Genomic DNA, 1,122,242 nt, shown 5'->3' on the forward strand with positions numbered 1-1,122,242 from the left:
GCTAAGCTATCTAAATCCTTGCAGGCCTCATTTATGCTTTTGGGAATATAGGACAGGTGTGGCAGTTACTAAACCTGGATACTTGAGAATTCACCTCTTATTCCCAGGTGTGGGCCATTAATTCTCGCTCAGACTTGTTCAGTCCTAACAAGTCTCTTTTGAACCAGATTTTATATGTGCACGTATACTGACACAATAAATAGCATTTTCCTTTCAATCCGTTTATCTACTTTGTTTTTACTCATCTTTAGCTATGCAGCCTCATCTTACCTAACATTTTACACACACATGGCAGCAAACCCCAGAAATGATCAGTGGCAGCCTACAAATCCCTGTCACGTTCCGTAGATACCAGAAGACTTGCAGTTTGCATTGTTCAGTACAATTTCTGAACAAACTCGGGTAAAACTCAAGCCAAGCCCAGTGAAATTCATAACAAAGGCTATACTAATTTTAATTGGATCACTAGGCATCAGAGCAAAGCCAGAGAACACTCAAACACAAACACATGTTCGTAAAATCCTGTAAAGGAACATAGTGCTCATTCTTTTTGCTAGATGATCTTCTAGAAATCTGAACACCTTGAGGTGACACATGTAGAGCCTCCCTCCCAGACCAGGCATTCTTCAGGGACATACTTGATATTTTCAAACTCATATACCTACAAGAAAGCTTCTAATTCCGTGTTCTGATATTTCTATAGAAGGTCACAGATAGTAACCTCAGCTGCTTCACTCACTTCAAAAGGATTTGTGGCTACTGAACACTAATGTGTATCTGGTCATGTTTATATACCCCAAATCTGTTGGTCATCTTCTGAGCAGTCCTCTGGAATACAGTGAAGAGACAGGATGATATATGTTAAATTATGAAATAGCACACGCTTTTGTGACAGTATTTTTATGTGCAGAGAAGGATTGTCACAAGGCAACAGAGGATTACTGAGGGTAATGAGATGTCCCTGTACCTCCAAATTCCTCAAGAAGCCATTGCTGTAATGGTACACTTCTCAGATCAGAGTGTCATCTGGTGAAATGGAAACACTGGCATTGGAGAACCCGAGCTGGTTTGGCTTGAAGCACAAATTCCTGACAGTATGACAGCAAAGGCTGAGTAAGAGTTTAATTAAAATATAAATTTATCATCAACAAGTATTTTATAGCTAGGAAAGAGAAGGCTCTGCTATGTGACTGCTGAAGACCCCAGCCTACTAACCAGAACACTAAGAAGTGGAACTTGCAAAAATGGGCACACCTTTACCTACACAGCTGGCTGATTCCAAAAGTGCTTGCTAAAAGTTTCTGATTAAAAAATTTAACTTCCTGATAACAGCACGAAATGAAAATATGGCAATTAAGAACTCAAGTCTCAGGGCAGCCTCTAATGCAACCACTAATGCAGCCTCTACCTTGATGAAACCAGTTGTGAAGTACCAAAGCTCCCACTCCCCTTAAAACTGTAGAGGAAATGGGAACAGCTGTAGCTGGAGAGAAGCATGGCATGTAACACCTATAAAAGTGACAGCTTGGGTATCTAGTAAAAGCATATATGTCATCAATTCATTAGTTTTCTAGTGTATATACATGATGTATATACACTTGGTATATTAGTTTTTTCAGACACTCTAAGACTTCTGTGTTAGCCTGATTCCCTTTGCTGTCACCCAATAGCCTGCTGAACTTGTGGGGGAGGAAGTAGCTGTTTATTATGGGGTTTTTTGGCCTCCTCCATTTGAGAATCATTCCCTTTATTCTGCCCATGTAATTGAGTTCATCTACTTCCAGAAACCAGTATGAGTAACTCTAGATATCTAGATAACTTTAATATTTTTATAACTGCAAATAAGGGGAGCAGTACTGGAAGATGCAGAACTAGAAACTGGAAATACTTAGTTACAAGACTTTTTAGCTGCACAGAGAGCAAGAACAAAGGCACTGGATTTTTCCTGCAAATGAACTCCAGGCAGTGTGACAATAAAATGGATGTTTGCTATTATAGCAGATTGGTTCCTTTCTTTACTTAGTATTTGCTAGAACAAAAGCACTGTAGCTTTCCAAGGCTGTAGTGAGTCAGTGCTAGAATTAGCAGTATGATACTGAAAGAGGGATCACCACTAAGCAATGTTTCCTCTCCTTTCTCCTCACCTAGTCAAAAAGGCTACCCCTGACAAATCATCTATTAATAGACAAGCTTCTATCATTTAAATTATTAAATCATATTGAAAAAAACAAAAACTCTGCACTCAAGAAGTATAAGGTTTTCAAACAAATAGAGCTATTCATATTGCTTTTTCTTTCTTAATTTTATTTTTTAAAATATAGCTAGATTCCTGTGAAATAAATCTCAGCAATCCTTCTGCTTCCTGAAGCTTTAATAGCCTCAGCTCTGCAAAATTTAGATTTCTAACAATGGATTTGGGTCTTGGTGCAAGTCAGTCCTGAACACAAAAAGTAATTATTGTAATACCAAAATGCAAGGGCTGTTAAGAGAAGGGAGGTTTGCAATAATAAGATTATGGAAAACCTCTATTACAGACTTTGCATTTCTGGGATATTCCTGAATGAATGCCATCTGCTTGGTGAGCATAAAGAATGTAATCATATTGAGAGAGGCTTTCTATCCAGTTTTGAACAAATCGAGGTTGAGAGAACAGGGTTGAGTTACCAAGAAAAGGTATATTTTGGTATAATTCAGTGCATTTGCCCTTAAATACATTCCAGTGCTCATCAGAGCCTGGAATTATGTGTTTTTACCTAAGGGGCCTATTTATTTCCAACAGTCAAATATACAAATATATATATAAATATATACACAAATATATTTATTTTCCTCTCTGCTAAATCACCAGAGAGACATGACTGATTGCTTCTCTAGAATTCAAAGGCATGGATGCTGGATCAGAGTGAAAAACTACACAGCAGCATCCTGTGTGAAAAGTGAACTTTTAACTCAAATGTGCAAGTCTGAAGTAAAAAAATCCAGTGAAGGCTTATCCATGAGGGAAATAGAGGCAAAGAGCCAAATGCTTACAGAAAAACATATTTTTAAATGTGGAGGCTTGTAGTCTAGAGAGTCTGTAGGGTTTTTATTTTAGGACAAAGAAATAATTGCTCATGAAGACAAAGGTAACACCTGTAACACCTGTAAATCAGACACAACAGAAATCATTGCACGGCAACAAAATAAGTTTTCACTCCCTAAGTGGAAGGCTGCAGAGAACTTCTTAATGCTTTCCCAAGTGTTAAGGGAACATACTGAGTGGGCAATAAACAAGGACATTTGCCCAAACAGGCTTGTCTCCCATTTATACCTTCTGACTCCATTCCCACAGTTTCTATTTCCTCAATTTCTGCCCCTGGCTGGGAATTGCTGTAGATTACTTGAAGATGCTGAATATCGGTGTAATTTTTTTCCAAGACTAAAGTCTTTGAAGACTGGACTATGTGCATGAAAATAAGATACTACTACAGTGTTATCCACAGTCAAATAGGTGGACTGTTGCTATAGGAACACGTGCAGAATCAGAGTGAGAAGGACTCCATCCCAGCAGGGACCAGCCTGCTCCTGACACTCGACCCCAGAGCTACTGCTGCTCTCACACAGCTTGTATGTGAGCAGGCAAAGGGTGTATTTCAATGCCACATCCCAGTTGTCCATATATTTCTGTGCTTACTTTTTAGATCACTTCCATCATATTCTATTTTTACTGTAACATTGCGGGGGGAAAAAACCCAAAGAAATCCTACAAACACTGAAGTACACTGTGTGATGGTTCCTGGTAACAGCACACAATGCCAGCCAGGCACTGGAAAGGTCTTACACACAGGGAATTATGTGTGAGCTTTAATGCTTAAAATAATCACACTCTATGAGAATAAGTTTGTCTGCATTTTATTTTCTTGAGCTATCTTGGATGAGGATTAATGAATGAATGGTCACAAAGTGCTCTAAAATCCTAGGAAAGCATGCTAAGAGCATACACTTACTTAACTATTGTGTGCAAAGGATAATGTTTAATGCTTACCTGGAATTTCACTCTAGCTCTAGATGGATGAGTCACTGTCACAGAAAATGTAACAGTTTCAACTGAGAAACAGAAAAACTTTAGAGAAGTTAAAGCAAATGCTTGATGACTGGCCAGGAAAAGTATCTTCATGGTAAATGAGCTGAGTAAAACTTTGTCCAGACTAACCCTCAGAATTCTTCTGCAATGTGGTTTATTTTCTACAGGGCTTTACAAAACAAAACCAAAACCCCTCCACAACATCGGCCAGCCATAAAAATGACAAATAGAAATAATTATATCTATATTACTGAGCTCTGTAACAGTGTTTACAAGTCTAATTCTCCTCAGGTCTTTTGCAGACAGAAAACATTTCCCAAGTAGTTCTATGTCCTAAACTGGAGTACCACGACTTGGTACTTTTCCTCTCTGCGTTAAAACCCCCCACTTTTCCAACAGTATTGTTTTCACTGTCCGCACAGCTAGACTTATTCAAAGCCTACCTTATAAAGCCACGGTTTTCAGACCTGCCCACTGCAAATACACACACCTGTGTATTGAAGTGTGCATTTCCCATTCAGGGAGCTGCAAACACACCCTGCACACGCAGCAGCTTGAGGCTTGAGCATGTGTGTGTGTATTTATACTGCATTTGCTTGTTTAGGCAGAACTAAGATGATGTAAACTGAAGTGTCTGGAAAATACTAAGGGCAGAAAGAATTCTTCTCCACAAAAGGTGATGTATTTTATAATAGCAAACATACCAGTGAAATGGCGCCTGATCTTATGATATTTAGGGCTATGATCCAGATGTCTCCGAATCTGCCAGCATTTAGAGGGGTAATAGTAAGTTTGAAAAGGAAAATTAACCAACACTCTATGAAATTTAGAAATTTACCATGATTTCTGTTGTCAAGAGAACTGTTGAATTTTATTTGGTGTCTCTGCTATTGCTTCCTCTGTATCTCACATCCCAGAGGGGCAGACCACACGGCAGCCAGATCGAGATGGGAATACGCCACCAGGTGCTAATTAACAGCCCGGGAGCAATTAGGAGATGCCAATCAGCGCAGCAACACAACACCACCTACTGCGATGCCCGTGGGCATCGGCCCGTCCCGTGCCGGGCACTCCCCGTGGGGCCCGGCCCCGGGGACAGCGAGGCCGGGCTGTGCTCCCGCGGGGACACCGCGCCTGGGACGAGCTCCCGGGGCGGACTCCGGGCTCGGCCGAACGGGGGGATGGACGGCAGGGCGTCCTGCTCCACCGCGGGGGCACCGCCCGGGCCCGGCCCGGCACAGCTCAGCTCGGCTCAGCTCGGCCCGGCCCAACTCAGCTCAGCAGAGCCCAGCTCGGCGCGGTCCAGCTCAGCACAGGACAGGACGGCACGGCATAGCCCAGCTCAGCTCAGCTCATCACAGCCCGGCCTAGCTCAGCTCGGCTCGGCAGGGCTCGGGCCGGCCGGGCACAGCCCAGTTTAGCTCAGCCCGGCTCAGCTCGGCACAGCCCAGTTTAGCTCAGCTCAGCACGACCCGGCACAGCCCAGTTTAGCTCAGCCCAGTTTAGCTCGGCCCGGCTCAGCTCAGCTCAGCACAGCCCAGTCTAACTTGGCCCGGCTCAGCTCAGCTCAGCACAGCCCAGTTTAGCTCGGCCCGGCTCAGCTCAGCACAGCCCAGTTTAGCTCGGCCCGGCTCAGCTCAGTACAGCCCAGTTTAGCTCGGCTCAGCTCAGCCCAGCCCAGTCTAACTCGGCCCGGCTTAGCTCAGCTCAGCACAGCCCAGTTTAGCTCGGCCCAGCTCGGCTCAGCTCAGCTCAGCCCAGCCCAGTCTAACTCAGCTCAGCTCAGCCCAGTCTAACTCAGCTCAGCTCAGCCCAGTCTAACTCAGCTCAGCACAGCCCAGTCTAACTCAGCTCAGCTCAGCCCAGTCTAACTCAGCTCAGCTCAGCCCAGTCTAACTCAGCTCAGCACAGCCCAGTCTAACTCAGCCCAGCCCCGTCTAACTCAGCTCAGCTCAGCACAGCCCAGTCTAACTCAGTCCAGCCCCGTCTAACTCAGCTCAGCTCAGCACAGCCCAGTCTAACTCAGTCCAGCCCACTCTAACCCAGCTCGGCTCAGCCCAGTCTAACTCAGCACAGCCCAGTCTAGCTCAGCCCAGCCCACTCTAACTCACTCGGCTCAGCTCAGCTCAGCTCAGCCCAGCCCAGCCCAGCCCACTCTAACCCAGGTCGGCTCAGCCCGGGCGGTGCTCGTTGCCCCCCTCGGCCCCCGCGCGCGGCCCCGCCCCTGATTGGCCGTGCTGGCGGCCAATGGCAGCGGCGGTTGCATCACCCGGCGGGGCGGGGCGGGGCGGGGCGCGCGCGGTGTCGCAATCGCCGCTCGCGCACGGACCGAGCGCGGCCCGGCCCGGCCCCTCCCGCCGCTCGCGGCCCAGGTAAGAGCGGGGGGGACGCGGGGCCGCCCCCGGGCCCCTCACACACCCCCTCACACCCCCCTCACGGCCCGCCCGCCGCCGGGCCCGCTCCGCACCGCGCCTCGCCAGCCGCCGGCCGGCCCCGCTCCCCGCCCGGCCCGGCCCGGCCCGTCCCCTCCCCCGGTGAAGTCACGGCTTGGCAGCCCCGCCGGGCAGCCCCGCGCGGGCGGGGGAGGAGCAGCGGCGGGCGGGCGGGGCGGCGGCGCCGCCGGGGAGGGCCGGGCCGGGCCGGGCCGGGCCGGGCGGGGGGTCCCGGGTGGGATCCGGGGGCGCGCCCGGTCGGGCCTGGGGGGTGCGGGGTCTTGACGGATGTTTGGGGCTCCCCGCGGAACCCGGCGGGTTTTTTACAGCCCCGGCCGCGAGTTTCCAAACAGACCGTGGACGTCCGGTAGGAACGGCAGGCGCGGCTCGGTGACAGCGCCGGGCACGGCCGCCCCGGGAGGTGTAAACACCGACAGTGTGCAGAACTTTCTGATTCAAGGAGCTGGTTCGTCGTTAGAGATCGCTGTGTCGTTTTAATTCGAATGACAGAGTCTTTCAATCCCTCCTCGGCTGGGGTGGGTCGTGATTCTGGTCACATTGAAATACACGTTTCAGGTGTTCCGAGCACAGTCTGTTAAGGATTTTGGGAGTGCATTTGTCTAGGAATATGTCTATTAAAAATGCAGATTCTGAGGCGAATGCAGGATGTTGTCAACTATAGCAAGAGATGGTGGGTTTGGGCTACCTAGACTCAAAAAAGTTGTTGCCCAGCCCTCAGTACACGAGGGTGAGCATCATCTCCAGCAAACACGCCTGGGAGAGTGAACCACACAGGAGTGGGCCCTCCCACTGCTCAGCAAATGCGTGCCTGGAGCTTTGTGCCCCTGTCCTCTGTACAGGGTTAGTGGAATTTAGAGTCAGCTCCCACTAGGATATTCCTGCTGAAGAGAAGGGAGGGTACCTATTTCTGTTCAGGTTGGGACCAATTTTGCATTAGACAAGACAGCTCTAAGTGAATCCGTGCAATCAAGTCATCCTGACTAATGATCAGAATCAGCACAGTCCCATTGCAGAAAAGGAGCAGAGAGAAGCACTCGGTATTTCTTGCTGCCAAGTGAAAAATCCCAAACTGATTTAATTAACAGAACACTTCTTTTGGTTTTTTTTTTGGCCAAAACAAACATTTGGAAGTTTCATTTATTTTTTGTGTGTGTGAAAGCAAAGATAATAAAGGCCTTCATTTGCTGGGGAGTCTGTGGTCCCTGAGGAGCTCTGTCAGACAGTAAGAAACATCTTTCTGTCTGAGGAGACACCTCTGAGTTACCAGCTATTATGCTGTAGTGGGTGGCCAGCTAGTGTCCTGGGTGGCCAGTTGGTGGCCCAAGGAGAGAACCAGGCAGTTCTAACTGGCCACTGGAAACACTACCATGTGCTGGGTGGAACCAGCCTAGGGCTGTTGCTGAGCTGGAGCTAATGAGCAGCTTTATGGGAACAAGATGCTTGGAAACTGGGCTGGCTCTCCAAGGAGCTGCCTCCTGCTGTGCTGGGGCTGTCACCCACTCACAGGACACCAACCTGTGTGGAGAGGAGTGGAGCAGCTGCCTTTGTGTCACACAGGGTCCAAGAAATTAGAGACCTACCTGCCTCCCCACCTTCTTGGCCTCTCCCAGTTACCACGTCCTTTACCTCACCCTTCTTGAGAGTCCCCTCTGTACATCTCATACCTGCTGCCTTTAAATCTCCTCGCAGTGTTTGCTGAAGGATGCCCCATAGCACCTGTCACTGTCCAGGGTGTCATCCTGACAACTGGTAATAGGCATCCAGCATCCAAATAATTAGGGAGAAAAACTAGTTTCAAGCCTTAACTATTAGCACTGCTGTGAATCTGTGATGCAGTACAGTTAGTGCTACCTGCTTTCATTGGAGCAGGACAGGAATCCAGGTGTCATCCCTCCCAGGTGATCATGCCAGAAAATAGCACATCTCACTCAAGAAATAGTTATTTAATCCAAAAAGATCGGTTGCAGTGGGAAAGAATTGAGGGAGATCTGTTCTAGCAGGGCTAGAATGCTTGCTTGAGAGGTGTGACACTGATTTATCTTGTGTGCTCGTATCCATGTACTGCCCAGCTAAAACACTCCATTAAAATTTGGTTTAATGGAACAAATAATTTGTCCATTGAATCATAAGGAAATTTGATAGAGATCAGCAGGGGATGTTAAAGCAATATTAAATAGTTTCAATAGCATACAGAGAAGTAGCACATGGAACCTGGTGATGTGAAGAAACTTGTTACATGTCAGGTGGGGTGCCCTTGGGGGCAAGAGTCACCCCTTCCTCCGTAGTATCTCATGAAACACAAAAAGCAGATCATGAAAATGGTGTGGGTTACTTAACTGGACTGTCCAGGTGAACTTAGCAAGCACTGTAATGTGTTGAAACAGAGGGGACAACAGGGCATTCTGTCTGACTTTGAAAAGGTGCCAAAAATCTAGTCAGAGGGAACCTAAGAGAGCTGCATACTGTTTGAGGGCTGCAGAAATTCAGTGTTTTAAAATAAAGTGCAGACAGGAGGAGGATATGCTTACAGCTTGACTAAAAACGTCTGTGCAATTACACGTGCACAGCTGCTACAACTGGCCCTGCCAGTCTGGGGGTTGTGCACAGTAACATCTTGTTAGCTGTGCATTCAGTTCAACTGCTGAACCAAAGTGCTTATTCAGTCAGAGTCTGAGACTGAAATGGGGTTTGTAGAAGTTGCTTAAAGAGTTGAAATAGGGACAAAACTAAATTCAAAGGTATTGGGTGATACGTATCTAGGTTCAGCTGTACAGATGTCAGAAAGAGTTGATGGCCTCTTTCTGCCCTGCAATGGGAAAATGAAAAGATTTCTTGACAGGAGGGGCGTGGGTGTACTCATACATCCTCACTTAACAAGTGAGAAGACTTCTGGGTGACAGAGAATGTTAATTTTGAGTAACAAAAGGCCAATCTTACAGGGCTTTCCCATGAATGTTACTGAACCACATTCTGGAGGTGCATCTCATTCTGGCTCCTTCATCATGGAAGAAAACACACAGTTAAAGTACACAGTCAAATTTTAACCTGTTTGTTTAACCTTGTTTGACTGGTCACCGAGTACTTTTCACTGGAGCCATAGGCAGGTGTTTCAGGAGCTTAGGACTATCCTGTCACCCTTCCCTCTTCTCTCCCAGTCCTTGAAGAAGTCATCCTGTGAGATGGGAAGAGAAGGGGACAGGCTGCTAGCCTTGCCAGGGCCATGTCCCTGCAGCAGCTCTGGTGGAGTCCTCCTTGTGCCACCAGTAGGGCCGGGAGCAGGCTGACACAGCAGTGGAAGGACGTGAGTCAGGTGAGAGGATGTCTTGCTCATCCAGTCAGTTTGTCTGCTGGAGAGTGGACAATGACCAGTGCACAGACTACAGCAGGAAACCATATTTGGTGGACGAGTCAGCTATGGCTGCTGTCTTTTCATGGGTGGCAACAGTGCCCTGTCTTTGGTGATTCTCACATTGCCATCACCCGGTGTTCCTGTCCCACCTGCTCGATACACAGTTACAGGCTTACCTTTGCTTGTGGTTGAATGTCACCCAGAGCCAGGCTTTGCAACACACTACCTTTTTCCATAGATTTATTTTTCCACTCAATACTAGTAGACCTTAAACAGTCATCAGTTTGAACATCATCTTCAAAAGCAAGTGCTGTAAGACAGTTCAGGAAAGGTGGACAGGCCGAGCACCCTCGCTCCAGAGAACAGAGACCAAGGAGGACTTTGGGTGGGGATACGTCCAGAGGAACGGTCCGAAGAGGACAAGGATCAAGTACCCCTGTTGGTCAAGAGTCAGGCTGTTAATAGGTTTAAGCCACAGAAGGAAAACTCCAGTCTGAAAACTAAGAAAATTATATAACTGGAGGAAAAGTTAGACAGTGGAACATGTTGCCAAGACAGAGGTTGTGAAACGAGATATTTGAGGCTAGGCTAGACACCCATCCATCAGGGATGGCTTTGGAATAACAGAGAACAATTCAAACAGCTTGACTAGATGACCCAGTAATAGTCTCTTCCAATCCAAATACGTTTGAGAGGCTTCAGAAATGTAGTTGGCAGCTTGTCCACTTCCAGCACTGTTGTGATGTGTCACTGCCAGATACACATCACTGGCTTTAGCATGAGGTACCGATGGTACAAGATAGTAGCTGAAGCCAGCACCTTTAATAGCATTTGTTTTTCCATACTAGGTTCATCTTGCCTTTAATCCATGTGAAGATCTGTTGGAAATACCTTCAAGAAACACGAGAGTTTTCAGTCTCCTAATAAATCCTGTTGTGTCCAAGAACAGCCTGTCCAAATGAGCAAGACATCCCAACAGAACACCACTACAGATGCGAACGGCGTAAGTGTGATTCACACCCCAGCACACACCAGTGGTTTGCAGCAGGTTCCCCAGCTGGTGCCAGTTAGTCCTGGTGGTGGAGGCAAAGCTGTGCCTCCCAGCAAACAGGGAAAGAAAAATTCCTTTGTGGATAGAAACAGTGATGAGTATCGTCAGCGCAGAGAGCGAAACAACATGGCAGTGAAAAAGAGCCGCTTAAAAAGCAAGCAGAAAGCACAAGACACACTGCAGAGGGTCAACCAGCTCAAAGAAGAAAATGAACGTTTGGAGGCAAAAATTAAGCTCCTGACCAAGGAGCTGAGTGTACTGAAAGACTTGTTCCTCGAGCACGCACACAATTTTGCAGACAATGTGCAACCTGTTGGCACTGAAACCACCACAACAAACCCAGAGAGCAGTGGACAGTAGACACGGCAGCCTTGGGAAACGAACTCCTGAGGGGCAGCAACCAAGCAAAAACTGTTCCTTTAACCATTGTTTCGTGGAGATTTTTCTTCTTTTAGATTTAACACTGAAGATTTGTAACAGTTAAACCAGAAACTGGTTAGGGTATTTGCTTTAAATATTTTTCTCCTCAAGGACTTACGCAGGTCTGAATTTGTAGCCAACAAGGGGCGTCGTATTAAGGAGATAACATTTTCATAGAAATGTTTGCTTACCATCTTAAGGGTTTGCATAATGGGAGGAATCTAGCAAGATGGCTCACTGTAGTATCAGAAACTCATCATTGGATAAAATGTCCTTTAAATACCTGTTAGAGTATTTAAGCACTTAGTTTTCTCCATGACATACTGCAAAGTGCAAAGGCTGTGGAGGGTGTTTGCTTTCCCATGTGGTGGGCTACTTTAAAACTGTAGAGCAAGTCCTATAAGGCACCATGTGGGTCCTTCCTGCCCAGTTAGTGGGGAGGGTGTAGTAGTAGTGAGCTGGGATGCTTCCTGATGTTTTCTAGAGAAATAACAATATACTATGATGATATGTACAGGCAGTTGGCTTCCAAACGCTCCTGAGTCTGAAGCATCACATGCAAGAGGCAAAGCAGCACACTGACAAAGCCTTTTAGTTAAGCTTGTGTTCACATTGTTCACATAGTGACTGGGGCCTTAGGAGAACAAGAGTTTGTTTTCAGAAAATGTCAAAATGCTACCAAAAAACTGCACCCTGCAAAATTTCATTCTTGCTGGGGTGGAGGTTTCGGGGAGAACAAAATGTGCAGCCTGGCCAAGCAGCATCTGTTCAGCCAGAATGTATGGATCACTGCTTAATCTTACAGAAATTCACCCTGATTTAAACCTAAATGGCCCTAGTATGACTGATTCAGTGGAATTTCTACAGCCATCATACAGTTGTGTGAAGGAATATCTTCAGTCTTGTTTTATTTTCATAAAGGTTTTTCTATAGCAACTTTTTTATTGCTACTGCTAAGTCTTTGCTATGATCCATAATGCAGTGGTATGTGCTATACTGAGGATTTAAACAAAGTAAAGCAGGAACTTTGATGTAACTTTAATTTATTTTCATTTCTAAATATTTCATTGATGGTATGGTTGTTTTACATTTAACCTGTGTGTCTCGTGAGTAGATTACCACACTGTCTTAATTTCCCTCTTGCACTACCTTTTTCCATAGATTATTTTGTAGGATGCTTGTTTGCTTTGTACTTAGGAAAAAACTTGGATGTTATCTCTATGAAGATGCCGTTAGAAAATGAAACCTTGAAAAGTTCTTTTTGAATTTAAACTTTTAATACATGTGGAAAACTTAAGGATTGGTTTGGATTATGATAGTCTTTTTACAAAGATATGTTTTTTTCATTCTAGCTGCAGCTTAAGTTGGTAGGGTTGAAGTACCAGAAGCTAATAAAGACCTTTTGCTTCTAGTGCTGGCCTCATTTTTCCTTTTCCTTTTCTATTTCCCTCGAGTGCAGAGTTGCTCACCTCACACAGAAAATCAGTGCAACAGTCTCTGTTCCTGACTTGCACTCAGGTTCCTGCTCCATGGAAACAATCAGAAACTCATTACAGTTTTGTCTGAATGTCTGATTTAACAAAAAAAGAAAAAAAAAGAAGAAATTTAAGACTGAAAATGTGCTGCAATTAAAAGGGAGGGGGAGGAACAGAACATCAAAAACTACAAGGAAGATGATGATCTGAAAGCATCTGCTTTGTTAACTGTGCACCTCCTCTGGTAGAAAGGCCAGAGCTGGTCTCCCCGGCTGTCTGCTCTGTGAATTGGGACTGTGTGGCCCTGTTGTCCTGAAGTTGGTTTGCCAGGCCAGTGTGGGGTCCTCCCCTAACAGTCAGAACTGCACATCTCTCAGATTTGGTTCAGATTTTGGTGAAGAGGATTTCTTAGATCTCTTGAGTGGGAGTAATACTCTTTCTGGACAGGGACTTCTCCACCTGTTACTCCTGAGAGCTCTGATTCCACTTCCTTCTTGTTTAAAACCAAACCACAGAGTTATGAAAAGTCATTTGTTTGCAAAATGACATTTCTGGCTCAGCAGCCTCTGCTCTAGCTTTGTTTGCTGATGTCATGGTTTAAACCCAGCTGGAAATTAAGCCCCACGCTCCCCCCCCCAGGTGAGAGACAAAAGGCTCTCCCAGGTTGGGATAACAATTTACTGGAAACAGCAATGAGATAAGAAAAGGAGCAGTACCAGCACCACCAGTCAGGACAGCAGTTTAAAACAGTGGGTGGTACCAGCCAGGGGCTCACGGTGTCCAACCCAACACCAGTTTATGACTCTGAGCCAAAACAGCTCCGAGGAGCAAACACACTTTGCCCCAAGGTGCAGTGACAGCAAAGGGCCTCAGTCTCACCCCTCTGCTGCAAGGCACAGAACACCCACACCCAGGGGACTTGCACAGTTCTCTCTTCCTAAAGAAATAAATACATCTACACAAGAAAATTTCAGCGTAGACCTATAAAAGTTAAGGTTTTCCTCTTGACACATTGTTTTTAACTACAGTCTGTGACAGAATACAGTGCCTGTCACTACAAGAACGGGTGTTACAGCACCAAGAAACCTTATTCCCATTTTCTCACCGTGCCACTATGGGAAGGGGTCTGCTCTAGCCCCCATGAGCACTGGGAGCTCTACCCCTTTAACTACACCCTGTAGCTGCAGCAGTGTAACTCGTGGCAGGTAAGTCCAGATGTGCCCAACCCCACCGAGCTGAAGCAATCTGCTGAACCGATTTACATGTATCAGTTCAGAAGTGCTGAGACCTTTATAACAAACTTGCTCAGCATAACACCCTTTCTGTTATTTTGGTGCCACTCTACTCAAGTCTTGTTTGCACCAAGGGAGAAGGCATCTGGGAAAACATGATAGTGACAGCATAAAATAACACTGTAAAACGAATTTTGCCATAACTGGTATTTTCACTCCACTAATACATTTAAAATGTTATTAAATATCACTTTGCCTTTTTTGGTAACGGTTTATTCCCCCCCTTTTAATTTAGAAAAAAACGTCTAATTCACTTTTTGCTGAAGTGGATAAAAATTACCATAATTACAGAAAGACTTCTGGAAGGAAGGATGAAATTTATATCCACCGAGTTCGTGGGCCTGATTATGAAGGAAAATGGGAGAGGGTGCACCATCCCAGAGCGAAACACATGCCCATCTCGGGCAGGCAGAACTCAGGAGCTGGTTACTGAGGCAGTGCTGCCCCCGGCCCGGGGCTGGGGCTGTGTGCTGGAACATGTGGAGGCAGAACCGGTTCTGGCTCCTGCAGCTCCCCGGGTTGTTCGACCTGTTCTGCAGCAGCAGAGCCCGGGTTTGCCAAGATTAATCACAGGCAGGGAAAGGCCTGTTAACTAGACTGGGGTTATGGCTCAGTTGAAACAATTCCAAAGCTCCCTTTTTTTGAAAATCTGTGAAGTGTTACTATAAAATAGTAACTGCTCTTGAAGCCAAGCAAGAGCAGGTTTCGGAATGCCCAAAGCAGTGAGCCATCCCTGGGTGTGTTCAGAGCATGGCTGTGGAGGGAAGAAGGCCGAGCCCCTGAGCACTGTCTTGCACTGAAGAAAACTGAGTTTTAGGGCAATGCCAGAGCAATGCCAATGCAGTCTCTGTGGTCTCGTACCTGCAAGGCTACCAAAGCAAAGCCTGATGCCCTCTGTGCAGGTGCTACGTTTCAATTCAAGAGTTCCTGTACTTACCTCCTACAAATCAATGCCAAGAAACCTCTAAAAAAATGTAAATAGGCTCATTTGTTAGCTGAGTGACACTAAACATAAGGAGTGAAGTCCTCTGGCTTATTTCACAATATGTTTCTTTGGTCTCCAACACACAGTTTCCTATTCAGCAATGGGTCACCAAGGTGTTACAAATAAAGAGCAGGTTCTTGTCACACAGATCAACCCAATTAGCAAAAAGAGCTCTCTATAGAACAACACATTTGACAATTTTAAAGCAAATTATTTCAGACCTAAATTAAGTCTGGGGTGGGGGGAGCCACAAAGGCAGCAACACAGTAGTTTCTGACACCATCCAAGCTTTGTGCACCCCATGTGAGACAGGCACTTGCAGGCACCCAGAAGCTCAGGGTTGGTCCCATCACCACGTGCCAGCTCCCTGGAGTGAGCAGCAGAACTGAGATGTCTCCCCCAGATGCTGAGATGATCAAGGGAGCTGATCCCTTCAGTGGGAAAATCCTGGTCTGGCAAGCAGTAACACCCAGAAAGGCCCTGACACTGCTGTGGCTTCAGGTCCCTCCTGACATGACAGAGGGATGTTCTGAAGTGGCTTTGCAGTCAAACTGTGCCTTGAAGACTGAGCAGGAGTTTCTCAAAAAGTAAGATTAGTTTTGTGTAGTTACAGCAACTACATTTTATGATGCAAGAAATGTATTTGTTCTCCTGCAGGTTGATGAGTACCTACAATAAAGAAAGGCTTCTCTGCGTAATTTAAAGTAATTTAAATCTTGCATGATGGAAAATAATTTTGAACACTATTAATATGTTTGTAATGTATCCAAATAAAATTTATATTATTTAATTCTGAACCAGCTAACACTGAACAGTTAAAAATAACTATCATGCTGCACAGCATATGCTGCTGAATGACCCTGAGCCCTGCAGGAAAGATATTCCCTTCTTGCAATTTCTAAGGGTCATGAACACCACAGCAATCTATGTTTTCAAGAAACAAATAAATGGACAAATCTAATAAGCATAGGGCTGTGTGTGAAGGATCAGTACACCCACTACCCAGAGCAGAAAACTCTGGCTAGTGAAGGGTCAAAGTCTGCAGAGCACAAATTGGTAGTAGGGTCAGATAAAGAAGTAGGAACTGGAGCAGAAGAGCATAACCATCACAAAGTTGTCAACATAAATGATGCCAAAGTGAATTTTAATAAAAGTTTGATTCTGTTTACTCCATGGATACTGAAATAAGATCTGTAAGAAAAACAGTGCCATTATGTTCACTGAGAACAACTGATTTTTTCTTCTGTTTTTCACAGTGCTTGTGATGAAATTTAAAAAAGTGTTACAATTGCTCACAGCTTTCAGATAATCCATTTGGTATTTTAGAGTCCCAATCATCAAAATTCAGATTTAATTGCAAGAAACGTCTGAGCTGAGATCTGACAGAAGTCCCAATGCAGTAGGGTTATTTAGGTGGCACTTGGTCATGTAAACTGCTCATTGCAAGCAGCAGCAGTGGAGTTACCTGGTATCAAGTGCTGAAGTTTTTAGTACCTTCGTTTTTAGTGAATGAATTATTCCAGGTAATTGCCTGCCTGCCTCTCTTGCTATTAAGAATTGGATTCACTTTATTTTATATGCTGCAGCATTGAATCAGAATGATGACTGATTATCTGAGGCAGTAAGTGTCATCCTGGAGTTCACTGCTTTTGGCTGGAGAGGCAGTCAAACGACTTGGCACTGCCTTGGCCTTCTGCCATGAAAGCCTCAATTTCCTCCACAGTCCGTGGGACACACGTGAGCAGCTCCATTCCCGTGGCTGTCACCGCGATGTCGTCCTCGATCCGGACCTGCCACAGAGAACACACGGTTACGGGGGCCTTCCAGCTGGGATGGGAGCACAGCAGCACAAGGGGTGCCCGGGCTGAGCAATGCACTGCAGGCACTGCAGCTGCCTGGCACCACCAGCACCGTGGCACAGAGCTCTGCAGGCTCCAGCACCGGGCCCTGCCACCCTCCTGGGGCCGCACGGGCTCGGTGGTGACCCCTCAGGTGTCCCAGGTGGTGCCTCTGCTGTGTCGGGCACAGCAGGGACAGGCTGAGGGAGATGCTGCCAATAAATCTCAACCCCCTGACATCAGGAGCAGTAAAAGGAACATTCTCCCCTGCATTTGCCTCCAGCCTTGCTAGCACATGCCTTGCTAAGGACAGTGCCTCCTGATGCCCACAGTGCCTGTTCTCAAAGCTGTCCTGTTCTGCACTGCAGGGAGCTTCTCTTTGCACTTAAACATTTCTCTAAATACAATAAACTTTCAAAGGAGGAACTGCATCATGAAATAGCTTGTAGCTGATATTCCAAACATTGAATTTTGAGCCAATGAGAAAGTCCTAAGCAGGTCAGACATTCCTTTTAAAATACAACTACTACATTTCAAATCATGGAAGGAAAAAGCAGATCCTCTCAGTTTCCCAGCTCTGGTTCTTGTTCTGAAAAGCGTGCTCCATTTCTGTTTGACTCTAATCTCTTCTTACCAGTAAATGTGCCTACACAGTCATTCCCGTTATCTTATCAGAAAAATGTTGCTAAGTCTCTAAGCTGCAATAAAAGCAATTTTAGTAAGGTGTAAATCCAAGAGAACACAAACCCCGGGTACTCCCACCTTACAGTTGCTTTAATTGTTTCTGACCTCTTGACATTTTCAACTAAAAATAAAGCTGGTTAACATTTGTACTTCTGGATTGCAAAATAATCCATTTGTTCAAACAAAGTGAGTCATCCAGTCCTTATTAAACTGTTTAATGATGTCTTTGCCAGATTATTTCTTTTCCTTGGTATCAAGTTAAGTGTATTATAAAGCAGAATTAAATAAACGAACTCCATTGAGTTCACACATTTGCTTTGGACAGCTGTAAATTTGAAAGCTGTGGGGCTTTGTGGGCTCAGTGTGCCTGAAAGGCTGGTGCCTTGCTGCAGGGGAGGAAACCAGCAGAGGGGAGGCCAGACAAGGCCAGAGCTGACTGCCTACACAGAGAGCTTTTTCCTGAGCACCACCAGCTTCACAAACCTTCCCCTGCTTTAGCTGAAATTTCCCAGTGTGTCTGCTACAGAGACATATCATCACAATTCATCTGCTTAAACGGTAAAATTAGCAAAAAAAAGTGAAAAAAAATAGTTTGTGCTTTTCAGTTCAAGATTTCATGGCTTCACTGACACCTCGGCATTCTTTGGACTAACTTGAAAGCAGAGCAGATGAAAGCCTGATGATGATGGGGAAGAACAAGTGGGACAAGGTCTTTGTCCATGCTGTACTTTATCTAGGCCACAAGAGAAAAATCAGGATGGACAAGGAGCTGGAAAATAGAGTGATGAATGACACCGGGGAAAGGAAGGCACAGTGAGGATTGACAAATAATGGACAATTATTCCACTGGGGCTGGAATGATGGGGAGAGATAGGGCTGGCTAAGGAGTCCAGGAAGGGAGATCCTAGTGGAGATGAGAAGTGAGACATCCTAAATGAGGAGAGCACACAGGGGGGCTGGAGCTGCCAAAGGTGGGGAACTGAGAGTGACCAAATGGGGGAGGGTGAGTGCCACACACAGGGACTCACTGCACAGGAGAAACATTGTTAGGAGACCATGTAACCCATCCACAGCTGCAAACTGCTGTGAAAAGGAGGAGAGTCAGCACTGTCACACCAGCCTGCTCACCATCAGCAACTCCAGATGGTCTTTGGGATGTAGATGGAGGCACACAGAGCCCCTGGTCCCATGGGGCCTTACCCATCACACCAGCTCTTTCTCCAGGATCTAACCCTTCCTCTGCTGGATGAATCTCACCTGAAATGGGTGCTTGCCACAACAGAGAAGCCAGATTTCCCACTCTTGGTGCACAGTTTTTCCTTTGCCTAAAAGCAGCATGAGTGCAGAGGAACATAGGCTGTCGAGAAGGAAATGGTTTAGTTTTCTCTTTTCCCTCACACCCTCCATGCTTCACCCTGAGCTTAAACTCAGAAGGAACAAGAAGCGGCTTCAGAGGACCTGCAAAACCTTCCCTACAGGAGAGTCCATCATTTGGTCTTGTCTTCTGTCCAAATGGGCAAAAGATGCTGGATCTGCCTGGCAAGGCTCGCCGGCCTGGGACTGCCTTTCCCAGTGGGGACAGTGGTTATGAAATTTGCTCTCAGAGCTGTCCCTTTCTGCAGGCTCTTTGTTCATCAGTGCTGCTTGTTTCAGGGCTACAGAGTGGTTTGGAATCAGGCACAGCTTAAAGGAAAGCAAACTGAAGTGTGATGTTTGCTGCACCTCCAGCTTTCAGGGCGCCCTGCAAACACCCCAGTGGAGGCTTTGCTGTTTTGGTGTTAAATGGTACACTTCAAAAAAAGCACTCCTGCAAAGCTGCAGTGGCCAGGAACGCTAGGACTGTCCCTAAAATGCCTTCTTTTTATCAAGGGTAGTGGCATGATCTGTCTAGATAGACCCGATTGCACAACCAGCAACAGGCCATCATGTGGCTCGACCCAATGGTCCCAACTGTGTCCCAAAGCAGGGCTGTGTGGGCACAGCCAAGGACAGCACAGGAGTTAAATGGCTGCTGTCAGCTCTGAATACAGCCTCGCACTTTGTCCTGACTTACTAATACAGTCATGCTCCCCAGAGCCTCCTGGGTTACCTTCCAAGGGAAGGGGGGTTGTAGCACTTATTAATTTCTTTTGGATGACGATATATATAAAAGGCTTTTGAGAATCAAGAAACAATTTTGGCCAATTAAATAGTCCAGATTAGCATGATGACAGATCCCAGATGTCAAAAAAGGCAACTGGTGAAATGTCTCCTTTTTTTTAAAATCTATTGAGCATTTGTTTGGTTATGGGTGTAGAAAGCAGCAATACTACCACTGCAAGACCTTAGGATGGGACACTGGCCTGGGAAGCGATGCCAGGACATGGCCACACATGGCAGCACACAAAGGGAACTACACACGTGCTCCATGTGTCTGCTCCTACAGCGGGTGTCCTACAGAGCCACACGAATGTAGCCGGGGCACTTGGACTCGCCCATCGACTTGCCAATAATTTTTAATAGAGCAAACTTAACAGAGTTTGACTTCTGTATCTCAGAGGGACGGGCTGGGAAACAGAGCTGCCCTCACATCAAGCCCAGGGACGGGCAGTTACACACGTGGGGACACCAAGATGTTTTCTATAGAGGCCAACAGGCTCCGTGCTGCACAATGACTCTTTCTCGCCCCATGCTGCTCGTCTTCCTGCCACAAGCAAATCTTATTCACAAGCAAGTCCTCACATCAGGAGAACCTTTATTTTTAGATGCCCACATAGGAACATTTTATAGGAGTGGATCAATGTTAGTAGGGCGAGGCCACATATTTTGTTAGATTGACTGATACAGCTGGGAAAAAAAAAGCTTCAGGTGCCCATCCCTTCATCCTGGCTCAAAAAGTTGATTGCTTGTCAACTACAGGTTAGAAAGAACTGCTCTTACTTTAAACTAATTATATTAATTAGACAACTTCAGAGAAAAAGATTAAAGAAGGTTTGTAAGCAACTAGTCACAGTTTTTGGGTTGCCATATATCTACATTGTGACAACTGCTTTCCTAGGAAAACTTTAGAAGAAATGCTGTATTACATATGTAATATGTAGCATTATTACTGCCACATAATATGTAATGTTAAAAAGCAGATGAGCATAATGTTCTGGCCTAGTGAACTATTTCATTTCACTTCACAATACATATTCACCATAAACCCAGAAACAGAGCTTAACCTTCTGAAAAATAAAAATCAGGACAGAGACAACTACATGGCTCTCTGAACTAAAGGTAGAAGCAGCTAAACATCCTGCTTTTTATCTGGTTTAACATTTGTTCTGAGTAAGGGAAGTACTATTGTTTAAAAAAATATTGTAATATTAGCAGATCTTCAAGTTCCTGGGATTTGTAAATCTGTTTAATTTTTAATGAGAAAAATCTGCAAACAAAAGAAAGTAATATATTTATCTGTCTTTCAGCATTTCCCTAAGTTGCATAGAGTTTTCACATATTAAGTCTAGTGCTAGTTCTACAAATCCTAGGGAAAAATAAAGCCTGAACAGAGACTGAATGTGTAAGGCCAAAAAAAGGCTGAATGGTTTTACTGTGTCTTTGAGAAAACATCATATGAACTGCATGAATTAGTAATCAGCTTATGAAGAATGGAAATGTCAAACCCTAAAGGGCAGCATTTGCAGTCGGCATTTCCCCTTCCCCGAGGATGCAGCTGCTTTTCCCGAGCAGTACAATCTGGGTTTGCACATCCCTGGCTTTGCACATCCCTGTGTCTGCACATCCCTGTGTCTGCACATCCCTGTGTCTGCACATCCCTGTGTTTGCACATCCCTGTGTCTGCAAATCCCTGGGTTTGCACATCCCTGGCTTTGCACATCCCTGTGTTTGCACATCCCTGTGTTTGCGCATCCCTGTGTCTGCACATCCCTGGCTTTGCACATCCCTGCTCACTGGGGTGGGTGCAGGCAGGGCCCAGGCAGACAGAGGTGCCCTGGGACAGGCCCTTTCCCACAGGATGTAGGACTGAACTCAAATAAAGAGTCTGGGGCTTCACACAGGGCACCATCCCCAGCACAACTTCTCGCCTGCCTCCAGAGGGATCTGTATTTGACCCAGAGCAGCTTGTTTGGTAAAAGCCCAGATCACGAGGTCCCTGAGCAGCAGTGACAGCCACAAAGGCTGTGTCTGTGCTCGAGGGACGAGCAGGGGGGACCTGTCTCACGTGTGCAGAGCTGGAGCAGTGCAGAGCAGCAGAGGGAACCTCGCCCTCTCGCTCTTCCCTGCTCCTGCAGCTTTTATAATCTCTTCATGGCTGACACCAGGCAGCACGAATTACAATAAATGGCTACAGGCTTGTCCTTTTTGGCACGGCACAAGAGCTTTGCTTCTCAATGCAGAGACTTGTCACACTCAAGAAAATTATCCAAAGCCCAAAAAAGACATGAATTCGAGGTGAATTCATTAAAATCCGCAAATGCCCTGTGTGGACAGTCTTACTCAGAATTACAGTGGTGTTACTTTGGTGAATGTAAGTTCATTTTTGAAGTGAATTAAACTAAACCAAATTAAGAACATTTTAATTAGTGCTGAGCTCTGCAGAGGGAAATGGACTACTTATTTCCTTTTGTAGAATGTATTTTTTTAAAACTTGAAGGAAGATTGGACTGGCTGTAGCGAGCTCTTCAGTTAGAACTGACACCAATACTAACCCCTGTACTATTAATATTTGTCAGTAAAAACACTGTGCTTCACAAAATCTCTTTTAATCCCACAGAAAGCAAGCTTTCTGGCATGCTCTTGAGAGAGATATTCATTCCCTCTGGATAACCTAGAATGGAACAGCATGTAGATAACTAAGCATGCTACACAGCACAAATTGCATCTTCTATTTATGCAGAATCAAGTCAGAATTGTAAAGATGGACAAATTTATTTTGATTGTATTATAATTCATCTTTTTTGTAGAATTCAGAAATATTCAGATGTATTACAGTCTCAGATTTTATTTTCATTCTTCTCCTGGACAAAATCAAGGGACAACATCTGGCTCAGGGTACGTGTGTATTATTATTTTTTTCTCTCTGAGTAAAATGTATTGTTCACAGGGGGATTGGAGATTTAGATTTTTGCTCAATCGTTTTTGGGCAGCTCCCCCTTTCAGCAAAGTCCGTTGGCTAGCACTCCTTACAAGTCATCATTACAGGAAGCTAAGCAAAAAACAGGGGAGAAAGTTAGACTTTGCTTGAAATCTCTGGAACAAAAGTGCCTGATCCAGCAATTTATCACCAGAGACCCTGTGCTGTTACTCCTATTCAGTGCAACCCCAGGCAGCAGGTGAGGCACAGGCACACCTCAAGCTGCAGAGCTGCAGTGGGCATTCCCAGCAGGTCGAGGAAAAACATGGGCTTTGCTGAGCAGTTCCACAGAAAACTCACCAGAAATCAATTCAACTGCCAAAAAATCCCCACAGAGTGTTTACAAGGAAAGCAAAGACAGTTAAACCTGTTTGCATTGTGGTGTCAACCTACACAAGCACAGGACAGTGTTCCTTTAAAACACACACTTGGGCGTGCGGTGCCATACAGAATGTGCTCACAGCCAGAAAGTGCAGAGTCAGCTGCCTCTCCTTCACCAGTATCTCAGCTGGCTGGCTGGAAAGTCGTGATAAAGAAGCAACACAGAGACAGATAACATCCCAGAGCTCAGCAGTGAGTGAAGCATCAGCAAGGGTGAGGTGCCTCTCGCTGGGGCCGCACACACACGGCGGGGCTGCCCAGGAGCCCGGCTGGCTCACACCACTGGGGAGGGCACACACAGCTCTGCTCTCGGGGCTGCTGCTTCAAAGGCAGCTCAGACCAAAGTGCTGCAGCAATTACCCTCTCATGGCTGGGGTGCAGTGATAAATTAGTCAATGGCAGCAGCAGACAATTCCTAATGAGTGACTTTTCATACCAGAAAATCACCGCTGCTGCCAGTGATTGTTAGCTGTGTTGAGACTTAGCAAAAGAGCCACGAGGAGGACAGACCATGGCAGCTGCCTGCTCTATCTCCTCTGTGCAGGAACACAGAAGCCCAGAGAACAATGTGGCACCATTCAAAGGCTTGCCCTGCTGAAATAAAAACCCACTGGAAGCCACTGCGACTTCTGAGCGCTCTGTGAGGGCGGTGGCTTTGAATGGGAAATGTGCCCCGGAGAGCAAGGACAAACAAGGCCTCTCTACTTGCCCAGCAGCTGGGAATGGTCACCCAGATCACCTCCATCTCCTGAGCTGGCCAATCCTTCTGTGCACACGCTGCTGCCTGAGCTGTCACCCCAAGCACGGATGCTTGGGAAGACCATCAGCCGTTCTTCTGAAAAATGGGGAAGGCTTTACAGGCACAAGTTTCATGCCTTTCTGTCAATAATGCAGTCAGAGCAATTATTGCTGATTTTATCTACTGCCTCCCCAGCTTGAACAGCATCAGGCTCTTCTGCCTCGGAAGGAAGCACCGGACTGTGTTGCCATCAAGGAAGCCAACTCTGGGCTACAGATCTCAGTCTCATATTTCATAAAATACACATTTCACACATCAGACAAAACACCCACCTGGCAAGTCACTGTATGGTGCTGACAGAGAATATTTCAGTCAGTGGGACAATATGGATCTATTGTTAACCAAACGTCACTAGTACAAAATCGCATTTAAAAATCAGTCTAAAAAACCCCAGTTTGTCTGCAGAGTCAAATGGTCCAAATGACTCAAGGTGCTGCTTCGGGAACAGCCCTGTGTGCAAGACATTTCAACCTCCAAAAGCCTTCTCCTCAAGGACACAGTGAGGGCAGACAAAGAGAAAGCCAATGAACGAAACCGCCGGGTTGGGGGTTACTCACCCCGCCGAAGCCCCGGAAGCGCCGCAGGACGTCGCTGTTGATGAAGCAGGACTGGGCGGGGTCGCGCAGGGCCTGGTCCAGGAGGTGGTCGATGAAGTAGATGCCCGGCTCGATGGTGAGCACCATGCCCTGCTCCAGGCTCCGCGCCGTGCGCAGGCTCCGCAGCCCCGGCTCGTCGATGCGCTCCACGCCCTGCACGAGACACGGGGCTGACACGCGTGCCCAGTATGGAGCCCTCCCGTGCTGACCACTCCACAGGACACAAAATACAAGAAATAATCACAAAGGACTGAAACTGAGCTCTGCAATTACCTCCCTCCCATTAGTCCTCATTTAGCTTTCACACAGAGCAATAACCAGCTTTCAACTCAACACCCAAACTGCTTTTTGCACCGCAGAAATCCTGGTTTTTGACATGGTACTGTTACTCTCTACCTTGGGAGAAATACTGCACTAAGAAGAAAAAATAATTACTTGCACTACTCCTTTCTCTACCCTCCCTTGCAGAGTATGGTATTTTAAGTGACATGCAGATCTTGAAATGCCCCTGCCACGTCATGGCTGAAACAGCTGAACTATGCAGCAGAGAAGAATTTCTCCAAGGATATGCAAATACTTATTCTCACCAAATGTTATTAAAATTACACATTTATGATCTTGATTCAGGAGCAATGAGTCTACACATGACCTCATAAAAGCAGCCCATTTAAAGCTAAACTTTTGTCAGATTCAGACTTTCAGGCAACATGGTGCTGATTGGTATTATTAAAAGCTAAGTCAAAACAAGCCCTGACTAGCAAAACATTCTCTTCTTCCCAAAAGCTGGTAAAGTAAAATGATATATGAGGACGTGCTTAGTCAAGGAATTAGAAACACTGCAAAGACTAGTTAAGGATATTAATTTTCTTCCCTCAAATGTGCCAGGTATTGCAACATCGGAATAAATATATCTCAGTCCCATTAGCTTTTTGAAAATTCTTTGCAACTGTAGCAAAATTTCACCAACAAAATATCATGATGACCCGTAAACAGCTCACGGCCCACCAGCTTGCAAACAGGCACACACACTGCTCATGGAACCCTTCCTGCTTTGGCCAGTGAGTCAGAGGGACCACGGCGTTATTTATCTGGTCTCCACGTGGCCTTCCCAAGTCTTGCTTCTGGCCCAAGCCACGGTAATTTTCCTTGTGGGCAGAAGGGGCGACTGAAGGGGTGATGCTGTCAGCATCACCAGGAGCATGACTGGTATCACGAGGCTGAAACATCCCCTTTCTCCCAGACAAAGTGCCCTGCCCAGCGCTACCCTCGGTGCCGGGGCCACGCCAGCGCAGACACAGAGGGAGGCCAGAGCATACCCTGCAGATTACCCGTGCTTTCATCTCACTGAATCATTCCCTCTTCACAGTGGATACAGCCCTGCAGCACTGTTTGCTCTTGAGTTACACTTTCAGTTCAGGGAAAGCCCATTTTACAGAAATACTGCTTGCAACAGCCTGTCAGCAGTGTTGGCTTTATTCTTGCTGGTCACCCAAGCAATGCTGGGGTGCTTTTCTTCCCTTTGCAGAGCTTATTCTATTCCAATGCACAGCATCTTACAGCAGCCAAGACTTTCAGAGCTAACCAGCCCGGACATTTGGAGACAGGTTTGCCCATTTTCACCGTGTATTCAATATGTTTTATGTCATATGTTTGATTTGGACTTCGCAGAGCACTACTTTACACTAAAATAAGAAAATATGATTTTGTTTTACAGAGCCTAGGAAACCAGAATATTCTGATATTAAGCAAGGCATTTTGCATTTATATGCTTATCAAAACCCACAGAAAATCAATATATTTCTAAACTTGAAACAATAACTGCACTGAAATGGAGCCATTTTTCTCTCTGCTGCTGCCCCATGGGGTTTGGCATTTCACACATTCATTGTAATGCATAAAGGAAATGAGGGCATCCAATCTTGTGGATTAATCTCTCCATGAGCTGTAAACAATTAGATTAGTGTCTGGACCTTTTGGTGTCTTGCCAACTATCTATCGGCTGCTTTACAACAAACAACCCATATTTGGCTTTTAAGTCCACTTCTCCTCAATTCTACTTGTAAATGCCTTTTCCGAGGCAGTCAATCCAAGACAGATGCTAGAAAGATGAATGCATAGCGAGGAAAACAATGGCAAACATCCTCTGAAGGCAGCCCTGGCACAGCCTCCACATTTTTTTGCCTTTTCTTAAAAGAAATGATGCTTAACACCAGGTGTGACAACCAAGCCTCAGTGCCCACTTCAGCCATTAAAGCATCACACAGGTATTTTGTCCAGACTGCTCCCAGTCTGATCCTGCTGGTAGTACACCCTCCAAGAAGCCAACAGCACATCTACAACTCAGGAGCAAGCCCCAGACTCACATTTGGAAATGTCCCTCAGCACTGCAGGCTCCCCAGGCTGTAGCAACACAGGGAGGGTCCCCAAGGCACCTGAACACTGCTGCTCACCCAAGAGTAAAATTTTAACTTCTCTGGAAGGAATTCATGAACTCTTTTTGATATTCCCCCCATCCTATCTCAGCTCTGGGTGGTGTTGGCTCTTGGTTTCATCTCCAGGTCTTTGGATTTTGCGTGTACTGAAGCAGCTACATCTCTGCCACGGAAGCATCTCTAGTGGGCCTTCAGAGAAAGGGTAATACTGCTCAGCTTTTCAAAGCTGAAGAGCAAGCAGGGCACTGGTGGGTGGGCTTGTGGCAAGGAAGACCTACAGTCCCTTTTAACAGGGCCTAGCAAGGTGTTCACCAAGAGATGTGGGAAAGGGATGAAGAGAGACACAGGTGCTGGCTGTGGCTTGTTTGTGGCCATTCACACTGAGCAGAGGACAGCCCAGTCCCATTTGCTGCGAGGCTGAAGGACAAAACCAGCTGACACAGGGAACAAGCAGAGCAGGGAAGTGACCAGGCTGGGGAGATGACAAAATCCCTTCTTTTGAGAACAGCACTGGACTAAAGCATACATCAGACTATGGCTTCAGCATCCCACGTGGCATCTGATCTCTGGGCACTCATGACCATCCCAGTAGTCACCATGCCCAATCAGGTCAAGGGGCTGACAGTTCTCAGCTCTCAATCTGCTTCAATTTATGAAAAGTAGGACAAATTGAGGATTTTTTTTTAATGACTGAAATACCACGACCCCCAAACAGAAGCTGACAGGTCTGAAACAAGACCTGCTATTTTCCATCAAGTCAAACTCTATTGGGAGCAAAGCTGGGGAAACCTCTCACTGCCATGCATCAGTATGACTCTTCTGCCACTGATGGATTTTCTTCTTTGTGAGGAGGAAACTTGCCTACACTTTGCAGCTAAACAGCACAAGCTTTGTTTTCAACAATCACCACGACGTTGTTTTGTAGCCAGATGAAATGAAGAGTAAAAATGTGGGTGCTGGAGCAGCAGCTGTGTGGGTCTCTGTTTCTGTTTCCATTATATCCTAGAGGCCTGGCCACAGAGCAGGACTCTGCTGCACAACAGGAAAGCATAAACTGATTATTTGCCCCCCCAAAAATGTAGAGAATAGTCTAGAAAATATTAATGCCTAGGCATCTAAAAAGAGACTCCCAGTTATATTCTGGGAAAATTACTTTTTGAATAAATTTATTCTCCTGTATATTGCAACAACAGACTGTATCTGAAATTGTTTTCTAAGATGGATTTTATTTGGAGGTACTACTCACATTTTAAAATTGAGACACTCCTCCCCCAGTGAGCACAGATGTATGACACTGTCATTTGTGACTGTACTCCTGCCAAGAACATTGGATTCCAATTAATGGTTCATCTAAGGTAACAAAAAACAGCATGTCTAGGCAATAAGGAGTGTCAAGGGAACAAGAGAATTATTATGTAAACTGATTTCACTACTATGTAAGCAAAATAAAAGTTCAAATTAAGTGTAGAGTAATATAAAATATAGATCTATTTTCAGAATAAGCAGGGAATTAGGAAGTATCTGCCTATCCCCCAGAAAAATGGCCATGGAAGACTAGAATTTGCAATATTTCCAGAATATCTCAGTGTAAGGCTGAATTACTCCTTATACTGAGTATAAGGATGAACTGCTCCTAAGCAACCTAGTGGTTAATGGAGGTATATATTGCTTTTTGCACGGAAAAACTGCAATGTGTGTCACACTGGATCTTGTTCCACAGCCCCTGGCTACCAGGCAAAGCCATCAGAGGCAGAGAGAGCTCCAGGCCCACCTGAGCGGGCCTGATCTTGGGTTTTTCTTTGGACCAGGACAGAAGAAAACCACAGGTGATGTCCCTGTGCTGGCTGCTCATCACGCACAGGGCCATGACACCACCTAGAGATGCACAGGCACAGAGATGCCAGGGCACCTTCCCCCCCAAAACCACCTAGAGATGCACAGGCACAGAGATGCCAGGGCACCTTCCCCCCCAAAACCCAGCAGTTTCCTCCAGCCAGGCAGTGGCAGCCAGAGCCACAGCAGACACCACCAGAGCTACTCAAGGCTGCAAATACTGACCCGCAGTAAAAGACTCAGGTAGAGACACAAACCAGTTTCTGGTACTTTTTTCCAGTTAAATCATCACAGAACTTTTTGAGCCTGACAAACAGACTGTGCCAGCTGGAATACATCCAGTATACAAGGAAGTCCTAACCACTTTACCAAGCTAAGTGCAATCAGGTATTTAAATTAATCAGGATGCTAAGATTACACTTGGATAATATGAAATGAACACCGAAGTGAAATCTCAGCTCTTCCACTCCTCCCTATTCTCCCAGTGCACATCCCCAACTTCTAATTAGCTCATTTGCTGCAAAAGGAACGGAGCTGTGTGCAGCTAATAAAATAAAAGTCCCAAATTCCATTTCACTTGTCTCCTGGTCCCTTCTCTCTAAGCCCTTGTTTCACTTGCTGAGTGTTACTAATGAAGATTAGTTTATTCAATCTCTCCCACTTTTCCCCAGCAGCCTGAGCTGCCTGTAGTCACCTGAAGGAACTGCTGTCACTCCTGCCTTTGAAATCAGCAGCAGGTTCCAGAATATGCCCCAAGCACCACATATCACTTGTGGCATTTGCAAGTCAAAGCTTCCACTTCTGCAGGAGAATCTAATTAATAGCTGGAGCTTTTGGGACACATCTCAAAGTTAATAGTGGGGGAATAGAGGGCACACGATGTTTAACTGGCTATTTTACTTGAAATGTTTTCTTCTTTTCCTTGGTATATTATCAGGTTGCCTAATCATTTTCCTGTTATTGCAGAGAATGAGGAGAAGTCACCTGCCACTAATTCGAGGCACTGCTGCCTGATGATTCAGATGGACTTGAATTTCAATCCATCATTGTGGCTCTGAGCATAACTTCCCATGTAATTTTTGCTTTCTGATCCCCAGATGTCACCAAGCTCCAGTGCTATCACAATGGAAATAATAAATATTTTTTTCTCCTTTTCTTAAGACCTAAGTGTGAGGAAAACAAAGCATAGCAAATAGTATAAATCATCAAGTTGACAACTACAACATAAACCTGGAAGACGAGGAGAATAATTAGAGAATTCATAAGAAATAAAGAATTGCAAAAACTACAAACAACACTATTTTAGAACAAGACCAATGACAAGCACCATTTAAAATCTAATGGACAGGTTTTCTTGTGACACACAGAAAGCATACAGAGATGACTGTCTTAAATGAAAGGGCTTTTTCTTTTGTGATAAATACCAATATTAGCAAAAATTGCATAGCAAAAAACCTCAAGTATACCAATGACACCTTACTTTTACATGTAATTGAAAGCAGAACTCTACTGTCTTGTTTTTTCTCTCCTACTGCACCTAGAATGAATTGTTCAGAAACACACAAGCTCCATTATTTGCTGCTAAATTTTCAGAAATATTTGGACAAAATATATTCAGATAAAAACTCTGTTAGCACACAAAGTCTTTTGCAACAAACCTCAAGAAGTGAAAGAAACATAAGCATCTCCATCAGAAAAAAATTAATCAGAACTAATGAAACACAAACCAAGCAACTAAAAACCCCAAGTGCAATGACTCTTTCTCAGCAGAGTAGGGAAGCTCTGGTTTGATGGAGCATGTCTGCACCTTGGCACTGCACTGACAGCACCCGAGCCTTCCCTCCTCTTCTGCCTCTGCCCAGGCTCTAAGTTCCCATAAGCACCCAAACTCCAGCACTGCCCTCACAGGGAAAAGCTGCTGGGAACTGACCACGACTTTTCTGAACACAAGTAAGATGCCACAGCAGGGTAAGAACATTTATCTAACTCTGGGAGGGGTTTAAACCTCACAGAAGAATCCCAGCTTACAGGAAACCCTCCTGGCTGGTGTTTGACCCAGCAGGTAACAATAATCACCATGGATTTCAGTGGTGCCCTGCACGGAAATGCTGTAGAACTGAGAGTTTTCCCCCACCTGTCCTTCCTGCACGCTGCCTGCTCGGTGGCCCCACACCACCCCGTGTCTCTGCTATGCAGGAATTCAAAGAATCAAAACCAAAGTGATTCAAGGGGACCCCGTGAAGCAGAAGCAGCAGGTTTTTTTTCTCCTAATCTTTTCTCAAGGTGTACAATTGCTTGCAAGAACAAAACCTAAAGTTAAAATCAGTGAAAGGCCCTTTTACTCTTTGCTCATCTAAGTGCCTCCCATACAGGCTGCTTCATGTTTGCAGGTCCTGGGTACACAAAGCTAGAGCAAGGCTTTGCAAGGTTATGGCCAAGTGAAGCAATTTGCATCACTGGGGCCCTACATAACAGCTTTAGGCTTCTTGGTAAATTCACCTCATCCTCCGCTTCTTAAAGGAAAAAACATTAATGCATCATTTGCAATGCTAACCACAAAAAAATGAAATCTTCTGCTTCAGCATAAAGTAGGATACATAAGGAAAATAATTTTTGCCAGAACAAGAAAGGGAACAAGATTATTCCTGTGTTCTCTAGTAGGTTTGGTGACCTAAATCCCCAGACAGTCATCTGGGACCTGGGAGCAAGCTTTCTGTTAAAGCCAGACATAGCTTGTGCACCCCTCTGAGTAGCAGGGACATTCCCACAGCATGCACAGAGATGGAAGTACGTGGATAACTCCAAAAAAAACCTCTAACCCTAATTTGTTGATGCAGAAAAGCAAAGAAAGGATCGCCTTTCCATGAAAATGGAATTAAAAATTTAAACTAAGGTGAATTTTATAATTTAAAAAAAAACCAAAACAAAATGAAACTCTTAATTCATAAGATGCTAAAATCACAGTAGTTATTAACCTAACTTAAATTAACTGGCTTATTATTATAAAAAGTCATCAAATGTACTTAGCATTCTTTAGAGCCTTACAGTCAATTAATATAACATGAAATTGAATCAACTCAAGCACCTAGAGACACAGAACCCAGATTTAAATGAAAACTTCAGCCCCATCTACCCCAGGGTCTGAAAATTTGGGATCACCTACCACAGTTCCTCCATTGCAACGGGCACAAATCCTCATTTATATCCCATATCGAATTTACCCAGAAACAACTGAAAGAATGTGAGGAAACCATCTCCATGATTAAATTTTAGAGCTGAAGCTCGGCCCAGTGGGGTTTTCACCCTTTGAAGCTCTGCCTGACTGAGGGCCAGATTTTCTGAAGTGATTAGTACCACTGGGGCTGGGTTTTCAGAGCTGCTGGAGCTGCAGTCAGGCCCTCAGCAGAGGCAGATGGATTTTCAAAGGAGCGCTCGACGCTCCCTCTCCCTGCGAGGAATTCCACGGCACACGTGGGAGATGGGACTCCCTAAGGAGCCCTTGGCTGCTGAGCACTTCTGAAAACCAGGACCTTTCCTTACATCTTTCAATGGGGAAACACTGGCAGTTATACTATTTTGAACATCTTGTCCTAAAATAAGAGTTACCAAAACACATTTATTTCTGGCCAAAACCGATTATTCTTTATCACAGCAAAAACGAAACAAAACAAACAAAAAAAAGGAAGTAAAATGTTATATTTTCTAATATCCTAGAGTATGCTCTCTTGCAGAAAATCTGCAAGCATTTTACGGTGTTTGTCAAAGAGGAAGAAAGTGCTTGTTCAATGCTGCATGTCAAAGAAGCTTACTGGAAAAGATGAAAACTTATTATTGCCAATTTTGAAAAAAGAAATCTTTGGCTACCAATGAATAACTAATCTAAGCTAACAATGTCTGGAAATAGTTTTTTTGGAACACACAAAACTTTGTGACGGATAAAAATTAGGAAATTAACGTTTATTGTATTATTTCAAATGTAACTGTTTACACTTGAGGAAAAAATAATGGAATAATATCCACTTGGAAAGTTTTTATTTTTAAAAAATCCTTTGTAATACTCCCAGAAATTTCCTCGGCCAAAAGCAAAGAAGTTGCTTTTTAACCAGCTAGAAAAAAAGAGCATGATACTACAGGCATGGGCTCAGTGTACAATAAACACCAAAATGGCTTTATGAAATTCCTTGTGAAGACCTCACTAGCTGGTAGGCATTTAAAATGCATCACAAACCACTCCATAGTCTACTAGATGTCTTCAAAATGTGTTTTCTCATGAGACAAGGAGGCCTGGACAACAAACCTTCTCCCTCTCAACACAGACACGCCTCACACCCGCACGGAAGGTGCCCGGGTGCTCACGTTTGGATTTCTTGTCCCCTGAGCCCCACGGTCCCTCCGTGCCCCACATAAGGCCCTCAGGCCCAGAGGAGCCCAGTGAAGCTCAGCCCATCACCAGGCTTCTGGGGGGTGTTTTCCACCCCCAGGTGCTCCAACGCTCCCCTCAGACAAACAGCCCAACAGAAAGTGCCTCGTGCTTTGGGTCAGACACAAGTGATGGGTCTAACAGAGGTGAAATTAATGCTGCAGAACCCAGAATTCATAATTTTTCAAACTAAAGGTGATGCCACACACCCATCTCTGTGCATATTTATATGCAAATACAGAATAGAAAATTAGCTATTTACTCGTGGGCTTTCATATGTGCTTCCTCCATATTCAAGAAATTTGCTATTTAGGATTAAATTTTGAAAGCAAATTAGCCATGCAAACATTCTTAATGTAAGAAATAATTTTAATATTTGCAGGTATAAAATTCTACACAGAGCTTGGGCATTTTTACATACAGTAAGTATGAAACTGGAGAGCCTAATTCATTTGACAATCCAATTCCTATATGCATTTTTATCTGCAACAGGTTGCTCTTTCAAAACTGTGGATTTATCTGTTTGCTTTCAAAAAATCACCCTTAAATTTAATACACCCCAAAACGATGTACCAGATAATTTACAATTATAAATTCGGTCGTATGAAACTAAAAATTAGTTTCAAAAAATGATTCTATACCTTGCCTACTGCACTACTGAAATCTGCTGAGAGATGGAAGGTGTACAGGGTCCACTGCTCTAGACTCACACAAAATCAGTTCTAGAAATCTCCCTTGACATTAAGGTACTTGCTCTAACCCTCGAAACATACAGTTTTTAAATAAAAACCAAGCACGGTAACTTTGCACTCTCAGAGTTGTTCTCCCTTGTTCCTAAAATTCAGTTATCTCTTTACCCTACCAAGTCTTGAGCATGTGTTTTAGTCCACCAAATTCAGAAAGGGTATTCACAACACAAGTGAAAACAATCCAAGCAAAGGCATGAGACAGCAGGGTCCTGGATTTTTAAGTCCATGAACTCTCCAAGGAATCCCAATCCTTGTGCTTTGCTGAATGTCTGTACTTGTACAGAGAGAATGCACTTGGAGGGACAGAGGGGCAAACATCCACCCTTCATCTGCAGAAACCTTCCAATCACAATAGGGCTGCTTTTGATTTTTGTTTCATTTTTATTACATGTAAATTTATTAGCTGGTGCTAATACATCGTTATCACAATATCGTGCCTCAACAATAATTATACTGTGAACATAATGTGTACCCTCAAGTACATAATATTGTTCCTCCCCTGCCTGCAAGTGAACCAGCGACAGCAGCTGTTCCCCTAACAAGAATAAGCTCCAAAATATGCTTAAACCTCACCTATAAAGTTCTTAGTTTCTTTTGCAGATTCTTGTGAAAGAACAGCTTACATATGAGAGAAGACAAACGATTAATTTTGTACTGAATTACTTGAAAACCCTTAAACAGTTAGCCTCAAATAACCACGACCTAACACGCAGAAAATCCTCCTGAAATATGTCTGAAGCTGCTGTAAACTTCCTTTCTTTATTGAAACCTTAAGTTCAATTCCCCTTAGAGATTTTTATTTCTTTAGTTATCATTGCAAACATATTGCCATTAATTGGTTACAGAATTTTACCTATTCTGCTTTCGGATCGCAGTTGTGAATCACCAAGTTAATTCAAGGCAAGAGGCAATCATTCTGTGCTTTCTGCAGAAACTCAGAATACAAGAGCTTAGGCTTTCACATTTGCAAAGACTGGAAGACTGGAGGGACTTTTTTTCTCTCTGTTCTCATCCCAGGACAATTCATCTACAGTGGTGTCCGTGCTGACACTGGATATCAAAGTTCAAGACAGGGATATGAGCCAGCTTGTTTCCATATCACAGAGCCATCAGGATATACTGCCCAGGTGCAGCAGTGGGCTCCTGCAGCTGTCTCACATCTGGAATGGAGCAAGTGAGTCTTGCTACAGGTCTCAGGTAGCCTGAGATGCTCTGCCACAGCACAGGGTACACTGGAATGGTACCAGTGACTCACAGAGCAACAACACTATGTATGTAGGAACTGGACAGATTAAGAATGCCCAAAGGGTGGCATCAGTTCACTTTCTCCCCATAAATAATTTATATTTTAATGGACTAATAGATTTCCTCAAAGTAAACTGCATAAAATACCACACCTAAAAAAAAAAAGAGACACTTAAATGTGCATTTGCTCCACCCCTGAGAGGATGAAACTAGGTAACCATGCACACAGAACAAGAAATGCTGATTGAATTGAGAGGGGATGGTCTGCAGGGGAGTTGGGAAGGGACCAACACCAACCTCTGGGTAGCCTCCAACGTCATGCACGTCGATTCCAAGTAGGTGTCCAAGTCCGTGTGGCATAAATACTGCACCCAGATGAACCTTCACCATGTCATCTACGTTGCCTTTCAGAATGCCAATTCTGGTCAGCTCCTCCAGATGGACTCTGTCAGCCAGGCGGTGCATGTCAGGCCAGGAGACCCCTTGGAGAGCAGAAACCAGCAGCTGAGTTAACGATTGCTGCAAGTTTGGAACCACGGCTTTCAAAAAACAGATGTAACACGTGCCCTTTGTTTATATAAAAAAACAAAGGTGGAAAGAGCAACTACATTAGCACAAAGATACTTTGAATGAGACAAAGCTATTTTAACACGCCTGCAAAGTACAGAAAACTACAAAAGGGAGAAACAGCAGCACCTCATAATCCAGACCCACACGAAAAAATACTAAGAGACTGTATCTAAGCATGTATATACAAATGTAAATGTATCAGTGAGTCTTCTATAAGAATGTCAAGTGTAGAATGCAGTTATTTAAAAGGCAGAGCATTAAATATTACTATGCCATTATTTTCAATAATGATCATACTACTTTAGAACATTTGAGGTGGACAGTACTTTTCTACGTACGCTGAAGATTTAAAGCCCACATCTTCCTGGCAAAGACACTCTCCAGAAATTAATGATTCCCTTGTGTTAATGGGCTGTGTAAAACACAAATCCTCTAATACGTGTACGAAAACAGCATTACAAAATACTGTTGGTTGACTAGAGACAGAGTGCCAGGATACATTAGATTGCTATTATTTGGTATAGGATACAATTTTGTTTGACAAACTGCTGGGGGGAGGAGGGAGGAAGAAAGCGGCTCTTTTGTTAGTAACACAGTGCTGTCTTAATTAGTTCACCATGGCTTTGAGTCATCATCAACAGAGCAGTTGCAGAGTCAAGACAACTAGGGCTAAGGTACAGTAGAAGAATATTTTCCTTGTTCAATTTTGGCATGATTAAACAAATAAGAAATGAGCGATTTTTAAAGCCAAACCACCATCAAGTTCCATTTGCTTTAATCCAGTTAAACACGCAGCTCTAGGGTCTCGTGAACGTGAATGTCATATCTTAATTACATTAGCACTTTCTGCTGAAAGTACTGAGGCTTCAAAGCCTGAAATGAAATCATCCTATGGGAGTGCTTAAATAACATTCAGCTGTCTGCTGTGGCTCTGATATGAAGATCAGAACCAAACTGGTCAGCACGTGGCTGCTCTGCCTCGCACACCGTCCACCTTTGCGCTGGGATCCAGCTCTGTGTGGCAGGAGCCTCCTCTCCCCAGCACACTGCTCGGGGACCAAACCTTGGGATCCAGCTCTGTGTGTCAGGCAGCCTCCTCTCCCCAGCACACTGCTCGGGGACCAAACCTTGGGATCCAGCTCTGTGTGGCAGGAGCCTCCTCTCCCCAGCACACTGCTCGGGGACCAAACCTTGGGATCCAGCTCTGTGTGTCAGGCAGCCTCCTCTCCCCAGCACACTGCTCAGGGACCAAACCTTGGGATCCAGCTCTGTGTGTCAGGAGCCTCCTCTCCCCAGCACACTGCTCGGGGACCAAACCTTGGGATCCTGCTCTGTGTGTCAGGCAGCCTCCTCTCCCCAGCACACTGCTCGGGGACCAAACCTTTAGCCTGCTGCCTGCAGGCTCGTCCCTGCCAAGCAAGGCCACAAGGCAGAGGGACAGGCACAATATGCTGCACAAACCCCCAGTGCTGCCTCGTCACAAAAGCCAGCAGTGCCCAAGTGAGTGATGCTCACCCATGAAATGTGTGCGGTGTTCCTGGTCAAAATGTGCTATTTCTGTGGATTCCTACTTTAAAAAGGAATTTAGATTTTTCATTTAATAAGAACCAATACAACTATAACCAGTTGTTCTTTGACAACCATGTTCAACATAACTATATTTTACAATAATTTATCTTTCTGAATGTTTGATTGCATTGTAATTTTCACCTCCCTAGATTCACCTGTGTTTCACAGCTCTCTCACATTAGGCTCCAATCTATTGTATGATAAATTGAAATCGTTACAATCTATCACATCAATATCATGGATATCACACTGGAAGTATTAGTGAATCACAGTCACTTTCCTGTTTATTTTATAGCTGTGAGAATACAGAATTTCTGTGTCTAAGTCCAAGTTCAGCTTCTGCACTTTGCAGTCAACTCTAACTGTTCTAAAAGTCTTTAATCTCCTTTCTGAGGACACTAGATGTTCTTTTGAGCTCTCTCCCATGATATCTTAGCTGAGTATTACTACAAGTCATCTATTTTCATCTCCATAACTGCAAAGCCACATGTAATGTCTGACCCTGGTCAACTATTTGAAGCCTCATCTTCTCTTGATACAAATGAAGGTCAGAACTCCATGGCTGTAAGACAAAACACAACCATACCCCGGATGCTCTGAGTCAAGTTAAGATGAGGTGCCTGAGAAAACTGGCCATGAGGTGCCTGTTGTTTGCAGCACAGCTCTCCTCTGCAGCTCTGCTGGTACTGCTGGTCTCAGTCCAAACCCACAGACTCCACTTAAAGAGACACAGCCACCTCTGTCAAACTTAGGAAGAGATAAAAAAATCAAACTGATCAGAAATAAAACCAGCAAAACCACATATCCATTTGTCTGCAGATGTTTAACAGAGCAAATGAATGATGCTACTGCTCTAACTGAACAGACAGCCATGGCTGTAAATCCTGAATATTTCTGGGCACTGAACAAATCCATTAGAGCCCCTTCTTCCCTCGCCTTTACCTCTTTCTTTCTTTCTCACTGACATAAAGTGTAACTATTTCCCCTCCCCTCCTCCTGCCCAGAGCTCTGCATTCCCCATCTCTCTTGGCTTTCATATCTTATCTGTTCCACTAGAGACTGAGGACAACAAAAAGCTCTACTGCGAAATAAATAATGAGGCTGGATGGAAAATCTGCAGCTTTGGACTCTCTCCTGGAACCAGGGCAGTGCTTCAGACAGAGCCCAGCAAAACGGCTCTGGACCACTCTGGACCACTCTGCCACCATCCTGCCAGTGCCACCCGTTTGGCTGGAGATGGGAAGCACGGGAGCTCCAGCTCTCTCCTGAATGCTGCAGGAGCTGCAGATGGCACCAGGGCAGCTCTGGGCAGAGGGAAATTAAGCTTCTGCTGGAGGCACCCACTAAATAACAGAAATCTTGGTTTACAAATAAATAGGTGCTCAAATAGTCTTAATTAAAAAGCAAAGTTCAGAGATAGATTGAATTTATATTCTGTTGAATTTATATTCTATTGTCTGGCTCCATGTTTTATTCAATTATGACTATGGTGAGGTAGTATTAGGCCACCCCCCTCCAAGACACTTAACCTACAAGCCTTGTATAATATACTCATACATACAATTACTTGTGTGCTAAGACAAAATATGAGGACATTTTTGAGCTGACTAGAGACAGTGAATTAAGTGGAGTGACTTTTCTGGTCTTCACTTAAAAAATGGTCATAACCGTGTCTTGTTTGATATGAGAGGATTCCCATCATGCTACAAATAAACTTTAACAATAAGGTATAAAGAGGCTTTCCCCTCTTTTTTCAAATAGGCAATTTGGCAAAAGAAATAGGATCTAAATGTGAATCTTCAAATATTTCCTACTACCTTTACAATCTTAAAAACATTAACTTTGTGAAGAGAAAGAACTACTTTGCAGTAGTAAGGCAATCAGTTAAAAGTATAAAACAAAATTTACTGAAAACAGGGAGCCATCATAATTCAAGAAAGATCTCTTAGTCCATTTTATACAAAAGTAAATGAATATGTTGTATACACTTAATATAAACAGAAATATATGACTCTTTTAAAAAGTTATTTTTCTTTTTAAAAAGTTATTTTAAATCTAAAATTGTATTAGTTTTATCTGGCAATGGGAATCTTTATAATACAATGGCTTGTGCAAGCCCAGCTGTCTTTGAGATGGACTGGCATGTCTGCACTCAAGTGTCATTTAGTCAACTTTAAGAAGTCCTTAAGTTCTGCTAATCTAATTTTCCTTTGTAGACACTGAACTTCCAATCATTGCAAAACGTGGAGAAAGGAGGAAAAATTTACGACCAGGATTGATAGCTTGATCAAGTTGATAACTGGATTAAGAAGGCCACGAACAGAACTTTGTGGTACTCTCACATGACGTGCAATTCAACAATCTGGACGTGCCACAAGGTCCTGCAGTGAGAGTATGTGAGGCCAGAGACACCTTTGTTGTGCTCAGCTGTCTGTGCACACATCCATGTGTGGAAAGCTTTGGCATGGCCAAGGAAACAATGACGGAAAAGGCTCTGTGTGGGCAGCCAGGGAACAATCTGCCCAACAGACTGCAGACTTGCAGATGTGAAGAAAAACACACCAGCTAAACAATGCTGAATGAACATCATTTTGTACTAAGAATCCTTAACACATGGGGGCTACTTGATGTGCAGGCACTTCAGTTTTTGGATTACTGGTGGTCCGGTGGGGAGCTCTGTGCAAGCTGATGCAGCAGAAGTCAAGTACCATATCAGCATTCTTGTAGGGAGAAAAAGCAGCTAAAAAACAACTAAAAACCACAACAAAACAACTTCCACACAAGTTACTGTAGCATCAGTGATGTGAGTTACTGCAGTAGCTGACTTTTGCAACACCAGCCAGCACTAACCTCCCACCACCAATCACTCACTGGGATGTTTTATTCATATACTATTCAGGACTATTATTTTTAAGCTTTGGTGAAGTTTAGCATAGTTGCAGACATGCTTTCTGTGTAAAAATGTTTATGACAGTTGCGGATGAGCTTTTTGTGTAAAAAGGTTAGTTCCATTATTATCTTTAAGCCAATTTATATATCTTTAAGCCAATTATAGTCCACTGACAGATGAGGTTTAAAAAGCTAGATTGGAGGGTCCTTGGACTTTGACAGCTTATACCAAAAAGAGTCTGTACTTAGGAAAATCTGCTGATGAGGTGTCTGCTCCCTTCTTAATTCTCTGCCAAATGAGATAGTGGGTAATACAGGTCACTGAGCCAGCCAGTGGCTCCCCAGCAAAGCTCAGTTACCACGGCTCACGGGGCTGTGATTAGTTACCTGCCGTGCAGCACATGCTTGGGCAAGAGACCAGGGCAAAAAGCACCTTTTACAGCAACCAAAGCACTTGAGATTCCTTGAGATATATAGTGAATGAACGACACAGCACCGACCAGACAGTGGAGATAATGAAACCTGAAAGATCACGGAAAACATAAAACCACAGAGGTTATTGGTCTTCAGACACCATGCAAGCAGTGTAGCAGAGGTTTGCAGATGTTGAGAAATGGCAAACTTAATGCATTAAATTTGCTGAAAGAGTTTTTTTAGAATTTATTCCCATCAACCCAAATGATATTGATACTCCTAGATACTACTGTGACAGAAAAGAAAAAGATAAAATGAATATTGTTTTACTTCCTAAAAATATTTCCTCTCTAATTGTCTGTTTGCCAAACCCACAAAATTTCAGATAAAACACCACGTTTTAGGAACTCAGAAATATCATATAAGGATCTCTGCAATAATCTGCGACCTCTTTGATCACACTATCAATGAAGAAGATATTTTTTCCCCTCCAACCCCCCAAAAAAGAAAGAAATGCTTCTAGTGAAACCAGAAATCAAAAGCACCCCTATCTTTTAACAAACATACCATAACTTTTTAAGCAGTAGAATTAAAAAGATGAGTTGTTATAACACATCATGCTATAAACTGCTCCTCAGTCCCTGTTAACTTACTGGTATTTTCAATCTAGTGATTATTTTCTGATGTTTTATTAGAAGCCATTTAAGAACATAAAGTAGAAACAGCATACAAAAGTAATTTAAAATTACTGCATGGTATTTAGCCACTTTGGTCAGAAAGTACTATGAAAAGGCCTAACAGGATTTTTTTGGCCACTGCTTAGGGTACTTTGTGGTTGTAATGTGACAATGATTAAACCACAAATGATTTAACAGGGGTTTTTTGTTGTTGTGGGGTGGGGTTTTTTTGCCAGCACAGATGTCACAATCTTACTAAAAAAACGAGTATGGCAAGGTTGTAGTAACTTCTCCCCAAATTGTGCTAAGGTTAAGTTACATTTAATTTCTGAGTGTCCACAGACAAGGGCAAAAGGCCCAATGTCCCCTGGCAGTGCCACTGAAATGCAGACAGAACACACAATCCCAGTCCAGCCAGCAACCCAGTGGAACAGATTAAAATCTGCCAACTGGCAGTGACCATATCAGACATAAAACAATAGGTCTTTAAAAATTCCAATCAAACCCAGTTTAAAAAACAAACCAAAACAACATTTAAATACTAAAAACAATTATTTCTTCCCTCTTCACTTGGGTGCTAGAGAAACATTTGTCGTATTTGTGATTTTCATGCTTTCCTTTTGGCCCACTAAAGGAAATATTCAGTAGTTGCTCAGTCTTTGAGCTTGGTTTCTTGCAGCACCAAGTAAGGCAACTCTGCCATGGAGAAAGAAACCCAAATGCTGTGTTCAAACACTGGCACAGTCTGGGCAACAGTGAAGCAGTTCAAAGCTTCATATGCTGTGTAGATAACTACCTGTAGCCTCCTGGGGTCAGCCTTAGATGGCTGCATGGATGCTTAACTCAGGGACACAATTTTAGACTGTATTTTACAGCTGTAGCATGGCCTCAACTGGCTACCATATGATGAGAAGAGCCTGTTAACTTTCCCATCCCAAAAGGATGGGAATTTGCTGCTGTGCCACACCCACAAATACCCGCAGTTCTGACTGCAGGGATTACCAGACCTGACCCTGCCCTGTGCCTTGAATCCCAGTGCCACAGCTCCAGACCAGGGTGGACTCCTTCAAAAGCCATCCCTCTATTCCTCAGCAAGATGATGGACTCCTGGCAGGAGTGAGAGCTACTGAAGGGAATCAGAGATTACTCCCCATCACCTCTGAAACTTGGACCTCTTTTTCAAAAGGCTGAACAGCACTGTGCTATTCAGCTGTACCATGACATTTCTTTTGCATCAGTCTGATGGAACTTTTCAGCAGTAAATCTATCCTGCCTATTATAAACCCTGCACGAGATGAGCTATCACACATCAGAGGCAACATCAGGATAACAGTGCCACATGGAGACATCAAGAAAAGCAATATGAATAGATGCAGACGTGGAGCAAGAGATTTTTTCCATGTCTGGGTGCAGCACTGGGATTGAGCAGTGCTGGCAGACAATGGGGATTTTACCTATTTGTTCCTTCCAAATAGCTGCATGTTGAAAAGAGGAGGAAAAAGATTGGGGGAATGAGGGAAGTGCTTGGAGGGAGTGATTGCAGTTTGGAAACTTAGCAATCTTTGAAACTCAGAAAAGACTCTGTTTAGATAAGATTCGGGGCAAACACCATAATCTATGTCTAGCAGGTTTGCACTCTGACAGCTACAGCTGATGCAGTGTCAAGATTGAAGGACTTGTGAACTTTGTACTTCAACTCAAATTACAATGTATAACAAGCCCATTTTCTGAACGCTGAGCTGGGGGAAAATCAGTGCATATCAGACCAGATGCAGGTGGCTTATTCCGTCAAAGTCACTGTTAAAAGCAAAATTGTACAATGTTACAATATTACAACCTGTTACAATTAGGAAAAAAGGATTTAAAAAAAAAAACAAAAAAGCCTTAAACCAAATCCCATTCACTACAGAAAGGAAACCTGCAGCTGATTTAGGCTGAGTTCTGTAAAGATGTCTGAGTGCATTTGCCTTGTGCGAGCCGCGCCTCTGAAGAAAAGATCCACAGGTTCAGCCGAGCTGGAGAGCTGCAGGTTTGCCCCTAGACGCTGCTCAGAGATCCAGCCGTGAGAGGGACTTCGGGGCAGAAAGGCCCAACTGTTTCTAAGTGTCTGTTTTTATCCACTTGGCAGTAACTGGGCGCTACTCTGTGCTCCCCGGCGCTGCGGCGGTCACTGTTTGCAGGGGTCGGTCACTGTTTGCAGGGGTCGGTCACTGTTTGCAGGGGTCGGTCACTGTTTGCAGGGGTCGGTCACTGTTTGCAGGGGTTGGCTCCCACGATGTCACCGCAGGGAAGAGCAGCTCCCAGAAGGTTTGCAGTCAGAAATCCTGCATTTCAACAGAGGGTCGGCAGGATCTGCTGAATCTGGCAGAAAATATTGCCTTTTCCTTCACCTCTTGCTTGGGTTGCTGCTGTTCAGGGCACGGTTAGGTTACGTGACCAACCATGAGGGCTCCAGTAATCAATGGCACCATTTCTATTTAGTATCTTGCAAGAATCAAGAATTCCAACTTGATTGTCAGTACCTTCAGCTTTTTTTCCCTAAGCAGTAGCAATGCTTTAAGCATTTATACTGACAAAACCAGAATTAACTTACCACAGAAAGCTATACTACCTTTGCTGGGTCAATCTTGGAGAGCCAGTATTCAAAGGGAAACTTATGAACATCAATGCCAGCAAGAAATACACAATCAACTCCATTCAATAGAAAAGGGAAAGAGCAGACTACAAATAGCTTTTTAAAACATATATTAACAAGATTTACTTTCCAATCTGTCTTTTAACACAATAACACATTCCGAACTCCAAGGGGGGAAAAATAATACTGCAGCATCATTTAGCAAGATTTGTGAATATTAAGTACTGGTTACAACATGCCCTGCAAGCATTTTTCTTCAGAGGAATTGGTATAAAATCTTTAACTTCTGTCATTAATGTTTTATTTCTGAGAATAATTGTTTTGCTTCAAATATTACAGCAGACTAATAATGATCGGCAGTGCTTTGCCTAAAACATGACAATCTGGATGGGAATAATTCATATGGGCATTTTGAAATTATACAAGCTGTAAAAAAGATCATGCTCTCACAACCTTCCCTGTTGTGCTTTTGTCAAAAATTCCAGTTTACAGTCCAGTTTCTTTCTAAAAATTAATCAAAATCAGCTACTGTTTTTATATAGCAAAACAGAGAAGCATGCCCACATGGTGTTCTACTAAGCACAACCCTGGACTACATAAAACAAAACTCAAACGACTTCCATGCAAAAAGCACCGACTGCATGTGAATAAGAACCTCGCTTGTACTTAACTTGAAAGGAATAATTATTAATTACAGCTACAGTTATTTTCTTTAGGTATAATACAATTCAATCCTAGTTGGATACAGTAACAATTACTCTAAAGCCGGATATTCAAAACCAAAAATAAATCTGAATTCTAAGGAAGTTACAGAACTGTCATGGACAAAAAGAAGCAGTAATCTGTGAAGTTGCAAATTTTGAATTTGCATATGTTTGTAAGTCCAACTCTGCTCAACTTAATAACAGAAACAACTGCTGGTAATGTGATCTGCAATGTCAAATAGGTAACCTAGCTATTAGTTTCCAATTAAACAGTTCTTTAACTGAGTTATTCTAATCCTTGATCTTATTACTATCCTACCTGAGTTGAATTCTTCACTATTCTTTCTTAATGAGAGGCATTTTATTAGAACCTAGAAAAGGGAATCATACTGCTACTTGGAATTCAAATCCCAGCACTTTTTGTTGTCTAAAAGAGGTTATTTATGAAACCAGTACTGGGTCACTGAACCTGCCTCCTCTCGACAGTCTCTCTGAAAGAACTGTGCCTCAATCTTTAGGTACCAAAGGAGTACACACCACCCGAAGTTTACATTCTGCTGTTCAAAAATACAGACCATTCACCCTCTAAGGTCCCCAGGCTCACCTCTCTACCTCCATCAGCTTTACTACTTCAATCCTTCAGCATCAGGCAAACAGGGAGGAGGGAAAGCACTGGAAAACAAAGTGGCTGCTTTGTTTTGTCCTTCTGATTCACAGCATTCCTTGGAAGGAAGTATATAGGAAAACTAGCTAAGACAAAAGCAGATAGGAAGCTACACCAAGAAACAAACCCCGAAGAAATCAGGAGAAAAGCACAAAACGTGGACACAGAGTTTCACACAGCAGCTCAACTCTTGTGCAGTTACAGCTGCCCAGACAAAGACCACGTGGGACTAACTTTGTTCTGCATCTTGCACCTACAAATACACAAGGCCTTCTTTGGTCCTCTGCTACCAAGGGGAAACCAGGAGTGGCCAACACTCCAACTCCAGGCAGGACTGCAGCAGTGACCCAAAATAACACACTGAGCCTGGTTTCAAGGTGTGTATGGAGATGACACACCATGGACAAGTCACATTTCATCCTAGACAACTCCCAAGGACTGTTTCTCCTGGTCTTCAGAGGAAGTCCTCAGAGTCAGACCCACAGAAGGGCCTAATGCTCGTCTCTGAATCATTCTGTACCTCAGACTGTTTGGTCCTAAATCATCTGAACATGAGAAAGAAATGACAGAGTGGAAGGGCTGCTCCTAACTTTAGAGCAACACCTTCAGGCACCTCTTCTCAACTGCAAAATCAGGACTTGACCCAGAGAGGCAGGTGGAACAAAGACAGAGGAGGGACCATCAGCTGCAGAGAACTTTCTGAACTTCAAGCCAGACGCTGCTGCCCCGGCTGTTCCAACCACTCCCCTCAGCCTCTTTACCTCAGAACACCTCAGTCCTTTGGGAACTACTTACTTCTTTGCACTTACAGCACTTCTGGTAGGCTCTAAGGATCAGCTGATATCTACATGATTAATAAAAGCATCTTTTACTTGCTTGCCACGTGGGTTTACTTCTTGCTCAAAGATTATATGGCTCAAAGATTATATGGCAATCCTGGCATCAATGGCTGATCTTTGATCCTGGAAGACGGGATTTAAGAGCTTAAAGAACTCATGTCTTTAAGTGAAACTTGATTTCTGGGAAAACTAAAACACGGGCAAGGAATTTTCCAGCCCTAACATGGAGAAACCTCCATCTTGTGTTATCAGAGATGTTGGCCCCGGGATGGAGATTTTCTTCAAGATGTTCCTCTACAGCATTTATCAGAAAAGCAAAGCCTGAAAGCCAGAAGCAAGACAATACTCACTGTCTGGGACAGTAAAATGCAGAATTTGGGGATATTCATATAAGATGAGCTCCAACTTGAAAAAAATGCAGAGATAGAAATTCTATAGGGAGACCCTGTAGTAATGTCAGTGTCATGAGGAGGAAAGCTTTCACACTGCACGTGACCTGACATGGTGAACAACTACTTCTGTGCATATTTGGAACCCTTTTTCATGCTTCATTTTATTGAAACAAACAACCATCAATCAGCAAACATCCCCAGCTGCATAGCTAATGCCTGAATGCAATTTCGATTCAATGGGGACTTTGGATATACAAGCTTTTTAAATCATATAAATGTAGAGATAGGGACTTGAGTGGCTGCCAACCTGGCCTTACTCAACTGTTCCTTGGGAGCAGTTTGCTAGGCAAAGAGAGCTTTTTTGAAACTGGAATTTAGGACAATAGACCTTATGGATCGAGGTGTTTTTGTTCCTTCTTCCTTGCACCCCAAATACTAATGAGTATAACTTAAGAGGTTGAAAGAAGGTTTTTTTCTGTTAGTTTGTTAAACACAAACAAGTTTTGCACTAGTACCAGGAATGCTAAGCACAACAAGCTCCCTTCCTTCCCCTTCTCCTGTGATTTTCCATTACTCTACAGAGAAGACACAGAGCAATGCTTGGAGGTCCCAGTATGCAATTGCAAAGGGATGAAAATGGAAAGTATGTGATTGCTCTAATATTTAGCTCGTTAATCTTTAAGACTCTGTTTATGCTCTAGTGCATTAATCCAAAAAAGTTTTAATTGCAAAGCTGAAAGACAAGCATACTTCCATTTTAGTTCTTCTCCACACAGTAGCACTTTCATATATTTGAAAAACTTCAATGTTTCTATAAATAGAAACCATATATAGAAACTTTTTATATGTAGCAACCATACTGTCCTCATCAGCTAGGAAGTAAATTTAAAGAACTCCAATTATTAATATTCTCTAAATGCTTAAGATAATAACCCAAATAATAAATAGCAGCAGTCACTCGAGAGGCTGTACATGGTATAAATACAGTCATTTGCTAAAGGATAAAGGAGAAGCTACTCCTCAGAAACTTCCCTAACACGACTGGACTCTTATGTATCCCTGACAGTAAAGTATGAGCTTGAGAACACAGCCATGCCCAGAGCTGGGCTAAGTGGGAATGCACTTCACACACAGACACTCAGGCACTGATCATCAGCAGCATCTCCTCTGCTGGTATCACTGGCATTTCCATGTGCATGTTTCAGAACATAGTGTGGAGTCATTTAGGTTAGGAGGGATGCCAGAAGGTACCAAATCCTGGCTCAGAGTAGGGATAACTTGAAAGCTAAGATCATGTTTCTTCAACAACTTGTTTTCTAGAAATTTTAGAGAGGGGCTTACAGCAAAACAAATTATTTTACACCTTTCTTCAAACGGATTTATATTAATGCCAAAGAGCAAACAATGCTGGTCTCCCAGGTGTAACTAGTGACAAATGATGGATTACAAAGCTAATACATTGACATTGGATCTAACTTTTGCAGCGGAGATAAAGAACGGACTGAGAGAGATTTGGGAACCATGCACATGTGGCCTTTCTAATCCTGCAGATCTTTCCACTATCAACAGACATGTCCAACTTGCTCACAGAAGGTTCTAATCTAGCCCTGCACTTCAGACTTTCAAATACTACCATGCAGCACTACAGGCTGGGCACAGAGTGGCTGAGAGCAGCCAGGTAGGAAGGGAGCTGGGAGTTTGGATTGACAGGAAGCTGAACAGGAGCCAGAGTGCGCCCAGGTGGCCAAGAAGGCCAATGGATCCTGACCTGGATCAGGAACAGTGTGGCAGCAGGAGCAGGGAAGTGATTCTGCCCCTATGAAGCCACCCCTGGAGTGCTGTGTCCAGCTCTGGGCCCTCAGCTCAGGAAGGCCCTGGAGGGGCTGGAGCAGGTTCAGAGAAGGGCAACAAGGCTGGGGAAGGGAGTGGAGCTCAAGTGCTGTGAGGAGAGGCTGAGGGAGCTGGGGGTGTTGAGCCTGGAGAAGAGGAGGCTCAGGGGAGACCTCCTCACTCTCTGCAACTCCCTGACAGGAGGGGGGAGCCAGGTGGGGGTCGGGCTCTGCTCCCAGGAACCAGCAGTAGGACAAGAGGGCTGGGTCTTCAGCTGTGCCAGGGGAGGGTTAGGTTGGATATTAGGAAGAAATTTTTTCCAGAGAGAGTGCTCAGCCATTGGAATGGGCTGCCCAGGGAGGGGTGGAGTCACCATCCCTGGAGGTGTTTAAGATGAGACTGGATGTGGCATCAGTGCCATGGGCTGGGAACCACAGCGGGGTTGGATCAAGGGTTGGACTCGATGACTTCAGAGGTCTTTTCCAACCCAGTTGATTCTATGATTCTGTGATTCTATGACAGCTGTCCAGGGGATGTGCTACAGACATCAGAGCTGAGACCTCACACCCTGCCCTTAACCACTGCACTCTGCAGCCTTATTCCTACTGAGGGTGTGCTACACAATACTTTTTTTCCACCACAGTTTGCCTTTTTTAAGCCTGGGCAATTAGAGGGGTTGGGGGGAGCTACACTAAAAGCAGTATTTTTATGGCTATAGCATTGAAGACTCCAGAGTTGAGCAATATCAACTGACACTGTCTGGGTGAGCTTTGCTTGGACCCTCAGTGCTGACGTGTTACAGTCCAGTCCTTCAGTTACACGACCATCTACTCCTTTAGATAGGACTTCAGTAGTAACAAGGCCTTTTTGATGATGCTGCCTTTTCCAGTCCTCCAATAAAACCTTTAACATGTTTTAGAGACTTTCAGTGCCACCCACCAGAGAACAGACCCAGTGCTACGTTTTGTAATGCAGGCAGCTGGCTAAAGGACAGAAGACCTGATGCAAGCAAAACTGCAACATCCATTCATGCATTACTACAGACAGGAGAATTCACAGGGAGGAGAGCCTCAGAAGTACTTCAGCCCGGTGGAAAAGCTTTCACCAGATCAACCAAAGCTTCCTACCAACCACAACATGCAAATCCACAAGAAGCCCTAAATGATTTACTTCTAGGGTTCCCTTATTTGCAAGGCAAGCACAGCTCCTGCTAAACCACTGAAGATATCTGTTCCTTATATAACTCCTCTCCCATCTGTTGCAAAAGCTGAAAACATGCAGGAAAAGAAACAAGAGACTTCACAAGCAGGCAAGCATGGCAAATTCACCAAACGTTGCCTCTGGGAATTAGCAACCATTCTTGCATCAGACTCAGATTGCCAGCAGGATGCTAAGCAACTTGCTTCAAACACAGAGGTTTTTTTTATTTTTATTTATTTATTTTTCATTTGTTCATTAATCATTTTCTTTCATTTGACCAAAGTTTGGCTTGACAATCTGGAGTGTGATTTGCAGAAAGGCTGGGCACTCAACAGCTGTAACAGAGGTCAAAACAGCTGGGGTTTGAGCAAGAGCAGGGTTCAACTCCCTTAAAAAAGATCTCGAGTCTGATGAGTTTCAATCTTGGCATCCCAAATGAGTCAATAGTTTTTCCACCAGCTTCTCTAGCCTGCCAGCCCAGGCTTGCAGAAGGGGGACTGCTGAACACTTCCACATCACTGAGATGCAGTGCAAGCAAACTTCCTGCATGCCCAGCACCTGGGTACTGCCATGATGAGCGCTCTGAGAAAAACCAGTGAGGATGTAGGTAATTTTAGATTCAGAGCAGGCTTTGAACAGTAGGCAATAAACAGCTCCAGGCCAGACATGGAACAAAAGGTTAAACTGAATTCCTGTTTAGCTGCTCATTAGCTCAGCCCTTACTGTTATATGCATCGTGTGAAGACAGCAGAGACAGAAACAATGAATATATCTACAGGAACATTTTCATTCCAATCATCCTTGGAGGTGAAAGCTCTTGGCTGTCCCCACTTACTGTGTTTTTGTTTACTCAGTGGAGTTTTGAAGCATGAATTGAATTCATTTCAGATGAAAGCAAAGTGGAAGATGTGCTCCAGGACTGCATCTAATGTTCCTCAACCAATCTGGCAAATTTAATGAGATTAAAAAACAATGCAGAAGTGAGGCAAATTAGGACACTAACTTCTGGAATACTCTGTGATACTTGGCTTTACAATGTCACTCTTTTTTAACAACTCTTTTTACGTAGAATATATCTGTAAAGCAAATTGTTTCACAAATCACAGCTCTGAGAAAGAAGCAGACGATGCCTCAGCCACGAAGGACATGGAAGTGTCAATATTCTGCACATCTGTCCCTGTATTTTAGTTCTGTGGAAGGGGAAATTTAACGCAGATGGACTTGACACAATTAAGAATATCCCCCAAGTAGAAACGCAACATTCCTCTCTGACATCTTGGATCATGAGCCTGACTTTGTAGGAAAGAGAGAATCACCCCACTGCCACACAAGCACACCTTTTTGACTTTTGCTTCAGTGACAAGCCTCTCAACCTTCATATGGGCTCCATGTTCCGTGGTTTCAAAACTGCTGCTTATGCAAGACTGAGTATGTCTCTCTCCCCTTTTATTTTAAACAGATTTGATTTGTGGCAGGAGTTGTGACGACTGCACTGAACTTGGGCTATAATCCCGCAGAGAGTGTTTCTTAACTTTCAGAATATATTATTTGGCTTGCAGAAGGAATTCTGTTCTTGCAGTTGGAAGGTAGGGTAACCCATATATATGATTAGAGCTGTTTGCACATTTGGACCACGCACAGGATGTAGTCAGATTAATGCTTTTCTACAGTGAAATACAATGTTTTGGAGTATTTTTAAAATTATGACAACTGTTTGTATATAAAAGTATAAACAAAATGTATTAGGAGGTCTATTATCTCTCAGAAAGTAACTTTACTTGAGAGTTAATTAGGTTCATATGAGAGGCAAACTGAAAAAATAAATGCAAATCTTTGAACCACACACATCTATACAGAACGTTTAAGGTTGCTAGCAGTTGTGTGTCCTTCCATAAACACAGTTATGCAACCCAGTATTTGGTTAGTGACTCCCCCTAAAGTACTTGCTCCCTATCTTGCAGTGAGAAAGACCCCAGGAATCATTAACATCCTGAAGACAAGAAGGAGATGTCTCTGTGACCCTTTGCCACAAGGCACAAATAAGGCCCCAGTTCTGCAGCTGGGGAGAACCCCCATTTCCTACAGCTGCTGCCCGTGCTGTGTGCACTCCCTCTGCCCAGCCTGCCCCACGAGTGGCTCCTGCCACGGGCCCACAGCCACTCGGCTGCCTCTGACCCTGGGAACCCTGGGAAAGGAAGACAAACAAAAACAACAGCAAAATTAACAAGGGCTCCATAATTCAGAAAATCTGACTGAAACATGATGGGGCTGGCTTTTAAATTTAGTGCCTCTAATCCTGCAAGCTCCTTTTTCAGAGACCTAAAGTATTACAGAGAGAAGAGGTGAATTCATATCATCAATTCCTGCTCCCTCTGTGATACTCCCAGGAGTAGATTCTAGTGCTTTAGTCAATGAGTTAACAAGCTGGTTAGTTCAAGGAGGAGAAGGAGGCTCTGCCTCTCCCACTGAAATGTCTCCCTGTGGGCAGCAGTGACAATGCAGTCAGTTTGCATCCTCCCCTTCCAGGGGGCTTCCTCAGCAGCCTGACAAGTATGTAACACTAACCATGCTATAAAGGCCACAGTTTCCATCTCTTCTTTTTCAGAATACCAGTCTTCCAGGAGATCCTAAAAAGGACCTAAAAAGCAGACTTTTCCAGATAGCGACATTTTTTGCACATTGGGAGGACTCTTAACTGGATCTGTAATTCAAGACTGCAAATGGTCCAGGTTGCATTTCACTGCTCTGAGGAACAGCAGGAAAGAAACCAATGAACCAGTCTACAGAACATTTTCTGTAGATAGAAAATTCATGATTACCAGTCTCATGAACAGTGTAAATGCATATTTGCACCATTCTTCCAAACAGGAAAGGCAACTAAAGCACAGTGAGAAAATTCAGTCCCATCTTCTGCCAGATGTTAAGAATGATTTCTCTGCCTGTGAATCTCAAGCTCCCAAAGCCAGTAAAAGATCGTCGCAGCTACCTTTCAGAAATACTCAACTTACTATGTCCTTATTTTCTGACACTGTAAATAAAGTGTTCAGCAAACTGAGGAATTCTCTACACCATCCTGAGCACAACATCGTATTAGCTCTCAAGTTCTGAAGACAGTCTGCAACTTATTAGCATGAAATACTGCCAAAAATGTTACATGAAAATAAAGGTGGCACTGAAATGCAAAGCAAACTATGAAGAGGAATAGGGACAAGATTCTTCAGAGGAGACACAGCAGATGATGGAGAACGCACGTTGTTATTAAAAAGCAAAATATCTAGTCTCATTTTGCAGATAAGCATCAAGTGTTATTTCTCCCTTCCAAGCTACTCAAATAAACAGTGCTGCTGCCAGCTTGTATAACAGGAAAACTGCATCTGTTCTGACTGGCAATCCAGAGAGCCCCTGCACTCAAGGCCTGATGAGTGAACGGCAAATTTAAAGGGTAAGTGTGCTTTGTGCATTGAGTACATTCCTCTCAAAGCTGTTCCATTACTAATACTGAGAAATGCTCAAGTACCTTCACCATGACACACACAAAATCTCAGCAGCAGTTAGCTCTAAAACATTTATTTGCTGCCCCAAAAGCAGAATCAGAGAAAAATAAGATTTTCATTAAGCCACACAGTTGTTTCAATTATGAAAAGGTATATTTGATTAATTAGCTTGCCTGCAATTTAAAGGCACACAGTGAAGTACCCAATAGCCAGAGCTTTTGAAAGGGTTTTAAGGCTAATTATGCTTCCCAAAGATGCACACTCTGTCCTCTTTTTCAACAGAAGATTTCTACTGTGCTTACACATAAAATACAGAAAATGCTTGAAACAAACTGAAGAACAGCACATGTGTTCACCCAAACTCTCACTTCAGTGTTTGGCATAAGCTTCCCAAAAAGATGGCAGTATAAAGACACAACCAAGTAATTAATAACTGTCACCCCTAGATTAAAGGAATTAAAACCCCACAAAACTAAGATTAAAATATCCTGTTAATAACTGGTTTTGTGTTATACTTTTAAAAGTTTGTGGAGAGTGTTCTGTGTCCTACCTCTATACATCAGGAACTGCCTAGACACAGAAATTAACTTTATCATCTTGTTCCTTTCCAGCACTTTCTGAATTGCAAACATAATTGACCTGACAGCCTGAGTGCTGCCATGAAGCTTTTCAATTCCTGCTGACATGTGCTGATCTTTTACCTGGTTTGACTGCCTTCATCACAGCCCTGGATGACTTCAGCACTGCCTCGTAGACAGCCCTCTGGTCAGCAGTGAACTTCCCGCTGGCAGGGAAGGTGCAGGTGATGTCAGAGCCATAGCAGTAATACTCCCCTCCCATATCAAACAGGCTGAAAAGGAAACAGAGGAGGAAGAAATGAAAATTGAGCTCCGAAGAAATAGTAGAACATATAATAGTAGACCTTTCTCTTGCTCTGCACTTAAGAGTCATGTGCATTTTGGTAGTTTGCCACATAATCACCAACTGAACGCTGTTCCTCAGTAAAATGAGACAAGAGTCCCTTGGAATCTCCCAGCAGAAGGGTATCTGCATCCCATATGGCATAAATAGCCCTTAAGGGCTGTGCTGGTCCTGGATGGAAATGCTGAGAGAACACAGGAAGGAAGATAAAAAGTACATGAGGAATCCACTTCAACCTCTTCAGTTCCAGTTTCTAGGACCTTTTCTCAGAAAAAAAAAAAGTCCTTTTTTTTCTTTCCTGAGAAATGCTAGCACATAAAGCACCCAACATCCAAAACAGAATCCCACTTAACAGAGAAATGTCAATTAAATTATGGCCTTTCGTATCTAAGTGTCAAAACACATCTGATGGTTTGAATACAATGTCCCCATTAAAGGTTGACTGCCACTGCTCACAATGTAAACTTTCCATTAAGACAAACTTGCCTACCAAGAATTAAAGGAACAAGCATTATGGAAAGATCCAACAAGAAAAGTACATGTAGTACAGTTTTCTGCATCAGAGGCAGAAGAAAAAATATTATTAGGTACCTTTTCTTATGGGGACAAAACCCCTGCCTTACCCCTTGAGAAGCATAATTATTCTATACATGAATCAATGATTCACCACAGATTGCTCAGCTGCCAGAAATCAATCTACAGGAATAGCCAGTGGGACTCTACAGCCCTGTGAGGGCCATGTTAGATATTTGTAAGTCTTCTCCAGCCTACCTGATAAGGCATTGCACTGGTTTCAGCAGGCTCAGAAATCAGCAAATAACCAAATAACCATTTGGACCAGACAATACTTGAGCAAATAATCCCCTTAGTTCATCATATATTGGTTACAAGAAAGCACATTTTACATCTAAGACTTTGGTCTTGACACACACTGTTTGTGTGACCTCCTGATTTCTAAGGTAACGAGTCAGAGTTGAAATCTGCTAATTTAAGTCTTCTTCCAACCAGCCCAAACAACTATATGAGAGGTGAACCATCATAAGAAATATGATTTTCCTTCACTGTGTTTGAAAACCTCGGAGTTTTCTTCCTCTTGCTGCTTTTTCACAGCAGGGTCAGTCAGACAACACAAGCAGAAGGCAGGGCCACTCCACTGGGGGACCCTCTCTGCCACTGAATCCTAGTTACAGCAGTAATTAGGAAAACTCTGCAGAGCAGCTCCGTCCCCAGCCAGCAAATGTGACAGGGTAAGGATAAATATAAGCTACCACAGAAAGTGCTACAGCTGTTCACTGTTTCCAACATACCTGCTGCTGAAAGCAATGGGCACTGAGTAAACAAAGGCAACCAGGATAAAGCTAAAGAATATTTCAGCAGACTCTTCTTGCTGCATTGCATACACAGACACACACTGAGGAAGATTTACTCCAGGAAATTTTAAAATCCACCCAACAATTTCCTCCATGAACAAACCCTTGCACTGGGTGCAAGCCCTGCTGCAGTCACCGCCAGCCTCCCCAAACTGGGCAAGGTTCACCTGCAGAGAGACTTGCAGGACTGGAACTTCAGGAACAAACCCAGTGGTTACAGATGCAGAGCTGCACCAGGCTTAAAGCTACAGGAGCAAACTCCTCAGGAGAGTGCTACAGAGAGACCTGCAAAGTTAGATACGTACACACCGAGCTGATACAAACACTACATATGTTCAATTCAACACGAAACACGGAATGTTAGAACAGAAAGTTGTGAATTGAAAAAAGGTACACAACAGGCAGAAAATGTCAGATGCACAGGGTGAAAAAAATACCCTCAGACAGCAGCATAGCAACTGTAAACCAGCCTAGCCAAACCTCAAAATCAGAAACCCCACCAACACTGCCTAAGGTTTGATTTTATGGTTAGACTCGCTTCTAAAAATAACTAAAGGTACTCACAGAAAATCTATGGATACAGAAAACTAGTTGCAGCAACTAAAAGTCATGCCTACATGCTGCAATGTGCCAACAAGATGCAGATGTCAGATCGGTCCTAAATTTTTTAACCCATCCCGAATGGACCCATTCAAAATCACAAATCAAGCTGCATGGTGCTTTGTGGGATCTGCAGCAGTTCTGTGGCCCAACTCCTTTGCATTTACAAGTGTAAATGTCCAGTCAGCATGGTGACAGTAAAGCTGGGACCAACAACTTCCAAACTCCCTGTCCATGCCTACTGGAAGTTGCTATGCTTTGTATATTTTCCCTGGAAAACAGTTATTCCGAACTTACCAGAGGCAAAACTTTAGTGATGTCTTTAATCTTACAATTATCATCATTTTCTCAAACCCATTCATCACTCGGTGGCTGTTAAATAGCTTTTCAAGTTACTGGAGCACTGAGTAATGGAAAAAAAAGAAATCACAAAGCTGATGTACACCAAAACAAGGCTCACAACCTAGGAAGCACCATTTGTTCAGGTTTCTTGGCTTCCAGACAAGAGGAGACATGAGGGAAGATGATCTTTCAAATTCCACCACAGAGGACAACACACCATCGAGCCTGAACGCTTCAGTGAGAAAGCATCCAAACCAAATGGGACATTTGGGAGATATTTTGGCTCTTACAGGGAATTCTCTTCCATTTAACTTCAGTTGGGAACATATCCATTAGTTAAAATGTTGCCCAAGACATGGAAATAGCCCAAATATTGTAGTTATCCTGAGAAAATAATGGGAGCCTGAGAAGATCACAGTTTTGTATATTTGCCTGCCAGGCAAAGTAAGTGGTGAAGCACATTTAAGTCAAATAAAATGTATGACAGCTACTATCTTCTCCCGTTGACTAACTGGAAAAAAATTCTAAAAGCAGGTTCCTTAGAAAAAAAAACATTTATTTTACCCTGAAATTAGATGGTTAACTGCTAGTGAAAAAGATATTATTAGTGTATTCTAGTATGTTCTCAACTGCATGTACAAAATTACCTGCCTGATAGTGCAGTCTTAAAAGGGTCATGTACAGAAACCATTACTTAATGTTATTTGGACTGTTATCAATGTAGCAGCAATATAAACAAATTAAAACACAAAAAGGAAAATAGGCCTTCTATGCATCTTGGTCTATGGCTTACGTTTTAAGAACTGCGTAAGACAGAATAACATATGTAATAATACAATATTCTCCAAACTCTATCATATTTCCCTTTCAGATATATTAAGTGCTAGCAGACTGTATATGTTGTCTATTACAAAACTTAGTTTTGAATTCAGTTTTCTGCTGAATGATGAGAAGTTTCATTCCAGAACAACCCTTTCCTCATTTTTCAGCACATGATGAGTCTGAGGCTGTCGGGTTTCTGAGGCATTTGAAAGGGATGGTGGCTGGAGAAGGAGTTTTGCTGACCAAAGAGAGGTGCTTGGTTGTATGGCAAACTCCTCACTGATTTAGCTTGAGGCTGAGGAAGTCAGCTCAGTTTCTTTTTAAATCTTCTGAGAGAGAAGTTAATCTTGCTTCGCATTATTTTGTGGGGAGCAAAAGCAACGAAAACCTACCTGCCTTCATTTCAGGGTGAGAAGTGCACGATGTGTAAAGCAGAGTTAACAGTCAGAAGACCTGGGCACCCTCTAAAAAATTCCTTGTTACTGTTTCCTTTTATTTCCTAGAACTACTAAGAAGCTACATCACGAGTAAAAGACGCATAGCAAAAATAGCCCAAACTTCTTCTTGGAAGCAGGGGCATGACTCTCCTGGTGGAGGCGTCAGTTCTACGTATTCATATAATCTTTCCTCCCAAACATATTGCAAAACACTGTAAACATTACTAACTAAAATTGAACAATGCAAAGCATAAGCAAAATCAGATAACCTGTCAGCTGCCCTACTGACAGAATGCCTTTCTTACCCACCAGTAATACAACATTAGCCAAGAGCATCGAGAAACAGGTTGCCTTCTGCCTCTCTTTTATAAGTCACCTTCAAAAATGACTAAGGGCATTTAATTCCTTTCACAGGGAAAAACCTGAAACCACAACTTTATATAACTTTGTACATAAAACAGTATCATAGTCAAAAAGAAGGAGGAATGTGTGACATGCCACAGCCTTGCAGAAAGGCTTGGCTGGATGTGCCCCTCCTCACAGGAGCTCCTCAACCCTTCCACGTACAACTGCACTGGGGTTCTGCTCCCTGTGCAGGAGCCCAGGAGGGCGGTTTGGAAGAAATATTTCAAGTCCTGTCAATTTTAAAGTGAATACAGGCTTGTAAGTCAGTACTGGAACTGAAACACTACACAACAGGATGCACGGAAAGCTCCTTTCCCCTCCTGTCCCTCTGAAACAGAACGGATGAGTAAGTCATGGCTGCGTTACTTTCACAGAATATTGGCACCACAAAACGCAAATTTATAGTTACATTTTTGGCTTTCAAGCCAAGAAAAATAAAATGTATTTTGATATCGATTTTAGCTTTCTTAACCTCTGACTGTGAAGCATCATGAAACACTTTGCTAACTCTTTAGATCTGAACACTGTGGAATATAAAAAGTCAGGGTTCTTTTCTTCATAAAGTCACTGTATACCATTTTTAAAAAATAAAGCATCATCTTCCTCTAAGCATGTGTTTTACTTTTATAGGCTTGCTGACACTTTTATTGTCAAATAATTTGAAACTGCCAGGCAATGAAGCAAATTATGGCCAATATCACAATGGGAAGCAATACTTTATTTGGGATATCTGAGCCATGTGTATGAATTGTTATGATCCAACCACCAACCCAACCCAAAGACAAGCTCTCGCAGGCATTTTTTGGGAAGCCTACAGCTACTCCCACGAACATAAACCTGTCACTCTCCTGCTCTACAGATCTGCCTGGTCTGTACATCACAACTGGATCTCCTCACCATAGTTATAAGATAGTTATTCCTCTGCATTGTTAATGTGGCAGAAACCCAGGTGGGTCTCCTCCTGGTGCAAGGCACTCTGGCACTGGCACTGAGCATCACCCCCACACCCTTCCCCCCCAGCTCCTGTTCTCAGGACTAAATCTTCCCTTCCCTTGGGTGGGTTTGCAAGACTAGCAATGAGAAAACTGATATTGCTGTATCTTTCTGTGCCCTCCTCGCACCTCAGGGTAAACAGGTGTGAACACTGGTGCACTTTACTCAGCCACATTTACTGAGGTTTTAGGGGTTTGAGCCATTATTAACCAACATGCCTACGAGCAGCCACGCAGATGAACTGGTGCCAGCCCAGTCCTAGGACAGCAGGAATAAAGGTAGATACAACATTTTCCTCCTCTTCTTGCAGTAAAAGCAAGTCATCCCCAGCTGGAGGTTTATTCTGTGTGATCTCAGCATCCCCTGCTCCGAGTTCACAGAGAGCGCTCTGTGCTTTACACTTCACGCAGCAATTAAATCCTCACGTACCAACAAAACCCAACCACTTGTTTGGTTAAACACTTCTAAGGCAATTTCAAGCTTAAGGGAACTAGGTATCAGCATTTCTATGAGATACATTCTGGAAACACGCCAAGTGATTTGGAAATAGGGTGGTTTAATAGCACACCACAAGAATGAGTTATTGTAAGTGATATCACAAGGAAGAAAATGGAGAGTTCAGTGACACACACTTTTTCATACACTTGCATCCTGACTAGCCAAGTGATATCAATTAAAAAAGCAACACTGAGTAAGATAACGTTGCAAACTCCACCAGAGAATTGGGACAGTACACAGTCCCACCATGCTCAGGAAGGTTTTTTTAAGAGAAGCCCTGCTGTGACCAGCTTCCATCTGACAGGGCAGACAGGGAACTTGTACTGGCTGTCCTGAAGCCAGGCTTGGCTCACTGATTTAATGCCAGCTTTTTGCCATCAGCAACCCTTGGGGTCAAGAATAACCTAAAAAAAAATGCAAGAGAATATTTTTTGTGTAGGAAATGGGATTCTGGGTATTCACAAGAAATCTTCAAGTTTTTTGTTTAAGCCTCCTGTTCAAAAGAAGAGCCTGTAGCCACACAGGTAATGCAGTTACAGAGATACAAAATGACTACAAGACTACTCTCCATCTAACTTTGACTTATATAACCACGTGGCCCCACATTTGGGGTTTGTCCTCAACCATGTCTTTTCATCTTGTCTACCTTCTCCATGACTTTCCCATCTTTGCTCCTCTTATAGCACTGTCTCACCTCAGGCTTTCCCAAACTATTTCAAAGGTAATGGGAGGCTTGTCTCAAACTTTTCTCGCAAAACATGACAAGATATGCCACTAAGCTTTGCTCAGATAGAAAGAGGGTGACAGAAATAAATAAATCTGCCTACACTGAATTTTGAAGGAGAGAGGACTGCTCACCTGTATCTCTACAATTCCAACTACTGAGACTTCAGTGGCTGTAACAAGAATACACAAAAGTTTGAGCTAGCTGGATTAAAAAGGAAAAAAAAAAAAAAGGAAAGAAAGCAACCAAACAAAAAAGCTTCACCAGGTGTCTGTGCCCTGCACTGCCCAGGGTTTCCTCTCACTGCCACAGACACAGAGACACTGCTCACAGAAGCAGCGTGGCAGTGGGAGCTGTGCCTCTGCTCTGCTGCTCCAGCAGTGTGCGGGGTGTCCTCCCTCACAAGGATTTGTGCCAAGCAGAAGACCTTCAGATCCATTTCTGCCACAGGATGTGAAATCTCAACCTCACCAAATCCACCAACCGAGCTGCCCGTAAGAGCTGGTTCAGTGAACACCCACGTCTTCTGCAAGATTTTATGTGCTATTTTCATACACAGCTTAAGGAGGAGTCCCTTGCTTACAGCATTTATCTCTGGAAGAAATCTATGACAAGATCCTTAAGCTTCTGCACTAAATAAACCAATTTCCATGATCAAATATAAGCTGTCCTCCACCCCCCTGCAGTTTGCATTAATGCCCTCTTAAAAATGTTGTCTGCCCAGAGCAAAGAGCCAAAAAACCTCTGATTGGCTTGTTCACAGCTAAATTCACCCCCAAGTGCCATCTACCCAGTGCTTCTGCTGAGCAGAGGGATGTCTCTGACACAGAGGGGCTGCACACAAATAAAGACCTGGGAACACCAAGCCAGTACTCCTGGGTTGGGAGAAGGAGGTGGCAGCAACGGGGGCTCCACAAGATGCAGAAGGCAAAGTGTCAGAAGTGCCTATGGAACACCTCTGCCAGACCCTCACTGACAGGGCACCAGAGACCAAGAACGGGCTCAGGTGAGGTTCTGACAAAAGGGTTACGTGTTTGACTTATCTTTTTGCTGAATGGATCACTTTTTTTTCTGTCTGTACTATCCTAATTATTATCCATATTTAATAAGCAACAGTACTCTTCTTAACAGAGACAATTCTTTGTTGAAAAGTCAACAGAGATGGCAGCAAACCCCAGGTTTTGGCCAGTTTCCATCCAGTTGGAGCCTCCCCATCAGAAAGGCAGTATCTGGGGCATTCATGGCTGCAGCTGACTCTCAAACAAGGAACAAGGATGTCAGAGCTGCAGGGAACAGAAGGGAGCATGCAAGGAGAAACCTGTATCAGCAGCTGAGTACTTCCCAATCAAAGTGACAACAGCAAACCTCGTCAGCTCCTCACCAGAATGTGTGATGCCAGCAGAGGGTAAGAACAACACAGCTACATCAGCAAGTTATGAAAATTTTGCAGCTAACTAAGCCAGTCCATTTCTAGATGTCTGCTGAGAAGTGGAAGGTACCTACTGAAAGTGAATTGTAAAAGTTTGCTACTTCTAATACAGGCCACCACTCTTGGGTGCTGACACTTGGAACTACGAGCCTCAGCTGTCAGCAGTTGTTTTTGGACACTCTGACCTGTGTTGCCTTGACAAACAACAATCAGAGATCACAGGAGCACGTGAAGTGTCAGACCTTACTGTAAATACTGTCAAGTTTTCTCACGTGTGCACACTCACAGACGTCTGTGTAAATAAAAGCCTAACACTTCCAATTTCTCTCCATGATGGGAACTGAGCCACTGTCCAATGCAACAGGTTCATTTAGTTTTTTTAGACAGCCTATGGTTTTTCTGGTGACTGTTCAAGCAACCTCAAATTGTCAGTTCTCAAATGGAATCCACCAGACAGGAGTTTCCGAATGCTCTACAGAAGTTGACAACTGAATGAAAAACCCCTGACAAGACAGTTGCTGGCCTTTCCATGGACATGTTCAAATGCCCAAGCCAAGTGCACAGGAATCAGAAACACTCTTGCCTTAAAGACCTAAACCCTCAGCCCAGATGTGGAGCAGAGGGACTCCTCCTGAGGCCCCAGCTCAGCCAGACTGTGCCTCTCCCGGGGGTAACAAGTGGTTCTCTGAACAGACACAAGAAAAGACCCAGCACTGCCCCAAACACAAGGACTGGGAGTTATTTCTAGTTCAGGGGAGAGACACAAAGTGTTGTGGACTAACTGTACCTTCCCTCTGAGCCATGCAGTGGTTTAAAAGCCAGGCAGCTCCCTCTAAAATTGTATTCTAACCTCTACAACTGAGTTCCCACACCAGTGAGAAAGATTTTGCTACTGAAGTCCGTCCAAGACAAGCAACATCCGTCCAGAGTACTTCTGTCATACGTGACGTGTGTTTGTATTAAGGACCACCACAAAAAGTGGATTACACTAAATGGCATTTATAAATGACCAACATCGAATTATCAAGAATTAAAAAAAGAGACTAAGCTTTATTCTGCTTGTTTTCTTTGAAGAGATGAACACTCTGGTCAAACTGATCCAACAGCAGCCAGGTTTTTTCAGACTACACTGGGAATGCTAAGCTAAAACTATGACAGATAGAACTCCCAGGTGACAATTAAAAAGACATTTCACATACACTACAGACAGCACAAAATTAAGAGGCAGACTATAACACAGCACTTAAAGGAAAGTTAAAATTTGTTACAGCAAACACACTATTAATACTTGGTGACCTCTGCTTTAGTTAAAAGGCTTATACATTTCTGACAGCAGGCAACCTCATAGCCTGAATTAACCAGTACTAACAGAACACATTCAATTAGAGCAAAATTATTGTTAATTCTAGGAAATACATTTCTCTATTTTTAATCAAATTCAATTTTTCTAGATTAGCATAAAATTAATATAGTCTATAGCTACAACAAAATGAAAAATACCTACACTTGATGAAAATAGTAAATATTAATCAAACCAGAGGAATCAAGCCAAAGGAATTATTTAAGAAATGGATAGCCAGTTGATTTTGCAATCAACCAGTAAGTAGTAGCAATGTACTTTGTATTATTATTAGAAACAAAACCATTACTAACAACAAGTTGTTTCAAAACTGCAGACTGAAAAGTTAAAGCTAACCATAATTTTTGCATATTATTACAGCACTGAACTTTAAAATGCATCAAAATGCACAAGGCCAAATGAAAATACTAGGCTCACCCTTAAAATAGTTGAGCATTTACATCTGACACATTAACATCCTGAGATCTTAAAAGCAGTGCTTTCAAGAAGTAATAAATACAGTATTTTCCACTTGGGGTAGAAAAGGGAGGACTTCTATTATCTGATGGAAAAAGATTGGTGAGTTCCTGCTTTTCAAATGCAACATTGCCCCCACCTGGACAAAAGAATTTCAGTTACAGGTTGGCATTAGTACCGTAAAACTCGATAAAACATAGGGAGAGTTCCAAAAAAGGAGTTTGGAAAAGAGGCACAGCAAACTTCCATCATCTTTTGTAATAAGATTTTGTAATAATTTTCAAGCTCACCTAAGTATTTTAGTTGACTTATTGAAAATCTTTCAATATTTTCCTGAAATAAAAGATAGCCACTCAGTAATCACAGAAAGTCCTTTCATATTATACACTTACTTTTTCCTGCAAAAAGAAGAGAATAGTGCATTTTCTACAAATAACACCGTATAATATTAAGATAAACATGGTGATATAGTTTCAATCAATATGTATCCTGCAGGTACATGGGGTGTGTGTATACATTAAAGATAAATACAGATTATACAGAAAGTGACAAATCTTTTGATTATACAAAACTGTGTATTATGCTTTGAGATCAAAGAAGTAAAATTAGCAAATTTATTGAATTCTATTTTAGCTAATAAAAGGCTTAGCCTTCTGAATAACCATGAACAACTGAATCCAACAAGCCCTTGCAAAAAGCAACTTCCTTTTGCAATATTCATCACAGGTATTCTGAGTTGGAAGGGACTCACAAGGACCACCCAGTCCAACCCCTGGCCCTGCACAGGCCCAGCCCCAAGAGTCCCCCCCTGTGCCCCAGAGGATCAGCCAAACCCTCCTGGAGCTCTGGCAGCCTTGGGGCTGTGCCCACTGCCCTGGGGAGCCTGGGCAGTGCCCAACCAGCCTCTGGGGGAAGAACCTTTTGCTGAGATCCAACCTAAACCTCTCCTTCTTCCCACACCTGGGAGTGACCAGCCACTTCAGGAAGCCTGAACACTCTTCTTTGTCTCTTTTGAGTCACTGAAAATAAAAAGCCCCTAACACTGAGCATCTTCCCTCTCTGCTTCAGCCAGAACAACCTTTCACAGCTACCTGTACTTGTAGCCAAGAAAAACTCCCTGTGATGAACAAAGCTCCTGAAACGACAAGGTGAGGAGTGCTAGAAGTTCAACAAGATCTTTTGAGAGCACCACAAGTAATAATAATAATAACAATAATAATAATAATGAGGAAAATAAAATATTAAAAGCTATACACAAGTGCCAAACGGAAGGAAAGAAGCCCAAGCTGGACACACCTTGAGCGAAAAGCACACACGTGAAGGCAGTGCTCCCAGAAGGCTGCTGTGCCTTTGCTCTGGCAAATTCACTATGTTACCAATATTCCAACTTGGGGCAAACCTCATCTCCTTCAGAGAGTGCTTATTTTAGTGCCCCCTGCTGTCAGTATTGTTCTGATGCTTTAACTTTGCATCGGGATATTAAGGACAAAAATAAAAACAAAAATAGTCCTCAGAGTTAAACTATTCTGCTCTTTTTGCAATACTAGACAGCTTTCCATATCCCCAGCTCTACCATTTGACTAGGGAAATAACAGTGCTTGTTGATACAGCCAAGACACATTTAAACCATTTAATGCTAGCATTGTACTTTTTATGACAAATCTGTTTGGTTTTGTGACACTAACAAAACCTTCCCAGTGCTTAAATTCTGGTACTTGAATGCAACAAAAATCTTTTTCACTTGTTTTACTGTCATCCATGGCAATGATGGCATTTCAGGGAAACAGCAGCAAGCTTTTGCAGCGGGAGACATTCTGTTTCCCCAAGGATACTGGACTCTGCCCAACGCTTTCACTGAAATCAATAAATTATTTCAATGAAATAAGTAATCAATAAGTAATTATGAGAGTGTTAAAAGAACCAGTCAAATAAAATGAAAGACATTATCTGATGATGCAACCTGCTTCCATTTAAACTTTTAAAGCTAGTTGTATTTTGTAAATAATAGATAGTCCCATTGTGAATATGAGGTTAATGGTCTCTCTCTGAGGTCTGCTGCACTTCACAAGCAGTTGATGTTGTACTCCCCTTATTTATTTAATATGCTTTCACCTAAGCCTTCTGAATAAACTACACTCTGGCCCTTGCTCCAGGGAGGACCAGTGTCCCCCTGCTACCAGCCAGTGCTGGGCACAGGTGACTGTACCAGAGTGCCCAACTTCCTCAGGGTGTGCAGAGCAGACCCAGCACAGCCTCGGGGTCCCCTGGTCACTAACGCTGTGACTTGGGAGGACATTTCAAAACATTTAAAAATGCTGAGTTAAAAATGCTGTCTATTCAGCAGAATGGACAATTCTTTTCATTATTTTTAAAAAAGCCAAAATGTCACTAAATGCTTGAAGTTCAGTGAACCTGCCAATGCAAGCTGCTTACTAATGCTGAATTTTCACGGAGATACATTTGTCAGATGCCATAAAAAGACCAAGACCTGCAACTCGTGACACCTGCAGAAAACCTCCTGAGGTAACAGCCAGATCTACTTCAGTTACATCTGGGGTCAGGCTGATTTTCCCACATTTCTGTTATTTAAGTGTGAGCCTCATCATGAAGAATCAATCCTTATTTTAAGATCATAGAAGCATTTTCCATTTGCCAAACGTTGCAGGAGCCCTGCTGATCAACTGCAAAAGAGCAATCAACTCCTGACATGCCTTTGGCAATAAACTACCATTTTAATGCCTTCTCAAAATCAAAACATAAAATATACACTTCGGGTTCACACCTCTGATGGTTCCTAGAACAAAGCACCACAGAGGTGAGAAGAGATGTTTGCCTTGCCCCAGGCTTCCTCTGTTCCACAATGCTTTGATGTTCAGTTTTCTCCCTTCCCCTCTCTCCCCAGCCAGGGTGTGACTCCACACTGCAGCACTGCCAGGGCAGGGGCAGCACACAGAAGGGAGGACCCAAGGCAATTTGCTTCCTTTATTTTTAAGGAAGCTTTCATTTTCCAGAAGGCAGGTGCTGATTTGTTGGGACCAATGCTTTCCACAGAAGCACACTGGCTCTGACTGAAATTGCTCTGGATGTCATTTCCCAGGGTCAAGTCATTCAAGTCATAACTTCCAGCCAAAGTCAGAGATGGTTTAGAAGAGCTGAAAGCAGGTTTCCATCTCCCACAAGGGCTCTCTAACCATTGAACCAATATCTTTCCACAGTGTGAACAAAAGCAGAACAGCTGCACAAGGAGAGCTCACGAGACACTTGCCCAGGGAGAAGGAGCCTTGCAGGGGATGCCACTCCATGAGCAGGAGTCCTGTTTGCTCTTGGTTTGTGCACAGGAGGGAGTCAGACCTCTACTCCCTTAATTTATTTGGGGTTTTGTCTTCTTGAGTAGCCACTTTTAAATTCATTCTACTCCTCACCAAATTCTGAAAGACCTCTGGTTATCTGAAATGCTGGAGGTCTCTTGTGTACAGGGCAGGAAGTTGCAAACTACAAGTTTTTTTGCTTATGACTCCACTTTTCCTATCAACAAAGGCAGTTACAGCCTGAGTACAGAAACAGGAGGCCTCTTGGCACACAATTAGTAATGCAATACCTGAGACAATGCAGTGAATCTCAGCCCAGGGCTCAGTTTCAATCCAAGCTGTCACAGGTTTAAGATGACAGAAGAAAATCAGTATTTGTGCATTAGCCTGGCTGTAGGTCATCACTGCAGGCTGTGATTGGAAACATTCCAAGTAGAAGATTTTATTTAAACTTAATACCAAGTGAAAGGGTCAAGTGCCCAGAACAGTGGTTTGCAGGGATGGTCAGCCTGCACCTTTATCTGGATGACCTTTCTGACCTTCCCCCTGCTTGGGAAAAGTGTTTGCTTCAGAGCACAGGGATCATTACAATTTAAATGTTCACCACAGAGATGTTACAGTACATGAATCTTTTATATAAAACAATGACTTGTTGTTATTGCAATATTTACTTTTAATATTCATACCAGCTAAATGCATGTATCTATTGAATACCTAACCTTCTCTAGAAATATTGATTTCTTTCTATGTCAATCATAGTGCTTTGTGTAAGTTAGCTATTTTAATATTTAATAGACTGAAAATGACAGCCCTGCTTAGCAAGACAGTCTATATTAACAAGAACTGCCAGAAATTCTCTTGATAGTCCTTCTTTTGCACTGGGATCATTTAGTGCAGAAGCTGTACCTATAAAAAGCGTGGATATAATGCAACATCAGAGATGCAATTCCATACCAGTTTCTTACAGAAGCAATAAACCCATTTGATATAGGTTAATTTAAAAAAATTAACATCATAAAACCAGGCTGTTCTAAAGCTGCCACAGCTTCTGAAAAAGTCAGAATAAGAGTCTTAAAAAAATGCAACAGCACAAATATTTTGGCCTATGAGCTCCTTTTGATACAACCAAATCTGTGTAACTTACATTTTTAAAAGAGCAAACAGTCCATGCACTCAAGCATTTCACAGAAGTAAAGCATTAGTCTTCCAAATGTATTTTTTCTATTATTCAGGTGCTTTGTTGACTTATTTAATGACGCTGCACTGCACTGCTTTGCACATAAAAAACCTGAGCAGTATATTTCTGTAGAAGTCTTGAATGTTATTAACATCTACTAAATAATGTTAAGAAAAAGACATGAAATTCTACTGAAGAATTTAATAAAAAACATACCAAGTACCCAATCTCCCAATTCTGCTACATACAAGTACGTAAATTGTTAAATTAAATTTATGCCAAAATACTGGCAGGAAGTAGAAATAACCCTTAAAACACTTCCACCTCTTTTTCACCAAAAGTAAAGCCTATTTTCTGGCTGTGCTCAGGGCTTCCTGAGATTATCCAACAGAGGGCTCCCCGTAGCTATTAAAAAGCTTAATTGAAAGCCACATATATGACACACAGAGACAAATCAGCACACTGTGGTTTCAATGCCCTGCTCTGTATGCACACACACCCCCATCTACACCCAAATTAGACCTTGTAAAAGCACACACTGAATCCACCCAGGCAGTGCCCTGGCATTATTTGTATGCTGATAGTGCAGCCACCTCCAGATTTTTTTTTTTCTTTTCCGAAGCACTATTTTTAACTGCAGAAAATTAGTGTATTTTTAAATTGTCTTTACAGAAATTAAATTACTTTTTCTTATTACTTTTTTATTTTCACTTGAGAAAAATAGCAAGGAAACTGTGTGGAGCAGAGTGTGACTGTGCATCAGCCAGGGGGGAAGGCAGGGGCAGAGACTGAGGCCCGGGCAGGTGCTCATGCACACAGAGCACCAGTTTGCTAAAACCAATCTACACCTGACAAACTCCATCTCATCAACACCACGGTGCAACTGGACCGTTTAAACAAGAGGTTATTTTAAACTGTATTAAACTTTGTTCTCTTTGTGGAGATGGTTACAAAGTGGGGTTGCTGCTCAGCAGCCTTGAAATGCTTAAGTGATCAATGCATTTGGTATATGAGGCTTTCCTGATGTTCAGAGATATGAGGCTAATAAAACCCAAACATATTTCAAGGATTTTGCCAATACTGCAGGAAATAAGAGTTTGTGAAGAGTCTTGGATGTGCTCTCATGGTTTAGGAAGAACTACAGCCACCCACCAAACTGCCCTCAGGCTGCAAGTAAAAGGTTCCTACATATATCCTTCACCCTGAGGTCTCCCTCACCATTTAAAGGCCTTAATTTCAAATACAGGATATCATAATGCATCGTGGCCTATCTTCTCTCAATAACATATGCTGATGTTTCCTGTAGGCTACACACCTTATTTTTAAATTTAATTGAATGACACAGCTGATACAGTATCATGTTGGTGGGTCCTGCCTGATCAAAAAAAACCTTACAGCATATTATCTATTCAAACACAACATAATCATAAATTAAAGCAATAAATTAACAGTAGTATTTGATGGGTTTAGTAAGCTATTAACCACGGATGAAGACAATACATAAACTTTTGTACAAGAAGCCTTTTTAAAAGTTTTTACAGTATTATAAATAAAGTACCTATCTGTAATTCCACAAGTTCACTCTGCAGCACCTGCAGATGTGCCTGGAACATTACCCAGTAAGTCATATTTTTTAACTTCTGAGATTCAATTTGTTTTCCATAATAGGTTTTGAGCTTATCGCTGATAATACTAATTTGCTTTTCTTCACACGTTTACATTCCACTGTGAAAACACACACCTACAACCTTTTTGCATGTGCTACAAAGGCAATCCAATAAAAATCCTCCAAAACTAGTTCTGCATTTTTATAAATGCAGGGTTTTTGAACAACATCTTTAGAGGTGAAGTACAAAAGTTACAATCTGATATGTTACACACCACACAAATAGGTGTGTCTTTCAATTTATGGCAATGTATTTGGTGCCTTCATTCACCCTGCAGTGATACTGCAAAGCAGGTGGGCATGTAATGCAAGTAGAGAAAAACTTCTGGTATTTTCAGCTGTATTATGGCAACAGTAAACCCTAAGTAAAATCTTTGCAGAAATTTTTGGTGCAACACAGAACTAGAGGCACCCTGCCCTAACCTGGACTGAGATGAGTTCCATCTCTTCACACATTCCAAAGTCTACTTTCACATCAGGGTGCCTGGGTGCACACGAGCACTTGTAAGGTCTAATCCATCTTGCAATTTGATGCAATTCTCTAAAAGCAGCCAATGCTCTCGTGATCCTCCACCCCACCATCAGAGCTGAGGTTTGGATCTGAGGTTCAAGAGCAAACTCAGGTGCCAAATTTTGCAACTACCCTTGTACTTAGAATACAGCCATTTCTTAAATTCTAAGTGCCTCTGGCCCAGAAGTGTTTTAAAACAGTATCTCCTTCTCCCTTTCAACTGTAGATGCAGGTACACAGCACTTTTGGAGGAAACCAGACTAATTTGGCACACAGTGTTACATCCTGTTTTAAAGATTTCAACTTTGACCATTATGCAGCCATCATTTTACTAACTAGCTCCAAGAGTACATACAATTCCTGTATGGGAACAGCAGTAGTGAAACAGAAATATCAAACAAACTGAAACCCTTCACCTACCACAAGTCTCCATCTTCAATAGTCCTGTCGTTCGGGGCTCCCGCGTGGCCGTAGTGCAAAACAGACGAGTTCTCCCCACTGAGAGGCAGAAAGAAAACACAGCACAGTTAGTGGGAGAAGAAACATTAACACACACATTCACACAGCATGAGAAGGAACACTGTAAACATCAGCACACTCATATAGGAAGCAGCCTGCCAGAGCTCTCCCAAGCCCTGCCCAGCCGCCAGTGCAGCAGAGCTGGGGATGGGGAGGAGCAGAAGGAACCTGGCACAGTTCAGCTGAATATTTCCCATCTCCATGACAGTGTAAAGGAAAGAATTATGCACAAGTAATCTTTCAACTTACACCCTTTTGTTACCATCTGGATTTTTTTAACTACTAAGTGATATTTGTCCCTATTTGAGGTTAAGTAGTCTGAGGGGTAAAACAAACTAACTTCTGCTGGAGTAAAATCTGGCATGTTTGAAACGCTCTAGGAATCAGTGGGACTGGAAAAATTGAGTTGTCCAGGGAAACAGCTCCAGTTTCCCTCTGGTGGTCTCTGCTGGAGTGGATACACTGCCTGCTGCTCGGGGAGCTTCCCAGCATACAATGTCAGCAGCAAGTAACAGGTATGAAAACTGTCACTCTTTTCTTACCTCTTATTAAAGAATCACATTACAAAGAAAAGACTTTTATTCCTGGAAATCTTTCAGAGTAAACTGCTGTTTCTCAAGAACAAAACAGCTCCAGAGAAGGATGGACCCTTGTTCTGTCGTTCTGAAGCTCTGTGATCCATTTGGTGACCTACATTTGCCCTGGGCATCCTCTCTTGTCTACTGATGCTCCCCCAGGTCTATAAAATGTCAGTTAAAAGGCTGCTAAAGATCTCAGGCTCTACTTATTTTTCTTTTACTGGTCTCCTCAGATTGATGCTCTCACTTTTTCTCTTCAAAGAGCTAGAAGAACTATATCACATCCAAAAATACATGTGTTGGGACAGGGTTACTGCAGGATCTCTCTGACCCCTCCAGCTGACTGGCCAGTTTGTACCTCAGCTTTCATCAAAACCATATTGGTCACCCTGCTCAAATTTGATTGTTTTAAAGCTGTGATGGTGGAACAGCTTCACATCTCAGGTGACAGGAACCCGAGGCTCAGTTTCAGTGAATCTTTTGTTGTACCTGGAGTAAATGTGACATCCTGACACACTTCTCACATTAGACTTCTGATTTGTGCAATTACAAAAGCAGCAAGCATGCACTGTATCCAAACAGAGACTACCTTCAAGATACATTAAGTACTTGTGATCAATTGGGTATTTAACAGATCATCAATCATTCAGATATAGTAAACTCCATAAACAGTGATTGTGGAGTAGAAAGGAGTAAGTTTCTGCAGGCTCTCAATCTAAATGGCTGGATCATGTCCCTGGAAGTATTGAAAAAGTAGATGTGGCACCTGGGGACATGGTTTAGCAGCAGACTCGGCAGTGCTGGGTTAATGGTTGGACTTGATGATCTTAGAATAATTCTACGTTGATATTTTGAAAACAATAAGTATTTATTGCTAATTATTTTTTAGCATATAAGAATCACTATGTAATAAAGCAGGGAAGGGTGATATTTTAGAATCATGGGAATGATTTTCTGATACAAAGTATACTTCTTAAAATTATACACACTCCAAAGGGGAATATTAAAGTTGTTAAATCAAGAGTTAAAAACCCCCACAGAATTAGGAATTAAGACTTAAGGTTAATTTTGTGATGCTGGCCCAATGGCTTAAATACAGTTTCACAACCGGCTGGATGCTTCTTCCTTCCAGGACACTGGACTTGGGAACCTCTGCTGTTGTGCAGACAGCTAAAAATGGCCCCATAAAGCTTGAATACAGGATAAAGACAGACATGAGCTTCCTTCTGAGATGTACTGTCTCCTGGGCACTGCTGGAATAGTTTTCCACACCAGGACACTTCCAAAATTAGTTTGCTCTATGTGAAGAAAAAAATCTGCAATAGGGCAATGGAGTGCAATGGAAAGAAAAGGGCCTTCTGTGCCAGGCAACGTGTACAGTGCGAATTGTGTTCCCAGGCTCAGCTGTCTCCTTGCACACGCACGTGACAGCAGAGCAGTCTGCTCCCACCTCTGCCCTGCACTGGCAGCATCATTTCCTGCCTGAAGAACTGTTTCCCAGAGGGAGGGCTAAGATTTTGGGAGGCTGGCACCTGGAAACAACTGGAATGATCTTGGTGCTATGCATGACACTGTGAACTCACGTGCTCGGTGTTTAAGGAAAAATACAAAAAATAATTAAAACCCACTAAGAGCTGCCATGCCCACACAGACACTGCACAGCAGTCTGTCAGGATTTTAGCTGCAGATACTATTCCTTATCTCCCTCCAAAAATGGGGATAAGGTAGGAGAAGCAAACAGCACATGCATATATTTATGATCAACTTTTAAAAAATTATCATGAAGCTTAAGGGCATGACTCCATGTTAATGTATTTGCAGACAGCTTGTTTATGTTGGCACCCTCGATGTCATACACCACACCACTGCATAAATAAGTCATATACTCAACTCCGAGGACTGTACAAACACTTTCAACAAAAGACATTGAAAACACAAAGATGAGGGACTTCTTTTGTACATTTTAATGTAAAGGTTTTAGTTTACAAAATATTTCTGTAAGGTTCAGCACCAACTGTGACGGGAGATGCATGAAAAATCTGTTTTTCAGCACCGTTAGTGAAGCGTTAAGAGCCACAATCTTTCTTGGCATTTGAGGCTCCTTATCTGTCACGCACATCTTGGCTCTGTTGTGCACATGGGATCAGAGCAGGGAGAGCACAGTTGGTGCTGGAGACCAGAAATGCACACCATGTGCACTGCAGGGCTGGAGTGACTGCAGTGAGGTCTCTGTGCCCTTGGGACTGGCTCTGGGCAGGTCCCCTGGGCTCAACACCCATTAGCAACCAAGGCACAGCAGACCTGCTCCTGAAAGCTCTCCCAGCTGTTTTTGACCCAAAACAAATCCAGCATGTGCGCTGCAGGACTGGTCCCTGGCTCTGAGCAGGCCCTGCAGCTGAGGATGAGTGGGACAGCTTGCCTCAGAAAAGCACTTCTGACCCAAACTAAAATACCTACAGCTGGTTCCTGCCAAGAGGTGCATGCCCAACCTCCCCCACAGGATGCATCTTTACCACTGCCCCAAGATGAAGGCAGGAAGATGCTTCAGGAGCAGTGCTACAGAAGAGATGTGTACCCACAAGATAAATGCTACAACTGGCCAGAAATTGTTCACATTGATTAAACAGAACTTTCAAGGTGGCTTCAAAACAATTTAAACAAAACCTCCAGCACCTGGCAAAGCAAAAGAGCCTTTCTGTAGAAGCTATTTATTTCTTTCCTAAGAAGCAACAATTGAAAGGTCTGGCATTAGAGTGCCAAGCTGGGGATTAAGATGAAGTGCTGTGAGGAGGTGAGGATCACTGGCAGCTCTGCTGCCTTCCTTTTGGTCAGCAAAACCACCACAGGGGTAGTGGCAGGGGTGCCAGAGCTTGCCTTCAGGCAGCCAACCTGGAAAACCTTCCAAGAGGCTTCTGTCTATCAATTTTTATTCCCTTAATGATTTGCCTCTAACTGGTGCCCAAGATGTGTTTGTTACAGAAAGAATTGCATGAGGCAGCGGAAAAGCTGCAAATTAACACCACCGAGAATGCAAACTGTAGGAAGAGATTCCCATTACCCCAAGATACGTTTTAGATCAGAAAGCACCCTGCAAACAAATTATTAGAAGAAGGAGAAGGAATGTCAGCAATATTTTAAGAACAGGACTATGCTGAGCATCAAGCATTACAAAAAGTGCAGCTATTAGCTCTACATAAAGAACATCCAATGAAAAACCAACAGACCATTAACTAAAACCACAAACTACTTCCACCATGATTTAAATCATCATAGAACCAATCCAGAAGGAAGCCCTTCTCTCCACTGTTTCATCTAGGACATGAAATCTTACAAAGTCGTACTGAAATGAAAGAAAAAAAACCAGATTCAGTAACTATCCTGATCTTAGCCAAAAAGCTTCACTTACAGCAATCCTCAGATAGAGGAAGGCATTCTACTGCACAGTGTTATTCCCAATCACTGGTATCATCTGATGAGAGCTGTCATCTGCCCAGAGACATCTGTCAAGAAGACCTGAACGAGTCTGAGCTGCTGCAGTACCAAGCAGCAGCTGACCACGGCTTCTGTGGTGGTTGCTGAGATATTGATGCCTCGACCTCCACCCAACTCCAGTTGGAATCTCTGGTTCCCAGTGGATGCCATCCACCACAGTGTCACCAGGACACACTGTGAATGGATTACCTTTGTTTTCCCATTTGTAAAAATGGTTACTTGGTACCCCAAGACACTGCAATGAATAATTCATTAGCCTTTGAACACTACTTGGAAGTCAACACTAGGTAGATGAGTGCTAAATATATCCAAGTATTCTTATCAAATGCCCCATTCTCCTTTAATTGCACTTGGGTGATGTCTGTGCTTCAAACCACTCCCAAGCTGACAGTGTGAAAATATCACCAACTACAGGACTAACCTGGCTGGGTGATACCCTGTAATACTAAACAGTGTGATTATTCTGAAAATAATAGTGAATACATAAAGCATATGTCCATTTACTATCTCCTCCAGAATATAACACTAGACAGGGACAGCAACAAATGCAGTCATCAGGTGACAGGTGATTTATTTCTGCACAGAAATATTGTATTGATTACTCTAGATTTCCACCTTAGTGAGTATCTTTTTTAAAATGTGAATAACAAACTTTTACGTAAAAGATTATTCTCCTCTGTGGAAATTATTATCAGGCCTGTAATCTCAGAAGGAAAGATCCTGTCAAAATATGCCAGTTTTAAGTGTTCAGGAAAATACAAAACTGGGCATGAATAAAATAAAACATGACTACTCAAAAATCCTAATTGCAAAAGCTATTTTTAGTTGTAAATGTAGTTAAGTGAAATATTTACAATGCATAACATTTTCATGGTAATAAAAAATGTCTATTATTTCTGCCATTATTATGTTAATTGAATTCATTCATTTATTAGGATCTAGCTTAAAACCGCTAATATTCATTCTTACTTCCTCACTCAAGAGTCAGAATACAAAAATTTACAGACAAAGGTCTTCATGTTCTACCTCAGGTAATTTTCTTTTTTTAATCAAGTTTGTCTGCACTTTTAATTCTAGTGGCAGGATGCAATGGCAGCTCCCAACTACCACAGACTCGCAATATTGTTTGGATCTTGCATTCCATTCCCTGTTTTAAATCCTCCAGTGGTTCAGAGGCAGCTCTAACACCACTCCCCTGCCCTGCTAAGCCTCCAGCGTGGTGGGACAGGACACCCACTTAACTACTGTTGGAGCTTTTCTGCTCCTGGGCTCCCTGAGCCATGTAATGCAAGCCCTGAATTTGTCAGTCCTGTGGAGAGTTAGTCTGTTCCCAGGGGTCACAGGGACCTACCACACAGCATATTTTGGACATTTCTATAGGTTTAGCAAAGTGACCAAAGGCTTTGACCACATAGCACCTAAACCAGATCCCACAGAGCAGGTTCTGATCCACTCTAAGTGAATGTGAGGTCATTAAGGCTGTGAAAAATCATACCATCCCCACCTGTGCCAACAGCACAGAGATGGAGTCCCATTTCAGTGGGATGTAATTCCCAAGTTATATGATGGTACTTAAACCAGGAAACTTTTCTGACAATTTAGATACACAATTTCCATAAGACTGCTCATGTTCCTACCACAATTTTGCATGTAAATTGGAAAATTGCATTTACAAATAAGCAACTGAATAAACAGCAGAAAGAAGTGAAGGTGCTAATTGTCCTTATTATCTCCACAGCAATATAGCATTATTGACTTTAATGTAAAAATTACCTTTTGTAAGCGTATGTGACTTCAGTGCAGGGCAAATGTTTCTCAGTAGCAGGAGAATGACAAGTGGAACATATATACCAACATATATGCTTCATCTAACTCTCATATATCTCTGATTAGATTAATTCCACTAAGTAAGATTAATCTCTGCACAAAGCACACAGCTGTTCTTCAGCATGTACCCTACACTGTTCTCTTGTGCATTTCTATAACTGCAGGGAGAACTTTTATACTACTTTCCTAAATACAATAACCTTTAACACTAGCTGTTCAGCAAGAGAAAGAGAGCAAAAAATTTCCACATTCCAAAGAGATTATTTTAATTGTACCCTAACCTTTGAGACAAAGAATTTTGAGAATTATATTAAATACTTAAGGTGTATTTCAAAGAAAGTATTTTTGAGCAGCACTGAGTAGCTCTAAAGCCCTTCTCCGTAACCCTATTTAATAAAAAAGCCAATTGCAGCACAGATGTGAGCATAAACATGATCTTGGCAGCAGCAGCAGCACCGGGGAATCTCTTGAGTGCAGCAGAATCTATGACCAAGTTCTTTCTTTAAGACACAGTGCTATCCACTTCTCTTTGGTTTTTCCAGTGGAAACAGGTCAGAACCCACGCTGGTGGCACTTGCAAACACATCCCATGCCTAACAGGAACAATTTTTAGAATATGCAGTGGGACACTGCCCCCAAAGACTGCCCAGCTCAGTGGCAGGCTCTGACCTACCTGCCGCAGATGCAGGTGTAGGAGGTGTGGCGCATCCCTCCCCGCGTGTAGCAGTAGTGCTGGAACAGGCTGCCAAGACAGAAAGGCAGTAATTAATGATTAGTGCAAAATCACCACAAGACAGGGAGAAAAGCGAGCCCTGCTGGAGTCCAGCTGGGTTGGTGTAAATCCCCAGCTCCCCAGCGAGGCTCTCTGCCCGTTTCTGCTCAGCTGAACACTCCTATTCCCCCCCCCCAGAGCTCAGCAGTCCTGCAGAGCAGCACGGGATTTCCACAGAGCCATTAAGCAACTCTGCAACACAGAAGAGGGGCTCAAGTGCAGCTCAGTAACTCCAAATGGCAACTGCTTTCCATAACAACTCCATGCAGAAAGGGAAATCACTGTTGGCAAAGGGGAGTTCATCTGACCACAGAATGAACAGGATGGTAACAGTTAAAATGCTGAAGCTGGCCAAACCCTCCAAAGTGGAATTGAAAAAACCACTTCTTGCTGTATTTCAGGTACACAATCACATCTGTGATCCTTATTTTCACTCCTGCTGCCTTCAGTCCATGGCATGTAGATTTAGGAGAAGTGAAGTCCAACCAGCCCCTCACTGGAGAAGGAGCTTGCCAGACAGGACAAAGCTCTTCAAAATAATTTCAGCACAAGCCCTCTCAATTTTACCACCTCACAGACACCTTCTGCTGAAAGCTGAATTAATATTTCCAAAGCCTGAACTGCTTCTGACTATGCTGTTCACCCTTCTCCCCAGAGAAGCCAGTAGAGCTGTCCTATTATGTAAAACCAAGTCCTTTCCACCAGTGTCACAGGCCATGCTGGAATGGATGGTCTCATGTTTTCTTGTCTGTAGCACAGCAGAGAAAACACAAGACTACTCGATTTCAGGTTGTGGTACCCAAATACCTCTATGGTCTTCCCCTGTCCAAAGAGGGGGGAAAAATTAACACAGATTCAACCCCAAGAGCAAGGAGATAATGTGGTAACATTAGGCTGAGTCTGCTCAGCCTATAAAGAAGAGTACAACACAGCACTGTCATCCTGCTGGAGGAGCTGTCTGGCCTTAAAAACCATTAAAACATTTTCATCTTCACTGTCAAAGTCCCCTTCACATGAGGGCAGATGTGCCCAAAGCACAATTAATATAGGATTAGGTGCTTTAAGAGCTAAGCATGTATCATGGATCCTTCTATTCTTTTGAAATATCCTCTAGTTACAATCCAATTCCCTTTAATAATACTGAATGCATTTCAAAACCTCATTTCTTGTAAAACTGAAATCATTTCATTAACACGGAGTGATAATGGTGCCATTCAAAGAATAGAGATGTTGTGATTTTGTCCTTCTGCAGCAGAAATCCACAGAACACAATTCAAATTCAAAGGATATTAAAGGCATTACATGCTTGTAAATCCAAACTGGATTTTAAAATGACACAAAATGACAGTATTTAAAGAGAAACAAAACAAAACATACAAGATAACCACACAGGAAAAAAGAAAAGCCTCCATTCAGAGACTCAGTAGGGAGATGCTGTTTACAGGATCTCTTTTCTGCTCAAAACACTGTGGTTTACAAGGCAGAAACAGTAGGTTTGTTTTGCCCCAGAAATGAATAATGGCAAAGAGTAGGTCAAATGCCAGAGAAGTTAAGTGTAAACTCTGACATGGTGAGAGCACAGCAGAGATATCACTAAATTGAGCTAATGAAATTTATCACCTCAACTGTCATTTGGTCTGACACAGACATTTTTTCACAAAAATGGACATTTTATATGGAAACATTTGCTTGCAAGCGAGGTCTACTCTGTAAGACACGACACCATGTACAAAGATTTTGCACAATAATTATACTGTTATATATATGTATGTATAAGAAGCAACTTTTAGTGTATTTTAAAGACCCTTCACTTTAAATGACTGAATAAACTCTGTCCTCTAAACAGCAACTTTCAGTAACCTTCTAAAGAGCTGTAAAAATGAAATAATGAAGGCTGTAAACATCGTTCCATCATCAGTGATGCAGGATAGCAGGGTTTATTTTTCCATATGACAACTGATCACATATTCATGGTTGCAATTAATATGAAACTATGCAGCTGAGTAACAGTATTCACCTTTTGCAGCACTCCCCGATTAGCAGTAAAAAGCAGCAAGTAAATTAAGACATGCTTCGTATAACCCAGCTGTTGCCTGAACTTTGTTTCTGTTTTCTAAAAAAGAAACCTGATTGTTTCATCAAACATTATGGACTTCCTCTTAAGAGTAAGAAAGAAGCAGTTATTTAAGAGACTGAACTGGTGATAGCACAGCTTTGCCAGGTGATGAGTTTTCTGCTAGTAAAACCACTCACATTACTTTTTTGAATTTACTTTTTTTGGGGTATGACTCATTACAAACGTTCATGCAGCTGAAATAAAAAAATCCAACATTTCCATTAGAGTGAGCCAACATCCTTGTATAATATGGCACAGACAAGTGAAGGCTTGGGTATCTCTTTCATGGCAAATGCTGGCTTTTCAAAGCTGAAAAGTGTATATACAGAATTAGAGAAGGTGCCAGCATTTCGTAGTTAAAGTCCTGGTTCCACTGAAGTTAATGAAGATTCTGCCACTGGACTTCTTCACACCAGGATTACACTGACTACACTCTGTGAGAATCTTTATCCGAAAGCGCAACACAAAAGTATAAATTCTGAAACAGTTGGATGGAATATAATTCAATCTGTCTCTCCACAGGCATTGCAAATATTGCATCTTGAGCTTTGCCTGGTCCTTTTGATTGGAGGGTATGTGTCTTCAGTCAGTTTTATGTTGGTGCTGGATGCTTTTGCGTGAGCTTTTAATGCAACCAACAGAGACACAGAAGTTAAGCACCTCCTTCTCTCCTTTTTTCCATGGGTTTCAAGGCTCCCTGTCATGCTTTGTGCAGTGTTTCTCCAGAGGGTGCATGTGTTATTTACCATGCACATGGGGCCTCGGTGGTGTCCACAGACCAACCACTGGTGTGTTGGCTCAGATGCTACCTTTAAATGCAGACATTTGCTAGTGCTGCATTGGCCTTGCACTGCCTTTGACACACCCTGGGTTTGGTGCTTTTTCTTTTTGCCAAAAACTTCACTTTCTTTGACTGACAATATGTGGAGAATGAAGGTAGTTTTAAAGACTTCACTCTTTTTTCCATTAACTTAAAAAAAGGCAAGCATTAGCCACCATCAGCTCAGGTAAATCTGACAGGAGTGCACCTGCCCCAGCCTTGCAAATCCACCAAGGTACCAGACAGTGTTATCCCCTGCTCTGAGTCTCAGCTGCCTCACTGACTACCGTGACCTGAGAGAAGTCCCCTTTCAGAAATAATGGGTTCTTCATCATCACAAAGAACAGAACAAGTATATCCTTGCTATGCTTCAGATCTTCTGGAGCACTGCACACGTCCAAACAAAATTCCTGAATGCTTAAAAAGCCTCAAGTTCAGAACAGCCCCAAAAGCCACTCAAGTAAAACCTTCTGCCAACAGTCTTTCTGACAAATTATCAAAAGCATTCTGACAATGATGCTTGTGTCTCGTGATCATCCTTGGTCCAGTTTTTAGTGCTATCCAAAGCACACTGACAATGACAATCAGGTGTCTGCTATGAATGTAAAATAAGGTACTTTAATGCCAACAGCTTTCCTAATTTAAGTGAATTTGCAGAATAAAGGCACTTAAAGCAGGAGGGATAGAACTATCTGTAATGATTGCTCTCACATTTTTTGCTTATTTTCAGGTCTTCCTTGTCACCAGAATACAACATATCCATACACACTCAGCACTGTTATTTTTATTTCCCAAAAGATGTACACAAATAACCTCTAATCTTAATTCTTGTCATCAGCTCTTTTTGACTTATAACAAGTATTTATGAGAAAACCACATTTTGCATTTCTCAGCTATTCAATCCTGAAACCAAGACACTTCTAGATCAAAAAGATTTAAATTCTAAATAAAAATCCAATGGAGCATTTTAACAGGTAAGAACTGCAATTACAAAAAAAAGTAGCAAGTATGGAGCTTAAGGGAGTTCTGGACAGAACCTGGAGGATTTTTTTATAGTTTCCTTTTTTTTTTTAATGGAATACAACTGGAAGATGTAGGTGAGTATCTATTAGTTAGTTATCTGTGCACTGAATTATTTTTGAATTACAACTAGACTGTGTCATTATGCTTCTGTATGGTGTAAATATGAAGTGTAGCCACGAGACAGGCTAAAATCCAAACCTTTGTTAAAGGATTCATAGAAAGCCAAATATTCCAAAGCTGATCTCTGTTTATACCAGGACTAAAAGCCACTCTTTTGATCATCTGGACACACAAAAAAGCTATAAAGCCCAAATAAAACAGAACTGCTAACCCACAGTAAATATAATTTGTCCATGATGCCTAAAGCATTTAAGATTAACATCAAACTAGGCTGGAAGAAACCTGCTCAGAGAAAAGCAGAGAAGGTGTCACTAACATCCTATCAGTGAATGCAGAAGCAAAGTGAGCAGGGCTTCCCTTAATCCCACACTAGACATCGTGAGGTTCCTAAATACAGTGTATTTTTCTTTGTTAACCTACTTACTCTGGTAATATAATTTATTTTCCGTGGGCAACTAGATGCTTAAAGGCTTAGCCTATCTAATCCTATTTTCATTTAGTTCACAACAGCACATTGCAGTATTGCCAAACAAGTCTGAAGTTGTTTTAATACAAAAACAAGCAAAAAAAAAAGTCAGTACTTCATTGCAAAAGGGTAAAGAAGGAGAGTGGAGAAGAGTAGGAGGAATAATCCAAGTATTAATTAACAAATGATGGATTACAAACTTGCAGCAGAACAAGAAAAATAGCACTATGAGCAGATGAGCAAAGTTATTCTGCACCTTGGAGACAACATAATTAATGATTTATGAAAGCAATGTTATTATTTAAGTGCTCTACATGCCTGCAAATTGTTTAGAACAGAACTTACAGATCCATGAACAACCGGAAACAAAAACACTTCTATGCACTGACTTCTCAAACTAACTGGTTGCACTACTTCTAATGAAACTTTTAGATTCAAACCACTGGCTGGGTTATTGTGCATGCTCAGGGAGCAGAGCTGCTGAAGCTTCCTATCAACCAGAGACACTGAAAGTAAATGTACTTTGAAGCATCCCTATTGACAACTGTCCTAATTTCTATCATGCACAAGCAGAAATAATGTGTTATTTTTTTTAAATGTTGATCCTTCTGAATTCTAATGTCTAGATTCTGTTCTCATTTTTGCTGTTTTTTTTTAAACTACATTATTTTTCTTTATGTGCAGCAAACTCTACAAAATAGCGGAATCTTAGAAGAGGACAATGTTATTTAAGTTCAGCAGGAATAGAAGAACTGTAATTTTGGCAAGCAGGTATGGCAGAGGAAACTGGCAGCATATTAATGTGAATAGAGCACAGAACATTTATGAAGAAAGGAAGAGCTGTGTAGAAGCAGCACAGAAGTAGGTGGGCTCACCTCTGTAATAAATAATTCCTATTGGAACTTCTAAATGTTACTTTGCTGTACTAAAATGCATGACAAGCCAAAGCTCAGGGCAGGAACCCCAAAATGCAGCTACACTTTCAGATACAAAACAACACAGATGAGAAGGAATATCATTCCTTCAGGAAACAAAGTCCACCAAGGTAAAGCCATTAATGCTTCCTGGAAACCAGAGACACAGTAACAGAAAGTCCATAAATAATACAAAACTCAGCACTGTCACATATGTCATATGTGATTTGCAATGACTGAAGGTAATTGATAATCTCAGTTCAAGAACAGAGAGTTTAGGTGAGGGGTAATTAGCATTTTAATTGTATAATTGGGAATTATAAATCACCTGTCATATGCAAAGAATAACTGAAGAGATTATATGACATTAGCTGATTTTTCATCTTTTTGGCTAAGCTACACAGGGTGGTGAATTTAGAGAATCTGGAATGGCATTTTCCTCACCCACACACAGGCACTTTCTTTTTGTTTTTTTTTTTTTAATTTCATGGCTCTTCCTTTTAACTATTCCACAGGAAGAAAATTTTTCCCCATCAATTTGCAACCCCAGAATTTTTGAATAATTTTGGGGTCAGAGAACTGACTCAGTCAGTGACTGACTCTATGATACTGCAGTAGTTTAAGAATACCTGTGGAATGATCTCCCCTTCTCCCTCCCAGACAGACTGGTGTGTCTTCTAACCAGTCTGTTTGAGTTTAAATGCATTTTTTTTCAGTATGAGGAAAGTGCAAGAGCTTTCACAGATGTGGTTTCAAGGAAGTGCATATACCCACTCTCACTTAATTTGTCTTTCATCTGATTCTGTGCTGGTGCAACATTTCTCTACCTCACTCTGAAAATTCATCAAGTTATGCATTTTCACAGAAGTTCAGCTAAGCCATTTCATTACAAATGTTCAAATGCAAACAATAATTATGTAAACCTATAACTCATACTCAGCTGCTGCTTTTCCAGAAGCTTGGCAAGACAATGGAATGGGTACCCTAGAGACAGCACAGTTACCAGACTGCTCTGTAAATACAGCTGTTCAGTAAGTCAACCTCTAAATTAACATTCAAGAAGCCTTTAAGAAAGTCTTCAAGTATGGTTGTCAAATTATTATTTTCCTGAAACTCTTTTAAACTCTACTCAGAAAAGTCACCTATTGTTTGTCAAAATTGTTTGACTCATCAGCATAATACCCAGTTGATTTGTGGATTCAAATATTATGACTATTAAGCTATTGAAATCCTTAACTATCAATCCTGCTGAAATACAGTTAGTGTTTCACAGTAATTAAGCTGATTAAGGTAGTCATAATACAAAGGTTTAATACAAAGGTTTCATGTCAATTCTGACAGACTTGCAAGCCAAGGTCTACCTCTCTTTCTGCTTTCCCCGTGTGCAGAAGCTCAGTGGCAGGAGGTGTGTGCTCTCTCAGCAGAGGACACACCTCTTCAGAGCTGCTGAGTCTGTCAAGGGGCTGTGACAAGAACACAAACAAGGTTTACCCAAAGGATTGCACCAGAGCTCCAGCCGGTCCAACAACCAGGAACTGACGGAAAAGCCTGACTAGTACAGGAGATTGCCATGACTGGGATTCCAGCCATGGTTAGACCATTGCAAGGAGTGAAGCTGAACTGGCTGAGAGGCTGGAGAGCAGAGCCAGGAAAGGGCCCTGGGGGTCCTGGTGGTGCCAGTTGTCCCTGGGTCAGCAGTGCCCTGGCAGCCAGGAGGGACATCCCTGTCCTGGGGCACCAGGGAGGGGATTGTCCCACTCTGCTCTGCCCTGGGGTGGCCTCACCTCAACATTGGGGCAGTTTGGGGGGACACAATGGAGGGAAGGGATTGAGCCATTGGAGAGTGTCCAAAGGAGGGACACGGAGATGGGGAAGGGCCTTGATTTGAAGGCGTGTGAGGACACTGAGGGCACTTGGTGTGTTCAGCTGGAGCAGAGGAGACTGAGGGGAGACCTCAGTGCAGTTCCAATTCCTGGGCAGGGGCAGAGGAGGGGCAGGGACTGAGCTCTGCTCTGGGGGGACCAGGGACAGCAGCCAGGGAAGGGCTGGAGCTGTGTCAGGGCAGGCTCAGGTTGGATCTCAGCCAAAGGTTCTTCCCCCAGAGGCTGGTTGGGCACTGCCCAGGCTCCCCAGGGCAGTGGGCACAGCCCCAAGGCTGCCAGAGCTCCAGGAGGGTTTGGATGATCCTCTGGGGCACAGGGGGTGACTCTGGGGATGGGCCTGTGCAGGGCTGAGGACTGGACTCAGTGATCCTTGAGGATCCCTTCCAACTCAGCACATTCTGGGACTCTGTGGTAACCCACAGAGCACCAGACCCAGCTCTGGAAGCTGCTGCCACAGCAAGGGAACAGTTCCCTTCAGCTGCTCTCCAGCTGGGGGCTCAGCACTGGCACCAGGAGCACAGAGCACGCCCTTTAGGGTGGGAACTTGTCCTCCTACACTCTGACAACATCACATCACCTTCCCAACATTCCTGCTCTTGCCTCTGCCAGTCTGGCCCTGCCCCGTGGTTTTAGAGAAGTAGTGGGGGCTCCTCCTGCACTGCTCCTCTACAGCAATGAGGAAACTATAAACCCTTGAATCCAGGATTTATTTTCATCCATTTGCCAGAGCAGAAGGATTTTTAAACGAGTTTTCAATCTTCACCAAATACATAAATGGAAAACGGATCTGACTGCTGCATTACAAAGGAATGATCATTAAAAAGAGTCTCTGTTTTAATTCTTCACCAATTCCAATGACCACTTGGAGTCTCATCCATTACCAACAAGGCAGAACTAAGTTCTGCACTGGTCTACATTTCATATTTAATCTAATATTACGGAAAGAGATGGCACAAATTTTTCTTAGACTCATTGCTCCATCTCCAGCTCTAATAATTCTAGATCACAACTGGCATATTTTAAATTAAATTTTTTGTAGTTTAAACCTATTTATCAACAGCTAATTAATGAGGTCTAAATCCTTTGATGACAGAATGATTAAACTGCATTTTAACTAATCCATCTTTAATTAAAATGCTGCCAGCAAACCAATTCTGGATGTGTAAAAAGGACACATTTATAGATGCTCACTCTTTAACTATGCATTATGTAAAGCCAATAATTAGAAGAACTCATGATTTCAATTATATTTTAATTACTGTTACATATAAAACATGCTTTAATAGATGTAATGCAATACATTTTCTTTCTTTACAACCCACTAATCATTCCTATTGGGGTGACAACCAAATAAAAGAAAGTTTAATATATGCGATAGCACTGGAATCTTTCTTTAGCTTTGAGCCAATTCTCTCTCCATTTCTTCTTTGCAGCAGAAAGGTACTTAATTATCTCCAAACCTAAACCACAAATGAATCCCTATAAATCCCAGTTAAAACTCTAAAAGGAGATTAGTAGTAACTGACCATAATAAAGAGAAATGCTTTATCTTTATTATTGCACTTGCATGTCTTCAAGCTTCTTCAGCTCAAAGCACAAGGCCACTAAAAACCTGCTAGTTAAGAAAAAATAGAAAGTGGCATCTTACCAATTTTCCTATTTCGTTCCTTTATCATTTTAGGAAACTGCACAAGCCAAGAGATGCTTTGGTTATTGGAGGAGCCATGAATTTTCATTTTATTAGGGTATCCCCTTGCCTCCATCTGGGAGGGGAGGGTGGTGAATGAACATCATGTGCTGAGTGCAGCCAGCAACCCATTAACTGCATTAATGGGAGGCTGAGACTTATAAATGCAACAGTGTTAAAGGTTTAGCTGGTTTTTACTATGGCTAAGTCAGTTTTCAATGCAAATATGGAACTATGGAACAAATTATTTCTTTCTAAATCACAAAGTATAGACAGCTGATCAGGAACACTCGACATCCTGCAGCAATTCAGCATTTAAAATTGCCAGTTATTACAATAGACTTTGTTTTCCTAAGACAAACTAAAATGTGATAAATTACAGTTATTACAGAAATTTCTAAGCTCTGCATGTTCTAAGTAGTTATACATCACTGTAAATTCAGTTTTAAGGCTTCACTGCTTTCAGTGATCTGAATCTGACATGAGGAAACCAATGAGTTTATAGGAGAAGTCTGTTTGCCCATTAAATTGTACTTTACAAATATTCCAAAAGGTATATTACATTATTTCTACTGACTCAGATATATTAAATTTCATTTTCATACACTAGTTTCTCCTGTTTGGATATATTAATGAAATTGCTGGTATTTCAGTTTATTTCAAGTTTTCTCTAAAAATATTTAGCATTTAACACACTGTGATAGTTGTTTTCACCACATGCATCCATCAAGAAGCCACTGAACATACAAATACTGAAATAACCACACAACAAGACTTAAGCTGCTGCCTAGTTTGGTTTACATAAATCCTCTCATTTCCCTTTTTGCCTATTCCTGCTTATAGAGCAAGCTCTTGGGGGCAGGAAATACATTTTACTACCTTATAAAGTGCACTGTCCATTTATACTCTGAAGAAATAACAAGAACAACAGCTCATTATGAGGAGTATATGATCTGTATCTCCTTGAAAGAGCATGTGGGGAAAGGTCATTTGGAATATATTTGTACTCATACTTAACAAGGACAAATGCTGATGTAGCAATGAGCTTGATCAAGGTTTATCGAGAACATTCCTTACTTTTTAAAAGATGGCAGTAGATCTAACTTGGGAAAAAAAAAAAACCACCTCAGACTTATTATGTCTGGTACCTGATTGCTGTTCCACCACGTCAGGAATCTTGTAGTGCCAACACAAGTGACAAGCAGACAACCAGGGCTGTATCACCTCCTGTGAGCTGCTCTCCCAGCCACATCACTGGCTTTCCTGTCCCTCATGATGCCTTGGCAGTACTGAGGCCAAGGACAAATATGTTCAAGGGCTGCACACACAGTAACATCAAACAAGAAGAAATATTCAAGAAGAAGAAATATTTCAGCGTTAGAAGCACTGGGGAAGGACAGTTATAAGGCCAATCCCAGAAACAGCATTCTGACAGAAGCTAATCAGATATATATTGACAGCTTGTCTTACTTTCAATTTAATTTACTGGTTCATCTAAATGAACCAGTAGCTGCTTTTGTTTAAAGATGGCACTTTGGCCACTAAATGCTATGATTTCCTTCTCAGTCTACAGAGACTGGCTACCAGAGCAAGGACACAGAAGGAAATGCCAGCTGGCCACCTGCTTTCATGCTGAGCCAGTCTAGCACACTGGAAAGGGAGAGATGACTAGCATCCTCTTGGGAGGATACTTTCTTGGAGGAGGCTCATGCCAGACAATTCTACTTCCCAGAATTCAGAACCCTGCAACCCTGCCTGGATCTCCCACACGCTTCCTGCAGTAACGCAGAGCATTGCTGCTTCCCCACCACAGAACATGCAACTAAATATAGAAAAGCTGGTTAAGTATTTCAGAATCTTCTAGTTAACTCCACCACACTCTCCAAACTTTTCTTCAGATTGCATTTTCCCCGTTCCCAGAAGCTTCGAGTAAGATGGTGTGTTTGGTTGGGTCTGCTCTCAGATACTGGGTTGTCAAAAAGAAAAGTTTCCTTGGCTTGTACAGATAAATAACAGATCAGAGGTGTCCTTCTCTAATCCTTCTGACCATGTTTCAAGGGTCCTGGTCTCATAAAATGAGTGAATAGCTGCCCAGAGGACTACACCATTTACCACAAATTACTTCTTTATGGAAGAATCAATTTTATAGTCTCCTGAATTTCAAACACTTGCCTCTTCAATCCACTGGAATTACTCTTTTGAGAGCCAAGCCTGAGAGATGATTCCAAGGATCTATTCTTGGGGCTATGAACTATTGGTTGTAAAAATCTAGAGAGGACTTACAAGTCTTTGAAAAGGACTCTGAGTAAAGAAAACATGTATCAACACTTTACCATCATATGGCTAAAGGTGTCCAGACTAATCTGTTGAGTCTCCAACAATCTTCTGCCCCAACAGACCAGAAAGCTAAATTCAAGTCAATCTGACACAACAGGACCAGAAAGTGTTTTCAAGAGATGTCCTCCCTCATGCTGTCCTGGAAACCCCAACACACATGGTCTTCTGCTCATCATGGGGAATTTTGCAAAGCTAAACTCATGAGAATAAAGTTTTAAAAACATATTAACTAATTTCAACTCCTAAGAAGACAGTGTGCAACTTGCAAAACAAATACAACCTGGGGAGCAAAACGAAATGCATTCAGGAGAGATGATTCCAACAGCTCTTAAGCTGAGGAATAAATCCATAATGCTGATTGTGATTCCCTCAGTCCATGTTCCAGAGTACGAATCATCATCTGGGTGAAAGTGAAGGGAAAGAACACCCTCAACAGAACTTTCAACAATTCAAGCTGTCACAAAAGGCTTGATAAATCCACTTGCCTGCTCATGAGTGACACACAGAAAATTGCCCAGCTCAGTGCTCATCAGTTTCTGTAGATCTACTGCTTTTGTTAGAAAGAATTAAAACTGTAAGGATTAGAAAGATAATATCAACCAACTATAAATGAGCCTAACATTTCACTGCACGTCTCAAACTCTGAGGATGTTTCAGTCACTCCACTCCTGGCATCGCAGAGCCTCCACTACCAGCAAATAAAACAAGAATTACAGTCCTTGGGCTAACAGTATAATATTTAGATCTGTCAGGAGAATGAAAGAAGAAGTTTTGTCCTGATGCCACATGTCTACTTAAGGCTTGAAACTGTTTATGTCAAGATGTGAAACTGCCTAGCAGAGTCCTGTCTGTCGGGAGACACACACGAGCTCTTGCACCAAAATGACATAATCTATTCTCTTTATGCACAAGATTTGTTACCCACCACCCCTGGCTCCTTCTCCCAACAGGCAGATGAAGGCACACAGAAAAACAGGAGAACACACAGAGGCAGGATTGCAGGACCACACCTCCCAGACTGAACCCCACAAGGTCTTCTGTGCTTCCTGCTGGGGAAGCTGCACAAGAAATCACATCCCCAGAGATGGTGGGAAAAGATCTACACAGTCACAGTGCCTTAAAGTGTGTCCCAGAGTTTAATGCCACGTCCAAGCAGCAATGGATTGATCCACTCAAATTCTCTACACTTATTTCTTGTTTTGTAAATCTCTGCAACAGGCACGTGAGTGGCTCCAGCAGGTCATCCAGGATGCCTACAAGCCACAGGCACTAGTTCTGCCAGGAATATTAAAAAAATGCCTAAACCACACCATGATTCAGCTGGCACTTGTCTTTTCACTAGCACACTGTACCTTTCATCACCTCTGGAGGAGCCTACATGCAGAAGAGGTAAACATCTTTCACTGTGTTCAGCAAACTTAGGAGATATAAACTGAAATACAGACTTTATTTGCCATTCCTCACTGACAAAGCAAGAACAGATGAGGATCAGTGCTGAAACCCCATTGCCAGGCTACAGACAATTCTGTCTTACCATCAGATTTCAAAGGTCTCCACAAACACAAGGCAAAAAGATCTGGCTCGTGCCCTGAGGACCAGGCAGAGGACCAAGAGCAGGGGGGATGTCAGAAGAGCAGGACACATTGTTGAAGACCATGGAACATCAGGGAGAGGTTCAGATGGCTGCTGAATCCTCTGAACTCAGGGTGATGTTTAGGAAGCTGCCCATTGGTTTGCTCAGACACACATGTTTACACTTAACTTCCCTAAGTCCTTCCTTAGAAAAGTCTTTGCCAGAACCAGCTGGTTCTCCATTTAAAAAGTGCTGATTCCTTAAACAGGTAGAATCTGCCATTTCCCTTGTTTATCGTTTTTATCCTATCTGTGCACCTTCAATAGAATTGAATTCTATTTAATTCTGTCTGGCTTCACCATCCAGTTACTAACACATGGAGGCTTTTTCTTTAAGCACCCAAGCAGCCCCCAACAGTACCAGAGCACTCCTTATGGGACTGTCTGTATTTACCAAAATGGATAATGCAGTGTGGAGGCCCTCATATTTCTCAAGGAAAAACTGTTCCTTGCCATCACTTTCAAAACGGAGCTGACATGAGTCACATTAGCTGTGACTCTCCACACACACATCAGACACAGAAGTACTACAGAGAGAGATTTAAAGAACATTACCTGGGACTGGAGTCATTCCCCCTGAGGTAATTAAGCTTTTGTTCTGATGTATACACAAGAATCTCATTAGCTGTCTCTGAGAGTTTACTACACAAAGGATGTGCTCAGTTGTTTGCAGACTGTCGTGTCTAAATTATTTCCAGATCACAAGTGCAGTATTCTCTAGCTTTCATCTAAATTCTTTCTTCTTAAACTTACGACTTCTCTTGTCTATATTTAAAAAAAAATTATATTAATAAGCTCAAGTGATCAACAGATCTTACTGCTCAAACTTCCCATCATTTTGATGACCTACTAACTCTCAAAGTTATAGAGAGTTCGTTAATCTATATGATTAATTGGGATCTAGAAATTGCTTCTGAGATGTCAAATGCCATCAGATTTAACATCATCTCCTTTGTAACCCCACTTGTGAAAAAAAGAACAAGCGCTAGAGGATGACTTGTTCCTGACAACTACTTCTGTCAGTAAGCCAGGCTTTAATCCATTTAATGTGAACCTTATTAATATTGTATACAGCTAATCCGAATGTTGTGTGATAATAAGTCAGATGCATTGCTGAAGGCTGAATATATTACAGCCATGGAGTTAACTTTATCAACTATATGTAATCTAATTTAAAAAATTAAATCCCGGGTTCTTTAATAAGATGTCCTTCATGACACCACATTAACTCCAATTAATTAAATACTTGTCTTCCACTGCTGGAACTTCATATCAGCACTGTCATTGTTGCCAAATAAGCTTCTCTCACAAATTCAACCTCATATAATCCATAACCCTAGTCTGCACCTACTAGTTGCTCCCTCTCCTCCTGCCCCAAGTGTAAATCAGAAGCAGATGCTCTGTTAAAATGTAAACCACTCTTTGGAATTTCTATATTGAATACATATATGGATATTAAATTTTTAGCCAACAAAGTTCATTCATTTCCTCATGAAATAAATATGCACAGTTTTTCACTTTTAATACTCACTGAAAAAGAAATGGAAGTGCTAAATGAGATCTGTCTGCATCATGGCTTCATTTAAGAAAGCTAATAATGAAATTATGTTTTTATATATATATATATATATATATATACACAAAACAGTGTATTTTTAAAAGGACTACTTATTTAACTACAGATGTCAGTTGACTGGTAATTCCACCAAACAAATTACTTTTTCCCCTTCATTTTTTGAATTCAGTTACTTTTATTTGTCCCCAAGTATTCAGCAGAAACCAGTAACATCAATAAAAAATGTCAATTTTGACCTGCCTCATGAGATGCAAGAGCTCCAGACAGATTTTTCAGTCAGAAGCCAGGGTGACTAGAACAGCTATTATTAACAGCTGTTAGACAGAGTGGCACGACCAGAAGACAGCTCCCTAGATTTAGGCTGGATTAAGTGGATACTGTACTCAGACAGACCTTCAAGCACTGTAAATAACTTTAAAATGCTACATTGTGGCTGAACTCTCTCTGCTGTCAGAACTGGTTAGGTCACACCACATGAGAGGGTTTACAGCAAAGTGACAAGGACTTTGCTGAATGGCAAACTGTATATGGCTTATCATAATGAATTAAAATGACTTAATACAGGCACCTGAGCAAAGGTCTACAGGAATGAGTGAGGCAAAGGAGATGGTTTGACATAGAACTAACCAGAAAATCGCTATAGGAAAGGAGAAAATACAGCAGCTTTGCTAGAAAGATCACTAGGTTTTAAATAACATTTCCTGCTTCTCTCCTGTGCTATCAAATCATTCTTTGGTTTTATGCCATCTTTGGGTTTATGTGTTTAAAATGGAGTAGTCAAATAGAATTAACTTTTAATTGGGCAGATACACAAGTTTCATGACCTATATATCACCATGGGTAAATACTCAGTTTTCATGAGCCAGTGACGGGACATCAGTATTATTCATATTAAGAAAGGAATCAAAGCAAACTAAGATGTTTTGCAGCATTTCCTGATTTTGTTTAAAAAAATCACAGAGATCATGTTAGCACTTAACTTTCCTCTTCGTTTCTGACACATTTGCCACCATCCATCTCAAAAAATAAACCGAAACTCCACAAAATATAAACCAGAAAAGGACTCCCAACCCCAATAACCCAAACCAGCTACTGGAGAAGGGCTCAAGTGATCACAGAAATGCTGGAATTTCTTCTTTATTACTAATATGTTCAAAGTGCCCCTTACTGCTCTCTGAAGCTCCAGGTTTGTATTCTGTAGCACGGCAGTATTTGTAACAGAACAATGGGAAAATTACTGTTACTCAAGTATTTCCTGCTCTTATGCAGATTACCTCCATGAACTTCAAGCAAGACCACTTTATGCAGTGTTCTCCTGGTGCCACAACCCTGCTGGGGACAAGGGGCAGGAGCAATTCTTTCTGAGGTCTTTCCTGGGTGACCTGTGTGCTGAACCTACACTGCTGCTCACCAGTTTCTTCAGTGGGGTTCTAGGGAAGAAGGCAGCACACAGATGGCACAAACTTCTGCTGTTCCTTTCCAACAGCAGCATCTCTTCATGCCCCTCCTGGAATATTAGTAAGGATTTTAAATTAAGACTAGCTGAGAAGACGGAGGGTCATTTCAGAAAGCATCGAAGTATCTTGGAAATTTAAGCCCATATCCCCAAAATACCACAGCACTGATTCATACTCTACCCAAAAAGATACAGTTGCACTTAAAAATCTAGGCTTTAAAAGCTTAAATTCTACTGAAAAGGCAATATGGAAGAGGGACTACAACACTTCTCAAAATTGAAACCAAGGTCTTTCCTTACATTAACAGCAGCTCCTTTGATAATCTAAGCTGAAAAGAATCCAATATAGTTTTCACTCTCTAGTCTTACTTTTAATACCCTGTTAGCTCAGATAACGAAAATAGATGAATCCATTTCACTTGCAGCTTCTTGTGCACCAGGTGAGCTCACCAGCCTGAGCCTGCCTTTGGGAAAACACAGCTCCTCCAGGGGTCCTCAGGGAAGGGAATGGAATTACTGCTACTGCTCTTCATTAGAAAAAATGGGAAAGGAGAAGCTTAAGGATAACATTTAACAGCTGTGGTTACTCTCTTGGAAGAACACAGATTTTTAATTTCTCTTTTTGAATTTCTAATAATTGCAACTGGAAAGGGATGCCACTGTTAAAATGCACACAATACAGAAATAAACTGCAGTTCTCTGAGCTATTTTGTTTACTTTCCTACTAAATAATCAATGCAATAAAAGCTCTTGAGACTGCTACAAGTCATTTTTCCAAGTGTACAATCATTCAGATAAGCATCTTCTTGATCACAGCTAGTCAAAACAAGACCATGATGTACAAAGCTCACCCACAGTGAAAAAAAAAATAAATTTCTTTGTGCTACTAATTTTATAATACATTTTATCATGTTTCTCTCGAGTGAGTTTTCTACAGATGCTTGCAAAACTCATTTACAAATACTCTGAGCTTTTGGCAGATAATAAAAAAGTTTCCCCTATTTACTTCAGCTGCTTCCAGTACCTGCAGCAATCACCACACTGGGATGAACTGCAGTTTAGAGACTACCCACATTTATGTTCCTACTCCATCATTTACCAGCAGTTTAATTTTGTTCTTCTTATATTCACTAACCGTGTTAAGAATCTTTAAAAACGAGTCTACGGTTCTTTAATTAGTAATTTCCTGAGCTGTATTCTGCTTTTATTTCACCTCTTAATGACTAACAACAACTAAAACCCACCTGGTAACAACAGCAATCTGAACAGCTCAACAAAATCTGGAATTGGACAATAATGCACCGAAGCAGCACAGCTGCAGAAGGCCAGTGCTGCACCTGAACGGGCAGGGGACCTGCTGGGTGGCTTTGGGGGCACTTCTGGATATTGCCCAGAGGAGCAGGACATCCAGCTGAGGCTGCTCATCTGCTGTTACAGGCACAGTACAGAGAATTGGAGCTTCTCCTCTGTCTGCACAGAGATGAGAAATAATGAAAGGAGAAACATAAGGTGCCCAAAAAGGCTCGTTTGGCACCTCCTGGCAGAGCTCATTACAGAAACACATTTTTAAGTTCTGGTCCAAGCCTCAGCCCCTGGATTTGCTGATCCTTATCCCAGCTGGTTGAGTTGGTGGTGTCTCAGCTGGAAGCTTTCTTGACTTCTGCTATTAGAGGAGCATTTATTATAACTCTAGTTTTCTGTTCTGTTCTCATATGACAACGTGCAAGGCAAGTTCATCTAGCCCATTAACTAATTACCTGCATTAACAGTATTAAAAGCCCAAGTATTTTTCATACCTCAGGATGTATAGGCTAAGCATTGTCACACTGGCACTTAGTGATGCTTTTTTAGAACTCATACCATCATTAAGGTTGGAAAAGACCTCCAAGATTATCAAGTCCAACCTTTAACCAAACACCACCTTGTCCCCCAGCCCAGAGCACTCAGTGCCACATCCAGTCCTTCCTTGGACAGTTCCAGGGATGGGGACTCCACCACCTCCCTGGGCAGCCCCTTCCAGAGCCTGATCACCCTTGCCATGAAGAAATTCCTCCTGATGTCCAACCTGACCCTCCCCTGGTGCAGCTTGAGGCTGTTCCCTCTCATCCTGTTGACCATACGCTCTGATGCCCTCACACCTCCACGACAGAAATCTTTAACCTCAAACAAAATCATACATTCAGGTCAATTCGTAATTAATTTACTAAGGAGTCTCATGTGCAATAAATCCTTAAACAGGGAATACCACTAGACTTCACAGCAAATTAATCTGATACACTCTCCTTGCTAGAAAAAGATAAAGTATACAATATTCTCTTTTTATTCAGAATAAAGATGATTATATAAGCCACGTATGGCTTCTGAGTTTGCTGTCTACAACTCTCAGATATTATCCTCTTTGAATAAAAAGGAATAAACCAACAAAAAAGCAAACAAATAACAACTTACCAACCTAGTGAAATCCTAGTGGCTTCTCACGCTCTTAAAACTAAAATGCTACCCTTTTGCTTCCCATTTCCCACTCCTCTTTCCTGAAAACACTGTTAACATGAGGAATCTGGTTTTGTTTTTACAACTTCTTGATTTACTCTACATTGGATTTTTTCAGTAACAGAAGATTCACATAAAATTTGTGTAGATTCTTTGCTGGGTAAAAATCATATCTATGTTTACTTCTGCTTGCTTTTATGTTTAGTAGCCTTATAAGTATTCATTTTCCCTAATCCCTTTGGCCTTCTGTATCTTTCAACCAAGACTCCTCACAATCCTGCACTCTGAGTCAGAGCAGCACTTACCTTCTCTAATCAATCTGAAAATCAAGACCCTTGAATGCAATTATAAATACTGATTTTTATATTGCCCAGACTTCTGTGGTAAAAGATGAGAACCACACACCAAATCCCCACTAAATCTTTGTGTGCTGCTGAGGCATCTTCCTGCCCACCTGTATTTACTGATACTGAAATTTGGGATGTGCTGCTGGGTAATTCCCACTTCAGTGGCCTCACCACTGTGCTGAGGGAAACAACCTGGTGTTTCCAGGCTGTGGATGGCACACAAACCTCTTCTGCTGCAGACTAAGGACACAGGAGACAAACCCTCAGGTAGGGGTGTTGGGGCAATGGCTCAGTCTCACTGGGGTTCTCCCCACCTCTGCAGGTTACAGATGTTTTGAAGTCCTCTGCCAGCCTCTTGCATGTAGATCAAGGGGGATAAATGGGGAATAATGGGTCTTGCCAAGAAAACTTTGGACAAGTTCATGTGTCTTCTCTTCCCAAAAGTATGACTGTAGGATAAGGAATGCAAAGATTTTCAGAGGCTGCTAATAACCCCACAGGGCACTGCTGCTCAGTCTTTTGAGAGAGATGTGTTTTATACCTGTAATGACAACTCCTGAAGCTGCTAAAGCATAGAAGATGTTGTGCTCCAGCAGAGCTTATTTAAAGCAACTTTAAATATTAGAGAGGTGCGTGTGTGTGCACACTTACATCCTCTAAAATCGGAAATACGTACCAATAATATGTTAAACACATACAGAATCTGGCTAGAGTACTGAAATTCATTCTTCTTTCACCCATGCACCCAGTTTCATTAAATCACACCTTTCAGGCTTTGCACCATCTAATAACTTCATCAAAGAAGAGAAGGCATTTTGGAGGCTAACTAGTGCTATTTAAAGGATTACAGTATTCCTTTTGGTCTCTTTCCAACCAACTGGCACCAACCCTCATTAGCAAAGGCTCTGAGAGCCCTGTGTCTGTGGAAAGCCCTCCTGACTCTCTCAGCACTTTGCAATATTGAACAGAGCAAGCTCCGTGCCAAGTACCCAGATCTTGAAAACACTCACGACAGCTTCATTTCTTTCAGAATTTACCCATTCGAAACCCACAGGTTTTCAGCTCTTAAGAGGCCTTAAATTCTCCCTGCAATAAGAGATTGTCATTCCCTGATGCTTTTAGAAGGACAAAATGTTCCACGGGAACAAACAAAAGATCAGGCTGATAACAAGCAAAATTCTGAGCTCAGGTATTTTTAACTTCTACTCTAATCCCAACTTTGTTCAGCTTCTCTACTTTATAAATAATTTCTTGACCACACTCCTTTCACTACTATGTTCTGAACTATCCTCTCTGAGGTTCATTACTTCCTGTTATAATCTGCCCACACTTCTATGAAACATATATACCATAGTGGGACAGATACTGAGACACCTTTCCTTGGTTTAGTACATTGAATGTGGCTGAAAACAAGCTAGAAAAGATTGAAAAGATACAAGAGAAGAGGGAAGGAAGGAGGAAGGAATAAAGAAGCTTGCAGGCTTGCTCTCTGGTGTAATTTAAATAGCAAAAATGCCAGCCAAGTATTTTCAAGCACTTTCCAAAAAACAAGATACGAAAACAGGGATGTTAAAAATGAAGCTGAAACTGATGTCTAATGCCACTATAAGTCTGGAAAGTAGAGAAGTTATACTTTCAGCCATGTTTGAAGTATTTATTCAATGAAATGTCATTATTCCTATCAACAGCCCCATTCTTGGAACAGCCAGATCAGACCATTCTGTCACAGCACAGGGTAGCATCAAAGTCTCAAGGCCAATGGTTTTTTCTGAGTCTTTTGCATAAGATCAGGTATGTATTGAAAAAAAAAATACAGCTTCCCCCTTCTTTCCCCAATTTTAACAGGTTTCTTTTTTCTATTATTCCTTAAAGATGTTCCTCAGCACAGACTGAAAGTTTATGTTGTTCACACTCAGGACCAGTGTTACCCCACAGGGTTTATAAGTATATCTCAGACAGCCACACTTCTGGGGAGTTAAACAGATACTTTGCTCTTACAATACAAATCAGCAAGACTAGTGGCTTCAAGGAAGTATTTTTGTTGGCAGAATGCTGTGTGAACATTACTTGTATCAAAACCATGTGCCAACTCACCCTACAAATAAATTGCAACCTCGTAAAATTGTCAAAATTGTATCCCTTAGGAGCAACAAAAGTTTGATTCACATGCACTTTCTGCATTGTAAAATATTTCATATGTTGTTTCTCCTATGTAATGCATAATAGGCTACATGGTTTGATTTATACTTTGGGATCCAGTACATCTATTAACTATGTAAAACACAGCACATCAAATATTTCACAGTTCACGCTCCGAGTTTCAATTATTCCTGACACAGAAACAATGAATGGGTGGAGGCAAGAAAGCATTGGGGGGGGAATCAAATGAAACAAAAAAAAAACAACAAAAAAACCCCCAACCAACAACAACCACCCAGAGGCTGGTTGGGCACTGCCCAGGCTCCCCAGGGCAGTGGGCACAGCCCCAAGGCTGCCAGAGCTCCAGGAGGGTTTGGAAAACGCTCTCAGGGACAGGGTGGGATTGTTGGGGTGTCTGTGCAGGGCCAGGAGTTGGACTGGATGATCCTTGTGAGTCCCTTCCAGCTCAGGATATTCTGTGATTCTATGAACAAAAAAGAGTTGCCTGCTGACTACTGCCATTCTAAATCAGCCCAGAGTAAGGCAGGAGCCAGACTAGGGAAACATTAAGAACTGAGAGACCAAAACAAATTCAGCTACCAAAGAAGTAGCATCTTTCCAATATTGGGGTAGGAAAGCATTTTAATCCATTCCTATACCATCATTAACATTGAAAGTAATATTTCTATGTGAGCTGAGAAAAAAATATTTTATTATTAATAAAATATAATAAATTAATTTGAAATATGAGGAGGAAATAAAGCTAGATAGATTGTTACTATGAATGAAAACCTTACCTCAGTTAGGCAATTATCAGTTTTGGAAATGAAGATCATATAAGCAAGTTAGTAGCCACTTTTCAAAAAAATCCCAAACAAATCCTTGTTAAAAGGATTGAAGAGAGACTCTTCTAACTCTTGTTAGAAGAGTCTATCATGTGCAGTAAAAACCCCTGACATTATCTGCATGTCAATATAGAACACTGACAGCATCTGTGCACACAACAAGAGTCAAACCTGTATATCTGAACAATTCTTTCAATTTTTCAGATGATGAAAACACAAGTTTTCTGGATTTTAACAGTAAATAAATTGTTCTGAGTGGTGGAAACAACTGCTCTAATATATATGTTAAAACATTGAGATCAGAAAGATGAACCCTTCGTTATGTTAAAGTTTTACTAATGTACCAAAAAAAAGCCTGTGCATGTGAACAGCAAGCAGCCAGGTCCCCAAACAATGGCATTGCCTCCCCAACAATAAAAATAGCAAACTACACCCACAGCTGCACTACACCCAACCTCTGTAACAGATCAGATTTAAAATTGAGCAATGCACCGAGGCAGCTATTAGTCTTTCAAGTGTCAACTCCAAACAAATTAACGGTGAGCAGTCTCCACCAAACGGTGCCTTGACAATTACAAACTGTGTTTCCAAATCCAAATTCCACTGCAATATTACTGAGCAAGTTTTCTGAACTGTAGTGATTTGCTTGAGTAAAAAAAAACCCCAGTGCCGAACGTGGTTCTGCAAGCTATCACATCCACTTCACCATCCAATTCTTTCAAGGAAGACAGACTGGAGATGAAAGAAATGGAGATCAGAGCAGGAATTTGATATACAAGAGGTTGGAAGTTACATCACGCATGCAACCCTTGTCAAATTCCTCCAACTACAGCTATGTACACATAATCTACAGCTAAGATGAATCAGAATATTCTCCAAGAACCAGCATGATGTGAACCATATCTCAGCTTGAAGCCACAAAGGAACTGGCCAATAGTTGAGATTTTTGCACACCATCATCCATTTTCAGCACACGCTCTCGGAATTAGGGAAGACAAGTAAGCAGACAGTAGCAACTAATTGTATGGCCCTTTCCTTTCCCTTGGAGGTTTATTTTTTCTCTTCAAAGCTTTACAGATTGATTGTAAAGCCATGCTGTAAATCAAAAGGGAGCCACTACTCATTACCTAGTTAGAATTTCCTGGGCTCTTCCTGCGAAGCCATTTCTCTGCTGTTTGATCCAAGGGCCACCGGCAATGTCTACAAGAGCACTGCCTATTAGGGCAGCTGAGACACATTTTTTCCCAGATCCATTTTCAGCAGCTTGATGAATTTCCACCTGCTTCCAGTTCTAAAGAGAACCACCAAGACACACGATTCAAGGATTCAAAATACTTGTTCAGGTTGAAGAAAGAAACAAAAATATACGTAAAACCAGCTAGGAGTGACTCAGAGTAAAAGGAAGTGGAGTGCCTGGTCTGCTGGTGCAGACCAACGTGCCCAGCTGTGATTACCTACACTCCATCTAAAAAATAAAGGAAGTGACACCTTTTTCTTTTTCAACAGAAAATGGAGATTTAAAAGTACTATTGCCACTGTAAAAGTTATCTCTCATCAAGGAAAAATACATTAAACGACACAAGCATCCTGCTCATCTCTATCAGCTTCTAACTTTTCTCCTGATGTATGAAAGATGGCAGAGAAAGTTTTATTTTCTGGGTTTTTTTTAATCTCTGAAATACATCAAGCCTCTTCTTCCCACTCCTACTGGAGGACACTACTCAAACTATCCACTTCTATTTTCCAGTCCCTCAGCACGCAACAGTGCACTCAGTCCTTCACTCAGGTCCTTTCTAGATTAAAGTGAATACTTTAAGCCAAGTTTTCATCACTGCCAGCTTTGAGAAGCCCTGTGCCTCTTGTTCCAGTACAAACAGTGAACACAGCTAGGAACAGCAGGTCTCTGGCAGCAGCCCAGCCACGACTGCCCAAGCCCCAGTGGCTACAGGAGGTACCTGAAGGAGTATGGGTGTATCTCTGGGATCTGGGGGCTCCTCTGAGAGGGCTGCTGGATGCCAGCAGAGGCCTAATGAGCAGCTGTGGAAACGCTGAAGGAAGATGAATGGCACCTGATAATTGTCTGGCATTTATTTGGAGTGGCAATGGTGACAGCTGTGATCTGCCATGATTTGTAGCTGTAAGTTTGGAGCCCTACACCCCCCTCAAGGGTGGGTGGATCAAGGCAAAGCCATCAGCAGATTGTCAAGATGCAAAGCAGGACCACCTGCCTGAACTGGTGCCACTGGCACCCCACAGTCCCCACTCAGCCCCACTGAGCACAGCCAAGTGACCTGGCACAGTACAAACCTGTAACACACAACCTTTGTCCCACACAGTCCAAAGGGAAACACTGGGACAGTCTCTCCCTGCACAACCTTACACCCACTGATTTTTCCAAGCTGTCTTTAGAGCACCAAAGCAGTGGCAAAGGGCATAACCCTGCCCCTCCTCTCTGTGTCAGCTCACCAAGCAGGAGGGGAAAGTGGAGCAAGATTAAAAGTATAGACTGAACCTTGAAGGAGTGAATACAACTGGCAAACAGCAAGGTAATTTGGCCAAAAATAGCCCACAGGGATCGTGCCCACAGGTGTAGGTCCAGCCAGGGTGCCTGGTGCAGTGCATTCTGTGTAGATCCAGTGGGATGACAGGAGGTTACGGGATCTGAGCTACAGAACATGGTAACAGCAGAGCACTGTGTTTCCCCATAATATACTGGAATAAATTTTTCAGTGCTTGTCACAATAATATGGAATAAAGTTCTGAACTGCTGAAAGGCCTCACAAAATCTTTTAAAATTACTTATGCATGCTAAGCAAAACTGAACCGAAAACTAACATAATTTACTGGAAAAAAAACCTGTCACATTGCACTGCGAGCTCTACATAATAACTACCCACACAAATGAATCTGCATCCTTTGGAAAGTGAAAAACTTATTGATTTTTACTTTCAAGGTCCTATCTTCATGTCTCAAAATCAGAGGTTCTTAATTTAATGTTGCTTGAGACTATTTTGAGTATCATCAATATTTTATATTTAGAAACAAATATAATCCTATATTTAGAAACAAATCACAAAACATTGTGATATATACAAATAACTGAGAAAAAAAGTACAAGTAAAGGTGACTCATCCTGTCCCAAGGTTGGTATGTATTTGGGACCCATTTGTCTTTATGCCTCACTGCAATATTACGGTGACTGAATGGTGCTTCTTCCTTGAACTTCAGTGACAAGGCAGCACAACATTCCTCCTACCATCTCACAACTAGTGTCACTTTGCAAAAGTCTTTGAACACATGATGCAAGACCTATCCATTTTGTCAAGGTTTTGTCACAGTTAATGACCAAACCACACTCAGCACCAAAGAACACCCATGAGGAAACAGGGAAGGGGCAGGAAATCTGCTGGGTTTAAATCTGTTATTTAAGTACTAGAAAAACATTATTTTAATTTCTTCTAGGAATAATGCACGGGCTTTGATTTGACAAGCCTTACACAAACAGCAGAATTAGGCAGCAGAAATGCACACACACGTTGCCTCTCTCCCAAAGGAAGCAGGTTCCCCCGGAGGCAAGTGTCAGCTCCCGCTCCCCTCTGCTCCCTCAGACCCGGGCTGAGGATGAACATATTGCTCTTGTTCACCCAAACATGTCACTCAGGCACACACTGAGTGTCAGATCCAACCCGTGTTCCTAAGCAACCCCACACTCCCTCCACGTCCTCCCCCCACTGCCACCGGCAGACAAGAGGTTTTAATCGTCAATTCACACTGCATCCGACGTGGAAGAACCCATCAGGAGAGGCCTGGGCACAGCACTGCATTAAGCAGCATCAGCTGCTTCACCAAGGCATGCAGTCTGTAACAAAAAAACAGCATTTTTACCTTTGAGTTGTTTATAAAGAGAAGCTTTTTTTAAAAAAAAAATCCTGGCTTAAACAGAAAATAATGCAAATACCAGCCAAAAATTTTTATTCTTGCCAGCAGGTATGGAAGCATTCTGTTAGAGGTACTGAGGGTTAAACTTTTTTCTGACATTTATAATATTCAGTGCTGGAAAAAAGTCTCTGCAAAGAATAATTGCTCCCACAGGGACCAATCCATGGGTCACAGTTTTTTGCGCTTGATGGCAACAGAGCCTTGAATGAGATTTTCTATAAAACCCAGATTTAAGCTAGCAGCATAATCACAACGTTTGCCCTAGCTCTAGAAGCTGAACTAAAGCACCACTTCTACAGTGTAATTATTCTACATATGTTCCAAAAACCCATGGGGAAATTTGATTATTCAGAAGAATAAATAGGGTAAAAATAAATGGTTTTTAATTTTAGCCAATTTTTACCCTCCTTATGAATTTTCATTTTTCTTATGCAAGTTTAAGTCCATGGGAGAAAGGATTTGCCTTGAAGAAATAATTAAACTTTCATCTTCAGTTATGCTTCTTAGCAAATACACAGCCACCCACGTTGCACACAACGCACAAGTGCTGTTGGGTGACACAGAGTGCCAACATAATCACCAGCGCTTCATAATCTTCCTTTCAGTTTCAAATTGGATATTTGAAGTCTGAACTTCTGTTCAACAACCCAGAGCAAGCAGAAATGCAGTAAGGGGGCTTAGGTTAGAAGGAAGTTGGTGTCTTAGTATAGAGCTTAATTTGCACTCAATAGTTTTTTGAATATTTGAGCTATAAGGCAGTAATTTGTCATTTGGGATATGCAAATCTACTAATTTAAGGATAATAAAAGATTATAGCACTCAATTTATGATGACAATGTCTGGACAAGACGTAGTTGGCTGCAGAAGTCAGAATTTTTCAGGGCAGGGGAGGTGAGGAAGCAGGACTCCATCTGGTTCAGGAAGATCCAGGCACATTTTGCAACTAAGCCTACACCTGCTTCAATTCCTGGGAACATCTCAACACTCCATTCTTTATGCAGGGACCAAACAAATGACTACCCAGGTGCTCTGTAGGCAGGTCCCCTCATTGGTAAACACTCTGCACCCTGTTCACAGGGTCCCACTGACCCATCCACTGCCCTCAAGCCACACACCCTTTTGGCAGACTCTGCTCCTTTTGGCCGGAGCACAGGCTGCTTTCCAGCACCTCAGCTGGCTGAAGGGAAGGGCAGAAAGAGCAATCACCAGCAGTGAAGTCAGAGGTTAATGCAGACTGATGGGCTGAAATGGGATTAATTTTCACTTGTTATTCTAAACTGCACAAGGGACCCAAATCTAGCTCCAAAGGCCTGTTGTAGCTGATAAACTCGCTACACCAATCCCAAGTGCTAGAACCAAATGAAGCACAAAGTAAAACAGAAAACTACCAGAGAGAAGTTACAACTCCTTATCCCCGAACTCTTTCAAGTAACAGAGACCTCCTTGCCCCACCAGCCCCAAATAACCAACAAGTTCACCTGAACCAAACAAATTCTAGACCCCTCAGAGGTCTTATGGACACAAGTCTCTGATTTGCACTGGCAACACAAACAGTATTGGCCGGGACCTTCCTCAGTTTAATGGTTTCTTGTCATACAATACCCACTTCCTTCTCACAGAGTTACTGATGAAAAGCAGATCAGTCCTCCCTCAACACAAACATCTCAGAAATCTCCTCAAATCTTGCAGAATTGGGAAGCCAACTCCTGAATGTTGTTACCATTTCCAACCCAAACAACATATTAGTAACAGACATATTCTTCTTCTCCTCCTTCAAACACACAATAAAGACAAAGAATTATCCTGGAGAGTTGATCCAATGCAATGTATTAACACCCAGCATCAAACCTTTCATTACAGAGGAAATCTAGAGATTAGACAGGCAAAAGGTCACTAACAAATCACATGTAAACTAAACTTCACACAGTCCTAACATTTACAGCTTACGGTTACACTGTGCACCCAAACAGCTCCACACCATTTTTACAAATTATCTACTAACCAGAGACATAGGAATGCTTGCCCACCTCTGCCACTCAGTGCTGACCACGAGAACACAGCAGGTTCATTCTGAACTAAGGAAGAGCAGAAATCCAGTCCAATACTCCTGAAGGATGACACTTTACAAGGGGATTGTTCCAAGAGAGAAGTGATGGCAACTGTACCTTACACTAAAGGATTAGCTTATATCACATATCTCCTTAGTTCTTATAAATATACAGGTTTCAGTAGATGAATTGGGAGACACAGAGTCAGTTGTCAGCAAAGCTCTTCGTATCCCTCACTTGCCAAGACTGCCTCAAGGCTCAGTTTGATTTTAGCAGAAACATCACCTCTACTGTCTAATATGATTCAGATTCCTCCCCAGTCCTAACATTTTCCATCACTGCTGCCTGCCTGCCAGAGGAGGTGCCCTGTGGTTTGTGAACAAAGAAGGACTGGTGGGTGATGTGGTGGTCAGTGGCCGTCTTGGGCAGAGTGACCACAAAACATTAGAATTTTCTGTACTGGGTGAAGTGAGGAGGGGCACCAGCAGGACTTTCACCTCAGACTGCCAGCAGCCAGGCTATTTATGACACTGATTGACAGAGACCCTTGGAAGTCAGTGCTGAAGGACAAATGAGTCCAGGAAGGCTGGATATGGCCTGTCAGCATAATGTCTGTTCAGGGCAATGTCATGGGAGAGATCATCCTGAGTGCCATCCTGAGGACAACCAGAGGATCAAACCCAGCCAGCATGGACTCATGAAAGGCATGTCCTGCTTGACCAACCTGATCTCCTTCTATGACAAAGTAACCCGTTTAGTAGGTAAGGGAAAGGCTGTGGATGTGTCTCTCTAGACTTCAGTAAAGCATTTGGTACCACCTCCCACAGTATCCTCCCAGGAAAACTTGCTGCTCATGGCTTTTAGGAGTAGACTCTTCGATGGGTAAAAAACTGGCTGGATGGCTGGGCCCAGAGAGCTGCAGTGAATGGAGCTAAATCCAGTTGGGGTCAGTCACTAGTAGTGTTCCCAAGGGCTCAATTTTGGGGCCAGTCCTGTTTAACATCTTTACTGATGATCTGGATGTGGGGACCCTCTGTAAATTTGCAGACACCTCTGCACCCTCTGTAAATTTGCAGACAAGTTGGGTGGGAGTGTGGATCTGCTGCAGGGCAGGAAGGTTCTACAAAGAGACCTGGACAGACTTGATCAATGAACCAAGGACAACAGCACAAGGTTCAATAAGGGCAAGTGCTGGGTCCTGCACTTTGACCACGACAACCCCCTGAAGTGCTCCAGGCTGGGGGAGGAGTGGCTCAAGAGCTGTTTGGCAGAAAGGGACCTGGGGGTGCTGGTCAACAGCAGCTGAACCTGAGCCAGGGTGTGCCCAGGTGGCCAAGAAACCCAACAGCACCTGGGCTGTATGAGGAATAGTGTGGCAGCAGGACCAGGGAAGTGATTGTTCCTCTGTACTCAGCACTGGTGAGGCCTCAAGTGCTGTGTCCAACTTTGGGCCCCTCACTTTAAAGGGGACATTGAGGTCCTGGAGAGTGTTCAGCAACGGACAGCATGGCTTATGAAAGGTCTAGAGAACATGTCTTATGAGGAGCAGCTGAGAGAGCTGGGATTGTTTAGTCTCGAGAAGAGGAGGTTCAGGGGGGACCTCATGGCTCTACAACTCTGACAGGAGGGTGTAGTGAGGAGGGGTCGGTCTCCTTCTGTGCCTGCAGTGAGAGCACCAGAGGAAATGGCCTCAAGCTGAGCCGGGGGAGATTCAGATTAGGTATTAGAAAAAAGAATTTCACTGTTCAGGTGGTCAGGCACTGGAACAGGGAGGTGGTGGAGTCACCATCCCTGGAGGTATTAAAGAGGCATCTGGATGTGGCACTGGATAGTGTGGTTTGGTGGGTTCCAGTGGCAGGGCTGGGTTGATGGCTGGACTGGATGATCTTAAATGTCTCTTCCAACCTTGCTGATTCTATAATTCTACGATCACACGTCATCCTGTAATGATAACCCCGACCCTGCATTTCTCAACACTGCTGATAATGTGCACAGTAAAAAAAATACCACCTTCCAAAAGAGTACACAATTCTGCACAATTCACCCCCCCAAGAGAGATGATGCAACAAAAGAAAACCAAACAAAAATCAAGCAAACAAAAGAACCATCACGACAAACATTAGAAATGCTACTTAATAGGCTGGAAGGTGGCACTTGCACACCATGATGATGAGGATGCCCCAAGAACAAATCTGGAAAAGAATTTATGCAGTGGCCATGCCAGCAGCAAGGAAAAAAATCTGTTTGTTTTCTTTTCACCTGTGTAAAATGGGTTTGATTTTCAGAAGGTCAGTGTGCAACACCACATCATTAATGGACACTCTTTGTATTCCACCCACTTCCTTCAAGTTTGGCTTCTGGTCTCTGAGCATGATCCTGAACAATTCTGGTTATAAAAAGATGGCCAACAAACACAAAATTCTCATCTCTCTGCTTCATCAGTAATTAGCAAAAATTACTGAGCTAAAGCTCACAATGCAGATAAAGCCTCACATATGGTAGAATCTTTACTTTTGACTTGTCTGAACAAGCATGAACAAAATCCACAGCAAATAATAATCAGTTCAGCCTGCTGTCTTTTACAATGAGTTCCATTTCACATATCGCCAATCTTAGCTTGTCATTAGCAATGCTAATTAGTTCACTATCTCAATGCCACCCCAGATTCACTAGAAACTGAGATCATTGCTAATTTGAGAAGAAAGCTTTTTCTGTTGTTAATATAACTAATAGTAACAGTCACCCTAGAAAACACCCACAGAAATTAATATTGCTTGCAATTTTCAATCCGTTACAAAATTAAAATAAAAACAGCGACTACTTTTTGAATTCCAAAAAGATAATAAAAGGATAATTATGAATTATCACAGCACTTACTATATTAACAACCCTGTAAGGACATACAATGACACAGCATTTAAAGTTAGGTTTATCTTGCTGTGCAAGGACGCCAGGTTCTGTATGCACACACGTGGTGTACATCCTTCCACAGCTCTCTTTCTGAAGGGAAACATTTTCCAGTATGAGCATGGTAATTGTTCTTTGGTATCTGTGGGCTGATAGAGGGGTTAGTTTTAAAGCTCTCACATGATCCAATTCCACAATTTTTTTGTAGAAGATAAAAACCAATTATGTGGGACTTCAATCAGAAGTCACAAGAGAGACCCGTGCAATTAAACAGTGCTCTTCCACCAGGAGGTGACTGAAAGAGAGAACACAGGAGCTTGCCACAGGACCTCCTGAAAAGGGAAAATGCTGAGAGTTATTGGGAATATACTGGAACTGCTCTGCTCTCTCCCAGCAGTAAATGGAGTCCATCACCAACCACACTGAACAGCAGTTCAGGCAAAACAAGTCTCAGAGTGCCCCCACACTCCCCTCCCCAGGAGTTTCCAACTCCCACACTGTTCCTCTCAGCTGGGCAGAGGGAAGAGCAGGGAGACTGGAAGCAGGTATGGACAGCTGGAACCTCCCAAGTGGATTCAGGTCTCCTACAGCAGATGAGGTGCTGAGACAGGAGGTCTCCATGCTCACAAATAACTCTCACTTCTGGTGGACAGAGTGTGCATACATATGCAATTGTGCCTCCGTATGTCACAGAAGAGAAACAATGCTCAGGGGTTTTCTAAAACCAATTTTTAAATTTAGGGTTATTTGGAGCCTATTTACAACCTGACTTCAGCTGGATTAGGAAATGAGTGGCGACAGCCTAATTTAAACCATCAAAGAACCAGCTGTACCTGAGGGAAGGCAGGCAGGAGGGGAAGGCTCCAGGAAGCGTCTCTCTGAATCCAGCTGCTCTTCCCAGCAAATATATTATACCTGACTTCCCTGTGGGCACTGGGCATGTGAGATTCAGGAGCTCTCTCTAACCAAGCAATTAGCAGGGACCCAGCATTTGCTGTCAGAGCTGTCAGCACTAAGCTGCCAACCTGGCCCTGGGCTGCTGTAGGTCATTTTGGAGCACCATTTTTAGGAAGATCTGGGGGATCCTGCCACCCCTGAACAGGCACAAGTACAAAACCACTGGCTCAGCTACTCCTTTCCCTGCTGGCCCCTGTGCAATCCCTGTTGAACAGAAGCCCCTGGGCTGCTGTGCAGTGAGGATATTCTGCTAAGAACAGAGATTGTGTCTGATCCACTTCTTTCTTCAACCCTTCTGCTAGAACTAGGTATCAACACAAATAAACAATACTGGGTACAGCAGGCAGACACCCATCCTACCACACAGGCCCACAGCAACAAAGGAAAATTAATGGATTGGGTTGGGGTTTTTTAAACGTGGGGAAAGGCCACCTCCTGCCTCTCTCAGTTTTTTATGCATTTTCAAGTTTTCAAACTAGCCTTTTGACAGCAGCAATCTATATTTAAGACCCCATCACCTCTATTTGTGAGGCAGTCTGGGAAATAAGGCAGTCAAGCCACTTCCAGGCTGCCCAACACTAACTGTTAAAAAAAAAAAGAAATGATATTTCAGTAGCTGAGCAGACTGACATGGTGCTTGAGATTAATGGAGTGCTGGTCTGTTGTTTAATAAAAATACACAAATACCAGTGAGGGTCATGGCACAATTCAACACCATTCCCACGCCAAAAAGCAACAGTGGAAAAAAGCAACACCCCTGTACTTTCGCCAGCTGCAATGAGAATTCTTACTTACTATCCACACATTCTTATGTAAAGAACTTACAAAGGCTATAATTGAGCTGAAATTCTAACCAGACTCATGAAAAAACCAGAAATATTCTTAAAGATCCTTTGCTGCAGAAGTCAGCGACCGTCTGAAAAGCACTCAAAGCACAAATATCAGGAGACTGTAAGTGGCAAATACTGATTAGCTAAAATAATCAGCATTTCACTAAAAGGAAATATCCAAAGGAAAATAAAATTATTCTGGCTATTTTTTCTTTTTTAGTGAAATAACATGTATGTTTTATTTTCACTTTGTTCCACTGGAGCAGAGGAGAGAGAGATAAATGAAAGATGAGAGCCATAATCCGTGAGAGCACTCTCAAACTTCCACAGATAGTGAAATTTAACACTGACAGATATGACAGCAGCTCATCTCAGGGTCTAAGCTCTGCTCTGGAATCAGAGACAGGACCAAAAAGAATAGGGATAAAGAACTTTTATCAGCCTCAGCTGGTAAGAGAGGCAAGGTGTAAAAATAGTCTGTAAGCATTGTAAACCAAGAAGAAAAAAAACCTCTGTAGCTGCTTTCTTGCCATTTTACTCTTCAAATTGTTGCTGTTACAGCAGAGTGGGGTTTAAGTTTAGTACTAACTACTACAGAATCCCCACAATTACTTACCCTCACAGTAAAGAATTTCTTCCTAATATCTAATCTAAACCCACCCTCTGTCAGTGTGAAGCCATTCCCCCTGTCCTGTCCCTCCAGGCCCTTGTCAAGAGTCTCTCTTCATCTTTCCTGCAGGCTCCCAAAATTAGGTCACCCCAAAGCTTCTCTCCTCCAGGCTGAACAATCCCAGCTCTCCCAGCCTTTCCTCCCAGCAGAGCTGCTCCATCCCTCTGATCCTCTTGGTGCCTCCTCTGGACTCTCTCCAGCAGCTCCATGTCCCTCCTGTGCTGTTCCCCAGGGCTGGAGCAGCTCTGCAGGGGGGTCTCACCTGAGGGGCAGAATCACCTCCCACACCAGCCATGCTCCCTTGTTTTAGAGGACTCCACTCTCCAGGATCAGGATCCACTTTGGATCCTCAGTACTGGGATCACAGTTATTTGCACAGTAACCCCAAGGTGCTCCTGTGATCAGCAGCAGCAAAAGTTTCAGAGACTTCCCATCATGTAGGGACAAGGGAAGGAGTGTTTAGGCCTGGTTTAGTGCTGCCCAGCATCACCAAGGCAACGATAACCACATCCTCATTTCATGAACTCAGGACTGTGCACTCCTAGCAGAGCACCCTCAGGGCTATTAAGGACAGCACAAAACCCCACAAATACGAGCAATGCTTGCTATAGCTACATGTCCAAAATTCCTGGTGTAGGAAGTTGCTCACCTGTTGCTCCAGCACACACTTTCCTGTCATTCCCCAATCCAAAGGACCATTCCAAGTAGCCACCCCAACCTTAAAAATGTTCCCTTCAATAAAAAGGGAACAAATGAGGAAATGCACGGAAGATTCAACATCTCGTCTGGAAAACAGAAGTAAGCAGATGAACAGGCAACACTCTAGAAATTAATAAACACTGATCTAGAAGATATTTCCAGAACTTTAGACCACCCTGAAACAGAAGACTGCAGGTTCTAATTAGTACTTTCAGTGTGTTTATATACATACACAAAACGTTTTTATTTATATGTGCACACAACTTATCTGAATTCTCAGATTTCATTCACAGGCTTCTCGAGCTGAAGAGATTTCTTTTACCATTTTGCTATATTTTAACAATATATTCACTACAGAGTGGTTACATAATTAAAAGCCTTTAATTAAAGAAGATTAATTACACATGAGATAAGCACAAACACTAAACAAACTGCTTCAGAGAAAACACAGAATCTGACCTACCAAAATGACTTTCTATGCAATTACACATGCTGTGAATTACTGTTTGTAGATAATTGCATGGGCTGTCTCCTCAAAGTCAACCGACCACACATTAAAGTTAAATAACATCAAACCAAAAAAGAAGTCAGGGCTGATTGGATTTGCAGTTAAATGTGTTCATTTTTTATATATCTCAGCATTAACACACTACTGGTTCAAAATCATTTCCTAATGCTTGACCAAATGGACAAAGAAAAGGCAACATTTAGGTCCCACATCCAGTAATGGAAAATTTTAATTGCTTTTGGGATCTCTGGCATTATTCTTCCCAGCAGACAGGGTCAGAGCAGCTTTGTACCCAACACTGCACATGCTATAGTCCACAATGTCAAAGAATGAAAGTAAAGCAATAAGAAAGGGGGGCCATTGGGCACATTTCAAGAGCTATCTATATTCATTTAAAAAAAAAAAAAAAATCAGTTTCACAGCCATCAGTGGGAACTGCAAGTGCAGGGGAAGAGAGCCACACAATTCAGAAAGCTTTCACAAAGGGAGTGGAAGCCCTAGAAACAGCAGAAAATGAAAAATTGCACTAACTTTTAATTGATCTTCTAAAGACGAGTGCGAATAATTTTGATAAATCCATCCAGACTATGAATTTTGCTGACAAAGGAAAAAAACAAAGACACAACCACCCCCAAAAACCCCCATAACTCTACTATTTCAGTGAAAATTGTCTATTTTTGCATGTTGGCTATTTTTAGGTCTCTGAAAGTTCCTTTCTTAGACTACCTTCACAGATAGGTCACCTGTATTTAGAACAGAGATTTCCTAGAATGTTTTCTAACTTCATTTATAAACATTTCAATGATATGTTTGTTGCTGGAAAGGTGTGAAAATGACAGGTTTACATTTTTATGACCCTTTTTTCTCAAGGGAATAAGGGAACCGAAACCAGTGCAACGATGAATCCTACCAGCAAAAGAAACTGAAGTTCTAATTATAGTCTCCAAGGCAGATGCTGCAGAATAGTCTGCCAAGACCTCTTTTATTAGCTAAATAACCTCAAACTATTTCAGGAGTGTAATCTATCAAAAGGTATGGAAGAACAGAAGGCAATTCTAAATAAGTGTAACAACTGCTTTATTTATTTGTTCGTTTGTTTTAATTGAAAGAAACAAATAATCTTTCCAAAAGGTTGATGTGTATGGAAGGAGCTAGCCAGGGAAGTATGAAAGTCCTGGAGTAAAAATGCAATATAACTCCAAGTCTTACAGAAAACTGTATATATATGTATCTGTTGTGTGACATTTAAATCAAACTGTCAGAATCGTGACATTTAAAAGCACCTGAGAACAAATTCTGCTTTATGGAAATTTTTGATTGCTACTGACTTCCAGAACCAAAATTTCACTATCAGCATGTATAGCATGGGCAGTGAGTAAACTGAACACAAAGTTCAGGAGTAAAGTTGAAGACAGAATGCATACAACATGTTTTTTCCCCTTTTACCTGGTGGTATATGTAACTGCAATTCGAAGCACAAGCAAATTATAAGCATGAGCCTATAGCACCTGCAGAACTTTAAACTGCTTAAAAATGTAACATTAGTTTCTCCATATTGCATATGTCATAAGGGCATTATTTGTCTTTTGAGCTACCTTGAAATTCTGATGACAAAGATTGTGGTCACTTTATTTCCCCCTCCCTGGGTGCTGCTCTAGCCTGCTTACTAGCCTTTGAAAAATTACTGCCAAGAAACAACAGTAACTGAGATATGACTGCTGTTTTCTATTCCTTCATTATGCAAATACTTTGAAAACAGAAAATATCGTGTGCAAGCTAAAAATAAATGGACTTGATGATCAAACCCATGCTTTATAACATAAATGTTGATGATCTAATGTAAATATTGATTCAAGTGAGGAGGCAATGTTTTGCTGAGGTCTAGACACACCATTACTGTACCAGCTAAGAGCAGCCAAAGCCCCCGTGTCTGCCTGTACAGAGAGATCTGCTGCCTTCTCACTGACCCCTCAACTGCTGCAGGAACCCCCAGCACAGGTGTGAGCTGAGCTCCTTGTACAGGCCAACTACAGGAACTGCTGGCTTGGAACTGCAGGCAAAATGCAGCTCAACACAGCCTCTGGTAAGATCCTTAAACACCCATCCCTGCAGTCTGCTGAGCATAACCAGGCTAAGGGCAATGCTTATCCATAAACACCATTTTATCAGATGGCTTCAAACAATAATAACAGATATTTTGTAAAGCTTCTGTAAATTGCTAGAACTCCAGGAAGAGAGGATTTCACTTAACTGTCACCAAAAAATAATCAATCCTCATCAAATACAGGTTTGAAACTGATGAATTACCACCTCAAAATAATAAAATAATGCTTGCAATGGTCTTCAAACAGCAACGAGCTCTCAGGCTCAACTGAATCCCTGTTACTGCTTTGTCTCCACTACTGCTTCTCCCCATACTAGAGACTTTCTCCTTTTTATTATAATTACTGAAAGAACTCTTACCTTTCCATCTCGTATTCTTTCATTCCTGGTTTTACTGCCTTCATTACCTGTAAGATACATATTAACATGGGACAATGATAGCAGGAGGGAATCTCATATTTATAAATTTATGACTTATGACTATCTCCAGAGGAACCTATAATACAAAAATATCATCTGTACTTTATTTAAATTTACATCAGTAGATGTATTTTAAAATTACATTGGAATCAATCTCGTTTTAGTCTTTATAAATGCTTGCAGTCTCCAGCAATAAAGCAAGTTTAATTGCCAAACTACTATATCCTAATGAAGCACAGCTCATCAAAACACCAATGTTTAATTCTGAAAGCTGTGGTGAACTTGGCAGTAAGTCCTTTTGTTTTACTTTAGCAAAACAAAGCTATGAACTGGATTATACTACAATGGAAGAGTCTCTTTTACACTTTGCAATCTGAATTAACTGGAAAACTACTGGAGTTAACACTCATTTACAACTCATAAATCTTATTTTTATTCTCAGATTTGCTAAGAATGTTTTATTCCTTTGCCTGTTTCTGCATTATAGAAATTCCAGGCAGCTGATGTACAGAAAAAATGCTCTCAGATGCGAGAAGATTATTCAAGGATGATAAAGAACCAAGGAGAACAAATGCAAATTGATCACCTCTTGACTTTTCAGTTTTACAACATTTACTTTAAAACGTTCTTACACTTCCCAGTTCAGCAATCTGAGCAGGAGCAAAGCCAACAGTTGAGTGAGTCACCTCATCAGCTGCTTTGACCTAAGCTCCTTTGGTCATCACCACTCCCAGAACTCAAGGCATCCCTGCATCACTACCTGGAGCACAGGACTGACACTGGGTTAATTCTGTCCCCAGTACCAGAGAGCAGCACAGCTCCAGTGCTGGGTCTGACCTGAGCAGCCTTGCTGAGAGCCTGCACTTGTCTTTGCCACACTGCTGCAGCAGCAGAACAGCAAGACTCAGCACTGCCCTGGGGGACAGACCCACCTCTGAGGAGCAACCTAAGGACTCCTTGCCCTGTCCTGCACTGTGCATGGAAACACCTCTCCAGGCTGGAAGCACCTGCAGAGTTACCTGCTAGTTAAACCTTTCAGACCTGCACATGCTGACATGGGCCTGATTAATCTTCTGGATCTTTTCTTTCTCCGTCACCATACAGGTATTTGTGCACACAGGACAAACAGATTGCAAGCAGGTCACCTTCTGCTGAGGCTCCAGCTCTTACCCAAAACCACACTTCATTTCTCACACATCACAAATGCACCAGTGAGTTCAAGGACAATGCAAGGTATATTACTGGGCTGTAATAGGAGGGATATTATCCTCTTATTTCTATCCAGCCTTTCCATTATTTTATTACTAAGCAATTCTGGGTTGCTGGGAACATTTTCTGAGTACCACTGCTACACTAAGAGCAAAAATTATTAACACTAAAGGACCCATTACCTCTTTATGAGCTTCACTGGAGATTTTATTGGTGTAGCGCAGAACTTCCAACTCCATGTCTGTCTTAATCACACGACTTAAAGAAAAGGAGAACAGAGAGCACGTTAGGCTGCAACTTCACAGCTTAAGAATACAAAATTAAAAACCCCCTGAAAATAATTTGCATCACCCATTGTAAAATTAGATCAAGTACACCCCAAGAGCAAACAGCTATTACAGTATTCATGACAGCAAAGTTCTGTTGGCTTTGATTCAGCATTAGCAAAACAATCTCACGAAGGGAAGTCACAAGCATTTCAAACATCAGCCTGCCCCATTTAATACTCATAAACAGGTGGTCCAACCAACATTTTTTTCAACTCATTCTACAATATGTTAGGAACAAAACCAATGCATTTCTGCATTTGTCATGACTCAAGCACTGCTTCAAATAGAACATTTCCATAAGCATACTTGATTTACTTTTTAAACACAATTTGAAATTAGTTTACATCATTAAATTCCCAGATCTCCAGAATTCTGTTCAGCACAATCCCAACTCCCACCTACTTGCAATACCTCAAAAGGTGTGCAGGGGGTGGTGTAAAGAAATGCTATTTCTGTTTGGTGTTAAAAAATCCAAACCATGAAATTCAGAAACCACAGCAGCAGTAATTACAGCCACAATCTCCATTCTTTCACATGCTTCTGAAGGAAAATAAAAAACAAAACCCCCAAAACCAAGCAAACCCCTAAAAACCCAATCCTGCTCTTATAAGATAATGAATTTGTGTATGTTTATGTGCCTTGACACTCTCTTCTGAACTCATCTCAAAAATTTACCATTTAATTCTTCTCTACATGTATTTTTACCATGTATTTCAAATAAAAGCAGCTATTTAGTGTGACATGAACAGGAAAGCATTGTTCCATAATTCCTATTAAAAACCACATGCTCTTTCCACTGCTACACACCCCGAATTCCCAGTATTTTTCATGCCTATCTCAAAGGCAGCTGTGAAGTACATTCTTACTGTTTACAAAGTGCAGAACCACATCTCTTGAATCGCATGAAAATATTTAAACTGCATTTTCCAGCTCCACTCCAGAGTCTGCAGCAGTTACAAAGCACCATAACTGATGTGCTTTGAAACTGCCACCGAGCCCCCCCTTTTTACTGTACCACGCTCCTCCTCACACGGCTGTAGAAAACTATTTACTGTATTTCTGCTCCTGTAGTTCATTTTAATGAGTCCAGAGACAGGCTTCTCAGCCATCAGTGCCTCTGAGGTGAGAGCAGAGCACTTCCCACAGACAGTGATTGCACTGCTACAGCTCAGCCACTCCCCTTCCAACCCAACCTTCTGGCAAGAGCAAAGGTGCCTTTGTGAAATCCCAATATCGATCAAAACGCGCTTACAAACAAACACAGCAGAGGGGAATGGATTGACTTTCTTAGGCAATGAACACAATATGACACAAAATAATCATTATGCACACTGAGAATGAGAAGTACAAGGTTTTAAAATGCACACAAAAGTGCAAAAAATTACGCCGGGATGGTAAAATCTGCTGACCATGGGTGAGGAAACAAATTTCTGCTTCTGTCTTTCAGCCAAGACGTAAAGAACAGTGGCCCAAATACATTCCAGGTAGAATGAGGCAGCAAAGGCTTATAGAATATTTTTTTTAAATCCTGTTCTTCAGAAGACTGCATGTGCTAGCAGGGTAATTTAATACTGGTTTGATGTGCCTTTATATTACTTTCAATATACAGTACATATCCCTGATCCGCAAGTGCCTGAAAAATAAGTTGTTTCATAATTCAGTTGTCTAATCTCTGTTGGAATCTGCTAGTAATACAAGTTAGTAACTGCTCCACAGCAAGTGCAAACAGTATTAAAACCCATTTTCCTTGACTTGGACATAAGGCTTCAGGGTTCAAGGTATTTATTTTAGATGACAATTTCTCTGGTATCTTTCTGAATTCATGCTCAGCCTCAGACACAGTTTTTATGCAATGCAACCCCTTCATTTACACAAGGTCAGGCAGTGAAATATTTTACAGAAGATGTTTAGTCATTCTGAGACCAACAAAACCCACTACCAACCACTAGCAGGGAAGAGAGGGAGGATGTGCAATTGTGCAGGGAACATGATCACCTTCACCCTCCACTAGATACCAAAAAGTCACTGGTTACAGTGGTACTGTTGATGGAGTTGCCACAGCATGTCTGGGTAGTAGAAAGGCCTTTATTTCACCACCACCTCACTGCCCTGATGGTGTAAAAAGCAGCACTTCCCCAAGCCAGGTTTAAAGCAGTGCTGCCCAAGCACCTCAGGGCAACCTTGCAGGTGATGAGTGTCCACAGTTCTCATGATGTTTTCCCCCCCCACCTCCAAAAGAAGGATAGGATGAAAATCACACCTTTGTTCATGAACGTGAACTTCGACATTCTCTTAAAAACAGCTCTTGGACCAGTTACACAGTTTGCATAAATGCATTAATATTTTAATGGGAACAAATAATTTCCAGGCTCCAGCTAATGCAACTGTGAAAATGGACAGATTCAGCATGGAAGGCAGCCCTCAGACTAACAGGCACTCAGTGCAATCAAGCTGAAAGAGAAGCACAAGTCTCTGACTGTCAGGACCGGCCAAAATTTTCAGCTTTTTTTTCCCCCCTCATTTTAGCACTGTAAAACCATTTCCTCTTCTTAATTCTCCTCTTTTGCACACATTTTGTGCTTTTATTTGCACTTGGCCATATGAGCAGCTGGTCTTTTCACACATGTCAGTCATCCAACAGGAGAGGGAAGCTTTAATATAAACAAGTATCACTTCAATCCTAAAATCACATTTGGGCATTTTAAATGCCTGGATGCCAAATTTCATGCACAACCTAATCAAGTGGTCAGAAGCATACAGAATTTGAGGCAATTATGAAGCTGACACTCACCTAACCCAACTACATTTTCCTAAACTGGTGCTTTCCTCCAAGATACACAAATGTTTGCTTCTCTCTGTGCACTCTGCAGCCCTGATCACACCATCAGAAGTATTTGTTTCCAGTTATCAGCTCAGGGTTTTATCACACGCCTTGTTTTGCTGCTTTTTAGTACATGTGCACAACCTTAATGGCTCCTGCCCGTGACATGCATGGAAAACATCTGGGAACATCCACTCCCCCTTGTCCTTCTGGAAATATTACATTTATAGACCACCTAACAAGTGCAAATGATGCCCATGTAGACAGACCCCACAGTCCTGCCTTGTTCTTCACCCTTTCTCACCTCTGCTGTTACCTTTCCACACTTTATTTATAGAAATTTCTCTTCCACAGTTGATATATTTATGCTCTTCTGCAAGGCACAACAACTTGCTGAGTTACGATCAAATGCAAAGGAGAGGCATCACAGCACAATTCTGAAACTCAGGTGCATGAACACCAAACACAGGAGTTCAAAAACATGTTAAGAGGTTTACAACATAGATAGAAAACCCTCTGAAAACACAAAAAGCATATGCACAGCTTTAAGACAGTAACATACAGATCACTTTCCCCACAGAAATAATTATAGCTTTCCATCAAAGTAATACAAAGTACAGAGCACATGACATCTTCCAGTTATAACTATCAAATCCCATTTTCACTGGGGTTACAGGAAAATACAGTACAAATACAGGCACAAAAAGAGCTGCACATTGCTAAGTGTTTACTTCTAGCACCACCACAATTATGGTAGGCAGCCACTGGTAAAATACAGTACCAAAAGGCTATTTTGCTAAGTGCTAGTGTAGAAAAACCTCCTTCTGATTAATAGGGAGATAATTTGAACAAGTTTCATCTTCTGTTTGATAACATTTTCCTTTCAAAACAGTGAAATCAATACTTAGTGTATACATTTCACTACCAAATTTGACATGGAAGCCCTTAAGTTTAAAATGAAAGTTTTTAAATCTGTTTGGAAACACATCCACTCAATAAAACTGGGGGGAAAAAAGAAAAGAAAAACCCTCTGCAAACTGCTGAAATCCAAAGGTCAAGTTCTTCTATGTTTTATCCTTAAGTTCCATTCCAAGCCAGAAAATGTTGAAATCTTGAAAAAGGATGAGTAAGCAAGGGAGGCAACAGATCCTTAATGACAAATGTTTCGCCCCTTGTCAGTATTGAACCATCTTTTTTTGCATTTTATTAGAGGATTGTATAATCCTGGTTCAGAAAGCTCAGCCATTTCATCTCTTGCTGGTGGTTTGACAGCAAGGCACGGAGGAGTTTTTCTGACAAGTACCATATAAAACACAGCAGTTCAGAGCTTGCTGAATTTGAAATGATATCCATCCCTACGAGCAATGATTCAAAGGATGCAATTTCATACCCTAGAATACAACCCAAAAAAATTCATCTTCCTAAAAGAAAATTTTTCTTCATTCTAAAAATATTATTGCTTGCCAAAGGAATTTTCTTGGGCAGTAACTTGACATTCCAAGGAGATTTCTGCTTTAGTAAGCTTTAATATACATAACCTGTCATTCACATATGATTTCACCAGACACTTAAATCCTAACAACAGCCTTTAACATACTTCTGACTCAAAATGAAACCCACCAAACTCAATAAAACCTTTTAAAACACTTCTGAATGCAAATCTGAACTTTGGTTTCACTTAGGATTCCCCTTCCTTGAAAGCCAGGTGGAGGGAAGGTGCATACCAAGCATTCCTCTTCCCCTGGACTGCAGGGAAGACAAAGTCAGAAGTCCAGGCTGGCACTTACAATTCACTGAAGAGATGATTCTCTCTACCCCAGCTCCAAGTGCTGCCTTTCTACTGCCTCAGTGTTCCACCTCTCTCAGCACAACCTCCAGGGCATGGACCTCATGTTCACCTGTCCCTGAGCTTCCAGAAGAAGATTTAACCACCCATTAATTGAAACCACAGAGGAGAAAAGCTTATCTGGTGACACCTTGGTAAGGTGGATGGAAACAGACTGAAAGCTAACTCAGGAACAAGTTTGCAGCCCTAATCCAAAGCCTTCTGCAGCTCAAACTGTCACCTGTCTCCCTTCTGTACTGCCATAACTACAGAGCAAAGCTTGGAAGTCATACAGGACCCTCTCCAGGTCCCCTTCCTCATCCCTCTTCAAATCAGAAATCAATTCTAAAAGATAACTTCTTTGTTTAGGAAAAGGAAAGGTCCAAATTCTAGTAGGACAAAGTAAGTAAAGTTTAAAAATTAGCACCCCAAGCTTTCTGTGTTACAAAGCCCTCCTATTCCCCCTTACACTCCTGAGCAGGAGGATTAAGCCCCACTGCTGCACAGCTCCAGGGCTGTCCAGGACTCGGGGATGCAACAATATCTACACAAAGTCTCTCCCCTTCCTACTTTCCTTTCAGAGCTTAAGGTCGTGCCAAGCAGTGGAAAATGTCTGCAACAACAGAAATGTGACCTTTTAAAAATTCTACACCTTCTGAAACCACTCTGATGTTTGAAAAACATCTCCACAGTTTTCAAGTTGGCAATTAGCTGTAGATGAAGACAGCAGAAGATAGTTCTCAGTGTATGTGCTAAAAATAAACATTAAAAAGTATAAATGTAGTAGCATATAATACAATACAGTGAGAGTGAGAGTGTACACTTGCCTTTTGTATTTTAAGATTTTAAGCTTATCTGTCTTAACTAAGGATTTGCTTCCTCATTTCTAGATTAATATACAAAAAAAAAGCTTAGATAAAAACCTGATTCATTAACAAAAATGTTCTTTCTTCAGTTAATTTCCTAAATGGAAAACTAGAAAGCCTTAGTTATGGAGAAGAGTCAGCAACACTGATCAAAAGAGGAAAACTAGTAAAATGCAGTAGTTTTGCACTTAGTCACACTCTAATTTGTCTATTCCAGACAGGTTACACCAGAATTCCCATAGAATTACAAAGTATGGTAACATGAATAATAATTCAACAAAATTAAGGCTGCTAAAATAAATCCTAGAGAAGTAATAACACCTAATTAAATACTAGATGTTCAGACAGAGTTTTGATCTACCTTTGATTTCTGTTGCTAGAATATAAATAATCCTCAGTTCTTTTCCTGTTCATACAAATTCATATTTACATGAATGTGACTTAACTCCTAACATATCCTATAAAAATGTGTATCCAGGAACAATGTTAAAGAGATGTTACATAAATTCTTCGCTTTTGAATGCTGTTACCTAGCCCTATTTTTACTTTTATACATTATTTCCACTCCATAACATGAAATCAGCTTAAAATTAAAACTCACACTGTAAAGTAGGAGGTTTCTGCAGAAGGAATCTCTCTGCAGCAATGGCACAATAAAGGCATGTTCAACGGGACTCAAAGAGGAAGGTTTCATGCTACTCACCATTCTGCAATTTCAGGATGAAGGATTTTGTTGTTCACATTAAATCTACAAAAAACCAAAAGACACCAATATTAAAAAAGCAGCCAGACACATGTATTTACTCTTTTTTTTTTAAACTGTGTCTTCTCTGAGGCAGTAAAGTGAAAGCAAATATTGTATGGGAGTTCAGCAAAGAGGAGACTGCACACACTCACCTTCACTGCATTTAGTTCTGAAACACACAAGAATAAATCAGACATGTAATTTTAAGGATGTGTAGAATCCACAGTAACAGTATTTTTGAGACATACTTATTACCCTTCTTCCACCAGACTGACATCCAAAGGTCCCTTCCAAATTATGCTGTGATTTTAACTTTGCTCCTCCAACACCCTTCAATGAAATTAAACACAGGGAATTGCTGATTTTGGCCTTTGTTTTATGCCTTCCCATTTTTGTGTGCACAGAAGGTGGCATTTGATAAACAAGCTAGTTTAGAGGATGATGAAAGGGAAAACAACTTCTCCATGTCTTTTCCAAGCCATACAAGAGGCAAAGCAGAAGCTTCCACCTCACCTTGGCCTCTAACACTTATTTGCTTTTCTGTTTCTTTTCTACAGTAAGCAATTCATGTATTCTTGGAACTATTTTGAGGTTCTCTAAACAATAATATTATAGTGGCCAATAGAGTAAGAAGCTGAGTAATTAGGTGGAACACAAATGGATTTTCAAACATTGTTCAAGGGGGTTTTTTGCTTACAATTTAAATGGCTGAGGAGTGTTCTGCATCAAGGATATTTTTGTCTGACTCAGGACTGTTGGCTCCTCAGTTATGGTTTTTAAGAGAATTAAAATGCTCCAAGGCTCCCAACAGTTCCTCAAAAGCACGTTGTAAGGCAACAATTCATTTTCCCACATTTTTGAAGGAAAAATTAAATCTATTCCAGGTTATTAACCATTCTTTATACATCAGAAGGGACCAACTAAGCACAAATCCAATTTTAAAAATTATTTAGAAGTCACTTCTAATTGTGCAAGGGTCTTCCTGCATCCTCAGAAAGCAGAAAACAACCCCTATGTTTCTCTTTTTCAGAAACAGATGCTCATAAACTTAAAAAATCCTAATAAGGTGAAGGCTAATAGCTCTGTGTTCCTATCCAAGATACAAAACAAAAACTTATCACAATATCCAACAAGGACAAGCTGTATGGTATTCAGCATTATGGGTATTAATGAGAAATCACTGTAAAGGCAACTCAATACAAAAAGCCACCAGTCACAGAACAATGCATCATTATGGAATAAAATTGGTCACTTGGAAACAAAAAAGTATCTAAAGGGCACATTTTCAATTTAATCATCACCATCACAAAAATTATTACCTGTGTACACCAATGCAGAAATGATTCTGGAATGGAAGAGACAGTAAACTACAAATTCATACAGAGGAAAAGATATGAATGACAAAGTAAAAATCAATCTATAAGATTTCTAACAACCCAAAAGCCTGAGCTCCCTGCCTGGCTGGAAAGCACACCAACTGATACCACCACAGAAAACCAAGACACAGAAGAATTAAGCTGCAGCTGTAACAACAGAAAGAAAACTTTCAATAATTGTCATCAGTGTGTCAGACAGAAAACAGATCAATGAAGGCAAGTGTAAGGAGACACTGCAGCACTGCAGAAAGCTCCAACACCAGCTCTGTGCAAACAAGAGTAAACTATGGCTATTGTAAAGGAACAAAAGAAAATAAAGGGCAGGGAAGGGTAGCTGACTTGGACTCTGAAAATCCACATTTCGAGAACCTGACCAAGCATCAATGGATGAAATCCAAAGGAAATCAAATGAGTCAAACATGAACCTCACAACAGAAGACTACCTCATCTGAGCATAGGGAAATAGGGGAAAAAATGTACACTGGTGTAGGCTTATAGCTCAAATAACACTTCCAGAAAAGCCATTTCAGCCACAGAGATGCACCATCTGCATTGCAGTCCCTGGATTTGACCCTTCCTGGCCATAAAGGCTCTTCCTGAACTGTCTGTGCTGCCAGAAATGCAAGTTTTACCTGTTGGCTGGGACCACTTACTATGTGGCAGCTCCTTAAAATCCTAGTTGCTGTCAACTGGGGAAGCTAATTAAACACACAGAGAGGCAGCAGGACTGAATCAGGAGGGTCCTGGGGTGGAGGAGAGGCAGGAGGTCATCAGGCAAACACGTGAAAGACTGACTTTGTGATGCAGTGTCAAGAAGAAAACAAGATGTTAGACCTCCAGGACACAAGAGCAATTCATATGTGGGAGAGAATCTATTGTAGGTCGCTTTTTCAGGGAGTTAAGGATGGAACTGTCTCTGTCCCACTCAGCCTGTGGGTCCTGTGTGAGTGGCTGCAAGGCCTCCTGTTCACAACTGTGAGATTTCTGAGGCAGGTGACTCAAATTACACCTCACTTTGGTTACTGCCGTGCTTTAGGAATGCTGCTCCCCAAATTAGTGCTCCCACTAAAACCACACCACTGCTCCCCCCTCCAGCTGGAAGCACAAAAGGCAAAGATCACGGGTTGAGATAAAAACAATTTACTGGGAACAGCAATGAGGTGAGAAAATGAACAGTTACAGCAGCAGTATTAATAACAAAAGGTATAAAACAAACAAATTATTTACATGGGAAAAACCCTGACAACAGACAAAATACTGAACCCTCCACATTTCTCCACTGGAAGGAACTCCTTCTCCTCCCAAGAGAGGGGTAGTTTCCCTGCCCCCAGCAAAGATGTGAGGTGGTACGGAATAAATCGGGGTCCTGGCCATGCCCCCTCCCTGCTATTGCAAAAAATTAACCCTGTCCTGGCCAGAACCAGGACATTTACCCACGAGGCAGCTAAACAAACCACATCCTAAAAGTTACTGCTTACGCTCAAGGGGAAGAGCTTTTCGCCATCAAGTACACGAACAGTGTTTAATTCACGTAATTTGTGCACAAACCCCCACATAAAATCACCCTACCTTGGCCTCCCAGCAAAGTTTTCATCTCACTAGACAGTAAACAACTTAGTCTTACAAAACATGTACTGCCCTAATGTTAAGAGGATCACGCAGAGCAATTTAATTCCACATTTTTTCTGCAATTTGCAAATTGACAATACTTAGATGATGAGATATGTGGTCCCGAGGAAGAAAACAAATTGACATTTGCTACAGTTGCAATCTGTAACATATTAATGCTCCCATTTAATCAACACAGAACTAAGAAATAGTACACTTAAAGGCATGTCCAAATTGATTTCGTACTCAGTTGTCCTTTAACATGCAAGACAAATTCATTAGTTAAAAAAAACTGAGAAATCTACACCTCCTGTATAGTAGCACAGTATAATGAGACCTCTTTTTGTCACTTTAACAAGTACACTTTGTGTGTCTACAGTGATAAAAATCTAAACCACAACGTTAGAATTTTCTCCTCCTCAACATGGAGAGGCCTTCTCCTAATGACTGACTTCATTACCAGTATGAAAAAAGGCCATTTAGGTGGTCTTCACTGTCATACCCAACAAGTGCAGTTCTGAGGGAAAGGAATTCACTGCAAAACTTTAAATATTAGGTACAATTGCTTAAACTGTCCGTCATTTACATCAACTGATTCTGAGGGTGAAAAAACCTCTGTCAACACAGAGAGTAATGATTTATTCAACAGTGTTTTAAAGTATATGGCACAGTACTGTTCAACCATACAGGCTCAAAATCCATTTTCTGTGTGGTGAGTCACGTCCCCCCAAAGCATTTATACAAGGGCTACATAACTGACATGATTAGACTAAAAAAATCCTGCACATTTTCCAGTCTGAAAAACGGGTCTATGAATGAGGGAAGAAACCCACAAACACAGAAGTGACCTTTACTAGAAAACAGAAATATGTATTTCTAGAAAAGAAAGCATTAGAACTGCTTTGGAAATCCGCTTTTAGAAATCTCCAGATGATTAAGGCACCTGGAGCAAGAGACAGCAAGTCACTTCTGCAGGATTCCCAACAGCTGCAAACAAAGCTGACCTGGGGGGAGCTCCCAGGGATAGAGGGTTAGTGAACAGTGCAGGTCTCCTGTCCTAAGCCCCTGTCCCAGACTGGTCCCTCCACTGAACCTCACATGGTACCACCCTCTGCTGAGTGGGGCAACTCCCCACGTCCCACCATCTCTGTCTGAGGGCAACACAGGAACTAATGAAAACCAAGATATAATTCACTATTATGGGCTCTGTAATCAGGATAAAATCAAGTTTGACTACTGCTAGCACGACAAAAGTGACTTAGGGTTGATCTTCAGGGCACAGAAATAACCCACGACCACAGGCGTCATTTTGCCTCAAATGACTATTGATTACACTACAAAAATTAATCAAATAGCTTAGGTAATAACATTCCAGAAGAAGTTCAAAAAGTTCAAATAGGCAGGGAAGCAACATCATTAGGGCAAGAAAAAGACAGCTTCTTGATAGAAGCCAAGGAACAGCCTGCAAAGAGAGCAAGATTCAGCTTTTTCAGGAAATTATACATTATTTCCAGTATTATCCATCACCAGAAAAAAACACCAAAAAACCCCCACACCAGGCCAAGTCAGCCTAGGAGAAAAAACAAATATGGGAGCAGGAGGAACACAAAAGGGCCCTGGCAAGAAAACAGATCTTGGCTAGGCAGCCAGAAAACAGAAACAAACAGGGGCCCAGGAATAAAATAAGAGCATCTTCACCAGAGCAGAGCCAAGGATGGAGAGAGCCAGCAAGGAACAGCCACAGGCAGGAGGGAGGGAGGGCAGATTGAGGGAACACACTGCTCACTATAAACTCTGTGGGTTTAATCCCCTAGGAAACAACTGACACATCCAAAATACATGTTTCTATAAAGGAAAGATTAATTACAGGAGAGGCAGAGAAGCAGGAATGCTGGAATTGGTTTGGGTCTGTGTTGAAAACAAATATAAAATGGACTGGTTTATACACAAAACCTGTTGCAAAAACCTGAGGAGAACAGAGTTTAGAAGGAAGCTCTCCTCTGGACTCCTGATGGACCAAGCACACCAGAGACAGGACAGTCTGGAAGGAGACAGAAGCAGCATCAGGAAGATTAAGGGAAAGCAGGAGCAACACGTGGTTTGAGGGCACAGTATCTGTCAGATGAGGGGAGTTGATCCAACAACAAAATCAATGCATGCTCTTCCACACCATGAGCACTGGAGGGGAAGATACCAACCAGAGCTGTCAAAGGGAGCAAAATGAATGACCTAGTGCCTAGGGGTGGAGAGGGCTGAGCACCTGCCAAGTCTCAGAGGAGAAGTGTCTGCTAAAAAGCTGGCAATCACCCCTAAAGAATGGAGAAGCACTCCTGGAGCACACCAACAGCACCTTTGCTGCTAACCAAGAAGCCAGTGCTTAAACATCATTAATCTCTTAAGTGTTGTAGGAGACGTGCTATTAAAATCTCGAATCAAGTGCTAAATGGAGTGGTTTCCTAGCTTTATGTTGACTAGGGAATGTCTTGCTAATTAAACTCTAGTGTTTAGTGAAATTCAGAGGGAAAAAAAGGGGTTTTTGGTACTGATCAGACCTTTGTACATTACTCCAATAAAGAATCACTGCTGGAGTTAATAACTGATTATACTTCAAGCAGAGGTGTCTCAGATAAAACTGGAGGTATTGCTCCACACAGACTTTGGAGTCCACCTGTACCTGGAGAGCACAAGGTGACTATCTATGTGGTCAAAGCAACAGAACTCACACTGGTTGTAACAGCAGAACAGACACCAAACACTCATTAGAAGTATTAATGGAATTATGTATTATGGAATAGTTTATATTTAATTCACAAAAGATGTTTAAATGCCTGGCACCTTGGTCCTCAAAAAGCCGTGACAGAACCATTAAGTTCCCATTTATGCTGCAGAGGGGAGAACAATGTTATTATGGAATCAGATTCCAGATCACTTGACACAGAGAAAAGATGACCCCAGCAGAAAGGCTTTCAGACTACACCAATGAGTGCCCAAACCTGCAGCAAGTTCTGTGCAGGACCATCTTCACTGCAGGATTAACATGCTGCTGTCAGAGGTGGAGAAAATACAGCGGGGTGAGTGGGACTCAAGGACCACAAAAAAAGGCCTCCACGTCTCAGCACCAGTGTTTATTTTAACAGGCTTTTTAATGGGGGATGTGTTTCTTTTTTGCCATACATTTGAGCTAAAACAGAAAATGATCTCATTTTCAGATATCAGAACAGAACAGACAGTTGTATTTCATTAAAAATTGAGCCCATCATCCTCACATCCCAGAGCAAGCTGTGATGTATTTTTATTTTCTGCCTTTTCAAAATACCACAGGCAGGAAGGCATTTTAAGCCCACTAGTAGCCAAACTTCATAAAAAGACAACATCAAGGGACACTAAAAGATCACAACTAGGCAGTGATCTTATTTTTTTGTAATTTCTGATTTTATTTTACACCTGTAATGCGACATCTTTTCAGAAGATTGTGCCTACCAGAATCCCCGATATCAAGCTTCATATTGGGCAAGGAAGTCAGTAAGAGAAAGAAGCTATTCTTAAAGATTAATTTTTCTGAAATCTGAAAATCAAATATTCCAATCCCAAAAGTGGAAATGTACATATGAGGATGGGTCCATTTGGTTTTAAAGAGTTACAGCAAACACAGAAAAAGAGAAACATTGGATTAATTTAGATGGAAAAGAGATCCAAAAAAACCCCCAAACCTCTCTATTTCAAATCATTAGAAACATGTATCAAAATTTCTTTGAAAATAAAATGTTCAGCATCTGATCTGCTATTGAACATCCTGTCATTAGGAAAAAACATCATTTAATTTGAAATAAAATGAGTTCAACATAACCATGCAACAATTAGTGTATAAAAAAGCCTTGTCACTTACTGGCTGATGCCTTCAAATGAAGCTTCTTTGGAGATGTTTCCACTGTCAGTGTTAACACCACGCTGGGAGGAAAGAGATTAAAGAGGACCATGATTCCGAGCCAAACACAGGTATTTAAAATTTAAATCACAGGGAGAACCTGACTGCAGTAAGTCTTTAGGAAAACTTAACATAAGTTTACTTGAATCACTGTAAATACCAAGCCCCAGAGTGTTTGTTCAAATGCAGTTCAATATAAGAAACAATCAGCTTCACGGGAGACCAGTGCAGAACTCCAGTCAGGATGTGCTGCTTAGGAAAAAGACAAGCTTTGATTTCTAATGCCCTTGTCTTGGGAGGGAGCTGTGAGACCTTTATAATGATTATAAAGGGCAGGAGAATGAAAAACAGGCAAGGCTTCTTCTAAAGTAATTTCATTTTCAAATAAATTATTATGCCCTGCCTTAGCAATGCTTATTATTTAAATTTGCTTGCTGCTCCCCTACAGCTTTCCATTCAAGCAAGCAGCATAAGCAAGAGTATTTTGGCTGCTACACAGCAGAGGAACACTTCTGACATGTGCCTGGGAAACCCTGCAGAGCAGCATTCCAGGTCTGTACCTGGAACCAGACCACAGGAGGAGGGGACCAGCTTTCCATTCAGCCAGCAGAAAGGGAAGCACTCTTCCCTTCTCTGAATACTTCTGTGAAAGCCCCACAGCACCATCCTCTCAGTCAAAAATCATGTGAAAATTCCTGATTACAACAGGATGCTCACAGAGCAATAACTACTCAACAACTCCATGGGCAGAAATGCACAGTAAGAAGCACAGGATGGTCAAACCTTCCATTTCCCTCATTTCTCTTAAGGAACATGAAATTAAGCCACAGGGGCATCTTTTAAGTGTATATATGTGTATACAAATATAAGTGGGAGAAAGACTAAAAACTATTTCGGGCTTCTGTCCTTAAAGGATAAAGAATTCAGATCCCAGGTCACGAGACTTCTTGAGAAGGGATTTTTTGTTAAGACTTCTGTCTGGTCACTGTCATGGGAAAAGAAATCCAGAAGCTGCCCTTGCATTTGCTGTAAGGGAAAGCTCAGAGTCAGCAAATCATTTCTTATATACAATAAAACAGATACTCTTAGTAGTGAGAGGTTTACAAAAAGTCTGTAAACAAGGAAAGCAACAGAGAGAGGTGACAGGGAAGAAGGAACTTGCAGTCTTTACCCCTACTCATTCATCCTTCTTCCAAAGAAATAAGCAAGTTCAAAATACTTGGCAGGCATTTCATACTGTCTCCCTCCTCCCAGAAGTTGTTTTTACTAAACCACTCTATGTGGAAAAAGTATTCCCTGCATCCTTGTGGGATTCCCACAGGAAAGCCCAAAGATGCTCATGACATGACTAAAGCAGCAGAAGAGGAAAAAGGAGTTTGGAGTCACTGTAGACAGGACCAGGAGCATGGCTGATGTTAGACAGGCTTGCCATGTTTTAGCAGAAAGCCAATAAAGCTTTTGGCAGACAGAATGAAGACTGGATGAGGCCACAGGTTACAAATCTTGAAATCATGGAGGGACCAGGAGACTAAATTGTTATACACAGGTGGCCTCAAATTTGGCATAAGATTGGGAGGAAAAGAGAGGGAGAGACAGTGCAAAGAAACACTAAATAAACTGATCTCCTTACCGAGGAAAATTTATTCATCTGACTATGACTTACCAAAGTGAGAAGCACAGCAGGTTTCTTCGAAGCCAAGACACTGGATATCTAAAAAGAAGTTTTAGATTGCTGTTATTTTTCTCTTTTTTCTTCCTCATAATCACATTGATACCAATGTCATCAATATTCACTGCATAAAAAGTGAACAAGCTGCAAAGACAAAAATGTTCCCCCGATACCTTTCAGATATTGTATTGCCTGAGACATGCAATAAGAGACAGCAGAATACAAATATTTAGACAAAAATGCAGTGATCAGGTTGATGGTGTCCTTTAAAGACATAAATACCAACTATACTTAAGTCTACTGCCATCATTAGGAAGATACAACATATGAGCCAAGAAGCTGCAATGTCACACAGAAATATGGAAGAACTGAGTACCCTCAAGACACTACTGCATATAAAACACATATGCATTAATACTACTATGTTACAATGTGCTGAATGCTTAGCAATGAACATTTACTGTTATTAATAAATTAGTCACCTTTTACTGACTTTTATTAGGTTCCTTCAGTCTCCTTCAAACATTCACAAACTAAGAACAAAATCTTTGGGCTGGTAGAGAGCTGGGCTTGCAGAGCAGCTGCAAAAGGTGGGTACTGAACTCCACATTTCCTGAGGCAATGAACACCTGACATAATTCCACAGAGCACAGTTCTACCAACTTTAAACCAGTTTAATAGCACACTAATGATATTAACAAAAGAAAGCACATGGCAGTGAGGTTTAAAAATATTGACTCCACCCTTTATTTTTTTGTTTCTTAATCTCATGAAACATCAGGATACCACACACTGGTTGATTATTTGTTGATGTAAATCTATCCTATAAATAAGGCCCCCGGTGTCCTGATGGTGGCAAACCAATTCTTTGGCAAACCAGGCAAAAGTTATAGAAAGAACCTTGGAGAGCTGAACAGTTTTGCTGCAAGCTCCAACAGCTTCTCACTTCCATACATATAGTCCAGGTGGAAAGGAGCCTTTATTTTTTAATTTTATTTGCTGGTCCACATAAAGAGGTTTTTTTTCCCATTAATGATGTTCTTAGGCAGTAAGGAAGCAGAGAATAGAACTGCACTTGTTGGATTCCAAATTTTGGATATGAGAAAAAGAAAACTGCTAGGTTTAAACAACAGCCTTGGGCTGACAGAGACTGGGAAAAAACCTTCATCTAGAGTCCAGATAAGGATCCATTGACGTCATGGGTTTGGAATGTCCTGTCCAAACCCAGAGAAACCATGTCCTGATCTCATCAAACCTGTGCAGAAAACCTTTTAGGTTTTATCTCTCCCTTTGTGTTACCTGTTCCCCCCATGAAATCCCCCAAGATAAAGCAGGGGTTTCCCCATGAGGTAATTCCTAAGACCCCAAGTTGTGTTAACCTGGGTTTTTCCCTTATGTCATCCTTGTGAAACTTCCCAATTTTAACAGAATGAATATGCAAACCCCCTGTTGAATATGTAAACCCTAAACCCTTTAAATATGAACTTGTGAGTCCAATAAAGCATTCCAGTTTTCTGCCTCCCCCGGGATCATCTTAGCTTCATTGACCTCTGCATGCAATAAAGACATTTGTTGATGGAGAGTGACCCAGGACAACTAAGGTGACCCAAAAGAATGTGATCTTTAAAAATGAAACACGTATTTCCCACTTGCAATTTTCCCTGTCTGAGAGATGAGCATTGGAGTGCCTGCACTCCACACGACTCCAACTCACACATGTCAAAAAGCAACCTCCCCACAGCTTCCTCCACTCCCAGCTCCTGGCACACAGATCAAACTTCACTTCGTAGCTGGACTCATTATGAAAATGAAATGAAACCTCCTCGCAGCTGACAAGAGCAAAATTTTTGGTCTGGAGAGTCACAGTTAGTGCTCTGCAGGAACAGAAGTATCAGAGTCGTCTTCTTCAAGCTGCTCTCCATGAAAATCACCCACAGAGCCTGGCAGGAATACTGTCCTCACCCTGCTGAGCCTTCCTACCAAAGGAAAGGTAGCTGGCCAGGTGCACAAGGATACAAACATCTGCTCAGAAATGAAATGACAAACCTAACTAAGCAAGGCACACTTGCACTTAGAAATGTGAGTATATTTGCTTATTCAAGTAATAAGGTGGTTCTACAGAAAATAAGAGTGAGGCAGGCAGCCTTTCCTCCCAGCTTTTTGGAGGCATAAAATAAAGGTAGGCTCCCAAGTCAGAGATAGGATGTGCAACCTCCCTGACAGCAATCTCCTCAAATCTGCAAGGCATTGCAAAAAATGTATTTAGTGACAATTTCTGCTGGATAAAGACACAGACTGACGAGTCTCATCATGCCCAGAACACGTTTAAGAGACTGCCTTTGGATTAAGGACTTTAAGGGCAGCCTTAAAAAAAATAATTTACAAGTGCTTTAAAGACAGGACATTTTCCAGTAAAGGTGGAGGGAGAGAAGGTCTCACTAAGTCAGGAGACATCCAGTAAGCAGAGGACTAAAATTAAGCCAAGTCATTGCCACTTACTGATTTTGTATTCACAGCAAAAAATACCCGGAGACACAGACAACTCACCTCGGTCACGTAGTGGGCTTCATCCACAGCATATTTTTTCTTGAAGAATTCAGGGGGGTGAATCCTTTGGAAAACAGCAAAAGGAAACATTTGGGTTTAGCTTTGCTGTTATATTTAATAAGGCCACATACAGAGAAATAATGTTCTATACTATCACAACAACAGCATCAGATATGAGGAATGTTTTAATAATCTTATCCTTGACTCCATTTCTCAAAATAGGAGGTTACACAGAAAGTTGCCACAGCTACAGAAATCAGTGTGCTTTAATCCAGCCCAGGCTTGATAGTTAGATTGTATGGTCTTTTCTGAATTAGAGGGGCTTTTTCCTGTTCTATGCAAGACAGTTTCATGAAGGATTTGTATCCAACTTTCCAACCCACCAGACTCTGGAAGGATGTGGAAATAGCAAAAGACCAGTCTGCCCTATTTACATGCACAGAACAAACAAAACACTCCTTTTCTGCCCTGGTAACTGCTCTGAGCAGACTGAGGGATATAAAGACGTGGGCTCTGCTGCCTCTGCTCCTCAGGACACCAGAGACCTGCTCCTCTGACCCAACAGGGTGGGCACCTTTACATGTCCATGTCCAACTTTACATGTCCACGTCCAAACTAAATCTCCTCTGCTCTTTTCTCCCAGTATCCAACATTTAGATGTTTCTCTAAATGCAAGCAGAGTGTGAAGGATCTGCTTGCAGTCAGTCCCTCCAGGGCTCTCCTCCAGCTCCCATACCAGCAGCTGTACTGTTGCTCATTCCTTCACTGGATGGTAGCAGGCACTTATTCACGAGACTTCAGCCTCTGATTACAATCTCTACCTCCCCAAAACTGAAATAAATACAATCAGTGTAATTCTGAAAATGTAAACTCAAAAGGGAAAAACAAAACAAAACAAAAACAAACAAAACCCAAACAAACAAAAATATAAAGAAAAAAAACCACCCGGCTTACATCCTTCCACAGAATAAAGGCTACTGGAGTTAAAAACCATGGCATTCTAAAGCAGTAAATCACAGATTTTTAAAAATGTATTAATCTGTGAAAGTACTACTCAAAGGTAACACAAAAATATCTCATTACATGTTCCCTTTTGCAATGCTCCTTTTGTGGACTCTTCCCATCACTAATGGAGATTTCAAAGCAATTATCATTTATCTTTTCTCCCTGGTTGATTTCATATATAATTTAAAAAATCACTATATCCTCTTATCTTTATATACTCTGTATATTATTGTTCCCTTACCTCCAACTTTTGCATACTCTGTTTCTCCTACAGGCATCTCCTTTTACCCTCCTTCATTCCTCAGAGACTGAAGTACTTTAATATTCCAGAAACATGATGAACAGATTTGACACTTCCCGTTTTTGTTCTCTTTTACAGTCCCAATCCATTCATATGGTAACAGAAGAATCCCAACTGTAAAATCAGCTAAAGTATGGCCAACAGTAATTAATGGTAATGTATGCTCTTTAGAGCAATACCTCCAAAGCACCTTTTTATAATTAGCTGCATTGTTTGAATCACAGAACTGCTCATTGTAAAGTAAATATTTCCTAAAAGTATATGCACAAATGTGCTGGATTTTACTCACTTCATTTAATGCAGTTCAAGTAAGAATAGGTCTCATTTTCCATCACTGCAGTAAGAAAACTTCTGTATTTTCACAAGCTGTTTTTCAACTTCTTTCTTTGCTGTTGTTGTTGCTAGGTGCCTCCTATAATTGTGTGGCCTGCAGCACACTTCTGCTAATTTAATTCTTGGGTTATGGTTAATATTAATCCATTATTGATTCTATTACAGCTTTAATCCCTCCAACATCTCTTTTTATGTACACTACGACTCTTTTGAGGAACAAAAGTAGCTCATCATTCTTTCAAGGCTGAGGAATTTTTCTCTACTTTGAGAGAAAGAAAACAGCAGCTTCCCACAATCCTCCCTCCTCTCTCTCAGTTATTAAACTAGGGCATCTTCTAGATACTTTCAACTCCATCACACCTAATGACAAGCTGCCACAATTCCCAGATGTGCACCTCCCTGCTCATCTTCTCCTTCCTATCTCACTCAGAAGTTGGCAAGACTTTTAGCACATAGAGAGCCAGACTTCTCAGCTCCTCTCTGAAGCACTCACAGTTCTGCCTCACTTTTTTTATGCAGCCATTTAGCACCTCCAACTAGATGGTAAAATAAATCCATGTACACTTCCCACAAACTACCGTCCCACGGGAGCCACCACGCTCCAGTGACGGAGCTGCCTCTCCCACTGGGAAGATTTCTGCTAAGCCCAACCCTACTGCAGAACCACACAGGTGCAAGGAAAAAGTGCCTGTGGGAGTCTACGTTGGAGTTGAAAAATTCTGTGCTGTCACACGGAGAAAAGCAAACCAAAAGCTCAGGGAGAAAGAGAAGCAAGGGAGGTGATTCTGCCCTTCTCCTCTGCTCAGGTGAGACCTCACCTGCAGTGCTGCCTCCAGCTCTGGGGTCCCCAGCACAGGGAGGACTTTGGCCTTCCAGTACTTGAATGGAGCCTTCAAGAAAGATGGAGAGGGACTATTGACAAGGGCCTGGAGTGCCAGGACAAGGGGGAATGGCTTCACACTGCCAGAGGGCAGGGTTAGATGGGATATTAGGAGGAAATTCTTTGTGAGGGTGGTGAGGCCCTGGCACAGGTTGCCCAGAGAAGCTGTGGCTGCCCCATCCCTGGAAGTGCCCAAGGCCAGACTGAATGGATCTCTGAGCAACCTGGGCTAGTGGAAGGTGTCCCTGCCCATGGCAGGGAGGTTGGAATGGGATGATATTTACGGTCCCTCCCTACCCAAGCCATTCTAGGATTCTGTGATCCTCAGTGGAACTGTTACACAATCTCTCCAGTGTCTTCAATTTTTTCCCCAGTTTAGTGAGGCTCAATGAAAGATAATTATGCACAACATGGTAGTTACTGTAAAAAAGTACCAGCACAGGGTTTCTTAGCAGATACAGGACTTAGTACCCACTTGTATCCAATTTAAATGCAAAACAGGCTAAAGTCTAGCACTGATTATCATTGTCACAGGGTACCTTCCACAAAATGCTCACTGGCATCATAAAAATCAGAAGTTACATTCAGTTATGATAATTTCAAGTACATCTGATACTTCCCAGACATGAGGAGTACTTCTCTCTACAAATGACTCCCAGGAAGCCAGAGGAAGTTAATTGGTCACAATTTTTAGGTTTGGCTTTGTCTTTTGTAACGCTGTTATGGGCTGCCAGTTTCAGAATTCTGATTAATCACTGCAGAGACTACACACAAAAAACCCCACAGCAAGTCATAAATTAATTAGAAGGATTACCCAAGTGGAAGATATCCCAGATATTTTTGAATCATGTCTCCTTACCTATCAAAAAATAAACACCAACCCTTTCGTAAACAGATGTGAACAGAAGCAATGACCTAATTTTTACAAGCTTCGGGCAGGGGGTGGGGGATGTGCAAAATTGTTGAGATTCCCTGATAACATGAGTTGACAAAAACCCACAGACAATAATGCACTTCAGCCCCAAAAAGGCTCAATATCCTTTCCTATAGTTTTGTAACTCCAGCCAAGCAAATACCAGTGTTAGTCAGAAATGGCAATAGTTAGCTTCCAGAATGGCAGGAGTCATCATTTTATCTTAGAATGGAAATAAGCAGCTCCAAACTCCTGGGACACCATTGTGCCCAAGTATGAATGCCCAACCCTCCAGGCAAAAATGTGGCATCTCAGCGTTTATGGCCATTAGAAAGAAAACATAAGAGTCCAGCACTGCTATTTATTTACAAAGTCCTCGTTTTTCTCACTTTCAGCCACAAAGGGGCTCTTAAACAAGAGACTGACTCCAGTTTATCACTTACAATCCATCACAATTTCCAGTGAAAAAGCTTGTGTTATGTTGGCTTAAACATCAGAGCTATTTACATTTTTCTGATGTCTCCCATGGAACTCTTCTGTCTTCCAAGTTTTTCTACCCCCTCTGGTTCACCTGCTTGCTGTCTTAGCCTCAAGATTTTCATGGAGATTGGGAAATGCTGAAAATGGCCTAAAGATGTGAAGCTGCATTTTAAGGAGAAGATCTGAATTCTGGTGCACTGTCTTGTTTTAACAGCTATGGTTTTATTAAAGCACCAAATATTGAAGATTCATCCTTCAAAGATATCAAGTGACAATCTCATTTTAAACAAAATTCTACTGAGGGAATTCAATGGGGAAAAAGAGGTAAAGGAGCAGCAGCAATATTTTCAGTGTAAAAATACAGTGTGAAATGTTAAGTCAGGCAGTAAAGTAATACCTCACGTTAGCTGTACTTCATTTCCCTTAAACACATTAATCCAACACAAAAACCCCTAGCAAAAGAGTAAGGGAACATAGCTTTAAAACTAGTAATCAGAAATCCCAGTCAGTCAGCCTCCTTAGAGAAAACTTCCAAGTTTAGAATAAACTTGTCCATTTGGATGAACTAAATTCACAGTGGTACATGATGGCATGTTTAAAACCCAAGATGCTTCACCCAACCACAACCTATCCCACCAGTGCAGATTTTGCCAGACCACAGCATTATGACTGGTTCCCCTTTGATGGGATCCTCAGAGAGGAATGCAATACTCTGCTTATCCATCAGTAAGATGAACAGCTCTGACAGCCTATCTATAAATACAACAAGAAATATATTTTGAAGCTTTTATATAGCTGGACAAAATTCAAATCTCAATTTCTTTGCAGTATTTTATCAACCATGTTGTGGTTCCACTTTAAACCAAATAAAAACTCGGTCTCATTGTCTAAAATAATTTTAAACCTGTTGTTCATTACACTGCACAAAAATTCATAACACAAATCTTAGGAGATTTGTACAAATTTGACATTACTGCAAGAATTCCATGAAGAAACATTTCTTTATATTCTAAAGGACTCTGGAGCAATAGCCTTGTAATACCAACATGATAAAAGAGTGTTCTAGTTTTCAGAACTACATTCAGAAGAGAGGTAAAAATGAGATGGATCTAAATCACAAATGCCAAAGAGAAACTGTGAACAGAATTTATAACAGCTGATTTCTGAAAGAAACACATCTAAGCCAACTGCTAATATATTTGCAGCCTAATTGCTGATATACATTCATAGGGATATGCTTTCATTTGCATCTAAATGTTCTTCCAAACTTCAATATATATAACAACTTTTTCCTACTGGTTGCTTTGTATTTCCATTTTTTAATGCTTCTAGGACAGATTTTCATTTTTTTTAGCTTTTACATTGGATCAGTTCTAAAATGAAATTCAGCTTTTCCTGAAGTAGTCCAATTTAGCTTTCTTCAGCATTTCAGCTGGAGTTCCTAATTCAAGATTACGTATCTTACTGCACAGCCTTAAATGTAAAATTATTCCTGTTGGGGAAAAAAAAAATCTAAATGATATGTTCATTACAAAAATTAGACAAATTATACACCTTTAATGCTAAGATTTGAATGGTTTCACAGAACTCCTTAAGTCCTCACATCTGGCCTTGTTTGTGTTTTGAAGCTATTCTGGAAGAAGGATGTCTTACTCCACTGTTACATATAAAAGAAAGCAATAGGTGTAGTCTAACATAAGCACCAACATGAGGTAACTGTTCTGCAAGATGAAATGCTCAGTTAATACCACACAGCACAGAGAACAAAGCAATATTCCAGGCTGGTTGACCATACATGCTACCAATGAACTTATATTAGGGTCAAATAATGTGAATTACCTACAATTTCTAAGCACTGTATGTGGCCTTAGCTAAAAAAAAAAAAAAAAAAAAAAAAAAATCAGCATTAATTTAATGTATTTTTTTAAAAGGATCAGTATGAATCCTGAAATAAAAGTGAACAACCATTTTGAGGAACTCCTGGTATGTCAGGAAGGAAGACAACAAGTACTGACAAAAAGCAACATGCCATGCTAAAGACTATCTCCTGCAATTAAGATACAGATCCACAAGCCTTGACCCACAAGTCTTATTGTCTTTTGGATCCACAGCTCCTGGCAGTTACCTGAGAGTGATGTTCTCACAAGCAGTAATTAAAAGTAAGAATTAACAGAGTTGGAACAATAACAGAATAGACCAATGTCAGACTCTAACCATGACAAAGTCTAGAGTGAGACAGTTTCTACACAATAATGTTCAGGGTACAATGTTCTCCTAAAAGGTCCTGCAAATATTATTGCCCAAAATACATGAAAAACTGTCCAAGCTTGTCTCACAAAATCAGGAGAGGAAGATTCTTGATGCAGTGAGACAGAAAAGATAAAACCAGTGAACTTCACAGTAAACCTTCCTGCTCTACAGGGAAACAACAGTATTGGTTCCTCCACTCAAGCCTGACTTTCACATTCAGAGTTAACAGATATAAAACACCACTTTACAGCAAACTCACTTTGTCTTGAGCAAATTAAGTGCCCACATTACCCTGCACACAGTGCCTGTACGTGGCACTGCAGCAGGCACACCTGCCAGCAAGTCACTGCATGAGTTACATCACATTTTTCCTCACTTACATGAGGGAAAGCACATGCACAAGGAGTAAATTGGACAAGCGTGCTCTTTGGCAATTGAAGTTCTACATAGTCAAAAACTCATTTCTCAGGCCTTGCTAGAATGAGCTGAAAGCAGAGTACACATTCCAGAGAGATTGCAAACACAGAAAAACAACCTGGGCAAAATTGGGAGCAGATGAATAGAAATACATCACCAAGTGTAGAGATGAAAGAGGAAAAGGGATACAAAAGCAATGTTTTAATGCTGTCAGAGATTCACCAATAAACTCCCTCCTCATTACAATATCATCAAGTTAACAGATGGCAAAGCATTAACCCAACAAGAGGGTGTAGAGAACTGCTAGGAAGAACAACACAGCACACTTTGCAAGATACCAGCAGATGTTCCTGACCTTGTCCCAAAAAAATGCCAAATCCAAAGGGATTTCACTATCTCAAAAAAGAACAAAAGGCATCAAGGTAGATTTAAAACAAAACAGTACTAATGGGCTTGCTGGTATCACAGACTGCCTTCAGCACTGTTTTGATTACCTTAATGCTACTCCCTGTCCTTATTTCTCTAGATTACTGTTACAATCTTTGAAAGACAGGACTACCCACACACATGTAAATTCAGACTCCTTGCTCCTTTTAATACAGTCCGAAGTAAGATGGATTTTGAGAAAATAATGGACTTTAAAAAAAAAAAATCAAGTTGAAGATGACAACTTGAGCTGATTTGACTGGAAAACATACCCAGGGCTGTAACTGAAGCCCCACCCAGCCAAGGGACTGACCAGCAGTCACAGGCAGGAGGCTGGACACAGGCTGCTGGGTATGTGACCCTGGACTTCCAGTGCTACACACAGATCATGCAGAAGCAGAAGAACTCCGAGGCTGTTGGACTTGGGAAATCAGAAATAAAGTATTGAGGAGAATCTCACAGTTATTCCTCATAAAAGCCAAGCACTGACCTACCTATTTCATCTCCTTCAAACATACAGTCTCACTGCTCCTGCTCAGCTATTCCCACCACAGGCATTCCCAAAAGATGGAAAGTTCTTTAGGTTGTGCCTCAATTAGACATTTAAGAGATACTATCAAGAGCTATCCAACAAAACCACAGAAAATTTGCAGTTGGTAACCTTTCCTTTATTTCTCTCTGCAAATAAAATTCTTCCTTGGAGACAGAAAGAACTGTAACTAAGGAAATATTTATACACTGAAATCCCTGAAAGATTTCTTGTAGCATAAGACTGCTGACAAATACTCATTAGAAAGTACTCTTCCCAAAAAAAAGAGCACAAAAAGAATTGTAGTGGTTAAGAAGTATAATTTCTGGGTCACTATATAATGAGTGTTCCACTCAAACACTGGTCTCAATTCATGCTTCTTAACAAACTTACACACTTAATCTGTCAATAGCAGATGTTCCTCTTCTACTTTGGAAAAACACCAGCTCTGGGGGAAAAATGAGCAATATTTTATGCCCCACACATAAAAGCACTATAGCATTAAAGCTCTGGAATGTGTGCAGCACGTCCCACAGCTCCCATATTAATGGGTATTAGAATGAGAGAAAGCAGTACTGGTGTTTACATCAGCATCAGATGACCCAAACAGCTTTAAGAAGGGGATGATAATATTCCCATTTTACAACTTGAAAGGAAAGCTAAAGCACAAAGAAATAAAGTGAACTTGACAGAAGGACTCCCAGAATCCCCCCATGCACACAGGGCCTGATCCACTGTGTCACACTGTCCCTGCAAGACAAAGCAGCACCTGACATCCCTCAGGACTGGGGTCGAGGCCACCCACTCCGACCCCCAGAGCTCCAGCCAGGGGGACACAGCACCAAAACACAACCTGCCTGCTCCTCACTCACACTCAGCTCTTAAGAAGCTTTAATATTAATGATACGCTTCCCCATCATATTTTCACAAAACACTTGGGTTTGTTTTTCTCTCTTAGTGTGTTTCTCAACAGACCACACCGAATTTCAGAGTCCTTCCTGAGCATACAGAGAGGTCACAGGGAATAAAAACCTCAGGAAACAGTTAACATCAAGAGCTAAGAACGTGGAATTTTAAAAGTGCAAGAATAGAGGCACCACTGTAGGTTTTCCTCTTGAGATTTTTTTCACTGAAGTGCCTTCCCAAATGCAGGCCAACAAGAAGCAGAGAGCTCTGCCCTCAGAGTGGGCAGTGTGGAGGTGCAGAGCCTTGTCAGAGCACTGCTGGAAAACCCCCATGGACATTTCTTTTGCTGCAGCTTCCTACCAGCAGCAGCCGAGTCCTCGGAGAAAAAATACACGGCACACCTGATCAAAAGAAAACGTGGATTCTCTGGTATTTCAAAACCTTTATCAGGAGCTCATATCACTGAACTCAGGACTCCTGGTAGCGCCTTAAATAAAGTATAAAATCAGAAATGCCTGGTGGGGGTTATCAACATTCCCTGTGACACCACAGGAATGGGATGTGCATGTCTCATGCTGTGGTTTGAAGCCACATCCAGATATTAAAAAGCTCTGGTGCAGCACCACCAAGCAGGTTTGCTCAGTGCTGGGTCTGCTCTCAGTGTGCCCGAATCAAAAAGAGGAGAGGAAAAAGAAGCACTTTAACACTTACAAAAACATCAACTGGTGCATCCAGTTAACAGTGTATGCTGGTAGAGGTTGCAAATCAATGGACTGATACAAATTACTATTATGGTTTAAAGCCTTCTCAACAATAAATAAGAAACTTAAGCAGCTAGAAAGCACAGATTTATAAAAATAATTACTGAAGTAAAAGTCACAGAAACAATACACATTCAGCCCAGACCAGGCAAGGCTCGTGGACTATGAGAATACTGGGACAATGACTCTGCAATAGTTTCCTCTAAACAGCACTGCTCAAATTTGAGAAGTCAGAGCATTTGAGCAGTGTTGTTCAGAGAAAACAATCATCAGTAAAGTGGCAAATGCAATCCAGGCATTAATTATTGTGAAACATTAATTTTTATCCACAGAGAAATCGGGCAGTGCCCCATGGGAACCTCACCAGGTTTAACAAGACCAAGTGCTGGTGCTGCTCCGGGGTCAGGGATCAATCCAGGCTGGGGATGAACAGATGGAGCAGCTGTGGGGAGAAGGACCTGGGGTGCTGGTGGGGGAGAGGCTGGACATGAACCAGCCCAGAAACCCCCATGCCCTGGGATGATCCCACAGCGTGGGCAGCAGGGCAGGGGGGGATTCTACCCCTCTGCCCCTCAGGTGAGACCCCCCTGCAGAGCTGCTCCAGCCCTGGGAACAGCCCAGCAGGACATGGAGCTGCTGCAGAGAGTCCAGAGGAGGCACCAAGATGATCAGAGGGCTGGAGCAGCTCTGCTGGGAGGAAAGGCTGGGAGAGCTGGGATTGTTCAGCCTGGAGAAGAGAAGCTTTGGGGTGACCTCATTGTGGCCTTCCAGGACCTGAAGAAGCAACAGGAAAGATATGAGAGACAATATTCACAAGGGCCTGGAGTGACAGGACAAGGGGGAATGGCTTCAAACGGAAAGAGAGAAGGCTTAGATGGGATGCTGGAACAAAGTCTTGGCTGTGAGGGTGGAGAGGCCCTGGCACTGGCTGCCCAGAGAAGCTGTGGCTGCCCCATCCCTGGAAGTGTCCAAGGCCAGGTTGGACAGGGCTTGGAGCCACCTGGGCTAGTGGAAGGTGTCCCTGCCCATGGCAGGTGTGTTGGAATAGGATGATCTTTAAGGTCCCTCCCAACCCAGGCCATACTATGACTCTATAAAATACAATAATGAATAATTGGGTGACAAGAAATGGAAGTCACTGTACCAGGGAGAGAACTGGAATCATGGAAAATAAGCAGCCTGGGGAATTGCACAAGTAAGTCTCGTCAGTCAAAAGCATCAGGTTTATTGTAGTTTTGAAAGGATCAGATGAAGGGTAAAGCAACAGATGTACTACCTGAATAACAGTAAAATATTTGATAAAAATCTCTCTCTCTCAAGACTGTTACTCTCCAAAATCAACTCAAATTGGCTGGGACAGGAACACTACAATGTGACCTGAAACCCAATGAGTAGTCATAATAAAAAAATGGAAAAGCCTAAAGAAGAAAATAAAAATAAATAAATAGATAAAAAGATAAGGATTTCAAGGGCTGGGAAACTCTCCAAGTGGAAGGTGTTGTATCAATTTAGATTGCTGTTCCCAGAAGTTAAAGTGATAAACAGCAATGGACTGCAAGTCTTGATTAGTGGGATGCTGTAAAGACTGAAATTAGTTCTGACACTATTCAGAAAGAGAAGCAGGGCTGAGTATGTTCATGAGGTCCACAGATGACATTTGCAGGTGACAAAAAACTTTGCAGATAAACTTCAATTGCCAGTTGGTGCAAAACAGTAATTAGATGACCTGAAGTGATTAAAACCTGATATTTTTCTTTTAAACAGCAAAATAAAGATTCAGTGAGTATGAGCAAGGGACAAATTGCAGTAAAAGATCGAACTGATAGAAATAGAAAAAGAAAAAGATATTTAATTTTAGAGGAATAAAATAAAAATCATTAAAATAGAAATTAAAATTAAAATAGCAGGAGATGATATGGCAGATCAGTTCTGAAGGTAAAAACAAAGACCCTGTACTATCTGAACACAGAGCTCCAGAGCAGGCTATGGAGGAGAGGACCTGTGTGCAATACATCAATAAAACTCATGCAGATGTCCTTCATTCCTGCAAAATGTACATTACGAAGAGCAATTAAGGTGATCTGGAGTTTGTTCCTGTCATAGTTTGAAATTGGCCTTTAGTTGCCTTTAGTTTGTATAGTATTTATTTGTGTAAACAAATGTACATACTTCCCCCTTCCCCTATAGAAGCCTCTGGCCTGAAAGTTTCTCTCCGGTGATGGGATAAATTGTGGGAATGGGGGGGGGGGAAGCCTGAAAATTGGATTTTGGATTTCTAATGTGGCTCAAACTGCCACAGTTCCCTACAGGACCCACACATTATCTTTCCAAAGCGCTGTCTCCAAAGTCAACTTGCATGGAATGGGCTCACTACAGACCTTGCCTTCTTGTCATCAAGCCAAGGGCTAATTAATGCACCGATCTTGGTCATCATGATACAGTCAAATAAACACACCATGCTGTGCATAATTTAATACTCACAATTGCTCAAAATACAAATGCCACGAAATCTCACCAATCTCCATTAAGAAAAAGAGATCAAGAAAGCAATTTCCTAGCTTCTAATTTTCCTGGTCACATACAGTCTAGAGGGAATAAAAAAGGTAAAAGCCTACAAAGACTGAAAGGCTCTTTTTTTTGTTTTACAAAAGCTTTACAGGGAAAAAAGCAAACAAACAAAAAGCCCAACCATACACTTCTGTTCTTTTTTCCAAAGGCAGTAAAACTGCTCAGCTTTGCTGAAGTCGATCAAGTTTAATCAACAAAACCAAAGGTTGATTTGGGTTGTAACCCACTTAGAAAATGATGACAACGTTTTAAAAAGCTTCCTCATTAGGTTACTGAGAAAATATTAACATTTGCAAAGCATTTCATTGTGCTTTATTACAGCTCCAAGTGCTACACCAGGGTTCAACTTTGCACATACAGGTAGCTTCCAATCAAATTCATGGAAAAACCTTACTTATAGTAAGTGCAATACTCCCCAATCATCCAGCAAGGCTTCAAAGAAAATACAGGAAACTGAACATAAATATTGCTCTGTAACATCTCATGTATATTTCTAAAACGTCAGAGCATGAAACAGTTAAATATTATTGTTTTCCATTAAAAACACTCTTTACATGGCAGGGCTATTAAGTTATTTTGGCATGTGCTCCACGTAAAGCAGCTGCTGTACGATGTGTTTTACTTTGTAAAATATCTTTAATCAGCACACTGACTAGTTCTGTCATTTATAATTAAGGAGGTAAATGGCAGGTGCAGCATTAATTAGTGAAATTGAAGTCTCTGTGCAAGACAGGCAGTCATACCAACTTAATGCTTTCTAGGAAGAGAAATGATTGCTAACAGCTTTGTTGTACCACAAACTTGACTGGGTACGACCCAAAAAGGGGCCTTTACAATCTTGTATTGCCAGACTCATTTCTTAAACTCTTCCTTCTAAAGCTAGGAACAGGAAAAGCCTACGCCCTAAGCCATCCTCAGTCTGTGGTTCTGCCTCACAAACGATGGAGGGGCGGGGGCAGAGGTACAGGTCAAGGGACAGGCAAAGTGGTTCTCTTACCTGAAAAGATTTTCCCAGCTAACAACTAAGAAACTGGCTGGCCCAACATTTGGAGAAATGCCCACACCCATAGTTTAAAAGCACAGCAACTGTCTTTGCAATCCCTTCCATGGATGTAGGACCACCAGTCTCAAAGTTATCCTCTTAACAATTCTGCGATTGCCACCTGAAGAGGTTGTGGGTTTTTTTGGAGAAGGCCCACAGTCCATGAGTTAAATCTCTCCTCCCTTTTAAAACTGCAGAGGTTATTTTGGCTTGAAGGACTTCTGAAAGGTAGCCTTACAGCTATTTACAAATCTTTAGAGCATACACATTCAGCATGAAGTCCACCCAGATGGGTAACACTTCCAAAGTAGTAGTTGCCCTCAGCATCAGTAGTGCTGGGTCGTGGGCAGACCACAGCCCAGGGTGGTGCATCCACCATCTCCCTGTTCCCCTGTTCTGCAGAGTCCCCAGGCACCACCTCAGCATGCACAAAAACAAGAGGATTGGGTGAGACTGAAATAATTACAGTGTTCATGGTCACATTTGTAAACTAATAGTCTGCTCCTCTCCAAGCAAACGCTCTCAGACACTGTTGGCCTTGGCCAAACTAACACTGCAGCTCGAAAGGAGCCAAGAAGCTCCACTGTTGCATTACTTCAAAGCAAAAGGATTAACCCTTCAGATTGACACATTACCCAAGCTACGCTTTGGAAACAACTCAAATAAGAGTTTTTCAGAAGTGAAAGCACAACAGTACAACAAACAATACATTTAGTAATACAGTAGTAGTAAAACAGTAGCAAAGAGCCTTCTGCACTACTTTTAAGAGAATCTACGCATTTCTGCCTAAATTCACATCATGGATTCCCACATCTGTCTTAAACAGAAAGCAACTTAAACAGCTGGCAATGCAACTCCACCCTGCACTGTGAACTAGAAGACCAGCTGCAGACCTCTGTAAAATACCAACCTCACAAATACCACACAAGGCATAGAATTGATTTGTTCTTCAGTGATGTTAAGTGACTGTTTCTTCAGTGGGTGGACAGTGCCTTCCACGTGCACAAAGTAAGCCCTTCCAAGGCAAACTCTAGTAGACAAACTGCAGCAGATGCAAGGCAAACTTATTTGTGTTTTTCTTTCAGTGCTAATTTTGAATTAAAATTGGGTCTTCTGGGAAGGAACACAATCCCTGGCTGTGTGCAGTACCCCCTGCCAACCAACCTATGAAGCAGAACTGCTGCTGACTCACAAATGAGTTGTTCATCCATCCTCCTGACAAGCAGAAAAAGTACATGACCATGGCTGACAGAAGAGAAAACAAGATTCAAACAGAGGAATTCAGGAAGGGTAAAGAGGAGCATTTAGGAAACAACGATGCTGTGATAAAGACCATTTGTTATACTCTGCAAGAAGACACTATGACAATAAACCACTTTTAACCAGACTTGTAATTCTGTAAATGGACAGATAACAAGTGCAGCACAAACAAATCAAAAAGGCCACTAGTTATAAACACCACAATGTTTTCTTTGAAAATGCAAAATGAGATGCTGGCATTTCAATAATATTTTTAGGCTTTTTCATATTAGGCATAATCAATGTGGGTATGAAACAGCTGATTTGAACCAGCAAAAGAGAACTTAGGGGGAGGAAAAAACTTTGTCTGTAAGTGGGAACAAGCATCACGAGGGGACAGACTTCAGTGTGCACATGGGTGCTACAGAACCTGCTCTCCCAGACAGGTGCAGCTCTCAGCTAAAATATTTCAGACAGCAGTATTCACATTTTTACGCCATCACAATTTCAGTCCCCAGGCAGGTCTAAGACAGCAATATTCATACAAACTCTCTGACAAGACAGGAGCCATGCCCTGCCATATGGTCTGGCACAGTTCAGCACATAGGATTGCTCACAACTGTTTTCCTTTTCCCAAAAATTAGCACTGAAATATAAGTGATAGCTTCAATTAGAAGAGAAGCAGCCTGTCAAAATATTAAATTAGAAGTAATCCAATGTTCTGAGACAATGCAGACAACACAAAAAATTACAGTTTGGTAGAGGGTGTAAACACAATTAAGACTGAGAAAATAAATGAACACATACATAAATCAATTCCTCCACTATTATGGCATTGTGCAATATTTACTACCAAGGTGGACAGAGAGATGTTTATGGCATACTCATGGAATAGAAGTAAAATCACATTCCCCAGTCTGTGAGTTCATACAAAGAAGTATCAAAGAGGCTACCTTCTGCCATTCAAAAAGCTTCATCAGCACGGGCTGCTGCAAACTGGTAAAGCAGCTTCAAAAAGCCTGCTTTTATTATTTAACTTGTTGGGGCTTAACACAAGATAATGACTTTTCTTTATGGTTCACCTTCTCTCATAGATACCATGAGATTCATGGAATTTTAAAGGTATTATTTCCCACATGGTGAGGGATCATATGATCAACACCAACTGATTCTGGTTTGCATCTTTGTAGGTACATATCACTACAATTCACTCTGCATGATTTGGGGGAATCTGATTAAATGATAAAAGCATTGCAGCCCTACAGACAGTTACTCAGATACACTGGAATGCAGTTAAAAGACAGGTCTTACTTTCCCATCCAAACAGCATAGCTTTCAGGGAGTTGTGGAACAAAAAGCATGGATCTTCCAGTATCAACATCTACTGCTCCAAAGCAGCCTGCTTCAGTTACTCCAAAAGTCCAGTGAAAGTAAGATTCCTAGGTTAAAACAAATATATTCTTAGAAGAAAAACCTCACTTCTACACTCTAAAAATACACTAAAGTACATACTAATTCCTACTTCCATGTATCTAAAAGAGGTCTCTCTTGCTTTTGGAGGGGCAGAAGTGGTTTAGCTCTAAACCTTTTCAGATCAATTAGTTTTAGGTTAGAATAATACAAATCTCTCTGTCAGAGATTAATAAACCACCCTAAGAAATAAACAGGTTAACTCAGCACAATAAACATACACCACACATTAAAATACATTCTTCCAATCTAGAATTAGGGAATGTATGATCAGGGAGAAACAATCACACCACAAGAGACAAAGCAAAAGCAGAGAGCAGCTTCAGTGGGTTGTGAAGGCAGAGTGCTGAAGTGAAAACTCAGCCTTCCCCAGAGAAGAGGAAGCTGCACTAGGAACAGCCTTTAGCCAAGAGTTATTTGAACAACAAGCAAGCCAAGAACAAAACACCTAACAATACAAAGTGAATTTTGGTAAGGACAGACATAAGCTCTAGTACCCCGAAAGGTGCATCTCCTCTAAATACATTAAAATATGTGCTATGTAAATTAGAATTTGCTGGGTTTGTTTCTTCATAACATACAACAGCTCAATTAAATGCACAAAACAAAGTGCTGTAGCAGTCACACAGAGTATGGGATATGCATAATTAGAGTTCTGTTACGCCAACACCCCCAGAACTTGTTAAGTCCTATTTGTGACAGAACACATGGATACTTAAGGAAGAATCTAATTTGTTGTAAATTCCAAGATATATGCTGTTTTGTGGAATATACCAGTATAAAAACATGAAATATGCTTTTCTATTAATTAATTCAGCTTAGGCCCACTGTAACACATTTCATTATGGAAAGAAGGTTGCTTTTCAGGTCACAGACAAGACTGAAAAAATGAAGAAATATTCCACTGCTGTCTTCAAGATTAAGATTTAAACACTGATGAGCAGTAAGGCCTTGAACAGGTTTAGGCCCCTTAAACCAGAAAATGAGCCTGCCCACTAAAGCAGTGAAAGAGAGAGTAACTCAAAGCTGAAGAGGAAATGTTATAAAGAAGCCAATTTGTTTAAGTGGAGCGAGACAATGCACACCCGGAAGACAAAGGAGAATAATTTAAAATCATTTTTAAACTCATGCAGTTGAAGAAAGTTTCTTAATTTGCTTTGAAGTTTTGATTCAGCTCTTACCTGGCGAAACACAATACCAGTGTCAGTACAGTATCTCTGGGTTTCCTCCCCACCCTGCAGCACAACAACTGAATTCTTCTGGACATCCTTGTTCTGTCTCAGCCGCTCACACAGTCGTCTTCTGTTCAAGGCAAAGAGTGCTAAAGGCACTCTCAAGGTCTCATTCCCCAGCCAAAAGGAGGGTCTGGAAGAGAATTTTTTAATTGACAATTAATGGAAGACAAAGACAGCGGTTAGCACAGTTCAGATGCACAGTGTTCATTCCTTCAGTGTAGTTCAGCTCTACAAACAAGAGGCTAATCACAGGGAAGAGATGCTCTATACAAGCATCTGCTCAAGAGACAATCAAACATTGCTCACACAAGCACCAGAGGAAAAAGATGGCAAGAGGAGACAAAGCTGGCTGCAGCTGCAGTCCACAGCATCTCACTCCTTACATTCCTCTAGGTACAGCAACACCAAATGTACATGCAGAAAGCCACTACAGCCTATGTCAGCTGGGGAAAGGCAAAGCAGGAGAGAAGAAAAGGAGTTCTGAGTTGCTGAAAACAGAATTGGAAGGTCACACTAAGTCTGGCAAACTTCACCAAGTCCTTCTGGGTAACGTTCAGTAGCTGAAACAGGGATTGGAGAGAAAAGACGAAGGATAGCAGATGCAGGACAACAGCATTTCCATGCTCACACAGCATCTGCAAATTTCTTTTCTATGTAGGTATGTTTATTCTTGCATGCACACAAGCAGCTTCAGCAGGTCACTGAAGTCAAACACGTGGCCACAGGAGCGTGTTTTGTGTACCAGTGGCCTCCTGCTGTACATCACCACCCACCCCTAAGGCAGCACAAATGTGCTGACACAGCCCCAAAAGTTTCTGGATTCTGGAAGATTGTATTCAACAGAGCTGCAACCAGGAACAGCTTAAGATACAGTTTAAAAGCAGAGAGCTCGCTTATTAAGTAATTTAAGGTGTTCAAACTACTACAAGAATATGTTGCTGAGTCGTTCACATTTGTTACAGGTCTATAAATGCACTTTTTGGAGCTTTACCAGTACAAACACAACAGCTTTTGTAGGATATTGGGGGAGTTCAATCAGATGATGAGAGAAGCATTAAAGAGCAGTCCTGTTGGGTTTTTTATTGTTGTTTTTACGCTTAATATAGCAAAGCTGTGCTTTGGAGCTTCAGTATTATAGATGAATACTGCTTTATCAATAAAATCCTACGATTTGAGTCCAGTTTGTCCCTCTACCTCAGCTTCTTGAAGAGTGACTGACTGGACGGGGGTTTTCTACTACATAGGTTTCTAAGAGGAGATGACAGAAAGGGGCAGCTGAATTGTTACTGTGTTAAGGTGACAAGAAGTGAACCAACCATCAAGGGACTTAACCTTAGAGGAGCAGAGCTCCACATCTTAATTATTATATAGCTTCCATAACCAATCTGAAAGTAACCTTTGATTTATAGCTGCATGACCTCCTGAAAGACTTTATCAACCTCAGAATTGTAAACCCTATAATTTCCTACCGCCAGCATAAAGGAGCTAATAAAATATTTTATTTTACTTATTTATAACTACTTGATAAAACAGCATAGGTGATTTTAGAAGGTGAAAGACTGCTCTTGCTAATCCAATTTGCTGATGGTGCATGAAACCTATATGTGTTTAGTTTTGTTCTTTCCCACACACACCTGATAACCCAGCACCAAGGCAGGTGATCATTATAAGGGCTGCAGACTACCTATTGCAGCACAGCTTGGAAGCACAGCACAAACTTTCATTTTGGGGTACCTATGGCTGTAGAAAGGAGGAAGCAAGTTCATACAATCCTAGCAAAAGCTACTGAAAGTTTTAAATCAGAGAGTGAACCTTAGACTAAAAATAGGCAAGGCTTTTCAGGTACAAAGGTGTGGTTCAGTAACTCAGCAGTGCACAAGAGGCTGAAAACGCTGTTATCCAAACACGATCATCCCCTGGAGTTACAAGATGCAGGGACCTGGAAATCATTTGCTCGTCCTATGGGACATTCATAAAAGGGATGAGAGAACATCATCAGATACCCTTATGTCATATGTTACTCTCAGATCTTTGTACCTGCTGATAAAAAGAAAAAAAAGGCAGAGGTTGTAGCACAACCTGTCTCATGTTTTTCTTCAAAGGAAGGAAAAAAGTCACCTTCATTGCAATTTTACCCACTTCACAAGTTTGAGATCTTTTTCTGTGATTTAAAAAAAAAAAAAAAGAAAAAAGAAAACGAGAAAATTCTGACCTCTCTCCTCCAGGCCTACTCCTACATCCTAGAGCTCATAGGAAGCTGCTACAAAGGCACATTTTCATCTCCCTTAAGTCTACTATTAATGCTTTTATTACACTTAAAACCTTTGACAATCAAAATGAGAGTCAAGGAGAAATAATTATGCCAGGCAGCAATTCCTACTGGTAGCCTCACTAAGCCACTCTAAGCATGCCTTTTACTGGGACCTTAATGCTAGAGCTGAAATGCATTCTGGTGCAAAATGGTGGTTTTCTGCACATTTTCTCTAAGCCCACGGCAAAAGTGTTTTCTTCCTTGGGCATAAGAGATCTCACCTTCCCCGTCTGAACGTGCTGCCACAATATTAATCCACAGCACAATGTGGCCTCTGCAGTTCTAGACTGGCACAGGTTTTTAGGGGCACGGCCTTGGGCTCTGTTTTAGGGCTGCTGTAGCAGTCACAGTGGCTGAGCATGCTGGACCCCACAGCAAGGACTCTGGGACCTGAGGGCTGGGCTGAGTCTTGCTGCAAATCTTGCTCTTAATTCACACCTTGGACAGCACAGGCTTGTCAGGCAATACACCTACTTTCACAACTGAAATTCTACAAAGAAAACCAGCTAAGTTTCAGAGAGAAATTGAACTTAGCAAACTTTGCTTCCTCCACAGCTTTTGTTCTCTCTTTCCTCCTGCAAGCATCCAGATACCAAACTGAGGGCACCCTCATGGATGCACTGCCAACGTGGCACGACACCCACAGGTGCTGCTTTGCCTGCAGAGATTGGGTCACTAGACACAAATGAACCAAGCACGAGCTTCCCACAGCTTACACAGAGAGCTCTATCTAGAGAAGGAACTACAAGCTTTCCATGTTGGTCCGTGATCTCTAATCACTCAACTATATCACACAAGACACACAAATCACAGAATCTTAGAATGGTTTGGGTTGGAAGGGACTTTGAAGACCATCTGGCTCCAACCCCCTGCCATAGGCAGGGATGCCTTCTAGACCAGGTTGAGCAAGGCCTTATCCAACCTGGCTTTGAACACTGCCAGGGTTGAGTCACCCACAACCTCCCTGGGCAATCTGTTCAACATCTCACCACCCTCACAGTAAAGAACTTCTTCCTAATATCCAGCCTAAATTTCCCCTCTTTCAGTTTGTACCCATTACTCCCTGTCCTATCACTACAATTCCTAATGAACAGTCTCTCTTCAGCTTCCCTGCAGGACCCTTCAGATACTGGAAGGTGCTGTGAGGTCTCCACGCAACCTTCTCTTCTCCAGGTTGAACAGCCCCAACTTTCTCAGCTTGTCTTCTTAGGGGAGGTGCTCCAGTCCTCTGATCAACTTCGTGGCCTCCTCTGGACTTGCCCCCACAGAATTATCAGAATTGAATGAACTGGCTGGTCCTTCAAGGTTGGTTTCCAAGGTCTCCAGCATCTCCAGCCACAAACAACTCAGAGCTCTCCTGCAGAGTTACACATTTGATAGCGAAGTGTATTTGATACAAGCACTGCTTTGTGCTGCAGGCCTCCAGGAAGCTTCTGCAAATAAGCCTTAGTCAGCATCACAAGTGGCTACTTGCAAGACCAGGACAGGACAAGAAAAGCTCAGCTTCCTCCTTTTCTCCAGTCTGGTTCAACAACTGCTCAGTCTGGTAAAGGCCTCCCACAGTAGCTGACAGTTTCCTGCTGGCTGCCACACACAATTTTTATGATCACTTAGGCCCAAGCTCACAGAAGAGCTCTTTTATTTTATTACAGTGGAAGTGAAATGTGGCTAGGAACATTAAACTACATCTGCTTCTTTACAGGATATTTTTCTTTTGCCTGGAACTGCTGATTTTCAATGCTTATTTCAGAAGTTTTATATCTTCAGAGAGCTTACATTTTGGCACTGTATGATCCATCTAACATTTTGGATTTGTTGCAATGCAACCACCAGAACACACTGGTAACCAAAAACCCTATTTTATTTCTGGTTTTCCTACCATTTCTCAGTTAACCTTTTGTACTTCTGATTCTTTTCAGCAGAAAATTCATGGAATGGCCATTTCTCTTCTACTGAGGTCCCGCAGATTTCAATGAGGATGAGAAACCACTGAAACTACTTTTCAACGAGTTATCACTTGTTTGTTGACTGGGCCTTACTTATTTGTTTTGAGTAACAGATTTATCAACATCAGCCTGAAGCCTTGACAATTTCCAATGCTGTTCCCACACCAAATACCTGAAGCTCAGGAGGCCTACACTTAACAGCAGCACAGGCACAAGCAAACGGACGATGCAACGAAACAGTAAAAGCAATTAGTGCTGTTCAAGACGTGAAATGCATGTTGTCTTCACGGCAAACCCAGCGCTCCTTGTGCGGTCGGCTGTGGAAATCCCAGAGCCTCCCCACGCCCCAGCCCCGGCTCGATCCAGGGATGCAGGAGCATCCCTGCCCAGGGAACGCCTGATCAGTGCTGGGGGAACCCTGGGTCAGGAGGGGACCCCACCGGGAGGCGACCTGTCCCCAAAGACACCGTCAGAGCCCAGTCCCAGACCCGGCTTTGGCAGCCACGAAAAGTTACCCCCTCATTTTGATAGAGTTTTTAATGGCACCTTCCTACAGCACTGGAAGAAGTGGCTGAATTCAGGTATAAAATGTGGGAGAACGCTCGTGCTATGCAATCCAAGCCAGCTTTAAGCGCCACTTCCAAACCTAACAGAGCCGAAGGGATAACCCACGGCTCGGGAGGAGGCGCTGCGAGCCGACCCGGCGGGGCAAGGGGGGCCCGTGGGACCCTCCACAGCTCTCCCCGCCCCGCGCAAAACCCGAAATCCTTTCGGGGACCCGCCGCTGCAGCGCGGGCAGCCCGGCCTGCCCCGCAGGCTGCCCGGCCCCAGCCTGTGCCCGCCGGCCGGGGCACCCCCGACCCGTCCTCACCCCTGCGAGACCCCGCCGGGCCGGGCCAGGAGCAGGGAGAGGGGAGCGGGGGCAGCCGGGCTGGGAGCGGGGCGCACTTACCGCGCCGGGCCGGGAGCGGGGAGAGGGGAGAGGGGAGCGGGAGGCAGGGACCGGGGACCGGGGATGGGGACGCGGGGCGCACTCACCCCGCAGCCGCGGCCATGTTCGCTCCCGGCGCCGCCGTCACGTGACGGCAGCACCGCCTCGGCGGGGGGACGGGCGGGGCGGGGAGAGGGGCGGGGGTATGGACACGGTCAGGGACACGGACACGGGCACGGACACGGACACGGACACGGGCGCGGACACGGTCAGGGACACGGACACACGGACACACGGACACGGACACACCGCTCTGACCTCTGCGGGCTGACACACCGCTCTGTGCCCCGGGTGGGCATGGACACGGACAGGGGCACACCGCTCTGACCCCCCCAGCTGGGCACGGACACACCGCTCTGCTCTCCCGGGGCTGACACACCGCTCTGTCCCCGGGCACGGACACACCGCTCTGTCCCCGGGCACGGACACACCGCTCTGTCCCTGGGGCTCACACACCGCTCTGTCCCCGGGCACGGACACACCGCTCTGTCCCCGGGGCTCACACACCGCTCTGTCCCGGGGCTGACGCACCGCTCTGTCCCCGGGGCTCACACACCGCTCTGTCCCGGGGCTCACACACCGCTCTGTCCCCGGACACACCGCTCTGTCCCCGGGGCTGACACACCGCTCTGTCCCCGGGCACGGACACACCGCTCTGTTCCCGGGGCTGACACACCGCTCTGTCCCTGGGGCTCACACACCGCTCTGTCCCCGGGGCTCACACACCGCTCTGTCCCGGGGCTCACACACCGCTCTGTTCCCGGGGCTGACACACCGCTCTGTCCCTGGGGCTCACACACCGCTCTGTCCCCGGGGCTCACACACCGCTCTGTCCCCGGACACGGACACACCGCTCTGTCCCCGGGGCTCACACACCGCTCTGTCCCCGGGGCTCACACACCGCTCTGACCCCCGGGCCGGGGCTCCCCACCCGGCTTCAGCCACAGCTCCGCGATGGGACAGGCCCTGGGCGGCGCTCCCTGTTTCTGGACGGGTGACATCCTTCGGGATGCTCTGCAGCGGCCCCGACCCCTCACCTCGTGCGCTGGCTTCTTGTACACCAAAAAATTACAGTCATGGAAGCCAAGAGCTGCGTAATGTAAATACAGCCTCTCACAGGGATTGCTGTCTCACCTCTGGACCTCCCCTAAATAAATAGTTGCTCAAAAACCCGTGTAACGCGCAGTCCTGCTGTGAGCCCTGGAAGAGACGCTTTCCAACTGCACGTTGAAGAGGAGGAGGGTTTCACGGCAGCCTTAGGGCACGGTGTGCTGGAGCCATCGCCAGCCCCTGGGCTCGCCCCACTCTGCTGTGTTTCACTCCTGTTCACACAGATTTCTTCAGAACTTGGAGTGACTTGTTCTCGCCTCAAAATTATAAGATTTACCTGAAGAAACCATCATAGCCCAGGGTTCATGTGCCCAGTAACTCATACAGCCGCAAAAGGAAATAAATACCCAGGACCATGAAAGACCAGATAAGGAGTGAGAGACTGGAGCTCTGCTCTGTGACCTGAATACAGTGTCCGCTGCTCTGTGCCTCATAAAGCAGTGATAAGTACAGCTCTGAGCTGGCAGGTATCCCTCCCTCCCTGCAAAGAAAGCCTGAGTCCTCACTCTGCTGCTCCTCAGCAATGCCACTGCTCTGTTGGGCTGGCACTGATCTCAAAAGCAAGTGCTGTGATACGTGAAATATTTGGCTACTGCACGTGGAGAGTCTGCTTCGACCACGGAGCTCAGGGAAGACAGGAATGCAGGGCAGTGAGAAGAGGGGGCAGAGGACAATCATAAAATACATGTAGCTTCAAGTTCCTGCTTGTTATGACAGATCAGTGAATTGGAAATGTACATGATTAAAATCTTTCTTTTGATTGGCCAAATTGTCCTCTAGAAGTTGGGAGAAAAGTGCAGCTACTCAGGCACAGCTGGCTCTGAAGTGATGTGTGAAAGCTGCAGGGCAGGCACAAGCAAAGATTGATTTCAGGAAGTCTGGAGAGGAGCGTGTTGATTAATAAAATTAGAAAAGCCAAGTGGTGATCATTTAGCTCTTTATGTTTTTATGTCCAAAGGTCAGAGACCTTTAGTACAAAATATATAGTGAAATAATCAAAAGCTTCTTTCATGAACTGCACATTTGACAAGTAACAATACTTACTTTGGGCTCCAAATTCATGGATAAAGCCCCATTTTAGACATAATTGATAGGCTGTTGAATTTCAAGAACCTTCCTTCAGTTTATGCAGCCTGGAAAAAAAAAAATTAATGTGAACTGTAGCAAAATATTTTACCACTTTAAGTTCCCTAGTGGTGCTCCCTTCTGCTTAGGCTCCAGCAGAATCACTGGGAGGAGGCAGGGATGCTCATTTTGCTTTTCCTTCTCCTGTCACGAATAGGGAGAAAAGACTAAAGCCTTCAAGGCACTCTTCCAAATACTGTCATTAGTGGCTTCGGGCATTCATCCTTCCCTGCTCCCCTTTGCCTACCCTTACACTTGTCCTCTGTAGTGTACATTGTAGTATCTGATCTCTAAAATGGGTTTTCTCTGTCCTGTTTATTTCAATTTCCTCACCTCTTTCCCTTGGTCATTTAACCTGCCTTCCAAACACAATCACCAGATTTAGAAGTTACCTGCAGAGTATTAAATCTCAGCAGAAAATAAGACTACATTCATTGGGGGAGGGGGAGTTTTTATGTTGTTTATTACCTAAAATACCCTGTTCTCGTGTCTCAGGATTTAAAATAATGGAACTTCTGCACTGTGCACAAATGAAACTCATTTGCAAGGAGGCTGAACTGGCAGCCAGCTAAAATGCCAGCCACAGGAATGATACTGGCTGCCAGACTGGGAGCAAGACCAGCTTTATTGCACACATAGATAATTCTGATTCTCTCTGCACTGCATTTGACTCTGCAACTGAGATAATGCAGGGGTAGACCTTAATATCTGAGAGGCTAGTTTAGAGCAGTTCCCTCTACACTAAGGTTTGACTGTCACTTATCTCCCAGCAGGAGTTCACTCTGTGATCAAGAACACCCTCTCTGAGGCTGAATGCCAGATTTTGCACTTGTGGCAGCTTCAGAATTCCCACTGTAGCTGTTTGGACATAAAAGAGATGCAACACTGCAACATATGATGTGATGGGATGGAATTCTGCACTGGCCCTCTGTATTTTACCTGTTCATACTGCCATCCAGGCAGGATCCAAAGAGTTCAGCACCATCAGTGCTGAGTGCTTCTGTTATCTTAGCTGAAAAGAAATAATGTTAGGTTAATAAACCTTCTTTTTATTATACAAAAATAACACAACTGTTGTGAATACAGGTCAAGGCATGTTCTCCTGGTTTTAGGGTCCAATAGATGAAAATCCAAAGCCACACTGAGAACATGGGACCACGGTAAGAAATCTGGAGCTGCCAATACCATGATATGAAGTGGGGAATAGGGTCTAATGAGTGACTAAAGTCACCCTCCCTTTCCTGGATATATGATTTCACTACAAGTTTCAACTGATTTCCTAAATATCTAGAAAGTTTCCATACTATATGTAGCACCACAAAACCAGAAATAATGGGAAATGCTGATTTATCAGCACAGAAGTTTTTCTAAGTTCGATTGGATCTGTGTTTCTGCTGAATATTCCTCAAAACTTTTGGAAGGTAGAACACTGCTGGCTGAAATGCTCTGTGACCTTCTTCACTTGCATGGGGGAGCACTGGCTAAGCAAAGAACAACAGGTAGATTTTGTAGGTATTTGAGTAAAAGTATTTTATTCATTATAGGGTCAGCTGTTAGTCCAAAGTAATTACATAGTTTGCTGTGTTAAAATGTGTTAATACTGTGGGGTTTTTTAATAGAATCACTACACACGGACCCCTAGCTGCCTTTGTTTGATACAGTGGCCACAAGTCTTTAATGTGGAATTGAGATTACAAGGTCCCTTCAAAGTAACAGATTGAACAAAAGCATCTGCCTTTAGCATTTTCATCATGAAACAATTTTGAGTAAATTTTCCCTGAAGCACTAAATGTATACTGCTGTATTGATCTGTTGGATCTTGAAATAAAAGTGTGATTTTCCCAAAGCCTGCTTGAACTAAATTATTATAAAAGACAAGAAAGGTAAAGCATTACATTGCCTCATTACTCTCACCATTGACTTTCACTTCTGAGTAAGAAAATCTAGTACATACAAAGTGTGCCCATCAAGGATCAGACAGTCTAAGGGGGCTTCTCCAGAGATTGATTGATCTTCAGAAAATGTTATAATTTTTGACTTTTTTGGGATTTTTTTAGGTTCCTTAATATAGACTGTAATTGTTTCATTTAAATCAGTCTGCCCACCAGTATTTATAAGTTGCTGCCACAGAAACTACTTTCTCATCAAAATGTATTAAAACAGCACTATCAAAACTGCTTGGAAGACTTCTTCTTTGTGGGAGGTTTGGTTTGTCAGGTTTATTTAAGATTTAGTGGCCAACGTGACGTTCTCTGTCATGTTTCTCTAATATCTCTGGCTGCTTGAAAGAATCAATTTTTGTATATTGCAACATATTGGTTTGCTTCAATAAAAGGAGACTTCTCAATGATTTGCAGTCTGTTTGCTCATATATTGTGTTTTTTGCTAACCCACGGGCCAGGAAGGCACAGTTTTTGTCTGTCTGTGTGTCCTTTGCACAGTGCCCAGCACCATGGCTCCTTTTTGTTTTTCTGAGGGTTGTGTGCCCTTGTACTGCATAAAAAAATATGCTGTTCATATGCATATTCATGTGCAGTTCAGTCATGCCCAATTGCCAGGTATAAGAGATAAGCCACTATCCTGTGTTTCCTTTTTTAGAACCATTACTAGTTAGAATGGTGGATGGACATTTTTGTTCCTTCTAAGTAAGTTTTAACCAAAGTACTGTAGTGAAATTTTGCAATGGGAGGTTTAGGAGATGAATGTAGTAAGAACCACTGGAGCCACCACCCCAACAGCATCACTGAAGGTGCAGGAGACACCACATCTGGGAACAAAATTCCTTTGCATTACTCATGATTTATTTCCTCAGCATTTCTCACTTCCAAATGCACAGCCTTTTTCTACAAAGAGAGTGGCTCACTGGCTGTATTTTCAAAGGCACAACCAAAGGAGCTTTGCACTATCTTCTAGAGTAGAAGTGTGGAAAGAGGCTGGTCAAGCTTCTGTTCTGTGTTACAGAAAATTTCTCTAGCCAGCATATATGAACAAATGACCATTTGTACAATGGGAAAGCATCACTTCTCATGCAATTCCCTGTGGTACCACAAATTTACCTCAACCCTTGCAATATATTGTGCAGTTATAATATAGAAGATGTTTACAAGTCTTATTTTTTCTTTCATTACTGTCTGCATAATATACTCTCCACCCAGTGCATAACAAATCCCCAAACAAGCTTATAATATGCTTATGTAAATAACTTCTCAAAAGAGTAATGCCTTCAGGTTTTTGCAGATTATGATCCATATCTTCACACTGATTTAAAGTCAGATTCCCCACTTTTTTGGTAAGAAAATCCTCTTTAATTATTGTTTATATAGAATGTATTTTCCACTCTGAGATCTTGCATTAAAATTTTAAGCCACTGGTTTATCAAGATCTGCATTTTGTTTATGATGAAGAAATTGCTTTCTCTTACACGGACATATTAGAATTATCTGAAATTAGTTCTTTCAGGCTTTGCAGAGGCAACATTTCTTTTTTCTCCTTGAAACAGTCCTGCCCTCCTTGCTAGGAAAGGAAGACATGCCTCTTGTGATGCTGCCCTCTAATGCCGGGAACCACTGCTCCTGCAGCTCTGCCTTTGTCGTGCTGTGGTGTGACAACAGTCGGTGCAGGGATGACAGCGAGGTTGCCATGGAGCCGTGTCTGCCACCACAGGAACTCGGTGGTGCAGCTGTTCCTGGCCAAAAGTCATCAGTGCTCCTGCCCCAAAGTGTCTCCCAGGGTTGGCCCTCAGTGCCAACTGCAGATGATGAAATAAATTACTTCCTTTTCCTACAAACCACTCATCTAATCTCCTCTGCATCTGACTGGAAATTTAACCCAGCAGGCTCCTGCCTTCAATTTAAACCCCAGAAAACCCCAAGTGATAAGCAACTTGCCATCAGATTATCTAATCACAGCTTATGTCCTGGGACTGCAGCACTGTTTCAGTTTGGTCAGACCACTTGCACTACCCAGTGTCCAAAGCCCACTCCCATGAGCAAGCTTTAAACCTGGGAGCTTAGGAAGGAACAGGGGGATTGTGTATTAACATCCTAGAGGACAGAGAAGATAAAGAACAAGAGCTTGTGAATCAGGGAATTCAATTATCTTTTGAACTGTAAAAAATGGCTATTTTATACAACTGCTGTCTCCTCAAAAGACAACACACAGTCTCTCTCCAAGCAGTGGGAACTGTGCCAAAAGCAGGGAATTCACTAAGGGTGTTATCCATCTCTTTGCCTTTTAATGAATCAACTGACTAACACTTATTTTTTAAACGGGTCATAGTTACAGGCATTTTTCAAAACCTACCAATTTGATAAGAGTATGACTCAGTTTATTGTAGAGACAGCCCTCATTTGCAGTGTGCAGCTGTCCTCCAGGTGCCTTGTGCTGGCACCTCCCTGCACAAGTCACACTGGGCACAGGTATCTACAAAGTGACTTGGATGCACACGTGGAAATGAGGCTCAAGGAGAGTCAAAGTGGGCAACAAAACTGATATTTACTGTCACCATCTTCTGCTGCCCAGCCTCTAAATTCAAATCTCATTGTCAGTTTTTAGCCTCGCAGTTATGAATGTAGAGGTGATGGTTACCTGCCGTCTCAAAAAAACTGTGTTGCTAAACCACCCTTCAGTTCTGCACAAGTTTAAACTACTGTGAGGACAGTTGCCCTTGGTTCCCACCAGCACTAGCAGCATTAATGTCATTTGTGCTAAGGAGATTCAGAAAGGAAGCTCAAAGAATGTGTGTGGTTTAACTGTGTGTGTGTGGTGTTTCCAAGCATCCTATGTTTCAGGTGGCATCTGTCTGCATCCTCGAAAAGAAAAAGGCTCATACAATTTCACTGATGTGGTGCTACAGCTGTGCCATTTTTTCTGCCTTAAGCCCTGACAGGCATCTTTGTTTGTTTGTATGCAGAGACCCTGTTTGAACTGTTGCCTGGTGTCCTTGCTTTGTATGCTGGCAGGAGAGGTGATTTTTTTTTTTTGTTTTGTTCTCATTTTCAGAAAAAGTGGTAACTTTTTTTGCATCTATTACTGTTGGCAGCAATAACTCTTCTAGTCCAGGCTCACATCATATGATGGCCAGAGATAAAGGCTTCAGCTTCAGAAAATAATGTGGGTTCTCACTGAGTCCCAGAACTGAGGAGATGCCAATCAGCAGCAAAGTGCAGGCTTCACCCTGGGATGCTGCTGTTAGCAGGCAGCCTGCTGTCCTCCAGCCCCAGCTTCCTTCTCAGTGATAACATTTAGGGCTTTACCCTGAATATCAGGAGGTATAAGGCAGGTACAATCCAGAACAGTTCCAATATTAAATGTGACGTGACAGTGCTAATTTAGGACCTGGCCTTGTGCATTTAATTCCTGCTGATTGAATGTTCTAACTGTGCAGCAGCCCTTTCCTGATAACACCTTTCCTCTTGTATGGAGTAGGGGCAGAAAAGAAACAACATTGCTGCTTTCCCAAGGGGTAATTTTCACTTGTTTCCAAACAAATAACCGACAGAGAAGGTGAAACCTCTTCTGGCGCAGGCTTCTTTCTGAAAATCCCACCTTAGGGCATTTTGGTACCGTCCACCAGCTCATCAGCAGCTCCAGGCTGCACACAGCTCTCCCTCGCTGTGTGAGGTTTTCCCAGTTTCACTCTTCTGCAGCAAGAATGGGAAAACAAATCTCTGAGCCACACCACAAAGCGGGCCCAGTGACAGGCTGACTAATGGTGCTTTGACAACATCCAATAGATTTTATAGAGATTAAGGTCTCGTCAGAAATTTGTCAGCAGTAGTTTAGGAAATACTTGCAGAAGATTTGCAGAGTGAAGAGCTCTGTGGGTGTTTGCTGTTTGGCTATCTACATAAACAAACAGCTGGTGCAGCTGGAATAAAATCAGCAAAGTTGTTACTAATTTAGATTCTTCGGGCATGTCTCTGCTCCAGGCACAGAAATGACTGTGCTGGAGCATACTGGTACCCCAGCTATTTTTAAACTACCTAGCGTGGTCCTGGAGGAAGTTCAACTACAGTAGCACAGAGCTCATCATGGATTCATTTACTCGGCTTTTTGGCTCAAATATTAGTGCCAACAGGATTAGCTAAACCCTTTTAAAATGAGAAAAAGGAGATACAAAGGACTTGATTCAGCAACAGTCTGATTCAAAGAGAAAACTCACAGTTGCTCACACTAGGAGCTGTGACAGGCTACATAGATGAAGACAAGAAGCTTAAATTTGCTATAGTGGACAACACAGAGGGGCAGGGAGCCAGAAAACACAGTGGCTGCTGTGGAGAAGGGTCTGGCCTTCTGTGAATCCTCCATGTCACTGCAAATGGAAAATGTCACATGGAAAAGAAGGAGACTCCTTTTAATAAAGAGTCACTGGGGTAATGTGCAGTAGAAGAGGAGGAGGGACTGTGTCTGGACTTGTTTATCTGCAAGGAGCTTTATGTGCTGCAAGAGCTCTGACTTACTGCTTCTAGAAGGCTTTTCTAACTCAAGTGTCAAAGTTCAGGGACCTTTCCCACATTCCCAGTGGTAGCTGGCAGAACCACCCCTTTGTAATGATTTCTTATAACAGTGACTTGTTTTATGCATGTGACTTTTGCTCGTTAGGAGCTAGTCAGACAAGCAAGACAGGCAATAGCCCAAGGCAGTCAAATGCTCCCTGTGTGATGACTTCTGGCTAAGAGGAAGGACCTAATAACCTATTGACCTACCCCTAAGCTGAGATTTATGATCCTTGCTAGCTTGAGAGGCAGTAAGACTAAGAGTGCAATAAACAAAAATGTAAAATATAAAATGGAAATGTCCAGTAAACTTCAGACCTCCAGCATGAGTCACACTGCTTGCTGGGATCGCAATCTGTCAAACAGGGCTTGCTGAGAAAAGAGTGTTCCTTGGAAAAATGTGTCTTCTCATTCGGAATATTTAGGGCCATGGCTAAGGCACAGATCATCGGGGCTGGGTCCTCACAAAACTGAAAGTGAAGACTAAGGAGCTCTACATTAAGAAGCCTTCTCAAGTTATGCCAGCTGAGTCCGAAGGGGACATCAGTAGAAAATGTATCCAGCTATTAAATGGAGAGAAGCACAGTCTTCAGTGCACCCAGGAAAGAGCAAGGAATGTCATTGGTACAGCACAGCACAAGCCCAGCAGGCTCTAATGAGACAGGCTGACTAGCAGGGACAGGATACGGGAGACATTCAGCGGGATCAGGCCTCGACCTTGGAACTGAGCCCAAATTCTGTAGCGGAGAGTAATAATGAGAGAGGCAAGATCAAAGGAGACAGCTCTAACAGAGGGGCGGGGGAGGCACGCGAGCACTTACCGAGCACTTGGCTTTGCTTCGCGCCTGACCTCGTGTTCTCCCGACTCTGCCGTTGTCTTTGCGCACCTGAGCCTGGTGGGCAGGGACAGCCCGAGCTGAGCTGGTGCAGCACACTGTACACAGCACACTGTACACACTGTACACAGCACACTGTACACAGCACCCTGTACGCAACACACTGTACACAGCACATTGAACACAGCACCCTGTACACAGCACACTGAACACAGCACATTGAACACAGCACATTGAACACAACACACTGTACACAGCACATTGAACACAGCACCCTGTACACAGCACACTGTACACAGCACACTGTACACAGCACATTGAACACAGCACCCTGTACACAGCACCCTGTACACAGCACCCTGTACACAACACACTGTACACAGCACCCGTACACAGCACACTGTACACAGCACATTGAACACAGCACCCTGTACACAGCACCCTGTACACAGCACCCGTACACAGCACACTGTACACAGCACATTGAACACAGCACCCTGTACACAACACACTGTACACAACACACTGTGAACAGCACATTGAACACAGCACACTGTACACAGCACCCTGTACACAACACACTGTACACAGCACATTGAACACAGCACACTGTACACAACACACTGTACACAGCACATTGAACACAGCACACTGTACACAACACACTGTACACAGCACATTGAACACAGCACACTGTACACAGCACCCTGTACACAACACACTGTACACAGCACCCGTACACAGCACCCTGTACACAGCACATTGAATACAGCACCCTGTACACAGCACCCTGTACACAACACACTGTACACAGCACATTGAATACAGCACCCTGTACACAGCACCCTGTACACAACACACTGTACACAGCACCCTGTACACAACACACTGTACACAGCACACTGTACACGGCACATTGAACACAGCACCCTGTACACAACACACTGTGAACAGCACATTGAACACAGCACACTGTACACAGCACACTGTACACAACACACTGTGAACAGCACATTGAACACAGCACACTGTACACAGCACACTGTGCATGGCACACTGTACACAGCACATTGAACACAGCACACTGTACATGGCACACTGTGCATGGCACACTGTACACAGCACACTGTACACAGCACATTGAACACAGCACCCCGTACACAACACACTGTGAACAGCACATTGAACACAGCACACTGTACACGGCACACTGTGCATGGCACACTGTACACAGCACACTGTACACAGCACACTGAACATAGCACACTGTACACAACACACTGAACACAGCACACTGTACACAGCACACTGTACACAGCACACTGTACACAGCACACTGAACACAGCACATTGAACACAGCACCCTGTACACAACACACTGTACACAGCACACTGTACACAGCACACTGTACACAGCACACTGAACACAGCACGCCTGCTGGAGACAGCCACAGCCATTATGCATGGGTAATTTTTATTACCCAGGGGCATTTCTCTTTTACATATCCCTAGTTTCAATTTTACTGAAATCGCTTTCTTTTTTATTGGCCTCTTACATTGTTAGAGTGCCCGTGATTTCCCCAAGGTTAGATGATGAATGACAACACATCATACAAAGACAAAATACAGGCGCATTTGCCAACTATAAAACGGATTTTTTTCATTTGACATGTTTCCTTTTCTTGTGCAACAATGATAAGCAACCTTGATGGGATGAACAGTGCAAATAGAAGTTTAACAAGCTGTCTTCTGAAACCAGGATCACACAAAGCATAGATTACATAAAGATACTAGATTTCTACTAACATGATGGACCTTCAGAAAATGGAGTAACCATTACAAAGACAATTTCAAATATAATCCACTGGGTTCAATCCTGCAATTAGTTGTGCCTGGGCAGCCAGCTGAGTCCTTGAGAGGTTCCAGTGACCTCAGCAAAATCAGTGGGAATGTAAAGAGACATAACCTTTAATCTCTACACTATCAAATGCAGGCTCAAATCCTCATCAGCTCAGGGGTCCCCTTTTCCCCCTTCCTTTTCCCCAGACCTCTCCCTCAGACCAGGCAGCACAGACACCCCCAAGCAGGGAGTGTGCCCCTTTCCCTCCCACCCTCCCATCTCCTTGTGAGCATTCGATGGCAGCAATAGCTCCCAGCCAACCCCATGCTGGAGGCAGCTTTTGTACAGACAGTATTTTCTGTTCAAACAGGCATTCCCAGCTGCTCCCAGGGAACAGAACATGAATATCATCATTTTCCTGGCTGGAGCTACATGATCTCAGCCAAGCTTCAATCTGACCAATAGGTCTTTCCTTAAAAAGCCAGGGAAGAAGTAGAAAGCAACGTGTGGGTGCCCACAGGCAGGTACCTGGTGAGACAGTGCTGCTGCACCTGTGGGTGGAAGGGGCTCAGTGACACTCCACAGAAAGACAGTATTGATCCAAACATGGGAACAGAGGTTTCCTCTCAAACACATGCAGGTTGTATGGGCAGCAGTGATTTGGCCTGAAAAAAACCAACCAACAGAAAAAACCCAAAACAACAACAAAGCAAAAAAAAAACCCCACACCAACTTAAATTCAGATTAGAAAAATAAAGTAAAAGAGAGACAATTTGAACCCTTTTATTATGTCAAATAGTTACAGAAAATCCAATTATCAAAATCTCCAAGTGAACACTGTTAGGCTCACTGGTCTGAAAGTGAATATTTTGGTGGCAGAATGGTAGCACATGCAAATACCAAGTGCCCCAAACACTCCAGAAGTACTTCTAATAAAATACTACACAGCTACCTATCCATACCTATCCACACCACACTGGAGGGAGAGCAGATAGCCACTTTTATCCTGCCTTCTTTAGTCCTGGCTGCTGAGGGTGATGAGGTGCCACCTCAATTCTATCCCCCTTTTTAAAGAACTGGTCCCAAGCTCTGTGAAGTTCACTGAAAGACTTCAGCTGACCCAGGGCTTTGGTTGACCCTTCTACTCTAATTTCGTCTTTGACCAGGGTGGGAAAAAAGAGACTCTATTGTTAAAATATACCAGAAGAGGAAAAAATCCAGCAGAATAGAATTTCAGAGTATCAAACATAACTAAGAGAGTTTAAAGGAGGACTAAGCAGGAAGCATAAATAACATGTAACCCAAAAAGAGCTTAGAAACTAGTTAAACACCTGAACTTTTGAACTCAATCTTCCCACTGTACTATTATGTAAAGAAATGACATGATTGATGGACCTGAAATTCACATTTCAAATTTTGCAGATGAGATTAAATTAGAGAAAACATCCAAACCGTTTCTAATGCCATGGAGGCGTTAGATTGACTATACTCTTGGATTAACAGATGGTAATTGTAGATACATGGAGACTTTTAAGTCTTCAAGCAAAGGATTTGCAGAAGAAATAACTATTATTTGGAAAGGCACTGGAGCAATCTACCTCTTAAAAGAGATAAAACTTACAGCGTAATATTGTTAAGGTTTTCAGCCAATGTACATATGAAATGAAAAACAGAGAATCAGATTGCTAAAGGAATAATGCAGAGATAAAAGGAGCGACAGTTTTATTGTGTGAGGCATTGGCTGGATGTCACAGAGGCTCCAATCACTGAAATGAAAAAATATTTTCACCATACCAGTAGCAAGCAGAGAAAGAGTAATATGATTTATACTCAGACACACAGTCAAACCTCTACTATCAGTTGGAGAGTCAACACTAAATAAGGCCATTCCACACGGGGAGTTGAGGCTGAGGTGACAACTCCCCAGGTACAGCCAGCTCAGGGAGCACGAGCAACCAGCCAGCACAGCACACCCAGGGGTGGCACCTCGGGGGTCTGCCCTGCCTGGCAAATAGTCCCAGACTCATTCCCTCAGGGACTCTCAGCTGTGTGTCTCACAGTGTGTGAGCTCCTCATGGCCACTCGTGTACCAGGTTGGCAGGAAATGTAGAGCAGATGATACAAATGCTGTGTAACTCTTTTGCTACGTGTTTTGAGGCAAGTTGAAAACGGGAATCCCCAGCGTTTCAGCATTAGGTGGCAAGTGAAAAGGATCCAAATGGAGTAGCTGTAAAATCTCATGATTGATCTAATGTTTCTGTGCTTGGAGTAGGCTCTTATATCCAAAATTCTGCCAATCATATAGAAATTGCTGACAAAACTATGAAAAATCAAAACTAAGGGTTTAAAAATGCAGAGCTTTTCCCTGAGCAATCATAATATTGACAAACAGGCAGGCTGGGTGCTACAAATGCACAAGCCTCCCCATACCAGGTGCAACATTTCTGCTCTTGCCTACACGTACGTAACCATGGTTGGCTCTCTCTCTCATGTTCCTTCGATTAAAACTATTTATTTGGGATTTTCCAAAGTCTTCATAAAAGCGGTGCATATGCTGGGGAGAAGTGAAATGATCAAAGTAATTTGCAACTGCTACTACCTTTTGTAGCCCTGGAACAATCAATATTAGTTGTATCTGGCATTACTGTGACAGACCTGTTCTTTGAAAGCTTAAGGGAAGGCAATGTTGGATTGGGCTCTCAGGGCCAACAAGAAACAGATGCCACCCACCAGAATTTTTTTAAAATACAAAATAAAGTCCTTTTGTTCATGTGTAGCAATGGTGAAGTAGTATTGTATCTTGATCTATTTGTCACAAAAACGCTATGCGATTTCCAGACCTCTCCCTACCCTTGGCATTTGCAAAACAGGAAGGTTTCCTGCTATTCAGCAGCTTCCACTTAAACTGGGAATCCTCCTGGCAAACTGGTGGCACAGCAGTGCAGGGGCCAAGGGTTTGTGTAGCAGTGAGAGCAGTTTCTCTCACACATGCAAGCTTTGGGAGTTTGAATTCAAGCAGAGCATTTATTTGCTCACATGTGGACGAACATGGAACCTGGTGAGAGAAAGCTAACTGGAAAAGAGCAGCTTAAAATACTATCCTAATCTTACAGGCCTCAGACAAATCTCCTGAATGTGGGAAATGTGAGTTCAAACCCTTTTTGGGGTGAAGAAATCCCCTGCTTCCTAATCAACACCAGTTCATAACAGCAGCCTGCTCTGCCCCGTGCCAAGCACAACTGTCGTGACATTCTCATGACACAGCACTCAGAACTATGAAAAGAACAATCAAAACACCTCCTGCTTCAAAGGAACCATCTCAATTCACTCCAGGACCTGAAAACACTTCTGACATAGAGTTCCAAGGAATAGAGCTTGTTTTTACAAAAACTGTAAATTTTTAGTACTAGCAGATTTGCCACCAAGCCTTATAATAAGAAAACTCAACAGAACAAAACAAAAAAATCAAACCAAAACCCAAAAAAACCCAAACAAACTAAAATCTTAGATGATTGAGACTGATACTTGTTTTCCTGCTGAGTTGCTGTTTAAATGCAGGCTTAATACAATTTTCCCCTGTAAAACAAACTCAGTCTGGAAAACAGGGAACCTCCTCATCCTGCTTTATTGCTTAAACCAGACCTTCTGGAGACAGTTCTTACTCTGCAAGAAAAACCCTGTTAGCGGTGACAAATAAGACCGAGATCAATGTTTTATTAAGCACAGACTCCTGCTACAACCTGCACAGATTATTTTAAATCATGTCTTTGTGTCTAAATTACAATTTTCATTTGAATAGCATTTTTGGATAGAGAGAGGATTTATTCTCAAGGTCTGGAGTTCCTGTTGGGGTACCAAAAATATAACAGGAGCTGTCAAGAAAATATGCGTTCTTTTATTAAATCTATTATCCTGACCAGAGCTCAGTTATGAGGCACAGTGCTTATACTTGTAGCTATCTTTATTTCCATTTAGATATGTTCTGTAGCAAAAGCAGCTTTGTCATTCTAGCCACTGCAGTAGCATTGAAGAACTTTTAAAACAGGAGCAGATATAAAGGATTTAATTATTCCTTCCTCGGCTGCACATTCACACATTTCTCTCTTGAGAAAACAAAAATTCTGCACATACAGTTGTTTGCAAGCTAATGCCTTAGATACATTTCTGAGTAGAAGTTAATTTGCTTGCACATTTACAGTAAATTTATAGCTAAACCTAAGTTTGGCCGCCTCTGAACAAAGCAGCCTGTTTGAGAAATGATAGCCAGTATTAGGTTCTGTGCACTCATGCCCTGTTAGAGGACAAGTGGTTATGGGAGTCTGCTCCAAAGGAAGCCATTTCAGATAACATAGTACTGAAAAGGTGCACAGATTTCAGAGAGCAAAACCAACAGATATTTACACTTTTACTTAATTATAAAATGCATTTAGATCACATGCAAAATACTAAGTGTAGCTCACTGCCTTTTTTTTTTTTTTTCACTGCCAATATCCAGCCTCTGGTCTGCAACCATGTGTGACCTGCCCAAGTGGGACAGCTGAAGGAGACCTGCCCACAGAGCAGCTCTTTGTGTGGTTTGGGACAGAATCATAGAATCAACTGGGTTGGAAAAGACCTCCAAGATCATCAAGTCCAACCCTTGATGCAAAAAGTTCATCCTCCTTGGGGACAGAACACTTCATGCTGTGTGTTGTACTGCTGCCCAGGTACCAAAACAATGGGAAAGGCACAAATAAGGGACACAAAAGGACCTGTAGGGTTTGAGGGTGAGTGCCTTCAAGAGAAACTGGGGTGGTTGGGGGGGTATGTAGGGCCATGAATCCTTCCCCAGCTTTAGCAGGACAGTGTTGGGGCTGATGACCAGCATGGACCACCTCCTGGGCTGAACTCCTGCTGCCACCAGCTCCACAAGACTTGTGTTGGAAACACACCCAAAGTGCTGTGGAGCCAGGCTGTAGGAAGCTGTTCACTCTGTGTGTGGATGGCAGAGCCACACCATCCTGCTGAGCAGCTCAGAGCATGCACACCACTTGACTGGGACTTGGAAGTGCCAAAACATCACTGCAGATTTTGGGACTATAATTTTAAAAGCCTGCTTGAGAATTCAATTGGAATATGGAAATTACATGCATAAACTTAGTTTCTCTGCAAAAGTGACACGGGCTCCCAAAGCCTCCTATTGACATGTTTTTGGTGCTGAATTCTCTCTTGAACTTGAAAAAGTTAGACCTCCCAACTGCAAGTATCTGACTTCCATTCTGCTATATGTTCTGTGCTATATTTGTGCAGATTATCATAAAAGAAAATTAACATTTTCATAAAGCAGAAGGATTGTATTAAGGTCATGCAATGGTTATTTATAGTCTTGTTACTCTTTAGTCCCTGGTAACAACTACTAAAATAATCATGTAATGTGATATTATCACACTCCTACTAGTTACAGTGTGAAAAGTGAATAAAAACATGGTTAAAATTTTCTCCATGGAAGCTCTGAAGAGAGGCCAGAAGAAGGGCAAAGGAGGACAGTGAAAGACAGATCTGAAAGCACAGCACATCCCACTGTTGCTCTGTGTGAAGATTCGTGGCCCACCACGCCCCAGTGGAATTGCTTCACCATTTTACGCTGCGCCGGCAGGAAGAGAGCAAAGAAAATCAGGATAGAAAGTGCCCTTTGGATTTGTGTGGTAACAAATAAATGCCTCCGGAAGTTCATCAGTTCAGGCTATAATTCCTCCTTACGCTGTGATTGTGTGAACAAACAGTTCCTTCTGGTCTCGTGGATTTAAGACACCTCCAGCCAGACTCTTAGAGGAATGAGATGCTCACTGTGGGCAGTGAGGGGGTGTTTCCAGCTCTGCTAGTTATATTCTTCATGAGCTGCTTCTCCTTCCTTCCACAGCACCCCCACTCCCATTTTATCTCCTTTGCACACACATGTACAAGAGACAAACTCTCTTCATCCTCCCTCCATCGAGGGAGGGATACCACATCGTTTTGGTCTTATGTGGAAAGATGGAGCCAAGAGGCCAAAAGTTGACCTTCCTTCCATGGCACAGAGACAGGAGAAAATGGTAAATTTATGGCAAATCGCAAAGTGTTATCCTGCAAGCTGAAGAAGGTGCAAAGCAGAGCCATCTGGCAGTCTCTTCTCCCTCCCTCTGAATCACTGTCACATTTTGAGATCAGCCTGTGTTTTCCATCAAAACTGGGAACCCATGGGCCACAGGCTGGGAAATATCTATAGAGTAGGTGGAAGAGGGGACAGGAAGCTTGAATCCTTACTTGATCCTTTATTTTGTGTTGATTTACTTCCAATCTGCTGCTTCCACTGCTCCTAGGAGAGGGAGAGGAGCTGGCAGCTGGAGGGTAGGCACTCAGTCAGTCTTTTGGCCACAACCATAAACACTGGAGTAGTGGAGGGACAGGACAGAACCCCAAAATTTCCTGAGGGTCCTTCATTTCTCCAAGGTCATGAGACCAAAACAGTCGTTCTACTGCAGGAGACCCCTCCTCTAGGGAAAAACCATCCTTTCCCTCCACCCCCACTCCCAAGCTGTAGCTATGCTGACATTTTGCTGCATCTGAGTAAACAAGCTTCTGCAGGGAGACAGAGAGGAGCATGAGCCCAAATTCAGCTCTTTTGATGAAAAGAGAATTTTTCTTGGCGTAGGTATGTGATTGTTTAGGCTGTGTCTGAATGGAGTTCATGGATAAGCACAGGTACCCATGACAACCCAGCACACAGAGGCCTGGGTGTTCTGCATGGGGATGGATGGGTTAGGACATCCACAATGACGAGGATCTTCCAAACGAGGGATGACAGCAAATCACTTCCATCTGTGATGTAAAAGAAAACCTTGGCATTTCATTCTACATACTTGATCTCCTCTAAGTACCTTCCCATTTGTCCTATAAATAAATAATAGTTTTACTTTGAGTGTGCTGTTCTCCCAGGTAAGTGGGAAAGGCTTGTTCCCTTGTCAAACACAGAAAATGTGCTATTGGCTATAGGAGTGCCAACAAGGCAACATTTGTACAGCCCAGAGAACCTCGGGAAAGAAAACAGAAAGATTATAGAGTGGCTCTAAGTTTACTTTGTTTTTTGCTGTTCTCATTCTATCTGTTCCTTTCTGTTACCAATCCAAAATTCTCAAATCTTTTGGGGTAAAATGGCTTAACTAGCAAAACAGAACTACACTGTAATCACAGTTCTAACCCAATTATTTCACTCTGCTTGGCAATCATTCCCTTCCACAGGTGAGGACAGCAATGTAGAGCAGTACTCCGGAGTGAAAAATACTGTCCCAAGAACAGGATTATACCACTTTTTTCCCCCTGCACTGTTGTGATGCATCCTTTGGAGATGGGTCCTTGTGAGGATACAATATATGGCAGCATGTACTTCCATGCATTTGCTGATGAGTCACAGAGAGCTCCATGTACATCTTAGTTCCATATCTCTCCCATAGGAGAACCACATTTAAAATTTTTTTGAACACAAGCCATAAATCCTTGATCCAGTACTATCCTGAATCGGGACTTGCTCTCATGTCAGACTGCATCACAGCATAAAAAGACAGAATATGTCCTTTAAATGCTATGGAAATATTGCCCCTTACAAAGATGCACAAAATGCCACAGAGTGCAGAGTACACTTACATCTCTTTTACTCATACTGAGATATTTGAATAGTTCTACTATTACCATTTATTTGATTGGGGAAGTATTTACTGCAGCATATTCATGCTAATTCTCAGGCAAGTGCCTCAGCCCAATTTATGATGTAAGTTCTTTCTATTTTTTAAGCCATTCATGCAGGCTTTTCATTAAAGTAGAAGAGAATCTATAATGCATTCAATATGTAATGCAAAGATTAGCTTTGAAAATAGACCTATTTCTGCCTAAGTCATCAAATATTACATGTACATGAGTCTAAGTTCTGAGAAAACCAACAGAAATGAGAAGCTGCCTCTGAAGATGATACTGTGGGTGCTGGGAATTAAAAGGATTTTTCATTTGTTCAAAGTCTCCTTTCTACTTCTGTACTCAGATCTTCCTTCCCAAGTCTGCATATCCTCCCTTTCCACATCCCACATCCTCTTTGCCACCTCTGCTCCTAAAACTCCCCCTGGCATCTCCTCCTTTTGCTAATGTTGTGTCCTCTGTCATGCTTGTCTAAGGTGTGAGACAAACAGTACGTGGCCTTCCAGTGTTTCTGTAGCACTGAAACTGGTAACTGGCCCAAACCTTTCACCCTCATTTGGCAAAGCTTCTACTGAGGTTTTCAGTTAAACAGTCAATGAGTGATTTTGCCTGATTTGGCCTTAAATGCTGTGTATATTAAAATGGGAAGGAAAGCGAAGTGATGCTGTCAGTTAGCATCCCAGTACTGAGTACAAAATTAAGAATCAAAGTCTCTTCTCAAATTAGAGCAGACATGAACTCTTAAGAATAGGGCAGAGCCTACCAGCAAAACATACAGACGAGTTCTCAGCAGCTATTTCTATTAATAATGAGCCACCAGTCCATCTGGACAAGACTTTTAAGTTCCCAGGGACATTTACAGGTTAATTACTAAATCAAATAGGGTAACAAGGAGACAAAGGAACAGAAATATTCAAGGTGTCAGTACAGTAAATAGAAGGAAATGAGAAGATATTCACAGAAGTTCTTTTTCAGCAGTTTGCTGGGGAGGATCTGGCAAGGGCAGAAGGTAAAATGGAACATTTCGGGAGGGAACCCGACAATGACAAACAGCTGTTTGGACATCTTAGCAGTGCATAGCCAAATTCATGAAGAATCTGAGCAGCTTAATAATTTGGCATACAGAGTTTCAAGGCCAAGTCAACATGCACTGGTGAGCCAAGCTAATGCTAATTAAATGTAGTTCTCCAACATACTACTACATGGGACCAAAAATTGCTTGATCCATATTGGACAAATAATTGATATGACAACTTGTTTGATTTATTTGGAATAAGCTGTATAATGATCTACCTTCCTCCTTCACATCTTTATTTTCAGGTCATAGAGCTGCAAAATAACTAGTGAATATATTCACTGACCATTTTATTGGATCGATTTTTCAGAGATGCTTATAGACAGCCAATGTTTTTTCCTTTTCATTTTCTTGTTCATGCCATGCCACTACACTGAGAGTTACAGATGGCCAGGAGCACAGGAATCAGAGCCTCAGGGAGCCCTCAGCCTTCTTGGTTACAAACAACAGCAGCAAACACCTCTTCATTAGCAGCTATGAGAGGACTTACAACACACCAGTGGCAACCCTGCCTCCATCCATCAGGACCGTTCCCCTTTTACCCTAAGAATACCCAAACCACTGCAACAGTCTTGTGAACAAGAGAAAGTGTGTATATTTGCCTATTGTCAGAGCCTGAAGTATTCCAGTAACAGAGATTTGACAACGCTCAACATTTTACATTTATTTTTAATGTCACTGTGTAAAATCAGAACCATTCAAATTCTTTCTGTAAAGATATTTCAGTAAAAGTCTTGCTGGTAAGATGAGAAGATGCTTGTTGTTTAATCCCCCACATCTTTGCTGTATTTCTCCTGCTGTTCTTGTTGTGCTTAGTTCCTTTCCTATTGGCTCAGTAAAAAAGCAGAGCATCCTGCTACTACTTGGTTAAATATATTTGGGGGGAAGAAAGCAAGCCCCCTACAAAACCCTGACTAACAGGATTGCTGTAAACCCTCAGGAGCTGCAGCACTACCTCTGTGTGTAGGTGGCCTGAGCAAATGGCAGACACAGCAAAGCACCAGGAACCTAAATGCTCCTGCAGAGTGGAGGATCGAGCTCAGTCCAAGTGTAAACAAGTGTAACCACATCCAAATCAGGAGCTGCCCCTGCTTTTCCCAGGAGGTTTTTTTGCCAAATGCGTATCCAGCAGCACGTCCCTGTAGTCAAGGTGGACCAGCCTTCCAGAAGATCCTGCTGGCCAACAAGGAAGGGCAGCACTGGGAAACTTGCTTAGCCAAAACCTGCCATTTTACAAACATTATTGTTTAGCATCACTGTTATCACTTCTCTTCATTGTAGGCTGTGAAGTCTGTACTGCCTGGGAAAGGCTCAAAAAGGATGAACTCCTATGCATGTGACATGTTTGCATGACATGCTTGCACATCACCTTTGCTCTGCAGGGAGCAAGGCAAGGACCAGATCAGAACGCAGAACCTCAGCAGCGAACAAGTTCCCCTGAGATTTCCCTCTGGAGCCCCAGCACAGCAGCTACTAAGTACAGGTCATGTGGAAGCTTGCAGAATGTGGAAAATCAAACAGCAGTACAAACCATATCAAAGCCCAGCTCAAAATTGGTGAAGATTGTGCCATGCTCTTTTTTAAAGCCTTCTGTTCTGTATGGCAGAGATTACAGTGACGCCAGGTCAAACCCTGAAGCAGATCAAAGCTCAGAGGGACTGTTCTCACACAGAGACCCTACTTCAAATAGAGAAATCAGAGAAGGGGAACAGGTGATAAAACATACTTTTAATGCCAAAATTCATTCCCCAGCTACTGCTGAGCCAGAGGCGCAGATTAACTTGCCATGGCACGCAGGGAGCAACAGCATCACCAGAACAAGCAATCCAACTCCAGGGGCTGACACCGCTTAATCATTGTGAAGGATGTTTGGCCTGTCTACCACGTGTACCCCAATCAGAGATTCCTCACACTTTTACAGCAGGCCTACTCATCTTTCTTCCTAAAACAAATAATCTCTCAGGCTCATTGCAAACCACCAGTGACACTTAGTATTCTGATCACTCCGTGCGAGTCCACCTGGTATATTGTGTTTTAAATCCGAGTGCTGTTATGGCTATGCATTTTCACTAGCTCCATGGTACAACACAATAGCTCTGTTCAGTAAGAAGTAAATCTAAATTCCAGTCCTTGACTGATGAGGTTTATACAGGGGTTTTTTTCAGACTTTTATGCATCTTGAAACCACATCTGTCAAAACATGTTAACTAGACAATAGGATACTTAAACACTCACTGCAATATCAAGAAGCTTTTTCTTCCTCCCATTTCACCGGTTACAAACCTTTTTGATCTTAAACGGTGACAAAGGCTCATTGAAAAAGTCCCCACTGTCTGGTAATGTCTGGAAAACACTATTTATCCTAGACAGTTTATCAATGTGTCATTTAGCTCAAGGAGATTATAAAAAGGGATATGAAGCACATCAGCTCCAGAGGGACTTTCAGAAATCCTGACAACACCCCCACTTGGCTCATGGCTCACCTGCCCCCACATCCCTGCAAAGAAGGATTCTACTCTGCTGCCATATGGATGGAGCTGTGCAGTGCATCCTTCAGCTTGACAGTGGATGAAATCCCTGACCCTGATCCTGAGGGTGTGAAGCGTGATCCAGAACAAGAGGGTCCAAGAAGAACATGGCACTTCAACAGCAAAGGGAAGCAAAATACTGGATCTGCTCCAAGGACTACTAACATCACCTGGAGTTTCTGCGGAGATCTCAAGTCCTTTGTGAACATTTTTGCTATTCTTTAAGCAAAGTCATTGATAAAAGCAGGACAGACAGGAGCTCAAGTCTACCTAAGATGCCAGGTCTAAATAGCATAATGAGAAAAGGTTAATAATTTCCTGTAATCCTGTAAACGTCTCTCATTTACCAGTGTCCAGCTCTCCTGGCTGCAGGTACTGCCCATACTTCCCCATTAGCCTCTGTAGCAAAGATCACACTTGCACGTCTCATAACTCCTTGGTGTGATTTATAAAGCTATCTAACTTGTTTTCTTCCCAGCTTATCTCATGTAACCTACTTGTCTTTTTATCACAGCATCTTATCTGCCCCTTATTTGCAGCAGCTATTTATCAAAGACTTACAGTAATACCTATTCCTCTTAGGCTGTTGATGGGGGTGCCTCCCCAGCCCAAACCCGGGCTGGCCACAGCGCTGTGACGGTGACAGAGCACAGGCTGCGGAGCAGCGGCACCAGCAGTCCCACAGGGTAACTTCACTCGCCTCCCACCTTCCCCTCATCTACACACACCCCAGGTGAGGTGTCTGGGTATCACCAAGCACGGGGGATGCCCCGCCGTGGTTGTTGCACCCGGGGATCGGCAAGGCAGCGACTCCCACCCACCGTCAGCTGTTGGCTGCAGCTGGTGAGGGTGTGCTTCCACTTTTGGAGACTGATTCACACTCTCTACCTTGGCTTGTCTATGGTAAGTGAGTTATACTGGTATTTTGCTGCATGACAGAAGATTTACAAGTCTTAGATCATTCAGTAGGTAGAGCCCTCTGGAGATGTGCTTAGTTTTACAACTCTATTGCCAGCACTGTTGCTGCCATAGTTGCGGTTATTTCCAGTCAAACACTGTGCTGTTCTGCACCAGCCAGCGACAGCTCCTTGCAGTTGGTTTTGAGTCTGATTTGCTCCTTAACATCAGCTTTAAAGAGGTAATGAAAAGCAAAATAACGACAAAAATATTGATGTTTAATATTAAAAAAAGGCAATGGGAATTTACATCCATGTGCACACATCCGTGAGAGAGAGATGTTTCAAGGTGTGTGCTCAGTAAAGCAGCTGCCAGGTATGAGCTCTCCCAGGCAGAAGGGCTTTGTGGTGTGCCCTGGGAATGCAAAGCACAAACTCCTTCAGAGCCTTATTCTGTGTGTTTAATACTGAAAGTTGTAGCTAAAGCCCATCTGGCTGTGTGTTGTCATGAAGAGATCTCTTCAAACTTCTCTGAAATGCCAGGATGCCACTTCTACCATCTTGAAAAAAGCCTCGTGCAACCAGGCTGCCTAAAATACCCTACACTTTCCCCAGCCAGGAGAGGCTCCATTGGGTGCCAGGAGCTGCTGCAGGCAGACCACAGCCCTCGGGCAGAGCCTGCTGCCCACCATGGATGTTACAACAAAACTCTCTCCTCTCAGTGGCTGCTTTGTGCTCTGAAGCTAGGGGATTTATTTCTAAATGGACACACACACCTCCAAGTATATTTTCAGCATACACCTTACAAATTCCTTCTATTAATAAATCTTCTCTAATTGTATGAGCTCTTATTAGCCATATAAATAAATGCCTGACTCCTTTTCCCATGAACGTTACTATAGGTTGATAGCCAAAAAATAGCAGGTTCCAGGCACTCATGATTTATCATGTTAAAAAACTTACTACTTTTTGTATTGTTGTCTTTCTCTTGTCAATTTAATATTTCCATGTCCTTTTATTTTTCAAAGCAGCAATAGGATGAAATTTGACTTGAAATTCTGATTTATTCATCAACTCCTTCTAGTTTTCTTCAGAACTAGTCTTGACCTTCTAACCCTGATTTCACACAGAAATTTATCTAATTATTAGCAATCCAGTTCTCATTTACCAGATCTATCAGGTGCTGAAAAATCTTAAAATGGGCAAGTGACAAGCATGAGAGGAATGATGAAAAAGAAAATGAGGTGTCAGGCTCATAAATAAAGGAAGATACAACAGAGGTACAGTGAGAAAAGCAGAGGATGGGAGTAGCAGTGCTTGATTAGTTGTAAAAGGTTTATTAGTTTTTTCCAGCTATGGCTTTGAGCAGACAGGAGAGCATGTCAGCTGGCCAGGGAAGCTGGCATTAGTCCTGTGCCCTCTGGGGAATGCAATTTCCTCACCCAGAGCATGAGGGAGTTCCCATAGCAAATTTGCTGGAAGGAAGATGAATCAGACTAAACTGGGATACTGGAGAAAGGATCCTGCTGCAGTTGGGAGAGGCCAGGGGCTGAAAGTAGAAGGGGGATGTCAGGAACTACGAGATGGTCTCCTTTAAATCCCCCACAAAGGCTTCCACATGCACTGGTTAAACCCACAAAAATTGAGACATCAGAGAGATGTGGACGGCAGGGCAAGAGGAGAGGTTGGGCCTGAACAAGGGGAAACAAAAGGCACTATTTTATCTGCAGCAGAAAAGCAGTGGGATGCTTCAGGTGCTGAGTGACCTGACCAAAGAACACAAAAAGCATTGCGATGTCTGCAGTAAGGAGAATAATTTCTTCTTTTCAAAATCAAATTCGAGTCGAAGCAGCCTTAGCAAAAAGCCACTTTATATAAATTAACACAATTCTTTCATATATCAGAATAACTGGCTGGGCCAGAGGACTTTCATTGTGTGCAATTTCCTCCCAGCTGTGGTCCTTTGGCTGCGCCGTGCGCGGGCACATGCGACAGAAACGCAATAGAGCTGCTCAGCATGAAGACAAGGGCTGTCTGTGATATTTTCCAGTCGCCTTCTGCCTCCTAAATGGAAAATGAAGGCCAGATCATCTAATTAGCCTGCACTGGCTCAGTATAGACAGAGAACAAGGGATGGAGGTGACTCTAAGACATGCTTATTTCTCTGGGATTGCTGAGCAACCCTGGTTGATGGCAGGGAACCAGCAGCAGGGCCCTGGTGTGCCCACCCCAGGCTCTGCCCCTGCACTGCCAGCTGCTCTGTGTGACATGGCATGCCTGGCCCTACCAGGGCAGGCATCATCACGTTGCAAAGTGGGCTGGAAGGTCAGGGAGTTGACAGACCGTGGTACAGCTAGGAAATTCAGCAAGTACCCGAATAACCGAGGAGACTGGAGGAAAACCAGGAGTGTCATACCTCTGTACAGCAGAGGTGAATGCTGATGATTTCAAGGCTTTCTTTGGAGCAGTAATCTCCATCAACAGGTCAACACCCTGTAGATGGATAACAATTAAGAACTATGAGGGAAGTAACTATCACCGTCTATATAAAGGGAAATTAAAAACCCAACAACCCAGTCTCAAGGGTACTTGAGTAAGTTTGGTCTCTCTGATTGCTTCAGCCAATTAATTCCTGAGGTCAGCAGCCTCTAGGTTGTTACACAGAACAAGTCAAGGACATCACTAGGGGTTCACCTTGGAGAAGTCATGGAGGAGGCACAGGAGAATTGGGAAATGACAGTGGCCCTGCTGAATGCGGGGAGGATGGCGAGTGAGGAATGAAAGGACAGTCAAGAACACTGAAACGAATAAACAAGTGATTTGTAAGGCCAGGGAGGACATGAAGGAGATGAACAGCACTGAGCATGAATCTGTCATAAAAATAATGTCAAAACAATATCATTTAACTTTGCAACAGGGTAGCAGACCTTGTGGTGAAGGGAGGAGGGCAAATGTCATACTTCACCTAGTAAGGCTCTGACACCGTTTCCCATATTTTTATTGAAGCTATGGATACACAGTTGAACTACTGTAGGTGGATGCAAGACAGACAGGGTGACTCAAGCCGGGGAGGAGTTATTGATTGTTTACTGTTCAAAATGGAAGGATGCACAAAACAAAGGTATTCCCTGGGGATTTGTCCTGAGCCAGCTCTGTTCAATGTCGCATCACAGTGACCTGGAAGGTAGGATAGAGAGTATTCTCAGTAAATTTGCAAATGACCCTCAGCTAGAAGGGACTGCAAATGTGTGGGAGGACAGCATCAGAATTGCAAATAGTCCCAACAAGCTGGGGAACTGGCACAAACAATAGGGTGCATTTCAATTAGAGCCTTAGAGCCTGCAAAAGTACTCCACTGCAGAAACACAGGATGGAGGAGAACTGGCTAGTTGAAGTTCTTTAGGAAAGGATCTAAGAATTATAGTAAATTATGCTGAGTGGGAATCAAGAGCACCACGATTTTGAAAGAGACAAACAGGCATGCATGAATAAAGGGATAGTCTGAAAGTTGTGCAGTGTAGCAAGGCTTCTGTTGGGGAAGGTTAGCAGTGCATTGCCCTTCAGGAGAGACCTAGGAGTCTGAAGGAGATCAGTGGGAAAGGTCAAAGTCCAGAAAACAGGCCTCCATAGAACTGTGAATGAGTATTTTTGTTTAGCCTAATGCTCTGGTGCAAAGACACGAGGAATCAAATGCTTTCTTTGTCCACAGCTGACAGAATAGGAAGCAGTGGGAACGCAGCATCCCGGCCCTGCACAAAGAGAGGCAGCAGAGCTGGTTTGTACAGACACTGCAGATGGGGGCTTTTATTAGAGGAAAAAAAATTTCAAACCCACTGAAATAATCTGAAACCAGTTTAGCATGTGCTCCCACAACTACTTCAAACTTCAAATCCTATGATGAGAAAGGCATGGCCAAGATCAGCCGACAACAATCAAGGAATGTTGAACACTGAATAGCTGAGTTCAAGGTGTGCCAGTCAATCAAGGTGAAAAAAAAATAATGTAAAACAAATCCTACTTCAGGGATAAAAACCCTCTGTGATTTCTATGTTCAGGTGATTGCAATATTATAAGAGAGATCATCACATTGAATATTCATAGACTGCCTTGGGCAAGGGCTTAATGTGATTAGAGAAGTCTCTGACTGCCCAGCAATATAATTTTATTTGTTCTTAATCAAAATTTAGGATCAGGCAAGCTTGTGTAATTGCCCTTATAACACTCCCTCACTGGACATCTATCCTGCTCAACCTCACCTCTGACTGTCTAGCCTTGTTTCTTGGGCATTGCTTTTGTGTTAGCTGCACAGAGCCCACCCCAAAGCCTACAGAAGGAAGCTCCTTAAAACACAGTCAGTGGCAAGGAGCCCTTCCTCACCATCCCATCCATCTGCTGTAAACCATCCAAAAGATCCAGCACCTTGAGAGCCACGACTCTGTAGCTGAAGCACACCAGCACACCACTGCAGCCACCTCTGGCCCCAGCCAAGTGCAGCCCTTGGCCATCACAGCCTGCTCAGATCCAGCACAGGCATCACCTTCTGGAGCAGAACCATCCAGACACAACCAGAACGAGTCAAACTCATCTCTAGCAAAACCCCCACAATGCCTGGTTCACAACCACCCTGCTTTTTGTGGCTTATAGCCATAATGATAATATTCACCCTGAGAAACTCCCACATCTTCTGACAGCATATACAGTGCTGTAACATTAATGAATTAGAAGGAGGAGAAAACCACTCCTTTGGAAGAAGACTTCTGGAGCAATACAAAGCTGCAGGAAACCTGCCTGATTTGTCTTTTGCCGAGTTCTGCTGCGAGCTTTAAATAACACTTCAAGTGTTATCAGCTGATTCCCTCCAGGAACTAGTCCAGTGAACCTGAGCACACCTGTAATTGCACGTTAAAGTTACACAGACCCCAGTTTTCTCTCTTAGAACAAATCAGATGTATTTTTATATTTTTGTCTTCACCTGAATCCAAAGCTCCAGCTCCAGCTTTGTAACGTTAAACCCACAAAGGTCAAAATCAGAGGGAAATTATTGCAGCAGCTGTTATGAAGAGAAACATGCATTTTACAGAGCTCTGCTGGTAGTGTTTTGTTCTGCTTCTCTGTTCTTTCACAATTCTCTGTGCAAAGAGACTCTTTTGACATTGGCATTGTATTCTGCAAGTGCTGGCTAGGAACAACTTCTCCAGCTTACACAAGGTTTTTAAAACTAACAGGTTTTTCAGTATGATCTTCATCCCTCCCATGTCAGCTGAGTAATGATTGAGAAAGGCTTATTAGGTTCTGTGGGTTTTCCTTACATCTTGAGTGCAATAATGTGGATCTATTTGTTTTGTCAGATTAGGGTGGTTTATGAGCTTTATTAATTTTTACATTATTACAGCTTCTATATTCCAGGCAAAACTTAAAAATATGGAAAAAAGTTTGTGGAAACTTGAGAACATTCAAAACTATATGGAAACTATATAAACTTTTAAAATTTTATAACTCATCCCACATGCTTGCTATTGTTGCCAAGAGCAATCTGGAAGTCAAAGTCAACAAAAGCTCTCACCCCAAGTCATCCATGTCTCAGTCACTATCAAAACCTCTAAATTACATCAGATCTAACAGTTGGCTCTGATTAAGAGTGTTTTGGAGACAGGATTTAATCCTGCAAATCTTGGTAGCACAATACCTACATTTTCTCTCAGCTTTTCCTTATATGGCAGACTTTGCTGTTTCCCCTACCAGCTCCATGGTCCCCATTCCCAGGCCCTGCTGTCCTTTGTGGTGATTTTCTGGAGGCTGGCATTCACCAGAGACACTCAGAGCAGCCTTCAACTGTTTTTCCTTCCACTGAAAGACCTACCCAGTGCTAAAGCAGCTGAAAATCAGGCAGCCATGTAGATGGTTTCAGCAGTGTCTCCATCAGCAAGTTCAGCTGGAGTGGGTTCAGGACACCAAGGCAGCAGGTGCCCACACCCTTCACATCTCCAGCATGTGTGGATCATGGGTTTAGTTTCGATTGGATTTAGCCTGATCATTCCTCAGGGAATCAAAACTTTCTGAAGAGAAAAAGCATTAGATACACTCTAAAATAACCTTACAGTCCACAGCACAGCTCAGATCCGTGTCCTGCTAAACAGTAGAGACCATCAGATGGCCCAGCTCAAGGCAAGCCACTGCCCCTGCCTAAACCACTGGGTCAAAGGCCCACCTTCCCACTCTGTCCTAAATCATTGGAAAGTTTCTTCAGGTGATTGGGTTCATTTGGGGAGGAATGTTGCAGATGCCTTGAATATCAGGGTATCATGCAAATCTAACAATCTCAGTTATGAAGTGCCTTAGCTCTAGACAGTGGGTCTAATTAGACATAAGTCTAATTCCCATTTGAACTGCACAACCATTACATTCAATTGCCATATGATTTTTAGGAAAGGGTAACATTGCCAACTTGCAGAAATCTTCCTGAGCTATTTCAGGCAGGTTTGATTAAAGCAGCAGTGCATGTTTCCCTTCTCTGTGCATTACAAACTTTGTCTGCTTCCACTTAGTTACAAAGTTGAGATCTAAAAAGGCAAAATCCCCAATCTTTGTACAAAAAAACACCTTGATTTATAATCTCAAGGTTGGAAGAAGTAAATTTCCAGCATAGTGAGCTACCCACCTAGCTGCAGTTATTATGTCTTATAACTCCCTCTACACCACGCAGAAAATTTGCCTCTAAGCATTTTTTTTAATTTTTTTTCCCCATCTTACAAACTGCAGGTTACTAAGGAGATTTTTAGGAAGTTGCTCTCAATGGTAAAAATCCACTATCTGATCTCCAGACAGAATTATAAGTGTGAAACACAGAGGTCAGATCCAACCCTCTCATTAGGAGTAGGTAGGGATTTTCAATGTCAATTAATCAACTTTCTCACCAAAAAGCAGACTTTATCTATTTCATTAAAACATTCCCTGAGGAGTGTCTGAGTGCCAGCATGGACAAAACAGGCTCCTTTCCCACCTGACTCCCAACAGAAACTGGACCAGAAAATGCTGGGGCACTAGGCTGGGACTCTCCTTGCTCCACTTTCCCCTGTGTGATGTTTACTGAATAATTAACCATTTAGTGGCCCCAAGAGCCCACGGGGGCAGGCCAGCAGATCTGCCACCCTTGGAGGAGCAGCAAATTAGAAGGATGTCTCCTCTCCAGCCCTAATTACAAACCATCAGAACAGGGTGTTTAACACTGGTGTCCCGGCACGTGGCTCAGTCCCGGCGTTCTCCCCTGAATCCCACTGAAATTACTGTAGCTCACTGTGAGCTTTGGCTAAGTACAGAAGGTAGCTTTGGACAGTGGCAAGTTATTTAAGGATAGTAAATAACAGGGATTTGTCATTTCCTCTCCAAGATGTGAGAAAGGCTATCTGCCAATCTGCCCCACTCACGGTGCTATCAACATCCCACCCCCTCCACCAGGCTTTGGCCAATACATCACAAACTGATGCTCGTGGTGGAAATTCATTAAAAGAGATATGTCTGGGTTGCTGCTTCTGCAGGAGTGAGATTTTCTTCTGCAAACTGCGAGCTGATAAAAATTCCCTTTGTATATACCATGGTTGCTTGAAATTTTTCCTTCTAATTTTCTTTTATGAATGCGTTGGGGAATTTTTGTGGAGGATGTTCGAGGAGAGGACTGCAGAACAGGGAATGGCAGAAATGTGGGGTTTTTCCCTCCTGAAGCAGTCTGCTTTTTATGGAAAAGCTGAAAACATTTTAATTTTCTCCAGTTCTGAACTAAAAATGTTTATTTGTGCATCTTCTAAGGCTTCTACAAGGAATCGAAATTTTTCTTCCAAAAAATAATCGTTTTACCAAAGCAGGCCAGTGTCTCCCAAAGGAATGAATAGCAGCCTGTTACTCACAGCTGTGCTTCTCAGCCCTGCTCAGCACATTCTGCACATCAGAACGAGAGAAAGATGTGAAGAACTATTGATCACTGCTTCTTAAATGCACTGAAATTCTGAATTTAACAAAAGCACAGGCCCGATGCTGGAAATCTCTGTATGTTCTCAAGACAAGCACGTTGTGAGCACGGCTTGTGGTGAATTGCTTGTGGTGCCCCAAGTTTAATTATTTTCCCCAGAACCCAACCTGCCTTGGTCCTGTTGCAGGTTGTAATCAGGGCTTTCGAACAGGCTGTCAATTAATGTTCAGCTTGGGAGATTTTTATCATGTCCGTAAAGAATTACACTGTGGCCACTGCACTCACACGCTGAATCAAATGGGAATGATATACAGTCAGAGGAAGCCTGAAATAATGCCTTGCTGCTAACCTAGCCACATTATTTTAATTCTCTCTAATTCTCTGTGCCTGTGGAAATCCCACAAGAGAAAATCTAAATAAATGAATCATAATTATAAATGTTGTTTATGTAATTGGTAAATGATGCAGAGATAAGTGAGCGCTGCTCATTCCTACACAAATACAAATTAAATCTGGACACTGCACCAAAGATGTGCCCTCTAGTACTCCAGATTTAACAAGGTTCAAAGATTAAAAGCACAGCCCACTACTGTGATTTGTCTCTCTTTCTGTCATACCAACCCATCCTATCAAAGCAGCCCCATGTACCAAGGGTCCCAAACCGGAATTATGGATCAGATATTTTCAAGAAAACATACAAAGCACGTTTTTCACAATCCAAGTGAAAAAGGAAAGGGCAAGATAATCCGTCAGCAAACTAACCCCTTATCAGGATCATAGGCAGTCCCATTACTGCTATGACAGCTAGCTCAGCTGCGAGCCAAATGCCTGGAAAAGGCCAGCCAAAAATCCATCAGTAAAACCTCATTTATCACCGCTAAAGGAAAAACCGGCACTGCCATCTGAGCTGGCACTGGGGGAGCTGGCCAGCCCTGCCCGCGGAGACCAGGCTCCAGAGCTCGGGGCTGCGCCTCCGGGGCTGGGCAGGGAGCTGCTCCTGGCTGGGATCAGCCGTGCTCCCATTCCAAACAAAACCTATTAAAGCGGAAATAGCAGCGCAGGGCAGAGTGATTTGCAAAGCTCAGAGGTTACAGTGTGTCGCTGAGTCACTCGGAGCCTCCCCCGGCGAGGACCCACATTGATTTTAATATTTTACCAAACGAACTTCTGAAGTTCAGAAGATGGATTATTTGGTGGAGCAAGGAAGCCTACAGATAGGCTTTTGAGCACATCCTAGCTTTTTTTTTTTTCCCCAGCTCTGTACTGCAAGGAAGCACAATGCATCTGTACCTTTCTTTAAACACATCTTTTCTGGGGACTCCAGTGCTGGATTGACAGCTCCGGAGATTCATTCTGCTGTTTACCCACTGAACAGGCACAACACAGGCAGCACAACCTTTGCTGAGCCTGCCCTACCAATGTGCCTTTGGCACTTCTTAAATAATTTAACACCCTCCAGTAGATGGGATGCATTGCAGAGGGAAGAGGCTGGAGCACCCAGCGCCTCTGCTGCCAGTGACTGTCACACACCGACCGACAGCCACAGAGGGGCAGGTACACCTTGACTCAGTGCTGCTGGTGGGCTAATGACAGTGTTGCTGCTCTGCTCAGCCCCAAGGAGGGCTGTGGAGCAGTTATTTTTGTGTGTTTGACTAAGAGCACTGCAAGTCTCTCTCCACAGAGAGGAGAGGCAATAGCATTCCTTCCCCATTTACCCAGACACAGAGCACCAAGGGTGCAGAAGAGGAGGAGCAGGAGGTGGCCTCCCAGGGCTGGGGGAGTGGGTGCATGGCTTGGTCCCTGCCCCTCATCCCCCCTGGTCTCTGGCATTGCTGCCCTCCTCCCTCACCTCACTGATCAGGCCACTCCCAGGGGGTATCCCATGGCTAAGCAGGACACAGGAGTGCACTACAGCCATGCGAATTCAGAATTCTTCATTTTCAGCGAGAACCCACATCTTGCCTCTTCAAACTGATGCCAGGCAGTTTGCCTGAGGGACCTCATACACAGCAGATTCTCAAAGGCACTGTTCCTTACTCCAGCAGCAGCCTGGCAGTCACTGCAGGAGCACAACAGGGATGTAGGAGTCACAGGCAGGAGCAGGAGATGGAAGTCTGCTGTTTAAATATCTTCTGTACACTGTGTAAGCACATTCAAGCTCATCTTCCTCAAATTGCTTTACTAACCACATTAACCTCTGGGACTCCCCTTTGTTTCCTGGGGTGAGTGAGTAATAACTCAGGGATACAGCAGTAATGGCTGGGCTCACTTTGCAGTGAGTGCTGCACGAGACGACCGGTGCAGCGTGCCCTCCGTGGGAAGCTGTGCTTTGCAGAAGTGATGTATTATTAGTGCTGCATCTGAAATAACCCGGTAATTGCTTAATGTTTTATATTTACATGGGCTGTACGTTATGTTTGCTCTGAGAGAGGGAAGGAAAACCGAGCAGGAAAGGAGTTTGCAATAAACCCACAGTAAGCAATAAAGAGCTATAAATGGTAATCTGTCAATAGCATCAGCTTTGCGAAGGGCTTGATTCAGGAAAAGAGGAGCATCCTCAGCTCCCAACAGATCTAAACCAGCCCAAATTGATGTAGTACCCAGCAGGACTTCCTGAAGGATGAGCTATTAAATGTAAACATACATAAAGTCTTATTTGAAAGATCATATTAATTATTAACAAGGGGAAGGATGATCTTTCAGATAAGGCACTGGTGTGCTGGGACTCTGCAGTGAGCACTACTTCTGCCACAGATTCCTTGCTTCATCCTGTTCCTCCTGTCTTTACCCTCACAATGGGGATAATCCCTCTTCTTCCCTCCCTGTATTGGGCTGTGCCGTCTTTCTGTGAGCACGGATAGTTCCTTAGTAAAAGCAGGTCCCACAGGTCAGCTGTAAAGTAAATAATGACTGGTAATATTAATTTTCGAGTATTTCTTCTTTCTTTCTATCTCAGTAATTGCTTCCTACAATAACATACATCACACTAATACTCTGAGACAGTGGGTTGGATTTATGCAGAGCGAGAAAGGGGCAAGGACCCATTTTATTTCATTTATATAGCAAATGAATAATTCTGCAGAGTTCACCATATTCCCTAAGAACTGATACTAAATCAGGTCATTGCTAGGTCATCATTTTGATCCCAAAGATGTTTGGTCTCCTCCAAGTTTGCTGTCTGCATTTAAACATCTGTCCCTGGAAAATGGAGAACAGTCATTCACACCAACTTGTGGGGGCTCATCTGTTTTCAAAAAAAAAAGCTTCTTAAGATTTTAATAGAGAAACTGCCCACCCTGAGAAACACACAGCCAAACCCTCATGAGCAAGTGAGCAAGTACACGCACATGTGTGTGCAGCATGATGTGAATACAAACTCAGAGGGGCAGTGGGTCACCAAAGTTTGCAATCTACTGGTTTTCCAGGTCTTCAGTCTTCAATTTATGTCACACTGAATGCAAAATGAAACACCTCTTAGCTGAACGGGCTGGACACCTCTGAAATCAGCTACAACTGATAGCTAAAAACTATTAGGTCATGAATTTTTAAAGTGTGTGCAACGTGGGAAAAACCCACTGGGGAGAGTGTTCTGCACAAACCTGCAGCTGTGGTGGAGGGTGGGGAGGCAGGTGAGACAAGGAGCACTACCCAACCTCCCACCAGCCACACACTGCCATATGGTGTACTGAGAAACTGGCAGGTATGAGGATACAGGAAAACTGAGAGCTGTAAAAACTGTGAGGATATTATACAAGGATTACCATGTTATACATATTGCAGTCCACTGTGGGCAAAAAGAAAGGAAAAAAAAAAGAAAAAAGAAAGAAAGAAAAAACCCAGCTGAAGCTAATTCCCTCAATTTACATGCAGTTGTGTCTTGCAAGTAAAATACAGGATTCTGCCATTCCCAGCTTCTTGCTATACCAAGGGAAAAGCTGCTTCATTGGTAAAAAGGTCGTGCAGGGGTGAGCAGCAACCAGAGCAGAAGGAGAAGCCGTGATAAAGAGTCTGGGGTAGGAGGGAGCAAAGGGCACAGATCCAAGATTATAAAACCCAGGCAGGTCTCACAGTAACGTGACAGTTGCCTCCTAAAGGGTCTGCTGCCTGTACAAACTGCATGGGCCAGTGTGGCAGCACCCAAAATACACAATAAATACATCAGAGACTGGGACAGGGCTCAGAGCCTAACTGTGAAGCAGAACTCTCCCTTCCCAGCACCATCACTCCTCTACACCACCCTGATAATACACACATATGATGATGTCTGCAGAATAGCCAGGGGAAGTGGCAGAACCCCTTCTATGTGGCCATGCAAAGGATTTACACAGTGACAGGGCTGTATGCCACAGAAGGTAAGAAACCCTGTAGGAGATGCCACCACACCTGGTTATTGAGAGACCTTTATCAAAATTATGGGAAGAAAGAACTAATTAGCAGTTACTGGTAGGAGCAGAAGAACTTTTTGAAAAGGAAGATCTTCTGGCACCTCAGTAAAAAGCAGAGAGGAGAAGAAATACAGAAAGTATGTGAGACTGATGAGAAATTATTTGAAAATTCATAGAGCAGGACTGGGCACTTAGTTACAACGACTGAACAGGAAATGTGTTACTGCTCTATCTGAGGAGCTGCTGCACAGAGAGAAGCCTCCTGAGCTCATGTGCCTTTTCTGGGGCAGGGATTCCCTGCACGTTTGCAGACAGGAGAAGGGGCATTTCAAGGTGCAGCACCTCAGAGAAAGGTGCCTGCATCTCTCCTTCAGACAGGAGCTGTGAATGCCATCCAACGTTCAGGGAATGACAGAGAGATTGTACTCACCTAATAAAATGTGTCCTGTTATGGACTGACCCAGCCCACAGCAAACACAGAGCAAAGACCTCATGGATGTCAGTGAGAAACGGCAGAGTCCTGGGTGGCATCTGCAAGGGACAAATGGAGGAGTATTTGCACAAAACACCTCTTAGTGGGACAGTCAGCAGGAGTCTCAGTGAGACAGAAATGGCAACACTGAGAAACTGCCTTCCCACTGCCTTCAGACCGTGTCACGAGGCTTCCTGGCAGCGGTCTGGGCATGGACAGCACTGCAAAGAATCTGCCCTAACAATGAGGAAAGTATTTTTCTGACAAAAACCTCGAGGCCCGCCCCTCCCTAAGCACTGTGCAACAAGATACTCTTACAATAGCTTGCAGGGAAAATCTTCCAGTTGGTCAGCCCAGCCGTGGATCTGGGCAGCTTAAGGAGCCTGAATAGATTTAATTTATTATTTTCACCATGGAAATGCTCAACAAAACTGACCTTTTCAGTTTCAATAAAACTGGATTTTCCTGCAGGTCCCCTGTCAGCCACTGCAATAATAAGTGGGAGTGCTAAAACCCAGAATTATTAAAATCTGAAAAAGAGTAAAATGGTGCCCCAGCCCCAGTGCTGCTGGGCTGGATCCAACTGCACTCACTCTGCTGGCAGAGCCACACTGTCCTTCAAACAGAAAACCCAATTCCATCTGTGATTTTGCTGATGCAAATCTGGAGCATCTGCTAACTTCTATGAAGTTAATCCTGGATTGTTGGGTCCCACTTGGAGCAGGATATGGCCACTGCATCTCTGCTGCAACTCCTTTCACCTAGGGCAGGCCATTTATGGGAATTCTTTGGTACTGCTGACTATCCTGGCATGTTTATCCTTCCTCATCAAGCTCTACATTTACCTGTTCCTAAGCAGAGCACTAAGACTCAGCCTTCAGGCACCGAGGAGGATGCACCTTTCTTTGCCTTCCCTCCCTCTGGCCAGGGCAAGGATGGACAAGGATGCAGGTGGGGAAAGTGAGCAGGATGAGGAAATGGAGAGGGGCATGGGCAGACATTTATAGAATTATTTCAAACCTCAAACTTTCTTATGTCTTTTACCAAGGAGTTATGTCATGCCTGACCTTCAGACTGTGACCAAGACCAATAGTTATAAAACATGGCTAGAAAAATATTGATGTCTGTTTAGACACATGCATTGTTAAGTATCCATTGTTTGGCAGCAGTTGAACACAGAAATTATTTCTCCCCCAGTGTCTGCGTTCAGGAAGGTATCCTCAAGCCTGATGAAATTCAGGCGTTCACATCTAAGTCAATGCTCCTGGACCCAGGTAGTTCTGAATCTGCATTTCACATGTCACATTTTTAGCCAAATATAGATATGGGTAGAAAAAATGTAAAACAGAGCAGCTTTTAATAACCTTCTCAGATCCCAGGCAAGCCACATTGCTAACTACAGCTACAACCCCCTTCCATCGTGCCCCTTTCCTCCCCCTCCTGCGTGCTGTGTGAGCTCCAAAGGCTGCATTTTCTCTTGAGACTCAAAATGAGTTGTTAACATGCCAGTTGTTAACACTGTACTTGATTCAGATATTTCACGTGTCAGACAGACAACAACATCTGACTGAGCACAGGAGCCACCCCTCAGGAGCCTGTGATGGGCTGAGGAGTTGCTGTGTGCCACAGGGAGCCCTGGGGACACAGCTCATGGGATTGCACTCTCTGTACCTGCCTCCCCCATCCATAACAGACACGTGGCTCCACTAGATCAGGGCTTGTTTGCCACCCCTGCAGTGAAGTACTGCCTCTCTATGACTGCAGTGCATTACTGGGACAAGATATGGTCGCTGCCAAGTAGTGGTGATGCCATTTCCATGCCAAGTGTGCTTCCGAGCAGGCTTCCGTGCACGCTGCCTGTTGCCTAAAAGAAAGGTGTAAAACCAGACCAAACCTTTTCTCCTGGCTGTTTACTGTTCCTTTGCACTTTCCAAAATACAAGATCGTGCAAGTATCTGAGCTCAGATCCCTTTCTTTCCTTCCTTTTGCTGTTATGACACAAGTTTTGGGTCCCCCCCATTTCCGCAGTGGAATTAATCCCTGGAGGCCCAGCCTCAGCTGAACTCAGTATTTGTTGGCTGCAGCAGCAAGTGCAGAATATGCTGCTCAGTAGTGACTCTGCAGGTTTCAGTGGTGCCCCCCTGCTCTCCCTTGTACAGAGGCATGAAAGGAGAAATACTGATGTTCTGCTCCCGGGTGTCACAGACTCCATGGTGATGGAGCACCACTTTGTCCAGACTTTCAGCTCCTGGACAAAAGCTGGCTGGAACAGAAAGCTGGTGGAGCCAAGAGCCCCAGTAGGTGCTTCCATGTGGGGAACTGCTGAAAGCTCCTGCTCTACCCAAGTTGTCTTAAGCTCAGCCTCTGCTTCAACACAATATTTTCCCCTTGACAGCCAGAGTAAAAATAACTCTTGTTATTCTGAAGACCATCCAAAGTAAAAGCCAACAAAAATAAAAACTTTCTTCCTATTTCTCACTTCGTTTTTGGAAGAGCTTTACAGCAAAATTGCTGAGGCTGTTGGCATGGGAATAGCTTTTGGTGATACTGTTCCCTGAATGCTGTTATCACATAACTTACTGCAGTTACACAGTGCAGGTGCTGCAGTGGCTCCTAGAGCTGCACGTGGGGTCGGGGCCATTGGGCAGGACACGCATCAGCTCCGTGGGAGGAGATGGTCCCTGTCCTGGGGAACTCAGAGCCCCACGGTGTGATGGCACCCTTGGGGCTGCTGGGACATCTCCAAGTGGTCTTCAGGTCCTCAAGTCTTCAAAGAGGTCCAAATAAAAGCAACTGTCAGAAGAGTTAATTCCGAGTTTTAGGTTCACCGGAATTAGCAGCTTTATGTTCCCACCCAAGAGCCCCATCTCTGCCAGCTGTGCCTGCACTGGAGAGCAGCAATGCCTTCAGTGGGGAGGCTGTCAGGCTCTGTCAATACAGGGCAAATTACAGAGCAAAGGATTTTAATTATTTATTTCATACCCCCTAAACATAAATAATGTTCCTGAAAAACCATAGCAAAGCCAGCTGAAAAATAACGGAAATAAAGGGAGCAAGTGAAAAGCTAATCCTGCAGTAAGGATGAGGATGTGCCCATCCATGAGCTCTGAGTTATAGCATTTTATTTAAGACCTTTTATCTGTTGTTTTGTTCTGTTTACTGGAGCTTTAGACCTTTGATCCTACCATTGCATTTGCCAAAGGCAGTATGGATGATTGCACCTGACACGTTTCCTCTACCAGTGACATTCAGATGCCTTTCAGCCGTATGACCAATGCAGCTGCAGAGCAGGATGCTGATGGAAAGTGGATTAGGAGATTGCTCATCCTCTCAGAAAGTCACCTGAGACAACTGTGTGTCACTAAACCCTGAATCAGAAAGAAAAGGTATTTTGCACAGATCAGGAATTTGGTTTAATTATCACAGTTCACAGCTTGGGCAGGAACCCAAGGCAGGAGGCTGGTGGTTCACACTCCAGCAAGAAACATAAGAAAACAAGCCAGAGGTTTTTAAAATAGGCATGACACCTCAGGCAAAGTGTGTGGCAGAGAGAGGGAAGGTCCCAGAGCATCCACATCCCAGCCCTGCACCAGGCTGTGCACGCAGAGAAAGGGGGTGTGAACAGCGCCGGCCTCTCCCTGGCAGAGACTGAGCTCTGAACTTCCTACCAGCAATCTGGCTACTGAGTCAGAGTGCATTTTAAGCCAAGTGCTTGTGAGATGGGTGTGGGGGGAAGGGGAAACCTCTTCATAGTTTATTCTGCAGAAATCAAAGGTTCTGCATTTCAGCCCCACTTGGTACACACAGCATCTTCGGAAGTGTTCCTTCACATCCAGGTCCAAAGAGGCTGCTGCCACCCCACTGTCCCTATGATATGCAGAAATGGGCTTGCCCCTGTCCCCCTTAGGAAATGAGGTGACTATTACCTTCCCAACACAACCTTATATGAAACTGGACTCAAAGGAAGTTTGAGTGCAAAACCAAAGACTGCCTGGAGGAAATTAAGCAAGCCCCTTTCTGCACGTCATTAAAGCCCAAATATTAAGGAAATAACCTTATGAGCTGCAGACAGTTTATTTCACTTTGCTAGTTCTTCAAATGACTTTAAATTACACATGCTCAAATAGAAAAGGATGGCAGTGGGTGCTGTAAAGGATCCTGAAAAGGTTGCTGTAACTAAACATTGCTTCTTAACAGGTAGCAGATGAGATGCCAGCCATACCACACTACAGCATAAAATATAAACAGATTTTCCTAATATTTCTTCTCCACTTTGATTCAAGAAGAAGGCTCCCATTTGCAGCCTATCAAGGAGCACTTTGAACACTGCTGGGATTTTTCTTTGGGTTCCTTATTATTTATGTAATTTTCTAAGAACATTTCTTAAGAATCATCCATGGATCAGATATTTTCAAGAAAACAAGTTTTTATATTATTTTAAAATACTTTTAATACTTTTAGTATTAAAAGTATTTAAAGTTAGTCTCAGTATTCCTACGGGAATTAAAGCAACTGAACACAGAATCTGTTTTGTTTTCAAGAGATGCAGCTCTTTGTGTGGTCAAAGAAGACAACTCCAGGCATTTGCTCTACACCACAACCTGTCCTCTGTGTAGTCCTTAGCTCTGCTCACCTGTTACCTACGCCCTGGATAGTTTACCATGCTGCATGGCAGTGTGGATACAAAGAGAAAGTGAGGGTTTGTGTGACAACACACAGTTAGTGTGGACAGGGCAACCCAATTCACCTGGGCTAGGAGGAGCCTCAGGTGAGGAAGTCCAAGGCCTGATAAATCCAATTACAGCCACTTAACACCTGCTGGTGCAAAGTGCCCCCCAAGGAGGCCCATCACTAGTATTACACCATGTTACCTGTGCAGAGACTGTGGGGAGACTCTTCCCAAGAGCCATCACTGCTGGGACAACTCTAGCAGTGTTTCGGTGTCTCAGTGCCAGCTGTTGTCAGGAGCCTGAGCAGCCCCTGAAACAGAGGTCTCAAAAGTGCCCCAAAATAAGTACTAATAGCTGCTGGGTCAAACTCTTTACTGGCTCAGTGGCCACAGCTACCCTGTGACAGACACATGGGGCTTCCTTCTGCTGCCTTCTCTGCTTCTGTTCCACTCCTTTGTTAAACATGCTGAGGAAAAGACACTTTCTTTTATAAATTAAACTGTTACCTCAGATTCAGCTTTTGTCTTCCCCTAATGAAAAGGAAGTTTCTACAGCATGTCAAATAAATGGTCCATAAATACAGGATAGTCAACCCATACCGTATTTCTTGGAAGACGGGGAGTTCTCATGGAAGGTCCACCCTCAGCAGAAGGATGACCAGCCTCTTTGCACCAGAAAGCAGCACCACCTCCCTCTTGTTACCAACTGAAACTACTTTCAAAATCACTCCCTCTTTTTCTCTTCAGTTTCCTTTTAGGCTTTTCTTCTCACTCCTGCCATTGCTCAGCCTGTGAGGCAATGCTCAAACATCAGGTCTTGTTCTGGTCCCTAGGGAGTCTCATTTTTTGAAAAGATGAGATTTCCCAGCATCCTCAAGCCACTTCACATTTTCCTGTCCTTTTTCTAACATAAGCCCTATCCCTTCATTCTTGTTTACCACTCTTATCACCTTTACTATTTTTTCCCCATTTTTTTATTGACCCATTTTTCTTTTCACCCTCTTCCCTTCAACTCTTTGCTTCTCTTTTTTTCTCCCTGCCCCATTCTAGTGAAGCTTTCTGGCTAGATGTATTACCCACTGTGCTCAGGGGAAGCAGTGCATCTGAATTCCAGCTGCACTGTACAGCAAGAACAATACTGTGTATACACTTAGAGAAACAGCGAATCTCAGTTTTCTCCCTGCCCTGTGCTAAACTCCCAAAGCCAGACGCCTCCCATTGTCAAAACAGTTTTAAATAAAGCTAAGGAGAGAATCAAATGAAAAATAAATTGGGCATTTAAAGCCTGATTCCTGAGCACTCAGCTGCTCTCACTTCAGCAGCTGCACTGCACACCTTCCGTCAGGCCCCGGCTCTGCAGAGGCGTCTCTGTTCTCCGGCGTGTTCCCCATTCTGCCAGAGATGATACGACGCCCTGCATTCCCAGATAAGCAAATATGTCACTCTTCCTTGCCTAAGATTAAAATGAATATGTTAATTTATTTTCTATTACAGGCTACAGCACAAATCAGAGAGGGAGAGGGAATGTGTTCTGCTCTTGGCTTCCTGCTCAGAACCGCAGGTCGCCCCATGGGCAGACTTGCCTTCCTGCACACACTTGGCCAACCAGTGCCTCACTGTCATGGTAAACCCCCAGATACTTCTGCATAAAATAACCACCACTCTGAGATTACATGATTTTGAGCTTTTTACACCTAAAGGAAGTGAATCCTAACCTATCTTCTAACCTCATCCTTTTAGGACAGGCCTTGCCCAGCTGGATGGGAGGCAGAGCACATCTGGGTAACAGGTAACCTGGTTACCTGGTTACCCTTCATAACCAATACAATATCATCAGACAAATAAAAGTCCTTTACTTGAAAGCAATGAAAAATCAGAGTGATGCCAAGAAATTCTTTTTTCAGCCCTAAACACAATGAGAATAAAAATTGAGAAATTACTTGTTCAGAGGGCGGAGGAGAACTAGCAAGAAGGAGATAGTACTACAAGTTTGTACATTCTATATATTTTCTTTCCATTTTAAAGAGAATAATTTCTAAACTGGCTGTCACCCATGTGTGAATTATGACATCTGGCTCTGGAGGTTGTAGATACAGAGACTAAACACATGTATACCCACCCGTACATGCTGACACAGGGCTCTTTCTTGCACTGCTGGAGGGATACAGAGGTAGCAACAAAGAACTGTCTCCCACTTTTAAATTAAGTCAGAAAAGGAAAGTCTTCTTGTTAATGAAAAACTTACAGAGTATTTACACAGATAGATACACAGACAAGTGTGTGGCATTGTGGGAGGGAAGGAGGGAGAATGAGACATGGGGAAAAACATAAAGATCTTCCTGTTCTCAGCAAAACGCACTAGTCCTGTTAAAAGGAAAAAATCCAATCCTGGTAAACAAGCAAATCTCCCAAGTTGTCATCTAACATGTATCTTTTGGTTTGTATTTAGCTGTACTCTTGGACTACAGAGTTACAGATTGAAAATATGCAGAATCAGTGTAGGGAACCGTAGGCAAAAGCAGAAATAGGTTTCTCCTGAAGACTTAATTGAATTACCCTGAAAAGATTAATTAAAATTGAATTCTCTTTTGACACAAAATCTCCTGTTTCCTAGTTCTTGGTATGTCTATTGCCTAGTTCCCATTAGGAGATATTATACTCTGTAATGGAATAAACTTCAAGGACCCCGTGGGATCAAACAAAAAGTTGACTGTATTCTGAGAGCTGGAGGAGCAGTCAGGTTCCAATGCAAGCTGGAATGCTTAATGAAAAAGGGCTGACATGTTACCACTGAGCTCCTACCAGTGGTCTCTGCCATTGCTTTTTAAGGTAGAGAAAGGCAAGTAACTGTGTTGATTAGAAGCAGCTTGATTTGCAAAGTGACAGCCTAGAGGAAGGTTTTTATTCAGTCTCCCCAAAAACCTGGGGAAATGGGAGGGGAAGGAGGGGATTTCCTTCAACCCTAAGAACAGCTTTGTAACTGGATTAAGAATTATTAAAAAAGAAAGGCCACTGGCACCTCCAGCACAGGGCTGTGGTTTTGCCATCAGTATTTGGGGAAGCCATCCAGGGGATCACCTGCATTGGGGATCAGTTTGAGTGAATTAGATACAGGAGTGAGAACATTTACATTGCAATTGGTGCTTCAGGTCTGACAGGCTATAAAATATTGCTCTGTGCTTTACCATATCACACTTGGAGCCCAATGACACACTTGACATACTAAGAAACCATCCAAAATGGACATGAGGGCAGAGCCTGGCCCTGGATGAAATAAGGGAGAATTTCAATGCAGTCTTGAATTAACAGAAGAACAAAGAGTCGCCAACCACTTTCACTGTACAGGTAAAACCAGTCTGAGAGAGACAGAGCAAACGTTATTTGTGTCTCTTTTTTACTGCATATTCTCATTTTATGGCACTTGCAAAGACAATGAAATCCTCAGTGCCATAAGCCTTGGCCTCAGAAGCTGTCATGGACATCAAAAGGATGATGTTTGTGTGTTGGCTGTTTGGGGCACTGTAAGAGGGCCCACAAAACAGGTACTCGCCACATCCCAAAACTGTGCTTCCAGCTACACAGCCAGCAGCCTCATAATGGAAAGTTAAAATGTAAACACAAGCTGCTATTTTAGTGCAATCACACAAATGTAGCAGCTTGTGTTCTCTCTTCCTTTATTTCCAGAATGGACAGAATGCCTGAATCAAGCTACAGATATTCCTTTTTCTTTTTTCTTCTCCCTAAGTGCCCAGTCAATTAAATCTTGCTCACATAAGGAATTCTTGCTCCCCTTGTTCCTACAGTGACAGTTGACAATGTTCAGACTAAAGGATGCCAAAATCTGTTTTTCCCCAGATAGTAAAGATACAAACAGAAATCAAACCCAAGCAGACTAATAAAGGATCACAAGAGCTGACAATTCTTTGTGAATTTGAAAGGTTACATTGCTCGGTTCAAAATAAGCCTGAAATCCTGAGTCCACCCTGAGCTTTTGCCTCCCCTTTTCACAACATTCTTCCCTTTGTCATATGGATAGTTGTTCACAAAGGAGTTCACTGACATCACCTTGCTCATCTAGTCCAGGTGGCCCAAAGTGATGAAAATCCAAAGGTATTCCAGGAAGTGACCTTGGAGGTGCTTTAGTGATTCCAAATTCGGGGAAGACTGAAAGCCTGACTCTGGAAGCATCACTGCTTTAGCTCTAAGGAAAACCAACACACCTAGGCAACATCTGATTTTTAAAGGACAACAGCAGATTCCCCAGTTGACAAGACATCTGCTACACTCTTCCCCAATCCCCTATTTACAAAGGAAATAAGAGCTAGTTTGCATCACATATGTCAATAGCCAGGATTTTTGCCTTCTTACCCTTCAGATTGTATTGCCTCTAATGAGACAAGATGACAATGACTGTTCAGAAATGAGAACAAGAGGGAAGAATCAGGGGAAAATCTACAGGCCAAAGATAGTTTACTTTTTTTTCCCCTAATTGATCTGTTAGCTTTCCTCTGAGAAGCTGGCCAGACTAAAAATCACGGGTCTGTGCTGCCCTCACCCTCTGTGTGTTAAGACATATAGAACCTCTGCCCAAACCACACCCAGCTTGGCAAAATAAATATTAAATCAACAGGGGTTTGCAACACAAAAGCCACCCTCTTCTTTTGCTGAGTACTATTTGAAACAAAGATGGATCATAATGTGAGTCATTTGTCTCTCCTCTCTGATGCATTCACACACGCCTACCACTGCAGGGGGATTGAGAGAAGTGACCTGAATCTCAAGCACCCTTGGGTTTGCAAACAAAACCCAGCCAATGAGGTCATGCAAATCCAGGCCTAAATCTATGGCTTCCCCTTTGCCCCTGGTTTTGCTCCTCTCAGTATTCCAGGCAGTGGAAGTGCAGGAGAAACAGGGAGCAGTATCATGTAATGAAATCGTGTATCATACAGCAGCTCCAGAATGTGGCATTCCCACTTCACAGGAGGGATATTCAAGGAAGCAGACTAGGTGAAATCCCAGTTGACCACAATACTTGTACTTTAATTGTTTATTGAAAACAGCATGACAGATGCAAAACAATGGTAGAAGGAAGAAAAAGAAACATTGGCTTCGTTCACAGGCTCAGCCCCCTCTGCATGAACCACACACAGAATCAATTCTTCACATTATATGTTAAAAAAAAAAAGGTAGAACTGTTAATAGGAACATGAGAGGGAAGAGATAGAGGCAGCAAAGAAAAGAGGTGGCAGGAAGGTCTGGTCAAAGGCAGGTTTGTTTTTGCAGCAGGTGGGTGGGATGGACAGCACAGAGGCACATTCCCTGGGAAAAAGGAGCAGAAGGCAAGAGATGCTGAAGAGAGAGAAGATCTGTGATAAGGGATCAGGAGCCAGGCCTAACCTGAGCCTGGGAAGAGTGTTGTGGGTTTTGTACATTTTGCTTTGTTGGTCCTCAGAACGGATGTTCAGGAGCAGGTTTACAGCCTGCACAGTGCTCCCTCTCTGCTGAGTCATACCACCAACTCACAAAACACATCACATTGAGAAGAATCAGTGCAAGTGCCAGGAGATCTGCCCCTGTTCCCGGCAGCCTAAAAAGGAACTTGTTTATGTCACCTATGAAAGAGCTGTGACACATTCCTTCAGTGGTGGAGTGATCCCACAAGGATCACTTTTGCTAGCCAACATTGAGCATATTTTTCTCCAATTCATCTTTCCAGTATGATTTATTCCACACACCCACTTTGGAAAACATGCTCAGTGTCACCCCAACAGCTGCACAGCACAGTCCATCACTACACTGATGGATCATGGTTCCATTTCTTGTCCAAACACAGTCAATAAGGAGCTGCACATGAGGTGCACACAAATTCTGTCCCTGAGTTCAACTGTCTCTGGAAATGACAAAGCAAATCCATGCAGGACAATGAAGCCATTCCTAAAGAGCCCCAAGCCCCCAAAGCCAGAACTGGATGGGATTTGAATACATCCAAACTAAGTTTGGAGACCCAAACTTAGAACAGCACATCATACCACCTGCAACAAATTATGTCTTGAAAAACAATATTTACCTTCAGCTTCGGTCCTTTGAAGGGCCATCAGCAATTTCTCCATCTCAACCACCAGTCTCCCAGGACGGACAAAACAGGAGCAGGAAAATACTCCAAACCCCAGCACCCCTGTGTGTTGTTCTGGGGAGCATTTCAACATATGTCTTTGTACATCCTGTGGAAAAGAATCCCTTCCAGCACCTCCCCAGTGTAAAAAGGACAAAAGCTCCAGCTCCCAGTTACTCCAGGTGATCCATGGAGTTTCCAAAGAGAAGTTTGGAGTGCCATTTTTGGATTCTGAGTCTGGTAGGTCTGGCTGTTCTCACTTAGACTAAATCAAATGCTTCTCAGGCTTCCCTTTCTAAAGCATATTGTCCCTTCTGGGCCTTTTGGCTATATTTTATGAAATAACTGATGTTGTCTGTCTCCAGGGGACAATTTGTTACTGCTGCTACCAAAGGACAAACCATATGATCTAATACATCTCTTCCAATTCTGTCTTTTGAGGTTTCTATAATTTTTTCAGAGATTTCTATTTTGTTCCCAAAGAATGGTTTCGTACCCTACAATTTGTCCCACTGATATTTCTTGGTCTGATAAAGACATTGCCTCTCCATAGAAACCTTGCCAGATATACCCGTGGAGAAGCATTGCTCCAGGGCCAGAGTGCATGCAGTTATTTCATTTTTTTTTTAATTTTGGTTAAGTCCCAGAAAATGCACTTTTATTCCACTTTCTTCTATCCCTAGCATTACCTACCTACCATTACCTTCTATACCTTGCACTGCCTTGTTCTTTTCCCTCTTCCACAGCCCTACCTGCCACTGTCCCATGTCCCAGCCTGCCAAGCTCATCCTCACTGGCTGTTTGTGTGTAAGCAATTTTAAGAAAATGGTCTTTAGAGAAAAGACCCAGTGTTCCCCCAGTCAGGCCTGGCTACTCTAAGGCACCATCAGCGATATAATCAGATCCTGGGACTGGTCATAGAAGAAATTTAAGTCTAGCTCAAGGGTCTGCACAGGCAATAGTTTGAACCATGGTTTTATCAAGCACCTATTTCAGCTGGGCACCAACATGAGAGGAGCTTGCAGATGAGCTTGGTCCCCTTGTAGCTTGTGTATGGGGCTCAATTCCAGGTGCATTAACATCCTGTTATGAGCTGCTTTTGAGGGAAGGATCCAAAGGGAATGAGGGATTAGAGATCTGGGAGACAATCTGGCCCAGATTTGCTTTAGAGTTTCCAACAAGGCTCTTAATTTGTTGCTTTGTTGCACCATTCTGGATGTGCCACCCAGAGCTGCCTTTGGGTCTGTGCAGTATTGCAATAACACTGCGGGAAGGGGAAGAGGTAGAAGAAAAAATGAACTTTGGTTTTTCCGGCCTGAAAATTTGCCGGATTTCCAGAAATATATAATATTACAGAAAAATACACACACACACGCACACACACACATATATATACTTTTCCCCCCATAAACCTGAACTGCTTTTGCTGCTCCTGTAGGAGGGTGGTTTTGAATTATCCCTTCCAAAGCTGGGATGGATGTTTCAAGTGTTGGGGTTTATTAAGTTCCTACGGCAGCTGTTTCCAAGGTTGCTTTGTCATATATTTCTTTTCAAGAGACTAAGAATGGCAGAGGGGCTTTGCAGATAAGGATTTGAATTGCAACCTTTACACTAGAAGTGTAATAGGAATATCAGGGAATTAAATGAAATTATACTTTTCCTAGATGTCTGCTTTAAAAGGAAATTCAGGATCTTATGGAAGCCCCAGAGACAAACTATTACATTATATTCCTCACAGTTCTTATTTGAGTTCTGTCTGTTTGAGTACCACAAATAGCACAGAATCATTCATAAAGAATGGGCAGGAGAGACTGTGTCCCATCAATATTTCAAGCTTGGTTATCAAATCAAGAGAAATTCATGAGTTCTGCTCCAGCTCAACATTTTCAGGTTTGATACTATTGTTTGACAGTTTAGGGGGTTTTCCCTCTGCATTCTCATTGTCTTTAATATTTTATATGATCTTCCAGTTGATGCTATTGTAATATTTATTAATTTTTTTTTTACTTGGCTGGCTGCACTAACCAGTTTTTTCTTTTCTCTTTCAGCAGGGCGAAATTCACACTCATTTGCTATTTGTGGGGTGATGACATAGTGTGAAGAAGCAGTAATGATGACTGACTGATAGAAGACACCATATGTTCTCTTCATTTTTCTCTGTGCTGTTTTCTGAGAGATGAAGAAAGACTCAGTATAAGATGAACTTTCCTATGATATATAATATTAAAAAATTACTTTTTTCCCCCAAATAATTGTCAGATTGGGGGAAATAATCTTTTTCCTAAAGCATTCAGACAGTATTGCTATAAATATCAGTCTGCAAATGACCAAATGTATCTAAGCATCAAAAACAACTTTACAATTAATTTCACTCACCCCCAACTGTTTTCCAGCTTTCCATAGCAAACATTCTGAAAATATAAGTTGCATTTGCTGATTGACTAAGCAAAGGTAAACAATTCCTTCCAGTTTTAAAAGAAATTAGAATCTATATAGGACTCTTAAGTGACAGTCTGAAGTGTATAATAACCAGAAATCCTGATTATAAGCACAGTACTAGAACTGCTAGATCACAACAATACTAGATTATATGCTGGGATGTTTGTTTGCACCCTGAGTGTATGAGTCTGTGCAACTAATAAAAAAAAGATTCCCTTCAATAAATATTGAATTTACTGTAACGTGTTTTAATATCAAAATAGTTAGAAATCTCATTTCCTAGAAATACCTGAATAAAAATCTTTCATTGTTCTAGCATATGCATTTATTAAGTATATTCTTTTCTTGCATAAATATTTTCTTTTTTTTTTCTGTTCTGTTCTCTTTGTTCATTCTACCCTCTCAAAACCAAGGTTTTGTGATTGTTGCTCTTCCTCCTAACTTTGTAATAGCCACTAACTAGCCCCAGACTACAGCAGAGCCATACACATCTGCTTATATTATTAAGCAGTCAGGAGCAGAAACAAAGAAGTAAACAAAAGGGATTCACGTTGCCTTCTGTTCCACTGGAGACAGAGAGGGAAAAAAATAAAAATCAATCCTCCCAAAGACAAAAATAACCCCCAGGAATTGTTGGTTTGAGATACCTTATTTTTCAAATTCTCGGGAATTTTTTGCAAGCAATGGAGTTAAAACTGAAGAAGAAGGTAATTGTGAGTCTTGCAGGCAGCGGGGCAGAGAACTCGCTGTCACTGACCTAGTGCCAGGACTCTTGTTTGGAGCTTTGTTTTCAAGGTCATTCATTTAAAGCAATTTTTCATAACACAACCTGAATAAAGAATACAGAGCCACATTCTGCTCAGCCTGCTCACGGAGGTGTCCAGCAGGGGTGTAGCAGGGAAGGTTCCTCGTGCCACACGAGCAGGAGTTGGCCCTTGGAGGACAGTGTTCTCCCCGGTCACCTGCCATAGCAACAGACATCGAGGAATGTTTTACATTTATTGTATGCAACTCACTTTCCCCAGTTAGGCTTATTATTTTTGCTGTGACAGCTTATGCGCCCTGCGCCACAGAGAGTAGGACAGAAGGTGCTCAGGTAAAGCAATGATTGCAGTTTTCACGTGTTATTCTTCCTTTGAACTCCAAGTGGCATGAATGCATCTTCCCCTGGAAAGCCGTATCACGTGCACCTTTTTTTCCTATGACAATAGAATTACATAAAGTCTGGCCTCGAAACTCTCAATCAAATATTCCATCCTATCAGCGAAGAACTGGCTTGCTTGAGGACTACAGAATTGGGTCCCTAATCAATACTTTAATAAATAACACCTACTTAGTCAGAACAATTGATTGATGGGGAGCACACTAAGTATAATGTATTTCTGCTAATGTAGTCACAGGATAAATGTCATTGTTTATTTATAAAACACACCTGAAACTATTCTGAGGGCTGTTCATAGGCTCCATCTTGACACACATTTAACACTGTACACACAGAGTGTCTGGCTGAGGCTGGATGGTGGGGACTCAACGCAACACATCTGGCTTTGTTTGTTGGCAAACCCTGCTCCCGTGGCTCCCTGGTAGCAAGGGCAGCTCCTGAGACCCACACTCCCAAAGCTGAGGAGCGGGCGCAGGGCACCCCCTCGATGCCCAGGCTCTGGGGGCACTATTTAATATAATACTGGAGTTTCTTAATTTCAGCCAGTAGCCATTTAATTACAGTAGCAATAGCCAGGCATGCCACCGAGGCCACTCTTGGGGACCACAGCCATACTCTGCTTTCGCTCTTATCAGACTCTTTATTCTGCTGCACAGACGCGCTCGAAAAACCTCCCAGTATTTTAGGGTGGGAAATAGCCAGCAGAGAGTGCAAGAGGTCCCTTCTGTGCAGTTACTCCACAGTCCATATCCAGGCTCGAGACAAGGCACCTTGGTGCCCACCATGCCCTGGCTACAGTGAGTCTGCTCCCATTTGTTGTTTGAGGGCACCACCACTTCAATTCTCTTCCAATTAATTCTACTGTGTCTGCCCTCGGGGCATGTGTTCGCAGTCGCCTCCTTTTGGGAGCAAGTGTGGGCCACGGATCTTCCCAACTAGTCTCAAAACACATATATTTTCAATAACGATGTCAAATTGCAGCCCGCAGGAGACGCCCGGCAGGATGTTCCTATCCACACTGAGGATACGGAAAAGCCTCCCTGCCCCGTTCCTCCCAGACGGCACCCGGCAGCAGGGGCGCAGAGGCTCTCCCAGCACCATGCCCGGGACCTTTCCTCGCTCCCCGCAACTTCCCGCTCGGGGGCTGCGCTGTCCCTGTGGGAGCCGCGCGGGCGGAGGCTCGGGATGCAGGAGCCGGGTGCGCGCAGGGCGGTCACACCCGCGCCGGCAGACACGGCGCTGCCCTTCACACACCGCCCGGCGCAGCCCGAGCCGCGGGGACGCGTCGGGCTCCAGAGGCGAGCGGCTCCCCGGCAAGGCGAGCGGCTCCCCGGCAAGGCGGCGGCCCCGCCCGCGGCTGAGGACGATGCGCGGGGGCGCGGCCGGGCCGGGGCCGCTCTGGCGGAGGCCGTACCTGCTGCCGGAGGTGCGCGGGGCGGGGGCCGAGCGGAGCGCGGAGCGGGGATCGGGGGGCGGGGAGGGGGCGGCGGCCTCCCGTCTCCGGGCGGGCTGTCCCGCTTCACTCTCTCCTCCCCGCCGAGCATCGCGGGCGCGGAGCCGCGGCTGCGGCGCGCAGGGCGGCGGCGGGAGCGGCGCGGAGGATGCGCTGAGCGGGCGCGGGAGGCGGCGCGGCCGAGGCAGGTCAGTGGTGAGACCCCCGTCCCCCGTCCCCGGGCCGCGCTGCGCACCCCGGCCCCCCGCACCCCCGGCCGCTCCCCAACTTTTCCCCGCACCACTTCGGGAAAGTGCCCAAACTTGCGATGGGGACCCTCGTCCCGTGTCCCCCCCTTTCCCGGCGGCGCGACCCCCTCACCTCAGGGCTGCCCTCGCGGCGCCGTAATTCCCGCGGCCGGGAATTGGGGGTGGAGGGGCGGGGGTCGCCCCGGGGCTGCGGTGCGGCCCCTCCGCCCCATCCCGCTCCGCTGCCCCCGCAGCCGGGCGGGGCCGGCCCAGCCCCGCTCGGACACCGGGACACAGCTCCAGGTGAGGATGGAGCCGGCGGCTCCGCCGGGCTGTGCCTCGCGGGTGCGAGTCCGGCGCGGGTTTGTGTAGCGAAAATAACGGGATTCAAAGCAAACTAGTTGATAAATGCAGGCACCTCCCTCGGCTGGAAACCCAGTTCTCCCGGAGTTCAGCCTTCGCGAGCAGGAGCGGTGCGAGGGGACAGGAGGGCACTTTTTCATTTCTGGAGTTCCGTGTAGGGGACAGGGGTTTGCTCTGGGCGCTGCTCTCCCGGAGGAGCACTTCTCGGCACGTCCCGATCCCCCCGCCCCTGCTGGGCGACCCGGGCAGCCCGGACCTTGAAAAGCCACTTTACACCTCACCCAGCGCTCCAGAACGGGCAGATTCAAACCACGGCAAACACACGGCAGAGGATAATTTGTCCAAGTGTGTTAGCCCCATGTGCTAGAGATGGGCAACCGGACAGCCCAGGCACCTGGCTGACACCTGGGATTCCCCGGTGTTGGCTGTGGAAGTAGCCAGAAATGATGTGATACCCGGTCGTAGCTGTGTGATTATTTTTTTAAGCTTTTTGAGGAGTTAGGAAAGCCCTTATTGTAATTGTGTTATAATGTTGTTTTCTGTCTATAGCTGACTTGTGTTGCGTGCAGATTAACATGCTTAAAAAAACCTAAAGATGCTCTTTTTTTTTTTTTAAATGTTAGATGCTTACCCTGAAATGCTTGTATTTTACTGCAAGATTTAAAAGTTGCAGCTCTTCAGAGAATAGGCTGAATAGCAGTGAGGGAAGGTGAATGGCAAACCTGAACAGTCTCAGAAGTGAAAACTGGAAATGCCACTGCTTAATCCGTTTTGTTTATTAATGATGCTCACCATTTGAGGGGGGAGATATCCCCAGTTTATCCCGAGAAGATTTCATTTTGTCAGATGCCTGGTGTCTCATCAATTCCTTTCATGTCCCTGGGATTTTCTCTTTTCCAGGCTCAGGCCACAGCAGCTCTCTGTGTTGGGGATAACTGTTAAGCTCTTCTTTTGAATTCATGAGCTTTCAAATTAAACTTTTGCTGACACCTGCTACCTAGCCTGGTTGAGCAGAATGACAGTGTCAGCCTGGCTACTGGAGACCTGCCACCAAACAAAGTAAAGAGCCAAAAAAAAAAAGTGTAAAGTGCCTGGACTAGGTCACACAGTGATTTGGGGGAGCTCTGGGAAACTCTGGTGACTGGAAATCCAATCAAAGTCTGCTTCTAATGGAGCAAACTTTCCAACAGCAATCACAGGCAGGAATTAAATCCATAGGGTAGATGGCAACGGAGATTAATAATCATCATCAATTAGCTGATGGAATCAAACAGAACAAAATGAGGGTAAACAAAAATCTGGCTCCCCCTTCCCCTCGAACTCAGTCCCACCTTTATTTATCCAGAGTCAAGGATCTCTCCTGAGCACTGGTTTCAAGTGCCAAAAAATTTAGCAGGTGTCATAACATAAGGTCAAGACTTAATTATTTATATGGAGACATCAATCATCGTGTGGGGATGATTTATTTATAAATCACCAGAGCTGTAGCACAAGTCAGTGAATTCTGATTTCCTCCTGCTCCTTCCTGAAGGGGACCAGGAAGGTCCACGCTGTGGCTGAGTGACCTCTGGAGCCTGCAGAAGTTTCTGCCCGGCCCCACGTGGAGAAGGCTTTTCTACACCTTTTAAGTCGTGCAACCAAAATGTCACCGGGGAAATCTCATGCATATTTGCTACATCTCAGTAATGAACACTTACTGATTATCTGGAGAATTTAGCTTTTTAAACATTATTCAAATTTTTATGTTTATGTAAGCTAATAAGACTGAGGAGATTCAGTAACTACTCTTTGCCTTATGGTATTTGAAAAGTGTGTCCATTGGGCTTAGCTCAGCATCTTCCAGAATCACTTTTCAAAGACTAAAATAGAATCTTTCTGCCTGAAAAAACCCACCCTCTCTGTACTCAGTATAATGTTCTTTGCTCACAATTAATGCCAAAAATCAATTTTCTCTCATGCTTTTTATGTTTCTGCTGATCACAAACAGGATGGCACAGTAAAAGCTTTTATTGCCATCTGATTAGTCCACAGTGGTGGTGAGTAAATAGCTCGGGCTGGTGTGGCTGCAAGATTGCTGTGCTGGAAGCAGCAGATACAGAGGAGGGCATGGGGTGCTGAGCACCAGCCCTAATCCTGCTCTCAGGGTCATTCAGAGAGATTTGGGCACTGTTTGGGCAGAAGCATCATCAGGCCCATAGGTTTTCTGATAGCCAGATAAAGTAATGAACAGGCTCTTGGGATGTTCCTGAACTTCCTCTTCTGGGATTTTGATAAAGGGTTAATTATAGCCAGGGATTCTTGAAGATTTGCCCTTTTATTTATCTGTTGACAGAAATCATGCTACTGAATCTTATTTCCATGAGTGTTTTTCAGACAGGGAGATGATTAATTTTGAGTGAAACTGGTAAAAAAAGGTAGAATACAGAAACAGAGATGGGAAGGAAAGTTATGGTGAAAATAAGTAGAGCTAGGAGGGAAGGTTTCCTTTGCTTTTCTATCTTTATCTTGTAAAACTGTGTAGCCCAAACCTATAAGCTTTACCATTAAACAAAGAAAAGCATGAGAAGTATCCAGAGCATCTTGTGATCCTTCTAAACTTCATGGCAGGACTCCGTTTTGGCAAAAGCAAGTCAATAAGCTCTCCTGCACATCCGTTATTCTGTTCCCACTGATCTTAAAAGAAGACCATTTATCATTGTATTTCAGTGACAGAAATACTAAAATAATATTTCACTGGGTTTGTAAGACGGTGTAAAAAAAGGATGGGTGAGCTTGCAATGTCTTCAAGGAACAATTAAGACATTAAGAGTGTAGGAAAATATTTTTAGACATTAACTAATCAGTGAGAAAATAGGAATTTAGGACCCAATTCAGTTATGAGATGTTCCTTGAGCACCCTCTGGATTTTGCCCAGAGCATGTGAAAAAATGAAAAATTCATAGTATTTCTTGTAGGCAAGACCAGTCATCTGCTTGTGTATTTTTATGGTATACTGGGTATATTTATAGCATTTAGTAATGCCAGCAATGTTCAATATAAAGAGTAACAGATGAATGTATGTGAAACAAGGCACTGGCAAGGCAGGTGGGAAATGATTTCCAAAATATTGCAGCAACCAGGCAGGGAGAAATGTAGTAAGATGGTAAACATAATATAATAGACCTAAGCAGCTTTAACCAAAGCCAGGGTTAAAGCCTCAGCTTGAGTCAGGTTGAGCCCTGTGCACAGGTTGTACAGAGGAGGAAAGCCAGGACTTGCTGAGCAAGCCCCAGCAAAGATGGCTCCACAGCCCTCCAGCCCCGGCACAGCCAAAGGCAAAAGCGACAGTGAAATCACAGTCGAGTGCAAAGAGGAGGAAGGAGGGGAATGAAATTGTATTGGCTCAACTGCAAGAAACAAATCACAGATTTCCCTAATCAGACAGATGATGCCTGACTAGGGCACAACGGAACCACAAAGGAAGGTGGCAGATTTCACAAATTAGTCATGGCAAAAATGGTGAATTTCACAGCTTGAAGTGAATTCATGTTATAGGATGAAACAGCACAAAGTGATTAAGAGCTCTAACTGATAGGAGCAATAAGCATGTGAGACTTAGTCATCACACAGCAGCTGACATTTCTCTCTGGCTTTGGCTGAGGCATAGGAGCAGCACCTTCAGCCTCCAGTTTCTGATGCTGAGTGAGAGATGCTGGGGACAACCACAAACAAATGAGGTCCCAGAGATGCTTCCAGGAGTTTTCTGTTTCTGTGAAGCACAACCATGGCAGTCCAGTGGGAGCTGGAGCAGCTGCTCTGCAGGGAGAGGTTCTGCAGGCACAGTGTCTGCTCCCAGTGCCCACTGAAACCCGGAGCTGTGGCTTCAGCAGTGGAGCACACGCTGTGAGAAGAGCAAATCAGGGGACAGCAGGGCCCTATTTTGACAGCATGTAAAGAGCAGAGAGGGAGACAGCTGAGAAGGGTTGGAACAAGGGAGGACACTATTGCAGCACACCCTGCCATGCTGGGGATGACCCTCCAGGTCTGGCAGTGCCATTTTTGGAGCCATTAGGTGTTGGCATGTGCCACCTCGTGGTAACCACACCACAACATGCATCCCTAATAGTAAACAGCCATGACATGGTCCATTCAGTGGCTTCCTTTGGAAAGCCACCCAATTCCCATTCTTTCAAGGGATCAAAACCAATGTCACAAGTCTCTCTCACAGGTGGTGTTACATGACTTTCGCTGGCAAAACATTTCAATAGCTGTTACAGCACATTTTCAAGGAAATGTCTGTTAACAGATATTGGAACCTTACCCTACCATTTGTAATCCTGCTTAGATGAAGACAAAAATTCTGGAGAAAAATGTCACCATTCTATCTCGATTGTCTTGATTCAATGTATGCTCTTCTATCACTGGTCTCAAGAACCCATAGAGCAAAATGGAAGCAAAGCGAGCTAATACCAACCAGGACAAGGCCACCCTGGAGAATTCCTCCTCTGGCAGCATAAGCCTTCTTCAAACTCTTCCCCTTCGTGGCCAGGCTCCGGCAGCGTCCCGGGAGCCCCAGAGCAGAGCAGAGCAGGCTGCCAGGAAGGTTAACAAAGCCCGGCGCTGGCGGGCGGAGCCGGAGCTGCAGTGGAGTCGTGAACCCCTGGGAGAGCAGAGCCTGGCAGCTTTCCTCTGCTTATTGAGGGTGTTCCAGCATCGCCGGGGCCGTGAGCGCAGCTGTATTAACATCATGCAGGGAGAGGGGAAGCTGCCGGAGTTGCCAGGACTGAAGCCGTAGAGGAATGTGATGGGGCAGTGCCAGTTCCTTCAAATCCCACCTGGAAGTTATTAGCCGTGCGCTGGAGGCGGCGGAGCACCTGCACCCCGGAGTGTCCAACACGCACCGTCTGAGAGCCCAGCTGCAGCTCGGCTGGGCACCGCGGCTCATCCCTCCGACCCACATCGAGGGCAGTGGAAATTGTACGCTGAAGAAAGACTCTCGGAGGAATCGATCACTCTTGAATGAGGATGGGAAAACAAAGTTTGAAAAGAATTAACATTTCTAAAGCATTTCTGAAGGAATGTCCTTGGACTCCTGGTAAGGGACTAGAAAGGACTTTAAAAAGGGCAGGGTGGGGGAGAACCCTTCTTCTAAATCGATTTCAGAACCTGGCAGATTTTAAGAAACCTTTCAGTAACATTTTGCAAATCAATGCTAATTTGATGTTTCAGAGCTCAGCACTTTGCCAATCCACTGTCAAACCAATATTAACCAGGCATTTTTGGGGACTGTTTATAGCTCAAGGTCCATTAAACGTGCAGACCTGGCAATTGTTTCACTTCCCTTAAAACACTTAATTTGAAATGTGTATCAGAGCATCCATAAATGGCCTTTCAGTCTTCATCAGAGAGAAGCCTCCCTCCCGTGGAAGCGCGAGTCAGTGCCCTGGGAGAGGAGGCTGCCGGCTGTGCCGGGGGTGAGGACAGAAGGACAGATGCTGCCTGCAGTGCTGCCAAGCAGCAGCACAGCCACCATAAAATCTCCTAGGGCCTGATCTGCCAACCCCCATTCATACAGCAACCAACCTCGGGAAGGCCAGGAAATGTTAAGTAAATGGCACTTCTTGGGAGAGCAGTAATTACTCACCTTGGGAAAGGTGGTGGGAGCATTTACATAAACTTTCTGAGTGCTTTTTGAACTTGAGTGCCTGCGATCTGACATCCACTTGAAGGTGGGAGCTAAATAGAAGTTGCTTTATTTTTTAACAGTTGCTAATTTGAGCCAAAGCTGAAGGAGATCCTGGTCTTTAAATTTGGGTTCCTTTAATACTTGCACAGAAATAGTTTGAGATGGGGTGGTTTCTCCCTCTCTTCAGTGTGGTCCTCAAATGCAAACCCGATCCCCTTCTGAGCTGGAATAATCACAGCAGTAGTTAGCTGGTGACATGTGTATTTAGATGACTGACTTTAGGCACCTACGTTTGAATACATGATTTAATATGCCTTCATTTTTATGTCCTGAAATGGGGAAACTACTCAGCTCAAAGAAGATCAATTAATTTTTCTGTTGCTTTTAGGTTCTTTAATGGAAGATGTTACATAAATAATTATTTAATATATTTTAACAGGGTTTTTTTGCATGAGCTGGTTGATCTGCTTAAAGCATATAAATCAGTATGAGCTGAATTAGTAAAATAAATTCAGAAATCTAAAGGGTGCATCAGAAGTTGGACTAAGGGATAAATGGGATAAAAGCTAAGTTGCTCTTTCATTTGGCAAAAAAAGCACACAGATTGTCATGTTGTGAAACTTTGGACTTCTCATTTTTCAGAAATCACAAAATCCATTTGTGAAAAGATCTAGGAAATAAAGAAAGAAATTGTATGAGTAGCATCCTGGTCAGTAAAACATATTAGGCTGCAGGAACATGGATGGGATGATGCCATGAGTCTCCTCTTTGTGTTGCAGCTCAGAAAAGCAGCTATTTTCTTCATTTTAACAGATGCCAAAGGCTCAGGGAAGGGAGGACAGAACGCAGCCCCTTTCTTGTGGCAAGAATGTGTTTGCCTGGTAACAGAAGAGATAATCCTGTCCTCATCTGCAGTGATCCAAACCTGTTCCTATGGGGGCTATCCCAGCACTGGGGCGCAAGGCAGAGCTGGTGTGATGACCAGCTATTGTTTCATCCTTCCATCTCCCATCCAAAAGTTAGTCCATCCAACACAGATTTACACATCCACCAGTTCTAGGGAAAGTTCCTTCCTGCCATCTCTGTGATGTTTTACAAATACTTACATATTTGCTTCCAGCTTTCCCCAGAAGTATCACACTCACATCCAAAATCTTCCCTCTCCAACTGCAGAACTAATTTACGACTTTTCTGTCTTTTCTTCTCAACAGCTATTTGGATCACTTTGTTTGTGTTTCTTTGTAGTACTTTTCCTGGTCACAAGGCTCTGTGATGATGTTTTAACAAATCCCTCATAATTATGAGCAAAATGGTTCACATCTCCATGTTCCTTATGGCTGTATGAGCCATCCAAGGAAGCTGCTGTCCAATAAATTACTGACCTATCTGCCTTTGCATGGTCCTCCCCAAACTCTCCAGCATCTCTTCATTGCTTTCCATCACCTACCTTAGTGCCAAGATGAAGGATGGCAGCTGTTTCAGGAATTAATGCCAGTATTCCTCCTTTCTAAAGTAGGGGGAGGAGATTTGCCTTCAAGCTGCCCCTCTTCCCACTGGGACTGGCAATAATATTATCTCTCATCTTTAAATACCAGTCTCAGAGCTGATGGTGTGACAGCAAGAATCAGAAGTTTTATGATACAGAAAATTTACCTGGATTATTTTTTTATTTTATTTTTTCAATATGTAAAATCTAAAATGACTTTTGCATCCTTAAAATGATAAATTCATCCTTTTCTCATAAAAACTGTAATTGTTTAATGCTTTGGAATAGCACTGCCCATGTTGTTTTGTGTATGCTGCCACTCCTGGAGGACTCTGTGTATCCCCACAGCATTAGATATTGTATATGCACGTAACACATAAAGCTCTGCTATTCTGTAGCTTACACAGGAGGTCTGCAGCACTGATGGCAGTCTGTACACAGTGTCTACAAATAATAAATCATGACACTTACCTGCACCATGTTCTTCTAACTACATTGCTATTAACCTCTGTTGCAGCACTTTTACTTCAAATACTAGAATCAGCTTGTCGTTCTACCTTTGGTTTACACGGGGAGAAACCTCAGCTCAGGTTAATGTCAGGAGTTTATCTGAGGTCTCTGTTATAATAGCAGCGTGTCACTGGCACAGAAATTCATCTGGTTTTCATAAATATTTGATAGGGCTCTATCACCCTCATCATCATTGTGGGCTGGTTGGAAGAGGATCCCCCCGCGATTGCAACCCATTTCCGAGTTGTCATGGAAAGTCAGTTGGTGATATTTCAATCAGAGTGTTCTTATAACAAATTCCATTCAAATTCTGTCTGAAAGGGAGTTAAGGTTTCATCCTGCTGCTTAGAGAATGATATGCTAAATGCAGCTTCCCATGGGCTTGGCTGCAGTCCAGCACTTTGTAATTTAGAGTTCTCCTTCCCAATTCTGGCTGTGACCTTGGGACCAAACTCTGAAGTTTCCCCAGCTGCCTCCACTCTTTGCTAAAACACTGTCCCAGAGTCCTCACCCCCTTTCCCAGCCAGCACGTGGCAGCAGCCGGGCAGCTCCCGGGAAACCCAGGGCAGTGCCCTGGCACACGGGCAGGTGGGAGCAGCAGCCCAGGGAGTGCTCATTTTCTCTTTTTTACTGGTAGGAGCATTGTTCTTAAATGACAGAAATTATTAGCTGGCTTCAAAGCATGAAATTCATTCACAGAAAAGGTTTAAATTGTGTTGGCCAGAGGCATTTTCTGTAGAAACAGCCACAAAACAGCTCTAATTGGAGATCTCCAAACAGCTGTTGTGCCCTGTGTGTTTATATTGGAAAAGTAACTTCAAAGATTATGTTAACATGTGATTAAATAAAAAAGTTTTAACGTTATTACTGATCTTATTGGTGGTGTACTGGGGGTACCTAAGATGCTTTACTGAGAAATGTGTGTGTTCATGGCCAGAGGAGCTGACAACCCAGACTGTAACACAGGCCACTTTTAACAGAAAAATTGTGTAATTGAGAGAAATTATTGCCCCTTGAAGAATACATTCATTATAGATTGTAACAGAGATATGTCTTCAAAATGACTGCAGTTCCCTTCAGTTAAAGAGCTGTTCAGACATACCAGTCTTTGAGCTCATGTACCTAACTGCAATTGTTTTAATAAAGTTAGTGAAGGAAAGTAACTTAGAGGAAGGTGCAGCTCTTCTGTTCCTTTTTCTTTTCCAGATTTTTAAAGGACATACCTCCTGGAAATACATGTTTGTATTTACCTGTCTGGATTCCTTAGGATGGGGAATAATCCTAAAATAAAAAAGGGTGCCTTTTAAAATAATGATTTTTTTTTAATTTTAAAATCATTACTTTAAACATCTTTTAGATTTGTTATTTCATCAGTAATTGCCATGGATTTTCAGCAAAACAAGTGATACACGTTTAGCTTTAAAACCAAAGAAAAACAACTTTTCATTGTTTTTGATCTTCCAAATATTGTGTCTGATATTTTTAGTGATTGGCGTTTACCATAAATGAATGTGCTCTGTAACCCAGTTGTATCCCTGACCTTACACAGATCTCTTTTGAAATGCCACTTCTATTGCTGTTGTGAAGGCATCAGAGAATCATTATGTTAAGTAGTTCTCTGTAAACAATAAACCAACAAAACCCTCTGCTAGATGCTCATCGCCAAGATACCACTGGCAAAACATTCATCAGCTCTCTGGATCGGTCCAGAAATGGTGACCTTCAGCTGGAGAGCTTCAGCATACATTCATTTAGGCTTCGTTGCTTCACTTGGAGCACAACTCCAATCCAGCAGCTCAGATTGTGGGCAGTGCTCTGTGGAGAGGCCCTTGGACAGCAGTGGTGCTGCGTGTGCAGATCCCTCTGCAGCGGTTCCTGAAGGGAAAGGGCAACAGGCAGTATTTATGGCAGGCTTCTCTACAAGACGTTTCTGTGCTTTACACTGAGTATTTATTCTGGCAGGAGCTGTGTAATTGTGCTGTAAACCACCCTGGGTGCTGGTTGCTGTGTCCCCAGGAGTTTGACTAGATGCCAGCCAGCAGTGAGCTCTGTGATAATGGTGTATCATTTCGCTGCGGGAGCCTCATGCCCGTGGGTAGCAACAGCCTTCCTGCTTCCTCCCACTCTCCTCTGAGCTACCAAATCCCATCTCCAGGGTGTCTTCTGGACTATGAACTCGCTGTTGTTTATTATTAGCACACCTTACGAAGCATGAGGTATGTGTTAGAAACACCTTTCTCTCTCACGTCAGAGAATTAACATCAGCCTGTCTCCAACCTGGCTGACCCCATTCCCGTGCACTCCTAAGGCAAAGAAGGAGTGGGGAGAGCTTGTGCAGAGGGGACCCACCACCAGAGCTCACAATTTCCTCCAGGGAAAGCTTTCTCTTTGCAGAGTCCCACTCAGCACTGGGAATCTCCTCATTCTTTCAATGAAGACCAAGCAGCGTTGGCTTTTGTGATGCTCTGAGCAGAGGGAGCAGTTTCTTCCAACTTTTCAGTGTTGCAGAGTTTTTTGTAGGATTATTGGCATTATTCATGCAAACCTCCAGCTCCTCATCCTTAAATGACTTTGAGACTTCCTTCTATAATCCATCTTGTCAGCAGCCCTCTTGGCTGGCCTTGCCTTAGTAAGAACTGCTCCTTCTTCCTGCAGTTCTCCTGACGCCTCTGTCAGAGGGACAGAAAGCTGAACTCAGTAAGAGGGGACTACATGGAATTCATCCACGTTTGGATGGGGAGGGTCCATGATGGACAAAGGAAATCTGTAAGATAGCGACAGAAGAAGCAGCTGGGCTAGTTCAGAGCAGCGGCTCTGCCTCTGTGTGCATTCTGTGCCGTCACCTGCAGCACAGCCTGGGAGACCAAGGAGCACTCTTTCCATCTCAGCTGGCTGTTGTGTGTCTGACTGAAGCCTCTCTCCTTTTTCCAGCAATGTGGCATCTCACTGGTTGCATGAGCCTGGCAGTTGTGCTGCACTGGGCACTTTCCATGTTCGGCCCTTCCACTGCCCTGTCACTTCCTTTCCTCAGGGCTTCTTTTTCCTGCTAATAACTCAACCTTTTTCCTTCTTAGCTTCAGGCCATGGCTCCCTAGCCTACAGTTTTCTGAGACTGTGAATATTTTCCTCCCTTCATTTCTGTTGTTACCTTGAAGGTGTTTTAGGCTGTGGTCATGTTCACCCTGTGCCATCTCTCACTGGGCTCTCTGAGTTTGTCTTTCTCAGACTCTCCACATATTATGTTCTCTAATCCACGTATCCTTTGCCCTCCTTTGTTTTCATCTTCTTATGAAGGTTGGTTGCTAGAAATAAACAGGATCATGGTTTTAGATGGCCATTGATTTACATGCACTTCCCCCAGTTAGCTGCATTTTCTTACCCGGAGGGGCTATTTTTGTTTATATTGGTTTACATTATGAAATTATCTCTCTCCTCTCCAAATTTAATTTTTCAAATGAAAATATAGCAAAAAACTCTCCATTTTGCTGCCTAGGTATCAACAGAAAGCAGTAAGACTAAAGAAGGCAACTGCCGAGACTCCGTAGTCAATTTTTGGTAAAGATTTCTAAGGTCAATTTTTGGTAAAGACCCCTAAAGTCAATTTTTGTTTGTTGCAAAGGCCTTGTGTAAATTCAGTGCAGCTTCTGCACAGGTATCTGCTCACAGAGGAGGGAGGACTGTCCTCAGGATTATCCCTATGCCATGTGCGAGGACCTCTTTGTCAGTCTGGAAAGTACAGTCAGCTGCCTGCCCCCAGCCATTCAGCTTCTCCATTTGGCATAGTTCCCTCTGCTTTATCACCAAAATATGAATTTCTGTCCTATGGGAAGTTCTACATTTGGTTTCTTTTAAGATTAAAAAAATCTCAGTTTGAAAACTTGTCATGAAATACAAAATTCTTGGGAAGGAAATTCAGTTTTGGGAAAGCAGAAATGCCCCACCTTGTTGATTTTTAGCCAACCTGGGTACTGTGATTTGGCTGTGCTGACATAAGGTACTGACTGGTAAGGTCTCAGCTCAGCACCCCACAGGAGCTGCTGGTCCCAGCCCACCCTGTCCCCAGCAAACCCTGGGGCTCTGATGCTTCCACCACACAGCACTGCCTCTTTTACCTTGCTGCTTCTTCTAAAGATTATAACAAATCTACACATGACAAATGTAAAAAGCAAAAAGCCTCAGGAAAAGGTTTGCATCCTGTCATGGAAAAGGAGACTGTGCCTGGGAGCGAGATGGTTGTGTGGTGAAACAACTACAGCTGCCCCAGAGCAACAGGGAGGTTGAGAGGAAGGGAGAAGTTTGAACCTAGATTTGTAAAATTAGGCCTTATAAAGATTTTTAACAGAGTCAAAGTACTGGAAGATGGAAACAATCTCCTGGACTGCAGCACGTGTTGCTCTGTGGACATGCTCAGGGTTAGATCCCTGCACGTCTGATACCTGGGTACAGCCTTGTGAAACAGAACCATCTGTCAAACCAACAGTGCTTCTCCAGCTTCTTCCTGGTGCTTCCCCACCACTCTGTGCAGTCCTTTGGTTTTGTTTACATGTTTATGGTTTGAAACAATTTAATGGGTTTGCAATTAGGGTCTCAGTTCTGAAAAAAATAGGAGGAAAAGAATACCTGTAATAATAATATTTTTTCAAATTCTTAGTTCTACATTGGCTTATTAAAAAAAAAGCTCCAATAACTAACAATAGCAATACTCATGAGGACTGCTGACATAAAGGACAGGACAAACTTTCTGAAATATCTCCTGTCTTCAAACTCTATAAATATTTATCCTTAGCAGTGATGCTGATTTCACTGGCACATCACCTCGCCCTGTTTCAGCAGAGCCATGACAGGCTGCACAGGACAACACCAAGTGAACAAGTACCTTCTGCAGGGCTTGTTGCTGCCAGCAGGATTGAACTCTGAATAATTTTTCTTTTCAGTGGTTAACCAAAATTAGTGGGGAGAAGAATTACTTCAGGTCTGTCCAAAAGACAACTCGAGTGTTTAATTTTTATCACTGAAACAGAAATCTTCAACATTAAAAATAGTTTCCAATACAAAGATTTTTTTTTCTTACAAATATAAAACAAACCAACAGGCAGTTCACAAAACAATAAGGGAAAGATCCCAGCAAGCCTCAACAAGAATTACAAGGAGTTATAATCTCCTGCCTTTCAGACAATCAGTGTTTTTAGTGGACACCAAAATGCATTTGGGAAAAGGGCTGTTGCTTCTGTCTTTTAGTTAATTATTAAATTCAAAATGTTTGAAATATGCGTTGTAAGACGACTTTATTTTCATTTTCCCAGCAGAGATGTTGACAGGTTCTGGATGACACTGCACTGAACTGTCCTCTTTAATGACATTTTCTTTTTAATAATCATTGATCCACACAAATTTGTCAGTTCCTAAACAGGAGCTCATCACTCACATTGCTTGTGAGAGCTCTGTCAAGGGCTGAGCATGGCACAGAGGATCTCCAGCTATGCAAGTTTCCCATATACTAGCATGATAAGTTGGATATGATTTGGATTCTAATTTTTTGTGGCTGTTCTAAATACAACAGTGTTCCAAAATACTGCATCTTCTCTCCCTGAGTGCTGACAACATTCAGAAAGGAAGGGTAAAATCCTGTGGTGAATTATAAGCAAAATAAACTAAAAGCAGTACTTGCTGTCTGTCCCCAAGAACTAGAGCTTCTCATGTCCATCTCTGTCCCATTTGGGCCAAAATACCACCTTTTTCTTAATTTATTGTTTAAGAGATTGGCCATCCCAGTTCAGTTGTTCATGCAATAGGAACACAAAGGTCTTTCCCATCCTTCAGCAGATGGCAGGGATGGCTTAGCCCTGGTCCAGAACCCAGGGAACAGGCTGTGCTCTTTGCTCATGGAGCAGGGGGACAAAGGGGGGAAAGAGGGCAGGGGGAGGCCGAGGAGGGCATGGTCTGGTCAGACACTGATCCATTACCTGGTTTTCTTTTTCCTGACCTGTCTCTGGACATTGCTCCCTGTGTATCAGCCCCAGCCCACACCCTGACTGCAAAATACACTAAATAAAATCAGGCAAAGATAGCACAACGTGCAACTGCTAAAGGCAAGAAAAGAGAGGTCTGGGCTGTTCAGGGGCCCCAGTAAGGCAACAGATATGAGGCAAAGGGGGAAAAATGTGCAAGAGGGAGGTGTAAATTCGAGACCGAGAGCTGAGACTCAAATACGAGGGTGAGAAGGAGCCAGATGAGCTGAAAGGGGAGCTGCCATCCATGCCCCAAGGGATTCGTGGAGAACAGAAGGCTGCCTGGCTGTTAAAGTCTCCTTTCAAGGACACGAGGGAGGAAGGGGAACATTTTACAGCAATTCCTGGTGGCAGAGACAGGGTGAGTCTCCCACAGCCTGGACCTTGGATCAGTGAAAGCATTGCAAAGCCTCAGTTTTCCCTCTCTCTGCTCCAGGTCTTATCCTAGAGTCACCTTAAATGTTATGAAAGCAAACACCTGCTGGAAATGAAATTGTAACTTGTGGTAGAAGAGCACATGTGAAGCCCTGAAAAACCACTGACATTACAAAATCATGTCTTAGTGGGTCTGGAGCAAAGGAGCAACTGTGGCTTCCAGCTGTTGTGCAGAGCCTGGAGGGGCATCATCCTCTTTATAACTTTAGGAAGAAAAGACATCGACACTCGTGTGATTTTTTTCCTGAGTACTCTAGGTAAAAGAGATGGGGAGGGACTGCCAGTCCTTTCCCAGACAATCCCCTGGATTAGGGAAGCACAGTCCTTTAGGACCCCTAGATACCATCGCTACATTTATTCCCTTGTCAGTGATTTCTCAGAGATTAGCAGCCCTTTAGAACAGTGCTGCTTGCAGATACATAATGCTCTGTTTTCTCCTTCCCTCAGCATCTCCCCTGAGCTGGCATCCCTGGGAAGGAGAAAGGTTTGCAGTTCGTCCCTCCTTTTCATCTTGTATGCTGTACCCTGATCTCATTCTCTGCTGCTACACAAACAATAAGCCAGGCACCCGAGCAGGGTTTGTCTTGGTAATATTCCATTTCTCTGTCAGACTTCAGGTCAGGTGGTAATTTTGGGTGAGGTATTGTCTGCAAAGACAAAGAATACAAGGAACCATCTTTCTCCCTGCAAAGGATAAACTAGATGATCCCAGTGATTTTCTCTGTCACTACTATCTCTGTTTCTATTTTGGAATAAACCACTGGACAAAGAGAAGAATTTATTGCTTGGACTGCAGTGATGGATACTTCCAAAAAAGCTCCATTTGGGTTATTTCCTCACTGCCTCATAAGGGGCAGGACGTGTCCAGTAGAGCAGTGGTAGTTCCCTGCTGTGCAGGGGTGACTGGAGAGCACAGCATATTCCCCCTGAAGGGTGTCACAGATGGCAAAGATTCTTGGTGTGGATGGCTCAGGTGTTGAAGAGCTGCAGGAACTTAAGAGGCAAATTTCCTTATTTTCAGCCTTTCTGTGATGTATTTGATGCTAGAAGAAATCCTTAGGACTTGTGTTCTAATAAAGATCTAGAAATACTAAAGTAGGGAGGAGAGTTCCGGGGAAATGCAGCATTTCCCTTCCCTGGAAGCCTGAAGTACATTCATACCCTGTCCATTACTGACCTCAGGGCAGGGGGAAATTTGCACTCCTGGTGCCAGCAGAAAACTCCTCTGTGAAACAGTCTAAGATCCTATTCATTATACAGTAAAGGTCTCACAGGTTAGCCTGTTGTTCTACTTTTCAAATGAGAATGTCATAGTCCAGCAAGGTACCAGTCCTCAGCCTTGTACATCCCTTTTTCCAGGCAACTGAAGAAAAAACCCTTTTTGAGTGAGTTCAACAAAAGGAACCAAAGATAATTACATTTATAGTATATAAATATGAAGGTGGCTCGTGTGTGCTTATACTGCCCAGACTGAGAAATGTTGTTAAAGAGAACAGGATGCCTTGATCCTACAGCATCCTAATTTTTTCTCTGAAGTAAAACTCCGTAGTACCGCAGGGTGAATAGTTTTCTTCTGCTGTTAGCCCCTCAATTCTATTAAGAAACTCTTGAATATTCTTTCCCTGCCTCTTTCTTCTTTTTCCTGTTTTTGGAGGGGTTTTTTTTGTTTACCAGATAGAGAAATGCTTCCCTTAAAACTCCATTGTAGATAGTAAGTGTCTGTAGCTGACACTGGATAACATTGTCATTATGATTTAGGATTTCACTGATCATGCTTTATTTTTTTCATATTTTGCAGAAGGTTTTTAACTCTCATTTTATGTGTTCTTGGAATGGTTTAAAGTGAAGGGGCTCTCAGTCTCCTTTGCCATACTAAAAGGAAATTGAGGAGAGCCTGTTGTTATTACCATGCAGGCTAGACAGTCTGAACACACTTTTAGCCAGATGTAAATCCACAATTATAAATCACCATGGGAAGGGGAATAACAATCACTGCATTTTGATCTATCACCACAATACTTTTCACAGAAATGTACTGACCAGAATAGGGAATTTAGGTGTATTTTCTATGTCTTTATGCAGTAAACATCTCTTTGAAGCACCATTTGTGCTAGAAGTCAAAAGAGTATCTCTGAGTAAGAACTACTCATGAAGAGACAGTGCCAGGCTTAGGCAGAGCAGAGGGATTAAAAAAAACCCTGCTGCATGGCAGAACTGTGTAAGGCTGTATAATTCCTACAAATTGTGATGTACAGCATGTGTAGCTGTGTTTACGTGATGCATAAATAGTTCCCCCTGCTTCAAAGGGAAGGGCTGCCCTGGGAGCTGTGGGGCAGTCAGAGTTTAGTTCCTATTTTTCCATGGACTTCTGTGGTATTTTCTGCAAGTCATTTCATTTCATTGTGCCTAAGTTTCTTCGTCAGTAAAATAAATCCTTCAAATACAATTGGATCAGCTTCATACAGCAAATTACATCTGATGCTGAATCATGTCTTTTATCTCTCTATCTGCCTGCTTATTTTTATTGTGAGCTCCTCAGGGCAAAGACTATCACTTGAAGTCTCATATATAATAAAAGTGTCTTTAGCACCACAGATCCCATTCTTGGAGACTGGAAGCTCAGTGTAATAAAAATAAACAAATGTGATCAGCCACGGGAATTAAAATAAAGCATCCAAACCAAAGAAAATCTATACTTATGACCTTCTGTCATGAATATACTGGCCCCCAAAACAGATATACTGCTTAGGTGCATCCCTGGGCAGATGTAAAACACTGGCTACACTTCAGCCTTTGGCCAATTGGAAGTGTTAAGGAAAGCTTTCTTGCTACAGCAGAGCCATTTAAGAATAAAATGAAGACCAAAGGCTAGGAAGTGGGGTACTCAATGGTTCAGTGACCTTAACAATAGACTGGGAAGGAACATCAATATTCCTGAACCTCTGTTTTCATTTGTAGGAGCAGATTGGCTAGTCTAAACATACCTGAGCTGGAAAAAAAATAGGGAAAAAAGGATTTTTCTAAAGACACAGACACATGGGAATGGGGGGGTATCTGGAAAAGAGAGCTGGGAACACCAACAGGTTCTGCTTGTTTCTATAGCCAGGGCAACCAGCCAGGTTTTGGGGCATGCTCACATGGCATAGAAAGACTCATTTAAAAAGTTCTTTCTTAAATGACAGAAGCTAAAATTTTGTTCTGACTGAAATGTCATCTCCTGCTACAGAATAGAGATACAACCTGAATAGAAACATGACAGGGATTTGGTCTGCTGAGCAGTTTCAGAGCATGTTTACCATACTTCATCTGGTCAAAAAACTGAAGAATGGCAAAGGTGGAAATGCTTTCTTTTTTTAATGACTAGATTTGATAGATTCAAGCATTAATTGCACATGAATACAGAGGAGATAATAGGCTCATTAGGCTGCAGAAACACTCCTGAAGACCACGTGAGGAGGTGCTGGCTCACTGAGGTCAGTCCCTTCTGTTTAAGCAGGAGCTCTTCACTCAGACAAAACTCAGCGTCTCCCTTCAGAGTTGCTTGCGAGTCCCGAGCCCAGGGTTGTGTCTTAGTAATGGTCTTGTGACACACTGCTCATTATTTTTCATAAATATTAAACTAATTTTGTTCTCAGAGGAGGTCTCTGGGGTCAGCAGATGCCTCCTGACGCTCGTTCCCTTCAGTGGCATCGACGCCTTCTGCGAGAGCCGTCCCGGCAGCTCCTCTTCTGTGCCTACATTTGCAAGAACGTTATTTTCTTCCACAAAAACGTTTCAGCTCTTGCAATCAGTGCTTGTTTCTGTAAATTAAGGAATGAATTGTGCCAAATTGTTCTCCTCTTTTTCTCTCCTTTAGGGTTATTTGCAGCGTAGCTTATGCTACTGTCAGTACATCCACTGTGTGCTTTACAGGGAAATGAAATCATTACACACAACACAAATTACGAGACCTCTTTCATAATCACACACTCTTAATTGGCATGTAAGCAACAAGATCACTGTAATACATGCAGTAAAATGTCTCTGACTCATTTTTTCCTCCTAGGTCGAAAGGTCAATGAGAATCTTTTTCTTTAATTTGACAGGCACACAAGAAATAATGCAAGACTCATTTATGGTCAGGTAATGCACAAAGAAATCTATAAATCAAGCTAAGGGGAATATTAGATCATGCTCATATCTGAACCCATCTGGCTTAGTTCACGAAAGAATCAATATAAGGCAGGGAGCTAAGTATTACTCATGATTTATGCTCTTGCATCTAAGGGGAGAAACATTTGCAATTTTTAAGTCTCTTCAACTGAAACAAAAGGGTATGAAAAAGAAACTACAGTTGGCTATTACAACATATGCATTAGGTAAGTAATCCAGTGACAGATTACAGCTGCTGGGGGAAGGGATGGTTCTGGTGGTTCATTCCACTTAATGACTCAGCACATTGTTTTAGTATTTTAATCTTCACACCACCACCACCCCTCCACACAAGGTGTGTTAGTACAGAGCTGTTAAGAAATAAAATCAGCTAGATTTTCACATTTGATATTTGTAGATGAATTGCAATTGATAGTTCTTGGGCACAGTACTGCTAGAAAATACAACATATTATAACATACAGCTTTTCTTCACTCTCTCTTTCAAATACTACTTTCAATGAACCTCACACCTAAAAACGTATCGTAAGTAAATATTAATCCTGCCCCGTGCCATCATACACACGTAAGCCTTTGATCCTTCTGTGAACACCCAGGATTTACATGAAAGCTTTCTACCTATACAGTACATCTCTCAACTAAATAAAATCTCCAGTTGGCCTCCAGTTCAGCCTCCCCAAGAGGCAGGATGAAGAGTGTCAGACAGCACTGCCGAGCGCTGCGCCGGGGTGGGAGGCAGAGGAAGAGCGAGAGCTCTCACAAAGCAATTAGGGTATGAAAAACAGACACTGCAGTGATGGGTGCCATAAAAGCATCAGGGGAACTGGGGCAAGTAAAACATCCGTTTCAGCTTCAGTGATTTGTTTTACATACAGTGCTAATATCCTTCATACAAATACCAAATGCAGCTTAATTTAAATCGAGGAAGACATTTAGACTAAAGTGAGAGCCTGACGTATTTTTCTCCCAGCTAATGTGTGCAAGAAGAATCAATAATTTTCCCAGTGTATGTTGATAAATTATTACATCAGACATTATTGATCCACCCAAAGAAGGAGGTCAGAATAATGGAAATCAGATGGTTGTGATTAGAAATGCTTGGGATATTCATTTGGAAAAGGCTGATAACTAAAATGGTCTATGGGCTTTACACTTATTGATTTAATAAATAGAATAAGCCTTGCTGATCCAAAACAAGGTTACTTGTATAGGTGTTTCAGGGGGTTGTGCTGCTGAAAGCCAGTCTATATGTCTTCTGTGTGTGTTTGAATTATATTTTAGTTCAGCCCACCGAAAGCATTCATTCTAAACATCTGTTCCTTTCAGCCACGGTTTTCTACTGCACTTTGCTGCTGAGAACCTTTAGACTTCATTCTGCTAGTAAGCTTAGTACTATTTCAAGTATTTATTTAAAAGTTTTTCATATGTTTGTGTCGTTATTAGCAAGGAATACATTCATTAATTTACACATGCTGGGAAGGATCCAAGAGCCTCCTGCACAAGGAGTGATTGTGTTGGGGCTATGCTGTCGATTCTGTCTTGAGTATGTCCTTCTAGCAGAGAATAAATACATCAGTGTTGCACCTTTCAACCCCAAAGACTCCAAAATGTTTTGAAAAATATAAGAGGGCAGTGTACCTGTTAGCAGAGAGCACATCATCCATCCCAGAAAGGCCCAGCCCTTGAGGCATTGCATGGCAGTAGCCTGGCAGTGCAGAGCCCCCAGGACTGCATGGGCAGGGAGCAGAGGCTGCCATATCACTCTCTACACACAGTAGAGAGAAAAAAAAAAGGGGTAGAATGTGATTTAGCTGACCAGGACAGAGTCAGGATACGATAGCCACAGCTTTCTCTCTTATCTGCATACCACTGGAATCTCTTCTATTTTGGGAGTCTCACTGGTCTTTGTTTTGTATAGAATATTCTGCATTGGAAGAGACCCATGAGGATCATCAAGTCCAGCTCTTGAGTGAATGGCCCATACAGGGATCAAGCCCGTGACCTTGGCTTTATTAGTTCCATGCTCTAACCAACTGAGTAGTCTCAGGATCTTCCCTCACTAGCTCTACTGTCCAGCCACTATTCCCCTACCTAGGGCTCAGTTTTCTTTTTGCAATCTCAGCCTCCTACTTCCATGCTTTTGCTGTTCATGTGGACTCCAGCTGCCTCTTCTCCACAGCACTCCTGCCCCATACATCCTCCAGCCAGCAGCCCTGCCTGCTCTCCCCATGGCCCTGGGACGAGCTGGCCCTTTTTCGGTGCCACTGCCCAGCCCCAGGTGTAGCCCCTGCCTGTGTCCTCTGCCTTAGAGCCTTGGCAAGGAAACAAGGGGCACTGGTGACAGAGGGGCTGCAGCAAAGACAAGGAAACAGCTTCAAGCCACTCCTTCCAAGGACTTTGAATGCTCTTGGTAAGAGCAATACCTACCAGCTGGGGCTCGTAAGGAAGCAGTGGACCAGAATGTGTTTCACCTGCTCCCTCACAGGAGGCATTTTTCCTGGTACCCATAGGAGCAGGCTGGAGCAACGCCTCTGGGAAGGGTAATTTAACTGAGCATGCAGTGCAAGTGTGATTACCACGGCCCTGAACTGCAAAAGAGAGTCAGAGCTCCACTGCATCTCTGGGAATGGTGGGGGTTGGTCACATACCATCGGTTTCAAAAGTCCTTCTAAAATATCATAACACAGGAGATGTGTATGTGCAGATATGGCTCATTGAAAGTTAAACATTTTTATCCTATCATCTTTCCTCACTTGGGATTTTTTCTCTTGAGCATGAGAAACCAAATATGCTTTCCTTAAGGTCTTTAGAAATTCCTTGCTCTGGTCCTGGTGCAATGAACAGCAAGTGACGTTTGAGTTGACAGTAGTTCCAAAACCTGGGCCACATGGGACAGCAATACAGTGTGAAAAATTAAAACATCCATATATGCTGCTCCTTTGCTGTGAGTAGAAGGAGATCCTGAAAATTAATTCTATATTTCATCCCAATCATCCCTCACCATGGCCAATGCCTGAAGAGTTGTGCGTTTTCTCTTGCCAGCACCACATCCAGCAGGCACAGCAACTGCATACAGTTTCTGTCACCAGGGTGACAAAAGTCATCTCCCAGACAGGTAGAAAATGATACAAGCCCCACAGCACATGACTGGATTGATCATACCTGCTCTGTACCAGTTTAACCCAGGCCAATCCACGATTCTATGATTCTGTGAAAGGTACAATAGTAGAGCATAACAAGTTACATTGGCTGACTCAGTGTACAGCCTCATAGCCTCTGTACTGAGTTACAGTTAGGAATCTCCTTTGGATAGTAAAAATGCAACTTTTCCTTCTGGGTAAGATCTATATTTGTTCCCTGCTCTATAAAAAGACACCTGTACCATCATTATCCCACACCAACTTTATAGGTTCTTTTGGCTGCCTCGATTCTTTCATCCTAAAACTCACCAAAATGAGTGTTAGAATGAAAAGGGCTTGGCTGGGGTGAAAAGGGAGAGAAGCACTAATTCCCTGTTCCTGTACATGCTGCAAGGATGAAGCAGACTATTCTGGGTTATAACAGTGGAGCATAGCAAAGCTTTCTGGTCCTTTCTAAAAACAGCCCAAACTTCACTGGTGTGAGGCCAGGCTGTAAAGTATAAGACAGAGGGTGCTCACAGGGCCATTGCTAAACATTTTCTTCACTTTCCAGGCACTAAATTCAGCTCTGGACATTAACATGCAATAGTAGTTTGGGATTAGATTAAGAAGTACTTCATGCCTGGGGTTACACCCAAATTCAGGAAAGTCATTTCAAATCTCTGAGGAGCAGTCATACCTAAAGCAGAAAGGTAGCTGTCCTGTGCATGGTGAGGTACTGAGCTCTTACAGGGCACCAGAGAGTAATTTGGTGTCCCTCACCTGAAATGAGATATGATTTCCCCTGTGAGGAGCCTGGTATTTGTACTATAGTCACGTGGTAGTGTTTGTGTATCTCTGTTAAAAATGGCATATTATTCCCAGGGCTGGTATCTTTTGGCTAAACTAGTATTTCGCATTCATACTTCATGTTTGTTTTTTTTTTTTCCTGCAAAGCTTCACTGCTTTAATGTTTCTTATTTAGAAACTTTGAGTTATGTAAATAAAAGTATGACTTTTGCCTTTCCAGGATCTGAAGCTAGGTTAATGCAGAACAGTGCTAAGGAGCAAACAGGGTTAGATCACATTTTAAAATGCCATTTTCTTGCTTGTAATTTATTCTTCCTATCTCTAGCATTCCTCTGCAGAGATATTTATAAAAATAGGTGTTCCATGCAGTGTATATCACAGGTTTATTTAGGACTCTTGTTGAAGATTTACACTGCTCAAAAGAGCAGTCATAGCAGATAATTCCATTTGCAAGCTTCAACAAAATGTTCTGGGGAAAGTGCTGTTACCACTGTGGAGAATTTTAATGATGGCAGAGTTTACAGACAACTTATTTGGCAAACAAGGCTGGGGGAAGGAAACTCAGCACGTTCCTGTGCCGGTGGTGGGTTTGTGATTTTTGCTGCTGCCTGCAGCCTGTTAAACACACCTTACATCTACCTCCCAACCCTCTCCAGAACCTTCAGGACCATGTTTATCCTGCAGTGCTAACCTTGCTCCTCACAAAACACCTCTCAGGATCTCACCCAAAGGAGTTGCTGAGCACCTCACAGACTGGTCATTGCCTCTTGTGTTATAAAACTTCTTGTTAGGTAAATGTTTTGGCTTTGCCATTGCAATAAGGACAGTAATAACTTTACTAGTAACATAATATGATGCAAGGTGATCATGGGAGAAGCTGGGTTAAGGTATTTCTTGCTTTCTGGGAGATTCCTCATTCATTCACATCTTGCTGACCACAAGTTTCACTGTTGCAGTAGATTAATACTGAGTTTTAGTAATCCATTACCAACTGTTTCAGGAGTTTGCAAGCTGGTAACTCCCTTCACCTCATAGGCCTCACTGACCAGAGACCCTCTGTGCACATTTACACCTGCAGGAACACTCCAGAGGGATGTCAGTGATATTCTTGCTACATATTGCATGTAATATACAGTTATTATATGTCCTATATTGCACACAGTGTGTAATGATAGTACAATCCTATACATTGCACTCATCCAGCTTAGATTCCCTTCCCTGCAGACAAACTGCTTTTCTGTGGCACAGCCTTGGCAAGCCCTAAGAACCTGCTCACCTGCTCAGCTCATGGTCACAGTGCAGCAGGCACCTCTGCTGGAAGGGAAAGAGGGACTCAGTGGCTGTGGCCTTCCCTTCACAACCATTCACTACCTTCTGGAAAAGGGAATTTGAGCTACTCCTTCTCATACTGTTCCTTTTGAGCAAATACATCAGATTTTGGCATTGTCAGTCTGACACCCCTTCATTAGCACTAGAAAAGCTCGTCAGTGTAATTCTGTGTATATTGGACTGGAAAGCTTGCAAGACACCACAGAAATCCCCTGTGATTTTTTTCCTTTCTCTCATTGCTTTTATGTTGTCGGCTAGAACAAAAGGAGTTTCAGTTAATTATCTGTGTATTTGCTGGAAGCTCTAACCTACATCCCAGTTAGCACAAAACAGTTGCTTGACTGAAGTTCTTGGCAGATTTACACACCTTCTGCTTGTAAGTTCAAAAAGATCTATTCCCATTTTCAAATTTGCATATTCAATTTCTTCTTATTAAAAAAAAAAAAAAAACAAATAAATATTCTACTCTTTTTTCATTATTCTCCAGTACCTAAGTCAAAGGAGGAGGATTCAGTAGCTGGAAAATAAACCTGAACTGTGGAAGATCCAAACTCAGCCTCTTCTTGTCCACAGGTTTCCCACTTCTCTAGGCAAGTTCTTCAGGTTTCTCTGCCTCACCTTTGCATTTGTAAAATGTGAGCAACAACGATGTTTTCACAACTATAGATTGTGAAAATCTCACCTATTACAGTGGCAGGGATAGTGCAGGTGACTAAATTGATAAACTGTATTACAAGAACAGAACATGGAGGGATTTATTCCAATTTAGTGCATTGAAAATGTATTTGTCTCCATGAATCTGACTTTCTCTTGGTGCCATTCTGTTTTGGTGGACTGTTTCTTAGCTAAATCAGTTTTCTCTGTTCACTACCCAGCTCAAAGACATGATGCCAGTGTAGTGCAGCAGGCAGGACGAGATGGCTTGAAGTATTAACTGCTTGAGTTGAACCACCACCAAACAGCAAATCATGGCCCTAGAGATTCAGGAATCATTCTTTTTTGCACAGTACCACATGATATAGCTGGAACTCAATTAATGTTTCCCCTGATTTTGCATATAGATCTGTGACCTTGCATACAATATCCAAACAGATCACATGCAAAGTCACAGCCACCTCACTGACAGATACAAACTGAATGTCACCATCCATGCACCCACCATGTTTTCTTCACCCTTGATGGTAATTAAATTTGATTTTCCTCCTCCTGGGCAAAAATTAAACATCTGCAAGATGTGGAGATTTTATCACGGATGTGGAGGGGGAGGGGTTCAGATGTCTCTCTTCTTTGCAGATAATTGCTTAGTTTAATGAGGAAGCTTTGCAATATTTTTAACCATTACTTCTGTGCCTTGTTTAATTATTTGCATGCGGCATCATCAAGTCAAAAAGAGTGTGCATATACAGCACTTCTTCTCAGTCTTGTATTAGACATTAATGAAAGGAAGCATGAGGATAAGTTTCTCAGTAATGATGATGGAACATTAGCTTCAAACCCCAGAGGTGTCTTGCAAGACACACCAATGATATCTAAAGGTCCAAGGAGAGAAATTCCACGAAAAATATTGCCTAGGCCCTTTTGGGCCGTTTCTCCGAGAGATCCTCTTCCCATTTAATTTTGTAGTTATGAGGGAGGATGGCAAAGAGTAAACAGAAGGTTCTCAGAGCCTGCAATACTCACAGCAAGCGAGCAAGGCTGATAAACACGGCGCAGACGAGACAGCGAATGCCAGCACGGCATATCCAGGAAAGGTTACACGCCTGGAGACCTGCAGCAAAAGACAGATTCATGGCATTTTTTTTTTTTTCCAGTCTTGAGCTAGCGAAAAGTTGAGTGTCTGGAGAGGAGCAACGCTTTATGCATTAGTCATAGCATTTTGAAGGGCAGCAAATCCACAGGCAGGAGCACAAGGTAGGAGGAAAACAGTTGCTGGTGCTTTTCCTCTCTCGTTCTGCGAGACTCAGTCTCCTGTTACTCCCAAGCATCTCAGCCAAGCAACAAGGACCCAGTTCAGAGAGGATGATGCTCTCCTTGCACTCTGTGCTGCCTCGTGCTTCAGCAGCTCATTTGCAATCTTGTGTATTCCTTTTCTCTGCTAAGGTGGTTTGAGTTCTGTGGTTGTCAGTGGTAAGCAGTCATGCCAATGTATAATGCAAGCCACATTTAACAGTAAGGGATCTGTTTGCCCAGCTTCAGCTTTTCCTGCAGATAAATTGGGAAGAGCTGCAGGAGGGAGGGTCAGGTAATGCTGCTGACAGGGTTCAACCATTCCAACACATCAGATAGGTCTTGTTTGGGGGGTTGTTTATTTTCCTCCTAGTTTTTTGCCTAAGAGTGCCTGCATCCCTACAGATAAATAAGTCCATGACAATAAGGCTGCTTTTTTAAGATATTTTTTCCAGAACAGTTCAGAAGTAACCCATGTACACACTGAGCTTGAGAATTCCTCCACCACACAGCTGGTGCTCACTGCCTACAGTTGCTGTTTGCATTGTCTCCCAAGTCCCCTGGGTTATCCTTTTAATGTCTTTGACATTAAACACCTGAACAGTTGCTCAATATACGGGATAGGAAAAAAAGGTGAGGCAAGACAGATAAAAGATAAATGGAGGTGGCAAAGAAGGTACCACTATGGTTCAAGCCAAAATAGCTTTTTTAATGTTTCAGTAGGTCTCTGAAACACAAATACACCACAACCATTAGCCATAAGATGCACAGTTTACTTGTGTTAGCCTTGGTGCTTTGAATTCAATCTGTTTTACTGATCTCAAGTATTTTATACACAATTTTGATTCTGTAGTGACAGCTTACTTATGGGGCAGAGAAGCTTTAAAGTGTTTTCTTCTCACAGTGTGTGCTGGAAGTGTTTTTAAATCAGAGCTAATGGTTTGAAGAGATCTCAGGTCCTCCCTGTCTTGCAACGTAACATTTAGTAATAATGCAGTCATGATGCTACTGAAAAAGGGTGCAAAATTCACCTGTAAAAGCCACCAATAAAATATATTAGCAATTTGGAAGAAAAGTAACGGAGTGGAAACCGTGGAAGTCCAGAATGAAATCTAAAATGGTGCACTTAATGCCTCTGTCACACCTGAGTATTTTGGGGATCTGACACTGGTCCAGCCCCAGCGAGGAGTATTTGGACAAAGCTGTCATTTTGCCTGTGGAGCACGTACACAAGCTCCAGTCACTGTTAGCCCTGAAGGGGGCTGCAGAGCTGCAACATTGCTGTCTGGAACCTCTACTGGCTTCTGCACTTTGTTAAATTAAGCTTTTACAGCAAGATGTGACACCCAGAGCAGCACAGCGAAGTTTTGGTGCTAGTCACAGCTCAGTGCCAGTAGTCAGCCCACACACTGATAATTAGGGGGGTAGAAATAATGTCTGATTTGACTTAAATTGTATTTTCCTCAAATCCTACGCTGTTTTTCCTCTGTTGGAGTCACACGACCATGAACTGTCATCTGATGAGGCAGCAGAACACATAATGATTACTAAAAGGTACATTTCAGGCTCTGGATATTTCCATCTTGCCAGGATGAGTAGAGGCATCGCTCTGAAAAGAAAATTGCTAAGGAGCCAGAAGTTGCTTTCAGTGAACTTGAGCAAAACCAGGAGGGTGAAAGGAATTCCCTGAGAAATACACCCCAGTAAATCCAGGCTGTGTCGTTATCAGTAGCACATCCCTCTGGTGTGAACAGAGCCCACCACCTGAGAGCTCCTCTTTAAACCAGCTCCTGTGAGTTGCTGCCAGGCAGCCCAGAATTGGCTCCATCGGCCGCACTGGTTGAGGTCAGAAAGCACAAAATCTGTTGTGTGCCTTAACTTAATCCAGCTAAAAAGTATGGAGTGACTGGGCAGGATCTCCATATTAACAGGAAGGGTACTCTTCCTTCTTAAAAACCAGACTTCCCTCTGCTGAGAAGTGTTATGGTGTGCATTTACTGCAGCAAACAGCTCCAAGTTTTTTCCTGGAGGCTGGAGTCCTTAAGAGTGTTTTGTATCAATGTAATTCTGGAGTCCTTAAGAGTGTTTTGCATCAATATATTTACCATGCAGGGTCTACGTGTTATAAAATTATAGTAACATTTTCATTATTAGTTTTGGCAATACAGGCCACAGAACTTAACTTTGTCAAGGAAAGCACCACTTACATCACAAAATTATGACCAAGGAATGCATTTTCAGAAAGGTATCGTTTTGTTAAAAAGCCATTTTGGCAAAGAAAATTGACTTGCTCTAATCAAAACCACAACACTTTACAATGTGAAATAACAGAGGGGTGGCTACACTTTTATGGACATCTGAGCATAAAATGGTGAAATAAGGTTACCTATGAAATGAAGCAACACAAGGTCATTGCTGTCACCTACCTACTGCTCAACCCCTAGGAGAGAGAAATCACACTAAAGAGAGCACCTGGGTCAGGTAAAGGAAAAATCATGCATCATTTAATTTTTCTGTTTTACTGATATCAAGTATTCAAAAGTCTTGAATGGAGCTCTCCAAAATAATGAGGTTTAAAAATAGTAAATGTCATAAATGCTTTCTGGATTTTATTTCATAATCAAAGTAATTACAACACTATTCAAGGTTAAGTGCCTTGATATTATTAATCGTTCATTACCTATGACTGATTTAAGAGCCAGCAGTGTTTAAACCAGTCCTGCAGACGCTTGCTGGCTGGCTACTACCCTTTTCCTAATCTGAGTAGCATCGTCTCCAGGGACTATAGCAAAACATTAGCTTTTGTAACATGACTGGGAAGTTACCAAGTTTGGGTTATTTTCAGTCTGTGGGAGTAAGTTCCTGAAAAAGAGTTGGTTGGGGAATTCTCCAGCAGAAGGTTTTTCAGTAAGAAAATGCCCTTTTCTCAGAACCAAAGTTTTCTTGTGGAGAAAGAAAGTTTGGAAAAATACATTTTTCCCCGGGAGAATGAAAACAAAGGCTGGCCCAGCTGCTGTCTGCTACACACTCTTCAGATCCACTTACAGCAAAATGGGAGTTTAACGGCTGCTTCCCAGGCAGGCTGCTGGAGGTTAACAGTCCCCAGCTCTCTGTCCTCCTGCAATGCCACGGCTGCAAAGGCAGAGGAGGAGGATGGAGTGGGAAGGATCAGAGCCCTCCACATGCCTAGAGAGCCCTTCCCAAGCTTGCTGCACAGCTCCCTCACAGTGGTTAGCAGCCACACACAATGGAAACGCCACTTCAGAGCCCAAGAAATTAGATTTTTCTGCAAATCCATTTCTACAAAAAATGTCACTTTGACATTTCATCCTGATTCAATACACCTCTTTTCCCTGGGGAGAAGGGGGTTCTGTTTTCCAGACAATTCTGCCCACCTATCACAGACTCTCCTGCTGCCCCTCCCGTGTGTGTGATGAGGTCACTGTGGAGTGACCTTGCTGGCCATGGCCACTGCCACATCCCATGGGGAAGGTGAGGCCTTGGGGGAGATGCTGGGCTGCCTGAGTAAGCAGGTAACAAACAGGCCTTGAAATTACAGTTGAGATCAGAAGAAAAGCTCAAAACCCTCTACCAACAGAGCTGTGAAATGTTTATTCCAGCCACAGCGTAGAAACACGGGTTTAATGGCCCTTAAATATATTGGTGTCTTACAGCATTCTAGGACATGAATATATTCATCTCTTTGCTTAGTCGCAGGAAATTGCAGTGATGGATTGACATCATTTTATAATTGCATGCAATGCACAACCAAAACAGAGCTCAGGCAGTGAGCTGCATTCCAACTGAATTCTCACTATTTGTTAATAACGAAAGTTCAGCTAGCATGATATAAGAACTGCATGTATAGGATGAAATATTAATTTACTATGCTTCAGTTGATATTTTTAAGGTAGTCTGATTTTCCTTGTATGCATGGGTTTATCATTATCAGCCTGAGCACAACTAGCACTCTTCAAGGTTTCTTGCTGAAAAGAAATTGAGCGTGCAAATACTCTTCCATCATAATCACACTGGCTGTGCAGGGTAATTCATAAAAGAGCCCAAAATATATTGAAATTCAATATTGTTTTAGTCCAAATCAATATTAATAATTGTTTGCATTTTTGAAGTGCAATTTACAATTGAAAAATGTACAGAGATCAACCCATAGTTGCTAACACATCGGATTTTCCTCTTAAAATTAAAGGCACAGTAATTTTACTTCAAAATATTTCTTATAAAGCAAGAGAAGGCATTGATCTGTGAAAACAGGTATCTATTATTTATATGAACAACACTGGAACAGGTTTTAATTATAAATGAACTGCAAGGTCAGGAACTATTTTATTTTTAGGGTCTTGATTTTAAATTTGGGTAGCTTAATAAAATTATTTATGTGGGACAGCTCCCAGTGGAAAGCACACAGAGGGAGTAGGCACACGACACCGTATCTTCATTCTATTGCACCTTTTATAGAACCATTAAATGTGAGGGATTATGGAAAACTAACAATAATTTCTTTGTGCTTCAGTCATAGAACCATAGAATCATCGAATGGTTTGGGTTGGAAGGGACCTTAAAGATCATCTCCTTCCAACCAGATTTCAATCTGGTTCCTTCTAAGTTCCAGTCTAGTTCCTTCCAGGTTCTTCTGGATGTGAATGCCTCACTTTCAGTACCAAATGCAGGTGTTTGTGTTTGCAGTGATGTCCCAGCCCTCAGCTAGAACTCAATCAGTGTGAACCCACAGGAGAGATGGTGCAGGCACAGGGAGGGGATGACAATGCCCACCCTGAGAGCCATCCCCTGTGTTCAAATAACCCTGCGTGCCACAGGGCTGCTCACACCAAATGTGGAAAGATCCCTGATTTGTATTATGTTTGCTGCTCCAATATCTGGGCCCAGTTCAGCAGCATGCTGGTAGGTGGCTCAGCAGTACAACCAGAGTAGTGGTGCTGGGGAGAGGAATACCACAATGCCCTTTTTCCTCCCCTGGAGGATTCCTCTGTGTCACAAATACTTTTACAGTTGTTCCATTTCCTGGAGCAGGCACCATTCTGCCTGTCCACATTACAGCAAAAAGAAGGAAGAAAGGACTGAAGTTTTTAGGCCATGTCTACCTTCCCCTCACTGAATGCAGGAGCTGAGAAAGGATGGAGTTACAAACCGAGTCTGATGTCAAATGCATCGAGTCAGTGGAGTATATCCATTCCTACAGAGTATCAATGGAGCAACAGGAAGTTTCCCAGTGACATTTAATGATCTCCGATATTTGCAGCACACAAGTGTGCCTACCAGCTACTTGCCTTATCTGTTCTTACAGCAAATCACACAAAAGGTGCTTAAAAATAATTGAATAACAGCAAAACAAATAGCAATAATCTCCCACTGCACCAGCATTACAGAACTGATTTTAAAGAGATTTCATGCCTATTCGGGATTCTCATTACAGCTCAATATTGAAAATTGCATTCTGTTTAAAAGGCTGAGTAGTTGCTCTGAAATCCATGTGTTCCCTCTGACTGCTCTGAATTTTGGAGTGTCTGAAATTCTGGTGCAGATTAGCTTACAGAAAAGAAGTACATCACATGTAGGAGTCCAAGTTCCTTGTACAGTGACCATCACACTGGGGGCTGCTCCCCTGCGTGAACGGGACCTGTGGTACTTTGCCAGACAACCTTGCACCTCCTTTCGTACCCCGTGTGCAGTTACTGCAACCACCTCCTAATGGGACGGCCACATTTCTGAACACAGCCTGTGCCTGTCCCTCCGTGGCTCTGTGGGCAGCTCTGCCCTCCTGCCACTCCAAGCAGACTGTGCTGAAGCTCTGGGTGGTATTGCACCCCTTCCCCAAAGCTGACCTTGCCAAAATGCAGAACTGTTGGAAACCAAGGAGTGCAAGGGCAGGGCAAATGCTCACCAACCTGTGTAAGCAGTGCTCCTGTATAGCACCAATAACCGTTCCCTTTCAGCAAGCACTCTCTATCCCAAATGCTCATTTTGCTTCCCCAGGAGGCTCCTGACCCGGTCACAGCTCTGCCCCTCTGCAGCTCCACCAGCCTCCACATGCACCTGCCCTCACTCACCATCACACAGAAACATTTCACTCCTCCTTAAGGGATGGCAAAGCCTCCAGATGTTTCTCTTCCCTAACACACACCTGGGAGATCTCTCAGTTTGCAGCAGATCTGCCCTTTGGTCCCACAAGGCATGTGAGCAGGAGGGGCTCAGTCCCTGCTCCAGCCCTGCCAGCCCATGCAGAGGGTGGCACGTCACAGCTCTGCACCCAGCCAGCTGACCAAGCTCAGTGCAGCTTCCCTTTGTGTGCTGCAGGAACATGATAACTGAACTAAAAATAAAAACTCTATTGTTTAGAAATTGCACTTCAAAATAAAATTTGTTTTGGTTTGCTTTCCACTATATCCCAAGTAAATAGTTTCCCAAGTAGATCTACTTATAGAATGTGTCCTTTCAATTGGCTGATGTGTTTTAACTGTCCAAGTGAAGAACAAGAGGAAATAATTAGCTCTGACATAGTTTAAGAGAAAAAGCACCTTGACTAAACAGATGGTGATCTTTCATTGGGGAGAAAGCAAATTTCAGTAAGAAACAAATTAGTCATCACAGCTAGAAGGATTAAGAGGCAGTGTTAGGTGAGAACAGTCAAATGCACACCATTGCAAAAGTTGCTAGAGCCCATAAAGGAGCCCTCTCCACTGCCACAGCAAAATGTGCCATTTCAATGAGGGCTGTTTTCTTCTTCTTGTAGTAGCATCACCATGAACCCACACAGTGTGAGCCAGGAGTTGGTTTTCTTTCTGCTTTTGCAGAAATTTTGCTGTGTTTTGTTTCCCCAAGTGCAGTGTCACAGTTTGAAATTGGCCCCCCTTGAGAGTTCGAGGGGCTCAGGGGTGATCGGGTGCCAGGGCAGTGTTCCCTGGAGAGCCAGTCACCGTCCATGGTGTTCACTTCTGCTCAAAATCACATATCACAGCACCAGAAGCTGTTGGCAGTGCAGTCTTGGTTGTTTTGCTGTTGGTGTCTGCTGTGTGTAGGTGTAGGAGGCCAGGGGGTGGCTGGGCTCCTTCTCTCCCCCTCTGGGGGGAAAAGGGGAGCCCTGCAGCCCCCCTAACTCTGCCTAGGCCAGAGTTGGAGACAGCACTGGAATGAGTGCATGTTTGTGAGGGATGGACTCACAAACAACTGGTAAGTGGGAGAGAGAGGCAGGCCCTGTGGCCAGGCCCTCTTCTCCTCCCCACCTTTGCAGCCAGGCTGCAGAGCAGGGCTGGTTTTCCCTCTCGCTCTTTAGTGAGAGTGGATTGAGGCTCAGCATTGAAGCAGAACCAAGTGGACGGGCCGGAGGAGGCTCCATTGCTGGGGAGAGAAAATCCCGGGCAAGAATTAGAGATGGACCCCCTGAGAGAGGGGGGGGGGCCCGGAGGATGTCCCTGCCATGAACTAAAACACAGGACAACCGAAAACCCGAGGAGAAATCAACATTCCAGGACACAGACACTTGATAAGCTGAACTACACTGCAGCAGCCTACGGACCGAGGTATGAGAGAGAGAAATCACCAGCAGCAGAAGAGCAAGGACTCAAAGCTGTCTTCTTGGACTTCATGAGGAGGAGAGACTGCAACAAACAACTAGAACTTGGTGAGGGAGGAGTGTTCAGGAGCCCAGAACACTCCCACGGCAAAGACTGTGTTACATATCAGCCTTGAAAAGCTGCTCCTGGACTGAAGTTAAAGGAGGGGCTTGAGAGGACTGACTGATAGAAATGTAATATATATATAGTTGCCTTTAGTTTGTATAGTATTTATTTGTGTAAACAAATGTATATACTTCCCCCTTCCCCTACAGAAGCCTCTGGTCTGAAAGTTTCTCTCTGGTGTTAGGATAAATTGTGGGAAGGGGTGGGGGAAAGCCTGAAAATTGGGTTTTGGATTTCTAATGTGGCTCACACTGCCACAATTAAAACCACCCTTACTTGTGACAGAGGTTTTTAATTCCAAGGTTACTGGGGCCATTTCACAGTTTTCCTGGTTTTCTTGCTTGCTTATGGCTCCGAGACACAGAATCTCCACTTCAGACACTTTTAGAAAAAGGAAATACCACTGAGGAATCACAAACCTCCATGCTGTATTACACAAACTATGTTATATATGGCACAGTTAAGCCACAATATGGAAGGAGAGGACCCCACACATACATATACGTAGAGCCACCTAAAATTAATGTTATAAAAACTATTCAAAATCTCAGGATATCAAGAGGTTTGGCATGGGAATAAAACTTTTGCCCAATAGATAGGAACATATTGATCAAGTTTTTACAAACGCACGCACACATATATATAGGAATATCTCTCTCTCTCTTTCTCTAAATATATATATAAGCAGTGCATAAAATTTTTCAGTTTTGTCATCTTTTTGTCCTTATCACAACACATCTAAAAGCTGCACAGAAAAATTAAATTATGAAGGAAAAAATCTAATTTACATTTGCTTCATACTGACATAAAGGAGGAAAGATGTTTGGGGTAATTGCTCTGGAAATCCAGCTTACTCCGGGTGCATTGTATCTTCTGAAAGAAGGCATTTTCATTTGGAATACCCAGGAAACCTATGGAAGAGACAAATGAAGCAGGACAACTGAAGAAGAGTATAACCACTGTTATATGATGGTGCAATCATCTAAAAAACCCTTTGAAAATGTAAGAGTTACTTTAAATAGAAGAGAGATTGAGGCAAGTGGAGGGGGAGGGAAGCATTTCAAATCAGGCCTTAACAAGAACCAAGTGGGCTTCTGAATAGCTGTATTTATATACAAGACAGTTCATTGCTTTCCACACAGTTGTTTATATGTAATATTGTACGTGGGACAACATCCCTATAAATCCTGCTGCCAGGCAGTGCCTGGGAAGGCTGGGCTGCCAGCGTGTGGGATCTGCCATGCAAATTGTGTGCCTTCCCCTCTGGTGTGGAGAAAAGCTGGACAAGTCCATTACTGACGCTGTTTACACTGTCACTGTGCAGTTCCTGTGAGATGTCAATTTGAAACAAAGTAAAAAAACTTTTTTTCATTTCAAATGCAAACTGCTTTAGAGATTATGGTTCAGTTTAGGAACAGGATTATAACCCCTGGAGGATCTTGGAGAGGTGTGTGTGTTGACTTGCCGAGGCCCTGCTGCAGTACTGAGGAGATTAGTAACACATGACTCCTGCTACAATTCGCACCCAGAAAGATAGGAAAGAAATCTTCTTGACTTTGAAAGGATTATTTTGGTTGTTTACCAAGTGCTGTCCCTTTTGGTCTTAAATTGTAGATGAAAGTGGAAACCTGAAGTGCCTGCTTCCCATGGCAACATGTGATGGGAATGAGAGGAGCAGCTTTAGCAGCTTTGCCAGGGGTTTTGGAATGGGGAAAAGGGGTCATACACTCTCATTCTGACTTCAGCCACAAAAAACAACGTCACAGCTGCAGTTACACCAGAATTCAGTCTCTGGCACATTATATGGGTTTACCATACTTCGTAGCCGTGTGTGGGTCCAAAGTACAAAACTGGTGTGTGTGAGAGAGTAGAACTGGACTCACTAATACCTGACAAAACAAGTTTCCACTAGAATAAGAGAAAGCCTCTAACCCCCACCTTTCCCCACTCTTTTCAGTATATGGCTTAATGTATATGTGAGCAAAAGAGGATCCTGTAATTTTCAAGATTCTCTTCGTGTCAAGAAATCCCCATTTTGCATAATCGGAGGAGTTGCTGAAAGCTGAGACGTGTAATGACACCAGTGACTGGAGAATGGAGCCCTTAATAGGCAATAAGTTCTGCCTAATTTCCTGGCACATCACAGAGGTGGTCAGCTCAGGATGGCTGGGATGCAGCAGAGGCTAATTAGGCTGCAGGGAGGAAGAGGTGTCAGCTCGTCGGGCAGGTCGGCAGGTCCCACACACCCGACTGCCAGTTCCTGCCTCTGCCTCTTAGGGAAACAGCCCAAAGCAGTGCTGCACAAAGTGGCACAGGGCAGGGGTGCTTGCCCTTCTTGAGTTCAAACTGCCCAGCTGGTCTGTGCACCTGGCAGCGCTGATGGGCAGCTCTGGAGATGCCCACTGGAGTCCTGGGGTGAGGGTTCCCCAGCGTCCTTCGGACTCCAACTGGTATCAGGCTGAGCCACCCCTCTCCATTCAACTAGTGCACTTCTGATCTCCAAGGATTTCGGCGTCAGGGAACCTTTAACTCCACTGGTGATTTCATTGAAGCAGATTTAATTCCTTTCCACATATAAAAGGAAAATGTGAATCCAGATCTTTTCAGGAAAGAATTCTGGGGACATTTCAGGGGCAGGACATTTTTAACAGATTCAACTTTAAATTTCATATTTCACCCTTCTTCACAATATTTTTTTTCTGTTATTACACAGAGAAGCACATGATTATATATGAAGTTGATATGAGCCAGACAAAATGTTTTTATTTTAAATATCATCTGGAAACAAATTTTTCCTTTCCAAATCTCAAGGAAAATCAAAGATTTTTTCCATTGAGCAAGAATACAGTGACAGAAAATCCAGCACCCAATGAACATCCGATGAATGGAAGCAGCCACGGGATCAATAGTTTTCTACCTCTTTCTATGCTAAAGAAGCTAAAGGATTTGGGGCATAATACTTGGGATTCATTTGCATTTCCTATTTCCAAAGAGAAATCGTGACAGCAACAGAATAATACGACTTCTAATATCTCCACCTCTAGTACCAGTGCTTGCTTTTGTAAAACTGCTATAAAAAGTTTTACTGGTGAATGTGAATAATGTTTACAAATCCTTTTTTCTTCTGTAAATGTTATGACAAGCATGGTCTAGAAGTCAGGGGTAAAGCAGAGAGTGGACACTTGAGTGATGGGAAAACTCAGTGCCCTGTGTCTGTAAGTGCTTTGAAGCAAGGAAACACATGCTTGGCTCAGCTGCAGAGTTCACACACCTCGTAGAAGCAGCTAATGATCACTTCAGCAGTAATATTCTTTTTCCTATATTCTTGTAAGAATATTATTCCCTTTTTTAAATTCAGCTAATTGCCTGGTGTGACTATCACAGTTTCTGACTATAGTAGGCAATCTGAGTAAAATTATCTTAATAACACATAAAGTAAGTGCTCCATTATGGTGCCCTTTCAAAATGCACAAAACAAAAACCAGCTGAAGAAAAAACTCCCAGCTGCCAACAGCTCCCAGTGAAAAACTACCCCAGACCAGCTACAGGAGTGCTGAAATTTCAGATGGAGTTTTTACTGCTGTCAGGCAAATCTTGACTTATAAAAACATTTCTAGAGTAATAAGCATCTCTCTCTGAACTGGCAGTCGGAGCAGCCGATGGGTGCCCTTTGCTGGGGACAGGTCAGCAAGGACAGAGGGCACTGCTGAGGCCGTGCCCGAGCAGTGCCACGTTTCTCTGCATGGAGAACCTGGACGCTGGTGGCTCCACAGAGTCCCACAGCATCAGGGAGACTTCCCAGTTTGCCTCTCATGAATGGCACAACCAGAGCAGTGGGAGTGCCCGAGCTAATCTCTGCTGCTCAGTACCTGCTTATCCACCAGCACACAAAGTGCAAATGCAGGAATCCCTGCTTTCAAAAGGCACCTGCATCCTGCTGCTCCCTTTGGATACACAGCAGGCTCTGGCTCAGCTCTGAACCACGATCCTGCTATCAGCTGCAGGAATAGCAGCTGAAGCTCACACAGCATGAGAAATTAAGTTGGTTTACCATGTACATGTGAACTCAGCATTTACATTCATTCATAGGTGATTTGTAATTGTCCAATTTAGCAATCAGGAGATGTTTGCAAAGAATTTGGGTGTTCTGTTGACTTGCTGATGTGTATGGCAATAATACATAATGGTGGGGCTGGCATTAGTCTGTGTTTCTTCGTTCACTGGGAGCTGCACTGGCACCTTGCAGTGAAGCCTCGGGGAAGGAGAGTATAAAGGTGCCCTGCAGTGAGCAGGAGCTTTACAGGGTCTCTGGCCCACCTTGGTCCTTCCCTTCCCCTGGTTCCACAGAAAAAAGCCTCTTTTGCTCTCATCTAGGCACAGTGCCTTTCATCTTCAGGATAATTTAACTGGGCTGGTCACCAGCTCTCCAGCAGAGAGAAAGCATCCCAGCACCACCTGCACAGATGGCCAGGCAGCTTGGGTTCAGCAGGGTGGGTCCCTGTGAGCAGCCAGCAGAGAGAAAGGAGGGGCTGTAGCTGCCTTGGGCCCCCTGTCATAGAATCATAGAACCAGCTGGGTTGGAAGGGACCTCCGAGATCATCAAGTCCAACCCTTGATCCAACCCCACCGTGGTTCCCAGACCATGGCACTGATGCCACATCCAGTCCCTCTTGCTCTCTGCAGAGGACCAAGTTCCTGTTAAGCAATTGTTGGCAGTGCTGTGAAAGCTGCATATCTTGACACTGTGCTTTCCTAAGACAGCCAGTCTCAGATGTGCTACCCTCATAAAAAGCTGATCTCAGCTAGAGATCGACAGACCTTTTCCTGGGGCAACTTACCCTGCTACTTTGCTCTGCGGGGTTTTCTTTTGCTTTCCTTTGATGCATCAGTGTAGCTACTGTTAGGGAAAGATCCAGTTCTAGATGGACCCAAGAATTACACCATGCCCTTAGATTTTATCTTACCAATGCCGTTCTTCACCCAGACTTGTTGGCAGCAGACAAGGGAGAGAATGTCATGTCATGTCATGTCCACAAAACTCATGAGTGAACAAACAGCCATGTGCACCCCAAGTGCAGCCTGGCTGACCCACCTGATTAGGAATGAAACAACAGAGGTGTTGGTAGAAAACTGTCCCGTTGTCTTTCTTGGACTGATCCTGTATCATAACATCAGATTGCTCACAGTGAAAGTGTTTGGTCATTAGGCTTACAGGAGGTGATTGCCAAAAAGCAGAACCTACACAGCACTACTTTCAGAGCCACTCTTTTCAGAAGATTTAAATAAATCTTTGCAGGGTCTTTCAATACTGGTTAGGAGCAGGGGGGCACTTGTTCTGCCTTTGTGTTTGTAAAGAAAAGATTTGGTGTCTGAAAATTTTGTTATAATATGCAAGTATTTGCCACAAATATTTGGGGTTTTTTTACCTAAAACTTTTTCCTTAAAAGTCTTGTTTTAATGATGCAACACCTATTCTCCTACCTGATGCCGATACTTCCTCAGCTCACAATTCATAGGAGTACTGTGGTGATTAATGAATGTCTTTGAACTGGAAAGTGCTATCTGAGTGCTAATTACTATCCATGCATACTCATACTTCTGCTGCTTTCAAGTGCAGAACATTCGCATACCACGGTAATGGGAAAGCTTAGGAAAACAGATATTGATACCTAGGAGTTTTATCCACCATAGAAATGTATAAAGGAAGAATAATTTAAAAGTTAGAAGTTTCAATTCATTATTGCATGTTCTAATGAACTGCTCTCCATCTGTTTAATAGGTTCAGGGCAGCTGAAAATGGATTTTAGATTGGAAGCTGCTTGCAGCCTTATCTGCTTGCACTCTCAGTAATGCTAAGTATTATGAAAATATGTTATTGCCCATTGTGAGGAGCACAGTCAAAGTATGCGACCTCAAATGCAAAGTGCAAGTTGGAGGGTATGGATTCATCCAAATTCTGCCTCCCAGATGCCAGGACTCTGCATGGATCAATCCAAGGCTCCCACATAAACCATCTCTCTCCCTCACATGCCCGAGGAAGTATTGCCTGAAGAAACTGTTAGCTCAAGCTGCACTTGGGTTTTTTGGTAGGGATTTTTCTCTCATCCACATTTAAAATGATGTGATTTGAGTGTAAATGATATTTTCAGATGTTTCCTTAATGAGGATACTTTGTTCACATTTATCAGTCAGTGCTAACTGCTTTCAGAGTTCCTCTGCTCCTGTAACTCAACGACCAGCCTGGGAGGGCTCGGGGAAGCACATGCTCAGCATCTCAAACCAGCCATTGCCATTCACCCACTTTGCTCTCCAAGGACGTGTTAATTAAAGTCAACTGATTGAAAAATAATTACAGGAGAATAGGGAAGGGGAAAGCTTAGACCCATAATTTAAAGATCTCTGATGTTTGAGTTCTGTTGAGAGGTAGTAATTTTGTTGAGAGGGAAGAGGTTCTCTTTCTTTTTCCTTCTCAGGCTCCTTCTGCGCTCACTGCTTGCAGAGGCATGCAATGACTACAGGCAACAATGTGTGGCCTTTTCTTCCTTCAAATATATGCTTTCATCTAGCTTTCATTACTGTTGTATCTTGAGGTGACCTGAAGAGGCTGTAATGTCTAACCTAAAAGGCTGTGAGTTCCTGGACACAGTTGTCCTATGGAATAATGTAAACACTCTAACTGTTAAAAACTGCTACTGTAGCATTTCTGGCACTAATTAAAAACTGGCTAGGGATCTTCTTTCTTGATGCTGCCTCTACGTAAAACAAAAACATTTCAACAAATCAAATCCAGGGAAAATGGTTTCACATTTTAAGCTAATAATAATAATTGTTTTAGAAACCCATATTTGCTCAAGGGTATAATTCCTTAAAAAATAACCTGAAAACTCAGCATTAAGCAAATATAAATCCCTTGTTGTTTGGGAGTGGGTGTTTTTCAGCTACTCTCTCTCAAATGAGTATTATGTGTTTCTCACCCGCTCTCTGTCCCAGGAGCTGCCAGGACATTCCCGGCAGAGAAGGGCAGAGCTGCCAATGCCTGCCCAGGGCTGGGACAACCTTCAGCTGTCTGGAGCATCACAGCCTTTCTGTAAACTTGGGCAAGACACCTCCCTCATGCCTGTCCTGTGAAACTGTGGTCGTAGCATCCTCCTCCCCGGGGGCGTGCAGAGACCATGAATAGATGACCAAAAGGAAAACCTTTATGTTGGGAAGTCAAATGCAATTTTTAGAAAGCTCTAACTGGACAGATTTAGGAAATGATAGTGTGATTTTGGTGTTGTACCAGCCTTGCTGCAGTTGGATTTAGTTCAAAGTACCCATTTATCCAAATCACTGCCTATGTAGCCAAACACAGTAGTGAACCAGAGAGGGGGTGAGTCCTGTTCCCTAATTGTTTCCTTATAACAACAGTGTTTGGAATGATAACACAGGTGCTTTGAAGGCTACTCTGACTCCCCTAGGGCTTTAGAGTTGCACTTGACATTTAAAAATAACTATATGTAATAAATACATGTTCCAAATGTCTATCCATACTACATACACATGCACACAACAGGCACAGATGGACCTGCACAAGGACTTAGAACAATTTGGCTTTGCTAGTGCTGAAAAACTTAGTGACATTTTCTTTTAGTTTTACTTCAAAGGTGCGAGAAAGGTTTAAGGTGAAAAAATAGTAAAAATACAGTTAGTATCTGCCATAATTTTAACAGAAAATAAAGCTGACTTTGCCCATGTATAGAGAGAATGCTCTGCATTCATTTAAGGTACAAGCATCCACTGGTGTTCCTGGCCTGGATCTCTGGCTGCTTTACACACTGAATAAATGTAGTTGCCATTAAATAACCTTAATAACCTTATCAGTCAGAGTCACAGTGATCTTTGGTGCATTTTAGGAATTTAGAATGCCAGTACACTGCAGAAGATTAAAAACCTGCTATGGAAACCATGAAAAGCAAACAAGTTGCCCCAACACCAAATGTTCCAGGCCCATTTAGGACAAATCTTTAAGACTTTTCCTGACATGACTGCTTTGAATCATCACCTCTCCACAACCCATCCTCCCTGCAAACCAATGTTACACAGTCTTACCATACTTAAAACACCCTTTGTAAACAAAGACCACCTTCAAAAACTTTCCTTTAGACCAGGTCCCATTTGCAATAAGAAATAGGAGGAAAGCAAAGTGATCACCCCCTGCCACCTGCTGCTGAGCTGCAGCTGAGCCCCTGTGGTCAAGAATTTGCTGGTAAAAAATCCAGTTACATTTTGGGACCCAGTTCCACTGCCTGTGCTCTGATGCACCTTTCCCTGTGTTACTAAAAAACACGGGATTGGCATAGCTGTGTGGCACAAGCATTTATTTTAATTAATAAAGCCATGTGGCACTGGTAGTAATTGTCGTCTTTGGTTCTCATTCTTTCACTACTTAGTATCGTACCAGAACAGACTGGGTTCCAGCAGGACTATTCATGGGCTTAAAGCCTCAGGGCTGTGCTCAGCGAGGGGTTTAGAAAGACACACGAGGTGCCCATCTGGGAGCAGGGCTGCTGCTGTTCCTCTGGGACTGCTCAGAACAGCAGGGTCGGAGCCAGCAGGGAGGATCTGCAGCACCGAGCCCGGGCACTCACCGGGCGCTCCCGGGGGAGGAGAGGCAGCCGTGCCCGTGGCTCCTGCACAGACAGCCCTCCTGCTGCCCACGCTCTTTCCTCATGTTTCCTGCCAGCCGGTAAAAGGAGGTACAAGCCCTGTGACCAGGATTTCCCTTGGAAATCCATAGGGCTGCTGAGCTTTTCCAGTGGGTGACCTGTGGTGCACCGTTTGGATGCAGCTGTTTTTATTTTTTATCACAGGTGAAACAGGCAGCTGCCAGTTGTTCATCCCTCTCTCCATGTTTGGCATGCAAGGTGCAGCTTTTGGGATCATTTCTTGCACATTATCGCACTTTATGGTTTTCATATTGTTTAATCGGTGAAAAATAAAAATAAAAAGTGACACATGCTTCATTTGGAGGAAGCAATCTGCTAAGAGGGCTTTCTCTACAAATTTTGCAGCCATGGCATGACCATTTTTCCCAAAATGTGCTTTTTAACTATATACTACATTGTCTTTTCAACATGTTAAAAGCAGGGACATATAATTAAAGACAAACTGATGAGGCAGAAACAGACTGTATGACTGCAATTAACTGTACAAAAGAAATACTAAAGAAATTAGTTATTTGGTCTAAACAAGCACTTAAATCTACTAATCTGCACTGAAAAAATAAGTGCTCTATATGTTAAGTTTAAGGGGTTTGTTTTTTTTATTTCTTGTAGATGTATTACACCAGACTTCCAGATGAGAGGATGAGACTATGAGTGAAGAGTGCCCTGGAGATCGAATGTACTTCTTTTCCTGCCTCAGAACTGGATTGATCTGAGAACAGTAATTATGAGGCTGACCTGTATGTTCTCCTTCATCTTGCTATTTGGAGCAGTTGGACTCGTTGTCTTCATTCACCTGCAGGATCCAGAAGAAATAGTTCATCAACAGACACCAGGTTAGGATTCCTATTTCTATTTGAATCACCTGCCCTTTCGTGTTCAGTATTTTCTACTTTTACCCTTAGCATGTTTTACATATTTCACAGAGATTGCCTCAAAAAAGGTATGTAATTCTTAATGAAGGTTATCTTGAAAGTAATTATCAATTTCTTAAAAAAAAAAAAAATAAAATTTGCTGGAAAAAGTGTTCCAAGAACCAATTAACTGATTGATTATACAGGGATCTTTGCCAAGGTGCAAAGGGTCCAGCTGGATGGAGTTAAGTTTCTGCTAAACTTGAGACCAACTTCTGCTACCAACTATACCACAATAAATATGAAAGTGAGAGATTTCACCAAAAGTTCAGTTCCTGTAAATGCACCCCTCTGGATCGACCTTTGCCTGCATATGGTATTCAATGTGTCATGAGATGCAAAATAAGAGATGCACAAATGAGTCACACGAGAAACGTAAAATGCTTTGGGATGCATTTGTTCAATTTGCTTAACTTCAATTAAATGCCATAACTATCATTCATGTGCGTGCCATCTTCCTGCACAACTCACTTGAGACTGTGCAAAGCCACAGAGACCACAGCAATGGGAGAAACAGAAAACTGTGGGCTGAAATAGTAGTTTTCTTTCAAAGGAGGGGCACACAAGAAGTATGAAAGGGCACAAGATCTCTTGATTTACTTACAGTCCCCTTTTTTTCTGACTAAGGCTGTAGTGAAGGCTGGTTTAGAGCCTTGACAAATGCCAGTGCAGTCACTCTAGTTCAGAATAATGCCACTGTGTGTTGGGGTTCAGTTCCTGTACTTGCTTTTACATGCACTGAAATTGTCCTTTGAATTAACGAGTGCTTTATAAAAAGTCCATTCATTTGACACCTTCATCAGATGACCAACACAACTGTGTATATTTTAAAGTATTACTAACATTTTTGAAGGAGCTGAACCATAACACAGAGAACTCTTAAATAATTACATTAATTGCTAATTTCTGAGTCCAGGTTTATTAAGTGCTTATTTCCATGTCACTAAACAATCTGTACTTTAATATGTTTATTATTTAGTCCAACTACACACCAATTTTGAAAGCAGCCACTCAGCTGAAACTATAGAAATAATGAATCTTCAGTGTTGTGCAAAGCAGAGGATTAACTAGTCCCTTCAGTGCTTTTGCAATTTATTTTTGTATGCTTAGATGCAAAAGAGCTTACAGATTAAAACCAGGAGTACTGGCCATATTCGACCGAAACTGGCCAATAGTTTGGGGTTAGGGGAAAGATGTATGGGCAGCCAATGCAGGCAGTACTCTAATGCATCTAAGAATGTGTAACTTTACATGGAAAAGTTAATTCTTTTCTCCTGAAAGAGAAGGATTTTCTAGTGTTGTTTCAAAACCAATGCAATTTCTGTTCCATTTCTTTCATTATCGGTCCCTCATCTTGACCTCTGTTCTCTGCCACAAACCTCTTGAATGCCAATTGCTGATTGGAGTACACTGTGAAGTGATTTTTGAGGGCATATAACTGGAGAAGGGGGCACCCAAGCACATTTAAATAAAAGCAAGTTAGAACAGAGCTCCTACCCCCGACAGGGAAACTCACTCTGTAACGCACTCGATTGCTGTGGACACCTCAAACATCCCAGCCACGCTGCTCCTGCCAGAGGTGTGTAATCAATTCCTCGAGTCTCACATTCAATTACTATTTATGTTAATAGGAACCAGGCTGTACCCTTGAGTAAAAGGTGCTCGATACAATTACTCTGATCTCTGTTTGGCTGATTTTCATGTGCGCTAAGTGCTTTCAACTCCCAGCGGACTCAGAGACTACTCACATCCCCTGCTTTTGAAAATGATACCAGTTATCACTAAACACATTAGGTGGCTTAAAGGACATGGGAAAAAATATCCATTCATTTCATTATAAAGAGACGTAGGCATATTTAATTTCTAGACAGTCTCCTGTGAAAAGCTGTCAATCACAGATGACATTTTTGGCATGCTGAGAAGGATCCTTCACTTCCTCTGTTCAGAGTGTTTCTCCTTAAAGGGGCCTGGTTCTAATGGAGATGGGATATTGCTATAATTTGCTTGCCTGATTGCTCTCTCAATAGAATTGAACAAATGCATGTGTCATTAAGCTACTTAGGACAACAGATTCTGCATGGAAAAGCTTTACTGGATTAGCCTTTGCTGTTGTATTTCCTGTGTAGTAAAACACATTTGCCAGACGCTGGAATCTCATCAGCAGGGCTGGAGACAGGTCGCTAACATTTATTTCCCACTGAAAAGCAGCGTAGGAGAACTTTGCATTGTCCAAAAGGACATTTTTCATTGTTAGTACATTCAGTCACCTTTAATTTGAGATAGTACAACTTATGAAACAAGACTAAAAAATACTTTGGTACTTTGGTTTTATCTGTCTGTTCTGGAAATTGTTCTTGATTGTTTAAGTCGTAGCAAGCATGACGGTGAGACCTTGATGTACTACTTAAACCAGTATAAAATCCACGGTCATAAAACTTTAAGTAATGCTTACGTTACTTTCACTGAGCAAAGTACTCCTGACAGTAGCTGTTTGTGTTGATTTGTTACTATTCATTTATTCTTTCCCTGTGCTTCACATTGCTACCTAATTGTGATGCTGTACTGAGGAAGCAATATCAAAGTAATTTTCCACAACATTAGTTACAATTTTCTTCTGATCTTTCAAGTGAAAAAATCCCATCCTGTTGGCTTCTGTGAGCATATAAACCTTGATTACATTTATCTGTTGGAAACCAATGCTTAGGGATAGTGGATGTAGAGCCTTTTTTGCTGATTGACAAACATGCTGTCTGTGTAGTTTTATTTATATAACACACATCACTCTGAGCAGATGTATTTAAGACAGACAGCCATTTAGGGTGGACAAAACAGATTTCCCAAGCCAATATATTAAATTCAGTAGATATTCCTGTGGTCATTAAAGAGACAATAGCTTCACTTATGACAGTTGTTTTCTTGGCATCTATGAAGAGTGCTCTTAACAGGGAGAAGGAGGATAAAACAGGGGTGTGAACTGAGAAGTGGTATGAGTGATAGTCACACACAGCACAGAAATGCAATGTTATTTTAACAATTCTCCCTGTATAGCTATATACCTCCTGCACATGCATCAGAGCAATCCCAGGCACAAATACAGGCAGGGCAGGGAGAGGATTGTGAGCAGAGAAGGACTTAGGGGTGTTGGTGGATAAGAAGTTCGACGTGACCTGGCCATGGCTCACCCATGTCCTGGGCTGCACCAAGAGCAGTGTGGGCAGCAGGGGAGGGGGGTTCTGCCCCTCTGCCCTGCTCAGGTGAGACCCCACCTGCAGAGCTGCCTCAGCTCTGGGGCACCAGCACAAGAAGGACGTGGAGCTGCTGGAGCAAGTCCAGAGCAGGCCATGAAGGCTCTGAGAGCTGGAGCTCCGGAGACAGGCTGGGAGAGCCAGGGCTGTTTAGCCTGGAGAAGGCTCAGGGGAGACTTTGGAGCCCTTTCCAGTGCCTGAAGGAGATCCAAGAGAACTGGAAGGGGGACTTTTTACAAGGGCCTGGAGTGAAGAAGGAAACTGAAAGAGGGTGGATTTGGATCAGATACAAGGAAAAAATTCTTCCTCATGAGGGTGGTGAGGCCTTGGCAGAAGTTGTCCAGAGAAGCTGTGGATGATCCTTCCCTGGAAGTGTCCAAGGCAAGGGTTGAGCAACCTGAACTAGTGGAAAGTGTCCCTGCCCATGGCAGGGGGTGGAACAAAATGAGCTTCAAGGTTCCTTCCAACCCAAATCATTCTATGACTCTATGATTTTATGACATAAAACTTGGCTTCTGTTGTAATCATACCTTTATTCTTAAATAGACACAGGAAAGGATTTGTTATGAGTAAGCCAAGCACATTTACACATGGTGCACAAGAAAAATTTAATACATATATCCCCATCCTAATGCTAATGACCCTTGAATGCATGACTGTCTTGTCTGTGACAGAATGTTAAACTGTCACACCAGGGACACAGTATCTGCAATACCTACAGCTGTACTACAGACTGTGTGCTCTATGGACTTTAGTCAGAAGAGATGGGATATTCTGAAATGGTATAGACTTTTCTAATAGGAGATTTTGCCACATAAAAACTAGGGGAAGTATTAATATTCCTCTACATCTACATTCTTGTAGCAGATTTCTCTACATGGTGAAAAAGTCTGTGAGAAAAAAATGTTATCGCATTTTTGCCACATGAGTATTGAATTCACAAACCTGTAAGAGATTTCAGCTAGAACTTTTAAGATGAATATATATGGTCACATGCTCCTCTGGGAGCTGATAAAAGGTGGAAAATACATCTCAAAGGATCCATGTTGTGAAAGCTCCAAAAGGGTGAAAACAGGGAGTAGAATGGAAATGGCTTTGCACTCTGACTGTATCAGAATTTGAAAGTCAAATATGAATATAACCAAGCCTGAGACTCATCTGACTGAGATTCTGCAGTGATTGCTGTCCTTACCTCTTCGACCAGTTTTTAACATTATTCTGTCATCCTCTTTATTTTCTGCTTTACTAAGGGTGGGATGGGGAGAAGGGAGGAAGGAGAGACTGCGGATGCTCTTGTCCCTGATGGCACAAGGGAGCTGCAGGGAATATTGCAGTACCCTAAGAGCAAATACCAATACTCTAGCTGTGCTGAAAGCTACTTATTCAGAGCACACACACCTTGTTACTCACAAATTACACTCCTATGCACATCTCAGTGCTCACTGTACATTTCCATAATACTGTCCCAGTGCACAGTGTACCTACCACTTGTTTGTCAGAGTGGAAACTTTTTATAAATACAATTGAAAATGAACTAGCATTGATACATAATTTCAGAACTAATTTTCCTGCAATTTACAACTTCCTATTCTATTTAATCTGCTTCTCAACTGACAGAATGAGCAGAGATCATGAGCAAAGAATCTGGTGACTGTAGCAGAGGCGAGTGGGCTCTCTGATGTTCTTCTGAAGCAGAAGCAGCATCTGTTATGTGTGTAAAAGTAGTTCCACCAACTCAGGAGTGGATGAACCTTGTGCAGTGTCACATCCTCGGAGTCTTCTGCAGCTGAACTTCCCCAAACAAAGCACTTCCCTACAGACTGGTTCCCAATGGTTGGCAGTTCTTGGGACGAAAAGAAAGAGATCTGTTTCCTTGTCTGCTGAGGCAAGGCACTTATTAGGGAAATGTGGTCTTACGAGCATGATACTCCCTTTTGTGCTGCTTGAAATGGTTGTGGTTTAGATTGTGAATATGAACTTGGTTATTTTTCACACTGGAAAGAAGTGCTGGCAATGACTTCATCATCCTGCTGCTATAGGGGATCAAACACTGGCCAGATGATTTCAAAGAAACCCTACATCACACTGCCAGTGCAAACCTGTTCGAAAGAAATGTAGTCTAGTGCTGAAAGCAATCACAAATAAGCTGTTTTATCACAAGCAATAAACAGAGATTGTCTCCTACAACACTTTCTCCCTGCTTTCATGACTATGCCATATCCTTGGCAGTCTTATGAAAAATGCAGCATTCATTTATTACATGGTCTTGAGAAAGGGCCACTTTTTTTTTCTTTTATTTTCTTTTTTTTCACAGTTTCTGTTGACATACTTTAGCCCAAACCCCAGTAAAGCAAATACAGCTCTTATGCTACAGCATGGCAGACCAGCCTTTATTTGACCAGTGTTTCCTGTCAACCATCATCAGCAAGTGCTTCACAGGAGTCAGAGCACTTAGGTGTTAAGGCTGGGGATTTGGGACCCAAAGCTGCTGTGGTTTGTCCTTGTCTTGCCCTACTGCTCATAGATTGTGCTGTATTGTGTTGTATCAGGCAATTCACCCACTAAATGTTTCCATTTCCTGTTCTAAAGGGAATGCTCTGCAGAGGATTCAAGGTCTCTAAGGACTGCTAGGTCCCACAACCAAAATGCAAGACCAAGCCATATTAACTATGACATTATTACCAAATCCAGTGCATTACCAGCAGCAGTTATAATCCTACTGCAGTGGTGCACACACACATCAGATGATGAACTACATCCACTGCCCATTTATTTGATGGCATAAAGACCATGTCACCCAATCCCAGATGTGTTTATCAGCTTAAAACCAGGGTGATATAGTGCTAAATCACTCCTGTAGTGCAGCTTTCACCTCCACAATTTCCCTATCCTCTCTGTGAACATTTCTTCTCTGATACTGACTGGTAAAAAAAAAAAATAAAAAGGTTCGATATTTCCTTTAAAGCCTACTCTTAAAAACTGTCAGAGGTTGACACTTCTTTGTTGTGTCTGGCAAAATAAAAAGTGACCTGCCATCTCAGAGCTGCATTCATTTATGGTGCTTGGCAACATATCACAGGCAAAACTCAACTGCACTGTGATATGCCAGAGTGGCAGCTTTATGAAAGTATATTCCTAGGGAATGAGCCTGGATGCTTCTCCAATTCCCCTGGAAATTTGCAGAGGCATTACAGAAATGTGCAAAAGTTGATCAGCAGACTTTCCTTTCACCTCAAAACATTTATTCTAAATACATTGAATTTTTAATACAAAATTTGTCAGCACCAGAAAGCCCTTCCATGTGTCAGCTGTCACTCAGTTTGTGTGATTTTTAAAACATGATAACACATTGAGAAGCTTAGGTCAGTTTAAAATACCTTCTGGATTTTCTGCAGTTTATGCCATTTAAAATGCATTTTATACTATATGTTTCCATTTCTGAAAGTTATTAATGTTCCCCTAAAAGCTTATCCAAAACTTCCTCTCTCCAGCAATATCATCCTTTTTCATTTAGTAAACATTAATTTTCCTTTCATGATTCTAGTGGAGCTTGAAATTAAAGGTGGCTTTCTTCTCTATTATGGCTTTCTTTGAGTATCAGCATCAAAACTGCCAGTTTAGTGCTTTAGAACCAGTCAAGAGAACACAAAAAGCCAAATAACTGATCTTGGGTAGGCCCTATACAAGAACAACTTCTTATGGGCATCTTTATCCAGACATATAACCTATCTGTTTTTGAAAGTAAATAATTGGTTTTGGATCTGTAACCACTTGACATCCACTAGGTGGTTAACTGATTTTAGTCTTATTCTGCACAGGACCTCTCTTACAAGACACTAACTCGTAGCATTAGCGCAGAAAAGCACTTCACTATCAGCTGAGTGTCTCAACTGCTCTGCTCTGGTGCCTGAAGGGCTCTGCTGCCCAAGGGACAAAATATTCTGCATCTTGTGAAATTAAGTCCCATCTTTGTCCCTTTTTTGGTCTCAGCCACTTCACAAGATCTGTGTGGTGATTAAGGGGCAAAATGCTCCAGGCAGGCCCTTCCCCCACTGCCCCTCCTGCACATCAGGGCTGTTCAGACATGCTCTGTCCCTCTTTTTTTTCAGAATTACTATCCATACCTACAGGACTGGAGTCTTTTGGGGCTTCCGTTCCTGTGTTTGGTTGGAAACCACACATCTTCTCATTCAGCTCTTTACAGGGACTGTATGTCTGATGTTTTGCTCCTTGTGGCACATTAGCCAAGAGATCCCTGTTTACAGACTTCAGGTATCCCTAAATGATGAAAGGGAAACCCACTGTGCCACCTGGGTGTGCACACACACAGAATTACACGGGCCTGGAGGAAATCAGGGACATTCTCTTTTATGGAGCAGTGGGACCCAAACAGCCTTGGGAGGGAAAAAAGGCAGGGTGTGACCAAAATTCCTCATCCTTGGAGAAAGCATCTGTGCTCCTTTCCTATTCCGATTCATTAACCTTGCTCCTGCCATTTGGCATCATGATAGGCAGTGCTGAGCTTCCTGTGATGATGGCACAGTTGATGCACAGGGCAAACAAAGGTATATTGGCTTCAGAATTCCTTTAGGCTTGAATTCAAGGGAATCTTTGGATGGCCTGGACCCACTGCAGTCAGAGTGGCTGGCATGGAAGCAGGGGAGACACACGAGTACTCACTCTTGTGGCCAGGAGGACAGAAAGCAAAGCCTAAACAGAGGAAACTGGTCTTTTGCCCAGTGGCTACTTGAGAGGGGTGGGAGGGCAGACTCCTCAGGCTGTAGATAGCATACAAGGGCCAGGACCCTACATACCAGTTTTCAGCTTGTTGCTTTTTTTTTTTCTTGTTTGACTTGACGTTGTTTGTTAATAAAGTCCTGCACAACTTAATACCCATAAGTCAAGCCACAGGAGAAATTACAGACAGCAATCACTGCTGCTCTGTGTGAACTGAATGCAGCTTTAATTGGGCCTTCCTAATTGTGCATGCAGCTGCTCAGGAAAACATGATGATGCTTATCTCATACAGGAAAACAAACTCCTCTCACTACTCCACTGTAAACAAATGAGAAGGTGTGTATTCACATAGTTCCAAAAGTAAATGTATCCACCTGCAGGCAGGTACCACGAATTTTAGGCCACGTATTCCATTCTGTACTCCTTGAGACTTTAATGGAATTCACTGTAATTGTTTAAAACTCATCCTAAAGACTGTGTTGAGAACTTAGGCATATACCATTCATATGCACAAAGCAAACACCAGCACCTCAGCCACCGAGTTCACTTGGATACTGTGAACAGCCCAGACTAACAGTGGAAACCAATCATCTGTTTTTCCATGAGCTGCTAAATTGAAACCTGACCCCCCCACTTCATTTAGCTCAAGAGATGCTATTACAAGGTAATAGCATCCTTGTAAACAGGAGGCATCCTTAAGTCTCTACCTGCTTAAAATTCCAGTTATTCTGCATTTATGGGCTGCTCTTTCTCATACTATTGAAGGGAATTAAGTTTCTCAAGAACGTACCAAGTCAGTTCTTGTTTGACACGTGTACATTGATGATGTGTTCAGTGCTGCATGTGAAACCAGCCACCTCCCTGCCTGGTCCAGTGGCATATTCCAGCAATACCTGCAAAATGCTTCTTGGCATAATTTATATTTTGTAGGAGAAAACCAAAATGAACAACCCTTAGCAAATCAATCTAAGAACAGTGTCAGAAACAAAAGGGTATAATTTTTCCCATATGTCTCCCACATAAATTGGAGAGAAACATAAGGAAAGGATATGTGCAGCAGCAGAATGGTGGGAAAGGAGGACTGAGAAACATCAGCTGAGATAACTTCCTTTTCTTCACATTTGAAGTTATCTAATGAATGGAGCTTTGTGGGGCTTTTGTAGGAAAACATCCAGGGAGACTAGTTGTGCTTGATACTTTAACTTTTTTTTTAAGACAAATTAAAAAAAAAAAAAAGAAAATGAAAATGGTTAATTAAGTTAGAATGTAACAGAGAATTTACTGCAGTTTTATAATGCACGTTAATGGGCAATGGACCCAGAATCAGTATGACTGAAGTTCCCAGGGGTGCTACAGTGGAGACAAGGGAAGTAGTAAGGAAAATGTATATTTACTACAGTTAATTTACAGTAGTTAACAAACTTAAAGACAACACCTGGAATTTTTAAAAGCACCACATATTCCTAATGAACAATAATGATCTAATTATATTATACTTCCATATACAAATCTTTGAGACATAACACATTCTTAATGTCTACACATTTGCACACCATATCTTTCCTCTTGCTTATTTCCAGAGATCAAATTATATATTCAGTATATTCTGATTGTTCTCTGCCTTTTCCTCTGAAGGCACTGGCTTCACTTCTTAATTGCGACCCAGTGGAGATAAGTTCACCACAACATAATTTAATGAACTATGGAAGAGCTACCTCTTTCTGCATGAAGTATCAAGCTGCATGTCAGAGAAAGAGTATCTCCTAGGTGATGTTTCACTAGACAATAATTAACTAAGACATTTCCTAAAATAATACCACCCACGCACAAACGCAGCCCTTCCCCCACAGAACTGGACAACACACAAAGCGAGTTAATAAGCTGAGGACACAGTTCCTAAAAGAAGTTCAGTCACAGAATTTCTTCCCTCCATGAAATCACACATTAGAAATCAGAAACCTACAGTACAGACAGGTGAATTTTCCACTTTTCCCCCTTCAACTTCAAAGGCTGAATTGTACTTGATTTACCCTCCCCATCAGTTGGGTGTGCCATCACCACGGTCCCCTCCGAGTGTGGGGACTTTCCTTTCTGCCCTGAATGGTTCTGAGCAGATCAGCAGCAGCACTCTGAGCACACACAGCTGTCAGATCAGCACCTCCTGACCCCTTCACTTCGAGCCCTTGGGAAGAGATTTCTGCAGCATCAGCCTTGCTGTATTTTTTGGTTATTTATATTTTTGGGTAGGGGAAAAAACTCGGGCTTTTAAATGTCCCACGTGAGGTGGCCTGGGGAGATCAGTGTCCCACTGAGCTGCCTGCAGTCTCCCTCCCAGGGACATGGCACACAGCATCCTGCCTGCTTCCTCACCTCCCTCGTCCACATCTGCTGCTTCCAGACCAGTCCTACTTTGAGTAGCCAAGGCATCCTCCTCTCCCTTGATCTTTGTGTATTTTTGTTGCAGTTTAATGTTAATTAGATTTCAAATTCCTCGAATTAGGGAATGAGAGTCAAATGCTGGCTCCTACTGAGTTCAGGAGGGGGGTATTTACAGGCATTTTTACAGCATTCAGCCACTTTGATCACAGCTCCACACCACCACTAACAGTCAGTCATGTGATTAAAATAAAAGATGTTTCACAAAGAACTGCTGAAACAGCATTTCAAGAATTCTGATTATTATAATACTCATTAATTAAATCTTTCTGTCCTTTTGGCAGCCAACCACTGATGCTGTTAAAGCAATTAAAATGAAGGGCTAATTATTAATATTCCAAGAGAAACCCTGTTTGCTACAACAGCAGCTGCAATTAGCAAGGCAAACCTTCTTCTTGTAGTCATTTAGGGGAATCAGAAGCAAGCACAGCAACACTGGTCTTGATAGTGGCAAAGTATTTACCATCTCCTTCTCCAGGGAGAAGGTGCAGAGTTAGAGGCTGGGAAAAGGTAATTCTGCTTTCTGGCTGTGACTTTGGTCCTTAAACAAAGCATTTATTAGACCTCTTGTAGGACTTGATGATCTTGATGATCTTGATGATCTTTCCAACCTGGCTGATTCTATGATTCTATGTAATGATTGTGTTTTCATAGCCTAGTTGCATGAATCTGTCTTCATTTCTTTTGTTTAGCAAGCTGAAATTCCTCTGTCAGGAATTTCACAAAACAGAGCTGCATTTGGGTTGCTGTGTCCATTCTTCTCCACAGCTACATCTCAGCTGTGGGCCACCTGGAAAATGGGAACACAGGTGCAAGTGGCCAAGCAGGTTTTTTAGACACAGGATGGGACAATCCACAAGTTGTTTCTTTGCTAATGTGCCCATCATGAGGAGGAGAAAAATTGTATAGACTAATAAATACAGACTTCACAGTCAAAGCAAACTGCTGCTCAATGGCAGACTGCAGTGCTGGGGTAGGAGTGACCATCAGGTCCTGTTGGAGCCGCTGCCACAGACAGAAATCAGTGTCCCACAGTGAGCTGAACAGCTTCCAGCTGCTGCAAAACAGCACAGTGCTCCCACTGCCGTGGTGGGTTGTGTTTTGCCCTGGGCAGCACACACGACATCGTGATGTAAGGCCAGTGACAGCCTGGCCAGCCAAAGCCAGACCCAGTGGCTCAGAGCCACCAAGGAGGGGTGGCCAAGTCAGGCAGAAAATGGGTATGGAAAATATATAGGAACCACTCTACACTACATTTTTAAGCACATGGATTGCTTTTAAAGTAGCTAAAAGATCCAAAGGAAGAGAAGCAAAGCAAGCTTACATCTAGCAAACCTCAATATGAGAGGTCCATATGTCCACAGAATAACTTTACTGGCTCACAGACTTAATGAATGTTGAAGCTACAGCTTCAGGGTATAATTACAGAAATGCATTTAAAGCTATGTATTTGGTTGGAACTATAAATCAGATATGCTCTCTCCAGAAGGAGATCGAAGTAAAACACATGTAAGGAGTGCTCCACGGCAGATACAAATAACCACACAGCTGAAAAGTTGCATTTTCTCACTGGGCTAGTGCGGGAGCACAGTCAGCAGTAAATGTGCCTGCACTTAATGGCCCTTTTTGCAGCCTCTCAGCTTTATGGGGAAAAAAACCAGCCCCACATTTCTTCAGAAGCCACATTTGTTTTGTCACTGTTCAGAGAACTTTTGAGGATGACTCTGTGAGATTGTAGCACTCTCTTCCCCTTCCCATGGTTCCCTGGACTGCTCATCTGTCACACCAGGGACCACACAGAGACATACCCAGAGCAGCACATATTAGATACGCTCTGTTCACAGCAACCACATTTTAACCCTCCTTGCAAACATACACGTTTCAGATCTCTCCTTCTAGCATTTCTTTCTATATCTGAAAAAACAGAAAAGGAAAGATACATCTGGGGAAATAACCAAAGCTTCAGAATGGCTAGTTTGGTTTACAATTCAGCTTCCCCAAAAAAAGGATGCAGAAATGATGCGTGTAGCCTCTGCTACAGCTGATGCAACCTCGTCCTCTGAGCTGCAGTTCTGCTCAGTCACTGTCCCTTTGCCCAGACAACAGTGGAAGTGAGCAGGACTGGATGGGGACAGTATCCAGCAACCCTACAGCCACTTAGAGTGGGAAGGCCCTAAAGCACCAGTGGTCAGTCTCAGCAGGTTCCAATGCTTTCAAACACCTCTGCTTTCAAACATCTGGTGCACTGGGCACAGGGCATTGCTTAAGCCACTCCCACACATAAATAGCTAATTTGCTCAGTGATTGTGTTACCTCCTAAAGCAGGTGGAGGCCCATGTACTTTAAAAATAGCTTCAGAAATCCTGATTCAAAGACCATTGAAGACACTAGTAACTTTTCTATTGACTTGCTTTGGATTGTGTCCCAAGCACTTATCAGTTCCTTCAGCCCCTGTGCCTCAATAGAGTTGAACTCAGCTTGCAGAAGACGATACTCTGCTTTTTTCTTATTACTGGTTAAAATTTATATTCACAGTGCAGAACTTTGAATCAGTTTTTCCCCAGATGCTTCTGATGCTTATCCTCCTTTGTTAAAGAGAATGCTACTTCATCTCACAGAGCTGGTGGCCTCTATTCAAACTCTACCGTGCTGCAAAGAATGATGTTGTCAGACAGACTGATCTTTCTCCAATAGCTTTTGCAGCACTTTTGTTATAAAGATGTTAAAGATAACATGGAAGAGAAAAGGAACAGATTTAGAGTCTTGGGATAACAAAATACAAAGCATCACAAAGAATCATAATACTGATACTTGTAATTGAAAGAGCTACTGAGAAAATGTATCCTGAACTTTGGGGAAGAATAAGGGAAATTAGTAATGTAGGTTGCTAAAAATAATAAATAGATTTTTGTGAAAAAGCATAACAATATTCTTTTGAAGGATTGTAATCATTAAATCATTTTTGATTGTAATAATTTTAATCATTTTTGTAACTGATACTAAGACAGTGCAGCTTCAGGAGTCTGAGCCTCCCATTCACAGTTAATCCAGGGAACTATTAAGGACAATAAAAGACAAGGAATGGCACATATATAATGGGAACAGAGAGTCACAGCAGTTATTCCAGCTCTGTGAAACAGAAATTATAATGAACAGATTTTAAAATGTATTGAATATTGGGAGTCCTCAGTAACGTTACACTGACTGTTAAGCCCAGCCTTTGAGGCTTAGTTCTGCTCACATGGGCAAGGTCTGTACACAGAGTGTTAGGTGGCATTTTCTCAAACAACAACAACAAAAAGATCTCAGCTCCCCACCATTACACTTTCACTGGTAACTCTACGGGTAGAGATTCATACAAGTGATAAATACTTTGCAGAACCTCAGATACTGAAGAGTAGAAAGTCTTATAAAGAAGAGCTAGTTAAGTGTACAGGGACAGAGCATGGGGTTTATTATGCAGACTACACATGTCCAAAGACAGCTTATGCAAGAGTGAAAGAGAGTCTTCTAACACATATCCTCATCCTTCATGGTAATTGTTCTGTCCTCCAACTAAACAGAAAGTACAGGTCTGTAAAGGTCCAAAACTACACGATCCCAGATTTGGGGGTAAAAACTGGAATCTTTATTGAACTCACGAAAGGCAATTTAAAGGTCTCGGGGGCAGGACATGTTAATGAGGAGGTAGGGTTATGTTAACCCTATTACACAATTGATTAACATGTCCTGTAACCAGGATTACATGGGGGGAAGAGAACAAAGGGGTTTCAACATGGTCTGATAACATCATCAAAAAGTCTCTCCATATCCTGCTGCAGGAGACAGCCAATCAACACAGTTAAATATTAGCAAGTCTTGTGAGGAAGCTCCTCAGAGTAAGGAGTTTCTCCCAGCTCCTGCTGTCCATGGCCTGCTACATAATCCTGCCAGTTCCTTTGCTGCTGATATCGAGTTTCAGATTGCTACACAGGTCGCTCTGAACTCCTCCTAATTTTGGTTAGATTTCCTGTTTCTTGGAGTTGGCCCTTTTCCTGTTAGGAAGAAAGACAAAACCCAACCAACCTAAAAGCCCTAAGACAGTACCTGGTGTTAAAAAAAGCCTGGATCCCCTCATTGCTGAGGAACTGCCCCACTCTTCAGTGTGGGCTGAGCTGCCATACCTGGAGGGCTCTTGGAGCACAGCAACGGGCTGTTCAATGGCCAAATGCAACCAGTGTGCAGCCAGGAGCTCCTGCATTCACTCCTGCAATGGTTCTCTCTCTTTGCTGCACCTGATGAACAAGCTTAAAAGGATAAAACCACTCAAGTGGATAATGTACCTGGTGGGCTCTCTCCAAGTGTCTTTTTCTTGCTTTCTACCTTTGTAAATAAGTTAAAAATGCAGCAGAGGAAAACTGCTAATAACACTTCAGACCTTGCTGGCCCTCCTACTTTACTACAAGTTGTAAAAAGCCACTGTGAACAGCACAGAAAAGAAGTTATGCCAATTAAAAGGGTTAGAGTAATAATTTTGAAGCAGCAGATGTCTAGCTTGTCATTTTTAAGTGAAGTTGTCTAACACAATTTCTGTATTTTCTGTATTTTTGCACTAAGTATTGTAGCCTGCACAAGCCTTATAATTAAAAACCTATCATAGTGAATAGCATGTACCAGAGTTGAGGATTAGGTGATCTTATTCCTGTAATAGGATTTGCCTGCTAATTGTCACTGAAATGACAGCAGCCTCTGTTAATAGGAGCATAGGAATTGCCATGGTGGCTCAGATCAGCAGCCCTTCTATCCATTAAAACATCCTGTCTGTAGCACCAAGCAGTAGGATGTGATTTAGAAGAAAATGCAAGGTAGTCTGCTATGGAATAAACTACTATCAGGTAAAGGTTTTTCAATATGCTCATTAGCAAAAGACAGGCTGTGCCCTGACCCAGGGGCACTCATATGTCTTACAAAACTCCTTTTACCTTGGCAAAGAAGCCCAATCTTTTTAATTTTTCTTCATAAAATTCTCTTTCTGTGACTCCCAGACAATTGCCTAATTCAGAAGATGTAAAGTGTGATGGCTCTCCTTGCTCTTCATCTGCATTTGCATGTGACATCATGCTCGTGCCCAGAGCAGCTCATGATGGTTGCACGGGTAGAACTTCATGGGGGACAAAGGCCAAAAATTGAGGGGTTCACACAGAAATGTGTGACATGGTGGTGCAAAAAGTGGGAAGCATAGAGAAGACTCTTTCCTACAGCCTGTTCCTGAAATTATCAACCTTCAGGACTGATTCCAGAAAGCTTCCTGGAATTCACAAGACAACAGCAATGGTAGTAGAAATTGCAACTGAATTCAGTGGTAACTCCTACTGACTTTTGGAGAACAAACTCAGATCTTTAGGCAGGGCTGTCAGGAAGCTGTGAGCTACAGCAGCCTCCCTGGGCAGCTTCCCAGGAATCCAGAGGACCAAAGAACCACCTCTGCTGCATCAGCACAGTCCTGCCCTGTTACCCTGTATGTACAACATGCGAGGAAAGAGGATGTTAAGGAGGGAGAGGAACGGAGGTGGGTGATGTGAGAAGAGCAGCTCTCGGAATATTTACCTCATCAAGGCTCAAAATGTCTGCCCATGGGCCAGGCCACCAATCAGTCTGGTTCTGACTTCACTTATAAGCTGCAATCATTTACTGATTTGGGATTCTCCTTTTTTTATACTCCCAAACTCAAGTGATGGTTCAGAAAACTTAGACTGTGACTTCTGCATTATTGTTACTGCTGCAAGAATAAGACAAAACCAAGCTCTGAAAGCAGTACACTGCAATATCAGGTAATTATATCACAATACACTCAAGCTCTTTCAGATCATTCATTAGTCAAACATCTGCTGCAGATTACTATTGGGCCAAACTTGTCTAATAGGTAATTCAATGGACTTCAGTACCATTTAAGCAAGGGAAAATCTGTTCCAACACATGTACTGTCTGTAGATAATTTGCTCTGGTTTAGAGCTTCTTCCCTGCACTGCTCCAGCTTGAAATCCTCTTGCAGTGCAGTTGCTATTTACTAGCTTGTACTGACACATCCACTTTTTCTGGCTTAACTCGAGAAAATTCAAAATACACACACTGCCAAGGAAATGAATTTATTCAATAAGCCCTGCAATGTCAACTCTTGCTAATTCTGTAATGCTGGAATAAACAAAGTCAGAAATTATGCTTGGCTTTCTAACCATCAATAAAACCTCATAAATCTGTAAGAACTCATAAATTTCACTCTACAAAACCTGATATTAAGGCAACTCTCAACTTGGAAAATTCATATTGCATTTTAACCGAACAACAAATGAAACTAATATGTATTGACTTCATTAACAATTCATAAATGCACAGAAAAGAAATAAACAGTCTTTATAGTGTTGCCGAGTCTTTGAGGCATTGATTAAACTCTGTAGATGCTGGTCTGTCACTCAGCAGCCTTTCAATAAGTCCAGTGTTTGTCCATCAATGTCTTTTGTCATTGGTCTGACTGTCCTGCTCCTGCCCAGGTTGGCAGCTATTTCAAAAAATTAACTGTCACCGTGGGATAATCAATTAATCAAGCGTGAATTGCTTGAGTGAATCCTCTAATGAATGTTAACGTGTAAACACTTGTCAGACACTGGCAGAGCAGAGGGCTGTGTCCTGTGTGCGTGGTTGGGAAGCTGACTGGCAGCACAGCCCCTGAGCACAGCCCCATCTCGCTGCGTTAAGCTGACGAGGATTGCTGTACAATAGATGAGCTGCAGCCATAATGATTCCATTGATTTTACGATCCTTCCTCCTTTATGCAAAGTGAGGTGAATCTTTGCAGAAGGAAGTTGCTCCCCTGCACGAGGGAGGAGTTTACACGGTGTGAGTGGCTGATGCATTTTCATGAGCCATTGCCTCCTCTCACAAGAGCAGTTTGTAGCCAGTCCCCACAATTACAATACTGCCTAGCAACACCCCAAAAATCCTATTGCTCTTTCTGTGATAAGCCTCATTCTTAGGGATTACATTTGTTAAATTAATATTAAAACTCTGCCACAGTTCTCTGTGAAGATGTACATTTTAATTGTTTTGTCTCAATATGGTGGTATAAATCACTGTGGCTGTGATTAGCAGAAGAGTGGAGGGTAACTGTTTCAATAAGCAGCATTACTTGTCTGCTATGCTGTACAGAATCCTCAGGCATGCTAAAGTATCAATTTTTGTTCACCAAAGTTATTCATGAACCTTTAACTAAATCATCTTATTATCTAAACTGGTCAACAGAATGGGATAAAGAATTTTTCAGACTAAAGCATTTTATTTCTAAGGTAACTGGATTTCAACAATCAAACACTAGATTTTGTCCCTTGGAAGTTTTGCTGCCTTTTTTTTTTTCAACAAAACTCACAAAAGAAAAAATTCAATGTGCTTTTTTCCTACATTCAAACAAAGCAGTTTTACATATAAATACACATTTTTTTGAGCACTTCACCTCCCGAACAATCCCCACTGAACAAAACAGCACTTTTTTAGATGAAAGCACTTACTTAGATGAAGGATTACGGATTTAGGAGTCCAACTCTAGTCAGGCTGGTTATAAATTCAGAGCCTCTAGTCATGTATGTGTAATTATGGGCTTCTCTGTGCCAGTTTGTGAGCACAACTCCCCTCTGGTTTACATGGGGAGCTGTGTTGGAGACTGGCTGGATGACGCAGCCAAGCAGTGAAAGACTTTGCATACAGAAATGATTTTACAATATGTCCTTTTTTAAATTCAAAATCACAATTTATGGACAGGAACTGTCTTTTAAATTATTTTTTTTCTTTTCTTTTTTTTTTTTTGTAAACACTGCCTCTGCTCCGAGCACACTTCTGAAAATGCATGAAGCTCATTTAAAGGTGCCAAATGGCATCCCGTCCCCCTCTGCCACACGTCAGCCTGCGCCTGGCTGCGGGAACGGGCACCCGGGAGGGAGGGAACCCGCGGGATGGGCTCCCTGCTGCTCCTGGCACACCAGAGCCGGGCAGATGGGAGCGTGTGCGACCCACGGGACGCGCGCTAATTTGGAAGAGCTGACATTTATGAACTTGGAGCAAACTGCTCCTCATCATTACAGAGTCGTATTTCTGGATGACTTTCCCAGGAGCGTCTTGGATGGAACACTGGGGCTGTTTTGGGAGGCACCCGAAGGGCAGCAGCGCGTCTGGGCAGCCTCAGATTTCCGAGTCTGAGTCAGCAACACACAGCAATCCTTCTAGGAAAATGCCATTTTAATTAGAATGATTCTTATTTAGTGAGTTCCGTTTGTGCAAATGGCACACTGCGCTGTGGAGTCACACACATTGGGCTCTTTCAGGTGCTGAGGACTAAAAGTGCTGGGGATAAAAGTAAAGTTGTTTATACATACAGACATTCACAGTCTAATTTAATAACTGAAGAACTCTAACTGTAGAAATGGCCATACAGGCAAGTTTACTTAACCATACGCTTGATAAATTGGAGGGGAAATGAATATGAAATCTGCAATTTTAAAAAATAACAAAAAGATTTTAAAATCTTTGTTTCTACCTTATAATCCTACATTTGCTTGTCGTTGACCAAATACTTTGAATAATTCTGTGAAAATAATGTACTTTGGAAGAGTAAATCTGAGGCCAAGGCTGGAGTTCAGTTTAGGCAGCTAATGCCGTGGGAGAACCACGCTGCTGCTCCCTACCAGACACCCCTGTTCCTGCATTTTGGCTGGCCAAAAAAACTCCACAAATTTTATTTGCCAATGCAAAGTCAGACAGTTGTTTACCAAAGTGTTACAAATGAAAAATAACTTTTTTTCCTGGGTTATAGCAAGCCCAGCTCATCCAGCTGTTTCACCCTCCTAGGCGTATCATTTTGTCCCCAAGGTTGGCTTGAACCAGCCCAGGTTCTGGTTGCAGAATTATGCACCAAAACTAAGGCAGTGGCAGTCTGGGCTCAGCCCAACCACACCTTACTTTATACCACCAAAAAAGGTGCTTCGAGCTGGGATTAACTGTTTAACATGGAAGTGCCTGACACGGTCAAACAAACCCAAATGTATAAAGGGTATCAGCATCTGAAAATGCCACAGTCTCTACTACTTGTTATCTGGCAACTCACTTTCCAGAGGTTGTGGGGATAAAACACTGCAGTGAGAACATGGATTTGTAGATGGAAACACAGATTCCATTCTGAAAGGTATCTGTACGTTCTTTTCTGCCTCCCGAATCACACAGTGTTATTAATCTAATATAAAAAGCATCAAAGAATGAAAATGGCATCTGAGACAATACATATCATGCTATATACGTGCTTTTCAAAGCATATAAAGGCATGAAAATACGCTTCCAGTTGCTTTGATGCTAGTTACCCTATCTATTTCTGTTTTTCATAGAATCATTAAGATTGAAAAAAACCTCTAAGATCACCAAGTGTAACCATTGACCTACAAGGCCCAATCTTTTTGCTACATTATTGTAATAGAATATTTACTTAAATTTACTTTTATTATTTCATTCATTGCAAACATGTGAAGTTAGTTTCCAGAAAGCAATTAAACTTAAAACTTGGGCTTTATCCAATTTCGTGTTTCCAAAGCTTGAATCAGCTTAGATCAGCCAAAGTAAAGCTATTCTGTTTTAATAAAAATTGATTTTTTAATATTACTGCCACTTCTCTTGCTTTTCTGGAACCACATGAGTGATAGAGCAGAGCAGCATGTTTCATTCATTTCTTACATTACAGTTTGTAGTATAAGTGCTTCTTCTGAATATCCATGAAATTAAAATGTATGTGAAGTAGTGGTTATTTTCACAAGAAAGAGAAATGCCTTTGGAGGAGAGGCAAGCAAGAGAATCCCACCCAGACTGCACCCACTCTTTACCTGTGCCCTCTTGAGTGTGCCCATCAAAAAAAATGCAAAAGAGAAAGACAATGTGTAAGTGTAAAAAAAAGTATCAGTTAATAGAGCTATCAAGTTTAGTTTACTTATCCTCGTGGAGTCTGATTCTCATTTATATTTTTCCATTATAATTTATACCCTGGAAAAGTCCATGTAAATTGCTAGGAATATAGAGGGGTGTTAACGTAACTAAAAATAAGGTTCACATAATTATATATATACATATTATAAAACCAGCCTGGAATCTTCAGAATCTTCAGACATTACTTACAGGTTTTATTCAAGGAACAGACATTTCAAGGAACAGACGTGCTACTTCCCTGGATTTAACAAAGTCAACAGAAGATATACATAAATGTGAAGGATTGAAAAGCCATTCCCTATGTTTATGAAGCCTACATGGGATTCTCAATCCTTTTAAATTCCATGAAGGCATTTTTCGGCTGATAATAACTGTTCTACAGTATCATTCAGGTTTTGTTCCCAAGCCCATTTAAGCTTGCATATCTGTACAGCTGCAAAAAACCCAAAACCCAAACAGAAATGCCCATTGTAGCACATGCATTAAACCTGTGACTCCAGTGGAACCACACTGCTGTGCATCAGCACATCCTTCAACCACTGCTGCTCTGACCGGGCGTCCCCACGCAGGATCTCCTGTCCCACTGCAGGTTTGCTCGTTCCCAAATGGCCCACAGCCTGACCAGAAGGATTCAGCAGACCTGGCCTTAGGCTGCAACCAAAGCTGGCCAGGTGAAGTGTGCATGGAAACGACGTTGCAGGGACACCTGAGAGTCCCCTCTATTTTCAGCAGCGCTCACTTCCCTCTGTGCAGCAGCAATGACGTTTCTGACACGTGCTCTGGGGCTGTCAGAACACTTTTTCTTAACCTTTTGCTGAAAGCACCTGGGGCTGGAAGCTCCCCACTACCTGCCATGGACGAGTCTGCAGCAGATACACTGGATGAGCAATTCCAGCATCACCCTTAAAGCATCACCCCACCAAGAGCTGCCTGGCAAATTATTGCCCGTCAGACTCCTGCATTTTTTGGGGAATCTCTGAAGTGTATTTCATATGGTTTCAAACCCATTTCCATACCTTCTAAAGAGCTTTATCCACAGCACATCTGAGATTATCTAACACCACGTCGCAGGGACCTTTTTGGAAAGACTTTGCCTGAAGCACTGATTTTGCAAATGTAGTTGTACATGCTGAACCTCAGTCATGTGCCTCCTCCCGTGGAAACCAGTGACACAGTGTGGATATTTGCTTTACACTTAATACACTACAGAGTGATACAATAAGGACAGAAAAGCTTCTCTGTGTAAACAGACTAAGGATTGTGAGAAGCTGAAGCAAAGAAACAACACTTACACTTCTCCCTTCTTCCCTCATCGCAAAATTTTTTTCCCCTCAGTGGTATTGCTCTATATTTCAGCTTCTACACTTCTAAAGCTGTTTTTAATTCAGTGTTTTCATTTTAAAAGCCTGGCTGAAGATATAAAAAACCTATAGCATCAGAATTTTGAAGGCTATTTGAACTCTTAGTATCAATTAACAAGGTTTTTTTAAATTATTTTTTATTTATTTGGTTAATCTTAACACAGTAGAGGGGGTTTTTCCTACAGTAATTTCTAATATTTTTCTGTTAAGATGAGGGTGGAACACTTATTTCATGAAACATAAAACAAGAACTACTCACATAATCACCTGAGCAAGGAATTTGGAAAACAGCTCAGGCTTTTAAATAATTTTTTTAAATCATGTTTAAAACATGACAACTAGTAGTATTGTGTTATTATTATTATTTCCACCTTTCCCAAGGCCAACTTGAGGTCTGTTGTGGAGCACAGTTTGCTCAAGCCTGGAGCACAGAGAGCAGCCCCAGGTGGGATGGCAGGCAGGAATGGCAGGGGTAGTTCCCACTGGGGAAGGGACAGAAGGATGCACAGGCTGGACCAGTCCTTAGAGATATGAGATTCCCCTGCTGATGCTGAGACAAAACACCAGAAGCAAGGACTGGGTTTCAAGGGCGTGTGGGAGCTCAGGGTGTCAGGAGGGCTGGCAGTGATTGCAGTGAAATACTGTCCCTCCAGCACCAGCCCTTGGCTCACAATAACTTAGGCAGGCAGCAATATCCTCAGACTCCAGAAGCACAGCAGACTTTAATATCAACTTCCTCCTACTGCTCTTTGAGATAAAGGCAGCATGCTCCTTAATCCTACCAGTGGCTTAGCTGTGCTTCTGCACTACCTACAGCTTACAGGATCAAGCCCAGAGTTGTTAAATGATCCAAGAGAAATGTGTTTCAGGATTTTCCTATCTTCAAGCTTTACAAAAAGGCTATTGGTAAAAAAGACAGTGAATAATCATATTTGTTCTGCTATCAAATGGCAAAATATAAATAAAACGTTATCTGAAGCAGATCAATTCAAAATATTTATGCTGCTATTGAATGCTGCTTGAATATTGCTGGGTAGGTCACGTGGAAGATGGAATTTGCCTCAAGTTCAGAGCTGGCTGCACATGGAATGCACCTGGTTAATCCACAGAAAGCAGCAAAATACACGGGCAAAAGGAAAGTCTGGAATGCCCCAGCAACACAGCAGCACCAACTCAGACCTGAAGTTGCACCACTGACACTCATCTCCAACAGGAATTAGTGAACTTTTACTGGGAAACAATGGATTTTCTTTAAGAAATGCAAGATTCCTGCCCTCCTGGTGAGGCACACAGCACTGCAACTACGCCTTCCCTCGTACAAGTCCATCCCCACCCTTACTCAGTGGCAAACCCTGTTAACCAGCTGCCTTTTTCAGCTAATTGTTTACACAAGCATGTCTTTCAGGCTGCTGTTTAGTGGAGCATGCATTCCTGTCTGAACATACGTTGGAAGATTCAGTTTAAAATTTACCTGACACATTACAGATAATAGGATCAGATCTTCAGTTACTATAAATCCATTAAAGTCCTTGCAGGAAGCTAAGGAGAGCTAGTTGCCTGCTGGATCTCTTTGGCTAATTATGTCATCTACACCAAGTTTTGTTTTGCAGACAGCAATGTGCTGTCTGCAATGTGCTTTAGGAGTTAATAAACCAGTAGAGCTCTTCCTGTACTGTTTGTACTTTGTTAAAGAAAGTGTAAATCTATTTAGAAGAGAAATCATTACTTCCATACAGGAAATTAGCTCAAAGATAGCTTATTTGTCAACTAAATGTATACCTGCATCTCTCTCCCTACATATAGATACAGAAGGATAAAAATAATCCTCTTGGTGGGTTTTATCTGTTCTTGCTCTAAGTTAACACCTCTGTGTGTGGCACAGCTGATGAGCTGGTCTGAGCTTGTGCCACGAACCTTAAGGATGTTGCAGCTTTTCCATTGCAGAAGTGCAGTCCTTGCTACCCAAACCTCTCAATCAACAAGCAATTCCAATGCAACACAGATTATAACACTGTCTGAGCTGTTCTGCTGGTTTTGCTTCAGCAGTTAAATCCTTGCACAAATGCAATCTGAAGTACTAGGCAGGCTCAACTCTTTCCTGCTCTCTGCACTCAAGGCACAAGGAAGAACTCCCTCACTTTTTAGCACATGACAGCAGTGTCACTCTGGCTTAAAACTTTAGACTGAAGATGTAAGCACCAATAGTGCAGAAGGTCTATCAGCAGCATTAGGAGAACTTCTAAAAGCCTAAAATTAATTCAACTAGGGACCCTAACTTTCATAGCTGTCCCAAGTGACATAAAAGAAAGGTCTCCTGCTATATTTAACAAGCAGCAAGTGTAGGCGTGCTGCCAGCCTTCACATGGGCCCAGGGACACACAGCAAATTCCTCCAGCTTTAGTGTTTACTTCACGGCTCCTTCGAAAACAACAGGGGCCAACTGTGTTGATGGAAGCCTTGCCTGAGGTCCCTGAGCAGTCATTAGACCCTTAGCCTTCTGTTCAATATGAAATGACATGCTCATTCTGCGTTTCTTTCGCTGGGCTGCTATGGAGGAGCCGTGATTCCATTGATATGCCTGGCTCAGGCCCAAAAATGATTGCATTGCACTTTGCTGTAGCAGCCTGTCAGCTCACATTCACACAGCCGTGCACGATGCAATTGTCTGGTCACCCAAAATAGCTCTGGTGCATATTTAAGCCGTTTCAATGTGGCAATATGAGAATTAATTCCCTCTTCCTCTCTTGGAGGTTTATCATTTGCGTGGCAGAGCCGTTCAGCGGGCCCAGGAATCATCACATCCCACCAACACGTTAATATTTTAGTTTGTTATCTCTTAAGTTATTTTTAGCAGCCAACTGTCCTTGTGTGAGGCTCCGAACTGCGGGAGGATGCTGAGGGTTGTCGTGTGCCTGGTCAAGGACGGATTGTCACACAGCTCTCAGCAGGCTGCAGCCTTGTCTGTTATTAAAGTCATCTCTGAACTACCACTGTAACGCATGTAATCATCAGACACAGGATGTCTTTTCCCACCTGCTCGCTATTTATTACCCTGTTATCCTACAGGTTTGAACAGTAACTTGCATTTCAGCTGATAAACACCTAGAACTGAGACTCACTATAACACAGCACGGAGCATTTGGGGATCAATTTATTTTGAGTGACTAGAGCATATTCTTAGTTTTTCAGTGTGCATCTCTATTTTTAGCATTAGTTTAAAGATCGAGAAATTTATAATGATCAAACACAATTAAATATCAATATTCTGGATTTACGGGCAAGTAGGTAATTTAATAAACCAAGTGGGTAACAGAGTCTATTGCTTTGTCCTTTTTGAAAATGCACAGGCTTTCTTTAGGAGCTGAAGTATTAGAATATCCATTTGGAAATGGATTTATGTCAAAGTTTATATGCTGGAAAGATCAGTGGTCCCCAACTGAAACCTTTGCTGCTTTTTTTTGTGACACAGCAAAGTCTCAACAAGATCTATGATGTGTTAGCTGCATGTACACCCCTGCAACCTGTTAACTGTCTAATTTTTCTACCTGAGAGCAGAACTTTTGGCATTTTGGCAAAGTTAGGAGGGTGCATATAGGTATTAAGGGAAAAATTAATTTTATTATTTTCCCCCTTCCAATACAGAGAGCAAGAATGTGAGTAGTTGAAACCATCAGCAAGCATTAATGTTACAGCTTTTGAATTTACTGAGCAGAAAACAAGGGAAATACCAATGTTACTGGAGGTATCTTGAGGTTCTCAACCTCCCAGGCTTCACCTTCAGCATTTCTGAAGTTATGGCTTGGTTCGTTTTGTAAGCTTGTCCTCCCCAACTAACCACATCACACTCATGCCAGTCTCTGTAGGAAAAAAAAAAAAAAAAGAAGAAAAACCCAAAACAAAATCAAAACAAAATCAAAACCAACCCCCCCCCCAAAAATAGATTGTCTTATGTCTGTAGTCATTATATGATACAAAAAAATACTACAAAACTAATATAAAAGGAATTTATAATCTTAATTCATACTATGCAAATCAAATAATATTATAGCTCTTACTGAGCAAATCGTACTCTCAAGGAAAGAGACCCAGATCTGTACTATTTCTTAATAGTAATTCTATAATCATTCTATAATAGATTACAAAAATTCAGAGGCTCAGTATCAAACTATCTTCAGAGTATAAGAAGCAGATGACAGGGAGGATATGAAAAATGTAATTAATTGGTTCATAATTTATTTATAAAAGAGTAAGGAGTTGGAAGGGGTGGTTTTGTTTAAAACACCTAGACTTCACTCTAACCACGTTAAAATCTCAGCAGGACCACTTTTAAGAGGAAATGGGATAAAATCCCATAATTAATTAACCTCTAATTTATTAATTAAAAAGGAGTTCCAAGAGGCAGGCTGGTTTAAAACATCCAGGCTCCACTGCCACCAGATATTCCAATCTTAGTAAGACAATCAAGTCCTTCATTCTCCCCAAGTGTAAACCAATTCCTGTGCCCACATCTGAGGGGTAGGTGAGGTGTGTGTGCTTGCACAGGCTCTTTGCACACAACTCCTTGGAAACAATAGTCTTGTCTGTGCTTAAATGGAAAAAAAAAGCACCTCTGAGAAACTGAAGAATGTGCTTTGGTACAGGTACAAGCAGAGCCAGACTCTCCTCTTTCTCTGCTGAAATTCACAAGTTGTGAAAAACTTGATGTGGGTACTTGGTCTCTGAGGTATCAACATATAAACTGCCCCAGGAGCCTTTGGGCTGAAAAACCTGGGATGAGCGCTTAAACCTAGATAAAAAAGCATAGCATTTGGTAATTACAGCTGATAATAGGTGACTGCAGGTCTGTATATAGCAAAGCACTTCCAGGCATGCTAGGCTTGAAGTAATTAATTAGTTTTACTAACACATTTAAAGAAAAGTCAGGTGAATGACTTCTATAAGTAGCAGCAGCTCTGGAAAAATAAGCTGAGGCTTACTTTGAAAAGAGAGATTTCTAAAAGCAGTTTTGTTTCCCTCCCTTTCTGCATCCTTCATATTTCAAACCTCATTGTTAGGTCTTACTCAGCAGATAATTAGATAATATGACACTACATCCAAACACTGCTTAAAGTCGCTGCATGTCCTAAACAACCCAATAAACAAAAGGTCTCAGGTGCTCAGCAGCACTTTTCAGGGTAAGGCTCATAATGAAAAGCAACTACTTGTAGGTGTGCGTGCTTGGTAATGAATGACAGAAGATAAGGACTCTTGTTTATACTCATCTACAGTAAAAGTACTCCTAGCTGCAGCCTCGGATAATTGCAATCAGGTTCTGTTGTTGTGAGCAGGTAAGAAAGCACCAGAGAGAACTCTTTGTCATTTCTTTCTTCAGACAGCAGCAGAAGGATGGCACTGCTGAGTACTGGAGTAATTCGATCAGTTTGAGCTCTTCTGTTTGAGAATGTTCTTGGGGGCAGCTTTGCAAGCCACAGCAAATGTCCTGTGGAAAACAGGCAGTGTTTAACACGGCGTCAGTGGCTCACGAGCCAGGGGTTCATGAGTGCTGAGTGTCATCTCACACAAGTGGCATCTGCGCCTCCCTACAAGCATCTGCACATGTTGAATACATATTTAATAGACTTGTTCTGTAAACACATACTAATGGAAACAGTATTTGCTAACAAGGGGAGTCCTGTCCCTGGCTTTTAGTGGTAATACTCAAGGAGAAAAGTGGTTCTGTGCTTTCCTAGGCTAGACAGCTGGATCTCATCCCTGATCTGCAGAGCCTGGGCTCACATTCATGTTGGTAGAAAAAGTACACTGAGGTTTCTGTTCATATCCATGGGCAAACGCTGTAGTTAACACATGTCCCAATGCAGGAAAACACAAAAGAGCCGACAAAATCTCTGCATATGATCTCAAGGAGGTTTTCTAAGCTTCAATGTCACAGCCTTAACACAGAGTATCTATAATTAATGAAATAATTAAAGTAGATTTATAGAGAGGCAGTCCAAGACACCAGTCCCAGATTCATTTAAAATGACTAATCATAACCACAGTGAATGATTGCAGACCAAATCAGTTACCTCACCGTCCCTGTGGTGGCCCTGCAGCCTCTGAGTGAGGGGACAGCACCTTTCAAAAGACATGTAAAAAGTCATACTCAGGACCACTGGCTGGGCTAACTGGAATAAACTGCTCTAGTTTCATTCACATATTGCAGTTATTTTACAGTTTGTTTTCAACGTAGTCTGAACTAACCTCCACAGCCCTAACTAAACACCCTAAAATCTGGCATCCTTCTAGTGTGATTGCTGAGGCAAATATATTTGTGATGGAGCACAGCTTTGTGTCAAGTCTGACTTTCTCATGGAGATTCATTTCCATAGTCTTTTATTTCCCTTTGACTATAACAATTCACAGCCACGACACCTCATGGTATCATATGATAAACTTGCAGAGCCTTGCAGCAGGAGCTAAAGGAAGATTGTCACCAATGCGTGTTAGTGCAGGGCCATCAGTACCACTCTTATTAAACAGTTGGATATTAAGGTTCCTCTCATCTAAATAACTATGAGACAAACTTTTCTACTGCATAAATTACATTGCTATCAAGGGGTGAATGTGCAAACAGATGCTGTATTAGGAACTATACCTCAAAACAGCCAAGGTAAACCTGCAATGATAGGAGATCCTTACTGTTTAGAAAACACCAACACCTGGCAATACTATCTGCTGAAATAATAAATTTTTTTCAAAAATAGAAAGCAGAAAATTAAAAGGAAGCAGACTAGTAGACTTTTAAAAATATTTGCACATTTGTTGATCTAAAGGAAAAAAGCTGCCTGACAAAAGGATCCAGGTTACCCGACAAAAGGATCATTGAGAAGAACATAAACCTCCTCCATGCTATGTGCAGCTTGTGGTAACAGGGGAACCAGGCCCTTGTGTTTGATTTCCCTGCACAGATGTGCAGATCCAATGCCAAAGACACTGCTTTAGGGAATGTTACACAGGACACAAGTGGCACTTTACTAAACTAAGTCCCTCTGCTATTTTCCACAGCAACCCGATCCTTCCCTTTGATTTTTCATTAAAGCATAACACAGGTACAGTGAGGCAAGAAAGGGTTAAAAAGAAAATCTGGTCTTCATACTTTTTTGATTTTGTGAGCATGAATCTCTTTCACGGAACAGCTGTCAAGTCAGCCAACAAAACAGGTCTGCTTAGGTCTCCTGATAATACCAACTGCTGTTGTTCATGTATCCTCAGTGACAGCAGCAAGATGAAAATCGAAATGAATCGCTCTACAAATGAGACACTTTTCTGCTTTGACTTTCCAAATGTGACAGTGTTGTTTGTTTTTTTCAGTCAGCAACATTTAGAGATATTGGAAGGCTTTGGTGTCAGAAAATTGCTCAGGGGGGCAGTTCCAAAAAGAAGGAAGAAAAGGGAGAAATCTGCATAACAGGTGCTTGAACGATAGTGTTTGAGTTTCTGTCCATTCATAGTACTGACACAAAACTGAAGAACAAAATATTCCTAGCAAAACAAACTACTGCAGGCTTTGAGTGACTGTGAACATTTCACATCTCTCTACAAAGTATTTATTCATTATCTTTACTGTGCTAAGGGTGCAAAATATTGGTTCTTGTCACATAAGCTACTGCTCAGCCCCAGCTCCCACTGAGGGGCTGAAAAGCACAGACACATTCCCTTCCATCCTCTGCTTAGGAGAAAAGTGTTTCTCAACAGATCATGAATTACAGAGAAAAAAAGATTGTTCTTCTTCAATATGAGTTTGAAATAGGAATATTTACCCTTCTATCCAAAGAGCTGAAAGCACCCACCAAACATAAATTAATTAAGCATCTGCAGTATATGTGAAATAAATATTTCTCTCCAGCTTGCCCTGGAAGAACCTAAGGCTCAGGGCACCCAATGAAACTCATGAATTCTCTCTTGTTTTGTGATATGTAGCAAGAAACAAAAATTAGAGTTTTAAAAGAATGATTTTTTTTAACACTTGCATTAAAGCTCATTAGCCGTACTGAAACAAACACTGAAATATATCTTTACATATCCAAACGAAGCTTTTCTTTTAAAATCCATCTTCAATGTGTAATTCTTCTCCTTATGTAACACCAATACAATGTCTGTTGCAAGAAGCACCATCCAGCTTTTAGATTTCCCCACATTTTTGAAAATAGAAAAAATTTAATGCTATCCCTAAAAAAAAAAATTAGAAAAAAAATTTAAAAAGGGGAGAAGGCTTTTAAAAATACATTCTGTATTAGGTTCATTTGGCTTCAAAGGAACATAGACCTTACAGACTTATCTCCATGATGCTTACAGACAGGCGTGTTAGGATAGATCAGCTCAGGGCAGTACTGCAGTAACACAAGGAAAAATATCTCTCACATCAGTACCATCTCAGTTACACAGGGATATCCCAAATTTCTAGAATCTTTTGGAAGTTTTACTCTAAATCCACGAAGCAAAAATCCATCCTCAGTCCATGAACATATCTCCAAAAGCCACCCTTGCCGAACAGTTGACTTTAAGACTTCCTGTTTAAAGCAGGCTTTATTCGAGGGGATAGCCATCCAAAATCCCTGGGTTTGCAGGTGAGATATTCACAGAGCACAATTATGATTTCATAATTAATGCCAGTACTATGTGCTAATGGCACTTCCAGTCTGAGACCCTCAAAGTGATTTGCCAACGTGCGTTGCAAACATGCCGTGAGTGTTCCAGTACTACCAATGAAGGAAGCAAACTCAGTCATTTGGTTGCTTTACACAGAAAAACTGTGGGATTTCTGAAGAAACAGTGTCAAGAATCAAAATTCCAGTTTTGTGCTGCCAGCACAAAGCCATCTTGTCTCCCTTTTTTTTTTTTTTAATTTTTTTTTTAGCTATTTTCAGATTATACAGAGACAAATTTTTCTTGAACCATGTAGGTAGATAAAGACAGAAATTCTCCATCTTCAACTGGTTATTTGTGATAACCAGATTATTTTGCGTTCTTTGAAGCTGAGGAATAAGCAAAGATGCAGTTGCCTAGCACTGCCTTGTAAGATCCTGTATTTTAGATGCTAAACTAAAACCTATTCTTTAAAACACTCCATGCTCAGAATGATTTTTTTTTTCTCTTTTTGTTTCCCACCCAAAATAAGTGATCCAGAAGATTAAAAAAAAATTAGTTGGGGGAAGGGGAAGAGGCAAGTTTTTGTTTTCTCTTTAAACTGCTGAAATTAGGTGTATGTTCTGCTGAACAAGTGGCACTGTTGCTAGTGAAGGGACAGTGTTGCTGTTAGAGATTTGCCTTTTGATCTCCTTGTTGAAAGGCATTCACATATGACCCTCTGCTCCCTCTGAAGACAATCTCTAGAAAAACTGAGATCAGACAACCAGTAGGATAGTCAATTATATAAAATCTTTCTCAGATGACTGAAAATAGGGCTGATAACATGTTTTCTCTGCTTGATTTTAGTCCTAATGCTCATGCATCCCAAACCTCCCTTGTTCCATCTGTGGAGGATGCCAAAAAGCAGAAATATTAAGTATTTTTTTTAAGCACTCTGAATTCATTATAAACAAGCAAGAGGTGGCTCAATTAGCGGGACTGCACTCCCAAAAATGTGAGATATGGAATAAAGTAACAAGCAATCCTGAAGTGCAGGCAAAGGCTCTCAGTGCTGATCAATCATGTCACATCCCTTCCCAAGGGGAACAGAGCTGGTGCCACCTGGCCCGGTGCCAGCAGTGCCCAGCTGTCACCAGAAGAACTCGCTCACCTGTGGATTCCCCCACCCAGGGGCTGCAGGGAGGGCTGGCAGCACAACACAGGGCTGGGGGGCTCCAGCAGTGCCAGTGCCCCTCCCTTAGCCAGGGAGTGCTGGCATCACCACGGGCACTCTGCCGGCAACTTCTACCACAGGCAGCCTAGGAAATTCAACAGGAATAAATAACAGGTTGATAAGTAATGCAACAGAATTTAATTGTGGGATTTTTGGCATCAGTAAGCCAAAAAGAAAAATTAGTAAGTAGGAGCTTCCTTGCTTGGTAGCAACAGAGTGTGTCCCTCCTCCACAGCAAACCCTGCCACAGGGACACACACAGCAAATGAGTGTGTGAGCCACTACAGATTTCAGCCTATTGATATCAGGCCATTGCTTCCCCCTTCTGATATTTTCCATGTGCCTTCTTCTCCTTCCTAGTTCTTCCACAGCAATAGCCTCTATTTTTTTTAAGCCTCCAAAATTCCCCCCAGTGCATCTGGCCCATTTCCATCTGACCACCCCAACTTAAAAGTAGTCCCAGCTTTGGAATGTCTCTGCACTCCCCTGAAAGAGCAGCAGGACCAGAAATTATAAATTACTCTATTGTGCCCCAAAACTGGCAGTCTTGGCTGCTTGGTGATGCATTGGTCTACAGAGAATACTCCTGTCCTGGCCATCCATATGCAAGTCTGGAGCTGAGGTGAAAGAGCAAGCCTGGCCAAAGCCAGTCTTTACTAGGCTCAGTATGGGCATGCCAAAGGGACCACCCCGAGGACATCAGGTTTGCCAGCTTGCCCTGCTCTAAGATATCAGTGGGTTTTTTCATAGCATTTTAAATGTAAAAAGAAGCTGCTGCTGCACAACTGAGCTGGGTTTGGGGCTGCAAAAAGGAAGAAATTTTCATATCTGTCAGATTAATTTAAATGAGGTTGGTTAGTCAGAGCAGTTCAGTGGTTTGGAAAGTAAAAATAAGTCCTTAAGAGATGAGTGGGGCCTCAGGGAAAATGATGATAAACAGACTCACCAGCAGGCTATGCAATGTACTGCAACATATTATATCCACAAGTGTGAAAGCCATGTGTGTATCTGTAATTTGCACATGCACACACACATTCACAAATCAAACTCTAAAGAAAGAGTGAGAGGTCTTTTGTCCCTTAATGTATTTGAGCTGAATGGATTTAATCAGCAGGCTGATAAATGATATGCCAGCTTAATTTGCTCAGTTGCCAGGGCATAGACTTTGTGCAGCACGTGGCAGTGCCCTGTTCAGGGGATGAATGGCAGCCCCACAGCCATGGCAATGGCTCTATCCACATGCAGACAACAGGCATGCACTGGCATTTGCTGTCCTGAATTTCCTGCTCTGTGGTCCTTTGCTGCTGTGGTCCCTCCCTGCTACAGTGCAGCTGCTAAGTTAATCCTGCCTCAACAGTTTTCACACCATCCTAATGTCTTGACCTAGCTCTACATTTGAAGAATCTATATCATAAGTATAATATTTTATGTCGTATTTAGTCACTGTATTTGAGCTACACCAGCAAGATGTGACATTGACTATTTCTCAGCATTTTAGAATATGCTTTGGAAGCCCAGGAAGCCCAGGAAACCCAGGATTATCTCCTTTTCTTTGTACCTGAGCATTTCTTTTTCAACCCAAGTGCTCATTTGACTGGCTTTTCTGAGTGTAACACCATAAAGAAGCACATATTTCCAGGACTGTAGAAAGCAGGTATACTTAAGTGTTGGAGCATCAGCTGTTGATCTTTGCTCCTATACTTTATTATAGTATTACTACAGCCCCTAAATAACACAGGACTGAATTGCCAAACTAAAACCAAACCATTTGCACAGATTCTCTGTGACATATATAGTAGGACCCAAATTACTGGGTAATTCAGCTTCTCCTAGTACTGCACAGAGTAGATCAAGCCACCAGACTGTGATCTTTTTTAGACCAGTATAAATAACTAGATATAAACTGGTCTAACAGGGATCAGGAGCTGATCCACTGAGTACACACAGCTATCCCTGTTCATTTTCTCTGCACCAAGGGTAAGGCAGGATCCTCTGAGGCAGTGTGTGCTGCTGGACAAACTGCCCAGCCCACAGCTGGATAAACACACCCTGTGGGGGGTGAGCAATTGGCTCAGGGCTCGGGCACAGAGGGTGACAGTGGCTGGGGTGACATCAGACTGTGACCTGTCACTGGTGGGGCTCCACAGAGCTCCATCCTGGGCCCTGTGCTCTCCAACATCTCCAGCAATGACCTGGACTCAGGACTGGAAGGGACACTGAGCAAGTTTGGAGATGACACAGAACTGGAAGGGCTGTGGAGTCCCTCGAGGGCAGGGAGGGCCTGCAGAGAGACCTGGACAGATCCGAGGGCTGGGAATCACCAACCATGGGAAGTTCAACAGGGGGAAGTGCTGGATTCTGCCCCTGGGATGGGGCAACCCCGGATGGACGGACAGACTGGGAATGAGAGGCTGGAGAGCAGAGCCAGGAAAGGGCCCTGGGGGTCCTGGTGGTGCCAGTTGTCCCTGAGTCAGCAGTGCCCTGGCAGCCAGGAGGGACATCCCTGTCCTGGGGCACCAGGGAGGGGATTGTCCCACTCTGCTCTGCCCTGGGGGGGCCTCACCTCAACATTGGGGCAGTTTGGGGGGACACAATGGAGGGAAGGGATTGAGCCATTGGAGAGTGTCCAAAGGAGGGACACGGAGATGGGGAAGGGCCTTGACTGGAAGCTGTGTGAGGACACTGAGGGCACTTGGTGTGTTCAGCTGGAGCAGAGGAGACTGAGGGGAGACCTCAGTGCAGTTCCAATTCCTGGGCAGGGGCAGAGGAGGGGCAGGGACTGAGCTCTGCTCTGGGGGGACCAGGGACAGCAGCCAGGGAATGGCTGGAGCTGTGTCAGGGCAGGCTCAGGTTGGATCTCAGGAGAAGGTTCTTCCCCCAGAGGCTGGTTGGGCACTGCCCAGGCTCCCCAGGGCAGTGGGCACAGCCCGAAGGCTGCCAGAGCTCCAGGAGGGTTTGGATGATCCTCTGGGGCACAGGGGGTGACTCCTGGGGATGGGCCTGTGCAGGGCCAGGGGTTGGACTGGATGGTCCTTGTGGGTCCCTTCCAACTCAGCACATTCTGGGATTCTGAGAAATGTGTTGGAAGGTCTCAGCCACCACCCTGGTTATAGGACAACTCTTCAGATTATCAGATAGTCTCTGACAAGGGCTAAAATTGCCCATAAAGAATTAAATTTGAAAGACTTAGGGAATGTTGTTGCAAAATTTGTACGTTACAGAAAATCAAACAACACACAGAACAGGTAAGTCCTGTGGAAGTAAAATGCACAGAAAGGTCAGACTGGCCAGTATGTGGTGGCAGCCACATTTTCTTAAGCCATCAGGACATTCCAATGTATCCTGTGTAATCCCTCCCTCTGTGCTTAGTGCAGGTTAAAGATACATGAAAGACTTAGGAAATTCAAAGGACTTCTTGCAGACATTTTGGTCCTGTGATATATTTTAGCTATGATTTCATCAAAAACATGGAGGTATTAATGATATAGACAGAATATATAGTGCAAAAAAGTTTCTGACAGTGGAAGAATCAGTGATTTGAGTTTACAGAAGAGCAGGAGTCATTACTTTTTCATTATTCTCCTGATTTGATTTTGCTATTGTCTTTTACTTTGCTTTTGACATAGACCTTGTGAACTGAGTTGTAGTAAGAAAGCTCCAAATAAGCTCCTGCCTCTCCAGCATGCTAGAATACATCATGCTCATAGTCCCTACCTCCTTCACTAAGGAGATTTTTCTGAGAAGTTTGTTTCTTGTGCTTCCTATTTCCACTATTCTATTGATGCTGCAAAGTAGTTGTTTAGAAAGTTGTTCTGCTGGGAAGCTGACTTTGGGCAGAACACTGCACACAACATTTTTCACACTATAAATTTAAGAGAAGGTAACCTCATTATGCAATCATTCTTGTGAACATTAGGAAAGCTATTAAAATTTGATGTGATCATTTATCACAAGCATAGTTATTACAAATACTAACACAACAGATGTGATTATAGTTTACAAGTCAGTGCTACATGGGAGGATGAGATGTTGGCAATTTTTTGCCACACTTGGCTTAGAATTAATTCATATTAGATAATATTTTCAATGCATCATTTTGGTTTCTTCGCTATGCTCCCAGATGGATGTTTGTCTTCTAATAGCTCACAGTTTAAGTCCTGTAAATAGTTGTAATTTCTAAATGTTAAAGTAGGTAAATTACCAAATAATGCCAAATATTGCTGCTCTACATGTCAACCACAGTTTGATACAAAGAATTGGTTGTGCATTTTTCAGAGTGTAGAGCACATTGTACAAGTTAACCAGCTTTACAAGGAAATGTTCCCTCTGGCTTAATACTAGAAAATATTTCTCCTGAAAGGGGATTGTTTATTTATTTATTTATAACAAAAAAACCGAACAACTGTCCTACCATATGGTTTCATTTCAGATATGTGATGTCAGTCAGGCACGCTCTGTCAGTCAAAAACATTTGCCTGCTCTGTGTCATCTACACAAATCTCTGTTCTGTGTTTACATTTTGGACCATTTCTTTTAGACATACATGTTTGCTAATATCAAAATGCTAAATGGATCAATAATATGTCAAACTCTGTGCAAACAGGAGCAGAAGATGAGGTGTCCAAGCATCAACCTGAGACACATGATTGACAGTTAATAATTTCCTGTCTAGTAGTCTACAGATAAGCTCATTTGTTGCTTTCATCTAAATTCAAGAGTATATGCAGATGGCATCAGAAGTACCTCTTCTACACTCATTTATAGTGACCCTTGCACTCAGCTGATCTAATAACCTCATTCATCAGATGCTGCCAAAAATATGCAGCTAAATAAATGCACTTCAAAAATTACCAGAATTAGTATCTATAACTCCAGCATTTTCCTACTCTACCTCTTCTACCTGGTTTCCAAAAACTGTTGCAATGAGCAAAATGTGGAGGTTCCTTAAAACCAGGATAAGAATGAGCCCACATATCAGGCAGATAGAAAATTAAGTTTAAGGTAGTATGAAAATACCCCAGTCTTTGAGTTGCTAGGATAAAATGGAACAGATATCTCTCAGTATGGGGCTGTCTTTGAGAGCAGCTGAATTCATTGCAATCTCACTACTTAAACCAGGGAGAGGTGAAACAGAGCAATTTATCAGAAGTCTAAAACTGTATTTTCATCCTGCTGCTCTCCACTCACACAGGAAAAAACATGAGTTGTTTAGAGGAACCAGAGGTAGGATTACCCTCAGGACTGGCAGGGAGAGGAACACAACTGGACTGTGCACTTGCCTGTGGCCCTGGCACCAGGGCTCCCACCATTCTGTTCCTTCCTGGGCTCCCTGCCTCCCCACCAGCCCCTGCTGGGGCTTGGGCACTATCACATCCCCCAGAGCTGACAGGCTCTGCACAGAAATGTGAGTGGTGAATGTTAACATGCTGAAATCCATAATGCCTGACGAGGCAGAGCGGTAAAGCTGGGCCTCCCCATATTTTCTGTGAAGACACACCAATTATCAGCTTTTAAACCTTAGATGAGTTTAAAGGTTTTAGCCAAGTTTTTTCTGATTTTAGTTACCACAGGAGTTAGAACCAGAGTAGTTAAGCTGCTGCTTTCACTTACCACAAAGAGTCGAAAACCCACTTTTTTTATTTGACCCCAGATGGCAACTTTAGGAATAGAGAGATCCAGGAGGCTCTGTGGCTTGACAGGTGTGGCATTCGCTTGGGATACAGCTGATCTAAGATCCTGTCCTTGCACTAAATTAAACACAACAGGAGGTTCAGGCTGAATTTTGCACATCCCTATCAGCCACACATTCTGACTCAACAGGTATTTCATTCTTTCTGTGAAAGCGAAACGGTTGCAGTAGATGAGTTTGAGGGCAGGGACCTGCACTCCACAGACCTTGGAAGGCAAGTTTGGCCTGAATATTCACACCCTTAAAAACCAGACAGGAGGACACTTAAGCTGAGCTTATGACTGCTTCAAAATGCATAGGGGTGGAGGCAGGACGAAGGGAATGCTTCAGCTTTATGGAAATGTTATTAAGAGCCTTTTCAAAAGCTGCTTCTGGGGTAAAAAAAAAGAAAGGGGAAGCGAGCTTTGTTAACAAAACAAAGCCCCTTGAGACATATTTTGTTTGCCAAGCAATGTACACAAAAACCTGATTAATTTAAAGTTACATTCATATATTTTAAACAGCATTAAATTATTGATTTCCATTTTAAAAATATATCCAAGCACAGTTTCTTCAGCAATAAATTTTTAAGATGGTGGGAAATTTTACATCATGTTGTTCTCCGGAGACTTTTCCTTGTGTCTTGGGTTGTTCATTAAGCCAGGAATAGTGGAATGGGAAGGAGTGGACAATATTACGCAAAACATTTCTAGATCTGGGCTCACTGGGCACAGGCACTGGAAGTGGTGGAAGAGGAAAGGGGGAATTGGAGGCCCTGTGCACTGCTGAGCTGGCACACACTTGAGGCAGGAGGGCCAGTGTTGAGTGCTAGACCACAGGGATGCCCACAGCATGTTTGCTGCCACAGCAGCTGCTGCAGGCACTGCCTGTGTACAGGACAGCAACTCAACACAGTGTTTATTGTCAAAAGCAGAGAATTCAAAATCTGCTCTGCTGCTGTGACCCCTGAATGAGCCTGCTCTCCTCCCTGCCTCCCTGCAGGAGAGCACATCCCCACTTCTTCCCTAAAATTTGTTTACACCATACCTGTGCTGAAAAGAACTTCCCTGCTTAAGCCAAGAGGCAACTCCTACATAAAAATTTCCTACTGTTTCTGTGGACAAATCGAGTAACCCTTTCACAGGACAGCATCTCTTGCCATTCTAAAGTTGTCCAAAGCAAGTGGTTTAATAGACCAGTAAGCTACAAATTTGCACAGAATTTTTAATACAATGCTTTGCTTTTCAAGCTGCAAATAGACTGCAGTTTTACACACAGGTGTTGTACAGAAAAGTCTTTGTAGGCTGAGGTTTAACTCAGCAAGTTCTTTCGATTTGTTCTCAAAAACTGGGGACAACAGAAAGCATCTAACCTGCCTCTCCCCAGCTCTGCAGAGTGAGCAGAATGCACAGTGAAGCACTGTCTGGATTGTTGCTTGATATGGAGAACAGCTACCAAAGCTGAAGCTTGGGAGCTTTTGACAATTAGAGCTCTACCCTGCCATCCTTCAGTGAAGCTGATGGGAGTTCTGCCTGAAATTGGTTCTGTGAAGCCAACAATGTGACACTGCCATGAATATTTTAAAGTAAAGCAGTTGGAATACTCTAATGATCTTATGTAAATCTGGTCTAAGAATTTCATTGGTAATTTTTTTGAATGGGTCATTAAGCAGGGGAGAAAAGGTTGGAAAGCAGTCTGAAAAGGAGAACATTTTCAAAAGCCAAAATACTCTCTGAATTCTTCAGAGCCATCCAATTAATCTAGCTTGGGGAAGCCAAAGGAGAACAAAGTCACAGAGCATCAAGTACATGGACAACTATAGGCAGATGCTTCAGTTTGTCAGGAGACTGCAGGAAGACAGTAACGTGCTTAAATGCTGGATTTGAACCTTATATGCATTTAAAAATATCTATGATTTAGCATTTTTTCTCCATATCATTAGTGCTAAAAACAGAAGTCTCGCAAAAATTCAAGATTAACCAAGAGTAAGAAGCATGGTGGGGCTCCCATGGTGAGAGTGCAATGGCACCTGGCTCACCTAAAGCCCTCACCACTGCAGAGTCTGGTGCAGGACACTTGTTTGATTAGCTCTTCAACTAATTATGTTTTCGTTGTGAAGCAGCACAAATATTTCTCAAGGAATTATTTAAAAAAAAAAAAAACAGCAACAAAACTGCCATTGGCAGCTGAAGGACTTTACATGCTTGATTTCCTTAGTCTTTATGTGAATACATATTATTTGTAATGTGGGAAGAGAATATTTATGAATATTTTTGGTGAAGAAGTGATTAGGATAAAGCTATACATGCACAGGGGGCAAAGAGTTTTATAGTCTGTGTCTGGCACAGCTCACTCATTAAATCTCATCAGTTTTTTGTTGACTTTTCTCTTGAAGATTTATTCCAGAAGCATCTATGCCACATTAGCAATTAATTATATGTATTTAGAATGTTGCAATAAATAAATACTTATTCAGCACATGCCCAGGGAAAGTGGTTTTGGGTCTGATTTAGCTGTACTCAGAATTACAAATGCTGTCCAGCCCTACTCCTCTGCAGGACAGGTGTTGTAGTAGGTTCTCTCTCGGGCTCATGAGTTTCATAAGGATTGATGGCACCTCTTGACCAGTTTTAGTTTTGATTGCCACCATTGTTTGTTCAGGGAGACAGAAGGCATCAGTAACCAGGATACATTTAGAACATATTCCCACATATTGCCACAAGGTAATATTTTTTCTCTAATTCCTGCTGAAAATGTTCTCTCCCTATCTGATCCTCGTGGCTGCAGCAGAGTGACCACATTCCTGACAACCTGCACGATGCCACCTTTAGCTCTGTGAGGTAAAAAAGAGCCATTATCTTGGTTTGGTGGCAGGGAACTGAGGTTCTGCAAGGCTGACTGTCCCCACCAAGGCTGCAGTGACAGCAGACAGTGGGTGCCACTGCACACTCAGGCCACATGTGTGTGGCTGCTCAAGCAGCAGTCACATAACCATTGTAAAAGAGGCCACAGAACAGCAGTGGTGCACAGATTTAGGAGCCCTCCCCCTGTATTTCTAGGGTTTGGCAAACTTTTCAATGGAGCAGTCATCTGAAATGCTTGGATCACTAGACTGGGTCAGCTGTTCCACATGCAAAACCTGAATTAGCTTCAAAGTGGTACCTGTCTTTGAAAAAATGATGCTATTATAAATAGCAAATTATTTTTTACAAAGGAAAAAAATCAAGTTTTCATGGTTTTACCAAGAGGTACTGCTGATGGCAGCAATTCTGGGAAAAGGCAAGTTTGGGTTTATGTGACAAGCAAATCTTCATAAGTTACTCAGGCTGTTTTGTCAGGAAATGATGACCTGCTGAAATTATTCATGCAATATACAGATAAGATCTGGGGCCATTCCAGTGATTTAATAAGACAAGGACAATGCCAAGTACAAATAGAAGTAAAGTTTGGATAAAAACATAGCAGTCAAGCCTCCTGCAAATAGCTAATCCAGATGATTAAACCAGAAATCCATTAAGATAAATATCATCCTTACTAACCCACTTAGAGACTTCACAAAGAACTCAGAAGATGGCATTTGTGCGTGCTAGAGGAAGAATTGATATTCAAAGATGCACTCATCGTAGACAAAAGTATTTAGACTGCTTTCAGAGAGAATTAAGAGATCTGGACCACTCAGAAGGGTGAGTAAAAACCTATTTCCATGGCATGTTGTGAAGAATAACTAAAATAGATCAGAAGATTTTTACCTAAATCACTGGTTACAGATCAGACACTTGGGAATGTCTTTCTCTGTGCTTGTGATCGAGGAACCCAAATTCCTCTGTTTTTCTCCCTGACAGCAAGTGTCTGCTTTGGCCTCTAACAGAATACTCTCTCCTAAATGAGGCTCATAAAGTAGAATAACACTTCCCATCCATACATCAAACAGGAAATTTGTAATGGGAGATGGCAGCTGAATACAAAATGACTCGGTGTGAAGGCATCTCGTGTGCTTCCTACATAAACACTGTGCTTGAAAATACCACACTGATTAGGAGGTTCATAGTTTTGCATGCCATGAAGCATCAGAAGCTTTTCTTTCATTCTTGTTAGGAATTAAGAACTAGAAAATAATTCCTTTTGCTTTTGATAGGGATGGAAACTGTTGCCTATATTTAGATTTTACAATAATCTCCCTTTCACAACCCTTGAAATAGGTCAGCATGTGTGTTGGATATTTATAAACTGGTTCATTAGTTGATTGCTTCTTCCTTCCCTCCCGGATCAAATTACACAAAGAATGAACAGGAGCATGAAAATTCACCTAGGGCCAAGGTATTATTGATCATAATCATAACATTATAATGCCAACTCCTTACATTTACTGCTGTACTAAATGTTAATAAGAGTTAACTCTAAGTTATTGGCATTATTACAGAAAGAAATTGGATATCATATTTCTTTGTAAATTCCACCTTTTCATTCCGTAAATATCGGTGCATGTTAAATATTTGAATTTTCACTGCATTAAAGGTTCTAAAGTTCAATGGTAATTAGTGAAATCAGGTGCCAAATGACTCAATTCCCAGGAGAGCAGTATTATAGAAGGAACTATGGCAAAATTCCAGGGACTGAATCTATAGTATAATTAGTATAAACCTCACATTTTTAGCATAATATAATAATCACCTAATTTGTTCTATGGACTTTGCAAACCACTACCAAATAAAAAAAATTCAAAGAACCTTAACTTGACCAAAATAAGAGTTAAATTATCTTATAATGCTGATGTTAATGTTTGACAGAGAATAAAAATTACCTTAGGAAAAAGCCTGGTTAGTTGGGTGGATGTTACTGCAGCACAATCCGGAAATCAAAATTGCATAAATCTAAGTGCTGTCTAATGTTCCTTAATATTTACTCTAAGCCTCATTTTCCTCCCACCAGAATCATTGCTGTTTCACAGGTTTGATAATGAACCCACCATCAGTGAGAGGTGGTACCTCAGAAAAGAGAGCATACATATCTGTAACCAAAGGAAAATAACTAAGCTGTACACAATAATTAGCAGCAGCCATCAATTCAAAATCTAATTTTAGAGTCTTCATTCTGGAAAGCCTGATATTATGATTTCTCTCACATGAACAGCACTCAGGGATCACTGAGACAACATAGTTAAGACCTTGCATATAGGGAATGATATCTTTCTGGACATCATTTGATTCCAAAGGTAAATTCAAAGATCCCCAGTGCTTAACTCTTATTAAAAAAAATATCTCTGAAGATAATATTTTAATTAAAGCAATATCATTTCCTTGAGTACACAACAGGTGCCTCTCTCACAGTCTCTTGGCAGTGGTCCATTTAGCCTGGCCTTAGGTAACAGTGGCTGTACAAGGAGCAGTTTTTTGAGACCCAGGATTAATGAGACCCTTATTTCCTGCAGATTTGTATGTCATTGTTGACGAGCTGCTTAAGCTGAAGCTTTTCTAGCAGTTGGGGCATCTATTAAGTCTTTTTGCCTTGCAAATTCTTGCACGCTGGCATGAGAGCTCACACTGACTCCTTCCCTTAGTGGGGGCATTTGTAGGACTTTCTTACCCAGGTGCCCATTTCCATGGATCTGTAAGAGTGTAATTATTGCCAAGATCCCTCCTGCTCCTTTTGCCTGATACTGGCTGGTATGAGAGGCAGGAAGACACACATGGACACATATACACTTGCATAAGTCTTTTCTCCACATAAACCAACTTGTTTTTTAAAAGAACTGTGTGGCCCATGCAGGGAGATTGCACAGGGCACACTGCCTGGCTTGGTGAGTATAAACACTGTAGAGCTGCTTGCTGTCCATGCTATGACTGGAAACACAAAACCAAGTCTTCTTCTGCTCTACTCCCATCTTATTCAATGTCTTCCAACCTCGTGAGGGTTGTCCCCCAGGGGAATCAATGTGGCACCTCTGAATCCTCTCACTGCAAAGCACTTTGGAGTTCAGCCATTCCCCCCATGTAGCCTCAAGGGGAGAATCATTATAACTCCGTGCTAAACAATGCACTGATAAAGGTTGTCTTCATCATTTTATATTGCTGGGGTCCATTCTTCTAGCCTTTCTCAGGAGAAGCTTACAGGATGGGGTGTTAAATAACCACTTAATCTAAATGACACTGCAACAGGCACATACTCAATTTACCATGTGGGACTTTTCCCTGGCTAAGGAAATTGGCTGTGCAAGGCTGATTAGGACTTAAAACAAACTAACCTATATTAGGTCTGTCAAGAACTGTGGTTTCAATGACTAAATTTCACAAAACATTCATAGAATCATAGAATATGTTGAGCTGGAGGGGACCCCTCGGGATCAATTCCAGGCTGTGCACAGGACACACGAACAATCTCATGATGTGCCTGAGAGCGTTGTCCAAACCCTCCTGGAGCTCTGGCAGCCTTGAGGCTGTGCCCACTGCCCTGGGGAGCCTGGGCAGTGCCCAACCACCCTCTGGGGGAAGAACCTTTTCCTGATACCCAACCTGACTCTCCTCTAACACAGCTCCAGCCACTCCCTCGGGTCCTGTCACTGGTCACAGAGACCAGAGATCGGTACCTGCCCCTCCACTGCCCCTCAGGAGGATGCTGAAGGTCTCCCCTCAGTCTCCACTTCTCCAGCTCAACAGACTAAGTGCCCTCAGTGTTCTCACACGGCTTCCCCTCAGGGCCCTTCCCCATCCCCATGGCCTCCTTTGGACACTCTCCAATGGCTTAATGTCTTTTTTATATTGTGGTGCCCAAAAAGCCTGTCGTTTCCAGGGCCCTCCTCCTTGTCCTTCTTGCCCTTGAAAATCAGGACAACATTCTCCAGCTTCCAGTCAGCCCAGACCTCCCCGGCTTCCCAAGGCCACTCACAAATCAGCGAGAGGTTTTGTGATGACATCGGCAGCTCTTTCAGGATTCTGGGATGAATCCCATCAGGCCCCACAGATTTGCAGGGATCCAGCTGAAGCAGCATATCCCACACAACTTCAGGGTTGACTGGCTGTTGATCATTCTCACAGTCATGGTCCTCCAGCTGAGGGCAGACCCCCTTGGTCTGTCATCCGTGTTGAAGACAGAGGCAAAGAAAGCATTGAACACCCCTGCCTTGTCTCTCTCCCTGTTTGGGAGGTGACCATCTCCATCCTGGAATGGGCCCATGATATTTCCATGCTGCCTATTGCCATTAATGTATTTTTAAAAACTCCTTTTATTATCCCCCACACTTCTGGCAGCTTCAGCTCCAGCTGAGCTTTGGCCACACGAATTTTCTCCCTACAGCAGCAAGCAGAATCTCTGTATTCTTCCCACATCACCTGACCTTGCTTCCATTGGGCACACACCTTCTTTTTTCACCTTATTTCCAAGAGAAGATCCCTGCTCAGCCAAGCTACCTTCTGCCTCACCTGCTTTGACTTGTGACATTTGGAAATTGCTGCTCCTGTGCCCTTAGGAGGTGATGTTTAAAAAGTGACCAGCACTGATGGACCTCAGCACCTGCAAAAGCATTTTCCCAGGGGACTTCACTCACTAATTTCCTGAAGCCTGCTCTGCTTCATAAAGTATGGTATCTAAACTGCTATCTATTTGATTGATAATTTAATATCTTTTTGGATTTTTTTCTGAAAAAGGTTCACCACTTCAAATGAAGGATGCTGTGCTTTTAATCAAATGTCAGGTTTGAACATCTCAACTCCTGTCCTTTGGTGGAATGCATTTGGCAATACAGGGCATGTCAAATTGAATAAAGCTTTAACAGCCAGGTAGAGCTCCTGAATATGTTCTCCTGCTTCAAGGTTATCCCTTAGATTGCAGATTGGATATTCATTTGCCTTGGCTTGTGTCAGGGAGGGATGGCCTAGATTTTGAGAAGGACTTCCATTCCCTCAAAGTTTTAAATTTAAGACTGAAATCTTGAGCAAAACTAAATAACTTGGGGAGAACGATTTGAACCAGCCAGTGTTTCCTCCTCTCATTCAGATACTTTTCAACCACTGCAACAATTCAGCTGAGTCTCACAATAAAAATCTCCCATCCTCCTCCCAGAGAAGGTTTATGTAAATCTTAATTACTGCATCACAGTTTCAATATTTACTGACATGCTGTAAATCCATTGTGTACAAAGCAGACTAGGATCCAATAATACAGAGGCATTGTTTAATTATATGTTTATTAGAGCAGTAAAACTAATAATCCCCAGTAAAATCTTTGAAAATTATCCAGTCATGACAGAGTAATCACTCTCTTTTCAGCTCAGGATAAAAGCACAGCAAACAGACATTGCTGTATCACAAAGCTGTACCAGGCACAGCGACACGGCCTCCAAGCCCAATTCATCCTGCCAGCCTCACACAATCAATGTTTCTAAAAACATGCTTTGGAAAAGCAGTAGAATAATTCAAGTTTTGGTAGCTATATCAATTGTTTCATTTCAATGTGTCTCACTGACAGAGAATGGATCCTAGATGTCCATTTTACACACACAGCTCTGATCCAAAGCCAGCAGGAGTTAGGGATCTTCCCTTTGCATCAGCTGTCTGTGAATGAGGCCAATCCTGACAAGCTCTCTCTGGGGTTTCAGCAGGGGGAATCCAGCAGGGTTCTGACAAGGGCTTTTTGGTATGTACAGAACACATTCCTGTTCAGTCAGGTAACATAAGGGCACTTGGCATTTGCAGGTTTGCTGTGCACGTGCCCTCTTGGTTACAGTGTCCCATAATGCACGAAGGAATGCAAGCTGGTCATGTAACAGAGAAAATGTATATTTATCACCAGCTTTCCCCATAAATTAATTCTATTGGGGAGGAGAACACCTACTACAGTGTGAATGTATTTTTCCATGTGGAGACAAAGCACCAATGTCTCTTTATCCGTTTGGGAGTTAAGAAGCTGTTCTTTAGCTTGTGGGCTGTGGCTGTTGCTAAGACAACTGCGGTGCAGCCACTTACAATGTCCGTGATCATGCACCACAAGCTGTAATTTACCCACAGCTTCCTCATTTATTAGAGCAGAGAAACAGCAGGATGGTTGCTGCACCATGTCCCACGTCATATGAGTAGCATGAGCACGGTGTGAGTGGCTGTCACCACCTGTTCTGGGTCTAAACTGATGCTGCATTTGAAAGGAAACCCAGTACTTGGTAAATGCTTTGTCAAAGGAAAGGGTAACCTCTGAGCCTGGGGAAGGAAATGAAGGAAAACCCTACCACTTTGTAATTGCCTTAAATAAAACACAACTGTCCACACTATAGACTTTTGAAGGACTTACTTGATTTTGATGCATAACTGTAATGAGATTTAAATGTAAGATTCTTTTAGAGACTGGGGAAACGAGTGAAAAACAGCACAATCTGGGGCTTCACATTAGGCCTGGCAAGGAATAGGGCAGTAATCAGGATTCTCATGCAGAGCCAGCAGTACCTCATGTAGTGTGTTTTACCACTTGGGAGGATGAGCTAACAACAAAACTTCTCTGCTCTAGGGGTGGTCTGCACCCCGCTGTTCAGCTTCTGAGAACACCTTCAGGATCAGTCACCAGTGTTACAGTGTCAGCCTGGTCAGGAGGAGCACTCCTACAATAAAGCCTTCCCTACTGCTAGTGGGCTTCTACGATGCAGAGTTCATTTGGCCAGGAAAGTCTGGCTAGGATATAAAATTACTTAGGGGGCATCTCTAAAACCTGTGTGTTATAATCCTATGACCACACAAAATTAGATGATAAGTCACTTACTAAATGTTAATAAGATTAGAAATGAGGTGAGAGGTGCTGTGCTATGTGTGGGCTGGGCTGAGCAGTCACCTGCTTGCCCAAAGGCAAGACTGAAAGACATGACAGGCCTGAGGCTGGAGAGAAGGGCAATGCAAGAGGCCAACCAGGCAAGAGAAAGAAAAGAGCAACTGCACACGCAGAGGTTACTGGAGGAGCTATTAGGGCAGCAGCACCTGTCATCTGAATTCAGCAAAGCACCTTGCTATTTCTGAATTTCCGTTTTAAAATCTTCACAGCACTTGCAGTGCACGTTGGTGTCGTGTCGTCGCCGCAATGACACTGCGGCATCACAAAAAGCTGCTGCTTGTCTTGTTTTGTATATCCAGTGTTCATAGACATGCACCTTGTGTTCAGGGGCTTGTCAGTGCTGAGCAGTCATGTCTGCATTACTGCTGATAACAAGCATTAGTGAGGAAGGAATTGAAAGACAACTATAGAAGGCAACTATGAAGCGTATGTCAAATATTCGTTTTCTTGTAATCCAGTACTTCCATTTCTCTCAGAGTCCCCCATGTCACCAAGACATCTGTAACTACAGGTTTCCACTCAGATTTTCTCATGGACAACAACCATTATTGTATTGAACAATGCTTCACACTCTACAGTATGTAAGTCTCTAAAATCCTTCTTCTGCCTCCTTGTTTTTTCACGTATTTATTCTGTGCATAACTATTTCAGTTTACTGCAATAAAACTCATTCTCCTTAAGGCACATTCTATAATGAACAAATAAAAAAATGTTATTTTATTCAGAATGTGTTATGAACAGCTTAGTATCAATTTTAAGGAAGTATGAGTAGCTTCCTAATGGCTTCTTATTTCAGTTATTGCTAGCTACAGCTAAGCCAGAAAAATGCTTTAAAATCATTCCTATTAAAGCATTTCAGGTTTTTTTAGCAATGCTTAGATGTGCCATCAGTAAAACATTTTAAATAACACACCTAAAAATAGAACTGTTTCTAGAGATCATACAGGAAACATGCCATAAGGGAAATATGCTTATGATAAAAGAGAGTTCCTATACATATTCTTAGCTTCATAAAGCCACTTGAGAATCCCAGTTTAGAGACAGGAAATTTATGTACCTTAATCCTTATTTATGTTGCTTTAAAATCAAACTGTCTTCCAAGATGCTGATGTTTGAATGCTCCAGTTATGTCCCAAAGGCTCAGCACTTCGGGAAAATTTCTGTCTTGATGGACCCCAATTTCAGATTTACGTTTTGAGTGTTACTTTTCCATACTTGGAGTTACAGTGGAATCCAGTATATCTGAACTCGAGCAACTAGCCCAAATTTTCCTGCAGCAATTCGCATCTCCTAGGCTTCGACACATACTTTGATCAACCTGATTTCAGCTTCATAATGGAGTTCTCCACATTCCACCAAACTCTGTGGGACTGCTGAGCATGAAAGAAAAGCCAGAGCAGCAGGTGAGGTGCACATGTACATCCCACTGCAACTCTTCTTCCCGGTGTTCCTTCCTGCATTACCTGCCTTTTTCCCGAGAAACACCCAGTAGCATAAACCAATATACATTAGGGCAGTATCACAGAATATTTTGAGCTGGAAGGGACCCACAAGGATCATCAAATCCAGCTCTTAAATGGATGCCCTGCACAGGGATTGAATACATTACTCGGTACTGAATTAATCCTATTTTGACTCTATTGATTTAAAACGTTCTTCAGTTACAATGGGCTCTTAAAACAATACAGATATGCAGAATCAAGGGACGGTTCCTCTTGTTCTCTGTTTTCTTTTCAAACAAGTCTTGTCCACAGCCATTCATTTACTCACTCTTACATTTCCCTGTCATCACCGTAGCTGAGCATCTTCTACAGAAAAGACAGACAAGACTGTTGGGCTCCACAGATTGTCTGCTGCTTGTTTTTCACAGTATGACAGAGTTGAGTCCAAGGGAGAAATTATATTTTTAGGTAGAGGAGGGTGGGTGTTTGACACTGTTTGAACTGTTCTGGTCTGTTCAGCTGGAAATATCTACTTTAGTAGTAACTATTAGTAAAAAAGATGAAAGGATTTGTGTTCCTTACATTCCCTCAACAGCATGTAAGGTGATACATGATGATATCTCAGTGTGCCAAATATTGTCCTGAAGGCTTCAAACCAAAACCATCACAACAGACTTTGCAACTGCTCAAGAGCATGGTCAAGCTCTCCTTGAAATGCCACAGAAGAGTTAGACCACATCAAGCACAATTAGTAGGTCCTTCATTCTTCTCGTAACAGTACCTATAAATGAGCAAAATCAGTTCAAAATCTATCATAATTAAAAAAAAAAATCAGTTATTTGTAACTAGGATTAAAGGAACTAGAGAACATCTTGAGTGTCCCCTAACTGTGGGAGCTGTTCTTAGAAAGAATGACTGCTTTCTCTGCTCCCTGGCTGGACAGCTGATGATGATGAATTTTGGCATGGATTGTATTAATGACAGTCATTTCTGTAAAAAAACAAAAGCCCAGCCTTCTCCTCAACTATCTTTTGAGATTATGGTAGAGATTGCTGTCTTTGTCTGGAAAGAAGAACAAAAAAAAAAAGTCTCTAAATTCACTGAGATGTGTGTATTCAGCTTCCTATACATTACTCTTTATTTTTAATTTTTAGCACAGGATGTCATTTCTATTTATCAACAACTTGACTTCCCTTCTAATGTATTACATTTAAAAATCCATTCAAGAGTATGATACACAATTCAGTGTGACAAAACATGATGCATTGAGATATTCCATTAAATCCTTACAAGCCCCTTGTCTGTCAGTAAAAAACTACTATGCTGGTGCATCCTGATTTCCCATTATCTTCTACTCAGTCAGAAAGTAAAGAGTTAATTCCAGTACAGAAGAGCGAGGTCCTCTAATTTAATTCCTTACTTATTGACTATTTTCTTTTAAAGCACTTTAAAGAGCAAGTGCTTTGTTTTGGGAATTGAATCACAGGTTCTCTTCGGAATGGCAACCCCTGTCAATCTTACACATATGAAAGAGGTCATGAAAATTCATATCTGCTTGGATCCCTATAGGGTGATGTTTATCTCTGTTGGGTCACCTGCAAAGGTACTCAATTCAAAAGTAAAACAATGCTATAAATGTCAGCAAAGGCTGGACCAGGAGTGGTTAGAAATAAAAGAGATGAAATGGAGTAGACAGCCCCTGAAAGCACAAGATTTCATAACTATACAGGTAAAAATTGTGTAAATACAAATTTGTATTTGAAGGGTGGTATGTTTAAGTAGTAAGTCAATAATAATTCAAGGAGGAGAGAGGAAGCAGCAAATACTCAAAAGACCAGAGACAGCAGCCACTGAAAGATCCGTTGGGCTGAGGTTTTGACTGATGGAAGCGTTGACATTTTTCAGGGAGAAAAAAATCCAGCAGATTTCATAAAGGGAATTGAGTTTTTAAACTTATCCAAGGCAACAAAGGATTTTCATTTGTCTGGAGAGTGAAGCTTGATGGTACAAACCCAGGCTTTTTATTAGGTGTGGTTGAGATTCTCCGTTCTCTCACACTGTTGTTTCCCTTCACCCATGCCCAGCTGGCTTCTGTCCTTGCTGGTGGCACCTTGGCCTGCTGACAAAGCAGGTCCCTGACAACAGCAAGAGAAGAGAAAGAGAAATAAAAGTTCAGAGAAAAGAGAAATTTGACACAGATATTACCCAAGTAAAAAGGTTTTGGTTTTGAGTTCGGTGTAATATTGGACAAGACAATGTTCAGTTGTCATAGTGACAGGATGTGTCAACTAACAGAAGTGTGTCAAAAGAAAAGGATAGAGAGGAGCTGCTAAAAGAGAGTTCAGGCAACTAGTAGCCACCAAGGAAAATTCATCTCCTAAGACTAAAGCTCAAACTTCCAAAGGCATACAAATTTCCAAAACTAGGTATCTGTATTTGTTTCAGTCTCCTGTGAAATTAAAAAACCTGTTACTGACAGAGATAATTCTTTAAATGTAGCTCTGTGGTAGGTTAATTACTCATAGCATTTTAAAACAGGACAACATTGAGGTTTCCTCCATTGGTAACATGGAAACCTTCTACCTTGGTAGAAGAAAGGAAAGAATAAGTGACTGAAGGTCTTTTTCTTAGACCTTTTCTTTTAAACATCTAAATGTCTATGGTAATCTATCACTAACAAAATCCAGATGATCAAAGAGCTTGCTTTAAGTCGGAAATGTTCCAAATAAAAACACATTAGTTAAGTTGCAAATCCCTGAACACAGTTAAATGTCTTCCCAGTTCGGTGAATTACCCCACTAATGAAGGAAATATAACAAAACTGGCCTAAACAGCTATTCAATAACTGCCACCAGTGACCCCTTAAAAGGAACTAATTTTGAAAATGTCATGATTAAAACCAAATATAAAGTATTCCTACAGAGCAATTGTAGGATTCTTTATGTCTGACATGCCTTCACTAATGAGGAAAGATACAGAAGTTAATTTTCATGAAAATTCTTGTCACCTAATATTATTAAACTGGACTGGCTTTCAAGGGGCCCATAAGCAGTTTATTGACATGGAATTAAAAGGTTCATGTAGTGAATTATAAGTAGTATAGAATTTTGGAACAGAGGCACAGAGAACATTTCTGGCTCCCATAATTATTTACTATGCAAAATATGCACCTTGTATTATTCATTTGTATACTAACAAGTTATACTTGAAAGAATATTGATTCCCGTGTTGTAAAGGAAATGGCAGCAAAACCACAAGAATTGAACAAATCTATTTGAGCTGTTTTTGAGAAGGACATCTACATTAGAGTCTGGTGCTTGAGAAACACAAGTCTATGCTTACAACATTCAAAAAAGGTTACTTCTTCTATTTAGCAAACTAGGTATTTCTTCAAATAAAGGACAATATCCCTAAGAATTATTTTTCAAAATTAATTTCTTTAATATTTCTTATCAATAGTATGAGAACTTGCCAGTACACTGAAATAAAAAAATTGTTTCTGGATTTAGCTCTGCAATACTGACAAAATAAACAAATGAAATGCAAATAGATTAGATATTCTCAGCACAGACTGCACTGTAATGATTGAGCCATAGAAGAAGCAGTTACACGGTGTGAGAAGCATTTCTGGAATGGCTATTTCCTCCTGTTTCTGAGGTTTACATGTGGTTGATGAAAAGGTTTAACTCACTTTGTTGGTGAGGTGTCTTTGTTATCTCAGCACCCAGGCAAGCATTTGAACAGTAGCAATATTGCATTTCTTTCCAGGGCAATACCACTGGAAGATAAGAGCAGCTGACACACTGCACACGAGCCCACAGGAAAGGAAAATCCAGCAGTTGAGCTGAAATTTGGTTTATCACAGAATCAACAGATTGCTGTTTTATTCACAAGGATTCAGTGAGAGGTTTTGGCAATAGTCAAATTCTCTCTTCTCCTGCCCCAGAAGCAGCTGATGCAAACAGGCTTGTCATGTCTCATGGATCTGCAGAGTGTCCAGCTTCTCTACCTCGGGATCTGCCCCCCCACAGACATTACGTTTCATCCAACCAAGTTTGGGAATACTACAAAAACCAGGACAATTTTGTACAAAATTGGGTTTTGCTATTAAAGCTTTGTGCAGCTGTGAGAGCATGAAACCACCATAATGTACATATAGCTTTATAATTTTTAAAATGTTTTAAAACCAGCTATTTTTCCTCAGCTGTGTATTGTCATGTTATCATCTTGCACATACTTCGTACATTACTTTTTTTGTAATGAATTCAGTGCCCTTGATTAGTATTTTAATTTTTTCCCTATCCTACTTTTTCTTTCTTCTCCCTCCCCCAAAAAAAAATGTGCTGTGTAATTTATTTAAAGCAGGGAAAACAAAACAAAACAAAAAACAAACTGAAAGACTGAATGAAATTCTATGAGGTTTTCAATTTTGGGCTTTTTTCTTTTTCCCAAGAGGGTCAGTTATTAAGCTTTACTACCTTGATATAGTCACTTTAACTTAAGACCTTTAAGCAAAGTGGTTGTCTTGCAAACAGCACATATGGGCCATTTGAAACAAAATTTGGCATGGTCAGCAAACACACCCAACTGAAATGAAAACAGTTTCTGAAAAGGACTAGTTATGGAAGGAGCAGTTTCAGACAGCAGGGGTCAGGAGAAAGAGTTCTGTGAAGATGCCTGTAAATAGGGGAGATCCATAGCATGTTCATTCAGTAAAGCCCTGTGTCCCACTGCTCCAGGGGGGACAGTGTCAGGCACTAAAGTAGAGGCCTGGCAAGCAAAGCCACTTTCAGAAATGAAAACAGTGGTTTTCAAAGTTGATTAAAAAAGCAAAGCTGGCTTTTAGCACTAAATATCTTGATTTAATATTAAAGGTCTTACACTGCACTTCAAAGCATCCAAAAGGCAACACTTCCCAGTATCCAAATTACAGCACTGTCATACAAACATCTGCTTGTACAAACATCTGTCAGCCTGTTGGAGAGGGTCCAGAGGAGGCCACCGAGATGATCAGAGGGATGGAGCAGCTCAGGAAAGGCTGAGAATTGGGATTGTTCAGCCTGGAGAAGAGAAGCCTTTGGGGTGACCTGATTGTGGCCTTCCAGGACCTGAAGGAGCCGACAGGAAAGAGGGAGAGAAACTCTTGACAAGGGCCTGCAGTGCCAGGACAAGGGGGAATGGCTTCACACTGCCAGAGGGCAGGGTTAGATGGGATAGTGGGAGGAAATTCTCCCCTGTGAGGGTGGGGAGGCCCTGGCACAGGTTGCCCAGAGAAGCTGTGGCTGCCCCTGGATCCCTGGAAGTGTCCAAGGCCAGGTTGGACGGGGCTTGGAGCAACCTGGGCTGGTGGAAGGTGTCCCTGCCCATGGCAGGGGGTGGGACTGGATGGGCTTTAAGTTCCCTTCCAACCCAAACCATTCTATGCCTGTGATTCTATGATCTGAGGGTGCCAGTTTTGTAAGGACCTTGGGAAGGAGAGCTGTAATCAGACTGATTAAACCATTTCTGGTGACTTGATAAGCAATAGAAATGGTGCAGGAGAGACACTGAGAACTAATTAAATAAAAAGGTGTCAGATGCAGCACTGAGGGTATGAGAGAATAAGGATTTTATGCATTTAGCTAAGCATTTTAACTCTCCATTCATAGACTTCTCTATCAAAACAGTTTGCAGCATGACTCCCCACAATTTAGCCTACAGTGCAACCTCAAAGCAAATTGTCTTACAGTGCACTAAAAAAAAAAAAAGGGAAATTACTTGCTTCCCTGAACTGATAAAATTGACCCATAATATGAATCATTTGACTGATTCCAAATCTCCTAGCCAGACATTTCTATTGATAGGATAAGGATAAATGTTCCTACTTAAGGAATGATTTTATAACCTGTTATCAAAATTACAATTTATTTTTTTTATAAGCAAACAAACAACACTTTGACAGAGAGATATTTTGTACCAGGCACCAGGCTTTGTTACAGTGAGAGAAACCAAGCAGTGAGAGTGCTGGGAAGGTCAAGTGAATAGCATCAGCTACCTGGGAGTGACAACTGGGCACAGCCAAGTGATGCTCCTTGGGCAAATTCCTGTGCTTCCACTGCTCCCCTCCCCTGCATTACAGCCCTGCTGAACAAACACCTGAATGGGCACAGCTCCAGGACTATGGAAAGTGGGAAAAGAGCTTCTTTGATAGCACAGAAAATGCAAGGAACTATAGCCCAGATAGAAAACTCCCAGGCATCACCAGCCCTGCTTCACTCCAATTTTACTGCAAGCCAGCCCTCAGCTGTACAGTAAAATCAGCACAGCCCCAGGAGTGACAAACCATAAAGCCACTGAGTTCACCTCAAAACAGAACCCTCCCTGGCTGTATGCTCTATTTACCAAGGCAAATGTGATTTAGACTGCAAGCATGGGAGGTTTTCCAAAATAATGCTTTCAGGATGTCTCATTCTTCATCTTGCAAGAGGAAGACAAGAGAGCAGAGGGAGCAGGGCTGTGGGCTGGGGTCCCTTTGTGCTGGCTGGGCACAGACACAGAGCACCTGGGAATTCACACCCTAAACCAACAAGGCAGACTAACAGTGTGTCCAAGGAATTGAGTTTGTCCTCATTCTATATAGGGGAGCTTGGCCACAGGAAAAGGAAATAACTTGTTCCTTCCTCTGAGGAGTGGGCTCAGAGCTGTGAAAAGAAATCAAAGCTACTGAATCCTTCCCTTCAGACTTTATCTGCACAAGTTTCTTTCCAAATCCGTTGGATCGTGAAGGTATTTTTCCCTACATTACTAGTTTACACTAGAGAATTTCCAAACAATGAAATGCCCCAATTCAACCTAAAGCTTTACCCTGAGCAAATGAAATCTTTCCTAGGGCATTATGCCAAAGCAGAGCACCAGCAGCACTGACAGCTCTCACCCAGGGCTCTCTGAACAACCACTCTCCAGCCACGGACACTTCATAGACTGGGAAAACCCAGAATATCCACAAGAAAGATAAAAACACCCTTTGGGCTGGATTTTGGAAGCCAGAAAAGTTGTTAGTGTTCTAAACACAAGGTGCCCCTGAGCTGTGCCCAAGTGCCTGGCCCTACCCAACCAGGCACAAATGCCAACGTTTGCTGTCCCTGTGTCTGCACAGCACAGGAAAGTGGGAGAATTAGACCCCAAGTATAGCTCCTGACCCTTGAAAAAAACCAAAACCTAGGTGTGAAAACAAACAGGAATGCATTTTCCATGCTGACAGTGCCAATTTATGTGTGGTAAATCTAAAGGCACACAACGTGCTTCTACCAGGGAATTGGGGAAGTGGGGTTAAAGGGCCTTAAATGTGAGTCTTTTCCACTACGCTCCCAAAAGCTGGGCTGATTTTGAAAGCACTCCACGTATGCTTTCTGTAGCATTTCCATAATAATTTTCCTTCTTTCCCAAGATGCTACATGGTCATATACTGGCCAAGTTTTGAAATTTAATCTGAAAAATGCTTGAATCTGCACTAGTTATGTTTAAAAGGAAAAATTTTAAACCTGCCAAGAGTTGTAACACTGCAGGATGGAAAAATAAAATAAAACAAATGGCTGTATACTTGACGCCCCCAAAAAATCGTGTTCTACTGCAAAGCAAACTGAAGCCACAGGAAAGCATTCTGCTAGCTTTTGTGGGGTTTGATGCCAGCTTTTGTACATCTGCAGCATTTGATGCCAAGTTATGGATGGGACAGAAATCATTAGCCAGTGTTCCACCATTTATGTTTTACTTTAATTTTAACACCGTCTCTGGTATTATATTTCCCATTTAAGAGTAATGTATTCTTACCTTTAGTCCACAGTTCATTTCAAAGAGCATTCAGCCAGTCGTTGTATTGCTGGCACTGATTTTACCAATTCAGACTTCCTTAGTAAAGGCTTGGTTTTAATTTCTAGTTAAATGTAAATTAGGATAGATATGAGACTACAGCAAGCTCAACAGTTTTTGCAATGGTCATGAAAGATGCCAGGTTGATAAAAGTTGATAAATATTTTGTATTTATCTGCATAAAAGGTGTAGCTGAGAAAGCAAATTTCAACACCTTCCTATGCCATAAAGCACCTGCCATTCAAACCAGCCACTCTAGAGGTGAGAGAAGGTGAGCAGTTGTCTCTTCTGCTCTATCCAAACTGCATCCCCCTCACAAGGACTGTGCTTTGTTTGCAAAACAAACAAAAAATTAAATTTAGACTTCCATCCTCCAACAGTGACAAAGCAGCTGGGATCTACATCTCTCAGAAATACCTGCAAAATGAGAAGATCTTCATTTGGGTATATGCAGTCAATTTTTGATGCCATGTCTCTTTTTACTGTGGCACTGACACAAATTGCATCAGAGGCGCTACAAGTTTGGTTTGGGGAGCAATTAATTTACACCTTCTGAGGCAATTTAGGTTGCTCAGTTTTTATCTAAATGAAAACTACACAAATACACTGTCATATGGAGGAGGGAACCTGATCTCTCTTATGTGACCGATGGCTACGAGGGCATTTCAGACTGCAGCAGGTACCCTCAGCAGATGGCAAGTCACTGAGAGCTTTAGATGTTCTAAATTAAATGAATCAAGATACCACTTGTTCCAAGTGAGTGGGTGTTTAATCACATTCACCCTTTGTATTGTTGAGAGATAATGTTGATTTTGGTAATAAAAAACCTGAGAATTGTGCAGAAGATGGAAATGTGTTTTAAATTCAGAACAAAAGGTCAATTTTCCACTCATAATCAACTCTTCGTTCTCCTGTCAAGCAACATTTGAAAACCTTTTTGAAGGTACAAAAATCTGGCAGTTTCCACAGTGAAAGTAAATAAGTTTTTATAAGGCTGTGTGCAGCTGATCCTTTCTGTTACTCAGAAGTACAGCACAGATTATCATCTCTGATCTCAAACCTTTAGACCTGACAATCCTTGGCTGAAAATTCACATGAAAATGTGAATCATTTCCATTTCAACTGCCATGTGAAACATCATGGCACTGATTTGTACACATCTTTTTCATTACTCTCATATTGGTTATATATATTTGAACATTAATGCTTCATATTTTAGCTGCATTATAAACCTTCATGTCTGAATAACTTCATGTTTCAATAACTCCAAAATTAAAAATTCATTATGTCCATTTCCATATCTGTTGACATACATGGAAAACAAAGTTATCTTCATAGAAGTCTTTGCCCTGATTCAGGGCCTTGAACAATCATCAGAGGAAACTCGTTGCATGATCAATAGCATTAGGAGCACAGCAGACTACTCACTGCTACTCAGAATTCTTTTAATGGGTTTTCCTCAAGGAAAGCAATTGTGTTTCATGATACAAACTGACAATAGCTGCTACTTGAGCATGACAGCAATATCAAATATTCTGCTTAATGGCAGCATTTGGTCAGTATTGAGAAGGAAAGTGGTGTTTTACCAGGGGTTGATTAGGCATGAAATGTTCATCTCTTGTGTTTTATCAAAGAAGTTATCCTAAAAAGAGTAAAAAACACAAGACAAAAAAGTTGAAGTGCTGTCAATATTTTATGAATTTAGTTGGTATTTTATTTTGCCTTTTTAGACATATTATCTGCCCATGAATTCTTCCTACCACAAACATGCTGCATTCAAAGCTCTACAGAATAAATTACTTTTCCTTTAAGGGAGATAATGGGATACACTGTGGTATCCCAATTAAGAGAATTTTATGCTGTCTAATTAAGGCTCAATTATGGCTCTAGGAGGTTGACCTGGACTTGGGTTGAATAGCAAAGAATTTGAACCACCAAGGCTGGAGACATTCAGCCTGCTGGGTCATTACCAGCCTTAACATGTCCCCAGTGAGCCCTTGCCAGCAGCAGCTGTGCTGCAGGTGGGCAGATGTGGCACAGATGTGGTACAGATGTACAGCACATCTCCTGAGACAGTCCTGCCCCGCCTGCCAAACTCACTCCCAGCAGCCTGGCTGGCTAAGGAGACAGAACCAGCTCCAGCACCACCAGGACAGCCCGTCCTCTCTGAACCCTGGGCACCTGGAGCAACACCAGCACTCAGCCCTTTGAGATGGGCTCTGGAGGGAGATGAAATAACCTCTCACACAGGCCGAGCACCTGGGGGATACAACAGCTCACACTTTCCCAGTGTTGTTTTCTAGAAACTACCATTTTGTGGTGAGAGACCACAAACAGATGCAACACAGGCAAAAGAGAAAACCCAAGCAACCTGTTTGCTGTCACTTTAGTATAACAGCCTTAACACTTTGTACATTGCTGAAGCACTGCCCAAAAGAATACATCTGCTCTGTGTTAAGAATAGTAACAGGTATTTATTATATGTCCATATTGGAGACAAGGACAGACACTGAAGTAAACCTTCCAAGGACTTCACTGGTTTGGAAATGTGTCCCAGGGCAGCAGGTAACTGCAGCCAACAATGCCCTTGGCAGCAACAGAAGGCTAATGTTTTCACAAGGATGAACTGTTCTTGAAAAACCCTGTGATGTGCTAAGGCACAAATAGGCACTGATTCAAAATCAGCCACATGTGTCTTCAGCTCCAGGCTATTTTCCCCAAGTGGACAGGTTTATGGGGGCCAATACAGAATGTCACTGACCACACTTTTGAGTTCTCTTCGTGGAAGCAGCAGCTCTGAATGCTATTGACAGAGGACACGTGCACACATTTATTGAGTGTATACAGATACACACACACACAAGCTTTTGCCATATTTTGTGTTAGAGAGCCACAGAACAGAGCATCACATCCATAGGGCTGTTAACCTTCCCAGCATCAGCAAATGCATTTACTCATCTGTGTGATGCTAAGGAGAGCCCTCAGAAATGAGAGTACCTGTTTCCCCAGCTCTCTCCCAGTCCACAGCTCTCCACATGCCTCTGCAGCTGCCACGAGAGTCATCATTAATGAATGTCTGACCAGGCTCCTGCTCCCACAAAACTCATTACCTCCTCTGGACAATCATTTTAGCAAAGAGCAGAAAATACTATAGGACGAGAAAAAGAAAAATGAGACTTGGTAGGATTACAAAGATTAGATGGGTTTGTTAGACTGGGAACAAAATCAGGTTTCCTGTTAGGAAAGGGAGAATGAAGAGGCACATTTCCAACCTTAATTTTAGCCCCTTCTGGAAAGGCTGTAATGGGTTTGGAGGAAAATGCTCCTCAACAAGTTTTCTACTGCCTCAGTCGAAATTCCACCGCGTAGTCTGGAAGCATCCTAGAAAGACCTGACACATTAATTTTTATTTTGTGTTATAAATAAATAATATTATTAAATAGGAGAAAGATGCAAAGTTTAATATCAGTGTTTACAGTGCACACAGAGGAATTCGTGGGCAGAAATGGAGATGCTGTCAAAGCACAGCAACACCGACGCAATTGTGTGGCTGTGACACTTTTATGCATTTTTCAAGCATGATAGCAGGGAAGGAAAAGCAGCCCAGGGAGAGAAAACACTGCTGTTATTACAGCTACATATTCAATAAGAGTTAAATACAATAAAAACTTAAGTATCCAGGAATAATGAATCTTTTTTCTCCACTTGGTGTAACATTAAAACAAGTACAAACTGCGTCCATCATCATCATGTAACTTAAACCTTGTGTCTGCTACAACAGATTCAAAGGGTAGCTTGCCTTCCAACACTCTTGTTGCCCAGGAATATGTTTTTGTTAGTCCTGTTAGTCTCTATTATTAAAAAAAAAGGAGCTATGTAGTTCCACTACTAAAAGATGGCCCATGACTCTGCAGTTTGTTGTTGTGCTTTGTTATGAATCCAAAGGAAGGAATTCACAGCTCCTAATATTCCCCTTCTTTCTTCCTTGAATATGTGGAAAGCCTAGTTTCCTGCTGAAAATACCTAAACTGGCTGCCTAAATAGAGACAAACTGAGCCCTCACAAAAAGCCAACAATAAAACTCACCACAGCTCATAAGTTACTCTGTTGGTAACTCCAGTCTTTGAGAGCAGCACAGCAAGCTCAAAAATATCCAAAGGCAAAAAAAGTGATACAACTCCAGTCTATAAATAACCAGTATAGATTTCCCCCCCAAATCTCCATGCCCATGCTGAAACTTCTGCATTCTAGATATTAAGATTTCCTTTTAAGATTTTAAAGCTGCTGGAACAGCCCTTCCCTCGGTGGCCCATGGTGCTGCTCAAGGCATGACCTCCAATGATTCTGTGTTAGAAGATCCAGCCAAAGGTTAGGGTGTGATTTGGTGAGGGCAGTCAGGAACTGCAGGTTTTGCTTGCCTTTGCTGCAGGAGAATTTACATGGTACAAAATAACTGACTGTGGATTGGATTCTCAAAAACATCTTATTGACTTTTAAGTCAATGGTACTTGTGGTCTTTAAAGACTTAAGTGCTTTTGGAAATCCAGCACTAGTCTGTAAATCAGATTTGTTCTGTCCAGTTTGCCCAAGAGGCAGTGCTTTCAAGTTTTCTTCCAACTGCCAGAATCAATGGGCACCACAACTAACTCCTTTATTCTTCAATACAGAAAGTGACTGTTTCTTGTCTGAATCAAGAAACAGGTAATACTCAAACCTTCTGAAACTTCTGTCTCAGGTATGACATATGACCACTGTAAATATTCTTACTAAAAATTAAAACCAATTTTTCTTGAAATAGAGAAACAATTAAATTGCTACGTTTCAGTTCCCTTGCTAGGAGAAAAACCATCACTAACTAGGAGAGAGAGTAAGTCCCATCCTGGCCATGAACCTGAATGATTTTATGGTTCTATAATGTGTTGAGGACAGCACGATGTGGCAGCCTATGCACAGGCCGTCCCCACCTGCCCTGCTGGTCTCCAGACACTTGAAGCAAAACTGCTCTTACTCTTCTCAGAGGTGAGGAATCTACCCAAGCTGTGCCACAGGCACATCAGATTTCAGTCTGTGTGTTAAACAATGCCAGCGTTTTCCATGAGCTTCCAAGAAAATACAGTCAGAATCCATTCAAAGCTTTGAACTTCTAGACCATGAACAGTAACAAATAATGTAAAGAATTGCAATCCTTACCAGCTTTTGTCAGTCACAAATACTGGACATGAAATGTAATTGGCACGATGAGAGAATTTCAGGTAAATTCACAGATTGCCAAGAAAGACAACTAACTGAATGCCAAGTAAGTGACTACTGCAGCACTGTCTTACCCCTCTGTTCCAAGTGTTTCCTGAGACTGCCACCCCTCTTGCACACAGCTCTTCCAAAGCATGCCTGGTTAAAACATGTGCAGCTATTGGAAAACATAGGTGCAAAATCCCTTACATCAATCAGGCTTCAAAATGCCCTTTTAAAATTGAGCAAAAACATATAAAATTAAGTATTCCATTGGAATTCCTACTGCTCCTAAACAAAACAGTGATTACATTCACTAAGTGAATTACAGGATTATAAATGATAACTGCAATTATATATGGCAGAAAGCAAGCTTACAAACTCATAGGGATATTGTTTGAGGCTTTCCTTGCATTTCCTTCCCTAGTTTTCCTTGTAATGGAGAAGCTGTTACTGGCAGATGGAATTAAGCACGAGCTGCTTTGAATGCTTTTAGTCTGTCACTTGGCTTTACACTCAAGAGCTGACACTGAAAGTAACTCCCTTCTAATAACTCCACAACATATTTTCTGAGTTCTCTACTCTCTAATCAAAACCATGGGCCCTTTCCAAATGAAGTCTGACAGACCTTAACATGGCACTGGCACTTTGAATACCAGCTGAACTAAGTCTCTCTATTGCATGTGAACTTTAGGGAGGCATAAACTTCTGTTTTCTTTGGTTACAATTTGTGAACATCTAAAATGACAGACATGATGCTCTGCCCTCACGAGGCCCCACCTGCAGCACTGAGTCCAGGTCTGGGCCCCCCAGCACGACAGAGGTGTGGACCTGTTGGATCAGGTCCAGAGGAGGCCACCAAGATGCTCCAAGGGCTGAAGGCCCTCTGCTTTAGGACAGGCCAAGAGAGCTGGGGGGTTCCAGCCTGGAGAGGAGCAGTCTCCAGGAAGACCTCATTGCAACCTTCCAGTACTTAAACAGGGCTTTTAAAAAAGTGGGAAAGGGACTTCATGCGTGGGCAGATAGTGATAGGACCAAGGGGAATGTTTTTCAACTAAAAGAGGGGAGATTTCACTTAGATGTTAGAAAGAAATTCTTTACTTGAAGATTGGTGAGGCCCTGGCACAAGTTGCCCAGAGAAGCTGTGGCTGCCCCATCCCTGGAAGTGTCCAAGGCCAGGTTGGAAGGGGCCCCGGGCATCCCTGCCCATGGCAGGAGAGAATTGGAACTAGAAGAACTTCAGGTCCCTTCCAACCCAAACCATTCTATGATTCTCTGAAAATCCAGTCCGCAATGGATCATTAGGATCATTAACAGCACTGTTACTCCTGACTTCTTGCATCTGTGCATTGAAATAGTTTCTATCCACAGAGTTGAAAGCATTTGGAAAATGTTGATGGAGTAGGAGCCTAACTGCCTGTCAGCCTGCATTGGTTCCCAAGACAAAACAGGCACCATCTGAATGCCTTTGAAGCATCTACTGCTTTCTGTTTGCTGCATGTGGACCCTCAGCACGGATTTGGAGGTCCATGCTGCTCTGGCTGCCTGAAATTCCTGCCTGTGTTGGGTGATACCTGTGCTACACTTCTGCTCTATTGCATGTCGTCTTTATGTAAGCTTAATTAAAGTGAACACTGTTAATTACATCACACAGGAAATTCCTTGAAGGGGTAGGAATAGATCTGGGAGTTCTGACTCCTGAAACCTACCAAGTTGTTCTCCTTTCTGGTTATCTGCATTCCATTCCCATTCAGTCATTTAACATGGACTAAACTATCTAAGCCATGCTGTGTTGAGAGGTATCCAAATGTTGAGAAGGGCATGAGATGTTCCAGTGGTGGACTGAGATCCCTACATGACAGCTTACACACACAGCCTGAATCTGCAGTGTCAGCCTCTGTCACTGTACCGAGCCCACTTCCAGGTGAAGGGATGAGCCAGGTAAGATCCTGGAGCCATGCAGCCCCAAGGCTGACACTGCAATTTTCAGCAGTTGTCACTGGCACAGAACTTTTTTCCCGTTGTTATGAAACTGACTTTGAAACTTGTTACAATTTATATCTGAAATAAGTCAGCAGTGTAATTGTTACTGTTTTGCTGGAGGGACAGCCTGCCCTGTGTGCCTGCCTCTGGATGTCATCAAGGACTCCTGGCTCATGGGATGGCATTTCCTCCTGCCCTGAAAGCTTCATGGTCTGATGGAATATTGACACAAAACTTACGTTCATCATAAATCCTCAAACACTAGCTCATTATTATTATGCTAGGGAAATGCTCCCACTTAGGGAAGCTATCCAAGGATGGATACTGTGTAGAGTCTTTCTGACAGCAACCAATAAAAGTGTTCACAGCTATGGCTGCAGACATAAATCTCCACAATAGGCACAGCAGCTGCTAAATGAGAAGTGTCCTGTGTTGGCCACAAACTGCTTGAAGAAAAGGAGGCTGTCAGGGATAAGCCTGTTAAAGGCACAGCAGAGATACAACCAGAACTGCACAGAGAGTAGTTTGAACCCATAACTTGTCTGGCCATAACCCAGCCGGGCTCCCTTCCCACAGATATCTGACAAGATCTCTTTCCTAGCATGCACAAGGAAATTGCTTATCAGTTATATTTAACCTTAAAATAATATTAGAAAATATCATGTGCCAAGCCTGCAGGAAAGAGGTGAGATCACCTGAAAATTCCTCAGTATAAAGTGACATTTCTGGAGGCAACAAAGTGCAGTGTCACATATCTCAATGTTCATGGTACAGAATATAAAAAGTTGGAGAGTATGGTCATTGACTGAGATTGTAAAGGGGTTTAGCCCTTTACAGATCTGTGAAGTGCTATCCTAAGTTTTTAGACAGAATGTATTTGGCAAATACATTCAAAATACATTCTACCCTTTAAAACAAAAACAAACAAACAAACTCCAACTAATTAAATAACAAGTAGCTTCCCAAATAGCAAAACTAATGCAGGGTGTGGAGTCTCTGGTGGCTAATAGGGTGAAAATACTAATTAAAGGTTCTCTTGTGGCTTGTGGTGTTCATAACATGTTGTTAGAGCACTTGTGGAGCTGAAAAAAGCCATCGCTCCAAAGCTGGCAGCACTGGTGGATGTGCAATCCCTAGAAGAGTAGTTCATAATGCTGGATAGCAACTGAAGCTCCAAAATCCAAGATAAAATGAAACTCCACATCTTGTGTTTCTTTAGGAATGGTCCATTTCTTTTGCTTGCTTCTGCCAAGACTATCACTGCCTTTATGAGACAAGCAAGCAATGCTGGGTGCAAACAGAAGCTTCCCAGAGATAATCTTTCTAAACAACAGAATTCCTAATTCTCTTTTCTCTCTTTGCATCCTGCTGTTCATGGCATAGAAGGCAATGCCCTTGGTGCACCAGCTACCACACTATGGGCACTCCCTTAAGTCCAGTCAGCAAGTAAAATCCTGTTCTGAACTGAGAGCACTGCATCCTCACGACTCAGGAAGAAGCTAAACCCAGCTCAGAAGACATTAACTGCATTCTTTTAGTTTGTTCCACAGATTTGAGATTTCAGAACTCTGTGCTCCCCCTGGCAATTCTTGCAAAGAGCCATTATTTTTGTTGGAAAGTATATGTGGGTATAAAACCCTTATTTGAGAAAGGCATCTGCAAGATATCTCATTTCATCAAATCTAGTTTTCAGGCTGTATATTTGAACATATGATATTATATTGCACATAATAAAATATTTGCAACAGATACTGTCAAATTCATCAGTTTTCAGGAAGACAAATAAAATTCACTTTTGTGTTTCATTTCATTTTAACTGTTTCAGGCACCTTTCACCCTGTATATTCATTGGCTTTTCAACAGCTGCAGGCATCTGCAAGCTCTGGAAATAGTTCCACTGGTACCAAAGACACTACACTACAAGTGCTTTAACACTCTGACCTCTACTTATAGAAATTTATGTGCATCCACACCTACCTAAATAGTCGTGGTGTCATGGTTAACAAGAAGCTGAAAGAGAATTGTTTGTTTTCACTTAAAACTCTTTTCTGTTCTCTGAAGCTTCACATTCACAATCCAGAGACCTTCCTGTTAATCATTCAATTTTTGAGAAGCTTTATTGCCACTGAACAAGCCTGGAGATTTTCAGGCTTGTTAGCAGAGTGCACCTGAGCAGGGGAAGCCTGACAGCATAAACCTGGACTGCTGTCTGCAAGACTGGGGCTTCTTTTGCTGACCAGAAGCTGATTTGGTGACCAGGAATGTAAATACATTGTCTATTACCCCGGTTAATGAAATTTCACAACATCAAAGATACTTGAAATTCATGAACACAAAGCCCTGCGAGGTTGCCTAAGCGATCATCCCCAAAACTCTGGGCTATTCTTGGCATCAATTTCTTTCTTTTCAAAACAAGTTTTAAAAGAGCAAAGTGAGGATTTTTTTTTTCTACTCTTCCCTTGGAGCAAACAGAGACAGGAGCTCATAGTCTGTACCATCCAAGGCAAAGGGCACAGAAATAGCCAAGGTCCTTCACACCGTGTGGCTCCAGAGCACAGACAGCTCTGTCACAGCACTCACACCAGGGACACTCCTGCAACACAGCGCAGAGGGTGGCACAAGCTGCCACCACAGGAGCCTAATTAGTATTTTCCCCAGCTTCAGTGAAATTTTAGCCAATGTAAATCCAAACATGCTGTATTAATTGCCCTTCCATTAGGGTTTTTATTAGCTTCTGAGTGGAGGAAAAAAAAAGAGAAGAGAAAAATACTCATATAACGGGAAATTAACTCCAGAAAATCATATAATATGGTAATTGCTAACCATGTGATCACACACTACCTACTTTCTGGGATAGTTTATTTCAACCACATGCTACTATTTTTAGAGACTTTCTAGAGTACCATTACTACCCTTAGATTACAGCATAAAGTTAATTTTCTAGAATTTTCAGTCATTTAAGGCTCTCCTGACAGGAAAAAGAAAGAATTATAGATGCAGGTGCATTTCAGACTGTGATGCTCAATTCTATGCTTTTAATTTTGGCACCTTTCAAGTCAAGGCTTTATTTTTTTCCTGAAGATGTGACAGGCAGCCACTTCGATCCCCACCCGCTTGTGACATTCCTTTGTGCACTCACAGGATTGTTCTCTTTTACAAATACAGACGAAATTGGAGCTTAAAAATAAATGAACATTGTGCAGCATGGGGAGCTGATGTCAAAGTAGACTGAATAGGTTTTTATTTAACACTGAAGTCTGTGCTTCCTAAAGCTCCTAGCTCAAAGTGCTGTAATTCAATAGCAAATTAACACAAAGTAGCCTCATGGAGTAGACTTTGAAAATGAGCATTATACCCCTTCTACCACACAGACAAAAGAAATATCCTGCTGTAATATGGGAGATTTTCCAGCTCCAATACCCCGGTGAGAGATAAAAGAATCCTCTCACACACACCCACCAAGAGGCAGCAGAGCTCAGGCATAGTACATGTGAGCACGAAGGGAACAAATACCTTTGGGAAGAAAAAGGAACAGGGCTGACTCAGAGTTGAATAACACAGAGCACTGTTTCAAGAAGTAAGAAATGTATTGGTAATTCAGCAATGTAAACCCACAAAAGAGGGGTGTGGTGTGGGTACAGCCACCTGGCCAAGGTACCCGGGCTCAGGAGGCTGTTTAATGGATGTCCTGGTTGAGAGAACACAAAGGGTCATGGAGCTCAAAACACTTAAACAACTAACTTAGCAGGAGAAAAAGTGAAATCACCAGTCAAGGGAAAACCCCATCTTCCACCTCTGCAGATGATCAGCAGGGGTTCTGCAGTGTGATATTTATTTAATTTACACTACTCCTTTCAAACCACTTACATGTATCTGCTCACAGAACCCAAGCCTTAGGTTTCTGATATCAAAGAAAACTCCTGATTTGGAATAGAGACTCTTCCACAGCTCCCTTTTGAAACTGTTTTTCCCATCCAACATGACTCCCCCTCTGGGGTCAGGCCACCTGACCCAGAGCAGCATTTCTGTGTTGCTGTTGCAGGGTCCCAGGCAGACACTGCCAGCCCATCCCACACTGTGACCCCGGGCACTGCAGCCCTTCACCTGCCCACCACACCCTCTCCTCCTCCAGCACTTCCAAAAGACTTGCTCACAGCATAAAGTTAGGTTTGACCCCTAAAAGTGCAAAATTAGCCAGGCTGTGCTATTAATTCTGTGTGTGATTTTGCAGTTTCCAGTGTTTGCAGCCCCTCCTCCACTCACCACCCACAAGCCTCAGTCCACGTCTGCTCCTTCCACACACACAGAATCAATAGAATGTGCAGGCTTAAGGCAGGGCTGAGCTCTGAAACACATCATTAGTGTTGCCAGCTGATAATATCCCTTTTAACAGGATCTGTGGCAATCTTCTGTTTAGTTAGTTCCCCACACATACTACAATCCTTGCATTGATTGATGTGTATCTTCAAAAAGGAGAAGCTACATGTGTAGGTATCACACTATCAGCAAATAGTTGCTTATCTCTCATTCTAGTTTTATTAACTAACTGGCAGGCTTGTTAACTGCCCATGAAATTACAGGAGATACAATTAAAAACATAATCTTATTCCTTATTTTTTCATAAAACCTGCAAAAGCATTCTGTTCCTCATATTTTTGAAGGTGTCTGCTCTTCACAGTGCTTCCACCAACTTGGCCAACTTTATTTCTAATTTAAAATTACTGGGAAATCTCTAATCCCATATTTGAAATTCCCATTACTGGGGGCTCTAATCACAATTGGTTTGGCAAGAAACATGTTTACACAGCTCCAGTCTGTTAGTGCCAACCTAGACATACACTCCATCAAAATTACCTGCCTTCAGGACAGGAGCTGCCTTTGCAACACACGGATGTGCACTCATCCACAGTCAAACCATTATTAGTTACAGCATCCCTTAAATCAGTAGTTTTTTCCTGCCAACATTACAAAATCAGGATTTCTTGGGAGTTATAAGACATTAATGGTGAAGTCAAAAATTTTAAACCATTATTTTCTTGTTCTTTCTTCTTTTTCACCTGGCATGTTCTTTTTGATGAGTAAAAGATAAAATAAATGGATCTCTACTATGCCATGTGAATCAAGCAGCTTTGACTTCAACCTTTCAAGCAGAAACACCACTATGTAACTCATTTATTGAATACTTGAGTCCTGCATGCAGTTTTGGGGGACAAAATATAAGGCAGATATTGAGCTCTTAGAGAGTGTCTGAAGAAGGCCACGAGGGTAGGGAAGGGCCTGGATTTGAAGCTGTGTGAGGACACTGAGGGCACTTGGTGTGTTCAGCTGGAGGAGACTGAGGGGAGACCTCATTGGAATCTTCAACATCCTCACAAGGGGCAGCTCCAATCTCTTCATTCCAGTGACCAGGGACAGCAGCCAGGGAAGGGCTGGAGCTGTGTCAGGGCAAGGTCAGGTTGGATCTCAGCAAAAGGTTCTTCCCCCAGAGGGTGGTTGGGCACTGCCCAGGCTCCCCAGGGCAGTGGGCACAGCCCCAAGGCTGCCAGAGCTCCAGGAGGGTTTGGACAATGCTCTGAGGGACAGGGCGGGATTGTTGGGGTGTCTGTGCAGGGTCAGGAGTTGGACTGGATGACTCTTGTGGGTCTCTTCCAACTCAGGATATTCTGTGTCATTCTGTGTACTTGGGCTATTCAGCCATTCATCACCACCTTCAGATTAATACAAAAGACATCATGTCTTCTCCAAACTGCTCCATGCACTTTTTTTTTGGAAACTGTTGATTAATCTGAACTCTTATACTGGAATTAATTGAAAACATCCTTCTTGAGCAAGATGACAAATATCTAAGTTATAAAAAACTAATTAATCTCTAATTTCATGCTTGCCCTTTCCGTGAAGCTCATTAAGCCACCATACAGCACCTCAGGTTTTCTTGAATTTACTGATCACATCCACACTGCTCCGGGTAAAGGTCATTTTACAGGTTTGTGTCAGTCTTTGTTTAAGGGAGCTTTTGCTCACAGCTGTTTCACCTTACTCTAAAACCAAGAATGCACAGCCTTGATGTTCCTTTGTCCTGTTTCTTTTTCCCTCTTTGTCATAATTTTCAAAGCATTTCACTGAAGAACTTCTTGTCAGAACCATTTTTAGCATCTCTAGGGGTTCTGCAGGGGCAGCAGTAGGGTCAAGTCTTTTAATAATAACATTAATACCCTCACCATCAGACATCCAAATTATGAAATACTCACATATGTAGATAATGCTGTGAAAATGTTTATGGCAAATATTACGTCTATCTCAAAGGTGCCCTGTTCTCCAGTGACACAGGGGATCAACAGTTGGCCAAATAAATCAGCTGCAAGCTCTATTCCAGTCTGTTGGTTCTTTCTGCCAGGACACTCAGCCCAGCAGGTACCAGCATCCACTGAAAATTCTCCTTCAGCCTGTGTCACATTTAACAGATGCCTTAAAGCAAAGTCTTAGGAATATCCTATTCTTTAGCAAATGCATGGCTTGCATGGCAAACACTATCCTGATTTTTAAAAGTGCTCTCTAGAAAGAGCTAAATATTTACTCTTGGTGCTCCATCTGATCTGTTTAAGGTACTGGTGTCATTTTTGTCCTGAAGATGAGAATCGATACTTTCGATCGATACTGGCAAAGTTACCAGAAAATGTTGTGACGTGATTGGGGTGGAAAAGAGTGAACTTAAAATTTTAGTCCGTGCACGTTACAGTGAACATTTTTCTGCCCCTCTGTTGAAGGGCTTTTGTTGGATTGCTGAAAGTTTGGGGCCTGGCAAGGGGTGTCAGAACCAAAAAGACAAACACACCTTAGTTCAGCACAAACACAGATTTTTCCAGTGAATAGTCAGAGAACTGGAAGCTGCAAAGAAGAATATATACACTTGAACAGAATGCAAACTGGCTCCTTTGATTTCAAGCATCAAATGAGTTTTTTAGTTAAGTACACTTTCAGATAATTCATCTACTACATTATGTACTTTGAATCTTCACAATACAGCCCACCGGCTGTATATTATTGTGGCCATGCTGAAGTAACTAACTCTGTGCATAAAAAAAAAGGAAAAGAAAGATGTTAGTTTGTTTTCCTGTTTAAACAAAACACTTGCTCATACTGAAAGGGACATATATCATATGGCAGACATACATAGCCAATTAATTTGCTAAGAAGATTTATAGTTAACATCTAAATATATTATTAGATGGGGAGCAGAGAGAAAGGTCATCATTCATTAGGTAAAATGAGGGAGGGAGAATTCATCTGATTAAACCATTAGCATATAAATATGATAGGAATCCTGAACAACCACAAGTTCTTAGGGGTACAAGTCATCCCTGGCAGACATAATAGAGCAGCAATCAAAATGGCAGAGAGCTGCTGGTGGGAAGGAAATGACACCGACTTTGAGAGAAAGGATAACTTCAACATAAGTCTTTGTAAAACTTTGTGATACACTATTGGAATGCATCATAAATTCCAGAGGCTGTTAAATATATTGCCTGGGAAGAGGAGTGTAAAAACACACAGCTAAAGTACAATTGGATTACAAAAGCTTCCTAAGTTACTGCTCTTCATCTCGGTGCCTGCAACTGTGTGTGCAGGCTTTTAGCCTGCTCTGGTGCACTGTAAACCTCAATAAGGATTCTTGCAGTAAATAAATTTCAATTCACCATTGCCATGACACAGAGTTTGTCCAAAGGCAGTGACAGTAGCTCAGCTGAAAATGAGAACATAGGGAAAACACTATAACCTGGTCACATGGAACTGCAGGCTCACTTCCTGAGGGCAGTTTGCTATGAAGCAAAGGGAAAAATATTTCAATTCTCCCGATATCAGACAGAACTTTATAAAGAAAAATATCTTCCCTTACCCAAATCCATCTTCTACTTTATACCTAGTTGGTGTCAACAAGCTTAACTGAAAACACAGTGGGTAATGGGTATATACAAACTCTGATAATAAAATCTTGGTATTACAGTATCTCACAGTTCCTTTGTTTCACAATGGTAAATTTACTGTTGCTAAAGGAGGCTGAATGTAAACCATAATATTTTCACAAAGTGTTCAGAAGCATATTCAGTCTCAACCTTCATTATCTTCCATCCCTGCAGTGAGCAAACTCATCCACAGACTTCAGAATTCTGCTTCTCCAGAGAAGAATGAGACTAGGCATCCTAACAATCCTCACAAGTAGCGAGAAATTGTTTTAATTACTTTATCCACAGTTCTCCAGCTCTCAGAATCAGCCAACAAAACAAACAGAAATTTCCATCTGATATAACTAAATCTCTCTCCATAAATTCAACCCTGCAATTACCTTAATTCAGAGATAAAGAAATAACTGCATTGCAGTTTATGATCACAGATCCAGAGATTAAAATGAACTCAGTAAATAAACAAGCTGTGGTTTGCTACACACAGCAAACCAGATTCCTCTTCTACTTAAGGTATTGCCAGGGATATTGTCTATCATAAACTGGATACAGTATCAGGAAAGGGGAAGTTATCGATCTTATAAAGTGCAGAAGAAGAAATCAGTAACACAAACACACTGCCTTGGCTGACACTGGTTAAGGACACTGCCAAGATAATAAAGAGAATTAGGGAAACTGGGCTGACACTACTGGAAATAAAGCAGAGGGGCAGGAGGGCAGTGGGCAAGACTGCTGAGTCAGAAGCTCAGTGTGACTACTCAGCAACCCTAAAACTCAAAATTAAACCCAGGTAACTGGAGTTTAAGTGCAGAATTCATTTCATTTGGAGATCTGTTGGCTCCGTTCCTGGTCCCAATTCAGTGCTCAGCCTGCAGGGGAGCAGGGCCAGGGGAAACACTGCCCAGCCCTGCACGAGGCTGTCCCAGAAAGGCCATGCGGGGTCCTCCACGTGCACTGCAAAGATCAAGGCTTCTTTTAAAGGGATGCAACAAGAGTTTAATGAGCAGAAACTCAACTCATAATTTTCAGGATTCACCAGGAACAAAAGGGTGAAAGCGATCCAGTGACAGCTGTACATCCAGCCTAAAAATTCAGCAACAGGGATTTAACTCTTATTCAATCACAGCAGAGACACTGTCTTTGCTATTTGTTATTCTAAGGTAAGCAGGGAGCTTAAGAAAATAGAAAGATTACCCCTGCAAAAAGTGGGACGAACTTCAGAGTGTGCCTGGAGGGACAGGAACCTTTACTGCTGACCAGCAGAGTACAAAGTGTCCTTAGCACCTTGTCCATCCCAGAGGTTTGGGCCTGGATCTGGGTTCAACTTTATCCCCATTGAGTTCTGTGCTACTTCAAAGCAGCTCTTACAGATTAAATTATTGCAGAAAATCAGAGAAGTTTCCTTCCTGCATAAAAAATAAGTTATATTTAATATAACTCCTTTACATAATTGGTAACATTTTTCTTCTGCAATTAAATTTGTATTTAAATTAATTTCTTCAAACATTAGGTGTAGCATGTGACCCTTGTATAACAAGGAATAAGTGATGCTCCTCGTGCGGTGGTGAGACAAAGAGATTTAATTCAAACTCGCGCGCCCTTTTATCCTTACAGATCATGTGACTTTCTTAACCAACCAGTTTACTAACTCTGGGGCATGCTCCTTGGGCTCTGTACCTGGCACATCCTCTGTGCCACCTTTGGCCCGCCCCTACACATCCCCTCTTTTAATTATATTAAGAAGTCACAAAAACAGTATGAACAAAAATGCAAACAACAATGCAAACAACAATTTTAACAATCAAAACATTATAAAACTACTAAGCTTCGCAGTGATCCGGCACATTGCTTTGCTCAGCTTCTTAATTCTAATGTAAACCTTTTAAAACCTTCTTATATTCCTATAGGGTAGTGCAACTTGGATAATTACTTTATTAACTTGGGGCTTATCTTAACTGTCTATAAACTTATAACTTTTTAATCTGAGGGTTTTTTAATAACTGGGGATTTCAAACTTTATTTAAGAACAGGGTAATCTTAGCAAACTACAATTCCTCAAAAGCGACCTGTGGCTGAGGTAGTGTTATTTGTGAGGTGTTTGTCTTTTATTATTTGACCAATCACACAACCATTTTCATTCACACACTCATATCATACATCGGTGGCCACCGCACTGAACACACACATGAACACACACACACTCCAGAGACTGCTTTTCACCACGTTGGTCCTTTCCTAATGTAAACTTGAAAACATAACATAACTCTTTTCCAAACTTCTGCGTTGCTCTGGTTCCTGTTGCTGTGGTCACATATTTGAATAGGGTTTTACACACCTGGAAGAAACTTGCTTGAGTTCTTTTCTATAACTTTTAGGCATAGCTTTCTCTCCATGTCACAAACCTAGGTATCTCATCCATCGTCCTGAAATCAAATCTTACTATGATTAGCAATTTTGGAGAAACAAACGCCTGAGGTGCGTGCTGCTTTTCAGACCTGCTTCTTTCAGCACTGTCACAACTCAAAATTTGATAACATACATGGTTTTATACAGATGTTCTTACAGGTTACACCAGTTCTCCCCCCTTTTGTTTAAACTTAGCACGTTTTTCAATATGTGTTTTTACTGTTTTATGGATCAGTGTGAAATGCTTGACATGAGAATTTTCCTATTTCATAGGAAGTTAACAGCTTATTATAAATGTTAATCCATTTTAGAGTACCAAGGTTTGCTAAGCAACTAACTCATGTGTTTTACACCTTTGTGTTTTGTCTAGTGAATGTAGTAGCAGTTATGTTTTGTGAATGTATATCTATTTGCATGTACAATTTCAATATGTCCAATTCAAAATGTATATCTCTGATCGCCAAGCCTCATTTGCATTTAACTCTCTAGGGTGGTTTCCTGACAGTGTGGCATACTTTGATGATGTAGCTTTATTGATTGTTATTTTGAATGGTCTCTTAGAGAACCTGTATTCTGATGGAGAATGAATGAAGCAATTGTTTGCTTTAAAACTCTGGGTATAGTGTTAAACATTGCTGCTTTAGCAGCTTTTCAGTTTCTGTCAGTTATTGGCTGTGGCAGGTCAGGATGTGATTTTGCGTGCATTTGTATACAAATCATACCTTTTGTAACTCACAGGAACCAATCAGAACGCATTTCAAAAAACAGGTAAGGGTTAACAATATCTCAAGGAAATTAACTTTCAAAACAGATTATCAACTTCATAGCATAATAAGCACAATTATAACATCAAAGGATTGTTTTAAAATTTTCCCAAGGTAATGACAATCAGTCCAGAACTATACAGAAGCTTAGTTCATGGCTTGTAGTTTTCTCACTGTTCCGTGGCAGGATTTATTTAAGTCTATTGCAGCATATTGTGTTTTCCTAGATGCATATGTGAAGGCCCTGAGGCCTTTCATTGGTTCAGTATTGCATCTGGTGTGGCCTTTAAAGGTAAACTGTTGATTTCTGCCACAATCTGTGCTTAAGGAGATGGATTAAAATATTACCACCAAAACTTGCCAGGGCATCTTGAAATCCAGCGTCCTCAGCTGTCATCCTATCCAAATTGTCCTTTCAAGGCTGGAATGTTGGTAAAGGCAGGATTTCTTCCGTCCAGATCCTCAGTCGTGCTCTGCCCTAAATGACAAGCTTACAAACTCAATAGCAACTTACACAGATTTAGGTGGTGGGGTATGACTGAAAGAGCTGTTTTAGAACTAACAGCGGCTTCTCTCAGTTTGATCTCACTGAAACAAAGCTGCAATGCTTCATACCTGCTGGAAACAAAAACTAGGCAGATTTGCTTTTCAGGATCTCCCCTGTTTTGTTTGCTCTTTGTTACCTTGGTATAATTCTCTAACATTTGGTTTGCCTCTGTAATCAACAATTTGTCAGACTTTAAGTTGGAGTTCTCCCCTAGCAACACAAAGAGAGGTTGTAGGTTCCCTCTGTTTATGGCTAAAACCGGTTTTAAGCAACTGGTAGCCTTCTGAGGTTTCTGCAACTCGTGTAAATACAAATGTTTTTTACCTCGAGCTGCGTCACTTGTGTAGAGCTTTTTTGCTGTGTTATCTTTTCCATGGCAAGTCCAGAATTGTGGTCGTTGGATCCTTCCTGAAACAAACTGAAGATCTGCACCTTGGGCAGTTTTGGTTAAAACAGCAGGAGTAATTAGCAGTTCATTTCTTGTGGCACTGGTTATTAATGTGTCTTCTGCATAATGATGTATTATGGCTGTTTGATACTTCATCGAGGTATTTTGCATCTCCTGAGGAGGTACAGCCCAGCAGTGAGTTTGAATAGTTTGTGCACTGCTTAAAACCATGATGGGAAAGAGGGGTTTCTGGGCATCCTCAGGGTGACAGAGAATGGTAAAAGAAAGGTTTTTTGAATCAGTTACCACTTGTGACAAATTTGCTAGAAACCCTTTAAATAGAGGCAGTCCAATCTGCAAGGCTTCTGCATGTGTTTTGACTGCGTGTTCTGCTGTTAGCATCTGTAATGTTTTCCACCTGTCACCTTTCTTTGGGGTACCGGGTACATGGTTATTTTGGGGGCTGGTTATTGGTGTGTGGCTTGCCTTAAGTAGTTTTCTCTTTTGCACATGAACAGTAGTGCTAAAAAGGATTACAGCTAGCAATGCTATTACAAGCAATACAATACTTGTAGCACATCTTTTGTTTTGCGTACGGCACCCTTGGTACAACTGAGTCATTTCTCTGCTGCTAGGGTGTTTATGGAATGTTGCAATTAGGGGTTTCCAGGGACAATTCTCCTGATAGTGATTCATTTCTCCACAACTAAAACAACTAGTTGTGTGTCTGACTTCTTTGTGTGTTCTTATTTGGGCATCTAAAGCTGCAGCTAGAGAGGCAGGTAGCTGCTTCTCAGAGCTAGCCTTTTGATAGGGTTGCACTAGCTCAGTAAAGTCACAGTTCTCCCTTGCAGGAGAGCTCTGCAAGGCTCTTGCATTTTCTCTTTCAAAAGCCAAATGCTTGTACAGCATCTCTCTGGCTTCATTGTATTCAATTTGCTTATTTAAAGTCGACTGTAGCTGGTCCAAACATCTTAAATTCAACTCAGTATAACTTTGTAACCCTTCACTGTTGGATAGATAATCATTTTGATCTGCAGTGATAATGTTTTTCATAGCTTTTAGGGCTTGCCTGGCTATCTCTTTATGGTATTTTGATTGTGAATCTAAATTATAATTTGCTTTCCCGCTTGACTGGTGTGCTGTGGTGTCTGCCTGTAGGTATTTCCTATGAATAGAACAATTTTTCTGGAAATCAGCTAACCAGACTGTATATTGGGTGTCACTGAGAACTAGTTTTATCAGTTCTTTCCAGTCAGATGTAGTGAGTGGGTAGGTGTAACTCAATGCCTCCAAATATTTAAATATATTGGTTAAGGACAGACCAGAACCACTTATCAATTGCCTCAGGAATTCTGCGGCCTCATACAAGGCCTGACTCTGAGGGGGCTGGCTTAGGCTCATATCGCCTGGGCAAGCCTGAATAATATTCAGGTTTTCCTTTCGTATTGCCTCGTCCAGACATTGTTCCCACATGTTAGCTGAAATTTTCTCCTGTGCTCTATTGATCCCTCCCGTTGGAACTATGTTTAGCTCTTTCTCCCCCTCCTTCTCCCCTTCCTTCTCTCCCTCCCTCCATTCGTCCCAGTCCTCCCATCCCTCCCCCCTTTTGGTTTCGGCAAACCCGGTTCCCTGTGGGGGGATGGTGGTCAGTGCAGGTGGCGAGTGGGGGGCGGGGCTGGGCTCTCGGCCGGAAAAGAAAGGTTGGAGTTCAGTTTGTGTGGGGGAGGACAATGGCTGCGGCCATGGCTGGCCACGCGGTCGCTGATCATTTGCAGCGAAAGGGAATGAATACATTAAGTTACTCTCCCTATCACTGTAACAGGACTGCCTTGTGTGGACCCGGGGGTCAGAAGTTCGCATGGCAGTGTCTGTCTCTTCCCAGCGACTTGTTTTACGTGGCTCACGTGTCTCCCGGTATGATCTCTGAGTTTGTGTTATCATGTTGTGCTGTGCTTGCTTTCAGCAGTGTGTGCGGGGGGGGTGTGGTGTGGGTTGTTTGTCTTTCTCTGTGTGCCTCGTGCAGGCAGAGTTTATCAGAGTAAAACTGCTTTATGTTGCAAAGTTTAGCAAAACCCTAGAGTCTGAGTTTTGTTTCAATGTATCAGAGGTTTCTATGGAAACAGGTGTCTTATGTTACCTTATTTCGAGCAGCTGGGAGCACACGTTTTGAGTTCCTTTGTAGCAGTTTGGGCTATCTGCAGTCTTTTTTTGCAGGTTTTGGGAGGTCCGGGCTGTGTCGGCTGCGGCGAGGGGGGTGCTGCTCCGGCGGCGTGGGCGGTTCTGCGCACGGCTGGAGGCGGCTGCAGCTCGGGGCAGGTCCCGGCGCGGGGGCAGGCTCGGCAGATGCTGGTTCGGCGATGGCAGGCCGTGGGGTTTCGGCGCTGGCGGCTGGTGTCCAGGCGCAGGCTGCAAACTGCGGGCTCGGGACAGCGGCGGCGGCGGCGGCGGGGCCAGGACCCGCGCGAGCGGCTCCGGCGGCGTGCTCGGGGCCGCGCGGTCCTAGCGCCGGCCGGGGCCGCGCGGGGCGAAAAGCGGCGGAAAGTTCTTTTGGGGTTTCCGCGGTTTCTGAAAGGTTTTTCCTCAACTTGAAGGGTCTACACTATCGTCACTAACAGGCAGGGGTCCGCAGGAGTTTGGCCAAGTCTCCTCCGGTGCGCAAGACGCGCAGGGGCAGCCAGCACACTGCTTGGCTCGGCCGCTTCTTGGGTACTTTCAAACTACGGGTTTAGTAGTTGCTAGGCAACAGGCACTAGGTGCCGGCCGGCGGTGCAGCGGCACGGAGTTCTGCGCTTTCCGCTAGGCAGAAAGGCAATGCGGGGGTCGCGCGGTGGGGCTGGGATGGTACGGGCGGCAGCGAAAGCTTCTCGCACGTGATCCAGCAGCAGTCGGTAGCGGAATACCGCATTTACCAAATGACCGACACTTAGGGAATCAACAGGCTTTTCCCTGACGATCTTAAGGTGCTCCGCAGCTCGGGGCTCCGAGCTGCAGCCACGTCTCGCCCAGGGATCAGTCTTAGACGTGCGGGTTCGCTCCAGACAGACTCACCGCTTTTGATGTTGCATGGACCCACTCCGCTCTCTCCGGCTGCCTGCTCTGACCTCTCGGCTTCTTCCTTAACTCTTTCTTCTCTTCTTCCGTGCACTACCTAATCTTTTTCGAGCTCGCTAATTAACTATCCGTCTCTTAGATGCCACTAAGACCACAGGATTTACTGACGTCAAGGTTTTTTGCGGTAAAGACTCCCATCTCCGAAAATCGAGACGATCCCGGAGTCACCGGCTAATCTCCTGATTCAGGATGAAATATCTCGCTTAATATAAGCTAAAATTGTCCCTGTTCGGGCGCCATATGTAGCATGTGACCCTTGTATAACAAGGAATAAGTGATGCTCCTCGTGCGGTGGTGAGACAAAGAGGTTTAATTCAAACTCGCGCGCCCTTTTATCCTTACAGATCATGTGACTTTCTTAACCAACCAGTTTACTAACTCTGGGGCATGCTCCTTGGGCTCTGTACCTGGCACATCCTCTGTGCCACCTTTGGCCCGCCCCTACAATTAGGAGCTAGATATCCTCTGCAAGCTAGAGATTTTTATTTAAAGTATTTGATAGAAATGGAACAAAGCCAGAAAACACATTTCTTCTAACTTTTGGGGCTTCAAATTAAAGGTCTTCAGAACCTTCTCTTTTTTTTTTTTTAATTTCTCATTTATGAAGCATCTTTAAAAAACAGTCATGTGGACACTTAAAAATTCTGAAAATTACACTTCAAGCATCACATTACAACTATGCACATGGATGAGGATGGAGCCAATTCTTGCCTGTAGTTTGGGAAGTACCTGGTTTTTCACCATCATTGTTCTACAAAACAGCAACCTCAAGTGACCTCATGACCATACTGAATTTCCATCTTATTTGGTGGGATTTGACAACTATAACACAGTCTGCCCCATTACATAATGTGATTCTCTTCGAGTAAATCTGTATGGCCATAATTTACAAATTATGTCAGAGCACAAAGAATAGTTCAGTCACTTGGGAATTACAGCAAGCCATCATCATCGAGAGTGATTAATATCCTAAATGCAAGAAATGGAATGCTTTTATACAGCCCCAGTGTAAATAAAAGACTGTCAGTCAAAATGGGGGGCCCAACAATTATGAAAAAAATGTTTTAAAATATTTATTCCAGCATTTGTTGACATATTACTATTCAGTGGAATAAAAATTGCAAGAGCAGAGAAGGAACCTGCTACCATGGCTGGAAATTTAATCATTTAAGTATTGTCAGCTTCATAACTTATTGATCATGTAGAACATCTCCATAGCACACAGCACATAGAGCCTCCCTGGCTCCTGAATGTCAGGGAGCAAAAAAAGCAGTGATAGAAAACAAGAACATCCTCTAACTGACCCTGCACAAAAATGTACTTTTGGGGAACTTCCTTTATTCCTCCACACTATCCCTGTACAGTGGCTGTAAGGGGATCACATGTTTGCAGATCTTTCCAAACATGCAAGACCCTCATGAGACTCTTGTTTGAATCACTGAGCAAGCCTCTTAAAGATTTGGAGTCTAAAGAGAAGTTTATCTTTTTGGCACACCCTGCCAGAGCAAGCAGATCAGAACAGGGAGTTTCAAGGAAGTTAGCAAGAACAAAAGCTTTGGGGAAAAATAATAGAGGAAAACAGGAAAATTCAAAGATTCAGATTGCCTTTTTTTTAATGTAGAAAAGAGAAGATCAGCAGAGGACAGGAGATGAATTCTCTTAATGTAAAATAGTCTTACTAGGAGGGAGCTTGATGAATGATTTTCTGCGTCTGCTGGGGAGAGACAAGACAAAATTGGCTTAATTTTCACTGAAAAGGACTTAGATTGGGATAAACTCTATACATCAAAAGGCAATTATAACAGGACAGGTGGCTAACAGAGGTTATGGAAACCCTATCATTCCTTATAGGAGCAGGTTAGGTAGACATCTGTCAGGCAGAGTGGAGGTATAACCTCCTCCTCTCAAGAGCTGCTGCTCCTAAACTTTTTCAGCCTAGAAAAGCTTTTTATGTGTACTACATTTCAGCTTGCCTCTAGGCCTGCTATGTGATCCTTTATAAAGCATGTTGAAATTAAGACAGTCTCAGAGGGGTGCCCTCATGGACCTGCTCCCTGGGCCTTGCAGGGCTTTTTTTGAATTCTTCAAGTACGGGGGGGGTGGAGGGGGAAGATGTACGATCCTACAGCTTAAAAAATAGCACCTGATAAATTCTACTGATGTCTTTGGCTTCCTCCCACTTTATCCACAGTCTGGGGAGGTTGTGCCTGTAGTTGTGGGTGGAGCACAGCCTCCCCCTAGTTCTGGAGACTCTGGGGTGATGGAAGGGCTCCAGGCTCCCTGTGCTCTTCACACTTCCAGGACAGGGAAGGTAACCTGTCGAACAGGAACCTGTACTTTGTTCAGATCATGCAAGGCCTCGGGTTCTTTGATCATCCTGCTAATATGCCATTAACTGCTTCTAAATATACCTCTGCTTTGCTGACCCTGAGTTTCACTGAAGTCCCTTTGCAACAGGCAGGAGTGCTCCCCTCAGCACCAGCTAACCCTGCACGACTTCCCTCTTTCTGTCCTGCTCAGCCACATTAACATAAGGTACTCACTTCTGTGAGGAAAAAAAAATGCCATGGAAAAGAGGAATCCACAGGATTTCCTCCCTGTTAATGAGTGGATGAGCATTTAATAGTTTCAAGTCAATTTAAACTGTCTGATTGTTCTTCAGAAGCTTAACTCCTAATATTCCTTCTTAACTGAATACCACGGAAATAATGATGAATGAAGTTGTAACTCTGTCACATCTACTGGGTGGCCCAACATCAGACTGCACAGGGCCAATGATGAGTCACAGCACAACAGGGATTTGTATTGTCTGCCTATAACTGGTGGAATTTAAAAATAGCTTCAGGGACTGGATTAAGTACATGTGATATGTGGTACTAAATGACCTAGTAATGCACAGAAGAAGCCTTGACAGGTACACAAGTCAGTCCAAACTGAAAGGAAAGGAACAGTTTCATCTCCTCAGCATTCTTTGGTTTAAAAAGCAAAACAAAATAGAAGCAAAATGCAAAGACCCAAACAAACAACCAAAACACCACAGCCTGGAGCTCCCATCCAGTTAGGAATTCAAAGTTAAATGTACAACAACAATCCATTGTGTTGAAGAGTAGGTATAAAAAAAAAGCATTTAAATAACAGCCCAGCGAGTAATGACATACATGGGACTCTAAAGTGATGTCATGCAGTAATAATAAAATAAAGAAATAAAGTCATATTTTTAAATTTGGTTGCTACACTCTACATATACTGGTAAAACAGTATAAAAAAATGATTGTAGTTTTTCATCCTTAGATAAAAATGACTAAAATCTACTTCACTAAGTATCCATTGTCTGAAGAAGGCCATGCTTATGATGCACAGATAAGAAAGCTCATTTAGAGCTATTTGTAAGAACTGGGATTTGCACTTCGAAAATAATTACGGCCACACACTCACCCTACCTCACATAATCTACCATCTGATTATTACTGTCCACCCACTGAATTTTAGTGATGCCAAATGCATCTCATTACCAGGGACACTGGGACTGGAAGGCACTGTAAAAGCATAAGACAGCACTATCATAAATAGTATCAACAACAGTAGGTTATTTGATAGGTCTTGCTCCCAACCCCAGTATCTCTTATGAATTGCTTTCATTAAGTGGCTCAGAAGCCTGAAGTTATTTAGAAATTTGTAACTGTCAAATTAGACTTTCTGACAGAGCAGCTTTGGTACATCAACATGAGAGCACCTGGAGAGTAAGGGGAGAAACACTCTCCAGGTGCCTGTCAGTCACCCACTAGAGGTCAGTGGAACACTTTTGCTCTCCTCTTCACCCTCATTCCCCCATGAGGAGCCTTGCAGGTCAGCCCTGGCCCCAGCCTATGCTCATGCTCTCCTGCCTGCTTTTCACTGATGTGTCAAGCACAAGGGAAGCAGGAAAGCTCTGTGCAAACCCCCGGATTGCAATCGCTGAGCCAAGGGTGGGTTTGACCTGTGAGAGTAACTGTTGGGCCAAAGGAACCACTGAGGAACAGCAATACAGGGATTTTGTTCACTCAGACCTGAGCAAGCCCCACAGAATCAACTCTGTGTCAGCAGCTCCTGTGTTCTGTCTCCTCTCTCTGTGCCGTGGGGTTTGGCTGCCAGTGCCTGAACGATGGCTGAGGGTTTTAGCCCAAAGGGAGTCTCTAAGCCCAGCTCTTCTGAGAGGGAACAACTAAGGTCCATGCCAAGACCTTCTGGAGCTGTAACTACCACCAGGGAGATGTTACAAGTATCCTGTGCAGCTTGGAATAAGGTTTCCAAGCTCTACCACCCCTACCAAAACTACCAGGTTTCTAAACACTCTTCGTTCATAAGATAAAGCAGAAGTAGAAAATTATTAGACACCAATTAGGAAACACACACTAGGGCCGTACTGACTTCTGGTGGTCAGCACTTCTTTTCCCTTGCTTTATCAGTCTGCTCCCTCATCTTGGACTAATTATTGTGGCTTCCCTGGTGCACTGGCTTTGCAGCCTCCATCCCTCTCCACTGTGAATTCCCATGATCTGACCCAACAGGCAACCACAGATTCCTAATTCTTTCTGTGAGCTCAGCGCTCTTTCCTTGTTAGACCAAGGCATGGCCTTATATACCAAAGTATTCTACGTAAACCAGCCTTTCATACAGTTGAATCTTTGAGATACCAGTCCAGAACAGGGGTGAAAAAAAGAACAAAATGAGAAAAAGCAAAGATACTACATAGTCACAGAGACTGACAGAGATGCACAAAAAATTGCCTCAGTATCAAAGAGTATCAATGAGCTGTGCAGTTCCTAAAGCATTGCAAGCATCCTCTCCAAAAAACTGAGCTATGAAAGGGAAAAATTAACAGCTATACTGAGAATAGTGCTTGTAAAACACAGTTCTTGTAAGCCAAGTGTATTTTAAGTATATGTAGCATTGCTATAACAATAGCACACCTGCTGCATAACTGAAATTATGTTGTCCTTATTCACAAGAAGGAATTTTCCATATGTGAACAGGTACAGCTGAACACAACACACAGAGGGAGTACAAACCCAACACTCATAAAGGATGGTCTTTATGGGGTTCTCCCTGCAACTCAGCACCACGAGAGAAACCCCCTGGGCTCTCTAATCTAAAGAGATTCTAGAAAAAAAATGAGATGTAGCCCTTTCCCAGTAAAGACAATGAAGGAAGATGACAGTTCGTGCTCACCCAATTTTACTAAATGATAATTAGCATTAACTCTGCCACTTCAGCTGTTTTTGAGTTCAGCAGGAGTCAGGAGAAGCCAACACCTTCTGAGCAGCAGAGTAAGGGTCAAATACTTGGAACAGAACTGCTGTCGAGGGAACTGGATGAGGAGCTATCTGCATAATTCTGTATCATTTATTAAAGCTCCTTTTTGTTGGTATTTTAAACATACCCACAAGTGCCAATCTAGGAAACAACTGATGTTCCAGGAACCTTTTACTCCTTGTGCTTCTAAATATCTAGAAAAATCTAGGGGATGGGGAAAAAACCCTGCCAACCTCTTCCTTCTCTGGGTGATTCTGCCTTCACCTCTTGGACATCTGAATCAGTATTTTCCTAAATTAGAAGTCTGTTTCTGGATTAGCTTTCTGGAAATTTCTGGAAATGCTATTTCTTAGCTTTATCTGGGTTGACTCTTAGTTAAATCACTGTTTCACCTATGATCTAGCATATCCAATGGAGTAATTTATCTTTTGTCTGTAGTAGTGGGGTTATGTTGCTTGTGTCAAGGGTTCAGGTTATGGTTCAGCATTTAACTCACTCCTGGAGAATTCTTTACTGTCATCTGCAGTGACAAGTGGGCGCAGTTTTCATAATCACAAGCAAAAACTGTAGCTGAGAAAATAGATGTGTGACTGCAAACCTTCAGAAGGAACATCTTGACATTTAAATCCAATTACCCTTTCTCCTTCCTGATGAAAATACGATACCAACTAGCAGGAAATTCTCCTAGACAAATATATCATATTCTCCACCTCCTATAAACTTTTTGGCACCACTTTTGGCGTTACACATTGCATTCTTTATCAGATATTTTTACAAAATAAAAGGTTACAAGTGTGTAGCAATTGATAGGTGATGGCAAGAAGTCTATAAAAAGATTATTTGGAAAGTCTTCATGGAATGATGATCTTCTCCCCAGTTGAAATCATTAATTGCAAAGCTGGAATGAACTCCGAGGTAAGACAGACTATCGCTCTTTGTAATAAATTAAACTGTCAATCACTCAAAGCACCTTTAATATCATACTATTTCCCTGAGCTCTTAAATTACGGGCTGAATTTCATTTATCAGCCTGCTGTATGTGGAAAAGGATTAATTAAACTCATTCCAGTATTACAGTAAGGCTCTATTTCTCTTAGTACTACGGAATAATTGACTGCAAATGAATTGAAAAGTGGGTAAGTAATTGCAGTTATTATTCTGACGTAAATATTAGTTCTCTTTTGACATTTCAAAAGATTTAGTGGAGGCACTTTAGTGATAAGACAGATCATTACCCTGGCTAGGAAGAAGAGATAGCATAGAGAAAGTGAAATTACAATCATTAGTTTAGATACCTAAAAGTACTATTATTTGCTATTTCATGTGGTTATATACTTTAAAGAACATTTTCATAAACTGTTGCTCCTGATTTATTGTATTGCAGTAAAGGCAATGCATTATATCCTGGTGCTTTGGAAAGAATTCCGAGGTAATATGAGTTCTCAGAGTGGAAGAGGAATGAGTGGGAGGTTTGTCTCAGAGACAGTCATGACACTGCCAGTGCTATAAAATTCAAATCAACTGATTGCCATTGTGAATGACCAATTGTCATGAAAAAATTATACCAACAGGCACACTGAACAGCAAGAAATCACTTTTTAATTGGACAATCGGAATAGCTCAGACGAGAAACTGCAACATCTTCAGAATAAGCAAAAGGGTTGCCATTCAGAATTGTGGGTAACATGAGATCACTGAAACCACGTTCTAAATACAGCATCTCCTAACATCTATCTAGAGATCACATTGAAAATCAGCAGCCCAAAATTTAGCTTCTAAGTCTGCATTTTCATTTTGGGGTAGGTAGACTGACTTCAGCCATTCTTTGAGCCCTGGAGACTGTTTCTCAGAACATTCTCGTAAAGCAAAACCTGGGAAAAGAAAACTGAAGTCAAAGCCTCTGAATCTGGGTGGGGTTTTTTTTCCCCAGGTTTTGTTTCTTTTCTCTTTTTATTCCTTAAATTCTCTGTAGTTTTGATTCTCAGCTCCTCAATAGAAGATCACAAGAAAACTTCAAAGCACTTTCAGCAGCCCGGCCTCTTCAGCAGTGACTGAATTGAGCATTTCATTCCCCAGGATGACCTGGCACCTGCCTGTTTTGACTGAATTGTCAGCACAACTTCTGCACATTTCAAGTTATCACCATGAAGTTGCAGTTTAGACAGACTTTGATTGCTATTGTTTATTTCCTGTACTTCTTTTTTCAGGCTAAAACAGGCTGTTTGCTCACAGAACTTTAAATAAATGTTTCTTCCTCAAGTGCTCAAACCTGCCAAGGAATGCAAAGCATTACAGATGATATTTAATTTCTCTGAGGATGTATCTGTTCTTTAAAGATATCCTATTTTCTTTCCTTTTTTCCTCCATTAATTGAAGAAAACTCTTCAGCATTTTGGACTAATGCTTAATTTTACATCTTTGAAAGCAGAGAATCATAAAACCTAAAATCATTTAGTACATATTTAGTATTCACAGGCTTTCTAGTAGGTTGTGTGTAATAAGTAGATAAATGCAAGGTACTTTTGAATTATCATAAGGATACCTGAGGGTGAGTAGAACCAGAAAACCATTTAAATCAGTTAATTCAGGCAGTAAACTAACACATTAAGACTATGCACAATCATTGGTAAAAGAACTTCAGCAACAAGAATATTCCTCATCACCAAAACATAAATATAAACACAATGTTTATCAATAGCTCAAAATAGGCAAGACAATGAGAATAGATATAAGAACAGCAATTAGTATATTGAAATGGATAATTAATTTATTTCCAGCTATACTTTAAAGACCATTTTAATATCAGAGATTTCTGTGTTTCCTCCTTACAGTTTTGTTATGAAGTCCTGCATTTTCTACATAGTAAAAACATTCTGCAGCTAGACAATTAAGTTTGCTCATAATTCACTGTACATTAAGGTAGCAGATCAATGTGGCCACTGAAGCAAAGTGGTTCTTTAAATTAAAAACAAACGTGTCTGTAATTTGGGGGTTGCCAATACCCTCCCTGCCTGACTTGTCACCAATTATTTGTTTCAAACAGACAATCAGATATAGCACTTATGACACAATTTAAAAACCTGGCTGGAGACAATTAAAACAACTCTGTCCTCATTACTTACTTGCCTAACATATGGAAGCAGGCAAAAAGAGAAATGAAAATAGGTTACAAAGAAAAAGTGATCAGGCTATTGACAAAACTGCTGTAAGACAAATAGGCCATAACCTTAAGGTGTGACTGTTTACACCCCATTGAAAGTTCAATGCCTTAAGTAAACCTTTCAAAGGGTCCTTTAAAACCCTATAAAATTCCTCCTATTTGGCAAAGGATAAGTATCTGCTTGAAAGGAAAAACCTGAGGGTCAGATGAATTTCACAAACTTGCATAAAGGATGATGAGTTTTATATAAATCTGTTGGAAAATAGGCATATTTATCATGAAGAACAAGGGGACAGGGGGCATGGCAATCCCAGACAAAAATATACCAAAGATGGGCTAAAAATAACATGAGCCAAATGAAGTTGTACTCATCATGCAGACACACACAGACCAATGGAAGGGCAACACTTCAGCTAAACAAGTCATCACTTCATCAAAACCTCCAGGAAAGATGATGAAGGATATTTTCAAAAGTAGTTTAATTTTTAGGTGCCAAAATTTGGCTGATAAAATCAAAATGAGCTTCAATATTTTGCCTGAGTACTATTTCCTGGCAGATGGGAGAGTAGGAAATATGGGGAGAACTCTTGGATAGGTTTGCCTTGGAACAATCATGTGTTTTGCAAAGGGAAAGCCTCTGCACGCCAAGCTCTGCACAACTTTCACAGCATCTTGTCTGCCTTTTTCTAACACTTTAGTTGCTAATATCCTGCAGCTCCACAAAGTCACCCACGGCAGAAACCATGCAAAATAAAAATCACAGCCCTTAACCAAATCCTGAGAAATGTTTTTAATGAAATAATTCAATCAGAACTGCCATGCTTCATAGGGTGTATGAGACCTAAGACACAAGTTTCTCAAACATCTGAGGAATATTGGATAACAAATGGAATTATGGCAATAAAATGGTAAAATCAGATTGGAATACAGTTGCCTAGGAGGTCTGTTGCAGAAGCAGGAGGCAGGACTGTCAGACTCTCCTCCTTGCTAAGCACAGTTGTAAATTGGTGGTTGCAGGTAAAACCTGTATCTTTACGCCTCAGTTTTCCAGCTGTGAAACTTGGGGGAAATCCTCCCCTGTAAGACACTGAGGTTTCTCCAGCAGAGCTGTGTAGTACCAGTGTGTGTTAGCAATGTCCCAGGGCTCCTGCATCCTTAGCACCAGCTACACAGACAGAAGCAGAAACATAAACACACGGATTTCATTTGAAGTTGCAGTTGAGAACTGTGGAAAAGCACAGTTGAGGAAGTGCTTTGAGGTACTCCAGGTGTAGTAACTTCAGGCAAATATCCATCATGACATGATGTAGGTAAGATTCTTGCTGACCCAGAAAGGCTCAGGCATTTATTCAATGGAAGCAAGTATAAAAGCATTCGGATTATTTAAATAAGTTACCATGAAATTAAAGGAATATCTGCATCCAATGCTGACTCAAATTGAATCAGTAGAAAAGCACCCATTAACTTTAGTAGAATTAATATACAGCCAATTGGATTAAACTCTATAGACAATTACAGTCTTGATTGTGTGTAACGTGGTACTGTGTGTAAGTGCTATTGATGCTTAAATTATCCATAAAGTTTGAACTATGAACTATTCCAAACTTCCGAATTTTAATGAACTTAAAATTTAGCATAAGAGGTAATAACTGGAATCTGTATCTCTTCAGTCCTATTCACACTGAAGTTGTGAATGCACCTCTGACAGGAGTCCCTTGTGCCCCTGTGTGTGTGCAGGTGGTACCCAGCTGACTCCAGTGCCTCCTGCTGCCCACTGCCACACACATTGACCAATTCCAAACTCCACGTTGATGGAGGGGGCACAGCCGAGATTGCACAGCACATTTCAAATCCAGTGGCACATTAATGACTTAGTTCAGGTTAACCACATTGATTAAAATTTTCGTTGCATAAAGGATTCAGGAGAATCTTCAGACTGCACTGAAAAGCAGAGGTTTAACAATGCCTGGCAGGCTTCTTTCTTTTGTAGTTACATGTTGTGATCTTCACTCTGGTGACACCTCATTACCCAAATAGGCAGTACTGCCAACTTTAAATTTCATCAAGCTCATGGTTATCAGGGTCTTTGATCTAATTGCTGTGTATGTGCACAGGAGAGGGGAGTTCTTTTGTATTCAGCTTTCAGTTTTCTCTTATCTCCCTTTTTGTGCCACAGTTGACTGACACATTCTTGACTCTGTCACTAAAGTAGCCCATCACACCCTTCTCATTTAATATTATATCCTTCTCCCACTGTCTGTAGTAACACAGCAATACCATAAATTGTGTTTAGTCCAAATCAAGAAGAAAGTACCCTTTTCCTTTAGCCTTCAGAAAGATGTGAGCCAAACACATTTCTAGGACAACGACTCATTTAGATACTGCCTTCAAAGCACGATTTTGTATGTGCCTTTTAAAAATTGAATGCCAGAATCCTGCCAGCAACTAAAGGGCATCATTTCCTAGGGTTCAGGAAGGCCAATCCACCTTTGCAGAAATCATTTTGTTATTCCTTAGCACATATCTGAGCTGGTCAAGTCAGGATTTCAAATGAGTTTCTAGCTCAGCGTGTGCCGCTCGCTTCAGAAGGGACCTGCTGTCAGGAAATGTCCAGGCAGAGGCATCTAATCCCAGTTCAGCTGTCTGTGGGGTCACAGGCTCTGCAGAAAATGTTTCCAGCACAGAACAGGCTGCCTAACTGTGTGCTATTGCTCTGTGAATTAAGAAAGCCCATATTGAGTTCATTCAAATCATGTTCTCATTTTCCTTTTTTAAACATTTTGGTGTTGCTTTGTGTTCAAAGGGAGCCTGACATTGTGGCAGGCAGGTGGTAAACACACAAACACTGCATGTGCCCTGCTTTGCTATTCCACCAGTAAGTGAGGAGTATTTGAATGAGTGTTCTTTTCACCTTGCTCCTACATATCCTAGAATATTTCTTCCCATTTCCAACTGCATGACAGCCCAAATATTAAACTAATATTCTTTAATTATGGTCCTGTTGCTGGATACTACATAGAATTTTGATCACATTAAAATCCAGTTGGTTTTCCTCCTTTGACACACAAAACCAAATTTATTTTCTCAGAACTTCAGGTATCGTGATGCAGACAAGCCATTTACACACACAGAAGATGCCTTGATTGAATTGCTTTCTAATTATTCTTAGAAAAAACTATAAATTATAATGTTGCTTGCCTAACTGCTGTGAAAAAAAATCCTTTCAACAACTGCCAGAAGGCAGCATAAAAAGTTTTTGAATGTGATCAAGAAGCAACTTAAAAACAGAAAGTAAATAAACACAAAATGAATTTTAAAATTGTGTTTCACAAAGCCATGCTTAAAAGATCTGGAATTCTACTCCTGACAAAACTGGTCTCCAAAACTCCCTAGCAGTTAGAATTAAAAGTTCTAATTAGAATGGAACATCACATTAGTTGAGTAATTGCAATCTCTGAGTGGTCTCTGGGAAGTGTTGTTTAAAGCACCTGTTCCTGGCCCACAGGCCCTGTGGAGCTACAGCAAGGTCAGCACACAATTCAAGTGTCACATCATCTTTTCAGCTACAGAAAGACATAAAACTGATTTAACTGAGCCTACGTTTGCTGAGAAGCAACTGGGAAAATGGATGTCAAATGCCAGTACAAACCCCAGTTAGACCCCTAATTATTTAGAGGTATGAACAACTCTGTTAGATCTAAATCTCCCTTCTCCCTCTTCACAATACAAGGTACACAAGAGACAGATATTCAGTAACTGTTCACACCAAACCAGACCCTACAAACCCACTGGCATTTTTTACAATTTAAAAGCTAAATCCTGCTCCTCGTCATCGAGTTTAGTTTGCCCCATTACTGAGATACACCCTGTGAGGACTGTGGGCTCTGCAGACTGAAGGGAGAAAGCTGTGCAGTTACCTGTCAGATTTTGGGAGATGAAGGCATGTTTCACAGTGTTGTTTCAGCACTTTTAAAAATTTAATTCAACATTTCAGCTGCTAATATGCATACATGAAATCCGATAATCCAGGTGGCAGAAAAACTTCTTAATATACAAGGTCACAATGGGAAGTTGGGGTTTGGGATTTTCTAACTCCACATGAAAGGAAAATACAACCTTTTTTCATGGGTTTAACATTAATTAAATATGCATAGAGCTCTGTGCTGACTGCACTATGCTACATGGTCATTTCTTTTCAGCATGGAACTCTTTAATTTCCTGTAAGTCCATTTAGAAGTCTATTACATTGAGGGAGGGGAATGTATCCCTTTGGTAATTATTCTGTTTACACTCACACTAAACCACACAGCCTTAACCACAAGATGGATAAAGATTATTTTGCAGGTGAATAAGGGTTACATTCACGGCCAAAAAACATGTGTGGCGTGACAAAGTTACAAAATGCCTTCAGATCTGTGTGCACATCTGCTGCTGTGAGTCAGGAGTTGCTCTATGAACATAAAGCAGACTAACACTGATTAATGCTACATGGAACATTCACCTACCATTTCTGCCTTACTGAAGGGAGTGTCATCCTTTGCTGGTTTTGATGGAGCCCAAGAGAAAAACTGGGTCCTGTGACTTACTTTGATTTTTAATAAACATTTATAAAAGGATTGTGCTCAGCTACACGATTTGGATTTTAAACTGTGAGAGCAATACAAAGTGCAAAGACTAATCTCAGTTTTGACTAATCATGTTTTTATTAAGGGACACTGAGGGACCACCAGGGATCTTTCTTCAGGAACTCTCTGTTTTATGATCTCTTTGTAGTAAATTACAGGCAAGATTGTCTTTCCTCTCCAGGCTGATGTGAAAAATTACAGAAGGCATGGAAGGCTGTCAGCAATAATCTGAGTCCTCATAAATGGCCATAATAGTAATTAGCCAAGTTGAAGTAATTCCAGATTAAGGGAATTAAAGTTAAAAGCACTATCAGACCGAGCTTAGAGGATTTTTTTTTTTATATGACTGGGACTCTGGTTAGGGATAAAAACAGTTATGACTTCACCTTTTTGCATGAACTTACAAGAATTATACATGGTTCTCTCACAGAAATCCTCCTGAATAACTATTTTAAAATATTGAAGTTTGCAGTTTCTTATGCTGTTTCTGAAAGTCATTCTCTGAGTTAATAAGAGTCGAAACTGAAGAATCCAAAATAAAGAATTTTAATCGTGTTAGAGAGACATTCACTTTGGAAAGTTCAGACCCATATTTTGAACTTCCCAAAACTGGTGGGAAAGGAAAAGGCTATAGGAAATTCCAGGCTGTCCATCAGAGAAGGGGGATTGTCACCAGAGGATTCCTGTCTAGATCCCATTGGCTCGAGCCTTCAGACCCAGGCCATGCTCCCAGGCACGGCTGCTGTTTGCACTGCACAGGCTCTTTGCTCGGCAGCCCTGCAGAGGGGACTAACAAGGCTCCTTTGTGAAAATTCTGCCAGCTTGCATGTGAACTTGAAATTGCTGCTTTTTCCTCTCTTAAAGCCCAATCCCTCATACCTTAAGCCTTCCACAAATAAAGCAAAGGCTTTTAAAAGGAAAATTCTTATCACAATACTGTTGTTGCATGGTCCAATTTCTCAGTATTGTTGGTGCTCTGCTGCTTTCCCTCCCGTGCCCGAGGCGCTGGAGGCAGCGCGGGCGGGCAGGACGCTCCTCTCCCATCTCACACCGTGCTGGCAACAGATAACAGGGCTCAGTAGTGCCCCAAAGAGCTTGTCTGAAACCAGCACAAACCAGCACCACTGTACCTTATCCAGGGCTCCTGTCTGTAGCTCTGCTGCCAGTTGTCATGCCGCTGACCTTGGTGGGTGCTCAGGAGCAGACGCTGCCACAGCCCGAGCACCAGGCAGGGCAACTCTGCTACGTGAACTGTTTCATCAGTGGAGCTGCTTCCAATGGCAGAGGGAAAAGAACAAAGTTAATTGAGGAGAAGAGAATCTATCATAGCATGGAGAGATGAAAGAGGACAGAATAATGCAAAAATTAAATTGTGAACCAAATAGGAGAGGCACGCTGGGGAAGGGGTCAGGAACCGTGTGGAGGAGGGCACAAAGACCAGAGGGTAAAAAGCTGATTAGCTGGTAACACACAAGCAGATCTGAACTGGTGAGGTAATTGTTTTAGGAAGTAAGAGAGACTTGAAACAGAGGCACAATAATGATACCACGTACAGAAAACCCTTTGAAATTTTTCTTTTTAAGAGAGCTTTATACAATAAAAAGAACTAAAAGGGGAATGAGGCTGTGATAGGAAGAATTCAGAAACTGCAAAAGGCATATGAGCAAAGGGAAAGCCACAGGAAAAGATCTAAATGTGCAATGCCTTTAACATCAGCTGCCCAGTATCTGCAATGTCACGGTATTGATGTTTGGTGTCCTGGAGCTTTCCCTTTAAGCTAAAAGGGAAATCAATTGAACCTCAAATAGCAAAATTTTGGCTCTGCAGAACATGGTTTTAGGCACCACTTTTAGACAAATTCTTGCAGAAAAGAAAAGCAGACGGGTAATTTAAATTATGATCATACTGAAATGAGTAAGGAAGCACAGCTTCAGAACAATCACCTCTTAAGTACTAGGATTCAACTTACATTTTTCTTTAGAATGCTCTCCTGTATTCACCTGTTCCTTAAGCCTAGCTGTGTCATATAGTTCTGCTCAAAAATATTGTTGAATGTAATTCATAAAATCCCTTTTAATTCTTTTGGGAATCATTGAAAGTGCTACAGCGACCTTCGTATTTCCAAAGGCAGGTAAAGTGTTTTACTGTGGAGCTGTGAAAGGTAGCATTAAGCAGTACAAAACATGAACAGAGTAGAAACCTGCTAAACTACAAGGGCGTCACAGAATCACAGAAAAATCAGGTTGCAGGGCATCTCTGGAGGTTTCCAGTGCAACCTCCTGCTCAAAGCAGAGCAGGCTTCAAAGTTAAATCAAGTTGCCCTGGTCTATCATACCTTTCTGAGAGATTACCATGGAGATTAAGGAGAAGCAGATATTTCTAGGAGCCAGTTTTCTTCTGTTCTCTCTGTCCAATCAGAAATAAGTGTCCCTGAGTTCTAAAAAGCAGCCTCACACATCAGAGAACAATCAGACTTCCCTGTTAGTGGGGCAAATGCATTCACCCTGAGCAGATGATGCTTCACCAGGTGCTAGTCCCAGAGAACTGAAAATTGCATTGTATTGACATTTCTGTTTGGAAGAAGAAAGTGAAGTGCTTCTGACCCCAATAGTCAGATTTTCTAGAAACTGATTCTCTCACAGATAATGGATTCATTTCTGCAGCATAAACCAATGTCCTTACAACTAACAGGCTTTCAAGGGAAGAAAAGGATGCTGCAGCCCCAGTACCATCAAAATCCCAGTGATACCAACAGGCTACTTAAACCACAACTAAGACTGACCTCGGTGTCAGAATGCATTATTGAACTGTACAGACACACAGTGAACCAACATTTCAGCCCAGTACCAGACTCCCAGGAACACAGAAACAGCCCAGACTGCTGTTAACACACCTGAGGGGGGGAAGGCTGGGAAAGGAAGGAGAACAGTGGCTTTGGTGAACATCCCAGCTCCCCACACTGAAGAGAGTCAGAGTGCTACACTGAAGAAAAAAACAAATACAAAAAAGTAGAATCTTTGCAAAACAGTTACTAGTTTCTTGGTTAAAAATGAGTCTTATTGAACACAGTAAAAGCTGTAAGAGTGCTCTTCTGCCTCCAGTTTTACCAAGACTTCCATTAAATGATGCTGACATGCAATTACTGTACTGCTAAATACCAGGCTACTGCTGAGCTTTGACTAAAGGTCACTAATGCATGTACTGGCAAATAGGCACTGGATCATTGTCAGTGCTGGGGAAAGTCAAAACTGTATTAAACTCTTATTTACTATTGTTTTCATAAGCAATAAAAGTCTGAAACAGAAGTACAGCGGCTTCTACCTTGCAGTCAGAATATTTGCAATCCGAAGTGCCGGTTTATGAATAAGTTTGAAGAATCAGGGTTCAATGGTTGTAAGAGGAACCTCAACATTCCTCTTAATTTGCTTCACATCAAGTGACTGGCACTGTTTAATATGGAATCACAACTTACAACCCAGCCTCAAACTCCCAAAGACATTTTTACGCAGATGGTCCCTTCCCCACCAGAGTTTATTGCTCTAGTCCCAGTCCTCTGACCTGTGTCCCTGTGCCTTAGCCTGAGGACTTAACACAGCTTCAGGACCTACCAGGGCCACACAGCTGAGCTGCCCAACTGCCACAGCTTGGGACCAGAAGTGTTTCCTCACTTCCACCACCCGGGACCAGGTCGATCTGGCTTCTACAGCAGACTCTGGGTTAGGGAAGCAGCTGTGCTGAGATACACAGTAACTGAATATGCAGGGTGTGACAACCTCACTGGGGGTTCCCCTCAGTGCTGAAAGACCCTTAGGAAAAACTGTGGTGAGGAAAAATGCAAAGGGAGTCTGAGGGAAGTGAACGGCTCGAGAGGGTTTAAACAGAGACAGGCTCAGGGGAGACCTCCTCACTCTCTACAACTCCCTGACAGGAGGGGGGAGCCAGGTGGGGGTCGGGCTCTGCTCCCAGGAACCAGCAGCAGGACAAGAGGGCTGGGTCTTCAGCTGTGCCAGGGGAGGGTTAGGTTGGATATTAGGAAGAAATTTTTTCCAAAGAGAGTGATCAGATGCTGGAATGGGCTGCCCAGGGAGGGGGTGGAGTCACCGTCCCTGGAGGTGTTTAAGGTGGATGTGGCATCAGTGCCATGGGCTGGGAACCACAGCGGGGTTGGATCAAGGGTTGGACTCGATGATCTCAGAGGTCCCTTCCAACCCAGCTGATTCTATTCTATGATTCTATTCTATGTGTCCCTTGCAACCAAAGAGAGCAGAGAGGGGCTGTCAGGGGCCCTGTAGGAGATCCACACAGTTCATCATATCCCAGGGTCTGCCATGCACAGCTCATCCAGATCCATCACCCATTTGGGTGGGATGGGGCACACACCAATGAACAGCCCTGAGGGAAAACTCCTGCACCCAAGGGGAAGAGACGAACCATGATTTTACTTCCCAGGCTGCCATGCTGTATTAATTCTCTTGAATTTAACATGGTTTTCATCAGAGAAAGAAGCACTGCAATGCTCACTCATTGATGCCTCTGAAAGAAGAGATCACAAATAAGTATAATTCAGGCTGTCAGAACTGTCACTTTTCTACATGTTTTATTTAACACAGATTTATTAATCCACATTAACAGCGAAGTAGAAACCTTTTGTTATAGGGAGAAAAAGGTAAGGGATACTTGGAACCTTTCAAGCTCTTAGAAGACTGCTAAGCACAGGAGAGTATTATGAAAACACTTATTTCAAAATCCCTAGAAAGAATTAAGCTGTTTCTAATGTGAAACACATTAAACACTTCCATTATTTAAAGTGCAATGTGAAAAAAAATTATTTGCCTAGGGCAGAATTTTATAAACAGAGACACCTAAAAATATTTGAACATGAATCCATGGCTCTCTTTACAGAAGCATTTGCACAATGAACCCATCCTTTTTGCCTGCACAGAGCATGCCTTTAGAGCAGCAAAGGGGTCCCACTGTGCTTTTTGGCACCTGGAGTTTGTAGAGCTCCAGGGTGCACATTGCTGCATCCTGCTGCTCCCTCACCAACCACAGCCAAACTGGGCCAATCCCACTGACTGCAGGTTTGTCTTTAGGAAGTTTCATTGTCAAAACATCATTCCTGCCTTAGATTTAATGCTTGGACTATTCTAACTTGGGCAAAATGACCTTGATAAGTTACACAGTGTAACAGAACAGCATAAATTGCTTTGCCAGGCTCACAAATGCTGACAAACTCTAAATTTCACTCAAGTTTATCATGATTCCTAAGAGTCATTGAAATCTTCCCAAACACATCACTACCTTCAATCACATCATGCAGTGAGACACTCCAGCTTTTTTATAACCCTCTTATTGCCTGACAGAGACTTCTCTTACACTGAATTAATTCCCTGTGTTGTTGGAGCAACAAAACAAACCCCTCACAGCAGCCAAGTGTTGTGACAACCTGACCTTCTTCATCTTCCTCACAAACATACATTCCTAATGTCCTGAACTGCAGCAGATAACGTGCTAGAAATCCACAGTGCTGCAGTTAACAAGGGTAGCCTCACTGTTCCATATTTTAATTGAAAGGCAAATCTGCTGGAAGCAAGGGTGTCTGCTGTCCTGCACCTGAAGACTCCTCTTTGGATGCAGAGTAGACATGGAAACACCCCCACCTTGCTCTGAGAGCATTGTGGGTCTCTGCTCAGGCAGCATTATCATGCAAAGCAGAAAGAAGAGGGAATCAAGCCCAGAAAACTGCTGCTCAAATTGAGATGTGGTAAATGCCAAGAGCTCTTTATGGAGCAAACCAAGACCTTTAACTATTTAAAAGACAAGGAAGGTGGAAGTCTACTATGTGAGCTTTAGGTTTTTCCTGCCCTGCTTTTGTTGATCTCAGTGCAGTTAATGAACCTGCATTACTGAACTAACGAGCAAAGGGAGATGGAAGGTTGTCCAAGGCTAAGTCAAGAATCCTTTAGCAAAGACAGGAATAAAACCCCAGCAATGGACGAGCTTCCTGTCTTAACCTCACACCTGGAAGTCAAAGGCATGATGTTCTGCTGAACCTCAGCCCTCTGAACTCCAACCCTTGGTACTTTTTGTGATCAGCCTTCGTGGCTTGAAAAAAAGTTGAACTTTTGAGTAATTTTTTTCAAATAAAATACAGACAATAAAACATATTGCAAGTCTACATTTATTAACCTTCTTGATCCAACACAGAAACCAAAATAATTCAGTTACAGGAACTGGGTTTAATTCTGTCTTCAGCAGCTACAAGGTGCAGCTATATTGTAATATACATTCTTCTATTTATTTTTTTGGAATATAATCATGATCTAACCTTCCCCATTCCAGTGGTATTTGGATATCACTATGTTTCTGTAATATTAATAACATCATAATCTTCATTAGTATGCAAATCTATACCATCTGACAAGCTCCTGTTCTCTTCCATGAGCTCCTTTGTTGTTCTGGCCTCATGAATTTCATTATAAGACTAGATTATTATCAGTCAGTGGGAAAAGAAGAGTGGGGAATAAAGAGAATGATGTGTAAATTATAATCTCTTGCTTTAATAATTAATCCAGTTTCATATTCCAGCTTATTATTATTCTTGCACAAGCTGCTTCCGAGAGGAAAGGGAGCAAAAGGGAGGAAATTCTTACAAAACTGTTTCTGTACAGTAACCTTTTGAGCAGATGCCACTGCAGGGGTAGACTGGAGGTTTCAGACCTTTCAGACAACAACAATGATTCTATCCACATGTTTTTTCCATTCATAGCTTTGCAGACAGCAAAAGAAAACAAAAGAATTCATGCCAATAAAAACTGATGGCTGTTTCCTCTCCAGTTAAACTGACACTAATTATCAGTCTTAGTCTGCAATCACAATAATTATTTAAAAACTATAATTATTCTTGCAGCAGTCTGTGGCTGTAAAAATAAGTACTATCATCACACCTGAAATGTATCTAGAATTATTTAGCAGAATAAGGAACCACTCCTTTTAAGTCTTAGAGAGCCCAGCAATTTCTGTAAACAAATATGATTCCTTAGAAATAAATTGGAGTCACTAAAGTTGTGCTGAGGTCCAACAGTAAAAACAGATTTCTATCCCTCCTGTAAAATTTTGTATTTTACCTGAATTGCTGCTTAGATATTATTAATACCAAAATCAACCTTATTACTAAAACCTACAGTGCTCTGTACAGAGAGCCACACATAGAACCTGGCTGTGATGTTTAGTCAATCATAGAAAATCTGATCAGCATTAATATGGGATTATCTTCTTTCCTGTTAAATATAATTACACATCAATTAACATGATCATGTGATTTTAAGTAATATTACCTGCTGTTGTTTATTAACCAATTTGTTAGAGGTCTCCCCTTCTCAAAGGAGATTTTTGTAGTAGAACAAGAATTATCTCCAAAAACTCCAGGAACTGTGTAATTATTCTAAGCTATTTATCACAGAAAAGATTAGTAAACTCAACAAGAATGCCCAATTTTATAAGATATTTCGGATTACTTGTCAAAAAGTGTGAATTATTACATTATGTGACCTACAATATAAGATTTCTTTGGCCTTTTTTGCTATTTAAAACGTACATTCAAATGCTAATATAAATATGTTTATATTTTTAAATGCAGACTAGCAATTCATAATTACACATTCATTCAAACACTGCCAGTTTTCCTATTTTCCTAGTGGGGCCTGTCAAAAACCAGAGCTTTCGTCATACTGAAGTTACACTGACACACTCAGTGTTCCCTTTATTCTCCTCCTCATTAAGGAAAAACCTGTCATTAAAAGAATCTATTTAAAGCAAGCAAAGAAGTGTGTGAATCTATTTAAAGCAAGCAGAGAAATGTATTTGGACTTCGATTATGGCAATTAAAAAAACCCTGCTATTCAAAGCTGGTGAATTTTTTTTATTATTTAAATGATGCTTCACATTCTTCTGAGACATTTTACTCAGAAGAATGTTAAATTAGGTGATAAAAGGTTACTTTTGTCTTTCAAGCTGGAATATGTAACTATTATTTCTTATCTCCCTAGAATTGGAAAAGCTTCAATATTATATATTTTAAGGGACTCATTATCAAAAGTCACCAGACTTCACAAAACAAACAAATGCTTCACTTCCTGCCCTTGTCTAATCCCAGGCAGAAAACTTCTGCATTTTGAAAAGGAAGATTTCTTTCAACATTTGATGGAGCAATAGCTTTTTATTTTCCAATTGCACAGCCTGTAGTTAGGAAGCCATAACCACCTTCCTTTCAGAGCATGAGGAATGGGAGGGTTGTCAGGAATATATTTTAAGAGGAAGGCTTAGGCAGAATGGGGTAGGCAAAGAAAAACAGTGTTATCTTTTTTTTTTTTAAATCCAGAACAAGACTAACATGCAACTTCAAGTGGCCAAGTAGGTCAGATCACAATGCAAAAGAAAGCACCATGACACAAAATCTTAATTCTCTTTATCTCCTGCTGATTTGAATGTTGGAAAATTTTCCATACCACATACACACACAAAAATTTCTACTGGCAACATACACTGAGCTGAAAAATCCTATGATGAATTACATTTTCATATACTTTCAAAGTTTTGACTATTTAGCTATCCTGCTGAAATTACATCATTTCAGATCTCTAAACAAACTTGCAAAGTACTGTTCTTAGGTAATCCATCATTAATTTTTCCATCACTAATCTTCATGGCTACACTTCCTACTAAAATCCAAATGATGTTGGTCTAATGATGTCAGGATCCTGCTTATTCACTTCTGAACAGATAAGTAGGTCGAGTTATTTATATCACAGTTTTGATTAGAAGTAAAAAGTACATAATCCATGCCCAATGTACAACAAAAAAGGACAAAATAGCAGGATTAAGGATAAAGAATACTCATATACATCAAGTATATGTATGTTTTATCTTTCCAAACAGCTGGCATTTGGTGCTGCTGTCTGTTGAGATGATGTGCTGTCCTCCATTTACAGGAGTTTAGTGATACCCAGCACAGGCAAATACCAATTTCAGCAGCATCACACCAGTAAAAGTACTCAGCAATATGACTAGCTGATAATTATGCCTTCAGACACAAGCTTAATTTCAAAAATTAATAATGTCATGGATTCTTCTCCCTCTGCCTTTTATCTTTCCAAGATGATCCATGCTCTTCTTCCAGACTTAACCATCCCCAATCAAATCCACTGATAAGCCAATCCAACACTAACTTTTTTGCCTGTGCTGTTTCACTAGGTGTCTGTAGATTCAGTCATATAAATCCAGAGATATAAACAGAAAACAGAAACTCTCCAAATCCAGCTGCTAGCCTGTATTCTAACAGTTTTAATGGACTCTGAAGCTTTGTCATCCATGGCACGTTCAAATTCCCAATTCAGATTCCCAACATTGCTGCAAAATTAACTATAGGGACAAGGGTCTGAGTGTCAGAAAAGCAAGAACTGGCACAGAGTCTGAAGAGAGATACTCCTAAGAGTCACCCAGGAACTGCAAAATACCTCAGATCATTCAGCCTCTCAAACTTCACACCTTTACAAAGCATAAATTGTTTGGCCTTGCACTTCAGAAACAAGCCCTTTTTAACATGATCCCTTCTATGACCTTGAGCTAAACAGGATTTTTTTCATTTCTGGTTGACTCCAAAACTGGACAATGTCAACCTACTATGAATATTTTTCTAACTACTAGGAAATTATTGTTTTCCTCTATACTTTAATTAAAGGACATCTACCCTTGTGATAAATATTTAATAGCTGGCAATTTTTTTTGAGATCTAAGGATGTCTTGCAGTGACTACATGTTAACAGACATTAAAGTTCACAGTGCCCTGGTAAATAGGAAAGCTATAAATGACAATGTCAAAGAACCATGGAAAAATCCTTGAAAGGACTTACATAGTAAGAGAGAGCAGAAATACTGTTTGACAGTTATCAAAACTAAAGAGTTTTTAAATTTAAAAAAAATTTAAATTTAATTTTTTTTTGACCATCTCAACATACAAACCCCAAGACTCAGCACTCAGATAATACACAGCAGTTGCACAGGAAGTCCTAGCTATTTTTGACTTTTAACCACTTAAATGTTTATGTAGCCCAACATGCTGGTTGGTAGATGGTTGTTGACACCACCCTACATAACGCAAAAACTTTAAACAGACAAGAAAAATAGTAGAAAACTAAAGTCAGTGGGAAGCCAACAACTTAAATGTCTTTGCTGAATCTGCCTTTCATTTTTATGCAGTGAATCTGCCTGGGTAGAGTCCTATCCAGGGGGGGTTAAATGTCATCTCTGAACTAAAGCTCTTACAACTTCAATGGGAGACAACAATTGAGTTTCATATCTGAGTTGCTTCCCTAAAACTCTAACAGAAGTCAGAGCAGGGGAGGAGCAGCCAGCCCATAAACATGGTCCTGTGCAGTTACACTGGTTGGGATAGCTGGGCAAGGAAAGGTTCTGAAAGAGGAACCTCACACAAAGCTATTTTGCACCGCAGGTGGTAATTAGGAGCCACGCCTAATTACACGTCTGCCACATGGTTAAGAAAACCTTTTCTTTGCTCTGAAATCTCTAGAGTAGACTGAATTTGCAGGCAAAAACATACAGTGATACAGCTATGAAGAGTGATCCCCAATTTAGCACTTAGGAATCATAACTATTGCCCTCACTCTGCTGTAATTTAGACTTTGGCCATTCAACAAAAGGCAGAGGCTGGAAAATGGCAAGTCAGAAGTGACTGAGTGGGAGATACTGATGGCCTGTGAGAGCCTTTGCTGAGCTGAGGTCATACAATTCAATGGAACTGCACAGTTAATGCTGACATTTCAATTTTTGTAGTGTTAGATACTGAGGTATATATTGCATTTGAATTCCAAAAAAAAAAAAGAAAATATATTAAAACCAAAACCACTTTGCCTCTATCAATTTAATTAAGCTAGAACATATGCCTAGAGCACAATGCATTTGCAACCAGCAGAAGCAGGGAAAGGAACACAAATGATATTTTATCAATTATTCAGACACAATTACCACCAAGTGTGCTCATACAAACTTTTTCTAGCCCATCTCATCCCATCTATTTCAATATGAATTATTCACTAAAGAATTGGAAAAATAATACCAACTGAAAAGTGAAAAGGTTCAAATTGGGTCTGTTTTGCTAGAAAAGTTTCAGACAAAATCATCAAAATGTCCTTCTCAGTCTTAAACAAAATGTTTCCATTTTCTATAGTTAAAATAATTCTTTATTTCAAAAGCATGTAACTTTGAATTGTGCAAAAATCTGAAAGAAAATGAACAATTTGAATTTATAATAATATCTTGTCTATGCCAAAAAATATTTACATAGTTCTTTAAAAATTACAATATCTATAAGAAGAAAACTCTCTCTTCAGCTCTAATTATTTCAAATATGCAAAAGCATCCACATTTGGCACTTGAATTCTGTGACTGCAATCCCTGTTCTTGTAATTGTTCCTAAACCAGGGAAATACAGTATTTGTTTAAAATAACAAAAAGGCATACCAGTAATCATATTTTATTTAGTAAAAACAACTGTTATTACTCAAATTATTTAAAAGAATGCTATCTAAGCCCTGGGAAAATCTTGTGTTAAATTGGATAAATTGAAATTAATATCATTACATTTACAGAAGGCACTTTATCCCATTTTTACATCCAGCACATTTCAGTTCATAATTAGAAGAGATATAATGAACGTGTCAAATGAAAACAATTCAATAAAACCTGAAAAATGTTTCATTTTTCCTGTTAATACACAGACCCAGTGAGAGTGTAGGTAGTCAATAACACGTGGCCCACAATCACAGTTAATTATGGTATTTTAATTGTCAAAAACAGAAGCATTTTAGCCTCATCACCTCTGCTTTCTGAGAATGCACTGTGTGATTTTGACAGCTGCAGGATGTGTTGGGCTTCAAAGGAAAGAGGAAACCAGCTTGGGATGTCTTTTTGATTCCAGGCCGTTGTGACCTCCTGCTACACAGACAACTATCCATGAAACTGGGCTGACACTGTATTTGCCAGCTGACTGTTCCTATTTCACAGGATATTTCTGGAGATGTTACAGTAGAAGACAATGAAAAATATAAGCCTTAAACAGAACAGCTCAGGCTTTAGAAACACTGTCAAGCTTTATCATTAATTAATTTCTCTTTCAGTTTGAGAACAAAAAGTAATACAGTGAATGTTTTCCAGCCCTTCATGGTTTCCATTGTCTCCAAGTTTTCTCTTAGGCAGCAGAGTTTGTAGAGAATGACCCTCACAGATTGTATCTGGATGACTCAGAAATAATATTAACAACTATCAGCATTTAAAGGAGTCACATTAAAACAAGTCTACCAAAGTTCCATGTAAAAGTTCACCTCTTTAAAAGCCAGAAACAGTGAAGTGCACCTGGAGCCATATCCAATACATCTTTAAAATGACCACCTGAAAAGAAAAAGGAAAAAGTTCTTTTTGTCAAGCTGAACTCTCAAGACTTTTTTTATACAACATAAAAACCTGAAATGCATGTTACTCTTACTATTTTTTGTGTCTGTAATTCATTCAGTGAGACTTTCTTTCATGTATCCATAAAGTGATTCAAACAACAGAAAGGGTCTGAGTAAATAAAGAGTTGGTTTTCATTTTAAGCCTGGAACAACCACGCTTGCCACTACAGAATTTCAGTTATTACATTTAACATGGAAAACTATAGTCTTTCAAAGAGAGGAAGTTACATTAATCTCCAACAAATGGGACTTTGGCTCTCACTCAGGGTAAGTCATCATGCAGTGCTACTTCCATAATAGCTTTAATGAAATGTGTTCTCTTTTTGGTCAGGTTGGAGACCACAGGAGGGCACAGCTGGCTGGCTGAGCCTTTGGACTCTGATGGCACTTCTGGCCAAAGCCAGTTAGAGTTTTGGATCAGCCCTGCCATCCTCAGCACAGTAGCAAGAGGCAAAAAGAAATAGATACAAGAGTGACTCCTGTATTTGTAGCTGGCCAGCTGAAAATGTTGATGCCTCATGGAAAAAGCAGCACTGGACTGCTCTGCTAAGCATGGAAAAGTTCTTTTGTTTTAAAATGTGGCCAACAGAGGAGCCACCGATCACAGCTGGTACACTGTGGGCCTTCCACTGAGGGCTTGTCTCTGCAGACATTTCTGTATAATCAGATACTCAAACTGGATCTTTTTGTCCTCATAAATGAGCCCAATTCCATGGGCTCAGGTGCAGTTATGGCTCAGATAGAAATTCAAATGGTGACAGTGAACCAGATTTGGTTCAGCTCCTTGATGGCCCTCCCCAGATAGAATCCAGTTCAGAGCTTGGTGTAGTAGGTGTGGGTTAAACAGCTCCAAAAATACATCTGGCCCAAAGATTTGCTGCCTGAGGCAGAAACAGAGCCAACTAACAAAGCAATCATTGTTCCCATTTTCAGGAAGGAATGACTTGTGTAACATCCCACAGGGAACCTGGAATAGAACTAAACCTCAAAGCTGGTAAGCTCAGCTTGCTGCCTGGAAAAGATGGTGCAGACATGATACTGTTGTTTAAGACTCTCTGAAATCAGAAGGATTTTGACCCACGTGGACTCATAGGTGTTCAGCATCCATGAAAAATAAGAGCTACATAAGAAGGATTAAAGAAGACAGAAAGAAAATTCAACTGTTTTTTATGGAGGTTGCTGAAACAGATTTCCCTTTTATAACTATGCTATGGGGCTCAGTAGGAAAGCTGATTTATCCTGTGAGTGCACAGCAGTTGCTCCCTGCTAGAGCTGCTGTTTAAGTTTAATTGGAATACACAGCACTTGTGCAATGTTTATATCAGGGAGAACATCTAAGGAAAGCAGAAAGGCCCTCTCTCAGTTCGATACACTTACTGCTGTTGTGATCCTGATCACTGAACCCAAGTGGAAATATGAACCACCAAATGATTTCTTTGCTGCCTGTTTTAGTCAGTGGCTCCAGAGGCAGAAGTGGCTTCCTGCAGAAGAGAAGAAAAACAGGCCAAGACTGGGTAACTCAGGGGACTGGCAGTGGGGTATGGAGCCTTTCATCTACAGGTCACTGAATCCAGCAACCAAAAAATTACTGCCATCAAATGGAGGTTCAGTGGCCTAAAAGAAATCACTTAAATGGCTTCTGCTTCATACAGGCACTCGCAGCAGAGAAATTATTGCTACAATTAGCAGAACTGCACAGTCATCAGTAAAGCTTTCAGTCTTTTTTTACATTCTCAGAAACAGAATTGTGTCACTGAAAAAATCCTGCAATGAGTATTTTGACCAAGAACATTCACCATTAACCTGAAGGTTGGGGGGGGAGGTGTCCCATTTTTATTATTATTTGAGTTTTATTTAGCCTCCTTTGGCAGTTTTCTTTGCCTTTCCCCATGTTGTTGATCAGAAGGTAAAAGCCTTCTAAAAATGGCTTTTCCTAAAAAGTAATTTACACAAATACTGAGAGGTGAAAGACTGCACCATCCAAACCAGAGCCTTCCACTGTTAATATATTTGCATTTGGCTCAAACATTAAATACAAAGTATTTATAACTGAAAACTTCCTGCTTACCAAAGAACTGGGGGGGAGTTTTCGCATAATCTATAAAATCTATAGGATTTCAAGAGAAATTTTAGCAAATGTTGCTACAGAGGAACTTAGATAGTAGAGCATAAGGACCACTAGTGATTAGTTTTTTATCTTTGGAAGGGACCTTTAAAGGTCACCAAGTCCAGCCCCCTGCACTGAGCAGGGACATCTTCAGTGAGATCAGGGGGCTCAGAGCCCCATCCAGCCTGACCTTCAGTGTTTCCAGGGATGTTTCCACCACCTCTCTGGGCAACCTGTGCTGGTGTTTTGCCACCTTCATTGTGAAAAATTTCTCCCTTATATCTAATTTTAATCTTCCTGCTTTTAGTTTGAAACCATTACCCCTTGTCCTGTTGCCACAGTCCCTACAAAATGTCTGTCCCCATCTTTCTTATAAGCCTTTTGAAAGGTCACAGAAAGGTCTTCCTGGAGCCTTTCTCCAAGCTGAACAACCCCAACTCCCTCAGCCTTTCCTCACAGGAGAGGTGTTACATCTCTCTGATCATCTTTGTAGCTCTCCTCTGGACCTGACCCAGCAGCTCCACATCTTTCCTGTGCTGAGGACCCAGAGCTGGATGCAGAACTCCCAGTGCAATCTCACCAGAGTGGAGTAGAGGGGCAGAATCCACTCCTCTGTTTATTGAAACAACAATCACCTTTGCTTATGGATATATGAATTGCATCCAGTGAAGTCTAAAGCACTGCTTATCCATCCTCCAAGTGGCACAACACTGGTTGTCCCTCTGCTTCCATGCACGGGGTCATACACCAAGAGAAAAAAATACAATTAAAAACCTCCCTGATGTAACACAAAAGTGCCAAAATTAGGGTGAGGGATTTTTTATTTATTTATTTTTCCCACCATTTTGAACAAATAATCCCAGGAAGGATTACCCAGCTGTAGCTGGTAAAATTTTGTCAAGCCTTTCTATTTGATGTTATCAGTTTCCGTGACCCACACTAAACCCAGTGGAGTCAGTGGTTTATACATGAGGCAGCATCCTCCTCCAGAAGCCCTAAACAGCATTAACATGCCCTTCTTAACCGAGAAGCAACTGATACCAAGCATCTGGGAAAGCTGAAGCCAAGGCTGGATTCGGGCAGAGACATTGCTGCTGCATTTTGCATTTCAGTTAATATTTCTGGTTTTATCAATCTAATTATGCAGCTACAAGTGTTATAGCAGAGGCCACAGACATACTCACAGTTTAACAGTTAAAGAGATGTTTGTGCTAAATAAATTTGTGCAGTTTCATTGTGAAAATTCTGCGTTCAATAGGTCTCATCAAATCTTGTTGCCCAGATTGCTTTAATAGCATGTTCAGCTGTAGAACAAAACATGCAAGGGCAACAGTTCAAGAGCCTTTTCTACTCTGGTGGGTACATGTAATGTTTCTGCAGTTAGAAAACTCATAGATACACACACATGGTTGCTAGATTTCTTTATTGATTAAAAAAAAACTCTCTGCATATTTATGATAACAGCTCTGCAGAGCACCCTGAGCATTATGCAATTTAAAGCCTGATCAGTACCCAAATGTAATATTATTTTTTTTAAAACAAAATTATTGCACGCATTTGGAAGATACAAAGAGATTGTTGAAAAGCTAGCAGTATATGACAATAAAAATGCAATTATGTCTGTGAAACTTCATATGCTTCACACTACAAAGTGTTCTACAACAGCACTAAAGATGTGTTACACAGATAGTTAGAATTTAATTTGGGGGTATGACAGATACCTGAGTCCATGACAGTCACTCCAGCAAGCATCCTTTTAGGTGCATCCACAAAAGCAAACAATGCCTTTTCTATTTCAGAATCAGATAGTTATTACAAAAGAGACAACCTTTAGAGAAGTGTATGAATGGAAAGCCCAAGGTTTCTTTCTAGAAGACAGAGAACTATTAAAGCAAGCTGGGATTTTGTAAAGGTTAGGCTTCACAATTCTGCCTCTTGATTATCTTGTAATAAATGGGTTATTTATTTGAACTTTTGGGGGTCTTTTTGACATATTAGTTACATGCACAATGTAGTTTGACCTGTAATTCTCAGCTGCAGCCAGGCATATCTCATACAGTCAGTGTTCCTCACACTCAGCTCTGTCTGTAGAACAATACCCGGTTCTAGTATAGGAGCCAGTTTAAGCACTATAGATAAAAATCTAGTCCCAATGCAGCCTCATGGCTTCAGAAAAACAGATATTATACCATTTATCATGTAATTATATTCCTGTAGTGAGGAAGAAACAAAAAGTATCTCAATGAGGTATAGAGGCAATTAAGTTAATTGCTATCCTATAATGTTTTAAGAGAACACCATCCTTTTCCAAATCCTCTCGTAGGTTTCCACTACAATGATTCTTTTTCTGTTCTCAGCTTTGTAGGATGACAGAAAAAAATCGACAGGAAATCACTGGCTTTGATACAGAAGAGAGACTGAGGGCCATGACTGAAGTAGAGATTTTTCTTTTTAAATTAATACCCACACCAATTTGCACGACTATCAAACATATCCCATGCGTTGTGCTTTTCCTTTCCAGGTGTGTGGGGCTACCACAAAGAAAGGGTGGGAATGAGAACTGAAAAAAGCCACAGCAACACATCACACTTCCTATGAGTCCTGACAGTTGAGCTGAAGAGCATCTCAGCTTGATAACCCCCTGCAGGGCACTACAACCCCCTTCTTGTGCTCTGCAGGACACAGGGTTAGATGGTGTTTGACCATCCAGTCTCAGGGAAGCAGAGCCCAAACTCCCTCTAACTTGCAGTCTCCTGCAGCCCCTGCTGTGCTGTGGAACAGAACAGCCTGACTCCAAAGAGAAGACACAGGGCAGAAACTGGGAAGTCCCACGATTGCCAGTGTCACCCCAGGGTAGGATTCAAAACTGTAGGAGTCAAAGCTGAGCCTGGAGCATGCTGCTCCCAGGATTGTATAGGCAGGGATGACAGGGTAGTGATGAACACTGGTAGCTTTATTCAAAATGGAACTTAAATAACCTGAGTGATAAAGGAAATCTTTAGTAGGTCAAAACATGGTTGAAGAGGAGTGACTGGTTTGTCATGTTTCTAACAACACCAGCAAGGAAGTAGTACAGGAAAAGGAGGGGAAATTAATCTCTTGTGATAGTTGTGGGTGGCCAATCCCACACACACTTTTCTGCTCCTAAAATCGTTATCTAGCTAAAAATTCTCCACAGTCAACCTGACTGTAACATGCCCTGAATCTCCTCAGACCTCAACCAACCTACTCAGAGAATTTCCACTTCTGACACACTCTCTGTGTCTGTATTTCTATACCACATATTCCATATTCTTGTGCCACAAGACACAGTTCAGTCTGTCCTGTTGGAAGATCCCTCGGGCATCTACAGGCAGCTGACACTCACTGCAGCTTCAGCATCTGCCAGGGAAACCATATGAGCTTCTGCCTTGGAAAATGGCTGCTCACTGGAAGAACAGTTCTCTTCCTATTGCTGCAGGGCTTTCAGAAACTTCTGCAGGGGCTGCAGGAATTCAGAATTCATTGATACAGCTGGCAGGAAGAAAAGGGAATGCAGTGATCCAGTCTCCAGCTGGATCAGATATGTTAGAGACAATTGCATTTGTCTATAAGAACGGTACACCATAAGTTTTGAAAAAAAAGATGATGGTAAAGCTTTTTCCTATGAGAAATTACCTTGGAGATGATGTTAAAGCCTTTCTGTGACTCTCATCCTGCCAAGCTTGGTACCTGCTGGTTTCTTTAATCACAAGAAACCCAGTTACCCCATACACAACTCTATTTCTCTCCCATTCTATCGAGTCTGACTGTACCTAGAACCCTCTCATTCTCTTTCCTCTGTGTTCATTTTCCACTAAATATTATTCTTCTGGGTATCTGCAATACCTACTGAATTAAATAGTTTGTATTAACATGAATACACAGTATGTTTAATATCAGAAACACTCTCTAGACCAATGTATGGCACAACTGTCACACTTGGTGTAGGTTGCAAGGTAATGATTTTGTAGGCATTGACTCTAGAATAGGTTGCCTATTAACTCACATACACATGCTCTTCTATTAATTATCTTAGCATAGCCAAACGATAACATGGCCACTACATTCCTAACAAGGTGTGCAGCTGCAGCATGATGTTAGCCATGGGGGTACAAAATTACTTGTAATATCCGTAACTTTTGGAGGGATAAGAGAAATGGGACTTAAAATCCTTAATGTTCTGTTAAAACACTGAAAGGAATGGTATCGAGGGATGAGATAAAACACCGAGGTTGTAAGGAATTAATGACACACGAAACTGTGTCTTTTTACTCTCTGAGTGATCCTGTAAGGCAGGGCTATCAAACAAAGGTCAGGAGAGAAACAATTGGAAAGCTACAAAAATAGAGCAGGTGGGGGGGGGAAGCACATAAAAATGTCATTACCATATCTTTGTTAAAACCTCACACCCAAGTATCTAATTGCAAGGGTAACACCTGAGTGCCAGTCTCCTTTGATCCACAGTTTGCTGTCTGGAGCTGAGCAAATCATCACTTTGCCACAGATCTTTTCTTGCCGGTGGGTAAAATACCTCAAAAGCAAGCAGGTTGTGCATATTAATTAGAAAGTCCTCAGCTGTTTTAGTATTTCCCACTTTGTACCCACCAGGCACATGCTTCACACATTACAAGAGCATCAAAACAATGTATGTACATCCAAAAATTCTTCATACATTTCACCCTTTGGGAAAACAACCACCATTTTCTGATGTATGTAAACCACATTTTACAGAGCAAATGGGTTATTAATGCAGTCCATGTATGTGGTCTAATCCTGGTGCTCCAGGACTGCAGGTAACAAACATGGTCCTGAATTTAGGACTTCACTGTCTGACCCGTGAGGGAATACTTGGCAGTCTGCTACAGTCAGCCAAATTCCTGAAATAGTTAAGAATTTACTGTGCATAATCTCTCTCATCATGTCAGAATAATCTTAATTTTTCCCTGAGGTTGCTTCAGTGTACTTGTGAGAGAGAAAATCATTTGACACCATAGTTTCCTCAGCACTGTTGATGAGCTCTGTGGCCTGCAAGGCACAGTGTGAGCTGGGAGCACATCACACAGATCTGCAGCATGGAATAGTTTGCCAGAGGTTAGGGACAGTATCTGTACCCTTACTACCTCCTGCTCTGGGAAATGCTACTGGGTAAAGCTGAGAAAGAAGGAAAAAAAAAAAATACAGGAGGAAAAAGAGCAAGACTCTGCTCCAAGTGAATTCATTTTGCAGTAAACATCATTCTCCAGAGCACCAGAGAGCAAACAAGCAATAGCTAATGCGAAATCTCTCATAAATGCACAATCACTGACTGAACTATAACTGTGGGATGGTTTGTGCACTGTTCGAGTTTCAAACTTGGTAATTACTTTACATCACCTATTGACAGTTGTTCACTGTAAGTTTTCTTACACTGTCAGCAGAAGAGGATCCCTTTTGAAAAAGACTGGCTTTTCTAAACAAGATTTGGTCAGCCTTACATTCATGGAAGCCTTAATTTTATCCTATAGTAAGAGGAAGAAAAATAATTGGGCTGTAGGTCAGATGAAGTACAGTCAGACACCCTGAATTTTCCCCTGATATATCCTTAATATAAGAAATAGCAGATATACAGCAGCTGTACCTAGAGTCACTTGCTAATAATTAAGTATTTATGATTTCATCTCCTTGCCAGTTTTATACTGCATACTGAAGGAGGCAAAATGTATTAATCTGACACACAGAACTTTTATTTGGAAAAGTAAAATCTCTCTTCACAAGATCTGCATAGCCATCTGAAATACTGTTTATTTACCTCTACAGTTCTGTTTAATATGTATTTGGGACTAGAACATACCATTTAAATGCTGACTCAAGTGCAATACTCTTCTCCCTGTTACTTGTGGAAAACAGGTTTTTGCACAGAATCAAAAAACGAAAGAAGGTCATGACATTCTAGTGGGCTTTTTTATGGTTTGTGAAACCCTTCATTAAACTTTTAGAAGACACAGCCTTGAATGGCTTTGGGAGAAAGCAAAAACCTCAGAGTGCTTCTGGGGAACATCACCTGTGATTTATTCACTTTGAATGCTTTTTATGGTGCAGCTCAAGACAGATGCATGACATGATTCCAACATCCACAAACCCGAGGCATGAAGTAATCGAATCCATAACCAGGAGCTGGCAAATGGGTAGTCTTATGAGTTATTCTGTAAGTGTGACACGGAGAACAGCTTGCTTCACAATCATTATTTTGCTGTAGTGCAGAAATCACGTAATGAGGACTTCATGCTGTTAGGATCCTAAGCCTTGATTGTTAGAACATTGCAGTCATATTAAAAAAATGATATATTGCAAGTAGATAGGGAGAAAAACAGTAATTGGAAGCTCAGCAGTGGGTTAAAGCCACAATTTATTTACCATTTCCCTCGCATTAGATGAAACATTAACAGGATTATTAATAAAGATTCTGTATTGGGTTTTCACGTAGCAGCAACATATCATACTATTGTGCTGCCAAAAGCATGTCAGTATGCTTGTCTTAAGGCTGCAGAGAAATCTTATCTAGTCTAAAATTACTGAAAAATGTTAATTTTTATAGTTGCTTGAATTAGGACATGACCTTTAAAGTAGAGAGGCAAAAACCTTACATCCATCCGACAATATTGATTTCTTGGTTGCACAAGGTGCATGCATTAAGGAAATTGAATTACAAATTAAAATTCAGCCCTGATTTATTAAAAATCAGGTGCTGATGAAAAGTGTTTCTCTTTACAAGATGCTTTCTAATTTCCATTGCAATTGCTGTCACCAACTGGAGTCATTAGTCCCCAGAAAAGCTGGTGCTATTTTTGGTCGTGCAGTTATAATTCAGAATTGTTTCAGGCTTTTTGCATTACTTCCCCATTTAGTTGGGAATTCTTTGGTCTATGACATTAAAAAAGAAAAAAACAAACCTGCCCTTCTTAACCTGTTGCTCAGATGCCCAGAGCAATTTCAGAGATGGGAAGGAGGAAAGTGGACCAAGGGGAAGCCTTTAACCTCTGCAAACGTGAGCAAGTTTTGTTGTGGTAGCAGAACAGTTCTTAGCAATTCACTTGTTTGCCAGTTGGACTCCGAAGACAGTTCACTATTTCAGGATAAGGAACAATAAAAATATTTCTCTTGAAAAATGTCTCAAGTGAAATCAGCCAAATTGATTCAGGCTTTTGCTGTGGCAACTTCTTGAGACAGATACTGCAGGGGTTTTGTTTTTAAATTCCTGAGGCGAAATAATTATATAAAACATTCATTTTAGTAGTTCATAAAAAATAATGTGTATATTTTAATTAAGTATACAAAATCTCCTATAGTTTTTAGGTATTCCCAGTTCATTTACTGAAGGAAAAATGTCCTTTGAACAGCTTTCAATTTGTTATTTTATATATTTTTATATATTAACATACACTTTTTTTTTAATTAAGTAATATACCTTAGGTCAGTCTCAGAACACTAACTTTTAAACATGAGCCCAGCTGCTGCAGATAATGATTAGATAAAAAGTCAGAAAAAAATAAACAGGAGGACTTCTGATCTCAGGTGAGGGATGAGAAGGAAGCAGCTTGCTTTGAAATAATTATTTTACTGCAGAGCAGAAATGGCATAATAAGAACTTCACGCTGCCAGAAGCTGTAACCCTTGATTGCTGGAATACAGCTGTCACATTAAAAATGACACATTGCCAGTAGATTGGCATAGCTGCAGTAATCATAGACCTCACATCTGTGCTCCACTTGCCCAATTAAGGAGCTTCTTAGCGCAAGTCTAGGCCAAGGTTAATGAAATTATTTAATATGCTTTATTGCAGCAGGGTTGCTCGAAGAAGTCAATGTAAAGGTACATTAAAACTTGTTATTATGATTGATACTAGAAAAAAATTGAAAAGCCAGAACCTATTGTTCTAACAAGCTGTTTTTAAGAAACCACTGCACAGAACCACAGGTAGTTTACTCACATTGTTCAGTTACAGCCATATACTTTAAAGATAAATGCTTAATCCAAACCAGAAAAAACAGCTTTCACTAGGACACTGATTAGGCAAAACAAGCTTAAGCACATCTTCAAGGCAGATCACACCTCTACATGAAATTCCACACTTCTCTATGAAATCCTATTCCTGTCAGCATGAGCCAGGTGGTCTTCACTGCATCTCAAATTCTTATTACACCCCTTCAAATAATAGTGAACAGAAGTGATACTTGCAAACCTGGAAGTACAAAAAGGGTTGTAGGTACCAACAGGAAGAACAACTGGCCACAGAGTGGTTCAAAACAAAACAAGGGCAAGTCCTTTCATTGCTGGTACCATTAACTCAACAAAACATTGCCTGAGGTAGAACCTTGTTTGTAAACTTCCACATTTCAGAAAGAGAGAAATAACGTATTGAAGTTCCACCAACAAAAATTTCCTTACTGTGAGTATCTTCATTATCGTGAATGAAACATATTTCAATATTTGGATATACTTCTCTGTCTTGAGGGTGGTACAGTCTTTAACTCTGGGAATAAATACCTTATAATTAAAGCCCAGTCAGAGCTCATTTGAAGTCTTTCTTGTCACTACAAACACTTCAGGAAGTCAAGCAAAACACTCATTATACAATTCACAATGATCTACGAAGTGCTTTGATACTGCAAATGTTACAGAAAATCCTAAAGCAAGTCAAAATACACTGGATTAAACAGAATCTTATAGAGTCTCAACTGGGTAGACAGCATCTTCATTTCATTAGTCACTTGATTTGGTTGGTTGGTGATTTGGTTTGGGGTTTTGTTTTGCTTTGTTTTGGTGTTTTTAATTTGAGGGGTGGGGGGTGGTCCCCACTTTCTCAATGAAAAAAACTTGCTTGTTGTGATTTAAGCCCAGCCAGCAACTGAACCTCACACAGAGGAGTGTTCACCTCCCCCCACCCACGAAGGACCAGGGAGAGGATCAGAAAAGTGAGAAAAGTCATGGTGGAGATAAAGACAGTTTGACAGGTAAAGCAAGAGCCAAGCACACAATGAAAGCCAAACAAGGAATTTCTTCCCCCCTTCCTGTGGGCAGCAGCAGTTCAGCACTCCGGGAGAGCAGGGGACCATCACACCCAGCAGTCACTTGGGAAGGCAAACAGCATGACTCCCATTGTCCCCCCTTCCTCCTTGTTCCCCCAGCTCTGTACACTGAGCAGGATGCCATGGCTCTGGAATATCCCCTGGGTCAGTGGGGTCACCCGCCCTGCTGTGTCCCCTCCCAGACTCCTGTGCACCCCCAGCCTGCTGCGTGGTGGGGTGAGGGACAGAGGAGGCCGTGACCTTGTGTGATCCCTGCTCGGCAGTAACACAAACATCCCTGGTTTATCTACACTGTTTTCAGCACAAATCCAAAACACACCCTCGTACAGGCTGCAGAAAACACTGAAGTGAAGAAACAGCGAAGCAAATTAACTCGATCGCAGCGAAAGTCAGCACATTCACTAATTAACATTTGGTGACAGGAGAAAGGGGAGAGTTGTTAGGAAGGTTCTGGCTGAGTTCAACGGAGGCAAGTTAAAAGTAAACAGCAATAAGGAGAGGGAGAATAAGGAATGTCACAGGTCAAAGAGAGGTCTGTGTTATTATGGACTCATGATTTTCTGACTGGAGAGGAGCAAAAGAAAGCCAGTTCCCAGAGATATGGGTTGCCTGTTTCTTTCTGTTTGTGGTTTGGTTTTTTGATTTGGGGGGTTTTGCTGGTTTGGTTGGTTTTGGTGTTTGTTTGGTTTGTTTATTTGTTTGTTTAACTATTTTATAATCTATTTGAAACAGACGAGGAAGACATAGAAGTCTGAGTCTGTATTTTGGTTTTACCATCAGCGCTGGCTAGAGGCAGTGTATGATATAGTGCACCCATGCAGAGTCAGGCCTGCTAGACTCTGGAGGGGGGAGTGGGGCAGAAAAAAAGGGAAAAATAAAGAAAAATATAAATGCCACATGTGTCATGTTGACAACCTTGAGCAATCAAAACCATGAGTCAGACTCAAAGTACCATAATTTTAGTCTAATAAATTTGAGACTTGAAGTAACAAAATGAAAAATCTGATTAATTTTACTTTGCTACATGTTTTGAGAGGGTCTTTAGATCCTGTTTTCCTGGCAACTCACTTCATTACCCACAGTGACAGTAGCATAAGAAGAGGTAGAGGAAAATCACCTCATGAAAGCATGAATAGAAGTCCTGTCTTTCCCACTGACCAGTAACATTTTGAGTTCCCCGGCTGAGGAACACAGCAGATTATGACTTGGCTCTACAGGGTTATTAAAGCCCTTGAGCACTGATTGGCATGAAATCATTTATAGGAAGTTACAAGAGCAGCAGCATTAGAGGTTTAAATTATAAAAACCCCACAGACATCCTTCACTTGCAGCTCTGCTTCCACATTCCTCACACCCCAAGAAAGTCTGCAGGTACCCCTTGTACCAATTTCCTCTCCTCCTTCCTGCAAAAAAACCCACTAGTTTTCACAGAAGGAAAAAGAGAAATGTAGCTGACTCTGCTGTTAGATACCTAAGTGTCTTGCAAGAGGAATAGGAGGAGCTAATATTGAAAATATCGAATACCTTTGTGAGGCAAGAGATCACTTACCAAATGTCCTGTTGTGACTGGGGAACTTGGATGGGTCCCTGACGACAAAGCCTGAAGTCTGTAGGAGTAGCTTGGATTTATGCACCTGGGGAAACAGTTCAGAAACAGATGCCCTGGAACTGCTCAAAGAAATGCAAAATGAATTTGTGCCCTATGGCATTTGTTTGAGCAAATTGAGCATAACTGAGCAAAGAGCTAGATGTGATTTGGGTAGGTATGGCTGGACATGGAAGACAGTTTTCCACTCTTTTGAATGGTAGCAGGCAACAGGAAGCTTGTTAGTCTACTGTTCATAAAAAATTCACATTTACAATGAAGTCTTCTAATTATCTAGCCAAATATTTTTATTTCTGTATGTATGCTTACCTAGAGTGAGTACTATGTGCAAAGCATTTCAAGCCTCCTCATGATCATTTCTGTCTCACTACAATTTGGCAATAACTCAGATAACCTCTGAATAATTTAAACACCAACAACACCTATCCAGATGAAGGAAGAATTTCTGTATTTCTTGTACTCTTATAAGGTGAACATAGTAACACACAGTGGAAAAAATATACATAATTGGGTGTTAAAAAAAAAAAAAAGCTTCATGAAGTAAGAAAATTCACCACAACTGTGAATCCAGTCACTGTGATTTTAATGGATATGAAGCCATTTCTGCCAGTACAGACTTAGCTCACTGAGCAGTTTCATATTTGCAAGCTTCATTAAATACACACACTTACTATTTCCAATCGCAGTGAAAGCAGAAATCTTTTTAACACTTCCTTTTTTAAAATAGCTCAACCTATAGCATCAAATTGTGTCATGCATTGCCAAATAAAAATAGCATTATCAGTCTTTATTTGATAATGCTGCTAGAACAAGGCAATGCCAGGCTCAGAGCACAGAGACATTGGCACCTTGCTGCTGAGAGCCCTGCAGCTATTTATGGGGCAGGCTGGCAGCCATGGAACTCCTTCAGAGATTCTTTAGAATGTGACAGAGGGGATCAATGTTAACTCCATGTAAGGGAGAGGATTTTTTACAGTTTATGTTCCTACGCCTTCTTTTTCCTGCATTAAAGGTAGGGAAGGTCATCTGGGCCATGAGGATTAACAAAGATAGAGGAAAAAAAAACAAAGATGCATTTTCAATGATTTGTTATTAGGCCTTACCAAAGAATTTAATACGTTGAATTTTCCTATTAATACAATTGAAAATTTAATGAGCTTCTTAATTTATGACTTCACTAGGCTTGAATTATAAAACAATAACACAAGCTGCACTCTAATTGCCTGAGTGTGTCTGAAGATGACAGCATGTTTAGGCTTTCACTTCAGCATCTAATCTAAATATATTAACAAATAGCACAAAAAACATTGCAGTTGTTCAAAGAGACAGGACAGAATTAATTATTTTTTTGTGACAAGCACAACCATTCTATTAAAGCCTTATCCTTACTGTTATATTCCACATTGTGATGGAGAATTTCCAGGCTCTTTGCTTAATATTAATACAGTTCTGTGGCACCCTTGAGAGCTTGTTAAGAAAGATTATTCCCACTAAACCAATAATCTGAAACAAGGTTGAGTTGGTAGTATCATGGAACTTTAGGGACTGAGCCAGGTCTTAGGTGTGGAATGAACGCAGCTCTTGTAAACACGCCTGGAGCTGCAGACACGTCTCTCTTCAGAAGCAGAGTCTGTTCTTTGCCCTGTTCCGTGACACCTTCTTCACTGATTTCACATCCACTTCAAAACACCCTGGGGTGATGCAGTCTCCACAAAGGTCTCTGTGCTGCTCTGCTCCAGGTGAGCACCAGCCTTCCAGCTGGGAGCTCCTGTGTCCGACGGGGCAGTCCCAGGCAGTGGCCTCAGCTCTCCCTGGTCCACTCCTGCTCAGGCCACAGACCTTAGCAGGACCTCTGCTCACTACAGCACAATAGGCACAAATGATCATTTTCACATGAAACCTAGGTTTTGAAATTTATCTCCCATTATGCCAACCAAACATTTTCCAAGCAGATAACATAAAAAAAAGATGTTACTACAAAATTGTTACATTGCATAGGAGTTGACGTTAATTTTTTTTTTTAAGTTGTCTGCACTGTTTTCTTCACAACAGAAAACACACAAGATTAAAAATTAAAATTAAAATACTTCATGTTGCATTAGTAGACTGAGCAGGGGGATTGGTTGATGGGGGGGGGGTTAAACATATTATGATTGATGCTTCTGATAGTCATAAAAAAATACATTGCAGAAAATACCACTGTAAGAGAAATTAAATATTCCCAAAATGAGAGTCTTCTAAATTAATCTGGTGTTTTTATTTCATGAAAAGTTACACTCTAATCTTGAATCAAAATCCTGTTTTCACCTGGATCTTAACTGAAAAAAGCAGTACAGCAAGATTTTTATTTTGTCCTTGGGAAGACAGGTTTGTTGCTTACCTACCTGTGCCTTTGCACTCTGACACCTGGAATAACACTATTCATAAATTTGAATTTTTATTATACCTGTCTGCAAGTCTTCCCATCAGGTGGTGGTAAACTTGGGGTTGACCCAAAAGTTTCAGAGTTCAAGTGAATTCCCATCCAGGACATGTTATGTCCTACATAATATCTGTTAACTCCCTCCTGTAGGACAATTGTTCTCTGTCCAACAGCACAACTGGTAACTCTTTAAAAGGTCTTTTGCCACCTGTGTGGCAAAAAGGAGCAGATTTCTGGAGTTTCTGGTTGTTAGAAGAAGGTGTGCCTCACTTTTTCATTTGTACTGGCTCTGCTCTCAGACAATTTATTGCAAAAATACAAAATCTCATTGCAGGTGATCTCACTGGCAGGTGGTAGTTCCTTCTTCAGGAGACACTCTACCTACTCCAGAATTTTACGTGCTTTGTTGGTGGAACTAAGTGATCTGGAAGGCTGTGAATCACTAATTGATATCTAACATTGCTTAATTTACTACCAAGACAAGCATATTGTTTCTATCCTTCAATGTACCAATTGCTTTATTTCTTTTTAAGGAAGCAACTTCTAGTTCTTGCAGTCAGGCTCAGAGTTTGAGGAAGGGGAGGAAAAGAAAGAAAAGAAGGATGCTGTCTGTGAGCATTAGTATTCAAACAGACCTTCCTGGCCTGTCCCTTTCCCCTCCCTCTAAAGAAAAGACATAGGGGAAGAACTTGAATAGAAGTAGTTTCAGGGTCTAACAGTGCCATTTGTCACTGCCAAGATTCATCAGTGATACAGGATTACAAGAGGGAACAACTGAAAGGTTAAGGATTTATCTAGAACATCTGAAACAGATATTAAACTGAGATTTATGGCAAAGTTCTTAATGAAAACTAATGTTTACTGTCTTAGCTACTGTCGTACTGGAAACAAAGAAACTTGTTCCTTTTCCAGGAGCCATCATTGACCTCTTCACTAGCTAGAAACACTTGAGAGCAGGTACATATGTTTAACATTTTGTATTTTGACTTTACTGGGCAGAAATTTAGAAGAGAAAATAAATATGTTCACAGGAGTGAAGTGCTGTAAGTGCTGGGGCAACAGCTTCTGGAGACGACTGTGAGAAACAGGTTTGAAGTGTCTGAACGTGGTTCACTGCCTGCCGAGACTGAGACCCTCTGAGCAATAAAAACTTTCATAAAGGCTCATAAAGGCAGTTTTATTGGTTTTGTAGAGCCATCATCAGGATTTTCCTTTCAATATCTATGTAATTACATGCTTTTTAAAAGAGTTATGGGCTCGCAGATTTAAGGGAGGTATTTAAAAGACGTGCAGTTAAGGACGTGGTTAGTGGTGGGATGGCAGTGGTGGGTTAATGGTTGGACTCAATGATTGCAAAGGACTTTTCCAACCTAAATGATTTGACAGTTCTTGTAAAGATCAATGGAAAACTAACAGCCCATGACAAGAGTGTTACAAGCCTGATATCCCCATGGCCCTGCTGCTCTGCAGGTTCACCACCACTGCTGAGAGACGGGGAGCTGCTGGACCAGGGATGAGCCACATAAAAACCTGGCTGCTCTAGCTCTCAGTGCATAACCCAGTTATGAACTCCACAAGGTTCTACGAGAATATCTTTTTTAATGTCGAATCTCAAAACCAAGGTCTTTCATGTATGTTAAAAGTACCAGCTTCAGCTAGAGAGAGAGAGAGAGAGAGAGAAAGAAAGAGAGAGAAAGAGAAAGATATCACAATTTCCACATTGTGCTTTTTGCCCTAAGTGTACCATATCTACTTTTACCTCTGAATTTGGACAACAAAAATCAACTAAAATATTTTCTGCTCTTATTAAATTATCTTTAACAAGATTTGACTTCTCAGTGCTGCGACTTACTGTCTGAAACACTACATGGACTTTTATTTCATTTAAGATAACTTTTACTTGGAATGAAACCACAGTATTCCTATAAAAATATAGGATATGATGTGTTCATTACTATGTCTCTCAATTTCAATAAAGGTGAGGTATAGAAGGAGGAAATTTTTATTCAATAGTTTTGAATTAGTAGCAGCATTTTACATGTCATGAATATCTGGACATTCGTTTGTGTTAAAGAAAACATTAAATACAGATAAATATAATCAAATCCTATTAAAACAAATGGCATTCTTCACCTGACCCAAGGGTTTTGTATTCCTTTAGTTTAGTATTCAATAATTCTCTAATTCAATAACAAGTGAATCAGGGTACCTCAGTCCCTGTGTAGATTTAAGGCAAAAGAAATCCCTATCTGGCTTTCTAATTATTTATAAGTTTGTTGCTTAAACAAAGCTACATACAGATAAGGGAAGGCAGAAAAACATTCAAAACATTAGAAATCCTAATAGGCACTTCTTTTCTCTGAAGATGTTTGCATAAATTCATTTTGGCTATTGTGATGCCTTCAGGGTGTTGACAGAGAAGAAAGAGAACCCTGAGAACAAGGGAGAATTTGTGCAAAGCAATAAAACAAGACTCATTCCTTTTGGAGGACTCAGAGAGGAGTATGCTTTAAACAGAGATACTACAGCTAGTTTTAGATCTCCACAGTCTTAATATAACAGGGAGGAATTTCTTTGAATTATTTTACTGACAAAGGTGAAATCATAACTAAAAATTACAGGAACACACTTACTTTAAACAGTGTTAGTAATGCAGATTTTGAGAATATAACCAGAAAGTAATATTTCAAAAGAACATTAAAACTACTTGATATATAGCCACATATCCTATCCACATCCAATTTAGTCTGAAATACTCTGTAGAACCAAGTAAAACTTACAAGCCCCCACCTAGGAATCACACAAGTGGTTCATATATACACAAATCTAACTTTCACAAGGAATATTTCTACTCTGTATGTTAGTTATTCCCTATGACACTCTAGAGATAGAATGTGAGGCCAAGCAACTGGATAATATTTGAAAATCTATCCCGTCAAAGGAGCCATGCACAGTAAGACCACTGGGAAAACGTCTGTGCCAAAAATATGTCCATCAACATTAACATACAAACACAGGCAGAACGTGGAAGAAATTCCAAGATAAACAAGGTGACACAAAATGGTTGTGCCACGAAATCCTTTCGGGCAGAACTTAGGGAAAAAAAATTATTTGTTCAAAAGCACTGCTTGTGATCAGCAATTTAATTCTGAATTAAGGACATCACTACTATAATGTTTACAGAGCACCAACCCCTTCTGTTCTTAGTTAATCTGGTAACGTGCACTGCACTCCTCTGAGAAGGGTACATTCTTCCTATTTTATAGCTGGGGACACAGAGGCAGAGAGTTAGTGATGAACCCAAGCCTACAGATCAAGTCAAGCTCATAACTTTATGTTACATGGGCTTTGAAACCTCCCATGTTGGAAACTCTTGAAAATTAAGTGCATTATAAGCATAATAAGCAAAACACAAGGTGAGTGCTGCCTACATTGAGGAACTGTCATGGTTTAACCCCATCCAGCAACTAAGCACCCCACAGAGGATCACTCCCCTTCCAGCCTCCCTCCCGTGGGACTGGGGAGAGAACCAGAAGAGTAGAAGTGAGAAAACCTGAGGGCTGAGATAAAGACAGTTTAACAGGCAAAGTAAAAGCCCCACACACAGAGCAAAACCAGGAACTCACTGACCCCTTCCCAGGGCAGCAGGTATTCAGCACGGCCCCACCAGGTGTCCATGGTGACTTAGGAAGGCAAATGCCATCACCCCAAACATCCCCCCCTCCCCTTGTTCCCCCAGCTCTGTACACTGAGCAGGATGTCATGGCTCTGGAATATCCCCTGGGTCAGTGGGGTCACCTGTCCTGGTGTGTCCCCTCCCAGACCCCTGTGCACCCCCAGCCTGCTGCGTGGTGGGGTGAGGGACAGAGGAGGCCTTGACCTTGTGTGATCCCTGCTCAGCAGTAACACAAACATCCCTGGTTTATCCACACTGTTTTCAGTACAAATCCAAAACACAGCCCCATAGCAGTTACTCTGGAGAAAATTAACTCCATCCCAGCCAAAGCCAGCACAGTAACAACCTCTGAAATTGCCTGACCCATACATAACCAGATACTAACAGTAGATTACTTCAGAATTTTTCTTCTATTAATTCACTTCAAAACAATATCTGTTGACTTGTGATTTGACAGAGTGGCTTTCTCATGAAACACGCCATTATAAAGTAGAAAATTAGGCACTACAGAAAAGATCTCTTGAGGACCAAGTATTGCAAAAATACATTCAGACTCTATACCAGAGGTCCTATATCTAAACTTTTAGGATATTACAGCTCATCTGTAAAAATAAAGAATGCAATGAATCATTTAAGTCTTTCAGCAAGCTCCCCAAGCTAATACCCCACTACTAGGCTAGAAGTGAGTACCAGCTCAGTACCTCAGCAAGACACAAACTAGCTGAAGAACACACTGCCAAACTTTCCCGCAGTGTATTTCTTTTATTACAAATGTAGTTTGAAAGCCTGGTCTGAAGAATCTTGACAGTCACCAAGGAAATCACTCACATTACTTCTTCCAGCACTTGCTGTCAGTAGATTGGCAATTACCACTTTCCTTAATGGGGAAAAAGAGGGGAAATTATGTCAACTGAGAGGCTCGTTTGTTTATAAGCAAAATTTGAATCCATAGCTCCACTGAAGAGGTAGTGAATTGAGATCAGATCAAGCTTACTATAATTTCAATCATTTGATTTTATTAATGTAAGATATTCTTCTTATAAGATTATCAGCCCTGCACCACACAGAAACCATGCAAGTGAAAATGCAGGTTTATGGAGTTCCTCTGAGTAATTGGCATGAGATTCTCTGAGGAATATGCTCTGAAGGATTCCATTTTTGTGCAAGCAAACCAAATGCACAAGGAGTTATGGGAAAGGATTTGAGGCCATACTACTGTGCATTTTCTCCAAATAAATGGAATCTTTTTGTCCTGTATAGCAAAAAGTACAGAAAAGCTATCTGAAATTGCATGTGGCGTGCCTCTGCAAGTCTGAGTTCATTTCAGCTCCACCAAGGAAAGTTTTGAGCATCTGTGAAAGCAGAATCTGAGATTGCATGAAAAGCATAAACCCAGTTCCTGCCAGAAGGCCTTAAGTCACTTTCAGAAGAAAAAGAAAATCTAAAAGGGGTAAAAAGCAGCAAAGCTGGATTTGCATGAGGAAAAAGAGACATTTAAATTCATTCTAAAGGAAGATGCAAAAACATTTTTATTTCTGACTTAGTCCTTATGTTTTTTGACATCTTCACTTTTTGGATAATTACAGCTTTTCCTACAGGGCTTTATGACAGTTTTATAAATGCTGTCCCTTTTTATGCAAGGAGAAAAGGTCGGAAAACAGCGAGAGTTTGTGAAGCAGTGATGTTCTTTTCCATGCATATTCCTGATGGTTTTAGTTTTTCTTGAGGCAGAGACACAAAGAAATGAAAAAGTGTGACCAAAACTTTATTCCAAGTATTTTTTAAACACATACTTATTTTTCTTTACTAAAGGCCTTGCAGAAATCAAAAAAGTCACTGAAAATTTGATCCAATATTTTCCTTAAATAAAATTTAACAGGAAGAAACTTGCTTTTTGCAAGCCCACACCAATTTTCGAAAGGTGTGGTTTCAGTGGAGCAGCACTAACTGCCCAATATCTTGCTGGTACAGTGAGAAGGTGCAGATGAGTAAAGAGATGAGCAGAGCAGTTCACCATCACTTGTAAAATTAAAGAGATGAGCAGAGCAGTTCACCATCACTTGTAAAATTCTATCATGTGTCACTACTTGCTCACTGAGGAGCTGATCTGGTACCCACTGAAGTAAAGACCAAATTTTTCATGGTTGAAAAAACAGTGCTATATAGTCATAAATAACTATTGCTTAAATAGAAGCTACAGTTCTAATACTGTAATAAAGGGTTTTTTAAAGCCATGCTTCCAGTTCCAATTCTCAGAGTAGCAAGTCTCCAGACAGTGGAGTTCCAAGGTTTTAAATATTCTGTTTCTGAACAATGAGTAATAGAACTGTAGGGAACTCAGTGGATTTAAAACATAAATTCTTTTCTTTTTCCCCCAATGGATCAACTATAAGACCATAAGACCACCAAATGGGATTTGCAAATAATAAAAGGTTTGTTTCTGATGAAAACTATTCCCTTTACATGTAGTAGACACCTGCAGTTACAATGAGGTGATGACTTCAAATGCCTTTAACATAACATCAGAAGTGGAAGTAAAGACTGAAATTAATTGACTTGTCACGGGTAAAATATTTATTAATAAGCAACTCAGACAAACACAAAAGACTGAGACTTAGAGGCTATCTAGTAGAGTTGCACATGCTACTCTAATTTAAAAATAAGTCTTTACACATAGAGTATAACCTGTATGCATCCTCAGCTAAAACCCAACAAGATATAAAGTAGCTCAGTAAGGAGTCCACATCTGAAGCAGGAGTTGCATCCCAGATGAAACAAAGAGCCAGACAGGTAAAGGCCTGTATGGGCACAATTTTCTACAGTCCTGGGGTCTAATCAGCACTGGAGCAGAGGCAGCAAAACAACACTGAATTCCACTGTGGAAGCCACACACCCAGTCAGTGGTGTGGTCAGGAAATAGCTCCACCTGTCAGACCCTGTCTCTGAAGGGTCTGAGGGGCAGATTTTTTCAGAGCTCCTTTAGCCAGTGCATAACAGAGAATAAATTGTATATCACTGTATGCAAGGTACTGAGTGAACCATGGTTGTATTGAAATGCTCTGAACAACAATTGTCATAGAAAAGTTATCAGTGAAATCAGGCACATTCACACACTTTCATCAGCTAAATAAAAGTTCCACTCCTAGCTAACCATATTCAGCAACCAATTGGCTACTCACTGTTTGTATGCACTGACTTACAAAATCAGATGATTCAATTGTCATAGCAACTGCATCCCAAATTTGAATTGTCAAGATAGATGCAAACAATTCCATCTCTCAATTCATACAGCCCCCCTTGGGCTGATGCACCAATCTACACTGGGGTACTAGAAAAGTCAGCAAGTGCTATTATGTGTGAATGAAAAATGCAGGTGTGCCCATAACATGGCAGTGGCAGAGGGATTCTCATTTCAGGTACCACTGGTGGTTCAGAGTGATAGAGAGAGGCAGCTACACTAGAGCCCTCTGGCTCCTGCAGCAGAAGGAGGAGCACATGTGGGAAACAGGGAATAGTGACCAGATGGAGAATACCTGCCTTTTCTCCCTGCCATAGCAGGTGTGATCCCTTTAGAGGACCAGTGTAGCTCATCCAGGTGTGTAGATGAAGAGAACAGTCACCAATCCCCACAGAGGGCTGTTTCTCTCTTCCCACCTCTCAGGTACACTGCCACACCACTGCTGCAGCTTCTTTGTTCCTTCTCTGCCAGCTCCCATGTTTCTGTGTTGTGCAGAGGAGGGGAAGGAAAATGCAGTGACCTGGCAGAGGCAGTGACTAGGAGAGTGAACACATGAGCCATGTGGAGAGATGAAAGCCATTTCCTTCAGCAGCAGCTCCCTGTGCTCCCTGACTCTAAAATAGTTGCAGTCAGCTGGGGGTAGAAAAATAATGCTAGAATGGAGATGAAGAGTTGTGCTGGGAAGTGTGTAGGGGGAGAGGCAGCAAAGGCCTCCCTCCAATACCAACAGCAAGCTGCAAATGGATCAGATTCTGGGATATCCAGTTTGTAATGATAAGAGTTGGGAGCAGCAGTTAATAGAGCAAATGTCCTCCAAATCCCACTCCTGCTGAATTGTCTGACAATGCTCACATGCTCTTTGTTAAGATCAACCCATATGTCCTATAAGCACCTGAACCTACCAGACAGCCACACACCATGTGAAGCATTAAGTGCCCTCAGCAAGGCATGTTCATTTTAGACTTTCCAGGTGACCCACTCCCAGCTCTCATTGTCATTTACATAGCCAAGGAGAAAACATGAACATAAAACTGCCACTGATGGGGAAATTCTGAGTTCCAGAAGTTTGAGAACATCTTAAAATGGCCTGCACCTACCTTTAAAAAATATCAAGCTCACTAGAACTCAAGACAAGCACTTTGACTCTTCCTACCTGGGTTGCCAGCTCAGGACAAGTCCTGGGTGCCACATAATGTTACCTGAATCCTGGAAGTTGTTAGCACTCGATTTTTGAGCAGAGCCATTTCCCCCTTATTCTTACTGATATGAAATTCAATTCAAAACACTATTCTTATGCAAGCAAATTGTTCTACCCATCAGTCACTAAAATCTGGCTGAAGGAGTGCAAGTGAGCTCCTTAACAAGAAACAGAAAACCCTCCACAAAGAAGCAGAGTAGAGCCAGTGAGAAATGGCTAACAGCAAATCACCACTACTCTTCAGTAGCTCAGGAATAAAAGGCCTGGCAAAGAGCTCAACCCCTTACACCTCACTTTCCAAGAACTGCTTGTTTCTCACAGGTCAGGAATCAAAGTCTGCCCACTTATCACCCCTTCTGCACCAAGTTTTGTAGCTAGGTTGTAGGCATTACTCTTTTTTTTTAATGATCCATATTGATCTCTTATTCTAAGAAGATGTGTCAATAATTAACTATGAGAACAGCAGAAAAGAAAACTTTATCAGTTCCAGTTAATTGATTGTAACATAATAATATACAACATGTGGATAGACATCTGTGTCATTTGATCCACAGTCAATCTATCAAAGCAGTGAACTTCAGCACTCAGGGGCATGTCTGTGTAGATCTACCTTTTAAATTTTGCCTGCAGCCTTCTCTCTCTCTGTTTTAATGCTTTCTTTCCAAAGAAACATCTCTACAGAGTGATATGAAAGCAGTCCAAAATTCTACCTGTATTACTTTGTCTCCCCTCCAATAGAAAGACCACTGAAGTTTTCATGTCCTACCTGCACAATGTCCTGAAACATTTCTGGGGTTCTAGGTGATCTATTCTAACTAGATACATGAAGTCAAATGACATTAAGTGCTTGCTTGAAATTCACTGAAACTCCTCTGGTTACCTGAATAGTTCTCACAGGCTACTAAATATAAATGCAGTGCTATATTTTAAACCTTAGCTTTTACTTTTTAATAAATCTGAAAAAGTGTAATGTCCTTGCCAAAGTCATGCTACGAAGGCAATATGCAAATATTAAATATGAGAATGAAGAATAACTGAAAGGTATTAAGTAGAAATTGCAAGTAACTGCTGACAGTGCCTGAAAGCTAATGATGCTAATTAACAGTATTCCCAGGGATAGGTCCACAGAAGGAATGGGGAATGCACAGGCTTGACTCTTCCGCCTTCTTAATTTATATTCGATAAGAATTCTATAGAGTCAGAAAATGGCAAGTTCTAATTAGTAAGGCTAAATAGCAAAGAAGACAAAGTAAACAAGTAGTCATACCTTCCTCATAATAAATTCACAAACAGCTCTTCCTACTCTTTCAATTAAGCTAGAATACAAAGGGACCCTTTCCTTTATCAGGTACCACAGAAACAGCCCAAGTTAAGTCACAGGATTATTTAGACAAGGAGATGGATTCAGTATATATTAGAACATCAGACCATTTTGAAAAAACAGAGTAGTATGTGTTTTTCTCTAAGGGTTCATACACTTGTGCCATTAGCATGTTGCAAGTCAAAGAAGTATCAGGGTTTCCAAATTCCAATTAATAAAATAAACTATTCTTCAAACAACTTCCAATCTCAACAACACAGCAGAGGACAGGTAACAGAAAGCCTCTTCACAAAGTCTGGATGTAAATTTATAATTTTTTGGACAGAACCAACACCACAGTTTCAGGCAATACTCAGCTACCAACATCACCACAGCTATGCAGGACTTACTAGGATGACACAGCAACACTTTAACTGGGCTTAGATTCAAAAGGAGTTTATCTCTCTAAAATGCCTCCATTTCTGTTTCTACTTCTCTCCTTGGTTTCACCTTGATGAATCAAAAAATTTGCAAGGCAAACCATATGGAAACAATTATTTCTCACAGGAAGCTGTGTTCAGAATAACAGAAAAATAAACAGAGGTGTCAGGAGATGGTATTTCTAACTAGTACACAACACAAATGTACAGCAACACAGGCATAAGGCAGGTTGTCCAAAAGACACAAAGCCTTTATGAGGGGGAAACAACAGCAGGAAGACAGCCTGGGTATTTTGTCTGAGAAACACAGTGTAGGTATAAACACTATACTCAGGTGGCACCCATATTTAGAAGTGGGTACCCAGCTTGTGCTCTGATCTTTTACTCCAAAAATTACTTACTGGAGAAGGCAAAGAAAGCCACGTGTAGGATAGCCTAAGCTAAAGTGTCAAGGGGACACTGCACCAAGAGCCTTGGCTACAAGGGGAATGAAGGGGGAATGAAGGGGGAAGCAGTGACACCGTGGCAGCAGCCACAGCACTGTGCTGCAGAATGATGGCTCTGTGCAATTCTGCTTGATCCAGGCTCACAGGATTGGCTCCTGGGACCACAAACCAACTGGGAATACCAAGTTTTTGATACTATGAAAGTCCTCAAGTGGCAAACATTAAAAGTCACTTAATGTGTGTACTGATCTCTACTTTGGCTCCCCAATTTATGATTTTTTCTTGTTCAAACTGATGGATGAACTGAATGTTTTTAATTATTTCCAGAGTATGCCCTTCAGAATTGCATTGCCTTCCCCACATACAGTACTTCTGTCCAGAGACTCCCTTGCTTCATTAAGATGGAAAGTCATTTCAGTTACAAAAAGCCAGAGTAATCGTGTTTTAATCAACTGAAGTGCACACAAGCTGCTACCATCATAGGCACCCCACCACACAAGTGCAGCAGCACGAGGCTGCAGTGCCTGCTGCCTGTGGGATGGTGGAACCACAGATTAGCCTGGTTTAGAAATGACACCCATGGCTTCACTGAGCTCCAAAATCTGCCCCTCTGAAGCTGACTGGGATTGAAAAGCACAGGATCAATAGGAAGTAATTGTGTGTTAGCACAAAATGAGCACAGGAGAGGGGAAAACAAGGCTATCTTTCTGGGAAGTACTCTGCTTCACCACAACTGCTTTAGAATAAGCCACAAGTCAGAGTTCAAACTCCCTCAAATAGATTGCATTAAACTATTAGAAATTGCATGCTTGGTAGTGGTAGGATCGAAACAAAAAGCTAAGAACCCAGGAAAAATGTGTTACCTGATTTACAAGAGGAACTCACCCATGGAAGAAGGCTCAAAGAGACTAAAAAACCCCAACCCTTGGCAGCTTGGTGAACTTCTTATGCCTTCCCAAAATAGGGGGGAAAGGAAGATCTTTATCAAAGAGTCACACTTAACTCCTCAGAGCTCCAGAGGGCTTTGGAGCCTGGGAAGCAGCCACAGAAACATTCCCTCTTTTCCCCTCTGTGCAGAGGAAATAACCCTCAAACCTGCCTTTGACAAGGGGGTGTATCATTAAAGCAAAGCATTCCCTGTAGGAGTTTACCCCCCTGTGGGAGGTGACCCCACACACCCACAGCCTCACTGGGGACAAATCAGATTACACAGAGTCGCTGGACAGCTTTGCTTTCTTCCTGATGCAGTTTCAGATGTGCCACTGCTTTGCTAACCCTTCTTTACTTGGCCTCATTAATTCATCTGTATTAAAATGAGATCCTGGGTGTGTAGCTTTGATGGAACTTTTGACAGCATTTTTCCTAATGAAATAAACTACAAATTTAAGGTAGAAAAAGGATATGGACATAGCATATAATTAAAACATACACATGTAAGGTCTGTTTTATTAATAAGGCCTCAATTTTTTTAGAAAATGCTTTCATTTTAGAGGTTCTTATATTTCAAAAGTATTCCAAATGTTTACACTACATCTGTATTTTAAATGTAAGTAAAACCAAATCATTTACAAGGTAGCAATCTTCAAAATAAATAAGTTTCTTTAATGAGTAATTGAATTCTTATCTGTAAACAAGGGGACACCAGAGTAAGTTAGGATCAGATGATCACATATGGGCATGTTCTTTATACTGTCCAAGGTAAGAGATCATTTTAAATTACACCAAAAAAAAAAACCAAAAACAAAAACACAAAACAAAACAAAACAAAACAAACTCCACACCTCGAAAAGAATTATCTGACCAGTATTTTGGGAAAAATCATTTTCAAACTAGACTTTTTTCATGCTTGTCAGAATTCTGAGTACTGACCTATTACTCATTCTGCAATTAAGTACATGTTATTGTCTCTGAGTAAAGATCTAACATGTGTGGATAGGACACGAGACATGAAGTGACAGAAGCAGCCCTTCCAGAGGACGTCTCACAAATCCATCCAGATGAAGCAAGCAAGTGCACACTGTGTACAGAAGCCCCGTAAGGGATGAGCTGCAGATGCAGACTTGAAGTTATCATTTTTATTAAAAAATATTTCAGCTGTAGTTGAGTCTCGAAGTGGAGAAAAACACCAGAGGCAAAACAAAATTAGGTCTTGAAGCAGAGACAGAGGAGAAGGCGGAGAGGTAAAACTGTATAACGTTACACGAGGAAGATAAAGGCCATTTTATTGTGTTGCTGGGAGCATTTGGAAAAGAAAAAAAAAGAAAGAAAAGCTCACAGTGGGTTTCACTACATGGTAGGACTGGATGGAGCATGAAGCTCGTATTTCATGAAAATCAGATACAAAATACAGGTCATGTTCAGGTCTGGAAAATCATGGTCACACAAGGGGAGGAGAACTTAAACCACACACAACTGATAGAAGGATTCTGTCTCTCAGCTCTTCCCTCTGTGTTTGAGCAGCCCTGAGATGTTGGTCATCATCATGTCTGGCACCAAACATTTCTGAATCAGTGCCCTCAACTGGGTGCAGCAGACACCAGGGGTTTATTTAAGGCCAGAAATATTCCCATTTTGGCAATAGCATCGTGGTAAGAAACATGGATAGTAAAGATGTACCATAATATTAAATTTGGATTTTGATTAGTACAGTAGATCTGTGCAATCTAACTTCCCCAAGTTCACTGCACTTAAGAGGGTTTTTTCATGTAGATTTAAATTTGAAGTGACAGACTGTATCATGAGAAAGACAGCTAAAAGGAGCCAAATTTAGATGTCACAAATTCAGAAAACATTGAAGAGATTGGCAAGTGCTTCTCCAAACATTTACATTAAGCATGAATTATTGTTCTGATTACATCTTAAAGCCAGTAAATGAAAAAAACATCTTTTTAAATGGTTACTCATCTCCTACTAGCATTTTTTTAATTTTTTTTTTTAAAGCACTGCATATCAGTAGAAAGTATTAATCTCTCAAATAAGTTACCTCTATGAAACACTACTACAAAAACATACTTAGTCAAAATTAACCACAAAATAGCTGGGTCTCATGCCTGCTCTTTGCAGTTTTGTGGGATTTTTTTAACAATTCTTAGTCATGGCAGAAACATACCAAATTTAACATAATTTGCACAAAGTGTGTGGGTTTGCTACAAGGTATCACAGCTCCCCTTAAGTCAGGACAAATGACCACAACTGGAAAAAACTAACCCTGACTTTTACAGTATAATTTGGACATAGCAAGTGCTCCAATATTTGTATCTGATTCCATCCAAGGTACTTGCTGCTTTCTGATAAGTCTTTCCTCACCTGTTTATGTTTCCAACTGTTAAAAGCTCAAAATGCTTCTGGAAAGGGAACAGAATTGTAGAACTTCCCCATCTTATGAGTTAAGCAACTACTCCAGTGAATTAATGATGCCTTAGAGTAAATGCCAAGCAGCTCAAATGGCTTAAAATTATGCCCTTAGGGTTAGCAGGACAGAAGAGGTTACATCTGCTGAAAAATACAATATTCTCATGGTATAAACAGAGCACCCACACTCTAATATCAATGCTTTCAGAGTGCTGTGCTCAGGTTTTGCTGGGTTTTTTGGACAGCAGTTTCCTGTCCTGCATTGCTCTGTAGCATATCACACAACAGAAGAATAAATGTGGGTTTTTCAACTGATCACATCAGGAACTGGATAACATCTCAGTAGCATCTGCTAAAGTCTGGTGCAAAAGCATCAATTTGAATCCTCCAGAACCCACAGAAGGATGCTAAAGGCCAGCTCTGTTTCTATTTAGTATATACCTTCCCACTTTAATTTGCAGCTGAACACTTCTGAGAAGCAGGTAGGAGAAGGCTTAAGACTCCTTCTGTAAGATGTCTAGAACTCATTTCTGATAAAGTAAAAATAATATGCCCTTTACTTCTAGTAGGCATAGAATCACAATATCCCACACCACCTTCAGTTGAGTTTATTGCTAATAAGTTGCTGCAGTGGAGTTAAAGCTCAAACATAAACCAAAAGCGTCATGAACACTGTTAAATGAGCTCTTAGAGCACAGAAATAACCACAGCAACTTTACTTAGGTTCTACTACAAATACCAGTTTGTAGATCTGATTTAAAAGACAAAGCACAACTGATCACCTAAGCTACTTTAACTGCAATAAGGTGCAATGTGAACTATCCTGCAAGGTGCTTTCCTAGTACCACAAAAATCAACCTGATGGGACTGAGCCATCCCAGCGGTGCTTTTACTTCATCCTGGATTTGTTACCTTTACCTGTAACAAGTCCAAAAGGCTGTGGATTCACCATGCAGACTTATTAAACTGAGGTTTTCAAGCAACAGTGACAGCAATGATAACAGTTTGATCAGTTGAAAAGCCCCAAACAAATTTCATAATTAAGTTGTGTTTTCCATTATGCATTCCTCTATTATAAAGTTATAGTTAGCAGAGGTTAGGAGGAGCAAAGAGATCCTACACACCTGCTAAAGCTGTCATCCAGGATTTTCACATCTTTATTATTCTATTTTCAAGTAAACATCACTGTGAAAGCCAGAAGATTAGACAAAACCAATTTTGTACTGTTTGTCTCTCCAGAAGTCTGCAAACATTACCTCACTTGTACATAGTCCCCCTGTGTGCTGCTGTGGTTTTACAGCAGAGGAGAGTGCTCCATGTTACCATGATTAATTACCATACTATCCAAAGTTGCAGGGGGAGAAACCATACATTTACTTTTGGCAAATACACAAAGAACAGCCTTTTTTTAGGGCTCTAACCTGGAATCATGGCTTTCTTGTTCTGCAACTGGCCTTTAAACTGGGGTTAAGCAATCACTTTTCTCCATCTCAGTTTCCCCATCTGTAAAAGGGACATAGAGACAATCACTCCATTTCACAATTTTTATGACATCTGTAAATAAAGAGGCCTTCCAAGGAGTATTGTTACTATGAAATATACATTAATTATGATTCACCATTGGTCTGTTTATCATTGCATTAACAAAACTTGTTCCTGTTTTCCTTTTAGCTGCCAGAGGACACACTGGTATCAGTCTGGCAAAAAAAGAAACTAATGGGTTTTTTTTATTTCTAAATAATTACTTTACTTTCTTTCTTTGTTTAGGGATAAAATATAACATGGGATTCCAGCAACCAAAAAAAGTAAGTTTTCAGAAGTACATAAGGAAAATTGTATCCATATTCCAAGTATGGAGTAGATAGAGATGGCTCAGATAAGGCCACTACACCAGAGATGAAGCACTGAAAAGGAAAGATGCATCAAAAGCTTTGCCATGAAATGCAAATTTTCCTTCTAAAATATGAATGTGATAAGCTACACAACTTTAGTTTTATAAGTTTTTTTCCCTAGGCTGAATATTGCTAAAAGAGACTGTAAACTTTGCCTATAATAATATTCTGTATGCAATGGTACTGATCAAATGAATATCTTGAGGTACCTAAAAACAGGCTCAAGAAGAATCCTGGTGAAATTCCCCCATCTAGTGGCTGTCGGCACTGAACAGCTGCCACGATTTCGTAAAGGACAGGTACAAAATATGCAGAGGAAAACTGTGCAGCTGCCAGTTCTTCCCCAAATGCCACGGCCCGTGATCGACACCACCCCACCTCTGCAGCTCCAGCCTGGCCTTCTGACACAAGACATTCAAATCATGGCATTTGAGTTTCCCAAAAACTCTGGGTTCAGCATCATTAAAGGTCCACATTTCTAGGAAGCCTGAATTTGATAAGCTTGAAATATCAGCTGTGTTATGAGTAAACGTGGAATTGAATTACAACCACTCTGCAAAGGGTAATATTTAGAAATAGATCTGGTATTTACAGGCACATGCACTTTGGCTACCAGCAACAATGTCTGAAGATAAGAGCAGAGTACAACAATCACTCCCAACAACTGAATAGTGTCTTGCATGAGAAATTATCATGTCTGCACATCACATACCACCTTCACCACCACAGCCAGCACGAGAAACCTGAATTCTGCAACAGTACCCTAAAACTTGTGTTTAATACTGATCTGTTGTGCTTGAGTTTTGTATAAGTTATCAATTTAAGCAAGTCACCTACAAAATAATACTTTTTTTCCTTTTGTCACCAGTGCTTTTTGTGATGAGCATTGAACCTCTTTTCTGAGTCTTGTTTAATGTCTGACCCTTAAACAAGAATGTGACAAGATATAACCTCCATGACAGCAAAAGTTTGTTACCTATAGCACTGGCTTTTTTTCAGCCAATAAAGACTTGTAAAATTGATTAAGATTTAATCTGCCACCTTGAAAGAGCATGACCTTTCTAATCCCCATACTGTACGCCTTAAAATTTGCAAAATATCTTTTTTTTAGGCCAGTTTTAAATACTATTGGGAAAAAATAAAGACTGAAAATCAAAAATTTAAATCTATAAAACCTCTAAATAACCACTAAGTCCTTGGGTCAGCAATAAGCATTCTGCAACTACATCTGCTCCTCTGTTGAAATACTCCCTGGTGGTTCATATGCCACTCTGTTCCCAGGTGTCCTCAACACAGGGATGACATGTACTTAAACAGTGTCCAGAACCTAATTTTAGTCTTAGAGGCATAGACTATACAGGATTTAATTCGGCTGCTTTGTGAAGCGGAAGGCAATGGAGCACATCTGGGCTTTGAGCCAAAAGAAGTATTAACCAGCAAGATCCCCCTAATGAAAAAGAGCAGGTCCCAGAAACCCTTATCCGTAGACCTGCTTTACTTACTCAGCTCTCACTTGCCTAATCCCAGCCAAGCTTCATTCCCACCCCTTATTGCCTCTCATCAAGTCTCAGCTGCTCTGCTCCCAGGCTCATCTCCCTCAAGGCTCCCTTTGGGGTGCCCTTCATGCTGCCCTCACAAAACCCACTTCCTGCATGCCAACCCTCCAGGTTCTCACTGCAGTCCTTTCTGCTTCCCTCTGCCTGCTCTTCCTCCCTCTACATCTTCACTCCACCGTACCAGCTCTGCAAACCTCCTCCCTTCCCTGTCAGGCTTCACTCTGTGCAAAACTGCCTTCACTGCAAAGATGTGGGGGGGTCAGGGTGGGAAACACACCACACAAACAAACAACCCCTTTGATTCGTGTGACAACAGGAGCAACTAAACAAGTCCTCAAAATACTCAGATACCTTTCGAAGAAATTTCAAGGACAACTTACCTAAGACAAAAGTATCTATGAAAGTCTGGGTGCGCCACCTAAAACACAGTTAAATCCAATTCTGAACTGGAAATTACCAGTTCGGGTTCATCTCAGCCTTTGAGTTTCATGTAAGCACAGAACAGGGTGACAAGAGCAGAGCCCTTACCACACTGCAGGCACAGTGCTGAGGGTTTGTGCCAATGCATTTTGTTGTGCAGTTCTGCTGAACTCAGAGTGTATGAAAGATCCACGTGAAGTTGTGCAAGCTGTTAATGGTGACAGTCTCTCGTTTATTAATATCTTTAATCTCTTTTTCCTCATCAGGACTGTGTTTCCAGCAACAACCAGGATAGAAGATTAAGAAAAAATACTGCAGATGGAGCAGCACCAGTAAAGCAGAGCAACTCATTAGAGCCATCTGAAAGTGTGCCCACCAAGCTTCAAAGCCCAGACAGAAGGCAAAGCAGCATCATGTTTGCTATGAAAGATCAACAGAAAGGTGAAGAAACCGATGCCATCAGGCTCCATAAACGCAGGAGGAGGTTTATAATTAAAAAGAGCCCAATTCTGATTTCCATGAACAGCTCTGTTCTCAACCTGCCCACACTCAAATCTGAGGACAGAAACAACAACAAGTGGAAAAGTCTCTATCAGATCCAAGGAGAAAGGAAGCGGATTATGAGGGAAACTTGTTCAAAATACAAGAGTAATAACAGAAGAATAATCACTCCTTATCATGTCTCTAGGATATTTGTAGAAGATAAATACAGAGTTTTATACTGTGAAGTACCAAAAGCTGGCTGCTCTAACTGGAAACGGGTGCTCATGGTGCTTAATGGCCTGGCTTCTTCCACAAAAGACATCCAGCACAACACCGTGCACTACGGGAACTACCTGAAAAGGCTGGATGGGTTTGATCACAAGGGAATTTATCACAGGCTCAACACTTACACAAAGATGCTGTTTATTCGTGAACCTTTTGAAAAGCTGGTATCTGCATTTCGGGACAAGTTTGAGCATCCAAACAACTACTACCACCCGGTGTTCGGAAAAGCCATCATTTCCAGGTACCGGGTCAACGCCACCAAAGAAGCACTAAGGACAGGCTCTGGAGTCAAGTTTAAGGAGTTCATTCAATATCTCCTGGATGTACATAGGCCAGTGGGTATGGATATACACTGGGATCATGTCAACAGGCTTTGCAGCCCGTGTTTAATAGACTACGACTTCGTGGGGAAATTTGAAAGTATGGAAGAAGACGCAAACTTTTTCTTGCACTTAATTGGTGCTCCACGAAATTTAACTTTCCCCAAGTTTAAAGATCGGCACTCCAATGAAGAAAGAACTACCACTAAAATTACACAACAGTATTTTGCACAGCTTTCTCCTGCCCAACGACAACAAAGCTACGACTTCTACTATATGGATTACTTGATGTTTAACTACTCAAAACCTTTTGAAGACTTATATTGATTTGAGAGTCGGGACATTTCCACAGTCACATCAGTTGAATTGTATAACAAATCCAGGTGGTTTCTGTTTATATACACTTATGTGTTAGTGAACAATTGGTTGAAGAGCAGGAAAAAAACCCAAAATAGAACATAAACAGATGTTTACACCTTCACCTTAATTGCCTCCTTTTTCAAATCATATTTTTTCTATAATTTCTCCATACAAAATGTATGTACATATATATATAATATGTTAGGGTGCCCAAATAAAGCACAGAATTTTCCATGCTGGTGTGGCCTGTTTGCACTGGGAGGACAGTTTCAAACCAGGGAAACACAGCTGGCAATCCCACAGTGGAACCAGTATTTCAAGCCCTTTGCTGTTTAGAAAATAAGTCTGAAAGTGACGGAGTAGCAAGGAAAAAAATACACTAAGTAATATTTACAGTTTGTTGAAATCTGCAAGGCATGAAGCCATACACTAAACAGGCACTATGTGTTTGAAGCTGGATGCTGATTCCTACTTCCTCATGCTCATAAGTTAGTTAGGGAGAAACAGTCTAATCATACTCCCACTGTTCAAAAACACACTGGTGAAAACAACTAATACTTAATGACCATGTGAGAGCAGTATTAAACCAGATGTTGCAATTTGGAGTGAGGATGTGTTCTCCCCCTTCGATATTTCCCTTATGGCACATTCATCTGCAAAAAGATAAAATGCAGGCGAACATTTGCATCTTTATAAGTGTTATTAAAATTCTTTTAATCCTTTGCATTAACATAAATCTCTGGTTTAATCTTCATAGTCACCAGGAATATCAAATCTTTCCCTCATAATAACAAGCAAGAATAAATGCCACTTCCTGCCCAACAGGGTAATTCTTTTCATTGCTGGAAACACTTTGCGCTTGCTTATTTTAGTAACAATTAGATCTGACTTAACATGTAAAAAATATTCCAGGTGTTTTAGTTCAGTTACTTGAGAAGACTTTCTCTCATCTCTAGCAGAATGCCTCGTGAGAATCAAATACTTGACCTTCCACTAGCTCTGTAAATGTTCACACATTCTGTATACAGAACTCTTCCTCACACATCATTTATCCACTTGACAGGATGACATTTAAACTGGTCATACTGGAACAAGGACCAAACTCTGCCACAGTGCCAAACCTGGGCTCCCCAGTAATTTCTAGAGTTTGTATTTCACAATCAAGAACACACACAGGCACTGCACAAATGTAAACACCCAAGAAACAACACTTGTTTCAATCTGTTCCACGTTTCCAGGTTCAGATCCTCATACAGATGTTTCATGCATTGGCATCAGAGTTTACCCAGACACATCCAATATATTTTTGGGGTTTTAAAAATTTTAATAGGGAAAAAATTGTTTCTAAATACTTCGTAGTGAAAGCTTTACTGACAGATACTTCACATGTCATATCTGACATCACACTTTCCACTGTTGTTCAGAGAAAAATTGGTTGCATTAGAAAGGTATTGTTGAACTTACATTGTTCCATGAAACCAGTTACCCTTCCCTGTCTGCCCAAACTCCTCATCACTGCTGCAGCAGTTAACCACCTACCCATCCCACCTTCTCACCCACTCAGAGACCTGTTGATCTGCTCACTTAACTGCAAAACAGCCTTTTTATTCAAAGTTCTTTTTCTGCTAGTCCAGCTCAGACCAGCAGTAACAATCTGGGGGCTATTGCCTCATCCAACAGGTCACAGTCAGGAGTATCCAGGGTAAAACAAGGCACATGAATCACTTCCTAGTGCAAACAGAGTGGTGGGATTTACTGGGGCATGAGGAGGCATAGTCAAGACCACCACTGGGAATCTAAGTTAAGCCATCCTTAGCGTTTAATGATATTAAGTGCTCCAAAAATTGATGGTATTCTAATTGATAAATTGATGGCCTGTGGTTACAGAAATCACAGTCATCAACACAAGGGAAGGATATAATGGATATTGTAGCCCTCAGTGCTTTTTTCAGGGTCATTGTACCAGAGCACAGTGTGCTATCCCTGCTCCTGCAGACCAGTGCTGAGTTCATTCCAGTCAGCAGGTGAACTTCCACTGGGAGAAGAATCTCAATTCACATTATTGCAGCACCATTACAGCCAAAGGGAACCTGAAAACTCACAGGTTTGCTCTGTGAGGCAAATCTGGGCATTATTTGCATTCAGACCTCTGCTGGCTTTACAGTGCTCTAAGGGTAGGATTGAGGAACTTAATCCTTCAGCCAGATTCACATCGAAGACCTGACTCTCCTTCCTCCTCCTCCCTCATCCCAGTTCCTCTTCAGCTTAATCTACACATATACATAAATTCATAGAGTCACAAGGTCACATTTACATCTGAAAGACTTTGTTGGTACATTTACACAGCGGTAAGTGTTCATTGTATGAGTAGAAAGAAATACCAGCAAAGTTGCATCTCTGATTGCATCAAAGCAGTACTTTTCCTACCACTACCCCCCATATCTATTTCAGTTGTGTTACAATGAAAGAGAACAACAAGGAAATGACATTTTTAATGACAAATGAAGATGAAGACTCTGGCAGGGTTTTATTTTGTCTGGGGTAACTAACAAGCATTCTTTAAACAAAAACTGCTCAATGATTTGCATGTTTTGACAAGCTGTATATACAGTAACATCTGTTTTACTGTATCTCAAGGAAGACAGAAGTGTGTTTTTAATACTCAATGGTACTTAATAATGGCTACTTGCATTAATTTGGCTTTATTACTTCCATCTCCTATTCCTGACTGGCTGGTAGAAACAAGGCAACAGGCAGTTTAAAATAAAAAATCTGTAAAGATATATTTTAAAGTCAGAAGAAATGCAATATCTTGAACAAAAAAAAAAACTAAGGTAGAAGACAAGTAAACTAATATTTTCATATCAATCAAAATGTTTAAGTAAAAAGCAACAATTTTGAGTAGATGGTATTGAGTTTTCAGACTGCTCATTTCCCTTTGGATCATCTTGTCTTTTCCTCCATGTATAAGATCTTGGTATTTTCATTTCTGATAATGCAATTGAATTTTTTTAGAGGTGTTCATTCTGAATTCATTCCCATATTTTATCCTTCTCTTCATATAGAAATATTTCATTCCATATGGAAAATTAAAGACTATACAAAAAATCCTATTTTCAGACAAATAGCCTAGCTCAGAGGTCAGCCAAGGTAAACACCAGACAAAGTTATTTTGTCAATCCAATTGGTTTTTTAATTTTCCTTGATGTATCTTAGGTAAGAGGTGAATTCTGTTGCTCCTGGACTGATTAAGGTAAGAGCTAGGAGCACAGCTCAGTAAAGGGTTTTGTTATTTTTGCTCCTGATCCTTTCCTGCCCTACCTCTCTACTCTCCACTCCTGTTGTCCTAGAACTTTGTCCACCCTAAAATTAGTAACTATGAATAGCTCAGGTACTGACAGCATTCCAACTGCCCCAGCACCTTCCTTCCACACACAGGATAAACCAACCTGCTTCCAGCTTCCAGTACTGGAGACACTTCACTTGATTCTACCTGGGGCAGCTCTCCATTACATCGGGTGTATTGATAACTCCTAAAATCCATATTTCCCACCTTGGGATTTCAGTGATCAGTATATTAGGAGTAAAATGTTCACAGTAACAATTCAGAGGTAAGGACCCAGCCAAAGCTGTCACAGAAGTTGAGGTGTGAAGGAACACGAACACCAACAGATCAGAATCTCAGGCCTTACACCTCAAAGTAATCTAAACCTACAGCAGAAAAAGGGATTAACACAGGTACAAAAATAAATTGTGTAAACTAAATAGTTGTTCCTTGAAAAAAAAATTAATAAGAGAGCATTTTAAGATGAGAGACCATACAAACAGAGCCCAATTTCTTAGCCAGCTTTTGCTGCCTTGGCACTCCCAGCTGCCAACTGCAGCCCTGCCATTCCATAGGTACTTCATGAGAACTAAACCAACCAGTCACCGTGCCCAGAGCCAGCCAAGTGAAACTGCTGAACAGTGCAACGCACAGTTTATTATCTGGCTTTGCAAAGTCTCAAACTGAAGACAGCAATAATCTTTTAATTAAAGGATAATTTAAGAACTTGACACTGGGATGCTCTGTAAATGAAATTCATTAAGATCTAAGCAAACTCATCTTCTTTGAGACCTTTGTGTACCTAAAAAAGTCATCCTTGCAATGTGCACAAACGGAGTGATGGTGATTTGCTGGTTTTTGTACTACAAAAGCCCCCCCACTACAACAGCTATTTACCATGGTTGACTGCACACCAGTGGTGTCAGTTTATGGGGGTTTACACCTCTAAAAATAAAAGAATCAAGATATTAAAGTGAGTTTTCTTAACTCATGTCCATAATTTTTCAGAATTTCCATGATGGGGTTCCAGTGCTCTTTTCCATAACAATCACCAATATTTGAGCACATAAGACTGCACAGTATCAAAAGACAAAATGGATTGAGGACAGATCACTTTTTTTTTTTTACCACAGTTTGGACTCAATTGTCTAAAAGGTCTTTTCCAACCTAATTGATCCTGCAATTTGGTTTACTGGTTTACAGTTTGTCTTCATAATGATTGAAGTAAAGAGTTCTTAAAGTTTTTAAAAAGTAGGTATTGAGTTCTGTTGATCCCCTTCCTCCCCACCTCATCTGAGCAACTTGCTGAGAAAATTCACTCTTTGGATGACCCAACAATATCTTTTTTGAGAGAGAGAGATCCACAGAGTGAGAGAGATGGACATGTATGGACTGCATGTACTACACAGTACATGAATTTATCCTTAATTTCTTCACACAACTTTTCCTGTTTGGGCAACACCATCTCTGACAGTAGGAGCAAGAGCACACCTATCACAAATCCATGTACAGTTATCTGCTTACACACACACATATAAAGTACATAGGAAAAAAACCATGCAAAGAGTGTTAAACATACTAAGGCATCTCCAAACTTACAAACGCAAGGGAGAGATATAATCCCACAAAAATTAACTGGAAAATGAATTCAAGGTCTAGCAAACATATGCATTGGTTTGATAGCTGTTCTTAGTTTCTTTGTACAATAATTCAAATCAATTCGTCATGAGAACTCAAATGGTACCACATTACCAGGAAGAACAGATAAAAACTGACTTTTCTTTTTTGCTGTTGTTTTGCTTAACTTTTGTTGCTTTCTTATTGACACAAGTTGCTTTAAATCACTGGGTTGACAGATGTTCTTATTCTACCCCCAACAAGAAATCACACAGGTATCTGGGCATACTCCAGCCAACTGCTTGGAAGAGAAACATAACTGTAAAAATCTCAGCCTCACCCACACATTTTAATTTCTCTGATACTAGAAAACCATCTGCATGCAGCAGTAGTTTTGTTTTCAGAGCACAACACGAGACAAGGCTGAGCACAGCCTGTTAGAGCTGCTGTTGCTTCAAGGGCTGGTTTTCAGGTTGGAATTGTCAGCTGTGGTGATGGCAAAGCCTTAGCACACACCTGCACACTCCTGAATGACAACTTAGGAAGTGTCCCAAGCCTCAGATGGCAAGATGCACGTAACTCATTTTTGTCCCAAGACAACAGCTACTGGTTAAGAAGAACCAGCAGTTTTCTCAGCTTTTCTCAGTGGAACCCACAGGACAGCCTGTAAACAAACCTCTCTAACAGCTTCCAGCACGATGCTGCTGGAAAAATGCACCAGAGTCGAGCACAAGAGACAGTGAACTTTCTACATTACTGTGCCAGTGACAACTGATACCACTGATGAGTCACTGTTGCCAAAATTTCTCAGAACTATCCCTTCCAATAGAGGTGTCCAGAATTCAACAAGCAGCAAAGATTCACAATGGATTCAAGTTTTAGGAACAGCAGGCACTCACCCATTCCACACTTTTTAATCCCAAAATACACAAAAGCATTATACATAATGCATCCCTTGAAGAGTAAGGGCAAGACAGTAAAGAACATACTGACACAGAAGAGGAAGGCAGACATGACTAAGCCTTGCTCACTGCCATCAGACTGTTTGGGTGATGTATTATGAAGCAATTGAGACAGTTAGTTGTGACTCACGGTAGAGAATAAAAATGTTTGCTTTTCAACTAGTCCAGTAGAAACATTCAACCTTGTACAAATATTTTCTGGTCTGGTTTAATAAAGAACTCCAAATATTTAGTTTAAAAGTCACGCTTTGGGAAGTCCTATGCATTCACACATTGCAGTAGACGACTAACTTGTAGGTGGTAAGGAGCACACCTATGTAACACCTTCTACCAGGATAAATGTTTTTAAGTGTCATTTTCCAGGCAGTTCGTGCCACAGTGATTTTTACCCAAATCAGCTCATTCAAATTCTGCAATCCATTGCCATTTTTGCCACCAACTTCTTTTTTTTTTTTTTTTAACTGAAGACACATTTAACAGAATTGCAGCAGAGGTCAAGTTTTCCATTATGTTCCTACCTGGTACGAGACCCAAATTCTTCTGTTTAAATTCAGCTATTACTGTAGTGCTGGCCCTGTGTTTCACATTCAGCTTTATGAGATTCTCTATCAGTGATCTTTTCTAGCAGTATCATCTTTTTTTTCCTGGAGCTCAAAATTACACTGTCAAGTTATGAAAAATGAAAGAGGCTTTCACAATCCAACTTTTCCACAATTATTTTCCCAACCTGGGATCCCTGTCCAGATTTATTTTCACTTAATACAGGAAATTTCCTCTCAACATATCCAAACATAAGCATGTCACCAGCTGCAAAAGGTGTTAAGATTATGCTCAAGCAGAGAGAACAGCAGCATGGGAAGCAATGGCCTAAGGCGACTGCACTAAGAGCTTGTCCCAATCCATTAAACACTAGTGGAGGTGGCTTCTTTCCCAAGAAATGAAAGCTCCAGGCTACAGTTCACCTTCAAATTCATAGATACAGACCAACATACATTATGATCACGGGAAAAAGTTATTTTATCTTTGTTTTAAGTGTGCATGCAGTCAGTATAACCCTTTCTGTTGTACCCTGATGGAGCCACAGAGAAATCCCGTGGAGGTGATGCCAGCCCACATACAGATACATGCACTAAGGACCACAGGGCAGAGTTTTAGCTGCCTGTTCCTGTAAAATGTCAAATAGCTGACCTGTTTCTACAGCTCTCATTCACAACAATACTCCTACACTTAGTAGTAGTCAGGTATGTTAACACTTAGGGCGGGTAATGGGGAGCTTTGGCCTATTATTTGTCTGTTATCTGCCTGGTTTGGGTCTGAGCTCCCAGAACTGCTCTGCTTATCTTTGCCCGTTTCTGGTGTGGAGGAAAATTCAAGAATTATATAATCCTTAATGTTTTACACAAGTATTTCATTTACTGATCTCAAATGCATGTAATTCACCTATTGCAATATATCATGGAAAGGAGTTTAGCTTGGGGGTTTTTCCCTACCAATGTTACCAGAATATTTTTTTCTTAATAATATGAGAAAAAAAATCAAAGTCACTACAGCACAAGTAACCCGACCAATAAAACAGAATGTGATAGAGCAAGAGGCTGCAATATTTATATAGTCTCATATTGTGTTTCTCCACTGAAATCCATACAGACATGAATCCTGCTCAAGTGACACACTGTGTACTCATCAAGGTGATACTGTCTTTATAAATCAGGCATACAGTGACCATTTCAAGCAGTGTGGAAAACACAGCAGACATAAGATGAGATGGGCTATGAAGCCGGCAATTTATCCATGTTTATCCTTGAAAAAACGGGGTTTATTTTTATTATCTAAAATAAATCTGAGAATGTCATTAGATCATCCCACCAAAATTGAATGTCAGGTTTATATTACAACCTACAAAGCACACAGCAGCTCATAACGATCAAAAACATTTTACCTTGGAGTTCTTTCATAGCGAGTTTCAAAACTGACAGTTCAGAATAAAAAGCTAAGCCTGCCATACTTACATACATACAGCTTATGAACACTCAAGATTGAACATGTGTAGGAGTAAAATCAATTTTAGAAAAATTCAGAAAATAAAGAGTTGATAGTACACACTGTTTATCTATTTTCTTCTCTTTCTCAAGGAGCTACTTCTCCCCCACTATTCACCATTCTAGACCATGAGAAGTAAGTAATACCCAGAATTACAACAGAGACTGCTCTCAAACACATTTTCCTATTCCCTACCTTTAACTCAGAAGTCTGTTTCCCTACAGATATACCTGACCAGCAAAGTACCCTGGAGTACTACCTTCCAAAATCCTGAGCTTCCCAATCCAACTGGCTTTGAAGGCACTGACTCTTCTGCTCTGCTTCTGCAGCGAAAAGGAAGAACTGACACAGCTGTTTGAGGAGCACTGTCCACTCACTGACTTTGTATCAACTTGTGGGTGTTCGAACCCCAAAAGTATCTGACTGCACTTTTCTTGTCTTCAGTTCAGATCTGACATTGTAGCCTCGCAGATTATCTGCAACCAGAACGATTTCAAACACAGTGGGTTTGTTTCTTACATATCAAACTCTCCTATCCCTTTGAAACATCCTCAGAGAAACAGGGCTGGGGAGAAATTACACTGCCCTGCCTGCCCAACCAGCTTTTAAATGGCCTGAATCTCCTCAGCACTTTCACATGCTCCTGCATTTGGACTAACACCCACCTTTTGCAGGTTTAGTGTGTGGCACAAATGTCACACGATGCCAAACAGACAGATCTGCCAGTTCTGAAAATCTAAGTCATAGTGTGGATTCATGTTCTCCCCGAGAGCAATTAAAACCTGCAGATACACTCAGCCTCACTAAACCAGGTCTGTGGAAGAAATGCTAATGCAAATCCAAGTACATACATCCACACTTCAGTTCTGCCTTCATTGACTGTTTGATTGGTAATTAAGGCATATATTTGGTTCCAGAGATATAGAAAAAAACCCAAATCCCAAAGGAAGCAGTTGAATCTGAGCCCAAGGTTATTAATCATAAGGCCCCTAATTGTATATAAAGTATCTTTACTCCCTCAAAAATGTTTTTTTTTTAAATATTATGGGATTTAAATATGTCACAATATTCTGGATATCTTGATTAGATCTCCTTTAATATCCTGCCTCCGAATAATTCGTAATTTATTTAACACCACTATACATCTCACAGAAATGAAGAACTCTTACTAATCATTAAGATTAAGCAGAATTTTTAGCCTGACTAGACTAGCAATAAAAGTTGATAAGGGGAATTTTTTTTTACTTAAACAGTGCTTTTTACTGTCTTCTTGTAATTAAAGTTTCAACTAAGGTCCCATTAGGCTGATAGTGATCCCCCCTGTGAGTCAGACAGACCCTCAAGTCTTCAAGTTTCCAGAGTTAAGTCTCATTGGTAACTGGCATCTGGGAAGGTTTTGACTAAATCAAGCAAAAACTCACTAAGATTAAAAGCCTAAAGAATTCTGTTCCTCATTGACATTTAAAGCACTTTCAACATCATTCCCCTGATCCAGCCAGATCACATGTCCTCCCAAAACACCACGTGGGTTACTTTAGCCTACCTTCCCTTGCAGTCAGCCAAGTACAGGTGCCAATGTCAAGTCAGGTGTCCAAAGTACCTTAAAGTTCACCATAAATGCCTTCCCTCATTCAGTGGTACCTCAAGATTAGGGCACAAAAATCAGTACAGTGAAAGTCAGAGAGGACGCAGAACCTGTGCCATGCAGAAATCCAGCTAGAGGGCAAAAGGAAAGGAAAGGAAGGACTACACAGAATCTCTGAGCAGAGGAAGAACTGGCTGGGAGTAGCACTGCAGCATCTGCCCAAGGGAGAATACACTACCTGTGCCCCTGGGCAGCTGGGATAGGGCTGGTCCTGCAGTGGAACTGCTTTATAGGCACCCCTCACACCTACAGAAGCTCTAGCAGGGGCATTCTTGCTTCTTTTATGGCTTCTATGCCCCCTACATCTTTGTGGTCCTTCCACAGGGGTCCCTACTTTGATAAAAGCTACCACATCCCTCCTGCCTCTGGCAAGAGCACTTCCAAATTTCTTTTCCACACTATGACATACGTGTTCTCCTTGGCACTTCATCCATTTGTCACCCTCTGATCCTGGCTTTCACAGTGTAACCTTTAGTTCCTTTAGGAATCCCTCTCTCAGTCTTTCCCTCTCCCCTCAATCAATGTGCCAGACTGCAAGACCCAATTCAAGCTTTCAGACTCTCTCCTTCATGGTAAAGATATTCTAGAACTGACTGGACTACTGGTCTCCCAAATCATCCAAATCAACTTCCTCCGTTCCCTATTCACTCACTTTCTCCTCCTCACAGCTTATCTGTAGCTAATAAGCACAGACATTTGCATATCTATAAATAAGCACACATTTGCTGTCTTCCAAGTCATGCTAGTGCATCCTGAAGAAGTTCAATGTAAAATCTTTCCTTCCAGTACTTGTTTCTCTCCATAAATCCAGAAGACTCGCCCACAAGCTCTGGGTGGGCCGGAAGGGCAGACCTGCTGAAAGGCTGAACAGATGATCAAAACCTCAAACTCGCAGCACAGACAGGATTGATTTGTCTTCAATACAGTTAAAGACAGCTGGACAGTCCATCCAGAAGGATGGGTAGTCAAAGCCAGAAGGGTATTTCTTTAAGAAAGGGATAGCCCCATAGAGGCATTGAAAGTATTTCTGTTACCTTAAATATGCATGACAGCTCAGGGCACAGCTGCTTTTTTTATGTTAAGCTTTAACCAAACACACCTCAAAACAACCATTAACTCTGATGAAGGACTGCTCTAAAGCAAGCATTAGAATAAAAAGGACACCATACCATAACACTGTGAGATCCTGTATTTACCATAAAACAGAAACAACAGTGTATATAGCATTTGATCAGCTGAAGAGTTCACCAATCCCAGCTTTGTGTGTTAGTATTTTCAATTCCAAAGAAATGGAAAAACTAACAGCATTGTAGCACAGCCAGTGAAGACAAAGGGAAAGTAAATCAAAGTACCAGATGGAGAAGCGGTAGAAATCCACACATACCAGCTCTGCATTCAAAGTTACCTTCCTGCTTAGAGAAAGGTTTTCCCTTTCATTCCCTTCTGAAGCATTCAATACAGCTTAGTGCCAAAGGCAAGTTTCATACTCACTGGAACAATTCTGATGTTCTATTGGAAGTCTTATGCAGCTTGTCCCAGTATCTTTCTCTGCATCCTACTGCTTGCCTATAGTCTTAAAGAACAAGGACATTTTTATTACACAGGTGATCTGGTGACAGAAAAGTATAAACTGTTCATGTAAAACATTGTGATGCAGTTTTAATATCTGAAGACTCATGTTCCAGTTTTGGGGAAGATAAGGTATTTTGGTGGAAGAAGAAAGATTTTAAGATCTAATTAAGTTCCTCAACTGAACGTATTTAAGTTATGACACTTTTTGCTGTAGATACTTAATAGAGTTATAATCCAAGAAAAGCTATTATTATTATTATTGTTGTTGTTGTTGTTGTTATTATTTTACAATACAGCCTGTTCTTTCAGAAAGGAGTGAAGGAAAGATGCTACCATCATTTAGAAGTACAAGGCCAAGCACAAGAAGATTAAGTAACTCTTGATCACAGACTGCTGAACTGCTTTAAAGATCAAGTAACTACAGCCAAAATCATTCTAACTAGAATTGATACCGTGGTAAAAAGGTGAGCAGTTCTTCAAAGTTCTTCAAAGATAAAAATTTTCACAATGAAGTTTGTCCGAGACAAAAAGTCTCAAACCTATGTAGGGGTGCCAAGGCCAACCCAGCAAGAAACTACTTGTTTTCTCTGTGGGCAGAATAACACCAAAGAAGTGTCCTGGTCCCCTGGCACGCCCCCAAGCACAGCAGTTCTTCCACAACACACCAGATTTCCTACAGGGTCAGGGAAACTGCCAGAGACACTTTGCAAATGGCCACAGGTGGTGCCACTTGAAGAATGAAGTTATTGCAAATAAGAAAATGGTCACAGAAATCAGGTACCTGAGCTACTGCTCAGACTCAAACTGTCACTAGTCCTTTGCAAGACACTCTAAATGGACTCACGGGAAGTCTGTTGGAGTTTTTCTTAAGATGAGAATCAATACTTCATATGAGACAGATTAGGAGTACTGGTAAAAAACCAAACCAGCAACATGGTACATTCCAGCAGAAGGACACATAGTAGCCAGCTCTGTGATTGATCACTGCTGTTTTCAAGCACCACATAAAAGGAGTTTAGAATGGGGAGAAAGAACAAACCAAACTTTCATATTACTCAATAGGAGGAACCTACTCGGTCCTCCAGAATGCATCTCTCAAAATCCATCTCTCATTACCTACTGCAATCCTTTACTCTTCTGTCATTCAGCCTTGTGAAACAAAAGGCCCACTTGAAATAAGAACAGGAAAACACACCTGACAAATTAAGATATGTTATTTATCCACATAGAACTCACCACGCTATGAGACAGCTACTGCCTTGGTATGCTGCTCCTTCACTTCATTTTTGCCATGCTCTCCAGGGTCTCTTCATCACCTAGTTGTGATACTAACAATTATTTGTTTCCCCACAGCCACAGATTATTTAAATATCTGTCCCGAAGGAGCTGATAGATTATTTAAATACCTGTCTTGGAAGAGGTGGTCTTTTCCTTTGAAAACTGGAAACATTAGTTTGCGTCTCAAGCAACAGTGATCTCAGGTTTAAAAAGAAAGGGAAGGAAAAAAGAACTTACCCTTCATAAGCTTTCCCATTGGTTTTGAAAAATCTGGCAGCTGCCCAGGAGGAAAAAATTGTCCCAATAATAGAGGCTGTGCTGCTGAAAAATGTCATTTCTAAAACTGTTGATCATTAGCGAAACACCATAGATCAGGATCTTTTTAACCAGCAGCACTAGAATAACTGGAGAGGGTGACTAAAGCCAGTGAACAGTTTTCCCCATAATTACTGAAAAATGAAACTAATTTCTTTTCACCCTGAATAGCTTTCACCTCTTGCCAGAAGCGTTAATGTAGAATACGGATGTTATTAATGAGGATAGTAGGAACGAGGAGTGTTTTAAGATTTAAAGGCTGACTTTTTAATGGTGTTCATGTGTAGTGTGGCTTGCCATGTAATTAATGCAACTCCTTTTTACCAATTCAAAAATGTATACTTCTCTGCACAGAGCTGCAGTTCTGACACTATTTAGGTCAACTCTTAGTCCTTTTGCATCCTCTCTCATCTCAGATCATTAAGTACTTTGGATGACATTATAATAATACAACTTACTTTCATTTCTTTCATTTTGTAAGGTCTTTTACTTTCCAAACATAATATAGCTAGAACTGCAGGATATTTTATGCACTGAACACCCCACCTAATAAATAAGAAGACTGACAAAGTATTCAGTAGAAATGGACACAGTAAATCTGTCCTACCTTTCCCCAAGCACTGCTTGTATTTCTTGTGCTGCTCTTACAATTGCAATCCCTCCCATTCCAGCTTTAAGAAAACTAGCTGGGGTACAAGCAACAAAACTGGAGCAGAACAAGACACTATCACAGAACTAACAACAAATTTTGGAACATTCTTGAGCTACTCACATTGAAAGCCAGGCAGCTTCAAGCTCAGAGGTCCCTGTAACCTGTGGTAGGTACATGGAAGTTATCAAGGCTTACCCATCCCTGTCACAACCCTTCCTACCATTCACATACCTTCAGACCTGCATAAAGATTGAAAGTTTTGCTAAGTTTTTACCCTCCTGAAATTCTATTGGTTTGAAGCACAGCAAGCCTAACCCTCCTCTGAGTTTTCTTGTAAAAAAAAAAAAACAAACCAAAACACCAATACACACACCTCATGTGAAGCATTCCTTATTTTTCCTCAAAAAAAGTCAGATCTGAGTAAAACCTACAGTTTCATAATATTCTTGTTTGGGGGGGGGTGTGTTTAAAATGCTAGCAACTTCATCACAGCTATATTCCACAGGCAAACTTGGATTAATGACCAGCCAGACACTCTTGGCCCCTTGACCCTCAGTTATTACCTTTGTTCCAGTTCCCAGAAGGTTCTGGATCACCAACACAGTAACTGAAGAATTTAATCTTTTGTGTCTTTTAAGCAAAGAACTAATACTGTTGCACAGCTTTAAAATTCATACATCTGTGACTACATTATTTCAAAAGACAGAAGTATTCTTTGCTAATGACAACAGCCTTGCCACTATCTGCTGCCCTGATCTCACGTATTCACCTGTAGACTTTAGTCTCCAAATATTCCATAAAATAGAGGACTGTTTTCATGTACTGTTTAAAATATTGTCCTATCTAGAATGGAAATAGTGTGAGCTTGACTTCAAGACATTGGATGATAGGAAAGAAAAAAAGAAAAACCAAAACCACCATATTGTTGGGGAATATAAACATGTTGTAAATCACTAGCATCAAACACCCAGTACACGGCAAGGCCAACAAGGTAAGGTTTCTGTAAGTCAGGTCAGAGCTTCACTTTTCCCAGGGACTTTTTCGCAGTCACCTAAAAAAAACAAACAAAAAAAAACCCAAAACAAAACAAAACAAACAAAAAAAACAAAACAAAAAAAACAAAACAAACAAACAAAAAACCAAAACAACCAAAAACCTACAAATGTCTATTCTGCATCTTCTGTAAGTGATAACATTTCCATGAATAGCACAAATTGATGGTGAAGGTGCCTTCTCTAATTACTCACTGTGAAAGCAGAGTCCAAACTGGAATTCACAATCAGCTTAAATAATAATCGGTCTAATGACTAGGCTGGCAACAGACAGGAGCTTGAAGGAACAAAATGAGTTGCTGCAGGGTTATCACGGGGGAAGCTGTTGCTTATGAGCTAGGAGCTGTTGAAAAATCTCCTTTGAGAGTTTGAAGAGACTTGAAGTGAAGGACCACAGAGATCCAGCACCAACTGAAACAGTTATAAATAATTTTGTACCAATGCACTTTCCATACACCAGCAGCCAGAGGATGCAACATCCCCAAAGAGACCAGATAAATTTACAAAGACCACCCCCACAGAAGAGGAGACTGCAAACATTTTTAACATACTGCAGCAGGATGAAAGACAAGGACTGTAGAATGAAAACCTATGTGGTGAAGATGTCACCTTTAAGATTTATACCAACATTAAATTGTGAAGGTTACAAATAAAGCAGAAAGAAACGAGCGACTGCTTTCAAATAGATAGACAAGCAGAGGCTTACATGGGGTAAAATCAATTGGCTTCTGCTTTGTAATGATTCATGGCTATAAATCCACACACAGAGCCATATGCACCACCCTGACAATGCCTGTGGCACGGAGCAGCACTCCCCACCTTTGCTCCAAAACACATTTTCTCTTTGCCTATTGCTTCTTGTAACAGATACAGAAGTTTTCTTTGCTATTTCTGGCAGTGGGATTCACTGTATACACATATTAAGGTTTCCAGTTAACAAAAGATGGCACAGCTACAAATCAGTAATTCTTGTCTTCAAAAGGCTCCTACTGCAGTAGGGACTGAATTCTGTACACTTCAGGAACACTCAAAAGGCTGCAGAAACAGTCCTGATCTTTGCATGCATATACATCCAGTAAAGAGGAAGCCTGGGGACTGTGTTCATCAGTGGTCTTCTGCATCACTCACTCCAAAATTAACAAGGGATGGGAGGGGGGGAAGTATTCATTTGTATGCCATGCCTTTTTAATCCTTCTCAGGCTTTGCCTCTACCTACCTACCTAGCCTCTACCATAGGCTATCTACCTAACCTCACCATAATCTCTCAAAAGCACAGACTCGAATCCTGTTCCATTCTATTTTACTTTTCACCAGTACACACCACACTGAAAAGCCCAGGCCTTCTTGTACAGAAGTCAAACCTCATTTAGCTATTTTTCTCTGACAGCTGCAAACCACAAAAGGTAATGATGATATATTAGGTCTAAAGATACCAGATGTCTGCTTCTTTTATCTTGATGTAGCTCATATTTTTGTTATATTGTATTATTGAGTAAGCCCTCATCAAGCCATAGCATAGCCACTAAATGTTCTCCAGCAATGAAACCAGTCCCACTGCAAGCCCATAAGAACAGGGGGAACCCTCTCTCTGCATGGCATAACAAATGAGCATGACAAAAACTCAGGACAGAGATGAGATGAAGACATGGCTGACTGCAGAGCTTCAGGAAAGGCAATTTAAAAACTAGTCTTCTCTCAGGTCTAGGCCAGAAGTAGGATCAAAGAAGAGGGTGGTCAATGAGAGGAGAGGGCACAGAAGTTCTCTTCAGAGATCTGTCACACTTAGATGACTGCCAGGAATTCTCAACAGACATGGCAGAGCCCAGGCAACCATTTTGGAAAGGGCCTTCACTAAGCACACTAAATTACCATAATTCCCAAACAATTGCAAGCCCTGTGTATTTTCTGAATTCACACATACAACTAGTTCACAACTGAGCAAAGCCCAGCAGCTCCCCCAGCCCGTCAGCAGTGGGTCAGTCTCTTGGGTAGATGGGGCTTAAGGGCAGGTACCACGGCACAGCTGGAGCTCCGTGAGGGGCTGCAGGAGACATTTATTTCTCCTGACACTGTAACTTACTGTGTCAGTCACAATGTTATCTGGGTCACCGCTACAAGTTTCTGCGGCATCAACAGCAGCAGCAGCTCTGCTGGCAGGCTCCCCTTCGGTCCCCACAGCGATGTAGCATTAGCATCCAGTTCTGAGCACTAGAAAACTTAGATTACAACGTCTAATCCAGGCAAAACTTCGGCCCACGTTCCAGAAGAGAGAGGAGAGTTATCAGTGAACAGCAGCATAATTAGCTGCATTCTGGCTGTCAGACATCCAGCATGAAGATTGTACTGCAGCTGCCAGTCCATCCTTGAGAGTAAACTTAGTGCAGTTACTCCTTTCTTCTCCTCTCCCTCGATTTGCCTCATCAAGCAGTTGTGAGGCAGCAGAACGGACACGCATTTTAACCTTCCCCCCGCTCAGCCCCGCACAGGTTGCGTGGGTGCTGCTGCTGTAAATCCGCGGCAGAGCCACGAGGCCGGCGGAGCCGGAGGGATGCGCTGCTCCTGTGCCGTTTCCATGGCAGTGCCGAGCCCGGGGGCTCCAGCCCTGCTGTCTGCTGCCTTCCGAGGGAGAGCGCACGGGCTTTCTCAGGGCTACACGGCTACTGCTGCCGCTTCTGCCTTCAGAGCCCTCTCAACAGATCATCCCCATTGTGTTTGCCTTTTCTCCACATCCCCACTGTTGCTAATTAGGCTGGCACTCCATGGCACCAACAATACTCAGGGCTTACCCAATTAAGCAGGCGCCCAGCAGAAGGTCTGTCTCTGCACAAGCCAGGCCAGCAGGCTGCACGACACCAGAAAAAGCTCATCTCTCAGGGTTTTTTCCAACGTTTTTTTATTTTTCTTTCCCCTTAGGAGAGATCAGGAATTAGGTGCACTCGCGAACAATCCGAAAATTAGGCTTCAGATTTCAGGATTTTGATTTATTTTCATTTAACTACATTAATTAAATGTTGGGGGTTGTTTCAGTCAAAAAAAAAAAAAAAATGCAAATTGCAAACAACCACACTGTATGACTTGGAGAAAAGTCCCAGAGTTGCTAATAAGGTGATTACAAATGAACCTCTGAAAACAAGCAACAACCATCAAAAATTCACCTGATGGCCTTCACCCTCCCTGCTTCCCCCTGGAGGAAAAAATTGTAACAAGCAAAAAACATTCTCTCAAGTACAAAATGCCCAACTCTTGGGAGAGGAAATAAACAGGCATTTGCAAAAGTGACCTCCTGCCCTGCTCTCTAGGATGACATTAAAACAGGAATAAAGACTCAGTGTCCAAATCTAGTTGTGATTAACACAGGATTCAGAGACAGAGAGAAGGAATTTAGTTACAAGGAAAATTGGCTGCTCTTTCATCTGAACCTTTCTTCTTTTCAAGAAAAATATTTTTCCTTAGAAGGGGAGGAAAAAAAGTCAAAACTTTGTGTCATTCCCTTTTCTTTCCTATGACAAGCTGTCACTTCTAGATATGGAAACCATATCACCATGTTGCTGGAGAGGATAAGTGGGGCACGATTTCTGCTTCCCTTTGATATGAACAAAGATTAAAGTAATAAAAAACTAAGAAGATGAGAGGGAAGGAAAAGCATAATTTTTCAGCAGAGCTGATGTTATTTTAGTATGACATTCCATGAAGCAACAGTGGCATCCAGTGGTATATTTCCATAAGCAAGTTTCATATCCTACTTTCACTAACTTCTGGCTTCTATCAGAATTTTTTTTTTTTTTTTTTTTGGCAACAGGTTCTCAAGGAACCTTCCCCCTCTTCCTCCACCATACACCGTCACAGCAGCCACCACACACCCAGCCAGCACCAGTAATGGAGGCTGAGGTGCACAAACATAAGCTACCAGCTTTCTCAAAGGCTGTATATCACATCTGCACAGCCAGAAACTTCAGATTGTTACAGAGAAGCTGCAACATTATACAAACACATTCTGAAATTATTTTCAGAAAAAAGCACGACATTTTTGTCCTGGTGCCCACAAGAGTGCAGCAAAGAGAGTCCTGTACTGTCCCCTCCTTAGCCCCCCTCCCCATTTTGTTTCTCTGCAAGGCATTATGTTCATTCTTTTCTCATTTAGTGACATTAAGATTAGTTTCACTTTATGATATCTAAATAGATGCTCTGGGCAAAAATGAAGGGCTTATAAGAGTATACTACAGAGGAAAGTCCATTCAATGAATTTATTATGGTATTTTCTGACTGAGATCACATTTGCAGTTAAGAAAGCACCTTGTGCTAGCACAAGCTTAGTACCACCATCAGCTGTAATTTAGTAAGAAGGAGAACTGTGTCCTCACCAATACAAACCTGAGAACCAAAACATGTCAGTCTGACCCTCAGGTCCATCAAAACTTCTGGTTTGATTTTGTTTTAGGTTAGATCTAGAGATCTTTTAAAATAATCAACCTCAAATTCACTAAAAATTATGCTCCTCACTTAAATTTCCAAAAGAGCTAAACTAAAGTATCTGCTCCTTTTTAATAGGACAATTTCTCTATATGCATACTCTAAATTAACCTTCAGAAAGCTATTGACTGATGTAACTAGGTTCCTGAAGGAAAGCATTAGGCTTGTTTCCCTCCCAACGTAATAAAACATAAAACCAAGCATCTCATGAAAAAACTGAAACTTGGCCTGCATCCAGACTTCATAAGACAATCCAGTAACAGAGTTAACTGATTTTTAATTGATGTGGTTTCACAATATGAGACTGCCTAGACAATCTATTCCAGCAAACACAGACAGAAAAGGATAATTATTGCCACACTGCTGACGAAGAGGAGGTAGATTGGGAAGAAAGTGTTCAACACTGAACTAAACTCCACCAAAGTGTACCAGAAAACTCTCTACCACAGGCCTTCTACTCAAACCCATTTAGATCATCCAAAACTCTAACAGAAGCTCTGTTTGAGTTTTGCTAGCACAGCCCAACAATTCATTCTTTGGAGTATTTTATTCATCATGGTACTAAAATATCAGAGTTCCTAAATATTACCCATTTGTGACTCTAACAATGAGGTGACCTGAGAAACAGGTTATTCACATGTGCTCATGTTACATGCCTGATGTGGCTGACCAAGCATCCAGCCACCTGGGATGGGTCCATCCCATTTCAGTCTAGCACTGAAATGCAAGATTTGTGAGTTTAGGTATTTACTAACTGGTTTCCCTGCTTGAACTGGCCAGTTCCCAAAAAGCATTATTTCTGTGCAAGCAGGCAAAAACTTGCAGATGGAACCTGCCCCCAAAGCAGGAAAAAGTCACTGCCAATAGTGATTCAGAACTCTTGTAATATATTGTTCTAGCAAGTGATATGCTAACATCAAAAACAGAACAAAAAATGCATAAAAAACGAAAGAAGCTCAAGACCTTCAATGAGGGGGAAAACCCCACATGATTGGGGCAGGCAGTTATGCACAGGAGATGAGCCTGAACTACAAAGCAGAACTGTGATTGAACTTGTACTGTGCTTAGGATAAAGCAATCTTTCAGTAGCAAAGTCAAAACACCGAAAAATCTCAGACTGACATGGGATGATCAATATCCTATGGAATGAAACTCAGAAGAATCAGGTGTTTTAAGGCAGAGCTGAAAGATTAAGATGAATTCTCATATTTTCTTTCCCCTGGGCCTCTGAGCTGAGCCAAACATTCTCAATACATAGAGTTCCCAATGAATTGCAGGCTCTTTTTCCACAAGGTACTTTGGATATAAACATAATAAAGCAAGATCTCTGCAGCTCTGAGCCCACCCTGATTTCACGCATGTTCTGACTTCAGCAATGTGACACCGAGCAAAAGGTAGCTCTGTTTTTCCCCCCTCTTCTCCTGCAGAGTTCTCCCCCTGTTTCTCCTCCCTCATGCCTGCAATATCAGGCCATTCCCACTGCAATGTCAGGCTCTCCCACTCTGCAGCAGAGCATGCTCACCTTCACCAGCTGCAAGGGAGCAGAAACCAAACAGGGGCTCCAAAGCTGGGCTCCTCCAACTGCACCTCCAAGCCAGCATCACACCAGTATATCCCAGACCAGCGAGCAGGGCTGTGCAGCAAAGGATGAGCCTGATGATTTGGGACTTGCAACTGGAATTAGTATTACAGAAGACTCGATAAAGAACTCAAGGTTGGAAAGGCTAAAAAAAGCTGCTAGGATATTCATCATAGCCACTTTGATGACATTTTTCTAAAAAAAATACTTGGATACCCAAAGGGAGATAAGCCTGAACCATATTAATTTATCTTTAGTGTAGATTAAGAGTTTGGGGAAGGAACTTAACAAAATAAGCTTTCTTTGGTAGCTTAGAAGAAGAAGAGATCACTATTTATTAAGAACACAATCATCTTGCCATGTTTACTGGTTTGGACAATATGAACTATGAGATCACCAGATATGTCATTCATCTGGGTTTCATCTCCAGCAGTGGTTTCAAACATCATATAATGCATTTTCATGTCAAATAATCCCATTTATCATGGATCTCTTGCTTCTGATACCATCTTTCCACCAGATGTCACACTTCCCCTTTACCTGGTAACTCCAAACCCATGATTATAACCCTGTACACAGATGCATTTGTTCACTTGCTGACCACTTCCACAGTCTATCCTTAATTAAATATTAGCCTTTCTATTTGGTTTGCAGTAACCACACTGCATTAAACATCACAACATGTATTACTTGTGCAGCTAAGTTCAAGACCTCACTTACATAGTGGTGTTTACATTGTCATAACCAAAAAAAATCTGTATTGTTCTGCTATGGTCTAAACGCCACACACATCTGTGTGCATCAACAGGTTATTTAAAATTACAAGAATTCCTTTCCTGATGGCCTTTTTTAAACAGTATTATTCTTAGTGGTTTTATTTTTCAGGCCTCTCAACACTCTAGAGTAATTAGAGAAAAAACATCCATTCACGTCGACCAAATGCACAAGGCAGAAATGTTATTTTCAAACCCAAATGCTAAATCCCAGCACTAAACAAGTGTTTTATGATACAATTTAACACATGAAAAATTAGGGGGTTTAAATCAATAATATTTTAAGCATAAGAGCAAAGTTTGGTCTAACCCTGCCACCTTCTGAGATGATGTGTTTTGTTTTACTTTACCATTTCAAACTGCTGTGTCAGAAGTAACCCACCAGCATTAGCTGTCTTTCGAGTCTGCAACCAGCTTTCTCCTGTTTTGATAAATGCAATGCTAATACAATAATCTAGAAAATAACCCATGGAAAGCTATGATTTTGAACACAGCACTACCTCAGCTTCAGAGTATGCTATCACACTAGACTGCAATGGTTTATAGATTTATACAATTCCTTTCCTGTCCTTTGACAATGACCTATTTTTAGACACACATCACACTGAGTGGGTATGTCACTTGATAGAATACCATCCTGAAGATTCAAGTCTGTCATAAATAAATATGTAAGACAAACTGGTACATACAAGTTGCCTCTGAGACCTGCTTTCAAGTCCATTCCAGAACGCAGTGAATGAAAATCATTTCAAATGAATGTCTGCTGGTCTCTGCCATGTTTCTTCTCTGAGAATTGCACATCACAACACAGCCCAGCGTTTCCAAACAGACAGCTCTGAGAAGGGACAGAGGAAGACAGAAAGGAAACCTTCCACTAACCAGGTGACAACCTTTTCCAGCTCTTCTCCTCCCTGCCACTTAGAGGGCAAAGTCCCTACTGAGATTCAGTTGATGCATCTATTAATTCTGCAGAAGGAAAAATTACCACTTATTTAGAAAAACGAATAAACATCAGTATCAATAGCAAGGCAACCTACAAGGAGTGTTATTCTGAGGAGACAGTAGTTGGGTTTTGAGGTTTTTGTTGTTGATTTTTTTGTTGGTTTTTAACTCCACCTAGGAAATATCGCCTAGCAACAATGGGAGAACCCTCCTAACAAAATGAATCATGCAGGTATTGGCTGTTTATTCCCATGAAGGGCTGTGTTTCCACCCTGTCAAATGACATCAAGGCCATGTTGCCAGAGGCACTGGGAGTTTTGACCTCTAAAAGGCAATTTTCTCACTGTCTGCTCAGAAATGTAACATTTTTCATATTGAAGGCTTTTATATCATATCTTGTAGGTTTCAGATCTATAAATAACATACTAAAATTCTCCAACACAATAAAGGACCAGCGATTATCTTTTGCTATTAACACTGTAAACATTAAATATCACGAAGTTAGCACTCTATTAGCATAACTATCAGGCAACACACACACACATACAAACAACAAAAAACCCACCACATTAAATTGCATGACCAAGTTTACTGGAAATGAACAGAGGCAAGAACTTGGTTCATACAGGTTCTGAATTTGAGAAAGAAAATATCCATGAGAACACCAGGTACCCCTACAAAATTACCTCTTGGTTTCCTTGACCAAGTAAATCCTCTCTTAATTTCTTAATGGAGCTATTACAAGGAAGAGTTTTAAGTTAGAGGATGAACTAACAGCATGCTAACAGAAAAGGTAAGACCTTTTATTTGCATAGAATGCAGCAAGTATAATTCTCACCAATAAATGGGCATGTGTGTGTGTCCCCTCCCAAATTAATTCTTATTAAAACCTTCCTATACTTTAATTGCAGCAGCTCTGCTCAAAGCAGAGTGAGCCAGTGAGCTTTGGTCCTAAAAGTATTGCTTTCCCAGTTGCTCTGCAAAGGATGAAATGCAGCCTCTGACAACTCAATTTATCCAATAAACATAGTTAACTGCAACCCTGTACAGCAATACTGTGTTTTTCAAGTAAGGACACAATGAGAAGTAGGAGTCCTAGAACACTACAAGCACTGTTCTGCAAACTGCACTGTTAAATACCATTGGGGGGGTTGTTTGCTTACTTTTGCCCATGTTAAAAGTCACTAAACCTTTAAGAGAATCGGCATTTGGAAGCCATGGAGAGGCAGGCAGTTGTCCCTGAAAACATCAGCACCATCACAAAGTTGTTCTGTCATTATTCTATCATGGGAGTGATGGCTGATGAAAAATTCCCCCTGAGCCAGCAGTGAGCACTCACAGCCCAGAAACCAACGGGATCCTGGGCTGCATCCAAAGGACTTTGGGCAGCAGGTCGAGGGAGGGGGTTCTCCCCCTCTGCTCTGCCCGTGTGAGACCCCACCCGGAGCACTGAGCACTGGTCTGGGGTCTCCAGCATAAGAAGGACATGGAACTGTTGGAGCAAGTGCAGAGGAGGCCACAAAGTTGATAATAGGACTGGAACACCTCCCCTATGGAGACAGGATGGGAGAGCTGGGGCTGTTCACCCTGGAGAGGAGAAGTGGATGGTCAAGAAATTAAATTCCTAAGGCTACATATCAACTTCCACAGTCAGAGATAATCTACAAAACAAGGCAGTGTGAAATGAGATATAAGCACTCTTAGTGGGCTGGGTTTTATAAACAATCAGTAACTGTTCTCAAAATAACAGAAAGTAATCTTGAATTGTTAAGTAATCATTTTCCTCAAAAATGCACAAGAAAGATCATGCACTGCATATTGGCAACCTTTCCCAGATATCTGCACTTTAGAAAAGATATTTTTGCTATGCTCTTCAACAAAGTGATTTTTTTTTTAATTTATAGAAGTATAAAAGCTAAAGACAAACTATTGTTTAGAACATTTTTTTATATTCAAGCAAAATACTGAAGTGCTTATTATCCTATTCAAGGAGTTTACTCCAATATTTTCTTAGAACTGACTTGTAATTTCCTATACCATGTATTTTCTATCCCAGGGATGCCGTGTTGCTCTTAATCAAACACAATGTTACTACTCTGTTACTTTCTATAAGCCAGAAAGAAACAGTAACGTAGTTTCGGGTTCAAACACTTGACTTATCTGAGAAGCCAAGTGTCAGCAGTGTTGGCACTGTACTCCTTGGAAAGAAAAAAAAACAAACCAACTGAAAAAAATCCAAGAGTTGAGAAAGGCTCCCCATGCTTTGCAATGCAGAATGAAACTTGAGAGCTTATTGATATCTCTATGGACAGATTTATTCAATCATACTGAATCCAACTACTATATCATCTCCTTTTTATTTGGTTTGTTGAGATAAACCTTCTTCCTTATTATCAGTCTCAGAAAGAAATTAACTCCAAAATAAACACACACTCATATATAGAAATGAAGTATTTTTAATCAAGTTTTTTGCTTGAACCTCATCACTAAAAGCAAATCAGTCACATCCTCACCACAAATGTGTATTTTAAGTGTGTGGTTGATACTGAGTTTATAAAAAGTATGTAGCCATAAAGCTGAAGAAAACACATATAAGACACTTCCATATGTACTTGAAATTAGCCCCAGGGAGAAAAAAAAAACTGCTATAAAATAAAACCGGAATCTAATTCATATCATCTTATAATTTCTCCCAAGGACTCCTTACGAAACTTCCTCCCAGCACACAGACACATCCAGAACACAAGGAACACAAACTCCAGCTCTAGAACCAAGCGCAGGTCTAAGAGCAGGCAGCCCACTGCCCCAGAGCAAGGCTGGCAGCAGGGACCAGCAGGGCCATCCCCAGGGACCAGCAGGGCCATCCCCAGGGATCCATGGAGGTGCTCTTCCACTGAGATGGATAAAAGCAGGAGTCAGTCTCACCCTCCCCCCCACAACTAGTTCAGCTGACAGAAGGAGAACAAGCATTTGGTACCCAATGAGGAAGGACTGAACTGAGCAGAGAAAAGAGCTCTACAGGAAATCAGCCAAACTACTGCTGTAACTGTATAAATATCAGATATTTCTTCTGTCGTACAGCCACAACAGCAGAGTTAAGTGCAACACAGGACCTAGGCAGATTTATAAGTAATTTTTAATTAACTGAACCCTAGAATATACCTTTGTTGCTACAATACTCCTGAGAGCCCCATAACACAGATTAGGCTACCACACAGGCATTAATTAGAAACAACAACACTCGGCACCTCTCGAGGGCCGCGCTCCCCCGCAGCTCCCGACACCGCTCCCGCCCGCGGGCCCTGGAGCGGGGCTGTGCCCGCAGCCCCTCCACCTCCCCTCCGAGCTCTCCCCCCGCGCCGGGGCCGCCCCGGGCACACCCGCGGGCGGGGAGCTCAGGCGGGGCCGCTCCGCCGCCCAGGCCCTCGGGCTCTCGGTGGCGCCGGACCCCCACCCAGGGGGGTCCCCCTCAGCCCCAGGGGCTGCTCGGCAGCACCGGACCCCCCGAACCAGGCCCGGAGCTCCCCAGGGACCCCTCCCAGAGCCAGGCCCAGCCCTCAGCCCCGGGGCGCCGCTTCCCTGCAGCGCCCGCAGCCCCCGGAGCATCCTCCCGTCTCCACGGCAACAGCGGGAGCGGGAGGGCCGGGGGCCGGGGCGGGAGCGGGGGGACGCGGGGGCTCCCCCGGGGCTGAGCGCGGCTTCCGCACCCGGGCCGGCCCTGCGAGCCCTCCCCGCACCCTCAGCCCCCCCCAGGGCCAGGCTGGCGACTCGGGGACACCAGAACCACAATCCCCCCACGCCTGTCCCGTGCCAAATCCCGACCTTGGCGACACCAACGGGGAGCCACAGCTTCTGTCCTGCATTATTCATGCTCTCAGCATTGGATACGGGAAAAAAACTCCACCAAAATCTCTCTCTCTATATATATATATATATTCATTTAAAACTATTTTTCAGATCGCTTCAAAATTCAAATTAATTAAGATTAATTAAAAATTAAATCAAAAATAAAAAGCTCTAAAAGTGATTTTTTTTATTTCACTCACATCTTTAATGTAGAAGTAACTCCAGTGGGGTTGGTATTTTTAGTTTCATGCAGCATAACAGGAGAGATGGGGACTTGCTATTCTACTGTGGCAGAGCTGCCAAGCAGGGAACAATGCGGACGGGACCCTTCGTCTGGGGAAACCATGGGCAAAACACGTGTAGGGATAACACAGGAGGAAGACTGTGGCCAAGATGTCCTCCAAGAGTGGCCTCTAGTCCTTCTCCTTCCCCTAAGCCAGACCAGTTTCCTACAGGCTCCACCAAACGGAGAGACAAAAGGGAGAGGAAGGGAGAGCATCTTCTCTGCTTCTGCCACCTCTGAGCCCAGGGAAGCCACTGCTGCAGTCACCCACCCTGCTTTACCATTCCCCAGGGGCATGAAAGAAGAGTCTTTAAACCTCTTGGAAGATCTACCCTTTTCACAAGCAAAATGTGTGCCCCCCCATCCCCACCATTCTGGTAATATGAATGTAGATGCTCATGAAAAGCAAGTAAACACCTGGCCCACAGGGGGAAGAGTCTGCGTTTGAATTTCAGGCCTGTGACTGAAGAGAGAAACTCTGAAAAGCGGCAAATGAGAAGCAATAGGGGATCCTGCACAGACCCAAGTGTAATTCTTATTCACATCCCTTATCATTTAATCAGAGATGATGATAAGCAATTGTGTGGTGAGTGCTGATGCCCAGGCTCCAGTGTGTTGGACCACACAAAACCATCACTGCTCCAAAAATTCCCAGTATCACCCGAAATAAGACACAAGAATTGAACAGCAAAGCAGCAAGAAGAGGAAACTGGAGGGTTGTGACGATGTAGATGAGATTACTTGTCCCTGGACACCTTTATGGTCCTGTTGACTGAAGATCATTTCCACCTGTTCAGTTCATTTACCCTTTTACTATTAAATCGCCCGTTCCTCAGAGGAAAGCCAGGGGGTCCCTTTGTTATGTCATAACTCAGGAATATCTGGTGAGGAACAGGAGGTGGTCTAGAAGAGTAACTCCAAGACAAGGTTCTACAAGGAGAAACACTTCTGAGCAAGCAGATGAGCAGCCCAGGCTGATCTCCTCTGCTACAGATAACACAGTGTATTCAGAAATGAGGGATTAATGTTGAAACTGTTTGATGCGAGGACTTTTTGAATACCTTTATTCACCAAAGGATATCACATCTGAAAATTTACCTGCACACTTCTCCCAAGAGGATGTCTTGACAACAGAAAGCTTAACTGAATAACATTCACAAAAATATTAAATGTGCACAACAATCCTCTGCATAAAGCAGAATCAGTATAATGTTCCAAAAATGAACAAAACATAACCCTGTAATTGCTGCTACAAACCATTTTAAGAAAGCTACTGTGCTGAGTCTAGTAGCACAAAATAATTTTTATTTCAAATTGTATTGAATTAATCTGTTTACAGATTATTTCTACAAGTTCTACATCTCAAAGGTTGATTGCAAACTAAAAGCTGGATATAAAAATACAAATTTTAGTTCCTTTAATAGCCTTTCAAACTGAAGACTGTCTACAAGGTGGCAAAACCTGTGGCATTGCAACAAACCACTTGAACTAAAGGTTAAACAAGGGTTTAACAAAGACTTTGATTATTCTCTCCTCTGTGCACCATTTAATATGCACTTCATGATGAGAAATATGCCTCTTATTTAAGGAATTTATTCCAACAAGCATTCTGTTGTTCTTTATCTGAGAGGAAATCTGTGACAGAAATGTGGAATAATACAATACTTAAGAAGTCAAGAGTGCAAATCCATGGAAAATGCACATGCATCCTCAGAGAAACAGGTTAGAACAGGTAAGTACAATTTCTACTGCTTGGCAATGCTGTTTCTATATCAGAAGCTTCGGGGACACTTGTTTTATTAACTTTACACACTTGCATGACATCTGGTGTGATACCATGGATATAAAAAAATGTTAGAGTCAGGATGCTGAAATTTTACTCTCACAGAACACTGGTCTCTGCTTTTCCAACCAAATGCACTGTTAAAGTAAAGAAGTATATCCCTCTGTGTCTGCCTGAAAGGATGCCAGGCAGGGAAAATGAAAAGCTGCGAATAGCTGCATATCTGAAATCAGTGAAGCAAAGGAGAAGAGACCATCAGGGAGACTGCTAAGGTCCCTGATTCTCAGGCCCAGTGTAAATTAGAGCCCAGCTGGCAGCGGTACTCGGGAGACCATACGCTAGCCGAGGATGGCTGGAGCACAGCATGTTCCAACCATATGTCTGACATACTGCCTCCTTTCCAAGGGGCTCTGGCATAGCGGGATTTGGACGGGCTCTCGCTCAGCTGGCCAGGTTCAGAGCTCTCCTCTCCTTTGTGCTCAGACAATGGCAGTGATGCTGCAGCTCAGCTCTCCCGCGGCAGCCCAGGACGAGCAGCGCTGCCACGAATCACCCCTTTGGTAGGAGCACGTTCCCACCACGGGGTGTGGGGCAGACGCTCCAGCTGAGCCCTCCTGCGTCACAGGTGGGCAGGGATAACCACCGGGGGGGCTCACATGCCCAAATCCTAGACCACAACACTGATACTGCTCCCTTTTCGTACTGGGAGCAGCAATGAGTTTTGTTCTGTGGTGTGTCTCTCTCACTCTGCAAGTTCATCGCAGCCCCACAAATTCCAATTCACCAGTCATTTTATCCAACAGATGGACAGGGCAACCCCAAATCAATTTTTTAGTTTCCTCCTTCCAGTTGTGTTGTTTCTATTATTTAGACACTTTTGTAACTTAAAAGTGTGCTTAACTGCATCTTCATGTGCTATTAAATTCAGATTCTGGAAGAATTTGCTCCTTTTTCTTCCATTTTCATGTCATTGTCGTGATGCTTTAGCGAGCTGCTGCTCTCTCAGGCTCTGTCCCTGCCATGCATGATCCAAAACCCTCGCTCTGGTATTTGCCAAAGAAAAAGCACACTGAAATGCTGCTACATAAATAAGAAACTATGATTCTAAAGGTGCCTGTGCCCAAAGATCCTAAACACTGTAAATGATTTGTTACAAAAGGACCATTATGGCTCTTTTCTTCGTTCTCTGTATTCTGTTAAGTGATTTTTTTGCAGTTTAACATATTCCAGACCTTTGCTGGCAGAAGCAATTCATATAACCTCCCTTAGAAGTGTATTCAGTTGGGAGCTGCCTGGCTACACAGGATTTTATACATCGTTCAGCTAAGTCAGCGATCCATATGCAAAAATCAAGTGCTCAGGGACACCATGTGGATTTGTGACATTCTTCAGAGTACATTGTGTCTCTAATAAACCAATGAATGGATTAAACTCAGTCATAAAAATGTTTTTTTCCCCTCTGTGACATATATAATATGGATAAGCTTTATTTAATAAGTAGCTAAAAACTAATGCCAAGCACGTTACTTAAACAGGTTAAAAATACACCCCTCAGTTTTATCACCTGCTTAGGAAGAGGAGGGAGAGCACTCAACAAAATGTATAAAACTGAGAAACACCATGCTGAACACTAATGTGGGACATCTCGATTAAGTAAATTTCATTTTGGAAGCTATTTTTGGCTTATAACAGTTGGAAGCAGAAGAGACAAGCAAACCTTTCCTATACTGTATTTCCTGACAAGCTATTTCATCTTGGCTTTCCGGGATAGATTATTTCTTTGTATCACACTGTTGTCACGAGTTAGGCGCTGGATAATGGATAGTTTTAAAAGCAGTCCATCTGTATTTAGTCAATAAAGTAATGGTTTGTAAACTTACTCAGCAGCAAGCTGTTTCTTGAAAAGAACAGAAGAGCATTCAATGGAAAAGACTGACAAGACTTGGTGATTTCCTAATGATCAGATTTTGTTCTTTGCATGGTCATGCTTACTGCTCTCAGGAAACCCCTTATCTGCCCACAAATGACAAACGATTATTTGACTTAATTAGCAAACCCTGGGTCGAGTTCCTGTTCCAGAATGATTGGCACTGCAACTGGCTTGAAAACTTGCTTCAACTGGGAGATGTCCTTAATTTTTCCTTTTTATTATTGCTCATATGTCAACTGACTGCAGCAGGTGTTGGGATTTCAAGATGCTTAAGATTTTCAGGTTTCTCACAGACCTTTCTGGTGGCTCAGTGCATTTGTAACACCACACCTCCTGCTTCTCTCTCATCCCCAGTGTCAGAAGGGATGGTGCCAGTCCCAGGATCCACGGCCGCCTGCTCTGCACTCAGATGTGTTTCTCCCTGGTGCCTCTCCGGTCTTGGAGACAGGGCTAAACCCAGTCACACCCATGAAAACTCACTGAAGGAAAAAAGACACATAGGCTTTGCTGACTGAAGGTGCCCCAGAGTCCAACAGCTACTTTTGAAGCCCCAATTTCTTACTCAGATCTTCTCTCCCAAGACAAAAGTCCATCTGTACTACAGTGGTGTCTTTGCTGTGACTGGGAAGAGTATTAATCTACATACAGACCTCGATTCTTTTGTTTTAAAGGAACAACCCTCTAATTCTCATTTATCTGCTTTAAATATTTAATGAAATTATTTGTTTTCTCTCTTACTTACTTACTGCTTTATCTTGAAATGCCCAGTAGAGCATTGTGGGTTTTAGAGGCGATCAGGCAGTCCATGGTTTTCTTCCTGCACTTCCTGCAGTCGATGGGAATGTTGGTATCATCACCAGGGAGCCTCGGGTTAAGATACGTAACATAAGAAGTCCTGAAGTAGGTTTAAACCTCATGATAAGACACATAACATAAGGAAAAGAGTAAGGATTAGGACAGGATGAAGTCTATCACCACAAAGTTATACAGGGCCTTCAAGAACAACACCGACTGGAAGCTGTTGTTACTCTAACTCACACAACAGAAGGGGTTGACATTATTTTTCAATTTGTGATACTTTCTTTCACACATTGCAAGATATATTTGGATCATCCTTTCGATAGAAAATTTATATATCTTCAAATCAGCATATCTTCACAATCTAGCAATATTCTGTCCTGTAAAACACACACAATTAGTTATTTTTGGAAAACAAAATAAGTGGAGAAAAATGAGCTGGGTGTTTTTATGGGCTTCTCTTTGACCCTGTCTGAAGTACATCAACAAATATTTTACACATTTATTGAAAAAACTGAAAGTAAACTATAGAATAATTAGGTATAAAAACAGATTATAGAAAGATTCTGTCCAATTCCATTTTAAAGCATCTGCACAGAATACAAAGAATTGCTGGTAAGAAAGAAATCCAAAGTATTTATTTTGAAGTATTTAGTATCATAATAAACACATGCTGGGCATCTGGCCAAGAACTCTTAAACACCTATGATAAGTTACAACTTATCATTTCTAATTATAATGTCCTGTAACTGAGCTCAGGAATCTTCTGTTACAAATTTTGTTTTGCTTTATAGGGAGGATAATAGAGTTGTTGAGAAAATAAGTTATATTCAGTTCTAACAGTATTTCTTCTTTTTTGTTCACTACACGCTATTTAATATTTTTCTTTGTACACTTCGTAATAGTTGTGCTTTAAGTGAAACTCTGAAAAACAACATTAGGATTCAAAATGCGCTGGAAGATTTTATTTTCAGGGTCACAAGTAGCATAGCGAGATTTCTCTCTTAAACAATGACACTTAGTATCTCTGTAGTTCTATGAATACTTTTGAAGTGTCATATTAAAACCAATCTCTTGGCCTTCAGGCAAAGAGAAGCAATTAGTCTTGGAGTTGTGAATAAATAAAAATCCATTTATATACCCGTCCTTGACACGTACCTTGCAAATCTTAGAAACTTCATCTAGTGGGAAAAGAAATGTTAAATCATGAGCACCGATACTAATCATACTGCAATGTTGCTTCCTAAAACTGTTTAGTTTATATCAATCTTTTAAGTATTAATTCATATGTATATATTCATACATATTGAAACACAACAACAGAAAGGCACTCACACATTGGAGTGAGAAGAAAGAAAGGAGAGCGTGCATATAGAGCTGTAACACGTACCTTTATTACCCTCAACATTAATACAGGCAAGAAAAAACTCAAAGCTCTCGAGTACATTGTCCTTTTCTCAGATAAGGTAAAAACAATCCCACAGAAGTTACGCACCATGCTCATGCTTTTTCATCCCAAGTGCTACTGTGCCTTTGCTTTGATCTACAAGCAAACAAACCAACCCAATCTTTATTATCCGTGCATCCCATTTCCATGCAACACAATTAAATAGTACCTGTCACAGATGTGTTGGGATGAGTCAGATCACAGTTTCTACTTTTCGTTCAAGTGCAGTATTTTTAGGTCTTCTCCTTCCTCTTTACTGTGCCTCAGCGCAGAAGCATCCTATTTTTACAACGCTCTGATTGCTGTTCGAGATTCTCAGATTTATTTTTCATTTAGCAGTCAGTAATTCACAGAGGAAGTAAAAATTATGATGCCAAGTCATCCCAAATAATCTGCCTGCACCCCTACGGAAGAGCTGAGTGGAACTTGGGCTGCACGACAGGTCACTGAGTCTCAGTGGAGTTTGTCCTCCCATATCCACTTGTTGACCAGTGGTGAGGAAATGAGAGTACTTGGGCTACAGCCTTGTCCAACCATCAGGTGAAGCAGTTGGCTGGGGACACGCTTGTGTTCGGAGGTTATTTTAGAATGAAATCCACCCCTCTGTGCCGTGCTCGCACAGGCAAACACGGAGTCCCAGCCCGGAGGTCGGCGGTGGGACGGGGACCCCCACAAAGAGCACACCTGGGCTGATGGGATGGTCAAGGAAAACAAATTTTAGTCTGTTCTGGATGCAAATCTCTCTGCTGACCTAGTTCTCATTCTCCTTTTCATTTCAGAAGCTCAGCTAAAAATCCATAAATTAAGGAAATTAACTGATGGAGCCTCCGGCATCTTTGTAAGCTATTTAAATCTTTAAATTTACAACATCTTCTGCATATATCAAGTAATTGAACTAACTGCAGGGATGTAACTTTAATGAGAAAATTTCCCTCTTCTCCTGTAGTTTGTACTCTAGAAAAAAAAAATTTAAAAAAAAAAGCTCCCCTTAGGAGAAAAGTTTCTGTTTATTCCTGCCACGGAAGAGAACTTTAAAATAAAATTTTAAAAAAAATAAAAAAAGCAAAACACACCAAAAAGCCTCAGTTTGGGGGGGTCCTGCCCGCCACCGTCCCCCCGAGTGCTCCGGGGGAGGCGCGGGGGGAGCGCGGCCGTTCCGGGCCGGGCCCGCGGGGCCGCGCGGTTGCGTAACGGGAGCGCGCGCGGCGCTAGTGGGCGCTGCGGCCCCGCCGAGGCCCCGCCGTGCGCGGCCCCGAGCGCGGCCCCGCTCCGCGAGCGCGGACCCGCCGGGGCCGCTCCCCCGCCCGCCCCGGGGCCGCGCGCGCCCCGCGCCCCCCCTGCACTGCGCGGGGACCCGCGCGGGGCGGGGGCGCGCATCCCCCCGCGGGCAGCGGCAGCCCCGCGCCCCGGGTGAAAGTTGAGGGAGGGCTTTGCCTTTTTTTTTTTTTATTAATTTTTTTTATTATTATTTTTTCCCCTGCCGATCCCCCCCCCCCCCGGCCCCCCCGGCACGTGGGGCGGGCGCGCTGCGCGCCCGCGGAGCCGCCCGCGGAGCGCCGCGCCATCGCGCCGCGCGCTCTAATTGAAATGGCGCTTTTGGCCGGGGGCGGGCTGCCAGGGCGCTCCGCAATAGCACAATGCATGTCGATAGACGTCATTTGGTTTTAATGGCCTACAGGAAATTTGGCGTTTACAATGCGAGACATTAGCAAAGGGTGAAAGGGAGGGGGAGGCAGCCGGGATGGATGGATGGGAATAATTGCGGGGCCCCCCCCGGCCCCCCTCGCCGCCCCCGAGGCCCCCCGGCCGCACCTCGGCGGCGCTGGGTGCTGCGGGGGAGGTGGGGGCCGGGGCCATTTTTTTATTATTTATTTTTGAACTTGATCTAGTTTATCAACAAGTGCAGAGTGGGTGCTACCCTAATTGTAACAGAGGAGTCAAGAGATGTGAGAAACGTGCCCTGTGTTACTTATTTGGGAGCTGAAAATTTATGCCTAGTTGAAAATGCCTGGGGAAATATTACATCAGACCAAATGACAATGATTAAAATCAGCTTTTTTCCCCCCCCTTCCCCCCCTCTTTTCCTCCTTCTTCTTTTCAGTAAGTCTGTTGAAGGACGTGACAGTGGCCTGATCCTCCCCAACACCGAACCGTTATCCCCGGGCCGGGCCGGGCTGCGCGGGGCTCCGCGGGGCAGCGCAGGGCTCCCGCCCCGGCCGCGCGGAGGGGCTCTGCGGGCGGCGGCGCCGGGGGCGCGGGCTGGGGAGCCGGCCGCCTTCCCAGCCTTATTTCATTTTCAAGGGCTGTATTTTATTTTATTCTTGGGGGGTGGGGGGAATAAATCTGCAGACCTTCACCGAAAGGAGGGAAAAATATCCAATTTTCATCGCAAAATTAGCTAGGGCGAGAGCAAAGGGCTGAGCTAATTGTAGCCTAATCCTCTGCCCTGCAGGCGTTTGCAAAGCCCTGAGCAAGAATTCGCTTTTTTTCCTCCTCTTCTCCCTTCCCTCTGTTATTTAGAGACGGGATTATTGCCTTTCTTCTCATAACAGCCTCGGCAGTTTCATTTAAAGGCTTTTTTTTCCCCCTCACACACACACACACACACATCCACACACACGCACAAAATAAATAGAAAAAGAAGCAGCAAAAACGGGGAGAGAGAGGAGACGGAGAAGCTTTAAAAAAAATAATAATAATCACAGCAGGATCTGCGGAGCAAAGATAGTAATAAAAGCAAAAAAAGCTGAGCCCGTCCACACACAGCCCCGGCAGAGCCCAAAGCCAAAGGGGGGCTGGCAGATATCTTCTGTGCTCAAGGTAAGGACCGCAGCAGCGGCTCCCGCAGCCGCCCGCCTGCCCGCCCGTGCGGGGCCAGGAGCGCGCCGTGCGCGCCCGCCGCGCATCGCAGCGCATCGCATCGCATGGCAGCGCATCGCGTCCGCACCGCGCGGCTCGCGCCTGCTCCTGCCTTTTTTTTTTTTTTTTTTGGAAAGTGCCTCTTCAAACTCACTCGGCTGCCGGCTCCGGGGAGCAAGAGCGGGCGGAGGGGTGTTTTTTTAAAGCTACAGGACCCGTTTGCGGCCGCCCCGCTTTGCTAGCGCCGCGTGTGTGCGAGTGTGTGTGCGCGCGTGTGTGTGTGTGCGTGCGTGTGTATGTTTTGTTTTGCTCCGCTCCAGCATGGGCAGCGCCGGCGGAGCCCCGCGGCCCGGGGTGCCCGCGCTCCCGCTGCCCCCCCGGCCCCGGCTCTGAAGACGGCCCAGCCCCGGCGCGGCGGAGGCAGCGCGGCTCGCTCCGCGCTCCCGCATGGTACACGCGGAGCGGGGTCGGGCGGCGGGAGGGCAGCGCGGCGCGGGGGTGCGCGGGCCGGGGCGCGGGGGCTGGCGGCGGGGCGGCTCGGCACAAAGGGAAGGCGGGCGACAATGGGGGAGCGCCGCGTATGGAAAACACGGGCGGGCTGTGAATGAAACTCTGGCGCCAGTGAGAGTGGAAGGCTTGGTTTGGGGTAGACTTCAAACCACTCTAGGCTATAGTTTGCATTCCTGCTCCTGCATGCGATGTGGCACACTTCTGCAAAATTAATACATTAGCCTGGCTAATGCTCACCACCATTGGCTGCGCGGAAAATGTGCAGGATCGGGGATTCGGGGTTGACTTTTTTTTCTTGCATTCATCTAAGACATCTCCTTTCTTGTTATGTGGGAATAAGTAAAGGACGCCATGTTGTGCCTTTTTTTTTTTTTTTTTGGTTGAATTTTACCTTTGGGCATACAGTGTGTTCAAAAGAAAAAGGCAGAAGTTGAGTGACCGGGTGCGTTGCTCGCTGGTGATTTCCCTGACCATCAGCAGGGAAAGGCATTTGGGTGACGTGAAACTTGCACTAAATAGACTGGAGACTGCCCGAGAGAGGCGGGTTGCGGGGGGGCAAAGGGGGGAGGAAGGAGAAAGCCTTTCTTTTTTTTTTTTTTTTCCTTTCCCCCCCCCTTTTTCTATTTTTTCGCCCCTTTTTTTGGGGGGGGGGGGGCAACCAGATCTCGAGAGGGAGCTCCCTTCCCCCCATTCCTCCCCCCCCGCCGTAAAAGTTTTGGGCACGATCTCCTCTGTCACTCGGTCCAGCGTCCAGTGAAGCGGCGTGGAGGTGTGTGCAAATGTTTACGGACTTTTAATTTTGGAGCCCCCGAGCCCAAGGTTTGCAGCCCCCCCGGCCCGCTTTGTCTTTGGGCTCGGAGCACGGCGTAGGCAAGTTGTGTCGGAGTGGCTGTGCAGGCAGACCCGAGCGGTCGCCGGCCCTGTTTAGGCAGACAAAGGTAATTGCCCAGTCTGTGGCTGTGCCCCTCCGGCGGCGCTGGGGACGCAGACGCTGCCCTGGAGTCACGGGAGCGCCGGGGGAACTTCTGGCCCGCAGTGCCGGGGATGGGGCGCTCGGGGGGCTGCGCTGGGTGGTTTTACCCCTAGTGGGTCCGCTGGTACAGAAATGCAGGTCCCTGGGGAGGGAGAGCGGCTTCCCCGAGGATGCAGCCCGGCCGTGCCGGGGGGGTGCAGCCGGGCCCGGGTCCTGCGGCCCGACCCGCCCCCGCCCCGGCTCCCCGGGAGAGCAGCTCCATGGCAGGTCCGTAAACCTGCCGCTTTCATTTCACGTCTTAAATGTGCATGAAGGAATTAAACTGCACGAGTGAATAACAGCATTAGTTTCAATTAATTTTTATCCTGGCAACAATAAACTTTAGAAACAAAGCGCTTTTACATCCTTAATTAGTCTTGCTTCCCATCTGTAGTCTTTTAAGTGCCTGCTCCTTGATTTAACTTTGTCCCTCCTTCAGAGCCGCCTCCTTTTTTATTCTTTTCCCTTTTTTCTCGTTCCCCCTTCCAGACTGCTGCCTGTTTCTTTCCTGCAACCTTTCACCTCCCTTGTCCCTATCTGTCTGCTCTGCTCTGTGCAGTTTATTTCTCCTGTATTTTCCCAACATCAACAGCAGTATTGGTTACCATGGCCCCAAGCTATGTGCAGAGGTGGGAAAGCTTCATCCGCCCAAAAGTTCTTACACTTTTGAAGTCTTTCTTTTAGTAGGATCTGAAATGTATCATCTAGAGTGTGTATTAAATGAACAGTATTCCTGAAGGCTTTAGAGCAAGAAAGGCAACACCCTGGAAAATTCTGCAGTCTTTCAGCATTCTCTGCCCTAGGGTTATAGCCCTGGGCACGGAGCTGAATGGAGCTCTTACAACTGCCTTCTGTTTACCTTTTATGGTTAAAATAACAGCTTAGCAAAGAAGCAACTTCATGGAGAAACGATTCAGTGAAATCATCTCAAGCTGTAGCAGCATAGCTAGTTTAATCACCCCTAGAGAGCTGAACAACTGTGAGCACAATGGGACACAAAATCATTTTGTGTGTAAATGAGCATGGCATTGTGATTATTTCACTTTGCATGGGCAAATAGTTTTTACAAGCAGTACTTATGCAGTTAGCTTAGAAAGGCAGAAAAAGATAAGCTGGCTCTGAAAGATCTTGGTGTGTAATGTTTGAAAAACTAAATATTCACATAATTTGGGAATCAGGCTCTATTGATTTTGCCTTCAGCAGGTTCCTGTGTTACTTATTAGAGCAGGGTTATTGCCTGTGCCACTAGTTGGGATGCTGTATCCTGTTGTAGGCAACTAAAGAGCAAGGATTATTTTACATGGTTTAATAAATGAAGTTTGTTAGTGTTTCTGCGATATTTACCCTTAAGGTTTTAATTTTCACATCCATATTAGAAAATATGTGCATAAAGACTTTCACTGGATAAATACATTTAGGATTTTGCTTTGTGCATAAAATAAGTACATTACTCAGTGTGATGAATTTTAGCTGCATTTTACATTAAGAAGAGGAAGGAGTCATTAGAAATAGGGTTACGGTACCTTAAGAAATACAGGGTATTTATATTTTTTTTTGAAGCAGTAGGAGTGTTCTCAGTGCCCTTTATGTAGTGCTTAGCAATTGTGCCCCTTGATAATTTGCTCATACGGAAATGATTGAATTCCACAACTTTAATAAAAATCTAGGATTCATTTTTTTAGTACGAATCCTCTCCAACCAGGGGAAAAGCCAGTGTTTTAATTCCCCTTTTCCTCCTCTCCCCCAAAAAGCCAGTGGCACCCTCAATAAGTATGAAAAACCATAAAAGTTTGAGAACTATTTTAGCTTTCCAGTGATTTTCTATAATTAAGTGTTTTTTCAACACATGCTCTAGCTGAGAAATGCCAAAAGCAGAGGATTGTTCAAAAGGTCCCTCCAGTGAATAGTATAAATTAAATATCTACTGTGTGAGTATGGCCTCACTGAGAATCTCAGTCTTTACAGATCAAGGAATTTACTGGTATACTAACATTAAACAAAATCCTAAGATAGCAGCAGTGTTTAAATATGCACAAATAGATTCATATCACTTGATCTTTAGCTATCTGTGCATATTTTAAAATTGAAGTCTGTATTTCAAGACAAATGGTTAAATGTAAGACACGTTTACAGAGGACTGGAAGTCCTTTGATTTCATTTGGAAATTGTAACAAGGGGTGCAGATGAGCCCTAATTAGACTCTTGTTTTGTGAAACTGCATGAGATTTATTTCTAAGGCAGCCCTGTACCATGCGAAGTCTGTACCTTTATCATTAGTGATAATGGTTGAGGTCTGAACAAAGACAGGGTTGACATTCAGCCTGGATCTTCTGACCCTTTCATTTAAGTGAAGGAGTAGAGACTGAACATGAGTTTACAGTGCTCTTTGGTAAGAAAAAAACCAGCAACCTTTGTCTGTGTTGGCAGACAGATGAGGCACCCACAGATTAGTAAACACGTCGCTAGAATACTGTAGGTACTTACAGACTAAGTTGTTTTTAAAACTTAGTTCTTTTATTTATGCTAAATGACATATTTACTGAAGATTGGCCACAACAGTCTCTTGTGGGAAACAAGAAAGCAACGTCTTCAGTCATGAAAGGATTCAGTCACTTTCCTTGAAGGTGGTGCTGTAGTAAAAATGTTAATGCCCAATTTCGCATCGGCTGACACAGAAGTCCTAGGACAGAGTTGGTACTTGCGTCGTGTTCAGTGCAGATGTCCGTCCAGCCTCCGAAGAGAAAAGGATGTGGATTCATAATGGGGTGATGTATTTCTGTGCTGTAGATGCAAGAAATTCTTAGGAGCTAACCAAGATGAAATACAGTAAATGGAGATGTTGTGATGACTTTGTGAAGCCGTTCAGATGTATTACGATTTTTCTCCAGAGCTTGGAAATTGTTTTGCAAAGAATGTTGCTAATTGTGTGTTCATCGAGTGGCATAGCCAGGCAAAATACTGCTAAGAGAAAGGCGAGACCAGCTTCAGATTTCTAAGAAACATTGTCAAAGTAATGTGAGAGAAATGGGAATTCACTTTGCAGTGCTGCATGTAAAGTGCTTGTCAGATGTAAGGAAGAGCCTGGGTGCTTGGTAGCATGCTTGAATTACAAAATACCAAGAAAATTAGATTATATTCAGAAATGTCTTCAACTATAATGTTTTGCATATGTTGCTTTCCCCATAAGGGGGAGAATGGATGGACATTTTCCTAAACTTTTCTGAAAGGGGTTTTTTCCATTTGACATGTGCCGTCTGCACCGATTGAACTGAAATCAGCTTTGAGACACACACTTCATGCAGAATAAGCTGTGCTTTTCTCACAGAAGAGAATTGAGGAATTTTCTTTTGCTATGGTTGTCCTGTTCATTTTTAAGACATTTCAGTATTTTTGGATTTGATTTTGCTGAAGATTTTGGGACTCAATTCAGTAATTTCACTAATTTTCCAGTATTTTTAGGGCAGGAAACATTAGGTGGATTGTTGAATTTATAATTTCACATGCTGCATTGTATAGTACTTTCTAATGTATCTTGTCATGAAAACATGGGTCAGTTTATATATCTTTCTGTTTTCGCTGCTTCCAGGCATTAATTCTTTCAGTTTGAAAGCTTATTAGTTGTTTAGGTCTAATATTAAGGCTTAACTGAAAATTATCCATTTATTTCACAATTATTGAAAATAAACCAGAAAATTGATCTTAGTTTGATGTGAAATTTACTACATGTATAAACTAAATGCCTTAGGTACTGAGGAAGTCACTAATTTAGAGGTGTCTTGTTACTGCGACAAACTTGCAAAAACCCCCTGAATCCCAATTCACAAATTGGTTATTCGTTTGTCAGGGGATATTTCACATCTAACACATAAGCCCGCGACCTTTAATTAGAATTTTGCAGTTTGTTTTATGCCCCTTGAGGCTGACACCTTGAAAATTTTTTTTTTCTTGATTTCTTATTGCTAATAAGCATCTTTCCCTTCCCCTCTGGTACTTAGGAGAAAACGATGCAAATACACTTAATTACAGTGGTGGCAATAATTTGTTAGCTGAATATGTGATCAGGCAGATGCAAAAATGATCTGATTAGATCTGTGATCACAGATGGAAAGAAAGGTAACACAGTGCTACATTTAAGAGAAACTGTTCTTTTTTGCCTCCCCGCCCAGGAGGGAAGAAGCATGTCCCGTCTGTCTCTAACACGGTCCCCGGTTTCTCCTCTGGCTGCTCAAGGAATTCCTCTCCCAGCTCAACTCACCAAGTCGAACGCTCCCGTGCACATCGATGTAGGAGGACACATGTACACCAGCAGCCTGGCTACCCTGACCAAGTACCCAGACTCCAGGTAAGACCCTGGTGTTTGCAGGCTCGCTGCGTGGAAGGAGGCAGGTACCTGTGAGGGATATTGCAGTGCGAAGGACGATTTATTATATATTCACCGCTTATGAATAATTCAGGTTCCGATTTATACAGTAACTTCACTGGGGTTCTGCAGGAAAAAAAAAGCCTGTAAAATTTATGTATTATTTAGAGAGTCTATTCATTTTCTCTCTCAACATCTCCTGCGCTGTGCTGATACGTTTGAAGCACCTGTTGGTGTGCTGCCCTAGATTATTTCCAACTGCACCAGGCAACTTCTTTCTTTCAGATGTAAGGGGAAAAAACCTGGGTTTTAATTCCTTAAGAAAGCAGAATGGTTCTGCTGCCCTGGGATTAATGGATGCTTCTGTGGGCCAGTCCAAATCGTGACCTCACTGGGAGCTGTGTGCCTCTGTGTCAGCAGTTGTTCCTTTGGGCAGGGGCTGGCTGACCCTCTCTGGACAGGCTGCATTGAATCCTTGCGGGCTCGAAGGTGGCTGCTTTGTGCTGGGCAGGTTGGTGACGTGTCTGGAGAGATTTATATGGATCTGGCCAGTATTCTCTCAGAGTATACTCCAGACATGCCAAATTATGAATAGATGTGGCATGAGATGATGTTTGTGTATGACATAGTGTCTGTTGTTTGCCTGGCTCCCAGTCCTGCAGGGCACTGGGCACCTTGAGGGATAGGGCAGGGTCAGGCCTGTGACATTGTTAAGGGTTAAAGAACATTCATTGGAGCAGTATATTAAGATGTACCTGATTTTGATTCAGTTATGGTCACTAAACCAGTGCATGTTTTTGTCACTGAGACAATTCAGAGGGTGCCTCATACATACTCAGGTGGGAATGTGCAGTGTCAGGGTGCCCAGCACACTGTTGACTCCAAACCAAACCAAAGCCCAGGTCAGCAGGTTTGGTTGCCAGAGGTTTTGTCCTGCATGGCCAGAATTCTGTAAGTGATAGATTTTTAATTTTTTTTTTTTTTTTTTTGGTATGACAACCAGTGTAAAGCTATAGTTTCATTTGAAGATTTTTCCTTTAGAAGAACTAAGGGTTTTTGCAGATTTGGCAGGTTCCCAAGCAGTAAATGACATTTATGGAGACACCTTGAAATGCCTCTGATGTCATAAAGCATATGGCTGTGATTTCATTTCAAGGAAAGGGAGCTGCTGAAATTCTCTATGGAAAAAAAGCCCAATTATTAGAATACCTGTATTTTATTGGCAGAACAAAATAATGTGATTTTTCTGGACAGTTTGTTTAATGAGGTCTGTGTGGTACTATTTTAATCATAGAGAAGAAATCTGTTCAGTGGGGAGAGATTGTAACGGAGAAACAGGCAAATGCTTCATAGTATTAAAAAATACAGAGAAGATTCAGCAGTTGTAATAGAGTGGCACATCTGTTTCCACATTTTAAAATATCGCTGCTGACACTATGTTTAAAATATGCCCCACATCAAACTTACTTAATAAAAGCTTCAGTTACGGAAGCTTTGGAAGAATATACATAAATTCACAGATTTTGTTTCAAGAGAATAGAGTACTGAACCAATTTTTTTTTTGCCTGTTTGATAAATAACAGAATCATATTTCTTCAGATTTTGTACTTTGTTTAAACTGAAAGTACAAAACTGTGACTGACCAGAGCTCACATGCTGCCCGATGTTTTGCTGTGTGCTGCCTTTTGTTTGCATTGCTATGTTATCTCATAAGGCTTGAAGGCTTTTTTAGCTGCTCAAACTTCAGCTCTCACTGAAGTAAGAGCTTCCAGGATGAGACCCTTCACCAGCATCCCAAGTAGGACATATTGCTACATACATTATGAAGCCGGATGAAGGCTACACCATAATTTATTATATTTTCCTTTTTTATATATATATTTACGTATTATTTGTTCTTCTTCAGCACTGCATAATAGACTTGGTTGTTACCCCCCACTGAGCCTGGCCTGCTCTCATTCCTGGTTAAGGCAGAGTACTTGCAGTTATTCCAGTGGGAATGGTTGGAGCTCCTGATGGTGCTTCCCTGCCCTGTTGTGTATCTGCCATATGGCACAGACTGTCCTTGCAGTGATCTGCCTGGGAGAGGACTCCTGGGTCTCTCACAGGTGCAGGAAGGAGGAGGTAGCTTTTCTGAGCAGAACATCTGGAAATAATGCCAGGGCACTGTTAGCTTGTGCTCAGAGGTAACATGCGTGGCCACATCCAGAGGCATGGCCATGCTCATCCACTTGCAGAGCTTTCTGCTTTATTTTGGACAGCACATCAAACTCCTGAGTTGAGCACGAGTTTAAAAGCTTCAAATCCAAGAAGTCACACAAATTTGTAGATCATATTTCAGCAGAAGATGTAAGCATATGCTGAAGTGCTTTGCTAAATCTTAGTGAAGTCACATAAAATAGTTTGGGCTCACTGAAATTGAAAGCTGTGGGAATAAACTTCCTGTTTATTTGTGTTACAATCCCTATTGCTTTCTCAGTGCTCCCAAATCCTAAATAGGCTTTTAGCTTGTAGGCTTTTTAGCTGATAATGTACATGGATGTTTAGACTGTGAGCATGTGTATAAATACAGCCTGGGTGTGCATGCACAGAAACACCACATGCTGATGGGAAACAGAAAAAGTCAAGTTGTGTTTATACTTCCTTAGTGTTTTGAGGAGGTCCAGTCCTGTTTGGTCCTGAACAAACTCAGTCCACATTGACTTCAGTGAGAGGGAAGAGCTCCCAGCAGCTGGCCAGATGGGGCCCAGCAGGAGCAAGTATAGATATGACCAGTTCCTGCCCATACCTGCTCTGCAGTCACCCCTCTGGTATGATATAAATTACACCTGACAGCAGGCAGCGTGATACATTTCTTATTGTAATCTGTTAGGATTGACTGTGCTCTGCCCTCTCAGCTGGCTCTGCTTGGCTGTTCCCAGGTTAGGTATGTGGTTGGTTCTAATTTGGGAAGAAAAAGGACCCAGTTCTGGAAGTCTTACTCAAGTGAGTGAATGGCTGTTAATGTGAAGCCAGAGGCCAAATTTTGCATTTCAGTGATCCCAGAGTTGTTTCAGAGCAACTTTGGCAAAGTCTTTGATGTTGTTTGTATTAGTGCAGCTGCTGTGACCAGAGCATTTGTCCACTGATTAAATTTGCATAAGTAAAGGGTGCCAGATTAGGCATTAAAGGGGGTAGCCGTCCTCTTTCCAGTAAATTTTTATGGGCTACATAAATTCTCTCATCTAAAAAAGGAGAGAACTTGAGCAATGCACAACTGGCGTGAGAAAGGAGAAGAGAGTGAAACAGCCACTGTCAAAGGTGGTATCTAAACCACTGGCACTCACCTTAGGCACTACATACCTTTCCAGTTGGCTTTTTGAATGAAGCAGCATACAGGAAGAAGAGCTGGCCTTTCAGAGGGTGAAGGGCAAAGGGAGATGAGAAACATAAAAAAGAAATTGTGATCAACAACAGCATAATGTCAGTGGTCGCACAAATTACCTCAGAAATAACATTATTATTCCCTTTTTGTATAGCTACTTGAGGCCGCTTTCCATGCATACCCAAAATTGCCATTGAAGTTGATAAGCTTTGGAGGTACAAGGAGGCTGAGGTTGACTTACTTGGATCTGACTAAGGCTTAATTTCAGTTTGTTTTCAGCAAATTCTCCTACTGAAACTCCCAACTCTTGTAGTTCCGAGGTACAGGTAAAAAAGAGAAAAAAACCCTGTTGATTTCTAGTGACTCTTACCATCAGCGCCTTATTTCTAAAGTAACTGGCTAAGTAGACAAATTATTCATCTTTGATAGCATTTCCTCTAGAAATTCCATTCCTGTTTTCACCCAGAGGACCTCTAAAGCAGCCCCTTCACACATTGACACTTGAATGTGTATTTATATGACAGATTGTAAGGGCTGCAAAACCTCCAGCACATCTATAAAGTGAGTTGCAAATTGTATTTATCCAAGGGAGTGAGACAATTCTTACATTTGGAAAGCAAACCTGCACCAGAAGTCCAAGCTCCTGACAGGCAGTCAGGAATACCCAAGGGCATTGCCAGAGCCTCCAGTGTTACTCCCACTGAACTCAGTGGCAGATGTCTCATTGCCTTCCAGTGGAAAAGAAGGTCCAAATCCCTGTATACCACAGCAACCCCCAGCTTCTTGATGTCACTGGAAATTTTGATACCACCTTGAAGTTTTATTAGAAAGCAGAAGAAGAGTTTTCATCAGAAGCCTGTCCATTTTGCAGCCCTGATTAGTGTTTTTAACTCAGAGAATTGCTGTGAGCTCTCTCTGAGTTGTTCTGCTATACAAGGTAAATATATTTACCTTCCATTCTTGATAATTCATATTTTTGTATAACCCTCTATTAAAGATATGTTCATGTGTTTGTAATGTCGTTATAAAAGCTCATGCTTTCTGTGGCATCACTTGGGACAGAAGGAATAATTTTCCATGAAGCGATGCTCTCCAGGTGGGAAGAGTGTGGGGTCACAGATCCCAGAGAGCCTCCCCTGATGGTTTGTAGCACACTGTGTTTGGGACCTCTCTGCTCCCAGCCTTTCCCCTTCAGGACAACAGAGTTTCTGGGCCCCGTGGCCCAAGCCATGAGTTGTCACACAGTGCACCTCTTGGGGCACCTGGGCTCTACCACCTCTTTCTCTGGAGGCTGTGTCCTCCAGAGAAAACCAGCACAGGCTTTATTAATTCTTTCAGAAGCTAATGATCTCTCTATGAGACAGGAGAGTTTTCCAGGCATATCCTTGCCTCACTTTCCTGTGAATCCATGGACTTTTTTGGTGATTTGCCAAGGAATCCCCTAAGCATGTGTCTTCTCCGAATGTTTCTTGTCAAAATACACTGTTTTTTATTTATAGACCCACCCTCAGACAAGGTCTCCTGCCAACTATGACCTTCTGTTTCTAGCTACTCTCTGAGGATCTGTGGATTTTAATTCCCCTGCCTTTTCCTCCGGCACCTCCATCTCTCTGGTCACTGGAGCTCAGCACTGGCACCTGAGATCTGCTTCTCCCCCTTGTCTGCAGCCACACCAGGATGGACTGAATTCAAGGGAGTTCTCTGCTCCAAGTTTTAGAACCCCTCTGTTGTCCCTGACAGAACATGATTGCTGACCCTGTATAGCTGGATGCAGTGGTTTCATAGCTCAGACACCTGCCAACATCTACAAGACAGATTTTTCCACATCATCCTTTACAGGAAGGGATTTGTAGTGGGTCCCACTCTGCATTTCCTGGGAGGGAGCAGGGAAATTCTCAGTTTGAGTATGTTTAGGATATATAATTCTCCAGACTCAGCATAGCTGATAACATCTCATATTTCTTGCTCACGTATGATCAGTTCACTCTTATAACAGTTTATTTGCCAATTTCCCATCAAATCTGTGTATTATCAATGTTATTGCCTGGAGACAATGACCAATTAGCAAATTTTGTCACTTACCCCATGCTTGCAGTTGGAGTGTAAATCCAGGTTTGTTCTTAGCCAGAGGTTGTTGGTGGCTGTGAAAGCACAGCCCATTTGAGGGCAGGATCCTGTCATGGAGCAGGAGGTGTTGGTTCTCCTGGGACAGCACGGCCTCCTGCCAGCCCTGAGCTGCTGCAGTCCTGCACCACTGCAGCATCAGTCACGTTCATCCTCCCTGAGGTGTCTCCCAGACCTCTCCATGCCACTGTCATTCCATCTGCTCACCCACCCAACAGCTGTACAGTGTCTTGTCCCTCTTCAATCCTCTCTCATCCCTGCACACCCACGAAATGTCTGTTTGAAGCCCAGTGAAGGGCACAGGCACGTTTCACACTGTCTAAGGCACCACTCTTCCCTCCGAGGTCAGCTGTCGAGCGCCCTGTTTGTGGGGTGACACGAGGCTCTGACACTGCCAGGCTGTGATCTGCTGTGTGGTTCCCAAAGGCACTTTCAGAGTCAGAGCCAGCACCCCACGTTCCAGCAAAGCGCTACAAAATGCTGCAGCACAAAGCTCATTAATTTTAATAGGTGTTGTGAACTTAACCCAGACACAGACTTTTAAGCAAAACACCTGAAGAGGCAGGACAAGGTGTTTTCCCTGCACGTTACAGATGCTGTGAGAGGCAGGTTGTGGGCACGGTGCAGGAGTGTGAGGACACTGCCCAGCATTGTGGCAGCTCTGCAGCCAGGGGTGAGCCTGCCAGGGCTGCCCGGGGCTCTGCTGCCCTGCCAGGCAGTGGGGTGGGTGCTGCAGATGAGAGCAAGTAAAGGAGCCAGAACCCAGAGGTTTTGGTTATATGCAGTGCCTTTTCTGAATTAACATATGAATTCTCATGGAGATTACCACAATTTTCGGTTTCATATCGTGCACCTGAGATTAAGAGATAAATCTTTTGAGTTTTTCTTATTTAGTTGTTCACTGGGCACATCTCCTTTTTGTTTCTAAGGGAATTTTGACCAGCAGAGCCCTTGGGATAAAAACCCTTAGAAGGGCCTTTCCCCTTCCCATCCTTTGTCTCCCCTCAATCTGCCTGTGGATGTTGCACTCACTAAAGCAGGAGCTGGAGCAGGGAAAGGGCTGTCATTGCCAGGCTGCTACATCAGGTGGTATAAACTGAACTAGTCTTCCCCCTTTTGCAGAGCCAGTTCCATACAGGTGCTACATGGCCAAGGTCACAGCAGTCCTTGCAGCGCTTTGATGAGCTGTGGGGAAGGTGTGAAGTGTTCGCTCCTACAGGCCTTGTGTCCTGCAGAAACGTGTGCCCTGCTCAGACACATCCAGCACAGCCCCCGGGCAGTGCAGGGAGCTGAGGACCTGCCTCCTCCTGCAGCCTGGCCAGGGCTGCCACGGCAGGAGTGGCACCAGTCCCAGGGCCAGAGCAGGGGCGCGTGGCTTGGCCTCTGTGTAAAATAAAAGTAAGCTGTAAGAGGGATGTAATTACAGCTGGGAATGAGGATGTTGGATATACCCTGTCTCTAGCTGACACTAACTGGAAAAAGTCCTGAATTCAGTGTCTGATGTCAGAGCCCGTGGAAGGAGCACAGTGTGATAGATTTCCGTGTGTCACCGGGGCTGTTGTGGCAAAGCTGGAGTGGTGGCTTTGGTGGTAAAGAAGAATAGTCCCCCTAACCCTTCATTCCAGTGACTTAAGGAGATGGAAGGGAAGGAATTTATATGGAAACTGACTCTTCAGACCTGTCTGTGTCTGCGTGCCCAGGATCTCCTACTAACTCGCATGTAGGGAGCCAGAGCAGAGCTGAGCTGTCTGCTGTGATAAAGGTGTTTACTCCTTACTGGACTTGATAACCACTGCCTTGCCCAGCACAGCCACAGCCTGGGAAGTGCCTGCAGGCTCTGGAGAGGAAAGCCTCTGGGAGTACAAATCTTACTGTAATTGGGTGCTGAGATTGGGCCCTGTCGATGAATGAATTATTTGTGTGTTTGCTTGGAATAATTGATGAAATGTTAAAGAAAATATTGCCTAGCTGATGAACACTTTTTCAGAAATTATTTTTTCTCTGTATGCATTTACAGCCTGGGTTGTGTGCAGTTCTAGGCATAAGGGGGTATTATGGCATCTAGGAAGGGGCAGACCAAGCCAGTCATGTGGAGGAGCAGATAGCAAATCAACACTCATCTGACTTTGAGAAATAACAGTATGGCTGCAGTGCTGTGCCTGGCACAGGCTGTTCGAAATTCCTGAATTTTGAGAAAACTGCACAGTCCTACCCAGATTACTTGCCTCAGCTAGTCAAAAGGAAGAGCAGGCATCTCCATGCAGCTCGTGCAGCCTGGTGTGGTCAGGAGGGATGTCACTTGTGGCCTCTGACAGCAGTCCAGAGATGAACACTGAATGGTGTCTCCAGTACCTTCTGAGCAAACCCCAGGTGACCTTGCCTTGTTTTCTGCTCTTCTCTTTCATCTTCTACAATGATAATGTGACTAACGTGACTGTAGCTGAATTACACTTAGCACATTAGTAATTCTTAGTAATTCTCACCCTTCCTGCTTACAGCAGATTGAAAACTAGTCTGGTTTATTAAAACTCACAAAGAGAATCCAGCAGACAAGAAGACCAAAATTTCAACATTTTTTTTCATTTAGCACTCTATAGCAGTTTCTGAGGTTAGGTGGTGAAGTACTTAGTAATTTCTTCCGTTGCTCCTTTTGCTTATCAGTCACCTGAGAGGGCACTTTGATACCAGCAGCACAGTTAAAGTATTTTTCAGCAGACATTTTCAGGACAGTAACATGAAAAGCATTAGGAGCATATTTTGAGAGATCACTCCCATGGGATGCTGTGGTTGTAAACTGTCTCCTCCTTTTATGTGCTGTGAGTGGACGCCCTTTCCTGCTGAAGAGTGTGGTGTAAAGTATTGTAAAGATGCTGCACTATGAAGTTCAGCATCTTTACACTTAAAGAAAAAGGGAATCTCCTTTATTGATTGCTTCTTTCTGTGTTGTGCATGCAGCTCCCTCATGGCATGGAGAGGAGTTATGTAAAAGATGTGGATTCAGTAGCTTTGTGCTGGAAATCATGTCCTGAGGTCACAGCAAACCATACCTGTGGAGCACACGAGGTGTTCCCCCTGCACATTTGGTCTTTCAACACACGTCACGTGTTTGTCTTTTGATTTATAAACTTTGGATTTATAGAGACCCTGCAATGGCAAGTAGGGGCAAATATCCCCCTGGTCTGCTTGGGGGGATATTTCATGAACTGCTTAGGAAGTTTATAAAACAGACTCCCCAGATTATGAAGCAAGGGGGGTATCTGTTTTGTAAGGAACATATTATGAAATGAATTTGTCTCTAGGCCTTACTTAATTATTTTAATGATCCCACTGGTGGTTGTCGTAGGTGTCGTTCTGTGTGTATATTGTGACCTACATGCTTGTGATCATTTATGAAATCTAAAGATTTAAAAATACATTGGACCTTATTAATTCATTGCCTCCTTTCCCTGAAATAAATGGAGGTGGTTTGGATATTGGTATGTTGGGCCAAATCTCTCTTCCAGTGAAGTCAATGAGAGTTTTACTGTAAGTTTAAATGGAAATAAAATAAGCCCTCTTCTTTTAGAAAACAAGCCTAATAATAAACCTGGCCAGAATAATCCTTACTGTAACCCTCTTGTCCTCTGTGGAGTTAAACCAGGGATGAGTACTGGTGTGATAGGTGGAGAAGAGTTACAAGAACCTGAGCATTGTAGTAAGATGCTTCTGCTGAGTGTCTGCACTGCTTGTCTCAAAAACGTGAAGGTGTAAAACCAACAGTCAAATGAAGACAAAGTGTTGTGCCCTTACTGGTGCATGCACAGACCTTTCCTGGCCAGACTGCCTTCCCAAGGAGGTGACTCTGCTGGTTTTCAAGGAGTTGGTCTGAATTTGTGCCTGTATAACTGAAATCAGAATTCATCTATTCATGGGTTAATGAAATCTTTAAGAACAAAGTGCATATTTAAATAGAAGAAATATGCAGGCATGCAAACACAGGATTCATGTGTGAAAGCATAAGGGAAGCAAGATCTCTGGAGCACAGAGTAACAAGCTGGTGTGGAGGATGCCAGGCTGGGCCTGACTCAGGCCATGCCCCGTGCTGTGATGGTCCCACGGACTTTGCCACATTTTTGTTATGAGAAACGTAGTAAGTTGATGAGCATACCTGGACCTTGCAGTGCATCAGCTTGTTCCCTTGTGCTCTCCTGACAGTAGATCTGGTGACTGGAACAGCTAAGTATTGCCAGTCACTCTCATCACTGCTATAACTCCACTGGTACAGAATTACATCAGGCTGGTGAGGTTCTAACCTGAACTGATAGCTGGGAGAAGCTGCAGAGCTGGAATTCAGCTCCAGAGTTATACACTTTTATCTCTGTCCACCAAACTGCCCTACTCCTTCACCTCAGCTGCTGTGATTAGCATGTACTTCCATCTTTTGATGCTTAAAAATGAAATGACACCTGTAAAAATTTTAGAGGGGTTTGTTTTTACCTGACTTGCTCTCACTTCAGATTCTGCCAGGCAGGACAGCTACGAGCTTCACAAGTGTGCATGACTGTATTCCTTCCTGGTGCAGTGGCTGTGACAACTGTCAGAGCTGGGCACCAGGACAGAGAGGCAGAGCAGAGGTATTCAGTGTTCACCTGTGCTGTGTTAAATTAACTCTGCAGCAGTATGGTACGTGTTCAAAGGCTAAAATTGCTGCTTTTTTATCTGCTGAGGGCCGCATAGAGCAAAACCTGAAAGGAGTGCTGCTCGTGGATGCTGGGAAGCTCTTACGCAGCATTTGCACCGGTGCTCTTGGTCAGACTCAGGAGGGATCAGTTGGCAAGCACTGGAAACTGAGATTTGCACCATAAAGCTGAAACGCTGAAGGAATCCCAGTCCAAAGGGCAGGCTCCCGCTCCGCCTCTCTCCTAATGGAGTGCAGATGCTCCCAGTGCTGCAGGTAATCCATTTAGATCTGGTAGATGCTTTTGCAGCAGCAAATCTCTCTCTTGAGAAAGTGGACGATGAAAACCGGGGACTCTCTGGTGTCGTACGGTGTTAGGCCAACAGTTTGTGCCGGTGTGATTTACACCAAAGGCTGCAGCTCTGGCCTTTGGGGACCGTGGTGTTCCTTTGGGCAGAGCGCTGCCTAAATCCTGCCCTTGCAAAACTCACCTACAGTTCCATGGGCAAATCTGACTAGTGGAACTCCAAGGGAACCAAAGCATGACAACAGAGAAACTGGGTCCTCTGCTTGTGCCATGGTTGTCTGGGAGGGAACAAGGGCTGAATTTGGGCCAGTAGTACATAACACTGCTGTTGAATGAGGAAAAAAATTCATTGACCTTTTCTTAATCTTATGGAGGGGGGAAAATACAGCTTGGAGTTGTAACTAGTTTCAAACATACTTCCTCTTCTTTTCACATCCAGTTGTATTCTGTTTGCAGGGTTTAAAACAGGGACCTGTTTCTGCTTTCAGTTAAATCAGAGGATGTTTTGGCCTTGACTTCACTGGGACCAGAATCAAACCCATGACCACAGTATTGTATTTAAGAACGAATCTCTCGCAGTCACATAAAAAGCCAGGTTCAGCTTTCAGCAGCTCATCAGAATTCAACAGTTAACAGTTTACTTATTGTTTTAAAGTTCTTGCCGAACTGAATTGTGTAGGGCAGGTGTATTGCTGTCTCCTTCCCAGGTATGGGTTCCCTCTCTATAGACCCAAGACAGGGGCTCCTCCTTTCCTTGGGAGCTTACCCATGGAGGGGGCTCTTCCCAGCAGGCAGGTTGGTGGGTCACTTCCTGTCTGTCCCTGCTCTCTGGCTGCAATAACCAAAAACCTGCTGGGAATTCCTCTTCACTTCTGCCTTTCATCTGCCAATGGCTCAGGCTCACCAGCAAAAACTGTTACACAAATCTTCCTTCTTGATGTGGCTCTGGGGGCTTTGGTGGTGGTTTTCCCTTCAAAATAGCTATTTAACAAGTCATTCTCGATGTTGTTCTTCAGTTTCTTTAAGTGAAGAGCCAGAAAAAAATATGTTGGGTGCAGCTTAATCAAATGTAAGAATAAACAGGAGGCTAAACATTATCCATGCATCATTTGAAGCCTGGTAATGAAAATATGGAGAGAGAGAGCTGGATGTAACTTCCCAGTCACATACATGCTTGTAGAGAAATAAGACCAGTTACAGTCTGCCTGTCTTTGCCCTGCGATGTCTTTGCACCAGAGGGAGTGGTGCTGTGAGCTGTGCTGGTGGTGTACAGCAGTAAAATGCAGCAGTGTTACACTGACTGAGCAAAATTGGTGGTTTACTCACCAGAGGATTGGCTGCAGGAAAAGCAAAGAGAGCAAGGATCTGTGTTCTTTCCATGTTATTCTCAACAACAGAAGGGTTTTACCAGTTTAGCTGATGTGTCCCAGCCTAATGCCCAAGCAGCATGGGCAGCTTCTTTTAAGCAAAAAGCTAATTTATCACTACCCAGAGAGGCTGGTGTCGTTCCTGTTCACAGCAGTGGGGAGTGTCCTGGTGCAGCAGAGGCCAGTGTGGGCACCAAGGGTCACCTGGTGTTCCTGCTCAGCCCACATGGTGCAGAGCTGCAGAGTCCTAGGCAGTCTGTGCCTGGGAAATTCCTCCTGTGATTCTGGAATTAAGGAAAAAATAGTAGGAAAAGGCTGCTCAGCTTTTGTATGTCTGGGATCAGAAGTAAAGGGCTGTGGCTCAAGCAGGTTTAACGCTGTAGCTGTTAAGGTGAGCACTGTGTACCAGGGTGAGTGTGTGACCTGTCACTGTTTATGCTTTAGAAAAGGTTGTGCAGCCCTTGAATCTCCATCCCTCCTTCTCCTGCTCTGTGCTGAAACATCCTGGTTTCACAGCACCCACACATGCAAAAGATGTGAAGGGCTGGACTTGCACCCTGAAAGGGAAATGAGTTACATCTGAAATTTTCCTTCCTTCGCTGAGTCCCAGTGGGAGTGTCGCTCTTGACTTCAACGAGCGAGGATTTAGCCCATTTATATTATAATATAACCAGTGTCTGCATGTTTTCAACCTCCCAGCATGCCCACTTGTAAAGGGGTGATGGTAATGGAGGTAGTGTCCAGATTTAGTCTGATTTTAGAATCTTAATAAAAATACTGAGTTACCTTCCACTTGAAGTTACGGAAGGCAAGTGAGCTGCAAAAGAGCTGGCATTTGGGGCAGCCCTGCTCTCATCAGGGCCCTTGTAGCACCATGATTTAGGGGAAGGGATGGTTAAAGGAATAGCAAGAAAAGACTTGTATAGGCAGGAATGTTCTGTTTGAATTGTACATCTTCTCATGTATTAACAACTTACTTCTCTTGAGTGCCCGCAACTCCCACAGAGTTTGAACTGAAATGCAGTTCTTGCAGGATTGGGACCTCTGGAAAACTAGGGAACACTTGGGAAACTAAGAAGCTAGTTTAGGATTTTGTTTTAAATTAAACAGTTTTTGTTCTGAGTTGATTTTCATGGCCCAAATGTAGCATAAATTCTGTGTTGAGAAAACACGAGAGGCCCAGAACCCTCACAGGGCTCAAATCAGAGCAGCAGGAACAATGGTATAATAGAAACAGGATACAATTTAAATTTGTATTAATGTTTTTAATCTTCACCAACTATTTAGGCAAAAGTTCAGTTAGAATGAAGTAAAAAGCAGAAGAAGAGCAAGAGTAACCTGAAATTTTTACTGGAAAAAACCCCCAGTAGTACTGGAAATCCAGCTAACATGCTGCTTTAACTTCGAGTGTTAAGTCCACAAAATAAAATAAAGAGAGGAGTTCCCAAATAGATGGGTGTTACCTACTTCTGTACAGTTACCTGGACCTTGGCGTATTTCACTGAAAGAATAATATTCAGCTCCTGCTGTTAACACATTCTGTGTTTTGAAGGTTCATAATACATTGTAATATGATTTGTTTACTTTTATTAAAAATAAACCAGTCAGCCAGACCCTGCTCTTCTCACTCTCCCTTAATAGTTACTGCTTGTAAGGAACAGGAGTGGCAGAACTGGCCTGCCTTGACCTACAGTAGCAGCAGCTCTGCCTGCACTGGGCTGCCATGGATCACACCCCTGCCATGGCCAAGGCCCCTGTTCTGGTCCTGGATACTCCAGAGCAGCTCAGTCAGACCAACTGATTGAAACTGTACAGTTAAGCATCAGAAATCATGGGAGGCTGTTTGTCAGTGCCCCTGGTACAGAGAATGAACAAGCCACATCAGTGGCAGGTAAGGAACTTCTAACAGAGAAGTGGAAATTGTACCCTGTTAAGCACAGCAAATGCATTACATGACTGATGGGTTGAATAGATGTTGTGGGATGCTAATGTGTGCAGCTGAAGGAGTGCTGCTGAGTGTCCCTACCTATGGATGTGGTTATGTGCTACACACAGTGAAAGGATTTGTAATACAGAAATTAACATACTAGAAACTGTTTGTTTAGTGAAGTATTTTTATAGCTGTTAAAGTAACACACTAAAATAGGCAAACACTTGAATGAGGCAAAATGGAATCACTGGCCTGATGAAGGGCTGGATTCTGCCCCTGATCCTCGTGGTTAAGCAGCACTTTGCCCCTGTTGACTGCCCACGAGACAAGTGGCAGAAAGTGCCCAAGTCCCCAGGGAGAAACACTCTGCTGATGAATTTGGGATGAGTGACCAGTGCTGATGGGCTTAATCCCACTATCCCAATAGGTGAGGGCTGAGGGTTAATGTCGTGGGGTGTCTGTCGATAGGTCTCGGTCCATGAAGAAAAGAACACACACAACACACACCAGGGTGATGAGACAAAGGGATATCTGCTGCTCCAGAGAAGTAGCAGCTTTTATTCAGATCGCTCGCTTCTACTTTCACACACAACACAATATAAACATATTCTTGCAAAAACACCTAGGAGTGTAACACCTGCACACAGCCAAACAGCTTCGCCATGGTACTCCTTAAAACTCAGGGCTGTGTCCATGGAAACATCCAATTAGCCTTACTGTTCTCCTGGAAAAGGCCTAACTCTCTGTAATATTTTAAACTCCTCAAGCCCCACGGATTTCGTGGAGCTGCCACTTCTCCCCACAGGTTAATACCCTTGTAAACCTGGTGGGAATGAAAAACCTGGAAAGAGAAGTTTAGGGGAGCCTCAATTCCCTTAGTAGGTGGTCTGCTCATTGTAATTGTTTGACCACTCCTCCTCCTCCTTCCTGTTGGGATGCTTGGCTAAATGGAGGCAGGGCCAGAGTGGCTCTTGACTACCATGAGAAGTTTTCATGCAGGAAAAGACACAGGCTTCTCTACCTGGGATTATTGTTTCCACTTCCTTGTCTTACCTGCTAATGTGTGTCTAGGTGATACTGCTTCTACAAATTAAAAAATAACTGTAATGTATCAAAATAGGAATACACCTATATTTCCAGGAAATTATGTATCAAATATATCGTCTGTCAAAGTGTCTTAAGTGTGGAGATAGGTTATTAACAACAGGCATCTCTCATCCTTACCATGAACGCTTTGTGGTATTTCAAAAATAGTAGGCAATTTCTGCTTCAGTGGATTTTATTACCTGTTGCTTCAGTGGACTTTAATTGATAGTAACAGAGATCAGAAAACACAATTGTCCATGCCTTTATTTTAACTACAAAATCCATTACATACCTAATTTTGCTTTTTAGTGATGTTACAAAAAGAAGAAAATAAATCCTTTCAGAATTTCCTAAAAATGATTCTGCATGGTAGATTATCATGTTCCTTATGGATTATTGACTTTTAAAAACACATGTTGATACTATATAGACTATCTCTAGCCTGAACAGCAAAATATGAAGTATTAAATCTAGGTAATAGATTCTGCAGTTCCTTCAGGTGCTTAATAGTTAATGAGTGTAATATCCTTGAAAAGCACGGCAAAGTGAGCATGTGGCTCAAAAAACTCCTATGGCATTCCAGGATCAGCACTTGAAGGCAGGAACAGGAGGTTATAGGAATTGGAGATGGACAAACATGTTATCAGTGAGTTACCTCCTCCACCCTTCTGCTGAGGTTGGACTGTGCTCTTTGTTAAAAATTGAGAGGGCCATTTTGGGGTCACAGGCTTTAGTGTCTCTGGTTCTCACAGGTCAGTTTTGTACCCGAGCACCTGTGGGGGCTCACTGGTGCCATCAGGATTGACAGCCCTGTACTGGGCCTGGCAGTGCCTGTAGGACAGGGGTGCCTGAGGCTGCCTGGCTGGAGTGCTGGGAGAAGGAGCTGGTGGTCAGGCAGCTCGAGCACGTGCAGAGCAGTGCCCTGCCTAACACTGCAGGCTGGACCCTGCACTCCTCTTGGGACTGGAGGCCACTACCTGATCTGGGCTTACTTTTGCCAGAAACCCCTTTTGGGGCACCCCTCTGTGCCTTCAGGCACACGTGGCTGCTAGATTTCATAGTTTGCAGGGCAGCAGTTTACACTGTGAGTTTAAGACTCAGACTCTCACACACGCACAATTTGCCCCATCACTGTACAAATAAAAGATTTAAAAGATGCTTAAAACAAAATTCTCCCCAGCCCAAACACCCTCCAAGCCAGGCATACTCCTGAAGCAATCTGAGGTGATCAAGATGTTATCTTTGATTAAAGTGGAAACCGTGGCAGAGCTGTAAGGGTGAAGCCTCTCAGGGTTTCTGCAGCATAGGGCAGCCAGGTCGTGAGGACCCACACTACAGCCAGTGCCTCCCCAGTGCTTGCTTCCCTCAACTGGAGAAGGGCTGCTCAGACAGCAGGGTGGGAGACTGTGGTAGAACCATACAACAGAGCTTTCTTTATGGACTGTCACACTAATTACAGCTGAAGTTATAAACTGAGGCAGATCAGAAAACCTAGTGCAGCCAGATGCAACCTTCAGCCACGTTGCTCACTGTGCAGGGCGTGAGGGAGCAGAGACAATGCTTCAACACCTCTCTCTCACTCCTACTGTCAGGCCAGAAGGCAGAAGACACCCATTTGCTGGGTTACCTCTATTCTCTGGCCAGCCCTGCCTGCTTTTCAGGCAGGCTGGGTGTTTTAATGTATCTCCCTGGGGAAAGCAGCTGCAGGTGCTCTCCCCATTAGGGTTTGCTTTGCTCAGAACTTGTGCACAAACCCAATCAGTTTTATAGAAATAATGGAAATAGGAAAAACGCTGCTGGGAAGGTCTGGCAGCACTGTCCACTGCCCACCCAGCCTGTGCTGCTGTGGGCGGGATGTGGCAGTGCCAGCAGAGAGCTGGCTCCTGGCACACCGTGGTGGGCAGGGCAGAGCCACTTCAGAGGCTCTCCACTGTTCTTTCCCAGCAGTTACTTCCCTGTGATGGGACAAGCAGCAGACTTCTGATAGACACAGCTATGCAACCAGCAGTGCATAAGGCCTCTCAAGCACCTCTGCTCCAATTCATGGCATTTTTTCTCTTCCAAGCAGATAACAGTATCCTACCCACCTTGAGCAAATATTTAAGAGATAAGCAGCACTGTTTATGCTCAGCAGCAGTGACTGGACTCTGCTCACACACCTGGGAGCTTTGTTAACATGTCCTGCGGGGCAGTGTCAGGTCATGCTCAGTGTCCTGCCTCTAAACAACCCCCTTCTTCCTCTCTGTGGCATTTCCCACAACCATCACCTCCTCCTCCAGCTCCACAGCCAGGCCCAGCAGCCAAGCCCAGCTGGCAGCAGTGTGAGGCACAGGGAGAGCTGCAGAGCTGTGTGTTTGTGCTGGGGAGCAGGAGGGCACACAGGAGGCAGGTACAGCACGGGGCAGTGAGGGCAGCACAGACCCACACTCTTGTAGGACCCACAGACAGGCATTTCTCTCTTCTTCACTTCTCCTCCCATAAAATTAAGAGACACGTTGTAATGACAGTTTGCTGAAATGTTCACTCCCTGCTGATTTGACATTGGGCAGAAAAAGTGTCTACAAAATCAATTTTTAATAAATGTAAACAACTAAATTATGAATGACAGAAATATCACTGAACAGTTAAATATTAATCACATAATTACTTAAATTAATACTTTTAGTGCAATATTGTGATAGAGAGCTCTGCTTCCATAGTGTTGCTGTGCTGGCTGGGCCGGTGTGTGGGGCACGACAGGACCACAGTGCCCCCCCAGCAGAGGGACGTGGGGACAGAGCAGTCTCGTGGTGCTTGCCACAGCCCCAGTTGCTTGTTGTCCCACAGGTCCTGCAATACTGGGTGCTCCTCTTAAGACCTCTGGAACCAGATTTATTAAGAAAGAACTTCTGTTTTCTGTTCAAAATCAAGCTGTCAAGAAAATGGCTAAACTGGCCCCAAACCAGAAAGTAACCCACTCCACCCCAAAAATTTTCCTGTCCCAGAGTGCCATTAAACTTGCTGACAGCAGTGTGTGACGTGCAGAGCCATGGCTGTGCTCAGGGATGGTGCTGGGAAGACCAAGGGTGCTCCAGATGGAGCAGTGGGTGCCAAAAGCCCTGGCTGCTCCTGAGATAGAGTTGGGAGAGTTTAAGAAAGAGATGGTGTGTCATGAGTTCTGCTGTAGGGGCTGAAGTTACTGCCCTGTGGGCCCCCTCTGTGCTCCCACCTCGACAGGTGCTGCAGGGAGCTGGAAAATTGGTCACCAAGGTTGTGGGGGGCTGGCAGCAGCAGCTGTCTGTAGGTACTTGCAGGCAGCACTCAGCTTCTTTCTCTGCCCAAGAAACTAAGAAAAGAATTTACTGGCACTCTTGTCCTTGTGGGTTGGCTGGCTGTGTTGTTTGTTTTTAATCTAATAAAAGAAGATCTTAATATCATAGTAAAATCGGTACAAAGCTGGAAACTCACCCCTCGGCGATTTGGCAAAACATTATTGAAAATGTAAAAGCCTTTAGCAGAAACAACAGAAGCACAAAGAAACAGTAGAAATAGGATCAACAGGTTGTGTTCTGGATGTTGGGAGAAGTGGGGAATTGCATCCAGCCAGGGCTCGAGGTGCCAGGGAGACCAGCTAGTCTGGGGGCTGGACACCAGCCCCGCTGGCTCTGCGCCGTGGGGACGTGGTGCAGGTGGGACCCTGGGAGGGTCGGGGTGGGCAGCACTGCAGAGCAGAGCACTGCCAGTGTCCAGGCAGTTGGGAAGAGCACGGTGCCAGGAGGGCAGGAGCAACTGAGGAGGAAGAACAGGCGGGTGGGAGGATCTGTGCACGGGGCAGATGGTGTGAGCATGGCGGGACCCGGCCAGGGAGGTGGAGGCAATGGAAAGGCACACTTGCTATCCTTAGACTCGCAACTGCTAGAATTGATCCTGGCTCAGTCTGCTCCCTGTATGGAAGTTAAGTATTGGACACAAATTTTAAGAGTGTTTCTAAACTAGAAAGTGAAGCGTGTATTGCAAAAAGGTAGGAATGCTGAAGGAGTCTTCATTGCTCAGACTCACCCTTTGCTGTGGGACCCAAGTGCAGCTCTATTCACCTTGACTTTGTTTTCCTGTGCCTCGCAGCTCTTCACAAGCATCACTGGAAGTACTATTCCTGTGTGCCATAAGCAAGTGCCTCCTGAGAATACCATTACCTAGTTTGTCCACCAGTACAGTGCTGGTCACCATGACAGCTCATAAAAACAACCATTTGTGGGATGACTTCTGCCCAATCTGAGCTGCAGCCAGCCCCCATGACTTTAACTCATGGCACTGGAAGGAGCAGCTTCCTGAGGCTACCAGCCAGCCTAGTACCTTATTTCTGATCATCAACAAGTTTGGACAGTGCAAAGCCATTGCTGTCCCTTGCACTTGCTGGCTGTCTGACAGCCTGGGTGGATTTTGCTTCCATGGTTCTGTGTGCAGCCTTTCATTCTGGCCAGCACAGACCATCCACAGAGCGCTCGGGGTCGCCGTGGGGCTTGTGGAGCTGCTCCAGGTCACTGTGCTCTTTTCCGTAGCTTCACACATGATGAGTAACCCTGGCAAGCCAACTCCCCTTTTGAAGCTGCTGTTTGAGTTCTCTTGGTGCTCCCACAGTGTTGCATTTTCTGATTGACTGTTCCAGGTATGGTTTGTACTGGTGAGAAGGGAGAAGCAGGAGTGCTTTCCACACGCAGCATTACAACATGCTGCAGCAGAGTTGGTTCTTGGAACATGGCAGCCCCCTAAAACGTCAAATAAATCCTTAAACTATTCATCACTCTGTTTTTGGGGTGGCAGTTAAGTCTTTCAACACTCTGCGAGTTTCTTTCCCCAGCAGTAATTTCACTGGTGAAGAAATACAGCTCAAGGCACTCCACAAAGGCCTCAAAATTCATGTTTTGTTTTCATTACCAAAAAAATGCTTCACTACATTAAAGAGTGGCCCATTAAAACTTTGTACCCTGTCTTCTCTGCGCCCTGTCGTTGTTGGCAAACCCTCCCCCGTGCGCGTGCAGAGCCCAGCAGCAGCTTCTGCAGATCCACAGAGAGAGGGGACCAGGGCTCAGCCACAGCCCAGCTTGTTTAGGTGTCAGACCTCAAAACTTTCAATAGCCAGGCAGATTTAGTAAATGTGTGTACTGAACCTTAAGCTACCAGTGCTTCCTCTGCTTTCAGTCTGTCCCAGCACAGCACACTGGCTCATGTGTGTGTCCAAGGAAATGCATTAACTGTCTGGTTCCTGGAATAAAATGTAACCCTGTACAAAGCAATAGCTTTAACTGTCTCAGGCAAATGGCCCTAAAACAACAATGAAAAAGAAAACAATGACTCACTAGTCTTACTGAACTTTGGGATTATATGAATTAAATGTTGCCGCGTGAACTGGACGGTGTTCTCTGATCCCATATAAACGCTGGAGGTTGGAGAAAGCAGTAAACCTGTTAATAATTAGGGTTTAGGGGAGCATTTGGTTACTCTCACAAGTAATTCAGAGTAGCTGAATGCTGACACAGTCATAAGAGAAGGCAGTGAAAGCTGGAGACTGTGTTTAGAGGACAGGAAGTTTTCTAGCAAAATTCAGTGGGGACTTACTAAGTTCAGTTTTGTTTAATATTTCCACAGTTTAGTTAGATATAAATGGCACATTAATTAAATTTGCAAGTATATTGAGAAGTTAGAAGATCAGAGCGAGGTGCAGCTGTGGAGAGCACATCTCACCATGTTGCATGAACCAGGACCCAGACCAAGTGGACACGGCCTCTGGCAGGGTTTGATAAGCTTGTTTTCCAGGGCAGGGGAAAGCCGTGCCCTGGTCTCAGCGAGGGATGTGGGGGGATTTCATGGCCCATTTTAAGGGGCAGCCCGATGGTGAAATCAGGCGGCTGCGGGATGGTCTCTCTGGGAAATGGAGGAGCCCTCACTGGCAGGATTATTTAAGACTCGACTTTGAAAGACGAGACACTGTGCAGTTGGGAACAATGCTGCACTGTCAGAGAGATGGACTCAATTACTTAATAGGTCTTTGCTGTCTGTCTCCTGCGATTTCCCTTTCAAGAACATATATTCAGCTGGGTTATTTCTCATGGGAAGACAAAGTGTTGTGAGAGAAGCCAGGCATTTGGAGGGGAGAGGCGGGAGGAGCGGCAGCCAGGCAGATGCCTGGTTTGCTCTCTGTGGAGCACGCTCCTCAGGACGTGGAAAAAGCTGGAGTGATCCTTTGGTCCTGTAACCAGCTGATCTCTCCGTCTCACAGGTCTCGCTTCCTCTTCTTTGCTCACAAAAGATTTGCCACTTTGCTCTCCTGCTGCCAGGCTCTGATCCCCAGGACTGCTGGTGGTGGCACTGTGGTCCCACAGGCAGTGCTGTACATGCTGCACAGGCCATTGGTTTCTGTTTTGTCAAAACCTTTTGTGTTGGATGGACACTGACAGGTCCACACAGCTCATCTGGGTGCATGGGCAGCCTCCCCTCTAGCACGGGAAGGCTCCCATGGCATTGCATCCAACAGCAGCCAAGCTGGAGGAAAAGCTCATCTCCAAGTAACCACTTGGTGCTGCTGTGTTAGGACGTGGTGAACAGGGATGTGTGATGGAGCCAGTGATTCCTGTTCTCACCAGAATCACTCTGCCAGCCATGGGGTGAGCCATGGGCACTTTCTCGCTGGGTCACGGGCCTCGCTGGCAGCCCTGGCTGAGGGCAGGAGGGCTGGGTGCTAGGGCAGCTGCAGGGCTCTGTGCTGGTGTGTCTGCATGTGCACACACGTGTGTGAGCATGTGGGGGCACACACATGCCCAGGGCATCCATCTCTGTGCACTTGTTTGTCACCAAATTAAGATACTGTGTTACCTTATGCACGTTGAATTGATGCACCTAAATTGGCTGGATGTTCTTAAGCCCTGGGGCTGTAATGAGATTTTGTCTCTTTTGCCCATTTCTTTTTCTCTTCTTTTTTTTTCAGAATAAGTCGTCTGTTTAATGGCACAGAGCCTATTGTCTTGGACAGTTTAAAACAACACTATTTCATTGATCGAGATGGAGAAATTTTCAGATATATATTAAGCTTCCTAAGGACATCTAAGCTACTGCTCCCAGATGACTTTAAGGTAAGGAAAGCTATAGTCTGCAATCTATTTTTTCCTCCCGTTCTGTCATTTGTTTTGGTGCCAGTTGGTTTGTATGCTTGACCTAAACACACTTAACTAAATGTTGCTGTTTATTTGTTAGGATTTTTAGTACTTGTGTATTACACTAGGGATGCTGTTATTTAATAAATGGACCAATGGTTGTCATGGATACCATAAAAAGTTAAACGATGAAGCTTATGGCTAAATCAGTTTTTGTAGACTAATTGTATTTTCTCACATTTTTAGCTTATTTATCAGGGTATAACAACAATTAAGAAACAACATCAGCAACCAGCACTTACCAGGGTTTAATGCTCTGAATCTGAAAGAAATGTTTTAAATTTGATACTTAGAGGACTTGAACTGTATAAATCTTTTTCTTGTTGGTATAAAAAGGAAACAGACTTAAACAAGCCCATAAGAATTTGTGTTAGATATAACCAATGCAGATACTTTGACTTCAGGAAGTAATCTGTTCACAGTTTGTGAATGTCAAAATATTCTTGGGAGATGGAATGGAGTGAGGGTTTTTTAAGGAGCAGTGCATGTTTTCTGTGAAATAGTGGCGCTGGTTGTTGCTTTGCAGGCCCTGATTGTTTGAAAGCTCTCCTCTCAGCCTTGTTTGTTTGGCTTCGCACTTACGAAACTTCCAGCATTGTCACCCTCATGTATGAAAATTGGAAGACAAAAATGTGCAAACTGTAGATGACAAGATTAAACAAAAGCACTTACTCCAGGACGAAATGATGAATAAATTGGGATGGCAGAAGGGGGTGTGCTTGGTTGGAGGAGCAGAGCATTGCTGGAAAGGAAAGCTCCTGTGCTCTGCAGCGCGATTTCACTTTGTTGTGTTGGGTGGGCAGGATCACTTGGCCAGTTATGGCTGAGTCAGTCCAGAGTCGTGGTGGTGGTGGAGGCTCTAGCTTTGGAGTACAGTTGATCCTCGGGCTGCAACTGCTCCTCAGCCATTCTTGCCTGAGTTATGAGGATCATGTTTGATCCATCATGGGAGGGTCTGCAGTTGGTGCTGAGGGGACGCAATGTGTGGTGGGAGCACACGTCTCATCACGGGGCAGGAAGAAGGTTTGGCACTTGTGGGCAGTTTTGGAGCTCCAGCCCAGACGGGGTGTCCTTCCTGAGCACTGGTCTTTCAGGCAGGTCGGGGAGGCTGCCCTGGGGGTTGGGGTGCTGTGAGACGGGGTGAGAGCACTGAGCCGTGGGTGCGAGAAAGCTCTTCATAGAGACGTGAGAGGAAACACGTGGGTAGCAGTGAAGCTAAAGAGCAGAGCAGTCCTGTGGGTTGTAAGATGGATCAAGTAAAGGCGGGTGGGTGGAGAAGTGGGACAGGTGCCAGAGAGATGCTTTAGCAGCAGTGTTGTGGACAGTCTAGTGGGACAAGAAGGTGTGAGAAGAGGGGGTAAAAGAGATGCAGTTCAAGCTGATCGTGGCCTCAACCAGCATCCAGATTTCAGAGGTGCTCTGCAACAAATCCAGCAGGATTCGGCAAGAGCCTGGAGGAGAGAGTGCCAGTGGATGCCAAGGACTTGTCTGCACAGCAAGCCTCTGGCAGGGCTGGGAGAGACTCAGGAGAGCCGGCGCTGTGCCCGGGCTCAGGCCGTTGTTCCAGACCATCTCTTTGCATAGGGTTAACTGTATTTTATTTAGTTCCTCCCTGGGAGAGCTTTAGAGCAAACCCCAGGCTAATGAGGGCTCAAGAACAAAGCAAAGCATTGCTAGGTAGGGAGTAACTAAATAAAAATGCGTAGAAGAATGCGCTGTAAAGCTATATTAAAACTGCATTGTAAACGGATTTGACTTCACAGAAATCGTGTAATTTTACCAGCATGATTAAAGTGACAGAAGACAATAATCAAAGGCAGCAAATGGAATCACTTGGTGTTTCTAAATGCAAAACTCTATTTAAGGTATAAAACCTGACAGGTTTTCCAGTGAGACTTGCATTAAATGTTCTTTATGTCAAACAAAGCATTATCAAGTGTTTTGAATATTTATTAGTTTTTACCCCTTAATTTAATCAAGCAGTTTATTAGCCTCAAGGTTTAGCCAAGTTGCTTTTCAACTTGAATTGCTGCTCAGATGGTTATTTTGGAAAGTTTGGAATGTTAGTACCGCACCAGCGTTATTGTGTTTGCTATTTCGGTGTTGTTTTCAGACTAAGTTAACACTGAAATGCAGGAAAAGTGGGGTATGTGTTCTGAGGCTAGTGATTCTTTATTATCAAGTCTGAGTGGTGTGTTTACAGTGAATATTAATTACAATTCCAACTGCTACTCAGGCAGAACTTGAAAGTGTCTCCCAGGTCTTCCTGCTGCAAGCAGCTCTCTTACAGTTCATACAGTTTTCCTGGGTTTGGGGGATTTTAAGCCACATGAAGTGTGTTGAGGAATTACTGTGAGTGGTTTGGCTGAGTTCTGCTCTGCAGCCAAGCCAGGTGATGGTGAGCAGCCCCTTGCAGCTCCCTCCTCCTGCACTGTTCAGTGTCCTGTGCGTGGGACCACAACGTCCTGGAGCAGAGCACGGAGCCAGCACCCCCTGGGTCTGCCACGCTGCTGGGTTAGGGGGTGGCTGGCACAGGAACTGCTCCTCCTCTGGTGCCCAAATATTCTCTGCCTTGATCTCCACCCTGCCATCAGAGGTGTTTCCCCAGGACGTTTATGAGCAGCACGTGTCTCCCTCACTTCATGCAGAACCAGGACCCATTGTACCTCCTTGTTTGAGACTCACTCCCTGCTCAGAGAGCATCAAACAAAAATAGACATAGGCAATGTGTATATAGTTACTGCATCTGAAAGAGGGGAGGAGCACAAATGCACAGGACATCTGAGTTTTATATGGATTACAGAGGTCACCAGAATGACAAGGCCACCACTAATTTATTAATACAGTTACAAAATTAGTGTGCTTTCATCTAATTTTAAGTCTTCTCAGACTGACCTTAGCAAATGGTGCAGTTGTCACACAGAAGTGAGCAACTTTCTCTCGTAGCCAGGAGTCAGATCTTCACAGCACTAAAAATATAAAAGAAACGTTGAGTCAGAATGACAGTTTGTTGTTTCATGTAATAAAGAATAACAAGTGAAAAATAGGCAGAAAGAGCCATTTCAGCCTGTTCAGGAGTCAACGTTAGGTACAAAAAAATACAAAATATCTTTGGTACTGAGAGAGCAGCATCAGGGTCACGGGAGACACGGTGTCTCAGTTTCTGTTGGGTATCTCTGCTTGTAGTTGGCAGATCTGTACTGACCCACTGCACTGACATCAGAACAGCAGCACAACCAGCCTTGAGGTCACACCTCCCAGCTCCTCCCCAGGAAGATGCCATCCTTGTCATAGGTGACTGCAGAATTTAGCCAATGTGAAATCCACCAAGAAAAAAGACTTTTCTGTCCAACAATAAGCAGAAAGTTATTTTTTTGAAAGGCAAAAGGCTGCATCTTTGAAAGATCTGTTTACCTTTGCCATGAGATCTGAGTGTTGGCCAGATGTGGATGGAGGAAGGCTGTGTGCATCCCACCTGCCTCTCTGCTCCCTTTTGCAGGTGAGCTGGCAGAATTTCCCCACTAGTTCCTACAACAGCCACAAGAAGTTGGAGCTCATGGTAGCTATGAATGCTTTTTGTGGTACTTTACAGAAAAATTAGAGGCTGTACTATCTCCCCGTTCAGTCTAGCCAAGAGCACCCTGCTTGTGAGCAGGGACCATTACTGGCAGTGGGAATCACCTTTGGAGTAAAGTGGTTTTCCTCAGCTAAAGAGAAGCAGCTCCTTTAGCTCTCATAGACAGTGCTTGACTCTGAGCTGTGCTGCCACAAGGTACACTGCTGTTAAGAAGCTGGGAAGGTAGGGAAGTAATCCTTAGAAGAAGTGGAAGAGGCATTAGTCCTGCAGGGCAAGGAACTCCTGGATACTGTACAAAATCTGCTGTGGATGCTGCTCAGCAGCACTGCACTGGCACCAGGGCTGGAGCCCCTGTGAGACAGAGGGTGCAGTATCCATGTGCAGTATCCCAGAAGCTGTGCCAGGCTGCTCTGAGGCTGAGTCTGAATGAACCCCTGAGCACTTTGCCACTGTAGCTACTCCTGTGCCTGGTTCAGGGAAATGTGCCTTTTGGATAGGTCCAGGAAGATTCATATCTACATCTGCCTTTGGTAACTCCTCAAAACTAACAGCATGGAAATGTTTTCTTGCAGTTCCTGTGCCATCTTCCTGGCAAGGTCCCTTGTGGGTTGAACTCTTCTGCTTCATATTTCTTACTAAACTTTTGCAAATCCAAATCATCATGTAGGATTTTATATGTACAGTGCAAGGGTGGACCTACCTATGCCAGTATTACCTGGGCATCCTGAGCATTCAGTGCAGATAGTCCAGAGCTGAGCATCGCTTCCAGTCCTGTCACAGACACACAGCTCTCCAAACAATGTATAAAACCTGAAGGAAAAGACCGTGGGCTTGGAGGTGCGTTGAGTGTGAGCCCCTGCCCAAGCACAGGCTTTGGAGAACTGGACCCCCATGCTGTGAGCCACTCATGCTTTGTTCCTGGTTTGGGGAAATCCTCTTCCCTCCCTAAAAGCACTGCCAGATTCCTTTGGGATGCCCCAGTCCCTGAGTGCAGAAAGGTCACTCAGCCCATAAGAGGAGCAGAGCTGGTCGGGCTGTGCTGGTGGTGCCCGGCTGTGCTGTGGGCAGCACGTGGAGTGGGGGGTCACACAAGGTGTCCCTTCCCAGCACTGTCACTAGTGGACAGCACTGAATTTCTCTTGCCTACAGAAAACCCTTTTTATCCCCTCTACTTGTTACAGCACAACAAATTCCTTTTATTGCCCCTGCCTGACAAGAGGTGCCCAGACTCCCTAAGGCTGAACGTGCACTTTGCCCCTTGGCACCAGTACACCTCAGTTCCCAGTGTCCATTACAGACCCATCTTTCGGGTGCTCAGTCCAAGTGTGGAATAGACATGGGATGAGAGTCTTACCTTAGAACTAACCCAAACACCTTAGCTTAACCCAGGCAGTTATGACCAGGTCACCTTGTCCTACAGAGCATGTGATGCTCCAGCACAGCCCAGATTTCCACACAGCCACCCCAAGTGTGGCTGTGTCATTCTGGGAACAGTAGTGGAAGAGCTGTTTCATTTGAAAGCAGGTTGTCTTCTCACAAAATGAAACGAGAATATAAAATTTATCCTGTTTATTTTAGGGCAAATGATGAGTAGCAGGAGTCACTAAGGAGCTGCATTCCATGCAGTGGGCTAAGAGCTGGCTGTGGGGGAGGTCGGGGTGCTGTGATCCTGGTTTTGTTTGTTTTGTGGCAGTACTGTTTTGGCCCGGGGGTGCAGCCCATCGAACTCCTGTGATTCAGGATACTGTCAGGCTAGTGCAAAGCCCAGTGAAGGCAGCCAGAGCCTCTCGTGAATGTAATGGGCTTTGCATCCAGCCTCAGGAGCACTGCTCTCTGCTTCCAGAAATGAAGGACTGCTTTTTCTGTCACTGTACCATCTCTTCTGGGTTTTACTGTGGAATTTTCTTAGCACATATTCACTTGATTGCCCTTACAAATAATACCTTATTTTATAGTGACCGTGAACCCAGATATTCTAAAACTAGTTTTTCAGGACCCACTGAAAACAGTGGATGACTTTCCATTGCCTTCAGTAAGCACCGGGTGCTCCTGTTCCCTCTACAGCATTTCATTTTTCCTTAGCATTGCATGTTTTCCTTTGTTTGAAAAAGAGCTCCGTGACACCAGCAGATGCCAAGTGAATGTTTGGTAGGGCACTGCACACACCTCTGCAGTGAACATGGTTGGGTGGTGGACTGTGCTGATTCAGTGTCCAGCATGAAGATTTCAGGAAATTTGGGACAGGGTTTTTTTTAATTTAGGCCACTAACCCCTGTAGGTTTAAACTGATCCCCTGCTCAGTATCCGGGGAACTTCACTGGTTGACAGAGAGAAGCAGCAATGGTTCAGCAGAGAGTACTGGTTCTGGGGAAGGGTGAGAATACCTTCCATCAGGGGACCAGGCTTTGGGGCTGATGCTCTCTTACCTGAGAGAAGGTGGTGCAGCCAGTGCCCGGCTCTTTGCCTGGCCTGTTCCCAGCTCTGGTTGTTTGCAGCATGCCTTCTGTACGATTTCTTCTTTAATCTTCCTGTTGTTTTTCATCTTCAAGCTGTGTTCTGTGAGTGTGTTTGTTGCCCTCATTTCTTCCCACTTGCTCTTATCCCTCTTCCTCGCTGCTCCGGTCTTTTTTTCCCTCCCTTAGCAGTGTGTGCATTGTCCCAGCCTTAACAGACATCAAAGAGATGTAAAGCATTGGATGTCCCTTTTGTAAGGCGATAACCTTGCCGCTGTCACTGTGAATATTCATACGTCTCCAGGCTGCAGGCAGCCCTGGGGTGAGGGAGCACCTCAGCTAACGGTGGTGGGTCTGTGGTGCCAAATTTGAACAGAGCTAACTGCTTTGGTTCAGTAATACCCTGCAGCAGCAGATTTTACAGGTTAATTCCAAACCACTCTGAAGAGTCGCACCTTTTTGTGCTGCCTGTTCACTTGATTCCCTCTCTTCCCTGAGTCCCTGGGCAGCAGCACACCCGTTATTTTTCATGGAATTTGAGTGCCCATTTCTTGATTATTCCTTGTCATGCCATTCTTTCCAGTCCAAATGATTCCAGTCATTTCACTCTTGTGATTTTTTTGTTTCATTTCACTGGTGTAGAACCAGCCTTTGTTCCAGGTGTTCCAGCATACTCCACAAAAGTCAGGTACTGTCTTACCTGGGGTGCAGCATCTGCATCTTTAAAGAGGTGCAAGAGCCAGGAAAGCAAACAGCAGGTCTTTGCTGGTGCCGTGCTCTTTTTGCTCCTCCTCCCCTCAGGAGGCTGAAGGAGGTGGTGTGGCCACTGTAAGCAGAGTGCTCAGTGAGGGTGTCTCCTTCTCCTTCTCAGGCTTGGCCTGGTGGGCACTGCTGCCTCCTTGAGTTGGGGGGGCTGACACCCTTTGCCTCCACGTACTCTCACATGGCTGAGGTGGAAAGATGTGTCAGAAACCTGATGAAAGGATGTGCATCTGATGAGGATGTGCAGCAGATATCTCAATCACTGAACTGGGAACTGGATCAAATTGGGAATTTGAATTGCCCAAAGCCAAAGTGAGGCGATGGACAATGGCAGGGAAGAACAGCTTCTTTTAAGCTATTGGAGTGCACAGCTGAGCTCCCACCCAGCAGGATGGTCACTCCCTCCATATAATTTACCAGGCTCCAAAGTATGCTTTAAATACATGAATAGTCATGAAATGCAGGGAGCAGCTGAGCTGCTGCAGCTGAATTTCAGCCTCAGCAAAGACAGGTGAGAAGTGAAGCTGAACTGACATCTCCATCTCGTAACATGTGTGAGAGGCGACAGCGAAGCCTGAGATCTGTTGTAAGATCAGAAGTATCTGAGGCCAAGACTGAAGATTAGGGCTTGGAACATCTTCTCTTACATCAGTAGGCTTTGTTTATTGCAACCAGCTATTTTGATTTCTTAATCCAAGACTAAAGCCTTCTGGCATTGAGCTTGTGGGATAATAAATGAAAGGATAATTCAGTGCAATGGGAACTTCATGGTCAGCTCAAATAGATTCAACACTAACACCATGTGGTTTTCTGTGTAGGTGTAAGATGAAGATATGTGGATACCTGTTGCCTTTGCGCTCTTGCTGACAGTACATAAGCCTAAGTAGGTCAAACAGGAACAATACTCGTTTTTAAAAGAGAACTATAAGCATTTCTAGTTTCTCTCTCTCCCTCTCTCTTCTTTTTTCTTCCTCCCAGGACTTTAATCTTTTATATGAAGAAGCAAAGTATTACCAGCTGCAGCCAATGATTAAGGAACTTGAGCGATGGAAACAAGAGAAAGAACAAAGGAAACATTTCCAGCCTTGTGACTGCTTGGTTGTAAGAGTGACTCCAGATCTGGGGGAGAGAATTGCATTGAGTGGGGAGAAGGCTTTAATAGAAGAGATCTTCCCAGAGACTGGGGATGTCATGTGCAACTCTGTAAACGCAGGCTGGAACCAGGACCCAACCCACGTTATCAGGTTTCCCTTGAACGGATACTGCCGGTTGAACTCAGTGCAGGTAATGAATGGCCTCTTGGTGCTGGCTCATCCATTTGCTGGGGTGGTTTTTTTATTATGTCTTGTTCAATTATATGCAAATTATTTGCTTCTGCCCAATTACTTTCAGTGCTTATACTGCAAGGAGACATTTTCTGCCTGGTGAGATCACAGTCTTTCAGGTTTTCCTAAGTCTAAGCAGAAAAATAGATTTAGATTTTGTGTATGTTAGTGCCATGCTGGTCTCATAATGGTGTTATACTGATAAATGCTAATTTTTTCATCAATGTATAGCCTTCAGCAGTTTTTTTTTTTCCTCCAAAGTGCCTGCAGGAAGAAAGAGAGAGTTCCAAAAACTACAAAAAAAAATCTCCACACCATTTTATAGAAAATGCAACAATGTGTAAATGCATAATTTATGTCTCACTCATAATTAAATGATGGTGCCTGCGGGATGGACTTAAAAAAATTGATCTCTGCACTTTTTTTTTTTTCAAAAGGATGTTCTATAAAAATTGCCCAGAGTATTTTAAACAAAATGTATTTCATTTTATACGCAGAGTTTTGACGTTAGGTTTAAAATTAAACATATGAAACAAAAGAAGATAACTGGACAGATAGGTGGATGGCAGCAGAAATAAATACGTGGCCTGTGTTTAGGCAGCTGCCTGAGGGACAAGCAGTGCCATTTCCCAGGGATCATCACCACAACAGCCAGAGCTCCGTGGTGTGGCTGTCCTGGGGCTGTGGAGAGGAACAGGGGTGATGATGCCATTAACTTGTGCCTTAATTAACAAGGGCAAGACAGAGCTCTTAGTTTGTGTCTGCCTTTGGAACAAGCTGCAAATACTTGTGTTATGGAAAGGGAAATCAACCTGCAGGGGAATATTTCCAAACATACCATCCCCTGCAGGTGGGCTGTGGCTGCAGGTGTGAACTGGGCTGTGGGAAATGCCTTTGTGGTCTTGGTAAACTCCCCTGTGGGCAAATAGCTGCAGAAGAGCCCATGGCCCAGCCTGGCCAGGGTGGATGGGGAGGGAGGTGCAACAGCCAGGGAGGACAAGAACCTAGAGGTCCTGCTTACCTGTGGTTATTACACATCAGCTGAGGGGCCCTCCACCTCCCAAGCTGCCAGGTGACAACATTTTCAGGAGACCTGTAGTTACCTGAATATGTAAAGATGGATGGAGTCGTTTTAACACCTGAATTTGATGGTGACTCCCCCCTCCGTGGGGCAGCATTCCCTCGTGCAGTTTGCACTGACATTGTTGTCTGAAACCATCCTAAACCCAGCTGCTTTGGATGACTTTTGGTTCGAGACTCCCGAGTGGTGTATTTGGTTGAACTTTAACAGCCTGTGGTTAATTCTGCACAGTCCTTTAGCAGTTTGATGTCTGGCAAGGTGTGGAGTGGGTGGTGAGAGGCAGCCCTGTGCTCTGGCAGTGGGACAGGGACAGTTCATCCCCGTGCTGGGGGAGGAGGGAGCAGCTGCAGTTTAGCTCAGGTAGGTGGAGAGGGAAGAGCATTTGTGTCTGAGCCACGCTGTCCCTGTGATCCAGTTAGATGCACACAAGGAATCAGAATAACTGCAGCAACAAAGGGTCCCTGTGAGCCACTCACCAGCTCAGCACTGCCAGCGGCCTGGCAAGGCACTGGGTGCCCACACGGCTTAGCACGGCCCTCTTTTATCCACAGCAGTGGAACTGGTAGGGTACGTGTGCTTGTAGGAAAAGCTGTACACTAATTACTGTTATTATTTGAATGTGTTTTGAATTCAGTCAAAATTCAGTCAGAATCAAAGAGTTCACATTGTAAAAAAAAATTCTCTGTCAAAGAGTCTGTAGTATAAGTAATACTATTAAATTACATCATTTTACTAAATTACATCATTTTACTATATAATTAATAGAAAGTGTTTTCAAACACTTTCTGGAAAACTATGCATTTCTGAGACCAAAGGCTGATGAAATCAGCAGCTAATTATCATTGGCTCCGATGAACTCTGGTCAGTGCACAGGCACTGCTCTTCCCCTTCCCAGGATTTTTTTGCAAAATAATATTAAGTCAGAAGTTGGAAGTACAGTGAAGCAAACACACAGACTTAAGGGAGATGGGTAGTGGGTGGAAGAGCACAATTGCTTCCAAAGACTCCCAGAGAGCAACACAGGAAGCCTGTCTGCTGTCTGCTGAGATACTTCTCTTCTGTCTCCCTGTGCCCTGCTGAATGTATTTGGTAGCAGAATCGCACTCTTTATACATTTTCTTCTTATATTTTAAGAATATTTTTATTAAACAGTTTGTATCAAGAACTGTGCCTATAGAACAAAAAATGTCAACACTGAATAGGTAGTGGTAGGCAAAAAAATACAGTAACTCTTAATTTTTAGACCCATTTGTAATTATATAAAGGTATAGAGGTTTTTTCAACTCCTTGCAACAGGTTCTGGTGAGAATCATGAGTTTACCTTAGAGAAAATTCTGTGATGCTTGTGTATGTTGAACATTAATTAGGAATGTGTTTGTTAGTATTCTGCAAAATTTACATAAAATGAAGTAAGGGAAAGGATCATGTTTCCATTTGGAAAATCTTCCAACAAAATCAGATGCACTTGGAATATTGGAAGACAGCATATATGAAATCCTATAACAAATCCTTTATTTATTACTGTGTGTGTCCCCCACACACAGGAGAGTCACAGCTGAGACTCACTTCTGGCATATTCTCTTTGGAGATTTTCAGGAAGGTAGCTCTGATTTGATTTCAGAGATGGTTACTCTTTCCCCTGTCCATATCTTACTTTCAGAAGAAGTGATGTGCATAGAGTCAAATTCTCTTAAGTGGAATTTAAACCTGTCCACATTCAAAATGCTGTTGAGTCCTGTGCACGTGCCAGTGTGTCCAAACCAGTGCCCAGCACCCAGGGCAGCCCTGCAGGAGCCTTGCTCTTAGACCTGAGCTCGGCCTCATCCAAGTGACACTTAAAACTCTGCAATATTTAAACATTCTCTGCATTGTTTACAGGATTTGGCCTGTTTTGTTTCGTGCTGAGAAAATTGATGATGCCAAGGTTTCTAACCCTGGACTGTGGCCTGCAGTGTGCCCTTGCAGCACGTACCGAGCACAGACGAATCGCTTTGTTCCGCGCGGTGCTCTGAGGTGTAATGTCTACCTGGGCTGTGTGTGTGCAGAGAGCAGGCTCACTGAAAAAGAATCCTATGTTAACATGCAGCCTTCCATAGCTTTGGTCTGAGGCAAGCCAAGGGCACCCCCGTGCTTGTTTTGTCTTACAAGCAAATTGATTTTTAAAAGTTTTTAGCAAGGATTTTGAAGTCCCGTCTCTCTCAGAAATCTTAGCTGTCAATCCTCTGTTCCACTATCCAGTTCAGTGGGAGAAGGCTCCTTTCCCGTGGCTGGGTTGTCTCTCATCTTCATCTTGCCAGGGCTAGGAGCAGTGATACATAATACACTCAAAATACACTCCCAGCCTGCTGATGTCTTGTTCCTCCTTCCGTCTCAGACTCCTCCTGCCTTCCTCTCTGAGGAGGAACAAGTGTCAGTGTCTGCACCCTGTTTCTGTCCTACAGAGCCCACACAGCCCGGACAAATAAGGGAGATGAAAGCTTTCTCTCTCTGTCTTTTTAAATGTATTTTGATAACCCACTCTCCTGCCCCTTCTTTTCATCTCTCTGAGTTCATTATTCTTCCATACTCTGGTGTTGTTTTTTGATCTTTCAGTTCTACAACTTTTTTACTGTGTAGATTATGTAAAAATCAGGGCAAAAGTCAGGGAGATTTGGCAGATGTGACCTGCTGAGAACGTTAAGTCCCCGTGTCCCAAGGCCAGGCAGAGCTCCTCAGGCAAGCTGATTTGCAGCACACTCGGCGTGGCTCAGGCAGAGCTGTGCTGGAGCAGCCTCTTTCCTTTGCCCGTCCTTAGCAGCCAGGGGAGCAAAAGTAAAATGTTCCAGTTACCACTGAAAACCCAAACCCTGGGTTGGGTGCAGATGATTAGCACAGGCAGCCTCTAAGGAGGGACTGAACAGATGAAAGCCAGCAAATGCTGCTGCCGTGGTTTGCACTGCACTGCCACACCACCTCAGACACAGCTGTTCTTCTGAAATCATGTTCCTGGAAAAAACAAAGCCAACATTCAGGCTTTGCACTAAGAAATGCACTGTGGCCTCACGTGGGTCTGTGTGTGAGGGTGAGGGCAGTGGTCTGGAGTGCAGTCTCCAAAGTCAGTGTGACTGCTGGTGTGCTCAGGGGGCCGCTGGAACTGAAAAAGAAATTAAATTCTTTCTACAACCTGTGCCCATGAAAGTGGGCCGAAGGTGGGTATGTTGCTTAGACACTTCCCTAGGCTGAGTGAACAAGTGGCTTGGTCCCTGTTGCTGAGGGTGGCTGTCACATGGCGATGCTGGTGTGGCCAAGGCCGTCAGGTTCAGTAAACCACCAGTTCACTTCCCCCGTGCTGCAGCAATGGAAGCAGTACCTTGGGTGAGGCCCTTGGAGAACAGCACAGGCTGCTCCCCTTGACAGCATTTATCACACAGAAAACCACAGGAACCACTCTTCCAGGCTGCTGCCCTGGACTAGGGAAGCACCACGGCGTCTCCTCTGGTGGGTCCTGCACTGCAGATCTGCCAAAGGAGGATCTGGCATCTGCTCTCACCTAACTCTGGGAGAAGCCTGTGTGCGTCCTGCTCTGCTGGGAACCGAATATCAACACGCTCACACATGTGAAAACACGGCCCGATCACACTGCCAAGATCAGCATGTCCTGGGGAAATGTGCTGTGTGACAGTCGCAGAAATTAAAGTTGCCTCTGGGTTCCTTAAATTCATGCATCTAAATTGCACCAACTTTTCTTTAGGAGGAGAAAGAAAAAATACATATTTGGGCAATACAGATTAACCTCTTTCTTGGGCCAGAACATTTCCCTATTGTCCACATCTTGGCTCTGCGTCCCATCCCTGCCATGCTTTGCTACCAGCAGCCCTCCCTTCCAGTGAGGGAGAACAGCTGCCATTGCCAGGAAAATCTGGTGGATGTGTCATTCAGGCTCTTGATACATTTTCATCTGCCAAGGAAGACCTTTTCATCCCCTCTCTGTAAAATTGTTCATATTACTAATGAATAATGGGCACTTTTTATAACAACTTAAACCTGATGTTGCTTTCTATAAGCAGTAAGAGATAGCATCAATATCACCACAGTCCAGTATTTTACTATATAATGTACTAAGCTGCTCTGCAGAGTGCTTATTTCTTTGATTAATTTTTGTTTTCTACAGAGGTTTGCTGAGAGCGAGACTTTAATCACAGTATAGTCATTTAACAATAAGTTATAGAATTATAGCTGAATAATATTCATTCACAATGAGGACTGGAAAGACTAAATCCATCATTTAGATCTGGTGCTTCTGACTGCTTTTATCACCAAAATTTGCTAAATATTAATCTGATTTTTTCCCCCCCACATTGCAGGTGCTCGAAAGATTATTTCAGAAGGGATTTACCGTGGCAGCTTCCTGTGGTGGTGGGGTGGATTCCTCTCAGTTCAGTGAATACGTGCTGTGTCGCGAAGACAGACGACCACAACCCACCCCAACAATCAGAATAAAACAGGAGCCCCTGGACTAGACCCTCCCTGTACCCCCTTTGTAACCGTAGAAGTGTTTAATAGTCCCTTATGTGAAACACTAAGGATTTGCAAAACAGTATTAGCAAACAGACTTTGACTTTATGTTGCCAATTAGTGGTATTCTGAAACTACCTGTCACATAGCCAGCCACGAAATGCATTTGAGAAGCCAGTTGTCCGCTCGTCACGGTGGAGTTCCCGAGTGCTCAGCACAGCAGGTCTCTGGGATGGACTTTGGGCTCAACAGCACTGCTGTGGAACAGGCAAAGCTTTCTAACCCCCTGACCCTGCACTGGACTGGACTTCTGCAAAGACCAGTTAAAGCAGTGGGATGGATCAGCAGGAGCTGTGGTTCTGCCAGCCTTCCCAGGGACACCCCAGTGCTGTGACACGTGGACGTCTGTGAGAGGAAGATGGAACGCTAAAAACTGCACTGAGACTCTTCCCTGACTGCCACACCTCCATATCAGACGTGCTTTACACCTCCAGGCACCACGGGGCACCTCTGTGATTGTACTCACCCACACTAGCAAATGGCTTATTTTTATACGACATTTCCAACTGAAGTCTCTCTCTATGGACGGGATCCAGAATCAGAAAAGGACCGATTTATAGTCAACTGGTGCTCAGTACTAAAAACCCCACACAAACCAAACAAAAAAAGTGACAAAAAGTTAGACAAGGCCGATTTTTGCAACAGTAGGGATCTGGAAGCACAAAATAAAATGCCATCCACCATCACACAAGGGTCACATACCCGACACGGAGCTGTAGCTCTCTTAAAGCCAGTCTTGTTTTGACACAGAAACTGTTTAAGTTTTGCATCATCAAAGAAACGTGGTTCTGCCAAGCAAGCTCTGCCACCCCTCGTTAATCATTTACTAACCATGTTAGAAGCCCACATTTAGGAGGAAAGTGTAAGAATTTTGGACAGGCCTAACTCTTTATGGGTCTGGAATTCTTGCAAAGAGTTGTTAAAACCCTGTACTGCCACTGTCGGACGAAAGCAGGCCGCCTTTGGTTTAAATTGTTTTATTAATTTAAATTATTATTAAAATATTAGTTCTGTAGCCGCCCTCTATCTGTGTACCTTTCTCTGTAACGAAGTCAGGGGTCTGCAGGAGGGTCCTGCTACTGCCAGGAATTGGCATCGACTCCCAGGGCTCCCTAACTCAGGAGACAGCGCCGCGTTCGCAGGTGCCAGGTTATAAATAGCATTCTGCGAAATCCTGTTTGCTGCTGTTCAGCATGATTGGGTCCTCAATAACTAATTCATGTGTTAATCACAATTTAGTTTCTCCCACATTAATTTATAGAATACTGTTGTAGATGCTGAATCTTAATTAAACTCTTTTTAGATGCCTAAATACGGCCATATAGAACAAGGGAGAGAGTATTAGGTGGTCGACAGTTCTTCAGTGCCAGTTGGTTGCAATCAGGCAAAATTTAAAAAGTCACATTTAAGACTAATATTTTCCAAAGCGATGAGCTGTACTGACTGTCCAAGGAACAATCTAGGCAGGGGTCTAATTTTTGGAAAAGGGCTGGATACCTGTCCATGGGAAATCAGACCTCTGCAGGTTTCCTCACCTTGGTCACCCAACTCAGAAATCTCTAATGGTGATCCTGGCCGGTTGGCCTGCTACCTTAGCAGAACAGTTGAGCAAATCTGTCTACTTTAAGAGTTGTAAAGTTATTTTATTTTGTGGTTTTATACTTGTACGACATTCTAAAGTCGCTAGGCATTGCCATATTTGAATATATGGCACAACATTCACCTTTGTATGTAAGATATCTGTAGAATTGTATATTATACATTTAATATTGTAAAGAACTTAACGTATAATTGTCATGTATTTGTGTATGCACATTTCTTATACAGTACTTCATGCCATAAACATTTCTGTAAAGTAAACGAACAAAAATAAGCACGTAGGGTGGAACACTCACTGTATCTCCCATGTTGTTTGAAAGAGGTGAGAATTTTTGATTGTGTCTTCTCCAGCCTTTAGCTCCGTTCAGCTTGATGTAGCCATGTCTCACAGAAAGGAAAAAAAAAGTCTTTTTATTTATTACTTTCATACATTGAGTTCCCTTTCAGTCCAAAGTATCCTTAACTAATCTGTTCAGGTTCCTGTTTTTCCTGTATCCACCCTGCCGCCCTGACCAGGGTCAGTGGCACTCGCAGCGGCTCTGGCAGCGCATCCCCTCCTGTTCTTACCTCAGCCAGGGAGCAAAGGGGACCCCTCCTGGGGACATCACAGGGGCCCAATCCTGCCCCTGGTGCTCGGCCAGGCCTGCCCAGCTCCGCAGGGCTCTCTGCCCGCAGGACCGGGCGCTGAGCACCCGTGGGCAGCTCTCACGGGCACCAGGGGGGATGATGCTTCTGGACACCTGTAGGACATTGGAAGTACTTGTGGTTGGTTTTTCCTCAGTTTGGTGTTTACCGTGGTTTTTTTATGGCTCAATGAAGCAGCTCCAGTGCTTGGGGCAGCTTTGCTGAGGTGGCACTGGAAAGGGTTCCAGGCTGCACCAGCCGAGTTAAATGTGAAACTCGAGACGGAAAGTTTGAACCGTGACATCACAGCATTGACTGCAAAATAGCACCAAGGCAAGGAAGACATGTGGAAACAATCAATTTCTTAGAAGAAAAATGCCTTTAAAAAAAAAATCGTTAAGCTAGGACATGTTCTTTTAGTTAGTAACTTCAGGTCACTTATTTAAAGATTATTACAGTTTCATTTATATCTTTTTTACTTATTTCCCTGTATTTTTAGGCAGCAATATCAACGAAAACTGATTTGAATTTTTACTTCTGGCCTTAAACCATAGTAGCACAACTTAATGAAGAACATTGCTCAGCTTGGCTAAGAGAGGTCTCAGAATGGCACAGCCACTGCAGCCAGGCCCTGTGTGCAGCCAGCAGATGTTTGTGCTGCGGAGGCCGAGGAGCTGAGCCTGGTTTTTCGCCTGATTCGATTGAACCCAACTGCTCTGATTCGCTGTTGCCGAGCACTGACCCCGTGGCCCCACAAACACGAGCCCTCCCCAGCACTCTGTGTGCAGGGCTGTCCCAGCCCCGCTCCCAGCGCAGGCAGAAAGGGAAGGAGAATGTTCTGTTGTGCTCATTGGACTCGTGGCTCCCCAGAAAGCAACTGCTGAGTGCATCCATTCTCTGTGCTAATGGCATCGAGGTTTGTTGACAATTTTATTAGATGTTTCACAAAGGATAAGAATCAGCACAACAAAACATTGAAGTATTTGGGGTTTAATATTTCTTCGTGGGTATTCTGTTAATATTTTGATGCAAAATGTTTTCTGACCAGTGCTAAAGAACTACAAGACAATGTGAAATTCATGTTTGATAAATTAATACTGTATGTCACTCGATGTGTTACTTTAGTAAATTGTTTTATTTCTTTACAAAATAAGTACAAATAAGGGAGTATGTTTTCACACAAATTGGGGGTATTTACGAGTATGTACAGAAATCATCAAAATAACGTAACTCTAATAAACACAAGGCCTTTATAAACAATATGTACAAATTATCAATACATTTAAAACATAACTTTACACTTCCTGGCCTTAAATACCTTATGAATAATCTTTTGGCTAAATAGCAGCAGTATAAATTTTCTTCTGCTTTTCATAAACCTTAAAAAATAATTAAAACCTTTGTTTTTAAAACTATTGGACAAATAGTTCTATTTGTGCTTTTGCTATGGTTTCCCATCAAAAAAAAAAATATTGCCTCAAAAAAGTGGCAAGCATAACATAGTAAAAATGGAAAAGATAAATAAGCAAATGTCTCCCTTCCGTGGTGACTGGTAACACTGTTAAAGTCTGAAATACAACTTGTGCCCACCTGCCTGTGACTGCTCCTCTCCGATCCCCATTTAAAGACTCACACTTGACCTCGCTCGGCTTTGGTGTGGGCCCAGAATTCCGCTTCAGCAAAGCATTTAAAAAGCATTCCTCCCACCTTTTAGCTACTTACAACTATTCCTTATGCTTAAAGCCTCTTCATGAGCCTCCCGGGACTGGAATCCAAGGCATCACCACCCCTGGTGGCACCGGGATTCTCACCAGTCCCAGAGTGGAACTGACCTCCAAAAACCTTTAGAGCGGCTTTAAAAATCCATATAGAATACTCTAAAAATCTTTACTGAACAATACTCTCTTTTAAAACCACCATTAAACCATACTCTTTGCAATAAATAAATTAACATCTTTTAGAAAATAAAACCCAACTTTGAATCATGTTACTAACCAGCTGCTACAAATGCACAAAAGGTCGAAGGGGTTTAGAAAACAACTGGAAGCTAGTCAAGGTAACTCAGCTGAGACCCAAGCACACAGACTTCATACACTTAGGATTTGGTTCAGCAAATGGCTCAGGAAATGAGCTGTGCAGTAAAAGCAAAAATCCCAAATATATCGAATTTGTGAGAGTGTGCTAGTCTCTTGGCTGTGCAAAAACCCGCCGTTCTAACTAAGCTAAAACAACACCAGGTATCACCGTGGTTGGTGAGACAGCGCCAGTAAACGAAGAAGGAAAGCCCAACCCCGCAGGTGAACACACAGAACACCAGGGGTGGGCCCAGTCCTGTGACCTGTCCCAGTCCTGGCCAGGAGATGCTTTAGGTGAGCCATTGCAGCAGCCTTGCATTTGTGTGACTGCAACACCAGCTACTTCAGCCTTACCTTAAATGGCCAAATGGAGCAAGACTTGGATGTTGGTTATATCTGTGGAGTTAACATTTTAAAACCTTTTGCACTTTTTTTTTTTTGGTGGTTTTTACATTATTTTTTTTTTTTACATAAAGGAAATTTATTGCATGTGTCTGACAATTTTACAAAACAAAATTACTGGAACATTGACTTCTGAAAAAAATAGAAGGCACATTAAAATGACAGCTTTCAATGCGAGTTGAGCTTCTGTATGGAGCAATCAGTACAACTGTTGGCTTTATTTAAGGAGAGCTCGATAGAGCAGGAGAGAATGGCTCATTTCTCGTTCCTGTTCCATGTAGAAGATGAAGTCCCTGAGGTTTACACGTGTTATTTTCTGTCGTGGATACTGCCTGGGGGAAGCAGTGCCCAGGCCAGCCTGACTCCCACCAGACACACCGAGACCCTGCAAAGAAAACACGGCACACTCGTAAGTCCTGCAGCAGTGAAGAGTTCCCTCATGCTCAGGTTTACAGCTGCTGACTGCTGGATTCTTTTAAACATCTTCAGTGAATTACTGAGCCTCATTCTCAAAGCATTACACGTAATGTTTTTTATCATTATTCTTTCTACTGCGTTTCACCAAGTTAACCCGAGTAAAGAACTCAAGTGCAAACATGTGAGACAACACCTTGTTCACTTACAACTCAGGACAAATCTGTCCAGTTCTCCTGCTACAGTCGTGTTCCCTGTAGATGTATTTGACCAGTTTAAATTCAGGAGCCTTTGAGGACCAAGCTATTTGCAGCAGATAAAGCCACGTGTGCACCATCCTCCTGCACATCCCGGCACTGGAAACAGGTGAGTGGCATATCTGGATGTTGCTACTCTGCAGGTGCAGGTCCCACAGGGGACCCCAGCTCTGTCCTCTGGGTCTGCTGAAGAAAAGGGCTCAGTGGGGGGAGATTCTCAACTCGAGCAGACAACCAAAAATTCAATAAAAAGATCACGAAGACTTAGACATTGTGTGATGATAAAGACAAACATTAGTATACTTGTTTCTACAGTTATATTAAATAATTATATATTTTTTTAATTGGTATATAGGTACTGAATTACTGAATACCTCATCCTGACTTTGTATATGGAGAGAAAATTCCCAAACTGGGCCCTAAGGATGCTGTGAATCTGAACGTTTAGAAATGGAAAGGACCTAATTACAGCCTCTGCAGTCTCATGGAGTTTAAACTGAAACCTGGTCCACACATACAGTTCTTTTTTCATCTGTAGGAGTCCATTGTTTTTATTAATTCCAGTTGGTTTGTAGCAAAATAAACTGTTCTAACTTAGAAAAATAGGGTTTAATCTCTAAAAAGATTTAAGCTATGTTTCAAACCTGTAAGACATCTGGTAAAATTTTCAGTACTTTTAATATCCCCAAATTTACTTAGTGCTGCTCAAACCTACCTTTCTTTCCCCGGGAAATACTTATTCTAGGATCTTCACTCCAGCCATTAAGTACACAGTTAAGGGTAATTTTACTATTGAAAGGTTGTAGGGGAAGCATTTATGGTCTGCTGAGACATGGCACTCTTCCTCTTGTGTACCATAGTCAGTCAGACTCCTTGCAGAACTGCACCATCCATGTTAGTTCTCCTATACCTGCTTATTAAATTGCAGCAGGGGGGCAAATCCTGTTCTCCTGTAACCACAAACACAAAAGGCTTAAAATGGAGTGCAGTGAATGTGGCTCAGCTTGCAGGGAATAGTGGGAGAAGCCCACAACCTTTGAGCACTGTGAGCATCTGAGCTGAGGGATTCTGTCCTCCAGTGTGGAGTAGTTTGTGTTAATTAATTGATTGAGCACGACCCTCCCTGCTCACAGGAAAGCAGCTGCAGCTGCAGGGGCTGCTCATCTCTGCTGGAGCCAGACACATGCCCAGTGCATAATCCATGTATTTACTGGTGCTCCTAGTTCAGCCTTCACACCAAGACCCTTTGCATTCCTGAAAGAAAAAGGATCATTTAAACCCTTAACTCACCACCTTCCACAGGCTGGAACAACATCGACCCTTAACCTGCCTCCCAGCTGCACCCTGACCACACACCCACTTTGCCAGGGCTGTGCCCACTCTTTCTAACCCTTCAAGAAACCACTGTGTATATATTTATTTTAAATCAAGCTGACTCAAAAATATTTTTCCTTCTTCTCTGTTCCCCACATGGTGCATCTCTCCCCTGCCCACAGTACTACTTATTTCAGGTTCATCCTGACTACAGGACCTGGACAGTGACAAACACACTTGAAAGAAATGTGGCCACCTTGAACTCCTTAGAAACCAGTGTCCATAGCATTCTGGACTAGAAGCATCCCACACACACTTACCAAATAGTAACAGAAAAGCTAAATAATTTTTAAAATTTTTCTTCATATGAAACTATTTCTTGAATCATTTGAGTTACATTTACAGCAAGTAACTGCTCTCTATTTGGACAGAGTAGCTGGAATTAAGATGTGCCAAGTCACACTCATTCTTTTATCTTGAGATACCAAACTCTTACGTAGGAAGAACACAACCACACGTGATATGAAGCTGGTAACCACACTTGTGAAGCTACCTGATCGTGTTCTGGAGTTGTTTTACAAGGTGGAAAAAAATCGTAAAAATTATTTTAGAAATACAGAAGCACATCTGTAAGCTGACAAAACAGTAATTTATATCTGTTAGTATATAATATTGACATATATCATGTCAATCACTAAAGACCAATCTGTTTAGTACTGTATTGTACTCAAAATTATTCTGCAGATGCTATGTATGAGAAAAGGAGACTACTAAATGCCACAATTATTTAATTGTATACATGAATTCAAATATAGTTGAAAATCATCGCCAAGAATAGTGAAATTAAAGTAATTCAGAATTTTCTCAAGAAAAATCACACATTTTTTATCAGCATGAGAGACTTTTCATTAACCCAGACAAACCCTGTGTTGTCTGTATCTATGGCAACTAATCAGAGTGACACAGATAAAAGCGCTAATAAAAGAATAAATGGTTGTAAATTGTTTACATCCTCTATGTCCTGGTCCCAAATCACACACACACACAACTACACATCAATACTAGTTTTTCTATCAGTGAACTTCTAGTTAAAATTTTAGGAAAACTTAAGACATTCGAGCCAGGAAAAACCACATTTAATTTATATAGAACACTCTGCCTCTTCATTTTGAGACTGCTCCCATACATGAGTTATGGTGACTTCCTGTCCCCTTCCATCCCGGCCTCTCCTTTTACTGCCTCCTCTCCTTGGCTCCTTTAATCCCTTCTTGGACCACACCAAGTGACTGGTGACTGCCTTGAACTGGGCAGCTGCAAACCCCAGGGCAGAGCAAGGAAAGCAGCAGAGAGCAACCAAATCATCTTGTGCTCCACCCGTTCCTCACAGGCCTCCAGGGGGGTGGGTGCAGGGGGCTTTCCTGAGACTGCCCCCAACTCCTGCTCTCACCAAGACGGAAGAGAAAATCAATCCATGGCAAATCAGATACAGGAGTTTGTACCCACCCCGGTGCCGTGCTCCCCATTAACCTCCAACCCAAGACCCACTGAAACAGCAGAGTCTGTCCACTTCAACAGGCTTTAATGCTCTTCAGCACCCCAACAGCTGATGGGTAGAGAGCTCACAATATTTTAAATAACAGTGTTGGACTCTCAAGTTTAATTCAACTTTTGGAAGCTACTACCTAGCTTGAAATGATGGCTTCAGAAGAATCAGGGAAATTACTGGTTCAGTATAAACATTTTGAAGCAATTCTGAATTTATGCCAGATATGACACAAGATTTGGGCCACCCTTCTCAGCCTGTTTGCTATTTTCAGGATTTTCCTCTGAGAAAACTCATGCTGTTGGCAAAGAGAAATATGAACAGTTCAGAATAAAACACTGACCAAAGACTTGGTAGATCAGTAGGTAAATATACAACAATCTGCCCCAGAAACACGCTCTCACAGTGACAGGGCAGATGTTAAAGCAAATTCTGTGCACAGAGAAGCCAACGAAGCCTCATTTCTGACAGCAGTGCCACAGTTCTCTGGTGCTGCTGACTCCAGCAAACGTGGCTCCTTTACAGAGGGTTCATCACCTCTTACCTCTCCACAAATAAAGTCTGCTGCCCTTCCCCAACCACAAACTCCCCCTGCCTCCCAAGCCTTCCCCCGTCTCAAACTGTCTGGGAACTCGTCCATGGTTGGCTCCTCTCCCATCCTCACGGATGGGTGGGTCCTCCAGGGTGACCCTGCAGGCTCAGGGGCTCCTCAGCCACCCAGGAACGTGTGGCCCCAGGCCAGATGTACCCCAGAGCTCACAGTGCAGTCTGTTCCTCTCTGGTGAGCTCAGCACGTCTCTCTTTCCTGCACCCAAGCCAACAGTTCACACGGAAGCTCTGGAAACTTAAAATCTCAAGCTCCTTCCTACCTCTGTCCCCCTTCTGCTGGGCCCCATCACTCCATTTCATCTGTATTTCCCAAAAGGTTTAAAGGCTACTGGGAAAGAGGACTCAGACAGACACACCTCTTCCAAAATATTCATGGGCAAACTCCCCCACTGCTCAGAAAGTAGAAGTGTCTTTGTGCATTAAATTACAATAATTACAGCAGCAGGTGGACGGAAATGAAACCAGGTAACTCCCCAAAGTGTGCTGTTCCCTGCTCGAGATAGAAGTGCTTTCACATAAGAAAGCACATGTAATACAAAATCTCCATTTATTTTTATAACAACGATTTCTACTGTTGAACAATTAAATCATTTATTTCCCCAAACCTGTGGACCTTCAGCTTTTGAATTACAGAACCATGGAAATACAGTACAATATTCTTGTCAGGGAACAGAAAGATAAAGGCAAATAGGAGATTGCATTTAATATTTTATCCATCCTTCCTTCACCAGAAAACAATTCAGTCCTGACATCTCTCCTTTGAACAGAGTCTTGATCTGGGCTATTGCTTCTCTGAGAGCCACAGACAAGGCAATAATGATAAAAGATCTGCTGGGTTTCTTCCCAGGCTACACGGCTCATCCTTGTGGCAGAGCTGTCTGAGGGTGGGAATCCCACCCCAACAGTTCAGAGCCCAGTTACCTATGGAGTAAAACACATCAGGAATTCCGCCCTCCGAGCTCCGTGTGCTGCAGAGGAGTGGGAAGATAAGGTATCTATTAGTGTGCTCTGATGAATAAGGGGCCTCGAATCACAAGAAACATTCTGGAGATATTCTGCAGCAATTATGTTTACTTGCATAAAATGCTATTAGATCTTTGGCTGAGAGGCACATGAAAAACAGGTATAATATTACATATGATTAGCTGTCCCATGTAAATTAGGGTTTAATTCAACACCTACTGAGGCTAATAGTAATGATTTCACTGAAACATCCTTAAATTAGGATGCCCCTAAAGTACAGAAAAGTAATAACTGTTCGTCAGCACCTCAAAGACTAACAATTCTATATGAAATATAATTATATCTATAAAAATACCGTGCATCTTCGTATGCACAACATGGTGGCTTTACAATTGTCTAGAAAGATTCATCACCAAAAGCTATCATTTAGGCCTTCAGATGAGCAGCATTTACAGGGAGCGTTGGATCCCATTCTCTCTTCGGAAGCTGGTTATTTTCCCTTGCCAACATTTTTTACCCTGTACTATTTTAGTGCAACTGTTCCTACAGACTCTGTTTTGGCACAGGTTCACTTGCTACACCCTTCTGGATGCAAATGCATCTCCTTTCCCCTGGGCACATAAACACACACCTCACCCTGCAGACAAACATCAGAAAAACTGATTTGCACAAGTACTTACAGGTACTTCAAATACCAACACAATTGCAACATTTCAAAGACAGCATGCAGTAATTTTGAAATTAAGAAATAATAAGGGGAAGGTAAATCATACTAAGTCATGGATACAGTGAAAATTTTTTCTTCAGATGTGATCACTTCAGTTTATAATTACCTGGTGTTATTTGAACCCAAAGAAATGGGCTGCCATTACAAGCAGAACACTTTATATGTACCTGCTCTTTGCCTTTATTACACTAAGACGAGTCACATATGCAAGTATTATAATAAAAAACCTGCTTTGTAAAGCAGCATCATACCAAAATCTTCCAGATGAGGGAACTGGGCATTTATCCCAACCTGACCTCTTAATTCCTCCCTCTAAGACAGCATTTCTCCCCCAGCTGAATGAGGGCAGGGGCAAAAGGCAGACTCTGAGGCATTTCAGGGAGAAACTAGTTGGGAAGAAGAGAAATCTGCCCCAATGGAAACAAATAATGAAATGAGTGTGAGGCAGCTGTGGGCTATGACATCTACCTGCTCAAGAGAGATGGGTGCTCAGCTGCCCAGTCCTCAGTAGGTCACTCTCAGGTAGGAACTAGACTGCAACTAATCTCCACTTCTCAATCAGTGTATCCATGTGGTGTCTGAACAAACTCTGCATTGATGTGAGCAAGAAAAACTCAAGTTTTTCCTGCACAGAGTACAGCTCTGCATTCTGCAGAGACCTTTACCCTCTCCTGGATCCTTTGGTATCCCTCACTCCCCACTTGGTATCTGATAAAAACACATTTCTTTGTGTCCTCCGACTTCTTGCAACACACTCACAACTTGCTGGTGGTGCAAGTTCTGGGTCTTTTCATTTCCTTTGTTCATGGACCCGCTCTTCAGTGAAGCTCTAGGTCCTGCCAACATCTTTATCCACAAACATCTCACACCTATCACAATCCACTGCCTTACTTGGACTTAAAAGCAATGACAATTTTACCTGATTAAGAATTCCCAAGTTTGGGCTGCATTCTTCCCGTGGTAATTATAAGTGGAATATTCTATTTATCCTGTTTCCATCATACATGTATATTTTCATTTTGCTTGGAATGTTTCTCCTCCCATGCTTTCCAAATGTTTAATCAAGTGCTGCTCCCTTTGAAATACTAATCCTGCCAAATTTTTTTATTGTTATTTTTCAAGCATTGTGGTGCTTTTCCCTTCTCATCTTTCAGTATTAGCATAGGGGTTTTTTTCTTGTTTTGTTTTGTGTTGTTCTGTTGAGGTTTTTTTTAAGGACTTGCCTGTCTTACTCCAGCCTAGTCAGGCTGTACATCCCTACATTCTCTCTCACTAGGAGTCAAGAAATGTCAAACCAACTTTGGGAGCAGCCCTACAGTCCAGCTTGCAGGATTCACATTTTCCTTGAGACATATTTGATTCCCATCTGAATTTTCTCTAATATCCTTGATATTAGTTTGAAACTATCTCAGTTTTACATAGTGGGTGGCCATTTCTTTTCTAACCTGTAAGACTGTGACTTTCATTAAATCAGAAACTTAAAATAATTAAAATATTCTCGATATCCATCAATCTCTAGACACGTATCACCATAAAAATTAATTGTTTAAATATCTAATTAAAAGATACATAATCACTATCCAGTAAAGGCTGCTTTTTGGTCTTTCTCTTGCTGAACACAGAGCGAACAGAACAACGGTAGGGGACTAGATTCATTTATAGCTGGTTTTGCTGAAGCAAAGTCAGCAGTAACACGTGCTGTCTGTCACCTGTGCAAGGGAGACACGGCTATCACAGCTGTTCCATACACTGCCATCCTCCCGAGGGAGGGGGGAAAGCAGGAGACAGAGAGAAAAGTATCCTAATCTTATACACGAAATCACTTTCTCAACTTTGAGAGCATGAATTGCCCTCATTCATCTCAACTGACTTTCAGTTCTTAAGCCTAATTATGATGTATAACACCCAGACTTCATAATAATTGTGTTTGAAACCGTTGGCCATCTCGCTCCCTCCCAGCAGCTTGCCAGTGCCAGTCGAGTGCCTTTACACCCCACTTGCCAAACAAAGGGCAGAACTACCCCCAAATCTACCAGCCCTGTAGGACTTCATTCCTGGATAGAATGCCCTATAAACCTTTCCCTGTAATCACCTCTCCTCCTCTGTGGATTGAGGGGAGCACAGGGCCCTCCCCTGTACACCCAGCCCATTACACAAACCAAAACAAAGCAGGCAATGTGGTTATCTCTGGATTGAGTGGCAATAAAATTAAGCCCTAAATGCTAATACCTTCAGCTTGCAGGATAAACACAATGTCAGAACACAGTCCAGTGTACAGGAAACAAGACATTAACATTTGTAAATAAAAGGTGGAAGACAGCTAACACTCTATTACTGCAAATATCACGGAATATAATTAAGGCTGGTGCGTTTCAGACATCAGGGAGAGCTGACAGAGTTCAGCAGGGAGAAGAAGGCAGATCATTCAGCCATTCAGTTCTTGATTTCTTAACATTTCTGTTTCTTACAGCTAAGTCCCACTCTTGACTCTTTATAAGTTAGAGGTTTTGCTTGTTCGGAAAATATTTTAAAAACTTAAGATTGGCACAAATAACTCTTGGAAGAATGGCCCCAAAAAGGAAACATGGTGGGTTTTCTTCCCTGCAGACATCAGTAAACTCACAGGAGCCCCCATCCCCTGTGCTCTTCATTTCCCCTTCTACAGCACAAAGACACTCCCTTGGTCACCAGTGCTGTTCATTGTGCTGGGCTCTTTCTCAAGTCCTTTTCTGTGTCCCCTGCCTCTCTGTCTCCCACAGCAGGATCACATCTCCAGCACTCACAGCAGACACACCTGGGGACCTGCAGGGCACCTCTCATTGCTCTGCATTACCCTGCATTAACCTCAGTGGCTGCTGAACTTACATCCCTTTTTTTAAAAAAAAAACAAACCCCAAACTCTGCTTCATACTGCTCTCTAACCTCTTAATGTCAATCCAGCTTTTCCTTTCTCTCCATTATTAGACAAAACAAGAGAGCCAAGCCTTGAATAAAAAGCAGATCAGTTTAATTTATAAACATTATATTTAGTGACAATTTAAACTTTGCTCTGCTCTTTAGAAACCCTGTAATCCTCTCTTACTTCACAAATTCCCAAACCCTTACCTTCCTCCAGCCCATTTCACCACAAAGCAAACAACCAACCTTTTAAAGACACTTACATGCAACACAGCCAACAACAAAGAATAAACCTGGAATTTCAAGCTAAGCTATTTGAAAAAAAACCCTCAAACTTACTTGCTTTTGGTAAAGTTAACCCTTTCACACACTCACAATTATCCCAGATCCACCTCACTGTATAAACAGTGGGATTAGATGCATCACAAAAACTTTGCAGAAGATCCTTTAACCAACTGTATCTTGCTGTAACGAAATGATTGAGCAATTCATATCAGTATCTATAAAGAATAAATGTCTTCAGTCTCACAGATGATCATGGAGGAGATAGAGTGATGTAGAAAAACATTTTTTCAGACTTTAAAGCTCTATTCTTGGTTATCTCTTAACTTCTCATTTTGACTATCCTAATAAGTTTCGACACCACTCAGACCACCTCAAGAAAAGAAGACTTAAGAAGTAATATCACAACTATCACCACCCTTCCTTCATTAGAAACACCCCAATATATATAGTTATTATTTAAAATAAATTAGAAACCAAAGACTCAAATACTCCATTATGAACAATTTTAATTAAAACAGACACTAAAATATATTATAGAAATAAGTCTAAGACAGGCAGAAAATCACCTAATACCAGGAATCAGCTGATACACACCAAAGAGCCATTACTAATGGGTCCTGAGAACAAAAACACCAAACCAAAACTGACAAGTCTCTCATATCAAATCACTCCCAAAACAAAACAAACATGAATATTATATTAAAAAAGAAGGTTGTAATTACAAAAGAAAAACCTTTACCTAAGTACCACCCAAAACCAGAGGCTCAAGATGGGATATTTCTGGCTAAGGTAAACAAAAGGCAGTGGAGTGCAATCCATGCCCCTCTTTGGAAGGAGCTGGCACAGCCAATCATCAGCATGTGAGAACCCCAGCAGATGATGGAAGAGGGCAACCAAGCAGACACACACCGCCCTCCACGCACAGAGGAGGATTACTGCCTTAATTAGAGAGGCCAGGCAGAAACCACGGGAATTCCGGGTGTGCTCCATGGCATGGAATGGTGCTACTGGCCTATTTTTACCATTGGCAATGGGAGGGGAGGCACAGCAGCTCTAGTAGGAGCAAGTGCATTATGATACAACACAACATGAGCATTATAAAATGCGAGATGAATCTCGAGCCCAGAGGCTCTTTAGCACCACTCCAAATCACAACTCTCTGCCTTCATTTTTCTTCTTTGCTACCATTCCACTTCTCTCAGTACTTCTGACTTGATTAACCCTTTTTTCTCTTTCTTGTCTTTTACCTTCCTATTTTCATGGTATCACATCAGATTCTTTAAAAAGCATCTGGGTATTAACAGCATAGATCAGCAGTCAGGTTTTCTGACATACTCCAAGCCAGGGAAGCTCCAGTTTTTTCCAGTGAGAAATTTATCACTTCATTGGCACCTCAGTAAGACAGCATGCTCTTTTGAAAATCTGGCCCCTGATTAAAAGTTACAAAAATCATAAATCAAATTGTAACCTGTTTTCAATGGTCTGAATTCAAGTGCTGTGAATTTGTTTTTTCTTCAAATACTTTCCCCAGAAATTCAAGTCTAACGAGCCTGAAACAGAGTTCCTGAAACACAAGCTTTCTGGGAATTAGGAAAGATGCAGTTGTGTGCTCTGGCTGATTTTTGGTGTCCCTTTCTGGAACGGCAAGTTCTGGTGTTCGGTTTAACCAATTCCACCTTTCTCATTAACCTGGCCTGAAATGATGAACTCAGTTTTCCAAGAGCTGTTTTGGTCTTTCTGAAAGGCAGTGCCAGGCCCCCTGATCCCTCCCCACAGCCCATAGAATGTGCTACCTGAACGTGTGCACAGCAGCATATGGTACAGTGGGTTATAACCATTTTACCATCTGCTCTCTCTGAACTCTCACCTCGATAATCCCATATCAGCTTTTCCCCTTAACTGCCACAGTTCTTAGATCTTGGTTTCTACTTACCCTTTTAAAATTAAATTGCAGCAAAATGCATGGTCAGATTATCTGCTGCTCTTCAGAAGCCTCTGCTACTCCCCAGGTGACTTCATTTGGCCAGGCCCTTAAACAAATTGTGCCTTCAGAGCCACAGACCTTCCTTTTTTCAGTGAACAAGACAAATCAGTAACCAGAACATTCTTTATTCTGCAAAAATATTGCTCAAGATCCTGTCATATCCTTTACATACTCATTTATAAAGTACTTTGTTTCTATTATACTCTTATTTTGGGCAGCACCTTCAGTGGAATTACAGAGGAGTCTATAACTTTCCAGGAGCAAACTGCAGGTTTTTAGCAACATTCTCCACAGTACCTGACTGTTTCTGTCAAACCACCTCCCACTATGGGCCTAATTTGGTTTTTCCACTAACAGCCCCATTAGTATAACCCCTGACCATCTTGCTACTCTGTGTACCCATAAAACCCAAACAGTGGCATCATATTGAAAAATAAAATGTTCATTTTCTGGCAACAAACATAAGTTCTATCCAAAGTTCAGAGAACTGGACGGGTTTTGTAAACTGAGAGGACTTTTGAAACTTTTATTATTAAATTTGTTGGGTTTGTGTTTTATTTGGGCTTTGCTTTTTTGTTCTGGTTTGGTTTGGGTATTTTATTCTCTATTTTGTTTTGCTTGCATCTCATGACATCAAGTTCTAGTTCATATAGATGTTGGAGTTTGAAAGTCTAAGCTTTAATTCTATCTAGAACAGCTCATCTGGTGGACTGCCTTCAAATTTAAAGTCTGCCTCATTTACAAAAACTCAAAAAATAGCTACACAGTAATTAAAATCCATGAAAGACTGTGGCTTTGGTATAATTTATACATACCCATGCAAAACTACTACATACACACAGACAGGGAAAATATAGAGATATTTTTAATGAATATTATTCATAGCCACATGAATATATGCACCTCTATTTTTTATTACAACACTTGACAATATCAGTTCTTATGGATGACGAAATTGAAGAAAGAATCAAATGTGGTTATCACCAATTACTATTTTACAATATCTAGATTCAACTCAAAATATTAAATCATAACAGCTCAGTAAACTTCTCTGACTCATTATCAACTGAACCAGACTGTAATGCCCACACAATGAAAACTACATTTGTAGAAGAATAGCTTTGTAAAATGATTCAAGTTTTAAAATCAGTATAATGCCTTCTCATTAAAAGTATGCATTTCTTCTCCATTTTGAAATCCCACATCATGTCTACACACATTGCTTCCTTTTGGATTCCTGTTTAGTATCTGAACAAAAGAGGAATTCGATTTTTCCAATGTGTGAAGAAATCAGTTCATGAGATATAATTTTGCTTTTTCACACATGAGCAGTTTAAATATGTTATTCAATGTTATCTTGAGGCACAAACATAAGGCATGTAGGTTAGAGAAGTCAAAACTACATACCAGACTGCTACCTCAAATGTCTTTCAAAACAGGCAGCTGAAGAATATCATGAAAACTATGGTTTAATTAAAGACTATTGAATTTAGTTGTAATCTGGGTCCTATTACACAAATAGTGTACTGTACAAATACAGAGAGTCCCTGAATATACATATGAAATTCCATACGTGTTTTCCAACTACACAAATGGATCTATATTCCATAGCTCTACTTGGGGGAAGAGAGTACTACTTTGTTTCTTTTGGAGTTTATGCTGAAACAGCCTCTTCCTTCCCTATACAATGCAAGGGAAACAAGAGCTTTAATGGTTAACAACTAGAGTTCACACTTCACTTTTCCCCTCCAAACACAGGAGGACATCAGCTCTGCCCTCCCCCCTCAATTCTCTTTTGCATTCAAAGTATTTCCACCCCTGCATAAAAATGACTTTTTTATTATGCAGTTTCACAGACTTTCCTAGGTGGCACCCCAGGAGCATAATCTTGATTCAGAGAACAAAACCATCTAATTATCCCAGCTGCATAATTCACTGGCCCACAAACAGGGGTTGGCCAACCCATGATCTTATCTGACAGACTCCAGGAGCATGTGTGGGAATCCCTATGGGGGGAACACCGGGCAGGGCTGGAGGTCAAGCACTCACTGGGACAACCTGGGCTGGCCAAGGGGAGGGAGGACAAAGTAGACACCGAGCAGCCTGGAACTTGGGCACTGCAGGCAGATCCTCCTTCCTTTGGTTGCTCAGTCTGTCTGCAGGTGACTCATTTCAGGAGAGGTTTCTCCCTGAGCTGTGGATCCTCCACGGCCACACTGCAATGAGCCACACCTGTAACAGCTCCAGTGGTAAAGGGCAGGAGGAAACACCTGCATTGGCACTACTGTAAGTATATAATGCAGGTCTCCTCCAATCTCACTGAGAGGCAACGCTGTCATTTGAAAATCAGACATTGCTCAGATGACAAAAGCAAAACACACTTATGGAGTATTCCTTACTTTGCATCTGTTTTTCCTACCACGCTGATGAAAAGCTCTCTACGTTCACAGGATTCTGGCAAACCTCCCAACAGAAACCTTTCAGACACTGTCTATAGAGAATTTCTGCAGGTCCTTTTATTATTGCTTGTTTGTTTTAATTTACCAGAGTTGCTTTCAAGTTCCTTCCAACCTTTGAAAAACATCATCCAGTTTGTTGACATGATCAAGTACCTGCTATTCACTAAATTACAGATAGAGATGAGCCCTGGACCACTCTTGGTGCCAGTTAGCAAAACACTTCATGGTCTCCCATGAATTTCAAATGCAAAGAAATGATATTTAACAGAACTATGAATTGGGTTCTAACGTGTAACATTTTACCACATAATAAAGACTAAGCCGGAAAACATTTCAATTCTCAATAATGTTTTCATCCTGCATTATAACAAACATGAGTGGCAGAGAGACTTGTCAGCCCAGTGGTTAAGGCACTATTCATCTTCCATCTCCCAGATCTGGGCTGCAACTGCTGGGCAATAGACTCACTTTCTCACTAGAAATGTCATCTCGGAGCTGAGAAACCTTCTTGACAAATATGTTTTTGAAACAGATGTATTTTTGCTAAACATTTTATCTCTGACAAAAATGTATTTTGACAGAGAAAGTTTCATAGTGAATTTTTTTTCACCAGCTCTAATAGAAAGTTAAGACTTTTAGGCCCCAAGTGGGGAAAGCTGCTCGGACTATGCCTTGCTGACTGAGGTGAGGCCTCCCTGGCCGGAGCATGACCATCGCTGTGACTGCCCTCCTGGACACAATTATCCATTGCTCTGTCCTGATTTACCAGTGTTTACCCCAAAACAATGAGCCACAGCTCCTCTCTCCCTGTGGCATTCAGAGCAAGGCTATGAATGGGACCCAAACCTGCCTCATCCTCCTCAGCTGGTCCTCACAGCTTTGTCTGAATGACTCCTTCGTGTACTTAAGTAGTAATTAACAACAGAAATGTTTAGGATAAACAATAAAGACAGGGCATTTGAAAAAAGAGTTAACAGATGTCCTTAACATTGCTGCTGGCCTAATAACGTTGCTGCAGTAATTCATTTGATGTGGAGTTTATTTAGCTGCTGCAAACATACAGGGTTATAATAATCATAAGCAGGTTGCATTAAGCACAATGGGTGTGTAACATAGTGTTAAAAATCATCCCAGAAACCGTATGCCTTAAAGATATTAGATGTGCAGTATCTTCTACAACCTGACTGTGAAAAGCTAGCCAGAAAGCATCTTTCAGACTTAAAAAAAAATTACTAAAAAGAAATATAAAACCCAAGACTTCTTTTACAGATAATTTTGCCTATAGTTTGGGATGGCAAACATTGAATTCAAACATCAAATCCTGGCATACTTCAGTAAGCTATCGGCACAGCAGTGCTGCCTTTTTTCCTTTGAAAAATGAAAGAATTAAATTCAAAACAAACAACTTCAATTTAACACCAAACTACAGGATAACCAATCTTAAAAATGTCAAATTGTAATGGATCTTAATACCCATATAAAACACAAAAATAGTGGCATTGTTCCTTGGTAATGCATAGCAACCTTACAGAATTTCAGTGAAGGAGAAAGAAGGGAAAAACACCTTATTACTTCTAACTCCTGCGAGCCATTTTGGTCTCCAAAGGTTTTAGACTGCCCGAGGCCATGTGTCTGCAGTGTTTCGGGAAATGACTTGCCTTCGCACGAACACTGCTATGTTCTGCAGCACTGCTGCCCCCCAGCATCCCCGCTCAATTTCTAGTTAACTCTTCCTTACCTGTATCAGCCTTTCCCCCCCTTTTTTTGCAGCAAGATTTCATAAAGGTTCTGCTTAAAAAAAACCCAAAAAAACCAAAAAACCTGCCACAAAAACGCAAAAAACCAAAAACCCCTCTGCTTTTTCTGACAAGTTTGCTCAGAAACAAGCACAACCAGAATTTACCTCAATAAATCTTTGAGAGAAAAAGGAAATCGATTTGAAACTAAAATATTTGGAAACACAACCAGTTCAGCTAACAATCATCATGGAGCTTTGAAGTTTGATACTGCTCAAATGTTTGTCTGTTTTGCCTTAGTTAGCAAACAGAAAACAAAAAACCATCAAAACCAGCACAGAAAACAACGGCACTACTAAAGTCCTTCACTTATCACTGTATTTAGATTTTTAATTACATTCCCAGCACCACATTACAGGCTGCGATTAAGTCCCTGGGTAAGGCCTCAAAACTATTAACTAATTTGTCTTAGCAGCAGTGTATTAAAAGTAACAGGAAATAAACCATCTAACACAGAGAAAGATTTAATCCTTCATATAATGTACTAAACTCACTTAGCAGAGACGTTTTGTGTTTCCCTCTATTTTCTGTAAGGATACATGGCTACACACTGAGCTATTCTGCTTGATAGCTTTCTTAAAAATCTCCAGAAAATTCTTAGCCAAGGTCACTGCTGATTGACTCAAAATATGACAGTGGATGAGGCTACTAAAATATTCTGTTCATCTCAGAGGTTGAGTAAGCAGCTCTAACTAAGAGGAAAATCAATATAATACTTCACAGTGAGGAAGAAAATGGAAAATAGTTTAGCAGTTAAGTGGTTAATGCAATTCCTAAGTGTTCAGCAATCATTGCAATTTAGTGCCATTTCGATTATTACACAATAAACAGACCATGTTGTCTGGAAGCAAATTTTTATGAGTATAGCTGAAGGGGTTGCAACTTATTTAGCTGCTGAAACTCTAAGGGAAAGAACATTTCTGAATGCTAACACTACAGATCAGAAATATACAGGTACATTGGAAAGGTTATTTTTAGGTCACTACTATGGTAACTAACCACACTGACCTTTAAAATTAGTATGCAGTTCAAGAAAAATGAAGTTCAGTAAAATGTTCTTTAAACAGGATAATTTTAATAAACAATATTGCACATCCTTACAGCAGAATTCTGACACTTTTTACAGCTATTAATTTTACTTTTATATAATAATATCATGTACAAGAATATCATGATGCAGAACTGACTAGGAAAAAATGTAAACAGCCAGAAAACTGATTAAACTATCATTAATTTATGTTTAAAGAATTAAAAAAATAACAACAGCTATATTTATTTCTGTAGAATAAAATTGCTAGCTGGAGAAGGGCAGTTTTTCATATCATGTATAGTCACGGAAATATTTAGAACAGGCACAGTTAATATCATCTTACTTTGTCTCATTTTGAAATTACAGAATTTTAAGTGGATTTCAAAAGCAAACCCAGTTCCACAATTTATAAATTCAAAGACAAGAAGGTGAGAATTATGTCCAGGGCAGATGAGATAAATAGCACAAGATGAAGAGTCCATGGCTGATGGCAGCAGGGACTCAGTGAAGGAAAAAGCATTTCGAACAAAAGTACTCTCTGAATCCAAAACACTAATGATTAATTAGACAAAACTTCAATTACAATCATGGTTTTAAGAAATAATATATTATGTGCCAGTCCATGAGGTAAGAAATGGAAATCAAATTTAGGCTGGTCATAAAGGTGTTCAACAAAACTACCAGCACAGAGAACATACTAACAAGTAGTAGATGCTGAAATCTGGCAAAAGCCAATTTACCCCATCAACTCACAATCATCAAATAGAGAACACAATTGTTTAATTTTACTTTGTCTCAGCCACGTTTGAGACAGCTTATAATGTTATGTCAAATGGCTGACAGTAAACCAGATACATAAATAGAAATTATTATATATACACAGATATATATCTATATATGCATATGTACAGGGAGAGATATGCACAAGCATTTTAGTCTAGGCCATAGAGTAGACCTTTTTCAGTATGTGACTCTTCCAGCAGAATATATAAAAATAAATTTTAAAAAGGGAAAATGATATCTGCATTTTGCAAGACTCAATATGCTTGTGAGTAACATTGCCTTGAAGTGAGTTTTAAATGCCTGGGTCACAATTGCTGTGAAAAAGGGAAAAAAATCTTTACACTGGCGGGATTCTGGGCCACCAGTGTTCCTGTGTTCCTGGAATTCCATATTACACCTACACCTCTTTGTTAGTCCCAGGCAGGAGATGGGTGCTGGTCAATTAGTAACTACAGCCACCTTTAAGGCCCATCTGGAAATGAGCACAATTACAATGTTCACTGTACAAAGACACAGCAAGGGACAGGCACAATTACCAATCTCACACACCAGCAACAAAAAAAAACCAACCCAAAAAAGAGCAAAGAATGGATGGCAAGCTGTACTAACACCTCCTTTTCCTCCCAGGATCTCCCGCAGCCCTGGGAGCCAGTTGGTCACTTCCCAGGGAGCAGCAGCTCTCCAGTGGATCCAAAGCTGTGCTGAGGACTACGGACACAGCAGGAGACCTGATCCCACACACACTGAGAGCCAGTGGGAACATTTTCCAGGTTAGAAATTCCCCGGAGAAAGCACAGAGCTCTACATCTCACCTGTCCACCCTTCACACTGGGCACCCAGGGCACGCCGAGCTCTGCCCGCTGGTGCTAAAGCAGCTACACAGCAGCCACACCCTGTACTCCTTCCCCCCATCTAATTAATACTTACAATAGCATTTCTTTTAAAAATAATAGCAACTAAGGTGTATTAAGAAAAGTGCCATGGCAACAGGGTCTAGTTTCCAAAATGTGAAGCACAATCTTAAACTTGGCTTTTCTGAAAATTTAAGGTTTAGCCTCCCCCACCTTTCCATGGGGTAATTTTTCTGATAGTAAATAATCAAAATTTTCATTTTTTGAGAGGTAACCAAGACTCTGAGCGTTCTTCTTGACATCTTCTCAGCCAAGACTGCTTATAGCTGTTGGCCACTGAAGAGCTTATTTAAGGAATGGGAGGTTGTAAGTGTGCCAGCCAGATGAGAGTGCTGAGCAGGCAGGGAACAAGTAACACAACAGGTAGAATGCCTGGACAGAAAAAAATTCCCCAATATTATTCTCTCATGAGCAAAGACATTCGTTTGCTGTACTGAACATTACAATCTCCAAATTGATGTTAAAATAGATGCAGGTTCTGACAGGTTATTTTTCATTTTGCTTGACTGGTGTTTACACAAACAAATCCAAATTTCAGTTAAAACAAACAAACAAAAATGCTCATGTAAGTAGTAATTTGGAAAGTAAGGTTCCACCAAGATTACATTTTCCAGCCTGACATAAGAGAAACATGAAGCAGAAATAATTACTGTCTGACACTAGGAAAAACGATGGTGATGAACTACACAGATTTAGCTTTAAAATACAGATTTCTCTGCAATACTATGGCCACATACAAGTATCCAGCTTTAAAAAGAAACTGCTAATTCAAAGGATACCAGGGAGAGGTTTTTTGAGTGAATAAATATATACTCTTTTCATCTACTTCATGTGCAAATTTATTTAAAACACAATAAAATGACAGGCAAGTCTAAGGACTAAATACAAAAATACAGGAATGTCAAATGAACAAACTTTTTCACTCTGCAGTTTTTATTTTATTATTAGATGCTATTCCTAACTTGTTAAAATTGATCAAATAGAAAGCTGTGAATAGAGAAAAAATTAAGCCAACTAGAAAAGTGTGACTTGGATTTAATATTTTATAATTGCCAAGGGACATACTGAGATCAATGAATTTTTGCCCGAGATGAACGTCAGAAAGAGATGTACTTCAGTCTTTTAGGGAACATTGGTCTATTTAATTCTTGTGTCTGATGCATGTGAAATATGCCTGTCTTGGCCTTCCTTGGTGCCTCGGGGCCATGCTGGAGGCAGACATTACCACTTTTAATAGGCCGCCATCTGAGGAATGGCAAGGGATCCAATAACCCATCGACTCTAATGGATTTGCCTGTTTATTCACTTACACCTTTTTTGCAGCTAATTTTAGTTTTGCATGCTGAGTTGTTTCACTTTAAATTAAATGAATAGAAACAAAGGGGAAAAGACTGTGCAGCTAATAAACCATGATTATTTTCGAAGTTCTTCACAACAGGCTCCTCCATATAGGAAGGTGTATCACCAGAGAACAGATTCGCTGCTGCGCTTCTTCACTTGTCAAAATTAACAGAGCCTCTTTTAAATTTAGTAAGACAAAAAGTAGGTTATTACAAACTCGTGCTTATAATGCACTAATGAATTGCAGCAGTATAAAGCACCCAGCTTCAAATCATTATGAGGGTCATGAGCATCTTCAAAGAAAAATACAGGTAAAGTTAATGATTGTGCAGTGTTATCACAAACAAAAACAGTATACAGTTTAATCTAGCCCTTCATGTATACTTTGAAGATCACATATAACACTTAATGTGTTACTTATAAACCAAATGGAGTCCCTCTAGATACAGAGGAACTTTGAGTAATAAAAATTTTCACTACATTTGATCCTTGGGAAAAATATATATTACGGGCTAAACCTTATTAGGGGATATAATCTCTATATTTGGACTGCATTAATATTTTGTTCCTCTACAGAAAAGCTCTTCTTCCCTTTCCTTGGGAGACAGCCTCTTGCATCTCGCTCTCCTCAACTTGTGGGTCCTCTGCAAAAGAACAAGATGGTCTTTAACCTTCCAACCCAAACCATTCTACGATTTATTCTAAAAGCTTCTGCTCACCCACCTCCTCTTTTTTCAGATCCACCAGTTCAGGTGCTTTGTTTTCCTCAGAAAGGCTGAAAGGAACTTACTCAGGGCCTCACTACAAGGCTCAGCTTCCAAACAGCTTTCAGTGAGTTACAAAGAGGCCTTTTCTCCAGGTTTGGGAATCTCACCGTTCCCAGCCTCCATCAGTTAAGAGGGGACAGACAAGGGCCAGGTGTCACCTGCTGATGACAGGTCATTCACTGCAGGAGCCTTTGTGTGCCCAGCCTGGGGGAACCAGCCCCTCTGGGCACTCAGGGGCCGCCTGACAATTGCCTGCCCTGAGGAAATCACTGCCGGCTTTCTGGCAGCGAGTAATCAAATCCAGTCAGGAATCACCCTTTTTTAAAGGCATAAAAATAATACGGCTCCTACTTGCAGAGAGAACAGACCGGGCTGGGTCCCCGAGGTAACCAAAACACGGCACTGCGGGGTCAGCACAGAAGAAACAGCTGCTGAACTGGGGCAATCCCCGGAGAGGGACTTCACTGCTGCAAAAAATGTTTCTTTTCTGTAATAAAATCGCATAAAATACAGCAGCAGCTGGTCATTTGTTCCCTCTTCATGACAGAAATCTAAACACGTGACTTCTACAAAAGGTAGTACTACGTGGGGAGGTTTGTTGACCAAACTGCAAGGAATGTGGCTATGAAAAACTAACATTAAGAGCCAAAAACTTGGGAGCCAAAACTCTGCCCCCCTCCAAAATTCTGCACTGCAGCTGCCAGGAAGAGCAGAGACGCATACAGAGATGCAGCAAGTTGTCTACAGTCAGAGGGGAGCTTGTGTACCCCTTCATTTAGAAAAACACATTTAGTTTGGGAGATCCTGCCCCTAAATAGCCAAAAAATAATGTAAAAACTCTCTTTGAAGTGATACAGATGAGAACAAAAAGGGCCTGTATCATTCAGAAGGGTCCACAGCACTACCAATTACTAATGCAGAAGGAAAACGAAGCAGCTACAAGTCTTTTTTTGTCTCTAGCTGGTTATGTTTTCCTTTAAGGGATCACATTATGAATCTGACATCTCCTTATTTTTGCCAAAAAGACTTCACCTCCTTTCATATCATTTGCTGATCTCTTACAGATTCCTTAATAACATGGTGTGACACAGTATCAACTCAGAGGCTTCACCAGGGCTTTTGGGCTGGGTTTGGGGCTGGGTTTTTTGTCACTCAGTGGCTCACAAGACAGAAGTATGTATTTCAAAGGATGACCCACACATTATGAGAATTAGCATCTTAGCTTTGCATTCATTTTATTGTTAGCTAATTTGTTTTCTCTCAGAATTGAGATTGCAGTGGGAGACCTTTTTGCTGATAAAACTATCATCAGTATCCCCCTAAATATATAGCAAGAATTAAAATAAGGCTCCTCAAATAATTTTGAATGGATCTACATGCTTTAGGTAGCATAAAGCTGCTTGAGACAAATATTTTTGGATAGTTACAAATCCAGCTTCCCTTTTAAAATGGTAACTGAGGCCTCTTATTTAAATGCACAAACACCCAAAGCAATAGGACATTTTACAAGTACACAGACAAGTTAAAATAATCTGCCTGCTTTAGATATGTTTAAGTGAATCTGTGAAACAGGAGAAGTTACACAGCAGCAGAATAATTTTTTTCCCCCAAATCGTATTTGTAGACCTGGATACTAACTCCCAGACACACTGTGGAAAGAAAAATGGGAACAACAGACTGAAGTTGGGATTGATTTACTTCATTAGCTGGGATTACAAGTTTAACTTACAAACCAGAGGTCAAAATTTCTCATTAACAAGGGGGCCATGAATCGCTGCAGGGCTTGGTTCAAGAGGAGACCACTCTTATTACTAACTACACATTTCAATCTGTCTTTGATGTTCTCCTTCTACCCTCCTCCCTTTTATTTTTTGGCAGAGGAGTTGATTTTAATTGTAGCTATACAACACAGCTCAGTTTGCCTGAGAGCCAGCCTCCACATCTGCAGTGAGTGCAGTTCTAGTGATATTGGGTGCAGTCCATAGCTTAGGGCTAATTTTAATGGCTCCCCTTTTCATACAAGGCTCAGATTGTTTTCCACGTGATTCCTGTTAATTTAGCTGCAGGAAAGGGCATCAGTTTTCCTTGCGAGTTTCTGATCCATACTTCTAAACTAGGTGAAATGTATTAAAGAAGAGAAATGATCACAAAATAAGAGATTCAATTTTCTTCTACCTCCCTAAACTGATAAAGCAAGTAGTCCCACTATTTTAACATACAAAAGAAAAATAGAAGATACAAATGGTATTTTTCTTATGTCTGTATTTTGATAAACCTTTAACTTAAGAAATGCTGCAAAGAAGCTCTTGAAATCTCTAACAAAGCTGAGGGTCATAAAAGGAATGCTCAAATGTCTGTATATTGAACATTTTCAAAATCTACAGATTCAAACTAAGATTTCCCAAAACAAGTAAGAGTTGTGTGCATCATGGCAGCAGATGGTGGAGTACACCATCAAATAATAAAATGTTTAATGCATATTTTCTATTTTTGATGAATAGAAAAAAATGTATCTGTGAATAGTCAAAGGTGGAGTATTTAAACAGCTGAAAAGTGCTCACTCTACAGGACCTACTCCAGTTTTTGAAGGAAAACATGCCACTGATGCTGGTTAAACAGCCAGAATTTTCATATATTACGTATAGTTGAAATCATAATCAAATTTGCCTCAGCAATCAAAGTTATACTCTATACAATGGAACTGCCTTTGAGCACTGCCAAATTTTAAAACCCTGAAAAAATGAGCAGGCAATTCTTACAAGCAAAAAACACAGATATCCTTTTAACACAAATAAAGTAGGATGGTAATATTTTTTTCATTATTTAAATGTAGAAAAACAGTTGCTAAGGGTAATTGTTACCAAAATAATTTTTCATAGATATACAGTGTCTTGCCTTTGTTTACACACATTAATTTGACTACAAAGTCTCCAGCTTCATACCTATTTATTACTAGTAATGAAAGACAATTCTGCACGTGGTAAATTCATACAGGTTTATGATATAAAACTCCAAGGTGAAAAAACAGGAACAATTAGGTGAGTAATTCCTACTTATTCCAATAGACAAAAATCTCCTGTTTATTGTGCAGATCTGTCCCATGTTTCCTATTTTCTACTGGGCCAGCATTCACCTCACATGTAACACTTGGGGGTAGCATACATTAAATCACTTTCTTTGACTTGTTTATATTAACAGTTGCTGTTAATACTCCATTTTCCAAGCTTTTCCAGTTGCCAGCTGGTGTTAAGGCATTAGAAGGTATGCTTTCAATTCACACTCAGAGCCAAGCATTAACTTTTTCTGATGGCCAAGTCTGTCCCCTTTTGTGCAAGTCTTCTATTACTAGTTTGTAACTAATCTGCCTGCTGGAACTTCATAAAGACCCTTTGTTTGCTCCTGGGAGCAAGGCTGGGGAGCTGGAAGGTGAGGTGGGCTGGGGCAGCTCTGCCTTTCCTGGTTGGGGCTGCCCAGGTCACCCCTGTGCCACCACTGCCAGGTCACCCCTGTGCCAGCACTGCCCAGGTCACCCCTGTGCCACCACTGCCAGGTCACCCCTGTGCCAGCACTGCCCAGGTCACCCCTGTGCCACCACTGCCCAGGTCACCCCTGTGCCAGGTCACCCCTGTGCCAGCACTGCCCAGGTCACCCCTGTGCCAGCACTGCCCTCACCTTTACAAACCTGCCACAGCCTCGGGAACATCTCAGCCACACGGGGAGCAGCAGCCACCTTCAAGTTTCAACAGGGGGTTATCTTAACAACTAGACATCTTTAAAAGGTCATTATTGCAGTCTAATTTCAAACTGGAACCAAAATGAAGGGTTGTCTTTGTGTAGGATTAATTTAAAAACCTCAGGATTTGATGTCAGTGGGAAATAACCAGCGTGGGACTCATAATGCTGCCTTCTCCTGCTTCTGGCCAGCACCTAGGGCTAATTTCTTAGGAGATGAAAACTATGACAAGCCCTTCAGTTAAGCTGAAAGCAGGCAGCAGTCCAGTAACACCCACAGGCCTCAGAGGCATCCTGTGACCCCCTTAGAAAAGTCACATTCACTTTGCTCTTGAGAAAGGAAAAATAATGCTGGAGGCATTTTGTTTTAAACCATGTGAAATAAGGAAATGTGAGGATGTGAAAATGAAGTGAAAAAAGTTAGAATTCATTTCCTCCCTTTGCAATGGCTTAGAAGCAAAACTGGTTCATTTTGAAAGTGTGTGTAAAAATCTGATACATTCACCAGTAGGCAGTGACTACAAAATGCTTAAGGTAAAATATGTAAATATGTAAAATAATCTCTTGAAAACCATCTCCTTTTGTGCTTGAAAGCATTTTATAAAAGCATCTTTATTTCTCAGTAGCATTAAGAGACAGTCAGAAAGAAAACTTGTCAAAACAAAAAACAGCAACAAAATTCAAGGTACTAGAAAAATATTTTGAAACAAATCTGCAGAGTAGTGAAAAGGGAAGAAAATGAATGCGTAAGTTCCTTGGATGACTTCTGCCCTTTTAGTATTAATCTGAATAATAATAAAGGAACATGTAAATTACAGTTTCAAAATTTTAAATGGGGTTATTTTAACTATCATAGACTTAAGGCAAACCTAATCTGCCAAGTCTTCACTCTCATTTTATTCTAAAACTGTGCCTCACTTTTTTACTCCTATTACGCCTTTTAACTTAGACGGGCTTTTTATCTCCTAGCTGAGCACATCCAGCCTCATTTCCTCGGTCCCATTACAGAGCTCTACACAAACCTACATTCAATCTGTTTATTACTCGCCACAGACTGCTAATCTTGTTCCAAAATATTCTCATTAATGAAAGGTTGCACTTTGAGGACCCATTAAAATGCTCAAATTAGGAGTACCTGAATACTTAAAACTTTCATTCTTTGTCCTAAATTCTTGAGCTGTGTTATGTATTATCATATTATCAACTACAGAACCAAAACCAAGTAACAGAGAATTCATTAACATTAATACAGCTTTCAAAAACTGCTTCACAAGTGAGGCTCTCAATTCTGAAAAATGAACTCCAGCATTAAAATAATTTGCCTTGATTTATTTTTTTTCCTTATTTGAAAAGAAAGCTGAGAATATATAAGGAAGGCTAAGGTAAGGAACATGTAAGGAAGAAGACAGGAAACCAAGGCAGAAGAAGGGGATCTTGAGGTACTGAGTGATCCTTCCAGCATAAGACTACTGGGAGTTGGCTGAAAAAATTCACATGGCATCAGATTCTAACAGGGGTATGTAACTACAGAAACACCTACACTAGAAAGGAAATTGGATAAATTCCAATTATTTTGAGACCTGGCAAAATTTATACAGCCCAGTTTCTTCAAAAAAAAACCACTTCAAAATTAGAAATTTTCCAACATCAATATTAATAAGTAATAAAATAAATTATTTGCAGCATTGCATCTGAGCCCCACAACCAGATTACCCCACATTCATTTATGGAGAGACATATTTACTATGTTGTAGAGAACTTCTTCCCACCACCACAGAATCCCAACATAACACTATGAGGAGCTGAAAGGAAATCTGAGAAGTTGATAATGCCAAAGAATGACATATCCAAAACCTTCATCATTCTCTTTTCCACAGTATTGTGGTTAAATTGATAAACAGTAGGAATGGCAAAATGATGGTCTCTATCTGAATGAAAAGGAATCAAAACACTCAGCTTGATTTTCCTCCCCGCCATCCACTCAAAATCGTGATTTTTCAGTAAACTGAAGATGGAAAGATGCATCTTGACATGCTTTTAGTATGCAGACAAAGTCGTAATCTCAGAAGGTATGATTCTGCCAAATTTTTAAGTCTGAAGTGCATGCTTGAATTAAAGTATTTAGATAAATTGGCATTTTTTTTCTACCTAAGACAGCTATGGTTAATGGGTCAAAACATAATTTGCCTGTCCTGTTTGAGCTCAGAGACATTTGTACAAGTGTCACAATCATTCATGTGACACTTGTCTGCTTTATTATTCCACGCCAAAACCAAGCAAATGTTTACAAGATTTGTTTCTCTGAAGCATATAGAGAACACAGAAGAGAAGGGAAAGACATGAATAAGAGTAAGCAGGGAAGCTTAACAGACACCAAGAGTGCTCCTTCCCAACACCGCTTTTTTGAACCTAAGCTTCTCCTCCCCCCGTTCTTTATACTGTCATTAAATTATTACAAGAATGTTTATAATCAACTCAGTTATGGTCAAGTGTGCACTGGCCTGTAAATTCAAACCTCCTGCCCATCCATTCACTTCCTCACAGGCACAGAGAGAGGAGCTTCATGACTGCAGCATCCTGAGTCCATGGGCACAGGGACTCCTCCTCCCAGTTCTGAGGGAGTGCATGCACAGCTCTTTGATGGTAATAGCAACACAAACCAACAGCTTCCTTCTGTAATTCCTTTATTTTTATTTCACAGCTGCTCTTTACTGAGACTTACACACATAACCATTGCTGGAAAAGCATAGGAAAGTTAATAATTGTTAAAGGGTTACATGAAGATAATTGTTCTGTTTCTTCGGAATTGCCAATACTGATTTTGCTGTGTGAGGGGATTATGGAAAGACATGGAACACTAGAGACAGGAAAGTACTGTTACCAAAATAATCTAACAAATGCAAACACAGCCCCCAGTATTAACAGAAGTGTCGAGTCTAAGAGCACAGACAGATGTTCGCTGGGGATCCAGCTGTGCTGATCAAGGGCTTTGTGCCCCCCAGCTGCTCCTCCCTGCCCCCCGCTGAAGTCATTATCCTGCAGATCTGCCAGCGCTCCCCACTCACTCCGGGCAGGACCAGCCCGGGCCCATACCCTGCTCTCATTGTTCCCAATAATCCAGTGGATTTTGCCTCAAGTGAGGGCATCCCCAGCCCGACCCTCCCGGCAGTGACTCCCCAGCAAAGTCACAGGGATGGCAACCGGTCCCACTTGCACTGAGACTGCTGTTCTGAAGCCCTACAAAACAGGCACTGCTAAAATACCGTCTCCCTCAATAACAGAAATAAAAAGCATTCCAAAAATCACCTAAATTAATAAAGCAATGCCTAAAACCTGAATTGTTTTTGTTATTTTGGTTACTTTTGTTGCAACAAACACACCCATGGATTTTTCCTACTGAACTACAGACAGGACTTATAACAGTGCTGACATCTGAAAACAGCACAAACAGTAATGATACAGATCTTCCATAACTTAAAATGTGCACAGCACCAAAAACATCACCTTTGTTCAAATAACACTTGTAAGAGCTCACCAAGAGTAAGAACTTAAACCACAAGCCAAAACATTGTTTTGCTTGATGATTCTTGATTTTGAAGGAAGAAATTATGCCTGATGCAGCTTTCACATTGAAATGATCTGAGATTTTTGTTAACGAAGACAAAACTAAACATACAAATCAGATAACATTTAGAGCTGCAAACTCCTCATCCAGATACAACACATTCCCTTTCTAACCTGTAAAATGCATTTAAACCAGTTTTTTTGTTTGTTTTAAATTTTCAAGAGGATTTTGTATCAGCTTCCACTTATTTTTGGGGATGTATTTCAAGCCATACAACACACATTTCCCAACCTTATCACAGGGTGTCAACTGTTACAATACACATGTTAAAACAGTTCTTTAAATACTAATTCCAACCATATTTTCAATTGGATTTCATCCTGCTCTGGTAACTTCTCTCTTGAGGTGACAAACTAGCAGTACCTGAATTCATTACAGCCTGATTAATTATGCTGCTTTCATATACAAAGGAGAAAGAGACTTCAATCAGAAGTGGTAACCTTACACAGTACCTGTGTAGCAGCAAATCAGAATATCAATCCCAGATCCCTGCACTTCCATTCGCCTCGTGAATTCTTAGTAATTACTTCTCCCTTACTATCACATAGGTCAGCTCAACCCAACACCTTGAAAAACTAAAGGAAGATGTTCAGAACACTTCAGTTCTAGTTGACAGAACTTATACAAGTTATCAGAAATGCTGCAAACTGTACCTTATGCTCTGCACTTACCACAACCCAACTCCACTACACAACCAGCCTTTTTCTCTTCAACTAAACACAGCAGGAGTTTGGGGAATAAAGGGGGAAGAGAGGAGCAGAGCCAAATGCCAGAGATCTCTTTTCTCATAAAGCTGAGGACTTGCCAAATTTTCATCTTTGGAGGCAATTTCCTTAAATTATCCAGAAACTGAGAACCACCTGGCTCTTCCCTTCTCCTAAAGCAGGGCTATCACCAGAACATATGAATAGCCCAGAACACCCCATACCTAGACAGCAATACTGTTTTTGATTGCTTTCTTTTCATGCTTGTTAACATGCAAAGGCAAATTAATACAAGACAAGAATCAGGCATATGTGTCTAAAACACACACTGCATGATTAAACTGAGAATGAAAACAAATCAAAGGTATGTACGTTCAAATAGTATTTATTGTTCCTTTACATAAAGGAACAAGGAACTTGGCAAATATTTCTTAGGAATAAAGGCCCATCTTCACAAAGGTATGGGTTATGAATAGCAATGAACAAGATAAGAGCACACAAAGCCAGCTCCAGTAAGCCACAGACAGAAGCAGAGCCAGACTGACAATGGAAGAATTCCCACCCTACCGGAGCGCTCTCCACACAGCCGTTTAATGCCAACACACATCAGCATTTACACGGAAAGTGACACTTCACAGAAGTATTTTCAAATGCAAAGTTTGGGATATCTCTTTTTTAATATGGATAATACTCAAAGCATATTTCTCTCTACAGACTTAGGTCTCTCGTGCTTAAAGTCTGTAACATGCCTGTGTGCTCTGCTGCTAACGGCGATTTAAAGAATTTGCTGTACCTACAGAATTGTATTATGGAGATCCTAGAGGGTATGACTAAAACTTGTTGAAATTAAGTTCTAAGAAAATATATAAATGTAGGTGACTGGTTAGGGTTTGGTTAAAGTGAAGAACAGGAGGTGCTCCCACACCTCTCTCTCAGAGCCTGTAATAATAAATACACAGGGTTGGCTGTGGAATCAGGTGCTTTGCAGAACAAAAATAATGCATTAAAAACACTGCCAGACCAACAGGCTCCCCTGTCTCATTCGAAGCCACCATTGTCCTGTATGAACAAAAACTGCAGGAACATAGCTCAGACTGTCACACTCAGGCAAAAGGAGCTGGCACTGCCTGAAAACGAAAGGCAGTGACAAAATGTCATCCCTCTTGTTCTTCACCTGGGGATGTCCCTGCATCACACCCATGGGCCCTCTTTTAACTAGGCAAAATCATGCTGCAGCTAACACAGCACAGGAATTTACAGTGGTAGCGGGAGAAGTATGGCAACAGCTTGTAAACACTCACCCCTAAAAAAAAAGGAAGTAAAACTTAAAAGTAGATTCTTTAATAAATAGCATTGTTTAAATATTTAAGGCAGTTCCTCCTGTAAACTCTCGTCTTTATTCAGTTTCTGTAAACAAAACTCTGATTTTTGTCACAAAGATTTAAATCCACAGAATAACAAGCAATTGGAAAACATTTTTGAAGTAATTAAAACAAGTTGTGAAATTATATTATTCATTAAATTGCTAACACATTCTTCAGAAGAGAATGAAATATAAATCAAAATTCAGCGTGTTTATTTTTGACTATATGCTTGCCTTCTTTTCAATATTTTTCCTCAAAATTTAACCATGGAAGAATACCTTTATAGGTCTGAACAACAGAGATGAAAATATGTACTTAATATTTTATCAGTTACTATTAACTTTGCTATTAATATAAGTGTTCAAAGATTTAAAAATACATATTCCAAAGATAAACATAAACCAGCCATAAATTAATCTTCAAAATTGCAGTAGAGCAGAAACCTCCTTGGGAGTCTTCAGCTTTGGCTGGCTCAACCAATCTGCTATGGCCACTCAACCAGTTAAATAAATTTCTATAATGATTTCACCATTTTAGGCTGCCTATCTGCAAGTTCTTACTGTCAACACGAATTACCCTGTGTGCTGCAATTCCCCCCATCAATTGAGACAAAGTATGACTGTTGTAGTGCTCTGTTAACATGACATGCCTCTCATGGCTCTGGATTCCAAATGTCAGGATGATGCGGCACAGCCAGACGAAGCGTCCTGTATCAGATCTGGGAGGGCAATTCACACTCAACACTTCAGACTAGGTGGGTAAAGCTGTTTTTTTGATGTGCAATCTCTGGTAGGGTGTCAGTTCTGAACAACTTCCCCGTGTTAGGGTGGCTCTGCAGCTGGAGTGTAAGAGGCTTAAGGAGGATTAACGTGACACAGCTTGATGGCTCTGTTTTATGTGATGCTCATTCCAACCAGACACAGGGCAGGTAGCTTTGTCTTGGAGGGGAGGGAGGGCAGGAAAGCTATTCAGGTGCTACTGTTGGTTTGGTTTTGTTTATTTGTTTCTTTTCCTGGAGAAAAGTTGTATCAGAAATTCAGTGCAAATCAGAAGTTTTCGGAAAAGAGCTACTCACATATCCCAACTGAATGCTGGAGGCAAAAATATACCCCTGAAACTCTTAAAAACTCTAATTGTTGTTAAGGTTTATGTGATCACATGTTCAATTTAAAAAGCAATGAATCTCAATATATACACTAATTAAATAACTCAGAAGTAAGTTATAGATGACACTGCCTTGTTAAAGATTTTGAAATCAGAAGACTTAGTTTTAGTTACATTCATAATTTAAATAAGAAAAGCAAAAATCTGATTTCGTAGAATCTGTAGTTGGAAAAACACTTTCACAAGAAGAAACGCAGCTTTGCTGTCTCCCACCCACACACTTAGTACAGCTTAATAAATTTACCACAGTGCTAAGTAATACTTAGAGTGTAAGGGCAGAAATAGAGAAAATTATGTTAAAAAGTAACTGGTCTTCATTGCCATCAGGATAAATTATTTAAAAGGCAACATATATCCTTTAAAAAGTTTTGTGAAGCCCACAAAACCTTGTATCTCAGTAGATCTAGAATAAAAAATGCATCTGACTGCAGACCAACCAGGATTTACGGCTCAACACGGGCTGCACAAGCTGAATTATGGATTACATTACGTTTTTTTATATATGGCACTGCAGAAAAGAAACCCCAACAGGTCAAACTGACTTATTAATCACTACAGCTAAAATAAATACTATATGTGAATACCATCAACTCATGGGCCACAAACTAGATCCAGGCAGAAACTTCTGAAGATACTTGGAACATTGGAGTCTTCAGTACATATCAACAATGTCAACTAAAAAGCATTAAAATGTTCATTAAGCAATCTTAAACTTCCATTAATTGATATAAACTGATCAGATGTCAAACTGAAATACACAGCCTATACATACATACAGATTTCATTGTGTAGAGACCAGAGTCAACAAGAACAGAGTTGACTCCAGCCTGTTACTTTACTCTGGGTGTTCTTCATTAGGAGTTTTCTAAAATAGTGTGATTTGGACACTGGCATGCTCAAAACTGAAAATTATGATGGGATGGAATCAAATCATCTGTTGTAATTCTCCTTGTCCTTAAGAGAAGTCACAGTCCCACTGCAGGTAAGCTCACCGAAATAAAGAACATTTCACAATACTAAGAAATAACTAATTGAAGATTCAGACTCATAGTACTTCTTGAAGTAAATAAAAATAATTCTTTTTCTGGTTTCTCCATTAAGACATAAGACACTGACGCCAAATATTTCCAAAGATGCAATTTTTATTTACAATTTCTTCAGAGAGACAAAACCTACCTTCTGTTTTAATTTTCTTCTCGAAGCCCTTCCATATTGGTTCTAAGTGATTTAAGGAATATTATCAAATTAAAAGAATACTTGATATCTTGATGTATGTTTTTTCCCAGCATCACTGGCAAATTATTATTCCTTTGACTACCTGCACAGCTGACAACAATACCAGGGGAAGTTCTTCATTGTTCTGTTACTTAGTAAGATAAAAGCTAAGTAAGTCAACAGCAGCATCAAATTTATCCCATCATTGTAGCTACACAGCTGAGGATAAAAATTTTTGATAAAAGAATTTTCTGGCGACACATATTTTACCAAAAGGCAACACACTCATGGCTGTGGGCAGGAGTTGAGCAGACTGCACTTTGTTTCCTCTTCCCTCCTTTAATTGAGCTCCAGTGTACTGAAATTGGATGCTATTCATAAAAATTACTTACAGAGATGAGAAAATTAATTTTGGATTTGGAGACAAGCACCAGGCATATTTTCCCAGTCCATTAGATTCAGCTCATCTTTTGCTTTGTAAAGATGTTTCTTAAGTTGCTTTTTTTAATTGTAATAGCAAAAAAAAATATAAAAAAGAAAACCAAGGGATTAACAAAACCTTGCTAAAGAGAGAAACGTAGGTGGCTTCTTTAAAGGAGAGGGAAAAATGTATCACAGGACAGTGATATGGCCTGGGAAAAAAATGCCCTCTGCCAACACCTCCCCTATAGATAAAGCAGGCTGCAGTGCTGCTGTCTTTTTGATCAAGAGAAGAAATCCCACACCAATGACTGTTTCCCCTGACAGACTGCTTGTCCTTTTTAATGTTACATGAGAGCACCAGCCTGAATTTCCCTCCCCTCAGAGCTAGTACCACTACCACTGATTAGAGATGCTGGTCTGCCTAAGGGTACTCACTTCATTGGCCAAGGCTGTTTAACCTGTTGTGCTCCTTGCATTCCCTACCTTCCCTTTGGAGATGGAAACTTTGCCTTTTCTATGGAACTTTTTGCTCATTCTCCTAGCAGAGCTTCCTCTAAATTGTTCAGTAATTGGTCCCTCATACAGAGGTTCAGCTCTTTGGCTTTGCAAGAGATTGTCATGCTCAAAAAGACTGGAGAATTATTTCTTTTCTTGATAATTACAGCATGGGCCAACACTATTTTCATGCTGCTGAAGCATGGAAATCACTATCTACGATACCTTCTACTTTCTCAAACACAGCTGCAGAAAATCTCAATTCTCTTCATTTGCCTCCCCATACAACATTGCTGTTCTTTGTCCTTCTGTTTGCTGAGATAATTATTATACCAAGATTACTACAAACAGAACAACAAAAGGCAGTGAAAACAGGCTTAGTGCACCACCTCCTCCAGAGAGCTGATCAACGGGCCCTGCTCAAAGCTCCTCAGAAAAGGGAGAGGCTGAGTTAGGGTAAGACTTCCCAACGTGCTTCCATGTCCTAAAGTCTGACTCTTCAGCACTGGGACTCTTAACTGACCTAGAGTTTCCATACACAAGTTTTATAATAGCTTAACTCAGTTGTAGTTAACACTGTGGATTGTGTGTGTGTTTTCAGTCATGCTTGGAAAAGTGACGTGTAACCAACCCACCAGCCAGTGAAACCACCCCATGAAACCAACTCCAGATTCCTGAAAAGTGGTACCAGTTAAAGAGATAAAAAGACCATAATTTTATTCAAATCAGTGTAACTTCACATAGGCCAAAAAAGTGAGGTTTTTCTCCAAAGACAGGAGGAAAAGGAGGGAAAAGAAACAATTTGACTGACAAGTCACGGAGACACTCATGATAATTTTATCACCACAGTCCCTCTAGATTGTAAAAAATTTCCTTAGATTGTTGCTATTTTTTAACTTCTCTGCTTCTCTTTTTGACTGCTTTTTCGGTTGCCTATATTAAAAAAACTCAAGCCCCACCAGTGTACAAAAGGATGCCAAGGTCGGGGTGCTGCAGGATGCCCTTCCCTCCCTGCTGCACCTCCCCTGCAGGAACTGGCTGCCAGCCTGTAACTTGAAGGCAAGCAGTAACCAAGTAACTAATAAATAAGGAGTACACCACTAAAGTAAACAGTACCCTAGCTATAATTAGCTTGAACAGACAAGCTGCTGGTGGTAGATGTCTCTCCGAGTTCCCTCAGGCCCTCTCCAGCCCCCACAGAATCCCTTTAACCAGCATGCTCCTGTTTGACTCCAGGCAAAACAAAAACAAAAAACCCCTTTTTTCCTAGTCACTCACTAGAACAGAGTGTGTAACAAAAGGAACACCAAGACGAAGATCCCACTATCAGCTGGTTTAACTGTATTATTTCTTTGAAAGCAAAACACTGCCCGTAATATTCAAGATACATTGGGAAACTTCATAAACCTGCATTTAACACACACTGATAGCCCCACAGACCTCTGTGGTCAAACAGCACAGGACTTTTCTAAAGCATGCAAGATGCTAATTTCTAGAAAAGAAAACTCTGGGTTTACCATAGGAAAAAAATAGAAAATAAAGTGGTTTCCTACATCAGAACCAGAGTAGGAAAGACAAGGAGATTGACAGGAACACCGACGTACACAGTGCTCCAACAAAAGCTTATTGCATGTAATTAATGTTCTACACGAGGCACATTACTGACTTCAAACAAACCAACCACCCTGCTTAAAGTTAAGCATGTGCACAAGTCCTTGCAGGTTTGGAGCTCAAACTCTTTAACTTCTCGTGAATGTGGCCAAACAGGACTCACTGTGCCATGGCTCTTCCAAGGGAAGGATGTGCAGTGCACGCTGCTCACGCCTCTTGGGAACAGTTTTTAACAAAGCTGAGAGGCTCATTTCAGCTCAAAGTTTAAATATTTGAGCCCCACCTTCCATTTTATCGTTGGCAAATTGTAGCCAAACTGTGAAGGAGGAATGTGGACAGCAGCAGATTGGTCAGCGCATGTGAAAGAAGTGTGAGCTTCCATTTCCAACTGAAACAAGGGTTTGCTCAAAAGACTCTTACAATTGAGAACAGATCACAGACATTAAAAATACATCATGTTCCTTGAACAGCAAAGTTGCTCACAATAAATTTGCTTGCACCAGAAACTCCTGATATTGTGTCATTTCATGATGACATTATTCATGAAACCTGTAGTAGGGACCTGGCTTTACATTTTGTGCACATGTACATATAATATGCACACATGAAACACTCACAAACTGATAAAGGAAACATTCTGACTTACATTAAAATCTTGGAAGACTTGCATATGGTAAAAGGAGGCCATGAAAGGCCTGTTTTCATTTTTCTTTCTTACACACTGAGCTTGTTTTCGATTGGGACTACTTAAGATGAAGGGATAATTTTTTAGTATACATAATAACACAGTAAGTTCTGAATGAAATGTTTATCTGTCAGGAGTTTTTTTGCTGGTTTTTTTTTTTTCATTCGAGAACCTCTACTTTTTTATCAATAGGATTTTGTAAGAGCACATTTAACTGTAGCATAATGCACAGTGGTGGGAAGGTCCCTTTAGGGGACACACAGTTGGAGAGTGGCTTGGTTCTACAATTGACATCAGGTAAAATAATAATAAGTTCTGTTCAGTACTCCTAGGTAGAGTGTTTACATTAAAAGTCTGAAGTTCAAGACTCTTTGCCTAAAGGCTCGGGGTAAACTAAAAATGTGACCCCAACTGTTGCTGTCTGTATGATCAATACATCATTTGACTTCCTATCAAAGAATCGGGCTGAAAATATCCAAAAAATGTGCATCTTAAAACATTTCAAGTTCTTTAGACTTTTCCCAAACCTCAGCTTCAGTAAAGAATTTCTTAGGCAAAAAGGAAAAAAAATTTCCCACAAAATGTACCTGGCATTGAATGGGATGGAAGGGAGAAGGAAGTTAATCTATCTGATGATTCTTCTGACTCCTCTAGAGAAGGATCACTGAAACAAGAAGCACTGCCACTTTAAGATACAGGTATAATTTTTTCCATGTATATGTTGAAAAGTTACACCCTGAAAATTTTCTGGTCAGGTTTTAAAAATTATTTTCAGTGACATCTAAAAAATGTCACAGCACCTTGGGCCTTACCCTCTAAAGTCAATGGGCAAACCCTCCAGACTTTCTCTTAGTCTTATCAGTTTTATTTAGCCAGAAGAAAGAAAAATTCTGTAATTATAAGTGTCAGAAAAACAAAGGCTGCAAAACAGATTTTATCCTTCAGTGTCTGAAAATCAGGAAGACAACCAGAGAAGACAACTGAAAATACAGAAAAACACAACCAAAAACTAACTCCCCCCAAAAAAGAAGCTCCCACACCCTCTGTCCTCACACATCCTCAAGGTAGCTGCCTATTGCAAGAGGAACACTACCTTCCCAGGAACAGCAGCAAACCTCCATTGGGACTGACAAATAATGGATGAACTACTAACTACTCCAAAGTCATGGTGTTAAGTTCTCATTTTCCATGCTAATAAGCTGCACACACTATATTTATAAAGTATCCATAAATTAAAGAGTTGTATTTAATATGACCACATTGCTAAAATTATTTTCTTTTCAAAAGTGCAGTAATTTATTTTTTTCTTTTGTAACCAAGAAGGAGGATTTCCATTAAAAAAAAAAAAAAAAGAAAGAAAGAAAAAAAAAGAAATCAAAACACTTTAAGTGAGAATGCAGTAAGAAAGTCTTTGAAAAGCAGAGAAAGAAATGCTCTCATGGTCTCCTCCTGTGTGCTAGATCAACATCAGGCAGCCAGGTGGGATCAACTACCACTTCCATCTCCAAATGAAGTAAAAATCAAATTTGTCTTGGCCAATAAGGAAAAATGATTAATATCATTGAACCTGTGTCAGAATATTTTGTGTTACACAGATCAAAGGAACATACACACAGTATGGAAACCTGCTCTCCCAGTAAAAAAGAATGTTTTTCCTGGCACAGAGCCACTTGCTGTTTTCTTGCACTGCTGCCTGGCTTTTTCCTCCTGTCAACTGAGATCCATGCACAAATGTTCTCCTGACTCACTGTCTGTATTCCTGCCTGTTTGCAACAGGCATGGAAGTGTATTTCTACACATTCACTCCAAATTACAATTATTAATCATCAGTGTAAACACAGCATTAGCCATCATCTTTAATGCCTTCCTACTTTTTACTGCCAAGTCTGTAGGATGCATTAGAGTAATCTTTACGAGTCTTGTTTCACAAAATAAAATCAGAATTCTAAAAAAACCAGTCTGTGTTCATCATGGGCTAAAACACGGTTTGAAATTAAATTTCTAAAAATGAAATTTCATCGTTGGGGCAATTGGTTTTTAAAATGAAATCTGATTTATTTAAGAAAAATGTGTGCAATTCCTAATTAGGATAACATCTATATAGTGTTTCAAAAGACTGATTTTCAAATAGGTATTAACATATTTCTTGTGAACTATTTTAATATTTAGACAGTTTTGAAAACAGGAAGCAAAACAAGCCACAGAAGTTAAAGCTAAACTTGAGATTTTCAAAGATTCATAAAGTAGTATGCATGTAATTCCATGGGAAGAAAAAAAGTAAGGACAGACTCCTTTCTTCTGTCTCCTTGAAAATCCAAACCCATACATTTAACTGACAGCTTTGGGATACCTCAAATGAAATCATAACTGTCAGCAGCAGTGACATCCTACACCAACACAGGTCTGAGAGAACCACTGCATTTTATCATGGCAGTGATACATGGAGCAAAGAGTGCTTGAAAAGGCAATGATACAATAAATCATAAAAATTCCTCCTGTTCTGCTCTCAGTCTAACAGGCTTTAAAAGCACAAAAAACAAACTTTAACTTCTTGAACCATAAATGCTTGCAAAAGGTGTTCTGGTCTATTGTATCTGCTCTCATATAACTCAAGCTTAAGCAGTGTAAAGGATCTTTAGATTCCAGTGCTTTCTAAACATATCTTGACCAACTATACAGCACGAAGACTAAGCTGAGACTTGAGCTGTTGAACAAGTTGTTCCAAGCACCTTTGAAAGTGGATGCCATAAAATTAACTTTAGTGCCAGAAAGGTGAGGGAACAGCCCAAAGATTTGCTCAGAGAATGGCAATCCCACTGAGTGGTGTTTTTCCCCCAAATAAAAGACTATTCATTGGTTCTGGTTCTTTGGGATCTGTCAGAAGCAGTTATCCCTCATATATTGGCTGATGAATCACCTTCTAAATGTGTGTGATATTCGCTGAGCAGATACTTTGGGGAGAAGCCAATGCACAACCCTCTGTAACAAAGACTTCTGCAGGACACACTGTACACCTCTTTTTGTTTAAAAGGGCAAGAAAGGAAGGAAACCAAGCCAGGCTTTCCAAGACACAGCTCATGTCTGACCTATTCCAAAGAGCAAATTGCCCAGTATCCTGATTCTTCTTGATATTGTTAAAATATTGACAACAAACTTGAGGAAATAATTGCTGAAATGTCTGTGGATAACCCAAGATGAAGTGAGAATGTCAGCTCTAATGGTGCAAACAAATTAGTCATGTTCAGCAATGGGTAACTAAAAAGAGACTGCAGTCAAAAGTACTTTTCCCCAACTATGTCACAGTGCTTCTCAAATAGTCATGAATCCATCCTTACATTTTCACTTAGAAATCAGGAGTTACTAATGGCATAAAGACCTGATAGACAGGAGTATTAATTAACTTCTCTTATGCCTGCATTGGGAGGCCCCTGGTATAACACAGACTTACAACCAGCACCTTAATCATGTTTTATACAAAACCTAAACACGAAAACAGCTTTAAAATACTCAAATTAAATTGTCTTAAAGATTAATTTAATTAAAAAATGTGGTGCCTCGTACCCGAAATACGCTTCCAAATCACTTCAGTAATTAGCTTTTCTCCACACAAAACATCACTGTAGTTTTGGGACTTTCCAGGTCTGCAAGAACATTATCCTTCTGGACTATTATAATGGCTGGAATATACTGGATGAGCAAACACAGAGAGGATCAGATCTCCCTTGAGCACTGGCCCAACATATGGTCCTGCACATTTTGAAAGATGGTGTTTGGGATACTCTGCTGCATATTCTTAAGATGACTGCTCTTCTGCTGTGAGAAAGAGGGTTTTTTCTTATCCCTAAAATGACTGTCTTCAATAAGTGGTGATTCACTGAACTAGCCCTGAAGCTGCCTTTGGAAGCTCAGTATTCAAAAACCATCTGTGCCAGCAAGTACCAGGAGAGGGCTTTCACTTGATATTTAAACAAATTATACCCTCAGATATTTCAAACATATACTCTGTATTTATGTATTTTGGGGTACTAGCCATAGGTCTCAATGAAAAAGCAAATTATTATTATTATTAAATACAGCAAAATATTTGCATTTAAATTCTACACTTTAATTCCATAATAAAAAATGAGGAACTTGGAAATATGCAAATTCTGCATTCATGCCACCTTAGCACTACCCAGATATTTAACTTGTAAAAGCCACCTGACCCAATCTTGGGATGGTTAATCCTTTTCTTAAAGCTTTAACTCTCACAATTATGTGAAAATACCTATTTCATAAACAAAACCAAATTTGAATCCTAACTCTTAAAAGCCTTACAATTCAAGAAAAAAACCATTGAAAATGTGACCTGGATAGATCTGAAATCAAACAAAAAGCAACTCAGGTAAACAAAAGCAACTCAAAACTTCCTATATTTAATCTGACATTAGAGGTGCCTAAGGATGCTCACTAAAGAGCTGAAGTGGTTGCTGCTTTGTACATTGTAACCTGTATATGTGACCCACTGCCCTCTCTCTGCCTCCACTGCAGGGGTACCATGTGTGTCCCTGCACATGGTTCAGGACTGTTAGATACCCAACTTGATAATCATGCATTCAATTCCAAGAAGCTGTAACTTTTTCCAAAAAAATTTGTCTACTGTTATTAAATAAATGAAAAGTCCCTAAAAAATTCTGCAAATGCAATATTTTCAACTGCAAGGCAGAGAAGCTGAATCCTTCCAAAGGTATCTCGTTTCTCTTTACCTCTTCTCTTTTCCTCTTGATCTAAACCACATTATAATAATAAGCAGGCTGAATTACTGATGAGCTGCTGCTGCTACAGAGGCAGCTGTGTTTGCAGCAGATCATCTAAAATACGAGAAGACAAGAAAGGCACTAAAAAGGAAGCGAATGAAGTGCAGGTGATCTCACGTTTGCTGTCTCTGTCTTGCTGGAAGTTCCTTTCCAGTGCTCACTGGGCTCTGGGCCAAACTGCTTCAACAAGCTAAGCAGGAACTATTCACTTTTTATTGTTGTTAGGTTAGTCTTCTTCCTATTTATCACATGGAAATGGGTTAGCTCAGGGTACAACAAGAGCCAGAGCCAATCCAAGGGAAGAGGCAGGAATGCACTACCAGGGACTGGGATCGGGGTCACAGTCAGATTGGCTCAGGCTACTGACAGTCTGCACCTGGTCACACACCTGGTGGCAGTGTCATTTCAGAACATCCAGCTCCTGCTCATCCACTTTTCCAGAAAATATTTATCCTGGTTTTTTGGAAAGGCATTTTTATATGGTGGTGGCATATAGAAAAAAAATAAATTTTTAAAAAAGCATGTAAAAATAACCTCACTCCAAAACTGCCCATTTTCCATGTCCCCAAGTAAAAGTAATCAAAAAAAAAGTTAGCTGTAGTAGTACAGAAGAGAAAAATGATGGGCCTGGTCTTATGATAATCCTGCCATCCAAAAAAAAAGTCTATTTTAGCTATGGCTTGAAAACGAGCCAGGAAGTCCAAATGAGTACTGGCAACGTGAGACAGAGAACAGGTTTAAAGAAAACACTCTTGAACAAAGTGCTGGTGGAAAATATAGGCAACTATGAGTACAGGCTTTTTCACATTTATAAAAGCTGTAGAAGAGATTTCTCTCTATACCACAACCAGTACTTGAACACAGAAACACTAAGCTTTTCCATCAGCTTTTTGTCTTAAACAGAATATCCATCAGTAGCCCCTAAATTGACCTCCTGCTCAGATCAAAAGGGTATCATTAAAAAGATCCGATTTCCAAAGAGAAATTGTGAGCTGGTATTTCTGTTAAAACAAGAAGCTGGACTGAAACCCAACACTTCTCATTGAAAAATGGCCAATGCAACAAAGTAAAATATCAAACAAGAGTTAGTTCAGAAAGGGAGAAAAATGTACCATGCCAGGGTGGGATGATTTGTAAATTATTTCCTTTTGCATCAGCATATGGGCAGTGTCTCAGCTGCAACAAAAGCAGACATGTAAGTAAAAAAAGATTAATGAGGAGATTAGCAACTTCAATTCAAAAACTGGCTATTTTGACTCAGAAAAAAAAAAGGCAGGCCAAGGAAGCTGTGGCCAAGTCAGACCTTGCTAGCAGAGATTATCAGTAGCAAGGGCTTTAAGCAGCTTAGAAATTGCTTAGAGAAATCAGTGTCATAGACCACAGTGGAGGTCAGAGATCTGAAGGTGGATGTCAGTACCACAGAACAGCCTCATAACAATGTTTATAATCTCCAGAAATCCAAAGAAGAGATATCAGACAGTCTTAGACAAAAAATACAACATTTCACTACCTTTTACAGTAAAACATCTTGGAGGAGTTGAGTTTATTTCTGCATAGCAGCCCTAAAATGAGCTCAGAAGAATACCAGAAAGGGAGTTTCTAGCAGCCAACTTGTGTGACAGCTTCTAACAGCACTTTAGGTCCTGTTCCCCAGAAAAGACATTGAATAATGCAAATACAGCATCCAAGACCTTGAAATCAGCTTGCAGCCAGGCATCTCTGTGAGCTGGCCAGGATGGTTAGAAGCTGGGAGAAGCGGGACAGGAGCAATTCTGTCTGAACTGGCACACAATTCATGGCTCCAGGAAATCCATGGATCGGCAAAAACTCCAAGGATCATTTGCCAATTGAACAATACAGTTGTTTAGCAAAATCTGGGAGAGGTGAGCAGCAAAAGGAAGCAAAAATCTCCAGAAGCCTTTGAAATTTGCCACAGACCTTTATCTTTCCTTGAAGCATTGTACTAGGAGATAAGGAGCTTCTAGGGAGAGAGGGAAGCTGTTCATCAATAACCCATTCAGGCAGAGAGCTCTGAATAAAATGTTTCACTGAAGGTGACCACAGTTTTGTCTATCAAACTGTAAAAGCTTACAAAAGGATCATTTTTTTTAAAAAGAGCCAATAGACAATAAAAATCAAATTCTGATACTTGGGAGAAAATATTCCCTTGGTCAAGTGAAGACAAGCAGGGAAGGTACACTTGGTAAAATCTGAAAGGATCCATGTATTATTAGAAGGTTCAAATTATTTTTAAATGAGTGACAGCCAAAGCTGTCACCGTCCACTTGAGCTTCTAATAAAGCTTCTTCTGGCCTGTTGGTGTGAGATTTCTTTCAGGTGCATATGGAGAACAAAATTATTTACCAAACATATGACAAGGAGGGAATAACAGGACAACACAAAACACAGGGAGCTCCCTTAGTCTGAAACTAATTTCACCAGAAACAGGAGCACCTCCTACATATTTGGAGTCCTAAGTCAAGTTTAGAATGTAAACAAGATCCACTTCTGTTCCTAGCTCAGCTAATCCCTAGCACTAATCTTAGCACATGAAAAGAGAGAAGTCAGATAAAAGCTGTCCAAAATGGGAAACAAAAAGGCCTTTGGAAATGCCTGGCATTTAGACAGTCAAATGTCTGAGCCAAAACTGTTAGTTTAGTTATTCAAAACAAAATGTTTGCCTTTTCCTCAGAACAGGCATATAATAGGGAGAATTCCTCTGACTCCACTGTGTAGGCAGAGCAGGAACAAAAGCACCCAACTGTATCTGTGCTGAGCAACACAGGGCTCTTCCCAGCTACCCAAGGTCCTGCAGCCCTGTCACCACAGTTCTGCCCCTTGGTTAACACACACCAGGCTTTGGATGACCTTGCATTCCATTGTGCAGCACAGCTACTGCTCCATCTGAGATAACAGGAGAATCATGCTAACAAATCTGCTTCTACTTCTGAGCACGGTCTTCTCATTGAAATGTCATACAACTGAGCATGATCAGAAGCTTATCGTTGCAGGGGTGGGGGACAACCTGACATTCTGTAAGAAGTTTTGACACATATTTGTCACAAAGCCACACTTACTGGTATTACTACAAGCTCTTGGTTCCAACTGTGAGACTACAGTTATATTTTTCTGGATACTTCTTCACTCCCTACTCTTTTTTTTTTCATTTTCCTTTGGATTATGCAGAGCAGAAAACAGGTACAAAGGCAGTGAGTAGTTTAAGACCTACACTTCCCATTCAAATATTTTTAAAATATTCTTTAATTATCTGCTGACAGTTAATACTTGAAAATACAACTAAGAGAAGATGGCATTTTAACTGCGGCAAGATAAACTGGACTCACGGTCCTTCTAATTGAGAAATGTGCCTTTTCAAGTTACACTGTGCACTGAAAACAACCAGAAGAAGCAACTCTAGCTGTTCCTCCGAGGTTTAGGAGCAATAATCTCTCTCACTCTATACAGGCACATACCTCCCCTCCTATGGAGAGCAGTCCAGGGGTATCCAGCTTCCGTTTCTTGCGGGGACCGATCGCTGCCAGTGCTGTGAGATTGGCATCCCTCTGCCTCATCTGGGCCAGTTCTTGTTGCTGCATCTGGTAGAGAGAGGAACAACTCACTTTAGTTTTTATTCTGTTGTCACTTTGAAATGTTATTTTCGGACCTGTAAGCATGAGGCAGAAGTCACACATGACCAACCCCTGACAGCACCCTGCTGTTCCCAGCCACTGTTCCTAGAGGAATAATGAAGATACACAAGTTCTCATGACTTTTCACAGGATTTCTGCTTCCAAATAACTCAACTGATTTTGGAAGCTCCATCCTTCTCATTAAAAAGTGCCTTAGCAAGTACTACATACTAACTACACATCTCCAGTTTAATACTGACATGAAGAATGTAAATGCCCATTCAAATATTACGAAAATTTTTTTTCATCTCATATTTAAATGTTTCAAATACTCAATATTTTCTTTAAGAAAATCTAAATTAATAAAACACCTCTACCTAAACACTAGCTGAAGGTAATACTGACACAAAACCTCTACAACCCAAATCTACAACTGCTTTCTGGGATTAAGATTTAGGTAAGAACACATTTGACTGGTTTGAAGCTAAGAATTAAACAATGTGCCAGCTGCTCTATGTAACAAAGTAACATGCTACAGAAAATAAGAGAAAATACTCCGGCCAGCACAAGAGAGGGAAGATTGGATCTTCACCATAAACTGTATAATCCTTTCAAGGAGTTAATCTAAGTGTCAGAGTCCCATGAACACTATCACTTTAATAAATATTCTGATCATCAATACTACACAAGAGTAATTTATTAGGTAATGCAGTATATTATTTTAATTAGATAAAAGCATTCATAGCTCTCAGCAACAATTCTTATTAATTTCAAAACTTTGGGTTTGCAAAACCCCTCAATAAGTTGTGAGGAGGTGGTTGCTTTCTAATCCCACTGATGTCATACTTGTTCCTGCTTCAGCAGCAACACACAGAACACCACCTCAAGAAATTCAGTGGTGGTATTAAAACAATGTTTGATACAGGCACAACTCTTCATTAAAATAAAACTGAACTGACAAGCACAGATAGAAGTGTCTCAGCCATCACCTACATGTGACCTGCACATACAAGCAGAGCCTGAATGATCTTGGCTGATGTTAAAAGGAAAGGAGGTTTAAGCTAAAAAGTGCCAGTGTCGGGCACTTTTGTCTGCCCAGAAAAAGCAGGTCCACCTCCTGCCTCCCATTAAGCACAGTTTTCAGATTTATTCATTTAGCAGTGCAACATACTTGTGACCCAGCATTATGAACAGCTTTGGCCACAGGCTCCCCAGGGAGGGCTTTCAGCTCAGGCTGCCAGTGGAGGCCCATCCCACCCCTACCAAGATGCCAAGGCCAACACACGCCCAGAGCCTGAGGAGGGACTGCAGGGGAACCCAAGAGCACCTGAAGAGCAGCACAAAGGAACTGCAGCCAGCAGGTCAGTGCATCAGGGCCCAGACCCCAACACAGTGCTCCAGGGTGGCCTCAGCAGGGCCCAGCACAGGGGACGGTCACTGCCCTGGTCACTATTTCTGACACAAGCCAAGATGCCCTTGGGCTTCTTGGCCACGTGGGCACACCCGGGCTCATGCTCAGCTGCTGTCAACCAACACCCCCAGGAGCTGTTCTGAGCTGCAGTCAATGGCTGATGTCCACATGGAGACTGGTGACAACTGGTGACCTCAGGGGTCGGGATTGGGACTGGCACATTTTCACACCTTTGTTGATGACGTGGGCAGTGGGATCGATGCACCCTCTCCAGGTGTGCTGCCAGCACCCAGCTGTGTGGTGCAGTCACACGCTGCAGGGGAGGGATGCCATCCTGAAGGTCCCTGACAGGCCTGAGAGCTGGGCCCCTGCAAACCCCATGAAGTTCAACACCAAGTGCAAGGTCCTGCATCTGGGTTGGGGCAACCTCAAGCCAAAACACAGGCTGGGTGGAGAACGGGCTGAGGAGAAAGCCTTGGGGGTGTTGGTGGATTAGAAGTTTGACACGACCCAGCTGTGTGCACTGGCAGCCCAGAAAGCCAACCCTGCCCTGGGCTCATCCCACAGCGTGGGCAGCAGGGAATTCCTTCAGGAATTCTTTCAGGAAGGGGATTCTTTCCCTCTACGCCACTCTGGCAAGACCACCTGCAGTGCTGCCTCCAGCTCTGGGCCACCAACACAAGAAGGACATGGACCCACTGGAGCCAGTCCAGAGGAGGCCACCAGAGAGCTGGAGCCATGAGCAAAGGCTGAGAGAACTGGGAAAGGCTGAGAGCCTGCAGGAGGGAAGGCTCTGGGGACACCTCACCGCGGCCTTCCAGCACTTAAAGGGCTCTTACAAGAGAGCTGGAGAAGAACTTTTTACAAGGGCATGTAGTGACAGACAAGGGGAAATGGCTTCAAACAGAGTGGATTTAGATTAGATACAAGGAAGAAATTTCTCCCTGTGAGGGTGGTGAGGCCCTGGCACAGGTTGCCCAGAGAAGCTGCAGCTGCCCCATCCCTGGAAGTGTCCAAGGCCCAGTTGGACGGGGCTTGGAGCAACCTGGGATAGTGGAAGGTGTCCCTGCCCACGGCAGGGAGTTGGATTAGATATCTTTAAGGTTCCTTCCAACCCAAACCATTCTATGTTTTTACATTCTTCAGAAGAAGTGAATTCAGTAATTAAAAGTTTGAAACCCCATTTTTCGCATTTTTATGCTATATATTCTGCAACTTCAGTTATTACCATAACTCCAGCTTAACATTATCTAAAAATACATATTGCATCTAGAGGAGAAAAGAATTTCCTAAATACAAAAAAGAAACGCAGAAAAATATCTAAATAATAGTGCAAAGGTCTATACATACTTCTCTTTGCCAACTCATATTAGGTTTTTAGCTCAAATATCTTTGGCTCTCTTCCAGATTAAATGCCAGTTAGACAGACCTGCCCGCTTACCCTTTCAAGGTAGATAGCAACAGTGGTGAGCTCTAATCATTTACAAAGGTCATGATCGGAAGCCAGCCCGTAAGCAGTCATTTAAAATTCGATTGATCCCTATTTGTAGTCAGGGAAAGAAAATGGACATTTCAGCTGTATTGTAATTATGAGGCTTCAAGGCAACTGTAAATAGATGTGCAAATCCAGATACTGGCAAATACCTTAGAGAAGAAATTATTACTATAGTATAACATATATCCAGGAAAGGTTGAAGATAAAACTGCATATAAAAAAAGATCAATCATCTTTTTGCTAATTTGCCATGCTTGCCAGCCTATAAGGGTTATCACAATTATCAGAAGTCTGATGAATATTTAAGAGAGGGCCAACTGGCTCAGAGTGATCTCAGAAGAAGTTGTCAAGCTTTGCAGAATAAGAAATTTTGCACTGGAGTAAGTATTCGTTTCCTGGGAGGTGCAGGTCAGAAATGCAGTCTAATAGATAACTGGTATCATGCAAAGGTTATATGAATATTATATGAGTATCTTATCCAAAGTCACCATTTTCAAACCCACAGGAGCTAATACTTCCTTGGCCCTCTGTACTACCTGTACTGCACTATACCATGATTGTTTCAACATGGAATATAAGCACAGTGCCTTCTTTTGTTTTTTTTTTTTTTTTTTTTGCACATGCAAAACATGCCTTTTCTCTAAATTCCCCAGAGTGGGATAAATCCTGCCCTCCTTGAAACCTGCAGTGTCCGGTGCTGTTCTACCAAGAAAACAGGCAACAGCTTCAAGAGCCCACAGAAGGGTTTGCACTCATATATTCCTCAGGTTCTCCATCCTTTCTTTTTTAACCAGTGAGAAGGGCTGAAGACAGCTCTTGATATCATAGACTAATTTTTGACACATTCACAAGATTTTCCACTACCTATAATTTCAGCACCTGACAGGAAGCCTGAGAACAGCCAGAGCCAAAGGAGCTGGGCTCTCTTCTACCTCACTGGGTGAATACTGGTAAGACGTTTTTCTTCACCTCCCTGTGCCTCTCACCCCACATCACCCAGCTTGTCTATTCATGCTATCAGCTCCCCAGACAAGGATCCTCCTCTACTACGTGCCTCACTTATAATCAAACCCCAGTGGGATGAATAGACATTACTTTAATACAAATAAGGAATATGCTGCCAGGTACAAAAGCTCCAGACAGAAGCACAATACAGTTTCTGGTACTGGTTTTACAGTACACACCATGGTAAACTGCAGCAGGAAAGAACCACCTTATGTAAACCTTCATGAATGCTGATCAAAACATTTCTGATACATCAAACACATGCATCATCAGTGAGATCACAGCATCCTGATGTTTTATAAAATAAGGACTGAAGTGCTGAAATACTTGATAAATACTGTAGTGCACAAATTCACATTAATCTTTTAAAAATTATTACTGGTGGGGTTTGGGGTTTTTTTTAAAGCTCACCCAAAGGCAGAGGATCATAAAATTACATTTAAAAATAATCAAAAGAACTATGATCCTGATACTGGTTACCAACAGAGGCCTTCATCTTGCAGTGGTTACTGTACTCCAGCTAACTTAGGAGAACATCTCTGCACTGTTAACTGTGAATTTGCTTACAATAAAACATCTTTGCAGTTTATGGATACATATGAGCAAGACATTTGACAAGATTCCTGGGTGTTATTTAACATCCCAGAGCAGACTGACCACCACTGTTGTCTTCTTCATACCCCCATTCCAACTTTGTCTTCTCTCCAAGTCACATACTGGTTTTTCTTAGCCTACATCAGATGACCTGCACCAGTCTCTTTCCTACTTATTATCTGTTTCTTCATCAAAAAAATGATCCTCAATTGTAATTTCTGTTTAAAATAATTTTAAAAAGGCAGTATCTTGGCTTTGGTTGAAAAGAGGAGACACTGTACCTTGTCCACCCATGCCAAATGCACAACTCTGCCCTGTGGAGGCTCTTCTCCCCAGTGTCCTCTGGAGCCACACTCTCTGTGTCAAGTGGACATGACTTTGCAGCCAGTTTTGCACACCTGGTTCCATAGTAATCACCCTCTGAACTCTCAGCACTAAGAATAATGTGAATTAAATGCAGCCACTTTCAGTGTTCTAAAGTGACTCTTAAAAGTACCTATAAAACTAAAGCTACTTAAGCTTCTTACTTTACACAATCAATCATATTTTAAAGTAACAAAGTAGACTCTTATTACAATATAGTTTATCTTCTAACTCAGACAGTTACTAATTTCTGGATATTTAAACAAATGAAACACCTGTCGCTACCTATACATCCTGATAAAATAATTTCCTGTTAATTAACATGATTTAGCAGAAATTAATCTAACTCACTACATCAACCAACAAGATGCAATCGTTTGATAGCTGCATTCACTCACACTCTCATTTTCATACTGGACTGCAGATGCAAAATCATTCTTTAACTTGCCTTCATCACAATTAATATGGATATACTTATCAATAACATATTAAAATTTCTGCCCTCTGGGAAGAAAGCAATGCTTCAATTCAGAACCATGCTAATCAACAACAATAAACTTTTTTGAAAGTAAAAATATTTACCTAAAACACAAATATTTCAATATATTATACACGAAAAAATGTTTACAAATTAGATGCTGTTCCTTGCTCCTTATCCAATCCAAATGTATTTTAGCATGCCATTTACCTACTGAGAGATATCTCATTTGATGAAAAGTACAGTATAAGAAGGAAGCATCATTTGGACAATGAAATTTTCTTCTTTGTGATGGTAGCACAGCATTAAAACCACAGAAAGAACACTACTTCACTGCTTTCACAAAGTAAAGCTAAAAACTGAGGCTCTAAAATGTGAGTTTGTTTTCTTTTTCTTTACATCATTATTTGTTATGACACATTTAGGTATTTTAGAAAGAAGTGCCACAAGCCATATGCCACAAGGAAGACAGCCATATGTCTGTCGAAAGTATCAACACTAGATCTTAAAATTTAGATTTAATAATTTCCAAAAACCAAGAACGCGACTTATTCATCAGGGAAAATGTAGGGAAATGGAAATTAGCTTTGTCTAAAGCAGAGATGGAGATGAAATATGGGCATGAGCTGTAGCTGCCAAGGACTGCACTAAGAGAAATCTCCTTCAATATGATCAGAAAGTGAGAGGACGACTGGAACTCTTAAAAATTCAAGTCTACATATAAATAGCTTGAAAAATAAAAGGGAGAAGAGGGAGTGGCATCACATGAGAGAGAAAGGTCAAGGAGGTGTTTCTCTACCTACAGGCAGAATTCAGGGATGTTTTTTGGCCTGGAAGGAAAATAACCCAGTGACAGAGACACAGAGATGATTATAAAGATAAAGAAGAAAGAGCTTAAGGAAGAAGTCATGTATGTTTAAATACTGCCAATATAAGATTTGATAAGGGAATAGAAGCTGCATTGTCAAAGTTTCTGTAGTCACAGAGCCAACTCAGCCCACAAAGAACTAGATTTTGTCTACTTACAATTGCCAACATATTCAGAAATACCACCTAAGAAACGAGGACTGAGAAGAGGCCACCAGCACCACAGAAGCTATAAATAACTGCAGCCCAGCATGAAGGCAGGCAGCACTGAACCCCAGCAGAAAACTGGCAATGGAGGGTGCTAAATGGCAGAAATGTTTGATGAAAGCAAGATCATATAAACAATGATTGAAGCACTGGTTTCTAGCCAATAGGCATCAATGGAGATCCCTCCTAATTCTGTTTGCAATGGATGGCTTAATTCCTGATAACAGGGTCATATGCTGGGAAAAGCTTGTCTTAATTGATGGGTCTGCAACATGTATCTATCAGTCTCAGACAGTGATTACACCCCCCGGAAAAACATCTTTTTTGCTGAGGAGTGCCTGAAATGCGGAACCATTACACATGTCCTAAGATGCCCACAACAGAAGGTGCAATTAAAAAAATGAAACTCATTAAAAATGCTGGCAGTAACCTCAACAAGTCCAGGGCAATGATCAAGAAGGATTGGTGCATCAGTGAACTTTCAGAGAGCCTTGAGAAGTGCCTCGTGTCTGCAGATGCCCGTGCTGGGCTCCCCCCTCTCTCTGTGGCACTCGAAAGGTCAGCAGAGCTCCACAGCCACAGCTACTGCTGGGAAGAAACCAAAGGAGCTGAAGTTTAGAAGAGGCACTGCAACAGTGCAACACCAGAGGAGTTTCACCTGTGTAACAGCAAGTCTGACACTGAACACATTCTGTGAGACTTTTAAACATTCGCAGCTCTGAAAAAAATCTATCTCCTTTTCTTCAATACAGAGCTGGAGCTGCTCCTCCACAAGTGTCCTCCGACACCTCAGGAAAAGCCCCAGTCATGGCTTGCAATGGCCGCACATCTATTTGAACGAGATCAAGATTTTACTGCAAAAGGTGTTTGTCTTTTGGGTTTGCTATTGTTGGCTTTTCTCTTTTTTTCTTTCCCACACACTTTTCAAAGCATTCAAAAATGATTGCATAGTATTAGGAAAAAAACCACCCTGGGCAAAGACTAAGCTGGGAACGTTTCAGCCCCAAGATGACTGTTTCTCAAAATAATGAGCATCTCAGCACAGTTCTGGAATCTTAACTGGGGTACTTCGGACCAAGTGTCCTTCCTGCAATAGACATCTGTGTTTATTACATCTAATTTCATTATGTTTTAGAAGTTTACTCAAATTTAAACGTGCCCTATTTACTTTCAATGTGTCAGACTCTGACATGGAAAACGCCAGGGTGCATCCTGCCTTTCATTTTTATTTTTCCCTGAAAGAAAAAGCCTTAATAGTAATTTTCTCCAGTCATGGACATTACTTAGTTCAATGAGATTTTTAAAATAATTATCAGTAAAACTCCTATTTTATCTCCTCACTACTCTAGACCACATACTGTTGTCTGAACTGATTATATACATATATACATGATACAGGTTTCATTTTCTTGGAAACATCCTTAATAGCTTACTCACAGCTTATAAAAACGATAAGCATGAAGAATTTTGAGATTTGATTTTAAAAAGTCTTGTAATTTTCTATCATACTCAGTTGCCTTTTTTGATTTTCCAAATACAATGCACTATTTTGGTTTAACTTAAACCCATTTATTTCTGCAACTGTCTAACCATCTCTTCAGCTACATATCCCAACCTAGAGTGACACAAGGTATAATAAATACTTTTAGGAAGATATCCCTCAAATACTTCTGAAAGAGTTCTACAACAATGGATTTTTTTTTGATCCTTCCAGTAACTTTAATAATTACATTTCTTCATTCCTCAAAATCTGTTGTTGGAGCTCCACTACATTTTGTTTGGTTTTGGTTATACCACTCCTCAAACAAAGAAGTTATCTCCAGTAGCACCAGTTCCAGCCTCTCCTCTACTAAACTGAAGACACCCCTATTTTGAGCCTTGATGTTTGTTAGGTCCCATAATAGTGTTTGCCAGATTTGCTAAGCCAAATACAGACCATTTGAGCAAAGGCTTTCTGAGGCACAGACAACTGGGCAGGATCAGCATCACTAGAGCTGGCAGCTTATTGAAATGTCAGTAACTTACTTGTTGTGAGATCAGAAAAAATGCTGAAAAAAAAACCCCAAGATCTCTTATTTCATTATTATCAATCAATGTTATTTCTGAGCAAAGCAACAATGGACAATCACAAATCTTCTCAAGCTGTTCTTCAAAGGAAACAACACATTCAGCACAAATATGATTGTGAGAGTACGAGTCAAAAAGCTTGATGGCATCATCAAGCTCCTCAGCTCAGGTGCATGTAACAGAACCTCCTCACCACTGGGCACTGCAGAGATTAACATCATCTCCCTCTGTTAATCTAAGTGGGGGTTTCCCACCCTCCCCAGATTCTCAGGATATTCTCCCCCTTGAAGTGAGACACTGTGTGGGGACTCAAACTGATGCTTTAATGAAGATTAGGGAATATAAACTGCAGTGAAAGCCTGTGTGAAGGACAGTCATGTTTAGAGTTACACACTAAGGTAATAATGAGCCATGGTTTCAGTTCGGGACATCTGACAAACAGTGGGACAAGAGGAGCTAACTCAACTGAGAGAAGAGAGCTTTGCTTTTTTAAAATCATGCACTGGACAACATGAGGGCCAGATGAGCCTCCCGAGGAAGCCTCCCCTCAGTTCCCCACACCAGCAGCTGAGCCAGGGACTCCAGAGCTGCTGAGCTCAGCCCCGGACTGGGACAGGAATCACTGCTCTGGTTTTCAGGTGGTGAAGTACCCCCAGAATAAACATTTTTGAAAATACCCTTTAAAGAATCTTTCATGGTGTCTGAGTAATACAACAGTTATTTGGATGGTGAAAACTCTCCATGGTCACCTCAACTCTGTGTTAGTATCTGGGACTCTGAGTAGGAATTTTATCTGCAGAATCTTCTCTGTGCATCATGAGTGTCCATAGCAGAGCATGGCCTTTTTTTTACTTTTATTTCTGTTCCATCTCTGGCCACCCTTGTAAACTGAAGTAATTAAGAAGCAGTGCAGCAGAACTGTACCAAAAAGATGAAGTTCTTGGTTAGTCTGTCAATGGAGTCAGCTGCAGACTGAGGCACACGGGAAGAGCTCAGCTTCATGGAAGTGAAGAGCAACAGTATTTCAGACCATAAAATCTCAAGTCAGCCTGAAGCATTTTCTCAATTTTTTTTTCAAAATACGTATTTCTATTTTTTGGTAACATTTCTGTGGCTATATGCCATTAGCACAAGATCTCAGAATAGCAGAAATTTTAAGTGCGTTTAAAATAGTAGTTAATCAGAAATTCTAGTAAGAGGTTTTAACTAGATTATTCCAAAAGAAAATGCCCAGATTTTGATACCAGTGCTCTAGCATTCTTATGGGAAATTTGCATCTTGAAACTGCCAGTCTCATTTGAGGAAATGAGGCAAATGCAGCAATCTACTAAAAATCATTTGGCTGTAATAAGTAATTTTAATCAAACAGTTAGAGACAATGGCACTGGAGTTAATGTCTGAAGTGTCACAAACAGATGGGGAATGTGTAGTGTAGCGACTGGTTGCTCACTTTTAACGCAATATCCTTCTCTGCAGCCTGGATTGTGGTTTGATCAAGTCTAAGTGACATGACAAAAACAAATTTAATTTATTCTGAAACTATATTCAACTAAAGAACACACACTATAGCAAGTATGCTGCTCTGTTCAGAAGTGAGATTTGAGGCAGAGCGAAACTCCAGGAACAAAAATAGCCACACACCCACCACCTTCTTCCCCTTAAAAGTTGTGGGGGCAGTGCTGGGGGTTCGCTTGTGAAATGGAAGTTCCACTGGGGATGCAAAACAAGCTCGAAATTTAAATAATCTACATCTTTTCTATTTTAGATTTAACCATAGCAAAACCCTACTGCTCATTCCTCCTGCAGATCAAGGGAACAACACACCACAGTGTTGGGGACAAAATATTTCAAGCAATTTCTCAGGCGCTGACAAGCAGTAAATTAGGGAATCGTGTAAGTACAATACAGTAGTCTTCCCCTTCTATTGATCACATATAATTTACATCTTACAAAGATGTGAATTCTTGCATTCTCACTCCACAAGGAAAATCTCAATGATTTATTCATTTCAAATAAAAAATAGAAGGTAGATGAGAAGAATTACTTCACAGGCTGTAGCTTTCTCAGGGCACTAGTGCTAGGCTCTTCTTTCGCACTGCCCGAAGGGCCTTTGTGTGCAAGTCCCTCTAATTAACAAGGTGAATCATGCAGCAGTTCCCTAATTAGTGAACATGACAAGCCAATGGAAACAAGCAGACAGACCTGGCGTACAGATATGGTCAACAAAAGGCACAGCAACACACCATTAAAAAATGCCTATTTCATGTAAATAAAATAAAAAAGTAGGAGAACTACCATAATACTTAATTTTCCTTTTCATGTTTTATGCTTATTCCTCATTTATTGCAGATATAAATAACGGCAGTAAATCAAGGTTTTCAGCTGCAAGTCACACCACCTCTCCAAAATCAAAGACTAGTTATCCTACGTGAATAAGCATCTGCTTAAGGGGCATTATTTGTTTTCTCTCTTGTTTTTCTGCTTTAAAGAACTGCAGCTACATTAAGCTTAGCACTTTAAGAATCCCTTAATTAATTCTATTCAAAATTATTTTTTCTTGAAATCCTTTTTCACCAATAGATGAATGGAGTGCAATAGTTGCACTATTATTGCACTATAGAAAATGCCTACGCTCCCAATATGTCATAATTTTTACCTTTTGTATAAGGATAAATAAATAATAAAAGTGAATAATCAAAGAATCAGATTTGCATTAAAAAGGAAATGAGATGATCTAAAATGTACCTCCTTACATTCATCTTTTCAAGTAAAATATTTTTAGTCTTTCACTCTTCCTTCTGCTTTTCCCACAAACACTCTCCCCATCTCCAAAACAACACAGGGGGGTTAATTAATCTTCAATTTATTGCAAATTGAACATTTGATTTAGATCTCTATGATCCTTCAACGCATTACCAGTCTAAAATGTGTGTCACCATCAGCAGAATATAATTCTTCACAAAAAGATTCCACTATATTCTTTGCTCTCTATTCCTCGGCTCATTTTAATAAGTGAGGAGAACTCCAGATTATTCCCTCATTACAGGCTCCTCGTCCTCACAAGCTTGAAAAAGAAATAAATTTGACTTTCCTGTTCGAATTGGGTAACATTTCCTTATGTTCTAAATATTGTTTAATGTTTAGATGCTCAAAATATTAATGTCTAAAAAACCCCATACTTTTCTGACCAGTCCAGTTTTAAATATATGGGGTTAAAATACCGGCCCCTAAGTAATAATGGTTCTAAACACCTTTAGAGGTTCTTTTTTGGCTATAAATTTGAAGAATATTTAACAATGTTCTATTCCAGAAGTGATTAACTGCTCCAAAGCAGCTTTAAATTCACGAGAGACACTTCTCAGGGATCACAAGCAGAAGGTTGGAATCACTACAAGCTGTTTGCTGTGCTCATTTCCCCCTTCACAGTCCCACCATCCCTCAGATCCCACCCAACACACCCATTCCTGGGATGGTGAGGCACAGCTTTAAGCAGGGGCTGGAAGGATCCTCTTTTAACATGAAGGCAGGATGGATAATCTGCTAACAACTGAACTATGATCTGCCATATGCACGCAGGAAGTGTTCAGCAAACAACCTGTCACAAATGTTTACTGTTCCTGGACCCACTCACCAACAGCCTGATCAAATGTACCACAAACTCAGGCACACGTTTATTATCAAAGACAGCTGTAATTAAACCCGAGACTACTGCAAGGAGAAAACACTGAAAACCTTTATGTTCTTATTTGCATCTTAAATAACCAAATCTAAGTGAAAAGACTGGAAATAAATGCTAAATATGCAAACCCTGAAATTAATGCAAAATCACAAAATTTAGATGTGATTTTCAAATAAATGGTATATACACCAACACGGGTTATTTTACATGTACAATTACAAACATATTTTGCATGTCAGTAAAAATACTAAGTGCAGCTGATAACAATAAATCATAATTGTCCACAGGAGTTGTTTTGATATGAGATTATATCTAATACCAGAGGGACAAATTCTGTTTGTTTAGAATATTGCTACTGATGTCAATGGAGTTACTCCAGAGTTACAGTGGTGTGACAGAAGAATTCAATTATAACATTTTAAATGTGAGGGACACACATACAAAAAGTGACAGGAGCAAAGACGCACTAAGAGGCACAAATAAAAATCCTCACCAGGGAACAGTCAGATCATTCTCACACTTGCTGCCCAGCCCAGCACGTCCTCACATTCCTAAGGCAGACATCTCCTTATCCATCGGATCCAGGGCGTTTGTTTTTCATATTTCAGTACTTACAGAAATAATTTCCACACAGCTACATGGACAGATGAGCATTTTTTTAACTGAGGAATTATTTTTAAAGCCTGAGGGTATTTATGAAATGTACATTTATGAATTTTTTTCTTTTGTATAGCTGAGCAGATCACAGAAGTCACCACATACTGCAACGTTAACAGAAGCATCCATTGACAAATTTAAGAAATATATGCATTTCAGATAACATAACAATGTACAAGATATTTAAATATGCATAATAATAGCTCTGTATCCAAAACATCAAATAAATATGGATTTATTACTGAGACCCAGCATCTTCTCCTGAGCACCATGACTGCACCCAAAACACACTAAAGTTTAGCTCTGTATAATGAAGTAAATTCTATCTCTATGTAAATTACCAAGATTAAACCTTGACAAAACTGGGATAAACAACTGGTCTCAGAAAACTGTGCCAGCCTCTCATGACCTCAAGTTACCTTTCTCCTCTGAGAAGTGTCTGGTAAAATTCAGAGCATTGTTTGACTTCTGCACCCTAAAATAAGGTAGAAGTTTTCCATCTGAGACTTAATTAGAGACGTTTACAGGGTTAGCTACTGCAGCTGCATAACCTTTAGATGTTCTCCGTGCAACCTGGAGGTCTGTAACACGCTATCTTGTGGTCACCTAGATCACTAAAAAGGCAAAATAGCAAAAAGATGCAAACAACTTATATTCTTAGAGGGCAGAAAAAAGCCATCCCATATTTTTGTTTCCTGACACACCCTAATACACAACAGATTCCCTGAACATATTGCTTAAGAAGAAAGGCTGGCAAATGCTGATGACAGACCATTATTAAAAGAGAGCACAATTTTGTTGAATACTGAATTTACTGTTTCTCAAACAGGAAGCTGAAAGCATTTTACTTAATTAGTCAGCCGCATATACAGGGAAGCAATAATGTATATTCAATAACCTTCTTAATCATGACCTGTCCTAGTAAGGCATGGCAGATATCCTGTATATTCTACAGGTACCCTACATGGGGAGCCCAACCCACTTCTCCAGAGCTGGCACATGTCCATTACAGACACAAAGCCCTGGGCTGCCTTAAGATAAGGGCTCCTCATGAAAACATGTATCAAATTTCTCCAGAATTTAAACACAGATTTTGAAAATAAATAGATAAAATTATCCTATTTCTCATAAAAATGTGCTCTCTTCTCCCCAGTTTCACCTCCAGTATGTTTCTAGCAGAGTGAACATTTTCCTCCTCTCCTGTCATCCTGAGCACAATTAACACCTGAGTTTAGTTTTTATGCTCTAATTTCCCCTTTTGTCTATTTGACACTTTCCTAAAGCTGACTTGGATTATCCAACACATTTGCCAGATATGAGCTCTTCTTCCAGGATAGATTTTTTTTTTATTACTACTTTTTAGGAAATCAGTAGATTTTCAAGCATCTTACCATGTGAACATGGCTTTTGGGCACTAAGAGAAATCTTCAGAATCTACATGGTGTTATTTGTATTTCAAGAATATAAATGTCTGTTCTGAATATAAACAACTTGTGAAGGGAAGGGACACAGTGGTATAAGAAGCCTACTCTGTTCTTCGTGGCTGTGCAGAGTCAACAAACCCATGAACTGTAACTGCATCACACTGTTTTTCAATTTGCTTCACTCCAACCCCACCAGATACTGAGATACCAGTTTTGAGGAAGCTGTAACACCTCAGTGTACAGACACTCATCAGCACAAATATATATAACACACCTTCCCATTCCAGAAAATCAGATATCTCTGACCATTTCCATAGAAAACTAGAAGTTAGCCGCCAATTCAGCAACAATTTTTAACACTAAATGAAAACAAAACTCTCACAAATCATTACTCAACTGCCTAATAACATTAAAAATGCACTAATACCTTTCAAGTGTTTACATTTTAGAGATAATTACATCTACCTTTAATAAACACATACTTGAGGGAAAAACAATCATCCAGTCCTGCACTGTGAATGGCAATAATATGTTTTATTTATTTAAAGATTGCTATTACTGAAAGGTAACTACTTTTTCAGGGTATGTTGAGCATCTCATTATTCAACTAAGATGATGTAACTACTCTTTCAAAGGCTGACACAGTATTTTTAATGACAAGACTAAACTAAAAATAGGCAATAGATGCTAACACACCTTTCGTGACCTCAGCATGTTACTGACTTGCCACCTGGCTTGTAGTTTAGAGAAGAGTATGCACATAACCTAGTTACAGTCAGAAATGTTGAGTATTTAGTAAATCAAAGCAGACACTTTTTACCCTATCGTTAATGGCATTAAATCCTCCTTAAAAACTCTGCCACAATAAAGTACCTGAAAATGACAACAAAGCTCATGTTCACATTACTCCACAAAACATCCACACATGCCTAAGTACATAAACATTAATTGCCACATCCCAGCACAGACAGGAGATGCTGATGAGCCTTGTAGGAAAATTTTAGCATAGTTTTACAGAGCAGATTTACAGAATCAGATTCTTTGCTTCTGATTTTACAATCTGCTAAATAAAATATTCTTCAAGAGATCCGTGAAAATTAAAGTCCTGCGTATCTTAATAAATTACTTGGAGATATATAAAAGTATCACATGCATATATTTCAACTCTCTCAAATATGGGCTGTCAAGGAAGTTTTAAATTACTCTTTTAAAAATTTTACTACTACGTTCCAACTTCAGGTTTAACTGTGCTCCCATGAACTCTTTCATCTTCCACTAACAGGCTAGAAACAGATCCCAGATTTTACAAAAAGCAGCGTGTTCTATGAAATGTACACATTTCAAATAAGGTCCTGCCATTGTGAGATGACAGAACATGGAAACACCCTCCCAGACTGGCCAGGAAGGAGCTGTGGGAGCTCGGGGAGGTGTCTGTGAGTGGGTCTCACACAAAGGACACAAACAGGGCTGTGGGAGGACTCTGTGAGTGGGTCTCACACAAAGGACATGAGGCTGGGCTGTGGGAGATCCCTGTGAGTGGGTCTCACACAAAGGACATGAGCAGGGCTGTGGGAGATCCCTGTGAGTGGGTCTCACACAAAGGACACGAGCAGGGCTGTGGGAGATCCCTGTGAGTGGGTCACACACAAAGGACATGAGCAGGGCTGTGGGAGCTCAGGGAGGTGTCTGTGAGTGGGTCTCACACAAAGGACACGAGCAGGGCTGTGGGAGCTCAGAGAGATCCCTGTGAGTGGGTCTCACACAAAGGACACGAGCAGGGCTGTGGGAGCTCAGAGAGATCCCTGTGAGTGGGTCTCACACAAAGGACACGAGCAGGGCTGTGGGAGCTCAGGGAGATCCCTGTGAGTGGGTCTCACACAAAGGACATGAGCAGGGCTGTGGAAGCTGTGGAACGTGTCTGTGAGTGGGTCTCACACAAAGGACACGAGCAGGGCTGTGGGAGATCCCTGTGAGTGGGTCTCACACAAAGGACACGAGCAGGGCTGTGGGAGATCCCTGTGAGTGGGTCTCACACAAAGGACACGAGCAGGGCTGTGGGAGCTCCCTGTGAGTGGGTCTCACACAAAGGACAGGAGCAGGGCTGTGGGAGATCCCTGTGAGTGGGTCTCACACAAAGGACACGAGCAGGGCTCTGAGCTGTGAGCTGAGAGCTGTGAGCCGTGAGCAGGATGGCTGCCGGGCGCGGAGCAGCCCAGCCGGGGCGGGCAGGGGAACACAGGGTTCTGTAGGTGCCTCGGCCCCCCGGGCCCCGCATGTGACGGAGCGCCCGGAGGAGCTGGGGGCAGATGAAAGCTGGCAGCTGTGCGCTGCCTCGGGCGCCCGGGGCTGCCAAACAGGGCTTACAAACATGTTGGCTCAGCGGCAGAACTAAAGCCCTCATTCAGGTTTATTTTGGAGTAAGAAAGCAACGCGCACAGAGGGGATGGGGGAAAACTTGCCCTGCGGGCTGAAGCCTAAGTACACCTTGACCTCTCCTTGCAAGCTGCTCTAGAGCAGAGCAGGCTCGACTACGGGACCAAAACATCTAAATAATAATTAAGATTGTTGTCCAAGCAACCTCCCCGGTTTCTGACAAGCAGACACAGCTGACATTTGCTGCCCTCTACTTATTAAATAGGCAATCATATTCTAAAGTCTAAAGTGCTGTTATTTTGCCAGATTAGCAGGGAAGTAAATCTGTTGCAGTGTTCCCATAAAACAGTTATGTGATTTTTCCACATTCACAGCTTGTTCCAAATGAAAATATTTTTTTCCTTTTTTCCCCCGACAATGACAGGGTGACAAATGGTGTTTAACAAGGTTTTTTTCTACCTGAGGAAGACCCATATTTAGACAGAATAGCACCGAGGCAAAAGGAAAACTGGAAATTCAGTCTTGACATCTTCCTTGCACAAATTGATCTGATATATATATATCTCTATAAGTGTACATATTTATATAATTAGATTAAAAAAAATCTTTTGGAAAAGGAAGTACTATTGCATTCATTCTTCACTGCCCCTCCTGCACACTCTGGATGCAACTGTCAGTACTCAGGACAGGCAAAATCAACCCACCCTTATCACAAATCTCACACCACAAAGATGGAAGAGAACAGTTCCTTGGTTATTCAGGCATCCAAAAGGGGTTAGAAAAAGGGGGCTGCCACTCTCCACTTGTTCAGCAGTGCTTCAAAATCAGAAAGCAGTAGCACTAGTTATTCCTACAGATATGGCAGGAAAACTGCAGGAGATCTGAAGGTCTGAAAATTCCACTGTTACTTTATCATCTTCAAAAAATTTATTTTACATGAGAAAGTTCCTGCTGGAGTATTTTGGTGAAATTCAGAAAAGTGAAGTCACCTTCAGATTCACAAATTCTTCACAAAAAGCTTTTACCATTCTAAACCCGAGTTCTGGACATTCACATTTAAGTAGTCCTGATGCTTCATAATGAGAGATTACTTGTTACAACAACCTTGTATTAGCCAGGACTCCATCAGTGTACATGTGCTCTGGAAGACAATGGAAACAACAGGGATGTTCTTTCTCCTTCCCTGCCACCTTTTTTGCTTTTTTAAAAAATGAAATCCATTAGGTAGAGCAGAATTTTTAACAGGTATTGCGCTTCTGGAATTATTCAAACACAACCCAAATATATTTCACACCAGAATTAAACTCTACCTCGAAAATAAGTGTTGAGTCTTCCTCACTAGTTTTACTTGAAAATTAGAGTACACAATTAATTAAAGTTTTGTTGGGAAATGCGAGAAAACAAGAATCACAAAGGAAAAGTCAACTTTTACAAGTGTATACAACTGTTTGTTGCTTCATGCCCCAAATTCTCAGAGCACCACATAGGAACCTTTTGGTAGCAAGGTAAGACAATTGCTGTATTTGATTTGCATGCATAGCTGCTAAAGTCTCAAACAGCAGATTGCATCAGAACAAACACATTTGTCATACAAAATCTGAGGAAATTACACTGCTGCTGTGTTAATTTGAAGGCTGATACCTTTCAAATACTGACTCAGTGAGACATCAGCTAAACAAGGAACGATGCTTGACTAGACAGCTTTGCTTTCTTGTTCCTGTCTTGTCATACTCACAGAATCATGGAATGGTTTGTGTTGGAAGGGAACTTAAAGCCCATCCAGTCCCACCCCCTGCCATGGGCAGGGACACCTTCCACCAGCCCAGGTTGCTCCAAGCCCTGTCCAACCTGGCCTTGGACACTTCCAGGGATGGGGCAGCCACAGCTTCTGTGGGCAACCTGTGCCAGGGCCTCCCCACCCTCACAGGGAACAATTTTTTCCTAATATCTCATCTAAACCCACCCTCTGTCAGCGTGAATCCATTCCCCTGTCCTGTCCCTCCAGGCCCTCATCAAGAGTCTCTCTCCATCTGTCCTGCAGGTTCCCCTCAGGCCCTGCAAGGCCACAGTTAGGGCACCCCAAAGCTTCTCTCCTCCAGGCTGAACAATCCCATCCTGACCTGTCCCATTTTGTTTTACATAAGCCCCCTCTCCAAACGGTGCAACCTCATTTTTCCTGCTTATAAACCCCTCCCATACAAAGACTCACAGATGTGACAGGGGCCTTTGTGAGGTTCACAACACATCCATGCCATACTAACGACCCTTCCCACACAATGCATTCACAGCAGTCTAAACAAAGTTCTAGGAATTCCTTTTCTAGACAGCAAGCATAAAAAAAAATTAAAGGAGTCTTCTTACTTTATATTATAAAGATGTATCAACTATAAAAGTAGTTTTTTTACTTAAGAAAGGCCGTGCATTTGGCTCATCTATCAGTTAAAACAGCATTTCCCTTTCAGAATGCTAAACCCAACAGTTACAACCAGTCACAAAAAATGAGCATTCATGTTAACTAAACAAGAGCTAGGCAGTATGTGTATGCTGAAATAAGGCATCACCATGGAATGCCACCAACTTGATTCTGTAGAAGAAAATTATTATGTTGGACAAGATTGGATTTAATTTAGATTTCTGGTAAACTAATGAGGTAAGCTTGGGTCAGGTTTGGGTTACAGACAAGACCAAAAAAACCCCAGCCCTTGACTCAGATCTAGTTAATATACAGTTTACCTAAGCAGGAATAAAACAATTTGACTTAGCTAGAAGATGCTATGGCCATTCCTCTGACCCCCTGGCATTTTTCTGTCAATTATCCAGTTTCTAACTCTCTGTACAGGCAGGGGAACACCACACTTCATCTTCAGCCAGATAACTTCTGCTCTAAGCTCAGGAAAACAGGTTGGAGAGTTGTCATTAGCTTCAATTTTACAAAGACATATGCAAGAAGTTCTGCTGAATAGTAAAAGTACTATTGACCAAAGTTCTTCAGGACTTGTAGAATTCATGGCAGGGCAGAACCATATCCTTGGAAACGCAGGAAATCTTGAAGATCTACACTGAGATCCATATGCAATAAACTTATCACTGATTATACATTAGCATGTTTCTTCAGCAGCAGGATTTGCACATACAATTATAACGCCCCTCCTCTCCTGTCCTTCCAATAAGTGTTATAATCAACTTCAGTCACCAGAATTTGTGACTGTTTCTATAATATACCTGTACATCTACAGTAATACCTACTGAAAAGGAAAAAAACCACAGCTAACACGAGCAGAAAGCTTGAGAATGCAGCAGGATTTTCAGGAGAGTATTTTGACTGATAACAGACAGGACCACTCCTCTCTGAGGTGTTTATACTAACTAAGTTTAATATTAATATTTGAGGTCATTGCAACAACTTTATAACTTCAGAAAAACCTTGTGCTCTAAAGCCAAATGCAGGGCAGTGTTCCGTGGGCTTGAACAGGACCAGAATGGTCAAAGCATTTTTCTGGGTACAAACAACAGACCTGTGGTACAGGGAGAGTGTAAACAAAGCGACCCTGTTACCCAACTTTCTACATGTATTGACAAAAATACTTGCATTCCTTCTGCATCACAGCTACAGCACTGTAACCTGATGCAGAAAACTATTCATGAAATAACCCTGTTCTGAGGAATCATTGTTGCCTAAACGTTGCATCATCATTACTTCAGGTATCACATTCCCGGCTTTTCCTTCTTTCCACCTACTGACCCTCAGATGGGTTAGAGAGCTAACTGGAAATTTAATTTAAATTTATTCCTGCTCAAGTCTTCCATTTCTCAGTGGACTGTTCTATAAGAAACCTTTTAAAGATAAGATTGTTGCTTTTGAATCAATATTTTTATGTCAGGCACGATAAAATAGAGAACCTACTAAGATTTCTCATCATGAAGCTCTGCATTACTAGTATAATTTTTAAGGACTTTGGTTTTGCTAAAAAGGTGAAAATAAATGAACTTGCCAAAAAAACCCCAAATCCTTTTCATTTGCTTTTCATTTTCAGTAATTATGAAAACAGGATAACTGCAGTAAACTAACATTTAAATATTTTAAAAGAAGCCACTTCTACTGAGTTGATAAATAAGTATTAGTGTGGTGACAAGAAATTATTTAGAGTAAAATTGTTTTCATATTGTAATCGCCAAGTAAACGATACCAGAGTTTCAGTAATTCTGCTATGACAAGTTATGTTTTTCTGAGGAATTTAAAATCTCTAAGGCAACGTTAGAGCCACGGAAAATATACATCATATGATGTACATATTTCATTATTTTTAAGAGAAGGATCCTATAGCTTCTTATAGAACCCATCTGCTAACAGTCCACATATTTTTCTGCCTATAACTCAGAAAAGGATATAGTTTAAAGTCTAAACCTTAGCCTGTTGTTCCAGAGGGCACTGCAGCCACGGGGATGGCAGCACCCAAGCACTGTGCTTACCACAATGCTGGATGCAGCTTCTTCTGGGAGGATGGAAAAAACCTGTCCCTGCTCAGCTGATGCAAGAGCTGAGCACTCCCAAGGCTCCTGGCCAGGGTGACACTCCCAACAGCAACCCCCCAAATGCACATCCCTGTTAAAGGCCCTTGTCCAGCCTCAGGAAGATGGGCTACCCCTGCTGACAAAGGTATGCAAAGGGTTGGCTCCTCCCTTCCCCAAAATCCTAAGGCTTCCATAGGATGTACATCCACAGCTCTGAGATTTCCCTTGCATGGTTAAGGAGTCCTCAGAGAGCAGATCCAACTGAGTGTTATCTCAGCTGATCTAGGTCCTGGATACATGCCCAGACATTTATGGTGTCTGGTTTAAGTTTTTATTATTATGCAATATTCTCGGTTGGTGATGACACAAAGATTTTAACCAAGTTAATCTTTCAGGATCAAGCTCAGCTACTTGACTTTAAATTAAAACATTTTTAGCCAACAGACCCTGAATATGTGGAAAAATATCCCTGACAGAAAGGATGTTTAGGATCTTACCCTCCCTGCCTTCCCTTGAAACCATTTGTATTATTAATTACTAGGTGTTGACTCAGTTTTTCCTAATCTTGATCCATTCCTGCTATCAGTCATATGGCCTGTTTTATGTTCTATTTAATGAAGCCTTTTAATGGAAATTAGAGAACTCATAATTTCTTTAACTTACATTTGTGACTTGCCTCACTTCCCGACTACATAAATCAGTGTGTTTCCTAAAACTTGACTTTAAAAGCTTTAATCACTGCTCACAAATGATGCTATTTCTTACATTAAATTGTACAAATCAAACATCTCAGAATTTGTTACAAAGAGATGCAACAAGTAACAGCTGAAGAGCAGCACTTCTCCCTGAAATGGTCTCAATGGAAAGTACTTTTCCATAGTTTATTAAATAGGTTTACCATTAAAACAATCATATGCTGTCCACTGACAAAAAGCTGCACCAATTTAAAAGTCTGAAAGTAAAGGGAGAGTTTTGAGCCATAAAGCCCCCCAAAGGCACATTCTCCTGCTTTCACTCCAGTCCATTTGAAACAGGTTAATACTAAAGCAAAATAAGTCACTCAAGCTGGAATCAGAGTGGGTTTGCTCTGGTTTAACTAAAACAGTGCTGGGGTAGGAATGAAACCTCAGTTATCTGGTCCCTGCAATAAGACCATATGTATTGGGCCTTCTGTTTGCTTGGGTAAGTATTTAAATGCAGTTTAAACTTGATTTATGCCAACTTGGTTTAAATAACATGCAGAGTGGTTTGAAGACTGGCTAATAAATGAGCAAGATGGAGTTACAGAAAAAAAAAAACCCAACAATCCTCACCTTACAGATTAATTTTAAAATGTGTTCAAAAGATCCCACTGTACACTGTCTTCATGACACTAATAAACAAGAAGGGAACTGGTAGATGTCCTGTGAAATAAATTGGACTAATTTTTTTTTCTTTTTAAATTAGGAAGAAAAACAGAGTGTTACTGAATGAAAACTCCAAAATATCCATAAAGGAGAATGTTTTGCAACAAATACCCTTTGCTAGCCTGCTTTCTTTCCTCTTCATCCTATTATCCTTGTATAGGTACCTTTATTTTGCATTCAAAGACAATGTTTTCTGCAGTTCTTTAAATGTTTTGAGAAGTTTTTTCCTAAAAGATTTAGAAGACTTTCTTAAAAGACTTTAAATTACTTGTTTTGGTATTTCACTTTCTCCCTCTGATTTTTGACAGTAGTGTCACTGTTTAAACTGATGAAAGTCTGAAACATTATCCTATTTCAGAACATACTAAATAGCTGTTTTGCTGGGATGAAAAAACAAACTATCTGACAATTATATCATTAAACAAGTAACACAGCCTAGAAGTGCTGCAGGTTTCTTGGGTGCCCTCTTTGTGCTTTTCAAAACACTACCTGAAAGTCACTTTACTATTGTCCAGAAGAATATCTGAGCAACAAACGTCTTCAGGCAATACCCAAGACACAGAAATCATGGAAACACAGCTTCAAATCCAGCTTATTATCAAAGCTGACAGTATTATATTCATCAGCTTATACAAAACCTGGAAGAAACCCAATTTCTCTCTGAGTTATGGGTCATATGCACATTTAAGAGTAGCCCAGCTGGCAGTGAAGTTTTGAAATTTTCACATTTTTGGAGGCGTTGATTCAAAGCCTGTAATTGCAAATGACAAAGGCATGCCAAAGACAGTTTTCCTAATCAACCTTTTATACTATAAAATGGGTTATATTTTATTTTGGAAGTGCCAATATCCGGAGACATCAGCATAAATCCAGTATCTAATGCAGAAAAAAATATGAACAATATTAAAACAAAATCTTGCCAGTACCACACCCCACTCCCCTTTGCAAAAGAAAATGTTTTTACTAAATAAATTTTAATATTTCAAGTGAAAGTCTCTAAACCAGTTGAAGAAAGAGTTTCAGAAACCTGATTACTAAAAACAGAGACATGCTTATATTTCTTATGGTTTCAAACATGTAGAATGAAATTCAACTTCAGAGAGAGGCACAGTGCCAGCTAATTATACACTTTTATTAGAAGGGTGGGAAGGGAGGTAGGGCTGGTGTACAAAAGAACAGGGTGCAGCACTCAAAGGGAAAAGCCAGTACTCCTCCTGTATTGACTCAAGTCACAGAATCCCAGAATGGGCTGGGCTGGAAGGGACCCACAAGGACCATCAGTCCAACCCTCAGCCCTGCACAGGCCCAGCCCCAGAGTCACCCCCTGTGCCCCAGAGGATCAGCCAAACCCTCCTGGAGCTCTGGCAGCCTTGGGGCTGTGCCCACTGCCCTGGGGAGCCTGGGCAGTGCCCAACCAGCCTCTGGGGGAAGAACCTTTGGCTGAGATCCAACCTGACCCTGCCCTGACACAGCTCCAGCCATTCCCTGGCTGCTGTCCCTGGTCCCCCCAGAGCAGAGCTCAGTCCCTGCCCCTCCTCTGCCCCTGCCCAGGAATTGGAACTGCAAATCTTATTGTTCCCAGGAACAGCACTGCTTGAAAATCACACACCGGTGTGATCCAAGCATTTTTAATTAGGTTAGCACCAAAATATTTGCTCCCTGTTTCCTGAGAGCCCTGCTCTCAGTGCTCCGAGTGCGTTCCATGCACCGCTGTTCCCTGCCAGCACAGCCTCGCTCCCTCTAGTGGGAGCCGATGGGCTCCTCCGGGAAACCCCAATTCCCGGCCAGGGCAGCAGCGCTGCAGCTGCACCCCAGCACTGCCCGGGTGCACACCTTTAGCACGGCCGGCAAGAGAACCCCGACTTCCCTCGGACCACTGCAAATGGGGGGGTTGACCCTGTTGTTCGCTTTTGCTTCCTCAAGTTTCCAGCGGCCAAAAAAGAATTGCCATGAAAGCAAATTCTGTGGCAGCAATGCCATGGAATTAAATATTCCAGCCCACTTGCACTTCCAGCAGCTTTGGTTCTCAGCTCAACAGCAAGTTCTGCCTGCCATTAATTATCTGATTCTTCCTTTGCATACACCAGCTACGTACAAAACCCAAGTAGTATTAAAATCTTGTCTCTTTTCCTGCCAAATAACTTGATTACTCTATTTCATTTCAATACTTGCTTGACAAATCCAGCTCTGGAAACACTAAGGCCTGGTGTAACATTTACAAGAATTCACTTCAGCAAATTTTACTACACAATCACAATGAAATAAAGAAATAAAGCTCAGCCATGAATCTGGATTTTTTTTTTACTGTTATATATACAAAATCTGTATAGCTAACGGGACTATGGAACACTGTCAAGGGGGAAACAAAACAGGAAGAACAGGTCAATAAAAAACTTGCATTTTTCCATATATATTAGCTTCTAATATATAATTATTACCTGTTAATGTATATATCCAAGGAAGTTGGCTAAAAAAACCAGCATTAGTTTGCTGAAGTTACTTTCAACTGATAGATATTTTAGACTTTCTGACTGATTTAAGTTACAACCCAATCCTAAAGCATGAGATGCTTTAAGCAAAGGACAGTCACTCCAATTTAAAGCAAATTAAGGTACTCAATAGTTCACAAATTGTTATTCCTAGAGTAACATGTCACAACTTGATCTGAAGTTATTTGATAATTTTTAGATTATTGTAATTTAGACAGATAAGTAAATATTCCACTGCATCACACGCTGGCAATTACTTTATTTGAAAAACATTACAAGAACAAAATTGTTAAGTAGCACATTTCTAAGAAAGTGACATTTTACAAAAAAAGACAAAGGCACATATTTTCCACCAAAATCTAGAGCTGCTGTCATCAACAACCCAACAAAAGCTACAGCTACCTAAAATGGAAATGAAAATGTAATGTATGGAAATATTCTCTTATAAAATCTCCTTAGGCTTCACATGTATTAATGTATTAGTTTGCAAACATTAAGATCAAAGGCAAAGCAACAAATACATCCTAAAAAGTTTTTAGTCAGATTTTTATTAACGATATACAAGTAGCAAGGCATAAAAAATTAATATGTTCGAGCCTTGAAATGTCAAGTGTAATGATCTCTAGCTCTGCTTACCTCCTTTGCTTTTTGTTTCAGTCTAGCTTGCTCTGGGTCTTCTTGCCTTGAGCGACTCTACATGGTTAAAAAAAATGGGGAAAAAAGGTTAACAGATGGTTTAAGAACCCCTCATCTGTTGCAGTAAGTTAAAAAATAGCAAAGCAATAGGAACAGGACACAAAGTATCAAACACGGGGCACTTAAATTGATAGAAAAGCAATTTCGAACCCATAAACCTCACCCAAAAGACTGTTAAATGTTCAGTTGTAAATAAGATCTACTGTAGATTTAAATTTAAAAAAAATCAACCCAAACCCCCCAAACCCCCATGTTTTTGTCAATGCTAAAGTTTCCATACAGGTTTAGATTTCAATTATTTCATACAAATGAATTCAAGCATCCAAGAGTGAAAGTGACACCATTTCCACAATCTGAAATTTTTTATTTAACTCCTTACAGTCACTTATGTTAAAACTTACTGTTTCTAATTCAGCTTTTAATTAGAGAACGTGGAGAAAACAGTTGTAAAGTCACCCTCCCAAAAGGTAAATCATAATAAAGATGCTACTACCCCATGAGCTTACTGTGAGCACAGCACAGGAACACACACATGTTAAACCCATTCATGCACTACTGATATTACTGTTGTCATTTCTAAAACTGGATAAATATTGCTAAATGGTAACCTCTGTATTTTCCTTCAAAACCAGGAACAGCAGCTCTAAAAACCCATTAAGAATAATTGTTTAATTGCAAAAACAACCCACAGCAGTGCATTTCTTTAGATACAGACTATTTTACAACCAGATGTTAAAACTTTTCAATTCTTACTTGTGCTCACTGAGCATTCAAAATGATGGAATTCAGAACTCAAGAGGCAGATAATACAGGCATTATACTTTTATAACTGCCTGATAGGTCAGCATTCAGCAAAGGCTGCATAAAAAGTTGCAAGAAGCTGCAACAGAACTTGTGACATCCACCTGAGAGATGCAGTACTTTTATTTCAGTATTTCCTCAAGATTAAAAGCGATACCATGAACACAACTCCTAAAGGAATAAGAATATCTATGCCCTTTCCTCTCTGTCTCTCTCTGATTATTGCTATGCTGAAGACAGACATGAAACCTGGAAGAACGTTAGTCTGCAAACTCACATATGCTCAGAGTTTTTTCCTGGTGTTTGAATTTCTCTTACCATATTCTGTTCAGAATTTAAAAATCCTTTAAGAAAACCAAAGAGAGACCCTTAAAAGAGTCACACAGTATTCTTGATAGACCTGGAGAGTGCCCTGGCTCTGATTTGGCAGGCAGGGCAACAATGGCACTGAATTCTCTATCCCTTCTCCTGTTAGTTTTTGTTGGTTTGTGTTGTTTTGGTTTGTTTTTTTAACTGGGATTGTTTTTTCTCAGCTCATGTAGCACACATATAAAACACAGTAATGATAAAGCACGGTCAAATTAAACAATAATGAGATTTTTAGATGATGTGCTTAACACTCTCCCACTGTGCACATCAGCTCCACCTTCCAACACCAACACCTTTTGTGCCTGTTGCCACAACAGGCTGTTTGACAGAAGAGTGTCTGCAGTGAAGGACAAATTAAAACCTGAGATGGCCAATGACCAAGTCAGACTCTCGTGTTGTAGTTGTGCCAACCAAGAAAGAAACTCCTCCTTAACACAGACTGATATTTCTTCCAACACTGTGGCCAAACAAAAATGTAGATAACCTGACCTAGTTAATGTTCAAAGGACAAAAAGGTATTTCATGAAATATGTGGATCTGCCAGAGAGCTAGGGCTCTATTCAGCACAGCAATTACTAAAAACTTGATTAGATTTAAACCTATCAGGTTAAAAACCAAAGGAACATCACCCCATTCAGTGAGTTGCTTCTCTAGGAGATGGGCTCAGGTAAGTATTTATGAACTGAGCTGAACCAGTCCTTGCTCTGTGGTTTTGCAGTGACAGCTCAATCACTGTGAGCCTCAGTTTCTCCAGTATGATGTATGGAAAAGCACATTTAGCCCTTTCATGGGTTTTGATGATAAATTTATAAACGTATAATGAACTTCTATTGCCATCTGAGTCTCAGAGTGAAAGCAGTACAGAAACACAAAGTGTTGTTATACCACTGTATGAAGCTGAAACATTTGCCAAATGCAAAGCACAAGTTAAAAGCACATCAGCTTAAGGAGAAAGCAGAGTGTCTTGGGAGAATCCAGCTGAGACCTCTAATATTGTTACCAACTTTCTACAAGGAAGTGATAGAACCCCGGAAAACACACCAGATCTGCATTGTGTTTGGGGACATTGTGAGAAAAATTAAAGCAATAGATGCAAAGTAACACTGCAGTTTCCTAGACTCTGTAAGTGAAGGAAAAACTCTGAAAGTGCTACACAGTAAAAAAGTAACACATTTAAGAGTTGAGGTTTCCCCCCCTCCCCAGAAACCAACCCAATAAAATTAGATCTGGAGTTCAGGATAATCTCACCAAGCAAAAGCAGATGATCTGCTCTGTGTAAACCTCCAGCCTGGTCGCAGTAAATAAATAATGAAAATTACTGCAGAGGTGAGACCAGATACTTAGCTCCTGAATGATACTATATACAGGATTTTATTTCAAAAACAAAGATCTAAAATACCAGGTGAAGTTACATATATAAATCCAGACTGAAGGTGAAGGTAGAATTACTTTTACATTTAGAATAATGCAATGATTTTCTAGTTATTCCTTGGATCCACACCAAACAGCCTTTCCAAAGAGCTCAGGCTAGCTCTCGTTTCAGACAAGCAGAATTCCAACTTTACATTGCATGTGTCATTACTACTAAAAGACCTGAAGAATTTACCTGTAAATATTTTCTGTTTCTTTTTGTGTTCAGATAAATTTTAATAGTTTTTAAAAAACCAGATTTTTAAAACTAGAATACGTTCCTGCTGCCTACCATGTCAGCAACCTTCAGAAATAAAATCAGCATATGGAGGCTAAAATGTGTTACAGGGCAAGTATAAACATCAACTATTTCATTAATTCTTCACTTTACCATCTAATGTAAATTATAAAATGCTTCTTCAGTGCTGATGCAACACAGATTAAAGCAAATGAAAATGTCAAGCTTAACAGAGGTGCCCAGATAAGCTTTAAAAATGTCACTGGATTCCCTTTACACTCCATTCCACACGTGAACATCTTTCCCTTCCTCTGAAGAGTCTGAACAATTCTGCTGCTGCTCAGCTCTTGCAGTGCTTGTCTGCATGGCACCATTTTTACTAAGCAATTATTTTAGTATTTTACACTTACTTCTGTCAAGCTACTGACTAATCATTCCTAGTTTTTTTTTAATTGCAGCTTAACTTTTTCTTCAAAGTCATTCATATTTTGGGGTTTCTCTTCCTTTCTCCTTTCCCCTCTAACATCCAAATATTAATATGCAGCATCTCACCTGTTCTGTGAAATATGCTTTCCCAAAATCTTTTAATACATCAATGTCTCCTTCCTCTAAAGCTTTGGAAACACCCACTAATCACAGAACCCACCAAATCAAATACTTTCAAGGAGTTTATCACAACTCCTTTGCCTTCCCTTCCCTGTTCATAATGCCTGGATCTCTAAATAAAGCAAGCTGTATTTATGTAATGTATTTTCCTGTTGATGAATAAACACTTTTAGAAGCAAGCTGGCTTCCCATAGTAATTTTGAAGAAACCTAGGACTGATCCTAACCAGATTACATACTTTTTAAATACATTAAATGCTGTCTCCTACTGAGAATTCATTCACCAAACCAGGTTTGTTAACATTTCTCCCAAACACAAGGTAACTTTATTAGACCAGACAGCCTGATATTTTAATTGTGAAGAATGAAAGTGCTTTGTATTAAAGAACTTGCTATCCTATTTATCTGAAACCTGCATAGATCACATTAGGTCTATGGAAATATTGGACTTTCAAAGTATGAAAAGCAGCATATTTTAATGTGTGTATTCAAAGCACAACAGAAATAAGGGGGGTTCGTTTACATGTTACCAAACTCCCTAATGTTCCAAACCTCAGCTTTTCCCCTTGCTTGTGTTAAGGAAGGAGGCCACACAAACAGACAATTACACATCTAACAGTGTAGTTTTAAGGGGATTTTGGATTTCACAGAATTGCCTTAAATTAGAAAGCAACAGTATTTTTAAAATAATAAGCCCATGTAATACTTAAATTCAAGCACCAATTACTTTTAAAATTGGAGGATACTCTATGTATGCAGCTGGACAGAGTAATAGTACTTTGATGTATGTAATTATCGAAATTATTCAGTATTTTGTTGTGATTAGTAATACCAAAGTTGCACTGTTGTTAAATTTTTGTCCCACCACCAAAAAAAAGTTTTCTGTTAGATCTGTAAGAATTTTGAATTCTCAGCTTGTTCCACCTGTGGTAGGAAATGTCTCACCGTGTCTCTCCTGCATTTAGCTACACCTGATCCCAGTAAAGGCACTTGCAGCTCTACTGCCCCTTCCCAATACATAGAGTGGAGCCTTTAACGCTTCAACTTCATCTTTTTTCATTAAATAAAGTCAAGAGTCACAACTGCAGGTGCTGTGCTGTTGAGAGCCACCGCTGTGCCAACAGTTTCAATTTGAAACCTATTTTTTCCCCATTGATGACATTAGAACTTCACCCACGGCTGTACCAGCTTATAACTTTCACTTCTAATTAAAGAAATTAAATCGGCAACATGAAACACTTTGCTTTCACATTAGCTTTGTTAATAAAAAGTGGAAGTTAAAAGCATCATAGCTGAGGGTGAAACGCTGCTCAACGTTACAGCCACGCTGAGGTGGAATGCAAGAGCCCAGGCCTGGGAAATGATTTATATTGAAATCATTAAAATTGCAGTGACAAATTCTGAAAAATTCAGAAAATTATCCCAGCACATTGAGATTATCTCTGCTCTCCTCTCATCAGAAGGGAGTTCCAAGTCCATCTTGCAGAAGGCTGCTCTCAGAAGAGAGGGGAAGGATTAAATTGGCTGAACTCAGCTCTGACTCAGAGCAGCCCCTTCAAGTCATCACAGGACGTGTGTAAGGGAACCTGCATCGCCAAATTTCAGGGAGCTCTCCAATAAAAAGGCCCTTCAGCCCATAGTACTATAAAAATCACTATCATCCATAAATGCTAATTAACTTTGCAAACAACTCTAAACATGACTTTCCATTTACTATGTAAATTTTCTTTTTACAGAACAGATCTTATTCTTGTGAATAAGATATCTTGTTATATTTAAGATCCAAAAACTTGACAGGCTTGTGCTACTAACACAGAACACTCAAAATAGCAGAGTAATAGACTGCATATATTGGAAATTAAATTTCAAAGTTAATTTTATAATAAAATAAACATGCATTTAGCCAGTTTGAGCAGATGAATTAACACAGTAATTTTAACATGATCCACTTTATTATAGATTATAACACACAAGTATGATTCATTCATGTTCTGAAAACCAGGACAACCCCAAGCTGTGTATCTTCACTGCATAAAGCACCACTCTAAAAAAAAAAAATCAGAAATAAAATCAAACAAACAACAACAAATCAGCTACAACCTCCTACTCCTCCTGCTGCCAGAAATATTTCCATTACCAGACCAGAACCAGAACTTCCTTCAATGTGACAGACACCACCTGCATTTCCCAGGTTTTGGAATCAGCTCTGAAGGCAGCAAGAACACAGATTTACTATGTAAGACCTGTGCTTTGTTGGGTTTGGGTTTTTTTTAGAAAGTCCACACAACACACACCATGTCAAAAGTAAATTCCTCAAGTGATTTTAGCCTGGCTTTTGACCTTTCTGCAGCTCTTCCCTCAGCTCTTCCTGCTCTTTCCTGTAGCAGTCACTTGAGAGCAGAGCAGGGGATGTCTGGCCCTGCACACTCCTGGCAACAACAGCCAGTGGGGCCTGACTGGGAAAACAAACAAGGGCCAGGAGGTGACTCTCCCAAATATTTCCTTCAGAGAGACTGGGCTCTACATGTGCTCATGTGTAAGATGGCCCCTCCTGGTGCCTTTGGCACGTGTCAGGAAGGAACCCAAAAGTCCTGCCAGCTCAGGGTCTCCCTGCAGAGCTGCTGCACGGACACCCCAGAGTGCCTGAGGGTGGGAAACAGCAGCAGGAGGCGACTGGATCTCACAGCCCGGGGACCAAGATGCCTTTAAACACTTCTATGATAGAAAGAATTACTGGGAATATATTAGAGAAATGCTTTGGGCATTTCTAGGCTGGTATGGGGACACTGGGGGACACGATGCAGGACCCCCGAGGTGCAAGAGATCATTCCAGCCCCTAAACCAGCATAGTTGTGCTTTCAATTTTTAGGGTTTTCATTTAAAAGAAATTATCTGTTGCATTGCTACTGTAGCATAGTATGATTTTGGCCTTTCCTGTCAAGTTTGTCTTCCCCCACAATCTCTCACTGGAATGAGAACATCAGTTGTTGTGCTTCTAAGCTTGTGATACGAAGTTTCTATTTCTCAAGTATTTCCCAGGCATGGGACATAAGATTTTGTTAATATTCTCTCATTTAACAATCTAAATAATACTGCTATTTTGTTACTTGTGAGTTTCACAACTAATTTTAACTTAGACAGTGACTTTTCTCACAATGTCAGAAACTGTATTTTTTGAAACCTTTTTTTTCTTTCTTCTATCTGCCCATCTGATTTGTTCTCTCATTCTCCCAAAAACAGTTTCTGAAGCAAACCCAACCCCATCTGGGTGCTTACAAATCCTGCAAACACATCCTACTGTAACAACTGAAATTGTGGTTGCAGATCAACCACAACACTCCTGTCAAATATTTTCCTTCTCCTCCTAATGAAACCAACCCATCACACAAAACAACAAAAACCTGCAAACCTGACACTTTCCTTGACCATCATTTGCATTTTTTTTACCCCTTACTGAACTCTAATGCAAAATTACCTAATTGGCTTCAAGGCTGCCCAAAGACTCATGCTGCCTCCCCTTTGATTTCAATCTATTCCTTCATTTTTCATTATCTTCTCCATTGATTATTGTGTGATTAAGTTGATTATTTAATACCATCCACTCCAGTGCCTGAAACATTTCCTTCACTATCTTACTCTTTGTCAAAACCTGGACTTTTGCTGTTAACAAGGCTCCAAACTGTAAATAATTAAAAAAGAATTTTCACTGTGCACATTCAACCTGTTTATGTTCTTCCACACGAGACAGCAGATGAGGTACCACTGGCAGGAAGTTCTGAAACTCTCATTAAACATGTTTGCAAAATAATATGTCAAAACACAAGATAAAAGATCACTCTGTTTGTCTAAAAGGCCCACTAAGAAGCTGCAGTTAAAAATAAAAATAAGTATGATTTTTAGATTTAAGCACCTGCAGCAAAAAAAAAAAAAACAAAACCAAAAAACAACCAAACAGCAATTTCATTTTAAAACCCAAATTTTTCTGTCCTTTATAAAGACAACACTGTCAAGAAGACAAAGGTGCTGTGGTTGGGGAAACAACACATTTGCATGTGGATATTTCAGTCTGCAGAGTCAGTGTAACCATCACCCCCTTTGCAACACAATCACTGTTTATCAGGGCAGATTTTAACTGTGCCACTACAATTACTGCATCCTCTCCACAAGGACTGAGATATCCTTAGGCAAGTTCATAAAGGACCCTAAAAAAACCCCAAATCCATGGGAAGGAATTAGTGTGTAGGAATTCAGAACAGAGACCTCAACAGATATCACTTTTGCATTTCAGCAGCACCACAGATCCTAAGGAAATAATGAAATAATGAAAAATCTGTTCTTTAGAATAAAAAACTGTAATCTCACCATATTTTTGCTAAACTATGTCCTACATAAGTCTTGCAAGAGGTTGTCAATCCATTGGGATAGAATGGGGAGCACCAGCTGAGCACTGCACAGAGTTCAGTTCCAAACTGGCATTTCCCCTCAAATCACCACATCTCACAAGCACCTCCCCAGAGGTTCACAACATCTTCCACTTCTCTCTCTAAGCATTAATATTGATAAATCAGCACTGCTCTGCCATGGCTACTCTGTGGTTTGGGTTTGGTTTTTCAACACCTCCAGGTATTTTTCTAGGATACCATGTGTTTGTGCCAAGCCATCTCTTACAACTCCCTGGTTAGGAAGTTGATTTGTGCATTCATTACTTTCATTAAGGCAATTTTTTCAAATCAATCAAGGGACTCTTTTACATTTGTTTGTTGCAGAATTCTTCAATTTGCTCTTCCTGTAATCTGTAGGAATCAAACTTGATGATCATGTATTTATTTCCTAAATTTTGACTTCACAGGAGTTTATATTATTCAAGACTAAAACAACAACTAAAAAAAAAACAACCCAAACTAAAGAATATCAATTCATGAAGGAATTCAAGTTGGAAGGAACAATGGGAGGTCATCTAACCCAATCTCAGATCAACCTGCTTTGTGCAGTCAGGGAAACATTTTTGAACTAAGGACTATAAGCTACTGCATTTTTCTCAATGTCCATTAAAAAAGCAACCAAAACAAACAACAAGCAGCAGGATACACAGAAAACATGATTCATCAAGATGTATTCACTGAATGGAGTAAACAGGATAAAAAATAAATAGGCATTTCTTTATTTCTAACAAATAAGAATTAAGAATGAAAACAGCAAATCCATTTTCATCAAAACATTTGAAGAGTATCTAATGTTATGGGAAAATCTGTGGAATATTTACAATGTGAGCAATTACAAATTAAGAGTGCAAAGAGGACAGATTAAAGTACCCTAATTGAGAAATAGATTTCTGAAACAAGCAAGGCTAGGTTTAAAAAAAAAAATAAAATCTCTCAATTCATGAACATTATTGGCACAAAATCAGGAGGCTGTGTTACAACTGAACATTGAGTTGTTCTGTATAATCTTTTCAGCATATAAAATAAATAATTCAATGAAAATTCAAATGCAATTAGAAATGGGACAACTAAGGGATAAACTTATTTGCAGTTTCATGTGATATATATATAATTAAATTTACAGTTATAAGCAGGAGATTTATCTATACCTATGTGCTCTTGAAACAATATTATCTGAGTTTGTTCTATTGCAGGTATAAAAATTGAGTTTCTGGAATTGAAGTTACAAAGGAGCAAAGTCCAGAAGAACTGATAGTTCATTGAAGACAGGCATGAATCAATCATATAATGCAGTTACAGAGAGGTGACTGGAACACAAATTAGGATTAACAAATGAAAAAAACTGGTTCAAAACAAAGTCTAGAAACATAAGAAGTAAAAAGCCTAAAAAAAAAATCCCCAAGAATTTACTGAATTGTGTTTAAATACCAGAAGTGTGAGGTATGATTTTCAAGGGCACAGAAACCCTGGCAACTTTTAAATTTCAAAGGCAATTGAAAAATTATTTCCCAGAGTTACTTTGAAAATTTTAGCCATTGTCTCCTGTATTCCCAAGAACTCATCAAATTCAGAGCTGTATCCTCAAAACACAGAATTCCAGTCAGGTAGGTCTGGAGTCATCCCAGACCAGAGCTTGACTGAAGCAGTTAAAGGTGTGAGGGCTCAACAGTATTTTTGTTGTAAGACACAAAATGTGTTTATGAAACAGATCCCACAAAATTAAATAATTGTTTAAAGACTATGAAAGGTTAAGTAGTTAAGAAAAACAGAGTAGAACTGATACCTTGGCAGCCTTTAACAAGATTTCCCTCTCTTGTTCATCTTTCCTTTGCTTTTCTAAACGCTCCAGCTGCTCAAAGAACTTTAACTGTGCTCGGACATCTGTAGCTTGTTCGTACCACTCATCATCCTGCAAAACAGGGACAGTGTTCCAGGAAAACAGGCTTTTTTATCAACACTATGCATTTCAGGTCTGAAGGTGTTCTACATTAAAATCTTTCCATTGTATGAACCATAAAAAGAATGTTTCTATTTTTTAAGCTCAGGGAACGAAGCCAGCCTATGGTTAGTAATGCAGCTAGAATCTGATTAGTTAATTAATATCTAAGCAAATCAATAAAACACAAGATTGATTTATCAGCACCAGAGACATCAAACAGTTAAAAAAAAAACCAAACCAACAGACTTACTGATGAAAAACCTCTAAGATGCTTAAGTTTATTACTGAATAATCCCAGATACTGTTTATAACCAGGCTTATAACCTAAAATTCCTGTATCTGTACTCATCTTGAACTAGTAACAGACCTTATCAAGATGCAGCATTATAAAAGCATTAAAGTTAAAAATTCACTTGAAAATAAGCCTCTAATGACAATTAAAACTGAAGCTTATTGCAACTAAGAGCATGTAAGCTTTCCTAGTACACAACAACCACAAGAGTTTGTGACACGAGCCACGTGGGAACACTTAGAATGTCAGTCAGAAAAATAAGTGATCCACATTACTTCCATCCCATTTATCTACTTAATGTTTCCCCTTTTGAGTGCAATGCTATAAAATCAAAGAAGACCATTAACCAAGAAAAATATAAAATGCAATGACAATGCTACAATTTAATCAGAGACAACGCTCATTTTTTCCTAAGAATGTGTTAAGATATTATTTTAAATGCATCTTTGGCTTAAGATGGACTAAGTGAATTGTTTTCTCCTCAGACACCGTCCTAGAGAGAAGAAAGGAGGGATTTAATTCTGCTGAAGCTGACAAAGAACACTGGAAAGAAACAAGGAGATTTTCCTTTTAGTCCAGTATAGCAGAATATATCCATCAACTGCAATGAAAGACATAAGTGTAGGTAATAATCAGGAATAGTGGCCTTTATTTTTGTAATCCATTTTCTATCACAGTAATGTTGACTGTAGTCAGAGATGCCAAAGGTGATTATTTCTGCAAATATCACATGGAATTAGTCTGAGTGTGACTCAGGTTTGGGAAACAGGTGGGCAAAGATGCAGTCCGAAGATGTTTGATCAGAATTCCACTCCAGGAAAACAAAACAGTACACAGCAAAACCAAGAAAAAAACTAATCCAGAGCTATTCAATGTATATCTATGCTAAAGAAATCTAAACACAGTTTAGACAACACACAACCAGTTATTGCCATCTTGTTTTTACACCAGTTTAACAACTATTAGCATCTTACTTCTATAGAAAAAGGTACTTCAAATATATCAATAAGGATGTTTGATTAATTTGAATTTCAACCTGGTTTGCAGATTCTTATTTAAATTTCCCCCCGGTTTAACATATCAAAGTTGTTTCAGTTTTCTTCAGGAACACAACCACTAACAAAAGAATCAGAGTAGCATTTTACCTTTAAATGCTCTTTTTAAAGAGAAAATCATGTTTAATTACAGCAAAGAATTTAGAGGTAAATTCTTTAGTTGCTCGTTTAAGACACGTTGGTAGCTTTTGCAAAATATTAATATTTCTCACAGTCAAGGACACATAAAGTTACTACAGATTCTGAAATACCAAAGCAATTTTGAGCCAATTAACAGATATCTTGGTCAAAAAAGGGGCTGTCAAGAACCAACAGCCCATGAGCAGAAATAGCTCAGCAGATGCTCCCTGTCAGACACTTCAGCAGAGAAAGACAAAACAATTCACACACAAATTCTGTTGCAGAGGAGGAGGACGGAGCTGACAACAGATCTCCCATCCCACCTCTTTCTGTTTGCTGAGGTGGTCAAACCTGCAACTAAGACAAGCTTTGCACCCAGAATGAACCAAAATATCTCCATGTGCTAAGAAAAACCAGCATCACACCTCTCTGTAAAATATAACACCTTTGTTTGTACACTTACTTTGTATGATTCCATCCGGTGCTGGGTTATCACTGTCACTTTTTCTATCACTGTCCTCAATCTGTTCTGTGTTGCATGGGAAATAAAAGTAACGACCTCAGCTGGCACATCAGTAATTCCTAGTTTTTTAGCTAAAGCAAAGAAAACAAAACAAAACAGAATTAGCTTAACCCCCCACAAATGAAACCCCAAAGTTCTAAAGGGCTTTAAGTCATAACTTCATTTTCTTGAACAGAAATACACATGACTGTGTATTTACGTGGCTTTGGTGACACATTCATGATCCTTGAAAAGGACGTGACTGTACTTTAAAAGTTTGAAAGAGAAATCAGAGAATTTCTTTAACACTTGAAAGCATTTGAGAACTTTGCTGAAGTTAATGCTAATATATCACAAGAAAGCATAACAGAATATGAGACAATTTGAATTCTCAGTTGTTCTACACAAGAAAAAGCAATTTGTTTTCAGAAGCATTACTGCAAATGAATTTCAGTGTCCATGAGGTGAGGTTGCAGCCCCAAGCACAGTGTTCCATCCTTTAGCCTCCACTATTAGCATAGTACTGACAACAGAAATTCTTTAGGGAAAAAATCCCTATTAATTGAATATGAAGAAGTAAAGTCATATAAAAAAGTTATTTAGAAACACCAGTTGTCCCCCAAACATATATTCACAGCTACTTGGACATTTGATACTTCATGCTGAGTTTATAAGACAAGCAAACAGTCTGCAGCCTCATGTATTGATACATTTAAAAACACCTAAGCTACTGAAAGAATGATAAAGGTAACACTTAAGGATCCCTAAATTCATCAAAATAATTACTAAGTATTAGATATAAAACTGTAGATACACGAATATACACACCAATTTAAGCTACAGTCCCACCAAGGCATGTATGTGAGTTGTCCCAGCAGGACAGTTTTCTGTATAGCAAACTCCCTGTGTGCACACACAGATATATATATATTTCATACAGGAAAACATCAGTAGTTGCATTTTGTGCAGATCATTAGAGATGACCCACCATAAAGGAATAAATAAGCTGATTATACCGAGTCAGTTTTCCACCGAATGAGCACGAAACTTCTCAGAGCGCTTTGGCTGGGACACATAACGGGTGTGCAAACCACCACAGGACCTTTGTTTGACACTATTTTGGAAAGTGTGAACTGCAGGAGGAACCCTTGGTTGTGGAGGGGCCTCCGAGCCAACACAAACATGGGAGGCTTGTTTGTTTGGCGAGGCGTTCCCACCTCTGCCTGGCCAAACTCCAGGGCAAGGAACCATCACACGTCTAAAAATGAGGTGGAGAAAGTGAGCGCCGGGGTGTTCCCATCACCCCGTGTGTGACAGGAGGGGTGTGTTCCCTGGTTGGGTGCTCAGTTCCATCCCCGTGTGATGGGAGCAGTGAGTTCACATCACCCCATGTGTGACGGGAGCGCTGTGTTCGCATCACCCCGTGTGTGATGGGAGCGGTGTGTTCCCCGGCTGGGTGCTCCGTTCCATCCCCGTGTGTGATGGGAGCGCTGTGTTCGCATCACCCCGTGTGTGATGGGAGCGGTGTGTTCCCCGGCTGGGTGCTCAGTTCCATCCCCGTGTGTGATGGGAGCGGTGTGTTCCCCGGCTGGGTGCTCAGTTCCATCCCCGTGTGTGATGGGAGCGGTGTGTTCCCCGGCTGGGTGCTCAGTTCCATCCCCGTGTGTGATGGGAGCGGTGTGTTCCCCGGCTGGGTGCTCCGTTCCATCCCCGTGTGTGATGGGAGCGGTGTGTTCCCTGGCTGGGTGCTCCGTTCCATCCCCGTGTGTGATGGGAGCCGAGCTGGCAGCGCTCCGCAGCACCGCCAGCTCCTGTCAGCGCCCGCTCCATCACCGGGAGCGGTCCCTTCCTGCGTCTCCCTTTCCTTGGCTCAGCCCCTTTCCTTGGCTCCCGTCCCGCCGGGAGCGGCCCCTTCCAGCAGCACATCACCAGGAGTGGCCCCTTCCCGCAGCTCCATCACCGGACCGGTCCCTTCCCGCACCTCCATCACCGGACCGGCCCCTTCCCGCGGCTCCTGCCGAGCCCATCTCATGCTGCTGTACCCCGGCTCCGCTGCCGCGCCTCCCACGGCACAATTCTCCTCGCCAGCTCTTGCCGGTGTTCGTTTTTTTAATGATTCTTTGAAGCCGTTACCTCTTCAACCGAGTGAAGCCATCGCCGGCTCCGTATCGCACACGTTACCCTAAGGACTGCAGCACAATGTACATATATATGCCTTTTAACTGATTTTCGCCTTATTGTGGAAAAAACTAAATTAAACCTTTCTTGGTGCCCAATTTGTGGTGTGTAATAGAGCTGGAACCCCGCTCAGGCTGCTGAGAGCTGAACGTGTAATGGAAAGCAGACACACACATTAAATCCCAAGGCTGCAAGTGCCACCCAGGCAAATGAAGTCCTTGAAGTCAGGAGGATGATTCCTACGGGCAGGAGAGACTCCTCCGAGTCAGACTGGCACTATCAAGGCCTACTTGAGCATGCACCATTTTATTATGCAAACATGTGTAAGCAAAGCCATCAATCAAAAAACCCTAATCTGAAGGATAAAATGCAAGAAAGAAGGGAAATTTAATTAACTAGTATCCAGAAATGAGGTCTGAGATGGAAAATTCTGCCAAGTATTCTAGATAAGGGTATGAGTGAGTTATTGGTAAAACTCTTTGAATCTCAGTGGTGTAACTACAGCTACCCAACTTCCCTGAAAACACACACCCCCCTTTCCTAATAAAGAACTGTCACCATCTTGGTTTTTACACAATAAAGGTTTTTCTGATTTTAAAGACTTTTATTCTAAGTAAATTCAACCCCTAGACAGTTTGTCTTGTCCATTTAACTCTTCAGAAATTCATCCATTAACCAACAGACCATTCTGAGATGCCTGGTTCCTTCAGATTCTTGTCCTTTGTCCTCTTCATCAGCCTCTGCAATATCCCAGTAACTTTCTTCTCCTGAAGTCCCTCAACACAGTATTCTCAAGTTCAGAAAAGTACCCGGAGGCCATGGAGTCCCTCAGGAATCTGTCCTGGGACTTGGCCTTTTTACCAGCTGTCTCAGTGACCCCAGGGGTGAGCCACAGACCATCCTCACCACAGATGGCACCACACTGAGGTGCAGAGGGAAAGGAACCTCAGGAAATTCCTGAAGGATGAGTGCAAAGCACTTGGGATGGACTCACTCCCTGGAACAACACCAGCTGGGGACTGCCTGTCTCCTAGGGCAGCAGCACTGATGGGAAGCAGGAAGAGCCTGGAGGCCAGCAGGCTGTCCAGGATCCAGCAGTGCACCCTGGCACTGATGAACATGAGCAGCACAGTGGGCTGTGTCTACAGCAAAACAGTGGATCAATGGGAACCAAAACATCAAGGGAAGCAATTCTTCCTCCTCATCCAGCCCACATCCAGAATACTGCCATTTTGGGTCACCTGGTACAAGAAAAACGTGAAAAAACTTGAGTCCAAGGAAAAGTCAGCAAGGTGGTTATGGAGTTGGAGCATACGACCTGTAAGAGGAGAACCTGAGGGTTCATCCTGGAGAAAGAGGGCTTAGGGGGGAATTTATTGCAAAGATGGAGTCAGACTCTTTACTGAGGCTGCCTGGAAGAAGAATGAGACATAAATTCATAAACTGAAACAGCTGTTTCTGACTGGATATAGGGAAGAATTCTTTTATGAAGACAATTAAGTATTGGAACACTTTGCACAAAATAGTTGTAGACTCTCCCACCTCCCAGGATTTTAAGACTCAGACAGATAATGCCCTAAACAACCTTGTCTGAATTTAATGCTGACCCAGGTTTGAGCAAGAGACTGGACCAAATGACCACTCAAGTTACAATCTGAGTGATTCAATGATCCCTGTCCTGCATGTCCTTCTGTATTCCCTCTTACAGCACAACACCCTTAGATCCCTCACACATGTAGGATCACCCCTGGCACATCTCCCGGTCCGTGTTTGTCCAGTTTGCTGGCTGGGCACCCTGAGGACAGCCCGGCCAGGCTGTCCCACGCTGCTCACTGGCAGCCAACCAGGCAGAGAGCAAAGAAAGGGAAAAAAATCCATTGATTTCCCCCTCAACTCAGACACACAGAGGGGCTCTCCAGCTCCCGATTTATCAATGGACTCAAAAATGACCTGAACGGGAAAACAAAAGGCAAATGGACTATTTGATCACTTAAGGCTAGAATTCTTTGGAAAACAGGATAAGGAAAAAAGAATACCAATTTTCCCCCAAATGAATTAGCATCAAGAAAGCAGACTACAAAAAGATAAATTTTTAAGAAGTCAACTTGTCATGCACAACATTCATCATGTGTGGAAGCATCATCACATCTTCCCTGCTCTAAATTACACCAGTTGAAGCCCTGTTAGCATAGGATGTGAGAAGCATGGTGCATTCCAGAGCTCTATACTACATGGAGATTTGGCAGGCTGCTGAAATACTTGGATTGTACTTGGGGCAGGGGTGGGAAAACTACCAATTTCATCTACATTTGGAAATTGTGGCCCAGTTATACTTTCATACAGCTGTTCACACCACAGTGGATTGATCCACTGACCCAAGAGAGGTTGTGATACCACTGCTCAGAGGTTGTCTTGTTCTGCTTCCTGCTACTCAGAAAAAATAGAAACTGAACCTACACAAAGGGCTGAAATCTGTTAATTTTCATATGTTTCTGTATTAAATGCTTAGTATTATTTTTCTTCACTGTCACATCTGAGTTTCATCCACTCTCATTTATAAAAAGCATATTGGAATTCCATCAAAGGAAAATAATGCTGATCTCTATATAGGAAATTCCTGACATATTCTTCTAGGCTGCATAATTACTTTTCCCAGTTTTAACACGGAAAGGCTTCTCTTCCCTTTTTCAAGATTCCCTAAAGTGATAATAATCTGGGAACAGAAATACGATCTATATTTTTAAGAAATGTGTATATACACACATATATTCTATAATATTAAACATAGTTAATTGTATTGCAAAACACAGATATCCTCACTATTATTCATCTTTCTAACCAAGTCACTGGACAGTGGCTTCATCTAGAAATATTTTTATTTAGGCTCTAGTATTCTGAATTCTGAATTGCACCATCTGATCATTGCACTAACTCTTTACAATATATACACTTACATATGAGCAGAAACCAAAAATCCAAAGAGAAAATTAGGACTAAACACCAAAAAAAAAAATGAACTTACTTCTATCAATAGACTGCTTTCTTTTTCTTTAAAAATTTGAACTTCTGATTTTTTGGTGACCATCTCAATGTGCTTTAAGTTTGATAACGTGACAATTTTAACTTGTAGTCTTGTGACCAAAAACATCATGATATGTGTAATTTGAAAAGAGTTGTTTACTTTTAAATAATACATTTGTTAAATTTAGACATTTGGATAACAAGTATATGCTTCAAGTCTTTAAAATTACTTCAGCAACGTAATTTTGAACTTTTCCTGAAGCTATGATAAAAACATCATCAAGGTTAACAACAAAAAAGGAGCTGGAGCAAAGCAATGCTCCAAGCTATAATTTTAACCCATCTCTCCACTTGAATTTGAGTTTTGATATTTTTAAAGACACAACTAAGGTCATATTCTTTATTCAAGTGCTCTTGCCAGATCTCTTTACCCCAGAACTGTACAAGACCATCAAGAATTGATGGCTGATTGCATGAACACTTCAGTTCTTTGTGGCAGGACTTGGTTGCAACACACCCTCAGAGGCATCAGAGGCTACCAAAGCAGTCAGTTGAGTCACACTATCCTATATAGGAAATATGAGGGACAAATTAATACCCCCAAAGTCCAAATTTTGAATCTGCCAAGCATTACAGAACAACACAATAGAGTCTGACTACATGTTAATTCTTAATTACATGTTTGGAAGCTTTAATAGCAAATCCTGGTTCAATCAGAATTTAATAAAGATCTACACTATATGAGACAGCATGCAAGAAGTGTGTTAGAATATTTTGTTACAAATAAACAATATTATATTTAAAAGTGTGAGATATTGCAATAGAGTTTCTATAAAGTCAGAACTTGTATATAAGTTCCAAAAACCTTGAGGGAAAAAACATTCAGCAATATTATTCTGATATTGGCATGTGTGTCAGTAGCACAAGATTGTTTTTCACAAACATAAAAGCACCTAAACCTTGTAATTGAAAACTTTTCAGGTCCCAAGAAGTGAAAAGCTTGCTGTCATCTGCTTAGCTATCTGAAAGGTACTAGCTTTGCTGCACTTTAAAAGTTTAATTATATTTTATTGATCAAAAACTGAAACAAATCGTAAGGAGAGTACTGCCCTATTTGAGAAGCAGAAGAAAAATACTGTCTTTGCAGATAGGCTTTCAAAGAATCAAAAAGTTACTTTAATAATTTATACTTTAAGAGGATTGACAGGATTGAGATCAAAGATTAAAAAAAATTATTTGTAAAACATCAGGTCTGACTCTGATTATTGACGTGATAAATTATTGAGTGCCTGAATAAAATCTCTTTACGTTTACACTTAAAACAGAAAAACCTTGAAGAACTGGCTTTAAACAATTAAACAGCATCTATTTCAGGTTTGAGTTTGTCTTGTCCTTCACCAGAAACATGGGAGGTGCATAATTAGTGTCTATTTGCCCTAGCCACAGGTCAGCCAGAAATGCAGAAAGCACTCAATCCTATCATCCTCATACCAGCAGCAGCTTCTTAAACTTTAAATTGTGTGCATGAAATATTGCCCCACGATGAAACTGGACCCAGCCTCCCTAGGCCCAGGCCCCTCCTGCCATTAGAGCTCGCTTGCATACCACAAAATAGAGACAAAAGTTCATCCCCCTTGGATCTGAGACATGGTTTAAGCTTTTATTTAACCTCATTCAACAGCATCAGCTCTGGAACAATGCAGCAAAGCAGCACCTGGCCATCCCCAGCCAGCTCCCTCATCCCCACAACACAGGGTGCTGGGCTGTGCCCTGGGCAGCACCTACATTTGTAGGCTCGAGCCCCTTCCTCTGTTATTCCAACAGAACCACCACGGTTTTAGGCACCTCACCCCCCTTGCAATCTTTCCCATCAGGAAAATGCTATTTTGGTATTGGAAACACTACCACTTGAATTTCTGCAGCCTTCAAACTATTCCATTCTTTCATTAATTCCATTCCTTCATTTCAACAGCATAAGGGAAACCGAAGATTTTATAGTCCTGCTGTAGGTGTCAGCAGTGAAATACCTGAAACACCTTAATCTCTGTACAATTACATGTAATTAAATACAACACAAGACTTACAATGCACAGGAACTCTGGAAACTATGAGCTGAAAAGATTGGGGTGTAGGGGAGAGCAGTTCACCTTCTAAAAGCAGACAAGCAGTATTTGTATGTCCTAAGACACAGAATGTGTGGTCTCTACAGAAAGCAAGTCACAAAATCAACAGAAAGCAATGGGTACTTTGTCTGATACTATTGAATTCATAACTCTAAACTGAGCAACCCCAGTTAACTATCAGGCTGACTAAACACAAAGGGGAAACAACCCTAATGCAGTAAGGACCCTTGACACCCTGAAAAGCATAAATAGCAATTATGGAACTTACTTCTCCCAACCTCATCGGGTGGAACTTAAGAACAGGGTGAATCTTCCACAGAGCAGTGTTCTCTACCTACAAAGTAATCCATCAGCACTGCATTCCGGGTGCTATAAGGGGAAAAGCCAACCCTAAATATGAAGCTAGAGAGTGAGGGATGGAACACGGGAAAGGAAAACACTGAGGAGGTTGTTTGGGCACAGAATATCCCGGGGTTGTGGTGGGGAGCCACACTTTTACTACTAAAAACTTTAGGCAGAGCTCGTTAAACAGAGTGATAGCACAAACAGCAACTCCTAGTTCTGATGACTGAGATTAGAGATTCCTAGGGGTGTGAGATAACCTAGTGATCCCAGGCAATAGAAACAGTATGGTGATTTTAGCTGTAATTTTCTGGTTTCAGTCCCTTAAATAAAAACTTCGCTTTAGGTCTTTCTTACTAACTAAATGCATAATAATTTAATCAATGCTGACTTGTCCTGTTAAGCCTGTCTGGTGCTGGGAGACAGGACGAAGAAAGGAGAGACCATAAAACTTTAGTTGCTCCCTTCACAAAACCAGCCAATGGAGTTGTTGGAGCAGCACCTCCGAGGAACCTGTGACCTGGGGCGTGTTTGGGGGAGCCCCAGGGGAGGGAGTGTTCCTGCCAAAGCAGAGAGAACCTGTGCCAAGTGCCTTGAGACCTGGGACAGGATTCCCTCGAGCAGGTACAAACCAGCACCCCCTCTGTGAGGGCCAAGATTATATTCCACAGCTCCAACCAGCTGAAAGCAACGGGAAAGATTCCGTAAACCAACATCTGATACTGCTCAACACTACACTTCCAGTTCACCTTCACAGGGAATAACTGACTGCATCAAAGAGAATGACTTTTATCACCTCCTAATTGTTATTTACAAAACAATGGAAGACCCTACACTAATTACTTCAGTAAGTTTTTTTGTAAAAAAAAACATTCCTCCTGTCACAGGGTAAGAATTATCTCATGAGTCAGCTTCTGGATAAAAGTGGACAATCTCCCTGAGAACTCCCAACTTGTTGGGTGTAGTATTTGCTCCTTGCTTCTTCAGAACTACCCACCTTGAGATGATTGCCCAGGAAGCATTTTGTAAAACTGAGAAACCAATGAAACATCAGTTATTTTTTAAAACTAATGTAACAAATTCCAAACTTGCAGATTAAAATCCTCAAAATTCACAGCCATTTTCAGTGCAAGACACAGGAGGAAAAAAAATAACCAGCCACACAACTGTAATGTAACCTAAGAGAATAAAAATGCTGAATAAACACTACACAATTTTTAATATTCTCTTCTCCTCCTGCTCCCTCCAAAGTAAATGCCAACCAAAGTATTTTAGTAAAGAAAGATTCAACTAAGACTCTTGAGCTCTGTAGTGTGAATGCACTGGTACAACACCACTCAAAGTGTGTTTCAGGCACTATAGTGGATGTAACTTATTCAGTACAAACTACACTATAATAGTTATGTATTGATATAATTGTATAAAAAGTTAAGTAAAGCTACACTGGGTAATATAGTCCATCATCCTTTCTCTAACACCAGTAGTGGGAGATGCTGCCAGAAGACTATTTGAAAAAAAAAAGGTGTGTAGTGCTAACTGCACCAAAACACAGCCTCAGTCTGTCCTAAATTAGAGCATCTTATCTGTCTCTCTATTAGGTCAAGATGGAATGTTTTTCACATTAATTTTTCAAATAATCTTTTGAATCTGAAACATCCTAAAACAACAAGTTCCACAACTTAACTACCCACCTGGCAAAAGCATCCTTTTTGCTTGTTTTGAACTTTTACCTTCTAATTTTGTTTAAGACCTCTTATTCTTGTCAAGGGAAAACCAGAAAAATAGCTCCATTCTAGAGGGTCATATTGGTGTAATTATTTTAACACAACAGAGTCAGAGAAATAGTTGTTTCCATTCAAAATCTATGTGTAACCCTGGCCAAAATGTCTGATGGTATTTTCTGTGCTTATTCAAAGCTTTTATATGCATGTCAGTAGGATTTGGGACAGGACAAAAAAAATTTCAAGTAGAGAAAGAATTTCTCAAGAATCCTATTTAACCTTACCTCTACAATTAATGTTTTTTGATGAAAGTCATATAAGATGGACCCAAAAAAAGCCTTCACTTCTTTAAGAAGTCTCAACCAGAGGGTAAGTCTGGGAACTCACACATAATTCATACTTTTTGGCAAAAGGAAAAAACTATTTTGAGAAGAGATCTGTCCTAAAGTATATATAACCAGACAATCCAGTTTCCAAACTTCTGACTCTAAGCTAGATAATTAAACAGCTGAAAGGTAGCTATTAATCATCCCTAAAGAGCCTTTTTTATTACCCTTGGTGGTTTGTCTCTACCAGAACCAGGGCAGTCCCCAAACAACATTGTGCACAGGTATGTGGAGGCTTGGAAAAGGGAAGGAGTTGCCACAAATCATGGGAGCACATCCCTATAAACAGTGCACCTGGGAGGAGAGAACACTTGGCATTCAGACAGCAAGGAAGCCTTACAGCCTGATCAGAGAGGACAGAAGGAATGTAAACTCTGAAGAAACAGAAGGTACTACAACTAATCTGTTCCCTGTTTTCTTCTGCAACTGAGCTGTATGCTTCCTAATTTCTTTCAGAAGAAATCAAAATCTCAGTGTGTTAAAGAAAGACAATATCCTTAATTTTGATGTACAATTCCTTCTCTTTAAATAATTCACCTTTAAGATTACTTTTGTGCCATTTGATGTGTATGTTCTAAAAGAAGGGAGGATGCTGAAGTTATTAAAAGGGAGGCACTGAAGGTCAAAGAGTCTCTGAGAACTACATCCAGATCCACATCCTACCCTATAATCCCAGTAATTTGTGCTGCAGCAACTGAGCAGTGTGAGCAAAATGCACAAGACAGGAGGGGATGAGAACTAAAATATGGGCAGGTCTCAACAAGTCAAATTACAACACACAGATCACAGTTATATGATTCTTTTTTTCTTCATCTTAGTTTTCCCAAAACAAAACATACAACTCAATAACAATGTCCAAGGACATTTAGGAACATTCAAGAATAAACACAGAGTGACTGCAGAGAACTGGAAAATATGTTCACTATTTTTATGAATAATAGTACATGCCCCAATGCACTTCTGTGCATTGATTCACTACATAGTCATATCAAGAGATTGTTACAGGGACCAGATCAGGAAGATCTGGAAGACTAATATGGCAATGCCACCAATAGGAGTTCTTAAGAAAACAACAGAGAAGCTGTTAGTTGGGGATTTATCCCCTGTCTGCTCTTATGCAGATTAGAAAAATGTGCTTCTTAAGCCAAGCTCAAGACACTAAACAGGACCTCAGACTTAAACACAAGAAGTACATGACTATGAGAGTACATCAGGTGAGACAGAGATGGGGACAGGGATGGTTGTAAGAACATCAGAGGTGACAAACACAGATGCCAGCATCCTATAGCACAGCAACAGAACACACCCTCCACCACACCCACAGCATTAAAGGAGTACCAACTCCAAGAATTTGCTGATATGCTTCTGTTCTTTCAAAGCAATTTCTGTGAACAATGCAGCTATTTTGGCAGGGTTTTTTCCCAGAGAAACCATCTCTCTGACACTTTAATCTGAACAGGTACCACTGTTGTCACTACAAGTCTGATGCCAGGCAGACCAGCTAAACATGAGGAACTTCTTAAGGAGGTGAGATGGGCACATCAGACAGAGGATATGCACAAACTCCAGGACATGATAAAGGATACCAGAAGGACAGGCTGAAGATCATAACTTGAACTTCAAAATGTCAGCACCTTCATCTGTGTATGCCCAGGGTAAGGAGAAAAATTGCCAACAACAGTGCACCACCAGATCATCCACCACTACAACACTTATCCAGGTCAGACACAGCCACTTAACTTTGTCAAGACAGCTTTAGTTTAGGATAGTTTATAATAAAGTTGCACTTCTACATCATTGTGCAAGAACAGAGGGTGGTGCCTCATCTGGCACAACATGGTGTCACAGCCACTTCCTTGAAAACAAACCCCCTTTAGGCAGCAGGAGAACATCTTGTACCAGTTCAACATTTGGCTCTGACTTAGTTAACACTAGTTAACACTAGTAAAACTGGTTAAATCACAGATTAGCCCCCTCTGTATCATAACCACTGAAAAAAATGTCAAATTGCCAAGGAGTTGAATCGGGACTTGTTTGCAGGAGTCTCAGCAACACGAAGGAGGCTCTAACAAATGCAACCCAAACTCAGGGGAGAAGGAAAGACTAAAGGGAAGTTTATGAAGTTTCTCAGTGATTTTAAGAAATGAAAACACTACAACCTTAGTATGAGCAGCAGGATTGCCAAATAAACATAATGAACAATCATTTCAACATATTTGAAAAAATATTACCTTTTACTTTTTCCCCCTTAAACGATCCTTGAAGATGCTGCTCACTGATCAATGACTTCCTCCTCCACAAAGATGTTCCAACATGTGTTGAGCTTTGGGACATGAGCACCACCTCTAGAGCATGGAGTTTGCCTACAGGGATAACATAAGTCAGCTTTATTGCAATATTGAATGGCTCTCTAAGGTTTTCTTTTTATTGTTCTTATTTTACATCCAATATTTATTACCAGAAATCTCTTTATGAGATAGATTTTATAAATGAATCTCCACAGAATGATGATCTTAATTTTACTCTCCTTTGCAGAGACCAAGAAATTTAAGCCATTCAATTCCCAGATACAAACTTATTCTGAAGCTGGGTGACATATTTTGGTATGCCCTGAAGGCCAGAACTGCCTTCCAAAAATAGCAAGACCTTTTAGAGATGGCTCTTTCACTACATTCACAAAACAGAATGAAAAACTGGTGAAAACAAAATTATTATGGTGAAAAAAAAACTTGAATTCTCCAAATGTTTCTAAGAGCAAGTAGTATGGTCATGCTCTCAGTTCAACTGGAGCCAAACCTTTGAAAATGATGCCTGAATAAGCAGCATCATTTTCTTCATAAATAACCATAGTTTAAACAGAGCTAAATTAACCACATTTATTTTGAGAAATTACTGCTTGATGAAATAACATCAGTTCTGACACCTACAGGTGATACTGCTAAAAGCATAACTCAGATTCTGGAGTGTTGCAGAACCAATAAGATTAATAAAAAGAAAACCTTGGAAGTACACTGAAAGATTGAACAGAAGCTGCCCTACCTTTCACAGAAAGGCAGACTCCAAGCTCTCAGGTGGTACTGAAGTTACCATTCCAACACATGTTGGGACATCTTGTAAAACAGGAAGTCTAATCATGGACCTATTAAAGAAAGAACAACAATATGGTTTAACATTCTGCTGAAGTACTTACTGGTTATGTTTATTTGGCAACACTGCTGCTGATACTAAGATGGGAATGTATTCCCACCTTTTTGAAAAGGAAATAATAAATGTAAATAACATATAATTGTCTTATAATATTGTAACATTAGCAATTGATTAAGTTGGAATATAAAACCAAATTCTCTATTGAACATGTACAATAAACTCCAAACTCAACATAAGGAACTAAATTATAATGACTGTGGACATTGATCATAACACTGGGAGCAGTGCACACCTTCTAATCTAAATACAATTTCTAACAAATTGCTTGTTTTATACTAATGAAAAAAGCCCTAACTCAGAACTATTCCAGATGTCAGAATGTAGATACACCTCCACACCTGCCACATCTCTGCAGTGACAGACTTAAGTTTGCAGGAACCAGAGAAAGTCAGTGCAGTTGGCATGCACAGTAACTTGCCATTTGGATTATACAATACCTAACATGACTTTTTTTCCTGAGAAAAAAAGAGTAGAATCACAGAAAACTCCATTTTAGGTACAGTTCAAGTGGACTAAGCATGTCATTAGGATGACTTCAAAATGCTAAGCTTATAAACAGGTGCATGTTAGAGCAACACCCAAACACAGTCAAGAGTTACATCCACAGGCACTCGAGAAGCTCATCCTGACAGAAAGGTGCTGGTGGAAAAAATGGGATTAAAACGAATATTTCAGTTTGAAGACAAATCAACTCATGGATAAAAAGTTAAAAGTCAGCAATGAAAACGACTAAGAAACAACAACAAAAAGTGCAGTGAAAACACAAAATTACATTGCCAGGCAACCAGAGAGCTCAGAATTTCAGACCCCACAAGCACTGCAACGAAAGCAGCTATAAAAGCCCTCTAAAGTAAAGCAACCAGAGAAATAAGCACACTTTAATGTCAGAGCTGCTCTGTATATGAAAGAGCAACCACAAACAGAGCAGCTTCATCTCACTCGAACATGAATACAAGTGTTGACAAACAAACCCATGAAAGGGGGATGATAGAACAGTAACAAATGCTTTAAAGAGAGGCTCTGAAATCTCCTGGCCTGGTTCCACCAAAGGTACCCCAATAGGTTTTAACATGGTTTAGCAATGTAAAATGCCTTCCAGAGTATTCAAATTATTTATTTAAAATATATACATAGGCATACAACTGCTGCCACTGTGATGCCACACGGTAGATTCAACACGCTCCAGAACACAGAAAACACAGATAAGCTCTTTCTGTATGTTTTAACATGCAGTTTTATAGCAGACATGCAACTCAAGTGTGGCTGAACAAAGAAAGAATCAAGGCAGGACAATGATCAAAATTTCATGAGACAGAAATAAAAAATATTTCACATGTAAAAGAACAAAAAGGTAAATCTATAAATTATGTTGAGCTAACCTTAGAACTGTTACACTGATAGAGACAGTGGCTTAATTCTACCAAGCCAAGCTTCTCTGAACTGTTTTCAGGAACACTGTAGGCCTCTTAACTACTGAACTAGGAGACTTTGGATTCATCAGCCCATTTTCAAGCTTCATAGTAACTGGCATGCACCACTCTGTGTGTTCTAGCCTAAAAATCTATTTGTATGAAGCAAGACAATCCAGTTCTAAGTTTGTGGTAGGAAATACTGCAGATGTATGCTATGTTATCAAGATGACAGACTTTTTCCAAAGGAAATTTATAACAATGCTAGATAACGAACATAAAGACAGTATTTTGTAAAATCACGCCTCAGAAAATTTGATTTCTTAATGCAGATGTATAATACTCTGAATGAATGTGAAATAAAGATATAATTGATGATTCTCCGATGAATTTTGAATCATATTTAAGTTAAAATAACTTGAAGACAAAGGGTGGACAGTTAAAATGTTTTCAATATGGCCAAACCAGTCTCACATTTCTCAGAATGCCAGATTTGTAATTATTCTATTCATCCAGTGCTCTGTAACAATAAAACTGGAGTAGAAAGATTAGGTAAAGAACACTGAAAATGAAGAGAAAAAGGGAAAGAAACAATCTAAATCAAAGAATACAGCATGCCAAACTCCTGCTTCATTAGTATTGCATTAGGACAGTTAATTTATGCTAAAGATTCACCCCAAGTTGAGTGTTTTAGGGATACTCAATAAAATCAAAATGGCATCATCTGTAGAAGAAATCAGTCAGAATTAAAAGGTGTGGAGTTAACAAGCTGCTGCAGATTCTAAGCCTGTGAGGACACCAAGCTCTGTTGACAACAAAATATAAAGCAAAGATTTTTGGAACCCCGAGTGAAGGTTCTAGAGACCCCAACTTTCAGTCAAAAGACCTTCCAGAAAAGTACATGACAGAGCTGTTCCCCTTTTCCATAGGTTTAGTTATCAGGCATAATAAAAAGGATCATCTGTTATCCCATCCTTTGCTGTGTCCTGCTACCTTTCACTAATATTTAATATCAAATGCAGAGCAGCCCAGTTCTTATCTGTGCTCAGAAACAATACTGGAATCAAGTAATTCCTGAGCCAAGGATTTCCCAAAATGGTTACAAACTAGAGAAAACCATCACACTTCAAACAATCTGCTTTATTGAGTGATGCCCCATTTGTTAAACAGTGAAAACTCCATGCCAAAAACTAGCTTCTAAAACCTAACACAGCATTCTTATAGCTTAATAATGAACACAAGTGAAACAATTACAAATTATTAAGGTTATTTTTCTCATTTCATTCCGACAAAACCACATGGAAAAGCCAGGATTTGTCAGCATTGTTTATTTGTCAGGGTCTAATCAGCTTGTTTGCCCTCTAAAGAAACACTACTCATTCTACTAACAAGGTTAAAGACCTAGAAAGGTTTAAGAGTTTGCATGCACATGCATGATGAATATCAACCTCTGCCTCTCAACTTCCCAAAAAGAGAAACAAAAGCCTTACAACTCTTTTTGCATATGTTTCATTGTGCTGTGCTGTCATGCAGAAAGATCAGGGTTTAAAGTTTTATGATCCTGAATGGAATAGCAAAAGAAATACATTATCTGCTGAGAAATACCCACTCTTGATTTTGCATCAAAGAAAAACTTGAAACACCCATAGCCCTGCCTTCCTACAGGAACAAATGGCAATGATTACCAGCCCAAAATGACTAGATACAAAATTGGATAAGGAAGCATGTGGGAAGTGGATGAATATCTTTGCATGCATTACCTTTCAGTTACTTCTTCCATTTAGAAGGATCAATATCAGTCACTTAGATTTAAAATAAACTTTGGATGATAACAGTGCCAAGTTAAAGCAGAGATAAGAACACACAATATATTAAGAAACCTCTTTCACTATAACTTTGAGGCATCTGGCTGGTGGTTACTGCCAAAGTCTGAAGAGCATCTGCTCTCACTTTAGCAGTTTATATTCCAACTCTGGTGAATGGAAGCACAATCTCTGAAACAGCCTTTGGGGAACACTACTGTGTTGCTCGACAGAGCTCTTACTCAGAAAAGAGAGGAGGAGATTAATATTACAGAAAACTTGAAAGATCTGGCTTCTGAGAAAGGAGAGAAGAGTGGTTTCCTAATACTGTACACACCACAAATCTCTCTTTTACTCAGACATTAAAAACCTGCCCTAAAACTGAAGTGATTAAATATGAATAGATCCAAAGGTAGAAAATAACATCTGTTTAAATCACGTTCAGGTAAAAGTAAGAAGAAACAATGTGTTTTTATTGCATTTGTCAACGGGCATAATGAAAACAGGAGAATGAGGACTCACATAACACACGTTTTCCTAATGTGCTTGAGAAGGTCACAGGAGCTTTGCTCAGTCCTGGTGTGTCCAGGCACAGCAACATATGGCCAGACTGAGCTTTGTCCTGGACTTACAATGTCGTTATTTTAAGTGCCCAGTAGCACAAACTACTAAATTTGTGTGTGGTCCTAAGCAAACAACAAATCTGGCCACACACAGTGAAAACCAAGCTTCTAAAACTTCAAAATCAGCTGAAGGAATTCTCTCCTCAAGAGCCATAGATCCCAGATAGTAGCCACTTGTGAACCCCACAGCCACTTTCAAAACTATAAAAGGTTTCATGTAAAGCCAAAATAAAGCTCTAAAAGTGGCTGCAGGAGATCACTAGGAGTGGCCGCTCTTCTGGATTCACTGCTTTTGAGAAGTAAATCCCTGCAGCTGCTTTTAAAAGCTTTGAAAGTTTCATTTCAATTATCAAAGCCAATAAAGCTTCAAAAACAGCCATCGGGATTTGTTCCTCAGAGGAGCAAACCCCAAAAGGCAGTGATGAATAGTGTGATGGGTTCTGTGGCTCTTGAAGTATGTACAGATTCCTGTAAGTCCTGCACTTGTAATTACAGCTTCATGTTGTGCAGCAATTGTTACACCCAGACAGCTCATTAAGGCTTATGTGGCAAGTTCATCACTGATTTCCCGTTTTTTTTAACAGTTTTATGTCTGTTCCCTTTCTGTTTTCTTCCACCTGTATCAACTATTGTGTGAGGATCCCTCACACCAGTTTCTCAAACGCTTTCCATGAAGCCCTTGCTGGCTCCCAGTCCCAGGTGGTGGGAAGGCAGTTCACAAAATGCTGCACACACTTCCCCAGAGCACAGCACCTCATCCCATCATCCCCCTGAGAACTACAGCAAAACAATCCCCTTCTCCAAAGGGGGGCTTAAAAGGGCGTTTAGGGAAGTACAAGAGTGAAGGCTGACAACAGGTCAATGAAGAACTTGCCTGCAACTGCAATATAAAAAGGCTCCCGTTAATTCAATGAACATAAACACAAATAACATTTCAGAGAAATAACTGTACTGATTTGCAACAAGATTTTTGTCTTATCTTTAAAACTACGAGAAATAGATCACTAAAAATTTGTGATGTAAGCATAGGTCTGATAGAAATATATGATTTACACTGCTAAATAATTTGAGCTTAGTATCTGATGACACTGATGGCACTGAAAACATTACCAAAATTATGTTTAAAAATACACCTTTAGGTACTAGAACATACAGAGTATATTAATGAAGTATGTAATATAAAATACATTCTAAGCATACATCCTAACCTTAAAACATCACTGATTTTGAAGAGTTGCTCTACTAAATTTTTTAACTTGTTTTCAAATGGCAGAAATAAATAAATACGCCTTTTTGCCACGATCAATAAATACAGCTTTTTGAAAAAATGCCATAAGAAAATCACTGTGAACTTAAGTAGATGCAGGTGTTAAGAACTGAATAACTGGTTTGTATGGGGCAAGAAAATCTGGACGGGAAACTTCAACATTCTGTTAGATGTTATTCACAGGTGTCCTCTGTGACCTGTACTACTTACTTCACCTCTCTGTTTCAATCTTCTCATGTGCAAAACATGAAGGAGGATTGTGAGAAATAATTAATGTTTGCAAAGAGCTTTGAGATCCTCGGATATAAAAAACATGGGAAAAGCATGAAGTTTAAAAGTACCAGCACGCTTTTTTTTTTTCCCTCCAACTTGAGGTAAGTTACTTTTATCAGAGAAACCTTGAAAGTTTAGCAATATGAGACTGTGTAATCAAATGCTTACAAACAACCTTGAGTGCTAAGCCTATTGTGTTACTCAGAAGCACAGAACTCTGAAGGAAACACCAGCAGAAGGAAAGGTGTGGTGCTCACCCGTGTCAAGTATGCGTTTGTGGAGAGGTATAGCAGCAAGGAAGGGTTCATCTTTACAGGACTGGATCTGGGTTCCAACCAAGTCAGAGTTGGTGGCCATGATTCGGGCACTTTCTTCATTAAGATTAACACCAGCCATAGAGGCAACGTCATTGATGTCATCGTCATCTCTGCAGTGAAACAAAGAAAGCCAAATAAAAATAATTCTGCATGTAATACATTCCCTTGGTGGACCATCTGCTGCTCCAAAAGTAGCCATCACGTGCCCAGGGGCTGGGCCAACTTCAGGCCCAACCATCGGTGTCTCCATTCTCACAGGATATATTCTAGATTCAGAAATTACTCAGTATTTCTCTGACTGTATCAGGAAAACTTCAGGAGCGGGACAATTTGACTGTTAACAGGAGGTGTGACAGAGGGGTCTTCACCTGAGAGTCAGTGAAACCAGGATGGTCAGGAAGCTCAAGGCAATGATCACCACTAACGACAAAGCGTTCGGCTGTTCTCTTTAGAATGGAAACTAGCAGTAAAATGGTAAAATACATACCCCCCCCGAGAAATTAAAAGCAAAACCATGGATTTATAATCCTGCACTGTTCCACAAGCTCCTACCAAAATGGGCACCGATGCATTTTCAGGAATAGCCAGGGAAGATTCTGTGACCATGAGGAGTTCACAGGTAAGCCTGGGTTCCAAGTGTGTTTGAGCATGTGATGGTATTTTCTCTGGCAACACACAAAAATCAGCTGAATGTGTCAACAAGTTTTAAAAAATTGAGCTGCATCTGAGAAGAGGATAGCACTTCCCATGCCATTTTTGGCCCTGAATATCCTTCCCAACAGCTTGAGAAAGTACCAACAAATGCAAGTTTCCACACCTGTATCTCCCAAGCATCTTTCACCTCCTCCCTCCATGAGGGATGACTCAGAGCTGTGGAAACAGCCATCTGTATTCAGCACATTCTGTTCTGGGGCTATTACTGACACAAACACTGTATTTCAACATATTCTACGAGTGATTACACAACCTTTCAGAATATACATATGGAAAAGTCCGGACTCCTACTACTGTATAAAGCAAACAAACAAAAGCTTAATTTAATTTTTTTTTTTAAATTACATAGATATTGTCCTATGCACCCTCGAATACTTTGTCACTTGTAAAAAGCTTAACATCTACACTAAAAACCAAAAGCTGCAATTAAGGTCTGAGAATCAAAGGAGGGAAATCCCAAAATACATAATCTAGGTCCTCCCTGTCTTCCCATACTTTCCCTGTTATCTGCACTAGAGCAGCCAAGTTTGGTGGAAGACTTCTGTGGTTTGTCAGATACTGGTTTTGTTTTCTTCTGTGGAAGAAGTCAAGAAGGGATTTTTGATGGTGTGAACCTGCAGAAATGTGCTGAACACTTGAGGAAGGAAATGGAAAATTTTACAATGGTTGTCAGAAAAATGCTGCACAAATGAGCTTCTATTATCATCCATCAGTGTTAAACACTTCATTTCTTCTCTTAAAATGAAATTCCAGAGAACAGTGTTACAAAATCACAGAATGGGCTGGGTTGGAAGGAACCTTAGAGATCATTTAGTCCCACCCCCTGCCATGGGCAGGGACACCTTCCACCAGCCCAGGTTGCTCCAAGCCCCGTCCAACCTGGCCTTAGACACTTCCAGCGACGGGGAGTCCACAACCTCTCTGGGCAACCTGTGCCAGGGCCTCACCACCCTCACAGGGAAGGATTTCTTCCAATATCCCATCTAACTCTGCCCTCTGTCAGTGTGAAGCCATTCCCATTTGTTCTGTCACTCCAGGCTCTTGCAAATACTGTCTCTCCATCTTTCTTGTAGCTCCTTCAGGCCCTGCAAGGCCACAGTCAGGTCACCCCAAAGCTTCTCTTCTCCAGGCTGAACAATCCCAGCTCTCCCAGCCTTTCCTCCCAGCAGAGTTGCTCCATCCCTCTGATGTTCTCTCTTCCACGAGCCATGGCACGTCCGTGGGGCTCACACGGGGTCCCAGGGCCACCCCGAGGAACTGCAGCTCCCTGTGGAGCTGTCCCACTCCAGGCTCCAGCCGTGTCCCGCAGGCCCAGGGACTGCCCCCCGCACACCAGCTCGGCCACATGACAACCAACAGCCCGATATTCAGTGACCAGGTCAGAGGTTTATCATTCTAGAAGTGAAAATGTGGGGTTAAAAACCTCAATGCTTGAACTAGAGCAAGAATCACCCCTGGACTCATGAGGCCCAAACCCAACAGGCCTCGAACCACGGCAAAACCAAACTCCTGTCACGGTAGTTATCAGAACACAAACTCTGAACTATGTAAAACAGAGGAAGTTTTCTGTTTTCCAGAAAAACAGACTTGAATCCAGAATTTCAAAATAAAAGAATTTAAAAAAAAAAGCCAAGACAGCAGTCAACTTCAAGAACACAATTTTAAAAAGAATTTATACTTATCTCTCCTTTTATTTAATAGATTAAGAAAGTACAGTCAATCTTTTACCTTCCTCCTGCTCAGCAGTTTAGCTGCTCCAATTTTTATTTAAAATCTGCAATGATATCAGAAATAAGCAAATATTTACTGAAATAAAAAACAGACCATTAATTTGGGCACAAACCAGGATTTCAGTGAAATTATCAAAACCAGTGCAACAGCCCTTACAAAGACCATCACTGGAACTCCTGCACAGAATCATTTCCTTCCATCCTTGAAACCCACTATCTGTGAAGACATCCTTTTGGTTTTGTACTACATGGAAGACAGGTAAGCCATGTTTTAATCATAGCTGGGACTAGGATTTTTTCAGTCTGACAAGCAAAACTTTTTTACTTTGAGGAACCTCATCATGAAAATGAGCTTTGGTTCAGATACTGAAACACATACATTTATACATAAGGAGGGCTGGCATCCTCATCAAACAATTTGCTATAAAAGTGAACTTTTAAGCCCAAGGAGTGAGTTTTCAGAAGTCATTCTGTGGAACAAAGATGCCATCCAGTGGTCGTCTAGACCGATGTCTATCCTTCCCTCTCCATCTGAGCACAGTATTTAACAATTTCATGTTTCTTGGCATATATTATTTTGCCTGTACTAATTCTACTGATTCAGTAAATACTTCCGGGTTTGACTGAATTGAATTCTGAGTCTCACGGGGTAAATTTAACATTCCAACACGTGTGATTTTTAAGAAGACAACGTGGGTTCTCCAAGCGCAAGCTCCATTTTAAAGTATTCCAAGAGTCCAACTCTTCCTCCTATATTCAACCTCATGTAAAACCTCCCCCTTTTCTCTTTACTAAAAACACTCACGCAATTACAAAATAAAAAAAAAAATCTTATCTGAAAATAAGCAAGAAAACCCAAAGTATTCACAGTTCTCTGTAAAACGTTTCAAAGATTTTGTTTAAACTAAGACAAGCCACTATAAAAATCTGGTAACAAACCTTAAATGCATGATTGCACACTGTTCTGTTCTTTTCTTACTTTGAGTCAATGCTGTCCCAAAACTGCAATACTGAACTGCTCCCAAAAAAGCCAGAGGAGTATATAAAGCAACTGAGACAACATCATACTATTGATTTCCCTCTCTCTTAAAAGGAAAATTGCATATTTAGGACAAAGTCCCTACACACATGCAAGACTCTGAGAAAGGCTACAAATCCATGGATCACACAATCAGAGATCAACAACAATAAGTGACTTGAAATTACTGTAACAGCCACTATTATAATATATTTTATAATGGCATAAATCCTATTTACACATTAATTATAATGCTTATTCTGACTTTCAAGCTTTAATTTGAAATTTCTCCCTAATACTGCTTTGTCACACAATTCATTTATGGTCTATGTGGAATCTTCTCACTGATAAGCAAAAGGGATGACAGAACATACCACAGTTATGGCCAGCATTTTTCTTTATTTTGAAATATATGGAAAAAATACACAATCACCTTATAGCTTGAAATATTTATTTAGAAAAACAAAGAAACTTATAGGGTAAGGTTTTGTCACATACCATGTTGAGATGAAAGCTTTGAAGTTATCCATTTAACATCTACATGAGATTTCTATCACTCCTTTAAAGGGCAAGTTGATTTGCACATTATTAGATGTAATATCATGCATTTTAAGGCATTTTGTCCGAGCTATGTTATTAAACTTTTCTTTTTAAAAATGAAAATAAAATACTAGACAACAGATTATTTTGGATAGGCAAAGCAGGTCTGAAAATGAATTTTTTATTCCCAGGTAGACTCTTCCTTAAAGTATAGCCAGTCAGAAGAATGAAATACAGATACTAAGATCAGCTTCAAATGTTCCCAGAGACTTCACAGACCTATCTCTAGGGTAAAAAAAGCCCCTCACATTGGCTGTACAAAACCTAACACTGACAGGCCCCAAGAGATGGAACTTCAAAATACCATTTCAGACAAAGAAAGGCTGCTGTGAAAAGGAAGGAGCATCTGGCTGACTGGCAAACCAAACAGGTCATCAGCACACACCCTGGGGAATGATCTCCCAATCCCTGCCCTACTGGACATGCAGTGCCAGAGTCTCAGGGCAGTTCAGCAGTGCTGGGATAACACAACACTCCATCCTTGGGGATCTGCAGGGCTGGACCAGTACCCAGCCTGACCAAACCTGCTCCAAGCTTGAAACTGGACCAGTTGACCTCTCAAGGGCCCTTCCACATGAGATTATTCTGTTCCAATACAAGGGACAAATGTTTCCACTAGTTCTTTATAGTGGCCACTGTCTGAACTGTGGGTAGGAATTACCTGAGGGGCTGCTGCTTTCCCCTTCAGCAGTGGAAGACTCTGAGCTCTGGGGTCACCAGATGAGGTGATGAGGTCCCCAGAAGCTGTTGACAAAAACACAGCCCACAAGACTTCAGTGGGACTCCTGCTTCTCCCACCTACAGACACCTCTGTCTGGACTGTTAAGGCACAAATCCAACTCTGCATCTCTGCTTGTGAAACAAACACAAAAATTACCAAAGATGGAACTCAAATTTCCATCCTTGGGTATTAACACAGTTGAAAAGGTAACCAACTGGATTGTCTGTAGTTCTCTCCGAAAAATTTAGCAACAATAAATTTTAATACAAAAACAGGCTGACATAAAAGTCCACAAGTACAACTTCACATTGCAGAAGTCTTGGGTTGAAAACTCTGCATCACAGAACAGCTGCTGTAATGACCAGGGAACTCATGTAAGCAGTCTTACAGTTCATTAATAAGTGCTGACATTAAAGGCTAAGCTATAATTTGCAAAGTTCTTAATTGCTACATCTTTTATGTAATTCCATCTTGTATCTCCCACAGTCCAGAACGAAAAAAAGTAAAAAAATAACAAAGTTCAAAATTTCTGTTTCTAGTGACCAACACTTCACTCACAAAAGCGAAAAGCTCAAAGAAGTTATTTTAAAGAAGGCAGAATGTAAAATAATGAAACAAATATGCAATAATAAAACACTAAGGGCAAAATAAATTTATACATAACACAACTATTTTTCAAAATTCTTGCTTTGCTTTAGATGCCAGTTTGCCTTCTGGCTAAAAACACATTCTTCACACACGCTGGGAATGTTGAGGAAAACTAGTCAGCATTCAGAGGATTAATACAGATTTCCAGCTCTGTGCCTTTAGGCTTAATAGTCAGACATCTATTTGTCCTCAGGAGAGGTTAGGGGTTGAAATGCAAATATGCAAACAACTGAATTCTTTGTTAAGATATCAAGAAAAAGCTTGATCTTTGCTGCTGTTTAATAAATCCTTGCAAATTTTATGGACTTATTTAAATGCAGCTTTGTGTCTTACTATTTTGAAGGAGAAAACAATGCAAGGAAACAAACACATTCATTCTGACTAAAATTTGTTCTCTAGAGGAAAAATGACATACACCCTTGACAGCTTATTTACCAAACTCACTAAAGATTTATTGATTTATCAATCAGTGCCTTGAGCATTTGCTTCTCCCCAAGGGAAAATTAACAATTCCAGCTAACCTAATATATTCTATGTATAAACTAAGTGAATGCAAGAATCAATCCTGGCACAGTTTACAACACCCAGTTAAAAAAATGCTGTCCCTTTTGGTGTCTGTAAAATTGAAAGCTATACTAACGAAGAATAAATGCTCATGTTGCTTACAAACATAAAAAATACTTATTAAGACAGTACAATTGAACCCAACAGACATTTTAATTCATTTAAATACTCAGTGGGAGGCAAAAGCATTGGAAAATAAAAAATTGAATGATTTTGCTTCTAGATTAATACTAAGTACTACCACTATTAGTTGCAATACTGACATGCCTCAAAGCAGAGGAGCTACAAATTCTCTTCTACTTCACCTGCAAAAGCATAAGCCTGAAAATTAATTAGTGGTTTGATAATGTCAGGGCAACATAAGAATTCCAGAAGACGAAAATTAAAATCTAGGAGCATTTTGTCATTTAATATGAAAGCAAAATGTTTTAACACAAATAAAATGTACACAGCTAAGATGGTGTTAGTGAAAGCAAAATGCAGTAAACACAAGATTTGCTTTCCAGTAAAAAGAAGTAAAAATATCCAAAATATATATTTAAATAAAAGTTTGAAGTCCTAAAGAACTGGTGTAGCAGCTCAGTGCATCAGTGTTGAACCTTTGCAGCACCTGGGGTCCCACAGACCCCCCCAAGGGAGCAGGTGAAGAACAGACACAGCAGCAATGTCTTCTCTTGAAAACCAGGAACAACATCTCCCCCCCACAATAACCCCCTCCCAAACCCACCCCCACAGTAACTCAGCCCAAAGCCAGGCAGGATTTTCCCTGTGCTGGTGAGGGGCAGCTGCAGCCTGGCTGCAGAAGCTTTTGGACAGGAAGCCTTGTCATCACAACCAGGATCTTCCCAGCAAGACACATTCCATAGGAACAGCTGAATCCAACACATAAAACCAACCATGGATTCTTTTAAAGCTTCATGCACGTAATTCAATTTAGCAGAAGTTTTATTATAATCACAGAATTTAAGGCTTTGCTAAACATTAAATTGTGCTTTTAGAGAAAAATCCTCAAATATGTCACGATCCCCTTTTTCTAAAACAGAATTAAGTATGAAAATTGCCATCCAATCCCGGAGAGAAAAGGCAGGAATTATTGTAAAAGACTGCCCTCTGGTGTTACAGCAATTCCAAATTCTATTTTCTATTTAAGATCCCCCCCAACCACCCCGCTGCATTTTTTTATTATTATTTTTTCTTTTTTTACCTGAAAGAACCACCTCCAGGGTCATTCAGCTTGTTTTTCTGATTTGCAGAGACCTGAACACCAAAGCCCCCAGGACTTTTACTGGCTTGTATTGTTGGTGCCTTCCCTACTGTGCCTGAAAAACACCAAGCAATGTTATTATGAGCTGTCTTAGACAATTTACATCAAAGAACCTTCTGTCCAGGAACTAAATTTAACTGTCTGTAAATTGCAAACAAAGGAAGTTATTATTTTTAAAGATTACATGCTGAAGGAGAACAATTTAAAATACAAAATTTATATTAACATTACAGTTTGTTCAATATTTACAGAACAGTGAGGATTCCAAAACTGAAAACCATTGGCCATAACTGGCTGTAACATTTGTAATGGCTAAAAGTGTGCCTGGAATTGCCAGTAAACCTCTTTTCTGGACAATCTGTACAGAATAAAGAAGCAGAATTTGAAATGTTCTTAATACAGATACTTCAAGTCACAGTCAGGGTACTAAGTCTGCCTTTGACATTTTTTATACAGTAATTGTTCTTTATTGCAGTGAAAAACATATATTTCAGAGTTGAAAATACTACAGGAATTTTAAAATGTTTTGCATTGTATGTAGAAGAAAAAACACTATTGCCAAATTTGACAGAACCCCTCCCATAAAGGTTGTCTTTTGCTTTCTTATCTTGAAAACAATGATTTAAAAGTAATCCATAACTGTATCTAGACTTTACAGGTCTTGAAGTAGAAGTAAAACTGGGCTTTCTAAATGTGCCAAAGTGTGGTGGACATTGAGTAAATTAAAAAGGGATCTTAATTCCTCTCTGGCATTTGGGAAAATCTAACCAAAAATAATTACACATTTACGTTGCTAATTAGAAATTCACCAGATTATTATTATTATCATTATCATTTACATAGCATCAGAATGCAAGTCAAAAGAATTGGCAAATGAAACTTTTGGAGTAAGCCCTCCTTTACTGCTTAAATACATTTACTTGGGTTCTATTTTGTGTTTCCTTTAATCCCACTTGTGTTTTGACATGTAAAAATAACTCCTATGCCTACTTGACTTAAAAGATCTCCCCTTTTCTTGTATATCATTCCCTTTTACTGAATGTTAGTTACACAGTTTGAGAAGGACATGAGAGTCCTTCCTGCACCTCTCTGACTCAACTGCACATAACTGGCAGGGCATGAACCTCAGGAGAGTTACAGGATTTTTCTCCCATGAATTATAAAAACCTGAAACACAACTATCCCAACAAATCCTTTTAGGAACACTTCATGGCTAAAACAAAAGTGTTAGCTTTGAATTAGTCTTGCATTACATTTGTTTTTTAATATTGAAGTCTTCATCAACTCCAACATATGATCTTAAAAGAGAAACTAATTTGACAGTGTGTGTTCAGTTCTCCAACTGTATAAATAAACTGTAGTGTGGACTATCAATGTTAGCAAATACAAAACCAGATTTAGGGCTTCAGGCTCAAGCCTGGGGAATAAAAATGCTTTGTCATCAGAATATTCAAGGTCCATGAGATGCCACAGACAGCACTAGTTCATGGACCAGACAATTCATTTATCTGTTTCAGATGAACTAATGGAAAGGTTTTCTATTAAGTGAACTGGAAGAAAAGAAATAATACTATAATAAAAATTAGCAGATCTCTGGTTTGTACAATTAGTATCTAGGAGATTAAAAACGTGTTAACCATGAAAAATACTGCAATGGCAAAATTAAGGTAACAATGGCACTCCTTCAAAATTAATATTCTATTTCTTTGGAGTCAGTATCAATGCTTTGTTTTCTACAGATGATAATTTTTGGTCAAAACCCACCCCCCAAACTCAAAAGGGTACAGCAACAGAGTAGCTACCCTAGTTATCAGGAAAGCAGTATGTCTGCCCTGGATATGGAAGATCTAAGTCTCACTTTCATCCCAAGTATATGGAATTCTACTCAAATGCATCTGGCAAAGTAAATGTAAGGTTTGGGATGACATATAAGTGTTCTGGTTTGAATAAATCACAACTGTGCATGGCTAACAGTTTGACATAAAATATGGCTACAGCATCCATTTACATTATGGGGCAGGGCATAGTTTGAAAACCAAAATCACCTGTGGGCCTAGATATTTCATGGGATTGGTAATGACATACAGAGTCTTTCACCACTGGATCCTTGCTCCAAATTTTAAGTAGCATCATCTAGAAAAATAAGCCCAAATTTAGGAGCTTATAAATTCCTAGTTGTATTTCAGCACAGGTTGAATGGCTGCAATGAATACCTAATTATTTTATTCTTTGCCTCAATTCCTCCATCCATAAGATGCAATTCACCTAATTATTATACTGGTAAGTGCTTCAGTAAAGGAGTGTGAATTTTTCATGCAATAACAACGGTGTCACTTCTCCTGGTGTGGAAGTAATTTTATTTATATAAAAGTCCTTAAAGCCTGCCAATTTTATCTAGACCACTCTTTTAAAAAGCATTACAGTCTGTTCATATGGATGTATTAAAGATCCATTACACCTGGAGATTCACTCCTCTCCAGAAGGAAAATGCAGCACTCTGTGGAGGTCAGCTCAGTTCCGGTGTGAATACCTTTAAAAAGTCACACTCCACAAAATTATACTGCTGTAATTTTTATTTAGACCATATCCTATTCCAGTATATTGCCTCATTCTGGAGGAATACCTAGGCCAGTATAAAATATCACTATAGTGGTGTTTACAGTGAAAGGTTTTAACAATATATCAAAATGAACTGTCTCTGACAGTGCCACAGCAGCAACTCAGAGCTGCTCACACGGGCACAGCTCCCCCCAGACATGGGCTGCAGGATCAGGGCTTTGACAAGGGGATGTTTCCTAAATGCCTATTCTTGTTTGCTTTGTCTGTGTTAATTAAAACAATACAGTGGGGGGCTTAATCAAACTTCTAAACTGGAATAATCTCACCTGAAAGCAGGACTTTGCACAAATTGGCTTTTATGAAACCACTGTCTACCTTAAGCCAAACTGCCAGTTAAGATGCATTGCACTGGCTGACCAAGGGCTATCAAGAATAAATTCATATTCTGGATCCACTGCTTAAAAGGCAGGTGCCAGTATCATGCAAATTCTTGGCATTCTGTTGACATTCACAACTTGGAGACTGAACAAGCAAAGAAATAGAATCTGCCTTCACTCTCAGACACGTTAGTCAGAAGTGAAAGCTCATCCTATAAGATGCATGGACATGTTATGAACTCAGGACATGAGTATCAGTGCTATCAAATATACACATTTTATGGCGAGTAAATGTATTTCTTCCTAACTTGGAAAAACAGCCTACAGGATTACAGTGCAGCTTGGTCTCCATGTCCATTCAACCTTTGGATTCCCCTAAGAGAACAGAGCAAGTAAAACATCAACTGCTATTAAATGGTTTTGATGTTTTTCCCAAGGAGAACAGAAACAACCGAGCAATGAAGGCAAATAGGCAGCAATAGCTTTTATGTGCATTGAAACTCGTGTGGTTCCTGATTCAATACCTGAAGATGACAAGCTCTGTATTCCATTACAAACCCTCAATCAGGGAAATGCCCACATCCAATAAGATATTCTCACACGTACTCAGGAAAAATAAAAACCAAGCCTAACAGGTTTAGTGGTAGAAAGAAACAAATGGATATTTATCAGAAAGCAAGGAGGCTTTGAGAATCCTTTCAAAAAGTGGGATATATCAGCCAGACAGGAATCCACCTGTGCACAGATAGATGAGGAAGCTGTGTACAAACCACATGCCATGGCTAATTATGGCATGTCAGGTTGCTGGAAGTCAGTCTCTGACCTCACCAAAAAGTGAATATACTGCCAGGGGTCAAAAATAAACCATGAGGCCTGAGAAATTTCTCTAGGACTCCTCCCTTGACCTCAGTAGCTGCAGAGACAGTGACTATCATGTTCTGCTTCAGGAGTAAAAATTAGAAGTAGGATGATTAAGTCGAGGCAGGAAAAATGAAGAATTTCTTTCTTGGCCCAGAGTTACAGCTTAGGACAGCAAGAGCCAGGTTCCTGACCTTTTTTAGAACTTTCCATTAAAAACTGCTGAGTAAGGAGCTAAACATGTGAGAGTTTAGTCCTAAGGTTGTTTCAAAACATTTCACTGCGTTGGTCTGAAACACCTTGTACCTGCACATGGAAACATGCACTCTTCAGGCAGCAGGAGGTAAAAAATCAATGTCAACAATGTTGCCAAGGTCAACACTGCACGTTTTTCCATGCCACTCGTTTGTAATGACAACGAAATTCATACAAAGGTAACAATCTCACTAAAACATTTAAACCCATACCTTGTGGTCTAATGGTCTGAGTTATTACCACTGGCATCCTAATCTGGGTAGTCTGGCAAGCAGGGGTTCGTTTCACAGTTTGAGCAGATGTTGACTGGATAATCTGCTATTATTAAAGAAAAGTATACTTATATTATACTCTTTATACACAAACACACACAACGTAAATACACTAATACCTGTAATTACCAATACAAGCATGTGGATCTCTAAAAGCACAACCAGCTGGTGACAAAAGTCATATTCATGTAATGCATGTGGTTGTGTGTGTGTGTATATACCTATTTTGCCATTATGCTTTAAAAAAAAATAAAAAAAATCAAATAATATCCGACACAAATGTCATGTCACAACCTTCATCAAAAATATATTTCAAAGTCATAAGGTTAATATTAAAGTTTAGACTTTTGTCTTCAGAAGTTTTACAAGGAAGAAAACCAATTTTGTAGAAGAAAATGCTGCATTAATTTTAGTGGTATTCACCTACAAACATTAGGCCTTGCACTATGTATCTATGCTTTTTAAAGAAAACATATACTAAAAATAAATGCAAAAATATTATGGGCTTCAAAGTCAGGTATACTCAAGAAAGACAACCAAGTTTTGTGCTGATCATATACTACTAATCTTTTAAATATTAATTGGATATTCTCAAGGTTTCTCTTATTACTCGTTCAAGTTTTGAAGTCCTTCCCCAAAAACTGAAACTGGGTTAGAAACAAAATTTGACCCATAAACAAATCAAATAAAAAGGAAAACACCTGCAAGGGTCATGTCTGAGCAACAGCAAAATGTACATTCTCATGATCAGGGACCAGGTAGCACAGATGCAATGAACAGAAGATTCAAAAAGATGTGTGAATGCTGCAGAGCTGTAAAAAAGTCCATAAATCAACTTTGAACATGAAACACAGGCAAATAGCTATGAATAAGATTATAACCACAACTTGGGAATTACAACTTCAGGAGCCACAGTCACAACTATCATCCTCCCACTGCACCATGTGTCTGGGGCTCCTCAATCCCAGTTCAGCCCCATTCCCTCCTGGAATTCAGCACCACACTGCACAGCACTGTGTGAAGTGAATGGGAACCACTGCAATTCCATTCAGCATTATACCTACAAAGTGTATCTAAAACCAGATTGTTTAGCTAAATAACAACTGGCCAAATCTCTGACTTCAAAGTAACCTCTGGAGAAAAGGAAAGGAGAAACAGCATTTTCAAATGAGATGCAAAAGTAGAGAATGAAGAGGCTACAGAGCAAAGAGGAAATTGTTCCATCAGCTGGAACCAGGGCTCCCAAACTGGAAGGGAGAGAGGTGAAAACTCCAAACAAGAACAGAGGGATGAGGGACCTGCAATGTATTCTGGAGAAAAAACAAGCAGGGCCATTCTGAAGTTATGAAACTGCATTTTGCACATCCTAAAACAGTAGAAGTTGCAAAGTCGTAATGAACCTGTGGATGTAGAAGAATTAGCAACAGTCACCTTGCAGAAAGAGAAAAGGGAAAAAAGATTAAGGATTCAGCTTTAACTATGGACACTGAAAGAAAATGGAGCATTTGTAGGGAGCACAGAGATGGAGCAAATGGCTGTAAGCTGACTCAGTCAAGACAGGCAGTGAATGAACAGTCCCACTCGGAGAGGAAAGAACAAATCAGCTACCATGCTTCAAACCAGGAAAGACACAGAGCTGGTAAGTGAAAATGAGGGAGAAAGTCAAATGTAACTGCATTTTGATGCACAGGAAACATGTACAACTGTATTTTTAGTAAAGAGACAGAAGAGTCCATGGGAAAAAAAAACCCTACATTGGTATGAAAAAGAAGGAGAATGTTGCCACTTTTACCATAATTTATTGGATGAGTTTTCAGAGCATAGTGAAGAGAAGCCACTGTGCTTTACCAGGCCAGAAAGGAGATGTGTGTGACCTGTGGACAGAGTTACTACCTGGTATTACAGCAATCTTCTGGTATCAGAGTCTTTTATTCTCCCTGTGAAGCAAAGTACTTCTACAGTTCAGAACCAAGTTCTGTTTCACCTGATTAATATCTTCATGTGAATTCCCTAAGAAATGAGCCACTAATACCATTAAAAACAGGACAGTATTCAACCATTTAAGAAGACATAAATAATGGCAACGTTTTCTTTACTATCAAATACATTCAAAGAAGTGTCCTGTAGCAAGTACTGCACTAGGACTTCAACGTATGTACAAGTGCTGAAAGTGTAGAAAATTGAGAAATGAGCTTTCCAAAGGGCAGAGACCAAAATCAACATCATCAATTCCATACAGAAACCAACCAGCAATCACATACTCTCTCAAAGGAACAGCTGCATCAGACCTCAGAGTAGCATTTTACACTAACTTAAATCCCAGCTTCTATGCTGGAGTTCTGAGATACATTTCAGCACAGGCACAATCTTCAGCTCTGGAAGTCATTAAGGAATTAACATTAGCAATTTGTTTCTGAAACAGAATGTGGAACTTCCTTTGTAGGCAAACAAGGGACATTGTAAAAACTGATGAATCAGAGCAAACTGATCCTGCATCAAAATTTATAAACAATCCAAATCACGCTTCATCTATTAAGATAATTCAAACTGTTCTAATCCTCTTGCCTGTTTTCCCAAAATCATAAACATTACTATTATGTCCTTAATTTGGCCTGCAAATTGTAGACAATGAACAAGTGTATTGCCAAGCTAGTCTGGGAGATGATTAGCTTAATCAAATTATTTCATATTTCTCACAGCCTAACAATTCAGACAAGGAGCGTAACCCATCTCATGTGATCCATCCATATGCTGAATCAATACTGAATCCCAAATGATCAGTTTGTAAGCACCAATTTACTGACCCAGACTGATAGAGCAGACACAGAAGTGGATGTTTTAGTACACTGAGGTTATCAGACATTACTTCAGCCTTCAAAAAAGGGGAGATCTTACTGCTGTTTGCAACCACCTATGGGAAGAGAAGACAGAGCCAGACTCTCTCAGATGTGCAGAGCAGAAGGATGTAACACAAAGGACACAAGGTGGAATATAGAAAATTCCAACTTAATAGAAGAAAAAAAAAATCACCATGAGAGTGGGCAAGCTCTGGAACAGGTTGCCTGGAGAGATTGTGTAATTTCTTCTTGAAGACACTCAAAACACGACTGGTCACCCAGGAGACATCCTAACCTGTAAGCAGGAGGCTGGATGAGACACCTCCAGAAGTCCTTTCCAACCTTTTACCACTAGTCCTTAATCACATCATCAATGATTTAATAAAAGTACTGAGTCAGAAAAGGTAACAAGACAGGATATAAAAGTCATCAAAGTTTACAGAAACTGTTCATCATTCCCACTCCATTGAAAAGGGAAGCATTTACACCACCGAGGACAGCAAGCACAACAGAACAAGAACAACAAAGGCACTGAAAATAGAAAAGACAGAATGTGATTTAGTCATTGCCTGGATTTGATAATGAGTTTGGAAAATAGCAAAATTACCAAACAAAATTATGATCAAGAGAGTGTTGAGACAGCAAGTAGTGTCATAGACCAGCTTATCAGTTAAAATATGAAGAATCATCTCCTGCACTTTGCAGCTCTTCAAGAAACACACCAAAGCAGGAGAGTCATGGCATTGTTCTCCAAGTGCAATACATGAACAGTTACCTCAATTTTTCTTCTATAAAATAACACTTTTCTGCAAAATAAGATGTATATTTCTCACAATAGAAAGTATTCTCCCTCTGGTTTTATGTCATCTCTGCACATCTCCCCTTGCCATCTTTCCACTCCACTAGTCACACTTTGATTCACCCTTTGGCTGCTCCTCCAGAGCAGTTCTTTCTCTCACCTCCTGAACGCTTCAGACTCCTACCCTGTCCTTCTCTAAAGCTGAATTTATTCTCACAGATGAAAAAGAAGGGATGTTTGTAAAAGGTGCTCCCCACAAAGCAAGCAGACCCACAAAGACAAAAAAAAGATATTTAACAATCACACTATTGATAAGCAGAATAACAAAGAGGGGACAGTTGAAATACACATTTTTCTTAAAGGCCTTCTTCAAAAATTGTCGATTCAATAACTATCTGAGACTAAAGTAATGGTGCTCTCTGGACCTAATCTCAAGCCAGAAGGTGAAGACCATTCCATGACGTGTGTGAATCTTCTACTGTGTCAGTTATTACAGCACAGAGAACAAATTACAGACATGAACACAGACCAATAATTAACAACACAAATAACCAACAAATACAGACTGAGAAAGAATCCAGCCAAAGCACACAGAACCTACAGAAGCAGAAAGACTGAGAACTTCTGTTCTCTTTCTCATGCAAGAAATACAAAATAAAATGAAAGCCACTACCTACAGACCATTGAAGGGAAAAGTCCTTTATGACAATTGGATTAGAACTCATTGCTGAAGTTTCTGAGGACACAGATTTTGCCAATCTCCTGTCCCAGTGCACAAGGCCCCAACAATATGCCTCCCTTTTACCTGACAACAGCTGCAAACCCAGTCTGACTCAATTCACATAAAATCATACTTGGCAATAAAAACATCTGATCCAAAAGCTTAAACCTATTAAATACCACAATAAAGACAAAAGCAGAGGAAACAGAAGCTTCTGCAAAGAATGGAAAATAAAAATAAATTTGAAAAATATATCCTTTACCAAGCATTTCTTTTCCTCTCAATTAAGTTAAAAAAACAACATTGTGAAAGGAAGAAACAAGACACATGTAAACATATAAAATTCAGAATGGCTGTGGTCTGATATGACATTTATCTTCACTCATGAGTAAACACTTGCTAACTCACTTGTGGCTATGCCACTTGTGATTTATCAGTCTACTCACTCCTGAAGATAAATGTCATATCAAACCTCAGCTATCATGTAATCTGGCAGCATTAACTTACAATGTTCATGCTTTTATGGGCCTAGAATTCGTATTTACCATTGTTCACCATGCTGTATCAGTAGCAGCTATGATTTTTCAACAGTGCCTCAAAATCTGCATAAGCAGATATTTTTCCTCCCAAATAAAAAAGACTGACTTTTTAAAAACTCAGCACGTAAATTTTAATGTTAATATGACAACAATACTGTTCCATTGGGTATATGTTTTCAACAAAGCAATGAAGAAAAATAAAACAGAAGCCACCAGATCACTTGTCCCACCTGCTCCCCAGTTTCATATAGAGTTCCTCCTACAGTTTGTCAAATGGTCTATTTTTGAATGTTTTCAATTATGGCTTTTTCATCACTGTCTTTGGGAGCCTGATCTACCATCTAATATTCTGTCTTACTCTAAGGATATTTTGCCTTATAGCCTACCTAAATCCTACTTCATTTAATTATATGCTGTTGTTCATTTTTATACTGTCTTGGTATGCTCCAAATAATGGCCTTTTATTCTTCCTCTTAGTCAGTGTTTGACCAAGTGAGATGTGTTTAATTCTCTTAAGCTTTTCTTTTAGTCTTTGCTTTTAATCCTGCTCTTTTGTTACTGGTTTCCAAACAGCAACCAGTGACAATATTCTCCTTTTATTAAGGTATAGCCCACAAAATTCTGACAGTAAAGTGCATGACAACAACTCAGAAAACTACTGGGCTGTATTTCAAACAGCCACACAATTTGTTAAGTATAGGCTTTGTTCCTGTTAATGGATCCCAGACCTCTGCTGCTCAACAGCCATTTTTATTTAGATTTTATTGTGCACCAAATTCCAAGTCAGTGACTAGATCTTTATTAGTTCATTAATAGAAACTACTCCTTTTATCCAAACAGCCATCTATTACTCTTACATTTCTAAGCTGCCTTGCACATAGGACAAAGAGAAAATGATTTCCTATGAATCACTAAAATGTGGACACATTACAGCCATTCATGAACAGAAAACTGATGCCAGGAAAAGCTTCTGCAGAGAATTAAAAAGCAAAGCAGAACATCCCCATACAATAAAATGCTTATTCTGCTGTTGCATCTTATTTCCAAATTCCATTATTCCATCTCACCTTTTGGGAGACTCCAACCACTATGACAATCCCTAGAAAAGTGTTAGCAAATGTTTGAGCAAATCCTGTTCTAAAGGAGCTCAGAAGATGGCAGAGTCTCCCCTCTGGACACTGTGCCCAAATTGCTGCAACAATAACAGTCCAGATGTATTTCTAGACATCCTTCCTAATCCTAGACCTGCACGAGTCTTTATATAGCTTTGCAGATAATTAAACTTGTTTTAATTAAGATGGATCACTGATTTTCTTACTAGTTTTCCTTATCACTCACATTTAGTAATTGGCTTTAACATTCAGGAGTATTCTCATGATGCAGTCAGTGTCAACACAACATGTAAAGTGCTAATCCATCTCCATTACCCATCAATCCACTTACAACTTCAAAACATTTAATAAACAGCATCTCTCATTCCTGCAAATTGTACCTGCTGTAACACCCAGAACAAGACAGGAAATGTAGAGCACATGGACCCTAAGAATGGCAATTTAGACCAACTTTGAACATTGCACTTAGAACAATTAAAAAAATTGATTGCTGGCTTATCTCATTAGTGTCTCATCAATAAAATATTAGCCTAAGATTATTCCCCTTTTCTCTATCTAGAAGTAGCACTATCTAGCTCTTAAAAGCATTGCTTTTTTGTAGTTTAGATTATGATTCCAATACTTTACAAAATGAATAAAAAATTGTCTCCTCTTCCATCTGCACTAACACATCACATTTCAAAGCCTTTGTGCAAGCTATGCTGCATGCTGACAGTGTACACAGAATTTCCATGCAGCAAGATACCTCAATACCACTGGAGGAAGTCTCACCTCATCTGACCCCTTTGTGAAACAGAAATGTCAAAAGAAAGGAACAGCTAACAGATTCTCCACGTTTTAAAGGAAATTAGACTACTGTAAACTGGCTGGTATGAAAAGATCTCTATTCTAAAACAGGCTTGCCCTTCTGCAGCTGGACAGTTTGCAAAGCCAGCTGGAACTCTCTCCAGTGAGCTTCAGGCTTGGAAAATCTGGAGCTCAGCCAGTTTCCTCCATCAGTGCTGGCCACCCCCAGGCAAGGCAGCTGCAATCCTCCTCTTCCGGACAAGATGGGCAGGAGCTCTGGGCTCTGCTCTGATTTCGGGGAGCACTCAGGGCTGGGAGCACTGGCATTACAAAGAATCACTACCTAGGAACAATCCTTACTGTGATATGGAGCTGCTGCTGGGTTCTCTGCTCAGCACCTGAGTTGGTTGTTGTGCTATCTAAGATTTTTTGATGCAGTAACTCTCACGCTTTAATGCTGCTTTTGTCTGTACAGAACTACTGTGAGGGTCATTAAGTGCCTGGTTAATGTAATGTTTGGTTCTATTAATTAATGACTGATTAATTGAAAGCAAATATGAAAAGACAGTTTTACACTAAAGCCAATAAATGACAATTTTTAATGTCCTATCTCTAAGTATTTTCTAGAAAAGGAACAGTAAGCATAGCTTTGCTCCGTGTGGTTTGTGACCTTTAGAAAATGTAGCAGTCATTTCATGTGCCCCGTAAATGAAAATTCAGCCCCAGACCTGTGACCTCCTTGCAGACACAAAAGCAGCCTGTTTTGCCCCTCAGATCAATCTCCACAATGTGTTACTTGAGCACTTTTGAGCTCCCTCCTGTGACACAGGTATGTTGAATAAGCTGACACTTCATCTCTACTCAGGTTAACATGACTGCTTGCTTTGAGCACCCCCTGACACGAGACAGACAGTGTCTGTCCCAGAAACACAGCTTTCTTCCATTCACAAAATATTCCACAAGAACTACAATCCTAAGAGTAAGAGTTCCTGTGGCCTCACACGTGTTTGTTGTACACCAGTCCTTCTCAAAAGGTGGAGTGCGACTGCCAGATGGACACAGGAGTGTTTAGGTGGGTTGCACAACACTGGAAAAAGCCATGTTACCTTAGTCTTAAGATTGTGGCATAAAGCCAGACTTACTGGCCATGGCTTTTTATACTTGCAAGCAATCTGTCAGCTGCTGTCAGAAATTTGCTTTCCCTGGACAGGGAGTAATTCTTACACCTACTGTAATTAGCACCAGTTCCTCTCCCTCTACTTTGAAGCACCAAAGCTCCTGTCCATTCAGTCTTATGAAACATGGCCAATTCAAAACAATGCCACAAAAAGTGTGAGGAACACTTTTCTAATCAACCCAACAATCCAGAAGGGCTGGGGAGAACCCATATGAAAACAAGAAAGAATGCAAGTGGCTGAACAGAGAGCACTGAGGCAGGGTGAGAAACACCCACCTCTCGTGTGCATTGCAACAGGCAGAGTCAGAAATCTCAGCATCCATGAAAACTATGCTCACTAAAGGACTATAAAACTACATCAATTTCATTTTAAAGTTAGTAATTTAACCACTAGAAAGTATTTGTAACGTTCAAGATATGGCTCAGATGGCTCAGACATTTTCAGACTGTGCACTGCTACTTTTAAATTAAAGCAAAAAAACCATTCTCTCTCCCCACACCCTACAAATTATTTATATCCTTTACAGAGCATACAGACTCAAGGATAGATCACTGGAAGGTTTTACATAATCACATATGCATTTCTCAACCTTGATAATATAAATTTTTACCAACTTGATACACCTTCTGGAACCTGCCAATTTGGTTTCAAAACCTCAGTCAAGTCCTTTACTCATACAAACACAGAAACCACAGACAAAGAAACTCTCACATCTTTGCTTGAAGGATGATAACACCTGTGTAAACTCAAGGCCTTGTAAAGATCCTTAACATATTTTAATTAAAGCTGTAAACACACACACAAGCTCCTATATGAATTCAGTTGCTTTACTGACAGTGTCTTTGAAATTAATTAATCTAAATACATAATACTCCACTATGCACAACAAAGATACATTTCAGTCAGTAACAAAGAATGGCATTATTTCTAAACAGAACATCCTGGTACAGCTATTCTTCTACAAGATTTTATAACAATGTGAAGAAGAGTTTAAAATGAGAGAGTTAATTTTAATGCAGACTAATCTAGGCAAAGCAGCATATCTAATGACATACAAGAGGATAATGTTTAGTAAGTCTTGAGAAGCTTTCTGTTCTACATTTGTAATTCCCTCAAATTCCACTGTGCTCATACAAGGATCACTGGATTGCAGACAAAAAGGCCAAGAGTGCACTTCCTTACATTTAAACTGTTAATAATGTTAACTAATGGTTGAGCATACATGTGAAATGACACAAAATGAGGTACTATTATGTATGACAGAATATGGTACAAACAGAAAAGTATTTTCCCAAACAAGCTGCAATAAAAATAACAATGAAAACTGCTATACAGTTCACTAAGAAATTCTCTTTTATACTACAGTACCTACCAGTTGAGAACTCTGATTTGACTGTACCACCTTAACCTGAGGAGGCTGCACTGTATTTGATACAGAGACTGTGCAAATGTTGTTTGGTTGCCTTATTCCTATTGTCTGTGTGGTGACAACAGAGGAAATGCTTCCCGAGGCAGACTGAGGTATCACTTGTGAGAGCTTGCTTTGTTGAAGTGGCTGCTGAGACGGCTGTCCTTGCAAAACCAAATGCTGACTATTCAGTAAAGATTGTCTCAAGGCAGGTAGACTTTTCTAGAAACAGAAGAAAGTTTATGAAATAGCAAACTTAGCAGGTTGGAAAAAACATGTTGAAATTTTGCTATAAACACAATTAAAAGAACGTAACTTTTTTCCCAATTATTACTATTGGCCTATTCATCAAACAGAAATAAGATTGAACATATTTTGTAGGAGAGAAAGTTCAGTTTACATTTTTAATAAGCTCGCAATTTGCATTTTGCAACCCTGTAGACTGTCACGTGCCCTAAATTCCACTGCAGCAGTAAAATAAAACATTCTCCTTCTCCAGACTATCTAGAACTTGTAGCTTAGGCCTTTGGAAGGGCAAAATTGGAACCAGAAAAGGCTGAACTGTAGGAAGAACCCTGTTCCCACTGCATGTTAGAAGAAGCAAGCTGCACTTTACTTCTCCTGACATGCCTCCAGTACCTAGAACGAGATGACTTAACTGTTGATGCCCTGCAGCAATAACTTTTGACTGCATTATTGCAGATCTAGGGTACTCTGACTGGATTAGAGAAATGTACTATTGTATCCTTCATGTTCAAACCACTTCAACGAAAAAATACAGTTCTAAAAGGCTGTACTGTACCTTCATGAACAGACTTTTTACTTTTTAAGTGGCAGTAGTGTTCTTTTGAAGTGCTCCCCCAGGCAGCTGTAGAATGCAAGTGTTCAGCCCAAGCTACAGTTCTTTCTAAAGTTATAATATTTATTTAAAAACTTAATGCCTGTTGCCAAGAAAGGACTTCAAAGAAAGGAAACAAGTTAAAACTTATCGTGATGCCAGAAGTGACTGCAGTGACTGCAGGAAAAGGCACAAATAAGGGTTAATGATAACTTGAAAACACAGAAGCAGAGGGAGAAAGTTCTGAAGAAAAGTTGCAGGAGAAAACAGGAAATCTGCCCTAAACAGAGGAGTTTTGAACTAGATGAAAAATGCTTTAAAAATTGTATTTGTGGTTTTGTTGGGACATAATTAAACATGTTTTTTATGTTTGAATATAATCTTGCAGTTATTGTAGCTAATGTGTAGAACCAATTAAAAGTTAAATTTATCCCCTTGTATACTAACTTAGGACCCAACAATGAATCCACGTGGTATCACATCAGAAAGTATACTACTGATTAGCTCCAGATTACAAGCAGGATCATCTAATCAATTATTTCAGCACCACTATCCATTTCAGTTTTTCATAATCATTGTTACATGTGGATTGCAAGTTAACAATGATCCAAACATAGATAACAAAAACAATATGGAAAAGCTTATTAAATTACTTGAAGCATTTTATAGAAATAACTTGTGACTCCTCCAAATGTGAATGCTGTACTTCTTCCCAAAAATTAACCTACTATCACAGAAAAGTGTACTTTTTAATAAAACTAAAGGACCACTACAGAATAGCCAATGGGTGATTTCCAAACTAGAGAGTAACTGCTTTTTTATATAAATCTAATTACTGCAACGTTCTAGGTCAGAGCTGCTCGAGTCATGAACTCCAGATCAGCTCTGGATGACAAACACACTGTTCTTAAACCTAAGCCAAGGCCCCAAACACGAGGTCTTTCCTCCTGTAGGAAATCCCTGGTTCTCACTGTTCTCCCAGCCTGCCAGGGAGCAGCACCTGGCTGGAACAGCTGAGAGGGAGCCTGCAAGGGACTGCCAGCCAAGAGCATTCTGGCAGAAGTGGGCAGCATGAAGTAAAAAGGGAGTAGTCCTGCTCTAGGCAGGACTAGCTAACACCACTTCAAAAGGATATTCTAAGACTCATTGTATAGAAATTTGCATTGAAATAGATTTCTCCAAACAATATCCACATTACCTTAAGGAAAGGGACAAGGTATGGCTGAGGAGATGATTTGAGTTCCGTTTGAAGGCGGCCTGTAAATTCTTCTGGATCAATCTTTGCATCCTTGGGGGAAAGGAAAAAAAAAGCATCAACAACTCAGTTCAGTTGGTTGGTTGTTTCTTTCCCAGTTAATATATACACATATATCTCTAGCTAAATAGGCTGCCACATCAAGCAGAACTTTTGGAGCTGAAGTCCCTCAACTCCTCTCTAAGATCCTTCTGTCAAGAGCCAATTCATACATGTAACATCCCACTCAACATTCAGGGAGTTCCCCTGGGATGCACAGCTTCAGACACAAGAAGACCCCAAATACACCCAAGTCTCTTTTGGGTTTCCATTCTTTTGCTAACATTTACAGAGTGACTTCTTTTTTAAAATTAAAAGAAAACAAAAACAACAGGTTATTGAAGTAACCTTACAAACTATTGTAACATTTGTCATCCCTTGTAATAAGAAAATATTAAATACTTAATTCCAAAACCAATTCTGATGGTACAATTTAACTTAGTAGAATGTGTATATATAAAACTATACATGTAAAGCATAGGCACATACAAAAAGTACACATATAAGTAAATACAAAATTGTCAGTTGTATGAATTTGTGTATATACTCACAAAATATACACTTATAAATATATCAAATACATAACCAGTAGTTTATTTTGTAGTTAATACAGGAGAACTCTATAACTCAGATGCATTTTATAATATTCCTAGAGTATCACTAGTTACAACCTCAGGCTGTAATAAAACCATTCATTAGCTTTCCTGGACTGATACAGAACAAGAGAAAAAACAAAAAAGCAAACAAGCTTCAATAAATGTATTTATTACATATGTGTGTTGCTACTTTGCTTAAAATACAGAAAGTAGCTACCTTTAGTTATTTAATCGTTCCAAGTTTGCAAAAGATAACATGAGTTTTTACTGTAACCACTGAACATGATTGTTGAATGGCTCACACTTGAAACAGTCTTAGGCTTGTCTAAAATATACAGGTTTCTCTGGCAATGAATTCAAAGAAATATATACCACCTGCTTTTAAATCCAACCTCTTCCCTGACTATATTTCATTTCTTTTTAAGCAGCTTGACCATTTTTCCAGTTCCACAGTTAAATCTGTCTGGAACTCATTTATACAATTCATTGAAACCTCTGTTTTACTGGAGACTGCAGTAAGTCCAGACCCAGCAGCTCAGCAAAATACTTCTCCTTCAGTCCTAGAAACTCTAACCCACATTGTGAAGGCCCATACCTTAAGACAATTAACAGCTTCTCACTGTTTCAGAAAAGACCATGGTTTGGAGGAAAAGAAACTTAATGAATCCTCAAGGAAAAATCTTTTTACTCTGGTTTTCTAAAGAAATGACCAAAATATTACCCACCAAAACAAGAGTGTTTTTGACAAACACATACTAATTACTTTGCTGCAGTTCTCCTTTCAGAAATTAAGAGAAAGTCTGCCTTGAACAGATTCTTGAAGACACGTAATGTACAGAATACTCACATTTTGATGTAGTTCAACTCCTTTCACTTTCATTACAGCCCAAAGAATTAAGATCACAGCAATAGTTTTCAGCCTATGTAAATAACAAGCTTAACAGATAACAGACAAAATAAAAGGTAACTAAATATTTACCAACAAATCTTGAACCAGAGCTTTCACATTGCGGGATGTTTCTGGAGATGGTGAATTATGAGAAGCAAGTTTTATAAGGGTAGCTAAAAAGTTTTTGCATTTTTTCACATTCTCTTGCATTTCCTGCAAAAGCCAAAGAAAACAAATATCAGATCCATGCTACTTCTGCATCAGGATCAATGCTTGCTCTGACCACCACAAATAAGGAAAATTGTGACACTTTTTAAAATTCAGACAGGGCATATGTGAAACAAATCTGCAGCTGTTTTGCTATGGCTGCAAGTTACCTGATATTTTCTTCACTTCTTCACGTAACTGAACATCAGAGCTCGCAAATAAAAACAACAAAAAGCAATGAAAGAAATATATTTTATATTTTACAGGCTGCTTTGATAAAAATAACCTTAAATATGAGAAGTAACACAACAATTTGTTGGAGACAAATTTTGAGATGCCCACTACACAATGTACAAACATTCCCCAAGCTATCCTAATTTGTTCAATTATTTATTCAGTATATTTTTGTACAAAGCAGCTGTAGTAGTAAAATCAAATCAGAAATCAGTCTTCAAATATCATCATATCTAAGCTCTTCTCATCAGCAGGAAAACAAGCCATTATTTTTATATGGTGTAATTGCTCCAAAAAACAGAAACATCACACTTTGACACACCATAGTTCTGAGGCCCAGCAACAGGATAATAATGAAGTCCACAGACTAAAAGGCCTGGTTTTTGAGTCTACAGAAACAGTTCTTTCCCTACTGACACATCCATGGCAGGATGAGGAAAGCCAACCACAAGTGTTCTTCCTCCCTCTCAGAATTTGCCTCCCGTTTAGCTGAAGTGAGGGGAAGGGTTTTCTTGCTTGTCAAGCATTTGTTCCATCACAGGATGCATGCTTGCAGGAAGAAAAAGCTCTTCCTGCTTCTGAACAGACCCCACAAGTTCCCAAAGCACTAAGAAAACCACGTGTGCAGTATTTTAGCACTTGCCTGCGACACGACTGTAGTTCCAGGCACAGGAGAGCTGGGGATGACCAGGGGCTGGGCTGGCACTGGAGCTGCCGTGTGAGGAGGCAGCGGCAGCCGAGGCTGCCCCTGGCTTTGTGCTGAACCTTGACTCTGCCCACCAGTGATCACTGCAGGTTGCTGAGAAGTTGAAGTTCCAGTTGCTACTGTTGTCTTGAACAAATTTTGAGCACTTGTCGTAGCTACTGATACCTATTGACATTTCAGATTGGAAAAACAGGTAAGTATCTTCTTTTAATTGTTTTACTCAGCTTTAAAGTTCCTGAAAGGAAAAACTCGTTTCCTTTCAAACACAGCCTTACTGACAAAATAAAACCACTGATTTCATCTATTTATTATAATCCTAATTTTGACACCCTTTCCTGAGCAGTGCAAGTCCTCATTTAAAGTCCCCTTTATTACAAAAATAAATGTACCACTACAAAATTAGTTGTCAGCACCCAAACCTTTAAAATTACTATGATGGTGTAACTTCTGTAACTCAACTTTCTGTAGATTTGGCCCTTAATATGAGGGAACAAGTCTGTTCCCAATGATGTGTGGCCGTGCCATCAGGTTTACAACTATTCATCCCACAGTTACAGTGACAGCTCAGATCCAGAGGACACAAATGCACTAAGGCAGCTTCCCAGGCCAGTCTGAGCCAGCACTTTTGCACCAGTGCACAACAGCCCTGGTGGACAAAGCTGTCCTGGGCCAGCTGGGCACATGCAGACTCCACCTCAGTGCAGCACGTCCACCACTGAAATAGGATCTACAACTCCACCTCACTGGAGTTTTTTCTTTAAAGAAACTCAATCTATACCACCCTCAAACTTGTTATCATCTAGGAAATGGCAGAAAATAAGGTCTAGGCTATCCCTCAAGACCTGCATAATAAAGTCTGACTGTACATTCATTATTAATTTCTAGGATTACACTGGCAATAAAAGGAAAGATATGAACATTAAAATTCACTTTCCAAAAACCCATGTAAATCATAGAATCATGGAATGGTTTGGGTTGGAAGGGAACTTAAAGCTCACCTTGTTCCACCCCCCTGGAAATTTTTAAATGACTGTCAGAAAAATGCTACACAAATGAGTTTCTATTATTGTCCATCAGTGTTAAACACTTCATTTCTTCTCTTAAAATGAAATTCCAGAGAACAGTGTTGCAAAATCATGGAATGGGTGGGAAAGAAACTTAAAGCTCATCTCATTTCACCCCTGCCATGGGCAGGGAACACCTTCCACTAGCCCAGGTTGCTCCAAGCCCTGTCCAACATGGCCTTGGACACTCCCAGGGATGGGGCAGCCACACCTTCTCTGGGCAACCTGTGCCAGGGCCTCCCCACCCTCCCAGGGAAGGATTTCATCAGTAGATCAAACGTAAATTCCCGCTCCCTCAGTCCAAACTCGTTAGTCCTTGTCCTACCACTGTCTGTACCCCCGAAAGGTTCCTGGCTGTGTCCCACCCACCCCTGCCCCCTTTCCTGCCCCTCTCACCGTGGTGTGTGCCAGCACAGCCCCCCCTGGCAGCGTGGCGGCGGCGCTGGCGGGCGCAGTGGGCGGTGGCACCACCTTGGCCTGCACGGGCAGCCCCAGGCGCACGGCGGGCGCGGCCACGGACGTGGGCTGCTGGGAGAGGAGAAACAGCCGTTTGTTTTATTCCCTCTCCTCGGTAGCTTGAGCTCCAAGGCTCTTTAATAAGAGTGATTATAAGAATAATCATTATTAGTGCTGAAAAGAACACAAAAATCCAAACCCAGTAATGTGTTCTTAAATATATGTTCACAAATAATGGAGAAATGAGCTCTTACATTCAATAAGTTTTTAGTATTTCTCCTAAAAGCTAGTGCTCACACAGCTATAAGGAAAAGATTAGAAAAAACAGATGTGACCTGCAAAAAATGGATGTATTAGTTCAGTTGTCATATTTACAAGTCAGTATTCATCAATATTTGAGTTCATCATTGCCAGTACCACGTATTGGTCCCCATGGTATTTACCGGCCTGTTCCAGTGCTTTTTCTTGAAGAAAATTAATATCAAGAGAAAATTCAGAGAGCAGAAAAACACCTTGAAAATAATTTCACATTGAATGATATAGAAACTAACTTGCACAGAAACAAAGTCTAAGCATTTGGAGAACCTTTGTCAGAGAACAAACGCTCCGTAACCAGACAGCGACTGGAATGTGAAGTGCAGACAAAGGAAAATGACTGACTTACAGGCTCTCACTCAGTACCACACTCTACAGCTCAGGAAATTATCTCATGCAGCAAACATATTAATTATTTTTAAACTTCTTTTAATCACATAAAAGGACAAGATTTAGAAATAAAAAATGACTCAAGAAAAGTTATTTTATTCTACAGGAATGTAAATACCATTATGAAAGAAATACATCACACAATATGGCAACAATGACAAAGAACCACTCATTATTAAAAAGGGAGACCACACTGGTGTCTTATAACTTGCATTTATTAAGATTTACATTCAAACACACACTTAGAAAAGACAAATTTTCTAAGTGGATGGAGTAATAAATCATGGACAATATTGTTTCTCACAAGATAAAACTAATTTTCCTTGATTTACATTTTAATTTGCATGTCTCTATAATTAATATTTTTATAAAGAATTGCTTATTTTAGATTCTTACACTGCCTACTAAAACTACATAAAATACTTCTTCACAGAACATCCAGTATACTCTAAGAGATCTCCAAAAGCAGCAGAGGCCCAGGCAGGCATTCAAAGCCCCAAGCATTCCTTACAAATCAGTCCAGCAACATCCTCTACTGGATATCAATCTTCTGTACTTGGGGAAAAAAGGAGGAAAAACCCAAACCAAATAAATCTACCTGACATCTGAACAAAACCTTTTTTTTGTTGTATGTAAAGCTTTCAAGATTTTTAAAATCTTGGCTAGGGATGCCTTCCACACTGAGACAGCCTAGAGGCAATAAACAGCATCAGCCTGAAGAGAAAGAATTGTCTGGTTTTTTGGAAGATGGATCACATAAGCTTTTCCTGTTTTAAATACCCCCACCTCTTCTCTCCATTGTAAAAATGACCACTTGTTTTAATTTCAAAATACTGGTAGGATGAAACTATATTTACCTGATAAATATGAATATTGTGTACCTTGTTCATTTGCTTATAACCAGTGTTTCCAACCTAAAAATACAGCAGACCTGTGGTATTTGCCCCCTTTCATATCAGTATGTTCTTCCAGAGGTGAGGATTTATAAAACTAGCAGATAACCAGGAACACTTCTGGCAGCTGCTCAGTTCCAGGTAAGATGTGCAGTCAGAAATCCACAACCACATCGTGGGACTGCGACCTAGAGAATTTTTTTCTCAGCTAATAAATGCCCACAATTCATCAGAGGAACATACTTGAAAACTGCACTGCACATAATTAAAATATAAAATTTCACTATCATAATATTATCAAACTAAGTATGTGTTCCACTGTGCCAGACCACAGCAAACTGTGCAACTTGAAGACTAAATTCACCCCCAGTTTTAAAAATCAATAGTGACAAAAGCCTTTTGGCAGTAAAATCTATTAATGTGTTGGATATGAAGAAAAAGCCTCAGTACCAGAGAACTGCAAACAAAGTAATGCAATAGTTTACTAACGTGGTTCCAAAACTCATGAGTGTTAAAAAGGTAAGTATGAAACGAGGAGATGAGAAACAGAACAAGGAACTAGCCTGGAGAAATTCTTAAGTATCATGGAAATGATCTTCAAATGACAGCTACAAGTTGCCAGAAGACACTCTAAGGACTCCCAACACAAATGCTTCAAGAAAAACAGGTAAAAAATATTTAGAAACAAAAAGCTGTGTTTTCTACGAAAGGAAAGCTGTAAACAGATCTCATGAGGAATCCATCAAAAAGAAAACAAAAATTATCAGCATTACATTAAAAAAAAAAAATCATAACCCAATGTGTCAAGCTCCCACTGGAACAATATAAAAAAGAATTTATGATGTTCCTTAAAGAAAAACTGCTGAGGTTTGGTAGGATGCTATTAAATACCAAAATTACCAAGAGGGTTAGAAAGAAACACATTTTCAAACATACCTATTATTTTTTATTAGACATCAGATATTTTTACATTTCCTAAATACACAAATGTAATGTTAGAGAGGCTTTTGCCCTGTGCTCAGACATCAACGGGCAGGAGAGTAGAACATGAATGAACACAGGAAGATAGATAGATGATGGATAGATGGATAGATGGATAGATGGATAGATGGATAGATGGATAGATGGATAGATGGATAGATGGATAGATGATAGATAGATAGATAGATAGATAGATAGATAGATAGATAGATAGATAGATAGATAGATAGACAGACAGACAGACAGACAGACAGATAAAACCCACTCCTCACCTCCATGGGGACACTGGAGGATGCTGTTACACACAGACCTGAGCTGGCTCTGTCACACAGAGCTCAGAAATTCCAAGTGCAGCACAGCAGGGTTTCAGAAGGGATGTGGTTCACACCTGGCCAGCCTGGAGCAGGGAGTGTCCCCAGGTTTGCCCTGCCCAAGTCCCACAGGGAACACAAGTGACTCCAGGGTGCAACAAGTCACTGCCATGGGGCAGAGCACACTGGAATTGTTCAGTGTGCAAACACTCTGGGTCCTGGAAATTCACTCCCTAAATAACATTCCTCCTCCCCAGAGCTCGGGACACATGAATAGAGGCAAAGCTGGGCAGTGAATCCCTTGTACCTGCCATGCACAAAGAAGTTGCCTCTGTGTTTGAAGGAACACACGAGGCTGCATTTGAAAAAGCAAGTCACGTGAATATAGAGAAAATCATCAGAACAGCCAAGGATTATTTGTCACTGCCAAGGCAGGACTACACCAGTTTTAGAGATTGTATTGTGCATTCACAGCTTTGTCAAACAAAGACAATTTAAATTGCCAGAGGTTAGTCTGTAAATCCTTGGAAACAGGTTTGTGATGCACTTGTGTTTTGTACTGTAGAACCAGCACTGAGGAACACTCTGGCTACCAGCAGCACTGTCTCTGCTCTACAAAGCAAGAGAGTTCACTTTTGTCATGAGCAGTCCTGTCAATAAACTTGGGCACTTTCAACCACAAAAGGAAGAAAAGAAAATACCCCAACAGCATTTGAACAAACATTAACACAAAAGCAGGGCCAAGTTTACCACAACACACAACATTTCTTTACATGTCTTCCAGTACATGGCTTCACTAAGTATGATGTAAAACTCAATTGTAACAGAATATGACCTTCAAGTTGAGATTTAAATTTGCAAAATCTGAAATAAATTCAATTTTATTTCTAATTATTAATCCAGAAGACTTCTTATAAACAAAACAGGCAATGCTAAAATGCCATCTGAGATGCCTCAAACAATCAAAGACACTTTTTAACAGAGAAAACTAAAGTAAAGGGATGGCAGACACTGGCAGAAGCATAAACTAAAGGTCAAATCTGGAAGCTCACTTGTACTGGGTTTGCATGGCCAGGTTTTGGGGGAAGGGGGGACTACAGGGGTGCCTTCTGTGAGCAGCTGCCAGAAGCTTCCCCGTGTCCTGAAGAGACAGTGCCAGGCAGGGCCAGGACAGAGCCACCACCAGCCAAGGCCGAGCCCAGCAGGGATGGTGGCAGTGACTCCTCTGGGGTAACACTGATAAAGGAGGGGAAAAACCCCTGTGAAACTGCAGCAGGGAAAGAGAAGTGAGAATGTGAGAGGAACAGCTCTGCAGACCCCGGGGCAGTGCAGCAGGAGGGGCTCCAGGCACAGGGGTTGAGGTGCAGCCCCTGGGGAGGCAGCTGTGCCCTGCAGCACATGGGGGTCCTGATGGATCAGAGACCCCCTGCAGCCCCTGGAGGAGCCCACACCGGGGCAGGGGGTGCCCAAAGGAGGCTGTGACCCCATGGGAAGCCCATGCTGGAGCAGCTCCTGGCAGGACCTGTGACCCCATGGGAAGCCCATGCTGGAGCAGCTCCTGGCAGGACCTGTGGCCCCATGGAGAGAGGAGTCCACACTAGAACAGGTTTGCTGGCAGGACTTGGGACCCCATGGAAGGGACCCACTCTGGAGCAGCCTGTTCCTAAGGACTGACTCTGGAGTAGCCTGTTCCTAAGGACTGACTCTGGAGCAGCCTGTTCCTAAGGACTGACTCTGGAGCAGCCTGTTCCTAAGGACTGACTCTGGAGCAGCCTGTTCCTAAGGACTGACCCCATGAAAAGGACCCACTCTGGAGCAGCCTGTTCCTGAAGGACTGACTGCATCCCGTGGGAGGGACCCCACACAGGAGCAGGGGAAGAGTGTGAGGAGTCCTCCCACTGAGGAGGAAGCAGCAGCAGAGACAAGATGGGATGAACTGACCACAGCCCCCATCCCACATCCCCCTGCACTGCTCAGGGGAGGAGGTAGAGAAAGTTGGGAGTAAAGGAGAGCCCAGGAAGAAGGGAGGGGTGAGGAGAAGGTGTTTTCAGATTCAGTTTTTATTTCTCATTATCCTATTCTGATTTGATTGGTAATAAACTGTGTCAGTACCTGGTGACTGATCTCTCCCTGTCCTTATCCCGACCCACAAATGTTTCATTGTGTTTTGTCTCCCCATCCAGCTGAGGAGGCAGTGACAGAGTGGCTTTGGTGAGCACCTGACACCCAGCCAGGGTCAACCCCCCATCATTATAGGGTAACTAACTCATCCAATCTTTCTTACAGGCATGGCTGGTAGCCCTAACTGCTATTAAGCCATCATAACAGTCCCCATCAGCAAACTCTGTTTTCCAATACTTAAAAATTCTGACAAACTTCTGAAGAGTTCATGGAGAAAATTCCCTTTGACTGCTTCTCAATTCCTTTGGTCATGGTTCATCTAGAACATGCACTTCAATGGCAGGTGCAGAGCAATTTGTTGCCAGAGGTATGATTTTTTTTCTCTCTGGTAAAAACACAGTGAAATCGAGCCAAAGGATTAACCTTCCTAAAACCTGACATTTGCACACAAGTCCAGAAAATGACTGGCAGCAGAATCTTTAACAAGTCAGACAACAGAGGTAGCACCTTCACTGCCAGCACAGGATCCTGAGTGGAGCAGGGAGGTGTTGCTGTGTTCCTCACATGTGTGCTGCTCCTTTTGGGACAACAGGGCAGGGAGACATAGGACTGGGAGCAGTTAGACAAGACAGGCAGAGGAGCTTGGAGCCACCAAAGAAAACCTCCAGAAACCAGCAGTTCTAAGTCCAAAACTCCAGTTGCCAAAGCAAATACTTATCAAAGTACTTTCTCATGCTCTAGTGAAGTATCTAATCCATCTGTAACCACAAGGTTTCATCCAAAGAATCTGATGGATAAAAAACAGCTGAGTTTTGGCACTAGAATTAGGTTCTACCCCTGCCTCAAGTGCTTAGTACTGCCTGCAAATACAGAAAATCCATTGTATATAATCACTCTCATGCAATAAGTTTATGAGTGCCCAACTTGACACGTGGAGTTCGTGACCAGGAGTGCTCCTGGCTGCAACTGAAGACAATGAAGTCAAACTGAACACAAAGAATTAACTAGTACTTTTAATTTAATACTTAAAATTGAGACAATTAGGCTCCACTTCCTACTTACAAAAAAGAGGTTAATAATCCCCTTAAGTGCATTGTTGAGAAAGTTGTTATAGGGATAAGCTTCACAAAAAAACCTGCTTGGTTCTTAATTCCCACTGCAGAGGGGGGTTTAAATAGTGTGCAGCAAGTAAGCCTGAAGCAACCCACTGAAGAGTGGAGAAAAATTATTATGTAATTCTTCATTAATTAAGACTGTCCAGCCTACACACTGTGGAAATTAAAAATAACAGTAGTATGTGCATATGCATTATGTTGCATGACCACATGGGAGCCACTGTTAGACTGCTCAGGAACCTTCTCTATAGCATTTCCTAATCTTTGCATGTTTAATTTTACAGCCTTACTAATGTTTGAGTGTTTTCTGAGTTTTAGAAATATATTAATGCTGTAAAAATGTAAACAGTATAATTTGTAAGTACTGAAAACGTCCTGTCTGCTTATACAAAAAAGAATCACCCATCATGAGGAAAAGGAAGAAAAACAGTTTTGTGGTTAAAGCACAGTCAAGACCACACATTTCTTACTCTCCCTGATCTTTCAACCTACCTGCCCTGCTACCACAAATGTGCAAAAGAAGCCCCAAAACCACCTTTACAAAAGAAATAGCACAGAATAGCTTATTTGATAATAATGATACTGCACCCTAGGCAATAACAAAGATTTATCTACTTGCTTAAAATTTCTGCAAAAAGTAAAAACAGTGTTTCTTAGAAAAGCAAGAAAGACTCTGAAAACCAGTAAGAAAAACAAGAATCAATAATAATCAATAAATGAGAAAAAAAACTACCAAAGCTAAAAGCTGCCATAAAAATATCAACACTGCTGAACACACAGGCTGAGTGTGTTACCAGAACCATCTCAGATTTGAAGGGCTCTGCTTTAGCAAGAGCAGCAGCCAAGTTTAGAACTGCTCTCACCACCACATGGGACAGCAAAGCCTGGGTTGCTGTTCCCTGCACTGAGTGTATTTCCCAGCAAAAACTTCCAGAGCAGGGGATGCAGCATCTGGCACAAGCTCAAAAAGCCCTTTTTTTGGTCATTTTAAAAATGGATGGTAAAGTGAAACTTAACAGAAAGTGAACATCAAAACACAGAAAGCAAATCAGTGAAGTTCATGACAAAAACTTCAAATTCAGAAAAGCAGAAGTTAGAAAAATGCCTAAAGCAAGAAAAAACAAAGCTAGAATTGTCATTTTCTTAAAAATCCATATGTATATATTGATTGGACTGTTCAGGCAATGAAAACAAAGCTCCAGGGATTGGTAATCGTCCTGGGAGCAGAAATATTGTTAAGTAGCCCATTTATATGCCTAAATATCTAAATACTAAACCATCCAACTTGCCACATGACCATCTTCTCTGATCACTAAAAATGCAAAATCTAACGTTGGAAAACACATTTTGAATCAAAACATTTGTAAACTCTGCAACAAAATCCATTTTCAGCAGCAGCCCCATGAAAATTCCAATATACCCTATTTCACCTGATTTGTAAGTTCCAACAATAGATATTCTGAAATAAAATATTATGGGCAAAGTTAACATTGGTCTTTCATCTATGTGTGATACTCACTTTATTTTCTTAGTCTACAGCAGCACTTTAGTTCTGTTACTAACATAAAATAATTTTAATTAAAAATAATTTGAAATAAGCAACTTATTTTTTGCTATTTGGTTATTAACATAAACCCATCTGGGTATTAAGACACTGAAAACCAGTGAACCAAATGCATCAAGGGCACGAAAAACCATAAATTGTACAAATGGAAAATGCACATAAACAAAAGAAAGGCAGCAAAGGAAAACTAGATGGCAGCACCTCCCTATTTTTCACAACTTCACAAGTACAAGATTCAAAACAAGACACAGAGGTAAAAATTTAATGCAATCTAATAATCAGTTTTAAAATTCTGAATTTTCTTCTCTCTGAAGAACACAATAATGCAAGCAAACCCACCCCACCTGAGCTGCTCGGAATAAAAGAATCCAGAGCAAAATTTTTTCTAAGATCAACTGAAGCTCCATCAAATTACAGTTCATCTCTTAAAAATCCTGTACCTTAATGAATATCCTACAGCAGTTAAAATTTTGGCAACATTAATGATTTTTTAATATTCAGCTAAAATTAATGTCAACCAAAAAGTAGAAGGAAACTAAAATCACCAAGAGAAAACAGTTCAATTAAAATTATGCACATCTAAGTCCAACCAACGTTTGCTTTAAGCCTCCAAATCTTTATTTCATTTAACATGTTTTTTCAAAACAACCACATTATCACAGTACAGACTTGTACTTTTTAATGCATCAAAAGATGATTATAATATAATATTCATGGAAGATCAAGTATTTCCATGTAAACCCTTAGATACCAAGTTAAAAAGGACAAGGCCCTCATAGCTGCACCGATAAGGCAAATTTATATTCACAATATGAAAAATATTTTTAATACATCTGAATATCTTGCAATATTTTTTCCCTAAACAAAACAAAACAAAACACTAAAGAAAAACTGCAGCTAGGAGCAGTTAATATTAGAGAACTGTAGGTTCATTTAGGTTGGGAAAGACCTCAAAGGTCATTGAGTTCAACCATTAATCTCCCCATTACAGTCCTATACAATCTTATACTTTGAACTAAATTAAAACTACTATAAGCTCCAGTTGCATCTATTCATGTTTTTCTTGAATATTTTAAAGAAACTAGAAAGACTGCAAATGTAAAAGATCATTAAAATCTCAAGTACATCTTTCTATTGCAGGTGCTTCTCTCAATCACTGCTCTCTCTGGACTGTTCTGTCACCTTCAGATTCTGATCCTTGTGACTGAATCCCCTTCACTGCTCCTGCCTGTGCTGCAGACACTCTCCATCCTTTTGGGACACGTGTCCCTGCTCCAGCATCTTTGAGCTCAGCCTTAAACTGATCACAGTTGAGACCTTCCCTACAAGGTACTTGCTTAACTCCATGTGCCAGTTTTCCAGAATTCCACCAGGAATTAAAACCATCAGATTTTATTCATGCTTTACACAGCAGTAATTGAGAGGAGCATAACTAAACATCTAATCAAAGATTATCCCACCTAAGAGTCAAGAAGAACCCAAATCTTCCTTTCAAAATGGATTTGCATCTCTTCTCCCAAGAACCTAACATAAAACATTTGCCTCCATCCTCTACTCCTAAAAGCTGTAAAAAATGAGACAAAGGTATTACAGTCAGTAGAAGTCGAATACCAAATAACAAATCCAAGCACTCACAATGTAAGAAACATCAGATTTAAGCCAACATCAACTGTGTTCCTTGACTGCCCAGCTGAAGGGCTCATCTTTTTATCATGCAAAGACTGGACTTGCCTGCACACCTGCAGAGAGAGTCCTGTGGGATGAACAGCAAGTTCTGTATCCTAATCATCCTGAACTTTTCTGTTTGGCACTGCAATCCAAATACATCTTTTTTAAAACTTGGGAAGGGCAGAGGGATGGCTGTATCCATTCCCTACAAAACTACTATAGGATACAGGTATTTGACTTCTGAACTTTCAACAAGGCAACAAGTAAGGACAAAGCCACTGATCTTTAAGGAAAGCCTTTACTTAAGCCCTTGTAGGAATTCCTCAGGGAAAACAAGACTACACTTTCCCTATCTCAGGCAAAAAACAGACCACTCTTGCCCTGTTTCAGCAGCTTCCATTGTTCCTGGAGAAAGGTGGCTCCTTCCTCACACACTGTCCCAGATACCAGCCCAGCTGCTGAACCCAGAGGAACCGACAGGGGAAACGTGGTTCATTGCCCTCCAAAACATCCAGGAGAAGATCTAGCAAATGATGGCCCTGGGATATAGAAACGAAAACCTCGCAGTGCTGCCAGGCTGCAGAAGTGGCTCAGAACCTGAACAGCTCTGCGAGTACCGACCGAGGCAATCTCGTCTAAGAACTTCGCAAACATTGCCTTATTTCCCCTCCTCCCTTCTTAAGAATGGAGAAATTACTCAGTTGTCAGGGGGAGAATCAAAGAACTTTGAAATTTAGATGAACAGTTGGGCAATTTTTCAGACACTCTTTCTTCTATTTTTAAAGAAAGCAATTCATAATCCATTTTATATTCTCCAGTTATCATTTTCAACACTTCTTAACGAGTTGCCGAAAGTAACTGTCAGCTTTTGCAATTTCTTTGGCATGTTATTTAATATCCTGTGTTTTACATCTAACTACACTTTCTCCACACAACAATTATGTGAAGTGTATATACAAATTAACACTGAAAACAATCACTCAGCTGAGTAACTTGTGGCACTTGACACTGGCTAAGAAGTAGAACAATCTCAAGAAAAGCAACCATCGTAGTTATGAAACATGAAAGCCATGTCTTTTTCTCATACATTCTTCTTCTTCTCATACATTATCTTAATAAGATATTATTTCCTATACTCCTTAAGGCAGACTGCAGATTTCCACCTGTGTAGACTTTCTACATAGGTAAAAGCAGAGTAAAACACACACTCAGAGACTAAGGTACAATACCAAGTTCTACACATTTAAATCACCCTGTATTTTAATCCAAATAAAGGTATCTTAAAATAGCTGAAGACCTAGTAATAAATTTGAGCTTTGCACAGTAAAATAATGATCATTCCACTAACATCAGAGAGAAAGGTTAAAACTGCACAGCCTGCCATGTTCATCCATCTCACAAAATATTCTGCAGGACTCAGGCAATTAATGTTTATTTTCTGTCTCTCTTGATCTAATGGCACCAGAATTTTTCTGTGTTTCAGTCACAGTGACTCCTGAATATTATACTTTATAGACATAAAAACAAAAGATGTTACTTCTGATTAATTTTAAACTTCTTCTGAAAATTTTAATTCACAGAATACAGTGTTCTGACACATCAGAAACAGATTGTGACAGAAAACAGCTTAATCATAAACTCACCTAAAAAATTATTTTTCAGTGCAAATAGTTTCCTGTGTTTTAGAACTTGATCCCTCTACTGATTAATTATAATGACTACTCAGACAAATAACTGACATTTCCAAAACCTGAGCATAATATTTGTCACCAGTGAACAGTCTCTGGTTATAAACCATTCACCAAATCCAATAAAAGTCTCGGGTCTAGTTCTGATAAGATAAACCTCTAGAATTTAAACCTTTACAATCTGGTTCTAAAAGGTTGTCAATCACAATTTTTAAAGACTGCTCTAAGGTCAAACATATATAAAACATAAGCACTGCCACAATGAAAGAAGAGCCTGCAGATCACATGCAGAGTCAGGGAAGTTCAATGTGAATTTCCCAAAGACAAAAATAATAATAATTTCTTAACCCTGTTAATCACAACAAATACAGAAATGATCCAGTACAGTTTGGGCAGCTACCACAAAGATCTGCAAGAGGACATGAATCCTGACAAGCTACAATCTCATTCTAATCCCACTACATGAAAATAATCAAACTTCTGCATCCTACAAGATATTTATCATTCATAAGGCCTTGCTGGTTTCCTCTATTCTCAACTACCTTATTAGCACTAAGTAGGGGAAAGGAGGATCTATAATGCAGTGGAGTATTTATCTGGGCAGACCCTGCACAAGAACAATTACACCTGAACTCCTCCAGGTTTCAGCTGACTCTGCAAATACATGAATGTGCACTATACTCATGGTTTTATTTTTATATAAATCCATCAAGTCAAATTACACTCTTTCTATAACCTCAACTGCCTCATATAGCTAGAGGACAGCTGCCTGAGGCCAACATGATCAGCATTTGCTGTGCACACATCTTAAGGCTGACTTGGGGATGCACACTGAACACTGAACACAGAGCCAAGCAGTCAGTCTGCACATTTGCATCCTTCCTGTTCTATGTGCAACACAGGTGTGTTCCTCAGAAGTTTAAAAATGACAAACAATTTGTTCATATCTGTTGGGAATTTTAATTCTATATGCTGGCCACAGCAAATTACAGTCACATAAAAACTACCAGCACGGAAGAGAAACAGCTAAAACTAACTCACTTGAACAGACTGAGGTGATATTCTTGGTGCAGTCCCACCCCACAGCTTCAGTTGTGCAGTTACACTGGGCACTTGTCTCAGGACCCACTGCTAGAATGTGTGCCTGCAGGAACCACTAAAGAAGTGATTGTTCTTAGTCACAAAGAAAGCCCCAAACAACCAAAGACAGGCACACAAACTCAAAAGAAGAACTTGTCTGCAACTTTGTTGTCATGGAACTAGTGAAAAAAAAAATCTCTAGATGAACACAGGCTTCTCTCTGTGTTTCTTCTTCCTGGAATACATCTCTCTTTGAAGGCTTCTACAAGTCTTCTTATCCTTCCAGATATCACAAACTTAAACATTAAATTACTGCCTTTTCTGCAAAAAGTTCTTTTACAAATTACATCCAATCCTGCACTTACCTCTTTTCTGAGAGCACAAAGTTCTTCCAAGTGTTTCCAGGCTTTCATTTATGTCTTTCCTGAGATACACTCCATTGAGCTACAGTCTTCCCTGTGTCACTCACTTCTAAAACCTACACTGTAGTTGGCTACTCTGTGGTTTAGATTGCCTCTTGTTATTAACTTCCTTTCCATTCTCTGATTTTATTCTGGCTTCCTTCTCTTCTGAAAAGTTTATCATTGTTTTCAGTTTTTAATTAAACAATAATATTTGAGAACATAAATATAGTGTCATGCATAAAGCACACAATGAGTCAGTCATCAAACGTTCAATATTGGAAAATACCTGTTAAAGTTATTTGAAGCAACTTATAAAACAACTGAAAAATAATACAGGCACCCTCTTCATCTCCTTTCCTCAGAACTACTGATCATTTCTGCAAACACAGACCTTAGGTAAATACCTTAAACTCTGTCTAAACAGCTGCCCTGTACTAAAATCCAAAAATGTTTGCCTCTACATTCAGCTCTAGCTCCAAATGGCCCAAAGCTAAACAGCCTCCTTAGAAACTCTTAAACCAATGAAGCCTTCAAAGTAATTTAAAATATAGTACACCTTCACCCTTGAAACTAAATTAGTCAGAGTTAAAATGAACACACTCCACTGACGAGTTTGGGATGGCAAAGCACACTGTCCTGTCAATCCTTAGAAAAAAGGAAGAATATTCATGACACAGACAAAACTTTCATTGTAGACAGATCAGACCCAGAGGTGAATCAAAGGAATCAAATCTTTGTTTTGAATACAGTATATTTTAAAAAGTTAATTATTGCCAATCCTTGTGTAGAACGTGCTTGGTTTTTTTCTTTTCTAATGTCCAGTGAAACCCAGTTATCCCAGGCAGCCATTCAGCACAGTGGGATACCAGTCCTTCTGATTAGAGCAGCAAAGGGCACTCACTAAACCAGTCCAAACTACCATTGAGCTTCCTACCCTCCAGTGACCTCAGTCTGAACAAGGTCTTGAGGGACTTCATAAAGTAGATTTTTTTCCTGAAATAAATAAAAATCCTCAGAAAATGAACTACATTGAAGTATTTCCTGTTTTCACAACACAAAAGGGACAAAGGCAAAGTTGCAACAATATATGAGCTGATGATGTGCAGGACAGAGTAAAACACAACGCACCAGGGTGAAGTGAAACCAAGCCAGACATACCTGAGCTGTTGACAGGCGAAAAACAGGGCCAGTGGTGGGCACAGAAAGCCTGGGTGACAGGTTGGCAGGGCCCTGTCCCTGTGTCTGCACCTGAGCCTGCATCTGAGCCTGGGCTAGAGCCTGCTGGGGCACCATCACCAGCTGTCCCGCGTCCGTGCGCACCAGCACCATCCCTGCGAGCAAAGGGACAGGCATTGGAGGACAGAAACACAAATAATGGGAAGAATAACACACAAAGAACTATGTGACTGCAGAATACAGAATAAAATTAATGTATAGCACTGCACATTTTTCTCTATGTTGTGTTGGTTTTTTTATTCACACGTAACACGAGATTTAATTTCAAAGAAGAGAAGGAGATGCCACCAGCAGCCAAAAACTCATACCCAATTCAGTTTGGAATTCAAATAACTGCAGTTTATGGGTAGCAGTGATGAAAAAAGCAGTCATTTGAGTGTACAGGTGTACAGCAACTGTCAGCAGTCTAGTCAGGTCAGAATAAAATTAGAAAGAAATCCTCATTAAAAGTGAACTATACCAACAATGCAGCAGCTGAGAACAGAACTCAGTGTTTCATATACCAGGGACAATGACCTGAGAGCTTCATTAAAACAACAGCTTATGGGGATATGTGCATGCAAACATTAGATCAGACACATTTCTGAGTACACAATATTTGAGATTTACTTAAACATTAAGCATTAACAGATGATTTGGTGCCCACCCCGCCATCCCCACCATTTTGGGAGGCACTACCTGTGGTTTAGACATCAGGAACAAACAGTTCTCTGTCAGTGCCTGAGAACCAACCAGCCCTCAGCACACAACGACACAAGTGCAGCAATTTTAGAAAAACAGCAATGGAATTGTTTTAAAATTAACAATTTCAGGAAGTAAATGATAATTTTTTCAGATTATTTTCTTGTAAAAGACCTCACAAATAGAGGCCTTCTACACAACACAGCCACTGCCATTAAGTTTTCTGGTCAGCAGGTCAGTAAAGGGGAGACAATGGCTAAGTTGGTCCCTGGATCACCTGGAGTTTGACACTTATTCAAGGTCACTGCAAAGCATGTAATGATCTTCCTCTAGCTCACTCAGAACTAAAAACCAGTTACCTGACAGAGCATTTAAAAGGAATTGCCAATTTAGCTCCAGAATACGTTTTAATAATTTAACCTAGATAGGATACAATGGGTCAAATAAACAGAAAAACATCTTATTTGCAACAACTAGAGAACTAAAAAAATAAGAACCCTTCTATTCTGCTGTTAACCGTCAGAAGACATTGTTTCCACAATTTATTTCCATGTGAAAATTGCTTCATATATGTTTTTTAGCTTTTCAAAAGAAAATGAAGAAGGTCCCCATTCAAAGGACACAGTCTGCAACTAACTGTGATGGCAAAGTAATTCAAACAGTAGTGTAACAAATGTCACAACTCCATACCAAGAAAGTCTTTCCTTCAGTTTCTGACACAGAAAACCAAATCCCAGTCGTGGGATGAACATGTGAGTGAACTGCAGCACCGATAAAACCCTCCCTCACACAGTCTTAGGTGCTTCCTGCCAGCCTTCACTGCTACAAACACAAACAGGCAAATTTCTGCCACTACAAACTAAAGATTCATGGAAATCAAGGTTTAAGGTAACAGGCAGACAGAGCTACAGCAAGGACCACATCCAAAATCCAAATCCACAATCGTAACTCCCTTCCAAAGCAAAGAGTAATTAGAAAAAAAGGTTGAAAGAAACCCCTTAAAAACTCTTTTAAAAGGTAACCTTTAAGGTCCATTAGCCATTTAAGCATCAACTTCACAGTTTACATCTCTAGAAAATTCTGCAAGCAGATGATGTGTTTGGTATATGCCATTCCTAAAACATCTGGACACTCAAATGTGATGGCCAAAGAGGTTATCACTTCTCTGATTATGTTGTAAACCTGAATAAAAAAATCCTCATAGGATATTCCAACCACACACTAAAAAATTCACATTTGCACTACACAGATTCACAGGTGTGTTGTTAATTTATCTTCCCATTTTCTAAACCTAATTCTCAATAGAGAAAAATTGAACAGAAAGGACAAATTAAATGCAGCACATGCCACACAATCTGAATTAAAGTTGCAGACATAATTACTACCACAGATGCATAAATGTTCACGTATTAACATTATGTTTAATTCAGTTTGGAGGACTACAAATTCCTTTTGCTGAGCAGTATGTACATTAGAATCTGGTTACATTATGAGACTAATTTTACCTTCCCATCAGCCATTTAAAGATGAAATACACAACTTATGACTATTATACATCAGAAAAACCTATTCTCAAGAACTGATTCTAAATTTCTGCTTTATGCAGAAGTTTGCAATATGGAAGTTTCAGACTAATTATAAACGATCCACCAGTTTAAAAACTCAAAAATACCACTGTATTTTTTGAGTAACTTCACTTTAGAACACACTATCTTCATGTTTATGCAAATTTAATGGATTTCCAACTATCTTGTAATGAAAACTCGAATTATAACTTTCCAGAGTATTATTTACATAACGTATAGTTATATTTACTAAACCCTGGATTAGACTGGTTTCAAAGGCTCCCTTGTCCCTCTTCTGTGTGAAAGTAAGTAACAGATCAAAGTATTGCTACAATGAACTTCAGAAACTGAGTTCAAAGTTACAGTGCACATTATCATGTGCACATGGTAATTTTCGACAGACTGACAACTGGGAGTCAAGTCTGAAGAGCAACTTATGTGTTTCAAGTCAGTTGGGTCTTCGTGAAACCACTGAGCTTGGTATGTTTGGAGCATCAGAATCTGGAGGATCTTTCATAAACTATGGCCAAATACACAACTACTACCGAGTCAACCTAGAAGCAAGCTTCTAGACCATCACACTGTTGCTCTACTTAGCTAATAAGTATCAAATGTTTTAAGAAACAAGATGGAAGAAGTAAGTTATTTCAGACAGTGACATTAACGGGAAAAACAAATTAGTTCAAATGTTAAATCAACTCCTAAGTCAAAAAGACACGAAAATACCCAAGTCTTTGCAACATGAAAGTCTAAACAGGGGACCACAGAACTCCTTAGATGAAACAATATAGAGTTAGCTCAAGAATCACTGGGATGAAGGGATGCTGGTTTGGTTAGTCAGCGACCATGCTGAACTTATATTTTTAGTAATGAAAGTTAAGAAATTTAGAGCAGCACAAACAGGACATAAGAGTTGGAAGTGAAGTATGGTGGTGTGAAGACTGCCCTGACACAGCAGACAGTGACACCACCGCAATTACTGACATTAAAAATTCTACATTGCACAGATTTGCCTGTATCCTGCCACTTGATTTGCAGCAGAAGACATGCTTTCCAACAGGAAAACTTTCCAGGACTATCAAGTGTAAAGTAGAAAATAAAGACCTTCCAAACATATATAAAGTTCTTCTTAGCTAACACCCCAGCTTTATCTCCGGTACCACCTCGGGGTAACTCACCGTGACCGCCGCTGACCCCAGGACACTCCGGTAACTCACCCACAACAGCTGCAATTACCGTGCACGAGCCGCACTAATGACACCCTAATTAGCGGCAGCCAGTGGTGGTGGCTCTCCTCCGGTTTCCAGCTCGTCGAGCAGCGGGAGGGTGACAACTTCAGGGTGAGAAAAGCCCTGGGGCCAAGAGGGTGAGACAGCGCGGGGAGCGCGGCGCTCACTTACCGGGCGGGATGGTGAAGCCGGGCGGCAGCTGGATGGTGGTTTGCGGGGGGGGCCGCACGATCAGTTGCGGGGCCACGATGCGGGGAGGGGCAGCGCCCAGCGCGGGCCGCGGGGACACGGGCTGCGGGGCGGCGGGCAGGACAGCGGCAGCGCCCGGCTTGGCGGGCACCGCGGGCTTGGGTGCGGCGGGGGCCGGCGCGGCGGGCGCGGGGCTGGCGGAGGCGGCGGGCGCGGGGAGCGCTCCGGCCGGGGGCGGCGGCGGGGCGGCCCCGCTGGCGGGCGGCCCCGCGGCCGGGCGGGCCCCCGCGCCCTCCTCGGTGGGCGCCGCCTCGCCGGGGCGCGGCGCGGGGGCAGCGGCGGCGCCCTCGGCCGCTCCCCCCGCCCCGCCGCCCCCCGCCGGGGCCCCGCCGCCCGCCGCGGGCCCGGGCGCGCTGTCGGCGGCGGGCGGGCTGGGGCCGGGGCCGGGGCTCCCCGCGTCCCGCCCGGCGCCGGCGGCCACATGGTTGTTGACAGGCGGGGCAGGGGCGGCGGGCGGCGGCGGGGCGGGCGCGGCGGGGCTGCCGCCGGCGGGCGCCGCTCCATGTGATTGCTGCACACTACTACTGTTTACACTCGCTGCCCGCCCCGCCGCCGCCAGCGCCGCCGGCGGGGACGGGGCCGACAGCGGCCCCGCGGCGGGGGCTCGGCTGCCCGCGGTGCCGGGGCGCCCCGCCGCCTCCCCTGGGCCGGGCGCGGGAGGGGACGCGGGGCGGCCGTGCTGCTGCTGCCGGCCGGGGCTGCTGCCCCCCGCCAGGCTCCCCTGCTGCTGCGGCGGCGGCTGGGACGGGGCGGAGGTCCTGGGCGGGGGCGGCTCGGCGGGGCCGCGGCCGCCCGCCAGCTGCGATTCCAGGGATCCCACCAGGTCGCTGAGCGCCTTCTCGTCCACCTCCTCGGAGAAGAGCAGCATCTCTTCCAGGGGGTCCGACGCGCCCGCCGCCATCTTGCGCTGAGCTGGGAGCCGGCGCCGCACCGCGCACGCGCGGGGCTCTGCTGCGCGCGGGGCATCATGGGAGGGGCGGGGCCGAGGCACCGCCCCGGGGAGGGACCGGGAACAACCAGAGACGGGCTGGGAACACCGGGAACAGCCAGAGACGGGCTGGGAACAGCCAGAGACAGACTGGGAACACCGGGAACAGCCGGAGACGGGCTGGGAACACCGGGAACAGCCAGGGACGGGCTGGGAACACCGGGAACAGCCAGAGACAGACTGGGAACACCGGGAACAGCCAGAGTTGGAGCGGGAACAGCCAGAGACGGGCTGGAAACACCGGGAACAGCCAGAGACAGACTGGGAACACCGGGAACAGCCAGAGTTGGAGCGGGAACAGCCAGAGACGGGCTGGAAACACCGGGAACAGCCAGAGACGGGCTGGGAACACCGGGAACAGCCAGAGACGGGCTGGGAACACCGGGAACAGCCAGAGACGGGCTGGGAACACCGGGAACAGCCAGAGACAGACTGGAAACACCGGGAACAGCTAGAGTTGGAGCGGGAACAGCCGGAGACAGGATGGGAACACCGGGAACAGCCAGAGTTGGAGCGGGAACAGCCGGAGACCGCTCGGGAACACTCGGGACCGCCCGAGGGACTGACTGGGACCGCCTCAGACACCGCCCCTGTGTCCGCCCGTGTGCCATCCCCGGGACCCGGCGGGCGCGGCAGAGGCTGCGGTGCCGCTGGAGAAGCCGCGGGCAGCACCGTGTGCCGGGCGCTGCCGCAGGATGCGGGATGTGGAGCAGCCCCTGCCCGCCGGTATCCGCAGGGACCCCGCGGGCAGGGCCCAGCCCGGTGCCGTCCCCGGCCCGCCCGGGGGAACCGACGGACCCGCCCGGGCTGCCCCGCACCGGCCCCTGGGCGGGAGCTGCGCCGCGGGAGCTGCCCCGGGCCCTCCGCCCCTCGGCTGCCCCGCTCCGTGTGCGCTGCGGGCTGTGCGTGTCCGAACCCACTGCTCTCCCGCACCACGGCGGCTGCGGGGATACAATTTCCTAGCGGGGACGCTGTTGGAAGACGACAACTTGTAAACCAAAAATAAGACTCTCTGCATCACCACAGCAGCTGCTGCGGTGTGCTGATCCCGCAGCATCCCCACGGGAGATGTAAGGTAGTTCATTTTGTTACTAACACTTTGGCCATCGCGCTCCTGTGTGCCCTTTTCCCATCGACACTTCCTCTCGCACTCGGAAATACCATTTAAGAGAAAGACGGTAGTCCTAAATCATCATTTTTATAACTAATGACAGGGCAGTGCCTTTGATGAGACCCTCCAAATAAAAAGTTTCCCCCTATGATGGGGAATCCTCACAGATTTATGCTCCAGGCAGCAGACAGAGATTGGATTGCAGCTCTGTCCCTGCTGCCCTGCAATAGCAGGTGGGACTGTAACTGAGCTGTGCTTGAGCTGCTGCTCTGTGGTCTGAAACAGTGAATCACTCTTCATTTTCTGATTTTTCAGGATTTCCTAGAAAACTGAGTCAGGTGTCTCAGTGAATAACCCCCCTTCGATTGCTCACTGCGCTGGTGGGAGCAGGTGAAGGGCTCTCAGTGCACTCCGCTCCTCTCCAGTCCCAACTCCATCTGTTCATACCCTGTACAACCCTCTGGAGTCACCACACTCAACTGCTCTGTTACCTTCTCTTTCCTCTCAATGAAGGTCACATTTTTATTCAGGATAGTTTTTCCTGATTGTCCTTTAGGAGCAGGTTTGTGATGAATCAAAATAAACCGCTCTTAAAACGCATTAAATATGGGTTGCACCAGTTTAATTAGGATAAGTTTAAATGTCTCTTGAAACTAAACCAGTGCATATTTCTTCAATAAAGTGGCCAGTAAAATACTGAAAGCCCAAAGGTGTGGTCAGGATGTATGAGCAGGAGATGGTGCAGTAAGTGAATGGGAAAGCACAGCAGTGGTTATGAAAGGCAGCATTAAATGTACACAAGAGGTCTATACATCAAAAATTTGCTTAGCAAATGAGTATTGCTTTTGTGGAGTGCTACAGCTGAATTAAATTTGGATTTTTAACAAATGTTTCTACCTGGAAATTTAATTAAAACATAGTAGATGCTGTGACTATTTGTTATTGCACAAATAGAAAGAATAATAATTTGGGTTGGGAAAAATATCAATCTATCCAATCTGTGTTATGAGTCACACATTTTATTGATTTTATCAGAGAACATTTCATTAATCCCTCAGTTGCCCTGATCTTGGACTTCATTTGCATACCACCATCTCCAGAGTTTTCATAAGAGAATGAAAAGTTAGACATGTGATTCTGCAATTAGTACTGACTATGAAACAAATTTTAATGTCCATTTTTCTGTGGCATTAAACTGGGTGTGTCCATAAAAACCACCCTGGAGGAAACTTTATTGCTTCGTAACTTCAGAAGATAAAAGTCACATTCCCACCGGAAGGAGAAAATGGCAAGTATTAAAATTTTAACAGGTATTTGTGGGTGGTAAATCTATAGAACATTTATTAGTATTTCTTCCCACTCACCTCTTCTAAATTGAGCCATTTTTTATATATATATATAAACACACAGAGTAAGAAAGTACAATAGAATGTTTTATTTAATAAAACATGATGGACAGTAACTCACACTGGACTGCTTTCAAGTCAAGAGGTGAGGACATACCTAAGAATATCTATAAACTTGCTGCTGAAAGTGGTTTTGGGCTTGGGCTTTCACATAGAGAACAAGACTTCTAGTAAAGCACAGAATCTCTGTGAACTTTTTTATTCATTCTTCTGCTATAAAATTACTTTTCAAATATTCACATGTGTTTCATCACAGAAAACATTTCTGAACATATTTATTGCTCTTTCGTTTTTAGGAATTATATATGTAAAGAATATTAAAAAAAAAAAAATCAAAGATAAAGAATAGTCTTTAGGGAAGTTAACTTCCAACCATGGTCTTAAAATTGCCTGTGAAAGAAAATCCACCACAGAACTTGCTGAGCTGCTCTTCAGCTCTCTATACTGCAAAACCCTGTGCCCTGTTTCCAGCCCAGGTTTGTCACCAATAACTCAGTACACAATAGGATCCCTCTGCCATGTTCAGCTGCACAGTGATAACAGGTCACAAACAGCTTCTTGTCTTCTAAAGAGGTGAAAGTGCTTAGAAAGGAGCACTATTTTCCTGGTTCTGTGTTTCTCTAAAATACACACTTTCAGTGCCTTCAATATGCAATTCAACTACCTTAACTTTAAATTTAACATCAAGATGGTACCTACCAGGTTCAAATCAGATTTTCAGATTGCTTCTTAAAATGAACTTACAGAACTCTTTACCTCTATTACTGAAATTTACTTTACACTATAAAAATATTTCTTTAACTGCTGATTTTAAGTATGACTTGGAAATGATAAATTCCCAACATTGGAGAGCACAAAGATGACTAGAAAACAAGCAGCTGCCCTAGGAATAGCATAGAACTGTTTAGGTTGAAAAAGACCTCTGAGATTCCCCCAGCACTGCCAAGGTCACCACAAACCCATGTTCCCAAGTGCCACATCCACACGTCTTTAAATCCCTCCAGGGATGGGGACTCTACCACTGCCCTGGGCATCCTGTTCCAGCACCTGACCACCCTTTCTGTGAAGAAATTTTTCCTATTTTCCAACCTGATCCTCCCCCGGCACAGCTTGAGGCCAATTCCCTCTTGTCCTGTCCCTTGTTCCCTGGGAGCAGAGCCCAAGTCCCACCTGGCTCCCCCCTCCTGTCAGGGAGTTGTGAGAGTGAGAAGGTCCCCCCTGAGCCTCTTTTTCTCCAGCCTGAGCCCCCCCAGCTCCCTCAGCCCCTCCTCATAAGATTTCTGCTGTAGACCCTTCACCAAACCCAGGTCAACTGCTTGGAAGGCAGAATATGTTTAAATTCAGTTTCATGTATCTCAGTTGCAAAGGAATTTCATTTTTATATATGACTTGTAGAAATTTTGGAGCTCTTCAAGTTAGTTGTAAATACTTCTCTACTCACCTAGACAGGACTTGATGGAGAGGCTCAGGAATATTTGACATCAAGAAGGCTACAATTTAACCCTTAAGCTTTTCAAGGGGGTTGTTTTCTATTCCTAACTTTTTTTTTTTTTTTTTTTTAATTCATTCTGGCCAACTTCTCTCTTTCCGAAACTTGCAAGTTGTTTCAGAAAAGAGCATCCAGCCTGTTCAGGCTCCAGAGGAGACACTGGAAGGGGACCCCATCCATGTCTGTCAGTGTGTGCAGGGAGGGGGCAGAGGCTGGAGCAGGCTCTGCTCGGGGGGCCCAGCAATGGCACAGGAGGAATGGGCAGGAACTGATGCCCAGGAAGGTCCAGCTGGACAGGAGGAAGAACTTCTTTGCTGGGCAGTGACCCAGCCCTGAACAGAGACCAGAGAGGGTGTGGAGTCTCCTCCCTGGGGATATTCCAGAACCATCTGGACACAATCCTGTGCTGTGTGCTCTGGGATGACCCTGCTGGAGCAGATGACCCACTGTGGTCCCTTCCAACCTGACCCACTCTGTGATACCGTGAAAAATAAACTCTGACAGTTTTCCACTTGAATTCTCTCCTGAAATGCTCATTTACTGTGTCCTGAGCTCAAAGAAATGTCTATTTCTATTTCCTGTTCCAACCACATGAGCTTGGAACCCTAATTCTATGAATGAGAGTCTTCAACTCCAGTTTTGAGAGGCAGATGAGGGAGGACTTAGGAAGCTGTTCACCAGAAGCAAAGCCACGTGACTCTTTGGGGCAAACGGTTGTATTTCAAGGTACTGCTCTTCCCCTTCTCTGGGCTGTCACTTCAGAACCACCCTTCCTTCCTCCCTTCCTTCCTCCCTTCCCCTCCTGCTGTCCCCTCTCTCCAGGAGCCAGGGCTGCCCTGTGACCTCCCCCACCCACATCTGAAGCAGATACATCTCCCTCTGTGAGGAGGCAGGAAAATCAGAGCTGATCCTCCAGACTTTTTCCAGGCTCTCCACCTCCTCCAGCAGATGTCATTTTGCCCTGCTTCAGAAGCAGCCACACCAGCCTCTTTCCTTGTAACAGAATATCGGTGTCTTTGTTACTTTTCTAAAGAGTAGCTTTACTTGAGCTAAGTTACAAATGCAAATTGCCTGCAGTGGTCTCCCATGGACTTGATATGGTTTATCAGTCATTAACTGCAGAACTTTGCTACAAAGTCTTTGAAGTAGTCCAGGACATGCTGGAAGTGATTACAGCAAATCTCCCTGGGCACTCAAATCCTCCATGACTTTACAGTCAGTTCAACTTGGGCACAAAGTTCCCAGGACTCTATTCTGGCTCCCATTTAGAAACACACAGGCCCTTTCTGGAAAAATCTGGCTTGTTATTGCATTTCAAAGCCCTATTCTGAACAAAATACTTGCTGAATCTTTGCAACATATTAATGTCCAGTAGCTGCAACAAAAGCTACTAAGTCCCCCTTCCAGAGATTGGTCTTTGTTGTTTTCCAGGCTGTAAATACAAAAGGGGGGCCTGTACTATGTTTTAACAGGCAAAGCTTCCAGCAGAAGCCTTATTTGTGATTTTTATTTAAGATGTACAAATTGAGTGCAATCTCAAAATCATGATTTTGTGTGTTTGTGTGTGTGTTTACCTGTACTAAAAGAGTATTTTTTCAGGATGAATTCCACTCTTTGGTCGAGATTTCATCCACAGTTGTGTTACTGTCGGCTGGCAAGATCTGACTCTCAACACCATCAGCAGAGTAAAATGGGATCCCTGTGGAACACAAATCCGTGTTATCCCCACCTACACTCCTGCAATTCTCCACACGGCTGCGTCCTGAACTTGTACAAACCGCCTCTAAAATCACCGGGATTTGCCATTCCAGGCGGCTCGGGCCCCTCGGACACCCTGGACCCCAAATCACCAAACCTGCCGGCACTGCCCGGTGCTCACGGGAGGGGCACGGGGAGGGGGAACCCGGGGGGCGGCCGGGGGCAGAGCCGGGCCGGGCAGAACCGGGCCGGGCAGAACCGGGCCGGGCAGAACCGGTCGGGGCCGGGCAGAGCCGGTCAGTGCCCCTCATCCCGGCCCCGCCGTCCCCCCGCTCCGCCGGTGCCGGTCTGGTCTGGTCGGTGCCGGTCAGTCCAGTCCGATCCGGTCCGATCCGGTCCGGTCCGCCCGGTGCCGCCCAGCCCGGTGCCGCCCAGCCCGGTGCCGCCCAGCCCGGTGCCGCCCAGCCCGGCCCCGCCGCTCCGTCCGTGCCTCTCCCGCTCGGCCCCAATGGCCGCCCCGCCCGGCGCGGCCCCGCCCGGCGCTCTCGCGAGAAGTGCGCGGTCCCGGCATGCCCCCGGCGGGCCGGGCGGGGGGGCGAGCGAGGCGAAGGCGGCGGCCATGTTGGGAGCCGCGGGGCGCGGGCCGTGCTGAGGCTCCGCCGGGGCCGCGCTGGGCGCTGCGTTTATCGGGGAGCGGCGCTCGGGGCCGCGGGGGAACAGCGCCTGCCGCGCCTCTGCGCCGAGGTCGCTGGGCGGCCGGTGCCCGGCTGGAGGAGCGCTCGGCGGGGGGGGAGGAGGGGTGTCCCTGACCGAGGAGCAGCGCCATGAGCGGGGGGACGCCCTACATCGGGAGCAAGATCAGCCTCATCTCCAAGGCCGAGATTCGCTATGAGGGGATCCTGTACACCATCGACACCGAGAACTCCACGGTGGCGCTGGCCAAGGGTAAGGCCGCGGGCGGGACCGGGGGCGGCCGGGGCTGAGGGGCTGCTCAGAGCCCTCCTCGTCCCGCCGCCTCCCGCCGGGGCGGCTGCGGTGGAGGGGAGCGAGGGGCTGGGGAAAGAACGGCGGCCCCGCTCCCTCGGCCCCGCGGAGCAGCCGGGAGCGGGACCGGGCCAGCGCCGGGCTGAGGGTCCCGAACAGAGCGCAGGGACGAAGCCCTCGGCAGTGGAAGCGCTCCAGAGTTAGTGCGTAAAAGGGAGAAGGAGGGGGAGGCTGCGAAGGGGTTTTCTCCGCATCGTAAGAATTCCAGACCTGCAGGGTTCCAGGGCCGCGCGCGGCTGGGCTGTGCTGCATCCCGGGACAGCCGGGTCCGAGGGGAATCCCGAGCGCTGGGCTGTCGGCAGAGAGGGCTGAGCGTGAGCTCTCGGTTTGGGAGGTATCTATATGGCGCTGCATAGTTCGAAATGGTGTGAGAACGTATCGACCAGAAAATATATGTATACACGTATGTATGTATAAGGAAGTTAGAAAGACGTGTTTACTGAGAAGAGAGTTGGGAGGAAAAGAAAAAGAGAACCTTTGAAACTGGGCATCCGAAGGATTTCGGTGTTTCTCGAGCGTGATAATGCACTCTCAACATAAAACATCGAGTCAGAACTGTTAGTCAGAACCTCTTTGTAATGGATTCTGCAAAACTCTGTAGTGTTTTTCTTTATACTTCTTGCTTCTGCAAAGTTTTGCTAAATCATCTAAATGCATATATAAAAGCGGAGAATTTATCCAGCTGTAGCATAAATGAAATATTTTGGACAGGGCTGATACGAAAGGCTGAACGACATCTGTTTGACACGGCTGGCGGATACCGTGTGGTGTGTTCGCTTTCACTGGCTGTTCTGGGAATTCTCGGTTGTGTGCTGTGGTACTTTAAGGCCTCCTCCCCCCCTTATTGTTTAAAAAATATATTACTTTGTTTTGTAAATTCTGATACGTGGGCTTTGAAACACCTTACAGTAGGTTTGGTCCCAGGCTTGCATTTCGTTTACGAGGCACTTACCTTTTATTACGTGACTTTTACTTGTTTCTAAAGTTGCCTTTAGGTTAAATTACCTTGCTGGAGTCGCATTAGCTACTTTAAGAGGACAACTGGTATTGGTTTATATGAGAAAAAGATGAACGCTGCTATTAAAAATAAACGTTCTGGGATTCCAGTTGCTTGCTGTGATTGTTAAGGTTTGTGCAAAAGAACTTGGAAAAAGAATCCCATCCTCGAGGACCTTGTGATAGTCTTGTCCAAAATGAGACTGATTTAGTGCTGACCAAGCCAATTTTGCATGACTTCTCAAGAGTGGTTAAGTCATGTTGTGGCATATCTGCCAAAGCGTACATATTTATGACAGATCAAACTACAGTTACAAGTCTAATCTGCTCTCTTCCCATAGCTCTCATCTCAAATGTAAATCCAAACCATTACATTTGCTTTAATAAAACTTGGCTGAGTTAGCTGAAGAATGTGTGTTTTGTAATATAGCGTCATGATTCAGAAGAGAATAAACCAGTATTTCTAGGCCCCATGGAACTAAAAATCTTGAGATTAATCTGGAGCTGATAACAACCACGTTAGACTGTAGAACAGTTTGCTGTGCTCATGAGCAGAATGCTCAGCTCTGGAATATTGGAGTTTCTGAAGGCTCAGGTCACTGAATGGATGTGACAGGGTATATGTAGGGTGGCGAGTGTGCTTAACCGTGGCCAGGTCTGGATGTGAAAGCAGCAGAACTTCCTGTGCAGCTGGGAATGGTTACCTCTTCTTCCTGTGCTGAGTCCAGAAGTCAAACTAGAACTGTTTAATGTGGATCTTTACCACAAATGTCAAACTTTCTGCCAGAAGGAGGCAAAAAAAGCCCCAAAAGATGATGCTTTCACTTGCTCAGCTGTGTAGACTGTGTGGCATGTCACCCTTACCTGGATTGAGTGCAGGACAGCTTATCGTTATTCATATTCTAAATGAATTCACTGAAACTGTGACATAAAATGCAAAAGTAGAGGTAGAATCTGTTCCTGAATAAGTGCAGATTTGCCCAGCAGTAGGATTTGTGCGAGCTAAACTAAAGTCAGAGATTAATCTCCCGAAGTTGTGCTCGTGGAATGCCCTCATTTATCTTAAATTGTCTGAGGTTTCAGACAGAAATAAGATCTTTGGGTTGCCAGCAGGGACTGTAGTTCTCCCTCACTGAGGGCAGTCTGCTCTTGTTCCCTCATCAGCATTTTGTTTACGAGGCTGGGATCTTTTCACTCAGCAAAACTTGTGGCCTGTGTCTCAGGAGTTAGAGGAAGAGAGCAACTGTTAAATATTGAGCATAACATTTCTGTCCTACGCTGGAGTCTGAGCAGGGAAATCGAGGCATCCTTTCCCAAACTGTTGGAGCGTGTGGTTATTTAAACAGCAGGGAAAACGCCCAGGCACACTGGATTCCAGGCATTGAGCAAGCTATGCAAGTATTTGAGGTTCTTAAATAATATTGGCGCATATGTTTGCTTTGGATTGCCAGCTTTTCAGAGACAGTGTCTGGAACCAAAACCACTCAACTCCTATTGTCAAGCCTCGAGTTAATTTAACTCGAAATGTCTTTCCAGTTCATGGTTCTAATTAATACTTGTTTCTTTTTAAAAAGCATTATTAATTTTTAAAATATCATTAAGTCCAACCAGTTTAAGAAGAGAGTTTGCAAGCCATGGATGGTTTTCTTGCTGGAAAGTGCTGCCCTACCTGGGGCAGCTAAGAATGATTGTGGTGCTTGATCTTAAATGTGGCATTAAAAATGAGGTGTGATCTTTTATACTGTAATATTTTTCTATTTCAAAGCACTAATTTAGAGAGAGTGATTTTTAATGCAGGTAAGCTGTGTAAGAATATCCGTGTTGGATTGGGAAAAGCTTTGTTCCTTTCAACAATAGGGAATCCTTAGGCATGAGAGTATAAGAAACAGAAAATTATATGTTGTCTCTCTGGTATAATGGATCAGTTGTCACTTTTCAGCTGTTGCACCATTGAGAGTTGCATTTGGAACAATTATAGTTGATAGACACTAATGAAATAGCTTTTGGTAAATTAACAAGTGGTTAAACTTCTGGTATTTCTGGCATTTTCAACCATCTGTGGTAGTGTTTTCCATGGTGTAATGACACATCAAAAGGAAACGTTTCCTTTTAGACTTTTACACAATATTAGTTGCAGGTGAAAGACTAGGAGATATAGACAGAAGGAAGTTAAATTCTTGTGAAGACCTGAGCTGCTTTTTATCATTCAGGGGTGGGAGCGGGAAAGGGAAGGGTTAAATTTTTATCATGTTTTTATAAGTTGATTTTTTAGTCAGTTAAGTGTGATGCTCCCTGAATGTCTGGAGTTTTAGTGCATGTGTGCCAAACCAAACCTGTGCATTGTGTGTCCCAGCAGAAAAATTCCTCTGGTCAAAACCCACTCCTGGCTACTGCCCTCACATCCGTGTCCTGCAAACCCAGCACCCCAGGAGTGAGGGAACGTGGGCTGCATTGATTGTTCCCGTTTACACTCCTGTACTGTGGTGTGCAGGGATCAGAGCGTGTTCCCAGGGGAGGGGTTGGGGTGTTTTGAGGAGAGATGGCAATAGCAATGACTTGCTCACTTGTGGTGGTCTCATTTTAATGGTCGTGCTTCCCCTGGGTTCCTTAGGAGTGGGGGGAGCTGTGTGTGTGTGTTTGCTGCCCAGGGAGGGAGGGGAGCAGAGTGGGTCAGTGCTGTGCACAGAGACTGAAATCATTCACATTATATGAGAACAGGGTCCTCTTGCTAGGAGGGTGAATGGCTTGGCTTTTGAAGAACATTCTGCTTAAATCCCCTGTGTGAATCAGCAAGTAATCATATCTGCTGAGGGATAGGGCAAGTTGCAATGTTGCCATTGAATTCTACAATAGTGTAAGTGATAATAGACATTTAAATATAGTAGTGACATAGTCAAAATCTGTACAAAAACTTGCTCACAGCACTTTAATACAAAATTGGTGGAACTACTCGGGTGCAAGTACATACATGAATGCTGTTGGGCCTAACAGGGTGAGTTGCTTTCTAACTAGCTACTTAATTGTATTTACACTGATAAAAAATAAGTTTGCTTTTAACGTGCTCTGGTTGCCTATTTGTTTGTAAGTCCCTAAGCCAGTTTAGGCCTTTAAAAAACCAAAGACCAAACCTGAAATTGCCAGGGTGAGATGACTGGTTCTGCCACAGTTCTGGGGTGAGTTGTAAGATTGTGTTGCCTTTCACACGCTTGTTTTCATTTTCTCTCACACTTCAGTATTTTGCTATAGATGAACCACTGAGCCTTGTTCTGGAGGAAGGAGGGAGTCTGAGGGAATACCCCCAGAGACAGGGCTAGAGAGAGCTCCAAGCCTGCTGCTCTTCCAAAATCTTGTGCTTTTGATACTTAGTATTTCTAATTATGCAAAACCATGGTGAAAGCTGTTTCTTTCTAAAATGCTGTTGTGCTGGCCACCTCAATATTAGACTTTTTACTTCAGCGAGCTCAGATTATGCTAAATCCTAATCCAAGCTGGAAAAGGAGAAACTGTAAAGGCAGCTATGCCTTTGGAAAGTACTAAAAGTAGCTTTCAACTCCCTGTGTTATAATACTTTCTGAAGGGCCTGATTGGGTAGACACTGCAAAAGCATTGAGTAGCCCCTTTTTAGATCACTGCCCATGAAGTTCTGGTTCCTGCTTTAGAAGGAAAGCAGACCTGGGGTGGTTATTTTTGTTGCTTGGGGTGGGAAGGTGAGGCTGAATTGCAAATCAGAGGAGTTTGCTCACCCCTCTCCAGCAGAGCAAATCTTCACTGGATGAAATTGGGTTTGCACTGTTGACCTTCTCAGTGTCTTGAGCTACCTGTATAGACAGCTGAATCTCATAAAGATGAATTCTAAATTTTGGCATTGAAAATACTTCCTTTTGATGTTATGATAATTTTATGGTGGGGGAAAAAGACAAATTCTTTTTGACATACAGTAAAATCCCTTTACCTCTTTGGAACTGTCAGGTGAAAGGTTGTTCACTTTTTTTGGTTGGTTTAGAATGGAGAAAGGTGATTGCCAGGTGTTAAAACTGCTCCTCTAGGTGACATTGGTATTAATGTTAAAATACTTACCCCGTGCAGCGTAGCTCTGACTTAAGAGAAACACTTTCAAAGCACATTTCTTCCATAGTTCATCAGATTTTTATTTCCATGTAAAGGTAAGATGCAGTCCTCTAACTTACTGCCCCTTTTTTGTGGTGTTGCTCCAGGGTAGTTCCTTCACTTTAGCTAGAAAGTAAAACACTTTGGTAACTTACTGATGACACTCTGGCCATTTTTGTGCACCTTGGTAGACAAACCAGAGAGAAGCAATACAAAATCAACTTCAGTTTTACTTACCAAGACAGCAGGTCAAATGATGGAATGAAAGTCCAAGTTAATTTATTAGTTATCTAATAAATAGAGTATAGGATGGCCAGAGAGTGAGGGTGGATCCATGGTCAGGACAGTGAAATAGAAAAGCCTGATGAATAAAAGCAATGGAATGAACTGTAGTAATGCACATGACCAGTTGATAATGTTATTAAGCATTACCTTGAGTTAATTTCTGCAAATTAAGTTTCAGATATCTTTTTCTGTAGAGGAAGAAGAGACATTTGTCTTGTAACAAGTATTGACATTCACTTAACAGAATCTGCCTTTTTACAGCACATTTTACAGGACCATTCAGAAGAGACTTTCAGATGCACAGAAATAGAAAAGTTGATTAAAGTCAGCTCAGTAGATGATACAAGAATGAACAAAATAATTGTAACCACTTAATGTTCTTATTTTTCATTGTAGTGAATTATACTTCTCCAAAAGGTTTTTAGTACTTGACTGTTAAGCTCTGTTTATGCAGCATTACAAGAAGCAACACTGATGGAAGATGGTTGCTGAGAAATGACTCAGTGTCACTTCATACAGCTCTTGACTAATGGTTTAATGGGTGCAAATAAGTGCCTAAGGATGTCTCCAAAATGTTGATTCATCTGAAAATGAGGGAAATCTAATTCTGGTAAATTAAAGCAAAACACAGATTTTTGTCAGCATTATCTGTAGTACCTTACAAAGCAAACACTATCTAAAAGGCTGGAGCAAGAACAGTCATGAGGGATTATTAAAGCTGCTGTAATTCGATGAGATTATGAATGTGATTGTCATGATTTTGGGGTTCGGGGTTTTTTCGTCTGTGGTTTCAATCCATTGTTCAGTTTTTGCTTACAAAACTCTGGCTCTTGAAGACATATCTCTTCAGCTGATTTTTTTTTTCGTTTCTCTTGATACTCACTGAGGGTTTTAAGGTGAGGAAAAGTCTTTGGGAAGGCAGTGACAGTGAAGTGATGGTATCAATTACACCATGTGCATGGTGATTATATGTAGTGCAAAAGGAGGAGCTTGATAAACGTCGTTGCTGTGCAATTGGAAAACTGTTGGAATTCAGCTAAGTACATACAAATAATTCAGTGTCTTGGCATGCGGCACCCTGTGCAGGCCTCCTTAGGAAGAGAGTTATGCCCCAGTGAGTTTGCTTCATTTGACAGAGATCATATGAGCCTTACACCAGCAAGAGAATGCATTTTGCTTAGTGAAAATTATATATGCATACCACAGAATTCCTGTTGTTTTATTAGATGTTGATTTAGCCCTTGAGTCTACTGAGAAATACTTCACTTTGGATAACATTTAATATTCTAGTTTCTGGTAGTATTAACATGTTTTCCTGATTTGCAAGTACAGAATATGAAGTGTGTAAACTCATGTATTCCTTGACTCATAGGACTGCCTTACCAGCCAAAAAAACTGCCTTGCTGCTTCCCCTTACCCTCACAAAACAGTTGAAATAATGAACATGTAAGTGATAGCATAAGTGATGTCTCAGTCTTTCTACTTGGTTTTTAACTGAAATTTTTAAGATCAAATTACTGAGGAGTTGATAATGATAAAGAATATGCTGCCTATTTAATAAGGATTTTTTCTCAACAAAATTTTATTCTGGTTATTTAAAGCTGTTGGTCTGTGTATGTTTGAAACCTCTGCTGACTGTGGGCCGTTGTCCTTGCTCCCCCTGTCCCCATGTTGCAGTTCGCTCCTTCGGCACAGAGGACAGACCGACGGACAGACCGATCCCCCCTCGCGATGAGGTCTTCGAGTACATCATATTCCGTGGCAGTGACATTAAAGACCTGACTGTCTGTGAGCCACCAAAGCCTCAGTGCTCCTTGCCACAGGACCCTGCTATTGTTCAGGTAAGTCCCATCATCTTTTTAGCTATAGCCAGGTAGCTTTAAGTGCTCTCTAGCTGAGTGTTTAAAAATGTTTATCGCTCTAAAGTTCACAACCCAGTGTAAAGAACTCTGGAAAGATTTTCCTCGTTGGAATCATGTCTTTAACAGTGAAATTGGAGGTTGAAATCTAACTGTAGCACAGTGCACTGGATACCAAAGCTGCTGTTTTCTCAGAAACAATTGATTTTTTGTGGATCTTGATGCCTTTTTTGAAAGGGACTTGGCTTAGGAGGACACTTATGCAGGAGTTCTTGGAAAGATCAGACTTGGTAAAGGTCAAATAGAATAGATGCTGAAACCTCTCCACTAATGATTTTTGTTTGTTTGCTTTTCTTGATTCTTGATTGCTGACTGACTGAAATGTTTCATCTAGCTATATGTTTTTGTGGAGGCTTCATACAAAGGGGCAGTTATTTGAAAAGGGAATACTTGGTACCTGAAGGGAAAGCAGCTTACAGCTTGAAGCCTTCAGGATTAATCAGCTTGTTGTTTCATAGTAAATGGACTGGCAGAAACAGTTATTTTTCATCTTGGAAATCTATTGGCTTATTGATTGTGCTTATGGGGTATCTTAAAATCATCCCTGAGAGCAAGAGGAAAACTCTTGCTTCAAATAAAACTTGATAATTCCATGTAAGTGTTCATAATTCTAATGTTTTAACTATTCTGTAGGATAGAATTCTTGGTCTTTCCTTATGAGGAAGGGCTTTTGTACTTCCTCTAAGAGCTTTTGCTGAATTTGGTGCAACCCCTTTTGTCAGTGGTAGTTGAGAGCTGTGAAGTTGCATTGCTGCCAACCCCAATAATAGTGATAACCCCACCCTCCTCAAGTGTGTTTGGGTCTCTTATTGTTCCGGTGGGTTTTGATAAACACTTTCCAACTTTGCTAACAAAGCTTATGTGTGTATTTGACAACAAAGTCCAGTCTGAGGTTCTGTGGAAAAGACTGCAAAATTTCATGGCATTGTTTTCGCAGGTCTGTGATGGTGGAAGGGTAAAAGTGCTTTCTAAACTGTGTACATACTTGTGAAAATGCTTTTTAGAGTTTCTCCATTTCTTGCCTCGCAGAACTCTTTCCCAGTTTTTGTGTAAGCACAACTTCTTGCTAGTGTGCTGTGTTTTGTGTTCAGTCCTCTCTAGGGTCCTCGAGCAGCTCTTCGTTCCAGTCGGTGGGCTCGTACGGCCCCTTCGGCAGGATGCCGGCCTACAGCCAGTTCAGCCCCAGCCCGCTGGTGGGCCAGCAGTTCGGGGCTGTGGGAGTCGGTACGTGCTCCTGCCTTCGGGGGTTTGCCTGCCCGGGTGGGCACACACGGCAGTCAGGGCTTGGAATGTCAGCGCTGTCTTATCCCCAGGCAGATTGAAACTCTTCAATCCGTATCAGTCCTGCAGTTTAGCTCAAAAGTACAGTTTTTCATAGGCTATACAGCTCAAATCAAAGCAATTATGATTGAGAATTAAACACCTATCTCAGAGGGACAAGTGGGGAAAGGTTCCTCTGTTGAGGAATTCCTTCTGTTTTGTATATATTCATTACATTCATCGTGTGATCCTTTTATTTCACAAGGGACAGAAGCAGGCCCTTCACAAAAGCCCCATCCCTGGCTGTGCTGTGACACCTTAACCGAGGGTTTGGATGATTCAGCACAGCCCTCCAGCTGTTAGAGGTGTTAGTCGGGCGTGAAATACCTGCTTGAAGGGTTTGTGAGCTGCATGGGCTGGTGGCTCCTTTATAGCCTAGGTGCTCTCTGAGACTTACCAACAAACTTTCCTTCCTGAAAGTTTTGTATTTGACATTTTAGTTTTTCACACAGGAACTCACAGTCTTGTAACTGTTACAGCAGTGTTACTCCTGGTACTGAAAATGTTAGCCATGTGAAGGGAAGGCTGTAGAATTGGCCATAACTTGATATCAGTTAATGAGATGTGGCAGTCATTTTCGTTGAGAGGGTGTTAAGTGGAAATATAGCAATAACATCAGTAAGATGCTGTCATGACTGTTTTGTTAATGCTTGTGATACTGAAGTTAGAAGGGCTCTTTTATTTTTTTATATTAGATTAAAACAATCGAGATATTAGTCTTACCAACTTACTGCACATACATATGTTAGATAAAAAAGAAGTGTATGGGAAGGGCAGACTTATGTGTATTCTAGAATAACTGTCTAATATGGCTTCACTAATCAGTACTAATTTAAAAATAATGAAATAAAGCCTAAATCAGATTTTACAACTGTATTATTTCTTCCAAAGCAGGAGGTTCTTTGACATCTTTTGGAACAGACTCTTCAGCCAGTGCCAGCATGTCCCAAAGCACTGCAGTTGGTTCTGCATTTACAACAGATGCAAGATCCCTAAAAACACAGATGTCTCAAGGTAAAATCTATTTTAGTAACTTTGCTCTTTTTTGACCAGTGGTGCCCCCATGACTCAGGTGGTTGCCAGAAACGCCAACAAAACAGCTGAATTCTGTTACAAAAACACTTGGTAATAAACCCAGAAAGCACTGAGAGGCTTTGTATTTGCTTCTTAAATGTGTTTTTCTACATCTTGGAGTGCTGCATAGGTAGCAGGACATTTGTTGTTATCCTTAAAGCATCTGTACTGAGGAGTAGGACTTATTTCAGTGGAATAATGTTAGCAAATAGGTGCACGTGGAAATTCAATATCTAGTTTTGTTGATAACATGACAAAACTCGGGATACTTCGTGCTGGTTGAAATGTGAAGTGCTTCATCTTACAATTTTGAAATCTTTATTCCTAACTGTGGTTTTTGTAACAGCAGACCTGACTGCCTGTAGAGATCCTGACATGACTCAGGTCAGCTTAATAGTAACAGAAACTGTGTGGGTAGTTTGTGTAATTTTGGAAAAAGAAAGTAGAGGCAAAAAGGAAATTTCTGATGATTTTTGAGTAGCTAAGAAAAAAAACAACCTAACTAAACATTGAACACCTTCACCCTCGCCTTTCATGCAAATGTGTTGACATTGCTCTTCAAAATCAAAACACCTGCTCTTCCACTCTTCATTGCTGTAAAAGTATGAGCTAAGATATAATCCTAATGCAGGTTTTAAATGATGCAGTCATGTTAAAAGTCAAAACACTTAATAGCAAACAGGTTTTTTTCCTGAGTTCCAGCTGAGATTTGTATACCCATTAGGAGTTTCTAGGACTAGTTGAGTGGGTTGCCAAAAATAGGTTCTACTTTGCTGGATTAATTGAAGGGGAGGAAAGTATGACAAGCATTTCTCTGTTGAAAAACTAGCTTGGTTTTCTGTAGTTGAAGTTAAAAGCTGTGTGATTCTTGGCCTTATGTGTGGCATATGCTCCAGATGAACATACATTCTGCCACAAAATTTCTTGTGGGGCACCAACAGGATTTTTCTGTGTGTGTTTGCTTTTAAAAATATTTTTCCTCTTTGTAGATTACAAGTGTGGTGTGGTTGCTTTTATTGGTTGGGTTTGGGGTTTTGTTTTGTTTTGTTGGGGATTTTTTATAGTTTTGATTTGGTCTTGTTTTGTCTTTTGTTGAGCTTTTGTTATGGGATACAACTTTTCCTTCCTGGGACTTGAGTGCTATTCTCATTTCTCAGTAGATTTGCCTATTTGATGTTGTAAACTTGCCTGGCTGGATCCAATGGCTCCATTCTGAACGTGCTTCTGCCCCCAGCCAGTGCTGCAAATGGCCATGTGTGAGCAGCTCCCAGAGCTCCCTCACCTGCAGAGTCCTGGCACCAGCCAGCCCTGGCTGCTCCCTGACTTGGCAGGGATAACACAGCAGCGCCCTACAGGACATGGATTTCAGTGTTGGAGCCTTTGGGAGCAGCCATTTCCCACTTGCCTTCCCAGGGAGGCAGAAGGTGTATTTTTACCTCCAATCAATGTGGAAAATTTCATTCCACAGCTAAATGCATATCCTGGATGGGTTGGTAGGAATTAATTGTCCCACCCATTTTTTTCTTTTAGACTAGAGGAGGGGGTATTGCTAAATATCCTTCATTCTGAGTGGATCTGAGGGTGCAGAAAGATTTATTTCTTTGGACACATGTGGTAAGGTCTAGATTGGTTGAGACCAGTAACTCACATTTGTGCATGAGAAATAACTCCTTGGGTTTTGTTGTGTTTTATTTTTGCCCAGGTCGTTCGAGCCCTCAGATGGATCACTTGAGAAGGAGCCCCACCATGGAACAAGCAGTGCAAACAGCTTCAGCCCACCTGCCCACCCCGGCACCAGTGGGGAGGAGGAGTCCTGTCCCAACCAGACCTCTGGTGTCTGCTGGCCAGAAGTCCTTGGAGAACCAAGAGCACCGACGAGGTAGCTTGGGCTGCTTTTTGTACAGCTTATTTCCTTCCATACACTTAGGAAGTGCTCTCTTTAAGGGCAACACGTAGGAATTTTCCTGATGTCTCTTACTGGTAGACTGGCCAGCAGAGACCTGGATTAGATATATATTCCTTTTTAAAGTCAAGCATATATTCTAAATTAATTTTTTTTCTTTTATGATTGTAAACTTGTGGTTTACATTTATAGGTTTGGATTTATTTTTTTTTTTAAATCTGAACTATATATACAAAAGCATGGTCAAAAATACCTAATTGGATAAACAAATCATTTTTTTATTTCCAACTTTAGCTGAAGCACACAAGGTTTCAAGATCAGAAAATGAACTCAGAAATGAAAACAAACGACAAATTGGTAAATCTTGTTTTGAGAAATAGCTATCGTTGTTCTCAGACTTCATTATTTTTTAAAAATCTGCTAAAATACATAAATTCTTTCACATTTTGTTTCTAGTGGGTAACAGCTTTGCATTGTGTCTGAATAATACAAGCACATAAAGTCATCATGAAAGAGAAAATCTCTTCTGGTTGCTCTAAATTAAGCAATTTGAATAAAAATGTAAACCAAGCAGTATTCATGGATTTATAAACACAATAGCATGAAAGAAAGCCTGTTACCTTTCTACAAAAATACTTGACTGAAAAGCCACTAACATTTTAACTCTTCTTTAAAAAAAAAGCTTTTAATGACTTCTAGAAAGTCATTTAGTACTATAATGTTTTCTGTGTCACTGCCATCATTATTGTAAGTGAATTTACAAATTACAAGCTGCTCTGATGGGACCTTTAACAACAGAAGTGCAGGAAGTGGATGCATGAAGTCCCAACCTGTTTTACCCCAGGAATTAGAGAGCAAAACAAAAAAACCAACCACTCTCCACCACCCTCAAAGAGAAACCAATGCCCAAGACAAAACCAAAGAGGATCTCCCTCTTCTCAGTTCCAGGTGCACCTTCAGCACGGAGAGGCCGTGGAGGCCACAGGGGGGGCCGAGGAAGATTTGGTATTAGGAGGGATGGTCCAATGAAGTTTGAGAAGGACTTCGACTTTGAAAGTGCAAATGCACAATTCAACAAGGAGGAAATTGATAGAGAATTTCATAATAAACTTAAATTAAAAGGTAAACCAATTTTTGCTTTATATTTGAGCATGGAAAAACTGTGTCTTGCTGTTTTAGTTCTGCCTTGGAGAACAACTTTTAAAAGGCATATCCTATTAAGTCTTGTTTGCAGTCATAAAAAGCTTATTAATAAGTAAACTGGGATTATCTATTAATTAAATATTTGGGTCAGTGTTTGAGTTTTGAAGTAATTTTAACTAGCAAATATCGTATGTTAAGTTCTAACAAGTCTGTTTGTTTAAAATGCAGATTACTTGAGCAGAAGCTCCAATAATATTTGTTACTTTAAAGTTCTGGAAAGGATGAAATAAAAGAAACCCCATGTTTTATGTTTTCAATTATTAGACCAAAATTAAAATATCAATTATAGACCAAAAGCAATGGGAAAAACATGAGTATGGGATCAGAACTTTCCTGTAGTACACAGGAGAGTTTTTGTTTGAAAGTATCCAGCATTTTCTTGCTTTTACCCTTTTCCAAAGGAACACAGGAGTAGTTAGAAACCATTCTGCCAGCACTTGTTTTTTAGCAGGCTTCTGTTTTGATTACCTCATTCTCTTGTGACCAGCCACCTGTTTGTTACTCTGCTGCTCCTATTTTTGGACAAAACTGTTACAGGTTAATACAGGGAGTTCCCTATTCAGTGAATGGTTGGCTAAAAGCTGGGAAATAAAAGCTAGGAATAAATGGTCAGATTTCAGTGTGGAGTAGGAACACCAGCAGAGTCCCATAGGATCTGTCCTCTGGTGCTTGCCTCTTTTTCTGGATTATTTCTAAATGAGTTGATGGTTTGCTGTTGATACTGGGGATGAACAAAACCATGGAATGGCTTTTACGAGGATTGACTGAGTGAGGCTCTTAAGCCTGGGAAGGAGGTAGTGAAGAGGGTAGAAAACAGGGCTGTCAAATCCCTTCTGCCACAGGTGTTTTTGTTAACTAAACCCCCAGAAAATACAGAGGACATCAAACCCCCAGACAGCAGCAGCAAAAGCATCCTAATTTATGCGTCAAAGTATTTGATTTCTGCATTAAATTATAGAGAGGTTTTTGTAATTTTGAGCATTCAGTATAGCTTCTGTCTGGGAATAAGTTAACAGCGCTGGGTTTTTAGGCTTCTGTTTACTTTTTCTTTTCTAGAAGATAAACTTGAGAAACCAGAGAAGCCTGTAAATGGAGAAGACAAAGGTGACTCAGGTGTTGATACCCAAAACAGCGAAGGGAATGCCGATGAGGAAGATCCACTTGGACCCAACTGCTACTATGACAAAACCAAATCCTTCTTTGATAACATTTCCTGTGATGACAATAGGTATGGCCTGCAAGGGGAAGCTTGTTAGTCTGCTTAATGCGTGTTTGTCAGAAGGTCCTGTCAGTGCCACTCCTACAATCAGCTCTGAATCGAAAGCGATTAGAGCTCATTTCCATGGGCAGGGAGCAAAAAGGAAACAGGAACACAAAGCACAGCATTTCTTTGTGGGCAAGTGCAATATGTTAATAGGAGGATATTTTAAAGTTGCTTTAGAGCCACGCTTTTAGAACTTAATGCACAGGCTCTAGAGTCTCCTTTCCAGGTTTACTAAAGGGGGGGGTATTTGTTTTGCTTTGCTACTAAATTAACACTTCAGTTAAATCAATTATGGCCCTGCTTTGGTAATGGTTCCTAAGCAGATTATGTAACTGTCTCTGCCACAGTGTTGTTTGAACGGGCAGATAGCTTCGGAGGAAAATTAAAGCTTATCTTTGGCTGTTGCCTCTTTATTAGACACGAGGTTGTGGATTGCTGACCTATTTTGAATTATGGGAGGGAGAGGGGGATTGTTGTACTGACAGCCAGATACTATAACATCTGTAACTATTAACTGTTTTCTTGCTTTAAACGACTGTGCATGAGGAGGATGCAGAGTGTGCTCTCCTATGTGGGAAGCTCTCAGCATTGTTGATCCCCAGTTAATGGCACTGTAACGCGTCCCTTTGACAAGTTCAGTGAGCTGTGGCAGACACCTGCATTCTTGCAGAAGGGAGAGATTTACGGCGTGGTTAATGTGTCGTTTACCGATTCCGGGGCTCTCTGGCAGCTCTCTCTAAGCCAGGCAGTGTTCTCCCGGGGTGTTTGGCAGCAGTCCTGTCCCTTTTGTGTGGCAGGGAACGGCGACCCACCTGGGCCGAGGAGAGGAGGTTGAACGCGGAGACCTTCGGCATCCCCCTGCGCCCCAACCGCGGCCGCGGCGGCTACCGGGGCAGGGGCGTCATCGGCTTCCGAGGTGGGAGGGGACGAGGAGGAGGAGGAGGAAGAGGCTCCTTCCCTGCCCCCCGAGGCTTCCGCGGCGGATTCAGAGGAGGTCGTGGAGGCAGGGAGTTTGCTGACTTTGAATATAGGGTAAAATGCGTTTAATATTACTGTGACCCAATCCACCGTGCTTGGAAAGCAGTGGTTAAAATCCTCCTGCTTTTAGATTTGATGTTGAACTAGAATTTCTTGAACGGTGTTTTGCAGGGACTCTGAGCTACTTTATTGGAAGTCCATTAATGATGAAATTCTGGTTATATAGCATCATCTTATTATCAACAGCAACCAAAAATAAAAGCTGCCTTTCTTCACGTGCCCAATATAGTTACCTGATAGCTGGTATTAGGGGGAGGGGAGGGAGAAAAAGAGAAAAATAAGTTCTGCACATTGAAAACCAGTGTTAGAAATGTGAATTGCAAGCATTTTTCTAAGCAGTGTTGTAAAATGTAAAGATTTAGAGGGAGTAATTTAACTTGCTTCCTGTGTGCAACAAACTTGAATTCTTTGTGAATGAGTTGGCAGAAAGCCTATGCAGACTGGTGTACTGGTTAGAATCGTTAACAAGGATAATTAACCAAACTGGTTCAAATGAAGTAGGCTTTTACAATTCTGACTGGGACAGAACAAATTCTGGTAGTTTACTGCATGAACAGTTAAGAGTTTTGCAGACAAAAATCTTTGTTTTCTGTTAGAAGTTTTCAATATTTTTAAGTAAAAGAGGAAAGGGGGTTTCATCACAGCAGATTTTTGTGTCCCTCGGGTGTTCCTTCATTAGATTGCAACAATTAGTCCTGTGATTTAAGGAAACTTTTGGCAGCTGGACGTGAATGGAAATGAGGGATTGAAGATCAGTGGTTTGAATTTCTGAATAAGAGTTTTGCAGCCTCCCAGCTGAGTGGGAGGTGGTGTAAAGGCTGTGGGTTTGTGCCATGCAGTCAGGAGGAGCTGCTCCTTGGTGTGTGCCAGCCCTGAGGGGGTTGGAGCGGGTGCCAGCTGAGCACCCAGGGAGGTCTCCTTTCTGCTGCAGGGGGTGGGCAGTGGCCCCCACAGCGCATCTGCTCCCAGGGCTGCTGCCCAGATCAGTCTGTGGGGTTTGTTTTGCAAAATGAATTTTAACATTGCACTTTTGTTCCCTCCAGAAAGACAACAAAGTTGCTGCGTAGTCTACGAGAAAGCTGAAACCGGGTGAACGTCTAGATCTTCTTGATTCAGAGAATTAGTTTTGATCTCTGCAAAGAATGAAGTTAATTTGCTGTATACTTGTCACCAGCACTGGGATTTAACTATTTAATTTCAAAGGGGTGTAATGCAGTTACTTTTGAAAAATGGCCATCTTTGAAAACAGTGAGCATTAAATATATTTGAGACAGAAGGATGAGTAATTTCTTATGTATAGTTAATTATAAGCAGTACTTCGATGGAGTTTAAGTATTTTTTCATCACTGAAAGGATTTTTCTTATTACTAAACTGTATTTGATAATTGCTTCAAGTTGTAAGGACAATTGTATGCAGAAGGCCGTCGATACTGTGAGTGTTTTGACCCACTGAAGGTTGTTTTTTGGAAATCCTGTAATATCCCTTTTGAGGTAGTTGTACTTGTATCAACTAGGGTGCTGGACAGTAGAAAACTTGCTTTGTCAGTCAGATATGTACACACAGTAAATACTGTTTCTTAGGCAAAGGAAAGTTTTTATATAGTTGTAAAATTCCATTATATCCCATTGCCAAAGAAACATTACAAACTTTGTATAGCTGTATAAAAAGCAACTAATTTTTTAAAGAATAAACATTTTTAAGTCGGCAAACATACTGTGTTATTGCAGAAGTTGATATGCTGAAGAACACTGAAGTAGTTGGTTTTTTTTTCTTTAGCAGCTTTTCAGGCTTAAATGTTTGATTTTATATTTGGACTACAATGAAGTTTTGAAAATGTTCTTCCATTACACGAAACTGGATACACGCTTCACTGCTCTTGCAAGAATTTGATTTTGTAGTTTCTGGCATATCACAGGATTTGACCAAGTTAAGGAGATATTTTCAGAAAAGGAGAAAAGGAATTTTCATATGTCAAGATTTGCAATTAATTTTACTTAGTGAGAAATATTAACTTTTTTTAATAATGGGCCAGGCACATGAGTTGGTGATTCTCCTGGAGTGCCTGGGAAGAAAGTCTGTCTCCATTTGTCAATTCTTGAAATGTTAACTTTGTTGTAATACCTGTAGACATGAGCAATTTAAAGAATTCTTAGTGTTTGAAGTTGTTTGCATTTTGATAGACCGTAGCTTGGAGACAGTGAGACTCTGGTTGTGAGACTGCCAGGTCACAAATGACAGAGTATGGACTTCGGGCCAATTCTGGATGAGTAGTTACAACTTTGATATGCTGAAATAGAAACCTGGTCATTTGTGTCTGTCTATGTAAAAATGAAGGCCACAGGAATAAAGGGATCCAAAGATTACATCACTTTGATCTAATTTGCTGATTTTCTTTTTTTTTTACTTAAAAATGTTCAGTGGTGATAAAGATGTGGAAAACTGCACTGTTGAAAAATTGGAATATTTAAAAGTGGTTGATAGAATCTTAATTTTATAACTTTTGTATAGCACTACAAGGAAGTATTTTGTAATTGGTTTCCTTATTAAGGTCAAGTATTTGACAGCTGTAGAAGTTAGGTAATATTGTTTAGTAATGTTTTTTGCATGTTAACAACTGCCTTTTGGGATCCACAAGTCATGATTCTGAACACCTGTTGAGGTTTTTGACCGTAGAGGCAAGTGCTGTCCTGTTGCAATAACTCTTTACTGTCTGAGGTGTTCCAGCTGTAAATACCGGGCCGGGAGCTGCGGCCGGGGCCAACCCTGGGTGTCCCTGCCGCGCCCGGCCAGGCTTTCTGTTTTTTTTATTTTAAACCAGAATAAACTGTTCAATAGAAGCGCTCCTGGGCGTTATTTGTCGGGCCGAGGGCCGTGAGGGCAGTTGGGGCCCGGTTGGGCCTCAGGCGCTTCCGGGGGCGGGGGGCCGCGGCGCGTGCGCGACTGTCAGCCAATGGGAGGCGGCGGGGGCGGGGCTACGGGGAGCCCCTCAGGCGGCGGAGGCGCCGCCATGTCCGTGGCGTTCGTGCCCGAGCGGTTGCGGGGGAAGGCGGAGGTGAACCAGGACACCCTGCAGAGGGTGAGCGCCGGCACGGGGCTGACCGGGACTGACGGGACTGGGCCAGGATTGGAACCGGGGCTGAAGGGAGTGGGCCGAGATGGAGCCGGGATTGGAGCAGGGACTGAGCCGGGACTGGGCGGTCGGGGGCCGGGGCCGGCCGTGGCGGGGCGGGCGGTGACCGCGCTCTGTCCACAGCTGCTGGAGGAGAACGACCAGCTGATCCGGTGCATCGTGGAGTACCAGAGCAAGGGCCGCGCCACCGACTGCGTGCAGTGAGTGACCGGGGCGGGCAGGGCCGGTGAGGGGAGGGAACGCGGCTCCCGGGCCCACAGCTTTAGCACCACGAAGCAAATGCGTCCGGGCTTATGAAGGGACTTCATCAGAATCATTGTCACAGATGTATAAAGCAAAGCTGCCCCCGACGGAGTGACCCCGCCGGCTCCGTGAGGGTGTTCGCTCAGTGTCCTGTGCCAGCGGCTCTGCGGGCTCTGCGCGCCCCGTGTGTGACACACAGCCCGGACAAGAACACGTTTCCCCGATTTACTGTTCTAGTTTGCTATTTCCTTACCGGTCAGCAAACCCTGATCAGATTGCAAAGGTGACAGGTGTGGGTAGGTGGCTATGAAAGAGCAGGTTACCCAGATACTGTGTTTCCTTCTCTCACAGGTACCAGCATATCCTGCACAGAAACCTCATTTATTTAGCCACAATTGCAGATGCCACACCGCCCAGCACACAGAAGACTGCAGACTGACTGACACCTGCACAGAGCAGTGCTGCTTTCCGACTCTGTAGAAATACTTAGTTTAGGAGTCCAGCGTTGTGGTCTTGAAAGGCAGGTAAAAAGTGATTGGTACTTGTGTGTTTAAAATGTGACTGTAGTTTTCCATGTAGTATTAGGCTAGTTCTTCCTCTGTTACTGTAATCAACACAGCTTAAGGGTGATTAATAATTATCACAGTGCCTTTTTCCCTCTGAAAAACTCAGTGCAGTGTACTTTGAGCACAGCCAGACAGCACTGCTGGAAGCAGAGCCTGCTTTATGACTAAGGTTCTGCAGTAACAGGGTAAGCACTTCACCAGGTGACTGCTACCTCCAGCATGACACAGTCAGGCATGTGTTGCCATATACAGAGCCATTTGGGTCCTGTATCAGAATTGTGCTGAATAAAGATCTTCTTTGTAAACTGTAGTATATTGTGAATTAATACAACATGTTAACAAAGGAGCAGCTCAGTGATTCAGTGAAACAAATATTAACTTTCCTGGGAACGAGGGGATTGCTGCACTTCAGTGCAAGGGACAAACCCAGCCTTTATTCCAGCGAGCCCCACTCATGTCGAGGCTTTTCCTCGGTGCTGGGAAGGCCGTGTACTGCAGACTGAACAAGTGAATTCTTATCTGTCAGCACTTGTGTCCAGCTGCCTGTTTGTACTCACCCCCAAGGAGGACAGCAGCCCTGCCCACCTGGATGTGGCACTCCAGTGCCACCATCACATCAGCTGAACTAAGAGCCCTGACAGTTGCAGGCAGAGGGATGGAGTTCACTGTTGCTCACTCACTCCCATCACAGTTATTTACTCTGTGCCTGCTGAAAACGCAGGTGAAGTTGGCAATGTTCATCTGCAGTACGGGGCCAGAGACCCTGCTGAGGCAGTGTCTGTGCCAGCTCCTCCAGTGCCATCTGTTTGAGAAAGTAGCTTTAAAAATGCTTCAAATTGTACAGTGCATAAAGTTTGTTTTTATATGATGAGTCAGTAAGTAGGCAGTTGACAATTTTCAAACTGTTAAATAATCCCATGTTAATGAAATAAGATCTTTGTTTACAAACCAAAGTTACAGTTTAAGGTGCTGCTCATTTTCAGCAAGGTGCATATTTTAAACAGGTATGACCTATTAAATGTATATCTTTAATAAAGCAAATAGTTTACTTTTACAGAAGCTTTAAAATACAAACTGTACAGTTCCAGTTCAGAAGCATTAGCTATTCACAAGAAGCACTGCAATAAGGGTAAGTTAACTAAGCACCAAACCCTTGCACTTGGCAGTGTAAGTGAAGTTTAAGGGCAAGACTCATTTGCCAAGTGCAACAATTCTTAAAATTACCAGTGTTCAGAACAATCGGAAGCAAAGGACAGAGTAGCACCCACGTGGTCAAAATGCAGACAAACTTTCTTTGTTTTCACTGATGTAGGTCCAGGAACTCGACAGCATTTGTAATTATGAATAAACTGCAAAAACTAGAGCAATCATTTTGGCACTTGTTAGAAAAAAGTTCAAAATTAAGTGTTTTCATTAACTTCCATTTTGGTCTTAGTATGAATAATCAGTAAGTACAACCAAATTTAGGGTTTAATATTAGATCTAAACGACAAGATTTAGGAAACTCAAAACCATTCATCAAGTTAAATAACCACTAACATTTTCAGTGGAGGGTTTTCAAAATTATAGTAGTACAGACCATTAACAATTTACAGACAGAAGCCACACTGATTGTGCAAAGCACATTACTGTAAAAAGTCTATGTACAGCAAACAAATCTTTGTAAACATGGTAAGTATGAAGTTTCAGAAAACATGGTGACAATATCATAAATACAGGCAACATTGGCATCCTCAAACAGCACAAAAGGTAACAATCTGGGCCTGCAAATAGAGCCCGTCACCATACAAACAAAAAAGGTGGATGGGTTTGAAATACCCAGATGTTTAATAGTTTTAGTGTTGTGTATACTTTATATATATATATAATGTATTTATTTTTTGGTATCTTTAGATATAGATGTAATTAGTTTGTAAAACCAAAACCAACAAATGTGCTTTATCTTCATTGAAAAATTATGTAGTTAGAACTAATAACCCATTTTACTAGTAGTTAACATATTAGAATGATATGACTTAAGAAAAATACAAAAATAAGATTAATACTGTCAAAACTCTTATACCAGAAAATATTGTGGTTTTTAGACTCTTTCAAAGATGAAATATGAAAATTTAAATAAGCTCTAACTATATAAAGAATCTTCTGTAATCTCAATTCATATACAGTGGGATAGCTATACATATATTTACCATTGTTCTTCAATTTTTAAGCACCAGTCACTCTCCCGGATCCACTTTGGTTGGAAGATTATTCCTAATTCCACAGGTTCACTTAATGGCACATATTGACTGCAAATAATTACTTTATCCTTTTAAAAAAAATAATGTTCTTTTAACTAACTGCTACCCCACGTTTCAGTTTTAGTATCTTCTGAGCCAGCTCACAATTTTTAATCAACTGTAGCATCTGAAATAAGACTTTAAATAAAAGCAAGTAGTCTCTTAGGCTTTGCTTTCACACGCTGCAGGAGCCCTGTGTGGGAACAGCTCTGGCCAAAGGCTGCCCAAGGAACAGGGTGTTCAGAGCCGGAGTCCCGGCAGCCACACCGGAGCCGTCGGCTCCAGCAGCTCAGGGAACTCTGCGGCTCTGCTGAGCTCGGGGGGAGGGAACTGCCACAGCACTCAGTCTGCAGCTGCTCCTGCAGCAGCTCCCCAGTGAACTCATCTGTGTGGCACAGCAAAAGCTGCTGCTGCACTTCATTTAAAAAAAGCTGCCCACGGGCCAGAATGAGAATACAAAGGCTCTACAGCTTGTCCGTTATAAATTTAAACACAAACAGTGTTGAGCAAAGTGACCACTATATATTTGCTCCAACATATTCAATGTGTTTCAGTAAGATGTTTAACTATAAATCTATATGAAAAATAGCTATAAAATACAGTGTTTCTTGTATGGTAGTCCTTCAGCAGTTCTTTTTAGAAAAAAAAATGTTTTGAAAGTAAAGGCAATATACACATTTTTAAAAGCATTTCTACATCACAGTTTTGGGCTGTTTCATGTCCACCAACAAACATATTGGCCACATTTGCTCAGCACTGTCAGTCACAACTCGAGAGTTTGTCTGTCTCCCCCAAACCCCTCCAACTCCCCGTCAGTGAGATCACCAGGACACAGCCAACACCCCGGGCACGGAAGCTGCGCCGTTCCCTCGGCCCTGTGCTGCTCTGCAGGAGGAACAGTCAGTACTGGGGCAGGTACGATGGTCTGCGCTCGTGCTTCACCGGGAAGGATTTGAAGCCCTTGTTGATCTGTTTGTGCTGGGAAGCCTGCTGGGATTGTTGCTGCTGCTGCTGCGCGAAGGCGAAGCCGGAGGAGATGCCGGCGGCCGGGGCGCAGTCGTTGGCCCACAGGGGCGACGGCAGGAGCTGCATCGTGTCGCTCCACTGGCTCACGGGGCTGCCCAGGGGGTACAGGGCTGAGCTCTGGCCGGGCAGGGTGCCCGTCACCGAGGACGAGTGCTGCCACGGCGCCTTCGGGGGCCACGTTTTGGTCTTGCTGTCCTGAGAAAACAAAACCAGCTGGGGTTGGCTTCTTTCGATACCAACACACTTTGCTTTTGAGACAATACTTGACACGTCACCTTGTCCCCTCCTTAAGACATTTTCAGAAGGTTTCACAGACTTGTGGGTCCCTTCCAACCCAGAATATTCTGTGAAATCCAAGCAGTGACCACAAGGATCATCAAGGCCAGCTCTTCAGTGAATGGCCCATACAGCGATCAAACCACAACCCTGGTGTTACCAGCACCATGTTCTAACCAACTGAGTTCATCTCAGGGTCATAACTTACATTTGAAAGCACAGTGGATGCCTGGAAAGCACTCTGGATTCTTAACACATCTGCCTGTTAAAAAACCTTTGAATTTACTTCAGCATGACACAGAGTGGCCCCAACAAAAGGGAAAGAAGTAAGTCATTTCCAATTTTAATATTTAAATTTGGTGACTTTTGTACTCCTCGAGTGCAGATGGTTTGGGGTTTTGCTGAAGTAACCGATCTGGAGATGCAGATGCTGTTCCAGTTGTTTTCCTAGTGCAGACCCCCCCCCCACAGAGGAGCAAGGCCCGAGCTGAGCTCACCTGGCTGCGGTCGTCAGCTGCAGACAGGAGGGGAGGCGATGGCAGCGTGCTGGGCTCCTGCTCACCACTGCTGTGCTTTCTGCCAGAGAGAGAGGGACAGTCACTGCTGGGTTTTCAATCACTCACCCCCATCACTCTGCTCTCAGCCTGTCACACCCCACAGTGGGTCCTGCTGTTCCAGAGGGTTTCAGGTACTTTTTGCTCCGTACAGGCAAAGGCAGCAACAGAAAGAACCTGATCACTGAGCCCAGGCAGGGAATGGCACTGCAGCACTTCTTGGAGCTACAGCTTCAGCAAGGTCTGTGTAGAGGTGAGTGGGAGCTGGGTTAGGCTTTTGCCCACCTGGAAGAAATCTGCCAGAAATTGCCTTTTCTGTCACCTGCTCTCATGGTTTGTGTTTCTTTGGGCTTTTTAAAGTATGTTTTCTGAAACAACTTTACAGACAAGATAAAAGAACAGTTGAACAAGTGAAGCATCTGCTGAAGCACAGTGACTTGACAGTGACATGCCACCTTCAGTTTAAATTTGTGACCTAATGCCTGGTATCAAATAGAAATCCTTGACCACATGGGCATTCTGAAAGATTTCTTTAGTGTTGTGTTTTGGATTTTTTTTTAGGGAGTGGGATTAGATTAAAGCAGAATCTTTTATTTCATCCTTTCCTTAAATAAACCCAATCAGCATGCTCCAACCATCAGGCCTCCATGGGTAAGCAGCCCTTTGCAGGTCAGCTTTAGCACACCCAACCCTTTTGCCTTCTCTTGCTGCCCAGGTTTAGCTCTGGTATTTTATCAGGCCCTCAACTGGAGAACATTTTTCTTCCTCAAAGGAACATAAGACAGTAGTATTGTTACTTCAGCTGAAGTTTTTGTTCAGTGAAGTACCCTCCTTGGGAACTTCCTTCTGCTCTTCAGAGCTCTACATAAAGCACAGGCTTTTCTTGTTCTTGCTCCATGAGTCACTCCATGATCCATCTCTACCTGTCTGCTGGCTTGGCAGGTTAATTCACCCCTTAGGTGCTATTGTATTTTCTTTCCCTGCTGCTTTTTAAAAAAAATACAAATAATTACTTCTTCTGTGATGTTTATGCAGTGGCTCTCTTCCATTAACTTCAATTTAGCATCCATTGAAGCTCAGTTCCTGTTCCCTCTCTATAAAGTCTTGGTAAGTGTAAAGGTTCAGAAAACAGCTCCTCATTTGATCAGTTCCTTTCTGACAATGCACATAAAAACAGCAATCCAGGTATAACCTGGGGAAACTGGCAGTGCACCCACTGACAACTTCTGGGCACCAAAAAGCAGACAGACAATCTTGTATCTAAAGGTACTGACTGAATTATTTTATGATGTAAACAAAACCAGAATTTTTGGCCACAGAACTAACTTGTTCTATTTTTCAAAAAGACTCTGAGAAACAGTTTGAGAGAATGATCCCAGATTGGAACTGGGTTGGTATTCAAGCTTCATCTTGTGCCTTTTGTTACTGTTGTTCTAAGTGCCCTCAGCTATGGAATCCCTGAGGTCCCAGACACACCGAGCCTCCAGCCCTTCAGAACTGCAGGAAGCAATTGCTGCAATTCCTGCTGCTGGAAGGGGATTGTTCAGAGCTGGAAATCCTGGCTTAGTTTTTAAGCTACTGAAATTATTTATGAAGCAATTAAGCCACCTCTTCATATTGTCAGAAATAAAGGACTAACCAGTGTATTTAGGACTCCCAGAAGGGCAGTGGCAGCCAAGGTGAGACAAGTCTACACCACATAGCAGCACTTCCCCAGTGCCAGGGGGCACTCACTGCCACCCCAGAGCAGTGTCAGGGGCACAGCAGAGCTGCTGCCAGGCACAGTCTGCAAACCAGCTCAGCACGGGTCTCTAACACCCCAGGAGTTTGGAAAGAAGCAGCATCCAAAAGAGAACCTCTTGGAAGAGGGAAAGCATCTGACCTTTCCTGCTGTCCTGAGTCTCAGCTGTTTGCACAGGGCTGGTTTGTAGGAGGAGGGAGCTGCCAACACACCTCCCTTTGGGAATGCACTGACCCAACCCCCCGGGCAGTGCACACACTGACCCTGGAACTGTGTCTCAGCAGCAGGAATTTCCTTTGGCTGGAGGCTCAAATGAAATTATAGATATAAAAAAGGAATCTTACAGAGTGCTCTGTATTTCTGTTCATTCTGCTCACCTCCTCTGCTTCACAGCAGCAACAAGGTCTGGCCCTGAGAACATGGAGAACAGGCTGTCTCCGTTGGCTGAGGAGGTCTCATCACTTGAGCTGGCAGAGTCTCCTTGAGTTCCAGACCAGCTATTTGTCACATCACTGCAACACAAGAAGTTGTGTTAGTCCTTGTATTTACAGTGCCTGGTCCAGAATGTATCCCAGTTGTGCTGAGCCTGTCACAGGTGATACCTCAGAAAACAAAGACATTTCAATACTTGGGAAAATGTGCCACTAACACAAATACTTTCACTTATCTCAGTGGTCACATTAACTGCTTTGTCTGTTACAGCTTCTTTATATATATTTTACTAAAACAATAATGTCCATTAAAAGTGCCTCTCCTGTTCAGGAAGGAGAAGTGATGCTTGGGTTTGGAATCACTTGACTTTTTCACTGCAAAACTGAGCCAGAACACAACTGTCCTACTGGTTTCACACCAGCTCAAGTCACAGCTGTTACACTGTGGAAAAGGGACAGAGAATCTTGAAACACTTCTGTTGTTGTAAATAGTTATGATTTGGAAGAGACTAAGAACCACTAATGTACTTGCTGTAAGGTACCTGCCTTTTAGGAGCAAAATTAAGTGGCTAAAATCTGGAAAATCAAATTCAGTCAGGCACTGCATCACTTTTCATCAAAAGTGGGTCTCAAAGGTTTTCAGAATATTCAGAGAAAACTCTCTGAATGCATCTGTGCTATAGATGCCTTATTCCCTCTGGAGGCACAGTCGGTCTCCACACCACTCCAGAGGAGACATCAACCCTGTCAGTGCCCCTGCAAAGCAGGAGGGGCTCATTGCTCACTCCTGACAGAACCAAGTGCAGCTGGAAAAAACATCCAGCACTGCCACATCCTGCCAAGTCCGGCTGCCAGACAGTGTCTTACTGCCACAGTGTCTTACCCCTCTACGAAGTACTCGGGGAAGGGCCATGTCTTGTGGGGCTCGTCGGGCAGGGCCCAGTTGCCGCGGGCGGTGCTGGTGCTGGGCCGGCGGAGCTGCTGCGCCTGCCGCTTCTGCTGCATGGCCTGGTTCACCCCGGCGACGTAGCGGGCAAACTCGGGGTCAGAGCCAACTGAGGGGACAAACCAACACTGCTGACACTCAGCTCCTGCTGCTGCACTTACCCCCAATTCCATCCGTCAGGTTTCACCACCCCCCGCAGCAAAATCCCCTCCCTGGTGGCAAAGGGGAGCCACCGGTGGGTTCCTCTTGACGGAGCAGGAAATGTCTGACAAGCACATACACAGCATTGGGGGGTAATAATTAACACTTGGAACTACACCCTTGCATTCCAGCAGGGAAGTAGGATCTGTACTGTGATATGTGTGCACACTGACAGGTCCAGTATCCATCAGCAGATTTAAAGCCTGTACATTTATCCACGCTCAGCAAAAAAGAACACTCCAGTTACTATAGTTGATGCAGGAGTGCAACCAGCTAAGTTGTGGTCCTGCTTACTGGGGAAATCAGAATTTCAGAGCCCCAAAACTGCCTACTTCCTACAAGGATGAAAGAATTTGGAAAACATTTTGATCCTGACCGACAAAATATTTCAGAGTAAGAATCATATTTACAGAAAAAAAGCAGTAATTTAAAAATTCTTCCATTCTTAAAGTGATTTATGTGTCCCAAGCATCTGGTAAAGGATGAACATGATCTTGAGCAGACACAGCAAAAGCCTTAATGCAGAAGTGTTTCAATGCTCCACTGGTCAGAGCGAGCAGTTAGATTAGAAGGAATGCTGCTATGATTCAGTGTAATTGAGTTTCCACAGCTTCTGTTTCTCTTTGCCTTTTGTTTTTTTCTTCCCTGAGAAAAGCCTTTGCAATCTGACTGGATTTATGGAAGATGTCTGGACTACACACACAGCAATTGCAGTGGGAAGTGCAGAGCTGCTGCTTGCCAGGCTCAGTCTGAGATTAAGAGTGAGGACTGAAGAACATCCAACAGTCATGCACAGCTCAGGAAGCAGAAACCTCTTTCCTGTGGCAGCTCCCTACATTCAGTTCTGCATTTACAAGATAAGTTTCCTTGTTCTCATTTGACACGTCCAGAAAAGAGCTCCACAGTGTTTCGTGGGATGCAAATGACAGGGAGGTAATTTTGTTTCTCTGCATCCTTTACTACCCAAGCAAGGGACAGAGCTGGGACAGAAACAAAACATCCCCACTAATGCTCCTTCTCCCTCTGGAACATCTTTATATCAGCTTAAGATGAGGCTGGAAGCCAGACAGCTCCTCAGATCCAAGGACAGAGTATGGACGGGATCTGAAGGGCATCCAGGCTTTTTCCCTGGGGGTAGCATTGAGTGCTAAATCACTGGTATATTCAAAACAGAAACCTGTGTTACCTTTTGCCTCACTAAAAACATGTCAGGTGAACAGCTTTGTATCAGAGAGCTTTTTACTTCAAAAGACTTGGAGTTCTCAACATTAATTCTGCTAGTTCTTACTGCAACATTCCTTCATCAAGTCCTTACAGGTGATAGAAGTACTGCAAAATACATTTTTGGTACCTAGTTAAGCCTTTGACATGAAAAGCCATCAATTTTATAAATTCTTAATTAGTACATTTGCATCTGAAAAGAGACATTTTCAGACGCTAAAAATATTTATTAAAATAGTAATGTGATTTCTTTATTAAAATAGTAACGTGATTTCTTTATTAAAACAGTAATGTGATTTCTTTCAAATGACAAATGTGCAGTCCTAGGAAAGCCTGGAAATGAAAAAAATGTTTTGTGTTTTAAAGCTTTTTGTACTTCACTAACTAAAGCTTAGATTGAAAATTCCTACACCACAGCTCAACCTGGCAAGTTCTATGAAGAAAAGTTTTCTTTCCAATGGAAAAGTCTGTTCAATTGGAAGGGGGTTTTTTGGTTGGTTGGTTTTGGGTTTTTAAATTCCAGATCTGTGGAAAATACTGTTTACTTATCACTACAAGTGTAAAAGGGCAATGCACTGAGCACCACTGATGAGCTTAAGTCACCTTTTCTGAGTGTCACTTCCTAAGTCCTTGTTCTTCATCCAGTGGACCAAACCGAGTAGTTTATAGAGACTGAAAGGAAAATACTACAGAAATAGAAGGGATTCAAAATGCTGGAAATGCCAGTTCTTTGTATACCTGCTGTCTTTTCCCTACACAGACACACATGGATTTAGTGCTTAGTAAAGATCACTCTGTCCTTACTTAAAGGTTGTGATAATCCTTAAATCCATACCATAAGTAAGATTATGCTAATTCAGACTTACAGGTGTTAAGCAACAACATAACTATGATGCCTATTTTTGCCTTACAAACTCCACTGATTTATCAACTGCACTGACAAAATAACTTTAAGAATTACAAGCCAAAGGAGCTGGTTTGAGACACCTCCACATTCCAAAGAGACAGAGCCCCGGGAACCGGATCCTGCTCTGAGAAAGGGTTTCCTGCCCTCGTGCTGCCTCCCTCCAGGCAGCTTCCCTAAGTGCACACTGCAGCATTCCTGGAGCTGTGTTCCAGGCCAACAGGGGTTATATTTACAAGGCAAGGGATGTGTAAGTTGTTCTGAGTACTACAGTCGGAACCACAGAATATTCTGGGTTGGAAGGGACCCACAGGATCATGGAGTCCAACTCTTCACAGGGGATTGAACACTCATCTCCTCTGAGATTCTACAGCTGATTTCTTAGACTTCAGCTATTTGTTTATGACTAAAATTTTATCTCACTTCATCTTTGACAACAATCCATCCATATTTGCAATTTATTGGTGGTCCAAACACATCTGGCAAACCTCATGGCACTTGCTTTTTAGTCTCTAATCCTTCGACATCCAAGCTTTTCACTGCAGAACCAGCTGCAGATCAGGGACCAGCATGATTCCCATGGAATTGCAGAGTAATGGAGGGAAAATGTGGGGATATGAGAAAGATGCATCACTATCTCCATATTACAAGACTAGTAAAGAGCAGGAAGAGTCATTCTGGGGAGAGGGAAAATACCTGAGCCCAAGAGTTTGATTTGAAACAATTTTATAAATTAAGAATAGGAGGAACATCTACAACTGGGACAAGAAACAAGGAATCAGTTCTCATGCTTGCTCATTAATGAAAGTTTCTTGCACTTCAAGATCAACTTCTGTTAACAAAGCAAACTGGCACACACACAAACCCCTGCCTGCCCTGGTCAGCACCCCCACATCTGGGGGCAGCACGAGGAAACACAGTTATTGCCAGCAATATTTCACAGCATTCTTTGGAAAAGGACTCTTACAAAAAGTATAAGAAAGGAAAAGGCACACACCTGCAGGGTCAAAAGGCAGGATTTCTCCCAACATCCCAAACACTCCATCAGTTTGGTCACGATTTGGCCATGTGTTGTTCCTAGGTCCTTGTGGTTTCTGTCCTAACATCTCTGACATCATATTGTCCATATAGCTGCTCACAAGACCCAAGCTGTACAAATCAGAGCTTAAATCTGAAAATCCAGGATTGTTCCACTGGTTTATATGAGACAATCCAGTTCCAACAGCCTGGGCTTGCTGCTGTGAAGAATTACTGAGCCATTTGGCAGGTACACGTTGCTGTGGTCCAATAGGTTGAAGCAAGTGTTGGTAATACTGCATTTGCTGCTTTTGGGATTGCTGCTGCTGGGACAAGCCTTGCTGAGGAGGATGCAGGGGAGGGTGAGACACAGACTGGGGCTGCTGTTGGACCGCCCCCGACTTCTGTTCCGCTGCTGCAGAGGAGGCAACAGAGTTCCTTCTTTTCACCATGGGAGAGGTCTGCTGGGATTTGCCCATGTTGAAACCAGACAGGAAATCGATAACGTCCTGCATTTCTTGGTCAGTTGGTAAATTCATGCCTTTGTCATCCTTGCCATCATCTGCCTTGAAGAAGCTGTCCCGCCTGTCCCCCAGGAAGCCGTTGGCCAGCTGGCCCGTGCCCGGCTCCGCGGCCCGCGGGAAGCTCCCGATGCTCAGGATGCTCTGCAGCCGCGCGTCCACGGCCGGGGGCACCTTGGCCTTCTCCTCGGAGCAGGAGCTTATGAACACGTTTTTGGAAGGCGTGTTGGGGATGGAGTAACTGCCAGTGCTGCTCGTACTGGTGCACGAAGTTTTTTTTGTAAACCGTGAGGTCAGTTTTGAGAATGTCTTTTGGAGACCCCCTGAAGATTTGCTTCCGTTTCCCGAGGGCAAGTCAACCTGGTTCCCAAAGTCTGAGATTTCACGCTGTAACTGGATCTGAATGCAAGGCAAAGCTTGCTCCCTGCAGCAACGAGAACCACATATATCAAACCACCTAATACATAACTGAGTTTGTACTTTGGGGGAAAATGTGGATTTGGATAACAGAGAAAGAAACAACACCAAAGACTGCCAAGTTCATCAGCTACTTCTTATGGTAACTGCAAATTATTGCTAGCATTTGCATTACTTCCCATTCCTTAAGAAAATCAGAACTGTGTTTCAAGACCTAAATGAAGCCTAATTTAATATAAATTAAGCATTTTTTAAGAGAGAAACAAATACTTCTGTACCCTTGGAAAAGCTGCTGGTTTGGTCTTAAGCAGGCTCCTGTATCTATGGGGATTACCAATGTCTCACTCTCACCTGGACTCCCAATTTCCCCTTCTGACAAGCTGGTACCATCAAATCTCTCAGCACAGATCACTCAGCAATGACACTTAGTTTAAACTAAGGAAGTGGAGTGTGAGGCTCAAGAGGAGACGTACCTTCCTTCCTTCCACCTGTGTATATCAAACACAGCAGTGTAGAGCACATCTACCAGCCCCAGGGTCTTCTCTGGATCCAGACTCCTCTGTAGCAAAGACATTGTTGCTGGATCTTCTTTCAGGCACCTGTAATCATGAAGTTTAAACTAAAAATCAAAATGTTTGTTTTCTACCTTAAACAATTCTGCCACATCAGAAAACAGAAGGGCAGTGGCTGCACTCCTGCAGCACAACCCACAGACCCCTGGGGATTCCTGCGCCTGCAGCCAGAGCAGTTTCTTCCTACTGTGGGACACACAAGTGATCCCACGCAAAGTTAAGCAATTCCATGTATTTCTATCATGACTGCCGATGAGCTCTTGAGCAGGCACAGCTGAGGCACAGCAGAGCAAACGCTGAGCACCCAACACCCCTTCTGGGACACGGCGAGGGCCGACACTGCCCACACCGGGAGCACCCCGGGGGCACCGCCGGGAGCCCCGGCCCGGCAGGCTCCGTGAGGAATGACCCCGCATATCCCGCGGTCCGGGGAGATGTCACTGAGCTGTGAAGGTGCGTTTCCCTCAGGGCACAGAATTCCCGCAGCCGGCCCGGCAGTGCCGCAGGGATCGGGCCCCGCGCTGCCACCGCGAGACACCAGGAGGCGCTGCCCGACGGGGATGGGATGGATCGGGAAACACTCGGGAGAGCCCCGGGAATACACGTCGGGAGAGCCCTTCTTTTGGGCAACACAGCATCGGGAGACTCTTAGGGAAACACCTTCAGGAGACTCCTTTTGGGCAAACACAGAATCACAGACTGGGCTGAGCTGGAAGGGACCCACAAGGACCATCAGTCCAACCCCTGGCCCTGCACAGGCCCAGCCCCAGGAGTCACCCCCTGTGCCCCAGAGGATCAGCCAAACCCTCCTGGAGCTCTGGCAGCCTTGGGGCTGTGCCCACTGCCCTGGGGAGCCTGGGCAGTGCCCAACCAGCCTCTGGGGGAAGAACCTTTGGCTGAGATCCAACCTGACCCTGCCCTGACACAGCTCCAGCCATTCCCTGGCTGCTGTCCCTGGTCCCCCCAGAGCAGAGCTCAGTCCCTGCCCCTCCTCTGCCCCTGCCCAGGAATTGGAACTGCACTGAGGTCTCCCCTCAGTCTCCTCTGCTCCAGCTGAACACACCAAGTGCCCTCAGTGTCCTCACACGGCTTCAGATCAAGGCCCTTCCCCATCTCCGTGTCCCTCCTTTGGACACTCTCCAATGGCTCAATATCTTCCCTACATTGTGGTGCCCAAAACTGCCCCAATATTCCAGGTGAGGCCGCTCCAGGGCACAGTACAGCATCAGGAGACTCCTCCCTTGGCCACGCCATCAGTGCCATCAGTACCACGACAAACAGAAACAGGCCACCTCAGTAAGGAGTCAGGTGAATAAACTCTGTTGTACTCAAGTTCCTAACACTGAATGCTTCCAAGTAAGAGGAGTGTTCTAATTCCAAATTATTGCTTTGAATGGGAAGAAATCCTCACTTAAACTCCAGATTAACCCCAGCCCTCTTTCCTGGGCAGTCAACTAAACTGGCAGGAACAGCATCTCGGCGTCCAGAGTCATGACAGCACTCAAAACAGCAAAGGCTCTCCCATGAACTCAGCTAACTCCTGGCCTTGCTGAGCTAACAGCTGGGACCTGCTGGGGAGGAGCATAACAGGAATACTGTTAGATTATTATTTTTAAGGTTTTTCTTCCATCATCAAGCTTTTACTTTTAAGTCTTAGCGTCCCAGCACTGCCTTTTTTGTGTTGCCCCCAGTACAGCCTGTCAGGAATAGAAGTGTTAAAACAGTTCACATAAAAGAACTTAAGGAAGCTGTGCCATAATTGTGTAGTATTCTCTCTCCCCTTTGTGCTGCAATCATTTTACCCAAATATTTCAGTCATAATCTGCAATACAGTATTTTTATTTACCAAGTTGATGGAACTTGTACCACAATTCTCGATCCTTCCAAACTTATCTGAGGAGCATAGGCTTCTTTATTTTCAATCTGTGCTGTGTCCACAACCACCTAGCAAATAAAATGAAAATAAAAGGGAAATGATTTTAAGAATCAGTTCTAGTCATTTTATCACCCCTGTAGTTAAGCTGCAACAGTCTCATCTCTGAGCTGTGCTAAAGGTACAAAAAATAACCAAATAAAAACTAACCGACTCACAAAATCATTGTAAGTATATTTCTATTTCAATGTATATGTTTAAAATAATATAAAATCATTGGGTTCAGTAACCTGTCTCTCAAGGACTTCATTCTTCTCAGGAGTTAAGCATCACTACACAGTTACCAGCTGCTTTACCTCACAGCTGGTGGTTCTCAATGGCTCCACACAACAGCCCTTACATTTGAGAGGTTTAACACAGTTACTACTTTAATAGCTCCCAAACATCTATTTAGCAAAATATTTTAAATAATTTAACTGCAGTGAATGGTGTAACATAGGCAAGCAGCATTCAGCTGGAAACCCTTCACATGGGTCACAATTCCTAACGTACACCCCTTTTAAGGTTATAAAATTCCATACCAACCTTCCTCTATTCTACCTAATGAAGCTGCACTGTTATTTAATTATATAATTTCCAAATAGAAAGAGAAGTGACTGTTCAGTTTGTTGAATTCTGAGCCATATCATGAAGATATATGGAAGACAAAAGTCTTGAAAATCAACCCTCTGTCACGACCCTTTCTTTTTAGGGAATGCAGAAGGAATAGACTCACTTCGGCTTCATTTAACCTTTAATACCAGTGACAGTAAGTTCCATATTTGGTTCATGCTTTCTGTTGTTGTCCAGTCTGTGTGGGTTGGCCTTTTTGATCATTTCCATAATTTCCTATTTTGGTCATGCTGAACCAGCAGCTTTTTGGCAGCACTCAGCAGTTCTTGCTTCAGTGACTAGCAGATTAGCTGTACCATTTATCCTTGAAATGGCAAAAGTCCTCTGGGAAAAATAAGCCTCAGGGATTATTACTGACTTTTTTGCCATCACCCAGCCTACACCAGTTCAGTTTCTAACATGTTCTCTATTGCTGGGTATGAAAACATGTGAAATATGAATAATGCTGAGAGTTTCTCCTCTCTCATTTTAACAAAACCATCCAATGACACTTGAACATAATTATTTCCCACCTTTCAGGTATTTTTGCATAAAGCCTTTGTTTTCCTTCAGCTGACTCCAAGCCTTTGCCCAAGTTTATCCAATCCTGACAAACATGTCTAAGCATGGTGCCAAAACACCACACTCGTGAAAATACCTCTCATTTCCTAACAGGAAAACTCCACGACTTTTCCTTTTTAATTTTATGTAATTTCGTAATGTGCAATTCAGCTCTACTGCAATTATAGTTTTGATAAAGAGAGATGCAATTAGGAGTGATTGTTCTCAACTTCCAAGAAAAACAGAGTCTGCACCTCAGACCTTAAGTCAGAGCTAAAACTCTGGTTTGTGCAGATCCGTGCCAGCTTCTGGCAGTGGTGAACAGCAGTGCCCATGGGTGTCTTGGGGTGTCCCTCCCCCTGGATGGATCTTCCTTTCTTCCTTTGGAAAAAAGCTTTACATGTCTTGACATTTGTCAGAGTTGGGACATCTGGGATTTAAACATTACCAGGAGATTTAGGGCTCCTGCAGTGGAAAGATCTACTAGCACAAGAAAAGAGAGGTTTAACTGTTGACCTCTTTGCATGAGGCCAATTCAAAGTTTCATTTCCACTCATCCTCTGAATTCAACTATTTTAATACACATTATTTTTATTTGAACAGATTTGAGCAGATTTCTTCAGCTGACCCAAAGCTGAAAATACAATTCTTATTACATATATGCTTAGGTAAAAACTGAAAATCCACACTTCAAAATAGTTCTTGTGCTAAAAAACTACAGCCCAAAATAAACCAAGCAAACTAAGTGACATCTCATTGTGCCTTCCACGCTCAGTGAGTCTCTTCTGAAAAGACACAGGCAAGAAAGGCTAAAACCAGTGAGACTGCCAAGTAATGTTCTTTTTTGAATTGTGCATTTAAGTGACAGATTTACACCCAATTCTGAACGAGTGCAGACAGCTCAGTGTCTAAAAGCAGCAAACCAAAGGCTACGTCACCTTGTGCCATGATTCAATGATTCATTTATCTGTTCGTCACAAAATAAACTGAAAATAAACACGTCCTCCCTCCCCGCCTGGTGGTGCTTAGAGAACAGCTTCCTGTACCTCAGCCAGCTATTGTTCTTGCTCTACAGGTGCTTCCTCTCTCATTTCCACCCAAAGAACGCTTTGCAGACATAAATTACAATTTCTTGTCACTGCACGAGGCTACACACAAGCATAGTTGTAAAAAATAAAATATAGTGTAAAAGAATAATAAGTTGTAAAAAATTAGGGCACATAATTTATAAAGAGAAACCTCAACCTTCATACCTCTCTATAAACTGTAAAGTATCAAAGTGAGAATGAATGAGAGAGAGAGGGTTTGCAAGTCTTTGTGCACAGCTCATTTCTGCTTCTTTGAGAACCTGAGGGTCATGCACAAATCTTTGGAGACATTCAGGATTCAACAAAGTAAAACTCCAAGTATCAGCCGGGTCATCTGGGAGAACGTGTGAGTGAGTTTTATGCTGACACTCTCCAAATGTGATGACAAACCTGAAGAATGTCAGTGCTCCAATTACCAGCAGGTCTAACTGGTCACGTCTAGACTGGGGGACATCAGATTTCCTGAGTCCAAATGTGCCTCAGGCCTCTCCTCAAATCTCATCGGGGCAGGACTTGGGTGTGCACGACACTGAAACCCCCTGGAAAGGAAATGGTGGAAGGTGCAGCTCCTCCCAGACATTCCTCACCCAGACACCGGGGAGCCAGCTCTGCTCCAGACACTCCCACAGGGCTGCTGAGAAACACTGGCTTTCCTGGCCTCATTTCCTGTACCTTGTGCTGACTCCCAGCATCCTGCCATCAGCTATGGCAGCTGAAGCCACAATCCCACTTAAGCACATCCTTTTTTCTCATTCTCCTTGTATTTATTAATATTTAATATGTTTTCCTTGAAAACACCTCAGTAGGAATTTGATCAATCCTACTATTCCACAGTTTCTTTCTGACCCTGAAAAGACACCCCCTTCTTATACCTCTCTGTAAAACTTTCCTTAGACAAAGCACTGCCATCTCCTGTCCTTAAATCCCTGTATCTCAGTGAAGTAAGGACTGACAGCAGGTGCACTGCTGTTGAGATTGATGGTTTGCCCCTTTGATTTTAGGCTGCCTTTAAAAGTCAGTTGAATTCCAGTACAACTTGAACCTACTTCTCTAACAGGTATTTAATATTAAGGGAATAACTAAGATCTGGTATCTAGTATCAAGGGAATGCTGAAGTAGAACTATCTGACAAATTCGTCATTTACGATTTATTACAATTTATTCACCATTACTGGAGAACCTACTCACAGCACCAAAAGCACATGGTTTAACTAACTAGGATGGAAGGTCTAAGTCACTTCATCAGCTGTGTGGTTTGTCTGAAAAACAAGATATTTACAAAGTATGCAGCTGTATGTGCCCTTCAATCAGAAATCAGTGACAGTCCTGATGGGCTGCCACCACCTCGAACAAGGAATCAGCACATGAACCAACAGGAAACACTGATCTCACTGCAAGGCTAGAGACAACTCAAAGAACACCTGACAGAAACTATCACAGGCTACAGTGTACCTTTACCCTTGCATTTCCTTCCTGTCCCAGGGCAGTCTTGCCCCCTACTCACAGCAGTCCAAAAACCCCCGTGTGTCATGACTGAACTCTTCTCTAAGGGACAAGACTGCAGTAATTAATTATGGGAGCACAAATGCATATTGTTATCAGAGTATTATCCAAGCATCTATTTTTTACCAGCTGTAAAATTCACTGAGCTTTTCCCCCCTCGAGAACACATGTCTACATCCAGGCATTGAAAGGCTCTGTCCTCAGCAGGAGATGTCAGGTGCCATTACCTGGTGCAGAGGACTGCCTGGTTTATGCTGGGCTGGAAACCCATTCAAAGCAGAGAACAAATGAAAAAATGGCAGGTTTTGAAGCTAATTTGAGAGGGGGGTGTGTTTGGGTTTTTGGTGGCTTTTTGGTTTTTTTAACATGGTCATCTATAGATTTGAAAATACTTGTATTTCTCTATGAATTGGAAGTTTCATTTCTTGTGTTCTCTCTACTAATGGAGACTATGAAGCACCCAGTGCATTCTTCTGTTTCCTGTCAACTACAGACACCACCTATGCACTTGCACTCCCCAAGGATACATTTTGCTCAGAGATCAAGTGAACTGCAGGGTTAAAAATGGAGAAACACAAAGGAAGACACCGCAAATTCATTCCCAAACTCCAAAACGTCCAGTTTCTCTTCAGGATGTTTAAGCAACCTTTTGTTTTGCTCACTCACCAGCCCAGCCTGGCCAAACAAGAGCTGCACAGCAGTTTTGCAGGCTCCTCTCCAGGTGGAAGGGCACACCTGGTTCAGCACCTCCGTGACGGGGGAGTCGTCCCGGGGGGTCAGTCCATTGTGGCACCCGGCCTCCTTGATCAGCTGCAGCATCGTGTGCTGCAAAAAACAGGCATTCACAAGTGTTAACACCCATCTGCCACGTGTATTGGTCATTGTTCTGCACCTGGGAACAGTCTGGTACAACTCGAGGAGTTCAACCGCAGAACAGAAATATGGAAGATGCTGTTTGGAACACAGTGCTCCTCCAAAATCATATGCAGTACTTTTGCTTATATTCTTGCAAACCAATTTACACAAAACTACAAAAAGGATTGCAAAACCAACAAAAAAGCAGCATTTGGAGCCATCAATTGTTTCCACTCTTTCGGGAGAAAGGACCTGGGCTTACCTAAAAAAAAAGTGGAAGTGCAGATTAATATTGCCCAAATTACTTGTGAATGGATATATTTTCCATTTGTTTATACTGAAATACAATTAACTGTCCACAATTTTCAATTACTTTTAAAACAGTGATCCAAGTTTGTACAAAGGCATCAAAAGGTGTTCTGATACAAAGTATTTTTTTCAAGTACCTCCCTTAGCACCAGGTTGGCTCAGACTTATTTTGGCACCTAAGAAGATGAAGGCTCTGAAGTGCATCACCTGGCTGGGGGATCTGCAAGGGCTCACTGTCCTCTGCACTTCTTGATACTGAACCCATCTATTCTCAAAAAGTTCCCAGCAGCTTCATTGCCTCCTGGATTTCTTTGTCTGTGCTGCCCTTGGATTGGACTGGGATTGCCCAGGTGGTTAAAACACTATCAGGAACAGGCATGGACCTACAATGTTATCAACAGCGTGTTTCCACAGAATTCAGGCAGAAAAAAAAGCACAAATTTGGCACTGAACTGCTATTACTATTCTACTACATTTTGAGGAGTTCTCCCAGCTTTACTCCTGTGGTTATTTGGGATTATTACCGTTTTCAGCTTCAGGTTTTCTGCTGCAGACTCATTAAAGGAGATTCCTTTCAGGAAATGGGATCCGATCTGCACAGGGACAGTGGGCAGCTCACACTGAATGGGCTGAGGTGGAGTCTGTCTCCTTCCTGTTTGCTGGGCTTCAGCTTCACTGCAACAGCCCTGAAGCACAGAAGAACAGTTCAAAAAGACATCAGAAAATCATAATATTATTCCAACCTCTTCATTTTAAATAGCTCTTTCCAAGGTGAGGAGGGATGAAAGAGAGCAGGTTTAGCAGATCCTACCTGAAGACTTGCTTCAATAGCTTTTGGGTTCAAGTGGAAGCCAGCCTTCATTGCATATTCACAATGGCCCAAACTCTCCAGAGCCACTTTGTAAGCCTGACATCAAACAAAAAGTTGAGATAGCACAGGCACATCAGCAAGTCAGCAAGCATGCAGTGACTGTCTGGGCACAGACATGGTACATGGATTTACCCTGCTCAGGTCTATGGCATACACACATTTATCATGAAAGATGCCAAAGCTGCAATTCTCAGACACCTGGGAGCTGTCTGTGACTCAGCTCTGCAGTAACACACCTTCCCTATCCACTCCTTGGCCCACTGACTGAACTACATGCACATGAAAGCAGCAGACTTGAAAAACCACCTGCAAAGCACTGTCAATTTTCATGTTTAGCTCTTTGAGCTGATGTTCAGGGATTGCCACACTCTGTGAGCAGAAAAGTTGCTGAACTTCAATTCCTGCCAAACATCCATCACAGCCTCTTTCTCGCAGTCGAGACGTGGCCTGTAATGTAAAATAAAAATCTGCTGTAAGGAGGGTCAACATTAAACCAGGTCAAGTTTGATTCAATTTCAAAAAAAGAGAAAAAGCCCATAGAGTTTAAAACCTTCTACAGGAGATGAGAAGCAGCACCTGGGGGGAAGGACCTGGACGAGACAGTTTATTATAACTTATTAAACTTCTACGGCTACTTTGAAAGTCCAGCTCTCCTGAAACTTGTACAGCACAGGGGTGTGGATTCAACATTGTTTGCTCTTCCTATTTCTGCTCCCTCTCAGCACTACAGATCCTGTTACACAGACCACACCAGGACTGTGCTTCCCAGAGAGGGGACTCACAACTTCAACACAAACTCGCCACAGAAACAGAGGAGATGTTAAATCACGTGTACAAACACTCCTGCCTGCACAGGATGATACATCTGACAAAATTATGGGTCATTACTGTCGTGCCATTTGAGAAGGGCTACACAACACTAGGATCAACTCAGTACAGCAAGAAAATGGCTTAGTAATATGATTTTGAATATTTATAGTAATACGAATAGCACAGTAATATGATTTCGAAAGATAAGGAATATAAAGAGCCAAATATCTCGTTTGAACTGTAAAATCCTACACCACTGAGCAGGGTAAAGCAAATAGGTGCTGCTTATTTTCCAGTCTAGGAAAGAGTCTTCCTCTGAAGCATGATGTCCAGACTGGGGAGTTCTGGTACTACACATTGCTCACAGCACAGAATTCCTGCAATTCCCAAAGTACATCTCCAGGAGGAAAAACAGTTCTGAGCTATTGAAAAAGTATCATCTTAAACTTCATTCTGAACCAGCACTGTGTTCTCCTGCCAAAGGGGCTGATTTTATAGGGAAACAACGGACTGCCTTCCACTCCAAAAATAAAAATTGGGTAAGATTTTGGTATTTCAAATCCCCCTTCTATCAAAATGACTTGTATATTAGTCTACCTACAACTGTAAGAGAGAGATTTTATATGTTTATAAATGTTATATATTTACAGACCACAGATTTTTCTTATCCTATATCCTATCTTAATACCTCACACAAATACTCCAAAACAGTTATTTTAGTTAATCATAAAACCCAAGAAGTTTCTTCTGTTGTTATTCTGGAACTAGAGACAATTTGTATTTTTTCCTTTCTCCTCTCCTTGCATGTTTAATGCAGGATTTGACTGGTATAACACTTGTACTGAACTCTTTTGAAAACCAGGTTTTACTGACAGAAATACCTGAAAGTGGGTTGTTAAGAAGGTAAAAAAGAAAGTTAAGGTCCAAGATTCTGCAAATCAAATTTTAACTTTAATCATATTTAAAACAAATTTGATAGCAATTACAGGACATTTCTAGAAATTGTAATAATTTTGAAGAACTAAGTATATTACATGTAAAATTAACCATTTTTATATGCCAAAGGAGTACAGCTATTCCAGGATTAGACCTGTTAGGATTATCTCTAATTCACCTAAAGCACTCCCAGATCCCTAGTTTATCCAGTGAAATAAATTTACGCTGCAGTAAAAATTACAAATAAATCCTCTGCATTCAGAGTTCTAAAGGAAACTCATTTGCTTTCCTGTACCTTGAGATGTTGGAGGCAAATGGACACCTGGACAGGGGTTCCAGTCACTGTGACTAACAAGCCAAATGAGGCTGCACCAGCACATGCTCCAAGTGCCCTGAATTTAAGGAAACCACACACTCTGTGTCTGAATCCACCCCGATCTATCACTCTGCAGACTGCAGCAGTGCCAGGGAAAGCAGAAAACCTCGTAAAACTCCTTGTAAAATACTTTTTTTGACTGGCAAAGTAAGGATTCCACAGATGGCACATGTTTGTAAAAGTACAAGTCCAGAGAGGGGTATATTTAAGTGATATGGGTCACATTTCAGCAATGGATGGATCAAGCAACATCCATCTCAACAGCAGAAAGACAAGAGTTAGAAGTTAACACAAAGATTTTGAGGTACAAAATAGAATTCGTGCCCAAAATCTGAAATAGACATTATCTAAATACTTTACATCAAGATTTTGCTCTGTTTTCACACTAAATTGTTGTATTTTTTACTTTTTAGTTCCCCCATCTGCCAGATCCAACTTGAACATCATTAATTCATTACTAACAACAAAAATCCGTTGGCACTGTTTGTGCACTCCTTATGTACAAACCTGTCACAAGGAAAACTTCACCCAAGGCAAAGAGAGTGCCATCACCACGTAAGTAAAACTGAGTTTTAGTGTCTCAAACTATCTGCACCAGGTTCCCCCCCTTCAGATCCAGCATGTCTTTAAAACCAGGTATCCTCTTTCCTCTGTCAGGGCTGAATTTAGGTTTCCCTAAACGTAACAGCCATTCCACCAAACCTCCTGTCACCACAGCAAGGCCTCCATACCTCTGCTGCTCCTCTCCAGGATCTTATTGCATCTTCCAGCTCATTTGTGGGGCTTATATTTGAGGCTCCAGTCCCACTGACGTTCTTCCTCTCCTGAGCTACGGCTTCAGCGAAGCAGGAATGTGCCACTGGCTGGACCTTCTGCAAAGCTTGGGACAGGAACTGGAAGTGGACCTGCATCACTGTCAGGAAACATCGCCCAAGGACCTGCAGGAGAGGAAACAAACCTCTTTCAAGCACATAGAAGATTTCATGGAAGTTTACCTTTTTCCTTTTCGTTTCGTGTTTGGGGTAAGGAACTAGACTCTGATTTTTTTTTATTACAATAATGCTTCAGATCATAAGTAACATGTGATATGTAACCATTTACTTAAGGTAAAGAGTTGAGTGGGCATTGGTTTCTATGAATGAAGGGGATACCACACTAACCCTGAGTCATTTTTACTTCTGCACTCAGGTTGTGCCCACTTGAGGAATGAAAAGCTTTCTGGGTTACTCAGCAATATTGAACACATGACACAACACAAAAATGGGAGCAGCACATTATCCCAAGGGCAAAGCCAACAGCAAAACCCACCTGCACATAGACTTGGCTGAATTTATGACAAAACCCCAAAACAGCAACAACAAAGTGTGAATCATTTAAAAACATCATCATAAAATCCAAGGAGTTTATCCTCCCAGGGGAGCAGTAACAGGCAGGACATGGGCAGGAAAAGGCTTCTGCCCCAAAACTGTGCACGGTGCCCAGAGCTGCAGCCCTGGCACTGCAGTGTCTGACAGGAACTGCCAACACTGGCACAAACCTGCTCTTCAGAATATTTCACTGGAATGGGAAAGGCCAAGGAAGGCCAGGGAAGCCAAGGGCTGACAGTCACTCCCTGAGCTCACTGGGCTGAGAGGCAGCACCAGGGAAGGGGGTCCCAGCTCTGCACCCTGGACCCCTGTCCCTGCACGGTTCCACCCCCCTCTCTCCTCCCAATGCCCACGAGAACTGTGCCCAAAGACACAGAGACACCTCAGTTACTACAAGCAGAACAACACAGGTGTGCTGGAGGATTTTGGAAGGACAGGAAGGAGTGGAACCATCAGCAGGACATCCTGCACCAGCACCAAGGGGACACTCCCTCTGCCTCCAGGGCCACTCTCCTGACAAAACCTTACACAGAGTAACTGGAGAGCACCAGAGAAGTGTTTCCAAACCACTGTAGAAAGTATTCAAAAGCTATTCACAGTGTTTCTTTTATGGAGTTTATCACACAAAGCATTTTAAAATGTATATTTGACTTTGATTTATTAAAAAAGATTCAGCTTGAATTCCATTTTAGGAATAATTCATAAAATACACAGATAATGTACAAAGCCATCATGCCTTGGAGACACTAAATCATCTGGCTTATTTTCAGCTACATTCTTCTGGAATAAAAAATTGAGACACCACGATCTTCCTGGCAAGACTCTGAAGTCACACGAACAGTTATATGCATTTACTATCTACTTCAGAAAACCAGTGGTGGCAATGCTTTTTTCCACTGCATCCAGACTCCTTTTGACATTCCATTCTGGTTCAATCACTTCCCTTCTTTGTACAAGGCATAAAATTAAACATTTTTGGTACTTTGACTGACCTCTGAAAGTAGAGTTTGCTTTATTAAAAAAAGCAGTCGGCAAATGATAAAATAAAGAAAACTCCAACTTTCCTGGCTACAAGATTAGAAAGATTTATAGGAAAACTACAGGAAAAGGCAACTCGTGATTCAAATATTTCTGTGTAGGAAGAATGCAGCTCTCAGGGGAAGAAGAAACTCGTACTCATTAGGATTTTCAAGCCGATTAAATTTCAAAGAATATTTAAGGTACAGAGGTTGAAGTTTCCCCAGCCTGGGAATAATGCTCAAAATAAACACATGAATTAGGTTTTAAGTGGTAGCACACAACATTCCTACTATAATTTACAGTATTAAACAGTGGAGATAAATAGTAACATCTGCTTTACTGAACTTCTGTTTGAAAAACAATCCACTTCAGCCTTCCTGTGAAAGGGGTGAGGATGGTTCTAACTGCTCCAGGATAATCAAAGTGGTGGAGGGTTTCTGCACTGTTAAACACCCCTTTGGATTGATGGCAGATGCCAAACTCACTCTGCTTTAAAGCTCACTTTGTGGGATTTTCTTCCCAAGAGCACAAACTCTGTCTTGGCTGTGGGGTGAACTCCACAGCCGGGCCCCCAGAGCGCAGAGACACCAGACAGCTCTGCTGCACAATCCAGGCAACAGTTCTGGCACATGGATGCTTTTTTTCCAGTTAGAGACACCACCATCTCTGTCTCAAGTTTATTTTGCCTACTTTCCCATGTAGAAGTGTTTGACTCTCCTGCTTTAGACCAGAATAAGCACAAACTAAACCCTACAGACTATGCAGGAATCAAAGCTGAACTGGAATCATCACGGGTGTCAACTACTGAGATTTTCTTGGTAGTGATGGTGTTTTCTTAAATCATTTCTTGGAATCATTTCTATTGCATAAACCATGAGCTCTTCAGCTTGCAAACTTTGTGTCCCACGAAATGCAGCTCCAGCACCCTGAGTCCCTGATCCCTTACCAGGCAGGAGAGGTATCCACCTCAGCAGCTGAACAGATGGACCCAAAGGAATTTCCTATTCAGGCAGTGGGAAGCAATGGGACTTTTGGGGAAGTCTCACTTAAGACTTCCTTGTCTCTGAAACAGGTGATGAGTTTAATCACAGTGGTTACCTCCCAACAGGAGCACCAGGTGGAGATGCAGTGTTAGGTCACTCTGTCTCACATTATCCTCCTAATGGGAGCACATAACCAACTCAGGAATATTTCACTGGGCAAAGTGTACACACACTTGCCAGATTTCACTGCTGAACACTGATGCCATGCAGATTCCCTGGCAAGCAAAAGTTGTACAACAGATTCTTTAAAACAGACTGGTACCAGTAATGAAGTCAGCAAATAACCACTGTCATCATCCAAAACTGACACAAACAGACTTGCAGTTCCAACTATTGTTTTATGCAGAAGAACAACTTTACCTTTTCTGGGTTTTTTGTTTGTTTTTGGCTATTTCCCTAAACAAATCAAGCACTGAAAAGCCCAAACACCACAACAGAGTTATTCCTACCTATTTCCACCTACCCCCCTTTCCCTCATCAGAGTCCTCAGTGGCCCTGGTAAGGATAAGCCCCAGCACAACCTGGCTGCCACTGGAGCCCAAATAAAACAGCCATAGAATGAACAGAGAGGTGTGACAGATGAGATAACACTCTTTCCCATATATTACTAGAAGTAGGCAGAACATGATTCATTTTTACTCCACAGCAATGCCCTGCAGTCCCAGAGTGATCCCAGGAACAGAACAGCTCCAAGGGAAGATACAATCCTGCCCTCTGGAAGGAGGTACCTGCAGGCTAAGCCAGGTTCCAGCAGAAGCTGCACCTTTATGGTATTAGGAGACACAGGCAACCCAACAGACACACTTCTTCTAACAGTCAACCTAAAAGCCAGTAGTGACAGCTACACTAAAATGTTAACTATGATTGAGGAAAAAAGCACTGAAGTGTGAAGCATTTTAAAAATATAAAGCAGCAATTTAAATGTAGGAAAAAATATTGTCTTGCTACTAACAGTTTCTCAACTCAGAGAAGTCTGAAGCCGATCCCTGCAAACCCCAGGAAAGAATAATTTAAAAAATAGTTCAACTGGGCTTTACAGAGTTTGCTAAGGAGAGCTTGCCTACATTTAATATTTACTCAGACATTTTTGTCTCACAAGCTTCTCATTCAAAAATCTTGGGCTATTTTATACACACAAAAGCCAAAAATTAACTCCATTTAATACAAAACAGAGCATCCAAGAATATATCTGGTGCCCGTTCGTGCTTCCCTTTTGTTCAGGAAGGCAACATGGACATCCCTCTCATTACTACCACTTTTTAAGACAGTGCACAAGCTCCATTTTGCAGTACTGAGACTTCTGCAGAGCTTCACAAGAGATGAGGGAATACACCAACTTCTTTCCAGTTCTACTCCTCCCCTTGGATTTCCTTTAATGCTTTTATTAACAGAAATACAATGTTCCTGTATTCCCCAGCTTACAAACAGATACAGAAAACAACATAAAACACATTCTCCTTCCCCCTGATTTCCAAGCTGCTCCTCACCCATACAGGCACAAAGCACCCGAGAAATCAAAGGTTCTTGAAAGGGGAAAAGGAAAGGAAGAAAATAAAGATCAGCATTTGCATTTCTGAAATTAAGAAACCTTGGGAAACATCTGTCACCAACACTTTGATCAAGAGAAGTCACCTTCTTACCCAGCCTGGCAGACAGCTCTGAACTAGCAAGCTTTGTTCTGTTAAGTAACAATAAATAAATTAAAACTCTCACCCCCAGTGCTACACTGCAGTCTGCACTTTTTTTAGTCCAAATCCAAGACAGGTTATGCTCACCAAAACTTGAGTTTCCTTGACATTGCCTTCCCTGGGGACTAGAGCCCACTACACTAGAAAAAAAATGTGTGGCACCTCACAAAAGCCACAGCTCTGCTTGATTTCTACAGTCCAACCTGCTCTGCTTGCACAGAAAGAGTCTCATTCTCATTAATTTGGGGTTCTGAATTACAACTCACCTCCCAGTGCTTCCACACCCCCAGACTCCATCCCTCAACCAGGAGACTCTGCAGTGCCATTCTCAGTGCCCTGCTGAGCTGCCACTCACACCTTCCACCATCTCCCAGTTCTTTCTCAGACAGAGCTGGAAGTTCTTTCACTCACCTACTAAAAAGGCTGCAAAAGCAACTCCAGATACACCTGTATTCCCCTCCTTGTGTTTTCCAAGGAAACAACTACACTGGCTCTCACACTCTTCCCCCTGTCACCTCCCTTTCAGTAAACTGATGAAGTCAGACAAGCCCTTTATACCTTTCTGCTCCCATTGTGTGTTTTTTAATCCTGCTGGCAGTTTTATGAAATGTTAACTTCTCTATACACCAGGGAAAAAAACCAAACAAACAAACTACACTTTTTAAATTAAAGTTTCAGCATCAACAGCTCAGTCTTGCAAGCCCAGAAAGGCAGAATGGGAGAGGCTCTCAGCAGGTCATCCCACTGGCCCAAGCAAGGAGCAGTTTCACCCGGGTCAGTTTGGGAGCTGCAGGTTTAACCTGTTCTGTAGGTTCTGCTCCCTACTCTTTGTAGAATCCACATCAGTGCTCCACTAACACTACAAAGGATTTCCACAGTGTCTAATGGGAATCTTTCCTCGTGAAACTTAAGTTCACTGCTCCTTGCTCCACCTCACATGGACATGAGGAAGAGGACACTGGGACGTGTTCTGGCAGCTTCTCACATACCTGAGCAATTCTGATTTTCCTTCTTACTCTCCTCTTCTGTAGAGTCCCTCTCTGAAGTCCTATTTCCTGGATGTCTGATTACTCCTGCTCCTCTCCTCTGGTGTCTCTCCACTGGCTCCCTATTTCTCTAAGCTGTGTTTAAGGCCATGACAACCAGTGAGCGAGTTCAGTGCTTAGTTCATGGCTCTTGCAGGTTAGGGTTGTGTCAAATACACAGGAATTGCCTCTTTGCACAGCAGCAACAGCAGTGGTTTATTATTTACAACTGCACAGCACTGACTCCTACCCAACACACACCTTCCACAGGCCCCAGGACTGCTCTCCAGAAGTGCTGCCCAGGGGGCTCCACTCCTGACGCTGAGAATTTAAATAGTGCAACATTCAGCTTTCCCCTCTGATTTCAACCCAAACTGAGAGCTCATTTGCTCAGGATTATTTTTAAGTCAAGTAGGTCTTCCAGCATCACTTACATCCTGTACTTTCAAGTCACCTACAAACTTAAATCTCTTCCTATACTGACCTCTCAACAGGTCCATCTTGACAGTGAGCAGCTGCTAAAGCTTCCTGGGCACAACCAACAACCCCTTTGCCCCTACACAGTATTCAGATAGTTGCCAACACTTGGAAAGACAGAGTTTCAAAGCCCACAAAAACCCCTAGAAGACAGGTAGTGCTTCAGATGTTTTTGCTTTTTTAATTCAAACAAATATGTTCAAGTATTCAAACAATTCTTGTACTCTCAGCACAAGTATTACCAAGATTAATTTCATAAACTCACATATTTTTATATATATACTGCTATAGCTTTAGCTAAACAGTGATGTTATTTGATTGTTTTTAAAAATGCAAGTCTACAGAAGACATTTATAACAAATATATAGCCCATCTTCATTCTATATTAAGTATACAACACTGAAAACTGTAGTATGTAATTGCAGGGAGAATTAAGACTGACAAACAGCATTCTCCTGAACCACTCCACCTGTGAGTGGTGCAGTGAGGGAAAGCAGGTAATAGCTGACAGCACATAATATTCATCCTTACAAAGTTACCTGAAATCTAAATCAAACCCAAGAGAATTCAAAAAGAAGTTTTCCACTCAGGATGGAGTTCTGAAGGAATAACTTTGCAACGTAAAGAAATATGTCAAAACATGAGGAACCACCCAAAACTCCACGGATTTGTATGTGACTGTCACTTAGCACTGCCTGTTACACCACACAGACATGTACCCAGCCCTAGCCAGCCAGGTGTGATGGGAGCTGGGGATCCTCTCACCTCCCCAGCCTCTGAATCCTCACTGTTGGCACTTGCTGTCAGTGCATGAAAACTACAGCAAAGTCAGGACAAATTTCTACAGCACAGATCTCTCACACTAGTGTGGTATTTTCCTCTTATGCTCAACAGCTCAAAAGACAAAAATGTTTTAAAGAGTGATAAGATATTATTAGACCATTAATAGGTGGTTTTACTCAATCATTGATGACAATATGCTACTCCCATGTGTTCAGGTTTCCCCTCAGGATGGAAAACACCAAGGAAAGTGTAGGTTCATTTAGAATACAATGCCTAAACATCAGCTAACATAAGACAGAAAATTGTTTAAGACTTTCGTTTAGCTGGTTCTTCCACAGAAATACTACTAAATACCTATTGAACACAGGTGGAGGCCAGGCACTGCAAATGACTTAGTGCTTTCTTAGTACACAAGAAATTAAGAGTTTCTTTTTTTCACCAGCCTTACCCACGAACCTGTAGCAAGGTGCAGAAAACTTCTGCCGTAGAAGGGATTTTGACCAGAAAATCAAGTCCAGTTAAGAAGGAATGACACAAATCCACATCCCAACAGTCCCCCGAGGCAACTCACCTCAATGTCTTGCAGGCTGAACTCCTTCTGATCTTTGAAGTTGGCGGCTCCCGCGCTCAGCTCCATGAGCATTTTTGCAATCTCTGGTTTTATTGCTGCGGTGAGGCGGCTGGCGGCTTCCATGACATGTTCCTGCACGTCTTTCAGCTGCAGAGCCGCCTTGGAGTAGTGCGAGTTCCGGAACACGCCGCTGAAGAGGTCCGTGAGGAAGGTGCTCGTCCGGCAGAACACGTTGAGCGCATCCAGGTACTTGGAGATGCCCTGCTGGATGTCGGCGATGGGGGTGGCGTGGGGCGGCGGCGGGGGCAGCAGGGCGGGCGCGGGGGCGGCCGGGGCCAGCGAGGCGCTCAGGGCCCGGCCCAGCTCGGGCAGCTGGTACTGCTGGTGTTGCTGCACCTTCTGCTTGGACCCGCCAAGCAAAAAGCGCCGCTTATAGTCCATTTTGCTTTCTTGTGCACTGCAGCAATACATAAGGGAGTGCTTGTCCAGAGGGCTCTCGGAGGAACAATCACTTGTCAGATTCCTTCCGCCGTGTCTATGTACAGTAACGGTGCAGGGCTGTGTACATAGGGCTCACAAAAGGCATTTCAGAAAGGCAAGCTCTGTATAATCTGGATCAGCAGTGGGAAAGGCAGCAGATTTGCTGACTCCGTGTTTTCAGTGTTCGGTGCAGCCCCGCTGCAGTCAGAAACTGAACTCAAAAAGCAAGCCCAAGTGTCTCAGTAATGCTCTGTCTCTTGTTGGGGATCCCACTCCGCACGCAGAAGCAGAGAAGTCGCCTACGAGTTCTTCATGAGCATAATATTGTCACTTGCTGTGAAGTCTACAAAAGTTATTTTTGTCACTGCAAATAATAGTTTTAGAAGCAATACCTTAATGCAATTTTCCCATTAGTAGCATCAGGAAAAGTGGAGCAAACCACCGATCAACAGCGATTGTAGAAGCAGTGCAGAGGCTCTTTCCTTGAGAAAGCAAATCCTTGTGTCAGCAGATCAAATTTCTTCAAATGTCTTGACAGATCCAGTCTGCCAAATTAGTTTACTTGTAGTGTCTCTTCTTAGTACTGGAGGGGGGGAAAAAAAATCTGGACTCTGTTTACAGAAGACTTTGCAAGTATAAGCTATTAAAAATTAGAGTGTTTATTATTGCAAGTCTTCCTCCCCTTTCCCTGTTTGTTGAGGTAGTTGTTTCCGTTGTAACATTAAGAAGTGGTGCTTCCAGGCTGCACTTGCCCTCAGTTGTAGACTCAGAACAAAAATGCACAAATGTATTTGTAAGGCCTCTAGGTCATTTCCTGTGAAGAGGGAAAAAAAAAAAAGTTTAAAATGTTACGGAACAATGAGAAGGTTTAAAAATTTAACTCCCGCAGTGTCCTGGTGCACTGCTCTGGGTACACACTGCCAACAACACAAAGATCCAAAGGCAGGGAGAGCTGCACTGGCAGGTTAAAAGGCAGGTACAGGTTGGTGTCATCCTCTTACTAAACTCAACACTGTTGAATATTTCCTTGTCAATTCTTCCATCTAGACTGTCAAACTTCAGACTCAAGTTAATCCCCAGTGCAAGTCTTGCACTGTTAAGAACAGTGAAAGGCTATTACTGCAGAGCTCAGGGGGAGTTAATCACATTTCCTAACCTCATCCTTTTAAAATAATTAAAGAATGAAGTCAATTAAACCCTTTTTCATGCACAGTAATTTCTTGCAGAACTCCCCGGTTCATTTTAATAATTTACCAAGTCAACAGATACAGGCCCTTAATTTTTTTTAGTACAATGACAGACCAATCTGCCTATATCCTACCTGAGATTAGCTGAGAAATACAACATACACATCCCATTTCAGTGTGATGAACAGCACCTATCATACACAAAGTATTACATGAGGCAGAACTGCCTAAGAGATGCTCCAGTCACACCTCAGGCCACTCTCTCCCTCTCCTACACACACACAAACACCACTTATTCTATCAAATAAGGACATTCTTCTCCTCACTGCAGCAACTGCAATGTACAAGGATAATATCAAACAGTAATGAGGGTTTCTTCCCTGAGCACTTAAAAGAATAATCCAGAAATAACATGAGGGAGCCCTTTCATTCCACAACAAAATGTTGCTTTAGATATCATACTTGAGAAATGAAAACTGTTATTAATATTGTCAAAATGGTTGGGGAATAAAGATTTTCTCTTCAGTTAAAATTTCTTATTTCCACCTGTCTGAACACACACAATATCATTTAATTTCCATGATATGTTTTGACACATATGTAGGATACAAGAATCCCACAGATACAGAAGCAGGCAAGACAAAGCAGGACAAACACCTAGAGGTGGACAGTCTCACTCCCACTAAAATAAAAGGGCACAAGTTTCTCAGGAAGTTGTTGCTGCAGATGGTTCTGCTTCAAGGACACAGAGCAAATATTCTCTTGTATTCCCACTTTTTAGAAACCTGATAAACAGATGAAACACAGCAGAAATTCCCATATGCATTTCAGCATCCCTTAAAGTACTCTAAGCTGATTACTTACCTTCCCAACTACTTTATACTTCTCTCAATATTCACACTGAACGTGTCAAAATGCAATAAACTCATTAAAACTGGAATTTTCTAGGAAGTCTTGATATGATATGCACAGCTGAAAGCATTCTTCTTGCTTTCCAAGCTATGGTGCCTTACAGTGGGAAGCATGATTGAACTGGTTCCCTTGATTGCATATAAATACAGATGGAACAAAAGAGTTGGTTAATTTAAATGCAATGTATAAGGAAATCAGTGATTGTTTTCCCTAAGTAGACATGAATTTCACATTGCAGAGGAACTTAAGAAATGATCAGGAAGTACCTAATGTTAACTAGGGCCAAAAGGAGAAAAAGCTCAGAAGGGGTTTTCAAGCTCCAGGGCCCTGACTCAGACGAGCACATCTCAGTGTGGTGGTTGTGGTTACACACGGAGCCTGCCAGGCTCAAACACACTGAACTCATCAACTGGAACAGTCAGATATTTACCCTGCTACATCCTAAAAGCACAGAAATGCAATGAATAGAAAAAAAAAAAGGGGGGGGGGTTCAGGTTTTCTCCAGCTATAAACAAACACGATAAATCATTGTTTTACTTGTAGAAAATGCCACAGTCAAACCTGCACCTACTTACTCAATTCTCCAACTTCCAAATTCCCTTGTAATAAAATAACACAGAACCCTAAAGAGGACAGTTTGTATCTTTATTTATTTACAGAGAGGACAGCTACAGTCTCCACACCAGGCATGTGTGTGAATGCTGGGGCTGAAACTTTCTATAACGAGCTCTCCGACATGCTACATACAAAATAAACATTCTCCCTTTTGCATCTTTTCCTGAAAAGTCAACTGGAGAACATTCCCACGCTCTCCCTTCCCTTCCCCAGTGCTGCAGTTCCCTCACTGCTTTTGGGGCATAACAGTGAGGGCTCCATACTGTAACCCTGTGAACTTCAGGCCAATCTCAGTCTTGTCATATTGAGGGGAAAAAATAATTGCAGTGTTTCATTCTAGTGAAACAAGAACAGCCTGTTATCAGTCCAAAATATAAAACTTAAGCTTATACTTCATTTTACAGAAAACAGAAATACTCACAGAAGTCAAGTGAAGAAAGTATCAGAAAAGTTACCGTACAAGTAAAGGTATTTTAGTCCTTCCTTTATGTAATCAATACCAAACCAGTGCTGTTCAGGTACTATTAAATACTACAACAGAACTAACATATAGCATAAAACCCAGCTCCATACTAAACACTACCTTGCTGAAAGCTGCAAAACACTACTGGAAAAGCTCATCACATTGTTTGTGTTCTCATTTGGAGGAGTTAATGTCGAAGTTAAGGAACTGCTACTAGTTTGGACTGTTGGAACTTCAACAGAGAATCAGACACCTGCAGGAGTTGCTCTAAAAATGGCCACATTTGCACAGAGGAAACAGAAGTTGCAGGAAAATAAGTGCAAGTGCAAATTGAGTTCCCTACTTTTTTTAAATGTAGCATCCAAAACCTTTTGCTTAAGATACTTCCCAGAAAAATGCCTTCTTCCAATTTCAGCAATCTTAAGAGATACAAACTAACAGGGAAGACTTTCAGACAAATGGAATTTGGCACCTCCCAGTTTCTGTTTTGGACCAACAGGACGGGTCTAATCCCCCATCCATCCTGTTTGGGATTACCCTGCTGGAAGAGAAGGCAACTTTTTTCCTGAATCACCTCAGGAAACTGAGCAGAGGAAGCAGTGCTTTAAAGAGATTCTGACCTTTAAAGCAGTTTAAAAACTGTTTGCAGAGGTTTTCTTTATGGATTCTGCTGTCCTTCCTGTGAATATGCAATATAACACATAAGAGGAAGATGATCCAAAACACCTGAGCTATTTTTTTTTTTGAATGTAACACTTCCAGCTATTGTATGCTGGGTTTAATTTTATGAGACACAGATTCCAAATCTCAGGATTAACTTAACCATTCATGAAAAACAATCAAACATGAGAGCAACTAAGTTCAACCAATGTTCAGAAAAAGTAACTCCAACAGACACAACCCAGAAGAGCCAGATTGCTTAGCAGGGAAAAGCCTGAACAAACAAACCTCCTGCAAGGCCAAAAGGCCAGGAAGCTGCCAGAGCCAAGGGCCTCCTGTCCAAAACACACCAACTCCCTCTTGCATTTAGTGACACAAATCTTGTGCAAATCCCACTAGGAAAGGTGTCATTCCACCTTCAGGGTCTGCTGGCACCGATGTGTACACCCCACCCATCCCCTGGCCAGGCCCCCCGAGCCCAGTGGGGAACACCTGGAGCACAGATTTCCCCAGCAGCCCTCACACGCGGCAGCCCACGGGAGCAGAGCGGCAGGGGAAGCCCAGGCTGCCTCCTGCAGACTGCTCAGTCCTGCCCTGTCCCCACCACCAGCTGGCTCAGAGCTAAAAAAGTGACCAAGCAACCACAATTTGGGTACTGGCATGCAGCACAAACATCCTGGCTGGGGAAGCCATGGCCTAAGGCAGGGACCCCGGCCGGGAGGGATGTCCGGCACAGCCCCAGAGCTCTGGGGTATCCCAGGACAGCTCAGCTGGCAAGGACAGCACAGACAGGGAGTCGGGAGAAGGCAGCCCAGAGAGCCCCCATCACACCATCGGTCTGGTTTGAAAGCACAGACACTGGGCTTAACCAGGAGAAAGGGAACGTGCAAAGGGCTGTCCCAGCTCAGGGCACGGCTGAGCCACCCCAAATCCTGCTGGGCAGGGCAGAGCCGTGGGCTGTGAACGGGGCAGTTCCTGTGCCCCTTTTGGACAGGTTGCTAATTGTTGGGAAGAATATATGTGGACTAAGACAGGCAGTGGAAACTCCTCCAAATAAACTTTTCATGATCCTCATAAATAAATAGATTAAGGAAAACAGGTACAACCTCAACTATTTCTGGAGAGAGATTTTCAGACAGACATCAACACAGTATTGCAGAGACTTTTAACTGGGAGTTGATTAATTTTACACCATCCCAAACTGAAGGTGGATTACACCTACAGATATATACAGCGTGTATGTTTGGCAAAACATATCCATTAAAAAATACTAGAAATTGGAATCCACATACCAGGGATTCAATATAAATATAAATATTTAGAATTTCAGCAACAAATCTCAACCTGGTAAATTAAATTCTGATTCGACTGCAACATCTCCGTTACTCTCGATAAACACACCACATCTATTAATATTAAAATTGCCATAAGAATGGCACATGTATAATATATTCAATCTATCCATAAAGAGAAAAGGCATAAAATTAAGTGTCACAGAATCACAGAATATTCTGAGTTGGAAGGGATCCACACAAGATCAGAGTCCAACTCTTAAGTGAATGGTCCATACAGGGATCAAACCCACAACCTTGGTGTTATTAGCAGCACACTCTAATCATGAGCCAATCTCAGGGTGGGAGCTTTTACAAGTTGTTTTCAATTTTAAATACTTTTGGATATGAAACTTTTCAGGATAATACAAGAGCTGAACTATGTTTCAGAAATTAAACTTTTCAGTCCACAAGAAGAGCCACCTTCAAGTGATGCTGAAAACAGGTATTCACCTCTGACATCAACCAAGTCATTTTGCACCTGGAATTTCTTACCAACACATCATAAATACTTAGAGCATGCAAGTGCTTTGATAGGGGTTGACAAGTATTGATTATCTTCACCACCCACCAGGGCAAAGGAGGCTTAGGGTTTTCCCAGACTCACTCCCACAGCTGGCAGGATGCAGCACAGGACAACAGCCCCACCAGCCTGGGAATGCCAGCAGGGAGAGGATACACATCTCCAAACCCCAACTGCTTCTGCTCAGGTGTCTGTCCTTGAGACACAAATCCAGAGAGGAAAACCAGCACCGCTTCCCAGGGCTGACAGTCCTTCTCCCAGGGTGGGGCTGCAGCCACCAGGAGATCCAGGCACCTCCTACAGAGATTTTTTTAGTTTGGGGTTCTTTTGTCATCCAAGTTGTAAAAATCTCCTATTAGAGGAGGGCAGGAGAAGAGACAAAAATAGATCATTATACCAAAATCATTTTAGTTCTTGTTAGCTCATGAATTGCTCATTGGGATTCCTTTTTGGCTGCTCGCCCAGAACACTTGGAGGAAAAAACCAAACCACAACAAAAAAGTAGTCAAGCAAATCCCTAGTGAATCCATGAAGCTCCTGTTGGAAACATGGTTCTTCCAGGGTCTCCCCTTCCCAACACCAGCTCAGCAGATGCTCTGGCCCACTCTGGCTGCTTCAGGCTTGGGTGGGTGGCAACAGCCACAGTCAGAACCAATTCAGGGACTTCTCTCCCACCTGCTGGGGACCAAAGCTCACAGAACATGCTTTTCAGGGAGTATGTAGTTAGTGCAGTTTAACTACAGTCATCCAACTGAGCACCCCAAATTTCAACAGAGCAACTTATTCCTTCAGAAACTGAGCTCATTTCCCCATGAAGCAATTACAAACCAAAGCATGGAGATCTGTTCAACCAGCAACTTGGTTTCATTGACTCAAAGAACAAGATTTTACTGATGTCCCCATGCCCTGTCCAAAAACAACAAATCCCCAAAGACTCTGTTGTAAAAACCACTCAGAAACAAAAAAGACCTGGGAAAGGCTGAAGAACACCAAATTTTGGGAGCTAGGTAAGTACTGAGGGTCTTGGCTGCTCAGCATTGCGACACCTCACTTCCAACCCTTAACCCTCCAGAGAAGAACCCACAGCCCTGACCTGTGAAACTGCAGTCCCTAAAACACACACGTGGGAGGCAGGTGTCTCTCCATGGGATTCACACTTGCCAGCACACTGAGCTGGATGTTTCCAAGGCAGAGCCTACAGTGCATCAGGAGACTCCTCACACTTTGTGTGAAGTACACCACGTCACACAGCACACAGCACTAACTCCAGTCTCAGCAATAAGACATGACAGCAAAAGGAAAAGCTGGTGAGAGGAATGTGTTAAACCAGAGCTTCTTTCAGACTTGGGTGCCTCCCCCAATGTCAAAAATAGATGCCTGTGTCAGATCAGGATCGCTGTCTCAATCCTCCCTTGGCAATAGGTGCTTGTGTTATCTATTTTGAAAGCAGGACCAGTTCCCCTTTGAAAAGAGAAAGAAAAGAATGTCTATTCTTTTGATAGAGTAGCCTAACAAAGAGCAGGCACATAGCATGAGAAATTCCCAGGAAATGTGACTGTCAGCCAGAGGAGACTCAAGGCTCCAACTCTCATCTCCCAAAAGGATCCACTTCCATCAGCCATGGGCACGCTCTCATCAGAGCTGAAAACATGCCAGGGTGAAGAAAATGCTTCTTGACCAGAGTGGGCAAGCACGAGCAGCACAAACCTCCTGCAGGAAAGGCACAGCTCTGCCTCCCAGAACAGCTCACTGCAGAGTTCCTTGATCCTGGCCACTGCCTGCAGGACTGCTGGGGAAGAGACACCTGTGCACACTGAAAGCAATCCCTCAATAAAAACACACTTCTCTTCCACACAGAGCAGAGAACTGCAGGCCATAGTTCCAACCACGGGATGGTGAGGTGACCATTTCTAGAAAATCTTGAGAATAAGTTAACATGTGTTCCTATAAATGATCTTTTTCAGTCCCAGATTTCACTTCCTGCTGAAGGGAAGTCAGGGAGGAAAGGCTGAACTAGAGAAATATTCAATTAAGCATATGTGGAGTAGGAATATTACTTGGTCAGGCTTGTGCATCATGGTCCAGTTACAGCCATTTGAGAATTCCCAAGTCTGTCCTTGCACACCCACCCAGCACATCACACACACACACTTGAAGTCTTCCTAAGCTACAGCAGAAGCCACCTATGTCAGACTATTTATTCTTCACCCTGTTGCTCCTGATTGCTGTATTTAAAGGTAAAACTGCAACCACAAAGAGTCTAGGATGGTGTTTCCTTGTCAAAACCTAACAGAAGAAACAAGCATGAAGAAAACAAATGTAGTTGTGTCTCAGTTGTGTAACGATAACCACAAACCCCTCCATTTCCCAAGTTTATGCAGACGACAAGCTTTCATATGGGGGGTGAACATGACATAATAAACAACAACCACAACAAAAAAACCATAAAAACCCCCAACACTAAACCATCCTGCAATCCTGTGAGATTGCAGTAGACACCTTCAAGCTCTGGGCTCACTTCAGCCATGCACTCAGCAATGCACACGATCAGGTCCAGTAAAGTCAGTGGTGTCTCCCACGTGCTCAGGTAAGAGTTAAATCTCTTTGGTAGAGCATGAATTGCAGCTTTCTAACAAAAGCAAAGGTCATACCTGTTCTTCAGTATCATTCACTGGGAAGAGAGGTTTTCAATACACGTTTTAAGACCCCTGCTGAAAATTTCTACTAAAATTCGTTCTAAGAGGTTTAGGAAATCCCTTTGAAGAGCTTAGTTACTGCTGAGTCAGTGCAGATCAAGAAACCAGGCAAAGGGCTCCATGTAGAGCTTTATTCCCACTGGCTTGAAATGATTTATCCATGGACCCAAATACTGCAGGAAAAGCTTCTGCACCCAGAAAAATGGGAATAATTCCCATCCTTTGACAAAGCATGTAGAGAAATAAGTGGAAGATATTCTATAAATGCTACCCTCAACACATCTTCTTTCAAAAGGTAGCTGCTTATGAGGAAGCTTTCATTGCCCTAAACAAATCATACCTTAAACAAGACTTGGAAAAATAAGTGGGAATAAGATCAGGGCAAAACTACAGCATTTAGGCATGAAATATATATATATATACACATATATATATACACACACATATATATACACACACACATATATATATACACACATACACACACACACTCAAAAGGAATGGCACAGCTTTACAGGGCTGAGGGACTAAAATAAGACACTAGATTAATTATGGATAAATTTATCAACTCCCACATGGAAAAACAATCCTAACTTCACATACAAAATGATGGGTTCTGGCCTGATCATCACCACTGAGAAAGACGATCTGGTGTTACAACTGACTGGTTTTGCTAAACACCAGCCTGATGGTGAATGGCAGAGTCAGAAGAATAAATCTGGAAGGGCCCAGCAGTGCTGGGAAAGCCAGAGACGTACTTGTGCCACTGCACAAATCCATGGGTTACTCACACGTCAAAATTCCTGTGGAGCTGTGGACTCTTACCACCCTTCCTTGCAGAGGGGCTCATCTGGGTCACTACAGACTCACCACAGGCTCAGAAATCCAAAGGCAGCAAATTGTTGAGGACAGTTTGAAATCAGTGCTGCCTACAAATTCACCCTGTTCTTGCCTTTCCCCAGACATCCATTTATAGCCACCGTGGCATAAAGAAGGTTGAGCTGGATCAGTTTTGAAGTCTGAATCAGCACAGCCACTTTTACCTCCTTACTCCCTCCACCTCAACGCTCACTGAAGGCTGTGTATCACAGCCCACTGTTTACAACTCCTCTGCAAACATTTCCTCATCCAGAACTCAGCTGTTCCCTCTCAGACAAGGCTTCCAGCCATCCTGCTGTTCCTACAAACAGACACCACATTTCAGAAAAGCCCCAGGACTCACACCTCCCAGCTACACACAACTGAAATAAAGATCCCTCAACCAAACTGTTTTATCACAGTGATGCTGCACAACTTTAAAAAACCCAAACTCAGATTAACTTCAGGAGGCATTTTAATTATTTTAGCAGTCTTAGACAAAAGTAGTATTTCAAGGCAGAGAAAATTACAGATCACCTACACATTTAAAGCTCTTCTCTGAAGAAGGAAGTTTTGAGTACTAGAAACATGAGACAGATTACACACAGCAGAGCCTGCAGAGCCTGTATGTGATTTTTCATCTTTTTTTTTTTTTTTGCCTGTTTGCACCAAGGATGATGAAAGCTTTCAAAACATTTGGAGTTACTGAACACCAACAATCTTTCCTTTCCCAAATTACTATGCTGCTTCTGAATTCTCAACACTTGTCACAGAACACGTCTACAACATTCTCTTGGTACCAGACTACATCCAAACAGAGAGAGAAAAAACCCTGCAAATGCTTTTTCTTAGCTGCATTAAACATACTAATCCCAACCCACTTGTATAAATGAAGTGGCTACTATTAGCATGTATTTCCACATGTAAACTATTCTTTTTATATTTAATAAGTATTATCATAACATTTCTTTGTGACTGAAATTAAAATCAGCATTTACTAATATTTATTCTCTTCAGTACATGGTGGGAGCTTTATGTTCACGTTTGCCTTCTCCCCCAACTCACTGACAGTCTCCTACTTGAAAAGCATTAAGTATTCTGAAATGATCTGAATTTCCTTTCCAAAAATAGGAAACAGGAGCATCTATCAGAAAAACTGCCATCAGCACATACATTAGTGCCACATGACAGTGGCAGCCACGAGCCTTTTGCTGTCTCCCTGACACAGATTTGTGTCTCCACAGCACAACCCCTGTGTTGGGAACAGGCTTCCCAAATGGTTCATGGGCTCAGTGTGTTTGAGCAGCAGTAAATTCATCACTGAACAGCTGGAGTTTTGCCCAGGAAAACAAACTATATTCTGAGCTGAAGAGAGGGACACGATGATTACGCCTTTCATATCCCTCTCATGCTGAAAATTATGGAATTATCAGAAAACTGTAATCATGGAAATGTTAAACTAAGGAGAATGTATTTTTACAGCAAATGAACATAATTATGTTTACCATATTTGGGCCCAAAGCTGGCTGGCAATTCAGGCTGTATATAGACAGCAGTATCTGATTCACTGTCACAGGATATGAATAAACCAGAGCAATCCAGTGTGAATAACAGTCTCCTTCCCATAACAAAACCAAATATTAGTGTGTACATAATACTATAAAAGCATAATACTACTGTAAATAGCAATTTCATAAATAGTAGTAGTTTTCACTTTAATTCTAAAAATCATTTTTGAACTAGACCTTTGTAACAGGAGACTTTTGGAACTGTCAAAATGCTTTACTTCTTACAAGTCTATGGTTTGTAATATATTAGATTATGTAGAACTAATTTCTGCAGCTGATGAAGGAACAGTGGTGACAAGTATTTTGAGATCATAAGGATTAGGAAAGTAGAAGCAGTAGCATGCATACTTCATAACCTTCCCTCATTTTTTCTGATCAAAAAAGCTGCTTGTGTGTCCTGGGCACAGCATTCACCTCCTCATTAAGACCAGAATTTATAAGGCTTAATTGAATATAGATGAGATTTTTAAAATAGCACTTACTCATCCTGCAGAGCTGGGGTCAAAACAGGATTAATTATAAGATCAAATATAGCACCCTTCCAGCTTATAAATGTCTAAGACAAATCAAAAGGAAAAGATACAGCCCAAACTGTATCATTTCCCCCTTCAAGACCACCCAAAGCTTAGCACTTATCTGATTGTTCTGCCTGATTTACGCAGCAGACAAGGGAAAAAATCCTTCCCTGAGTTGTTCCATCTTCTGCCAAGGCCATTAACTGGTTCAAACACAACTTAAGCACTGGGACCAAAGGATTCTCCACCAGCCCTTCCCTAGCAGCCCCCGTGTCCCAGCCACTGTCCCCCCAGCTTGCCACAATGGCAGCTCAGAGACTCTGGATTCCAGTGCCTCCCATGAGCTGCTCCAGTAATCCCACCTGCTATTTCAGTCCACACAACAATTTGTTGCCTTTCATCCACACAATGTAAATGCCAAAATAAGCCCCAGGTCAACTCAACATCCCAAAGCTGGAGGCTGAGGGACACCAGAGCAACCTTGGGTCTTCTCCATCCACTCCTTACACTTCAGGGCTGCAAGAAATTTCTGGGTTTAAAAGCAATTAGTTACTTGGGGTTTGCATTTTATATGCTCTTCCTGGGAAGACTAGCTTGACTGATTTTCCTTCTATTAAGAAAAGCAAGTATTTTAATATTTTAACAGACTATTGTTTTCCTGCTTCTTCAAAAGAAGAGTTAACACTCATAATAACAAGTTCAGTTTCTTTCAATGCAAATAAATTTACACATTTGGAGAATAAATCTGGGGGGTTTTATATCTGGTGTAGATGCTACCAAGGAATATAAATAACTGCACACGAGAGCTACTTGCTAACAAATGCATCCATGGAATTCTGTCTCAGCACACACAGCTTTTCTACCTTCCGGCTTTGAGCTGCTACATTAAGTGTATGGCATGGAAAGGCACACAGCAGTCAGGCTGATGTGCACAGAAATCCTGATGGGATCTGCCTCATGGAATGTCATTTTTGTCCTTTAAAAAAATTGCATCGTTCTCAGGTTAAAAATTATTCGCCAAAAAACTCCCAAGTATTTCCCGCTATCAATAGCTAAATAATTATCAATCCTAATTTACAACATATAAAACGCAGTCACATCACCTTACCGTGTCCTGAAATTAAAAGTACTGCTGGTTTTACATAAACAACTAAGCCCTCAATCACGGGCATGATTTGTCACCAGGTTATGTGCCAAATATTTCTGCACTGAGTTGTGCAAGAACTCTTTTGCACAGCAGAGGATACAATGGCACATTTATGCTGCTGTAATAGATTTTGAAAGAGAAACAGATGTAAGGTTTTAATCCATAAAACAAATTAACACAATGGGATTGATCTGTTCAGTAGAAATCAAACATCCAGAGGCAAACCTGAAGACTTAAGCTTAAACTTTTATTATTTGTTGGATCTTCCTGAAACCTCGTGTGTGTTCCCCCTGAAGCACCCAGTCCCAACAGTGGCACACACACAGCAGTCAGTGGAAGAGCCTGACTTTACACCTAAGCAAGGGCATGCCATGGCATCTCTCCAAACTCCTTAACAGAGCTGCATTTTGGTCACAAATTAAGACTGGAATGAAATATTTAAAAATTTAAGTGGCATCTTCTGGTGTGTCAATTATACTTACAATTTATTAGCAACATGAAAGACCAGGCTTACATTAAGTCATGTTTGGGTGACTTAAGCCGTGCTGACACTCCTTCCCAGCAACTTGTGTTGACAAAGGGCTTTTCTGCTGCACAAACTGCGACACAGCCAAGCTCTGCCAGCCCTGGGACACTGCAAAGGTGCCAAAGACACTTAAGCAATGCTCCAATACCAGCTGATGATTCCACCGGGGGTTTGGCCAGGCCCCCTTCAGATATATTTCCTAAGGATTAGATTTGGAGAAAGAGACCTTTTCCCCAGCAGGGCTGTCTGTGCTGGCAGCCATGACCCCCCCCCCAGTGCCAGGCACTGCCCATGACCATCCTGGCACCAGAATTCCATGGGGAGGAGGAGGTTCCACTGCACGAGGCTCAGCACCAAGGCAATGCCTGGCAATTCCTATTGTATGTATTACTACAAACTCCCCCAGGCACCATTTTTAGCCACTGCTGGATTTCCTCCCTTCTCCCCATCCCCCAACCAGGCTCCAAACCTTGAAGTAACCTTGTTCTGTTCCCCCCCCCAGAGACAGCTCCATGCCTGAAACATAACCTCTAATCTTATTTTCTATTTCTAGCCTACAATTCACGACCCTTATCCCAATTTTTTAAATTAAATATCCTCCGTGTTGCACACTCTGCTTCTGACACTCAGGACAGTGCACAGAGCACATCAGAATTTATAACCACATGTTTCTTGTTGAGGACAATTTAACATTACTTTTAAGAGCACTAGAAACGTGGTGTATTTACACAGTGTAGGTTTAAAGCTTTCTCTAAGAAAGAGATTTTCAATAGTACTGTCAGTTCTGCACTGCAATGAAACAGCTTTATTTGTTGGAAGGTAAGAACTTAAAATACAACAGATCTGCACTGCAGGGCAGTTTGGGAAGCAGAGCATTAACTTCCAGCAATTATTCATACTTGGAAATTATCTGTGGACATTAAGTAAAAGCCTTACAATTTACAGGGGTTTATTACAATGGAAATCTTCTCATCTGACACCATCTCTTCATGAGAAGTTCGCTTAAACTTGTTTGGGTTTTTTGCAACAACAAAGTATGTTGTTTGTTTGCCATTCATTCTGTAACATTTGTTACATAAAGCCAATTAAAAGATGGATCAGATATCCATCTAGGCCACAATGGCAGTGGTTAAGATCTAGACTTTTAATTAATGAGCACTATCCATAACCCTCTTTCCTATTTTTACCAATTATATCAAATTTGTACAGTTGCTAGGGCAAAGTGTTCCTCCGTGAACAAATTCTCCCACAAAAGCACTTTGATACAGAACGGCTCCCTGAGGAACGGAAGAAGGTTCTTCTGCCTCCCAAATGCTGAAAACCAAGAAGTTTCCAGGAGGATCCCAAGCCTGGAGGTTGCAGTGACGTGGGCAGGCCCTTGGGGCTGCATTTTCCCCAGCCACACACTGACACTCCTCTGCCCCCCCCAAAATGAGTGATTTTATCCCCAGAAAACATCCCCACTGCTGAGCTGGTGTGTGCTCACCCTGCAGAGAGGGACTGACCTGGGCACTGTGCACCAGGAACATCTTCACTGGCACAGAGGGATGAAAGGCAACTCCAGTGACTCACAAATGACTTGTGATTCCTACACCAAGCCCTTCAAATCAAGGCCAGCTACACTGATAAGACTTTCTGTGGATTAATAATAAAGCCAGGCAGCCTAGGATGCTAACAACAAAGAAATTGCCCCTAGTACTTCATAAAATTACTTTCCAAACTATATTTTAGACATAATCAGCTACAGGCCAACTTGACCACACAAGCAAAATGAGGAAAGAGGAATAATCCTTGAACCAGGACATTAAGTGTTATGACACGATTGGTTAATTTTTTCCAGATGTATATCTTATCAATAAGATAATTGTGAGATTGCCTCACAATAAATATGGTTTGTTGCACACTGGTTTGCACAGACAGGTCTGGTAAACACCGTGACTTTGTTCTACTTTCTCTCCCACTCCTCCAGCTTCCACCCTGCTCTCAGCAGGGCACCATTTGAATTTCTGAGCAGTTCCACACAAACTGAACAGCGTAACTGGGAGGACACCCTCCAGCAATTAAGAATAAAAGCACATAAGTGAACACAAATCAAGACTAGAGAAAAGCAAGTGTAAGAACTTTGTAAGGTAGCAGAGCTGGATTTTGAAAGGGACTGAAAAACAATGGAGAAATTGGGAAGTCAAGAGTCATTAACGTGCTGATCCGAGCAGGGCACAGCAGGAAGCAGAAGTCAGCTGGATGGCAGGAGCACTGCACCCAGGAGATGCATTCCTAGGTGACTACAGGGGGATAACAATTCTTTCCTTATTTAAAAGAAAGAAATAAAATTACCTTGTCAACACAAACGATAAATGCAAGTCAGGACTGCCTCATCCCTCAGCAAAAAAAATATTATAAAACCGTATATAAAACTCAACTTCATTGAATCTTAAGGGTCAACATTTGAAAACTTCTCTACCCTACCCCAAAACAAGGACTAGAAACATCTTAAAAAACCTCAAAGACTCTCATGTTAATACATGACAACCACAAAAATTTATCATGCCACTAGGAAAATATTTGAAAGTATGTTTTCAAAAGGGTACTGTTATTCAAACGGAAAAAGAGTATCACCACTGCACTGTCCAATAACCCAGCTATTTCAAAATATTAAATTAATTAAGCATTTTATGGACACCAGGGTAATAAAATGCATAATTAAAGAACTAATATAATATTGCTTATCGATGTAAATACAACTTAAAGAATACTTCTCCTCAGTCTCTGGCTTTAGTATGAGAGCTACAGAAGCAATTCTGAAGTTCTCACCAAGGAGGTGAGGACTCACCAAGGAGTATCAGTCTTTCATTTCTGAGCACTGTTTCCACTCCCATCTTTCATAAACTTGTGGGGATGCAGCAGAGGTGGTTTTAGTTTTGTTAAGAATATTCTTCATCAGTCCTAAGGAATGAAATCCAAATTCTACCAGAGTAAATCCATATGTGACACTATTTAAAAATGTTTACTGCCTAGGGAAGGGGCTCCTGGAGCCCAATCACTGCTGCAGGTTGGAACATTCTATTAGGGGAAAACAACCGTCTCAACATACAATGGTTTATATGAAACATTCAAATTACTGAAGCAGCATATGAAAAAACTCTTAAGCTCACTGAAAGTTTAGTGGTTTGGGTTTTTTTAAATTTCTGAAAAGAAACCTTATTTTTTGAAAAATAATGAGCCTTTCACTCAGAGCACTCCAGTACCACCAGATAAGTCAGCACAGTGCTGGCACTGCTGCTGAAATGGGCACTGACCAGCAGAATGGCTGACAGTTTTCTTTAACACAGTCATTAAATCGATTTTTAAAGAATAATTTAACAATTCGATTTAAAATACTAAGTATATTAACATGATCTACAAGGATAACACGATCTAGTAAACACTAAGATAAAATTAGTGGCCAAATCAGACAACACATGCATTCTGACTCGAGTCTTCTGGCCACGACCCTCCACGACACACCTGACCCAGCACACGCCGCTGGAGCCTGGCAGGAAACCCACCCTCTGCAAATACCCCACACTGAGAGCCCATATCCCTCAGGAAACACAGCCAGGGATCTTCCCTCTGAACACAGAGCTCATCCAAGACATTCCCACACATCCACTGCTTCCAAGCTCCTCCGAGCGCAGCAGAACCGTCACACAGCAGCCACGGCTCAGCCAGGCTGGACAGAACTCAACGCCAACTGCTCCTCCATCATCAACATCATGGAAGCCACAACTTCCTCAGTGGCTCTGGAGCAGGTAAGTGAAACTATTACTTAGGCAAAAAAACTCTCCTTCCATCTGCTTTAAGACAAAGAGCACAGTAACAGAGCCCAGGGAACACTGTGTAGGCAGAACCCTGTTGCTCGACCCGAGATGTAAAGCCCCAACTTGCACTGCAGGTCTTTATTATGCTCTCCATTTACCAATAATGCCCCTTCTTCCACGTTTTTGCCCCATTAGGCAGGTTCTGACAAAAACCTGAGCCTATGTGTCCTCTGCTCCTGGATTTCTGATGGCAGCAGAAAGTGCAAATCGCTACTGCACGACCAACCAAACAGCAAACACGCTCCTGCTGGAGGATTTCCTTCCCTTCCTGTTCTCCAAAGCATTACATGGAAAAAAACCAGGAAAATGTGTTCCTACTCTACCAATACTCTTTCCTTCTACAGCTCTGGAAAGATTTTGCTCTACTCTCAGATTTCTTCCATTAGGTGATTACACTTTCTATATTCTACAGAAGCCCACGGTATGGATCTGTAGAAATCTCTCAGGGAACACTACAATGCATAAACACAGGCATGCTACATTTATTTTCTGCATCTTCTTTCTGAAAAAGCTATTATAACACCAAGTTTGTAGTTTCCTGCAAATTCTGAACACTAAGAATATATCCTGCTTTCTTGCTTTCAATTCAGTAACACTGGTCTATTTTCAATTTCTTTTTCCTACTTTTAAATTAACTCCAGCCAGCTTAAACCCCACAGTGTGAGACATGCATCCTTACCTACCACACTAAGGTATTTATAGGTTTGGTTTCATCCACAAGTAACATCAAATATGTATTTCCTGCACACACCTGACAATACCTGTTACGTGCACCCCACATGAGGCATGTTCTCCTTATTGAGGGAGCTGAATTTCAATGAGTCACTTTCTCAAAATTTCCATTCCAGAAATAAATAAAATAATTACCTTCCTTCAAAGCATCCAGTAATACTCTGCAGCTGGAGCAGGCCACACCACTTTGTGTATTTATTATTTTATTAGGAACAATGTGTTCTAAAGACAGAGCAGGGACTAACCACAGCCAGAGTATTATTAGATATATCAGGGGGTTTTATCCTCTACCACCACAAGTGTATTTCTGTGAAGCAAGGAGAGTTTAAGCTGCAGGGACTCCAACTCCAAACAACAACAGGAAATCTTTCGCATTTTCAGCACGGCAGATTCCTCTCCCCATCTTTCAGCTAACATTCCAATCCTCACTGTGTAATACATACAAACAGGGGAGTTTTAAACGGGAATTAAAGTGTAAAGCAGGAAAAAACCAGTAAAACTAAAAGTAGGAACAAAAATAATCACAGGAGAAAAGGAGAGTGACTGGATTCAGCAGCACAAAAAAATGAGATGATTGTGTGCTTGGCAATGAAACTGATGGGGTTTTGTACAGCATATCAATATAATGATATTCAAAAATGAGATTAAACTGTATTTTAGGGCTCTCAAATGCTATTAGTAAGGCATCCTGCTGCTTTCTGAGTTGCTGCATGCCAATCAGCAAATCATTTTAAACAGTATAGCCACTTGTAAAACAGAACCTTAGCTCCTCTTACAGCTAATGTATTATTCTCTGTCTGGAACAGAAAATTATTCCACAGACTGCTTTTCATATTTTTCAGGTGATTATGCTGGCCTCTGAAGTTGAAACACACACTCCACACACTCCATTTAGTAGCCATTTCTTTGTCCATATTTTGGAGAAGACAATGAGTTTTTATTAGAGCTGATATTTATTTACTACCAATAAAAACAATTTCAGGGTTACATTAAGCACTCTATACTATTAAGTACCTAAAAGGTAAGTACTCAAGAAGAAACATCAACGAAAAAAATCTTGTGGCATCGAGGTTTTTACCACACACCAATGTTGTAAAAATCTGACTAAATTATCCTGAAATCATAGCAGAGTTGGGTTGGAAGAGACCTTAAAGCTCATCTCGTACCACCCCCTGCCATGGGCAGGGACACCTCCCACTAGCCCAGGTTGCTCCAAGCCCTGTCCAACCTGGCCTTGGACACTCCCAGGGATGGGGCAGCCACAGCTTCTCTGGGCAACCTGGGCCAGGGCCTCCCCACCCTCCCAGGGAAGAATTTCTTCCTAATCTCCAATCTAACTCTACCCTCCTTCACCTTAAGGCCATTCCTCCTTGACCTATCACTACATGCCCTTGTGAAAAGTGCCAGATTTAAGCTTGTTATTCATAAAGGAATAGGTTTTTTACCTAATATTTGTTAATTCTAAGAGATTATATTGAGTAGTCTCAGTGATTATTTATTGAGCTCATGAACTGTGAGCAGTTGTTTTGCTGCGTTTCTTACTACAGTCTTCAACATGCATGTGTTTAACAAAACCTAACACTTCTGAACAGAGAAAAGCAAACAAACAAGAAAAGGAGAGGCATTCCAGAGTGAATGTGAGTAAGCCACAAGTACCTGCCACACAACCTGCAGTCCAAGCTGAGGTAATATCTTCCAGACGGAAGAAGCTAAGCAGCAGTTTCAGAAAAAGAATAATTTCACCAGTGAAAACAAAAACCAATTCTTCCCTTCACATCAACTACAAAGCATCAATTTTGAAGTACCACTTCTTCAAATGCTGGTTTCTACATAAAAAAATACACAGCATCTTACGTGTTGTGCTGGAGTACACAGCAGTTAAGACAAGGGGATCTCACACTTGAGGACACACACTGGTATATGGAAGTCAATTTTTCAAATGCTTCCCCTCTCTGAGGGATATTCTACAGCTGGAATTATCATTCCCTGCTTTTTGCAGAATATATTCAGTGGGTCCTCTAAGATCACCAGGTCTGGGCTGTTTCAGATGGAGCACTGTCCCTCACAACACCATCTTTTGGCCAAAACAGTCTCTGCCTGTGACAGGGTAAGGCCAGTGAAAGCCAGTGAACTGCAGGTCTTAAATCAGTGGTGTGATGTAAAAGATGGAGGGAAAAAAAACCCCTCAACACAAATCTTGAGCGACAGCTAAATAAGGGATTTTAAGTCCACTAAGGCAACAGTGCTTTGAGGCACAATGAGGTTTTTCACATCCTACCAAGCACAATAATCAATATTCACACATAGCTACTTGCATATTTGCCCCAAGTCTACTGTTCCAAACTATATATATAATATATATTTACAATATATATTATATATAAATATTATTTTATAATATATATTATTTATATAAATATAAAATATGTCTATTATATAATTTAACTTTCCTCACATTAGAATTCGTTTTAGAGACAAATATTTAGCACAGACACAGCATGCAAGATGTCCTGCATTCATATTACAATTTACTCTTCAGCACACTGAACATCTGAATCAAAACACTGCACACCTTCCTGTGAACACTCATAATTATGAGGGCTGTATCACTTACAAAACCTTAAGTTAGTATAATTATGTAGTGTAGAAAATTTCATAAACTATACTTACCCTTGTTTTTCTTGATCTCTGATTTCATGTGCAGTGAAAAACAACCAACACAGCAGAGAGAAGTCATGCCCCAGAACAGAATATATCAAATAGCACATGCAAGGAAGACACAATATATTATTTCCCTGAAACCGCAAGAATTTTTGAAAAGAATCTGCCTCATCTGCCCTAAAACAATTTCAGAACAAAACACAGATACAACTTTTTAAAGGAAAGCCCCTGACTGAAATACATAATTTTCTCCTGTTTCAGAATGTGACTTAAAACAGCAGCAACAACATATTCTATCAGATAGAGAAAAGCACCCACTGGTTGCAGTGTGAGGCTGAAAAAAACCCATAAAAATGTGAATGTCTCAGGAAAAAGAACAAACAAATGACAACATCAAGCCAAATTTTATCAGTCCTATGAAATCAGCAGTAGTTGCCTTCCTCTCACAGTTCACAAACTTGAGGCCATGAAGGTCCTTCAAGTGAAAGACACTCAGCAAAAGGTGCTGAAACACTAGAGAAGGCAGAGCCTGGACAGACCTTTTCCACCCACAGTGCCCCTAAGGGAAGGGAATAATGGATAAGGGAGTAAGGACAGGGGACTCTGAGGAGACCAACACACTGATTTACAGACATTTCCTCAGAAACCGACTGAGAAGTTTAGTTTAAAAAACACCAAAGCCCCACATCACTGCATTGCACAAGCAACAAATTCTGTGCAGCTGTTTAAGACCAAATTAAACTTCATCTGTTGTACCTTTAAAGCCAGAGGAGCTCTTCAGCCATACCCTCTGCCACCCACAGGAACCCACACAGCCCGTGGTCAGCCCAAGGTGTCTGGTTAAAGAACATCCTCCAGAAATGTCCACAATCAAACACACCAGGAAAGGGTTTGGAGCAGTAACTCCCTGACACCTGGCCAGCACCAACCAAACCCCTCCTGATGCCTGAAGGACAATATCCATGATGGAAAGGGACCTCGTGATCACCGTGATATGGAAAGAGAAGAGCTTTCATCTTCTAACCCCTGTTCAGGGGAAGCACAATCACAGAGCAATTCGTGGTCTGTTATTCATTTGTCTGACTGCATCAGACAATCCTAATGAAACCTCCTGAAACCCAACCATTCCAGAAACTAAGATGGAAAAAAGAAAAACAAAACCCAAACAAAAACTCTTTTCCTGCTCCATCTTCAAAGGAAGAAAATGCACTTTACCCAAAAAACTTTCCCTAAATCTTGTGTGTCAACTACAGATTTAATCTATCATACCAATCCATCACCACAAAAATGTAACATTCCTATACAAAAACAGAAAATGTATCATTAGTGGTTTGCAACAGATTTCACGTTCAGCAACATCTGCAGAGCAATGGATTCACTTCACCAGAGCAGGATCTTTTCTGACCACTAAACCAAGCAACAGATTAACTTCAAAATAGCACAGGTTGGATGTGCCACTTTTCCACAGGGGTAAAGCTCTCAGTGCACCTGACCAAAGACTGCCAAACTAGACCATATGTGTGCCATGACCCAATATTTAGTCTTAAACTTGAAACAGTGGTTTACGTGAAAGGTAACATTTAACCTGGATCTGCAGAATACCTTTGCTAAGAAGAACCTGTGAACAGACCTGTGCTAAATTCGTGGCCAAATTTTATACAGAATTTGCTAATTACCAAGTTATTTCGTAATAACTTGCCTAAAACTTTACAATGCTCGCTCCTCTTTGGACCTGAAATGAGGTCAAAGTGCTGAATTCAACATCACAATCTGTTGCCCTGGAAATTATTGCAATGTTTAGACAAAGAAGTTTATTATGAGATCTAATCGGATTGCTTGAGAGAAAATGTTTTCATTCTCTTTCTGAAAGCAATACAAGACAGACAGAAAGACTGGAAATTCTTTGAGTAAAGACTTTTCCAACATTTTAACACAGAACCAAGCATATTCCAAATAACAATATGCTGCTATAATGTGCTCTTTTTTTTCCCCCAGAGTTTTGTTCTAATAACTGGCATTTCCTTCCAGGACTCCATACAGTTTTCACCAGCATGGAAGTTTCTTAAGAAAAATAAGCCATGGTGTTAGAAGTCCACATATACTTGCATTAATTTCGGAAATTTAATTTTTAATTAACCTACCCTGCTCTTCTATACATAAACTTCAGCAACTTCTCTTCAAAAACAGCTAAAAAAAGAAGTGCAAGTTGTAAGACCAGCAGAGCCTTAAGCTTGGTTCTGTCAGAGCATGTGTATCTACACTGGCACAAAGGCAATCTGTTTGTCCTGCACTGGGGGTTAGTAAAGTACACCCGGGCTGCTCTCTGTAGGTAAGGAGTGTACAAGTACCCACTCACTCCTCTGCTCTCCTGCCAACAACAGCAGCAACCCAGCAGCCTGGATTTCACCTGCACTCCTCAGAGCTGAACTCACTAAACCAAAACTTGAGCGCTACCAAACTGTACACAGTTTATTCATGCTCTTCTGCCTATTTCATTAATGAAAGCTTTTGTTTTTTCTAAACAATACGTGCATATATTTAGCAGTAGACCCCATTTTTCATCTTCATATTCAATTTCTTGGTTGCATCATCTGCTTGCAAATACTCCTCTCACGCAGAAAAAAGGGTATTTCTTATTAGCTTATTATTTACATATTTGCAAACTGTGTTGTTCAGCCAAAAACCCCACAAATACCCAACTATGTCTTTGGTAAGAAGCTAAATAAAGTTTATTCTGGAGCTATGAAACATGCACTCATGAATGTCTTTCCATAGTTCTAGTTACCACTGTTCTCCACCACCTGGCCTTCAACTGCTTGGACAAAGAATTGCAGAGCACTCAACAACAGGCAGTGTTGTCATTCTGCCCTCCTGCCAAAAAATCCCCTCTCCTCAGGCTCTTCCCATCTTTTAAGTAAACACATTTAACAAATGATGAAAACCTGCATTCATTTGGACCTTCATTTGACAATCATGGTTTCTTCTGAGCGTTCAGAGACGACCAACTCATTCTACACTGGAGTTACCCTGCAGAAGAACACACAGAACTGGAAGGAGGACATTTCTAGGTAGCCTCTTCCTCCTTGTATTCTTCCTCCTTCCACATAATACAGTACCCTCTGGTGCAAGACTTGCAAACAGCATTCTGAGAAAAATTTTGAAATACTCAACAGAAAGAGGTTATGTTCCTCAAATCTTTTGGAGTCTGGCACAGAATCACGTTTCCCCAGTGTGATCCTTCCCCTGTGTTTCCCCAGTGTGATCCTTCCCCTGTGCTTCCCCAGTCCTTCACTCAAGCTGTGAGGATGCACACACAAGAAGGCTTTCAAGTAGGAGAGTGTTTCTGTGTCTGTCCTTCCTAGTCACTACAGCTTTCTCTGCTTTTCAGCATTTGTTACATGCTGGGCCATAAAAAAGAGTGTCCAGTTTCTTCAGGATGACATTGCCAGCTTCAAGTATTTTTAAGGAACTTTTAAAATTATTACCTTGTACTTAGACACTTAGGAAGCAACACTTTAAAAGATCTCCAGATTTTTCTGGAATATGAGCTGTAGACATTCAGGTGCTTTATCTTTCTCCAGGGAAGTTCTTGTGCTTGGACTCAAACTGTTCTTCTAAGGCACAATTAGCCAAGTTCTGTAATATGTACAGAAGAGCAGGAAGTTCAACTTTCATTAAAAAATACCAGGAACATTGTTCTGAATATTCTGGTATCAGACAGATCACGTGGACACACTTCAAAGGATCTAATTTTACCCCAGTAAGTCCAGAGGAATTCCCAACACGATCCAGAAACTCACAAACATACCAGTTATGACAGTCAGGTAATCTACTTGGGAAACTAAAAACACACACTCACTGACAAGATTAAAGATGTATTTCCTTGGGAGATAACCCTCACATGAATGAATCACACTAGGGATGCCCGGGGAGAAAGAAGGAAGTGGAAAAAAAGTCCCTCTCAGTCCCTTCTTCCTGCTCTTCTCCCACACTACCCTCTCCTCTACAACACATTCCATACACTGCTTTAAAGTTCCCAAAATGTGCTAGAATAAAGCATTAAAGAACCAAAGCTCAACATTATTATTTTTATCAAGGGAAACAAACTTTCTCTTATTTTCAGAAACTGTTTGAGATTTGCTCCGTTCCCGGATTGCAGAGTACACTGCACAGAGCCTGAGAGGAATTGTCTGTAATTGGACAGCACCATTTAAATGTCAACTTTGAGTGTACAACCAAACAAGAATCACACCTAAAATACCATCATTAAACAGCCAGTTGATGTGTTCCCTTACAGCATTCTAACCTACACACCTGTAGTGCCAGGAAACAACAAAACCAGAATATCTCAGCCTGACGAGGAGTGACCGACAAGGTGGTGGAAGAATTTTCCTGTTGAAATTTTCCAGAGAATCTGTCTTTTGCAATGCTATTGTAAAGAAATGCTTATCAGAAAACACTGGAGCCTGACAAGTACCCCACTGAAACATGACTCCATAAAACAAAACAGAGCCACACTGACCCAAAACCCCCAACGACTTGAAAAAGCAGAGAACTGTTAGGAAATCAAGCAACAGAAGACCACAAAGGACTACAGCTCTGTTGTAAGACAATGAAAATCCAGCTGGCCTAAACCAGAAAATATGCATCAGTCATTTCAGGGAGAAAATTTCACTAGAAACACAAGCAGGAGTTGGTGACATTTAAGAGAAGTATTGTAAAGATGTCTCCTAAGGAATTAGTTTCTCTGATGGGACCCTAAAACACAGGCACTTACTTTACAGCAAAAGTTTTTTGTTTGTTTTTTAGCTCATACAGCAAAAATTCCATGCCCTAGTGCTATCTGTTCTCATATGAGGGCTTTCCTTAGACGAAGAATATTTATTTCCTTTGTGAAAGTGGTTCTTCAGAGCCAAGCCCTAGAGTATAACACTCCAGACTTGACCTGGATAAGCTGCTGTGTGTTATCACCAGACTGAAGCCAATGTCCCAAGGATGGAATGCAATTCACAGCTGGAAAAATGCCTGACGTGCTGCACAGGCTCTTGAAGATGCCTGAAAGCCTCACAGAGCCTCAGTTCCTCCCACCTCAGACCCACCCACACTGAGCTTCCCTCACAGACATCTCAGGATTGCCCCAGTCATACCTGGAGTTCTTTGCACTCCCCTTTGCAGCCCTTTTCTTTCATTCTTCAAAGCTTAACCAGCATTTCTAAACCTTCTGGTCTGCTGTTTCTCACACACATACGCACACCCCTGTCTCTTTTACTCCAAGGTTGTTCCAGTTTGCCTCATGCAAAGTTTATGACCTTAGAATCACACAGATCAATCCCCCCAAACTTATCTTAAGTAATCAACACACTAATCTTCATTAATTACAGCAGGGTAAGGCAAGATTGATATTTCAAGACCACAGTTCTCAAAATAATTTGTCTTGTCACATTAGAGCACTTCAAAGTGAAACACACCTCATTAACACCAGCTGTAATTTTAATTTTGAAGTTTCATTTAGAAAAAAAATAATCTTTTTTTTCCCCCTTGTTTTAATCACTGTTTCAACAAAATTCTAGGATGGGATCAAAATGGTTTATTCACAGAACACTACAAGACTGGAATCATATCAGACCAATTAATTAACAGCAATTAACCTGCAAAGCAGTATTTGTGAATTGAATGTGTCCTATTGCCCTCACCCCACATCTTAAAGAGTTTCTTTGAGGGCAGAAGGGACAAACCCCCCCTGCCATAACATCATCTCAAGGTACACAAACAGCAGAAGAGAAGATACCCACACCAAGCCAGGGGCACAAGAAACACAACTTCAAGCTTCTTCTCTGTGAGTTTGGAGCCCATCTTTACAAATTCTACTTAACTTTCAGAATATTTTTTTCATCCTACCAGCCAAAATTTCAGATTTCACAGGTATCAAGGCACAGCACCTCCTCTAGTGTAGATCCACAGTCCCCATATACGTTTCCAGCATTGCTTTCAGCCACAACACATAAAAAATCTACCCAGAACCTGGAATGTGATAAGGCCTAGGGAGCATGAGATTGCCTGCAGCATGTTACTGATCCACTGCTGTTGCCCAAAGGCCGAGGAAGGGTAAGAAACACTAATCCAGACACAGCACCGAGCTCCAGGAGGAGCAGCACCACACAGACTTTGTCGGGCCCAGCAGAGCCCGTTGCCCTCAGAGCCAGCCCCAGCACAGGGCTCTGTGATGAGGTTACCCATGCTGCTGGAAATGTCATCTTTCATGTATGATATAAACCCTTTCTGTAGCCACTAACAATACCCTGGCATTGTTTGAAACATGTAGGGTGTTGCGCTGGCTGACACCCAATAACAGTAATAATATTCTATCTACCTACAGTAACCACAAGAAAATGTTCTTCATTTCCAGCCTCAAGTGGTTCTGCAGCACATCCAGCTCCTGAGAGAGCTGCCATACTTCCCTGAAAGTCCTGCACCTCAGCGTGTAGTTATCTGCCTGCACAGACCAGGCACTTCTCCAGAGCTGTAGAAACACCTTGAGATCACTGGGAATAAAGGAGCTCCTTTCACACAGCACAATTAGTCATATCAGCAGCGATAGCTATTTTGAGCAGCACCCATTAATCACTATCATTAGCAGGATTTCTGGTGTACCAGCATTCATTGTACCAAGAACAAGTCTTTTCCTATTCCAGTACTACTACATAAACAAAAGCAGCAGCACAATTTCTCTTGCCTCTCACTACTCAAAACAGGGTTGTGTCAAGTGGCAGCACTCAAAATGACTGTCAGTGCCAGGTATAAAGGAAAGCTTACTTACACCTTACAGGACAGAAAAACACAATTGTTTTGCTGCAAAAAAAAAAAAAAAAGACTGGCTATCATTTGTATGCTGAGGAAGAAGAGGTGTTGAAAGATAATAGTGGGAAGAAGAGAGAAATAAAGCTCTCGAGGTGGAGACAGCAGATCCACAGAAATTTAAGATCCAAGTCATAAAATCCAAGTTGAGGCCCAAGAAGAAACCTCCACTTCTCTTTTAAATGTTTGTTGCAGATATATTCATTATTATTTTTTATGAGGGACTATTTACATGTTAATCAAATTTCAGAGTCTCAAGAACAGACATTCAACCAGAAAAACATTCCCTGTATGCATTATTTCTAGTTTCCTAAGTGCCCTGAGTAACTCCTGATTCAGGACGAGAAATGCCACTGGAAGGGTTTCTGCCTTACACTGACCTAGGAAGCAGCACCACAAAATTCGTGGAAAGCAGTGGCTCTGTGCTGCTTCCAGCCTGGTTACTCACACCTCAAAGGTTCCACAAAGCACCAGAAACACTCACGTTGCCCTGAAACACCTTCTTCCCAACGACAGATTAAATACTTACAGAGTCCTTCTAGGAAGAAAAGTACAAAACAGAAAATAAAGGTAGAAAGAAAAACCTCGTGCAAGTCTTGAACTTGGAAAATCAGCCATTCCTTACAGAAGGGCCCAGCTTATCTTCTCTAGAAACGTTGCCGGGTAGAAGACTCCAGCCAAGTGCAAAATCATGTTGATACCCACGATACACAAATAGCACCTGTGCACATACCCAAACTGGCCAACACTGCTGATCCCATGAGCTGCATACCAAAACCTCCATGTGGCCGGGAGCCACCGACACACACCACATACCTCAGCGAGGTGAGGGAAGGGGAGCTCGGCCGCCCATCGCCCACAGAAAACAAAAACAGTTCCTCAAGAGCACCACCGCCTCTTTGCCCAGAGCACTGGGCTGAGAGAAACAGCGAGCAACAGTAACCTGAAAATCCACAGTCTCTAGGTTTGAGGTTGTCCACCAGCCACCGCGGCGGTTCCACGCGCAGTGACATTTTGGGAACCAGCCGTGTGTGCCCCCGAACCACTGGATGACCCACTGAAACACACTGTGGTTACAGGGCACTGGGGTACCTGCTCTTCAGACACTCCGACACCTGCTCCTCCATAAAAACAGCAGCGATAACAACAATGGCCGATTTATACCTGCAATAACGTTTATAATCGCTCATAAAGCAAACAAACAAGATCCTCCAACCGCTTTCAAATTCCCAAGCCGACATCCACCTGACAAACACGTACCTGCACCACTTCCTCTCCGCTCACACGACAAAACCCCTGGAGCAGGGAGAGGCAAAGGAACATCAGTAAAGTTTTAAGCTACAGCCCAAAACGCGTTATCCTCTTCTGCTGGCAGCTACCATATGCACACAGCATAAGGCTCGGCAACCACAAGCGGCACTTCCAGCTCGCATCAGGTGAACAGTCTGTGCGGGCCGCGCTGCGGGGCCGGGGGCGCGGGGGGGCCCGGCCGGGGCCGCCCTGCCCGGGGAGGTCCGGCCGGCACCGCCCGGAGGCCGCACGGCGGGGCCGCCCCGGGGCCGGGGGGCGGCGGGGCCGGGTCCCTGTGGATCGGGAAGGTGCGCAGGAATTCCCGCAGGCGCAGTCCCGGCCCCGCCGCGCTGCCCGGGCTGCCCGCACACGGGGCACGGCGGCGGGCACGGGGGGCGGCCGCGACACCGCCCCGGGCTGCCCCCGACACCGCCCCGGGCTGCCCCCGACACCGCCCCGGGCTGCCCCCGACACCGCCCCGGGCTGCCCCCGCCGCCACAGCCGGCCCGGCCCCGCCGGGGCAGCGCGGCCACAGCCCCGGGCACGGCCGCCCTGCCTCCCCCCGGCCGGGGCTCCCCCGGCCCCGCCGCTGCCGCCGCCCCCCGAGCGGCCCAGGCGCTGCCCCGGGCGGCCGCCGCTCCCCGCCGCCCTCCGCGCCCCGTCCCCGCGGCGCCCGGGGAGGGCGGAGCGGCGGCACCGCCGAACGCGCCAGCCCGGAGCCCCGCACGGCCGGGCCCGCCGGCAGGGCGGCGGGGAGCGGCGGGGAGCGGCGGGGCCGGGGAGGGGCGGCGGGGCCGGGCCGGGCCCGGGGCTCGGCGGGGTCGGCGCGGCGCTCACTCACCTGCCCGCGACAGCCCCGGGCCCCGCGCCGAGCGCTCCGGAAACGGCGGCGGCTCCGCCGGGGCCGGGGAGGGGCCGGAGAGGGGCGGGCGGAGCCGCGAGTGACAGCGGGAAGGGGAGGGCGGGAGCGGGCGGTGCCGGCGGAGGGCGGGCTGAGGGCAGAGGGGACGGGGACGGCGGCGAGGGGGGACCGGGGGAGCCGGGCCCGGGGGATCCGCAGAGGGGGCTTTGGGCGGTCCCGGGAGGGGTCACACGGACCGCCAGGGACGGGCCCGGCCGTGAGGGGAGCGCGGGGGAAAGAGTCCGCGGGGCGGCCTGGCACGGGAGAAGGGGAAGGAATAATGAGCGAATGTTTTATATGTGCTTAAAATTTTGAGGTTTCTCATTGTGCTGTTTTGCGGTCCTGCCTCAGGAGAGCCTCTGGAAATGGAAATGGAGATCCCCGGCGGCACCTGCGAAGTTCTCTGTTGTTCCTCCTCCATCCAGAGCCACCCGCTGGGCAAGCTGCAGGATGGAACGCTGCTGCTCCATGGATTTATTTGGGAATTAGGTAAAATGCACAAACATTATCTCAAATGGATCCCTTGGACGTGACTGTCATGGTGCTGCCAGCTTTAGGAGTTGTTCAGAAATAGGCCTGGTCTGTGATGGCTTTGCTGTGCCAGTTTAAACTGGTTCGATGTTATTTCTCAGGCTTAATGCAGATTTTATACAGAAAAGTTTGCTGTGCAGTATGATGTGTATTCAGATCCTCTTTCCATGGAAATAGTCTTCTGTTAATCCTGTCTTTCTTAGTAAAAAGTGATTGGTTTTTATTTACAGGGCTTATTTAGAATCTTATATTTTACATGGAACAAACATTTTAAATGTACAGAAGTGTCTGGTAGAAGTTAGAAAATAAGGTAATGTGTAGTAGTAGAAGAGTAGTTAAAATTGTTGGAATATATGCAAGCAAAAATTTTGCCTACAGGGCTCAGCATCCAATCATCTGGCTCTAGTTCCCCCCTCAAAAAAACCCAAACCCACACACTTGGATACGATACTCATAAAGTGAAAATAACAGTAATTTCAGTGCTGCTAATCAGAAAACTCTGTGGGAAGAAGTGAAATTGTCAATTTATTGCACACCTTCCAGCCACAAACTAGAAATAGTCCTCAAGTAGTGTCTGCGGGGAGCTGCCTGGGAGCAATCTGTGGCTTTGTTTCCCTCTCTGGAACAGATGGTTGCTGGCAGACTGGGCTTCTCATCAGTGCCTCCCTCTGAACTCTCCTGATTCTTGCATGTCTGCTAAGTGTGTCTCTTCCTAGTAAATTTAGTCCTCAAATTAAGAGATACCTGGGAAATACTTGGAAAGACACAAGGGAACAGAAGGCTGTCATATTGTTGGCTCCTGAGAGAGAGAGAGAGAGAGAGAGAGGTGTTAGAGTATTCTTGTACTGGAATACTATATACTGTATAGTATAAAGGGCTGGAAATGGTAACTTTTTTCTTTTTTTTCCTGCTTTTAACTAAAAGGTAGAGGAAATATTGATTTTTAAAAAAGATAATGACTCTGATAAGGTTTCAACAAGGTTTTGATTGGAAGGGAGGTCTAGGTAGGAAGTGGAAAAACTGAGTGTAAAGGAAGTCAAAAGGACCCTGAAGAGGAAGGGAAAGAGAAAATAAAATACTGGGATGGATTTTCCTTCCTCCCAGGCCAGATTTTGAGGCTAGACCTTAAAAGAAAAAAAAAAAAAAAAAAGCCCACAAAATGCCTCTTGTTTTTGTGTTGGTTTGGGTTTGGGGTTTGGGGTTTTTTTTAAGGAATGAAGAGAGAGATGTTAACACACAGAGACAGACATATCTTTTTTGGGATACTTATATTCCCTGGCTGTGGGAAGCAGAGTGGCCAGTCTGGAGCTTCTTAGCTGTGACTGGCTCTGGAGGAGCTCGAGTTGGTCTTGTGCTGAGGCCGTGTCACCCAGAGCAGTGCTGGGGCTGTGTCACCCAGAGCAGTGCTGGGCTGTGTCACCCAGAGCAGTGCTGGGGCTGTGTCACCCAGAGCAGTGCTGGGCTGTGTCACCCAGAGCAGTGCTGGGGCTGTGTCACCCAGAGCAGTGCTGGGGCCGTGTCACCCAGAGCAGTGCTGGGGCTGTGTCACCCAGAGCAGTGCTGGGGCTGTTGGAGGAAGAAGGAAACCATCAGGAGGTACTAAGGCAAACATTGCCACTCACACTTGAGTCATGTGGCCTGTCCACTCCAGGCCTGTCCCAAAAGAAGTCTGAGCTCTGGTGAGCTGTTGACATTTCCCACCTGAGAACCGTTCTGCTGTCCAGAAACCCTCTCCTCTCCAAGCCACCTTGCAGTTCTTGGCTGTGATACAGTACTTCAGGATCACAACCACCTCCTGCCCTGGTGAACAGCTGGCAATGACATTGCACAGCTGGTGGCCACCCACCACAGCTCCTTCTGTCATACTCTGTGTTTTACCAACATGCAGTTCACAGTCACAGGATGTGCTGAGTTGGAAGGGACCCACAAGGACCATCCAGTCCAACCCCTGGCCCTGCACAGACCCATCCCCAGAGTGACCCCCTGTGCCCCAGAGGATCATCCAAACCCTCCTGGAGCTCTGGCAGCCTTGGGGCTGTGCCCACTGCCCTGGGGAGCCTGGGCAGTGCCCAACCAGCCTCTGGGGGAAGAACCTTTGGCTGAGATCCAACCTGAGCCTGCCCTGACACAGCTCCAGCCATTCCCTGGCTGCTGTCCCTGGTCCCCCCAGAGCAGAGCTCAGTCCCTGCCCCTCCTCTGCCCCTGCCCAGGAATTGGAACTGCACTGAGGTCTCCCCTCAGTCTCCTCTGCTCCAGCTGAACACACCAAGTGCCCTCAGTGTCCTCACACACCTTCCAATCAAGGCCCTTCCCCATCTCCGTGTCCCTCCTTTGGACACTCTCCAATGGCTCAATCCCTTCCCTCCACTGTGTCCCCCCAAACTGCCCCAATGTTGAGGTGAGGCCCCCCCAGGGCAGAGCAGAGTGGGACAATCCCCTCCCTGGTGCCCCAAGACAGGGATGTCCCTCCTGGCTGCCAGGGCACTGCTGACTCAGGGACAACTGGCACCACCAGGACCCCCAGGGCCCTTTCCCAGCTCTGCTCTCCAGCCTCTCATTCCCAGTCTGTCCGTCCATCCGGGGTTGCCCCATCCCAGGGGCAGAATCCAGCACTTTCCCCTTGTTGAGCTCCCCATGGTTGGTGATTCCCAGCTCTCGGATCTGTCCAAGTCTCTGCAATTTCACCAAAAGATCCCAAAACTACACAGGCCACGCTGCCAGAAGCATATTCCCAGGCACAAATCTGTTCTACAAACCAGACTTACGGGTCAGTACAAGGCATGAGCATGTCCTTTCACACCACCTGAAGGTGTCCAAATCTGCTCCTATTTTGTTCTCCTGGTGATTTAGTTGTATTCAGTGGAGCTGTGCAGGATTTGGTTCTGTCAACACTAACAGTGGAGCTACAGCAATAAGTGTATTTTTTATTTTGACTTGCTTGATTTATTTACATATCATTATAGGGGGTTTTTTACAGTGCTGTATAACAACTTTTAACACATAACTGTCTCTGAAGATCAGACATTTCATTTGAAATTTCCTACAGATGAAGTTTATAGATTAAGAGCATAAAGGCACAAAAGACTGGTAAGAATCTCAGCCTTAAAGCTAATATGTCTTACCAGATGGCAGCAATTTTAGACAGACTGTGAAATAAATAGGAAGTTCACACTTCCTAATATGAACAGGACATGAAAACATGCAGTTCAACAGAGGGTGTAATAACCAATGCAGAATAAAGAGGAAACTTTTCAGGACTAGAAAATATGGAGTGTAGATATCCATTGTGACATTGTACATTAAAATTATTTTCTTGAAGGCATAAATGCAATATTTATCTGAATATTTTATTTTTATTTTGTGAGTTCTAACTGTTATGAAAGATGGTAATAACTGTTTAGTAAAGTCCTATGTAAATCAGCATAGAATAAATGTATTCAGTTATATTTATGATTTTCCCATTGATGTTACATATATGTCAAAAGACCTACATTGAATAGGAAGGGAAGGAAATCAGTGCACTGTTTAAACAAAAAATGTAACAATGTTGTTTAGAGATAGGAAACCAGCTTTGAAATGTATTAGGAGTGCAACTGGATGTCATAGGCTGTAGGAGGAAGAAATCATTAGCTTGGGAAAAAAGCAGCCCTGGCACAATAGCCATGAGCAGATGTTAATGAGGATATGCCAGTCAGCAAGGTGTGGGATAAGATTAGGAGGATCAATGTTAGTAATAAAATCCCACTAGAGTGTGTTGTCTTGTTAAAGGAAAAAGCTAATTTACAAGAGTTTGTTTCTGTTAATCAAGTAGAGGTATGTTTAGGAAAAGGAAATATGGGGAAAATCAGGGTGATTTTGGAAAACAGGCTGGAGCACTAATGTCCTATTGTATCAGCAGTGATTTCCCCTTGTGGTTACTAATTACTGTGAATGCTGTCCTGACAGCATGGGGAAGTGCAGGGAGAACAGCAGGAGTGTTGCACTGATGTTTGGGCTGTATCTGTGAGTTGGGGGGAGCAGGGATGGAAATGCAGGGTTAGATGGAGCAGTGTGGTACAGTTTGTACAGTATGTCACAGCCCTCGTGGCTCTAAGCCTGACCCCTCTTGCTGCCTGGATGTTTGACAATGCAGGCATACATGTAGGCAAATAGGACTTCTAAAAATACATTTCACAAATCATCCAGTCCAGCTGTCGGGGCGGGGGGGGGAACAGTCCCTTTGTCCTGCAGCCCTGGACAACTAAAATCCCATTTGAGACAAATGAAATTTAGTTATTTGCTGCCCGACAGGAAAAGCTGCTGACTTGTGCTTTATAGGCCTCAACACACTGACCAACCATTGTGTCCAACCTGAGGCTTAAAACACGAGCTGGCCTCTTGCCCAGTGGCTTTGTAAACACCACCAAATGGCAAAAGCAGTGTGTGGGCAGAGCCCCCAGCCTGCTGGTTGGAACAATTCCTGCCCGTTACCTCCACAGGGCCAGTCCCACTTAGGAAAGGATGAACAGGACTGACTATATATGGGCACCTAAAAATAAAAATAGGGACGAGCACCTTTTCTTGTCAGACATATCAGAGATCCAGGTCACCTTAAAAAATCCTAGGCTGCAAACCATACTGGCTATAGGGAAAATAAATATATATATATATATATATATGAACCTCTTAATCCTCCATGGATCCAGTTTTGATCAAACTGAATGGAGGCCATTGACTCCAACTGACATTGGATGTGTCCCATGACCTTCTGGTTTATATATTTAGACTCCCCATACTAATCTTCTCTTCTACAGGTCTGATGTCATCACCATTATTATAAGCAGAACTTGTCACTTGATTGACAGCAAATAACCTTTCCAAAAAGTAGCCAAGGAGTAAGAATGTTTTGTCAGGGTGACATATGATCATGGCTGCCTGCAGTCCATTTTTGTTTGCAGGCAGTGGAAGAATTTCAGATATTTATAAGGTCAGTGTCCCTAGTCCAGAGATGAAGGAGATGTGTTTGTTTTTTAATTGCTGTTCTGCTTGAAAAAACGACTTCCAGTTGGGCTGAAGTGAAGGACTGGACTCACTGACTGGACTGAATTAAATGTTTTACCTGTTGCAACCAGCTGGCTGGGCCCAGGAATGGGGTGCTCTGACTGCACACACAAGGGGGTCACTGGCAGTTCGTATTTTTGCTTTAGGAAGTCAAATACTTAAATATATATATAATTTATTTTTACTGTCTGGTGATTCAGATGTCTGGGATCTCATTTTGCTTGTTTTCTTGAAAACTTTTCACGAAAGGGAATCAGCTTGCAAAACCACAAAAATGTACTTCTCAGCCAGCTGTGGTAAAATGGTTTACATGGCCATCTCAGTACTGGAGAAGTTTTGTAGTTAAAAAATTTATTCTGATGAGTAGTAAGTGATAATGAATTATTAGCAAGGCAATAGCAGTTGGCTTAAAAGTGTTCAAGGTATGCATCAAATGTGGAGGTGCTGAGAGACAATATTTGTAAGACAAAAGAACTGTTGACATTTGGTCATAGTAGAACTTAGATTATTGTTTAAAACAGACATGCTGTAAATGTGGGAATGAGAACCAGACTGAATTTTTTTTTTACTTAGGAAAGAGTATAGCATTTAAGTAGATGCCACTGTAAGATTGTGACAAAGAGTAAAATGTAATTCTGTGTAGCTGACCCAGCTTATTAATAGCATATTGAGAACTTCTAATGTTATAGAGTCTAAATACTCTTTCAGAAGAAGTGAAACAAAATTTAGAATTAATTCTAGAACATTTATAAACAGGTATAGAAAAATAATGTCCCTTCTACGAAGTGTTAGAAATTAGGGGCTACCTGCCAAATGATGTTGTGCTTGTTTGACCTTGTCCAACTGATTGCATTAAGGTGTTATATATGTTTCAGATAACAGAATTTGACTTTTTTGGTGTCTCATATTGGACATGAAATTCTTATTTTAATTTATTTTAACTTACGTTTATATAAATACACCAAAAAATCATATATGTTTATAAATATATATAAATATTTAAAGTAGTCTGGAAAGAAGCCTAAATGATAGTTTTAAAGAATTTCCATGTGGTAGTTCCTGCAACACAGGATTGTTGCAGGGGGACTGGATAGCAACTGCTATTGCATTGCCTTAGTTTCTGTTAGGGCACTGTAACAAAGGCAACTAAATTTCAGCTGCCTTAATGGTGCTGTCACTACCTTTTGCCTGTAAAGATTTTTTTGTATTTTAGGAAACTGCCAAATAAGGGGTAATTTTGTAATGGAGGACATGGAATTACGAAAGTAGGTTGAACAGATGGGTAACAGAGAAACATGTAAGTCAGTATCTCGTGGACAAAACTTTGCTGAATTACTTGGTAACACACAGAAAAGTGTAGTGGATAAAGCTGTGATCTCGTGCAGGCCTGACTAGTATTGAACTACCTTTTTTCTAGGGTTTCTTCATTGATTCCTGAAGTGTTTCACTGTGTATCATATATCAGTATATGCCTGAGATTGAGACTGAAGTTACTGGCCTACAGGAAGGCAGGAATCCACAAGATATGAGACTGACAAAGCTTCCTTCAGAAATGACTCTTCTGTGCCCCTCCACACGGAGCCTTTTGAGTGTCCTGTGCAAAGCAGGCCAGGTCTCCTGGTGACATCATGAAATGTGAGATGCCTATGAGCTAGTCCTTGGCCATGCTGGAGCTTTGGCCACCTGTCTGTCCTACGCTTGGGAAGATATTCAGGATGTTGACAGGGAAGAGTGGCACTTATCTACTAAAGCTTGGCAGCCCAGGGTGGTGTGTTTTCCGAGGGACCGGAGCAGCTCCCAGTGCTTGGTTGGCTGAGCACCACTTTCCTCTGGCTCCAGCAGGAAAACCAGCATAGCTGAGCTCACTGGCTGGTTTCAGGTTCCTGATTTGTTTAGTCAGCTCCTGGTGCTTTCATACTTTCTGGGTAACTGCTGCCAAGAGTGTGTATGGTTTGCTTCCATTGTGGCCCACCCCCTGGGCTGGGTTCTCCTTGATACACCTGACATCAGGTTTGAGCAGCTCACTCTCTCATCACTAAAGTTGTTGATACACTGCCCAGTAATTTTTTGTTTGTTTACTTGCTCTTTAAGCTTCCTCAGTGGAAATGGTGCACAACTGCCTGGGTTATTGGGTGCAAATATCCTGCACTGCTGGACACGTGCCAGGGATGCAGAAGCAGATCTCCCAGGGTTTATAGTTCACTCTACTGTTGGCTTTTTTACAGCCCAGAAATCCCTCAGTTGAAGATCAGGGGCTACCAGAGGTTATTTCTCTGGCATTCCACAGTATTTAGATCCTTCATCACCTTTCAATGCCTGTGAACAGTGAGTGGTGCTCTCTGTACCGTCTCAGTTTCTTGTTTCCAGAGGCACATGCAAACCTCTCTGCTGTCCTTTGGCCCCAAGGATCCTGGTTCATCTCTCGGTGTAAATGGTGTGTGGCTTTGCTGAGATCAATGACTGTGGCTCCAGCCCTTTGGCAGGACATCCAGTCAATGGCAGTATTGTAAAAGGAGGTAGGCAAAGCTCCCAAGTCTGTATCAGACTATGAGATCACGGTTCTCCCTGGTGGGAGAGGCAGGGAACAAACCCTCAGTCCCAGCAGAAGTGCACATGTGAATTATGCAGCTCTGCTGTGAGTTGGATCTGTCAGCGTGGGACAGCTGAGGTTTGAGGGGAAGAAAGGTGTTCCCTCTGTGTGTGCACTGCTAAATAATACAGAGAAGCAGATAAACAGAACCTACAGGTGCATCTTTTTTTCAGTTCAACCTGATGATCAAGATACTATAACTCAAATATGTGTATTTTGGATCCTTTTAGGCACACAACAGCAAGCCAACAGTTACTGAAAGATAAGGGAGTAGTAAAGTGATCTTAGGCCATATAAGTTGTTTTCTGTTGTTGGATTTTGCATATGTTGGTTTTCTTTTGGAATTCCAAGAGTTACAGTGAGGAAATTATATGATATAGATCTTGCAAAGTTAAGCTTTCATAGTGGTCTTGAGTGTCAACACACTGTATGCACATCTCAGGGATGATTGTAATTCCAACCTGGGAGATGAGAAGGCAATAAATAGTAGGATGCTCTTGTTCCTTTTTAATGGGAAACTATTTCAGCCATGGTGATGGAGTTGGCAAATGTTTGGTTTAGCACAAAAGAAAAAGGAGAGTAAAAGAGATTGAAGTGCATAGTCATGTAGGAAATAAAAACTCTAATCAGTAGATAATCATAAAAGTAGTGAAAAACTTCTCTTATCGTGTTCTTAAATTAAAATGTGCAATATGCACAGGTATCCCCCAATCTACTCAATATTTTTTCTAGAGAAGAAAGAATCTGTGGAATTGTTGAGGTGACATGATTTGCTGTTTCCTGGAATAATTGCCCACAAACATGTGAGCTTGTCCCCTGTGTTAAAGTAACAAACTCTTGGCTGTGTATGGGTGGTGATCCCAGTGATGGATGGTTACAGAAATGTCAGATTTGGATATTAGACACACTTGTCCCTAACAGCACTTGTGGTTTTCTCCTCCTGTGGATTACAAAACATACTGACAGTCTTCAGAGTTGCTAATTTAGGCCTTCTGATTGCAACTTCATGTTTTTCTTCATCTTACAGTTCTTGGAATGGTGGTTTCCTGAGAAAAACAAGCTCATAAGACTTTGGAACAGTCTCTCTCATGGTTTCTGTGTGTGCAGAACTGGCAGACCAGCACAGTACATAATGAGAATGAAGTTCAATCTGTAGTGGTTTTATAACCTATGTTTTTAAGAGTCTGTAATCATTTTTCTCAAAATATATAAACAGAAATCTTTGTAAAGCTCTTTCCTCTGGCTGTACCATGGTGTACATGTAATTTGGGGATTTTCAGCCACAAATACAGTAACAGTAACAAAATATATTTAAAGCCCATTAGCTTCAGTCGTGTTTTTTCTGAATGATTTTTAAAAAATCATGGTGCTGATCTTACATTGAGATCCATTTACACACAGCTCTCATTGAAGGCCCAGGACCTGCAGTTACTATGATTCCATTCTGTGTCTAATCACACTCCTGTTTTACATAAAATAAAGGTAGGACTTCAAGGTCAGCCATTTATGAATTAATAATAATATTTGTAAATATCTTCAAAATCCTATTCAATAGGAATTTGAAAACCTCAAAAATGCAAAGATCTGGAGAGTTTACCCTCTGCAAATTGGATGGCACCAGGAAGGATGAGGTACAAAGTTGTGTCTGTGATTTAAGAACCTGCACTTATTTGCATTGTAGTAATTTGTGCCCTCTGACCATACCTTTTAAATCAAGGAGTCTGATAATAGACACGAGCAAGAAAATACAGGCAGGTATTTCAAACAGCATCTGTAGAGAGAACAGTAACATGTAGCTCTTGTTGAAAGATTCAGTCTGCAGAACTGGGATTTTAAGGAGAGATACTGGCAAAAGAATCAGGCTCATCTGATCTGCACAGGGAAAAATGTCAGCCTGAAGGGAAGCATCTTCTAGAACAAAATCTACATTTCCAGAGAACTTCCTTAAACTGAAACAAGATGCAAGATGGGCTCGTTTCTTACAATGTAAACTTGGATGAGATGTTCTTATTATGCTTTCACTGATGCAAATTCGTTAAATAGCAATGATAATAAATCTTGAGAGATTACGTGTATAACAGAATATCAAATGATTGTTTGTGGTTTTTTAAGACTCTGAGATGTGCTTGGCATGTAGCTGAACAATCATTAATCTTTGCTGACAGCCTGGTTTGTGTCCCTAGAACACCACATGGCATTGTCCACTTGGGGGGTATTTTTAGGCAGCTTTGTAGCAGATGCAGTGGCACATCCCTGCTTACTCCCGTGATGGGGGTTACATTCCCAGCAGGAAACTAGTCCCAGAAATGACAGCAGTGCAAGGCACAAGGCTCAAAACTCTGCTTTAGTGGGTCACCTGCCAAGAACTGCACGTGGGTAATACTTAAAACTGCCTTTGCCTCCCACTGGGGACTCGCCTTGTGTGCGAAACTCCCACCCAGGGAATGTGCCAGGAGTTGGAATTAATATGCACATGATCCAAACAGTTACAGTCACCTCCTACTGGATACTGCAGATTCCTGATCCTCACACGTGCTCTATTCACTGCAGCCATGAGAAACATTAAGTGTATTTTAAGGAATATATTCCAAGAGCTTAGTTGTGCTGCTTTGAAGATGAGCAGCAATCTTTGTGTTAAATTTAACAGGAGGAGATCAGGCCCTATGACTGCAAAAAAGTTATTTTTCTAAAAACTAAAGTAACTTAAATGTCTGTATTAAACCATTTCCATTGAGAAAAGTACTTTTATTCAGGAAAGATGTAGCATTTTATCTCAATATGGTGTTTTAAGACCTTTACTCTCTATTATATAGTATATGTGCAAAATAAGTACTGTGTGTAATATGTATATAATTACACATAATTATAATAATTAATATTTAGTGCTAGCACAACAGATAATAAATATACCAATTACCTGAAAAAGTAATAGTTATGGGAACTGACATAATTCAATTAACATCAAAATGAATTTCCCATTGTTTTCAGCAGAATTTCCCTAACTGATGGCCTCCCCTTGGGAAAACAAGAGACCAGGAGGGCTGGATCACAGACCTGCAAACCAGGCTTGGGCAAGGAATTCCTCTGGGAACTTGGCAAGTGCTCTTACTGTGGATACAGGCAAAGAGGACGTGTAATTTAACAACTTTGCTATCCCTCTGTATGAAAAAAAGATCTAGTGCTTTTCCTGCTGGTTTGTGTTGCCCCTGTGACACCACTAATGCAGGTAGGGCAGAGTCAGCTTCCTGGCCATTGCAGCAGGAGCAGAATCATTGATTGTGCTTCCTGAATTTCTATTAATTTTCATATTGAAGTCAGCAATAGTAACTTTTAATAGTCAATGGGCCAGGCTGACAACTAGTAAACAGAGAGATCTGTATTGAAATTGTAAAACAAACATGGTATAAAAATCAGAGGAAGCCCCATTGCTTTTCTCCCAAACACCTTCCAGAGTAAAAATCTTATTTCAGCCTCTCTGCTTGTGAATTGCAAGAGGTGGAGTTTGTGTGTAATGTCTAAAAATACTTGTGAAGGACTTTACCTGAATTGTGTGATCAGTGCTGATTACACAAAGAAAGCCTTCTGCACACAGCTGGCCTGCCAGGACCCAGGAGGAGGACGGGTGTGCTCAGAGTGTTCTGTTCAGGGGGATGATTGCAGGGAGCCATCCAGGCTGCCCTGGGAAGGAGCACTCCCACCCTCACTGCTTGGCACTGTGCTGAGCCATAGGATGGGGCTGGAATGAAAAACTCCTGCTGTATGTTGGGGTTTTTTGGAAAAGAGAAGGATTTCTGCACAGACACTCTCTGGAGTGCAGGTGAGCACCCTGATGCTCCACAGTGTCACTTCTCAGCAGCTCTTGCTGGGCCTGCCTTGCTGCTGTTGGAGTCGTTGAGGTCTCAGCATTTCCTGTATTAATGTCTGTGCCACAATTGCTAATTGACCATGAAATTTTAGCCTCCAGTCACACATACATATCTGAAGTCATTTTGTTCTAGTGAAGTAAGTCTTCTTGACCACCATTAAAAGCTCTGACTTGTGTAGCAGGGGACACTACTGAAAAATCATGGTTGTTTGCTTATTATTCAAAACAATACCCTTGCTTTCTGACATAACATAAGGGTAAATTGTAAATTTATTTCCTACACAGTGGTTAAAATCCATTGTGTAGAGAGGAGTTGTAGCCCAGATGAATGTATTCCTATGCTGCCAAAACAGATTTAAATCTGGTAGCCAGTAATTGTTTCATCTAAAAAAAATAGCAGTCTTTGTTAGAAAAAAGGATATTTTAGAGACATTAAGACTTGGGAGCTTTAGCAAAACAACTGAAGAGGAGATACTTTTCTGTGCTAATAGAAGTGATATAATATCACAATTTGTAAATTCACGAAATACATCTTCCAAAAATAGCTCTTACAAGAGCTATAGACCTCTCTCAAGTGTAGGATTCTGCTGTTGGATTTGCCTTCCTTGACCATATAAACGGCAGTACCCTTGCTCCTCTCCAAGGAAATCTGTGGTTTAACTACACATGCATCTTAGCAGAGACCAGAGACCCAAGTGTGACAAATAGGAAATTGCTCTCATCTTACAGAGTTTGATTAAAGCTTTAGGCATAGAGCTTTTTAAATGACAAATGCTCAATGAAATAATATTATGTCTTTATACTCCAGAGCACTATTAATCTGAGGTTTCAGGACCTTAAGAAATGTTAATTAACTCATTACCATTGATGTAAAGTATTAGCGTTGCACTCATCTTGTGGGCTGGTAGCTGAGGCATGGAAATACTGGGTTCTTCAGGAAGAATGAGATTGGGGTTCCCTCCCATGTGTGTTCCCTGTCAGGTATTTACAGAGATGTTAACTGCTCATGCACTAGTGAACTCCATGGATCTCCCATCAAGTTAGCCCAAAAGGAGCAGGAACAACTTTGGGAGAGACTGAACAACTGCAGTAGTACCCAAAGCAGGATGTTAATGCAGCCTGGATATTTGGGAGCCCAAATTTGATAGCTAAGAAGCCAGGCAGTGCTCTAAGGATTTGAAGATTTGAGGAATGTTCAAGGATGTTCAAGGAAAGAACAGAGACACTGTTGGCTCTTCTGCAGAAAGGTAAAGGTTTGCATCACCTTAAATATATTTTTTTCAGAAAGCTGGGGCCAAAGCACCGCCCCGGGGGCGAACAGCAGAGCCGGGATGTTCCGAGTTCCTGCTCGGGACCGCCGGGCAACTCCCGGGGCAGGGGCAGGGCAGGTGTGGGGAAGGACAGGACGGGGACAGGGCAGGGGAGGGAAGTACAAGGCAAGGTGTAGGGAGGGACGAGGACAAGGCAGTGTGGGGCAGGACAGGCCGGGGCCGGGCCGGACGGGCCCCGGGCCCTCCCGCAGGAGCCCAATCCTCGGTGCGGGGCCGCCACCTCTCGGCCGCCATCGGCAAAGCAGCGGCACCATCGGCACCATCGGCACCATCGGCACCATCGGCACCATCGGCACCATCGGCACCATCGGCACCATCATCGGCACCATCGGCACCATCGGCACCATCGGCACCGCGCTGCCGCACCCCCGGCAGCCCGCACTCCCCATCCCGCACTCTGCATTCCCGCACTCCCGCAGCCCGCACCTCTGCATTCCTGCATCCCGCACCTCTGCACTCCCGCAGCCCGCACCTCTGCATTCCTGCATCCCGCCCCTCTGCATTCCCGCACTCCCGCATCCCGCACTCCGCACTCGTGTGCTCCCGCACCGCTTCGCAGTGGCCGATTCCCGCTGGCAGCTCCCATTTCAGGCGCTGCTGGGCCGGACCGCGGGCCTGGGGCTCCAGCTCTGCTCCCATGGCTCACACCCTGCTCCAGCCCCAGGCTGCTTCCAGGGCAAAGCCTGCCGAGACCGGGCAGGAATTTTTACAAATCCCCGCACCCATCCGCGGGGAAAGGGAAGGGTGTGCAACCTGCAGAATTTCTCTGCGCGAGTTTTAAAACCTGTGAAACCTGCGACACATAAAAACCCAGCGGTACTTTCTAGCCAAGACATGTTCACGTATCAGGAACCGACAGCTGCGCTCTTTGGTACAAAAGCTGTGGTGCAAGACCTGGGATGGGGCGTGTGGAGTCCCCCCGGTGACTCAGCAGGAACCCTCAGACAGCCGCGCAGGGGGCACTTTCTCAGCGCTGCCACACTGAGGTGTCCTGCAGCAGTTTAGGACTGCCAGGTATCTGTAGAGTGGGTTCGAGGTGTAGATCTGCACAGGATCCATCAATATCCACATTTCCTAAACCTGCATGTGCTGAAATTTTGTTTTATCTAATGAACCAAAGTTCATTAGACTTTGGACTATATGAACCACATGGTCACTAGAATCAAACAATTGCTGCATACAGGAATTAATTCCCATAGACAAGCAGCACAGCACACAAAGAATTAGCAGTGGGAGCCTTAACCAAAGTGAGCACCACCTGTGATTGCTGACCTGACCGTCAAGAGAGACTTGAAAAGTATTTTGAAAAGGCAAGCCCAGGAACAAAAATGACGGCAGGAAAAACACGGATATAATGGAGACGCTGATTTTACAATACCTGGACATTTTCCACACACATTCCACCTCATGGCCCAAAAGAAATGGTAAGTGCTCTTCTCTGTTCTGTATAAGACCTGTATTACTTCTCCCTTTCAAGTTTGCTCCACTGTTGCAGATGCCAGGTACCCTGTTTTTTCCCCCTCAAATTGTTTAACTGATTTACTTAGCAAAGTTAAATCCAGAGCAATTTCTTCCTGTCTATCCTTAGCAAAAAGTTTGCTCTTTCTGTGCCACATCTCAAGAAGAATTTGTATGTGGCCAGTCTGAATAAAAAATTGACCTCTCCTTGCAAGCCATCCCGCTCTTAAAAACGTAGGACACTTAATTTATTAGAAATACTTAAAAATGTAGATGTAGGCAGTCAGCTCAGGTATTTCAGAGTTGGTGCACTGACACAGTCACCTGCCCTCAGGTTGCTCTGGGCTTTTATCCCCCAAAGTGCTGCTCCAAGTGAGCTCCAGTCCACCCAGATCTCCATAGTGACCTCGCACTCAGGTTTGTTTCCCTGCTAAACCCAAAAGCTGTGAAGCTCTGCAAATCTGGCCCCTTTTTTGTCTTTGAAACCTGGGACTGGATTTGAAAGTCTGATCCCTTTTTTTATTATCAGTCCTCAGGGAAATCCATTCTACTAATTTCTTTGTGGCCACACAAGGGATTCGTTTCCTTAGTGGAAAATGAAAGCAGGATTCAAGACTGTAGTTTTGTTTGGTTTCATATAGTAAGTTAGTACAATGGATTTAAATGGAAGTGGAATTATATATGAAAATTTTTTATCATGCCACAAAATTTCAATTAGGGGAAATTAGCCACTTGGTTCTTTCTGATAAATTAATCATAGAGATTATCTATTAAATGTGCCACTTAACCTTTCTGGCATAAGTGCCTGAGGCAGTAGCATTCAGGCTCTCCACATTAATTTGGAAATATTAATTTCTTGGCAGCTGTCTTCCAAAATGGAATTTTCACTTGTCTTTTTTCTAAGTAGGTCATTGTGCAGCTGTTGTTAATGGAGGCTGGCATTTGTGAGATGAGAAATCCACCATTGTACCCCACTGCTCCCAGAATGGACCCCATCAATCACAGGATATCCTTCACTGAAATGCCCTTTCTCACCCCAAAGGGGGCTATCCCTCGCTGCGACAGCCTTTGGCCTTTGGCACTGGGAATGTGTTTCGGGGGTTGTTGTGCAGGAGCTGAGGCACTGCTGTGTCCATCCTGCCTGCCCTCCCTTAGGGAAGGGTTTGCCTTGACTTCACATTGTCTCTTCCATCTGCATTAGAGCTGCCTTAGAATTCTTCCTGAGGGGAACTGGTCTGACAGCTCTGAGCTGCCAAAGAAACAGCTGGTTCAACTGCTGACCCCCCAGGTCCAACTCTTCCTTCTCCCCTCTGCAGTGAATCAATTGTTCCTTTCACTGGGGACAAGGCCTCGCTGTCCCTGTAATGCTCAGCTGTTGCACAGCTGATGGAGAGACAAGCAACTCCTGCAACAGCTACAAACCTTGTCCTGTGCTCTTTAAAAATGAGAATCAGGATATATTTCCTCCGGCCTGGATATAGCTCATCTGTTGTAAAATTTGCATAGTCTGCTGCAGGAACAGTTTGAACTCTAGAACTCTGAGCATTCCAGGGAAAGAAGAGAGGAAGTAAGAAAGTGCTGCTACCAAGGAAGCAGTCCAAGGAAAGAAAACATGAATGGCAGATAACTTGTGTAATTTAAGGTTAATGAAATGAGAGAGAACATCTCAAAATCTTAGAATAAAGTGTTACGAAAGGAAGTAAATGCAATTGATGTTATGTGAGCAGCAAGCACGTTAGTTATGGGTAACCAAATCAGTGTCCTAGAAAGCAGAATTGGTAGCAAGGCAGTGGTGTTACAGTCACAGTTTGTCCCTACTGTGAACTAGAATCAATACATTATTGATCACCTTATTGATTACCTGAGCCTATACATTCTTGCACAGACACGATGAGAAGCATGAGAAGAATTCTTATAGATCTGTGATGTGTCCTGCTGACTTCGGGGTTGCTTCAGGTAAATGTGAAGATCTTCAAGGTTTAGGATCTGGAGGATTTCGAGACAATTCAAACAGTGCAAGGACTATGATAAAATGAGACAGGGAAGGGGAATCAAAATTGAGACCTGTGTCTCAGTTGTAATTGAACTGGAGCTTGGACTGAGGTACAGTTGGGCAGCTGTGCTGCACAGGGCCATGGGATTCAAATGTTGTGTGACAAGGAAAAGAACAATTACAAGATTCACGAGTCACACGATCAGAGCAGTAAGAAGCTGCAGAGCTATAATGTGGTTCTGTAGTTTGGAAAGGAAGTGGAAAAGTGAGGTGTCCTGGAAAGAGAAGTTTAGTAATGAATGAGGATTTAAGAAAGGAATCATTGAAGGGCCTTTCAGCAGGGCCATGAAATCCTGAACGTGAAGAGAGTAACAGCTCAGGTACCACCCAAGTTTTTCAGTGAAAGGCAGGAATTGCCAATTTTGAAATAATAAATGTGGAGAAGTTGAAGCAAAATTGAGACATTATCACCATTTAAGAAAACACCAGGAACACTGGGAGGACCTGCAAGAGAGGTGAGTGTAAGTCTGTACACGTGGCAGAGCTGTGGCTTGAAGCTGAGCAGTGGGAAGAGGTGAAGGTGCTCTGAGAACGGTGATTACTGCTAATGACAGCAGAGAAACTCAGGGAAAAATGTGGGGAAGGGATCCCTGGGTTTGGTAGGGATGTGGTAAGATTTTAATGAAATCCATTTCCCCTGATTTGAGTAAAATCAGGTGAGTCAGGAGCATTTCATGGCTGACTATCAAATGCTGTCAGCAAGGTTAACATTTTAAAAAAGGATATTTGTTCTCTCTAACAGGAGATAATTTTTAAGCTAAAGAACTTCACATCCTGGGTTACAGGTCCTGACTATGAACACAAATCTAGGATTATTGAGGGTTTGATCCTAAAGGCCTTGAAAAGGAAGGAAAATGTGTAAAGCTGACATGTCAGTGTGCACAATGACCCAAACTTTTTCATAAAGGCTTACTGGGCACTTGTGTGCTCCTATATGGAATCAACTCCATAGTTCCATTTTTACTTGTCGTTTCATTTTCCTGCCTTCCCTGAAGGTGTGCAGGGAACCACATCCAGTTGGGAATGACCAGGTAGATTTGGGTGGCATGAGAGAAGGGGCTTTCTGTTCTAGAAATTGCCCAAACCTATGACCGGCCTGGCTGAGAGTGGCCTCCAAAAATGGAAAAAAAAGGAAAATGTATCAAGTGATTAGGACTTACTTTGTTAAAGAAAAAGGCTTTGGCCTATTACACAGTTATTTTAAGTCTGAAAAGGCAAACCATAGAAACGAGTGAGGTGTGGAAAGGCCTTTGTTAAGGATCAATTATGAAACACGTTCTGTTTTGCACAAGGAACAAGATGCTGATTCTGCAGCTTAAGAGTGGAGCTTTGATTTCCGTGATCTGAGTCAAGTTCACACTCTGTGACTCTGGTTCAGGCCCAGATCCATAAAGGGGTTTAGGTGCTTAAAACATGACTTCACTGGGATTTACTCCCCTAAGCTGCCGAGCGCAGTCTCTGGAATTTGACATGCTCCTTTCCACACTCATGTTTGAACAACAGTCTGCTTTATGCCCAAACAGCTCTGTGCCTCCGAAGGATGGCACAGCTGCTGCCCTGCCTGTGCTGGCCTGCCCAGGGCTCGGCAGGGTGAGGAGGCAGGGATGGGACACACAGGACAGCAGGAATGGATGAGGGCACCCAGGGAGATGGGCAGGGATGGGGCACCCAGGGACATGGGCAGGGACGAAGGGATGAGGGCACCCAGGGCGGCCCCCCTGCCCCGGAGGTGCAGCGGGTGCCCGGCGGCCCCGCCCGAGGCGGGTGCTGGGGCCGCCCCCGAGCGCTGCCCCGCAGGCCCGGCCGTGTCCGCCCCGGGGTAGCGATACCCGGAGGGGGCAGCGTTTGTAACCGAGCCCCGCACGAGCAGGGCCCGGCACAGACCGCGGCCCCTGCGCCGCGACGGGGACACCGCGTTCCCCACACCGGGGGTACAACCCTGAGGGCTCCGCAGCCCCGGGGCCGCTGCGAACGCTGAGGGGGCCGGGGCAGGCGGGCGGCTGCGGCTCCGGCTGCGGCTGCGGCTCCGGCTCCGGCTCCAGCTCCTGCCGCCGCCTCGCCCCCTCACGGCCCCGCGGTCGCTCCTCCCTCCCGTCTGGCGGCCGAGGGGATCCCCCCGCGGAGGGAGGGAGGCAGTGAGGGGGCCGGGCCGGGCCGGGCGGGGCGGGGCGGCCGCAGGAGGCCGATCAGCCGCTATAAGAGCGGAAGCGGCGGCGGCAGCTCCGCTCCCTGTGCTTGGCCAGCCCGCCCTGCCCATCCCGCCGACATGGCGCTGTCCGCAGACCCCCAGTTCAAGAAGCTGCTGGAGTGGCACAAGGCGAACGCCTCCAAGCTGGTCCTGCGGCAGCTCTTCGAGGCCGATAAGGATCGCTTCCAGAAATTCAGGTGAGGCCCGGGCGGTGCCGCATGCGAGGCCCGGGGCCGGGGAAGGGCCGGTCGGGGCCGGGGAAGGGCCGGTCGGGGCCGGGGAAGGGCCGGTCGGGGCCGGGGAAGGGCCGGTCCCTGCCCGCCCTCGCCCCCCGCCGGGCTGTGCCGCGGGTCCGGGCCCCGCCGGGGTGGGAGCGGCGCGTCCTCCGGCCCCGCTCCGCCCGGGCGGGCAGTGGGGCCCGGGGCCGGTGCCGCGGCCCCGCCCGCTCTGCCCGGAGCGGTGCCCAGGCGGCCGATGGCGGTGCGGCCCGGGCCGGTGGGCGGGGGGTGTTCCCGCGGCCCCGAGGGGCGGCCGCGCCGCCTGCCCTTGACTCATCCTTGCGGGCGGTACGTGCCGGGCAGCACAGCGCCCGCCGCTGCACAGCCGCACTCCGCCCGCCGCCCGCTTAGTCACGACACGCTCCGCGACACGGCCGCCAGCCTGCCCGGGCTGCGGGCAGGGTCAGCCCTCCGCCATCGCTCCTACAGAAGTGCGCTGCGGCCGTGATGGAGGAGGGAGTAACAAGTGGGAGCATCGTGATAACGTTCAGCGCCTTCATCTTGTGAAGGGGCACTCGCCGTGTGCGCTGGGGCCGTGCTGAGCAGGCACGTGTGTGGTCACGCTGTGGCACTAGAGCAGCCACATGAAGTGTAATGCTATGTAGATGCATCCCAGACTTGAATTTTAGAGTGAGCCTGGGTGATAAAATGACCCGCCGTTCTTGAGTGCTGCGCTAAGACTTGTTGCACACATCAGGCTTTTCATTAGTGTCCTAAGTGAAGTGATTTTTTTTTTCCCCCTTTTGGTCTCCTTAGAAAGTTCTTAAATTGTAATTAAACTGTGCATGTGAAGTCCTGCATACCAATATACAAGAGCTAAGATGTCCTTTGCATTGGTGGAAAAGGTATGCTAAATTTTTGGAGTATTGGCTTCACCTGGCTCTTCTAACAGTGATGATGTTACAAATTTTCGTGTTGTTGAAGATATTTGTCAGTATTATCTTATACAAATCTACCAACTCTTCACTAATAGAGCTAGTTCTGGTTTCAGTTTTTCCTTTTCTCCAGGGTTTTCTTGGTGAAATGTTCTTTACAGGAGCTATCTATTTCAAATAGCTGCCCAAATCCATGTCCTTTTGTACTTCCCATAAGTAGAGGAAACAGTTCAAGTGTTAAAGGTTTATGTCATCTCTTGTAATCCTTTCTTGTAATTATTTCAGTCCTGTTTCCTGATAAACCTCCGTGTTCTGGACTAGGAGAACTTTCTTATAGCAAAGTACAGTTGCAGAGCTGATGGCCTGTGTTGGACAGGTTTGCTTGTGTACCAATGGCCACTCTGAGCCAGCCCAGCAGGATGAGGGTAGTTAACATCTCTTCAAAACCCAAGTAGCCTGGAGGTTTTGATCCTCTGCAGTTTGCACCTCTCTCCTCATGTGCAATTAAGCTTTATGAATATATCTGTTAGCTCTGTAGGTATTATCATAAAATCACTGACTGTCTCTCTTCCTTTAGAAGGAAAAGAGAAACTTATACCCATGTGAAAGGGCTTCCTGATACTGGTTCTGGAGGAATTTCAGACCGGTGTGAATAACTTTTAATCAGAATATTGTATCTTTGAGCATAGGTATCTATTTAATGTTACTGTAAGAACCCCACACTCACTGGTAGCGTCCTGCAGAATTTAGATAGAAGATCCTTTTGTCCTTTTTTCTACCTCACAACTCGTATATGCTATTTTCCTGATTAGGAGTGTAGTCACACCCGTAAGATACATCTTTGGCTTTCTTTGCTACCCAAGGTGGTAAGGTATGGTCTGGTAGGAACAGGGGGTCTTAACAACGTGGGTTGTTCACTGGAAACTACTAGTTATAAAGGGGTTAGAAGTGATATGATGCAGCCATCATAAAACTCAGCAGGTAATAGAGACCTGGGTGCTGATTAAGGTAGTGCTGATGCAAATAACTATTGCAAGGTATAAAGGAATTACATTGGAATTGCACTCCTGCTGCTTGCCTTGTCCATTATGAAGGATCAGAAGGAGCCTCCAGTCTAAATGGAAAACGTGGTGGGAGATAAAATCCCTGAGGTGCTGCAGGTGAGCTGCTGCTGAGGGGCTGCAGCACTGCGGGGTGGCCGTGGCTTACGTGCCAGGGCTCCTGTCCCCCTGGGCAGCACTGCCCTGAGCTGCTGCAGTGCAGAGGGCACAGTTGGGCAGAGAACACGGCTGAGCTGCTCCACATAAAGGGTGGATCCCTTGGTGTAAGGGCTTAGCAGGGGATTACACTGGGGGCTGTGTGTTCCACCTGGTGCGTGGGAAGCTCAGTCTGGTGGCCGTTGCTTTGTTTTTGCAGGAAATGTCTTGGGTGGCACCTTTCTGCAGTTGCTTCAAACGAGCAGTGACTTGAATCCAGCCACAACTTCATGGGATATTTTGCCTTCTAGGTCTAGTGAGATTGAGGTGGTTTTTTTTAATCCATACAAGTAAAATAATGACTTGTAGATGTAAGATATGTCAGGTAAACAAATGTGAAATCTTGATCTTTTCTTTGGGGAGTAGAACACTGGGAGAGACTATCATCTACAGTGTAATATAGAAGGAGAATTTTAGGAGTTCTACTTCTCTAAACAGAAGAAATGTTATTATACTAATGGCCTTGCTGTATCATTAGTGAAATGTGTTCAAGTCTGAGATGAGTCTGTAAATAAATTGCATCAGATTTTGAAGACTTGTTCTTATTTTTCCTCTGTACTGTATCAATGAATGGCAGTTTTGGCAGGTGAGAAGTCACAGTCCTTCCCTTAGCCAGCCATATTCCAGGTATCCTTGTGCTGGATGGTCTGGATTTCAGGATTACTGTTTGCAGCCCACTGAAGGGAAGGTGATTAACAGCACTGATACTGGTTTTCCCTGCTTGCCTGTGTTCTTGCTTATAAAAGAAACACGGCTCTAAGACTGTGCTTGAAGAGACCTTCCTTCCCTTAGTTAGTGCCTCCTGTATTTGAAGACCAAAAAAGATGTTACTGTGCTTTTCCTGAAGTTAATGAAACCACCAAAATGTTTAGGCCTTGCTGTAATTCCTGTAACTCAGTTCAGCTCCATCCTTCCTCTGCAGAGTCTTGCCTGCTCTGTCACGTTATGTATGCTTGGAATAACAACTGTGCCACGGCTTGTCCCTGGGAAGGCTCTTTAGTGGTGACTAAAATAACAGTGCATGTTTCTGTACTCAGGTTTGAGAAAGAAAAAGCAGGGGAGACAATGACCAAGGCAGAAACACTGAGACTCAAGATGGCTGCAATCTCCTGTGGGGAGTGTGTGAGCAACAGGGAGAGCAAGATGTGCTTTTATAGAAGGCTGAATTAGTGACTGAACTCAGTTCCTCAGTTAGAATAAATGTACATATTTGGTTGGAAAATAGTGCAAAGCAGAAATGGGTAAAAACCCAGTGTTGTAAAGGACTAGAGGAACTGTAGAACTCACACAGACACAAGGATACAAATACAAACAGGCTCACTTGGTTTCTACTGGGCTGCCATTTCTGTGTTTCATTTCAGATATGATATATATATTTTTATATATATATATGTGCTTGTATTCTAAACTTTTAGGCTGTAGCTTGCAGATGATTAATCGAGTAATTTGGAGACTTCTACTGGATCACTGAGGTCTGTGAGACTAAACCATGTGCAAATGGGGTTTAATTCTGCACAGTAGTTGACAGAATGTTTCTGTACATTAAGTTGTATAGATTTTTAAATTAGGCTGTCTCAAGTCTGTATGAAAGAATGACTGATTGTATTTTTAAAAGGATGTTTAGGAAGACAGGTTAATTTTTCAGCAGCAGAAGAAAGTGATAAGCTCCTTACTGATGATACATTAGGAAAAAGCTAATTATTGCTGGGGAATGCTGGTGGCTCAGTGAGAACAGAATGTGATTGTCCAACTACACATCAAATAGGCTTCATTGTATGTGGATTTTCACAAGCAGAAAGTGGACACTAATTCAGCGTGTTGAAAAACATGTTCTTCAATAAAAAGAACACACTGGTAAGTCATTTCTTGGAACTTGTTGGGCAGATTGGTCACTTACATCATCTTTACTAACTCAGTGTAATTAGGGTTCCCGTTGTTGTGTAATATGTAGAGGAGCCCTTTCAGGAAGGTGCAATTAAAGAGCCTGTTGGTTTTGACAGCTTGACTCTGAACACTGACCATGGGGATATCTTACTGGATTACTCCAAGAACCTCGTTACAGAAGACGTGATGAAAATGCTGATGGAACTGGTAACTATTTAAATGTTACATTAATAAACCAAATAGCTTTTTAGAAAAGTGAAGTTTTGCCTGCAGCTCACTGTTCTTGCATTGCTTATGTTCATTAGCTCTGGCTCTGAGAGACTGTGGAAGTTAAAAGGCATCTGTGTACAAATCTTGGTGCTGTTCAGATTCTTGCATTGTCACCTAGCCCCAAGTTACAAGGCCATTTTTCAATGTGCAGAGCTGTTGTCAGTATGAATTCCAGCTGGCATGTAGCTCTGTTATTGAGATCTGCAGTAAAAGAAGAGATTCCTATAAAATTGCAAGAGAAGGCCATGGCTTCTATACCTGCCATTGAAACAATATTACATATATCATGCAGTCTTACTTTTGAGATTCATTTGCAGTTGGATCTATTTTAAGAAAGAAGTTTGTATCACTAATTTCAATTTAGTAGGGTGTCCACATTTACAACCCTTCCTTCTTTAAGCGTTGGTTCAACCAAAGGCTTAAATATATAGGACTCAGATTTTTAAAAAGGGAAGAATTAGCAAAGTAGCCATAGCAAAATTACTGTTGCTGCCCTTCAGTTTAAAAAAAATAAACTCTAAGCTGGTGCAAAGAATCATTAATGAATCCTGTGGCAGCGTGACAACATGGAACTGAGAAATTAATATGAATTCATTGCATCTTGGTCTTTCAGCACATGTTACTCTGTAACCTCTTGAGAGACAAACAGCATAAAAATACTTGCTTTAAAATGGGAGAATCAGTTCTTTTATCTAGATTCTAGTGGGTCTTTTAATCTAATGTACTTTTTGTTTTACTGTCTTGTGTTAAATGTTCATAGTCTTTGATGTAGCAGGACTAGTAGTGCATGTTGACTTCCTGCTATTTTTAAGAGGAATCTGTACTTGCATTTCTCAGGCCAAGTCAAGGGGTGTGGAAGGGGCCAGAGAGCGCATGTTCAGCGGGGAGAAGATCAACTTCACTGAGGTAAAGCTATTTCTGTCCGTGGCTCTTTCCCCTCTGGTTGTGCCTGTGTATTATGGATGTTCATGCATCTGTGTGAGCAAAGTCTTGAAAAAACTTACTTTAATTGCTCCTTCGAAGTGCTGAGTGGCTGTAATGTTTGCTGCACTACTTACGGGAGAAATTTTTACAGCTCTTACTAAAAACCAGAAGAAAATGTGTGTGAGTAATGCTACCCAATCCTTCAATACATACCTTAAATTTTTAGAGATTTTGGTGGTATTTTTTTTCTTCTCTTCCCTCTTTTGTAGAGAGGAAGATGAGTTAGATCTTGCAAAGGGCATGGAGCAGAGTATTGCATTCCAGGTATCCCTTACGTGCTTTTGCCTAATGTCAGTGTTCATGAAGCTCAGTAGAGGGCCTACAGGGTGTGGGTGAGGATTGTGTAAGACTCTGCTTTGGGCTGTGGTGCTGCTTGGCTTTGGGTACGTTTAACAGTCAAGACTATAAACAATCTTGGGAAGTTTAGCCATTGTGTTTCAGTAAGAGGATGAGTACCTTCCTCTTTTTGGAGGCCTGAAGGTTGTAGTTGTGGTGAAATCTTCACTGAAACATACAGAAAGCCAACTGTACTTTTTTTCTAATATAAAAAATAGGATGAAAACTAGAAACTCAACAGTATGGTGGGTTTTATTAATCTGCCTTAAAAAATTAAAGGCTATTTAGTATGTTTGAGGGAAACTCACAGAAATCAGTATTTCCTTTGACTTGGCTATTAACTGCTTTAGCTGTTGCACAAGCTGTTTGCTTAAAGTAACTCAGCAGTTGGACATTGTATTGTTAGTAAATGATTCATGTTTGTTAAAAGACACAGTCAGAAACAGATAAAGTTTCACTGGAGAAATGGTTCCTCTTCCTTCTGTATTAATGCCTTCAATTTACAGGTGTAACTAATGAAAAAAGTGGGAAAAGGAAGTAGGGAAAGAGGGTGAGAAATGTTAAATCTCTCAGGAGGGTTTTCTCAGATATTGCCCTTCGCCAGCCTCGTGTAACACAAATTATGTCAGGGTTAGCCCAGCTCTGACTGTACATTGTGGAGTTCTTGTCATTGGCTATGTGAGAGCAGCTGAAATCTGCTCAGAAGGATATGATTTTCCCAGAAAGCACTTAAACACAGTAGTAAACTGTTGCATTTGGTTTCTGCTGCTGCCTCCCTATTCTGCTGCTGTCTTGATAGCACTTAATGTATCAACTTCCTGCATAATGAGTCTAGTAACTTCTGTTTTCTTATCAGGGTGTTTCTTTCCAAGTCAGAAGTTGACTTTAGGTTTGAATTTTTTTCTGTTTATATAGAAGATCCAATCAAGTTGGTTTGGCTCTGTAATGGGATTATGGACAATGTGAAATTGTGGTGAGACACTAAACAGCATCTGTCAAACAGTGGGACCGAACCAAAAGCAATAAGATATAAGGGAGCTGCTTAATGGCAAGAACTGACTTGTCCACTACTCTTGATCTGATTTAGAACATTTTTTAGATTTTTGTCTTAAGTATTTCAGACTTGTCTGTGTTTGGTGCTGCAGGCATTGGCTGTATGGTGTGTGCTGATGTGGAAGTTCTTTATAGTGCACCCAAGTGTGGCATTGCCAGGTGTTTGTCCCAGATGAGTTAAAACTTGCAACTTGATATGGCACAAAGGAAGTGCTTTACAAGGTCACTCATCTGACCACTCCTCATGGGGACAGTCTTCACAGCCTGCATGATATTTGGGAAACACTTTGCTTAGCAGTAGATATCAGGTCAAATCTGACTCCTCTGAGTTAAGACAAAGCATCCTTCAAGCCTGGTAGTGAGCAGTATTTACCAAATACTGTTGCATGGCTGAGTGCTGCAAAAAAATTGCCTCTGTTCACCCCAAATTTAAGTGGGTACACTTTAATTAGCAAGTGAAAGAGGCTTTTCGTATTGCAAGGCAATAACCACAAACTCAATGATTTTTGAGTTAGCATTTGGTATTTAAATCATAACTTGGCAGTTCATATTGTCTGTGTTGTCTTTGTCTTACAATGCCTCTCATTGTAGTGAGGAACAATGAGGTAGAGCAGACTAATTTTTTAATTTGTTCATTAGTATTGACTAACTCCTTCATTCTGGATTAAAGCTGTTAAGCTCTTCAACAGGCAAACCACAGGCCTGGTTTCAGTGCTTTGACTTGTGTGCAGCTGTGGAGAATTAACATAATACAGTGCATGCTAAGATTTTTTTCTCCTAACACAACTACCACCTACTTATCTGGTGTGCAAATATTCAGGCAACATTTACTTGTGGGCAGTGGATAGATTAATGTGGCTATTGTATCCTTCTTTGTCAAATGTTTAAATTATTTGTCCTTTCCTATGTGAAATGGATTACTCAGGATAATTGAGAAAGTGCCAGAGAGAATAACTTTGGCTGCTTGTTATAATAGATTTTTTAGTATTGTCATCATTTAGAAGCAATTTCATTCTTGTCCATCTTAAGCATGCCAAAATAAAGATCACTGAGTACTGACTATTGCTGAATTCTGAACCTCAATTTCTAAATGCTTTTAGGGGATTTTGAGGTTTTGTTTTTTCCAAGTAAACTCTTGCTTTGCATATTCTGTGCTGTTGTGAGCCCTGTGCACTGATTGTGTGAAGTGAGAGGGTGATGTGTGTATGTACACACACTGAAAGCACTGCCCTACTAATCCCAGTTAATCTAAAGGATTTGGAAGTCTTGGAGATCATGCTGCCCTCTGGATGAGGCAGCTGAGGCCTCTGGGTAGAACTTGGAAACAGCTTCATCTTGTTTTCCCTTGTTTCAGAACCGAGCTGTGCTTCACATTGCTCTGAGGAATCGCTCCAACAGGCCAATACTTGTGGATGGGAAGGATGTTGTTCCAGAAGTAAACAAAGTGTTGGACAAGATGAAACACTTCTGCCAGGTATGAAGTACCACCATAGCTTATTTGTCATCTTTGTTCCATATCCAGCCAGGTTCTTACAGGTGTGTTGTGAAGCACTGACTGTAGACTGGTTCACATGAGTTGTTGGCCTCTTGTTTGAGGTTTACAATAGTTCTGGCTCAGGAGTGGAGTTGGAGCTGTTTTTATTGATTTACTCTTCTCTCTCTGTTCCCAGTTAATTTTTTCTATAATGGGCTTTCTAGATCTTGCTCTTTCAGCATTAATCTTGTGTTTACTTTGGAAGTCTTGTAAATCATTAAGTGCCATTCAAATGTCTCTTTATTTATTGCTAATTTTTCAACTACTTGACTTCAAGTAGAAACTGCCTCTTAACATTTGTGTAAGATCAGGAGAGAGGTACAGGCTCCCAGCTCAGTTGCAATTTGATTGTACTCTATTTACATAGTTTCTTAAAGATCTTCTGGTTTTAGGTCCAATTCCTTTGTGATTCTATTTTGTTTGCAGTAGAAGCTCCCTGAATAGTTTTAATGTATTTTAAACATGGCTGGAGGACCTGGACCTGCTTGGTTGCTGTTGTGGGTCTTACCCAGGTGGTAGTGACCAACCTTTAACCTATGCAAAATGAGCCTGGATTATGTCCAGTTCCTAAACCACAATAACTGCCACTAATTGGTCTGAATTTGGTGGTTTCTTCAAATACCGAGAGGATTGAATGGCTGTAGAAGTTCACTGGTTTCTGCCCCTGTAGAGCTTTTAGCTGGTGAAGGTTTTGGTAGTGCAAAACAAGAGTTTTCCCTGGTGCCACCCTCTTGATTGGTGGATGGTGTCAGTCACCACAGCCTGTGAATATCACTTTCCATGCAGGAGTATCTTCTCTGCAAAATAAAAATCATGATAAGCAGTTTCCTTGAAAATATTAACAAAGATGCTTGTTTCAGTTGACTGACTTAGCAGGTGGGGTTTCAAGACTGTGGCAACATCATTTACAGGGTACAGGACTGTGTATATTAAAAATGGTTTTTCTGTTTGGAAAAATGAAAAGCTTAAACATCTGTAGGGAAGAAGAGCAAGTCTCAGCATAACTAAGTGCTTTGTAGAAAAATTGCTTTAGAATTGGGGAGTTTACTTAGAAGGATTTATTATGCTAGAAAGATTACTTCTGTGTTTGGAAAAAATTTAATGCAGAGGTGATAGATGGGCAAAGTTCAGTGCAGAGTTTGCTACTTAATGGTTGTAATTTTGTTTTAGAACTCCCAGTGAATCTTAAAGAACAAGAATAGAGCAGAAACTTGTACTGTGTGCTGTGAAGGTGCAGCCCAGAAATAAATCCTACTGCAAAGCATACATGCAGTAGAAAAGCTTTTTGAATGTTTGATTTGCCAGTAAATCTCTATTTCAGTGGTTTTATTAATATTGGTGTCTTCCAGTTTAGTTAGTGAAGTCAATTCTAATAAAAGTCACTTAAAGAACTGCTTCAGGTTCAAATCTTTGTTGCAAACAGTGTAATTCCCAAGATCTTTTCATTTTTATCTATATTTCTCTTGCCTTTGCCAACACTAAATGCTACAGCAGTCCACCCAGGAGGAGAGTTTGATCTTGCAGTGTGTTTTTAAATGTGTATTAGACTTGCAGCACTTAGTGAAGTGTAATCTCAGACATAAGCAAATGTCTGCCTAAGAAGATAGCTCTGAGTGGAGGCCTGAAGGTCCAGAAGCCTGAAAGTTGTCTTGGGAGACTTCCTACAGCAATGCCTGCAAACACAGCCTATTGCCAGGGCTAGAATCACTGGCTTTAGTGTGAGTGTAACATCTCCTTGCAATGTTTCCTGCCTCAGAGAGTCCGCAGTGGGGAGTGGAAAGGCTACTCTGGGAAGACAATCACTGACGTGGTCAACGTTGGCATCGGCGGCTCTGACTTGGTAAGCTCCTGACTCCTGTGCCCCTGCACGTCTTCGTGTGGGTATGTGCCTACAGTGACAATAAAATCTGACTGTGGCTTCTGTCCAGGGTCCTCTGATGGTCACTGAAGCCCTGAAACCCTATTCCAAGGGAGGCCCTCGTGTCTGGTTTGTATCCAACATTGATGGGACTCATATAGCCAAAACCCTGGCTGAGCTCAAACCAGACACCACTCTCTTCATCATTGCATCAAAGGTATGTCTGATACAAGCACTGGGCTGTGACTTGCTCTACCTGTGAAGAATTCAATCAGAACAGAAGTCTGTCCACAGGGAGATCTAGATCAGGGACTTCTAACAGGGATTATTTCTAAATGGGCCTGTTGGGATTCATTCTAAACTTGCAGTCCAGGCTTATGTTGCCACTGAAATACTTGGGGATTCATAAATCAAGAGCTGAAAATTACTTAACCTAAACCAGATACATGAGCAATTTCAGGTTGTCTGGGGTGTATTTCTCAATCAATGCAAGTTTTAAGTTTTATTCACAACAGTTTTTGTGCTTCTCTGTGGGTGGAGTGTAGGGTCCTATGTAGTTATTTCTTTGAAATTCCACATCTTGTCTCATTCCTAAAGGTCCTGTATGTTAAGTGTTCTGACTTTTTGCATTAGTGAATTGCATGTAGTTTAAGACTCTCCATTTTGTTTTAGGATAGTAACAAAATACCTTCACCTAAATCACTTAAATGCCAAGTTCCTTGAGCACTATAAATACTAAGCTGCTTTACTTAGTACCAGCAGACTGTCTTTACCTCTTTAAGGTGACACTTATTTCTGATTACAGACTGAATAGCTGCCTTTAAGTCTTGCCTTGCTAATAACTGACTCTGTAACCATAATTGGCAGTTCCATCTTCCTCTGAGGAATGGTTCTGTCTGAGCAGAGGGAAGGGATGGAGGCAAACTCTGGAGTTATGTAACTTGGGTTGCCTTCATTTGTAAAGCACAGTAGAACCTTTCTGCTGTTGAAGACAATCTGCAGCAAATGAACATGTGCAGTGCTGGCCTTGGTGCTCATTATCTAATCTTGGCAATGCTGCAGCTGAGCAACAACTTATGGAATAACAAGGAAACTGCACAAAGTAATACTAGTGGTTACTTGCAATAATTGAGTCCAGGGATCACGGTTCAAAGGCTTAGAAAACTGCCAGATTGAAAGAGTAACACTTCAGTTTCTGTTTGCCAGACTGTAGTTAGATAATTGGATACATTTGGAAGAGGATGAATGGCATTTTTTTTCTGTAACAGGCTTGTGTTTCATAATGAAATATTTCTGGAGATGGATGAGAGTAGGTTGAATCTAGTGTTCACCCTTAAAGCTAAATTTTGATGGCTGAGTAAATCAGAATGGTTGTAGATATTTGCAAAACTGCATGACTGAACTTCTGTGCACACTTCATGAAGCAGGAAAATGTTTTCCTCTAATCAGCAAAACAAAATTATGGATAGAATCTTAGCAGAAATGAGTGTTCCTCCATGAAAAAGTATGAATTGAAGATAAGAGGACAGTCCAACTGGGTTATCCCATTTTGATGCTTAATTAGTTCCTTTTTAGTTGAGTGGTAAAAGTTTGTTTTTAGTAAAAGACTAAAGTAGAAAACTTATTCTCAAAGTTTTGCAGAACAGTTGGAGGGGTGGGAAGGTAGGAAATCAGGAATAGTTGTTCCAGTTCCAGATACATGCTAGTTTAAAACTAGGTGGGTAAATCTAGCAGCACTAGTGTTCACTGGATTAAAGAGTTTGCTTTGTTGTGCAGTCTGGCAGCAGCTGTGTGTTAGCACGTCTGGCTCTGGTTGTCTGGAACGTCTGATGCTTTAGCAACCTGAAGTTGTTTGTTTTAAGAAGTGTTTTACTCATCTCCTTGTTTTTGCTGTGCAGACTTTCACCACCCAAGAGACCATCACCAATGCAGAGACGGCCAAAGAGTGGTTCCTGCAAGCTGCTAAAGATGTAAGTGGGGCTGTTTGGGGGCACCTGACAATGCAGCAGCTTTGGGTTGTGTGGCTCCTCCCTGCTCCTTCTGTGTGCTTTGGAGCAGAGCCAGTGACTGCCCAAACATAAGCTCAGCAAATGCTGTACTTAGATCACTTCAGTGCTTTGTTGGTGACACACTGTTTGTCCAATCAAAGTGATAAACTCACTAGTTTTTCATTATAAATGGTTGTCATGCATTGTTCCCCCAAATCCTCCCTGCTAAGTAATAGAGTGCAGTGTTTGCCTTGGAGCTGGCCAGTACTGTGGTACAACTACTAATATATGAAAATCCAGGAATACAGTGTCTGTGCCATTACCTTTTAATTCCTGGCAAATCCTTGAAAACTAGAAATGAAGCTATGGTTGGAGTGATACTCTGACATTTCTGTGGCAGATGGCTGTGCTATGAATAGAAACCATGTATTTGGCTCATGCTCTCCTATTTCTTACAAGGAAAAAAGCAGATACTGCCTCTTCAGGTAATTAAGATAGTCTTTAACCTGTTCAGTCAGGGTAGCTGTACTCAGTTTGAAAGCTGGGCTTTGAAATTCCTCATTGCACTACTGTTGCAGACAACTTTGTTCACCAGAACTGAAAGACCAAAGTCTAAATCTGGAGCTTGAGGTTTATCAGTAGTTCCAGTTGATCGTTTGACCCTGTCTGGAAGGGTTGTGCCTGTGCAGCCAACTCCATGTGCTGTGAAGTGCTGGTGGTGGTGTCCAGCTGATAACTGCTCTGAGGGAACTGGTGTGCTGCTCTCCAGAGGGACTGATGGGAATGGGATCTTTGGGCATGCTGCCAAATCCCGCAGTCAATGTGAATTACGTGATTTCAAGTTTGTAACACAAAAAAAACCTGGTGATAATCAACAGTATTCTGTGTAAATGGTAGCAGATCAGCTTTATAACCAGAAATTAAAATAATTAGTATTTTAGATCTAACTATATTTTTATCTTTATTAAGCCTTCAGCTGTGGCCAAGCATTTTGTTGCCTTGTCTACCAATGCTGTAAGTATAACCAGTCAAGTTTATTTTTTCTATGTACCTTTGAGATGGCCTCACTTGATAATCTAGTAAGGAAGGCTATCTTTTAAGATACTTGAATACCAAATTTTAGCATTCCTCTTGAGAGGAAGCCTTTACTGAAAGTAACTGAACCACTTCTAGAACACTGAACTTCCATTATAGAATGAATGTGTGCTTTTTCTGCTAGAGCTTTAAATCTGAAATCAAGAGCTTTTATACTTGAAATGACTTGTTATTAATGAGTGTTACCTGTAATTGCTTAAGTATGTGTGAATGCAGTTATGTTAACAAATATTAGTCTAAACTCCAAGCGAGGGCTGAAGTGGCACAGGTAGTTTGAATAGTGCTCCTGAGGAACATGATGTACCCTGATGTGCTGTTCTATGCAAATGTTTGAAGTGGAGAGACCAATTAGGGAAGAACTGTGCCATCATTGGCAGGCTGTCAGGTGCTGTGATGGGAAATTCATTTCTTCCATTAGGGTTCTGTTGTAAAGTGAATATCAGTCCAACTCTGAACTATATGGCCACTTACATTCATCAGAAAATGAATGTATGTAATTGATTTTTAATAGTGAATAATGATAGATATCTCTGGAAATGAAGATATGTTTTTGTGATGGATGCTATGCACTTTTTAAAATAGAGGATGTAGTTGTGGAATTATGTATTTCATAGGTACCAACTTGTGTTTGTTTGCTGCATATAAAGCTTTTTAATACTGTTGGTTTTACTTACGGTGTTCTTACATGCTTTTTTGGCTTTTTTGTTTTAGCCTAAAGTTAAAGACTTTGGAATTGACCCAGAGAACATGTTTGAGTTTTGGGATGTAAGTAAACGTCTAATGTTATGTGATAGATGTTAACTGTTAGCATTTTCTGAAGCAGGTAAAGTGATTCCAACTAGATGTCTGGAAACTGCCAAAGCACCTGAATTATAGTAGTTGTATTCAGTGCACTGAAACACCTGAAAACTCTTAACTAAAGGCAAATGGGGAACGTGTCAGGCAAGCAAAACTCTTGGCCATGACATTAAAATCCTGCGGTCAGAGGTCTGCAGAGGAGCCTTCTGTGTTCTTGGCTGTCCAGTCAGCTGTGAAGTAACAGGAGCTCCAAGTCTTGGCTTATTCCTCCATGCAAGCAGTTATTATAAGCTGTGACATTTGACTGTTGGTGTGTGCAGTGTATAAGCTCAGCCTAGAAAGGTCAGACATCAGAAATGGGAGCCTACTTTGGTATTTTGTAGCAGATGCATCTTGAAAGTATACTGCCCTTAGTCTTGTCATTATACTTAGAAACAAGTTGGTTTTCCTGACAAAGTAGGTTTTAAAGGTGCTGTCTGGAAGTGTCCTAGAGTGTTAGCTTTCCCCAGCTAGGCTCAGAGTCTTGCTGAAGCAGGCTTTACCTAGAGAAGGGTGATATTATGTAAGCAGTTAATACAAGCTGCAAAGTTAGGATTTGGACGTGAACCAGAATCAAGGGATCTGGCTCAACACATATGATATAAACTGGACAAGTAGGATAACTTCAGACTTTCAAAAAATGCATACCCAAGGGGTAACCTTAGGGGGCTACCGTGAGGTGCAGGTTCCTTTGACTGTGCCATATAACGTGTAACCAGAAAGAATGTTGATTTTTGCTGATGTCTAAACACTTGCTGCTGTTTTGTAATAGTTTGAATAAGTTTGAATGTCAAAGCTTTGCACTTGTCCATCTAACCCAGTCTCTTGTTTGCAGTGGGTTGGTGGCCGCTACTCTCTGTGGTCTGCCATTGGTCTCTCCATTGCCCTGCATATTGGTAGGTACTCCTGGGAGCTCACCCTGCCAAGAATTAGTCTGTTTGCTTCAGGAATATTACTGTGGAATGCTTTAATAATAGTGGATTGTGGATCAGGTTTGGGGGGAATATTATTTACCCAGCCTACTCTGAGTAGTTGGATATTTGTGCTAAAAAAGTCTGTAATGCAGTGGAAATGTCAGTATTTTAGTACTGCAAGTGCAGCTTTGGAAAGCACCCATATTTGGGTACAAATAATCAAATAGCATCTCTTTAGTCACTTGCATAGCCCAAAGTGACTGATTTGTGTAAAGCCCTGTCAGTGGGGAAAATCAGACCTTGCAACTGCCATTCCTAAGCTTGGAGTGGGGTGTTTAGTACCTGTGAATATACACCCACTAAACACCAAAATCCTGTGTCTCCAGTTCTGCACATGAGCTGTGTTCAGTATTGTTAACTATCTCCTCCTCCCACTAATTCCTTGTGTTCCAGTACTTGCTCATCCTGGCTATAGAGCCTGGTGATTACATTTGTTCCCTCATCACTGCTTTCAAATATTTAAAGCCTGAAACTATAATGTCATTTGTTTTTCTAAAAAAAGCTAGAATTCCCTTTGACTGGGGTTAAAAGAATAACAGTGGGTTTGGTGGTTTTGGAATTATATGAATAGGAGTTGTCATGTGTAGAAAAACTTATGATAAGAGCAAAATAAACCAGTCAGGCACTGACTGTTTTGTCTGCAATAACTGCTCATTGCTGCTGTCAGACAGATTTGGTGCTGACTGCTGACATGCTGGTCTTCCTTAGACCCTTCATCTCCCACAGCTGCCTTCTGACCATAGGTAGAGCTGCTGCTTTGATTGCCAAACACTTCACCTAATTCCTACAAAAGAATCAGGATTTCTGTCTTTGCAGGAAAGGAAGCTAAAGTTAGTTAAACTATTCCTGAATGAAAGCAAATAGAGGTTTAAATACCCTAATTATAAAGCAAAGAAAACTCAGGTGAATTGTTGAGAGAACAGGGAAGGGAAGGGGGGAGCCTTTTTCTTTGACAATCTTATTAGAGCTGTTTCTCCTCAGACTGACATGCAAATCCCTGTTTTGAAATACCAGCCTTGCCCTGTTTTCTTGGGGGATATCTGTCCCACTGAGGCTGTGAAGTGACTAAATGTTCAAACTTGATGAAAACTATATAGCCTTAAAGCAGGCTCTGTATTAAATGTCTCTGTTTTCCTTCTAGTTGTTCATTCTGTCTGAATGGGGATTTTAGGCAAAGGTTTTTTGAATTATGCTTCATGAAGTTGGACTTCCTCTGAAGTCCAGGCTTAAAGCATAAGTAAATGCCTGGCTTAGGGAATGCAAATGTCAGGAGAAGTCAAAGTACCCTTTAAATTAAGTACAAAAAGTACAGCGATTAGTAGTTGGGAGTCTTGCTGCACACAGGGAATCAAAACTTTTACAATTGTCTCTATAAGAAAAATCAAGTTTGAGGTGTAATAGTAAATACAAACTGACTCTTTTCATTGTTAGGTTTTGACAACTTTGAGAATCTGCTTGCAGGAGCCCACTGGATGGTGAGTGTGGAATCCCTGTTCCAGATTTGTTCCTCTTTAAGAGTTGTTAGTAAGGTAACTGAGGGCAGGGTGGTTTCTAAGGTTCAGCCCCTTAGGTCCTCTCAGTGCTCCTAAAACAACAGTGCTTGAGAAGCTCTCCCTGAATCAAAGCAACAATCAAAACAAGATAAGAGTTGGGAGGGGCGACAATTGCTTTATCAGAAGTGTTAGTTCTCCCTTGTGTCCTGCAGGATAACCACTTCCACACCGCCCCCCTGGAGAAGAACGCGCCCGTTCTGCTGGCCATGCTGGGGGTGTGGTACATCAACTGCTACGGCTGCGAGACCCACGCCCTGCTGCCCTACGACCAGTACATGCACCGCTTCGCTGCCTACTTCCAGCAGGTGGGCAGTGCTCCAGAGGAACACTGGACAAGCCTCTGCCCTGGCTCTAGGACCTGACTGCATGTGCTGGTTAAAACTACAGTCCCTTAAATTCATGTACTCAATGGCCTGAAGAGACTGATGCCAAGATTGATATCAGCTTATTTGCTCGGTTACTTTAGAGATGTTTTCCACATACCTCCATTGCCTTGGTGTCCATAAATTAAGCAACTGTATCCCTGATACTTGGAAAATTTCTCTAGTGAAGCGGTGTTCATTATAGCTGAAGTATGTGTGGAAACTTGCTCTGCTACTGAGTGATACCAGCCTTCCCTTCTTTTAGGGTGACATGGAGTCTAATGGCAAGTACATCACCAAGAAGGGCTCTCGTGTGGACTACAACACTGGCCCCATAGTGTGGGGGGAGCCTGGCACCAATGGGCAGCATGCTTTTTACCAGCTCATCCACCAAGGTAAGCTGACACCAGGCAGTGCTGCATCCTGGAATTAAATTCTGAATGGCTGCAAAGCTGCAGGAGTCTGCAGAGTCACCACTGGTTTGGAGGTTGGCTCTTACCTAACCTAGCCTTGCATTGCTGTGGGGCTCTTAATTAGTGGCTTTTGGAGGCTACAAGATGCAGGTTTTACCTACAATAAGGAGGGTCAAATAAAGCTGAAACTACTGAGCTGTGTTGTTACTTTCCCCTGCTGTTAATAATAAAAAAGCTCTTTTATAGAACTTTTAGAAGTGACTGAATCTACCAGTAACTCTGTAAATGGGGTGAGAATTGAAGATTTGTCTAGGACTTTCCTGTTGCAGGGTTATTAATCTGGCTTTTCTTCCAGGAACTCGCATGATTCCCTGTGATTTTCTGATCCCAGTCCAGACTCAGCACCCCATCAGGAATGGCTTGCATCACAAGGTAAGTTCTTTGTCAGGGCACCCATATTTCTTATGGCTGAAGGCATTGAAGCTTATTTGGTATTGCAGTGTGCAATATTTCTAAATGTCCCTTTTAAACTCTCCACGTGGGCTCTGTCAACATTCACAATAGATTTGAAAGTATCTAAATCATAATTGCATATGATCTGTAATAGGTAATACAGTGGTGTGTTTGTTCTTGAAGAAATTACAGCCACAGTTCTTGAGGCAGCTCAGTGGTGTGTCCTGTGGGCCAACTGAAGCTGGAAAGAGTGGAGCAATTAAGTATTTGGAGGGAAAATTCTTTGTAGGAGTTGCAAGGAGTGTAATTCTTGCCGAGTAGGAAGAAATAAACTCAGACGTGATGTGACAGCATCTCTGAGGAAGTTTTCAAGTCTTAAACTCAACTAGGATAAAAATTCATCAGTGTAATAGCATGGTTGGGGTTGTGGCTTCTACAAAGATGTTTTTAACCTGTAAAATTTTTAGTTTAATGTATTGTCTAACTAAGGATTTCCACTGAACTAAGGATTTTATTGAACTTCCATAGGTGGAAACACGTCCAGGTCTACCACTTAATACATACTTCAGAAAAAGCATGTTTCCTCACTAAATTTTAGTCTCATCATGATTTCAGATTACACAATTGGAATGGCACTTGTAATTTTTGGTCAAGTAACACCTAGTACAGTGGAAGTTTGAGTATGACTTTGGAAAGGAAGGAGAGTAAAGGTTTCATTTGACTGTAGATACAGTAAGAGTTTATCTTTGGTGTAAACACACATGAATTTGCAGGCTAACATTAGAGAGGGAATAGGAAACTAGAAACTTGCACTGCCTTGGTAGGGGTTGGTACGTGAGATGGTGTGGGGATTTTCCTGCCTACAGATGAGTAAGTGCATCTTAGTTGGTTAGCTGTGACTAATCTTTGCACCTGGATTTCCATAGCATGGAATAAAAGCATAGACTATACTGGGTGAAAGGGCTGGGTGAGATCCTGGCTCCTCTGTTCTCGGGGGGAGATTCGCTGCCGGTTTTGGCAGGGGCAGGATTCTGCAAAGCTTGTCCTGGTTGTCTTTGGATGCCCTTTAAAACAGTAATTAAGTCTCCTGGCACTCTGAAGTAAAAAACAATAGTGGGCATCATGCAGCTAAAACTGCTACAGTGTTAACAACAAGACTTGTAAGTCCAGACTGGGTCTTGGTATGGATTGGAGCACCAGGTACCACTGTTCCAGCTGAGGGGATGGAACCTGAGCTGTGTTTGTGTGCCCCTGCTAGATCCTGCTGGCCAACTTCCTGGCTCAGACGGAGGCCCTGATGAAAGGGAAGACTGCGGAGGAGGCTCGGAAGGAGCTGCAGGGGGCCGGGCTGAGCGGGGAGGCTCTGGAGAAGCTCCTTCCCCACAAGGTACCTGGGCCCTGGCCCGTGGGCTCTCCTGCTGGGGGGGCACTGCAGCAGCCAGCAGGGGTGGCACAGGGGGCACCTCGGCAGGGCACTCAGAGCAGGTACCAGGAGCACTTGTGCTGAAGCTCCCTGTTCTGGGGCCTTTTGGGACATTTCAGGAGGGATGAGCTATCTCAGCACTGCCCCTGGCATATTGCCTTGTTTTACTTCTTGTAGCCCACAGCAGCCAGCAGTGCTGCTCAGAGAGAAGTTTGCTGTTGAGTTTGTAATAATAACACATGGAAGCGATACAGTTTTCTGGCTGAAGGTGGTAGTCCTCAGAGCTTTCAGGACTTTGGGTTTACTGCTAATGCAAATAGTTCAGTGAGGACTGGGAGAAAAATATAAGTGATATAAGTTTTACAATATATTAGATGACAATGTAACTCTTGTTTTGAAAGGTCTTTGAGGGAAATCGACCAACCAATTCCATCATGTTTACAAAACTCAACCCGTTCACTCTGGGAGCCATCATTGGTGAGTAAATAGGTCTCTCATCTGCCAATGTTTATTAAGACTTTCTGATCAAGTTTACTGATAAATCTCTTTCTGCTTACAGCCATGTATGAGCACAAGATATTTGTTCAAGGAGTTGTCTGGGATATTAACAGTTATGACCAGTGGGGGTAAGTTTCCTTGTTCTGTTACTTGCATATTTATTGACTGTGATATTTCTTAATCTATCCTGACTTAGAGAAAAGACAATAAAAAAAGTGTCATACCTGGAGCAAATTATTATAGGATAGTTTTAAGGGAAAACGTTTTCTGGGGATAAGTCACTGTGTGTCCTTACTCAGTCATGCATAGTGACTTTGTAGATACAATTTTAGCTAAGGACCTGTGCTTAGTTGGATTTAGAAGAATACTATGAAGCAGAAAAGGGGCAGTAATGAGGAAGGTAGTCAAGCAGGCTTAACACATGCTCTGAGAATTAGAAAGGAAAAATATTTTCCCTTATAGAAAGTGAAAAAGAGTTATTTTACCTCTAGAAACATTTAGCAGGCAGTTTGAATAGCATCTGTTAAGCCAAAGACTGACCACCTCTGAGTTTTCCTATGTGGAGAGACAAGAACATTCCTGGCAGAGGTCTACATCTGTGACTGAGGGTTGTGGAGCTCCATGTGCACAACAGCATCTTTGAGGAGTTTGTCATTGGAATGGACAAACTCCTCCCAATGGAAGATTTAATCAGGAGCTAATCAGATTGTTTTTAATCTGCAGTAATAGGAACTGTACAACATACCGTATGAAGGCTTAGGTAGAGGGATTGGGGAAAAGGTAAGATTTTTCAGGTGCAGCCTGCCTATGCTGTGAGGGCTTATTTTGAAGAGCACACTTGCTATACAGGTGTAGAATATCAGTTTACACTAAGCTATCTCCTTAAAGGCTGAAGGGTAGCCTTTGTACATGTGTTCTTAGAGCTATATTCCTTAAAATACTGTAGTATAACCTGAGAAGGGAAGACTGGCTAGTACGAGCTGTACTGGTATAAACTCTGAAACCAGGAGTGGGATAGGAGTAATTACAGCTTATACTGCCACACATGAAAATCTAGAATGGCATCCAAAACTATGGAATGTGGGGACACTGTAGGACCAGCCTAGTTTCTTACAGCAGTTGGACTATCCCAGGTTCTTATCCTGTGAGGCTGTAACTCCTGGATAGCCCTCTGTAGTGCTGGGGATGCTTCCAGGCCTGCAACTCAGCTGCTGTTTATTGTCTTGGTGCCATAAATTGGTGTGGTGAGCAGTGTCATGGTCAGCAGTGAACAGGAGCGAGAGAGCACTGGGGCAGGCTGCATAACACAAGTGAGTACTGAGGGGAAAGGACTCTGCTCAACTTCAGAAACAAAACTTTCTCTTTAGACATCCTGTAATTTGAGCTGTTTGTTCAGCTAAGCAGCTGTGAGAACTCCAGTTGTTTAAGAATGGCACTTAGTTAATACTTTCTCAGTAATGTGAGGGGAAAAGCATCATAGTGTTCACTGGGAAATTACTTTTACCAGCATCTATTTTTAATGTAAATGGCTTATAGTAAATACTCTAAGTTGTTAGCACTAGTGTCTTTCTGCTTTTCAATTCACTAATGTTTTTCTTTCTTCTGCTGCTTTTATAAATGCAGAGTTGAGCTTGGAAAACAACTTGCCAAGAAAATTGAGCCTGAACTGGAGTCAGATGCTCCAGTGACATCTCATGATAGCTCAACAAATGGGCTCATCAACTTCATCAAGAAACACAGAGCCTGAAAGGAAATACTTGGAGGACATCGCCAATCTCACCACGGAATACCCAAATCTGTTGTAGTTGTGCTTTTTTAGCCACTTCCAACAAAAATAGCACTTTACAGATGTAGCTTCTTCACTTGTTGCAGTTAATCTTGTTGCGTCAAGTGTTACAAATGGAAACTAGTTTTGTGAAACCCTGAGATTGTCTAGTTGCTTTCTATTTTTGTGGCTGTTAATCTGTAAAGTGCAGCTGGTATATTCCTCAATTCTTGCCCCTCAAGTTCCTTAAAGATGATCACCTACTGATATTAGAAAATAAAAGGTATGATGGATGAGTAAAATTTCTTCACTCTTTATCCTTAAAGTGCAGCCCTAGTAACATTTGCCTCCCTCACTGTGTAAGGTTCTCTGAAGCCAAGTAAACTAACTTCTCTCTCTTTGGACTGGTTCTGCTGTAAGCTGGAAACTAGAATGTGTTCAAACAATCAAATCTACAGCTGTAGGTTGTTCAGGTTACACATTTCATGCATTTGAGCAAGATAGAGATTTATTTTTTTTTCCGAAAGCTGCTGTGAAAACGGAAGTGTACTGATGTTTGGTAGAAGTTTTCGTGTTTTGTCTGTAAGCTATGTGGACAGCTATCCAAAAAAGAAGAAAACTGGAGCGACTGATACCAGTTTTCCAGAGTTTGTGAAGCAAAAGGTTGGGATCACTTGTGGAAGAAATGTATTTTTGGTATCCTAGAGGGGCAATTTCACATTCTTAAATCAGCATCACTGTCCAACAACAACAAAAAATAGAGAAACCTGTTTGTCTACAAATTGTTTATCCTCTTTTGTCCTCTACTACTGTTAACCCCTCTTTGCTAGTGGACTGGCATGCTCTGGCTATTGTTCTGTAACACCTTTAATAAAGGTAAGACACAAGCATTGAAAGGAAACTGTGATTCTCGTGCCCCCAGCCCTTCACGACTGAGCTGGTAACTCTCAATGCCCATCTTTGTTGCACGGCTTTGCTGGCAGGACCCCTCCAAGCTCACTGATGTCACACTAACACCTTCATACTGTGTTATGGATTATGATCAGCTCTATCAAGCAAATTTTTCTACATAAAATGCGAGCTCAGAAAGAGAATCGACTAGAGGGGGGAAGCATCATGGTTTCTTTCACAGGAGGTTTTAAACCTTTCATCCTCCTGTGCACAGCTCCGTGTTGTGCGGGCGGTGCCGGACCAGCCTCGCGGAGCTGAGGGAGGCGGCTCTCTGAGGGAAGGAGCGGCCCTTTCTGAAGGAGGCGGCTCTCTCTGAGGGAAGGAGCGGCCCTCGCTGAGGGAGCCGGCTCTCTCTGAGGGAAGGAGCGGCTCTCGCTGAGGGAGCCGGCTCTCTCTGAGGGAAGGAGCGGCCCTCGCTGAGGGAGCCGGCTCTCTCTGAGGGAAGGAGCGGCTCTCGCTGAGGGAGCCGGCTCTCTCTGAGGGAAGGAGCGGCTCTCTCTGAGGGAGGAGCGGCCCTCTCTGAGGGAGCCGGCTCTCTCTGAGGGAGCCCTTCCCGCGCCGCCATTGCCGCGCGCGGGGCGCCCCCTGCCGGCGGGAGGGCGGGACCGTCCCCTCAGCGCCCCTCATGGCCCGGTCCTGCCCCCGCCCGCGGGTGTCACCCCAGAACTTTACCTGCAGTAAACTTTACCGGCGACTTACCGACCCGTTACCAAAATTCCAAAACTGTGACCTTATGGTTTACAGAGCAAAAGGCTGCCCTGTGCTGTAACGCCTCAGGGCTGTAGTCAAACACGGAATAGAAGTGGTGAAGAGCTGTTTTCCCCTGTGCGGTTGAGGGCACGACTAGAGGGGCCACAAGTAACGAGGAGGGGACTGTGGCTACGTTTTGAAGATGAAATGGCGTAAAGCCTGCATACGGCTCGGGAACCTGCTGCCAGTGACAGAGCTGGGGCCGAGGAAACAATCTCCCTGTTCCGTCCCGTCCTCACTCCCAGCCCTGCACAGGGGACAGTGACCCTGTCTGACCTGCCACACATCCTCCGGCTCAACAAACACAGCCAGGTGGTGGCTCAGTTCTTTGAGCTCCAGCGAGTTGGTTTAAATCCTTCTGTTTAATATCAAGCCTGTCTTGATATCAGTTCCTGCAAGAATGAAACTGATTTCTTCACGAATTGTGCTCAGATAATAATAAAGTCCAACCCGGTCGGTTCTGACTGGGAGGCTGTGATGGGCACGGCTGAGCTCTCAAACTGTGTTGTCGTATTACAGGAGAGAATGAAAGTGCCTGAAGTGAGCAAAAACTTGTCAAACCCATAAAATGGCACACAATCCCTAATCCTACAATCCCTAATCCTCAAACCAGCGCATTTGCTACAAGACACGTTCCTCTTGAAGGCCTCTGAGGAAATACTGTGTGGAGATGCTTTAGTCAGGGTAAGTAGTTAATTTGATGATATATGTATAAAAAAAGCAATCTTTACACTCGCAATGCTAATTTGACTCCATAACTGTAATAGCTTCTCATCATCAAAATTAATATATGAATGTATTTTAAGAGTTCTTGAGAAGATAATTACTGTATTCAAGGAAAAATTCTAACATTTTTTAAGAAAATTATGCTAAATTCATACTGTATTCCCACTGGACATGTACTTAATATAGACTGTGTGGGTTTGTGTGTAAAGGAGGAATATGTTAGCATAGTAATTGATATAAAAAAAAGCATCTCCAGGAGCTATGACTGTAGTGAAGACATCTTCCAGTCCTTTTGTTTAAAGAGAATTTGGCAGGAGTAATCAATAAGTGATCTCCTTTGACCCAATTCACAGTGATGTGATCTGCTGGGACTGTTCTAATTTCCAAACTATCCTGCACTACATGCAGAGTTCTGCAGACTCAGTGATGGTAACAGTGTGAACTTAGGCTGCTTGAAGGAGGATAAGAAATAAAACTTCCCAAGCTACACCAGGAGCTTCAGCTGAACCTGTTGCTGTTCTGGAGAAATGAAAAGCACTTACAGATCTGCAGTGCTAGTGCTGAAGTGGACAGGTCATGGGTCTGCATAGAGCAGCCAAATAAAAACAAGAAAGCTTTACCTCATTCATTCCTTTACCTTTTCTCAAGTAAAATTTTATGTTTAGCTGTTCTTGAAAATATTCTGCTTTGGCAATTCCTGCTGTTACTTTTGTTTAAAAGAATCAGAGTTTGGAGAGTTAGGTAGATGATAGCATATGATGGAGTAGTCAAGTCGAGAGCATTAAAGTTTTGCATAAATCTGGTTTTGAGAAGTTTCAGTAGGATGTTGATGAGTGTGCATCTTGTCAGCTCCCATGTAGATAAAAGTGAACCAGCTCACAGGCAATGTTAGTGAAGTATTTTAGGGATTACAGGGTGTGGCAAACAGAAAGCAGTTTGGCTTCCAGAGAGAAGGGTTAAACAGCTTGGATTAATGAAAATTCAGCAGAGAAGACCATGCTTTGGGCTGTTCTCTCAGTCAGACCTCAGTGCTAGGAACTGTATTGCTCTACCTCCTCTGAAAGAGGCTTTTCAAGTTTTCTTTAGTTTTATGGCACATGGGGATTGTCAAAAATAGGTCAGATAAAAATTAGTCCTAAAGCTAAGCATTTCCAGATGACTGGTAATGGCCAGATAATTTTTTATTGTGCTCTTAATTTTTCCTTTTTGTTCTTTCTCCTACTGAGTTTTCTGACAGAAGAAAAACATAAAACCCCAATGTTCTTTTAAAACAACAATTCCCAAACCTGCTGGATGTACTTGAAATTTCAAAAAGTATACTCTCAAAAATATTCGTGGTCAAGTTGTTATAGTCACTGGATTTGACTTGATAGTGGTTTCACAAGTAGACACACATTCAAGATTTCTCTAAACTATTCTTTGAGATTTATGCAGTGTTTCCTCTAAGGAAATATTCTGAGCCTAGACCTGTGGAAACAATAAGTGCCATGTGGAGAAGGCACCCAGTGTGGCTGTCCTTGCAGTGCCTGCTGACTGGGGCAGTGCCAGGCTGTGGGGAAGGACAGGGGCCGGCAATGGATGATCCTTGCAGAGCGTGGAAGCAGCAGCACTCAGCTGAGCTCATGTCAAGAAGTTGGCCTGAGCCCATGCATCTGGAACACTCTCAAGTATGTGGCAGTTCCTAGAAAGGCTGAGCTCTGCCTTTCATCAGCAGCAACAGCCACAAGAGACAATATCTGCTTGAAAAATCCCTCACCCAGGATAAAAGCAGAGCATATTGTTTGTCGTTGGAGAGATTCTGAGTGCTAGTGAACTGTAAAACAAAATAAAATAAATCTTGAGTAGCAATTCCAATCGTTTTTTGTTGAATATTCCTGTGTGGTTTTGGACTAATTAAAACCACCACTTTTGTCTTTGTAAGTTAGTAAAGTGGGTAACCAAAGAATTTGACAAGTTCAGACCTTGAGTATGACTTGAGACAGACCAGGGCAGGAGGACAGGACAAGAGGGGCCAAAGTTTTTGCCTGCTTGCATCAGGATAAGAGGAAATGCCTCTAGTTGTGCCAGGGCACATTTAGATTGGATATTAGGAAGTATTTCTTCCCCAAAAGGATTATCAAGTATTGGAACAGGCTGCCCAGGGTAGTGATGCATTCACCATCCTGGAAAGTGTTCAAAACATGTAGATGTGGTGCTTAGGGACATGGTTTGGTGGTGGATCTGGCAGTGTTAAGGGTTGGACTTGATCTTAGAGGCCTTTTCCAACCTTAATGACTCTCTGATCATCTACAACCTCACTGGACTTTTCCACAGCTAATTATCAGTGCTGATCTTCAATAGCTTTTTAACATGAATTGCATCAATTTGAGTTAGACAGGTTAAAGCACTCTATTGCCTAAGTCATGTTCAGTTCTCAGGTTATATACTTGCTACCTGTAATCACAGTGGATTTTGGGGTGACAAAGAAGTGAAAGAAAAATGGGCATGGGGACTTCACCCACTCTGCTATAATAGGGTTAGGTTATGGGCCAAGGTCCATGGGTACCAGCCTGGGTCAAATCCTGATTAGTTATATTTCCCCTGGACTGAGGCTTTACTGAGGAAACTTATTGTGTTACAATTCAAACCTAGGATTTCATAGACCAGCAAAAGTGACTCATTGACTTCAGTAGGTGCTGGTCTGTGCCTTGGATTATTAACTGCAGTTGTGAGGGGGTTTGGGTGGCCTGAATTTATGTGGTGAAGACATTTGGGACTGTTTCAACCTGGTGACAGATCTACCTCCCCATGGAGTAAGAGTTAAAACCAAAACTCTGCACCAAGAGGTGGATGCACGTGCAAGGAACTTACAGTGTAGCCTATGGAGTCTTTCTAACCTGGGCTCATAACTTTCAGAGGTGAGCAGTATTCAATAATAAAAGGCACCAATTTTGTTTGAAATATGTACCTTTGGAGCTAAATTAAAGTTGTAGGAGAGGAAGGATGCTAACTACTTGACATAGAAGAGGATCTAGAGTAGTGCCCTTCCTTGCTGAAAACATTTTGCCATTGAATAAGTTTAAGCTGGAACAAAATTAATGTGGCAGTGTCCTTGAAAATGATGGTACTTTTAGGAAGAAAAAGCATATAGATATTTAAAATAGACAAAGGGGTTTTACACACATCAAAATACAATAAACTTGTTTTCCCTTTAAGCTTCAGAGATCTTCCTTGTGGGAGATACTGACATTCCCTTCATATTGGGTGGATTTACTACAAGGAAAGCTTGAGGAAACTTAAAAGTGTCCGGTTTTGTTTAAAACCTTGGTGGTCTTTAACGGCTGCCCCACAGTTCCAGCCTGGTACAAACTTAAACAGAGCTCTTTGTTGCTCTTGAATGTGACATAATCCTTTCATCTGGCGTCCTGAATGAAGTATGCACATGGCTTTTTTGCTACCCCTGCTGGGCTGCCTTGTTACACCTTCAGAGCAAAGCACCCCCAGTAAAAAAGCTTGGGCTCTGTCATCCACCCTAATGCCAATAAACAACAGATAAGTATGGCATCTTTTGGCTTTAAAATGCTGCCCCTCATTAAACTTGTGTGTTGAGGAAGGAAACGGCTCCCCACATCATTGTTTCTTGCAGATACAGAGTACATTTTTTTGTTGTTTGCATGTTTGCTAATTTGAAGCTCTTTGAAGAATCCTACAGGGAGATCAAAGACAAAAGATTAGAACGTTTTTAATAAAGTGAAGAAGGATCAGGTTAGATCAAAGGGACAAGCTGACAGGAAATAAGTAGGTGCCGTTGTTGGCTGACACTTGCATGCTGTAGGGTGATTTCTGTGTTAATGTGAGGTCAGAAGGAGGATTGCTTTACATCTTATTGTCTCCAGACTTTGCTGACTGGGTGTGTCTTTGTACTTCGCTTTAATCTCAAAAATTAAAACCCATAAAGTCACAGTTTGGCTCAGCCACATGATAATTTCTAGTTATTTAACTTTGATTTTGAAATAAAAATAAAATTTGGAACGCACCAGCAGGGTATGGAGGTAATTAATTGGCCTGCAAGGGGATTCAGCTACAGGAATATTCGTTATCAAAGGCACTGGGCCTCACTCACCACCAGTGTCATTCCACTGACTTTAATGGAATTAAGTCTTACCCCAGTGTCTTAAGAGGAAATGTGTTCTCTTTATATCTACCAAAGCCTTGTGTGCTCACAGCTTGTACTGCTGGAGTTAAACCAGTACAGTGAAATGAATATGTCCCCTTCAGTTTACTGTGCAGTTTTATTAGTATAGAGCTGCTAATTGGGTAGAGTTTGTTCCTCTGAGAACTGAAGTGACAGCACTCACTGGGACAGGCTCGCTGGCCTCCTCACCATCTTCAGGGTGTAGGTTTTAGTGGATGCATGGTGGGCTTGGGCAGCCTGCTATATGTATTTCAGAAGTAAAGTGCCTTACAAAATACCCCTTTCTTCTAGTCATAGATGACCCTTCTGTCTGAGGTGTCTAGAAGCTAGTTTGAGGACAGGCCCAGGAAACCAAGCAGATTTCTTTACTATGTGACACACGGGTGATTTTGTGGTTGCACGAAGCCTGAGCTCCTCATGTATCTTCACAGGTGAAGAAAACAAACAAATGCTCAAGGGGTTAGTGTGTCTTCGTGTCCATTATCAGGCAACCTCCTGTGCCTGAAAGGATGTTTTCAGGCAAAGGTGCAGGACTGGGCCCACAGAAACAATCTTGTTCTGTTCCCCCAACACAAGCACTGGAGGCATTGGCTCCACTCCAGGACACTGCAGTTCCTCCTCCAGCACTGGGGGTTCTGCTGAACAGCACAGTGATGGTTTGGTACCTTATTGGACACAGTTCAAGCAATAACCAGCTTTTTATCTGGTAAATCAAATTGGCAGGTTTTGGTATGGCCTTAACAGAAGGAGCTGTGCTCAGCCCCTTGCTTAGTACCACAATACAGGCAATAATCATACTTCAGTAGAGAAATGTATTTTTATCATATTTTGTTATTTTTGTTTTGCAGTCGTGTGTAAATGAGCAACCATTCTACAAAACCAAAGGAAAGTATTCTGTAAAATGAAGCTACCTAAACTTACTGGGGCAGAGTAAAACAAACAGTAAGAGATGTTTGCTTACAAACTGAGGAAAGGTTCAGGACACATGATGACCCTGGGGGTGCAGTGTTGTTGAGCCAATAGCTGAGAGTGACATATGGGAAGAAGATAACCTGGTTTGCTTTTGAACATTGTCTCATTTTTTGTAGTTGGTCATGTTCCACGGAGCCTGCTGGGCTGCCAGGCTGTTAGGTTTTGAGATTGGTAGGCTCTAATTAAAATTGCTGTTAAGTCAGAAATGTGCAGCATTCAGACAGAAAAAAAGACAAGGCTTCTCAAATATTCCAAATGCTTCTGTGTGCCCATTGTAACAGCCATGTCCTAGAGCCATCTACCTCTGTAACCACTCAGTCCCTGTCCCTGCTAGACCTGGCTTCAGTGGGAAATACACCCTGATATGCTTCTCTAAGCTTTCAGATTTAGGAGTGCCAGGTCATTGCTTTTGAAGTTTATCTGTCCACTTAAAACACTGGACTTTTGCCTGAATTTTAGGCATTGCATGGAGCTGTTCTTCTGCAATAAAATACAGTCATTGGAAAAAGTCTGTTTGCAAAAAAGGAGTAATGACTGGGTAGCAGAAATCTAAGAATCTTGGGAATCTCAATAGTGGGCAGAAAGATCTAAATCCTGCTGAAGTTGGGAGGGTTATTAATAAGCACAGCTGAACAGAGGCTCCTGGATTATGGAAGTTTACGAAAAAATAGGCTGTGTCCAAACCAGGAAAATCTGGAGTTGTAAATAGATTTAGTTAAATTTGTGTAATCTTTTGATATATACAACACTATAAACCTACAGACATTGCAGGAGACTGATAGGACTGGAATGCAGCAGAAATTCAAGGTACTCAAAGCAGTCAAACAGTATGAAAGGAAATGGAAGTAAAAGAGAATCCTTTAATGGACTTTGCAGAATGAAGATTAACAATTCAGAGAGAGGTGCAAAGGGGGGAATGAGGATGTTGACAAAGTGTTATGGTAACAGAAAATTCAGTGATGAAATGCAGAATTCCCCAAGGGAATCATAAATCAGCTTTAGTCTACAAGGTATGTTGGTTCCTAAATCAGCAGGAGTCTGGTACCTAAATAGCTTTGCAGTCTAGTCCCAGATGCTTTACTCTGGACTTTTCTCTTCCCTTTAGGTTTCATGTGATTTTAAATTTAACAAGGGCACTCATTCCCTTTGAGGACCAAAGCATGTTAACAGTGTCCTTAATATATTTATAAAATGAAGAATCTTGAAGGATAGCTTGGGTTTTTTCAGAGTTCAGAAATGCTAAGTGTTTTAATATGAAGTAGAAAGTATTAAGAAAAGGTTGAAAAATGACAGGGAGCGTCAAGCTGAGACAATAACTTGGGGAGATTTGATTTATCCCTGCTTGAATCTTTAATGGGTCTTTTTGTAGTTCCTTAGATGTGGAGCTGCAGTGGTAGGGCACTTAGAGCAAACAAATATGATCCAAACACAGGCAGAGCAGTTTATGTGATGAATCCATCAGCCAGGGGCGATGGGGGTTATCCCGCGGGGATGAGGATGGGAGGGTGGAGCGGAGCCGCGGGAGCACAGCCCGTGTCCACTAGGTGGTAATGCTGGGTGTGAAACGGGCTCCCTCTGCTCCCCGGGGCCTGGGAAGGGAATTTTAACACTAATTAATGAGACTGCAGATTGGAGCATCTACACGGAAAGCAGGACTTGGTGAACGTGCAGCTGGTGGCAGTGCACCAAAGCCTTGTACAGATGTGCCTTACCCAGCGGGACACGTCTGTCGTGTCTCTGCGGGAGGTTCTGCGTGGTTTCTGAAGTTGTTCAGCATTCCCTCCACAACAGCCACATTCAGCACCTGCTATCTCTAGTTATTTTAAAAATCTTCGTCATAGGAAATGACAGGCTTTGGTCCAAACGATACACAAAACTGAATGACAAAGTGCTGTCAGCGGTGTCAGTGGGAAGGTAAATTTGTTACTTGAGGTGGTTTGAGGGGAAAAAAAGCTGAGAGGCATTTAAAGTTAACTCAGTACAGTAAACTGTACACTTTTGATCAGTAGATTGTGGTGTTCTGGACTGAAAAAATGCCAGGTTAGAAATTAACCCAGGCTGAAAAGGCAATTTGGGGAAGAAAGAATGTGATTATTTGATCTAGAATTTGGAGAAAATTATTTAAGAAAAATTTAATTGGATCTCCTGACTACAAATCAGTTAAATTTCTATTATTTTTCAAGAGATAGAGTTTCTAGAAGCAATATGTTCAAATATTGGGTCTTTCAGGACTTTAGGATTAACTGAGTAGCATTACTCCTTCTTGCAAAGTCTAGGAATGCCCACTAGAAAATTCCTCTCAAACACAGAGCAGTTTCCTTTTACTTTTCATTGGTGAGTCTATGAAACAAGCACATATGTAGTAGAACAGTAGATAAAGAAGGGCTGTGACACAGCTCACTGTGAGGATCTGTCCCTGGAGAAGCTGCAACCCCAACTTCCATTGAGGTAGAAAGTAAAAATTCTGGGATTGTTTCTCCAGAATTTCAGAAAATTCTGAAAAATGTGGTTAGGAACATCACCCTGAAAAAAAAAAGTCTAATTTTGAACATGGTACGAATATTGAAAAATACAAAAGAAAATGTAGCTTTCAACTCACAATTATTAAAGTTCAGTGTCCTATTCTGTCAGCTGGTGCAGGCTTTGCTCAGGGAGTTCTCCATGGCAATCTGTACCATTCATTGGAGATGGGCAGAGGATGAGAAAGAGGAGACACAAGCGTGTCTCCTTATTCCCAAACCTTTGCCACATTTACTGGGGTAGTGGGGAGTCACCTTCCATGCAAGTGGGGCTGGGACTGGCCAGCCCTGCCTTGCAGTGCTGGCAGTGGAGATTACTCACATTGAAGCAAATTTTGTATTTCTACAGAAACAAACTACTAAATGCTTGCAATTGCTGTCCTTCCTCATTAGATTGCTTGTCAAGCTGTGCTATGTAACAATCTCATTTTATTAAGTCTATCATTGCAGCAAGAAGCCAACATTAACTTGGTTTTCCTGTTCTTGATCCTGCACTGTCACCCATAAAGGTGGCACTCTTGGCTGGCACAGAGCCCCCTAAGCAGTTTAAATGCATTTCTTTGTGTGTGTAGTGGCAACTCAGTGCCCTGGTCATGGACTGTATTTGCCAGGATTTAGGTGGAGTAGGAAATATGTCTGTTAGACCCTGTCAGGTCTACAACATACCTTGCCCTGCCCACCAGCCAACCAACTGCATTTTGACTCTAGGCAAAATATAGTTCATCTCTCCATGGGAGAATTTTTCCTTGAAAAAAACCCCAAAATCCCTGTTATAGACATTTTTTCTTTATTTGTATTTACTTAAGTCTCTTACTAGCTCTGTTTGATGTAATTATCATTTGCTGATTTAAACTGATCTCTAATACCTTATATTTGTGTGACTGGGAAAAAACCCATTTCTTATCAAATCAGAATTATATTTCAGCACTCTTAAACTTCTCCCTCAAAAGTAAAACATTAACATTAGGTGAAATGAGGCACATCACCTAATATGTTAATTATGGAGACAATCAATCATTAACTTTAATAAAGATCTTGAGAATGATTCAGGATTTTAGAAAATGAATTATACTTTTTGCTTATATTTCTGTATTTTAAAAATACAGAACAGGTTTTGAAAAATACCTGTGGACAGGTTTTGAAAAATAGATGCAATAATCTCAATTTAGCAAAGTTGTGTAGAGCTTTGCCAAAATACAGGATTTAGCTCTTTAGGATAAGCTTTCTGAAATATTTGAGTAGTTTTCTCCATAAAAATTTAAATGAAGCCTTACTATTTTCAGCTTGAAAAAACAGTGGAGTTTTTATAATTAAAAGAAACAGGATCAGCTGGCCATGGTCATACATAGGAGTCATTTCTGCTGGGTGCTGAGAATAGAGAAGCACAAATTTGGAGAAATGTTTGGGGGTTAGCAGACATTTCTTCAGCACATCCCATTTTTTGCTTTTCCTAAGTTTTGGCTCTCTCTGGTCAGAGAGTCTGTGGTCAGTGAGGAACAAAAACTCCCAAATCAGCAACCTGCCTCAGGTCTGTCCTGGAGGGAGGGGGCAGTTTCAAAGGATGGTGTCTCACCCCTGGTAGCTGCTTACAAGCTCCACTTTGTGTTTTTCTGAGGCACGAGAGGGGATTTTTTTAAAGCCTCTAGCTGGGCTGTAACTTTCTCTTCCTAAAGCTCATGGAAAACTCACAAATATTCTCACTTTAGAGTTTACCCTTGACTTCACACTGGAGGAAAGGAAGGAATTTTGGGAAGGCACCAAAGGAGGTTGGGTAACAAAATCAAGAAGCCCCCCACAATCCCAGACTGTGGTACCTGTGTGTGCCTTTGCCCTCAGCCTGCTCTTTCAGAGCTCTGACTTTTGCAGGGACAGCTGCAGATCTTCTCAGGCCTGACAGAGTTCCATGGAAGATGCTCACAAACATTCCTCCAGTGCTGTGCCTTCCTCTTCTGCTCTGCTCTCAAGAATGAAGCCGTTTGTGGGGAACACATGGTATTTGGTGTAAGGAGTGCTTAGTAAACTCAAATCACACCTTTCAAAACTGCAAACCCAAAGTTACACTCCCAAGCCCATGTTTAGGCTGCTGCTCATGTTGGCAGGTTTTTAAGAGTGTGGAGATAGCTCTGGCTCCAGCTGAATGAAAAACACTGTCAGAAGTCAGGCATCTCCTTTCAGAAATGTGGGCACTTGATTTAGACAATCTTGGCAGAATGCACATGACAAGGATGCTTGTGTATGGACTTTAAACAGAATCAAAGTTTTCCTTATATCAGAATGGGGGAAAAAAAATCAGAAAATTATGTGCAAATGTAAGACAGAAAATACCATTTTGAAGCGAAGCCTAAGCCGTAGGCTTTGCGTAAGTGCTGTTTGGAGTATACGCGGAAATAAAGGAATTTTCTTTCCTTCTTATATGGAATTTAGCAGGTTTTCCTGTGCCTGAAGACTGCAGGTGTTATTGTCTTTGGCTTCCAAGGGGAAACCTGTGCTTTTGCCTGGAGAGTCATGTGTCTTATTTGTGCATTTTGAAAGGCTATAATAATACTCACCAACACATACATTTTTACATAGAAAGGTATAGCAGTCTCTGTGTCTGCTGTGGAACAAAGCATTTGTTACTGTTCCCCACCCTAATAAATTGATAGATAAATCACGTATTCTCTTGCACTCTGCATTTCCTTCTGTTCCGTAAAATGTTTGTTTTGTAGGTACGTGTAACATGTACAGAAGGCAGATGAGAGAGGAGAAGAGTGACTGTGAGGCACTGAAGGTTTTAGACATTAGCTTTCGACGTGTTTAGTTGCTCTGTGTAGTTGCATTACTACACAAAGAGAGATTATCTTGACATGTGCTGGTTTGATTTTAAATAGTGAGTAGGTGTTTCTTAAAGGGCAGTGTGATGTTAAATTGGAACTGGGCTGAAGCAAACACAGGCTTTCTCCTTTGACAAGCTTACAGTCTCATTAGGGTAAATTACCCTGCACTGAGCTCCCTGTATGATTAGATAGTTATGGGATCCAGCCTAATTAGTTTAAAGCTGGCTTGGGTATCTCTGCACAACACTTGTTATTTCTGTGCTGCTCTGGAGGCACAGTCTGAAGTCTTCATTTGAAATCCATTAAAGTCAAAGCAGCTCTTTCTGTTGGTTGAATGAGCTTTGCATGAGGCTGAAAACATGTCAAGAGTACAGCACAGAAAAGAGAGAGCCTGGCAACGTGGTGCAGGCCTGGCATGTCTGTGGGCATGCAGTGCTGGCATGCAGGCACAGGGTGGCACGGGATGGGGATGGCAGGGTCCCCTCAGGGGCAGGGCCAGGGACACGGTGAGGGGGCCTGTGTGTGATGGAAAAGGACAGCGAGGACAGGGAGATAGGCCAGAGCACCAGGGAGAGGAGAGGAGAGTTGTGAGGAGTTTTGCCAGTGATGGGAGAGGCTTGGATTTCATCTGAAGGAGGCCAGAAGGGCAGTCTGGCAGGGCTGGAGCAGCCCCCCGAGGAAAAGTGCTCAGCCAGTGCCTCTGGGAGAGGTGGGTGAGCAAAGCAGGGCTGGCAGCTGCCACAAACAGCACTGGGACAGCAGGGACAGACTGGGGGAGCAGGCAGCACAACCAGTCTGCTGGGGCATGTTAAAGCCTTCCCTTTCCCACTGCATGAAATGATTTGCTGCAGCTCTGTCCAGAAATCCATCCTGACAGCAGTGGGGGAGCAGCAGGTGAGCCCCAGGCACTGGAACAGACAGTTGCTCCTCAGACTGGTGGAGACATGAACATGCTAAGGAGCGATACACTTCTAAAAAAAAAAATCTAAAAAAGCATAGCAAGCATATTTTAGGGCAGGATGGAATGTTTGCTCAATTAACTAGTCAAAACAGGATTTCTTTTTGTTTCTCACAGCACTGCAAAGGGAACTCCCTTTATGAGAATTAAATTCTTTGCCTGTATTTTCATTACCCAACACATACTCTCTTCAGGAGCCTCACTAGTGTTAGCTGATCCCACTCTCTGCTGTGGATTGAAGAAACTCTGTTTTCTCCTGACCTGACTGGATACAGAAACAACAGGGTCAAAATTAGACAGCTTGTTCAAAACCTCTGAGGGACTTGCTGTCACGGGTAATGTCACAATGCTGTTCTGTCATGTAGGTAGGACCATAAGATTAGCAGAAATCATGTTTTCATCAAGCCTTACCTGCTGCCACCATGGTTTTTTGTGTCTGAAAAGTCTAGAATGGTCTTCAGAACACCCATTTCATGTGCCTCTACAAACTGCAGGTTGCAGGACACACCCTATAACAAACTTCAAACCATTAATTTCATATAAAGGATCAAAAGCTGTAAACTGTGTCCCACTGGAACAGATCTAGCGTGAGAGCTTCGTTCTGCTCTTAGATCCTCACATTAACGTGGAACTTGTTAAGTGACATTCCCAGATTAACTGGAGAGCAAACTATGCACTACAGTACACAAGAAGACAAACCAATTATGATGATGTTCCTTAACAATATGATCAGAATTAAAAGTTTTGCCTAACTCTGTGCATCAAAAGTGTGTAATACCATAAAGAGCATTAATACCCTGAATATATAATCTTTGCTGCTTCAGGGAAAAGTCATCAATTTCCCCTCTTCCACCATGAGTCCTAAAAAGTTGTATGTATAAAGGAGAAACATATACAGTTTCCTAGCTTATTTTGGACAACAGGGGTACTGCACAAATATGGTGCAACAAGCACAACCTCCTTAACATTAAAAGGGCACGTTCAACTCAGACGAGACCAAACTAAGCAGACCCTCAGCCTCTCACCTGGTCTCTTGTGGGACTTGGCATTGTCTCATAACTCTGAATCTTCTCTCCTTTTTTAAATGTCCTACTTGAATTAAGGATATCAGAACCATGGTATTTTTTTTCAGGGTTTACACCAACAGAATATGCAGCAGGAATGTGTCGTCTTTGCTTCACCCAGTGTTTCCACCCAGAGACCTGGGGATGGGGTAAGTCATTTTGGCCCATGTTCCCTGTGGTGCTGGGGGTGGTTCTGCTTCCCCTGCAGACCAGCTCACCAAGGAGGCAGTGACAGCCTGTGGTGTCCAGGCCAAATGCACAGACTTACATCTGGCTGCTTCCAGTGCACACAGCCAGTCTGTCAAGCAATTGCTTTCTCCTGGAGCCCTGCTCTTACTGCTATTTACCATTCTCAAACAGATGTGTCATCAGGGGATTTAATATCCAAACAGTTTGTATTTTTTTCGGTTTATAGGTAAAGACACTGAAAAGCCCAGTGTCAAAGACCAACCCTGTGCAACGCCATTAAAAATACAGTTAATTAATGATGAATCTCCTTTGCAATTGTATTTGTGGACCCATCAGTGAAGTGGCTGTGGACTGATGATTGCAGAGTGATGCTGTGCTCTGTGTCTGCTTGTTGGTTGCCTTCAACACACGAGAGACCTCAAGAGAATAAACACTGGTTTCCTCCAGAGAGGTCAGTGCCATCCAATGCAGCTCTTGGCTGCAAATCTGAGGGGATTTACTCTGGGCCCTTCACTGACTCACTGTAGAGAAGAGCAGCTCTTACATCAGGTGCAGGGTCAAGGCTGGGAGGCCCTGGAGATCTCAGCCTTTAGGTGCTTGTGCTCTGACCAGATTGAGTTGCTGCTCTGCTTAGCCTCTGATAAGCCCTTTAATCCCTTTAAACTGTGTTTTACCCCTGTGTTTCCATGTGCTGTAGAGCTGAAGGTAGGCAGAAAAAAGGATGGGATGATGCAATACCTATGTATTTCTTTCTCTGTTAACCATCTATTGCAGTTTGTACTATTCAGAAGTGAGGTTTTAACCTCATTGCTGCTGTACTGTAGTGAACAGGATGCCTGGGAGACAGGAGACTGAGCTGGAATGGATCCTGAGCTGAAGGCTGATGGGGCGAGTCACACACTTGCTGTGACACAGATCTGCAGCCTGTAACCATTCTTACACATGGTTATATGCACTTCTGCCACATCTCTAAAACAGTTCAGCTACTGCTGACTGCAGCCAAGGCCAGTTTGCTTTTGATGCCATGGGAAGCTGTGAGCCTGAGCAGTGGCTGCTGCCTGACAAGGTGACAGCCTTGTTGCTGTAGTAACTACACATTAGGGAAGAAACAGAAACATTTTTGGTGTCACTTTTGTCTGCAGAGCCCAGACAGCACAGCACAGTTCAGTGACTGCCTTGGGATGTGCAGACGCCCTTGCTTATCTTGGGTTTTGTTGGAGTTTTTTTCCCAACAATGCAGCTTTTCACTTTACAGTGGTGGAAACATGGGTGCCTTTGCTAACAGCAAGTGAAGAAAATGTAGCATGAAGTGTGATAACAACTGACAGACAAACATGGTTGATCCTTCTCTCTACTAAACATGCCACATGCAAACAGAAATATAACCTGGCAGAGGCTTCATTCACTCAAAAGTGAGTGAAATCCCAAGGTCCATTAGCTATATCATGGCAAATATGTAAGCCTATGCCTGTTCTGTTATTCACAAAACAACTATTCCAATAATACTGCCTTGAAGATGCAAAAAATACCCCCAATGCTCATTATGGTCTTTGTTCTGCATTCACTTCCAATTTTTAGACATAATTTCACAAAGGGAATCAATAGCTCCTAGTTGTGGATACTCAACAGTTTCTCTATGAGTTGCTCAAGAAACAAATTGTTTCTTTGTTTTGGTAGAACCTTTGGACTAACTTGAGTGTGAAGACTTTTTTTACATGTTTTAATATATTTTAGCTTCTTTCTGGTTTGCATTCCTTCTGATGCTGCCCTGGCTACCTTTATAAACATCTGAACAGTTACTCTGTTTTCAGATACAAAGAACAATAGCACCTCAAGCGTAGTGAAAATACCAAATATTGATCTGTCCCTTGAATGCCAGAAAAGCTCAGCAGGAGGCACACAAAATATTTCTGAAAAACGATAGCTTATCACCTGCAGACCTGCAGATTGCTGTCTATTATTACAAAGACTTGCTGGGGGGCTCCAGTGACCTCCAGCCTTCAGCTATTTGTGTCCCTTCCAAGGCAAAGAGAGAAAAATCTCAACCCTCTCCACAATGTTTGCATTCACCTCGTTTGCCGTGTTTTTCACCTCAGCTCTGGAGGTGCACTGGGACACACCACTGGAACACATCAGCAGCATCAGAATTGCACAGCAGGGCTGGAACCTGCTGCATGAGCTGCTTTCAGAGCAAAGATTTGGCTGGCTTGTTTACAGCCTTGCTGTATCCCTATCACTTAATCCTGGGGAGGGTTTGGAGATGTGACTGTTGCTATACAATGTTGCTGGATTCCTGTTTAAGAATCAAGCTGCACCTTTAATCCTAATTTGCACTCTGTGCTCTGATGTGGTAATTATTTCCCTGTTAAAAACATGCTTGTGTTACCCTGGGGATACCAGAAATGTTAATGCTGCTTTTCCAGTCAAATTTGGCCCCGTGAGGACAACGAGGGTTTCTGTTTGCTCCTCTGACTTGTTGGGTGGCAGTGGCACCACTGCCCAGGGGCACTCACAGGCCACCACAGGACACTCAGGGAGCTGGAGGAGTCACTGTGATCATCAGAGTCATCCTTTCTGGAGAAACAGAGACTACTTCTATTTTGGCCTCTGTTTTTTCTCCTGCACAGATGATGTGTGGTCCCAGTAGCCCCATTTCCCCAGCTGTTGGGGTTCTGCCCCCGGTGCTTCCCAGATGGACCAAGGGTCTGGGCTAATGGTCTCTCATCAGGGAATGCAAAGGGTGGTGTTTGAGGGAGCAACCAAGGAGAATTTGAACCCTGATCTTGTAGTGGAGGGTGAAAGAAGTGATCTGTGGATGGTGCACTGCCCTGTGCTGGAGCTGTGCTTGAGAACAGCCACAGCACACAGCCCCTGTGGCTGTGCCTGCGGGGCTCGGAGCTGCAGTGTCCCTGCGTGCTCTGGGAACGGCTGGGACAGCACCGTGCTGTCACACAGGCTCTCTGCCCACCTCCCCTGTGCTCCTGACGTAGTAGTGAGTGATAGAATCCCCTCTGACCCTCCTAACTCTGCGTTACAGCTGTTACAACAGCCCAGCAGACATTACATTCAGCTAACTTGAAGTTTTGTGTGAGTACGTGGCGGTGTCCAATTTAACAGCTGTAAACTGAAAGTGTGCCTGTCCCTTGTCCCACTCTCAGGAAAGGTGGCGATACTGGTAGGTCTTCCTTTTTTTTCTGGAGAGAAAACAGGCAGAGGGCAGTATTTGGGATGGGGTAGGGAAGCCTGCCTGATGAACAGAGGGAGAAACCAGAGCTGAGCACAGCTGAACTGGGTTTCTGTTCACACTTGGGAAACTTAAGCATACCAACACAGAAGGTAGGTTTGAATGAGTAAAATTTGTGCATGGCATAAATCCACCCCAAATTACTATTTTTTAAAATTCCAAGTTTCAAAAAGCTCTATATCAATGGATATTACAAAGGAAATCCCTTCCAATGCAGTTGATTTTTTATGGTCTACTGCTAGGTATGCTCTAACTACTTTCAAATTCAAGGTGATATCTCTGTTCTCTTGCCTTTAGTCCAGAATTAGGTATCTTGTGGTCCTTTTAAAATGTCACATCAGTTGCTATCACAACTGAGGCTTCCTCATGTCCTTCTGGTTTGGCTTACTCAGTCATTTCAGTGCACTCATGGTGTGTACCTGTGGTGTTCTCAGGACTTTGCTAACATTTCACTCAGTCTTACTCTGAATTAGCCATCCATGTCGAACATAGGGTCATATGCACCCTACTGTGACCCACAAATAATGAATGTAACACTAAAGCTGAGCTTATCCCAGTATGGGCAGAGTCTGCCACTGAGAAAAGATTTTTCAAAAACTGTGGAAATAAAAACCAAACAAACCAATGCTGAGAGCATCAAATCTCTCTCTTTTTTTTTTTAGCACAAAACTTCCATATTCCCCAGTGGTTACTAACACCTGAGATAATTTAATTTAACTCCTAGCTTATGTATCTTAAAACTTGTTTCCTCTCCTATATAAAAATGATCAGTCCTTGTGGAAATTGCTGTGGGAATTAAAATTTAATTTTTTTTCTTCTGTTTTACAACAGAGGGAGCTCTAAAGAAGCTTATCTTTCCACAGAAAGAGTAAACAGACTGCATCTTCAAAAGTGCTTGGGGAAACAAGTGGCCTGGTCCCGGTGAGCTGTGGTGACAGTGATGTGAGGGTGTTCCCCCAGGCAGGAGCAGACAGCAGGGTGGTCCCAGTGCCAGCTGGAAGGTGGGATCACCACCTTGGTGGCTTTGAATGTCTCATGGAGCCCTGTGCTTCCCCGGGTACAAAATGCACACCAAAGGGCTTCCATGCCTTGAAGATGGATCAGGAGCCAGGCTGGTACTGAGTGAGCGAGTGTGTGGGGAGGGACTGGGCCTGGTTTTATCAAAACCAGCTGTTGACAATGGAGACCTAATATCTGGCAGGGACCTATGGATTTTTTAACCTGTATTTGTATATACAGTACCTGGAAACTCAAGACCAAGTTCTTCCAAAAATCAGTTTGATTTACACTTTTGGGAGAAAAAAGGCATAACATTTGGAAAAATAGGGTTTTTTTGCTGTTACAATGCAAATATGAGTTTGGCTATGTTATTAATGCTTTTCCAAAGGGGTTCTTTTTACCAAACATACAGGAAAATAGATTGGAGAAAAATGACAAATGCCATCCAGCCCTGCTGCAGCATCAAACTTTAGAAGCAGCAGGGTGTTGTTTATGGACTCGGTAACCTCTGTTCTCATAAGGTCATCTTTGCTCTAGTCCTTGAACCAAAGCTTTTTGTTAGCAATCACATATTCACTGTCTTTCAGAGACTGTTGTACTTCAATGAAATCACTCTTTTTCTAAAAAGTAAAAACCTAACCCCCCCTAGTCCTTCCCCAGTTGACAAGTCCTCTTTAAAGTATAACGTGGTGCAGCAATCTGCACATCCTGCTGACACACTAGAAACTATGTTCATACCAGAAATCTTTCTCAGGACTAAATGGCAAAAAAATATTAAATACTGAATTTTTGTTCTTATAAGTCTTTACCTCTGGATTTGTGTGATGCTTATTTCCTGGGTTTTTTTTAGTTGCCCAGCTCTTGACACAGCTGACATTGGTGGTAGATGTTTGTCAGCTGGAAGGTGACCATACACCAACATAAAGGATTTCAGATGTGACCAATTTTGCTCTTTATTTTTGGCCTGTACAATTCTGGAGCATTTTAAAATACAGTCTGCTTTGTGTATTGTATCATATGATTAAAGAATGCAAACTGCTATATTATTCCACTGAATTTGAGTTCTCCCCCCACAATGGTGACCATAGAAAGGCTTTTATTGTTCTCTTCAAATCAAGCCCTATGAAAGCAAAGGTCAGGCTGCAGACATAACCGTACAACAAAAACACTTGCTAGTAGAGGTTGTTTTGCTTGTAAACTGATACAAGGTAGGTTGGTTTAAAAGCAAACAAACAGTATTTTTTTACTCAGGATAGACTGTTCTGTGCATTGTACGTGCAAACTGCAGGAATGAGTCTTGTTTTGGAAGGGGGTGTTTCATGATTTGAAGTTTCGGGGGCGTTTGTGCTTGTGCAGTGGCAGCTCCAGAGCTGTGCTGAACCTGAGACCTCCCGGGCAGGAACAGCAGGAAGGCTCTCTGTGATCCTTATCTGGCTGGCTATAATTATAAAAGTTTGGTGTGAGGGAAAACTTGTATCACCACTGCTTGAAGGCTCTTGAATTGTCTTGAGGCAATTCAATGTGTTTTGTCCTTAAAATCTTGGTGGGCTCCTTAGGTTTTAATGCACAAAAAGACCCCCAAAACTCACCAATAGAGAGGTTGTAGTTAACACAAAATGTGCCCTGGGAGTGGGGCAATGCCTCTGACCAGTGTGAACAATTCAGAAAGGAACAAGCCCTGGCCAGGCAGGAGGAGGACAGGAAAATGTGAGAGGTGGGTTCAGGACAGAAGGGCAGCACAGCCTCTCGTGCCACTCCCATCCTCTGCACTGCTTGCAGGAAAGCTCCAACTGCAAGATCTACTATGGGGGAACTTCAGACTCCTGGCTCTATCCTGAGGGAAAGCTTAGCCAGGAAAGGTTGGGGAGTGCCAGCTAATGAGCTGTTGACTGTGGCACATGACATCCACTACATATTTTAAATTCACTCCTTTATTGTGCTCGACAGTTTAATAACACAGAGCTGTTAAGGAAAGAACAGCAGCACAAAACCTTTAATGAGAGAATAATTTGAAGTAGGTGTACAGACACCAGTCTGACTGTGAAAACTGGTACCTGTCCTGGAGCAGTGCCCTCTCTATAGGGTCATTTGTATCATCCAACTATTCAGTTCTCAGAGCCACAAGCCTCTCAGCACTCTGTCAGACTTTATTTTTGAAAACACATAATAATAAATCCCAGTTGGCAAGAAATCTCTTCTTTTAAGTTGTAAAACTATTTCTTTTCAAGACCACAACAATGTAGAGCTTTGCAGAAATGTCAGGTTTGAACAAAGTCCATGTTCTTTAAACAAAAAACCTCCTTCAGTACGAGAAAATAGGAGTAGGCAGAGCTATCTTCCAAGCAGCATGTTTCAAATTTCACTTTGCTGCCAAGGGCACAGGGAGACGCGAGGCTGGTCCCTGGTTTTGGCTGGTTTGCATCACCTGAGCATTGCCTCCCTCTCTCACAGCTGTGTTCAGCCTGTGCCAGCCCAGGGTACCTTCCTTAGCCTGACATGAGAATAAAACCTGGCTTGTTCTCCGGGTTGCTTTTCTTCTAGTAGATGTTTGGGAGTATGGTTGTGCTTCCCGTAAAAGTCAAGGTTTTCTCAGACACTGCCACGTGTTTGTGGAGCACAGGCCCTTGCAAATTATACAGGAGAACACAACTGAACTTTGCATACATGAGCTCGTGTAAAAAACCCTAGGGCTTTTTGTTTTCTTTTGTTTTTAACTGAGGCTGATACTAACAATATATCTTCACATTCAAATATTAATGCTGTCTTTATTTTTTTTTAAATGTTAGTAGCTAATCCTGTTTATATTTGTCCACAAAACCCATGAATGTCGGTTGGCCAAATTCTTCTTTCACAAATTTGCCATTTAACGTGAACATATACATTTAAAGTATACACTGCAATCCCTTCAGTATCGTTAATAAACTCTCGTTCATGTTTGTTGCACCAGACACACAGTTTTCAAAAAATCAGCCAGTTGGTATGCAATACAAAGGTAAAAGCTGTCCTTCTTAAAAAATCTTGCTGCTCCCAGGTGTGTATTAGGGGGTTTTCCCCCCAAATTGCTGGAAGAATTGCTGTCCTGTTGGTCTGAGGGTTCATGAGAATGAATAAATTTGCCTGGGAGGATGGACTTGTGGAAACGTGTGAGCCAGCGTTATTCTGATGTGGCATTGATTTGGTCACTAAAAAAATTAATTGTACTGATCTGTGTTCACAAATGGTGCTTTATGACAAAAGGGTAGCTGGTGTGTGCTTTGGTGATGTTAAAAAATAAAAGGAAGGTATGTAACTATTGGTTGCACTGTAAATTCTACAGGCAAAGAGACTAGACCTGCCTTATTATCTAAGAGAAGGAGTCATATTATCATTTTTGTTGATTTCGTGGGTTGAAAATTCAGAGCTGGCAAAGGACAAATAGGCACTGGCCAATATTTCTATGCAGGTTTCCTAACTGAGGAATTTTACACTCCTTAGGTTGCTTTCTATCATGCCTAGAGCATGTCACCCTCAGCTGTGCAAGTCAAGGAGCTAATGCTGCCCATCCCTTAACCAGGCTCATGTGTGCTAAGTTTCTGATTTTAAAAAGAATAATAAAATATTGAGATGGTAATGAGAATTTTGTGTAATTTCAAAAATAATTTGTTAAGTCTGGAGGAATTCCACAGTGCTTACTGTCCCCTAAATACAGCTCATGACTTGATAGCAGGTGACTTCCTCTTTCATACGAAGGAATTCTGAAATAAAAGGGTACTTTGACAGTAAAAACCTCACGCTCTGGGACAAAGATCTTTCTCTGCCCTGCTGCTGGTGGTAGCTTTGTTGGCAGAGTAGGATAGAGGATGAAAAAATCCCCCAGTGCCTGCCAAGCTGGAGCCTGGCAGAGCTGCTCTGTGCTCCTCTGCACATGCTGCCTCTCCAGCTTCCCACTCCGGGGGAACACAGGGCCCCGTGTTCTCCTCACCCCCAGGGCACAGCGCTGGGGTCAGGGCCTGCAGGAGGGTTCTGGACCCAACACCCACAGCCCAGGTGGAGAGTCCCAACCTCAGTTATCTCAGTCAAGCCTTACTTGAAGCAGATGCTGCTCCTGTACTTGGCATCATCCCTTCCCGGCTGGCCCAGAGCCACCCCTGCCACCTGCCCTCCCCTGCTGGACAGCCCTTCTCCAAACCTGCTCCTCTGCTCTCTCCCTGGCAGCCCTGAGGGTTTGGCTCTGAGGCTAAAGCAGCGGGGGACTTTGAGAGCTCTCAGGTGCTGCTGTGCCCCAGCGCTGGCTGTGGAGGTGGGGCCAGCCCGGGCACAGCCCCTGCCCGGTGCCAGGCTGTGCCTCACCTGCACAAACCTTCTGCTCTGGGGTGTGAGGCAGCCAGCACCGAGACAGATACAGGGGCTAAGGAAATAGCTACAGCATGCATAATATTAATAATAATAGATCCACTGTATTGGTGGCTGCTCTTGATTTTCAGCTTTGACAGGTCGTTATTAAAGGACCAGACATGTTTTAGAAATGGTGAGTGTAAACATTACTTCACCTCTTTGCTATGAATACTTGGTGGAGCTCTGCTCCCTCTTCTTTTTATTTTTTTCTTTTTCCTTAAGAAAAGAGGAATGTTTTCTCTTTGTGAATAGGTGTAAAGTAGGAGCTTGTGCCAAGATGCCTGGTATTTGGCCTCCTCACATGCTTGCAGGGCATGGGCTGCATGTAAAGCAGGAGGAGTGTAGAGAGTTGGGACAATGGATATTGGGGAGTAATTGAGAGATTAAAAAGAAATCTCAGACACTGCAGGGAGACAAAGATTATAATGAAAATAAAGGGAAGGTATAAGGGCAAACCTTTGTAGGGCAAGAGAAGCATTGCGCTTTTTTTTTTTTTTGAGGGTCAAACCCAGTCATGCAGCTTTTCTTTGTTTCTTGGCATGTGTGTACTTTTAGCATAACAGGGCCATTGTGGTGGAGCTTTTTTGGTAAGAAGTTAAAATAAAAATCTATAGTGCTACTGTACCATTCTTCCTGTCCTCTTCATCCTTCTCTTCACATTGTTCAATTCTCTGCAGGCAGAGTGATGGAGGGGAAAAAGCTGATGACACCTACATGGTTTTCATCTCTCTGTATCAGTCTCCTCATTTGAATTATTATTATTTGAAACCCAGAGAACTGTTTTCTAAACAGCTCAGACTTGAGGCCAGTTTGAAACTTCACATGAAGCAAGTGAACAAAATCTCCTCTGTTTTGTGGCTTAGTTCAGTAAATAGATGTTGCAGTTTGCTGCTGCCCTGGGATGTGCTGCGGTCCTTGATCAGGCTGAACAACCACGGCCTGGCAGGAGTTCAGGGGAGCTGCAGCTCGGGACTGACACCCTCCCAGGACAGGCAGGAGGGAGTGGGTCAGAGCAGTAACTGGGATCAGAAACTGAAAAAGAATTGAAGCTGGCAACTCATCTGTGCACTGATGGCACTCGGATTGTAAGGGACCTCTGTCCACCTCTGACACTACAAGTGGACTTAGAAGGAAATTTAGCTGATTTACCAATTCCTAAATAGAAAAACATTTTCAGAATTCTTGACTTCTGTCATAATTTCTAAATAGAATTTCCCCTCACACACACAAATGAGCATTAGAAAAACTTTCCAGGTGAACAAATCATCTTTTACTTCAGAAGAATTTAACTTTCGAAACACTGATGGTTGTTTGAAATACCTCACTTTTAAAGGGCTTTTGCTACTGTTGAACACTCTGTTACCCCACTTCTTAGGAAGAATGCATAGGAATATGTCATATTAGATTCTGTCCCAGTGCAATAGACTTCACAGCTATTTTAAATAAAAACTAGTACAAATATAAACAAATAAAAATTAGTCCCAAGTGTATCTGAACCAGATTTAATGTTTACATTTTATTTTTCATAAAAATTATTAAACTTCTAAAACCTTGGGAGTTTTTCATAAATTAATTATATGCCTAACCTTGTAACCTAAAAGAAATAATTATTTAGACTACTGTAATGTAATACATGTTGTGCTGTACCGTTGACACTTTGTGTTACAAGAAAAAAGTGATGCAACAGTGAAATCCTAATTTTCATCCAGAACATTTGTCGGAACCTTGAAAATAATTTTTGTTTCCTACTGAAAACAACCATGAAATTTATTTACTTACAAAACAGAAACCCAAGTTTTATGTAGCTGCTTTAGTAAGTACAATAAAGATGTTTTTAAAAGAAATTCCTGCCTTGTATGAAGGCTTAGAGAAGGCTCCAGGGAGACCTTATGTGACCTTACAATACATAAACAGGGCTTATAAGAAAGATGGTGATGGACTTTTTAGAGCATCTGTGGTGATTGGACAAGGAGTAATTGTTTTAAACTAAAATAAGGTCACTCCAGACTAGATACAAGGAAGAAATTTTTCACAATGAAGGTGGTGAAACACCAGCACAGGTTGTCCAGAGAGGTGGTGGAAACATCCCTGGAAACACTGAAGGTCAGGCTGGATGGGGCTCTGAGCCCCCTGATCTCACTGAAGATGTCCCTGCTCAGTGCAGGGGGCTGGACTTGGTGACCTTTAAAGGTCCCTTCCAAGCCATTCAGTGATTCTAAGAATTATTTTTGGGAATTGGGATGAGTTTCCCAAAAGATCTAAAACCTTTATTTTGGACTTGGTTTTCATATATGAATATTTGGCCTTTTGGGATAGAAAATGAGGACTGGCTGGTGTCCAGGTGTCACTGGGCTGTGTTATTTTTATTTGTTTGAAATAGTCACTCGTGGGATGCAGACCAGGACACTCCTTCATGCTCATGAAGCTTCACGAGATTGCTGCTGTTCCCTGCTCATCTTGTTAACTCTGCTGGGAGCGGGAACACGAGAGGCTGAGCCCTTCCTTTCTCTTGGGATTTGGGCAATATCAACCCTGCCCAAGGGTAGGAAGGTGTATGAGGAGCAGGCCATTTCCAGGAAGTGTTTTTCCAACATGGTCCGGTCTGGAGCAGCCACCCGCAGTCTCACACGCACCAACACACTGCCTTCCCTCACTTCCCTGTGGGAACACCACAGGATTGGCATCAGCTGGTGGGGATGGCATAGAAATAATTTTGTCAGAGGTCTGCTAATCTGACAGAGATCTCTCGTTTTCCAGAAGGCTCCTCAGAAAAGCCCAGCTCGACTATGGGGGCTGACAGGCGTCAGGAAGGGGAGGTCACGACTCGCTGCCGCCATGGAATTCCTTGAAGATATTGCTGCTCAGGAGATGTGAGGGACAAACTGTAAAGATGGGACCTGATGCTTGCAAAGTGGGTCTAAAAAGGATGGTGTGCTTTATCTCTGCCCTTTTTAAATGCTTCTTTTAAAGCTATTTGTGTCACTCTGCATTTACAAAGTACAGCCACAGCCAGTGCTGTGAGCACCACTGATGAGATCTCATAAAAATGACTTCAGTGGTGTGCCATGAGCGAGTTTTTCCAGATTAATAGTGACAAATACTGCCAGGAAATTGGGCCTGATAGCAGAGCATGAAGTTGCAACAGTTCATAGTCATTTGAAAACTTCACCAGAATAAATCATTTATATTTCTTTTTGTGTCTGTATCAACAATAAAGACATCCAGGGACAAGAATGAGAGATTAAAATACTACTTGGAAGAATAGATGGTCCAGATTTGCATGTCTGAGTAAACAGATCAGCTTCACATTGTTTTCTGGAAGACTTGGAACTGGAGAAGTTGTAACCTCTGTAATGCCACCCCTTCCTCCTCGGGGAGTCCCTCAGCAACTGCTGCAGGGGCTTCACATTCCACCGATGGGAAGGGGGTCAGGTCCCAGGGGCAGCCCCAGCCACACAGACCTGGGGAATGTTACCTGGAGGTTGAGGTGATTCCTTTTCACAGCGAGTTCCACCCCCAACATCACTGAATGCTGAAGGACAGCCCGTGAGTCCAGGAGGAGGAGGCAATATCCCGCTTCTCCTGTTTCTAATTTCTCAGCTTCACACACCTAGAGCATGTGGACCATTTTCAGTGCCTGGTGCACAGTAGGTTTACCAGGGAACGATGAAATGTGACCCCCAGGAGTGATCTGTGCCAATTCTGGCATCTTTGTGAATATGGTATTTACTGTCAGGATTGTGCAGTTTTAGTCAGAGGGCAAATTTGGGGAATGCCAGAGTAGAGAACAACCTGTGGCCTCCCTGTGTCTGTGATGGGATGAAGTATGGGCAGCCACCTGAGGGGGTAGGACCTCGAGGGCTCTAGAGATAGCAAAGGGTCCTGCTTGGCAGCTGGACCAACCACAATGTATGTTTGCTCCAGAAAAAAATGTGAAAACCTCTAGGATATGATAATGGCAGAGGGGAGAGAGTGAAATTAATAAAACTTCCTCATCATCACATGTCAGACGAGAGGAAAAAGGGTGGAAAAAATGAGGGTAGAGGTCTGTATTTCAGGTTTCCACCTGCCAATTCCATTTGTACAGACTAGACACCTCCTTTACAATTGTGGGTTTGATAAGGTCCAGCACAGGTGTTTTGCTGTTTTGGTTTTTTTTAAACTTGCATGGCATTAATAAGCCTTTTCCTAAAGAAATCATGCCAGAAATAGGTTTTTTGCCATTGCTTTATCAGTCCCCTTATAACTTCTAAATTTTGGGCCAACTTCTAACCAAATTTGGTTATTCTTAAAGTGATGTGAAAATAACTGGGCAGAAAGGAACTTTAACTTTTTCTGAGGGAAAAAACTGTATTCATTAGAGAATCCTCCGAGGACTTCAATCTTGGGACATAAAAATCTATGAGAAATAATACTTTATTTTGCTGCTGAAAGAAGTATTTGTGTTAACATCTTAACAAGATCTTTAAAATGTTACATTTAAAGAGAACTATCTCTATAATTTTGAGGCTATTAATCCCTTGTGCTACAAATGTTTATGTGCAAGACTAGTCTTGGCAGATCATTAGGCTCATTAATTTCTTTAAAGCTCTTCCCCATTAAGCCCATGCATAAATACTTGCAATATCAGGTCTTTGCTGAAACTAAATAAATGCTAAAAAGAGCTCTTTACTGTGGCTGGAATAAAATGTTTTCAGTGATGCTGTGTCATGTGCTCCAGGATTGGGGGGTTTTTTAATGGAAAGGAAAAAATGGTAACATTCAGCTTGCTCATGATACAGAGATATGAGGGGATAAGTAGGGTTATTGACCCTCTGCTCCAGCACAGTATAGCTGGAAAAAACAAACTCTGTATAAATTAGATAAAGAACTTTGATTTTATGAGTTATGGTGATAGGAAAATGCCTGCAAAGTGCAATTCTGTTTACATAGTTTAAAAAAATTGATAAATGTTCTATGGCTTATTTACACAAGGGAGTTGAAGCTGAATCAAATGGTAAAAAAAAAAAGGCAACACAGTTGCTCTTGATTATTTAGAAAATAGGAAAAAATACCACACTGATGTCAGACTGGCACTGTTTTTCAAGACTTAAATTAGCATTGAACAGTCTGTTCTGGGAGCCCGTGGGTTTGGTACATTTTTTTTCCACCGCAGGCAGCACTGGGTTGATGAGCATTGCTCTCCTTGCTTCAAGTACTGGGGCTGCTCAGTCAGGAATGCAAAACTAAACCCAACAACAGGGAGGAGGAATTATTGGGATTGTTTACAAATTTGGATTTGCATGAGGGAGCGGAGATGTTGACAGTTACACTTTAGGAATCGAGCTCCCACAGCTGGATAAACATGTATTGGATATCTCAAGGCCTCGCTCCCTCCCACCCCCATGGCAGAGAATGAACCAAATGCAAGTCCAAGCTAATCTGAAAAATAATAGAGCAGCTTTCAACAAAACCTATTTATCTATGAGGTCAAAAAGCCTCAGCCTAGTTCCACTCCTAGACAGGCTCTTCTCGACAGCACCGTCATCCTATCTCGGGGCCGGGAGCTGTGGAGTTACAGACCACCCAGAACTATTGCTCCCAAAGGCAGTGATAGTGCTGCTATGATTTCACTGCCTACAGACTTGAACTAACATTTAATAGCTTGTGTAGCCATGGGAAACCCACTGCATTGTTGTGTTTTATGGATCACTTTTCCTGGATGCTTTTTAGTCACCAATAAAACCACGTTGGTTGGTTGATTGGAAAAGTAAAGAGGAATTATAAGAAAAGAAAGGGAGAAACAAACTGGTGTCGGTGTGCAGAGCTTAAGCAAAGGTGTGATTAAACAGTTTTATCTTCTTGGGCTTCAGTATGTTGACACACCAGACTTCTGTCAAACTTGGTATGGAAGGACATGGTGTTTTTTATGGTAAAAACATAACAGTCTGTTCTCTGGAATGAAAACGTGAATGAATCCCAAATGCAAAGTGCTCTAAGTTTTCTAAATCTGTAGACAAACCTTCTGGGGCCTTTAGGGGCATCAGCAATATAAGTAAGTCCAAGTGTAGGCTACAGGAAATAAGCCCTTGTGAAAGCTGCACTGACCTCGTGTTGAGAAAGGTTTGTAGAAATAACTTCCCATAAACCTATTCCAACTGCTGAATGATTTTCAAGTTGATGGTCCATTCCCTATGTAGGTCTGTTTAAAGAAAACAACAAAAACAAACCAAACCAAACCTAAACACAAACCCTAAATAAACTTGAGAATGTTTTTGTGGAGGTTGGGTTTCTATTCTTGCTTCCTCAAGTCAAATGAAATTCTGCCATAGGTTTGAATGGGAGCAGATTTGCTTGAAGAAAGGAGCAGCTTTCCTGGGAAAATACTTGTACACATGGAGATCTGTTTGTGTAAGTGCTGATTTGCATATTCAAGTACCTGTTTGCATAAGGAAATATATTTGAGCCCAGCTGTCCATAAACACTGCAAGGTGCATGGAGGTCTCCTGTTCTTTAATAAGAAAAGTTTGAAATACTCTGTTACTATCCAAGTGTAGCTCAAAGTAATATGATGTCCTTTGTCTTTTTCTTCTTGCCCTCCAAGCTCCCTCACATCCCCAGTCCAATAAGATGCCTAGGAATTATGTTGCTTTCCTGGTAAATCTTTGATATCTACAAACAGCTTTTTGTTACAGTCATGCAGACATGAGGAATGTTACCTAGTAGGTTGAGATGAATATTTTTATATCATGTTCCACTGTGGGTAATTAATTGGTAAATAACCAATGTGCTTTCTCTTTTTTGGGTTGTTGTGTTGGGTTTTGTTGTGTTTGGATGGTTATGGTTGATGTTTGGGGTTTTTTTCAGTGCATTAGGATGTAGTGACTCACATCTGTATGTTTGTGGTGGGTTTGGAGGGAGCATTTTGTTTGTTTCCTTGGACACATTTTCAGTTCTGGATACTGAAGTCACATCTAGTACCAAATGGGAATGGTGCCATCATTGTCTTCCCAAGAAGTTCCCAGATTTGTGACTGCAATTCTACTCTCTGAGCTGTAATTTTGCATGAGCAAAAATACCAGCAAAAAGATCAGCTTGACCTGAATTCCTGCCAGGTCCTCCATGGCCACACTGGTGTCATGATCCCTGGTGTTTGAGCACTTCCTTTAAAATCTGCTTTCTGGGGATTATTAACTCTGGTGTGTGGAAAAGTGCACATGGAGGAGGAAGAGCAGGAGGAGGTGGGGAGGGCTCTGTTGTTTCCCTCCCAGATCCTTCAAGTGACTTTGATGCCAAGTACTCTCTGAATTCAGAATCCTTCGTTGTTCTCAGTGGTTACAAAAGGTGAATATCAGACATCATACACTTTTTAGATGAACTAATCTCTTGGAAAAAGAGATGAAAGTTAGCTGCATTGTCAATAATGCTTCTGTATGGCTAAAAATGCTTCATTTCTATCAGCACACTGAACTAAAGCTGGCTTTCCTCAGTCAGCGTGATCTACTTTGAGTGCTGCAGCTCTTGTTTACTGTCTTGTTACATATAAACCTGCTCATGGATTCAGAGATTTTTGTGTGATTTGCTTTTTTAATTAAATCATTTTAGTCAGAGATTTCTTTGGGGTGGTTTTTTTCCCCCTTTCTTGTTTTATAAACCACAGAGAAATGTCCCACTCCCCTTGTTGTTGTTGTGAATTCCTTGGGCAGCATGCCAGCAGAGTGTGGTGTCACAGAAACATCTCTTCCCTTCTGAGCAGATGGGTTTCACAGCCAGCAGTGTGTGGGTTTGGTGTGCTGTTCTCGGCAGCCTGAGTCATGGAGCCCAGGAACAGGGCTCCTCTGCTCCCTCCATTTGGCAGCACGTGGCCCTCATAACCTCTATGCAAATTGGAAAAAACTTGTGTGTTTTTCCAAAAAATGGTTTGGGCTGTGACGCACTTCTTGGTCTGATCTTCAGAGAGAACTCTGAAGCCTTTCCCTATTTCATTTTCTGGATGAAGAAGGTTTTTTGTTGAAGAAAGACCCAGTTACTTGGTCTTGTCTGAAAACTGGCCCAAGTGCTTTCCTGGGATAACGTGGCATCTCCCTCCCCAGTGATGGGATCCCCCAGGATCAGACAAAGCATCATCTGGAAGAGCAGCTTGTTTTTCTCCCCCCAACCCCAAGGTCATACAAACACAATGGGTTCAAGTTTTGGGTTTGTTTCTTTCTTTGGTTTTTTGTTTTGTTTTGGTTTTCCCCAATGGGGTTGACAGAGCCCTTCATTACAAAGAGCTGCCCCTGCTGTTGATTTCTCATTGTCAAAGCAGTCCATGGCTCTCACCTTGGACATGAATCCCATCCTTGTGGGGGCAGAGCTGCTGAGCTTTGAAGGGGCAGAGTGATTGCTGCAAACAGTGCAAGGCCAGGCAGGAAGCACGGGGATGTGTGACAGCAGACACACCTTGTGTCCTCTTCTGCTTGGGAAGCACCAGTGTGTGTCCAAGGAAGGGAATGTGCTGCCCTGCTGAGGTACCCAGGGATAACAAAGTCCTAACCAGAGGTCTGTAGGGGATATTGCACTTCTACCAGAGACCCAGACATAGAGAATCAGCTTTTTTAATGTTCTACAAGTTAAGTTTTGATTTAAATGAGATCTTGGACATTAAATTAAACCACCATGCAACTGCAACTATATGATCTCTATGTCATTTACTCCTGTGAACTATTTTAGTGCTTTTCCTTCTAAAAATCAGGTTTGGCCTTGGGAAGGAACTCTATTTCTATCTTCAGAAATCTGCTGCTTATCTTGTAACCATAAGAGATGCAAGCATGGATCTCAGTTGACTTTCAAGTCACATGAAAGAGTCCAAAATATTTGCAATGAAATGTTCTGCTAGGAAACAGCTTTCAAAATTCCATGTGATGATGGAAAACAATCTGTCTTGCCAAAACTTTCCCTACGTGTTTAACAGGATTTTAGTTTAGAAAGCCTATTTCCTATCCTCCTTAATAGAACAGCTGCATTTGGAATGCAAGGTGACTGCAGGTTCTGCTGTGTGGAAAAACTGTATTCAAACACTCCCTCAGTAAATGTGACTTTGTTATGTTTCTCTGTTTGCCAAATGTCATATTATTTCTTTACTAATATTTGTGTTTTGGTGGTTTCAGCATTTCATCTCAGTCATATCAATACCTGAGAAATGGCCATGTAAATGTAAAATCCGAAATTTAGTTTTGATGCAAGATAATAATATAATCTTAAGAATATACCTTTAATATATCATATTATATTTTGAAAGTATGGAGACAGTGTGTCCATCAACTCTTTTAAAGCACAATATCCTTTTTTTTTCCTGAATAAAAGTTAATTGTATTAAACACATGGTGGGTCTGTGTTGGGCACTGTCCCTTGTGCAAAGAGTGCACTCCCAAGGAATGCACCAATCCAAAGGTTACTTTTAAGATCCATGGTAAAAGGCCCTTTCTAACTTTAAGATTTTTACCCCAGTTTTGCTTGTGCATGTGGATTTTATCCAGTGATTCTCCATGGTCAGCAACATAGAAATTTGCCAGTCTCCTAAGTATTATAAATATTCTGCTATGAGCTTTTGTATCCAAGATAATGACTTTTCACACAGCAAAATTCAAAGTGATGTGACCACAGGGAGCAGGGAGAGGAGATAAATGCTAAGATTAGAGATTGTCAGACTATTTTGGGCTGAACAAAATGTTATGGAAATGTATCACTTACAGGAACATCTCTGGGACCAGGAGTTGGAGGAGAAAATACTGGGAGGAGAAAGATTGCTTGCACTTGGGACATGAGCAAACAAGTACCTACTGTGTCTGAGACAAAGCAGAGATTGTCACTGCAGGTCACTGGAGTCTGGCAAGAGAAGTCTGGGTTCTGGGGATGCCACATCCCAGTGCAGTGCCCAGCACCATCTCTGCTGTGCTTTTGGTGGCCATTCCTGTTCGTTGAGAGGAATTGTGCCAAAGCATCCATGGCTTGTAGGACTTCTGTTCCTAATGCTATGTGGGATCGGGGAAAAGAAAAAAGCAGAGCAAGAGGCAGATATTTGTGGTTGTCACAGAAGAGTCTCATTGTCCTTGATCTGTCCCTTGATCTGATTGAGTCAAGCTGCTCATGAGCTCTGGAGCTGGCTCTTCCCTGGCTGTGGTTTGGGGGGGAGTTAACGGTGCTCAGCTGCTTTTTGGGAGCTCTGACTGGAATCACCTTGGTCATCCCCCTCTGTATAAGCGTGTTTCTCTCCCACAAGCCTTGTGTTCCTTGGAGTCTTCCCCACTGGAAATGTCAAGGAAGAGATTTTGTTCTGCTTTGCTGTCCCTTTTGGGAAATGACTGAGATTAGGATTACTGACCAGACTGGTTCCTGAAAGAGTGAATCTGAAGATATGAAAGGAGAAGAATTAATGCAAGAAAACAGTAAAGAAAATAGATGTGAAATAATAGCACCGAATTTTGTACTGCAGAAAATGTTGGGATTTGTCTCAACTATGCCTTGTCAGGCTCAGTCAGCTGTCCTTGACTGAGGTAAAAAGTGGTGTGGGATGATAAAAACAGTGTACCAGTGACTAATCATAGCTAAAAACTGTCCCAGATAAGCTCAGAAATGCTTTCCCCAGACACTCTTTTATAATTTGCTCTTTTTTGGGGGGGTTCCCTGAGATGAATGACTTGTAATGCTCTTAAATTGTCCATCCCTTGGAATTAAAGTAAATGCACGTGTTACCCAGCCAGTTTTAAGTCGTGATTATGGTTTTAAGTGGGGCAACTCTGTTTTTTGCTGGTGTTGAAGAGCCAGCTTGCAGGTTATTGTGGTGTCATTCGCCTTCAGCAAGACCCCACTCTCTGAAGGGTACCATTTAGGGATGGAGCAGCAGGGATATGCTGGTGTCCAGGGCCAGCAGTCCTGGGAAAACCCACACCAAGGCTTTGTCACACACAGGAACTTCCTGTGAGTCTCACTTCTAACATTTGCTGATAGTATTACAACGTTATTGATTTGTACCAGAAATCCTTCCTCCTTAAGTATCAGCTGTGTGATGCTCACATGTGGTTTGTGAGGGTCTCTGCTAGTGGGGAAGAAGATCTTGACCTTGGTTAAACTTCACTCAGAGTTTGCTTGCTGCAATAGTCCTTGTGTCCACTTGACTGGCTCTCTTTTACCCTCATCATTGTTCTTAGGCAGGGAATAAATGTCCCGTGCAAAACATCCTCTTGGTTATTTCACAAGCATTGCTGGGGATACTGTCATGGGAAGTACAGTCCTTCCCTGGAATTCTGCAAGGAAAACCCACATAGACCTTGTGTAGTAGTTCAGTTCATTCAGAAACCCCACTACAGTTATGTTTATTAAGTAGAAGTCCTATGTTAGACAAAGTTGGATTTATATAAGTACTAAATATTATATGTTTACACATCCAGAGGGTTTTTTTTCTCCCTCTCCTCAGACATCTCTTTCTAAATCTTTCCCTAGTGTCCATCACCAGAGAGTCCATCAGCACACAGACATGGACAAATTATTTCTTGTGATACCCCTGGGAGATGGAAAGAGGGGAGAGAAACCCGTGTTTCAGCTCTGTGGATGGGTTACTGGGGATTAAGCAAATTGCTCAAAGAAAGGCAGTGAGAGAAGGCAGGAGCAGATGTGTTCAATACTGTCCCTGTACCCACTCCTCAGCAGTGCTGGGTGAATGAGTGTGGGTTCAGGAACCTGCACTCTGCCTCCCTTCAAAACTTTAAACTATGTCAGCACACCAGGCATCTGTGGGATCCACAAAAAGACTTGGAAACAAATGTCTCTTTGCACTTTGAGCCCTACTCATTTTGGAAATCCCAACTTTGGAAATTTGTTCTGCACAGAATTGGAGAGAGGCTCAAGTTTCAAAGGACAGTTTTCATCTTTTTTTTGTCATTTTGTTGACTCTTCAGCTCTGAGGTTTGCTGTTGGCTTGCATGTAGCCATAATAAGATTGCAGAGAATTCTTTTCAGTACATGTGCAGGCCTGGGCAAAATGTCCTGCGACATTATGGGAGGTTTTTTCCTGAGAGAAAGAGTTCTTACTGCTCCTCATAGAAAACTTAATAGCAGTTCTTAGGAATGAAGCTGTTTCATCTATTTAATTTCTTTCAGAATATCAGCTTGATAGGTTTACTTGTGGAGCTGCAGTACTTTCTTGGTCCTGAGTGTAAATACAGCCCATACATCCTCTTTCCCAGTGGAACTCTGTGACCATGGTTGTAAGCTGTTCTTTGTCCACTTAGCTCCTTATGATGAATGCTGGGTACAAATGCTGCTGTCCCTGAGTCAGTTCTCTGCTGCCTAGAGCCCTGTAACCCATGTTTGGCTTTGTTTTGATGGGTATGTGTTTAATATTACCTGGGTAATAATTACCTGGATTCCAGGCAGCAAAAAGTCTTTCTTTTCCCGGTGGGAAATCAGGAGGCCTAGTTCCTGCAAGAAACTTCATATAAAATTAGCAGTTGGGCTTCTGCTCAGAAATTATTTACCCACTGTCAAATACTCACCAGTGATGCTTTGATCCAAGAACAGGACATCCCTGGGACCTTTCCTAAACTCTTCTCTTTAACAATGATTTTTTTTAACTTCATAAAAACATCTACATGGTTTCAATTTATAGAGTGCCTTCAGAAGGTCGAGCAGGCAGAAATAAATAAAACCCAGTATGGAGTGGGGGTGTGTATTTGGAAGTTACTGATTGTACCTTTCCATTTTGTCTCCAGGCTTTCCCACTCAGCCTTGGGGAATTGAGTTACCTTGTCATGGGGCACACCACTGATTCCTGCACAATAAGCCATGATGTGCACAAGCAGTCTGTACCTGTACCCTCAGAGACAACCAGGTGGGAGATATGGGAGACTTTTTCCCAGGAAAATACCAGAGTATTTCTGGATTACCAGAAATATCCCATTTCCAAAAAGTTACAGTAGGTAATATAAGCTTTTGCTGCTTTTGGTAATATGATCATATTGGTGTGCTACAAGCAAAGGAAGAAAACAGTAAACACATAGTTCAGGTCAGCAAAGGTTTGTGCATGGACAGAGAGGGTCCTCTGGGTGGAAACAAGGTTCAGCATTGCTGACCTTGCTGGGGAGGTGAGCTGTGGGCTCACTGTCACCTCCAGGAGGGACAGTGCACCAAGATCTGAAGGGAAGAGAAGGGCTGGGGCTGGGGGGGACCCCTGGAAATTAGTGATGATGGCAATTGTCAGCAAGGGCCTTCAGGCACAGTCAGGTGAGCAGGCAGCAGTGGCTCCAGCTGATCTGGCTGGCAGGTTTTGGCACCCCTGGCATGGGCACAGGGCTGGGCTCCTTCTGAGGGCAGGCAGAGGAGCTGGGAGAGGAGCAATCAGGTGTCTGTCACAGCTGCCTTGGCCCATCTCTCCTGCACAAAGGGATCTGTGCCAGAGGAAGGCTGTTTGATTTGGCTCCAGTGTGCATGGCACAGAATAACAGACACAATAGCTGGAAAATAAAGCAGGCAGGCACCTGAGCACAGAGCCTTGAAGCTCTTAAAACCTCATCCGGAGTCTGACTCAGCAACTGAAATCTTTGTACATGCAGCTCATTTCTTGAGCCTGCAGTCAGTGTTCTCATGGGCTGTGCTTTCAAGTATTTAAGCTGTAGTCATATAGACTTCTGTGTATACATTTGAATTCCTTTTCCTGCCCTTGTATCATTTCAGAGCCTGTGGCTATGGCAAAAAATGAATGTGGAGGGGGGTGTCTCCCTTAGGCTTTATTTATCTATTTATTTAAAACCCATCCTGAGTGCTGTGAAGCATTCACAACTATGGAAAGACTGTTAGTAATCGGTGGAGGAGGGGCAGTGATGGGAAAACATGCCTTCTGATCTATTTTAGTCCTCTAAGATGGCAAAAAAATACCCTACAAACTGCAAGAGTCATCTGGGAGTAGAACGTTTACTGTTTCCCCCTTGCACGCCCCCGCTGCTGCTCTGGGGACTTTTAAAAGCCCCGAGTGGCTTGAAAGGTAGATGTGACATTGAGCAGGGAGTCACTGAGGGGGGACTCTCCCAGACCCCTGAGAGTAAGTGAAGTGTGTGGGGCAGCTGCTCTGTGTCCCTGCTGTCACACTGGGGCCTGGCTGGAGCAGGATGGGAGGGAGGTGCTGCTGCACGGAGCTGTCCTGCTGCTCCAACTGGGAGCTTCACCTGCACCTGGTGGATGGGGAGAGTTGGACAAATACTTAATTAAATTAAATTATTAAATGTAATTATTAAATCCTTAATAATGCATTCATTCAGGCCTCTGCTTGTTTTGGATCACTGTGCTCTGCTGTGGGACTGTAATGAGTTATGAGTGGCAAACTCCAAGCTTGCTGTTTCTGAGCACCATCCCCTTCTGAGCTCTCTGCTGCTCAGAAGATGACTGCCAGGGTTTGATGCTCAGCAATGGTGGTTGTTCTGGTTGCTTATGGCATGATTCATTGGCTTAAAGTTAAGCTGATACTTTGGGACTCTACCTGATATCCTGTTTTGGAGAAAGAGGGTTTTGAGGGAAACCCAAAATACTCTGCTGCATCAAGTTTGTTGTCATTGTCTTTCAGTGTTAAAATGCCATTTAAGACATCTCTGATAGTCTAATTTTCTGTTTCATAGATATTATACACAGGCAAAGAACAAGAAAACATACAGGCCTCCTCATTATTTAATTTGGCTGAAGTTTAACAGGTTTGTTGGAAAAACCTTTCTTTCTTCAGGGCATGAAAGCGGGGTTGCTTTTGTGCTACAGTCATGCCAAAGAGCTTTGCTGGCATTACATACACAAATGAAGATTTGGGATGAATTTTACTCTTTGGGTTAGTGTTGCTGTTTCTTACTTTGTACATTGTCCTTGTACATTAAGTCTACACTGTACACTTAATCATCAAACAGAATAACTAAAAGACTATCTGACTCTTAATTACAAGTGAAGAGCAGAGTTGTAGGAACTTTTGTGGGTTTGGCCAAAAGGAACGTTTGTCTTTAATGTTCAGCATTAAAAATGACACGTTAAGGAATCTTTTAATTTTTGCTGGTTTGAGAAACGAGGCAGACAGGAAAAAAATCCCAGTGAAATCAACTGCCAAAAAAACAAGCTGACCATGGATTAAATTCAATAGTACAGGAGATTTAACCTTCCAAACTCCATTTGAAAAATGTTTCTCCCATTCAAGGCAGAGCTGGATTGCTTGTGGTTATACTTTATTATGTAACCTTGTCTGGGAAATTGAGATTTGGAGGGGGGGTCCCATTGAAATAACTGTTAAAAATTCCTTAGAAAACAGCACGGTTGCTGTGGGAGAGCACTTGCAGGTGTCTGTCCCTGCTCACCAGCTGGAGCAAGAGCACTGGGGCCGGCACTTTCATTTAAACACTGCAACATTTAATATTTCTCTGATGTCCTTCTGATCCTTTCTCTTGAGGAACTGAATGAAAGTAAACACAGAAGACATTCAGTGATGTTCCAAAGTGCACATTTTTGGCAGCAAGGAGCTTTCTCCAGATAGCTGCCTGGGAGTTTACAAATCTGTCACATCCTCATCCATTTTGTGAACCTTCCTTGAGGCTGCACCTGCCTCCCAGATACAGACGGGAAGAGAGAGGCTGTAGGTTTGTGATCCATTTGCTGATGCTTCATTAGAGCCGAAAGCAAACAGCCACATGTTAATGGGCTCAGCACAACACCTTGGGTGGCAAAACATCCTGTTGCTTGTTGGGAGGGAGCACTGGGTGAGTCAGTCGTGCTTTTTGTTGTGTTTTCCCCAACCTGGACTACGGGGATGTTTTTTTTTCCTGAGTGAAGCGTAACTTTCTCCAAGTTATTCTTGCTGAGAAGACAGGACAAATAGTCAAGTAATGGAGACTGAGTCACTGAGTGGAGAAGGATTCCTGGCGCTGCTGTGTTTATCCTGCACTGGAGCCCACAGTGGAATAAAGAGGGCAGCAGCGAGTCACGATCCTGCAGGACCGGGCGGGAGGGAGCTGGCTGTGCAGGTAACACAGCAGAAACATCTTCGGAAAGGCTTGAGTGTGAATTGTGCTGAAAACACTCTGCCAGTATTCATAAAGCACATGTTTACTGGTGAAATGTGGGCCACAGTAACTCTCTGATCTGCAAAATTATCCAAGTGTTTGTCTACAAACACGAAGGCTTTTTTTATTACTAATATTTGGCAGGTTGTCCATTGTGTTAGATTCAGGCATAGAAACTGAATTAAGGCTTACTACGGGATTTTGCAAGTGAATTGATTATTATTGCAGCTCAGCAGCTCTGGAAATGCACTGAAATTCTTTTAAGAATGACGTGGTCTGTCCCTGCCTCTTCCTATCTGCAGGACAGTTTTGTCACTGGCTACTCCAGGCTCGCTGGGTGACGAGACTGTCACAGGAAGATTGCAGCTTTAAAACTTTGGTTTTAAAGTTCCCCTAGTCCCAGATACAACCAGTTTGATGTGAGCAGCCCTTACTGATGGAGCTGAATGCTCTGAAAGGATGGAGGGCATGGAAAGGCTCATTTCTTGGTAGCAGCTTTTAGTCAGCCAGAAACACAAAACCAGACTGGTGGAGTCTGGATTTGGATCCTTGGATGCAGATGCTTTTGTAGCCCCTCTGGCTTCAGTCAGACCTACCACATAGGTACAGATCTGTGAGGAATCAACTACTCGTGTTCTCCTTGCCACAGTTTGGGAAGGGATCTCCTGGCCAGCTGTGTCCCTATGGGCTTTATTAAGAAACACCTGAACATAAGTATTTACATCCATAAAACACATATGTATGCTCTAAAACAGAAATACTCACTAGTTCTATTTGAAGGCATCCCTTCAAGGCTGGCAGTGATGTGGACGTAGAGCACCAACTATTTTTTACAAATTCTAGTACCTGTTTCTGGTGGGAATAGAATAGAGACAGCCCAGAAAGACTTCAGGGTAAGTCCTGAATGCTTCCAAATGTAGTTCATGATGTAGCCTCAGAGAGACAAAGGTTGCTTTACAGATACAGAAGGCATCTGTACAACTGCAAGGCATTTCTTCACTAACAAAGAATTAGTTATTTGCAAATAACTGTTGGGTTTTATCAGCTCTTCTCCCTTTTTCATGGCAGGAACAATTTGCTAAAATAGTTTAAATAGTTTGAGGCAGCCTAATGCTTTACAACAAGTATTTGCGATACTCTCTGCTGTGCAGTCCATTCACAGCAGTTCACAACAATACATTTCGTTCCTTCCCCTGCTTGTTCCTGCTCAAGTCTCCTGATAAAAGCCTGAGTTTATCTGGGAAGGTACCAATATATGTCTCTTTCACACCTAGCTAAATAATTTTTCACATGGCTTCTTTAAAAGCCTTTGGCTTTATCAGTGGAAAAAATGCTTGGAAAGGAGAGATTTGGTACTTAAATTAGTTCTATCAGCACTCCTTTTTTTTCTTTTTTTTTCTTTTTTTTTCTTTTTTTTTTTTTTTTCTTTTTTTTTTTTTTTGGTTGGCTGGGACTTGTTCTCACAGAACTTCAAGCTGGATTATTTGTGTTAAACTTCCTGACTGAATTCCGAACAAGTCATCTTTCCCCACAACGCTGACCTTTAGTACGAGGCCAATATAATTTTAATTTGTTTCAAGTTTCCCTTATAAGCAAGAGAACAAGAAACCATATCCCTCTAAGACCTGGTTAGCTAGCTGCATGGCAAAATGTTTTCAGATTCCAAGGGGGGAAAAAACCCCAATCCAGTTGGATATTCCAAACTGCCATCCAAGTGGCATGTGTGGGGTTAGCTCTACCCCCTTCCAAGGAACTAGTCTAAAAGCTATGGAGAATACTGAAAGGTATGAAGTAACTAACCCATTTTTGATCAGGGTTATGCCCTGATGGAGGCATTGCAGGGCAAATTCCAGGCTCCTGTTGGTGGTCTGTGGCTGTGGTGGGGCAGAGGTGCTGGCCCGGGCTGTAGTTTGCTGAGGACATCAGGCCACCCCCTTGCACTGCTGCTACCCCAGTGTCCTGCTGGCACAATCATCTGGCCACCCGTGCAGGGAGCAGGAACCAGGCAATGGAGCTGCCTGAATGCAACCCTTTTTTTTTTCTGTCTTTCTTTTTTCCTTCTCTGGAATAGTTTTAAAGCAGACTGGTTCCCTGCTCTGCTCCTCTGCCTGTGCCACCATGGGAGGAGGGCAATGTAGGAACAAGTGACTTGGAAGGAGCATCCTATGCTTTCATTTTCCAGCCACAATGAGATGGAGGACAGGCAGTCCTGTCACGGCAAGGAATTGCTGGGGAATGAGATGGATTTGGCTGAAGCAAATCTTGGTAGTTCCCTGTTAGGAAGAGAAGAGAGCAACATGTTTGGTAAGACAGAGGGCCAACAGTGGAGTAGGCAGCTTGGATACCCTTAAAAATAAGTAAGATATGCTTAACCCAGCAGCAGAGAAGTGCCACAGACAAGAGCCATGGGAGAATCCAGAGTCGTATCTGTTGTGGGGTGCCTTCCTTTGTCTCTATCAGGATAAAAGCACGTTTCCTGGGCAGTTCACCAGTCGTTTTGTTCTCACACTTGCTGCTGCCCATAACTGGAAATGCACATTCATGACTTTTGCAGAGACTCGCCTTTTGTTCCTCCTTGCTGCACACTTGGTCTCAAATGCACTTATGGGACTGCAGAGGACAGTGACAGATGTGGGGAGGTGATTTTTTCCCAGCACTAGGTGGCTGTGTGGCATTCTGCAGTGTGCTGTGCACAAGCATTTTAAAAGTTGGGAAGTGGGCCATTCTCATGGAAAGAAAGGCTTCTGTGTTTTCACACCTCTTCTTCAGTATGATCTTGTTGACGTTAGGAAAGCAAGGAATGAAGGCATTTTATTTGTCACTGGCTGCAGACACCCTTATCTCTGTGGAGCAGAGGTGGGCATGGAGCCCACCACAGAAGTGACCCTGGTGACTGGGCTGTGATTGCTGCAGTTGGCTGGTGGTGCTGCTGCTGCTTTTTGCTTAGAGGCTTGAATATGAGCATTAAAGAGAGAGTCTGCATATGTAATATCTGGTCCTGATCCTTCCAATGCTCGTGGTACTCAGAGGCCACGGGGTGCTCCACATGGGACACGAGGAGGGTCAGGTGGAGGGTGTCCACTCCCCAGGGGACACAGGGTGGTGGGTCCCTGACTTCTGGTGATCCTCAGGTGCCCTGATGTGCCAAGCTTTGCTGATGAACCAAGCTTGGAGAGGATTAAATCGTCCTAAGACCTGGCTGTGCCCCTGGGCTGAGTGGCTTTGCCAAGGCCAACAGTCCCCTCAGGAGCCATGCTCAGCTGCTGTTTTTTCATGAAGCCCAGCCCAGAGAAGCAATTAGTCTCCAAATGAAAGGCAGGCTGTTGTTTTCCTCACCTCTCGCAGCACTGTCTTCTCTCCTTGCTCTTTTCTCAGCCATGATTTAGTCTCTGTGCATTTCCCTGCCCATTCCCTGCCCTCTCATGAGCAAACAACAAGAACTAGGTTCTAGCTTAAACATAAATATAAAATCCTGGTGCAGTGGCTTGTGGATCCCACGTGCAGAAAGGCTGATGCAGCAGGGGTTTGCCCATGCTCACTTATTCCTTTGCAGTGAACAGCAGTGAAAGAACCTTTCTCAACTGAGATCCTTTGTGTCCTTGAGCTTCACCTTTGGAATATTCTGTAGTGATCAGAGCTACTGCAATTTTCCTTTTTTTTCCAGGGCTCTCTGGAGTGTAGATCATGCAGCCCCACACTGAAAACCACGATGACACAGAGCATTTATTTTACATTTTCATGGTGGCACATCCAGTGTGATGATATGTATTTTAAGAGAAGAGGCCTCGCTGAGGATTAAAGATCTTGGGATGTTCAAAGCTGCTGTAAATGCATAAGGTGAGATATCTAATGAATTACAAGGTCTGCTAGAATCAAATTGTTTGTTAAACCACTAAGTCTAGGGCACAATAATACGTTAGGTCTCCATTGTGCTGGGTACTGTATGTGGGTAGCAAAAGGCTGGTTTAGGCCCCCAGATGTTTTTTGTAACTGCTGAAATTCTTAAATGATGTCACTTTGCAGCCTTGTTTCATGCTTGCTTTCTCTGAATGCTCTTGAATGAAGATCCCCAGGACATAAGAGTAATGTGCAGGAGTATTTGTCCCCAGGATTTTGCACAGTTGATCAGACGTGAAAAGGAGACGCTGCAGTGACTCATCTGACCTTGCAGACCCAAGACTCCGAGTGCAGACAGTGGGCTCTGCTAAGGTCCCCATCCCAGGAATGCAAAGCATTCCAGAAGCTTTCCTCAACAATTCTAGATAGTGGCAAGCAATTTTCTCACCAGTGTTATGTAAAATGGACAGAGAAAGCAAAAGACTAATTGGGTAAATTATTGCAAACTGCTTATGAAATCCCTTTAATTTACACTTAGCAACACAAACCCACGGCAGGAATGGTACTGCTAAGGACAGCTTAAAGAAATATATTTTCTTTATAGTTTTCTTTTTAATAAGGGCAGTTTCCAGTGCTACACATAGGAATTCTTCTTATAGCAGAACTGCTGCTATGTTAGGCCAGGAAGATTTTGGCAATACTGAAAGATTTGCTAGTGTTTACTCATAAACTTGTAGAATTGCAAGACTGTCTTCCTTGTAATTAAAAGCAGCTTTTTGCCCTCAGAAACTTACTGTCCAAATTTCAGTGGGATAGATGGGTACAGGTGGTGGGCATGGCGTGTCCCCAGCTCTAACTGGCAAAACTCATTTAGCCATAACAGCAGAGGAGGGCATTAGGGAGGGATTTAAAGGAGGATAATGAAGTAAATAACTTTGGAGTTCCTTCTAAATGCCAATCCTCTATAATCGGGAAGGGCCATGTAGGAGCAAGCCCTTGAGCACAGGGGGCTGGGCTGGCCCTGCCGTGCCCGGGAGGGGCTGCAGGGCGGTGGGAGCTCCCAGCACTGCCCAGGGAACATCCCCTGGCACTGCCAGCGAGGGGAGGGGGGGACGCCCTCTGTGCTGTGCTGGGTCGTGCAGCCCAAGCCACTCACAGAGCTCTGAATGACCAGCTTGGAATATGTTTAATGGAGAACAGTGGGGCTGGAGCTCGGGGTTTTTTAGGGGAGGGGGAGGTCAGTTTGTTTCAGTGTCTCATTTTCCATTGCAAGCGAGCTGCCGCACGTGTTTGCCCTCTGCAGGCAGCGGCCGAGCCGGGCGGGTCTCTGGGGGCAGCGGCCCGGCCGGAAGGGGCCTGCCAGGGCTGCTCTGGGATTTGTTTGCTTTTGATTATGGGAAAAATAACCCGAGATATTTCTGTGCACGCAGAGCATTCTTAATGACTGACAAATCTGTTGTCAAGTAGGGACAAGGGGGAAGTGCCATCCTGAAAGACGGCTCAAATGTGGTTTGGAATAGGTTTAAAAAACCCAAACAAAAACTTATTTTTAGTGACTTCCAGAAGCTTCTACTACCAAAAACAAAAACAAAACCAAAAACAAACAAACAAAAAAACCCCCCAACATAATTGAGATAGCTGCACAGTTAAGCCTGGCCTTGCTGTGGTGGAACTCAGTGGAGCTCATTGCAGTTCACAGCAGAGGCAGGGCAATAGGGTCTCCTCCACAGCCCCCCAGATAACCATCACTGGTCTCCTCCAGGTGAGGAACCCAGCACAGGGGCTGTCAGGAGGAACCCAGCACAGCAGTTGTCAGGCCTTGGGGGGTCATTTACACAGTGTGGGGGGATTGCTGAGGTTTTGTGCTGGCCCTCAGCTCCCATGAGCCATCCCAATGGCCCTTCAGGAGGAGAGGTGCTGTTCTTGCCTTTCTAGTGCCTGCTTGGTAGCTGGCTCTGCTGGGCCCACCAGGCAGCACTGGGGAGGACTGAGGATGCTCCTCACGGGTATCTGATTTGAAGTAACTTTGATATTTCTGCTGGAAAAGGTCCTCTGGTGACATTCCCATCTCCTTCAAAGTCAGTGCACTTGGCACCATGGAGAAGGCTGAGCAGTGACCATCTGCTCTTCAAACCAGGCACTGGCTGGGTCACTTCTGCCTGTCCCACCCTTTGTCCACCTTTGTTTTACCTCAGCTACTGTCAGGTAGTGAGAGGAAAAATTCAGTTAAATTATACCATGAAATCCAGTATGTTTTATCAAAGCATTGTCTGGCAGCTGCCAGAGCCTTTGGGATAGCAGGTTTTCTCCTGTATGTTGCAGAATAAAATAAGAAACATTTAAAGAAAACTTTGTTTTGCTCCACCTTCCTTCTTTTCCGATTCTGTTTGAAAGATGCAACAGCACAATTTTTAAGGACTTCTGCTCTATTTCAGAGGCATTCATGGACTCTTCCATATAGACATCTTTGTTGCAAATATTTTCTTTTAAATAGAGAATGAAATAGTATTTACAGTCAAGTAAAAGCAGACCTTACTACAGCTGCATGTGTCTGACTTTTACCATTAACTGAGGTATATTGGGGTGATAAAAGAACAGTTAGCCAAATAAACTGCAGTTATAGCTTTTATGGGTGAGGAGTGTAGGTAGTGAATTAACTATTCCAAGTTATGAGACATCACTAGAAGCAATAGAATGTGTCTAAAGGGACTGTAATGTTTGCTGCACCAAGACTTGCCATTTTTCCAAAAGGATTCCTGTGTGACAGTGACCACTGGCAAGGGGCCTGCGTCGAGGGTCCCCAGCCCTGGCCATCTTCCTCTGCTCCCATGCTGGGAAATGCACTGATAAGGAGTGGAAAAATAAATGGTGCAGAAAGCTGTGATGCTTTTTTTCTGTTCTTTTCTGATGTAGGAAGAAGTGAGAAAAAGGATCAACTCCCAGGTGAGCTCAGGCACAGCCAGGTGTGGAGGAGTGCCATCACCATCCTCTTGGAAGACAGTCAGCAGTGCCTGCTGCAGGACACTGGGGCCTCTTTTTGCCTCATCAAAGAAGCTCTGTGGAAAAATTTTTTGGGGAGCCATGTCCACTGTTGGAGGTAGGTGCAGTTAAACATGTGGCTTGCAGGTGCTGCAGATAAGTCTTGTTGCTCTCCCTGGCATTGCACCCTGCCACACAAGCCATTTTAATTTCCTTCCCTACCCTGTTGCTGTATCCATCATTACACAAAGTGTGTGAGCTTTTGAAAACTTCAGGTGAAGACACTGAGGTGAGACCAGAGCCACACCATACCTGACCTCAACAGAGCAGAATTTATCACTGCTTTATTTCCCCTCTGCCAAGCTCGGCACACTTGACTCACAAAGCTTTCAGCTGCAGGACTGAGGTGGTAAAAGGCACAGCTTGGCACAGTGATTTTCTTTCCTGTCCTGTCTCCCTGGGGGCAGGAGGCAGCACAGCCCCTTGGTTTCACAGTGCCAGGCCCGTTCACACGGGCTGGGAAACGCTCATGGCACCGTTCCCTTCCTGTGCTGGGAGCACCGAGGGGCGTCTCTGGCCTTCATTTGCCTCACCAGAGCAGAGAGTAATTAACTGATCACTTGGCTTTAACATTCCTGCCATAGCTTAAATGTGCCAAAATTTTAATGAACATGTTTTTTTTGGACAGACCACTTAACCACTTGAATTACTGTAACTAACCAATGCAGCCCATGTTCTTTGAGGTGATGACTTCCCAGACATGTCATACAACTGGGGGGGGTTGAAGATTTTTTTTTTCAGCCATGATGCAAACCTTTGAGAATTTGTTCTTAAATGTGTTGCTGGATAGATTATTTTATCACTTCACTATCAGATCTCCTCATGGCTCCTTACTTTTCGTGCAGTTTTCAGTCTGTACTTTTATGCTTTTTGTGTGAGTACAGTGATTTGTACTCTCTAATGCTGTATGTTGTCTTCTGATGGGACAGAAACCAGCAGCACAGGGACAGTGCAGGTAGTGCAAAATGAGCTAGTTCTTAGTGTATGTTTTAAACAACGTGGGAACTTGGGATTGCTCACTGTTAAAAGATGGTGGGAATTGTATTGAGCACTAGGATAGGATCTCAAATGAATATTGAACAGGAAGAAAATATTTTTTGTCTTCTGAGTTTTACTAAAAATTGTGGTTAACTCCATAGCTTTTAAAATACATAATTCAGCTGCTCATAAGCCCAGTGGTGGTGACTGAGGGGTGACCTGCAGTTTATTCCAGAACCCAATGCCCTCTGTTTCGAGGGTGACATTTTCATGTCCAGCTTAGACACCCAGTGAACACTGGTATCTCCTACTCAATGTCAAGCTCTTCTCACTATTTCTAGACCTTGCTTAGTAGTTCCTCCTTCAAAGTTTCCTATCTGTAAGTTGCCCCAAGCATGAGGTTGTAGCACCAACTGGGGTCCTTGTTTTAGCAAATTCAGCTAAATTCAGTGATGGCATCAAGTTGGGTGGGAGTGTTGATCTGCTGGAGGGCAGGAAGCTCTGCAGGGGGATGTGGACACACTGGATCCATGGGCTGAGGATAACAGCGTGAGGGTCAACAAGGTGTAGTGCTGGGTCCTGCACCTGGGTCACACCAACCCCTGCAGTGCTCCAGGCTGGGGCAGAGGGGCTGGAGAGCTTCTCAACAGGAATGGACTTGGGAGTGCTGGTTGGCAGCTGCTGAATGTGAGCCCAGGTGTGCCCAGGTGGGCAAGAAGGGCAGTGGCACCAGGCCTGCTGCCATGGTGTGGCAGCAGGACCAGGGCAGTGACTCTCCCCCTGTGCTGGGCACTGCTGAGGCTGCACCTTGAGCCCTGTGGTCAGTTTGGGCCCCTGACTGCAGGAAAGACACTGAGGGGCTGGAGCGTGTCCAGGGAAGGGAATGGAGCTGGGGAGGGGTCGGGAACACCAGGAGCAGCTGAGGGAGCTGGGGGGGGCTCAGCCTGGAGAAAAGGAGGCTCAGGGGGGACCTTCTGGCTCTGCAACCCCCTGACAGGAGAGGGGGGCCGGGGGTTGTCGGGCTCTGCTCCCAGGGAACAAGGGACAGGAGGAGAGGGAACGGCCTCCAGCTGTGCCAGGGGAGGGGCAGGTTGGAACTGGGAAAAACAACTTTATGGAAGGGGTTGTCCACCTTGTCCTGCCCTGGGGAGTGTTGGAGTCCTCATTCCTGAAGGGCTTTAAAAGCTGTGTAGATGTGGCACTCGGGGACATGGTTCAGTGGTGGCCTTGCTGGATTAATGGTTGCACTTGATGATCTCAGAGGTCTTTGCCAACATAAACAATTCCATGATTTTTATATACACACATATAGTTTGCTTTGAGTGTGTGTGTGTGTGTTGATGGTGGTGTGTTGCATCAAATGACTTCTCATCCAACCTCATTTATTCTAGGAGTCTGTACCCCGTGGGGACTACAAGCTGAGTGACAGGGGTTTGAGCTGAAGACACCTCCCCAGCCTAGTTCCCGTACTTCTCATGGTTTCCATAACTGGCCAAATGTCTCTGGTTGGGCCCTGGGATCACCTGAATCCCTGTAGCAGCCAATAGCTGCAAGGTGAGGGGTGCAGCCCTGGGCATGGCTGGTAAGGTGGAAGAGCAGGGCTGCCAAAGTCCTCCCAAAACATCTACATGCCAGATTTAGCAACCACGTGTCGTGCAACAGCTTCGTTACACCCGGGCTGTGGCTTGGCTGCCGTGCCAGGGATCCCAGCACAGCCCAGCCCTCGGAGCCGGGCCTGACTCACCCCCTTCCTGCCACGAAAGGATGGGCATTTTCCAGCATGGATTTCCTGCATGGAGGCCCACAAGGGGCACAATATATTTTAAGTTCTTTTCAGTCAGGCTGATTATGAGTTGGTATAAATTCTTGCTGCATTAAGACGTCCTAGATTTTTATTGAGTACATTTGTGTCAACCATGTGCTTAGGCCCTGTTAAAATGCTTTGAGTTGGCAGTCTTTGTGCCTTTTTTTTTTCCTTCAAGGAGGGCATGAATTGCTCATTTTGAATGAATTTTTCAAAACAGAGAGAAAATAGCATGGATGTGAAGGCCCTACAGAAGTGTGGTACATCTGTTTCAAAGCACCGAAGTGCAGACCGAGTGTCCCTAAAACAATTGTGGCATTTGTAACTCTTTCCATTCTGACTGCGCGAAAGGAAAATTTGCCAAAACAGCCATTGTGGGAAAAGCCTCCAGTAAGTTTTATTTCCAGCTGTGAAGTCATCTGGGCTCTGCTGAGCCAGGGTGGCAGAGCTGGGGAGGCCTCTCTGATGGGAGGGTGGCAGCACACCGGAATAGCAGCTCGTGAATATTTGACTTCTGTGAGTCACTGGAGGGAAGAACAGTCACAGGGAGAGCAGACTGACCAGCTTAATGGAAAGGGAAGCCACTGGATATGAGGAAACAAGGAAGAAACTGGTTCTTGTCCTCTTTCCCCAGGCCACAGCTGGAGACAAGATGCCAGAACTGATGCACGTTCTGCTCGACAAGGCCAAGGGGTGACGAAGGTAAATGTGACCAAGCTCCATCTGTGCCATGACACTGGAGACAAGGAAGTGGCAAAAAGCTTCAGAAAGGTAAAATACCTAAAAAATGCATCTCTTTGATCCCATCAAAGCTCTGGCTACAGTTTCTGAATTCCTGTGACTCAGCAAGAATATGGAGAAAATTCCCCAGTCCAAGGTCCAAGTGCTTAAAGCTGTGTAAGTTCATAGCCCAGGCAAGTCTCTTCTGAACACTCCAAAAAAAACCAGGAGTCTTGGAAAGCAAATGTCCCTCACTACTGACTGTCCTACATGTGAACTAGCCAGACTGGTTAAAGCTTAATTAAAACTTGCCAGAGTGGCTAAATTCCTTTCTAAGTGCAGCTGCAGAACGTTAGCTGTGGGCATATTTTAGACCTTAATTAGTAACACTTGCACTGGAGGACCAAAACCTTTCATGAATGCAGCTGCAATCAATTAATATCAGTCAGGCATTTCTGTGGGCAATACCAGGCTCTCCTGAAAATTGTTTAGTGCCCACCTAGATTTAAAAAAATAAAATTCTTATGCACAACAAACTACAAAACCAAAGATAACTACAAAATGTCTTTATTGAAAAAAAGCAGATTATAGCATCTAAGGTTAAATGAAACTTCTGACTTCAATATTAAATAACTTAAGATGATAGCAAGTTGCTTCTTCTTTAGATAAATAAATCTACATTTCCCAATTTTTTTCTTCAATAATCAAGGGAATCAAACACTGAAACACAAAACCACAAGTAATTCTAAAGACTAAAAGACAGAAGCACATTGAAAGGTTTTACAAGGATATATATACAAAAATAGTTAAACTAATGTATATTTTCAGCATGTAAACTAGTTACATGATATACAAACTGGGAATTCATATATTTCCTACAAAATAAAAATCAACGTTGGTCCAAGTTCTTGGAAGAAAACTATATTCTTTTAAAGAAAATGAAAATATTTCTCAAATGAAAACTTAATTTAAGTCAAATTATATACTCTAGTTTACGGCATTAGTTACAGGATGAATCACAAACTTTTAAACTTTTCTTGAAACACAAGAAAGCAGCTTTTGTCTCCTTCAGAGCTTTGGTTTACTTTACTACTCTGGAATTTCTGGTCTTAAAGAGCTCCTCTAACCATGTTTTCCTTTTGAAGCTCCACCTTACAAAATATATACACACGTGCACGCAAGTGAAAGGGAAAGGAAAGAAACCCAAACAAACCCTCTCTGTAAGGGCAGTTATCTGAGTGCATTCTTTTGTTTTGTTTTCAAATAAGTATTTTGGTCCTTTCTTTGGAACACTCCTCCCCTGGACGGGACTCTGCATCCCCACAACAGCTCTGGGCTGCAGGGCCTTGGGAAGATTCCCCACCCAAGGGGAGAAGGTGCAGTCCTGATGCAAATGAGAACAGGTTGTTATTGTTTTAACTTTATGGAAACATTCTGAAAGTACAGCAAAGGCTTCTGAAGAACGATCACATCATAAAATGAACTCGGGAAGTTTACGTCTGTGTTCAACTGATTTCAGGTAAGAATACTCCGTAAGAAAATCACTAAAAGAAACTTTCTCCTTTACATAATTCCCAGGCAGGAGGTAATGTGCAGAAACTGCCACTTGCACTAAAGAGTACAGCACATCATTATCTTAGGTTTGATTTTATTTTTCTCTTTGATTTGAGGGGGGGGGAAAAATCAAACCAAAACTCCAAACTGGCAAATTTCACTCAAGCTCCAGCTTTCATAGTAACTGTTGGAAAAGCAAAGCTGTACTTCATAATACAGTAATGGAATGCATCTGTCTATAGAAAATACTGGAACAACAACTGCTGCTTTCTGCTTTTAAACAAATTGCTTATTCTGTACTGAAATATCACCTTTTGGTGATACTTAACAGATCAGAGCTGTGTAGAACTACAGGAGACTCACAGATCAACATGAGAAATAAAATTAAATATTATTCTGTTCTACGGGATGATCGTTTAAAAAAAAAAAAGAAGAAAAGGTCTGGTATGTACATGGTTGAGTTTGCTGTGCCTTGGAAAGTATGCTGGAAACTTAAACTTGCCCCAGAAGGAGGTGAAGTGCTTGGGAAGATCCTGGCAGAGGACAGGTCCAAGTGCCAGAGTCAGTCACCTCCAGCTCTGGCCACTGTCAGCTTGGGGGTTTTGCTTCTCTCCTGGTAAAGCAAAGCACTTTTCCAGTCCAGCAAGTACTGTTATGGGATCATTTGCTCCCAGGAACAGACACAAACCTTCTCTCTGCATTTTAATGGTTCTTTCCTTATTTTGGGTTCCTCAGTACACACTGTAAAGACAAGTGAGTGAAAATGCCTCCAAGCTAAAGGTGGTCCAAGGCAGCTCCTTCAAAGGAGAAAGCACTGCCCTGCAGCTGATGCTAAAAGTTTATCCTGAAGCTCTGGTATCTTCCATGGTTGTAATAACCTTAAGGAACTCACCTAGTCATACTACCCAGTTTAAACCAATTTTTTCCCCCTTTTCTAGCCGTTGCTGGCACACACAGTTCCACTCCTCCTGAGGCTGGGCTGCTGACTATGGACACAGAGAGAGTGCTTGCAAATGCAAAGTGCACATGCACCCACTGGCCTCTGGTTTGCAGGCCAGGCCTCTTGGGCCACAGTGTAGAAATGGGGCTACTGGTTGCACTGCAATTCCTCCAAAACCTGGGGCTCACATTAAATATGTTAATTATAAACTGATATATACTAAGTAAAAAATGACTTTTTAAAAGAGCATCTGACTTGCCCAGAAACATTCAGGAGGACAGGTTAATCTAGGCCAGTGGAAGGCTGGCAAAAGTTCAGGAAGTGTACCTTTTGTTCCTTACTGACAGACAAAAATAGTTCTCAGGAATTTTTCCTGCCCACCCCCCTTCCCCCATAAGAAAATTCCAGACTATCAAAAAGTTCTGTTAAGGGAGTTAATTATTCCACTTAGGAATTAGTGTCCATTGGATGCTCTTTGTGCTTTTCAAGAGCACCACAAATGGCTTTCAAAAAGTCAATGGAGCATAAGAAACTAAACTGCAATGGTGTTGCCAAATAAGTCATCTCATCAGCCTGCCTGGTGAATTGAACACGGGATCATTTCCGACCCGATCGCTCCCATTCTCAGCGTGGGGAGAACTGGCAGGGAAACGTCCCCATTTACACATGCAGTGAATCTGCTCTGGAATTTCCACTTCCTCTGGAGCAGAAGAATTTTATTTTATTGCAATTTTGAACACAGTTAAAGACAGCAATGATAAATGGCAACTTCAGGAAGGCTGGATCGATTCCCATGAGAGCACAAGGAATTTTTTAGACATACAGATGTGTGATTTGCATGTAAATCACCAGCACATGGTAGAAAACAAACCATAAAAAAAGATTCATTTAACTTCCTATATGGAAGACATATATTTTCCCCCAGAGCTCTGAGGGTACTGTAAAAGCTTATGCAAAACATGGAAGTGTGTACATTCTATGTACAGCTAATACTTGTTGGAAAATACCAATGTTTCAATGACCCGACTCTCTAAATTCTTATTTCTGTTAAACTGTACTTTGTTTTCCAATGAAGACAATCCCCCAATCAGTTCAAAAGTAATCCAGAAAAGAACACAAAGCTGAAAAGGTAATACAAAACCACTGTCCCTCTCCTTCTTTAATAATGTCTCAACATACAATCATAAAGCAGTTGGTAACAGATGAAGTCTTGTATCAAACAAGCCATATAAAGACAAATGTATTTTTGCATAGAAAGGGGCAGCTAAACCACAACAAACAGGTTTGAAAGATGAATTCTTTAGTAAGTGCCAAATGGTCCACTTGATATGAGTGAGTTTGGAAACCATGGCTACCTTGTACCCAGCCAGCAATTCCAGGGGCTGTGCCACCCTGCAACTGCTAACCCTGCACGTGCCAACCTTTTGGGGATAATCCTCTGTAACATGGGTTTTACAGGAAGTGCTTGCCATACTTCTCGAACAAGCCCAATAATTAGTCTTTGGATGACTGTGGAACCTTGTAGGATGGAGAACTGGCCTCACAGGATGCTGAGCCTGTGCTGAACCTGCCCTGGCTACAAACACCCACCTGCCTCCTCCCCACTGCTGCTGGGAATCCAAGTATTCTCTAAGACCAGAATTCACCAAAACTAGCTAAAATGCTAGCATTTATCTTATCATGCCTGCTGCAATATGATAAGGTGCTAACTTTTGGAAAGTAATTCTACTCTCCTCACTCGGGTGAAATCACTGAAGGAAGTGAGCAGGGAGTGCAGAACAGCCCTTTGTACCATTGTTTTAGAAATGCTGCCATTTACAGTTACAGTTTAGTGGTAAATTATTTGTTCAAGTAGATGGTGTCTCAGTGAAAATGTCTAGATAAAAGAATGCATATGTACAAGATCAAAAAAGGACCCTTCACCTCTGATTCAAAAAATAAATAGCTGGTTTAGGTGGTTATTACTGGAATCTCATCTTTAAAGGAACACGAAAGTCACTTTTACATATTTGTCTTCTCTTTCAATTGATCCTGGCAATGTCCCTCAGAGTTCTGTGACATGCATGGGGTAGCTGGGAGGGGGATGTGATGGCAGTTTGATGTTGAGGCGCCTGATGTGACAGCTGTGGCAGAGCAGGTGGCCCTCCAAGGGGTAACAACGATGGCCTTCCTCATCATTGAGCTGCAAGCCACAGTCCTGGAGGAGACAGACAGCCCAGGTTAGTGAGGGAGTCAGGCAGGGCACCTCCCAGCACTGCTGCCCTGTCCTGCACAACCCCAGAGCTCCCTCCCTGCCTCCAGAGCAGCAACCCCGACAGGCTGGGGGGGGACCCTGACAATCCACACCAACATCCCTGAACTCAAACAGGGCACTCCAGAGCAGTACCCAGCCTCTCTTCCACCACTGTTTCCCGTTCTAGTCTCTTCTTCAGCTCATAAATATTGATGCCAATTGGCCAAAAAGCAGGGCAAGGACTGACCCTGAGAAATACAACGTGGGAGGGGTTAGAACAGAGGAGGAGCTGATGCTGCAACACAAGAGCAGAGAGCACAAGCAGAGAATGAGAGGAGTGGGGAAAAGGGGGGAGATGAGACATGTCTGAAGCAGCACTATGCTTTCTCTAATTTGGAATTAAAAAAAAAATTAAAGACTTCAAGGCCAATTATCCAACTTTACTGGAAATGCTGGTACCTCTGCGACTGGCACATAACTACAGGGACAACGTGGGTGAACAACAGAACAGGAACAGAGAGAAACAGAAAAGCAGCTACCAGTAATCCTGCCTGCTGACTGTTCTGTAGCCTGCAACAGAAACAATACTGATTTTCAGCTGCCATCATTATAATTTTGAGGGCATTTAAAAATCATGGAAATTTGGTGCTCAGATTTGATGTTTCAAATACGTTAAATACTTAAAAATTGTTACTGTGACCAGTCCTGAGAAACCAGAGATTCTAAATGTGTATCTGTGCACTTAATAGAAAGGGGGAAATAGGAAAAAATTGGGCATATAGGTTATTTTAGACTGAAAATGAATAAAAAGCTGTTAATTGGACACGAAGAATGATTTTTCACCTTTCACAGCTCAAGTTTAAATCCTCAAATTTTACAATGCTGAAATAAGGCTGAAAATGGGTTTTAAAGTGAGCTTTAAAACTGGAATGTTAGTTTAGTGAGGCCAAAATCAAAGTTTCTGCCAAGGTAATTTTCTGTGTGTTGCTAGATATTATGTAATAATTTTATAGCCATTTGTGTAAGATTTAAAATTAGAATTTACCAATTTGAGACACCCTACAGATGTGCCAAGTGTTGACATCTCTTTGCCTTTCCAAAATGGAATTCCCTCTGTGCAAGGAGGGACCTTGTCAGTGGGTTCCAGTTCCACACTGGGGGTCTGTTGATGAGTAACTGCTCGAACTTCTCTGCAGAAGTGAAGTGGTTGCACACGAATGATGCAGAAAAGCAGCAAAATTTCCAACCTGACCACTGACTGCGGCCACCAGGTGAGGATGCAGAAGCCATCGTAGCATTCCTCAAAATACTGGCACTAACTCATCCAGCAGCATTTGGGGACAGCTGTACAGTCTGACAGCCTGGTCTGAGACCACGAGGCAGTGACCCACCCCTGCTGACACGTGGCCAGCTCCTGATTTCTGTACAGAAGTGCACTCTGCCTCTCGGGGCAGATGTGGAGGCAGCCTGATTTGCCTCAAATGGGAAGGAGAACGAGGAAATGAATAATGAAACAGAACTGAAAATAAACCCCCAGTGGGACATTCTAGCATAAAGTCAAAAGCCTGAGAGAGAAGGGGAGGGAGCTGTCATCTGAGGTGAAGCCTGCACAAAGCAAGAGATGGGGGAAGAAGGAGGAGGGAAGTACTGCTCTCCAAAATACTGCGATTTCCTGTGCCAGTTTCTCCTGAAAAATTAATAGAAAAGGATGGAGTATCAGGTGTCTCTGTTGGAAGGAGACAGCTGAGTGCATGGGGTCTTCCTTACATTTAGGGACATAACATTTCAAGATGTCCTGAATTTTGTTATTTCTCCCTCAATCAGAAGGCTCTTTGTAAAACCTTGTGCACAACAGTGTGTGAAGACAGCATTGCTGCACTGCTGCCTCTGGTGCTAAAAGTTAGGCTCTGTGTGGATATTCATATGTTATATCAGAGCACCAGACCTACAGTGAAAGGGAAGTTTTTGGTTGATCCCAACTTAGAGAGTTTGTTTCCCTCCTCATGTTCCTGGATGCAGAGCTCATGATGAACTCAGCTCTCCTCTCCAAAGCAAGAGCACTAATTCCACAAATTGATCTGCCACAACACGTGTTTAAATGTTCTGCATAATAAGAAACTACTCCCCAAAAAGTGAGAGTGGTATCCTTATCTCTTTTCTAGTAAGGAATTCAGAAGGGAAAAATCAGATCCCCCAAAAAGCCTTCCAGTCAGGGTTCTTCCCTGCACAGGCCATGTGAATTCAAGTCTGCTCAGATTAGAGCCCTACGGCCTGTATCCAGAGATGAGGAAATAGAGAACTGGCATCTACTCTTTGTTCTCTCCCCATCTGGAAGTATTGAGAAAATCCAACCCAACCACTCAAACCCAGCTTTGAAGTTATTCTATTGGGTAAAAAACCCAACCCAAGCCCACTTCCAGCCCTGCCTGCCTGAGCTGTGGGGCAGGGCCCTGGCCAGGAGTGCAGAGCCAGCAGGCACAGCCCTGCAGTGGGTCAGGCCCTGCCCAGAGCTGCTGTTGGGGTGGGCAGAGGTCCCAGCTCACCTCGCAGTGGTAGCACTCCACGTGGTAGTCCTTGTCCATCGACACCACCCGGATGGTCTCCTCGGAGCCCTGGTGGGAAGCACAGACAGAGTAAGAGTGGTGCCTACACAGCGTTTCTCAGTGGTCACTCAGTGCCCAGCCTGGCTCTTTGGAGAGCTGATTCCATGGGGGATCCCCTCTCCCCCTGCACAGCACAGCTCTGGGACCCCTCAGGGTCCCGTCCCCTGGTGCACGGCCCTGCACCTCTGGTTTGGCTGTTCAGCAGCACTGTGGGTCTCTGACACATCTCAGCTGGAGAAGCCATTTGGGAAGTGTGGCCAAAACTTCATCCTCAAGGGACAAATTAGTTTTGAAATGAAATAATTTTCCAAGGGCACCCAGGATCTCAATGAGTGACCAGTCAAAAACCTGCTGATTGGGTAACTTTTCCTAGTAGGCATCCTGGTGTGTTTTCCAGGACTTGTACTCCCCTCAAACCCTCTGCTGCACAGCTCTTTAGCACATGCACATGTCACTGTGTGCAGCCCACAGGGACTGACATACCAGTCTGGCAGGTAATTACCTGCACAGGCCAAAACCTCAGCGTGAGGGTGGGTGCAGGGGCGTTGTGTAATTCCTGGCTGAGCCCCAGGCCCTGCAGAGCAGCCCATACCCTTCTGGTAACCTCACAGGCTCCCTTCCTGATCCACTGTGAAGCCTCTGAAGCCAGAGCTCATTAAATGTGTTGCCTTGCCTTGTTTCCAGCTCCAGGTGTGGTTAGAGCAGCAGGTATGACATGGACTATGTCTGAGAGAAGCAGTGGGCAAGTCAGTACCTGAACTGCTAGACTTGAACTAACCTAGGAAACCTCCCTGGGAAAGAACATGGAGTGTCTCCTGCTAGTCATCAGATGAGTCAGCAGGACAAATGCCTTTTTTCCCCTTTTCTTTCTTTCTTTCTTTAAAAGAAAAAAAAGTTATTTTGTAAGATCCAAATTCAGGGACATTTACATAGGGGTTTTCTCCTCCCAACCCACCACCAGAACAAGCAATTCTAGCCCAGCCTTTAGAAGGTTTTTAGTGATGTGAGACCTGGCCAAGTAAGAGAAACACTAATGACAAATGAGAGTAACATGCAGAGTGATGGGGCATGTGAGAGGCTCCAGCCACAGGCTTTACTGGGGCACAGCAGCTTATAGGAGGCAAGCTCTGGCTCTATAAACATGGCAAGAGGACAAGCTGAGGCCCTTGTTTACAAACGAGCTGGTCAGTGACCTCAGCAATGGGAACTTGGAGGGCCCTGCACCCAGCAGAGCACAGGGGAGCACCACTTAATGCCCAAGTCTAACTGTGCTGACACCACTGGGGCTGAAGCTGCAAGCAGGTTTCACCTGCCTTCCATTTTAGCCAACTTTGTTGTTGCCTTTTCCATGCCTTTAAGCACTTTGGTTGCCACCCCAGGATGTGTGACAGAATGTGTGGGCTTCTCACAGGGGCAGGGTAACCATCAGATGTCCTTTCAAGGGCTTTACTGCTTGGGTTGTTGTTGGAGCCCCAGTCAGGGTTTTCAATTAAATGAGACTTCTACCAGCATAATTAGGAGCTGGAAGGCACCCTAAAGATACAAAGTCCTGTGCTGCATAAGTAGTGTGACTACTACAACCTCTGGGGAAGGTTTGGGAGTGACTTTACTGCTGACCTGTGTTTAATGCAGTATCTAACACAGTACAGATTCTGGAAGATGGAGGAAAAGCATCTGGTGTGTTTTTAGAAGTGTTCCTATGCCAACAGCTGTGTTCTGTAGGGACCCAGTGCATGTTAACACATACCTGTGCTGGGAGGATTGGCTGGTTACAGGAAGCACATTTTGGTGCAAAAACCCTAGGGTGCAAGAAGAGAGTGTTCAAATCACATTGAAAGCTTCTTCAAAAAGTAGAACCAAAGGAGCTATTCTAATCATGCCTTGTTTTCAGCAAAATGGAGATCCACAGGATTTGAAACACCTCTAATTCTTTGATGGTATTCAGCAAAAATGAGATTTGGGAGAGGCTGATCTGCCCCAGCTTTATTGCTTAGGTCTTCCTGACCTCCAGGCATAGTGAATCCAGCCCTCTTCCTGCACATGCCCTTTCTCTTTCCTTCCTTTACTTATAAGGCCATTCAAATTCTTCCAGAGACTCGATGCACCGCCTGCAAAGCAGCTCTTGACTTGGGGACTGTCACAGTCTGACATCGGAAAGCCATAACCTGCTAAATAGGACAGGGGCTGCTCATGGCTGGGATGTACTCACTAAACACACCAGCTGGGCTTATGGCCCACAGCTGCATTTTATGCCAACCACTGGGCCAACACTCTGTGTTCTCATAGCATGGTCAGCTTGGCACCAACAGGGTCCATTCAGGGTGAGTTACTCTTGCTGCATAAGCTGAGCTTTTGGTTGACTGGAGCTAAGAGCATCCTGCCTTTGAGCAGGATCAGAAAGAAGTCCAAAAGCAGTCCCTTAAACCTTTTGTCTGGTAAGGCTAAAGTCATTCTAGCACTGCCTGCTAATTACATGTGCACTGTCCAGTCTTGGTTAACGCAGCTCGCACTGGTGCCATGCACTACCAGAAGCTCAACTCTCAGAAACAGCCAGCAGGATCTTCCACCACTTGTGGAATTGGCCTGATACAATTAGTATTGGAAGTCCTGAAATAACAGCATCCTCTGACACAACTTGATTTTCAGCCTCACTTGGCCACTGGATGCCACACTGGGCCCATGAAGTGCCCTTTAATAAACTTTAAAATACTTTACAAATGCAACACATGAAAGCAGCAGTTGAGGGACATCTGAGCAAATGGGAGTATATATCTCAATAATTTACCTACTCTAACTTTCCAAGCATGCAGTGGGTGTGTGGACTCACGTGTGGTAGTCTTTGACACAGTAAATATTGTTCTCCACGTCCACGGTGAAGGGCACTCCGTCCAAACACTCGTTACACACCACGCAGCGGAAGCAGCCAGGATGGTAGGACTTCCCAAGGGCCTGTAAGATCTTAGGAAACAAACAACAAAATAAGTGGATACAGGATTACATGAGACTTCTGCCCCCCCCATATACTGCTGTGTCTCACTCATTCCTAATAATGACAGTGAGAAAAGCACTTCGGGATGAAATTACCACTCTGCAGATCTGTCAGCAAGGGGCCTCTTAAAACAATCAGACTTGCTTATTCCAGTGGGTTTCAGTGCTCTCTCAGTGAAGAGAGAGAGCTGAAAATCAGGCTAACGCCCATCAGCTTCAGCTCTGCAGGGCCAGGACTGTCAGTGGGAATTAAACACGGCTCCACAGACCACTTCTTGGAAAATCCCAAACACAAATTATGGCATACAGAGCTACTGCACAGAATTTAACAGGCTGTGACAGACAGAATCCAAACTGGTCATTGCTCAATCTCAAAAAGTAAAATAACAAAACAAGCAATTACAGAGGTGTCCCTTTATTAATTAAAGATCCTAATCCACCACAGTTACTGACTGGTTATCGCTCAGTCATAGAGGGCCACTGGTTTCTGATAAAATTCCATGTGTATCCACGTGTTTGGATACTGATTAATCCACCTGCTCAGGCTTTTCCCATGCTGCCCTTCCCTACTGCATTTTAGAAGTACTTCAGAATGGATCCCCTCCCTCCTGGCATCCTTGTATGGAACACCCAGTGTGGCACTGGGACATTAAGGAGGATGCCCCAAGCCCACAGCCTGGGAAGAATGAGACACAGTATCATCTTCAGGCAGCTCTCAACAGGTTATAGGACCAACTCCATTCACTTCAGGTGTGAAAAATACCTTTGGAAGGTAATTTCCAAAAGCATCTGCTAGCAGCAGTGCTCAGCCTGGAGATGCTAGTAAGCTCAAGATGAAAAATCTCCACAGCCCAAGCTCTCATGGCCCTGTAGATGATTTTATGAATGAAGATTATATCAACAGGAAATAAGTAATGGCACATATGAAAAAATGCCAATTTAATTTAACCTTTTTCTCCTCTCTAATGAAGCCCTGTAGCTTTGTGTTCAGTGAGTGGCATCAGGCTCTCTCTGACCTGCAAGCCCATTCCTGGCCAGAAACAACTCATACCTGTGCCGTGCTGCTGTGGAGGCTGTGCAGCCCAAGGGCACAGGGGGCACTGCCCAGGGCTTACCCAGCTGCCCTGACCCCAGCCCAGCTCTGCCCTGAGCCCAGCTCAACCCCAGCTCTGCCCTGAGCCCAGCACAGCCCCAGCTCTGCCCTGAGCCCAGCTCAGCCCCAGCTCTGCCCTGAGCCCAGCTCAGCCCCAGCTCTGCCCTGAGCCCAGCACAGCCCCAGCTCTGCCCTGAGCCCAGCACAGCTCTGCCCTGAGCCCAGCACAGCCCCAGCTCTGCCCTGAGCCCAGCACAGCTCTGCCCTGAGCCCAGCACAGCCCCAGCTCTGCCCTGAGCCCAGCACAGCTCTGCCCTGAGCCCAGCACAGCTCTGCCCTGAGCCCAGCACAGCCCCAGCTCTGCCCTGAGCCCAGCACAGCTCTGCCCTGAGCCCAGCACAGCTCTGCCCTGAGCCCAGCACAGCCCCAGCTCTGCCCTGAGCCCAGCACAGCTCTGCCCTGAGCCCAGCTCAGCCCCAGCTCTGCCCTGAGCCCAGCACAGCCCCAGCTCTGCCCTGAGCCCAGCACAGCCCCAGCTCTGCCCTGAGCCCAGCACAGCCCCAGCTCTGCCCTGAGCCCAGCACAGCTCTGCCCTGAGCCCAGCTCAGCCCCAGCTCTGCCCTGAGCCCAGCTCAGCCCCAGCTCTGCCCTGAGCCCAGCACAGCTCTGCCCTGAGCCCAGCACAGCCACAGCTCTGCCCTGAGCCCAGCACAGCTCTGCCCTGAGCCCAGCACAGCTCTGCCCTGAGCCCAGCACAGCCACAGCTCTGCCCTGAGCCCAGCACAGCTCTGCCCTGAGCCCAGCTCAACCCCAGCTCTGCCCTGAGCCCAGCTCAGCTCTGCCCTGAGCCCAGCTCAGCCCCAGCTCTGCCCTGGGCTGGCTCAGGGGCACGGCTGGGCCACGTTCCCAGGGAGGAACCCACAGGAATTAGCCAAGTAACACTGCTTAATTCCTGGAGCTCCCAGAGCCGTTTCCTTTTGCCAGAGCACACTTGCTGATGGGAGAAAGGCAGACCAGCACCTGCCAAGCTTCCAGCTACTGAGCTGCACCAACAAGACATTATGGACTCTTGCCTGGGACTCTGCAATTAAGGGCCAGCTCAAAGCATGCGAGTCAGGATCCCCCTCCCCCTCCCAGCATGACACAACCCCAGAAATTTGCTCTTGGGCTAAAACGAACAATATCCTTGTCCAACCAGTGGTGCCAGGATACGAGCCAGAATCCTCATTAGTGAGGTCTCCGTTCCAGCTCCTACTGAACCTCCGGGTGTGCAATGCAGCAGTTACTTCTTTAGGCACACTGAAGCTTGTGCACACTTTAGGGCAAGAGGAAAACAGATATGTACAGAATCTGCACTTTGTTGTGCAAGCCACTTTATTTTGTTTAGGAATTTCTGCTTAGGAAGAGCAGACTAAACTCTTCCTACTTTCCCCCACTGAAATGATGCCAGCAGTATCTGGCCCAACCCGTAGCCCTCTGATTTTTTTTATTACAAAAGTAACTCTGGCTTCTGGCTCCCTACAGATCCCAGTGGCAACAGTACATTTTAAATGACATGGAGCAAGTGACAGAGGGTAAATAAAGCAAGTCAAAGAGTGGGCGACAAACCTCAGGAACATTGATTCTCCACTCTAGCCCAGATTTCACCCACCTGTCACCTACAGTCTTACAGAGCACAACCTGTGTTCCTCTGCCATGTTCTCATACAAAGTTGTGCTGTATTTTCCCCCTTTAGTATTAAAATTCAATTTCTTTGTAACTGACAACAGCCTCCCGTGATCTCAGGTAGCAAAGAAGCCAAACTTCTTGTACTCAACAGTAATAGAGCATGAAGGCATTTTCATTTACTGTTTCAAAAACTGCACTGACAGCAGTGAAGGCACAATGCCAGCCTGGGTAGGGAAAAAGCACAAAGTGTGACAGTGCACTCCCCAAAGTACAGGAAAAGTGAGCTAGCCCGTGTCAGGGATTTAGGTCTCTTACCATTTCCATTATGAGGTGTCCACACACAAAGCACTTGTCTGCTGTTTGCTGAAAACCTGAATACTGTTCAAAGGATAGAAAAGAAAGGATTATTAGTAGCCACTCCTCTAGCCACAGAAACACCTTTTAGGTGAAGGCTGTGCTATTTTCCAGCCTGTGCTGTACATGACAGCAAACCATACAGAGGTTTGGGAGACAGAGACTTGGAAGCCTTCGCTCTGCTCTCACAGCATGTTCAGATCCCAATCTGGCTCCTGATTCACTGCAACACTTCCACTGACATTTCCACTGTAACAATATTATTTTGATTTTTATTTTTAAAGTCTGTTTGGCGAGTTTGTGTTTGATGTGTGGAAATTAGCTTGAATTGACTCTTTTAGGTGTTGTTTTAAATAACATAGGACTTACCTCCCAAATCCTGCTCAAATTAGCAACCCCAGACTTTGGACCTACGCTTCGCTTCACTCAGTGCTATATGCAAGTGAGAAAAATGAAGACAGGCCTAAGGAGGATTTAGCTGCTTTGTGGATACCAAGCTTTTTATGCAGGGAAGATCTAGCAGTCCACTCATGGGAGCCTGGGCTCCCTGCACACTCTGGCAGCAGTGAGACACCTCGGGGAGATGATCCAGCCCCAGGTGCCATCCTGTGCCCATGCTGGGGGGAAATACTTTGCCTGAGTGGGAGCAAAGCTCTAAGTGTTCTGTTCAAAGTTCCCTGAGTGTTTCTGACCTTAACTTTATACTCATGACCCCAGAGCAGATCCTGTTTCAGATGCCGAAGTCCTGAGTTCAGGGGTATAAAAAGCCACCCAGGTTATCAGGCCAGACGACTGCTCTACCAAACCACTGCCCTATGAGCAAGAGGCCTGAGGAATTCCAGCCATGTAATTCTGAAACTGGTGTTTGCAGGGGCTGGACTTTCCCCTCCCCCTCTGCTGCCCCATGTCAGCCCAGTGCTGCAGAGGGAAGGGGTGCCCAGGGATCTGTGGGCACTGCACAGGGGTGCTTATTGCAGCAAAGCCCAGCTGGAATGGACTGCAGCTGCACAAGAGAACAGATGAGGAAGGGGAGGACGAGTGTGAACCAGACTCTTCTCCCAGAACACAGGTTAATTGGTTCAGGCATCTAATGCATCCTCGGAGCCCCAACAGAGCTTACAGCTTACTCCATCCCCCCCTGGTTAAGTGGGGATTAACTGCCCCTCACTTCAAAAGCCAGTGGTTCCCAGCCTAGAGCTGCCATATGCTTTCCTTTTTAATGGTGTGAAGGGATTACATGTTATGTTGGATCAATAGGTTGGAGACAAAATTATTGTTGCTATGCAACAAAGTGATTACGAAGGAAAAGGTCTCGTAGACACTTTGATGGCCCAGAAGTCAGTAAATGATGGGATGGCAGCTGCCAGCCCCAGTTACTGTGCCCCAAGGAACACAGCTCCTGCAGTCTTAAGAAACTTTGAAACTTCATCAGAAGGGACCAGGGTGTTGAGGGATGAACTCAGAGCTGGGCAGTCCTAGCTGGCTGTTTCTGCAAGATACTGCTTTTATTTGCTTTTCTCTTCTTCTTACTGCAGAAAAATGGCCTCACTGCTTGGGATGCTTCTTGGCTGCCCTGTGGCTGAGTAACCCCCTGGCTAGACTGCTTCCTAGGGCTGAGAACTCCAGGCTTACTGGAAACAGGTGGGCAGGTCCTGGTGGCACAGACAGCAGAGGATTAACAATAGTACAAACCCAGCTAATTCTAAAATCCTGCTGGAATGAATTTACCAGCACCATCTGGCTGTCATTTGATAAGGAATGCAAAGGAGCATTCACCCAGCTATTGATTAAGAGGGAACATTATTCCCCAGGAACAGAATGGCATAGTGGTCAGATTAATGCAATTTACTGCTAACTAGATTGTCATAAATTACACTGTTTGTCAGAAAGAAAGGCTTTGCTGACACAAAATCACGCTTTATATGACTAACCCTATTAAATTAAAACCATGATTTGTTTTTAACAAGAGAATTGTTATTAGTCAAACACATCCAGAACTGGATTACCCAACTAAGAAGACTTTGCAAAATGGCAGTAAGTCCAACAGCAGTGATAAAATATTTCATGGGCTCAGGGAGCTGTCCTTTGCCACGCCACTCCCCTCTCTCTGACCACGGGATTGATCCCAGACAAACTGGAGGCCTGGTTCAGTCAGATCAGGGGTTTGGGTTCAGGTCTGCTTGTGTTTTCAATCTATTTGGACTGGAAAAGAATAACAGCCTCAGACCCCACTTTCTACAGGATGGCAGTGCTGTGGACACTGCTGTTCAATGGTAAACAATAAAGGATTTTCTTGATGCTTTAGTAGCATACCTGTCAACTTCTGTTTGTTCTTAATTTGGAGAGTTCAAACAAGGCTGCTATGCTAAATTTTCCATTTTAGAAACAGAGCTTACAAAGTCTTACAATACTAATTAAAATTGTCAACCTCTGCCTTTGAAGCACTTGATTATTAATAACCTTCACAAATCTTGTGTGTGCAATGAGAGAGGAGTTGTGATTTGCTCCAGACTGCAGACAAAGCAGAGTGGCCTCATTGTTTCTCAGCACACCAGGAGCTCCCCGACAGGGGTTCCCAGCATGGCTGGGTGGGAGCAGCACCGGTCCCCAGAGGGGGAACTGCAGGAGGAGAGAAGGTTACGCTCCACAGCCTTGGAGCCCTTTTTATTACTGACATAGCTGAGGGGGAAGAAAGAACTTCTGAGCACATCAGAGATGTGAAACACAGACCGAGGTGACCCAGTGAAGTGACACAGGCTGAGGCGCAGGACCCTCGTGGAGAAGCCAAATCCAGCCCTGTGTCCCGTTCCCGTGGTGTTCACATGCCCAGTGTCCCGTTCCCGTGGTGTTCACATGCCCAGTGTCATGCCCAGTGTCATCTGGGATGCGAACAGGGCACGGCTCAACCCCAGCCCGGCTCTAGAAGGGTTTCAGATGTGCCAGGCTCTTCTGAAAGCAAAGTGTTTTGTGAGCAGAGCAGTGAAGTGCTGTAAGTACAGACCAATCTCCAGCTAATGGGAACATTTACAAGTGTCCAGACACTCTGCATCCACAACAAAAATGAAGTGTCATTTTGAACTCTCCCCAGTATCCATTACAGATGCTCATTAAGCATATATAAAAACACTGAAAGGAGTTGTTATAAAAAGAACAGTTCTCAAATTCAAAGGTGAAAATGAACAGTTACCACCCTTTACTCTCCTTTCTGTGACTTAGGAGAACAATCCTAGTTACACCAGGATGCAAAGAAAACAAGTGCAAGAGGAAGAACTAGCATATTATTTTTCCTGATTTCTTAATTTTTTCTCAACTGTTTTCTCCCATAATTACCTTGTCCTTGACTTCTCTCCCAGGGTAATAAAATCTCACTTTATATGCACAAATCAAGACTTTGTAATCAAGCTCCCCAATGATACTTATATTAAATAAGACTCTGGGAAACTAAATAAACCTTGAGAAATATGTTAATTATGTTAGAACAGAAGAGTAAAAATAAAGTAGAAGACTTGGCTGGCTGAACATTTCTTTTGTTTGCTGTCCAATATACTTTGATTATCAAACAGGCAAAAAAAAATCTCTAATGATCCTGTCCAAGAGTCTTTGTTTCAATGTAAGAGGAAAACAAGTCCCCTTCTGTCCTGAATATTTAGGCCTGTTAGTGTCCTCCTGTGATAATCTTGGGGTTTATAACCCTTCTGTCTAATGTGCAATATATCTAAAAGAAATTAACAATGAATTTTGAGCATACAATGAACAATTATGCATGGAGGATAATCCCACCAAGTATTATGAGAAACAATTTCTCCTGCCTGCCCTCAGTCCTGTAGCAAATCTTGGTTGTCCACCAGGGTCTTTTAAAGTTTGATGTTCTCATCACGATTTTTCCAGAGAAAAACCTTCACAAAACAACATGCCTGAAAAAGGCTCCAGGACCCAAACTTTCTACCTTAGGCAACGTCAGATCTTTGAAAAGACATGTTGCTGCTTCTCCTTCACATGCCTGGCCGTGCCCAAGGAGGGGCTGGTGCACTTCCCTGCTGTTCTGCACTCAACAAAACAAAACCTTCCTCCTGGAAACAGACCCTGGAATCTCATTCAGACCCGTTTTCTTCTTTGATGAGGATGTTCAAAACCTGCTGAAGGTTTGTGCAGGCAGAGCAGTGGGTCGCATTGCAGTGGGTGTGGCAGCTGCTGCCCCGGTAATGGTATGAAGCTGTAAAATCTCCAATTCCCTGCTGCAGCACTGCAGAGTCACCCAACGGGACTGCTCAGCCCAGACTTGAGATCCCCACTCTTTTATGCTTTAAGACCTTTTGAGAGAGATGATAAGGAGGGGTTTTTTTGCCAAAATGCTTCAGGCATTTAGTTCTGAAAACTAATTTCTGAATTGGGTGCTATGCTAATAATGTATTCCAACCCCAGGCTGCCTGTAATCCCTCACAGACTCTCTCCTCCCTGGTTTCCCATTAGCAGAGCATCTGTCTTCTCACTGCTGTATTGTTTGCTCTCTGCATGGGACCCTTAGTACATGGGATACAACAATGCAAGAAATTCATGGGATCGCATTAAGAGAGGGAGAAAATATCAAATTTGGTTTCATGCAGATGGAGTTTTGTTGTTGTTTTTTTACACACATATTTAAAAGCAGCAATTAAAATGAACTGGACAAAATGAGGCCTTCTCAGGCTCAAACATATGGGAGCCTTATGGCAGGTGACAGAGATTAACTAAAGGAAAACAGTCCAGAACTTTACTCTTCATCTCATTGAGACCCCTTCTTATATCTTGTTGCTTCACTCTGTCTTGCAGAGTGAGCAAACACCACACAGCACTTGACTTCTTACTTCTGCCCTTCTACTTTGTCATGTCTGAAGGACAAGGGGAGGGCAAGGAGGGACTTCATCTTCTGCACAGAGGTAACAGGTGGTCTGGCCACACACAAAACTCTGCCCAAACCCAGGAATTCAGCTGGGAGAGAACCCTGCCTCGAGCAGTCAAGCATTTTACAGCCTCTGAGAAGGGAACAGCCATCTATACCCTACAGAACCTCCAGAGCCCTGTGTGTCAGCACTCACCAAGGCTACTGTCTGATTGAGTCAATAATGATTTTTTTACCTAGGCCTTCCTTGGAAGCTTTGCAGTGGCAATAATCAAGAAGAAAGCCTGAAGCACCAGCTTTAACTCTGCATCATATCATACAGCCCAACATTTATTAACTTGATTCTCATTGTACAACACTTCATATTGCACCCACTCTTGCTGGGGCTTATTCACTGTCACTGCTACCATCTACCATGCACGCTGGGAAACAAACTGTCTCCATAAGAACCTACCTTCCTGGAAAAAAAATAATCTGGATTTTATTCATAACAGTTGTTGAGAGATTTCCATTCAAAAGATAACAGCAAGTAAACCCCGCGTTTATTACTGAAGTGGAAACACGCCACTTTCTCACATTGAACTTTTTTCTAACTCTCCCATAGAAAAAAAAATTAATGCTGTCTGCTTACAAGTGTTTGGCAGGAGTTACACATAATTAGAAAGAGCTTGAGTTCTTTCAAGTGTGCTTCAGTTATTGTAATTTATTTTTCAATGCAATATTAAGAAAAATGGGTTAGTCTGACTTTTTGGATCACCATCTCAAGAGCAAAGAGGGGAGCGACTGTCTGGCATGAGACCAACTGGACTTTGTAACATGCTCTTCCAAACATTCCACTAGCAAATGTAACCTATGGGATGGTTACAAAAGCCAGTCAATAGTGATACATCTCGGAAAAACCCCATCTTTGTCTTTCCTTGTCTGTTTTGCCAGGTCCCATTGACTCATCCAATAACCTGTGACCCACTGCAGGCATTGGAGTGTCCTTTTAGTGAGCACAGACCTTCCTCACACACTGAAATTTCACTGCATTATGTTTGTCCCCATTATCACCCGGGCCTGTGACTGCTCTTCCATAAACCAGGGATTGTTCTGGCCTCAGTGGGTTTCCTCCTGCAGCCCCTCTCTGTTCCCTGGCAGACCTGTCGTGTGCCCCGTGCTCAGTGTTCACCCTCAGCTCCTCAGCCTCAGGGCCAACATTTCATATGGGCCCCAGCTTTAAAAATCTGTCCTCTGGGATGAATTCCCGGCAGAAAATCCAGACTCTCCTGAAGTCAGTGGGACTTCTGCCACCAGCTTCCATGGACTCCTTGATCCAGACACAGCACTACAGCGTTGTGCTGCAATGAGAGGTGAACCCAAACTGTCAGCTCTGCACACTCTTCACACTGATTCACATCCAAGTCCAAAGTGCAGAGGGGAATCAATATTTGACTCTCTCCAGATTTTGAAACTTGAATTTTAAGTCCATTTGTAGGTTCGACCCAATGCTTCAAGTCAGAACACCCTGATTAATCATCATTAATGTCACATTCATTTATCAAATAAAACCAGGACCACTGGCATACTACAGACTTAGGAAAAAACGAGGAAGGAAAGTATTCAAATGTTTTTGGCAGGGAGGGGCTGGAGAGAGACACACACAAGCAGGAACACGAACTGCACTCCCTCTGCCCCCGTTCCAGTAACACTGGGAACTGTTTGCCTTTGTTTCAGTGACAGTATCTGGGAGCACAGCAACACTCAGCATTCCTGATGCCTCTGCAACTCCTGTCCCAACAGAGCCATCCGTGCCTTGAAAACACTCGCAGACCTCCTTAGGCTTCTGCACATCAGGAATACTGCAGCAGATCCCTTTCCAAGGTTTGATTCCATCACCCTGCTAAACATCTCAATAAACACCCGTGTCTGTGTGTTCTCTGAGTGGAGCATGGATTTTAATAGCAACTCCCCTAAACAGAACATCCTCCCAGTTACCTAGAACTGTGTGTGCTCTGGGATTCCCATCAGGTATAAAAGGACACAAGCTGCAGCTTCAATTATTCACCTTTTCAACCAAGTCTCTTTTTTTCTGAGTCTCACTCAGCAGCAACGGGCTCTCTGGCTAATGCACCAGTCCCAGGGCTCCCCTCCCAGGGGGGACCTCCAAACATTTATACTCCTTGAGATGGAAAATCAAACCTCTGACTGCAGCTGACACCAACTTCCATTACACTAAATAAAACCTCTCTTCCATGGGCCCCAGCACGTGGGACAGGCCATTTCCCACACTGCCAGGCTTGGAGAACAGCTTGTGCACAGACTGAGAAGAAAAGCCTCATTAGTATTAATATTTACATGGCAGCCATGCACAGGAGCCCAAGTTAGGACAAAGGTCTTGTGTTTAGTGCTACAGGACATAAAGGTGCAAGCCCTGCTCTAACAAACTGCCCATGGCTCAGCTAGAACTCCACAGATATCCTGTTCCTTCCCCCACAAAAGGCTGATCACTCCCATTTCCCACCTGCCCACCAGTCTTGCACTCCCTGCTCCTTCTGCACTTGTACAATCCCTGAGTTTGACAGCTGAGGATATATGTGAGGGCCTGGATGTTCTCCATAGCCAACTTTTTGGGTTGCAGTGGCCAACTGTGGAGCAAAGAGGAGGAGAGTGTCCTGAGCAGGGACCAGTCCTGGTGCAGGGGAGAGAAGGATCCCAAGCCCCACTAGATGGGATGGAGAGGACAAGGAAGGCTGGAGAGGCAGCAGCAGGGCTGCCACTGGGGGCTGCTTGTCCTCCTCCTGCCACAGCCTCAGCCTCTCCCTGCAGAAGGGAAGGAGGGCACGGAACCAGAGAGACACCAGCCCACAGCCCTCCCAGGGCCTGGGGAGGGCAGGAAGGGGCCACCCAAAAGCTCCTGGAGGGGAGGAAGGGGCCACCTCAAGGCTCCAGGAGGTTGGCAATGTGCCAAGTCACTTTGCACGGCTGGCATGTGCAAAATGAAGTTTTTAGAGCCTTTTTTCTTGAGGATTTATGGGCAAAGTTCCTCCAGTCTCACTCACTGAAAAGGATGAACAGCTTTAGATGAAACTTTGAGCAACTAATGACAGCAGAGTTTGCCAGAGGCAAAAACCTGGCACAAAGAAGTTCAGCCTAAATGATTAAATTTGGCAAAGAGAGTGAAAGAGAACATCTTAAAAGAAGAAGTTTTGGATGACCTTAATGCTGTGCACTGCAGCTTGTGGTGTCTTTAATAGGTTATTTCCAGAGCATCTGAGTGTCTTCCAGTAGTGCATTAAGCAATGTAACATCTGTCACAAGGTTCATTTTCCCTCTCATCTCCTCCCTCAAGGGAAATTCCCTCATTTCTTAACCTCTACTGGACCCCCACTCAATAATGTTCATTACCTCAGGAGAAAAAGCAAAAGCCTATCAAAAAGGGGGAAAAAAAAGAAAAAGAGATAGATAATAGATCTAAGATTCAGGCTGCTTTGGTGACATTTTAAAAGTCTTTTCTGCCAAGAAAAACAGTAATTTCTTTTAAATTTCTTTACATGATATTTAAGCATTGAAAAGGAAAGACAAAATTATTGAGCTATTTTTCCTTCACCCGTGATTATGGAGCAATTTATCAACAAAATGAAACAGGAACATCTGACTGGGATTATTTATTATACAGTAAGGCATTTATTTTTTGTTCACTTCACCAGGAACAGTGTCTCTGTTATGGCTAGTTAGCCATCTGTGTCCGAAGAGCTTTCAGGAAAGGATTAAACTGTCATTTGTTTTATTTCCTTTCATGAAATAACCATCCTAACAGAGCTGGGGCAACACTTGGGTATTGCTGGACTTGCTACCTTAAGGTGGCGTGTAAAGGAGTAACTGGATCTTCCCTGGAGCTAAAGCAAAGCAAAGCAAAGTTTGGGGGGTTGTGCTTGTTCTTTTTGCTCCTCACACTGAGTAACAGGCAGTGTCCTCCTGGAAAGGGCACAGATTGGGCAATGGCTGTGCCATGCTTAGGCAGAAGTGGAATTACCCGTGGATTTATTTTTTGAAATCTGATTCATTCAGTACGTTCAGTCGGAATGGCCTGGGTTTAAGCACTGAGAGAATGTGCAGCTGATCAGGGTTGGAAGCAGGAGGCTGACAAAAAAACCCTCAGAAGGTAGAGGTATTCCATGTCCTCCAGGTGTGGGGGATTCCCAGCCTCACCCCTCCATTCCCAGCCCCATCCAAGGCCAGCACCACGAGGACAACCAGGTTATGTGGCATCCCTTCCCCATCTACAACTCCACAAGTGGCTCTAAAAACTTGGAACACCTGGAAAGAATGAGCACAATAGGCTGCCTGGTTCAGAGACAGATGATCTGTGCCCTCAGTAAGAGCAAACATGTGGGAAAACTATTTGCTGGAAGAATGTCCCTCGTGGCTACTGCAGGGTGTCTGTGCCTTGGGCTGCACGGTGCCAACTGCTCATCATGAGTCACACCCACATGTCACTCACAGCTTTGGGCCACAAACCGAAAGTGCTTTTCCAAGCAAGGGGCAGATTTGGAGTGCTTGGCTTGTAGGTCACGTTTTACAGACTGATTTTTTGGGAACACGTGGAAGCCAAAGCTCTCGGGCACTCGCAGTGCTTTAAGTGACGACTGTGCTCTTCGAAAATGAGACCTGCACAGGGTCATGGGATTTTGCTGAAGTGCAAAAGCTTCTGGGGTGGAAGAGACTCACATGGAGCAGCTGCCCCAGCACTGTGCTGAACCTTGAGGGGACACTTCAGCCAAGGAGGGTGAGCCCTGCCCTTACAACAAGTGCCAAACATTTGAAAGGATCAGAAGATGGCTTCTCAAGGTCTTGGCTTCCAGGACCACACCTGATACTGCAGTGAATTCCATGTGCCACCTTTGATCGAGAGGAAGAGCTGATCTGTCTTGAGTGAGTGGGAATTAAAAGACCCAGGTATCCCATAGGAACCACAGCTCTGGAAGCTGCTCCAGCAGGAGCTGGTCTGGCACAGCAAACAGCAGCATTGCAGGAGAAATAAAATACTGACATCTATAGGATGTTAAGCATTTCCAACAGCTCCAATAGGAAGACACCCATAAATAATATCCGTTCTTCCCTAAAATTTCCTACATTGGTTCACCTCAAGTACCAGTTCAGCTTTCCTGCCCATCATTGTTCACATGCTCCTCATTGCAGCCCCAAAATCTCTGTGTCTGGCCTGGACAGGCCCACAGGACATTCCCGGTGTGACCCCAGGGATGGTGGGGAAGAAGCACCTGCAGCGATAAATGGGACAGCCAGAGGCAGCAGTGGGGATGGACTCTGCTGGAATGACAGCCCTCCCTGGGAAGGGCCCAGGCTCTGCTCCAGGTTCCAGGGAGGCTCCAGCCACCACCACCCATCCCCATGTACAGGACATTTGCCAGCAGCTTCGGGATTCCTCCTGCTGGGAGGGCACACAAGGGGCTCATTCCCACCTCTGCTGCTTTGGGGGGACTGTGAGCAAGGAACCATCGACTCCTCACACCTGGCTGTCCCTGGGAATCCATGGAAAGATCATGAGGCTGTTGCAAACCCGACCAGGAACACACAGGCCATTATTCCCTGGCTTTCCCCAAGGTCCCTGGTGTGACAGCACTGCACCTCCTGCCCAAACTGTCTGAGGCTGCTCTGCTTTTTAATTCCTACTATGTTTGTGTCATACTTGAAATAACCTGGTCACAAACTGTGGGGCTGCAAATCCACAGAGCTGTGCCCATGCTCTCAAACCTACAGGAGCATCTAATTCTCCTGATCAACTCCCAGACAAACTAAAGCCAGGAAAGAGTAAGGACATCAACAGCAGGCAGCATTGTCTCAGCATAAACAGAATTATAATGCTGGTAGGTTGACTCTGTTTACACTCCCAAATTAAAATAACCTTTTTCTTATCCCCCTGCTTAACTTCCCTAACATCCCACTCCCATACTGTCAGCAGGGAATCCTGCTGTACTCCAGGGAAGCTGCACAAAGATTTGGAGTCACCGCAGAGATTGAAATCCTCAGTTATACAGAAAAAGCATTTGGCCACCTGCTTTGGACTGAAAATATCTCTTTTTAGAGAGGACTGGGATTTCCAAGTTGTCAGGAGCAAGACCTGGGAAGATAAAGTAGTAAAAATAATTTCCTTTTTAATGGCAACTTTGTGGCCTTTTCAACTTAGAGAAAAACTTTGAGCTTTCTCTGCCACAGAACTCTAAAACAGGCAAAGCTGTTTTATTTTATTAGTGAAACAACACAATTCCTAGTATTCTTGCTATGACATTTGCTTGGGGAGCTGAGAGAAGAAGCAGTGAGCTGAGCACGAGCAGGGACAATGGCAGGATTTGATTTCTCCTGCTGCCTTACACAGCAGTGAGTCCCTTGGTCCTCCTCTCCCCCTCCCTCTGTGCTACTGGGAACCTGCTAAAACACACCTGTGGGAGGTTTGGGCTTTTAAATCCATGTCCTAAATGTCCCAACAGTTCCCTAACTTGCAGAAAGTTTATTCCTATCAGGCCTTTAATCTCAGTTTTTTTGGAAAATCCACTGCAAGTATCTCCCTTCAGAAGGCCACAAGAGAACATGTCCAAGAGCTAAAGAGGTTCCCCCCATCCCATGAAAACTGAATGTTCTCCAAAAGATTAAGATTTTTAGATTTAAAATTCTCATGTTCAGGCTGAAATTACAAGCTAATAACAACAATCATGTCATTAAGTCTGGATAAAAGGTTTTGATCATGAGGAAAGTACATTCCTACACAGTTCAAATTAAAAATCTCAAAGGTTTGAGCCCCTCCCTCTCACACTCCACCTCCTGTCCCTCACCCTGTGCTTCTGCAGAAACACAGGAAAGAAAGAGCTGAAAAAAAGCAAGGAAGAAAAAATACTTTTCTCTCCAGAATGCAAGAAAACCAGTAACAAGTTCCAGTTATCACAAGAAACTTATTTTCTGCACGAAATACAGTTTGTTTTTTTCCAACAGGCTCCAGCTCACAGCCAGGCTGTGAGTAAAAGTGTAATGCATGAAGGCAAATATGGCTTATATTGTAGGAATTTCCATGATTTTTATGGATTGCATTGATGAGAAAGGCATTTGCACTCTGAACTACCAGTTTTGTTGTGGGATATACTTTGAATAATTCCTTTGCAAAAAGCACGATCATATATTCATTAGAAATGGAAAGTTGTTCTGGAAGATTTAAGCTTCTAAATTAATGGTATTTCAATAACTGAGGTGGCATAAATTAAACATACTGACTCTCCAATTCATCTTCCTCTAAGCCATAATATATCATTGCTCTCTAATTGCAATTCCCTGCCATGCTGTCCCTCTTCATCTTAATTCTAAATGGTCTGCCACTTATCAAACCATTTCTGTGCACTGCACAATCCTCACCCTGAACTGCTCAAATGTTTTATTTTGGAACAACACATTCAGCCACAAGCATTATTTTTCTCTTCATGACTTAGTCTCTACTGAAGTAAATCATGGAGAGAACAGGAGTTGTCCCTCTGTGGCCAACAGTTCTCAGCTAATCCCAGCCCAGCCCCAGCCCTGGGAGCAGAGCAGGGATTAAGCTGTGCCTGCACAAAGCCACTCCGTGCTCCCGGCAGGAACAGCTCCCTCCTGTTAGGATTGGTATTCCCCAGATGTTTCACTTGGAGCTTGGCAGCCCAGGCTCTGTGGCTGCAGTTCAAGTCCCAGGCTTGAGCAGCTCCAGTGTTTATTCTCATAATTTACACTTTGGGATGGCTTATAGACAGTTATGTACTTGGTTTTACAGCCACCACTTCAAACCCAGGGTCTGATCCTGCTGCTGTGGAGTCAGGGGTAGAGGATTCCCAATTCCACCACTGGCAGGAGGCCCCACATCACAAAACCATCTCTCAAAGCAAACAAGTTAATATAAAACACTGCTTTGGTTTAGAAATAATAAAAAAATGCCTGAAATCTTACTTACTAGGAAGTCTTCTTCACAGTACACCTTGCCATTGACATTGTAGAATGCTTTTCCTCGTAGTCTTCTCCCTGTTTAAACACAGGACCGTCAGAATTTTGTGCTCCATCCCCAAACCCAGTTGTTCAGGATGTGAAGTGAAAAGCACATCCTTCAGTGCCTGTCTGTGGGGTCTGTTCCTAGCCCCTCTCCTCTCCAGAGGGTCCCATCCAGAGACAGGGGTGAGGGTCAAGCTCTTGGTTCTATCCTGCCTTACCAAATCAGGCACCAAACCTTGCCTCAGGTATCATCTAAATATTACCTCCAAGTGCAGGTTATGGAACCCAGCTGACAGAAGTTCCTGGGAAACTTCAAATCTAAACCCAAAAATAATTTGGGGAAAAAGACTCCTTTGCAAATTGAGACAATTTTCTTGGCAGATAAAATCCCAGTGGGCGCACAGCCACTGCCATCAACAGCATGTCTGTCTCCAAAGGACCAAGCAAGGGACACTGCATATGGATGTTCCTGCCACCCTTAGAAATATTAATCATCAATGCCACAGCAGCTTCCTGAGACACTAAAGCAGTACAAGGCACACATGATGGAGGGAAGGGCAGAAAAATCACACTGAAAACAAGAGATTTTGTATTCCAGTTTTGACATTTGCCATCTCATTAGCCCTTGTGGAACTCTACTGACAAAGCCTGTGATGGTCATTAATTAACTGATGGCTCCCTTTACAGCAAAGAACTGCACAGCAGACTCCAAAGAGTCCCAACAAAAAGGATTAAAGCCAGGAATTCAAGAACCACCAAGCCCCACCAGGTTTCAGATGCAGCAGATCAGAGCTGTCTGACCAGAGCTGCTCTGCTGAAAGCAACGTTGTTCTGCCAGTGTAACACCACACAGGGAGAGGGCAAAACACACTCATCCCAGCTCACCTTACTCCCACTGTGCCAGGGTCCCACTGGCCAAACTCCCAGGCAGTGGGTGCTCTCCCCAGCCCTGTGCAGCCCTGTCAGGCAGATGGCACAGGGATGTGCTGGCAGGGACACGGAGCCAGGGAACCCACAGGTCAACAGATGGCCCCTCCAGGTCACTGCCAAAGCTCCACTCACAGAGTGAGCCTGGACATCTCCTCCAGCTCCACCATAACCACCACAACCTCCAGGAGGGTTGGGCTCCGAGGGCCAGCGGGCTGAGCCAGCTGGCCAGTGCTGAGGGGCAGGAGTGCTTTCCACCGTTTCCATAAACAATGTGGAGGAAAATGTGATTAATTTTCAGTGCTTGAAAGTGCCTTTGACACGTTGCCACTGCGATCCGACCCTGGGAAACAGCGTGTGGCACAGAGAAGTTGGGATCTGGGCTGATGCTCTGGGAAGTCACATGCTGCATGTGGCTGTCTGGTGGTTTTACTGTCATGGCCCAGGGAAATGCTTCTTTTGTGTGCACATTCTTGGGCTGTTGATCTCACGGGCTGCTGTCTCCATACTGCTGGTAGGTGGAGTCAGCCCTTGTTTGTCTTTCCAGCTGCCTGGTAGCTCTGGTGGGGACCAGGAGCCTCGTAGTGTGGGCAACATGTTTATCTCCTCTGAGAGCCTTGGGTAAATCTGTGCCATCCACCAAACGAGGCACAGGGCTGGGACAGCAATCAGGGGGTCATGGGGCCTCTCTCGACTGATGCAGGAGCAACCACCTCTAGAACTTCCCTCCTGCTTATCCAAGCTGGTTTTGAACCTCTCCAGTGAAAGGTAAAAGCACATGGAATGGAAGGAAGAAAGGGAAAGAGGCCAGAATGGCTTTTTAAAGGACACACTGTCGGTGTCGAGCCCAGCCCTGGAACACGACCTTAGATGGAGGGCATGAAGTGGCTGCCCCCAGGCAGGGCCTTGCATGATGCAGCAGTGCCATCGTGCTCACACACACCTGCCAGGGTGTTTGGTCAGGTGAGGGAGTGCTGGCCACCCCCCTCACCACACCCCACTGTGGCTGGAAGCAGCAGAGGTAGTTAGGGACAAATCCCAAAGCCCGTTCCTGGAAGGATCTGTGCAGGAACACTCTGATATCCTGTCATAGGTTTACTTATTCTAAACAACCAAGCAGGGAATTTTTCTTTCCCTGCTGTAAAAGAAAGATGTTGAATGAGGGAGAGGGAAAGGGTTTGCCTTGGGTGATTGATCCACACAAAGAACTAACTAGCAGGCCTGCATTCCGAGCTGATGGCCCTCCTGAGACTGTGGGGAGGGGTGAGGAGGGTTTTTTTCCTTCTCTCCTGGGAAACAGGAGGCATTTCACTTCTGCCTTAACTCAGGCAAGGTGTGTGTTGGAGGGGTCCGAGGTTCACTTTGTTCTCAGCCTGCTCATCCGGCTGTTTCTGGCCCTGGCTTGCCCCCGTTTTCCTGCACCCTGCTCTGCCCCCAGCCCGGACCTGCTCGGATTTCATGGGAGAGGTTTGACCCACCTGCAGAGGAACCTTTTGGGGAGGAGGTCGCCCTCTCCCTCCTCTGCTCCCGTGTTGGCAGTGACGTCTGACCATGGATGAAAGGGGGAATTCCCGGCCACAGCCAGCTGCAGACAGTGTGAGTTTCGTGGGAAGAGCTCCTTTTCCCCCTTCTTCCCCTTCTCGGTGGGGGGGAACCTCCATTTTGGCTTCTCCCACACACCAGGGCCCTCACGGAGCGATGGGCAGAGCCCAGCAGAGCCCAACCCCTGCTGATCGTGGTTAGAACTGCGCCAAAAGATGGAAAGTATCGAACTGTTTCCTTTTTGAAGGGGACTTTTGGATACAGGATTATTGTTCGGTTGTTTTTTGTGTTCTTTTGTTGTTCTGCCAATACACATATATCCATTAATAAGGGGCTGTTATTTTTTCTTTCTCCGCACTTCCTCAACTGGAGCCTCTTAATTTTGGATTTACAATTGCTTAGAAGGAGGAGCTTGGTCTTCCTCATAACTCATCCTCATTAGCAAAACTCTTCAGTCTCATTAAACTGAGACATATGGGGAGGGTCAGCAGAAGGTGCAGGAGGATCTGTATCCCAGTGTGCAGAGCCCGGCAGTGCTGAGGCTGATCGGAATGGCCCAAATTCTGCTCCCGCTGTTTCCTTAGCAAAGCATCACCAGCAGGAGCCAGGGGGGTCAGAGCTTTCCTGGACTGGGATGAAGTGGGAAGCCTCTGACCCAGAGCAAACAAGGCAAACCTGATGTTTTGGAGTGGCTCTCAGACTTCTGATATCAGATGGGTTTGGCAGCTGATTGCCCTGTGACACGGACCCACCTGAGCCCAAGCCCAGCCAGGAGCCTCCACACCAGCCCTGTGAGCCCCATTCCCAGCCCATCCTACAAGCCAGAGACCTCTGCCCTACAGAGCACTCCCAGCACAACACCTTTCAAAACTGAGGGAAATACTGTTTTCCCCATTTTCCAGCTAAAAAACCCGAGATACTTATTAGGGAACAGACTTGCCTAAACTCATAAAGCAGGCAAGCAGCTTGCTCACATGATAATGACTATCATTAGCAATGTTAATAAGATTGATAGACCTTTTACCTTAGAAGAATTTCATTCAGGGATAGTACAACAGTTATCTCAAAACCAAGAAACAGCAAGTTTATCACTCAAACAGCTGCTGTGGATGCCTATATTGGCTTTTTCATTCTGCATTTTAGAAATAAAGACAAAAGCCTGCATCCCCCTTGCCGTCCAGAAGAGTTTGCTAAATGCCAACACCGAACAGTCAAACACCGCACTCGGAGTGAAAACTGCAATCCAGAGGGAAGTGCTGGCAGCTGCAGCCAGGGAGACAGGAATCCCAAGGAGAGGCAGTGCTGGGGCCCCAGCCCAGAGCAGCCATGCACCAGGACGGGTGCAACACCTCAGGTTGGGGTACCTGCCCCGAGCTCGAGGCACTGCACAAAGGAGTTCACCTCTCAAGGTCCTGGATAACTCAGGGGCCTGCACAGCACCAGCCTGTTCCACGTAGCTGTAACCCACTATTATCAGTTTGGCACAGATTACAAGTTAAAACCCCCCTGATGTTCCTTCATCCAGCTGAGCAAAGCACCTGGCCAGCCACAGGAGATAATATCATCCTGCCCGCTGGCACACAGGACCTGCTGCTTGGCTTTCCTCTGAATGACTGAGTCTAGCCAAGCCTGGTTACTATTTGCTTTCATAATATTGAAACAAAAAAAGTCAAGAGTTTCTGACAAAACCTGATGCAACTTGCCGGTGGCTCATTACAATAATAATGAGCAGCGGTAACGAGCAGCCCAGCAGCGTGGGGTTTCACTGACACTGCCCTGGCTTCCTCCTCCTGCTCTGGGTGCCCTCTTCGGTGTGTCCTCCCTGTCAGACCAGTTCCCAACAGCAGCAGGGAAGATGCTGTGCTTCACACCCGGCCAGAGGAGCAGCAGCTTGGCCAGGAATGCTTGGGGGTACTCTGAGACCGGCAGAGACACCGAGCCTTGCAGCGTCTGTGCAGGGACCCAACCCCAACCTTTACAGGGAACTCCCTTTTTTTCCCTGAGTGCTTCTCAGCCTTGTTTTACTGTACAAAATGAAGCTTATGCACTCACAGGGACAACTGCACTCACAGGGACAAATGCCTGCTGCAAGTAACATATTTCTTGGCTGACACCCACCCCCTTGAGGGGCAGTGAGCACCAGGATAAGGGGGTTCCACCACCTCACATGGGAGGCACAGACCTCACAAATGCTCCAGCAAACACTACAAAGAGTCACGTAGATAATCTAGTACATAATAAAATACAAGCTAGAAATGACTCTGTCCCAAAGACCGATCACAATTGGTGTTTGTAACCAACATGACAAACATCCAAAAGAATGCAGGCTTTTGGAGCTTTACAAATATATATAAAAGCAGAATCACCTCTAGGTTTTTAACATCGGTTTTCACATTTAACCAGTTTATGAGTCTCTGGTGTTTAAATGTATCTACCAACTTCCTGAAAAATCCTACTTCCTGCAAAATTTTTATCTCCTACACGTTGCAAACTAAAAGGAAGGACTGGGAGAGCTGTTGCTTTATTGAAGGGCTCAACTCAAAGATTCGTCTTGGAAAAGGAAAAATGACACAGGCTGACACAGGCTGTCCACAACTATTCTCTCCAGCCTCTGCAACACCCCACTGTGTGGTGAAAACACACCAGCCAGGAAGACAAGATGGGGTGAAACCTTTTTCCAATGCTGTTTCAAAAGGTGCTCCAGGCCCCCATGGAACAAACCGTGAATCAGCCCAGGTTTTCCGTTCTTGAGGAGGGGCTCCCAAAGAGCACTGGAAGTGTCCTGCCCCCGCCTCCAGCTTAAAAGCATCTTCCAAGCCCTCCCTGCCCCTGCTGGCTGTGGGTATTTGCCTGTGGGGAGGTAAGTTTGTCAAGTCACAGAGTCTTCAGTGGCACATCTCCTGTCTCACACAGGATGATGCAACTGCATCAGGGGCTGACACCCCCGCCTTTGGAAGACAGGAGATAGCAATGTCTCGCTGTCACAGCATGGTCATTAGATCTAATTACTGTTTCCAGCATGCTTTGAAGTTGAAAAGTGCCAAAGCATTATTATAATATTTTAAGGACTTTGATGATTAAAAACAAGCAACTGTTTGGTAACAATCACGATTTACTAGTACTGTAGTTTCAGCAAGTTCCTGTGAGAAGCCTGCATTGTCTCAGTGCCTGACGCTACTCAAACACAAACAGCTCCCCTCTGACATAATGGGAATGCTGCAGCTCCAGCCCTGCCTCCCAGAGAATGCCCGGTGTGTCCCCGGGACTCCCAGAACGCTGAAAAAACCACACCATCTTCTGATATTCAAGATGTTATGTGCCTCTTCTCACAACTTAATGCAGGAACGTTTCAGTGTTAGAGGGGACAAAAGCGAGATGACTAATAATGTCCCTGTTATTGCTGATGTTACAGCTGTGTGGAACAAGAGGATTCTATTTCAATCACAAAATGTAATTAAACCCCCCCATACGGAGTGCAATGCAAGAGTTCAGCTGTAGGTATCACTGCTAAAGATAAGAAATTCATTAGAGCAGAGCTAATTAACAGTCTGAACAGCTCAAGCTATGGAATATTACTCAGTAGCTGCCATTTCTGTTGGCTGGGGACACGCCTGGGTAGCACAGAGCTGGGCTCTGGGACTGCTCCTTCCTCAAGGGCAGGACAAGGCAGGGTGGCTGTACCTGCTCTGTGCCAGGGGCTTGCCTGAGCCCCCAGCACAGCCATGCCCTGCTCCTGCTGGGAAAGGGGCACCCGGGAGCTCCTGGCTTGTCTCACAGCAGCAACACACATACACAGCATCCTCCTCTATCAGCTCTTTCTGGAGGAAAAAACTGTACCACATTGCTTCCCTCCTCGAGATTCCCACCCCTCTTATTTTACGAACTGTCAGTTCAAAGGCTGAACAGGACATTTCAGTGAGAATCTCTCTGGTCCACGACCCGCACAGCTTTCTGAGCGCGGCAGCCCGGGCTCTTCATGCCTGGCTGACCAAAGAACTGTGCCTATCTGTTTTAGTTAGCAATATTAAACATGGACCTAATTGCTTGTTAACTGCTCCAGACACCATCTCTGTAGTGGCTGATGTGACACCAGCACCATCACTGGTCTCATTTGCCACCTTAAGCGACAGTCTCCCAAAGTGTTCAGGCTGCAGCGACATGGCAACGCACACACAGGATTCATGTGCAACAACACTTGCTCAGATATTTCCCAAAGTGCTCAGATATTTCCTAGCTAACGTAGCAGTGAAGGGAAATTCCCATGGATTGGCCCAAAGCCCTATACAAGTAAAACCAGACACGAGGTGGCCTGGGCTGAGCAAATGCTTCTGCTGTGGCCACGGTCTCCATCACTGCTCAATGGAAACGCAAACTTTACCAAGCCAAACCAGGAGTTTTGCTTTGCAAAGCCCCTGGGGCTCTTGCTGTGGGGCTGTTCCGATTCTGAGCTGGTCTGTGGTGCCATCCACGGGCTGCCCACGCTCCCAAATGCTGTGGGATGATGCCCAGCGCTGAGCCCGCACAGGGCAGGCAGTGCAGGGTGACCTCCCAAATGCCCTGCGCCCAAGACACCACGGTGGCACAGCCTCACACAGCCTCACAGCAGCCTCTGGCACAGGCTGCAGCTTTTCTGCCATGCAAGGCGTGACTATCCCTCTGAAGAGCACCTGTGTGACACTGTCTAATGACTGAGAAACTGGGACACACACAGCCCAAAAGCTGAAGGGCAAATGAAGTCTCCAGAACCCAAACCTGCTCTTCACAACCCCCCCAGATTCGACAGCTGCTATTTCTGAACAGTGGAAGCTAAACTTTAAGTCACCAGAAGGTTCCAGGATCGGAAACTTCAAGAGAAATACCAAGTTTTACAAACACAGAATAAATCATCGAAAACATTAAGCAATAACAACCCACCTCTGCTACCTCCTCTGCCCAGTCACCTCTAGCTATACCAGATGTAGAATTTCACCCAGGAGAGCTGTTCCCTTTCAGCAGAGTAGGTTTGCCTGCCCAGGAATTAAAGATGTGCCAAAAGAAAACAAAAGCTCCCAACACTTCTTCTTTATTTGTTACCATTCCTCCTTTACTCATATGTGAGTTTGGGCCCACAGTTCCCATCCCTCCCTCTGCCCATAGGTTTTCTTTACACAGGGTTTCTGTCACTCCACCCACTTGAGAACGGGGTGAACCCAGGGCTGCTTCAGCCCCTCTGTAACTGTTAATTAAATTTTTCTTCTCAGTCTCCTGAGGACTCACACAAAGCCACTGAGCACAACCTCTTGGTGAGGGGGTCCCGCAGTGGAGCTGCTGCCACGGCCGGGGCAGAGCGGGGTCTCTGGTGGGAAGGGGCTGTGAGGAGAGGACTGAGCCCAGCCCAGCCCCTGGGCTTGGAGAAACTTCCATCCCCCACCGCCACGGCCCCCTCCCCTCCCCAGTGCTCAGGCTTTGTGAAAAAAGGGGTGAATTTCTAGGGCTTTCAGGGTTTTTAAGATGGGGGGGGGAGAAAAACCCAATGCCAAATTCCTTTGAATAGAAGATACTGCATGTTGGCAGAAGCCACTTCTCACAGACTCCAACCGTTTGAAATCTGAAACACTAAAAAGTGGCTACTGTGGATGTGCTGTATTCTTCTTTTCAAAGCAATCTGGCACACAGTTTTGCTCCCCTGTTTCAGGACCCAATCCTGCATTCCTTTCACGCTCAGACTCCCATTGACTTTAAGGAATGCAGGATTGGATCCTAAATGTGTGCTTTACTCACACAATAGCTCCTCATGGTTACGATCTATTGAGAAAGGCACACTTTAAAAACCATTTGGAATTGCAGGCTCATCCACCAGGCCAGAATGCCTGTAAAGATCCCCCATTATTCCAGGAAAAATGCTCGGTGTCTGAATTGCACACACACACACTCACACGTTTTCCTGGTTTCAAGCTGCAGGCACAGCTTAACTTGAGATGCATCAAAATATTTTGAGCACTTGGCCTGATAGCTCCTAAAGAAACCACGTGCAATTTTAGGTTTTGAAAAAAAGCAAAACTCCGGGGAAAGGGAAAAAAAAAGCCACCAAAGCAAACATATAAGCAGCTGAATCTTAAGGTCGGTTTTTCAGAGAACTTTTGTAAAAGCCTCTAAAAGACCTGCACCAGCTAAGACAAAACAGAGCCCTGCACTGCTATTTTTGAGGATGCTGTATATTGAGTTACGAGGCTATTACGATGCAAATCTCAAATGTACAAGCTTTTTACTTGGCCATAAACACCAAACAGTATACATTGTCTTTTCAGAAGAAAAGGTTTGCTGCTAAAATAGCAGAAGCCCTACGTAAATAACCAACATTCTTTCTGCCTGAGGTCACTGACTTGGCCTATTCAATTCCGGGCTAGTCTGGGATTTGACAATCTAAGCAGGGGAGAGGCCCTTTCCTTTTTTTCAAAAGAATGCTGGGATTTTATTTGAAATTTAAACTCTTGCAAACAAAAGGTGGCATCGTATGCTGGAGGCCTATGAAGGTGGAGTACAGGATGTGTATTGTTTTCTCCCTTTACATAGGTTCTTTCAGGAAAGAGTATTCAGAGTCTGTGAACAAATGCTAATCAATTATTATCATCAGGTAGACAGACACAAGAAGATATGAACAAACACTTTTTAGAGATTAGGAGATTCACTTTCAAAAAATACTGATGCGGGGAAAGCATAAAAATGGTTTAAAATGATAATTTAAATTATCATTTAAAATAAATTGTTTTCAAATTAATAATTGGAAATTACTCTATAGTTTAAGTTCCTATACTAATTCATATTTGTACACCAAAACAGAGCTTTTCAGTGCAAATTAACCGTGGCCACAAAGTCAGCCTTCACTCTCACTCTCCATCTCAAGTCTGTCCTGGGCAGACAGATGGTAGTTAACTCTTTTTTTCCTCCCCATTACCGTTGCCCAGCTCTTACTTGGACTCTCACAAAAGCACACTCTTGTGTAATACAATTATCATTTCCATTCCTGGGCTGTTATCCAGGCTCTGCACTGCTCTGTGCCACCTCTCCAGCACGGCAGCCTCGTGCCAGCTCCTGCCCCACACACCTCCCTGGGCTGAGCCAGGAGCTGGGGAAACCCTGAGAGCATCCTGAGCTCACCACAACCCACAGGAGCTGCAGACCTGCCCCAAGGTACCATCTTGGCCAGAAAAACGTCGGTCTTTGCTGTGCACTCACTAACCTGTGGTAAAATCCAGATGAAAATGTGAGTGTTTATCATTCTGACATGTTTGTAGCCCAAGGTAAACTCTAGACTCCCCTCTGCAGTTCACCTTAACCTGCCATGATGTCAAAATGAAAAACTTCAGTATCTTCCTGAGGGTTTTGCCTCGTGTCAGTGAGGCACTGAAGGGAACAAACCCCTTCTTCCCCAGCCTTTGCTGCCAGCCCCTGCCCCGGGGCAGGTGATGTGTCTCCTCTGAGCACCCCCAGCACTCCCCCCACCACAGCCCAGACTGGGTGGGGAGGTCGTGGAGGGCACATTTGTGCCCCAGCCCCTCTGCAGGACTGAGGCTGTCAACCTCCAGCAGGAATATGAGGATGGATGGCTGATATCTTCTGTTACACCTTGCTGGAAAACCCCACCTTTCTTGGCAGGGTATCCATAATCTCTGTACCATGTTTACTCCACTGTGGAATTCTCTTCCTTTCTCTCTCCTCCTCCTCTTCAGTCAGGTTATTTAACCAAGAGGTTGCTTAAAGCTGCAGAGACGAGAGGATCTCTGACCTCTGGTACTCTGGCAAAGCCTTCCTGTGCAGACTGTATTATAAACTTAGCGGATACTTTCAAGCTTCCATATAATTTGCAAAAGTTAAAATTGGCAGATGTTTCCTTTCTGTCCCACTTACATATTTATTCTATCCCATACCACCCATCAATTTCAGGTTTAACACATAAATTATTTCCACAGAGCTCTAAGAGAAGAACTTATGTTAAAAATGAACTTGCAAAAACGTACGCCAAGTATATATTTAAAAACAGAAATACAACTGCTTGCATCAATCTAATAGCTATTTTGGGCCAACATATTAACATATATCTTAAAATATATTACTTAATAAGCCAGCATGCAGCCACACTAACAAGAAAATGTAAAATAAAGCTCCAAATGTACCTCAATTTAATTTTTTTCACCCCAGGGCTGGGTTTAAAAATGAAAAAGAAAATAAAAAGTGGAGAACAAGGGCAGAGCAACACAGACCACTGGGTAAAAACCATGAGAGGCCTTCCCACCACTTGGCAAGCTGGGAGGGCAGAGGTACAGCTCTTCTCCCAAGGTAGCTTCCACTGTGGGAAGCTTTCAGCATTCCATGACAGACCCTGCTTGTTATCAGCACAGAATTCCACTTTTCCAGCTGCTGCCTGTAAGCCAGGATTTAAAAGAGCACTTGTCTTATCATACTCTCCCAGCATCCCAGTGCCAGCCTATGGCAGAGTAAATCCACCACCAAACTGCAGCCTATTCCAGCCCAAGCCCTGCTGACCTCCAGGCAGGACACAACCTCCCTGAGTAGCCTTGCTGGCCTCTACCCATTGTGGGTGTTCTCACTCAAGCTCCAGTAAGAACCAGTGTCAGCAACTGGGATCCATCCAGTGTGGTGTCCTGTCTCCAGCTCCAGCCAGGAGTGCAAGTTCACTGGGAAAGAGAATTGCAAACAGGGCTCACACAGGCCCAAGTGTTCCCAAGAATAACCTCTCAGCTTCCAGCAGCCAGCACTTAAGGCCTTCCTGCACCACAGGTTGCATCATAACTATTATGTTTAATAGCCTCCCTGGACCAATCCTTCTTTAATTTGTCTAATTCCTCCATGAGATCATTTATACTCTTGGCCTCCATGCTGTCCCTCTGGCAGTGAGTCCCACGACTTCCCTGTGCATTGTAGGAAACATTCCCTTTTGTTTGTTTTAAACCTCCGCTGATCTCAAGCTTCTGTTGCATCCTGAAGAACACAGGACACGGCAGCCCCCACAGTCACCCCCCAGCCCAAAGAGCTCTGTAAGCCAAAGCCTGACACTCCAGCCTCCAGCTGCACCTGGACATGAAGGGGATGCAGATCTCTGGCACAACTGCTGTTTTTATCCAGCAGCATTCTGAGACTCTGCTCAGGTCTTCTTTGCACAGCACAGGAGTGGGCACACACAGGTGGAGTGGAGAGTCCCTGACTCAAAGTCCACCCTCGGTGCCTGAGGTCCCTGCAGGAGACAGGACCAACCTCCTGAGTTCTGTACTGCCCCAAGTCAATAGAAGCCTTTGTGAGGGGTGAACTACTCTAACATGCAATAGGAGGGAATTTCTATGGGAATACATCCAGAAGAAAAAGACACTGTATTCCAGTAAGACCAAAGGAAGGAGAGAAAAAAAGAAATAAAAATGGTATTTGGTCCCTAGTACCACCTGGACATCAGAGCAGGGCAAGAACCCACCTGACAAACAAGTAGCAAAAGCTGGGCAAGCTTGTTGAACTGGGGGTACTACAGACCCCTCAGCTGCTACCAGGTTCTTCCCTGCAAGTCATTGTTCTCTTCTTCATTCAAGTTCAGCCTCAACTAAAAGCCCCAGCTTAGCCAGGCTCTGCAGCAGATGAACAGAAATGGGACCAAGAGCAGGAGCGGCAGCCAGGCTGCTGGATGTCATCTCTGCACGCACTGAGCTGCAGCATCACCTCTCCCAACACACACAGCAGCATGCTGAACAAAAGGAGTGGACACAGCCCAGTCCTGTGGCAACATGCAAGAGCCTCAAGGGAGATGAGCAATTTCCCTAAACCATCTTCCGCGGCATCTCAGAAAAACAAGAATGGATTTGCACAGTTTGCTGTCTTCCTCCCAGTAACACCACATGAGTCAGCACCCCAATGAGAGCAGCATCAAAGGGCACTGCTGCTGAACCTAAACATGCCAGCAAGGCTTGGTTTGAGTCACATCCACAAAGGGTTCAGCAGCCAACACCAATGGCACCCGTGTGTTGGTGAAATGAAGCTCACAGTGCTCAGTTCTCCTTCCCTTGAGACAAATCTTTGCAATAGATTGCTGAGATCCACAGTGCCTAGATGTCACAGTCTGATGAGACTGGAATGTTTACTAAAGAGGATGAGTTATGAGATAGACCAAAGTTCTCTCTCACAGCAATTGTAAATTCAAAATAAGGGGCTTTAATCGAGGAAGTGTGGAAAAACCAGAAGAAATAACAACCCTTTATTAAAAGATATATGTATGTTGGCAAAAACAGTAACAGAACACAAAAAAAACTAGACAGCAGTCCTAGAAAAAACCCAACAACCCAAAACGTCCAGATGAATACTTCCCTGTCCCTCAGCAGCCCTCACCGTGGCGGGCAGGGGCAGGGGCGCTGCTGGGCTCTGCGCTCACCACGCGGGAAGGGGCCGGGGGGGTCTCGGATCGCGGCAGGAGCCGAGAGGAGAACGGAGACCCTTCCCCCAGTGGGAGAAAGGCAGAAGGGAAAGCAGCTCATCCCTACGGGACTCACTGTTCCCAGATGACGGTGTTCCAAGGCTCTCCCCTCCTCTCCCAGCGAGCACAGACCTCTCCGATGAGAAGAAGAACAACCATCGGTCCCGGCGGGAGTCACGAGCAGTGGCGGCGCAGGGCCGGTGGTCAGGCCTCACCAGGACAAAGAACCAGAAAAACTGGCTCCAAGGCTTTTCCTCCAGAAATGCCCAGATACAGTCCCTGTCTCTGTCCCGGTGAGAGAACTCCACGGTCTGACCCATCCTCTGTCCCGGCGGCCAGCTCCCCAAATCTCCAAAACCTTCCCCCTCACTCCAGCACTGATGGGCCATTAGCATGGAATGCAGCCTGGCCAGCCATTCCTTTCGTAAGGCTAATTGATTCCCTTCCCCCTTCCCTATTCCAACTCTGTTTCTCTTACAGGGAAGCAGGGAAAGAAAAATTTCTCTCTCAGATTTATAACCTATAACACTAGAGATGGCATCTTGAGCAACAACTGTAACTCTTGTCTTCATGGGACAATGGAAGAATGTGTCAGGGAGTGGTCCTTGGGTCCAGAAGTGCCAAGGCAGCTTAGAAAGGTTACTACAGACTGAAGAAATAATACTCACAGAATGGCAAAGTATTAAAGCATCTGCCAGTTTTGAAGCACATTCTTTGGGTTTAGATTATTTAGCAGTGAATGTGAAAGTCCTGCACAGAGAACAACTCTTCTCTTGCTTGCACTAGTGAACAATTATACTGATGTTAATAATTACTTCAGATGTATCCTGTGTGACTTGGAACAAAACCTTGCTAGGACTTTAGATATGTGTTTTAGACAATATTCCAGTATGCTTTGCTGTAAACAAGACTGAAAATTTTCAGTTGTTGTACTGAATTACTGAAATGAACTGGGATTTGCTCAACCAATTTGAAATGTAATCAGAGATCAGCCTCCCTGGGCTGTCCTTGACATTTTGTGGTGGACTAACCACAGCTTCCTGCAACAGGTCACATTAGTACTAAACCCACAAGCAGCTTTCAAGCCAGAGAGCTGGATAGGTACAGCTCCTGACAGTACACTCACTTCTTTTGGCACTCAGGTACAATAAGGATATTGTTCCTTTAATGCTTAGCTTTCCTTTTAAGAAGTATGTGAGATTTCAGCCAATGCTCCGCAACCAACGATTAGTTCAGGATGAATGTACTTAACTCAGAATTTAGCTGGAAAGGGCCCAAGTAGATGCAATCAATTTTCTACTAAATCCACTTCCTTCCTCTCTTCTCTACCCGGCATGAGACATCAGCTCACCACTCCAGCCAGTGGTGACTGAGACAGTGCAAACCTCTGCCTTCAGCCATGCTCTTATCAAACCTGGTTATTTCTTTCCATTTCCCCTGGTTTTTGGGTTTGGCACATCCTGTTCACTAGCCCAGTGTTTGGGCTTGGGGGAAAAGGCTCTAGAAGCAAATATGAAAAAGCAGCTATCTAGCAAACCACAAACCCCAAAGGTACTGACTGCTGTGACCCCCAAAGTTAATCACTCAGAACTGCACAGGATCAGCTGCAGAGCTCCACTGATAAAGGACAATTTCCCCCTCTGCACGACTCTCAGAGGAGCCTCCCCCAGCTTTCAATGTGCAGGCACTGTGTGGATGTGCCAGCTCGGTGTGTGACACCTCTATGTGCTGACACCAAATTATCTCCACCAGCATCAGCTGAACACCACAAGACTTGTGGGAGAGCAGCACCAGCCCCTCTCCCTGAACCAGCCTCATGGCCTGGAATAGCACAGTCATAACAACAGGGATGATTTACTACTTGAATTTAACCAGGGCAACAAAAAAATAACATCTGTTCAAAAACAAGGCTTAGAAAACATGATCTCTGGCTCTCACCTACATGCTTTCTTAAGAATTTAAGTAGATGATTTCCAACCTCATTTTCCCAAGTGTATACATTCTCCTTTGTTAAATAACTCGTGCAATCAGCAGAACAAGTCCTGGTGGCTCTGTATTCTTTAGGCTTTCTTCCTCTAGAATGGTGGTGTCCAAATGTTTTTGATGATGCTCCCCTACCAATAAATAATGTTTGCACATGCACCCTCAGGATGTGTATATTTATAAATTATATACATCTACTAGGGAAGTATTTTCTTCCTGCACCCTAAAGGACCATCTTGAACACTCTGTGGGGTGTGTGGACCCCACTTTGGAGACTGCTGCTCTAGAGACCACTGGACTGTTAATACAAATTCAGCAAATTGTTTCCATGGGTCTGAATTTACACTGCCATGGTTCCTACAGTTGGTAATCCACTGACTCACTCAGTGCAGTTATTTGCTCTATTTCCAGGAAAAGTTTTGCAGGGAACACAATTGGAAGAGTGAGAGTGCAGAGCACCCAGGCAGCCAGGGGAGTGATGTGTACTGAGCTTCTGTCACTGTATCTCATTTAATGTCAAGACACAGCACATTTGTGTTTTACAACACATTGACAGACAACCATTGAGACATAACAGTCAGGGATCAAGAATGATTCCTAAATGCATTCCTGCTTTTAAATATGCACTTAATTTAGATGCCTTTCACTCAGTACAGGCACAGTTAAAAGAGCTGCAGGTATGAGTGGCTGTGTGCTGGCACAGAGTCCCTGCACAGCCGAGTCAGCCCTGCTGAACCCACCAGCCACTGCTGCTGCTTCTTACAAACATACTTTAGAAGGGTCTCTCCTCCAATTCTCTGCCTTTTTCTTGCCTAGCTCACCATTCACTTTTGTTGCTACTACTCCAAACACAGTGCAAGTTCACAGGAGTTTGGCAAACAAAGAGTTAAGGCTGGAAGGTTTTAGGCAAGAAACTCAGCTTGGGGGCTGGGGGAGAGGAGGAGAAAGCAGGAAGCCTAAGGGGGCATCCAGAGCAGGGAGCACTGCTGGAAGGCCCTTCCCCAGCCCCGTAGGCTGCCTGCCTGCCCCAGGCTGGGCTGCAGGAGCTGGACAGCGGGAGCAGGCAGGGGATGATGCACTGCCAGGGACTGACCAGCTGGGTCACAGGGGAGGAGCAGGACCAGCAGATATGGAGGTGAGGATAAGGTTGTGTGTGGGGCTGTGAACAGGAAGGAATACAGGGGTTTGTGCATCTCTAGAGGGAGTCTGTGAAGACAAAAAGCAGCAGGACAGTGCACAGAGCAGCGAGGGACCCCCTGGCTGAGCACCCAGCACTGCTGTGCCACCTGCACTCCATGGGATGAGTGGGCAGAGGGAAGGGAGGGTCTCAGTGGGACTTAAACCTGGTTCTCTAAGCCTGCCCCAAACACCACAAGGCAGCAACTGCTCATGGGGGACTTTGGGGATGACTTTGCAAGGCCCCAGTGAGCTCACAAACAACCGAGTTTACTGTGGGGTTTAAACCCCATCTCAGAGGCCACGACTGTCACCAGCTGCCCCTGCCCCCTCCTGCCCCAGGCTCTCCTCAAACAGCACAAGGTGACCAGAGCATTTGCTAAACCACTGGGCAGAAGATGCTTTGAGGATATAAACACTTCCTGCCTCCAGCAGGCTCCCAGGCTACCACACCTCTCTAGTCACGTCACACACAAACAAAAACTTAAACACACTAAGCCAAACCTTCACCTGTCACACAGCTGTGTGGGACACGGCTCCAAGACCCAAATGCCCTTTGCCATTCCAGCTTGCAGGGCAGTCGTTTATCACTCAGAACAGCAATGTTGGGGGTAAAATGCTGAAGCCCCTGAGCACCCACTGCCCCAAAAGATGGTAGGGGGTTATTCTGGCCCAGGACCACACGACACAAACCTGTTCACAAGCACTAAATGTCCATGAGAAGAGGAACAAGAGGACCAAGTGTCCAACAAATGCTCAACACCATTCCCAAAGGAACCCCTCCTCACATGCCTTGAGCCTGCTGGGATGTTTGGGAGAGGCAAGGAACACAGAACTATACCTATGTTATCACACTCCTGCCTCCTCCACCACTTGAAGAAGGGAATTCTCATTAATTTGGATGTTGAGCCAGGGGAGCTGATGAGCAAGGCAAGGAGACAGGCCATGTGAACCAGCCTCAGCCTGCTGTCCCCCCACCAGCCCAACACCATTTCCAGTCACACCCCAACACCACAGTGTGTCTGTCACAGGATCTCTGCTGGCTGCCCACCTGTGCCCCATCCGATACCTGGGAACTGCTCCACGGAGCCAACAACCCCAGAAATGGAGCAGCAGTGACACAGCTGGGCTGGGCCCCGGCCACCACAGAGGCACAGCAGGGGGCTGCTGCTTCAGGTTTGTCTTTAGAAAGCATTTACTGTACCTAACTCAAGACTGTGGGATCCAGTTTACAACCCTGAAGATTTTTGTGTCGGTTCAATGCAGGGCATCCACGTACAGGTTTCACACTGGTAAAATACTAAGAATTTCACAGTAAAACCATAAAATAATTCCCTAAATTTTCTGGCATGGTGTTCATAATCAAAGCAATATTGCAAAACTACCTGCTTTTTATATAGCCACAGGGAAGTGGCTCACCTGGGGCAAACCACAGCAGTGATGTCAGTGTGAAGGTCCTGCTGCCCAGCTAAAAGCTCACACTGCTCTCCACAAAGTCAGGAGTACTTCAGCACTAACTGAAACTGGATTTGGCCATGAGAGATGATAAATCTGAAAAGTCCCAGCAGAAGCTCTGGTCAAAGGCAGGATTTTCAGGAAATGAGATATTTATTGGAAGAGGGGGGAAAAAAAAGCTTTCTGGCCAAGATCAAATTTACTGAGTTTCTTCCTGTGCTGTGTTTTAAGGAACAGAGAAGAGTGGGTGGGAACAAGAGCTCTTCGTTACCTGAGTTAAAACCAAACTAAAATTTCCTGAGAAGTCCAAGGGTAGGAGAAAACATCCACTGCTGGTAAATAACTCTGACCTGCAGAAGTCAACTTACCAGGACCAAGCTGGTCATTCTATACCAGTAAGTTTATAAGCAGGCAAAGCATTCAGGTCATGTAAATACCAGGGGTCACCAAAGCACTTTCCTTGGTGCCCAAGGCCAGCCCACTGCAGCTGCAGTCAGCCAATCCTCCCGAGCCCCCTCACTTCAAGCAGGAAAAATGCCTGGTTGTTTATGTAGGATTCCTGCCAAGCCTGGTTCTCTGATAAGCTTCTCTGGTGCATTTGTGTCTCACATCCGACTCAGAGTCCTCAGAATACTGGAGACAGCATTCCTTGGATACTGAAAATAAATTAAAAACACAACACTGGGCTTGGACAGAGGAATGGGAACGTTATTGACGTGGCCCAGGCACTCAGGGCTCTGGGGAGCAGTGCTGGGAAAGCAGTCTTTTTAAAATGTTACATTAGTCCATGTATTTAATGACATATAATCCTAAAAATGGTCCCCCATAAACTGTAAATACGCATTATTTGAGTAAGTAATTAGTTTCAGTAGCATGCTGCAGCAGCTGTATGGCTGGGCTGCCAGACACTGCAAGTGTTTCCTCCAGCAAATGCCTCTATTTGTGATATTACAATAATTACTTACTGATTTATAGAACTTCTCACTTCCCCAGTTCTTTGACCTCAGGATCTCCACATAATTTCAAAGTATTAATGAAAGCAGCATGGTGTCACCCATGTGAGGGAGGTGACAAGAATTATGTCCACATGGGCCAAGGCAGACAGGCTGAGTGATCTGCCCAAGGGGACAAGGAACCCTGTGGCAAGTGGACTAAAACCCCATCCTCTGACTCACAGGGCTGATCTACCCCTTGGTGGCCACCAACCCATCAGTCCTCTAAGAATTTGTTCTCTTTGCCAATTTGGTCCTTTGCCAATACCCTCTGCCAGGAGGAAGCCTGAGAGACAGAATGCTGAAGTTTGCTGCCACTGTGTATCTTATAAGTGTGAAGACAAACTTTAGCAAAAAAAAAAAATTGAATCTTTTATTTTGTTTTGCACGTGGCAGGATTGTTATGGGAAACAGCTTTTCTAGACCCACAAGAGGTAAAAGCATCCTTAATAAGGTGAAGAGTAGCAGTGAAAACCTTGATCTGTAAAATGAATTTGTAAGGTAAATCCCAGGCTGCTTTCTGATGTGGAACTTCAGTGTGTTTTCAGGCCACACAGACATGTTTCCCTCGAAATAAGCAGTAAACAAGAATTACTGTTAAGGCTGAGTTTGTAACCCAGCCTGGACGTGCACCAGGTGCAAAGAGAGTCCTGTCAGAGAGCACAGGAGGATGAAGATAACAGAAGCAACAAAACCAGATTTCCTCTTCACACCTTGTCCTTTGCCAAGAGCTCCTGACCTTGTTAGGCAGGACTTGCAGAGCTGGACTGAGAGGTGCTGTGTGGCCTGGCAGGAGAGGAGAGATCCTGTCACTGCACTGGCACCAGGGAAGGGACACAACAAGACCGAGACTGGAGACAGAAAACAGGTAACAGGAATAAGAACAGAAAACCATCTGGAAGTATGGAAAAGAGCTTTGCTGGTGAGAAAGGACAGACTGAAGTTGCCATGGCTGCAAAGTGGTATAATCTCACCTCCTTGATATGGGGATGATGAACTGCCAACAGTTTGGAGTCCTTAGACCCTGGGAACTCAGGGATCCATGAAAAGCCTAAGATATGCAAAACAAATCAAAATGGGAAAGTACCAGGGTAAAATAAGATTTCAAACAGTGCCAAAGGCAAGAAGACAAGCTCCCTATTTTCTGGAGAAAAAGGTACTGACATGCAGATAAGATCTTGACTAAAGAAATCCATTGTGCTTGCTGGAGATTAAAAACAAAAGATGCCCACACAGAAATAACAGTAAGTCTGAATTCTTCAGTATCAGAGCAGGCACAGGCCAGAGCAAATGCAGGCAGAAAGAAGGGAAAAGAGAACCCCTGGGAGATGGAAATCTTCACAGAGGATGCATCAAAAACTGAAGTTCAATCCTTCCAACACACCAGGGAAACCATCAGGTAGTGGTGGCCCACAGAGCACACCCTGGGTCTGTCCAGGGTGAGGTCACCCAAGGGCAGGACAAGGGAAAGGTGGAGGTTCCCCCAAATGACAGCAGAGTATCCAGGTGATCCGTGGCCATAGGGCAGGCTAAACACATGGGAGCCTGAACATGTTTGTGTACAGGGACAGGTTTGTGGCTGTCACAAAATTTACTGAGACAGGCCCCGGGAAAGAAATGATCAGTTGGTTGTGGGTGAAAAAACAGATTCACTGAGTGCTGAAGGACAACACTGATTATCTGGCAAGTGTGGAGATAGAATAGATTTATTCTTGAAGAAGTGATGATGACCTATATTAAAAAGAAATTATTTTGGAGTTTGCAGGTTTAGTTTTTCAGATGAGTAAAGATCAAGGACATCACTAAAGCATAGATTAGGCACTTTGCAAAATACACAGGGACAACATAGAGCAGAAACTTAGGTCATTAAAATTACCGGAAGCCAACCCTGTGCTTCTCCTTTCACTCACTCTCTTCTTCACTTTTCCCTTCCACCTGTTTTCCCCCTTTGTTTTTAGGTAACACTTAAAAATTACAGAACCTGGAAATGGGAAACAGAAACATCTGTTGGTAATGCCAGTGACTTGCCTGTGCTCTGTTCTGGATTATCTGGATTTCTTCCCCTTTGAGAGATGAACTCAACAGAAGCCCAGGGGAGTTTATTCTTTTGGAGAAAATGAGGTGTGTTCCAAAAAACATTTTAAATGGGCAGAGGGGAAGGCAAGAAAAGAAGGAAAAAAAAGAGCTAAAGGAAAGACTGAACACCCAAGAGATGTGGGTTCCAGATAAGACAATTGAGACCTGCAGATAATAAACACTGACAAGGAAATTTTAGCAAATCTTGTTACAGGAGGAAAGAGGTGACATTTCAAACCCACAAAACTGTGCAAGTTCTCTCTCTCTGTTTTTATTTACAGAAATAAAAAACAGAGGCAGAAACCTTGTTAATTAGAGCATGGTTTTTGTACTTTATGTGTTTTCCAAGCCCTGAAAGGATCACAGGTGCCGTCAGTGATTGGTTTCACATTATGAATACAGAAATATTGTGGAAGGAAAACATCCATGGTCAGTCCATCAACACAGAGAAAAGTTTCCGTCATTAGTTGCCAGGCAACCCCACCAATTAAAATAACCATCAAATGCCACACATTTCATGCTGGAATCATTAATAGCAGAATGCAATTACAACCTTTCAAGGAAACAAGGAGACAGAGACAAACCACCAGGCAAGTACTGATCACATGCCCTCTGATCATCAGGAACAGGGAGTGGAAATGTTTCACAGTTCCCTTTGGTCAGCTCCCCATCACCATCACCCTTCCCTGGGCATCAGCCTCCAGCTACCACAGCCACAGCAGCCCTCAGAGACGTGGAGAGTGACACTCTATGCTATACACCCCCCCCCCAACCAAGACAGCTTTAAACACATGCATCTTCAAGTATCTGAGATGTCCCTGTGGAAGTAAGGCCAATCTGATGAGCCACCCCCAAAAAAACAGGTTCTCTCCTAGAGCTGAACTAACTTAATTTAAAGTAGTCACAGAATTGAAAACATCTCCTGACACAACACCTCCTCCAGCAGTAGAGTCTGTAGAAGGGCCACAGCACTGGTCTATCTAAAGCCCAGCACATAGAGCAGTGCCCTGCTGGGCCAGAGCTACCTGGGATAACAGATAGCAATGCAGAGAAACTACAAAGTGCCTCCCAAAATATAAAACCCAATTAAATAAATTCTAAATAAAGGAGATGGTCAGAGTATGGTGCTAACAACACCAAGGTTGTGGGTGTGATCCCTGTATGGGCCATTCTCTCAAGAGCTGGACCCAATGACTGCGGGTCCCTTCCAGCTCAAACTGTGATCCCATCTCAAACACTTCTGATGACCCTTTTCCCATCCCATTGTTTTTGTTCTTCTAAAGCCTGGGGTATTATCAGACTAACCAGGGATCAAGATAAAGAAAACACTCTTCTACCAATCAGTACCCAAAGGTACTGGGGTTCTTACATGGGCTGGTGTCCAACTTTGACTTTTAATCACTGGAAGATTACATTCCTTTGTTGAGACTCATTCATGGTTCAGTGTTGCACAAGGTGAGCCTGGACCATCTGAAGGCAGCTGTCATCTCTGCCATCCACGGCCTCTTCCTGCAGCCAGCACCTCCCTTCCCTGAGTGCTGCACTGGGGGGTGCCTGGGACTGCAGTTGCAGACATACTTGGAATAGCTTCGAACTATCTGCCTTGATAGGTGTTAAAATGGGAAGCGTGGGGCTGAGCACAGGCTGTGCCTTATCCCAGAGCAGCAGGATGAGTCAGGCAGAGCTCTGCCCTCCTGCAGCACTGGGTGTTATCTCACTGACACGTCTACACCAACCGCAGCTTCCGCGGCACAGGCACCAAATCCTCTGCTCCCTGCTCGTAACCAACCTCCCACTTCTCCACACTCCTTGGCTTTTCCCGTGAATCACCCCTCCAAGGATCTGCCCCACATGCACCAGGACCTGCTGCCAGCTCCAGTTAGGGCTTGGAAAGCACCAAATGTTCAGGTGGCCATGGAACCAACCCAGACACTGGGCTGAGATGTGGATGAGCAACAACGGGAGTTATGCAAGTCCAGGGCACCCAGCTCTCACACCATGGGGGCCACGGAGGAGTGTTCCAACATGCACAGCACTGAATCACTGTCAGCCTGTCTTCCCTGAGCACCAGGTATTAGCCAATGGCTCTGGCAGGATCACAGAGCAAAAATCCCACAACTTCGGTCTGCTCCAACAGACTGTGGTTAGAGAATGGCAGTGAGAAGTGTGCAGGGACAGTGGCTACCCAGCAGACCTTCACTGCATGGCGGTGTACCACTCACAGCAATGCTCATCAGCTCCTCACCCTGAAGTGCTCTAGCAGTGTATCCTTGATGCCCAGAAGAGTTGCATAAAGCAGCTGTAGAAAGATGAACAGGTACAGAACCTTCAGCTGAGTCACTGCCAAGTGAGCCACGAGGTTAAAAGCCCCTGACACAAACACACATTTGTACCATTGCGATTATCAACTCCGAATTTTGACACTGAATTTTGTTTTATGTGAAAATCACATTCACAGGCAATTTAAGGCTACAAAGCAAGTACTAGCAGTGTACAATTTGGATGCAGCAACTCATGCCAAACTTAGAAATATACTGTGGGGACACAACAAACATGAATTGAAAATAAATCTTCCACTGGGAATTTGGGTATTTTAAAAACTCACCAACTGCTGATTAATATACACTGAAGGGACACAGCCCCCTTAAGATGTTCTATGTCTTACTACCACCAAGAGCAAGCAAAGGTTTGACTTGAGGCAGCAAATACGCAAAAGGCCATTTCCAGTGCCAAGAGGAACTTCTCCCAACAAGCTGGGACACGAGCAGCCTCCTATTAATAGACATGGACATACAGTAGCACCGAGACTTCAGACAGAAGGGAGCTGTTGTCTCAAGGGGAACAGGCAGGTTGTGTCCATGAACCAATTCCCCTTTCACATCAGCTGGAGGGCAGGGGCTCATTCAGAGGTGCCCTTTACCCAGGTAACAGTAATACTGACACAGGTGTCCCAGCTGGGCTGTCCCTCGCCGGGATCCTCCTCCCAGAGGCTGGTGTGAGTTTGAGAGGGCTGGACAAAGGCTGGGGCAGCAGCAGTGCCTGTCACCAGCTGAGCTGTGACACCTCCCTGAGCTGCTCCTTAGATCTGAACTGCTGCATGAACCTCCCTGAGCGCTCTGGTCGATCAGCAGCTACCAGGTAAGGAATGAGCTGCACACCCTCGGGATACACAGTCTGCTTTCAGCCTCTGATTGACCGTGCTCTGACTTCCTGTGCCTCCAACCCAGCAGCAAAAGTGCAAATCAAAGACGAATGGCCCGTTCAAACGTTTGCCTTCGTGCAGGAGAGCGGGACACGTCCCTGATTTCTGTGGTGAAATACATCTCAGCTTTGAGAGCAGGGACTTCAAACCCTCAGCTCAACAAAGCTCATTCCCTGACCATCTCCTGCACCCTGTGAGTAACAAATAACAAACCGATATTCCTCATACTGAAGATTTATCTTACTGCAGTTTCTACAGTCGTTGCCACGGGATTAAAATTTCAGCCTGAAAAGATGCTGTGGACGGCGTTATGAGCTGCAAACTGGAGGCACCAGATAAGTTATCTTCTTTAATGAGCATCAAACAGAGCCCATTAATTCCTGCAACTGTTCACCTGCACTTAGATCACACAAGCAATCTGGCATTATAGCAATTATTCTTCATGAAATCCTGTCATGCTCTGAAACACTATCAAGAGGAATTACATGATGAGCTTTTCAGGCAGACATTTTTCAGCTCTTGTCTTCCATAAAAAAAATTTGCAACTGAACTCCTGCCAAAGCTAAGATTTTACACTCAACAGCAGGGACAGTATGTTGTTGCCTGAATTAATATCTGTTATTTAAGATTCAGCAAAACATGCTCACATATGAGTAATATAACATATTTAAACACAGCTAAGTGTTTTCTTGAATCAAGGCCTAAAAGAGGTTTTACTGGTGTCAGGGCTGAGAGGGAATCTACATTTAGAAACCATCCTAACAAACTTCAGTTGTTTTCTCTAGGAGATTGAGGATAAAGGTCTACATTGAACTACTTGATCCCAGGAAACCAGATCACTTTGGCTTTTACCTTACCTGAAGAGAATTATCTGACCTCTGAAAAAGAGCTATTTGAGGAGCATGGCCTTTTGCAGAAGCCAACAGGGGTTTACACAGAGACGTGGCAAAAATTAACTGACAGAGTTCTGAGATGCTGAACTTGCTCAGCTCCAGGAGCAAGGCTCAACTATCCAGAAGCCACTGAACACACTGGAGAGGCAGAAATGCAGCACATAAAACGTGCCTGATAAGTAATTTACTTTTCCTTTCTATTTTTCTTTTGACCTCAGGTCACTGGTGAACTTTGCTTTTTTTGAGGAGATCCTGTACAACTCTGAATCAACATTACTGAGGTTTTTTCCCCAAAGTTGCCAGAATGTAGGAAGACAATGAAGAGGTTTACCATCTGAGCATTTTACCAAAATGCCTAAAGGGGACAGAAGTCTCCTGTTTATTTACTTTGTATTTGAAATATTTCTCCATTGTTCTGTGTTTGTGCCCTCAAGAACTAATCACCATCTCTGCAGGAGATCCCCAAAAGTCCACCCTTCCATCCTCACACCCCTACCCTGGGCAAGGCTGGAGCTCTCACAGAAGTGCCCATGGGTGTATTTTTGGTTTTCCTCTTAACTGCAAGGAAGACAAACCCTCCAGCACTGCTGTGATATGTGCTGGTGGGAGTGGGAAAGGACAGCACAGCAGCGAGCCCTCTGTGCTCCCAGGAAGGCACGGGAGGGCCTGTCCTGCCACACGCTGCCCTTTTCACCCAGGGCACCCTGACAGACAGCACCTGGCACTGAAACCAAAGATCAGCTCCAAGAAGTGCCTAAGAAAGGGCTCTGACTAGGGCAGAATTTCCACTTCTCTGCACAACTGCACTTGTCTTTGCTGAGTTGAAAACACTCACTGCCAAGTGATGAAATGAGGCCTTGGAGGCTCCATCACTCATTATCACATTTCAGCCTGAGTGGTCTCCAAACCACAACTTTTCCCAAGGGTTTGAAATATTATTTTATTTATTTTTTAATTGTAGCTGGTTAAATATTGGGCCCTTATCTAAATCAGATGTCTTTAGGTACAGAATTATTGTTTTCGGTTATTGCCTTTTACTCTCTACAGCCATTATATGGAAAGTAAGACTGAAAACTGCTGGAGGAAAGTTCAGGTCATTGTTATTTGGGGGGGGGAAAGAAGGACAAAAGAAGAAAGGCAATCTCGTGCTCTTACTCTCAGATTTCTAAGTTGTATTTGGTTGGTGTAGCAAGGCTTTGTTGGTGAGAGAGCTACAGGGGTGGCTTCTGTGAGAAGCTGCCAGAAACTCCCCCATGTCCAGTAAAGGCCATGGAAAGGACCCACTCTGGAGCAGCCTGTTCCTGAAGGACTGACTGCATCCCGTGGGAGGGACCCCACACAGGAGCAGGGGAAGAGTGTGAGGAGTCCTCCCACTGAGGAGGAAGCAGCAGCAGAGACAAGATGGGATGAACTGACCACAGCCCCCATCCCACATCCCCCTGCACTGCTCAGGGGAGGAGGCAGAGAAAGTTGGGAGTAAAGGAGAGCCCAGGAAGAAGGGAGGGGTGAGGAGAAGGTGTTTTCAGATTCAGTTTTTATTTCTCATTATCCTATTCTGATTTGATTGGTAATAAACTGTGTCAGTACCTGGTGACTGATCTCTCCCTGTCCTTATCCCGACCCACAAATGTTTCATTGTGTTTTGTCTCCCCATCCAGCTGAGGAGGCAGTGACAGAGTGGCTTTGGTGGGCACCTGACACCCAGCCAGGGTCAAGCCCACACAAGTAAGCACAGTAACTGTTTTAGGCAGAGAGAACCATCCTCCTGCTCCACTCTCCTGCCAAAGGCTCAGAAGGAGCACCAGCGTGTGTTGTGACCCCTCGCCTAACAAAGATCATTAATGATCACCCAATTACCTAAAGCTCAGCTCAACTTAAAACATTCTGCAAAGGGACATTTGGTCTTAATTTGAAAACAAAGAAGAGCAGAGAATCTGCCACTTCTCTTGCTGTTTCCTTCCAGCAGTTAATCATCCTCATTGTAGAAAACCCGTCCCTGATTTCCTATTTGAATTGTGTAATTTCAGCCTCCAGAAACGATCTCTCTTGTGTTTGTCTCTAGTACATATGAGAGCACTTTCTAATGCTGTTTTATGGGTATTTATAAGCTCCAGCCACATCTCCCTCCCATAATTTCTGATACCCAAAATACACTGGGCTGTCATGATTAGCCCTTCTCCAGCCTTTAATCATCTGTGTAGGTGCCTCTGGACCCTCCCTCTCCAGTTACCTTCATCCCTTTAAAGGTGGGCACCAAAACTACAGCACAGGTTCCAATGTCACAGAATTAACTCCCTGTTCACAAACAGCAGTACTGTAAGAAGTTTCCATTTGGTAGCTGCACTCAAGGGTGCAGTTCTCACAAAAGAACCTGCATGTCAAGTCTGGATCTACTGGCACTGTCCCGAATCACTCCATGGGCTGCACAGCCCCAAATATAGGAAGAAACAGAAGAGTAAATGCAACACCCTTTTTCCAGCTATGCTCATTTTGATACTCCTTCAGAGCTGAGCTGAGAGGAAAAGCTCTGCTTTTGACTCCCAATTGCTGTAGATGAACCCAGGCTTTGATGAAGTGTTTCACCTGCACTCAGGCACTGCTGCCCTGTCAGCAGCACGTCCACCTCTGCAGTGCCCCGTGTAAGGCAGTCCCCACACATTCCCCCCTCCATGGCACGGACCATCCAGCCCAGAGCAGCACAGAGAGGCTCAGAAGACAACCTGGAGCACTGTTTCCTCATGCCTTTGGTGACTCAGCGTGAATCACAAAATTCCAGGGCACACTGGGGTGGGGCACAAGGAAGCTCCAAACAGACATGTCTCGAGTCGCCCTATGGGAGATGTACACTGGCCACACACACCCCACCAGAACAGTCAGAAGAGCTTGTTGTGCTTTTAAATAATCAAGTTGTGTTCGTATTTTGCTGTTAAAATACATTTCTTGGCCCTTACACATTTTACTAAGGAACAGAGTGACCTGCATACAGATCCCTGTGGTAGCAAACTTGCATCCTGACTACTTCAAAACAACATTTCTGCCCCAGAGAGGAAGCTGGAACTCACCCATGCAATTAGGTTCGGTTAATGTTGGCAGTGAGTGGATAGATATTATCCACTATCATATTTTGTAATCCTCAGCTAAGCAGGATGCTGCTCACTTTGGGAGCCAACAAAATAGCTACTCATTCACTGTCAGACTTGAGCAAAGTCAAGAGCGATCCCTGAAGGTTTGGGATGAGTTCATCCCAGCATCTGGTAATGGTCCACAGTCATTTCTAAAGGTCGCTAAATTCTACAGTCAGGTTGCAGGTTTATTTAAACAAATATTTATCTCTACCTCAGGAGAAAAGACAACACTTCTCCTTTCACAAGTGAACTTTACAATGGTCTTTTGATTATCAACTTATTTGCTTCTATGCCAATAATCTTTGACTCTTTTCCTAATCCTTAATTAATCCTTTTTATAAACAATTTCCACTTGGCATATTCTGCTCAGAGGGAATCTTTTGCTGTGTATATGTATCACAACAAGACCTTCGACATCCAGGTAAATATTTTCATATATCAGGAACCCAAGTAAATGTGTGCATAAAGCATAAAAAATTACCTGACTCCTGAAAATTGAGCTGTCATACTTCCCTTGAACTGAGTGGGAATTCGTGAGCTCTCAGCAGTTACAGACAAGACACTGAGGAAGTCTCTAACTTAAGCTCACAATGCTTGACTTAAGGCAAACAACTCTGAAAGTGCTGCCCTGAATTTTCCATGTCCTGTTTCCCCTGGCAAAGCCACGGCTTCCCCAAATCACACACAGAAACATCACTTTCAGATTAAAAAGGAAACCTAAAAAGGTCCTGAGAACAGCATGGAGGAGACAGTGATTTACCACCTGGTCTTCCCCTACAAAAATAAAATTCTGTAATAGCATAAGATATTTCAACATGCAGTTTCTATTTGTTCTTGTCACATTTGAACATAAGAGAGCAATTTCTGACCATTGGGTATACATGGAAGTGACACATACACATGCTTGACTAGAGCTGCATTTGCAAATACAAAGAGACAAAAATATGTGTTTGGCTGCACAAATCTGTCCCTTTTTTCCATAAAAATGATACATGCACTTTACAGTTCCGTAAACACAAGTGATTTAAAGCATATAGTGCTTATAACAGCCAGGTTGAAGCCTTTTTGTAAATGCAGCCCTTAAAACAACCAAACACTACTTTTCTGGGCTGCTGCTTAGGAAAACACCATTGAACACTTACAGATGGCAAATAAAAAAAACCCCAACTTTTGAAGCTGGAGTCTTGCGTGGGAATTTTGCCTGAGGAAGCAGGCAAGATGAGGTCTCACCCTGTGCACTGGTTGCTAAAGGAATATATATAACAAAAGGAAGCCACATAATAAGGCTACGGTAGATCTGACTTACCACAAGAGCAGCACGTGAAGCAGTTGGTATGATAGAGGTTACCCATTGCCTGGCAAGCCTGGCTCGCTCCATACACACCTTTTCCACACTTTATACAAATACCTACAAAACAGAAAGAGAATCAAAGTTAAAACCCTCAGCAGCTCCTAAAAACAGCTCCAGGCTGTTGATTCACAACACTCATGATACCCCCCATCAGGCCCTAAATCAATGAGCTCCTCACTCTGAATAGATTCAAGTACCCAAGAGAGCAGCAGGCGGCTGGAGGGAAACAAATGCCTGGAAATTAACCCAAAATTAAGGGGGGCAAGCCTCTGCTGGTGTTTCAATCCATGGAGACTGAGGCTAGCTAAGACAGAAATCCAGAGGAGGCAGGTGCAAACAGAAAGGAGAGAAAATCTACACTCTCTGCAAATAACTCAGCTTACCCAAGAAATAATTCAGTGGGACCTTCACAACTAAGTGCTCCACCACATTATATTCAACAATCACTAATAAAACAACAATTCAGTTCAAACCCAAAAGGCTTCTCTTTGCCCCTCTCCAGAAATGCAACACCAGGAGTGTTGGTCCACAGTGAAAGCCACACAGTACTGGAGGAGTGGATCTATCAGCCACATTTATTACCTGTTTAACTCTCTGTTCACAGAGCATGTAACCTCCCAAACAAAACCTGGCACCCTACAACACAGAAGAGCAAAGCTTCTACCTTCCTCAGGGCACAAATGCTGCTCGAGTGGGGTCAGAAATTCCCCTTTGCTGCCCAGGCTGCCCTGGGCGATGCCAGGGATGGCTCCCAGGGAGTCCTCAGCAGACCAAAGCACAAGGAGCCAGCACAGCACTGGCAAAGTCAGTGGTCAGCTCCACACATGGCAGACTCACAGGGAAGGTCATGATGTCAGTAAGCTTTACAAAGAGGTGATTTTGAGGTGGTTTGGTTATTTTTGTGGGTTTTTTTAAAGCTGTTTCCTCATAGTTATAGTTTTAAGAGTCTATTGCCTATGCATTTATTTCTACCTATGCATAACCTCTTTTAAAGCGAAACCAGAGCAGAGAGATAATTCAAGAATCACTTTGGTTCTGTATTCCCATGAAAAAGAAATGAAACTCTGGAGAATCCACATCATTCTGTCACACACTCAGAACTACTGACTTTTAAGTTTTTCTGAGATCTCCATTGGCCTCTATTCCATTGCAGCAGGACAGTACATCTCAAGTCAAGGCTGTATGATCTTTTCTTAAATACTACAGTAGAAAATAAAAAAATTGAGATTTTTTGCCTCACACAACTCTAAGAAACTGCTGTGTTCCATGTGCTGTTTGAGGCCCTATTTCTACAAATGCATGCACAAGCTTGACATTAATCACTGGCATCAACAAAACTGCTAATACACCCAAGAGCCTAGGAACTCAAGAATATACAAAACTGGGCTTTTATCACCCAGAATTCTCCCCTGCTGTGCTGTGAACATTTTATACACATCCATGGAAAACACAAAATCTGGCCATGCCAAACCAACACCATTTTTAAACTGAACTGCTTCAGGGCAGTGCAGCACAAGCACAAACACCTGTAGGGGCTGTGTAGGATGATCAGGTTAAATGGGATACTGGCAAGTATATACACAGGACTAATGCCAATACTTAAATGGAAAGACCATTCATTAAACCATGGGTTTCTTGGTGTCTATACCATTAATTCCCTTATTTCACATCATGAAGGGAGATTAGCCTTTCATTCAATAGCTCAACATCCTAGCACAGTGTTGCCATTTTAGACTGTGAACATATTTGTCAAATGAAATGATAATTTAAAAAAAAAATCTAATAATTACAATTTTTAAATATTAAACCTGATTTCAGTATTTTAGTGAAGCAACAACTATAAGTTTAATATTAGCATCTAACAATGCCCCAAGCTAAATGTGTAATACAAACTAGCTGCCAACTAGATCCATCAGTTTATTGCAAACAAAGTGCTAAGAAAATGCCAATCCTTAGGCTAGCTCAGCCCTGACAAGAGAAATGGGAATTTCGGAACATTTGTTGCCTTATTCAAGGCTGCAATTTATTTATTTATAACCAAATGTTATGGAAAACCCCTGCTATTTGCCATGAGTTAATGGTTAACTGATCAAAGATGGCTATTGATTACTGTGGGCACTGTGATTGGAAAAGGTCCTGCGAGGCAGCAGCTGCAGGAATTCCTCCCAGCAGAGCACAGCACCCACCAACCTGCTCTGTCCCATCCCATTCCAGGAGCTCTGCAGTGATCCCAGACCCCCAGACAGGGCAGGAGGGGCTGCACACCCACAGGGAACACGAGATGCACACCTGGAACAAGTTTCCTCTTGCTTCTGTTCCCTACTCGGTGTGAGGTTTCAGTTCACTCCTGGTAGGGCAGAGAAAAGCCCTCCCAGAGCTCCCCAGATACCTGCATGCTTCTTGCCCAGCTTTTGATGCCAACCATGTACCTGGGGACTGGCAGCTATTGACAGTCTGACTGTGAGGTTATGCTGAGAGACCTATAACACCTACATTTTCCCATTTACACTTCATACTACCCAAAGAGGAGCAGAAATCCACAGCCTGTAATTCTCTGGCATTTCTGTCTATGAGCTCTCATGTACAAATCTACTACAGCCCAAACTGCTTTGATAAATGAAAGTTATTACCTCATTTCTTTGCCATTGCTCCACTGAACCATGAGCAGCAGCAGAAGGATTTATTGTGGATATTAAACTTGCATTGGCCTCTCCAAGCAAGTGATTCGTTAGGAGCAGCTGTCAGTTTGTTAACTTGTTTGCTCTAAGAGACTAGTCATTAACTCCAGGACCATGGAGATGATTAGCATGCTAAAAAAGCCTATGTAAAATTCCACAAGTGTATTCTGGAAAATGTATATGCAGCTGCAGTGTGAGTGGTGTGAGTTCATAAGTGCCCAGGAAAAGCCCTGACTATATGGCAATTCAGGTCTGGCTTTCCACCAGTCACAGCCCAGACTGCACACTCCAAGCTTGTGAAAGCCTTGACAAGAACTACATCACTTTTTCCCCCCCATATTTAATTCCCAAGCTTGTTAAAATGCCTATGAATAATGTTCGACTACAGCACAAGCATGTCTTGTTTCTGACCCTCCACTTGACATGACTTCAGATCAACCACTTCAGCCTTTATAGGATTCCTTGCCCCTCCCAGCACCTCTGTTTCAAGCAGTCAGCTGTACCTCCAGCCCTTTAACACATCAACTCTTACGTTTCCACCCAAGTCATCAGCTCCCTACGGATCTGGTGTCTCTCTTTAGCTAAAAAAAGCTATTACAAGATGTTGCATATACCTAAAGTTTGCCTGAGAAGGAGCACAGAGTCACAGCATTCCTTGGCTGCAGTGGTGTTTGCATCCTCATAGAGTGTTTAACCAAAGAGAGAGACTGAACAAACACACTGTGGACCACAGCAGCAGATGACCAGCACAAATGATATAAAAAGAGCTCCCAGGGACTCCCTGCTGGAGTTTGCTACAGTACAGGGCCAGTGCTCCCCACACCTTTAAGCAGGCCACTTCACTGAGCCTGAACATCAGCTCTGGACACGAGCCAGGAGAGCCTCCAGCACTGTGTGGCAACAGAGCTGTCAGAGGCACGGTGCTCTCTGGGTAACTCATGCACCACCAAACACTACTGTCAGCACCAGCAGACAATCAGACGGGTATTTTCTGATGTAGGCAGTGATTTTGCTCCCAACTCGAGCCCAAATGCAATGCATTATAACAAGCCAAGTGTCAGCAACAACCTAGAGAAGGTGTTAAAGCTGCATGATTTGCTTCAGTGTGTATTTGTAAGAGTTCCCTGTAGCACCCTACACATTAGAAGTTGTCCAGTGTACAGCTAATCCTGGGATGCTCTTTTGACCATGCCAGTACAGGCTGGTACTTTATACAGACTTCCCCAGGCACCTAGAATTAGGAAAAAGGCTGTAGAAAAAGGTTAAATGCAGAATGTAACCTGGCAGGTACACAACCACCTTTTGGCCAAGCTCTGTCCTCAGACACACGTGGAATTCAGGCTGTGCCTAATGCCATCCTTACGTAACCTGAAGGCAGAGGTTTAGCACAATTGCAAGAAAAGTGGTACCATATGGCCTCTCAACTTCAGCAGCAGCAGCTGTGGGAGCCAGGGGAGAATCTGGCTATGGACACCCTGCAACAGCTCAGGGATGAGCTGCAGCTTTACTGTCTTACGGCCACACCGTGGCTGTAAGATCTCCAGGATAACTGCTACATGCTGCCTACAGCAGAAAACAACCAAGCCCTGTCATCAAGAGTTATGGTAAAGCTAAAATTAACAACTAACACATGGAACAGATGACTCCCTCCCTGCCTCTGCAGTTCTGTTAATGCTGCAGTGCTGGGAAAAGGGTGGGTGAACATCACGCTGGGCCGCTGCAAAATCCCCTCTCTCTCTCAGACAGGAAAAGACCATCTCTACACGAGTCCCCAGTGAGATTTTCCACACCTGTGACCTACCCAAGGCACAGGACAGAGACATGGAAACCTACTGCCATAAAGTGGGAAGAACAAAGGAGGAGGGAAGCCTGAACTCAGCTCAAGAAACCAAACTGCAGCAAGAGTGGCCAAGCTACAAGAGCAGGAGGGCTGTGGACGGGCTGTGTCTGACCCTGGAGGTGCCACTGCCACGGGAGGTGTTCCCACCCTGCCTGCAGCCAGTGATCCCACTCCTGGGCACAGCAACACAGGGTGCTACTGCTGCCTGTAAGGACTGTTGTGCTCAGGAGCCAGGCAAACAGGGAAGCAGCGGCGCTGCCCCGGCCCGGGCAGTCCTGCCAGTGATGCCACAGCACCTGCCCGAGCTGAGGCAGCTACTGTGCAGACATCCTGCAGGGGTGGGGAGAGGTGACTTCAGGGGAGAAAAATGCTCCTTTCCTTCCAGCAACCACAGGAGGAGGGATCTCCTGACACACACGTCATCCCCCAGCCAGACACAGAGAGAAGGAACGAGGCACCTGTGCGGGGCAGAGCCAGCAGGAGCGAGGGAGCCAGCCCAGGAAACCCTCCAGCCCTCACCACTGTGGAGGGCTTTAGCCTGTTACCTGGCAGATACCTTGCAAATGCACCAAGGATTGAATATCTAACATTAAGTCTGGTATGTACAAGTTGTAAATAAATATATCCTGGACATACTCAGCAGCAACATCCTGTGATGGGAATGATGGAGGGACTGCCTGGCTAAGCTACAGGCACTGCCCTCTGCCCCAGAGGAAGATCAGAAGACACCACAACTGGAATTAATGTTAAAAATGACAGACTAAAAAAAAGTGGGAAATGCTCAAGTAAACATTTTAAGCTTCCCTCCCAAGCCCCAGCCCATCCACACCTGGCACCACAACACCCCACAGCCAGGAGGGATCCGACCCCGTCCAGTAACACAACTCTGGTTTGCAAGTACCCACAATGTCCTTGCAGTGACTGCTGGAGAAGGCTAAACTGGAGAAGCATGGGCCACAACACCTGACACAAATCACAGCTTAAGCAAAGCAGGACAAGAAGCAGGCTGTGGACTGCTTTTTGTTGTCGCTGTTAAACCTTAGTGAGATTGCCCCACAACCTTGCTTTCCTCCTCAAGGAATAAACAATAAACTAAGGCCCTTGAGATATGTATCGGCTGACTTGAAAAGATCTCCATCACTTCAGTGACTGCCTGCTACAGGAGGCTTTCCTCAGGCTTGAGGCAGGATGACTTGTGTAGAACTCTAAGCAGAAAAATCAAAATCTGAGATTAATTTATGTTGGTTACAAATGCAGCAAAGTCCACATTCACGGGAGGTTCTCTAGAAGCAAAGCTCCAGGTTCTAACTCCAGCTCCTGGAAAACCTTTCATTACCTCCACTCTGCCTATTGCTTAACGAGGCTGTGGATTGTGTAGGACAGAGCTGCTGGGAGAGGTCATGGCCACGAGGGAAGGCACTGGGACAGTTCCAGGAATGACAGTGCTGATCAGGGCACAGGAGCTCCACCTGCCTGAGGGGTCAGCACTGCCAGCAGGACTCAGCCTATTCCTGCTTGCTTTTAAAGTAGCCATCCACAGTCTGTTCTGCTTTGTCGTTAACTTTCCCGAGTTTCAAATGCAGGATGAGGTGATGGACAAGTGCTTGGGAACAGAAGGCTGTAGAAACAATTCTCCAACACCACCCTCCCTGACTCTGTATTTTAGCAGCTCTGAGCCCAGGGCATGTCTGTGCTGGTGAATTAAGCCATGGCAGCTCCAGGTCAGCACTGCCGAGGGGGAGATGCCCTGGGAGCCGGTATCGGCTCTGATTAGCAGCTGCTGGAAACTGGAAGGCTTTTGTTACTGTTAAAGCAGATCCACCCAGTGGCACAGTGAAAGCCTAAAGCTAGCGCAGCAAATGCTTCTTGCTTCATACAGTATGTGAAATTCCTGCTCTGAACCATGAAATTACTGATGCTATCTGCACAGGGTTCATCCTGCTCCACAGCCCTGCAGAGCTCCCTTTGTGTGCATCCCACTGCCGCACAAGGCACAGCACAGCCCCATTGTTCTGCCCCGTGTTTTAGTTACACTGACACTTGGTTTACAAATATTCATTCATTTCTCTACTTCTTGATTTAGTGCATGGCAGTTCCAGGATGATTTATACTTCTTACTTGGCATTTATAGAAAGATCTTTTGCTAGTGAGGCAATGAACTGGAAGACGGAGCAGTTCTCGTGGCTGCCCTCTCGTCTGTGCCACTTTGGCTTTGTCTGGGATTCACAGCTCAGCTCACTGCTCAAAGCTCATGCTCAAGTTGACAACCATGGCACAAGGGGACTTGCAAATAACTTTAGCAACCAAAGTACTAAGCAAAAATAAAAAGAGAGGAAAATCATGCTTGTAAAAGTACCTTGTGAATACTGTGATTAGCAAAGCAAGGAGACAGATAACGCTGGGGCGGTGAAGGAGGGCACCACTGGGAATGGATGACTTGGAGGGGAAAGTGTGTCTGTAAAGCACCTTTCCTGTCCTGCTGCCCTCCACTGCTGGACATCTGAAGGCTGTGGACATGCACCCTCTTCCACCCCAAAAGGGACCAGGTCAACAAGGCCCTTCAGCTCAACCCACACTTACTTTGCCTGGAACACAGTGAGTGTAATCACACACACAATTCAGCCTATTTGAGGAGTGCAAAATTTCTAGAACAGTGGTAGTAGCAATGAGGGGAAGACAGACCAGGGCCAGGAAAAACTGGTGCTTGTACAACTGCTGGCAGAGGACACACCACCACGACCAGAGTCGCCAGGTGAGCCCAGCAGACACACACACAGGTCCCACAGCCAGCAGAAGCGAGCAATGCTCCTGCAGGTCCTAGTTTTAGTCCAAAAAGGTCTAATACCAACATCCAAAGCTCCACAGTGCCCCAGGGCAAATTTCTTGTTGGGAATCTGGTGTAAAGCACTAGGGGCATTCACCCAGCTGCATCCTTGAAGTGAGTTAGGAAGAGGGCAGACCTTCCCACTGCATATCCCAATAAAATGGGCAACAGAAGAAGTGGCACTTCACAGATGGTGGAAGAAAGGATGAAAAAAAAATTACTTGGTTTTTAATTAGCATGGATACTGCAATTTATACCAGTGCTTTAACTGCTGGTTGTACCAGCTGGAGATCACCTGAGCTGTGGGGTGAGATGCTTGTCAGTGCCATCACTTCAGACTTTGGCACAACGCAGGTCAGACTGCAGGCCTGCTAAGGTTTATTTAAGCTGTTTCCAGTGGCAGGTTTACAGACATTGAGACAGCTTTAGTACAGTAAATAAATAATAAAATACTTAAACCTTATATTGTCATCACCTTTCCTTTGTGCTTACTGATGCCACACATTAATAATAGCATATTTATCTACATATTGCAGGTTTTTCCTATAGAAGTGACAGTGTCCACAGTATGGAAACAGCCAGAAACTCTACTGTACCAGCCTCCTTTTCCAGTTTTGACTTTCTTAGTTGCCTTTAGTCTCTGTGTCTTGGCTCCTTTCTATATTAAATATGAGTCACTGACACCTGTGTGGTCTTCAGAGAAAAGGCCTTCTGAGATGACATGGAAAAGACAGAATCAATTTAAATGCTTCAGCTTACAAAAATCTGTGCAACCAGGTAACAACAGTGATACTGAGAGCACCATCAATGCAGCCCAAATACCCTGAACTCCACAGCATGTCAGAGCTGCAAACATCAGCTGCACAGACGTCAACTTGGAGAGACTTTTCATTACATTCTCCTGACACTGCACATATGAGTCATCACTGTAATATATGGCACAAAAAGGTCATATATTACAGCTGCCTTCCTTGACATATTTCAAATGGGCTCGTGATTAAACAAGGAGACTAGTCTAAAAGTTTCCAGGTGCACTTCTCTATTTTCTTAGATAACTGGGCTATTTCCAGAAGGAGCATGACAGTCTGGAAAGCCATGGCATTACGTAACACACTGGTTCCAAATCCAGCAGCTCCTTCCACAGGCACTGCAGCCCTACATCTCCACCACCCACCCTGCAAAGGTGCTCACACCGACTCACTCATTCTCACCTGCCACAGGGAGGTTCTTCAGCATTTCCAGAGGCATAAATAGCTTTGCTTGAACAAAAGCACACATATAGGTAGGTATTATACTACACACTTAAGGAAAGCTGGGAATGACTTAAAAACCTGTCACCTAGACCCTCTGAACCAGTTTTTTTCAGTCACTGCAAGTCAAGTGACTCAAGGATGCTTTGAGAACATCAGGAGGAGGAATGTACCTTCCTGTAAGGACACCCTGCAGGAACAACAGTTACAGAAAGGAATTTGTCATATATTTCTCCCACCTTTAGCTCATAAGGACTTTGGTTCTGAAGTACCTGGCAGGCCTCACCTGCCCCACCTTGGCTACAGTGAAAGGCTCAGTCTCCTGTGCAGCTGTGAGGCTCAACCCAGGGAGGGGCTCAGTGTTACTGCAAACAGCCCCACTCCTCTCCTCCACTGGGACAGGAAGACACTCAGACCATAAGAAAAGCCTGTCCTGATGTAGCAAGTTGAAAACCCTTGGGACAGCTGGTCAAATACAGCTCCAGTGACATGTAAACAGGATATTCTAATTTTGCCTCCTCTACCTTTGGGAAACACTAACACCAAATGCTATATATTTAAGCTCATTTCCTTCCTGTGGATCCGACTGGGAGAAGAAAAAAAGTAAAAGTTAGAAAATCAACACCCAAAGCTGCCCATGGGTTCAGCTGCTCTCCAGTGCAGACCTAAGGCAAACAAGTGGTGGGTGTTCCGAGCTTCAGTCAGACTCCTGTCCACAGGGATTGCTGCCAGAGGACAACTCTGAGCTTCACATACCCATGGAAGGACCTGAGCTCCGCTCTCCCCTTCAGTGACTGCTCCCCACGGCAGCTGTGGCCACACAGCACCACCCAGACCTGCAGGAGTGGACACATTCTTGCTTGACAGTGACCCTTCTGCTGAGATGGGCAGCAGTTCCAGGGACTGAACAAACCCAGCTTTACAGCTCTTAGCACCATAGAAAAAGATGCCACAAAGTGTAAAGTACTGATAGTTTACTCCACATTGGCAGGATTTCTGCTAGGTCAGGTATTGTCTGTCTGGACTGCTTTGACTTTTTGCTGGATCAGGTATTGTCAGTCCTGGCTCAGGTAACAGTCTGCTCTCCAGCAGCTGGCGTGAACTCCAGGGTACGTGATCTGTCTGGAGAATTCCACAGAAATGTGAACACACACTTGATCTGCATCCAAACAGTATCCAATGATCCAGAAATGCACAAATATCACACTCAGGACCATCCCTCTTCCCCTGCTTTGACCCTGACTGTCATCTTGACATGAAATGGGAGCAGAGTGGGTATAAAAGGCCAGAAAATTGGGGAAAAAAACCCAAAAGAATAACACAGTTTTCCCTGTAAAGAATGGGAAGTAGGAAATGGGCTTGGTCATAGCACTCAACTGAGTGTACAGGCAGAGGGAACACATACTTAGTTATGTGCTGTCTCCCACCTAGTGACAAACCATCAGCCAGAGCTGGCAGACTGTGTGTGTACAAACACACTTCTTTTGTCACCCACCTTTTATACCCTCGTGGCTCCTCTGCAGAACCCAGACACTGAGGAGACAATGCACAAGACACTGACCAGCAAGTCAGCTCAGGAAGGACCTGGCATAAAAGGCAAACCCCAACCATAAAAGGGTTTTGGCATCATCTGCTCTTGTCACAACCTGCCCACTGCACCTGCAGCCAAAGCCTTGGCCCATAGCCTGGATGGAGAAACCTGCAACCACTTCAGCTGAAGTGCTAAGCTGCTCCCATTAAGGAACACGTGTCCTGCAAACAGTGAAAGACCCTGTGGCCTCAATGGCTCATGTCAAAGGCCATTTGCTTTAGGGCAGAAAGGATTTATCTTTCCAAGTGGTCACCGTGCACAGTGACATTGGTGCCCAACAAGTCTTTTCTTCACAAAACAGCTGCCAACCAGCACTGCAGGACCCAACCACGTTTCAGGGCAGAACTAGCACTGAGTGCCTTCTCCACACTCGCCCTACCACACCAAGACAGCCAGGCATCTGCTTTTCAAGCTGGCTTTTGAAAGATGGACTCCCCTTCTTGTGGAGCTGGATGCCAGACTCAAGTCAAAGTGATGAACAAGAGACAAAATGCTCTTCTCTCCCACTCCTGACACCCCACCACCCAGACATCTATTTCGTGAGTAACTCATCAGCTCCACCACCCACAGTCACAAGATAGCAAAGGAGTTGTGCCTAAATTTCTCGCAACACTTACAAAATACAACTAAAGCACAGTTGTGCAGCAAACTCCTCTGGGACAATTATTCCTTAAAAATCTTTCTAGAAGCAACAATAAGCAAACTCAAGAACTGCAAAAAAGCAGGGAAAGAGTGATAGAAAAGGCTGAAGGGTTAGGAAGGTAATTTGCCATGTTGTTAGTTACAGCAAACACCTCCAAATAAATGTGACCTTACGCAGTTCATCATCCAAACCTCCCTTCTCCATTTTGAAAGGTTACACAAAGTGGTGAAATGTTAGCTAATTTATGTCTTAGAGGACTGCCTAAAAATAACATAAACCTGTAATCTTCTCCTAATTTTAAGTGAACACTTAACTGATATGAGAAGCCTCTATTCATAGCCACTAAAAGGAGCATTCATTCCTCTTGACATCATCCCTGTACTGTTAGGTCTTGATGCAATTTTCAACAGCAGGTGAAACCACTAAAAATTCGAAACAGTGTGAGAAATTTCCCTCTCTCTGGTTTTAATTAAAATACTCAGCAAAACAGAAGTGACAAAGAGAGGTAACTCTTTCCACCTCAGCTGTGCTGGCTCTTCATCCATCGCTGCAGAGCCTGGTGCAAACCCCAAGTGCAATGTCAGTGGTAAATATTTTCCCTACTACTAAAGCAGTGGTTCAGATTAGGATCATGACAAAAGCAATAAAAGATAATTCACATGTGATTATGATCTATGTGGTAACTGTTGGGTGCCCTTTTAAGCTCCAGAAGATCCACCTGAGAAGTGGGCACCAGAGGAGCTGCCACTGGGAAGCTGGATGAGACCTGAGCTTCCATCTGGGCACGGGGTGGGAGCTGCCACATCTCCCACCCAGGACTACCCACACCAGAAGCTGACACAACTCACTCCCAGCCCCTCATTCAGACACAGCTCTTGTGGGCAAACTGCCCAGACACTGAGGGTGGACAGGGTATGTGGGCACCCAGCTGCCAGGTGGATGTCCAGGACGTGCCTTCAGCTTCAGAATCCCTGTGATCCAAGGCAGTTGGGTGTGAACACCACCTCAAGATGCTGTTGGCTTCCTTTGCCACAAGCACACACTGCTGGCTCGTGTCCACTGGACCCCAGAGGGCCTTTCTGCAGAGCTGCTTTCCAGCCAGTGTGTCCCCAGCTCATGGCACTGGGTGAGGCTGTTGCTCCCCAGGGGCAGGACTTGGCACTGCCCTTTGCTGGACTCCCTGAGGTTCCTGTTACCATATTTCTCCAGCCTGTCAAGGTCCTGCTGAACTGCACCACATCCCTCTAGTCTATCCAGTACTCACTCCTCCCAGTGTAGTTCTCCAAGCCTGCTAGAGGGGGACTGTCTCAGTTTAACAAGTTTACAACTTAGAAATTAAGAAACTTCCGGTGGAAGTGTGGAAAAGAAACAGCTTTTTATCAACAAAATCTGAATAAACAACAAATGGTGGAAAAACTTTCAGAAGAAACAAAACAAAGTCCCAGTTCCCCAGGTGGGGGGAGAGAAACCCACAGCAACCCTCACTCCCTCCCTGACTCCCCCTATCCCAGGAGAAACAGATGGGGGGGAGGGGATTGGGAAAAACAGGACACTAGGGAAAAAATTCCAACATCTCTTTTCAAAACTGTGACAAGTACCCCGTCCCATCATCCAGGTGTCAAACAGTACTGACTTCTAAGATGCACCAACAGTGACCTGACCTCATCTCACTGGTCACAGCTCTGAGTTCAGCACCTTAACCAGCTTTCAGCCCATCCCACCATCCACTTATCCAGCCTGTATCCACCAGGTTGTCTAGAGGGATATTATGGGTGACAGCATCAAAAGCTTTGCTAAAGCTGAGCTCAGTGACCACTCCTCCCCCCAATTCAAGCTCTCCCTCACAGAAGGCCAGCCCAGCACCCTGCTCCACATGTTCCCTGGTCTTCCTTTTGCTAATGCATCTGCAGAAGCACTTCTTGACTCTCACACCTTCCACCAGGCCCAGCTCCAGACGAGCTTTGTCTCTCCTGACCCCAAGCATGTGTACTCTGGCAGTATTTTTATATTCCTCCCAGGTCACCCGGCCCTGCTTCCACCTCTTACACATTATTCAAATCCTTTTCATCTCCTTTTCAGAGCTCCTTGCTCATCCATGCAGGCCTCCTGCTGCTTCCTGCATGTCAGGATGGAGCATTCCTGAGCTTGGAGACTGCAATCCTTGAAAAATCAACCAGTTTTCTTGGACCCCCCTTTTCTCTTTTCCCTTGGTACTTCAGAACTCCTGTAAGTCAGTAAGGTACAGAGCTTATATTCAATATTTGAAGTCAGGTCAGTCTACAGAAATGCTCTCCCCTTTTGAAGGTACTCATAGAGTCTGGACTTCAGTTTTCAAGTAAAACTGTTCCTGTCTAAATTCACAACAAAATGCCATGGGTAAGTAAAGAGCTACCCGTGAATATTTACACATTAAATGCCCACTCAGAGATTTAACTCCCCAGTGGATTCTCTTTGGACTTACAAATAAGCATAAATACATTTCTAAGCCTGACCTTTAATCAAAACATTCCAGATCAGTGTGTAAATCACTCAGTTGGATTTTTTCCTTCTCACATGTTAAATCACTACAGCACAGCCTAATGCAACCAATTCCCTTAATTGCACCAAAGCCCTTTTGAAATCTCTCCTTTCTCTGTATCCACTAAGAAATAGGTTCCTCCACGTTCCCTTTAAAAAAAAAAATAATAAAAAAAAACAAAACAAACACAACCCCCAAAACTCATCTTTTGAAAACTAGCTAAATGAATTAGTCTAGTTGTTGGTTTTTTAAATTTATTCTCGCTTTTTTATATTACTAGAGCCTTTGTTTCCAGATGAATATAGCCTCTTCTGTAATTATATCCATGAAAATAAGGGTAGCTTTTACTAAATCAGTGACAAGTCTCTCTACTGTGTTTCCTCTGTAAGGTTAAGAGTGAAGTACAAGTTGGTACTGAGCTGGTGCCTACACATCCCTTGCTTCTCCCACTGGTGCCTTTGAGAGATGAATGATTTTATAATTTCTGGAGAGGAGCTAATTGTTCATTTTAGAGAAGGAATCATTGTTTATCCTCAATTAAAACAGCTTGTGCTTCACTCCAGTACCAGTCACAAACCACCTTCTCTCGCTGTCTTTCACCACAGGAGAGAGATGTCTCCTCAGGCAAAGCAAAAAGCCCCAAGGGATCACCCAAAGTGGTTGCTCCCCGTTGGTTTTCAGCTGATGGGAGGCAGAGCTTTTATCCTGCAGTGCAGTCAGTGACTCAGCTGACAGCCATGGCTGGTGTGCCAAGTGCTCTGCTTTTCCCTGCTTCCCACCTCCAGGGAAGCCTCCCTGGCACACCAGGTAGGAAGAACATGTCTCTCTTTCCCTGAACCAACAGATGCTCAGTCAAGGTGTGTGCTGTCATCCAAGTTAGCTGAGCAACTTGCACCTCACCATGAAAAAAAGCTGTTTTCCTCGGCAGCGAGAGGTTTAAATCCTGGCCAGTACCTCAGTCCTTCACCTGCTGAATAGGGATAGCTCAGCATCTGCTGCCAGCAGGACCTTCAGCTCAGACCCAAAATCCTGGGTGTCCCCCAGGCTCCAACCTCCTCTGCCCCTGCACAAGAGCCCAGGGCACCACCTGCTACTGTTTCTTAACGACCTACCTGATCATGGACCTTTTTGAGAGAAGAAAACTTGAACTATTTTATTCCTATTTAGGATTAAGCTTGTGGACTGTCCCCTGTCCTGATCTACCCTCCAGCCTGCACAGAACAGAACACCCTTATCTCACTTCTTCCCTCCCCCTGTGCTTAGAAGTTTGTGCCCTGGCCCTGAGCTGCAGGATGAAAACAAACATGCAACTGTTTGTTCCAAAACGGTCACACCTGACCTTGGAGTCAGTCTTACCCTAATTTAGATCCCAAGAAAACACTTATTCTGTTGTCTTAAGTCAACTGCTTGGTGAGAAACTGTAACTTGCACAGTCAAAAAAATTCAAATAATTTGTTTGCAGGCTCGTTCAACACTTTTTCTGGCTGGTAACCGATTTTTTGGGGAACAGTAAGTGTTCCAGCAGGAAATGGTGTGTGCAGAACTGAGCCTGCACAGCAGTGTACCCAAGTCCCAGATCTTCCTTTGAAACAGGAATCTCTCTCCAGCGTTTAGGGAGATTTTTTGCACATCATGGTCATCTGGATGTGCAGCTCTTGTCCCCTGAGAAGGGCACACTCCCATTCTTCTCCCTGCATTTTCGTTGCATCCTAATCAACTTCACAACACGTAAAAGCAAAATTAAAGTTATGACCTAACATTCCCCCGCAGTGCCTCTATAATTTGGTGCCCTGCTCAAATTAAAACCAAAGTGGTTTTATCCCACTTTCAGCTCAGCCCTGGTACCGGTGCTCGTGGACCAACAAATATTGCCTTCAAATGGCAAAAGCCCAAAAAACAGTGGGGGACACACAAATGCACAGGCATGAGCTTCATAATAAAGGTGAAATAATGTATTTCTCAAAAATTTAGGCAAATATTACCAATGTATTTGCCAGAGCTCTCAGCAGCCCCCTCTCCTTTTCTTGAGAATCAAATTTCTCTCTCCCATTTTACACACTGGACAGGAACACTAGGCCAAAAGCTTCCTAAAAGCACATGCTGGTGAGCAGTGGGCATTCCCAGAGTGACTCTATTCCCTCCCACCCCACCACTGCACACCTTCCTCTCTGCTTTTAAGTAGCAAAGCAAAATTCAGAGTGACCTTGAGGACCAGAGCAGCCAAATCCTTGCAGAAGCCTGGTCTCTGTACAAGCTCACATAGGCCTTGCCTTTGGGAGTTGAGAGGGGGCAGGAGTCAAGGCAGGGACAACCCCCACCCAAAGATCAGAGGAGAGAAGAAAGAAACTCTGACAACTGGGATCAGCCCATGCACATCACCTTCACCCAACGTGCCCAGCACCCTCACCCTCACCCAACGATGCGGGATGAGACAGCTGGAGGAAGAGGCACCTGGATGGAAGACGGGAAAGTGGAAAAATTCTTTGCCACTTGGTACCCTGACACCTGTGGTGTCACATTCAGCTAATGTTTGTGCCTGGTCCTGTGCTCTCAGCAGCCTCCCAGAGCCCCCCCCACCCCCCAGCACTGCCCTGACCTCCACAGGTGGGGTTCAGCTCCACGCTGGAACAACACCCAGCACTGCTGGGGGTCAGGACACTCAGTCCCCAGCCCTGCTCCCATCCAGCCACAGCGGCCTTTGGCAGCCCCTCAGCCTGTCATCCCATCTGCAGAGCAGGGTTAGCAATTCCCAGGCAGGCATCCTGTGTGGACTGACCAATTTGGGAACGGAAGAGCTCCAAGCCAATATTGGTTATTCAGGGGGTACTCAGTCAGAAAAGCAAAACTAAGTCCTTCTCCTGGACCTTGCAACATTTCCCTTCTCCGACCTGGCAATAATCCAACACAGGGTTTCCCAATTCTGCCAGTCCAGAAAGCAAAACACCCAGTCATTTCAAAGGAAGTTGTGCCCACAAAGGAGCCCAAGATTTGGCCTTCAGCTCAGGAGCTCTGGGTGTTTTGTTTTGTGGGTTGGTTTTTTCCCTCTTTCATGAGCTACAGAGGTAAAAGCGAGACGGGGGTGCCCAGCCAGAGCCAGGCCACCCCTGTGGCCAGGGGGGTTTGAGCTGCTCCCCACTCCTGCCCATCATCCCTCCTGCCACCCCCATGGGGAAGCCAGGCAAAGCCCCTGGAGGTGGGAAGCAGGGAAAAGCAGAGCTTCACACACTTGGCACACCAGGAAGCTGATTTGCAACTCTGCACTTGGCACTTCTTCAAAGTGTTTTCTTTGGGAGAGCCTCTGGGGAATCACCTCTTTCTGGGATGGTTCTTCACTGGCCTGAACACCTCCCAGGTGTGGAACAGGGGCTGAGAAAGCCTGTTCCCAAAAGAGTTAACAGCAGTTTGCTCTTACATAGCATGCGAGGCTGTTTCAGCTTAACCCAAGCCACCCCTTCTCTTTTCACATTTTCTTAATAGGTCAGGGAGGTTTTCTTGGGTCTGACTTTTTAAAAAGTATAGTCTGGCACGCCAGAGTCATTCCATGCCACGTGGAATTGCCCCATTGCTCTAGGGCAGTGTAGGATTTGGTGAATGAATTGCCACATCTCTGCCAGAAACTACTGCAAGGGGCAAACCTTGCCTGTGCTGCATTCAAAGCTCCAAACCTGCTGTGGATTTGATTTCTCTCCTCTCTCTGAACTGGGCAGTGACCTGTTTGCAGGTGTTGCTTGTGCCCTGCACCACTCTCCAAGACTGGCAACACCTCCCAGCACAGTCACTCTCACCAACCTCACACAGCAATGTCTCCCTCAAAACTAACATACAGAAGGGCTGGGAGATCCTCTCTGTGGACCAAGCAAAACAACCAGCTTTTTTCTAATTGTTTGTAAGGCAGCATCTGAGACCAGCACCTGATGGCTGCCAAAAGTTCATTAAAAAAACATAAGTTGTCATTAGTTTCTTGGGAAAAAAAAAACAAAAAGGCAACCAAAGGAAGCAACTGGCAACAATACTGAGAGCCCCCAGGGCCTCCTGAGCACACCCAGGGTCAGGGTGATCTCGGGAACCACCTGCAGGGCAGTGGGAACATGGGGCACCTGCACCACCCGTGTCTGTGCCTGTCCTCTGCTCTGTGCACCCCCCTCCAGGTTTAGGTCTGGATACCTTTAAGGACTTCTGTTCTGGGCAGGAGACAAAAGGAGAAAAGCAGAGGATGCACAACTTCACTTCGGGACACAACCTCTATCCCAACATATGCATCTTCCACCCATCTCCTGTGAGCAGAGCAACTTGGGAACTCTGTGCTAAGAACTGACTTGGTACAAGCTGAAAAGGTCAGCAGGACAGAGCATCACAGCCCTCTTTTACAGCATTGACTCCACCTGTTCTTTGTTAGTTACATCACAATTTGCAGGAAATTGGTGCCTGTCTGTCAGATACCACATTCCCAGACAAACTGCACATCCCTTTTACAGTCCCAACACAGAGCAGTGATGATACCTGACCATTCCATGACCTGGGAAGTGCAGAGGCTGCTGGACAAGTCAGGGAGAGAAACATAGCAAGGGTAAAACACTGATGTGAATTTACTTATTCCCTCATCTCTGTGGTGTAATGAAAACAATTAGAGATGACTCCAAGAAACAAGTCATTCATGCCCTCATGACCTAAACAGGACTGTCATGAACGAGGCAGGACTGGATTTATCACGTGTTCCATCTCCTAAATAAAATTGTAATTAGTTAATGCCTTGCATGAATTTTATTTTGAGATGCCTTGAGGAGTTTTTTCCCCTGTGTTAAGGCACTGAGATCTACAACCAAGTCATGGGGGGTTTCCAATGGAGCAAGTGCATCCCTTGCTCTGAACCACAGAGGCCCAGCCCTGCTCTAGCCAGGAACAGGTACAACAAGCCAGCACACTTTCCAAGACAACTGGCTACTGACCTACACCTCAAAAAATTACATGCTTATTTCTCAAACCAGCTCAAAATTTGGACTCTAACACACTTGATTGGTGTGCAGATCTGTTTTCCATTGAGTGTTTAGATCTGGGAAACATGGCTTTGATTAAAAGTGGGCAACCCCCCAACTGCAGAGAATTTTCACATAACTGCCTGGCAAAAAAAAAAAAAAAAAAAAAGAAAAGAAAAATAGAGCTGCAACAGTTATTACCATTCATCAGAACCTCTGCCTTGTTCCCTGAGGAACTGCCTGTTTCCCCCACGTACACCTGAGAACTGGGATGCTCAAGGTTAACAGCATGGCAACTGCCACAACACAGAGAAACACTGAGACATCCAATATTTTACCAATTACAGCTCTTTCCACTGCCTGCTACACACAGTTGTTTTGCCTTAGCTGATGCTGGGCTCCAGTATCTTTTGCTTTTTCTATATTTTTTTTTAAATAAAACAAAACAACAACAACAAAAATTAATCAACATTCTTAACTTAGTTACAGCGAGATGGAAAGAAGAGTGACAGGTGAGACAGTCCCAGAGACTGGGGGTCTAATCCTGCTACATTTCATATGGATGACAAGAACAGACAGGGCAGGAGCCAGCAGCACATGGTCAGGTTAGTACACTTTTGAGCAGGGGAAACCATGGATAAGTGACAGAATTTATCCACTATCCCCTTGCTCTGAACCATTCCAGGGATTATTTTGCAATCATTCAACATTTGGCCCAAACAGATGGATTTAGCAGGAATTTCACACCAAAAAAAAAGACAGAAAACCAAGGTCCTACTCTAATGCTAATGAAGGCAACACCACAAGGGCAGGCAAGCAGAATCAAGCCACAGCAGCAGAGCCCTCTCAATTCAGCCAGGTCCAGGCTTGATTTATCACATTTATTAACAAAGTCACACTTCTCCCAGCTTTGGTAGAAACCCCTCTCTACCAAAGGTTTCCAATCAACCACGCCCTGCACACATGCTGCAGTTTTGCACTTGCTAAATAAAGACACACAGAAAGGAACCTCAAATTACCTGCTAATTTAAGTTTGGGACACCTGTGAACAGCTGCCTGACCTCGTGTTTCAAGTCCAACAACACCTGACCCAAGGGGAGCCGCGTTCAGGACTGGCCCTTCCCAAAGCTGCCCGAGCCCCCGGCCGGCAGTGCCAGCACAGGAGGGACACTGAGGGACACTGAGGAAGTGCAGCAGGACCACCCAACCTCCAGCCCAGGAGCTTCACTCCCGGGATCCCAGTTCCCTGCACCCCGGGGCGAGCTGCAGCACAGCACAAAGGTTTCTGCAGTGACCGCCAGAACAAAAGGGTATTTCCCAGGCCTGGGAGAGGCCACGGGCTCTCCACAGACCACAGGAAATATGATCCAAGCCAGCTGAAGCATCTAAATATGCACAACTGTCAAACTGCATTTAGGGATGGCTTCTTGTTTCTCTTTATTTTAACTTTGAAATTTTCTAATTTTTTCTCAGTGGCCACATTAAAAGGAAGAAAACATCTTGTTTTCACTTTCCAGAAGTTCTGAGGTGTCACAAGTGAAACAGTTCAACAATTAAATAAATGTTTGGATGGCCAGGAAAACATCCGAGAGTCCCTAGCAGTTCTTCCTCCATAGCCATCTACTTTTCACGAAAACTATAAACACATTTTGAACTGAAACACACCTTGTTCAGCCAAATTCTTAAAAGACCAATGTTACATACCAGGCACGACCTTTTATAACCTGTTAAATGCCTCCTTGTTGTCCATTTGATCCACTCCCTGGCTATTTCATCACAGGATGTGATATTAATATTCTTTACACTTGCACACTGCCTTCCCTGCACTTCTCCCAACATTCACAGACACCCACATCAGCCCTCACAGCTGTATTTCAGTGCTGCTGCCTGCAATTAAAGACTTTACACTTAATCATCTCCCCCAAATCCAGCCTTAAGTATTCATATTGTTACTCCAACCTAATCACATCCCCCTTTCACAGTTATTTGGTTTTCCATCCCTGGCACTTGGAGGAACTCAGTTCTCTGTTGGGTACCTGAGCTCCCAAAAGCTCACCAGGAGTGCACAGGCAGTGCATGGCACCCACTGGCAGAGCCCAGCCCAGCTCAGCCCTGGTGCCAGCACCAACAAAACAGCCCAATATATCCCTTTATCCAAGCCAGGCAGGAGCTGCCACTTCTGCCCCTTCTCTCAGCAGCAGGGAGGGTCAGGGCTCACAACTGAGGGCACTTGTCAGCACATGTGTCCCACCACAGCCCCAGCACCACAGAGGTTCAAACCCAGCTGCCTTCAGGTTCTCGTGCAAAACCTGCCAAAAGGAACTTTTCCAGCATCTCAAATTTGGAAATAGGTGTCACAAGCAATAAATCCTTACCCCTAGCTGAGTGCCCCTGTGTGAGCCCTTCCATGTTTTACAGGCACAGTAGTTCTCAGCTGAGCATTAAAGGAGTGTTTGTGCTCTGGGGTGCTGGGGTTTTTTCCTTAATGACTCATAGGCCTTTTCTTAAAAGTTCACTGGAACACATAAATGTGACATTAGAGATTTAGTAAAATTGTTCCAAAAAACAAGGAATGATGTTTCAGACAATGTGAAACACTCCAGCTGGAAGAGATACACGGCTTTCTTGGCAGTTTTCTTGTGCTCCTCTGTCTCAGCACAGTAACAGGCAAGGCTACACTGATAGGGAGTTAAAGCAACACAGTGAGGTTAATAGGAAGAGATAACACATACCACAGAATGGAACTATCTGCTCCAATGTACAAAAAAAAGGACAAAAGGCACTTCCAGAGAAAGCATTCACACAGGCACAGTGAAAAATTGCATAAAAATCCTGCCAAACACCACATTTATTGGTCCCTCATCAGCACATTTGCTAATTTTGTTCAGAGATGAAGGCTGCTCCCTAATAAGCAACAGGAATCCTGCTGCCAGCCTTGGGAGGCATCACACCCCTGGAGCAACTCCAAGCAATGCCACATCCCAGCCCCAGGTACTCTGCCCTGTCAGCACTTGGACCTTCCAGGCAGCTGAGCACAGCCCTCCAAAGAGAGCCTTTTTAAGCTCATAATAAAACTTACAGACATCCTACACATTCCTGCACTTCTTCCTTTTATACTGCTTCAGTTTTGGTTTATATCACACATTCCCATCCCTGTCAGAGAGGAGGCACTTTGTCCAGGATGGGCACAGAAATCAAACACCACATTATACCCTCAGACACCGAGTTTCTCCAGCCACAGAATGAGACTGTTTTGGACACAACCAATGCCAACAGCAGAACTGCTCCACTCTAACAGGCTGTGAGACAAACACAGACCTCTGGACACCAAGGGAGGGACTGTACCTCCCCTTCCCCCAGCAGGGCCCACAGGGTTCCAACACCTCCCTCCCAACAGGGACAGCTGCCCAAGCACCTCCTCGGAGGGCACTGCAGGACTGCACCCTCTGTCAGTGCCCAGGCTGGGTCTGGGACAAAGGAGATGCCTTTCCAACCTTGTGGGGCTCCAGGTGCTGCCAAGGACCCCCCCAGACTGTGACTCTGCCAATGTGATTTGGAGTACTGTCCTGAGAGAACTTTTGGGATATGTGATGTAGGTAGGAGGTCAAGCCCAGGCCTTACTAAACATCTGCATAAGTGTTCTGGTTTTAGTAAAACTCTTTGGCTTATCACTGTTGCTTTATTTCCTTTTCACTGCTGAACAACCCTATTATACACCTGGAAATTACTTTACCAGGTTTGGGGTTTTTTTAATAATAATTTTAGCATTTTTTAGAAGTAATCAGTCTAGTATTAGCAAATTCTCTTCCTCTGAGAGTGCTTTCTAAGCATCCAATATCCACATGGCTGTAAGAGACGTTTACATCCAAATTTATTAACTGTGGATATTAAGGATTTCAGCCCAGCATCTTTGCTGCTACCACAAAGCCATCAGTGGTAGCACACAAACCTGTATCATTTACACATTTTAGATGTAAAAATGATACAACTTCAGGGGTATTTTCATTAAAAAACATCAACTTCAATCACACTGTAACAACAGCTACTTTGACAGTTACCTGTTCCTTCACAGCAGGGTCACATTTCTACTCTGCAAACTACAGTGGCCACGGAATCCATTAAACTCATTAAATTGGGATTTACTCCAAATTCACACGTCACTGTGTACAAATCTCCAGTGTGTGACTGAGCATCAAACGGGACATTTGCACACATAAATCTTTGTGGAAGATCCAGCACAGAGGAAACAACTGCCAATACAAGTTAAACTCCGCTGGAGAACCACTTTTTCCTTTCAGTCTGGCTTAGGGTGTCTCCCTGACCCCTCTAAGGGAGCAGAGCTGACTGGGTTGGGGCGATGGACACGGGGTGTGTTTAAAAGCCTGATGTTACTTCTGGGAATTTGAGAGCCTTTTACTTGAGGAATGCAGTACAGACCTGGCTCAGACCTTGTGACAGAGCCCTAAAAGCCGAGCAGACCCAAGGAATTGCTCAGTGTTTCACACAGAGGCCTCGTGGCTCTGCAGCCACGTGGGGCACAGCACGTCCAAACCAAACTCCACAGGCTCCACTCAACCCTTGCCAACCCTCCCTCCCCCTGGCACCCTCCTGCACGCCCAGGGATGACCTTCACTGGGGGACACTCGCAGGGACATTTCCCAAACCGTGAGGCAGCAGCAGAGGGTGACAAACCAGGAGTTCCCACACACAGCAGGACTTGTACCTATGCCAGCCCTTGTATCACAGATCCAACCCCCTGCGCTGGAAACCTCACCTGCCCTAGCAAAACACAGGGCAGTTCTTTGGAAGCCACCATCCCCCCTTGCAGGCAGTGCTTTTACAACAACACAGAGAGAGCCGGAGAGTAAAAGCACAAATAAAAAAAAAAAAAAAAAAAAAACCACTTGCCATCAAACAATACCCCTATTCACAGTCAAGTTTCCTGCAACTGAAGGTAAGAAAGCTTTCATCCCCATTCATATAACACAGGCCTCTGTCAAGTTATAGTCACCCAAATTCCCATTTAATGCTAATTGTACACAGTACACATCCAGTACTTGTTAAAATATAAACACATATTCTGCATCTCTCCCCTTCTGTTATTACATATGACACAGTTTATCACTTCCCAACCTCAGGGAGGCTCACAAGCATGTGCATGGCTCGCAGGGACTGCAAGAACCCATCCAGGACCACTCCCACATCCTTCATAGCACATTTCATACCACAAACAATGCTATGTTGACTTGTGTTATCACACTTATTTTTTGCAGCCTTCTCTTTCCATTGAATTCTTTCTATATTCTCTCCCCTGTCTTCCTACTCCCTCCCTTCGAATGATCCTCTTTTCTCTCTCACTATTTACCATTATTTCCTGGACCCATTCAGGAGGGCAGGCTCCTGGTAGCTCCAGCCATGAGGATGCTGCTGATTCACACTTACCCAGCACCTCTCACTGCAGCTCTTCCTTCCCCTTCCCCAGTGAACACACACCTCCCTTGCCTGACCCCTTTTTTTGAGGGCTGTCTTGCATTTTGGCTAGAAAAGCCTGACCACTCTCGACTCAGTTTCAGCAATATATCTGGGAGATCAGCAAAACCAAGCTCTGAGGTACATGGCCTGTTTGAACCCTTCAGGAGACCACAGCATGGAAGTTTATTTCTATTTAGATGTTTGCCCATCAAAAGCAGATTTTTCACAGAACAGCCTCAGCTGCAAATGCTGAAGGACCTCAGCTGAGTATCAATGTTGAATTGATTTCCAGGACCAGAAAGAAATATAAAGTAATTCTCAGATAATAAATCTTTGCTTATTTCTAAAAACAGTATGATGTATTAACCATTATCTCTATTTTGATAGAAACAGGGAAGACCTAACAGTTCTCAAAGAAAGCTTCAGGAACCTCTAAGACTGAAAAGAACACTTTAACAAATCTCCCAAGTGTTCCGGTCACACACTGCCAGCTTCCCTAAATTTCATTCAGATTTTCCAATTTCATCTCTAAGCAATGCAGCTTGTAAGGACTAACCACTGTTACCTGTGTTAACTTTGATCTCACCTGCACACACACAACAAACATGAGCACACAGCTCTGAACTCATGAGCACATTGTAGGGCTCAAAAGCTGATCCAGATTTATATTGATGACTATGAATGTAAAGGGCAGAGAGGGCCTGGAAGGGTCAAGGGATCTACTTCCCTTCATCTACCTACCAGGCCAAAGGCTTTTCATCAGGATTTCTTGATGGTGCTCCAAAAAATATGTGCTAGGTGGCTTTCTGGGAAGACCCAGGAGCTCTCAAGAGTCAAGCCTACTTGCAAGGATAAGTATGGGCTATTGCTAGACAGAGGACTAAGAGTTATGAACAGAAACCAGACTGTGTCTCATTCTGCCACATCAACCCATCCCTGCTTCACTTGGTAAACCTTGCACAGGACACCAGGAAGGGGCTGTTTTCCACAGGGTGAAGGGTTGGACAAAGATGCCCGAGGAAGACAAGAAAGGTGACAGCTCTGTGACAGGACTGCTTGTTTCTCCCTGAGGAGCAGCACAGGAGGGATGAACTTGCTGTGCTCTGCACACCAGCTGTGAGAGACGGGGAGGGAGGGACTGTGGGAGGGGAGGTGGCAGCAAGGGGTGGGGAAGGCACTGAATGTGCCAAGATGGGGAAAAGCACCTTCACAAAGGGCACTGGCTGCACAGGGGTGCTGAAGGACAACAGCACAGTTGCAAACTTGCTTGTCTCTCTCCAGGCTTTGTACAGGCAGGAGTCCACACTCCCCACCTCCCTGGGCTCACAATGCCTCTTGCATCTTCTCTTTAGTTGAAGATAATTAAGTCACTGCTTGTGCTGGATCTCACCACCCTGACCAAGATGAGCAGACAGCCCTTGTGGGGCGATGGCTGCAGCACAGCAGGGGCTGGCAGGAGCAGGTGACTGCTGCCTGCACCCCTCTGTCAACTCTGCTTCCATTTCTGACAACACACCAGTGGAGTCCCAGGACACACAGAGAAATCTTGTTCAAAAACAACAGCCAAATCAGCATAACTGCTCAGCACAATGACATTTCCCTGCCCAGTAGGTGACAAGCCATGGGTTTACAGTCAGTCCCTCAAGGACTGCATGACTTTGATGAGCATGCCAAAATCCAACTTTTGCCTTAAACTGTTTTTTACAACACCTAGACATCAGACTGAAGAATTCTGCAAAGTAAGTAGGATTTAAGACAGCTCCTGAGCTGATGACTTTCCAACACCCACAAATGTCCTGTTGACACCTCAGGAGGAACATTCAATTTCAAGAATATTCCTGAAACAACTCTGACAATTCACCTCACCATGTATGAATGTTGAGCTGAGAACAGTTATGAAAGTGAGTGAAAGTACTTTTTTATTATGTCTCTTCTCAGCATCTACCACTAAACTAAGCACATTTACTAAACTGTCAGTGCCTTGGCAGGGGACAGACAGGGGGTCTCAGAGTTGAGGATGAAGTAGTTTGGGCAGGGGCTGCACAGGAGGCAGCTACAAGGGAACGAAGTCTCACAGCTTTGCCCAATCCAAGTGCAGGCTGCTGCCAAAGGAAGGGTCCCAGCCTCCTGGAGCCCTCTGTCTGCACCCTCTGCCTTGGGTCAGCTCCAGCCATCTCTTCAAGAAGGATGAACAACCCTCCCTCCCTCCTTCTCTGCAGCCTTTGTTTTGTGTCAGATCAGTGGGTGCACGTGGCTGCAATGTGTTGCTGGGAGCACCTGGAAGGACAGGGTGCTACTCCTCAGCTGTGCAACTGGGCAGAGCCCTTCCCTGACAGCACCAGCATCTTTAGTCAGATTAAACCAGTTGCAGAAGGGCATCTTCCTTCTCTCTACCTTTGCACTGAAGCCTGTGAGGAGACAGGGAGGATGGAGGAGGTGAAGTAGTAAAGCCAAGCTCCCAGCACAGTACTGCTCAGAGCTCTTCATCCCAGCACGGGCAGACAGCTGTCAGTGCACCAGACCTGAGGGCCTGCACACTGCTGGGCTCCCCCAGAGCCCATCCAGCACTCAGACCCTCCACTTGTCCTCCATCATGTATTTATCTCTCCCAGACTATAGGTTCCTCCTGCAGCAAAGTATTGAGGTGTAGGAAAGATCCAGGGACTGCCAGCACAAGTGTGGTTAGGGGAACACTCAAACAGACCCACAACCAGACTGAAGGCAGGGTAGAACTGTTCCTTCTCCAAACGAGGCTGGTTAGTCCTGTATCCTCAATTTCAAAACAGCACACTGCTCAATTTTTAGTTTTACTGGGGTCTGGAGCAGAACAACAATGATGACAGGACACAGTAAATACCCAGTTGTCCTCATATAAGCATTTACTCACTGGACAGTTGAGCTCATCTATTTAAGGAGCATTAAACCATCTCCTCTCTTCCCTCTACCTTGTCAGACTATTGGCTCAACAATTCTGTTCTCCACAGGCACCACAGAACACCCATGGCTGCCTTTGGAGTGTGCCAGACACCAGTGCTATAGGAGTGAAAGCATAAGCAAAGGCTTCACAGCTGTAGCCTGTGCAAGCTGCTCTACAAATCAAGGCATTTTCATTGCCTCCTTTTATTAATGTTGTTTAAGACCCTCTCAGGTAAATCTAACTAAACAGCAGACTTCTCCCCCTCCTTGTCTCTGACCCGATAGCCTGTGGTCATCCCTGCCAACCTCCTGTTCACTTGCTCAGCCAAAGTTCAGCATTCACCTACACGGATGATCTGAACCAAAAACGTGGGATCAAGTCCACCAGGATTTATCAAAACCTCAACAATTCACAGAAATTAACTTTCTCTTTCAAAGCACCCCAGGTTTTGGGGTTTCATCTGCTTCCAGGGTGCAAGTCACCTCAGTGCTTCTTTGTGCTGCTCCACCACATGCTCTCTAGGCACAAAGGCACAAGCTCACTGTTCATCCTACACTGGCTGCATCTCCCGAGGTGTGGAGCACGCTGCAACATGTTGCTATGGAATATACCTGCAAGCAGTGACACTTGCAAACTCTTATAAATAAGAAAACTCACCCACAACAGATTCCCCTTGGCTCTTGGAGTCCCTGATCTCACACTCAGCTTTTCCAGGCCACTGGAAACACCTCCCAGAGGCTCAGGACAGATAACTTGTTTCTTACACTGAATAATCTTATTTCTCAATCTCTCTCTGAATATCATGTCAGTTTGGAAGGTAACATTTCCTGCAGTTCGAGTGTTCCAAGCCCTCCCATCCAGCTCCTGCAATACTCAAAGTGAACCGTTCCTGCCCCTCGGGGGAAGGAGCACCGTGCCAGGTGCCAACACTGCAAGAGATGCAGCAATGGGTGATCATCAGCTTTCTTTTGAAGCCCAGACAGATGAAGGCAGGCAGTAAACACTGCACTCAGCTTCCTTTGTCTGGGCACAAAAGCTTGTAGAAATTATGCCACTGCAGTTTACAGAAGGGTTTTCCCAGTTGTGAGGGTACTGCTCACTTAGTACCTCCACCGACCGGCCCAGCTCTACCTCCCTACAAGCATCTCCCAGGCAAACGCATGGAGCCCTGCAACTCCTTCCTTCCATGTACAGAACACTAATGCCGCGCCAAAACCAAGCTGAATCTCGTGTTTAAATCAGGTAACACACGTCTCCATCTCAGGAACGCTCACGCCGCTCAGGAATCACACACGGCCAGAGAAGAGAGCCTCTCCCCGCGCCCGGGCAGCACACAAAGGCACGGAGATAACCATTCCCTCAAAGGCCACACACGGGGCTCGCTCATCCACAGCCCCTCACCTTCCCAGGCCTCCTCCCCCCTCCTCCCCGGCAGCTCTTACATCTCCGCTTACAGCCCTCACTCCTCGTTCAAGCAGGGAACGAACCCTCCGAGGCTGCCCGGCTCATCCCCAGCGCAGGACAAACGTGGCACTATTTGCACGCTCCAGCATCAACTTTTCACGGGCATTTCTGGCCTTTGCCACACAGTGCAACGTAAAGACAGGTGAGCTTAATCTCAACTACTGTGGTTACAAAACATGTTCACGCATTTCAACAAGTTACTTTTCTTCCATAAAGAAGCAACAAAAATCCAGGAAATTACAAAGGGGCTGATTTATCCTCAACAAGGACTGAGGGCTCTCCTCCAAACTGCTCCCTGATCCCAGGGATGACACGGACCCCTGACAGCCTCGTGTGCTCAGCAGACCCTGCAAGGCCTCGCGGGGCAGAAACAATGCTGGGCTCCCACAGGTGCTCTCAACTAACACAAAGATTGCATCGAACGAGGCACTAAAAATTGCTTCACCATCGTCTACAAAAGTTACCATAGACTGAAAGCATCATCACAAACACCACAGGCTCTGGGATGCTGGAGGTTTACGGGGAAGCTTCAGCAGCCCATGAGGAAGGCAAAGGAGAGAGTCACTGTAAGCCCCTGCTGCACAAACAGCTCCCGTAACACTTCAGACAAGCCTCCCATCCGCACGTGGAAAGGAACCATCGCACATCCTGGCAAACCGCGTTAGGAGCAGAGACGAGAGAGATCACGTACCAGGAACGAGCTATGGTGCAAGCATTTCTGACACCAGACAATGTTTGTGGCGACACGGGACTTCTGCAGTCACCTGGTGCAGAGCAGCCCCGGGCACCGCACACCCGCCCCGTCCGCGGCCAAAGCCCCCCAGCCCGGGCAGCCCCGCACGCCCTCCAGCCGCCCGCTCCCCCCCTGCCCCACTCACCGAAGTACTCCTTCTTCATGTGCATCTCCAGCTCCTTCTCCAGCTCCAGCGTCAGCGCCTCCAGCCGCCTCTCCGCCTGGCTGGGGCCGCTCTCCCGGCACGGCGTCACCTGGTAGGGGAGCTTGAATTTGGGGGCCGAAGCGGAGCCTTTGGTCGGGCTGTAGGCGTAGGGGGGCGGCGGCTCGGGGGCGGCCGGGTGCTGCTGGTCGTGCCGCGGCGGGGACTGGGCATGGATGCGGTGGTGCACGTCCAGCTCGGGCACCGCGCCGTCCTCCTGCAGGCCGGGCCCCAGCAGGGAAGAGCGGGGCGAGGGCAGCTGCAGCTCGGGGTAGGCGCTCATGGAGCCGCGGGAGCTCCGCGAGCTCTGGCTGGAGATGCTGGAGCGGGGGCTGACCACGGCGGGGGCACGACCACCCTCGGGGCCGCACAGGCTGGAGCGGGGGCTGGCCAGGGCGAGCCCGGGGCCGCCCGCCCCCTCGGGCTCGGCGCTGCCCGACGGGCCGTACCTGGAGTCCGAGTAGCTGGAGCGGGGGCTGGCGGTGCAGGAGTACTGGCTGGCAGTGCTGGAGCGGGGGCTGGCGTGGCGCTGGTCGTAGCCCATGCTGATGCCGCTGGTGCGGTTGCTGCTGGGCTTGCTGCCGCCGCCGTCGTAGCCGGTGAGGCTGGCGCGGGGGCTGGAGTGCTTGCTGGTGTCGCTGGCCGTGCTGGCGTAGCTGGAGCGGGGGCTCAGGGCGGCCCCGTCGTACTGCACCAGGCTGGCGCGGGGGCTGCCGAACTTGTCCTGCCCGGGCACCACCAGGCTGGAGCGGGGGCTGGAGAACTTCTCGTAGGACAGCGCGGCCGCGCCGCCCAGGCTGGAGCGCGGGCTGGAGAACTTGCCGTGCTCGGCGGCGGGGCCGGGCGGGGCGGCGGCCAGGCTGGCCCGGGGACTGGCCGCGCCGAACTTGCCGTCCGGGCCGCCGGGCGCCCGCCCGCCGCCCTTGGCCACGTAGCCGCCGTCGAAGGCGCTGCCCGCGGCGTAGCGATAGCCCTCGGCCGAGTAGCGCTTGCCCTTGTCGGCGAAGCCGCTGTAGCAGGGCAGCGCCACCTCGGAGCGGGTGCACAGCCCCTCCTCGCAGCACGGCTCGGCCGCGCGGCCGTTGGCGCGGAGCGGGGCGGCTTTGCCGCAGGGGGCGGCGGGGAAGCCTTCGGCGGGCGGCGGCGCGGCCGAGCCGTTCATCTTCCGGCCCCGCTGCTCCGCCGTCATGTGGGCGGCGATGACCCGCTTGGTCTCCTCCAGGTCGGGGTGCAGCGCCAGGTCCCGGCGGCCGCCCCGGCCGTACGGACCCTCCGGGCAGGGCTCGTACAGGGACAGGTCCTCCATGAACTTGGTGGCCTTCAGTGCCATGTCCTCCTCGTACTTCTCCATGCTCGGCCGGAGCCCGGCGGCCCGGGGCGGGGGAGGGCGGCGAACTCTCCGCGAAACCGCAGCCCGGAGCAGAGAAAGAAAAGGGGGGGGGGGGGGGGGTGGTGGGGGGGAATCAAAAAAAATCCCTAAATCCAGCAACACAAAAACCAGCCCAAAAGAAAGCCCCTTCCCGCGGTCCTGGCGGGGCAGCGGCGGGACGCGGCTCCTCCTGCGGGGGCTGCGGGGCGCGGTCACCCGGGCGGCATCCCGCGCTGGGGGCTCGGAGCGGCCGGGCTGCCCGCGGAGCGCGGCCGGCGCGGTCGAGTAGCCCCTGTGTCACTTTCCAGCCTTAAATAAGTTGCCCGGTCCAGTCAATGGCGCGCTGCGCGGAGGAATTTGCGCTCGGCGGGTCCCGGCCCCCGCCGCCCCCGTTGTCCGCCCCGCGGCGGGGCCGCGGCCCGCCCGCACCCCCGGGCGGGGGGGAAGGCGGCGGCCGGCCCGGAGGGGCTTCGCGGCGCGGCGAGCGGAGCGCGGGGCGCGGCGAGCCAGGGACTCCTTTGTGTGGGGCAGGAATGCGAGGAAGGAGACTGGGCGCTGCGTCCCGCTGGAATGTAGTTAATGCCGGAGCCAAACAATGATTTTCCCCGAGTCAGGCAGGGAGAGGCGGCCGCGGCGCTGCTCGGCGGCGGGGTCGGCAGCTCCCTCCTCGGCTGGGCTGGCCGAGCCCGGCCCGTCCCGGGCGGTGCCGCTGCCCCGGCGGGGCTGTCACCGCACCCCGCTCCCGCGGAACCCGCGCTCGGGGCGCCCCGTCGGGAGCGCTCGGGGGTCCTCGCCCCGCGTGGAACTTTCCGGGACCCGCGGCCTCATCCCGGGGAAGAGGCGGCTCTGCCCACCCACCCCCGACCGGGGTGCGCCCCGGGCAGGAACCGACATCTCGGCAGTGCTGCGGGGCCGGGGGTGCGGGAGCAGCCCCGCACCTGTGCGCAGCCCCCAGCGCTGGCCAGGTGAAAGGACCTGTGCTTGTAGCACGGCAGCTGAGGGTTGTTGCCAGTTATTTATTAAGCCTTAAAAAAAACCCCAAAAAAACCCCACGCAGTGCTAAGACATATGATAAACATATTGTGGCCTAAAGCAATCTGTGAGCTGACTGGGAGTTTAAAAAAGCAGCTACTGTCTGTGTAACTGCGAGAGCTTCATCTGTTGATCGGTAACAAACACCCCAGCACTGCTTTCCCATTTACATCTGTGTGCTCACGGAAAAGGCTGTCAGAAAACCACCCCAAAACAGCTACTGAGCCGAGACCCCCAATACTAAATTGCAGCCTACAGTTAATTTTTTTGGCAACTAAGCTGCAACTCTCTGACAATCATTTGTGTCGATGGCAGAAATGCTGACAAGGCCTTAGCAAGGGGTACCTGAGGAGCGTCCTTTCACTGCTGGGTGCTGGGCACGCTGGGAAGAGAGAAATATGTCGCAAGTTTGAGCTATAGGCACTGCTGTGCCAAGAACATTTTATTCTGTTATCATACCTAATTAAACATTAAAAGCAACTGTGTACTCAGAAATGTCCCCAGCTGTGGAGGGCAATTGATTGGCAATCTGTTTGCTTGTGTGTGCAAAAAAAAAAATCCAACAAACCATGTAAATGTGCAGAGCAAGATCTGAAAAGCAAGTCTGTCAGACATGGCAGAGGCAATCCACTGTCAGTGTGCACACCCGTAGGCAAACACCACTGCTCTTGGGAGTCAAGTGCTCTTTTCTGTGTTCACATCTTTCATTACACTTTTTGCCCATCTCCTAAACAAGCTGTTACCACATGCTCCTGCAGCTTTACTACTTGTGGAACAAGTTACACTTCACCTGTAGCCCACAGGTGTGTGATGGAGGAGAGGCCTGTTGCAGTTGTGTCCTGGTGCAGACCATGCCCAGCTCACACAGCACAGGGCCCTCGGTAGCAAATGTGCCCCAGCACCGAGCAGGATCAACCAGCATTCCAGTGCCTGTCCCACTGCAGCCTTGGGATCAACCAGCATTCCAGTGCCTGTCCCACTGCAGCCTTGGGATCAACCAGCATTCCAGTGCCTGTCCCACTGCAGCCTTGGGATCAACCAGCATTCCAGTGCCTGTCCCACTGCAGCCTTGGGCTCGCTGGTAACACTGTCAGCAAGGACACAACTGTGCTGTCAGCCACATAGCACAGACACCTACCTGCCGAGAACAAAGAGAGGTTCCTCCCACAGAGCACATGGAAACCACCATCTGCTTCATCTGCCCCACCTGGGACAAGGTTTGTTTGCAGCAGTGGGCATCCCATGAGCTGAGCCTTCAAGTGTACCAGGGCAGAGCTCCTTCAGTCATTCCTGAGGCCTATACTAGGCTGTTCTCTCCTGGTGCTGACTTTGCATCACTTACTGCCAATTTTTGTAAGGTTGTCTTCCTGAGAAACTGGGTGAGGCTCATGGACAAGATGGGAAGTCGATCCGTCAGAGCACATGTAAAGGAAATTAATTTCCTCTATTTTAAGCTTGAGATTTTTTTTTCTGTTGGTTGTTTTTTTTTAACTTTGCAACATTACATAACTGTACTGTTAATCTAACAGAGTGAGTAGGACATATTAGGAGGCCCTGCCAGCGTGCTCATGCAAGGAAGCATTTTGAGCAGGTATCTTTACAGCAGGAACCGCAGAGCTAGTGCTGTGGGAAGTCAGAAGTGTAAGCTACAGCAGGGGCTGTGTGTCCTTCTGTAGCTTTGTCCTTCTGGGCCACAAATCTGCCCTTGTTCTGCCTTTTGAGGCAGCACAGTTCTGTGCTGCTTCTGCTGCCAGCAGGTTTCTGCAGGAAGTCTATTTGTACCTAAGTCATTAAAACACGTGTTGTTGAGTATGAACTCATGGGAAAAACATACTGGGGACCGAGAGAATCTGGGGAATCTAAGGGCTAGTGAGCAATGTGGATCAAATGATAAAAATAACTCAGTCCTGGGCCACAGCATCCCAGCACTGTGTTCCCTCTCAGCCCTGCTGCAGGGGCAGTGCCACTGACCCCCTCTTCACCAGGGAGTTGTTCTTCTGCCATCCACACAAAGAACATCCCATTTACCCCCCTGCAGCCGCAGGAGTGGAGCACAGGGGTGACATCAGCACGTTCAGTGGTGCTCAGCACACTCGGGCACTGCTGCACTGCCTACAGAGCCCATCAGCACCAGGCTGGGCAAACCAGTGTGGAGTCAAAGCTGCTCTTTGACTTCGGGAGCCTAGCCATGATGATGATGTACTAAGTACCCCCATCATTCTCCTCACTGTTATGCAGATGAAAACCCAAAGCACTGGATAATTACAGCTTGACAATCCTGACCTCCATCCCTGGAGATTTTTAAAAAGAGACTGGATGTGGCACTTAGTGCAGTGGTAGTGGATCAAGGGTTGGACTTGATGATCTCGGAGGTCCCTTCCAACCCAGCTGATTCTATGATTCTATGATTCTATTCTATGACCTGGCTTTTCCCCCACCTAATATTCAATATACTTGCTTAATTGTAACACCCAGTAGTAAAATGTATATACTGCAAGAAGACTCATACTTTGCAACTAAGAGCACAAGAGCTGTCAGAGTATTTTAAAAGCTGAACTTCATTTCACTGTTTGGTGTGGTAATCCTTGTGCCTGATTTTGTGTTATATGGTAAATCAGATTTTAAGGAAAGCCAGCTGCTTCTGTTAAATAAACTCCATTGTCTGAGACTTACAGGGAGCAAAGCAGCCAGGTGGAGTTATTGATCTGTGAATATCAGCTGGCTGGGCCTCACAGGCAGCACACTCCTGCTCCTGGTAATTCCCAGGGCCTGCAAGGGAACACTGCCCAAGCCAAGAGGCAGGGAGACCTGCTGGGGGTTTTGCTTCCTTGCTTGCAAACAGTTTATTACCAACAAAGAAGGGAATCTGTAAATGTAAGAACTCACTGGGGAAACCTCAGCCCTCTTGAAGACAACAGCAGAAATCCCACTGCCTTGTGTTGCCATGTGTGTTCTATCAGACCTGGGTTTACTGACAATGCAGGAGGGAGCTCTTTGTCTCACTTCATCAATTTAACAATTGGAAGCTGCCTATTGAACTGGATGCTGCCTGATTTTCTGCAATTTCCTTCTTTGTCTCCAGCAGTAAGAAATCAATGAAATTATACCTTGATGTCCACAAGGTTTTCCAGTTTTAAAATTGATTGGTTTCTTGGTGAGGAATGTTAATGATTATTCTTTTTCTCTAGTTTCTTTTAAGCCTGATGAAAAAAACCCAAACCAAATGAACACAAAACACTGAAAAACCTTGTGAAACTCATGCAAAAATTATGAAGAAATGTTTTTGTTTTGGGATGGGAGGCTGAAGTTTTGATTGTCTCTGAAACGGTAGCTGTATTGGGTTTCTACTGTTTTGTTTTGCTTGTTTGGATCCTGTATGTTAATTTGTGTTGTGATAACCTTAAATATAAGCAAACATTTTGGAATATGAAGTTGGGATATTAACATTGTATTTGGACTTGGGTGATTTGTTTGTAAATCACTCTGTTCTAACCTGTTTTTTAAAATTCTTATTTGCAGTTGATCACAGCTTCTAAAAATTGAAATTATAGAGTGTGTTTTAGGGCACCATCTTCTGGTGGACGGCACACATTGTATTTGAATGGCTGCCTTCGCTAGGCACAACTATTTAAAGTATTTCTGACTAGCGCTACTCTGCAGGCTTACAGGTCATTTCTCATTCTAAATCTGCAATAAAACACTATTTAACATTTTTTACATTCTTCTTATTCATTGCAAATGCAGCTATTCACTGTGCTGCACAAACACAGCTCGGGACAGACCCTGTAAAATTCCAGTCACAACAGGCGCTTTGTGACCGTGCCGGGTCAGACAGACAACATATGTCCAGGCACTTGTGATTAATACACCATTTAGGGATCTGATTTCTTTTATAGTTTCATCTTCCACTTCTCTTACATATTTCAGATAATAACACTTCTGTCCAGTGCAGTTTATTGGCTCATCCTTTGGAGACTGCACATGACCCCAGCCATACTTCCTTACAATCACAAGGACATAGTGGCTGGATATTCAAATGCAATCAGTTACCAGCCAATTCATTTGCACAAATCCATAATTTAGGTGGTCAGCTCTGTTAGCAGTGCACCCACTTAGTACTTTTAAGGAGGTCTTAGGTTATACAGCTTCTTATTTCAGAGACTTGGAAATATAAAGCAAACCTGGGACTCTACACAGCTGAAATTTCTCTTGATGTGATAAAAAGAAAGTCCCCATTACAATACTGCAAACCATCATCCAGCAAAGAAATCAGACAGCATTAGAATATAGAATAAAGAATAAATAAGGAATAGAAACTCTGCATGAGGGTCAGACTGCCAGACACGAGCCCCTCACTGGCTGTGCCTCTTTATACCCCACTCAAGAGATGAGGCAGCTCCGAGCACTGCCCTCCTGACCCAGCAACACAGCACACTTAGCTGGGATGGGAGGGATCAAGAAGAAAGAGGATATTGCTTTGTTGTGAGAACACCAAATACATTTATCTTTCATTGTATTTTCCATGTAACGTGGTATGACAGAGATATCACTGAAAATAATGAACAAATTTGCCAGAGGATAGAGCTGTTCCCCAAGCAGTGTAACTAATGAAGGCTGGTCTCTGGATTCTGTATCCTCTGCGTTCTCCAGCTCATAACCTGCTCTCCAAATCCCCAGTAATGCCACAGTCCCATCAGCCCTGTGTCCCAGAGCTCTCCCCTGCACTTATCCCAGTCCTTAGCCACTATTCACAGCATCTCCAAGTTCCTTCCACTTTAACTCTCTCCCAGGCCCACCTGCCCTCTCTCTGTCCATTCCCTTTGTGATCTCCACAGCTCCCAGCAGCTTCCCAAGCTCTAGTCAGGTGTCTTTGCCATCCTTTTCCCCCCAGCGCAGTCCTGCTACCTCCAGTTCTCCCTGGTTAGATGTGCAAGAGGCACATCTAAACCCCTGTGGATGTGCAGACAGACCCCCAGAGCTGTGTGAGCACCACACCAAACCAGCCTGAGCTCTGGGGGTCTGTCTCTTCTCACCTACAGCCACTCACTCGTGGTGTTGCAGTGATGGAAGGAACGTTTGCAAGGAGCTTTGGGTGTAGCTGAAAGGACTGGCAGAGCCATTCCCTAAGTGTCTTTGCTTTTGGAAATCCTACTGCAGACTTCTCCCTTTCCCTCCTGTGAGTGAAGGACATGCTGATGACAAAGATCACATGTATCTGACCAGCAATTTTCTTCTTTTAACACAGACACCAAGCTGTATCTACGAGTACATGTATTTACTTCATCCTACTCCTCCCTTAAAGAATCAAGGCCTCCAAACCGAAGCATTTGAATTGCCTCTTCCTCCTTGTAGAGAGGAAAAATATCTCTACCTATAGGCACGGGAACAGAACAACCCCAAATTTATTTCCCTTAATTCAGTGTTTATTCAGTTTTCTAATCCAAATTTAAAATTTTGGGGCAATAGAAGTAATGCTTGAAGCAGGTGTCAATGGTATCTTCAGACTGAACACAGCCTGATTTTATCTTCTGGGCTCTAATAAATGGTTAGGAAGAGGACATTGTTGTAAAGGTCAGAACTTGAAATGGCACATCAATCTGCTCCCAGCTGTCAGAGTGGAGAGGACGCACCTCTCTCTGTCCTTCAACTACAAAATGGTTTCCTGAAGTACAACTAAAATGTCACATAGAAGTACTACAAACATTACGTGGTTGTCTACACGGTGCAGTTGCTCTTTAGGAGATGGGCTGGCACAAGGCTGTGTCAGCAGGGCCCCGAAGTTCCTTCTACTGAATGGTTATCACCTCATAAGGGTGACTCTTGAGATGCTTTGAGAATTCCTCCACCCCGGGTCAGAGCAGCTTAATGACTCTAATTAACAGTTGTCTGTCATCAATGGTCAATATTCCTTTCCATGCTCCACTGCAGAAAAGGGATATTGAACTAACAGCAGATAGAAGTAGATACAATCCCCGCTTCACTCAACTACACTCATCTTCCACTCTGTCTTGGCCATACATGGCACTCAGATTCACTAAGGAAATAAAAAATTCAAGTGTCAACAATTAATTGTTGCTATAAAAGCAGCCAGAAAACCTTATCTGTATTACAGAATTTTGCATGAGTATAAACAAACAACTGGAGAACTCTGGGGGACAGAAGAGCCAATTTATATCACTGCAAATAGCAATTTGTACTGATTTAATGAGCTGGGCTCAAAAATTGGTAGTGAAGATAGAACCTACTTTAAAGTGCCAGACCAAGGCACTGGCAAGAGTTTCTGCTCCATTTTAACATTTAAATCTTGTGCCTTCCAACTACACTTCCTTCCATATGACTGTTACTGCTATTAGGAGTTGAACAAATTGTCAGTTGAAAACTGGTTGGGTTTTTTTAATTACTTGAAAGCTTAATAAATGCTTCAATTTATAATTTTGTCTTCAATTCAGGTTGGAAAATTCTACATTAACACAGTCCTGGTGACTAATAGCCAATTAAGGACACTCATAGTCCAGCAGTTCTGAAAAGCAGCTTTTCACTGAGCACAGCAGCAGTTTGCATTTCAGTAAAAATCAGTCCCTTCCATGTTAAAGGAGGATCTGGAGCATTTTCTGGCCATGTAACTCCTTCCTGCCCAGACATCAGAGGCACGACGACATCTGAACAGATCCCCAGGGGAATTCACCCCTGTGCAGGTGAGTTTTCCTTTCATGCTGCAAACCAAAAGATGATACATTGTTATAATTACTTAATGCTTCTCTAAAACTTCCTCTCACCAGCATCATAAGAACAATTAATAACTTAAGGAGTAGATACCAGTGAGACTGAATAGAACCCCCCTAGTTTTTCACCCCCCCAAAATCTGTCAGTGATGAGTTATTTTGATTCAGTTCATACACCACTGCCAAGTCATGAATACTCTCAATTTCAGTAAAACTAATGTATTTGCCAGAATTATAACCTCTACTGTTAGAATAGTTTTAAAAAGCTAGAAAGCTAAATTTAATCAATACTTTTATTTTTAATCAAGCTTAAAACCCAAACATGCCAGCCTTAACTTTTGGAAGATGTCATTAGACATTAAATTCTAGTGCTTCAGCTGTTTATGGCAAGAAGTTTTTCATTGTAGCACTGAAAATCCTTCCTGTAATGCCTCTTATTTACAGCTTTACCTCTCAGTCTTTGCTCATGCCAGCCAAGCAGCAGCCAACTCAAAAGGATTTAATTGCACAGTGAAGTATTAGGCCTCCAAACAAGCCACTGCATATGACTATTACTGCCTAAAACAAGAAATAAAACATGAATTGCCTCGTAGAAGCAGTTCTGCACTGCACTGGCAATTCAACACGATGACTGTCAGAACCAGATGCAGGAACCAAAACCTTTTTTGTTTTTACATTTGCCTTCTGTAATTTTGTTTAAAAGTCATTCAGTTTGCAAATTGTAACAGAATAAATCTTGCTGCTCAGTTGCTGTGCTCTGCAAGGCCAACTCTGCATACTTACCTCTGAATAGGAGCAGTTTTGGTTCCCTACCTGGAAGCTGGAAGATAATTTTGGTACAATGACAATTAATGCATCCTAAGAACCAACACTGATAGTTTAGAGACCTACCAACACCCACAAATGCAGTAGGTTTTAAGATATTGATTCAAAACATTGCACTTTTGTCCTACACACAAAGTGTAATGTATAAAAATCAGTGCTTTCTTCTTTCTGAAGGCAGGAGGAGGTGAAAGCATGTGTGTGGTGGTGCAACTGCTTCAGCTGAACAGCCCAATAATTGATTGTCCAAGAAAAAAAAACATTCACAAAAGTTTTATTAAAAAAATTCCCCTTTCACCTCAAACAAGTGAAGCTTAAGTTCTGTACTACTAGGTTATGTTTAGAAAAATGGAAATAATACAGTAATTTTTGAAGGCTATACATTGTAAAATCCCATAAGTCAGCATAATCTTGGACTGTGCAAGCAAATATAGCAAGTATTTCAGATGTTATTTATTTGGTCCATCAGATGTACAGTATAGTAGTAGTATCTGAGTTTACAAAACATCAAATATAAATAACCTGAAACTGTAACAATACACAAAAATTTGCTTCTTACATTGACATACCAGGCAGTACGAGCTGAAAAACTGGAGTAAATTAACAGTTTTACAGTAATGTACACAGTGCCAGCTGATGTTTGAGAACACTGTTAGAACATGGCACTAATTTGCTTGAATTTTTTTCTTTACTTGTTCAGGGTGTGAAAAATGTTTAGGACTAGGCTAAAAATGTTTTTCTTCAAGCATCTGTGACTGTGTGAATGCTGGAGGTGAAGCCCTCACACATGGAATAAGGGATAAGTAAATGTGCAGGCAGGCCACTGCTGGGAAACTTCAAAGGTACTCACTGAAAAACTAGAAGTGTAGTTGCTTCAAATCTGGGCATCAGATTTTACTAAACAAGTGGACATTGTTTTTGCCCTGTTGGATGATACCTAAGAGGTATTTACACAGAAATAACATGCTTTTTCCATGATTGTTTAAGCAAATACTTATCTGTAAGTATTTATAAGCTATGTTTCTATTACATTTAATATATGGAATTAACATGGAAAACATTTCTGGACAAGTCTAGTGATACGAGAGCTTTACCATCAAGAGAAGCAGACACAAATTATTTAAGCCAGTGATTTGGTGTTCACTTTGAACCAAGGCCTTAACATTAGTCTAGTTCTGGACATTTTTCACATCCCAACACCATATGCTGTTACAGTATTACATTATGTTGTCAAGGGGCATTTGTGTGTTCAATCAAATGCCCTTGCTCCTGCTCTGCCAGCTCAGCACACGCTCTTGGTGGTGACGTACTCGCAGCCCTTCTCTTCGAGTTTCCTCTTGTGGCTCCTGTTCTCCTCCTCAGCGTTGCCTGAAGTACCTTCATCCTCAGAATCCACGATCATCAGGTCGTCCTGGTCCGAGCCCTGCCCAGCACGAGCCCTCTTTGCCCCGCCACACTCACACTGCTGGCCCAGTTTCCTCTTGCGGCTCCTGTTCTCCACCTCATCATCGGCGGTGCCTGAAGGACCTTCATCTTCAGAGTCAACAATCACCACATCGTCCTGATCTGGAGCTGCAAAACACAGATGGATACTGCAAAGACAGCCTGCCCTCCAGCTGATTTTCATACACAACAATAAGCATGTCTCTAATACAAGAAATCCACCTTGGAACATTCTTTATCCCTGTTCTTTGCTATTCGACTGCAAGAGGGTTTTCGATTTCCCTGAAGTGACTATAAAATATGGCTTTCACAGTGTTATTCCTTCTTCACCAAAGGTATGGAAAATATTGCAATAACCCAAGAATTAGGGAAATGCAGAAGAGGAGACTGAGGGGAGACCTCAGTGCAGTTCCAATTCCTGGGCAGGGGCAGAGGAGGGGCAGGGACTGAGCTCTGCTCTGGGGGGACCAGGGACAGCAGCCAGGGAATGGCTGGAGCTGTGTCAGGGCAGGCTCAGGTTGGATCTCAGCCAAAGGTTCTTCCCCCAGAGGCTGGTTGGGCACTGCCCAGGCTCCCCAGGGCAGTGGGCACAGCCCCAAGGCTGCCAGAGCTCCAGGAGGGTTTGGCTGATCCTCTGGGGCACAGGGGGTGACTCCTGGGGCTGGGCCTGTGCAGGGCCAGGGGTTGGACTGGATGGTCCTTGTGAGTCCCTTCCAACTCAGCATGTTCTGTGACTCTGTAACTTGTTCTGCATGCACAAAGCAGAACAATCCCATGCTGCCTGGAGCAGTTTTTGAGAAAAGAACTTTTCCAAACCCCAAGCTGTAGTGCAGCCTCTCCTCTCCATCCACACTCAGCAGAACTCCCAGGAGAGGCCACACTCCATGAGAGAGAACCCACAAAGAAAGGGAGAAGTGGAAGGGTGAGCAGATTTACAGAGCTAGAGGATAACAATGGATAGTATAAAAAGGCAAAATAGAACCAAATGTGAACTTATAAGACATCTAGTGGATTTGGTTTGTTTTTAAGCACAAATTCACTGTAAAAACTAATTTTATGCTATTTTTGTTATTTTTTTAATATAATTTGAAATAAATTTTAGCAGTGTTCTTTAAATTTAGTCTCCCCTGAAACAGGAGGCAAGTGACTACATACTTGTCTGCTTTAATCTGCCAGGCAAAGGAACAGCATCCCACAGTGTAAACAGAACTATGGATCCCTAACTCACATCTGCCACAGCAAGTCCTTGGATTCATACACTGTCCCTGTCAAGCAGTGTGACATTTCCAGTTCATTAGCCTCCACTTCTTAAGCATTCCATGTGCATTTAAGTTAAGCTATTTTGAGTGTGTTCAAAGAAAGTCCACATTAGGAAGGTGATGGTATTTCTTCCTGAGAGCAGAGTCTTTTCTCTTTAGGGAGAAAGTGATAAATTTGGTTGATTCTTTTTTGTCAAGCAGCAGTGTGACTATGAGTTAGGAAGGGTCTAACTTTATTTAAATCACTGTGCAAATGATACATTTAAGCTGACACCCCACCAGGCCCTTGCCAGGTAAATAATATAATTTCAAGCTGTATTTGCTGTAAACTTCTGTGCATTTTGTAACAACTGTAAATGTGCATTTTTCTATTTAATATCTCAAGTTATACACAGAGGCAACTTAAATGCCTTTTATTTTGTTTTGGCAAAGTTAAGTCATAAAACTGAAGACAACTACTTTAATTGGACTGCACTGTTGAAAGACTATTTGGTTTAATTGAATACCAAACCCTGTTATTTACCTGTTGATGTTGAGGGCTGTGCTCCATCATCACTCCCATTGCTGATGTTCCTCGATGGTGGTTCGGATGGTTTAGGGCCAATTCTTTCAGGGGCGTCACCAACAACTTCAAATTCCACATCTTTTTCTAGGTCTTCACTGCAGAAAAAACACATGTGCTTTGGAACACCCAGGAGAAAACAAAACCCTGCCTTTTCACAAAGAAAACATCATTCAAGTATTACAGCACCCTGCAACTATGACAAAAGGAGAAAAACATATCGAAAAAGAGGCAAAGCTGGTCAGTCCTCCTTTGTAATTCATGCTTTGTCCATTCATAAACACTGTTCCACCCAGGGCCAGGCTTTAACATGCTCAGGAGGCAGAAAAATCATTACCTGAGCTCACCTTTGCTCCTTAATGTCCCACTCCTATTCTCTCTGAACATCTAGTGTGTTCATTTACTGTCTATAACGTGTCTGTTACTTATCCAGGGTTACATACACTCACCAGTTATTTCAAAGTGACTTCTCAACACAGGTAGTCAAGTAGAGGATCTGTTACCTCAGGTTTCCTTTTTAAATTTTGTTTTATTTCAAATGGCAGTTTCTTGCTAGTTGTTTCCCCAAAAGTATATTTGGTTTTGCACTGTGTTTTTATGTTGTGTAATGACAAATTATTCAAAGAAACCTTTCTGATGCTGTTGTAAAAAACCAAAACCACAACAACAAAACCACCCAAAACAAAACCAAACAAAAAGCCTTAAACTCTATAATTTCATAAAAAAAAATAACAATTCCTCTTTTACCACTACATTTGTTTTCAGCAGCTTAGTCTTGGAACTTCGTCCATGTATTTTAAAATTCTGAGTGGAAAACCCCTGTGGAACTGTTCTACATACACACATCCCAAATCATTATTTCAGAATCTTACCTATGAAGCACATTGATTAACAGAGTGTAGTCCTGCAGGAAATCATCTGCCTGTAGTCGAGTGCCATTTCGAATTGCAAAGTCTGATAACTTCCTGTGGTTATTTGCTACAAAAACAATAAAATCTGCAGTGTTTACAGCTATTTATATAAAGATCCTTTACACCTGAATCAATATGATGAAAGGAATACTCCAGAAGTTTTATGTAGAAACATAAGCTTAGCATTTATGAGCTATATTTAAAGTAAAAGCTGACTTTTAAGCCTGTTAGGAGTTAAAACTACTTATGTTGACTTATTTACCCCTCATGCATCGTGTTCAAGCTCTTCACAATTCCATTTAGGAACATTTTGGAGATGATATCTGTACTTCAGTAGTGCCTACAAGCATCATAAACAGACCACCCTCTAAGAACCACAAAATGAAGGGGGCTTGCAAACAGGTACCTATTTTGGAGAGGAATCCTGGAAGTACTTCCTGCAGGAAAGCTGGACATGCAGGCCTGCACACAATACCACTGCCTGTTCTCAGGCCACTCAAAACACTTGCAAATCCAGTTCTCTTTAAATATCAGTCTACAGGATGAACACTGCAACACCTGCTATGCACATATTTTGTATGGTTTCTTCCAAGGTTTTGTCTACTCTTATCTAAAAACCTTCAGGACTCATACCTTCTGTTTCTCCTTCTTCTGAAGAGATAAGGATAGTTCCCTTTCCATCATCTATTTCTACATCTGGTGCTACCATAGCAAATTTCTCTTTCAGTATCTGAAAATACAAATATGATTATTTAATCAATATCTGACTTAAACACACTTATAAAAAAAGAACCTTGAATTATGTTGATTTTATTATCCTGGCATCTACTGAAAGCCTATACTTTTCTTTTTTTCCACTTCCTTGAACAAACTGATTATATTTTTGATGTCTGATATCTCCAGGTTCAGATATGCTGGAAAGTTTTTTAGAATACTTCATAAAATGACAGAATTACAAATCAATTGTGACTAAACAACTGTAATGTGGCTACTGAACTATTCAACTGCAATATAAATTTAGTTTGTTGTTGTCAGATATGAATAGGCTTTAAAACCATAAAAAAATTACCAAATGCAAACATTCCTTCACAAGACACAGAACACACATGGGCAAGAAGCATCTTGGTTAATCCAGCTCTTCTTGCAGCTGAGAGAAATGTAAATATAAGCAGGTGATGCTCAGTCAAAACACAATGAACAAAAGCCTACCTTTAAAAATATACAGTATTAGGATCACCCTCGTATCTGACTCGGGATTTACCTTATCCTGGAGTGTTAACACAGTAACTTTGTGCACGTTCAGCTTCACAGTCACTTCTGGCTTACTTGCACACACATAACAGTTAGGGTTTGGTGGATCCAAAGCACAAGGAACCAACAGCTTCTTCCTGGGATTCGGCTGCTTGTTCAGAAAAATCTTGAGGACAAAACAGAAGAAAACAAGTTATTCTGTAAGTAACAGCATGTCTAAAATCTGCTTTGCTCCAAATTTCTTCTCTTAGTCTCACAGAGTGTGTGTTCCCTGCTCCTCTCTGCCATTCCTGCTGGGCAGGAGAAAGTCCTGCCCCAGCCAGTCCTCACTGCCCCCTGAGCTGACTGAGCAGCTGTGCAAACATCTGCAACACGGAACAGCCACATCCAACTGAGGGCACTCTGCTTCCCTCTCCTACCCAGCACCAAATCCTCAGCAAACCACAGCAATTTAATGAGCCTTGACACCTGCACTTCTCTTTATTGTGACTGAAGTTCTCAGCACCTCCAGAATCTACTGAAGCAACAAGTGAGAGACAGTGAAGCCAGATATGAGTAAAAGAATGTTAAATGTAACTTTTCAAGAAATAGTAAATAACAAGAAAGGAAAATCTCCTTTTCCCACTTACCGTTCTACACTGGTCTATTTTTCCTGATAAGATCTTCAAACCCTCCAGCACTATCAGACCAGCTATTACTGCATTAGTAGTAGCTATAGCTGGGATAATGTTTCCTGCCATTGCTGCAAAATAAGCAAGAGTATGCAGATTTTAACAGCAAATTAACACAAGAAGTGTAAGTTATTACTTAAATAAAACAATGTTATATTATATCCTTACACTTGATATCAAATCTGCTCTTCATATTCATTCCAAAAACATGCATCCTGAGGTTTGCAGCAGAAGTGACAAAATCCATGGAAGAAGGGTCATCCTAACAAGTTAATGCAAAAAGCATTTAAAAATCAGAATACTCATTGGAAATAGTTTGCAACACATGGTTCCTAAAACCATAAAACCCAGAAAGCTTTAAAAAAAGTCTGTACACTACTCCAGTTCAAAATCAATGTATTTCCCCTTTCAGATGGTGTGCTTAGACAGAGCAGTAATACTTTAAATATTACAATGTTTTAAACATTTCCAACACTGAAGCAAACAGTTTGAAACATTGGGTGTTTCAGAAAGAAGTATTTTTACTATCTGCTGTAATAATATTTTACTACTTTGCCCCCCCATATTTACAAACTTTTTTATGCAAAAGTTATTTTACATCACAACAGTCAATCCTTACCCTCAGTGACTTACAAAATATAGTGTTTAAAGAATACATGTGTTTATCTGGAAAGTGCTTTCAGTGAGGAAACGCTTTTGTTCTAAGTAGGATTATTTTGGAATGAAACAATGAGCCCAACTGATTTGTGCTACATATGTAGAGATTTTATAGAGTTTATATATGGCAAACTAACTTTATCCCATATAAGTGCTTCTCCATCAGCCTTCTCAGCCAGGTGAAGACTCAGGGTTTTAACACTCTTTGAGAACAGGTCTGCATAGCTCCTGACATTGAGAACCTGCTGATCCTTCAACACTGCAGAGGATTCATTTTGTTGGTCAGACACGTTTTGCTCTTTGGGAAAAAAAAGAAAAATAAATAAGATCAGCAATATTTATAAATTCCACAGTACTTCTCTCAAATAATTTTCCAATTTCAGCAAAATTAAATATTTTCTAAATTGAAGAACAGTATCCTTAACCTACAGCAGCCCCAACATTTTACAACAAATCTGCATTTAGAATTGCAACTGCAGCTATTGTATCAGTCACCCAGGCATGCACAAATTACAGCAAATGTAAACTTTCAACAAACCTCAGCTTTCAGAGATAAATCTATCAGTGCTTATGGTAAGGTGGCCTAGAATAAGCTGACATGTAACTTTGTTAAATGTGTATTTTCTCCAGCCAATACTGAGTATCTGAAGTAATGGCTGCAAAACAGTCTTAGAAAAACGTTTTCTGTACAGAGAAAAATTTGAAATCTTCAGGAATTGCAAAGAATTAATATATTCTTTATCAGTACTCAACTGTGACAGTAAAAAAAAAATGTACATATCACAGAAGTGCATTAAAAAATAGCAGGTAAAACTTAAAAATACACAGCAGGAGGAGGGACAGTTACCTTGCTTTTGTACCTCAGCCCAGTCCAGTGGCACTGGAGGCTTTCTTTTCCTCCACAGCTTATCCATTGTCAGCAGATATCTAATGTCATCTTTGAAAAGCTAGGAAACATGAAAACAAAATTAAATTAAAGGGGGGAAAAAAAGACACACTTTATTTTTACATCTGCTGTGAAACCGGAAAGTCAGGATTAGATTTATGAGGTTTGGATTTTCTCCTTGAAAATATTCTCAACTACATAAAACTAGATTCTAAAAACTTCTCATCCCCCACTTTCTAACACTCACTGCATTGAGCAGACACAGCTCTGATTAATCTGGGGAGGACTAAAGTGAAAATCAAGAAACAACAGTCCAAACAGGGAGTTCATGTGCCTACTGAAGCCATCACTACAGCTTCAGTATGCTCTCCCTGAGACACTCTTACCTACATGCCAATGGCTTTCCAAAGGAAAGTTATTACTATCTATGAACTCATTTTCTGTATTTATCCACTCTCAGTAACTATTTAGAACAAAAACTCCTTAACCAATTCCTGTTTTCTTATGCCAGAACCTGATTATACACAGAAGATGACTGATGGCTTTTAGGCTCTCACATTGGTTCCCATTATGCCCAGTGACATCTTACAGAAGTCAAACACACTTTTTCATGTTAAAAGCAATTCAAATGGGTTTTTCTCTACAGTATGGCCAAGCTGCTGAAGCCACCTGTACTGATGCACATGGAATGCCAAAAAATGAGCAAATGTTGCAAGAGACCAACATGACAGCAAAATATCACAGAATTGATGGAGAGCATTAAGTGTCTAAGCTGGGTTTTGACTTGACTTTAAAGCACCTCATACACTTCAAATAAAGACATTTATCTGGGATAAAGAAGATACCTTAGTAAAAAGTTTAACTGGATCGTATCCAGTTGATTTAGCCCACTCCTTAGTTGAAACACGTTTAATCTCACCATCTTCATTGGATGCTAGTGCTCTGGCTTCTGCTTCTGCTGGCTCCCCTATTAACAAAGTGATAAGCAATATTTTAATTAAAAATAATTAAAAAAAAAAAAAAAAGGAAAAGTCCATCCAAATATTTCCCAAGTCAATAACCAAAGTTATGCAGGAACCATGAATTGGCTTTAGTGCACCCAACAAAACCTGAATTAGACAGAGTGTGCCTGCTCCTGTTTGCCTCTGCAACCCACTGATTTAACTGGATGACACCCAATTCCTTCATTGGCAGAAACAAGGAAAAATTGTTTCCCATTAATTTTCTCCACATAGTGTTGGGATTTCATAAATATCTAACCACCCCCTTTTAGGAGTCTTTTCCTAGCCCAAGAGTCTTAGCTTGGTTAGGACTTGAGAAAAAAAAGTCAGCTTCCTATCTCTGGTTATTCTTTTACAAAAAAATTCCATATACAGATGCTAATCATTTCTTTCTTTCCCAGTCACATCCAACAATTGCCATCATGATCTCTAATAAGCAGCAGGATGATGTTTTCATAAAACTATCTATTAACATCTTGACTGAATGAGAAAAATCAACTCAGAGACCATCGCTTTAGATGTAAATTTGTGAATGCTTCCCCCTTTCACCACTGCTTTATTTGCATTATTTCATATTTATCTGCTTCATGTCTCGTTGCTCAGTCATTCTGTATTGTGAACCTTTCTACTACTTTTTGCAGTTACTCCTCATCTTTATTATTCTGGGTGACTTAATCATTGATGCTGAACTGCACACATCTCCCTTGAGACACTCCTCTAATCACCATTTATCTCTAGCATTCAAGCAGTTCAGGATCTTCACCCTTTTTTCTCCCCTTGGGTGCCTATATCCCTCAGGTTCCTCACAACCTGAGTTTTTGAGTCTGGTCCCTGCACATTCAGAATGGTTAAACCAAACAGATCTGCTCCTCCCCAGGTTTATTGGTTTCTGCTCCTCCTCTGCTGGTCCCTTCAAATGACCCCCAGAGCCGTGCAAGGCACGACTTCCCTTTACAAAGGTTGCATTGACTCTTCCCTGACTGTCCTGGCTTTGGCGGGGACAGAGTTAATTTTCTTTCTAGTAGCTGGTCCAGTGCTGTGTTTTGGATTCAAGTAATAATGTTGATCACAGGCTGCTTCAGTTGTTGCCAGGAGGTTACTCTGAGTCAAGGACTTTCCCGTTTCCCACGCTCTGCCAGGGAGCAGGAGCACAAGAAACTGGGAGGGAGCAGGGCCAGGACAGCTGAGCTGAACTGGCCACAGGGATATTCCAGAGCTCAGCACAAGCTGGGGGAGGTGGCTGTGAGGGGCTGGGCACTGGCTGGGCACTGACCAGTCAGTGGGTGCTGAGCAGCTGCATCACTGGTTTGTCTCCAGTTTTATTCCCCCCTCACTCTCTTCATTCCAATTATTACTATCATTGGTATTAGTATTACATCTTTTTTTTTCCATTGTTAAACTGTTCTTGTCTCAGGCTGTGAGTTTTCCTTTTTGTGTGGTTCTCCTCCCCTGGGCAGGGGCAGCAAGTGAGGGCTGCAGAGTGGGAGCTGCCAGCTGGGCACTCACACTCCTTGTGTGACCACGGCAGCACCACTGCAGACACGAGGCTGCCATCACACCTCCTGGAGCTGCCCTGCTATCTCTGCTGAAATAAGTGGCATTGTGTCTGCTACCTTTCAAGTCCTCCAGCAGCCAGTGTTATAAGTTATTTTATATGCCACTCTTTTTAAGACTCATCTATTTCGTTCTGCACTTCCTATAGGAACCACCTGTCCAGTGATCCCTATCTGATGTTCAAAGAATTTGAAGAGTCAGAGGATCCTCTAAGCTTCCCCTCCAAAAGTCCATTTATCTATCAAAGGATCCAAAAGAAGCAACCAACAATGATGCTTATCCACCTCACAGTAACTATGATTACTGTCCTTACAGAAAAATACTGAACAGCTACAAAAACATCACTCAAAATGGGCATATTCTTCACGTAGATTAATGCTGAAGTTTTGAAGGCTAGAAGAGCTCAAACAATCCCTGTAATTCCTTGCAATCCCTCAGCTAAGAATGGAAAAAGCAATGACTACAAATATCACTCAGTTCTCTGTTCAGAAGAAAAGCTCTCCAGATGCAGGGAAGGAAAGGCTCCATCACTTCCAAATATGTAAGGGAAAAAAGGTCACCCTGCGAAGATCAGTGATATTTCATTTGCACTTCAAGCTCACTTTTCACTTTAAGTTCCCGGGCACATGGGGAAAACCATCTGCTGCAGAGGGAGCAGGAGACTCCAAACATACACAAACCTATTATCTCTCTCATATCTTACACCTGGATGTGGAACTGGAACTTTAGGAATAGTGAGTGCACAGATTGTGTTCCTCACAGCTGCTCTCTGAGCACAGTGACCCACTGCACACCCTGCTCTGAAGGGACCATTCAATAATGTTTCAGGCTGCCCACAAGGGCTGCAGTTCTGACAGGTGAAGCTATTAAACTATTGTCACTTTGAAGAGTATTTTTTACACATTCCTCATGAAAAAAACCTCTGGTAGGCACCACAGATTGACTTACCTAACACACACTGAAATTGTTTCAAAGATCTAATAAGAGGCGAAAGGAGAGAAGTGAATTATGCACAGTGTAGATCACAGTCTGTAAGGGAGACTACAGCTAACACTCCCCAAACTCTTGTTGTCCAAGGGTACAGGAAATAGAATCCTCTTAAAAGAAAATGGAGCTGAACTCTAATCTGAAGAAATGTAGAGAAACAAGTCATAATCTCTGAAATAGAACATTTCAGTAACGGGGTAAGATACCAGCTTATATCACACTCACAGGCAGCTTCAGGGTCAGCTCTGTCAGGGGAGACTTCTTGATCAGCATCTTCTTCTCCAAACAACTGGCTATAGAATATTAAGAACAACAACACAACACTAGAATTTCAGCACACTGGTTAAAGACTGAAGTATTTGCTAATGAATATATATCCACTTGAGGATTCTTGCTGTCAGACTGCTGCTTCATATATTGCTTTTTAAACTTTTGGGATTCATCACACGTGGACTTAACACTGACAACACAAAGTGCTCAATACAAAAATGAATTTAGCAAAAGAGTTCACTCAATAATTCACCCAGCTTTATATTAGACTGCAGTACTGAAGGCATTTTTAGAACCTGTGGGATATCCAAGATTCCAACAAACTTTACACTTGTTAGTACATGCACTAAACTGAAAAATGTGCTCAACTCCACACAAAGATGAAAAAAAAAGTAACCTCAACCTACACTGCTGTGCCAAACTACTCTGCCATTACTTTTTGTGATATTAAAACAAGGTCTAATTGACCTTCCCTCTTTATATTAAAAGAAAAAAAATAACCACCCCAAAACCGAGGTCAAGGAACTTTAAATTTAAAGTTTATAATGTAAAATTAATCTAAAATCCATTACAATTTATTTTAAAAAAGTGTGTCCATTTTATGTCTCTGTCTGTAGGTTTAGAAACCAGAAGAATGAACCACAGTACCTATTTTCTTCTTCTTAAAAAAAAAATCACTTACTTGAACAAATACTTAGCCCACACAATGCAGTGGATGGGTTCTGAGGGCGTATTTCGGATTGTGCAGCCTGGAAAAGTCTTCTGAGTTGGTTTAGGCTGACATTCATAACATTCTGTCACTCCCTGGGGAAAAATGAAGTATTTACTTGTCACACTGAGCAGGCTGCTGATAGTGTAAGCTATTAACAGATGAACTGTAACTCTATCTCTAAACAGCCAACTCCCTGTTGTCCAAAATAGCCAGTGACAAGAGTAACTCACAAGCTAACCTTTTTGATAACTGTTACTTGTCCAAGGTAGCCTGCAGTTCCACTCTCTATAAGAGGAATATCAGCAGCCAGACACATCCTGTTCACGTGGTTACGGGCAGCTGCAAATCAAGAGTTTTTAAAGAAAAAAAGTGAATAATTAGGGAAAAAAGAAAAGTTTCACTTCTCCAAATTCAAACTAGTTTTCTATGCAAACATTGATCCTTAATCTGCCTTGTTTCATTACAGAGCACTACACCATTTTCACAAAGTCCATTTTCCCATTAAGACAAGATATATTTTCATTATTAAACACAGCAACTCAACTGAATAAAGCTATATATGTACCCACAAAGCTACGTGTGCACCCACAACGCTCATCAGTTCCCAGAAAGCAGCAATGTAGCAGATTGTGTTTATTTTCAAAGCACCTGTAGGAGCACTAGGTGCCCTTCAAGTTGCCAGCAAAGCACACAAGGCTCAGCCCAACTACAGGTGGGTTAAGAGGATACTTGTGATTGAACCTAAGAGAGGAACAGTTACAGTTGTGTTTCTAAGAACACCAACATCTCCCAGTATAGAGCACAGTGCAAACTTCACCTCTGTTATCCAGAGCATTCATAACCAAGGTGAACTGGCGGAAGAACTCAACGTTATAGTCAGGGCTGAGGGAGAGAAAAACAGCACTTGAAATGGCACAGCAACCTTGGGGCATTATCCACAACAGAAACTCTGCACATGCAAAGGCTGGACTGATGTCCATGTGATAAATTACATGTATTAGAAATTTAGCTAGGCTTTAACTGCCCCATTTGTCTCCTGCCCCTTTTAAAGCTGGGTGACAGCCTGAATTTTATGCTGCTGGAAGGAAGCTACTGCAATTAGTACTAATTTGACCAATGAAACGGGCAGACAAGGAAAAGTGATTAAACTACTCTGACCTAATGAGTAAATTGGCTGAGCTGTGGTAACTGACCTTAAAAACCATCAGCTGTGGCTAAAACATGCACACTGTAATTACCACAGCTCATCAGACTGTGGATAATTCATTACACTGAGATAGCTCCACAGCTCTGACTGTGCCTCCAGGAGCCAAGACTGAGATTTGAAATCCTGACACTTCAGCGTCTTTACACTGCATTTCTCTGATTTAAAGAAGAAGGTGGAAAAGGAGGGACAGTAAAGAGGAAACAGCATTAACAGTTTTACTGTTTCAGGGGAAGGATGCAGTGAGTCAGTGTTTCTGGCTAACTGTAACATCAGAGTTCAAACCTCTGTGTTACAGAATATCCATTTTTTAGAAACTGGACAAATAGAAATTAAAACATGGGAAACAGCTAATGAAAATCTACATATTCTTGTACTCTATTCACTGATTGCAGCTAACAAAGACTAAATTTTAACAGTTTGGGGCATATATAAACAACAGTTACCTACACACACACGAAAAGGACTTAATTTTTTTAATCGCAGACTCAACATTTGCATTTCTTTTAATTTAATTATTGCTCAAGACATCAGGGCATTCTTACAGTGTGGACTCTTATATGGCAAATGTTGCTAATAAAATGAAAAACAGACACAAGCAAATGACTACAGCTTACTACCAGAGCTTAAAACTCATGCAAAATCCACACTCAGGTGTGTGGCAGGCTCACATTTACCGCTGTTTCTCCTTACTGAGGAAGCTTTGTAAAATACCTTAAAGCACACCACTGCAGCATTTAAATAACACAGTACTTGCAAATCAAAACATGGAATTAGAGCTTAAAACCAAACATACTTCATGATGCTATCATGGTAAGCTATAATATTAGCTTCTGGACAAAACTGTAACACGCTTTCCTTGGCAACCTAGAAACAAAACAAAAAAAAAGAAAACAAAAAAAACACTTATTATTTCTTCCTTCCTTCTAAAGACAGACTTGATACCAGTTGAGTATCGAGTAAGTTGGCTACCCTAATGCTGTGGATAGCCATGATAACCAACCAACACTTACCTCTGCACAGCAGAAACTACATTGGGACATGTTTCTAACACTATCCATAAAATAATACTGAGCAAGAAGACTTGAGCTTTGACTTTTTCCTCACCTGTGATTTTGATCTTCCAACATGTTTCTTTTGAAACAGAAACTGCCTGTTGAGATTGCTGACATCAATAGTATCCAAATCAATCTACAAACAAACAAGAGAGGCATTTCACTTCCACGGAAACAGAAGGAACAAAATCAGGAACAGAGTCTGAAGGAAAGGTGAGACCAAAATGCAGAAACTTTACAGACCCCTTTTCAGGTCTCAGATCTGCACTAGAGCAACTGGACAGGCACAAGTGATCACCTCATTACCTTCAGGAATCCCACCCTGAACACTGCTCTGGGCTTCCCCAAGGTGCAGGAAAGGCTGCTCCAAACCAACCAGTTTACAAATGAACATGGCTTTGAGCAACTGCATCACTGAACCAAGGGCTGCATCACCATCTTACACACACACTGCAGGGCACGAGGTTTGCTGGTTGTCACAGGACTAACTGCCCAAGTGCATGTTAAAAAACAATGAAGTTAGCTTACAAAATAAAAATATCCAATCACACAATCAAGGTGTCTAAAAACATACAGCACAGAACACCTGTGGTGTACAACCTCAAAGAATGCCATGTCTGCAACTCCCCTAAAAGCCTTGTTCCTATTTATTAATATATGCACAGGAACAGCAAAAATTCAAATGTCTTTAACCCCCACCACCAGAATTAAGATTTAACTAGAACTCTGACATTTATTCCTAGCTTTGTTACTACTTTTCCTCTAATTAAACAGTTTCTCTGATCAGTGACTCTTTTTAGAAGTCCTCTCCTGCCCTTAACATTTGTAACCAGGAGGAGGGACAGTTTTTCTGAGTATCAGAGATGTTTCTCACAATTCCCAGAGATAATGGTGACAAACTCAACACAGCAACACTTTCACTGCACACTCCTCTCAGCCTGACAGTGCAGTGTGAAGGGTAAACATGACACTGAGGGTGTTCTCATACACTTCTCATTTTATGAATTATGAAAAAAACACTTATGGAACATGCTTTGCATGCAAGATCCAAACTCCAAGATTAAAATTCCTGTTTTCTGAAGGGAATATCTTTAATTTAAGGACTAAGCTTTAATATACTACGAACTGCAATAGCTCAAGAGTTTTATTGAAACACTAAATGAATGTACTTGTGAATGTAGAGCAAACAGAAAAGATACAATGCCTTAGAAATGTATTATAAAGCAGAAACTGTTAACCTTTATCACCCACAGTATCAGAGTAACTACCCATGGCCTTGTATCTTTTAATGAAAATGGTATTTGCATGAAAACACATTTCTACCTCCTTTCTTTCTCCTGAGACACACTCAGAAAGCTTGTTTAGTCCAAAGCCAAAAAGACCAAGAACCTCAAGGGAAAACAATTAAGGGCAAAACTCTGTTAAAACTTCCACTACCCAGAAAACTTTGAGTATTTTAACTGGGAATGAGGACAAAGGGACACAAAATACCACTGCAAACAGCAAAAACAGGGTAAGGGAGGCAAAGGAAGGTTTTCTCCAGAGAGACAACTTGACCATTAGACCTCAACAGAAGCTCCAGTCCAGCTCAAAATGATCAGAATTTAACAGTTCACCTATTAAACAACTTCTACACAGCTACCATTTTAGTCAGCTGGAAGAAAAGGCATCAGAACTTCTTAAGAACATATATCATGTTCTTAATTCAGACATGGATATTGAGTAACTACATTTTATTCTCCATTCCTAAGGACAACAGCCTTTCAACACAGTATATTTGTCACATATTTGTGAGTTGTCTGGTATTCAAAACTACTGATTTTTTTTAGTATTTTTTTTTTTTAAATCACAACTTACTTATAAAAATATAAAGTATTTTCAAGTGTTCAGGTTTGTTAGTATTTAACAACCAAGGAAAACCCTCAACAATATCACAAATATTGACAAAAGCAATTTATTCCCCCGATAGCAAATTTCCTCTTTGCATAATTATTATTTTTTTGCTCTCACCTTGTCTTCCACCCACCCATTCCTTATGTTAATAAACTATTACTGTCCTGCATGAAACACTGCCAGTGATATTTTTAAATGAAGACAGCTCTGATCCAACATGTACCTAAGTTAATGGAGTTCAACCAAGTCAGCCTTGAAACACAATACCAGAACCTAAATTATAATAAGTGAAACAATAAGCAGGAGATTTATGCCTAACGAACAACCGGAAAATCAGGAGCTATTAAACTCTATTGTAATGTTCTGCAGGAGGACACAACTGACTCTTCTACAGTTTATTTCCCTGCTACAATGTTCAAATTGGAAAGGCTCTAAACAAAAGGGACAACCTGGAATTACTTTTTAAACTTGTAGAATGTGTTTTAAGCGTATCTCAGTGGGAAAGTCTGAGTTGTAGAGATAACACGGCAAACCAGTAGCTGTTGTTCTACGAGCTGATACAGCTCTAGGTACGAGCTGCTCTGCTCAGCCCGTCTGAGCACAACCCCAAACTCCTCCAGCCTGGCACACCAAACTCCCAGGTGTGACTCCTGGGCACACTCGGCAGGACAAAGGTACTCAAGGGAACAGACTGTGCTCCAGCTGGATTTGAAACCATGCGCTGTTCCTCATTACAGTAAGGAATCGATACAGGTTTGGACACCGGGTAACCGAAGTTCTGCCGACAGCATTTCTCTCTATCCCGTTTCCATCACCCCCCCCCCCCCCCCCCCACACCTGCCCTTCCCACACACTTTCAGATTAATATCTGGAAGCAAAAGTGAAAGCAAGAGCCCGCGGGACGCGCCGTAACCGGATCCCAGCGCTGAGGGTTCTACAGCCCGGTATCGGAACACACAATTCCCCTCCCCGCGGGTTTTCCTCGCTCCAATTCACCCCCGACCACCCCCGGCACCGGGCAAAGCCCAGCCTTTCCTGACACGGCCGGGCAGCAGAGGCGGACAGCGCGGTGTGCCGGGGGGTTCCACCGGCGCTGCCCGGGCCGGCTCCCGGGGGTGGCCGTGCCGTGCCGGGGGAGGCGGCGCAGCGGCCGCGGCGGGGCCGGGGCCGAGGGCGGCGATGGCGCGCAGGCCGCGGCCCTTTGTGGCGCCCCCGGCCCGGCGGTGCCGCGGCGGCCGGGCCGCGTCGGGCCGGGCCGGGCGGGTCCGGTTCGGCCCCGCGCTCACAGGGCGGCGGGAGCGGCCGCGCCGGCCCCGCGCCCCCACCGAGCGCCCCCACGGGCTCGGCCCGCCCGCCCCCGCCCGCCGCGCACCACGTAGATGTTGCTGAAGCCGGTGAGCACCAGGTTCTTGAGCAGCTCGCAGCCGATGCCGCCCGCGCCCACCACGAGCACCCGCGCCTGGGACACGGCCTGGGCCAGCTCGAGGCGCAGCGGCCCCGACAGCGGCGCCGCCATGACGGACACGGCGGCGGCTCCGCGCGCCTCCTCACGGCCCGCGCGGGGCGGAGCGCCGCCCACGCTCCGCCGCGCCCCCTGCCGGCCCGGAGGACCGCGCGGGAGAGTGGGGCGGGCGCCCCAGGTTCGAGTCCCGCTCCCGCCGGGAACCGCCCCGCGCCCGTCCCCGAACTCGGCGCTGGGCACCCGGGGACCGGCACGGCCGGGACACAGCGGGAGCACCCACGGCAGCGCTCCCAGGCAACACGAGAGCTTTACTTGTGTTTGTTTTGAATAGATTAATATTTTAAACATATATATTTAATATATTTATGTATTCAATATCACTATATAAGTAATGTCTATATATTTAATATATTTATATAATATAGCTATACATATATATTTATATATTAAATAGATTTAGATCATAAATATATTTATGTATTATATTACTATATAGAGTTCAAGAAGCATTTGTACAATCCTCTCATGCTGGGATTCTTGGGGTATTTATTCTGTGCAAGGCAAGGACTTGGACTCGATGATCCTGATGGGTCCTTTCCAATGCAGCATATTCTATATTTTTAATCTACTTAACATATTTATATTTAATATTTTTTGTATATTTATTATTATTACTCAGCCTAAGTTAACTAACTCTCTTCTAGAAGTTGATGTCATAAGCTACAATTCTTCCATTAAAAAGTAGCTTTGCAAACACATTCCACCAGTTCAGGCTGTCCTGTTGTTTGTCTGTCTGTGTGTCTCCCCCTCCCCTCATTTTAAGCACACACTTTTACAGCACTAATTTGTGCTGCAGCATTAAACCTGTACAGAATGCTCAAAGGACACTGACTTAAATTACTCCTCCATTCAGTCAATTTAGATACTGCAATTTAGCCCAAACCAACAGGGAATGCCAGAGAAGAATGCAGGCAGTTTAAAATCAAAGCAGCACAATTGGATTGTTGCATTGTTACACACTTTCTACTGTAGTTAGGAAAAAACAAAAACCCATAACAAGAGAAAACATCCAACAGACTTTTCATCTATGTAGAGAAATACAATTTATTTAAATAATTTCTGATCTGGGTCTTCTTGTACAAAAATAAATTCTTCAAGAGGTGTTTGGTGATTTGTTGGCCAACAGCTTCTCTCGCACGTGTAAACTATAACAGTTCCAAATTCCACTGACAGATCTGAAAACAAAGCAACAAAGGCAGGTGAAGGCAAGAAAAGTGACATAACTGGGGACTATTGCTTACCACTATACTTCAGTCTTTGCAGAAACTATTAATTCAGAAAATATTTCTCGTATTCAGTCTCCTATGTACACAGCATTTTCTGATTTTAAACGTTTTAAAGCAAGCTGACTTGGAATTTTTAAAGAGCTCCTTAAGTATCTGCAATCTTATCTGACAATATTTATTATTTTCCAAGGCCTCCTTTAAGAGGCAATAAAGACAAATTACTCCCAGGGTCGTGGAATGATCCCTGTTGCAGTTATTAAAGTTCACTGGTGAGCAAGTGAAGGTGCAATCAGAGTACTCCCTTTTGCTCAGCGAAATCTCTAATGGAAACAGTGAATTCTACAGAACATGATCACTGTAGTGAGGCACATCAGTGCCTGTGGGGAAAAAGAAACAATCCAAATACCAAAAAGGTGACAGTTTTGGCATTGACTGGACTAAGGCAGAGCTCAGCACCTGAGTCACTCTGGAGCAGGCTGAGCAGGGCTGGCATCAGCTGCAGCTCAAACACTCTGCTGCTCCCACAGGTACTGCAGGCTGGAACGCCCTGGCTGATGTTGGCTGGAGGACACGTGATGAACAAAGGCTGCCCACCCCAGGAGTATCTAAGAGAAGAAAGGAAGGAACAAATAATTATTTTTTACTACCTAAATTTGACAGGAAAACTGACACCTTGGCAACTGTGTTCTGGTTTCACTGCAATCTCTGAACTTGCTTGAAGTAAAAACCATGGTTATGAGTCAGAATCGTTGCCTAAGCTTCAAAAGAGTCATTAACCAAAGAATAAAGATGGGAAGGGGGAAATACTTGGAAGGTCAACACGTGGAAAATCTTTAGGAAAGACCTGTTTTTAAGGAGATAAATGCTTTGAATTGACACCTCCAAAATATGCTGTACCTGACTCATTTAATTAAGGAAACTACACTTTCCTGACAAGTGGAATCCTAAATAGCAGCAGTAAAAGGTAAGATTCAAGAAGATTCAACACAGAATAGGTCTCAAACCCACTGCAGTTATGGCTCAGAACTGGTGTTTTATTTTTAAGAGCTCTCACAGCCTCACAACTAACAGGAAACCCAGACCAAGGATGGTTTCCACTGAACACCAAGCAGGAGATTGTGTGCTTTGCTGAAGCTCAACAAGATCCACAGCCCAGGAGCAATGGGAGTCCAACAGCACTGATATAACCCAGGGAGCGCTATGGAAAGATTATAATGAGTGTTATATTAATATTTAAACTTTTAAAAATATTTTTAGTAATATAATATTAGACTTTAACTATTTTAAATATTTTATTATTTATAATTAATATTTTACACCCCAGGGATCACCAGAGGTGATGTTTTAGAATAAAAAATTCCAAGAGCACAATACTGCAAAGTGACAGATCCAGTGAAAAGCTGTAAGAAATGTTACTTGCACTCTGTGTTACTACATCTCCTGTATAACCTTTGGTAGTTAATTAATGAAAGTCCCTAATGTTTCTTATATGTGTAACCAGTCCCTCAGACTTTAGCTCCCATCACAAAGGCACCTGTTGGTTCCACTTGATTCTAGAAACTTGATAAAGCAAAAGTCTTGTCACTACACTGAGCCAGCCTGAGCAGCCAGGCAGCACTGGACTCTCTGGAACACTTGGTGTGACCCAGGAAAACCTTGTGTATTATCTGCTACTATGAATGACTTATGATTTAATCCCCTTGTTATGCTCCCACGCAGAATTAACTCCCCTTTTGGGAGAGTAGCTACTCTGAGGTTACACTGCTTCTGCTCTGGGGAAAGCAACATATTTACAAGACCTGAAGACTGCAGGGGATCAGCATAAGAAGAAGTTACAGAACTGAAGCTTTTAAACAAGTAATTTCTTAATTCAGTAACATCTCAAGGACTGAGACCTTAGAAATTACAAACAGGTTACAAAATTTGACAGGAGGAGGTAGCCTGGGAGACCTGTCCCAACAGCACAGCACTGTTCCACCTTACCTCCCAGACTTCCACCTCAAAACTGTCCCTTGAAAATCTGTGTCTGCATTTCAGCGAGTCTTCAAAGACAGTCTGGGTGTCTTCTCATCAGGTCTTGTGCCAAAAAAGTCTCCCATAGCCAGAGCTGAGGCCTCTGATCCTACTTTGCTTCTCGTCTACTCAGACTTTGTACAAAACCAGCCCAACCAGGGACTGAAGCCTGACCACACAGCCATGGCAACAACCATAATAATTTTTTGATGAAGAAATAAAAGCATACATATCTTTCTAATGAAATAGTTTGGTTTGATGTACTAACAATGCAAGTCTATAATCTGTATCTCCTCATTACAACTAGATTACCTTAGAATCTGTTCAGGACACAGAGATATTCTTTTCATAAATTTATGAAACGTGTGGTCCCAGCTTTTGACTTCACTCTTCTCATATTTTTCATTACCACCTTCATCTGCAAAGCTGGAAGAAAACAAGGAAAGAAACAAGATGTCCAATAAGGTTTTCAGTATGACATGCATGTTTTAAATAAGCAATGGCTACTATACACTCCCATTAAATTACACTAAGTACACTAAACACATCTTGGGGTTGCAAGTGAACATTCTGCTTCTGGTTCTTCAGTTTCTGGTGGCTTACAATTACTAACAGTGCTTCACACTATCCCATGGGATTCAAATCCACCAGCTTTATTCCTTAAAAAAACCCTTTACTAACTTCTCAAAAGTTTTTCTACTTTTTAAATTATGTTGTCTTTTTCAGTTTTGAATCAAACATAATTAAGGTTCTATGATTCTATAAAAGTCAACAAAACTCAACAGGAACACCACTGCTGACAAATGTTCTATGCAGATTCTGCAAGGACAGTAGCTTTAGCTATAAACAAACTCAACATTGTCCACAGTTCAGGAAAAGTCAAATGACCTGGATATAAGTGCTCACTGTGATCACCTAAGTTAAACATTTGATTAAGAAAATTTTTTTCAGTAACTACATTCAAAAATTGTTTTTCAGACAACCTTTACTAAACCTTCAGGAGTCTTACCATCATGACAGTCTCTAGCCAGAAATCCCTAAATCCCTGAACTCTTAAAAATGCAACTTCAACATAAGAAAAGCTTTAGCCTTGTAAAGAAAAAGTGTCAAATGTCACAATATAAACCCATGCCACTTAGCACAGATATTGTTTCAGCCACCCTGGTTTGGATCCAGAGATTGACTGTCCTCTGCTCTATCTACAGCCCAAGAACATTCCAACTGCTCAGAAATAGATGCATCTTTGAAAAACTCAAAATTTGACAGAACTGGGTGCACTGTTCTGTTCTTCCAACAAACCAGTGTTCCTGAAGGAGCCAGTTCCAAACAAAATCATCCAGGTTTAGTGGCAGTCCCATTTAGATCATCAGTCAGCACACAGGAAACTACACAATTCCTCCAGTTTCACCATGAAATCCAAACCTGTTCTCACCTTTCTGACATCATCTGTTCCAAATCAAGCCCCTCTCTCTGCTGATACTCCTTCAGTAGCTCATCTGCATGGTCTGTATCCAGGAAGCCACTGCAGTCTTCCTCATCCACCACATTAATATAAAAGGGTTGGAAGACAGGAGCAGGACCAGGTGTTTCCATTACCATTTCCTCACTGGCTGCAGGATGTGTGTCCTGGGAACCTGAGCCCTCTGCAGCCTCAGCCAAGCGAAGCTGTTGGAGCTGGGATGCACAGTCCAGCTCTCTGGACAAGGAGCTGCTCACTGCTTCACCCAAGCCCAGCAGGGAGGCACATGCAGGAGGCTCTGCTGCATCACTGACTCCCCAGTCATCTGCCTCCTCACACCAATCCTTTGCAGCAAAGCTTGATCCTTGTTTCTGAGAACCCCCCAAAAAAGGGAAAAGAACATTGTCAAGTCATCCACCCTAAAGCACTTAAAATACAGTTTCCTAACAGCTGAGAAAACTGAAACCTTAACCTAGTGCTCAGTGTTATTTTACATATGGCAAGGAACATCTCACACTGGAGAATCAGAACAAGAATTCATCAGCTGTTTGAGTGGCCCTTGTCCATCCTGCTGCCATGGCCCTGCCAGCTGCCTGGGGACCTCCAGCTGCAGCACAGTTACTGCCACACAGGTAAGTCCAAGGGCAGAATGTGGAAGGAAGTAATAACAACAATAATGACACCACCATCATTTTGTCAGAGTAAAGCTCATTTACAGACCAAAATTTCACGTTGCAAATGCCCCAGCTGAATAAACAGTTCCTGCCTGTTTTCACTAATTTGACTGCCACCTGCCTCTTCCAATCTGCTTAAGCCAATACGCAGTTTTTTCTCTCAAGTATATTAACAATACTTCAGTTGGATTGATTAAAACTCATGACAAATTTTTTAAAAATAAATTTAAATTAGAAAATAAAGAAAACATCTTAAAGGTCTGAACCTAAACAGCATAGCCCAATCATCTGAAGCTGAAAAATGATGTTTAGTTAGCACCACTAACTAAAGTATTAAATATCAATTTTGACCATACAAGTGAAGTGTGATTTCCACTTTAAAAGCATCCTAACATAACTTACATCTGTGATCATTTTAATCTTCTAGTAAACAATGTAGTATGGTGTCAAAAATTCTGTGACACGACTTCTTCACACGGCCACGCATGTGACTGGAAGCTAACGTATAGCACAGCTTCTGGAGAAACGTTGTTACTTAACCAACGGGACATAAGGTGTGAAGCTCCTCCAGCTCAGCCATGGCTCCATTTCCAAGCCTCCCCCCAGCCGTGGCGCAGCGGCAGGCAGGCTGTGAGCGGTACCTGTGGCACGGGCTGGGCTCGGGCTTCCTTCTCCTGCGCCTGCGAGTACTGGGAGCGCAGCACCTTCCAGCTTCGGCGTGGGGCAAAGAGAGACACGGTGAGCGGGGAAGAGCCGCAGGAACACCCCCCATGCCGCGGGCTCCATCCCCCGGGCTCACCTGTGCGCGGCGGGGCCGCAGCCGGGCGCGGCGCAGGCGAACACGTGCAGGGCGCGGTGCGCGGGCCCGCGCTCCAGCGGGCAGTACACCTGCACCAGCAGCGACAGCGCCCGCCCGCACCGCCCGCACCGCGGGGCCGCCCGCACCCGCGGCGGCCAGTCCTGCAAACGGGGCGGCACTGAGGCACGGCCGGCACAGCCCAGCCCTCAGCCCCGCACTGAGGCACGGCCGGCACCGACCGGCACAGCCCAGCCCTCAGCCCCGCACTGAGGCACGGCCGGCACCGACCGGCACAGCCCCCAGCACCGGCACGGCACTGGGACACGGCCGGGCCGGCACCGACCGGCACAGCCCAGTCCCGACCAGCCGATCCCGGCCCTGCAACCCCCGCCCGGCGCTGACACCCGCCCGGCCCCGCCATCCGCCCACCGCGGAGACCCAGCCGGACCAGGCCCCGCCATCCGCCCCCCATCCCAGTCGGACTCGCCCGGCCCGGCCCGGCCCCGGCCGTACCGCGGAGCCGCCCAGCTTGTTGGTGGCCCATGCGGGGAGCGCCGCGGCCCCGGCCGGCCCGGCCATGGGCGCGTCCCGCAGCCCGAGCAGCACGGGCGGCCCGCCCGACATGGCGGCCCCGACCCGCCCTGCGCGTGCCCGCCCGGCGCGTGCCCGCGGGCGGAGCCGGATCTGGCGGCACGGCGGCTGTGGCGGCGGCTCCGCCCTGAGGGACACCGCGCACACACGGACCGTCCCAGCCCCGGACAGACACCGCGCACACACGGACCGTCCCAGCCCCGGACAGACACCGCGGACAGACGGACCGTCCCAGCCCCGGACGGACACCGCGCACACACGGACCGTCCCAGCCCCAGACAGACACCGCGCACACACGGACCGTCCCAGCCCCGGACAGACACCGCGCACACACGGACCGTCCCGGCCCCGGACAGACACCGCGCACACACGGACCGTCCCAGCCCCGGACACCGCGCAGTGACAGGACAAGGGAGAATGGCTTCAAACCAAGAAAAGGTAGGTTTAGATTAGGTACACAGAACAAATCCTTCCCTGTGAGGGTGAGGAGTCCCTGGCCCAGGTTGCCCAGAGAAGCCCCATCCCTGGAAGTGTCCAAGGCCAGGTTGGATGGGGCTTGGAGCAACCTGGGCTAGTGGAAGGTGTCCCTGCCCGTGGCAGGGGGTGGAATGAGATAAGCTTTAAAGTTTCTTCAAACCCCGAGCACCCTGTGATTGTATGATATGATTCTATCAAATGCTGTCTCTGACAATTAAGAATTCTCATGATTTAAAATTGCAAAACTGCTTTTTGGGGCAAGAGCTACAGAGCCTTGAAAAAAAAAGGGCAGAACCTAAAGCTTTCATCAAACTAACACAACCACTTAGTTAATGTGAGCAGAAAATTTCCTTTGTTCCTATTCAACTGTTCTAGTCTCTCCACATCATGCTTTGATTATGGAGGTGAGCTGGCACAGAAAATAAATCCTCCTGACCTATTAGGAGTATTAAAATATTAAATATATAGTTACCACCCAAATACCACCCTTTAATATTGTTCCAGCACTACAAAAGCTGGTAAGTGATCTCTTAATTGTTACAACTGTATTGCAACACTATATCAGACACGCCTGAACACACAGGACTGAATGACAGGTGTCTCCTGAACCTGCAGAAAAAGCTAGGATTTTTCTAGAATTGTTTTTGTCAAAAAATACCCTTCTTGTGAGAATAAAAATCCCTCAACTTTTACTTCAGGAAAAGCACACTGTTCAGGGATAATGGTTTGGATTTGGCTATGTTGTGTTTCTTACATTGAGGTCTTAATACCAGAATGAGATGAGCTCAGTTGGTCAGAGCCTGGAGCTAAGAATGCCAGGATTGTGGATTCAATCCCTGTATGGGCCATTCACTGAAGAGTTGGACTTGAAGATCCTTGTGGGTCCTGTCCAACTCAGCATATTCTGTGAAAATCAAGTGAACATGTAATAAAGCAGAAGGGAGGTTCCCTTGCTGGTCCCTGCTGTGCAGTGTGAGGAAATCCTCCCTTGGCTGTCACAGAGCGGTGGCACAGCAAAGGACACATCTCCTGGGGCAGGGAAGGCTCTTTCCAAAGCATTTTGAAGCAGAGCTTTTGTGACTGAGATTCCAAAGGAGCAGCAGTGGGACCCTTGTGGGGCAGGAGCTCCCTGTCCCGGTGCCGCCGGCGCTGAGCGGTGCCCGGAGCGGCTCAGGGCTGTGCCCCGGCAGCCCCAGCCCCGCTGGCTCCCGGCCCGAGCGCTGCCCCGGCCCATCAGGGCTGTGCCTTGCGCAACTCGTCCTGCTCGGGGTATAAAAGGCGCTCCGGGGAGCTGGGCCCGCCCGCACCATGGCAGCGGGGAGGGACGCGGCGCTGCTCGCCTGGATCGTCACCCTCGGGGTGACGGTGCTGGGGGCAACAGGTAAATCCAGAGGGGCTGGGGAAGAGAGTGCAGGGACTCGCTTGGGCAAGGGGACTCTGCATTTCTGAACTGCATCTGCAACCCCTGGGAACAATTTACCAGTCCCAACTCAGCTTTCAGATCCGTTCTTCTTGGACTGCTGCTCTCATCTCAAGGCTGTTTATTTTCAGCTGTGGGGAGAAGTTCTGTGCAGGGAATGGCAGATGATTTCTCACACCACAGGCTGTATTTTCCTGTGCCTTTTTTCTTGCACTGAGCATTGAAACAAAGGTGTCCTTTCTCTGCAGCACCACTGGTGATGAACATGCCCGAGGGAACTGGGGATGTTTAGATCAGGTAGCAGCTCTGCAGTGGGTCCAGGAAAATACCATGAGCACACCGGAGCTGCCTCCCCTGGGGAACCCCGGGCACCCGACCCTGCTGCACAGAAATGGAGTTGGAATAGCAAATAGTTCTTAATTTCTTTTTGTGGTCTCTTTTCAGTCATTCATCTTATTTGCCTTCTTTGCAAATAGCAAAATCAAGATCTTGTGTGCTGAGGCAGAGCAGGCCACGGTACCACATCTGTAACTTGGGACTGAGAACTTTCACACTGATCTGAAAGGGAATCTTATTTAAATGCTAACAGTATCTGTACATGCCAGACTATTTTTAGAAGCTTTTTCTTTGGGCTGTATGTACTATCTAGGGTCTGGAATAGATTTAGTCTCTTCATTGCCTTTTCTGAGTGAGAGCAATCTATTGGGCTTTTATCTAACCACCCAGACCAAAAGAGGTTAGGATCGGTGTGCAGTCACTGATGTGAGTGGTAAGACAGTACATGTGGTATACCTGGGGGAAACTATACCCACAGACTAGTCAACATGAAGGCTGAAAGAATGTCAGCTAGACTGATTTAATAAAGGTGTGAGAAAAGTGCATTAGAATAAATTAGAAAATCTAAAATTTTGATTAGTAAATACTAGTAATCAAATTAGTAATATAAAATAGTAAATTAGTGTACTGTTAGAACTGATTAGAATTTGTGGAAGCCCTATGTATGAAAATTATTAAGTAAACAACAGGGGTATATTTAAGTAGCAAATCCAGCAATTAGAAATCTGGTAAGCACTTACAAATGGACCAATTGTGATTTTGTGCTCACATCCCCCAGGACAAAAAGCAGAGCAACCAGAAGTGGAGACCAAATATGGGAGAGCCCGAGGGTTCCAGTTCAAAGTAGACACAGCTGAGAGGAGTGTAAATGTCTTTTTGGGACTTCCTTTTGCTAAACCTCCCCTTGGATCCCTGAGGTTTTCTGAGCCCCAGCCACCTGAGCCATGGAAAGGTGTCAGAGATGCCACTTCCTACCCACCAATGTAAGGCAGTGACAAAACCACTGAATATTTAAGTTATTTTATATTTATACATTATTTCTACATTATATATTAATTTATATACTATTATGTTACATATTTTAATGTAATTCATAGAATTTATTATTATACATTATATTATATTAATATTATTCCGATTTTCTATTTAATCACTTTCTACTACTATAATATTAATTTCTATTATATAACATAAATCAATATTCTCTATTTATTATATTATCATATGTTCTATTATTTATATTATTTGTATTTATATTATTTTAACCATTTGTATAATTTGTATAATTTATATAATTGTATATTATATTTATATTTATATTAGAAGCAATTTCATGACACTGCTGCACATCCAGGGCAATCAAAATCCACAAAGATAAATTCCTTGGTGCCATCTCGTTACATCTGCAGCTGTTGCAGTGAATACATTTCTAAAGACATCTTGATTAGCTGCTCTCTTTACTGCTATTTAATGGGCATCAGGGATGAACTGATATGGATCAGCACTTTACTGAAAATCCTCTCTCTTGGGAGCATTTGGCCATAATTCCCAGTGGTTATAAACCTTTGGAATACATATTAAGGAAAAAATGCTGAGTCACATGGTTAATAGGGCACATAAGAAATGCAGGGCAATTCTAGTCTACCTTGTAAATGTTTTATCCATTTGTCCTCCTGCCCTTGTTTAGTGCTCCAAGTCTAATACCTCCCATTACAATATCAAAAGCTGTTGGAGATGTAAAATAATTAATTTACATTTCCACTGAAGGCATTTATAGCCCTATGTGTTTGCAGATATATTTCTGTAACATTTTGAAACAAGCAGGATTTATCTGCATGTCCCTGTGTATTGCAGTAGGCAGTGGCTCCTTTTTACACATCTCATTAATGAGAGGTCAAAGGAGGAAAACACATTAAAAGTATTTGTTGCTTGTTATTTTTTTAGGTGTGTGCAGGATCCAGTCCAAGGACAATATTTTTCAGACATGATTACTAATAGAAAGGAGAAGGTTCCTCTTCAGGTGTCTGAAGATTGCTTGTACCTAAATGTGTACACCCCCGTTTCTGCAGGAGAACAGCAGAAGTTGCCTGTAAGCAAAACCACTATAAAACCTCTAGGAAATTTATTTTATGCTTGATTTCCTCTAAATAATCTGTCCAAAGTCACAGGGCACTGATACAGTGTAAGTATTTAACAAAATCAATGCCATTTTGCAGACTTGCAGATCCAAAAGATTTCTACCATTTTTGAAATGTAATCTGAAAGAATCAGGAGTGAAACAACAAAGGATATTTTATTTTGGGTTATATTTAGTTTTTATCACTGGGAGCTCAGGTCTGTGCTGGGTTGATTCTGGTTTTGTCTTTCCAGGTCTTTGTATGGATACATGGAGGTGGATTAGTTTCTGGAGCAGCTTCAACATATGATGGTTCAGCATTAGCAGCCTTTGAAAATGTGGTGGTTGTAGCAATTCAGTACAGATTAGGTGTTCTTGGATATTTTAGGTAAGATGTTTTATCCCATTTTTTGCCAGGTGATTTCCAAAATGATGTGTGCAAAGCCTTTGTGAAGTGCAGGGGACTCGTTTATGCAAAGAAACTCTGCATTTCTTAATTGCATCTGCAACCCCTGGGAACAATTTACCAGTCCCAACTCAGCTTTCAGATCTGTTCTTGGACTGCTGCTCTCATCTCAAGGCTGTTTATTTTCAGCTGTGGGGAGAAGTTCTGTGCAGGGAATGGCAGATGATTTCTCACACCACAGGCTGTATTTTCCTCTGCCTTTTTCTTGCACTGAGCATTGAAACAAAGGTGTCCTTTCTCTGCAGCACTGGTGATGAACATGCCCGAGGGAACTGGGGGTATTTAGATCAGGTAGCAGCTCTGCAGTGGATTCAGGAAAACATCATCCATTTTGGAGGAGATCCAGGATCTGTCACTATCACTGGAGAATCTGCAGGAGGAATCAGTGTTTCTGCTCTTGTAAGTTCACAGTAACATTGAATTTTAATTACTTATGGGATTAAAACCACCATCCATGTTCATTTTCAGTATCTGCATGAGAAGTCTGGGAGCAAAGGGATGCTGTTACAGTAAGTGGCACATCACCTCTGTCTGTGGTACAACAACAGCACAAGTACTTGTAATTAGTCCCCAAATGTTATGTCTCATCCACTAAATTAAATTTGGTGTGTTTGCTTTTTTTCAATGCAAACAAACCTGCCAAAGTCTAACCTTGTGAGAAAAGTCCTGTAAGAGGACTCACAGACCAGGCACTTGTGCAAAGTAATCGAGGTGAATAGTCACGAGAGCTGAACTGGACACACTTTTTGTGTCCCAGGGATTGTGTTAAAATTTTCCATCAACACTGAGCACATTGGCTAAGATGCTCTTCTTCTCCAGCCTCTCACAATTTGGTGCAGATCACAGAGTGAAACCAGGGTTCATTGGGATAAAAATTCCTGTTTCCTAAGCTTTGGCCCCCTGGCCAAGAGCTCTTTATTCCCTTCTGCAGCACAGCCAGAGTGCCTTAGGCATATTCCATTAGTTACTGGTTTGCACTGGAGTTCCATGAAGTCTGGGAAGCAAAATGCTGTGGGAGAGGAAAAGACAAGCAGGAAATCCTTATCTCTGCTGGTGCTGCCAAAGCCCTTTGCACAGCTGAACTATGGTCAGAGGCTGCAGAATAAGTCTTACGACATTTGATTTCAGAACGTTTTAAATGGCAATTCCTGATATCAGAATTCTTAGTCAGTGGTTAAAACACAATGCTTGTCATGCTTGTCCTTGCTTTTTCACAGGTCTTATCTCCCCTGGCAAAGGGCTTGTTCCACAGGGCCATTTCAGAGAGTGGGACTGCACTCCTGGGTTTGTTCACTGACCAGCCTAAGGAGGAAGCACAAGTGGGTATTTTGTGGTAATTTTAATTCTTTTTTTCAGATAGCTTTGCTTATCCTAAACTGTTTATTCTAAAATATAGAAACAGGCTTATCAGATAAAATGCATCCATGGGCAGGATGGGCTCAGTAGCTTTCCAGCAGTCATCCTAGGAGAAGGACAACTCTAATTCCAAACCCAGGCAGATGGAGCTCGCTTAGCCCTGTGTTGAGTTTGAGACCCTCAAAAATCCAATTTCCAAGTTCATGCCCCCCTCCCACAATTTGCTTCAGTGCGAGAGGGTTTTCAGACAAAACCCAACTACTCAGCATTTGGGGGACGGGGAAAATACTTACAAGGTTTATTTATATACATATATATATATAGGTAACAACTTAACTATCTCTTTTTACAATGAAATAATATATTTACATTAGATTAAATTTCTCTTTTTCTTCAACCAGAGTCCATGAAGAAAAGAGAAAAGTCCTTTTGTCACTTTTCAGGTCACAGTTCCTTCAAATTAGTTTCTGTGGTATTAGTTAGTGTCTTTCATTTTTAAGGCAGCAGATTTGAGTATTGCAGTCAGAATCTTTCTGTTCTTACTTTGTGAAAATCCCAATCCCTCGAGCCCGAGCCTTCGGGGGACTTCCTTAGTGACTTTCACTCCTCCTCTCCGGTGCTGCTGCAATTCGGAACTCCCTTCAAATGGAAGTCCACCCCTCTTTCCAAAAGAGGGTCTCTGAAAGGGGTCTTGGGGAGATTTAATTCAGTCTTACCCCCAAAACACTCTTCGTTGAGTTTTCTCTGTTCTGTTGCCAGCTCTCCCTCTTTGCAGGACATCCCTCTGTGTCTCTGAGCCTGGCTCCACACCATCTCGCTGCTGCTGGCTGTCTTTCTGGCCTTCAGCCACCTCTGTCTCTGTTCAGCTCTGCACACAGCCGTCTTCTGAAGGTGCGATCCAGGGGTCTCTCCAATTCTTTTGGAGTCCCCCTCGATCACCAGCCTCAAGGGGGGCTCCACTCAGCTACTGTGCTGCTCCAGGCCCCCCAGCCAGGCCTGCTGGCCCTCCCTCCTCATGGCTTCACAACATGGCTACAACTTCTTCAACTACCTCAACTTCCTTCCCTTCAGGCCTGTGCCATATGTTAATTTTTACTGTAGCAAAATGTAGCTTCTGATTGGCCCTGGCACACCAGTAACACCACCCCCGGGGTTAACCACTTTTCTAACTCCAGGGGAAAACACTTTTTATGCCAGGACAACCTGCAAGGCCATCCATCTAAGAGAAGGACACTAAGCAAACCTACGCCCTGAGGACCTCGCTGCCAGCATCCAAGCTTGCTAGGCCCTGGCAGATGAACCTTAGGAGTAAAGGGTGGGTCCAGTTCTGCACATGCTGCGTCTCACCTAAAAAATCCATTGCGCAGGCTCGAAGGATATATAATTCTTTTTTCAGATAGCTTTGCATATCTTAAACTGTTTATTCTAAAATATAGAAACAGGCTTTTGTTCTTGTGAAACAAAACCCACAGTCAGTAAAGACAGTGTTTCTGTGTTTCTGTCCATATTTAATGATGCTCTGCTTTTCAAGTACCCAAATATCCACATGTGTCTCAGTGAAAGCAAAAGACCAAGGAAGTGAAGAGAGAAAGCAGGGAAGAAGTGTGAAATGTCAAGGAATGTTATAACATGTAGTGTCTTCAAGGAAAGTTGTGCTATAATTTTTGGCTGGCAAATGGTATCAGATTCTGAATACTCCTCTCTTCCCCTTCTATTTGATGCCTGTTTGCAAACAAACAAGACTTTATTCAGTTTGTTTAATTTGAGAAGTACTGACCTCAACCCTTTTTGTTCTTCTTCAACTATAAGAAACAACTTCCAGGAATGTAGAACCTGGGATATAAAAGAGACAACACTTTAATGAGCTCTCTCTAATGACAGCTGTTACTCCAGCCAGAAAGACATCACCAAAATGGTATAAAGTGCTCTTTGTTACCATACAGATGGTTGTATTCTCTAAGCCCTTTATGCCATTCTGTTTTCTCAGCCCAGCATCTTATTTATCAGAAGGATTATCTTGGCATATTTCTGTATCAAAACCAAATTGGAGGCATAGGTTTTGTCCTTCTGCCCAGCCCACAGTGTGAAGGTTAAGAGGGCTTCCTATTCCCTCCCTGCACAGCTGGGACATGCAAGGCTCCAGCCATCCTTGGGCAGGAGTTTCTGCTCCCACACTGGGCTCTTGGGTTTGGTGGCTCATACAGTCAGATATAGGAAATGTGTCCAAAAGTGTTTGTTTTTATTGCTTACAGAAAATTGCTGATGCCTCTGGCTGTGAAAAATCCAGTTCAGCTGCAATCGTTGAGTGCTTGAGAGAAAAAACAGCAGAAGAGATAATACAGCTAACACTAAAAATGGTAGGGGAAATTATACCTCTTGCATTTAAATGACATTGCAAATGTTATCATCACTATTTGTGTGTTGTGATAGCAGGAGAACTCAAAGTGAGTGTAACCTCTGACTTTCTGGACCTTTCCAGGACATGACAACACTGCGGCTGTGCAGCACCTCCCCTGAGAACTGCAAACAGGTACTGCCCTTTCTGCAGGCAGCCACTTGTGGTTGCTGTCATGCTCTCCCAGGGGAAGGGAAAGAGTGTATGAAATGTCACACTTTCACCTGGAGAACCTGAAAATTAATTAATATAATATATTATGTCCAACTTAAAAGGTCTTATCACAATGCTGGGCTATATGGGCCTTTGAAATTCCAACACACAAGTTGGTTTTTCTCCCACTGCTCCACACATCCCTAACAATACTGAATGAAGAAAAGATGTAAATTGGACATAATCACTTATGTTTCACAAACATTAGGAATTTAATACTAATCTTCACAGAAGCTTCTGCCTAGTTCTGAAAATCTGTCAACATTCCTTATTGTATTTTCATTTGGCTTTGCTTTGGAACCACAGTAAAAAATCTGGACTTTCTTTAAGAAGCAAAATTAAAGTATTAATGAAGCTTTTCTTTTCTTTTTCCCCCCTTTTTCAGGATTTCTTTTTCATCAGTACATGTGTAGATGGTGTATTTTTTCCAAAGAGTCCCAGGCAATTACTATCTGAAAAATCAATCAATGCAGTCCCATATATGATAGGAGTAAATAACGGTGAATTTACATGGGGACTTCCTATGGTAAGAGACTTACAATGTTGTTACCCATGTATCATTTTGTAAATATAAGATTTTCTAAGAAATATGATTCTCTGTATCCTGCAGATGATGAAATTTCCGCCTTTCATGGATGGTCTGGATAAAAATGTTGCACGTGAAATTTTACAAATCTCCTTAGTAATATTACATAAGGTAAGAGACCATTTTCAGAATAACCCAGTGCTGCTGCTTCACTTGCTCTGGTTCTGTGTTTGCACTCCTGGAGGGATACATTTCACAGGCAGACTTTGCTCTGTTGAACAGCTTCCTACCCTGGGGCAGTAAAGGGCAGCAGTGTGGTGTGTTCCTGTTACCTCCAGTGATTGAAAACACTCTCTAAATTTCCAGCCTCAGTGCCCCTCTTCTTAAAAAGGAGTTCTGTGGAAACCCAGGAGTGATTCAGGTATCTAAACACAGGTCTCTTGTGACAGTTTAGATACCCCTGGGTTATCCAAGACATGCACAGTCCCAGCAGGTATGACATGAGACCTAATAAAGCCCTGCTGGGAGACAAGGAAGGACAACTCGAGATCTTTAGGATGCTTGAGGTTTGGCTTCCCTGTACTTTACAAATCTCCCAGCTTTCTGGTTCCTTTGTGCTCTTCTGAAACTACTAAATATAGAAAAATGCAGGTTAAAAGGTGAGAATTAAGGACTCCATAGTACTTGCAAGGGATCATTCAGTGTCACAGACATTCACCTTGAAGCGAGAAAGGGAGTAAATTATGGTCATCTACAACAAAAAATGGATTTTATGAAATCCAGAGGATTCCTTTGCTCTTGTGAGGGTTTATTTCCACAGAATGGAGAACAGTCAACATTGTTGACTGCTGTTAATCTAAAGATGTTTGATCTTTAGATCCTGCCTATCTCTTTCCCCTGAGAACACCTATATCTGGTAGCTGTGCAACTCCAGTCCTGAGCTCTGAGCCACACTCTGACAGCTGAGGATTTTCTCTGAAAGGTAGTATTTGGGGGTTAGCCAGAGACTTGCATGTGCCACACTCAATTAGTGCTGTTACTCTTCCTAATGATCCTGATCACTGTAAGCATTGTAAGCCCCTTCTATTGTTCTCTCAGGGTCTTACCTCTGCAGCTGTTGATGGGCTGTACAATGAGTACATAGGGGATGCAGACAGCCCTGCTCAGGTGCGAGATGGCCTTCTGGATGCACTGGGAGATGTCTTCTTTGTGTTTTCATCCCTTGAAGTGGCTAACTTCCACAGAGGTAATGCAGCATCAGTAGAAGAAATGTAGAATTCTCACCCGGGCTGTGGGGTGGACAGTATGTGTCACACTTCATTACCCAGAGAACTGATATTTACTGAACATTTAACCAAAACAGCTGGTAGTGAAAGTTTATCCTCTTTGGTGCCTCTCAGACTAACACTCTTCCCTGTCTCCCAGATGCTGGCAACCCAGTCTACTTCTATGAATTCCAGCATCGACCAAGTGAAGCAGAAGGTGTTTTACCAGACTTTGTAAAAGCAGATCATGGATCTGAGATTGCCTTTGTCTTTGGAAAGCCCTTCTTAGCTGGTGATGTATCCATGCTTGCTAAAGTATTCCTTTTAAAGCATCCTTATTGCTCATTTTACTTATTGGAGGACTTTAGAATAGACTTTCTCCCTTACAAATATTGTAACAAACATAAAAATGTTCTGTCTTTAGTAGTAGATACTTTTAATGAAATCACTCATCTGCAGCTCTGTCCTAGAGCTCTGCTCAGGTAAAACTGCCATAGCTCAGAGCAACAGGTAGAACTGACTACAGCCTATTGGAATTGGTAGAGCTGCAACTAATTCTCTAATGCTGCCATTTCATCTCTCACTTTGCAGGACGTGCTACAGAAGAAGAAAATAAACTTAGCAGAACTGTTATGAAATACTGGACTAACTTTGCTAGAAATGGGTGAGAATCATAATGCTATTTACAGCTCAAGTTTGGTCTGTGCTGCCTGAGACATGCCTGAAGCAGTACTTATGTGGTTGTTCCTAGAAATTTGGCAGAATTTCAGATAAATATTGAAGCAAATTATTTCTCTTCTTAATGTCTTTTCAATGAACCTGCAGACACAAAAAGAAAAAAAAATAATCCAAGATCTAGAACTCCATCTGCAATGGAGTGTTAGATCCAAAAGTAATGGCAACTATTAAACTTTTGCTGTTCTGCTGAGGAGCATTTTCATAAAAAAATCCAACTGTTCAGGGACCAGAATCACATAATCTGAGCTCGTGTTAGTTTTCTGAAATGCTCAACCCAAGCAGCCAGAGGGCAATGACAGGCAAATGGAAAGCTAACTTTCCCTTCTGTTATTTCCAGAAATCCCAACGGAGAAGGCTTGGTCCATTGGCCTCAGTATGGTCTGGATGAGAAATACCTGGAGATAGACCTGAACCAAAAGGCAGCACAGAAACTCAAAGAAGGCAAAATGAAGTTTTGGACACAGCTCATGAAACAAATGACGAGTGAAAGGAAAGAACACACAGAACTGTAAGAGCTGCAGAGGGTACAGTTTGCTTTCAAGACCCAAAGTAAAGTCAAACAACATTAGTTTGTCAGGATGCAGAGTTATAATCACCTTCTCACTCATTATCATGTAATCTGTTGTCCTGGTCAGAGTGAAAGGAGAGAAAGAAGGGAAATTTGGAATGTTTGTTGGACCAAAAATCACTATTTAATGGACCAAGCAGAAAAAAAAAACCCATGATCTTTCAGGCTCAAACAGACCACAGTATCTACTCAGTGGACATCAAAACTGAATAATGAGGAGGGAATTGGCAAATAAATTGAGATCTGTAAGAAATTATTTATACAGAATATAGAGGCTACCTTTTATGCTTACTCCCCTCTTCTTTCAGAAGAGCATGGTCAGTTGTCCTTCTTACAGCCTCTTTCCACTTTCTTTAATTGGAAATAGCTTGTAGGGAGCAGAGCATCCATCAAACTACATCTGTGAGATTGGCTCAACATCTCTCCACTGAGGACAGAAAATCTCTACTTGTTTTATTGGTTTGAATTGTTAAAAATAAACGTTGCTTTTAATTTTTTTGGAACTTCCTTTTCTTTCACTTAACTGGTACAGGCTCATTCCAAGAGGTTAAATCACACCCAGGAAGCCAGAAAAGTGCCCAGTTTCTTTCTTCAACCTGAAGGGTCTCAGGGATGAGTTTTTCAGGTTTCTTTGCAGAACCTGAGTCTCAAGGCTCCAGGGTTGACACAAACTATTCTGTGGTGTGATTGTGTGTTCTTCAGCCTGGCAATTCCCAGTTCACTGGCAGGAGGGAGGAAGCACTGCTGGCAGGACAGAGCCCACTGAGGCAGAGGGAGAGCAAAGGCTGCTGCTGTTGTGCACTGCATGGTGTTGGCTCAGCATTGTCCACGGGCCCTCAGAGAGGAGACCTGCTGATGTGCAAAATGCACCCCCAGTCTTCCACCTTCCAAGGGCACCAGCAGCTGTGACCACATTTGTGGCACATCTGGAACGTGTCAGGGCACACAAGTGGTGAAGTGGCTTTTTTGGCAAAGTCACATGACAAGCAAGAGACACTTGCCAGGCACAAAGGAACAGGCAATGCAAGCATCCAGGAGTCCACAAGAACTCTGCTCATAACAAGAAAAACCAGCAATAGAATAGCTCTAAATAAAATAGCTCTAAATAAAATAGCCCCTTTAACTGGTGCCAGGCTCCCCCTGCCATCTCCCACAGCACCCCACAGCCTGTGGCTGCTCCTCCCAGGAGGGGCTGTCACAGTGACACAACTGCCTGCAGGTGTTGAATTCTAGGAGATGTTTTCTTCTTCCTCCTCCCCTCTGGGTTCACTTGCACTTGCTTTGGACCTTGAGCAGTGGACATGCCTGGACATGCCCTTCTGGGCATTTTTTTTTTTCCCCCTAACTTGCAAAAACCCCCAGCTGTTACCATTACTTGCAAAAAGCCATCATTAGGAACAGCTAATTGGAGCAACCATAGTGCTGGACATTTTATTCCTCCCCTTGATTTGGGCTGAAGTAGCCTTTGTGTCCATTATTGGTTTGTTAGTTGAACCAGCGTTTCTGTCCTTGTAGGTTCACAGAAATCATTTTCTTAAATAAGATAAAATAAATTCTGTGTGTTTGGGAATGCAAAGTCATAAGTATAACACCTGTGGGAAAGGGAGCCCTGGTATTTTATTAGGCACATATGATAACAAAGGACTTTCTGACTGTAAGAAGCAGCATTTTGTCCATGGCACAGTGTCAAACAGCTGAGAAAGGAGTAATACCACAGCCACCATGTGTAGGCTACCATTAAGCAGCAGGTTCCTACATTATATTCCAAACCTCATTTTATTTTATATCTTTAATATTAATGGTACTTGGCACAGACACCCAATTCAGCTCAAGGTAACAGTGCATATACATTAAATACAAATGGATGCCCTGTGCACCTCTGTCTGCAGTTTATTTAGTTGATAATATTCAGCAAGAACTGCTGCTGTTGTTCTGTTTTTCACACAGAACCCTTAATCTTTTTTTTTTAAATGTATTAACTAGACATAATTTCTATAATCGCCTTTCCAAGTCAGTCACCAAGTTTGTTATGTGCCAGTCCTGCTTCTCAGGTCATCTTATTCCAAAATGTGGAATATGTAAAAATTTTCTTAAAAAAAGGATGTTTTTTGATGTTTAATCTTTGTATTCTTTCAAGCCTATTCAACAAGGAAGGAGATTTAATCTGTGGAACAGAGAGCAGCCAACAAGGTCTAAGTGATGTCCAGGTATTAGTTAGAAAGACAAATTAATTGTTGGTAGAATTGCCTTGTTAAGGTTTAGGGCTGGACGAGTTTCAGTGATCTCAGACTTGGGGGAGGTTAACAAGGCTTGGGAAGAAGGATGTACCACTGATTTGGGCACACAAAGAATGCAGAATTTACAGGCCACAAGGACATTTGGCGCATAAAGATGAAAAAGAAACTAACAAAGACAACTCGGCAACTGTGCTGAAATCAGGTCCATCTGGGTAAAGGGTAATTCCAGCAGGGGCAGGTCACGACCATCGACTCACGGTCTCTGACCCAAAAGAAGGGGAATACTGAGCATGGGACTAATTAGCGTGAGAAGCGAGGGAATTATTAACGAATAGAATACTAATTAATAAGAGAACTAGGTTACCTGTAGCCAATGAACCTTAGTGCCTTTGTTTGCTAAAGTGTATAAACAGTGAACAGCTTCGACAGTCGCTGTGCGGCCTTTGCCGCCCCAGCGCCCCTTCCTGCGGAGAGCTGGCAATGACCGCGGGGTCTGCGCTGAGCGCGGGCCGGGAGAGGAGCCCGAGCGGGGACAGTCCCTGCTCTGGGTCCGTGTGTGCGCGGTGTCTGTCCGGGGCTGGGACGGTCCGTGTGTGCGCGGTGTCTGTCCGGGGCTGGGACGGTCCGTGTGTGCGCGGTGTCTGTCCGGGGCTGGGACGGTCCGTGTGTGCGCGGTGTCTGTCCGGGGCTGGGACGGTCCGTGTGTGCGCGGTGTCTGTCCGGGGCCGGGAAGCTCCGTCTGTGCGCGGTGTCTGTCCGGGGCTGGGAAGCTCCGTCTGTGCGCGGTGTCCCTCAGGGCCGCAACCGCCACAGCCGCCGAGCCGCCAGATCCGGCTCCGCCCGCGGAGGAACCTGCTGCTCAATGGTAGCCTACACATGGTGGCTGTGGTATTACTCCTTTCTCAGCTGTTTGACACTGTGCCATTCTTTATGTTTGGGTTTTAAAGAGGACACATGGACAAAATGCTGCTTCTTACAGTCAGAAAGTCCTTTGTTATCATATGTGCCTAATAAAATACCAGGGCTCCCTTTCCCACAGGTGTTATACTTATGACTTTGCATTCCCAAATACACAGAATTTATTTTATCTTATTTAAGAAAATGATTTCTGTGAACCTACAAGGACAGAAACGCTGGTTCAACTAACAAACCAATAATGGACACAAAGGCTACTTCAGCCCAAATCAAGGGGAGGAATAAAATGTCCAGCACTATGGTTGCTCCAATTAGCTGTTCCTAATGATGGCTTTTTGCAAGTAATGGTAACAGCTGGGGGTTTTTGCAAGTTAGGGGGGAAAAAAAAAAAAATGCCCAGAAGGGCATGTCCAGGCATGTCCACTGCTCAAGGTCCAAAGCAAGTGCAAGTGAACCCAGAGGGGAGGAGGAAGAAGAAAACATCTCCTAGAATTCAACACCTGCAGGCAGTTGTGTCACTGTGACAGCCCCTCCTGGGAGGAGCAGCCACAGGCTGTGGGGTGCTGTGGGAGATGGCAGGGGGAGCCTGGCACCAGTTAAAGGGGCTATTTTATTTAGAGCTATTTTATTTAGAGCTATTCTATTGCTGGTTTTTCTTGTTATGAGCAGAGTTCTTGTGGACTCCTGGATGCTTGCATTGCCTGTTCCTTTGTGCCTGGCAAGTGTCTCTTGCTTGTCATGTGACTTTGCCAAAAAAGCCACTTCACCACTTGTGTGCCCTGACACGTTCCAGATGTGCCACAAATGTGGTCACAGCTGCTGGTGCCCTTGGAAGGTGGAAGACTGGGGGTGCATTTTGCACATCAGCAGGTCTCCTCTCTGAGGGCCCGTGGACAATGCTGAGCCAACACCATGCAGTGCACAACAGCAGCAGCCTTTGCTCTCCCTCTGCCTCAGTGGGCTCTGTCCTGCCAGCAGTGCTTCCTCCCTCCTGCCAGTGAACTGGGAATTGCCAGGCTGAAGAACACACAATCACACCACAGAATAGTTTGTGTCAACCCTGGAGCCTTGAGACTCAGGTTCTGCAAAGAAACCTGAAAAACTCATCCCTGAGACCCTTCAGGTTGAAGAAAGAAACTGGGCACTTTTCTGGCTTCCTGGGTGTGATTTAACCTCTTGGAATGAGCCTGTACCAGTTAAGTGAAAGAAAAGGAAGTTCCAAAAAAATTAAAAGCAACGTTTATTTTTAACAATTCACAAACCAATAAAACAAGTAGAGATTTTCTGTCCTCAGTGGAGAGATGTTGAGCCAATCTCACAGATGTAGTTTGATGGATGCTCTGCTCCCTACAAGCTATTTCCAATTAAAGAAAGTGGAAAGAGGCTGTAAGAAGGACAACTGACCATGCTCTTCTGAAAGAAGAGGGGAGTAAGCATAAAAGGTAGCCAGACACTTACAATATATTCTGTATAAATAATTTCTTACAGATGTCAATTTATTTGCCAATTCCCTCCTCATTATTCAGTTTTGATGTCCACTGAGTAGATACTGTGGTCTGTTTGAGCCTGAAAGATCATGGGTTTTTTTTTTCTGCTTGGTCCATTAAATAGTGATTTTTGGTCCAACAAACATTCCAAATTTCCCTTCTTTCTCTCCTTTCACTCTGACCAGGACAACAGATTACATGATAGTGAGTGAGAAGGTGATTATAACTCTGCATCCTGACAAACTAATGTTGTTTGACTTTACTTTGGGTCTTGGAAGCAAACTGTACCCTCTGCAGCTCTTACAGTTCTGTGTGTTCTTTCCTTTCACTCATCATTTGTTTCATGAGCTGTGTCCAAAACTTCATTTTGCCTTCTTTGAGTTTCTGTGCTGCCTTTTGGTTCAGGTCTATCTCCAGGTATTTCTCATCCAGACCATACTGAGGCCAATGGACCAAGCCTTCTCCGTTGGGATTTCTGGAAATAACAGAAGGGAAAGTTAGCTTTCCATTTGCCTGTCATTGCCCTCTGGCTGCTTGGGTTGAGCATTTCAGAAAACTAACACGAGCTCAGATTATGTGATTCTGGTCCCTGAACAGTTGGATTTTTTTATGAAAATGCTCCTCAGCAGAACAGCAAAAGTTTAATAGTTGCCATTACTTTTGGATCTAACACTCCATTGCAGATGGAGTTCTAGATCTTGGATTATTTTTTTCTTTTTGTGTCTGCAGGTTCATTGAAAAGACATTAAGAAGAGAAATAATTTGCTTCAATATTTATCTGAAATTCTGCCAAATTTTAGGAACAACCACATAAGTACTGCTTCAGGCATGTCTCAGGCAGCACAGACCAAACTTGAGCTGTAAATAGCATTATGATTCTCACCCATTTCTAGCAAAGTTAGTCCAGTATTTCATAACAGTTCTGCTAAGTTTATTTTCTTCTTCTGTAGCACGTCCTGCAAAGTGAGAGATGAAATGGCAGCATTAGAGAATTAGTAGCAGCTCTACCAATTCCAATAGGCTGTAGTCAGTTCTACCTGTTGCTCTGAGCTATGGCAGTTTTACCTGAGCAGAGCTCTAGGACAGAGCTGCAGATGAGTGATTTCATTAAAAGTATCTACTACTAAAGACAGAACATTTTTGTGTTTGTTACAATATTTGTAAGGGAGAAAGTCTATTCTAAAGTCCTCCAATAAGTAAAATGAGCAATAAGGATGCTTTAAAAGGAATACTTTAGCAAGCATGGATACATCACCAGCTAAGAAGGGCTTTCCAAAGACAAAGGCGATCTCGGATGTATGATCTGCTTTTACAAAGTCTGGTAAAACACCTTCTGCTTCACTTGGTCGATGCTGGAATTCATAGAAGTAGACTGGGTTGCCAGCATCTGGGAGACAGGGAAGAGTGTTAGTCTGAGAGGCACCAAAGAGGATAAACTTTCACTACCAGCTGTTTTGGTTAAATGTTCAGTAAATATCAGTTCTCTGGGTAATGAAGTGTGACACATACTGTCCACCCCACAGCCCGGGTGAGAATTCTACATTTCTTCTACTGATGCTGCATTACCTCTGTGGAAGTTAGCCACTTCAAGGGATGAAAACACAAAGAAGACATCTCCCAGTGCATCCAGAAGGCCATCTCGCACCTGAGCAGGGCTGTCTGCATCCCCTATGTACTCATTGTACAGCCCATCAACAGCTGCAGAGGTAAGACCCTGAGAGAACAATAGAAGGGGCTTACAATGCTTACAGTGATCAGGATCATTAGGAAGAGTAACAGCACTAATTGAGTGTGGCACATGCAAGTCTCTGGCTAACCCCCAAATACTACCTTTCAGAGAAAATCCTCAGCTGTCAGAGTGTGGCTCAGAGCTCAGGACTGGAGTTGCACAGCTACCAGATATAGGTGTTCTCAGGGGAAAGAGATAGGCAAGATCTAAAGATCAAACATCTTTAGATTAACAGCAGTCAACAATGTTGACTGTTCTCCATTCTGTGGAAATAAACCCTCACAAGAGCAAAGGAATCCTCTGGATTTCATAAAATCCATTTTTTGTTGTAGATGACCATAATTTACTCCCTTTCTCGCTTCAAGGTGAATGTCTGTGACACTGAATGATCCCTTGCAAGTACTATGGAGTCCTTAATTCTCACCTTTTAACCTGCATTTTTCTATATTTAGTAGTTTCAGAAGAGCACAAAGGAACCAGAAAGCTGGGAGATTTGTAAAGTACAGGGAAGCCAAACCTCAAGCATCCTAAAGATCTCGAGTTGTCCTTCCTTGTCTCCCAGCAGGGCTTTATTAGGTCTCATGTCATACCTGCTGGGACTGTGCATGTCTTGGATAACCCAGGGGTATCTAAACTGTCACAAGAGACCTGTGTTTAGATACCTGAATCACTCCTGGGTTTCCACAGAACTCCTTTTTAAGAAGAGGGGCACTGAGGCTGGAAATTTAGAGAGTGTTTTCAATCACTGGAGGTAACAGGAGCACACCACACTGCTGCCCTTTACTGCCCCAGGGTAGGAAGCTGTTCAACAGAACAAAGTTTGCCTGTGAAATGTATCCCTCCAGGAGTGCAAACACAGAACCAGAGCAAGTGAAGCAGCAGCACTGGGTTATTCTGAAAATGGTCTCTTACCTTATGTAATATTACTAAGGAGATGTGTAAAATTTCACGTGCAACATTTTTATCCAGACCATCCATGAAAGGGGGAAATTTCATCATCTGCAGGATACAGAGAATCATATTTCTTAGAAAATCTTATATTTACAAAATGATACATGGGTAACAACATTGTAAGTCTCTTACCATAGGAAGTCCCCATGTAAATTCACCGTTATTTACTCCTATCATATATGGGACTGCATTGATTGATTTTTCAGATAGTAATTGCCTGGGACTCTTTGGAAAAAATACACCATCTACACATGTACTGATGAAAAAGAAATCCTGAAAAAGGGGGGAAAAAGAAAAGAAAAGCTTCATTAATACTTTAATTTTGCTTCTAAAAGAAAGTCCAGATTTTTTACTGTGGTTCCAAAGCGAAGCCAAATGAAAATACAATAAGGAATGTTGACAGATTTTCAGAACTAGGCAGAAGCTTCTGTGAAGATTAGTATTAAATTCCTAATGTTTGTGAAACATAAGTGATTATGTCCAGTTTACATCTTTTCTTCATTCAGTATTGTTAGGGATGTGTGGAGCAGTGGGAGAAAAACCAACTTGTGTGTTGGAATTTCAAAGTCCCATATAGCCCAGCATTGTGATAAGACCTTTTAAGTTGGACATAATATATTATATTAATTAATTTTCAGGTTCTCCAGGTGAAAGTGTGACATTTCATACACTCTTTCCCTTCCCCTGGGAGAGCATGACAGCAACCACAAGTGGCTGCCTGCAGAAAGGGCAGTACCTGTTTGCAGTTCTCAGGGGAGGTGCTGCACAGCCACACTGCTGTCATGTCCTGGAAAGGTCCAGAAAGTCAGAGGTTACACTCACTTTGAGTTCTCCTGCTATCACAACACACAAATAGTGATGATAACATTTGCAATGTCATTTAAATGCAAGAGGTATAATTTCCCCTACCATTTTTAGTGTTAGCTGTATTATCTCTTCTGCTGTTTTTTCTCTCAAGCACTCAACTATTGCAGCTGAACTGGATTTTTCACAGCCAGAGGCATCAGCAATTTTCTGTAAGCAATAAAAACAAACACTTTTGGACACATTTCCTATATCTGACTGTATGAGCCACCAAACCCAAGAGCCCAGTGTGGGAGCAGAAACTCCTGCCCAAGGATGGCTGGAGCCTTGCATGTCCCAGCTGTGCAGGGAGGGAATAGGAAGCCCTCTTAACCTTCACACTGTGGGCTGGGCAGAAGGACAAAACCTATGCCTCCAATTTGGTTTTGATACAGAAATATGCCAAGATAATCCTTCTGATAAATAAGATGCTGGGCTGAGAAAACAGAATGGCATAAAGGGCTTAGAGAATACAACCATCTGTATGGTAACAAAGAGCACTTTATACCATTTTGGTGATGTCTTTCTGGCTGGAGTAACAGCTGTCATTAGAGAGAGCTCATTAAAGTGTTGTCTCTTTTATATCCCAGGTTCTGCATTCCTGGAAGTTGTTTCTTATAGTTGAAGATGAACAAAAAGGGTTGAGGTCAGTACTTCTCAAATTAAACAAACTGAATAAAGTCTTGTTTGTTTGCAAACAGGCATCAAATAGAAGGGGAAGAGAGGAGTATTCAGAATCTGATACCATTTGCCAGCCAAAAATTATAGCTCAACTTTCCTTGAAGACACTACATGTTATAACATTCCTTGACATTTCACACTTCTTCCCTGCTTTCTCTCTTCACTTCCTTGGTCTTTTGCTTTCACTGAGACACATGTGGATATTTGGGTACTTGAAAAGCAGAGCATCATTAAATATGGACTGTTTGCACACAGAAACACTTCTTTACTGACTGTGGGTTTTGTTTCACAAGAACAAAAGCCTGTTTCTATATTTTAGAATAAACAGTTTAAGATATGCAAAGCTATCTGAAAAAAAGAATTAAAATTACCACAAAATACCCACTTGTGCTTCCTCCTTAGGCTGGTCAGTGAACAAACCCAGGAGTGCAGTCCCACTCTCTGAAATGGCCCTGTGGAACAAGCCCTTTGCCAGGGGAGATAAGACCTGTGAAAAAGCAAGGACAAGCATGACAAGCATTGTGTTTTAACCACTGACTAAGAATTCTGATATCAGGAATTGCCATTTAAAACGTTTTGAAATCAAATGTCGTAAGACTTATTCTGCAGCCTCTGACCATAGTTCAGCTGTGCAAAGGGCTTTGGCAGCACCAGCAGAGATAAGGATTTCATGCTTGTCTTTTCCTCTCCCACAGCATTTTGCTTCCCAGACTTCATGGAACTCCAGTGCAAACCAGTAACTAATGGAATATGCCTAAGGCACTCTGGCTGTGCTGCAGAAGGGAATAAAGAGCTCTTGGCCAGGGGGCCAAAGCTTAGGAAACAGGAATTTTTATCCCAATGAACCCTGGTTTCACTCTGTGATCTGCACCAAATTGTGAGGCTGGAGAAGAAGAGCATCTTAGCCAATGTGCTCAGTGTTGATGGAAAATTTTAACACAATCCCTGGGACACAAAAAGTGTGTCCAGTTCAGCTCTCGTGACTATTCACCTCAATTACTTTGCACAAGTGACTGGTCTGTGAGTCCTCTTACAGGACTTTTCTCACAAGGATAGACTTTGGCAGGTTTGTTTGCATTGAAAAAAGCAAACACACCAAATTTAATTTAGTGGATGAGAGATGACATTTGGGGACTAATTACAAGTACTTGTGCTGTTGTACCACAGACAGAGGTGATGTGCCACTTACTGTAACAGCATCCCTTTGCTCCCAGACTTCTCATGCAGATACTGAGAATGAACATGGATGGTGGTTTTAATCCCATAAGTAATTAAAATTCAATGTTACTGTGAACTTACAAGAGCAGAAACACTGATTCCTCCTGCAGATTCTCCAGTGATAGTGACAGATCCTGGATCTCCTCCAAAATGGATGATGTTTTCCTGAATCCACTGCAGAGCTGCTACCTGATCTAAATACCCCCAGTTCCCTCGGGCATGTTCATCACCAGTGCTGCAGAGAAAGGACACCTTTGTTTCAATGCTCAGTGCAAGAAAAAGGCAGAGGAAAATACAGCCTGTGGTGTGAGAAATCATCTGCCATTCCCTGCACAGAACTTCTCCCCACAACTGAAAACAAACAGCCTTGGGATGAGAGCAGCAGCCCAAGGACAGATCTGAAAGCTGAGTTGGGACTGGTAAATTGTTCCCAGGGGTTGCAGATGCAATTAAGAAATGCAGAGTTTCTTTGCATAAACGAGTCCCCTGCACTTCACAAAGGCTTTGCACACATCATTTTGGAAATCACCTGGCAAAAAATGGGATAAAACATCTTACCTAAAATATCCAAGAACACCTAATCTGTACTGAATTGTTACAACCACCACATTTTCAAAGGCTGCTAATGCTGAACCATCATATGTTGAAGCTGCTCCAGAAACTAATCCACCTCCATGTATCCATACAAAGACCTGGAAAGACAAAACCAGAATCAACCCAGCACAGACCTGAGCTCCCAGTGATAAAAACTAAATATAACCCAAAATAAAATATCCTTTGTTGTTTCACTCCTGATTCTTTCAGATTACATTTCAAAAATGGTAGAAATCTTTTGGATCTGCAAGTCTACAAAATGGCATTGATTTTGTTAAATACTTACACTGTATCAGTGCCCTGTGACTTTGGACAGATTATTTAGAGGAAATCAAGCATAAAATAAATTTCCTAGAGGTTTTATAGTGGTTTTGCTTACAGGCAACTTCTGCTGTTCTCCTGCAGAAACGGGGGTGTACACATTTAGGTACAAGCAATCTTCAGACACCTGAAGAGGAACCTTCTCCTTTCTATTAGTAATCATGTCTGAAAAATGTTGTCCTTGGACTGGATCCTGCACACACCTGAAAAAATAACAAGCAACAAATACTTTTAATGTGTTTTCTTCTTTTGACCTCTCATTAATGAGATGTGTAAAAAGGAGCCACTGCCTACTGCAATACACAGGGACATGCAGATAAATCCTGCTTGTTTCAAAATGTTACAGAAATATATCTGCAAACACATAGGGCTATAAATGCCTTCAATGGAAATGTAAATTAATTATTTTACATCTCCAACAGCTTTTGATATTGTAATGGGAGGTATTAGACTTGGAGCACTAAACAAGGGCAGGAGGACAAATGGATAAAACATTTACAAGGTAGACTAGAATTGCCCTGCATTTCTTATGTGCCCTATTAACCATGTGACTCAGCATTTTTTCCTTAATATGTATTCCAAAGGTTTATAACCACTGGGAATTATGGCCAAATGCTCCCAGGAGAGAGGATTTTCAGTAAAGTGCTGATCCATATCAGTTCATCCCTGATGCCCATTAAATAGCAGTAAAGAGAGCAGCTAATCAAGATGTCTTTAGAAATGTATTCACTGCAACAGCTGCAGATGTAACGAGATGGCACCAAGGAATTTATCTTTGTGGATTTTGATTGCCCTGGATGTGCAGCAGTGTCATGAAATTGCTTCTAATATAAATATAAATATAATATACAATTATATAAATTATACAAATTATACAAATGATTATAATAATATAAATACAAATAATATAAATAATAGAACATATGATAATATAATAAATAGAGAATATTGATTTATATTATATAATATAAATTAATATTATAGTAGTAGAAAGTGATTAAATAGAAAATCGGAATAATATTAATATAATATAATGTATAATAATAAATTCTATGAATTACATTAAAATATGTAACATAATAGTATATAAATTAATATATAATGTAGAAATAATGTATAAATATAGAATGACTTAAATATTCAGTGGTTTTGTCACTGCCTTACGCTGGTGGGTAGGAAGTGGCATCTCTGACACCTTTCCATGGCTCAGGTGGCTGGGGCTCAGAAAACCTCAGGGATCCAAGGGGAGGTTTAGCAAAAGGAAGTCCCAAAAAGACATTTACACTCCTCTCAGCTGTGTCTACTTTGAACTGGAACCCTCGGGCTCTCCCATATTTGGTCTCCACTTCTGGTTGCTCTGCTTTTTGTCCTGGGGGATGTGAGCACAAAATCACAATTGGTCCATTTGTAAGTGCTTACCAGATTTCTAATTGCTGGATTTGCTACTTAAATATACCCCTGTTGTTTACTTAAGAATTTTCATACATAGGGCTTCAACAAACTCTAATCAGTTCTAACAGTACACTAATTTACTATTTTATATTACTAATTTGATTACTAGTATTTTCTAATCAAAATTTTAGATTTTCTAATTTATTCTAATGCACTTTTCTCACACCTTTATTAAATCAGTCTAGCTGACATTCTTTCAGCCTTCATGTTGACTAGTCTGTGGGTATAGTTTCCCCCAGGTATACCACATGTACTGTCTTACCACTCACATCAGTGACTGCACACCGATCCTAACCTCTTTTGGTCTGGGTGGTTAGATAAAAACCCAATAGATTGCTCTCACTCAGAAAAGGCAATGAAGAGACTAAATCTATTCCAGACCCTAGATAGTACATACAGCCCAAAGAAAAAGCTTCTAAAAATAGTCTGGCATGTACAGATACTGTTAGCATTTAAATAAGATTCCCTTTCAGATCAGTGTGAAAGTTCTCAGTCCCAAGTTACAGATGTGGTACCGTGGCCTGCTCTGCCTCAGCACACAAGATCTTGATTTTGCTGTTTGCAAAGAAGGCAAATAAGATGAATGACTGAAAAGAGACCACAAAAAGAAATGAAGAACTATTTGCTATTCCAACTCCGTTTCTGTGCAGCAGGGTCGGGTGCCCGGGGTTCCCCAGGGGAGGCAGCTCCGGGTGTGCTCATGGTATTTTCCTGGACCCACTGCAGAGCTGCTACCTGATCTAAACATCCCCAGTTCCCTCGGGCATGTTCATCACCAGTGGTGCTGCAGAGAAAGGACACCTTTGTTTCAATGCTCAGTGCAAGAAAAAGGCAGAGGAAAATACAGCCTGTGGTGTGAGAAATCATCTGTCATTCCCTGCACAGAACTTCTCCCCACAGCTGAAAATAAACAGCCTTGAGATGAGAGCAGCAGTCCAAGAAGAACGGATCTGAAAGCTGAGTTGGGACTGGTAAATTGTTCCCAGGGGTTGCAGATGCAGTTCAGAAATGCAGAGTCCCCTTGCCCAAGCGAGTCCCTGCACTCTCTTCCCCAGCCCCTCTGGATTTACCTGTTGCCCCCAGCACCGTCACCCCGAGGGTGACGATCCAGGCGAGCAGCGCCGCGTCCCTCCCCGCTGCCATGGTGCGGGCGGGCCCAGCTCCCCGGAGCGCCTTTTATACCCCGAGCAGGACGAGTTGCGCAAGGCACAGCCCTGATGGGCCGGGGCAGCGCTCGGGCCGGGAGCCAGCGGGGCTGGGGCTGCCGGGGCACAGCCCTGAGCCGCTCCGGGCACCGCTCAGCGCCGGCGGCACCGGGACAGGGAGCTCCTGCCCCACAAGGGTCCCACTGCTGCTCCTTTGGAATCTCAGTCACAAAAGCTCTGCTTCAAAATGCTTTGGAAAGAGCCTTCCCTGCCCCAGGAGATGTGTCCTTTGCTGTGCCACCGCTCTGTGACAGCCAAGGGAGGATTTCCTCACACTGCACAGCAGGGACCAGCAAGGGAACCTCCCTTCTGCTTTATTACATGTTCACTTGATTTTCACAGAATATGCTGAGTTGGACAGGACCCACAAGGATCTTCAAGTCCAACTCTTCAGTGAATGGCCCATACAGGGATTGAATCCACAATCCTGGCATTCTTAGCTCCAGGCTCTGACCAACTGAGCTCATCTCATTCTGGTATTAAGACCTCAATGTACGAAACACAACATAGCCAAATCCAACCCATTATCCCTGAACAATGTGCTTTTCCTGAAGTAAAAGTTGAGGGATTTTTATTCTCACAAGAAGGGTATTTTTTGACAAAAACAATTCTAGAAAAATCCTAGCTTTTTCTGCAGGTTCAGGAGACACCTGTCATTCAGTCCTGTGTGTTCAGGTGTCTTTGGCATAGTGTTGCAATACAGTTGTAACAATCAAGAGATGACTTACCAGCTTTTGTAGTGCTGGAACAATATTAAAGGGTGGTATTTGGGTGGTAACTATATATTTAATATTTTAATACTCCTAATAGGTCAGGAGGATTTATTTTCTGTGCCAGCTCACCTCCATAATCAACGCATGATGTGCAAAGGAGAGACTAGAACAGTTGAATAGGAACAAAGGAAATTTTCTGCTCACATTAACTAAGTGGTTGTGTTAGTTTGATGAAAGCTTTAGGTTCTGCCTTTTTTTTTTCAAGGCTCTGTAGCTCTTGCCCCAAAAAGCAGTTTTGCAATTTTAAATCATGAGAATTCTTAATTGTCAGAGACAGCATTTGATAGAATCATATCATACAATCACAGGGTGCTTGGGGTTTGAAGAAACCTTAAAGATCATCTCATTCCACCCCCTGCCATGGGCAGGGACACCTTCCACTAGCCCAGGTTGCTCCAAGCCCTGTCCAACCTGGCCTTGGACACTTCCAGGGATGGGGCTTCTCTGGGCAACCTGGGCCAGGGACTCCTCACCCTCACAGGGAAGGATTTGTTCTGTGTACCTAATCTAAACCTACCTTTTCTTGGCTTGAAGCCATTCTCCCTTGTCCTGTCACTACATGTCCTTGGCAAAGTCCCTCTCCATCTTTCCTGTAGGCTCCCTTCAGGCACTGGAAGGGGCTCTATGGTCTCCCCAGAGCCTTCTCTTCTCCAGGCTGAACTCTCTGATTGTCTCCATAGGAGAGGTGCTCCATTTCTATAGATTAATTTACTGCTTGCACCTCTCTGGATGGGTTGCAAAGACCCACAGTCATTAAATTAGTTCAGCACATGTATTATGCACTTGCTAATCCTGTATACTGTGGGTGTGCTTGTGTACTTTACTCCGAATATTCCTACATACGTATGCACAGGTGTGATTTACAGCCCTTGTAGGTAAATCCCAGTCAACTTTAACCTGGACTGCTCCGAGGGCAAACTGCTGGCAGCAGCTCCAGTGGACACACTCAGTGCATGCTGAGCCTCTCAAGGATGTGCTCTGAGTGTGGGGCAGCCCCTGCCCTCTGCCTGAGCTCTGAGTGCAGCAGTGCCCCAAACACTGCCTGCTGTGCTGGTGTGTGGCTCAGCTGTGCCTGAGGGCAAGGCCAGGGCTCACTGTGCTCTGGCAACTGGGATAACATGGAAATCTGAGTGTCTGCAAAACAATGTGGACAATCACTTCATGGCAGAATTGCTGTGGCTGCAAAGGTGTTCCCTGGGAGACTTTTTTCCTTGTTCCTCAAAGCGAAGTTGTGACACTGAAGGTGTGGGATTGGTCTGCAGTGCTGGGAGTGTACAGTCCATACAGCAATAAATATGTATGCATTGTCTAATGCAAGTCGTGGAAACAGGGGCCTGGGGGACAAGTGATGGAGCTTAACATGTTCTCTTTTACCTTTGTTTGTGTGATAAAGGTTCCTGAGATGCCAAGGGCAGCAGCACTGCACAGTGGGAAACTGCAGTCCTGTTTGCCTGCCCAGATGCTGTTGCAGATCTATTTAATCTATTTAATCTATTTACATATCTATATTTAGTATTTTTTTGTATATTTATTATTATTACTCAGCCTGAGTTAACTAACTCTCCTCTAGAAGTTGATGTCATAAGCTACATTCTTCCATTGAAAAGTAGCTTTGCAAACACATTCCACCAGTTCAGGCTGTCCTGTTGTTTGTCTGTCAGTGTGTCTCCCCCTCCCCTCATTTTAAGCACACACTTTTACAGCACTAATTTGTGCTGCAGCATTAAACCTGTACAGAATGCTCAAAGGACACTGACTTAAATTACTCCTCCATTCAGTCAATTTAGATACTGCAATTTAGCCCAAACCAACAGGGAATGCCAGAGAAGAATGCAGGTGCAGGCATGCATGGCTGGGCTTTGTGAGTGAAGATCTGGGAAAGGCTCTATCCACATTTGTTACAGGCACGCTGGTGGCTGATAAGGCCAATACGAGACAGACATGTCTGATTGCAAAAGGCACAGCAGAAAGACTCCCCAGGTGGTACATTCTGCAGGGCACGATTCTTTCTGCATTGCCTTTTCTCCTCAAGGGTGATCCTGCGTGTGTTCTCAAAGGCATCAGCAGTGTTACAGATGGTGTGTCTCCAGGCCTCCCCACTGGAGGCCAGAGTAGACCAGTTATGTTGATCAATATGGCCAAGGCTGAGATGTTGTTTCAGGGAGTCCTTGTATCTCCTCTTCGGGGCTCCTCTCTTGCGGCAGCCGGTGGCAAGTTCACCATAGAGCAGGATCTTAGGGAGGGGGTGGTTGGTCCTTCATCCTGGAGACGTGCCCTGCCCAGCACAGCTGTGTTCTCAGCAACATGGCCTCAATGCTTGTGACTGCTGCCTGTTCTAGAAACAGATGTGTTGGTCACATCATCTGACCAGTGGATGTTTAAGATTGAACGGAGGCAGCGTTGATGGAAGCGTTCGAGGAGACGCAGGTGGTGGCTGTAGATGGCTGTAGATGATTCGGAACCATATGAAAGAGTAGACAGCACTATGGCTCTGTAAACACTGATCTTGATACTTTTCTTCAAGTGTTTGTTACACTAAACTCTTTTGTGGAGTTTTCCAAAAGCTCTCTATGCCTTTGCTAACCTGTTGTCCATCTCTCCATCAATCTCACCATCTGAGGAGATGAGGCTCCCTAGGTAATTAAACTGCTGGACTGATTTGAGCTCTGAGTGGCCAATGGTGATATGGGGATGATGGAAGACTTCCTGAGGTGCAGGTTGATGGAGAACTTCTGTCTTCTTTAAGCTGACTTCCAGCCCAAAGAGCTCAGCAGCGTCTGCAAAGCAGGATGTTAAACGCTGCAGACCTGCTTCTGTGTGGGCAACAAGGGCGGCGTCATCAGCATAAAGCAGCTCCCGGACAAGATGGTTTAAGGTCTTGGTGTGGGCCTTCAGTTGCCTTAGATTGAACAGACTTCCATCAGTACAGTATCGAATGTAGATCCCATCCTGATCATCGAGGTCTGCTGTGGCTCTTTGGAGCATCCTGCTGAAAAAGACTGTGAATAGAGTAGGAGCGAGAACGCAGCCTTGTTTCACACCACTCTTAATTAAAAAGGGCTCAGAAAGTGCATTGCCATATCTGACTTGGCCGTGCTGATCCTCATGGAGTGAGAGGATCATTTTAAGGAACTTGGGGGGACATCCTAAACGTTCCAAAATCTGCCACAGACCTTTTCTGCTCACAGTATCAAAAGCCTTGGTGAGGTCAACAAAGGTTACATAGAGACCTTTGTTCTGTTCCCTGCACTTCTCTTGCAGTTGTCTGAGAACAAATACCATGTCTGTGGTGCTCCTGTTGGCTCTGAAACCGCATTGGCTTTCAGGTAGAATTCCTTCTGCTATAGTGGGTATTAATCTGTTCAAGAGTATTCTTGCCAGGATTTTGCCAGCAATGGAGAGCAGAGTAATACCTCAGTAGTTAGAGCAGTCTGATTTAACTCCTTTCTTCTTATACAAGGAGATGATGACTGCATCTCGAAGGTCTGATGGTAGTTCGCCCAGTTCCCAACAGAGCACCACAAACTTGTTAAATTTAGCATGGAGTGCTTGGCCCCCATGTTTCCAGACTTCAGGTGGAATTCCATCAACCCCAGCTGCCTTGCCAATACCTGCTGTATGGCCTTGAGGGTTTCTCCTGAAGTGGGGGCAGTATCCAATTCATTCTTCACCAGTTGTTATGTAATGGACTGAATTGCTGAGTCTTGAACTACGCGGTTGGTGCTGAAAAGAGTCTGAAAGTGTTCAGACCATCGATTCAGAATGGAGGTTTTATCTGTCAGAAGCGTTTGACCATCTGTGCTGAGTAGAGGGCTTTGGACCTGGTATGTAGGCCTGTATGCTGTTTTCAGGGCCTCATAGAATCCTCTGTGATCACCTGTATCTGTGCATAATTGAGTTTTTTCAGCTAGATCGATCCACCACTTGTTCTGGATGTGTGCTTGTGGGCGGTTCTCTTCTTCCTCAACAAGTCCTGGATTTCTTGATTGTTTTCATCAAACCAGTCCTTGTTCTTCTTGAGGGAGAACCCTAAGGATTCTTCAGAGGACTGCAGGATGCTGTTTTTAATATGGTGCCAAAGTGTTTCAGGAGAGGCATGTATAGAATCTATGGAATGGTTTTCAAGCCTAGTTTGAAGATTTGCCTGGAATCTGTCTCTCACTGTGGCTGATTGGAGATTGTTAACTTGGAGTCTCCTCCTTGGGATGCTGCCCCTTCTAGGTTTGGACTTAAGTTTAAAGTTAAGTTTACAGCGCACCAGCCGATGGTCTGTTTGGCATTCTGCACTGGGCATCACACGGGTATGGTGGACATCGCGGACATCTCTCCGTCGCACCAAGACATAATCGATGAGGTGCCAATGCTTAGATCTAGGATGCATCCAGGTTGTCTTCAGACTATTTTTCTGCTGAAAGATAGTATTAGTGATGGTGAGCTGTTGCTCCACACAGAATTCTAGCAGAAGGCGACCATTATCGTTGCAGTTTCCAACACCACGCTTGCCTAATATTCCTTTCCAGGCTTCAAAGTTCTTCCCTACTCTGGCGTTGAAATCACCAAGGATAATGATCTTATCATCTGCAGGCACCTTTTGGGTGAGGTGGTGCAGATCAGTGTAAAATTTATCTTTTTCAGCAGGGTCAGCTTGGAGAGTTGGGGCATATATACTAAAGAGGACAACGTCCTGCTTGTTGTGTAGTGGAAGGTATAGAGAGATAATGCGGTCAGAGTGACCCGTCGGCAGATTTTTGGAGTTTTTAATCATGAAGCCAACTCCTGAAAGATGCCTTTTGATTCTGGGCTTACCTGACCAAAAGAGTGTGTAACCGGCACCATGTTCCCTGAGGCTGCCTTCCTCGTGGAGACGAACTTCACTGAGAGCAGCAATGTCAATGTTGAGACGAGCCAGTTCATGGGCAATTAGGGCAGAGCAACACTCAGGACATCCGCTATCCGCAGAATCGAGCATGGTTCTGATGTTCCAGCATGCGAGAGTTAATTTAGGTACACCTTTGGAGGCAGGTGTGTGCCTTTGACTTTTGATCTTTGTGCGACCACAGTAGTAGAAGATGCCTGTTGGCCGCGGTTAACCAACAGGGTGAAGGGGGAGATGAGCTTTGTTTAGGCCACCTTTTCTAAGCCCCTCTCCGAGTGGAGCAAGCAGTGCTGTCCTTGGAAAGGCTGCTTGGTCATTCAGGGTGCTGCCTCAAGAGACTGTCATCTCCGGTCAGTCTCAAATGACCAATATCCTGAACCGCCTGCATGCAGGGTTGGGTCTGCGGCTCCCAGTGCATCTTTCACCTGCCGTTTCGACCCTCGCCCGTCGCTACAGGACTTTGTGAATGTGGGTAAAGCCTTCAAGCCTGCGCAATGGATTTTTAGGTGAGATGCAGTCTGCGTGGAACTGAACCCACCCTTTAATCCTGAGGTTCATCTGCCAGGGCCGAGCGAGCTTGGACGGTGGCAGTGAGGTCCTCAGGACGTAGGTTTAATTAGAGTGCCCTTCTCTTAGATGGATGGCCTTACAGGGCTAAGCGAGCTCCATCTGCCCGGGTTTGGGATCAGAGTTGTCCTTCTCCTAGGATGACTGCCAGAAGGCTAACGAGCTCATCCTGCCCAAGGATGTATTGTATCTGGCCCTATGGTTTTGACCTGTCTGGCATGGGCGACCCTACCGAAGGCTGTACCATTGCCAGCATAGCTCGCAACCACATAGGGGTACAAAGGCTTCATTCCCATTAAAACGATTAGGGCAAGTCTTTCACTTCCTACTTTATTGCCACCTATCTATATTCAATCCCAAGGAAATACCCTGGGACAACCCTATGTCCTGACCACCCCTGCAGGATGTAACAAATATATCCAGAAAATACCGAGCCTGGGCAGCAGCCGCAGGTGAGCGAAAACCAAACAAACGAACGAACCGTTCCAGCCCTCGTACCCACTCAGGGCTCGGCTACCTCTCAAGGCCCCAGCCCAACCGAGACCCCCAACCCTCCAGAAGAGACCACTATCCACCCTGACCTTATCCTCCCCCCACCGGGTTACCCCATATCTCCCCACACACCGCTTACCTGAGACACTTCATGCAGGGCTGCCCCGCCCGCCCTCCCGCCAGTCTGAGAACCCCCAGGGCCCACCCGACACCCTTCCCCTCCCCCAAAACGGGCTGGCAAACCTCTGTGTGCTCCGAGGCTTCCCCCCTCCTCTCCCACGAGGGCACAAAGCCACACCAGCCAAGCTCCCCCTCTCCCCGGCTGGGGCAGCCCCCGCGCCCATGCGGAGGCTCCCTTTGTTATCAGATGTGCCTAATAAAATACCAGGGCTCCCTTTCCCACAGGTGTTATACTTATGACTTTGCATTCCCAAACACACAGAATTTCTTTTATCTGGTTTAAGAAAATGATTTCTGTGAACCTGCAAGGACAGAAACGCTGGTTCAACTAACAAACCAATAATGGACACAAAGGCTACTTCAGCCCAAATCAAGGGGAGGAATAAAATGTCCAGCACTATGGTTGCTCCAATTAGCTGTTACTTAATGATGGCTTTTTGCAAGTAATGGTAACAGCTGGGGGTTTTTGCAAGTTAGGGGAAAAAAAAAAATTGCCCAGAAGGGCATGTCCAGGCATGTCCACTGCTCAAGGTCCAAAGCAAGTGCAAGTGAACCCAGAGGGGAGGAGGAAGAAGAAAACATCTCCTAGAATTCAACACCTGCAGGCAGTTGTGTCACTGTGACAGCCCCTCCTGGGAGGAGCAGCCACAGGCTGTGGGGTGCTGTGGGAGATGGCAGGGGGAGCCTGGCACCAGTTAAAGGGGCTATTTTATTTAGAGCTATTTTATTTAGAGCTATTCTATTGCTGGTTTTTCTTGTTATGAGCAGAGTTCTTGTGGACTCCTGGATGCTTGCATTGCCTGTTCCTTTGTGCCTGGCAAGTGTCTCTTGCTTGTCATGTGACTTTGCCAAAAAAAGCCACTTCACCACTTGTGTGCCCTGACACGTTCCAGATGTGCCACAAATGTGGTCACAGCTGCTGGTGCCCTTGGAAGGTGGAAGACTGGGGGTGCATTTTGCACATCAGCAGGTCTCCTCTCTGAGGGCCCGTGGACAATGCTGAGCCAACACCATGCAGTGCACAACAGCAGCAGCCTTTGCTCTCCCTCTGCCTCAGTGGGCTCTGTCCTGCCAGCAGTGCTTCCTCCCTCCTGCCAGTGAACTGGGAATGGCCAGGCTGAAGAACACACAATCACACCACAGAATAGTTTGTGTCAACCCTGGAGCCTTGAGACTCAGGTTCTGCAAAGAAACCTGAAAAACTCATCCCTGAGACCCTTCAGGTTGAAGAAAGAAACTGGGCACTTTTCTGGCTTCCTGGGTGTGATTTAACCTCTTGGAATGAGCCTGTACCAGTTAAGTGAAAGAAAAGGAAGTTCCAAAAAAATTAAAAGCAACGTTTATTTTTAACAATTCACAAACCAATAAAACAAGTTGAGATTTTGTCCTCAGTGGAGAGATGTTGAGCCAATCTCACAGATGTAGTTTGATGGATGCTCTGCTCCCTACAAGCTATTTCCAATTAAAGAAAGTGGAAAGAGGCTGTAAGAAGGACAACTGACCATGCTCTTCTGAAAGAAGAGGGGAGTAAGCATAAAAGGTAGCCAGACACTTACAATATATTCTGTATAAATAATTTCTTACAGATGTCAATTTATTTGCCAATTCCCTCCTCATTATTCAGTTTTGATGTCCACTGAGTAGATACTGTGGTCTGTTTGAGTCTGAAAGATCACGGGGTTTTTTTTTCTGCTTGGTCCATTAAATAGTGATTTTTGGTCCAACAAACATTCCAAATTTCCCTTCTTTCTCTCCTTTCACTGTGACCAGGACAACAGATTACATGATAGTGAGTGAGAAGGTGATTATAACTCTGCATCCTGACAAACTAATGTTGTTTGACTTTACTTTGGGTCTTGGAAGCAAACTGTACCCTCTGCAGCTCTTACAGGTCTGTGTGTTCTTTCCTTTCACTCATCATTTGTTTCATGAGCTGTGTCCAAAACTTCATTTTGCCTTCTTTGAGTTTCTGTGCTGCCTTTTGGTTCAGGTCTATCTCCAGGTATTTCTCATCCAGACCATACTGAGGCCAATGGACCAAGCCTTCTCCGTTGGGATTTCTGGAAATAACAGAAGGGAAAGTTAGCTTTCCATTTGCCTGTCATTGCCCTCTGGCTGCTTGGGTTGAGCATTTCAGAAAACTAACACGAGCTCAGATTATGTGATTCTGGTCCCTGAATAGTTGGATGTTTTTTATGAAAATGCTCCTCAGCAGAACAGCAAAAGTTTAATAGTTGCCATTACTTTTGGAACTAAAACTCCATTGCAGATGGAGTTGTAGCTCTTGGATTATTTTTTTCTTTTTGTGTCTGCAGGTTCATTGAAAACACATTAAGAAGAGAAATAATTTGCATCAATATTTATCTTAAATTCTGCCAAATTTTAGGAACAACCACATAAGTACTGCTTCAGGCATGTCTCAGGCAGCACAGACCAAACTTGAGCTGTAAATAGCATTATGATTCTCACCCATTTCTAGCAAAGTTAGTCCAGTATTTCATAACAGTTCTGCTAAGTTTATTTTCTTCTTCTGTAGCACGTCCTGCAAAGTGAGAGATGAAATGGCAGCATTAGAGAATTAGTAGCAGCTCTACCAATTCCAATAGGCTGTAGTCAGTTCTACCTGTTGCTCTGAGCTATGGCAGTTTTACCTGAGCAGAGCTCTAGGACAGAGCTCCAGATGAGTGGTTTCATTAAAAGTATCTACTACTAAAGACAGAACATTTTTGTGTTTGTTACAATATTTGTAAGGGAGAAAGTCTATTCTAAAGTCCTCCAAATAGTAAAATGAGCAATAAGGATGCTTTAAAAGGAATACTTTAGCAAGCATGGATACATCACCAGCTAAGAAGGGCTTTCCAAAGACAAAGGCGATCTCGGATGTATGATCTGCTTTTACAAAGTCTGGTAAAACACCTTCTGCTTCACTTGGTCGATGCTGGAATTCATAGAAGTAGACTGGGTTGCCAGCATCTGGGAGACAGGGAAGAGTGTTAGTCTGAGAGGCACCAAAGAGGATAAACTTTCACTACCAGCTGTTTTGGTTAAATGTTCAGTAAATATCAGTTCTCTGGGTAATGAAGTGTGACACATACTGTCCACCCCACAGCCCGGGTGAGAATTCTACATTTCTTCTACTGATGCTGCATTACCTCTGTGGAAGTTAGCCACTTCAAGGGATGAAAACACAAAGAAGACATCTCCCAGTGCATCCAGAAGGCCATCTCGCACCTGAGCAGGGCTGTCTGCATCCCCTATGTACTCATTGTACAGCCCATCAACAGCTGCAGAGGTAAGACCCTGAGAGAACAATAGAAGGGGCTTACAATGCTTACAGTGATCAGGATCATTAGGAAGAGTAACAGCACTAATTGAGTGTGGCACATGCAAGTCTCTGGCTAACCCCCAAATACTACCTTTCAGAGAAAATCCTCAGCTGTCAGAGTGTGGCTCAGAGCTCAGGACTGGAGTTGCACAGCTACCAGATATAGGTGTTCTCAGGGGAAAGAGATAGGCAAGATCTAAAGATCAAACATCTTTAGATTAACAGCAGTCAACAATGTTGACTGTTCTCCATTCTGTGGAAATAAACCCTCACAAGAGCAAAGGAATCCTCTGGATTTCATAAAATCCATTTTTTGTTGTAGATGACCATAATTTACTCCCTTTCTCGCTTCAAGGTGAATGTCTGTGACACTGAATGATCCCTTGCAAGTACTATGGAGTCCTTAATTCTCACCTTTTAACCTGCATTTTTCCATATTTAGTAGTTTCAGAAGAGCACAAAGGAACCAGAAAGCTGGGAGATTTGTAAAGTACAGGGAAGCCAAACCTGAAGCATCCTAAAGATCTCGAGTTGTCCTTCCTTGTCTCCCAGCAGGGCTTTATTAGGTCTCATGTCATACCTGCTGGGACTGTGCATGTCTTGGATAACCCAGGGGTATCTAAACTGTCACAAGAGACCTGTGTTTAGATACCTGAATCACTCCTGGGTTTCCACAGAACTCCTTTTTAAGAAGAGGGGCACTGAGGCTGGAAATTTAGAGAGTGTTTTCAATCACTGGAGGTAACAGGAGCACACCACACTGCTGCCCTTTACTGCCCCAGGGTAGGAAGCTGCTCAACAGAACAAAGTTTGCCTGTGAAATGTATCCCTCCAGGAGTGCAAACACAGAACCAGAGCAAGTGAAGCAGCAGCACTGGGTTATTCTGAAAATGGTCTCTTACCTTACGTAATACTGCTAAGGATCTTTGTAAAATTTCACGTGCAACATTTTTATCCAGACCATCCATGAAAGGCGGAAATTTCATCATCTGCATGATACAGAGAATCATATTTCTTAGAAAATCTTATATTTGCAAAATGATACACAGGTAACAACATTGTAAGTCTCTTACCATAGGAAGTCCCCATGTAAATTCACCGTTATTTACTCCTATCATATATGGGACCGCATTGATTGATTTTTCAGATAGTAATTGCCTGGGACTCTTTGGAAAAAATACACCATCTACACATGTACTGATGAAAAAGAAATCCTGAAAAAAATGGGGGAAAAAAGAAAAGGAAAGCTTCATTAATACTTTAATTTTTCTTCTAAAAAAAAGTCCAGATTTTTTACTGTGGTTCCAAAGCGAAGCCAAATGAAAATACAACAAGTAATGGTATTCAAACCATCTTTAATTCTCTGACAGATTTTCAGCACTAGGCAGAAGCTTCTGTGAAGATTAGCATTAAATTCCTAATGTTTGTGAAACATAAGTGATTATGTCCAATTTACATCTTTTCTTAGTTCACTATTGTTACAGATGTGTGGAGCAGTGGGGGAAAAACCAACTTGTGTGTTGGAATTTCAAAGGCCCATATAGCCCAGCATTGTGATAAGACCTTTTAAGTTGGACATAATATATTATATGAATTAATTTTCAGGTTCTCCAGGTGAAACTCTGACATTTCATACACTCTTTCCCTTCCCCTGGGAGAGCATGACAGCAACCACAAGTGGCTGCCTGCAGAAAGGGCAGTACCTGTTTGCAGTTCTCAGGGGAGGTGCTGCACAGCCGCAGTGTTGTCATGTCCTGGAAAGGTCCAGAAAGTCAGAGGTTACACTCACTTTGAGTTCTCCTGCTATCACAACACACAAATAGTATTCTCTGTGATGATAACATTTGAAATGTCATTTAAATGCAAGAGGTATAATTTCCCCTACCATTTTTAGTGTTAGCTGTATTATCTCTTCTGCTGTTTTTTCTCTCAAGCACTCAACTATTGCAGCTGAACTGGATTTTTCACAGCCAGAGGCATCAGCAATTTTCTGTAAGCAATAAAAACAAACACTTTTGAACACATTTCCTATATCTGACTGTATGAGCCACCAAGTTGTTTCTTATAGTTGAAGAAGAACAAAAAGGGTTGAGGTCAGTACTTCTCAAATTAAACAAACTGAATAAAGTCTTGTTTGTTTGCAAACAGGCATCAAATAGAAGGGGAAGAGAGGAGTATTCAGAACCTGATACCATTTGCCAGCCAAAAATTATAGCTCAACTTTCCTTGAAGACACTACATGTTATAACATTCCTTGACATTTCACACTTCTTCCCTGCTTTCTCTCTTCACTTCCTTGGTCTTTTGCTTTCACTGAGACACATGTGGATATTTGGGTACTTGAAAAGCAGAGCATCATTAAATATGGACAGAAACACAGAAACACTGTCTTTACTGACTGTGGGTTTTGTTTCACAAAATATTCTATATTTTAGAATAAACAGTTTAAGATATGCAAAGCTATCTGAAAAAAAGAATTAAAATTACTACAAAATACCCACTTGTGCTTCCTCCTTAGGCTGGTCAGTGAACGAACCCAGGAGGGCAGTCCCACTCTCTGAAATGGCCCTGTGGAACAAGCCCTTTGCCAGGGGAGATAAGACCTGTGAAAAAGCAAGGACAAGCATGACAAGCATTGTGTTTTAACCACTGACTAAGAATTCTGATATCAGGAATTGCCATTTAAAACGTTTTGAAATCAAATGTCGTTAAGACTTATTCTGCAGCCTCTGACCATAGTTCAGCTGTGCAAAGGGCTTTGGCAGCACCAGCAGAGATAAGGATTTCATGCTTGTCTTTTCCTCTCCCACAGCATTTTGCTTCCCAGACTTCATGGAACTCCAGTGCAAACCAGTAACTAATGGAATATGCCTAAGGCACTCTGGCTGTGCTGCAGAAGGGAATAAAGAGCTCTTGGCCAGGGGGCCAAAGCTTAGGAAACAGGAATTTTTATCCCAATGAACCCTGGTTTCACTCTGTGATCTGCACCAAATTGTGAGGCTGGAGAAGAAGAGCATCTTAGCCAATGTGCTCAGTGTTGATGGAAAATTTTAACACAATCCCTGGGACACAAAAAGTGTGTCCAGTTCAGCTCTCGTGACTTCACCTCGATTACTTTGCACAAGTGACTGGTCTGTGAGTCCTCTTACAGGACTTTTCTCACAAGGTTAGACTTTGGCAGGTTTGTTTGCATTGAAAAAAAGCAAACACACCAAATTTAATTTAGTGGATGAGAGATGACATTTGGGGACTAATTACAAGTACTTGTGCTGTTGTACCACAGACAGAGGTGATGTGCCACTTACTGTAACAGCATCCCTTTGCTCCCAGACTTCTCATGCAGATACTGAGAATGAACATGGATGGTGGTTTTAATCCCATAAGTAATTAAAATTCAATGTTACTGTGAACTTACAAGAGCAGAAACACTGATTCCTCCTGCAGATTCTCCAGTGATAGTGACAGATCCTGGATCTCCTCCAAAATGGATGATGTTTTCCTGAATCCACTGCAGAGCTGCTACCTGATCTAAATACCCCCAGTTCCCTCGGGCATGTTCATCACCAGTGCTGCAGAGAAAGGACACCTTTGTTTCAATGCTCAGTGCAAGAAAAAGGCAGAGGAAAATACAGCCTGTGGTGTGAGAAATCATCTGCCATTCCCTGCACAGAACTTCTCCCCACAACTGAAAATAAACAGCCTTGGGATGAGAGCAGCAGCCCAAGAACAGATCTGAAAGCTGAGTTGGGACTGGTAAATTGTTCCCAGGGGTTGCAGATGCAATTCAGAAATGCAGAGTTTCTTTGCATAAACGAGTCCCCTGCACTTCACAAAGGCTTTGCACACATCATTTTGGAAATCACCTGGCAAAAAATGGGATAAAACATCTTACCTAAGATATCCAAGAACACCTAATCTGTACTGAATTGTTACAACCACCACATTTTCAAAGGCTGCTAATGCTGAACCATCATATGTTGAAGCTTCTCCCAAAACTAATCCACCTCCATGTATCCATACAAAGACCTGGAAAGACAAAATCAGAATCAACCCAGCACAGACCTGAGCCCCCAGTGATAAAAACTAAATATAACCCAAAATAAAATATCCTTTGTTGTTTCACTCCTGATTCTTTCAGATTACATTTCAAAAATGGTAGAAATCTTTTGGATCTGCAAGTCTACAAAATGGCATTGATTTTGTTAAATACTTACACTTTATCAGTGCCCTGTGACTTTGGACAGATTATTTAGAGGAAATCAAGCATAAAATAAATTTCCTAGAGGTTTTATAGTGGTTTTGCTTACAGGCAACTTCTGCTGTTCTCCTGCAGAAACGGGGGTGTACACATTTAGGTACAAGCAATCTTCAGACACCTGAAGAGGAACCTTCTCCTTTCTATTAGTAATCATGTCTGAAAAATATTGTCCTAGGACTGGATCCTGCACACACCTAAAAAAATAACAAGCAACAAATACTTTTAATGTGTTTTCCTCCTTTGACCTCTCATTAATGAGATGTGTAAAAAGGAGCCACTGCCTACTGCAATACACAGGGACACGCAGATAAATCCTGCTTGTTTCAAAATGTTACAGAAATATATCTGCAAACACATAGGGCTATAAATGCCTTCAGTGGAAATGTAAATTAATTATTTTACATCTCCAACAGCTTTTGATATTGTAATGGGAGGTATTAGACTTGGAGCACTAAACAAGGGCAGGAGGACAAATGGATAAAACATTTACAAGGTAGACTAGAATTGCCCTGCATTTCTTATGTGCCCTATTAACCATGTGACTCAGCATTTTTTCCTTAATATGTATTCCAAAGGTTTATAACCACTGGGAATTATGGCCAAATGCTCCCAAGAGAGAGGATTTTCAGTAAAGTGCTGATCCATATCAGTTCATCCCTGATGTCCATTAAATAGCAGTAAAGAGAGCAGCTAATCAAGATGTCTTTAGAAATGTATTCACTGCAACAGCTGCAGATGTAACGAGATGGCACCAAGGAATTTATCTTTGTGGATTTTGATTGCCCTGGATGTGCAGCAGTGTCATGAATTTGCTTCTAATATAAATATAAATATAATATACAATTATATAAGTTATACAAATCATTAAAATAATGTAAATACAAGTAATATAAATAATAGAACATACGATAATATAATAAATAGAGAATATTTATTTATATTATATAATATAAATTAATATTATAGTAGTAGAAAGTGATTAAATAGAAAATCGGAATAATATTAATATAATATAATGTATAATAATAAATTCTACAAATTATATTAAAATATATATAAAATAATAGTATATAAATTAATATATAATGTAGAAATAATGTATAAATATAAAATTACTTAAATATTCAGTGGTTTTGTTACTGCCTTACATTGGTGGGTAGGAAGTGGCATCTCTGACACCTTTCCATGGCTCAGGTGGCTGGGGCTCAGAAAACCTCAGGGATCCAAGGGGAGGTTTAGCAAAAGGAAGTCCCAAAAAGACATTTACACTCCTCTCAGCTGTGTCTACTTTGAACTGGAACCCTCGGGCTCTCCCATATTTGGTCTCCACTTCTGGTTGCTCTGCTTTTTGTCCTGGAGGATGTGAGCACAAAATCACAATTGGTCCATTTGTAAGTGCTTACCAGATTTCTAATTGCTGGATTTGCTACTTAAATATGCCCCTGTTGTTTACTTAATAATTTTCATACATAGGGCTTCCACAAATTCTAATCAGTTCTAACAGTACACTAATTTACTATTTTATATTACTAATTTGATTACTAGTATTTACTAATCAAAATTTTAGATTTTCTAATTTATTCTAATGCACTTTTCTCACACCTTTATTAAATCAGTCTAGCTGACGTTCTTTCAGCCTTCATGTTGACTAGTCTGTGGGTATAGTTTCCCCCAGGTATACCACATGTACTGTCTTACCACTCACATCAGTGACTGCACACCGATCTTAACCTCTTTTGGTCTGGGTGGTTAGATAAAAGCCCAATAGATTGCTCTCACTCAGAAAAGGCAATGAAGAGACTAAATCTATTCCAGACCCTAGATAGTACATACAGCCCAAAGAAAAAGCTTCTAAAAATAGTCTGGCATGTACAGATACTGTTAGCATTTAAATAAGATTCCCTTTCAGATCAGTGTGAAAGTTCTCAGTCCCAAGTTACAGATGTGGTACCGTGGCCTGCTCTGCCTCAGCACACAAGATCTTGATTTTGCTGTTTGCAAAGAAGGCAAATAAGATGAATGACTGAAAAGAGACCACAAAAAGAAATGAAGAACTATTTGCTATTCCAACTCCATTTCTGTGCAGCAGGGTCGGGTGCCCGGGGTTCCCCAGGGGAGGCAGCTCCGGGTGTGCTCATGGTATTTTCCTGGACCCACTGCAGAGCTGCTACCTGATCTAAACATCCCCAGTTCCCTCGGGCATGTTCATCACCAGTGGTGCTGCAGAGAAAGGACACCTTTGTTTCAATGCTCAGTGCAAGAAAAAAGGCACAGGAAAATACAGCCTGTGGTGTGAGAAATCATCTGTCATTCCCTGCACAGAACTTCTCCCCACAGCTGAAAATAAACAGCCTTGAGATGAGAGCAGCAGTCCAAGAAGAACGGATCTGAAAGCTGAGTTGGGACTGGTAAATTGTTCCCAGGGGTTGCAGATGCAGTTCAGAAATGCAGAGTCCCCTTGCCCAAGCGAGTCCCTGCACTCTCTTCCCCAGCCCCTCTGGATTTACCTGTTGCCCCCAGCACCGTCACCCCGAGGGTGACGATCCAGGCGAGCAGCGCCGCGTCCCTCCCCGCTGCCATGGTGCGGGCGGGCCCAGCTCCCCGGAGCGCCTTTTATACCCCGAGCAGGACGAGTTGCGCAAGGCACAGCCCTGATGGGCCGGGGCAGCGCTCGGGCCGGGAGCCAGCGGGGCTGGGGCTGCCGGGGCACAGCCCTGAGCCGCTCCGGGCACCGCTCAGCGCCGGCGGCACCGGGACAGGGAGCTCCTGCCCCACAAGGGTCCCACTGCTGCTCCTTTGGAATCTCAGTCACAAAAGCTCTGCTTCAAAATGCTTTGGAAAGAGCCTTCCCTGCCCCAGGAGATGTGTCCTTTGCTGTGCCACCGCTCTGTGACAGCCAAGGGAGGATTTCCTCACACTGCACAGCAGGGACCAGCAAGGGAACCTCCCTTCTGCTTTATTACATGTTCACTTGATTTTCACAGAATATGCTGAGTTGGACAGGACCCACAAGGATCTTCAAGTCCAACTCTTCAGTGAATGGCCCATACAGGGATTGAATCCACAATCCTGGCATTCTTAGCTCCAGGCTCTGACCAACTGAGCTCATCTCATTCTGGTATTAAGACCTCAATGTAAGAAACACAACATAGCCAAATCCAACCCATTATCCCTGAACAGTGTGCTTTTCCTGAAGTAAAAGTTGGGGGATTTTTATTCTCACAAGAAGGGTATTTTTTGACAAAAACAATTCTAGAAAAATCCTAGCTTTTTCTGCAGGTTCAGGAGACATCTGTCATTCAGTCCTGTGTGTTCAGGCGTGTCTGGTATAGTGTTGCAATACAGTTGTAACAATCAAGAGATGACTTACCAGCTTTTGTAGTGCTGGAACAATATTAAAGGGTGGTATTTGGGTGGTAACTACATATTTAATATTTTAATACTCCTAATAGGTCAGGAGGATTTATTTTCTGTGCCAGCTCCATAATCAAAGCATAATGTGGAGAGACTAGAACAGTTGAATAAGAACAAAGGAAATTTTCTGCTCACATTAACTAAGTGGTTGTGTTAGTTTGATGAAAGCTTTAGGTTCTGCCCTTTTTTTTTGAAGGCTCTGTAGCTCTTGCCCCAAAAAGCAGTTTTGCAATTTTAAATCATGAGAATTCTTAATTGTCAGAGACAGCATTTGATAGAATCATATCATACAATCACAGAGTGCTTGAGGTTTGAAGAAACCTTAAAGATCATCTCATTCCACCCCCTGCCATGGGCAGGGACACCTTCCACTAGCCCAGGTTGCTCCAAGCCCTGTCCAACCTGGCCTTGTCAGGGGTCAATTAAAAAAATCCTGCCACATGATGACCTTTGGCTCTTTGTACTTCAATGCACTGCTGCCTTTCTTGATTCCAATAGCTAAAAAAAAATAAATAGACAACTATCACAGCCCCTAGTAAGTATTCAATGAAGCTACAGAGAATAAAACAGAGCTGGAGTCTAAGAAGCTTGGACAGCTTTAACAGTCTCTCTTTAGCATGTGGTAAACTCACAGCAGGATGTCTCTGGGATGAGACAGAGCACTCATCTCTATGTAGATATCAGCAAAATCTGTTGACATTTCCCACTGTGATGTATTTTTAGCATGGGGCCTTGTGCTACAAAGTCAGTTCCACTGCACTTCTCTGCACACACTTACAAGATGAGCATGCACTCAATGCTGCCTGGTTTATCTCCTTTCAGAGGGAGTGGTGCAGGACCTCAGGGGTTTGTGCAATGAAAATCTATCAATATTATTTTGAAATATATTCCCCTTGTCAGGCATGTTAGATAAAACAAAGGAGGAGGGGCAGATGCTTAGGAGGATTTTCTCTTTACTAAAACATTTCTCCCTTTTCTAACATTTGAGAGAAGTCTTAATCCCAGTACTACTATGACAGACACATACCACAACAGTCAGAACCATACTGTCCTGTTATAAAACCAACTTAAAAAGCAGAACATTCTGTAGTTTCATTTTCTTTCCACAGAGGACATTTCTGTATCTACAGCACACCAAAATTTCTGTACCACCACTGACACACGTAACATCAGAAGACAGTTTTACTGGCAAATTGGGTCGTCATTGATTTCATTTTATTAAAACAATGTTGCTGCTACATTCTGTCTTCAGTCATGGGGAAGTGACAGAAAAACCTGAGCACTGGGGAAATGTGGCAGCTGTATTTAACAAGTGAGGGATCAATTGGAGTTATTACAACGAATAATTTCAAGTATGACAAGTGTGAAGAAAAGACAAAAAGAAGGGAAACAGAATTTTATCCTCAAAATAACTTTAAGTAATTTCTTTTCCTATCCTAATAGCTTGCATATTGTGTGCATGTTTAGACTGTAAATTATAACTCTGAATTAACCTTCTTGTTTTCCATTCTTTGGTTGTTTGCCTTTTCCAGCATCAGCTTTTTCCAGAAATTCACCTTCTCTTCTTTCAACTTCCTGGCTTTCTTTTGTTTTAGATTTATCTGCAAGTATTCTTCATTTAGGTTGTAAGATGGCCATTCAACCAAACCCTCTCCATTAGGATTTCTGTAAACAACAAGAAAGAAAGAAAGAGTGAATGCCCTTTTCAGGCACAGGGAAGTTCAATCCCAGAAGTCAGCACAGAGCACTAATGTCTCATGACTCTCATGATTCTTACCCATTTCGAGCAAAGTTAGCCCAGTACTTCATCAGAGTTCTACTGAGGTTCTTTTCTTCCTCTGTAACTTCACCTAAAAGGTAAAATACAAAATAGTTATTATGTGTGGCAAAATCAAGACACTACTACTACAGGAGCAGCATTTCTGTCTGTGAAAATGCTGCAACAACTTCTCAATTGCAACAGAGACACAACACCTGCAAAATGTTAGTAATGCAGCATCACGAGATTTCAGCAATTCCTGAGTGACATAATTATCCTTATTCTACAATCAGGGAATTTGGGAACAAGGAAACAAGGGGATGTGCCTGTAGCTTTCCCAGAAACCAGAAGCAGAACCAAAAACCCCCATGTGTTCTGCCAGCACAACTCAAGAAATGGGCCACATGGTTTAGCTTCCTGGATCTCATTCCAGCTTTGTGGGACTGAAATCCTCCCTATTATTCAGAGCATGATGAGGTCAAGATTTCTTCATTCTGATATGAAGTGATGTCATTTCTCAGCACTTCAAGAATATTCATTTATATCCAGTGACACACAAGCCCACTGCATCACCAGGGGAAAATAATTGCAGTGTGTTATTAATTATAAGTGCATCTCCACACATTAAGAAAAATATTTGTTATCTTATTGCCCTCAATAAATTCAAGCAAATAGGAAATGAACTGTACAGTGTTTCCTAGTGTAGCAAGTATGTAGGTAAAAAAATAAATATAAAATATAAGCAAATCAAAAGGCTCTAGTAACAGATTAACAAAGGGTTTTACAACATAGCTGGATTGCTCCAAAGTTCAATGGAGTAAAAGGAAGCACTTTCAGTTATGTAAGCTTTGAAACAGACTATGAACTACCGTTCAAATGGCAAAAATAACAGCAGAAAAAATGGTGATTTCACTTAAAATAAGTAGAATTTCTGTGTTTGTCAAAATAAGATCTGTCCTAATTGGTTTCATGGGAAAGAAAATACACCATCCTGAGTATTATTGTTTTAGGCATATATAATTAAAGCATATTGCTGGATTCACAATATTCCTTAGGATGTGGCATCGTGTATCTTAACTGTTCAGTGATTGGCAAATTCATTTGGAATGGATCAATGTGGGATTCTGCCTGAAGGATCTTCCCAAATCTCATGAGAATGTTAGGACTACACCCTTAATCCTCCTGCAATGGACTGGTTCCATTTTGAATAAAATGCTCATTTATTAATTGAGTCATGGGGCAAAATAGTCTTTAATCTAAGCATTAGATCTTCCTGCAGAAAATGAAACACTGCAGTCCCAAGCTTTGCTCTGAACACAACTGGAACAGTATCTGCAAAAGAGACCAAGTCCCCCATTCCCTGGAGCCTGACAGCCCCTGGGATTTCCTGGGAAGGAGGAGACACTACCTTGAACTCCTCAGGAAAAGAAGATATCTAGATTTCCTGCTGCCCAAGCACTCTGCCAATCCCCTTCAAGCTTAATTGATCTTTCCTTCAGTTTATTTTCCAGCCAAAGCTATTTGGCAAATTCATGCACAATGCTGGTCTAATGGCAGTGAGGTTTTTAGCAAATGTCCTATTGGCTAAATTGTTAACAATATGTACAACTTACTGTGCTTCAGAATGAGCAAACTGTACCTGACAGATTGGGGAAGACAAATAGTGTAAAACAAATTCTGCAGGAGAAAGGGTCATGCTTTGGTCTCACTGTTAATAGAGGCACTTTAGTCTGATTAAAATATGTAATAATGCCAGTTACAAGACTAATTTCCATGTGAACATTTATGACTATTTCTTACTGCACAGCTGAATTTCTCCTGCCAGAAAGGGTCCTCCCAAGACAAAGCCAACTTCATCCCCGTGGTCAGCCTTCACATACTCTGGTTTGCTGTCCCAGTGTGAACTGGGGCGGTGCTGAAACTCAAAGAAGTAGGTAGGGGCTCCAGACTCTAGAAAATGTAACATTTAGAGAGTTAAAGAGATGCATAAAGTACAGTTGACATCAGCTGTTTAAAATACCACTTTAAACATGCCCAAAGCTTTATACTGGCCACATTTCTAATGTAATGTCACATTCAAATATGTACATTTTTAATTCAAAATTAAAAACTCACAAAAAAAAAAAAAAAAAAAAAAGAGTTGAGGCTCACAACAGGGAAACTTACAGAAACCACAATAACACCAAATTATTTCCAGTTCTGGGTATCTTGGCAGGGTTTGTCAAGATTTTTTGAAATCTCCAGACCACAGAGCTGCTGACTTCTGAAGTAGCTGTGGGCCAAAGGGCAAAGGTTGCTTTGATATATTTTAATTTTTAAGCCTCTAGTTCAGTTAGCAAACATTTATCTGTGTTATCCCGCTCTGGTCTCAATATATTGTGATTATGAGCACAGTGCAAGACACTAGGACAAAGATGAAGGGCCACACACAACCCTGCAGACCTGTATCACTCTTCATCCTCAAGTTCCCAGTAGGAATCTCAAGATGGGTTGCCTACACATGACAGGATTTGTGTCTACATCATTTGATGCAGCATATAGTAAGAGGTTTGAATATCCTCCTGCTGCTCATTAGCTTACCCCTGTGATAATTCAGGGCTTTAATGGCTGGCATGACAAATACCATATCCCCCAGCAAGTCCAGAAACTGGGCCCGTAGCTCAGCAGGATCCTCTGTGTCTCCTACATATTCATCTACTATCCTGGGCAGAAAATCTGATGGTAAATCCTAAGAGACAAAAGGGAAACAGGAAAACAAACAGACAAATCATCACTGTCTCTATTAGCAGCTAAAAATGTCATTTCTTTAACTTCAGAGATTCTGCAGGGGCACAAAGGTTCAGGGTAGCTCCCATGTTGATGGGAAATAAAACCTATTCAGACTTTTTGGGAGGAAAAAAACCCCCAACACCAACATAAAAAACTAAACAAAACCAAAAACCAACAACAAAAACCAAAAACACCCCCAAATCCCCCAACCAAACCAAACAAACCCAACCAAATCAAAATAAACAAACAAAACCAAAAAAACCACCCTAACCCCCCCCACTACCTCAGATCAAATTTGCACCAGATTTATACGGGTTTAAAACTGTACAGGACTCAAAGATCCAGCAATTTTTCCTGATAATACCTCTGGCTTCTGTTTTCTTCAGGAGAAAAGAGATGGGAATAACAAAAGTAAATTCTCTGAGACCTTGAAAGATTTATGGACTATTAGACTACAGGGCAAGACCAGCTGGATCTCAGAACACAGTGTAGGTTTTTAGTGTTAGAATTTGCTGCTTGGAAGACACACTTTAGGAGTGCAAAGTAACTCCTTTAAAAGCTGCTTTTAATTTCATGTAAACACATTGAAAAATCCTGCCTTGAAACAAACCCATCAACCAGATTAGCCATGAGACACCTGAGCATTAGGGACACTACTACAGTAATCCTACATACAAATAGGTAAGATAAAAATGTTGCTTCAGAAATCTAGAAAGGAAAACATTTCCCCATATCCTAGGCCTGACTCAATCCTATTTCTGTGTAACACCCCAGTCCTGTCGACTTTGCTGGGACTCTCCCCAAAGCATAACATGACCTCAACTCTTAGCAACATTATAACTCAAATCTGTTTTATGCTTGAAAAAGAAAATTCACTTCTCAAATTAAATCAGTGCAACAGTACTTACTACCATTGGTAGAAAAAACTCTACAGTTGAAGTAATTGATTTTTTATCTCCTATTTCCCTCAAACCTGGTATTTTTGATTCCTGCACAGGAGAAAAAAAAAAAAAGAATGTTATTACCACCATTCAACTTCATTATTTTTAACATTGGAACTACATTATTCCACTTTACTCTTACTACTGGTGTTTATTTTTTGAAGCATCATAGGCCAAAGTGCAGCACAATGGAGCAGCTGCCTGGAAAAACCTGTATTTACTGCAGCAAATGTTTCCTTGGTGAAGGTTTCTACATAAACCACTCATGCTAAGCAGTTTATCCTTAAATCAACAGACATTAAGAAACTTGTAAGACTAGAAAGAATTAGGGCAGAATTGAAGCAAAAAGCTTCTTCTGTCTCACAGGGTTATTGGAGATCTTAAAACTCATTGGCAGCCTCTGTGTCTGGTTCAATTGTTTGAACCCTTTGAAACAAAGGCACTGCTGCTCCTCTTTCACAGCATTACATAAAACAACTCTTCTGACTGAAAAATAAATGAAAACACATTTTACACTGTTCTTCTTGGACTCAGTACCAGCACACTCCCAGAGACACAGTTGTTACAGGTTCAGATTAACTACACATAACCTGAATACTTAGGAAATGAAAAAAAAGAGGACAAGAGAGGACACAAATCCATCTCCCGAGGCTTTGTGCAGTGACAACAAATTGCTCATTTTTTTGAGTTACCTATTGAGTTCAGGAAAGAATTTCTGCACAGAGAATGGGCTGGATACCTGCATCATCCCCATACTCTGTCCCCAGAGCAGATTTTCAAAGCAAAGCTTTTTGCACAGTAATAATGGCACACAGGGGAAGCTGTGTCACATTTTTATGTCACATTTATCAAACCTGACTTACTGTGCCTTCTGAGGGAAAGGATTTGGTTTATTCCACTTTCAGTAATATGCTCTTGAATGTTGCATTCTTTTCCCTCTCTTTGCCTTGATGAGGGATTAAAATTTTAGGATAAGAAAATACTGTACAACGTTGATGTTCCAAGGATGCCTGTGGTTCTGGGTCACTACAGAGTCAATGCAAGCTAAGTTTACCTTGTATGTATTTCCAACAATGCAAAGCCTTGTCCTACCAGAAAATATCTTCTCGAGTTGCCTCCACCAGTTAACAAACATTTTAAAAAAATTAAGAATAATCATTAAATTACAGATCTGATATTCCAGCCAAATTCATTGTTGGCGACTCCTGTCATAAATGGAACTGCATTAAATTCTTTTCCAGCCAGTATCTCTTCAGGTGACTTGGGAAGAAATACTCCATCCACAAGTATGGGCAGAAATGGCACGACCTGAAGGAGGAGAAAAAAAAATGATCAAATCACTTGTTAATAGTATTCTCAATTCAAATCATATAAGGTGTCCACATTTAATGTTACAAGTGCAAAAAAAGGGCTTTAAGAAATTTGAATGTCTACAGCCACTGTAACACAGATCTAGTTTGGCACAAGAGTATAAAATGCAAGTCTGGTTGGGTCAAGGTATGGAGTAATGTGATGGTTTCCTGATTCTGTGCTGCTTCTAACTGACATTAAAATGTATGTAAGTATATGCTCCAGCCTTGCTCACAACTTTCCAGGTGCTGTGACAGAGAGAAATTATGTGATATTTCAACATTTAGGGAGTACTTTGATGAAAGTTCAGAAAAATCAATTTGGAACAGACCAACAATGAACTCTGGTCAGAGGCTGAGCAATGCAAGTGCACCACTAAATACTCTAACTCTACATAGAGTCTCACCTACCGTGGTGTTGAAGATTATATGGTCTGCTTCCTGCTTCCTTAAGCAGTTTATCAGGGAGAGGGAACTGCTCGTGTCACACTTAAAGATACTTCCAATTTTCTGAAAATTGTTAGCAAAGACAAGGGCTGTTAGCTGTGAGTTGGCCTTGAAGGGATTCATAAACAGAAAATTATTATACAGACTACTGTAAATAGTTTTACTTAAGGGCAGATTTAGGTGAGCTTGACAGATCTTCAAATATTTTATTTTACTAGAAATACAGAAATACTACACACAAAGTGAAATCATTCTGGTATACTTCTCTTTCTTGCCATATTTCCATTCCCTGTTCTACAACATACTTTAATCTAGAGAAAATACAAGATTATAGCATAAACCAAATAAGGAAAGAAAACTCAGAAAATCAATTTCTGAGATATTTACATTACCACCTGCTGTTGCTGGAAGAGAAATGAAAAGGTACTTATAGAAAGGAATTTTATTTGAAAGTATTGTTTTGTTTTATATTTAACTACTTTACTTCACATAAAATCTCTCCATAAGAGACCACAGTTCAATGAAAACTGAATGGCTCTTTTGGTTTCTTATTAAACTTGCCATAATAAATGTCACAGTTAGTCTACAGGGTACAGTGGGTATAAAAATGGACATTTGCCTTGCTTGGCACGTGGGTAACTGAAAATACCCACATCAGCCCACAGCTATTATAATCACATACCTGTACAATCTATTTCTAACACCAAACAAGATTGAAAATAAACAGGCATGCTGTGAGAACAGACTTGATCAACTTGGTTCCATAATATGCAATGAAATGTTCCCCTTTTTTCTTTTAACCAAATGATCACATATAAACATCCCATTTCAGGTTACCCTGAGCCTACCTTAGGATGTATTGAAAGAAGTAAATCTCTACTGGGGGGAAGTAGAATTCCACTCTCTGATATTGCTTTATGAAAGAGACCCTTAGACAAAGGAGATAAAACCTGCCAAGAAGGGAAGAACAAAAATTATTCTACATTAACATCCTTATCCCATAACTTTATGCTTGATTAGACTCTTGGATTCAATGGGGAATTACACATTTTTATTTGCTTACAGGGGAAGTCTCCAGACTTAGCACAATGTGCTGTTAATCTTACTGTCAAAAATAAGGTTAAGCATGAAATGTTGCACTAAATGAGTTTTTGAAGATTTTTTTAAAGACTTTACTTTCTAGTTTATCTTCTGTATGCCTACATGTGCAAAAACGGAGCAAGATCCTGCAGATACACCAAAGAGTGTGACAGATCCTGGATCTCCACCAAAGTGTTCAATATTGCCTTGGATCCACCGAAGAGCTGCTACTTGATCCAAATAAGCCCAGTTCCCACGAGCATGTTCATCACCAGTACTGAAAGAAAAGCCTTATAAGCCAAGGAAGAGTAATAATACCAGAATAAAGTAAATTTTGTGCAAAGTTCTGAAACAAATCATGGAGGTTTTCAGGTGAATGTCTGTGGGGGTTACCAGATTGGGAGTATGGATTGCCAGTGGTTTATTTAATTAAAAATGTTACAACTTAAGTTTTTGTATTATTCTAAATTGGTAGGAGCTAATAATTAATTTTATAATTTACATATTTGCAGCCATCTGAGTAAGAGTTTTTATAAAGTAATTGCTATGAAAGACAGAAAGGCATAAATCAACTTTTCTTAGCTTAGGTTTTATAGAAGAAGAGGTAGCAGACCTCTGTCCTGTGATTTCTGACTGGCTGGCTGTAGCTCTTAGAGAATTTTGCTTTCACTCTGTACCCACACTAGTCCTAGCAGGAGTTCTCAATGAGGACTGCAGGGCACAGAGTGAAATAAGGTTAAAACAACACAGAAATCTCACAGGAGATGTTAGCAAACTGCATCCACTATAACCAGCTTAGACATCAAGCAAAATTCACTTGAGCCACAGGAAGAAACTACAGCAAGGAGCTCAGTAAGAGGTTACTGGGGTTAACTTTCTGCATAGAAAATGGGTGGCTATTACTCTAGTTACTAACAGAGGTCATGGCAGAAAGAGGTCATTAGCTGCTACATGTGCATGAGAAACCATTACATCTCATGTGTTTCCCCAGTTACTTGTCTTTGATCAAAGCATTACTTGTTTTGTGTTAAACAGATGGAGACATGCTTAGCAGAAATTCGAGGTGTTGAGAACAAAATTGAGAGGCACCAAAGGCACAACATTACAAATATTCACTAGAAACCATTACAGTGAATAAAAGATAAGATGCACTGAAGTCTCTCACTTAGGAGTACAGATATGGGTAGTATTTGAGACATGCTCTGTGTGACTCAGTGTTAGAAATCAAAATCAGAGGGTGGTTGGCACTGACCAGGCTCCCCAGGGCAGTGGGCACAGCACCAAGGCTGCCAGAGCTCCAGGAGGGTTTGGCTGATCCTCTGGGGCACAGGGGGTGACTCTTGGGACTGTGTTCTGTGGAGGGCCAGGAGTTGCAATCAATGACCCTGATGGGGCCCTTCCAGCTGAGAACATTCTGTGTGATTGTGTGATTTGGCCCAGGAAGGTGTGTACAGTCCCTGACCCACAGTCACACCTACACCCCTGACTCACCTCTCCTGTCTGCTCACCCCTACACTGAGGGATCCCTGCCCTCTACTCTGGATCAGTTTTTGCTTTACACACCAATGGATGGAAGTAGAGGCAAGAACAAACATCCTCTCCAAAACCAAATCAGCCCAACTACGATTTCATAGCAGGCTGCAATCAAATGACAATGCAAATGGGATTTACAGACATTTCTTAAGGCTCTGAAGTCCTGATGTCAGTGAATTATGTATATTGAAACCACTGTAACAGTGGGAAGCTGGTATAGAAGTTCAGCTGATTCAGCAAACAAAACTACCATGCTTTAAACATGACAGGAAGTACTTTGTAAAAATGAAATAGGGGATCTTACTTGAAGTATCCAAGGAGTCCAAGTCTGTACTGAATTATTACTACCACAACATTCTCGTAGGCTGACAGTGCTGAACCATCATACCTAGAAGCACCACCAAATATAAAGTTGCCTCCATGGATCCACACCATTACCTTAGGAAAAAAAAAGGGTGAGACACACTTTTATACACTAGTTTGCACATTTCATTTCAAAAAGGAAAACACCATCAGATAATTAAGAATTCCAAAGCACCAAAACACTGAATTTTAGGTTGGTGGGCTTTGAATTTTACATTTTACATACTAATATTATTTCTGCTAGTGCAGCATCACATTTTCAAAAGCAATTAAGACTCTTAGGAGCAATCATTAGGTGCAAACTTTGTACTGCACAAGTTTGTACAATGGGTTTACATACAGGTAACTTGTCCTTCTTGCTGGAACCAGCAGGGCTGTAAACATTGAGATACAAACAGTCCTCAGAAGTTCGGAAAGGAATGTGTTTTTCTTTGTAGTTTCTTTCAGCTGTTTTCAACATGGACAGATCTTGAGGACATCTTCACAAAAGAAAGGAAGCACAATTATTAATAATGAAACTGCAACAGCATCAGTGTAATAAGGACAGAGAAAACACTCTTTTGCCCCACAGGCTGAATCCCAATGGAGTGCCTGAACTTTGTGTCACTTATACACAGCTAGAGGTGGAGCCTGGAAAAGCAGGACTTGGACTTGAAATACCCCAGTACTGGCAGTGCACCCACTACCAGCTCCTTCCCAACAATCTGTACCCCAATAAACACAACCCCACCGACCCACAGGAGCAGGGCCTGGATACAAAGGAACTGAACAGCTCTCACAGGGGTGGGTAAGAGGTTGCATCTCTCACATCATTCCAGGGTTCAGGTGGTTCAGGTGGGGAAAACCTCAAGGATCCAACAGGGGCTTTTGCAAAAGGAATTCCAAGGAATGCATTCACGAGTTTGTCTGTCCCCTTTACATTTGTTTGTTTCCCTTTGAGCCGTCCCAGCGCCAGAGTCACTTCTGGTTCAGCACCACTCTGTCCTAAGGAACACACAGGATGTAAAAAAAAATTAAATTGCATCTTTACAGTTATCAGACAGACTTTTCAATAACATATTTTTAACTGTTTAATTTAGAAAATTTCAACATATTCCTTTCAATTTTGTTCAGTTTTCATTTTGCTTCTGTGCAGTGACAGACACGCCCTGCCAAACCCTCCTGTATCTGCTCTGCCACTGACACCTGGAACCAGGTAGGACAGAGTTTGGTCACTGTGCATAAAGCTAAAAAGCAAATTTCAGAGCAAACAGCAAAACCATTAACATTTCCTAAATTTATCATTCAACAAAATCTTAAAAATATTTAGTTTAGATAATTCAGAAACGTTTTTGCTTTCTACCTTTTGGAGAAGATGGAAAGCTTTCTTTTCATAAAATCATTTCAGAAATGGTTTCATCTCACAAAGCCAGTAATTTTTGCTTCACTGAGACACTTTTGCAGATTGTTACCAAAGCGTAAGAGATTTACTGCCTTTGAAAAATCACACTTTGAGAATCAACTTCCTCAGCAGCAATAACAACAGACCGTGCACCTCACCTTCCGCTCCGCACCAGAGGAACGCTACACTACAAAGCAAGGAGCAAAGCAAAGCGATCTGGCTTTGAGGAGCCATTTCTCACGGCCGGTTGGGCTCCCGCTGGCTCGCAGGTTTTCTGCGGCAGAGCAGGTACAAAGGTCTGGCCCAGGGCACTCGGAGCAGGGAGCGCAGCCGAACTGCCCTGACTGCGAACACGCCCCGAAGGCCGATCCAGCCCCCGGGGCTGCAGCTCAGCCTTACCTGAGCCCGGGAATGGCCCCACGCCGGCCGGGAACAACCAGGGAGCTCACCGGAGTTCAGGGGCCGCCAGGGCTACAGGCAAAGAAAACAGGGAAGGGCTGAGCAGGTTCCAGAGCTGTCAACAATTAAAAGTCTTTATAAAACCCCTTAAACCAACAAAGACTCCACCAAAAAAAAAAAAAAAAAAACACCCAAACAAAACAAAAAAACCACCCCCCCAAAAAACCACCACACAAAACAAACAACAAAAAACCCAAACAACAATAAAAACCATCAACTCCCCCCATAACAAACCCCAAAACCCAACTAAGCCCCCCAAACCCCCAACAAAAATGCACACAAAATCCCCCTAAAAAACCCCAAACCACACACACACACAGAGACAAACAACTCAACAAACCCACCAAAAACCTAAGCGATGGATTACAGATAATTAGAAAGTAATGATTAAAAAAACCCAGTTAATTCTTGCTTTAACCCCATTATAAAGGGGTGTATGTGTCTAGGAGGAAACTTCGTCCATATGGAATTCTGGGAGTGGACTGGCAGTTTGAGCGCAGGGCTGAAAATCGCCAACAACAGCCCTTCTTCCCAGGAAAGAAAGCCTTGACCTTTGTCTTTCTGGTGCAGTTGGTGGGCCAGCCTGGGCACTCCACAGGCAGCAAGAGCTTTATGTCCTGGCACCTTTTGTCTGGGAGGAATCTTGATCCATCTGCAATTTTGGCAGTGGGACTGGCAGTTGCAGCGCAGGGCTGAAAAAAGCAAACAACAGCCCTTCTCCCCAGGAAAGAAAGCCTGCAACCTTTGGGTTTCAGGTGCAGTTGGTGGCCCAGACTCAGCCCTCCATGGGCAGCAAGATCTTGTCCTGGCAGCTTTGGTGTGGGAGGAATCTTTGTCTGTCTGGAATTTTGGGAGTGGGACTGGCAGTTGCAGTACAGGGCTGAAAAAAGAGAACAACAGCCCTTATCTCCAAGAAAGAAAGCCTGCAAACTCTGGCTTTCAGGTGGAGTTGGTGGGCCAGCTTGGGCACTCCAAAAACCAACCAACAAAAACCAACATAAAACCCCCCCATAACAAAACCCCAAACCCAACAAATACCCCCCAAAATCCCCAACAGAAACGCACACAAAATCCCCCTAAAAAAACAAAAACCATAACCACACACACACAAACAAGTCAAAAAATCCACCGAAAACTTAAACGATCAGGATTATGGATTACAATTAACTAGAAAGTAATGATAAAAAGAATCGAAACAGTTAATTCTTGCTTTAATCCCATATAAAGGGGTGTATTAAGGCGAAGTACATAATCGCTTCATTCTATCCCTCCAGTTCAAGTTTGCCCGTTTTTTTAGATACAGTCTGACTCTTGAAAGTAACGAAGAAATGAAATAAATAACTTTAACCAGCGCATCCCCGGCAGCAGCGGGCGCGGCCCGGGAGGCACCCGGGGAGCGGGACAGGAGGGACAGGGGGGACAGCTGGGACAGGGGGGACAGGGGGGACAGGGGGGACAGCCGGGACAGGGGGGACAGCGGGGACAGCCGGGACAGGGGGGACAGCGGGGACAGCCGGGACAGGGGGGACAGCCGGGACAGGGGGGACAGCCGGGACAAGGGGGACAGCCGGGACAGGGGGGACAGCCGGGACAGCCGACACCTCCCCCGCCGGCCGTGGAGCCGGGACAGCCCCGCTGCCTGCCCGGTGAGGCACCGCCAGCACAGGGGAGCGGGACCGGGACCGCTTCCTGCCCTCAGGAGGCTCCACCACCCGGGATAACTGGGACAGCCCCGCTCCCCGCCCTCAGGAGGCTCCACCACCCGGGATAACTGGGACAGCCCCGCTCCCCGCCCTCAGGAGGCTCTGGGATAACCGGGATAGCCCCGCTCCTCGCGCTCAGGAGGCTCCAGGGGAACCGAGACAGCTCCGCTCCCGGCCTCAGGAGGCTCCGGGACAACCAGGGCAACCCCGCTCCCCGCCCTCCGGAGGGAGGTGCCCGGGTACCCGGGCCGGCCCCGCTCCCGCCCTCAGGAGGCTCTGGGATAACCGGGATAGCCCCGCTCCCGGCCCTCGGGAGGCTCCAGGGGAACCAAGAAGCTCCGCTCCCGCCCTCCGGAGGGAGGTGCCCGGGTACCCGGGCCGGCCCCGCTCCCGCCCTCAGGGCGCTCCCCGCCGGGAAGCCCCGCCCGTTCCCGGTGCGCTGCCGAACGCGGTCCGGGCGGTTCCGGCCCCGCCGCCGCCATGGTGGGCCCCGGCCCGGCGCCGCTGGAGAACGCGAACCCGCTCATCTACCGGCGCTCCGGGGAGCGGCCCGTCACCGCCCGCGAGGAGGACGATGAGCTGCCTGACGCCATCGATGACCGCGAGATCTTCGATATCCTGGGCCGGGCAGGGCCGGGCCGGGTCGGGGCAGGGCAGGGCAGGGCAGGGCCGCGGCGCTTTCCTTAACCCGCACATCTCATCCGCTCCATCAATGACCCCGAGCACCCCCTCACCCTGGAAGAGCTCAACGTCGTCGAGCAAGTGCGAGTGAAAGTGAGATCCCGCCGAGATGTGCTCGTTGTGCTGGGCTCTGCTGGCGGGCAAAGCTGCCTCAGCCGGCTGACCAACTAATTACTTCTTCTAGCGTTAAAATATGTTTATCATAACGGTCTACTGCATAGTACTTAAAATTATTAATACTGTTTTAACTAATTAAGTAGTATTTATTTTACATAACGATATATTATGACGATATTTATTTTCATAATTAATTTATTATAGATAACGTTATTATAATTATATAGTTATTATAATTAATATATAGTTATTAATATATATAATTAATATATAGTTATATAATTATATAGTTATTATAATTAATATACTTGTATATTTATATGTATTTATAATATTACATTATTAAATGGTATTTTAAAATGTCAGTGAACAACATGAGGTATGAGTGACAGTGCAGCACCACATGAAAGGCCTCGGGCTGGTTTGGGGTAAAAGCAGCAGGTTTTGTGCCCAGCTGGTGTTGGTTTTTGCCCAGGTGAACGATGCTGAGAGCACGGTGTCGGTGGAGTTCACCCCCACCATCCCACACTGCAGCATGGCCACCCTGATCGGCCTCTCCATAAAGGTCAAACTGCTTCGGTCTCTGCCTGAGAGGTTCAAGGTGAGTGACCACGTCACTCTGGGAAGCAAAACAGGGGGATTGTGTTTGGAAAAAAAAAGGGCAACCCCCCCAACTTTACAGTGAAAATAACTAGAGCGTTTTTCATTTTGTGAGTGAGGGAGACACCAGGAACAGAGGGGGCAGTGGGCTGGAATATCAGTGCAGAGTTATGGTTCTGTGACAGTTTTGGGGGTTTGGAGGGAAATTACCTGCAGTGCTCTGTGGCCCAGGAGAAGGAGAAGTGGGTGCCCCACCCTTGTCTAAAACAGGCTTTAGCAGAGGGAATGCAGAATATGCTGTGATTTTAGACTTCTGTTTTATTCTGTTATATATAATAACTGCTATTGGCAAGAATGTCCATTTTTCCCTCTTCTTGTTACTGTCTTATTTTTATTTAATAGCTTGAACTTCCAGTGTTTTATTAACTCATCCTCTTTTTCTTTTGTGGTGCCTGTTAAGCTGGATGTTCATATAACACCAGGAACACACGCCTCTGAGCATGCAGGTAAGGCTTTGGTGATTTTCTTTATGTGTATTTGATCTTGAGAGATTCCCACTGCTGCAGAGCATCTGTTTGGTACCTGGGACTTTGTGTGCGTCAGATGTTCCAGAACAGGAGCACATAATGTCAGAGATTGTTCTGCACCATCCTTTAAGCATCTCCTCAGGCAACCTGTGCTCTCAGCAGTCATTGATTTTCCTGGGAAATGCAGGACTCGAGAAATGGGGAGAGCTGGGGAGGATTTCCTGTGTCACACCCACACAGCAGCTCCCTGCTGCTGAATCACGGGCAGCTCGCTGGTTTAACTGATGACACAGGAGCTCTGCCTTTCAGCTGCAGCTCTGGGGTGTGCTTGGCATCTGCTGAACTGCCTGGGCTACCATGGCAACTGTCATTATCTGTCTCGACGTAAAATGCTTTAAAAAAGACACTGTACACCAATGTCCTCATGGGTTTCTTGTCTCCTTTTTTTGTCTCTGTGCAGTTAATAAACAGCTTGCTGATAAAGAACGTGTGGCAGCTGCTTTGGAGAACTCTCACCTCCTGGAAGTGGTGAATCAGTGTTTGTCTGCTCGGTCATAATTGCCTGATGAGGAAATCACTGGTATTTTGCTCTGTTAAACTAATTTTGTATTTACGTGGTGGTGTTGCACTATACATATAGCTGTGAGCAAAATAAAATCACTTGGATTTTCTTGAGGAAATGTTTCTTTACTCTTACAAAAAGTACAATGTGGGAATTAGCTACAGGCAGCTACAAAATTATAATGAAAATTGGCTTTTTAATTGTATGAGACGTTGCATAGGTAGGATTTTTCTTTTAAAATATTTGTTTCCACTTGTTTTTAACTGGTTTCTCACTGCTTATAAACTGCATTTTAGAAGTGGATCTTGTACACTGGACTTCACAAGCACACCAAGAAAATTTGCATTTAAAATCTTTACATTCACATGACCATTTTGGACTGCTAATATAATTTTAGCTTCAGACATCAAAAATTGTACAGGTTGGTGTGTGCAAAGTTGTAGCACATTTTAGCAGAACATGTAAACACTTCTAAGTCATGTGCCTAGTTTTAAAATTATATTACCTTGGATTAACCAAATATGAAATGCTCTTTATAAAACATGGTTTATTTTTAATTACTACTTACTTGTGGTAGAAAATTCAGTATCTTTGAGGTAGGGTTTTTTTAATGCACCTGCCACAATATAGGAGTTATTCATAGTTTTCAGTATGAAGAGCCCAGCAACCCTCTACTGTGTTTGACAGCTAAATGACAAGTTTTGCTTTAAATGTATTGAGATTTAATACTAAAACCAGGCTTACACTTCTGGTTTGGGAAATGTGGCATTCACTAAACTGTTGTCTTTGGCAAACATTGACAATAGAAAAATTCATTAAGAATTAATTTGAACTTTTAAAAAGATGTCTCTAGTCATGAACAACATGGAAAAATAACAACCTGTTAAATCCTGTCAGGTGTTTTGGTGCCTGCACATGTACAGTGTTACCTTCATCATCATCAGTTATCTGGAGAATAAGTAACAGACTTCCTAAAAAGTCGATTGTGCTCAGCTGTTTGATGGTAATGCTTTACACTGCAGTACTGTTTCCTCTTGGAGGGTCTCAGATGCTGTTTTAAAAAGGGTGAGGTTTATGAGCATTGTGTAAAGCACAGCCTAGCAGTCCAGCCTAGCCTGTGTTGAGCAGCTAAGGAAACTTGGGGTGATCCAAGTGTGACATCTAAAGTCACGTAGCAAAATAGGAGAGAAACCAAGCCAAACCTTCCTGTTTCAGAAATGAGCCTCCCTGTTTGCACAGGGCTCCTACAGACAGGCAGCTCTGCAGCAGCCTTGCCTTGCTTGGCTTAGCATCCTTTGAGTGGCCAGCACTTGCTGGGATGTATGAATGAAACTGTAAATAAGGACAATATTTATGTAATATCAGTATTGGGCACGGGGCAGAATGACCCAGCTTTCCTCTCTGCCACTCGTGTTGAATCACTGGGCTGATCAGTTCTGGCATTGCCAACATTTGCACCACAAATGAAACCTCAGCCATGGTAATGTAGGCAGGCAGCTCATGGGCAGCACACTTGGTTGCTTTGGTTTTGTTTTCTGTTTTTTGGTGGCTTTTTAAATAGAAGATGAATTTTGCTTGCCCAGATTTTGGGGTAGAAAGGAATGCAAATATGTGCCAGGGGGAAAACAGAAGGATGACTAAGCTGCCAACAGATTGCTTCAACCTGCACTCCAAATAGGGAAGGAATCAGTAAATTAGGCTTTGTTGAATATCTCTGCTTGGCTTTCTATATAATACCAGTGTTAAATAATTTATTGAGATGTTGGCACTTGCCTCATCAAACACATCTTACAACCCTAGGGGTGCACTTTATACCATTTAACTTTTCAAAGAAGCAACAGTTAGTGTTTGATGGTTTATATTTACAGTACATAGTTGGGGATGACTTTTCAATAAGGGAAATCTGTTGTGGGATATCAAAGAAAAAGTCTGGCTTCTGTTATTTAGGAGTGTAGAACTGGATTACTTTAGAGCTGGCATGTTTGTTGAAGTGATGTGGATGTTATATTTATGATGGAACAACAAACCACAGTTACTTTGCTGAGGATCCCAGGTCCTCCTGTCCAGGCTCCCTCAGCTCTGCACTTGCAGAATGATAACATACCACCAGTTCCAAAAAATCTTCCATCCTGATTTTAATGATCATTATCTGGCTCCCGCTGTATGGAGATAAAGTGGGAGAAGAAAACATTAACTTGCTACAAATATTCCTGTTCAGACTTTTATTTTTGCAAAAAGCTACCCCTAAATTTAGTGTCTGGAATGCTTTGTAATAGGACACATTCCATGAGAAACTACAACCTTTTGGAGCAGCTGTGTTGAATACAAGCAGCCTCATTCATCCAGGAAAAATGCCAGAAGCAGACATCAGCTGCACATTCCTGGGCTGTGGGCAGAGCCTTGCAGGGGTGGCTGGATGGCATTCCCTGCTCCCAGTCTGGCACAGGGGCTCCCTAGGGCAGCAGAGGAACCTGCCCTGGGGTGTGTTGGAGCCCAGACACAGCTCCTGCACCTCCAGCTCTCACCCTCTCAGGGATGGGCCTGCCCAGCCATCCTAATCCCAGGAGAGAGCAGGATTCTCCCCCTGCTCCCACACTGTCCTTGCTGCCTCGTAGCAGCAACCTGCAGCTTCTCAACACTGTCAATCCCACACTTTCATGAGTGGCCAAGAAGCAGCTCAGCAGCTTTGTATCCAAAGACACAACTGAACTGTCCATGAAGAACTTCCCACTGGAATGGCACTGTTTGTGCCCCCTGGGTGGAGCAGTGTGTACCACACACTGGGCACTCTTAACAAAGTTAGTTCAGTATTCTGGCCATGCTGAGAAGTGATGAGTCTACGTCAATAAAGTGCTTTGATAAAGATCTCTCTCTGGAGCCTTCATTTATAAACTACTTGTTTTACAATGCCTTTTTTATAGCTGTTAAAAGCATTTCCCTTTAGCCTGTCAAGCAGAGAACAAGACCCCTTTCCCTTCCTTCACCAAATGCACTGTTTGGCATAAATACAGACTGAAGAAGTGGCAGAGTCAACTTTTTTCCCAAGCAAAAGAAAAGTTTATAGCAAAATCTTTCCAGTGTTGCTATGGAAAGGTAAGTATCAGCACAGAGAACCAGACCAGGGAAGGTCTGCTGCTATATCTCACAGCCATTTGCCAGCAACATTTAATAGAGAGCACATAAAACTTTTCATTCCACAAAATGCTAAAAATAAAGAACGTTTACAAAACGTACCAATAGCAGAGAATCCTCATTTTGTGCAACACACTTCAGTGTTGCCAAAGACATGGCATCTCACTCTGTGACCTCCTCACGTATTTCCTATTATGAATTCATACCTTTTTTGTTTTCTGTCCTACCCGTAAAGAGCTTTTGCATCCTGCCACAGGTTATCTCCATTCCTTAATGTTCCTCTGTGGATCAAAGGAGCAGCACTGCAGTGATAAGAACGTCCTGGTTGGTCGGATGGATGGAACCCTGCTCTCTCAGCTTCATTCTGCCAGCTGCTTAGGGTCCCTTGCCAGTTGTTTGTTTTGTTGCAGAACTCACACCCTCGAGACACCAGGGCTCTCCTCTTTGCAACAGGAGCTAAAACAGGCTCTGGTTCCTGCCACAGCTCAGATCTCAGGGCAGGACTGCAGGGAGAGAGCAGGGCGAGAGCAGGGCAGAAGTTAATTTCCAGCAAGCCTGTGGAACAAATATAATGTGGGAATCAGGAGCACCTGCTGCCTGGAACTTTTGGGAAGACACAGGAAGAGGAAGAGAAAGAAAAGGCAGGAGTGTGCAACACCTCCTTGTGCTGCCACTGTCACAGAATCACAGAATGTGCAGAGTTGGGAGGGACCCACAAGGATCATCCAGTCCAGCTCCTGGCCCTGCACAGGCCCATCCCCAGGAATCACCCCTGTGCCCCAGAGGATCATCCAAACCCTCCTGGAGCTCTGGCAGCCTTGAGGCTGTGCCCACTGCCCTGGGGAGCCTGGGCAGTGCCCAACCAGCCTCTGGGGGAAGAACCTTTGCCTGAGATCCAACCTGAGCCTGCCCTGACACAACTTCAGGTTTCAGTCTGTGCCAATATGAAGCTTCTACACTGCTGGAAGCTTTGTCTTCAGCCTGCAGGGGAAACAAATGAGCTGGCATTGCTGGATACCTCCCACATCCCTGCTTCCCTCATTCCCTACGAGTTGGCAGCCTGGAGGGGAGATTCCCAGGTTGGGCCTGCAGCCAAGGCATGGCCACAGCCTGGTCCCCTCTGCCTTCCCTTGCTGGGATGTTGTGGACCCCGTTAGTGCCCTGGTGCTGCTGCAGGTAACAAGAAAGCCTTTGCTGTGCCACTGCAGGTAAATCATAAACAGCAGGAGATGGGAGGATCAGGAGAACAAATGTCTACCTAAGCCCAATGCTTTGAGTTGGCAGAAGGAGATGCCCAGTGGCTACATCTCAGTGCAGTGGCCAAGGGCTCTGGGCAGCAGCTGTGTCCAGCTGAGCCAAGAAGAAGGACCCAGGCAACTGGCCAGTCACCAAACTCTGCTGGACCTGATCCTGCCCATTATTGGGGTGTAACTTTGGGATGATGGTTTATCATAACACTTTCTTTTCCTAATCTACCTGAATTACTTCCATCTGGGTTCCCATCAGATGTGCCACACATGGCTTTGAACCAAAATAACCTCAGGAGATTGTCAGGAGCTTGCTTAACTCCAGGATGCCTGACAGCTTGATTTCTCTCCTTTGCTAATGGGAGAGCTGGCACATACTCTGTCTAGGGATCATGAAGGTATCTATTCAGAAATACTTTTTATTTCCCCTGCAAAGTGACAAATAAATCATCCACGTAGTCTGAAATGCTTGCAGAGAAAAACAATAAATGCCAGTGGACTCCAATTTTTTTCCCCAACAGTTTTAATATAACAAAACTAGTTTTATTACTGAAAATCAGAAAATAGTTTGACTAACACTGCAGCCAACTTAAATAAAAAAACCAATTACTTTTTAGGTAGACAGAAAATAACAATTAGGAATGAGTCACATAAATTGTTTCTCTCCAAATTGGTACTGACTTATTTTCATAACAATGCATTTATACTCTGGGTTTTTTGAAATCCAAGTCAATAATGTAAAAAACCTGTCAAATTCTACTTTATTAATGATTCTTACTAATGAAAAACTTGACTAGGAGCCTGAAACAGGAGCTATTATTTAAACAATTTCTTCCCCTTCGCACTTATCATCCTGGGTCTAATCCTGCAAATTTAGAGCTTTAATTCAGGTTATATTCCAGATTATATTTTTAACATAGAAGTGATGAAGCCTTGTCACGTTTATTTTTGTTGGTGAGGACAATATTGGGTCATTCCTAGTAAAACAAGAGAGTGCATTTATTTTATCAAACAAAAAGTAAACATTGTGTCAGCTTTAATCTCAATCATATCTGCCTTACGTTAAATGCAAATGTCATTTCGGTGTTTGGAGTTCACCTGTGGGCTAAGCACTTGACTCCACAGGAGATGTATTTATGCAGTTGCCAAGTCATATAATTAAATGATTTTCTGCATTTTATGGCTGAATAGATAAACACCATAGCTTAGGTGCAAATTGTATATGCATCAGGTAATGTACTCTACTAGTTTAGCACTTGGAGCATGTTCCACTAATCCTTAAAACTGCAGGAACTTTGCTGTGTTACAAGGCCAGTGTACCTTCCTCAGACATTTTACTGTGATCCAGAGTTCATCCTCATGAAAGTTGCTTGAATCTTTCACCGACTACAAATAAAATGTGTATTTTATCTGGCTTTCATGCCTAATTGGGCAATCCCTGCTTGGCACGAAGCACGGCAAGCTGAGAGAGACAATGTGTCTTGAATCATGCCTTGGTCCAGCTGGGAAGAGTGAAAGCCATCCCACAGAGCAGGCTCTGGAATACACAAATAAAGTAAGATGCCAAAGAGAGGAAATACATGCCTGGAGCTGCCAAGGCTGTGATGTAATGTCTCTCATTAGCTGCAGTCAGGTCTGCACCAGAAAAAACACCTGCCACAGGAGCTGCAATGCAGAGCCCGTGGTGTGACCTTGGGGATGGTCCTGTGCAGGGCCAGGGGGTGGACTCGGTGACCCTCGTGGGTCCCGTCCAACCCAGTGTTCTGTGGCTCTGAAACACGGACACCCCGAGGGCTCTGGGGGTGCTGTCCCCGGTGCCCGCGGGTCTCCTGCCAGCCCGGGCTGTCCCGGCTGGCAAACAGCTGGGAAGCTCTGTAAGCTCGGGGTGTCACTGCACGCACAGCCAGGCTGTAAGGGAGCGAGAGGTCCAGCGGGGCGATGGGACACACTGGAGCGGATCCGAGCTCGGGGATGCCCGCGTGGCTCGGGGCCACAGCAGCCCCCGGCAGATGGAGCTGCGATCCCGCTCGGGCAGCCCTGCCAGCACAAACCCCGCGAGGAGCGAGGGCAGCTCACTGCACCCCGCATCCCAGAGCTCCCGCGGCCGCTCCGGGCAGCAAAAGCCCCCTGGTACTCTCAGGCACATGGTGTGACTCTTGGGGATGGTCCTGTGCAGGGCTGAGTTGGACTCGACGACCCTTGGGAGTCCCTCCCGAGTCAGCACGTTCTGTGATTCTGGGATTCTGTGAAAGTCCAGAATGTGGCCTGGCACCTCTGTCATACTCTGTTTACCAGGTTCATCACCTTCATCCTGGGCTCCAAGGCATTGATGCCTGTGCTGCCCTTGCTAGATCACATCAGTTTTTCCACTTGCACTTATCTGAATCCCTTCAAAAGCATAAAACACCATCCACAAAAGCTCTGTCCTTACATACAGTGATGGACTGTACATAAAATGGGATGTCTTTGCCATTCATAAAATCTTTTCTGTAAAGCTGACACAGTCTCAGCTGGACTGAGACACAATTTATTTCGGCTGACTTTGTAATTATCAAAGCATTCCATTTTAATCGGGATGACAGTTAATGAAATCTGCCATAAAATCGTTTGTGGGTTTTAGTCTTTGTAAAAAACCTTACAAATATGTACTAGATAGAGAGAAATAATTCAGAGCAGTATACAATGCACTGTTATTTTCTGTCACAGCTAATCAAGGGAAGCCTATATATCAACACGACTTGGCAGTGCCAGGGTGACAGACTCGTTTCTCCAATGAGCTGTTTTCTTCTTATATGGCAAAAAAAGCACTGAATCTGTATGAGATCATCTAGAAAAGTCCTCCTTCCTGAAAAATACTATATTCTTTTTTGTTGCCTAGCTACACGCTGCTGTTACCTTAGAAGGCTGTAGATTCATCTGAGTGATTCTGGTGGAGCCGGTGTGCTGGAACAGAGGAGTGATGCAAATTTATGACCTTTGCTTTGGGAAAGGTTATAAAAGAAAGGAATGAGTGTGAAAGAAAGAGCCTTTACAGAAAAGCAATTTACTCTATTCGTCATATTCTTTTTGACATTGATTGTTGTATAGAGACCATTTCATCTCACAGCCCTGGGTGCCTGAGCAGGCAGTGAAATCACAGACTTGGTGATTTTAATGCCAGAGTCTGATGCCAAGGAAACATTTGCTTGGTTCATGTTCATTACTGCTGTAAGTAAGTGTAGAGAAGGGAAAAGACTGTCAAGGCTTGATTTTGATCTCATTTCCAAAACTGTAACAGGGAAAAATGCCATGAAAAGCAACCAATTTGCTGAATTTCATTAGCACCAGAGAATGGGATGATCACCGAGTCTTTCAGTGGATATAAGTAGCTTTTGATGACTTGGAAAATTAAGAAAGCTCATTTCAAATGCCTAGAGCCCAAAGGCTCACATTGTAATGTGCCTGTCAAAGAAACCTCTGACAGAAAACTCCTCATGCATGAGACATGCAGAGGTTGAGAGCTGAGCAATAACTCCCTGGCACTCTCCCAAGGTGATGAGCAGCTCAAGATGGCATTGCCTCACCAAAGACTTCAGATGCTGGTGTTCACTAGATGTGGGGAAAGTGCCTGAAGGCAGAATAAGATGAACAGGGTAATAAAGTTATTTCTTACCTTCTTCACTGTAACTGGTTTGGGTGTAGGATGTCCTTGATGTGCATCATGAGTTTGCAGTTTTATCTTTAGGACTGAGAGACTTTTTCCACTGGAGTTTTGATTCAGATTCATCTAGTTAGGGTTGGCTTTCAAATTAAGATCCTCATTTGCTTTCACAAAATGCCATTTTTCAAGTCTACTGCCTATAAAGCTCTTTATATAAGATACACACTTCATACCATTCTGTTACCTCAGTCTATGGTTGTGCTTGCCCTCTGTGTTTTATCATGAGCCTAAATACTGACTATTTCAGATTTTTTGAGAGAAAATGGTAGATACTGAAGCATGTTATGATTAACATAATTATTATTACAACCTTTCTCAAGAATAAAATCAGAAAGAACTTTGACTGTTTAAAGTGAAAATAAGAGAGTGCTTTCAATTCTAGTAAAACTCTACAATAAGAATTTTGAAGGTTTTCACCAGAATATCTTGTATAGAAGCAGAGGAAAAGCAGCAATTAGACATTTAAAAGAAGCAGAGATTCCTATTACTGCTATGATGCAAATGTGGAATTTGCCAAACTCAGCACATTCCAACTGGGAAACTCTGAGCTTTTCCTGGAACAGATGATAACATCTCTCACATCCAAATTCCCACACGCTTCACATGAATGATTCCATGACATCACTCACCACAGGAAAAGAAACCATACATTCTGCACTGGCTTATAAAGAAGTGCAAAGCTTTTCCAATTCAAATTCATAAGTCTCCCGTGTGACTGTGAGTTTTTGTCCCAGCTTCAAGCTTTCATTCATTGATATGAAAGGAAAATGGAATTTTCCCCACAAGGGAAACAAGAACAGACTTTATCACCTAAAGCCAAAGGGCAGCTATGTTTTATTCTGGTCCCCACCAGGAGTCTGATGTAGGTGCAGTGATCGTAACCATTGCAAATGCATGTTTGGACACAGAACTGAAATCATCTGTCTAGGAAAAGAGAGATTAAACATTGCTAGTCTTTTTTTCTTATCTAGTACACAGAAGAGGGCAGCACAGTTAAAGTTTCACTTTATGTTGCCATAAACATTTTAAATTGTGCTTCTGCCCCGTGTCCTTCCCTCGGTGATGGATCCATGTGGCTCTGGATGCTGGAAGCCTGTTGGGCATTTCCTCACAGGACCACAGGTCCATTCCTGGTCTGGGTTTTCAATCCCAGGAGACTTTTCCTTGTTCACCCGTCACATTCATGGAAACATCTACAATGTGGTGACCTCATCCAGATTTTCAGAGCCGCTAACAGGCAACTTTTGAAGACTTTCTCCTGCAGGCATGTGGAAAAATGGTTCTGTGGGTTAGCACGAGGGGCTTTAGGCTGTTTTCTGCCCAATTTCCTGCCTTTCAAAGGCTTAGATCCTCAATAAAAGAGAAAATGTTACTCAGTGCTCAGCTGACAGTGTAAACACATGATAGGAAGTCTCAGGATTAACAAAGAAAGCAGAAAGCATCACTGTCCACTGTGGAATTCCATGGGAACATGGGATTTGAATAATCTGTGTTTCTAATCTATGTGCTTTTTGTCCCGTAACTTCTAAAAAGATGAATTAGCAAACACAGAAGGGCAGGTAGGGGTTATGTTTATACAGGTTCCTCAGCCACGAGAGATAATCACTGCACAAAGCTGTACAAGCACGACATGTATGAAGAAGCCATGAGGAAAATCTTATTCTCTGCTTTACCACACAGTAAATGGGGGTGTTGAAGAATATAAAAAATCTACATGGGTTAAAAAACAATTAGAAAAATATGCAGAAAAAATCAGGGGCCTCTGAACAAAAGGTTTAGCTTGGTGGTTGTGCATGGGGAGTTTTAATTGTGTTTATCAGGTTCTTATTGTCCATTCTTCTTTATATATATGCTTCTGACAGCTGGTGGAAAGGGGCTGTAAGCTGAGTCTGACCCAGGACAGCTCCTTTAATTTGTTATTGTAAATAGATTCATTCCTCTTGCCAAGAGCTATTGCTGGTCAACAATAAATCTTACATTCTCAACGTGCTGCCTTACCACTATGGACTTCTTAGCAAGACAGACAGACAGTCATTTACATCTGCCCACTCCTTAAACCAACTGTCTGTAAGTTCAGAAACCTTTTCATGGTCTCTGACTTCCAGATATTTCTTGTAAGGGGCCTCTGGAATCGCCACTAAGGAGTATAAATCCCACAGGAATTGTAACAGGATATTTAGGATTCTGCTCATGGATGGGTGATGTATGTCATGCACGTTGGCTATGGCAGGTTTGATACTGAAACAGAGGAATTAGGGGTGATTAAAGAAAATAATTATGGAAACATCTTAGGTCATGTTCTGATTTTACCCCAAACTTGAAATGCAATAGGAGCAAACAGCTGACCACACACAGCCTGTGCTAATGAGTCTGTTCCAAGGAGGTATCCAAGCTCTGACTCCTGTGGCAGAGCAGTTACCGTGCTGGCAGGAAGTAAACTTGAATCTGAAAAAACTCATATTTAGTGGAAATTTAAAGTTAGCCTAAGACAGAATGCTTTTCTCTGGGATATCCCAATATTTATTAGTAGTTTACTAAGAGTGTGTTGCACTCTGGGAAAAAGAAGCAGAGGAACTCCACAAGTGAAAATGAAATTGGATCTGCCACTTGGGCAGCTCCTTTTTTTCGGAGCAATGATTCACCTGGTTCCACTGGTCATGAGCTTATCCAGCAGTGGAAGTTTTTTAGCTTACTCAAAGTAGTGAGAAATTCAGAGCAGCTGAGAGATGAACCACATTTCCAGTTATTCTTATCCCAGTTTATTTTTTGCAAGCGTTTCAGAAAGACCGGCCTTTGCTTTACGTTACAGGCAACGGACTTAAAGCGTAATTATTTTATCATTTCCTACCTCAAAAATGCAAACAGTTCTACATTTTCTTTTGGTGCCTATCAGTGACCTCTAGAATTTCTGGTCTGGAGCTGAGAGGAAGCACAGTAGCCATGAAAGGAACCAACTTGTAATTAATTTTGTGGCTATAACAATGGATTTAGCTGGGTTTCTGCTCACATTTCCCCCTTGGCTCTCTATGGGAGCTTTCTAAGCTGTGTCTATTGACTCCTAAGCTCATATTTCTCACATTGTGGTTTGCAGCCCCAATTCAGGGCTATCACTACTCAATCAAAAACATTACCTGCCATTAAATGCCAGAGTAATTACGAGAGAAAGCTCCTTGGCTGAAGGGACGTGCTGCCTTCCCTTGGCAATGCCCAAAGAGGTTCAGCATGGATGTGACATTTATCAGTTCTCTGACAGAATTTTGTGCTAAAGGCTGAAAGCTCCACCACTGCTGGTGACTTGGACAGTTCAAGCTGTTGCCTGCTCTTACCCCATTATATATTAACTACAAGACACTGGGATGTACCACATACCTCACATGAAAAGGTCCAATATATGTTGCAGAGAGCCCACAGACTGAACCAGTCAGCCCAGGTCTGTTCAGCCCACACTAATCTGTGATTTTAAGGGTGATGGTGAGGAAAACTTGATGCCACATTTGCACTATATTCTACTTTTCATAGGATAAGGAAAAAGAATATTTTTTTCATTTTGCTGTACCTCTATCTCTCTTGCTTAGATTAAAAACCCAACACATTTCATACTTCTCTGTCTCTTCTCCCACGGGCCTGAGTCTGCCAGTTCTGTAATAAAAATGATGATAAATGCTGCTATCTGTGTTTCAGTCCAGGTATTTGGGAGGTAGCCAGGCTCATGCTTCTGCAGGAGTAAAGCTTCATGTAACTTGGCAAGAACAGACCCTTGTGGATATCTCTACAGTTTGTATGGAAATAACTGCACATAATCACTTCACATAATGGTTGATTAATTAGACTTGAGGCAGAGCAGATGAGTTGAAAAGTAAGGAGAGGAGAAACACACGGCTTCCAGCACAGAGCCACATGAGAACAGTGCTGACTCCCAAACTTCTCTGCTGCTAATTCAGTCTTTGGGCTGTTCAAAATATTCCCATTATTCCTAATCAAATAGGAAAAATTCCATGGTAAGACAGGAGCAAAACCAAAACCGAGAATTCAGTAAAAACATCGATTTGATGTAAAAAAATATAAATGTTATTTATGATGTGGCAATTGACCTTGAACAAACACTGAGGAGGTAGAATCACACAATTAATTCAACCTCCCAAATTCTGCTTTTTAACCTGAAAATTCAAAGGTTAGGTGTTAGGTTTTACATGCTTAGTTATCACTGCACCCCCTGCAAAGTCTGTGCTTGTCACTTGGACCATGAAATGCTCTCTGCACCTAATACAGCATAAAGGAACTCCAAGCACAAGCTGTATTACCCCAGGAATATCTAACTGGAAAAACAGGACTGAACTTTATGTTTTACATTTTCCAGATGACGAAAGGTACTCAGGCCAGGAGAGTGCACTAGAAGTGAACTCTGAGTTTCTCAAAAGCAAGAGGAAAAATGGCAAAATAGACAGAGAAAGAGTAAAAAAAGAATGAGAGAAAAAAAGTAACTGGATATGTCACAATAGTGAATGACAAAGAAAGGCATCTTGAGAGAAAAGCATATGAAGTAAGGGAAATGAAAATCACACAAGGATGAAATGAAACAGGAAAAAAAAGTAGTCCCTTTTCAGAGAGCTGTGTGCTCAATTCCACACAAAATAGGAAATCAGTGTTCCTTTTCTTCTTGGTGCCAGAACAGATTCTCCCATGAGAGCACAGGACACACACCACAGTTGCTGGGCAGCCAAACAAAAGGAAACTTTTGGGGTTGATTCAGAAATGGGTGGTTACAGTGGCTCCATCAGAATCCCAGGATAAGCAGATAATTAGGATGCAGTTGAGTGGGGTCCCTAAGCCCCGGGATGACCCAGTGCTCCTGGGCTCAGCAGAATTTGCTGGTTACTGCAGTGCCCTGGGCAGCAGCTCTGCCCCGGGGGTGTGACAGAGCCTCTGCCCACAGGGTGACACAACAGGGACACTGCTGCTGCCACAGCCACAGGCACTGCACCCACCACCTCCATGCAGGCTGGACTGAGCTTTATCTACAACACAGACAGACCCCAGGACTGGTTCTATGTAAAATCCATCAAAATTACAACATTTCCAGTGTCTATTTCAGTACATAAGGAATAGTAAAAATACCACATCTACAATATGCATCTGAAGCGCTCATTTAATTAAAACAAATCCTAGAGCAGTAGAAGCTAGAACAATACAAAATAAGAACAGAAAAGCAAGACATGAAAAACTCTTTTAAATAGAGATAAATTACAGTTCATGTATGTGTTAGAGGTGTGGTCACATAGAAGTGGAAACAGAGGGCAGGTGAGAAAGGTGATGATCTTAAAATCCTTCAAAGAAATTAAAAGATCAGCATTTGAAGTCTGTGGACTCACATGCACCCCCACTGAAATCAGCAGGTGCCCAGTAATGTACACATGAAAATACAGCAGTAATTACCAGCAAACAGAATTATACACCATGTGAAGATACATGTTGTGTGTCTCAAGTGATTAACCTGAATTATCAGTTAATTCCTTCCAACTTCACAGAATAGCTGGGTCTATTAAGATCAAAGGAGACAGAGCAGCTACGTGACCCCTGTGCTCTCCCCCTCTCTGGTTCCAGCACAGCTCCTGCTGCTCATGGGAACAGACCCAACTGCCCTGGCACAGCTCCTCTGGGTGACTTGTGCTCAGCCCTCCAGGAAAGGTGAAGCCCTGGGGACACGATCCAAGGCCATCTCACTTTCTCAGAGCACCCAGTGCCAGACCCTGAGTAATGCCCTGTAACTGGTGGTATTCCATAACCATTACTTCACTAGTTGTGCCTGGGTGCTGGCAAAAAACCCCAAGCATTTGCCACAGAGTCCTGAATTTTCTGTATGATTTCTACTGGGTATCATTTTATTTTCAGTCACTTTTCCTGCTGAAACACTCTTCTCTCAAAGTTTTTATTTAGCACCTTTACATATGCCTTTCCTCACAGTTTTTGGCTAGCAAGGGGTCTATCTTTAAAATATCCATAATTCTCATCAGCAAAAGGCCTGGAATAAAATATGGCTTCTTTAAATCCTGTCAGTGAAATTCCCATTTTTAGTGTGTTTCCAGCCAGTAGTATTCTATGTGGCACATAAGTGGCACTGTTTTATTGGATCTGTTGCTTCTAAGATTTCCCTACTTTCACACAGAAAAGAATTAAAAATACCCCCACTTTATATGCCAACTTCTAAAGTCTTACCCCGACACCCAGCAAAGGCATGTAAGAAAGTCTGGCCCAAAAGACGTAAAAACCTCCTGAGAATAGTTTCAGGTAACAATTTTAAGCAGAAAAATCCAAATTTTAAAAAAAGTTAACCGAAGACAGACACATCTGGAAGTGTATTTGCATAATTACCTGTATATAAATTCAGAATTATCAAGAAGATTTGGCAGATTCCAGTTTATCCAAGTAAATAATTACAGAGTACTTGCAATGCTAACAATAATTTATTTAATCTATGATTCCAAATGCTAGCCAGAGGCTTATAATTCAGTTCAGTCAGCTGAAGCACAAACGTTTTTGCCACCAAGCTCCGACTATTTAAACTGACAAGGCTATTTTGGTTGCTGTTTTGTGTGGCAGGCAGAGAGAACTTGCTGCAAGCACTTGGTGATCTTTAACTGCCACATTAACACTCCCAACTGCAGTTACCAGGGTGAATGGGGCCAAAATCACCCCAAGAGTGTGGGCTGGAGAATTATAATTGGCTCCTGAAAATAACAGAATAGTCACTTAACTTCCTAAGAAATAAAGAAACTCCTTAGCTTAATCACATCGATTTTTTTCTTTCCCTTACTATATTCCCTACATCTCTGTCTGCATTCCCATCACCTCCCTATCTCATGCCTTGTTTCTGCAGCTGATTTGGAAACCCTTGAACTTACACGCCTTTGATGGCAACTGTCCCTGCCCAGAGTCCCAGGGATTTTCCCGCTCTGCTCGGGCTGTAATCTGTCAGGAGCAGGAGCCAGAGCTATTTTGGCTGTACAATGTCTGACACGTTTCGGTTGCTAGGTAAACAACAAACTGTATACACGACCCGGGTGAGCCATTCAGGGGACCAGTATAGTTATCTGCTGAGTCCTTTCTTCGCCCGATCACATGGGAATGACTGTGCCACTGATGAGATAAGGCTTTCACTGCCTCACTTTGCTGCTCAGGTGAAAGCAAGAGAAGAATTTGACCTTTATGTTTTATGTTGGCCTCTTAAACCGTTAACATTCCATGAGGACACCCCGGGAACTTTGTGTGTGTGTGCAACACCCACCATGGTGCTGTTCTCATAACCCACTCCCACTCCCATAACCCACGTTCAGTAAAACAAGCACCAAGTAATGAAAACAGTGTAAATCAAATCACGGAATCACAGAATATGCTGAGCTGGAAGGGACCCACAAGGACCACCCAGTCCAACCCCTGGCCCTGCACAGGTCCAGCCCCAGGAGTCACCCCCTGTGCCCCAGAGGATCATCCAAACCCTCCTGGAGCTCTGGCAGCCTTGGGGCTGTGCCCACTGCCCTGGGGAGCCTGGGCAGTGCCCAACCAGCCTCTGGGGGAAGAACCTTTTGTTGAGATCCAACCTGAGCCTGCCCTGACACAGCTCCAGCCATTCCCTGGCTGCTGTCCCTGGTCCCCCCAGAGCAGAGCTCAGTCCCTGCCCCTCCTCTGCCCCTCCCGAGGAAGCTGGAACTGCCATGAGGTCTCCCCTAACACTTCTGTAAATGCCAGGGCTACAGTGAAACTCCTGAATCGTGACACAGATCCTCGCAAGCCGAGGAAAGCCACCAGTGCACACCACGCGCTCCCACAGAGCGCTGCGAGCGGGAACGAGCGACACACGGAGCAGATGCGGGTTTGCATCGCACCCGGCGGGGAAAAGCACCGCGGCGGGGCAGGAGCAGGAGCAAGGGCAGGAGCAGGAGCAGGCGGTGGGGTCGACCCCGGCAAGCCCCAGAGCTCAGCCGTTCGCTCGCTGCGCCTGGCGGGGTTTCCACCGACCCGCTCCGCCGCCCCTCGCCTGCCCACGGCGCTCGGTGCCCGGGCGAGAACCGGTGGAGAGAGTGGAGCGGGCTGGGCTGCCCTCCGTGCCGGGCTCTCCCCCGTGCCGGGCTCTCCCCCGTGCCGGGCTCTCCCCCGTGCCGGGTGTCCCCGCGTCCCCGTGTCCCCGTGTCCCCGTCCCGGGTGTCCCCGCCGCCCCCGCCGCCCGTTGCGGAGCGGAGCGGAGCTGAGGGAGCCGATGGCAGCTGATGGGGGAGCTGATGGGGGAGCTGATGGGAGCCGATGGCAGCCGCCGGCAGCCGATGGGAGAGCAGCCGAGCGGAGTGGCGGGGGCGGGCGCTGTCCACGGCCCCGCTGGCGGAGCGCCCGCCGCGTCACGGCGGGAGGGACCGGCCCCGGGCCATAAATAGGGGCGCGGAGTGGTGGTGGCAGCACTCGCTGAAGCAGCTCCGGCAGCGGCACAGGCGGCGAACGGCGGGGAATCCCTCACTGCTGCCCTCGCTTCCGCGGAGCGCCCCGAGGTAAGCGCTGCTCTGCGGGCGGCTCGGCTCGGCTCGGCTCGGCTCGGCTCGGCTCGGCTCGGCTCGGCTCGGCTCGGCTCGGCTCGGCTCGGCTCGGCGGGGGCGCTCGGGCGCGGCGGGTGCTGACAGCTCCTCACAGCTCCTGTGTCCCCCACAGCCCGGCTCCCCGATGACCCTGAACCGCGGAGACAAGGTGCGGTGCCTGGAGCGGCGGCGGGGCAGCACTCCGTTCGCGGCCCAGCCCCTGCACCGCCGCAGCATGCCCGTGGACGAGCGCGACCTGCGCGCCGCCGACCCCCAGGGCTTGGTGCGCTGCACCTCCTACAGCCCCGGCGGCGAGCACCGCGACAGCTGGGCCTCCGACTCCTCCGACTCCGTCATCTCCTCGGGCAGCGACTCCGACAGCAGCCTCTACAAGGTGATCCTGCTGGGCGAGCACGGCGTGGGCAAGACCAGCCTGGCGCGCATCTTCGGCGGCGTGGAGGATGGAGCGGACGCGGACGAGGCCGGTGAGGGACCCGCGGCACCTCCCCGGGCGGCTCCCACGGCCACCCCCTCCCAGACCTCCCAGGAGAATAACTTCTTTTTTTCTGAACTTTTTTTTTTTTCCCCCCCCGTAGGAAATACATACGACAGATCAATTATAGTCGATGGAGAAGAAGCATCTCTCGTGGTGTTCGATATATGGGAGCAGGTACTTAACAGCTTTTTCTTTGTTTTTCCTCTATGGCTTGGTCCGTGGTTCTCATTAAAAAAAGTAGAAATGGAATAACTATGCTGACATTAAACAATTAGAGTTCATACTGCCTTTTGTTCTCTCCTGCAATTAATTTCTTGTAGCTAGGCAGGCAATTAAAAAACCTGAATAGAGCTGGAGTGAGAATCCCTTAATGCTTTGAATAATCAGCAGCTTACATGAACAGCCCAGGGAATTACTGTAAAATTAGAGATTCACAATCTGATCAGGGCAGACCTGATACCATTTCTGGAAACAAGAGAATTTTCTTTTGTGTTGCATTTTAAAGAACAAAATCTTTAAAACTGTTGGGACGTTGGCTTACTTTTACTGACTCTTTATAACAAAGCTAAGAAAAATATCTATAAGGTGCTCACATTAATTACATCATTACTCAGTGTTGAATAGATTTTTCAGTGCTATAAATCTATTTCTTGTCTTCTTTTTAGGATGACAGCCAATGGCTCCAGAACCACTGTATGAAAATGGGAGATGCCTATATTATTGTATATTCAGTGACAGACAAAGTTAGTTTTGAAAAGGCCTCTGAGCTAAGAATCCAGTTAAGAAGAGCAAGGCAAACAGAAGACATTCCTATTATCCTTGTGGGCAATAAAAGTGACCTGGTCAGGTCCCGGGAAGTCTCAGTTGATGGTAAGAGACACTATGAATTTGCACAATAATGTCTAAAGTAGTAGTAAAGACTGTGGAGGATCATGGCCAATAGAAATTGTCTGGGTTTGATGTAGAAAAATGTATGATTTGGAGTACACTGGAGAAATGAAGCCAGCTGGTTCCTGCTGAGGGACCTGGTACCACAGAAAGCAGTGGAGATGGTGCTGGGGGAAGATGTCTGAACTGCAGTATGAGAGAAAAAAATGCATCAGAGCTGCAGCTTTAGCACCCTGCTTTGTCTAGGACCTGTTTTTGGTCAGTATTATCTTAAGGGTTTCACTATGCTCTGTGTGCAGCAGCAGTTGCCAGGCTCAGGACGGGGTAGCCCGAGCTATGCTTTGTGAGGGACTGGAGCTGCCACGTCACAGAGCCCAGGCAGCCTTTGGAAAGGGTGATCCCATACAGCCTGTACAACCCCCTTCTTCTGGAAGTGATTCCATCACATTTGAGTTGAGCTGGTGGGACCAGCCTCTCACAACTCAACATCTCTTTGTAGATGTTCTCTGGTTGTGATCAGTGAGAATTTCTCAGCTAGTTCCAGCTTGCATTTCAGTAACCAGAGCACAGGAACCACTGCCAACACCACAGTATTAATTCTGTGAAATTTGAACATTTTGTGAGGTTTTTTTGTTTGTTTACTCTGGAATATTGGTGCCTGGATGATGATGAACCATCTCTTGCTGTCGGGTTTTGCCATGACCCCTGTGCTAAATGCCTGCATAGGGAGTTGATTTGAGTTCCTCAGGAGATTATCACTTCTTTCGGGCCGGTGGCAGCGCATGTTTGACCTGCCCTGGTTCTGACATCCGTACTTTCCTCAGGTTTACAACTTGGCCATTATTTACCACAGCTGACCATGGAAACTTGTGCTGCAGCAACGTTCCAGGGTTTTGTGCTCATGTCTGGAACACTGAGCATGTTGCATTTCGAATGCAGCCCCAGTCAGATCCAGTGGTGTGCAACCTCATGACCTCTAGTGACATGTTCAGTGACTTGACCCTGTGGCCTGCATCAGCTTCATTTGCAGTTAGTGTGGAAAACTCACTTGTTACAGCAAGGCAGAGGTGCAGAATTGCTCAACAACTTCCAGAATAAAATCCATTTCTTTCTATACCTCGCACTGTTCCTCATCAAACAGCAAACATGCATCCAAGTGCCTCTCCTGTATCAGCTTAACTCTTCACAATACTGGGACAGTCTGACATTCAGTACCATTGGTCAAATGAGATTTCTGACCACACCACAACAAAACCAAGAGTAAGGGGGCAAAACCATGAGAGCCAATTTGGGCTTTTCTACTATAGAGTAAAGCTCTTTCCTGACATTGAAGGCATTTTCTGTGCTTAGAGCCAGTTTTTGTTTTGTTTTTCTGCCCTATGTAAAATGAAGAGAAAAAGTCCATCTCCACTCATGTTCCCTTTTCTCTTTCCCCGCAGAGGGCCGGGCCTGTGCTGTGGTGTTTGACTGCAAATTCATCGAGACCTCAGCTGCTCTTCACCACAACGTCAAGGACCTGTTCGAGGGCATCGTTCGGCAGATCAGGCTCCGCAAGGACAGCAAGGAAGACAATGCCAGGAGGATGGCCAACACCAAGAGGAGGGAAAGCATAGGCAAAAAGGCAAAGCGATTCCTTGGGAGAATTGTGGCAAAGAACAATAAGAAGATGGCTTTCAAGGCAAAATCCAAGTCCTGCCATGACTTATCAGTGCTATAGGAGCTGTCAGCAAGGCCAGGTGTTGCTCGTGATGAACAAGCCTTGGACTGTTATGAGAAGTGTGTAGATGATCCTCGTGGTGATAACAAGAACGACTTATCCATTGAGACTCATTAATGCCTTAAGGTGCTCAAGCAAGTCTGGAAGTTACACCACAATGCTTCATTGATAAATGGTTTAAGTTTCAATGTGTGCAAGTACATGAACTAACTTGAAATATGTGGCTTGACATGCCCACATTTTCGCTGTGTACATATGTTCTATATCCTCTTGTCCTGTGGATACCAGAGATGCAAAGATAAGAAAGAATAATAAGTATCACCATAGACTTGTCTCGTTTGCAGAGCAAAACTTAAACTTGTACGCAGGCTCGTACACTCTTTTTAGTATAATGCAAGCAATGATAAATCTTTTTAAACTTCAATGTGGGGAGGAGGGGGTAGAACCACATCAGAACGGGAGAAAACAAATGATATATATATATTTAAATACAGAACAGATATCATTTTATGAAGTTAATTTGCACTTCCATTAACTGTTATTCAATGAATTGGTTACTTGTTTACATGCAGATTTTATAATAAAGTATTATTTCCTGTTATAATAAACTGTGCTTTTCTCATAGTATGGGTAAAGAATGGGAGAGCAGTATTTTTATACTGAGCTTTTTCAGTGTACAAAACATTATACAGAGACCATGTAGATTTACCTGTGATAAAGTTCTAGAACAAGATGAATTGGGAAAATCCTGTGTCATTTAATAGATAATTTCTCTAAGAAATAAACCCTGCTTTTATGAATACTCTGCTTCAACAGCTCATATGAGAAGGAAGGCCCTGACCCTTCATATTATGTTCATCCTCAATCTGGTTCTCATCGGCTGTGGCAGGAGCAGGGCTCTATAAAATGCCTTTAGTTAGGTTGAAGTCTTGTGTTTATACTGATAAATTGAACCCTGTCATGTTTGAAGTCCTGTCCTGGCTTGAAGATCTTGTGTTACAGCCAATAAGCAAATGCAGGAGGTTGTTTTTTGTCTTTGTGGAGCAGTGTAACAGTCTAATTTACCCACAATCATGTGGACCCCTCCCAATGGTTTCAAGAAGTTCAAAGCAGGCTGGTAAAGGTGTTTGGAGGAGTTCTAGGCTTCAGTTGTGTCTTGTGGCCTTCAGTGCTGTTAAAGTTTTCATGTTAATTTAGTGTGTTATAATCTCTATGTTCCCATGATTCTTCCCTATTTGCTATTAATGAAGTTAAAACCCAATTATATCGCAGTGAAAAAACTTGGACTTATGGCATTTGCTTTATAAATTCCTTTTCATGGGATAATTCTCTTAAAAGTAATCTGTGAACTTAATTCTCAAAACCAGTAAAACATACGACCTTCTCTTTCTCCTGTCCCTGCCTGGATCCCGCTTGTTAAAGAGGTTGTTCCACTTCCCAAGAGCCCTGTTTGTCCAGGGTGCTGAGGGGTGACCTTTCCCGTACAGCACGAAGATTCCATCAGCTGGTACAGCTCACACTGGGCTTCCCAGAGTTCAGGCAACTCTCCACTGGTTTATCCCAGTGCTTGGGCCATTTAGTTATCCCGTGCTTGGAACATGGAACAGTTAAGACTGCAGGAAATCCCACCTGATTTCCACAGGGAATGCAAGAATTAGTGTCTCCTGATGTGCTGCTGGTGGACATAACTGGTTACAACACAGTCCAGCTTCTGTTGCTGATAACAGATCACATTTCTTGTGAATAGAGAATTTTGTCCTGCTGAAAAACCTCACATTTACCTGAGGATACATTTTAGGTGAATTTGGCTTTTTTTTCACTAGCCTGGCTTCCTGGCAAGGTGTTCTCTGCTATGGAACATGTAACCACTGTCAGAGGATCTGTGTACATGGCAGCTTTTAACTGGTAACACCAAAGCAATTGCTCTAATCCTGAAAATTCTACAGCAAGAGTGTCCAAACGTGCATAAATAAACGTGGCTCATACCTGTTCATGTCCCTGCTGAGGTTAATGACAAACCTACGTGGTGTTCTGGGACTTTTGGGTGCCCTGTGCTTTCACAACGGCCAGGAGAGGACTGACATGTCTGATTGGTTTATGAGGTTAAATTCTGTCCCTAATAAATACAAGGAATGGGATGCAAACCAAGAGTTTAAGACAGGGCATGTCACAAAGCAACAATGATGTGTCTCTCGGTGCTGCAGCATCTCTGCAGCTGCAAAGCCTCTTCAAGGTCATGCTCAGCAGCTCTGAGTTTTGCACCCTGACATACAAATTAGATGTTTTACTGTTCATGAACTTACAGATTAGTTTTGGGCAATTTTTAAACCTAAGATATTTCTAAGGGGCTCTAATGCATTCCTAGAGATTCATTTAAAGTGTGGAAAATAATTTGTATTTTGAAAGTATGTCCTTTAGGACACTGTGAGATGATAAACAGGGAATCACTCTAAAGCAACGTGAGCTAATCTAGAATGTTATCAGTTAATATTGTACAATAAAATACTTATTGAAATCCTCATTATACTGATTTTTTTCCATTCATTTTTTTGTACAGGTATTAGCATCATTCAGCCACAGTTCTTGAGAAGGGGAAGGGTTTGTTGTTATTGCAGCTCTGACATAAACCTGGTCTAGAAGATTCATGAGTGCTGTTTTGGAGAGATTTTGAAGCTCCTTGAAGATATCCTACCCAGAAAAATTACTAATTAATTGGATGTAATTTAGTGGAATTTCCAAGCAGGATTTTTTGGAAGTCCATGTGCAGCACCAGCCAAAATTCAGTAACAGGCAGCTGACAAATGTGCCTAAAAACCAACCTTCAAAATGTTGTCTGTATCCTCAAACATTTGAAAGTCATCTATAGGTTTTTGTCATTTGAGATGTTTTACTGGTGTAGTTTCTCAGATTCTTGTAATTAATGAGGGGAATCTGTCACGTGAAAAATAGTGAGTCCCGGGCAGCAACATTTTCTCTATTTATTACCAAAGTAGAACAGAGTATAAGGGGTGTGAGATTTTGCATTTTTTGCCAGTGCACATCAGTTTTAATTTGGAGAGACAGTTCACACAGTCATTTAATCTTTACTGCTTTCACTGCTGCTGCCAGCTGAAGTTCCTACTACTGCTGATTGTGGTGGTGGATTTTGTGTTGGCACAAATCCATTTGGAACAGCTACTTATTAACAACTACAGTGGAAGGACATTGCCTTTTATATGTGACATGTATGTTAGGTGAACAAATCAAAGCCTCCTGTGCTTGCTATTGCTAATCTAGATTCTGTAAATTCTTCATCATATGAAAAACGTGAAAAAAAAAAATCATTCCTCCATCTGCCAAAACCAAGAAGCATAAAGTCATGTCACATAAATATAGACAAAATGTTATCTACTGGGGGAAGACTTGGCAACACTAAAAATGAAGTTTTACTCAGATGCATTTTCTCAAAATAGGACTAGAAAAAACAGAGCACGATCTACATGGCGACACTGGGTAACATCAGTGCTCGTTACTGGAAGTATGGTGGGATTACAATGATGAAGAATACAGTGTATGATAGAAGAGTGATAAAATCTAATAAGAAAAAAGTGAGTTAATACTTATGCTGAAATTTGCTGTAGTACTCTTTATTCAAAGACAATGTACAGGTTTAGTTTCAAGCACATCACAGGGACCTCAATGAATCTACAGTCCCAACCAAATGTGATGCCTGTGCCTTCCAGGGGGTTCCTTCAACTTCCAATTTACCACATGACCTCCAGCATTGTGATGGACAACTTGACTCCTCCTTTGCATAGAAGAACCTGACCTCCAGTATGGTTGAAGTAGTTAACCCCTAAAAATTGAAATAGTAAATTACATCAACTGTCCTTGTGCTCCATGCCATGAATGTGGAACAGAGAAGGAAAAGATAAAAAGAGAGAACAAATTCCAATTGTATATCTGCAAACAATATTTCTGTAACCCACTGTTCAGAATTAAAGAGCATTCAAGAATTCAAAACCAACATTGTTTAACTGAAAAATGTACTGAGGATTCCAGCACTAGAAGTTAGGAAGCAGGCTAAGAAATTTACTTCAACACCTGGTTCTTCACCAACAAAATAGTATCAGTTATGTCCTACAAAAAGGTTCTGGCCACTGGGTAAAATGGCAGCGTGTGTCCTAAAGACTTTCCTCTCTCTTGCTCTCTTCTCTTCTGCCCTTTTTTCCTCTCTATAAATGTGCTGTCCAATGAATCATTGGAAAACAGTTAAGAGCCTACAGAGTTTTTTCTAATAATTCCCATATTTATCACAGGAAATGAAGAAAATATTAATCTGAACTACAATTTAGTGCTCAGAGACAGAGATAAATAGAATACATTTCAAAATATTCACTTTCTCACCTTCCTAAAAAACCTTATCTAAGTTCTGAAACAGGGATTGGAGAAAGGAAAGGATTTGGAGCACAAGTGCTCCTGCTCAGAATGGTTTGGTCAGACCCATGAAAATCTCAGCTTGTTCATGGCAGTAAGTCCCACTGCCATAAGCCTCATTACAACAGCATAAAAAATTACTGCTAAGCCTGCAGTCCCACTGAAGGTGGTGGCCCTTGCTTTGGGAATGACAGTTCTCAGTTTTCAGATGCTTTGGCAGAGGAGCAGTAGTTTTTGTTGTGTCTAAATTGGATTATTGTAATGCATTGTGCTTAACAAAGAGCTTTCAGGAGCTCCAGGTAGGAGGAAACACAGCCCTGTTAATTAAGCTGTCTGGGTGAAAAGGAGCACAACACTTTAGGGTGGGTTCCCTTGAGTTTTTAGGGGAAATGATGATCTTAGAAAGGCTGTAAATAGCATTGGACATGAGTAATGTCAAAAAATGCCTCACTTTGGTGCGTGTCTCTTGGGTGGCTGCAAAGCTTGTTGAACATACCACAAAGTCAGCAGAATGGCTTTTGGAGTGCTCAACAAGAACAAATTTTGCATTTCTAATGGTGGGTATTCAGCTATCTGATCTCAGGTATCTGAATCACAAGAGTTTAGTGCATTTGCCCCTGCAATGGTGACTGCAAAGGTCGTGTTCATTGCTCTGCAGGTCAAGGGTGTCCTACTGGACTCACAGAACCACAGAATGTGCTGAGTTGGAAGGGACACACAAGGACCATCAGTCCAACCCTTAATCCTTCACAGGCCCATCCCCAGAGTCACCCCCTGTGCCCCAGAGGATCATCCAAACCCTCCTGGAGCTCTGGCAGCCTTGGGGCTGTGCCCACTGCCCTGGGGAGCCTGGGCAGTGCCCAACCAGCCTCTGGGGGAAGAACCTTTGCCTGAGATCCAACCTGAGCCTGCCCTGACACAGCTCCAGCCATTCCCTGGCTGCTGTCCCTGGTCCCCCCAGAGCAGAGCTCAGTCCCTGCCCCTCCTCTGCCCCTGCCCAGGAACTGGAACTGCACTGAGGTCTCCCCTCAGTCTCCTCTGCTCCAGCTGAACACACACAGTGACTCAAACACACAGTGAACTTTAAAACCCTGCTGAGCTGCAGCAGCTGCAGATCCTCACAGGCCTGGCCTTGGAATTCAGAGGAGTGCTCACCACCCCCCTTCAGTGAAAACAGTGATGGAACTCTTTGGGTATCACCAGATTCTGAACAACTTTCTCCCAGGTTTTTCAGCCCTGGGTGTGGCAGTTGTAGGGCACCTTTGTCACAGGCTTTTCATGGCAATATCCACGTTATCTCCTCAGCCTCTGTGGTTGCACATTGTCACCCTCAGCAGTGGGAACGGGCAAGTGGCTCTACTGCATGACCTGCTGGGAATCACCAGCTGTCAACAGCTGGAACATGAGCCTGGGCCCCCTGCTCATTGCTTTACATAATATTATCGAGATAAAAATGTCAGATTTTGCTGCACACAAGTCCCTGATGAAGACAGCACAGCAAATTAAATTACTTTCTCCTGAAATGTCAGGGGGATGGTTGCATTTCCAAGGCAAAGGGAATGGAAGGTTTTTAGCTAATGTGTACATGGAGAATAAAAGGAAAAACTTATGCCATCTGATAGCCATCTCTCATTTTTACCCTGTAGCTATTTTTTTTCCGTGGACATATTTTTGGATATGGAATATTGTTGCATACCCTCTTCTGCCCTCTTGCTCTTCGTGAGTTCCTGGATCTCTATCCTTCCTGCCCAGTCCCACATGGAAAATCTTCTTGGAATTCTGACTCATGAGATCTCAGGGAAAACAAGTTAGGTGAAAGGTATGAGCAATAGAAAAGTATCCATGATTTTGAAAAACACTAATAAAAACATTTTATTCAACAAACCAACATTTCTGTGCAGGGTTTACAACTCACAGTCTACAGCACTTTGAGAGCCCATCAAGGTAAAAAAGTTTTGTGCTAAAGAAAACACAGACCTCATTAGACTTCATCAAGAATAAGTATTTTCTGTGTTTATCTTGATTCTCTGCAGCAGATCTAAAGTCACTGTCTGTAATAAACTGCACAGAAGGAGACTGAGCAAAACCTACAAGACCAGGCTGTTTTCAAGCTACCTTTTTGTCTTTACCAGTAACAAGCTTTTACTTCTGCAAATAAAGACAATCAATTCATATCTATGATAAATGCACAAGAAATGCATCTACATGTGGCCATTACCTGCAGAACTGTTTTTCTTCCTTTTTTCCTCTTGTGTTGAAATTAAAAAAAATACTAAAGGTCTAAGTTATAGCACAGAAGTAAATAAGCACAAAAATAAGGCAGCAGACAGTGCTGAGTAAGCAAATAAAGCCTCCTGCACATCTGTCTCATGTTCACTGGTATGTTTTCAGATCCTGGAGACCTGAGGTATCCGTGAACTCTGCACAACATTCATTCCAACGCTGAGCCAGACAAGCATAAGAGCAAAACTCCTGAATGGCCAAGTCCTCAAGCACAAAGATTTAGGCTGCAAATATCACCCCTGTACCTTCTGCCTCCCCAGAGATTCCAGTAGCAGAATGTCCATCTCTTTTCAGAAAATGGCTTTCCAGGCTTCTAGAAAACAGCATGTTATATTCTGAAAACATATTCAAACCCAAAAAATGTTTCAGGAGCTCTTTAATGAACAGTTTTATACTCGACCTTAAGAAAATGAGTTGTAAATTAAATTCTTAGTTAAATCCTGCAGATCCTGGCTTGGTTAGTAATTGGTTCATTTTTAATTACAAGGTAAATAATTAACTAACAAGTCTTTATTATATCAGTCCAAAAATAACGTTCTGCTCTTCAGGAGTAGGACGGATTAAGGAACATTCCATTTTAACCACAGGAATAGTGAGTTGGTTGACTCTCTCTCTTTTTTGCTGGCTTGGGCTTTGAGCCCTTTACACTCTCCCTACAATGGGAGTGAGGAGCTCTCCACACTTTGAAGGGAGCTCTGCAGTCCAGTGGTTTTCCTGCTTTTCTGCTTTTACATTTCTTTTTGAATGACTGTGCCTAAATACCTGCTAAGACAGTATTCATTTGAGGAGTCTGATGCAGAGCAGATGTCAAGCCCAAAAGAACAAACCACAGACAAATTTTGACAGGAGTTTGGAGGTTGTGAATATTTTAAAGGCAAATTAGTATTTTGGGTGGTAACTTCAGGTCATTCTTGGCCGGACAAAGACTTTTAATAATCATTAATAAATGTCAGCATTTTGTAGGCTTGTTTTGAAGGGTTTTTTATGCATTCAGGCACTCTGTTTTTGATACTTGCCTCGAAGCATACCCCATCTAGCACAAAACTGAAAGTTTAAAGTTATTTCTATGAAATCCCATTTGTTTTACATTGAATTTTTGAGGATTTTTTGCTTTGGGTATCACAGTCAGATTGACTCTGTGTTGGCAACCACAGGAGTCACGTTAAAGAACAGAAAGGAAAGCATTGACATGAAATCTGTATGCAACTTGATATTTCCATTCAAGAGAAGAGCTGGAGGGTTTATGAAGCTGGAATTGCAGGTGGGGGATGGAGGGGATGAACAGGCCAGAGAAGTCCTGCAGGTCCAGGTGCAAGGGGCACTTTTGGGTCCCCTCTGCTGCCAGCTGTTCCCTCCCCAGACCCCACAGCCGCAGGCAGGGGTTCCTGGGCTGCAGCAGGAAAAGGCAGGACAATCAGAGCAGGAATAAAAGCATCACTTGTACTAATTCCTTGTCTCAGAGCTGCTTCAAGAAGCAGCTGCAGCACAGGGATTGCTGACTCCAGCAAGGAGCTGTGCCTGAGGAGCACCAAGAGGAAGGTTTCTGAGCAGCTCAAGCAGGAGTTTGCTCTTCCATGCCTTGGTGGGAAACTTCCTGCATCTCAAAGCATCACCTCCACCCTTCCTCCTCTCCCCTCCGCTGCCCAAGAAAGCTGTTTTTAATTCTCTGATTGTAAAGCTTTCTTTCCCCACAGCAGGATAGAGGTTTAATTAAAACTCAACCTGGTTGAGCAAAATCCATCCATTTCAGGAAATAAATCCTTGATGAGGTTGGTTAACCAGTGCAATGCAGTTTAGGCAGTTTGCTGTACTCTTCCTTGAATTATTCTGTATTTCTCAGAGAAAAGCTGCCAAAACCATTCAGAACTCTAAAACATGACATTGAAAATGCTTATTCAGGTCCTTTGGTGAATAATGGATGAAAAAAAGCATTTTAATATCTGTGCTTCACTTATCTTTTTTAATTTCCACAAGATTGAACAGTAAAAAATTTAAAAAATTCCCAGCTGACATTCCCAGTACTTCTGTCTCTGTTTGTGTGGCAGAGAAGGCACAGCACCTCCATTGCTAAATGTACATACAGCTTTATAATTCCTTATTCAACTGAGTACTGTTTATGCAAATAATATTATTAAGATCACAGGACAAATCCTGCTCATTTCTGGAGAGTCAGCAGATTTAGGGCCTGTTTTTGGAAACACTACCATGTGTCCTATCAGCAGGGTAAAATGTATGTGTAAAACTGAATGAATATTTAAAAGGCTCTTGGTTTGCAATTGTGTTATTGGTACACTAGGGGAAAAACAAGAATAGAATTTAGTATTGTGAGAGAGTCTGCATCATCCCAGGAAAGCAAATGGTGCATTTGCAGGAGCAGGGTTACGTTTGGAAAACAAAATAATTGCAGGGCAATTTCTGTGAGACAAAATACTCTGTGGCAAAAACTGAACAAGCAAAGATAGTTCTCCAGCCTAATGAAAACCAAAGCCAAACAGTTCCTCCACTGACCAGGAACATCACTGAGCTTAAAGGTGAATGTTATGGTTTTTCACTCATCTTCCATAATTCAGACCCATTCCAACCTAGGTGAACAGGTGCATCCATGAAAATGGATGGATGTGGATCCAGTTGCTCTGGCTTCCAGAGTCATTGCTTGATGAGATTCCTCCACTTCCCTGCTGCAAACAGAGAATGCTTTGGGGTTTGTCCTGAGGCTGGGAATAAGGAAAAACTCGAGTACCTCCAAGAACTGAGTGGTAGGAAAATGGTTTCGTGCTGAGCCCGGCTGGAAACTCGATGTGTTAAATACCAACCCCAAGGAAGCCACTGAGTCTGCCCTTGACTGTAGCCAAGAGCTGCATTTCCTCTGACAGTAGAGAGGCAGTACCTTGAAAAAGCACAAAAAGCAAAAATAGTTTGATTTTAAGTGTGTTTTGTACAAACTGGCAAACTATGCACAGAAAGAACGTGAAACCTGTACCTCGTGTTACGTGTTCTGCACAAGAATGTTTTGACAGATGGATGCATTCAGACAGAGAAATTAAGAAAATGAACCCAGTAAAGGTTTCCTGATTATTTTTGTTTCCAACATCTCGAATGTTTGAATGACTAAATTGAGAACTATGTTTCTATGTCTGGGAGGCAATTCACAACAACAGCCCTGTGGACAAGGCTTTAGTTTGATTTGATTAAAAATAGAGAAGAGGTCAGAGTCCTACAAAGACAAATGCTCCTGCCACGCTTTGTGCTGCAGAAGAGCTTTATTGTGTTTTAATTTAGGAAACAGAAACAGCTTTAATTTAGGAAATTAAACATCTACTGGGGTGTTTGGGGAGCTGACCTTCCCCAGCCCACTGTCACAGCACCGCTTTGCCAGCAAGAGCATGTCCTGCACCCCAGTCACCTGCTGACCTGGCTCAGGTCACAAGGGGCTAAAAGCAGGGCTAAAACAAGACCTGGATAATCCTCACCCGAGAGGTGCTGCCCACATCTGAGAAGAACATTTCAAAGCTCCACAGCAGAATATCCCAAAGCTTTCCTGTCACAGCCTTTCAGTGCTTAGAGCCCTCCCAACAAGCTGAGGTGTATTAAAGTATGAATCAATTAGAACTGAGACTAATTTACAGTTGTTAGAACTGAAAGACAGCTTTACTAGAGAGAACTTCAATATTGCTCCTTCCCTGATTTACTGACATTTAGGCTTGTGCTTGATGCTGCTGGAATAAAATTCAAAGTAACTTGTGCATATTTGCAGAGCTACTGCTCTAATGACTGACTCTGGCACCAGGACATCCACTGTGCTATTGCTCTTCTTTGTGTGCAAACCAGTATTTTTACCTCAGAATAATTTATATAAAAGACATCAAGATAATACTGACAGATTAAAATACTGTCCAGCATTTACACAAAAACAGGAGAAATCAAAAACGTTCATCCACTGTCAGATTTTGTTGCTTTATATCACGAGAATAGTCAATTAAATTTAGTGCATTCTTTTAATTTAGTTTAGACCAGGAATGCAGTTAAGCCATTTTGCTGACACTGAGCTGGACAGTAGGCACAGCTGGCTTTAAAAATTATTTTTCCACATATCATTCTTTTACGATTCACTTTCAGTAAATATAAGCATTTCCACACAGCTCTAATAATGATCCATGTAATTTCAATAAATAGCATCTACAATAAATATTTTTCTTTAATGTTCCATTCTGATCGAATTGCTTCCAATTTTCTGGTATAAATGAGCTTCTATTTCACCCTGAAATCCCTTCACCTTACACAGGGATATTTAAATACCAGACTCAGGTGTGTAGCTGGTGCGTCCAGAACCATCATCAGTCTCTCCGAGGGCTGAAATGTTCCAGTGATGACTCAGCCCAGCATCAAGAGCATTATGAGCTCAGTCCCCTCTTTAATGAGGATGTGTGAGCTGAGATCCCTAATAAATGTCTCCCCCTTTCAGATACCTCTGATTAGGGTTGCTGAAGGCTTGATTGCTTTTTAGTTAAAACTCTGAGTCTTAAAAAAACGACATTTTATCTGAAACTGTAAATGAAAAAAATAACTAGGAACTGTGGTAGGTTAGAGTTAGGCCTTTGAGAAAGAAGAAAATGTTTTTTTCCTTTACTATTTCTTTTGACTTAAGAGTCCAAGAGTAAATTTTTGTGAGCATAGTTACTATCTGAGATGCACTAAGTTTGTAGGAGGAAATATTTTTCTGAAATAAATTATCCTGGCACAGTAGGATGCTTATGGCCTGGGCAATAAGAATGGATCCTTCCTACTTCTTGTTTAGGTGTTGTATATCCCTAGTTAATTTATTGTTTCATATAACTACATTGTAATATATCAATTGCATCTTACTCCATCAATGTATTTTGAATAATTATTTCTAAGCAAATCAGAAGAGCAAGAAGGTTTTCTAGCTGTGTTCTTTCTTTCATTTCATTACATTTCAGGATGTCTAAAATAACATTTACTGTCCAGTGATTGATCATTTCCTTTTCCATACCTAGGAGCAGATTGCCTCTATCAGTAACTTTTCTGTGGCACATATGTTAGGCCTCCATAGAGCAGATGAGGAGCAGCAGAGTATTACAATAGATATGGTCTCTAGTCACTGACAAAATCTAAAACAGCATTAATTTTTTCAATTATTTACGCCATGAGCATGAAAATAAGGAACTGAGCGTTTGGGTTTAAGGACAAATTTATGATCCCAGCTACTCTCCACTCTAAAGATGGAATGTCCCTTCCAACAAAAAGTCTATGACTGAGCATAGAAATATTTAATTTCACATAATTTCTTTGATATTACCTCAGTTCCCAATGATGAAACATCCAGTTGAGTGAAATTTTACTTGACTTTGAGTACATGAGCCGTCATCCTCCTATGAGTAGTTGACTTATTCATGTGCTTAAAACCGGAGGTCTACTGAAGAAAGAGGGTGAATCATGACCTAAATCAAGAACTCACACTGCTGTGAGGTCAGAATAAAGTACAGATGGATCCATTTTTTGTTTCTTTGTTATATTTTCATGCAAAGTGAGTCTCAGACTCTGGAGTGCAGAGGACTCGAGGAGGTGTTTGCTGCCTGTAGGTAAACGAGGAGCAGTGGAGAGGAGCCCTGGCTGTGTTGTACCTCACCCTGAGGTAATCTGTGGAAAATCTCATTTGTGCAGGTTACCCAGCTTACTTCCCACCCCATTTCCAGCCACACTTGCACATGGCAAAGCTGCAGCTTCTCAGCCCTGAAATGCAGTGCTGACCCATCCACATCAACACCACCAGGAAAGAGCAGGGGCAGGTTAAGCTCCGGGCTCTCTGGACAAGCTCAGGGGTCAGCAAGGGCCAGCTCCATCCAAATATTGGGAAATTTGGGGTGAGCAGACAGGAAACACCCTCACAGTAATGTCTCCCAATGGGATATTTGGATTGTAACATTGTGGTCTGACTGTAAGAATAACAGTGGGCCAAATGAATCCTTTGCACCACAGATACTATTTCTGCATCATAAAAAGTTTGGATTGGTTTTGTCCCCAAAGCCCCCTGTGAGGCTGCTCTGGGAGTTTGAGCCACAAACAGAAATCTGACTGTGACTGGGGAAGAGCCAAGCCCCTTAATCTTATAACACATGTATCCACAGCCAGCTTCTTATTGCATTTGTCCCATAATTAGATATAAAAGGGTGTAGAAGGACAAAGACAATGACCTAGTAAAGCAGAAAAGTTTGGAAATAAGGTGATAACACTGTAGGAGATAAATCTAAGACTTCAGAGATTCTGATAAATCTCTTGCCCACACAGCTGGTGGAATACTGAACCAGAGTCATTCTCCTTGTGAGAATGTGCAGTGAGTTTGTGCTTTGTCTCACTTGGATACCACACTTCCCGAAAGAGGAATATTTATGACAAAAAATCACTGATATTTCTTGTAATACTGTTGTCCAGGTACTGACATCAGCACCAAAGAAGCAGAGTCTCCATTTCTTTGCTCCTCACACCTTGTAGATCCTACGGAAAGGTTTAAGACTCTTGTGATGTCTCTTTATCCTTATGATGACTTACAGGAGCAGCCCATAACTATTCACTTTTTTTTTCTCCCCGTGGGGATGCACAACACAGCAAATAAACACACATGAAATTTTTCCTTCTAAACAGTGAAACATCTGTACTGTTTTGACCCCTTTTTATTGGACTGGCATCATACAGAAAGGTACAATGTAGAGTCTTATTCAAGGTTTGGTTAAACCCATGTTTCCCTGCATTAGGAGGAGCAGTAATGACCAAGGTTTTTCTCTCACAGAATTGTTAATTCTAGCTATTGAGTAAATAAAAAGAGGTAACTTTTCATCACAATTTATTTGGGATATCCTATCTTTCCTGTGGCTTCTCTTAATACAAAACATATATAGGGACCACATCTTTGAACAACATATTTTGTATTGGTACACCAACATGCCAGAGCCACAAAGTAATGTTTGGTGTATCAAGGAGTCCTGATCCCTCATATAGTAAATGGGCTAAGACATATCTGTGTCGTCATTCAGAGTTTTCCTTTGTGCCTTTTGCCTGAGATGTACCCTGTAGAAAACATGAAATAACCAAATCCTGAAGTGCAAAACCTCTCAGTCTGTCAGTTCAAGTGCTTTCTGCTTCCCCATGTCATCTGATGGTCACTGATTTCACAAACAAATGGTTCCTGCGGTGATGGAAATAAGATTAATTACTTCCACATGACTTTTCTAAGTGCAGCAACCCTGTCACCTGAGCAGCCACCTGTGTAATTTGTGTGTTTAATTACCCTGAGACTTTATTCAGATCTGATTCAAGGTTGATGGTGATTATTCAGATGAGCACAAACCTTAAACTTATCCTGAGGCAAAATTTTTCAGAAGTGCAGGGATATCTATTGTTCAAGTCTTATTCTAGCCATCTTTAAACTATAATAACTCTGCAGCTTGGGTTTATTAAAGAACAAGAAACTTGACTGTACTGTTCCTGTACCAAGTACCAAGGTCAGCAGGGTAACTCAGGCCATAACCCATGTGCAGAGTTACAGATGGGTTCATATACAGAATTACAGATTGGTTCAGAGCTCATTCCTCAGCAATAAGAGTTGCTCCAGATTAGCCAGATGAGTTCAGATAATCAAGATTAAAAACCTGACACAAAGACATTCTGGATTTCAGAAGATTCAGTGGAAGTTGCCAACGTTCAGCACTACTCAAGATTAAATCCTTTACATTAGTTAGAGCTTTTCTACTGCTAGAAACAGTGTGGACATTTCCTGGAAGTATAGCTGGAATTCCAGCCATTGGTGTCACATATAAAGGGAAGATTAAACACAGAATGTCATGTTCAAGTTGTTAACCTTTGCAAAGATTGTGTATTTCCCTGCAGTGGAGGATTTAGGGGACGTGCTTAGGGACACTGCACAAATCAACAAACAGTTATTCTCATCAGAAAGAGAAGAAAGGAGGGCTTAAGTCTGCTCTAATGCCTATTGATCAAATTCTGAATAACAGGACTGACTTACAGGCAGTCATGGCACTGAGTGAGTTTGGGATTGGTTTCATTGCTGTGAAGGGAAGATGTCATCCTGGCATTGTCAGGAAAAATAAAGGTTGTTTCCAATTGATTTGTCTGAACTAAGAAGTTGGTTTATCTTGCAAGTTTTTCAGTTATTATCAACAGTAACTAGCAGAAAGGAATATGTGGAGGAATCTGAAAAGCATGGTGGCTCATTCCCACTGTATTCCCTACCCTGCCATAAACCCCACTAGGATGTCACAGGTTGTTCTCCTCTCACTTCCACCATTTAGTGACAGAAGTCAGTGAAATGACACCCCTGAAAAACAGGAATGAGCCAAACACACTGAGCCTGACTCACCTGCACACCCCAGTCAGGTGCTGCTCTCAAGAAACCTCTCAATCTTTGCTTGCTCTGTGCTTTTTAATTCCTTCTGCTCTTCCAGGCCCCTATCGCTGGTATCCAGGAAATACAAGAAATAGCCACTAGTAGCAGATAAAAATATATTGATTTTAATATCTCTATCTGGAACATCCTCCTGTTTGCTTTGTATTCAAATAAACTCTTATACTGATAGCATTTTTGAGACAGATAGAGAACGGGAGCTCAGTGTGAAAAATGGACTAGAAAAGTTTAATCTGGTCTTTATTCACATAAAAGAATTATCTCAGTGCTTGAAAGGAGTATTTGGAAAGTCTTTTTCCTCCAAGAAAAGTATCAACACAAACACATAAGCATTTGAAAAGAAAAAAAGTAGAATAACAGGGAGGTAAGTCCACAGAGGAGAGCTGTAAGTGAATACTTTCTAGAAGGCTCTGAGGGTCTCCAAATATATTCTTTGCTATTTAAAGCCATAATCTTTCAGGTGTCAGGAACTACATTCCAGTGAAGAATTCGACACACCTGGCCTACCTTCAGGTCTACAGTTACTGTACTACATAATCTTTGCACAACAAATGGTGAAAAATAACCCCAATGTCCTACATTTGTAAGGATAAATATGTTGACTGGAGTAGTTCAGTTAAAACACATTTTGATAATAGTGTACAATGTGTATTTGGGATATCATGAGGCACAGAGAGGTTTTGGAGAAGGCATCATAATTAGTCAAGAGAACAAACTCAAAGCCCTCTTAACATGAATGTTCTGCTCCTGCTCAATCTTATCATGGAGGTGCAACCCAACCCAAACAAAAGCCATTGACAGTGTTTGCCTTTTAGTTCCTAACAACCAGTTTGACTCCAGTAACTGCCCTGGGCTGGAATAACAAATGGCCATTCCCCTTCCCAGCCCTGAGCACCATCTGCCATTTAATAGGGGCTCCAGTGACTCATTAATCTGTGCTTAAATTGACTTTGAACAGAGCAGCCATTTTATTGCTGCTGTGCTTTGCACCACGCCCCAGGACCCTCCAAGTCAGTGCTGATAATGCCAATATCTCTGAAAACAGTCTCCAGGCCGGTGTAATCAGTGCTGGAACTTTATTTTCGGTCTTAGTATTATTTTCTCCGCCTGGAATTTTCTGAATTCATGACCAACAACATCATCCTAACACAACTATATTATTTTCCATAGAGTAAAACTAAAGTTCATATTTTTAAAGGGGATTTAAAAAGGTTTTGTATGAGCTAAAAGTGTCTTTGGAGTGCATAACTGCCCAAGTGTGAGTGCAGAGTCGAGTTTTGTGCACTGAAATAGATATTAAATGCATTTCTAGAGACATTTTTGATCTTTCTTGAAAGGCTAATCAGAAAATGTTAGTGGAACATCTTTAAATAACAAAATAAATTGAATTTGGTACCAATTTACCTTCTTAAAATTAATTCCAGATGCATCTATTTCTGTAAACATTATATCTATTGAATGCAAAGTCCTTAGAGTTGCTTCAAAAAACCCAGCAATTCTTATTACAGCCAATGTGTGCTTTGCCCAAGTCCATCAAAAATGGGTTTTTACATATCCCTTTTCTTTTGTGTTTGTCATGTCCTTGCTTGTTGTGTCAGACCTTAAGCACTGCCCTTGGAGGTCACCGAATGGAAAAACTAAGCAGCCCTATCTGTATGCAAAGCAAACTTATCTCCTTATTTCTGTCCCTGAGAAATCACTCCCAGCAATGGGAGGACCTGGAGATCTCAACTGGAGCCTAATTTTGTCTTTCCATTACCTTTTTCAAGGGGGATATGAGGGACAAATTCAGATAGGAGAGACAGAGGAAATTTATCTCCACGCCTCATTTTATTTCTTTCCCCTGTATTTGAAATATTTTTTACTTTTTATTGGATTTCAAATCTAAACATCACATGCCCTTTATGAGCAGCAACCAACAGAGATTTTCCTACAACTCCAGTACCACCATGTGTATTATAAAACATGTTTTAAAAATTGGCATTTGGAAAAGATGAAGGTGAGCAGCCAGAATTGAATTCCATGACCAAAATCACAGCAGGAAAAGGTGAAAAAATGCAATATGCCAGTGTTGACCAAAGATATCTTTCTCTTCTGCAGTTCTTAACATGTATAGCAAAGTAACACCTACCTTCCCAGCTTCTTTCTAAAAAGGCACATTCCTGTGCCTCCTGCTTTCAAAGCCTAAGGTTTTACAGATCACATTTGACAATCTTTGTAAATTTAGTCAAACATTTCATTGAAATAATTCAATATTTATAAATTACATAGTGTTTATACCAAACAGTTCAGAAATTATTTGTTCTCCCAGAAAGAAGCCCAGAACTGAATATCAAAAAAAAAAAAAAAAAAGGCAAGTCTAAACCCCCTGCCCTCCCCAAAGATAATCACAACCATCCATGTGGGAAGGAGAAATACCATGCCTTACTCTTTGGGATTAGGGCATTCTTTTAATTTGCCATTTGGCATTATGAACACAGTAAACAAAGAGAGAAAATATAGAAACCATGTGACTGCTTGTTCCATAGCCTTTTGCATACTGCTGCTGGAGACTTGCTTTCAGATGTCAGTACAAAGCTGCTGCTCACTGATGCTCAGTAAGAAATGTCAGGGAAGAGATAAGCAGGCTAAAAGGAGACTATTTTAGAAACATGGTCTGTTCTATCATTAGTTCTACAGATAAACTTCCCAACATATTTTTGCAGAGTGAATGTTATTGCTTAGCCAAATGTGAAGTCAAAAGGAGACAGTATTTTAATATGGAAATGGGGGTGATTTTGGGACGTTCATATAGGGTCACTTAGTTTAACCTTGTTAGGCTGGTGTTTTAAGACCCTAGAGTACCAAAGCCTTTATGTTAAAATATCAGAAAAAATGTGGAAAAAAGAAGTCTAAAACTTCAGGACATAAGTCAGAAACAGAAAGAAAATTATCCATCTTGGGGTGAGCATTAAGATGGCAAGAAATGGTAAATAAGGGCCAAACCCTCTGTATGTCTCAGTTTTGCAATAGAGGGAATTCACAGAATCGAGTGATTTGAGTTGGAAGGGACCTTTAAAGGTCACCAAGTCCAGCCCCCTGCACTGAGCAGGGACATCTTCAGTGAGATCAGGGGGCTCAGAGCTCCATCCAGCCTGACCTTCAGTGTTTCCAGGGATGTTTCCACCACCTCTCTGGGCAACCTGTGCTGGTGTTTCACCACCTTCACTGTGAAAAGTTTCTACCCTCTTTTAGTCTGAAACCATTGCCCCTTGTCCTATCACCGCTAGCCCTCCTGAAAAGTCTGTCCCCAATACCTTACAAGCTTCCTTTAGGTTTTGAAAGGCCACAATAAGGTCTCCCTAGAACCTTCTCTTCTCCAAGCTGAGCAACCCAAACTGCCTCAGCCTTCCCTCACAGGAGAGATGCTCCAGCACTCTGATCATTTTTGTAGCCCTCTTCTGGACCCAATCCAACAGGTTGCCTGTGCTGTTCCCCAGGGCTGGAGGCAGCTCTGCACGTGGGGTCTCACCTGAGGGGGCAGAGGAGCAGAATCCCCCTCTCCCCTCCTGCTGTGGGATCAGCCCAGGACATTTGTGGCTTTCCAGGCTGCAAATGCACATCACCAGGTCGTGCTGAGCTTCTCACCCACCAGCACCCCCAACTCCTTCTCCACAGGGCTGCTCTCAGTCCTTCCATCCCCCAGCTTGTGCTGACAGTGGGGTTGCCCCGGCCCAGGTGTACCTTGCCCTTGGTTCCTGTGCTCACACTGTTCTGAGACACCTCAAACTGAGACTCCTGGTATCTGATGAGGTCCTTTGTGTTCACTGTTTCAGCACAAGCTCTGATTCTCCCAAAGGGCACACCACTCATCTTTTGGAAACGTTCCAGAGAGTTAAACTGAAGGGATTTGTCCAGATTCCCAGCAAAAGGGGCTGTTAAATTAGCTCTGGATCTGCTTGTGGTCTGTTAATGGCCAAAAGGAGCAAAAGCAGGTGCATCAAGTTTTACTTGCCAGCAGTGTTTGCAGCACAGAAGAATGTGTGCGTGGGCCACAAAGGACAAGAAGTGGTTTTACACCATCTTAGGTAGCACACTGTGGACATTGTCAAAGACTGGAGTGGTGACAGACAAGATAATACACTATTTTCTTGAGCTGACACTGTAAAGGCACACTCAGTCTATAGCTCACCTTTACCTGCAAACATATATTAAAATGTTCTTTTTTCCCCCCACAATATACTTTTAAAGCATGTTAGTTAAAATATTTTTAGAAGTCCTCTTAGTCATATCTAAATGCATGCCAAAGGGATTTAATTTAGACTGCAATTAATTTTCCTCTCCCCTACACAGCAAGTACAAATGGTATAAAAAGCTTCTACATGAAACGAGAAGTATTTTAAAGCCAGCAGAGATGTCAGGCAGTCATGATGGGGGGTAGAAATCAGCAGAGAATATGACCTGTTTGAGACTTACTATATTCCTCTCACTTTGTTATAAATCAGGAGTAACTCCACTGAGCTCTGGCTTATTATGGAAATGATGGAAATGAGGCGTGATCCTTGATTAATCACAAGAACTTTTTTTTCTGTCTGAAATACTTAGTTGTCTTCAGCATGATGATTTCCTCAATATATTCTTTTAGGTTGCACTGGTCACACTGGTTTCCGTTATTTTGCCTCAGAGGGTGGCTTTTAACAGCAATAGTTGTTATATTGTAGACCTTGTAAAAGGTTTGCTGTGCATTTTCATATGTTTGCAAGAGAGGCAAAAGTTACTTCCTGCCACAGCAGCTAAAGGATTCATAGTGTGAAGGGTAAATGAGTTTTAATGGGTACTTGTCATTTGCTCCAATCTGGAACAAAAAGTCTTGAGAACAAATTAAAAATAGGTGGAGAAATGTAGTGCTCCAATCCATGCTGCTCCATTGCTGACATTTCATGTAACTGTGTTTTCTGAAAGCTAATTTCTAAATATTACTGCTGCTCCCAGTACTAACCTTTACATGGCCTGTCTCCACTTTAATGTTAATGAAAATACTTTGTCTTGAGTTAGATGCTTTATTCATGCTGACTGCCCAGGACAATTCTGCAAAACGCTGTTGGACCTGCACTGCCCCTCATAAGAAGAGGCACATTTTTGCCCAGGTAGGTCCTGTGTCAAACCATACGAGTCCAACAGCACCATTCAATTTGCATTTAGCAAATGCTGCCTGATTGCATAATCCACAAACACATGGAAATTGTCCACCACGTCCAGAAAATCCCACTGACACTGGCACATAAGCAGAGGCAGAGTTTGGCTGGGTTTGGGCCATAAAGCAGCTACTTCTGCTGTGGAACACTAAAGCTCCTTGACAGCTTTTTGATGCAAATGTGAAAATTGAGCTGTTGACTTCAAAGTATGTATAATTTTGGAAAAGTGACCACAACTGGATCAAAACATAGAAAGAGAAAAATGCTCATTTCCCATCAGGGAAACTCCCCCAGTTCAACCAGCAAGGCCACAGTCTCCCTGAGCAGCACATCCATTTGTTGCCTCCTTCACACTTCTGCTGGAGAGACAAAAGAATTGGGTTTCACTCACCCCAGATGTTACAAGACAAACATTTTAGAAGTATTGCCATCCCTGAGGACACCCCTGGTGACCAAACTTACGTTTGAGCTCTCGCTGTGTTTCTTGACTGATCTCAGTGCAGGGCAAACACCAGGATCCAGGGGGAAGAGCTCCACCCCAAGTGAGGTGGGACAGATGATCACAGAACATGAGGCTCAGCAGGACCCAGGCCCTGCATTTCCATCATTGGTACAAAGCACTGCCTTTGGTTTTGATTTTGCAATTTTGGCAAGGCTGTCACCAGGAGATTGAGCTGACCCAAGGGGACACACACAGATATCTGAAGACTCTCTCCCTCAGTGTATGTTCTTACTGTGGAGTTCCTTCCACACATCACACATACAGGCATAACACACACCATAGTAAGTTCTTTGACCCCAAATTCTCAGGTTAAGCTTTCTGTCTGACAGTTTAAGAACAAAACCAGCAAGGAGCTGTCTGTGCATTCTCCATGTGCTTCCAAGACAGAGACATAATGCAAAAACACTCTGTAAGAAACATCCCTGGCTGCTGAGCTGAAGGGTTTAAAAAGCAATAACTGGAGAGAACCACCTGTACCTAAAGCCTCAGGCTATACTTTAGAGGGTTTCTGTGCAATGAGAAAAACTTGCTGTTCCTCCAGTAGCCTAATCAAAACTGTCAGCAGATGGGTTAGTGAGAATGGCAACAAATACTTTAAGAGCTGGAACCTTTGAGCCTGCAAAATGGGGCTGTTAAATATTCTAAGGCCTTTGAATGCCTCAGAAAAGGTGCTATCAGTTTGTTCTTGCTGGCATCTCTCATTTACAGCAGGTATCTGAAGCAACCCTAGGATTTAAAAACCTAAAGGATGTGAGTTTAAGAAAAGAAACCATTAAACAGGCAGCAAATGCAGGATCAGCTTGAAAACAGGAGTGATGGGAAGGTACACGCTGCTTCTCTTTCCCCTGAAAAACTACCAAACTGTCACACCAAATGTCTCTAAATACAGTGCATTTAGTGTTTTCAGCATAGTCAGATGCTCACTATGAAAACAAATGTGTATAAGAAGTATTTGTCATGTTGAACCCCACTGGGTTTTAGATAAATTCCTGTGCCACCAAAGCCAATCTGCAGCCCTTCAGCCTGAAGGGTCCTTTTTGCCTGGCTATGCCACTGACTCGGGTGACCCTTTGTCCTGCTTTTGGCTGGGAAAGAGTTAATTTTCTTCTCAGTAGCTGGTCCAATGCTGTGTTTTGAATTCAGTAAGAGAATAATGCTGATAACACACTGATATTTTAGTTGGTTGCTAAGTACTGCTCACTCTGAGTCAAGGACTTGCCAGTTTCCCCTGCTCTGCCAGGGAGCAGGAGCACGAGAAGCTGGGAGGGAGCAGGGCCAGGACAGCTGAGCTGAACTGGCCACAGGGATATTCCAGAGCTCAGCAGGTCACACTCAGCACATGAGCCGGGGGAGGTGCCCGTGCGGCAGGACTCTGCCTGGGCACTGACTGAGCAGTGCTCAGGGGGTGGGGAGCAATTGTATTGTGCATCACTTATTCTGTACATTCTTTTATCATCATCATTATTTTCTCTTCATTTCCTGGCTTATTAATTTGTCTCTATCAACCCACAAGGTTTACTTTTTTCACCAATTCTCTTCCCTCTCTCACTGCAGGGCAGGGGGTGGAGTGAACAAGCAACTGTTTGGTGCCTGTTCTGGGGTTAAACCACGACTCTCTTCCACTCCAAATGCTGACTTACAGAATAAAATCCTCCCCCAGACTCCAAGTCACCCTTCAGAGCATATGTTCCAGAGGATTCAAGGATATGGGCTATTTATCTGTAGAAGGTAAGATACAGCTGGGTAGCTCTGTCTTGTTTTGTTTTGAAGTGTTGGAACAATTATAGACCTTAAGCTTTAGGAAACAGAAGTCAGTTATCTATTTTGAGACTGTGTAGAACACAGACAAGCATGTGAACTAAACAAAGGAATGTTTTTAGCGGTTCAAGGATATACTGTCTCTTTTAGAGTAAGGGGTAAGCTTTAGGTTTTGAGAGTTGTTTAGGTGCTGCTACCACAAAAAGAAAAATGCCTGACCTCCCTACACCACTGCAGTGATAAAACCCTGGATAACCAAATTAATACATAGCAGAGAAACAAGAGCACACAGCACAGCAGCTGTCATATCACAGAACTCCTTGGGTTTGTGTGAAAAGAAAGCCCTTTGCTCATAGGGGATGGAAAATTTTCCATCAGGTTTTTGGTTCTTATTTTAAATTACCAAAGCAGGAGGAATACAATACCTTGGCATGACTCACTGAGTGGCACTTCCTGATGCAAAACTGAGATCTGCTGTGACTCCAGGCAGAAAGCTTTCTATCAGATTGCATCCCAGGGCACCTACCCCCAGATGCTGCTGCTCCTGATGACTCCCACCCTCCCTTCTTTTGTCAATAGAATCCAATAAGTTTTATTTAATGGTAGATTTTGTCTGAATCTGCAGATTATAAAGCTCAGCTGAGAATGTGCAAAGTTTTATGCCTGAAAAGCACTGCCTGATGGTTTGTGCACACCCACACAGTGCATCAGCAATAATGACTGCTTGGACTAGGTTTTTTTGCAGTGCAGTGAAGGGTCTTTTTGAAGTTCACTTTGTGTGCCTGCAGTCATTGTGTGCTGGATGAGAGTCTCAGAAGTCTAAATCCATAATAACATAACAGCTATAAAAGTTTTTGGAAAGTGCACTTAAAAGATAGATGTATGGGATGGGGATTAAATAAATCTATAAGGATTTTTTTAGACCCATAACTTGGAATTGTGTCAACAAACTGCATATTATTTTGTATCAGTGGGAAAGAAAAGAGAGGGAAAGGGAGCAAAAATACTTAGAGAAAAATTACTTTCCTGTAAAAAAACTACAATAATGTCAAATGTAGCAAAAGAGAACTACAAAGGTTAAATATCTTCTCCCCCAAAACAAAATATCCAGCCTGAGAAGTTTTTGATTACATTTATATCACATGAAGAATTAATATTTTGGCTTGGGCTGCAAGGGGCTGGTTCTGTAATAGATTCCCCTTCCTGGGACATTTTGCAAATGACATTTTACACAGAGAAAAGTCTCCTGGAATATAACAGTAGAACATGGCAACTCAAAAGCAATACTGGAATGAATTGGGAAGGCAGAGCAATCTCATCTTTTATAAGCTAACACAGATCACAATGCTCTGTTTAAATGTGCATCTCTGCATTGTGTTACAACAGCACACAGAGGTGCATTCCTGCTTATGTCTCCATATTATTTATGCAAGAGCATAGAAAACTGCCATTATTTAATGACGAAATTAAAAATTCCAGTCTGTAAACTGCTCCTCAGTGTATTTTTCTCTTATTTTTACATTTCCATATGCTATGCAAGGCTCATCCCCATAATAGGAAGAGCACTTAAAAAAAAATCCCAAGGCTGAGGCACTAATTTAAGTGTTTTCATGGAACTGCAAAAAGAGTTTTTACCAGTGGAAAAAAAGCTGATGGCCATCACTTAAGATCCTTGTTTGTGCTTTAGGTAAAGGCTAAGGTTAGAATAACACTCAGAAACAATGACCAATCTGGACAATTAGTTTCTTAGATTATATGAAGGCTACTCTAACTAAACTGCCACTGAACATGTGTGTCAAATTAAGCAACAAATACCAAAAGGAAAGCTTCAGATAAAATCAGATTTTTTTTCCCAGTCTTCTAATATTGCTCCTCTGATGTCTAAAATGCAGCTGTCTAAAATTCAGCTGTCTAAAATTCCGTGGATTTCCTTTGTTCCAGGAACAGTTTAATAGTGAAACACATCATCTCTGTAACTCTGTTTTGGGTAAACACATTGAAAAATATCAGGCTTTCAAAACTTCTCCCTCCTGGCTGCTGTAACTTCTGTACTGACACAGCAACCTGGTATAAATCTCACCCTCTGATACAAAAGCAAAAGCACCCTCTGCCTCCCTCGTGGTAACAGAAGGGCACATCTTCCTCATTCAAGAGTTCGGGGAAATTTCTGTGGCTTTCAGGTATTAGTCACTACAGAAGCATTGCAGAAAGCTGCATCACCAGCTCCACACACAAATGTAGGAGGGAAGAACATTCAGAGATAAACCTCTATCCCCCTGTCAGGGTCCTTTAATTTGAGCCAAAGCCCTACATGCCCTCCCACACCTGCCAGCCCTGACTGCAGCCGATGAGATGACTGGTGCAGAGGAGGTACGAAGGGAACCCGGCAAAGTTTGGAACTGGAGGAAAGGTCCAGCACTTTGGGAAGGGCTTCCAGAGAAGCCAGACAGGGTGAAAGGTGGGAGGCAGCAGTGACAAATTGCAGGAGTTCAGGGGTCTGAGACTGTCCCCCTCGAGGAAGCATGAGTCAGCTTGACATCATCTCTGCCCAGCCTTAGCAATGCCCAGCACATTGGCACACCAGGCACATCAGGGTACCTGGTGTCTGAGCATTTAGGAGCTGGGGCACCTCTGTTAACTTGCCTAAATGAGTGCCTCTACTGAAAATGGGATTGGGGACCTTCCTCAATTCAGATTCTGAAAGCTCTTCCCCTGCCTGCCTGCAGTACCAGAGGGGTGTCCTGTGCTGTGTGCTGTGCAGTCATATTGTCATGAAAACAAGTGTTCACTCAGATCAGTGATGGTGAACAGAGGCCACAGCACTGCCCAGAGCAGGATCAGTGTGATATCTAGGTGGTTGTCTCTCATCTGCCTAAAGACTCCTTCATCTGTCCCTCAGCAGAGCAGCCTCCTCAGAGTCCAAAAGCTGTGCTCCTCTCTTCTGGCACCTCTCTCGGTGCTGCAGGCACCTTAAAATGAAGACCTTAAAATGAAGACCCAGTGAATGATCAGTGCAATCATTGCAAGCATCTGAAGGACACATAGATATGATGGAGAACATGGTACAGAACTGCCCCAGCAGCACCCCAAATTCTCCCCTTGTAGCCAGCTTACCACCTTACTACCACTGGTAGTAACAAACCGAAGTGGACCATCAGTAAAGAAACACAGAAAAATACACAAAACCAAGAATACAGAAATATCCCTGTAGCTGCTGTCATTCTTGAGCAGCAATTAAAAAGGAATGAAGCTTAATTTCATGTTCCTAGACCAGCTGTCATGCTTTTGCAAAAGAATTATAAATGTCTTCGATAAGTTTTCCTTATTGCAGACAGCTCTGTGTCAGACACATCCCGGGTCAGCAATTATCATCTAAATGTGCAAGTCAAAGATTTGGGGAATCAGTCTCTAGGAAATTGTGGCTTAGCAACAATGGAAATTGCAATTATGGAAAACACCCTGGTAGTTCCAGGTGCCACTTTCCTTCCAGAGCTCCTGAATGCGAGTTATCCTCAGCTCATTTCCAAGGTAATTCAGGAGATCCTGGTATTCAAGATCATTCAACTCAGATGAATGAGATTCTCATGCAATCCTAAATCTACTTTGTGCAATCTTAAATCTACTCTGGGTAATTCCCTTGGATTAGGGACATTGGCTTTGATACAGCAAATCTGTGATTAATTGAGGCTGATGAATAATCCCATTAAATTCAACCTTTTTTGTACTTTTGCAGAAATGCTGCCATGTGCACAGGTTATGAAAGGCATATTTTCTCTGTGCTGCATTGGAAAGCAAAAGGGTAATATGTATGGGAAGAGGCCCATTTTAATTAGGAGATCAGGAAATGGACCTCAGGTGTTTGACCTTCAGGTGACAACTGATAAATGTGTTTTGTGTATGTGAAGGTGTTTAAAATCTTTTACACGTCTGTGTTTTGGACTGACAGTCTCGTTTTTCTCCTTGGCTGACGGAGAAAGGTTAAACTTCACAGTTTTATATTCTTACCCTGGAGTTCTTGGAAACAACTGAAATCAGTGCTGCATTTTCCCAGCTTCTCTCTCCAGCCCCAACTACCCATCCAGCTCCCGGGGCTCGAGCAGGGACAGGAACACAGGGCTGTCCAATGCAGAGCAAAGCCTGCTGCTGTTTGATTTATTGGGACTCCAAAGGGAATCCCTCAGGCATGCAAAGATCCAAAAGGGGTAGGAAAAGGCTGCTTAAAATAACAGTCTTATTTTAAACATGGATTAGAGGCTGCCCTGTCTTTCCTCATAGCAAAGCAACCAAAGCAGTGCAGGAGCTGAAGTGCTGGATCCACATCCTTTGGGAATACAGTCACGTGGGTTATGAGGCACCAAACCTAAACAAAAGAACCCAAGAAACACATTAGTGCCAGCATAAACAAATAGATGTTTAAATTAGGATGAGGCCTCCATCATGGCTTTGCATTGTTATTTTGAGGACTGGTGAGACACTGCTCCCCTCTCCTTTGTAACAGACCCTTTCTTCTTTCTCCTTGTTAGGAACTGGTTTGTATTCATGGAGTTGAAAGGGTTTATGACTTATAAAAACAACTGACAACCTGTATTTCACGAGGACTGTACAGTCTAAACACAAGTGTTTTTCTCTACATTGCCATGGTAACGGCAGAACAATTGGTTATCATTTTCTCGGCGATTGCTGTCCGTTCTTCCCGACTATCTGGCGTGGAAGTGTTTATTGCTTTTCACCAGTGTGGTGCTGCAGAGATATTTTTAGCTCATCTAATTCAATCTCATATTTAAATCAATCTGAAAATGAGTTACCTTTCAGTCTGCCAAAGGATGCCAGGCAAAGCTTTCGCTGATTTGATTGTGCTTTGGCTTGTGATGATGAAAAAATTACACCATGCAACAAAATGGGAAAGTGTCCCAAAGTTCTAGAAGAATTCCATTATTTCATTTCAATTTCATTGTTACCCATTCAAATTTGATATAAAATGCTGTTGTTTGTGGAACTGTGGAGGCTTGCACTATCTCATCAGAAGTCTGAATAATAACATAATTGCATATTCAAAAATATCTCAAAGCAGATTGAGAAAATTGCATATACAAGTCCTGCAATATTGCAGGAGACAGGCATAAATTATTATATTTTACAATAAGTGAGGCAGGGTATTTAGATCTTCATCCATAAATCCACTTAAAGTCAATAGAAACCAGCTAAATTCAGTCATAACTACCTTGTCTACTGATACATAGAATGAGTCTGGCAGAAATGAACCTCCAAGCCCAGCATTTCTCAATCACCAAGGCTTCTATAACTAGTAGACCATATCTCAATATTTTTTGATAAAATAAATTGCTGACTGTTATAAATTGCCTGTCATGGCAGAACACCTTGGCACAGACTCCAGTCACAGCTGCTCTAAGAGTAGTGCTGTCCCCAGCTTCATTCTGAGGTCTGTTGCCTCTCTAAAAAGAATAACTGATTAAAAGGATTAAGTTCTTTTGATAAGGACAAACCACTCTGGGCTGCAACACCAGAGAAAAGCTTCTTGGTTCATACTCAGTGGAGGTAAAGAGGTGGAACAGGAGCTTCCTAATATCCCCCCAAAGTGCCTGGATGGTGCTCTGAGGAGGTGATTCCCACAGGGCAGTTTAATTTCTGTGCCCACTTATCCTTAACAGCAACTTCCTGCAGCTGCCAGCAAAAATTTATTCATGTTTTTGAGACACCCTCTGTCCTTGAGGCAGAACCATTCCAATATTTATTTTTGAAACTTGGAATATTTCCACTGACATTAATGTTTTGCCCATGATTCCAGGTTCAGTGGCAGAGAGATCCAGTACAGTTTGAAAGGGAGCTCCCCTCGGGGATTTGGTGTTTGTTTTTAACATTGATCCAGCTGGAAACATTTATGTGACACCAGACAGAATTAGTGACAGAGAAAGTCGTGTAGAGATAAGTACAAATGTGAGGAGTCTGAAGTTATAGTATGACTTCTTCAAGTGGTGCTCAGAAGGTTCAGGTACAGAGACGATTTTGTTGGTGTGGATTAAGGAAACTTCACATATGTGAGACAATGGGATTCTGAAAGATAAGGCCAGGAAAACAATCCTTTGCCTCCTAATAACTCTTGTGTCACAGCACTTTATGTCCTTGCCACTCTTAATGGATACTCTTCAGTACTTCTGGGCAGTGGAAAAATGTCATTATCTCCTCCCACAACAGAAGGGACTCCAGGTGGAGTCACGTGCCTGAATTCCCAGAGGCAGCCTGGGACTTACCTGGGAACTGCACTCTGTTCAATGCCTTACCCATTAAACTCCCCTGGAGGAATGAGCTCCTGAAATCAACTGCAGAAAGCAGATCCATTTTCCAGTACAGACACACTGTACTAGATTAAGAGAAGGATTTGACCCTCGACTACCAGTGATTTCTCAAACACAACTCAGACTTTTAATTCTGATTTGACTTGAAGCCTTAACTCTGTTTAGATTTTTACAACAGTATTGCATTCCTTTATACTTCTTCCATAATTATTTTCACAGGAGTAAATACGATCTTTCACTCTGTAATTAGTTGTAATTGCCACAAAATACCAATGAAAACAACTGTAATTAACCTGAAAACAGTCAGAATGAAAACCCCAATCTCTGGCCCAATGAGGACAGAAACAGATTCTGGGTTCAACGTGCTGCCCAGGGCTCTCTGAGGGAAAAGGGAACACAGAAAGCAGTTTGGGTGCTATTGTTGCAACACAGGCCTGGCAACAGCACTGTTTTTAACCCATGTGGGCTCTAAATACTGTGTCATGTCCTCCTAAACTTGGTCCCAGAACCCATAGCAAGCACTATTAAGCAAGAACACTGAGCCAAATGTTGGGTTGACACACTGTACAGATACTACTGTCCACACTATCTTGTCTTGGACTCTCTGGATGTCCTTGCTGTGGTGCCACTGTCCCACTTTTCCAAAGGGATGTAAGAGAAAAGAGTTTACTGATGTTTCAGTGCTGTAGGAACATATGATCCCAGGGAGAAATAGCCCTGGGACTTCCGTGCATTAAGAAAGCCTGTGAGCTGCAATCTGGGATTCTGAATTCTATTTTCTGTCACTGTGGTGGTCAATGTCCCCATGGACACCAGTGAGTAGTGGTGTCCCCCAGGGGTCCATACTGGGACCAGTGCTATTTAATCTCTTCATTATTGACCCAGGCAAAGGGGTCGAGGGCACCCCCGGCACATTTGCTGTGACACCAAGCTGAGGGTGCAGTGACACACGTGAAGGATGGGATGTCATCCAGAGGGACCTGGACAGGCTCAAGCAGTGGCCCATGGGAATCTCATGAGGTTTAACAAGGCCAAGTGCTGGTGCTGCCCCTCCTGGGGTCAATCCAGGCTGGGGATGAGCAGATGGAGCAGCCCTGGGACAAGGACCTGGGGGGCTGGTGGGGGAGAGGCTGGACATGAACCAACCCAGAAACCCCCGTGCCCTGGGCTGATCCCCCAGTGTGGGCAGCAGGGCAGGGGGAGATTCTGCCCCTCTGCCCCTCAGGTGAGATCCCCCTGCAGAGCTGCTCCAGCCCTGGGGAACAGCACAGCAGGACATGGAGCTGCTGGAGAGAGTCCAGAGGAGGCACCAAGATGATCAGAGGGATGGAGCAGCTCTGCTGGGAGGAAAGGCTGGGAGAGTTGGGATTGTTCAGCCTGGGGAAGAGAAGCTTTGGGGTGACCTGACTGTGGCCTTCCAGGACCCGAAGGAGCAACAGGAAAGATGGGACAGACTATTGACAAGGGCCTGGAGTGACAGGACAAGGGGGAATGGCTTCAAACTGACAGAGGGCAGGGTTAAGTTGGATATCGGGAAGAAATTTTTCCCTGTGAGGGTGGGGAGGCCCTGGTACAGGTTGCCCAGAGCAGCTGTGGCTGCCCCATCCCTGGGAGTGTCCAAGGCCAGGTTGGACAGGGCTTGGAGCCACCTGGGCTAGTGGGAGGTGTCCCTGCCCATGGCAGGGGGTGGAACAAGATAATATTTCAGGTCCCTTCCAACCCAACCCATTCTGTGATTCTACAACACGTTTTACCTCTATGCTTTAGATTTTTCTCTGGAATATATAAGAAGAGGAATAGTACATGCAGTGAAGTCGTGTTTGAAGATCTCCATGGACAAACTCTCATTTGGAATGCTGTCATTTGACATGTGATCAATACTTGTAAGAGAAATGCATAAATAGAAAGTAGTTTTAGCGCTCTGTCTATGTAGTCCAGCTTGTGGCAGAAACTCTGGGCTTCTGAACAAGAGTGAGTACTTTACTTGTTTTGGTGATGCATCACTTCCAAAAGGCTCCAGCACAGCCCACATGCTGCATGGAGTAGCATAAGGGTCAATTTTTATGCTTCACTCTAGCTGAAGACACAGTTGACAGAGGCAGGAAAGAAGGAATTTTTTTAATTTTTATTTTTTAAACACACTTGCTGTCCTCTATTGTATTCTCTTCTTCTTGTTTCCATTAGTTCTGCTAATATAGCACCAGGCTTTGTGCAGTCTATAAAAAAACTTATTGAAGAGTTTTATATAATACAAGTTATAAGTAGCCTGTGCAGCTCAACACTGAACTTTTTAACTCCTTTCAGTTCTACACATCCTTATAATTTTTCCAAATACTTTTTTAGCATTAAAAGGAAGCTGAATATTATATGTGTCTATACTGCAGGTCATAGCAGAGTTTTATACAAATGGAATTATTCATGCCAAATTCTACTAGGATTAAAAATGAACACCTGAATAGTATTATTTATATTATTTTTTTCCATCAATTTGGACTGTATCAACATGAGGTTCAGGTTCTGGCTGGGAACAGTGACAGGCTGCTGTGCAGGGATCCACTCATGGTGCTGATAGCAGTGATGGATGGGAATGACAACTTGCCATAATCCAGCCAGGAGTTTTATCAGATAGCACTCAAGGAGCACAGCCAAACATGAGAATGGTTCCCAAGCAGTAACTCAGGCTGGCAAATCATGATGAGTCCACAACAGCTCTGAGAAAGGGCAATCATTTGCTCAGGACTCAGCGGCACAGTCTTTCCTTCAGTGAGAATCTTCCCTCAGTAGTGGCTCAATGAGAGAAACCAATTAATTCCATTGATTTTGCACAGGACTTGGAAGAGCACTTCAATTTTCACAGATTTTGATCTGGAGGAGGCATGATCATCCATAAAGTAACAACAAATCTTTGAGGAAAAGCTTAGGGATCAGCAGTGGGAAAAAATTACTAAAAGGTATGAAAGACCTCATTAATTTAGTTGGAGATGAATCTATAATACCTGAACATTTACTCTTTATTTCTCACATCCTTCTACTTTAGGATCTTATTTATATTTCTGCAAAGAAACACATTATCACATTCCTTATAAAATATATATTACAAAAAATGTCTGAAACCACCAAAATTAGAAAAGATTTAATTTATTGCTAAACAACGTCTTTTTCCTGAGTAATGTTCAAAGCATATACATGGTTAAAACAACCTTTTTTCTGCTGTATTTATGGGTGCTTTTTTTAATTCACTCTCAACTCAGTGCTCCTGTTTGCAGGAAGTGAGATCATCACAGTAAAAGCAGAGAATATGAATGACTCAAGGACTAATAATTCTAAAATTGCCTATGAGACACTGAGCCAGAAGGCTCAGGCATCAAATGGCTTTTCATTTCATATTGGCAAAGACATTCAAATGATAAGCAAGGGAATTGGAGTGATAACCTTGCAGGATGCCAGTCTGAGTGCCAGTGCTGGGCAGTGGTACCTCCTTGCTCAGGCAGCAGAAGGGCTTTGGGCAGAGCAGGCTCTCTGCAGTCCTCGAGGGAACGACTGCTAATTCCATCTCCAGGACATGCCCGTGGCTCTGAGGCAGTGACACAGCCCTGCTGCAGCTCCATGACATCAGCATTTCTACAGGAACTGTGTAAACACCACTGGCACTCACAGTCTGGAGTGACCAGTCTGTGCATAAATCCATTTTGCACAGAGTATCCACAGACAAACGCTCACAACACAGCTAAGTTTACAATTAACACTCTAGAAATCACTTCCTGGACAGAGCACTCAAACTTTATCCTTCCCTGTAATCAGATTTAGAACAGACCTTGAATCCTAAGAGCAGATTCCCTCTTGTCAAACCTACAACATCCCAGGCACTGTGGCAGTCAGGACAGTGTCCTGTCACAGAACCTCTGCTTCTGCAACAAACACTTCCTTTGGGTCAGGAAGCCTTACAAGTTCACTTGTGTTCCTTTGCCAGAACTCAGCAGCTCTTGTAACGTTTTCATTAATGTGGTGGAGGCAAAAACCCTCCCACATTGTCACAAAGGTCTGCTCTATTCTCTTGTTAGTGAATTCCTGCCCCACAGTTGGCATGTTGTGTGCTGTAGCAGTACACTGGTGACTAGGAAGCATTCTCCAGATGAAAAGACTTCTCAGAAGCATCTGAGATGCATCTGAGCCTCTCAGAAGATAAATGATCATTGAAAACTTCTACATTTAAACTCTTCTCTACTGTCTGTTCTATGCACAAAGGAAGCCCAGACAGACAGATGAACAGTCCAATGAACTGGGAAAAACATGGGGACACAAGTTCATAGTGTGTTTATCAGCAATGCATGGCAAGCCAATGCTTTAGTGGGTTGATGGGCACACAGCTTTTGTCCAACACATGGGGAGGTGCCTTACCTGTGACTGTGCAGAGGCATGATTTGTTGGGGGGGACTGAATACACATTCATGTGACTGCTTTGGCACCTTTAGGCATGTATTTGAGTAAAGACTTTTTTAACTAGCAGTACATATATTTGCTGCTTTGGGATGTGAGTGTGAGCTGTCTGTGAAGCTATGCATGAAGATTTACCTCCGCTTGCATAAGGCCTGTATTTGGTGTGCAGTCAAGAACCTACTTGTAGAGATTGTCCACCCAGTCACTGAGTTACAGAATGGCTGAACATCTCAGGATGTTAAAAAGATCAGAGTGAAGGCTCCCAGATTGTGAAATTATTCCAAGTCCCACATACACACACCCAGACACACAAACTGTGCAGGGGAGGAGTTGCATTCTGTTTTTAAAACTTCTGCATTTCAATCAACTCACATTTCTACCCTGCCCCAGGAGCTAAAGCTTTAATCAAAGGACCAGTTTTCGGAAGATTTGCAGTAAGAGCAAGAACACTGGGCACACTCCCTTGGATGGCTCCACACCTGTACATCTCTACAAAACACCAACCGTGGCTTGAAGCTTCTGCAGCAGGTCAGACCTACACTGCCAGGTTTGACAAGGTCTCCTTTCCTTGGTGCTGCCTTGTTTTTTGAAGACGTGGCTTGTTTAGCTTAGAAAAATGTTCCCATGAACTAAGACCAGCTTCAGTAAGATTGACAGCTTTTTCTTGCAATCTCGGTATTTCTCAGTTGTTTTCAGAAGAGCTTCGGGCCGACATAAACACAGCTCAAAACACAGCAGTGCCTCCAAGCAGCCCTGATAACTATCTGGCCTGTTAAGATGTTTTCAGTCTTATTATAGAAGGTGCAATGTTTGATCTCAGAGGGGACAGATTAACACACCAGACTTGGAAACTTTACTCTTAATAGCCAGCTGTCGAGGGAGTGCTGACATCCCAGAGGATTGCACTCTGGAGTATCCAATAGTGCCCAGTTACTCAGCAGCCTCACCACTTCCATATGCAGACAGCTATGACAGAGGCTGAGGGGAGACCTAACATTTTTCCCACTAATGACAGTGATAAAATATTCATTATTTTCACTAGGAGAAGCAGACTAATTCTAGCCTGCTCCTCTGTCATAAAGATTAGTTCATTGCTTAGAAATCTAAGTACACTCACATAAATAGTGCCAGAAGGGAGAAATGGATCTATTGCATGGTATATTTATTAATTTCACATACAGCATGTTAGTTTTTTATGTAAAAAATGCTTCTGTCACCTCTTCTTCTCCCTACTCTGCTTTTTTCCCCCCTCCTTAATTCACGTGGTCAATCTTCCCTAAATTGGGATTCCAGGAATACTGAGACACAGGTAGTAACTGTACACATTGATTAATCTCAATCACAGCTGGTTTTGACTACCTGAGCTCTTAGATGGTGCAATAATGCTTCCAAAAGAATAAAAAGCTAAATTAGCTCATTGTAAATTAAAAAGTGAGGGGGAAATGTCTATCAGGTACTGTATACAAATATTCTAGCAATTATTATAGACTGTACCAATGTCTTTCCTGCTACTATTGCCGAAAGATATTTGAAGATATAAACCAGAAGCACAGCAAAAGCTGCTCCTTTGATAGTATTTTTCAATGTGAAACAGAAGACTCGTTTTTCATGAAGTTACAGAAGTTGGTTTACTGATAACAACTACGACCACAGCAGATAAAGCTGATATTCAAGTTCACCCAGTCTGCTGAAGATGGAACCTTCGAAAGTCTAAATGACCCCCAGACCAGCACTGTGAGCATCTGCTCTGCAAAGATCCCACGGGATTTTAGCCAGGGACAAGATCATTTGAAGCTTGTGAACCAATGGATAAAATTTGGCTTAAATTGAGAGGCTCTGATACACTAAAATCACAGCTTGAATTCAGCCAGTAGCTGTTCAAAATCTGTTCCTTAAAAAGAGTCCCTAAAAAAACGTGTTGTGATACGTAAAAGGTTTGAAGTTACAATTGCATTGCAAAGTTGGTATTTTTAGCCAGGATAACTCACGGGTCACAATGTGTAAGCGGAAGAGATTTGTCAGTTTAAGCAAACTTCTACATTTAAACCTCTGGGCTACTTTGTAAGTTCCAGCATAAAAATAGTAAAAAAGGCCATAAAAAACCCAATCCAGAGTAACTATGTGTTTTGTAGAGTAATTCTGGATTTCTCTTGGAATTGAAAACAGAATTTCAGTATTTGTATTTTCACCTCAGACATTAGACTAATTCAGCTAATAAATACTGGGATACTGGTAGCTCCTGATACTAGAACTAGAAATACTATTTCTAACAATGGATTCATGGAAAACTAACAGAAACATCTGCTTAATTTTTTTAAATTATATTTTTACTCAAACAGCTCTGTCCATAGTTTGCTCTTAGTGTGGTGCCATGGGACAAGGTGTTATTAATACTGAGTTGCCCGAATATGATGGTATCTGACAAACTAAATTATATTCCCAGATTATATTTAACAGTCTGTGGACTAATCCTGCCTTTTTGTAATAGAAGATCTCATAAGGATTCTTTAGAAGCAGCCCAGTCTGACTTATAAACCTGAAGGTCTCCTCTTCTGAAGATTTAAGGTAGCCAGGGTTTGTGAAAATAACTTCATGATGATCTGAGCCTTGCTTTCACTGTTATAAATGTGGTTTTCCCTGTTTGTGGGGCAAAGAAGAAAAAAAGGAGAAAAAACCCCCAAACCCAACAATAAAAACCCACCAAAACCCAATGGATAAAAGACACTTTAGTCTTACTGCAGAGTATATTAACCATGGTTACCACTGTGCCCTCATGCAGGGGGTGCTGGATTAATTTAGAACTAATCTTTAGTATTTTCTACCTCTTTTTTAGCCCACATGTAGTTACTTACAACAAAGCACACAAATTTATACGTCTGAAATTGAAGTCCTAGGGAATTTTTTACTTGTCCTGTGTTTTAAAAAGGGTATTTGCCATGGCCAGTGTCTCATGAGGAGTAGCCGAGAAAGAAATTTCAAAAAAGGTTTATCACTATGTTCTTTTTCTTGTAGTTTTCTACTTAAGATGAGGATCTACAAAAAACCAAAGCAAATGGACAAAAAGCAGCCAGAGGAGCTCTACTCAAACTTTTGCTATCAATTCCTCTCAATTAATCATTTACTGAAGTATTTCTCTGCTCTTCCTATCACAGAGCGAGAACCTGTTTCACTAATTATTTGTGGCACAGTAACACCCAGGAATCTCTTCCTCAGACAGAACATTATTATATTAACACCCTGTAAAAACAGAATAAGATAAAAGCTCCCCATTCCATACAACTTACTGTGCTGGTAATTCTGCTTGAGGAGGGTAAATCAAACCCCATCATTGAATAGATTCTTAAAATATAGAGATAAGGACTGGATGAAGCTCCAGGTTGGAACTCTACATTTACTAACAGCACTTACAAAATGCCTACTTATCACAAAGTGTCTGCTGGAATCACGGGCAACCATTATCCCTTTCCATGGAGCTGAAACAGCACTAAAATGAAAGAAAAAAAAAACCAAACCACAAACCCCTCAGTTTGTTGTAATCTAATTTCCAGCTAACTCTGCTTCTGATGAAAACCAGACATTTTCCTCTTTTCCTGCCTGGAAAAGCTCAGCACAATGTGATATAAAGCTACAGAAGAAAAAAGGGAGATACAAACATTTTATAAAATTAAATTATCTCTTTCTTAAAGTATAGCCTTAAGCTCCTGGAAATTAGTGTTTAGTTCTTCCTCTGCTTTAATCAAGCAATTTGGCTGTAATTGAAGTGGCAAGTGATGCTACAGAACAAGTAAACCATTAGGTCATTGCACTCATAGATATAATATGAATTATTTCTACAGTCACCTCCATTAGTAGAAGATGGGGCTGTCAGGACCTGGCCTCACACTCCCTGTGTAACCTCTTCCCCACTCCAGTGGGAATCCTGCTGGGTGAGGGATAGGAGGGAGCTGTAGGGATCATTATCCTTCAGGCTTAATAGGCAGTGACAGAAGTCATCAAAAGCCAGTGTGTATGCTGTGCTGGGACCACATGAGTCACTAATAAAGGCACTGAAAAAAGAGATTATCTTTCAGTAATTGTGTGATGCACTACATCCTTATTGGTTTACTTCTGTGCAAAGCAGCCCTACCTCGCTGCTGACATCAAGGAGAGGGTAAAACCTGGGCTTTTTGTGTCTGCAGTGACAGTGATGATACTCTTGAGCAGCCAGCCCTGTAAGTGAGAACATCCTCTCAGTGAGGTCAGCTAGAACAGCCTGTCTTGTGCCACTGCATGCCACTTCCAAGGAAATTTTAGCTCCTCATAGAAGTGGCATAAGGTAAAACAGAGTATTCAGACTCAGGTACACAGCAAGTTCTCTGTCAATAAGTTAATAAGTGCAGGCTTGGACAAGGCTGGAGACTGTCAAACATCAATTTTGGTACAAACTGTTCTAAACAGAAGTGGAAGATGTTAATTCAGAACAAATGATTTGTTTCAATCTGAAAAGTCAAAATAGTGTTTTATCCAATTTTTGGACTACAAAAGTAAGGAGTTTGGTATTGCCATCTAAAAAGACATTTTGTCCTTACATGTAGTACAGAATCACAGGATGTGCTGAGTTGGAGAGGACCCACAAGTGGGTCCAGCCCTTAGCCCTGCACAGGATCATAACCCCAAGAGCCACACCCTGTGCCCCAGAGGATCAATAACACATCGAATCCCAGCAGAGACTCCAGGGATAGTCTGAACTGAAACAAGAATATGGCAACATTGTATCTGAGGGGCACGTTTTTAATTATGAAAACCTCGTGGGGAAAAAATGCAAAGCTGTTTTTATCTGGTGGTTTTGTTGCCTCAGGAGCCAGGATTTTTCAAAGACTTTAAAAATGGGGGTTATGTACTCCAGGGGTCTCTCCAGGCTGTGATCTCCCTGTTCAATTTGGTACAGATGCCACTCCTGCTGCCACCATCCCTGGGGTCTCTCTCACCCAGTGAGCAGGATCTGGGGAGCAGTAAAGCAGCATTGCTCAGTTCCACCCCACTGCACACAAAGGCATCAGAGCAAACCCTGCTGGAGCACTCTAACAAACTGTATTTCCATGCACTCCAAGTCTAGACACAAGGAATCTGAAGGGGTTTAACATCCTGCTACAGGGAGATGTGTGCCCAGAGCCCAAAAACTTGGAAACAAAGGGAAAAGACTGAGGTGCTTTAAAAAAACAACACCTCTCTTATAAATAACATAAAATCCAGAAAATGCTGGGTTTGAATTAGGCAAATTCCTGAATGGAGTTAAGATAGTTAGATCCCAAAGTGGATCTGAGGAACAAATCCACAGCATTCTCCTAAACTAAACTAATTTGGTCTCAGTCCTCCTATTCAGTGAGCTAGGCTCAGATTTCTGAAGTGTAGAATTTGAAGGATAAATTCTTAACTTCCTAAGAAAGAGAAAGCCAGTTTCCTCCCTCTGATCAACATATCACTCACATTTTTAGGAAAAAGAAAGTTCCACAGGGGAAAACCATTGAGGTCATCCTGCCACTGAAAGATAAAAAGATGAATTCCTGTGTCTCTGGGTGACGGGAGGAGAGCTGCAGGCAAAAAAAGGATAACCAAGGTCTCATACTGCCTGAAAGAGGGATGATCCCCAGCACCACACTGTTCTTGTCAGCATGATGAGCCCCTGTACCCATCACTTACCTTGCAAGATTGCAGAGATTAGTTTAAAAGGAGGCCCACAGAGACACGAGTGCTCATGTAACTGCTATTAAACCTATGGCTGAGGTTCCCTGCCCATGGCAGGGGCTTGGAACTAGATGATCTTTAAGGTCCCTTCCAACCCAAACCATTCTATTATTCCAAGTTTCTATGTTAAAATTTGGCTAAACTAACTAGGGAAGTAAACAAGCAATTGTTTTCCACTTTTTCACAAATCTGTTTTTCAGACAGACACAAAGCCAGGGAATCACAAATACAGTCACTCAGCAGACACCAAAGTGCAGCACAGGGCACTGCTTCAAAACATGCCTGTGTTTATTTGATCTGTGTTTATAGAGCAGCCCTTAAAGAGTGATGATGATTATATTATTGTAATCTCATTTAACATCTGAGATAAATGCTGGCTTTCTTTTAGTGTTTGGGAAGCCAAAGTTACTTATAATTGTATTCTGTCTCTACAGTTTTACTGTGGTTTTTGTTCTGTCTTGACACAAGCCAGGCATGTCTGAAAGTAAATCACCACATCCAAGACAGCTGGAAATATAAGTGTCCATCAAATTATTGTGGTATTTAGAGAAATTGTCCTTACCACTGATCTGGATCTTTCATTTGTAGCCAGTTTTGCGTAGGTGGGAGATACTCTTCCAATGGCTTTACTGTTTTTTCTTCTCCTTCAGAGTAATATTTATCTGGGGAGGACACAGGCTTGATAGAGGGAATGAAGGTGTTTTACTTGATTAGAAGGTTTTAATCCTTAACTGTGATATCTGAAAAATACTAAAACCATTAAATAAAGTGTAACCAACATCCAGAATTGAAGAAAAAGGGCCTGAGGAAAAATAGGACTATAACCTTGTCTCTTCTCTGTAACTGCATCCTGCTGAGTTTTCCCCTCTGGGAACTGAGCACAGCTCTGTCTACTAAACTCACCTGGTGACTCCAGGGTTCTTTTTCTCTGGAATGAGAGAAACCTCATTAAACGTCAGTCTTCTGAATTCTTGGAGCTTTGCGGTGAAAATGCATCTTCCTTTTAACAGTTTTGTCGTATCTTAATTATCCTGGAGGCCACATGCCAAACCCTCCCGGGGCTCCATGTGCTATTTACGGAACAAATGAGGTTCTCAGCAGGAGAGAGCAATGCACACACCCACAGAATGCACTGGGAACTGTGCCCTGCCCCAAGAGAGGGAAAAGGAGATTCCACCCCCAGGGAAACCTTGTGTGTGAGTCTGAGCAGTGCCTGCCAGTGGATGTCCTGGGCAGTGCTGACAATAATGCAGCAGGGGATCCTTACAGATCAGTCTGGTACTTGGGGCAGCTGGAGCAGAAATATTAGTTACCTGTGTAACAGTGTGGGCTGTGGAAGGATTTATCAATGTTACTTGTTCACTAATATTTCTAGTAAAAAATATGTATCTATTCCATAAGTTCTTGGAAAGTTTCAGCACTGTATCAGGAGGTAGAGAAATAAAATAATTACTGCCAAATCCCAAACATCCTTCATAAAGGCTGTCCTGGCAGGAACAGCAATGTGAGAATAGTATCAGTGCTGGATTGTTCAGCCTTTTTTAGTTATACCCATATTCACACACCTCACTGTCACAGGAATATAAGAGCCAAAATCGATAAGGGAAGATCTTTGAGAAATAATCCTGTTCAAAAGAACAAGTGATCTTTGTTTCCTTAATGATCCTGGAGAGGTTGTCACGTTTACACAAGAGGCTGAGCTGTTCACAGTAGTATCTGAATTCTGCCATTTGGGAAAGAGGAAATAGAGGTTGGTGCTTTGAAAACTCTTGTGGCACTTGTGGTTAACCTTAAAACCTACTGGTTTTTTGGTAGCAAAGCACATCAGTGTTTCCTTTTTTATTCCGAACCTCAAATGGAGTGAAAATGTTGCTTATGTTGTAAATGCACCAATCTAGAATTCTGACCAAAACTGAGGCAGTAACTAATTTGTGGGTGCTTTGGCACCTGCCAGCAAACAAGCATCAATGAGCTACTGCACAATCTCCTTCTGCACAGACTACAGCTGAAATGATTTTTTATTTGTTTTGGTAACGTGAACCCAAACAACATTAACTCCAGAGCACAGATTCTTTCCAAAGTAGATAAACTCTGGTTAATAGGACTGAATACAAGGGAATACCATACCAAGGAACTTAAAAAAAAAAAAATCTCAATTTTTATTTTCTTGTCCAGGGCAAGCAGGACCCCTTTTTGTGTACCTTACCACATCTATATCCTGTCTCCCACTCAAAGGTTGTTAGCACTGATGTTTCTTTGCCTAGACTGGTTAGTACAGCTCCTTCCTTTACAAACCTCCTAATTCAACTTCCTCCCACCTAAGACACTAATTTACTCTTTTTCAGATATTCTGGACATCTAATTCCAGGTAAAAGAAGTGGGCATCCTTCCAACCCAGCACAGCAATCTGCTATGGTGGAGCTGCTGTGCAAAACAATTCCAAGAATTGTAAAAGTTATTTCATCTGCAAACAATAATTTTTAAGATGGTTTTAAAGCATGTGTTACACACAATCATCCAGCTTTCAACATCACAATACAAAGAGTGCAAAATCATTTCAAAAGATGGAACATTTTAAAAAAAATCCAACTAAAAGCTAATGGCCAAGAATGTTATTCTACCCAGGTCCTCTCCCAATGTTCCCTGTTCCAACCTCCTGCTCCATTTCAGTCATCATGGCTTCAAAGCACAAAAGTAGTTCAAGAAAAAGGTAGCTGGAATTTCTTACACAAAGGCCAAACATTGTAATTGCCTAGATTTATACATGAACAGGACAATAAAATTAAAACAAACCCAAGAAATCAACCACTTTCCTGTAGACAAGGCAGAGGGATTTTTTGTTAAAATTCAGGAAAAATTATTAGCAGCTGAAAATCATATCTTGCAAGGGAAAACATCAGGAAACCCTTTATGTCTTTCCCACTCCCTGTCTGTGGCATGTCAGCCCCAGCTGGGTCCTACCCCTTCATTCCTGTCAGTAAAATCACCACATTTCACTGAGGACGAACCAGCTTTGGATCCCTTTGCAACTGTGGTGGCACAAGAGCACATAGTGACCATTAGTGCTTGATGACAACTCGAAAGCAGCCTAATTTGACTCTGTCTTTCATCCTCTTAAGGGGAAATGAAAGTTGGCATTGCCCAACATGAAGTTATAAATGACAGTACAGATGTAGAGCTGAATGCCAGGTGCTTTTACTTCTGAAAATAGTAAATGAACTTCAATATAATTCCCCACTATATTTCACTCTGAGCTGCTCGTGGGAATGGGAGTTACTGACCCAGTTTGCCATTGCTGGGCACTGTGTTCAAGCCACGAGGGGCTTGGACAGGACCTGGACAGGGCAGGTCATTGCTCAGGACTGAGGCAAGAAAGGATTTGAGGTTAGCAGCAGAAAACAGCATCTTCCCACCCCTCTGTCTTTAGGGCCAGCAGCCCTGACAGCCCCCCAAACCCTGAGGTGGCACAGGGGTATAAGGTGCACGTTGGTAAAGAAGCATAAATGACTGGCAGAACAGACCTGCTCTGTGTCAGGTAACCTCTGCCTCCACTTGTCCATGGAAATGGCTTAGATTTAACCAGTGCACCTGTGAAATATTTTTCCCATGAAATTCTCCTTTGTGGGTCATTTATTACTGGAAAGGCTGGTGTCATGGTTTGAGATAGCCTAAAATCCAATTCCCTAGCTCCATCCCCCTCCCACATCTCAACCTAATGTGAGATGGGTTTTTCCAGACAAAACACACCAGACTCAAAGTGGGGGAAAGGGAATATATTACAATGACTGTACAAATAAATACCATATCACATTATACACACGATCACAACTATCTCTACCATGACATATAGTATTTACAGTGGATCAGATCTCTTCTCCCCTCCAAATAAAAGTCCAGGAGGGAAAGAAGGACAGATCCCTTCCAGTCTTTAAGCAGCAGCATCTTCTGAGGCAGCAGTCTGTCTGTCTCCTCCACATGCAGCAGCTGATAGCTGGCTTTCTGCCAGCACTCAACGAGGGAGGTATCCAAACTCTCTCTCGGCCCCATCGCTTCCAACCGAGGGGTCTTCCGTGGGCTTCGTAACCCCAGACAAGGTCGTATCACCACGTCATATCACGAAGACACAGGGGGGTCTTCGTGACGGTCTGGTATCTCTTGCAGGGCCTCTGTGCCCTGTCTCTCAGGCTGCCACCATGGCAGCAGTGCAAGGGGGGAGCCAAGGTCAACTCCCCCCACATTCCATCTGGCCGTCCCGGTCCAGCTCCGGGACGTCTTTTGAGCTTCTCAGCTCCTCTCTCTCTCCGGTGCCGCATGTCTAAAACTACTCTCCAAAATAGGAGTCCATGTCCCTCTTCTCCAAGAGGGTCTCAAAGGAGTTTTGGGGGGTCTGGTACAGTCTTACCCCAAACTCTGTCTCTCAGCTGTTGGTTCTCTCTCTCTCCCTTTCCAGGAGTCTTTTCTCCGGTGCTGCATGTTGTTTCTGCTGCTCCTTCAGTTCAGGTCCTTATCTCTGGCTCTCTGCCACCTTCTCTGGCCAGTCCCGGCTGCTGCTCTGTGCCCATGGAGAAAAACATCTCCCAGCATAACTACAGGCACCCAGCCCAGCTTTATGCTGTTCCAGGTCCCTGCAGCCCCCAGCCGGGGCTGGGAGGGCCCAGAGGCCCCAAGGGGCTTAGAGCCCCTTCCTCGTGGCCCTACAACATGGCCACCTCTCCTCAACAACCAAAACTACAACTCATCTCTTCCGGTCTGGTTGTGATATGTTTACATTTCTGCAGGAGCGCCCATTGGGCAGAACTTCAAAACTTCAGGGGTTTCCACCCCTTGGGGTCTACCACTTCTCTTAGCCTCTGGGGGAAAACAAGGTCCAAACCACGACAGCTGGCTACCTGCATGCTCAGACCAGTGGAGAGCACTCTGTGGCACTGTGGGCACTGCAAGGATTATTAGAAACCTTTGATATGGTTGTTTAATTCTGCAAAAATCTATTCCTGATTACAACAGAGAAAACGTGTTGCAACCAATGACAGCAGTGTGATGAAAAGAATTTTCTTCCACACAAAACAAGTATTCTTCTGTGGTCTTTTCCTTTGTTTTAAAATGAAGTTTGCTGTTTTGGAACCAAACTGAGAAAGTATCTCTTAATGTCACAGCATTATATCATTAAAAACAGGATGGATGCACACAAAGAAAAAATAAATGACTTGCTGGGCTAAAGCCTTAATAGCAGTTCCCCCTGTTTCCAAAATGCACTCATGGCAGCCTGGTTGGAGCAGCTACCCTTAGAAATTGCCTCAGTTTTGTGCATGTCCAGGGTGCTGCAGCCAGGAAATCCTGTTACACTGAGTGTCACAAACATCAAAACTTCCTTGTGACTTCCCCCCCTCAAAAACTGCTTTGCAATCAGAGACAGTGGGGAAGAATCCCAAAACCAGCGAGGTGTTTGTATGACCAGAGCTCTTCACTCCAGCACAGAGGCACCAGCCATTTACTGCTCCAGGAGCTTCTTCTCTGCAGTGATTCACACTCGGGTGATGTCACCAGCCAATTCACCTAAAAAAACCCTCCAAGTAAGTTGGACATGAATGTTTTTTTGCAGCCTCTGAATCACACCTCGCTGTGACAGCAGATGGGGAAGCTGCTCCTGCCGTTGTGAATGAAGGGACCATATGTGCTGTAATTCCAGCACTTGCCTGTGGCACACTGGGCTGGCAGAGCTGGACAAAGGCTGGGACTCAAATCACCTCGAGCCAGCAACGACTGCTGGATGTCACTGACTGAGGGGATGTGTCTGGGTGAGGGCAACAATAGCACTGGGACCACATTTCCTTCTAGACAATTAGAGTGAGAGGGAAATGGCATGATTCATTCCTAAACAGAAATAGCACCAAGCACTCCAAAAGCCCAACCCTGAACAGTTCCAAGATCAGGACTGGAAGGTGCTGAGCATCCCATCTGAGAAACTCCATGGCTTTAACACCTGAGCACCAGATTCACTGGTGTCAGAGAGGCTGCATTCCCAGCTCCTTTCCAGGAGTGCACTCACAGGTTTGGGTGCTGGGAGCAGGATTATGCACGTTGGCCTAACACATATTGGCTTGTTCTTTTTGCTAATCCAAAACTGTTCACTTGAAAGATCAATCACAGTCAGAGATTCAAAGGTAGGCAGTACATTACTCCTTCCCTCATTTGTTCATGTTGTCAAATAAGAAGAATTCATGACTTGTTTTGCATCCATTTCTGTTCATCAGCTTTGGAAGAGATTTCTTAGACATGTAATTTATATTTGTAATTTGAGAAATGCTAATATGAATTACAGACACATTGTGTGGAATCCATGGACTCACATGGCTCAGACTTCTCTTTTAGTCCTTTGATCATCCTTTCTCTGCCCTTATTTCTACTTTCTGATTTAATAAAGTGTGTGGGTGCATTATATATCGCATGTATATAATACATTTTTTAAACAAAATTGAACCAATGCAACACAAAAAGGCATTATGTTGCTTCTGCTTCAAAATCTGTTTTCCAGACATCCCGTGACATCACCTGAGACATGAGTCACATAGACATTGTAAGAGTTCTTTTCAGCAATGTTGGAATGACACAGCAGTGTCTGCATTTTCAGCTGCTGCTTCTAAATGTATTCTCACAAAATATCAGACATTAAAGACTGTAGATCATGTGCATGTAAGACAAATACTGCAACAGTCTCTTGCAGAATAACAAGTCCACAGGAATTCATCCTTATTTGCATGTACATGATCCACAGTTCTAAGTAATTAAAGAACATCAGTTGAACATCTTGCTTTGCAAAGTCCACACTAAAAGAGTCTCCAGGAAATGCACTGATGGAGTCACACAGTGACACAAGTGGACAGGAGAGTTCCTGGGATTCCTGGTCCCCAGGGGATGGCAAGAGTGGGAAAAACTCACGTTGTTTCATTTCCTAGTGAGTGATCATGTCAGGATCTCACCATAACTGCAATTACAGGTAGAAGTTCTTGGAACAACTCCACACAAACTCTCCATTGTGCAGCTTTGTTCTTTGTACACCTTGCAGAGACAAGTGGGTAAGTTAAATATTTGTTTATACCATAGATAACATATGTCCAGAGCTGGGCCAGTTTAATCACAGGAGATTTTGTTAATTTGGCAAATTATATTCCCTTATCTTCCTTGATTAATCTGGACCTGCTCATGAGGATTGAGGGCACATCAGCTCAGTCACCAGAATGGTGCATCTTGGCTTTATAATCTCTGCACCTGAGAAACATTCACTATGCTCTTCATAGTGAATGTTTCATTAATTGTATGACTTGCAAACTCAGTCTAAATTTCCCAATGGCCACACCCCAAAACAAAAGAAATTGGTTTCCCCCCTAATTCCCTAACAGCTGAGGATGGATTATATGTGATTATATATTTATAAAAAAACCAGACCCACATTTTTCAAAGAATTGCATATTATAGCCCTGACTTCCCAGCAGCCTTATGCTAAGGTTGCTCCCTGCATTCTCTTGTTCTAACTTTTCTCCATGCCAAAATACAGGGTTAGGAGGAGCAGTTCTGTTCAGCTGACAACATGGCCATGAAAGTTATCTTCCACCTTGTGCCCACAACAAAACCTCATCGGTTCCTGTGCTGCTGCTGAGCAGGTGCCTCTGCCCCTGGTGGGTTACCTGCAACTTCAGCAGGATCTAGGCAGTAAATTACTGTTTGTCCTTGTTTCTGTCTTTTACCTGTAATACAGGAAATAACTGAAGAGAATAAAGCTCATCCGAGACTGCCTTTCCTCTTGCACCCCTAATCTGGATTAAGTGCATTCAATATCCCAACATTATACCATTCTAATTATCTGTTCAGATACTGCATTTTAATTGAAAACATATTTTAATAATGAAAACTGTTTATGGCATTTATCTGCTCAATCACTCCATTAGAAAGCAGTTTCCTGAAACTTTTTTCCATACTACAGACCCAAGTACCTATATATACATATATATAATTGGGTGGAAAAACAGCTCAAGTGCTTTTGGAAGAAATTGGGGGCATAATATCAAGGGTCTCCAGTGGCTGTATTCATTGTAGAAAACAGATGAGTTACTAAACAAGCAGAGAAGGAGAAGTTTGTGTCTTGTAGCTGGCTGGACTGACACATGAATAAGAGATGAAACCACAACACTAAGATATATAAGCTGTTAAAAGCAAGTCTACATAAACAGTAAATCTTGTTTGACTTAATGAAATTAATTTCAGGACTGATGCAGAGGACACAGGAGGCTGAACAAGGCAGGAAATAACATAATCCACACTCAGGAAAAGACACCTCTTGCCTTGCAGCCTGGTGGGCTGCCAAGTGGAGGCAGCAATGGGGACAATACTGAGCAAATAACACCAAAATATGAAAAAGGAGTCATAGCAGGAGTGTGCAAAGGGTCATCATCTGGACCTGCACCACAGCAGCTTCCCCAAGTTTTATCATACCAGTGTAAGGAGAACAGCCTCCAATTTATCCTGTGCACTGACCTTTGCCTCTGGCCTTGCAGGGCTTGGTTGTTGTACCTGCCATTGAAGAAGTCATGGCATCTTAAAATAGAATTAAGAACAGATTGCCAACATGTTTTTTTCCCTGCTGTTGTCAGTGACCTACAAGATCCATTTATAAATATTGCTCCCAAGTTTCTGCAGGCCCTTACTCACCAGTGTGGAAAGGCCAAGGACTGTTACTGCTGCAGCACAGCTGAAGGAAATTATTTCCACCCAGAGAGGAGGGCAGTGACCTGCTTTGCTCTTGTGTGAGCCAGCTGGCATCTGTGCAGAGCTCCCTTGATTGCCCTTGATTAAGACCTCATATCTGCTTTTATTAAAGGTAAGTGCAAAATTAAGAAGGGCTGCTGGGTGAGTTCATTTGAGTTTGAAGTTGGAGAATAGGGTACTACCTAGCTACAACAGCTGTCCAGGGCAAATTGAGTATTATCCATTTAAACCATTATTTTCTATGGTATTTCTATGTTCTTTTGTCCTTATTTCCAGAATACTGCTTATTGGTGGTTTTTTTCTCCACATGTGAGAGAGTTTGCAGAACTGTACCAGCCATGGAGTCCCCTCTCCCTGATGACCCTCAACATCATGAAGGGCTCAAGTCAAGAGAAAGCTCTCCTGGGACACCTGAGACTGACCCCATCTGCCTGCTCAGGAGAGGCAGAATTCCTCTTGGAACGAGGCAGTATTGTCCTCTTCAGCTAAGGTGTTATGGCCCCTGTTTGTAACTGCAGTAAACCAGAAGTGGTCTTTCAGGTCAGATTGAACTCCCACTCCACCCTGGACACCTTTACTCAGCGAGTGTGTAACATGCCAAAACCAAAGCTGCCCTTCAACTCCTCCAACTCTTGCACCACATTGAACTGCAATAATAAAAATAGAGGTTCCTCTCAAGTGCCTGAGCTTTTGATGCCTCTGTGAAAAGACAGCCCAACAACACTGAACAGCAAGTACAAGAGGAAGAAAATAACCATGACCGAGGAGTAACTCTTCAAGCTGGGGCAGCACACATGAGTGGAAGGTGAAGAACAGTTGAAGGTTCCTCCCTTGGTTTGCAGCTCCCAGATACAGCAGTTCCAGGGCTGTGAGAGGAGCCTTTAGGGACACAGCTCTCTTTATTTCCTGGGCCACTGCATCAGATGTCACCTGTTTGCTGACAAACCTGAGCAGGAGAAGTTCTATCCCAGGCCTTACCTGGCACTGCCACGGAGTGACCTGGCAGCGTTGGTTGTGGATGTCAACAGATAAGACACCAAAGTAAATGCAAAACACAGGCAGAAAGCACAGGAATTACTCAGGGCCTGACCCGAGGACACATGAGCTCTAGGGACTGTATTTCCCATGAAATGTCATTATTTCATGACATTTTTGTGCAGTGGGGTCCTGATCCCACGTTCTGCATGAGCTGGATACTGCTGAAGTTGCCTGATGGTCTCATACACAATTTGCCAGTTTAATGAGCTTGGGTTTTTTAATAGCTAATGCACTGCAGTGTGTTTTGGCTGAGTCCCTAAGATGTTTCGAAAGCCCAATTATATCTTACAAGGTCAGTAGGCACTTATTTTTAAGGGCCCATCGTTCAGTATATGCTTGCAGTCTATACTCCTGCAATGTTTTAATGTTTGTTATAAAAATTGCTGCAGGGATTAATTTGCATGTATTTCTCTTTTATTTGAAAGGGAACTGTTTAGAGTGGTTATTTTAAGGCTTGTTAAGTGGAACAACCTAAGTGTGAACACTCTGAGAAGATAAATGGAAACATTTAATATTTATGCTCTGCTATTTACGCGTCTCAGTCACGTAAAACCAGATCACTATCCTACAGCTCCTGCTTTAAAAAACAGCACTAAGAGTAATAAAATGTAGTAATAAATGACTTGTTAAAACAAGAGATGGTAAACAATTGAGAGATACAATTCTAGCACATCTACGATGCTGAAAATCTGCTGAAACAATGCTAAATAAAGAAACACAAAAGAAAAGACTCTTCTGTCCTCAGGCAACTCTTTTACAGTGTGCTTGCTCCAACCATAGCTGCTTCCAACATGATTTTGGGGGGCATCAGCCTCTTGCTCCTGCTCCCACTACATCCTGAAGGTGCAGTTCATATCTCCTGGCAGCAGGGTTAATTTAGAGTTCCCCCAATATTTCGCCTACACAACTTCTTGTGGGTTTACAGTACAAAGTTAATAACTGAGCCTTGTGTTAGACCAAAGGGGCAGTGAAACAGCACAAAATCTCCCTGAATGGGCTTTGCTGCAGAAATCAGACTTGTCAAAGCAGGGCCTCACAAAAGAGCAAGGGAGGTGCTGATCTCAGTTCTATGAGCAATAAGACTCTGCCTATGACTGTGCACGTTTGACCAAATCAGAGCTGCTCTTCACCCTGTGCCAGCTCAGTGCCACTGGTCATGGGGACCACGGGCAGTGGCACAAGGACCCCTGGGTGACAACCACAGCTCCAGGTCAGATGCTGCCTCTGGGAGAGACTTCAAGCCTTGCACTGTGACAGGAACACACCAATTAAAATTGTCTTGGTGTCAACCAGGATAAACTTATGTGTTGCCCATATATAGAACTAATCCCTTTTTGAGTCTAAATTCTCAATCCTTAAATTTCAAGGATTAGGATCCACTGTGCTGGACAGTCAAAGGGATTCTTTGTTAAAAGCATTTTGGATTAAGCTCCCACAGATGGACAGACCAGTACATTTGTAAAATCTGTAATAAGTGTTCAACTTCTGGCATAACCTGGGTCTCTGACTGAATTCTGAAAGAATAGTTGTGAGCTTACAGCTGAAGTTCACCCATCTATTGATCATTTCCCTGTAGGTTTTGAGGAGTGCAACACAGCTATTTTTTCCTGCTGCAAAACATTTGCCAAACTTTTTTGACTGACAATAATTTTATAAGTGCAGACATTTGCAGACAATACATGAACTAAAATTCACCATTTAATCATTTCATGTCATTTACTCAATTCTAGCAATATCTGGTAGTATCCCATATTAGGGTTAAACTTCATTCTCAGAACTGAAACTTGGCTGCTAAATATAAACTTGAGCCTAATCCAAGATCTTGCTTCAAAAATGTTAGTTTATACAGCTGACTGTGCTAAGTGGGGATGGAAAGTTGTTATTGCTGAAGAAGTTCCTTACTATTTTAAAGCAACTTTACCAGCAATTCCTTTGCTGTATCTCTCACTGTCACATTGCTGGTCATAGCTAAAAATACATGGAATATTTTTACTACTCTCCCCAGGGCAGAAGGTGAGAGCAGTGGATGCTCAGGGGTTTTCACAGCTGACATTCTGTGTGTACAACCACATACCTAGCTAGGAACAAGGCTGGGTGAAGAAACATGAGCAAAAATAATCCATGAAGATGAAGAGAAAACAAACTCCTGACTTGTGAATGTAGGTCTGTCAGAGCACTGAGAAGGCTGCATGTTCTCCCCAAAAGAAGGGGATACACCCACAACCACCTGGTGTGACACTCAGACATGGCAGCTACTTCCTTCCTATTCTTTTCCTCCTCTTTTCCTCCTCCTCCTCCTCCTCCTCCTCCTCCTTGCACTAGGGTGCAAGCTCACCTCGCCTTTACCTGTCCTTTAGAGCTTGATCCATCTACAGCTCTTAATAGAAACAAAGTCTTTTTTGGTGAATATTAATATTTATTAGTATTAAGACCTTTTCAAGTGGGACCTGCTTCTGTTAAGAGCTCCAGCTCCATGTGGGTCTCATTGCAGAACTGGAATTTAATCCCCAGGTTTTCAGACAAGAATGTGCTTCCACATGGAATCACAGAATGGTTTGTGTTGGAAAGGACCTTAAAGCTCATCCAGTCCCACCCCCTGCCGTGGACACCTTCCACTAGCCCAGGTTGCTCCAAGCCCTGTCCAACCTGGCCTTGGACACTTCCAGGGATGGGGCAGCCACAGCTTCCCTGGGCAGCCTGTGCCAGGGCCTCCCCACCCTCACAGCCAGGAATATTTTCCTTACATCTATTAAAAATTCACCCTCTTTCAGTTTGAAGTCATTCTCCCTTGTCCTGTCCCTCCCCAGCTCTCCTGGAGCCCCTTTAGGCCCTGGAAGGGGCTCTCAGGTGTCCTTGGAGTCTTCCCTTTTCCAGGTGAGCACCCCCAGCTCTCCCAGCCTGGCTCCAGAGCAGAGGGGCTCCAGCCCCTGGGGCATCTCCATGGCTTCCAACAGGTCCATGTCCTTCTGGTGCTGGGGGTCTGTCATGGTTTGAGATAGCCCCAAAATCCAATTCCCTAGTTCCATCCCCCCTCCCACATCTCAACCCAATGTGAGATGGGCTTTTCCAGACAAAACACATCAGACTCAAAGTGGGGGAAAGGGAATATATTACAATGACTGTACAAATAAATACCATATCACATTATACACACGATCACAACTATCTCTACCATGACATATAGTATTTACAGTGGATCAGATCTCTTCTCCCCTCCAAATAAAAGTCCAGGAGGGAAAGAAGGACAGATCCCTTCCAGTCTTTAAGCAGCAGCATCTTCTGAGGCAGCAGGTTCTGTCTGTCTTCTCCACATGCAGCAGCTCATAGCTGGCTTTCTGCCAGCACTCACGAGGGAGGTATCAAACTCCCCCGGCCCCATCGCCTCAACCGAGGGGTCTTCCGTGGGCTTCGTAACCCCAGACAAGGTCGTATCACCACGTCATATCACGAAGACACAGGGGGGTCTTCGTGACGGTCTGGTATCTTCAGGAGACTCAGCTCCTTCTTGCAGGGCCTCTGTGCCCTGTCTCTCAGGCTGCCACCGTGGCAGCAGTACAAGGGGGGGGAGCTAAGGTCAACTCCCCCTGCATTCCATCTGGCTGTCCCGGTCCAGCTCCGGGACGCTCTGAGCTTCTCAGCATCTCTCTCTCCGGTGCCGCATGTCTAAAACTCTTCTCCTAAATAGGAGTCCATGTCCCTCTTCTCCAAGAGGGTCTCCAAGGGAGTTTTGGGGAATCTGGTATCAGTCTTACCCCAAACTCTGTCTCTCAGCTGCTGCTCTCTTCTTCTCCTCCCTTTCCAGGAGTCTTCTCTCCGGTGCTGCATGTTGTTTCTGCTGCTTCTTCAGTTCAGGTCCTTATCTCTGGCTCTCTGCCACCGTTTCTCTGGTCAGTCCCGGCTGCTGTTCTGTGCCCATGGAGAAAACATTCTCCCGGCATAACTACAGGCACCTAGCCCAGCTTTATGCTGTTCCAGGTCCCTGCAGCCCCCCAGCCGGGGCTGGGAGGGGGCCAGAGGCCCCAAGGGGCACAGAGCCCCTTTCCTTGTGGCTCTACAACATGGCCACCCCTCCTACCACAACCAAACTACAACTCTTCTCTTCCGGTCTGGTTGTGATATGTTTACATTTCTGCAGGAGCGCCCATTGGGCAGAACTTCAAAACTTCCAAGGGTTTCCACCCCTTGGGGTCTACCACTTCTCAGCCTCTGGGGGAAAACAAGGTCCAAACCACGACAGGGTCCCAGAGCTGAACACAACGGGGCAGTTTGTTCTTGTGCTCCTCCTGTTTGCTGTGTTTGCTCCTGATAGGATCACAGCAGAGTTGGTGTGGTCTCCATGGCAGCCTAATTAGGTAGAATTTGTTCCCCCTTTTCCCACATGAGGCACCTATTATTAGAAAATAGCCTTGTGCCCCTGATGAGAAAAGTAGCATTAAATTGTGGCAGTACAATAGAACACACTGATCACATTGGCCATGGATAACTCACCCCATTTTGTCAGTGTATGACAGACTATGATCTTAAACAGCCATCACTGCTAAAAAAGTTTCCTCAAACAGGAATTTCTCCTTCCTACCCCTAACTTCTTGCTCCTGGTTATCCACTAACAAATATTAAAGTTTAGAAAAGACTCTTCTGTTCTTTATGCTGCATAGTCCAATACAAGTGGGAAATGAGGATTTTTGCTTTAATAAAGAACTACATTGGAGAGCTATACATTTGTCTGGGAAGCTTTTTAACAACTTTATACCCACCAGGAATTTATGGACCCCAAAGGAAATCAGCAGAACTCCAATCAGTGATTAGAGCTTATGAGATTTATTGTTTTATAAACTGTATAAATCAAAAATGGTTTTCTCAATATTGCAATGAAATGACCTTTTGGGTTTATTCAATAAGCAAAGTGATCTCTAAGCTAAATTGTTCCCTGAAGTATCTCCCTGGTTACTCCTAAACTGTACCCATGGCATGTTAGTAAATGGATAAGCATCATAAGAAATTAAGGCAGTAACATTAACACTCATTTTGAATCTCCATTCTTCAACAGTGAAATTCAGTAAGAAGTACTGTTGTTGTACATTGTTCTGTAGAGCTATAAACCATCAGCAAACAAACCACTAAAAGCATGAAAATATGAATTAACTTGGGCCATATACTGATCCAAAGGTTTAAGTGGCCAAGGAATCTCTGCTGTACTTGAAACCTCTGTTGGTGTCAGACTTCCACAGGTTTGTTCATGCTTTATCTTCAAAGTTTGTGCCTCTCCTCTGGAACAACATCAATGCAGCCCCAACTGCCCAGGGATGCCAGGAGGGTTAAACAAGCCACACTCTGTGCAGTGGGGTGGTTTGGGGTGCTCTGGGGTGGTCGTGGTGCACGTCAGCTGCAGGATGGTAACCCCTCGGGGCAAACAAAACCACTTCTTGACTGTGTAACTGGATCTGTACAGCCAATTTAGCAAAAAGGAAGAATTCACAGAAGGGCTTTTAACAAGACGTGGCTTTGCTGTTATTAACATGACAGCAAAGGATCCTGGAGATCTCTGGATCCAAGGAAAAACTCATGTTTTGGTGGGAAAAGTGAGTGTACCTGTTTCTGAAGCATCTCTAGCACAGACCCTTAAACAGACTTCAGTGACTGGGAGGTCAGTTTTTGAGCTCCACGGGTAGGAACCTGGCTATAAAAGGGGAGGGTTTCATAAGCCAGCAGGAGCTACCACTGTTCCTTGAGGTGCAACAACAGAGTCTCATACGCTGTCATGGCAAAGAGGTGAACCAGTTCATGTGCCAGTCTTCCTGTTCCCTCCCACTCTAAACTGATTTCTTTGTTTATATTCTGTCAGCTCCTTCCTCCTGTATCAACTAAAATTATCCTGCTTCGGTCACTTGGCACCGACACTTCCTTAATCAAATAAGAGCAGGTGACCTTAGTCTGAGGTGGGAAATATGTTGCAGGATTGATTGGAGTGAAGCTGAGGATGGTCCTGTGCAGAAACACGAGCTGGACTCGGTGATCCTTGTGGATCCCTCCCACCTCAGCATATTCTGTGATCCTGTGATTCTGTTTCTGTGTCAGAAACCAGCCAAATTCACAATGGAAGAGGAAAGTGAACAGTGAGAACTCATATAGAGTCAAGCAGCAGGAATTCAAACACCCAATTTTGCCCTGGTAGCAATAAATATCTTCTCATTAGCTAATCCTGAGTTGAACACGATCAACAGCTTTCTGTGGAACTATACATTTTTAGCAGAAAAGTTTTACTGCCTGATGGAAATTACTTTCAACAAATGCAGCCTGAGCTTGCAGTGGCACTTCAGAGCAGCAGAATGAAAATTCAGCTCCTCTTTGGCAACTGAAACACAGCCAGTCAGCTGAGGCTGCTTTTGACAATTCTGATTTATAATTCATAGAAAACAAATACCCACCCTGAGTGCATTAAGAGTACTTTTGTAACAAGGAAGGGAATTTTCTGTGAGGGAATTTCCCTCGTTTGGGGGTGGAGTGGGGTGGGGAAGAAGCTTTCTTGTAATTGAGGCTGATCTCATAGTTTTGAACTTTTAAAATAATTGAATCCACTACCTATATGTTTGGACGTATTTTTAGTAACTCTTACCTGTAAATACAGCTGAGACACTGCAGCTTCAGGCAGGGAGACAGTGGCAGTGCACCAGGGACAGGCAGCACAACATGTTCTGTTCAGGTTGGTACTGAACCCTGCAGAGAAATCAAACTGGAAACAAAAAGCTCCATATAAATCGAAAAGAAAATTTTCCAGTCCATTTTGGGACTGTAAAATCCCATCTAGAAAAAAAATCACTGAAATCAAGTAGAAATATTGTGAGAGCTAATTTTATAAACCTGTGGAAGCTGGTGAGATGCTCTGTTTCCAGACAAAAAATGCTAAAATTAGTGTATAGGTAGGAACTCCTTTAGGTTAATATAATGAGCTTTTTGGGGACAGAAGGAATAAAAAGGTTCTACAAAGCAGATATAATCTTGCAGAAAAAATTTTGATGAAAATTACATTTTTCTTACTGAGAAAAGGCCCAAGTTTAATTTAAATGCAGAGCATTCAGAGCAAGAGGGACACTCCCCCTCCTTATCCAGGGATTCCTACTCTTTGAAAAAACAACCTATCTCTTATGTCCTTTTTAGTGACTTAAAGACAGTTTTAGCTTTTATTCTAGCTTATGTGTCTGCCAAGTACATGTAAAATGTTCAGAAGGGAGCAAATATTAGTATCTTTTCATGGCACAGGATTCTGAATATGCTCGGTCAGGCAATTAAGGGAGATAATCAGGCAGACTGCAGTTTGGTTTCCAATTTGTTCCAGGAAAATTATGTGTTTCCCAGCAAAATTACCACTAATGTACTAAATCAACAGTTTGGATGCAGTTGAATAAAACTTCTCCTGACATATATACAGAGATTCCCTTTTCCTTACATGTATTTTTCCTTACAATGATAATACAAATGGACCAGAACTCTTGTCAATATTTGGCATGTATTTTCAGTGGAGCCCTTTGGAGAACCCTGTTTTGTTTAGACAGAATCTGGGAGAATTTAGTGCCATTTCAGAAGCACTCTCAGCAGTTATTCACTGTTCCTTCTAGTCTTGGGAGGACTTCCTTCCTTGCAAGGAGCATCACTGCAAGGCTGTTATTTACTCACAGTAAAAAAAAATATTAAAAAGTGTTAAATTTATTAAAAATTATTAAAATTATTAAATTGCTCAGCTTGGATTAAACAAACAGGCAAGGAGCAACAAGCTCTAGTATGGCATGAAAGATCAAAGAAGTCTGAGTGATATAAGAGGTTAATGGTAGGTAAGAAGCAAATTATATCCTTATCATTCCCCAAACAAAGATCTTTTCTACACAAAATGTAACCAACTGTACCACAGGTCCTCAGCTGAGAATTCTGAAGACATTATCTAATTAAGTAAAGCACTCTAATCAGTCCTGTGACATTTGCTTTAGGCAGACAGGTGTTCTTTATTCCAAAGTAACAAGAGTTACCTGAACTGCTTTGCCCGCGTGTCCCCAGGACATCAGCATTCTACTGAAGTCATTAAGACAAACTTCCTATTTTTAGCAGGCCAGAAAGCATATTCTGCCAGAATTACCTCAGCATTCCAGCAGTCAGGGGAGCTGAAACTGCATTTGTTACCATCTAAACCCTGACAGTTCAGATGTCAGACGTTTATAGTGACATGCTGATGATTTTGGCAAGTTGTCTTGATCTCCAATACATAATTTTTACTTCCATGGAGGAAATGTGCAATGCTTACTCAGACCCAGAAATAAACATCCACTCCTAAGGGGCCAAATGAGACAAGTTTCCAGTCCAAAAGCAGCTTAAAAATGAGCAATGAGTGATTAAATAAACGAACCAAAAATGAGAATGGAACCACCAGTGTACAAGGAATGCAAACATGAAGCTTATTTTTTAACTTTTTTCCATCCCCAGAATGGTGCAACACCTTAAATGAGGCAAATGTTTGCTCTGGAACTGAAACAGAGGTTTGCAAGCACCGTATTGATCTTTTCAATTGATGTACAAATGTGTTTGTATTGAAAAAATTCTGTACTAATCTGCTCAGTAAACCAGTAATGATCCACTAACATCCTATTTGGAGTTGGAATGTGCTCCCAGGTGTACATGGATACACATTTCCATTTTGTATGTGCCCAAAAATACATATCCAAGTTCCCATTTCACAAAGACATGACAAGTTGACCTGGTCAAAATCAGTGGTGAAAAAATGAATTCTCAACACCTCTGACAAACCTGTCACCTGAGATAAAGCTGAAAGTGAGTTAATTCAAATGTACCCCAATCTTTTGGTCACCTATTTGGATCAAGGATTCCTCTTTTTGGTTGAAGAGCTGGGGAGCCCACACGGCTTACATTGACAGTTGGGCCATTTGGTGGGAAACTAATATAACAATATTTCTACTACTTCTAACATGGTACTTAACTAAGCCTGTAGAACCACCCCATCACATCAGATCTTGCTCTGAGTTAAGATGGAACAGCTTAAGTTCCATGTAGTCTGTATATATATATGTATGTACACATCTGGTAGTCTCAAAGCATATTTTGAATCTAGTGGACAATGTCACATAAATTGCAAAATCTAATACTTTCAATAAGTTAAAGTTATGAGTTCTGTGTCCAACAGAATAGGAAAAGCACCAGTAACCCCTGGGCAGTGTTCAGTCACTGTCTGTAAGGCTTCAGATGAGCTCCAGTGCTCTGTGTGGAACTCAGCTGGCCAGGGACAGACAGGGGGGCACGTGGGACAGCTGGGTGTACTCAGTGAAAAGGCAGTGAAGGGTAGCAGAGAATCCCAGAAACCCCAGAAATCCCATTGGAAGGATCTGGGGAAGGGCAGTCAGGTAATGGGGGATGTGGGAGAGCTGAAGATGGTCTGATGAGAGGAGGAGAGTTTGTGTTTATAAACTGGTGGTTTTTGGCCTCCCCAGCTGTGACTCAGCCCATGCTCTGCAGGGTTCAGGCAAAGAGCAGAAAAGCAGGGAAAGGACAGAAGAAAACCTTCATTCTACAAGGACAGGAGGGAGACTTTTCACTTGGAAGTCACTTTGTTCAGCACCAAATAACCCCTTGTCTACATTCATCTCCTGTGTAGATTTTCTGATGTCCAGTAAGGGCACACTCCAGCTGCAGCTTTTCCAAGTGCACATTCAGCTTTTCCTGTGTCATTTCTTATTTCCCCACCAATGTGGATTCATATCAGTGTTCAGCCTTCTATAACTCACTAAAAATGTACCAACTACAGGAAGCAAATTATTAGCCAACCAAGTTACATCAATGTCTTCCAGTGAGAGTGAGACTCATTTCTCCTGAAGATCTTTTTAGATGATCTGCACTACATTTTACTCGAATATTTTCTTTCAAGTACAAAGTATCTCTATTACAGTCTTGTCTTACCCTGTGCCTGGGAAGGAGAATATTTGGCACATACCTGGTTTGAAAACAAAGAGCATTCACTATTTATTTCAATGAAAAAACCCCAACATTCATTATGTGCAACCTAAAGCAGCACACAAGGTCATCTCAAAATAATGTAAAAACCAAATGCTTGAGTGTTTTAGATGGTCACAGTCTATTCCAAAGGACACCTTCACTTCTGTCCACTTAACATGGTAACAAGTAACAGGTTTTGAAAGATGAAACAGTTCCCTAGACTGTGGTGAGTCAGAAGCTCTGCCTGCACTGAGTGAATATCACACATGGAATTAGAGCTCAGGAATTCTTGGATAAAAAGATTAGTAAAAAGCCTATATTTAGTAAGCAAAGCAGAAGTAGAAAGAGTAGGAATGTACAAAAATAGCAAGAATAGGAATGCAGTGAAATGAAACAGCAAAGTCACTAAGATACCTTGCACTTTGAGGCTGGGAGTGCACCTCATTGTGTGCCTGGCAAGTGGGAATCCTGGATTATAGCTGGGGTCCTGACAGCTAAATATGAGTAGAGACAGTACAGGAGCAAAGACTAAAGCCTCAACATACAGTCTTAGAAACAGCACATCCTTGATAGGTCAAAGTCATCTTTTTGGGAAAAAAAAAATACAACTGAAAACATTTGGAAACACACTCTGGGACAAAGTAATAATTCCACACCACTTGACAACTACAAACTAATTGGTAAAATATATAAATACTGTGTGCAAGGCACCAGAGAAGGGGCAGAATTACTGTGGTTATTGAAGCAAAGTTTTGTTGTGGCCCAACTGCCTCTGCAAGCAATTCTCTGTAAAAATTGATACATTTACATATTGATGTGCTTGCCACTGATATATTTACATATCATTTGCATGATATTTGAATGAAAAAAATAAATCAGAGTCTCTACATTGTGTGCTTTCAAATGTTTACATACAAGTCATGGCACCACTGCTACAGGAACCAAGAGCTGGATTCACTAATACACTCAAATTTAGGAAAAAATCCTAAGTTCCAAAGACTAAGGAAAAAACCTGCATCTGTGTTTAAAGTTACCAAATGTGTCTCTAAAACTGGGCAATCAACTAGTCTGAGTAGACCCTTTTTTGTAATAAAAAGACCAGTCTCACAGATGACACTGTCAGCAAACCCTCAGTAGGAAGAACTGCCCTTATTCCTTCTCCTAGTCCTTCCCTTTCTCCTGTCCTTTGGCCAAGTGCACACACAGTGTGGGTTTAAAAAGGAAAGCTGAGTTGGGAAGGCATTGCAAAGGTAACTGTGAGGTTCCCTTCCATCTGGCCAGGGCTCCCTGTCACTCCCAGAAAGGGCAGCAGAGCTGTGGAAAAGCAGAGGCAGCATTTCTGCCAAGGGCTTTATCAATCCCTGCCCTTTGATCCCCTGCACTTGCTGAACCCTTCTCATGAACAGCAATCCCTGCACACAAACAGCTCCTCGAGAGGGGCAGCTGGAGGGGAGGCAGAAGGCAGCCTTTGCCCAGGTGAGGTCTTAACATTTGGGGGTCCAAGTTGTGCATCAACCTCCTGCCTGGGCACCCCTGCCCCCCCCCGAGGGGCTCTGTGCCACTGCCCCAGGCCAGGGTGTCCCTGCTCAGCAGGAACGTCCCCGGGGTGGCAGTGCATCCTTGAGTCCCTCTTCCCTCAGGACACAGGGACAAGGAGAGCAGCCCTTGGTGTGTCCCATCCTCCAGCATCCCAATGAGTTGGGGTGCCAGTCAATATTATGGCTTTATGAAGTATTCCAAGAGATTTCTGGTGAGCAATCTAAGAGTCCCAAATGCAAGGAGTTATCAGCATTCAAAAGCAAATAATCAGAGAGCAAATTACAAGGTAGTGGATCTCCAGTGTAAAATCAGATTTACCCAATTGCTTTTCTTATGAATGCAGCTGGTTTTTCACAATGGGATTAACAGGAAAGAAACAATTACTGGTTAAACATGGAGGTTCAAAACTGAGTAAATTTTAAATTGTAATCAGCAAAAGCCCCAACTCACTCATTACATTTTATAAGTAGCCGTTTAAATTCGTTATCTGGGTTTGTTAAAGAAATGGGAAAGGAAGAAAAAAATTAAAAATAAATGTAAATGGGGAGATGAAAAAATTTAAAGGAGTGTATCAGAAATCTTATAAGATCCTTAATTAGAAAAAAAAAAGCCATCCCCTCAAAATACTTTCATCATGTGTGTGGTGCAAGTGTGCAGTAACAGCAACAATAGTTTAATCTACTCTAAAATTTCCCGGTAAAGGCAAAGAGGTTACCTGCACCTCTGAGCTATTAGGATAGAGAGATACTGTTTTGAAAGAAATAATTTTGGTTTCAATTTTAGGACGAAAATGGGAATGATAACAAGCAAGGGCTGACTAACATCACCATCCTCTGCTTCTACAGGATCAGAGCTCCAAAGGATGTGACAGAAGCCAGTTAAGCCACCCACAAAGTTGTGCCTCAGCTTTTCTGCCCGCTGGCTCTGAGTTCCCCCCATGTAGGTGGGAGTTCCCTCTGAGTCACAGGGGAGCCTGGCACCCTTCCTGATTTATCCCACCCACGGCTCCTGTCACAGGGAGCTCTCCCTGAGCAGCCCCTTTCCCAGGCACAGCTGTCGGAGTTTTCCTGCAGCCCCGGTGCCTCCGTGGGAGTGCGGCCTCACCCGGGGAATGCTCCAGGGAATGCTCCAGGGAATGCTCCAGGGAATGCTCCAGGGAATGCCCGTGGGAGCTCAGCGGTTCAGGCACAGCCCTGACAGACTGTTCAGGCTGAGGGAATGAAGGTGGGAGGAACCTGTTCCACTCTGCTCTGCCCTGGGGCGGCCTCACCTCAACATTGGGGCAGTTTGGGGGGACACAATGGAGGGAAGGGATTGAGCCATTGGAGAGTGTCCAAAGGAGGGACACGGAGATGGGGAAGGGCCTTGATTGGAAGGTGTGTGAGGACACTGAGGGCACTTGGTGTGTTCAGCTGGAGCAGAGGAGACTGAGGGGAGACCTCAGTGCAGTTCCAATTCCTGGGCAGGGGCAGAGGAGGGGCAGGGACTGAGCTCTGCTCTGGGGGGACCAGGGACAGCAGCCAGGGAATGGCTGGAGCTGTGTCAGGGCAGGCTCAGGTTGGATCTCAGCCAAAGGTTCTTCCCCCAGAGGCTGGTTGGGCACTGCCCAGGCTCCCCAGGGCAGTGGGCACAGCCCCAAGGCTGCCAGAGCTCCAGGAGGGTTTGGATGATGCTCTGGGGCACAGGGGGTGACTCCTGGGGATGGGCCTGTGCAGGGCCAGGGGTTGGACTGGATGATCCTTGTGGGTTCTGTGAAAGGAGCACACAGTAAAAAATCCTAAATTATTATCTCCAAAGGACCACTCCTGATATCCACACACAAGAGCTTTGTGGCTCTGGCTGGGAACACACCTCAGTGGGAAGTGGCATTTTGTCCTTCAACGGTCCCTGTGCAGCACTGGGTGGCCTCATTCCAGACACATCACTCCATCTTCAGGAGCTGTGGGTGAGCAGATGGCCCTGCCAGCTCAGAGGGATGAGATGGCAGGAACTCAGGAGCTGCAGGACTGGCACAGAGGCAGCTGGGTACAGCACATGGGCTGTGCTGGCCTTGCTCAGCTCTTAATCTCCAGAGTCCTCCTTACAACACCTTTGACTAACAGCCATGTCAGTGTTTTCTATGTAAAAAAACCATCAGTCCAATGTCTGGATGCTCCAGGTCTTCGGTCAAGATATTTCTAAGTGGTATTCCAGACATAGCACTAGGCTTTATTTACTGGGTAGCACTCCACATTAATTTGCCAAGTGCCATTACATAACAGCAATTAATTACATTATTTCTTCATTACTAGCTGTGAACATAGCACAATGTGCTGAAATGTGTTTCTGAAGCTCTTCTCAGTAGCTCCGAAGGGAAGATAAATGAGGACAAGCAGAGGGCCTAGATTAACAACAAATGGCAAATCCAAGCCCCTTCATTGAAGCCAAATTAAATATTCTCTTGTAGGTCTTGACCTAATTCCAGCCACTCATTATTTTTCATGTACATTTCATTAAACAGATTCTTGAAAAGATCTGGGTCTGTCATGAGAATAGGCCAGACACCTCCTTTAGACATATATACCTTCAGAAATTATCTTGAAAGCTATGGATACTTTTAGCTGGCCTCAAGAATTGCCACTAAATTTCATGGAACCAGGATTTAATTCACTATCTAAAGAGAAAAACTCATGTTGTTGAAAATAGTGATTTATCTATCTTTTAAATGCTACAAGCTACATCTGCTTGCAGACAACTCCAAATGTTATTGACAGGACATGACTCTTAGGTTTATTTTTTTGAAAAAATTACTTCCTTTGCTTCTTTCCTTTTTTAACTTTCTTTGGTTATTGTTACATTTTAGTACACTGGTGTGTCCAGAAGATATGTGTAAGCATATATATTCTAGCATATATACTGTATTCTCTACTGTTTCATCAGAATTATACTACCTTTTAAGAATTCGTAAAGAGCAGCCAACACTGTATTTAATTTGTTTAGTCTGGTTTTGCAGCCTTAAAATCTCTTGAATTTCTTTTTTTAGAGCTCTCTTATATCTCCCTACATCTTCCCTGTTATAACTGACCTCACTGTCCCCAGGATTCAGTCTCCTGTATCAGAAAAGACTCCTTGTCTCCTATCTCATAGATTCAAAATCAGCCCTAACCTACACTGACCTATTTTACCAGTGTATCATTGTCAGAGAGGAGATTTGCCAGATGTCTTCGATGGTTCATTATTCCCTCAAGGAATCTGACCTATCCCAGAATAAAACTGAGATTGCACAAGAAGGACCATTTTCTGTTTGCGAGGACAATGAACTCACTGGACAAACTCAGAGTCTTGGAAATGAATGTTTTCATAGGGGTCAGAAAGTGGCTAAAGATCTGCTGCTGAACTGAGTCCTTCCTGTGCTCTTACAAGGCTTTAGGCCCAGGTGGGCTCCAGATAAATGTGTGTGTGTGTGTAGGTGTTTGTGACATCTCCAGTGCATTTGCTGAGCAAAAGCTTGTTATTCAAACACTGTGCCAGCTCTGCTCCTCCATAGGCAAAATTCCAACCATGAGAGGACATAGTCATGGAAGTGAGTAGGTCCACATGTATATTTTTTAAGTCACTTAACAACACAGTTCTCAAAAAGCCCAGAGTACCTGGACTATCACTTATCCTGCAAAGAAGTTTCAAATTGTCAAAATATAACTTACTGTTCTGGGATTTTTCATTATTATTTCTTCAGGTAAATTCAAAAAAGAATGATGCATACAGGAAGAAGAGAGAGTGCATTTTTAATGCTTCCTACCAGCTGTAGCTTCTGAGGGTATCTGGCTTTTTTTACTGATCAGAGTCCATAAGAGATATACAGATAATGTAGTCCTAAGACTTACACTCAGCACTGTAAACACCAGCATTGACTATCATCCTTCCTGCTGTGAAAAATAATTTGTATTAGACCTTTTAAAACAGGAATTGAACTGCATATTTGGGGCACCTGCAAGGGTACAGAAAGATCTGTGTCTGGTAAATTTAAATGACCATCTCTGTGTCTCAAACTGCCAGCCTTTTAAAACTTCCTACTGATTCATGATAGAGATAATTGAAATTTGTGCCTATTCTGATTAAATCCAAACCAGACCAGAAAAAGCCCATTTGGTGACCTTTGTACTGCAGCTGCTTTTTCAAAAGCAACGTTGCAGTTGACAAAGAGGAACTTCTTTGAACTGTTTTGGTAGAATAGGCAGTGACAGGACAGGCTCGAAGGCAGAATAACCTGATCTTTCTCTGAGGGGGCATCTCTAGCAAAGCTTTTTGCACAGGGGCTGCCAGAAAAGAGAAACTTACCCTGATTCTTTTTCTGTCAGACCAGTTATCAATCTGACACCAAATAAAATTTACCTACCTAGTCCAATGAAAAACAAAATATCAGTTCATAGGTATAAGCAGATTTTTAGGCACATTTCCAGTAAACAATTTTACAAGGTGATAATTAGATTTCCAGGACAGGAAATAAATATAATCAGAACAGAGTTAGTAGTTCCAGATTCAGAACAAACAAAAAACTGTAGTCTCTAACTATTCCCCATGGAAAAATTTAGGATGCCTTATTTTGACATGTCAGTATTGAAAACAAAAATCCTCTGACTTATGACAGCAATGAATGCAGAGTCCACAGTCATAAGGCCTGGAAAATCTGTCCACTGCTCGAGGGGAAAGGAGACTGAAATCACATACACTGTAAAGATCCATATAAATTAGATAAGCAAATTCTTATTTTTAGCATTTGCCCAACAGCAAAGACAAGGGAACAACACATAAACAACTCAGGAGGGAACCAGTCACCTCAGCTAATCCAGGGTACTTGGAAACAGTAAGTACCAGAGGCAGGAGGTTCTCGTACAACCAAGAACATGAACTTACCCACCTGAAGAAAAATTATAGGAGGCAATCAATCAAATAGGGGAGAAAAAGCATGTTTTTCTGTCCCTACCTTCCCACTCCAGGAATGATATTGCAAAATGTCAGGTGTATTTTGCTCAAAACTGAGGCTCAGAGTAAGACTTCGGTTGCCCAGAATTATGAGAGGATCTTGGCACTTAACTCTCCTTAAACTCCCATGAAAGTCAAAAGGGGTTTAGGAGGATAAACCTCTGAGAATCCAGGCCTTTGGTACCTAAAATAAAACCTGGGTTTAATTTGAAAACCAGCACCAAGAAAGCGATTCTGAATTATTTTTAACCATCTGGACACGCCTGACATTTATAGTTTTCCCTGTTTTTCTGAGAGAGGCATAAAGATAGAACAACTCTGTAGCATAGGGAATATGGAAATCTGTCTTGAGCTCTTTCACTCTGACATATTTTAAGCAAAAAGTATGTATAACACACATTTCCATACCTCCTTCCTGAGCAGCTGCCTTTACCAGAAAAGACACACCACCAACACCTTTCCTCTCAAGGAACCTCTCCAGATAAAAATGGAAACCCTGCTCTGTTCTGGGAGTGAACAGGCAGAAGAGGCATCATTTGGAAGAGGAATCAGAGCTGTGGAATCTGAATGGACAGAAGATTCTTCCTGACTGTAGAGAATAAAATCACTTGCAACTCAGTGTGTGAGATCCAGCTTGTCTCCACCACTTCCCTAAAAACCAGCACACAGCTCCCTGCTCAGCATGAGCCTCTCCAGATCCCTGCTGCTTCTCTTCCAAATTATCCCTCAGCACTGGATTATGAAGTCTACTCCTGAGAGAAGTGTCTGAATGGTAGGAATAGATCTCTTCCTGATTCTAGCTTTGAAGTTGAAGCTCTGAATATCCAGTAGAGTCCTGCCAATGGATAACGTGCTCACCGGTTGGTGTCAGGCCTCCCAAGGAGTGGGATGAGGCTCAGGAGAAAGGAGCAGCCCCTCAGGTTGTGTTCCAGCCCCTCCATTCCTGCTGTTACTGGTGGGCAGAGGTCAGGGAGAAGGGGATTGTCCAAATGAAGCAAATGTTTCTTGGATCACCCATGTACTTATCCCATAATGCTGCACATACATGGAGGTCAAGAGACACAGACCCAAGTGAGCCGTTCCCTGTCCCACACAGAATATAACTGCAGTTTATAATCTATAGGAGAATATAGCATATATTTCCCAGGATACAAGGAAATATAGGAGATATGCTCCTAGGAGCTTGTCTTGATCAAAATAGCTCAAATATGACCCACATTTGTTCACGGTACAAACAGAGTTAAATTGTAATTCTCTCCACTGATTCAATTTTGTTTGTAAGTAAGGAAAGCAATTAAAGATGCCATTAGTGATGAGTATGTTTCCATGCTCCATGTGACTCTTGTTTGAGCATCTGTGCTCTCATGAGCAATCCTGTGATTAAATTCATGATCCCTGTGAAGATAATCCCCTAATTTTTGTTTGCTTATTTTCTCTAAAAAATTATGTCTGCATGTAACCTGAAAACCATACAATTGAGTGTATATAGCTTAAAGTAAAGCCACTTTTTGGAAATTATACAAATGAATTATTGAATTAGGTTTTCTTTTCAAGGCTAAGATTTTTGTTAGGATGGGCAAAAGAAATTTTCAAAATCTTATTGCTTTAGGCTCTGTAGGACAAAAAGGAAACACTTTGTATATTTGCATTGTCAGAAATCTGAACAAGAGCAGTAAAAACATTTTCCAGTGCAGAATCTCTGGGTTCTTTAGATCACTGTGTTGTGTGACCCAGACACTGCTGTCAAAAAGAGAGTCTAAGGAAAATCTTGGTACTTGACTTGGAGTAGATCAACAAATGGCAGCTCTGGAAAAGATTGAAGTGTTTACCAGCTTTTGTCATCACCCTTTTAAGAAAGATTGGTTGCAAAAGCATGGGCCTAACAAAATTAGTGCCAGTGAGGAAGGGATAAGATCTTGCCATGGAAGAGGAAAAATACAGATTAGGGAGTTTTCATACCAGCTGGGCTTGGTGAACTTTGTCATCCCAGGGTATTTAGTGAAGTAACTAAAGCAGTTCTGCTGCTCACAATAGTTCTCTTTCAAAACTGTTACATGAGAGTATCCAGTGGAAAAAGAAGAAGAAAAATGGTTCCTATTCTAAGAAAAAGTGAAGCAGATAGCAGCTGGGAAATTATAAACCATACCCATTAATTAAAATTTCTGGGAAAATACTGACATATTTTCAAACAGATTTTATAAAAGCATGTGGGAAAGCCCAAAGATTCACAGACTTCACAGATTTACTGAGAACAAATTCTGTCAAGATGATCTAATGCCCTTCTGTCAAAGACAACTGGCCCTGGAAAAAAGGAAAAAGCAGCAGGAGTCAAATGTCTGGGCTCCAGGAAACCTTTGGCTGTTGTCTCACTCAACCTACACAGAAGGAAGGATCCTCTAGGTGGAGTTACTGCAGGATGGGTGCAGGGCTGTTTGGAAATGATGTTGAGATTGTATGTTCAGTGATTCCCGGTGAATTCCACGTGGATTCCACAGCAGTCTGTCCCAGCCAAGGGCTGTTTCTGTCCTCAGTAGTGACTGGGGAGATGGAATAGAGAGTGTCCTTGTTAAATTTGCAAATGCCAGCAAGCTGAGCCTGCAAGTGCAGGGGATAAATTTGGAAAATAAATGCCTGGAAAGAAAGGCTGGTCGATAGGAGAAGTGCTATACTGGTCCAAACAGAAACAGTCAACTGCAAAAATAAAAGATGGGGAATAAATGACAAGGGAACGTTAATGCTGAACCTGGGAGTCTTGGTGACTCACAAGCTGGATGTGAGTCAACACTGTTAATGCAGTCACAAAAATGGAAGATGGCCTGCTGAGAGGTTGAAATGAAAGTGCAGTCTAGAAGACTTACATGAAGTTACCTTTTATTCCACTTAGTGGTGCAGCTTTGGCTGGAATGTATTTTGGGCCCCGGTTTTGGGAGCCTTTCTTCAAGAAAGCTGTTCTGAAATGAGGAAAATTCAGAGGAGAGCTACAATGAGGGATCTTTTAAATTCTGTTCAAGAATGAACAAAATGGGATTGTCTTGCTGAAAGCATTGAAAACTGGGAAAACAGTGAAATGGTGCCCAGGTGGACAGGACAAGAAGCAAAAGCATAAGTCAGGGCAACAAAACCCCAGTGTTCAGGTTAGACAATAGAAAAGCTTTCCAGGGATAATACTGAGACTCCAGAACAGTTGACCTTGGAATATTTTAGTCCCCTGCACTGAAAGTGTTTAAGGACACTGGTGGGGGAAGGCACGATGTGGTTTTCCTGTCGTGTGGCTGAGGGATGACCCTGAGGAGGAGCTGAGGCTTCCTGGAAGAGTTTTCTGTGGCTCTCCAGAACGTTCTCGTGGGCTGAGCATTGGCAGGGTCAGGGAGCTTGGCCTTGGTGGTGGTGTTGGGCCACCCTGGGAAGAACAGCATGACCTGCCATGGTCAATGAGCATCACCTCTGTGCCTTCACAAGAAACACTGAACACCACTTCCAGCTTCCCTCCAGCACCTGACTTTAGTGCTGTTATAAAATACAGAGTTTTACCCACCTACCATTCCTTAACACTTCGTTAAAGACAAATTCTGTAATGGCTTTCTTTAAAACATGTTATCTTTTAGTAACAATATTTATCTTTATTCAGGATATGAATAAAAATTATCCAATATATTGCTTTTACAAAACATAAATTATCTTTCATAATGCAGCAAAGGGGATATAAACTCAATAGAGCTGTGTGTGAAGATACTTGGACATAAATATGCTCTGGAGTTTAAATAGACACAATGAGCAAGCTGCATACATGTGCTCAAGCAATAAATCCTTACTCTTTAGGTGAAAAGAAAAATACTGCAACATGTTTGTTTATGCTGTGAGTGACTTTACCTGAAACAGATTCTCCTTGAACTAATAATCTCATATATGGATTAAGCCTCAAGTGACAGAGCTTTTCCTTGAAGTCAAAAGTGGCAATTTCTCCTTATCTCAATCAGAAGAGATAAAAGCAGCATTGAAGCTTCACAAAACTTTATTTGAAAACTCCACTTCTAAATAACACCACTAAAAAAAAGCAAAACACCAAAGTTGAAAAGATTTATGCTGGTACAATCCCCTCAGGAAACCTCTCTCTGTGTGTTGGATACCTGACCCTAAAATTACCTCTTTTGCTCTTTCTGATCAGTTAAGAATCTGCAATAAACAGTAACATGTCTATGTGTAAATGAACCAAATAATACCTTAACAAATCTCCCATTTCCTCTGTAAAGTTATCCTATACATCAAGAAACGCTGATTTAACAAAGTAAACTCTGTATTGTTGAGTTTTTTAAAGGAAACTTAAGGAAAAACCAGAAACCTATTGATTATATGATGGTCTATTTATGTGTTTATAGTATGTATATCCCTGTCACAGCTGAGGGTCCCATAAACAGCCTATTCATCTGGATTTTCCCACTAAATACTCGGGAAAAGGTTTCAGTTGGATTGAAAGCAGTGAGGTGCTGAGGCTGCACTTAGTGCCTGTGCACACAGTTACATCCACAAAGATTCCCTTCCCAAGTATTTCACAAATATATCGGCCCCTAGAAGATACATTCTTCAGGAATTTGAAGAAATAAGGGAAAATTCAAGAAGTGAGTCCCACCTCACTTCACTGTTGTTCATTTCAGGGGAATTTATTGAAAGTACTTTTTACTTTACAGTCTGTTTTAAAGTTACTCAGTCAGAGTAACTGAGCTCCCAATGAGTTTTTTCTCTGTATAATACTGAAATATCAATGTTTTCAAGTGATAGACAATCCCAAAATTATGGGCAGTTGATCAGCTCCACCACAAACCATCTCCTGTGTGCACCAAGCCCTGTGACACTCACTGTGGTTGAACAGCACATGTGTGCAGAAATGAGAGATCTGCCTTTCCTCCTGAACTGCTGCCTCAGCTGTGGGACAAATATTACAAATATCACAAATATCACTGCCAGTGTCGTGCAAGTAAACACTTCCCACACCTGCTTCCTAAAGTTCGACAGTAGAATATATAAAAGTCAAATAAATGTGATGAGAAAAACCAACATACCAGTCAAGACTGTTAAAATACATAGGATTTTGCTTTTGAATACTCGTGCCCATTAGAGATGTCTGTCAGCCTACAAATTCTTTTTTCTGAAAAATCAAATGAAATGGTTTTTTATGGTCTAATCCTGGGTCTAAGCACAGGCAACTGGAGGAAATCCTGGGCTACCAAACAAGGCCTTTCTTTCTAAGTAGTAGCCACACAATACTCTGAAGAGAAGAGGAGCTTCCTTGCAATCATGACTCATCAAGTGAAATAAGAAATTCACTCTGGCTTGGGCCCTGCTACAAATATAACCTGGGTGAAGCACAGTGTGGGCACAGCCAGGACTGACAAAGGACATGGGCAGTCTTTGCTGTCACCATCAGTAAAGGCACAAAAAGGCTCCATGTACTATAAATGTGATGGAAACTTCCCAAGCTGGGTATAATAACATCAAAAAGAGAGACTTGGATCCAGTAACCCTGGTTAACCCTGGCCTCTTGTAGCACTAATGGATTTTTAGTGCCTGTTCCTGCTTCAAGAGGGAAATCTTTCTTGTGGTTACAGCTCCTGCCTGACCTTCTTTGAAAACTCATATGCATGATAAAGTGGAAAAGCTTGTGTTCTACTTAGATATCAGCCTGGTGGCAGCCACACACTATTTTGGGAATCACACTTCCAATACTGTACGTCAGGCCCAGATATTGGCTTCTGTCAAGGATAGATCTTCATTTGAGTTTATAAGGACTTTGGGTTTTCTACCAAGAGCTTAAAACAACTATTACTGTAAAGCTACTTGAATCAAGATTATAGTAATCCAGGAGATTAATTATTCTGTAGTGGAGAATGTTACAAGCACCTTTTTATGGTATTTGGATGTATTTCAGCAAGGTACTTAAACAGCTGTTTACTGCTAGTATATATTCCAGGATATATGTATGTGCCTTGCTGAAGTAAAACCCGAATTACTAAGGATAAACATCTGGGTCAAATTATCAAAAGCAGCTTTTCATTTTGCTGCTTGACCAAAATGGTTTATTACTAAGAGGCAAAGTGTAGTTCTGGGTAAGAATTCCAGCACCTTTGCAGGTCTCCCATCTTCTAAAAAATCTCCTGCTGGAAGAGAAGTTCTTCTGTAAGCCCTGGAAATGAGGAGAGAGCTGCTTTGTATCAATCCGTGTTCTTTACCTCCACAAATGCTCACCTACACCATCATATTGACACATTTCTCTCCTTGGGTGTTCTAAACTGTCCTTGCCTGTGGGTTTGGCTCAGCTGGGCTCTGCTGAGCAGAGTGTGGCACTCAGGGTGTGCCCCTGCTCACCTCAGATCTTCTCTCCTAAACAGCCTTCAGTTTTATTGGAACTTCAGTATGAATTAGACTTCTATATTTTTTGGTCATTTTTTGATGAAATTATCCCATTGGTACAAAACTAGAATTAGTAAGAAGTTCCAATAACATAGTTTACTTGAGGGTGTATTTTATGCTAACTTTATGTCCACTCAAATTGGGATAACACAACATCACCAGGATTTGCTGATTTAGACAGAGTAGATCTAAGGAGAGGGGCTGACAGTTCTCACTTAAGGGCTCAGCACATTTGGCCAGTGCTAATAATGGCTCTGATATGTTATTTGGTGCTTCCAAACCCCAAATAGATGAAGTATTTATTAGATTTTTTTTTTTTAAATTGTAAATCATACTCAGAAGGCAAACTTTTACATCTCTTCTGCTCTAATGACTCTTTCCTTGCAGCTTAGAATTGTGCTTTACATCCAAGCTCTGCTTTCTAGAGGCAGGATTTTTACAGGACTCATTTGAAATTGGTGGCTGACTCCCTTTCCATGTGATCAAAACAACACTGAGCTGTGACAAATACCAAAATTCCTCCCAGCTGCAACCAAGTGTTGGGAAACTTATTTTTGGAGTTTGCAGGTATCTTGTAACACCATTCCAAGATGCCACTGTAGTCCAGCTCAGCTCTGGGAAGTTTTGCAGGAAAGATCCTCTGTTCCCACTCGAGCTGGACATGTGCCCAAAGCACCCAACACAAGGTGCAGTGGGACAAGGTCTGCTTTCACTAATGCTGACTGCCAGGAAACTCAAGAGGCCTATTAAAATAGAAACAGTTGAGACAAGTGGTGCAACCACAAAAAAGTTTCCTGGCAGGAAAGAAAAGGGGTGCACTGGAGCTGTGACAGAAATTTCAGGCTCATGAGGATTCCCCTCACTGTGGTGATCCCACTGTAACTCCCTAAATCATCATGAAGGGTTGCCTTGAGTAAAGGTTTAGCTACAAATTACGTTATCCCTCGTTCAGTGAGGATGAAAGAAACCCCAAATTACCTCCTTCTGCTCTTTCCTCACTTTCAAAATCCAGTCATTTCAGTGACACATTCAGAAAGCCAGGATATGGGAATGAGTTTCTGTTTGTCCATCTCCCCATCAGCCTCCAATTTGATTTATACTTCAGCAATGTTTAAGAGTAGGTCTTGTGATACACTGGAGTTTTGGAGAAAGTAGAAAGGCTGATTTTTTAAATTTTATACATTTCATTTAACATATGAATACTTTGCAATTATTTGACGACCTGAGGAGCATTCAGAGAAGTGAATGAGAAGAGGGAATTGTCTTTCACAGACAGAGTGAGAAAAGAGACACAAAATAGAGTTGTATTTCAGAGATTTCCATAGTAACAGCAAAAGCAAGTCATTCCTAAGGATTCAGAAATATTCAAAAGAAGAGACCTAAGGAAGACAGATCACAGATCTGAGAAAGTGGAAAAGACCCACCTTCTTCTTCCAAAATGCCCTTCAAACATTGGCACATAACAAATACAAAATAAACAAGCAAGCCATCAACCAGACAGAAATCTGGACTCAGACACTGATTCTTGCATTGCTGTTGCCTACTCTCCCTGTTCCTGCCACCAGGTCTGGCAAGAGGGAGAGGGGTAGAATCCTCCTTGCTGGGAGCTGCAGCTCCCCTTAGGCACTGGGGGCTAAAAGGGCTGTGGGGTCTCCACAGGGTCCCTTCCTGTGGCAGCTCTGACAACTCTCCTGTGAGTGGGACACAGAAAAAGGGGAAAGTGGAATTGCCCACTTCTTATGTCCTCTTTACCCTCTGAGTTCACACAATCACGGACTGGGCTGAGTTGGAAGGGACTCACAAGGATCATCCAGTCCAACCCCTGGCCCTGCACAGGCCCATCCCCAAGAGTCACCCCCTGTGCCCCAGAGGATCAGCCAAACCCTCCTGGAGCTCTGGCAGCCTTGGGGCTGTGCCCACTGCCCTGGGGAGCCTGGGCAGTGCCCAACCAGCCTCTGGGGGAAGAGCCTTGTCCTGAGATCCAACCTGAGCCTGCCCTGACACAGCTCCAGTCAGAGTTGCAGAGGCTCAGCTCTTCCAGCTGCAGGGCTGGGGGCAGCAGGGACTCCCCAGAGCTCAGCACAGAGTCCTGCAGCCCTTCCTGAGCAGCCAGGCTGCTCCTGCCGGGGGACATCCCAAACTGGAGGTACAAACAGCTGAGGGAAACGACTGGAACCAGTTACTCAGCACAAGGGAAACCTCCTTCCTCCCCCTCTCCCTTCAGTCTGAAAAGTCACCTTGCAGACTGCAGAGCTTCTGTGCCTGACAACTTGGCAGCCCTGACAAGAGCAGCCTGACTTTGGAGGAGCCTGGAGCTGTGGCAAGCACAGAGTTCCTCTAACGAGTCACGCTTCCCTTCCATGGAGTGCATGTGCTATTTATAGCACATCCCAGATTATGCAAGGATTCCCAGAACACTGCAGACTCCAGCTGAAAATTATATCTGCATAGCCTGGAGTATATCAAGCAATATTTTTAAAATCCCATTGTTAGCAGAATGAGCATCTCACAGTTATAGGTACAGAAGCGCATATATATACATATATATATGGAAATATTCTGTATAATAATGAAGAGAACTTATAGTCAATTTTAATTTTTTTTGACAAATAATTTTGATCATTTATATCTTTAAAAAAAACCCCAAACATTAGTTGCATTAAAAAAAGCCTGAAAGGCCAACATAAATCACTCATTTGACTGAAAAGTGAGATTTTTCTGATGTTTGAGAGTACATGCATTTTAGAAAATATGAGAGAACAGGAATGATTTGGACAAGAATATCTGAATTCCAATATTTTAATGCCAATATGCTTTCAAAGTTCTGACAAGTACAGTATCTTGCTCTCCATTCAGCCATGGGATAGGAACTTTCAGTGGAAGTTTGTGTTGCAAATAGCATAAATTTCTTAAACTTTCATGCTGAAAATACCAAGTACTAAAGCTGGGACTTAAACTATTTCAGTGACATTTAAAAACTTAATAATCCACAAGAAAATCAGCTTAACAGGGGAGCCACACAAATATAAAATAAAATACATATTTCACTCAACATACTTGTTTTCAGTGCAAATACACTGTAAACAACTGCATCTATCTCTTTTCCCAAAGCTTTTATGTCATGTAAACTTGAAACACCCACATGCTTTGAAATAGGTCAACTGGCAGAGTTTATTCTGAATTTTCAAATGGACTTATCACTTCTGAAGTGTGAGGCAGGAATTTCTGAAAGTCAGACTCAATAAGAGCCATTGTGAAAATTTGGCTGAGTTTTGTGGGAAACAGAAAAGATTATAATTCTATTACAAAGTTTGTTATCACTGAGTCAACACAGATTTTCCACTGAAATGCCAAATACAGACACAGCTTTGGGTCAAGTCTATTCAAAAAAAGAAACAACAATGTCCATTTTCACGCCAGTGCATTCTGTCAAACTTCACAGTCTTCACTAATTTATAAAATGGATGTATTGATGGGATGTCCCAGTCTGTTTTAGACAGCAGATTCACTCTAAACTCTGGTTTGCTGGCTAGTTAATCAATCCAAGAACAAGTTTCAATTTTTTTTTAAATTTTACTACACAATTGCCAAGCCCTCTAATGAAGTGAACTTTGTAGTCTAACAATAAAATATAGCCACAGAAAGTCTGCAAAGTCATCTTTAATAATGGGCTAAATTAGCAATATGCCTGGGCTTAACAGTAAAATTTTATGAAGTGTATTTAATTTGTTACAAAGCAGAGTTTTATACAGCTAGAACTCAAACCCCCACCTTTTGTGCTTGATTTAGAAAGTGGGAGTTAACAGTTTCCTAACAAACTGTTAGTTAACACAGCAGTTCAGACCTCTGTACCCACATATCAGATCCTGCAGTGTTTCAGTCCATTAGAAATATAAAATAAATGGGAAGAGGGGAGAGAAGAAAAGGAGGTGTCTCTATACCCCAACATAACGTGGAAGGGCTTCTTTGTGGTATTTTTGTTTAGTGACATCACCTACACTTTTTGTGTCACTCCAATTTCAATCTCTGACGTGCTGCTTTTCTATCAGCAAACTGTGGAAAGAAGGTGCTGTGAACTCCTCAGCTGCCCATCCAATTATTCCTCATTAATGGGCTGAGTTGCAATGCAAACCTTCCTGTGTAACCTCAGACTCAAAAGGAGCCAGATTAGTCCTTTTTAATTACCCAGGAGTCGTTATTTGAGCCCTTTCTCCTCGTCCCTGTTCATTTTTGAATCAAACCTGTTTTGGATCTCACACGTTATTTCTCTCCCATCCTCCTCTAGATACTGGAATAATTCACCCAAGGTGTGAAGTGCCCCATTTTTAGTTATCCAGGACAAAGTTAGCAACATTACTATTCTTACTGGGCACAGTGTGTAAGATAGATTCCCACACTAGGAGAGTATTTAGGAAGGTCACAAGGATGCCTAGTCCTTATCGAACACATTCCCTGGAAACTTGGCAGGGGTTTCATTTTACAAGAATTCAGGGGCAAATTCATGGTCTTGGTTTTATCCTTATTTAAATTTTCCGGTGTTTGTGCAGAAAGAGATTTGTATTACCAACCTATAACAGAAAATTTGTTGTCAGTAGTATTCAAAGTCTAATTTTCTTTGATGAAATTAATTTTGAATTCATTTAATTCACTAATTTTTGAGTTGCTTCACATTTGCACTAGAAGGAGGTTTCATTCACACTACTAAGATTTATTTTAGTCTATTTAATAAGTTCGTAAGAAAGAAAACTTATCTTTTTATATGATTTTAAAGATGATAACATCAAGGCAAGCACAGAGTGATACATGCAAGGACTGGATGCAAATATTTTCAGTGTTTAAAGAGGATTGTATGCAAACCAGAGAAACAGAAGCAATAGAAGGGTGGCTCTAAACAAAAACAGAACCCTGCAAACAGAAAGGACTTGGTCAGAACTCCGTGAGAAAGAGAAAAATTCCCTCCAGACTCTGTTTCCTGTAATTTTTCTGACATTTTGCTCAGTCTCCATGCTCTGTTTAGTGCCTGTGCATGGTAGGCATGATGCCAGAGAGAGTGAGGTGGAGCTTGAACACAACCAACGACTGAAGATCATTGCAGAGCTCCCAGGCCCTCTGTGTAATCACAGGAGGCTCTTCAAGTGCTGCTGCCAAACCAGAGCAAACTGTGTGTCCTGTAGTAAATAACTCATCACAATGCAGCCAGTGGAAAAAGATGTGATACACTGGCTTGTGAGGAAAACCTTAGTTTAGGAAGAGTCTTTATTAGAAAACTTATTAAAAGGAAAAAAAGAAGAGCAGGAGCAGGGTTAGTTACCACCATCAGCAAAAGATGAATATACCTACAATAAATGAATCGTGGGCTCAGGTCAGTCTGAGAATGCAAGAATGGGTATAAAAATAAGTTGTGAATCTTAGCAAATATTACATTCAACTGTGTATCCTGAAAGCAGAATATTTCCATCTAATATGCAATACAAAATGTTTGCTGGGACATCATCAGGTGGGTTTTGCCCATTTGTTATGCACTGAGGCCAACTCAACTTCCTCAGCCCCAGTGAGAAATTCGAAATTGAAGTCAGATAATTTATTAATTTCAATCCATAGAAAAAAGACTAAGGCCTAGATACTGCCTGGTATGTGCAATTAAGGCCTGAGGGTCACCAGGAGTCCCTCCCCAGACAGGCAGGAGCACACAGGTCCCAGGAGGGACAGTGCTCAGGAGAACCCCTGGCTGGGCTGCCACCCCACCCTCTGCTCTCCAGGGTTGTGACTCTTCCCCAGCACACGGGGGGGCACCTTGGAACTGCAGAACGTTCTGGCCAGAAGATGGCATTTGGATAAACCCACACCCCAGAAATCCAGCAGAGACCTGGACAGATCCGAGGGCTGGGAATCACCAACCACGGGAAGTTCAACAAGGGGAAGTGCTGGATTCTGCCCCTGGGATGGGGCAACCCCGGATGGACGGACAGACTGGGAATGAGAGGTTGGAGAGCAGAGCTGGGAAAGGGTCCTGGGGGTCCTGGTGGTGCCAGTTGTCCCTGGGTCAGCAGTGCCCTGGCAGCCAGGAGGGACATCCCTGTCCTGGGGCACCAGGGAGGGGATTGTCCCACTCTGCTCTGCCCTGGGGGGGCCTCACCTCAACATTGGGGCAGTTTGGGGGGACACAATGGAGGGAAGGGATTGAGCCATTGGAGAGTGTCCAAAGGAGGGACACGGAGATGGGGAAGGGCCTTGATTTGAAGGTGTGTGAGGACACTGAGGGCACTTGGTGTGTTCAGCTGGAGCAGAGGAGACTGAGGGGAGACCTCAGTGCAGTTCCAATTCCTGGGCAGGGGCAGAGGAGGGGCAGGGACTGAGCTCTGCTCTGGGGGGACCAGGGACAGCAGCCAGGGAATGGCTGGAGCTGTGTCAGGGCAGGCTCAGGTTGGATCTCAGCCAAAGGTTCTTCCCCCAGAGGCTGGTTGGGCACTGCCCAGGCTCCCCAGGGCAGTGGGCACAGCCCCAAGGCTGCCAGAGCTCCAGGAGGGTTTGGCTGATCCTCTGGGGCACAGGGGGTGACTCCTGGGGATGGGCCTGTGCAGGGCCAGGGGTTGGACTGGATGATCTTTGTGGGTCCCTTCCAACTCTGCACATCCTGTGATTCTGTGATTCTTTGAAAATAAATTGTCCCAGCCTATGTGTCAGAATAATGTCTTTTACCCAAGGATGCCCTTTGTCAGAAGTTGGCAGCCATGCACAGGACAGCCATGCTCAGGGGACTTGCATTCACATCCTGCTTCTGTGACCTTGAACAAGCAATTGGCTTGTCTCTGCCTCAGTTTGCTGCGTGAAAAATATTTGCAGAGGTTCTTGAGGATAAGATTGCAAAGTGCTCAAATACAACGGCACTGAGGACCAGAAAAGCAGAGAAACTTTTTTTGGAAACACAGCTTTCTACTTCAACTATCAAAAAAAGAAAAAAACAACTTTACCAGAGTTCAAGTACAGGGGTCAAAAAAGGCTGTGATAAGAGAGAGCTTCCAAACTCTGCTCCTGGGTAATGAACATGTCTTGTGACACTTGCACACCCCTGCTGACTGATAAACAGGGCAGCGTCTTGCCCTCCTGGCCTACAGAAGGGGTCACCACACGGAGGGCTCGGAGTTGCTCTGGGGAATGCAGATCTGAGAAGGCTTCAGCAGAGTTCTGTGTTATATAATCATCATTTCTGCTCTCAGACAGAGCTCTCAGACAGCAGCTCCCTGGCTCTCCTCACGTGAGAGTCACAGTGCCCGTGTGCGGCTCCGCTCCCGCAGCTCCCGGCTCAGGAACCGTCTGCCTTGATCCTGAGTGGTTGTGTCAACGCTCCTGCCAAAAATAACCCCTCCTGATGAATGACATGGATGCTCCACAGGCATACAGGCATCTTTTTATAGCAACCCTTTGATTTCAGATACCAAATGTGTGTTATTTTTGGCACAGAGGCTTGGAGGAACTTTCATGATCTTTAGCTTACATGACTGCTTCTGCACACAGCTCAGGTGCTGTCAGAGCTCTCGTGGCTCTCCTGGAAGATAGGGAATATATTTATCCTTCTGGATGTTTGTATTCACTAGAGGAACAGCTGACCTAGAAAATGGACACTGTACTACCACACAAGGTTTTCCAAATTGTTGCTGGGATGTTAAGGACTTGTCACTTCAAGAAGTCCTCAGATGTCTGATGGTTTGATAGTTAATGTAACTGAAAAGAATAATTTTGAATTAACTAGAAGTGAAATGTAACCATGGGATGACTGATGTCAGTCACAGAGTATTCCGAGTTGGAAGGGACCCACAAAGAATTTTCTCATTTAATGACCAACAGAGGATATATGTGTATATATGTTAGTAAGAGAACATGGTACTAAAGGCAGATGCCAAATTCACCCTTCTGGCAAGTTCACTATTTATTCATAGTGCAGATCAAACATGTCCTTATCCAAAAAGATATTTTTAAAACAGAATTTACCTCTAGTACAACTCCTCCAGTCCTAAACAGCACTAGAATCTCCTGTGTAGGCAGAGCTCTTGCTATGTTACATCAGTTCAGTACATCTGGGTAACAGAATAGCACCACTTTGGCAGCACCACCTGGTTTAGTCATTGCTATCAACATTCTGGGGAATTATATCTCTGATATTTACTATTACAGTCAGAGCCAAATCTCAAGGAAATGTGTATTGCCACTGAATGTTCTGTAGCTTGAGAAATGCTTGCCAGATTAGACCTAGTTTTCCAAAGTACAGACAGAATCTGGAATGGAATTTAATTTTCCCATCCTTATAAATCCTAATATCACTGGTAAGGCTTTTCAAACAAAGATTATAATTTTTGTGACAGCTGTGTGATTTGCAGCTGACTAAATGATAGTCCACATTAGCAAATCCACATTTACCTGGGAAATCATAATACCAGGAGACAGGAACAAGCAGACGCTCTGAAAGGACAACTTTAAGGGAGAGAAGGGGCTGTGTAAGGTGCCACATCTGGAATACTGTGCCCAGTTTTGGGTGTCCCAAGTGCTGCAGATGGAGGAGGGTGAGGGAATGGGGATTGTTTAGCCTGGAGAAGAGAATGGGAATTTAAGTGTTGTCTTCTGCCTCCTAAAGGTGGGGCTTAGAGAGAAGGCATCCCTGTTCTCAAAGGGATGTCACAGGAGCACAAAGATCTGTAGTCACAAGTTGCAACAAGGGAAAGGCTTAAGAAAAACAGTCTTTATAACACTAAACCAATCTTTATAATGTGTGTGGTTAAGAAAAGTAACAGATTAACTGAGACCTGTGAAGATCTCCAAGGGTAGAGGCCGTGGATTCAGCTGGAAAGGACCCACAGCACCCTGGAGAGTTAAGGGAGTCCTTTGTGATTGGAAGCTGTTGAATGCCCAACTTGATGACTTCCAACAAATGCTTGAAATTGGGGTAGGAATTATTAGTTTTATGAGGTCTCATTTCAGTTCTGTGAGCCTGAGGGTTTGCTTTCCCCTTGCCCTCAGACTCAGCAGCTCTACTTCTGGTTACTGGGGGGGTTTGCTGTCCCTTGGCACCTGCAGTTCACACAGTCCTTGCACCTGGCACCACACACAGAACAGAGAGCAGTCTCTATACATTATTCAGGACAGACAAATAGTGGGCAGGTAAAGAAATGCAGTATAAACAAATCCATGGCTCATCATCAGAAAAACTGGAACAGGTCCCCAGCTCCCAATTTAAAACTTTTTTTCCCTGAAGTTTCTTGTTCATGTTACCTTTCAATATGACTTTACAGCCAATCCAGGTAACAAATGTACAAGGTGGGGGAAAAAAAAATCAGTGTTATGGACACTTTACCAATATCTGAAATAATTTTCAAAGTTAATTTACAAGAAGTCTGTGAATAAGATCTTGCTTCTTTCGTAAGTAAATATGGTCCTAAATACCAGTGCATTAAGGCTGCTTAAGGCTGAAAGTAGGACAATTCCAACTTGTCCTATTTAACAGGGTATACTCAAGGTATTCTTCAAGACCACTGAATGAAATTCATTTCACAATTACTTTGAAAGGATTGAAAATCTGACCAGATTAGATTCAAAGCCTGGGCAGCAATTGCTACAGCTGAACACAAAGCTTCATATACCTCCCCATTTCAGCTCTTGGCTGAGGTTAAAATCCACTGGTCATTCAGGAAAAACTCAGTCCTTTAGCCTTTCTCCCCTAGGGCATGCTAATGAATTTATTGATGGATGTTAACTCACCTAGGAAATTGTTCTCTCCCTCTGGACATAATCTCCCTCTCCTTTAGTATTTGACCATTTCAAATGCTGGAAGAAAGGCTACAACCTCCACTAGAAAGCTTTTCATGTAAAGACTAAAACGAGCAAAAGAAAACAAAAGGTTTGGAAGGTTACTCTGCTTTTTAGTTAAGGTAAGTGGGAAAAAAATTTACTTTAATTTCTAAAAGCTGATATACAGTGTATATGCATATATCTGTATATCCCTATGCTTTAGCAGAATTCTTTGCCTTTTTCAGGTCTCCACAGCCCAGACTGGCTCCAGGGAACAACCCATAGAAGACCATGTAACTTGTGCTGTATCTGCCAGAACTGCTTTATTTGGGAAAACAACAGAAAACAGGGTGAACCAAAATTTGTAGAGAGTCATAACTTACACTGTCAAATGGAGCACAGGCATCAGAAAAATATATTGTAATACAATGAGCTGGTTTGGGTAGGAGAAAGTTCCCTTCCTTTACCTCAGAAATTCAGCCGTGATTTTTAATTCTGACATTTGTCAGAGAACATACTAAAATACTGCTAAGAACCAAAACCTAAGAGATGCAGTCATTATCAGAGAGGAGCTGCGCTGTCATACACCAGCTTTCTCTTTATTAATGTCATAAAATCAGAAGGTTAGAAAATTAAAATGGAAGAATCCTGTTTTGTGAACTTTTCTGGGGCAGGGTGTCTTTACTGAGGAGACATAAGGCTTGTTTACAGCATGGCCAGCAAGCCAGGGCAAGGAAATACCACTTATTATCTATTTTACACAACCTCCTGTGTGCAAACACCTCCAAAAGACAAGCAGCCCACGTGCACAAGGAAGCTCTGAGCTGATGGGTCAAACCTCCTTCAGCAGGCTGGGCCCAGAAGCAGGTGAAGCAGTCACAGCAACACAGCCTGGACAGAGAAACATTGCACCCTGAGAGCCACTGGGTGCCTTTGGACCCAAAGCTGTGCCCTCCTCAGAGCCACAGCCCTGCTCTACACTGCAGGTGTTGCTCAGAGGATGGCTCTGCATCCCACTGCACAGCACAGAGGCTCCTGCAAACCAGCCAGCACACAATTCACAGCACTCCTGCACTAATTCACTGGATAAACAACCTCTGGTTCAGACCACTGCTCATCTTACCACTGACTGCTCATCTTACACACTCCCTTCAAAGTCTGATACATTATAAATACCCAAGCACATTACACTTGTGTGACCCCAATGGAACCAGAATTTATCCAGACTGATGTCCAAACAACAGGTCAAAACCTTGATTCTTTTCTTTTTCTGCTGGCTTGGTTGTCTGTTTTTATCTGGAAACACTATTTATATATCTTATTTTATGATTACATTACTCAGAGCAGTGAGCAATAAGCATTCGTGGAGCAATGCACACAACCTACAGTTGACAGCAGATTGGCAAGCAGAGGGAAATAATTTGGAATTCTCTTCATTTCAGCATGAAATAATGCCAAAAAAAGGTGAAGACCATTATGCAAGCTACAGACAACTCATAATTAATGTCTGAAATACTCCTGTAATTTAGCCTTTAGAGGGCAAGAATCAAAACAAAGTTATCAATTAAAGATCAAAAAGCAATGCCAGACTGCTGTTTTTACATTTAAGTGTTATCAGTTTATTTCCAAGATTTTTGAAAATACTTGGTGTCAGATGTGAGTACCATTGTTTGAGTAGGTCCCACGCAAATTGTGAGATGTTCAGGGAGGCTTTTGTCATCCCCAGTTTGATGTGCTGGGGAAAGGAAGGCTCTGCTAAAGTCACATCCAGCATTGAGACAAATGCTCCCCAGTCCCAGCATTTACACCTGATGGGGGCAGACTTTGGTGTCAGCAACATTTGGAGGTGAGAGGCACATTGTGCTCACTGGGTGGGTCACCAGAACTGAGTACTTCTATTTGTCTGTGCCATGTGCCCCAGCTCTCAGACAGAGCTGAGTTCCACACTGACAGAAATGTGTCTTCACCTTTTCTCAGCTCCCAGAGGAAGAACCCTCCCTTTCCAGAAACACACACAAATAGATTGGTTTATACCCAGCAAGGTTTGCCAGCTCTACAGCAGCAGCAAAGCAAGGTCTTCTCTTACAGCACCATGTTGCTGTGGTGTAACATAAAGGCATATTTATGAAGAATCACAGCCAGAATTTGCCTGCTAAAGAACAAGCATTCCAATTACTTGTACACATGGAAATAGGGAATTAAAGAGGCTGATCCACCAGAGGCAGCAGTGTTGGGACTGGAGGTTCCAGCAGGTCTCAGCAGATGTGAATGCAGTGTTGGTTGGCAAATTTCTAAACACACAGGATAAGGATTTGAGTCACAGGAAATGACATAGTTTGAAGTATTTCCATAGTTAGAACTATAAAAGCCTAAAGAATCCGCACTAAAAAATAGATACACTGGAAACACGTTCTTGGTACAAGGTTAAGGGGTTAAGGCTCCTTCCTTGTTTTCCCTTGCTGGAAATCAAGAGCAGTCCTGGAGGTGAAGCCCTGTCTACTCACAGCAAAGGGTGCAAAACCTGAACAATTTACCTTTCCTTGAAGACAAGCATCTCTGAACACCTGAACACAACTCCTCTGCTCCCCTTACCCCCAGATTTAACAGCAGATTTACTGCCCCTTTTCTGAGAGCTGGGACATTTTTCCTGCAGAGCAGGCAGTTCCCAGCATGGCCTTTCAACCAACTGGCCTTGCCCACGTCAGTGAGCTGGGAGGCAAAGGAACCTGTTTGCTTCCTGAAGCAAAAATCCAGGATAGCTTTGTTCCTTTGATTAACACAGAGAGTTTAGACATTCTCCCCACAATTAACACAGGTCCTACTGGTATTTAGTTCAGCTCTTCCATTTCCACCATATACTTGGAAAAAAAATTGTAAAGACTTATGAGGAGCCATCTTTTGCCTAAGTGGAAGTGTAAGAAAGAATACACTCCTGCTCCTTGTTGAGATGTAGGCTGCCAGCCTGTGAAATGCAGAACTGACACAAAAAGTTACCCAAAATAGAGAAATTACTTCATTTAGATTGTAGTGAAATGAGGTACCTAGTTTGCTTTTATGTGCAGTCACACGACTAAAGCAGAGTTGTTCTAGTTCTAGTTAGACCTGTTACTTGAGCATTCTGGCCAAATTACATTGGAACAACTTCTGCTTCTGCTCTTTTTCTATCCCAGTGCTTTGGCTCCAGCCTGACTCTGTTCTTGCAGTGGGGACACAGTGGCCCAAGGGGACACAGCTGAATGCTGCTTCTGTAACTTGTTTTTCACCATCTGAGCAAACAGCCTGTGTGTTTTCATACCTCCAGTCCCAACACTGCTGTCTCTGGTGGATCAGTCTCTAATTCCCCATTTCCACGTGCTCAAGTAACTGGAATGTCTGTTCTTTAGCAGGCAAATTCTGGCTGTGGTTATTCATAAATGTGCCCTTGTATTGCAACACAACAATATGGTGCTGTAATATAAGACTTTGCTGGTGCTGTAGAGCTGGAAAATCTTGCTGTGCATAAAATGACCCTGGAACCAGAATCTCATTTGGACATAATCCATAAACCAGTTATCAGCCACCCGAAAGGTTGGTATGATAAGTGCTGTTTCATATTTTATGCTTTTGATGCTATTTGATGCTTTAAAAACTCTTTGGGAAGCCTGGTTAATGGTTTCAGCAGAGTACTGAAGCACTACTATTTTTATACTCAAGAGGAGATGATTTTAGAATATCCATAGTTAAAAAAAAAAACACAAACCACTTCAGTCTTCAAGGCAGTCTTAGTGTTTTTCAAAAATATGGGGAGAGTTCACTGTGAAATTAGCTTCAAAAAATAGACTGTAGCAGCCACAGAGTTTATTCAAGTCTCCCTCACTCTGAGAGGGACAGGTGCCCTTCTGTAAAATGGCTTGGAGACTTGAGCAGGATTTCAGACATTTATGGTAGCACAGCATTTGTTTCTTCTCTTCAAAAGGTGAAGTCAGTGCAAAGATGGGTAACAGGAAATTCTCACTGAAATGGAAGCTTTCATTCCACTCAGTCAGCCTAGGTGTGATTCCATCCAGTCATTTTCAGCTGCAATTTTGAAAACACATGCAAGAAAAACTATATGAAAGTTGCTCACTGACAGACAGATTGTCTGAATGGACAGAACTTTACCTGGTACTTTTGTGTGCAAAGAGTCCCCCCCCCCACAGTCCCAGAACATGGAAGTGCTCAGCCACAGCTACAGCAAAGGAAAATCCCAAGTGACAGGGATGCACAGCCATCAGCAAAAGAGTGCCAAAAATCATGGCATTGCTGCTCTTCCCACAGACACAGGCAAGTGAGCCCAAAGAGCAGCCACAGCTCATATCCCTCCGTTCCCAGGAAAACAGGGGCAGCTCTGGATGCACAAGAGCCCTCACTAGCACCTGAGTCCATATTTGTGTCCTTGGCTGAGATCATGGCCCTGTTCCTCTGGCAGTGCCAAAGCACCCAGTGCTCAGGCAGAACAGTTACTTGACAGCTGTGTATTAACACGAGTTCATATACACCCAGTTGGGCTTTTAACTCAAAGCATGCCTCTTATGTTCCATTTGTTCCTTTTCCCTCTTTTTTATGGACAACTGTTGCCTTGAAACTCAGTTTGGAGTTAAATATAACAAGACAAAACCTGTCATAGAATCAGTGTTTAAAATCTTTTTAACACTTGGTCAAAGGCAGGATTAATACATCCTATCACTTGCCATTTCCAATGCCTTGTAAAAGGTAAAATTCTCTCATTAATCTCCTTGTGCTCCCTCTAAGGAGGTGAAACACCAGACAGAAGAACACAGAAATAAAGCAGTTGATCAGTGGTATCTGATACTGGAGTATCAGAGCAAGGCTATGAGAGCATCTGAAAAAGTACAAATTTAAACTAGGGGTCTTCACATCCTCTATCTCCCACCCAGACACAAACAAAAAAGCAGTTCTTTTTGACCAGTCTAAAGTGTGGTACAAAACAGTCATGTTTCATTCAAGGCTGCAGTTATTCTCTAATTTTGTCTTTAAACCATTCACAGTCCTCAAAGCCTCAGAGCAAATTGTGACAAAAGAGAGCATTTTTCTCCCAATTCAAAGAAATACAACTATATATATATACACTATATGTACTTTTATATACATATATATAAAAGATATATATATCTATCTTTTATTGTTGTATTTATTAAATATATCTGTTTAGCCATATAAATATACTTTTAGCTACCTTTTAAACCGATATGATATTTCTTCCCCACCCTCCTAATACTTCCATTTTGACATCAATTACTAGTTCAGACGACAATAATGAAAGATGAAACATCTCATATCAATCAGCTGTATTTATATTAAACAATTCGTGCATAGAAAATTGTCGTAAAAGCAAATAAAGATAAAATTATGTAGGCTGCATTTTCACAGTTATTGTTAAAGTAGTGGGAACTCTGCAAAGTTGGAAAATGCCATTTTTCAGTCAGACTCCAGTAAAAGGAAGAGAACACTGTGAAGAGCCTCAGTAGTATTTTGGATGTTCAGAAGCCTTCATTCAGCTGGTTTCTGCCCACATAAATAGAGCTTTAGTTGGTCATATCTTCTGAACATAACTCAGGGAGAAGTTTGCTCCCAGTTTTATGGGAGTTTTGCCTTCTCACTGAATGAACTCTTTCCTTACAAAACCTTAATGATAGTTACAGGAAAGAAATTACAAGTCCTGGAGAGTAAAAAGAAACACATGAAGTAGAAATAGAGTTGTCATCAAAACAGTAAAAAAACACATCATGAAAATCCAGTGTCCAAATTGATACGAGGATTCAATGCCAGAGGTGGAAACTTCAGGGAGAACCTGTCAAAGGTGACAGAAATAAAACTTCCAGACCAACCACGATACCACAGCCCATCAGCCCTTCCCTGATACAAGTGGATTTTCTCAGCCAGCTGAAGTTTTCCGTGTTGCAGAGTGAGATGTTACAGCAGTTACACTCAGTGTTACACTGGTTTTATATCTGAAAGGGGATGTCATAACCAACAGGTCCATCAAAGAATCATTTAACTTAAAGACTGCTCCATTCTCTAGAAGTTCCTGGTTAGCATCTGTTTGAGCTTGACTCTATGGCTTTGGGACAGAAACAGGTCTTAAAGACAGTCTGAAACCTTCTCACAGATCTTTTACTCACAAATACTCCAGTTGGAGCATCGTGTTTTCACCCACTCCCCACACATTTTGCAGCTAAGGAGGAGCAGTGATTTCTGCAATCATTTCATAACAACAGGGAAAGCTTTGTGTCCCCATGGCCTGGACAGGTCTGTTCTCAGACTCTTACAGTGACACTGGCACAAACTCCATCAGCTCAGAACACCCAAAGCTGTGACAGGCTCTGAATAGGCATGTTCAGTGAGGGAGAACTAACACTTACTGAAACCAAAGACTGTCTGAAAGCTTAACAAAGTATTTGGGGCCGAGTTATTGGAATAATAAATGTTACATGTCAGATCTGCTCTCCTCCTTATTTTTTTTAAATTATTATTACAAACAAAATTATCCCCAAATGAGTGAGTTTCTTTGATCCTGAGATGCCAAAGAACATGCACAAGCTGGTGCTGGTCGTCAGCTCAGCTCTCCCAACTCCAGCTAAATCCCTGGAATTCCCAGGAAAATTAGGAAAATGTGCACTAACACTAAAAAAACCCAAACCCCAAATCATGCCATGACCACTAACACAAGTCAGCCTCTGGTTAGTGGGGTTAGTGAGGTTTGAAAAGGACAAGCTTTCAATAAGGAATGATCCAAAAATCAGCCCCTTTCCAACCCAGTTCTGGCACAGGGATCGTTTCTTCCCAAGCCAAGATGAAATGACTGTGGCCTGAAGGACTGATGGCCCTGGATTGTCAGGATTCCATCTCAGTTGGGCTGCTCAAGTCACAGACAGTGAAACTTTAAAAATTAATACCTTGGTTTTATCTAAGCTGTTCCTGAATGAGCCATTTAACTTTAGAAAGTGCAGATGGAGGTTCTGAGTTGCCTTTACAGAGAAAATTGAGGTTTTTCATCCCTTCCGTGGGGGGGGAGGGGGAAATAATGGCAGTTTATTTCCCTGAAATATTTTGTTTATTACCTCCAAACATTCCAATTTTTACCCTGTGAAAATCCTGTGAAATGTGTGACTCTGAACATTTCAGTTTAGTTAAACCAACAGAACATTATTGTACTTCTCATTTTAAAATGAAAATTAGAGTTCTATGTGCTGCTGAAAAGGCTGTGAGTGCTTTAAAACTTTGTTTTTAAAAGAAAAACCTTTTCAAAAATTAAAAATTACCACTTCAGATAGAGATTGCCCTAATGCTGTAACTTGGCACGTTACAGGTTTTACAGACAAGTGATAAATCTCCCAAATAGACATCAATAATAGAAATAATTGCACAGTCTTTATAAAGCAATCTGAACAATTATACTGCAATATAAAAGTCTATTTCCCCTCTAACCAGCAATGAATCAGATGCCCATTAATGAATAAAGATCGTGAATCATCATCTTTAAAAGATTTAAGGCTATGAAATGTAACAGCTTCTTAAAATTGGCTCCTTGGCGTGTCTGGGAGATGGGTAAGGACCAGCTGAGTTTGGGCTGACCTGGAGTTAAGCTGGGCTTTGCCACAGCCTGGCCCAGGTTTGAAAGGGGGCAGGATCCCCTCCTTCCTGGGGCACATTGGGAAAGGCCCCTGCTCTCCCCTGGGCCATAAAAGTTCAGAGCCCTGCCCAAGGCAGAGGGGCTCCTGCAGCACCACAGTCCCGAGCAGCTGCTGATTTTATGGGAAACGATTCCCTCATCCATCAGCATCCAATTAATGTGCTGGGAGTCAGGTGGGCACGTCCTATATTGGCTGCTGCTGACTAATGAGGCAGGTCAGCATTGATAAATGGAGCTAATTAGTGAAGTAATGGGGATTGGCAACTTTGATTAGAGGCAGCCACTCTCAGCATACATACATATATATATATATATATATATATATATATATATATATATATATATATATAACAGTCTGTATGTTTTAAGGATGTGTATTTAAGCTACTAAAATAAGAAGGCAAGATACACCATGAGGACTTTCCTATTAAATAACCCAAGTTTGTTTTTCTTACTAATGTTTTGTACTTTTGGATTATTTTACTTTCTTTCCTCACTCATTTTGCTGAGACTTGTCCTCATGTATCTGGTGGTTATGCCTCTCCAAAAAATTAGGCAATACATTATTTTTAGCCTCCTGCTTTCATAAGCATTGTATATGATGTAAATCAACACATCCTTTGCAAGAGGGAGCACAAGGTTTACAAATCCACAGAGACCAAAGGCAAAAGACAAGCGTGCAAGGAATACTCCAGCAATTTTGAGAAGAGCATAGCAAATTTATTTTCCAGGTCACTGCATGATTTTCTATTACTTTGTTTTCCTTAATCACTCCCGGCTTACACTACCTCTAATGTAATTAAGATCACTAATTTAATCTAAAATTAAAATAGATTTTTAAAAGTCACTTTGAGCTTTCAGCTTGGCTCCCACATGCACAGCAAGTCAGCTGAGTGTCAGTATGGTGGGTTTGAACTGTGCAGGAGGCTTTTGCTACAGTCTCCAAGTCCTCTGAGCTTCACAAACACTAAAAAATCTGCTTAGAAAGACTTCACACTTGCTTGGTTTTGAGAGGATGGTGGAGTTTTTTCATGGAGGTTTGGGTTATTTTTTTTTTTATTTTTTGGAGAAGGGACAGAAAATTGTAACATGGCACAATTCAAAGGGGGATGCAGTGAACCTTAGCTTTCCTTTTGACTTCTTAACACACTAGTTACTATTTTAATAACTCTAATTCTGCCTCAAAATGCTTAGTCAAATATAACTACACAGCTACATCAGAAATTTCCTGTTTTAGCAAAGTGAAAGACAGATTTCTAAAATAAGTGTCAAAAAACACGTGAGGAAAGACAGACATCCCTTTGAAGTTCTGTGTGTTAACAATAGAAACGACAAGCACAAGAAAAAAGGTAGGTGGGATTGATGCACTCATTCTTCTTGCCATTTGAATTGAGATAAAACAGAATAAGAATATGACTTCTTGATTCTTTATTTTTTTTCCCCTAATGGCTGTTCTTGCTTACTGGAAAATAAAAGGTCTTCTTAGGATTATCTGTCAGTTATATAGAACCCCTTGCAGGGATTTCAGGTAATCTCAGGTCCTTCCCATCACGCTTGTGTAAGTGAATCTACAAGAACTAAATCCAACAATCACCCTGATAGACCAATAGACACATGAAAAAGTTGGGAAAATTAACCCCCTGTCTTGCCATCATCCCTGCTTCTGTTCTTAACACACTGCTGTGAGCACAGCAAAGTCTTCTTGATCTTCCAGACCCAAATGTTAGATGTTTTAAATTTTAAAAAAAATTTTGTAGCCAACAAAAAATTTTTTGAAGCTAAAAGTATCTATTTAAATAGTCCTCTCCAAAGATCAAATTCGTGGTAGAAGTGGATTAATTTTGGAGTTCTGGATGTGAACAAGAAAAACACCTGATGTCAAGGACATTTCATTATTCCAGGACTTCCACAAGGCTGGTCCGTGCCGTGAGGCTGAGTGGGAGCTGTGCAGAGGCAGGACACTGCCAGGGCTCACAGCTTGGATTGCCTCAAAGATGGTCTGACCTCAGCAAACCTTCTCACATCACTGCTTCCCCTTTCTACCCTTTGTTCCTTTTTTTTTTTTTTTGCATTCACAATATATGTACTTTCTTGTATGTTGTGTATGAGGAAAGGCTGGGAGAGCTGGGATTGTTCAGCCTGGAGAGGAGAAGCTTTGGGGTGACCTGACTGTGGCCTTGCAGGGCCTGAAGGAGCTACAGGAAAGATGGAGAGAGACTATTGACAAGGGCTGGGGTGACAGGACAGGGGGAATGGCTTCCCACGGACAGAGGGCAGGGTTAGGTGGGATATTGGGAATAAATTCTTGTCTGTGAGGCTGGTGAAGACCTGGCACAGGTTGCCCAGAGAAGCTGTGGCTGCCCCTGGATCCCTGGAAGTGTCTAAGGCCAGGTTGGAGGGGCTTGGAGCAGCCTGGGACAGTGGAAGGTGTCCCTGCCCATGACAGGGGGTGGAATGAGATGAGCTTTAAAGTCCCTTCCAACTCAGACTGTTCCCTGATCCTATGACAATGTAATCCTTAAATAGCAAATGGAGATATCCTAGAAAAGTGGTCCCCACTCCTCCTCAGTCCCTTCCTGGGTCTCAGGATCGCAGGGAGTTCACCCTGCACTGTGTGCTTTGTTCCTCAGTAAGGAAAGAGGAGTAAAAACATTAGCTGGGGTATTATTTCATTATAATAAACTGATTTGGTTTGGCACTGTCACAGGTTTGAACCCTTCCTCCCACCCTGGGTTGCCGCAGGTTTCCCCCCCCCCACATCCAGGGAATTGGGACTTTGTTTTGTTTCTTCAGATTTTGTTAATAAAAAGCTGCTCTTTTCCACACCTCCACCTGAAATTTCTTAATTTCTAAGCTGTAATCTCGTTAAACTAAGACAGGCACCAAGCTGTGTTTGAAACTTACTGGGAAGGGAAGAGTTAGAGCAAAGCCTTCCTGCACATCCCAAGCCCAGGGTTCCAGTTCTGTGCCCACAGTTATCTGGGGTGTTCCCAGAGGACATATTTCTGGGCTGATGCAGTAAGTCTTTAGTCTTGCATGAGGCTGGAGACAGTTTAGAGGATTCATGCATTTTCCATTACTAATCCTACTTGAGACAGTGAAATAGAGTCACATATCCACAAATTTACTTCACCACTTCAGCACCAGGTGTAGATAGACATATCTGCCTCTTACATATGAGGAAGACTGGCAGAGGTTAAGAAAACTTTAAATTTATGCAGGCCTCACCTGAAGATAACTCAGAATAGCAGAAGATACCAGGAGTCATTTGTTTATCTCACTGTATACACTTCATTTCTTTTCCTTAATATTAACTACCCACATCTTTTCTCCTTTCTCTCCCTCCAATGTATGCTGCCTTGGTTCTCTTTTTCCAGATGGTTTCTATCACCCTTCACAGTAATACAAAAATTGCCCATGTGTTGTTTAAAGGTTTAGGACCAATTAGGGAAGTCTTTGCTTTCATTTCATCAGCTCAAAATTTCTGTATATCTGATCACACTGTTCCAGCTGAGATCCTAACGAGCTAGAATTTCTCATTTGGTGGCTCCTAAATTCTATTTATAGAGCCTTTTCCAACAATGAATTCATCTGTTCAGAAAACAAGGTCTGACTGTGCTCAAAAATAACTTATAATGAGCCATGTCAGCAAATACTAGATAAAGGTAGTGCTGAAAGAGGGAAATGAATACTTCAGCTCATTTATGATTTATGAGTTCAGGGTTGAAATGGAAGTGGCACATAATAATGAACAATGGAAATACCTCTTGTTTGGAGAGTGCACATGAATAGAACTTGGGGCTTGAATAGTTTATTAATAAGTTATTGATCCAACCTATTTCTGTACAAAAAAAAAAAAAAAAAGCAAAGTTCAAAAACTGGTCAGCAATAACCAAAAATATCCTCTCTCAGCCAATAGCTAAAATACTCCTATACAGATATGAAAATATAGATTTGTAACTATCAGAGTCACAGGGATCTCCCATCTAAAACCAAATTGTTTAGAATGGGCACTCCAGGGGGTCACACTTCCACTCCTCCCAAGTTTTCCAAGCAGAGGTCACTTGGCTCTGACCAAGTCCAGGATGCTGTGGCAGTGAAATCTCTTTTGAACTCAAGGGAGAGCACAACAGTGCATTTTCTACTCCAGGCCAGGGAACCAAAAATCCTGTGATTTTTTTTTAGAGGGGGGCATTTACTTTGTTTCTACTCTGCTGGTAGGACAATCCCACTGAGCAGTGCAACACCTGCATCATTGACGTGTTTGGGTTTAATTCAACACCACCTTGAAAAATCAGAGCAGCCTTTGATATGTCCCTAAGGAACACACCAGAGACAGTCACACCTCTAAGTCCATGGGAAAACTCTTAAAGAAGCTAAATCTTCACCTAGTCAAGTACAGAAAACCTCCATAAATAAAAATCAAAGTTTAAATGGATGCACATTATACCTGTCCTTTTTCTTCACAGAGCATAAAAATCACATTGTCATATCACAAAAATGTATTTAAACAGGAAGATCCTTGTGCTCGTGACTATCCAGGTACCAGCTTGCCTACAGTTCTGGCTCTTTTTTAGCCGCACATATATATTATATATATATATATAATATATACAGCTGCATAAATCAGTTAGTCTGGTGAATAGTTCAACCTGTTTCAAATGTATTTAGTCATTTTGTTATATTTTTATCTAGATGTGTAGGCTCCTGAAACAACTGACAGTTTTTACAAAACATATTTGCAGAAAACAACTTGATGAGAGCTGTTTGATTTCAGCTATTTGCTAGTTTTTAATACAGAGGTACCACCTGGGCACTTTGAAATAAGAACATAAAATAAGAACAGGTTCACCTGTTGCTACATTTACTGGGTTGAATTCTTCCTCTTGCTCTAATTAACATCAGAACTTGCTAACTTCTTCAAAAATGGGTTAAAAAGTAATACAAAATTCTGACACTAAGTTGAAGAAAAAGGATCACTTACATCCATAACCGGAAAGTTTTTGAACTCTCTCAGCAACAGAAGTTTCCTGGGAGATTGTTTTCATCAGCAGGATGAATAAAAGATGAGTTGGCAGGTGAATCAGGTAGAAATATTTATTACTAGAATGACACTAGAATGCCTCTAAAAGCCTGCCTGGGGAAAAATTAAAAAAAAAAAAAAAGGAAAAGAAAAATGAAAAAACCATTTCAAAATTAACTTGCACTCCAACAGGAAATGAAGATAACCAGGTACACTGACTTTTGGAAAACCACATAGAAATTGGAATCAAAATGAAATTGAAGCCCAAATTAAAGGCCCTTTTCCTTTCTGTAACATGGCCACAGAAGGGCAGCAACGTGTTCCTGTGGAACAACACATTGTTCCTGTGGTTTTACAGAGAGTTCTACACTTTCTTCCCTGTAATGTCACCAGAGAAACTCAGATTATTGACTGCTGCCATCTCTTCTACTGCAGCCAAAGACTTCAAAGACACAGGGCTTGCTATAAACAGTCATAATAAAAATAAATCAATAATGTTTCCAGCAGTGTAAGGATTTTACTGTTTGCTGTTATCATAGTTTACAAAATACAGCAATCATCTCTTATTCATGGACTGAGCTCTGCAAATGAAAGCTCTTAGGAAGGTTCCCCTGGGGGTTCACGGGGGATATCACAGCAAAGCAAACCCCTGGCAAACAGTAAGGCTCTGAATGCATGGCAAAATCAGAATTAGGGAGGGATGCACTGGTTTATTTGTTTTACATATGCCTGCAAATGGTAAGAGAAAACTATTGTGTTTTGTTAAAAATCAGGTGATGCAACATGAGCCCCAACACTGAAGATTTTAATCACGGCCTAGTTTCTCTGAAGATCCAGCCAAATGACCAGATTTCACTTTTAATAGTGAGAGCACAGAGAAGTTCTGATTAGCAAGTACATCAGATGAGTTTGAGCTCAGAACCTGACCCGAGGCCATGGGTGGAGCAAGTCCATGCAGGACCAGCTCTGTAACCCAGACACCACAGCTTTGCCCTGCCCCACTACTGCCCATCACCTTCATCTTTCAGTTGAGTTACCAGTATTTTATTTTATTTTATTTTTCATGGGAAGTGCTTGGAAACAGAGACTCAGACAAATCCCAGGCTGAAGTTGGGATTACACAGAAGATAAAGTTGGTCTATGAAGAGGATCTGTGACAATAAAGAGGACAAGGTGATTACCCCCCAGCACTCCAGATTGGGGTTACTTGCTGTGCTTTACCACCTTGCTGTAGCAGCAGGTTTTCTGTGGGATTGTGGGATCACCCACCTTGGCACCTGCCTGACAGCACGTCCTGTCACACTCTAGAATTCCCTCACCTGCTGTGTGTGGAACAAAGTCACATCTCCCTTCCCATATTGCTCGAAAAATGCAACGTGGCCCCTTTTTCTTGAAGCACTTGCCCAGAACAAACAATAGAAAATGAAACACCGTGGAATAATGGGAAGAGGAAGTGGGGGGTGTGGAAAAAGCAACAGCAAGAATACATAAGAGATGTAAGTTTTGATCCACTGCAGTGCAGGCAACTATGTCCAAAAAAAAAGAGCTGCAGATTAAAGAAAGGAAAAAAAAAAAAAGGGGGGGGTGTGAACCAAAAACCTCTACCACCAAACAGACCAAAGACTGATTTATTTCTTAAATCCTTGTCTGAGTAAAGAGTGCCATCTGACAATAAGGTTGAAGTGAGATCTCTGTGAACAGCAGACCAACAGTTTATCTCCCCCTCCTGCCAGCAGCAAGGTCCTCCAGGAGCATTCCAGTGTCATTTCCAGGCTGGAAGTTTGTCCAAATGAAAACATTGGAACCCAATCCATAGGGTGGCCATGGGGCAGCTGTGGCACCTACAGCCTGAGCTGCACAACAGCAGGAGCCAGACACTGAGGTTATGGCTGAGCAAAGATCTCCTCAGCTTTGGAAGCATCTTTTCTTCCTGTGCAACTGAAGACTCCTCAGAAAACACAGGGAGATGCCTCCTGGTTCACTTGCATGTCCTTGTACCCAGCAGTGCCAGGACAAGGAGAGGGTTTTCCACAAAGCTTAACCACTTGGGCTACTTGGGCCACTGAAACTTGCTTTTGAAAAAGAATTAAAGTTAATCAAACTCTTGCTCTGATTGTCCAGTTCATAAGCTGGAAGTACTAATGAATCACATGGAGTTTTTAAGATGTGTGTAGGTGATTGGAGGTGGGTTTTCTCCATTTTTCAACAGCACCTGAAACTTATGTTATGAACATGGGCATAAGAGAGAGGCTGGTCATAACACGGCAACCCTTTTGCAAAACTCAGGTGACATCGTCTGGCCGAGCCCGGTCCTGCAGGTACAAATTCAAAGATTATCCGATAACGCACTGAAATGGAAATTCTGTCTGTTGAGAAAAACGCCACAGAGCTGTGGAGAATGAAGGAGTGATGTAAGAGCCACCTCAAAGCAGCAAAGTCTGAGTCAGAGAGGACAAAAGAGAAAAGAGCCCATGAAAGGCTCCCCCGCGGGAGCTGAGAGCCCCCGAGCTCAGAGCGGGGGGCTGCTCTCTAAGGCACTGCAGGCAGGAAGAACTGTTTCCACGGGAAGAACTGTTTCCACGGGAAGAACTGTTTCCACAGGAAGAACTATTTCCGCAGGCAGCACTTTTGGGCTGATTTGAGAGAAGGACAAAGTCAGCCTGAACTGATCAACCCACTCTAGAACAAGTTCCTGTAGGATTGGCTCCAGGATTCCAGCAGAGGCATGAGCAGTGTGCTTTGTGACCCACTTACCTGCTGCCTGGAGCCCCAGGGCCCTTTCAAACATTGCACATGGACATTTCCCCTTCTGCCCTTGTTTTCAGTTCAAAAAGCTCACCAGAGGGAAGAACCAGACTGTTTTTCTCTTTCAGAAAAGTGCTCAGTTAAGTTTGCTTAACCCAAACAGAAACTGTAATTATGCTCCCTTTCCACAATTCTTGGCTTCCAGTCATTATTCCTTCAAGTAAAGAGCTCCAGGCAAAGCATCCTGAGAGTCAGAGAGCAGGGCTCAGAGAAGCCAAGCTCAAGCAGATGTCTCCCCCTTGTCAGCGTGGGCCATAAAGTCCCTGAGCATCTAACACAGAAATAAGACTGACAAGTGGAGAGATCCAACAGGAACAGTTGGAATCAGTTTTTCAGGATAAATACAAAGATCTAGTAAAACATCAAGTGTTTTATTTGACAGTAACACTCCTTTGAAGGTTAATTTGTCACAGACACAAAGAAGGAAACATTTTTCTCTGTGTCACACCATGTTTGTATCCCTGAGAGAAACACACCCCTTGGATTCTTACTTTTGTATTTCTACTGAAGCATTAAACCTGTGGTAGTGAAGAGCACACACCACCAGTGACCAACTGATACCTGACAAAACCACAGCTCTGCCTTCAGTTCTCATTGCAACTACAGCTCTGAACAGAGAACCTCTGTAAACAATAACAAAAAACTCTTCATCAAAGTTTAGACAAGTATCTTCTTTTGGAAGAAAAAAAAATCTGTCCCAAATAATTTTCTTTTCTCTTTACTACCCCCCCCAACCAGATATATACTTGTAATTAATGGAAATAAAGTTAAGCCTCAAAGACTAAGTACATGAATACTTGCCTTGCTACTGGTCTCTTGTAATTTAAGGATTAAATGTTTCTGCAGATGTTGTATTTGTAGCGGGTTTTTGCAGTGTTTTAATACAATGACAACATTTTGAATGTTACAGTGATGTTTTAGCTGCTGATGAACACATATGTACATGTCAGCCCACTGAAGTTACAAAATCTTTCTGTAATTGTCAGATGAACTAAAGCACAATTTGGGTGTTTTGGCCAGTGAGCTCGTGCCCCTTCTGCTGACTGGATAATGTGGTGGAGCCTCAGTAGCATCAAGATGTCTTTACTTTCATGTAGTAACAATTATTTCCATTGTGGGAAACACACAAAGCTACAAACACTCCAGCAAACTCACACCTACTCAAACTATGTACTTCTATCCCAGCTGGAACATTTGTGCTCTCTGAACTGGAATCTGGAGCATCATTTCCTAGGAACATTCAGCAGAAAGAACTCCACATTCCAGTACAGCAATCAAAACATTGTTTCCCTTCCATCCATTTAATAAAGATTAGTTTTAAGTGTGAAAATAATGTTTTTACTGACAAAAACAGTGATTCCCCTCACTAATTACAAAGAAGTTAAAAAAAGACACCTCCCAAATTCCAACTATGTTATGGAGAACTGAATACTTAAATATTTATAAGCACCATAATTTAGGATTTCTGGAGAAAAAAGTGATGAAGTTGTATTTCAACTCAAGGTTTAAGTTTTAGGGAAGAAAATAATATTTTTTTCTAGTATTTACACCAGTGCTTAACCTCAGATGTTTTACTTAAGAGTTGGAGACACAGAATTTGAGTGAATGCTTTTAATTATTAATTCTCTGACTGCTGTGGAAATAAAGAACACGAGCAGCAAGGAGAACTGTCTAACCTAAACCAGACAGACTGCCTGCAAACATGTTTGTTCCAACACTTTTTCAATATTGCAGGACTTGCATCTTATCAAATCTTCACATCACTGTGCTTGCAGGAGCAGGTCAAGGCATTTCGTTCACTTAAGCATTGTTGATTCTCCAAGTCACAAAATACGACTTTTATTAATGCCTTTAATTACAGTTTGAGATGAAAATGCCTATGACCCAGTTCAAACAAGCAGAATCCCGATTTTCCCCACACAAATATAAGGTATACATATTACCGAGAATTTAGATTGACTTAAATCTAGAACTTCTTTTAAACAGATTTGATAGACGTCAAAATCGAATTGCTGTCAATTCAGTTGATTTCAGGGTGCAGTATATTGTTGAACTCCTACAATTTCCCATGGTTGTAATGGATGAATTCATCAGGAAACGTTTCACTGTGTGGACACTGCCACAGTTCAGTACAACCTTTAATGTCTGCAGGGACTTTGAAATCTGATTTTTTTTTCTGAATAAATATGCCCACCTAGTACTGTAGAGAACTGAGACTGCAATGAATTGTAAGAAAAGTGCCATAGCAATATCTCAGCACGTTGAGGCATGAAAGTTTATCAACTTACTCTGTTTCAGCAGCTCTTTAGAGCTGAAGATCCCTCAGGCTTGTTGAGAGAAACCCCCTCATTTTGGTCACCTCCCAGCTTTCAGAGATCATGAAACGAGGGAGGACAGTGTTTTCACCCTATTTTTTCTGTAAGCATGTGAGTATAAATGATTCTAAGTGATGAGACAGATCCAGTTGCTCATCTGTTTTGTTGGATGGAAAGCGGGTGCCACAGGGGTCAATTGAGGGGTGTCACCTCCAGTGGGGTGGTGCCTTGGTGACAGTCACAGTGAGAGAAGAGAGTGGATTTCCAGGGTTCCATGGCAAGCTCTGTAATGTCCCAGTCCCAGGATGCTCATAACCCAAGAATGTCAAACTCTGAGGGTTCAGGGAACACTTACCTGGGTGCTGCCTTTGCCACGTGCTGGGGATCTCAGAGAGCCAGGCCTGAAGCAGCTGTGGGTTTGGAGAGATCTCACACGTCTGGGCTTTTCACCCTTTGGTTTTCTCAGGCCTCTCAGTTCTAGTGACACACTCACTTGGTGGAGGGGGAGGTGTTTGTGTAGGATTCAGGTCTTCCCCTGCAATATGCCCTGTGCTCACCCAGGGCAGTGGTGGAGCCACCACCCCTGGAGATATGGGTGTGTGGAGGTGGTGCTCAGGGACATGGTTTAGTGGTGGTATTGGCAGTGCTGGGTCAGTGGCTGCATTCCATCTCAGAGATCTTTTCCAGCCTAAATGATTCTAAGCATGGACAGGTTGCTTTCACTGACATGCAGCAAATTCCAGGGAGTATGCAGGTAAATCCATAATTTGCACTTAAAAAAAACCAACCAAACAAAAAAATCCAAACAAACCTCAAAGTAGTTTAACATTATCCTTTTCCACTGTAGGATGATGATAGCATTGCAAGTTAAGCTGAGCAAATCTAGCATGAAATTGGAAATACTGCCTTGCTTATTCTCAGATACATTCCCAAAGTAATCTATCAATTTGCTGGTGTAGGTACAACCTACACAGAATAACGTGTCCAGGATTTACACTTAGATGACACAGTATCATAGTGACTCTCAAAAGGTGACCTGGATTTCACCACTGTGTGGTGAAAAGAACCACAACTTGGGTTTATTTTATGCTTGTACACAGGCTGGTTTGCTACACTACTTTTGCAGCAGCAGGTTTGAACACTGAACATTTTCTAGACTAGCTTCATGAAATGTGTGTCACTTCACATGACTCTGATGTGGTTTGGCCCCTCTGTTTCTCCAGCTGCATGGCTAAGGAATTTCTCTATTAAGAGGCAGTCTAGAGATGCTTTGGTTTTACTGCTTCAAGGCTAAATTTTAAGCAATGGAGCATGGAACTATGACACACAAGGATTTGTAAGGGAACAGATCACCTAAAGCCAGAATGGTTTAGGAATGCTGCTGAGGAGTGCTCCCCTCTCCTGGCAGGCAGAACAGCCCCCTCGAGGGTAACACAGGGCCTGACCTTCACTGTTTGCCTTTCTGTGGCAGAGGAAAGCTCAGTCTGCACAGCACCAGCCTCAGGGATGAGGGCAGGGCACACTTTAAAGCAAGTTGGAGCCCAGCACTAAGAATTTCAGCAACCTCTGTAACATCCTGCACATCCCCAAAGTCTGCAGTCCTTATCACAGAGATCCCAGGGTCAGACTGCTTGAGGAAATCCTGTTTGGTTGATATCAAGGGCAACAGATCAACTCATTTAATCTGCTGCCACGTTGAGTTGCTGGATGTGCTCCAGTATGTACTAGATGAAAAAAAACAAACAGTAAATTAGTTTTCCAGAACAGAGGTTTTTTAAGGATGCATTCAGTGATTGCAGTTGTAGAACTGAATTACAGTCAATCCTGAATAGCCAAAAGTACGAACATTTTTAAAGCAGTTTTACCTTCCTTCTAATCCCATCTTCAAAACAGATTTAAATGCCTGAAAAAAGCAGTAATAATTTTTATGTGGAAGTATACAAAAAACCCCAAATCCACAAGGGCTACCAGTTTAAGCCCCAAGGCCTCATCTACTTAAGATCTTGAGAGAAAACCAAGTACTTTTTCATCTGCTAAACTGTGAAAGGATAGAGTTTTTGTTTTAAGGGAAGTTCAGGGAAAACAGAAAAGCAATATTTTTATCTGCTCTGCTGCACCCTCATGTGTTCTTATTCAGCAGCAACAACAGTAAACAGTCCTGTATTCCCAGGATACACGTTCTTGTGGAGAACAGTTACTGTTGTGTGTAAACAAGGCAGGGTAGTCACCAGAGAACACCATCTGTAAAAGCTAATTTGCAAGCTTGGATGGCACTCCAGAATACACAGCATAAAAGAAAACACACACAAATGTATGTTCAGAGACTAGGACATACATTCACTAGAGAAAATAACCCTGTACCTATAAGGAAAAGCTGATGTCCAGAAGCAAGAATAAAAGATTAAACATCTTTCAGTGAAATATCAGCACTGTTATTTTCTCTAAGTTAAACCTGAAGAGAAAGGTGCTCCCTCCTTTGCTGAATTTACATTTAGATGAATTTTTGAACTTCTGGATCTGACAAACTTCATTTAAATTACAGTTGGTGGATTTGAGGCAGAGCATTCCATAGATCAATACTTAATAAAGGGTATATTTTTTAAGCAAAACACTTAAATGCCTAAGTCTAGTACTGTTAAAATCTAAACAGGGAATTGTGAAGACTCTCATATGTGTTTGAGCTGAAAGTTGTAACACAAGTTCACATGAAGTTAAGACAATATGCATTCACACTTCAAAATCATTGCAGAATAAAATACAATTTTTTCCTATTTAAAGAAGAGAATCGGGAAAAAAGACATCTGACAATGCCAGGGCTCTTTGAACAGCCTTCTTTCATGTTGTTTCATAAGCATGAGGCAATTGGTTAAAATATTTGACACTCACATCAAAGAAAGTTTTGGTAGTTAATTTATTTAATTCAGTTACAGTGCTTCAGTAGGATGCTACTTGTTTGCCACAAGAGCAGAGCCTTTCTGACACTCCATGCAGCTACACCTATTATCCAGTTCTCTGTTAAATTGTAGCAGGCTCAGTGAAATTTGTCTCCTTTGTTCTTTTGAAAAATTTTACCAGAGGCTCTCATGGAATCAGAATCTTTAGTTCAGTTACATCTCAGTGAAGTTTTATGAAAACATTTTCCTTCAGAGTACACAGACCTGGAAACCCAGGGAACTTTCACCAAAGTTGTTTTCAAAACTAGTAAGTAACAAAAAATCTAGAAACCTGCAGATTATAACACTGGTAGCAGCTCGACTAGGAAAGAACAAGAGGAATGGTTCCAGTATCAGAGGTTCCTGTGGTACTGCAGAGCAGCAGAGCGAGGTCACTCGTTGTCCCTGTAGTAGTTCTCGATGGTTTCTGAGTTGAAGTACACCACAGTGACGGTGATGTCGTCCCTGTACATCCTGGCCAGGTCCTCGGGCAGGGTGAGCATGGCCGCCAGTTTCTCGGGGTCCACCTCGCCGTACTCGTTGCTGCCGATCGCGTGTCTGATCAGATGGGTGGCGATGTTCTGGTCCAGGGAGGCCAGGCCTCTGCTCTTCCTCTGCAGCAGCAAGTTGTGCATGTAGCCCAAATTAACTGGTTTCTTAAAAGTCAGTTGTGGTTTCTGCACGTTCAGCTCTGTGAGGTGTCCAGCAACAAGTTTGACAACCTTCTCATTACTCAACATCTCCCACAGCCCGTCCGAAGCAATAACTAGAAACTTATCCTTGCTCCTCAATTTGTGGTATGTGACTTCAGGCTCTGCAGTTAAATAAGGGGGTGTATGGTAGTTTGGAGGAACATACTGATAAATGTTCAAAGCCTCAACATCACAGCTGTTCTCAAGAACACTGTGCTGTAATTCTTTACTCCATTTTAATTGCACATCTCCAAAGGCTCTGGAGGGCATGAGGATGCCCAGTAATCTGTCATTCACAAAGAGGGTTTTCTCCTCAGATCTAGGATGTTCTCTCTTCAATCTTCTGATTTCAAATTCATCACAGACATTGTGGTCTCGGGTTAGAGGGAGAGTAGACCATGTTCCATCTTCTTCACGAACCCCTAAAACTGCTCTGCAGTCACCAGTATTTGCAACATGTAGGTGAACACCGTCAACGTGAGCTACACAGGCTGTTGCACCAGAAAAAGCTACTTGGAGGGCAATATTTCTTATCAATTCATTTTCCTGAGGAGCCTGAACTTCCAGTGATATATCTGAGTCTAACCTTTTGAATGCACACACCATGGCTTCTTCTAAACTAAACCCTGGCTCAGTGTCCAGGTCCAGCAGATGCTGCCAGTACACCCGGAGGTTTTCAAAGTACCGGGAGGTGATTTCTCGATACTCCACATCGTTCGGGTGCCTGTGCCACTGCAGGATGGGCCGCACCGGCTTCATGGACTCCACAGCCAGCTCGATCTCCTCCAGGCTCTGCCGGGACATGAGGGACACGGCGATGTAGTGCAGGAGCCTCTCGCTCACGGCCTGGGCGCAGGCGGAGCCCGCGTGGCCGTCGAACACCCCGAACATCATCCCCGCCGTCTGCAGGCACGTGGCCGCGCTCCGCCTGTCCTCAATGGGGCTGTTGGACGCCAGCTGGTTACTCTCAAACCTCAACACAGAACTGGCGGCTTTGCCGTTCAGATCCAGTGTTTTATGGGATAATTCACCTGCTCGGAGGATATCGTTGATTTGTGACGGAGACAACTGAAAAGAAAAATGCTCCTCTTCGGTGGAAGTGTGCCGGAATGCTTTTTGTAAGGGGAGAGGATTGTCTAAGCCGCAGCCCCCAGCGGGGAAGAGGTGTGTTTTGGAGACAACAAGCTTCCATTTTATCTTGTTTCTGTTTGGGATACAGATGGAGTACCAACGTCCTTTCCCTTGGCAGACAATGCTGTTTCTTGCTGAGCTTAAGATCCAGGATGAGACAGTTCTTGACATCATAAGTCACTCCGCAAATAGAGCACCTGCCTCCAGTAACACAGAATGTCCTTTCTGCCTGGAATAGAAGTGTAGGAAAGGAATAAAGTTTAGAAGGTTCACAAGAAACTTTTTATATTGCAATACAAAAGCACATCCAGAGCTCTCAGAAACATTCAGAACTTTTTTGCAAAAGAGACCTCTATAAAGGCATCTTAAAAGTGATATCATTTCCATCACTTAAGGATATGACTGCCCCTCTCCAGTTAACTCACAAGAAAAGCTGATTTTTACTTTCCAGGAGGTTTTTTCCTCCTTGTGGCAAGGCTAAGAAGAAATAGCAACATTACAAGAAATGTTATGGGAAACTGCACAGTGAAAAGCCTCATCTAACATGACACAGAGCAAACAGATCCAACGAGCTGGAAAACAGGAACTTAACTGACAATTAATGCACCACTTTCAAAAAAGCCTGCTAGAGTACAACTCTAATAATAGACTCTAAGCATCAAACCCAAGAGAAGATCAGGACTTAAACCCTATGGAAAGACTGAAGGATGTGGCCAGTTAATGATTTATATGAATTACCATGATCCTCACAACTAGAACAGACCAGTCTACCTTTCCAATTCTGTTACAGCTTATAAGCTCAGCTGTTCTTCTTTTTTTTACCCTCAAGGTCTTACCCAACCTTCAGCAGACAGGATCTTTAACTCAGCTGAAGGCAGATTCTACAGCAGGTTCATTAATGCATTTATCATGGCATTGTGCACTTTGATGCAGTGACAGTTATAACACAGTTACATTGACAACTTTTACAGTTCACAATTTGGCTTGTTCATTTGAGTGCAGTTAGAACCAGCAGCTGTGAGGAGCTCTGCTGCCAACAGCACTGAAACCAAGGGCACTTGAACAGCTGAAGTTCTTCAGTTGCCAGGGGGAGGTCCATGCATTGTCTCCTACTTTCAATAAGGTATTCAGGCTGTGGGATATTGTTAAGTACAACCAGATGCTTACTCACAACAGAATTTTGCCCCATGGATTTCAAAAATTCACTGTGTGGTAGCACTGCAAGCACAATTACTCCCAAAAGATCCCACCAGCAGCCAGACAGAACAACAGAGTTTTCTGTGACTCTCAGTGACTTTCAGGTGGCCCTGTAGCACCACATGCTCTGGGTCTCAAAACAAAGACCCTTCATGCTACGGCAGTATTGGTTTTTTTAGCAGAGCACCTCACAAGGAATAACAAGAAACCAGCCAGATCAGACACATGAAAACCTTTCCAAGAAAACAGCAGGAGCTAAAACTGAACTTGAGCTATTCTAAACAGAAGGCCTACAGATACAAGCCAAGGACTACTGAAATCCCATTTGGAAAACCAAAGCAACATGTCACAAAACATTTCTGACATGTGCTACCCATGCTTAACATAGACAAGAGTGGACAAGCATTCCAGCAGATCTCACTACTATAATTCTGGGGACCCTCTGAGGACAGGCAAAGACACGAATGTTACAGCTGATGTCAGGAGAGCAGATGGAAAAGGCAATACCAGTTCACTGCTGAGGCTCTGCCTGCAGTCTCCTGGGCCACTGGCACCTCCCAACACAACCCATGCCTTTTGCTGTACTGCAGAGAGCACAACCAAAATAACAGGAAGGCAGCTGACACTGCCAACTCCAGCAACAGCTAAACCCAAAAAGCATCAACAGCAGAAGTCCTCATGTTTGCCAACCTTCTCCAGGCCATTCCCTGTCCTATTTTTCCTTCTTCCTCTTCCTGCCCCTGTGAACCATACAAGATTGAAACAATGACGACTTTCACATTCTTGATCAAAAAGCCGATTGAAACAGTGTTTTAAACAAACCGCCCCTGTTCCCATCAGCTGGCTGACAGAGTGAGGCAACGTGGTTTTCTCCTGGCAGCAGAGTTGCCAATACCATTCAGACACGTGCTTGCCAAGGTCAGGTAGCCCTGCTCAGTCCCGGAGCACACTGCACCGTCCCCATTCCCTGCCCCTGACTGCAGAGCTCACACCCTCGGGGTCCTCCTGCAGGGGCTGCAGCCCCGGACACCCCCGGCAGCAGTGCTAATTAAAGCGATGTGCTGAAGACCATTATGTAAGAGCCAATTACATAAACCCGCTCCCGCTCCAGCACCTGGGACTGCCTCCCCGGGGAGCCGGTGTCCCTCTGGAGCCCGGCCTAAGCCCCGCCTGAGCCCGGAGGTGTCGGAGTGCTCGCTGGGGCACTCAGACCAGGAATGTCCACTTCTCCCAATAAAACAGCAGATATCCATTACATTTGGATTTACAGCCCCTCCGAGACCCCCACAACTCAATATTCCCTCACTCATGTTCCCGACACTGCCCACACACACCCAGCACACACCGACACCCACCCCCCCACCTCCGCACCGCCCCTGCCCCGCATACCGACACACTGCCCCCCCTGTGTCCCCTCACACACCCCCCACACACCAACACAGCCCTGCTACCGCCACACACCCTGTGCTCCCTTACCCCCCACACACCAACACAGCCCTGCTACCGCCACACACCCTGTGCTCCCTTACCCCCCACACACCAACACAGCCCTGCTACCGCCACACACCCTGTGCTCCCTTACCCCCCACACACCAACACAGCCCTGCTACCGCCACACACCCTGTGCTCCCTTACCCCCCACACACCAACACAGCCCTGCTACCGCCACACACCCTGTGCTCCCTCACCCCCCACACACCAACACAGCCCTGCTACCGCCACACACCCTGTGCTCCCTTACCCCCCACACACCAACACACACCGGCCCCTACCGAACCGCCTCCGCCCCAGCCCCTGCCCTGCACACCGACATCCCCCCCCTTTCCGCCCCACACAGCCCCTGGGCCGCCTCACACACACCCTGTGCCCCCTCATACACCCTGTGCCCCCTCACACCCCCCCTGTGCACCCTCACACACACCCTGTGCCCCCTCACACACACCCTGTGCCCCTTCACACACACCCTGTGCCCCCTCATACACACCCTGTGCCCCCTCATACACACTGTGTACCCCCTACACACACCCTGTGCCCCCTCATACACACCCTGTGCCCCCTCACACACACCCTGTGCCCCCTCACACACACCCTGTGCCCCCTCACACACACCCTGTGCCCCTTCACACCCCCCCTGTGCACCCTCACACACACCCTGTGCCCCCTCACACACACTCTGTGCCCCTTCACACACACCCTGTGCCCCCTCATACACACTGTGTACCCCCTACACACACCCTGTGCCCCCCCCCACACACCCTGTGCCCCCTCATACACACCCTGTGCCCCCCCCACACACCCTGTGCACCCCCACATACCCGCTGTGCCCCTCCACACAGCCCCTGTGCCGCCTCACACACACCCTGTGTCCCCCCGACACACACCCTGTGCCCCCTCATACACAGCCACCACACACCGACACACACCCCGTGTTGCCCCCCACACAACCCCTGCCCGCACAGCCAACCCTTACCCCCCCCACACCCACCACATACCAGCCCTTACCTCATCACCTCCCCACGGCCCCAGCCCCACACACATCCCGCCTCACACACCGACCCATACACCCCCGCCCGCACATCCCGTGCCCCGCACACCCTCCCTTTGCCCCCCCCCGCTCCCCGCACACCCAACCATTACCCAGACACACGCACCAGACACCAACCCCTACCCCGCGCAACTCCCACCTCCCTGCTCCTGCCTCCCCTCCGCGGCCTCGCCAAGCCAGGCCCGGCCCCGCTCCCTCAGCCCGCGGCTCGGCTCCCCGCAGCGCTCTGCCCGTCCCCGGCGCACCCACCGGCCGAGCACCACCACACGCCGCCCGCAGTTCCGCGCTGGCCGCCCGGTGGGCGCGGACGGACGGACACGCGAACAGCGCTGACCGACAGCCCCGCCGCCCAACCCGCCCTCGGCGCCCCGCCCCGGGCCCGCCGGGTTCCCGTCAGGACACGGCGGGCCGGGCGCGGCCTGGTCCCTCCGCCATGTTCTGTGTGCGCACCCGGGCGCGGCGGCTGAGCCGAACCCCGGGCCGAGGGACCGGCACCCCCGCAGCCCCGGCCGGGCCGAACCCCGGGCCGAGGGACCGGCACCCCCGCAGCCCCGGCCGGGCCGAACCCCGGGCTCAGGGACCGGCACCCCCGCAGCCCCGGCCGGGCCGAACCCCGGGCTCAGGGACCGGCACCCCCGCAGCCCCGGCCGCCGCCCCTGAGGCGCCGAGGGACGGCCGGGCCCGGCCCCGCGCGGCGCTGGGCTCGGTTAGAGCGCGAGCGGTAAAGGAAGCAAGTGACACGTTAATAAAGAAGCACCAGCAAGGGTTTCTTTCTGTTAATAACGTTCAAATTCGTTATTGCCTTGAGGGAGGGCCCGTCGCTTCCTCATTTCTTTTCAATGCGACTCTGCACTGCAGTGCGGGGGACACCAGCTGATGAGGCTCAAATAGCAAAGCCCTTTGGAAACCGATAGGCCATTAAATTGTGGAGAACAAAAAGGTTCGTTTTGCTGACTTCCCGGTTTTGGGGTTTCAGATCTCTGCGTGACTTGGTTAAAATTTCTACTGCGTGGCTTTAAGCGGGGTAAGAGCAGGAAGGAATGGGCCCAAAGTGCACGGCGGTTAATGAGTACTCACTGCAGTTAACGGAGTGGTTACTAAGTAGTCTCTGCTTTAACTTGTAACAGTCGTTTTTGAAAAACAGGCTCACAAACAAGTCACGAGAGGCTTTGATATTAACAGTGCATTTTTTGTTGTCCTGGCTTCTTTGTTGTTTGAATAATGTGGTGAGGGTGTCCTAGATGAGATAAATGTGTTCCCGGGTTATCTCCTGTGGAAAGGTGTGAGATCATCTTCCTGAGTCTGAGCTCTCACTTGTTTGTTGTTATTAGCACGATGAAACACAGTTTCATGTTGAATGGAAGGGCAAACAAACAAACAAACAAATTCAAGACAGTATTTTAGCAGACGTGGAAAAAATAAAAACCTCATAGAGCAGCCTGAAAACTGCTCATTTGTTCTGCAGTCATTTCATAAACTCATATGCGTAAGCTAAAGTGATTTAGGAGCCATGTAAAAGAATGTGAAACAATTACCAGTCCTGCAGAAGAAGGTGGTGCTTTCATTCCGTGTTTTCTGAACACAAGAAGGTACCACATTGAAGGTACTTGACAAGACTGGATATTAAATTGAATTGAGATTTAGATTCTGCTTTGGAGTGTTTGGTTATGCTGGTGAACCAAAGGGATATATAATTAAAGCTAAAATAAAGTCAAAATACTACTCTCTGATATGAGCTGGGGAAAGAAACAGTATTGCTCTGTTTTGCCTTTAGGAATATCCAATAAAAATGCTTTGATTTTAGGCATATCTAATAAAAATGGCAAATTTCTGTAGCAACAGTGGCTTGGTTGCCATAGTGCTCTATCTCACTCTATCTTCTTAATTTGCATTGAAAAAATTATAACTCGAGTTTCTTTGAATAAAACTAAGATTTGACTGCTGGTTATAGGTGAGCTAAAGTTCAGAATCAAATGTCCTGCGCCAGAAGAAAGTTCTTATTGGTATTCCAGGTATTGTATTAAGGTAGAGTGATAGATTAAAATGTAGCAAATCCTATATTTAGATTTTTTTCAAGGTATAATTTTGTCTGCTGACTTGTACAGTCAGCAACTCTGGTTTTCTTTGGAAGTATATTCTTGTACTAATTTCCATGTTGCTTGTTTAGGCCAGACTGCACTATTGGGGTTTCCCTCTTTCCCATGGAACATTACTTTTTTCCCCCCACTTGTTCATTTGGACAACTGACTGTGTCTGCTCTGGTGCAATTTAAACAGTTTCTGCTCCCAGAAGCTGCAGACAGATGCCCCAGAGCAGGTGCTGTGATGGATTGCTTTCCACTGACTCCCTGATATTCATGAAAGGCCTGAGACTCCTGATGCTTTGTAAACATTTCTTGTTACGGGGTCACACAAAGATTAGAATCACCAAAAAAGCCTGATATTCCTAAAGAAAGCAAGTTAAAAATCAGAATCGTATTTCTAATAAATAACTTTGTCCAAAAAGCTGGCTAGTAACAAAAAATTTGAATCCAAACAAAATAGTAAACTACCACTAAGAGTAGCTTACTAGAGGTTTTTCTAAATATAGAGAAAGACTCAGTTTAGTGATACAGGTTAGAGAATAGCCATAGATCCAAACCCTTTGGGAACTTGGGAATGGCCATCAGGCAAAGGAGGGTCCTTTGAATGAATCGTCTCTCTGGCTCATCTTAGAGAACACAAACCTGCCTTTGCACTGAAAGCACAACAGTCCAACTAACCAGCCCTTGGACAGGAAACACAACTCCAGCACACAAAACCCTTGGGTACCTTCCTGCTGAGAGCCTTTGGGAATGTCAGCTGCTCCCTGGACGTACCTTGCCCTGTGAATAATGACCTACATTCCATTGCCTCTACATCATGTTTTGCATTTTCACAAAGGGCAAATCCACACCTTAGATCTCAGATCTCTGATTATATACAAACAACAAACCCCAAACAAAAACAAAACCAAACCAACCAACCAACCAACCAAAAACTACCAAAACCCCCACAAAATACCCCAAAAACCCAAAACCAACAACAGCAAAAAAGGAGACTCTAGGTCTGTTAAAGCAATTGCATTTCCTAGTTTGCTTACAGTAAATTCCAGTCCATGATCTTCCTATACAGTCTAAAATAAATGCTAGGAAAGAAAACAAGCTACAAGAAACATGGAACAGAGGTAAACACAACAAACTACTGTAGGAAAAATGCCATCCCAGCTCTGCAGCTCCATTTCCCTCCTGCTGCTGCAGCAGAGGCTGAGCAGGGTGTCTGTAGTTGCAGGGGTTAATCTGATGGCCCAGTCTGAGTTCATGGAATTGCACTGGTGCAAAGGTCTGTCTAGGTGCTGTAATGGGATCTGAACTCCACATAGATAATTTTTACTGGTGTTGCTTACAAATTGGTTTGAGTTAAACAGAAATACATGTTTATTAAGGCTCTGCACCACTGTAAAAGTAAGTTTAAATTCCTTGGGGACAGCTTTCAAGAGCAGGAAAGTCTTCTGGCTTGGTAAGAGGTGCTCATGTGTAAAAAAGTAATTATATTTCTTTCCTCCCTCTCCTCCTTCCACCTTCTTCCCCTCCAACAGATGAACAGGGTCTGAATTGCTCCATTTGGAATGGGCTGCCCAGGGAGGGGGTGGATTCTCTGTCCCTGGAGGTGTTGAAGGTGAGACTGGATGTGGCATCAGTGCCATGGGCTGGGAACCACAGCGGGGTTGGATCAAGGGTTGGGCTTGATGATTTCAGAGGTCTTTTCCAACCTGGTTGGATTCTTTGATTCTGTGATTTAATATTCCACTATATTAATATGAAATGAAATGATGATTTGCACTGCTGTGTTGGAGGAAGGCGCTGAAATTTGACTAAATTTCAAATGTAATGCAAGTACCAGCAGAAATGGAAGATCAGAGGAATGAACATTCTCTGCCTTACAGCCATGCAAGTTGGGAAGAGTTCTGTTCCAGTCAGTCAGGTTTCATCATCTACTCTACTTTCCTCAGGGTAAGTGAGAAAAAACATGAGCCCCCCGCTCTTGCAGGCAGTGTAGAGCAACCTGCCACTACTAAATGGTCCCTTGTGCATGCATAAGGAATTCAGAGAGGGAAACAGATAACCTGAGGTATAACAGCCTATTTTCTTCAGGCTTATCTCTGTTTTTTCCTGAAATACCCCTTTTTTTACCTTTCTGACCTTTGAACTCCTCCAAAAGCACCATCTGGTGTTGAGGTATCTTGCAAAACCTTTCCTCTGATGCTTATATTTGGATTAATTAACATTCATAATGGAATTTATCATTATAAATAATTGCTACATCATACTGAAACTGTCTAAAAATCTTTCTGCTTGCAAGAGGATGTGGAAAAACCCCATAAGTTGAACTGTAACTGTAACTATTAAATTTTGAAAGCTAAAATTAAGGTAGTGTGCAGTTTACCAAGCAGAGGATAGAGAAGGGAAACAAGGAACAAAAAATTATAACTGGTTTATCGAGTTTCTTTTGTAAGATTGATTTTTATCTGACAAAGGAGTTTCAAGGACAACGTACCTAGGGCCAGCACAAGGTTTTCAATTACACTCATATTTTAAAAAAATTATTATCACTGAAGTTAAATTCTCTCATATGTTGTATTTTGACTGAATTTGCCTTAAAATTAATTTGAAGCATTGTAGCAATAAATGGACACAGAGAGCCACTAGGTGGCATTTTTAATCTGGTTTTTACAGCTGAGTAAATTCAGTCACTGTCCTAAATGTGAGAGCTCCTGTTCCCTCAGTCATGAGCTGCCATCCCACGAGATAAGCCAAGCCTTGCTGATGTATCTACAGTCAACCCTCACTCTCCTTCAACACAGCTGGTAAAAGGTAAGCATAGCACATGTTCCAGAATTGTTCAATCTCAAAATAAATAGCAGTAGTAGCATTAAATAGGAGTTTATAGCTTTAAAACCATACAGAACTGAAATATTTGTGCTTTTTTATTGGATGATCAGGGTCTCAAGAAACAGCAAAGAACATAAAATGCTTCCTTTTACATTTTGCTTCACCGTGGTCAAAATTAGATCATATTCTTTGATCCAACAACTGAAAAAAAAAACCCTGTAAGTAAAATAAAATTTATTTCTGAAGGAAGATATAGTTCAGTTTCCCCCTGGAACTGAACACCTTGGGGCAGTTCAGCATTTAAAGCTCTTTACAATAGCTAAGCTTTTACAATAACCTTGTGAGCTAAACGTTATCCGTCTGTTGCTCATGACTAAACCACCCTCAAAGAAGCTTAAGTACTGTGTTGGAGGTCACAGAAGGGACACTTTTGGGGGTTAAATGAGCTTTTTCTATTTTATTAGCCTAAGTGGCTCTAGCTGGGGAAAAACTGGACAGAGTTTTGGTGTACAAGTCCAAAGTGTGAGAGACTGAGTGAACAGAGCTCTACTTACATGCCTCAAATGAGAAAAAACACTAAAAATAGCCCTCAGTGACCTGCTCTGTGAACATGTGCACTAATATTAATGCAGCAGTACATGGGTAGCTTGATATGGTAATTAATATTCATTACATTTTAAGCAGGAAAGTATTTGAAATTTGCCCCTAATAAAATGTATTCAGGCTATCAGATGTGTAAGCTTCTTTTGAAAGACCTTTTACATTTTAAAATATCTTTTCATGTAATTATTTTTTCTTAATTTTAACTGGGACATAAAATTAATGACAACAATAATTTAACTCTGACTGGGCAAGAAGCCATCTAAGATACACACTATGTTAGAATTTAAGTGAAAGGATTAAGCTGAAGCAGAAGCTGTTAATCCAAAAAGATGGGAAGAACTGCAACTAAAAATAATTGTTTCCAGAATTTTAAAAAAATGTCTAGAAACTTAGGAGGGGTAACTCTTATCTGTACTTAGGCCATTCTACTATAACTTAAGGTTTCTATGGAACTGAAGGTGAACAATCAAGCATTCTTTGATATAAAACAGATGCATCAGTTGAAAATATCAAACATCATTTCTCTTCATGAAAGTCCAAGAAAAAGAGTAAGTGAGGAAAAGTGAGTCTACTGAATATAAAGGATTAAGTTGGTTTTAAAGTCTCATTTATTTCATTTGTTAAAGAAATAAGATACATTAAATAGATTTTCTGCAACACCAGTTTGCATTACTAGCAAAGTTCCATTCATAACAGCTAAAACCATTGCAGCTTGTAAGGATTTCCTGTTGCTTTGAGCATCTGGTGTGTAAGAATCTCACATCTCAACCAATGCTGAATTAGCCCTCACAACATCCCTGTGAGGTAGGTCAGTGTCACCCTCTTTTTATGTAAGAGGAAACTGAGGAACACAAAGTTTCAGGTCAGTGTAGCAGGAAAACCAGAGCTGAAGGCTAGAATTCTGGTCTTCCATTCCTTGTTGGACTATGTTCCACATCCAGTGTCTTTCTCCCTCTCTGAGACAGGGAACAGCCCACAGTAGCTGCTGTTCTCCCTCTTCCCCAGCTTTCCTTTGCATTGTACATCTTTGATTTCTCCACCTAAGCTGGAGGAAAGGGCTAAAATCACTTTCTCTCTGATCTGTACACACAAAACAGGCCATTTGAAGCTCAGAATTAAAGTAGCTGACAACAGACTGTGGGTAATCACAGGTCACATCACAGTATTTAGTACCAGAGCCTGAATTTTTCACTAAGCTTCACGAGCAGTAATACCAACACATGGCTTTTCTAAAGCAACTTGCTTTCAAAGAGGTATAAGGACTCAGGAGGGTGTGCAGGGAGATCCCTGCCAGCCAGAGGGAAGGGATTTGTGCAGCAATGCACACTCAGTGCAGCCCAGATCTACCCACTGGGTCCCTAAAGTAAACAAAACACCCCTTATCTGTAGGACAGACAACAAAGGAGGTCATATTGCAGAGCATAGCACTGAACTGAGGTAGACTTTGAGCAGTTTAGGACCACAAAGCACACATCTGGATTGCTCAAGATGTACTCTTCACCCAGACTGACCAGGGCAGCACAGTCCTGTATGACCTGTGGGCTAAACAACACTGCAATGAACGGTCTGCTTTTAAGCACAGCATTTACATTGGTACTTTGAATTATAAAATAGGATCTTAGAGCAGTAAATTTAAAATATATATCTAGTTTTCATACCAGTGCCTACCCGAGGCGAGTAAAGAACTTTTCTCTAGTGCTACTTGTGCACTCTGTCAACAGACAGCAAGAATACAGTGCAAGCAATGTTTAAATCAGAGCTCAGCAAATGCTTAAAACAGATTGGTAAGGAAAATTTAAGTCCAATTTACCCAAAATTCTTCATTAACGTTTCCTCATGTATTGAATGAGACCATTATTGTGGCCATCAGTACTAGTAGATCACTACATATTTTCCCATTTTATATCAAGTTAGATTTTAATTGCATTTTAATTTTTTTTAGAGTTTCAGGTCTGGGACGACAGTCTAGTTTACTCAGCTATCCCTTATATTAAATAGTGCTTGTTAGAAAGATCCCATTTCTCAGAAGAATGAGCACTTCAAATAAAACAGGAAACCAGCAGATTGTCCCCCTCCAAGCAGAGTGTTCATGGAAATGCTTATCTTGTGTCTTCCATGAGTGGTCTGAGGACCAGAGTTTCTGTTTGTGGTATCTCAGATGTGGAAGCTCTTGGATATCCCAGGGCCATTGTGAGTTTTCCTCAGGCCTTGAAGGAAGCTCGAACAACTCTCCCCTTTAGAGGCTGAGGGGGACGAAAGTTATTTGCCATTTGGACCCTCTGGTCCTCCTCGCTGGTGAAAAGGAGCATCCGGAACTTCTCCAGCTGGAAAGTCAAATAATTGACTGCTTAAGGGGGCAATCAATGTTAATGGGTTTTAAAAGGGACCAAAGGAAAGTATTTGTTGTATTTTAATCAGTTAAAAGAGAATATTAACAGAAAATAAGAGAAGCCTGATTATTGAACAGGCTGAATATTCAGTGTTTTAGCTCAGTCTCATTTCAAATCAAAACAGTCACTGCCTGCTCATCCAGCACTGAATCCTACAAGAACAGAGACAATATCAACAGTTTACCTGCTTCTCAGAAATTCTGATGGGTTCTTTCAGCACTATCCATGTTACACTCTCATTAAGGGGTGGGGTTGTCAGAGAGCCAAGGTATGTCCAATAATCAAGACTCAAGGGCAGGAGACATTTAGGGTTGAAGTTTCCAAACTGAGCTTTTGTTCCCTAGAAAAAAAAAAAAAGATTGACTTGAAATTTATCTGTGTACTTTTAAGTGCAGGTTACATAACTTTTTTTGAAAGAGAAAAATAATGGCTGAAGTAATATTAAAAACAAGGTGAAAGGTCTGTAAAGGTTTGGCTGCTTTATAACAACTGTTAGACAGAAGCAGCATGGCAAATGTGATGCCTGCTGCTGGATTACTGGACTTTGAGGCCTTGCCCCATTGTGCCTACAGAAACTCAGCTCTTGTCACAATAGGACTAAAAATAACAGAAGAGCTGTGTTCTGTGTATAGTGTTCAGTGTGAGCTATAGATAAGATCGTGGCAGAATTCCTTGTCTCATCACCTGCTATTTTCTATTCTTCACATCTATTTTAGTAGAAAACTTAGATCCTGTAGTCATTGTCTGCTATGGTAAATATTGGCTTTAAAAAAAAAATCAAAGCTTCAAGTCTAAAATTAGAGGAAGATGGATCAACGAAAGACATGCAGAAATAGAAGGAATTGCTGCCTGGAGTAGTGATTACCACAGTCTAGAGAAAAGCTTTTCAGCCTGTAAGAATATCCAAAAAATATTCAGTTACTCACAAAACACTTTAGGAACAGATTAACTCAGGACCTCAGTAAGATTGTCCCTGACAGAGCTCTGCAGCAAAGACAAACAGCCAACTTCCACTTGGTCAACACCAGGCTCAGTGGCAATGGATTATTTTGCTGAGGGTAAAAGCTGAGCCTGAAGGGTTGTGGAGCTTTTGGTTTTAGATTTTCGGGGAAAGGCAGAACCTCTGATGACCAGTGGGGTCAGCACAGCCTTGTGAGGCACCTGAGATTAGGCAAAAGAAATGAACTTTGGAGGGGAAGAGGAGACAACTACAGTGAGGTTCTAGTGATGGGAGGATATGATTTTTGTCTCAAATAGGTACATGTGCTTGATTTCTAAAGGATATCCCAGAAATAAATTTAAAGAGCTGAAAACTTACTTTAAATTTTACCATGTACAAAGCATCAGTGAGTCTGTTCATACCAGCATGTTCTTTCCCAATCTAAAATAACAGAATAGACAGGTTAAATAAGAAGGACTTCAACTATGCTTTGAATAGACATTTTCTTGTCTGAATCTCCACATTCCAACTAAAGTTCAACAGCAATTTGCAGTGAGTTACTGCTTCCAATAAGTCATCTGTTTTCCTTAAGCACCTCTTAAATATGTGGTGTGGTCCTCAAACAGCTGACAGCATAATGCTTTTCATCATGTAAATATGCTATTTTTGCCATTCTTACCTCCAAGAAAACACCAACTACTGCCAGGCCATCTGGAGCTGCTGCTGCTTCTCCAAATGTTGCATATTTTCTGCCATTCCAATGAACTAAGTGGAGCTTTAAAGAAAAATAACAAATACAAATGATTAGTGATAGAAGCTGTGAACATGGTTTCTCTCATGTTAACGGCACCAACAGCCATTCACAACAGAACAGTTTTGTGCAAAAGGCATTGTTGGAAACATGAACAAGTTCAATCTTTTGGACTGGTCCCTAAGTGTGGACAGGCACTAGACAAATTTTCTAGATATCAGCCCATAGTAGGGTGGCACGGCCAGGTTTTGATAGTGGGGGAGCTTCAGGGGTGGCTTGGGTGAGAAATTGCCAGAAGCTCCCCCAGCTCATGACCCCATGGGAGGGACCCACACTGGAGCAGTTCTGGCTCAGTTTAATGAGACTGAAGTGTTTTGCTAATGAGGATGGGTTATGAGGAAAACCAAGCTCCTCCCTCCAAGCACTTGTAAATCCAAAGTTAAGAGGCTCCAATTGAGGAAGTGTGGAAAAAGGAAAGATAACAGCCCTTTATTAGAGGACATATATGTATTGGCAGAACAACAAAAGAACACAAAAACAGCTAAACAATAATCCTGTACCCAAAGTTCCCCCAAAAAACAGTTCAGTCCTTGGGCGCGATTCCAACCGCGGCCAGCAGGGGGCGCTGTTGGATCACTGCAGTGTCGGTGTTGGCCAGCAGGGGGCGCTGTTGTATCACCGCAGTGGTCAGTGTTGGCCAGCAGGGGGCGCTGTTGGATCACTGCAGTGGTTGGTGTTGGCCAGCAGGGGGCGCTGTTGTATCACCGCAGTGTTGGTGTTGGCCAGCAGGGGGCGCTGTTGGATCACCACAGTGTCGGTGTTGGCCAGCAGGGGGCGCTGTTGGATCACCGCAGTGGTCAGTGTTGGCCAGCAGGGGGCGCTGTTGGATCACTGCAGTGGTCGGTGCTGGCCAGCAGGGGGCGCTGTTGGATCACTGCAGTGGTCGGTGCTGGCCAGCAGGGGGCGCTGTTCAGCCCCGCTGTGAGGGAGGAGCCGAAATGGAGATTTCCCCCCACTGAAAGGGGAAGGGGGAAAGGGGAAAAGGGGGAAAGGGGAAAAGGGGCTCTTCCTATGGACTCACGCTGCCAACAGCTGGCTCTGGCTGGGATTCTCCCCCCCACCCCTTCATCGATGGGCACAAGCCGCTGCCAAACACAGAGGAGGGAAGGGGCGGCCTCCTCCCCCAAAGGTTCTCCGCAGGTCGGCCAAGCCTCTCCAATGAAATCCCAGCCGGTCCGGGCTGGGGGCAGAACGGGGTGCAGGAGAGGGGAGGAGAACCCGGGCCAGAAGCTGCCAGATACCTGGCCAAAAACAAAACGAACCACGGAACCCCTCTACACAACACGCCCTCCCTGAGTCAGGGCAAAAGTGAAGTGAGGATGCCGTTTTCCGAGGAGAGGGAAAAAAACTTACCTTCCCCCCCAGTCTTCTGAGGGCCATCAGCCTGGAATGGAAGGCTGCTGGCCACTTCTTTTGTGTGTGTCAATCATCCCAGCTGAAAAACCACCCTCCCATGGAAGGGGACCCATGACCCCATGGAAGGGACCCAGGCTGGAGCAGTTCCTGAAGGACTGCAGCCCATGGGAAGGACTCACGTTGGAGAATTTTGTGGAGGATGTCTCCCATGGGAGGGACCCCACACAGGAGCAGGGGAAGAGTGTGAGGAGTCCTCCCACTGAGGAGGAAGCAGCAGCAGAGACAAGATGGGATGAACTGAGCACAGCCCCCATCCCACATCCCCCTGCACTGCTCAGGGGAGGAGGTAGAGAAAGTTGGGAGTAAAGGAAAGCCCAGGAAGAAGGGCAAGGAGAAGGTTTTAAGATTTAGTTTTTATTTCCCATTATCCTACTCTGATTTCCCCCAGCTAAGCCTGTTTTGCTGTGTCAGTACCTGGTGACTGATCTCTCCTTGTCCTTATCCTGACCCACAAATGTTTCACTGCATTTTCTCTCCCCATCCAGCTGAGGAGGGCAGGGATGGAGCAGCTTTGACATCCAGCCTGGGTCAACTACCACACATCTTTAATTTGAAACAAATCAGGCATTAACCTGTGACCTGACTTCCCTGGCACAGGCCTTCATCCTACAAAGCACTGTGCTCCAGTACTCAGTGGTAGACTCCAGGATGCCACATTCCCATGGTTTTTGGTTGGATTGTGCTGGGAGAGCCTCATGCCTTGTCCTGGCTTTGCAGAACTTTCTCAAGAGCCCCCATATGAAGCCATTTCTAATCTATGGATAACACCAGCTCAGAGTCTGGGCTGCCCTAACCACAGGGAGTAAGCAATGAGAATCCTAATCCTGTCCCCACTGCACACACAGTCACTTGTCAACAGCATTTGCATGAAATAACCCCAGTACAAAGCCATGGTTACCTCACAGGGAAAAGGTTTGCCATCAATTGTGTGCTCTGAGCCCTGGCTGTGCGTTCTCCCCCAGTGAAAGTGGAACTGCTTCAGCCGAAATGGGTTCTGGAAGGGCCCACCACTGATTGCTAGGCAGGAAAAAACAAGAAAAAGAAAGAAAAAAGCTTTTTAGCTCCCTGCTAGTCAAAACCAACCACTGTTGGCACAATAGTGGAAAAAGGCCAGCAGCCTCTACCAGCATGAAAAAGATATATCATCCACACACTTAGGAGGGGTGGATTTATTAATGGAAAGCACCTAAATTCATGTAGAAATATAAGTCAAAAAAACATTGAATGGATACCTATCCAGAATTTTGTGGCCTTCTTGGAAGAGTATATTTGACATAGGAAGGTGTGGTAACCATTGTCATGTTTTTTATTGTGTTTAACAGGAAAGGCATAACCAGTGGAACAGGTTGAGAGCAGCCCTGGGACAAGGACCTGGGGGGCTGGTGGGGGAGAGGCTGGACATGAACCAGCCCAGAAACCCCCGTGCCCTGGGCTGATCCCCCAGTGTGGGCAGCAGGGCAGGGGGGGATTCTGCCCCTCTGCCCCTCGGGTGAGACCCCCCTGCAGAGCTGCTCCAGCCCTGGGAACAGCACAGCAGGACATGGAGCTGCTGGAGAGAGTCCAGAGGAGGCACCAAGAGGATCAGAGGGATGGAGCAGCTCTGCTGGGAGGGAAGGCTGGGAGAGTTGGGGGTGTTCAGCCTGGAGAAGAGAAGGCCCCAAGGAAACCTTATACCCTGAACATCAGGCAGACAGTTCAGCTAAGTATTTCCTTTTTACAGTGTCTTTACTTCCAGTGGAGGTTATCTATATTCCCTTTCCTTTAAATACCCGATCCCATAAAAGAGGTAATGTAATAGCTCGTACTTCACACGACACCACTCAATCTCAAATCACCTTATAAAGGTAAGGAAATGCTACAGAGAAACTTAAGTGTTATTTCTAAATGATGTATGAACAGGCCAATGTTTAAGGTGCCATCTATAGAAGATACTTGATCAACAGCATCAGTAATCCCTCCTGTAACTTTATATGGCACCAAATCTAATACATTTTGCCCAACAGACAGGAAAACCCAACCAAAAAGTCTTACATTAAGAAAATTAAAATTATGTTTAGTACCTGTAAAGCATCCTCAGTGTAGCATTTTATTTAAAAATTTAAAGCAGGGGCTTGCCCAGTGCTGCCACATGTGCATGGTTCCAGCTGGCCTTTGTGCAGGAAACTGGCCTTTCCAAAGCAAAGGTTTTAGTACTAATGAAGAATATAAATATCTCCCAGTATGTTTTTCTCAACTTAGCAAAGGAATGCATCACCTGTTCCAAATATTTTAAGAAATTAACTATGACGGGTTACTCTCGAAATTCTGTTGTGCCAATTATTCAGAGCTGAGTCACTGGATCTATTTCAATACAACTAAAACCTGTTTGAAACATATTTTCCACTCCTAGCAATCATCTTCCTTGGAAAAGTATTACTAAAACCAGTACTTTGTGTGGAAAGGGCAGAGGTTCTGCATGTTCTCTGAGTCTGTATCTCTAATGCAGAGTAATAGATGATGTTCAATCTCTAAAGCTGAATAAAGTTCGCTGTTACAGAGATAGAGTTCAGCTGAAAATTGCATGAAAGTATTCAGCAAGCTGAGATAATCCTTCCAAAGATATTTTAAAAATTCCCTTTGTAAGGTGACAGACTGAATGGATCTGTGCAGTACAAGTGGAAAATGCATATCCAATCTTTTCCAATTCAATTGAGATGCTTAAAAACCTGACTCTTCCATGGGGCAGTTTCTTAAATTCATTCCAGAAGAGAAATTTTAGAACAAAATGGCTTGAATTTCAACCCCTAGCCCTTATTTCAAAGGGTTACCAGCACGGACAAGCCACTTCACAGAAAGAGTAAATTGCTTTGAATATCCAGATATCCAATTTAGGCTGCATCAAACAACACACACAGAAGGACGATGAAGTTAGATGGTACATTTAAAAGCTGTTCAGAGTTGGTTTTTTACATTCACTCTTCCCATCTATCAGCTACTTTATCATCTCCATTTGAATGCTCTTCCCCTACCTCCAGATGTAAAAGCAAGGTCTCCAAGAAAGTAGAATTAACAGGGGAAATAATCAAACACTTAAAGCTTTTACATTCCCCGCCAAGAACTGAGACAAGGATAACGTCCAGCTGCAGACAGTCCAACATCCACAAGCTGCTACAAACTCAGAATTAGCTGAAGGTTTTATAAATTCTGCAGAAACTGAGCTGCTCTGAGGCAGGGAGGAAAGAAAACAGTGCAAGGTGACAGTGACTGTCCAGACCCAACTTGGTGCAGTGGCTGTGATTATGATGACTATGCTTGTATGACCCATTTCTGCTAATCCTCTTCTCTTCCCTGTGGATGGAAACTGGGCAGTGAGCCAGAGCTGGCATGTGAGTTAGTGTCTTTGGATGATCATGGAACAGGGCAGCGAGGAGCTTACACACCTACTCTGCACGCTGGAGGTGGTCTAGGAGAGAGGGTGGAGAGATACAAAGATTCCCTGTCCTGCAAACTCCACATCTCATCTAAAAGAAGAGCACTGCAAACAAATTTCTGGTTTTCCTGATGCAAAGAGGTTTTCCTAATGCAGAAACACTATTCTGCTCTGCAATATTGCACAGCTAGAGATGCTCAAGTGAAGACAACAAACATGAGGCTTGGGAAGACAGAATATGAAGGGCTCTGGTCGTCTGCCTTGCTCTGAACTGAAATTATACGTCACAGAAGTTACACTGCACAGGATGTACATAATTGTTTCCCCGAGTCACAAATGGTGTTCTAAGTCAGTTGGCTGTGTTATCTCACCTGCCTTGTCATCAGTATCTTCAAACTCCACCATAACTGAATGGCCAGTGTTGGAGATGCTGAGGGATGTGCACGACTCATAGGAGATGATCAGTGGCTTCAGATTTGGGTCATAAACTGCTCTTGCAGAAACAATATCAATGGGGGACTGGCGGCTCCCCTGGGCAATAGGGTAGGATTTGTGCCACTCTGAAGGTCCTTCAAAAGGAAATAAAGGAAAGCATCATTATTTCCTTCCTACTAAACACAAAATCATTATGGGTTTTCATGAGGCTTGACATAAAGCTTGCTCAGCAAGGGTGACTCGAATGTTTGGTATCTGAGAAATCCATTTCAATTCTAAGCTGGCATGTTTTTATTAGCACAAACAGGCTGCAACAAGATGGGGATTCAAACATCTCACACAAAGCACCCTGAGGAAATCATGGCACATCAACAGACTGCTGTACCTTCAGCTACTTGTGCCACTCATTTTCTGCAGACTTTGCAGTTACATTGCTGAGGTGTCTGAAGGGCTTCCAAGGTGGGTGCAGGTGTAAACACTCTTGCACACACACACACACACACACACACACACACACACACACACACACACACACACACACACACACACACACACACACACACACACACACACACACACACACACACACACACACACACTCCCCCAAGGACACAACCTTTAATTCTTCCTGGGGAAAAGAGTGTAAAAACTCCAGCAATTCAAATGAGATGCAGATGACTCAACCTCTTAAGCTACTGAGTGTGCAGTTATTTTTAAAATCCTTTTATGACTGCAGTAAATCTTTGAGGCAGCTCTATTCTCCACTCATGCCCATTATGGTATCTCCCTACCCTGAGTGAAGGGTACACCATGTTAATTAACATTTTTGGACGTCCTGACCTCAACAGAGTGGGGAGAAAGACCAATTTAATAACACAACTCTGCTGCCAGAGCTGGAACATTCTTATGCCCTTTGAGATAACAAAAGGTTATCCATATCAAAGGATTACTTTTTCTTATGCCTTTTTTTTTACTTTGGTATGGTAGTACCAGCAGCAAGTAAATTCTTCCACTGCTTCTGCTCATAAAGTATTAACAGTAACAATTTTGCTTCCAGATTCTCAAGAAGCACATTTTTAATTGTAGCATTCTCACATACTTTCACAAGGGGAAGCTTTTTTAATCAAGTACAGGTATTCAGCCTCCTTGAGTTTACATAACAAAACAGTGATCTATTATACTCTTATTTGGCTTTGACATTTTCTGCAAAGCTAAGCTTAGAAAATAACATCTTTTCTCAGCTTGCCTGTAAAGCAGGTTTAGGAATTAAATGCTGTTAGACAAGGTAAGGCAATATCATTTGGCTCTCAAGCTTCCTAAAAGCATATATGGCTTTATTACTACTCCTACCTGCTCAAACATAGCATCTACCAGCACTAACCAGCTTCACTTAGTATTCAACCTTGCTTTTGGACTCACAGAAACTAAAGGAGTTGCTGTTAGGAGACTGGCCCCTGAAGGTTATGCAGAAGACTCTCGTTGGACACTCAGCAGCTAAAATAATTGCTGCCAAAAGAGAGAGAGGCTCCTGAAAGTCATGCAAAAGACTGTTTTATTGGACAGCACCAGCCACTCATCCAACCCTCCTCTGTGAAGGAGCAGGCACTGCAAAACACTACTGTGGGAATCTTTCAGTAGCTTCACATTTCCCTCTGACACATCCTTGGGGGTGGGAAGCAAGGGAGGACTGCTAAATTAAAAACTGTCAAATCAGAAAGCATAAGTTGTTCTGTAAGAGATCTCTGATACTGATCTGTACAATTTAGTGATGTTCTAGACATATTTAACATATAACTTAGTTTATTCACTTCTATGGAAGCCTAGAGATCATGTTTCAACAGCTGCACAGAATCAGGAGATCCATTACTGCTCTGCTAAATCTTCATTACTTACAAGAATTGCTTGTGGAGAGACAGACACAGTTAATCTTTTTCATAACAGCTTTTTGGAAAGGGACCCATCTCTGCAGCCTGAAAAAAACCCCCACTCAGTCCTGCTTCCCTCAGTTCAGGAATGCTGATTGCAACAGTGAAAGGCAGCAGGTATAAGCCTGTGCATCTTTTGGTGCCACTTTCTGGGTGCTATTGATTATCAATAAAGTAATTAATTACCTGCTGTATATACTTGATGCTTGCAGACCTCAAAATGCAGGCAGCTCTGCAGGGCTCAGGCAACAGCTCTAGAAAGAAAAGGAGTGGGGGGAGACAGAGAGATGCAGCACGGAAATGCCATAACCTACCGTCATCCTGCCCATATCCCCAACTGTGCTGGCCAGTCATTTTGGGGAGCTGCACCCTGCCGTGCTCCAGCTCCTCGAGCAGGGCACTGCTGCTCACCTGCCTTTATAATGGCTCACCGTGGGATAGGGTCAGCCCCTTAAAGATACAGAGCAGCCAAAGCAATTCCTGCAGGACAGGGAGAGCCTTCTCCTCCTGTCCTGCTCCCTCTATTTGCTAAGGCAGCACAGAAGGAAAATATAAAACTGAAGTCTCAGGACTTGGAGAGGAAACTGTCCAGGTGACATGCTGTCCTAGGACACATGCAGATCACATTTAGGAAAAAGCAGCAGTGTTTTCCCACTCTACTCCAAAGCCATAACGTGCTCTGAGCACCAGGCACAGTAACACGTGCAGGTGGCAGTGGGACCTGCCCTGCTCACATCTCTGCTCTGCCTCTCTTTTCTGAAACACTCCCTCCAGCTGCAAAAAAGGAACGGTGTTTTCACCTGATTTGTAATTAAAACTTAAGAATCAGTGATTAGATGGGATGGAGAATATTCTCATCTCAGGAAAAATTCCTTGTGCTACTTTTAAACAAGGTAAAAATCACATAAACCAAGGATGAATTGGCAATCTGATTTTATTTTTCTTTGTAACTTTGAAGAAACTTTTTAAATAGACAAAAAGGAAAGTGTGGTTATATTAGGGAACAGAACACAGCAGACTCCAGAGAAAGGAGTTGATCTGTGAAGCCTCAGTTATCCAGAATGATCCAGTACCTGTACCCTGCTAAACCCATGAAGAAGCTACAGTGAGACACCCAATCTGTAGCTGTAAAATGACTTAAGACATCTCTGTGGCAAGGGAAATGGCTCCTTGGTAGCAATTTTGTTGGATCCAAGCAAATGCTCCCTGTCAAGGCTACATTTTATAAACATATTGATTTTCACAAAGACAACAGCACACAAAAATAAGGATTCTTCTATTATGTAATCAAGAATATGGAAGGAAAAAATCAATAAGAGTATTTTATACAACTGTTACATTCTGGTACTGCCTTGTAAGAATTAATTTCATTCTTCAGGAGAATAGAGTCAGCTATAAAACCTTGGAGAGCAGCTGATGCAAGCTAAATCACTGAGTGAGGGATGTAAACTGCTCTAAAGGTCTCCACAGGAGAGCTCTATGATGACTTACTCAGCTCAACCTCTCAATTTATTTCTGTTAAACTGTGTGATGCACTCGGGTCCCACACACACCCCTGGCATGGGCAGCACAGGTACAGCTGTGGTCAAACAGTGTGTGCACACAGGGCTTGTGGGGACCAAACACTGGGGCCAGCACGGCCCACCAGCCTGGCAGGGAGGGGATTGTCCTGCTCTGCTCTGCCCTGGGGAGGCCTCACCTCAACATTGGGGCAGTTTGGGGGGACACAGTGGAGGGAAGGGATTGAGCCATTGGAGAGAGTCCAAAGGAGGGACACGGAGATGGGGAAGGGCCTTGATTTGAAGGTGTGTGAGGACACTGAGGGCACTTGGTGTGTTCAGCTGGAGCAGAGGAGACTGAGGGGAGACCTCAGTGCAGTTCCAATTCCTGGGCAGGGGCAGAGGAGGGGCAGGGACTGAGCTCTGCTCTGGGGGGACCAGGGACAGCAGCCAGGGAATGGCTGGAGCTGTGTCAGGGCAGGCTCAGGTTGGATCTCAGCCAAAGGTTCTTCCCCCAGAGGCTGGTTGGGCACTGCCCAGGCTCCCCAGGGCAGTGGGCACAGCCCCAAGGCTGCCAGAGCTCCAGGAGGGTTTGGATGATCCTCTGGGGCATAAGGGGTGACTCTTGGGGACGGGCCTGTGCAAGGCCAGGGGTTGGACTGGATGGTCCTTGTGGGTCCCTTCCAGCCCAGCATATTCTGTGAAAATACTCTGCTCTTAGTAGGGCAAATGAGCTGCAGGGAGCTGTGCTCCTTTGGTTCTCACTCCTGTGTGGCTCTGTGATGTGTTTGTAGCCAGGACAGCCAACTGGAGGCAGTCAGTCAGATGAAAACAGTCAGATAAGCTGCTCTAGACCATGGGGAAAAGTACAAAAAGTACCAGTGAAAAGAAATGAAAGAGAAAATTTGTATGTTAAAAGAGCAGGCAATAAACTGGGGAAATCCATATGTAAGATAGAGAATACTGTGCAACTGTTTTCAAGAGAAACTTGAAAACTGGGGCCAGGTCAGTCATTGCAGTGCCCAGTGTCTACCTGCACCTGACACCATTCACCACTTCAGCTTTCATCTTCTCACATTCAAACCCACACAGATGTCTGCATATTTTGGACTATAAAAACATGGCACATGAGGAGCTCTGAGACAAGTGAAAACATCCTGAAGACATGGCAGGAAACAGCTCCACAAAATGGAGTGGTAAATGGTTGGATTTAGAAAAAGGAAGAAGGGGGAATGACAATACTTGAGAGGAAAGAAAAGACAGCCTGAATAAAATTTTATCTATAAATGATAGCCAGTGTGTATGTGACAGTTTAATGTGCTCCCAATCCAATCAGCCTTCTTTCTTTTTTAGGAAAATACTAAGATTTCCTTAAAGATAAGAAAACACTGCTGCTTATGCAAATATCACATTATTCTGTAATCCTGATACCTCTGGACAGTGGCTGACTCTAAGAATGGATTTTCACTGATTCTGTCCTCAAATCATAATTTATCGCTTCAAAGCTGCAGTCATGAAATTCTGTTCTCAGTTTTACTGGATTGAATCAAGGATAATTATATCATACTCATGAACTTATGGAAGTCAGAACCAACAAGTGATGGGTGCTTAAAGGATGGATTTCTTCAACTCTGAGCTAAATGTGAAATACTCATGATTTCCACAAATTTCTCATGGGCTTTTGCCTCCCTCTCAGAAGTGTCTGCTAAGCAGTGAATGACAGGAAGACATAATTCCATTCACTACAGTGAAATGTTTCAAGCTACCTAAAAGAATAAATCTATCTTACCCAGTCCTCATACTTATGGTTTTATTCCCCTTTGACAGCAGTGATGAGTGAACAGAGCAGCAGCCTAGGAGAAATACAGGGGTTCTTCTGAACCTGTCACCAGTTGTGAAACAGAACTAACAACAAATTTGTTTCCCCATCTCTATATGTGGAATAATTTCCTTTATGGTTTAATTTGAGCTCCATTTATTAAAATTGCTATATAAGAACTAACCATCATGGTTAGAAAAGTAAGATTGGAATGCTGAATTGAAACTGGACATGTTAAACTTTGCAGGTTTGAGGAAACTGGATTTTTGAATCTTTAAGGCAAGTTGTCTCTATTATAATACAGGTCTGGAGTCATTGGGAAGTTTTTCCACAAGGAGATATCACTTGAGCATAATGCTTTTGCTATATATTAGTGCATCACTGTGGAGGGGCAGAGCTGCATTTTAGGAGATGTAGAATGAAATGAGAGTTATTTGGTTCCAAGGTGAATGGCTCAATGGCACTGTAAATGTATTTGCTTAAGTAATTTGGCAATTACATTTGCTCACCATTAATAATGGTGACATGCATTTGAACAAGGTGTCGTGCCTTCTTTAATGCAGACGAGTGTGTCTGATGTGTCAGTGCCTATTAACAAAAATAGGGCAGAATTACAATCAGTTTGGGTACAAGCTGCACACTCTAGAGCCTCTGATGAACAGGAGGTAGGAGCAGATTAAATGTTAAAACATTCATCACTCCAGAGCTTGCCTACACCTCAGGTTCTTGAAAGAGTATCTTGTTTACCCAGGCAGCTCATCTCTCTTCTTACATTGCATTACGGATGCTGGCAGTTCCCAAATGGGAGATACACTAAGCTGACATCTGTTCTTCATGTGTGTGTTAAAATACTTTATAATGAATCCAGGAACTGCACAAAAATGCTTCATGTGGTGAATATAAGCAGAACAGTGTACTGCCAACCCTGAACACTAAAAGAAGAATGATTCCAGATTTTTTCTATTTTTTAGTATTTTATTTAAAAAGAGACTGCCTGTAGTTGTTGATTGACCAGAGAAATTTCAAATTTTATATTCTCAATATTTGCTTTGCAAACACAAAAGTGTGATGGCTGTATATTGATATTCTCATGCATCAGTGTGACTGCAGGAGCTGAAAGTGGTAATCCTTCTCCCACAGCTACAGAGTGAGAGTCGTGAGATTTCCTAGGGAAAAAAAAATGCAGCTGGGAATCTCTTCCTGGCATAAGGGGGGAAAAAAAGGGTATCTAAGTAAAGAAAGGGATTAAGAAGAAAAAGACAAAAAGGACATACGTAAGGTTAACAACCATGCAAGAGAAAAAGCTTGAGTCAAATATAGGCCAAGATGGCCAAGTGACTAGAAAGAATTTATTTGGAACATTTTCGGGAAAGTGGGGCAGAAAAAGAGGAAGGTGGTACCTGGTTCCCTAGAAGTTTCCCAGCCTTCACACCCCATTTTTTTAATTACTTGTCTTTGACTTTTAAAACTATACACACTTGGCTGCCTTATGCCAGAAACAGGAACTACATTTTGGAACTCAGCCTGAAACATTAATTCTTGTAATTTATGGTTTGTCCAGGTGAAACAGTGTAGCAGAGAGCAAGAACAGAACGAGACTGCTTTTGACTTTAGTAAACAGGATGTCCCTGTAATACTGCAACAACCACTGAAATGTCAACAGAAAGAAGGATTTACTGTGGCACAGCAAACACAAAGCCTGAGAAAAATGAACTTTGGTGGAGATGCTGACGAAAACAAAAGAGGAAGCACTGTATTGTAGTACATCACCTGCACGATATAAACCACTGGGTGATAACTGCCCTGCTGTATACATCTTTGCAGCAGATATAGAGCAAATTACTGAAGAGAGGCAGATTAAAAGGATAACACCCTTGTACAGGCTAACAAATCAGCTGGAACAATGCACAGATTTTAGGACCTCTCTTTCGTTGTTGAAATTTAGTGCCAGAAATCTTTGTTGAAATTTTTAAAGATGTGAGATTTTTCTCTTTTTTTGTACCCTGTCATTCTACAACTAGTACTGATCCTATATGGAAAGATCTTCATAACAGAAGTACATAGACACAAGAGATTTCAGATGTTCTTTTCTCAATACTAAGAAGAAATAACTGCAATAATGTGCAATATCTCTGGAAAATATACCTAACTGGATTTTCCTGAACATTGTCTGCTTTTTGGGCTTCTCTCAGTTTGCTCGAAAACGCCTCAAGACTCCATTCCAGAAAGTGGGTTGAGAGATGCAGAGAAACGCCTGTTTGAAACATAAATTGTGGTCATGGCAGTGTTGGCCAGAAAAACTGGATTTGTTACCCAGTGTGCAACAAGCCAATAATTACACACCCAAGAGAGACATTGATTATTTATTTCAGAGTTGCTCCAGCCTGGATTCCACAAATCAAGCACAGTAACTCTCAAAACTTTCTGCTATTTATACATTTTAGCAAACAAAGGCAATAATGTCCATTGGCTACAAGTTACACAGTTCTCTTATTAATTAGTATTCTATCTCCTATTGGTTAATGATTCTCTCACTTCTCATGCTAATTAGTCCCATGCTCTCAGTCTTCCTCTTCTTTTGAGTCAGGGGGTTTCTTGGGTTGGTGGTCATGACCTGCCCCTGCTGGAATTACCCTTTACCCAGATGGACCTGATCCAGCACAATCACTGAGTTGTCTTTATTAGTTTCTTCCTTATGTTGGGGATTCTGCCAAATGTCCTTGTGGCCTGTAAATTCTGCATTCTTTGTGTGCCCAAATCAGTGGTACATCCTTCTTCCCAAGCCTTGTTAACCTCCCCCAAGTCTGAGATCACTGAAACTCGTCCAGCCCTAAACCTTAACAAGGCAATTCTACCGACAATTAATTTGTCTTTCTAACTAATACCTGGACATCACTTAGACTTTGTTGGCTGCTTTCTGTTCCACAGATTAAATCTCCCTCCTTGTTGATTAGGCTTGAAAGTATACAATGATCAAGCATCAAAGAATATCCTTTCCTAATAAAATTTTATATATTCCACATTTTAGACTCTCGATGATGAGGTCTTTTGAGTAGAATCCTGTAAGGAATGGGG

At 42.9% G+C, this 1,122,242-nt stretch overlaps 22 protein-coding genes and 7 long non-coding RNA genes across 53 annotated transcripts; 16 read left to right on the forward strand and 13 right to left on the reverse strand.

Annotated features, from left to right (window-relative positions):
- The first annotated feature begins 6,328 nt into the window (after positions 1 to 6,328).
- Positions 6,329 to 12,747, forward strand: CEBPG (CCAAT enhancer binding protein gamma). 3 transcript variants are annotated; one of them, XM_064671295.1, is made up of 2 exons: positions 6,329 to 6,435; positions 10,714 to 12,747. In XM_064671295.1, the coding sequence occupies exon 2, from the start codon at positions 10,824 to 10,826 to the stop codon at positions 11,274 to 11,276; it is 453 nt and encodes a 150-aa protein (XP_064527365.1). In that variant the 5' UTR covers positions 6,329 to 6,435; positions 10,714 to 10,823; the 3' UTR covers positions 11,277 to 12,747. The 3 variants fall into 3 exon arrangements, with proteins under 3 accessions (XP_064527365.1, XP_064527367.1, XP_064527366.1); XM_064671297.1 differs by lacking the exon at positions 6,329 to 6,435 and adding an exon at positions 6,829 to 7,031; XM_064671296.1 differs by lacking the exon at positions 6,329 to 6,435 and adding an exon at positions 7,082 to 9,826.
- A 3,468-nt stretch (positions 12,748 to 16,215) lies between these two features.
- Positions 16,216 to 207,819, reverse strand: PEPD (peptidase D). 7 transcript variants are annotated; one of them, XM_064671286.1, is made up of 17 exons: positions 207,747 to 207,819; positions 191,510 to 191,610; positions 158,295 to 158,367; positions 149,819 to 150,002; positions 148,479 to 148,606; positions 133,118 to 133,181; positions 130,565 to 130,612; positions 128,863 to 128,924; positions 121,951 to 121,995; positions 115,589 to 115,664; positions 114,138 to 114,184; positions 77,167 to 77,235; positions 70,498 to 70,575; positions 53,760 to 53,908; positions 35,479 to 35,663; positions 24,464 to 24,655; positions 16,216 to 16,878 (listed from the first exon to the last, which is right to left on the reverse strand). In XM_064671286.1, the coding sequence occupies exons 2-17, from the start codon at positions 191,571 to 191,573 to the stop codon at positions 16,729 to 16,731; spliced, it is 1,614 nt and encodes a 537-aa protein (XP_064527356.1). In that variant the 5' UTR covers positions 191,574 to 191,610; positions 207,747 to 207,819; the 3' UTR covers positions 16,216 to 16,728. The 7 variants fall into 7 exon arrangements, with proteins under 7 accessions (XP_064527356.1, XP_064527357.1, XP_064527363.1 ...); XM_064671287.1 differs by lacking the exon at positions 158,295 to 158,367; XM_064671293.1 differs by lacking the exons at positions 191,510 to 191,610; positions 207,747 to 207,819 and adding an exon at positions 167,057 to 167,087.
- Positions 207,820 to 250,431: 42,612 nt separating this feature from the next.
- Positions 250,432 to 268,905, reverse strand: LOC135422228 (uncharacterized). Its single transcript, XR_010434382.1, has 2 exons — positions 268,727 to 268,905; positions 250,432 to 250,652 (listed from the first exon to the last, which is right to left on the reverse strand). It is a non-coding gene; the product is annotated as an uncharacterized LOC135422228 (long non-coding RNA).
- On the forward strand, positions 250,573 to 389,553 carry CHST8 (carbohydrate sulfotransferase 8). The gene is made up of 3 exons (XM_064671294.1): positions 250,573 to 250,692; positions 385,773 to 385,810; positions 388,140 to 389,553. Exons 1-3 carry the CDS (start codon positions 250,584 to 250,586, stop codon positions 389,286 to 389,288), a joined length of 1,296 nt encoding a protein of 431 aa, XP_064527364.1. The 5' UTR covers positions 250,573 to 250,583; the 3' UTR covers positions 389,289 to 389,553.
- A 34,442-nt stretch (positions 389,554 to 423,995) lies between these two features.
- Positions 423,996 to 467,936, forward strand: KCTD15 (potassium channel tetramerization domain containing 15). Of its 3 annotated transcripts, none has more exons than XM_064671301.1 (5): positions 423,996 to 424,450; positions 430,178 to 430,353; positions 452,168 to 452,312; positions 460,164 to 460,469; positions 465,935 to 467,936. In XM_064671301.1, the coding sequence occupies exons 2-5, from the start codon at positions 430,190 to 430,192 to the stop codon at positions 466,088 to 466,090; spliced, it is 771 nt and encodes a 256-aa protein (XP_064527371.1). In that variant the 5' UTR covers positions 423,996 to 424,450; positions 430,178 to 430,189; the 3' UTR covers positions 466,091 to 467,936. The 3 variants fall into 3 exon arrangements, with proteins under 3 accessions (XP_064527371.1, XP_064527370.1, XP_064527373.1); XM_064671300.1 differs by lacking the exon at positions 423,996 to 424,450 and adding an exon at positions 424,647 to 424,939; XM_064671303.1 differs by lacking the exons at positions 423,996 to 424,450; positions 430,178 to 430,353 and adding an exon at positions 440,600 to 440,792.
- LOC135422233 (uncharacterized) lies at positions 455,156 to 462,201 on the reverse strand. The gene is made up of 4 exons (XR_010434383.1): positions 461,532 to 462,201; positions 458,397 to 460,774; positions 456,686 to 456,780; positions 455,156 to 455,362 (listed from the first exon to the last, which is right to left on the reverse strand). It is a non-coding gene; the product is annotated as an uncharacterized LOC135422233 (long non-coding RNA).
- Positions 467,937 to 469,484: 1,548 nt separating the features above from the next.
- Positions 469,485 to 616,210, reverse strand: LOC135422230 (transcription initiation factor TFIID subunit 4-like). Its single transcript, XM_064671298.1, has 15 exons — positions 615,191 to 616,210; positions 611,467 to 611,639; positions 597,719 to 597,850; positions 596,196 to 596,423; positions 595,202 to 595,324; positions 593,531 to 593,620; positions 591,459 to 591,716; positions 582,055 to 582,160; positions 577,734 to 577,848; positions 570,475 to 570,644; positions 551,827 to 551,957; positions 549,741 to 549,866; positions 540,033 to 540,089; positions 514,214 to 514,336; positions 469,485 to 471,230 (listed from the first exon to the last, which is right to left on the reverse strand). The coding sequence occupies exons 1-15, from the start codon at positions 616,167 to 616,169 to the stop codon at positions 471,063 to 471,065; spliced, it is 2,979 nt and encodes a 992-aa protein (XP_064527368.1). The 5' UTR covers positions 616,170 to 616,210; the 3' UTR covers positions 469,485 to 471,062.
- On the forward strand, positions 615,810 to 620,779 carry LOC135422231 (elastin-like). Its single transcript, XM_064671299.1, has 2 exons — positions 615,810 to 617,600; positions 617,683 to 620,779. Exon 1 carries the CDS (start codon positions 616,236 to 616,238, stop codon positions 617,217 to 617,219), a length of 984 nt encoding a protein of 327 aa, XP_064527369.1. The 5' UTR covers positions 615,810 to 616,235; the 3' UTR covers positions 617,220 to 617,600; positions 617,683 to 620,779.
- Positions 620,780 to 622,550: 1,771 nt separating this feature from the next.
- Positions 622,551 to 640,951, forward strand: LSM14A (LSM14A mRNA processing body assembly factor). Of its 4 annotated transcripts, none has more exons than XM_064671305.1 (10): positions 622,553 to 622,905; positions 630,070 to 630,233; positions 631,403 to 631,535; positions 632,526 to 632,645; positions 634,408 to 634,584; positions 634,903 to 634,965; positions 635,551 to 635,730; positions 636,868 to 637,039; positions 637,873 to 638,107; positions 639,157 to 640,951. In XM_064671305.1, the coding sequence occupies exons 1-10, from the start codon at positions 622,785 to 622,787 to the stop codon at positions 639,178 to 639,180; spliced, it is 1,389 nt and encodes a 462-aa protein (XP_064527375.1). In that variant the 5' UTR covers positions 622,553 to 622,784; the 3' UTR covers positions 639,181 to 640,951. The 4 variants fall into 4 exon arrangements, with proteins under 4 accessions (XP_064527376.1, XP_064527375.1, XP_064527374.1 ...); XM_064671304.1 differs by having other exon boundaries at positions 622,567 to 622,905; positions 632,523 to 632,645; XM_064671306.1 differs by lacking the exon at positions 634,903 to 634,965 and having other exon boundaries at positions 622,551 to 622,905; positions 632,523 to 632,645.
- Positions 640,952 to 641,066: 115 nt separating this feature from the next.
- SS18L2 (SS18 like 2) lies at positions 641,067 to 642,358 on the forward strand. The gene is made up of 3 exons (XM_064671322.1): positions 641,067 to 641,190; positions 641,368 to 641,444; positions 641,839 to 642,358. The coding sequence occupies exons 1-3, from the start codon at positions 641,122 to 641,124 to the stop codon at positions 641,924 to 641,926; spliced, it is 234 nt and encodes a 77-aa protein (XP_064527392.1). The 5' UTR covers positions 641,067 to 641,121; the 3' UTR covers positions 641,927 to 642,358.
- Positions 642,359 to 642,889: 531 nt separating this feature from the next.
- Positions 642,890 to 701,784, reverse strand: GARRE1 (granule associated Rac and RHOG effector 1). 2 transcript variants are annotated; one of them, XM_064671310.1, is made up of 14 exons: positions 701,684 to 701,784; positions 671,967 to 673,260; positions 664,724 to 664,930; positions 662,177 to 662,317; positions 661,811 to 661,906; positions 661,524 to 661,685; positions 660,502 to 660,660; positions 656,006 to 656,103; positions 654,061 to 654,186; positions 652,630 to 653,594; positions 649,244 to 649,415; positions 648,307 to 648,441; positions 646,132 to 646,210; positions 642,890 to 645,553 (listed from the first exon to the last, which is right to left on the reverse strand). In XM_064671310.1, the coding sequence occupies exons 2-14, from the start codon at positions 672,435 to 672,437 to the stop codon at positions 645,233 to 645,235; spliced, it is 3,132 nt and encodes a 1,043-aa protein (XP_064527380.1). In that variant the 5' UTR covers positions 672,438 to 673,260; positions 701,684 to 701,784; the 3' UTR covers positions 642,890 to 645,232. The 2 variants fall into 2 exon arrangements, with proteins under 2 accessions (XP_064527380.1, XP_064527381.1); XM_064671311.1 differs by lacking the exon at positions 701,684 to 701,784 and adding an exon at positions 700,813 to 700,972.
- Positions 701,785 to 701,833: 49 nt separating this feature from the next.
- On the forward strand, positions 701,834 to 720,649 carry LOC135422243 (uncharacterized). Of its 4 annotated transcripts, none has more exons than XR_010434387.1 (2): positions 701,834 to 702,232; positions 711,306 to 712,875. XR_010434387.1 is itself a non-coding variant. In XM_064671320.1 (2 exons), the coding sequence occupies exon 2, from the start codon at positions 715,101 to 715,103 to the stop codon at positions 716,103 to 716,105; it is 1,005 nt and encodes a 334-aa protein (XP_064527390.1). In that variant the 5' UTR covers positions 701,841 to 702,232; positions 712,896 to 715,100; the 3' UTR covers positions 716,106 to 720,649. The 4 variants fall into 4 exon arrangements, 1 of the variants encoding a protein (XP_064527390.1); XR_010434385.1 differs by lacking the exon at positions 711,306 to 712,875 and adding an exon at positions 710,932 to 711,225; XR_010434386.1 differs by lacking the exon at positions 711,306 to 712,875 and adding an exon at positions 708,528 to 710,925.
- Positions 720,650 to 720,756: 107 nt separating this feature from the next.
- GPI (glucose-6-phosphate isomerase) lies at positions 720,757 to 743,389 on the forward strand. Its single transcript, XM_064671317.1, has 18 exons — positions 720,757 to 720,996; positions 725,209 to 725,299; positions 726,200 to 726,268; positions 729,090 to 729,209; positions 731,026 to 731,109; positions 731,198 to 731,344; positions 733,026 to 733,097; positions 734,085 to 734,129; positions 734,922 to 734,975; positions 735,883 to 735,943; positions 737,453 to 737,496; positions 737,727 to 737,879; positions 738,202 to 738,331; positions 738,705 to 738,781; positions 740,061 to 740,189; positions 740,627 to 740,702; positions 740,785 to 740,851; positions 742,347 to 743,389. Exons 1-18 carry the CDS (start codon positions 720,878 to 720,880, stop codon positions 742,468 to 742,470), a joined length of 1,662 nt encoding a protein of 553 aa, XP_064527387.1. The 5' UTR covers positions 720,757 to 720,877; the 3' UTR covers positions 742,471 to 743,389.
- A 272-nt stretch (positions 743,390 to 743,661) lies between these two features.
- Positions 743,662 to 794,311, forward strand: LOC135422246 (uncharacterized). The gene is made up of 5 exons (XR_010434390.1): positions 743,662 to 744,873; positions 757,487 to 757,567; positions 785,929 to 786,101; positions 789,015 to 789,198; positions 792,557 to 794,311. It is a non-coding gene; the product is annotated as an uncharacterized LOC135422246 (long non-coding RNA).
- On the reverse strand, positions 793,194 to 879,047 carry WTIP (WT1 interacting protein). Its single transcript, XM_064671312.1, has 8 exons — positions 877,176 to 879,047; positions 848,083 to 848,184; positions 818,921 to 818,988; positions 806,037 to 806,099; positions 802,800 to 802,930; positions 801,720 to 801,771; positions 799,913 to 799,981; positions 793,194 to 797,333 (listed from the first exon to the last, which is right to left on the reverse strand). The coding sequence occupies exons 1-8, from the start codon at positions 878,581 to 878,583 to the stop codon at positions 797,181 to 797,183; spliced, it is 2,046 nt and encodes a 681-aa protein (XP_064527382.1). The 5' UTR covers positions 878,584 to 879,047; the 3' UTR covers positions 793,194 to 797,180.
- Positions 808,788 to 809,458, forward strand: LOC135422248 (uncharacterized). Its single transcript, XR_010434392.1, has 2 exons — positions 808,788 to 808,875; positions 808,906 to 809,458. It is a non-coding gene; the product is annotated as an uncharacterized LOC135422248 (long non-coding RNA).
- Positions 832,150 to 844,764, forward strand: LOC135422245 (uncharacterized). 2 transcript variants are annotated; one of them, XR_010434389.1, is made up of 3 exons: positions 832,180 to 842,694; positions 842,784 to 842,951; positions 843,870 to 844,764. It is a non-coding gene; the product is annotated as an uncharacterized LOC135422245 (long non-coding RNA). The 2 variants fall into 2 exon arrangements; XR_010434388.1 differs by having other exon boundaries at positions 832,150 to 842,951.
- Positions 877,203 to 892,752, forward strand: LOC135422247 (uncharacterized). Its single transcript, XR_010434391.1, has 2 exons — positions 877,203 to 877,287; positions 886,083 to 892,752. It is a non-coding gene; the product is annotated as an uncharacterized LOC135422247 (long non-coding RNA).
- On the reverse strand, positions 887,436 to 905,037 carry UBA2 (ubiquitin like modifier activating enzyme 2). Its single transcript, XM_064671313.1, has 17 exons — positions 904,866 to 905,037; positions 901,653 to 901,736; positions 901,342 to 901,412; positions 900,159 to 900,223; positions 899,580 to 899,680; positions 899,312 to 899,433; positions 898,585 to 898,652; positions 895,663 to 895,784; positions 894,779 to 894,878; positions 894,069 to 894,229; positions 893,443 to 893,536; positions 893,233 to 893,345; positions 892,614 to 892,769; positions 891,986 to 892,082; positions 891,314 to 891,419; positions 890,403 to 890,539; positions 887,436 to 888,749 (listed from the first exon to the last, which is right to left on the reverse strand). Exons 1-17 carry the CDS (start codon positions 905,007 to 905,009, stop codon positions 888,460 to 888,462), a joined length of 2,031 nt encoding a protein of 676 aa, XP_064527383.1. The 5' UTR covers positions 905,010 to 905,037; the 3' UTR covers positions 887,436 to 888,459.
- A 996-nt stretch (positions 905,038 to 906,033) lies between these two features.
- PDCD2L (programmed cell death 2 like) lies at positions 906,034 to 911,838 on the reverse strand. 2 transcript variants are annotated; one of them, XM_064671319.1, is made up of 7 exons: positions 911,700 to 911,838; positions 911,187 to 911,347; positions 911,029 to 911,098; positions 909,687 to 910,084; positions 908,567 to 908,680; positions 906,698 to 906,846; positions 906,034 to 906,190 (listed from the first exon to the last, which is right to left on the reverse strand). In XM_064671319.1, exons 1-7 carry the CDS (start codon positions 911,808 to 911,810, stop codon positions 906,060 to 906,062), a joined length of 1,134 nt encoding a protein of 377 aa, XP_064527389.1. In that variant the 5' UTR covers positions 911,811 to 911,838; the 3' UTR covers positions 906,034 to 906,059. The 2 variants fall into 2 exon arrangements, with proteins under 2 accessions (XP_064527389.1, XP_064527388.1); XM_064671318.1 differs by lacking the exon at positions 911,700 to 911,838 and having other exon boundaries at positions 911,029 to 911,676.
- Positions 911,839 to 913,519: 1,681 nt separating this feature from the next.
- Positions 913,520 to 923,920, forward strand: LOC135422235 (fatty acyl-CoA hydrolase precursor, medium chain-like). 2 transcript variants are annotated; one of them, XM_064671308.1, is made up of 14 exons: positions 913,520 to 913,635; positions 914,789 to 914,993; positions 915,955 to 916,099; positions 916,381 to 916,514; positions 916,838 to 916,991; positions 917,810 to 917,911; positions 920,201 to 920,305; positions 920,428 to 920,478; positions 920,942 to 921,082; positions 921,167 to 921,253; positions 922,181 to 922,328; positions 922,508 to 922,639; positions 922,939 to 923,011; positions 923,423 to 923,920. In XM_064671308.1, exons 1-14 carry the CDS (start codon positions 913,563 to 913,565, stop codon positions 923,595 to 923,597), a joined length of 1,725 nt encoding a protein of 574 aa, XP_064527378.1. In that variant the 5' UTR covers positions 913,520 to 913,562; the 3' UTR covers positions 923,598 to 923,920. The 2 variants fall into 2 exon arrangements, with proteins under 2 accessions (XP_064527378.1, XP_064527379.1); XM_064671309.1 differs by lacking the exon at positions 920,428 to 920,478.
- Positions 923,921 to 928,021: 4,101 nt separating this feature from the next.
- LOC135422240 (fatty acyl-CoA hydrolase precursor, medium chain-like) lies at positions 928,022 to 937,267 on the reverse strand. Of its 2 annotated transcripts, XM_064671315.1 has the most exons (14): positions 937,152 to 937,267; positions 935,794 to 935,998; positions 934,688 to 934,832; positions 934,273 to 934,406; positions 933,796 to 933,949; positions 932,882 to 932,983; positions 931,882 to 931,986; positions 931,709 to 931,759; positions 931,105 to 931,245; positions 930,934 to 931,020; positions 929,859 to 930,006; positions 929,548 to 929,679; positions 929,176 to 929,248; positions 928,022 to 928,767 (listed from the first exon to the last, which is right to left on the reverse strand). In XM_064671315.1, exons 1-14 carry the CDS (start codon positions 937,222 to 937,224, stop codon positions 928,593 to 928,595), a joined length of 1,725 nt encoding a protein of 574 aa, XP_064527385.1. In that variant the 5' UTR covers positions 937,225 to 937,267; the 3' UTR covers positions 928,022 to 928,592. The 2 variants fall into 2 exon arrangements, with proteins under 2 accessions (XP_064527385.1, XP_064527386.1); XM_064671316.1 differs by lacking the exon at positions 931,709 to 931,759.
- An 8,451-nt stretch (positions 937,268 to 945,718) lies between these two features.
- On the reverse strand, positions 945,719 to 954,379 carry LOC135422249 (fatty acyl-CoA hydrolase precursor, medium chain-like). Its single transcript, XM_064671323.1, has 14 exons — positions 954,265 to 954,379; positions 952,906 to 953,110; positions 951,807 to 951,951; positions 951,392 to 951,525; positions 950,915 to 951,068; positions 950,001 to 950,102; positions 949,385 to 949,489; positions 949,203 to 949,253; positions 948,573 to 948,713; positions 948,402 to 948,488; positions 947,327 to 947,474; positions 947,016 to 947,147; positions 946,644 to 946,716; positions 945,719 to 946,234 (listed from the first exon to the last, which is right to left on the reverse strand). The coding sequence occupies exons 1-14, from the start codon at positions 954,335 to 954,337 to the stop codon at positions 946,060 to 946,062; spliced, it is 1,725 nt and encodes a 574-aa protein (XP_064527393.1). The 5' UTR covers positions 954,338 to 954,379; the 3' UTR covers positions 945,719 to 946,059.
- Positions 954,380 to 956,364: 1,985 nt separating this feature from the next.
- Positions 956,365 to 967,168, reverse strand: LOC135422250 (fatty acyl-CoA hydrolase precursor, medium chain-like). 2 transcript variants are annotated; one of them, XR_010434393.1, is made up of 14 exons: positions 966,952 to 967,100; positions 966,192 to 966,396; positions 965,753 to 965,891; positions 965,354 to 965,487; positions 963,640 to 963,793; positions 963,285 to 963,386; positions 962,401 to 962,499; positions 961,808 to 961,948; positions 960,608 to 960,688; positions 959,511 to 959,658; positions 959,097 to 959,202; positions 958,731 to 958,880; positions 956,949 to 957,021; positions 956,365 to 956,836 (listed from the first exon to the last, which is right to left on the reverse strand). XR_010434393.1 is itself a non-coding variant. In XM_064671324.1 (13 exons), the coding sequence occupies exons 1-13, from the start codon at positions 967,025 to 967,027 to the stop codon at positions 956,647 to 956,649; spliced, it is 1,692 nt and encodes a 563-aa protein (XP_064527394.1). In that variant the 5' UTR covers positions 967,028 to 967,168; the 3' UTR covers positions 956,365 to 956,646. The 2 variants fall into 2 exon arrangements, 1 of the variants encoding a protein (XP_064527394.1); XM_064671324.1 differs by lacking the exon at positions 959,097 to 959,202 and having other exon boundaries at positions 966,952 to 967,168.
- A 2,191-nt stretch (positions 967,169 to 969,359) lies between these two features.
- CIAO2B (cytosolic iron-sulfur assembly component 2B) lies at positions 969,360 to 971,560 on the forward strand. Its single transcript, XM_064671325.1, has 5 exons — positions 969,360 to 969,568; positions 969,650 to 969,729; positions 970,229 to 970,354; positions 970,814 to 970,859; positions 971,341 to 971,560. The coding sequence occupies exons 1-5, from the start codon at positions 969,436 to 969,438 to the stop codon at positions 971,436 to 971,438; spliced, it is 483 nt and encodes a 160-aa protein (XP_064527395.1). The 5' UTR covers positions 969,360 to 969,435; the 3' UTR covers positions 971,439 to 971,560.
- Positions 971,561 to 987,967: 16,407 nt separating this feature from the next.
- Positions 987,968 to 991,788, forward strand: RRAD (RRAD, Ras related glycolysis inhibitor and calcium channel regulator). Its single transcript, XM_064671326.1, has 5 exons — positions 987,968 to 988,055; positions 988,213 to 988,564; positions 988,676 to 988,749; positions 989,241 to 989,445; positions 990,903 to 991,788. Exons 2-5 carry the CDS (start codon positions 988,225 to 988,227, stop codon positions 991,178 to 991,180), a joined length of 897 nt encoding a protein of 298 aa, XP_064527396.1. The 5' UTR covers positions 987,968 to 988,055; positions 988,213 to 988,224; the 3' UTR covers positions 991,181 to 991,788.
- Positions 991,789 to 1,013,214: 21,426 nt separating this feature from the next.
- LOC135422254 (uncharacterized) lies at positions 1,013,215 to 1,033,026 on the forward strand. Its single transcript, XR_010434394.1, has 3 exons — positions 1,013,215 to 1,013,720; positions 1,024,892 to 1,025,029; positions 1,032,571 to 1,033,026. It is a non-coding gene; the product is annotated as an uncharacterized LOC135422254 (long non-coding RNA).
- A 60,379-nt stretch (positions 1,033,027 to 1,093,405) lies between these two features.
- Positions 1,093,406 to 1,099,361, reverse strand: PDP2 (pyruvate dehydrogenase phosphatase catalytic subunit 2). 3 transcript variants are annotated; one of them, XM_064671328.1, is made up of 2 exons: positions 1,099,261 to 1,099,361; positions 1,093,406 to 1,095,498 (listed from the first exon to the last, which is right to left on the reverse strand). In XM_064671328.1, exon 2 carries the CDS (start codon positions 1,095,441 to 1,095,443, stop codon positions 1,093,839 to 1,093,841), a length of 1,605 nt encoding a protein of 534 aa, XP_064527398.1. In that variant the 5' UTR covers positions 1,095,444 to 1,095,498; positions 1,099,261 to 1,099,361; the 3' UTR covers positions 1,093,406 to 1,093,838. The 3 variants fall into 3 exon arrangements, with proteins under 3 accessions (XP_064527398.1, XP_064527397.1, XP_064527400.1); XM_064671327.1 differs by having other exon boundaries at positions 1,093,406 to 1,095,494; positions 1,099,261 to 1,099,356; XM_064671330.1 differs by having other exon boundaries at positions 1,099,151 to 1,099,296.
- Positions 1,099,362 to 1,105,113: 5,752 nt separating this feature from the next.
- On the reverse strand, positions 1,105,114 to 1,116,277 carry CA7 (carbonic anhydrase 7). Its single transcript, XM_064671340.1, has 7 exons — positions 1,116,164 to 1,116,277; positions 1,113,861 to 1,114,058; positions 1,110,979 to 1,111,097; positions 1,108,533 to 1,108,628; positions 1,108,232 to 1,108,294; positions 1,107,098 to 1,107,253; positions 1,105,114 to 1,106,847 (listed from the first exon to the last, which is right to left on the reverse strand). The coding sequence occupies exons 1-7, from the start codon at positions 1,116,201 to 1,116,203 to the stop codon at positions 1,106,725 to 1,106,727; spliced, it is 795 nt and encodes a 264-aa protein (XP_064527410.1). The 5' UTR covers positions 1,116,204 to 1,116,277; the 3' UTR covers positions 1,105,114 to 1,106,724.
- Positions 1,116,278 to 1,122,242: the final 5,965 nt, after the last annotated feature.

Source organism: Pseudopipra pipra, chromosome 14 (genome assembly GCF_036250125.1).
Source record: "Pseudopipra pipra isolate bDixPip1 chromosome 14, bDixPip1.hap1, whole genome shotgun sequence".
Taxonomy (NCBI): domain Eukaryota; kingdom Metazoa; phylum Chordata; class Aves; order Passeriformes; family Pipridae; genus Pseudopipra; species Pseudopipra pipra.

Coding starts and splice junctions, on each gene's coding strand:
- CEBPG (XM_064671295.1), top strand. CDS start 10,824: ATGAGCAAGACATCCCAACAGAACACCACTACAGATGCGAACGGCGTA.
- PEPD (XM_064671286.1), bottom strand. CDS start 191,573: ATGAGGTCTTTGCTCTGTGTTTGCTGTGGGCTGGGTCAGTCCATAACA. Junction 148,607..149,818: donor CTGGTATTGTGTTTCGCCAG/GTAAGAGCTGAA, acceptor GTTTTAACCTAG/GAATCTTACTTTCACTGGAC. Junction 16,879..24,463: donor GCTTCCGGGGCTTCGGCGGG/GTGAGTAACCCC, acceptor TCTCTGTGGCAG/GTCCGGATCGAGGACGACAT.
- CHST8 (XM_064671294.1), top strand. CDS start 250,584: ATGAGGCTGACCTGTATGTTCTCCTTCATCTTGCTATTTGGAGCAGTT. Junction 250,693..385,772: donor AGTTCATCAACAGACACCAG/GTTAGGATTCCT, acceptor TTCTTTGTTTAG/GGATAAAATATAACATGGGA. Junction 385,811..388,139: donor GATTCCAGCAACCAAAAAAA/GTAAGTTTTCAG, acceptor TTTCCTCATCAG/GACTGTGTTTCCAGCAACAA.
- KCTD15 (XM_064671300.1), top strand. Junction 430,354..452,167: donor ACCAAGTACCCAGACTCCAG/GTAAGACCCTGG, acceptor TTTTTTTTTCAG/AATAAGTCGTCTGTTTAATG. Junction 460,470..465,934: donor GCCGGTTGAACTCAGTGCAG/GTAATGAATGGC, acceptor CCCACATTGCAG/GTGCTCGAAAGATTATTTCA.
- LOC135422230 (XM_064671298.1), bottom strand. CDS start 616,169: ATGGCGGCGGGCGCGTCGGACCCCCTGGAAGAGATGCTGCTCTTCTCC. Junction 596,424..597,718: donor CTGTGCTGGCACACACCACG/GTGAGAGGGGCA, acceptor AAATGTCAATAG/GTATCAGTAGCTACGACAAG. Junction 577,849..582,054: donor TCAGACCATTAGACCACAAG/GTATGGGTTTAA, acceptor GGTGTTTTTCAG/GCACAGTAGGGAAGGCACCA.
- LOC135422231 (XM_064671299.1), top strand. CDS start 616,236: ATGGGAGGGGCGGGGCCGAGGCACCGCCCCGGGGAGGGACCGGGAACA.
- LSM14A (XM_064671304.1), top strand. CDS start 622,785: ATGAGCGGGGGGACGCCCTACATCGGGAGCAAGATCAGCCTCATCTCC. Junction 631,536..632,522: donor GTTCGGGGCTGTGGGAGTCG/GTACGTGCTCCT, acceptor TTTCTTCCAAAG/CAGGAGGTTCTTTGACATCT. Junction 632,646..634,407: donor AAAAACACAGATGTCTCAAG/GTAAAATCTATT, acceptor ATTTTTGCCCAG/GTCGTTCGAGCCCTCAGATG.
- SS18L2 (XM_064671322.1), top strand. CDS start 641,122: ATGTCCGTGGCGTTCGTGCCCGAGCGGTTGCGGGGGAAGGCGGAGGTG. Junction 641,191..641,367: donor ACCAGGACACCCTGCAGAGG/GTGAGCGCCGGC, acceptor CTCTGTCCACAG/CTGCTGGAGGAGAACGACCA. Junction 641,445..641,838: donor CGCGCCACCGACTGCGTGCA/GTGAGTGACCGG, acceptor CTTCTCTCACAG/GTACCAGCATATCCTGCACA.
- GARRE1 (XM_064671310.1), bottom strand. CDS start 672,437: ATGTATTGCTGCAGTGCACAAGAAAGCAAAATGGACTATAAGCGGCGC. Junction 662,318..664,723: donor CCTGGAGAGGAGCAGCAGAG/GTATGGAGGCCT, acceptor TTTACATTACAG/GCCACGTCTCGACTGCGAGA. Junction 654,187..656,005: donor GTACAAGTTCCATCAACTTG/GTAAATAAAAAT, acceptor TCATGATTACAG/GTGCCTGAAAGAAGATCCAG.
- LOC135422243 (XM_064671320.1), top strand. CDS start 715,101: ATGTTCCGAGTTCCTGCTCGGGACCGCCGGGCAACTCCCGGGGCAGGG.
- GPI (XM_064671317.1), top strand. CDS start 720,878: ATGGCGCTGTCCGCAGACCCCCAGTTCAAGAAGCTGCTGGAGTGGCAC. Junction 737,497..737,726: donor TTGCAGGAGCCCACTGGATG/GTGAGTGTGGAA, acceptor TGTGTCCTGCAG/GATAACCACTTCCACACCGC. Junction 740,852..742,346: donor AACAGTTATGACCAGTGGGG/GTAAGTTTCCTT, acceptor TTATAAATGCAG/AGTTGAGCTTGGAAAACAAC.
- WTIP (XM_064671312.1), bottom strand. CDS start 878,583: ATGGAGAAGTACGAGGAGGACATGGCACTGAAGGCCACCAAGTTCATG. Junction 818,989..848,082: donor CTTCACGTGCTGCTCTTGTG/GTAAGTCAGATC, acceptor GTGTTTAAACAG/GGAGAAGACTACGAGGAAAA. Junction 801,772..802,799: donor TGTGTCAAAGACTACCACAC/GTGAGTCCACAC, acceptor CTTGCACCCTAG/GGTTTTTGCACCAAAATGTG.
- UBA2 (XM_064671313.1), bottom strand. CDS start 905,009: ATGGCGGCGCCGCTGTCGGGGCCGCTGCGCCTCGAGCTGGCCCAGGCC. Junction 901,413..901,652: donor TTGGAAGATCAAAATCACAG/GTGAGGAAAAAG, acceptor TTTTGTTTCTAG/GTTGCCAAGGAAAGCGTGTT. Junction 892,083..892,613: donor TGTTAACACTCCAGGATAAG/GTAAATCCCGAG, acceptor TTGTATTTTCAG/ATACTGAAAGAGAAATTTGC.
- PDCD2L (XM_064671318.1), bottom strand. CDS start 911,658: ATGGGGGGCGGATGGCGGGGCCTGGTCCGGCTGGGTCTCCGCGGTGGG. Junction 910,085..911,028: donor GAGCCCAGCCCGTGCCACAG/GTACCGCTCACA, acceptor GGGGGTTCTCAG/AAACAAGGATCAAGCTTTGC. Junction 906,847..908,566: donor TGTCCTGAACAGATTCTAAG/GTAATCTAGTTG, acceptor TTCTTCTCTTAG/ATACTCCTGGGGTGGGCAGC.
- LOC135422235 (XM_064671308.1), top strand. CDS start 913,563: ATGGCAGCGGGGAGGGACGCGGCGCTGCTCGCCTGGATCGTCACCCTC. Junction 917,912..920,200: donor AGCCTAAGGAGGAAGCACAA/GTGGGTATTTTG, acceptor TATTGCTTACAG/AAAATTGCTGATGCCTCTGG. Junction 923,012..923,422: donor ACTAACTTTGCTAGAAATGG/GTGAGAATCATA, acceptor TGTTATTTCCAG/AAATCCCAACGGAGAAGGCT.
- LOC135422240 (XM_064671315.1), bottom strand. CDS start 937,224: ATGGCAGCGGGGAGGGACGCGGCGCTGCTCGCCTGGATCGTCACCCTC. Junction 933,950..934,272: donor GGTGTTCTTGGATATTTTAG/GTAAGATGTTTT, acceptor CTTTCTCTGCAG/CACTGGTGATGAACATGCCC. Junction 931,021..931,104: donor TTACATGGGGACTTCCTATG/GTAAGAGACTTA, acceptor TGTATCCTGCAG/ATGATGAAATTTCCCCCTTT.
- LOC135422249 (XM_064671323.1), bottom strand. CDS start 954,337: ATGGCAGCGGGGAGGGACGCGGCGCTGCTCGCCTGGATCGTCACCCTC. Junction 947,475..948,401: donor CCTTAGCAGTATTACGTAAG/GTAAGAGACCAT, acceptor TTGTTCTCTCAG/GGTCTTACCTCTGCAGCTGT. Junction 947,148..947,326: donor AGTGGCTAACTTCCACAGAG/GTAATGCAGCAT, acceptor CCTGTCTCCCAG/ATGCTGGCAACCCAGTCTAC.
- LOC135422250 (XM_064671324.1), bottom strand. CDS start 967,027: ATGGCTCCTCAAAGCCAGATCGCTTTGCTTTGCTCCTTGCTTTGTAGT. Junction 965,892..966,191: donor GCAACCTCTTACCCACCCCT/GTGAGAGCTGTT, acceptor TCTTTTGTGAAG/ATGTCCTCAAGATCTGTCCA. Junction 958,881..959,510: donor AGCCCTGAATTATCACAGGG/GTAAGCTAATGA, acceptor TACATTTTCTAG/AGTCTGGAGCCCCTACCTAC.
- CIAO2B (XM_064671325.1), top strand. CDS start 969,436: ATGGTGGGCCCCGGCCCGGCGCCGCTGGAGAACGCGAACCCGCTCATC. Junction 969,569..969,649: donor CGATGACCGCGAGATCTTCG/ATATCCTGGGCC, acceptor CTTAACCCGCAC/ATCTCATCCGCTCCATCAAT. Junction 970,355..970,813: donor CTCTGCCTGAGAGGTTCAAG/GTGAGTGACCAC, acceptor GTGCCTGTTAAG/CTGGATGTTCATATAACACC.
- RRAD (XM_064671326.1), top strand. CDS start 988,225: ATGACCCTGAACCGCGGAGACAAGGTGCGGTGCCTGGAGCGGCGGCGG. Junction 988,565..988,675: donor AGCGGACGCGGACGAGGCCG/GTGAGGGACCCG, acceptor CCCCCCCCGTAG/GAAATACATACGACAGATCA. Junction 989,446..990,902: donor CCGGGAAGTCTCAGTTGATG/GTAAGAGACACT, acceptor CTTTCCCCGCAG/AGGGCCGGGCCTGTGCTGTG.
- PDP2 (XM_064671328.1), bottom strand. CDS start 1,095,443: ATGATGTCAAGAACTGTCTCATCCTGGATCTTAAGCTCAGCAAGAAAC.
- CA7 (XM_064671340.1), bottom strand. CDS start 1,116,203: ATGACTGGCCAGCACAGTTGGGGATATGGGCAGGATGACG. Junction 1,114,059..1,116,163: donor GGGATATGGGCAGGATGACG/GTAGGTTATGGC, acceptor TTCCTTTTGAAG/GACCTTCAGAGTGGCACAAA. Junction 1,108,629..1,110,978: donor GCAAACCTTTTCCCTGTGAG/GTAACCATGGCT, acceptor TTTTCTTTAAAG/CTCCACTTAGTTCATTGGAA.